This window comes from Marmota flaviventris, chromosome 2 (assembly GCF_047511675.1).
Source record: "Marmota flaviventris isolate mMarFla1 chromosome 2, mMarFla1.hap1, whole genome shotgun sequence".
Taxonomy (NCBI): Eukaryota; Metazoa; Chordata; class Mammalia; order Rodentia; family Sciuridae; genus Marmota; species Marmota flaviventris.
In genome coordinates this window covers 82,387,609-83,478,832 of record NC_092499.1, presented here as the reverse complement: position 1 = coordinate 83,478,832, position 1,091,224 = coordinate 82,387,609, and the positions used below count along the sequence as shown (strand labels likewise).

The 1,091,224-nt window shown below is 39.0% G+C and overlaps 12 protein-coding genes and 2 non-coding genes across 21 annotated transcripts; 5 read left to right on the top strand and 9 right to left on the bottom strand.

Annotated features, from left to right (window-relative positions):
• Positions 1 to 67,114: 67,114 nt before the first annotated feature.
• LOC114084759 (transmembrane and coiled-coil domain-containing protein 5B-like) lies at positions 67,115 to 77,536 on the bottom strand. The gene is made up of 11 exons (XM_027925782.2): positions 77,502 to 77,536; positions 76,675 to 76,824; positions 76,251 to 76,368; positions 75,904 to 75,954; positions 75,282 to 75,347; positions 74,145 to 74,201; positions 73,631 to 73,690; positions 73,075 to 73,139; positions 68,696 to 68,771; positions 68,401 to 68,444; positions 67,115 to 67,313 (listed from the first exon to the last, which is right to left on the bottom strand). Exons 1-11 carry the CDS (start codon positions 77,534 to 77,536, stop codon positions 67,115 to 67,117), a joined length of 921 nt encoding a protein of 306 aa, XP_027781583.1.
• A 200,869-nt stretch (positions 77,537 to 278,405) lies between these two features.
• Ryr3 (ryanodine receptor 3) lies at positions 278,406 to 639,086 on the top strand. The gene is made up of 104 exons (XM_071607412.1): positions 278,406 to 278,494; positions 280,716 to 280,851; positions 321,089 to 321,196; positions 345,302 to 345,376; positions 347,588 to 347,666; positions 353,266 to 353,378; positions 354,274 to 354,373; positions 357,022 to 357,115; positions 360,021 to 360,095; positions 361,990 to 362,146; positions 382,959 to 383,132; positions 386,627 to 386,748; positions 395,565 to 395,733; positions 397,079 to 397,214; positions 399,256 to 399,351; positions 401,166 to 401,284; positions 408,996 to 409,129; positions 410,895 to 411,136; positions 419,889 to 420,081; positions 430,245 to 430,461; positions 434,893 to 434,997; positions 436,347 to 436,450; positions 437,727 to 437,810; positions 439,636 to 439,795; positions 441,101 to 441,248; positions 442,074 to 442,279; positions 442,831 to 443,005; positions 449,595 to 449,803; positions 451,277 to 451,452; positions 452,352 to 452,388; positions 453,917 to 454,080; positions 457,095 to 457,260; positions 460,820 to 460,906; positions 461,307 to 461,533; positions 462,916 to 463,711; positions 466,079 to 466,279; positions 471,779 to 471,881; positions 472,673 to 472,810; positions 495,546 to 495,819; positions 497,397 to 497,511; positions 499,025 to 499,154; positions 500,289 to 500,392; positions 507,421 to 507,556; positions 519,623 to 519,803; positions 520,944 to 521,052; positions 522,866 to 522,986; positions 524,738 to 524,907; positions 527,125 to 527,345; positions 531,184 to 531,274; positions 532,881 to 533,021; positions 534,449 to 534,612; positions 536,959 to 537,037; positions 540,755 to 540,844; positions 542,026 to 542,172; positions 542,384 to 542,446; positions 543,576 to 543,651; positions 543,770 to 543,893; positions 546,254 to 546,369; positions 546,856 to 546,923; positions 547,826 to 547,947; positions 553,905 to 553,954; positions 554,358 to 554,418; positions 557,235 to 557,473; positions 558,789 to 558,870; positions 568,053 to 568,183; positions 573,380 to 573,700; positions 576,302 to 576,542; positions 586,091 to 586,178; positions 586,281 to 586,373; positions 590,967 to 590,981; positions 593,630 to 593,800; positions 594,124 to 594,183; positions 595,704 to 595,835; positions 596,527 to 596,639; positions 599,778 to 599,874; positions 601,481 to 601,587; positions 602,088 to 602,139; positions 603,065 to 603,121; positions 604,063 to 604,162; positions 604,314 to 604,393; positions 605,901 to 605,977; positions 608,620 to 608,693; positions 608,941 to 608,958; positions 609,390 to 609,470; positions 609,864 to 609,952; positions 611,221 to 611,349; positions 612,767 to 612,871; positions 614,616 to 614,697; positions 615,326 to 616,656; positions 618,475 to 618,533; positions 619,488 to 619,659; positions 620,783 to 620,869; positions 622,083 to 622,283; positions 625,659 to 625,789; positions 629,569 to 629,611; positions 630,275 to 630,402; positions 630,751 to 630,811; positions 631,124 to 631,270; positions 632,641 to 632,775; positions 634,287 to 634,443; positions 635,170 to 635,234; positions 635,607 to 635,707; positions 637,272 to 637,323; positions 638,125 to 639,086. Exons 1-104 carry the CDS (start codon positions 278,406 to 278,408, stop codon positions 638,218 to 638,220), a joined length of 14,667 nt encoding a protein of 4,888 aa, XP_071463513.1. The 3' UTR covers positions 638,221 to 639,086.
• On the top strand, positions 590,557 to 590,629 carry Trnaa-ugc (transfer RNA alanine (anticodon UGC)). The gene has a single exon. It is a non-coding gene; the product is annotated as a tRNA-Ala (tRNA).
• A 56-nt stretch (positions 639,087 to 639,142) lies between the features above and the next one.
• Positions 639,143 to 826,606, bottom strand: Aven (apoptosis and caspase activation inhibitor). The gene is made up of 6 exons (XM_027925934.2): positions 826,269 to 826,606; positions 794,346 to 794,523; positions 650,456 to 650,526; positions 649,099 to 649,194; positions 640,375 to 640,735; positions 639,143 to 639,589 (listed from the first exon to the last, which is right to left on the bottom strand). Exons 1-6 carry the CDS (start codon positions 826,512 to 826,514, stop codon positions 639,474 to 639,476), a joined length of 1,068 nt encoding a protein of 355 aa, XP_027781735.2. The 5' UTR covers positions 826,515 to 826,606; the 3' UTR covers positions 639,143 to 639,473.
• LOC139704715 (endogenous retrovirus group K member 113 Env polyprotein-like) lies at positions 641,445 to 648,116 on the bottom strand. The gene is made up of 2 exons (XM_071608067.1): positions 647,991 to 648,116; positions 641,445 to 644,065 (listed from the first exon to the last, which is right to left on the bottom strand). The coding sequence occupies exon 2, from the start codon at positions 644,018 to 644,020 to the stop codon at positions 642,137 to 642,139; it is 1,884 nt and encodes a 627-aa protein (XP_071464168.1). The 5' UTR covers positions 644,021 to 644,065; positions 647,991 to 648,116; the 3' UTR covers positions 641,445 to 642,136.
• On the bottom strand, positions 819,432 to 819,558 carry LOC114085105 (small nucleolar RNA SNORA11). The gene has a single exon (XR_003581399.1). It is a non-coding gene; the product is annotated as a small nucleolar RNA SNORA11 (small nucleolar RNA).
• Positions 826,607 to 842,715: 16,109 nt separating the features above from the next.
• On the top strand, positions 842,716 to 844,377 carry Chrm5 (cholinergic receptor muscarinic 5). The gene has a single exon (XM_027926203.2). It carries the CDS (start codon positions 842,716 to 842,718, stop codon positions 844,312 to 844,314), a length of 1,599 nt encoding a protein of 532 aa, XP_027782004.1. The 3' UTR covers positions 844,315 to 844,377.
• Positions 844,378 to 858,677: 14,300 nt separating this feature from the next.
• Emc7 (ER membrane protein complex subunit 7) lies at positions 858,678 to 876,400 on the bottom strand. Of its 2 annotated transcripts, none has more exons than XM_071608066.1 (5): positions 876,223 to 876,400; positions 872,036 to 872,150; positions 863,318 to 863,456; positions 861,682 to 861,762; positions 858,678 to 859,144 (listed from the first exon to the last, which is right to left on the bottom strand). In XM_071608066.1, the coding sequence occupies exons 1-5, from the start codon at positions 876,386 to 876,388 to the stop codon at positions 858,992 to 858,994; spliced, it is 654 nt and encodes a 217-aa protein (XP_071464167.1). In that variant the 5' UTR covers positions 876,389 to 876,400; the 3' UTR covers positions 858,678 to 858,991. The 2 variants fall into 2 exon arrangements, with proteins under 2 accessions (XP_071464167.1, XP_027781567.1); XM_027925766.2 differs by having other exon boundaries at positions 872,036 to 872,155; positions 876,062 to 876,324.
• Positions 876,401 to 915,128: 38,728 nt separating this feature from the next.
• Katnbl1 (katanin regulatory subunit B1 like 1) lies at positions 915,129 to 951,983 on the bottom strand. 3 transcript variants are annotated; one of them, XM_027925994.2, is made up of 10 exons: positions 951,870 to 951,983; positions 925,638 to 925,768; positions 924,509 to 924,549; positions 922,659 to 922,938; positions 921,345 to 921,463; positions 920,723 to 920,773; positions 920,534 to 920,623; positions 920,098 to 920,187; positions 919,215 to 919,308; positions 915,129 to 917,832 (listed from the first exon to the last, which is right to left on the bottom strand). In XM_027925994.2, exons 2-10 carry the CDS (start codon positions 925,752 to 925,754, stop codon positions 917,800 to 917,802), a joined length of 915 nt encoding a protein of 304 aa, XP_027781795.1. In that variant the 5' UTR covers positions 925,755 to 925,768; positions 951,870 to 951,983; the 3' UTR covers positions 915,129 to 917,799. The 3 variants fall into 3 exon arrangements, with proteins under 3 accessions (XP_027781795.1, XP_071464165.1, XP_071464166.1); XM_071608064.1 differs by lacking the exon at positions 951,870 to 951,983 and adding an exon at positions 930,793 to 930,840; XM_071608065.1 differs by lacking the exon at positions 920,098 to 920,187.
• Positions 951,984 to 961,920: 9,937 nt separating this feature from the next.
• Positions 961,921 to 968,754, top strand: Emc4 (ER membrane protein complex subunit 4). Of its 3 annotated transcripts, XM_071608062.1 has the most exons (6): positions 961,921 to 962,128; positions 962,467 to 962,581; positions 966,448 to 966,601; positions 966,881 to 967,041; positions 967,274 to 967,329; positions 968,668 to 968,754. In XM_071608062.1, exons 1-5 carry the CDS (start codon positions 962,043 to 962,045, stop codon positions 967,307 to 967,309), a joined length of 552 nt encoding a protein of 183 aa, XP_071464163.1. In that variant the 5' UTR covers positions 961,921 to 962,042; the 3' UTR covers positions 967,310 to 967,329; positions 968,668 to 968,754. The 3 variants fall into 3 exon arrangements, with proteins under 3 accessions (XP_071464163.1, XP_027781554.1, XP_071464164.1); XM_027925753.2 differs by lacking the exon at positions 968,668 to 968,754 and having other exon boundaries at positions 967,274 to 967,673; XM_071608063.1 differs by lacking the exons at positions 961,921 to 962,128; positions 962,467 to 962,581; positions 968,668 to 968,754 and adding an exon at positions 962,675 to 962,695 and having other exon boundaries at positions 967,274 to 967,673.
• Slc12a6 (solute carrier family 12 member 6) lies at positions 967,521 to 1,061,695 on the bottom strand. Of its 3 annotated transcripts, XM_027925750.2 has the most exons (26): positions 1,060,536 to 1,061,695; positions 1,060,154 to 1,060,434; positions 1,014,586 to 1,014,630; positions 1,000,990 to 1,001,084; positions 998,262 to 998,393; positions 997,110 to 997,256; positions 995,606 to 995,660; positions 994,964 to 995,094; positions 994,034 to 994,275; positions 991,864 to 992,078; positions 990,526 to 990,684; positions 990,243 to 990,341; positions 989,926 to 989,983; positions 982,506 to 982,680; positions 982,104 to 982,222; positions 981,697 to 981,795; positions 979,660 to 979,779; positions 978,828 to 978,932; positions 978,260 to 978,428; positions 975,900 to 976,095; positions 975,006 to 975,175; positions 973,454 to 973,585; positions 972,784 to 972,891; positions 972,497 to 972,681; positions 972,009 to 972,142; positions 967,521 to 970,599 (listed from the first exon to the last, which is right to left on the bottom strand). In XM_027925750.2, the coding sequence occupies exons 1-26, from the start codon at positions 1,060,640 to 1,060,642 to the stop codon at positions 970,508 to 970,510; spliced, it is 3,570 nt and encodes a 1,189-aa protein (XP_027781551.1). In that variant the 5' UTR covers positions 1,060,643 to 1,061,695; the 3' UTR covers positions 967,521 to 970,507. The 3 variants fall into 3 exon arrangements, with proteins under 3 accessions (XP_027781551.1, XP_071464162.1, XP_027781553.1); XM_071608061.1 differs by lacking the exon at positions 1,014,586 to 1,014,630; XM_027925752.2 differs by lacking the exons at positions 1,060,154 to 1,060,434; positions 1,060,536 to 1,061,695 and adding an exon at positions 1,041,914 to 1,042,144.
• Positions 1,061,696 to 1,065,966: 4,271 nt separating this feature from the next.
• On the bottom strand, positions 1,065,967 to 1,066,766 carry Nop10 (NOP10 ribonucleoprotein). Its single transcript, XM_027925900.2, has 2 exons — positions 1,066,656 to 1,066,766; positions 1,065,967 to 1,066,322 (listed from the first exon to the last, which is right to left on the bottom strand). Exons 1-2 carry the CDS (start codon positions 1,066,707 to 1,066,709, stop codon positions 1,066,182 to 1,066,184), a joined length of 195 nt encoding a protein of 64 aa, XP_027781701.1. The 5' UTR covers positions 1,066,710 to 1,066,766; the 3' UTR covers positions 1,065,967 to 1,066,181.
• A 2,005-nt stretch (positions 1,066,767 to 1,068,771) lies between these two features.
• Positions 1,068,772 to 1,079,058, top strand: Nutm1 (NUT midline carcinoma family member 1). The gene is made up of 7 exons (XM_027925898.2): positions 1,068,772 to 1,068,802; positions 1,071,334 to 1,072,042; positions 1,073,866 to 1,073,994; positions 1,075,578 to 1,075,717; positions 1,076,206 to 1,076,483; positions 1,076,674 to 1,076,790; positions 1,077,100 to 1,079,058. Exons 1-7 carry the CDS (start codon positions 1,068,787 to 1,068,789, stop codon positions 1,079,056 to 1,079,058), a joined length of 3,348 nt encoding a protein of 1,115 aa, XP_027781699.2. The 5' UTR covers positions 1,068,772 to 1,068,786.
• A 793-nt stretch (positions 1,079,059 to 1,079,851) lies between these two features.
• Positions 1,079,852 to 1,087,752, bottom strand: Lpcat4 (lysophosphatidylcholine acyltransferase 4). The gene is made up of 14 exons (XM_027925909.2): positions 1,087,544 to 1,087,752; positions 1,086,143 to 1,086,285; positions 1,085,610 to 1,085,830; positions 1,085,161 to 1,085,273; positions 1,085,005 to 1,085,065; positions 1,084,676 to 1,084,734; positions 1,084,445 to 1,084,479; positions 1,083,863 to 1,083,917; positions 1,083,658 to 1,083,740; positions 1,083,276 to 1,083,401; positions 1,082,774 to 1,082,906; positions 1,081,358 to 1,081,456; positions 1,080,857 to 1,081,013; positions 1,079,852 to 1,080,554 (listed from the first exon to the last, which is right to left on the bottom strand). The coding sequence occupies exons 1-14, from the start codon at positions 1,087,655 to 1,087,657 to the stop codon at positions 1,080,379 to 1,080,381; spliced, it is 1,575 nt and encodes a 524-aa protein (XP_027781710.2). The 5' UTR covers positions 1,087,658 to 1,087,752; the 3' UTR covers positions 1,079,852 to 1,080,378.
• Between the last annotated feature and the right edge of the window lie 3,472 nt (positions 1,087,753 to 1,091,224).

The window sequence follows — 1,091,224 nt, the reverse complement described above, 5'->3', positions numbered from 1 at the left end:
TCAACTTCTCCAGGCTGCATTTTATGCTCTTCTATAGAATAGAGCTATCAAACCTCCCAGAAACTCTGAGGAAAGAGGCCTTTGAGATGCTTAGAAAACAACTGTTTTAATGACTCGTGCTTGGAATATTGTGCAAAGAAGCCTTTGTAACCCTCCAAGAAGCATCTTTTAACTTAAAGCACAATAAGAGGGAAAGATTTTACACCAAAATTTTGAAGTTAGAGGTGAAAATTTAAATTTAAAAGATTAAAATTTAAAGAAATCACTCAGGAGGTTTGATCAAATTTTCTTGGTCTTTTTATTGTTGTTGTGTTTTGTTTTTCCTACTTCTTGCCTATTTGAGGCCAAGTAGAATGGCAGAGAAAAATACCTCTGGCCCTGATATGTTTTGTTTTTGTTGTTGTTGTTGTGTTTTTTTTGTTGTTATTTTTTGTTTATTTCTTTTGGTACTGGGAATTGAAACCAGTGCGCTTCACTACTCAGCTATATCCCCAGCCCTTTTAATTTTTTTTTTTATCTTAAGACAGGGTCTCATTAAGTTGCTGAGGCTACCCTTTAACTTGCAATCCTCCTGCCTCAGCCTTCCAAGTTGTTTGGATTATAGGTGTGCACCAGTGTGCCCAGCCTACATTAATTTTTAATCATTTCATCAGATGTCACTTAAGTAGTGCAGGTGGCTTGAACATTTTCATAAATGCTTCCATAACCAGCATTCCAACACCTGGACATGGGACTTAGAGTTTTATATTGCTATGCTTCATTTCTTAAATAAGATGCTCAATAATCAAAACTTCCTCACTTAAAAGAAATCCCCCTAGGAATGACAACAGAATAACTATATATTAATTATTCATAGCTTTAAAAAAGGTTAAAGGGACATGAAGAGAAGATATCCAGAAGAGATGGGAAGCCAGCTTTTGTTACAATTGTATATGAGATGATTCTTATTCAACTAGTCATATTCTTAAAACCATCCTAAAATGCTCACTGTAGGAGAGTCCTAAAGATGCACACATGCATAGATACCTAATAACTCTCCATATATATCCAAGAACTCACTTGAGAGGTGTTCTTTTATTATGTGATTTACAGCCATCAGTTATTAAAGCAGAGCTGTCAATATCTACTATGCCTGATGTAAAGCATGAAGTATGAAGAGTTCAGTTTGTGAATTCTCAGAAAAATTGAAGGAAAGCAAAAGAAATACTATTCGATTCTGAACTGTGGAAAAACAGGATGGCTTCCTCTGTTCTCAAGGACAATCCTCCTCTATCTTTTCTTACCTCCTCATATTCTCTGGATTAGAAGTGTGTGATGTGGGAGAAAAGTGAAATGAAAACTTTTTCAGAATCTGCACTAAGTAGCAGCACAAAGTTTGTGCCATCATTTCAAATTGGATCAGAACTTTGTTCTGAAAGCCTGTTTCCTAAGAAGGAGAATTCTTATGTATTGAGGATATATACACACATCCACTTTTATTTTGTTACTTAGTCAGCAAGGCTCTATTTCACATATGAGAACATTGAGATGAAGAGAGATCGTGGCTCAGCGGTAGAGCATTTGCCTAGCATGTTCAAGGCATTGGGTTTGAGCCTCAGCACCACATAAAAATAACTAAAATAAAGGTGTGTAGTCCAAATACAACTAACTAACTAAATAAATAAATAAATATTTTTTTAAAAAGAGATCAGAAACTTGTCTGAAAGGATATGGCTCAGAAGAAACAAGCTTCATAGTGAGGTCTTCCTCACTCCATTGCTTCATGGGTGATGTGGCTCCTCTGTCTTCTACCAATGAATTGATTATTCCAGGCAGTTTGAGAAGAAGAGCTCTTTCATTTGGCTAACTTGATGTTACATAATTGCTTCAGCACTGTCTCACTTCTTCCCACTTTTGACATTTATTGGAGAGACTCAGCATGCCTATATTGCTCCCTAAAGTTATCCCTTAAATGATGAAAGTTAGAAAAAAGGGGCACTGAAAATGTCCTGGGTCTGGAAGTAAAAACTGCCAAGTGGAGGCCAATGAAAATTCTGATTCAGAAATTAAGACGGAGAGGCTCTCACATAAAGGCCATGCCCTTTAGGAAGATTATAGACATGTGCTGCTCTATTGTAGGGTTGAGCACTTTTTTCTCCTGGTCTTTGTGAGTCTTGGTTATATAAATGGAGAAAACTTCATGATTAGTACTCCATATGTTATTCACAGTTGGGAAAATTCAAGTCAAGGTTTAGTGAATTATGACATGGATTTATACTAATAAATCCATAATGCAAGGCATGAAGCTATTAGTATAAACAAAACCACATCACACTACTGCCTCATCCATCCAGAAATTTCAACACAGAGTGCTCTTTCCAGATTTGTAGTGCTCATGTCTGGAGCTAAGGAGGAAGCTTAGTTCAATAGTACATCTTCTTACTATGCTCTTCTTTAAGTCTCCAAACTCAAGCTTCAAAATCTTTCAGTGAGTCTGTATCCAGCTAAGACCAGAATCCCCCTCTTGAAAGTCAGTGTTAAATAAATAGTAACTTAGTACATCCACAATCAAGCAAGTCTTTCTTCCTATTATTAGATTGAGCCTCTTCTATTCACCCCTTATTAGAGACCTATTTCATTTTCTTTCTACAATTTCTTTTACTACATTTTCTTTGCAGGGCAATAGTATAAAAATAGTTGAAGTCACAAGCATGGTGTTGTATTTGCAGGTAATAATGATTCAGCTAGGGATCAAACCATAGAGTACAGAAGATAAGAGCAGTGATTTGGGGATAGCAGATCTTAACTTTTGGCCATGTGATTTGGGGCAGGAGGTACAGTAAAAGTAATTCCTCTTGAATTAAAAAATAAAAAGGTCTCAATTTCTGGAATTCTGAAATTTAAAAACATAATCTTAGAAGTTGTTCTCTATTTCCAAGATGAAATCTTCTTCCAGGTACCAGAGGTCCAAATCCAAGTGCATGATGTACTTCATGTTTCTTTAAGATATACTTGAGATTCCAATGGTCATATAAAAAAGTAGGGAGGTACTCCTAGTACCTCTCACTCTAGACTTTGTCATTTAACAAATAAATAAATAAATAAATAAAGCAAAAGACACCATCTGCATTATAAGGCAGAAATTAGGAAGCAGAATGAATTATTTTAATTTATAAGGTAGAGTGACTTGAAAAGAATGAGTTTCTCCTCTGAATGCATTTGTCTGAATTTGGCTACTACATGAAATATTAGAGACAACTTATGAAAGAAGGACTCTTCCCTATTTTCTGGTCCCAGCATGAGTTTTAAAAGGAGTTTTGCTACAATTTTGGACATCCAAAGTCCAAATAATTTAGGGTAGATTATTGCAAAGAAGTAAAATAGACATTTTTCATATTTTTATCCCCTCTTTTCCATATTAGAATTTATTTTTATCAAAATAGTTGTGCACACTACCTCCACTACCATAAGAGAATATTTATAGAGCTGCCTCTGGAGCATAAAATAACTAAATTCCTCTCTTTACGAAAGAAAAGCAGTCAGCTATCAGTCTTCTATCCCTAATGTCTCTGCCTAGTCTGGATCTGGAAGAACATCACATCCACTTTCTCCCTGCAGATCTCCTGTCCTTTGTGGAATGAGAAATACAATCTTTAAATTTATAGCTTAATAATTCAAAATATTATTTAGTGAGATGTACTAGATGATCAAGAAACTACAAAACAAACAAACAAACAAAAATGAAGAAACACATTTGCCTTGAGAAAACACATTCTTTGAAGAAGAAACACATTTGCCCTGAGCAAAAGAACTTCAATCTACACCCTCTGACCCACCACATGAAAAGAAGGCTTTAAGGCAGGAGGAACTTTTCACTGTGACTATCCATTAGCATGTCAGAGTATAGAGCTTAGTCATCACACGTATTTTCCATCTGAGAAACCAGGGGAAAAAGAACTGCAAGTCTTAGGAGGAGGAAAAAAAAAATAACAAGGAAAGCAATGTGGAGTGGTGTTAAATACACCAGCACTACTGTTCCATGCTGTGTTCACAGGGCTATTTCAAGCACCATTTCCTCATTCTGCTTTGACTCAAATTCAGTGGCTCTGCAGGCGCCACGTGTTAAATTATACATCTTAATTCAGCCTAGGAAGTGACCTTTGCTGGCACCGCTCAATGTAAAAGCACTTTGTATCCCAGGGAGTCTCCACGTCTCCACATCCTCTTGCAAACTCCAGGCTGCCATTCTCTCTATGACAACACCGCTGCAGTGATTTATTCCTTGCCTCTTTTTTCCAATAAGTAAGTAGATTATTTCACTCTACCCAGATGGAAATATCTGTTGTGCCTCATCATAATGAGAAATGACTGCCTTTTAGGAGATGCTCTCCAAGGTTCATAATATATTTCACATATGTCTAAAGTAAGATCCAAGAATTAGCTGCAGTCATTCTGTCTGCTAACTGTAGATTTCCTAATTGATTCTGGTCTGAAAGGGCCAGTGCAAAGTGTTTTTTTTTTTTTTTTTTTGGCCTGGTCATGGTGTAGGCATACCCTGTGACTTCACTGGAGCCCAATACTGCTGTGATAGGTTATCTGTAAGTTCTATTATTGAACTGGAAATTTCTCATTGGTCCATCCAGATTTATGCTCTACCCCTTACACCATTCTAAGCACCAGAAGACTGACTTTTATGGACTCAATCTATGATTTCTCGTGTGCTCTGGCAGCTACTGGGGTTAGCCATTGAGAAACAATAGTAGCAGGATTGCAAGGCAGACTGGAAAAGGGGTCAGGATCTTTACTCCCCAGCCTCCTTTTTCCTGGGATATGGTCTGCTGTAAGTGTGATTGCAAAGAATAAGAAAGTAGGCTGATGGTTAAATGAAGAAAATGTGAGTAATAATCTAACAGCTTTTAAGGGTCTGTCTTTGCTAAGGAGATCACAGCTTCTCTTTGGGTAGCTTACCTTCAGCTGCAGCTGTTTTCTCTGGGTACCAGTTATTACTGCCTCCTCTCTCTTACTTAGTTCTAGATGCCTTTGAATTCTGCCTCTCTTATGATGTTGGGCAAGTTGGTACCTGCCTATCTCCTTTCCACTCATCCCCTGGGATGGAGTACTGTGCTACTGTTTTTCAAACAGGTGATATAAAAACAAAAGAAGTTCTGCAAGTTTCCTGGCTCTTTTCTCCCTGGAGGATTTTTTTTTTCTTCAACGAACATACATTCTGCAGGAGTAGGAATAGAAAAAATAGGGAAATCACAATATAAACAAAAAGAGACCATTCTGTAATCAAAAGAGACACATTCTATATCAAAGGACAAATCTGACTACATCATGTTTATAAGATCAGAATAATTCTTCAGGTAGAAGAAAATATTTGAAATAATTCCTCGCTAGAAGGATTTGATAAGTAGAGATTAAGAAAATGGAACTCCAAGAAGAGGGAACATTATATAAGATATAGAAATCAGCTAAAATTTTACAAAGACAAAAATTTTCTCTGTGTTTTAGATATGTGTCAAGAGAGACTAGTCAAGGAAAAACTAGAATTGTCTTAGTTCATTTTGTACTGTTATAACAGAATACCTGAGGTGAGGTGATTTATAAAGAAAGAAAATAATTAGCTCACAGCTCTAGAGACTGGGAAGTCCAAGAACATGGCTCTGACATCTAGCAAGGACCCTATTAGTGCGTCATCCCATGGCACAGGTGGAAGGGCAACAGTGTGCATGACCAAACTTGGTTTTATAACAGACACTCACAATTAGCAAATCCACTCCTGCAATAACATTAATCTGCTCAGGAGGGTGGAGCCCTCACAATGTACAGACCTCCTGTAAGCCCCATCTCCAAACATGTTTGCAATGGGAAATGTTTCCAACATATGAACCATCTCCAAACATGTTTGCAATGGGAAATGTTTCCAACATATGAACCTTAGGGGACACATTCAAACCACAGCAAGAGGTGTAAAAAATTCGAATCCAAGTTGGGAAATTAATGCTAACTTCAAAGACAAGTGAGTCATGAAGCTACTGTGAGTTCTGATCAGGGAAAAAGTATATTCAATGCTGAACTTCAGGGAGGTTAACTTGGCAGTACTGTCAGAACAGATTGGAATAAAAAGAGCTTGGACAGGAAGTCAAGAATGAGGAGTAGGGACATCAAATTCTGCAAAGAAGTGGAGAAAGAAAATAGGAGAGATTAACAGAGTTTTAGGTGGTTATTTTAGTAGAGCAACAGAACACCCGACCGTATTGCAAACAGCAAAAGAGAAGACTGATGGTTAAGAGGAGGAAATACAAGTAATCACCGGTACAGCTATTAAGGTTTTGTCTTTGCCTTTATTTTTGTTTTGCTGTTTTAAGATGTGGGATGTTTTTAGGTTGAGAAGGAGCTATTGAAAAGGAAATTAGTGATGACATAAGGGAAAGATGGTGAAAAAAAAATATGGGACAACAGACAGAGGTAGGTCCCAGGGGAAGGAAAAGACATGGGACCAAGGACACATGGGGAAGAATTGGTCTTGATAAGAAAGAGGTCTGTTTCAAAAGACTAGGACTAAGGAGAGAAGATAGAATGAGATAGGAAGCACTAAAATCAAGGAACTTTATAATTCTTCCAATCATTTCTGTTTTCTTCTTACAGACTCTATGACTTTCTTGGCATTCTTACAGTGTCACAAGAAGGGAAGCATTAAACCAGTCTACACTGCAGATGCTATACTCCTGCCTTTGAAACTGACTTGACCATGAAATGACCAATGCTTCCAGCTAGGTCTCATTATACTGGCAAATCTCTATTAAAAAACAGAGGTCAACTTTTGGTCAGTAGGGTTATTTTAGTCAATAAAGACTTAGCCAAAGTCATAGAAAGCTATAAAAGGGGAACAAAAAGGGCTTCTTTTTCTTTTGTTCTTTTTTTTTTTTTTATCTAGGAAACAGTCTGCTCAGTTACAAGCTGTCAACCTTGAAGAGCATTTCAAAGACTTTAGGGAATCCTTTCTTCATGTCTTCTTCACCTCCCAAAAGCAACATCACATAAGAAAAAAATGAATACCAGTTTCCCATCTGATCTCCATGAGAATTTAGGAATTAGAGATACTCAACACATCTGGGTTCATATTGTTACCTGATTTGTATCATCATATGGGTAAGATACATTAAGCACACTGAAGAATAAATCTTTTCCCCACAATTTGAAAAAAAGAAGTAGATATGAGATTCTTATTGAATGCTCAAGGCTTTACCAATAATGGTTGACTATAGAGTATCTAACAAGGGTAGGCTGGGTACATTCTATGCCACAGTTAGTAAGATTGTAGATAGCTTCCTTTCAAAAATTAGAAGTATTTCTGTTCAGATATGTGAACTCATTCTGTGGAATATATTTTTTTAATGGGAAATTTAAATCAGGGACAATCATTGCATATGTTAAGTGAAATATGCATTTCCAGATTAAGGAACTTGCTTTTGAACAATAATTCTCCAATTAGACCCAACAAGGAGGTTTAAATTGGCTTTTCTGCTCAACAGACATTTTCGGTACCATTTTAGAAAGGATCAAGGACTCAGGCAGGGTGTCTTGAGGGTATATCTTACTTGAAGGTCTGCCACAAAGCACAGCCTCTGAGGAGGGGAGGAACATGTGAACTCAGAGGGGAAGTTGCCCTGATATCCCCCTACTCTACCCACCACTAGCCACCTCTGTTGAAAGAAAACCCAATTGTTTCACACTGTGTGTGTTTAGATTTTATAAATTCTACCAGTACTTGACAGACCACAGTAATAGAACATCTGTATAAAACTTTCAGAAGAAAGATTGTTTGGATGGAACTTCATTTGAGACACCCAACTACCCTCTAGGGAAAACATAACAGATGTTGTCACTCTCAGGGTACTCACAGGAGGCTAATGGAAACCAGAAACTCTTAAGTGACTTGCCCCTGGTCACATGACTAGTGAACAACAGACATGCAACTTGGACTCTAGTATGGTTCTCTTATCATTATCCCACCACTGCTGACAGTCAGTTAAAAAAAAAAAAAAGACCAAGAAACAAAATAACATTTTTAAAAACCCAACACTTACCATTGGATAGGATTTAAAATGCAATGCTGCACTACACAGAATGAAGCAAGTGGGCAAAGCCACTCCTTAGTGAAGCTTTCCCATTTAATATGACTTTATTAAATCTTGAAGTAGATATCTTTTGGGGAGCATTGTATGTCTGGTTAAATATTCAGTATTCTATAAGGGCTATAAGTTATAGGCAACAGTTTTATGGGTTTATCTGCTTCTCCTTTTGACCCTGTTGTTGTTTAAGGGGACTTGTCGGTATTAAGAGTTCAATGAACTCTTATGTTTGCCATAGGGATCAAAAAAGGTCCCTTCTTCACATTAATCTAGTGTCACTTTAACAAATCCACTGTAAGAGACATTTTGCAAGATATTCATTGTCGTATAGAGTGCTTAAGTAGAGGATCTCCTTGGGTAGACCAGGACAGGGCAGCCCAGTGGGGAGAGAAGTGGCCATGAGTTGGGGGCACTGCAAGTCAATCCAGCAAGGACAGCTACAGTCCCTACTGCTATTTGCCAAGCTCATAATCAAGGGGCAGGAAGATAACATTTGAGGAGAAGCAATAAAAATTAAAGATAGGTGTGAGTTAAAAGGGTAAGCAGATTTTTGCTGTTAATAAGGAGGTGGAAGAAGAGGAAGTGGAAGAGGAAGATAATATTCACCAAACCTTCATGAGTTCTTAACCAGATTAGGCCCTAGACTAAGTGTGTCCCCTGCCTCATTCATTTAGTTCTCACAGTCTAAGAGGTAGGTACTAGCAATAGTCCCATCTTAACCACATCAACTTAGGGAGGTTAGGTAACATGCCCAAACTCACAAAGCTATTAAGTCACAGAACTAGAACTTGAATTCTACCTACCTTAAGATGGTCTACATATAGAAGTTACAACATATTGTATTTCTGAAAACTTCAGGCATAAATAACTAAATCTGCTATGGAAGGCCCTTTGGGGATGTAAGGTTCACTACAAAGGATTATATTCCTTCTCCTAGAAAAAGACTATTAGCATAGTGTTTCTATTAAGCAGGTAGCACCATAATCTATATACCCTTTAACCAGAATATAAATTACTTGACCACAAAGAAAAAGAACATACAATGTTTAACACATTCCTGTTAGAAATTCTATTTTGTCCTGAAAAAAACTAGTGCCCTTGGTTTAATGTTTCTGCTACAGCCCGGAGAAGAACTTGCTCACCATGTTCCACCATGTCCTGCAGTAGTTTATCTACTTAAAATGTCTCTTACAGTAGATTTCTTAAAAAGAGAAAGGTAGAAGTTGGACATCAGCATTACATCTGCCTCAAGTGAAGTAAGAGGATTATGACTGAATATCAATGGTTTGCTACCATAGAGGATATAATAAAAAGGATCAGAGCACCCCCACCTTTGGCACAGTCCCCCTTGTGATGGAATCGGCTATGAATGTGGACATTGAAGTTGTGGACATGAATGTGGCTATGAAGTTGAACTATGTCTGCTCAAACATTTAAACCAATTCCACTTTTGACTTAAGGCTGCAAGTTATGATGGTAATACAGAAACTATCTCTAACTATTTCTTTTCCCTTGGCATCAGAATTTAAAAGATTTAAAGTCTCAGTCACTGAGGGAAATTATTATCATCATATTCCTCATTCCAACAACTGCTAAGATAGAGACCGTCTATGACACAGCAGGTATGTTCTGACCCAAAGGCTTAGCAAAGGGGAGAGTGCCATCTTGGGATCAACAACACTGTCTTCAATAAACAGCAACTCTAAGAATTCCCCATTGGATGACCACTCACAGTCTCATGACTTTATGCAAAAACACACCCACAATTCCTGCAGCTGAAGATATCACATGGGTGTCTAACAATTCTTTCACAGTTTCATTTGATTTTTGAAGCATTTCCAGGTGATTCCATAAATCAATTTTCAAAAATCTATTACTTGATTGCAATAGAAAGAAAAAATATAAAAAAGGATATTATATCAGAAATAATAATTTTCAGTTGTTTAAATGGCAGATTTAAAAGAATCAAGGAGAACAAAACTATCTATCAGAATAATGTAAAAACCAAAGTTTGTGATAGAGACAGTTGTCCTAGAGAGTAGCCTCATGCCACATTTAGAAACCTGTTTTCCTGGAGTTTTAAAACATATCCAAAAATAGATGAAAATTCTTTGAAAAATATATAATAGTTTAATAGAAATATTTCTGGTTTTGATATTGCTAAAACTTCTAATTTTAAGAAATAAATCCATCTAGTGAAAAACAGAAATTGAGTTTTGAGACAAATGACTGTCATTTCTATTCTTAATGGGAAGAGTGGTGGGAAGAGTGATTCCCTTGCCAGTATGTCAGGGAATCCCTGGGAATGAAAGGACTCTGAGCATAGAAAGATTTATATTGTCTCTGGCAAGTTTCAAAGACAGATTGAAATAAAAGCAAATATATAAGTACAGTAAATACATTGGCACTAGTATTAGGAATGAAGAGTGAGAAGGAAACTAGGCCTGGGGCTCCAGCCTTTCATAAAAGGGCTTTCTTTTCTTTTTCTATTGTTGTTGTTATTGTTGTTATAGCCTTGAATAAAAAGTACCATTGGCACATTATTTTATCTCCCAGATTGCTAAATAAATCTGTGAGCCAGATGAGGCCACCTGTAAGTAACAGTGTTCTCTAAAGTAGACACAAGCTTGCGTGATGAATCAATTTTCCAGTTAGAAAATTCTATATGGATTAAGAGATCAAGTTTTATCAAGAAAGCAAGTTTGAAAGGGCCTGACATCATAAGCAGAAATATCCCTTTGGCTGATTGGGGACCTATTGAACCAAATAAATTTTTAGTTTCCATATTTTATTAGTGCATCTTAATTATGCAGATGGTGGATTTCACTGTGACATGTTGGTACTATATATTATATAATGTGATCAATTTTGCTGCCTTAATACCTCCCTGTGCCCTTCTCCCTCCCCCTGCTCCCCTTCTTCTATCTTACCAGTCTCCCTTCCACTTTCCTGATGTCCTTTTTCCCTCTAGTTTCCACATAGGAGAGGAAACATCCAATTCTTTTGAGTTAGGCTCACTTCACTTAGCACAATGATCTCCATGAAACAAATAAATTTTCAACAATCTTCTAAAAACCATGTTTTATAACATTAAATGTTTTAGTAAAGGCCAACATTCATAATATAAGTAACTTCAATGCATATCAATTCCATTAATGGTTCTTAGAGTTTAATTATTAATGGAGGAGAAAATGAACTATGGGGTTTTTTGTTTGTTTTTAATCTTGACAGGATCCAACATTTCCCTATTTTTTCTTCCATCTTAATTGCCTTCCCAGACCAAAGTATCACTAATATACTATAACTGGTTAATGCTTCCTCATTCTAAGATGTCTTAAGAAAATATACAAAATGCAGTTCACAAATACAGTTAGAAACATGATGAGTTATGCAATACCATAAGGCAAACATAGTGTTTAGACACCTGATCCAAAAAAGACAAATGTGTTTTACCTTTACGGTGCTCAGAGATTTTATGGTTATAATGAAAATTTCATGCCATTACTAAGGTATAAAAAGGTGGAACATGTGGATTTATAAGTAAATGATCAACCTTACCCTAACTTAAGTTTCTTTGAGGAAGCCAAGGCCAAGGCCACTGCTATACTCAGCTTTCTGGAAGTAGAACAGCAAGATGAAGAAAGGCATGACAGATGCTGTGGGAATGTTATGCAGATTTCACAAGCTGAGCCACAGCCAGGTGTGTAGCCAAGCACAGCAGAGTCATCAAGGGATGGGATGAAAAGAAGATGAGGAGAAAGATATTGGTTATGCGGTTTGACAGTGAGTTGGAAATTCTATTTAATTTTTTAGCTCATTTAACCCTAGTAATTAGTTTCTGCTTCAGAAGTTTGTTATTCTCATTTTGTACATCACAGTAAATGAGCTTCAGAAGCAGCTACTGGCAGAGTTGGGCTTCTGTACAAGGTCAATATAACTCCAAAGTCGATAGTCCTCTCATTACAGCCCATTAGAGTAAGTTGGGCTTGAAGACCATTAGTATTCCAGCTTATAAGGAAGGATTTTAAAAACTGAGAAAAGGGAAAAGAGAATGTGGATAACTTCAATAAAGGTGAAGAAAATATAAAAGACAGAGAATTTAAGAATGTAGCTTTGAGGATGAAGAGGGCAGGACAGAGGAAGAAGGAGAGCCAGATCATAGAACTATCGCAGTAAACATGAGGATGATCTTCCAGGGAGGCTTTCTGATAATAGCACATCATATATCCCACAAGACAAGGACATGTGTCAGGGGGATCTACCAGAGTCCAGCCTAGTCAACCTCTTTGTGAAACTGATGGACAAAGATTCCTATTAAAGGAGTAGGCAGTCAGGGAGATGTACTTGGGATTGAAGGAGGAAGAGGACACATTTGTTGAATCTGGAGGAAAGGGGGAGCTGTAGGGAAGAGGTATGAGGCAAGAAAGATGAAGGCAATGGTGAGAAAAGGACAAGATCTGACTTATAGGAAAGAAGGCAGCAAATTTCTTTGTGTTCATAAAAGATTTTGCAAGACCTTAGTATCAGGCAGTTCTGCTTCAGGGCCCCAGTGAGAAAGGATGTTCAATGTGCAACAAAAGGCCATTCTCTTCTATGTGCCACCTCCTTCAGTGCTCTAAGGACTCAAAAAGTCTGTTACAGAAGCCTGCTGTGCCCAATTGGGCATTGTTGTTTGCTTTTATTTGTTGTTTCTTTTCTGCTGCTAGAGATTAAACCTCACATGCTGGGCAAGCACTCTACCACTGAGCTATTTCCCCTGTCCAGGAGGCTGTTCTCATTGAGGGAACCAATAGTAAAGCCCAGGGACGGGTGCTGTGAGGAGGAGGCTGGAGCAGAGCATGACTGATCTGATTGCTGAGCGCACACAAGACCCTAAGAAATAACAGGGAGGATTTAAGAATTGGGTAAAGTCCTGCATAAATAGAAAATAACTAAGGAGCCACATAATAGCATCTTATTATTATTATAATTAATAGGGCTTCCCTGGAACTCATACACAAGTAATTGGTGGATTAAGTTTACATATTGCCGCAGTCTGGCTGGGCACAAAATCACGAGCCACTCAAACAGGAACAAACTTTATTTTTGAAACTCCCGCCAATGCCCTGTATGCTCCCGGGAAATATGCCGACCCACACACGCGGCGTTCTCCCGGGCCACACTACTCCAAACAGGAAATCCCTCCTCCGGAATTCCCTCCTACCCGCACTTTCCCAACCAATGGGAACTCTTTGGGAGTCCCCTAGAGCTCCAAAGTAGCAGGCCAAGGTGGACAGCAGGGGTCTAATATCCATTTGAATGCAGATCTTAACATAATCATATCATCTCAATGGTGTCACCTTTCAACCAAAAATGCCATGCATCATTACTACTTGGCTATGGCTCTTAGCAACATATGATGAAAAAGAGATAAGTAACACAGAAAAGAAAATGAGAAAGAAGAAACCCCATGTTAAATATGGCTCGTATCTTGAAGAAAGAAAATAAAATGTATACAAATGGAATGGGTCATAGGGAAAGCTTTTTACTCTTGAGCATTTTAAATGCACTTAATGACTATTTGAAGGAAATTAAAATTATCCATCCAGTTCTACAGGTCAATTGGGCTTGCTTAATACTTCTTCCTTTTCAGATTCTAAACCATGACCAGGGCCTGTTGATTTTACCTCCATGAAGGCTAATGCTTGGATGAGTTGGCCTTCAAAACCACTTCTATCCTGAGAGAGCATGTGTGTGTGTGTGTGTGTGTGTGTGTGTGTGTATGTTTTGGGATGTGTACTTCTTGGAAAGGCAAATAATTTCTGATTTCTTAAGTTATATTCCATAATAGTTAAAATCATAAAATTTTAGTTTCCACCAAAAAATAGGTTCCAATAATTATTATGTTTTCTTGATTCAGTTAGTTGGATCATTTAATTCCTCAATACATAAATTTGATCCATCAATATTTAAGGGATAAATAAAGAGTATCCAGCTAAATATTAGCTACTGGATTCTCAGGAGCATAGGATCTCTTTTCATATTCTTCTATACTACTTTCCCCTACTAATGTCACTAATGACAAGATCTCTGTGTACAACTGACCAATATTTCAACTTACACAATAGTTGAGCAATCAAAAATATTTCCACAATTTACATTACGGTTTTCAAAAGCAAAGTGCAATGGACCAATTATATCAGGATTTCTGTTTCAAAATCTGGGTCGTAACCTGTGAGGCTCAATGGGGATCCCATTATAATAAGAAGAGCTTTCAGATGGAGTGAATTTTCCTTTCCACATGCCTGTGTTCATTAGTAAAGCTATATTCCTTTCAGAGGAAGAAACTATTCTTCAAGAGTTAGGGTCTCAGTGATAGAAACTTCCCAGGTTATTTCTAGGAGATAAATGATATTCTGGGGGAAAAAATGCCGTCAGTAGTTTAAGAATCATACCATCTATTTTTTCCTTTCACTACTTTTGTTTTGTAAGAAATTCAAGATGACATACAGCTTCTATTATTCTGCATCTATTCCCCTTTTCTTTGCATCTAAATAAAGAACTGTTATGGTTTATATATGAGGTGTCCCCCCAAAACTGATGTGAGACAGTGCAGGAAAGTTCAAGGTAAAATGTTTTGAGTTTTGAGAGCCTTAACCTAATCAGAGCATTAATGTCCTGATAGGGATTAACTGGGTGGCAACAGTAGGCAGATAGGGTATGGCTGGAGAAAATGGGGGGTGTCGCTGAGGAGTGTGCTCTTAGAGTTTATATTTTATCAGTGGCCATGGGAAGTCTCTCTCGGCTTCCTGGTTCCATGTCCTGAGCTACTATCCTCCACCACACCTTTCCACCATCATGTTCTTCTGCCTCATCTCATGCCCAAAGGAATGGAGTTGGATGTCTATGGACTAAGATCTCTGAAACCATGAGCCTCCAAATAAACTTTTCCTTCCCTAATTGTTCTTGTTGGATCTTTTGGTCACAGCAGCAAAATAGCTGACTAAAAAAAGAAGTGTCTTTAGAAATCAAACACAGAACACTTTACATGGTCCTTGCTCTATATTTGTGTCCTGACAACAGCTAGGTGAATAGCATAGCAAAAATTTAGTACACAGCAAAGCAGAGACACCCTGAAAAATACCACTGCACCCCCCCGCAACACACATACTTAGAATTTTTCACATGGATGTAAAAAAATCATGTAAGAAATTTTCACCCATATATGAATCCTCTCAAATGAGTTGAAATATGAAATATTTACTATTATCAGAGTTGAACTGAATATGACCATCGGGTACAGTGCCTCAAAATTGCACAGTGCCTTATAGTTTTTGAAGGAATCTCATAAACATTAGCTTATTTAAATAAGCAATTTATATGAAAATTCTATCAAGATTAGCATGTAAAAATGTGAGACACACAGACTTCACTGAGGGCGGTTTGAGAGAAATATCTAGTTGGAGGAACACCAGAACAAATGGTATATTTTCCATTTAAAAATCACTCATGAGGTGCCCGTTATGTGTCAGGCATTCTCCTCTGCACTGTTCTAGTTGGATAGTCTGTCTTTAAGCATCTCTAACCAGCCTTTTCACATTTCCTTTCCCTTAGTTGTAACACTTTCTTTCTGTCCCTAAGAAAATTCATTCTCAAAATATGGCCAGTTACAAGCCATTTAGCTTTTGATTAAATGTATTAGCCATCATGTGATATTCTCATTTTCAAGGTCATGCTGTCGATGAAGAATGACAGGCTGTACTAATCACTAGGGTATATAAATAACTCAAAAAAACAAATAACCCAAATAATAAATGGGACAAAAACCTGAAGAGACACTTCTCAGAAGATGATGTACAATCAATTAATAAATACATGAAGAAGTGTTCATCATCACTAGCAATTAGAGAAATGCAAACCAAAATCACCCTCGATCTAAACCCAAAGGACTTAAAAACAGCATACTACAGGAACACAGCCACATCAATGTTTATAGCAGCACAGTTCACAATAGCTAAACCATGGAACCAACCTAGATGCCTTTCAATACATGAACGGTTTAAAAAAAGTGGCATATATATATACACAATGGAATTTTACTCAGCAATAAAAGAGAATAAAATCATGGCATTTGCAGGTAAATGGATGGAGTTAGAGAAGATAATGATAAAGATAAGTGAAGTTAGCCAATCCCAAAAAACCAAATGCTGAATGTTTTCTTTGATATAGGAGGCTGATTCATAGTGGGATAGGGAGTGGGAGCATGGGAGGAATAGATGAACTCTAGATAGGGCAGAGGGGTTGGAGGGAAGGGAGGGGCATGGGGTAATTAATGATGGTGGAATGTGGTGATCATTACTCTCCAAAGTACATCTATGAAGACACTAATTGGTGTGAATATACTATGTATACAACCAGAGATATGAAAAATTGTGCTCTATATATGTAATAAGAATTGTAATACATTCTGCTGTCATATATAAATAAAAAATTTACATAAATAAAAAATATGAAAATTAAAAAAAAAAAAAGAATGACAGGCAATGAAGTCATTTAATGAAAAGAACTCCAGCTTCACTTAAACAGAAGAGGCACTGACAGGGTCTTCCTGGCATTAATGAGGTCCTTCTACTGCTGCCTGCAGCCAAGGTGCCACTTAGTGATACAAAAAGTATTTTTAAGCATTGGTTCTTAAGCAAAAGATGAAGAAATACTCTGTCTTTAAATAGTTAAGATAATTACTATCACCTATTGATCACTTGCCATATATACTGGCCATTCTTCTGAGGGTTTTACATGTTTTAACACAATTTTCATAAAAATTCCATAACGTAGGTAATATTATTGTTCCCATTTTAAAAGGAAGAAAATGAGACATAGAGAGGGTAAGGACCTTGTCTATGGTGTCACAGGTAGCAATGGCTGAACTGGGATTGGAATTTAGGTGGTCTGACCCAGAGCTAGGTTCTCAAGAACCTTTATAGGACTGACAGGGTCCCCAGTCTCATTCAGAAGACAGACTCTCTCCTTTTCTAACTTCTCTTCCTTAAGTTATAGAATATGGAGCCTCCACCCATGTACAACTGGTCTGGAACTTATTAGTCTTCACATGACATAGTGTCCCTTCAGCACAGACTAAGGAAAAAGAAACCTATTCAGAGTCAGAAGCCTTGGACTCAAGTGTGGCTTTGATAATCACTAACCTCTCTTCACATCAGGGTTCTCATCTGTAAAATAGCCTTTTACTCTATTTACAGTACAATTCCATAATCCTCCTGCAGAGAACAGAGACCACTCACCAAATCACCTCTCCAGATAGACAGTAAATTCAGGGCACATGGGACCAGAACCCACACTTATAGAGTCAAAAGACACAACAAGACAGTAAGGGGAGGAAACAGGCAAATTAAATGGTATAACAAATTAAGCTGTATAGAGGGAAAAAAGCCAAACCTTCATTAGGAACACTAGAACCAAAAGAACAGCAAATGAAGTACTGAAAATAAGTAATGGCACTTCATATAAAATTAACATGGGTGAAAATGAATGAATTAATCAAGGCATATTATTTCCACCTTCATTTATAAACAGTCATTGCTAATTTAAGTGAGACCCAGGCCACAGTCACCTCTCCCCCACCGCCCCCCCCCCCAACACTTCTCAGGCTCCTTCCCCTGCTTTGGTCCAAATACTTTGACACTTAACATGTACCACCTGAAGTGGTGCCAATAACCACTCCCTCCTGGGCCATGTATAAAAGAAAAATCTCAAACTTGAGGCCTTGTAGGGCTTTTATCTTTTGATCTAATCAGTTTATGATGTTTCCATATGCCTTTCTGAGTCTCCAACCTGTTTGGCCATCTCTGTCACAATGATTGGCTCAATTCCAACCATGTCCATGAAATCAGGCTCTGCGCTCCATACTTCACAGTGTAAAGGACCAGAGTATCCTCTCTCCCACCCCTCAGCACAATGTTAGGACCTACAACTGCCTAAGTTCAAATCCTAAGATGGCTACGTAAATTTTTTGTGTTTCAGTTTCTCATCCCTACAATATAGCAAATAATGCTGCTCGATAACTCATTTGTAACTAGAACATGGTATGTGGTTCTATGTACTAGGAGTGATATAAATAATTGCAAGTATTATTATGTGCTCTAGACCCTCATTATCCAGGAATGGAATCCCAATGCACTCTGCTTCCTATTGCCAATGAACTTTTCATAGCATATTTTTCCTATCTAATCAAAAGTTCCTTAAAAGGAGGGACTATCATCACTACCATCTTTGTGTTCCCTGTAGTACACCCTTTAAAAACAGCAGATATAAAATAAACAATGGATTAAAATATCATTATATAAAATCAACGTGTGCCTTTGCCTGAAAATTCAAGCATGATATTATTTGTGGTTATCATGAATGATTAGTGATAATGATAACTTGAGCTTTACTTTCCAAAAATCCCAACAATAAAATAGATGATAAAATCATTATCAGGAACAAAATCAGCTCAAGTTAAGTTCAAGAATCAAAGACTAGCTTGATAATCAAAATTCCACCATCAATCAAGTTAATGTAAAAATCATTTTAAAAAAGATTTTTTTAAATGTTCCCAGATACTAAACAGGGGTAGGGAAATGGATTTATGAAAACTTGACTTGTCCCTGGAGTGAAAAATAAAAGCTATGATTTCAAGATTCCAACATAAATTTTAAAATATATTTTTACAGTTCCCTTTACCTGAACTGCCCCAGAATCTTTATGACTCAGTATCTGGCTACCTGCAGGTATCTGCTGAAATGATGTATCATTAGAAAGGCTCCCTTGGCACCTGATATGAAACAGTGCCCCTGGCCAACATCATTCTCAAGTCCCTTTCTCTGATGTATCTGGCTCCACAGAACTTGTCATCTGTCACATCATATTCTTATAGTTCTCGGTCTCTTCCCAAACTAGAATGTAATCATCAGAAAAGAGTTTTTCCACTGCAATGTCCAGTGTTGGCGATTAACTAGAAAATTGCAGGATCTCAGTAAAAATTTGTCCAAGGAGGAATTCACTTATTAATACTGATATTAACAAATATATAGGTAATGCTTTTAAGAGTGCCTGGCACACAGTGAGCAGAGTTATGTTAGGAGTAGAAGCAGCAGTTTTATTCCTTCATCTCTTTTTGATTGCCTTGGGTGACCAGAAAAAAAAATAGGAAGAGTTAGATAAGTGTGTGGACAGGAGAAGCAGCTTTGGAATCTAGGAGTAGAAATATCCACTTCATGGGAAGTGAGAAGAGACATCTCTGGAATGTCTTTCTCCTAGCTTCCTGGTACACCTGAATGAGCTCTTGAACACAGCATGGGTAGAGAGCAAGCTTTATTGGAACTGGAGGAATAAAAATGTGAGAGGGAAAACAAGGCTACAACCAAGAAGCTAGGAGTAAGACATTGCAGAGAAGCCCAGGACCAGAGTGTAGCTTGACCATGAGCCAAAGGGACCAGCCATGACTTGGTCCACCTTCTTACCTAGATTGGCCTCTGCTTGGGCAAGCTTCAGGCGTTGAGATGTCAAAATCGTGATGCCACCAGGCCTGTATAGAAAAAATAAGCAAGGTTTACCTGAAGCAATTTGCACATGGGGAGAGGGGGATGTTGCCAGGTTGCCTGTTGCTTATATATATGGGGAAGCCATTTCAAAGGGGTTTTTAGACTAGGGAATCATGATTCTGACCCCATTCCTTTAGAAGATCTTACATTTTCCATGAGAGAACCATGACCTTTCACCTGCACACTGCACAGTACACCAATATGCTGGATTGCATGATGGAAGAGTTTCCAGAAGGCAGAACTTTCTGTGCTAAAACCAGCAAAGTCCAGGCAAACCAGTGCCAGTGACAACCTGCCACTTCAAACTTGTTCCAAACTTGTAGATTCTCTACTTGTCCCCACTTGAAGAAGAACAATCTTTTCAAAACAAAGAGTCTCGCCGTGTTACCTTGTCAGTCACAAGTCAAAACCTTTCAGTGTCTTGCTCTTAAGACAGACATCAGCCCTTAAAATCCTGAAAGACCCTACGTGGTCAGACCCTTATCTATTTTTCTAGCTTCATTTTGCAACACCCAGGGACAGTTACCTTTTGGTGGCTCACATGCGGGCCACAACTTCCTGCTGTGGGGGTTCCACACATGCCATTCCTTCTGCACAAAATATGATTGCCACTGTTCTTTTACATTCTTTCTCTCCCAAACATTTTTTGCATATTTCACATAGTTTCATTCCTAAACATTTTTTATATCAGAGTTTTATCAACTGACACTATTTCAGAGATGTCTCTTCTCACTTCCCAGAGCAGACAAATTCCCTCTTCTGTGCCCTGAATAGTAGCCACTGCTATTGGCACCCACCCATATCCTCTATATATCACCTTCACATAGAGAGTTGCTCACTGCAAATACCCATGGCTTTCTATCCAATGTCTTTGTTCTGCCCATGAGAGTACCTCCCTCGCACACAGGCTGGCAGTTGATAAGTTTGGAGGGACTGGCAGAAACCGGATCAGGTAAACTTTAGGGCCCATGACATAAGTCTAAATTTTGTCCTAAGTCCAATTTATGAGAAGCTACTGGAGAGTTTTAACACAGGGAAGAGAAAAGATCTGATTACACTTTAAAAAGTTCACTTGAACTGCTGCTTTATATGAAAGGGCAGGCATGGAGACACAGAGAGACTAGTTGAGAGGTTAGTTCCAAGACTACTTTTCTAGAAGGAATCATTGGAAGTGCAACTGAAAGCAGAGTGGCCTTCTATAGCTCAGCAGCGAGCTCCTTCAACTTCAGGTCAGCCGCAGAAGAGCAGATTGCCTAAAAGGGACCTCAGAAATGTTGTTCATTCAAGATGGTCCTCAGAAGGGGATTACAATTGTATTATTTTAATGTATAAAGCAGAGACAAGCAAACAGAACATAAAAAGGATAAGCAGTTTATCTGTGGTATTAACATTTCACAAGGGGAAGATAATTAGGTGAATAATGTCTAAAGGAAAAGAACAATGAAGAGAAGTTTGAGAAACACTGTTCTAGAACATTAGGCTGAAGGGTCCTTCTTAGGGCCACCAGTTGCTATTACGCTGGCCTGGGATGGCCCCCAGCCTCCTGGACCAATAGCCCCAAAACTGCCCTGCCACCTCATGTTTCCTTGGAGAGGTACAGACACTGACTCATTCTCCTTCTCAATGGGAAGATGGTCCAGTAAGATAAGATGGTCTGTTTGCAAGTCAGCCTCTCTGAACACAAATGCTCCTGTTTGCAGACTCTCTAGAAGCACAGTGAAAGAAGTAAGTTTCAGGAGTTACGTAGGGTAATGCAGATATTGTGCATCTCAGCAGGACCTCTGGTTCCATGTTTCACGTTTCTCTTTCTACAAAGACTCCTTCAACCCCTCACCTGAAATTCTATGCTTTCAACAAAGTACAGGTAAAAATATCTCCTGCCCTGGAATCTGGGGGAGGGGAGGTTGTGGAAAATTATTCCTTCCTTTAAGCATCCTGAGTACTTTATAAAAATAATAGCAATAGCTACTATTTCTTGAGAACTTGAGACAGGCATTATGTAAGCATTTCATCTGAATGGTTTCATTTAATCCTCCCACTATAACCCCATTTTACAGATAGAAAACCAAGGCTTAGAGAAATGGAAGCACTTGCTTGATGTCAGATAGCTAATGCATGGTGGAATGGAGATTCAACATCAAGCAGTCTCTTAACCTGTAGACTCTACAGACACTGTTATATTACTCACTCCACTGAGTTTTAATCAGCAGTGCATGTGCCTCTTTCCTCTATTAAATCAAACATACACAATCCAAGCCTGGTATCATAAAAACAGAAAGAGTTTTAAAATAAAACCCTCTTGTATAACTTTAGGAAATGACTTACTGAGACTCTGCTTTCTCATCTATAAAATGGAGACAATAAATGCCTATCTAATAAGTTTGTTGTTGAGACAAAATTAGATCCAAACTTCAAGGCACTTACCATAGTGACACATAGAGGCCTATTTAATTAATCATGTCTTAACTGAGTGTCTATGGAATGCCAGCCCTGTAATGGAAACAGAAATAATGAAACACCTGTCATGGAGCTCACACACCAGGAATTTAGTACATGTGGGCTGCTCTCACTCTTGAGAATAGGGACTGTGTTACTAAGCACGGGATTTCTAAAGTTCTGTAACACCTGGCACCAAGTACACAGCATAATATCTTAGTGAGTGAATAATGATGACTTACACAATTCCAGAAACCCAGTGTACTGGGGATTATGAATGATGATGTTAAGGTTGTGGATTGATACTTATCAAACAGCAGGTAAAACACCTGAAAGTAAAGGGCAGCAAGATCACACCTGGAGGTTATATGTATGAAAGCCATTTAATTATAGAGCTACCTCTGAACAACTCTTAAAATTATATTTATGGAACAAGGTAGAATGTAATAAAATAAATGATATAGAAATAAAAATACATTTAGCAATATTCAAGAGGTGGGGTGGGGAGGAAGATTCAAAGGCATTAATCATCCCAAAAAAGGTAGTAAATGGATACTATCCATTTAAAGGACAAAGTAATTTACAAATACAACATCATAATGACAATAATAATTTATTTTTAACTAAACTCATTATCATTTATTTTTAGATAGAGAATTTTTGTTAAAGAAATAATATGTCTTGAAATGAGGTAAAATTATTTGAGGATGTAGCTAATTCTTCCTACCAGAAATACAGATCATTGTTATTTTATTCTTGATATATTTTTTCTTTTTTATTGCAAAGAAGTTATTTCTTTAAAATGATTTCACATCTCTATTTCACATTTATGATTGTTTCTTTTAATTACACCTAAAAACAATAGAGTATTTTTTTTTGCTTATGCTGCAAATGGTATCTTTAAAATCACTTTAAGAATACCATTTTCCAGGCAGAAAAGATTGGGTTCTTTTGCTCTTTATAAACCAATCCACTTAAAAATACAGCTAATGAATAGTCACATATATGTTTATACTTTTTAGGGTTTTTACATTAAGACTAAGAGATTATGAAAAAGCTTCATGATGCTAGACCATGTCTGTTGGAGTCTTGAAGACATGGATTTTCAACCTCAGTGGCTTTCCTTGTCCCTTCCTGTTTAAGACATTATTATTATTGAATGTCAATACTTGCTTGCTGTCATAAATGACAAATTGGAATAATCTAGACCTAGATAGGAATAATAATCTGAAATACACAGCAATGACATAGATGTTAAACCTAGCTTCTACCTGATGTTTGGTTGATGAAATAGCTGAGCTACCTGTTTAGGTTTGGCAAAAGGTACCATAGCAACTTTTTTGTTTTTGGGGAAATAGTTTGGGAGAAAAGTTGGTATGGTATTCTGCACTGCTGGTGGGACTGCAAATTGGGGCAACAACTCTGAAAAGCAGTAGAAGATTCCTCAAAAAACTAGGAGTGAAACCACCATTTGACCTAATTATACCAATCCTCAGTACATATCTAAAGGAGTTAAAAATCAGCATATTACAATGATGCAGCCACATCAATGTTTACAGCAGCTCAATTCACAACAGATAAGCTATAGAATCAATCTAGATGCCCTTCAACAGATGAATTAATAAAGAAAATGTGGTATATATACACAATGTAATATTAATAAGCCACAAAAAGAATGACTTCATGACATTCGCTGGTAAATGGATGGAGCTGTAAACTAAAAGTAAATAAGCCAATACCCAAAACCCAAAGGCCGAATGTTCTCTGAGATATGTGAATGGGTGGGAGAAGTACAGAAGTTCGAAGGATTAGACAAAGGGGAATGAAGGGAATGGAGGGAGAATAGGAAAGATAGTAGAATAAATAGAACATAACTTTCCTATGTTCATATATGAATACATCACAGTGAAACTCCACATCATGTACAACCACAAAAATGGTATACTAATTAGAATAATATATACTCCATGTATGTATTGTATGTCAAAATACTCTGCTGATATGCTTATCTAAAAAGAACAAATAATAAAAAGAATGAGGTGGCAACATATGCAGATATGGAAAGCTCTCCAGGACATATTGTCACATTTTTAAAAAGCGAGGTACAGTGCATCACATAATGATACTAACTATATAAATGTTTAAAGTGTATTTATGTATATATGGCATTTAATTAATTTTAAGATGTATACTTTGTTTCCACAGCAGAATTTTTCTTAGCATTTTTCTTTATGCAATTATACAAATGTAATTTGTATTTGTGTAACTGTATAAAATTATAATCAATAATTATTTAGGTTTGATAAAATGTATTATAGGCTTTCCAGACAATACAAGATAAATTATCAATAATAAAAAAGAAAACCTGGTATTTTGATTTATTTCTTAGACTAATTCAAAGAATCTGCTGAGTTCTGAATTATTACATTAAAATTACAGAAGGTATTTTCAATTTCGGTGACCCACTAGCTGTGATAATTTTAGTCACTGTAAATTCCAGTTTAGAGAATAGAAAATATATTTTTGTTTCATTTACTTTTGGGAAATGTCTTCTCTCAAAGAAAGTTTGTATGCTGTGTTTTTATAAATGAAAAAAGAAACTTTTCATAAAATTATTTGTGAAGTACTTTAACTCTATTACTGCTCTCTATTAAAATGTGGGTTGGCATTTCTAGTCTAGGAGTTAGTGATATTCACAGGGAAAAATGATCGAGTTCTTTGTTTAAAGAAAACTCAGACATTACCCATCCCATCTCTCTCCCAAAGCTGAACTTTCTTTCATTGCAACCCTCGTGAATGGCCATCCCATCTTGCCTTAAATTCTTCTATAGCAAAGAGTTACCCATCCCAAAAGGAAGGCTTCGTGGCATTTCAACCACCTCTAAATGTAAAAGCTTTTCCCTTATTTTGAGCCAAAATGTATTTTTTATTAATTTCTTTCCAGTGGTGTTTGTTCTTACTTTCAAAACTGCAATGAGTAAATCCATATTGTCTTCTGACTAATTGCCCTTTAAATACCACCAGCCAACTTGTTTCCTGAGACATCATCCTGAGCAAAGCACTCAACCTCTTCAGTAAGCTCTCAAATGCAACAGTTTTATCCTTAAAGATCCTGTGTATCAAATAAAAAGTACACTGAAATTTAATTTCACTCCAATCAGAATGGCAATCATCAAGAATACAAATAACAATAAATACTGACAAAGCTATGGAGAAAATGCTACAGTTATATATTGTTGGTGGGACTGCAAATTAGTACACCTTCTTTGTAAAGCAATATGGAGATTCCTCAAAAGATTAGGAATGGAACCACCATATGACCCAGTTATCCTTGGTCAAAAATAACTAAAATTAACATACTGTAGTTATACATCCTTGGTCCAAAATAACTAAAATTAACATACTGTAGTTATACATGCATACCAATATTTATAGCACAATACACAAAAACCAGGTTATGGAATCAGGCTAGGTACCTATCAACAGATGACTAGATAAAGAAAATGTGGTATATATACAGTAAAGTTTTACTGAGCCATAAAGAAGAATGAAATTATGTCATTGCTGATAAATGAATAGATCTGGAAAACATCATGCTAAGTGAGATAAGTCAGACTCAGAACCCAGAGGGAGGGAGGTAGAGAAGGAGAAAATAGGGGCTAGGAAATTAAATTTACTAATTTATGCTATGTGAATATACAACAATGAATCCCACTATTATGTATAATGCACCAATAAAACTTTTGGAAATTCTTGTGTATCATCCAACTATTATCTGTGGTCAACAGTTTTACTTTACAAGGTAGTTAAAAACAGTTCCTTTAAAAAAAATGCCAAAATTTGTTCTAGGATCAAATATAATTCATACAACTGTCACTTTAAAACATTAGATGAACACATCGTAAATAGCTAGACATTATCTTACTATCCCTTCACCTATCTTGAGTTTCAGTTTCCCCTTTACCATAGTTTTCTGCCTTTGCAACTTTGGAGACTATTCTTAAATTCTGATTGCAAGCAACTAAAATTGGTTTTGGAAACCTTAAAAAAAAAGCAGACATATTTAATTTTATGAAATTTGTGGAAAATTTTATGAAATAAGAGTAGAAAGCCAAGAGTAGGAGGAACAGGAAGTAGAGCCTCCAGGGCCTCTGCAGCAGGTTCACAGGCCACCCCTGCTGCACCTCCCTCCCTATGACTTAACTCCAGTGACTCCTAGTCACTGTAATCCTCCAACCCAAAACACTAACTTGGGAAAGAGAAGCGATGTGGCCCAGGTTGGATCAACAATCTATTCCTGGTTTAACTAGTCTTGATCAGGGACAGGGTCATGCAGGGGACTCCAGGCCTGCAGACTGAAGTCATTCCTAGAGAAAGGAAAATGGATGTGAACAAGACAAAACCCCCAAATTGTTGTATTTCTAAAGGAAAGTAATGATCAGAGATGTTAATCTATTTATTCTTATTTCTTCTTATACCCTCCTTTTGCTTGAAACCCCCTCCCCCCCATAAGACAAGTATCAGAATTGATACTTATTGCATCAGGAGAGCTGTGTGACAAGGAGAAAAAGAGAAATAGTCATGGATATTTCTAGATTTTCTCAAATCCTAAATTTCTAGAACAACATAAGGAATTTCTGGAAGGATATTTTAAAAAGAGAGATTTATGGGTAAGCAAAGTCTTAAAGAAATATGAAATATGAATGATCTCCCCAGGGTTATCAGAAAAGGAGGGAGGGAGGCTTGAGGACCCTAGAGAAGAGAGCTCACAGGCCCTGCTTCCTTTATAAATATCTACCCTAACCCCTCCTCCTTCTCAGATGCAGTTTGGGCAGTGGTTCCCTTCACAGCCATTTTAGAGTCTTTACTGGCTCTCCAGTTTGTCATTTGCTCTTGATTTTAAAATTTTGTTATTCTTAACAAATTATGTTAATTAAGCTCTTGAATTTAACAAATGGTGATACAAATTGGCAGCTATGGATATGTTATGATTACAACCAAAGATGAAAAAAAATCGCCCCCCCAAAAAAAATAAAAGCCAAGCCCCAAAAGCTGAGTCTGGGAGTTGACTCTTTGTTTTTTGTAGTCATCAGGGATATTACTTCCTGAAGACAAGTTGAGTGATGTAATGAACAAAGCCCAGGGAGTCGGGTGACCTGGATCTATTCTTAGCTGAATGTGTGTGACCTTGGGCAAATCACTTTTGTTTCCCCTCTCAATATTCTCCATGTATGAGAAAAAAAATCTTGTCACCTACATAGAGAATAATTTAGGTACAGTAATTATACCCAAGATGTAAGATGCAAAATATTGCTGTTTCAGAAAGTGTTGTTTATTTCTAGAAACAATCAATATGCTAGTTTTCCTTAAGACACTGCAGTTTTTTGGAATTTTAGTTCTTCAAATAATCATAAAAATTAACTTATGTTTTTATAGCCTAAAATTAGGGCCAGCTTAAGGCAAATCAGAAAGTGACCTTAACACAAGGACAATACCCCCTGTTATGTGAGATGTGTTCTAATCATATTTACTTGGCGGCTGTATAGGTAGAAAAGAGAGGGAACAAAAGCCCTGCCTGTTTTCTATAGGCAAAATGTTGATGATGCTACAAAAGAAAAGAGATAAATGGATATAAGGACACTAGCAAATGAGAACAGGACTGATGCCAATTTTGTAGATGAATTCCATTTTCTGCAAATCTGTGGGCTTTTAAAAAAATTATTTGCAAAGCTTTCCAAATATAAGCTAGGCTTAGAAAATTTTCTAAAGTGGATGCCTTCATCTAAAAGAGGAAAGGATGACCATTTTAATGCTTAAATAAAAGCAACCCCTGCTTTTCACTAGATCCACACCCACAATACTGCATTATATTTATGGTTTATCCTGCTTTGAAAGCTTAAAAATAAAATTTAAAGCCAGGAATGTTCTCTGTGGCTTACTAGGGCACAGACAGAAAGTAGTATGCAAGTCCATCAGGTAAATACTACCCATATTCCATTTAGACCTATACCCCTGAGCACATTAGCCTCTCTGAGTCCTGACTTCCTCATCTATGGTGAAGCAGAGCACCATTTGCCTATTGCACAAGAGCTATGATCAGAATAAGTAACCTAAGGAAGGAGCTTAACTGGGATATATAATTCATTCTCACTGCTGCCCTTAGAATAGACTTTGAGGACAATTTTCTCAGATTAGAGAACATCAACAAGTTACACGGACCCTGTGGTGTAATGGTGAGAAATCAGCTTTATTAGGATGCACAAGGCTAAGATCACAAGGATGTGCTTCCAGTTAGTGAATGATTCAGAGCAGCAAGGCACCCTTTGGAAACAGTGGCAAAGATTTTATTTACTGCCTCCTGGGCACTGAACACATTTAAACATAATATTTGCCAAGTTGTAATTCAATGGGAAGAGGAGAAATACCATTAAACACGATGACAGCAATTATTCCAAAATACTTTCTCCTTCCTAGCTCATCAATTTTATAACATTAAAGAGCAGAAACTCTGCTCTGTAGCACTTGGAGAAACTGAGACCCTGGAAAGAGTTCTTGGGATTCTGAAGAGGAGCTCTTGGGGAACATGAGACAGTACTATGATCACATGTGTCCTCTTCAGAAGGGTTCTCACTCAGTCACATGAATGATGTGATTCATTCAACCAATTCCATATAACTTCATTTGTGCAAATATCAAAGTTTGGGGAACTTTGCAGTTCCCCAAAATTACCACAGTGAGTAGACCACTGGGGAGGCAGGTTCTCTTTCTTTTTTAAACACCTGTATTTTGCTTTCCATGTTCCACAAAGGATTTCATGAGAGAAAGCATCTGAACCTGGATGAGTATGTATAAAAACTTATGTGGGTAAAAATGGAGCAAACATGGGCTAACAATAGCATTGCTCTCTTTGATGGATTTTAAAAGTATCAGTCTTCTGGTTACTAAGGTGCTTCTTTCATAAGAGCATGCAGAGCTTAGAGCACTCTTATCTGACATGAAAAGCCTAGGGAAGATATGAGAGTACTAGGCCCTTAGAGTAGCCACATAATGGTTGCTCTACTTTTATCTCCCCTCCCCAGTCAGCCTTTTAGCAGTGTCTGCTCCTTCTCAATTGATGTCCAGATCCTGATGGCCAAGACAAATGCTGATGCATCCTGCCTACCTTCAAAATATTTCTCCTAATATCTTGTCACTTGGAATACCAAAAGAAAAAGTGTTTAATTTGGAGAGTGTTGATCTTTAATAACCATCTATGACACTTTGGAAAAGAGAACTAAGCATGGTCTTAATAAGAAGGAACACAAAAGAAATCAGTTTTGATTACAGTAAGGCTATTAAAAAAAAAAAAACAGGTTTAAAAAGAAGAAGAAGAACTTAACTAGAAGCCTGCTTCCTGTAGAGAATTTCAGAAGTATTGGTCATTTCAGGAAAGTGGTAGGATAAGGAGGCCCAAAAGAGGACCAGCCCTCTCCCTCCTTCCAACACCCACACATCACTAAGGCAGTATATGTTCAATGCCTAGAGAAGGACAGAAATCTGAACTACTCTGGGACATTTTTATACTCTTAGCCAGAGGACTCTAAAATCTAAATAAGAGAGAAATGTTCATTCCCCAGATCTTTGTTTTACATGTTGATAAGGTAAGGAAATTTGAAGCTTTCTTTACATCTTCCCACCATGGTAATTATTTTACAGGGCATGCAAATAACTGCTTTGTCAGCACTTTAACACAGGCGCCAAATTCAGGGATGTGTCAATTCCTTCACAAGGCCAGCCTGTTGGTGCAAGCTTATATTTGCTGTACAAGAACACAATTCCCATGGTTTAGCATCTTTGCAAGATCAAGCAAATCAGATTAACAGCTGTAACTTTGTCAACACGCAGGTTGGGGCCTGCTGAGAATTAAGCTTGTTTTTTAATAGACTATGTACCTCTAAAAATAATGACTGTTATTAAGGGTTAGGGCCCAACAACAGATTATGAGTAACCCCCAAACATGATCCAACTACCAACAGTGGAATCACTACATGTTATTAAATATCTCTGATGAATTTTCACACATAGAATTTTAAGGTCATCTGAAACACTACAGCTTGGAATGACATGCATAAGCCAAAAGCTTTAACATAAGATTAGACTTTGAGACATGGTATATGTGTTAAGAGAGGTGGGCTTCTCCATCCTCTATCAAGGGTGTTTAGCATCATCACATCAAAGTAGAGTCTCTTCTCACTCCCCTTCCTTTGGGGATAGCGCTATCAACTATATGTCTGTATATGGAGGAAGACCAGGATATGAAACCCACTCTCAGAAAATCATAGAACCTACTGAACCCCATTCCCTTGGTCAAAGCATTTAGTCTACACAGATTACAATCATGACCATGGCCTCATCAATCAGATTTCTTTTCTGGGATTTTTCACTTTGGAGGTGGAGGAGAAAGGAGCTGTCTTTGGGTAACAAAGCTAGAAGGATGTGAATCTAGAGCTTATGAAGGTGATAAAACAGGGTCTATGATATAAAAGAATAAGGCCAACACAGAGAAAAAAGAACAAGCTAGATAGAAGAAACAAAATATCAAGAGACAAAGAGACAGAAATTTTGAAAGTTTCTGAATCTTAAAACCCAACTGTAGGTAGACCAGCTTGGAAATTCAGACATTTGAATCTGCTTTTATTCAGTTAGGAAAACCAAAAATGCTTATTTTTGCATAAGATTTTTTTTTCTGCTGAGTTTCTATCCCATATATCAGAAAGGATCTTAACTAATATAACTGAAAAAAAATACTCTAAATTTCAAATACTCCTCCACAAGTGGATAGAACTATTAATAGCCTTTTCAGAATGAGAGAATTGATCCACAGAGATGTTCAGTAATTGCTTTCTGTTTTCTATATGAATAAGGAGAAATATATTAGAAAAGAAAAATACTGTAAAATATAAGTTCTTCCACGTTGGCAAGTTAAGAGTTTCTTTAATTCCCAGGAACATTTGAAGAAAAGCACTTTGGCTTCCTCTGGGCAGAAGCCAATGCATTCACTAATGATTCCATAAAAAGCACAATTAACTAAATCAGTGCACTGAGCATCCAGTGAGAAAGCTACAGCCTAAGATAGGCCCAGAGGCCCAGAAATTGTCTCTAAAGCTGCATCTTTAATGCATCTTAACTGAGACCTTGATAAGGACTTGTGCTGGTAAGAGAAATTTCTGTCCCAACACATGTTACTTCAGTCAGTGTCACCCTTGCAAGATGTAGTCCTATGAGGAATCTGAAGACTACCATCCCCCTTTGCATTATCTCTGAGACCTAAAACGGTTGGGGAAAGTTAAGTAGGAAAGAATGCACACTTTTAAGGTCTTTATTATCCCTTTTGGCTAATATCATTAATGGCAGTTAACATTAGTTCTCCACTTATTATTTGCCAGTAATTACTAAGCATTTTACTTACATTATTTTCTTTAGTACACACAACTTCTTGTACGAGGCAGGTAATATTATTCCCATTTTAGAGATGAGAAACTAAAGCTCAAGAGACAAAATCACTTAGCTAGTAAATTACTGGTCCAGAATTTCAAATTATGTCTGACAGGTTTATGAGCTTAGCCATTATGATATACTGCCTCTTGACCATTGTCCATCATATCCCCCCAGTGATGCCACTACTTCTTAGTTACTGCAGTCTCTCTAAAAACATTTTACTTTTTGGTTCTGCCACTAGATAGTAACACAGTTGAAAGGGGAATAATGTTTAGATATGTCTGATCAAGGAGACCTAGGATTCACAGAATACTCTTAAGGCAACATCTTTCACAGTGACAGTTAATTTATTATGCAATCCTCAACTTTATAGTTTTCTTCCTGAAAGAGGGTTAGTAAGTCTGAGACCCAAGAGATCTTGCAGTAAGCCCTGGAAACAACTGAGTAATGACTGTCAAATCTCAGTGATATGCCTATGAGTTGCTATTTGGTGTGGGAAATCGAACCTAATTCTCCCTCTCAGGAACTCAGATCCCCCAAGGTGGAATAGCACATGATGAGACATACCACCTATGTAAACATGGACAATAAACATGCTTCGGTAGTAACTAGAGCCCCTCTGAGATAAAGTTAGATGCTCTGCTGCTTGATCTGGACCTCTTAATGGTATGAGTCTGGGCATTCACCTCTCCATGTCTGAAACACTCATATTGCACAGGTCTATAGATAGGTCCAAGACTCTGCATTCAGCCCATCAGGAGTGTGTGAATGCCAATGTCAAACTCTCCAGAGTCATCAAGACAAAATGTGAATGATTAAAATACTGCTTTTCCTTTGGCAATTTCAACTGCAACTGGGGATAAGGAAAATCACTGCCACCCCACTCTCACTCTTCTCCAACTACATGTCCTTGAGTTCACTGAGGGCTTGGCTGTGGCCTCAGGAGATAAGGGTTTGCTTGCTATTTGGGGGAAAAGGCGGGGGGGGGGGTCCAGCACTTACATGCCTGAACAGAGGCTGCCTTTACAGAACCTGAAGAGCTCTGATGGAGGAAGAGAGAAGCTGTTGATGGTTGTGGTCGTGGTGGTGGTGAGGATGATGATGATGATGATGGTGATGATAAAGAAGAAGATGATGAAAACGACGAAAATCTATAAATAGGAGCACAAAGCAGCAACAGATATCCTTCTAATCATTGCCAATCATAATCACTAAACGATTTTGTTCTCAATCCAATCCCACTGCGGTGCTCGACCTCCAAGCTAAACACTTCCAGCTTCAAAATAAAGCACTGCATCCTTCCCTCCCCAGCCCTCCAACCCTTCCGTCTTTCCTTTGCCAAGCCAAGAATGAGACTGCACTGGCGGGTCAGAAACTAAGACCTGAGAATTAATGACAGGAGTTCTGTAGGGAGGAGCTTTGGGGTAACCCCCGGGGGTGCCTATCAAGGCACTTCCGAGTAGCTTGGTTGGGGAAGCTCTGAAGAGCCAACGCAGGAGAGGGAGATAATGTATGGGGCATAACCGATTTGACAGAAATCTGCAGCCAGGGGAGGTGGAGCCATTGGTCGGGAAGAAGAGATGGGGCAGACGGCCGGGAAGAAGACTGGCTTTCTTTACCTGACCAGGTGTAATAGCCGAGGCGGCTGCAGCGAGGATGCTGAGCTCCAGTCCAGAGCCAGAGCTGGAAGAGGCTGCTGCGCCGTCCTGCGCCAAGGCCCCGCCCCTAACCCGAGGCACCGCCTCCCTAGCACGCGCCCGCCGGACTGGCTGTTTGGGGGAGGTGAGCAGTGGACTGATTGGCAGCGATCACGACCAATAGAAACTTGCAGCGGTTCTGGGCGGTGGATGGGAAGGTGGGGCGGGAGGCGAAGGCGTCCAATCAATAGCCGAGCCGCTAGGCCTGGCTGGGGGCTCCGAGCTGCCACTGGGGACCTCCAGGTTCAGGCTGCTGGGTTGGGGGCGGTGGTCGTTAGGTTAGGTCTAAGGTGAAAAGCCAGGGCAACCACCAATCCTGACGCCATGTGCCCAGTTGCCCTTTCGCGGGCGCCTCTCAGGGCCCATTCTCTGGCTCTGGATGGTTCGAAGTAATGGGGGTCCGGAACGCCCACTGTCTCAAAGGTTCCCTCACCTCCACGGAGGGGCAAGGACTGCGGCTCCAGCGGTCTGCTAGGCGCCCTCTGCCCCGGCACGCTCAGCCCAACCATTCTCCATCCTAACTGCTCAAACTAACAAAGGAGGAAAACTGAAGAAATAGAATCCACGCGTAAACACAAACCCTTATGTCAACACCCCCCCGCCCCGCGCGCACACACACCCCAGCCATCTCCAGCCCACCCTCCCTGTCTCCGCTCCAAACCGTGATTTAGTCATAACTGCCGGGTGGCGGGTAAATTCGTTTGACTACTGTGAGTTAAAAGCTAAATCGGCTTACCAGAAAATGATCAAAGACCTTTAGCCATCAGGAAAAGAAAGACTTAGTCCGGATGTCAAGGGGCCTGGGCCTCACAAGGGAGCTTGTCTGCTTGGGTGAAAACTGCAGAATTAAAGATCTTGTTACCACTATTTCTGTGCTGGTGATTCAGTAGGGACCTTGAAACCAAGGCACGATGTTTTGCCCCAAATAAGTGTCTAACCATTAATGATTACAGTTTAAACCTGCAAGCCTTTCATAAGAGGATTTGGATCCCCAATGACATTGAGATTTGGTGTGATTTGGAACTTTTTGCAAGTCGGTAGGTAAGAAGTTATTTTAAACTGATTTTCCCTTCAAATTTTTATCTAGAAATAATACTTTGTGGAAACTCTGATTTATTCTTATTTATTGAAACATTAGCTAAATGATGATAGTCATTTTATATACAATATCTCCTTAAATCTTTACATCTACCCTGCTCAAATTCCACTTATAGATAAGGAAACTGAGGTTCCCAAGGGTCTCTCTGGGTCACATAAATGAGAGGCCATATTAGGTCAATACATCTGTTTAAAACTTATCATCAATTAGGAAAAAAAAAGAGACATTAACATAACTCTTATTTCTTTGAAGCTTTTTATTTTTTCTGAAAAACTATCCTAAATGGATCCAGTTCCCACTGCCATTCATTCTTGAAACTTCAACCTCAGAAGCACCTCCAAGAGTGAAGCATTCCCTCTGAAATATGTTGGGAGCAATGTCAAGTCAGATTTGCTCTCAGAAAGGAACTGTGATTTGATATTGACTAAAGAAAGTAAATTTTTTTTTCCAGAGCTTTGGCCAGACTAGGTTTTAATTGATGTAGGAACTCTTTAAAGTATTCCAACAAAATAATACTATGGTCATGAGCGCTTAGTCCTAGAAAGGAAAAAGAGGGTAATAATAACCTAAAGTCTTATTCTAGCATCATTTCAACAACCTTTCAAAGAAATTTCTAAATCCTGTTCTGACCTTTACTCAAATCCAGAAATATTATACTTGATCTAAGCTTGATGGGGAGAGAATAGGGAGATAGTGTGTCAGTCAGCTTTCCATCACTGCAGCAAAATACCTTAAAAGAAGAAAAGGTTATTTTGCTTCATAGTTTCAGAGATTTTGGTTCATGGTCACTTGATCTTATTGCTTTGTATCTATGGTGTGGCAGTCCATCATGACAGCTTCAAAATAAAGCACTGCAGGAGCCCATAATAGAGGAGGCTGCTCACTTCATTCATGGTGGCCAGGAAATGAGAGAAAGAGACAGGGAGGGGGGCGCTGAGATCCAATACACTCTTTAAGGACACATTCCTTATGGTTTCACTCTTTTATAACTTCCTTTCATTAGGCTTCAACTCCTACCTCTCAATAGTGCCACCACAGATTAGGGACCAAGGCTTCAACACATGGGTCATGGGGGCATGTTCCATATCCAAACTATAGTAGATGAATTAAAGAGAAAGTATAAAACCATATTTTCTTAAATAGCCTATTGGTAAAGATAAAGTATAAACAAGTTAAAAGGTGTAGATCAATACAAAGGTATATACTATTTAACAAGTTAGTCATTACAGATTTTTGTGTGCTCCTTTAATAAACAGTTATTATATACCTTATATATTTTAGATGCTGTACTAGAACCTGGTGATACTCAGTTCAGTAAAACCCATTTCCTTATTTCAGGGAAGTCTAGCAGAGGTCGCTCAGTCTGGACTAGACTTGATGGAGTCATTTTGTCAACATAGTTACTGGTCTTTACAACCACCCAGCAGAGTATTAGCCCCAATTCACAGTTGGGAAAACAGACTAAATAACTCACTTGAGACTGCATATTTAACAAAAAGAGAGGGGAAAGGAGACAAGGGAGAAGTAGGGAGGAGAACACTGTTGAACAACACTAGAGCCCAAAGATCACTAATGCTTTAACTTCCCTCAAAAAATTAAACCATCCCTTTTCTATGAGAAAAGGAGAAAGAGAAGCTTAAGTCAGTCTTTGGACTCAGAGGTATCCTAAAATATAACTGAAGCTTTGCAGTCCTATGACTGTGATCTTCTACTGTAAATGAAAGCCATGGATGTCATAGTTCAACCACTAAGGTCTTACTTCTAAAGAACAAGGTAAAAGGTTCTTCTACTCAACAAAGAAAGCAGAGGAAGGCAGAGCATGGTGGCGCATGCCTGTAATCCCAGTGGCTCGGAAACCTGAGGCAGGAGAATCATGAGTTCAAAGCCAGCCTCAGCAATGGCAAGGCACTAAGCAACTCGGTGAGACCCTGTCTTTAAATAAAATACAAAATAGGGTTGGGGTTGTGGCTCAATGGTTGAGTGCCTCTGAGTTCAATCCCTGGTTACCAAAAAAAAAAAAAAAAAAAAAAAGAAAGAAAAAAGAGAAAGAAAAAGAAATAAAGCAGAGGAATAAAATGCAGAGAAAAGAATACAAATTTTGGTAGTTCTATCTAAAAGAACTTCAAATCCAGAAGGAGAGAAAAGAGATGGGAAGTGACAGATGACATCATCTTGGCCTCAGAGTTCTACCTTTTCATTATCCGACCAATCAGTAGTGAGGAATTTCTTCCACCCAAGAACTGATGTCAGGGAAGGGGTAAAATTGGCATATGGATGTCGGAGAGACCAACTGGAGCGCCTAGGCTCTGATAGTGAATACTGGAAGGGGCAATGGGAACAGCAACAGGAAAGGCATCTCAGGGAGCTCCCCCAGGGGAATGACTTTCTGTTTTCCAGAGAAGGCAGGAATGACTTCATTACAAATAATTCTAGGAGGAAACTCACGTTTCATCCTACTGACTAGTTATGTGACCCAGCCCAAATTACCTTAACCAGTTTAGACCTGTTTTTTCATCTGTCACTAACTGGGAATGACAAAGTTATCCCAAAGCACCTGCCACAGGACCACTAATGCTAATGCTGTTCTTTGTTCCAAGTTAAATTTATACATGCAACATTCTCCAAGACAGATTTTGCATTTATTTCAATCACAAAACAAACTATCTATGGAAGGGGAAGGCCACACATAGGAAATATTAAACAAGAAACCAACGATCACATCCCTCTGAAATATAGGACACTAGGAGCAAACCTAATCTCTAAGATGTTTCTACCTCATTTGCCCTCAGCTGGATAATCAGCTTTTCATCTCAACACCAGATAAGTGCAACTTGCCTGCTGCTGCCATCCTCATATAGATGCTGTTTTATGGCTCAATAGTTCCTCGAGTCATTTCCAAATTCCTGAAAATGACATCAAAATGATGGTCTCTGCAACATATCTAAGGATCCCAGACACAGAAAAACAAGGCTTTAAGCTACAATATAGTCAATGAAGGTGGATGAGAAAAGATAAATAGACTATGGAAAATTCAGAACTTAAATAACAATTGAAATTTTTTATCTGGACCATCAGAATGACACCTTTTGCATTGAGAGGGCTTCTTCTCTTCTGATGCATCATCTATGTTTATTTATTCCCAGCTCATTCTGAAGCGGATTTGAAATGACAAATTACCCTTGTAAAATTGTGAAGTGTAGGTGAATATTGTGGAGGCTGGTAAAATGTTTGCAGACTGACAAGATTTTTTTTAACTTGCCTACAGAAGTCTTAAAAATATCTTAAATGCCACCTGAAGCACCATATGGAGAAATTACTCTCACTTAGTTCCAAACACGATTGCATTTATGCTGTCATTTTGTACAAAGAAAGCAAGAACTTGAATCTCAAGCTGAAACCATGAAGTCACTTGTATTAATTCCCTGAAAAAGCTCAGGTTTGACTCCACAGGAAAAGTCATGGTGATTATAACTGTCTTAGATACAAGAGTGAAGTGTGAAGGATTCTTGACAATCTTCAGACACAACAGCAGGACTTACATTCAGTAAAATCCTACTGACTTGTTATTTGCTGGCAGACAGGTTCAGAGTGTCTTTGTCAAAGGGTCATTTGTGAGTCACAAAAGCCACTAGGCTGAACCCCTGAGGGCAAGGGAGAGATAACTGCAGGCTCCCAGTCTACTTGCATTATGCCCAAAGTTGATAGGCAGAGCATATTCCCAGCTGCGGCAGAATTCCAGACAATGCAGCATAATCATGTTCCATGGCATAAATGAGCCTAGAACAGTAGCAGTCAGAGGAATCAGAGCCAAAAGCAGCAGGCTCTGCAGAGAACAGCTGCAGCCTCAAAGGGAAAGGGAAAATATTTTTAAATGATTATTTTTTATTATAAATGTATCACATGATCATTGTGATTTGGAAAATACAAGAAAGCTCAAAGAAAAAAAATAATAGAAATTTAGGATAATCCAATTATTTATTTATTTAATCAGCAAGTGTTTTTTGAACCCTTTCTAAATACCAGGACTTTTCCAATTACTGGAGATGCATAAGTCAGCTCTAACCTGTTGTCTTTGAACTTGTACCATGTGAAAGAAGACAGAGATGAGTAGCATTCACACAAAGGGGAAGATCATCATTTCCCAGGCCAAGTACCACAAGGAAAGGAATTCAGTTTTTAAAAGCAGAACATAAGGGAACCTGGCCGGACTCTGGCACATATGAGAGGAAGAGTGGTCTGAGCAGGCTTCCTGAGGAGGTGACCCTTAGACTGAGGTCTGAGGAAATATTTAGTCAAAAGAGGATAGAGAGCCATCCAGGCAGAAAGAATGACACACACAAAGCTCCTTGGCAGGAGGAAGCGTGAAATACATTGAAGAACTGAGAGAAGCCAGTGCCATTAACCTCATAGCAGAAAGGAGAGGAAAGAACATGGTCAGAAGACTTGTTGAGAGCCACAGCCAAAGGGGCCCCAGCAAACTTCCAGCTGCCAGCAAACTTCCAGCTGCCAGCTGATGATTGGCTCACAGCGGCCCCAGCAAACTTCTAGCTGCCAACTGATTGGCTCCTCTGCAGTGATGCTCATTGGGCTGTTTCCCCGCCCTTTCAGACCATGGAGCTGCTCATTGGGGGACTTTTTTTGGCTTTGCCCATGCGACCCAGCCAATCAGCCTCAAGAGCAGGAGGAGTGGGGGAGGTTGAGAGGCTTGTGGGAAGCCGGTGGTGGCAGTTGGGCTCTGAAGGTTTTCCTGAGGAGCTGTGTGGTTTGGTGTGTGTGGTTCTAAAAATAAAGTTCGTTTCTTTTGACAAGTGGCTCCTGAATTGTGCCCAGCCAGACTGCGGCATTTGGTGGGCCGCACGGGGAACCAATGAGGGTAAGTGATAAGGTAAACTGCTCGCCCCTGAGGGCAGGGAGAGAGGATGGGTAGCCATTTTAAGATTATTCTTTTGTTTTGCTTCACTTTTGTTTTAAGTTGCCTGTCCCTGGAGATGTGTAAGATGGAAGAAAAACCGCTCACATCTGAGGAACAGATAGGGAGAAAGGACGGATGGACATTTCAGGAGGCTATTATAATGATTTTTTGTTGTTCCAATTTTGTTTCACTCTGTTTCAGTTTTGTTAGGCGTTATCTTGTTGGGTTGTATTATAGTAGAAATATGGGATCAGAAATTAGTAAAAAAACAAACCGAAAGAGTGTTAAGTAAATTGTTAGAGGAAGGAGGCATCCCAGTAAAATCGAGAGCAGTCAGGGCATACGTTGATACAATACAAAAATGTAGCCCATGGCTTTTTAAGGAGGAGTTGTTAAATATATCACAATGGAACCATCATGGTGAAGATTTAAAAAGAATAGAAAAGAAAAGCCCAGGTACTCTGCCAGTTGGCACATTGACATTGTGGGCGTTGGTGTCTTGTTTGCTTAGTCCAAAGCCTTCAGTTCAGACAAAGGTAGAGGAAGGAGAAGACATATTGATTCAAGTAAAAGAGAAGGTCTCTCAAGTTAGTCAGAAAGAGGAAAAGATTCAAGTAAAAGAGAAGGTCTTTCGAGCTAGTCAGATAGAGGAAGAAAGCTTAGAGCAGAAAAAGCCATCAGGGGAAAAGTTACAACAGGAGACTGCTACTAACACCTTTCTATCACCAGAGGGCGTAAGTGTCCAACCAACAGCGCCACCTCCATATGCTGGGAGGCCCCCAACCCCTGCAGTTGATAGTTGGGATCCTGAGACAGGATCTCAAATATTAACATGCCCTGTATTTGAGGTAGGAGGGCAGCGAATTCACAATGCTTTAAATTTCAAAACAGTGAAGCAGCTAAAAGAGGCTGTAACAACCTATGGTCCTTCACTGTAAGCATGGTCGAATCCATTAACAACTTGAACATGATGCCAGCAGATTGGGCTAATATGCATAAAGCTGTGCTAAATGGAGGACAATACCTGTTATGGAAGGTTGCCAATGAGGAATTTTGCAAGGAGACGGCTAGGCGAAATGCAGCAGCTGGTTATCCTCAGAGAAATCTAGATATGTTGTTAGGAAAGGGACCTTATGAGGATCAGCAGCAACAAATTGCATATGATCCTGGTGTATACGCACAAATTGCTGCAGAGGCAGTTAGGGCATGGAAGACTTTACAAGGACATGGAGGTTTACAAGGTCAATTATCTAAGGTAATACAAGGAGCTAATGAATCTTACGCTGAATTTGTAGATAGGCTTATTCAAACAGCTACCAGAGTTTTGGGGAATATGGAACAAGCAATGCCATTAATAAAACAACTGGCTTATGAGCAAGAGAATCGTTGGTGCAGAGAAGTCATTAGATCATGGAAACATGAAGATTTAAACACATATATTATGTAGAGACATTAATGAACAAGAGCAAGTCGTGGCAGCTGCAGTAAAACAGTCTTTAGAACAAGGGCAAGTCATGGCAGCTGCAGTAAAACAGGCTTTAGATGCCAGGCCAAGAACATGCTACAATTGTGAACAAACAGGACATTTTAAAAGGAATTGCCCCATAGGAGGAGGGTTTAACAAAACTAGGTATCAAAGGAGTAGAATACCGGGTATTTGCCCACTATGCCGTAGAGGGAGACATTGGGCTAATGAATGCCATTCTCAAACCACCATAGAGGGTACTCCATTATCAAAAAATGAACAAGGACCAGGTGTTTATCCACGATATCGTGGAGAAAGGCATCGGGCTCCATTGCCAAAAAATGGACAGGGGGGCCCAATGCTCCGGGGCCCAAAACCACAAATATACGGAGCACTGGAGGAACCCAGCAACCCCATCAGGGTAGTGCCCAGGACACATTGTCCATTAGATCCCTCATCAGACAAACCAGAGGGAGCACAGGGTTGGACATCTGCGCCTCCACCAGAGCAGTACTAACTCCAGAGATGGGAGTTCAAATCATTCCCACAGGGGTAAAAGGACCTCTTCCCAAAGGAACAGTAGGCTTATTATTGGGATGCAGCTCTTCTACTCTAAAAGGACTTATGATAAGTCCTGGGGTAATTGATCCCGATTATGAAGGTGAAATAAAAATTATAGCCAGTCCTCCAAAGGGTATATCAGTAATTTCACCAGGAGATAGAATAGCACAGTTACTAATAATACCCAGCCTACATGATAAATTTTCCAGTCGTACTGTAGAAAGAGGTTCCAAGGGATTAGGCTCCACAGGTGTAGATTGGGCTATGCTTTCTTTAAATTTAGATTCTCCCCCCATGCTAAAACTAAATATTCAAGGACATGAATTTAATGGGCTACTGGATACAGGTGCAGACCTTAGCATCATCTCTCGTCAAGAATGGCCAAAACATTGGCCATTACAACAAGCCACTCAAATGCTTCGAGGCCTAGGAGTGGCGACTAATCCCCATAGAAGTGCAATGGTATTAGATTGGAAGGATCCTGAAGGATGTGAAGGAACTATACAGCCATATGTATTGGATCATCTTCCCGTAAATTTATGGGGACGAGATGTCCTAGATCAATTAGGTTTGACATTAACAAATAACATCAACCAAAATGCACCCACTATTATGACTAGACAAGGTTTTAGGAAAGGAAAAAGATTAGACAAACAAGAACAAGGTATAGCAGCACCAATACAAATAGATCAAGGAACGGACAGACATGGGTTGGATTTTCAGAAAGGGCCACTGAGACAATAAAAATTACTTGGAAATCAGAAAGACCAGTATGGGTTCCTCAGTGGCCCCTGACTAAAGAAAAGATACAAGCAGCCCATGACCTGGTCAAACAACAATTAGCGGAAGGACATATACAACCTTCTGTATCTCCCCATAATACTCCCATTTTTGTCATCAAAAAGAAATCTGGTAAACGGAGATTATTGCAAGATTTAAGAGCCATTAATAATGAGATGGTTATTATGGGACCTGCTCAATCAGGGATTCCTCAATTGTCTGCTTTGCCAAAAACTTGGTATGTTTTATTTATAGATATTAAAGATTGTTTTTTTTTTCAATTCCAATTCATCCTGAGGATAGTCCACGTTTTGCATTTACTATCCCTGCACTGAATCATGAAGGTCCTGATCAGAGATATGAATGGAAAGTACTCCCTCAAGGGATGGCTAACAGCCCAACTATGTGTCAAATTTAAGTTAACAAAGTAATCCAGCCACTTAGAAATCAAAATCCTGAACTACAAATATTTCACTATATGGATGATGTATTATTAGCACACAAAGATAAAAACACATTGCTAGAATGTTATGCCACACTTACAAACTTATTAAAAAATTATAATCTAGAGATAGCAATAGATAAAGTACAATTAAATTTTCCAATTAATTATTTAGGAGTTCTATTATCCTCAACCATGGTCCATCCACCAAAAATTCAAATACGAGTAGATCAACTCAAATCACTTAACGACTTTCAAAAGTTGTTAGGAGACATAAATTGGATAAGGCCTTATCTAGGTATACCAACAGGAGAGTTGGGACCTTTATTTGATATCCTAAAAGGTCCATCAGATCCAAATTCACCCCGCATGTTAACGCCTGAAGCAAGAAAGGCATTAAAAATCATTGAAACATATATGGAAAATATGCATTTGGATAGAATTGATATAAGTTTGCCTTTATTATTTATTGTACTACCAACAAAAAATATTCCTACAGGAGTATTTTGGCAAGAAAGTCCATTATTATGGATACATTTATCTTATTCTCCTAACACTATTCTTACTAGGTATCCTGAGGCTGTAGGACAATTAATACTCAAAGGAATAAAAGCAGCAAAGGGAGTGTTTGGAATTTCTCCCAATAAAATTATTACTCCATGTACTATGAATCAAATTGATGAGTTAGCTAATGAGTTAAATACTTGGGCAATAATCATGTGCAAATCTAATGTTTCATTTGATAACCACTTACCATCTAATCCTTTATTGTCTTTTTGGTCATTGCATCCTGTAATTTTTCCAAAAATGACAAGAAAAACACCTATCATGAATGCTCCAAATATATTCACTGATGGGTCAAATAATGTTACAGCAGCAATAGTTACACCCGATCAAACTTTTACATTTTTAGTACCCAAACAATCAGTTCAAAAGGTAGAGCTTAATGCAGTATTACAAGCTTTTGTGATGAAATACATTGAAGAACTGAGAGAAGCCAGTGCCATTAACCTCATAGCAGAAAGGAGAGGAAAGAACATGGTCAGAAGGCTAGCAGGGCCAGACCAAACAGGGCATTGTGGACTATCATGTAAGTCCTTCAGACATTTTATTTGTGTATATACAGTATACATAAATAATACATATCTATATAATGTACTTGTGTATATGTTTGTGTATAATATTTACCATAAACTGTGAAGTTTCCCTTCATAAAATTATGCACTGATTTATATTCTTGTACAATCTGAATGTCAGTTTCACTTAATTCCCAACAACATTCAGTATCTTTTTTAACTCTTAACATTTGATAAGCAAATTGATATCATTCAAACTCACTTAACAGTGAATAAATATGTATTATCCATTGTTTTTTTACTCACTTCACAGACAGCAGGACTTTCCCCTCCTCGTTGAAATGTGCACATTATTGCTCACAGGAGCTGAAGGCAGCTGGAATAGCCCCACTGTTAGAGGTAGAGTACAAAGATATGGTCTAGCTACCTAATGTTCCCTCATTCCTTGTCCCTGAATGAAGGCATTAAAGCATGAAAGCAACCTATCAATCTAGTGTTAGCTATTAGGCAGCTCAAATTAACACAAGAGATTCATTTTCTCCTGACCATTTACATAAGACAGCACTGAGGGACAGAGAGAATCTACTAAGACCTGCTGAGAGGAGAGAAAAAGATCAGGTCCAGGCTTCACAGAATATCAATCAATCCTAAAGAGGTAAGGAACTATGAGACCTAAACCAGGGAACCCTGAAGGGGCTCTATATGGAGGAGAAAGGGGCAACCAACAGAGGATGGGGTAGCAGAGAGCAGCAGTTTAAACACAAGCTTGACAGCTTCACCACTCTGCCAAGGGAGAACTGTGTTCATTTGCATGCATCATGCAAAAACTCACAGGTCTCCCATCTATTCATAAGTCCCTTCTGCACAAACAGATTTTGATCTCAGAAAATCAGGATTTTGATTGAGGGTGTATGCAAGATGGTGGAAGCTTGTTCAGAAGTCACATGTGACATTTATAGTTTTGAAGCCAGAATTAACACAGGGAGTCAGTATAGATAGGTAAACTGGGTCAGATCAGATCAAGGAGGCAAACTTGGGTCTGGGAAGTTGGAGAGGGATTGAAATGTTAATGCTCTAAGAGCCCTTCCTCCACCTTTATCAATATAATCTGCTCCAACCTGTTGCTAAGGTAACATGTCCCAGGGATTGTCCCTCCCTCCAGAGAGTTACAAAAGTTGTTAATGCACCCTGGATCCCCTTCCTGCCCAGATTATTCTCCCTTGGCCCCTCCAGCCCATCTGCTTCTCACTTTTTGGCCAACCCACTGGAGCATCTCCTGGGCCTAATCAAGCAGGAAGGAGAGAGATAAGGGGAAGAAAGCAGGAGAAAGAAGGAAGCCTAGGACATATAAAAAAGGTAGAATTCCCTCAATTCTTGGGATATCAGGCTACCAGCTATGGCCCCCTTCTCCCTCCTGGAAGAAGTCTGTGTTACCCCTTTTTAAATAAACCCTGCTTTATATGCTTGTCTTGGTTTGCTTCTCTACTGTCAAACTTCAACATGTGAGGAGGCAGAACTTGTCACCGATAACCGGCGGTATCAGTTTCTCTGGGCCTAAAATCACACATCAAGCCTGGCAAAAGGCATACCTATGGGATAGATTGGGGAGGCTGGAGAGTGGGGGAGGAAGGCTTACCTGTTTTCAACCACTAGGACACCAGAATCTTTTTTTGTTTGTGTGGGGGAGGTGTACTGGAGAATGAACTCAGGGGCTCTTAACCACTAAGCCACATCCCCAGCTCTTTTTTGTATTTTATTTAGAAACAGGGTATCACTGAGTTGCTTAGGGACTTGCTAAATTGCTGAGGCTGGCTTTGAACTCTCGATCCTCCAGCCTCAGCCGCTTGAGCCACTGGGATTACAGGCCTGAACCACAGCTCCTGGCCAGAATCTTGATAGCAATGGTCAGAAGGGACTTAGTCTAGAGAACTTGCTGCAACATCACTGGAGTCGTTTTAAAACCTAACTGTACGACACTGAGTTCAGAAAGATCAAAAGCACACCAAACAGTGAGTTCAACGTGTTTCACTATATAATCTATATCCCACAAACTACAAATATGATAAGGTGTGTTTCCTACATAAATTTACAGCTCCAGTTCACTGAAGAGGCTGGTGGGTATAGCATGTGTTCTCTCTTGTGGTCTACATGAGATTTCTCATCTTTTGTCTGGCTGTCATTCTGTAGGTGACCTTCTGTGAGACTCAGTTCCATATTCCACTGGCATGTCCCACTGGAGCTTCATGGATTCTTTCCCTGTGCAGTCACGCAGGGCCCTAAGTGTCAAAGGGCCCCACAATTTGGGTAATGCTCTGTTGTGGTTATCTTCAAATTCTTTTTTTTTAATGCATACTCAAGAATCACCAAAGACCATTGTTTATTATGATATTAGTTGAAGGTAATTACAGACATTATATTCAAGCGAGAAACAATTTTTGGCTTAAAGATCTCACCCTTCCAATATAAGGGCAACCAATGTGTACACATAAAATGATTAAAAGGTATAGAAATTCCTGTTGGGTGGGGTAATGACACCAAATGGGCCTGTTGAATAATCTCTTGTGAACAGCCTGATACACAAGGTGACCATGTTTCCAAATGTTGAAGCTGTTTAGGTTTTTAGAATCCAAATCAATGGCGGTTACTGATCCCCAGAACTGATCATCCTCTAGGAGATACAGGTTCCACCAGGGCTTAGGTGCTGCTGCCAGGTTTATAACCTGCACTTCAGGGCTCCATTCCAAAAACCTCATGAAAAGGCCAATGCTTCAGGCTCCAAAACTCAGCTGCTGATGATCCTTTTGCTAATATGCAATCTTATACCAGGCCGCTCGCTCCCTTCAATATTCTATATTAAGCCCGCCATCCATCTTTGTCATGTTTGCTCAGTCCTCATGGCGGGCTGGAGTTCTGGGTCCTTATATCTGCGGACCTGAGGCACCTGCTGCGGTAGCCTCCACAAAGTCCATAGTGAAAAGTAAAATTCTTAATCATTCTTGAACAATGGAACTTGCATTTTTATCTTGCGTGGGGCTCCACAAATTTTGTAGCTGGTTGTATTCATGTTCTGTTACTAAGATTCTTATTTCCAATATGGAAAAATTTTAGAGAATTCACAATATACTGTGTACTTAGGAGAATATGTCTGAAATAAGATAGAAGAGGATTCATATCAGAGTTCTAGCATTTCCTAACAGTGTGATTTTTGAGATATAAGATATCTCTAAACCTCAGTTTCCTTCTCTGTGCCTACATCATAATTTGTCTTTTAAAAAAATAATTAAAACATGGCAAAGAACTTATCTCTATGTGGCACAAAACATGAAAATACCATAAGTGATTATACACATTTTACTTTTATCATGTATACTTATTTCACTACTTAATGAAAAATTTGCTTCCCTACAACACAATCAGCAAAATATTTACCACTAATTACCACAGTAAAAACTTGTCTGATCACATGGTCCTTTGGACCTCCGTTCTTGTGTCTCCTTAATCTGCATACTTCTTTATTTGGCAATAACTACTGAGATCATTCCCCATTGTGTCCCACCCCTTTAGCATTCTGGATTTTCTTGGTGTCCATATGAGAGTTGTTTGTAATTCTGCAACTTTAGATAGAAAAAAATCACTCATTAATTTTGATCTAAAAATAGATTGCACTAAAAATAGATTCTTGAATTCTTTTTTTAAAAAATACCTTTATTTTTATGTGGTGCTGAGGATCAAACCCAGGGCCATATGTGTGCCAGGCGAGCACTCTACCACTGAGCCACAGCCCCAGCTCCAAATTCTGAATAATTAACCCTTCATATCTTCACTGGCTTCACTGCCATCCTATGATAATTCCTATATAACATCATCAAGCATCAGTCCTAACCACAGCAGTGCAGTGGCATAATTTGTTCTTATGGTTTAGATATGAGGGGTCCTCCAAAAGTTCACATGTGAGACAATGCAAGAAAGCTTAGAGGTGAAATGATTGGGTTATGAGAGTTTTAACCTAATCAGTGCATTAATCCCTTGATAGGGATTAACTGGGTAATAACTATAGGCAGGTAGGGTGTGGCTAGAGGAGATGTGTCACTGAGGGTGTTCCTCTGAGTCCTATAGTTGTCCTTGGTGAGAGAAGTCTCTCTGCTTTCTGATGTGGTGTCCCAAGTTGATTTCCTCCTGCCACACACTTCTGCCATGATGCTTCCTCACCTCTGGCTGTCCTAGAACAATGGAGACGGGTGTCTGTGGACTGAGACCGCTGAAACTTCGAACCCCAGATACTTTTCCTCTTCTAAATTGTTCTTGTTGGGTCTTTTCATCACAGCAATGAGAAGCTAACAAAAACACTGCGTAATCGTTTCATAATCCAAAATGTGCCAACTCAGGTAGAGAAGCTTCATTTACAATATAGGGTGTGTGCATGAGCACACAAACACATAAAAACTGATGTCAAAAGAGTACCAAAATTGGCAACAGAAATGTTTCAGAAGTGTTCTGATGTCTGTACCTCAGATTGATGTGCATAAGAATTAAGATGGACTGATGGATATGGGTAGGTGGATAGATCTGAAAAAGCAAATACAGGTAAATGTTTCCTGGTCTACTGCCTTAAGTCCTTCCTGTGTCACTCATTTAGGTTTCCCATCTAACCCTGACAAACATTTGAGTTCCAACACCTATTATAAATGTACAACCCCAGTTGTAGACTGGTAGATTGTTTATGGAATGATAGATCACTTCATAAATGAATTCACCCCACAATTCATTTTCCAGGAATTTTTAACATAAAGCCTTTAAGACTCTTCCTTAGAAATATTTATAAATTTCCTAAAATCATATTCAAAATGTTGTGCCTGTGTTTTTATGTTCATATTTCTGGGAATATAGGCCATAACTTTTTATTATATTCTCAAAGAAATCCATGATTCAACAGTAATTAAGTACTCCTACAAGTTAAGGAAGTGTAATAATAAAATATTTTAAATGATTCAAATTTTAAAACGTCATCTACACACAACCAACCATGGACACTCTTATCACAGATAACAAGACACCTGTTTATCTTTTCCAATCAGCACAGGTCAGAATCTATGTGTATGAGTGTGTATGTGTATCTAGAAGGTGAGATTTATTGAAGGTGATGAACCAGCGCAGAATAATCCCCAAGCACTCTGTGATCCCAGAATTGGACATTTTCATGCACATACATTAGACTGACAATCTCTTCATTTTCACTTTCCTTGTCAGATTAAGCTCTTCAATTCTGTCACTGGAAATTCTCTGAATAATTCCATCTTATTGATTCTAGCTTCATTGCATTTAAGTATATCTATAAAAGTTAGAGTCTGGAATTACAGGCAGGTTAAAAAAAATGCTATTGGGATTTTCCAATGTTTTTCCAGTGGCAGAACAAAGACAAAAACTGGTACCTTAAAATTAAACATAACTTTTAAGAAGTGACTGCACTTGGGCTGGGGATGTGGCTCAAGTGGTAGCATGCTCGCATAGCATGTGATTCTCAATACCACATAAAAATAAAGATATTGTGTCCACCTAAAACTAAAAAATAAATATTTTAAAAAAAAGAAGTGACTACACTTAAATGAGCTGAAAGTCTGTGTAAATCCACCCAATAGGACTGCAATATATTACCTCATCTAAAGCTTATGGTTATAACTCCAACACTCAAAGGGTGTTAGTACCAAATATTTCTTTACATTTCACAACAATACCTTCTGTTATGATTTGGATCTGGAAAGATCCCCAAAGCCTCATATGTTGAAAGCTTGATTCCCCATGCAGCAGTGTTCAGATGTGGAGACTCTTGGGAATTGATTGGATAGTGAGGACTTTGACGTCATCAGTATGTTAATCCATTGATGGATAATAATTTGATGGCAACATTGAGAGGGAGTAGAAACTGTAGGAGGTGGGGCCTACTTGGAGGAAGTAGGCCACTGGGGCCAAGCACTGGAAGGGTATATCTTGTCTTGAACACTTTCTCCCTCTCTCTGTGCTTCCTGGCTGCATGAGGTGAGCAGTTTTCCTCTGTCATACTCTTCTGCCATGATGCTTTGCCTTACCTCAGACCCAAAGCAAAGGACCCAGCCAACCATGGACTGAAACCTTTGAAACCATGAGCCAGAGTCAGCTCCTCCTATAAGTTGCTTATGTCAGGTATTTTGGTTATGGTGGCACACTCTCCCACCTTATATTATACAAACTTGGGACTTGAGGTTAGGGGAAACTGATGCCCAGGCCTGTTACATAACAAGGGACCCCAATTACCATCAAAATCTGTCCTCTCCAAACTTCTCTACCTGTTCCTCCTGAAATCAACTACCCATCCAGGAAACACACTCTTAGTAAAACTGGCATTTATCAGATTCCCTACTGGAGCCAAACAGAAGTAAGAAAATAAATCTAGAAAAGATTCTCAGTCTCAGCCCTACTGACACTGGAGGCCAGTTAAGTCTTAGGAGTGGCTGTTCTAAGTATTGTAGGATGTTTAACAGCATCCCCCAGCCTCTACCTGCTAGGTACCAGGAGAACCACTCACCACTCAGAGGTGAAAACCAATGTCTCCAGACATTGCCGAATTTCTTTCAGGGACAAAATCAGGAGTGCTTTACTATTACCTGAGTCACTTAATCTTATACCATTTTTTTTTTTAAACCAGAGGGAAACTTCAAGATAAGGTCACAGAATGAAGACATGGAGCATGGGTTCTGTCCACCTCACCACAGCAGCTCCAAAACAAATATTTATATGCTATTGGTCTAAAATTCTTTGGGCTTTTCTCTTCAGTGCTAATCCTGCTTTTTAGGGACTACAATACACATCAAATCCTTTTAGGTTGCTGTCTTCTTACTTGTACTTACTGCTTTAATACCTCAACTTTACCTTAGAGAAACTCCATTAATGCTCACCAACAGATATCACCCCTACTAGGTGAATTTTTGGATGGATTTCATAATAGACCTTTCTTAATCCAAGCTGTCCAGCTCAGTTTTTCTCATTTACACTAGACACTAGAGTCATGTGAGGTTTAATGATGCTTCTAGTTGGGAAGAAAACAATGACTATGGAGCTGGAACTTATGATTCCCTGTGGATATGAGAATGCAGGAGCAAGAGCCAGGGACACTCAAAGGGATCTGCTCTCTCTCTCCATCCACACTTGTTACAGGGTGCTGCAACCTTGAAGCCAGCAGATGGCTTAGCTTTCTGCTGCAGTGAAAGGACAGGACATTTGTTCCTACAATACTGACAGGACAGCTGCTTACTAAATGTGATCATTAATGAAAATGCAATTCATTGTGTACTATCAGCTCACATGTAAGTATGTCTCAAAGGATTAAAAAAAAACAAAAACAAAAACAAAAACAAAGAAAAGCCAGGCTTACACTTGGAGTGGAGCCAGAACTAAGGTGACCCGATGACTCTACCAGCCATCTGAATTTTTGCCTTGCCTAGTCCATACATCTGGTTCCCATGCTAGAGCAGAGACTCATTGACTCCTTGCCAGAGGGCACATGACTTGAACACCCATATCTTACACAAGTCCAGATATGAGAGAGGAAGAGGAAATAAATTGATAGGAAGATGGTCTTCACCCTTAAATATTTCTTTTCTTTCTTTTTTTTGCTTCTAAGTTTTATTAAGAAATTTTTATATCATTGATTTTAGAATAGCACTTTGCAATTAGTTCATATTGATTATTTAAATGATAAGGATAGAGTCTTCAGATATTTCATCATGCACCATTGAACTTTTACCACAAAAGTTTTTATATCCATATGAGCTTGAATCCCTCTCTCTTCCAATCCCTTCATCCTCATCATAACATATAAGACATGATGCTGCATCTGGTCTTTTGGCTCTTGGGAGCCTGGGGTCTGCCTGGAAATCCAGCTGGGTTAAAATGCCCCTTTTGGCTTTGAAGCCCATAGGACTTAACCACACCAATAAACATGCCTGAGCTAGGAAAGCCAGTTTAAGCCAGCTGTCTCAAGACCTCCAAAACCAGATTCTGAAGATGGGCTCACATGGTTAATTTGGAATACAGTCACTTGGGTAAAAACCCATTCACCAGAATTATAACCAACAGGGATATCTTGGGTCACCGTTTAGCTCATTGGGTAGAGCTGGTTTCAATCTTTTTAAAATTTTTGTGTTCAGCTTTGTTTTTTAAAAAATTATTTTCAACTTTAGCTAAATGGGATAATCTGAATAAATGTACATCAGTTAATTATGAGCCACCTTAGAGCTTAGAAATCAGTTATAGCTAGCATTCGTGGTAGAGGAGAACTGGAAAGGGAATAAACTTCTTGTATTAACAAGGCATTTCCTAGTACCCTTTAGAACTGGTGCTCTCATCCAGAGACCCTGAGAAAATAGGCCCTCAATTAAGATTAATATCAGACCACATAAAGGACAATGATTTTATTGAATATTCAATTATAGGCCAAACTCCTCCTTTCTGGTTAGAAATGCCTTCCCAACCTCACAAAGATTTTGATATTAGACAATAAAAGGCAAGGAGAAGTACAGATGAGACTATTTCATAAGAGAGGAGTATAGAGAGGCCCTGTCATCTTTGTGAGGTTGGAGAGAAAAATTCAAGGAAAAGAGGGAGGGGAGGTGGGGAGAGAGTTTTAACATTCAAATTAGATAACAGAAGATTTTGTTTTAGTTGTCTAGGGAGTAAATGTATTCTGTTCCCTTGACTCTGGAACCATTCTAGAAATTCTTTTCCAGTTTTCCATATCCAGTTTACATATTTAGGAAAACAGTGTGTGATCTAAGATTAACCTTCTCAGCCACCAGTGTATTTCTTTCTTTGCACTTATGTATTGTATTTACAGACTTGTGATTATGATTTACTTTAACCATTTTCTCCTGTTATATATTAATGTTTCATAATACACAATACTAAAAAGAGTAATTTTCTGAAATGAATTTATTCAAAGATTTCTAGTTGTTATTTTCTTTGCATTTCATCTCCAAATAAGTCAGCCACTCCACAGTTTTCATTTTGCTGGAGCTTCGTATTGAATCTATTATCACCAAAAAAAAAAAAAAAAAAAAAAAAAAAAAAAAAATATATATATATATATATATATATATATATATATATATACACTCCTAACTATGGATCTTTGACTCCTTCATTATCTCCCCTGAATTTTAACAAGGGTTCTACTTGATGATGAATATCAACATGATCATCAGTTATGGCTAGCTAGCATTCATTGAGAACCAACTCTCTGCCAGACACTGTGGTGACTAGATGAGGTAATTGGCCATAGGCCCTGAGCATCCTTGATTGTTTCTTGTTATGTAGCCAAGATTGCAGAGCTCCAACTACCTTTCAGTTAGGCCATTTCTCAGGGTGGGGTCTGCATCATGTGACCTTGAGGAGTAAGGTAATATCTCCTCTTGAACAAAAACCAGGCTTATGTTCTTACTAGGCTTACTATGAAATGGTGACTCTCCAAGCTTGGTGTTCCTTTTCTGTACTTAAGCCACTGTGTGTGCAAGCATTAATCACAAGCTTTATGTTGTCTTGGGACTCAGGTAACACAGAGAGTGAAGGTAAATGAGGATGACGCTTTGGCTCTGCTTTTGCTATGAGAATGAAGCCTTTTGTTCCTTTCCCAGCAGTTTTGTGTCTTCTTCCAACATCCTTGGCAAGATAATTTGTTAGCTTCTAAGTATGGTAGCATTACAGACCCTGCCTACAAAGTTTTTTACATTGATTGCCATATTCAGGTCCCACAAACCTCCCATGAGGCTTACCTTCCACTCTTCTGAAGTTGCCAACTCTACTGATCACACTTTCCCTTATTACCAAGTCTGGATCCCATTATCAGCTCTCCTGTCAGCACCCTCAACTCCATATGTTTCCCTAGCAACTACCAGGTCAAACCCACAAAGATGGGCGAATCCCAGTTAAACTCTTTCTCTTGTTCTGTTGATAATACTCCCTCTGTCTCTAGCAGCTGAAATTCACAATGTCCAGCCCCAGATGAACCTCTAATAGCATTTATGACTTCCTTTTGCTTGTGTTTGGGCAGTTCTTCCTCCCATTTACTCCACATGCTAAAACCTCACTCTTTCCTCAAAGCCCCTTCTCTAACTCTTTGCCTCCAGTGTCCCATTTCATAAAAATCACAGAAATTCCCAGGAAACAATTCCTCTGCACAAAGACCCTCACAGGTGGATCTATGAGCATACCTGGGTACCCTGCCAGGACCTCCTTACTTAAAAAAACCAAACTGTTCAAGTCAAATGCTTCCTCCATTACTCCCAAGTTTTTTGATAGACTCTTTGCCCACCCAAATCAATTAAATTATGCTCAGATTCCCACAACCTGTATGCATCCCTAAGTTTCCAAACCTGAAAATAAAAATGTGTTCTCAAGACTCTTCCCCTGGGATCTCTTCCCCCATTTCTCTTCTTTTCGCAGCCAAGACGAGTCCTGCCACCTCCTTGCTGCCTACACTCCTCCACCAAGTCTCCCAACAATTGCACCCCACAGAAGTGCTCTGCCAGAGTTCACCTAGGATCTCCTGATTGCCCAGTCCAATGAATCTCTTTCTACTCAGCACACCTAAAGCATGTGGAGAGAGGAAGGATTAGTTAGCAGAAGTATGAAGGAGCTGGGCTGGGTTGTTCTGTCCTGGATGAAGGACACAGCCCGGGGGAGATAACCTTTCAGTGAGCAGCAGAGAAAGTAAATACCCTGATCTCCCTCTATTCCTTCCCTTTCACCTGGTGTTGGTCCTCCACTTTGACTACACCCAGATGAAAGCAGGGGAGCTGTGTTTGCTCAGTTACACATGTCCAACCTCCTAGGCTAGGGAGAGCAGCTGGAAAGGATGAGAGTTGACTGGAAGGGCAAGATGGAGGCTATATAGCACAACCTGGGTCCTTTTTTTTTTCTTTTCTGTATTTTGTAATGCCCTAAAGCCCCCAGCACAAAACATTCTATGAGAGGGTCTTAGTTGTATTATTTTTTCAAAACTTTATTAAGCAACCTAAATTCTTATCTCTAGAGATAAAGAAAGAGAAGGCAGCATATATGACATTCAAAATACAGTGAAACAAATGGCTTTACATTTTCTCAATTAACAGGCAAAAGCACCACTTAAAACTCTGAGAACTTCAAGCTATGTAACTGCAATGGTACTATGGATGATCATAAGTTGTTAATTACTACTGTATAAGGAGTGTGAAGAAGCTAATGAACTAATAGATTACTTTTAATAAGTCGACCTTCAAACTGAATCTATTGGGTAACTTGTTACATAGGGAAGAGAAAAGTAAAATTCATTTTTTTAGTTTGGGGGTAACTTATTTGGGCCATTTTTGGAAAACATTTTCATCACATGCTTATATACCTGAGGCAGTATATGGCATATCCATAAGAAAAGGAAGCAATCTTTGGAGAAATAGATATTTATCTTGACCTTGACCTCATGACTTCCCTTGACTGTACTTTGTATTTAATTGTTTGAGAACCTCTTTTATTTACATGACATGGGCAGACATAAAATATGAGAGTGGAAAGGACCTTGAACTGATTTTCACACCAAAATTTTACAGGTGAATCTAGTCCAGACATGCTACAGAAATTACCCCTGGTTAGGCACCTTTGCTGGGCCAGAACTTCATCAGCTTGAGTGACAATACTCCACAAGAAGAATTCTATCACCCCTGCAGTCAGCATCAGAGAAAGAGAGAGCACTCCACAGTGACTGGAAAGAGGACCAATTTGTAATCAAGTGTCAAATTCCATCTGTAAATATATTCTGTATGCCACAATGGATTTTACACTCCCTGAACACGGGGGAATTTAAAATCTTTTGACCACTGCACAAAACTTCATACCTTTACCAATAAAAGCCACACTCCTGACATTCAAACTATGAACTTGCTATTTCAAACTTCCTTTTTAATGTTTTCATTACATAATTATATGTAATATTGGGATTCATTTTGACTTAATCACACATGCACGGGATGGGATATAATTTGCTCCATTTCCGTCCCCAGTACTTCCTGTTCTCCTCCTTTCCTTCTCCCTCTCCTGTTTTCCTCCCTCTACTCTACTGGTTTTTCTTCTACTTGTTTATTTTATTTTACTTTTTTCTAAATTGATGATATGATATACACACATACATGGAATTCACTTTTATGTACATAGCATAATTTGGTCAATTTCATTCCATAATTTTTTTCTCCAACTCTCCTTCATTCTCCCCCCAACCCCTTCCTCTGGTCCATTGATCTCCCTTCTATTTTCATGAGATTTATTCCTTTTGTTATTTCTTTAATTCTTTGTAGCTTCTGCATATGAGAGAAAACATGCATCCCCTGACTTTCTGAGTCTGGCTTATTTCACATAGCATGATGTTCTCCAGTTCTATCAGCAAATGTCCTAATTTCTTTATGGCTGAATAAAACTCCATTGTGCATATATATACCACATTTTCTTTACCCATTTGTTTATCATCAGGCACCTGTGCTGTCTCCATAACTCGCTATTGTGAAATTCATCTTATTGGTCAAGCTTCCGGTGTTCACGTTGATTTTAGGGTAAGAGAAATGCACAGTAGTTGCCTTCAGAGTCCGAGCTTCCTGATTAGGATGCTGGCCGACCGTCTCAGCCAGCTGTCAGCTGAAGCTGGGTTGCAGCGAGCCTGATCTAATACAGACACACATCATCACCAGGTCTGTGCCATCTGTATTTATCTCAAGGATATTTACATACATCATAATCCAATGATTTCTCTTTATCTTTTATGGAAGGAAGAGCTCTTTATTCAATTTCTCAGCACTTGTCTGCTACAAGGATGAGCTGGCCTTAATACTCTCCTGCTGTGGACAAGAAGTCCTCCCTTTCTGGCCCCCTCACAACCACCACCTCTCCTCCCAGTCCCTCTGCTCTTCCCCTGCATCCTGTTCCTCCTGCCTGAAGGCTTGTGCCCTGCTCTTCTGTCTTCTTGGAGTGTTTTCCCCCTGGCTTCTCACTTGCCTACCTATTTCTTATCCTTTAGTCTCTAACTAATGTCACCTTCTCAAAATAACCTTCCTAGTTTACTCACCTTCCTCCTCCGTTACTTAGAACTTCCCTCAGATTGTTTGCTACCTCACATTTTTCACAAATAGTTTGCTATTTTAATTATTTTCTTGATCATTTCTATTTTAAAGGCCAAGAGATCAACATTGTTTGGCTATGAGTTGTCCCCCAGAAAGCTTGTGTGTTAGGCAATGTAGGAAGGTTTGGAGGTGGAAGACTCCTCTATCATAGCTGTAACCTCACCAGTGGATTAATCCACTGGAAGAGTGAATAATTTCAATGGATTACTGGGTGGTTACTGTAGGCAAGTGGGGTGTGCCTAGAGAAGTGGGTCCCTGCGGGTGTGTCCTGGGGATTATATTTTGTCCCTGGCTCCTCACTTGCTCGCTCTGCTTCCAGCTGCTGTGAGATGCACAGCTTTCCTCTGTGGGGCCCTTCCACCATGGTGTGCTGCCTAGCCTCAGGCCCAGAGCAACACAATTGGCTCACCATGGACCGAGTGAAATCTCTGAAACCATGATTCCCCAAATAAACTTTTCTTCCTCTAAATTGTTCTTATACAGTATTTCGGTCACAGTGACAAAAAGCTGAGTAACACAGGTATCATCTGTCTTATTTACTGCCTCCTCAGAGATTAGCATATTCCTCAAACCTGGTGTGAGCTCATTAAATATTTGCTAAAGAACCAAACATGGTCTAACCCCTTGGCAGGAAACCTGGACTCCATGATCCTTCTCAGGTAACACTACTAAACCCTCTTATTTATAGCAGCCAGGATTTCCCTATTTATTCATTTCAGGTCACAAAGTCATTGGGGTCTTCAAATAGTAAATATTCCTGTATACACCACTAAATCTTTCATCCTTCAATCCCTAAGTCCCTTTGCTCAGTTTGTGAAAATAAGTTTGCTCAGCCTATTGCTTTATGGAGGGTTTTTTTCCTGCCATTGAAATTACTATGCCAGTTTCAGATTTATTGAATCTGAGCTCCAAATTTACTTTTTGTCTGCTTTGTGAAAATGGATCTCCACCCTTTAAATACTGTATGCAACCATGCACTGCATAGCACCTTTTCAGTCAACGATGGACCAGACCACATGTACGGTGGTGGTCTCATAAGATTTATAATGGAGCAGAAAGATTCCTATCACCTAATGATAATTTTACTATATCTTTTCAAAGTTTAAATCTGTTTAGTTATACAAACTTACTATTGTGTTAGAATTGCCTATAGTATTCACTGCTGTATAGGTTTGTAGCTTAGGAGCAATCGGTCATACCGTATGGCCTAGATGTGTAGTAGGATATACCATCTAGATTCATGTAACTACACTCCATGACATTTTCATAATAATAAAACCACCAAATGTTCTTGTCTTGGTTTGGTTTGGCTTGGTTTAATTTTGTTTGCTAGTTGTTTGGGTTTTAGGCTTTGCCTATACAGGGCCCTGGAGACACGTTGCCAGGAAAAGGTTTTGCTCCCTGGTTCCTAGTGTGTTATTCACAGATGCATTAAAGCCTAGTAACAACAGAGAGTGTCTATTTATCCCAAGGTGATAGGCAAGTGGCACTTGATAAATATTATAAATAAATAACAATGGATTTCTGGTCTTAAATTCTATCCTCAGAATTCAACAACTCAGAACTGTCTTATATGCTTGACCTGGTGCCAAATCATTTGTTAACAAAGTTTCTTCTACCTTGTCAAAATCTATTGGTGTTGCAGCAGAGAATTTGTATTCCTGGATCTCCTATAAATAGCTCTGAGAAGCACAATTCACTAGAAGGAGTCTATGGAGAGTCCCTATGCCAGAAACTACAAAAGAATGTGAGATAAAGTAGAGCTAGATCCCTTCAACACAAGTACATGCACACAGTGGAATACTGTTCAGCCTCAAAAAAGAATGCAATTCTTACATATATATACTGTGTGATTCCACTTATGTGAGGTACCTAGAATAATTAAATTAATAGAAACAGAGTAGAATAGTGGTTACCAAAAGCTAAGGGGAGTAGGAAATGGGAGTTATTGTTCAACAGGTACAGACTTTCAGTGTGGGAAGATGAAAAATCCCTGAAGATGGACCACGGTACTGGTTGTGAAACAGAGTAAATACACTTTAAACCACTGATTTGCACACTTAAGATACAGTTAAAATTAAAATAGCAAATTTAATGTTATGCATATGTTACCACAATAAAAAGTAAGAATAGTGACATGTTCCAAAAGGAAAACATAAATGGACCTTCTGCCCTGACCTCCTACAATTTCAACAACACACGCACACACACACACACACACGCACACATACATGCACACACCCACTCACTCACTCCATCTTGCTAGAATTTTGTAAAATTTGTAACCTTTCACCTCTGGGAGAAAAAAGGCACAAAATTGTTTCATAACTCCAGAATAGTGCTGTTTCACTCAATAGATAAATCATTCACATGCTTTAAGGCAGTGCAGAAATACAAGCTGCATATTTTAAAAACCACATTTCAAAAGTTTAAGAAAAAGGTTTAAAAGCAAAGATAAATAAAATTAATGTTAATATTGTCTATTATTGAACCCACCATATTCAAAATATTATCACTTCAGTGTGCAATCAATAAAAAGTTACTAATGAAACATTTAACATTCTTTTTTTTTAAATCAAACTGTCTTTGAAATACCTTAGTTTACACCTACTGCACATCTCATTTGCAGCTAGCCACATGTGGTCAGTGGCTACCGTACAGGATAGAATAGCTTTAAGGGTGATAGGTTAGAACACTTTTAGAGAATTTCATATTTTATTTTTCTAACATGCAGTGTAGAGTCAACAGATGGAAAATTGGATTTCATTTACAGTGTGATTTTCAAATTAGAATTCAAAATGGTGCATGTTGTGAGTGCTGATGACGTGGTACAGTAACCAGTGACTTTGCTTCTTAACGACACACGACATAATGGTGCATCTTATATTCAGTGCCATTTGACCTTCAGAATCTCAGGTTCTTCCTTAATAAACTGGGGCAGTAAAAGGACCTGTGGAGCAGGGTTGTGGCAAAGGTTAGGAGAGTGTGTGTAAAATGTCACAGGGCTTCTCCGGGCTGCCTGCGTTCCTTGGTTCCTTCTGTCTTCAAAGCCAGCCCCTCACATTACACCCCTTCTCCTGCACTCATCATATCCCCTCCCACTCTGCCTTTCATTTCCTCTCTCAGGATAACCTTTGTGATAACATTGAGCCTGCCCAGGGAAATCCAGAAGAATTTCCCCATCCCCAAATCCCCAATCTGCAAAGTCCCATGTGAGGCAATATAGTCCCAGATTCTGGGGCTTAGGATGTGGGCATCGGCGATGGATGGAATGTTAGTGTTTCCCCAAAATTCATATTGAAATACTAAACCCAGAGTGACAGTATTTGGAGGTCTGGCCTCTGGGAGCAATTAGGTCATGAGGATAGAGTCCAGAAGGATTAGTGTCCTTATAAGAAGAGGCCAGGAGACACATACAAAGGATGCAAGCCAGCAGTCTGCAGCTCGAAAGAGTTCCAAACCAGAACTCAGCCATGCTGCTACTCTAGCCTCCAGAGCTGCGAGAAATTAACATTATTGTTGAAGTGTTCTCTGTTTCTGGTTTGTGTTAGAGAAGTCTGAGCTAAGACAACATCTTAGTTGGGGTCACTGTTCAGCCTACCACAGCAGAAAAGGGCAAGTTTTTGCTTTACCCTGCTCTCTGCTCTCTATACTTTCTCCATATAGTAGAAAGAATTCGGCAGGTTGAAGAGACTGTTCTTACCAACATGAGGTAAACAGAAAGAAGTGTAGGCCCAAGACCAAGACCGAAGATGCCAAAGCAGTTATAAATGTGAAAGAGAATAATCAGGAAGAGTAGCCTAATGTTAAGGCTGACTTTCTCTTACTACAAAAAATGTCCCTGCCTCTTCTCAGTTATTTTCCCACTTTGGAAATTGTTCTTCCCTGTTTCCCTCTTGTTTGTACAAAGGGTCTGGAGAATATTAAAAGTGCTTTTGGAGCAATGGTTCATAGCCTGGGCTATACCTTAGAATCACCTAGAGGGGTTTTTCAAAACTACTTATGCCCCTAAATAAAATCAAGTTATCTAGTGTTGGGAACACACACAGTATTTTAAATGTCCTTGTGATTTTAAAGTATTACTAGGGTTGAGAGTTTCTGGTATAAAGGAATTAACTGGATTCCTTTCCCACAGACCCACAAACTGCTCTTTCTCTTCTCTGTCCTCTCTTCTTTCTCTTCTCCTCTGCACATTTCACTCCCTCTTTTCTCTTTCTCCCCTCCCCCAACAACGCCTTACTTTGGTCTGAATATCTCTGGATATAAAGTGCCCTTGAAGGTTTAATAATTTAGAAAGTTCCACCTGGGAGAGATCCCATGATTATCTGGTGCTTATCCTCCCTCATCTTGTGGCAATACCTAATCCATAGGAGACAAAAGATTATCGATTCCGTTTTAAACTATTTCTTGCATCCCAAGTATAAGTGAATAATTAATAATGCATCTTGAAAAATTAGTGATGGAGTAACTGCTGTAAGTTTGTTGTTTTTTTTTCCTACAGGGAAAATTTGCTTTCAATATTCAAAGCATTGATTCTCTACAGCCCACTAACATCTCCTAAGCCATTTATTTGAAAGCTGGGGAATATTTAGGCCTCTGTCCCTCACTTTCTCTCAGTCAAAAGGTTCTTCCACCCCCAGTGATGAAAACCCACTCTCTGCCGTCACCAGTACCAAATGATGCCTCTCGCATTAGCTCCATCCTTTTCCAGATGTTAGTTTTTTCCTCAGAGCGTCCTTGGCACTATTAGTGGCATTTCCTCACTCCTTTGCTTTACTTATGCTGTACTTTTCCTCTTTCCTTTCTAATAGACTATAAACTCCTTCAAGGTAAGAATTCTGCTATAAAATCCACAATCATCTTGTGCCAGTTTTTCCTAGCATAGTAATGCAGGTAGGAGGAACTTTAAATTTTGTTTGACATTTTCCCTTATGAGATTGGTCAGTGGCAATTTTCTGGTATGTCAAAACCTTGGGGAGAAAATGGGGTTCCCACTACACAGGAAATCACTGGCAGACAAGGTTGCAAGCCTGTGTTGATGCCTCAATAGACCTCCTCAATAGAATGGTTAAGAAATGAACCATTCCTGAGAGGCAGACAGAACTTTTAGCATCTAATCTCAGATTTACCTCTTATTTCTAGAAGTACTGACTATGGACTAGATACATTTTAGATTAGTGTATCTTTTCATTTAAAGATGATTGCAAATGCAGTTCGATGTTTAACCAGGCTGGAAGGTAAGAGAATCTCCTAACCACCTTCATTTAAAGTAGGGAAACTCTAGAAAAGGAGAGGGTTTGAATCCAGAAAATCTATTCCCTCTCTCCTCAGATTTTCTTGGACTTTCCCCACCCTCCACACCACCGTCTCTCATCCCACTCCATCTCAGCCTTTGCTTCACAGTTCTCCTAAGAACTGCTGAAAGCCACTGATATTTCTCCCTCTACTCTCCTGTGCTTTCGCTCAGAGGAGCTGAGAAATACAGAATCATCAGGTCGTTAGGTTAGATCTAGGTTAGATCTAGGCTTCTCTAACCTACCAACAAGACTCCCCAAAGAAAAAAAAAGCACCAACCTTCAAGTAGGCCGTCAGACTCCTGAAATCTACAGGCAGATCATACCCGTGCTGGTAAGAGTGGATGGCCCCACCCTGGGGCAACTTTGCCAGCTGACAGCCAGGAGGATAGCAGCCTGGAAGGGAAGCTGCTAGCAGCCCAAGCAAGTGGAGGGAGCTGTGTTGCCTGTTCATGGTCCCTGCCCCAGGGCTAGCACTCTTTGAGCTTTTAAGTTCTCAGAAACCTTCAGAATTCCAACTCATTGCATTTCAAGATGGAGTCTATTTGGCTGCTGTAATGAATTACTAAAGACTGAGTAACTTCGAACAGAAATTTACTTCTCATATTTCTGGGCACAGAGAAATCTAAATCAAGGTACCAGCAGGTTCAGTGTCTGTGAGGTGGCTTATGATCCCTGGCTCTGCTATTCACTGGCAGGATAATCTCAGGCAGTTCACCAACTACGGAATGGTGGCCATGTGGGAATTATCTAATGATATATGCAATAGAGTGGATGATCGATAAATGAGGAGGGTAGTAAAAGTTCTGAGCCTCCATTAAGCCAGAATTCATACTTCAGAGAAGCTTTAGAGTTACTGCTAACCTTGATGTTGAGTGCTGGGATCTGCTGCCAACTTGGGAGTTTTTGAGCGCATGATTAATTGTTAATTCTCTAATTGCTCCTCTGCTCCTTTTCCCACATCCTACTGCATTCATTGTGCAATGTCTGGTGCCTATCAGGAACTCAATAAATGTTTGCTGAACTAAGCCTATAAACCAAACTTCTTAGCTTATTCTAAAGAACCATTGCTCTTCTGAAGAGGATGGGAGTTATGGGAACATCACCCACTGAGACTCTTGACAGAGAAACATGAGAAAGCATTTCCAGGCTTGTGGGGTGGAGCCTCTGGGAAAAAGCAGAAGTCAGGAAAGAACTGAGGCTGCTTGGAGGCTGAGGCTTTGGAGGCTTGGAAAAAATTGCAAAGAGAGTTGTTTCTGACTAACCAAGGACCTGAATGGGGTAGTTCACTGAATCAAAGAATAAATAATATGAATAATTTAGAAACCACCTAGAAATCAGTCTCAGGCCCAGAGAGGGCATGTGTCTTATATAAAATCAGATTAATAATAACAAAGCCAGGGCCAGGGTTCAGGGTTAATTATTCATTCAGTGCTTTTTTTCAAGATTGCAATTTTTTTTAAAAAAGGTACTTTTAACATGTTTAGAACAAATAGAAATGAAAGGGATAGGTCACTCCTTGGTGCATAGGGAATACTGTTGATAGATAAGAGTCCTATTTCACATCATCCTTCTCTATCAAGGAAATTGATCTTTAGCATGATAAAAGGATAGTCTAAAGTAGTTAGCAGATAATTAAGTTTTAGGACAGATAACAAGATAGAGAGTGCCTAATCAATTTAATTGAATTCAAGTCTCCAGTCCCAAAGACACTCCACTTCAGGCTACCAAGAGAATTTGCACCAGTTGTAACATGCTCCCTGGGGGCAAGCCTTGGAAACTACTTTCAGGGAAGGGTTAGCTGTCTACATGAGGCCACCAATTTCCTACAAGGCCTTTCACACCTAAGCTGTCTGCATCCAACACTTCACAGTTTCCATTCTACCTGGTGTCCTGGTCACTAAGTGGGCTAGCTAATTCTTTAATAGAATAAGGGTTTAAAAATCACAACAAATAAAATGAAGCATCTAAACCAACAAAGTGAAATTTAACAGAACAATGGGAAGTCCTGCATTTAGCATTGTTTTTCAAACCTGTGCAAATATAAAACAGAAGATATGTGGAATAATTCATATTCAAAATGCTTAGGAATCTTGGTAGAGCATGAGCTCACTTCTTTGTGTGATACTGCCAAAATGGTTAAAAAAAAAATCTTGGAAGCATCAGTAAAGGCAGAATAAGAGGGCAGAGACTACTGGACTCTGTCAGGTAGATGTGACCTATAGTGTTCTGTTCAACTCTGTAAGTCTCCAAGGAAGAAAGAATAAAAGATAATACATGATCTGGAAGCCAGATCATGTGAGCTTAAAGGACTTGGGGATGTTCATTTTGGAGAACAAAAGTCTCTTCCACTGTAATCACTAAACTGTGGAGGAGGTAGTCATTTTTCTTTGTCATTTCATAAGGTTAATTAGATGAAGGCAAACTTTTATCAACATAAGAGAAAGGAAATTTGCATTGGTAGAATTCCCATTGCATGCTCCTTTGCGGTACTAGTTGCTTTTTATTATTTTGTTAAAACCTTTCAGAAGCAGTTGGATATTTAGCAGGCGGTGAGTGCCCAGGCACTGGATTCAGACCTCCAGATCAATTCACTTAAAGCACTGCGATCCCTTTTCTGCATCCAGGACTTGGGAATGCTATCCATGCCCTCTTGGAATCTGTTTCCTACCTGGAGTCAGACTTTCTGGGGCAGCAAAGGCCACTGTGCTTTTGCAACATGGATTTCTAACAGTGTCCATGTTCCACCTGGATGGCTGTCTGTGAATGAGTGCTATCTAATCCATATTTTTCCAAGCCACTATTTTCTAGCCAGTCTTAAATTTTGGACTGGTGAGATGTGTTTGTGGGAAGAAATAGGTGTGGTGGGGAGCTGAGGAGTGACAAGGGATGGGAATCAGTGAGGGAAGACTTAATACATTTTTTGGCCAGTTGCACCCTTTCCTTTCATGTACACCTGTAGCCTTAGAGTCACCCAAATGCTGAGACCCTTCACCATAAGGAATTCTCTGGCCCGTGAACAGTGTATCAGGCTGTGACCTATCCTGGCAGCAACCTCAAGTAAACTCAGGGTTCCCATGAAGAGACTTATTGAAGAGACCATTACAGAGATATGAGAAGAGAATCAGCAAAGGAACCTCGAGGTACCAGGTGCAGTCCAACCTCAAGCTCTGGTGCCTGCTATCTCCCTCTCTGCCACACTGCTCCCCTTGCCACTTCTACAGCTCTTTCAACTCCCTGGAGTCTTCCTTATATTGCCACCTCCTCAGTGAGCACTATGACCACTCCTTCCCAGTACCTCCTCCTCCCCCAGGGATAAACTACCTTGTGTCACTTAACAGCATCTGATATTTGTATATTCAATTGTGTTTATTATCTGCTTCTACCCACTAGACTGTGGACAGAGTCATGTCTATTTGTTTATTGCTATCATTCAGGCACCTAAAACATTACATAGCCTAAAGAGCATGTGCAATAAATATTAGTTGAATGAATAAATGAAGACTAATTGGAATTTTTAGATCACATAGAAAGAATTACACAGAAGTGACATCTAATCCATCTTTCCCTCTTCCATTGGATAATCACTCCTATATGTGAAGCCTGCTGCAATGCAAAGAGCTGTCACTTGGCCACAAGAGGGTGCTGTTGATCAGCTTTTCATTTTGTAGGTGACAGAACGTTCTGAGATCATTCCCTCTCTTCCTCTGTAGACCCCAAAAAGAAAACTTGCACCAGGGTCATGTCTTCAGTCAATGCAAACATACAGTGTGTGTCTCATCTACCCTGATGTTACCCAAGTGAAATTCAGTTAAAATTTATATCAAGAATGATCTCAAAAGAGAAAAGTTCTCTATACAAAGGCACAGCATGAGAAACATGGAGAAGGAAGGAGCTGCTCTAGCCCTCCTTATCTTCCATAGTCTTCACCAACTGGCCAGACAACCTCTTGTTTTGTGCATGACCCTCTACCTTCCTTCCTTTTGCACCAACAAAACCCTCTTGGCTGTTCTGAAAAAGTGTGGGCTCTCACAAAACAGGGTCTAGCTTCAGGCCGCAAATGTCACCCTCCAAGGACTCCTTCATTCTTTTACTTATTCCTCTTTTATTAAGACATGATGCTAAGGGGCTGTGTGGGATAACACAGAAATCAAGGGGACATAAGTCAAGGTTAAGGCACCCAGTTATGACACCATAAGGCAAAAATATATAGGACGATAAGTTCAGAGAAGGAGTTAGCAGCAGCATTTGGAAGAAGGCCCAGAGAAGCTATCTCTGATTGGTAGGGCTCAGAGGCGATCTCATGAGAGTAAGACATTTGAATTGGGATTTGAATGACAGATAAGTTGCACATCTTTGTTGGGTTTTATCAAAAGCCCTCTCTGATTTTACACCCTTTCTTTTATTCACACTTGAATTTTAGAATGATTTTCATTGTAGCTGGGTAAACCAGCTATGTGCATTAGAGAGGTTAGTTTAGCACTTTTTTTAGTACTTCACACTCCTGTAAGACATAGCATAACATAAAAAGAGCTGTAGGAAGATAATGTGTTATTAAATAGTAGAAGGGAGCAAGACTTATATCCACATTGGTGGTTCTCAATTTCATGCCTCTAGCAATGCCAAAGCAGAGACTGAAGAATCTAACAAATTAAACTGTGTTTACTAAAAATAAATAAATAAACAAACAAAACAAAACTTGGGAGAATTTATATTATCTTGACTTAGGTTTAACTTTTCTCAACAGCACATGTAGAACCCATGAGTGGATAGTAAGGCCCCAGGACTCACAAAACCAATATGGTGGACTCTGGTCAAACATATTCTTTATTTGAAAGAGAGATACTCCAGAGGGAAAGCAAAAAAAGAAAAAGATTGGATATCGAGTAGCAGCTCTGGGGCGAAGACTTCTACTTCCTTCCCGGCCCACACCTCTAATACAAGGCCACAGCCACAGCTCCTCCTCTTAGGGGCAGTGTGAGGTGCAGTGTGAGGTGCAGTGATCACCCCAGATTAGTGCGGTAGAACTTCATCCACTTCTAGGGTGAGGAAGGGAAATAAGATATCCCTTAGCCTCTTCAAACTGCTCCTACTCATCATCAGGGGCAAGGCATCCACAAGAAGGTCTGGGTTTATGTACTGCAGGTGGAAAAACACATAACCCAGCAGCCTAATGAAGATCATGACCATGAAGACAAAACCACGGAAATGCCTGCAACGAGACAGTCATCATTAGCATGGGAGAAAGGGACAGCCCAAGGTCAAGAAGTGGGAGGTGAACCTCACACTCATAAATGGCTTGAGAATTGTTTTCTTCAGGCAAAAACTAATGGGGAAAGGCAGGAAATAAGGGTATAGTGGGAAACAGGTAAATGCAGAAAAAGAGTGAGGTAGCAGACAGGAATTGAATATAGCCTCCCTGACATTTAAGTTCCCCAATAGAATAGATAGATGACTATATGGAAAGTTGGAAGTCCAAAAGAAGATGACTTTCTGGGTACCATATGTGGGGCAGGCATTTTGAGGTTATTAGAAAAAGTTGAGAGCAGTCACACTGTGAGCCTCATTGCCATTGGCCCTCTTCAGGTCGTCCACAGTAAGCAGCTTTAGGGTGTGAAGGAAGATATAGCCATCTCTGACATTGACATCCAGGCAAAATGATGAGGACTGGCTTTTTCTACACACACAATACCAAAATAAACAAACTCAAACAATAAAATGTGTGTGTATTTTCTTGTGTGCCAATTCTACCCTGACCAGTGGTCTTAGACCTTAAGTCTTTGATTGTGGAGAAATAACATAAACTGGAGCTTTTCACGAAAGTACAATATGAAGAAGCACTTCAGAATCAGTCTCCTTATTTCAAAAATTAAAAAATGAAAAGGTGCAGAGTTCAAGCAGTGTTCTTTTTGCCTCTAAAAGTGCAGGAGAAGCAGCAAGATAATGAAAGCATCCTGAATTCTCTTTCCAAGAGAGTAGAGTAGAAGGTTACCATGTTCAGAACCAAGAAAATAGGAAGGGGTGATACTGAGAGTCATTAATGGAAATGTAAAGTGAAATGCAACACCCAGCCTTCTATGCAGAACTTGTAGCAATAGCCACTAACTCCTCTCCAGCTATTTATAGCTCTGTGGCTCTGGTGTTAACTGTGTTGAGAAAGGAAGGGTTGGAAGAAATCTGGGGCTGCCCAGTGTGTTCTGTTTCATGGGTATGTTTCTACCTATTCCTTTGTCCCCTATCAGGTCACCTGTAGAGTGAATATGGCCTGACAAGGTCAAACCCAAGATTCTGTCACTTACCTGTACCAAAAGATCCTCTTGTGTTTCTTTTTGATGGCTTTCTCCTGTGGGAAGCAATAAAAACCAAAGCTGTGAATGTCCCGTGCTCACACAAAGGCAATATAACAGGGTGGCTGGGAGCAGAGATCCTGGGTCAGGCTGCCCAGGTTCCAAACCTGACTCTGCCACCTCCTAGATGCCATGGTGGTAATCAGGGCATTAAGCCTCATTTATTAAGTTATTAAAAAGAAAAGGGGAGCAAACAGAGGAGAGGGGAGAACAGGAGAAACCCTAAATTTAGAGAGGTAAGCCTTACCATATTGCTTTGGATGGTCTCTACTAGAATTGACCCAGGCTTCACTATTTGGGAAGAGTTTTTCTGGGCTTTGGATCTGGGAGGAAAAAAGATCAGAGTCAAAAGGTAAAAAAAAAAAAAAAAACAGGATCAGAATAAAAAATCATGTAATATAATCTGAGGGCCTGATAAAACGTGCTTTTCTAACACATTCAATGTGTCTGATTTTTGTTTACTAGATACTTAGTAACATTCACAATGTTCAACATGCTAGCCAGGTGCAGAGGCACACACCTGTAATTCTCAGCAACTCATGAGGCTGAGGTAGGAGGATCACAAGTCCGAGGCCAGCCTCAACAACTTAGACCCAGTCTCAAAATAAAATACGAAGGGCTAGGCATGTAGGTCAGTGGGAGAGCACCCCAGCATTTGGTTCTTGGTACTGCACAAACAAAGCAAGCAAACACAACGCCCAACAGTCAAAATTCATAATCGCTCAGCGTACAAAAAAAAACTAGGAAAATGTGATCCATTTACAAGAGAAAGACCATCTGTGAAGACAAAGCCTGATGTTGCCTGATGTTGTATTCAAACCATAAAGCCTGTCTTTCCGGGCAGCTCAAATGTCAGTTCACATCTTACCTCCTCAGCTGAGCTGCCTACAGACAGCCCTGAGTGTGCTTGGCCTGGAGATTGGCCACAGATCTGAGCAGAGTTTAGGGGCAGAATTTAGAACTCCCTTTGTTTGGCTCTCTAGTTTCTTTCCAGCATCTGTGGCTCCCTGGAACTCTATTCTCTTTTCTTTTAGCACAGAAAGATTTCAGGTTTTCTCTTGGTTTTAGCTGCCCCTTATATACACACTTTGGCAGTTACCCACAGGCTAGAAGCTATAAAAATGGAAAAAAGCCTCCTGCAGTTCTCCTCTTCCCAACGTCAACTCCTCTCTAGAATCTGCCATCCTTATTCATTCCCTGGTGCCTTGTTTATTTGTTGCTTTTTGCTCTCATTTAGAGTCTATAGTTATTTTCTGCTGGAGAGTCAATCCCAGTAAATCCTAACCCAGTCTTTTATTTTTTTTTTAAAATAGGAATTTCTTTTTATGATCATGAACTATAGGAGAAAGGGGAGAAATAGCACAGATTCCTGATTCTTACCATAATGAGGTAGCTTGTATTAAATGAGCCTACTTCCAAAGGCAAAATACACAACAGCTGTCTGAATACACAGGCAAATCCAGTCAGAAGTAAAGCCCACTGAGAGGAGCTCCTCATTAATCCAAGCCCCTACACCCCCGCGAGGACATTTGCCAACATGTGATGAGGCAGGGAATAGAGTCCACGCAGCCAGTGGCAGCACCAATTGACTGAGGAGTCAGAGGTGGAGTTTAAGACAAAAGTGACTGCGATGGAGGGGAAATATTCAAGGGAGGTCTTCTTGATGTGGTGGCCAGCTCCTAAGCTATACACGGGTATCTCAAGATCTCACACACACACACACACACACACAAAAAAAAAACCTCAAAGAATACAGAAAGTGCTCAAGAGTTGATCAAAGGTAGTGCTGGGGAGCGGAAGTTGGAGTTCCAGATCTCTCAAACTTGAAGGGGAGGCTGGCACACTTTGCAGGGAAAAAAACATGATCCTTTCAATGATACCACAGGAGCACTGAACTAAACTTAATATCTGCCATGCTTAAAACACAAAGGATGCTCTAAATAAAAGAGTCTTAATCTGATAAAAGTGTGTGCAAGCAAGTCACAGGGCACATGTGCATCCTGGTGACTAAGTTAATACTTTACCCCTAAGTCCAGTGTCAAGTGTGTCCCCCCAGCCGGTATTACAAAGTCATAGCTGATACATTCAAAGCAAGAAAAAGCAATAAAAAAGATATAAAAGATTAAAGAGGAAAAAACATAAGTGTCATTCTTCATAGATGAAAGCCCCAAACAACCTACAAAATATTAGAATAAATGGATTTAGCAAGATTGACAGATACATGTTTAATAAATCTTAATAAGTCAACTGTATTAGTATACACTAGCAGTAATCAGAAAACCAAATTAACAAACATATCATTTGTAATAGCATGAAGCAACCAAATACCTAGAAATAGATCTGATGAAAGATTCATTAGAACACGATAGAGAAAACAACAATATATTATTGTGTGAAATTTAAAAAGATTTAAATAAATGGAGATCTAAAAACTTTCATGGCTTAGAAAACTATTATTTAGATGCCAATTATCTTCCAAATTTATCTACATATTCCATTCAAAATTTCAGTAATGGTTTTTCTGGTAGAAATTGAAAAATCAATTTTATAATTTATATTGAAATTCAAGGGGCCAAGAATAGCCAAGATAATCTCAACAAGTTAAAAAGTTACAGAAATTAAGTTACCATATATCAAGGCCAAGTATAAAGCTACAATAATTAAAACAGTATAGTAGCCAGGCACAGTGATACACACCTATAATCCCAGCAGCTCAGGAGGCTGAGACAAGAGAATCACGGGTTCAAAGTCAACCTCAGTGAAAGCGAGGCACTCAGCAACTCAGTGAGACCCTTTCTCTAAATAAAATACAAAACAAGGCTGGGGATGTGGCTCAGTGGTCGAGTGCTCCTGAGTTTAATCCCTGGTTCCAAAAAAAAAAAACCCCAAACAAAAAAACAGTATAGTGCTGACACAGGGATAAAGATGGAGACTAATGGTACAGAATAAGATATTCAAAAAACAGACTCACACATATACATCACCTAATATATAAAATAAGGCTCCTCTATAAATTCACTCTCTCTTTAATAAATGGTGCTGGACCATTTGGACCCAGAAAAAAAAAGAAATTCCAGATGAAAGTAAATGTAAGTGTAAAAGGTAAAACAATGAAATAAATCTTGGTGGAATCACAGGAGAATAGTCCTATTATGGCCTATAAAGAGCATTAGATAATAAAGTACTGATAAATTTTATGGTTTACATGTCCTTTAAATGAAGAACTAATGTTTATCCAAAAATGCCATTAAGAAATTAAAAAAGAAAAGCCAGAGAATAGAATGCAGTACATTTTACAAAAAGGTTAAAGGAAAAAAAAATACAAGAAACTCCTCTAAATTAATGATAAAAGACCAAAATATCCCAAATATAGGCAAAAGATATGTCATGTAAATGGATAGCCAAATTTCCAAGAAGCATTTGGGAAGCCATATAACATCATTAGTGCTCATTAATTACATTAATAAAATAAAATTATATATCACTATACCGCCTACCAGAATGGTTAAAATCAAATAGACTTTCAATACTAATTGAAAGTGAGGATGCAGAGCAATTAGAATGTTTGTACAGTTTTGTGGGAAGGATATCAGTGCAGCCACTGTAAAAATTGTCGGGCTTATCAAGTAAACCAAAGAGATGTGTACCCAGTGACTGGAGAGAAATGAGCGGATAGGTCCACCAAAGCACAAGCACAAGAATGCTTACTTAAAAAAGAAAAGAAAAAGAACATTTATAACAGTTGTATTTTAATGTCCCCAAACTTGAAATAATCAACCTGTTCATCAAAACTAGATCAATTGTGCTGTACTCATACAGTGGGATACTCTACAGCCACAAAAAAGCAACACCTATAGCAGCGTAAGGGAATCTCAGTGAAAGACACAAAAGAGAACACATACTGAATTTATGCAATGTTCAAGAACAGAGTTTAAAAACAATAAAAGAGTAATTGTTAGTGTTACCTTTGCAAGGAGTACTAACTGGGAGGAGGATCTAAGGGAGAAATCTGGGGTGCTCAAAATGTTCTACACATAAATGAGAATTTTGATATTTTATTTCAATGAGAAGGTGGTATTAAGTGTGCATCTGTGTATAAAAATTCATCAAGCTATATACTTAAGATTTGTGCAGTCTAAGACTATTATACGTAATACAATTAAAAAGTATCGCCGGAAAATGTGATGAGTCCTGAGACATGCAAGTCCAAGACACAGAGTTTAAAGGGGCATGACTGGGGCCTCTGGTCATTCCAGTGGGTCCACTGTGTGTGTCCTGGGAAAGGGGATAGCACATCCACACGGAGAAACATTTCTGGGCCTCTTTTAAACTAGGATTCTTCCTCTCTGAGTGTTGCTTAAGTCAACTGAAGATATGTGAAAGGAACGTAAAACAGAGACTTTCTAAAACATAAAAAAGTTACTGAGGAGGGCGAAAGAGAAGCCCGAACGCTGATGATTTTCCAGTCTAGAACCTGAAGTAGAGGCTTCTGGGAAAGAGTTGCTGGAGGTCATTTACACAGTGACACCAACTATCCTGAGAACGGTTCACCAACTACTCCTCCCTTCAGGGATCTCCCAGGACTGTCGCCTCAGCCCATCAGGGTGGTCACTTTTCCAAACTTACATTTCTTTTTCAAGCAACAGCATTTCTTCTTCCTTTTCCATCTTCCTCAGAATTTCCTGGTATTTCTTCCCATGGGGGGAGGAGATATCATAAATGAGAATTTTGATATTTTATTTCAATGAGAATAACTCACAATATTCTAAACATGCATGGGTATGAACAAAGTAGGGAAACATCTGATAAAAACTAAGGAGACGGTAGAAACCAGGATGGATCTACATGAACAGTAGGAGCCCTCACTCTGGACCCTGCTTGAACCCAAATCCCAGTGCTGACACATGAGCTCCCCAGCAATGCTCCCTAAGTCTTTGAGACCTCAGTGTTCTCTTCCTCATGACAGTATCAGCCTTGCTGAGTTACTAGACACATTGATTAAGAAAAAGACTGCATTTTTCAAAATAAAGACCGAATCCTTAACATACATCTGTTTTGTTGTTGCTGCGATTGCTTAAAAGGCATTTTCCCCAGTGGCAGATCCCAGCCTAAGGAGAAACCAAGCATCCCGTGGTCTTGGGGGAAACTGCCTCTACTCTGACTTCTTTTGGAGGTGGTGTACCTTTATGTAGTGGGCCTGGTCCTTGCAGAGCTGATACACAGATTGGTAGTCACTCTCTAGCTAGAAAGAAAAGGAAATTAACAAGCTTCATGAGTTAAATCAGAACTAAGCTGTTCCCTGAAACCTACCTGGGGCACTGGACACTTGGCTGGTTACCTAGCAACTCCTGACTTGAAAGGAAAACAACCACCTCACAAAGAGGTGATCTCATCATTCACACAGGATCTAATTCTGAGAAAAGGAACTCACCAGAAACGCCAGGGGATGGTATAGGGCAATTAGGACTGGGATTCAACAGTGGTATCTAGAGTGGGAAATGTTTAAGAAATGGGAAGAGCAGTACTTCTAATGGAAGTGCTCTTTCTTGCCATTTGCATGTGAACTGGAAATTCACTTGCCAGATGTTCTTGTACCTCCCCCTCCCTTGCTTCCAAGTGGTTCTGTTTTTAAGACCCTGAGAGTTCCCTCCTATTCTAATCCTGGGTAGACGCTCAGTGTGGTGACACTGCTCTACCTTAATCATTTCTTTCTCCTGCTCTGCACAGGACTCTGATGACTTCTGCAGTCTCACCTATGGAAGACAAGTGACAGCAGAAAGCTAATAGCATTTCTTTGTGCAAGACAAATGTGTAAAAATCACCCGCTCCAGACGAGTAGAATGCATGATAATAACAGTTATCCTGTGTTGTGGACATGGGAGGCTAATGTAGGGTAGGCATGATTATTACTCTCATTTTATAGATGAGGAAACAAAGGCAAAAAGAAATTAAGTACATAACTTGTCTAAGTCTCTTAGGGGCAGAACTGACATTGAAACCTTAGGAGACCGATTCCTTGGGGAGCCTACCCATCCTCCCTCCTCCAGTCATAGTCTGCAGGGTGCACACCATGTCCTCTGCATACACAGGGAGCAAAACAGAAAGCTTGCTTCTCCTTTTTAGAGAAATGCTAAGATCAGTGGGACTCTGGCACAGTGAGCTAGACCAAGTTGCAGTATTCATCACAAGAATCTGCAGAGTTTCCCAGTGGGGTGTTTGCACCTATTGGGAGTACAACTTATTCTTTCATTCAACAAACATTTATTGGGCATTTACTATGTGCCAGGCTTTACTCTAGACATTGGGTTATAAACAACATAGTTTCAAAAATTTATGTTCACATTGGTTTACCTTTTACTAGAGGGAAAAGATAATAAAATACATTTCAAAATAAAACTTATTTGGCCTATGAGCCATTGCTTGGAAAGTCAGACGAGCTGATTAACATACTCTTATATAATTGTGGTAGTTAGTATTTCTTCCTGCTCGAATACCGGTGTTAGAGTATCCTCACTAAGATCATAAACTTCTTGAGGGCATGTCCCAGTGGACATTCAGAACACGCATTTTATTAATGCGTGATGAGGCCTCTGTTATAATTCCCTCCACCAGGTGGCACTGTAGTCATCTCTGATACTAGTGTAACTAATAATGTCCCTGCAAGACATGGGATTAAAGTAGAGGGAATAAAGGCCACCTGCTCACCTCTGATAAGCACACAGGCCTCCTCTGCACCTTGCCACCTTGCCTAGGAGAGTCCTTGAAATAATTTCTCCAAGTGCCTAGCAGTGATACATCTCCCAGAAAATCTCTAGGTTTGCTGTTCTACTCACCTTCAATTCTTCTAAAATCTGGTTTTGGGCACTGTTATCAAACTCAACATTCTTAAATCTTGAAATCTGAAATGTATTCCAAAAACTGTGAACTTAGTAAGACACACAAACATAAAAACATGGTCCAGTGGTAGAGTCAGGGGTCCCAGGCTACACAATGGGACTACTAACTCAGGTCCTGAATTAGTTCAGGAAGATGACAATTCTACTGGGATTCCTAAGAAATGATCCTGGTTTCCAGGGTGGACTCTGCCATGTCGAAAACAGCCCTTCTGTTAGAGTACATATGTATTTCCACATTCTGAGTTGTGCACAGGATTCATTTCTCATGCTCCCATCCCACCTGCCCCCCTCCTCTTTTTGGTACTGGGGATTGAACCCACTGAGTTATATTCCTAGCTCTTTTTTATATATATTTTATTTAGAGACAGGATCTTGCTGAGTTGCTTAGGGTCTCGAAAAGTTGCGAGGCTGGTTTTGAACCTATGGTCCTTCTGGTCTCAGCCTCCTGAGCCGCTGGGATTACAGACATGTACCACCGCACTGGGACTGCCCACCTTTCTCTTGAGCAGGTAGTGTGCTAGGGATCCTAGGACACCCAAACCCAGAATCCACCCCTCACCTTGTTCTGAAGCTCCATCACATTGTTGCTGAGGATCTTATTCGTTTTTTCCTATAGGAAGAAGGAGGTAAAAGGGACAAAAGTGCCCTGCTCTTGTACCTTTCCCCTCACTAGACCACTCAAATCATCAAGAAATGAGTGTGTCTTGTGGGAAAAGTGCACTGTGGGCCCCATGTAGCAGATCTGAGACAGAGCCCAGACCTCAACTCCGTGCTGAGCACTTCACTCTTAAACCACTGCAATTTCTACAGGTGCAGAAGTGATGAGCACATGATGGTCCCCTAGGAAAGAGAGTGGAAAAAGAGGCACAAAGGACCCCTATGGTCTTTCTCCAGAGGGCTCCTTACCAGCTTTGCTGACTCTAGTTCCAGGTTCCTCAGGGTATCCTCCTTCTCAAATATGATCTGGTTTAACTCCTCCCTCTCTTTGGCTTGTCCTATTGACAGGGTGATATCTCTTTCCAGACTGAAAAATATAAAGTCACCCAGGTGTGGCCCAGTCCTAAGGAAGCTGTGGAGGCCCCAGCTTGAGAAGCCACTCCCAGCCAGACTCAGAGAGCAGGAGCAGTTATATTTTGCAACGGCAATCAAACGTGGAGAAAATAAACACAAAAGTCCCTAGATAAACCCTTTGACGGTACTACAGTTCATGTTTCAGAATTTAAATAAGGGGCAAGACTGGCCACCAAGAAAGCAAACCTTCCTCCCACCTTATCTCTAACCCAAGGGGCATCCATGGAGCCCTTCTTTCCAACCAACCGCAAAGCCTGACCTTTGAATAGTTTCTTCTTTCTCCTGAATTTGTCTAAGAAGAACCTGATTTGCCTCATCCAGTCTCAGCAGGTCCTTTTCAAGGACTGAGTTCAGGTAGTCAAGATTCTGCTTTGTCATTTCTAAGTTTGGTATTTCCATCATCTTGTGCCTACAGGAAAATCCTCTTCTTTACTAAAATCAGGACAGGAAACAAAAAAATTAAGAAGACTTTCCCCTCTAATCTCATCCATTCCCATCTCCTGTTGTCACCAAGCCTAACCAGCTCTTTATTTTTCATGATAAATTGATTTCCTATAGTGTTTTGCATAAATTCCTCAAAATCAAATTGCAATTTAATATTAAATACTGTAAGTGAAACCCATTAAAACACAAATATTTCATGGAGCAAAATAAAAGGTTTTTCATATGAATAATTATACTCCGACTAACTTGTCCTTAAAAACTTTAGATAGGGTATGTGGAATCCAAGCAAAACCTAGAAAGCATTTAAAGATCTGCAAGGGAGAGGAGTTTCTTCAGTCTCTTTTTATTATAAACTTGAAAGTCTTCTAACTCAGGCAAGAGTCTAGGCTGGGTAGAAGGCAAGGAGGGGGATGGATTTTTTTCCCCCACAAACAGGACCAATTTGCTGAGTGAGACACAGCAATTTGCTATCACTTTAAACCCAGTGAATATAGTCTCATGAAGTACAGGAATAAAACCAAAGTTACTTCTCCCTAAGAAACCTCCCCAGTACTGAGGAGGATCATGTTCAGCACAGATGAGGCTGATTATCTTAACATAGTGGTTCCTCTCCTGAATTCCATTATTGTTCCTGATACTTGCCCATCATCCAATGGATTCTGTCCAAGTTCTTCCATTGTAGATTTCCTAAAATGTTAACATACACATTTGTTGTGAAAATGAAGGACCTATTGTTCTGACCAGTGACTGGTCCAGGAAGGAGCAGGTACAAGTTAGACCCTGTGATTAGGCAAGACAGAGCCAAGAAGAGGCCAAAGCCTTTATTCCTTCACTTTCTACATCAATTGTGACTTATCAGCAAACTAGATCATAGTTTAAGATCTCATAAATGAATCCCACTGAAGTATAGAAATCTTTTTCATTTTTCAAAAGAATTCACTCTATCTTTTCCCTTTCTTGTCTATATTTGTCCCATTGGGCAAAGTATTGGGGGTACTCATGAATGTCTACAAATGCATTGACACTTTATTTCTAACCAAAACTTTCATGGAAAGAGGGAGAAAAATAATCATGGAAGAGTCAGAGGGTACCACAAACTTGACTGCCTGATTTCTTTTAATCTATTGCCCTCCTACTTTCAGGCAAGCTCTGGATATCACAGGCCAACTTGATCCAGAAACAACAGCACAAGCAACAAGATGACAATTGCTAGAAGGAAGAGACAAATATCAAGGTCTGAAGGGGCGTCTCCTAACCACTGCACCAAAACAGGAAGTGCAGTACCAAATTCAATCTAAAAAAGGCCGACTGCCAAAACCTTTCTCTTTTCACATTGCATCTTCTCTTCTTTTCTCTGAGCATTGAGCTTTTTTTTTTTTTTTTTTTTTTAGTTTTACCTCCTTTTTTAATTCCTTCTCTTACCTTCTTTTCCTTTGATCCCCTTCCCTACATTTCTCTCTTTTTTTCTGCACTTTTTTGCACACAAGGCACCTCAGGTTGTGGTGATGCACCCTGAACTCACCTTTCTTTTCCCAACTGAGATTTCCTCTGCTCCCAACAGAGATTTCCAATTGATATCAGAACTTCCAGGAAAAAAAAAACATTTCCTGGCTGACTGAGTTTTCCAAATATAGGGGGGAATGTCCTCTCCAGCTGGGTGGGGCAGCATGTCATAGTGGGTAGGGATGGTTGGGGTGGCAACAGTACCTCCTCATGCCTGTAGCAGATTGGGAGCAGAGTCCAGAATTTTTGGACAGTTTGGAGGTCTTCTCAAACAGCAATAAGATCTATGGAACAAATTTCCAGGCCCAGTATAAATCTCTTCTGAAGCAGTAATCGACTCTATGGATTGTGTTTCATTCTCCCAAATCTCTAGGCCTAACAATAATTGTGATCACTCTACTTCTCTTCCATAATCTCTGTGTGGCATCTTCACAAATTTCTGCCCCCAAATCCAAACCATGCATCTTTATTCAATGCATCTAAGATCTCCTAAGTAGGAATGCTGGCAATGTTCTGAGTGAAGTCTTATTCGTGGGCTAAGTAAGTCCTCAAATCTCTACAAAGTGGAATCTGGGAGCTGCAAAACAAACTCCTTTGTTTTCCCCAAACTGGCACTGCCAAGTCATTGGAAAGGAAGGGTCTCATGTTTCAAAGGTGGAGTATATGGAGGGGGAGCAGGAATAAAGAAAGAGGAGTGTTATGTCCAGATTCCCACTCCTTCAGAATTCCCCCTCTATTTTTTAATGTCTTAAATTACTGGAACAGCAAAGGGAATTTAACATATACCAATGTCGCTGTATGAAGCTTTCCTGAATTCCTCCTTGTTATAGTTTGGATCTGAAATGTCCCTCAAAAATCTCATGTGTAGGCTTAGTCACCAAGGCAGATGTGTTCAGAGGTGGGACTCTGGGGAGGTGATTGAGTCATGAAAGTTTTGACCTCATCAATGGATTAATCCATTTATGGATTCATAGTTTAATGCATAGGCAGGTGTAGAAACTTAGAATGTGGGGCCTCATTAGAATGAGTAGGTTCTTGGGGGTGTGCCCTTGAAAGATGCATCTTATCTCTGGTCTTTGGGCCACTCCCTCTCTGCATCCTGGCCACCATGAAGAGAGCAGCTTTGCTCTACCACATTCTTCTCCATCATTTTCTGGCTCATAACAGACCCAGAAACAATGTGATCAGTAGACTATGGACTGAAACCTTTACCCATGAGCCAAGATAAACCTTTCCTCCTTTAAAATAATTTATCTTAGGTGTTTTGTCACAATTATGGAAAGCTGATTAATATTCTGTGTGTTGCCTAAGAATGTGAGACAGGATACGGAATGGAAAGACATCCATAAAGATATGTACTTGACTTCAGATCTGTCCATTTCTGAACCTCACAGTCAATTCACTCTTCCATGATCAAAGTCCAAACCTTGTCCAGATAAATTGCAGTAATCTCAAGTCTCTGAAAGTCATTCTAGAACACACCACTACCCATAGGAATGTCTCTTCCATGCACTAATATCTGTCACAATCTTATCTAGACTTCTCGACTCAGCTCAAATGCTGCTGCTTCTGGACCTTCTGCAATATACCAAGCCCTGGTCCCTGCAGAATAAATCTTTCCAACAGCTGTTCTTCTCTTTTGGCAGCTTATATTATTTTAAATCTGGTCTCCATCTTACAGTTTGGTTATATACTCCTCAGGAGAGTGTGTTTTAATTGTGTTGATTTTGATACTCTTCCATAGTTGTGCTCCAGAGCCACTGTTTACAAGGAATTCAATGTGGGAATAAACTGGGTTAGAGACAGAATGCATCTGCCTTTCATTCTCTCCTGGGACTTTGTGGTTGCATTACCTTGAGAAAATTCCTTAATCTCCAAGAGCCTGACTCCTGACCTGTGAAATGAGCATTACTCCTACTTCACAAAGTTGTGGTGGGGATGATGGGAAAAAAACACATGTAAAGCCAACACATAGCCAGCCAGGTGTGCAGCGGTACTTTGTTCTCACCTACATTCCCCAACACAGTGTGCACTTCATTGTCCATCTCATGTTACATTTGCACATGACACATGCTGAATGATTTGGGAATAAATGATTCATTCCACTGCCTTTGTCTAGAACAGGTGTTGCCCTTTTCTTCTTCCAATACACCTGAGAGACTCCCACCTGTACACTGGAATTAGTACACTCATTAGCCACACGGTGCACTATGGCAGAATTCTCAACAGAAGGCCACATCCCCCAGGAGGCTGATCCACAATCAGCAGGAATGTAATTTGAAAGCCTCGGTTAAACATCCAGGGAAAGAGGCACCTCTGTGAGAAGCACTGATGAAGAACATATTCTTCCCATCAAACTGTACCTTCCTTCCCTCAAAGACACTGCACAAATTCATCCTGTCTATAAAGCCTTCCGAAATGAGCCCTTTCTAGGTTATTGCTGCAAATAGACAATATATACTTTGAGAGTGACCATATTTTCCTTTCTTCTTTGAAGCTGCCCATTTTTTTCACTATACTGAACATTGCAGTCCATAGTTTTCTTTTCATTTTATTCTCTATTCCTATTTCACAAGGTCCTGATTTTTAATGTATTGCCCTATCATTTTGTTAAATATGGATATAGATATGGATTGTACAGATATAAATAGATGAGGCATGGATACCGATGTAGAAGTAGCTAATAGACAGGGACATGAGAGAGGAAGTGGGCTGAGTGTAGTGAGTAATAACTGGCTGGGGAATCAAAGCAAAGTACTTTGAGCAACTGCTCCACCACTTCCCAGATGTAAAGACTTGAACAAGTGATTTAAACTTTCTGAGCCTTGGTTCCCTAATTTACTAAATGGACATAATGTGTACCTAATTCATAAAATCATGGTTAAAGTTGAAAAAAGATGTATCATAATCTCTGACACAAAATAAATGCTCAATAAGATGATAACTAAAATTATCATCATTATTAAAAGCATCTAAATGTGCTCAGGATCATTAATAGTTCCATCTTCACTCAGCGCTTCAGGAAATTCCTCCAGTCTGTCTCCACCAGCAATCATTTGTCATACCCTTTCCTTAGTTTTTGCTTTTTGTTTAGCCTCTGGCTTCACTTGACCTTCACTTGTGCCCCGGACACTGCCCTTTGGCTCTTTCTTACATTCACTCCCGGTCACCCATAGACCATACTCCTTCAACTCTGTACCAGAATACAACCTGGAACTAAATGTCCCAATTTCTTTAGGTAGGGCCTGAGGTCCATCAGATGCTTCAAGTCTCTTGTGAATATGTAGGATATGTGACAGCCACACGAAGAATGGGACATAGACCAGTGAATAAATTTACGCAGTAGTTGATTAAGGGAGAAAAATTGGGGGATTTTATTGCTAGAAGCAGAAATTGGGGCAGGTTATATTAATTAAAAATTGAAAGCACTCTTAATACAGAGATATTTGTGCTGGATATTTATAAAAGGTGGGTTGAGAATTTTCAATTTGATCCAGTGTTTGGAATATCGGGATCTCTAAATGTTCTTAGTTGTTTATCATCTTCTTCTGATAGATTACTCCAAGATGATAGCCTCCTTTATTAACTTTTTATTTTAAAATAATAAGTTGCAAAAATAGTGTTGAGAGGCAGCACATACCTACTTTTCCCAAATACCTTATGTAACTATGGTGCAATATTGAAAGCAGGAAATTTACATTGGTTTAATGTATGTGCATATTTTTATGACAGTTTGTCAGAAGTGTAGATATGTGTTACCGTCACTGCAGTGAAAATTCAGAACTTTGATCTGCACAAACATCTTCCTCATGCTACTCCTTTAAAGTTCACCCTCTTCCATCTCCTCCACCATCCCTAATCCCTGGATGCCCTAGTCTGTTTTCCATATCTATAATTTTACCTCTTCAAGAATGTTATGTAAATAGAGTCACATGGTATATGATCTTTTGAGATTGTCTTTTTAATTTTTTTTTACCCTTGAGACCCATCCAAATGATTTTGTAAAACAATACATTGTTCTTTTTTATTGAGGAGTAGTACTCCATGTTGAGGATATTCCACAATTTGTTTAATAGTGAAGGGCATTTTTGTTGTTTCTAGGTTTGGCTATTGCAAATAAAGCTACTATGATCACATGTATAAACATTTTTTTTATGGATATAAATTTTCTTTTTCTGGGATAATTGTCTATAAATGTGATGGCTGTGTTATATCATAAATCTATGTTTAGAGTTTAAGAAAGCATCGAACTACTTTCCTGAGAGGCCTATGCACTCTTTTACATTCCCATTAGTGAATGTATGGAAGATCCAGTTGTTCTGCATCCTTTCTACTACTTGTATTGTCATTAGTTTTGTTTTCATTATTTTAACAGTTTTGCAGTAACAGGCACATCATGGTCTTAATTTTAATTTGCCTAATGACTAAGAATGTTAATTAAATGTTTTTTCCTGTGCTTATTTGCCATCTGTGTATTCTCTTTGGTGAAAGTATCTCACTGCCCATTTTTTAATAGTAGTATTTTGTTTTATTTTACACTATTGAGATCACTGAATTCTTTACATATTATAGATATGAATCCTTCATCAGGTATGTGATTTGCAAATATTTGCTCTCAGTTTGTAAGTTGTCTTTTCATCCTCTTAACCAAGCTTTCACAAAGCAAATTTCCAAATATTTTACTATCCAATTTATATTTTTTTTTAATTTTATGGATCATGTTTTTGGTTTTATGTCTATAACTCTTTGCTAAGTCCTTAAGATTTTTTCCTGCATATTCTTATAAAAGTTTGTAGTTTTACATTTTATATATAAATCTATTATCCATTTTTGGATCAATTTTTCTCTAAGGTGTAAGGTTTATGTCAAGGTTTCCTTCCTTCCTTCCTTCCTTCCTTCCTTCCTTCCTTCTTTCCTTCCTTTTGCCTTTGGATATCTAACTGCTCCAGCACCATTTGTTGCAAAAACTATACTTCTTCCACTGAATCATTTTTGCACTTCAGCCAAAAACCAGTTGGCCAGAGCATGGTCTTTTGACAATTTCAGCCTATTTGATTTAATAGTGAGGTAGCTTTTAGTTTTCATATCTCCCAGACAAATTCTGTTGTAAGAGGAATTTTTCTGTCATGACATAGGTAGCATACACATGTATAATTAAATACACTTTTTTTAGATTCTCAAGCAACTATTGTAGTCCTTAGTATATATGCATGACTAATTAGTAAAGACTTTCTGAATCTTTCTATGACATGGAATATATTTCAAAATCAAATCCCATAGATTGAAAATTTTAGAAGAACCATCATGAGTTCTTTCTCCTTGGTTTATCTCGACACAATGGCAAATCCATGAATGTGAACCACCTGCTTTGACTACGTACAGCATTTCAGGCACTCCCTTGCCTCATTTACCTGGTTCCATTAATGCCATCCCAGCAAACAAAGAATGGTATCATCTGTACAGAGATGACAAAGACCTTATGACACTAGATTCTTTAGATGAGTCTGAAATAACCAGTCCTTTGAACCTTGCATAGCCCTTTCTTCTAGTAGCACATTTGCAATAGAGCATCAGGGATTTCTAAACTTCTGCATCTTGGAGAAACAGAACTGAAGGCTCCTATTTTTTGTTTCATGCTCAGACTTTTTCTTCTCAACAGCTTACATTACTGAGAACTGCTCCTGTCTTGTTCCAGCACCTCAGGCTACATTGGTGGTCTATGCTAATTCATGTGGCTGCATAATGCATTTTAACCTTTTTATTTGAAATCCCACAAGTCAGAAGGGTTTGTGCTGTTCTGCTATTTTAGTTCTGTACAAATATCACATCATGACAAAGCAAATTGTTTCAGGGTCACGAATTAACTCTATCTTCTGACCAAGGAGAATTAACTTTCAGTTACTGGATTGTATAACTGGAAGAAGATCAAAAATGTAGATTTAAAATATCTATTTCAAAAGACCTTGCATTCTCTGCTTTACATGCAAGGATATGAAAAATTAAATCTTTTGAGATTTAGAAGAGATCATTATTTTGCATTTTATATAACTTTTCATAACATTAAGACTAACTTGTCAATCAAAACTAATAGAATAAAATTAAAACATCCTATACTATTAAGAGAGTTTTTTTATCAAGGTAATAGCTGAATTATACAATTCATTATCAAAATTTATATTGCCAGGATGAGAATATAATGAATAGCTTCATACCTAAAAATCAAAATATGCTTCATTACAAAAAGCTTTCCTCGTGGTAGTCTTATATCTGGGAGAGATCTATAGTTTAAGAATGCCGGAATTATTATTAGAAGACCAGGATCATGGATCAAAATAAGAAAAATACTGGATTCTTGAGAACTCCAAAATCTGATTTCTCTTCTGTAATGCAACCTACAGCAAACTAAGTTAATAAAAATTTAACTAGTGTCCTGCTTTCTATATTGGTTAGAATCATGGGAAAAAAGAAATTATCAGTTGGAAAATGTTAGGTAGGTATGAACCAATAAATCATGTGAAGCAACAAGGAATCATATACACTGTCTGTGTGATATGAATTGGGATAATAACAGTACAAAACAATTCAGATAAAACCACCACTTTGGCAAAAACACTTTAAGAAAATTGAAAATGGCAAAACAGAACATGTATCTATCCTATAAGCCAAACAATCTCACTATATAATCTACCCTAAAATATTCTTGCACTTGTATCCCAGAAGAAAATACACAATAGTTTTTACACAGTATTGCCAATGATAGCAAAACACTGAAAGCAACCCAAAAATCTATGATCAGTAGAATGGAGAAGTAAGTTATGATATATAGCAGCACAAACAACTTATAATTATACCCCAAAACATACTGAATCTCTAATCATAATATTTACCAAAAGAGGCAGATCACAGAAGTTTGTATGCATTTCAGTTCAAAATATGAAAGGTACAAAATAGGCAAAGCTATTTTAGGGTACAGATGTAGGAGATAAACCTATAAAGAGAAGCAAGGGAATCATTATCATAAAATTCTTAATGGTTAATATTCTCAAGGAGAGAAGAGATGAGATCAGAATAGCAGAGAGGAGACTTCTGGAACATATTTTGTTTTCTGACCTAGGTACATGAGTATTGATTAACAGTCATTCCTTAAACACTGCAGGTGTGTCTATGCTACATTTATGTTCTACTTTGTATTAAATGTATAACCTAAAAAGGATTAAGATGGCATCATTCTCCTCTGCCTCAAAAGAAAGGCACTTGAGGTTTGAGTTCTTGATGTCTGAGTTCCCTCTCTCCCCAGGGTGTGGTAAATGGAAGGGAGAGCTTAAAGAAAAAATTAAGAAGGGGCCCCTTTCCAAAATGGGGACTTGGTTCTGAGGCACAGTTTGCAAACTGCCAGGGAGGAATGTGGTACAATTTGTCCATAGGCATGTTAGACTTGAATCACAAATATTCATAATTTTCTAGTCAGTTGGCAGCAACTTGAAAACAGAGGACATCACGTGGAAAAACTTGAATTCCACTTTTTTCACGAAAAATCAAATCGGGTAATATTGGACCCATATTTAGATGAAATATTCACTCTTGACCTATCCTGGCTCTTGGCAAGTCTGGTAAAAAAAAAAAAAAAAAAAAAAAAAAAGACCTAGGAAGCCAAGCATTTCTCATGAACTTTCTAAGAGTAACCCCTGAAGAAACTTGACTGACCTCCAAAAATTAGAAAAATAGTCCTATACAAGACTACCTATCTCGTCTTGGGCATCCCACGAGACAATAAAGCCAGAAACATGTTTAAATGACATTTACACTTCCCACAGTTTATGTTATTAGATATACTTTGACTTTAGAGCCTCTTTTATTCTACTTTATAAGCACTATTATATTTCTTAGATTATAGAATAGATTATATATGGCATTGTCTCCCAAAACTTCTGTACGACTCAGTTCATATAATACATTATAAACTAAACCTCTCACTTTTGAGATCATACAGGTACAGTGGCACATGTCACCAACCAAAAACTATTTTTATTCAAAGGAGCCACTAGATTATCTCTATTCCATGTCACCTTACACAGGAAACTTTTTAATTTACATATGACAACTTTTAACTACTTTTAAGGTTCAGAGGAAACTTTTAATAATAAAGTCTTAAGAAAAATATTAAAGATCTTTACAGTCCATGTGCCTTTGTTACCTTTGCATATTATTGATGGAATATGTAATAAATGCCTATCTATACTAAAAAAAAAATATTCACTCTTTAGTTCAACACAGGCCCCACCATTCCCTGTTGCTTCATACCCAAGTTACTCATTTGCATCAACAGCCTGACTACTGAAGGATCATGCAACTCCTGGTTTGCAGGCTCTTTGAGTGGCATGTGAATGAGGCCAGTGCTCCAGACATAAGAGAAGGAACAGAAGGAGGCCAAGGGAATGCCCATGGAAGCAGGATGCTAAGTGACCTTGTTTGTGAAGTCAGAGTGAAGGCACACAGGCCCAGCCTGGTGTGGCTCTGGCATGGAGGTCCTGGGTTAGTAGACTGCCCCTTGAGTCCCACAGCAGTCGGGACAAGTGTTGGTAGAGTCCATGATGAATGACTACCTCTTCTCTCATAGTTTTCCTAGACAGTGAAAATTCAGGATACTGGTATAATAAAAGTTATAGGTTGGATTTTCTCTGTGGTAGGGTGTAGGGCAGAGAAATTGAACAATATGTCTTTCAAAGTGATGCTAACACAGGCACAGGACAATGAGGATCTGGGACTCATAAGGATTATTAGTGTATAAGCCAACAGATCCACACTCTCCAGAGCAAATAAGCGACTTTCATTGAAGAGGGAGGGACCTGCCCAAGCTGGGTAGACAGTAGAGCAAGCACTGATGGAGCAGATACAACTTGGGTGGGGTGGATAGTCAGGCAAAGTCTTGAATTCCCTGGGAGTCCACAAGGATGGTAAGAGTAGTGATCTGAGCCATCAGTGCCAAAGGAGAGGCCCAGGGCTTTCCCTGGTTTCTACACGGCCTTCAGTGAGATAGGGAAATAAGTCAGATGCAGGCCAGTAAACCCTGATGTTGATTTCTGCTGAAGGCATTTGGTAGTTTGTGCAGAACATTTAGGTAAATGTTTTGCATTCCCCACAACTCACCATGCCCCACTGCTGATTAGTGGGGGCTTATTTATTTGGAATATAGAAGAGTGTTTGATTTTTATGATTGCCATGCTGTCAATCATGCCACTCAAAGTACTGGAATTCAAATATATTCAAATCAACTCATTTGAATTTTATACATATTTACATAATGCCTATTGTTTGTATAGTATTTTAATTTTGCCAATTGTGCCAATGCTGTTCTTTTTGTGTGTGTGTGTGTGTTCCGGGCAATTGTGGTTGTTTTTTTATTGTTGTTGTTGTTTGTTTGTTTGTCTTTGTGCTGGGCAATTGTGTGATACAGGAATTTTCCTGTATCACAGACTGCATTCAGTTGTCATGAATTTTTGATTCCTTTTTGTATGGAGCAGTTCTGCCTTCTTTTGTCTTTCGTGACACTGATATTTTTGAAAAATGGAAGCCAGTTGTTGCATAGAATATTCCTCATAGTATATGATAAATGACCTTTATGTAATCTTCTTAAAGCTAAGAAAGGCAGAAACAGAAGACTCTGAATGCTCAAGGGATCTGTGAAATTATTGCAATTGGCTTAATTTTTCATGAGAAAACCAATCTGTAAGTGAATTTAAATTAATTCAAAAACAGTAATTCAAGCATTAAGTTTTCAATAGTAAGTCAGCATATGAAAGTTTGGCAAAGGCTGTAGTACATTCAGAATACCCATGAAAGAGGAATCAGGAGCCTGCAGGCTGGGTAGGACTTAGAGCATAGAGTATCATGTACCTTATGAGCAGAGTCCCTCTCTTTGGCAGATTACATTTTTCCAAAAATGGCCAAAAAGCATCTCCTTCAAGAATCTACCACTCCATTATTAAGTTGAGAAGTCCAAATCCCTTCTCCCTTGAATTGGGCAAAACTTGGGATTGTTAAATAGAATACAATGGAAATGATACTGAGTGGCTTCTGAGACTAGGTTAGGAATGGCCATCAGCCTCTGTTGAGTTCTCTTGGAGGTCTTGCTGTGAGGATGCCCAGGCAGCCCATGGAAAGGAATCAAGACATCCTTCCAGAGCCCTGGCTGAGCTCCTTGTCAAATGCCAGCACTAACTTTCAGCCACATGAGAAATCTTGACGGTAGCTCCTCTAGCCCCAAGTCAAACAGCACTGGTTAATACTTTATGGATCAGAGAGCAGTGTTCCACAGAGCCCTGCCCAAGTGGTAGAGCTGTGAAGGAAGAAGAAGAAGAAAAAAAAGGATTGCAATTTGTTCTCATACCCTAAGTTTTGAGTGTGGCTTTCTTGCTTCATAGCTGTAGATAACCAGAATGCTATCTGATGTGCAAGTGTCACATGAGAAAAAGGAAAGGAATTAGGAACAAAGTGCTCAAATCCTTTTCGGAAAGAATGATGACATCAAAAAGCATCTAGCTCAAGGATTCCACAACTGAGGGGACTGAGAGGAAGTTAGATAAGGCTCTTTATATTTCTGGACTTCATCTGCAAAAAATGGAAGTCACACCTGAAAGGCTCCAGCTTAAAAAGCCAGACTGTCATCCATGTTCAAAGCACCAGTTCCAGAAGGTTTGCTGGGTTCACGCTTCCACCTCCTGCACTTTGTGCTAGTCCTTCCCCTGAACGCGATAAAACTCATCTCCATTCTACTTCTGTTTATAGTGATAGTCCTCCAGTCACCCTCTTTGTCACCCTGTGATTTTAACTCCAGGTCATTGAAACTGGTGCTTGAAATATATAAAGCTCAGTGGGAATCTATACAATGTAGACCTAAACCTGACAGCCATCACACTCCGCATCAGCCCAACTGCACAAGAGCCTATACCCCCAAATACCTCCAGCCTGAGAGCATCCCAGGAAAACAAAGCTACCATCTGATAGATTTCCCCAATGCAAGGTAAGGTTTCTCATTGGTTGGTAGTGGCCCTCTGACAGCCATAGAAAGAGCTCTCAATCTTTTCTAAAATTTAATAGCTACTCCTTTTCCCTTTCTCAAGAACATCTAGGGAATAGTTTGAAGAGTTAATTGCAATTGGTAAGCTGTAATTAGGGACTTATGGTTTCCCTAGAGTTTACAGCCAAAAGCTACCGAATCTCATTAGAGAATTTAATTAATGTATTTCCATTTACATTTTCACTTACTAGCGGGGAAACCAGAACAGTGATGAAAGACTTTTCATAGAAATTTAAAAAGTTAGGTAAATTGCCATTTTTAAGCTTCATTATAAAAGGAAAACACTCATTTAATGAAATCTAGCTCAGCTAAATGAGTAAAGAAGCTTTTCTGTGTTTTTTAGATTGCTATTCCTATTTTTAAAATAAATTAAAATTAATTTAATAATAAATAAATTACTCAATATTCCAACCTCCAGTGAAATCAGTTTGTCATGGATTTGGAAAAATATAATGTTGATTGTAAGGGCAAATTGGACTAAGATTATTTTGGGTAAGGGACAACCTGAAAAATAATTACACTAATATCTGACTACTCAAAAAAAAAGGGGGGGGAATACTGATAATTTTACACTGTTGTCTCTAGTCTATGAAAAATTGTATTAAAACTAATGTATTAAGATATATCTTCATCAATCTATCAAAATGACTAAAATTCCCCAAATAATTATTCACTTATTAATAGCAAACTTTTTGTGGTTAAGATCAACCTATTGAAATGTCATTATTCCTGGAAAAAGTACAGCCATATATGATCATCTGGTATGTTCTTATCTTATAATTTTTGAAAAAAAGAAGAATTATTGTCTTGGAAAGCATAATCAAATGACCAGAATGGATGAAGATGCAGGACAAATATATTTTGAAATGAGAAGGAGTTTAATAGCTTTTTAGAAGATCTGGTCTTTGTGGAATGAAATAGATGGATAAAGTTGAAATTCAAGTTCAGTCTTTTTTTTAAACATTTATTTTTTAGTTATAGGTAGACACAATATCTTTATTTTATTTTTATGCAGTGCTGAGGATCTAACCCAATGCCTCACACATGCTAGGTGAACACTCTACCACTGAGCCACAACCCCAGCTCCTCAAGTTCAGTCTCTTCATCTTGATTTTTGAGGACTGGTCCTCAACTTTGGTAGTAGAACTCAGGGCAAACTAGATTATAATTACTTAAAAATAATTCCTGGATAATACATAATGAAAGCTTACCTCCTCTATGTCTTCTTCTTTATCTGAATGTCCTTCTACAGTTATTTCTTGGTAAATACCTAGTTTTCTTTTCCCCCAAGGTTTAGTTTGTATCTCACCTCCTCTTGGAGACTTCCATAAATTGACCAACCCCTTGTTCAACTAATTACCCTATTTTCTTTAATTTCACAGCATTTTAGATCTGCCTCCATTATTAACATGTAACCACTTCCTAGAACACAGATTTCTAGAATTTTAATGGTGCTGAAATAATGAAAGGATGTCTAAAGGTTAACAGGTCAAAGAAGAATTGTGGCACCTGTATTATGTATGTAGTAGGAGAATTATTTTCCAGTTCAGATACAACCCTTAAATTATTTTTCCTACAGAGGCTTCAGGAGCTTTCAGAATAGATAGTCAGAAAGCATTAGCAATATGCAAATCTGAGAAACTGTTTCCAGCAATGAGTGCATATTGGCAAGCATGTTGCCAAGCTTACTTAACAAAGCAAATCTCCTAAGAAATAAAATTGATGGAAACCCTGTTACATAATGTCTGAACCTGTACATTTGTAAGCTGATAAACAGAATTCTCTGAAATTAGCAACAAGTGCCTTGACACAAGGAAACAGCTGTTTAATACAAAACAAGCATAAAGCAAAAATAACATGGGAGTCCAAAGAGAGGGTGAGTAGAATCTGAGTGAGAATAAAAGTCCAGAGCAGGAAAGAAAGAATGCACCAACAAACACCATTATATGGCATATTTACTCACTCTATTTTTATCCATCTATCCAGACTGTATTTAAGTGAACTAAATGGTAAACTATTATTCTTGTTCATGGGTGTGACTTAGGCATACTTGGTCCTTAGATTAGCTTCATAAAACTTACAAATAACCTCTCAATTATTATCATACATAGTTATGTGAATCAATTCAATCTGTCCAAAATTGCAAATGTAATCAGACCTCAGGTGCTCAGAAAGAGTTTACCAGGTAAGCGTGTTTCCCTATAGAATCTCCCCAACGAGCATATTTCTCTGTGTGCTATTTATGCTTTAAAAATGCATTATCTTTAATGTCGGATCCTCACTTACTAGTACATTGATGGATGTGTACTATGCATCCAATAAATATACTTTAGATGGATAAGTGAAGAAAGGATGAGCATAGCTCCTCTCAGTGAAATCCTAAAAGTAAGGAAGTTTAGGGTTTTAATGCTGGGTACATAATCTATTCAGTTGTTTATGATAAATATTATATCATAAAATGATTTGTACAAAATGACATAAATAAAAAATAAAAGTACTTAAATACTTAAACAAAAGTAGTTTTTACTTGAGTCTTCATTACACAGAACAAATGATATGAGTGCTGTCATGTTTTTCTTTTTTTTTAAACAGTGACTGGGGTTTTTAAGTGAAAAAAAAATGTGTTCTCACTGAGCAGGTGGATGTTAATGAGTTCAAATAGAACCCTGAACTATTCTTCCCTTACTTTAAGTCTAGTTTGGAATTGAGAAAACAAATGGTAATGAAGACAATGTATGTGGGCTTTCAGTTCATGCAAAAGAGCATTATTCAGGGTTGAGGTAGTAGCTCAGTGTTACAGCACTTGCCCAGCATGTGTGAAGTACTGGGTTTGATCCTCAGCACCACATTTTAAAAATTAATATTTTAAAATTAATTACTAATTAATTAATTAAGTTGTCCATCTACAACTAAAGATTATATATTTTAAAAAAGATCATTATTCTACAAGGGCATATCAGGTTGGTTTGTATGCCTTATTTATTAAACTTCTGATTTTTTAACTTTAAACCTATAGTGAGCCAGACAAAAAGCTTTTCCAAACCAAATTTAGATTGATTTGAGTCCATCTCTCAAGATTGACTCTGAGCCAGGCACAGTGGCGCACATTTTTTTTAAAAAAATTTTATTGTTGGTTGTTCAAAACATTACATAGTTCTTGACATATCATATTTCACACTTTGATTCAAGTGGGTTATGAACTCCCATTTTTACCCCGTATACAGATTGCAGAATCACATTGGTTACACATCCACTGTTTTACATATTGCTATACTAGTGTCTGTTGTATTCTGCTGCCTTTCCTATCCTCTATTATCCCCCCTTCCCTCCCCTCCCCTCCCCTCTTCTCTCTCTACCCCATCTACTGTAATTCATTTCTCCCCCTTGTTTTTTTTCCCTTTCCCCTCACTTCTTCTTGTATGTAATTTTGTATAACCCTGAGGGTCTCCTTCCATTTCCATGCAATTTCTCTTCTCTCTCCCTTTCCTTCCCACCTCTCATCCCTGTTTAATGTTAATCTTCTTCTCATGCTCTTCCTCCCTACTCTGTTCTTAGTTACTCTCCTTATATCAAAGAAGACATTTGGCATTTGTTTTTTAGGGATTGGCTAGCTTCACTTAGCATAATCTGCTCTAATGCCATCCATTTCCCTGCAAATTCTATGATTTTGTCATTTTTTAATGCAGAGTAATACTCCATTGTGTATAAATGCCACATTTTTTTCATCCATTCGTCTATTGAAGGGCATCTAGGTTGGTTCCACAGTCTTGCTATTGTGAATTGAGCTGCTATGAACATCGATGTAGCAGTGTCCCTGTAGCATGCTCTTTTTAGGTCTTTAGGGAATAGACCAAGAAGGGGAATAGCTGGGTCAAATGGTGGCTCCATTCCCAGCTTTCCAAGAAATCTCCATACTGCTTTCCAAATTGGCTGCACCAATTTGCAGTCCCACCAGCAATGTACAAGTGTACCCTTTTCCCCACATCCTCGCCAGCACTTGTTGTTGTTTCACTTCATTGGCTGCCAATCTTACTGGAGGGAGATGGTATCTTAGGGTGGTTTTGATTTGCATTTCTCTGACTGCTAGAGATGGTGAGCATTTTTTCATGTACTTGGTGATTGATTGTATGTCCTCCTCTGAGAAGTGTCTGTTAAAGTCTTTGGCCCATTTGTTGATTGGGTTATTTGTTTTCTTATTGTTTAATTTTTTGAGTTCTTTGTATACTCTGGATATTAGGGCTCTATCTGAAGTGTGAGGAGTAAAGATTTGTTCCCAGGATGTAGGCTCCCTATTTACCTCTCTTATTGTTTCTTTTGCTGAGAAAAAACTTTTTAGTCTGAGTAAGTCCCATTTGTTGATTGTAGTTATTAACTCTTGTGCTATGGGTGTCCTATTGAGGAATTTGGAGCCCGACCCCACAGTATGTAGATCGTAGCCAACTTTTTCTTCTATCAGATGCCATGTCTCTGATTTGATATCAAGCTCCTTGATCCATTTTGAGTTAACTTTTGTGCATGGCGAGAGAAAGGGATTCAGTTTCATTTTGTTGCATATGGATTTCCAGTTTTCCCAGCACCATTTGTTGAAGATGCTATCCTTCCTCCATTGCATGCTTTTAGCCCCTTTATCAAATATAAGATAGTTGTAATTTTGTGGATTGGTTTCTGTGTCCTCTATTCTGTACCATTGGTCCACCCGCCTGTTTTGGTACCAGTACCATGCTGTTTTTGTTACTATTGCTCTGTAGTATAGTTTGAAGTCTGGTATCGCTATACGGCCTGATTCACACTTCCTGCTTAGAGTTGGTTTTGCTATTCTGGGTGTTTTATTTTTCCATATGAATTTCATGATTGCTTTCTCTATTTCTACAAGAAATGCCATTGGGATTTTGATTGGCATTGCATTAAACCTATAGAGAACTTTTGGTAATATCGCCATTTTGATGATGTTGGTTCTGCCTATCCATGAACAGGGTATATTTTTCCATCTTCTAAGATCTTCTTCTATTTCTCTCTTTAGGGTTCTGTAGTTTTCATTGTATAAGTCTTTCACCTCTTTTGTTAGGTTGATTCCCAAGTATTTTTTTTTTTTTTTGAGGATATTGTGAATGGAGTGGTTGTCCTCATTTCCATTTCAGAGGATTTGTCGCTGATATACAGGAATGCCTTTGATTTATGCATGTTGATTTTATATCCTGCCACTTTGCTGAATTCATTTATTAGCTCTAATAGTTTCTTTGTAGACCCTTTTTGGTCTGCTAGGTATAGGATCATGTCAACTGAAAATAGTGATAATTTAAGTTCTTCTTTTCCTATTTTTATGCCTTTAATTTCTTTCATCTGTCTAATTGCTCTGGCCAGTGTTTCGAGAACTATGTTGAACAGAAGTGGTGAGAGAGAACATCCCTGTCTTGTTCCAGATTTTATAGGGAATGCCTTCAATTTTTCTCCATTCAGAATGATGCTAGCCTGAGGCTTAGCATAGATAGCTTTTACAATATTGAGGTAAGTTCCTGTTATCCCTAGTTTTTCTAATGTTTTGAACATAAAGGGATGCTGTACTTTGTCGAATGCTTTTTCTGCATCTATCGAGATGATCATATGGTTCTTATTTTTAAGTCTATTGATGTGGTGAATAACATTTATTGGTTTCCGTATATTGAACCAGCCTTGCATCCCAGGGATGAATCCTACTTGATCATGGTGCACAATTTTTTTGATATGTTTTTGTATCCGATTCGCCAGAATTTTATTGAGGATTTTTGCATCTAGGTTCATTAGAGATATTGGTCTGTAGTTTTCTTTCTTTGAAGTGTCTTTGTCTGGTTTAGGAATTAGGGTGATGTTGGCCTCATAGAATGAATTTGGAAGTTCTCCCTCTTTCTCTATTTCCTGGAATAGCTTGAAAAGTATTGGTATTAGTTCTTCTTTAAAGGTTTTGTAAAACTCCGCTGTATACCCATCCGGTCCTGGGCTTTTCTTATTTGGTAGTCTTTTGATGGCTTCTTCTATTTCCTTGATTGATATTGGTCTGTTTAGGTTGTCTATATCCTCCTGACTCAATCTGGGTAGATCCTATGACTTAAGAAATTTATCGATGCCTTCACTATCTTCTATTTTATTGGAGTATAAGGATTCCAAATAATTTCTAATTATCTTCTGTATTTCTGAAGTGTCTGTTGGGATATTGCCTTTTTCATCCTGTATGCTAGTAATTTGAGTTCTCTCTCTTCTTCTCTTCATTAGCATGGCTAAGGGTCTGTCGATCTTATTTGTCTTTTCAAAGACAGTTTTGTCAATTTTTTTAATTGTTTCTATTTCATTAATTTCTGCTTGATTTTAATTATTTCTTGCCTTCTACTTCCTTTGCTGTGGTTTTTCTCTTCTTTTTCTAGGATTTTGAGTTGAAGTGTGAGATCATTTATTTGTTGGTTTTTTCTTTTTTTAAGGAATGAACTCCAGGCAATGAATTTTCCTCTTAGAACTGCTTTCATTGTGTCCCATAGATTCTAATATGTTGTGTCTGTGTTTTCATTTATCTCTAAGAATTTTTTAATTTCCTCCTTGATGTCTTCTATAACCCATTGATCATTCAGTAACCTATTGTTCATTCTCCAAATGATGCATGATTTTTCCTTCCTTCTTTTATCGTTGATTTCCAGTTTCATTCCATTATGATCAGATAAGATGCATGGTATTATCTCTACTCCTTTATAATGTCTAAGAGTTGCCCTGTGACATAATATGTGATCTATTTTTGAGAAGGATCCGTGTGCTGCTGAGGAAAAAGGGTAACTGCTTGATGTTGGGTGGTATATTCTATATATGTCAATTAAGTCTAGGTTATTAATTGTATTATTGAGTTCTATAGTTTCTTTATTCAACTTTTGTTTGGAAGATCTGTCCAGTGGTGAGAGAGGTGTGTTGAATTCTCCCATAATTATTGTATGGTGGTCTATTAGACTCTTGAACTTGTGAAGAGTTTGATGAACATAGCTGCACCATTGTTTGGCGCATATATATTTATGATTGTTATGTCTTGTTGGTGTATGGTTCCCTTGAGCAGTATGTAGTGTCCCTCTTTATCCCTTTTGATTAACTTTAGCTTGAAATCTATTTTATTTGATATGAGTATGGACACTCCTGCTTGTTTCCGAAGTCCATATGAGTGATATGATTTTTCCCAACCTTTCACCTTCAGTCTATGTATGTCTTTTCCTAAAAAATGCGTCTCCTGTAGGCAGCATATTGTTGGATCTTTTTTTTTTTTTTTTGATCCATTCTACTAGCCTGTGTCTCTTAATTGGTGAGTTTAAGCCATTAACATTTAGGGTTATTATTGAGATATGGATTGTTCTTCCAGCAATATTTGTTTATTTATGTTACTAAACATGGTTTGTTTTTCCTCTTTGATTATTTTTCCCCTTTACTGTACTACCTCCCACTGTTGGTTTTCATTGTTATTTTCCATTTCCTCTTCCTATAATGTTTTGCCGAGAATGTTTTGAAGAGATGGTTTTCTAGCTGCAAATTCTTTTAACTTTTGTTTATTGTGAAAGGTTTTAATTTCATCTTCCATCCTGAAGCTTAATTTCGCTGGATACACAATTCTTGGTTGGAACCCATTTTCTTTCAGCATTTGAAATATGTTGTTCCAGGATTTTCTAGCTTTCAGAGTCTGTGTTGAAAGATCAGCTGTTATCCTGATTGGTTTGCCCCTAAATGTAATCTGCTTCCTTTCTCTTGAAGCTTTTAAAATTCTCTCCTTATTCTGTATGTTGGGCATCTTCATTATAATGTGTCTAGGTGTGGATCTCTTATGATTTTGCACATTCGGCGTCCTGTAGGCTTCTAGGATTTGGGATTCTGTCTCATTCTTCAAGTCTGGGAAGTTTTCTCATATTATTTCATTGAACACATTGCTCATTCCTTTGGTTTGGACCTCTATATCTTCCTGTATCCCAATGACTCTTAAGTTTGGTCTCTTTATGTTATCCCAAATTTCTTGGATGTTCTGCTCATGGTTTCTTAACAGTCTTGCTGAGCTGTCTATGTTCTTTTCCAGTTGAAATACTTTGTCTTCATTGTCTGATGTTCTATCTTCTAAGTGTTCTACTCTGCTGGTAGTATTCTCATTTGAGTTTTTAAGTTGGTTTATTGCTTCCTGAATTTCTAGGATTTCTGTTTGTTTGTTTTTTATAATCTCTATCTCCCTATATAGTTGATCTTTTGCTTCTTGGATTTGTTTATGTAATTCATTGTCGAAGTGATTTTTCATTGTCTGATTTTGCTGTCTAATGTCTTCCTTAAGACTCCAGATCATTTGAAGCATGTAAATCCTGAATTCTTTATCTGACATTCCATCTGCTGCAGCTATTACCTCTTCTAAAGTTGAGTTGACCTGCATTGCTTGTGGTCCTTTCTTTCCTTGTCTTTTCATACTGCTCGTGTTTCTTTCTGCTTGGTGAAACTGTTGTGTTATTGAATTTTCCCCCTATATATTTATATTGCTCTTGTATAGTTGCAAAGTCTCCCTTGCAGGGGCGGTCGAAGGCTATGCTCCTCCTCCAATTGGGGCGATGTGTCTACAACGCCGGCAGGCCGCTGGGCCTGCTCTGCCGGTTGGTCGTAGGTCTGTCTACTTTGCAGGCGTGGGCGGCGGCTCTGCTCCACCCCTCCTCCAATTGGGGCAATGTGTCCACCACGTGGCGGGCCGCTGGGCCTCTCCGCAGGTCTGTCGCAGGTCTGCCTACCTTGCAGGCGCGGGCGGAGGCTCTGCTCCACCCCTCTTCCAATTGGGGCGATGTGTCTACCACGCCAGCAGGTTGCTGGGCCTGCTCCACCGGTGGGTCGCAGGTCTGCCCACCTTGCAGGCGTGGGAGGCAGCTCTGCTCCCAGTGGCGCACATTTATAATCCCAGAGATTCTGGAGGCTGAGGCAATTAAAAGCCAATCTCAGCAATTTAGCAAGATCCTGTCTCAAAAATATAAAATGAAAAGACTAGGAATGGAGTTCAGTGGTAGAGCCTCTGGGTTTAACTCCAGAACTAAAAAACAAAGACAGAAAAAGTAGAATCTGGGTGGGGCTTCTAACATCAGATTTTAGTTGGAATGCTGTAAGGCATGAAGTACTACCTTTCTTTGTGTATTCTTCCAAAACCAGAAAACTGGATGCTTCCTTTTCTGATAAAGACAAATACCAAAGTCATTATTGCTACTTGAAATGGAAAAGATGGTATAAAAATTGTTTTAATTACCACTTGGCAGCTATGAATGGTCACACATATTTTTTTATTTGTCCTTTTTTAGATATGTATGTCAGTAGAGTATATTTTGACATATTATATGTGCATGATATTAACTTACTCTAATTAGGGTCCCATTCTTCTGGTTGCACATGATGTGGAGTTTCACTGTGATGTATTTATATGTGAACAGAGGAAAGTTAGGTCAGATTCATTTGATTAAATATTTGGAACCAGACTGAATATCAACACAATCAGCAGTTGTCACCTTTTGGATCACATTTTACACATCAGAGTAAAATTATAACAGTGAGACCAAAGAAAAGCCATGAATGGTGACAATAAAGAAAATACTTTTATTTATTGGTAATTTGAGTGACACATAAAAATCTCTTCCCAAATTAGACTCAGAAAAATGGTTCATGCAAAACTGGTCAACTCAAGGACCTACTCTTTATATATATATATTTATATATTTATATTTATCTCCAGGAATTGAACTCAGGGGCATTGACTACTGAACCACGACCCCAGCCCTATTTTGTATTTTATTTAGAGATAGGGTCTGGAAACCTAACTGGATCCAGATCAGAAGGCAGAAGGTATCAGATGATTCTTGGATGTAGGTAAAACTCCTGCCTTCTGCTACTCACTCTGATCAGTAAAGAGAGAGGGTTGGGTTAATTGCCAAATTTAAATTATAATACTGTATTAATTACACTATTTTTTTTATTACACAGAATGGAGTTTCAGCAGCAAATTAAGAAAAATAAGGTGAATCGTAAGGATGCACAAGAACCAACCCGTGAAGGTCTCGGGAATCTGAGGCAGGCCTACAGAACGCATGCCCCTAGCTCTCTTGGCTGGTGGAGCCCACTCCCCGTGGAGTCTTGCTTTCTTGGGCATATCTACTTATCAGCCTGTTTCCTTATTTATAGATGGCAAGAGTCGTTCATACTGCATAGAGTTGTTGTAAGAATTGATTAATTGATTAATTAATGGAAATAATTTAGAGCAAGGCCACATTTCAACTCAGTCATCTCTCTCTCTTCTCCAATCATTTCTCTTTCTTTTAAACTTCCCCAGCTCCCTGTCTTGTTCTCACTGGCAGCAGATGATTTGCTTCAGATTTACTGAGAATACAATAGCCATCAGAAAAGAAATTTCATAAACACTCCCACCTTATCTCAGGACCAGTGCTGTGCCCATCCTCTGGGGACCTTGGATGCCTGTCTCTGCACCTGCCTAGGACCCACCCCCCTATCAATGCATAAGGCCCTCTTCACTCTCACATAATGACACCACCATCAGGAATGTTCCTTTCTCCTGTTCCATCATGTTCCCTTTGTTAATGGGATTTCCATCAGTAAACAAATTGTAATTTCTCTTATCACGAAAAAATAAAAACAAAAAGGCTCTCTCTTGACTCACAACCCCTCTGACTACCATTCCATGTATCTCTTTCCCTTTAAGAAGAAAACTTGCAGGAATTTTCTACTCTTCTAATTCCTCTTTCCCCACTATCTTAAGATCATTCCCATCAAGCTTTCATCCCCATCACTCCATCAAAATTGCTCTTGTTGAGGCTGTTAATAATTTTCACAATGCCAAACCTAGCTGGTCTCCTTTGGCCCATCTGCAGCATTTTGCACAACTGACCATTTGACTTCCCACATCTAGTTTATTCTCATCTCACTGTGTTCATATGTTCACTTTCATATCCTGGCTTTTCCTCATCTCCTGAGTTTTTGCATAGTGGAGAGACCCAGGGATAGTACTTAGCCTATTTCCTTCTCCTCCCTACATGGTCTCCTTCCATCTCACACACTGGAAATTCACAAATATATTCCTATAGAAATTTTTTTTTCTTTTACGTCTAATAGGCACCTCATATGAAATATGTCCATTCTGAACACCCTGTCTTCCTCCAATAATCTGCTGTTCTGACAGTTTTTATTATCACAGGAAATGGTAAATTTATCTCTAGTTGTGCTGCCATCCTTGACTTCTCTTTCTCTGAATATCACTTCCAATCTCTTAAAAGTCCTGTTAATTTTACCTTTAAAATGGATCCAATTTGCAGTCCTATCAGCAATGTAATTAGTGTACCTTTTTCCCCACATCCCTACCAACATTTATTGTTGCTTTTATTCTGACTGGAGTGATAAAATCTTAGAGTAGTTTTGATTTGCATTTCTCTAATTGCCAGAGATGTTGAACCTTTTTTTTTTTTTATATATTTGTTAATCGATTGTATTTCTTCTACTGTGAAGTGTCTGTTCAGTTCCTTAGCCCAATTATTGATTAAATTATTTGGTTGTGGTTTTTTTTTTTTTTTTTTTTTTTTGGTGTTAAGTTTTTGGGACTGCACATTAATGCAACCATTATGGAAAGTGGTATGGAGACTCCTCAGAAAACTTGGAATAGAACCACATTTGACTCAGCTATCCCACTCCTCAGTTTATACTCAAAGGACTTAAAATTGGCATATTGCAGTGAAGCAGCCATATCAATGTTTATAGCAACTTAACTCACAACAGCTAAACTATGAAACCAACCTAAGTGTCCTTCAACAGATGAATGAATAAAGAAAATGTGGTATATATATACGCAATGGAATAATATTACTCACCCTAAAGAAGAATGAAATGATCGCATTTGCCAGTAAATGGATGGAGCTGGAGAATATCATGCTAAGCAAAATAAGCCAATCCAAAAAAACCAAAGACCGAATGTTTTCTCTGATATGTGGATGCTAATTCACAATAATTGAAGCTTCTAGGGAAGAATATTGTTACTTTGGATTAGGCAGAGGGGAATGAAAGGAGGGGAGGAGAGTATGAGGTAGATAGTAGTATGAATCTGATATTATTACTCTATGTGCATATATTACTGCACGACCTGTGTGAATGAAAAGTTATATTTCATTTATGTATGATGTGTTAAAGTGCATTCTACTGTCATGTGTAACTAATTAGAACAAATAAAAAGTACTAATGATATAAAAAAAATGGATCCAAACCTTGCCAATCATTTCTCACAACTTTCTTACTATTGCCTATCCCAAGCCACCAGTCACCTCTCACCTGGGGTGTTGCCATAGATTCCCATCTGCCTTCTGCAGGCCCCAGTGATCTCCACTCAACATAGCAGCCAAAGAGAAGGAATAGGAACGTATCACTCTTCCAGTTCTCACACTCAGGGCCTTACATTTTACTTTGAAGTAAAAGCTGAAGTCACTTGTTGTCAGACTGCCTGACATAAACGGCCCATCCCTTCCCACTGTGAACCTCCATCCTCATCTCCTCTATTCTTTGTGCCTCCATCTAGCCATTCCTGCCACTCAGGACTTGGCACTTGATGTTTCCTTTGCCTAGAATGCTCTTTATCCTGATATCCACATGGTTCATCCCTTCACCCCCTTCTGATGATTAGCCAAATGTCACCTTCTCCAGGAGGCCTCCTGATCACTGTATTTAAAATCATACTCTCCTCTACACCGCTCCTTTTTCTATCTTACTTATAACAATTGAACATGCTATTTCTTTTACTTGTTGAAAAAAAAAACTGCTTGCCCCCAAATAAGAATGGAAGTTTCATAAAAGCATAAATTGTTTTAGATATTTTCTTTACTTCTACATCTCCAGTGTGTGAAGAACTACTTGGAATAAATTAGGCACTCGAGAAATATACCAACAGTGATTGACACAGGCTAAATACTCAGGAAGTACAAGTAATAATTATCATCTTACTTTCTTCTGATCATTTCTGTTTTCCTAAGCAGGGGACAATTGGTAGGAAAATCTTTCTTTTTTTAAAACTACTTAATTGAAGTATGATTAAGTTAGATTACTGTGTATTTGCTTTTGAGCTATCAAGGTTCCTTATGTATTTTGTATATTAACCCTTTATGAGACACATGGTTTACAAATATTTTTATCCAATTATGTTCACTGCCTTTACATTTTGCTGATTGTTTCCTTGGTTGTGCAGAAGCTCTTTTAGTTTGATGACTATTTTTGCTCTTGTTACCTGTGCTTTTTTTGTCATATACAAGAAATCACTGATAGACAATGTTATAGAGACTTTCCCTTTTGTTTTCATCAAGGAGTTTTACTGTTTCAGTTCTCATGTTTAATTATTCATTCATTTTGAGTTGATAGTGTAAACTAAGAGTCAAATTTAATTCTTTTGCATTTGGATATCCAGTTTTTCTAGCATCATTAAAAAAAAAATCTATCCTTTTTCCATCATGTATTCTTGGCATTTTGTCAAAGACCATTAGACTGTACGTTAATGAGTTTACTTCTTGGATTTCTATTGTGTTTCATTGATTAATATATTTGCTTTTATGCCAATACTATACTGTTTTGATTACTGGAGATTTATGAAACATTTTGAAATCAGGAAGTATTGTTCAAAATTATTTGAAATCAGGAAGTTTTAGTATTCTTGCTCAAGATTGCTTTGGCTATTCATTGTCTTTTGTAGTTCCATATAAATTTTAGGATAGTTTTTCCTAAGGCAATAAAAAAAAGTCATTGAATTTTGGTAGGAATTACATTGAATCTGTAGATCACTTCCAGTAGAATGAACATTTTAACTATTAATTCTCCCTGTCTATGAAAACCTCAGTTATAAGGGAACATAGGTATGTTAGTTAGGTTTGCATCTCTGTGACCAGAATACCTGACAAGAACAACTTAGAGGCCATTAGAGATGGCCACAAATGTCCTATTCCATTACTCTGGGCCCAAACTGAGGCAGAACATCATGACCAAAAGGCATAGTAGAGAAAAGCTAGTCAGCTCATGGCTGCCAGGAAGCAGAGAAAGGAAGTGGGGAATGGTCTCAAGGAAGATGGACCCTTCTAGGGCATGCTCCCAGTGACTCACCTCCCCCAACCATGCCCCACCTACCCACAGTTACCTCCCAGTCAATCCATTCAAACTAAGACTGATTAATTAGATCATAGATCTCATAATCCAATTACTTTGCCTCAGATATTCCTACATTAGCACAGGAGTTTTGGGGGGATACCTCATATCCAAATCATAACAATAGGCAAAGCAAATTCAGAGTATGTGGGACACATTGCTGGTTGCCTAAAATTGCTGCCATCATAGCTGACACATTTGAATTCTGCCTTGAGAAGGAAATAAGCCATGGTCTGCTCTTCCTTGTCCTCAGTCCTTCACTAGAACTGGGACCCACCTTTGGTTGGGAATGGGGGTCAGGTGGCTGATCTAAGAAAGATCAGAACAATTGATGAAAGTAGAAGCATCTGGGGCTCGGATTGTGGCTCAACGGTAGAGCGCTCTCCAAGCAGGGCGGGGCCCAGGTTCGATCCTCAGCACCACATAAAAATAAAGATATTATTGTGTTATGTCCATCTACACCTAAAAAATGAATATTAAAAAAAAAGAAAGTAGAAGCATCTGGAAGAATCCCTAGGATGTTAATATTGGTTGTTTCTGGGAGGATATTTTTTATTTCGTATATTTTGTTTGCCCCAATTTTCTGCATTATATATAGTAGAAAAAAGTTGGAAACATCTGTTTGCATATAATGAAGAAATGAAAGTTGTTTTCAGAGTGTGTCTCCAAAATGTCCAGGAATGAAAGTGTCCCACACTAGGCATGGAACCTTTGACCAGGGGAACAGTTGTGAACCTAGAGAGGGAACAAAATGCATCCATCGATGTGTCTTTGAACACCTGACCAGTTTCTTTTGCTGTAACAGCATTCTCACCAAGCAACATTCTGATTATAACTAGCATCCCAGGAAAACCATCTACAGGGATAGGTGCACTCATTGAACACGAGCATCCATCCTCCTGATAGTTACATTTTCTTCATTAGAAATTAATATGTTAGCTTTCTGGGTTTGGTTGTTATGGTGATTGAATTTTTTTTTCAGATTCCAGCTGAGAACAATCTACCCTCAAAGCCATCTCATTCAAAAATCTTATTTCAGTCTGGCTAATGTGTTTGCCCTAGTGTGTCCTGGGGTGGATGCAGGCTCTGCTTCTTGTCTGGTGATGAGAGTGGATCTGAATCCTAGTTTGCAACCATAACTAATTAGTGGAGATATTGCAAAAGATCAAAAATTGCATTGAAAGCGTGTCAAAGAATAGAAAGGTTTAATTAGAGAGGTTTTCAGACCCCTTTCACTTAAATACTATTTACTCAAAGATCATCTTGCAGCATTTTAAATTTAATTCCTTAGAATAACAGTGGAGTGAAATAAAAACCTGCAATACCAATTATGAATGTTCATCAAATCATCCAAATGAATGCCTAGCTGATTAAAAAAAAAAGCCCAGATAAGCATCTCTTCTTATTTTGACAATGGGGCTTCAGGGGAGTGCAGAGAATGGGCACTGTTTTACTGGGTGGCTGGCATGACCACACATGTCTCCATTCATTACCTATCATCATTAGGATTATTACTATACCTTTGTTTTGGAATGTGGTTAATTTTTTAAAGTGTGTGTGTGTGTGTGTGTGTGTGAGATTGTATACTATATAGTTATATTAAATGTAAAATTATAGAAAGTAGATACAAATAATTGATTTGTCATTTTTTCTCATAGTCTAATAATCAGTGGCCTCCTAAGCAACCTTGGGGTTCATTGTACCACACAAGGAAAAGGAAATACTGAATAATAAAATACCATTTCCATTCTGAGGATCCACGTGCTCCCTCCAATCAGCTCAGTAAATTCAGAAGTCTTTTTTTTTCTTTTTTTCTTTATATATGACAGTGGAATGCATTACAATTCTTATTACACATATAGAGCACAATTTTTCATATCTCTGGTTGTATACAAAGTAAATTCACACCAATTCGTGTCTTCATACATGTACTTTGGATAATAATGTCCATCACATTCCACCATCATTTCTAACCCCTGCGCTCTCCCTTCCCCTCCCACCCCTCTGCCCTATCTAAAGTTGATCTATTCCTCCATCAAGAGAAGCTTTATGGAGCTAGAAATGGTATTTCTAAATTCCAAAGCTCCCTCCCTTGTTTAACAGATCAGTGCCGTGTGTCTTGACCTTTGAGTCTCAGGTTGGGGTAGGCCTGTGAGAGAAGATAGGGAAGTGATAAGCCTGAATGCTTCCGCACCTTCAGTTTTGTGCAAAGGAGAGGAAATCAAAGGCAAGCTTATAGCTTAGTGCTTTAATTTTCTCCCCTTTGAGAGCCAAGACTTGAGTAAATGGGAACCATAAGAATGGATATTGAGGCATCCACAATCCTGGACCTCAGGGCTGCTTCCCAGGAAGAGGAGGAGGCTGCAGGCATCCTAGGGGGCCCAGGCACTCCCTTGGCTCCAGGCCCAATATGGCATCAGAGTGATGGAGCAGGGGAAGCTGACTGCACAGGTGAGCCTGGAGCAGTGCTTCTGGATTCCTGCTGGCCTCATCTTGCCTGTAGAGATGCCCGTGTGCCCTGCCAAAGTGATGGGAAGTGCTGGGAGAACCAGGGCACCAGAAGAATGAAGAAGCTCCCTTGAGGGTATCTCTATAAAGGGCTAGGTGGCTGGGACCTGGACTCCAGGGTTGGGTACCAGAACATGACAGAGAGGGCCATATGGGATCATTGATTACGAGTTAAGGGTGCAGATCAGATGAGCCATATTACAGCAGAGACCAGCAAGCCCCAGAGGACATCCACCACAGGAGCACTGTAAGGTGCCCTGAGGCAGGAAAAGAGGATAAATCAGCACACGGGAAGGCTGAGGATTTACCCAGAGAGACTGAGTCATCCAAAATGTACAATTTACACCAGCTCTAAAAGGAAATTAAACTTTGAATAATCTGATTACTTAACCAAAAGGAGACTGTTAAAACCCTGAGAGACAGAAACTTTAATTAGCAAGCTAATTAGCAACCTTCCCTGGTACTTAGAGAGAATGGGGGCTTATAGAAAATTACCTACATCGTCTTTATATATTTGAGTATATAGTCTGAGTAATTTGTATCCCTGCTATGTTGGCTGAATAAACATACATGAAACCCAAAGGACAGTTCTTTCTTTCAGTTTGGCTTTGATTGTAAACTGTATTTAGAAAGGTAAAGAGCTGGGTGGACCCAGTCCACCTAACTTACCCCAGTGTCTATCCGTGGGCTCAAGTATCATTGAGAGTATCTTCATAAAGGGCTAGGTGGCTGGCACCTGGACTCCGGGGTTGGGTACCAGAACATGACAGGAGAGGGCCATATGGGATCGGTGATTACGAGTTAAGGGTGCAGATCAGATGAGCCATATTACAGCAGAGACCAGCAAGCCCTGGGAACACTTTCCTCACCCATAGTAAATGGTTCCTCTGGACCTCTTCCTCTTCCCCAACTCACAGTGGCTAAACAATAAGGGCATGTATTATCTTGCATCACTAGAAGTCCAGAGGCCTCGGGTGTGTTGTTACAGTGGCTCACCAGTGTTACTAAGGCCATGGTTTCGTTTTATCTCTCTGCTCTGTTATCATCCCTGTTGTCTCAGCTCTCTGCTGGTAGAAGATGGCTACAGCAGTTTCAAAAGTCACATGCAGAAGTAATGTCCTGAGGAAGTAAGACCATTTCTTCCTATTTTTCCAAAAGCCCTCAGCAGACTTCTCTCTACTCTCATTATCAAAATTTTGTCACCGGCGTATTCCTAGCCAAAAATCAGCAAGGGAATTGAAATTTGAAAGATGAAATTAAACAAATTCTCTTCAAAAAACATTGGTATTATGGAATCAACAACAAATACCTAGGACCCCTTCTTGATTTTTCCCACTTAGGCAATAGAGGATTCATTTCTTCTTATCTCTCAAAGTCTTGGGCATATTCTTGAAGGGAAGACTTTCAAGGGGGTAGTGTCATAACAGTTTATTGTATTCAAGTGCCTAGTACTGAGTAGGGGGAAGAGGAGCTGTAGGTCCTGAAAGTGGAGGGATATGACCTCCAACAGCAGCTCGCCAGCTCACCGTATTTCTCTTTTCCTCTCAGTGCCACTTTTTTTTTTTCTTTTTAGGGGGAAAAAAGTCTGTTCATATGAAAGCTTCTCCTCCACCTACCTGACTTTTGAAGCTTATTGTGTCAGAAGAATATCTGCCTTTCTCTAGATTTGCATTATAAGGCTGTCTCCTGTGGACTTCAATCACCCTTGGCCAATTTAGTGTTAGTCCTTAATTTTTCTTTACCAGCTTGACTGAAATGGTTGTAATAGGATCAAGCTGTCACACCACTTGTTAAGTTTTTACAGGAGCTGGAGACACAAAGGCCGGGAAGAGGTGGGAGCTGTGTTTAAGCCAGGACCATAGAGATAAGCTCACAGGAGGAAAGAGAACATTCCCTGTCAGCAATTTGTCCAGTTCCTAAAAGCCACACTGGGTAGGGCTGGCCTAAAATTCTCCTTGGGAGTAGAACTCTAATAATTTCCCAAAGATTAGGAAATAACTTGCATTTTATTTGCACAGAGTATAGCTCATTTTACAACTACAAAGTTCAAATATGGTCATTAATGATCAACTATAATTTTAATTCTAATTAATAGGTATAAAATATTAGCCCTGTTAGAATACACCATTTACCTTCTGTATCTACAGGTTCCACATCCACAGATTCAACCAACCTCAGATCAAAAGTATTTAGAAAAAAAATTGCTAACCATGTACAGACTTTTTTTCTGGTTAATATTTTCTAAACTATACAGTGTAACAACTCTTTACATAGCATTTACATTGTATTAGTTATTATAAATAATCTAGAGATGATTTAAGTTATACAGAAAGATGTACATAGTGATTTGCAAATACTGTGCTATTTTATAAAAGGGACTTGAGCATCCTTAGATTGTTGTATCTTCAGGTGAAAGGGGAATACAGGAACCAATCTTGTCTGATGCCAAGGTACAACTGTACATAATTTAATGATTAGGAGGTGAAAAAAAATCACAAAAAAACATTTTTCCAGTTAAGTATGTGAAACCTGTAATTTACTAAAATATTGTAAAATGCCAAAACACACCAAGAATAAAACAGCAGCAATTTTGATGACAAAACTGCTTTCTTTGTTTGATAATGTTATATATGTATGACATTTCCTAAAAATACACAGACATATGTATGTGTTCATACACAAATTAAAAACACAAACATATCATTTTGTAAATCACTTTTCACTTAAAAGTGCATTCTAAAAAGTATATTGTGAACATTTTCCTACAACATATATTTTTTTCTTAATAACTCTTAATCATCATGATGAACATACAATGCTGTAGAGACCCTGAAGGACTATGGTGAAAACAATGACCCAGGCAAATTCTATACCTTGTATTAAATACACACAGAAATTAGTTTAGGGGGAAAAAAACCTTGACCAGAGCCCAGAACTATAGGCTCCTAGTTCCAATTAGAGCAAAGAATTATATCTCTTATCTCAAATTTTCTGACTTTTTATACAAAATTGAAACTACTGACCTACCATCAGTAATAGTTAAAAGCCATTTTGATTTCTCCCCAAAAGTCCTTTGATCAAGATTTGAATGAGGATTAGGGGATCGTTTTTGGCCCAGTATAGTCTCCTATTCTCCCTGGGATCATCATATTCTGTGCACATACAGGTCCCTTTCTGCCAAACTGTACCATTTTCATCTCTATTTTCCTGCCCAGTACCATTCTGCAGCCCCTGGCATGAGATGCAGAGCACTACCATAGGTGCAAAGAGTCCTCTTGGGGTCAGTGACACAAGTGAGAAAGACACCAATGGAGAGCCTCAGGTAGTCTGTGGCCCTGGAATCAAGTGAAGTTACATACTGGAATTTGTCCTAAAATTTTGACCACCTCATCATTAAGAGCTGCCAATCATCCAATGTAATGGAGATAGAATTCTTCCTATCAGAGCATTTTCACTTTGTTATTGTGGTTGAAATACACAGTCCCCGATGTGGATAGCCAAGTGAGTGGGAACATGGTTACCTTAACAATTGCACACTGGGAGTTGGCTGGTGACCAGGCATGAAGGGAACAATGGTACACCAGACTGATGTAGCACTGGCCCTAAAGGAGTCTGGTGCAGGAAGGATGCCTTGCCTACTGAGAGAGTACAACAGGGTGCCACCAGCATTAGCAGAAATGGGGAGAGGGCATCTAGGCAGCACTCGGGAGAATACAACAGGTGCAATCAGGGAAATCTTCCCAGAGAATGAGAATAAAAGGATGAGAAGGACTTGTCCAGAAAAACTAGCAAGGGATGGAGACCTGGCGGGGATTCACACAACAGAGGGAATGGCACGTGCAGACTCGTGAAAGTGGATCACAACCCAGTTCCTTCAACCCATGGAGCCCTGCTATCACACACCGCAGCCTGCCCCTCCCCACCTTTTTAAACTCAGAAATAAAACATAAAGTGCTCATTGCTTGGTAGACTTGCAATTGAATACAATATCTTTTCTGAAATGCTTCAGTACTAGCATTCCTAATAAGTCCAGTTGTATATCAACATTTAGATACCACTAACTTGAGAGTTTATTTTTCATAAAACAAGTATATTCCAATAGCTAAATGCTGATTTAAAAGAAGAATCACAGCAAGTACTTTGATGTATATGCTACAGAGATACCTCATGTCAGTGGGCTTTTCAGTTTGTCTGATGTCCCATTTTAATGGATTTTGTCTCCTTCCTTGCCATCAGAATGTCAGCTGTCCATCTCACTGATATTAGTGTCCCTGACCACAGCAATCCTTCTTTTCTCCTCCAATCATATGTGGGCTTGAAAACCATGTAATATGTATTTTGTTAAAAGTAATGTAATATAAAACTATATTGCTTTTGAGTGAGAAATTTCCTTTGAATAATACATTTCTGCTTGTGGGCATAAACTTTGGGAGTATTTTTTTTTTATTTTCTCTACACTCAATCTCCTATTCAACTGTGTTCTAAATAAGAAAGCTTTTTTAAAGTAACTGAATTTCACAGAGGTGAGGCCTTTTGTGGTCTGAATACTGCATGTAAAATCTCATGCTTTTTCCTGTTCTGCAGACCTGTCAACCTCAGTGGGGATGGGAACACCAAATTATAGCTAAGTCACGTGATATAAGAAGTGAGTTATAGACATGATGGGTTAGAGGTGGTGATGGTGGGGTGACTAGAAACCATATCATCTGTGAAGTAAGGGTGACTTACAGGGGAGGTCATAAAAACCAGAAAAGTCAGAATTTATTCCAAAGAAGGTTTTGTAATCGTGAGACACAGGACAGGAATAAAATATTGCAAACCAAAAGACAAGAAATTAGTAATTATTCACACTTTTTTTTTTGGTGGGGGGAAGGTGATACTGTGGAACAAATAGCTCCAAAACTTAGTGGTTACAACAATAAACGTTTGCTTCTTCATCCCATCTACTAGATTAGTTTTGGCTCTGCTTGGGTTGGCTGAGCTGTGCTGGGCTTGTCTAGACTTGGGTTTGGTGCTCAGAGCAGCATGGATTAGACTGAAGGTACAGCCATCCAGCTTGATATGTAGTTCTCCTGGCACATGACAGGAGAACAAGAGGAGAGGCAGAAACAGGTGGGACCTCTGCTCTGAGCTTGTACCTGTCACTTCTCCACATGGAGGAATGGGAGTCCATGGGATGGGAAAGTATACCTTGGGAACAAGCAGAGGAAGCAAGAGTTGTGAACAAATGAGCCATTCTACCACAACAGTTGATATGAGAAGAAATTTTCTGGGAAAATAAAGAGAGTGGACACCTAATCTTTCAGGATATCAAAGTGTAGATGAGAAGGTACCAGCAAATTATGGTTGACAAAAGCCTCTCTTATTGGTGAGGGTGGAAGATGGTCAAACAAATGTTTGATAAAGACAAAGAGCTGGGCTGGATACCAGGTTCCAAGGAGAAGACAGGTGCATATGAAAATGATGGTCAGCACCACATAGCACAGCACTTGCCCTCTTCAGAGAGCTTATCACACAACCATGCGGCTTGGTTTTCCACCTTTTGGCATTCTGCACCCTTTTCATCTTAATTGGGGATTGATATAATTCTTTTTTGGCTGGTTGCACAAGTAAAATTTTACCAGCTGGAACACAATTAAATTTAATTGGATACTCCTAACAGCAAACATTGTCCAAGTTACCTATTAAATGTCCAGTGATTCTAGTTTTAGTTCATGTCATTCCATCACACCTTTTTCCTCAAATTATAGATTTTTTTGGAAATATCATAAGTAATTCTTGACCTTGGTCATAAAATAAATGTTCCCATCTGTGAAGGTGGTGCCCTTCTCTTGGACACCTTGACTTGAAAATTCTGAGTCTCCAGAGCCCACGTATCAAATCTCTTGAGTATCCAAATTTGGGTGGCTTTACCTATGGAATGTCTCTGGCTTCCTTCTCCTATCTATTCCTGAGATCACCTGGCACTTCTTACCTCTCTTGGATAATTGCATTGGCCTCTTGGGAGCCTCCTAATCAGATACTATATTATACTGCATCACTACATTATGTGTTTTTTAAATTTCAACTTTTATTTTGACATTATTTTACATCTACAGAAAATATTTGAAAAAAGTCCAATGAATCGCAGAACACCCCATTTCCAAACTTACAAGTGTTAACATATCACATTTACTTTTTTTTCATTCTCTCTCTCACACACACCCCGAAACCTATATGTGTGTATATATTTCTAAACCAGTAAACAATTGAAGATATAATATCTCTTTATTCCTAAATGCTTCATTATACATTTTGCCTAAATGAAAATACTATCATACACAACCACATGTAGTTAGCAGAATTGGGAATTACCTTGACACAATATTATTTTCTATTCTCTACATCTATACTCTTATTCAGATTTTGCTAATTATTCTAATAGCAAAAAATTATTCTTATAGCAAACAAACAAAAAATTCCAGATCACATATTACATTCAGCTGTCATGTCTACTTAGTTCACTTTGTAATAGTTTCTTGGTCATTTTATTTTTTATTTTTTATTTTTTAATTTTTTATTGTGGGTTGTTCAAAACATTACAAATTTCTTGAAGGTGGGAGTTCATAACCCACTTGAATCAAAGTGTGGAATATGATATGTCTTGGTCATTTTAAATCTTTCACGGCATTGATACTTTTAAAGCCAATTATTTCTGGTTTGTCTGATATCTTCATTTTTATGAATAACATCACTCTTTTTCTAAGCCACATTCTGGCTAGGAAAATGCAGTTGCTTTAGTTACGGCCTATGAGATCCCCAGCAAAGCCCTAGACTTGATCATCTGACCCTACCCCTCTCTCCAATCTAACTTTTTATTGCCCTAGTCAGATTGGACTGCACATTCTATAGTCATCCCTGCTTTGTTTTAGAGTATTTGAGTTTTACTGTTGTTTTCTCACAGTACTGGGGATTGAACCTTGTGTAAACTAGACAAGTGCCCTACTGCGGAGCTCCCTCCCCAACCAGCTCTTCTGATTGTTCTTAAGATGTTCTTTCCCCCTGGATCATTGTCTCCACTCTTATTCCACCATTTGACACTGTTATGGTTTAGATGTGAGGTGTCCCCCAAAAGCTCATGTGTGAAAAAATGCAAGAAGGTTTAGAGGAGAAATGATTGGGTTTGAGAGCCTTAACCCAATCAGTGAATTAATGCCCTGATGTGATTAACTGAGTAGGAACTGAAGGCAGATGGGGTGTGGCTGTAGGAGATGGAGCATTGAGGGCAGGGCTTTGAGGTATATTTTTTATGTAGCAAGTGGAGATCTCTCTCTCTCTCTGCTGCCTCATCATCATGTGAGCTGCTTCTCTTCACCATGGTCTGCTGCCTTGATGTTCTGCCTCACCTCAAGCCCTGAGAAATGGAGCCTGCTGTTTACGTCTTGAGACCTCTGAAACTGTGAAGCCCCAAATAAAGTTTTCCTCCTCCAAAATTTTTTGTGTCAGATCTTTTAGTCACAGCAGCAAAAAGGCTGACTGAAACACTAACTCTTCATCCTTGCAAAACCACCTGCAACTACTCATATTTTTCCTCAGATGTGGAATCATGATTTCCCTCCTCTTAGTTTTGCTTAGAGTTTATGTTTAATCAAAATTTAGGATCAATTATGAAACACAACCCTGAGTGTACTTAAAAACGGAGCAATAATCAGTAACAGCCACAGCCTTCCCACAGTCAGGACAAGTGACATTAGCATACTCTCATTCCCTGTTGTAATAAGATAGTGGGGCTGAAGTTTCAAGGGAATACCAGAAGCATCTCCAACTGAGCAAGACATGTGACCAAGTCTGGCAGGGTGGACCCAGCATAGCAATGTGAGCTGCTTGTTAACTTCTGACAGATCTCTAATCTCTGGAACCCTCCTCTCCCGCACCTGGGGTCACTGATACCTCACCTGCAGGCTCGGTTTTGCTCTGTCTTCAGGCAAGAGGTTATTGGGTTGTCAACCTAGATCACACTGTGGACAGTCCAGCTGACTCAACATGGCATGTCTAGTCTGCTTCGTTGCTCCTAAAACCCAATGCCCACTGGTGTTCAAGTTCCAATAAAGGTTCAGTTCTTGCTTATCTCCTATGCTTTTATATCTAGTGCTCAGCCTGGCCAATGCCCATAGTGAATGTACTAGGGTACCTTTCTCTGTTACATTTTTAGTCCTTTATTTTTTTTTTAACCTCCAAGACCATTCTTTGATTTTACTATATTTTCTCCAGGGAATTGCAGCCTTGCCCATGACTGGAGTTTTGCCACATTATGGATTATTTTCTTGATGCTGAGTGAGCCCCCAAATATCTGCCACAGAAACTTCTCTGTCCCACTCATCTATTAGAATAAACCTACATGGTATGTAATCTTTATTACCTGCTTTCTCCAGTTGACTACTTGCTTGTTGTCTATTACCATAAAGTCTAGATACTGGCTGCTACCTGTTGGACTGGGTTCTCCTCAGCAGTGGCATGTGTATCTTTCTTTGATGCCTAGGTCCTCTTCAGCAGATGCATTTCCCCCCCACATTTTTTATTGGTATATTATAATTTTATGTATTTATTGGATTGTTGCATATTCATACATGTACTCAATTTAACAATATAATTTGGCTAATATCGCTCCCTAGCATTTCCCCCTTCCATGGCAGATGCACTTTTATATCTGAATCTCTTCCAAATTGTCCTACCCTGCCATTCCTGGCCATAAGTAACGAAACTATCTCTCATTACTGCAAAGTGTTAGCTAATTAAACAACCATATGTGTGGGCTGTGGATTGCTGGATCAATGTCAATTTGTCAGGAGATCTCTAAAGAATACTGAAAGGCTTTGGACTTGGTTCCTCACTGTTCAATCTTTTTTTAAAATCAAAAACTAGAAGGAAGTTAGAGAAGGAAAGAATGATCAGTAGATCAAAATGATCAAAGTTTCAGATGATCAGTAGCTCAGAGAAATAGTGAATGTAGTCCTTTAATACTTTGGTTGTATTCTAAAACTATTATGAAAGGGAAAAACAAATGATACATGTACTAAATCAACATATGCATTGGTTCTGAACTTAATTTTCTCATAAGAAACGGGGAAAAAAGTCTAGTTTGTAACTATTTACATTTGACCATCCAGCAATAGCCAATTAAAAGTAGCACCCTTTTACACCATGCTGTTTCTCATTCTCTGGTTTTGACTTGACTTTTCTCTTTCATTTAGGAATTCCCTCCCTGTTCCTTTCATCTGCCTAGCTTCACTCATCCTGTAATAGTCAGTCACCTCCCCAGAGCCTTAGTGGACAACTCAGCTTCTGTGTTACTTGCTCCTGTTCTTAGCCCCCCACGGATCCCCCTCATTGTACTGAACACATTATGTAGCAGGTAGATGGCCTACTTCCATCGCTCCAAGGAGGCTGGAGCTGGGTCTCCTTCATCTTTTATATCTAGTGCTTAGTCAAGCCATGGCACATAGTAAATGTTAAATGTTTGAAAATACTAGAACAAATTTGTTCCCCTAAACAGCTTCTTCTTCTGTGGGCTTATCCTTAGGAGACTTAAAATTGTGTCGGGTTACCTTTCTATGTGCCACCTCTAAAGTTTGCTTTTTATTCTTGCCTGTCTCTCATTGAAGCCATATTACTTTTGGAACTTAATTCTTATCTTGACTTGCTCCTTAGGGAGGAAGTTTTTAAGTTCCCCTTAAAAACTTTTTTTCTGCTTAGCCTGAGCCCTAAACCTGGACAAGGCTGAGCTTTGTTCATGCCTCCAACTGCAAAACTCAGCTTCTTTTTTTGAGACCCAGCAGGTCAAGAGGCATTTCCTTAGCCAGTGCTTCCCTGCTCCCTCTCTTATCCCCTAGTCAGACTGAAGGCTGGAATGTCAAGATCTAGTCCTTAGTTAACTTTTGGTTTAAGACGAGCTGTCAGCTAGGCACTGTGGCACATGTCTATAATCCTGGCAACTCGGGAGTCTGAGGCAGGAGGAGCATCAGCAATTTAGCAAGACCCTAAGCAAATTAGAGACAGCCTGTCTTAAAATAAAAAAATAAAAAGGGGTGGGGATGTGGCTCAGTGTTTAAGTTCGAGTTCAATCGTGGGACCAAAAAAAAAAAAAAAAAAGATGAGTTGTCAGTGAGACATAGAGGCTATAAAAGCACATGCTTTTGTGTGATTAATTAGTGGAAATAAAACAAGCATCATGAAATAAAATAGACCATTTACATTCTGAACAGACAGATCCAATCAAGGTGTCACATTTGAGGACAATACAAATTTAGTTCTTTCAAAAGAGGCAATCCAAAATGCAGAAAGATTTTTAGGCTCTATCCTGGAAAGTAGACAACCTAGGGTACACAGGTGCAAAGCTATCCCACTCCTCGGTCTGTATGCAAAGGACTTAAAAACAGCATACTACAGGGACACAGCCACATCAATTTTAAATTAAAATTTTTAAAAGAGAATAACAAGAAAAAAAAGAAAACCTGTCATGGAAAAAGGTTTTTAGAAATAGCATATCTTTCTAAGTAAAGATTTTTGCATAATATTGGGAGAATTTTCTTTAAGAATTGTGTAAATGCAAAATGGGCTGTTTTCATAGGCTCAGACCTAACTATGAAATTATCATATAATTATACATATAAAATTTATGTACTTAAATATAATTTGCATGTTTATATTATAGATGTTCTATATGCATTTTTTATTTTTTAAATTTTCATTTATTATATGACAGTAGAGTGAATTACAATTCATATTATACATAAAGCACAATGTTTCATGTCTCTGGTTGTACACAAAGTAGAGTCTCACCATTTATGTCTTCATACATGTACTTAGGGTAATAATGTCCATTGCATTCCACTGTCTTTCCTTCCCCTATCCCCCCTCTTTTCCCCTCCCTCACCTTCTCTCCTTTGCCCTATCTAGAGTTCAGTTAATCCTCCCATCCCCCCCGCCCTGCAGCACATTATGAATCAGCATCCTTAAATCAGATAAATCATTCAGCATTTGTTTTTTGGGGTTTGGCTAATTTCACTTAGCATTATATTTTCCAGCTCCATTCATTTCCTTGCAAATGTCATGATTTTATTCTCTTTTAATGCTGAATAATATTCCATTGTGTATATATACCACATTTTCTTTATCCATTCATCTACTGAAGGGCATTTAGGTTGATTCCACGGTTCAGCTATTGTGAATTGTGCTGCTATAAATATTGATGTGGCTGTATCCCTGTAGTATGCTGTTTTAAAATCATCTGGGTATAGATCAAGGAGTGGGATAGTTGGGTCAAATGGTGGTTCTATTCCCTGGATAGCAGACATTCTACAGAGTACTAGTATACCATTCTCTTACCCTGTAAGAGAAGCTGAACTGCATAAAGCTTCCGAAATTCCAACCCTATGAACTTCTAAAGCATCCATTTCAGTTTGTTTTCTGTATTTACATATGTGGCTGTTTCATTGGTCCTAATATGTTGCAAGCACCGAGAATACAAGAATATCCAATTTAATTCACCTTTGTTCCCCTTATAAGAGCACATATGGGGGCTGAGGTTGTAGCTCAGTGGTAGAGCGCTTGTCAAACAGGTGTGAGGCACTGGGTTTGATCCTCAGTACCACCCAGAAAAATAAATAAAATAAAAGTCTAAAAAAAATCTATACATTAAAAAAGAGTACATATATAATACAATGACTTGCCCAATAATGATCTGATGCATAAATGAATAAATGGATTGATGGATGGATAGACCAAACAAAAATCATGTGGGCTATTACTAGTTTGGGAATTTGTCTGTGATTTTGAGAAATCCCTCATTTTTGTCTTGATTAAAGTGTGAACATTAACTCATGATCCTATTACCCAGAGTATCAGAGGAAATAGTTAATATACGAATATAAAATATTGGAAACATAAAAATATTAGGCAAAACCATACTTTGAGAATGCTTTTTCAATGATCTTTGCTCCCATCTCAGATCCTTTTATTAGAAGTTTGACTTTTTTTTTCAAATTATGGAGTTTTATAGCACACATTTAAGGCTCAGATGTATTTTTATCTGAGATTAATTTATTTTATTATGCTATATTCTTTGTAAGAAATCTTTACAGAACCATTCAACATTTTTGTGGCATGGATTAGAATACATTAACTAAAAATATGATTTTAGTTATACTATCTAAATTCAATGTGATAGATTAAAAAATTAATATTAATTATCAATAGCAGGAACAGCAGCATACAAACATGTTTATCAAGGCTCAAAGCTGCCTTTTCAATCTGAGTTTCCCCTTTCAGTTCACATCTATTGATTATCTGCCCCAGTGTCCCTGTTCACAGTATTCACAGACATAGTTATACAGGCCTGGGTGGCCCCTGACCAAAGCCAGATCCATCACAAACCTTTTCTCCAAAATGTGAGTTTGAGATGATTGAATGCCAGGTTCTTTCAGGGTTGTGTGTCTATAACATGACAGCTTTGACATTCATGTTTGTCATATTCCCCAATATCTTTCAAATAATCAGAGGAAGTCTTCCTGTGCAGCCATCATTTTTAATTGTCTTTAAAATGTGTATGCATATATTATTGGGTCTGTGTTGACTGCAGTCTCCTGGAGAGTATATTAATTGAGACTCTTCAGGTTATAATTAACATTGGTGGTACTAAAAGAAAAAAATAGGAACTCATTTTAAGGTCATTGGGGTGCCTAATGAAGCCAAAAGCACAGAGCTAGATAGTGACAGTATCCAGACTAGAATCCTGTCTGTTGATTAAGCTTATTGCTTAGATAATTACTGAAATTCAATTATTATTTTTTTTCTTACTTCCTGGATATTTTCAACAATCATTAACCTTTTTTTTTTCTTTTCAGGTCCATTTTAAAGTAGGTTTCAGAAGATTGTCCTAGCTGAGGTCATCTCTTTATAAACCATAGACAGTGAAAGCTTATTCATCAAACATGCTGTCAATCTCAGTGACATGGGGTCCCTGTTGACGAAATCTCTTTTCAATAGAATATAATGAATATTACTGAGGTTCCTCAAGAGTCCAACTGCTTTCTGAATTCTTTACAAGAAATGGAAAAGGAACTGTAATTAGGTGTCAATTGTTTCTTCATTCTGTGAAAATTGTGAGTTTGCATTTGTTACATGTAAAAACTCCGTTAAAAATATTAACATAAAACAGCGTGCTTTATCAGAAACTCAGTTAAGGTTCCTGCCACCAGAGGGCAGCCTAATCTAATTATGTGAATGTGTGACTCTGGAAGGACGAATTAGAATCTGGAATGAGCCCTAAATGGCTCAGAGAAAAATATTACAAACAAGGAAGTATACTTAAAAATTAAAATAAGGACACCCATGACGGCAATCGTCTAGTCAAAATCCCTTGCTCTTAAAAAGCCTGTTTTGTTCATGAAAGACATATTTACTGTTCACTACTTGATATTTCTATGGCTTGCTTTGGTTATTTTTAAACCTTCTTATTGTCTTCCTGTTTGAGGTCATAAATAAAGTGTGTATCTAGGTTAAAAGATTTTATAGTCAGAAATTTACTACAACATTTGCAACTTTCTACCTAAAATTGGAAGGTGGTTGAGAGCCACTCCTGATGCTTGGGGACCCTCCTGAGGTATTTGTCCCATACAGTCCCTGCTCTCCTCTACTGTTATTATAGTAACAGCATCTCATGGTCTAACCCAAATTCCTAACTCACTAGGCCCCCAATTCCTGCTATTTTGTCTTAGGTAGTGAAGGAAACGGCTGGTTACACATACAGAAATTCCCTTATGTACTTTCTTTGGCCTTTTTCCCTTCTAGTGAAATAGTGCACTTTTGGCTGGGAGGTAATACTAGGATTGAACCCCAGGGTGCTTTGCCACTGAACTACATCGCCAACCCTTTTTATTTTTTTTTATTTTGAGACAAGGTCTTGCTAAATTCCTGAGGCTGGCTTCAAACTCACAATCCACCTACCTCAGCCTCTGAGCTGTTGAGATTATAGGCATGTGCCACCATGCCTGGCAGTGTGCATTTTCTTTAGCTTCTTTCCAGACATTACACAATGTTGTTACTTTCCAATCTTCCTGTTATTTTCATATGCTCTTCTAAAACAAGAAGAAAAACAAAATTCAGTTATTCTAGTTGACTTCATTTTTAACATCCTTTTGCCTCAATCCCCTGCATTATTTTTCCTCTTTTGGGGCCATGTCAGGTCCGTCTATGTGTCATTGGTGAGATGGTGGTGTTTCATTGTTTACTCTGGTTTTAACTCAAACATCTACCAGACCCAATCATTCAGTCTGAATCTATGCTGATTTTTATTCCTTTTACAGGAGAACATGAAAGCAGTCCCCAAGCCCTTTTCCAGATAAACAACATATCATTGCCTGAAATCAGCCCTTTGATTCTCAAATTCAGCTCCTGGGCAAGTCACAGTCTCCTCCCTACTGAAGGCAATTTCCTGGGTAGGCCATGAACACAAAGCAGCTCACAGGGGCTGGTAAGGGGAGGAGCCTTTGAACTTAGGTGGCTGTGTCCTCGGTGGCATGCACCTCACTCACAGTGCTCATCCCTAAGAATATCTCATGAAGATGATCTTTACTGGGAAATTAATCAAGCAGCCGCTGCAATCTGTGTGACAAGCTATGTGTCACACTGCAAGCATGTGGGCATTATGAGTATGTTTTCCTGGCTGCAGATTTGAAAACCAACTCTGCCCCAAGACCTTTCCAAGAGCCCCAGAACCCCTGGCAAACAAACATGCTGCCCGGTCAACACTGTGTCCTTCTCTAATAAGAAACGCTCCTGTTCAAACTCAAATGAGATCCTACTGGATTGAAGGGGATTGTTGCACATGCACACATAGCACAAAGTCAAAGAGGAAGCATATATATATATTTTTTTTTTTTAGTAAATGAGTGGTCTTCTGTTCCTCTCGTCTTTTCCTCAATCTTTTGATGAGAATGAAAACAGAAGCAAGAAAAGATCTGTTTTTTTTTTCTTTTCTCATTCTCAGCAAGGGCTATGGCAAACAATTAGTCTCTCTGGTGCTTAGCATATTAAATATTAACTAACAAATAAGAACAGAAAGTTCATTTCTCAGCTCCTCTATTCTGCCTGACACAGAAAAATATTATATATATATATAATAGTAGTAGTAATTGATATGTTTTTAAGTTTTTCACTGTGCCAGGCACTTGAGCTAAGCACTTGGCATACTTTATTATCATTTAATTTTTATGTACTATTATTATTATTTCCATTTTACACATAGGGAAACTGAGGCTAGCAAAGTACAAGATATTTGTTTCAGTTCTCACATTTGACTATGAGAGGAGCTTTGAGTCAGCATTTGCAACCATACTATTATGTTTTGGATCTGAAATGTTCCCCCAAAAGTTCATGAATTGAAGGCTTGGGGGCCAAAGCATCAGTGTTCAGAGTTGGGCCCTACGGGAAGTGATTGGATCATGGGTTCTGACTTCATCAGTGAGTGCTTCTTACATATGGTACAGATCCACTGGTAGATTCATGGCTTAGTGGGCTATTGGTAGATAATAGAAACTTAAGAGGTGGGGCCTCGTTGAAGGAATAGGTCACTAGGGGGTATTCTGTCTCCAGCCCTTTCCCCTTCTCTCTCTTTGCTTCCTGGGTACCATGAAGTGAGCAGCCTTGCTCCACCACCCACTTCTGCTATGATGTTCGGCCTCACTTGGGCCCCAAAACAAGGGAACTAGCAGACAATGCATTGGCACCTGTACAAAGGAGAACTCCAGAGTCTGTTGGACTTTGTGACTCCGCGGACCAAGGCAAGATTCCAGGCTCCAGAGACCAGGTTCTGATTTCTTGAGTGGGAAACAGACCTTTCTGCCGTCTTTATGCCCCACCCATTGAACATAGCAGCAGCAATGAGTTGAGGCGGGGTGAGCCTCCCAAACTGCTCAGGATTTAGCCTGAGGTCAACATTAAGCTGCTTGAGCTGTATGACAGATTCTAAGTTAATACATTTTGTACAACTGAAGATCAATGTCTATCAATCAATAAGTATTTGTAGAGTGTGTGTCATGTGCTCAAGGCTCTTCTGGGTTCTGTGAAAGATAAAGAAGGAATTGAAAGATGGCTTCTATGTGGATTTGGCCATTAGCAAAAAGGACAGGATGCAAGGTTTTGTGGCCACTCTAAATAGTTCCCAGTTCCTGAGGCCAACCAGTTACCCCTAGGCTTACACTTTGCTTCCTGTTCCAGCTAAACCGTAACCAATGAACTGTAGCCATGCTTTTTTTAAACAAGCTTTCTGTCTTAGGATTCCTTAGACCTTTAAACATTGTGGAGAACATAAACAGCTTTTGTTTACATGGATTATATTTAATGATATCTGCCACGTTTGAAATTAACAGATAATTAACTTAAATAACAGTCACAAACTCATTGCATATAACATATTTTATTGTAAAATAATGTTTTATCCCTCCAAATTAGTGGGAAAAATCACATCATATACACATTTTAAAAAAAATCTCTGTAATGGGTGATTTAAAATACAGCATGATTCTCAAATCTGTTCCTTAGTTTGTCATACATCATGATATGTTGTTTTAATTAAAGTATGTAAAGAAAATGTACTTCACACAAATGTCCGCTGATAAAGGAGGATGAAGAGATGTCCTGAAAGTGTTGTGGGAAACCCTTATGGTCCTCCCTCTTGGAGACTGTGGATATTTATGTGGGGTTTGGGCACAGGCAGCTGTGAGGCTTACTGGCTATGACCACTACTGGTATAGGTACAGAAATGTGATTTGCCTGTGACCAGTCAGACAGCTCCCTGAGTGGTAGGATTGGAGATGCATGGAAGTACCTCCCTTTCACTGGCCTTGTGGGTGCATGAACTCATCATTAGTCTTATCTTTGGATTAAGACATTGAATGCTTCTATTTAAATGCAAATTTATTAACCATCCTTTAAATAAAGCTGTATTAAGTGACATGAATGAGCAGGTCTTAGAGCAAGGAGTGTAAAGGTGAATAAAACAGAATAATAGAATAACTTATTAGTTCCCTGAGAGGATAGAGAAATGGGATAAATAAATGTTGATGGTATAGACCAGCAGGGAAAAGCCAAAAGAGGATGTTATTGAGGATCAACGCAGACCAAAGAGGAAGTGGCCATCCTGGCATAACTTGAAGAATATCTGGAGTTCTCATCTGGAAAAATAGTACCTCTGAAGCTCTGAACTCATCTTTCCAAATTATTCTATTCTTATAAAATGAAAATGTGCTTCCCTCTCCCAACCACTATTGGCCACTATCAGAACCATTGGATATTGCCAGCTGTGCCAGTCAGAATTCCAGCAGAGACACAGAATCAGTAAGTTCTCTCTGAGTGTGTGTGTGTATGTGTGTGTGTGTGTGTGTGCGCGCACACATACACACACACAGGTTTGTTGTAAGGAATTGACTTACATGGTTGTGAAATGAGGAAAGGCCTAAATCTGCAAGGCAGGTTTTCAGGAAGAGCAAGGTGGAAATTCTTGGGCAGGAAATAATGTTGCAGCCCACAAGCAAAACTTTCTCTGTAGGAAAATCTTTCTTTTGAATGGTTTGGGCCCACCCATATTACCCAAGGTACTCTCTTTTCTATAATGTCAACTGATCATAGATCTTAGTAAAGTCTACAGGATGCTTTCACAATACTCAAATTAGTGTTTGATTGAATAATTGGGAACTCTAGCTAAGTTGACACATAAAACTGACTCTCACAATACCATGTTGTGAACCTATTTCCTTCCTAAGAACTTGGATAAATTAAGTATTTAAAAAACTAGAAATGAAAAAGGGAAATAGAGAATAAGGAGAAGACAGGAAGAAAAAGCTAGTCAAGTAAAAGGGGAATGGAGGACAGACACAGAATAAAAGCAAAGTGCCATAGAGAGACATGTAAAATTATGAAGGAATGAAGACGGGGACAGGGAGAGGAAGAGGAAGGTGACCATTCCTGAGGAAAACTCTCTCACCACTGGCTTTAAAATAGAAATTAGAGAAATAATAATTGTTCACAAGTCTTTATCTTCTGTATCCTAAATGCTGAATGAAGGAGGCATCTGAGTTTTCTGGGTAAGGAAATAATAGCACTTCAAGCAACCTGAAATTTATTTATTTTAAGTCCTTGCTGATCTATAGGCTACAACTTCCCATCCCTGCACTTTTTGTTAAGGTAGATTTATTTCTTTCAAATTTTCTATAGGGAAAATGTGTGGCCTTCTCCTCTCCTGGTCAAGTCGCAGACTCTGCAGTCAGACTGTGTTGGAGGGAGCCTTTCAGGCAGTCCCCAGTGGTCTCCACCTCCTGGCATCAATGCCCTTTGTGTTATGACCTCCCCTTCAGTGTGGGCTGTGCCTAGTGATTTGCTTCTAATGAGTAGAATGTGTCACAGTGCCAGGATATCACTTCTGAGATTAGATTACTAAAGACTGTGACTTCTATCTTGCCAGCACTCTCTGTCTTTGTCTCTCTGAATCTTCTAACTCATTCTAATAAAGCAAATTGCCAATGTTGTAATCTGCTCAATGGAGAGGCCTATGTGGCAGGGAATTGAGGGTGACAAGTGACTTGAATTCTATATATCAGTTAACTCATTTGTAAAATGTGGACAGTAATAATAACATGATACTGTTGGCACAGAACTACCATAGGACTAATGGTTTAATTCATGTAGAAAACCACAACAGTATTTGGCACACAGTAAAAGCGTAGTAAATGTTAAGTTATAACTACCACCATCACCACTACCACCACCACCACCACTACCACTACTACTGCTACTACTACTATCATCATCATCTTCATCATCATCTCTGAAAGTTCAGGAAAAAAATCACTGAAATCTTTCTAGAGAAAGAACAATGTTACTGCTGAACAATTAAAAATAAATGCTGTCCCTAAGGCACCTAGTCTGACATTTTCAATATTAGCATTATGCAGTTCTAGTCTTAGAATGGCAAGTCCTCATCCATAGATGGGTCTGGAGAGCCCAGTGCCTTACTGAACCCAGAATAATTTAAAAGATTTCTAAAGTATTTTTGAAATATCTTCCACAGACATCTTTTTCTGTTTGGTTCTTTTCATCATGTGATGACTTTACCCAGGATTTTTAGTGTCTAATCATGGAGTTACCTACTTAAAAAAAAAAAATGGAGAGAATCTCTGGCTCAGGGGTGGGCCAGGCACACCTTAAATAGAATTCTGGGCAGAGTCTGCATTTGCCCTTCCCATGATCAGCTCCAGAATCTTGTAGAAACTTTTCCTCCAGGGATTCTTACTGGGCTGGAGGAGTGTTGGGGGTGGGGTTCTACAAAATGCAAAGAGCAAATGAAAGGGTCATTATTGATCATCTCTCTTTCTGTAGTTATAAATCAAAGCTAATATTTTACTCTTTCTATTTTTCCAAACTGTCTTATTAGGGACGAATGAATAAATGATTGCATGAATGATGATATCTTTAACACATCTGTTATAGTGAAAGAAAGGCTTCAGGTAACACATCTCTTTGATTAAAAAAAAAAAAAAAACTGCCAAAACATAACAGATGGAATCTTACGTCCTAACTGAATAAGACTCACAGTTTTGCAAAAATGGGGCTGAACCCAGATCTCAAGGAATTCTTCCACTCCTAGATATCCAAGAATGACATAAATGCACCATCTGTTGACCAAGGCAAGGAAGCTGTCACTCACGTGGGGCTCAATCTATTCTCTCTTGTCCCTTCCCAATTTGTTTTCCATAAGCTTTGCAGCGCTTGCTAGGATAAATGCAGGCTTAGAAGTAGTCCCCATAGGTATGTCAATAATGAGGGAGACTAAACAACCTATAAATATAAGTACTTTTTGAACAATCTGCAGATCTAATTTGACTAGCCCAAATTTAAAATAATTACAAGAATATTGTTTCTTCTCTTTGCCTGAACTGGAAACATCAAAGCAGAATTATTTGGTCTGATTTTTAAGTCAAATGAGCAAGCATTCAAATTCCAGCTTAGCTGAGAAACAACAGGGAGTTTCCTTAGCTGTCTCATGCCGCAGTCCGGCTGCAGCAAAATAACCGGGGGGGTGACGAATAACTTGTGTACGTTGATACAGCAGGAGTAGGAGCCGTTTATTGCAGGACAGGAGCAGTATTTATACATTCCACACAGCTTATCTAATTAGCATAAACTAGATACAGCAGTCAACCAATCAGGAATCTCTACACTTAATGGCTCGGTTTTGTTACTTCTCAAACCACTCCCTCTGACATTTAGCCAGGCACCATCCAGACTTGTTTACGAACTCTAACATTCCCCTGGCAAAATGCCAGGTGTTATTTTGACTTGTTTACAGACTCTAACATTTCCCCCTTTTGTTTAATTTAAATAACGACCATAGTGGTTTTTAGAGAAACACCATAAATAACCTGCTACAAACAGGGAGGATAGAAAATGCCACAATACCAAGCCACTTGATGGCTCCATGCAAGAAGCCCTTGGAAAAATTATACCAGCAATGACACCTTTAGCGAAGATACCGAGTTACAATTTGTTATAGATTACAGTTTGTTGTCTCAGTCCAGGTAAAGCAGTGTCTCAATAGATCTCAGTTCAGATAAAGCAGTGTCTCAATAGATTAACTCACAGTCCAGGTAAATCACAGTCCAGGTAAGTTCTGCAGGCAGCTAGCTTAAATCATAGTCCAGGTAAGTTCTGCAGGCAGCTAGCTTGATCCGAAGTCTCGTCCGGTTCTCAACAACACTGGAAATTCTTCCACCTTGGTCTTTACCGGCACTGGGACGAAGGCAGGAACTCCGGATGGCTAAAGAAAATCCTGTAGCATTGCAGTAAGAAAACAACCTTCTGAACAATTTAGTACATTATCTCAAGGTTTTCTACATTTGAAATAAGCATTAATAGTGCGCATTACTCATTAGCTTCCAGGTATGGGAGAACCATTGTAGCTTAGTTATTGGCATTGAAAATGAGCAAACATCAGGGACGCTGGTAGCGTCTTCTGCTGGCTGTAGCATCCGGGTAGCCCCAGATCGCCCTGGGGAGTGTCCCGGACTCAAACTGCTACTGGGCACAGGGAGCAAGAGCCTGCGAGACTGTGCCTCCAGGTCAGGTCTAGATTTGGGCTCGCAGCAGTGGAAGAGCCAGCTCCCCGGCCAGGAGGCCGGGAAGAGCCAGTTGCCGCCACCTCTTGGAAAATCCTTGCTGCGCTGTGACCAGCTTGCACACTCGGCAGCCGCCTCTCTGCTTCACGCACCCTCCGGTAACGAAAAGTATTTAGTAATAGCCTTTTGCTGCAACTTTTTTCCTGATAATCCTTCCTCCTCTGATAATCTTTCTTCTTCTGAACTTTCTGTTTCTTTCTGACTAGAGTTCCTGGGCTTCCATCAACACATGCCCTAACTATTCTTGGTTCCACTGGGGTGCCTCCTTCCCTTAGTAATTTACTTCTCACCCCTTCCATATTTTCATCACAAAGACAATACAATACACTGAGACAAAACAAGACACAAACATACTGTATCAATTTTCTCCATTTTCTCAAAATGGTCATTTTTCCTCTTGCCCTATCTGCCTAGGGACGAGCAGATTTGCTCCCGTCCTATCTATGGACGGGCAGCTTTTTTTTCGTCACTTACCCCCGAGTGTCCCGGGGCTCCCCGTACGGGCCACCATCTGCCGCAGTCCGGCTGCAGCAAAATAACCGGGGGGGTGACGAATAACTTGTGTACGTTGATACAGCAGGAGTAGGAGCCGTTTATTGCAGGACAGGAGCAGTATTTATACATTCCACACAGCTTATCTAATTAGCATAAACTAGATACAGCAGTCAACCAATCAGGAATCTCTACACTTAATGGCTCGGTTTTGTTACTTCTCAAACCACTCCCTCTGACATTTAGCCAGGCACCATCCAGACTTGTTTACGAACTCTAACATTCCCCTGGCAAAATGCCAGGTGTTATTTTGACTTGTTTACAGACTCTAACAGTCTCAGTCTTGGTATTCTCATCTGTGAAATAGGGGTAATATGCCTGTATCACAGGGTTGTTGATAGCTAGTTAATGACATGAAAGAGGATGTTTAATATGGCATAGGAGAGGAGAGCAATTCTGAAAGCCAGATCTGCCTCTGGGAGCCATTTTGGATGAATGGCATCACCACTGGATTTTGTTAAGCACCAGTCCCAATCCCCAGGCCTTGGGCATCAACAACCAGCATCTGGGTCAGGGGAGCTCTTTGGCCTCGACAATAGTTGCCTCCTGGAAATTCTCTGCGGACTCTGTTCACCAATCTAAAAACAAGTAATCCTATAGGACCAAGCTTAATCTTATGTACTCAATGGAAGCCACTCTGACTGCCCTAGCAAGTGGCAATTTCATCCTTCCAGCAATGTCCACTGTACTCACTGGGCACTTGGCAAGCTCTTACTGCCATTGCTGCCTACCTTAGTGTACTACATTTATATTTTGCATTTGGAACTGAGTTGCCATTTCTTGAGGGCAGAAAGTGGAGTTAACTTCTTCAAATCACACCTAGTAGTAAATTTCATGAACTGTGCTCCACAAATTTTTGTCAAGGCGACTCAGGCATATTACCCGGGATGAGATGATTGTATTCACAATTCAAAATTCTGGGCTCTTCTTCCTATGACTCCCCCGAGGTACAGCCTTTCACCTGCCTTGCCCTTGGCCTTCGGCAGTGATGAGGACAATAGCGTCTGAATTGAGCATGGTGTCTTCGAGAACCTTACCATGATAGGATACTTGCCAGCTCTGTTCCCAGCTGTGCAAGGACTTTCTCTAGAAGCTGGCACAGCTGGAAGTGCCAGAGAATTAACACCATTGGGAGGTTTTCACTCACAGATTGACCAAAGTGAGCACATAAACAGCCCAACTTCCTTGACCTTCTAGGGTGTGATTTGAGGTGCATAGTTCTCACTAGTTTCCAGGGCTCCTCAGAAAGATTAGGCTCCACTACTCACCCTGGTAGCTGGCTACAAACTTACTCCTTAATGGCTTCATTCTCTTCTCTGCCTCACTTCCTTACTCTTACTGTTACTTCCTAGGCTCATCTTCCAAATCCACATTTCAGGGTCTGCTGAGACCAGACATTAACTCAACATCTGTTCATTACCAGTCACTGTTCCAGAAGTTTTATAGATATTGACTGTTTCAATTCTTCAATCGCCTTCTTCACATTCTTGGAAATTTTATGTCCATTTTGCAAATAAGAAAAATTGGGACAAGAAAAGGTTAGGTATCTAATGCAAGTTCACATAGACAGGATTTAAAGTACAGCACTCTAATGCAGCAACTTTGAAATCTGCTGATGCAGGTACATAGTCTGCCCACTGGTTAAGAATCATAGCTTCCTCCAGAAGCCCTTAGCAAAGCTCATTTTCTCTCACTAACTCCCCTTGTGTTTGCTATTAAATGTTTTAAGTCTAGATAACCTTGGTCTATTGTTCGAGGATAACTCTTTTTTGGAGGAGCTAGTTTTGTTTCTTATACACTCGCCTCAGTTGTGGAGGCCAGAGCAGATGCAGTGCAACATGGAGTAGTAGTGTGTCATGGTATATCAACTGAGTGACGCTGTTATTTCTGCTGGTTTCACCACTGTCATCGAGGAGATATGGCCTTGGTTTCAGGCAAAGATGTTGGTACAGTAATAAAGATATTTGGAAGGAGAAGCCAGTTGGTATGGAAAAGGAGAGTTCATAGGATTAATTCTGTTTCATTCATACTGTATTTGAAGAACTGGTGAATCACAGTTGGAAACACCCAGCATACACTTATAAAAGTGAATTTTGGACTTGGGAGAGTTGGCAATAAAGATCTGAGCATAGAAGTGGTGGTAGCTAAAGTCATAGGAGAGGAAAAGTCTTGAGTGTGCAGAGAATGAAAGGAGGTTCAAGGATGGAATCTTGGTGAATGCCCATTTCTGAAGTCAGAATGAGGAAGAGATGTCATCATAGGAGACATAGAATGGCAGAGAAATAGAAAGAGAACCAAAAGAGTATCAGGACATGGTCCCCCTGGGATAGGGAGTAGGTTCAAGAAATACTAATAAACTTAGCCAAACATAACAAGGGTCAAGAAGAACAAAGACTGGAGAGTAAAATGTCATGTTTAAGATGTCTCAGTGTTTGAGACCATAGACTATGGTGTTGAGGTAAAAAGAGAAAAGAAAGGTATGGAAGATGTGAAAAGTGGCAGGCAAGTCACGTCATTTAGTAAATTCATCTTTTGCTTTTGTGAAGGACTCTTAGTAGCACCCCAATATCCTAAATTTACTGTTTCAATGTGTAATAAGTATTTAAGTAAAGAATCATAATAACTTCAACCTTGATTTTTTTCCTCCCTCCCTCCCTCCCTGCCTTTTTTCTCTTTTTGGTTGCTTCTTGTTATCAGTTTTAAAGAGTGCTAAATAATCCCTTACGGAACAGGTACCCTAGTCACTAGAGAGTTCTACACATTTATTATCCATATTTAAAGAATTAGGTCATAGTAAGCAGGGCGTGGTGTAATCTCAGCAGCTCTGGAGGCTGAGGCAGGAGGATCGAAAGTTCAAAGCCAGCCATACAAAATAGGGCTGGGGATGTGGCTCAGTGGTCAAGTGCCCCTAAGTTCAATATCCGGTAACCCCCACCCCCAACAAATAAATAAATAAATAAAAAGAAAAAAGAAAGAAAGGCAGAAAGAAAGAAAGAATTAGGCTATAGGCCATAGTAAATTTACTTAACATTGCAACTTTAGAGAGGACAGAATAAGTTTATTTGGTGATTAAGAATATACTCCAGGATCTTGCTGTACATCTGTGCCATTACCCTGAACTTAATTAGAAGAAAGCAGAGGAAATAAATACTAAAATAGAAGCCCAGAGATCTGTACTCTGGTCCCAGCTTTCATCAGTTGAGTTTACAGTTGACCTCAGGGGGCCTTAATCTCTTCATTTTAGAATGAGGGGGTTGGATTTTATCAGTGATTCCAAAATCAGTGCTAATCCCTGATGATGTTTTCCTGTCCTGAGCAAAGCAGCAAAGGGGGAAAGAGGGGGGGGGGAGGGAGGGAAGAAGGGAATAGAGATAGATTATGCATAAATTATTCTAAATACATTTGTTTATTTTTAATATTAAGATTTGTCCTTTCTACTGTTTTATATTAAAATAGACTGTCTTTTATACAATAACAATAGCCATAAGTAGTTGGATTTTCAGTGTGCTTAATAGTAACATAAATAGTTGGCAACCCCAGGACACTGATAAATTTTTTTTCGAAATTTTTACTAGTTTATACATCTATCTACTGGATTAGAATGCTGATTTCCTCCTATATTCTAGACAGTATGTGTGTCATTGGTACAGTATAAAATCTCTGACTTTTATTTGGATCTCAGATGAGAGCAATAGGAGCCCAGAAGCACTGCAAGTCTCAACCACTGAGAGTCCAGGAGCATTCTGTCCTGCATGTTGGCAGCAGCAGTGACATACTGAGAAGGAAATTTCAAAGCATAGCTTTCATCTCAAGACACAGGAGCTCTGAATACCTACAGAAAATTATGCATCCTTGTTGTGCTAAAGAGAAGTAAGATTTGCTTTGTTAAATTTCTTAAGTTATTTTAAAGGAAATTTCACCAGCTCAAAGATATTGGAAATGAGATCTGCTCAGAACAGGCTGCAGAGATAAGTTGAACTCAGGGGTCCACTGTAGAATCATTGCCCAGGGATCACAATAAAAGTCATTCACCTATATTTTTACCTACTAAAATGTGGGTCTTGCCCTGGCACCTGAAATAAATGACCCAAAACTACATTCATCTCCTTTCCCACTGTGTATCCACCTATTTCAGCACAAACTATTAAAACTGCAGCGAGTCAGAGTAAATTGTTGCTGGCAGAAGCTTCAATAAATCTGTGCCACTGAGCTGCAGGAAGAATTAAAATGCAGAAATTAGAAATCAAAGGCATCAGGTTTAGTGTAAGTGAGACTTATCTGATTAAGTATAGTTTCATAAACCACTAGATCCCAATCTCATAAAGCCCAAGGGAACACCGGAGGGGGATGGGTACTGACGTCTCCACCTTCCAGAGGAAGCCATAAATTTCAATATGCCATAGCAACAGAGTACAGTTCTCATTAAACATGCGGACATAATACAGCTTGGAATAAAACTCCCTAGAAACAAACATGAAAAACAAAAAATGGTATTGGTGCTCACCATTAACTTGCAACACAAGATGTGCCTAGGATGTTTTGCTTATTGGGGCAGGAAAATGTTTCCTGAAATCAGAGGCATTGTGTGTGTGTGTGTGTGTGTGTGTGTGTGTGTGAGAGAGAGAGAGAGAGAGAGAGAGAGTAAGGCCTCATAAAAAGTCAAAAGAGAATGGAACTTAAGGAGAGGCAGGAACACAAACATACCCAATGTTCAAGAGCTGTCTTGGGATTTTATACTGAGCACTTTTATAAGATATTCTGCTAAACAGTTTATAATCACTAAGTCATTTCATCCTTAAAATAATCTTGAGAAGTAGGTATTTTCATCCCCATTTTCCAGAAGATGAAACAGGCTCTGAGAATTTAAATTACTTGCTCACTGTGTCATACATCCTTAAATGGTATAGTATAGTCTTATCCAGGAGTCCAACCCTCCTCCTGCTGATGTCAAAGCTGGTGCTCTACACAATGGCGGGAGCCTAAGTTCATGGTTAATCAGAGGCTGACCTGGAGGCAAATGCAAATGAGATGTGATGCCATGCCAATGGTGGCTTAATCTGTTGCTTTAACATATTGTTCCAGCTGGAGGCTCTTTGAAGATGAATCAGCTCAATGGATGCCACATGGAGAAAGCATGCTTCTCCCAGGCTTCTGAAGGTGTGCTCAGCTTGCCTTCAGCTCTACTATGACACATTGGCTGTGAAACCCCCTGGGACAGAGCCCCCTCTTTGAGTGGTTTAGATTTAGTGAATGTTAATTTTGACCTTATAATGCAATCTTTCTATATTAAGATATCAGGAAAGAAGGAGGAGGCAGAGAAGGTGGAAGAGAAGGAGAAAGAAGACATTTCCATGTGTTCAGCTTTAGGGAGTTATGGGTAACTTTGGATCCTTGCCTGTATTAAGTAGTTGTGGTGTTTGTGGCTTTTTGTGAGAGAGAGATAAAATATGATCATCATCAGAAGAGTATTTTCCATGTACTTGTCCCCCCTCAATGAAGAAAGAAATTAGAATTCAAACTTTTTGGTATGGTTTCCAAGTCTTTGGGGCAAAGATATGTAATAACTTAGTAGTTTATTGTAAAGATCATGAAAACTAATGATAATCTTTTTAAACATTAAAAAAGAGACTACTGTAAAGTATGTATGCCATCTTTCCTATTGGCACCAAATCAAAAACAGGTATACTTTTAGAAGTTATTTCTATTCATGGGGTTTATTGGTGACAATATCTTCTTGCCTGATCACCTGTAAAATAGCTTCATGATTTAAACACCTGAACAGAAAGCACAGAAAGGAATTTTTTGTTGTTCTTGCTATTTTGTTTTTTGCTAATGGACAAATAAATAAATCTTCAGTCAATATATGGATAGTATTTTTGTGTATTGCAAGATATTAAAAATGATGCTAGCTAGCAGAGTCAGCTACCTCATCTCTACAATTCTTTCCATCATTGCCTTTTATACTTTCCCCAGGTGGAACTTGAGTCAATGCAGACCAAAGCCATGAGAGCAATTAACTAGAGAAATGCATTTTCAGCAAATGGACGACTCCTATAGTTAGGAGGGAGAGTGAAATGATATAGAAGATAGATTCAGTGTTGTGTAGAGTTTAATGTATCTCCAAAAATATAGGTGAAGGCTGTCTATCAAATATGATCTCATAGCTTCTGTGTCCCCAAGTGTGATGGGTGCTCTCTAGTTACCAAACGTAAGACTGCTCCTTCTTCTATGGCTAAATGAACAAAGATTTATGAGGCTCTTAGCCAGAGTGAAAGGGCCAGGGTCTGTGGCTAGCAAATAGAGTGAAGCTAACTGGTCCTCTGGGAATTGAATCCACAACCCTGGCCTCATTAACACCATCTGGGCAATTGGCCACCATGAATAATAAAGCATAGCCAATTTCATAATTATATAACTGTGGCCATTTTTCATTAGTATTTTGAAGCTATATAAATTTTATTGGTAAAGTACATCTAAAAGGCCCTTTTATATGAGAAAATCCTCAGGACCAATACGACAAGAAACTACCAGAGGAGAAAATAAATACATGAATTTTATTTCAATAATCAAACTTCAAGCCTTTCAAAACCACATAAAGCATTGAAAAGATAACAATGAATAATTTCTAGTTTGGCCACATAGACTTGTTACTAGAATCTTTTCGGCTGCTGTTGATATTGGCTCCAAAGTGCCCCAACATTCAAATGCTCTGCTTTCATGGATGACTTTGAACAACTTAAGCATTCCAAGGGTATTTTATTGCTCTTCATTGAAGTCCTAATAAGGGTTGATAGTTTTCCCCAGGGGGCTAGAATTCTAGGAAGCTGCTTTTCCCCCTCCCCCTCTCAAAATGCTGTCTTGTTTCCACTGGTGGAGACAAGAAAAATCTTTAGTTGAAAGAAAAGAAAAATGAATGGTGGGTCATGGAGGCCAGCATGACAGGTGCCTTCCAATATGTGAAGTGCCACAATGTACCCAGGGTTTGACTCCTCCAGGAAGGCTTTAGGAGGGGCACTAGGTTCAAGATATAGCCTCTAGAAGTAAGTAGTTTGGGTAGACAAAAGCACATTTTTCTTGGCATTTCTGAGTCTAGCAGAAAATGGGAAACTGCAGCTCAAGAAAAAGGTCTTAAGACAGAACCAAGAGATGGAGGTCATTCACAAGGAGGCTAAAATTGTGAACATATTCGGAGTTCCCAGTTTCTTCTGCCACCATCAACCTAGAATTGCCACCTTCTGATATGCTTTCCATCCTGTCCACATCTCTTTCCAGTGACCCTTTTGAACATTTCCCTTGCAGGGGAGATTTTGACCAACGGACAGAAGGGGGCACCCTGCACCCTTAGCCTTATAAGGACCCATCTGACAGTCCCCAAACGCTAGAAAACTACCTAAGCAAGGTGGGATGTCGGCAACCTCCCAAGGACCTGGAAGAGGAACTCTGTGTGAACTGCCCTTTGCTCTTTTAGAGTCCACAGGCTGGCCCTCTAAAATGTCGAGTAAGATTATGAGTGCGCAGAGGAAGGATTCCGATGCCACTGATCTTCCAACTGAAGATAGAATGGGAACCCCTAGAAATTCCCTGGGGTACAAAGAGAAATTACTGCAATCCCGCATAATCGAGGGGTTTGGTAGAGTGTACTTATTGGATTTTGAAGAAGGGAAAGAATTCTCTTAAGGTGCAGAAAGGGCTATCCAGGGAGTTACAAACTTTGTTATGAATGAACAGTCACACTCTCAGCACCGCTGTGTCCTAAAAACCATGGCACACCCATCTCAGCCTTACATGGCTGGGGGTCTGACCAAGGCATTCGAGTCCGAATCAATTCTTTCGCGAGCTCTCTCTCTCCCCCCCGACACACACACACACACACACACACACACACACACACACACACTCAAAGTGGGCAAAATGAGGTTGATGACAGTCCGGGCGCACTGGAGCTAAGCAAGTGGCCTTTGTTTGTGAATTGGAGCAGTGTAGGGGACATCCTCCCGTCGCCGCGGGGCGCGCGCCTCAGCTAAGGGTGCGGTGAGGGGGAGGCCCCACCGAGCCAACCCGTGTCCCTCGCGCTGCCCTCAGCCCACCCCACGCGCCCAGCGCTGCGCTCTCCGCGGAGTCCGTGGCTGCAGCGCACTAGGCTGGGGCGAGAGGCGAGAGGGGTGGGCGGGCTGCTAGGTTGGCGTTGGCGCTCTGCAGTGCAGTGGAGTGTTAGCCCAGCTCCCTATATGGTCGGGGATTAGCTCCGCGCTGCTGAGGCTGAGCCAGGAGCCGGAGGAGGAGGAAGAGAAGGAGGAGGGGGAGGAGAAGAAAGAGCGCAGCAGCAGTCGGCGCACGCCGAGCTGCTGCCGGGGGAAGCAGAGGCGCCGGAGGCTGGAGCACCGCCGACGCCTGGAGAGTCATGGCCGAAGGCGGAGAAGGAGGAGAGGATGAGATCCAGTTCCTGCGGACTGTGAGTCTCCGCGGTGGGGGCGAGGCGGCCGGCAGGTGGGGAGGAGCGCAGAGCCGGGCGAGGAGGGGCTGCGCTGCGCCGCGAGGCCGGGTGCCCAGCGCGCTCTCCGAGCTCGGGGGCTGCAGAGGCGGACCAGTCACCTACCCTCGGAGCGGCGAGGGGCTGCATGGGAAGGGGCAGCTTCTCCTGCCTTTCCTTCGTTCTCTAGGGTCCCTCCCATCCCAGACCCCCACCCTGTACTGCTCGCTTTCCGGGCAACTCGCTACTTGGTCTGAAACCTTTGATGCCCAAACTTCAAGCTGGGATTGGCTCGTGGTTGCCCTGACCTAGAAGATCAGAGGTACCCCAGAGTCGGCCCTGGTCACCTCCACACTCTACCCCAGCCCCCTTCCTTGGAGGCACCCGCACGCAATGGGGAACTGCAAGGAAGGAGCCTGAGTGACAGGGGCAGGGGCGAGAGTGGGTAGTTGGGTCGCGAACCGGGCTCAGGTGCTTGGTCCCAGTCCTAGGAGCTCTCTGAAGGAAATTTATAAATTTATCCATCGCTGCCCCTCTCTTGTTATGCCTCAAACCGGCAAGTGCTGCTAGAACCTTATTTGACCGACCGCCCAGTGTGCAAGAGCCTTGGCCTCTGTTCCCCGCCCGCCAGCCCCGCAGGATGGGAAACCCCGGTCTACAGCTCCGCGTCACTCAGGTCCTCTCCCTGGCACTGGAGGGCAATGCTCCGCCCCAGAATTGGGGGCGGGGGGCGAAATCTCTTGCAGCCTATCAACCTTGCCCCTTAGGGATTAATATAAAGACTTTCAAGGTGGACGACCACCCAGAGGGATGGGGGGCATTGGGACGCTCCCTAGAGCTGATTTCAGCCTCGTGACCTTGAGCTTGTCACATAATCTAACCTACCTAGCCTCAGTTTCCTCATGTGTAATATGGAGAAAACATAACTGGCATTTTAGGGGTGATAATAGTTAAATAAAATAGTGAACATTATGTTTTTTTTAAACTGTAAATTGTTTTATAAGAACTAGGTAATTTTATATGAGCTGTTTAGCTCTCATGAATTAGAATGAAATTCTCTCCCTCTCTCAAGTTCACCCTTCTCTCTTCTGACCTGGTCATTCAAGATCACAACTTAGAGCTCTTGTCTATCTTTTGGAACATGCCCTTATTGAAGTGATTACTTTCAGTTCCCTTCAGTTTTTCTCCCAAATATGGTTCCTTTGTCAAGGCTGGGGCTTGGGTCTTATTGGGGGAGATTGTGAAGGACCCTTTACTCTCCTAATACTACTTAAAGGCCAGAGAATTCATCTCTTCCTCCTAGGTCTGATCTGCAAATGTAGTCTCCATCCTCATCTCTTACACTGCGCACAAAATGGTCCTACAGTCACAACTCATTACAACCTTTTGTAAAGCAGCCTGTACCTCCCAGAGCCCTGTGGAATCCTTTGGCTCTTCCTCCAACAGGTGTCCTCAGTATTGAATGGGTGGCTGTTCCCTTCCTGCTTTGTCCCTCCTCAATCAGTGAATTTTTTCTACTTATTTGTCATCTTCCGGGCACCAATGATGAAGAAATTCGGACAGATTGGAGGGCATCTTGGAATAGATAACCCAGAGAGTTTAGACTTAGAAACCTTGTGGTTTTCTTGAGATCTGCATCTTCACCTGTTTCTCTTGGCGTCTATGGCCATCTTCCCTCTCCATCGGAAGTGTAAATGTTTTTTGTCTACCTGTAGCCATGGCTTTTTGTAGCTGTGGTTCTTAAACTTTGTGTCAGATGCTTCTGGCCCCAAAGATCTGAGTAGATGAACCTCTTTTAAAGCCCATTTAGGACCCCTTGTGTGATTCAAGGACCCATGTTAAGAACTCTATTGCAGAATGCTGCGGGATAGCTAAAGCAACCATGGGGGTCAGTGACTTCATATGTGACATTATTGATTCTTTTCTTTCTTGTAATTGCCTGAAGGGTGTGTGTGTGTGTGTGTGTGTGTGTGTGTGTGTGTGTTTTGATGTATTTCTCAGTTCTATACCCTATGCAATAGTTTAACTTCCTCATCTTTGGTGTACTAGGGAGAAAATAGGGGATGAAACTAAAGCATAGGCAATCAAATGACTTGGCTAGGTTGCCCAGAAAGTTTCTGATAATTGTCCTTATGTAATGTTAATTAAACCCCCCACTGGAGCCTGGCACTGAGCAGTACTCCAGAGGTTATAGTCTTAAGAATATACTGAGAACTGCAGCTTTCTGAACTTGACTCTCTTTCTGAACTTGACTCATCTATGAATTAGACAAAATGATTTATTGGAATTTTATTATCATAAGCTTTCAAACTGCAAAGAATTTTGATGCTATCTTGCTGCATTTAAGGGAGCCAGGAATCACTGGGTTATGCTAGCAGTGGGATTTTCTCACCTGTGAATATGCCTGGGTTAGAAAAGGTGTTTCATTTTGAATTTACTTACCTCTATTTGGAGTTTCTTTCTTTTCCCCAAACAACATCTTCTAAAGCATTTTGGCCATATATGAGTCATATAATGCTTCCTCATCCTAGCATTGTCCTAGACCAGAAGCTGGCTATTTGACAATGGAATAGAATTATATCTTTGCAGCAGTGAACTTTACAGGATTGCTATCCCTAAAAGCAGAGGCTTTTAAAAACCTACTTTAAAAAAATGGGCCACAAAACATCATTGTGTCAAGGATTCTAATAAAATTTTTGGTGACTGTGGTATCAGGTGTATAATGATAGTGCCCCACAAATGAAAGCAGCTAGAATTATTGATGGCAAGCATTGAGAAATACTGCAGTAATCACTGTGGGTGCATGTGGTGTGGCTGGAGACACTTCCTTGGTGGTGGTGTTCATCTTGGTTATATTCTTTGATAGGTTGGAAGCCCACTGTCTCCAAAGCGGGGGGCATGCCCCAAACAAGTGGCTTGGAAGCATAAGCATATTTGTACCCCAAACCTTAGGAAGGTGGTAGAAAACTGCAACCCTCTTCTGGCCTTCTGAAATCACTAACAGTCTTGATTGCCAAGGAGAGAGTCAGACAGAAGGATAGATGGAAGAATCATCTTTAAGAAAGAACTGTCCCTCCTGCTGCTGTTGGCAGTGGCATCATCCTGCCTTCCAATTGCTCTTGCTGACGTAGCCAGTGTCACTGACGTGGCTCCAAAGCTGCTCAGAAGCAGATAAACCTGCCAGCCACTGATCTGAAAGCAAGAAGTTATGGTGAGAAGAGCGACAATTATCCTATCTTCAGACAGGCTGTGGCACGCCTGGCACCACACCCTGCTTTTGGAGTTGACAGGGAGATGTTATCCCCCCATGTTTCCCCTTAGACTACAGTATCCATTTACAAAACAAAACTCCAAGCCTTTGCTGATTTTTCTGAGACACCCCAGTCTTCTCCTTGCCAACCCCCTTTCCACAAAGGTAATTACAACAACCCAGAGTGAGATAGACATTTGTTTCTGTTAGTTTCAATTAAAGATTGGTCCTAGATGGCCTAATTTAGCCCTCCCTGTAGAAAGTTGTTCTCCATCACCTATATTTTCAGATCTTGTGGAACAAGGGAAGGCGCTTGAGCTGAAAGTCAAGGACTATTCCCTTTATCTGGGATTCCTGCCTTCGGGGCACATCAGACAAATCCCTGAATTTGAGCTGGGGCACTACTGTAAGCTCATATCCTTTTAGAGCACGTTGTCCCAGGTTGGAGTGACAATGAACTTTTACCTGGTGGTTTATAGATTCCTGCTAAGGCCTGGTTTCCAGGACCAGGACTGTCTTAAGGATTTGAAGCTGCTGAGCTCATCCTGGGGAAGGAAGTGATGATGACCACAAGCTTGGAAATATTTGGAATGTGCTGTGACCCACTACAAAAGGAGTGAGACCTGCCTCAAGTCTGCAACTGAAAGACGTGTGGCTCATAACCCACTTGAATCAAAGTGTGAAATATGATATATCAAGAACTATGTAATGTTTTGAACAACCAACAATAAAAAATTAAAAAAAAAGAAAGACGTGTGGCTGATGCCCCTGCATATTTTTTCTTATGCTAGCATGATTATTAAACAACGAAGAGCATAGTTAAGTGAAATGCTTTTTAAACGATTTTTAATTTCTTTTCTAATGTTAGTTTAAAGGAAAGACACATCTCTCTAGATCCTTGGGGCTGATCTGCGGGGGTGGGGTGGGGATGTTGGAAAAGTGTAGGAGGAATTTATCTGGACAACAAAAATCCCTGATGATTATGTTTAAAGGATTTGTATTTTAACAGGTTTTATAATATATACGTTTATTTGCCTCTTTGCTTGTTTTGTGATCATTTATTTTCTCTCCTTGGGAAGGACTTTTTATTTCTTACTTTGATTTTGTCTTTATATTACTACTTAAATAATTAAAAAGCCACTGATTCCATCGTTTTCTGATTGACTTGGCATCCTTCTGACTGATTTGTATTAATCTCTTGTGTAAGGCTAGGAGGCCTTGTGTCTGAAGAATGCAATACTGTATGTAGCTCATTTCCCTCAATTCCACATCCATATAAACCCTTCTAAATTAGCTCCATCCTTAAAGCTGCCCTTAATGCAAGATTTATCCAGTAGGAGAAGATTCCTGAATAAGATATTTGAACTTAGAGGAATTCTTATTTCTAGCACTAGCTCACTATGACCTTGAACAAGTCACTTAAGAAAATCGAGATTTTGTTTCTACTTCTGCATATAGAGAGACCCTACCTTAAGTGTCATGAGAGGCAACAGTAATTCCAAAAATGCCCCAAATGAGAGAAGAAGGTGTGTTTCACAGAGTATTGTCATTGTGTCTGTGTCTGCATAGGAAAACGACCCTGCTTATGATTGTCTCTTGTTGCAAAAGCACCGCAGTTGCCCCTGTCCCTAACATCATCTCCATCCAGTATTGGTCTCACCCCAGTAACTCAGGGCCAGCTTGACTGAAATGAACCCCACTTTTCTCAAGCGATTAGTATAGAGGACATGAGAACGCAAGTCGGCCAGTGTGATGGTCTTCAGGCAGGCAGGTGGGCTCCCAGGATTCCAGCCTCTAGCAGAATATTTAGTTATTTTCTGTCTTCCCAGAAAATTGCCAGAGCTACTGTTTCCCAAAGGATCACCTTTTCTTATTGAATCCCATAGCTCTTCCTTTCAAAGCTATCCCTCCTGTTCCCCCTCCACTCTCTTTATGAGCCCATCTTCCTTTTCTTTAGAGCATTGGTAACCAGCTTCCTTATAAAACCAACCAGCTGTTCCTCCCAGGGATTTCATTGCTTTACTTGCATCTGCTCAGGGAGTGGGGCCTTTGAAAAGCTCTTTTGGCTGCACCTGGATGAAGCAGATGCTTCTGTGGTGGGGAACTCAGCCCGCACTGAGGCTGCAGGAGGTGGTCTCCGGGGAGCCAGGTTGGGTCTTCCATGCCTCAGGCTGGTGTCCTCTTGGCCAGTCTCTTGTTTGGGGTATTTTAGGGACAAAGACATTTCCAGCCACTGCAGTTTCCCTTGGTTCAGTGAGTTTTACCATCATAGCACCTCTTCAGTGCAGAGCCAGGGAAGAAAAAGTGCTGGCACCTCAGCCCTGATCCTGCCACAGGGATGAGTCTCCTGAGGTGCCAGGATGATTTTTTTTCTCCTCCATATGTCATATCTGATTTCAGGTTGCTAGAAAACAAAGTTCGGGCCAGTTCTGAGACTGATGATACAGTATTCCAAGACAAAGGAGCTGTATCTCCAGTCCTTCCATGCAGTTTTTCCCTTCTTTAGCTCAGAATGTATTGCTGACTCCACAGTCATATACAGGGCTAGTGTCCTTTAATAGGGGAACACAGCTCACCAATAGGAGGCATGAGATACCAGATCCTCTTTTTTCACTTTCCATCTTCCCAGGCAGTGAAGTCCACATTGATTCCAAGTTCTCAGGCCTTACACAGGCTTGTCTTTAGGAAGTCTGGTTATCACTGCATTCCATGCCCAAGAAGAAGAAAACCCAACACTCTGTTCTAAAACCAGAGTACAATGAGATTCAGAAATTACACTCAACATGAGCCCTTTCCTCTGGGGTGACAGCTGCTTGCTGCTGCTTGCTTTAGAGTGCAAAGGAGGCAGAAGAGAGCTCTGGAGACAGCGCTGTTGCCGCTGATGCAGAATCTTGCAGGTCACCAACAGTTTTTGTACTGAGGTCAGTGTATAGATGGTTTTATGCTGTGGGAACCAGCCACTGATGAGCAGACAGGACAGCTGTGTGGAAAATGCAGAAATGAAAGTCTGGTTTGGTGTCAGTGTCAACATGGGTAAGAAGTATATCTTTTTCCTTGGTCTGCCTTTGGAAGAGGCATTGCCTCAAGAAATCCCCTCTACTGAAAAACCAAACTGTAAAATTGTTAACTCAGCAGGAACCATTAATGATTAGCATCATTAACAGCTGAGTAGAGCCAGTTCCTAAAGGAATAGGAATTGAACCAGAGGAAGATGGAAGTACTTTAGAGCATTGCTGAGAGGGACAAGCTTGAAGGTGCACTACATTGGTTCTTGGAGAACCCTGAGTAGGAGCGGAAGCATCAGGGACCAGGAGTGTGGCTGAGGGTGAGAGTATAGAGACTTCATCTTTATTTAGATCTTTGAGTGGAGGAAAGGAAGCTTGAACTACCTGGATGCATTCTTTGCAGCCAGGACTGATGCTGATATGTACTTTCTTTTAGACAGTTCAGAAACAGAGACAACATTAAAGAAAAAGAGTATCTCTGCTTTTTATAAGATGAGGTATCTCTGTATCAAAGTAAGAACTAAGATGTCATTTTCCTGAAGTAGAAATGTGTTCAACTCTCAAAACCCTATTATTAGTTATCCTAACTATTAATGTATTTCTCCAAGTAAATAAATGCCCCAGAGTCCCTGGAACCAACTCAGAACAATTCCTATAGAAAACAAGGAGAGTGCTGAGGGGAGCTCCTGTCTCCCAACAGAGTAAGCAGGAAAAGCTCTTCCTGGAAGGTAAAAGTCCTTGTACCCCATCAGTGACGAGGCTTGGCACCACCTCTCTGACAATTTCACAGTCGAGTTCTCTAATGAGCTTAAGCAGAGAGAGCTAGTCAGTGGGGCTACAGGAAGAAATGGAAACTTCTCCATCAATGGCACATAAATGTCCACAGTATAAGAAGTATTGGTTGGGACTGCTGCGCTCTATGCCATGGACCAGATCCAGACTGTAAATAACACTAGGACAACAGCAAAGATCCAGTTGTCAACAACACCACATTGATCCAAGAGCTGAATCCAACAGATCAGGTGGAAATAGGGTGACGAGCAGGATGAGGTTGAGCCTCTCATGAGTCCCTCATCTCAGCCACCAGGACACATGGCTATGGTTCTGAGCATTCCATGCTTCACCTTCAAGTCATCCTCTTTTGTCCAGGCTGACTTGAAGATGAGAAGGGTCCAGATGTGAGGCTGAGCAAATTTCATCTCTGCAAGAGGCATTTTAGGAGAGAAAATGGAGCACACCAGTCAAATGGATAAAGTCAGAACTAAAGCATTTGTTGTATTCTGCAGTATTTCTAGTGCCCGACACCTGTAGGACTGTCTGCTTTTTCCTCAGTTTTAGTTCACCCATTTATAAAGGCATGGAAATGATGCTTCCATTTCAGGGATGCCTGGAAGGGACTCCAAGTCTCCTCCAGGAGAACTAGATCTTATATACATGGAAGGAGTGGCTTGGCCTAATAGTTGCCTGATTGCCTTAAAAAGTCCTGTTATGATTTAGATATGAGCTGTTCCCCAAAAAGCTCATGTGCAAGACAATACAAGAATGTTCAGAGGTGAAATTATTAAATTAAGAGAGTTCATAACCTAATTGGTGGGTTAATCCACTGATATGGATTAACTGGGTAGGTACCATAGGCAGGTAGGATATGGATTTAGGAGGTAGGTCACTGAAGGCTCGTCTTTGGGATTTATATTTTGTCCCTGGTAAGCAGTACTCTCTCTCTGCTTCCTGGTTGCCATGTTCTGAGCTGCTTTCTTCCACTATGCACTTCTGACATGATGTTCTCCCTCACCTTGGGCCCAGAGCTATGGAGTCAGCCAACCATGGAGTGAACCTCTGAAACCATGAGCCAAAATAAACTTTTCCTCCTCTAATTGTTCTTGTCAGGACTTTGGTCACGACACAAAGCTGACTAAAACAGGTTCCTAACACCCTAAGGCATGAGTCATACATTACAAATATCAGAAAAATAGGGGTCTTAAATTTGGTCTGTTCCAAGTAGATTTAAACGATTCCTCCTGTAGATTGAAGGAATAACAAAATTAAACACTTTAGGATATCAAGCAGGTAGCTAAATATGTGAACCAGGCTTTATTTGCAAAGAAAGGCAGGCCTGTTCTACACATTCAAATAAAAAATTCTCAGCTCTGCCAGTCCAGCTAAACACATCTGCAGCAGGATTCTGAGCTGCCTGGCAGTTTGCAGCTGCGGCTGAACCCTCAGAATCTGTTTGAACGAATGCATTCCCTAAAATGCATGAATATTTTTTATGATTAGGATCAGCTTCACAATGCCCATTAAGGTCCTTGGATGAAAATATCAACATAAAAGACAATGTATCACATATTACAGTGTATAAAAGAGGGATTGGCAGACAGATTAATAGGTTTAATAAATGATAGACATTTCATCAAAATGAATTCAGATTTTTCTACCCTTAAACATCCTTTAAAATTGTCCTATAGCTAAAGACATTATGAAATTTTAAATAAGCAGGGTATCCATTCAACATTTATTGACCAACTACTACTCTCCACCTGGCCCCAAATAAGTTTTTTGAGTATATGATGAACAGGACATCTTAATGTTAGATACTTCTGGTAGCTCAGGGTTAAGAGAGAGCTTGTTTTTTTTTTTTGAATTAATAAGGACATCAGTCACTCCAGAGGAATTTATAATAATTAGCTTTTTCAAGCTTCCATGATAAAAACAGTTTCTTGTTAAAATGTATGACCTTGGGGAAGTTTCTTTAACTCTGTACCTGTTTCCTCATGTGTTAAATGAGGGTAATAACAGTGCCTGTTGCAAAAGGTTCTTATGAGGATTAAATGAGTTAATCCATGTAAGGTGATTGGAACACTGCCCGGCAGACAGTAAGTCCTCAATAAATATTAGTTATTAATATTGTCTCAACAAACAATGTAAACATTGACGTTAGTCCTACTAGCTATTACAAATGTCATTGCTCTTTCATTTTACACTTAGAAAGTATGAAGAGACAATCCCCTGTGATTATTCCATAGATTTGATTCCTGATATTCTGCTTAACTATAAATATAAGCAGGCTTTGTGAACGGAAGTGTGCCTGTTTGTTTGGGACCTCAGGAGTACAGATTGGCAGAACAGTTTTCAGAAGGTCTATTTTGCAAAGCCTCTTGATGCAAAAGCCAATGGCCTCCCAATTAGCAAGTGGTAATTACCCATATCAAAGAATGGGCAACATGATTTGAAGAATCCTCAACCACAAAAATCTCATTGTCTTGTTTGGGAAGGTTTGTTTATTTTGTTTGTTTGCTTGTCCAGCCTACATTTTAAGTGTAGAAATTTGCCTCTGTGGGATTTCCAACAACATAAGATCATCCTACCATAAGGATCTGGCCATTCACCTTCTCTGATCCCTTCTCTTGTCTAAGAATACAAAGAATGAACCTAAATTTAAGTTTGATTCTTGTGTCCCCTACTGCCCTCCCATGAGGGGCCCTGCTGGGGGCAGTGGTCTGAACCTCTGATTCATGCTCCCTCTTCTTCATCTGACATGATTCCCATCTTTGTCCTCTCTGCTTTCCATGGAACTAAGGTGGATAATGTTGATTATTTAACCATGTGAAGAATTCTTCCTTCCCTGGATGGAGTAGATGTTTCCTACACTCCTTTAGGACAGACAGGTGCATAGGAAGTCTAGACATGTGGGCAGGCTGATGGTGCCTTATTTTTATTAGGTTAGAGTCCCCTAATTGGCTCTTTATTTCACTCATAAAGCTGGCCCCAACAACTAGAAGCTTAATCAGGCTAAGTAGATGGGAAATTTAATTTTAAAGAATTATAGCAACATTTCTTCAAATAATAGAGAATGGGTAGGTTTTTGATTTCCTTAATGAAAGGAGACTTCTTGTGGTACTGAATCTGGGTGTTTCATTAAGTATCAATAACTTTCATTTGAGTTATGAATAGAAAAGCAAACTACATGGATGAGCTATTTTACCTATTCTAGCCTCAGTTTACTAATCTACAGAATGGTGAAAATTATAATTAACTCACAGTGAGGTGTCAGAATGAAGTGAGTGGATCCTAAGATTATGCAGACCTTATTTTATGAGTTTGCTGCCTGTTTCCTCCCAACATCTGGTAATAAATGGTATTTGCATATATTGTCAGAGGGTACTGTATGAAATATTAAATGCTATAAAGATATCACACATTCATTGCTGCAGTTTCAAACATTCATTACTACCCCGAAATTCATTTGTTGGAAACTTAATCCCCAAATTCATATGTTGATGGAATTTGGTGGGGAGCCTTTTGGAGGTAATTATGGTTAGATGAGGTCATGAGGTTTGAGTCCTCATAATTAGATTACTGACTTAAGAAGAAGAAGAAGAGGAAGAAAGATAGAGTTTAAATGCTCCCTCTGTGACTTGTGGGTGCTCACTTACCTCTTTTCAATCTTATAAAACAGCACAAAGACTCTCTTTAGAAGCTAGTATCACAATCTGGGAACTTCTAACCTCCAGAATTGTGGGCCAAGTCGGTGTCTATTGTTGATAATTTAGTCAGTCTATGGTGTACTTTTAAAGTAGCAGAAAACAAACTAAGATGTATTTTAGGACTTGGATAAATTGATATCTGATTACATATGTATAGAACTCAGTATTCTAATTAAATAGATTTTTAGATCAAAGTTATTCTGACATTTATTTTTATACACAAATATTGTACTGGCTCATAATTAGGCAGGATTGTACACAATTCCCATGAATGACTATAATTAGTATAAGTTTTGCCTAACCAGAACATTGATTTTTTTTTTCATTGACTGTCCTATTTCTTTCTCTCCTATTACAAATTTTAAAGTTGATGGTTTCTCTGGTGCCACATGCCATTTTCAGATCACTGTTATATCTATATCAGTACAGCTTTCACATGCAGTCTCCAAAATGAATGGTAAAGACCATAAGGTAGGATAGACCCAAATGTGAATTCTGGATTTGTTACTTACCTGATCTCTAAAATGAGGATATTAAGAATTTTTCAAGCTTACAGAGCTATAGTGAGCAGCACAGGACCTGGCTCATTCTATGCATACATTGCCTTCTGCGCTACCATACATGATGTGGTACATAATACACACTTTAGTGGTAGATCCTACACCCAGTGCCTGGGGATTCCTTTGCCAGGGTGCAGAACCCATGCTCCACCCAGGTTTTTATGAACCACTTGGGATCCTGAAGCAGCTGTTCTTCAATGGTATGGGACTGTTTGGGGGGCAGAAGATGTGCTAAAACTGTTTGTTTACTATGATTTCTAACTCAATTAATTGGGAACAAAATCTAAATAACTCTCCCACCTGCACCCTGGAAGCCTTAGCCAAATAAAAACCTGCGCATATATGTATGTTTGTGCTTGATTTCATGAATATACGAAGGTTGTGGTCCCAAGTCACGCTTTTAATAAGCAACAGAAACCTGTGCTTGACTTTCAGCTGTTTGGTAGGTGATGACAAATATTTGGACTGGTCCCAAGGCCCTGCTTGAGTCTCTGGCTGTGCTAAGGCCCTGCTGGTTCACATCTTGGTGAGACCTCCAGAATACACAAAAGAGGTCAAATAGATCACAAGGCCAAAGAGGCTCCTAGATCTTATCTATAAATTGCCTAGATTAAATGAAAATTTAAAAGCATGTTGATTGTGGTTTTAGAGTAAAGAAGATTTAATGCTAACCCCTCTATAATCCATAGGTTAGGTATAATATATTATTGAGTATAATGAGGTATTTTTTCAATGTCTACTAAGCTAAGACAAAATTAATAACTTTCTAAAGAGCTTTAAGACATTTACAGCTAGGTAAAGAGCCCTGGCAATCATTTGTTAATTTATTCAACAAACATTTGTTGAGTACTTACTATGTAAAAGGCATGTTTAGGGATTGAGGAAAATTTAAAGTTGAGCAAGACACATAATCATATTTTCAAGAATCTAAAGTGTAGTCAGAGAGTTAGATATCTGAAGAACTAATGATAAAGCCATACAAAATGTGTTAAATAAAAGTAAAAGGCTTTTCCCCCCACTACCCGGAATCAAACCCCTAGGGGTGCTCTACCACTGAGTCACATCCCCACCCTTTTTATTTTGAAACAGGGTCTCACTAAGTTGCCTAAGGCCTTGCTATGTTGCCACAGCTGACCTTGAACTTGCAATTCTTCTGCCTCAGCCTCCAGGTAAACATAAAAGTTATATACCATAGAAGAAATAGTTAGGTCACTAGGGAGTCAGGAAAGATTTGAAAAGAGGCAGATTTTATACTGTGTTTGTAGATTGCAAATGGGGTCGAAAGGGCATTTGAGACAGAAGGATCATCATAAAGAAAAACCTGGAGGAGGGTTAGTATGTGTCATGTTTGAGGAAGTATGCAGACTTCTAGGGAAGAAAGAGATAAAACTAAAAAAAAAACAAAAACTATTTTGGGAGCAAATCAAGATTATTTGGCTTCAATTTTTTAGTTAATGGAGAACCAGTTAACATAAATACAATTTAATCTAAAAATTCCCAAACATACATGGCTACATGGTTTTGATAAAGTAGACTATGTAGATTATGTAAGAATGCTTTTTGTATTGTTTTCTTCTACTCTTATATCTGATGCTTTGAGAAACTAGGCAGATCTTTAAGTAAAAATGTAGATCATTGTATAAGGAGGTTGATTCATAGTGGGGTAGGGAGGGGGAGCATGGGATGAATAGATGAACTCTAGATAGGGAGGGGGTGGGAAGAGAAGGGAGGGGGCATGGGGTTAGAAATGATGGTGGAATGTGAAGAATATTTTTATCCAAAGTACAGGTATGAAGACACGAAAATGTGTGAATATACTTTATATACAACCAGAGATATGAAAAATTGTGCTCTATATGAATAATAAGAATTGTAATGCATTCCGCTGTCATATATAAATTTTAAAAAAAAAATTTAAAAAAATGTAGATCATTGGAGCAATTGTAACTATAAAAACTGGATTTGAGAGGTCTTAGGCTATTAGTGAAAAAGAACCTCCACTGATGGAGAACTGGCCTTGTCCCATAATGGAAATGAAAGAGTCTCAGGTTGCGCTGAAACTTTTCTTCATGGAATGAGAACTGCTCTGTAGCTTTAGACGATGATTCACCTTGGCTCAGACCAAGGGGTTTAAGGTGACTGAAAAAGAAGCAGGCATTTCAAGTACATGCAGAGAACAGAAACGAATTAGCTTGAAGGGCTGTAGCCCTACTAAAGGCCTTGCCGAGGGCTCTGGCTGTTGAAAGCTCCAGCAGTATCCCTCATGTCTCAAAATGTTGAACTAATATGACTCCTACACCCCTGCAGAAGTCACCACAGATGGGGCACAAGCCCTCTTAAGGTCACTAGTGCTAATGCAGTGTAACTCCTTGAATACACATTTCAGATCTCTCTACCTGACTCTTTGAACCTACCATTTGGTCACATCTAGTAGTGAGGAAAAATAGTCAGTCAGAATTCAAATCAACACATTCAAATTGTTATACCTTTAGTAGAGAATATAACTGGAAAGTGATTTTCACTATTGCTTTATAATCTCAATAATCTGGTGCTTCATGATGGTGCGCAGATTTGTTTCATGGTTTCCTTTTTTTCCCAGCAGGTTGTCTCCTGAGAAACATTGGGTTGGAGACAAGGTGCTTTTTCTTTTTTTCTTTAGTTTTATTTCTCCCAGTTCCTGTCAATGCTAAAAATTCAGGCATACAGTGACCTAGTGGTTACTTCATTTCTCATTCTTCATTTCTGCCAGATCACATTGCTTAGGCTAGATATTCAGCAAGTATAGCTTTGGACCCTCTTCCTCCAAGGGTAAGCTTTACCTAATTACTGAAGAAAAAGGACTCCACATTTGGAAATTACAGGCTCTGTTCTGAATAGGCAATGCGAACTTCTACATCCAAAATTTTTAAAAAGATGCGCGTGTGTTCATGAATATGTGTGTCTTAGGTTTAGTTGGGATTTTTATTATCGTTTTTTTTCTGATTTGTCCCCAAGCCAACACAGCACTTGGGCTACAGCATTTGCAAGATAAACATATGTTGAGCAATCTAGTAAACATAAATGGAAGAAAAGAGGAACATAAGTTTATTTGAAATCTGATGCCTATATTTCAACTAAACTCTACATCTGGTGTCTACTTGTGTAGTATTATCAATTCCCCTGTATGGGTGTGAGCACAGCTCTGCTTACAAATATCCTTATCTTCTGAAGAGCTTTATCTATCCCTTTCAAAACTTATTATTATTGCCTTGTGCTTAATTAAGAGGACCACCTATCATAGCTTCTTTTACCTAAGTTTCATTTGTCCCTTCTCAGATTATTTTTCTCAGGTCTGAGGTCCCAAGCAGCCTTCCAGATGAACCCTTTCTGTGTCACTAATCTATATGGGTCATCGAAGTGGCTCCATGTCACAAAGCACTGTGCTTTTGTTAAGAACTTCATTATACTTCTGGGAACATCAGACATAAGCAATTAAAATGCACATATTTCCTGTATTTTAGCTAAGATTGATCTGCAAACTTCCTTTCCAGCTGTTGCAGAGGTGCATCTTGGACTTTGGTTTTGTGGATCTAGTGTTGTCATTTAAAATGAATCTCTTTGCAGCTTTTTAATAAGCCCAGATTTGGCATTCATTTGCACGTCTAAACCTGTTCCAGTACTTTATTTCTCCTCCTCCTTCTCATGCTTGTTTATTCTCTCTTCCTTCATTCCTTGCTTGCTTTTTCTTTTTTTTTCATTTTTTAAAAATTTATATATGACAGCGGAATGCATTACGATTCTTATTACGCATATAGAGCACAATTTTTCATATCTCTGGTTGTATACAAAATATATTCACATTAATTCGTGTCTTCATACCTGTACTTTGGATAATAATGATCATCACATTCCACCATCATTTTTAACCACATGATCCCTCCCTTCCCCTCCAACCCCCTGCCCAATCTAGAGTTCATCTATTTCTCCCATGCTCCCTCTCCCTATCCCATTATGAATCAGCTTCCTTATATCAAAGAAAACATTCATCATTTGAGTTTTTGGGATTGGCTAACTTCACTTAACATTATCTCCTCTAACTCCATACATTTACTTGCAAATGCCATGATTTTATTCTCTTTTATTGCTGAATAATATCCCATTGTGTATATATGCCACATTTTTTTATCCATTCATCTATTGAAGGGCATCTAGGTTGGTCCCAGAGTTTAGCTATTGTGAATTGTGCTGCTATAAACATTGATGTGGCTGTGTCCCTGTAGTATGCTGTTTTTAAGTCTTTGGGTATAGACCGAGGAAAAGGACAGCTGGGTCAAATGGTGGTTCTATTCCCAATTTTCCAAGAAATCTCCATACTCCTTTCCATATTGGCTGCCCCAATTTGCAGTCCCACAGCAGTGTATGAGTGTAGCTTTTCCCCTACATCCTCACCAACACTTATTGTTGTTTGTATGCATAATAGCTGCCATTCTGATTGGAGTGAGGTGAAATCTGAGAGTGATTTTTATTTGCATTTCTCTAATTGCTAGCTTTTTCTACCTCAGGTTTCTCTTTCTCTCTCTCTCTCTCACACACACATGTGCACACCTGCTTTCTTCTTCTTCCCCTTTTCCTCCTTCTCCTTCCCTTCCCTTGCTCTCTCCCCACCCCCTCCATTTTCAGCTACTTTCTCCTTCTTTCTTACTTTCTCTGGAACCATCATGTACATACAAGTAAAGCTTAGCCCTAGAGTAAGAAGATATGCCAGAAGGGTTCCATCTAAAGGAAACTTAAGGTCAAAGTAGCAACAGTTGCTCCCTGTTCATTGGCTTTCTGTAGTTGTCCATCAACTGGTCTGCAAGCCTGGGGACTGTCTCCTGATTCCTCTTCTTTCTTACCCCTCCATTCATCCCCTGACTTAGAACAGATTTCTGGAGGATGCCTCAGGAACATGGACTTTCAAACTCTTACCCATTTGTTGCATATTAAGAACTGGTATGTAATTCTAAGCTGAATTTCTGTGTGTGGGTCAACATCATATATTCATCTCTGTCTCCTAAGAAACAAAAATGTTCCTGTCCCCAGAGAAGTCACTTACTGAGGAACATGAGGATTGCTAATGAAAATTTTGAGAGATGTATCTAAAAACTGGAAAGTCAGGCTTGAGATATACCAGGGGAATACATGTCTCAAACTGATGATCTATGTAGGGTTTTAAAGTTCATTATGCTGTTCAGTGAGTGAGGAATTGATGGGGACAAAAGGAAATTGATGTTCCCAAAAGGCTCTTTGTATCACATTCATTTGGTTGGTGTGTGAAGTATTTCACTTTGGAGCATTATCATCAGAAGTACCAGGATTCAATACATGCTAGGAACTCCCGCTACACCAGGGAATTCTCCCCAGTTCTCAAGATTCTCAATATTTTTTTAACAATGAAATCTTTTTGCCATCATAACATTATCTATGCTTACAGTTGGACAAACGATAATCTATTTTTTATTCAACACCAATCCATAGGACTGGCCTATGTTCCATATAAACAGCCCACAAGATAGTGATCACTTGCAAGAGACTCCAGTCTGTATTGCATGTATTGCATCAACCACTGAGCCACATCCCCACATCTCCACAGATAGTTATCATTGTATTTGCCTGTGGTAATGTAATGCCAAGAAAGTGATAATCATCATTCTCTAGGAATGGAGCCCAAGTTTGGGAATTTGGAAGGCAATGGTTGGTAGGTCAGGAGGGCAGCACAGATCTGAAAAGGGGAGTAATCCAGGAAGAAAGCACAAATCCTGAAAGATCTTAGAGGGCAGTCTTTCTACACAGGCTTGGGACACTGTGGCCCTATAGCAGTCACAAGTCAAGCCAGTCAGTTTGTCCTGTGTTACATTCTGTGGAGGCACCATCATGACCAATAACCTCATGAGTGACTGAATTTGGGGTGGTGATTCTTGATGGCTTCAATTTCAGGGTACCTTTTCTTTCTTCCTTCCTTCCTTCCTTCCTTTCTTTTTCTTTCTTCTCCTCCTCCTCCTCTTTCTTCTTCCTCATCTTCTTCTTCTCCTTCTCCTTCTTCTTCTTCTTTTGGTTTAGGGGATTGAATCCAGAGGCACTCAACCACTGAGCCACATCCCCACAACTCCAGCCCTTTTTTTTTTTTTTTGAGACAGGGACTTTGTAGGTTGCTTAGGGCTTCTCTAATTTTCTGAGGCTAGCTTTGAACTTGTGATCCTCCTGCCTCAGATTCCTGAGCAGCTGGGATTAAAGGCATGCACCACCACACCTGGCTTCTTTTCTATGTTTTTTAAAAAAAATTTTAAACTCATTTTATAGTTTTATATATATATATATATATATATATATATATATATATATATATATATATAATAGATATTATATATATAATATATATTTAGTTGTTGATGGACCTTTATTTAACTTATTTATATGTGGTGCTGAGAATTGAATCCGGTACCTCACATATGCTAGGCAAGTGCTCTACCACTAGCTACAATCCCAGCCCTTTTCTATGTTTTTAAAAGGAGTAATAGTTAAAATTTATTGAGCTTTACTATATTCCAGTAGGGGCCCATTTTTTTATCCTAAATAATTGTAGTACCCCTTTTTGTGGGTTCTATTGTTTCCCGTTTAACAAGCAAACTTACCCATTCTTCTTATTTATGCCTTCTATTTTATTACTAGAACTTACACTAAAACAGAAGGGGAGTTTCTTTGTTTTTGTTATCTGTCCTTGTTACCCACCCCCCACTTTTTGAAGTAGTCTCCTCACTATAGTTGCCATAATGGTCTTTTTTTATTGTCCAGCTTCTCTCCCACAAACTGTATGTTCTAACCCACAATATTGCTCAAAGCTAGCTCATCTGCAGAGATCTTTATCTGATGTTCTAACCTTTTCTACTCTTTTCCTCCTCCAAAGTTTACCTCTCCATTGTTCCCTCACAACACAATTTGGTTTGGCATCTTGTTAGTACTTTTATGAATTAATTTGAATTAGAATATTGAAGACTGACAGATAACTGTGTTCCCAAAATAGTTTTGTTTTAAAATCGTCATCAATGTTTTAATCCACATAACTGAATCTCAGGCATGGTAGTACAAGAATTGCTTAGGTGATAGCTGCAATGAAGTATAATTACTTGGAGCCACCCTACCCCCAAGACTCTTTATCAGTCTTATGGATATGGGGATATAACTCTGAGGTAGAGAACCTGCCTAGCATGCATGAGGCCCTTGCGTTCAACCCCTGGCACCACAAAAGCAAACCCCAAATATTTCAAAACCCCAAAATGGTAGAATGAATTTAAATGCAATGAAATATTAGTTTTCATAGGATTTTCTCTTTAAAAAAAAACACCCTCATTTAGCTGTGGTTTGTAGTCTCAACTTTGCCATTAGTTCCACAAACTTGGTCTGTTGTTCATTCATCTCTAAAATGAATGCTTTATAAATGCAGAGGCCCTTGCCTCATTTCCAGGTACCTGCTTTCTGCAGGAGCAGTGTGCTTAAGTGACAGTCTTCTTCACAGTTATGTGAGCAGAGTTGAGAGAATCTATTTTAAAGGCTGATTTTCAGAATAGAGCCTCCTCATCCTACTGAATATGTTTTAATAATTCAAGTTAACTTCTTTTTAGATAAATGTACTTTGGATCTTTCAGAATAATAATTTCTTAAAAATTGATTCATTCTCTTTCATATACTAATTTAAAATGTTCTTGATGCCTCAGCACTTTAGGATATATTCACATAGTTAAGAAGGTAAAATAACCTGCCCTTAAATTCATTTCCCCTATTATAGCTACTTAATTTACTGATTTTCTTATAAGGTAGAACACTAGCTAATTCTCCTTTCTAGGGGGATGAACTGAAGCATAGTCTGATTTAATTAAGTAATTTTGGGTAGCAAATTAGTTGTTTAACTAGAAATAGACTCATAGTTTCCTTGTTTCACTTAGTAATAAAAATGCTCCAAGCCATTCTGTTGAGAGATAGATAGATACACACGCACACACACACACACACACATTTATATGTTAAATGCTGAGAGATAATAAGATATTCAGTAATCTTTGAATCTTCTTCAATAATCTTTGAAGAAGGAGAAACTATATAGGATATTTTCAGACAAAACAAACCTGAGAAATTTGCCACCAACAAAACTAAGTAATATAATTTAGGTTGACCATGGTGGTATAAACATGCAATCCTAATGACTTCCCAGGAGAGAAGGGAGACTGAAATAGGAGAATCCCATATTTGAGACCAACCTCAGCAACTTAGTGAGGCCCTCAGCAACTTAGTGAGACCCTGTCTAAGAATTAAAAGGGCTAGGGATATAGCTCAGTGGTAAAGCACCCCTGGGTTTCATCTCCAGTACAAAAAAAAAAACATTAGAAATAAAAGTGATCTCAGAAAGATGTTCTAAAAAAGAAGAAATGGCTAAAACAAAGTTAAATTAAAACACAATGATAAACAATTCTATATAAAACAATAACAAATATATTTATAAATTGGGGAATTAAATACGTAATCAGTATGCATTCAAAGTTCTGGATAATAATCACATGTAAATAACATGAAAATAGGGATGTATTTGATGATAAGGAATTCTTTTTTAATATTTTTTTAGTTGCTGATGTATATTTATCTATTTATTTATTTATTTGTGGTGTTGAGAATCAAACCTAGTGCCTCACACATGTCAGACAAGCACTCCACCACTGAGCCACAACCCCAGCCTTGATAATAAAGAATTCTTAAGCTCTTTTATTATTCTAGAAAAGTAAAGATAATAATACATTGATACTTTAAGATAAATATGCAAATTAAAACATCTAGAGTAGCCTCAAAGAAGGGAAGGAGGAACAGGAACAAAGGAAGGAAGGAAAGAGAAAGAAAGAAAGAGTATATGCCTTTAAAGTAAGTAAAGGAGAAAAGTGTAGTGGGGAAATTTCAATGTAAAAGAAGAAAAAAAAAAGGAAGAAGTGGAAAGTGTATAATCAAGTGGGCAAATATGAAGATATCATAATGACTGGTGAACCTAATGGACATACTCTCCAATGAGAGCTAGAGATTCTCAGAGTAGATTTACAAACAAACAGCAGAAACTTTAAACAAAAACATTATTAGAAATGAATAGGAAAAATTCTTATCTTCCTGAGAGGGTCAGTTCACCAGGAAGTTACTAAAGGTTTAATTGGTATGTGTTTGAAGACATAAAGGAGAAATGGTCAGTGCTGCAGGAGTTTATAAATCTTCCCTTCAGTGGGAGATGTTAACACTTTTCTCAGTAATTCCTTGGTCAAACAGAAAATCAATAAGGATGTAAAAGAGTTTAAAGGTACAATTAATAAGAGACTACATCCAACAGTTACAAAATAAAACTGTTTTCAAGAACATATAAAAAATTGGTCATGTGATAGACCAGAAATAAAATTTCTGAATGTTTTAGACAATTAGTATTATACTAATTAAACTAATCACAAAACAATTTAGATTAGAAGTCGGTTATAAAAAAGATACCTTGATAAAGTTTCATGTTTAGAAATTTGAAAAAAAATCACACTTTCAAGTGACCTTAAATAATCTTCACAAATCAAAGAAATTATACCATGTAATCAAAAACACCAAGCTCAGAAGAATTATGAAAATACTGTACAGCAAAATTTGTAAGACATAGTTCAAGTAATAGAGGAAAATCTTAAAGCAATACCCTTACAGCAACAGTTGGCAACGTTTTTTTGTGAAGGAACAGATAGCAAATTTCACTACTGTGATTACTCTGTTCCATCTACTCAGCTTTGTAATTCTAGCCCCCGAACAGCCAAAGACATCAGGACAAAGAACGGGCTCAACTGTGTTCCAATAAAACTTTATTTATAGAGACAATGAGTGAAAAGAGGAGCAAAAAGCAGGATGAACTGGCCAGGGCACAGCATGTGGCACTCAGGCAGGTTCACTCTGCGAGGTCTTCAGCCAAGTCTGAAAGCAGAGCATGATCCCATGATCCCACACAGGCGGCCCATGCAAGAGACAGAAGGAAAAAGGTGTTGGTGGAGCTTAAAATGCCTGTAAAATTTGTGTTGCAAACCAAAAGACAAATAAAATGTCTGGAACTCTGAAAAAGACTGATATAGAAAAGGATCCACCAGTAAGCAGCATGAGGAATAAAGATTATGTAATCAATGCATCAGATTTAATAGGTAAGAGATTATGAATCACTTTATGCCATTAATTTTTTTAATATCTTTATTTTGCTTATTTACTTTTTAAAATGTGGTACTGAGGCTCAAAACCAGTGCCTCACATGTGCGAGGTAAACACTCCACCACTGAACCACAACCCCAGCTCATTATACTATTAATTTTGAAATGTGGCCCAAGACCAGGTATTAGATCAAATTCCTAAAAAAAAAACATAAATTAATATAAATGATCAAACTTACTAAAAAGTCAAAATGCTCCTATAATTATTAAATAAAATGAATATTATGTTATAATTATTTCATTGTTGGGAGGAAAAGAGTTTCCTCCCAAACCAAAGAGCTTAGATAATTTTATAGGCAAATTCTACAACAAAAAAATTGAGCAACTTATAATGCCAATCTTGAAAACCTTTTAAAAAGAGTAGAAAAAGAAGAATAATTCTTAAATTAATGTTTAAGTTTAGTATAGCCTTATGCAAAGATTATTTAAGGAAAGTTAGAGTCCAGGTTCACTTTTGAACATACATGCAAAAATCCTAAACAAAGTACCATCAGACTAAATTTATCAATAAATAGAAAATTAAGACATTATGATTGCCAGTTGTGATAGCCATGTTAGAAAACAACCTGATATTACTTGGTAACATGGTGAAGTTGGTAATACACATATCCTGTGGCCCCAAAAGTTTTGCAGACAGAGCCTATAAAATTCACACATTTTTGCATCAGATATGTGTTCATGATATTGAAAATTGGACATCACACGCATGCCCATCAACAATAGAATGGAGAAAGTGTGCATATTATGTGTATATATTTATATAGAGAGCAGCACAATTAATTAGCTACAGTTACCCACAACAGTGTGACAACAATGCGGGCAAATCACAGGTACATAATGATGAAAAAGAAGACCTTGAAAAATATGAACATTTATTTCTTCTTATAAACAAGCAAAACCAAATAATATATTATTTATTGGTATGTATACATGGAATAAAACTATCAAGAAGAATAGGAGACTGGGAAACTGCAAATTAGGCATAGCTGCTACCTCTGGCAGATGGAAGGGAAGTGGAGAGTGGGCTTTATAAGATGGGTAATGTATCTTTCTTACATTGTCAGTGGGAATACAGGCATTGTTGTTTTGCCATACACACAAAGAAAACAAATGGGCATTTTCCAGAAGAAGTTAGGACCCTATACATACAGACCCAGGGGAGTGGAGGAGGGAGCATGCTGGATTCTAGGCATAGAGGGTTAGGCTGCTGCATCCTGAGGAGCTAGAGTAGGGATATGGCTCAAGATCAGGTGGGAAGGGTACATCGAAAAGCTTTGTCTGAGACTAATATTTTGGAGACAAGATTTTTGTCTGTATTATGGAGAGAATATCTAAAAAGTAGGGTCAGTGGTGAGAAGAAGACTTCATGTGTAGTCCAAGCAAGAGGTGACAAAATATCATCAAAGGTAGTGGCAGCTAGGACAAAGAAGAGTGGAAATATGTTTCAGAGAAAAAAGGAATAAGATTGTGTGCTGCCTGGATGGATGGGTGGCTATGGGAGATGAGGGAGTTGAAAATTCAGAGGTGACCTTAACGGACAAGAATTCCAGAGGGCAGAATCAGAGGCTTTATGAAATGCGATTGCTTGAGTTATGAAATTCCATTGGAAGAAGGATTTTGTGGCTCAGAAGGTGACGGATTGGACTTCAGGAGTCTCTGGGACACTTTTCTCCAGAGTTGGATTATCCACAGGGCGTGTGGCTGCTGCCCTTCCTAGAAACCCAAACCGATGTTACTTCCCACTTCTCTGAAGACAAAGGCAGCCTCCCTCCTGCCATTCAGTCTTGTCAGTTTCTCCTGACGCAGTGGCCCCTTTGAGCCAGGACCACAGCTCTCGCATCACCAGTGGCAGAACTGTCACACTAGTTGCAGGTCAGGAGAACACACCTTCCCGGCAGGTCCTGACCACCTCTCGTGGCCAACCAAGGGCTCCAGGAATCTCCCTCTTACTATGTGTCACTGATAGAACAGCCTTCCAGGAGATTTACTTGTTTCTCTAGATGTTGCGGGCTTGGTCCAGAATTCCAGAATCACTTAAATCAAATCTTGACATCCAGAGAATCAGAAGACCTGGTATATTCGTCTGCCAGGGATGCCAATAATAAAATACCACAGACTGGCTGACTTTAACAGCAGAAATGTATTTCTCACAGTCCTGGAGATTGAGTGTCCAGGACAAAGGGGTCAGCAGGTCTGATTTCTCCCAAGGGCTCTCTCTTTGGCCTGCCCATGGCTGTTTGTTATTGTGTCTTCACACTGCATTCTCTCTGAGCACTCAGACTCTTGGTGTTTCTCCTTCTTTTATTAAGACACCAATCCTATTGGATTAGAGTCCCACCCTTTTGACCTCACTTAATCTTAATTATAGCTTTAAAGGCCCTGTTTCCAAACATAGTGGCATTGTGACTTAGTGCTTTATCAGTCTTGGGGTAGGTGGAGACAAATTTTAGTCCATAACACCTGGATGCTAATCCTGACTCAGCCACACACTGGAGCAGTGGTCTTGAGCAAGTCACTTTGCACTCTCATATTCTTCATCTGTATAGGAATGTCAAGGAACTAGAAGGATGGTTCTCAAATTTTAGTGTGCATCAGAATCACCCATTGGGCATTTACACCACACATTGCTGAGCCCCATCTCCAGAGTTTCTGATTCTGTGAAATGGAATGCATGAGATATTGTATTTGAACAAGTTTTCAGATGTTGCTGCTGTTACTCTGGGAACTACACTTGGAATTTGGACTTCATGTTCACTTGGCCATTCCAGGTGCTCCATACCTACTTAATATGATAAATGTGTGATTCAACAGGGGAAGTAAGAGCATGCATGAGTGGGTGGGCAAGAGTTCTGCTTTCTTGCGGAAACAGCAGGCCCTGCCCCCGCAGCTGTGGTGGGGTGCCTGCTTCAGCATTTAGTAAGGTGGCATATGCTACATAAAGCCCTCCTGTTGGGATTCTGCACTGACTTCTGGCCCCTGCCATCTGCAAATTTCCATAGTGTAGGGTTTTGAAAATTGACATTTGTTGCATTGCCTGAAAACTCAATTTTTACACATTAGGAATAAAATACAAGATGACAGAAATTACACTCATAAATGAAATTGATGGCTGTTGAAGGTTGAGGCATGATCATCCTTTTCAACTGAATTGAGATGTAGTATTGGTGTCTTGGATGAAGATCAGAGCCCTTGATACCAGTTTTCCTTTACATATCTGCCTGAAAACTAGAAGTCCATCAACTAAATATTCAATATTCAATATTAATAGGTAGAATTTTCATAACCTGCAGTAGTTTAAATAATAATTTTCAAGGAAAGCAGGTCTCTAGTTTTCATGTACACAGTAGTACCCACTGAACTTGTTTAGTGTAGTAAAACCCAATTTATACTAATCAATTTCCTCTTTTGGAATCCTTTTCCCTTCCTTCAAATTCAAAAACAGAGATAAAATGTCTTTGATTGATTGATTGACTGTACTAGAGATTAAACCCAAGGGCTCTTAACTACTAAGCCTCATCTCCAGGCCTTTTTATTATTTTATTTTGAGCCAGAGTCTCATTGGATTGCAACGGCTGGCCTTGAACTTTAGATCCTCCTGCCTCAGCCTTCTGAGTCACTGGGATTACAAGTGTATGCCACCATAACACTTTGCACCAGCTACCTGAATCTATGCCTCAGATTTCTGGTTCACACTGCTCTTAAAAGCAGACTGTAAATTCCCCCACCATAGGCTGAGGCTCAACCTTAGAACCATTTCCAAATGACCAAAATATCTCGTTTATATGAACTCATTGCTGTGTTTAGTTCAAGCTCCATCTCTAGATCCCTCTTGTTGGAGGATAGACCACAATATGTGATAAATGAAATACCTTGATACCAAGGTACCTAGATACCTTGGCATTCCATGGGGCATAAAAAAAAAATCACAGAGCTGGTTGTTTATTATGTTCTGTCTCATTGCAGTTAACTAAAACAGAAATGAACATCCACAATAATGTGATTTTTGATCGCGGAAATGAAAAATTGGAATCCGGGAGCATAATTTTCATACCTTCCCACTTCCCCACCATTAAAACAAAATAAAACAACCCCCTGCCCAAAACAAACAGCCATTGAGATGGTGCATGGAGCTTCAGTGGCTAGGAGTACAGTATTTTACCACCGGCTTGAAGTTTAAGAGACTCTGTCTCCACAGGTCCTCTGAAAGTTCTAAGTTCTTTAAAAGCTCTTTGCTCCCCCTTGAGCTCCCTTTTCCTTTAACCTGCCCTTCCCTGTCAAATGTAAAGTTAAAAATCCTCCCACTTTTATTCCTGTCTCTTTTACAGTGGAACAAATACCTCCCTTTGTGTTTGTCTTTGAACTGTCTTCTTTGTGGCACCTCCTGCTGAATCACACAAGAGAATTTATTTTGGGTTATTTTGTCACTATTTTGTGCCTCCCCCACCCGCAGTTTGACTTCTCAGATGCTCTCCCTTCCCTGCCTTTTGAATTTTTCTATCCTTTCCGTCTTCAGAGTGATTTGTGATCATCCTTACCTATTTTTCACTGTCTTAGGAAAAGAAATTGTTGTAATCAGTGGAAAAATACCGTTTCTTTCCCTTGCGCAATCTTTCTTGTCTACACATCTTGGTATTTTCAAAATGGTTTGCCATTTATTATTATTCTTAGGTCCCCATTGTTTTGATTCCATTTTTCAGATGAAGTCAGAACAAAGTGGGAGATGTCCCATCCCAGGAATGGAAAAATGATTTTGCTTGGGCGTCTGATTATCTGGCCCAGTTACAGACAGCTTGACTGCTTAGGAATTCAGAAAGATGTCTTAGGCATTTGCATTTTTTTTTTTCCTATAGGGTAGTAATTCTTGAGATCTCCTGGCTTTGGAGCAGTGATTAGTGGAATGGAGAAAGGTTAGGAAGGTTTTGAAAGATGGTAGCTTCTAGCAATCTTATTTTAAGGCTGAGAAAATTCTTTGCCAGAGAAGTCTTGAAATTCTGTTGTGAGCTTAAATTCTAAAACATATGCTCACTTATCTTTATTGTTGATTTTTACAAAGTGCCATTACTGTAGACTACCTATCTGCACCAGCAACAGGAATTGAAAACTCACTGCCTGTATGAGAGGGAAAGTTCAATTTGTTCATGTGAACTTGAAGATGGAAACTCACCTGTTGCCCTCATTAAAGAGCTTGCATCCAGGACTGAAATTCATTTCATGGTTGAACAAATGTGGTTTGGTAACACTGAGTTGAACAATGCAGAGTAATTTCTTCCTAAAAAATATTTCCCAGTACAGACCACTTGGCAATTTAAGTGGAAAAGTACACCCCATCATGGGTGTATCTATGCTGATAAGTGTTTTCCAATAAAGTTTTTAGCTTTCCCTTTGCTTGTTTTTATATACTAATTCTTGGCAGACAAAATATTTTTTCCAGAAGTTATGAAATCATCCAATTCATACAGGAATAAATGTGTTTATTTCCCCAGGAAGAGTGTTTGTTCTAACACACATTCAAAGGTTTCTCAAATGATATTTGACTAACTTTAAAGATTGGGCTGAAGACTCTGGAGGAGTATAGTGATTCAAATATTTTGAAGATGGTTTCTTTAGACAATGAGATCTATTTTCTGTTCATTGAAGGAAAGGCCCTCTAGCCACTACACACTTAAAGGTAGTCAGGGAAGGTGATTTTGTGTAAAAAATTAAGACACCAAAACTAGCAAGATGATATCTAATATATGTAATTGAAAAGTCCTAGGCTTAGATAATTGCTCATATAGGATGGCAAAAAGCAGACGCTAAAGCTTATTTTCAGAAAATTATTACAGAAACCTGCCTTCCCACTCCTCCTATATTTTACAGGTAGGAAATAGAAATTCACAAAAGTGAAGTGACTTCTTCAAGTTCACACAGCTGACAAATAGCACAACCAGAACAAGAGTACAGGCTTCCTGGTTTCTAATCCAGCTCCTTTATAGCTCCCTGTAGGGAGGGACAATTCCTGGGACAGGTTACCTTAGCAATAGGTTGGAGCAGGGGCAGATTAATGGTGGAGGAAGAGCTCTGAAGGCATTTTAATCTCTCAGGGGGCAGTCTGCAACTTCCTAGATTCACTCAAATTGGCCTCCATCTACACTGACTGCCTGTCTAATTCTGGCTTCATAACCATGTGATGTCATTGCCAAAATTTATATTGTAAATTTGGGTGAAAAAAAAAATAGAACTGAATGTAAGTCTACTTACTCTCAAAAATCAATGTATGCATTCAATGAATATTTATTGAAGAGCCACTATGTGTCAGGCATGGAGCTTGGCACAACTTAAAAATAGCTATAGAGGATGTCATTGAACAGCTGTTCTATAATTTTAAGCAGCTATTTAAATTTTTTAAAAATATGAATAAACTCCTAAGAATATAAGGGCTGTCTTGTGAAGTACTATGGTCCCTGCCTCCAGCCATTTATTGAATAAGCACCAGCCTGGGATTCAGCACAGAGCAGAGTGTTTTCTTCAGTGGATAAAGGGACTCAGTGAAATTCTGTCTGAGATTCTTTATAGTGCCAAAGGCCTCTTAAAGCTTCTATAGATGTTTTCATGACAGTTTCTACCCAGAAGAGGTAGTATGTATCCTTGGTAAGCACAGGACTCAGGAAGGGCTCTTAGACTTTGTCATGCAAGTATGCAGCCAAGGTCTGGCAGAGCTGGAAAGAGAAGGGACACAGCTCCCCATTGACTTGCATGCCAGCTCTGTACTGTGTCAGGCTACATAGCATTCAAGAAGAAATTCAGAGATTTTTTTTTTAAACATTGAAGCTAGGTTAATACAAAACTAACATGTTTTATCTATAAAACTTCAAACATTACAGAAATTCCTATGTGAAAGTGGAAGTCCATGATCTATCAACCCCCTTGTAAAGCAGTTTGGATTGCATTTCTCCAGATATATTCTCCTGAATATATAACATATTGCCACATCTTAACAAAAATCAAATTAGTTTGTGCTTCTCAACTTAAAAAAAAAATTCAATTATGTTATGTACCGTTGACCCTTGAACCGTCTAGGTTTGAACTTATATGCAGAATTTTGTTTGAAGATTTGCAGTAAATCACAAAAAAACTTGCAAAAGAATATAAAATAAATGGAAATGGAAAAAAACACACAAGTAAACGGTATGTCATGAATGCAAAAATATATGTAAACAGTAGTTTATAAGTTAAAATTAGTCAAAACTTTTGTTCATAAACACTTAACATAGAAGGTGTTATCTTAAGCTTAGAGATATGTAAACAAATGTAAAATGCAGCATTAAATCATACCTGCATAAAATAACTGTAGTACATCCTGTACCACTGTAATAATTTCAAATTCCCCACCTTTTCTGTTGCTCAGGTGTTGCTAGTATCCGCTTAAAAAGTCCTATGTCTCTGGTTATCTCTGCATTGCAAGTTACATGTTGGAGTAAAAAGTGATCTCTCGTGGTTCTTGAGTATTTTTTACCATATAAAATACATATAACATACAAAATGTGTGTTCACTGTCTATGTTATCAGTAAGGCTTCTGTTCAACAGCAGGTTATTGGTGGAACAATTTTGGTGATGTCAAAAGTTATATCTGGCCAGGTGTGATGGTATATATCTGTAATCTAGCTAGTTGGGAAGCTGAGGCAGGAGAATTATAAATTCAGGGCCAGTCTGGGCAATTTAGTGAGACCTTGTGTCAAAGTAAAATTAAAAAGATCTGGGGATGTGACTTGGCAGTAGAGCACCCCTGGGTTTAATCCTAAGTATCAAAAAAACAGAAAGTTACATGTGAATTTTGCGTCTATAGTAATCAGCATCCCTAACTCCTGTGATGTTCAAGAGTCAGCTGCATTTTTTTTATGTTAGAATTTGTATTTTAAAAGGCTGTATAGCATTCTATCAAATGCATGTAGTGTAATTGTAAACAATTATTTACATTTTTTCTATTTTTAAAACAGGAATTTCTAAAGGATTGTGACCTTACAAACCTTTGTTTGTAAGATGAAGGTGACTTAATTCTTAGAATAAGAGCCAGATACAAAACTTGATTTTTAAAATTGTGTTTTGGGGTAAGAGAGACGTAGCAAGAGGGTTATAAAATGCGCTAAGTGAGGTTACAACTTCTCTGGGAGAACCTTGTGTCCACCTACTGTTCCTACATGCCCACTTCGTTGGTTTCAAGGCAACGCTACTACAACTACTGGGGAAAATCCATTTTTCCTAGTTATTTACCTAAATTCCCAAATGAAACTTTCACCAAAATTGTGGCAGTAACCCAGGGATCTGTGAGGACCGTTTACGAGGAAAACACAGTAATTTACCCATGGCTTCACCTCCTTTTGGAGCATCTTGCAATTGAAATCCCAATGACATCAGAAGAAAATGGTAGGCAGGGGCTGGGGATGTGGCTCAAGTGGTAGAGCGCTCACCTGGCATGCGTGCGGCCCGGGTTCAATCCTCAGCACCACATACAAACAAAGATGTTGTGTCCTCCGAAAACTAAAAAATAAATATTAAAATTCTCTCTCTCTCTCTCTCTAAAAAAAATTAAAAAAAAAAAGAAAAGAAAATGGTAGGCAGGTTTCCCCCATCCTCCTTTTGTAAGTACATCAGAAAAAGAGGCAACCGGCACAATCAGGTTTGTTTTATTTGAAGAGGTCCTAAAACACAAATTTGTGTTTGTTTTTTAATTAATGAATACACTGCATTTTAGCATAGTTTTCAATTCACAAAAAGAAAATGAGCAGATAGTAGAATTTCCATATCACTTCCTTCCCACTCCACAGTTCCCCTTATTATTAATATCTTACATTAGTATTATACATGTATTATCATGATAACCATTATGAATACATAATTATCAACAAATAACTAAAGTCTACTCACATTTCCTTAGTTTTTAACTAATAATGTTCTTTTTCTGTCCTAGGATCCCATTCAGAATACCATATTACATTTAGTTTTCATGTCTTCTTAAGATCCTATGGGTTGTGACAGTTTCTCAGACTTCCCTTATTTTTGATGTCCTTGATAGTTTGAAGAGCATTGTTCAGGTGTGCTAAGAATGTCCCTCTCTGGGCTGGGGTTATAGCTCAGTGGCAGAGCGCTTGCCTCGCACATGTGAGGCACTGGGTTCAATCCTCAGCACCACATAAAAATAAATAAAATAAATAAAGATATTGTGTCCATGTTTAAAAAATCTTAAAAAAAGAGAATGTCCTTTTCCTAGATCATGTCTGATATTCTCCTTATGACTAGGCTGGAGTTATGGGTTTTGAGAGGAAGATCACAGGGGCAAAGTGTCACTCTCATGGCATCCTATCTAGGATGCATGCTACCAATGTTAATGACTGTTGATGTGGACTTTGACCACCTGGCCAACACACTGTTTGTCAGGTTCATTTACAAAAATATTAGTTCTTCACCTTCCATTATGGCCTCTTTGGAGGGAAGCACAGAACACTTCTAGAACAGGAAGTTATGCTATACCTACTTAAGGGTGGAGTATCTATGTAAATTATTTGCGAATCTCCTGAATGGAAGATTTGTCTCTCTCGTTTATGTATGTATAGAATCATGAATGTTTATTTTATACTTTGAGTTAAAATACAATGTCACTTTATTTTGTAACTCATATTCCAGTTTGGGGGCATTGGGAACTCTTTTGCCTAGCTTTTACACTCTGTTGACATAACTCTATCAATTAAAAAAAATACCTTTTTTTTAATACTTCCTTACTTTCTGGCACTAAAACTCACTCAAAGTTTGTCTTTTATATGTCCCACTTTAGTCTTAGAATCAGCCATTTTCCAAAGGAGTTCTTTTATTGGAGCATAGTATTAGAAATTAAGTTCTAGGGTCTAGGTATGTGGTTGCTTCTTGGCATTTTCTTCTTTTTAGGCCCTTTTAATAGTCAGAGCAAAGCAAGATATGTGTTTATATTATCCCTGGTATTCGTGTGCGTGCACACACACACACATACACACACACACAAATACTTTTGTCTATAACAATCTATCTCTAAAGTTAAACATGAGTGCTTATTGATATTATCAGCTTATCATATGAATCATCCTCTCCTCTTCCTTGCTTATCTGTAAATTCTTCCACAGTGAGAAATTTGCTTCCCACTATCCACCATCCATTTACTTAATTGTTTAATTCCAGTATACATAGACAGGAGTATCAGAGTCATAGCTCTGTGGGAGACCATTTAATCAACTGGAGCACAGTGTGCAGTTCTCTTTGCCTTTCAGTTTTGCAGACTTCATTCATTTCCAACATTTCTTAGACTACCATCTTTTCCCCCACTTACTTTGGTGAGGTTGTTTCATACAACATTTTCAGTGCAGTTAGATTCTCTTGTCATTGCCTTCATTCTGTCTTGAGGTCTGCCGACCTCTTAAGTGATTTTTTAAAATTTGCATACATTAAGGTTCACTCTTTGTGTTGTCAAGTTCAGTGAATGTTAACGGGTGGATGGTGTCATGTATCCATCTTCATAGTGTCATAAAGAATAGTTCAATCACAACCCCCACCAAACAACAACAACAATAAAAATAACAAAAACAATCTGTTTTATCCCTTTCTTCATTCTCTTGAACACCTGGAACCACTGATATTTTCACAGTCTCTATAGTTCTGCATTTACCAGAGGGAATGTAATTGGAATCATGTATTACATGGTTTTTCCAGACTGGCTCCTTTTGCTTAGCAATGTGCACTTAAGCTTCCCCATATTTTTCAGTGGCTTGATATCTCATTTTTTGTTTTGCTAGATAATATTCTACTGGGTAGATGTACCACTATTCATTTATCCATTTTCCTATGGAAAGAGATTTTGGTTGCTTCCTGATTTGACAATTATGAGTAAGCAACCATAAATGATATTCATGTGTAGGTTTTTGTGTAGAACTAGGGTTTCAACTCAGTGGGTACATATCTGGAATCATGAATCCTGGGTTGTATGGTAAGAAAATATTTAGTTTTATAAGATAGTGACAAACTGTTTTCCAAAGTGACTGTACCATTTGCATTTCCACCAGCCATGAATGGGAGAGTACTTGTTGCTTTGCATCCATCTTTAGCACTTGGAATGTGCATTTTCTGGATTTAGCTATTCTTATAGGTGTGTAGTGGTATCTCAATGTTGTTTTCATTTGAGATTTCTTAGTTTCAAATGATACTGAATGTTTTTTTTTTTTTTTATGTGCTTTTGTCCATTTGTATATCTTCTTTAGCTAGGTGACTATTCAGATTTTTTTGTCCTTTTTTCTAAGAAGTGACATTTATTATGTGTGAAATATAGGCCAGGTATTAGGATGTCTTTTTTTATATTGATTGATTTCTTATTGTTGAATTTTAAGAGTTCTTTTTATATGTTAGACCTTTAACAGATCCTTATATATAGGTCCTTTGATAAATATCCTTTATCAGATACATATTTTATAAATTTTTCTCCCTTTCATTGACTTGTCTCTTCATCAGTATCTTTCATGTTTGTTCAATTTTATTGCCATTTTCTTTACTCTTAAAAGTAGTGATAGAGTTGAAGCCTCTGATGGTAGGCAAGATTAGTCATTCAGATTCAGGTCATGCCTTTTCCCTCCCTTCCTATTGTGGTAACCCTGATCTAGACTCTCAGTGCTGGGCTCAGCCTGCCACAGTGTGGAGCCTCCCTTTGTTGGCTTAACTAGGTTGAAGCAAAGGGTAGGCAGGTGCATATAGACCTGGGAGACGTGACACCTTGGTTCTGTGTCTTCATTACTACCAGTATAGCTTTATGATGATAGTAGCATTTCTCTGTGTCTCAATTATTTGGGATCTGATGATACTCTTTACATTAATAATGTATTGGATGTTCACAAATAAAAGCTTTAGTGCCTAAGAATTTGATTACTCTCACTGAGTTTCAAAGTTGGCTACTACAAGTAGCTTTTAAGCAAAAGCCTAATCCCACTTGTGTTCCACTCATGGTGGTCACTTAGAAAGCCATTGTCAAAGCTATGACTGGACCATGTTTGGAAAATAGGTTCAAGCAAATCCAAATGCTTCACTTGGCAACAGGACTGTATGGACCTGTTTGCTTTTCCCTTAGTATATTGTATTTACTATAGGCTTTGAAATTTATCCAGGACCTAATGTGAATGCTCCTTTTGAATGTGCTTCTACAAATGGGGAGCCAGCTTTGAGGTCTTCTGACATTTATGAGATCAAGTCAAAAGGCTTAGAGTAGCAAATTCGGGGCTGTTTCATCTTCATTCCGCTTCTCTAAGGTATACGAATGCTTTTTTACAAATATGTGTTTAGCCTGAATTTCAATGAGAACAGCCCAATTCAGCTGTGGGGAAAATAGTAATATATGCCAAGTCTGATTTTTGCCTTGGTGAGATATTTCTATGTTATTCTGTCTGCCAAGGGAAGCGATGGAAGGATTTTAAGGAAGATATCCATGTGATTGGATATCTTTTTAGAAGAGATTATCCTTGATGGTGTATACAGAAGGGATTTTAGGGGGACAAGAGAGGAATCAGGGAAACACATTAGGAAGTGATTGCAACAGGCAGAGCTACCAAATAGCTTGGACCAGCTGATGGCACTGGAGTTGGTGAGAAGCATCATATTAGAAGTATTTGGGGGATATGGAGCTAATTATACTTGCTGATGGATTCAATCTGAGTGGAGGATAGGACAACTCACCATCCTGATATGCCCAAGACTGTCCTAGTTTTTTAACTGAAAGTCCCACATCCCAGAAACCCCACCTGGAATGGACAGTCTCCATAGTGGGAGAATACCCACTCTTTAAAATTTGGAGGTGGATTCACAACTCATACACACCCTTCCTAGCTTTAAACTCTTTTTTTTCCCCTGGGATTTTGTGAAGCCCTCCTGAAGAAAAATTTTCCCCAATTATTAGAAGAGCTAATAGTGATCTTGTTTTTTTTCTGATAGATCCAGGATGTATGTCAGAAGAAGACATCCTCTATAAGAGGAACACACTCATCTGATAACACCTATGGAAAAGAAAGTTCTTTATTTGTTTAGCTCAAAAAATGGGATGTTGTGGCCTTTGGAAAGGTTCACAAAGAGCAGACAGGACGTTCATGTGTCTGATGGCTGCCCAGAATCAAAGAAAAGTTGGACAGACCTCCTAACTTTAATTCTGAGACTCTCTGCAAAATGGTTTGAGTTCTACAGCAAAATAAGTTGGCAAATGAAAAATTTAATGAGTATTTATTGTCACTAGCCAACATAAATTTTTAACATCTCATTTTCTCAGATACAGGTGGCATTAACGAGAATTCGTTAGAGATGCATTTAGCCTCATAGCTGTTAAATTTGGCCTCTATGTAGCATCTGCCGAGAAACCACTTGTAAAGGAACCCTGGAGTAAGATACCCATTTGTTAATGTTCTTATCTATGCCATTGTATTTCTGTCTTGGAATCTAGTCTGCCCTTCCCCCTTCTGATATAACATTGCTTCCTATTTGCTTTTCTTTCTATAAACTGAACGCACAAGTGCAAACATTTTGACTACTGCCATGTACAAAGCCTTGAACCTACCCATGGGGAAATACTAAGAGGCTTTTCAGAATGTTGTAAATGAGAGCATCTTCACACAAAAAAAGAAAAACTGCTAAGTGTCAAGTATCATTTCATAGTGCAGCTCTTGACTTCTGATTATTCAAGAATGCTAGAACTTTCATCTGCTTTGCAAAAATTGATTTAATCAGCTTTTTGTACATGGTGAGACTTCTGTGATGTCCGGGCAGAGGTAGGGACCAGGTTTTCATGACTCTTATATACACTTTTTAGAAAATCAGTAGGTCTTTCTTTTAGGGAATGCCTTATCAAGGCTGGTCTGGAAGCTTACCATTTTAACCTTTACCAATTTCTTTAGCAATTCGTAAGTAAAGTAATTGGCCCATTTCTGACAGGACCAGTTTGAAGTCCTTTCAGCAGTGTTTCTTGTGTGTTCTGACCACAAAAATCATGTCATTAGCTGCTTTGACAGGCTTGTCTCCTACTGTTTTCCAAATGGAGCATGAGATTAGGAAAGTTTATTTTTCATTATTTAACTGTGAAGTTTTCTAACCCATAGTCATTGTTTAATGGCAAGGAGAATAGACTTGTGCTTATAATCATAACCAGTATTTACTTAGCATCATACAATGCCTCATTCAGCAGCCTGCCTACCTGCCCTGTGAGATGTCCCTACTGGACAGATGAGGAAACTGAGATTGGAAAACTTTAAGGCATTTGTGCAAGCTCACATTGCTCAAAAACATTAGAGATATATAGGTTTGAAATTACTGTGGACCATCAAAGCCATGGTGTTCATCTTCAGACCTCTCTTCTGCCATATTTTCCCATGTGGTCTTAGAGAGTCTTTCATCCATTCATGAGATACCCAGACTGTCTAAACCTCTCAGGTAGGAATTCTTTCCACTGCAACTTGCTCCACAGAGGCCCTTTGTCACTTGGGATGCCAGAGGGAAATGGCTACTTCTCATCCTTAATCTTCAAGGCTGGGTACAACTAATGCCCCTGATGTTCATTTGTGGGTGGAGAGGAGAAGATTTGGTATTCCTGGGCCTACATGGGCCAGATCCCTGACATGACATTCGGCTCAGATATATCCTTTATTGATTCATTAAAAATTAAATGCCTTGTTTCTACAGGACTCTGTAGTCCATACAAAGAAACAAAAGAATAATGATAATAAATTTGGATATTCAGAGGGAGATTCCCAGCAGATGGATATCAGGGTTACACTTTAATTTGAGAGATAGAAAAGGAATATTAGTGTAGATTTGTAAGTCATGCATATAATGAGGTTCAATGAATCTAAGTGAAACAGCACGATTTACTGGCAAGAGCCCAGAATTTGGAATGAGAATGTCTGTATTAGTCTCATTTCTATCTCTTACTAGATACCTGTGGCAAACTATATAACCTCAACTAAACCCATAATCCCATCTCTTAAAGTAGAATAATTATCATTACTACTTACAGCATTATTACAGAATGGCAACAAAGTGTGCTGCATGCTTTATAAAGTGCTGTCAAAATTTCAGCAAAAGTAGATGAGGTGAACCTACCTGCAACAAGCCCCTAGTTACAATCTACCAATATTGATGTAGGCTTAGAAGTCCAGATCTGAGTTTGTGAGCTCATCCTTGTAGGAAGCTACAATATCATAGGTGGAGGCAATATGGCAATTAAGAGTTTATTAAAATAAATAAAACTATATACGAGAAGATCAAGTCACTTAATCTATCTGAATCTTGGTTTCTTCCTCAGTAAAATGGAATGGTTATATACACATCATGTGTTTGCTTTGAGGATTAAATGAGATATTTTGAGGAGTAAGTGAGACAAAGCTCCTAGAATAGTCCCTAGCATGTATTAACCATCCAAGAAGTGGGCTCAATTATTGTTGAGAAGCAACCTAATGTTATGGTTCATAAGCCCTGCCACTTGCTTTGACCAGTTACTCAAGTTTTCTGCCTTCTGTTCCTTTAACTGTAGGTAATTTATTGTTACAGTGTGTGACACATAGTAAGTATCCAATAAATGGTAGGTATTATTAATAATAAATTTATGTACTTAGGGGGTGGAGAGGAAATCCATGGAAGCTAAATATTTAGACAAATGGAACCAAACAGGAATTTCCATCTGTTTTTCCATTAGTAGACTGGTAGGGTGTTTCTCACTTTCTGATGTTTCGTAGCATTGGAGGCAGAGGACCTAGAAAAGACAGGAGAACCTGGAATTGCCACAGGAGAGCTACTTGAGGATAAAGATGACAAACAGAAGTAGAAGCAAAAAAAAAAATCAGCTGAAGTTAGTGCCCAGAACTATGTAGTGAAGAGATCAGTTAATTTCATTCACTCAAAAGAATATAACCAAATAAAATTTATGGTCTTATGGACTCATTAACTTCAGTAAGCATCATAGTTGTGCTGTAAACTAGCAAACACCATTAACTCCAAAACAATAATTAGAATGATGGATGGTTACAGTAAGTCACAGTTCATCAAAAATAATTTACAAAAGCTGTTGTTATAAGTTTATGTAAGGACTCTTTAGTTGTATTCATTTTGTAATATGTACTAATATTTTTTGTGGGGGGGTCTTCCTATTATCAGTTCTAAAGTTTTTTTATTGATATCTGATAACTGGGTGATTTCTAAAATTTAAGTGTATGAGATAATACACTAAATTGAACTGGATAAATGATAAAAATATCAGCACTCTGTAAACTTAATCTGTTTTAAGAGATGTCATCTTGGACTAGTTTATCTAGCTCAGCCTTGACTGAAAGGAGATTCACTTTAAAAGTGAAATTAATAATAGCAACACATGCTTTCAAAATGCCAAATGCTGACATCCATCTTTATGCCCTCAACACTGGTAGAGCTATTCTCCTAGGTGACTCAGGTTAGCAGGGCTGAGGGTGGCAATCAGGTAGAGATGACCACAAGACATGGATCAAGAGGACTGATGTAGCAAGATCCTAGGAGAGGATGACCAGCCAGGCAACCCCTTTGAAGAGGCTCCTGAGAGAGGCAGGATGGTACCTGGAGGTGTGAGTTCAGAGAATGTGTAAAACCTAGCTAGGGAATGAAGGGCATTGGTTCTCTGAGTTACTGAGGAATCTCAGGTACATCTTAGGTGGTCCTTGTAGGCCTCTTCTCAAGCTCTGACATTTGGAAAGGAAAAATTCAAAGTCCAGAGGAAGCTATTCAGTGGGATAAGATGAAGGTCTGTTCTCTGGGAACCAGGGTGGCATTTGACTTCAGTCAAGTTCAGTCAGGTTGCTCCAAATCCTGGCTGAGTGATCACTGGCAGCTCACATGTTTCTCTGGGTCTTGCTTTCCCCTTTGGGAAAATGAAGAAAAACATGCCAATTTCATGGACTTGTTCATGTTAGCAATGAGTGGCCAAGCCCCCAGAAAGTGTTTGGTGGGACATTAACTTGGTCCTTGTGCTGACTGCTCTACTTGTTGGGTCACTTGCTGCCCACCTGGGATCTCAGACTCCAGCAATAATAAGAGAAACGGGACTTCCTTCACTAACAAAATCTCTCACTCTCAGGTTTACTTGGAATCTGTTTGACTTTAGCTGACCCACAAAGACAGAGATTGAGACAAGGTTGAAATGCAACACATTTATTCCTGCTCCACAAATAAACACTTTGTCATGCTGCTATGTAAAAGACTGAAGAAACATAGTGAGCTGCCATGCGTGAGCCCAGGACCATGATGGAGCTGAGGCCCTTAATGCCTGTCCCAGGGTCTAATGTTGGCAAAAGAGTCAGCTTGGCCTTCCTCTGATACCTGTTGAAGTAAGGATACTAGTATTGTGGGGAAAAAAAAACAAAACAAACAAGAATCGTTTTAATCTAAGTTTAACTATTTGTTAAGTTTTGCCTCCTTCATAGTTCCTAGCACTTAGCAGTAGTTAAATTTGTGAAATTGAGGCCCACTCAAACCCATTTTTGCAAAAAACAAACTTTTTTTTTTGTCCTAGGGGATGCTGAATGCTCTTTCACCAGAGAGTACTGATAATTCTGGTTCATAGAGTTGATACTTACCTCTATGACAAGCTCTATTATAAGCATATTTCTATACTATTTTCTTTAGAATATTCAAGGTACTATTCTAAGCACCATTGCAGGTCCTTGGAGTCTGCAAAGTACTTTTTAGATTTGTCTTAGTCACCAGAGAACAAGGGGGTAGGCACTCTTTGTTCCCTGTTATAGTTTGAATCTAGAGTGTTCCCCCAAGGCTCATGTGTTGAAGGCTTGATCTGACTGGATCATGATATAACCTCACTAATAGATTAATGGATTCATAGCTAAATGGACTTTGGGGAGGTGGAAACTGCCATGATATTCTGCCTCACCTTGGGCTCCAAACAAGAGAGCCAGCTGACCATTGACTGAAGCCTCTGAAATGAACCAAAATAAATACTTTCCCCTTTAAAGTTGTTTATGTCATATATTTTTGGTTACAACAATGAAAAGCTGACTTAACACAGTTGCCATAAGTTGAATCTGTTCTTATGCATGATTATCTGTACTTCTTCTTTAGAATATAATCTTCCTCAGGGAAGAGACCTTGCTCATTATTGTATCCCAGCACCTAGAACTCTGTCAGGCACATGTAAGGACTATATAAAAATAAATTTTACTGAGATAACATTTAAATAAAATAAACCATATCCATTGAAATAAACAGTTTTATGAATTGACAGATGCATGATCCTGTGTGACCACTATTTATAATCATGAGATAAAACAGTTCCCCATCTGCCCCTTTACAGTCCATCTCTGTCTACCACCCTGTGTAGCTCCAGGCAGTTACTGATCTTCTTTCCATTACTGTGGACTAGAATTCTTTTCTAGAATTGCATATAAGTGTAATCCTACACAATACTCTTTTGTGCCTGGTTTTTTGGAATCTCAGAATAATGTTTTTTGAGATTCATCTAAGTTATTGCATATACCAATAGTTGCTTCTATTTTATTACTGAGTTGCATTGCATGGTATGGAATACCACTTCACCTGCTTATGGATAGATACTTTGGCTGTTTCTAGTCTTTGTATATGATGAATAAAGCTATTAGGAGCAAATCTTCCTGGGGACATATGTTTTAATGTCTTTTTAGTAAATATTTAGTGGAGATGTGTGTGTGTGTGTGTGTGTGTGTGTGTGTGTGTGTGTGTATCATAGGGGAATTACCCAAAACAGACAGCCAGTGAGTGGTGGAGCTGGGGTTTACACCTGGGTAGTTTAACTCCCAAATGCCTAAGTTTTGGGAGTTACTCAAGGTAACTTTATTTTTCTAGCCCAAGGTAGCAAAGGAGTCTGACACCTGCTTTAGAGTGACCAGCCCTCTGCTCTTGGAGACAGGAGAGTAGCCTGGGTTCTGAGCAGAGGTCACATGCCCACTTCTCTCTTGATGCCCTTCTCTCTCTGCTCTCCTCCTGCTTCTCTTCGTTGTTTCCCCCTTTGTGCACAGAGCAAGATGGCTACACTGAGGGATGTGCTGCTGCTATATAGCTCCTATTCAGTCAGAGCACATGGCATGTTTCCCTCTATCTGGGGACTCCTCATCCTACACCCAGAGGGGCCCACATGACTCAGGGACTCAGGTAATTATCTGGGCTGGGGCAGCTTAACTACTGCACCTTCCATGGATATAGTGAGAAAGGATCTCTAGATCTCAGTTCTGTTTGGTAAAGAAAATTTTCTTCCTCACCTGGGAATGGGTGCTTGCTAAACATACAACACAAAATTGTTACTAAGGGTCAAATCCCTTAGCAAACTGTAGCCTATTTGGAAGGATGATGAGCAAATATACTAACACAGTTTTTATTTTAAAAAAATTATAGAAATAAAGCCTCTTGTCTATGCGTGGCTTCCTCTCTTCTACCAGTGTAGGGATTACATGGTGGTGGCACATGTTTTTATCAGTAGGGTAGACCTCACAGAAGACAGTGAGGAAGAGGGAGTTTCAAGGATACTTAGCATTGTGCCTTTTGAGCAGAGAAAGGTCAAGGAGACTGCAAAGATGGCAGGTGCTCTGGCCTCTGGCATCATCATAAATGTAAGATGTGGGCCAAAAAAGCACTAGAAAGCACTTTCCTGATAGTGATGTGAACAGCTCCCTAACCTTGTGGAACCCCTTTATTTTGTGATGTTCTCTTTGGGAGTAGGGGCAGCTTGAGTTGTATATGAGCCATGGTACCTAATTCCTAACATATGAGGCATAACCTGGTAACTTATTCAAAGCAGATTCCCAGAACCTACCCCCAGTGATGAGGAGGTAATTGATCTGAGACAGGGCCTAGGAATATGCATTTTAGCAATCCCTGGATCCTTTTGATGCTTGTTTCAGGGAATCATACTTAGAGCAAGAGTACACTAAGCCCAGCATCCTGCTCTCCAGGGAGCAGGGCTCCATGGAGCCAGGAAGCTAGCTGACTAGAGGCCAGAGGAGGTACCTGGATTCCTGGGGCTGAGCCTCCTGACCAGCAGCCAGCCCTCCACAGCCAGACATGACCCGCTTCAGAACCCACTTCACAGTATCCCATGGGAGGCGAGTCTGACAGGTTAATGTGTTATTTATAACACATCTTTCTTGCCTCCTGCAGTGTGTCGCCTCTTATTTTTTTTGTGTGCTGAATGCTCTGTAGCTCTTGTAAATAAAAATTCCCTGTTGGATTGTGTTATTGCCTTTATTGTTTGATATTTTTGTCTTTTATTCTCCTTTGCCTTACTCTGTTCCAAAATGAACAGCCTGATGTTTCCCCCTCTCTGCACAACATTGAGTTGTTGGGAGAATTTAATAAGCTAATGCATGTACAGCATTTAGAAGAGGGCCTAATACACAGTAATCACTCAATAAATGTTGATTATCATCATTGTTGTTATTGTTATTACCACCACCATCATCATCTCACGAGTAAAAACCTCAACACTTGTATAAATATGCACATGTTTAAACCCTCTGTTCAGATGCCTTTAGTGACTCCCAATGTTCAACATCATAGGGTCCAACTAATTGCCTGGCAGCCACAGCTGTCCTTGGATACCTAGTCAATCTCAGCTTTCTTTTTCACACATGCCATGTTTGAATTGAGCTGAACTGCTCACTGTTCCCTCCCAGGCTTTTCCATGTCTCTTCTCATACTGGACTTCATGCTTAGAGAGAGCTTTCATGCAATATCATGCACTATGACCACCCTTCAGCATCAAGGACAAAATACAAAAGTCACCCCTCTTCTAAAGTTTCTGGGGCCCTTCCAGACAGCATTAGTATTTCCTTCTGTGACATCAGGGGGTTCCCTGTGTAATCTACCTGTGCTTGCCTTACAGCATCTACCATATTCATTCTATAATAGAATCACTGGGGCTTGAATCTTTTCTCCCATGCCAGAGAATAGAGACAGTGACTTTAAGACATGGCTATTAATTACATACTTCTTTGTATCCTCACCTTGTCTTAACTGCTCCTCCCCCAACACAGTGACCTGCATATGGTAGCATCTCCATACATATTAATGAATGAATAAAAACATAATGATCATGGGTGCCATACATACCAGTTAGCCTGAGTTTCCAGGTTTAAAAAGAGTAGATTGTAAAGACTTCCAGAGTTCTACACCAATTCTAGGCAAGATTCTGGTATAGATTAAGAAGAGAGTAGTTTGAACATTAGAAAAACTTTGAGAAAGCTAGGAGTCAGATTAAGTGCAGCAAAAATGAGTCATCTCATTGATCATGCAGCATAGTGCCTATAGCTGACAATACTATATTCTATATTTAAAAATTCCTAAGAGGATAGATCTTATGTTAAATGTTTTCACTACAAAATAAATAATAATAATAATGATAATAATAATACTAATGGAGACAAAGGGAAACTCTGGGAGGTGATAGATATGTGACCTTGGAGGTGGTGTATACTTATTCCCAACTCATTCAGTTGCATATATTACATATGCACACTTTTCCCCATACCAATCATAACTCAATAAAGTTTTTTTTAAACTAAAATGGATGGAATGGAGCATCATAGGAGGAGGAAACAAATTACCTATCTCTAGAGGGATATAGGAATGTGAGAATGATCTTGAGTAGTTGACTTCTCTTTCCCTGTCGTGATTATTGGACTGGAATTCTGGATAATGATTTGGCTGTTCATCTGCAGTTCTTAAGGAATATAACAATGTCTTTCCTTAAAGTGTTGTGAACCAAATTGTGAAATGTAAACTGAATGATAACAAAACTGTGCTCAGTAAATAGTGACCATAATTGAAGGACACTTATTGCTTGAAAAGAATGCATGTGGGCAGAGTTTTTATTTTGTTTCCTTCTGTTTCTATAGCACCTGTATGCTTCATACATAGTAGGTGATTGACAATTTTTTTCTGAGTTAATTAATTTGAAAAATTTAGGTTGGTTATCTACTATCAGTCATCATAGATGATCTATTTTCTGGTCTTGTGTCATTTGCTCTTTTCTTGTTCTTGTCCATTCAACATTTTATCAATTTAATTAAGTCAAGCTAAAGAAGATGTGCTCATCAATTTGCAGATGACTTAAAGCTTTCAGAAGTACCTAACACATTGAGTGGCAGAATAAAAAAAAAAAAACGGATCTTGACAGGAATGATGGGCCCCATCTAAGAAGATGAATTTTAATGGGAATAAATGAGGTGCATTATGCTTATTTTCAAAGAACTAACCAGAGGTAGTGCTACATATGAATAAGACTGAGGAATTTAAATTGATAGAAAATTCAATATGAATAAACAGGGTGGTATGCCTGCTGAAGAATGAATGTGAACTGGACTACACTGAGATGGACAGAGATGCATTGGAGGAGGAGGACAATTGGAATGGGGAGCAGCCTGAGTATCATGTGCTGGAAAGAACCATTGGACCCACGAGAGTGTGAAGCCTGGAAACATAGCATCTGGTTATTTACCTAAAATACAAGAGAATTTTGCTACATGTAAGAGGCTTGCTAGAAAAATGAGAGATAGAAAATCAATATAAAATGAGAGAGAGGGGTTTGAGCCCAAGAAAAGGGAGCATTTTCTAAAATGGAATGTCATAGGAGGAAACAAGCTACCCTCTCTCTAGAGGGATATAAGAATGTCAGGGTGATGTTGGCTATATGCAATATCAGCATGACTCATGGAACACTGAGAGTATTACATTTTATTCATTTATTTAAATGCTACTAAAGGCATGGCTGATGATTTAAAAACTATAAAAAAATGAATAACAAAGTTTTATTTTTATTTCTATAAGCAAATTATTTTCAGTAGCCAGAGGCTATAATACCCCCTAGTGGCTGTTACCGAGTCAGAAAACATTCAGTTTATTACCAGATGTTAAATTCTGTCACATTGCATTTCTGAACAAAATTTAGAAAATATAAAGAAAATAAACCATCCGGAAAAAAATATGAAGAGCTCCTCTTTATTTCCTCTGGATTCTCCCTGTTATCATTGTTTTTTCCTCTTTACCTGCCTCTTCCTGCCTGTTGTCCTTGGGTAATCTTTTCTTGACTCTGTTATTAGAGTTTTTCTACATTTGGTTTGATTTAAGTGGTGGGGAAGTCAGACTGAACTAAGGAAAGCATATGAACCAGGGAATATCCTATACTAAACACAGCTTTTCCAATCGTAAGATTACATATGCAGAGTAAGCTTGTGGTGAAGGGAAGGACATGGTGGGGCCCAGGCTCTGGCTAGTTGGGGACCATTTTTTAATGATCAAAATTATTGGTTGGGTACCAGGTTTGTTGGTATATGAGTTTATTCTTAAGTTACATCATGATTTAAAAACAGCAGAACAGCTAAGCCCTTTTTCATATATCAGTATAGTATGACAGACAAAGTTCTAACCTGCTTCTGATACTTGACCTAATCCCAGTAGAGGTGTTGGTTGATCTGGTGACAACATCTTCCCTAGGTTCACAAATTCTAGGTATTGCAAGGAACCCTGGAGATTCCCAGTCCAGCCTCACCATTTACAGATAAGAAAATCAAGGCCCATGGAGATAACTGACATATAAAGTCAGGTGTCTTCTCTTCAATGAAGAATATTTTACATCAAAAGTTTCCCTTTGTGTTTCTTAAGAGACATATATTTTCCATATCTGATGAGATAAATGTAGGTAGGATGGAGGAGAAGAGAATTACAATGAACTATGATTTTGTTTATTTTCGTTATTATCTGCCAATAAACTGGAAGGCCCTTTAACTTTCCTCATATAGTCTAATTGTCCCCTTTAGAAACACCAGCCTAGATACCAATGCACAAAGGTAAATCACAAAAAGATATAGGACTTAAAGAATAAACAAATCTTCCAAGTTTAAATTTCCTCAGCTCAACCAAATATAGATCACTGGACTCAATTCTGGGTCATAGCTTGGTTTCGCAGTTTGGGAAGGGGAGTTTTGTCTGCATGCGGGAGTCTTCCCTATCCCGAGACCTAGAACCAGCAGAGTATTGTGGCTTAAGTGGGTAGCAGGGTTTGACTTCCAACATTCCCCACACATCTAATGTGGCTTTGCCTTTGGGGTCTTCTGAGGCTCTTTACACTGAGACTGCAGGAAGTTGGTGAAGTGAAGGGATGAGCCTCCTGATTTCAGCCTAGTCAGATCCTATTTAAAGATTGTGTTCAACATAAAGTGACTACACCATTCCAGGGCCTTTCCAAGGCCTACCCTCCCAGGAGAACTCCAGTGGACCATCTACTTCTGATTCCCCTTTTGGGGACACCCAGGGAACCTCCTGACCAGCCCTCTGTGCAGCATCCCACCCTCGGTCTGCAAGGAGAGCAATTTTCCATGGTGTGGGTTCTAGTACCCTGGGATCTACAAAGCAAGCCTGGAGGCCCAAACTTATAGTAAGCTCCAGAACAGAAAGCTTTAACTACTCCAGCCACCTCAGAATCCTGGGTTTTATTCATCACATACATTTCCCAAGATTTGGGGAGAAGCTCTGTGAGCTCTTGCTTTGCACCTGCTGTTCCCAGATTGATCACTCTCTGCTCAGGTAAGACTTCTGTGTGCCACAGACTACTTAACACATTTAAATTGTACAAGTCATTTAACCTTTACAACTCTATACTCCTCCAGTTTGTAGAGAAGGAAACTGAGTCACCAAAAAGTCATTTGCTGAAAGTCACGTAAGTAGGAGGTAGGAGAACGAGGTGGGCTGGCTCCAGGACCAAGTCCCAGCCACTGCCTGAGCTTGACTGTCCCAGACCAGACTTGTCAGGTCTTTCCCTTCCTCCTTCAAACCTTATATTCTAGCCAAACCCAACCATGCCATTGTCCACAAGGACCTCTGGCATACTTCCTCCTGTGTGCCTTTGTTCATTTCTGATCCCTGTTTGTTAAAAAACTCCTCCCCACCCATGGCCAAGCTCACATGCTGTCTCCTGGATCCCTGTGCTCAGGGAGCATTGTAGTCATAGAATCCTGTCTGTTACTTTCATGGAAAGCGTTGGTATACAATCCCTCTATTGTTTGTCTATCATCTGTATATCTATCTATCATCATAATTTTCCTATCTAATCCATCACCTTTTGCTCAAGTATCTCTCTGCCCAAGACTTTAGAAGAAGATTCCCTGTTCGTTTTTGTTAGCACTGGATCCACTGCACCTCTAACAGGGCTTGGATTTAGTTATATTTTGAATGAATGAATGTACAAGTCAATCAATTGTTGTACCTTTCCTTTGGTAGCTGTTGCATTCTGCCTTATGTTCTAGTTCTCCTTGCAAAATGTTTTCTCTGCCAGAGTTGATTACAAGCCCCTTTGACTCTAAGTCATAGAGCATGGGCTGCATCTTTCTCATCCTAGCATCCGTCCCCAGCCTAATCCAATGTACCTGGCACCTAGAAAATGCTCAACAATGTTTGCTTGTTCACTTGAATTGAAAGGGCCTCATGACACTTTTAGCCATTGCACTACCACTTATTTGAATGTTTCTGTGCTACTAACAAGTGTTTAAAAATGCATGCAGCACCCCCCGCCACACACACACCTTGGTGCCATGGCAACCACATTGGTTTGATTTGGAAGCATGTCTTAGAACTGAAGACTTTCCCTTCTACCTGCTGCTATAACAACCACAAGTGGAGACATTTTCCAAAAAAGGCTATTGTTTACATCTGAGCAGATTTGAGTAGGTAGAGCCCTTTATCAAGCAACCTCTGACATCGTTTCCACCTGGGCTGTCCACCTCCACCTCACCCCATTCTGATGAGTTATTTTGAGGTCTATAATTACGACATCAGAAAATCAGCAGCAATCACTCTCTTGGTGCTCCTGTTGGCTGGAAATTCTAAAGTCCTGTATTCCAGGGCCTGATATGCTGCTTATAGGCTGGGCACAGCTGCACATAAGAAGGCTGGCTGTCCATTCTTTACATAGGTAATCACTGTCAAGACCCAGATGCAAAACAAATTTATGGATGTGTATCCAGATTTTCATTTTATAGCTAGGCATTTTATGGGAAGTGTCATGCCAGGACATTGGCAGCTTGGGTGCAAGATAAGCAAGGCTGTGAGCCAGGGTGGAGAAAGTCAAGCGAAGCATATAGATGAACCAAGGAACACTGGAACCAAGGCAGAAATCAAGGCAGACTCGGGTTCAAAGCAACATTAGGCAAGCAGAGAAGACAGTCTTGATTCACTGGAAATGAAGATAAGTCATAGTTAGAGCAGATGGGTGTTTTGCCATTTTTGTTTTGTCTCCATCACACTAGGTAAACATCACAGGGCAGGGATTTTGGTCTGCCCCCCCCCCCCCACACACACACTTGATCCTCAGCTGCAAGAACAGTTCTTGTCACACAGAAGGTGCTTATCCAATATTTGGTGAATGAATAAATGAGTCCAGAAAAGATAATAATGTTCATTTAATATTCATTCGGTAACATATTAAGCAAGAGCATTCCCACATATAATCGCATGGGAACCTTGCAATCTTTCTTTGAGGGAGTGTATAACTTTGCTTCATTAATGAGAGAACAGGCAGAGAGGTAAAGTTGTTGCAGGATGAAGGGTCACTTAGCTGGAAAGGGACACAAAACAGAGCTTGGGTCCCAAGTCTGGAGTTCCTTCTGCTACACGGAGTTGCCTCTCAGCAGATAATCATCAAGGAAAAGGAGAACTTGGAAGTAGAGATAGACCAACACACAGCAGAAGAACTCCTATCCTTTTTCTGTCATCCAACAACTAATTCTCCAATTGGAGCAGCACAGTGATGGAAAGATAGTTATTCCTGATGCCTCTGTGGCTAGGACAAGCACAACCTGGGTTCTAGATTGCTACTCAGGAGCCCAAAGCATTGTCAGATGCACAGTTTTCAGAGGAAGGGTGAGTTGAGACAGCAATGATGGCTGACTCTGTTGAAGCCTTTCTGAGAATCAGCCAGTTTGCTTGTTTATCACTAGAGCCAAGATGCTAAGGCCTGAGGGACTTCAATCAAAGCTTACTTACATTAGCCAACTAGGCATTTGCCTTCATGGAATTGCTTTGAAAAAAATAGCTCACACTTGCTGATGCTCACCATGTGCAGGCACTGTGCCGACTGCTCTACACAAATTATGCTATGCAGTCTTCACAGCCATGCCATTAGGTGGGTTCTGCTCTCATACTCTCTGGGTTTCTTGCTCCATTTCTCCTATCAGCAAATTTACTCCATGATCCATTCACCTTGATCAAGTTATGGTTGATCCATGCTGAGCAGATCTTCTTCCTTTTCTCTCTTGAATTAACCAGTACATGTCTGCAAATAGCTGACCTGACCAAGGAACATTAACATCAACTTTTGTTTTTGGAATGTATCTCCACATGGGTTCTTATAGTGCCTGCTTATTTCCACTTTCCTTTTCTACTTTCTCTGTATTAACATCAGAAAAGATCCAGATGATATGTATTTATTCCTAATTCACCTACTAGATAGCAGACTTCCAACAAGTTAAATGACTGTTTTGAATCAGATTTCTAAATCTGCAAAATGGGCTAAACCTTCCTTCATAAAGTTGTTGCAAGGTCCAAAGGAAATAATGTTTGCAAAGGGACGACATAGTAGATGATTAACCCATGTTTAGGAAAAATAGCTGTTGATGATACACCAAACATGGAATCAATCTCTCTCTCTCTCTCTCTCTCTATATATATATATATATATATAATTTTTTTTTCTACACATTTTTCAGATATTGACACAACAGCCATCCAAGTTTTTGTAGTTGTTGTTTAATTTTTCCAGGACAAATTTCCAGGAGGTGACTTGATTTTTATGTTCTAATGTGTCTTAAATTCCACATAACCTTAGCAAAAGACATCACAGTGCTAGTTCTGTTGATCTGCAGTTAAATTGGATTCCCCCAAATACTTCCAAAAGGATTAAATTGAGAGCTCTTAGAAGTGGGAGACATGAAGGAGAAAAGGGCAGCACCTTGTCTAATTTTCTCAGAGTTACTGTAGCTGTGTGCAAATACAGTTGATTCCATGGAGCATGAAGCAGGCAGACCTGGGCCCTGTGTTCTCCAGGACAGTGCAGCCTACCCTGTGGACTGTGGGCAATAATACAACAACAATGGTGGGCTCCATCACTTTTAGAGCAGAGTATGTCTTGAAGGGCCCTAATAGCTTAATTTATACACAGCATTAATAGTATGTGAGGCTGAAAACATATCGTTTTCTTTAAAAATAGCTAAAAGTTCTGACATTACAACCTTTAAAATACAATACACATCTCAGGGGGATTGAGAAAACAGCTATTTCATGGCAAGGGATTTGGCCCTGCACAGTGTCTGTTTCTGACTCTAGAAGCCAAGTGTGTGAGACCTGACTCATGCCTTTCCCTAGGAGCTGCCAATATTCACAGTATTTTGTTAAAGTACAAGATGAATAAAATGGAAGGTAAAAGCATTTTTAATACATTTTGGTCGGAATAGAGAATAAGAGACCAGGAATTATAATGAGTAATTGAAATGTGCAGATAATTAAGAAGGAGTCTTATTTTACCAAATGGTTTAGACTATTTCCCTCCCAATGACTTGACTCAGGAATGCTGTCAGAAAACCAAATGGACTGACTTTAATTTGGTATCTTTTTATTTCCCTGTGAAATCTCCAACAAAGCGGCTAAATAGTAGTGAAATGTTAAAATGATAGGCAGCTAAGAAGAAAGAAGACGGTAACAATAGCAAATTTAAAAGAAAAAAAAAAAAAGCCAATCTCAGAGCCTGAATCCTTAGCATTTGAATAACAGAGTATTGACTGGGACTCAACCCCGGGTCAGCTCCTCCCTGGTTTAGCCAGCAACTTCTGTAGCATCACATTGCTTTCCGTGTCTCTGGCTTTCTTTTCACGCATGCGCCCATCAGTGCCACCTCTGTGTGATTTGCTCTCAGCAGTCCCTGGCAAGGGGAAGTGGAAACTATCCATGACTTAATGATATCAAGAAAGATTCCCCAACATACCAGATCACACATGTCCCTCTGGGACAGTTTGAAGTTACATCTGGTGGCCTGAACTGAATCAGGGTTAAAATTTTTACAGAAAATTTAAGCTATGGGGCTGGGGTTGTGGCTCAGCGTTAGAGCACTTGCCTAGCACGTGCGAGGTGCTGGGTTCGATCCTCAGCACCACATAAAAATAACTAAATAAAATAAAGGTATTGTGTCCAACTACCAAAAAAAAAAATTGAGCTATGAATGATAATGAAATACTAATGTTTTATTTAAGCGCAGATGAAGTATACTGCACTGAACATTCAATGCATAGAAATATAATTGTGGTAGCATGTGTTGGGACTTTTGGAAATATTCTGGAGCCATCTAGAATACTCAACAGCTGTGTTCAGCTGCTCCCTGGACTTGACTCTGGGTGGGCTTTACCCAGAGTAAATCAGGACCAGTAAATTGATGCCTCTTATTTCCAAATTAAAAAAAAAAATGCTGTTATTTATTTTCAAGAACTATCTTGAATATTTATTAAAATCACTGCACTATTAGTATTGTAGCTATTTTTCTTATTTAAGCAAAAATTTAATAAACATATATTCAAAGTAAATAGTGTTTAGTGGAAAGGAACCAGCCGTCAGGGTCAGAGTTATCTTTTTAATTTTTTGCTGATTGTTTTGTAACTATGAATAAGTTGCAAAATTTCTCTGAGTCTTGCTTTCTTTCCTGCAAAATGGAGCCAATAATAATACCTACCTTAATGGTTTGCCCTGAAGTTTTAAGTTGTATAATGTATACTAAGCACTTGGGACATGGATCAAGGTAAACACTCGAGAAATGGCAATTACTGTTGTTGTTGTTGTGAAGTTTTCACTAGTCTGGGGGCAGTGGGGAGGGTGGTTTCTTAACTGGCAAAAGAGAAAATAGTGAGTCTGGTCATCTGGAACCAGTGGATTTTTTAAATTTTATTTTTTAATTTTTATAATTTTAATTTATAATAACAATAAAAATGCAAGTGAATGAATTTTTAATAATATCTCACATTTAGCACTAGGCACTTTCCTAAGCACTTTAGCTATAGTAATTTAATAATTTTCACTAAAATACTTGTTGAGATTCAGGACTAAGGAAGGGGGATTGTTTGGAGTCATGGAGGAGACAGCCAGAGTCTTGGAAGTGAGAACCCTAGGAACTAGTGGATTTTGAGATGGAGACATGTTGGGGAAGGAAGCTGTTACAGTCCTTAGAGAACCTTAAAACTCCTAATACAGAGGGGTTGGAGAGAGGGGGAGGGAGGGAGAGAGGGGGAGGGAGGGAGAGAGGGGGAGGGTGAAAGGAGAAGGAAAGGGAGGAATAGAGAATGCACATTCAGGCAGATACAAAAATATAATTGAGGAGAATTGCCGGTGATAGAATTGCCAGTGAGTTCCAGATCAAGCCAGATAGGCATGTCTCAAGACTACACCCAAACATGGGAGTTGTGTTATGAACCACTGTTGAAATTAACTGCAGTGAATAGATGACTATGACAATCCCTAAACACATTGTGCAGGTGGTTTGGTAATCTCAGATGTGAAACAAACGTTTTGTGTGTGTGTGTGTGTGTGTGTGTGTGTGTGTGTGTGTTTTATTGAGCTATAGTTTTTATACAATAAAATGCACACATCTTCTAAGCATACAGCTTGATGAGTTTTAACAATTGCATGTACCTGTGCAACTAGCACTACAATTAGGATATGGTACATTCTTGTCATCCCAGAAAATTCATTCTTACCCTTTTCCAGAAGTTTCCCCCTCCCCACCCCAGAGACAACTACATTCTACTTTCTAACACGAGAATTTTATCTGGCCTGGTGTTTCATACAGATGGAATCATACCATGTGTACTTTTGTGGGTCTGATTCTTTCATTCACACTAATGCTTGTAAGATCATCCATGACATCAGGTGTGTCAATAACTAGTTCCTTCTTATTGCCGGGTAACATTCCTTTGTATGTTTATCCATTCTCCTCTAATGAACATTTGGGATTCTGGTTTATTATGGATTTCATGAATAAGGATTTTCCAGGCATTCATGAATAAGTCTTTGTGGTTGTGTTTCATTTCTCATGGGATAACCTTCAAAATTGTCCCAAATTGAGGCAAGAGGACAGGTCTCTGTATCCAATTTGACCAGTCACTGAATGAATGCTGCTTCTTGTGAGGCAAATCCCTTTTGTGGAAAGAAACATCTGGAGGGAGACTCAACTGTTAGCTATAGTGGCCAACACCTGCAGATGTGGGAATGAGGGTTGCAGTCTAAAGGGGACCTGGAGGTGTACCACAGCCTGCACCACAGCTAAGAATTGTTCTCTTTCAAGATCATGCTTTTGCCCATGTTTTCTTCTAGAAGTTTTATGATTCTGATGTTCACATTTATGTCTGTGTTCCATCTCAAACTTATTTTTGTAAAGTTAGTTACTGGTTAATGTTCATTTTCTTTTTTTAAACATACATATATTCAATTGTTGCAGCACCAGTTGTTGAAAAAAAACCTTTTCTTTCCCTATTGAATTCCTTGGAGCCTTTGTTGAAAATCAATTGACCACATATGTGTGGACCTATTTTTGGACTCTCTATTCTGCTTCATTGATCTATTTATCCCAACAGGAGGCAGTTTTGAACAAAATCTGGTAGGAACACTGTAACCCTTTGTTGTCAGAAAGGTAATTTGCTGCTCTAAAGACTCAAGGAAAGCAGCAAGTAGCTTCATTTAGGCAGATGTAGATAATAATGAGACCTGAGAGCTAACACCTGAGGTATATTGACAGGCCATGCCATAGTAACAACCCAACCCTGAAATCTCAGTAGCTTAACCCAGTAGAAGTTTGTTTCTTGCTCACATAAGTGACTTAGGTGGCTCTCCCTGGGCAGCTTGTCTCCAAACAGTGACTCAGACACCTTGGCTATTTCATCTTGTATCTGTGCCACCTATGACTTGTGTCTTCTAAGGGCCCAGGGACAAGGAAGAGGAAACTTGAGAACACTTTGTGTCTGGCCTACACATGCTCACATTATTTCCACTCATACCTAACTGCCCGGTTCCCAGACACATGACCTAACCTAAGAGTAAAGAAGGCTGAAAAATGTAGTCCTTTGTAAACATAATCATCGTCCCTGCCACAGGTGAGGCTGGGAAGAAGTGGTACTGGAGCATGTTAGACCACCATAACTTTCATATGGGAGACTTCATTGCAGATTTGTGAAATGAATGCACTCCTGATCCTCTTCCTCCAGGTTCAATCTATTCCTGCCGCTTACCACATGGGTGACCTTGAGCATGTCATGTACCTTTCCTGACCTCAGATTCTTTACCTGTAAAAATGAAATGGCAAGAGATACTCATGGTTGCTGTGAGAATTTAAAGAATTAGTATGCATATGCCCTTAGCATAATGCTTGTCATAGAAATAAACACCTAACAAATAGTAGTTATTATTCCATCTAGAGGCCTATAGGTATTTCTTGAAAGAGTTCCAATCTGGGGAAGCCAGTTCAGCACAGTATCCTCCCACTACAGCCAGTACCTTCTACAGCTCCTAGGGACATTTGTAGAGACCATTGCATCAGGACTGAAACAGTCTTTGTCCCCTGTGCCTGTCTCTGAGCCTCACACCCTAACCCTAACCCTAACCCTATCCCTAACCCTAACCCTAACTATTTCAAACTTCACAGAGTTGCTTTCCGGGAGAAGGTGGACAAGTGGTCAGAGTCGATTCAAGCAGAAATTTTACACAACTTCTATTCCCAAGCATCTGGGCTTGTTTGGAGATATTTTGAGGCTTTTCATAACAGAAGCTAATGTGGTTGGTAATGAGCTGGATTATAGTAACAGCCAACAAAACCCAAATTGTTTAAATAAGAAGCAAATGAGGATAGAGGTTCTCATGTTTCTTTATGGAGAAACCAGAGAGGTGTTTGTGCCTGAGGGTTTGTTTCACTTGTTAGCATTCAGACAGAAAGCAGACTGCAAATATGTTTTAATATTATATTTAACCAAGTACAAACCTTGTCTAGGTTACTAGAAAAATAGATCCTCCTTTTCTCTTTCTAAGTGACTTGGACAAACTATTTCACCCTTCTGGGTTTCTGCCTCTCCATACTCATAAAATGGGTGAAAAAATAGAAAATTCTCAATCTTCTTTCTGGTCAGGAAAAATGGGGAGAAAAACAGGTCTAGCTTCTACTTAGTAATCACATGAAACTGGTGTCCTTTGACGTTGTAAGACATTAGAGTTTTCAAGAATTTGAGAAGCTGCTGATGTAATAATATTCAGAAATAAGGATAGAAGTGACACTTGGTTATTGTTGACTAATAATATAGCTGTTCCTTATTTCTCTCAGGAAGAGATGGCGTGAAAGGTCATGCTGGGGGATGGGGACAAAATAGACCTTGCAGTTGGGCATTGTGCCTAGTTACAGTTTGGTATTGGGGCCAGGGGAGTCTTTTGTCATTGTCCTGTTAGAAAAGTCCACCTGACTTTGACTTGACTGTCTTACCACCCAGGGTTTCCACACTCTTCATTTTGTTTGTTTTTTATCTACTGAAAGCCAATGATGGGATTCATAAGTCAAGAGTAATGGAACTGAGACAGTCATTGAACTCTGCTCTGGTTTCTAAATTGGTGAGTTCTCCCCCGCTGAGGACCTGCTATAAATGGTTCCCTGTGTCCCAGGCTTAGCAAAGGGGACTGACAAGAGATCCGTTCTTGAAGGCAGGAGGTGGGACTGGGGATGGGGCTAGTTAAGTAAGTGCTTATAACCCACTCCATGGGAACCCTGACAGCCTTCTATTTTAAGGTATTTTCTGGCAGGGAACATTTATCTTTGAGTGACTTCTAAAGTTCTTTTAGCCATGGGAAGGCCTGACTAGAGATGGCTAAGTGATTAGCTACTAGGGTGATAAGCACTCTAGAATTTTCAAGCGAGAAGGCTAAAGATAGCAGATTCCGCAAGCCGTGCTTACCAGAATGCCAGGGGATACGACTCATGTTGCTTGGGCTTCATTCATCTTCCAGAGGATAGCCATTCATATTCATGAACATTGCAGACCATACCCTGGGCAATGTTTTATAGCTGGTATGCGCTGTATGGCATCCCTCTGGTATGTGGGATATTCCTTTGGAACCCACGAAGCAGCACATGTACACTTAAGCCCAGCCTTATACTGATAGCCCCAAATGTCTTTAGTTTACAAAGCTCTCCCCAGTTCTGCCAGTCTTGGTCAGTATCATGAGGATGAAGCTACTCAGTAAAGCCAGTCAGTATTTTATAAAAGAGGGAGCTTATTGGTGGTTTTATTAAATTTGTGCTATTTACCCATGGTTTTGATTCTTAGGATGCAAATCTGAACCCTTATCATCTTATACAGATCAATAATCACCTAAATTGTTTCCAACCCCCAATTTCTCTCTTCTGTCTACAGTCTATTAAATCAGTCTTCTTAAAACTCCACCCTGAAAGTGGTCTCAGGTTACAGATTCTCAGAGGCCTCCTGTTGCCTGGATGGAGTAGTCCAGGTTTCTCAGTTCTACTTGGGCTACCCACATTTTCAACCTTTTCCTATTGATATTAGAATACTGTAGAGAAAAGGGATTTTAGAAGTAATCATGACCCATCTATTACAGATAAGGAGGTAGATCCAGAGTAGTGATTTACTCAAGGAATTTACATTAGGAATTAGCATCAGAACCCCCAAAGGCACCATGAGGTCGGGGACTTTATTTTGTGTCCTGCTGTAGTACCGGTGCCCAGAACACTGAGTATGCAATCAACATTTATCGAATTAGTTCCTGAGAGAACACCCATCTTCAGAATCTCAGTTCATCTCTCTTTCCACCTCTTCTGCAAACCTTGGCTCCCCTTCACAAGCCTCTCATACCCCAGTCTGATGGGCCAACCATTCTGTTCTCCAGGGGTTCATTAATAACCTCCTTCCTCTCTTGACCATTCCTCTCAGTTCAACTCTTCCTTCAAGGCTTAGTATCCTCCACTGAGCTCTTGTGGTATCTGCAGTCTCTGTGGCTCACTTAACCCATGGGACCTTAAACTGAGGTTTTTCTCTGCGTGCACATTTTATTGCTCACCTACCTCTGTCCTGTGGGTGCTGTTCATTGGTGGTGAGTCTTACCCTCAGTCCTGTGGCTCTCTATTATGTGCTTGCTTCCATCCATCCCTTGTCTTGAGCACTAGGTTCAGTGGCAGGTAAAACAATGACTTTGTGAGTCCATGGAGCTCGGAATGGCAGAGAAATCAAGGGGGTTCTGTAGGGGGGCGTCACAGTTAGACTAGAATTTGAGTACTTTTAAAGGATTGGTGAGGGTTGGCTAAGAAGGGCAGAGGACTTCACAGGAAGATGTAACCTATCAGGACAGTGTTTGGGGGAATCGCAAGTGGTTTCATGTGGCTGGAGGAAAGCTGCATATGGAAATGAGGAGGAGGTAAAGCAAGGTATGTGGACAGCAGCCAGATTGTAAGGGATTTATCTGCTGAATTTAGGTATTTAAATTTGATTCTGGATACATCGTAGTTTTCTTTCCAAAGTAAAGGACGAGAAATCAACATCAACCTACACAAAAAGATGTGAATTAAATAATATTCTATAATTCCACTTTAATACCATACAAAAAATGAAGTAGATGTGTATATGTTCATATGACATAACCCTTAACACAAATTAAGTAAAAAAATGTAAGATTTTATATCTATATCCGTGTCTATATATGGATATAGAGATGTATTACATATGTATTATATATGTTTCTATAGCATAGATTTATTCATTGAAAAAAATTTCAACACTATTAATAGTAGAATCCCTGGGGGTCTTGGTTGAATGAAAAATTTACATTTCAAGAAAATCACCCTTCTGTTTTAATGATAAGAGTCATTATATTCCCTTTGGTAATATTTAAAAATTTAAACTTGGGTCTATATTACCTTGACTAAAAGAAAAAAAAATCTGAGGTTTAAAAAAAATAAACAAATCTTTATATTTGGAACCATTTGTAACCCCTGAAATATTTTAAATGAGGAGCTAATATAATCACATTTTAAAAACATCACATCACTGGGCAATAGTGAGGAAAAAAGAGTGCCTAATAGAGGCAGGGAGACCTGGTGGTTTGGGGAGACTATCACAGGAATCTGAGGGAAAGGTGATGGGGGTGTAGCAGTAAGGATCAAGATCAAGTGGGATGGAAAAGTTAACTATGAGCTTGGCGGAGAGCTGTATGCATGACTGCCAGGTTTTCATCTTTGTGCAATTGGCTATCTGGTGTTGCTGTCACAGAGAGGAAAAATAGCAACAACCACCACAAAAAAAAAAAAAAAAAAAAAGTAGAATGCATTTGGGACATGTCACAGTTTGGGAAAATGTCACATTTGAGGAATTAATATTACTGGGCTAAGATGACTGGTGATCCTTATTGTTTTTTTCTAAGAATGGCCTTCTGGATTTCCTACCCCTTGATATCAGTGAATATCCAGCATTTTCATGAAACCCAGCATCAAAATCTTGCCTTTCAAACTACACAGGTCCTCTTTAGTCTTTAGTTAGTGTGACAGGAAGACCAAAGCAATGACTTTTGTCCTGTATAATCTGTCCCCATTTGATAGGAAGGTAAGTTTTGTCCCCTAGGTCTTCCATAGGGACTCTTGACATAGTAATCATGAAAGATGTCTGGACTGCTCATCTTATTAAGCCTAGCAGCCTAGATCATCTGCATTCCTCTGGGCATGTGACAGGGTAACAATGAAGGAAGGGAACCATTTGTTCACTAAATAATGCAACAGGATTTTGCCCGAATTATCTGGGTAATTATTTGATTCCCCTGATTGTAATTTAGTTTTGTGGACACAAATCGAGTATTTCACACCTGTTTGTGTTTGTCATTATTACTTTTTTAGTTGACAAATATAAATTATATATATTTATGTATAGGACGTGAGGTTTTGATATATGTGTACATTGTGGAATTTCTAATTCAACTACTTAATGTATCCCTTACTTTCCCTATTTATTCTTTCCTTGTGATAGAAACATTTAAAATCTACTATTTTGGTGGTTTTCAATAATATAGTATACTGTTATTAACTATAATCTCTATGTTATGCAATAGATCCCCTGAATTGATTTCTCCTAAAATTTTGTATCCTTTGACCATCAAGTCTTCCCAGTCCACCTGCCTACCCCAACTTGACTGCACTCATTTTGACTAATAGTTTTGTAAAGGTTGATGGGAGGTGGTGTGGAATTTCAAGGCTGTATCATAAACAGCAGAGTCAAAGGTAGATCTGGAAGGAGTACTAAATATGGTTGTGATAAGTTGGCTGGATATCTTCCCTTCCACACTAGGTGGTCCCAATAAGATGTACAAAGAAGAAAACTAAATAGTTCTTGGAAATCTGATGTAAGACTAGCCCTCACCACAACTTTTTCTTTATTCCTTTACTTTTTCATCTGTATTAAGGCCTGGTTATTTTCTGGGTTTGTGCAATGCTCTCCATTCACTCACAGAAGCAAGATGCTGCATCATTAGTTAATAAGTATTTATTGATTACTTCTGGACCTCTTGGCAGACTCAAATTAGAGCCAGGTGCTATCCTTTTGTGCTGGATAGTAATTTTTCTTTGTTGTTTTCCTGTAGAAGATGGAGAGATACATTCTTTTAGCTAACATCAGTGACAATGGAAATGTTCTTTTTTATCCCAAATGCCAGGATACTTAAACTTGACTGATTATTTTTAGCTGGGTGATGAGCAGTATGATTCAAGCTTTATTTATTTATTTTCCTGTAGCTGCCTCTACTACTGCTTTTATATGTAGAGTTAGGTGACTTGTAAGTTATAAAGCATCTGCCTATCTTTCTACACACACACACAAAAAGCAAACCTTAAAGTGAGTTTAAAATCTGAGTGTCAAAGCCAAATACTTACTTACCTTCTATGTTGATTACTGACTATAGCAGGAATGCTTTGCTTCTACATCAGGGATTCTCATGGAATGTCTTACACCAATGCCCTCTTTTCTCTAAAAATGTCTACTATGATTAAGTAAAAATAATGCTTCAAGAAAACAGGATTTATGAATTTAAAAGACTGACATATTTGGGAAAGCCCCTTTTCACCTACATCAATTTGTCTCAAGTTGGTAGCATTTTAATTTATTTATATATCCTGAAAGCTTTTCCTGTCCAATGCCACCCTCCTTGCTTGTTTTTTATTTTCCTATGAGATTTGAAATAAGAATCACAACTCATGCATTCTGAGCAGTTTTTCCAACATGCTGACCTTTCATTATTTGATGCATCAGTTTTATCATAATTAAGACCATTTCCAAAATACAGATCAACTTTTAAGGTGTCAGCAAGGCCATATTTTGGAGAAAAGTTTTTATATAAATGTACAATGCTAATATTGATTACTATCACATCCAAAATTCAAAACATTGCCACAAACAGAAACACTCAAATCAAACAAGCACATGCCAGCAGAGGCCACACTTGTGACTGCTGAGAAGGTGACAGGCGGGACCCCAGAGCTTCTGCTTCAGCGTCATTTTAAAAAATAAATCATCATAATAATTTTTAAGTGTACAGTTCAGTATTTGTAAGTACATTCACTTCAGTATATTCTAACGTCCAGAACGTTTTCACCTTGCAAATTTGAAACTCTCTATCCATTCAACAATAGTCTCCATTTCTTCTTCCCCTCAGTCCCTGACAACCACCAGTGAGCTTTGTTTGATTATTCAAAATACTTTGTATAAATAGAATCATTACAGCATTTTTTTTGTTATTTATTTCTCATTAGGATAATGCCCCAAGATTCATTCATGTTGTAGCTTGAGCCAGAATTTTCTTCCTGTTTAAGGTTGAATAATATTTGTGCTATCTATATTTCATGTATTATCTCTTCATTAATCTATTGATAGACACTTGAGTGGTTTTAACCTCTTGGCTGTCGTGAATAATGCTTCTCTGACCATAGATGTATAAATATTTTTTGAGACCCTGTTTTCAATTACTTTGGGCATATGCCAGAAGTGGAATTGCTGGATAATATGGTAATTCTACATTTAATTTTTTGAGGAATTGTCATACTCTTTTCCATAGCAGCTACACCATTTTATATTCCCACCAACTGTGCACAGGTATTTTATATTCCCACCCACTGTGCACAGGGGTTAGTTTCTCCATTCTCACCAACACTTGTTGCATATAAAGTGCATCATTCACATATATATGATATATATATGGTATTTGAGAGCCATCTTGATGGGTTTGAGAAGCATCTCAGCTTTTTTGTTGCTTGATTCTTAAATATTGATTCTTAAGTAATGACCCAATATATTTGGAAAAAAATCTGAAAAATTAAAGGGAAAAGAAAAAAAGAACACAAAACAATGAGACCTCACAGAAAACAGAAATAAGTCAGGGGAATAGGAGAATGAGAGTGTTTTTATTGTGTGTGTGTTTTTTTATTTTTCTCTTTTTCTTCATATGATTCCCAGGAAAATATGTGAGTAGTTTGTCTTATCCATAAAATAAAAGGTTCTAACAAGTAGCAAGGAACAAAATATCTAAAATATGACAGTTGAAATTAAAAAAGAAAAGGTAGAAGATGATGCTGATGAAATTTCTTACAAAGTAGAATAGGCAGATACAGTGATGGGAAACCTGAGAGAAAAGAAGTCACAGAGGACAAATCTAGGAGGACCAGAAAGGAAAACTACAAAGAAAAGAGAGAGAAGGGAATTAAAAAAAATATTTTAAAATAACTTTCTAAAATCGAAGGGTAAGATTGAAAACACATTTACTGCCCAGTACAATGTATAAAGCCTGATCAACACATTAAACTCCATAGACTTATACTGAAAGGTCATACTGTACTCTGTAAATATGTACAATTATTATGAGTCAATTGAATTTATTTATGTTTAAAAACCTTACCTATAGAAGAAAACATGTATTTCTGAAAGTTCTGAGCCCCTGAAAGTTTTATGAGTTTGCTGAGGAAAAAAACAACAAAACATAAAAACAGGCCACCCACAAAGGAGCGAGAATCACAACAGCAAAGGATGCAACATGCATTATTTTCAATTTAGATTCCTTTACTTTTCAAATTAGATATGCTTTACTATCAGGAAAGCATAAGGGTTGGCTACATATCTTAAGAGGAATGGAAAAAAGAAAAAGGGATGATGGAATCCTGGAAATAATAATTTCAACCCAAGAAAGCAATGAAGGAAAATCCCAGGATGACAGCTGGAAGGTACTGACGCTCATGATTGAGAGAGGAGAAAAGACCTCTTTGGGAGGAAGGTGCCAGAGATTAGTGATAGGTGGGGAAAAAGAGGTTCTATGACTACCCTTGATTCTTTAGATAAGATGAGGAAGCAATAAGACAAAACTACAAGAAGGAAAATAAGGCAACTAGAAATTCCAGGAAAAGCTAAAAGCAGAAAGGAAATATGACTGTACTATACTAAGAATGGACAGTAGGTATGGAGTCATCATTATGTAGACACTGTTGATTCCAACTTTTAGGATCAGTCTATAAAAAAAGCATGAAAGACAGACATGGCTACAGAACAGCATGTAAATTATATCCGTCTTTGTCTTATAAAAGTGTAAATATGAACAAAAGAATTCAAGTTGGGAAGGAAAAATGAAGAAGAGGATAAGGGTACTCATAACTCTTCACCTTACAGAGTGGAGAATTATAATCCTACCCATAGTAGATTGAAGAGGAAATGAAGGAGTAAATATGATATCTGATTATAAAGAAAACCAAAACTAAAAATGGTAATCAATAGCTTCTAAAATCAACGAATTAAGAAATAATAGTATATTATTTAGTGAAATGGAGGTAGTCAGTAGAGAAATTAAAAACAAGAACATACCAGCTACTTAGGAGGCTGAGGCAGCAGGATTTCAAGTTCAAGGCCAGTCTAGGCAACACAGCAAGACCCCATATTAAAATAAAGCAAAATATAAATAAAAGTAAGACAGCAGCTGGAATGTGGTAAGGCAGGGGACTATGACTTTCTGCTATGTCATTTTTTTGATTATTTTTAACAATGGGTATAGGTTACTTTAATTAAGAAATAAGAATTTATTTAATAGACATATAGTAAAACTGTATTCTAGTACAGCAAATGATGTGATGGAAAAACAATTAATGATGTTCATGGAGAAACGTGGAAAATATTTGTCATGTGTTAAATCTGAACAATGATGTACAGTATGGTCATAACTTTATAAAACATGCATATGTGTGGTTAGAGACTGAAAGATAACGAGTGGATAATAAAGGTGTTTTATGTGAAATTGTGAGTGATGGTCTCAGCAAAATTTTGTTTAATATTTTTTATATTGCTTTTTCAAGGATACAGTTTAGTATTTGTGGGTTGTTATTATAGGCAGCTGTTTTATCTTTCAGGAATATTTATGAAAATATAAAGTGACAGTGAATTACATGAGAAAATGGCATCCTATAAATATGCTACCTTGGCACTAAGAAAGGTCACTTTGGCTATAAAAGAGTTGCAATGAAGAGGGTCATTTATTTAGGCTATGCAGATCAATTTCCAAGTTCTTTCATTTCAGATATGTAAATTATTGCTGAAAACATGGTTTATGCTTGTGGCAAATGGATTTTATGTCACTGGATGACTTGGCTTCATTGCTGGAAATCTGTACTTTTATTCCAAGCAGAATCTCACTGTTGAGAGAAAAGAGATGAATTCTCAGTCTTTAATATGCTTCTCAAATGAAAACTATCATCAAGAATAGCCCATTTGTATTATCCATTTCAGAGTGATAAAACAAGCCTTTGGGTTGGTCTGATCTTTTAGCTGAGCCCAGATAGACGTCAATACCCATATACCTTTGGGTGTCCAAACTTCACCTGAACTACTTTAACACTAGTGTTTCCAAACCATTCAGAACTAAGTCACTGCAAAAGAGAATTCCTGTAAAATTTCATAAGTTTCTTATCTTTATCTGTTGTTCTTATGATGTTGAAAATAGGGAAAAATCTGGCTCATTTGTTTTCACAATTTATAATTCGTGGGTTGGTAGGTGTATAGAAAAGAGTTAGCATAAAGCTGAGGCTATTTTTAGAAAGGTTTGTTTGTAAGACATGCCACTGGCTGGCATCTGGGAACTTGGTAATTGACCCATTTGGGAGATAAGGGTATTCCACTATGCCTAGACTATACAATGTGACTCATGCTAATCCTCTACGTAACATCTGGGGAATCTGGAAGAGTGAAGCTTTCTAGACAGAGGGTTCACAGGTGTCCATACCCCAGTGAAAAACCTGGTTACCAAGTTTCTTAAGTTTCTGATAGGATGCCTAAGTAGAAACATTGCATACCATACTTCATTTCTACTTTCTGGAACAAGATGCCTACTCAGGTGTGCACCTAATAGGAGGGAGCAAGAGTAAGGAAATTGGCATTAATTGCTCAGCCTGTGTATCCTTACTACATGTCTTTAGTAAGTCCTAGCCACAAGTACAACTATGTGCTGAGTCTCGTGGTCCTTTCTTGCAAATCTGCAAAGGTAGAAGTGATCTTTAGGACCCTGAAACAGTAGGAAAAAATACTTATCATGCCTCTTTTCTCTCATCCCTCCATCTCCACTTCTCCACTAGATAAAATTTTTGAGAGTAATTTTCAAACATGGACATCTTTTCTAAGAAAGTTCTAGAAATGCAGCCATTCCTAACAAGTGTGCTGCCACTGAGGTTTTACTCCCCACCTGGCTACCTAATTTTACTTTTGAACAACTTCAAGATTTCATGTTTAAAAGTAATTTTTAAGGCCTGGATGTAATAGCAGAATTAATTAGATAAGTAAAATAATAAATTACTTAATGAGTTAAATAATAGTGTTGAGTTTTTCTTTTAAGTCTTTGCTGAAATTACACAGCCATTTTCAGTTTATTTAGGGTCCTTTGCCCAATTTGGTCACTTATAAAGGATCAGAGGAGGAATAGGGTTCCTCCATAATGCTTCAGCCACATTTGTCTTCTCTCTGCAAGGCTGTCTCCTTAAGCCTCGGGGCTTTTATACATGCTGATTCCTCTGCCCAGGATGGTATTCCACCTACTCTTTACTGCTTACTCCTACCCATCCTTTAGCCTGTGGCCAAAAGCTGCTTCCAAAGGGAAATCTTTTCTGCAAATGTGGGTAGTCTTCTTATTTTATGCTCTGGTTGTATTCTGCATCTCATTTTCACAGCACCATCAATTAGGTCCTCACTTGCTTGATGTTTCTCCTGCTAGACTATGAATTTAATGAAAGGATGGTGTGTGTCTTGTTAACTGTCTCAGTCCTAGAAACTAGTACAGGGCCAGGTAAAGGGTAAGCCCTCAAAAACAACAATAACAAACAAATAAAAATAAACCCACCTTCTTTTTTTGAATCAAGGAATGAAGAAAATGTAATGGTAAAAGTGTAATGGTAAACCTTTTTAGTCTTATGGTGCATGTCAGGGTCCTAGGTTGGACTGACCTATATGCATACCTTCACATGAGGTTGGAGTACAAGTAGTTTATTTGGAAGGTGATCCAGAAAGCACTAGCAGAGCAGTGGGGAAGTGAGGCAGGGAAAACATTAAGCCAACCTTGGGAGAAGAAAAAGGAAATCACCTTTGTGGGGAAGTGGGACACCATCTAGCTCAGGGTCTCTGAGACTGTGGAACATGCCTCAGAGTTGTTCTGAGGGGTGAAGAACTGGGTACTTTGTGGAGAGCAGTGACTGAGATTGGGGGGTCTCTGTTAATTTCCTGGTTGTGTTGCACCTACTGCCTGAGAAAGTTTCTGTGCAAGGGCACCCTGTGCCTAGCTGCTATGGTAACATCTTGCCTGAGGAGCTCTGTGCAAGGGCCTTATCAGCTTCAACCTTGATCTCAAACACATAGCTCCCAGGGATAGAGGAATTCTCATGCTAGACAACCACAATATTTCACCAGCTCTGCTATTCCTGAGCCTACCCATTTAACAGGAACTTTAAACAATGGACCTCCTTGAGTGCTATACAAAGCTCCTAACGTTACACATTACAATCGTGGAAAAGCTGCATAGATGTTTCTAGTTCTTTAACTGAAAGAATTCCCCACGCAAAGACACTTCGCAGGGAGAATTCCAATTTTATTGCAAAAGGCTGTGTGCTTATATAGAACTAAGGGGGAGATGGTAGGGCTTAGATAAATGGCAGGCCACCCGTTTATTGGCAAGTTCTTCCAGATATCAGCTCCGGAGCCCAGGAATTAGTTCTTATTGGGGCTAAGGTTCCCCGCCAGCGAGATTTGAAATTGGCGCCGGCGGGAGAGTTCACACGAGCGGGAACTTTTCGGCCACTGCAGAAAAGAGGAAGGTAGGAAGAAGAGGTCCTTAGGCGCCATGTTGGGGTTTTTCTCTGGGGTGCGGCTGCCGTTTATACTTTTCCCAACATTAACTTTCCTAAGTACAAAGAATAGTCTTTAATTTGATAATGAGACATATATAAATGCAGATTGCTGACATAAATCTAGATCTATTTCACCATTAGAGAGTAGCACTCCACACCTAATCCCATTTTTATCTTCATATCTGCGTGTATGAGTCTTTATTTTCTAATCCCCCATCGCCCCTTGCTGGTACTGTGAGTTTGGCCATGCTGGTGATGGCAGTACTTATTCACTGAATTGCTTCTATTTTATTTGAAAGCTATTCCTGGGGCCATTAACTCTCTGACACTTCCGACCTATTCCACTTGAGGGCTTAGAATCACAAAGTATCCGCCTCTAATGAAATGGCTTGGAGGTAAGGTGAGTGTGGGACCCACCGTATCGGCCATCAGAAACCCAACTGGATGAAACCAAAGCAAGAGGAACTTATAATTAGATGTCATATTGAAAGGGGGGAGGAAAATAAAATTTTGTATGTATATGCACAGCTGTGATCATTGCTTATATTTTAGGAAGTGTACAAGGGCCCTGAATTGCATGATAAGCTAACATACTACAGATAAATGACTGTGGCAATAAATAAATTGGTTATAGAGTTGGAAGCTTTGAAAACAGGCTCTTCTAAAGGCCTGGAATGAGTGGCTAGTACCATCTCAGCTCTTGTCACATGGAGTCACCCCTGTTAAGAGGGTTATTGTCAATAGCATTTGTCTGTGTTGTTTTGTGATTGCTTGAATATTTTGGGGGAAAATGTGTTAGGGTCCGTAAACAAGTCAAGATGGCGCCTGGCACTTTGCCAGAGGGAGTGGTTTGTGAAGTAACACCAGCGAGCCATTAAGATGATAGATTCCTTAATGACTGACTGCTGTGTCTAGATTATGTCAATTAAGTTAAGCTGTATGTAATCATTAAGATGATGATTCCTTATTGGTTGACTGCTATATCTAGTTTATGTTAATTAAGAACAAGCTGTGTATTCAGTTATGTATATATACCCCTCCTGTCCTACAATAAACGGCTCCCACTCCTGCTGTATCAATCTTCACAAGTTCCTTGTCAGTCCCGTGCCCCCCCCCGCCCCCCCCCCCCCAGTTAGTTTGCTGCAGCCAGACGCCGCAAAAAGTTTTGCTAGGTGGATAGGAGTAAGTAGAATTTAAGTAAGAGCATGTCTACCTTAAATTAGGAACAAAACATCCCAGGACTGAAAGAAACTTGTTGAGTATTATCTCATAACCATTTCCTATTTTCCAAACATTAGTGTAAAAAAAAAAAAAGTGAATTTTCTTCATCCTTGCTGACCCTCAGTGTCATGGCTATATTTCTATAGCATGGTTGTTATGAAGGTCACAGGAGCCAGAGAGAGGAACCTACATAGCATATGTGAAAGTGAAATAGGCTTTCTGCCACTTTGGGGAAGAAGGGGTGAAAGAACCATATATTTAAAAAAAGAATGAGTTGGATCAATTTGTTATGTGCATGTACATATATGGCATAATGGATCCCACTATTATGTATAATTACAAAGCACCAATAAAAAATAAATAAAATGAAAAATAAGGAGGTGTAAATAGGAAATGTTTACTGCATGTAAGTAGCGAAGTTTATTATTTATGAGCCCCCCCCCCCCGAACCTGTTATTGTTGGAAAACAAGGTAAGGAAAATTGAGCCACATTGTGTGGATGGTGGAGCTTGTGAGTGGGCCCTTATAGATTTTAGGTTTGGTGTGTTGCCAGTATCTTAAATTCTCAGAGTCACTGTTGGATACTGGTGCAGGATGCTAAGCATGAATACTAAGGCAGGCAAACTTACAGTTTTGGATCCTTGGATCACAACATGGCATTTCCTGTTGGTTTTCCCTGTCTACCCTAGTTACTGAGGTGGACCATGTGTCAGACACAACGTGAGGGGTTCTGTGGTACAGCAAAATGGGGACTTGTGCAGTTTAAGAGCTGACAGGCTGCAGTTTTGCACACTGACACACAGCAGCTCTGCATACTGACATTTAACCATAAAGGCTAGCAGCGTCCAGCAGGTACCGATAACAGATAACTGCAGTAGCAGAAGTGAGGACAGAACAATCCCCCTTTAGGCTTAGTGCAATAAAAGTCTCTAAGCTGTATGAGCTAAAAGTCCCTAGGTTGTTGACAAGCTTGTACCCCTATAAAGAATGTAGAATTTACCCTCCAATAGAATTGCACCAACTTCCTTGCTTTGATGTTCCCCAAACTTGCTTAGGTATAAAAGTAAAAGCCCTGTTATGCTCAGAGCTCAGACTTTGGGAATTATGCCTCTGGGCCATGGTGCCACTAATAAAGTGTTGTTTCCAGTTCTAGGTGTCCTGACCCTCATTTCCTGCTAGTGTTCCACAATATGATACCTCATTTAATGCATCCAGCATCCCTATGAGATAGATATTGTAGTTCCCTTTTCAGAGGACAAAACTGAGGCTCAAAGAAATCAAGCAACTTTCATAAGTTCATCCAGCTAGTAAATAGCTAAGCCAAACTTAGATGTGTCTGGTTCCTGTTTGTGTTCTTTGTGCAGTATGGCACATTGGCTTGTGACCTTGGAGAGTTAGTTGAAATGTTAATATCCTCGTTTTCCATGTTGAGAGATGTGGAAGGCAATGCGTTTGACACTGCATGACAGTGTCTCCTGCCTGGAGTGAAACGGCCCCTGGGGTTGGCACAGTACCAACCCTACAATAGCCTGAGATGGTGGGGAAGAAAGGCAATAACTACAGGATACATAAGCTTTTTGACAGAGTTCAACATTTAAAAAACTATATTCTTCAGAACCGAAAAAAGAGAGGGGAGACCGACAGGTAGTTATCTGGTTCTAGCGATCTGAGAGAAGTAATTTACACTTTACATTTGAACTTTCCATGTCATTTAGGTTGACCCAGATTATTATGTAGCTTTTGATTCCTTAGGTCTGGGCATGGGGGAAAGAGACACCTTGTTATTCCATGTTTAGTCACAAGTTGTCACTTTGGCTGCTAAACTGACTTTCTCCTTAGTATCTCTTTGAGGTGTTATCCTGTGAAAAGAACTGTAATTTTAGTGGAAGGATTCTTTCCTCCATTCTATGAGATTCTTGGCAGAAGTTGCAAACTAATTTGATGCTAAAATGATGCTGTATAGAAAGCTCATTTCTGAATCTCTAGGGCTTTTACCAACCAAACATACACCATTCTGTTTGCACAAGTCAAGCTTATTTCCAAATAATGTAGCAACCAGTTAGGGCAATAACATAGGGAGGGAAATTGATTTTGAAAGCCAATTCTGAGAGATTAATGGGGGAAAAATTGGGATTTGAAAGGTGGGAGAAACATACAGATATGTAGTACACTGCTAGTCATCAAGAGTTTTAAAAATACCAATGCCTGGCTCTCAGGCCTAGAGGGTCTGGTTAATGGGTATGGTTTGGTATGGGTTGCATCCTTGACCAGGATTTTATAACCTCCCCAAAGTTTGGGGAACACTGGACTGAAAATAATACAAGTTGTAATACAGTAATTTTTAAAAGAAGAACAAGATATTGTATTCAACCACAGAAAGATGGTAGGCAGTTTTAAGGTCTGATTGTGAGAAACTAGTGCCCACGCTCTTAAACACACATCAAATTGTGACTTTTCATTTAGTCACAAGCGTGGGGGTCTGTCTGAAGCCCTTACCTCCAGCAGTAGCCAAATTCTGGGAAGACAATTCTAATGCAGAGATGACCTTTTATATTTTATTCTTTCTTACCTGTAGCCCCTAGAACACCACTATGTTTTACAATAGTTTCTTAAAAAACAGAACTCAAAATTGGAACCACCCAGGACCTTTTATCTCCACTATCTGCTACATAAAGCAGTGCACAGAAGTAGTTTGACACTGGGCATTTCTGAATATCAGACTGGGCTTTCAGATGATTGACGGGCAAATGAGAAAGATAGGCAGACCATAAAATTTGAGCTGGTGATAGAATCTGTGCCAGACTTAGTGACTGACAGCCCTTTAGTGACATAGGCAGAGACTCTGCTAAGTCCTTCCCCTGTAGCTACAGTCCCATGTTTGTCAGACATCCTAGAAATCATATCTGGCTGCTTTGTGAAGTGACAAACATGGACCTGGGTCACTCTGAGAATCCTGTCTGTTAAGTCTTCTCAGGTTAGCTAAGTGATTTATCCTGGGGACTATTTTGCCTGGAAAAGTGAGCTCTTATCTGTGCCAGTATGCCTGCCCTGCTTTGGGCTTCTGGCTGAAAAGTGAGTGGGTAAGAGGCTGAGTTCACTGTGCTGTCATTCAGGGATACAGACATTTCAGATTTACATTGGTGGCTTTTCCATAGTGCCTAAAGAGATGCAGGTGTCATCTGAAATGATCCCATATTCACTTGCTGGCCCACTTGTGTAATTATGTAAGTTGAACTAGCTCTGGCCCAGAACAGCACCCCCCACCAAGAATGCCCTAGGCAGGTCTCCTTGAGGACTGCATGATCTAGCTTAAGAGCCACAAAATAGATCCAGCCTGCCTGGGTGAGGGATGGAGACCTTCTTAGCTCTTTGACATTTTGTGGCTGACACTCTGAGAGTCATCTCTTGCCTATGCCCAACAGTGAGAGTCCCAGGTGTCACCTGAATGGTCTTCTGGCCTCTGCCCACACACTGAGAACCACTTTATCAGCTCTGCGGTGACTTTATCACAAATTTTCCTAGACTTTTTAACTCCTCTCTCTTTAGATCAGACATCTCAAGCCCAGGACAACATATGTGCAAGACAGCATGATTGAAACATGATTGTAAGAGGCTGTGGGAATACCCGGGACTGTAGCACACTGGAGAGCAGGTGACCCATCTATGGAGAACACCTGCAACTCAACTGCAATCAGTTGTTGCCAAAAAGGAATTTGAAACCATGGAGTTTCAAGAGAAACTGCAATATGGAATATTATGAGATGTCTCCTGGTTTTAAATGTAACAACACATTTCATAATGTCAACATGCTATTTGAGACAGACAAAAACTTCAGTGGACTAATGGGATCTGGGGATGCCATTTCAGACCTCACATAAGCAACCTCTTTCTATGTCTCTGGGTTTCCCCAGTCCCCGACCCACACCCTGCCACCTCTCCCTGACCTTGGGACTCTAAATTAATATGTGTGAGGGATCTACTTCTAATCATAGTCAGTGAGGTAATAAATAATCTAGGCCTAGAGACCCACGGAGATGTTTATCTCTTATCCACAGAAATCCTATGCTACGGCCAAATTTAGAGAGGCATCTTCCTCCAGCCCCCGTCATAGATTTTGAATCCCAGAAGAGTAATGCTTACATGATCAAATAACACTTTTCATTTCCTTGGTGAAGAAACTAAGCCAGATGTATTTTTTTTATTACTATAATAAGGCAAGGAATAATATCTGCAGAAAAATTAGAGCTAATATATGAGAAGGGAACATATTTGATTTTTGTTATATATTAAAAATCTTTGTATGCCAAATATAAGATCTATACAGAATAATAAAATACTTCAACTCTTTTTGTACAGTCCCATCAAGATAAAATTCTTCACTCGGGGCTCCTTAGAAGAATGATTCCATATAAATTTAAAGGAGCTTTAAATGAGATGTGTGCTGAACACACAATATTTACAGAAGCTATTGAGGAACTGTTTTTATTGTTTCAGAATTATGTAGATCATGGAATGTCAGTGGGCAAAGCAAAGTTGATAGGTATTTGTTATGAAGTTGACAAGGTGACTATGGATCCACAATGCCTGGGGGTATGAAGCACCCTGTCCCTTGGTATACTCAGCAGTCAGAGGGATTTCTGACTCAGTAGCATCTTTACCTGCCACGACACAAGTTTAGTGAACTCTGAGAGGACAAAATTAATGGTGTACAGCAACTTGCAATCAGAAATTGGGGGTTCTGACTCAAAAGGGTTAACAATGAGGTAACTGAACATTTTCGTGATATTAAAATGTACTATCCTGACAGAATGTCTTTAGAGGGCAATTAGACTTACAATAGTTTCACTGTGTGTAAAAATAAGAAGTTTTTCTATGCATGAGTTTTCTGGGAGTCGTTTTCAGAAAGGGCTTTCTCCCAAGCTTCTCTCTCCCAGGTACTTTGGCTGCCTACTGTGGAGTGAGGTCCTGTAGTTAGAACCCTGTGAGGCAGCAGAGATGGGCAGGGCCAAGAGCTAAGGAGGTGGTGGGAGCCACTGGGTCACAGCTGAGCCACGCCAGGTGATGAAGGAGTGAGGCCCCACCAGGAGGGCCTCAATACACAGGAAGGTGAGGGTATCTCCTGTGGCCTGGTACCTGGGTGAAGATGGGCACTGCAAGATGTCACCTCACAGGGTGTGCTGAGGATGGCCCTACCAGATTGTACTGACACCTCCTGGTTCTTTAGGTTTAGTTTCTGTGTACTATAGCATTACACATCATGGCTTTACACATGGGATACCATTTAAGAGGACCTCAAACCCTAAAACAGAGATGCTGTGATAAAGAGAACAGATCCCATCACACCAGGGTCTGAATCCTGGCATCACCTTTGACAAGTGCCCACCTCTTTCTGAGCCTCTCTCTTCACTTTTGAAATGGAGCCAAATGGGGGTGAGACTTACGTGACAATTTGTATTTGCTTGCTAGCCAATTTGAAGACAGCATTTACAGTGCTCTTAGGTTCCGCACTGTTACAGTTTAATAAGTGAGTTCATCCATATCCAATCTCTTTTCTGTAAATTAAAAAGTGAATCTGGAACTGTTCATGGGCCACAGCTGCTTTACCTAGACCTCCAACCCCACAGGCAGGTAGGACAGTGCCACAGTAACTGACACCAAAATAAACATCTCTACATATAGTTCCAGGAATAGCTGTCGTTATATATAAAGGTATGGATATATGTGTGTGTATATGTACATGTATAAATGTACAATCAAATCATAAGTCTTCCTTTTTAAACTGAAGTGATAAAAACAGGAAAATGTACATCCCATAACCGCACAGCTCCATGTACCACAGCCCTTATGCTGCTCCTCCCCTCACCCCCTTCCTCCAGGGAAAACTCTACCCTAACTTCCTAGCCCAAGGATAAATTGTGCATGTTTTGAAATGTACTTAAATAGAATCACATGGATATTCTCTATGTCTGGCTTCTTTTGCTTGCCTGCTATTTGTGAGAGTCGAGCACTCTATGCATTGGTTTTAAGTGGTCCTAACACGGAGGTAAATGGGGGCCGACCAGGTTTATGCTGCTGCCTTGATGTAATTACTGATAGCACACCTTTTCATTCCCAAACCTGATTTGGAAAATAAATGGAATGATCTACCTTACCTACCACTAAGGCAAAGAGATGGAATCCTCTCTCCTGCATGCCCTATAGGCTGCCATTTCAGAATTCCTTCTCTGTTGGAGCCCACTCCCGTGGAAGATGATTGATTTCACGTGACTGTCTGAATTCACGTGCTGAGGTGGGGTAGGCGAGAAGGGGAGGAGCCAGGCCTATTAAAGCTGCATTCAGGAGCTGATCTCTTACTAATCTGAGCTTTTGGCGGGGTCCTTTTCCTTTGTGGAGCTGTGTGGAGCCAGTTAAGGGAAAGGGGCAGTTTCACATTGATAGTGGGGTAAGGATGCTTACTCTTTCGGTTTTTTTTTTTTTTAATGGATTTCTGTTGCAAGGTGCCTAGTGTCATTCCACAAGGGTATGGAATTGCTCAAGGTATTCTTGGTTGTTCATTTTAATTTTTCTTTTTCTTCCAATATTGGGATGAGCCCAGGGGTGCTTTATCACTGAGCTACATTCCCCAGCCTTATTTATCTAGCTATCTTTAAATTTTTGAGACAAGGTCTTGCTAAGTTGCTGAGGCTGTCCTGGAACTTGTGATCCTCCTGCCTCAGCCTTTTGAGTAGCCGGAATTACAGGCATGTGCCACCACACCAGGTTTATCACCCTTTCTCTTCCCATAATTCATAATCCCACACATTAAAGTTATGCCCTGAAAGAGAAGAATATCCTAGGAGCCTTCTTTTATACATGCTTAATATTTTCTCACCTCTGATCTTTGAGTTACTGTTTGGATGAGTCAGTAAGATAGTCAAGACAGCCCAAGCAGGTGAATTTGAAGTATATGATTTGCAAAGCCAGCAGCATGCCCTCACCATCCACTGTGATCTGGTCACCCTGAAACAACTGTTGTTTCTGTGACAGGTATTTTCTGATTACCAGTGCATGTTAAAGGCATTAGAAACCCTGGGCCAAATATGAGCTAATGTCTTTTTTATCTGCACCATGTGAGATGTGCCCTGGGAGAGTCTTATTTAGCAGTGTCTTCTCAGCTATTATGAGGTCTTAAAAATAGTACTGCACTGTGGAGGCAAGCATCCTGAAGGGAAACAGAGTCAAGAGATCCTTTGGATGCCTTCTTCATGAGATGGGAGCATTACATGACACTCACAGGACACTTTTAACTTCTCAAAGCTCATTCAAGTATTTTTTTTTTCATAGTCACCCCAATCAGGATAGGTGGTAACTTGTTGCTTGGGTGTCTGATATCTGGTATACTATATATTGCATGAATTTAAGCCATCTGGTACAATCCTGTAACAGGTCTTCTAAAGGTTATATTCAGCTCCGTTCCAGCTAAATACTATGTAGCCATTAAAATGAGCTTTAGAAAGCCTAGAATTTTGGATCTACAGGATATATTTCACAGAGAAAAATCGTCATAATATTTTACTTGGAAATGGGTTTCAAAAGTATTTATTGTAATGCCATGTGGGAAAAAGTTAAGTCATGTTTCCTTAAGTCTAGGATGAATGACTTTTTCCCCATCTAATCTTTTTAAAACAAGGATACTTGTCATAATGTGCATGCCTCACCTCTGCAAATGTTCTAAGTGGGTAAAAAATCTTATATTGGACAACATCTAAGAATCAATTGATGTTATCTCTTCCCTCTCAAATCTGTATCTGTATAAATAATTTCCAAGGATATTGACCAAAATGCTCAGAGTGATTCTGTACAGGCTATGGTTGATGTAATTTTCTTTTTCTGTGTTGTGTTTCCAGATTTTCTACGTGAGTGCATATTAATCTTAGTAATGACTTTTTAAAAAGGTATTATGCAAGGCTCTCAATCAGGACAGTATACTCTAACAGAAAAATGAGGCTCTCCTTATGAGTATTATACAGTAGTTTATGGAAAAGCAGAGCATCTAAAATCCTTATACAGGGATAGTTAAATAAAAGTATTGAAGAGGTTGGTTTAGAAGAAAGGAAATAGAAATCAGCTAAAATCAACTAAGAACATTTTCTTGGTCATAGATATTTCTTTTAAAAAATTAAAAATTGTTGATGGACCTTTATTTATTCATTTATTTATATGTGGTGCTGAGAATCGAACCCATTGCCTCACACATGCTAGGCAAGTGCTCTACCACTTGGCTATAACCCTAGCCCAGTCATAGATATTTCTATACCTTTTAAGAATTGGATAGGAAAAAATTTGAGATATTATAAATTCATACTTGAGTCTATAGTTGATTCATTAGCAAATTCTTGATAGAAGAGGGAAACCAACAATTTCCATTTTATAGATTAAGAAGGGTAACAGATAATGCAGCTGAAACAGCATGATTAAAAACCAGCAATGGAACATGAATCTTCAAATTTGATTTTTTTAAATTCCCAAATGTTTAAAATGCAGAGGTAGTTTTCATAATCCAATTGTGTCAAATATGTGAAAAGCATGGACCAGGTGTTTGGTGTTTCTGTCACCTGTGTAGATTTGTAATTTGCTGGGATAAGTAGTCTTCATCAGTTTAACCTAGTCCTCTACTTAAGAGCTGATTTACAGTGGAAATATAGATTGGCTGTTGCTGTTTTTGTTAATACCAGCTTGAACTTCACATATTGAGCAGCTTTGCTAGACCTAAGCCACCAGCTTTGAAGATGATCTTTTCAACCTAAATCCTGCACAGACTCAGAAGTCAGTGAGCAATGCCCTAGGCACAGGGGCCCCACAGACTCCTCCTCAAGGACTTGAAGGCTTCTGCTAGGATATCAAATTTGTGTTTTGTTAAATCTCAGCGGGACTTGGTGCTATTTGTTGTTATGAAATCATATGCCTGATAGGACCGCGACTAATTAGGTTGACCACAGTGTCAGCTGCAGAGATGCGGGCAGGTCATTATCTTGCCACAGATGGACAAGGATGGGTAGTGCCGGCCTCTCTGCCTCAGCCATGAACCACCAAGCCCACCATCAAATGACTAGAGACATGATGACTTAAATGAGCGGTTAATGGCATTTCACTTTGGTATTTTGTTTTAGTTTGCATCTTTGTTATGAGGCAGTGTAAAAATGAGTGAGTGGCTGGGACAGCTGATTCGGACATGAAGAATGTTAAAGACTTCGTTTCTGAGCCAGGACTCTATAGAGAGGTTTGAGCTGCGGCAGCTAATGAAAGATCTTTAGTGTGTCTTAACTATTTGTGTTGGTATTTTGCTTTCTAAACGTGTGAAATGTGTGTGATAGTGCTTTTTCTTTTTAAACGGTGGGCCGATAGCTTTAGTTAATAAACAAAATATTTGGGTTTTGTGAATATGAGCAGATCTAAGCTCTTTATAAGATATATGAGCAATAGTCAAGAAACGATATTTAGCATTTTAGGTTTGTGGATATCATATTTTTTAGTCATCAAAGATGAATTAAGATACTTTTAAAGTGTCAACAGCATATTTTTCCAGTAATGTATGTATCTGATATAGGAAATTGACAGTTTACAGATATGTCAGAATCTCTGAAGTTTCTTCTAGGTCACATTATAAATTTCATCACAGGATAATTCTATGACAGAACTTTTCATGAAGATGCATGATGCATTTTTCTAGATTAATGTAATTGAGAAAACATAAAATAAATTATGTTTCTCTTTTCAGTAAACAGCCATAATTTTTTATTTCTCATTAGTTCCATAGCTAATAATTCAAGTATTTGTGTGTCCCTGATAATTGCTGATCTAAATGGTTAGTAAGAATCTGTGTATAATCAAGCACAAAAATTCCTCCAATTCCTTCAGAATATCTTAACTCTTCTTTGGGGTTTGACTGAGTTTGGCCTTTAAATCTTGGCTGGTTTCCAAATTAAAGTCAAAAAGAGTTTACTTAGCCCAGAGGAGTTGTAATAAAATAAATGCAATTGCCAAAAACCGTATGGAATATCTTGTCAACTTAGAGATAAACAGTTGTGTTGTTATGGATATTGCTTGCTTATAATAGCAAGCCACATGTTATTGTTCTCTGAGAAATATTCCTGTTTTTCCCTCTCTGGGGCAGATATGGTTTTAAAGTAATGGTTAGTTTGCATCTGGAGTGGTGCCTTTTGTTGGTAGAAATCATGACAGAATGTGAAAGTCCAAATATTGCTTGTGCCATATTTTGTTTCAGCTTATGCTGGTGACTATAAATGATGTGACACATTGGTGATCTTTAGAGGGAAGGAAATTTTCACTTATTGAACATTTATGTATTCCTGTACTCACCAAATCTTAACAGTCCTAACTGGTAAATATTCATTGCTTCTTTGCCTATTAAAAAGTGGGCCTCAGGGGCAGTTGTGACCTGAAATTAGGTTCAGGTCTCAAAAACCTGCTTTCAAAGCTCAGGTTTTTTTCAGGCTTTCCCCGATGTTCTCTTTTGCCAGCTGGTTGTTCATAACACAAGGCTATCACTGAAGTAGCTAATCCAGTTGGCATGTTAACAAAATAGGCACCCATTTATATTCTTAAATGAAGGATGACTATCTGCAACTGTGTGTGTGTCACTTTTTGCTGTCAAAGTTGGAAAACACTAGGCTTGAATCATTAAAAATGTAAGTTAAGCAAATTCTCAAAACTGAGAAACATGAACCACTATAACAATCTTGGTGTGAATGGAAAATGGATGAACATCATGAAAAAAGTATGAAAAGGACTGGAAAGAATTGATTTGGTATTTGAAGACTATAGACTTAGACTAATTGTTTTTTTTCTAAATAGAACATTTACCTTTAATCTATACACATAATTTTTTATTTTAAAAATTGGGGGATATTTTTTTGTGGTAGGTATTTTAGGGGCCTGAGGAAATTTGGAAATATAATGAAGAGGATGAATCCTTGAGTCAAAGGACCTGAGGTTCAGTTTTGGCTCAGCCACTGACTGGCTGTGTGACCTTGGGCAAATGGCAACCTTGGAAAGCCATAGTTGTCACATTTGAAAACCGAATTATCAAAGCTCTGGTGGGATATTTATGGAAATGTTGGAAATGCATAGTGTTCTGTGAATCAAAAGTGACTTTTTCCCCCCCAAACATATAATTTGGTCTTCTTAGGTGGGTGTTTTTAGTGCCCAAGGTGGTTTAGTGACCTGGGATAGCAGGCATGGCTGTTTTTCATTCTTTAAGGCCATGGTTCTGGCATTGGAGACTTGGGCTCTAATGCACTCTCCTGATACACTTCATTAGGTATGTGGCTTGGAGTTTAACTGGGTAAGAAGTGACCTTATAAACTGTCTGTGTCCACTCTCTAGGGATCTTCCCTAGGCTTTCTCCCCGAGTTATTTAACCAAGACATAAGGCTGCTACATAAAATTCTGGCTCTGTGTCTCTTGGTGTTCATAGTAGAAATAGAGAATCTCAGTGAAGCCTGCCAGTAATGATGTCTGTGAACCAAGTATCAGAAGTCCCAATCAAATGAGCTTGCAAAGAGGAAATCTTATTTGCTAAAGTAACTAGATAGTACAGTTGGTGGTGCTGGCTTCAGTTCCAGTATATCTGAGGATTGAGATATTGTCATCAAGACTCTGCTTCCCTTGCTTAGCTCTCCTGTCCTCTGCCTCAATTGTAGGGAGGCTCTCTATAGAGGCCCATAGTGGCTCCAAGCCCAAAGTACACTCCCAGATATGTATCATAGATAAAAGCATGTGTCTATCTCTCTTCTAGAATCCATATAAGTTCCTGGAAAGGACTCTCAGGACTTCCTAGGCCACATGTCCACCTTGAGCCAGAAGTATTCAAAGGAGCATGTGTTCTTTTGATGGTCCATCCTGAGTTAACTGCTCATGGCCTTGACTGAAAAGAGAGGGTACTAGGGAGAGAGGATGGAAAAGATAGCACTTTGGTTTAGTAGAGCACTTTTTTTTTGTTTTGTCAGGGTATGTGGAAATAGTACTCTGGATGCCAAGGAAATACTTTCTTTCTGCCCGTTACCACCTTCTCTGCCTAGATAGGTGATTGAGGAAGAAAAATCCCAGGAAGTAGATGGACTTATAGATGGTTAACTTCCTTTGGTCTAATAGCTGTCCCTCTTGGCATTCTAGATTCTTTCATGGGAATCCTCTTTTCTCTACCTTTGCCTCAACCCACTTCCACAAAGCTTCCATCTATAAGATACACCCATGACTCTGGCTGTGAAAGTATTGTTGCATGAGATAGCATTGCCTTACAAGAAATTTATATTGTAGATTTTTTTCAAAGGTATTCCTTTAAGAGCTAAGGAATAAAGAATAAAATTAAGTAATAGGCAGAAAGTCTTTATTTGAAGGTCAGGTGGTCCTGCTCAAAACAACAACAACAACAACAACAACAAAAAAAAACCTTCAATCATACAGTGTAGGCAGCCACCTCGCTGGCTTTGGGCTACAGTCTCTGGACTTGTTCTGAAGAATCAGTTTGGATGAATCTGAAAGTTAGCAGTCAGACAAGGACATGTCAGATAAAATGTAAAGAACTGCCTCAGAGTAGCTCATCGATTCCTCAACAAATAGTTGAGTTTCAAATACAAGCCAATTCTAGACTACTAGAACTTCTGAGGATACACAGATAAACAAAACAAAGTTTCTGCCCTAATTGTTCATTTTAGTATAGGAAAGTGGGTGCATTATATGTTTGTGCTGCTATGACAAAATGCCACTAAATGGGTAATTCATAACCATAGTTTATTTCTCATGATTCTGGAGGCTGGGAACTCCAAGACTGAGTTACCACTCACATATGGTGAGGGCTTCTCTCTGCTTCCAAGATGGAGTTTTGTTGCTACATCCTCCAGAGGGGAGAAATACTGTCTTCATATAGCAAAAGGAATGGAGAATTTAAGTGGGTTTTCCCCAGCCCTCTTAAAGGGCACTAATCTTGCCCTTATAATTTAATCACCTCCTAGGTCCCACCTCTTAATACCAATACAGTGGAGATTAAGATTCAACATGAATTTAGAAAAGACATTAAAATTCAAACCACAGCAGAGGGTGACAATAAATGAGCAAACTTACATCGGAAAAAAAGCAAAAGAAAGGGTAAAAGATATAGTGCATGTGGAGGGAGGGGAGTAGCTTCACTGCACAGAGACCTGATGGAGGAAGAGAGTGAGCCATAGAGCTATCTGCAGACAGAATCCCAGGCAGCAAAAATGAGAAGAGTATGCTTCTGAGACAAGCCATACTTGGCATGGTAGAGGAACAACAGACGATATAGTGGGAGCCAGATAACTGGGGACCTTGGAGGTCAGTATAAGGATATTGGATGGTAATCTAAGAAAGATGAAAAGACCTTAGTATACCATTCATCCAGGCACCAAACTTAAGTGTTGGGTAGCTTTGATCTTTCTGTCATTAGATGGAGTTGGATAAGATTCACACAGCTTCATAGTAGCTGAGTGGAAACGTTGGCCCATGGTAATGGGAGAGAGTGAAGTCTGAGGAAAATGGGAATGGAAGATATGGAAAAAGGCTTATTCTTGGAATGGCCTCCGGGTTCCAAGTGAACCATGAGTTGTGTATAGTTAGCAACTGAACAGTTCCCAATCGTGTGTATTTCTTCCTTCCCCCTTTCTTTCACTCAAAAGAGATAAATCTAGTAGCTTTCTTCTGTATAACATTGCTTAGGAGTAAGGTCACTCAATTTAGAGAAGAAAAAGATCACCCAGATAAACATGAGTTTTAGATAAACAATTTTTAAGTGTTAAAAAGTCCAAAATATTGCATGCAATCCTGTATTATATTTGGCAATCTACTAAGCAATAGAGAATATGAACTTGTAATATTTTTGCTCTGAACCTCAAATGCTGCTCCTATAGAATAAAAAAAATGGATCTTTAAGATTTATGGTCATGTACTTATAGTGTTCTGTAAATAGAAAAATTCATATCTGTCAAAAGTGAGGATCCATGGAATCCAGTCTCTGTGCGTATGTATTCAAATGGAAAAAAAAATACACCCAAATCCTAAATATCACTTTTCATAACATGAGGTGTATTCACCTTTTGATTTCTTATCAGTGTCCTTTGTGTCAGAGAGTACTGACAGGTGGACAGTTTCCTTGAAGTTTGGTTATCTAGTTGGCTTGGTCAATGGTATGGCTAACTGTAATCTTGGGAGTACAGACCATCTTCTCTGGCACCAGAGATGCTCTCTAGACTCCTCTCTCCTCTATGTCCTGCAAAGCCACATAAGTCTCCCCAGACTCTCAGCTTTGTCTCCTCAACTCGTGCCTCACCTAGGTGTCCCTTCCTTCACTACTACTACTACAGCCTGAGATTCTCACAGGCAGAGAGCTAGAGCAGGTGTTGGGCTCACTGTCCTCCATTGCCTGGTGTCCAGTGTCTTGAAACCTTTGTTTCATATAGGGTATCCTGCCCCCGCAGCCCCATGTTTGAGGTAGGAGGGTAAATCTGATCCTCTGACTTCATCTTGGTCAATGGTGAAATTCATGTATCTTAGGAATTACACATTCATGGAATTCTGTCTGAAAAATGCCCAAATTAAGAGCACTTGGAACCAAGAACTTGCCTCATAGACAGAAAGGGCACCAGGAAGTCAAGTGGGTCAGGAACTGTCGTTCCATCCCCTCTATCCCTCAGGCCTAGAAGGGAGGAGGATCATAACCTGAGATACCTGAAGGAAAAGGAGAACGCGAGCCAGTGATCCTGGGATTTGTTTCCCCAGCGTAAAGTGGCACAGTGGTGGTATGAACTCCCCAAAACGTAGAAGTCAATTGGAAAGATATTGTTTCCTTTCTTTCATTGTTTGGTTTTGAACATTAAACACACACACACACGCACCCCCATATCCTACTGCTCGTTCACTATCGGTGGCTCTGTGTGTTGTGATAAATGGCGGCAGGAGGAGCCATATTCTTGGCTTATGAGATGCAGCCGCCTAGGGAATGCACTAGCAGTACTGATTACACAGATATTTGGGCCTGATCTGCTGGCTCATCAGACTCTGAGGCATTATAGCTTCTCATGTATTTTTAAAGAACTGAATACTGATGCTTTGTTTCTTTGGGAACTTGACAGGCTCAAGACTCCCCAGTTTGAAATCATCTTAGATGAATTGGTCTGAACGGGCAGGTAGCCTCCACAGTGGAAACTAATTATTCACTACATGTCAAGATGTAGAAAATGATTTGTTACAAGTTTAGATGAATCCATCCATAATGTGTTCAAGAAGAAAAGTTTGTCAAATGAAGAAAGCCAACTCCTCAGAAAGCAATGTCAGTCTGTGTACTTGATTCTTCTTTTAATCCAATTGTTGGAGTTAGAATGGAAGCAAAAACATCTCTCTGAAATTTGTTCCCCACTGTGACTTCTTTCAGTCTCAGTGATATAGGTGGTGTGGGTCCCACAAGGCACAGCAGTGGGCAGAGAAGCCAGCAGGATGCTATTGTCACCTCCATCCCTGGCTTAGAAATGAACTTCCTGCTGGCATCCCACTTCAGCCCCTTGTGGCTGAATTTGTCTTCCTTTGGAGATTTGAAAATATGCTTGCCTTGTGCTGAAGTTGTCTGGCTGAGCCTCTGAGAAGTTGAGATATTTACACTACATTTAAATACTACGTTTTAAAATACATTTTCTTATGTGTATATAATACTTACCCTAAAAAATGGCAAAGTGATGGCTATTAAGTGACACAGGCAAATATGCTTCCAGCCTCGAAGACGTCTGGCAGATACATGTCATTGTGAGTATTAAAACAAGCGAATCTTACATTCTATTCAAATTTCCATAGGAGGAATTTCTGTGATGACACATAGTCATGAGGAAGGAAGGTGAGATAAGATGATTGAGTTAGCAGAGTAAAAAAAGACTATGCATTCCTTGGGCATGCTGTTGTGTGTATTTGTTTCCAGTACTGGGGATTGAACTCAGAGACGCTCTACCACTGAGCTATATTCCTAGGCCTTTTGAAATTTTTCTTAAAAATTTAGAGATAGGGTCTCACTGAGCTGCTGAGGCTAGCCTCAAACTTGTACTCCCCCTGCCCTATCTTCCCAAGTTGCTGGGATTTAGGCATGAGCCACCATGCCTGGCAAATGCTCTGTTCTCAGAGTCAACCTTGTGATTCCTCTGGGGGTTATTATTTCTTAGTTATTTACTCTGAGGATTGTTATTATCAGTTAATAGTTTGGCAGAGCTGCCAAAATGTAAATCATCAACTTCCTACATCAACTTAAGAATTAATTTTCCTTACTGATCAACATATAAGATCATAAGTGTGTCAGAGGTTTTGAGGTTTCTGAGAGGCTATTTACATTAGAAAAAGATGTTTCTGTGCAGGTCTCTTCTTTTGGTTGCAGAGAGCTGGCTTCTTGAGGCAATAAGCCTCAACGTGGGACAAAACTGACATCAGACACTTCACAAATGTCTGACCTGTCTTTCCTACCTTTTGCATGTTTTTTGTAGTAATTAGCTCCATGAAGACATTTTAGAGCCAAATTAACCACCAGGAAAGAATTTGTCACAGTTGTCTGTCACAAAATCTCATATTACCATGAGTATAATATCCAATTCAGATTCCTTGTGTGTCAGCTACACCTGTTGTTGCCGATCACTAGGCTATTTGGTGAACAGTTTCTTAGTGACTTGGAATAATGACTTGGGCAAATCAGGCTGTAAGTATGATCATTGAAAAGAAGGGACTTTTTTTTTTCTCTCTGAGTTTAGAGCTTGTAGATGCTGTGGACTGTGTTGAAGGAATGCAGCATTTCAGTTTACCCTTTGGCACCACTCTGGAAAGGCCATGGGTGGTTCTGGGCACTGACTTGCAAGTGACCCTCCCAAGTGCCAGAGGTATGTTCCCAAGCTGAGCTGGATTTGGGCTTTGATGCCCCTCCCAGTGGGGGAGCAAGATGACAGCGGAACCCCCAGCTCTATTTAAGGCCTTTGGAGGGACAACAGGTGGTGGTGTGTGGAGACTCATCAAATAATTTAGCTGTCACCAGGAGGCTCACTTGCAGCCATCCTGACCATGCTTCTCAGCAGAGGTCCCTCTGCCTGTGCGCAGAAGAAAGGAAAGCCCAATGATTCCCTTTAGAAGGACCTGGAGTTTGTCACCAGGACTCCAAAAGGATGAGATTTGAGCTTTTTCCTTCCCCACCGGAGATGGACCAGTCTGGGTGGAACTCTCTGGAGCCAGCAGTGTGGCTAAATCAAGCTCCTGCTCCACTGTTGCATTTGAGAACTGTCCTCCCTGTTGCCTCTTTCACACCCTCCCACTTCTGCAGCTTCCTGTTTGCAAACAGATTCGCATTTTAAATGGAGAAAACCACGTTTGTATGCATTTGTGTCAGGGAAGGAGGAGGAAAGGCAGTCTTCCTGGAGAAAGGCAGCTGGGGTTGAGTGCTGATGATGAGAAAAAGATTCTGTTCAAGAACACAGTCTTTTTCTCCATGTTTGTATTTCTATGTCCTTTTTCAAGGGTGGGTCTACGCATCTCTGGATCAAAACAAGTGTGCCATTCTGAGCCTTATGATTTTGTGGTATCAAGGATATTATTTCATAGATGAGTGGCGTACATATTTATTTATTTATTTTTACTGGGAATTAAACCCAGGGATGCTTTACCACTGAGCCTGGCATTCCTTTTAATTTTTTTTAAATATTTTTTTTTTAGTTGTAGATGGCCACAATATCTTTATTTTTATTTATTTTATGTGGTGCTGAGGATTGAACCTAGGGCCTCATGTGTGCGAGGCAAGCACTCTACCACTAAGCTACAACCCCAGCCCTGGCATTGCCTATTTTAAAGGGAAAAATGAGGAGTTCTTGCAACCTTCTGAATTCTGGTATTTGTGTTTCTGGAAGGGGCGCAAACCAAAGCACAGATGACAGTCTAATTTACAGTGGAAGACTCATGTGAGGGAAGGAGGGGAGAGGGGACAAGACTCTTCTGTCACTGTCACAAGCTCCTGTGCCTCCCCAGAACCTTCTCAACCAGTCCAGATGGTATCCTGTCTTTTTGGAATGGGGAGGGCAGCTGGCAGGGGAAGTTCTGTTAATGGAAAGATGTGTGTATTCTGCAGGCTTCTGACCCAGAACAGGCCAGAGACCCTTTTCCAGTCACTCTGAGAGCCAACCCCAGGCAAAATTGTGAAGTAAATCCAAGTGGGTTAAAGTGCTCTGCACTGAGGCTCTTCCCCTTGATGGCCAGGGCCCCTGTACTGTACAGTAGCCTACTGTCCTGCTTCCTGCTCAGCCTGCCTCTCCTGGGCTCCCAAGGATTCTGTGCTACCTTCCCCACAAAGCTTCCCTGTTTTGTTCTCCATATGTCTTCTCCTCCTAACTTTACACTATCACTGGTAGTCTTAGTAATAGACAGTGTTGTTGTATTTGAAATGGTTCTTTGTGGCTGTTCTTGCAAAATAAGGAAAGGGAATTCCAAGTACATAGCAGGCCCTTTGGAAGAGTTTTGGGAGTCTGTCATTTAAGCATCTCTCAGATATATTGAATATGGATGCTAATATATTAATATAAATAGATTATGCAATTCGACATGCATTTTCAATCTAATTGTTACATTATTGATACCTTCAGGAGCCCCAGATTCCTCTCCACCCCTCTTCTAAAAACAGTCATTAATCACACTATAAAACCATAATTTTTTTTCATGTACTTTTGACGTGAAAATATTACCTGACAAAATTTCAAAAATCATATATTAAAGAGTAAATGTGCATTATGGAAAAAGCTAAATAACTGAAGACTTCCTAGAAAATACTGTCTCTGAGCTAGGATTTTTCAACAGTGTGGACAGTGATGTGGTGAGCTAGAGGTAGAAAGTCGTGCTGTGTGCTATATTTAAGACCTGGTGGTCTCTACCTTGCTTAATTATGGGGGTAAGGGAAAAAACTGGCTCCCAAACCAAGGAAAATGGCTTCCTTAACATTTTGGTAATGGTAGAAACTAGGTGATGTTTAAATCTTGATTTAAGAGCTAGAATGGAAAAAGAAAAACACAGGTGGAGTTGGATCTCAAGAAAATCAAAGGGAGGTCAGTAGAGGAAAGGGTCAGAGTGGTGGGAGGATAGGAGGGAGCAGGAAAATGCTAGAGAGTGATATTGGCCAAATTATGTTACAAATACAACAATTGTTACGTTTTGTGCATGTTCTAATGAATAACAACAAATCATTAATCTGTGCAAGTATATTGCACCAATTAGAAAAAAAGAAGAAGAAATGGTTCTGGGATGTGTTGTGGCTTCAGGAATATCTCCAAGTTTTAATAATGAATATTAGTGGTTTGCCAATAATGTTCCAATTGTCCATATCCTGATAACTTGTGGGTAGTATACAGGCACCTCAAATATACGCATGCATTTGAAATAACCATCCACCTGCCAATATATGTGACTACTGAGCACTTGGAATATGACCATTCCAAATCAAGATGTGTGGTAAATACAAATAGTATACTAGATTTCAGAGACTTAGAATGAAAAAAGAGAATAAACTACCTCAAGAATAAGTTTCTTGATTATAAGTTGAGGTGATAATATTTGGATGTATTGGATTAAGTAAATATTTTATTAATATTCCCTTTTGCTTTTAATTTTTAATGTGGCTACTAGAAAAGTTAAAATTACTGTGGCTGGCAGTGTATTTCCATAGTATAGCACTAATTTGTGTATTTCTTTTCTTTCTTTCTTTCCTAATTTTTTTTTTTAGTTGTTGATAGACTTTTATTACTGAGAAGTGAACCCAGTGCCTCACACATCCTAGGCAATTGCACTACCGCTAAGCCACAGGTCCAGCCCACTATGTATGTATTTTTGTGTATACATCTGTAAAATTCTTTCAAATATTCCCATAGTTTCTTTTTTCTTCACTTTTTTTCTTCATTTGTGTAACTGAAGAGCCATGCGTTACAAGATGAAGATTCCCATATTTAGCAATTTAACATTTGATGGATGAGATAGGTTTCTCTTAAAAATAATAATTACAGTGCCATATTTAAGGGCTGTAATAGAGAATTGTACCGGCGCTGTAAGGAGAGGAGAGGAGAGGAGAGAGAGAGAGAGAGAGAGAGAGAGAGAGAGAGATATGCAAACACCAATGACTTACCACTGCAAGCCAGGTTGTAGGCAAAGGTTTCAGAGGAACAAATAGTTGAGCTAGGATTGAAAGAGTAGAAATTGACCTGGTGGACAAAATGGGAAGAGCATATTCCAGGCAGAGAAAGCATAAAGGGGGACTGCAAGACCAGGAAGAACCTGACAAAGTGGGTTCCTGCAGCAGGTCATGGTAGCCAGTGAAAGTAGCAAGGGGAGGAAGGTGATCCTGGCAGAGCAGCTGGGAAAAATGGACTTTAATCCTACACAATCTTACCCTAAAGAATAAGACTAACCTATAGGGATATGTCATTGGAAGTTTTTGAAGGGGAAGCAATATCTGATTTTAAGATGGCTACCTCTGGAATCCAGTGTAACTGAGGAATGAGGAAGGCAAATATTGCAGTCCCTCTTCCAACAAGAAAAAGAAGGCCATAACTCCAGACTCTGGAAGTAAGGATGTGACATGTGACAAAATGTTTAGGTGGTATAGAAAATAGGATTTGAGAATTAAATTGCTAGCACTGAGATAGGGACAGGAGTTGGGGAATGAATGGAGAGAAGCTTGAAGGTGCAGGAAAAGGCATAAAGGTGGCAGGTCTTGGAAGGACCTGGTGGTGGTACACAGCCATCCTGTTGTCTGTGCTTGATGAGGGAGGCATAAGCTTTTGATGGGCAGAAGGGTAGAACCAAGTAGAAAGGGTGAGATTCAAAGTGGGAGAGCAAAGGGATGGTGGATGGGGAAAGCTTCCAGAGGAAGCAGGGGCAAGATTGGGAATCAAGAACTAGGTACAGGAGAATTAGGTAAGTTTGAAGATGGCACTGTGGAAAGCAGTTTGATGAAACCCTCAATGTTTTGTATAAGAGACTGAACCCAGGGGTATTTTACCATTGAGCCACATCCTCATCCCCATCCCTTTTTATTTATTTTGAGATAGGGTCTCACTAAGTTGCTGAGGCTGACTTTGAACTTTTGCTCTTCCTGCCTCAGCCTCCCGAGCTGCTGGGATTACAGGTGTGTGCCACCACACCTGGCCTCTTTTGATAATAGAAACATGACTTTAAACTGCTCAACTTAAAGCAAGCATCTCAAAGGTATCAGTCCTTCTGCTTGTGTCAACTTTCTTGGTAGGGGTGGGGAAGCGATTTGAAAAAATAAGTTGATATTGGCAACTGGAGGTCTCTGTGCCTCAAAGGAGTAGGGGGACATTGGCCACTATGGTTTCTAATCTAAGGTTTGTCTCCTGTCCCTCCTGCTTTCCTCCCTCGTTCATTCTTCTATTTTTATGTGCTATTTTAGAGAATTGTACTGGCATTGTAGGAAATGAGAGAGATACCTTATACCTTTGAAAAAGTATAAGAACTGTCTTTCGTGAAGGGCTATGTTGAACTTTAGGCACAAATAGTACCTTTATCTGACCAGATAAATTTTTTGTATTTTCTGGGCTTCTTTTTCTTTCTCTAAAATGTAGGCATTAGTGTAGATTATCACTAAGGCTCCTTTAATTCCAAAATTCTCGGGTTGCATGGTTCTTAGTTGAACTGGTGCCCGTTTACAAAATGTGAGACAGAAGGGAAGAGTGACACAGCGTGCGCTCATCGGCGAGGGTGCTGGTGTTGATGCACTCCATATGCACGAAATCCCCACGTAACTTTCCCAGGCATCTGCAGGACTGGGACATTATGCCTGCATAAGCAGCGTATGCTTCAGCTCAGAATACATGCCAAGCACACTTCAGAACTTGCGTATTTTGCAGCTGAAGTACAACACAGCTGGTCTCCTAAATGATTTAAAGTCTTCCTCTCCCCCAGCAGAATTAGAAAGGAAGAGACTGTTATGGTGCCTCTGAAAGAAGGCGATGCAACCTATAATTATGAATTTATCAGACAATAGGTGACTTTCCACAGCAGTCCTTAATGTGTTAACATAATCACACTTTCTCCTTTAGAGAATCAAGCCTTGTTTTTCAAGAATTTAAATTGCATGGAAATAGGGGAAGTAGGTTTGTTGCTTATCCTAGGAAGATGAAACCCTAATTGGTTCCCTGCTTATCTGCAGCAAAACATCTCAGTGGCAAGGGGATGGATGTGTGGCAGGTGACCTCTGGGGCTCCAACACAGGGCCCTGTTAGTCCCTGCAAAGCTTAATATTGTAAGGGTGCTGGTATTAGTGTTTAAGTTTGGCTTTTATTTTTATATTGATACAGAAGAACAAGGTGAATCTGTTGAATTTCTTGTAGGCCATTTTGTTCAGAGTAGAGGTACCTCTATGTCTCTTATTACTTATTTTCACAATATCCTGATAAGGTAGGACTTATTATCAATTTTCAGATGAAAAAAGTTAAGGCACAGAGAAGGCAGTTTTGGAAAAGCAGGTCCAGGGACAGATGGGGCATTAGAATTGGGTCTCTAAAGCATGTTTTTTCCCTTCTCCTTTACAAAGAAAAAATTCAATTTTAAAAATTGAACAGGTAAAAAAATAACTGAGCTTAAGTTTGAGTAGTCTGTCTGGTCCTTTGTCTACTTTATGAGTAGGGGAACTGTTTGCTTCTGATAAGGTCCCATGATGGAATATGTCCAGAAAGAAGAAATGAAGAAGCAAAAGTATTCTGTATCAGACCTGCCTCTGGCAGTTGGTCACATAATTTGGGGAAGTGGAGAGGATGGATTCTACTTGCTGCTCTTTCCTTCTGCAGTCAAGGCCTGAGGCTAAGAGTAATCTTAGGGAGTAGAAGGAGAAACTAAGAGCTGAATGTTTGGACTGAAAGCCATGCGTGAGGAGACTGGATAAAGAGGCAGAGGTCAGATACCATAAGACAAGTTGTTAGCCTCAACCATCACAAGTGCACTTGCAATTAACCAGACTGGCCTAGCGATAGGGTTGGAGGGAGATGACTGAAGGTACAGGGACCAATTCAGTGAATGGACAACCAAAGCATGGACTAGGTTACGGCACTGAGAATGGAAGTAATCAGTGTGATTTGGGAAAAAATTGGAGGACTTCATGGTCTTTGGCTCTAGAGAAAAAGGCAAAGGAGGGGGACTTCAAGAATGGTATGGGGTGTCTGGATCAGAAGGAAGAGGTAGAGAGAATGTGAGAGGGAAGCTTAGAGGCAAGGTGGGGCTGAACTTGCTTTGGAATAGAAATTCAAAGAAAGATGCCCAGGAGGTAACAGATGTGTAAATCAGGGGCCCAGAGGAGAGACCTGTGATGTAGAGAAAGATCTGAGTCATCAGCAGAGAAATCAAAGCCTTTGGAGAGGTTGAGATTACCCAGGCAAGAAATAAGTACTGTAGAGTAGAATGAATAGAGGACCCAGGAGAGCACCTCAGGAAGAAAAGCACGTGGAAGAGATTGAAAGGAGCCTTAATAGTTGATCACTGAAAAAGACACATTGCATGATTCTCTTCCATGAAGTGGCCAGAAAAGGCAAATCCAAAGAGACAGAAAAGAGGTCAGAGGTTTTGGGGGGTTGGAGGTAAGGTGGAATTGGGGAGGGACTGCTAATGGGTATGGAGTCCCTTTTGGGGGTGAAGAAATATAGATGGTGGTATAAGATGCGAAGTTACTGAAAACCAGTGAATTGTTCGCTTTGAAATGGTAATGATGGTATGTGAATTATATTTCACTGTCTATCCTATTAAAACCTAAGAGCTTCAGTAGTCCAATGCCGTCATCAAGGGAGGGGAAGGTGAGTGTGCCTGGGGTGAGAGGGCAAAGGGATGAAGTAAACTAGGTTCACTTTGGCCAGCTTTCCTCAGTCCTTCCGGGATTGGGCTAAGCCATCCTCTTTCATAGGGTTGCTAGTGCTTAAAGGTTTTTTGCTTACAATTCAATAAATTAAGAACAACAGGCCCACATGAAAAGGACATCTCATTTCAAAACCATACGAGTGTGAAAAGTGTTTTCGTTGGTACAGTGACTGCGAAGAAGCCCCAGTGTGAAAGGACTCAGTCACCCAGTGCTTTGAATTGCTATCATTTTTCACATCACTCCTGAGTGAACAGTATTATCTGGTTTTATTTTTTTATTTAACCACAAAGTAACAGGAACCTATTCTCGCAAAAATGGGCATTTAAAATCTTTAGCTGAAGCTAAAATTGTTTTCCATTACAGCTTCTGTGGGCTGGGCCTCAGCCTTCACTCTTTCCTGTACCCTGCTGGGCTGCTGTCTGCTGAAGGCTTCAGTTCTGCAGAGATCCCCCAGGGAGTTAAAATGGATAAGTTAAATTGGAAATGCAGCAAGGGAAATCCAGTTGTTATGGTTTGGATGTGAGGTATCCCCTGAAAGCTCACGTGTGAGACAATGCAAGAAGGTTCAGAGGAGAAATGATTGGGTTGTAAGAGTCTTACCCCAATCAATGAATTAATCCCTCAAAGGGATTAACTGAGTGGTAACTGAAGGGTGTGTCTGGAGGAGGTGGGAATTGGGGTGTGGCTTTGGGTTTTGTATCTCGTGAGTGGAGTTTCTCTGCTTGCTGATCATCTTGTGAGCTGCTTCCTTCCCTCTGTTGTACTCTTCTGCCATGTTGTTCTACCTCACCTGGAGCCCCGAGGAATGGAGCCAGCTTTCTGTGGACTAAGACCTCTAAAACCGTGAGCCCTCAAATAAACCTTTCTCCCTCTATAGTTGTTCTGGTGGAGTCTTTTAGTTGCAATAGCCAAACAGACAAACAAACAAACAAACAAAACAACCTGACTAAAACACCACTGCAGTCATTGGGAGAGCAGGTATTTGGGGAGCAGATTTGAGAGATCTGGGCTCATGAATTAGTCTTTAAAAAGTGCAAGTAAAAAAAAAATAAAATAAATAAAATAAAAATAAAAAGTGCAAGTTTCTGGCCCTTGTATTATAGTGACCCATTCTTGGCAGTACTGTTGATTAGTCAGGTTCTCAAATATGTAGGGTTTGTATGCGAGTATTGAAACCCAGAGGCTCTGACCAGTGAATAGCAATCCAAGGCTTACACAGGGCTTAAGTAAGGAGCAGCATCCTATGTGTAGCTCACCACCTTCCCTTGCTGTGGCCTCAGCTGAGATTCAGGTCTAGCCCTGTGGGGTTGGGGAAGGGCATGAGTGAGGACTTAGAAATTGGACTTGCTGAAGAACACATGTGAGCTCTCCTTCTCTGTCCCTGCATGTTTAGGAAGAAGCCAAATATGTTCTTCTGAAATGAGCCTGTAAAAGCCTCTGGAAAGTCCTGATGGGATGTGCTATGGCCTTTAAGCTTCCCAGCAAGGCTGCTGGGATTGAAGCATGGCAGAGTCCATCTTTTTCCTCTTTGGAATTCTTGAAAGCCAGGAAGACATGTGCTATGGTGTCTGAGGGTGCCTCCATGGGACCAGACCCAGAGCTCCATCATTTCCAAGTATTGCCATAGTGGAGCAAAGATTCAGGCTTCCCCTGAACTTGATAAGAAGCTTTGAAGAAGCAGAGGAGTGGGTTTTGATATCCGTGTCTATTTCTCTGTGTTATAGAGAATTCAGCAAGCTGGTTAAAGTAGGGTTGGCTACCTACCACAGGGGAGTTGGAGATTCAGTGAACACATCCTCGTGTGATTCTTGTCCCATCAGGGCAGGGATTCTGAACGGTGTCCAAGCTCTAAGTGACCAAAGATTTACTTCAAGCTGGCTGTTGGAGATGTGAATCAGTTCTTCAAAGAAATTATGGTATAAGTGGTATAAATGGGAGAATTTTTTGTTTTTTTTTTAATGAGCAGAACTGGAATTGGTTAAATGACAGGAAATTAGAAAGTATAAACAACCAAGCAACTGCTTGAAGGGAATTAAGGAGGTGACTGGGAGGAGGTCTTGCTTCATATAGTCCCTGTGTTAGCCGCAGAGAAGGGCTGATGGCCCTGAGATATACCACTCGGTGCACCCTTCAGTCTCAGAAGACTGAACACTTGCTGTATGCATGCTCATGTATGCTGATTTGGACCTACTTCGCACTGAATTCCATGAATTCATTCATGATTAAGTTTAATTTTTATTTAAACATCTATCTTGTGACTAAAAAAAAATCCTGTTTGTATCTGTTCCATCTCGTAGGTAGAGCCTCAGAGAAATTTGACCATCAAATGTATTTAGAAGCATAACAAGGAAAAACGTGTAGATTTTTAGAGTCCTAATTTAGTCACATAGAACGTGGAGGACTTTTTGCTTGGAATCAGATATATTTAGAAAGGCGTCAAATTAAACATTTGAGGTTATTAGCATTGAATGATTACTCACCTCTTTATCTTTTACCTTATTTGAACAATTCTATTTAAACGGCTTCCCACTTGCCTTCTCAGCAAAATTTCCTCACCTTTCAGATAGTGTGGATGATCCCCCAGGTATAGACAATTCTTTCCAGCTTTTCTGACTTTGATTGTATTGTTTTTCCTTAATGCTGGTATTCATACTGAAATTCGGTGTCTTTTGAATGCTATCACAGAAGCATCAATGAGCGATAGCTTTTTAGAACTTGGCTGATCAGAGTCTTCATTCCCCAGCTAAGTGTTGGGCTTATTCTCTTGCCCATCTATTTATGAACTATTTATGGGTACAGTGGCATTTGCCTGTAATCCCAGCAATTTGGGAGGCTGCAGCAGGAGGATCACAAATTTGAGAAAACCCTCAGCAATTTAGTGAGATTCTGTCTCAAAATAAAAAGGGTTGGGGATGTGGCTCAGTGGCTAAATGTCCCTGGGTTCAGTCATTGGTACTCCCCCCCCCAAAAAAAAATATTTGGAATACACGTTCTAGCAGAGAAAAATGAAATGTCTTATTTCCTATTCTCAGTAATAGTCTAGTAGAATACAGACATGCAAATTAATGATTTGAATATTATAATTACTGTTACAAAGGAATAAGTCACAGTAATAATCATGAGTAAAGGAGTCCCAAAAGTCTGGGAAAGGCATCATGGAACTGAACTTGACTATAGATTAGTTAGGCATTTACTAGATGATAAAAGTTAGAGGTGAGGGAGAACACGAGCCCATTCTAAGCACACAGAACTACACTGGCAAGTGGAGAGATGAGGGAACATTCCACATCTTGGGATTTTTTAGTATTGTGGAAGGATAAAGTTTTAGAAAACAGAGGCAAGGTGGGAGATAAGCTTGGACTTGGACAGATGAGTAGGAGCCAGATCAGGAATGGTTTGAGAATAGAAATTTGCCAGTAGGTTGGAGGAAACCAGTGACTTATTTGGAATAACATTTTGAAGGCATCCAGCTCTGTTATTATTTGCATATGTTATTCTTACCCAGCATAGACCAAGTCAGACATAGACCCATGACAAGACTGTCTTTATTCCTGTGGCAGTAGTTGAGGTAACTCTGAATATTAATGTTTGTTTTCATTCATTGTTTTATATATCAAGTTTGCCATTTAAACCATTTTAAGTGTACAATTCAGTGGCATTAAGTACTTTTACAATGTTGGGCAACTGTCACCACTATGTATTTCTAAAACTTATCCATTACCCCAAATAGAGACTTTTTAAGTACTATGTAATAATTCCATATTCCCCCTTCCCAGCCCCTAGTGACCTCTAATTTGCTTATTCTGGATATTTCATATAATTGAAATTATACAATATTTTTCCATTTCTGTCTAGCTTATTTCACTTAGCAAAATGCTTCCAAAGCTCATCCATGTTATAGTGTAAGCACTTCATTCCTTTTTACAGCTGAATAATATTCCATTGTATATATATATACCACATTTTGTTTATCCAGTCATCTGTTGATAAACATGTGGGTTGTTCCTACATTTGGCTATTGTGAGTAATGCTACCATAAACATTGGTCTACAAGTATCTGTTTTGAGTCCCTGTTTTAAGTTTTTTTGGGTATATACCTGAAAGTAAAATTTCTAGGTCATGACAATTCCATTTTTAAGGAATGGCCAAACCCTTTTCTGTAGTGACTGTATCATTTTAGTTCCCTATCATCAATGTATGAGGGTTCTAATTTTTCCACATCCTCAATAACACTTACTTTCCAATTTATAAAATTGGAATGTGGAGGACTTTTTGCTTGGAATCGAACATACTTGGAAAAGAACTTATAAAACATATAGCCATCCTAGTGGTTATGAAGTAGAATTTCATTGTACTTTTATGTACCTTAGTTTTGAAATATGCAAAACATGATTTTAGTAATACCAAGCTTTGAAGACATTTTTGTTGATAAGGCTTAAGTGTGTCTATTTTTTGCTATGGAAATATTTGGTTGTAGACTTCTGTTTCCAAGGTATGGTTGTTTAAATTTGAAGCATTTTTTAATAATATATATTTTAATAATATATATAATTGGGGCATTATAGTCATACATGATGATGGGATTTTTGTGACATATTTGTACATACACACAATATAACAATATAATTTTGTCAATATCATTCCCCAATATTTCTCCTTTCCCGCCCTTCCTCCATTCATAGGTCCCTTTACTCTACTTTTTTTTCCTCATGAATTCCCATCACCATTCTTTCCCTTTTTCCTCTCTAGCTTCAGCCTTCCAAGTTTGGCTTATTTTGCTTAACATAAAGATCTTCCGTTTCGTTTATTTCCCTGCAAATTACACAATTTCATTCTTACTTATGGCTCAGTAAAATTGTGATATATTCCACATTTTCTTTATCCATTAAGTCATTGGTGGACCTTAGGCTGGTTCCATAGTTTGGCAATTGTAAATGGTGCTGCTATAAACATGAGTATGAAGGCATCAATATAGTATAATGATTTTAATTCTTTAGAATGAATACTGAGGAGTGGTATAACTGGGTAGGAACCTCCATACTGATTTCTGTAGTAGTTGTCCTAATGAATAATCCCCTCAGTAGTGTAAAATTATTCCTTTTCTCCACATCCACTCCACTATTTATTGTTGATATTTCTTGATGGCTGCCATTCTGACTGGAGTGAGATGAAATCTCAGTGTAGTTTTGATTTGCATTTCCCTAATTGCAAACAGTGTTGAACATTTTTTCATATATTTCATAGCCATTTGTCATTTATATTCTTTTGAGATGTGTCTATTCATTAGCCTATTTATTAGGCTTTTGTTTGTTTTGTTTCCAGGATTGAACCTAGGAGCACTTATAACCACTGAGCCCCAGCCCCAGCCCTTTTTTTTTATATTTTATTTTGAGACAGGATCTTACCAATTTGCTTAGGGCTTAGCTAAGTTGCTGAGGCTGGCTTTGAACTTGAGATCCTTCTGACTCAGCCTCCCAAGCTGCTAGGATTACAGACCTGTACCACTGTGCCCAGCTGACTTTGATTTTTTTTTTTTTTTTTTTGGTGTTAAGTGTTTTGAGTTTCTCATATATGCTAGATACTAATCCTCTGTCAGAAAAGTACCTAGCAAAGATTTTCTCCCATTCTATAGGCCCTTTTCACATTATTTCCCTCACTGTGCAAAAGTTTTCAAATTTGATGTCATTCCATTTGTTAGCGTTTGGCATTGTTTCCTGAGCTTTAGGGATCCTACTGAGAAAGTCATTGGCTGCCGGAATGTTAGAATGGCAATCTGTTTCCTTCTAGGAGTGTCATAGTCTCTGGTCTAATTTCTGAATCTTTGATCCACTTTGAGTTGATTTTTGTACAGGGTGAGTGATAAGGGTCTAGTTTCATTCTTCTACATATGGTTAACCAGTTTTCTCTGCACCGTTTGTTTTAAAGGCTGTCTTTTCTCCAACGTAGGTTCTTGGCAAGTTTGCCAAGGATCAGATGACTGTGGATGCATGGGTTTGTCTGTTCTGTACCATAGGTCTGTGTGTCTGTTTCTTGAAGGTAGGTATTTTAATGCGTCCAGCATTGCTTTATTGGCTTAGAATTGCTTTGGGTATTTTGGGCTCTTTTATTCTTCCTAACAAATTTTAGGACTGTATTTTCCAGTTTTGTGAAGACTGTCATTGGCATTTTGATGGTGTTTGCTTTGGATCTGTATATTGCTTTTGGCAGTATGGCCATTTTAACAATATTAATTCAGCCTATCCATGAACATGGGAACTCTTTCCATTTTATGTCTTCACTTTCTTTTTTTCAATGTTCTGTAGGTTTCATTGTAGAGGTCTTTCACCTCCTTGGATAGATTTATTACTAGTTTTTGTTTATTTGTTTGAGGCTATTGTGAATGGGATTATTTTCCTGATTTCTTTCACAGCAGATTCATTATTGATATATAGGAAAGCTATTGATTTTTTTTTTTTTGTATGTTGATTTTGTAAACTGCTACTTTGCTGAATTTATTAGTTCTAATGTTTTTTTGGTGGAGTTTTTTGGACCTCCTAAGTATAGGACAACATCATCTGCAAACAGTGATAGTTAGACTTCTTATTTTTATCCCTTTTATTTCCTTCTCTTGCCTAAATGCTCTGGCCAGAATTTCTACTACCAGATTAAATTGGAGTGGTGAAAGTGGACTTGCTTGTCTTGTTCCAGATTTTAAAGGAAATTCTTTTCAGTTTTTCCCCATTTGCTATGATGTTGGCTTGTGTTTTTTTTATTTAGCCTTTTTGATGTGGAGGTAGGTTCTAAAGTTGAAGCATTCTTTTAAAAAAATTTAAGAAAGTTTTACTCTGACATACCTTCCAATGCATTCAAGATTGATTTTCCTAAATTGCAACTCTTGGTCCTTCCAAGATACCTGGCTATGTAAGTTCCAGTCTCCTTGCCCTGGCTCAGACATCTCTTGTCTCTGGGCTAGACTAGTCTCTGGGCTAGGCTAGCCTGCTAAGTATACTCCTGTGCCTGATCTCTTTTCCCGCTTGTTTTTTTCTAAATGCTGAAGGCACAGGCATCAGAATCGGATCCCAGTCTGTGTCCCAACCCACTGATACTATTGACACCTTTGACAAATTATTTCATCTCACGGGACCCCTGTTTTCTTACCTATAAAATTGGAATGCAGTGCATACCTAGTTGAGCAATTGAGAAGACGGGTCTTTTCAAATTCTTTTTATATTGCTTAACACATAGAGCCTGCTCAGTAATTAGGAGCTAGAGGCCTACTACATTGTCTGTGGACTTTTCTTTCTAAAGAAAAGAAAATCCATACCTATACGGATATTCTTTATTCAAACCACTTCAAATTTCTGCTCTCTCAAAACAAGATCTAAACTGGTAATCCATAAGAGGTCCTCTCCAGCCTACAATGCCAGTCTTGTCAGCTGCCTGAGACCTCCAGAGCCACTGTACAGTATAGACCAGCAAAGCATGGGACCATGGCCCAGTGCATGTCTCCCCACTGCCTGATGGAGCTTCATGCAAGAAACAAGTCCTTTGCCCTCTGTCATCAGAGGGAGTCCCAACTGGCATGTCTCAACTGGCATGCTAGACTGGGTCTTTCCTCATGTGGAGTGATCACCTATTGTCACAAGGATGTTTAGGTGGACTCCTCTGTCTTACATTTCCTACTTATCGTATTTACATGATGCACACTATAGGGGCTCAATTAAAATGTGTATAAGAAAATAATTTTGCCTGTACAGTCAATGATAGAGAACAAGAGAATGGGTCTAATTTCTATCTTGATGTGGTTATTTCATGAGTGAATTATGGATAAGTCCTATTTGCTAGGTAATTGATTTTGACAGTTTTTTTTTTTTCAGCAACTCTATTGAATACCTGGTTTGTATAAGTCACTTAATTGTCCCCTAATGGAGATGAAAAATTCTAGAAGATGTTTCTGTTAATGAGGCTTCTCAATGTTCTTACTTATCGTGTGATTAGTTTTGAGGAACACAAAATCTAATGGTAAAAATTATAGTTTCTATGCATTTTCTGGAGAGGATTCTGGAAATTCTGATTCCTCCTGTCATTGCATTTCCAAAATAGTTGAGCCTTCTTACTTGGCAGTTACAACCACTTGTAGTTCTGACTCAGCTCCCGAATTTCTGGTGGAATCTGAAACTAGAGAAACAAGAGAAATCAGTGTATGAAAGTCAAAAGGGAGATAACAATATGTAGCAATTCAGAAGCAAAGACTGCACAACAGCCTCTGTCCTCATCCACAGACTGCACCCTGGTTTCAGACACTACCCTTCTCTTTAGATCGAGACTCACAATTTTGTCATTTTTAATCTTCAAAGAAAACATATTGTTGTGTTTCTTCATTATTTGTAACCAGCCTTCCTAACTCTAGTCTTATTTAAAGATCAAAGATCTTAGAGCTACAAACTTAATGGCATTATTTTAAAATGATATGCATGGAGGAAGATGTATGAGTCCAGAGAAAAAGTTAGATCAAAAAGCATTGTGCATTGTCTGGCTGGGTGTGGTAATGCAGGCCTGGAATCTCAGGAACTCCAGAGGCTGAAGGAGGAGGATCACAAGTTCTAGGCCAGCTCAGCAACTTAGCTAGACCCTGTCTCAAAAATATGAAAGATTGGGTATGTAACTCAGAGGTAAAGCACCCCTCAGTTCAATAACCAGTACCCCCACCTCCAAAAGAAGCATAGACTAAACATTCTTGCTTAAATAGACCCAAAACTTACTTCTGAGATTCATAAAATTTAAGGCAAAATAGAAACAAAAGTCAAAATAGAATTGAATTAGTATCTTAAAATTCTTTAGTTTCACTAAAAATCACTGAGCTGAAATTTTGTTTTTTAACCTATTATATCCTATTGTCCCATTTATGAAACACCAAAAAAAAAAACAAACCCAACAACCTTAAATTGAGCAACAAATAGACCATTTGTAACTTTGAAATGTTTTTAGAATTCCATTCTTTTGAGAAAAATTAATAGGTGAATGAATAATTAATGATGATCTTCATTAATAATATGATTAACATTAATGGTAATAAATTATACAATATCTAGACTATGATTTCCGACCTATTTTAATGCACCTGTGTGAATTTTAATGCAATATTTACAGAACTGAAAACTTGGGACTTAATGGGTTAAAAAAATGTGGCGGAGTAGGTATCTATGGTGTGCTTTAGAGTTGAGATGATATTGAATTCACCCTTGGAAGTGAGAATGGGCCTTTGTTTCTGAGACTGAAAGATGCAGGCTGCAGGCACTATTTCTTGTTTCTATGCTTTAAATAAAATATTATAAAAATATTGCTCCTGGAAGTGGCACCTTGCCATCCTTTTGATGGTAAAGCTAATTTTTCTTTTTTGTACTGAAGGTAACATTATAAACCCAAAAACTACATAAGAGTTACATGGCTTATTAAATATTTTATATACACATGATACCCTAAAGTATCATCATCTGCATTTAATGGGGATATAACAGGCTGAAAGAGTTAAATACATTATCAACTAGTTGATGGACGGACCAAGATTGGAAACTAAGTTCTGAGATTATGAGCTTCATTTTTTCCATTGCACCAAGCACAAAAAAATATTCACTGGTGTCTTAGTTCAGGCTGCTATAACGAAATACCATACATCGGGTGGCTTACAAACAACAGAAGCTTATTTTTTAAAATTCTCAAGGCTGGAAGTCTAAAATCAGGGTGCCAGCATGCTCAGGTTCCGGTTCTCTTCTGGTTTGCAGATGGCTGACATCTAATTGTATCCTCACATGGCATAAAGACAGTCTAATTTCTTTATCCACTTGTAAGAGTGATAATCTTTTTTGTAAGTGATCCATTCTCATGACTGCATGACTTCCCAACATCTCAGTGGTCACAAACCACCATCATGTTGGGGATTTAGGCTTCAACATGTGAATTTGGGGTGGGATTTCAAACATTTAGTTTATAACCGCTGGATTCCATGGTTACCAGCTACATGTACCTCTGATGGATGCAGGAATCCAGAAATAGTACACAGCAAGGCACCAAACTGGAGGTGTGACTGTGTGGGTCCCTGAATCAGTGGGTATGCTTTACAAAAGTAAAGCATCAGGGGCTGGGGATATAACTCAGTTTGTAGAGTGCTTGCTTTGCATGCACAAGGCCCAGGGTTAGATCCCCAGCAACACACACACACACACACACACACACACACACACACGATACAATAGTATCAAAATATGATGCTCTGTTCTTCTTTGGATTTGTCCCCAATCTCATTTTACATATTGAATGTTTTTAAAATGTTTCTGATTAAGGGTCAATAAAGATGCAAACCATGATGATTGGTAGTTAGTAATAGAGAACTCTGCTCACAGCTACAATTTTTTTGTGTAATGAGTATTCTCTTCAGTGCAGATTTATATCTAGTATCCTTTCTTCCTTGAAAATACTTTTCTTAAACCATGATTTTATTTTCTGGAACCATGATTTTATTTTCTGGAACTGGATGTTGTATTGCATTGCGTCACTGAAAGTTTATACACAGCTCCTTCTGAAATGAATATTTATGAGCCTATTGAGAAGCTCCCCTCACATCTCCAGACAGGACCAGCCACAGATCAATGATTCCCTATCAAATGATGCAATGATACTTACTCTGTGAGTGCTTAGTTATTAATAACGATAGGTGCTGTCTCAAGTTTCAAAAGCTCTGTTCAAAGAATTGAGTTTTTTCTCAATTTCCTTTGTGAAAGTTGTACGCAGATATTAAGGCTTGTACTTCGAAAATTTTAATAATCTTTACCCTAAAATCTTGGAGAAACAATCTTGTTAAGCAAACAAAATCAAAATACCTCAGACTCATGTTTTTGGATCTTCTGATATCCATTAAGGCACCACATGGGAGCAAAACCTTCATCTAAATTTGTTTTGTTTTTCCTCACCCTCGAAGAGGAAAATAAGCAAGAAAGTTTCTCTGATGTTTTTCAATTCTAAGATTACTGATTCCTTGTTTTCTAACACATAAGACCTATTCAGTCAGGAGCTCGACTTCATTTTGAAAAAGGGAAACATAAATAATCAGTGTAGTTTCGGGGAAATATTTCAATGAAAAACAAAGTCAAAGATAGTGACATAATTTTATAGGGTACTATTAAGTTTTTCACCAAAGTTTTTCCAAATACCTGAGACAACATGACCTGCCAGGTGCCCCCCGGGGTTTGAACATCCTGAGACCTCTGTTCCCTTAAAAGGCTGCTGAATTGTTCCCTATGAAAGTCTGAGGATTCCAAGATCATTAGGAACCTGGTCCTGTAGCCTCAAATAGACCAATAGCTGGGAGGCCCTTGGTGGGAGTCTATTTCTGCTTTGCAGCTCTGCCTCTCCTTCTTGTTTTCTAACACTGGTCTTGCAGTGTGTTCAACCATCTTGAAGAATTATGCCACCAAGGTCCCCAAAGCACTTAGTTTTATTTCACCTCAGTTATTGTGTGCTGGCTTGAAGATTGGGAAGAAATGAGGAAAAATTTCTCAACCTTACGAGTATCCTACATTAGCAAAATATGGGAGTCACTAGGATTGTTGTTAGTTCAAAGAGATTTATATTTTTTTAACTCCCTTATAACAGGAAAGGCTTAAAAATCTGAGATAATAAAATGCAGGAACGGTGCTGCAGGGTTGTTCTTTCTTCCTGTGAGCTTCTTAAAGGAGAACTCTGATTATCAGATTTGCACATTTAATGGTATTCTCATTTACTAGTTAAAACATGTCATTGATGTCCTAATGTTTTTGTTGTATTTTAATGAATCACTTTGAAGAAGAAAATACTGCAGGGACTGCTGACTATTTCTAGAACAGCATAATTCCATATCCCCTATCTGAAAACATTATATTTTATTTATTTATTTATTAAATACACAACAATAGTGGAATGCATTACACTCCTTATTACACACATATACAGCACAATTTTTCATAACTCTCTATATAAAGTATGTTTATGCCAAATTATGCCATTATACATTTTTGCATTACAATTCTTAATACACATATATACCATAATTTTTCATATCTCTGTATATAAGGTATGTTGACACCAAATTCAAATCTTCATACATGTATTTTGTATAATGAGGACCATCACATTCTACCATTCTTGCTAATCCCCTTCCCCCTCCTTTTCCCTCCCACCCCTCTTCCCTATCTAGAAATAATCTTCCTCCCATGCTCTCCCTCCCTACCCCACTTTGAGTCACCCCCCCCCCCCCCCCCCGTTATATCAGAGAAAACATTCAGCATTTGTTTTTGGGGAGTTGGCTAACTTCACTTAGCATTATCTTCTCTAATGCCATCCATTTACCTACAAATGCCATGATTTTGCTCTTCTTTAATGCTGAGTAATATTGTGTATAAATGCCACATTTTTTTTATCCATTCATCCACTGAAGAACATCTAGGTTGGCTCCACAGTTTAGCTATTGTGAATTGTGCTGCTATAAACATTGATGTGGCTGTGAAAACACTAAAATGGATTAAGAACTTCTTGAACGTCTAGGAAAAAATCACAAATTCAATGAAAAATTTAGGAAGCTACTGTAAGTGACTTGGTAGTTTTTACTTTTGGCTTTTTTTGAAAAGGCAGAGCTCTATTAGATACTGTATGACATGAACAAGACTTTTCCCGGTATTTTTTGAGAAATAGGAATAGCAGCAAAGGGGGTTGGTGGGTGGAGATGGGAAGATAGCTTTGGTTCTCCAATCTACCTTTAGGTGGAGCTTCTCCAGGGCACATAGGACCTGCAACCTGGTGTGCTGGTGGTTGGTCTAAGAAGGGAATGGGTAAGTGAAGGAGATTTCCCACAAGCATCAGCAAAAAACTAGGGAGGTTCATACTAATTGTTTTGAGAAATGTCACTGCTAGTGAGCAATTCAACTGTTGGAAGCCCCAGAAGAGGGTCTGAATTGCTTTCTTACCTATGTTTTTAGGCCCACCATCCTTATCCCTGTTATAGTGAAGTTGGACCTAAAGAGCCCGAAGAATGGGTCAGAGAGAACTGCCCTAAGTAGATATCTGATGATACCAAGAAAGTGTGGGGTTACTGGGGCTCTCACACACTGCTGATAGCATTAGAAATTGTCACTACCACTTGAAGTGAGTTGGAACCCAGCATTTCTCTTCCATTGTATTTAGCAAGAAGTAAGCTCAAGAATATTGGATTTGTTGCCAAACAGAGGTATTACCATATCAATGTGAACCAAGCTATGGAGCAGTTCAAGAGAATGAGCTAGATGTATTCCCAGCTCAATCTCAATACCGAGGGACTTCCAGTGTGCATTGAATATTTTAAAAAAAAAAAAAAAGGGTAGGTACAAGTGTGTGTGTGTGGGTGTGTGTGTGTGTGTGTGTGAGAGAGAGAGAGAGAGAGAGAACGAGAGAGAGAATCTGCTCCTGAGAGGCCATGCAGCTTCTGTGTCTACATTAATATCTGGTTGCACATTGAGTGCATATAGGTGTGTATGGAAGGAGACACCATTTTACCTCTGGGGAAGAAAAGTAGCAGGGATGAAGAATGGCTATTGAAAATGTAGGCTTCTCTGAAATGCCTCCCCAAATAAGTACATGTTCATGTATTACTGATCTAACTTAAAGTTTAAAACAAAAAGAGCTTGCCCATTTTTATGGTGGGACTCAGTAGTTTATAGAGCCAGGGGAGGTTTGTTACATCATCAAATAATAAATTGATCAAAGGGAGGGAGGAAAGGAGAGAAACAAAGATACTATTCCCATGAGCAGGATCAAATTATTCTATGCATGTACAGATTGGCATAATATATCCAACAATTATGTATAATTATAATGTACCAATAAAAATAGGCCAAAGATAATTCTATAATTCTTGTCGAGTTATAGAATTGAATAAAATATGAAATACAAAAAATGACATATTTCAGTTAGCAGGCAACTAGATTTACAGAAAATAGGAGTTATTTCTATTATTGAATTGCTGGTTCCCCTTACTCATTGCTTGAAAGAGCCTTCCGTCATATTTGGATACTTGTAAAATGCTAGGTCTTATTTAAGTTGTAGGTGCCTCACAAATATTAATTATGTAGTTTCTGGTGAGAATAATTTCATGTTCCTTTCATGGTTGAACAGTTCTTTAGAGAAAGCCAAGAAGAATGTCAGGAAGTTGTGAGGATCACAAAAGTCATAGGTGCTAATGTGAAAAGGTGACTAGTACAACAGAAAAAGAGCCAAGTGTCTGCGTTTAGTTAAAAGGAAGAACAGCTTGGTATCTTGGGAGCTGTTTCCAATACAGCACACCTACGATTAACCTGCCAGCCCTCATCCTGTGGCCTCCTCATCTGTTCAAGGAAATGGCTGTTCTAAAGCTTTTGCTTCCCTTAAGACAATGCCCAGTTCTGAGATTTGCATTAAGGCACATTTCCTGGTGACCACAGAGTAGTTTTGAGACAAGTCAGCTATGCTTTGCAGCAATTTCTGACCATGGAAACCACTCATATTCCATTAGATGTGACACTCCTTCTAGACCCAGTAATTTCACATCAAATTAATTAGGTTTTCAATGTCTGACTTATATGAAATGAGGATAGTAAAAAGTCAATAGACCACAACTCTTTGTCCTAAATTAATCTAGTCTTAGAATGCTGGAAATAATGCCCATTGTGTTGGCTGCATCAAATTAGTTTATTGATCAACCCTTTAACTAGTGTGTCCATTGCCTGAAACCTATTTTGACTCTTTTCCTCCAATTGGTCTTTGATGCATGCAAATATATTCTATAGGAAGATAGATTGAGACTCTCCAAATCACTGATATTTGCTCTTTGGAGATATATTTTATATTATACACTCCACTACATACTTTCTGTGTTAATATGTACTGAGCATAAACTTGCTGTCTGGGATTGGACCCAGAGAACCACATGCTGCTTCACTTGCTGTCTCTCACAGGAAATCAATGGATTCTGTCAACAGTATTTACGATTTTTATTTATTTGTTTGTTTATTTTTGGTATTAGTATAAAATGTTAGGCATGTGTCCTAAAGCCTTTATTCCATTAGTGGAATAATACATCTTCAGATTTGCATCTAAAGCTATTTTGATCTTTCATTGTATCATTTAGTAAATACAAATAAAGTACCCCAGACTTGACAGATAAAATGAAAAAGAAGTAACGATATTCTCAACGAGGTTGAAGGGCAGTAGAAAAGAGATGTGTAAGTAAATGTAGAAGTACAAACAAGGGCAAGAAACAGTAAAATGAGAAACTGGCAATTTACCCACTTTTTTATAGCAACTTTTGTAGTCATATGAGTTTTACATGAGTACTCTTCATAAAAATTACTTATAGTATTTTAAAACTAAAGTGCTATATGAGAAAGCACCTTACTCAGTAGCTGTTAAGTTTCAGTCTTTCAGTACATTAGTTTCTCCTTCATTCTCTCAGACTCTCATTCCACAAAGAGATGATTAACTCATCCATACCTTTGGATAAATTGATATATTTCAGTTGCATTGCCTTTTCAATCCAATCTTTCAGATAGGCAAGCTCTCACACATTAGAATGACCTTATTGGTCATAACTTCCTTCCCTTGATCTTGCCACTTAATTTTTTTCTTTTCTTGCTCCCTTACATTTTTCTTCAAATGCGACAATTTAAACTGAGCACAGCATTCCTTATACAGATGCTTCTCATTCTCCAAAATCCTAGGATGGGATAGTGTACCTTTTCTGATAACTGACATTTCACTGGACCTCTGTCTACATAATAGCTCCCTAGGTCAATGTCTTCAAAAATAGTGACATCATTAGGGCCACTTAGGTTTATGCCTAAGAGAAAGTCCATCAAGCAGCCAGAAGAATGTGGACTATTTCTTTAGTAAAACTGTCTCATAGCATTTGCTTGCATGAAAAGTCATCAGTTGTCTGTTCATAGTTTGCTGGTCACAGCTTCAGGATATTTGCTCTCCTAATCACCTCCAGTGTCTTGTGGTTCTAATTCCTATTCATTGACAGAGCTTTTGTCATTTGCACATTTAAAGATTTCAAAGTGTGCTTACTCCAGGAGGGGTTAAAACTCAGTGAACCCATCTCTAAAAAGATCTACTCCCTTTAATAGAGAACAACATTGACCAATTTCATGGCAACTTTTTGGAAAATAGTTTGTGGAATACTGGAAATTTCATGGAAGATTTCCCTCACATAAAAATACCTAGTGCCTATATGAAAGGCACAAAGAATAAAGATGAAATGGACACTTAACTTACCTTCCAACCTAGGCAAAAGGGCATTACTAATAACTGATTGTGTTTCTCTCACCACTCTGCAGAGGTAAAATATGACCAAAACATACTATTCTCTTCTCTTTAGGCACTAATAGCTAGAAAGATTTCTCTAAACAGTAATGTACAACATATAGGTTTTGTTTCTTCTTAAAAAAAAAAATTGCACAGATGTGTAACTCTGTATTCTTGAACCTTCTTTATTAATATATAGTGTTCATCAATTTGCAACTGCCCCACAGTTTTAAATACGTTCACACAATGTACATGTCTGTGGACAGTTTGGAGTTTTCTGTGCGTTGTTCATATTCTACTGTTATGAACATTCTTGTACTTCTGAGAAATTCTTCAGGGTTTATGCATAGACGTGAAATCAATGGGTCAGATGGGCTATACTTATCAATATTATGTAACAGAAAAATTTGTATTCCCAAGTGCTGTTTCTACAACTTCACGTTCCCATCTATAACCAACATCATCCCTTCCCTGCCACCATCTACGCCCAGGCCCTGGTAACTGCCATTCTACTATTTTGATAGGTTTTTTGTTTTGTTTTTTTCTTCTTCTTCTACACCTAAGTGAGATGAGGGAATATTTCTTTCTCTGCTTGGTCTCTGTCACCAAACATAAGTTTAAAAATGTCTTTTTGGGTGATAGGCAAGCCCCCAGACCCCACCATCCCCTGTTCTTCTTTCTCCTTCAGGTGCGTCAGCTATTCTTGCTCCTTTATCTTCTGTAATTTTTAGAATTAACTTATGAAATTACATAAACAGTGGATAGTTTCATTGTATTGTACTGAATTTATAGATTAATTTGAGGAAAATTAGCATGATAACTAATCTTTTTTAAATCTTTGGACATAGTGTATTTAGTCAGATCTTCTGTTAAAATGTCTTTAAGGGTTATGATTTTTACCTAAAATTGATAGATTTTAAAATATAGTAGCTAAAAGAATGGAATAGATAGCATGGTATTTATATCAAATAAATATACCTGCATGTAAAACAGTAGTGTAAACTTCTCAAGAACTTGACTGAGCAAAAGGATACACACTAACCACTGTGGGATGTTCTCTTATGGATGCCATGGGGTTGAAACAGGAGTGACAGAATGGGCCAGTGTTGATCCATGGGCCAAGTGCTGAGGATCATTAACTCAAAAATTCAAGATGTTAATATGTATAATAAAATGTTCAGTTCTTCTGGGCTTCCTTTTTGTTTTGGCTATTTAAGTCTTGTTATTTTAAAAATTGTGTTTGTAATCTTTCACTGCTCTGATACAAAAATACTTTTTTTTTTTTTTTTTTGCACGTTGATCTTGGCACCAGCCACCTCACAAAGTTTTTCAATATTTTATTTGTCTTTGGGTTAATTTGGTCTTTCTGTACAAGTAATTATATAGTCTACAGATAATGATAGTTTTATTTTTTTTGCCATCTTGTATAATAGCATTCAGTCGAACTAAGGATAGTAGATATACTTTGACTTATTTTAATTTTTAAAGTGGCTCTTAATGTTTTATGACTAAATTCAAATTCCCTTAAGTTTCTAGTTTGCTAGAATTTTTGTTTTTGTTTTGTTGGGTTTTTGTTTTGGTGAGTGGGTATTCAAATAATTTTTTACATATATCTGATCATTGTATGAGTTTCCTATTTTATTTTACTAATATGACTGTAACATTAGATAATATATTCATGTACTCCATCTTAAAATTGTTGGAATGTGCTCAATTATAATATAATGTCTTCATACTCTATAGGATTGCTTACCATTATCTTTTAAAATTTATGGTCACAAATTAGTAATCTTTTTCCATATTTTCCTATGTGTGTTGATAACATAAAAATGTGTAAGGAAATATTCCCTATTTCTAATCTTTATTCATAATGTTTGAGTAACTCAACTACAGCCATAAGGTAGATGTATGATCAGACAAGTTACTCAGCCTCAGTAAAACTCACTTTCCTTATAAACATAGTAGGAATAATAATAACACCAATTCCATGAGATCGAGAGAATGAATTGAAATAACCCATAAGAATTGACATATTAAATGTGTAAAAATAATAGCTATAGTAAACATGTGAACTTGTTCTTTCCTAATGGAAAACATGTTGCCTTATAGCTATATAAGCATGATTTTTTAAAATCACTAAATACAGTCTGATCAACTCTTCTAGAGCACAGTTAGAATGACCAAGCATCAGTGATCAGGTCTTTGGGAATGGGGGCTGCTCCTTGGCTTAAAACTCATTTGTTCCCATTTGATGTTAGGTCAGCTAGCAAAAAGTAGATCAAAATACATTCCCTTTAAGTTCTCAAATTATAATTCTTCATTTAACCAATTGAGTTCAGCCTCATGCAAAGTGTTGTTGGAACAAGTATGAAACTTGGTATGTGGACTATTACTGGAGCCTGCCTAACCCAGGCAGCACATGGGTAAATGCTGGAAACTTTCAGCTTCACCTAGGCAGTTGTCACAGACTCTATCCTGTGTGGGTTTAAGAATAGACTAGCTCCACGGTTTTTAGATAGAAGCAATCATGCCCCAATTGATACTTGGCAATGTCTAGAGATAACTTGGGTTGTTACAACTGGACTGTTGGTGGTGCTCTTGGTATCTGGTGGGTAGAGGCCAGCCATTGTGCCTGCTGGACATTATGGATTGCATGGGGGCAGTGCAATAGTAGAGAATTTTGTCCAGTCTGAAATGTCAACAGTGGTAACTAAGCCTGCGCATGTCAAAATGATTTTTTTAACAGTGTTTCTGTGAGTCTTTTGACCTTATGGTTCAAAATCCCACAATTCTAGGCCCTATTCCTAGAGGTTCTATTTCAGCTGGGTAGAGTCCCAAACCTGGATCTGTACATACAGGTCTGCCTGATGTAGGAGGTCTAGGATATTTTCCATAAGAAATACTGAATAAACAAAATAGTTTATATTATTCAAAAAAGCATATCAATACAATGTAAGAGATGGCAATAAAAGAAAGAATGGGGAGGCAACAGGAAGAATTTTAGTGCTTTAGAGTCTTGGGTTCAGGAGTAGCCAGATCCTCACAGGCTTGCTCTTGAGTGGTAACAATAATTTCTCAAGTGGTTCCTTTTGTGTGGCTTTGTGGTTCTGTTCACAGCCCAGCTGAATGCTTTCTGTCATTATCAAGCACTTTGTGCTCAGCCAGCCACGTCTTCAGGGTCACTTTAGTGTGAGAATCTGCCATCGTTCTAGGCAGGCTGAAAACAAGGCTGAGTACTGTGGATTAAATTTATAGTACCATTCACAGAAATGTATTTATTGCCATCCTGGTCTTAGGTAGGGTTGGGAATGCCTAGAGGAAATTGTACATAGAGTTTTACCCTCTGTTGCCAAATTGTTCACTCTGGTTTTCTGATCATTCATTTCAACCGTAGCATCAACTAAACATCACTTTGACCAAAATGTCATTTAAAGGATCTACTTTCTTTAGTGCTTTGTAGCCAATACTGATATAGTACTTAATTTTCCAAGAATTGTTCTAAGAATATGAAATATATTTATTTTTTAAAACAACCAGATGAAGTAGGTGCTATTTTTTTTTAAAAGATAAGGTATTTCAACAGTAACCATGTTGTGCCCTTAGTAGGGCCATTGGTAGGCTGCTGGCCCCATTAAGGGCACAGTATAATAATTGAACTCGATTTCAATGAGGTTAAATAATAAATAATGACTAGGTTTTTTTTGATAGAGGTCATTTAATAAATCAAATGTTTATAGTCTCTTTTAAAAATAGATTAACCCATTTATCCCTTGAGAAATTAGAAAACAGTACCTGATATAACAATATTAAAAAAGTGTTGCTTGTCTTTTTAGATAGGGGAGTTGGAATAAATTTTTGCATGATCACACAGCTAGTAAAAGTAAAGACTCAAACCCCTGGAGACTGGTCCTGGAGCCCATGTTCTTGGCCAATTAATCAAACCAATTATCTGTTTTCTCAAAACTCTATAGTTAAAATCAAGTTTATAAAATATTTCATGCCCTTAGAAGTTCATTGTTGAAAGATCTCTATTTTTAAATGAATTCCCCAATATATGCATTTGGATTTTTTCTTCTATTTGATCTGCAAATGTCCTAAGGACCTTACTGATTTGGATCTGAACTACCAGTCCTAGATCCCTCTATGGTCACCACATTGGATTCCAAAGAATGTCCCTTGCTGGCAGCTAAAATATTTCCTTGAGGGAAGAGACGAGCAAAAAGAGATTAACTGTGAAGGAAAGGAAGTCATTGTTATTATTGTTGTTGTTGCAATATCATTCTGCAACTGAATTTTCGGTTGTTTTGGGGATTATTCATAGAAATTTCCAAATTTTATTTTTTTCTAATGCTCAGCTGGGTTGCATGTAGTTTCACCTGAAGAATGAAACTTCATTTCACCTGAAGAATGAAGTCAGAAATATTGCTGTCAGCGAGTGACTTATGAGTATATCCCACCAAATAGAAATAAATTTTGATTTCTCAAGTTGGCCTTATCTGTTCCATACATTTGCATTTGAAAGTTGACTATAATGATAATCAATGTTATAATTACCTGTGCTTTTTATTTTGCCATCCAAGAGGAAATATATCTGAAAGATGGTTGTGAAAGCAATATTCAACCGAGCAGTTGGAATTTCCATTGTAAGTTAATGACAGTGTTTCATGATCTTATTTTTATATTCTCTGGGAACTGCATTAGCAATTTTCACACAACTTCCTTTTAAGCATTTGTGTTCATTGTTTACTTTGCTTAATATTAGCTAGTTAAAAAATTGTATATGCCTCTTTACTGTACTTCTAAAATTAAAAAGTTTCAAAGAAGTATTAGATTGGAGACTTTCCGCATGAAATGGTTTTACACAATGTTTTTGGCAGAACTAAATAGGGGAATGAGTTTGTTTAAAAAAAAGTGACATTTAATAATGGTGATGCTGATAGCAAAGACAATTAATGCCACAAGTTATGACCACCTGACTATCAGCAGATTGCATATGGCCTAAAAATGCCACATTTTATTTATTAATTTATATCCGTTCTGCAAGCCAAATAGGTTTTAGAAATTCCAACCACACCAGTATTTCATTTTCTGGAGGTCACTTATCCAGTATCTGAACATTTAAAAAATAATTGGTAATCTAATAATAAGCAATGGCCTCTGAACAGCCAAAATAGATGTTACAAAGCCAAAACACAAAATCCATGTATTTCTTCATTAGGAATGGCCATAATAAAAGTGTATTTGGTCTTATGTTAGAGTAGTTCTAATTCTTCTGATAATGAAGATTTCTAAAACACAACACAATAGAAGGTAGGAGGAAACTGGGAGTTACAAATTGCATAAACAAAAGCAGAACATTTCTAGTTGACAGCTAAGAAATGAACCAAACTCTAGAAGTCAAAAATTAAAAGGGCAATGTGCCCTGGAGCTGTGAGACAGGCCATCAGCCACATTGAGGGTACAGCATAATTATTTAACTTGATTACAATGAGCCTAATATAACAATGGCAAAATTAATGTCCCATATAGGGCATTTAATAAAGCAAATGCTTAGCAATCTATTTAAAAAGAGATTAACCCATTTTTCTCTTGAGAAATTACAAACCAATACCTAATAATGGGCCAATGTCATATTAAAAGTGTCGAGTACCTAAGATGATAAGTAAGGTGCTGCTTTGACATTGGTTGGAGTAGTAACTGTCAGGTTGTTAAGTCCTCTGTTTAAAACCCATGGGACCAGACCCCAGAGTTGGGAAATGGAGTAGACACACAATAAAAGTGGCCACTTTGCTCATTCTAAAGAATCCATAGGCTACGCACACAAAGAAGTGGAATGCTCTTCATTACGCTTTTCTTATAATTCCCTCTCATTTTCAGCCTTCATCCTGGCTCCTATCATCTTTGGAGATTTCATCTGAGGTTCTCTGTAGGAGAGCTTGAAAATCTGTTCCATTCCAATGTACAGTTATTGCAGGAGACAGCCACTGCATGAATTCAAGTTATCTCACCCTGTAGGTAATATTGGAGTGATAATTGCAAGGTGCCCAGTTTGCCTAAAGTGAGTTTGAGGGCTTGTGGTTATCATCTTTTGGAAATTAAATTTTTAATCGGGGAAAACTATGTTGGGACCCACAGTAGTGAAACTTTGGGATTTTGTTTTTATTTTATGGGATACTAATGGGGGTCTGTGTGCAACGGCTAGGACTGGGAAGCTATCAGACTCAGTGTAGACAGGTAAGTGACACTAACTATTCTGCTCTGGGAGCAGGAAGCTTATTAGAACAGGAAGTTTTCTTAGCTCCTCAAGTTGAGCTGATTTGCATTTTAATTTGCCTTCTGAAAAATGAAAGGTTTAGAAGTATTTATTTTGCTAATTTCACTTACTACCTTGAAAGCAATAGGAAAATTTAAATGTCTCACCATGTGATATAGTCAGTCTGTACCTGGTCAAGTTTGTTGAATGGCTTTAGCACACTGCTGATGTTAGAGATACCCCATGAAGGAGATAGGATCTCCCAGCCTCAGAGCTTGCATTCTGCTGAGGGAAAGACAAAGTAGTTTTTAGCAAGGATCAGGGCCCCTGTTCCAATGTTGTGTTTATGGTGGTATGAGAGAGTAAGGGTGGGTCTGGAAATACATCTCAATGGTATAGCACTTGCCTAGCATGTGTGTAGCCCTGGGTTCAATCCTCAGTACTGGGGGACCAAAAAATAAATAACTAGAGAGGGTTAAGGGCTCTTTCAATTGGAACAGCTGCTTTCAAAGCTTAGAACTGAGTAGTGAGGGAACCAACCACCCTCAAATCCAGCAGAAGAGCACTACCGTGGAAGGAACAGTCAGCACAGCAGCCCTAAAAGGGGAAGGAATTGATGCATTTAAGGAGCTGAATGAGGCCAGAAGGAGTAGACTGGTATGCTGGAGGGAGGATGCTGGGAGTAGAGGGAGAGATGGAGACAGTTGGTAACCCATGTGTATTTCATAGGTGTTTGGATTTATCCTAAGAAAAATCAAGTAGTTTTTAGCAGAGGAGTGATATGGTCTCATTTATGTTTGGAAAAGGTTCCATTTGGCTATTAAGACTGCAGGGTGGTGGGAACAAGAATAGAAGCAGAGAGACAGTTAAAGAAGCTGTTGGAGAGCTGAGAGCTTGGGATCAAGGTGAGTGGTGAGGGTGCCACAAAGTGGACAGACGGGATGTGTTTTAGGGTGAGTGTGATGGGAACTCCTGGTGGCCTGAATATTGGGCAATAAGGGCAAAAGAGGAACCAATAATGAATCTTAGTGTTGTAGCTTGAACAACTGAATAAATGGTAGTATTCCAGAGATGGGGAAGACAAATGAAATGACAGTGTTTGTTTTTGAGACACTCTTGATAAAATGCCTATTAGCCGTCCTAATGGAGAAATATATCTGATTTTTTTTCCGTATCTAGGATCCCGCTAGGGAATGTAGTTGAGAATATAGTGGTGGGCCTTACATTATTTAAATTTCAGGGAACCTGCCCCTCACTTTCATCTTACTTTGCTACAGCTAAAAACACTTCCCACAAATGTGTGTGCACACATGTGCATACACATACTGGAAGGCCCTTAGAGATTCTGAAACTTGGGATTCAGTGAAGTGGTGTTCTGATAAAGTTCAAAGTCAACTTTATCCTTGTTTGGTATTGGAATTCTGGATTTGTACATTTTATAGCCAAAGAGGAAAACTGATGTGATTTTACATTGTTATGAATAGTGATAAAAGTCACTTCACAGTATAAAAAAAGATAAACCCTAAGACCCAGAGGTTCTGGAACCCTGAGTTTCCTTGATAGGAAATGCTGTAGTCTTGCTTGCCTTAAACCTCAGGAGTGCCTTCTGTGATTGACCAAGGCTAGATTACATCCTGAGAGTAGTAGAGGCAATCTCTGAAAAATGTTCCGAGCCTTAATGTTTGTTTTGTGCTTTGTAAAGTTGTAGAATTTAAGCAAGGAACTTCCACAGCCTGGAGAAAAGTCTTTTAATTACCACTGGTCTCAGCAACTTCTGGTTTCCCTGATTCTGTTGCTCAAATTAGTGTTCTCCTTATAAGGACCAGGTAAGACATGGGGGTAAAAGATTTTCTTTTTAAATGGAAAACTAAAGATGACTGAGCTTTTCTCTTCTGGATATGGAAGCTTTAGAATAAACATCTAAAGCTTTAGAATAAAGCATGTCTTTATGTGGGTGAACAGTGGTATGAAACTAGACTTCATTTGCCAGGGCTTCCACAATAAAGGACCAAACTATAGACCAGGGGCCTAAACAACAGAAACTTACTTGCTTATAGTTGTGGAGGCTGGAGTCCAAATCAAGATGTCACTAGGCTTGTTTGTTTTCTGAGATCTCTCTACTTGGCTTATAGATGGCCATCTTCTCCCTGTGTGTGTCTGTGTTCTTTTTCCTTCTCATGAGGACACCAGTCATACTGGATTAGGGCTCATTCATAGGACCTCATTTTACCTTAGTTACCTTTATAAAAGCCCTATCTCCAAATGCATCGAATTCTGAGGTACTGGAGGTAGGAATTCAACAGGACAAATTTTGGAGATGACAATTTGGCTCCTAACTGCATGTCTAACTTATTTAGTTTCCCCGGAAAACTCACTCTAGTGTAGAAACTTACAACCTAATGCTTTCCAGTTAGCACTTCAATACTGTTAACAGATGTTATCCTTCTTTCCCTTCCTACCTTGTAGAAGACAAGTTCAAGAGTGTTCTCACAGCTTTAAACTGCCTCTGGCTGTGAGAAAACTTTTTGCTCCGACTCTAACAAATGCAGTTGATTTCAGACTTTGCTGCCTTGTGATGTATTTATCACTCTGCACCCTGATTCTTGGCTTGCATCCCTAATCCAGATTAGAATGGAGAAATGGGGTTGTTTCAGTCAGATTTTCCCCCCCTCTGTGACCAAAAGACCTGACAAGAAAAATTGAAGGAAAAGTTCATTTTGGCTTGTGGTTTCAGATATTTGGTCCATGGTCAGCTGACTCCATAGGTCTGGGCCCAAGATGAGGCAGAACATCCATGGTGGAAGGGCATTGCAGAGGAAAGCAGTTCAGAACATGGCAACAGAGAAGCAGAGAGCTCCACTCACCAGGGACAAAATATAAACCTCAAAGCACACCCCCAGTGACCTACTGCCTCCAGCCATACCCTACCTGCCTACAGTGACCACCCAGTTAATCCACATCAGTGAATAAATCCACTGATTATGCTACTACTCTCATAATCTAATCTAATTTCACTTCTGAAAATTCTTGCATTGTCTCAAATGAACTGTTGGGGGATGTCTCATATCTGAACTATAATAGAGGTCAAAGGCTGTGTTTAACTTGACATTTTAGTGTGTAGACTGCCATATATAAGTGCCTAGTAAATGATAAGGTGAAATATATACAGTTGGGGATATCTTTTAACTTATATAGTGTGTTAATAAAGCAAATCTGTTGTTCATTGCTTAGAACTTGCTATTAATTACTTTGAATCCCCATGTTCATATTACCTTTACACAGCCAACACCCTGACTTCATTCTGCCAGTAGCTATTAGGGTGACAAAAAGAGAATAAGGATAACTGTGTACAAAGGAACCAGTATTTTTTAGAACTGGAACTGAACATCCTATTCATAGTATGTCAGAAAGGACTCCTCTCCACATACATCTCAGGTGCATTATGGAGTGTTATCCTCTGAGCAATATCGGGCTCTTGGAATACTCAAGAGCGGGAGGTTGTATTTTGCAGTATTCTCTGGTCAGGACTGGTGACTCCTTGTGCTCCCTGTGGGATGGGCAGGAGACTTCTGTGTCTCCTTTTGGATGATAGATACCTCTAAAACTGCACTGTCCAATATGGAGGTCACTAACTATATGTAGCTTCATAATTTAAATGAACTGAAGTAAAGTAAAAATTCAGTTCTTCACTCATTCTAGCCACATTTTACATGTTCAATAGCCCTACGTGATTAGTGGCTACCATGTTGAACAGCACAGATTATTGACCATTTTTACCATCTGTTTCTATATCGTCCAACAGCTTAGGTCCCAACTTTAGTCAAATCATTTATTTTCAGTAGATGATCATAACCAGTACCATTTAGTGTACACTTACATGTGTTAGATTCTACAAAACCTCAGTATGAGGATATAAAAATATGCAGCGGACTAAGTAATTTGCTTAAGGTCCCTAAATTAGTGGCAAAGCCAGGATGATAATAAAAGTATATTTTTGTATTGCTAATTTAATAGATATAAAATGGTCTGGCACTATACTTAATTTCAACTTGCATATCTTTTACAGTGAAATTAAATGAGCCAAGCTAATTCTTTGGGGAAGGTTTTCATCATCCTGACCTGGCTTCAGGTTCCCACTGCTCACCCTGTCCAGGTTACTAAGTCTAGAGACAGCAGAGCCCTGCACTGAGGAGCTTACCATGGGTGGCTGCTCTCAGGGAAGCACAAATCTACCTGGCTAATAACTCCAAGAGAACATGGAGAGAGTTTCCCATCCTTATCTAGAAGTGAGACTTGAGTTCCATGACAGATTTTTGCTTTTCTTCCTTTTTTAGATATGAATCATGCTTACTTGGAGTAAGAACAGAATTACACAGGTTGAATAATTTCTGAAATGTTTGAGACCTGATGCATTTCAGATTTCTTTAGATTTTGGAATATTTACAAATATAATGAAATATCTTGGGAATGAGACCTAAATTTAAACACAAAGTTCACTTGTTTCCTGTATGCCCTACACACATAACTTGAAGATAATTTTATATAATGTTTTAATAATTTTGTGCATAAAACAAAGTTTGTGCACATTGACTCCTTGGAAGGTGAACATGTCACTGTCTGAGTCACCCATGTGGACAATCTGTGGTGTTGGGGGAGAAGATAGACCTGCACTGAAGGGGACAAGAAGGGTCTCTCCCCCTGGAGATGCTGAGTCCACTCTGTTGAATGTCTGTGTTTGACTGTGACCCATCACGTGAGGTCAGGTGTGGAATTTTTCCATTTGTGGTGTTGCATCAGTTGTTCAAAAATGGATTTTGGGCCATCCAAAATGAATTTGGGGTTTCTGAACTTAGGGTACTTAACCTGTACCTTTTGTCCTGAGGCAACCCAGACTACCGCTGAAAGATCCATTTGTTAAACAAGAACAGAAGTGCTTATTCAAGACTTCCTGGGAGTTATCCCACCTGTTTGGAGGAAACTAATGTAGATTTCTTGAAGAAATGAACAGAAATTTCTGAAGGGAGTAAAGGCAGAGCCTTGAAATCGAGATGTCGGGACGGCTGAGCACTAATGAAATAATGTGCATAAAATAAAAAGCATGAGCAGGAGTTTCCACAGATGGTAACAAAGTAACGAGGGGCCTTTTGCTGCTGTTTAGCCAGAAATCGATTTTTTGTTGTTGTTGTTGTTGCATTGTTTCAGTATAGTTGGGCTCCTGAAGCAAATCAGAGTTGGGAGTGGAAACCATGGTAAGCTGACTGTGGGCCCCATTAGGTAAAGATGGTGGCGGTGATAATTCCTTTCTCACAGCTCCAAGGACAAATTGGTTTGCATTGGCTGTCTATAACGGGGTGAGAATGTGATAACCTGTTATCTTGGCCTTCCACAGGCTCAGTATAGGAAGTGGAACTACAGATGTTTGGTATCTGTGACTCAAGGACCCAAAAATACTGTCCTGGGAGAGTTTCAATACTTAAGTTTCTGATACAGAGTAATGGTCTATTGCTGTATTACAAAATACCCCAGAGTTTAGTGATTTCAAACAACAAACTATCTCCCCTTTTTCTGTGGATCAGGAATCTGGGGTAACTTGGGTGAGTCCTCTGGCTCAGGTTTTGCCTCATGTGGCTGAATCGAGGTGTCAGCATGGGCTGTAGTCTCTTTGTGGATCACTCCTAAGCCCACTCACCTGGCTATTGGCAGGACTTTGGTCTTCACTCGCTGTTAGCCAGAGATGTCCATTCCTGACCACATGGGCCCCACCAGAGGGCAGCTGGCTGCCACCAGGGTGAGCAAATAAGTTGGCAAGAAGGAACATGAAGCAAGGAACCCTCAATTTCTGTGACCTAATCATGGAGATAATATCACAACAGTTTTGCTGCATTATTTTAATCAGAAGCAAGCCCCAAGGTACAGCCCCTACTCAAGGAGTGGGGATCGCAGAGGGATGTGAACCCCGGGAGGCAGGAATCACTGCAGGCTATCTGACAGGCTGTCTACAAACATTGTAGACAGAATATGGGGTAGGATGTGAATGCATTACAGAAATACATTTGTTTCCTCAGTAATATATTTTAAAATGCAGCAGTGCCATGTGTACTCCCATACTGAATTTAAAAATAACGCAAATGCCATAATGAAACCTGGAAGAGTTCTGACATTTCCCTTAAGTTTAATCAGATTGATTTTTGCAATACCATCAAAAGAATGGAATTTTTGACAAGGTGTGTAGGAGTAGGTCAGACATTTTGGAGCATGGATCTCTGTTTCAAAGATAGGGTGCTCATGCTGGCATGAAAGCAAGGTACTCTGTTATGGGGGAGCCCAAAGGACTGAAATCCTGGGGAGGGTGAAAAGAAGGGGGACGAAGACAATTGAGGACACAGAATTGGGTCCAGATGAGGCAGAATATAAATTTTGAATTTTTGCTTTGGGAATGCACTGTCCTTTCCTGCCATACCAAAGAGCAAAGTATCTATAAATTCTCAATCTACTTTTCTCTTCCGTTACTGAGGTTGAAGCATTAAGACCTAGAGAAAGAAGAGTTGGTAGCAGTGACTTTCTGGAAGCCATAGCAGGAGTAATATTCACATGGAGGAATGCCAGGGGTATCCCACACCTACAGGGTCTTACAGGGAGCTGAGTGGGCTCAGGCATCTAACTAAGAATCTGAGATTCCACAATGCTTTTAGACAAAGGAAACATCCTGCTAAATGATTCTTTATTGGCTGTACTTGATTTGGGAAAACAAGCATGCAACCAAGTGATTATAACATAATTGATTCCTAAAAACCAGGAGGCAGAGAAGGGAAGGACTGGGACTGGATGCCACAGAGCCCTAAGGCTCATGCTCTATAGCTCTGCATGCAGCAAAGCACTCCATCTTGCTTCTTGCCCTCTTCTCAGGCTGCCCTAAGTCAGGTGTTTGCACACAACCGTTCACAGAGTCTGGAGTGCTAAGGTGAAACTGGGGCACAGTTGCACTGTCTGTTCCTGGGTAGAGCCCCAGCACTCCCTGCTCTTTAGATCTGATTTAGAAGAACTTGAGTTTGTGGGTTTCTTTTTAAATACAATGCGCGCTTGTGGACTTACTAGGTAGCCTCTATTTAGATGGCAGTCTCTGCACCATCCTTATGTTTGCAGAAACACTGAGTCCTAGATTCATGAATTTCATGGCAAGTAAATGTATTTTGGTCATACCTAGTTCACGTGTATATGCCATGGAAAAAAAGCAAGAAAGAAAAAACGTGCAGAACACATGCTCTGAACCACAGAGAACAGGGTACGTGGTGTCCAACTCAAGTTGATTCTCCCAGCCCCAAGATGGGCACGTTAGTCTTTCCAGCTTACAAGTTCCAGTGCCCATTCCCATCCTCTGAAGTTTGCTGATCACTGAAAGAAGCAGAAATAGGATGTCCTGTGGTTCTTACTGGGCACACTTCAGGGAGCTTCTAACAACTCGGTGGTGGCAGAAGTTAATCCATTCCAGAGTCTCCCATTATCACCACCACTTTGTGGCATTGAGTAAATAACATACTGAGTCTTACCAGTTTTATGAAGTACCTGCCACAGAAATAGTGCAACCGATGGTATTCCATAAATGGTAACTATCTTCCCCTTTCCCCCAGAATATAGCAGGGACTGTCATTACCTCTATTCAAATTGGCACCCTACTCTACCCCACCCCACCCCGCCGCCTTGCCAACCTTTCCAAGTAGTAACAGTTTCCATTTTCCTGATTGATTCCCAACAATACACTGTATTGCCTGTGTAGTTCTGTCTGTATTAACACCAGAGTTAGGGGTACATTTATGGTACTTGCAGCATCCTGTCACAAATTGGCAGAATGGAAGAACGGCTAGAAAATCTAGAGACCAAAGGTCAATTCCAGAGAACCCTGGGGGTTACATAGGAAAGAAGATGAGGTCCCCAAGCCATATTGTGAGACTAAAAAATAAAGGATAAGAATTGGGGTTAATATTTGTTAATGATCCCATTGCACTTTATAGTTTAGTGAATGTATCTGCATGTATGATTATGTAACTTCTCAAAAGAGTCTTTGACTTGCATGTTATTATCTTCGGTTTGTAAATAAGGCTTGTTGAAGTAAGGGCCTTGCCCAAAACCAAGCAGTCAGAGTAATCTAATTGGTAGGCAAAATGGGGTCTCTGGAATTTCATCCTGGTGCTTTTTCTGTTAAATCACCATTGCTGACTTAATGAAACTGAGGTATTGGGAGTCTGATTGAAGGACAGGAAAGGGTCTCTGTGCTCCAGTAACTAAACAGAATTTGATATTGGAAGAAGACTTTGCCAGCCGGCTGTGCTTATTTGCCTTGCTCAAAATTAGAAATGGTATACAAAGTGGGATCCTTCCCATTCTTTGATATTTTTAGTAAACTTGGTTATGGTATGAGTGGGGGCAGAAAGGGAATATTTCCTATTTTGGGGTTCAGTCTGGTGGTCACCCAGAGAGCTGGCAGTTCATTGCAAGATGGAAGTTAAAGGAGAAATGTCTCATTTCTAACTTCCTAAAGCAAGCTGTTGCTTTGGATTAATAATCTCCGAAGAGTAATTTAGGTCATTTGGATTTAAACAAAGACAGTAGCATCTTGGTTCCTCCTGTTGAATACCTCAAGGGGGTCTACCAGTGAAACCGTAAGATGATAATGGAGCTGAAAATTCCCTAATGCCTTGTGATGTGATAACCATCTGTGTTGTCACATAACACTCATGTACTTGTGATGCTGGTGTGTACCTACTGCACAGACAGTCATAGGGAAGTGTAGCACATGCAATTATGTGCAGTGCATATTACTTGAGAATAAACAACTCTCCTGGGTTGCATATTTATTATATTTTTCATCATTTTAGAGTATATATGCATATAATATTATAAGTTAATTGTAAACAGCCTCCAGCAGGTCATTCAGGGGGACTCCAAAAGAAGGCATTATTATCCCAGGAGATGGCAACTCCATACATCTTGTTGCCCCTGTAGAATTGACAAGAGGGTGGGGGTAAAGAGAGTAATGTTGATGATCCTGATCTCTGTAGGCCTCAACTAATGTGTCTTTAGTTTTTTAATTTTTTTTTTACTTAAAACAACAATAAGAAGTAGTGGGCTGGAGGTTGTAACTCAGTAGTTGAACATTTGCCTAGCATACACAAGGCCCTTGATTCAATTTCCAGTATTGGGGGTGAGTGCAGGGGAAGAAACTTATTCAGTAAGGACATAATGAAAGAAAATATTTTTTTATCTATATAATGTGTTTGTGTTTTAAGTCAAGTGCTATTATAAAAGAGTAAAAAGTTTTGAAAATTTTTAAATTTAAAAAGTTACTGTAAACTAAACTTACCAAAGAAACATTTTTATGAATTCAGTGTAGCTTGAGTGAAGTGTTTATAGTATAGAGGACAGAAATGTCCCAGGCTTTCACATCTACTCACTCGCCCACAGCAACTTCTAGTCTTGAAACATATACTTCAAGGTATAGCATTTTTATACTACATAGTTGTTCTTTTTGTGTTAAAATTATAGAACTGTCATGTCTTATTTTATATTTCTACATTTTTATGGACAATAAATCTATGGGACTTCCCAGGCAATCATTGAAACAGATGTTATACAATTTTTTTCTGCACTTATGTATGTTTAGATACATAAGTGCCAGTGTTACAATTTCATGCAATATTTAATATAGTCACATGCTGTTTAAGTTTATAGCCTGTAGGCAATAGGCTATACCAGATAGCCAAGGTATATAGTAGACTCTAGGTTTCTTTAAATATACTTTACAATGTTTGCACAGTGAAATTTTTTAACAATGCATTTCTCAGAATATATCCCTATTGTTAAGCAATACATGACTGTAGTCCTATTCTGGAACAATCTGTTCATAAAATGTCTATCATTTCTTATGGCGGAAAGAGACATCTGTTTCAATGACTGCCTGGGTGAGAAAGTCCTACATACTGCTTATCTATAAAAAAGCAGAAATATAAAGTATAGCTGTGACAATTCTGTAGATTTAATGCAAAAAGGGCCAACTGGTATAGTATAAATAGTGGCAATTTAGTCTCCCTTTAAAAAAAAAAAAAGCGTATCTTTATGTAGATCTTGACTATATGCTTGCTATACCACAAATCTGATTGTGCTTGGAGAATGAGCAGGTAGCACTGCATTGCCTTTGTGATTCTGCAACGATCAACACACAGGCTTTAGTTCATGATTTTTCTGTCCAAAGAAAAAGAAATGAAGATATTCTTTCTAAAAGAAGTATTGGCTTCAGAGGGGAAAACAGTTAATTTATAAACAAAGGAACTCAGACTGCATAAAAATACGATTAACCTTTGACTCAGTTGGTGAAGAACAGTTAATCAAACATACATTTGTCTTTTCATTGGGTCCTTGGAATTGGTAACTGTTTTAGTCAGCTTTCTTGCTGCTGTGACTAAAGGACCTGACCAGAACAATTTTAAAAGAGGAAAAGTTTATTCAGGGGCTCATGGTTTCAGAAGTCTCCAACCATAGAAGGCCAGCTCCGATCCTCAGGGTTTGAGGTGAAGCTGAACATCATGGCAGCAGTGTGTGGCTGAGGGCAGCAGCTCACATTATGGTGATCAGGAAGCAGAGAGAGAGACAGACTCTACTCCCCAGATAAAAATATATACTCAAAGCCGGGCCCCCATTTCTACCCCCTCCACCTACATCCTACCACTTCAGTTACCACTCAGTTAATCCCTATCAGGGGATTATATCATTGGGTTAAGACTCTTATAACCTAATTATTTCTCCTCTGAACCTTCTTGCAATGTCTCACACGTGAGCTTTTGGAGGACACCTCACATCCAACCCATAACAGTAACATTGGACTTTTCTTTCTTTCTATCTTTTCTCTCCAATGGCCTAGACTAAAACAAAATAAACAAACAAAAAACAAAAAAGAAAGAAATTAGCTTCTGACTACTTTGCTATAACACACCAAGTTTAAACTTGAAACTCTGGCCCAGCTAAGCTCAATCATCTAGTTGTTATGCATTTACTGGTCATATCCTGTATGCCCAGTCTTGTCCTACACACAAAGATGAATCAGGCATAGTTTGTATCTTCAAGGATTTTATAACCAGGAGAATGGAGGCAGATAGGTAAAATGGTAGTTAAGGTACAAGGTAACAAATGCAGGGCCTGAGTCCTTGGTTTCTATGAGTAGTCTCTGAAGGCCCGTGTATTAAAGGCTTGGTCTCCAGCTTATGGTGGTATTGGGAGTTTATGGAACCGTTAAGAGATGGAGATTGATTGACAGGAAGTCGGGTCATTAGAGATGTGCCCTTAAAGGGAATATTAGGACCCTGGTCCCTCTCCATTTCTTTCATTGCTTTCTGGCTACCATGAGGTGAGCAGTTTCTTCTGACACTCCTACCATGATGTACTACCTCGCTACAGACCCCAAACAATGGTGCCTACTGAGAATGGACTAAAATCTCTGAAACCGTGAACCCAAATAAATCTTTCTTCAAATTGAATATTAGGTATTTTGTTATAGTAGTGGAAAGCTGACTTACACACAGAGGTATGCATTGGAGTACTATGGAAGCACAGTGGTGGATTAGATAATGTATGTGGCAAGTGTTAGAAAATAAGAAGTGTGATAGAACAAGCATTTAGGCCAAAGGAATTTCATGTGCAAAGACTCAAAGATGAGAGAGAGCATGGCACTTCTGCAGTTACTGAAATTTAGCATTTGGGTGGGGAAGGGGGTAGGAATTGAGGCTATGGAAAAGAGGGTAGGAACCAGAAGGGAAAACTTGGACTTCATCCACAAAGTCTGAAAGTTATGGAGAAACCATGGAAACGTCTTATGCAATAGAGTGAGGTGCTCAGATTTGTCTTCTCAGATATCTCACGATCATAAACATGGAGGACTGATTGAAAAGAGAGGAATATAAGGCTGGGCTCTTTGAGGAAGATAGTACAGTAATTCTGAGGCAGTGGTGGGACTAGGAGAAGTTAAGGAAATTCTAATTAGATATGTAAAAGAGGAGCTGGGGACAACTTCAGATTTCTCCACCAATATGAGGAGAATGATGATAGCTGTCACAATATAGGAAATGCATATGGACTAATTCTAGAAAAGAAAAAAGCAGGAATTCTGTATTAATTTACTTGCAGTGAGTCGGGGGCATCCAAATGGAGAGGATCAACATCCTTTATCTTAACAATAGGGAACTGAATCCCAGATAAGATTTAGGAGTTATAAATAAGTCTGCATTAAAACCAGTGATGTGGACCAGTCACTTGGTGAAGAATTTGAGAAGAATAGAGGCTGAGGACAGAGCCAGGATGGAGGAAACCCAGTTGTGAAGGTGCAAGAGGCTGTATGACAAGGGACAGGAGGGGAAGCTAATTGGGAGAACAGGACATTGCCTTAGAAGGTCCAAAAAAAAGGTTTCCAAAAGAAGGAAGAGGTTCAGTGTGTGTTGCTGCAACATACAGAAGTCAAATAAAGCAAGGTCAGAAACTGCCCCCTTGAGTAAGACAAATGGAAGGTTACTCATAACCTAAAGTAAAAGTAATTATCTACAGGAACAGATAACAGAGATAATATTGTACGTGGTCATCCATGTGCTTTGTCACATTGTTACAAGAGATGGAGTCTCTTGATATTGGTCCTAAATAAAAGTATTAGGCAAAAATGTCTATCTTTATAAACAACGAACAGGATAAGTATTTTTTTTTTGAAGCTTTACTTCAGGTTTTTATTTGGAAATAATTTTGGACTAAAAATTTGCATATTAATGTAGATATTCCCCATGTGTTCATTATCCAGTTTCTACCAATTTAACATTTTATGTAACCATAGTACATTATCAAAACTCACTTATTTATTTGTACATAACTCCCTGCTAAAAACAGTGAAGGGAACCTTATACATAATTTATGCATTCATGGACCTCAAATTTTTTAGTGCATGAGTAATAATACTAAAATTGGGTAAATTTGTTATTTGTATTCTTTATAGCTGCCATTCTGGCAAGAAATGGAACCTTAGAGTAGTTTTGATTTGCATTTATCTAATTACTAAAGATGTTGAACATTTTTTTTCATGTATTTGTTGATTGATTGTATATCTTCTGAGAAGTGTCTGTTCAGCTCCTTAACCCATTTATTCATTGGGTCGATTGCTGTTTTTTTTTTTTTGTTGTTGTTGTTTGGTGTTAAGTTTTTTAAGTTCTTTTTATATATCCTGGAGATTAGTGCTCTGACGTGTGTGTGGCAAAAATTTGCTCCCATTGATTCTTTTGCTGAGAAGAAACTTTTTAATTTGAATCCATCCCATTTATTAATTCTTGATATTATTTCTTATGTTTAGGAGTCTTGTTAAGGAAGTCGGGGCCTAATCCCATGTGTTGAAGATTTGGACCTACTTTTTTCTCTATTAGGTGCAGGGTCTCTGGTCTAATTCCTAGGTTCTAGATCCACCTTGAGTTGAGTTTTGTGCATGGTGAGAGACGGGGGTTTAGTTTCATTTTGTTCCGTATGGATTTCCAGTTCTCCCAGCACCATTTGTTGAAGAGGCTACCTTTTATCTAAGGTATGTTTTTGGCTCCTTTGTCTAGTATAAGATAACTGTATTTATGTGGGTTTGTCTCTGTGTCTTTTATTCTGTATCATTGGTCTATGAGTCTGTTTTGGTGTCAATACCATGCCGTTTTTGTTACTGTAGCTTTGTAGTAAAGTTTAAGGTCTGGTATAGTGATGCCTCCTGCTTACTCTTCTTGCTAAGGAGTGTTTTGGCTATTTTGGGTCTCTTATTTTCCCAAATGAATTTCATGATTGCTTTTTCTATTTTTATAAGTAATGATGTTGGAATTTTAATTGAAACCACATTCAATTGGTATAGTGCTTTGGATATAATGATCATTTTGACAATATTAATTTTGCCTATGCAAGAGCATGGGAGAGCTTTCCATCTTTAGAAGATATTCTTCAACTTCTTTAATGTTCTGTAGTTTTTATTCTAGAGGTCTTTCATTTCTTTTAAGTTGATTCCCAATGTGGTTGGTTTTTTTTTTGTTGTTGTTGTTGCTGTTTTTGTTTTTGAGGCTATTGTGAACAGGGTAGTTCTCCTAATTTCTTTTATAGAGGATTCATCACTGATGTATAGAAATGCATTTGATTTATAGGTATTGGTTTTATATCCTGTTACTTTGCTGAATTCATCTATTAATTCTAGAAGTTTGTTGGTAAGGATGTGGGGACTTGTGCATTGCTGGTGGGATTGCAAATTGGTGCAATCATTTTGGAAAGCAGTATGGAGAGATTCCTTAGAAAACTTGGAATGGAACCACCACTTGACCCAGCTATCCCGTTCCTTGGTCTATAACCAAAGGACTTAAAATCAGCATACTATAGTAATACAGCCACATCAATGTTTATAGCAGCTCAATTTACAATAGCTAAACTGTGGAAGCAACCTAGATGCCCTTCGATAGATGAATGGATAAAGAAACTGTGGTATAAATACACAAAGGAATATTGCTGAGCATTAAAAGAGAATATTATGACATTTGCAGGTAAATGGATGGAGTTGGAAATTATCATGCTAAGCGAAGTAAGCCAATCCCCCCAAAACCAAAGGCCAAATGTTCTGATAAGTGGATGCTGATCCATAATGGGGGGACAGGGCATTGGAAAAATGGAGGAACTTTGATTTGGCAAGGTGGAGGGAAGTAAAGGAAGTGGGGATGCTGGTAAGAGAGATGGTGGAATGTGATGGACATCATTATCCTAGGTACATGTATGACTGTACATATGGTACAGTGCTACACCGTGTACAATCGGAGAAATGAAACGTTATGCTGCCAGTATGTACAGTCTGCTATCATAAATATCTAATTAAAATATTTTTTAAAAAAGTTGGGTAAGTTGACCAAATAGAACCATTTTTAATTGCTGTTTCCATACAGTATATTTTTACAGAATACCAATCATACACACTTTAACCATCGGAGAGAGTTCTGTATTGTGTGTAAATAACTGTGATCCAATCTTGATAATTTATAAGAATGTTTAACCCTCACTTTCAGTAAATCCTCTCATATCTCATTTCAATCTTTTTTGCTCTATTTTTAGGACTATTCTGTCTCTTTCTGATCTCAGTGGATAACACATTGCTACCATCTTCCATATATCAAACCTCCCATACCAGAGGGTAAATAATGAATTTCCTTTCTGCTTGGAATTTTTCAGGCTAAATAATTATAATAAAGCCTAAAGAATTGATCTTGCAGAATGCTAAGAGGATTAACTAGTTAATGGACACAGATTGCTTGTAGGCAGAGCAGGAAAGGATATGACAGAAGTTTTTTATCAGAAAGGAAGTGTGCAAGATAGTGTATCTTTCTGTTGACTTTTTACATGTTTTCTTTTGGTGCTTTGCATATGAATTTCTCCTCTCACAGAACATTTTAAACTTTTGAACTCCTGGGAGGTTTGAATTCAGTGACTACTGAGGTATTTCACTTCCAAACACTGATTCTACAAACTCCATTTATTCCATCCCCTGAATTGGTTTAGAGGTATATTTGCACAAAAGAACATGGTAGGGACAGAGCATGCAAATGAGGTCATGAGCACCTTTTGGGGGTTTGCTGGTAGAGATGAATTTTGCTTTCAGCTGTTTCTGGTGGGGTTTGTCCGTATATTTTTTCGGTGGGCCAATCTTAAATCAGAACTCATCAGAGTGCCAATTACTTGCAGCTATGAAAAAGTAAGGACTGTTCTTTACCTTTGATCAGCTTTATTTAAAAGGAGTAGATGTTGATGCTCAGTTCCAAACTGATTCAGGGATTTATAATCTAAAATTATAAAGAGAAAGGTTCACAATTCCATGTACCTTTAAAAAATGCATGATGACTAGCATTTTGTGTGTGTTAAACATATGGATAGGTACCTATAGATAACTATGATTTCATAAATTTTCTTGGAACATATTTACTTACACATTGTTTAACATGGTGTAGTACCACCCATCCACTTTCCCACATTTTGGAAAAAAGACTAAAATTTCTTGCTCTATTTCCATGTAGAAGGGAAAAAATGTGCTAAATAAAAAGTAAGGTGGACATAGATTAGCTATGTAACATTGTTTACATATTTTAACTCCTGCTACTGCAAAGAAAATGTAGTTTGTGGTGGAATGGAGAGACCTAGAGTCTCCAATATCTACCATTATACAACAGGCAGATGCATTTGAAGATTCATGTATTCCCAGTTATACAGCTCTTCCATTTTGTTTTCGGGGAATAAAAAGAATGTTATTCATTCAAAATATTTTTATCTGAAAGTTATTTGCACTTGGCACAGCAATTTGGGAATGAATTGGGGAAAGAATAATCAGCAAGTTTCTTGGCATAGGTGGAGCCAGGTACTTTGAAAACACTCAATAAATACTTGGTAGTTGGTTGGCTAGTGTGATGGTTGATTCTTATGTGTAACTTGACTGGGTTTAGGGATGCCCAGATAACTGAGAAAACATTATTTCTGTGGTGGTGCTTCTAGAAGAAATTAGCACTTGAATCACTAGTCTCAGTAAGATAATCTATCCTCACCAATGTGAGAGGTCATCATCCAATCTGCTAGGGGCACAGATAGAACAAGAAGGCACATTCTCTTTCCCTCTGTTCCTGAGCTGGGTCATTTGTCTTCTCTTGACCTTGGCTATTAGAGCTTTTGGTTCTTGGGACTTCAGACTCCAGGAGTTACATCATCAGCCTTCCTGGTTCTGTAGTTTGCAGATGGCATATTGTGGGACTTCTTGGCTTCCATAACTACATAAGACAGTTTATGTGTGTGTGTATTATCTCATACTGGTTCTGTTGTTCTAAAGAACCCTGATTAATACAGCAAGGCTTCTGTTTTAAACCTCCAGTCCATTGTAAGTTTATGATTTCCTAGTTCCAGAGGCATCTGTGAGGTATTAATTCTTGTTGATTCACTTAAAACTGCCAGATCGTCTCCCTGTCTAGTCCGGATATCCTCATGTATTCCATGGAGAAGTATTATAAAGGCTTTGAGAAGAAGAGAAAAATGAATTGGGTTCTGTTTTAGAGGGAATTACCTAATAAGAGAGAGGCAACTGAGAGCCTTTGGTGATTGGCATGTCTGGGGTTAGTGGTGGCTTTGGAGCCTTGATGAAAGGAAAATGAAGACCTAATGCCAGATCTTTCCCCTACTACTTTTTTTTTATTACACCCAGATTTCACTTGTTTTCCCCTGCGATCCATACCTATATCAGAATATCTGTTAGCCTTCTCTCACTTCTCCCTCTGGAACTACTGAACTGGGTCTATTGGGAAGTCCCCTCTCTCCACTGTGTCAGTCATCTAGGGAGCTCTTAAATACCTGAACACAGCACCTGTCCCCAGAGATTCCCATTTGCTTGGACTGGGCTAGGGCTCAGGCACCAGTATATTATTTTTTTTAATTTTATATTTTTAGTTGTCAGTGGACCTTTATTTTATTTATATGCAGTGCTGAGATGAACCTAGTGCCTCACACATGTGATTTTTATGTTAACAAGCGCTCTACCATTGAGCTACAAAGCCAACCCAAGCATCAGTATATTCTTAAAAGTGCTCCCATGATTTTTATGTCAACATGGGGCTGTGTCCCACTGCTTTACAGTAGATAAGTTTGTTTTTTTTTTCCTATAGACTCATGGAAATAAGACAAAAATCAGAAAAAAATAGAAGAAAAATGAGATACTTTCTGCCCCCTTTACCAGTATGTGGAGGGATTATCTGAGAGATCTGGAACATCCTTTTCCCCAGCATGAAGCTGAGACTCTTATTTCCCAAAGTCACTTAGGGATAAAAGTTTGGATGGTTCTAGGAATAGCCCTGAGGCTTGGACAGGTGAGGTCAAGTAGCCAAACCTGGAAAGGCATGCTCCTGGAGGCTGGAGAGGGCACTGTGGGGCTTCTTAGGTGGCAGGAACCTGTAATTCTGCCCAGCTACTTTCCCAGGAGATGGTAGAGCTGTGGGGGCCAAGGTGCTAGAGACCTTGGCATTGACCCTGAAGCCACCAAGACCTTGGGAGTTGTAGTATCTGTGGCTTTACTTGCTCTGACACATTTTTGTGTTCTCAAGATCATGGTGTGTAATGGACACTCGATCAAAAAAAATATATATTAATGAATAATGAGTGAACAAAAGAAATGTCCATCTCACTTTGGGCAGTCACTTAACATGTGAGCCCAAGCCTGAAGATCTACACCTGTAGAATGGATATAAAGATAACAAGAGAGAATTTTTAGGAGTCTAGGAAATACACAGTGTTTAAATCAGTGCCTGGAGGAATCATTAGATCTGAGCTTCTGCTGGCACCCCTTCCTTAAGTGCTATGTATTCACTGATACAGGGTGAGAAGAGCCTCTCTGTACTACAACCTTTAATACAGGAAGTTGCCACACACAATATCCAACTTATAACCCCAGACTATCCTTGGGAACTAGATATACTAACTGAGCCTTGCCCAGGAGAATGAGTTGAGAATTCCTGGCATTTGTCTCAGTTATGCTGGTCCTTGTTCTCCTCAGGAGGTATGTCTTATAACCCTGGAAAGTTCCTAATTTTAATTCCTAACAAAATTTTGATACTTTAGTCTATAGGTTTCTACTCCAATTTTACATACCATACTGATCGACTATTTCTCCTAACCATTATTTTTATTCATTGAACATCCATGGCATATTTTCCATAGGGCAGATGTTGGGGGTACAAGATAACCAAGCTGGAGATGAACAGGATGTATTCCTTGCCTTCTATGCATTAAACATCTGGAAGGGGGGATTTAAATAAAAAACCCAAGAGTTACGATATTGAGGTGTAAGTTCTTCAATAGAAACTCACAGTGGCTCAGCCTGGGGCAGAAAAGCTTTCAGGAAGGAAAGAGAAGTAACTTGAACATCCTTGTGTTCTTGTCACTGTCTTCTTCAGTGTCCTGAATTATATCACTATCTTTGTAGGTCACTGCTATGCAAAGCCTGTTGGAGCCAGTGCATGAAATATTTGTCCTCCTAGAATGTGAACCCCAGGAAGGCAGGCACCTTGGCTGTCTTGTTCACTCCCAGGCCACAAGACAGTCTGGCACTTAATTGAGGGTACAAATATTTCCTGAATGAATGTATGACTTAGATCTGAATGGAAGTAGAAGAAATGGGTAATTCTTTTTAAGGAACTTAGTCCTGGACAGGTAATTCATACGGCTTTATGTACCATTAAATTATGAAAACCTTCCTGTTGCCTGTACGTGACCTCATTTCCAAAGATTTACCCAGCTGAATGTCAGCCCATAAATTTCATTAAAATCCACTAACCTCATCAGGAATTCTTTTTGAAAAAGGCACAGTGTTCCTAAGCTATTAGATTTGGTATGGAGATTGCTTGGTGCTTTGTTCTTGCTTTCAAATTTTACATCTGTCACTATTTTGGAGGGTTGGTGTACATAGAATATTCAGAAAGTCCCCTCTGTTGGTTATTTTAGTGTCCTTTACTTTTTTTTTTTTACATAAAAAAGGAAATTCTTTAAAGCACCCTGTTTAAAAGTACTACAAGTAGAAAGAATCTCAGTAGCTTAGTTATCCTCCCACACACACACAAAAAAAAATAGTGGACATACTGAGGCCCATTCCTGGAGTCTATGTATTAGAAGATCTGACGAAAAGTAGTGTGTTGATTTGGATGACTTGGGTGGCCCAGAAAAAGAATTATACTTCATCTTGTGAGTCACAGGTCCCAGAACCAATGACAAAAGATGAGAAATTGACTTAAAGAGTAGATCTGATGACACACAAACATAAGTACCACTGTATAATTTTTCAAGTTCATTCCGTAGGGCTCTGGATGCTCTTCTGCTTCTGGGGCTAAGTGCTTAAGAGAACGAGATAAGACAAAATCACGAACATGCATTTCGGATATGAAGCTGGGCACTTAAAGTGTCCTAGGAATAAGTTTTTTAAAAATAAGGTTCAGAGCAACATTAGATCAAGACCAAAATTTTTCTGGCATGACTTTACCACCAGTCCTTGCTGCCTCTGAGGTTAGACAGTGAACATCAGGATTTGATATAGTATGCCAGATAGCTCCCATTCATTCTTATTCCTGGCTGATGTATCTAAAGCAGAAAGAAATCAAAGAAGTGTGTGCATTTAGCTGGGTGTGGTCACTCACCTGGTGTTTTCTGATTGGATGGGAGAGAAGAGTACAAAGTTATAATGTTATAGTTAGAAAGCCTCAGGTAGAGCCTGAAATTCCCTGGTACCAGCTATATAATTATTTTTTCCTTTTTATGGAAGAGAAATTATTAATAAGTTGACAGCTATTTCTAGGGAAATGTCATAGGCCACTGCATTTGTTCACATCCCATAGCAGCATGTCTGCCTGAGGGAGAATTAATTGCATATGTGAACCCTAATGGCTGTATGCCTCCTTGATCAATTTAGGGAAAACTTTCCCTTTTGCTTGTTTCCCTGAAACTTCCAAAGGGAATAGCCATGGGAGGCTGAGTACATTTTGCAATCAAACTCCAGTCTCTGCTTCCTTTGTCAATGTGAAAAGTCAGAAACTTTTTGCAACTGGAGCAGAAGGGGTCCTGAGACTGAGGGTGCCTCTTTTATTTATCAGTCCCAAACATAAGTATGTAATTCTAGCTGGGACCAAGGACTGTTTGGACACTTCCAGTAAAGGAATAAAAGAGAAAATAAATCCCCAACTTTTTGTGACAAAGTATTTAATAGAAAAATGACTGATCCTCCATCCAGTGACTATTTGAGTGTCCACCATGTTTCAGGCACTGTTCTGGGTAGTGGGGATACAGCAGGGAACAAAGCAGTCGCCACAGAGGTTGCATTTTAATGGGAGGGATAGATATAAGAAATATATGTTATTAGAGGGTAAGTGCTAGTTTCAAAAGAAGACAGATGAACAAAATGGGAATTCATCAGGAGAATGGGGTTTTACTTTTATATTGGGCAATGAAAGAAGGCTTTCTGGCAAGGTGACCTTTGGGATAATACCTAGAGGAAGTGAGGAAGGGAGTGATGCAGGTTCTGGGAGAAAAGCATGTGGGTAAAACAAAGAGTTGGAGGAAGGATCACCCTTCAAAAGTTCAAGTTCCAAGGGAGAGGTCAGTGTAGTTGAATCTAAGCAAGCAAAAGAGTGCTACAGGAGAATTGTAGGGAAGTGTTTAAGAGATACAACTTGATGCTTTGAGATAAACGTATGTCATGAAATGATCACCACGATCAAGCCAATTGACATTTCCATCTCACGGAGTTACCTTTGTGTGTGGTGAGAACATTTAAGATCTACTCTCAGCAATTTTCAAGTACACAGTACATTATTGTTAATTGTAGTCACATGCTTTAGCATTTATTCATCCTAGTGTAACTGAAGCAATTTGACTCTTTGGCCAACAGCTCTGCCCACCCCAACCCTGGCAGCTACCAGTACTGTTTCTGTGATCTTGACCACTTTAAATCTATATAAGTGAGATCATATAGTATATGTCTTTCTACATCTGGCTGATTTTACTTAGCATAATGTCCTCTTGTCCATGTTGATACAAAAGGCAATATTTCCTTTTTCAAGAACATGTGATATTCTTATGTCTGAGAAAGATTTTTTTATCCAACATCTGTCAACATTTAAGTTAACTTGTATCTTGTCTATTATAAACAATGCTGCTGTGAATATATGGGTATAGATATTCCTTTGGCATACTATTTTATTTCCTCTTGATATGTACTCAGGCAGGATTACTGAATCATATGGTGTTCTATATATTTTTTTAATTTAAAAAAAAAAATATCTCTGTTTTCCAGGATAGCTGTAATGTTACATTCCCACCTTGGGAATGGTAACTGGTATGTACCAAGTGTACAGGAGTTTCCTTTGTTCCACATCCTTGCCAACCCATTTTCTCTTTTAAGTAATAGCCATGTTAACAGGTATGAGGTGGTATTTCGTGGTGATTTTGCATTTGGAGGCTGGTCTATTCTTAGGACTTGGTAGGCTATGATAAGAATTCTACCTTTCCCCTAATGAGACAGGAAGCTACTGGAGGGTTTAAGTAGTGGAATGAATTGATCTCGGGTTTAAAAGACGCTGGCAATGTGTAGAGACATAAGTGAGAAACAAAGTCAGAGGTGATTACAGTAACTGTGACAAGAGATGGCAGGAGCTGGTAGACGGTGGTAAGGATATAAGTTGGTGCAACTTACAACTATGTTAAAGGTAGGATGGACAGGGTTTCTCAGTGATGTGGATGTGAAGTGAAAGAGAATCAGTATAACTTCAAGATATTTTTTATTTTCTTTCTTTTGCTTGAGCAACCTAAAGAAAGGAGTTTCCATGTCCTGAAGTAGAGGAAGAGTTAGAAGGAACACCCCTGGGGGAGACAATCCATTGGACATCCTAAACTTGAGGTGCCTCTTGGACATCCAAGTGGAGATATTGAATATGCAGGTGGAGGTGTAAGTCTGGAATTCCGAGGAGAGGTTTAATCTGGGGGGACAAATATGTTGTAAGCTATACAAAGCTTTTGAGTCATGAAACCACCATAGAGAAGGGTGCAGGAAAGAAGAGCACCTAAGGATTCATTCCTCTCTACCCCAGCATTAGAGAGGGGGAAATGAGACCCAGAAGGAGCTTCCAGAGCATAGGAGAAAAAAGTAAATTAATGTGTATTTCATGAATGTGTATTTCACAAGCCAAATGATGAAAGTGTGAAAGGAAAGGGAAGCTTTATCAACTTTGATTCTTAGTCTCATGAAATTTCCCTCTTACTGCACTTTGCAATAATTAAGGATCCAGAGATAGGTGAGTAGCCGTTCCAAATTTTTGACAGACGCTAAGACAAAGAAATACCAAAGGGGTAATTAAACTAAAACTAAAAGCAATAACAAATTTTTCAAAAAGCTGACTCTCATCCTTGGAGAGTTGGACTTTGGACTGGTTATACACATTTAGTTGATAAAGTTGGGCTACTTGCTAAATATTTGTGAAGATGTGGGTGTGACCTCATTCTAAAACTTTACCCAAAAACTTAATCTAAAACCTTAAGTTTATAATTTATAAAGTAGGATTAAGAATATTTGAATGTGGGTCTGGGGTTGTGGCTCAGTGGTAGAGCACTGACCTAGCATGTGAGAGGCACTGGGTTCAATCCTCAGCACCACATAAAAATAAAGGTACTGTGTCCATCTACAACTAAAAATAAATATTTAAAAAAAATTTAAAAATTGGAATGTCTCAAGGGTCACTATAGAAGCAAATATCATCAGTCCTTTAAGAGAAATCTTTACTGTGTAATTTTTATGCGTAAGCATTTTTGTTAATATGATTAGTTTTCAGAATATGATTCTTTTCATAGAGTTCATAAATGTTTCTCTGTGCAGTGCTCAGGTACTATGTTAGGCACTGAGGATTCATAGGGAAAGGGGAGACTCTTAAAACTTAAAAATGCAAATAGTAAAAACTATTCCTATTTGGAACATATGAAATAGGTGACCAGTGCCATTAATCTTTGTGAAATAATTTGCAGATTGTCTCATCAATCCAAAAAGCCCATCCATTTTCTTTCTTTCTTTTTTTTTCTCCTGGTGCTAGGGATTGACCCCAGGGGTGCTTTACCACTGAGTCACATCCCTAGCCATTTTTTTTTTATTTTTTTGAGAGTGAAACGCTAAGTTGTAGAGGCTGACTGGAACTCGCAGTCCCCCTTTCTCGGCCTTCGGAGTTGCTGGAATCTCAGGCATGAACCACTGTCCTTGGCCCCCACTTATTTTTTATTGAAGAGATGATTTGGGGTAAAGCTTCAGATTAAGTTGACATCCATGTCTTTACCTATATTTAGCAAGTAGCTCTAACTTTATCAGTTCCCTAAAATAGAACCTGATGTTCAAGACAAGTGGGTAGGACATATCTTCCCCTTTAAAGCAGCAAATGGTTATGGATTTTACTCTGCATGTGAACATGGACCTTGAGCTCTGCTGGCCTGCATGCTGTCCCATGTGTTCAGGCTCATGAGCTTCTCAGCACTGGTGATACGCAGATCTAACTATAGGGCTGTCATCAGCTGCCTGATGATCTACCTTAAATAGAGCTGTCAGCCATTTTGTCTTGTCCCAGAATGTTCTTTGCTAACAACCCAGAGAGAAGAGAGAGAGCCAAGGTGCCCCACCATCAGCTCAGAAATGGCAAACGTGGCACTCTGTTGTTCCAGCCGTTGGGCTGTGAGCCAGGGAGTGAGAAGGCAACAATAGGAGGGAATAAGCAAACTCCATTTTCAAGTTCAAAGTTCTTTGGCCAAAAGTACTTGCTTTGTCAGAGATGACCCGTGACAGTGAGATCTAAGCTGAAGGCTGCATGCCCTTGTTCAGGGACAATCACTCAACACCACCACAGGTTGAGTCTATGACTGGAGGACCTGGAGCGTATGAGCCACATAGCTTGGAGGGAATCTGACATATGATATACCTTGGATTTTAACCACTTTCCCCCTTTTATTTCACATTTTGAGCTGATGATCACTCCCTCCAGTATTGCAGTCACTGGACGCAGAAATGTTTTTATTGGCTTCAGCACTCTGGCTGTTCTCCCTGGCATTGTGCTGTATGATTTTTTTTTACTATTCAATGTTGTTTGACCATGTGAAAGGGCTTCAAGCTATTTTTATCAACACCATCACTATGAGCCTTAGAGACAGCAGACATGAATTCAGTTCTATTGGTAAGGTCAGTATCTTGGAGTAAGAGATCCAGTTTGGCATCGTGATAAAGAAGACAGACTCCTCAGACAGCCCTCAGTTCAAGGTCTGGGTGTCTCATTTAGAAACTGTGTGGCACTGGGCATTCACTTACCCTTTCTGTGCCTCACCCCTTTATCAAGTAGGGGGCATATTAGTACCCACATTCTAGGGTTTTGTAAGGATTAAACAGTTACTGTAATGCAGTGGTACATAATGACTGTTCTTTAGATATTCACTGTTATTAAAATTGCATAACTCCTCTGAGCTTTGGTGTCCACACTTGTAAAGTGGTTATGTTGTTAGGTTGACTTAAATAATCTAGGGGGACATATCAGTATAGTGTCTGATAGAGAAGTGCTAAATGAATGATATCATCAATAATAAGAAATGCAATCTAAACACTTTTGAAATGGACTTAAAAACCTCATTATCACTTTATTATGTCAGCATCTGTTCTCATTTGATTATTCCATTCTGGCTCATCAATGAAACAGTGACCCTTATGGGTGAGAGAGTAAGGAAATCTCTTGTAATCTGATTGTCTATCAGTCAGTCAATGTGTTTTTGCCAAACATGCCATTCCCAGCTTGGATGAAAAAGCATAAGTTTTCTGCTCCATAAACTTTAGGTTATAATGTAAAAATATACCTGTGTAATAAATTATAATTTGGTACATAAAATACATTAGTCACCAGAGTTCCATTGCATAGGTATAACTCTGCAGAGAAGATAATGCTTTGTGATGCCATGAGAATATAGGCATGGGAGTAGGGGATGTCTCCTAACCAGATTTTAAAACAAAAAACACATGCCTATCATTGGGGATTGTCAGTTCACCTGATTCAGATGTAGTAGGTGACATGGGACTGGGAATTTGGAAGTCCTCAAATGCTAGTTCAGGAAGTTTGTATTTGTTTCGTGAACATTGGAGAGAAAGCCATTGAGAATTTTCAGCAAGAAAAGCATCAGAACTCTGTCTCTGGAAGTAGGCCAGATTAAGAATGTCAAAAGAGCCTGTCTTACCCTCAGACCTTCAATCTCCTTTTTATCCTTTGCCCATGTGCTCTGCAACAGGAAAGAGGCAGAACTGAGAAGGGGAAGATAATGTCATCCAAACCTTGTTTTCATAGTTGGAAATGCCATTAACACACATGGGGGAAAATAAAAGTGACAGACTGAAAAGTTCTTTGTGTGCATTGGGACATGTCAGTGTCCACAAATCCAGGAATTCATTTAGGAATAGGTGGAGGTTTAGAACCCTAGAAGCCCAGGTGGCTGAGGCACCAGTCATGTGGCAACTCCTCAGAAGCAGCTAGAGGCCTGAAGAATGGACAGATTGCCAAGGAAAGGTGACAAAGACCAGTTCTTGGGAAATCCCTAACTTCAGGGGTCTCAGGAGAAAAAAAGAGATGGGAAGGATTCATCAGAAAGAAGAGCTGGGAGGACAGATTGAATATGGGAATGGAGGGTTTGAAGAAGCAGCATTTTGGAAGTGTAAGCTTGACTGGGATGCAGTGAGGCATGAGAATGAAGGAGAGACGGAGCCAGATGTGTTAGGTAGAGCTCAACAGTGGCGGCAGATCCAGCCGAGACATTTTGAGCTCTTGGATTACAAACAGGGCATCTTTATGATCCTGAAGATATTATTCCCTAGGGACTTAAAAGATTCATACCCCTTACCCATAAGGACAAGGGGCTGAATCTGAAAGGTCTTGTTATTCACCCCTACCTTACTGATTACCCTCCAACTTGGCACTTTCTTCTGTTTCTCTTTCTTTTATTAAAGATAATATATGTAGTTATTTGATATTGACTGAATTATATGTGCTCTGATTCCTTCAAAAAAGAATATCTGTTATTTTATCCCAGTGAAATCAGAATTAGAACAAGCTGAAAATAAGGAAGCAGGAGACCATAAATTTATAATGGCATATAACCCCTCAGTTTTTACTTTTTTTTTCTATCAAAAGATCAGCCATTCTTACTGAAGCAGAGGAAATAAGGTGGGTGGAGGTGGCTTCTTGGAACTGGAAATCTTGAAGTTGAACTTGTCTAATGGAAGTAAGAGAATGAAAAAGCAAGAGATCAGTTTCAAAGAGTGGAAGAGTCTAGTTTCGATTTTAGAAATGGAGTTGTTTCATGTGATGGCAAAGAAGGTTTATCATGGTATGTTACTGAAGCAGAGTAGAAATAGTTGGATATAGAAGTTCATTTTGGACAAATGGTCCACATAAACCATAAAGTTACTTGGGATGATAGCTGAAGTGGAATAGAGAAAAGCTGGAAGCTAGTCTTTGTACCCACAAGTTCATTATTACATAATTAATGGGTCTTTCCTTATAAAACAGTGTATAGCCATAGTATCCTAGCAGGATGCTTTGTCATTGGTAGATAGTAGACTGAAGTTGTATTAGATTTTTTTTTGATTGTCATTAAGAGTCACGTAAATGATAAGAGAAGTAGCCAAAGATGATGTGGAGGGTAGATTTTGCATACCAAAATGGAAGAGGCTTTGCACATAGATGGAGAGTAATAGTCTAAATGTAGCACTGAGACTAATGAGAGGAATGCAAGCCTCTATATAGAGCTAGAAGCAAGATGCAGAAGCATTTGCAACCTCTGATTAAGGGGGGAGGGTGCCTTGGAAATGATACCTTTGGGCAGTACCCAAATTTGATTTAGAGCAAACTGAGAAAGGATGAGAAATAATTGCTTAGCAGGGAGACAGTGCAGGTCAGTACAAGCATGAGTAAATTTGGAAAGGCTGGCAACTAAAGGGGCTTGTGTTTGGTATATTAGTAGGAAATGAAAGCAGTAATGAAATCAGTTGTATTAACTCATCTTGTGACTCCAACTGGAATTTGCTGCAAAGATTTTAGTACATCAAGCACTTGAAGGTTCCAGATGTCTAGCTGTTGTAGGGAACAAAGGCAGGTGCAGGCTGCCACTCCAGGTGGTGTCAGCAGCTAGGTCAGCATTGAGCATAAGGTTCCAGATGGAATCTGGGAAAAAAAAAAAAGTAGTATTAAAAGAAGCATCAGTTTGGCCAAGAACTCCACACTCACATGTGTGTCACTCAGACTGCCCAAATATAAACACACTGGGACAGGGCCGCTCCTCACAAATTGAATCAGAACAGGTTTGTTTCTTCCATCACTTTCTTGGAATCCTGTGTTTTAAGGATATGGAAAATCTCAGAAGACAACACAGACCCTGAGCAATCTAGTGCAAGGTCAAATCAAGGAGATTTGGGCACCTTGGAAGGAAAGGGAATGGAAAAAGCAGTCATGGAAAGGGACCTTGAAAGCAAACTTTAAAGGGGAAACTTGATTTCACTGATTTGTGGGAAAATGTGGTCTGTAATCAGATGCTTTTTTTCTTTCAAATGCCTGTTTGGGGTTTTGTTGTCATTTGTTTGTTTTACCAGTGAATTTTGTATTTCTCAATGCAGGGTGTTCTTGGTATTTTGGAAGAAAAAAAAATAACGTACATTGAGGACTTCTTACATTATAGACCATTTAACTTCCATGATCCGGGTTCCAAATGCAAGTAGCAGCCCCCAGTAATTTTGACAACTAAGAGTATTCCATTACTGCCAGTAATCTTTGGAGGGTCACATCAGTTCTGGTAGATACAGGATCTAGACAGAAACTCCACGCAGAGAATATTTCATTCCTTTCAGACATTTCGTTGAACCCAAATTTTAGGAACAGTGATATTCTGGAGTTTTCTTCTGTCTCAATTAAAATGAGAACCTTGAATTCTGACTTCACAAAAGCAGAAGCTCTTGAATTTTTTACTGACTCGATACGATAATGGACAATGACATTTCAGTGCCTTAGTAAAACTCTTCCCCCCGCCCCCAGTCTTTTCATACATCTGCAATTTGTGGCTTCCCAAATTTCACCATAGCCCCTCACCTATTTGGGGCACCAGCAGACATTTTTGTGGGCTCTGTTAGTAGTGACCATGTTCACACTCCCACCTAGTGGACTCATTTTATTTATTGACTTGACAGATATATCACAGACACAGTTTAAGAAACCATTTTGACTTAGTCTACCTTTCCAACACTGCTTAAGTCAACTTTTTCACTACTGTGACTAAAAGACCTGATAATTATAGAGGAGGAAAAGTTTATTTGAGGGCTCATGGTTTTAGAGATCTCAGTTCATTGACAGCTGGCTCCATTCCTCGTGGGGAAAGAGTATGATGGAGGGAAGCAGCTCACATGATCAGGAAGCAGACTCCACTAGCTAGATACAAAATGTATACTCCAAAGCCACACCCCCAATACCCACATCCTCTAGCCTCACCCTACTACCTTCAGTTACCACTCGGTTAATCCCCATCAAGGGGTTAATTTACTGATGGATTGGTCCTAACCCAATCATTTCTCCTCTAAACCTTCTTGCATTGTCTCACACATAATCTTTTGGGGGACACTTCACATTCAAACCATAACAGATACTCAAGGACAAACCCTAATACTTGGGGGACATGAGGACAAGACAAAGCAATAGATGAAATAATGCTAGGGAGGAACCTGCAACCGGCTCTCCTCTTTGGTCACGTTTTTAACCTAACCACACTGTAGTCTTTCTGATATTTAACTTGATAGAGAGCATGAAAGGAGCAAGGATGAAAGCTTTGGCAGGAAAAAAGTCTTCCTTTCTACTTCAGGCAAGTGCACATATGAGTGAAAATGGAGTTCAGACTCCTTCCTGGGACCATCAGCAAGAGGAATGCGGTTAAAGCAAGCTTTCTGAAATTTTAGGAGGGCTGCTTTTGAGAATGTGGGAAGGAGCTCCCTTCCTTGAGAATTCAGAATGGCTCTTCTGCTTGACCTTTAATTCTTCCTTCCAATCTGAATCTTCAAGGCTTCTTTTCCCACTCCCCTTCTGTGACACTCCAGAACTTGAATCCATCATTCCCAGCACATGTGCTGCCTACTGCCGATGCTTTCTTCCTCCAACAAAACATTTCTCCCACAACCTGAAGTAAGCTCTCCCACCATTAATGTCACTTCACTCCAGTTTCTTCTGTATCTGTTCCCTTTTAACCCCATTTTATTGCTTTAGTCCATATTTGGAAAGATTGCTTAGATTTATTTTTATATTCATCTAAGCATTGAAGTGTTTTGCTCAGCCATGTAGACCGTATGCCTTTTTGTGTATCTCAGAAGCGAGGCCCATGCCGTATGTAGTCTCTCCTTTCCCCAGTCAGGCTAAGTATTCTTTATCTGATCAAAATGCTCAGACTAGAAATGTTTTGGATGTCAGATTTTTTTTTCAGATCTTGGAATATTTGCATATATATAATGACATATCTTGAGGATGAGATTCAAGTCTAAACACACAAACTATTTCATATACACATCTAATGCATAGGTAATTTTATATAATATTCTTAGTGTACCTGTGTGTTGACTGTGGCCCATTGTAGGAAGTCAGCTGTGGAATTTTCCACTCGCAGCCTTATTCTGAACTCAAAAGAGTTTTTGATTTTGGAGCATTTTGGATTGAGGATTTTCAGATGAGAGATGCTAGACCTGTATTTGCTTTGACTGACTTTACTCCAGAAGTTAGTAGCATTCTGATTCACAGCAGATGCTTAATGCCATGTGAATATAAGCATGTGGATAAAAACTCTCCTTCACTAACAAGGTTTGAAACAAAAGAAAGGATGTGCCTGTCATTGGGGATTGGCGCCTGCCTAATTCTGAGGGACACGGCCTCTTTCCACTCACACTGTGTCTCTTCTCCTGGCAGGAAGATGAAGTGGTACTCCAGTGCATCGCAAGCATTCACAAAGAGCAAAGGAAGTTCTGCCTGGCTGCTGAGGGACTTGGGAATCGCCTCTGCTTCTTGGAACCCACCTCAGAAGCCAAGGTGAGATCAATTGCCTGTCCTGCACCTTTCCCTGTTGGCCTCTCTCTAGTCACTCAGGGGAAGAGACTGCCAAAGATGGCAATGAAGAAGAAAGTTGGAAGAAAAGACAGATTTATTTTTCAAACTGGAAGCAAATCATCTCTCCTAGCCTGAGAAATGGGATAAAGTAAGATCCCCAAACAGTGAAGGAGTAGAGGTGCTCCTGTCTGTCAGCATTCTCCAGGATGCCAGGATTACTTGAGCTTGCCCTGACTGAGGAGAATGCCTTCTTTGTTATTAATTCCTAGAAATCTGAGTGCATGTTCTTTCCTCTCAGCAGTCATTTTTTTCACTGTGGGGACTCTGAGTTGCTTATGCAGCAAGCACACCCCCTTTGAGTTCTGACTGGGTGGATAGAGATTGTTCTAACAGTTTGCCTACTGGGACCTGATGGGGGAGAGGATCATTTGCTCTGGCCCCTCCCTTCGTAGGGGCCAAACTTTTCTTCCTTCATTTTCAGCCTATGTCTGCTTTTTCGTAATCTGGATGTCAAGTAGATCTGTATGCTCAGCATTTTGGGAGCATATTGAAGTCCTGACAAGACCTGTATATCAGTTAGGATTCTCCAAAGAAATGGGACCATGTGAGTGGGTGAGTGGGTGGATACAGATAGGTTTATTATAAGAAATTCATTCATGTAATTGTGGCTGGTGAGTCTGAAATCTCAAGATGAGATCAGCTGGAAACTCAGGCTGAGTTAATGCTGTAGTTAGAAGCAGAATTTCTTCTCCAGGAAACCTGACTTGTTGTTCTTAAGGTCATCAATTGATTGGATGAGGCACACCAAGCTACCAAAGATAATTGCCTTTATTGAAGTGTAGATGTTAATTCTATTCTAAAATCTACACAATATTGTCACATCAAAACTTTGATTAAATAACTGTAGTATGAACTAGCCAAGTTAACATACAACCAACCATCACATCCTCTAAGCTGTTTTTCTTAGGGCATTTTTTAAAACCAGAAAATGATTTGCACAATCACTGGAATGTCATTTCCCACATAATCATGCACAACACAAACACATAAATTTGGGTCAGGAGTGATGGCCATATCTCCCAGAAGATCCTTCCTTCATGTAGATGCTTCCCCATCCTATCTAGGACATGGATTTCTGAGGACCAGCATTGGTCAGTAACTTGTAGGACTAAGTCTACTTAAAATAGTGGCAAGACAAAGAGCTTTGTCTTTTTTGAGGTCTTAGACTTGATTTCCCTGAGCTCTTTTTCTCATTTGCTTTTGTTTTTTAGCTAGGTATTTTTCTATTCATTCTCAGAAGTCTGAGACAATAGGAAGAGAATTAGATTCAAAGTCAAGAAGTTAATCTTCAAGCATTAACTAATCATATGACCATGGACAAGTTTTCTCATCTGCCAAATTGGATGTAATATGGTGCAGTTGAAGGAGTGCTGGCCTGAATTAGAAACTATTTTGTAGACACTCTTAAGTAGGGCATGAGGCAATGATTTGGGGAACAGGTTCTAGAGCCAGATTGGCAGAATTGAAATCCTGCCTCCACCACTCACCAGGTAAGCCCAGACCTTGGGCAAGTGTATCTCACCTGAGTTGAGTTTCCTCATCTGCCTAGTGGGAATAAATTTTTATCTACCTAACAAGCTTGTTCTCAGGATTAAAGGGGTGAATACATGTTCGTACAGGTAAATTGCCTAGCAAATGATAAGCTCTACATAATCATTCTTTAGGGTGATTTAATTTTGGGCAACCTAATTAAATTGAAACCTGGTTTCTGGTGACTGAAAATAAAGAGAAATGATATATGAAGGTTGTAGTACTGAACCTAATGTTACACACTGAATAAGAGCTAGAGTTGATGACAATACTAAGAAATATTGTTATCTTTTTTTGATTTAAAAAGCTTATGTTATGTGAATGGCAGAAAATTTGTGGGTCAGCTTCGAACTTATAAAATCTCAAGTTTTAAAATGAAAGTCTTAAAGATTCATTTGCTTGTAAAATTACATAATTCTATAAGCATGACTCTATTTAAATTGATCCAACTTAAACCAGATTAAAAAATAAAACTATATATTGTGACCTAACAATGCTTGTATACCCCAGGTATAAAAATGACAATTCATATCACTCTTAAGTGCCTTAGGGATGAGAAAATATTCTAAATCCCTCTTGGCTAAATGATTCTAATGTTAATTTTTTCATTCTGTATTTAAATAAGATAGCAGACTGAAGACTCTTTAAAGGAGATATAGTAATCATACATAATCTTACCACCTGGTCACAACAATTTTCACTCTTGTCCTTGTCCTCTTGCATGTGTATATGGTCAAAGTTGAACTCACAGTGGCTACTCGAACATTATACTTCAGAGATTTAGCCAATTCCTCATTGCTATGTAATCTTTCTCAATGTTAAAAAAAAAATCATGCTTGTGGTTTCATTGTTTTATTTTACCTTTCTGGAATAAATATTGAGGAATGGAATCCATAGGGTCTTGTCAGACGTCTGTAGGACCCGGATACCTTTTCAAATCCCAATATTCACCTTCTTTAATCCATAGGGTTAGGGACATGCTTTCCCAAGAGATTATATCAGTTGTTACAGTTGACATTCCCACTATCGTTGTGTGTGTGTGTCTTTAAGCAACTGCACCACCAAAGTTGTCATAGAGAAATAGGGGCAAGATCATGGAAAAGATAGAGTAGGTTTTCAGATTTCCTGTCGTCATTCCTGGGAACAGCCTTGTTTAGATGAGCCCACTTTGTGGGAGCTTCATTCTCTCCTGAGATCAGTTCCAACTATGCATGCCTCTCTCTGGCTGCCTGTCCCCTCCCTTTTCACTAAATAGTTGTTCTAATTTTCTTCCCTCAAATTTCACAACCAACAGTGCCACTCTTAGGTTCTTGAACCTAAGATAAGTCATGCAGTGAGGTGAGAAGGTGTATTTCTGAGCTTGGTGCTGAGCACGAGGCACAGACATCAAACTCATGGAAGCAACCGATGATCTTGGATGTTCCCAGCCAAGGGCATTTCAAGCTAGTTGAGACTCAGTAAAGTAAGATGAACTCTAGGGGGAAGAAAAGGATTAGAGAAAGAAGAGTTGAGATAAGGTGGTCAAAAAATCTTTTTCATGTCTGGGTCTGTAAAAAGGAGGTCCAAAGAATGAGCTGGTAGGAAATAAAAAATATAAAATCATCATAACTGTCTAGCACTGGGGAGAGCCCTTGTGATTTGACCCTGTATAATGAAGCCTATCCTTCCTTGAAGGTCCCCTAAGTCTGCTGGTATTAGATGATGGAAACACAACTATTCAGCTTCCCTATCAAGTAAGCACAGGTCCAGGAATTAAAAAGGGACCTTGCTTTGTAGGAAAGACTCAGTTATAACCAGAGACCAGGATACATAAAGAGGAAATGTTCCTTTATTTTTTCTTAATAGTAATAAATGCCATTTATGATCATTTTAAAGTAGAAAACATATCAGCACTGGTCTTCTCAAAAGTACAAAAGATGAGAACACTGGCTTGCTAGCCAGAAGTGTCAAGCAATGCTCTTATGCAAAAATTCTTGCAGCTGTTCAGGGACTGGCTCTGAATTTCCCACCTCCAGATTCCTGCTCAGGCCACAGCAGGCTGGTATGAAAGTCACCATGGCTTAAATGCCTCAGGCACCGCAGGAGCCAGTATATCTTACAACAACTTCACAAGCACAGCATTTGGGGACCCTGCAAAAGATGTCCCTAGCTACAAGTGTTGCCACACTCATGCAATCACAAAAATGTGGCTGTCCATAAGTTATGGATGCTCTGCACAGGCCAGATGCAGGCTGCCAGTCAGGGGTCACTTTCATCACCAGCAGTGTTCCCTGGTAACAATCAACATGCCAGTTTTATCTGATTGCCCCAGGAACAAAACTGGAAAGTTAATTGGGAGGTTAAATTCCCATGTAGAAGTAGAAAACAGTTTCACAACCATTATCCCACAGTAATCTTCATTGATGACAATTACTCAACTTCTGTGGTCTTGTCAGGCGTCTGTAGGACCCGGATACCTTTTCAAATCCCAGCATTCACCTTCTTTAATAATAGATCATCATCAAAAAGTGAAAAGTATATGGACCTTTTTGTTTCATTAATTTTAAAGATGAATTAACTGAAATAGGTGGAGTGAAACAATGTAGCGTAGTTCCTCTAAGTCAGTAGCAAGTTTTCTCAAATCCTTGGGCCCTGGGTGTATGAGCACCAGGTTCTACCACCACTCCCCCCACCACTCCCCACCTCACCCCTGCTTTTTTTTTTGGTACTAGGAATTGAACCCAGGGGCACTTAACCACTGAGCCACATCCCCAGCCCTTTTTACATTTTTTTAAAATTTTGATACAGGATCTTGCTAAGGCTGGCTTTGAACTCCTAATCCTCTTGCCTCAGCCTTCAGAGTCTCCTCCCTTTTGAGGAACACTTTGTCTTACTGATCATGGCCAATTTAAACTGGAAAATCCAACTTTAAAATCCAGTTTCCAAAATGAAGGTTTTCTATTGTTTTCACCTCCTGTGTTTAAAGAATAGTCTGTTATCATTTCTTGAAAGCTGTACAGGTTCTCAAGATCTAAGATTACACATTAGCTGTTGAATAAACATCATTATATAGATGACATAAATCGACATACAGTTTTTAGCTAAAAATAACTTTCCATTATTTTTTTTAATCTTGAGTTTACAATTTGCTATTTACTCAAAAAAAAAAAAAGTCTCCAAGTTTGCAAGACGGAGACTAGGCCTGAGGTTGTACATGTTCTTTGAACTTTTGATTTATATTTTAGTAAGTTGTATTCTCTATGGACCTGAATATGAAAAATTAAACTACTACAAAATTTATTTAAAAAAACTCAGGTACTCGGGGCATGGTGGCGTGTACCTATAATGCCAGCAACTCTGAAGGCTGAAGCAAAAGGATCACAAGTTTGAGGCCAGCCTCAGCAACTTGGAAAGACCTTGTCTCAAAATAAAAAGAGACAAGGGGATGTTGCTCAGTGGTAAAGCACCCCTGGTTTTAGTCCTTGATATCCAACAAACAAACAAAAACACCCCTACCAAACTTTCATGTAATATGAAATAGCGAATAAGTTGAGATTGTGGTTGTCTTTGTTTTTTACATTAATCGGGCATCCTAGGCTATATTCCAGGTACTTTAATGGTGCCTACTGCTTAAGTTTTATGTCCCTATGAAGCAAACATTGTCATCACAAAGAAGAAACATTAAGAGTTTCAATTGTTGAGTGATTTCCTGAAGATCCTTCATTCTAAACTTAAATCACTAATTTCTATACTACTCAGAAAATAAAAGGTGAAGAAGCCACATTATCTTTGCAGTTAGGCTTAAAGAGCACCTGGGTGCATCTTCATGTCCCTCCACAACCTTTCTACATCTATCCACGAATTCCTAACATCCCAAAGTTAGAACTTTGCATTTAGCTTAGATCATAGAGGAACTATGAAAATACAAGTATTGTGAGCAAGCACATGAAACAGCATTATTTTTATAACATTTTTTATAGCATACGTGAGATTACTGTGTATTTTCTTCAAAGTAAGTTTATAAAGGGGAATAAGGCAGATGACTAAGTGTTTCTGTATCTGGGATACAAGGCACAGAAATGGAGAAATTTGGGGTGGTAGGGAGCAGACTTTACTGTATTGAGTTATGCTGGTGTGCCTGTCTGTGAGCACTGCAATTGAGCACTGTGTAAATATTTAGCACTGTGGTCAGTAAACATGACCTTGGAATCAGATGGTCTGGGCTAGTGTTTCTGCTTCCCTTAATAGCTGTGTGACCCTGGGCAAATGACTCTTTCTGCCTCAGTTTCCTCCTCTTTAAAACTGTATCCATCTCATAGAATCATTATGAGGATTCAATGGCATGCTTCACAAAGTGCTTTACAACATCGTTATATCAAAATCACTATTTTAAGCAGTAGCCTTTATGATCCCTATCATAGAGTCAGGTACATACCTTGTCCTCATGAAATGTTGATGGACTCAGTTATATTGCCTGTATATTGAATTAAACTAATGAAATACTTTGAAGGCCTGGATTTCAGGATCAGGAGGACATTTGTAACGTGAAAAATATTAAGGAAAGTCAGAAAGTTAGGTGAAAGGTATTGAACAATGAGTAGCTGGTTTTAAAAAGTCAATGAGTCCGTGGAATATAGGTTTTTAATTGTTTTTGGTTTCCCATTTGTTTCTGTTGTGGTCAGAGAACAAACTGTCTGAATTCAATCTTTTGCAATTTACTGGGACTTATTTTATGGCCCAGCATATGGTTCATGCAGCAAATGTCCCATGTGTACTTCAAAAAATTGTATATTCTGCAGTTGTTGCATATCATACTTTATGAATGCCAAGAACATTTATAGTAGTGCTCAAACATTCTATAGCATTACTGAATTATACCTACTTGTTCTATCAATTCCTAGAAGGAAGATGATAAAACTGTTGAAGGTTGTCGTCTCCTTTTAGTTTTGTCCATTTTGTGCCATGTACCTTACAGCTCTATTGGTAGGTACATGTATATTTGGGCTTTCTGTTTTTCTTGATGAGTCGATTCTTGTTAAATAATTCACTCATCCTTGGTCTTATAGTATACTTTGATCTTAAGGTAGGTTTATTGCCTGTGTGGTTTTGTTTTTACCATGTTTATGTATTTATATCTTTATATTTAAAATATGTCCCTTTTAAATAGCATGGAATTAGGTGCTATCAGCCTCCCCATTTGGTAGTCCCTGTTGTTTAATTGAAGTGTTCAGTCCGTTTGCTTTTATTGCAATTAAAAATCTATACTGTTGGGTTTTAGTCTTGCATCTGGCTTTTTTGTTCCCTCTGGACTTTGTTCCTTTTTGCTTTCTTTAGGAGAAATTGAGAATTTTTCTGTCTGGTTGGTTTTGTTTTGTTTTTAGTATTCCCTTTTATTTCCGGTGTTGGCTTTTTAGCTCTATCTCTTTATATAATTTTTGAGTAGTTCCTTTAGGAATTCCAGCACAAATTAACTCATTACAATCTACCTTGAATAAATATTATACAATGTTTTAAAGTATTCTTTATGCTATTAATATCATCAGGTATTTTTATTTATGTTGTAAATTGTGCAGGACGTTCTTTCCTTATTACGGTCAGTCAGTCATCAGAAGGCTCAGTGGTACATGCCTGTAATCCTAGCAGCTCGAGGAGGCTGAGGCAGGAAGATTGCAAATTCAAAGTCAGCCTCAACAACTTAGTGAGGCCCTAAGCAACTTGGGGAAACTCTGTCTAAAAAATAAAAAGGGCTACACATGTGGCTCAGTGATTAAGTACCCCCAGGTTCAAAAAAAAAGAGTGATAAAGAGACTCAATTGTCTTAAAGAAGCAGATTAGAGAGGAAAAGAGTCTTTTATACTATTGACATATTTACCATTTTAAGTACTTTTTATTCTTTCTATTAGATCCAGATTTCCACTTGGCAGGATTTTCCTTCAGTTGGAAGAATTGTCCTTTAGTGTTTCTTGGGGAGCAGGTTTGCTAGAGACAACCCCTCCAGCTTTTGCTTGCTTTATTGGAAATATCTCTTTTGTCCCTATTTTTGTGGGTTGTTTTCTCAGTATATAAAATCCTGGCTGGCCTTTTTCTTCTTCTTTCTTTCAGCACTTTAAATAAAGACGATGGCTAATTGTCCTTTGGTCTTGTTGTTTCTAATGGAAAATTAGCTCTCATTCTTACAAATCATCCTTCTGTGAATAATAAGTCTTTTTTCTTGAAGGATTTCATATTTGTTTTCTTTATAACTTTGGTTTTTAGTAGTTTGAATGATGTGTTTGAGGGTAATTTTGTTTTAATTTATCCTACCTGGGTTTTGCTGAGCTTCATAGATTTCTTGGTAGTTGTATTTCATCAAGTTTGGAAATAGGGACCATGATCTCCTAAAATACTTTATCTGCTGCCTTTGTGCTCTCCTGGAGCTCAGTTGCTTATGTTACGTTGTTTTATATTGTTCCACAGATCACTTTGACTATTCTTTTCTTCAACTGTTTTTTTTTCTATTTGTACTTTAGTCTGCATATTTCCTATTGACTTCTTTTTATTACTGCTTCTGTTCTAGAATGTAAAAATCTATTAACCACTTACAGTTAATTTATTTTAGGTATTTTATTTTTAAATTCAAAAATTTATTTTTAAGGTTTTTAATAGTCTCTTGAAATTATCTCTTCTTCCATTAGTCCCATTTTTTTTCCTGAAAAAAAAAAAGTTTCTATAAAATTTACATTTGTGCATGCCTTTAATCCCCAGTAGCTCTGGACGCTGAGGCAGGAGGATTATGAGTTCAAAGCCAGCCTCAGCAACTTAGCAAGGCCCTAAACAACTTAGTGAGACCCTGTCTCTAAATAAAATATAAAAATGGACTGAGGATGTGGCTCAGTGGTTAAGTGCCCCTGGGTTCAATCCCCAGTACTCCCCCCCACACACTCCCACCCCAACCCCTCCAAATTTACCTTTATAATAGTTCATTTAAATCCTTGACTACTCTTCCGACATCAGGTCTGTCTGTAAGTCTGATTCTAAGGACTGATTTTTCTCTCAATATTTGAGGTCACATTCTTTTTCTGTTGTTGAATTTTTATTGTATATTGAGCATTGCAGATGGCATTTATAGTTAGTCTCGGGTCTGTCACTTCCCCCCTGCAGAGTATCTTGCTTTAGCAGGCAGTTAAATTGCTGGTACATCTCCTTGGTCTTGGTCTATTTTAATTTTGCCCTTAGTTGTAGAGCCTAGTTCTTGGTGTAGGGATATAACTCATTTGGGTTTTAATAAAAAGCCTACAATATTTCTTAAATCCATCTGATACAGCAAGATTTGAACACCCAATTTCTACACTCCCGAACTTGGTAGCTGCTAAAACTTTTGCTGACTTTTAGCATTCAGATGTTGCTTTTCACTAGGTTATGGGGACATTGCCCCATATAGCTCATGAGCTGGTCCAAACCTTGAGAGTAATTGGTACATCAGACTTGGGTTTTCATCATCTGTGGTGGCTCCCTCCTTTCTAACATTAACATCTTCAATTTCCAGACAGTCCATCAGCACTAGACTCGGGCTTCTGACTCCATAGCAGCCTTTTCTTATATCTACCCCTGTGGATCCTATGAAGGGCCACACCTTCCAGGGAAAACTTAATTAAACATGGATATCACTTGGCTGAATTTCCAACTTTAAGAGTTCTATTTCCTCCAGTTTTAGGTTACTCCCAGCACCTTCAAACAATTTAATTTTTAATACTCATTCAGAATGTATCATTGTTATTAGCAGCAGAATTATTCCACTGTGTCTCCATCCTGACTTGAAACTCGGATCGCATCAATGAATATTCACTTCATCTATGAAGAAGTTGAGTATTCAAAGGAAGAAAATGGTTGCTGAAGCAAAGTCTGGGTTATCAAGAAGGAATTTCCATGATGAGAAGCATGTTTTTAGGCCGTGAGGAAAGGGGCTCTAGAAAAGAAGATTTCAAAAGAGACCTAACAGATGAGCTGCTAGTGAGGGGATTAAATTGAGTGCAGCTTTCTTTTCTTTTCTTTTTTCCTTTTTTTTTTTTTTTTGTAGTTGTAGATGGACAGCATGACTTTATTTTATTTGCTTATTTTTTGTATATGGTACTGAGGATCGAACCCAGTGCCTCACATATGCCAGGCAAGCACTACTGAACCACAGCCCCAGCTCTGAATGCAGCTTTCTTGACATGCACAAGAAAGAGGAGGTGAGGGCACAGACTCCAAAGTAACAAGGATGGAAGCTGAATGTGAACAGGGACTTTTTTACATTGGAGGAAAAGAGGAACTGGTAGAAATCCCATTTGAAATGGAGGTGAATAGAATGGCATTAAATTACATTCAGTTATGGTTTCTGGCAAAGGGACCAAGCAGGGAGGAGTCCAGTGTGACGTTAGAGTTATGGGCTATAGCTGCCTCTGATGACATACTGTGTGGTGAAATACTGAAAAAGTACTAAATTAGGACAGAGGGTGGTGATGGCACTTATGACATGTTACGTTCAGAAGGCCTGTAAGACATCCAAGAGGAAGTTTTGATAGACATCTGGATACACAGATCAACAGTTCAGATAGAGGTAATATTTAGGAATTATTAGTTTACAGATAGCAAATCAAGGTGAGAGTAAGTAGAAAACATGGAATAGAAGAGACAATGGCCCAGAAAATGATATTTAAAAACTGACAGGAGAAACGCACTGCAGGGAACAAGCAGGAAATATCCTGAGAGACCAGAGGAAAAATGTACATGGTTATGTCATATAAGCCACAGTAATCAAGAGAATAGTGTCGAGAAAAAGAAAGAATGCCAGTGAATAGAGAAGAATGCCACATGGAGGTTGAGTAATGTGAGGTTGAAGCGTTTCCAAAGGATGCAGCAATGAAGAGGCTCATGGCAGTCCTGGTGGGAGCTCTTCAGTGGGGTGATGAGGGCAGAAGCAAATTTAGAGAACAAAAAATAAGGAAATGATGATAATCAGTGCAGACCTCTCTGAGAGAGAATGAGAGGTGCATAGGGTCTCAGGATGGACGGACCTTTCATGCTGAAGGGAAGTTATAGCAGAAACAGAAGAGGAAGTAGATAGAGGAGAGGGAGGAGGATGGCTCAGTGTATGGAATTGCTGATATGCAATGGCTGGTATTATCAGAAGAGAGGAGGAATTGAACTTGAGAAAAAGGAGGAATTCCTATGCTACTAAAAAGGAAGGATAAAGGCAAAGATGTAAGTAAATCTGTAGGTTTCCTGCAGAAAATTTTGGAGAGTGAGTGACTTAGAGTAGCAGAATTGCTTAGCAGTGTGAGGGTCGCCGGGCCAGTTGAGGTTGATGACCATGAATGTTCACTGCTGCCAGTTTTCTGCATGGTGTCCCTTTCTACAGCAGTCTGAGTGCAGGGGTAAAGAGGGTGGATAAATTGAGCCAAAATAGTGCCAGGCAAGTGTGATAAGTGATGAAAAGATTATGAAATTTGAAATTTAAGTTGTATGAGACTGGAACCAAAGGCTGGAATGCAAAGGACTAGGGAATATAAGTGGTAATGAGCCAGCAAGAGAGTTGGAAGATGAGTAGAGGGTTAGGCAGTGGGTGTCTGAGGTTTCAGAGTAGAGCAGTTTGACAAAAACAGGCTCTGGATATGTGACCATGTGAGACAGTGGTAGGAGTGGAGCACAGGAAACCATTATCAAAGAGGAAGCAATATAACTGAGAGGCCATAATATATAACCAGTTATTCATTTATGTTTTAGTTTCCTAATGTTACTATAACAAACTCCCCAGACTTATGTGGCTTAAACCTCAAGAATTTATTTTCTCATGGTTCTGGAGGCTGAAAGTTGAAATCAAAGTATTGTCGGGCCCATGCTCCCTTTAAAGTCTTTGGTGGTCCCAGACATGCCTGAGCTTGTGGAAGGATAACTGTGATCTCTGTCTCTGACTTTCCATTGCCTTTCTCCTTGTGCACATCTGTGTGTGTGTGTGTGTGTGTGTGTGTGTCTGTCTGTCTGTCTGTCTGTCTCTCTGCATCTGCCTGCCTGCCTCCACAGTGCATCTCCATTTAAAGGCCATCAATCGTATTGGACTAGGTCCCACCCCAATAATTTCATCTTGATTGCATCTACAAAAACATATTTCCAAATGAAGTCATATCATGGGCATGGTGGATGGGGAGAGTTAGGACTCCATAATATCTGTTTAGGGGCTTTTGGTAAACCCAGAGCAATGTGAATGCTCGAATTATCAGGAATAGGGTTGAAGAGAAGCCAGATATTTCAGTGAGGGAAGAAAAGGTCAAGGAAGTTCACCAGTACCAAGAGAGAGGAGGTGTGTGAAGCTTAAAGGAGGAGTGAACAGGTTGTGGGAGGTGAATGATGTGGAGACGGCACTGGAGGGAGAAGGCACAGACCCTGCTTCATAAGCCTGGATTCTGTAGGTATGAGAGAATGAGCATCCTGTAACCCACAGGTCCCTTGGGAGGACCAGAATTTTCTTTTTAAGTTTTGAAGTATATTTAACTCTTGGAGAATTATAGCAAAGTACAGATTTTAAGGGGGCAGCTTGATGATTTTTTTTTATACATGTACATACCCAGGTAACCATCACCCTACTGGAGCTCCACTTCCCGTGAGTGGAAATGTCTCATTCTTTTGCCATCCATTTCAGCAGCCACAAGCCCCATGTGGCTATTGAGGAAAAAATGTGGCTGGTGCAATCGAGACTCTGAACCTTAGGTAATGAGCAGGTGGCTACACTTTGGATGGTACAAAGAGTGTTTCCATCATCTCAGAAGCTCTCTGGTAAATCTTTAAGTTGACACCTACTAAGTCCCTCTCTTCTCCCCCAGCTCAAGTAACCACTGATCTCATTCAATCACTGTAGGTTTTCTTTCTACTCCTGAATTTCATATAAATGAAATTTCAGGCCTTCTCTTTGGGATTTAGATATCTTCTCTCAATATAATGTCTGTGAGATTTCATCCTTCTGGTTGAATTTAGCAAGTTTCTTTTTTTAATTGTATTCCATTTAGTGAATATATCATGGTTTATCCATTTTATTGATGAATATTTGGGTATTTCTAATATTTGGTTATTAGGAATGGAACCACTATAAATATTCTTGTGTGTATCTTTGGACAAATATGCTAATCTCTTGGGTGTATACAAAGGGGTATTACTGCCGAGTCTTATCCTCCTTCAGTGGTATAAGAGAGGTCCAGTTGCTTCATTATACAAAAAATAAATTACTGTTGCATTATAATTATACATACAATGGGATTCACATGTACCTACATATAACATTTGGTGAATATCATTTCCCAGTACTTCTTTCCTCCCCCTTACCCCCTTCCTCTTCTGGTCTTCCTTCCATTTTGAGATCCCCATTTCCCCCTTTTTCCTCTGTAGACTTCACATATGAAAGAAAACATTCAACCCTTGACTTTCTGAACCTATGATAGGAGCAAGGTTTTGTTCAGGCTAAGAGCACAAAGTGCTCAGGGAGAAAATGGGATGGGTCATAGAATAAGTCTTCCTTCAGGTTTAGAAGGGACAAAAAACTGGGTCAGGTTTGGAGGGTGCAAATCTTATGGAAATGAGAATATAGAAGAGGAAAAGTGATATGACCAAGGATTAAGAGAATGGCAGTTGTCTAAAGAACATAAAGGTCTGAACCTCTGTGGATTCAGTTCTGCAATCTTCAGGATTGTAGGCATGCTGTCGTCATTCCAACAGACCCCCACATTCTTTTCTTTTAGCTACCAAAGTGCCTGTTTGCGAGTCAAGCCTTGTTGCCCATTGTCTGGGATGAACAGAGGTCCTGGGGTGGGTGGCAGGATCCTGCCATCATGAGTGGGCTGGCCCTATCATGGCAATATTGGAGTCCAGGGTAGATCTCCACATTGAACAGTTACTCTACATTGGGTTGCTATTCATCTGGGCCAGAGAAAATTATTGTCACATGTAGGCAGGACCAAAAGACTCATTTCATATTAGTTCACACATGAATTTGTCAAAGGACTGGGATACCATCCTAACTTTGCTCACATTCTGGAAACAGAGCTCCACATTCCATTTCTCCTCAACTGGCAGACAACCTGTTTTCTTTCAGCAGTTTTCCTCCCATTTCTACATGCACGCTGACTCTCATGCCCTGCTATTTCTAACAGCGAAGAAATGGAGAGGGAAACAGATATCCACAAAATAGCTTGGAAGTCACTCGCAACAGATGTCAAGTTTATTAATGCATTTGTCATTTGCTGGATCCGTAGTTTAAAAAGGGGAAAAAATAAAAGTCCAACCTCTTAACTCTGAGATCTCTTCTCATCTATCTTGTCCTCCTTCCTACCTGAGTTATGAATACTGTCATGATAACTTATCTGCTAGAGGCAACACCTGCCCCCACTTTTTATTTAAAGGCAATCTGTACCTCAGTGGTGGAAATCTTCACAAAGAATTATTCAGTGTGTAAAGTAGCACCAGAGCTCTGCTGTTCATTTGTCATTTACTTGTTCACAGCAGGCAAATGGCCCCAGGTGAATTATGAGCAGGTATTATTCATACCCGGCTCTTCGGATCTAATAGCTGCTATTTTTGTTTCGATTAGCAGTATTTTTTTTCTTTCTCCACCAATTTCTAAACTTACTAATGAGATCACAAAGGCTTGCCTTTTTAAAAATGTGATTAGAAGAACATCTCTTCTCAAGTTGTTGCTTTTACACAGAAAAACAATGTGTTGTGTATGCATTAGAACTTGATTCCTAAGAACACAAGCCACATTGTATCTATCGTCTTTATTCTTCCTGAGTATTTCAAAACCTTGGGATCAAACTGAAGTCATGGTGTATGATCTTTTGAAGTTGGGTGCGTATTCATAACTCACAAATCACACTTCTGTTTACAAAGAACACTGGATAGTGATCCAAGAGATCTGGCTTTGATTTCTCTCTTGCTTGCTTAAAATGTTATGCAAAATAGTTTCATAGGCCTGAGAGGCCATCTGTCATCTAAAGAGCCTTTTGTTAAGGGAATGTTTAAAATTATTTCAGAAGTTAAGATTTTTAGACATGAATGTCTTTATTTCTCTTTACAAATAGTGTACCTGTCTATTTAATGTTTCATGGATATCAGAAACTCCTGATCTTTTTTTTTTTTTTTAGTTGTAGTTGGACACAATACCTTTATTTTATTTTTTTATGTGGTGCTGAGGATCGAACCCAGGGCCTTGCACATGCTAGACGAGCACTGTAATGCTGAGCCACAACCCCAGCCCTCCTGATCTTTTTAAATAATGACCTGAACAAACTCTATGAACCAATATTTCCTTTAATCAATTTTTTAAATTTATTATACTTTGTTACATTTGACAACAGAATGCATTACAATTCATATTACACATATAGACCACATTTTTTCTTATCTCTGGTTGTACACAAAATAGTCACACCATTCGTGTCTTCATATGTACTTAGGGTAATGATGTCCATCTTATTCCACTGTTTTTCCTACCCCCATGTCCCCTCTCTTCCCCTCATACCCCTTTGCCCTATCTAGAGTTTGTCTAATCCTCCCATGCTCCCTCCCAATCCCATTATGAATCAGCCTCCTTATATCAGAAAACATTCAGCATTTAGTCTTTTGGGATTGGCTAACTTCACTTAGCATTTTATTCTCCAACTCCATCCATTTACCTACAAATGCCATGATTTTATTCTCTTTTAATGCTGAGTAATATTCCATTGTGTATATATGCCACATTTTCTTTATCCATTCATCTACTGAAGGGCATCTAGGTTAGTTCCACAGTTTAGCTATTGTGAATTGTGCTGTAATGTGGCTGTGTCATTGCAGTATGCTGTTTTTAAGTCCTTTGGATATAAGGAGTGGAATAGCTGGGTCAAATGGTGGTTCCATTCCAAGTTTTCCAAGTAATCTCCATACTGCTTTCCATATTAGTTGCACCAATTTGCAATCCCACCAGCAATGTATGAGTTTGCCTTTTCTGCCACATCCTCACCAACACTTATTGTTGTTGATGTTCTTAATAGCTTTCATTCTAACTGGACTGAGATGAAATCTTAGAAAAATTTTATTTGTATTTCTCTAATGGCTAGATATGCTGAACATTTTTTCATATATTTGTTGATCTCTATTTCTTCTGTAAAGTGTCTGTTTAGCCCATTTATTGATTTGGTTATTTGTTTTGGGTTTTCTTTTTTGGTATTAAGGTTTTTGGGTTCTTATATATCCATGTATCCTAGAGATTAGTGCTCTATCTGTGCATGTGGTAAAATTTGGTCCCAGAATGTAGGCTCTCTGTTCACCTCACTGATCATTTCTTTTGCTGAGAAGAAACTTTTTAGCTTGAATTCATCCCATTTATTGATTCTTGATTTTAATTCTTATGGTATAGGAATCTTATTAAGGAAGTTGGGGCCCAATCCAACATGATGGAGACTTGGGCCTAGTTTTTCTTCTATTAGATGCAGGGTCTCCAGTTTAATTCTTAGGTCCTTGATTCACTTGAAGTTGAGTTTTGTGCATGGTGAGAGATAGGGGTTTAATTTCATTTTGTTGCATATGGATTTCCAGTTTTCCCAGCACCATTTGTTGAAGAGCCTATTTTTTTCTCCAATATGTTATTGGTGCTTTTGTCTAATATAAGATAAATGTAATTATGTGGTTTTGTCTCTGTGTCGTCTATTCTATACCTGTCTGTTTTGGTGTCAATACCATGCTGATTTTGTTACCATTGCTCTGAAGTATAGTGATGCCACCTGCTTCACTCTTCCTACTAAGGATTGCTTTTGCTATTATGGGTCTCTTATTTTTCCAGATGAATTTCATAACTGCTTTTTCTGTTTCTGAGGAATGCTATTGGGAATTTGATTGGAATTGCATTAAATCTGTACAGTGCTTTTGGTAGTATGGTAATTTTGACAATATTAATTCTGCCTATCCAAGAACAAGTTAGATCTTTCCATCTTCTAAGGTCTTCTTTAATTTCTGTCTTTAGCATTCTGTAATTTTCATTGTAGAGGTCATTCACCTCTTTTGTTAAGTTGATTCCCAAGTACTTCCCCCCCCCCAGGCTATTGTAAATGGAGTAGTTTTTCTTGTTTACTTTTCGGAGGATTTGTCCCTGATACACAGAAATGCCTTTGATTTAAGGGTGTTGATTTTATATCCTGCTACTTTGCTGAATTCATTTACTAGTTCTAGAAGTTTTGGGGTGGCATTTTTTGGGTCTTCTAGGTATAGAATTATATCATCAGCAAATAGTGCTAATTTGAGTTCTTCTTTTCCTATCAGTATCCCTTTAATTTCTTTCATCTAATTGCTCTGGCCAATGTTTCAAGAACTATATTAAATAGAAGTGGTGAAAGAGGGCATCCCTGCCTTGTTCCAGTTCTTAGAGGGAATGCTTTCAATTTTTCTCCATTTAGAATGATGTTGGCCTGGAGCTTAGCATAGATAGCTTTTACCATGTTGAGATGTTCCTTTTATCCCTAGTTTTTTTTTATAGTTTGAACATGAAGCAGTGCTGTATTGTGTCTAATGCTTTTTCTGCATCTATTGAGATGATAATATGATTCTTATCTTTAAGTCTATTGATGTGATGAATTTACATTTATTGATTTCCATATGTTGAACCAATCTTGCATCCCTGGGATGAATCTCACTTGATCATTTTCGATATGTTTTTGTATTTGATTTGCCAGAATTTTATTAATTTTTGCATCTATGTTCATTAGCGATATTGGTCTGAATTTTCTTTTTGTGTCTTTGCCTGATTTTGGAATCAGGGTGATGTTGACTTCATAGAAAGAGTTTGGGAGTGCTCCTTTTTCTATTTCATGAAATAGTTTGAAGAGTATTGGTATTAGTTCTTCTTTGAAGGTCTTGTAGAAGTCAGCTGTGTAGCCATCTGGTCCTGGGCTTTTCTTGTTGGTAGGCTTCTGATGGCTTCTTCTATTTCATTGCTTGAAATTGATCTGTTTAAATTGTGTATATCATCTGATTCAACTTGGGCAAATCATATGACTCTAGAAAATTTGTCGATGCCTTTGATATTTTCTATTTTCTTGGAGTACAAGTTTTCAAAATAATTTCTAATTATCTTCTATATTCCTGTAGTGTCTGTTGAAATAGTTCATTTTTCATCACATATTTTAGTTATTTGAGTTCTCTCTCTCCTTCTTTTTGTTAGCATAGCTATGGGTTTGCCAATTTTGTTTTCAAAGAATCAACTTTTTGTTAATTTTTTCAATTGTTTCTTTTGTTTCAATTTTATTTATTTCACTTCTGATTTTAATTATTTCCTATCTTCTGCTTTTGGTGTTGATTTGTTCTTCTTTTTCTAGGGCTTTGAGATGTAATGTTAAGTCATTTATTTGTTGACTTTTTCTTCATTTTAGGAATGAACTCCATGCAATGAACTTTCCTCATAGTACTGCCTTCGTAGTGTCCCACAGATTTCAATATCCTGTATCAGTATTCTCATTTACTTCTAAGAATTTTTTAATCTCCTCCTTGATGTCTTTTGCAACCCATTGTTCATTCAGTAGCATATTATTTAGTCTCCAGGTGTTGGAGTAGCTTTTATTTTTTATCTTTGATTTCTAAGTTCATTCCATTATGATGTGATAGAACTCATGGCAGTATCTCTACATTTTTTTATTTGCTAAGAGTTGCTTTGTGGCATAATATATAGTCTATTTTAGAGAAGGATCCACGTTCTTCTGAGAAGAAAGTGTATTCGCATGTTGATGGATGAAATATTCTGTATATGTTTGTAAGTCTAAGTCGTTGATTGTATTATTGAGTTCTATAATTTCTTTGTTCGGCTTTTGTTTGGAAGATCTATCCAGTGGTGAATGGTGTGTGTTAAAGTCACCCAGAATTATTGTGTTGTGGTCTATTTGACTCTTGAATTTGACAAGAGTTTGTTTGAATGTAAACACTCAATTGTTGGGGCATATATATATTTATAATTGTTATGTCTTGTTGGTGTATGGTTCTCTTGAGCAGTATGGAGTATCCTTCTTTATCCCTTTTGATTAACTTCGGCTTGAAGTCTACTTTATTTGATATGTGATTTTTCCCAAACTTTCACCTTCAGTCTGTGGATGTTTTTCCTATGAGATGAGCCTCTTGGAGGCAGCATATTGTTGTGTCTCTCTCTTTTTTAATCCAATCTGCTAATCTATGTCTTTTGATTGGTGAGTTTAGGCCATTAATATTCAGGGTTATTATTGAGACACGATTCGTATTCCCAGCCATTTTTGTTTATTTTTGGTATTTAACTTGACTTGGTTTCTCCTTTGATTAGTTTTTCCTTTAGTGTTACACCTCCCTCTGCTAATTTTTATTATTGTTTTTCATTTCCTCTTCATGGAATATGTTGCCAAAGATGTTCTGTAGGTGCAGGCTTTCTAGTTGTAATTCTTTTAACTTTTGTTTCTTATGGAAGGTTTTTATTTCATTATCAAATCTAAAGCTTAAGTTTGCTGGTATAAGATTTTTGGTAGCCATCTGTTTTCTTTCAGAGCTTGGTATATGTTTTTCCAGGGTCTTCTAGCTTTCAGAGTCTGGGTTGAAAAATCTCTTTATAATATAATTGGTTTTCCCCTATATGTAATCTGATTCCTTTCTCTCAAGGCTTTTAATATTCTCTCCTTATTCTGTATGCTAGGCATTTTCATTATAATGTGACTTGGTGTAGATCTGTTGTGATTTTGTACATTTGGTGTCCTATAAGCCTTTTGTATTTGGTTTTCCAATTCATTCTTCATATTTGGAAATTTTTCTGATATTATTTCATTGAATAGATTGTTCATTTGTTTGGTTTGGAACTCTGTGCCTTCCTCTATCCCAATAACTCCTTAATTTGGTCTTTTTATGCTATCCCATATTTCTTGAATGTTCTGCTCATGGTTTCTTACCATCTTCACTGTGTGGTCTACATTCTTTTCATGATTATATATTTTGTCTTCATTGTCTGAGGTCCTGTCTTCCAAGTAGTCTAATCTGCTACTTACTTTTTTTTAAGAACCTCTATTCCCCTATTAAAGTAATCTTTTGCTTCCTATATTTGCTTATGTAGCCCTTTATGGAAATTATCTTTTGCTGCCTGTATTTGCTCTATTATATCATCCTTTAATTCACAGAACATTTTTATTCTGTACATCCTGAACTCCTCCCCTGTCATTTCTTCTGCTGTGCTGGCAATGGAGTCTAATAATATAGTGTCTTGATTTGTTTGGGGGCACTTTCTTCCCTTGTCTTTTCATGTTGTTTGTCTTCCCTTCTAGCACTTGCAGATCTGAGGCATTACTGTTTTACCCTATAGACTTGTATGGCCCCTGCAGGGTTCCAATATCTCTCCTCTGAAGGGATCCCAATACAAACAATATACAACCTTAAACCAAATAGTTGCTATTAAGACAATTACAGTTTGGTTACAATATACAGAAATGGTGAATTCAATTATTATCTATAATATAAACAGTAGGTTTGCAAAATGATTTACTGTTTCTGATGTTGGACAAAGAACCAGCGGTAAGGTATAGGATGATATGCTGAGAAGATAGGAGATAAGGATATAGAGTTATTATATCTTAGGAAGTGTGGAAGAGAAATCTAAAGACGAAGGTTAGTAGCAGGAGAAGAGAGAAGAAGTAATTTTGGGCAGACAAGTGGGAAGACAGTAGAGTACATAAATACACGAATAATAATAAATTAAAAATGTAAAAATAGGATAAAAAAAGAATATACAACACTACTGTAATATACTATTCAGACATCCCAGTCCTCTGTATCCTAATTCAAAGTTCTTGGTTTCACATATGTTAGGGATGTGAGGGTGGGAGAATAGAGAGGGAGAAGAGGAAAAAAAAATCTCAAAGGAAGAAACAAGGATTTGGTTGGAGATCAGTATCTTTCTTGCTTCCCTTCTTATCCAATAGGTGGGGTCGTCTGTTGTTAGCTGCTATCTCCGCCCTCAGGATGGTGAAGGCTACCAGTGTGGGAGGGTTGGTCCTGTGTTCAGGGCATCTGGAAGTGGGGTATGGCACCTACTAGTCCTGATGGGAGACTTCACCTCAAGGATCTCCTTTGGGGCTTACTCCTATAATGTGGGCACCTGGTTTTGTCTCCTCATCTCGCCTGTCAACCTCACAGTTCCTGGTCTCTAAATCGTCTTTAAACTGCATCTCATTCACCCTCTCCCTTACTACTTCCTAATCAGGGACCTTTGTCTCTAGAGGTCTTGTGTGTTGTGCTCTGTGGGGGCTTTGCAACTGTCGTGGAAAGCTGTTTTGTATCAGGCAGTCACTGTGCCAGGTTAGTGGCTGCTGGGGAGCAGGGGGAGTTAGAAACTATGGGTACCTGGCCAGCTGGTGTTCCAAATTGGGAGTTGTCCCAACCAAAGATGGTGACGAAGGTGACCCGAGATGGGGATGGCTGCCTTCAGCGATGAGGTGTCAGGTCGGGTGGGGAGAGCCAGGTGATGGCATTGGGCGAATTATTCAGAAATGAACTCTGTGGCATGCAGAGCTGTGTAATGTCCCCAGGTGCAAACAGGCTACTTTGTGTAAAGGACTAAGGCAGTGGTTGCAGAGTCCCAAGATGGAGGCGACAGGGGGAGCCCCACATTGGTAGATGGGAGTCCACACAGACGTAGTGGCTAGAGTTCCTGCACTTGGATAGTGGCCAGGCATCTGCATGGGAGCAGCATTGTGGATTTCTGCACGGGTGAGTGGCCCGGAGTCCTGCAGGGGGTGAGGAGGTGGGCTAATGCCAGTGGTCTGCTCTGGCACCCGGAAGTCCTGCATAGGAGAGTAGATGGGGGTCCTGCTCTGACACTGAGGCCTGGAGCCTTCATGGCAGCTGTGATTCCTGCGTGGGAGCAGCTGTTGGCGGGGGGGGGGGGGGTCTTCTCAGAGAAGTAGTATTCCCACTATTTGAGTCCCAGGTCATGGAGCGACACAGAATACTGCTTCCCTTTGGTCCGCCATCTTGGATCCCCCTGTATCTTTTAATCATTTGAAAATAATATATTTTCTAAATTTCCTAAAGGGCAAAAAATAACTGATTTTAACTAACTTGGAACACTGTCAATTCATGTGCTTTTCTTCACCTGAATCATTTCAGGGAATGATTTCAGTGGGTTCCTGATTATCATTCCAGGATCTAGCTGCTTTCTTTATGAAGATACTTCACATCATTTTTTTTTATTATTCCATTTCTCTTGACCTAAACTAAGCTTTGTCCAAAGTGTTTAGTGAGCGAGACAGTTGGTACAAGAAGCTGTTGTCAGCCTCTCTGCAACAGCTGCTTTTCACCTCAAGAGTGGTTGACAAAATTAAGAAATCCTTGACCTAATGATCCATTTCTTATTGGAGCACTTTCATCAGAGATTGTTGCCGCAAGCTCTACTTTTGCACTTCACTACACATTCTAAGATATTTCTACTTCAAAATAGAAGGGAATCTCATTGCTTTGGGGGCGGTGCAGCTGCACTGCTGCCTAAGAGCACTGGAGGTGGAATAATTGCTCCCCCCCACCTCCTCAATTGAAAGAGCAGTCACTTCTGACTTGAAATTTGAATTATTACCCTAATAAGCCATGGCCTCTAGGTTCAAACAATTTCACTTCTTAAGGTTGAAGAGAGTTTGGGAGATTTAAAGCAAGCTATAAGAGTGAGTGAACCCAAGAAGGCTTAATATTATCCTTCAAGAAAAACCACTCATAAACAGAGTATTTTTCTTTTGTATATTAAAAGAAGAAGAAAAAGAAACCAAGAAAGGTGACATTTTGATGTTCAGGAAAAAATTTCCAAAAAACCACCTCTCATCACCTTTCAAGTTGAAAAATGAAGGCTGTGGTTTTGCTTAGTACTTCATTGCCCAGATAAGTTGTGTCAAGAACCTTTCTCTGAAGAAGAAAAGCCTGGCCAGCATCCATGGGGTCTGGCAGAGCCCATTTAGAAGGCTCCTAGTCCTAAAACTTGTGCCAGCATAACCATCAATTCTCATCTGTGTGTCCACTGGGTCCTGAAATCTGCTTTTATACTCTTAAGAAACTCCACAATGATTCACACATGGCCCACAGTTTGAGAAATTGTGTCAGGGCTAAATTTCTGTCATTGGCTCTATATACCCGTTTCCTCATTTGACTGATATCCTCTATGACAGAGTAGCTCATCCGCTTAGGGGTGCTACTGTGATTATAAAATCACCTTGACTCATTAGTATCACCTTCAAGCTTACCTACAGCCTGCCATAGAAAGTTTCCAGTTGCTGTAGTAATGAAAGAACTCACCTCCTTCCCAAAATGTACAAGCTTAACGGGAAGCCAACCATGGCTTTCGTCTCCATCTCGCTCAGTGAAGACACATGGAAGAATGCCACTGGAGAGCAACTCACTAATTTGGAACATTTGTCTTCATAGGGTCTGACGGACTTTCCTTAGGTCACCATGAGCAAGAACTTTCCTTTGTGAAGTGTGGCATGGCTCCATCAGTTTCTATCAATGTGTTCATTCTCTCTGGTGCTGCTCAATTAACCCAGCTGTGATATGTTGGCAGTACCCCTGGCTCTCCAGGAGGGGCAAAGAAAGGCCTTCATCTGTCGTGCTGCACCTCTTCCCTGCCCCCGTGGTTGATGGAGAACCTCAGTAACATGGGTTAGATACATAGCAGTGCAAAGGCAACATGAAAGCGCAGTGATGTGACCTTGGATGGTTGGACAGCGGCAGTATTTGACCTGTTTTCTGGCCAGTCTCACCAGATTCTGAGTGATGGCTTGAGTTCAAGTAAGGTCCTAAAGGTTTCCTTGTGTTTACTAGAGCTAACTCATGCCTTGGGTGAAGTCTTAGTGACTTAAACTGAAGAAGCTTTGGGGATTCAACAAACTTCCACAGATCAGTGAGGATTTTGATTTTTTTTTTCTTCTTCCATTGATAGAATCCTTCCTGAAAGGATGGCACTATTGAAGAGGAGAGACCTTGAGGAGGTGATATGTCTCTCTGTGACCATAATACTTAAGTGGTGCTTATTACTAAGTGGGCATCTTTAATTCCTGTAGGTACTGACTAGCAGTGAATTGAATGTCTGTAATGAGTACTACATGGCCCCTTGCAGATGTCAACGTCTTGTGGATGTACATATCTAGTGTGAAGCAGTTAAAAGATTGAATCTAGTTCTCTGGAGACATAAGAGGACTCTCTCCATCTTAGAGAAAAAAATATTTGCACCATTTATTTTCACAAAGGCTTTCTACAGCTGCCGCAGTCTGGGCACAATCAGGAGCCACTTGTCAAAAGAAACTAACTTTATTTTTAGAACCACACACGCCAAACAAAACAGCCTCTCAGGAAAAATCCTCAGAGCCTCAACTGCCACCACCGGCTTCCCACAAGCCTCTCTCTCCAACCCAAGCCTCTCTCCACCTCCCACAATCCTCCTGCTCTTGAGGCCGATTGGCTGGGTCATGTGGGCAGAGCCAAAAAGTCCCCCAATGAGCAGCTCCGTGGTCTGAAAGGGCAGGGAAACAGCCCAATGAGCATCACCGCAGAGGAGCCAATCAGCTAGATGTTGCTGGGGCCGCTGTGAGCCAATCATCAGCCAGCAGCTGGAAGTTTGCTGGCAGCTGGAAGTTTGCTGGGGCCCCTTCGGCTGTGGCTCTCAACATCTCCCCCTCTCTGTTTAAACAACAAGCATGTGGCTTAGGGACCGTGCCTGCCTTAGGTTGTCCAATAGTACATATGGTCCTTACCCGTTAGGTTGGTACCATTGCAATTGGATCTTACCCGTCACTGACTACCAGTCCAGTATACAGCCACACCTGTGGAGAGGTCTTTGTACCAGCGGGGGGGGGGGGTGAGGTTCTTTGCCTCACCTCTGTTGGCCCCCAAATTTTAGCTGGACGATCATGACAAGCAGAAGGGAGGAAGATACACCAAGCCAATTGACGGCTCCTTTTGGAAAAATTGTACCACCGATGACATCATCAGCAAAAATACCCCAACACCACCACAAGTCGCTGCACCAACAGATAGTTCACAATGCATACAGGTGAGTTCACAATGTGTCCAGGCAAGTTCTGCAAGCAGTTCAGTGATGGCTATTGCAGAAGCTGTAGATTGGTTTTATCTTTGACTTCACCAGCACTGGGATGAAGATAGGAATTCTGGCAATAATGGCTAAAGAAAAAATTATGTAACATTCCAGAAGGCACTAAAAGAAAACAATTTTCTTAACAATTTCCTCAACAGTTGTTTACCCAATTTAAATTAAACCATATAAATCACGTGAAAAAAAAAATTTGGATCCATTTTATCATGAGCGCTCATCATATATGATATATGGACATACGTACATTCAAACATATAACACAAAACACAAGTGTGCACACATAATATAATACATACAACACATAACATTATAGTAAAGGCCTTATAACTTTTTACCGGTGAAATCTCCACTGCAATGTTTAAAAACTCTATAGTCAAAAAATAGAACTGATCAGCAAAACATTAACCTAGGTCTGTATGAGCTCAAAAAACAAAATAGAACTTCATGATATGGCACAGGGCAATAATAAAATAGATATTGAAAAAAGCATCCTGGTTCTGTTGCAGATGTAACAATAGCCAAACTGGAGTTTGGGATATCAGTTGTTATGGATTTGAGCCAAATCATCTTCTTTTTGGTCTGTAGAAATCGCTTTAGTTAATCTTTCTGGAATCCAAATCGGCTGCTGTTCTCCCTGTGGAAACACATAAACAGACCCCCGACTCCAGACAATCACTGGGTCAGGACCTTGGTTAATCTCTCTGGAATCCAAATCGGCTGCTGTTCTCCCTGTGGAAACACACAAACAGACCCCCGACTCCAGACAATTACTGGGTCAGGACCTTTCCATTGTCCTGTTAGAATATCCTTCCAAAGTACATTGGGCTTATGCACATTTTTTGGACACATATGCCTTTCCGCAGCACTAAGTCCTGATGAATCCAAATTTTAAAAGTTTAGAGTAAAAAGGGTTATTTTAAGTTTATCTTTGGGGAATATATACCCCTTCCCAATTCCTTCTTTTTGCTTTAATAAGTACATTTTAATAGTTTGATGAGCTCTTTCAACTATGCCTTGTCCCTGTGGATTGTATGGGATTCCTGTTATATGAGTAATGCCAAATGTTGAGCAAAATTGTTTAAAAGAGGTAGAAGTATAACCAGGGGCATTATCTGTTTTTAACTGTTTTGGAACACCCACAGTGGCAAAATTTTGTAAGCAATGAGCTATAACATCTTTAGTTTTTTCTCCGGCATGAAGGGAGCCCGTCAAAAATCCAGAAGAAGTATCAACTGTAACATGCAAATATTTTAATTTTCCAAATTCTGGCAAGTGTGTGACGTCCATCTGCCAAATATGGTTAGGTATCAATCCTCTAGGATTGACTCCAAGATTAACTTGTGGTAAAAAGGTCACACAATTTTGACATTGTTTTATTATTTGTCTAGCTTGTTCCTTAGTTATTTTAAAACGCTTTTGTAAAGTATTAGCATTGACATGGAACTTTTTATGAAAATGTATAGCTTCTTCTAGTGTACAGCTGAAAATTTTATTAATATCTATCCATGTAGTCCTGCCAAATTTTTAAAATCCAGAACTTAGTTTATAATGATAGGCTGGTTTCTACAAAAGTGTTATGTAGGGGGCAAAAAATAAAAATTGCACGTCCACATTGGAATTTGAATTCAGCTTCAGATTGGGACAGGATGTTGAAAAAAATCAAAACATTGAAAATCCCAGCTGTTGTCCTTACCATTAGTTGCCCTTAGTTTTGCCTCCACTTCCTACCTTGAGACCATGAGCCTCTAGAATCATGTGGTCAAGGCCAGGACCTCACATGCTGAAAGTGCTCCCAAGAAGGTACAGTGATGCTGATGACTGCTGTGCTATGGGGACAGTTCTGTCTGTTAGCGCTATCTCTGTTCTCTAGGTCTTCAGTTCCAGGTTGGCATTTTTCTGCTCTTGGCATTTTCTCGTCTTTTTTGGGAGCCTCATTATTCTTTCCTCGAGCATCTCCTTCCCATTGTGTAATACAAAGGCCAACAGAGACCTCCTTGCTGCTTCTGGACACCACTGCCTTGGTAATAAAAGCCTCACAGGGTTTCTCAATGCTGTGACAGCAACTACATCGCCACCCACAACTCGACGAGAGGTTAAGTGAAAGAGCAATGAAGGCTAAGGAATATGTGGGAGGTGTGATGCTGGTCTGTGTGCCTCTCGCTAAAGTAAACCAAGTTCCAAAATAAACCATGACCATTAGCTTGAAACTCGACTTCCTTCTCTCTTTCCACTTACCTTTTACTCCATCTCTTTATTGTTTCTGCTCCACCTTGCTTTAACTCCATCATCCTATACTCCACCTTACTCCCTTGGTGGATGCTAAGAACTCTACCTTTTTCATGGGACATTGTGATTTTTATCTGACATTATGCCTTTCCTCTCTCCTGGTCTCTGTTACCTTTCTAATATGCAATCTATTCATAGCACCATCTTCCCAGTTTCTCATCATAGTGCCCATTGAAAGCTAGAATCCCAGGGGTTCTAAGTCCCTGTAAAGCATCCACAGAGCTACTTGTAGTATCTGTGCTGCTCATTAAGTTACAGTTTTATTTATGGCCCTATATTTTTAGTGTGGGTATTAGTGCTACTCATCAACGTGGCTTGTTTTTCCAGGTGCAAGTGTTCCAAGTTTCCACCTATTGGCACCTTTGTTATTTAACATGCTGACCATGTACTGCCAAGCAGGGAAAAAAAACTTGGCTCAGCTGAGAACCAAATCAACCATCAAACTGTCACTTATGCTTTTTCCCAGCAGGCATTTTGCAAGCCAGCTGCCCAGTGTTTTCTGATTCTTTTGGCTGCCCCCTCTTCCTTATTTTAAAGAACACAGGCTTTGAAGTACTAATTTCTACCAGGCTCTATGGTAATGTTTTTCTTGGCTGTGCCAGAAACAATCCCTGATTGGCAAAATATAGGTATCCTGGGCACCTCAGTGTTACTTTTCATCGGAGCCTTATCAGGTGAGACCATAAACACAGCAATCATATGGATACCAAAATAATTGGGTTATTCATTTCAAAGCATGTTTGTTTTGATGAGTTATTTAAAGAAGGGTCTAGAGTGGAAAATCATTGCTCTGAGTGGCCTGATTTTGTTTGGTCCAGTTGTTCTGACATGTCTCTCAAACACGGGTCAGACATGTCCTGCTTCAGAATCACCTGGTTTGTTCTTTCAAAGTCCCCTTTGAAGAGCACCAGTAATCTGAAATTTTAGCACTCGTTCAAAAGTATCTTGGGCCCACCATGTTTATGCATGAATACTTCCAGAACAAGCACATATTTATTTTAGCTTTTGTGAGAAATCAGAATATTAGTAAAAGACTAATATCACTCTCACTCAAACTGATAAGCATTGCCCCAGGAGAGGATAAACTTATAGATCTGTCAGTCAGTGTCAGTTAAAACAGCCAGTATGTCTGGGCATTTGAGGAATGGCAAAGAACCAGTCATCACAAGTGGTTTTGTTGGTAATAACCTCTTTATCATGTTGGGATTTTATTCCTCAGCATAGATTTTTGTCAAAGGATATTTGCCCTGTAATTTGGACTTTCTACTTCCAGATGGCAGTGGCACCTCCCTTATGTAAGAAGCATTTCAACAAGTGCTCTTCTTAAGAAAATGTTTACTTAAGCTCCCTGGTACAAGCTTTTTATTTTATTTTTTAAAGAATCAATACTCTTCTGAAATTTGATAACCTTCCCCCTTTTCCTTGCACATGATCAACTGATCCCAACTTTTTCCTTCTGATTCCTCCCTGCTGTATTGATGTAAACCTTGGCCAACTTGGTATCTGTATGCTGTAATCATTCTGCCCATGGCCCGGAGCACTTCTGCTTCCTAACTGGCCTTGTGCTTCTCTGATGTTTTCCACAGGGGCCAGTTCTCCCCAGCAGCTCACTGAGCCCTAGAATGAGGCAGTTGGGTTAGAATGGCTTCCTGCTGACAGCACTGCATTCCTGTAGTTGACTCCTTAGCCAATCAGAAGGGGTCTTCTTTCACCAGCTAGCCAGTCTGGCAACATGAGCTGTGTTCACAAGAGCTGGTTATATCAATAACCAAGAAAACTTCGAAGGAAGCACGCAACACAGAAATACCGTTTGCTTGCAGAAATCAGGGACAGCTGTCGACCTTAAGGGTCCACTGGAAAGAGAGAGAGCACGCCTGAGACCCTTTTTATTGAGGAGAAAAACACTGGAGAAAGTTCCACCCAAATGAGGCAAGGGATTGGGTTTCAGGGGGGGTGTAGCCCAGTCTCATGGGGGTGACGCCCACTCTCAAAGCTTCATTCCCCTGCCAAGTGGAGTGAGATCCACCTGTTTCCACAGGCAGCAGAAACCAGTCTCACACCTCCCTCACTCAAGGCTAATATTTCTGAATATCCCAAGAAATGTTGGTCTTGTTCAATTCCTATGTGGCAGCTCCCTGACAAGTCTTCTTTATTTCATTTTGACATCTTCCTGTTTCTCTCCCCAAAAAGATTTCTTTCAGCTTTAAATTTGAATTTTGTGCACCTTACAATTTGCATATAACAAGTTTTTGATGGTCAAGCAAAAACTTAAAACTCAACTATTTTGAAATGATATATATAAGATCATGTGTCCTTTAGCCAAATATTTTTTAAAAAAATAATCGAGGTTTTATCCATTTTTTAATCACATTCTATAATAACAGCTCTTATCGCTACTTGGCAAAGGCTCTTAATTTTTAAAATCTGGATATACACCTTGAAAATTTACAAATGCATGTCTGTGATTGGTACTTGCCCCATTGTGCTCAGAGCTGAATAGCTTTTTAGAAGAGAATGCATAATTGGTCTGATTTTAGAACTCTGTGTTGATGGAATGATCATGACCACCAGGAATCTAGCGCTTATAAATCTCTTAATCCCTGATAGTACCCATAAGTTCAGATCATAGTCTTTACATTCCCATTGGCCATTCTAAAGTAGAGAAGTCTTCTGAGAAAGTCAAGAATCTAACATGAAGTCCTTCCTTAATTTCACGTTCAAGTACAAAAGCTGGGAATGAGGCAGCCTAGCAGGATTAGAATTCTGCAAACTTGGTATAGGAATGGAAACTCTCCATTCAGGGATATTGATGCAGAATAAGTCTAAATTCAAGGTTGAAATGTTCTAACAAAAAGGGGCAAGATTATAGTTCACAATAAACTCTTACATATTTTATGAATAACCAGAAGAGCGGAGCTCAGAAGCTCCACAAACAAAATAATGAGATGAAAACATTAATTATCCTGATATTCAAAATATGTCTAATATATACTGATAATATCACACAGTATATACCAGTATATATTAGACATATTTTGAATTATCACACAGTATATATCATATACATATATTAAATATACATATATTAAAATCATTCTGCCCATGGCCTGGAATAAGTGCAATTATTACATAGTAAATATCTTTTTTAAAAGTTGGAAATGAAACTGTTAACTCCCTGACTTGATCACTACACATGTTTATACTACTGTATACTAGTGTATTCCATAGTTTATACAACTTAAAATAAAAAAAAAATTTATAAAAAGGGATTAAACATTCTTTCATGAAATATGATTGCAGGGGAGTTATTTTAATCTTGAGTTTGTTTCCTTGTGTAATTAATCTCTCATATGAAAGGATTTGGATAAAGGTTAAATATGCTCATATTTATAAAGCATTTAGTGCAGTGCCTGGCATAGTTACATAGGTTGGTACATAGTTACATAGATGTGTTTAAAATGTATGTGTGTGAATATATATACATTCTAATTTCTGTACTGCCATGTAAGATTTAGCAAATTCCTTTATATCTCAGTTGACCATTTCTAATGTGGTTGTAAAATCATTTCTACCTCTTTTGTAGAAATCCAGTGACTAGGCAACAGCTTCACTTTTGGACATTTGCTGTGTAACTTTCATTATAAACTATCAACAACTTTTCGCAGGTAACCAAGAGAAAGTACTGCATAAAAACTTAAATGAATTTGGGCTGGTAAGGGGTGTAAAGGTTAGTTTGGTTAATGACTGCCTCTGTCTTTGAAGTATAAACACAATGCAAATAATTATGTATGATCAATAATTGATAGCTCATAATGAGCTAATGTCTCCTGTAGGTGGATGAGATAATGTCTGTAAAGTACTCAAAAGCTCTTGAAATAAGAGCTACACATCCATTTCTGAATATTCGGATGCTATCCCAAGAAATGTTGGTCTTGTTCAATTTCACTCTGTACTCCATGGGGCCTGCTTACCCTGGAACATTTTCTAAAGGAAAAAAAGGGGTTTCTACCTAGATGAGGTGATTTCCCAAACTCTTCTATGTCTTTGAGTGGGACTACCTGGAGCCATCTTACAGAGATGGTTATCAATCCTGTTGGAGGCTGGGTGATAAAATGGAATAAATACAGAGCACGTAGAAGCCAGGCCACTGGGGACTGAGTCCACTTCTGTTTGCTACCAGTACATATAGTGCCCTTGGAAAGAAAGACTTTTGTCTACAGTTTGAAACGAGAGCCATGAGAGTGAATACCAGACATATTCATTCCTGGACCAGATAGTCCCAAGCATGAATAGAGATAAAGGGGGCGGATTGGTCAATTTTTCCATCATAAACAAAATCCTTGAGGCTAAGTACCTTATAAAGAAGTATTTTTGCTCACAGTTTCAGAAGCTGAAAGTCCAAAATTGGGCAGCCACATCAATTCAGCCTCTGATGAGAGCCTAATGATGGATAGCTTAATAGCAGGAAGAGAGGGGAAATCATTAAGACAGGAAGCTGGGGGGGGGGGGGGTGCAGTCTTTCTCTTTTATAACAACCTATTTATGTGTGAACTGGGGTTCCATAAGAACTATGTAAATCCCTTCCTAGGGCAGGATCCCAGGGACCTCAACCCCCTCCCACTAGGTTTCATCTCTGTAAGGGTCCATCACCTCTCATATCACCACCTTGGGAACCAAGTTTCCAACATATGAACCCCTGGGAGACAAACCACAGACAAACTGTAGCAGGGGACAATTGAAACACTTTTTCCCTTAATAAAATGCACAAGTTTCAAGGATGGCTTCTGAGTAGAGCCATCTTTTTGGTGGCTGGTAAAAGAACCCCAATTTTGACCCCCTTCGTGTTCTGCTATCTTGACAATGATTTTTACCATCCTGGTAGCCATGCAGAAGTATATTACTTTTGGTGTTCTGGCTTGTTTGCTTACCAAATTTTTTTCTTTAAAGTAATATATTGCAACATGGCAGATTGTTTTTTTTAAAAAAAATGTCTATGGAACACTGGAGAGTAATACAAGTAAAATAAAGATGGAAGATCCAAAATATTACGACATTCTGGCTTAAATTTTGATTGCTACACAATCCAATCAATATTGTCACTGCCCCATCCCTATTTGCATGGAACCCCAGAGGAGGACATGAGGCCTGTCCCAGTGTGTTACTTAGCTTCAGACCTGTCTCTGATTGGATGTGTCCATAACATTTGTTGCCTAAGAACATCCCAATAACTATCTTGACGGTCCATGAATGGGAGATTCGCTTCTTCCAGCCCCAGCTCTGCTTGCTTAGTTCTGGTTTCTTGTGCACAATCATTCCCTATCCCCAGGTCATTAACATTGGACATAATTTCAGCTTGCAAGCATGCGCCCATTGCAATTAGGGCTGATCCGTAGATACCATCAACAGATACAGTGGTCTCCCCTTATCTTCTAAAAATATGTTTCAGGACTTCCTGTGGATTCCTGAAACAGGCTAGTATAGAACTTTCTTATGTTTTTCTTGTATATACCTACCTATGATAAAACTTAATTTATAAATTAGGCTCAGTGAGGATTAACAATAATAATAGAACAATTGTAGAAACATACTAAAATAACAGGTATTTAAAACTTATGAATAGTTCATTTCTAGAAATTTCCACTTAATAATTTGAGACCACATTTGACCACAGACAATGAAAATTGAGTAAAGTGAAACCACAGAGAAGGGGACACCACTCTTACACCGTAATACCACATTGACAGCGCCTGTCTCGTGGCTCAGTCCTGGGAGTGGGATGGGAGATATAGGCAGAAAGGTCAGTAAGTAGAGTTATCCAGTACTTTCTCCTTTCCTTGCTCACCATTTTTTCTCATTCACAATATCTTTGTGGTCGTGATCTTTTCTTTGAGAAGTTGGGTAAAAAAAAAAAGCAAAGGCAGGCGAGTATACGTAAGTCCCATAACTTAAAAACACTGCCTCAATTAATGGAATTTTAAATGGAAAGGAAAGAATTTATACAGTACAGAACATGGAAAAATGATTCTCCTATCTCAATCATTCATTAAACAAAAAGTTGAATTCTTACCAAGTGCAGGAACTTTTTGCTCAAGTTAAGAATATATCTTGTTCATCCCTTTAGACCAGCCTCCTGCCTGGGTAACTTTTCTAATCATGACTTCTCTGAAAGGGTTCCTACAGAACTTTACATACCAAACCTCTCAAATTAGCATTAAATATACTTGCTGGTGCCTGGAAGCCTCAGTTAGAGGAGATTTCTCTTCAAATAGATAATAATGATAATAATTATTATTATTATTATTATTATTTCACGAGGATAGAAATCACCTCTTTTCTTTGTTTCTATAGCAGTTTTTAATGTATTGAATGCAAACATTTGCTAAGTAATTATTGACTGCATGATGGACATGAGAAAGGAAGTGTAGTTATCCAGGTCAACTCCAGGAATTCTCTTGTCAATGTATGAGAGCCACACAGATTGTCCTCTTCTCCCAGATCAACCTATCTCTGCAGATATCTACAGGAATACCCATATCATCTCAAGGTTCCCAACTCTCTCATCACCTTTCTGCTGGCCCAAATGAAAGATTCCAGTGAGCACTTTGCCAAGTGTGGTTGCCGTCTGCATGGTCCTTCTGATACTTGCTGTGACTTAGTCTTGCTGATTCCTGTTTGCATTCTGACCCAGCCAGTAGAGACCTGGTCATCTTCCAATTTTTCATCATCTCCCACATCCAATTAATCAGCAGGCCTATCTCTCCTTGAAATCCATTCCCTTCTCCGCATTCCTGCTGTTACTTCTTTAATTCAGGCCATTGTCACTTGTCTACTTTCCAGCAATAATCTCCTACTTAATTTGTCTCTTGGCCTTGGTCTAGACCTCTTTACACTGGACCTGCAATGATCATTCAAAGTTGCAAATTTAATTGTATCACTTCCTACATAACTCCCTTTAATGCCACCCTACTGCTCTCTTCCTTAGCAAGAGGACTCAAGACCCTTCTCAGTCTAATGCCTCCTCCTCCTTCTCCCTCATTTCGCATTTCTGTAGACTCGTTCCCTACCCCTCACATCTTACACGTGATCAACTCCTTTCTTGTTTTCTCCCCTACCTCACCCATCTTCAACTGTGTTTCCTCACATACTCGAAAATTGTCCATCGGCTTCCCCAGCATTCCTCTAGATCACACAATCCTGAAGGGTGGGAATGTTGCCTTATTCTTAGGTTATTTTTGAAGTTTCTATTTTACATAAGTGAATCTTTGACTTATTGCTATTTTAATTTCATTGCTCCATTGGATAATATCTGACACTTAGTATTTACTAGACATTATACTCTATTTTAAGCACTTTAGGCATAAAAACTTAGTTAATTCTGAAAAGTAGGTACTATCTTACAAATAATAATATTGAGGCACAGAGATTATGTTCCCTGCCTGATATCATTCAACTAGTAAGTTGTTGAACAGTCCTATGCCGGTGTTCACTCTTCACAATATGCCCTATATTGATTTCAAGTTGATATAGTTTGGATCTTGCATGTCTTCCAAAAGCTCATGTCCCCACTGGAACAGTGTTCAGTGTCTGGCTTTTGGGAAGTGATTATAATGATGAGGGCTCTGATCTCATTAATGGACTAACTCATTGGTGGGTTCATAATTGAAGGACTATTGGGAGGTGGTGGAAACTATAGAAAGTGGAGCCTAATTGAAAGAAGGTATGGGGGTATGCCTTGGAACAGTATGTCTTATCTCTGGTATGGCTTGTCCCTGGCCCATTCCTTGCTTTCTCTATTTTGCTTACCCAAAATAAGGGAAGACAGGAAGCACTCTGTTCTACCACACCCTCCCTGCCATTATGTTTTGCCTCACCATAAGCCCATAGTGATAGGACCAAGCAACTATGGACAAAAACCTCTGAAAATGTAAGACAAAGTAAACCTTTTCTCCTTTAAGGTGATTGTTTTCAGGTATTTTGTCACAACAAGAAAAAGCTTACTAACCTAAATACCATCAAGCTCTTACAGGGGGATCACTGGGGCATGGCTGTATGTGAATCAGATAATTTAACTAAAGTAAGAGACCCACGACAATGGAAGAAGAAAACATCTTGAAGAACAAGGAGACCCGGTACAATTTGTCTATAGCTATAGTCACCATCAGCCACATACCTGGATGGTTTTAGAGGATACAGAGAGACTGTTCAAGAAGGTGTGAGTTGGAACTTTTACTGTTTTGTGTACCAGGGACACAAAAAGCAGAACACAGCACCTGTTTTCCAAAGAACCCACAAACTCATGGAATGGACAGTTAGTTTTAGTTTGCATAGTTTTTGATGCACCAAACTATGGCTTACAGTATAATAGAGGTGACAGTTCTCCTCCTTTGTAACCAACTCTGCACTTTGTTTCCCTGAAGGCTAGCACTGTGCTGAGTGCTCAATGTGGGTGCTAAATAAAGGAATGTCAAATAACCAGGAATGGGACATTGGGTTCCCATGATCTTGGGTTCAGTACATCTTAGAAAAATATGCTGTCATGTAGGCTATGGAGCACAGCATAACACATAAACCTTCCCCTACTATTTTCTACGTAGTGGGGTTAATGAATACTGGTTCCTGGCTTACCCAGAGCCCTGGCATCTCAAGGTCTCCTGTAGGACACTTGGAAATGAAATGCTTGTCCAGGGTGAGGACAGAGCTGGGGAGAGTGATGAGGAGCTGTTTCAGAGCAGATGTCAACAGAGCCCTTTTCTTCGTGCTGAGAATCATTAAACACAAGCCCCCACCCAGCAGGCAGAGTGACTGAGGCACTGGCTCCAGAGCACAGAGGCGGTGAGCTGGCCTCCTGGGGGACTCTCCCAGATACAAGCAAATGGGCTTTGATGATCCACTGGCCTTTGCTCATTCATCAGGAGTGTGGAGGTAGAAGCTCAGGCCACTTTGGAGTTTAATTAAGGATGGCAGCTGGCATGATAGGCCCAGTGGTTGTAGACTCCATTCATTTCACAAGTTGCTAGTTGGATATTGTTTTTCTCCAGATATTCCTATTGCCCTGTTCCCTTCCTTGTCACTGCACACACATTGTTCTGTTTGCTGTTCGAGTGGCATGACCATAATCCCAAGTATAGAGAGTCCAAGCAGGGGCCAGGTGCTAGAGTTATAGAAACTAAACTGTTAGGAAACTGGAAAATGGTGCTCCCATGTACACTATCCCCCTGTTTCAATGTACCCATTCTGTTTAAGAGTAAAGTCATGACTACTTTGAGACTTTGAATACCTGGAGGGAAAGAGCAGATACAGTTATAGCCTGCCAAGTGTCTGTGTTATCTGTCAGTGGTTCTCTATCAGAATGGAAGATGGCAGAAAAGAGAGCACCTGTCCCTGGTCCAAGCAACTAGACACAGGGAAGAAAGACTACTGACAGCCATACAGTCTCAGAGAAAGGAAGTTTAATGCTTGGAGCCCTGAAGATTTCTGTCTTAAAGAGAATGGACTGAATTTGTCTATTGTTTAGACACAAATGTTAAATGTGTCTTGTTAAGACCATTCCATTGATTAAACCAAAAGCACCTTTAAAGTACCAATCCTAACTGAAGTTATTCCTAATAGAATAATCTCCAAATCACATGCTATAATAAAGTGAAGGAGGAAGAAAGGATCAGACCCTGGCATTTATGCTTCCTATTCTGGGAACATAAAATCCAGGCAGGCTAAGAGTAGTAGAAAAATCTGTGTGAAATCTCTTGAGATGGCCTTACATTTGGGGAGACTTAGGTTGGGTAATGCTTATTTGCAGCATAAGGTTTAGGGAAATCCTCCATCATATAATTGTATACTACTTCGTAATGATGCTGTATGTGTGCAAAAACACTTCCTGGGTGGGAGGCTTGCCCTGTATTACCAGCTGCTGCTCACCCAAGTCCCATACAAATGAGTTAATTACCTGCTACAAGAACAGACTTTGCAAACAAAGCAGAATACATGCAAAATAAAGACTGTGCTCCTCCTTGTGTTATATGGTTGAACTATTTGAATAAAGGAAATTAGAGGAATTTCCTTAATGTCAAAATTCTAGGGAGACTTATTTTTATAGTTCCTAATCAAAAAGAAACCATGAGTTTAAAAAAAAAAGTACTTAAGTAAAAAAGTACTCACTCAAATCCATAGTAGAAATGTAAGTTGCCAGTAGCCTTTGCAATAGGATTACTGTCCTTGGCTTCATACTTTAATAAAGGGGTCTTAAAACTTTAATAAAGGAGTATTGAAGGCAGGTCCAGCAGGGGTACACCACATTATTTTTAAGGACAAGGGAAAGTATGAAGAATGTACAAACGCTTGGAAATTAAAGGGAACTTAAAGATGGCAAATTTCATTATCTTTATTTTTAAAATGAAAATCCTAGTCAGAAAGGTTATCTGAGTCTTAGTAGAAGGCTAGCTTTAGCTTTTTAAATTGGAGCTCCATGGAAACAGCTCTACCTGTCTTGAAGTGTTAGGAATAGCTGTCAGTGATTTCTGGCCCACATTCCTTATTCCTTCTATTCTCATGGTGCCAACATTCTGCCAATGGATTGGTATGCCAGACAATCGCGTGTTGTGTTCTCAGGAAAGGCGGTGTATTGTGAACTGTAAGCTCCCAAGGAACAATGATTTTGTTTTATGTCTCTTTGTATCTTTCTCATTATCAGGCACTGCACTTAAGTATAATGTTTAAATATATCCTGATATACAGTGTTCTATTCATGAAAAAAACTTGTAATATTTTTATTAGCAGGAACAATGTTAAGTGCATGAACTTTGGAGATAGGCTGCCCGATGTCATTCTGGCTTGGACAAATAAAATACCTGGTCATAAATTCTCTGTGCCTTAGTTTCCTTGTCTATAAACTGGAATATTAAGAGTCCTTATCTTGCTGGGTGGTTCTAAGGATGAAATGAATTAATTTTTGCAGAGCACTTACAACAGTGCCTGCCCTGGGGAAGTGCTCACTCAGAGTTAACTGTTATTAGTCAGTGTTCAGAGAAGGTCTTTAACCATTGTTGAGAAAGGTTCCAGAATATTCACAGTTATCATGCCAGTAACTGACCACCGTCAGCTGATTCTAGGACATCAGAGTGGTTGCCGTAGAGTCACTAGTTCTTATCTGGACATTTATTGCTCAGAGCTCTACTTACACAGCTTTTAACCCCCTCTACTGCCACTTTTAATACTGTGGCATCCAGGTTTTTTCAACAAATAGATGGATTCCCTGTTTTGGTAATTGTGATCTAGAGCCACATTCTGATCTGTCCACTGCCCTCTTGTAAATGGATGAGATTCCAGGGACCTTCTTCTTTTGGTCCCACTCAGACATGGGTGTGGAGGACCCTGGCCTCATGGCCCTTCCACAGAACCTTTGGGGGTTCTCCCAAACACACCACCAGCCTTAGCTCAAACTGATCCTGACCTCTTGGCCACTGTTCCCTTTAGATTGGGGCTTTTCTTCTTCTTAGCCTGTGGAATCCAGCTTAAAACTTATCTTAACTTGAATAAAGGGAAGCCATCTATTTTTTCCAAAAATTTTTTATTTGTTCTAATTAGTTATACACGACAGAAAAAAGCCATAAAAAAACTGACACATTATACATATATGGAGTAAAACTTCTCATTCTTATGGTTATATATGATGTAGAATCACACCGGTTGTGTAATCATATATGCAATAGGGTATTGATGCCAAATTCAATCTACTATCCTTCCTACCCCCTTACCCACTCCCCTCCGTTCACTCCCCTCTGCCTAATCCAGAGTACCTCTATTCTTTCCTACCCATCCCTTATGTGAATTGGCATCTGCATATCAGAGAAAACATTTGGCCTTTGGTTTTGGGGGGTTGGCTTATTTCGCTTAGCATGATATTCTCCAGCTCCATCCATTTACCTATAAATGTCATAATTTTATTCTTTAAGGCTGAGTAATATTCCATTGTGTATATATACTATACTTTTTTAATCCATTCATCTATTCAAGGGCATCTAAGTTGGTTTCATAGTTTAGCTATTGTGAATTGAGCTGTTATAAACATTGATATGGCTGCAACACTGTAGTATGCTGATTTTAAGTCCTCTGGATATAAACCAAGGAATGGGGTAGCTGTGTCAAATGATGGTTCCATTCAAAGTTTTCTGAGGAATCTCCATGCTGCTTTTCAGAATGGTTGTACCAATTTGCAGTCCCACCAACAATATATGACTATACCATTTTACCCACATCCTCACCAACACCTATTATTGCTTATATTATTGATAATTGTCATTTTGACTGGAGATGAAATCTTAGAGTAGTTTTAATTTGCATTTCTCTAAGTGCTAGAAAGGTTGAATATTTTTGCATGTATTTGTCAATTGTTGTATATCCTCTTCTGAGAAGAGTCTGTTTAGTTTCTTAGCCCACTTATTGATTGCGTTCTTTTGGGTTTTTTTTTTTTTTTTTTTTTTTTTGGTGTTAAGTTTTTTGAGTTCTTTACATATCCTGGAGATTAATGCTGTATCTGAGGTGCAGGTGGCAAAGATTTTCTCCCATTCTGTAAGCTCTCTCTTCATGTTATTGATTGGTTCCTTTGCTGAGAAGGAGAAGATGCTTTTTAGTTTGAATCCATCCCATTTATTGATTTTTTTTTTTTTTTTTTTTTTTTTTACTTCTTGCGATTTAGGAGTCCTGTTAAGGAAGTCAGATCCTAAGCCAACATGGTGAAGATTTGGGCCCACTTTTTCTTCTATTAGGTGCAGGGTCTCTGTTCTAATTCCTAAGTTTCTTATTCCCTTTGAGTTGTGTTTTGTGCAGGATGAGAGAGATGGGTTTAATTTTATTTTGCTACATATGGGTTTCTAATTTTCCCAGCACCATTTGTGGCTATCTTTTCTCCAATGAATGTTTATGGTGCCTATGTCTAGTATGCGATAACTGTATTTGTGTAGGTTTGTCTCTATCTTCTATTCTGTACCATTAGTCTACATGTCTGTTTTGGTGCCAATACCATGCTGTTTTTGTTACTATGGCTCTGTAGTATAGTTTAAGGTCTGGTATTGTGATGATGCTTTCTGCCTCATTCTTCTTGCTAAGGATTGATTTGAAAAGCCATCTTTTTCTATCCATCCAATTGTCATTTTGCTTCATAGGCTCTTGCTTCTGAGATGTGATTGTGTGATTGAATCCTGACTGATACGAATAACTATCTTCACTCTGGTTTTATTTCCACAGTATATTCCTCCAGATCTCTGTGTCTGCAATTTTGTGCTGGAACAGTCCCTCTCTGTCAGAGCCCTTCAGGAAATGCTTGCCAACACAGGTGAAAATGGCGGTGAAGGGGTGAGTACCTGAATTATGCCCTCAATTGGGATTGGGACTTACCACAGTTGAAAAACAGGTTACAAATTTCATTCATCCAGTGTGGAGCTAGAAAACCTTAGGAAACTTTGAGATGATCCATATGAAGATAGTAAATCTTTGTGCCTAAGCAGGGCACAAGACTCTGAACCTACTCCCTCTCCTTCCCCAGAACCCACCAAGGATATGGAGAGGCTGAGGAAGACTTTGAGATTGAGGGTGACTGCAAAGAAGGGTTTTTTAATGGGAAAATCTGACTGAGGATTTATGACTGTTCTGATAGAGCACAAACAACTAGGCTACATGGAGTTTGGAGAGCATTTTCTATAGAATTCTGTCTTTGACATGTGCCCAGGACTCAATAGTTTCACTGCTTCTTGGTGGTGAGTTAAATGGTCCTTAAGTGTTTAACTGAGAGAGAGTGCTCCATATCTACCATTTCTTCGGCCAGATATTTCAGAATAAATTTTGATTCTTCTATTCCCTAATGACCCACATTTATTTATGTCTATTCATCATCAAATACTTTAATTCTACAGCCTCAAGATTTCAAATCTCCTTCTTCCAACTAGTTTTCTCTACCCTCCCCACTCTCCCACGCTCCCTCATGTATCTTCTGAAATATTGCAGCAGTCCATTAACTGCTTTGATTCCTTCTGTACTTACCCCCTCCTCAGGCTTTCACTCAGTAATCACAATCTTCTTTCTAAAATGCAAATTCAATTATTACACTTCTGTGTTAAAAATCCTTTGCCCATTACCTTCAGGTAAATTCCAAATTCCTTAACGCAACTTAATGCCCTTTATGATTTGGTGGGCCCTGTGCACCTGTCTGTTCCATTTCTCACCACAGCCCACCCAGCACTTGTCCCACCCAGTGGAATTCCTTTCACTGCCTCAAACATGCAGTTCTTTTTTCCACCTCTGATCCTGCCCATCAGCTATTTCCTTCATGTGGAACAGCTTTCCTCCTCCTCTCTTTCCCCTTATATAATCCCTCTGGATCCTTCAAGGAACCAGTTTAGGTATTAAATCAGCTGACAAACCTCCACTGACCCCGCAGGTCTGTTGTGTGGGCAGCACTAAGTACATCCTCTGTCAGTTCTTACCACTGTTCTGTAATCGAAGATCTTATTTTCTTATTCTGGAGAGGACCCTGCCTGTGGGTAGGAACCATTTGCAGTTACCAAGTAACACAGTTTATCATTACTTTCCTTGCATGAGCTCATACATAATACAGAAATGTCTCCTTTGTGGTAGAAGAGACAGTGACCACAGAATCCATTAAAGCAATTTTTATAATTTGGTCATTTTCCAGCTCTTAATGAGATCTTAGGCAAGTCTTCTAATCTCACTGGACCACAATGTTCTCACCTATAAAATTAAAATGTTTAATTAGATCTCTAGGATCCTAAACACCAAGGGTTTGTGGTTCTTCACTCTTTTGATTTAAAACAATGTGCTTCAGTTAGTCTCCAGAAAATAGCTTTTCTCTTTCCCCTGGAGCATTAATACAGTGAGATTTTTGTTCGTTTAACATTGACCTTAATCTGGGTCCATTTCCCCCTTCCTGGCACTGACCTCAGCTCTTCACATTTTTTACACACCCTCAAATACTTGCAGTTTAGTGAAACAATATATTTTTTATTACCCTTTTTCAAAGACTCATCACATACAGGAATCTTTGAGAAGGAAGATCTGATTGATGTTATCAAGTGATGATTATCACTTTCGGTATCAAATAAGGTCTGGTAGACCCAACCTCCTTACTTCCTTAACCTAGAAATTGTGAAAGATCTAGATTCTGTGCTAACTGGAGAATTATCCCTTGGGTATTGTTTTATCCTGTTTGGTCCAAAAAGTGCATTTCGAAGGACTCCTTTTTCTCCAACGTTTAGCTTGAGTGGTTCAGAGAGTCCTACAGATGAGAAAGCAAACTCAGAAGTTCGTTGTTCTCCTTTGTTACCAAGAATTTTAAAAAATAGTCTTAACTGGGCTTCTCTTAAAGAGAAGTAAGCAATAACTCATTTCCCATATAGAGGGAAGAGCAACTTAATGAAATTTGAATCCTTAGCTTTAAAAACATATGAATAAGACCTACCTTAATCTCCATCCATGTTATAGTGGAAGATTTTTCAATATAGCTGTATATTTCAAGGACTTAGATAATTTACAATGTTTAGAGAGCAATACACTAAATCTTACTGAAAATTCATATCCAAAATAAATGATCAATAAAATTTTTATTAAATATCCATTGGATAACAATCACCATAGTGTGTCAAACTCTGAAATTTCCCATGTTATTGCCTTTTTGGTGCTATTTTACCAAAGATAGGAAAAATCTGATAGTTATTTCCTGTTCTGACACATTTATTATCATTATTCACTGAGATGATTTTACAATCCATTGGCAGCTCCACAAAATAGTTACCCAGACAGAAGCTTCAGGTACTAGAACCTCTTAGAATCCTCTTAAAATTCCATCTCGACTCTCAGTCTGTAGTATGAGAAGTACTGTTTTTAGTACTTTGCCATATAATCTCTTGCATCTGATTGGTTTGCTCTCTGAAGTGATTACTGTGCACATTTACTATTAGTACTTAACTTGGTTTTAGAAGATAATATTCAGCAGGGGGAAAAAAAAGGGAAGATGGAGAGAGAAGCGAGTTAACACGACAGACCATAATGATTGTCTGGAAAGCCCGGGGGTTGTGTGAACGGGATGATGCCTCCTTTGCATGCCATTCCATTCTGTTTTAAAATAGCCATTTACTGCTTTTAAATAAGTATTACTTCCACTAATGATGATGACTGCCACCAAACGGGATGCTTTGAGTGGTGCAATATTTTTTACTTCTGGTCATAAATAAGCCCTTGTGTGGTGCGTCTATTCACTGCTGTGTAGCAACTGAGTGTTTTTTTTTAAAAAATGACTTCAGTTGTTTATTCATTCATAGAAGTCTGCAAGGATTTATGATTCTGCAGCAATTTCCCTTGCTAACAAAGGAAACAAAGGCGCTTAACTAAACACCAGAGAGGTTCTTTTTAATTTTTTTGTTTTATTATTAAAATGTCCTTAACTCCAGCCGGGAACACATGGGAGCTGGCTTTATGTTGAAAGGAGTATAAATGAGGAGGAGGACCCAGGGACAAAGAGGATTTGGTGCTTCTCAGAGCCTGCCTAGCTAAGCTCATCTTTGGGTCACTTTACCTCTGGTCTAATCCTGTCTCATTTTCTTCTGGGGAAGATTACCAGGGGATAGATACTTGGCACTGTGGCCAATGTCATGGCTGGTGGTTGCAAGGAAAATCCCTGCATATGAATATTAAAGTATTGTCACTTTTCAGTTGACTGGATCCATAGTCTGTGTATGGGAATGTCCATTACCTTTCAGCATGACATGGATCCATTGGCGATGTCACCATTTCCCTCTAAACCCTCATTCGCTGTTCTTGTAGAAATAACTTAAGTTAGAATAAGCAGCATTCATTTGGGGGTGGGGGGAAGAAGATCTCTTTAGAGTCAGGCAGATATTTTCAGTCTAGCCTATGCAAGACCAGGTGACCTCTGGTACAAGTTATTTCTCTTCCCTTCCCTTGCCTCTCACATGGTCCAAATGCAACCTACCTCATATGATTGGGTGAGAATTAAATGATATCATTGCCCACAGCTGCCTGTGGGCATGGGCTCTTCTATTTCTCTCTGGTCTACTTCATTCTGTCAGATTCTTCAGTAATATTCAAACTGCCTATAAGGAAGGAGGATCCCGACCTGCATGACCAGGAGCATATTAAGTGGAGGGCTACATAAGTCTCAATGGATTTTGATATGAGCTAGCATAATGCTTCCAGAAATGAAAGGCCTTGATTAACACAATTACCAATTACATCCTTCTGATGAGCATTCTGTTTCTAAAAGTTGACTTCATTAATGAAGACTTTTAAAACTGATGTGAGAGTGTAATATATATATATATATATAAAATGAACTAGTGCTGTGGGTGCAATGTGAATGTTATGTTTTATCCATATCCATGCCTGACTGTAGAAGCTAAGATATCTGGCATGCTAATAAGTCAGTCTTCTAACCTTGATTGAAAAATGTGACCTGAAAAGATATTATTTCTACAAGAACCTTTATCATAAATGTCCTCACTGAGAGATTCTTCTTTATTTCCCTGTATTACTTGTATAATAGCCATTATCTCTAAAGTAAGTTACAGGCTCCTTACATTTGTCCTTGTCTTTGGAGTGAGAAATGCTACACACAGCGCAGCTGCTAGAGAAATGCTCAGGTACGATGTGGGACATTTGTCATGTGTTCCTGCTTCCTGAGGATGACATACCTAGTGCCTGTCAAGAGGCGGGGGTTAACGCCTGCTATCATGTGAACTCAAAATGGCCAGTGAAGCATAAACATTCATATTTTCATAAAGTTGCTTAAGATACATGTCATGAGATACACTACAGTAATTTCTTACCTTGCAGCCAAGTTCAGGACATTTATCCATCTTGGGAAGTCACAGAAAGTTGAGCAACAGGTGAGAACATCATTTAAAAAAAGAATCTGCCAAAGATGTTTCTATCCTGATGATACTCATTGATGAACAGCAGAACAGGTGTTGATGAGGGGAATTAGAAGTCCCCTTGCTTGAAGACTGAGCTATGCCCTGACTGAGATTTTGCACAAATGCCCCTAGAAATGGGAAGGCAAGAGAATCCTTGCCTCTTTCTTTCTGGCAGGATAAAAATAACATTCTGATATTGAATGCAACTGGGTTTTTTGTTGTTGTTGTTTCTTAATCTATGGCTTATAGTCCACACCAACTACAAACAAATCTCTTGGTAAGAATACTCTTATGAGTAAAAGCTCATCAAAACCTGCTCTTTAAAACCTGCTCTGTTGGCATTCATCTTACAGATTTACTCATGGAAGGTAGCCTGTTTGGGGGACAAATCTGGGAAACAGGTTTAGGTTTGGTCCTAACATTGCCACCAACTGGAAATGTAACCCCAGGCACATCTCGTACAGACTCTGGGCTTTGGTTTCACCATCTCTAAAGAAGGACATCACTTAAGTGCACAAGTTCTCTCTCCTGGGCTGTGGTGGGTGTAATACACCAAGTTAGAATGGGAATGTGTCATTACCTCACTTCCTCCCGTGCCTACAGGCTGTACTCCATCACTGAATGGCTATGTTGACTTGTTTGTTTTAGCCATTGCTTGAGACCTCAGCTCCCATATATTTAGGTAGAATGAGTCAATGTGTTTGTTATTCTGTTTTGTCGTGGACAAAAAAGAATATTCCATAGTCATCTGGGACAGCAGCCCTATGGCACAAGGTGTTGGTTATATAATTCTAATGTTTTATGAGGCCTGATTCCTTTTTTCTTATGCAAGAAAAGGTATTCTGTAGTTTTGGTAGCATTTATTTTCTAAAAGATCCAGCCATTATTTTGGAGAAATTAAATATTATAAGTGAAGTTCCTCCCCAAAACTAAGGTTTCAATGTTTTCCCCTCACAGAGCAAATTAATTAAATGTCTTTTCTCTCCGCCCTTTCCCTTCTACTCCTTACTGTTTTATATCTCATTTTGCTATGATTTTAGAATTTTATGCTGATATAATGGATTTTAATATTTCCTTGATAAGCTGATATTTATGAATACATGTGCAGATAACTCATATTTCATTTTTGGACTAGCCTTTTGATGACACGATTTTTAGTTAAAATATGCCATCTTGAAGATCTATCTTCATGGTAAGAAACCTTATTTGATATTTAAAAAAAAACTGATAAATTAGAGCATTTCTAAGATAAAGATGTTCTAAATTGCCTTATTTTGCTCAATGTTCTAATATAAATGTAATTCTGCAAAAGTGCTGTAGTCAAACTGAGGCTAAAACACATTGCTTGCTTATAGTCTCTTGATGACCTCAGCACTGTACTAAGAAAAAAGAAGTAAAGATCAACTTCTACCTCTATTGCCACTGCTAACATCTAGCAATGTGAAATATTCGCCTGGTAGGAAATCTACCCCCTTGACTCACTGTGTGTTCTTTTTCTATAGTAAACATCCATAGGTACCTCAGATAAGTTGAAAGCTTTCAGCAAGACCTGTGCACACTAAAATATCCACTTACTGTTTTGTTTTTGATTTCGCTAGCTCGGTGACCTCTCGGAATGGGTATGTCATACACTCATTTAATATACCTGTATTTTTGCATGGAACACTGACTTCGGCTGTTTTTATACTGAACCATGCCTTTCACTTGTGAGTGCTCAGGGCATTTCCATTCTTTGTGCCTCTGCAATTTTTGAAAAGACACTACTGCTCCCCACATTGGATCTTGTGGAATTAGAGGTGGCTGCACACTTAGAAATTCTTGGCCAGCCGGCTTATTTTACCACTGTTCAGCAATTAGGAGAATGGTTTATCTGTGGACTCATTCTGTTTTCCTTTAAGACAAAATCTTTTCCTCTTTTCAAAGTCTCTTTTACTTCTGGTGTGGTCTAGATGGACTGTGGCCATAGGTTTCCACTTGATAAGATGACAGAAGTGTGCAGCTGTGCCTTGCTCCAAGCTTTTCAATGCTTCGAAACCCGACCAGTACTATTATGCATCTCCAGCCCTGCTCTTCATAAGGCTGGAATTCATAATAAAAATGGAAAAAGCTAGTTGGATATTTTTTTTTTATTTTTCGTACAATACCCCCAAAGTGAACCAGCAGAATAATCGAATGTTCCTGTCCACAATTCAGAACAACCATGAAGGTTAACTAGCTTTTTACATTTCTTCATGTCCTCCTAGAAGCATTTTCAAACAGAAGAGCCCACAGAATGAAATTTTAAAGTTCCAGACGCTCTTGAATCTTCCATTTCCTGCATATCATGCTGCAGCTTTAGTACAGTTGTCTTTTCTTTGGTGAAGCTGGCTTGTTCAGAAGTTGGCACCTCATGCTGAAGAGCAGTGTGCCTGTGTAACCCTGATGTGGTTTTGCAAGTGTGATAACATTTAGCTTTGCTAATGTTACACACACTCTGGAGTTCTTTACATTCTTGCTGTGATGTCGAAATGCTCTGTTAGAATAGTTGTGTCATAGTGACTTCAGTCATCTTAGAAAGCTTGAGCTTTTTCCCCAGGGTGGACTGAAGGTGTTTGGTTTTTGTATTTTAATTGCAAAAAATTTAAACATCTTCATTAAAGTTTCTTAGAGGGGCATGGAGGGATCTGGATGTCTAAGCATTCTCTGGGACATACAATGTGGATATACCTATATTTTTCAAGGGGTTGTTTTAATGAGAGATTTCCCTGAAATTTTTTAGAGAAATGACTGATCGGAGGGCAAGGGCAGAGATGGATTGTAAAAATGTACTTCAGCTGCAATTTTAGGAGTATGTTTCAATCCTAAATTGTAAGATATCTGCATTTAAGGGAAACCTTTTGTTTTAACACACTTGCTTGCCTTTTTAAAAGTAATACACACTTGGGCCAGGCGTAGTGGTGCATGTCTGTAAGCTAGCTGAGGAGGCTCAGGCAGGAGGATCACAAGTTCAAAGCCAGCTTTAGCAACTTAGCAAAACCCTAAGCAACTTAGTGAGATCCTGTCTCAAAATTAAAAAAGAGCTGAGAATGTAGCTCAGTGATTAAGTGTCCCTGGGTTCAATCCCTGGTACCCTCCCCTGACCCAAGAAATAATGCACATTTGGAATTTTAGAATTCAAGAACTCCTGAGAGAATTGAAGTCCTTCGGTTTATTTATCAGATATTTTCTTTGATGGTATAATTCACTTTTAATAGCTACCAGAGTTTAAATTATGTATTGGTAGAGAGAAGTAAATGAACTAGAAAAAACGACAACTTATTTCCGTTTTGTGAAAGATTATTAAAAGCACCAATTTTGCTATTTCAGTGAAGAAAAACTGGCACCAGAGAATCCCTGATTTCCACTGTTTGGTATTAGAATGCAAGGATCTCAGAGGATGAAGTTGAACCAATGAAAAGAAAGCAGGAATAAAGGCAGGAAGATTGAGGAGACCCATGGAGTCAAAATGACCCCTGCTTGGCAGAGGGCTGGAATGGTCACCTGCAAAGGAGGGGGAAACTGGAGACAAAATGCTTTTGTTTTTACCTGGTGTTTCCTGTGGCTGAGCTGGGGCTCCTGCTGAGAGTAGAGATGTAGAAGGTGCTTTGCTTTGTTGATGGCCCTAAAGTGTTGCTCTGGTGTGAGGGAGGAAAGTGCTCCACTAGGTAGGGTTGGCCATTCTGGCCTTCCTGTAGCCACTCTCTGGACCTTGTTGTCCCCATCTGTAAAATGTGGGCTCTTGGCTTACACACTGGATCTGGGACAGATATTTAATAGCCACTAACTCTGATGAAAGGCTCTCCAAACACCAGGAAATTCAATTTATTAAGTTAACTTTATAAACGGAAAGCTTTGCTTTAAAAAAAAAAAAAAAGGATTTCTATGATGATAGACTGTGCCCTTTTTAGTACTTAAACAGTTTTATGGTTATAAAGTTATTTTCATTTCAGATATTATGGCAATAATGTCGGTGACGATTTGCTTTTTTGGATGCCCTTACTATGCTAATTATTAGCTTTTCTCCGGTAATTGAAATTTTACTGGTTCTTAAACTCATGAAACTTATAAACCTATTGTATAGAGCGCATGAATTCCATGTGCTAAATGGTTTTGCCCAAGTATTAGACTTATGCTTTGACTTACAAGTTGTTGCTTTAATTTTTTTTTTTTTTTCCCTTTGTAAAAGCCAGAGAGTCGATGCCCTTGTTGGTTGTAGTTATTTTGTGGACAACAATGGATCTTATCTCTGTGATGGAAGGGGAGAGGTGCTCTAAGTCTTAGGGGCTCTAGTGATGCCCTTTCTTTTCTTATTATGGAGAGAAACATGCATTGACAATAGCATGTTTACAGTAGTCACCTGCTTCCATTCCACTAATGACGTGCAGCTGGGGGCCAGGCGGCCCTCATGCCATTGGTGCTGCTCATCTGCTTTGAGAAGGTGAAGTGAGATAGGCAGAAGAGCTAGAATGTTGTCCCAAAGAAGGAAGTGAGAGCTGTTCCTATGTAAGTGAGGCTATCAACACAGAGTTTTCCTCCACAGAGCAACCTTTGGGGAAGGTGCTTTAGAGGATGCTTCATCTTGGGCAACTCCCCTGAGTCTGGCTCCTCTGGGCTGGGGTGGAAATTTGTAGTGAAACTTTAAAAAATTTTTTTTTGTTTTCAAGTCTTTGATGAGATAGTAGAATGGTAAGCTGAATGCATTACTTTTTTGTATCTTTACAGTTGTTTATTTTCTAAAATTGTGATTTGGTTTTAGAAATTTTCAGAAATAAATGCTAGGGTGCAAGAGCCTCCACATTTTCAATGGGTGTAGGTGACCAACTTGTAATTACTGAGGCATCTTCAGTCAGTCATGCAGGGAGAGCTATGGTGCCAAACCTCTGAAACTGAACATCATACTCTACATTTCCGATTGAGAACACAGCCACAGAGGAGAAAGAGACATATTCCCCCCAGTGCTCTGTAGTATTGTGTCCACATACTTCAGTACCCTGGCAACTTAACCTCTGTCTTCTCTGGGGAATTTCCCATGCCATTTTGGTAAAGAGACTATTTGCAAACCCTGGTACAATTTTAGAATTAACACACATGTTGGAAATAATAATCTGAAGCAGCATATATCTCAAATTCATAACCCCTCTGCCTTAAAATGGGTTAGAACATGTTTCTACATGAGTTAAAACCTATGGATTTCCAACATTAGAAAAAGAGGGGAGTTGAACTTTTAACGAGATAGCATTTCAGAACCTCTTGCTCTGCTCAGGGTTGTCAATTTTATGGGGGTCTTGACTTTATGTTCATCTCAGCATCCTACCCAGGAAGACCTAACTCCCTGAACAGATGCCAAGGGCCTGGGAGCAGTCTAAGCAGCAGAAGCTACATTTCTGTGACCCTAGACAGTTGACCCTGGTTGCTGGGAGAATGAGCAACTGCTGTCTCCCAGTTCATTGTTCCTTCCAGGCGACCTCTTGAATGCATAGGTAGGTGAAGCAACTGGGATACAAGTCATGATTTATCAGCTCATTTCAGTCCAAGTCAGCGCAAGAAACAGAATTCCCAGACTCCCTCGAGATGTTAACCCATTATGCAAAGCTCCAATCCCCCCTCTTATTGCCTCAGTCTTTTCCTGTGGCACAGATCCCTTCTGAACTCCTTGCTCTCTCTCTCCCCACATAAAGCTACCTAGATTGTGGTTACCTCACCTCTAACTCTTCTCACTTCAATTGCAATCCTTTATTAGATTGACCTGTTCCCAGGGCAAAGGGGAATTTAAGTTCATGGTGTTAAATCTCTGATCCAAATAGATACAATTCCAACTAGTTTTGTGTCTCATCTAAATTTTTGTGTTTACAGGAATTGAGAGCATTCTTGAGTTCTGTCAGTCTCTTTCCCCCATTTGTCTGTCGATCCATAATTATGGACTCGTTGACATGTACATTTTTCTAAATATATTAACTTAATTCTAATGGTCTTTACATCCTTTGGTATTGTTTTTTTTTTCTTTCTAATGCATGGTTTATATCACTCAACATTTGGATAGGCAAGTATTTCCAATGCATCCCTGTGTAAAAGAGGAACCTATGTATATCTACCCTTTTTATTTTACTTACTGCATTCCGCCACTGAAATGTAATCCTAACAGAAGAAAAAAAGCTTCTATTATTTAGATTTGTTACACTGAACTATTTTTAAGTCAGTTTCTTCAATCCCTTCTTCTGAATAATGCTCTAATTGCTGTATCTTATAAAACATGCCAAAATAATCAAGAGAGCTCCATATTTCACACGACCCTATGTTTCATTCAGTAGGGACTACTTTAGTTTATCCTCAGGTTCTATCACAAAACAGAGGTACGTCTACCTTTAGAGAGGATCCTGTTTTTAACATGTATACATATGTGTATCCCTTCAAAGCAAAAGACCCATAGCTATAAGATCTGTTTTGTATGCACAAACTTGATCTAGGAAAATATCTCTGGCCAAATCCAATTTTTTTGTGACAAATCCCAGTGGGCTCCCAAGAAGGAGGATGCTGAGTCAGATAATAGGCCACCCCTACTGTTCACAGAGCTCCTGAAGCTCATTCCAGCTGGCTTTAGACCATCCAGTTTGTAACCAAGGAGGTCTTGCCAGAATTCTCTCCCAGAAAGATCTGTAATCTTACAGACTGACTTAAAAAAATGAAAGTGACCACTAACAAGAGATAACCTGTATCACTATGATAATGAAATTGATGTCAAAAACCCAATACATTACCCCACATTCTGAATAGCCTAATTTATGACCTTATTTTATAGTCTTCTAGTGATTTACAAATTCACTACTATCATAATTTGAACCAAATTATCCTGCTGTAAGTTTATACTGGAAATTCACAGGTGCATTATAGTGGTCACTTCATGCCATGTGCCATCACACCCCTGCTTCACTATCATCTTGGAATCACATCTCTCTTATAATATGTTACAAAATACAGGCATCATTTTCTCCTGGATGCTCAGACCCTCCCTGTTTGAGCCAAGGGAGCATCATTAACCTTTTATAACATTACCACTGATGTCTTTGAGTAATAAGGGTGACCCAGGCCTATCTGAATTTTTCAGCCACAAGACATGAAATCGGACAACTCTTTAGTATCCCTGGTTCCATTTTACAGAGACTAATATTAGAGAATAAATTCTGGCATTGGGGATGTATATTTCACTGCTCCTGCCATGACCAGTCCGGCATGAGATTGGAGGAGATACTAGTGCGACACCAGAAGAGAGGCAACTTAAATCACCCTCGTGACAGAACAAGACTTTATTTTTATGAAGAACATGAATTTAACCTTCACAATGATGACTCCAATGTGCTTCTAACCTCTCCCTTTTCCTCTGCCTTACTTACATATGAAAGCTTACTCAGCCGTTTTGCTCTCTCCGAGGCAACAGTGTTCCTGTGGTCCACAGCTGTATTGAACTGTGCTGCTCTTTCTCTGCTCATTCATTTTTAAAAGCACGCTGTGTCCTTTCCAATCTCTGGTTTCATGGCAGTTTTCTAGCGTCTTGAAAATTGTCTTCCTTGAATCCTATGATATCTGCATATGTAGATATTGACCGTGGTGGCTTTCTAGGGATGGTACAAACTGCTCTGGCTCCTGTCAGTCTGTCTGTCTCCCCTCAGGCTTTCGTCCCTGAGGACCATCACAAACTGCTTCCCTCAGATAACTTACTTGCTTCTTCAGAAGAAGTGCTTCTGAGGAGCACTCCCTGTTGCCAGAGATTCCTGCCCATGGGGAGAGCAGAGATACTGCAGTGTTCTATACCATGTCCTCGCATGACATCAGTGATGTCCACACCAAGGCCCCTGGAAAATGATTGGCTTATTTCCCCCCATCCATTGGAGAAGACAAACATGAACACGAGTAGTTTGAGTTTTATTAATTTTGTAGGAATTGTTTTCCCCACATTGTAACCCATACTCAGCACTTTAGCATTAGCCCTCCTCTTGCTCTCACAGGTGCTCTGTGGGTGCTCCTTTTAATATGCTTTATTCCCTTGCCAGGGTGTCCTGTGGCTCAGGGGAAGTCAGGTTTTGCTGTCAGCCCAGTAGGTTACTCTCCCAATGTCAGTGTGATAAATTTGCTCCTTGCACAAAGGGGAGAAAATAGATCAGGTGAGGCTTGCTCTGTTCAAGTCCCAGCTTCCATTCACCAATCGGCAGAGGAGGCTTTAGAAGAAAAACAACAAAAAAAAAAAACACAAAAAACCTACCTTTTTTATTTGAAAGAGCTAGCAGTGGGCAAACACTTGGACCTGAGCCAGGACTCTGAAAGGTGGGCTTTTGAACGCAGCCATGTCTGACTGCACCCGTGCTACATGTTCACAACTCTGAGTGATGCTAGACCTGCAGAAAGGAAAGTGAGACGGTGTAAATAAGAATGCAGATTACCAAGGTGCACCCTGAAGGGGACCTGCAAGTCATAGAAATCAGAGTGAAGACAGAAGATCAGAGGTGACCCATTCCAGAGGGGTATGTGACCAAGCAGTGAGTAGGCACAGTGCCAGTCCTTGTCCCCCAAACTTCTCTGTATTTGCCATTAACTCCATCTCTTCCCAGGTCCTGTAGAGTCCAAGTAGGTGAGGACAGAGGTCCCCACTGCCTTCAAGGCAGCTCATGAAGGGTCCAGGTGACCATCAGTTATTGTGAGGATGGGTGGATGATGATGATCAAGGTGGGTCTGGACCTCTTTCTGTGTCAAGCTGGAGTTGTTGGGAGTCCTCACCACACATAGATTTTGTGGGAGGGATTTATGTCTATCTTCACAGGCGTATGGTAGCAGCATTGAGAGAGTTGAACATCAGCCCTACAGTTGTCAAGGTCAAGGGGAAGTGATCATATTTGTTCTTTGCTTCTGTGGGAATTCTGGAGAAATATTAAAAGGAAAGTAAATTATGGGTGCAGAAGATGCTTCTGAGAGCAGAGGAGTACTTGCTGGACTACAACTGGACCCTGCACCTCAGCAATCAGTGTATTACTATGATTGCTGAGGTGCAGGGTCCAGTGTAGCTGTGAAAGTCCCAGAAGGGGAGGCTGTCAAGCCTGGATGTGCATCAGAATTTGCAGAGAGCCCGGGTCCCAACACAGACCAACAAATCAGAGTCTTGGAAAGGCGGCCCAGCATTCTGTTTTGTACTTTTCTTGTTTTTCTTTCATTTTTAAAGTTCCTCTAGTGATCCTGGTCCAGGGACAGGTACAGAGTATCAGGAAGACCCGTTTTCCTCTCCACCCACAGATCCACATGTACACAGAGCCCTTGAGCATCAGCTTCTCTACCCCAGACCATTGCATACACTTCAAGGGGAAATCAAGCTGTTCTGCCTAGGAATATAAACTTGGCCTTGGGCTTTCTATATGAATGTAGAGAGAACAGGATGAATCCATGTACATGCAACATAATCATAGTTGGGATGAGGACAACAGAGATAAAGATGAAGAAAATGGAGAGACAGTGATACAGAACATCCAGGTGGGAGGGGAAAAATCTGTAGGTTTAAGGAATGCAGAAGAGAGGGAAACAGACTATAATCAATTTCACCTTCTACTTTATAGCCCACACAGGTAGATTTGTTTACACACAGTAAGACTTCGCAGGGATTATATGATAAAAACTTACTCTCCTTTAACTTTAAATCCCCAGAATGAACAATGATTTTTTTTTTTTACAGAGTAGAGTTAGTGTTTATTTTGTCATATCAAGGTGATCTGACTTTTCAAATGTTAGACTCTTTGTAGGAAATATTCATATACATTATTACATTTAGTAAAAAGTAATGAGGCCAGGTCATTGGTCTTGACCCTTTGTGGCCGTTGGTCCATCAGAGATCTGATGAATGCTAAGGAGAATGGGTGCTTCATATAAAAACCAGAAAAGTGAAAAACAAATTTTGCTTACGGAGTCCTTTTCTGTAAAGAATGCACTTGGAAGTGTCCAACTCTTAGAAATCCATCTGTTAGCTATGGGATAGGAAAAAAATTCAGAGGAAAAGAATTGCCTTACTTTTTTCCAAAGTATACTTGTCATCGGTCTAAATGTCATTAGCACCAGGACAAATCTCTCCTGTTGATTTTTAAAAGACATCATAATAAGAAATGTGTGTCAAATCTGCTTCTTTGTCTAACTTTCCTGTGGTACCTATGCCCAAGGGAAATCACTGATGCATTCTAGATGACCCCAGGCCCAATTTAGAGGCATCTCAAGTCACTGTTGGCCCTCAGTGGAAAGTGCTCATCCACCTCCTTCACATGAAGTATCTGAAAATCCCGGGTCTATTAGGGACTTCAGAGTCATTTAATTTGTTCCACAACTATAGTAAAATGGGACATAGGATGGAAGAATGGCTGCACAAGTCTACATACATTTTCATGGGTCAAAAACTGTGGTGTGTGTGTCTGTGTGTGTGTGTGTGTGTGTGTGTATACATGCAGAAGATTGAACCCAAAGTCTCATGAATGCTAAACAAATACTGTACCACTGAGCTACTCTAAGCCCAAAAGTCTTTATTTTTGAAAACTTGAAAGGAAGGAGATCCCTGTTGTCTTCAGCCCTGCAATCATAATTTAAGTGTGCAGCACCCAGAGGCTCTTCCTTCTTGTGGCTTCAAGTGCCATAAGTATCAACTCTGTGTCACAATCACAGCTACTCTCTGGTCCCCAGCTCACCTGAGCCCTCTCAGATTTGACTTACCTAAGGGGTCAGACCTTTCTTTGCAAATTAAAAACAAGTAGGTATTTTTCTAGAAGAGACTATCTCATTGCCATGTGGGTTTTTGCCGCAAATGATGCTCATGACCCAGAATTCACAGTTTCTTAAATTAGGCTCCAGCCTTTCAACTTGTTGTCCTGAAATACTTCCGTGTAGCTGTGAAATTAATGACATGAACAAAAAGGAGATTGCACAGCCTTCTCATCCAAGAGAACTCATCCTAGCACTTCCAAGAAGGAGGGATGGCTAGATTCAGTAAATTATAAACCACAGGAATGATAAGTTTGGCATTCAGGGTGGGGGAGGTTGTCTGGTCTTGTTTATGTTTTCCCTTTTTATTAGCAGTGTGTATACTTAAAAATTGAAAGAAACAGGAGAATAGGCTGTCTGGGCATGGCTTTTACAGTATTTTTCCTTCCATGCTGTGATGTGAGGGATATGGTAGGTGTAGGAGGTGGGGCTCCCTACAGTCAGGGACTGCTGAAGGTCCTTCTGCCATCAGATGTTATCACTCTTTCTTGAAGGGTGAGGGGTTGCCTGTTGGGCTCTTAGCCACTGACATTTGGGCCTACCTTTTTAGGAAACCAACAGCTGACTTGCCAGGTAAGACCGCATGGCCACTGAATTTGGGACACTGGGGCTGTCAGATGCTACCCCTTCCTCCTTTTTTCTGAACTTCAGTAAAATTCTCTTATGATTTTGGTTTTTCACAGTATCCCAAAAGGCCTGCAAAATATGCAGGGAATGTGTGACAGCCCTGCCTGAAGGGCCTGGGCTGCCTTGCTTGAGTGCCCCACATTCATTTGAAGGCTTTCGTAAGACAGGGGAAGTCTTTGGGGGGTTCCTTCATGCAGGTTTCTATAACCAGTGGCTCAGGCACCTTCAACTGTTGATTTTAGGCTCATATTACCCCAATATTGCCAGTAGAAAATCAAGGTGTCAAAACAACAATACTTCCTACTTTTGCAGCGTTTTTATCCATGGGGAGCCTCAGGGAGTTAGAGGCATCTCTGCCCAGCTCAGGAAAAGCAGGTTTTGGCAGCTGCCTAGTTGAGGAATGGAATGTCTGATCCAAATAAAAAGGGAGTGGTGTTGAAGAAGTAAGTTACGTGTCTTGCATTGGACTCTTTGGGGTTTCACACCAAATTACAGGGAGTCAGGGTGGCTGTGATGGACCTATTGAAATCCTGTTATTTTATTTGCTGGCTCTGCCCTCTAATTATGAACCTATCTGTGCCTGTGCCCCTCCTATCCTTAAAATAGGGTTTCTGAGTTCCACTGTACTACAATGAGGTCCCTTTTTTACTTTCATTGAGGAGGAAATATCTTCTTTGTTACCAGGTAGTTATAATCCAAGACCTGTTTGAAACATGTCCATCAGTGCTTCTGGTATCTGAGTGAGACAGTTATTGTACAGCCTTATCCTTCCACCCCTCATAAAAAGTAAAGTTGCTTGAGCGGGGTCTTGGTAGTTTGGACATAAAGGGGTGGTCCTCCAGCCTGAAATAAGTACAGGCATCCACTGGCTGGGTGAGGCAGCCTTGGTTAACATAGAATGGTGGACAACCAAGTTCTGAGCTTCAAGATTGTGATCCAAAATGAGGAGTCCACAGCAATCAGAGACTCCAGTGGGTTTGAAACACAAGTATGAATCCCTGTGGTGAGAGATTTTTTTTTCCTATGGAATCTGGAGCTGAGCCTCATGGAGCTAAAAGAGGGACTTGGAGGTGTCTTGAATAAAAAAGGCTGACTCTCTGGGGTTTCCATGTCATATCCAGGTAAGACTAGATTCTAGGAGTCAGTTTCTAAAAGCACTCATGCTAAAAATGCATCTTGGTCTGCCATTGAGGTGGGCCAAATATTTTACTAAGGATCCTAGCAAATTAACTGCACACTTGAGCAACTGAAAATTTAATGAATACACAAAAATCCTTCTATAGCTCCATTTTTTTAACCCCATGCAGTATGTTCTCCCCCTCCCCCCACGGTACACTTTTTATTGAAATTATGATACAGTACTAATGGTAAAGAAAAACTTAGAGAAGGATAAAGCCCAATAGTTCTGCAGCCAACCAAGTAGCTATTTCATTTTTATAGGTTTCCTTATCATCTTTGTGTATATACATGGAATAATTGAAGGTATTTTGTATTCTGCTTTTTTCAGTGACATGTCATAAGCATTTTTCCATTTCCACATAGCCTCTGTAATTGCAGCCTTTAATGGTTGCAGAATAGAACATCCTAAAGAAGCCCCATAATTTACTAAAATCTCTTTTGGATTTTAGGTTATTTTCAGGTTTTTGTTTTGTTGCACTCATTATAATGCTCTTATTGCAACTGTGTGCATATATTCCTGCTTCTCTTGAGTTATTCCCAGAAGTAGAATGACTCCAGCAGAGGTTATAGACTCCTTTATGGCTCTTTTTATATATTGCTATATTGCCTTGCAGAAGAGATGTATTCAGTGCCACCTCGCACAGGACCATATCAGCTAAACTGCAACTGCAACAGCATTTTCCCTCCGTTTGTGCAAATTTCATAGATGTGAAATGATATATCCAAGTTCCTTTAATTGTCAGTCCTTTCATTATGGAAAGAGATTAAGTTTTTTCCATATGTTTTAATTTTATTCTGATATGAATCATTCATATCTTTGCCTTCTGGTTTATTCGAGCCTTGGTGTTTTCCTACATTTCAATGAGATATTAACTCTTTGTCATAGCGATAGTCTTTCTGTAGCCTATTAAATGTTGGCGTTTCCATTGTTCTGAAGTTCAGTAATTTAGGCACAATCATATTTCTTTTATTTCCTGTGAATGCACTTGGTATTTTAAAGCATGGATAAGTATTAGGTCTGTATGGAATATAGACTATTTTATTACAGGCTGGTTGTTCTGGAATTCAATTTTAAAATGAAATATTTAATTTTCTTATCCACGCAGAATCTATGTTCTTATCTTCTTATGTTTCCTGTAGCTCTTACTGAATGCTTTTCTGATTTGCTATCCACACATCAGAGACATGTGCTTAATAATACTAGCTTCCCATTGTTGTACTGAAAATCTGGTTTATCAAATGCTACATTTTCATATGGTCAGATCTGTTTAACAGCTGAATCCATACCAGAGTGAATTAATTTTGCTTCATGTCACTTCTTAAAACTCAGTTCTTCTTAGAATAAAAATTTATTACTGTTTATATTTCCAAATTAGTTTTAATCACAGTTGAATTCCAAAATACTCTATTTGAATTTTATTTAAAACTACAGTAAAGCTATAAGTGAAGTTTTAGAGAATAAGCATTTACAAATATGAATATCCTCTTTCAGTAACAAATATACCTTTTCATTTCATTGAATCAAATTTTATACAATAATGATTTTGGTTTCCTTTTAAAGACTCCTCTCACCTAAGTAAATACCTAAAAATCTGTTTTCTAGTAGTAGAAATCATGAGTGGAATCTCTCATTATTTCATTATTGTCACTTGCACGAAAAGACATGGAAACCTGGGCAATCTAAAGGGCTGCCATCATGTTCTGTCCATGTTATGTGACCTTGTAGAAGGACTTCCTTTCTTTGATGGCCAAAGAGTGGAACAGAAGTAGGATGAGAAAAGAGAATTATAGGACATGCATGCACATCCAGAAAATGACATCATAGCCTTCCTGTAAGACCTCCAAGAAACACAGCCCCTGAAGCTTGGTGGGTTATATTATATATAGCAAGGAACCTTCCTGGAGCCCTGGAATGTTTCTTAGAGCCTAGGACTCCTAAATGGAATTTAGTTTCTAGATCATAAAATGATACAGCTTAGCGATCTAACAAGTCTTGAAGCATTTATGTGGCTGGATAGAAGTTGAGTTACCCCCTCCTCAGTTGCTATATCTGGTTGACCTTACTGGGAGGCAGTGTCCTCTGGAAACTACAAAAAGAAATGTCAGTGTTAGAAATTAATCTTGAAATTACAGGTTAAATGATTGAATTAATGACCTAATGGAACATTTTTCCTCTGTGCATGGCATCAGGGACTTTTGCCAGTTTTTTCTTGACCAACCCCTATCCTGTGAAGTTGTATCAAATGTTCTCCTTCTTCCAATAATGACAGACAAGATCACTCATAGCAGGGATAGGATCACCATCCCAGGAAAGTTTATATCTTAAGGTCTGGATCTCCTCACATGAATGGATGCATATAATCTTCCATGTATCTTTCCTAAAATATTATTCCATAGTTGGTCTTCAATAGTGAACAGTTACTAGAATTTGTAGTTAGCCTCAAGTTCAAATCCAAACTCCCTGCTTATATGCCAACCATAGGAAGTTTCTTAAATTGTCCACAACTAACTTTCCTATCTGCAAAATGGAGACAAAAGGACCACATCTTCCAATTATTCATTCATTCATTTAGGGAATATTTAATGTGCGTCTCCTATGTACCAGCCACTGATAAAAAATGCCATGTCCTCTGCTCTGTCAATGTCATGAAGCTGATATTCTAGGGCAAGAGAAGGTACATAGATATCAAAAATAACATGAATTCATGTCAGCTACTAATAATGTCATGAGAAATAATAAAGCAGAAAATCATGATAGAGTAACTTTTTTTTTTACAAAGAGTGATCAGAGAAGACTTCTTTAATGAGATAGCTGAGCATGGAAATGAATAAAGGATGGAAACTAGTTATGAGATTATTGAGAGAAGAGCATCCTAGGCAGAGGGAAACACGTATGCAGAGGCCCTCTGGAAGGAGCATATTTGTCTACAATATAGAGGAAGACCAGTATGTCTGGAGCAGGAGTTGTGGGGAGCATGAAACTTGTAGGTGAAGTCAGAGAAGTGTAAAGGAACCAGATCATGGAGGGTAACATTCAGCAAATTATAGCCAGCCAGCCAAATCCAGCTTACAGTCTGTTTACATACACTCTCCAGGTTAAGAATGGCTTTAAATTTCTAGAAGTGAGAGAGAACTATATTACAGTGATTGTATGTGGCCCACAGAGTCTAAAGTACTTGCTGCCTGGCCTCTTAAAGAACTTGCCAACTCCTCATGCAGGGTCTTAGGGAGAACTTTATTACTTCTAAGTGGCATTGGAAGCCACAAGGGGGTTTTGAGCAAGAAAGTAATGTTATGTGATTGACAGGTTTAAAAGAGTGACTCTGGCTTCCCTGTTAGCTTGCATCATACTCAGAGGAAAGGCAGAGCAGGGAGCACAGTGGGAGGCCACTATGATTGTTCAGGTGAAACCTGAGATGACTACACTGGTAGCATCTGGGTACCAGCTGGTTAGACACAGAGCATATCTTGAAGATGGCATTAAAAGTTGCTTTGGATTGAGTGTGGGATATGAGTGCAAAGAGGAAGTAAAGGCAGACCTCCAAATTTTAGGTATATTCACCCCTCCTAATGTTGCCATGGAAACCAAAGGAGAAAATTATCCTTTCTACTCTGAGCTTGACTCCTCCATTAATCCACTATTTTTTAGTCTGAGTTCCTTTGATCATGACACCATCCTTTCAAAAACCTATCTGTGTCCCTTAGCCATTGAACAGAGATAGCCTACCCCACACTGCTGGACCAGTTGATCTTAGCACTGCATAACCTCACCACCCTACAACAGCTGTCGCCAGCTGCTTCCATTCACCAACCCCAGCGCTAACCAGTGAATGATCTGAGACTTCCCATGTGTGAATCATAGATAGCTTCCACTCCCAGGCCCTCACCTGTGTGGGATCCTTTCTTCCCATCAGTTCATACCAGAAGTCTGTGGTGGTCTACCCTCCCAATGAAGCTCTTCCTGAGGGCACCCTTTTTACCTTCCGAGGCTGTTCTAGCCATATGTTTTCTCTCTCTTAATGGGCACACTGTTTATATTTGTACTACATTTTTTTTACATCATTCTTATCTTTAATCCTACCAAACTACAGAAAAGGAGACATGGTAGCATATGATTTGGTGCCCTTGCTTTGTTGAGTCCCAACTCTGCACTTGAAACCTGTATGACTTTGAGCAAGTCACTTTACCTCTTTAAGCCACAGTTTGTATAGATGTAAAATGGAGATGATTACCATAGTCATTTTGCAGCATTAATTAAGAAGATAAAATGAGGTGATTCGTGGATACCACTTAGAACAGCCCTGTGTCTGCTTAAAGCTCATTAAGTCCCAGCTCTTTCAGCTTCTCTCACTCCATGAAGGAACTGAGGAAGTGGCTTCTGTCCTGTTCTTCCTGTGCTGTGTACATTCACTTTACACACAGTGGGCAAACGAACATAAAGAGCAGAGCCAGAAAAGCCCACGTTCGTATATCCCCCTGACGCATCAGCTTGATATATAAGGCAAGCTACTTACTCCCTTTTAGCATCATATTCCTGACGTGCAAAGTGGGGGAGATCACTCCCACCTTGATGAGCTGTGGTAGTCTGTAAAGCACCTGATGTGCATCGCATGTTCTATGATAGCAATAGCATGCTGATGATCAAAGGCTCTGTAGGGAAAATTCCCTGGCTCTTACAGCACTGAAGAATGATTGTTCCATTAAAGGCAGTGGTTCTCAAAATGTCCCTGTTCCAGGGACATCAGTGTCATCCAGACCTTGTTAGAAATGGAAATTATCAGGCCCCATCCCTGTTTGTGGGAGCAAACACTACAGAGTGGGGTCCAGATGATTCTAAGGACCACATAACCCAGGGTTAATAACAGGAAGTCTAATTTAGTTGGTTCAGTTTAAGACATAGGTCTGGTTTGGGAGTATGCGCCCACAATAAAAGCCTTCAGGAGCCTAAAAGGATCTAAGGACCAGCATCTCAGGACCATTGTCTTAGAGGAGGGAGGACCTGACATCTGAAGGCTCCAGGCACAGTGACTTCTCATTCCATCCCGGGGGTAGGGGGTATTTGAGTTCCTCTGCTTGTCTGGTAGCACCATAAGGAGGGTCCTGAGGACTCAGAGAAGTTTCCAGTAGTACCAGAGAAAGAGAGGAACTCAAGTTCTTCAGAGCTGCTTTTTGGGGTCAACAACTCTTGACTTCTTATGATTACAGAGCTAATAGGAACACAGAAGAATGGGAGGACCACGTAACCCAGGGTTAATAACAGGAAATGTAATTTAGTTGGTTCGGTTTAAGACATAGGTCTGGTTTGAGAGTATGCGCCCACAATATAAGCCTTTGGGAGCCTATAAGGATACATCAGTTAACTTGTAAGAATATAAGCGTGTGGGGACAATTTTGCTTAGACTGACAAGATGTGAAAATTATTTAGTATGTCTAATTTTAATGTAAGGTGTTGACACATTTGTAAATACAGAAACTGAAGTTATTGCAAATGATTTCAAGAAACTTGGAAATACTGTGAAGAGCATTGAAATTCCTACAAAGTATTAAAGTCTGAAGAACATTTTAAATATCTCCATTGCTGTGGGGAAAAAAAAGCACAGCTGCTTTTATATTTAGTTATCAGCTTTTTTGGAACATGATACCACATTTATCTTTTTTCTCCTCTTTAGGCTCATTGTATGACATGAAAAATCATCTCTTTGACAGAGTGATTCTGCTAATCCACGTAGAGTTGAAATAGAATTACTCAAGGACTTAGCCAGACATCCACCATGTCTCCCTGCTGTCTGATTCCCCTCCTCCACAATGCTCATTATTGTGACTGGAGGGAACCCTCCAGACAGGACAGCATCTCCAACAGCCAGGCTTCTAGGCTGCAGAACTAAATAAAGGGGCTGCAGAAAAGATGGCCTTGGCCTATAAAAAGACAGTGTTGAAATTTCTGTTGATAATTTTTGTCTCCGGCTTTGGATTCTCTGTGTAAGTTTGGGGAAGGCAGAGCCTTCCTAAAAGGGTTGTCTGATCAAAAACTTTGGACTGGGTCAGGTTGGCCAGAGAGGTAAGAGATGAGAAGTGTAATGGCAAAATATTCTAGATTTTCCTGCGGATTTCGGCTTTCCAAGCTGCCTAGTTAGCTGTAATTAGAATAAATTATAGTTTTGTCTCATATACTATTCAGTTCAGGATAACTACGAGTGAGTCAGATTAAAAGAGAAAGTAAGAAACAGACACCAATGGCTTTTTCTTTTTCTCACCTCTCTTCACTCTTTGGGAGCCACTGAGCACATGTCTACAGTGGAGCTGCCTGGTGATGCAGAGAAGGCACTCAGACACATCAACCAGAGTGTCCATTTCTGCTTAACTAGTTACCTTTTAAAGTCCTGGATTTCAGAGCCATCCCTCGTTGGTGATATCTGTTTAAAAGGACCCATTTAAGTGAGTGGGTAGAAGGCACAGGTGCCTGGAAGGGAAAAAAGACTGCAAGATGCAGAATGTGCGTGCATGCGTGAGCTCCTGCCAGCCAGCCACTCTCCTGTCACTAGGCTGTAGTCACATCACATTTGTTTCTCTCTCTCACTCTGAAGGCTTCTGAGAAGTTTCTAAGAAAGGTAAGTAGCACCTCTCTCATTCCTGTGCTTCTCTGGTAGAACAGCTCTGGGTATCTGCTGATCCGGGGCTGAGGCCATTTCTGAGAAGAGGTGTGGTCCCTGTGTTCTTTCCCAAGGATGTTGCATGACTGTGGTCACAAGCCTTCTTCCACCCATCAGCCCGACACATGCTTCTGGAATGAACTCCTTGGGAGCCCTTGTAATAAGTCTTTTTCTCGGAGTCTGTCTGTCTCAAAATTTTTGTGTTGCTTTGCTGTCAGAGAAGCCACATCTGGTCCATGCTGATATTTTCCTCCTCATTCCCACAGGCAGCACAAGGGGGTGGCCACAGGACCCTGCTCTATGGTCATGCAATCCTCCTGAGGCACTCTTTCAGCGGAATGGTAAGCTCATCTGTTTGTCGGCTTTCACCACTCAAGGAGGAGGAAAAAGATGAAGGGAAGAAACCAGTTACTCCAAATTAACATTAGGAACAAGTTGAAATATAAACAACTATAGTACATTATTGTCTTCCTCAATTTTTTGATTATGTTTTGTGTTTTCTTAATATCTGATACATACCCGCTCCATAAGGAAGACAGACATGTGTTATTGTTGTTTTCTTCACTGAGCCCAATCCAACCAAGTACACTGCCTGATCATACAGATAAATAATTGTTGAATTAATGACTGATCAAATGAACCATGTACTAACTAAGTTCTTGAGTATACGAGGATAACCAGCATAGAAGAAAAACCAGTTGGATGGATTTCTATGACATTTTCCCTCTTTTACTGAGCTAAAAGAAATGGGATGATGTTCAAGGCCTTCAATTCTGGAAGAAATTGAAGGTATTATGTTAATCCAGAGGAAGAAGGAAGATAAGGGAAAAGGCAGTCCATCACAGAGAGCTGGTCAGGATATAACTAATCAGGGATTTAGAACCCAAATACCCAGAATGGAGATAACTTGGTGTTACTTGGGAAAAAACTTGCAAATTTTTAATAAATATGACTTTTGAAGTATAGCTATTATAGATCTCTTGCAGGAATGGTTAAGAATATTATGATCTCAATCAGGTATAATATGGGCCAACTCCAATAACATTTACTCTCAGTTCCTGAGTGTATTATGCTCACTTGCTAACAAGATAAGGGAGATTTGTCTTCTTTCTCTAGCCCTAGTGAAAAGCTGACACATTAATTCAAGACTTTATTTCACACATTTCCACCTGCAGCATGATGCAAAGCTCAACTCAAAGCTTGAACTATGCAGTTGTCACAGGATCAGCAACTGCCTCTTAAATAATTTATTTATTGCTGCATTCTTTTTTTCTGGGCACTGGTAAGAAGTTGACCTGAACATCCATTTGTCCTTCTGGCAAAGCTGAAACAAACAAAAAAATGGCCATTGTAGCTGGAGACCTTTTAATAGTAGGGAAATTTACCCTGCTGTCTCTAGCATTGAAAGGTGATTGCTCTTTTAGAATCTATTCTTATTCATAGGGTTAAATAAAAACCTAACACCTCTCTTTTTCCTACCTAGATAGGTTTAGCAAACTTCAAACTACACATTTATCATGGCTTCAAAAACTCAAGCTAAAACGCTGGTAGGGAAAGGAAGACTTATACTATTTATCATTAAGTTTACTCCTTTAAAAAAAAATTCCACTCACAGTTAACACAGGCTCTGCACTGGTAGTTCCTTTGAAGATTAGTTCTGGGAATAAAGCTTGTGAAATATGACTCTGTACATTGCAATGATTTTCCACCTTTTTGTAGCAAACTAGAAGTATAGTGCAGGAAGCACGTCCCTAGTGAGCATCTACCTCCTGCACCATTTCCAAGGTGTGTTGCTGTGCCACCATGAGGAAGGCAGGAAATGGCCAGGGCTTCCTTTCCTTTAATAAGCTACTTTAAAAATCATCTTTCAGCTTTTATCTGTACATGTTTATGATCAGAAAAAAGTGTAAATGTTGTTTTGAGAAATTTTTAAACTCATAGAAAATTTGACAAACTGAAAAATAAATAAAAGAAGGGAATTGTACGTGGTTCCCACTCCCCAACCCCCACTATCTAAACACAACTTTCATTAACCTGATGTAATTTCCTTTTAGTCTAGTTGTAAACATTTAAATTTTGTATACATTAACTATATAAAGTATAATTTTGTATATGACTTTGTAGCTCAGGGTATTGTAAACAAAGTTCCATGCTTTTACACATTCTTGATAAATACTATTAACAACATAATATTCCATAAAATAGAAGTACTACAGTTTATCTAACTTTCCATTATTCTTGATCATTTATGTTCCATTTATGTTGTTCCCAATTTAAAATTTCCAGCATTTCATTGAACTAAAACATATTTCAAATTTATTTCTGTAACATAGTTCTGTATGTTAAATCAAGAGAGCATCAAATAACAGCCTCTTTGAGGCTTTAAATTTATTATAGAAGTATTTCCCCAAAGCATTGTACCATTTAACCTTCCAACAGGCAAGATAGATGAGCCCATTTCTCAGGAGCTCACTGTTGAGGCTAGCTAATGATGGGGTACCAAGACCCTATAGGAGAGTCTGACTTCACTAGCATCTGCTCTTGTTTTGCAGTATCTAACTTGTTTGACGACATCAAGATCCCAGACAGATAAGCTTGCCTTTGATGTAGGTCTACAGGAGCAAGCCACAGGTAAGTCACCATCCCTGAGCTCCTGCCCTGTGGGGTTTTATACTAAAAGCTTTCACTTACTCACTTGGGATTCCAAACCAATCAGGTCAAGAAACAGGTTTGGAAAAATTTTAGAAAATGAAGCACTAAAGAAAGAATATGTGAGGGGCTGGGGTTATAGCTCAGGGGTAGAGTACTTGTCTCACACAGGTGAGTCACTGGACTTGATCCTTTGCACCAAATAAAAATAAAGAATGTGTGAAGTGTATGGAAACATAGAAACTAAGCGTGAAGAAGAAAATAAGGCTTTAACCACAAGTGCTTTGAGTCTCAGAGAAAAACTAGTCTTTAGGGTTTGATACTTAAAGTAAGAGCTATCATTCCTGATAAGAACCAATGTAACTGAATAACTGCTAAGAAAAAAATAAAGGCAGCGTAATAACAGTTTACGTAATAAAGGATAGCGTCCAGGTTAAAGGGGCAGGCCCTTTTATTTTGCAGTGACCAAGCTATTTCTAAAGCAGTTTTCCAGCTGTTAGTCAGCCAATTCTGCCGTTCCAGTGTGTTCCCTTTAGTATCTTTTACTTCATATTTTTCTTTAAATTTACTTTCCCACTTAGAATTTTATAGGCCAAAATTTTATTATTCCTTTAAGTAGAAAACCAGTGTTGCTCACCATAAAAGTAAATACAGTGAAAAGAAAAACATGATAAATAATTGAGATGTTGACAAATATTAGAAAAGTGTTAGTTTCACTAGTTCTACATTGATTTTTTTTCAGATAGAACTAGTTTAAAAGAGAATAGAGTAGTAAAAAGAAAATTATCATATGATTCAATTCCATTCCATTTGTCTTTTAATAATGGTATATATCATAAATTTGGGGATTCTCTGGCTTTTTCTTTTTTTTTCCTGAAGCAATCAAAAATATTGATAGTCAAAATGTAGCTTCTAAGTAAGGTGGTGACCAGGATGATACTGCAGAGGAACAGCTAACCTAGGGGTATAATGTGCTCTCTATGGCTGGGAATATTCATAGCCGATCTCACCATCTGTCAAGGTCAGTATGGAATTCCTGCTCCATTTAGAGGTTAGGTTATTGCTAACCAGGATTCTCAGTTGCAAACAGAAACTGATTCGGGTTAACTCGAACCAAATAAGAATTTATTCAGATATATAGAATATTTGGTAGAACAATCACTAAAGCTGGAACTCCCGACTTGGAAATTGGAATGCCAGAAAAGGACAGGCCAGGGAAGAACCACAGCAGAGGGCAAACTCTAAGTACGTCTAATTTGAATACAGTCTTGAATATCATGACATTTTCCCAAAATAGGGAGGGGCTTCCCATGTTGGGTAGCCAAAGAAGGACAAAAGTCTGTGTTGTTACTCTAACATTGGGCCAGCTTATAAAGGATACACATTGTTTCACTTCATAGGTTGTCAAAAAAAAAAACAAAACCCTAATATCTAAACCATCTTTAGCTATTGTTTCTGTGTATTGGCACAGTGGGGTCCTAAGAGTGCCCTAGGAGAGCACCTTTCTCCCTATCCCCTCTTCTCCTTTTTGAACAAAGCAGAAGACTAGGCTGCTTCTTCCCATTATGAGTTTTTTTTTCCCCTTGAACATAAGATTATATTTGAATTTTTATTTGGTGTTTCTTTATTTTCACCTAAAGTGTTTTTCTTAAAATATAATTTCCTCTAAGGTGTTGTCAACTGTTGCTGAAAATTGCCAAATGAGTGAAGTGCCTCTCTCTGAATATGAGTTGGCCTCTCTATATAAACCCACTGTCAATCTTGGAGCTTATAATTGGAAAAGTCATATATGGTCATTTTATTTACATCAGTAAAATGACTTTATACTTCATGAAAGTTGGGAAGAAATTGAAAAATAACACTTTCTAGTTATGTGATCAGGGATTCTATATTAACTACTAGAGCCTTCAATAAAAATGGAGGAAAAAAAATAACAGCAGAGAATATTACTCTTTTGGGTACTTTTTTCAGAGTTCCTGAAATCAGACTTGGTGGGAATTGTGACAGACTAGGCAAACATGTGATCAAGATTATGTCAAGATCAAGTCAGCTGATGAGATGTGGCAAGAAACAGGGGTTCTTAGCTGGGTCTTTGTGAAAATTTTAGGCCTAAAGTAGTTTACTTTTATTTCACCTGGCTCTCCACAACCCATTTCATATTCTCTTTAAATAAGGGTGGCCTGGTATTTGTGAAGAAGAAAGAGAAGCACATGCAGCCATGACAGGGATCTCCTCATCATAGGAGGAGACTCATGTGCAATCCAACAGGGTGGGATCCTGGTTTCTGACTGGATGATCCTATGAATGCACTTTAGACAGAGAAAAGTCTTCAGAGTTGTGAATAAGTAGACTGCTTATTGTTTGAGGGGAATCTCCAGGAAAATGTGAGAGGAGAAAGTTTGGGGGATGGGGATGGAGGTTTGAACATTTTGGAAGCTCTTATCCCCCTACACACTGGGTAATTAATTCCAAACAGAACTGATGATAAATTTACCCTTGATTTTACTTAATTCTTCCTGTTCTCCTGTTAAAGTGTTTTATTATTATTGTTTTATTCTTTTAAGGATTTAGTCATAACTTTAGAATCTAGACTTGGAAAGAAATCTGTTTTTAAAAATATATATATCGCACACACTTAAAGTGCTGGTATGTATTCTAGGGCCAGTGATGGGCTCATCCTCTTGATTCAAGGAACAGCTCTCTCCCTGAGTTCCAGAGCACTCTTCCCTTCACAAGCATGCCTGCTCAAGGCTTACCTCATGCCTGATGCCCTCCCATGGTCCACAGAGCACATAAAGGATACACATCATTTTCCCCTTCAAATATCCCATGAGTTTAAACTTAAAGTAATACCTATGCATAGTTTAAAGAGAGAAATTGAAGCTTATCATAAACATCAGTCTCCTACCCTCCTGAGCTCCCTGCTCTGAACTGTTCATATCTGGGGTACCTACTTTCAGCTCCTTCAGTATTATTCCCATTTTTGATAGATGTGTATACACTGCTATTTTATTATTCTTTTTAGATTAGGTGTTATCTATTGATGTTCTGATAAAAATTAACTCATATTCATTCTATTCTTCTCTATCGTCTCTCTCCACACTCCCAATGTATTTACATCTATTTTTATCTAATGAACAAATCCACGTTAACCCTTTACATTGTCATATTTGTCACTTTTATTTGAAATAAGCCACGTAATATGCTAAGATCATGTTTATTTTATTTTACTAATTTTTGATTTACCAGTAGTCAGTTGCCTATTTGTCAAGTTTTGGTTACCCAGTCATTTTTTTCATTTCCAAATGTTCCCACAGAACTGAAACTCTCCCCTCATTAAACTCAATTATATTATCCCTCTGTCAGTTTCATCTTCTTAGAAATATCCACCATCATTCAGGGCCTTCCCTTTGCCTCTTTCTGTGTTTCCTGAATCTTGTGGGTTTTTCCTTTCTTGGCTGACCACTTCACCTTGGTGAAGCATGCTGCTCAGTAGCTTTTATAGCAAAGGTCCATTGGGGAGATAATTGTTATCCGAACATTTCTTAATTATAACTTCATAAGCACTTCATAGTTTAGTTTAATTTTGTGCATTGGAGAAAAAATTTCTCCTCATCTTCCTGAAGGCTTTCTTCTAGCTTAAGGTCTGGCTGTTGAGAAGTCTACATTCTGATTCCTGATGCTTGGTATGTAACTATTTTTTTCTTTTCTCAATGCTTAGATCTTTTCACCCTGGTGTTAGTAATTGCACAATGTGTCTTGTTCCTGTTTCACAGGAATGGACCTTGGTGTAGGTCTCTATTCTTCATTACATGAGACACTTCATAGGTCCTTTCAATTTGTTTGGAAATGATTATCTTTCAGCAATGGAAAAATTTTAATAATAATATTTCTTTGTTACTTTCCTCTGTTCTTGCTTTCTGAAATTCCTCTAGATGGATTTTCTAATTCTCTTTTTGCTCCTATTTCTAATCTGTTTTTCTTTCTGGAAGAATTTTTCCACTTGTAATCCTTTTTTTTTTTTTTTTTCCTATTTTCTTTTTTTCAGGATCGAAGGGTATTTTATTTTTCTCTAAAGGGGTTCTTCAGAGAAAAGCAGAGCTTTCCTCTTACCTCTCTGATATTATTAATTGTAAGATTTTATAAAGTTCTTTTTTTTCTTTATTTCCTCCAGCCTTGCCCCCTTTCTGCTTTGTTCCTGTCATTTTGTATTGGGGACTTGGCTCAGGTTTCTGGTGATCGGTGATCTTCCCTCCTGTTCAGGTAAAGACAGCAGAAGTTGCCTGGAAGCTGACTGTGGCTTGACATCTTCTGAGCCTCGCTCTTGTAGTGTGGCAGAGACCTGGGCCTTTTGTGGGAGATCCTCGGCCCACAGTATTTTTTATCCTAAATAGTTTGGCTACCCTAAAAATTAATCTTCAACTCTGGGCAGCAGAGCTGGGGTGGTTCCGCTTTGCAGGGGGCACTCTGGAAGCTGAGAGGTAGAAGCAGAAGGGAAGAGGTGGGCTTTTACTAATCCAGTGTAAAGTTTCAATTACTCCATCCTCAGCAGGACACTGCTTCCTCCTCTGATGTGCCTGGTATTTCCAAGGCCAGATCCTTGGTAGTTTGCCATTTGATTGACTAGAATTCTCTTGTAGCAAGGAGGGGGATAAGTCAACTGTGCAGGACAGGGACGGGACCTGGGGATTGGATGTCCTTTGAAGCTTTCAGCCAGCCCTCCCTTTTTCAACCCATCTTTAGCTCCTTCCTTCACAAGTAAATTTTATCTCCAATCCCAGAGATTTTTTCTGAAAAATATAGGCTATATATTTATTCATTGGTGGTTTCTTCTCTATTTCTTACTCAAAGACTTGGGTGTTTGCTTTCTCTTGGATAAAAGCATCTATCTGCTTTACTTTTTCTAACAATTTCTCTTCCTTGCTTTGACCTTGTTATCTGTTGTCTTAGTCCTTATAGGTTTAAGCCTTTATGAAATCCCTTTTCTGCTGGGCATGGTGGAACATGCCTGTAATCCCAGCATCTTGGGGAGGCTGAGACAGGAGGATCTCAAATTCAAACCTCAGATACTTAGCAAGGCCCTAAGCAACTTATTGAGGCCCTGTCTTAAAATAAAAGACTTTTTAAAAGGCTGGGGATATGGCTCAGTAGCTCTTAAGCACCCCTGGGTTCAATCCCTGGTACCAAAAAAAAAAAAAAAAAACTTTTCTAATGTTTTAATAGTATTTCATAAAAGGTGGGGGGCAAAGATAAAAGTGTCTAAGTGTGCAGTATACCAGTGAAATAAATTCTTGGATTTAAAAGGGAAAGCATTTTTCTATATGCTTTGAAAACACTCTAACTTCTATGACGTCTGATCTCCAATACTCTTTGCCACACCCTGTCATTCTGGACATGAAAGATAGGTGTAATCAAGGAATATGTGAGGCCAGCTGGAATGGTTACAGGTTAATGGAAATTTAAGTCTGAGGTAGGGGAAGAGAGAATTTGAGGGTTGTTATCAGGAGGAAGGAGAGTGAGGGACAGAATGAGAGACCCTGCCCTCCAGGAAGCAACAACTAACTCAGGAGCCTTCACGTAGGAGAAGCCTGTTGGTGGACCATACATCCTGCTTCCAAACAAAGGTCAGAGGGAGAGAAGGTTCGAATTGGCGATGACCTAATCCTCGTCAGTGTGTCCTCTGAAAGATACCTCGTAAGTACCTCATTCAACAGCTGCTTTTCAATTCCGGAATTTTTCCCTTTAGGAGTAGAAAGCCAAGGAAAATTGATCCTCAGCATGTTGAGCAGGATAAGATGCCTCTTCACATTACACTTGAGAAATGGAAACTTCTCTCCCATACCAGGTGCTCGTGGGGCCTGGAACTCAGCTGTTAGTTACCCTTTGAGTTTCTAGTGTTATGTCCAGCAAACTCTGCCAACATGTCCCAGGCATTATTCACACATGAGTTAACGTGACATGAATTAACGTGACTATGATTACCACATGGTTTAGCTTTTGCCCAGTAGAGAACAAATCAAAAAGAATGTCATACAGGAAAATAGCATTCGTTGGAGAAAGAATGAAAATTTAAAATGTGTTAGAGCCTGGGGTGCTGCAGAAGTGGGAGATGCAGGTGAGATCTCGCAGCTGGGGATGAGAACCAGGCAGACATCACTGACACCAGCCCCCTTGTGGAGGATGGGGATGCCTAAAGAGAAGTTTTAAGCTTCTCAACAGTTTTTCATAGTCAACCCTATCAGATTTCGCTTTGCCTTGTCCACATGCCGGAGTTCTTTTTCCCATCTGTGAGTTTCCTTATCCTACAGAGAATAGACCTTTTGTGACTTCGTGTTGAATCAGGGATCCAGCTGAGGGGATGAAGTCAACTTGTCTGCCACCTCTGAGGCTGAATACTTCCTCTTCCCCAAAGAAAGTATCCCACTTTGAAGCTGCTTCTAGATTGGGTGGAGAAATTTCCCACAGGCTATGTAGAAAAAACCAGATAACAGACAGGCTGTTTAATTTAATCCTTGAAATTGTAGGTGAGCTACTCTGACAGGACTAGACTGGTGATTTAAAGAGTGTTTCATTTCTGTTTCTGCTGCAGCATCTCTCGATATCAAATGGTAACATACAAGTGGATGCCTCCTTCATGCAAACACTCTGGAATGTACATCCTACCTGCTCAGGAAGTAGCATCGAAGAAGGTGTGCTTTTTTTGTGTATGCAGTCAGCTCTGAGCCTGCCAATCTCTCTTGTGTGCATATATTGACATTTTTCATTTCCCAGCTCCCACCAAAATGTCTTCGTATACAGGTAGCATGGTTTTAGTTCACATAAATTTATTTATCTGATGTCTGTATGGATTTTTTTCTTTCCTTCTGATTACATGAGCATCCCGACTTTATTTTTCAATCCACCATTAGCTTAGCACTGTATGCATTCAGACTTGAATCACATCTTCATTTTTATATATGGTTATGAGTTACAGGTAGACAGACCTCAGCAACTTCTATTTTAGAAGTGATCTTTTGCCAACAAGGTGATACTTTACAACTTCCTCTGCAGTAAAACTGTTTTTGATTATTTGCTTTAACTTATGGAAGACCATTTAAAAATCAGTGAATATTTCTCAGTATGTTATTTTTTCCTTGGAAATAACATCATATCACTTTGCTCTCGTATCCTACTTTCCTGAGCCAGGCAGTCAATGTACCTTGCAGGTTATGTAATAAACATACTGGCCTTGGCTCACTTGTAGTTAATACCACAGCTGAGCAGAATAATAAAATGTGAATGACCTGTGGGTTATTGCATTTCATTCTGGCACTTTACAGCAAGATCAGAATATTTAAAAATAGTTATATCACAGACTTTAACCCTATTTTTCTTCCTTAGCCTACTAAGTTTCAAACTGGGAGTGCCATCAGTGCTGTGTTTGAAAATAGAAAAATAAGAGTTGTCAAGGTGATACCCCAGTTTTAGATGGCATCATAGCTAAGCTGCATAACTGGGAAATGACAAGTTCTTAACTCTTTGGAAACATGTGGAAAACAGTGAAAAGGCAGGGTGCATTCAGCCCCCTTTCTGGATGCTGGGGTTAACCCACCAACTTAAGTCTATTCTCAACCTTCCTCTTCCAGTCAGGAGAAACCCCAGGTTTCAATCTTCCCCTGCAAAGTTTTGACTCAATCCTATGTTAAGTTTTTCATTATCAATATAGGAATAAAATTCTCTCAGTCTCAACAGAGGGCTTATAGAGATTAATGAAGCAGCATTTGCAAATCATGTCAAAAAGGTTCTCATAGAAGTGTTGAGTGCCTTTGTGGTGAGGTAATCTGGGTAGCTCATCACTTGTGCCATTCAGCTCTGCAGAAAATGCCCTTGGAGCATCCACTACTGAGAAATGCCCTTCATCCCTCAGGAGCATTAGCAATCCTCCTCATTATGTGTCTTTCCTGACGGTGGCACCATGTTTTAGTTAAGAAAACCTAAACCAGCACTTGCAGTTTTCTCTGGTGAATAGGGCTGATTGAAGGAGCCCACAAACTGTTAATGATGAACTCCTAAGAGGGAGTGGCCTCACTCTCAGGAGATGAGGGAGGGTTTAATCAAGAACTTGATCCCCGAGAGAGCTAATTTTCTAAATAAAATTAATTAAGAATTCCCTTATGAATTATTTTTAATGCAAAAACATATAGCTGGAAATATTAGTACAACAAGATATAGGAATATTGGAAAAAGACTTCTGTATATTTTTTTTAAAGTTCAAAGAAATCCTTGCCTAGATTAAAACAAAAAAACAAAAAACCCTGAGCTGACAAGTATTACACTGTCACTGTAACAGATGCACTGATAACACCCTTTCCCCCCCCTCTGGCATGATTTCTCATTACTGTAATCCAGCACCCAAAATAGTTCACGACAGCCCCCCCAAGTGATCTAATTATATGACTTAAAATTCTGAATCAGACATTGAGCATATTAAGTCCATGTGTCTCCTGAGAACAGAGTAGCCTGGAGAATTGGGTGGTAGGGGGTGTTGTATTTTTAATTCAGGGGAATAACAAACCCTTCTTTTTTTCTTTTTTGTGCAAAGCAAGCTCAGACTGGGGACTCACTCCTGCTTGTATGTTCTTTGAATTAAGGCTCAGAATTTATTTGAAGACTACTGGGTGATCATGTCCTTGAAGTTCATTGTTTCCTTTTAGTATCTGAGCTCCATAATTATTGTGATTCCTTTATTCTGAAAACTTAGTCCTCTTGATAGCACCATCCACATTTGTCCACCACAGATGCTAGAGAGTACTTCTGCTTCCGCCTTTGTGCTTGAGGAGTACCATCCAGATTTGATCTACATTTGTTAAACATATTTCTCAAGACAGCTCTTTACAGCAGTTTGCTGTCCCCCTTCACAGCACCTTTCTTTCTTTCCAAGGACTGTGATTTGGATTTTACCATAAAGCTTAGACATTGAGATTGAACAAATTTATCTGGGAATTTGGTTTTGTATGTATTTACATAATAAGTAACTAGAAAATCCTTATCCTCCTCATATTAGCAACTTTGATTTTCATTTGTTTTTCAGTGATATCAATTGACACACTATTTTCACCTTTCCTTTTGATGTTGAACTTGCTCATTTCTGAAACTCTCTATTTAGCTTTTAGTATTAGAGTTGTTTTGACTTTCTTGTTATTTCTGCCTGAGGCCTGAATTCGTGGAATTTACAATTTCCCAAATGCATCTCTTGGTGTGTTCTGTAACTGGCACAGACCCGCATGATTTTACCCTTTTAAACAGTGTTCCCTTTAAACTTTCCATTAGTTCATGGTAGAATGTGATCATTTTTCAGGCTACCTACTTGGTGGACACGTGGTACGTCTTTTCCATGGTCATGACGAGTGTCTGACGATACCATCTACAGACCAGAATGATTCCCAGCACAGGTAAGCTAATAGCTGCCTCTTCCTCCTACCTGCTGTCAGCCCCAGATGACACAAACTAAAGAATTTGCATTTGTGTTTGGCCGCAGATGAATTATGCAGGTGTTGCTCAATTGGCAAGCCTTCCTACAGCCATGAATTCCAGTTTGCAAAATAGGAGTGGCAGGATAGTAGCATTTGCTCACAGGAAGAGCTATCTATGCATACCCTTCTTAGGCAAGCAATTCTATAATGCTTCCCAAGCCCTTTTTCTTCAGGTGCTCCCAAGTCTAAGGAGTTTCCGGTTACATTGACTAGAGACTAAAGCACCCATTTTGGAGATGGAAATTGGGATAATCATCCTAGTAAATCTGTGTGCTTACACAAATTATTCACTGGGTTCTTCAAAGGCAAATCATCTCTATTCTTCCCCTTCCACGTGCTAAGTAATTAAGGTGGAGCTAGTTGATTTAGTTTTGCTTATTCCCAACTAGCATTGGAGAAACCCAAAGTCAATGTCCAATAGGAACTGGATTCAGCGGGAGGTGGTGCAAGGGCAAGGGAGGTGGCTAGAGGATGCCACTGAACTGATGTTCTCTTTGGTCCTCCAGTTGAACCTTGACAGATGTGTATCAAAAAATCCAAACCTATATAATACAAGATACTAGTTCAAGTCTTAATACTAAACTGATATATATTTTTTTAAATCAAACTTCTGATCCACATTAGACTGAATTTGGGATAACAGTGAGTGTGATCTGGTGGTGATGCTTTCTTTTCCATTTGTGTAATGCCTATGGGAAACTTAACCACATTTCTTTTCCTTCATTGGAGACATGGGCTCACAAATCTTCACAAGTTGGAGATTGTCTAGGTCAGGTTCCTGCCAAAGATTCCACACTGACTGATTTCAGATGGAAGCCTAGAAGCCAGAGCTTTTGGCTGTCCTTCAGGGCTCATTCCTTATTTGTACTAAAGGAGCCCAGAAACGCTATACTTGGACGTAATATCTGTGCCTCTTAGAAGCTATCCATTGGCAATATGAATCCCTTATACCTCTGAATCTCTTCTACTTGCTGTGTCCTCTGAATAGCATTTCATGAGAACCAAATGTGACCTAGAACAGTATTTAGAGCACAGATCTATATCAAAAGTCATGATTAATTCACTCCCTGCCTCACCAACACTGGTCCAGTTGTTGACAGTTACCTCTGAGTAGGGAAGTTCGGTTGACCTGATTTCCCTTAGAGTTAAGAATCTCCCACCCAGAGCAATGTCAGGCAAGCCTATTCAGTTGCAGGATTCTTTCCCTTTTGTGTTAGGTAGTGAGACTATGCAATAGCTCATTTGCTGTCTGCTACATCAAGTTTTGCAGGGAGCTAAATAACTAAAGTTTTGTGGTTGAGCTTTACTATTATCTGTATCTAAGATGGAATACACTAGAACTTCACTATCTCTTCTTCCCATTCCTGTTCTACTTTTAAGGATAGAAATTTGGAAAAAGTGAAGTACTCACCATGAGCTCCCAACACCCTGCCCCACCCCATAGAACCACAGCCTGGGTAGAAACTAGGCTGCTTGGAGAGGTTGTCATTTGGTGAGCATCCCTACAACAAAGGAAAGGCAGGGCAGGTGTTTGAAAGGAGGGGTGAGGAGATTGAGTTAGAGAGCAGCCTCCAAAATGGGCTTAAGGAAGCAACATGCATTCCATGACTGAGATAAGAGAGGAGGTGGCCTACCTTTGGCGTAGGACTCCATGGACTCTAATTTGTTTTATAAGAAGAAACACCAATTAAAAATAAGAGGGCTTATCCCTTTCCTTTGTAAGGAAACAGGGGTTGAGATTGAAGCAAGTAAGCAGATATTGGGTATGCTGAAGTTTTGTATGAGTTGACGTGTCAATCAAAGTGGAATACTTCGGTTTTATTTGATGTCCGGGTGACATAAGTGGCCTTTTCCTTATCTTCTTTTGTCAGGAAATTCCTCAGATCTGGCCAGATGGTCAGAAACACTGAAATCTGGGAGAGAATAAGGGAACAGGAAATGGGGAACATGCCGAAATTCCAGCAGCCATGAAGGCATGCTGTGGTGCTGGCTCTCCAGAGGAAATCATTTTTATTCCCTCTTAAACTCTGGGAGCAGTCAGGCTCAATAGACAGAGACTCCCAGAATGGAAACCCAAAATCAACAATATCACATTCTGAGCTCTGATCCCCAGCTCTGCCTCTGGCTTGTCAAACACCCTGGGATAAGTCATTTAACCTATTGAAGCTAAGGCTGAGCTGTCAGCCAAGCTTTCAAAAGCACCTCAGCTCACCACCCACTTCACTCCTCTCCTTGGAATTGTTTTAGAGAACAGGAACAAGTTGTTTCAACCTCAGTAACCTTGTGAGATCAAACAGATCAAGCTGCCAGAATGTCCCAGGTAGGAAGAATGGATTTTGAAGAATCCCTCAGATATCAGGAGTAGGGGGTTCTCTAGGGCCAGCCCCTGTGCTGTCTCACCTGTGACCTAGAGTCAGCCACTTTACCTCCCCCTGAGGGATCCTTCCAGTTTTCACTGTGTTTTAAAAGTATAAATCCATTTATAAAAGACACAAAACTACATCATGGAACTCAGCCCTAAATACTTGGAGCATTCTGTGTTAGTGTCATGGTATATGACTGGGATAATTTGATCCTATTGCAGAAATGGAGATGTTCTTGTCCCCTTTTTTTACTTTACCCTAGTGATCCATGAACTGGTGAGCAGTTCCCTCCCCTTAAGCAGTTTTAAATCCCTCCTAGGAGACTGGGAAGTATGCTTGCCTCCTTTTAAATCTTGCTTTGCATTTTGCTGACTGTGGGAAAGCCTAGACAGCAGCAGTTCTGAGCAGCCTCTGCAGGGAGCTGTTCCTCGCCTGGTGCTGATCTCCAACTCTGCTCACAGGAGAGTTTTCTATGAAGCCGGGGGAGCTGGGACCAGAGCCAGGTCTCTGTGGAGAGTGGAACCCCTTCGGATAAGGTAACGGAGGCCTGCTTTTCCAGTGTGGTCCCTTCTCACAAATATTTCATTTGCCCCATGTCACCTGGCAAACTCTCAGAAGTCCTCGGTACACAACTGAGCTCTGAAATTTCCGTGACTTTGTTTTTAAAGAACAATGCACTCACAAGATTTCTAAGACCACCGTTTTGACAGAGAGATGGCTTAGCCGCTCTTATGGTAGCCAAGTAACGAAAGGCAAGTTCAGACATGGTCACTGAAAGCCATCAAAGTTCTCCCATTTGTTTTCTGGAAAACAGATAGTCTTCTCTCTCCTCCCAGATTTATGGACTCCAGCAGAAAGTTAGATTTAAGTGAAAAAGAGACAGATAGCCACGTGGTAGGGGGTAAGAGAAACTTCACTGGGAATGTAGCTGTGAAGAAAATTATTTAACCAGAACTTTTCAGAGATGGTAATCTGCCCCAGTGAAAGGGGCAGGAAACTGACTTTCCAGCCTTGACCTTGAGTTACTATAGTAACATGTCCACTAAACTCCAGACTGCTGAAGACCAATCCAGTTGAGAGCAGGGACTTTCTTTTGCTGAGTAGGTAGGAATTTGGGCTAGAATGAAACTGCTGGGAATGAGAGAAACCATCTCTGCCTTTTTCTATAGCACTCAGCTCAGCATCTCCCTGAGTACATGTTCAGAGTAAAAGTCTTTCTCATGAGGCATGTATACCCCCACAGAGGTCGTCAAGATAATCCACTGGAGATTAGAAGAAAATATTAGAACATGCACACATACTCATTCAAACTCTTACTGAGAAACCAGTTGGAGACTGCTGATTTAAAGGATACTTGGTATAATTGACAAACAGCACATATTTAGTGTAAAAGAAATACTGTTTTTTAAGAACCACCCACTTGTTAAGTAGCTTGGGGCATTTACATTCTTGTCCTGTTAAAATCTAATGGTAGTATGCCCTTTTTCTCAGGATAGTAGACCTTCTCAATTAACTGACTTTTTAAATAAGTCAAAATAGGGACTTACAGTGTTTGTCATGGTTGTGAATTCATTGTCCCAGGGACCGAAACATGAAGAATTTAAGACTTTTATCAATGTGATTTGGGTCCACTGATTCTCCAAATGTTGGACAAAGTATAAAGTGATTTAAAAATATTTACACATATATCTCTTAAACATCTTGTTCTAATTTAACACACCTTATTCTAATTTAGAAGATGAATTTTGAGTTCCTAGTTTTTTGGCAGATACTTTCTCCATGACAAGCTGCCATAATATGGTTGAAAAGCTGATCTTTTGGTGAAGGACCATGAAAAGATTTACATTCAGCACAGGATCTTCCCGATCTCAATCCCTTTATCCAACTTGACTTTTCTCCATAGAATTTATTTCCTTTTAGCACAGCACAGTGTTTGCTTGCCTATTGTGCTTGTTTATTTTCTACCTCTCTCTGGGAGGGATAAGCCTCACACATTTGTTTCTTTTTTGACTATTTATCTTGAAGATAGGACTGTTGGTAGTAGTAAAATGTTTTCAGATAACACATTTGGAAAGGCTTTGCCTACCCAGATACACATTTTCCTGAAAAGGCAAGCTTACCATCTATTTTTGTGCTTATTTGCATTAAGATTCTTCAGTGGAGTGAAGGGAAAATTGGCAAGTTGGGACTTCCAGTTATGTTAAGCCACTGACCTGCCTTCAGGATCGTGTTCCTTGTCAGGTTTTTAAGAGGAAAGAGAGCACAGTGCTGAGTCAAAGACACATATAAGACCCTAGGCCAGGCAGAGGTCTGGTGCAATATCCTTGAATGATGAACTTCAGAGCGGGACAGAAGTCCACTGGCCTGTGTAAGAAATCACAAGGCAAATACTGACAAGGACTTATTTTTGTATCTGCTTCCTCCTCCCAGCTGGAGTGGCAGTAATATCCGATGGGGCCAGGCTTTCCGACTCCGGCATCTCACCACAGGGCACTACCTGGCTTTGACGGAGGACCAGGGCCTTCTGCTACAAGACCGGGGAAAGTCGGACACCAAGTCCACAGCCTTCTGCTTCCGGGCATCAAAGGTAAGTTGTGAAGTGGATTTTGACCCTTCTCTAAATGAATGATCAGAAACCTCCAGGTAAAACTCTGCCTGATGAGGAAGTAGGCTGAAGCAAAGTAAAATTGGAAATCAGACCTATACTAATCACTTTCTTCTGTTTTGAATTGAGTTTTTGGAGGAATATGTGCCTTTGAGTGAAGGATAAAGCCTTGCGTAAGAGCCCCAGAGAACATAAGGATCACAGGAACAGATGTTGTTTCTCAGGGACTAATGGGAAATACCACTGCTGTATGCTGCAGTCTATGTTGGCTTTAATAAATTCTATGTTATATGTCTCACTTCCCTAAAGAAATGGAGGCATGAGTGTCAGAACATTTACTTGCCAAGCATGGCGACTCACGACTGCAATCCCAGCAGCTCAGAAGGCTGAGGCAGGAGGATTGCATGTTCTCAGGAAGAGCACTGCCCTTCTTTGAAGCAGGAACACTGAGTCTATTCCTCCCATTTTTATTGTTCTTTGGCATATGTTTTTCTTCCCCAAATTGCCCTACATTAGAATTAGACTTTTCCTACATGCATTTTTAAAATAGTGAACAATGTGAGCCTTGGCAATTTAATGAGGCCCTAAGCAACTTAGTGAGACCCTGTCTCAATATAAAAGATAAAAAGGGCTGAGGATGTGGCTCAATGGTTAAGCCCCCCATCCTGAGGTTCAATACCCAGGACCAAAGAAAAAAGAACTACATTTACTTAAGTCATGCAAGTTATTTCAGAGAAATTGGAACGATTCAAAGACATAATTCTGGATATGACATGGTCTTGTGGTTGAGTTGTACAAAGTTCTAGTATCTTCTCCATCCTTTCTCATGGTATCCTCCACTCCCAAATCTCTTAACTTCGTCCTACTCATCCCCAACCTTCAATAAGAATGGATCCTATGCTAGTGAGGTCAACCCCAAGCAAACAGCTTTGCCATTTGATGTGTTTATAAACACCTATTTTTTCCCCAAAAACCTCTCACTTTAAAGCTCAGCCAGGTTTTTATTCTGTATAACTCAGGGCTGGATATAGTTGGGTAGTCAGAACTGCATGCTGCACTAACTTCTGATGGACAGTTGGATGCTCTGCCACTTGATGATTGTTCTGGAAAGACCATCCAAGCATAATAAGGGCTCTGTACAGATGTGTGCACAGTTATCAGAAAGTCTGTGCTTCTGAGAGGAACCCTCAAAATCTCCTTTGGGAACTTTATCTGTAGTTTCATTCTTCTTTGCTCTTTTCCAAAATAGATTTGATTTCTGTTCTCAACATGATTTCAGGGAAGGGTTATTGATGATTCTGTTCATGCAGGCTTGGGGTGAAACTGACGGCTGAATGTTCTGTGGGGTACTGCTGCTTCCTGATGTATGGGAAGAGACCGGTCTTTCAGAACTGCCCTTCTTTGAAGCAGGAGTACTGAGCCCTTTCCCCCACCTTTATTGTTCTCTGGTTCTTTTAAGCAGAGAAATTCTTTGGCATATGTTTTTCCCCCCTCCAAATTGCCCTACATTAGAATAAGACTTTTCCTACACCTATTTTTAAAACATTGAAGAATGTGAACCTCCTGCCCATATTTTCCTAAACTCGCCTCTGATGTCACTTTCCATCTACTCCTCTTCCAGTGGCCTATGGACTACTTAAATTCATTATGGTTTTTTGAGCATATCTCCTTCACGTTGTAATCAATACTTTTTTTTTATTCCCAGCATAAGTAGGATTTTAAATTCAAATTTATATCTACTTAGTCAACATTTTGGTTTCCAGGAAGTTGTTTAATGCAGTATAGCTTATTAAAAAAATTTTTAAAAAACACAGAAAAGTTTAAGCCCAGAGGCCGGCAGAATCTCATCCTCCCCTAAGAGGCAACTGGGGTGTGGAATGGAGGTGTGAGAGTAGCTGGAAGTAGGTGGAAAAGGAGAAATGACTCATCATGGCTGATGACCACGTAGGTGCCTATGTGAGAACACCAGCTTGGCCTTTCTTTACCGGAGCACTCCATCCCTGGTTCCCCACCCCACTCTAGATGTACTGGATGACTGCAGGGTCTTTACCATTTCTCTTGTAGCTGAGGAGTCAGGCAGCCTCCCAAGCAGCTGGCAGGATCCTGTTCCAAGGGAACTCTTTCATCCCATTCATTTCTTGGCTTAGCCTTATAGAGCATGGCTCAGCACTGTGCCATAGTCTCTGGGGAAAGCCAGAAAAACTCAGAGGACCACAGGATCCTCATAACACTCCTTCCACCTGGCACCACTTCTGGCCTCTGAATGCATTGATCACTAAAAGGCCCATTGCTTATCTCCCAAGTCCCTCCATTTCCATGCATCTGGAGGCAAGCAGCTGATAGCTGGAAAGTCCTCATGTACCATGGAGGAAACCAGCATACCAGAGCTGGAGGTAAAAGTCACCCATGGGTCACATTGTCCTGTGCACTTGGCAGTGTGCCCACGTTTCACTGAAGTCACTTTGTTAGAAGTTCTCAATAACTCTCAGTACAGTAGTGCTCAGCCCAGTTACCCTCATTTCCATTTGAAAGGAATCGAAAGCAAAATTACCTAGGCTCCAAACAGGGCACATATGGCTGTGTTCCCACAGGAAATTGGGGCTTCCTTGGGATGTCATATGGAAGGAATATTTGGCATCTTAGACTGTGAAGTTATACACAAAAAAAGAAAAAAAAAAACATGTGGGGCACACACAACTCTGCCATACATTATCCACATTGCTGTGGGGGAGGTACCTGATTTCTCCAGGCCTTTAGTAAGGAAATTCTTGCCTCACTAGTTGCAGGAGATCTTGAGTGAACATTGCTCTGCCCCCACACAGTAGTGAGGATCCCAGCTAACCAAGGACAGGAGTTGAAGACTGTTTTTCTATAATGCAAAGGCATTGAGTCATCTTGCCATCTTCTGACTGTTACAGTTGTTAGATGACAAAATAGACAACAGAAAGCAGTCTGAGATGACATACCAGGATCTGGGTGGTGGTGCAGGAATCAGGCCACTCAGTGGGAGTAAGAGGTAGAGACAGTGAGCTGTGTCCTATGTGGGTGGAATTGGGAAGGAAGTGGGACGTTGATCTCATTCTCTCTGTAGGCTGAAGGATATGATATACAGAAAAAGAGACCCCCAGAAAGAGCAGTATTTGGGTTCAGTCATGTGTTTTGGAAAGGCACTGTGTCACCTGAGCCATGAGACTTTTGGTAACAGTAATCTTCCCCTACCCTACATTTTCTGCCAGGTTGCATTAGCCTGTGACAGCTTTGACTACTAATTTGGGGGCCATGGAACAGCTGCCAGTGCACAGTAACATTCTTAGCAAGCAGCCCTGACAAGGAAGGTAGTAGGTACCCCTGGGAATCTTGTGTGTGCCAGATAATATGGGGGTGTGAATGAGCCTTGCTGCAAGGTGACCACATCCAGACACCAGTCTGGTTTGGGGTGTGTGTATGGGAGGGGGGTATATATATATATGTGTGTGTATATATGCACACATATCACAAATATATACATACATAATATATATCATATATATATATATATATATATATATATATATATATATATATATTCACCTACACATACAATCGTGTGTGGAGATATATATATATTGCTATAACAGGCAGAAAGTGATCTAAGTCGAGATCCTCCTATCCTCCCTTCAGCAGGATGATGCTGGTCAGAGGGAGGTCTGGGATGATCTACAGTGTGGCACCACAACCTTACTCTTAAAGTGATACTGGATGAGACACAGCATGGCTTCTGAGTTGCCTAACTCTGACCTTGACTTCACGTGCTTCTGTCAGACCTGGAACACAATTCTTAATCTATTTGTACTTCATCAGTAGGTCTGTCTTAAAAGATCCATTCATATCTGACCTCTGCCTGCCCTACCACTGTCTCTTCCCACTTGCTCTGGGTTGTATTGAGCTCCAGCATATTAAATATTTATCAGTCACTGAACGTGTGATTTCTGCCTACCACTTGCCTCTAGAATGCTCCACAGACCACCACTAGAGAGTTCCTTCTCTCCTTCTCATGCTTCCAGACAAGTGTCATATGTCCATAGGAAGATACCTTTTCATGCTTCTGTTATAGCCATTGTCCCTCAGCCTGATGCTCTGCCTGACAAGGACCTTATAGACTCTCCATTCTTGCGTGTGTTTGTGCGCGCGCGCATGCCAGCACCTTACACAATGTGCACCTGTAGCAAGTTTGAAAATTGCTAACTGAAGAAATGCCTAAATCTGACCATACACTGTAGCACAGAGTGGAATCCATTCCACCTTCACCTCCGTCATCTTTGTGGAAATGTTCTGTCATCGTTGTGTAATCATTTTGCTGTAGAAGTCTGATCGCTGGACATGTTCAATGAGAGAGATTCATTTTGTTTTGAACATCCGAGTCAAATTTCTATGAATTTGATTTCATGTCATTTTTGCATGCTCTTGACATTGCAAGGCCGTTCCCTAAGGATTGTCAGGTAATGTGATTTAATATTTACTCTGGCATGGCAATGCTATTTAGATGTCATGTCTCAATGGCAGTTTACAACAGCAAATTCCTTTCATGGAAGGGTGAATTAATAATGTTAAAGCAGGCCTGATTACATGAAGCCATTTATTTTATAGCCACTCTAAAAGTGCTTTAAAAGGCCGCTTCAAATGACCATACCGTAAGTCTTGAAACGACTGAGATAGAATCTCAAATTTTACCCATTTCATTGCATAAGAGCGTAGAGCTGTCACTGTTTCCACTTGGAGGAAATTTTTCCTTGATGGCAAAAACATTAAATTGAATTTGGGAAGCATTTATCAAATCTCTGCTGTGTGCTCAGCATTGTGTTCTTGGCCAGGCATGATGCTTCTACCTGCCTTTCACATGCCCTCCAACCTCAGCTGCCTGTAGCAGCCCCAGAGGAGGCAGCTGGCTCCTGGCGCATCAGTGTGTTGGGGGCCATCCTTGCTTGTTCTGCCTGTTTCCTCACAGGGATCATCAGCTGGAGAGGGGAGAGAAGGAAATGGGGACCAAGTTCCAAACAGCTAGGCCCAACACCACTTACTGCCCTTTTGCTTTAAATCAAACCTAGGAAGGATCTTTAAAATTCAAATTGGTGTGCTTTCTCTAGTCTGTTTTTCTAAGCGAACCGAATGGAGAAGCAATCAAGGAAAACCAAGGGCTCTGAAGTGGAAGAAACCTGGATTTGAACCAGGGCGCTGCAATTTGTTTTTTAGTCTTAATGTCCCTTTTTGTAAAAACAAGGATAAAGAAGTGTGCCTTGAAGGATTTTGGTGAGGATTAAGTGAGATGAGGAAAATGACTTGTGAAGCTCTTTCCCTACTCATTAGATGGGTGTTGTGTTGCCCACTTGGAGTTGGTGGTTCGGGGATTAAGTGAGAAATATGGAGAAAAGAGCCCAGCAGGGTGGCATGGCCTCTGCTCAGAAAATGTGCCTAGCCTAATGAGGGAGGTGAACCTGCAGCAGGTTGTCAACAGCAGAAGGCCCCGCTCATCTTCCCCCCAACAGAAGAAGCTTTGCAGCAGTCCCAGAAACTACCAGGCTCCTAAGAGTGGTCTGCAGTGTCTGTGTGTGTGTGTGTGTGTGTGTGTGTGTAAGGCAAAAGTAAGATTTCAAATTCTTGATGAGAAATTCAGAAGGGGACTACATTGGTGTACAAAGGAGCCCATAGGTGATTCCTCAAGGTTTCTCCAGAGACACCTAGGAAAGAGTGGGCTAATTTGGGATTTTGTTGAAGGCTCAACCTAGCAGTAGTGAATGGGCCCCATCTTTCCTTCTTTTCCTCTGAAACATTTTTGGATGCTTATAGTCCGTGCTAGAAAGATAGTTTCTTGACCTCTGTGGACCCAGGTGGTTTAATTGTGTTCCCTCTAATGAGTAAGCATGAATTAGGATCTTCCGGTCATCATCCTATATAGTGTTGCCATAACTTAAAACTCAGTTATCTCTGGCCATGTTTCCTGCCAGTCCATCCTTCACAGTGATGCTGAAATGGTTCTTCCAAGCTGCAGCCCTGGTGTCTCAAAGGCTTTCCATGAACTACCTTAGTTTTTCCCAAAAGGTATTCTCAACAATAATTTTGTGGGGAGAGGAGCAAAATGCCGCCTTCAACAGAGCTCAGCAGGTGGCTTGCTGGGGCTGTGATGATGTTGTCATTTGCTTTTTACTATAGGACTAGGAAGAGCTTTTGCTCTTGTAACATTCTCTTGGTCTCTTAGAAGACACGACATTTGTCTAAAGTCTTCTTTTCCCACAGAAAGAGTGTGAACTTTGTGAGTCTGAGAAGCAGACTAATAGAGCTTCTATTTGAGTTCTTCTTGGTTTAACCATTCTCTTTGCCACATTGTGCTCATCTAACTTGACTGCTTCCCCTTCCAAATTTCCTATTCTGCTATGGCTTGGCTATAATTTGAGTGTATCCCTCAAGGGTACAGGTGTTAAAATTTAATCCCCATTGTGAGGTATTAAAAAGATGGAAATACATTTTTACTGTGGTGTTCAAAGATGGGCCTTTGGGATTAAATAAGGTCATGGAGGTGGATTCCCCCATGATTAAATCCTTATGGCTTCTTAAGAAGAGCAAGAGATGAAAACAAACACACATAAGTCCCTGTCCCTTGCCAAATGATGCCCTGCACCATCACCTTAGGACTCTGCAGCAAGAAGGACATCAGCAGATGTGGGCCCTTGAACTCCCCAAACTGAGCTAAATAAACGTTTTCTTTATAAAGTTACCCAGCTTCAGATACCCTTTATTATAGTAATGAAAAGCAGAATAATAGACCTTTTTTCCTCTCTCCCATCTGAGCTCACATTAGATATATAAGACCATTCCTATGTTCCCTAGCAAAATTGTTCTATCTCACAAGCTACATTTGTATTTTTTTTTAATTTTTTATTCTTCTTAGATATACATGGCAGTGTATTTTGACATATATACATGAAGTATAACTTCCCATTCTTGTGATTGTACATGATGTGGAGTTACATTGGTCGTGTATTCATATATGAACACAGGAATGTTATGTCTGATTCATTCTACTGTCTTTCCTATTCCTATTCCCCATCCCTTCCCTTTGTTTCATTTTGCACTTTGAATACAAACCTTATCACCTTATTCTAATTATTGACTCATCAATCTAACAACTCAAGCTTGAATGAACCCATTCATTTTCTTCACCGGGTAATACTATGTATCTTCAACTTTTTCTTTCTAATAGCTATAAACAATTAAAACATTAATACAGTTAATTACTTAACTGTGTTAATGGTAGTAGTAAATATTTCAAATCTATTAAAATGACAAATGGACTTTGGAATCATATTGTATTCTCTTCCATTATTTGCTAATCATGTGGGTTTGAGAAATTTGCTGAAACTCTACATACCTGTTTTGTCATCTATAAAACAGGGTAATAAAAACATCAGGGCCATTGAAAGATTTAGAGAAAATGGATATAGTACATATTGCATTGTGGGTCCTTGATAAATACATGTGAGACTGTGCTGTCATACAGGACTTGGCACAATACCTGGTTCAAATAAGGCATCGGGTAAATGATGGGCCTGACTCCCCTCTCTGTCCGTCAAGCAGTCCTAAGCCAGTCGGAAGAGTAGCAACTTGATCATCTAAGCTAAATGCTAACATGACAGTTACGATGTACTCTTGAGCATTTCCTTAATGAGCTGTCAACAGAGGCAGAGCATAATGATCATTGCCCTTCAACACATATGAGGCCAAGTAGCCTATTCCTTCCCAGAGTCAGCTCATCCCCTAATATAGGCAAAGCTGATGGAGATAAACAGATACACAAATCAAATGCCTGCAAAACAATAAAGCAACAACAAAAACTGATTTGCAACCTAATTCAAACAGAGCGCTGAGTGAAATGCAAAGACAAATACCAGAGCTGCGCTCTGAGTTTTCGATCTGGGAGGGGACAGCTGATGGGCCAGCAAAGGTTTCACACTCGCTTTAATATGTGACTTTATAAAGACTCAGGAATGACAAAACACATAGTTTAGGAGATGGTTGGTATTAAAGAAATAATTTGTCACTCACAGTTCCCAAAAGGACATGCCATACCACACGGGGCCATGCAGGGAAGCACCGAGATCAGTCAGAAGGCAGAGAGAGCAAGGGGAAAGTGAAAAAGAATCTTTCTGTGGTTCCCATGGAAAGAAGTGGGCTAGGCAGGGTTAATGAATTGAATAATTTCAGTAAGCTCTGGAGCACAGGGGAGAACAGTTGTCTTGGACCTAGCCACGTGGTGGTTAGGGTCTGGGGATGGTGGCCTGGAGGGAACAGGCCCAATTGGTTTTCCTGTGAGATGTATACTCTCAGGTGAATCTGTCACTCTCTTTAAGAGTTGGCTGACCCCGGGAAATGTAGTACCTGCAGGGTCTACAAGGCCATGACATCAAGAGGTGCCAAGGTGTCCTTCAGTTTTGGAGATAGGGAATATATGATGGATGGGATGTGGTCCTGTTTTTTTTTTTTTTTTTTTAAATGCAGTTGTCAATCACATGCTGGCACAGAAGACAGGAGAGGCTCCAGGAAAGAAACCTTATTGTTCTCATAGGCCCTAGCAACATGAGGCTACTCTACATGGATCCATGTGGAAAGACAGGTCAACACAGATCAAGAGGCGCAAGGAGACAGCCTAGGTTGTTGCCTTTGGATTCCAATGAGCAGGGCAAGACGGGTCAATGGTTTAGGATATGCTAGATGGAATAATTGTAGAGGTGGTCCCTATCTCTATCTGATACCTGACCTTGGGATGCTGAAGGCAGAGCAATAGGGTCTCCTAAGGTGTGTGGGCCAGGTAGAGGTCTGGCTGTAGCTTGTTTAGTTTGCACATCAAAGATATGCATCTAAGCCCTTTGCTGTCTCTAAGAATTGGGTTGCCCCAGGAAGAGCTGGTTCTCCCTAGCCGGAAAAGTTTTAAAGATACACAGAAAAATTTACAGATGTATAGATGTGCAGATGAGATTGGGGGCCAACCAGCAATGTCAATAAATGTGCAAAGAAAGGAAACATTTGGAACACTCGGGTAAATGCTCAAGATTGGGGATATAGCTCAATGGTGTAGTGCTTACTAAGAATGCATGAAGCCATGGGTTTGATCCCCAGCTCTGCAAAATAGTATTGTTATCACCACTATGGTCCAATTGGGTTAAAGCCTAGTAAGAACTTTGGAAGTGAGAATCATGTTCCATAAGAACTTGGAAGTTGTTGAAGGGAAGTGATGGGTTTAGCTGTATTCTTTTTTTTTTTTTTTTTAATTTTTTATTGTTGGCTGTTCAAAACATTACATAGTTCTTGATATATCATATTTCACAATTTGATTCAAGTGGGTTATGAGCTCCCATTTTTACCCCATATACAGATTGCAGAATCACGTCAGTTACACATCCATTGATTTACATATTGCCATACTAGTGTCTGTTGTATTCTGCTGTCTTTCCTATCCTCTACTATCCCCCCTCCCCTCCCCTCTTCTCTCTCTGCCCCCTTTACTGACATTCGTTTGTCCCCCTTGTATTATTTTTCCCCTTCCCCTCACTTCCTCTTGTATGTACTTTTGTGTACCTCTGAGGGTCTCCTTCCATTTCCATGCATTTTCCCTTCTCTCTCCCTTTCCCTCCCACCTCTCATCCCTGTTTAATGTTAATCTTCTTCTCATGCTCTTCGACCCTACTCTGTTCTTAGCTACTCTCCTTATATCAAAGAAGACATTAGACATTTGTTTTTTAGGGATTGGCTAGCTTCACTTAGCATAATCTGCTCTAATGCCATCCATTTCCCTGTAAATTCTATGATTTTGTCATTTTTTAATGCAGAGTAATACTCCATTGTGTATAAATGCCACATTTTTTTTATCCATTCATCCATTGAAGGGCATCTAGGTTGGTTCCACAGTCTAGCTATTGTGAATTGTGCTGCTATGAACATCGATGTAGCAGTGTCCCTGTAGCATGATCTTTTTAGGTCTTTAGGGAATAGACCGAGAAGGGGAATAGCTGGGTCAAATGGTGGCTCCATTCCCAGCTTTCCAAGAAATCTCCATACTGCTTTCCAAATTGGCTGCACCAATTTGCAGTCCCACCAGCAATGTACAAGTGTACCCTTTTCCCCACATCCTCGCCAGCACTTGTTGTTGTTTGACTTCATAATGGCTGCCAATCTAACTGGAGTGAGATGGTATCTTAGGGTGGTTTTGATTTGCATTTCTCTGACTGCTAGAGATGGTGAGCATTTTTTCATGTACTTGTTGATTGACTGTATGTCCTCCTCTGAGAAGTGTCTGTTCAGGTCCTTGGCCCATTTGTTGATTGGGTTGTTTGTTCTCTTATTGTCTAATTTTTTGAGCTCTTTGTATACTCTGGATATTAGGGCTCTATCTGAGGTGTGAGGAGTAAAGATTTGTTCCCAGGATGTAGGCTCTCTATTTACCTCTCTTATTGTATCTTTTGCTGAGAAAAAACTTTTTAGTTTGAGTAAGTCCCATTTGTTGATTCTAGTTATTAACTTTTGTGCTATGGGTGTCCTATTGAGGAATTTGGAGCCCGACCCCACCGACTGTAGATCGTAGCCAACTTTCTCTTCTATCAGACGGCGCGTCTCTGATTTGATATCAAGCTCCTTGATCCATTTTGAATTAACTTTTGTGCATGGCGAGAGAGAGGGATTCAGTTTCATTTTGTTGCATATGGATTTCCAGTTTTCCCAGCACCATTTGTTGAAGATGCTATCCTTCCTCCATTGCATGCTTTTAGCCCCTTTATCAAATATAAGATAGTTGTAGTTTTGTGGATTGGTTTCTGTGTCCTCTATTCTGTACCATTGGTCCACCCGCCTGTTTTGGTACCAGTACCATGCTGTTTTTGTTACTATTGCTCTGTAATATAGTTTGAAGTCTGGTATCGCTATACCGCCTGATTCACACTTCCTGCTTAGCATTGTTTTTGCTATTCTGGGTCTTTTATTTTTCCATATGAATTTCATGATTGCTTTCTCTATTTCTACAAGAAATGCCGTTGGGATTTTGATTGGCATTGCATTAAACCTATAGAGAACTTTTGGTAATATCGCCATTTTGATGATGTTAGTTCTGCCTATCCATGAACAGGGTATATTTTTCCATCTTCTAAGATCTTCTTCTATTTCTCTCTTTAGGGTTCTGTAGTTTTCATTGTATAAGTCTTTCACCTCTTTTGTTAGGTTGATTCCCAAGTATTTTATTTTTTTTGAAGATATTGTGAATGGAGTGGTTGTCCTCATTTCCATTTCAGAGGATTTGTCGCTGATATACAGGAATGCCTTTGATTTATGCGTGTTGATTTTATATCCTGCCACTTTGCTGAATTCATTTATTAGCTCTAATAGTTTCTTTGTAGACCCTTTTGGGTCTGCTAGGTATAGAATCATGTCATCTGCAAATAGTGATAATTTAAGTTCTTCTTTTCCTATTTTGATGCCTTTAATTTCTTTCGTCTGTCTAATTGCTCCGGCCAGTGTTTCGAGAACTATGTTGAACAGAAGTGGTGAGAGAGGGCATCCCTGTCTTGTTCCAGATTTTAGAGGGAATGCCTTCAATTTTTCTCCATTCAGAATGATGCTAGCCTGAGGCTTAGCATAGATTGCTTTTACAATATTGAGGTATGTTCCTGTTATCCCTAGTTTTTCTAGAGTTTTGAACATAAAGGGATGCTGTACTTTGTCGAATGCTTTTTCCGCATCTATCGAGATGATCATATGGTTCTTATTTTTAAGTCTATTGATGTGGTGAATAACATTTATTGATTTCCTTATATTGAACCAGCCTTGCATCCCAGGGATGAATCCTACTTGATCATGGTGCACAATTTTTTTGATGTGCCTTTGTATCCGAGTGGCCAGAATTTTATTGAGGATTTTTGCATCTAGGTTCATTAGAGATATTGGTCTGTAGTTTTCTTTCTTTGAAGTGTCTTTGTCTGGTTTAGGTATCAGGGTGATGTTGGCCTCGTAGAATGAATTTGGAAGTTCTCCCTCTTTTTCTATTTCCCGAAGTAGCTTGAAAAGTATTGGTATTAGTTCCTCTTTAAAGGTTTTGTAAAACTCTGCTGTATACCCATCCGGTCCTGGGCTTTTCTTAGTTGGTAGTCTTTTGATGGTTTCTTCTATTTCCTCAATTGATATTGGTCTGTTTAGGTTGTCTATATCCTCCTGACTCAATCTGGGCAGATCATATGACTTAAGAAATTTATCTATGCCTTCACTATCTTCTAATTTATTGGAGTATAAGGATTCAAAATAATTTTTGATTATCTTCTGTATTTCTGAAGTGTCTGTTGTGATATTGCCTCTTTCATCCCGTATGTTAGTGATTTGAGATCTCTCTCTTCTTCTCTTCGCTAGCATGGCTAAGGGTCTGTCGATTTTGTTTATTTTTTCAAAGAACCAACTTTTAGTTTTGTCAATTTTTTCAATTGTTTCTTTTGTTTCGATTTCATTGATTTCAGCTCTGATTTTAATTATTTCTTGCCTTCTACTTCTTTTGCTGTTGTTTTGCTCTTCTTTTTCTAGGATTTTGAGTTGAAGTATGAGATCATTTATTTGTTGGTTTTTTCTTTTTTTAAGGAATGAACTCCAAGCAATGAATTTTCCTCTTAGAACTGCTTTCAATGTGTCCCATAGATTCCGATATGTTGTGTCTGTGTTTTCATTAATCTCTAAGAATTTTTTAATTTCCTCCTTGATGTCTTCTATAACCCATTGATCATTCAGTAACCTATTGTTCATTCTCCAAGTGATATATTCTTTTTCCTTCCTTCTTTTATCGTTGATTTTCAGTTCCATTCCATTATGATCAGATAGGATGCATGGTATTATCTCTACTCCCTTGTATTGTCTAAGAGTTTCCCTGTGACATAATATATGATCTATTTTTGAGAAGGATCCATGTGCTGCTGAGAAAAAAGTGTAACTGTTTGATGTTGGGTGGTATATTCTATATATGTCAATTAAATCTAGGTTATTAATTGTGTTATTGAGTTCTATAGTTTCCTTATTCAACTTTTGTTTGGAAGATCTGTCCAGTGGTGAGAGAGGTGTGTTGAAGTCTCCCATGATTATTGTATGGTGGTCTATTAGACTCTTGAACTTGAGAAGAGTTTGTTTGATGAACATAGCTGCACCATTGTTTGGGGCATATATATTTATGATTGTTATGTCTTGTTGGTGTATGGTTCCCTTGAGCAGTATGTAGTGTCCCTCTTTATCCCTTTTGATTAACTTTGGCTTAAAATCTATTTTATTTGATATGAGTATGGATACTCCTGCTTGTTTCCGAAGTCCATATGAGTGATATGATTTTTCCCAACCTTTCACCTTCAGCCTATGTATGTCTTTTCCTATCAAATGCGTCTCCTGTAGGCAGCATATTGTTGGGTCTTGTTTTGTGATCCATTCTACTAGCCTGTGTCTCTTAATTGGTGAGTTTAAGCCATTAACATTTAGGGTTATTATTGAGATATGGGTTGTTCTTCCAGCCATATTTGTTTATTTATGTTACTAAACATGGTTTGTTTTCCACTTTGATTATTTTCCCCCCTTTAGTGTCCTACCTCCCACTGTTGGTTTTCATTGTTATTTTCCATTTCCTCTTCCTGTAATGTTTTGCCAAGGATGTTTTGAAGAGATGGTTTTCTAGCTGCAAATTCTTTTAACTTTTGTTTATCGTGGAAGGTTTTAATTTCATCTTCCATCCTGAAGCTTAATTTCGCTGGAAACACAATTCTTGGTTGGAACCCATTTTCTTTCAGTGTTTGAAATATGTTATTCCAGGATCTTCTAGCTTTCAGAGTCTGTGTTGAAAGATCAGCTGTTATCCTGATTGGCTTACCCCTAAATGTGATCTGCTTCCTTTCTCTTGTAGCTTTTAAAATTCTCTCCTTGTTCTGTATGTTGGGCATCTTCATTATAATGTGTCTAGGTGTGGGTCTCTTATGATTTTGCACATTCGGCGTCCTGTAGGCTTCTAGGATTTGGGGTTCTGTCTCATTCTTCAAATCTGGGAAGTTTTCTCGAATTATTTCATTGAATAGATTGCTCATTCCTTTGGTTTGAAACTCTGTTCCTTCCTGTATCCCAATGACTCTTAAATTTGGTCTCTTGATGTTATCCCATATTTCTTGGATGTTCTGCTCATGGTTTCTTAACAGTCTTGCTGAGCTGTCTATGTTCTTTTCAAGTTGATATACTTTATCTTCATTGTCTGATGTTCTGTCTTCTAAGTGTTCTACTCTGCTGGTAGTATTCTCAATTGAGTTTTTAAGTTGGCTTATTGCTTCCTGCATTTCTAGGATTTCTGTTTGTTTGTTTTTTATAATCTCTATTTCCCTGTATAGTTGATCTTTTGCTTCTTGGATTTGTTTATGTAATTCATTGTTGAAATGATCTTTCATTGTCTGATTTTGTTGTCTGATGTCTTCCTTGAGACTCCAGATCATCTGAAGCATGTATATCCTGAATTCTTTATCTGACATTCCATCAGCTGCAGCTATTACCTCTTCTAAAGTTGAGTTGACCTGCAATGCTTGTGGTCCTTTCTTTCCTTGTCTCTTCATACTGTTCGCGTTCCTTTCTTCTTGGTGAAACTGTTGTGCTATTGAATTTTCCCCCTATATATTTATATTGGTCTTGTATAGTTGCAAAGTCTCCCTCGCAGGCACGGGCGGCGGCTCTGCCCCTCCGCCAATTGGGGCAATGTGCCTACCACGCCGGCAGGCCGCTGGGCCTGCTCTGCCAGTCGGTAGCAGGTCCGCCGTCCTTGCAGGCGCGGGCGGCGGCTCTGTCCCTCTGCGGGCCGCTAGGCTTGTTCTGTCGGTGGTCGCAGTTCTGCCTACTTTGCAGGCGCAGGCAGCGGCACTGCCCCTCTGCAGGCCTCTGGGGCTGTACTGCCAGTGGGTCGCAGGTCCGCCTACTTTGCAGGCGTGTGGGGGGGGGGCGGCTCTACCCTTCCTCAGGCCACTGGGCCTGTTCTGTCTCTCGGTTGCAGGTCTGACCTGTTCTGATGGTGGTCTCAGTTCCGACTACCTTGCAGGCGCGGGGGGGAGGGGGCGGCTCTGCCTCCCAGCAGGCCGCTGCTCCTCTTCTGCCGGTGGGTCGCAGGCCCGCCTACCTTGCAGGAGTGATTGGAAGCTCTGTCCCGCCGCGGGCCACTGGGCCTTTTCTGTCGGTGGTCACCCTTCCCCTACCTGGCAGGCGAGGGGGGTGGGGGGCGGCTCTGCCCCTCAGCAGGCCGCTGGGCCTGCTCTGTGTTTGGTCCCAGTTCCCTCTACTATGCCGGCGCAGGGGGAGGGGGCGGCTCAGCCTCTCAGCAGGCGGCTGCTCCTCTTCTGCCAGTGGGTCGCAGGCCCGCCTACCTTGCAGGAGTGATTGGAAGCTCTGTCCCGCCCTGGGCCACTGGGCCTTTTCTGTCGGTGGTCACCCTTCCCCTACCTGGCAGGCGAGGGGGGTGGGGGGCGGCTCTGCCCCTCAGCAGGCCGCTGGGCCTGCTCTGTCTTTGGTCCCAGTTCCCTCTACTATGCCGGCGCAGGGGGAGGGGGCGGCTCAACCTCTCAGCAGGCGACTGCTCCTCTTCTGCCGGTGGGTCGCAGGCCCGCCTACCTTGCAGGAGTGATTGGAAGCTCTGTCCCGCCCTGGGCCACTGGGCCTTTTCTGTCGGTGGTCACCCTTCCCCTACCTGGCAGGCGAGGGGGGTGGGGGGCGGCTCTGCCCCTCAGCAGGCCGCTGGGCCTGCTCTGTTTTTGGTCCCAGTTCCCTCTACTATGCCGGCGCAGGGGGAGGGGGCGGCTCAGCCTCTCAGCAGGCGACTGCTCCTCTTCTGCCGGTGGGTCGCAGGCCCGCCTACCTTGCAGGAGTGATTGGAAGCTCTGTCCCGCCCTGGGCCACTGGGCCTTTTCTGTCGGTGGTCACCCTTCCCCTACCTGGCAGGCGAGGGGGGTGGGGGGCGGCTCTGCCCCTCAGCAGGCTGCTGGGCCTGCTCTGTCTTTGGTCCCAGTTCCCTCTACTATGCCGGCGCAGGGGGAGGGGGCGGCTCAGCCTCTCAGCAGGCGACTGCTCCTCTTCTGCCGGTGGGTCGCAGGCCCGCCTACCTTGCAGGAGTGATTGGAAGCTCTGTCCCGCCCTGGGCCACTGGGCCTTTTCTGTCGGTGGTCACCCTTCCCCTACCTGGCAGGCGAGGGGGGTGGGGGGCGGCTCTGCCCCTCAGCAGGCCGCTGGGCCTGCTCTGTCTTCGGTCCCAGTTCCCTCTACTATGCCGGCGCAGGGGGAGGGGGCGGCTCAGCCTCTCAGCAGGCGACTGCTCCTCTTCTGCCGGTGGGTCGCAGGCCCGCCTACCTTGCAGGAGTGATTGGAAGCTCTGTCCCGCCCTGGGCCACTGGGCCTTTTCTGTCGGTGGTCACCCTTCCCCTACCTGGCAGGCGAGGGGGGTGGGGGGCGGCTCTGCCCCTCAGCAGGCCGCTGGGCCTGCTCTGTCTTTGGTCCCAGTTCCCTCTACTATGCCGGCGCAGGGGGAGGGGGCGGCTCAGCCTCTCAGCAGGCGACTGCTCCTCTTCTGCCGGTGGGTCGCAGGCCCGCCTACCTTGCAGGAGTGATTGGAAGCTCTGTCCCGCCCTGGGCCACTGGGCCTTTTCTGTCGGTGGTCACCCTTCCCCTACCTGGCAGGCGAGGGGGGGGGGGGGCGGCTCTGCCCCTCAGCAGGCCGCTGGGCCTGCTCTGTCTTTGGTCCCAGTTCCCTCTACTATGCTGGCGCAGGGGGAGGGGGCGGCTCAGCCTCTCAGCAGGCGACTGCTCCTCTTCTGCCGGTGGGTCGCAGGCCCGCCTACCTTGCAGGAGTGATTGGAAGCTCTGTCCCGCCCTGGGCCACTGGGCCTTTTCTGTCGGTGGTCACCCTTCCCCTACCTGGCAGGCGAGGGGGGTGGGGGGCGGCTCTGCCCCTCAGCAGGCCGCTGGGCCTGCTCTGTCTTTGGTCCCAGTTCCCTCTACTATGCCGGCGCAGGGGGAGGGGGCGGCTCAGCCTCTCAGCAGGCGACTGCTCCTCTTCTGCCGGTGGGTCGCAGGCCCGCCTACCTTGCAGGAGTGATTGGAAGCTCTGTCCCGCCCTGGGCCACTGGGCCTTTTCTGTCGGTGGTCACCCTTCCCCTACCTGGCAGGCGAGGGGGGTGGGGGGCGGCTCTGCCCCTCAGCAGGCCGCTGGGCCTGCTCTGTCTTTGGTCCCAGTTCCCTCTACTATGCCGGCGCAGGGGGAGGGGGCGGCTCAACCTCTCAGCAGGCGACTGCTCCTCTTCTGCCGGTGGGTCGCAGGCCCGCCTACCTTGCAGGAGTGATTGGAAGCTCTGTCCCGCCCTGGGCCACTGGGCCTTTTCTGTCGGTGGTCACCCTTCCCCTACCTGGCAGGCGAGGGGGGTGGGGGGCGGCTCTGCCCCTCAGCAGGCCGCTGGGCCTGCTCTGTTTTTGGTCCCAGTTCCCTCTACTATGCCGGCGCAGGGGGAGGGGGCGGCTCAGCCTCTCAGCAGGCGACTGCTCCTCTTCTGCCGGTGGGTCGCAGGCCCGCCTACCTTGCAGGAGTGATTGGAAGCTCTGTCCCGCCCTGGGCCACTGGGCCTTTTCTGTCGGTGGTCACCCTTCCCCTACCTGGCAGGCGAGGGGGGTGGGGGGCGGCTCTGCCCCTCAGCAGGCCGCTGGGCCTGCTCTGTCTTCGGTCCCAGTTCCCTCTACTATGCCGGCGCAGGGGGAGGGGGCGGCTCAGCCTCTCAGCAGGCGACTGCTCCTCTTCTGCCGGTGGGTCGCAGGCCCGCCTACCTTGCAGGAGTGATTGGAAGCTCTGTCCCGCCCTGGGCCACTGGGCCTTTTCTGTCGGTGGTCACCCTTCCCCTACCTGGCAGGCGAGGGGGGTGGGGGGCGGCTCTCTAGCTGTATTCTTTAGGATGGTCCAATTTCTAGCACTAGTGCAACTACACCTGGAGCCATACTGACATAAAATCTAAGAGAAACCCTGGTTTATGCTACAGTCAGAAGGAAATCACCAACCTGCTGTCAACCAGATCAGGCTTCTCTATCACTGACCTTTTATGTTCCCTTGCTGATTCATCATTGTTGTTGTGTAGGACAGGCTGAGTTGTTTTTTAGTGTTGATTTTGTCTTATGGTTTAGTTTTTGTTGTTACTGCTATTTAAGTTAGAAGTGACCACTGCAGTGGCTACTACAGAGCTTTGGGAGATGAGGTTTTGTAAAAGCAAAGATACAGAGGGACACTGTATTCTATAGAGAAAAATGACCCCTTTATTTTACTTATCCTGGAAAAAAAGATCTTGGTACTTTTTTTCTTTTGACAAAAACCATACTTAAGTAAGTAAAAAAAAAAGTAAGAAGATAAGTGAAGTAATCATTCATTGATAGTTTGTGAGTATGCATTGTTTTAACCAGGAACTATCAGAGAGTGATGGCAATGTAATTATTTATTTTTGAACAGTCATAGTGTGCGTTATTTTTACTTCACTACATTGGCTATAATTGGAAAACCAGGCTAGGCATAATAATGTTGGCATCTTAAATGTATATAGAGCTGTGGGTATTTCTGAGACAAAAATCAGGTATCCATTGTTTGGTAGAATAAATGCATTCTTGACCAATTGTGCACAAAGGAAGTCCTAACTTACCAACTTCTATTTTCTCATTGATAAGTTTGTTATAAAAATTGGAGCTCTGACCTCTGTATGTGTTCATTTTGAGAAATAAGAAATCATATTTAACAATCCAGGCAGTGTTTCAGCATACATATTTAAAATAAATAATTCTGTTATAAAATATTAATGCTGCGTAAAATGGTACTGTAAATGTGTATGAAACAACGAATTTTGCTTTTCTGAAGGCCTGAAGGAGAAGAGATGCACCGAAGTGCAAGGTAAATACATGTAGAAGAAAAAAAAAACTATACATTTACATTCATATATATATATCCATCCCCTCTGTTTGTAAGGTACTGATAGGTATTGAGTTCTCTGTATTAAGAAACCAAAATTAATTGTCCTGATTCTTTCATAGCCTGACAAAAAGAAAGTGTTATATAAACAAACACATTGACATTATGATGTGCTAAGTGCTCAGTAGAGGAATGAGGCTATTTCTGGGGAATAGAGCAGAAGAGAGTAACTCTTCTGTTTTCATAGAGAAGGTGACATCTGAGCAGGGTTTTGAAGAGTGAGTAGGAGTTGAGAGCAGTATGGAAAAGTACAAACTCTGACACTTGACTCTTGCTCTAAATCCCAGCATTAGTCCTGGAGAGACTTAGGTTAACTTCTCATCTGTAGAACGGGGACAATATTTGTAGCCACATCAGAGTCCTTGTTATGAAGAGTTAATGCCTGTATGTGTATAGAACTTAGAAGAGTGCGCTGAGCAGGGGAAGGGCTTAATACATTTGCTGCTATTGTTCCATCATTAAGAGAGTGGAATGTCATTGTAAAGGGAACAGCAAGCTGCATTTTTTTTCTATAAAAAATTCAACATGATGCCTAGTTAATAGCTTTTACAAATGAGCAATTTAACGCAAGATGTAGAAAAGAAAGGGAAATAGAATAGAGTCATTCAGAATAGAGCCACAGAGGCCCTGATTGATGAAGAAGGGGAAAGTTACTGTGCACCAGGGAGCTCCTTCATGACATGCTCTTGTGATAGGCACTTCAGGTTGCTACCAAGTGGTTACCTAAAATGCCACAACTCCCTTTTTCATACTGGAGTAAACTAGCAGAAATCGAAGAATGAAACCCACTGACTACATACAAAAAAGCACAACTGTGGCAGCCCTGTGTTAATTTTTCATCACTGATAGTGAATATCTGAGAAAAACTGACTTAAAGGAAGAAAGACTTATTTTGGTTCACAGGTTCAGAGGATTCAGAGGATTCAGCATATGGTCAGCTGGCCCTGTTGCTTTTGGGCCTAGGTTGAGACAGAATATCAGGGCAGGGAATGCATGATGGACAAAGCTGATGGCCTCATGGTCGTCAGGAAACATAAAGAGAGCAAAGAAGAGGCTCTTCCCCAGTGACCCAAGTTCCGTCCACTAGGCCCCACCATCTCCCCACAGAGCCACAGACTGGCAACCAAGCCTTCAACACTTGGCCTTTGGGGGACATTTAAGTCCCAACCATGACATAACCCTAGGGACACTAATGTGCAAATTACTGTTAGGTTAAGGCACAGTAGTACCCCCTGCCTGCCCAAAGAGTCTTCTTTCTCTGTTGATTTTTTTCTTTAGAAAAATATATAATATGAACAGATGAAGTCCCTGAGGCAAGATAGTTTTGTAAGATAACCATTAAATTTATGGAAGATATCAATTGCTAAAACTATGTTAATTGGCCAGGAAAGGGTTATTCATTAAGGTACCTAAATCAGCATGAAGAAAGTGGAAAATATAATGGAAGATTATGTAAAATCAGAAGAGGGAACCTACCAACAGCCTCCTTTTCCACGAATTTAAACAATCATTGAAGTCACCAAAACATGAAATCCATTGATGTACAATTAACAACAGGTAAGGGAAGCAAGCCTTTCTGAGATCCTGGCTTAGACAGGCATGTCATAATTATTTTGGTAATCACTTTTTGGCTTAAAAATTCTGCATAAGTAATTAGTTTTATAGAGTTTCTATTTGATCAAGCCTGCCTGTGTTAGTGTGGGTTTTTTTTTCCTTATTTTCTCTTTTTTTTTTTTTTTGTATGAATAGGAAATCAAGGAGAAATTGGATTCCAGTCACAAGCGAGATATGGAAGGCATGGGAGTTCCAGAAATCAAGTATGGGGATTCCGTCTGCTTTGTCCAGCACATAGCCAGCGGTCTGTGGGTCACCTACAAAGCACAAGATGCCAAAACATCCCGCCTGGGACCTCTGAAAAGAAAGGTGAAGGGTCAGAAAGCCAGTCTACAATTATTTGGCACTGAATTGGGAGCAACTGGGCACTAGAAGTTACTCTGAGGATCAGGTGGACACAATTGTGTTTAACTTCTGACTATTCTAAAGGGTGATTCCTTGACCAGTTATACAGAGTTCCTGTAGTACATCAGTCTTGGTTACTTTAAACCCATATTCAACTAAAAAATAAGTTCATTACATGGAAAATCTGTGAGGAGGGGTAGGATTTGTTTAACTTACTCTAAAACCTCATCTAAATGACTTTTTAGTAGTTTTGCTCTTTGGGGATTATCCACATCATTGCTTCCTTCATTTAAGTGGATAATGGAGTTATTGTGCAATTTTCCTAATACGGAGATTAAATAGTCTACGGAACAAGTGCAGAGTGCGTAATGACAAGCCCATAGGAACCTATCAGAAGAAGGCAGAGTTGTTGTGGAATGATGTTATGTCTAGAGGTGTATCCAGATTTGGGTGACCCATCAACCTGCCACAGTTGGAAACCAGCTAAAATACATGCAGAATCTTTTACCAGAAAGTCAATTTCTATAGTAGTGTTTTTGTTATTAGGAACCAGAGAATGAATGCCAAAGGAGTGATGCTTTTTGCATGGAAAACCCTTTCAAAATATGAGTTTGGATGATCAAGGAGTTCCAAAATTCTAGGAGGCACTGTATATTATAGTTTGGGTCTATCATCCTAATATGGTAATGTCAGAAGTTTTCAGAATGATGGTTATAATACAAAAGGATGTTGTTAATAACCCATAAGGTGATATTTCACATTTGTGTAAATCAAAACATACCAGATAAATATCCAGAAAAGGGAAAATTAAGAAGAGACAGAATATAGAATAAATAACAGGTTACACAGACTAGCTTGTATGATCTCAGCCTTCTAAAAACAACTACAAAGGCTAGGTAAAATACAAAGCAATTTGTTTCTATACATAAGACATGAGCACTAATGATCACACAGAATGCACCAAGGTGAATCTGCCTTCATCTTTTCTGCTCTGTATATTTGCTGATTCGTAGAATAGGGAATGGGGGTCTCATGTTAGCTCTATTGCCCTGGAAGGACAGATGAGACGTAGGGTAAACCAAAGCTCTGAAACTGCAGAGCCAACATTTCAGAATAGGGGGCCCTAGAGAAACATGAGCCTGAAATTATCCTAAGTTTACCACGAATGGAGTACGAAGCCAAGAGAGCAAACAGAGGCTATAGATGCCAAGGGGAACAGCAAAGCAGAGATGTTGATGGTATGTATGGCAGTACTAGGGAGATGGAAGTTGGGGCTCAGGGTATCCCAAGTTAGAATGACCCTGAAAAACAGAGTAGGCATTCAACTGAATCCCAGAGGATCCACACCCCGGGAGTGAGAACTAAACCCTGGGAATAAGGGCAAACTGAAAATAGGCTGGTAGAGAATGGGGTGGGTTCTGACATCTATCGGAATCCTCTATAGAGTACATGTTGTTTACTGCCTTTATAGTTTTTCAAACTTCCTAAGGCAATGGCAGCATTTAAAGAGTGGACTGTGTGGAACTTATGATTCTGGGTAGGAGGGGAAAACTCCAAGGACTATCCAAATGGAGAGATCCCAAGTTGCGTTGTTGATTTATTGTGCCTGTCCCTGCTCATAGATTTGACTTGCTGCAGAACATGCAGAAAGAATTTGGGAGAGCCTCTACATGTTGTCCTATTACTTGGCCCCTGACAGGAATGCACTGCTTCATTTCCTAAGGAACAGGTTAAGTTTCCCCTCTAGAAATGCAGAGGATGTCCAAATCTGTCTTAAGAATTATATAAAATGGACAACACAGGAGCCTAGAAAAACTAAAGAGAACAAACAAAATGAAAGAGCAAACAAATGGTAGCTAACTTTAAGGGAAACACCCTTTTCCCTTTCCCACCTTGGACTTCTCTCTACCTCTGGGTGTGGGATTTCTCCATGAGGAAAAGGAATTTGTGAACCAGGCTGCTGAGATCAATAGGGGACAAAATACCAACATTCTAATCTCTCCATTTCTCCCAGTTCTCATTACTTTCAGGTTTGGCTAGCCAGTTAAAATTTGTTATCTGAACAAGCAAAACGTAAGAATTTTGGTCTTTTGGGACCAGAAATCTGGGACTGAGGCCAAAGTAAATATGGTGGCATTATATTGTTAAATCTAAACGTGGTATTGTTCACCAGTTTCTGGGAAGTTCTGACAAAGTTTCCTAACAGTGGGTTGTGTCTAGTGCTAAGGCTTAAGCTGCAGTATGTAGATGGAATGAAAAGCTTTTTTAAAAAAAAATGAATAGAAACTTGTATGACTCTGTATTCCACTTCTTATGTGACTTGATTATAGTAGGACATACCTTCAAAATAATAAAAAGATTTTCTCATGGAAAGAAAAATAAGTTGTTCCTTATGCTAAAAATGACAGAGACCAAAACTCCTAAATATATTTTTGGGAGCCTCACATTTAAATCATAATGACACAAAGACTGATTTCGAGGACCCACAAATGGTCTCTCTCCACTTTCAACCAGAGGAGACTCTGTCCAGGAATTGAATCAGGCTAGAACCATCCTACTTAACATCTGCACATGCTGGATCATTTTTTATAGAAAGAACTGCTGACCCCCTCACCAAAAGGGTACTATAGCCACTCAAAAGCGGTATCATGTCCTTGATGATCAATAAATAAACTTAGCTTCTAGATAACCAGATATCCATGATATAATATCTATTATAACAAGCATTTCTTGAGCATCTATCATGTTATAGGAACCATGCCAAATGATTTACATGAAAGTCATCTAAATCTCCAAACAACCCTCTAGAACAAGTCCATTTGCAGTATAAGTAACTTGCCCAAAGTTAAACAGCTGGCAAGTAGCATAGCAGGACTAGAAGTAAGGTTGCCTGATATCAGATCCCATGCTTTGCAATCCCCTCTCTAGTCTCCATGAGAACCCGGCTACCATCTTGAACTGATTTCCTCAATTCTATAATTAACTAACCCAGTGTAACTGCCCTTCAGTAGAGAAATCCAAATCTGACCCCAGGAGAGAGTTTATTTTAAATTGTCTTTGTTCTTCCCCAACTTATCTCTGGAGGAAAAAGCCCTGAACAGAGTGAATTTTCCCGTTTTTTCAAGGGTAAAGTTCTCTGTTCATTTTAAGAGAAAAATGTACTATAAAGTATGTTTTCACCCTTTAAAATTGGCCATGTAGGCCCAAGGACTTTATTGTAACTCATACCTTGGTGGCACATAAAATTTCATTTTCATCAAAGCCCCACGTCTCAGGAATGATTCACATGTCAGTAATAGGGCATGTGGGTGAAATAACTTTGTTAATGTCCCGTTCTCAAAATGAACCCAGGGGACTTGGTTGGGGGAAGGAATAAGAAGGAAACACTGTAGAAAATGTTGACTGCCCAGCTTGGAGTAATGCGTAACTGAGGCTTGCTTCCCTTGCCCTGTGAATAGGTCATCCTCCATCAGGAAGGCCACATGGATGACGGACTAACACTGCAGAGATGCCAGCGTGAGGAGTCCCAGGCTGCTCGGATCATCCGGAACACGACAGCCTTATTCAGCCAGTTCGTCAGGTATGTCCGCTCCTGCCCTTTCTCTTCCAACCCCACCCACCCACGAGGAATGTTTCCAGGAAATAGCTCAACACCAACAAAGAGCCTTACTAGAGAGCTTAGGATTGAAATATATTTTTCATGTAGGCAGGTGACCTTTAACCAGCTTTACTCTTTGCCCAACAAACACCCAGTCCCATTCGTTATTCAGATTGATGGAATGAACAGAGAACGTGTTTGAAGGAACATTAAGGGAAAAGAGCTGGAGAGCTTTACATCCCTTTTGTATTCGTGTGTACAGAAGGAAGGAGAGAATAGAAATCAATCTGCTCCTTTGTGCTATTTAGAAAGGGTCTCCGCATCACTCAAATTGTTGCTATGGTTTGGACCAAAGTAGATCTGCAGTGAAAATCCTGGGTTACCCAAATACAGCTGGGGCTTAAATGAGAGAAGCGTCTGAACTGGTTGCCTGGATGGCAATGCCTCCAGCCTAAATGGTGCTGCCAAAAGGGAACTCAATTCTCACCAACTTCTGTAAGAAACCAATTGTGCTGCAAACAGTGCAGTGTTTCCAACTATTCTTCTGTTGTAGGAAAATATCTCTGAAGCCAAGAGGTTGTAAATTACATGTGTGAATTGGCATGAAAAAGAACTTCTTAAATATATATATTTGTAATTGAAACTGCAGACCAAATCACTATAGTAAGGGCATAGGCTGAGCTGCTGATGTAAAGCAGAATAAATTCCTTCCTCCCTCTCTCTCTCTCTCTCTCTTTTGGTACCAATATTGAACCTAGAGGTACTTAACCATGAAGCAACATCCCCAGTCCTTTTCATTTTTTATATTGAGTCAGGGTCAATATAAGTTGCTGAGATTGGATTTGAACTTGCAATCCTCCTGCCTTGGCCTCCCAAGTCGCTAGAATTATAGATGTGCACCACCATGCCCAGCTTCTCTTTTAAATAATTATAGAGTAGAGGTGGTTTAGGAAAAATAAGCAGCCCAGCTTTGGGGGTTCAGGTTCCTTCTATCTTTGCTGCTTTGGTATCTCCTACAGGTTCTTAAAAGTATGTGCCTGGACCAGCACAACAACAACAACCCTGCAAGCTTGTTTAAAAATGCAAATTCTCAGATTTGACCTCAGAACCTATTGAATCAGATACCCTGGAAATAAGATATAGCAAATCATATTTTTATGATCCTCCAGGGGTTGATGATGCATGCTAAAGTTGAAACTACTGCCCCAGAGTAGAGATCTTAACCTCATCTTCATGTTGGGTTCATCCAGATAGCTTTTTAACATTCTGATGTCTAGGCTGTGTCTCCACCCAATTCCATCAGAATCTCTGGAGGTGAGATCCAAATTCCAGTAGTTTATTGAAGCTCCCTAGGTGATTCTAACATTCAGCCACAGTTAGAACCACTGTCCTTGCATATTTTCTTCACCCACACAGTCAAAAATAGTGAACACCACCTTGTCTGAAATCTTCCCTGCAAAAAGAAAAAAGACGAGTGAATGACTGATAGACTTTTAAAGGATATGATTCAGAAGTAGAGAATTTATCTAGCATTACCTTGGCTAAATCTTAGTCACACAGCCAGGCCTAGTTTCAGGGAGGCTGAGAAATATATGTCTGTCTGGCTGGCTGTGTACCCAGTATAACTCAGAGATTCTGTTACTATAAATTGAAGAAAGAGTGATAATAGAAGTATTTCTACTAAATGATGGAACTGAGAACTGAAAGTCAATCTTTTGTTTACTCTTGGCTCTGGCACCAGTTTCCTGTGACCCTGAGGAAAATATATTCTCTTTTCTGTGTCTCATTACTTCCAGAACCTACATACCTCCTTCAAAAAAGGATCTAAAAATAAGTGGCTTAATACAGGCAGGAAAAGATAGCTGCAAACAAATATGAGTTATTCATGTGGCCCAACTAGCACCAAAATCATCACCCTCTACATAGGGTGGTGTTATTTATCTGACCTCCAATTTGTTCAAACACTTCCCTTAAATCTTTTATAAATTTCAGCGGCCACTGCCTCACATATATTCAAAAATTAATTCAAAATGAATCGAAATTTAATGTGAGATTGAAAACTACCTAAATATAGGTAGATGAAGATATAAACATAAATTTTCATAGATTAGGCAATGGTTTCTCAAATATAATACCAAGAGCAAAAGCAACAAAAGAAAAAAAATAGACAAAATAACTAATTAAAAATGGGCAAAGGGCCTGAAGAGACATTTGTCCAAAGAAAATACATAATTGGTCAATAAGCACATTAAAATATGCTCAGCATCAATAGCTGTCAGGAAAATGACAATCAAAACCACAGAGAGATACCCCTTTACACCTATTAGGATGGCTATAATCCAGAAAAGTTAATGAAGTATGGGAGAGAGTGTGGGGAAATTGGAACCCTCATACACTGGTGGTGGGAATTGTAAAATGTTGTAGCTACTCTGGTAAATAGTCTGGAGATTCCTCAAAAGGTTGACCATGAGAGTTACCATGTGACCCATCAATTCAACTCCTAGGTCTATGTACAAGAGAAATGAAAGCGTATGTCCACCCATACACCTGTACACAAATGCTCATAGCATCCCTTTTCATAATAGCCCCAAAGTATAAACATCCCAAATATTCATGAGCTAATGAATGGATAAATGAAATGTGCCATATATGTAATATGAAAAATATTTTGGCCATAAAATTTCTTTTTTATGGCCAAATTCTTGAACTACTGATACATACTACAGTATGAATGAACCTTGAAAACACTGTGCTGAGAGGAACACTCACAAAGGACCACATAGTATGTAATTTCACCTATATGGAACATCTAGCGTAGGCAGACCTATAAAGACAAGGAAGTAGTCAATTGTTAATCAGGGCTGGAGTCTTTGTGAGGGGAGAGAGTGATTGCTAATGCATGTGGGGGGTATTTTGGAGGGCTTATGAAAAAGTAGGAAAACTGGTAAGGACAGCATTACTGTGAATACACTACAAATCATTAGGCCTTGTAGCGTTTCCATAGGTGGACTGTATCATATGTGGATTATATTTTAATAAAATTTCTTTAAGTCAGTGGGAGTTGCATACCTGACACTGGGAAAAAATGTTTAAACAACTTTATTGAGGTTGATTTATATATCATAAAATTCATTTAAGCATTTAATTCAGTGAGATTTGATGTTTACAGAGCTTACAACCATCATCATTATTCAGGTTTAGAACATTTCTATCACCCTAAAAAACATCTCTTAAGACCATTGCACATTATTCTAGTCCCCATCCCCGGGAAACCACTAATCGGCTTTTTTTTTTTTTCTTTTTCTCAAATCATTAAATTGATAAATAATTTTTAAAAAGTGTTCTGGATCTTTCTTTTTCACTTAGAATTATGTCTTTTACAGTTTATCCATGTCATTTTGTCCCTTTATTTCTGAAGAGTATTTTGTGTGTGTGTGTGTGTGTGAACAACTGTGAGTGTGCAGAGAGAGATGGATAGATTCATACCACACTTTATTTATCAGTTGTTGCACAGTTGGTTGTTTCCATTTTAGGTTACCATGAGGAATGTTTCTATAGATGTTAATATAAAAGTTTTTGGATATATCCTTTAATTTCTCTTGAGTAAATACCTGGGAGTAGAATGCTAAGTGATATGCAAAATTGTTTAACTTTTTTGTATCCTTTTTTTGTGGCAGAATGTATATAATGTAAAATTTACTATTTTAAAATCACTTTTTAAATGTACAGTTCACTGACTTTAAGTACATTCATCACTGTGTAACCATCACCACTATCCATCTCCAGAATTTTTATCGTCCATCTTTGCGTTTTTGGAAATAACTCCCAATTGTCCTCTCCCACTGCCTATGGAAACTTTTTGGTTTGTTCTTTATTTTGTTACCAGGGGTGCTTTCCCACTTAGGTACATCCTCAGCCCTTTTTTTTTCCAACAGGGTCTTGCTAAATAGCTTAGGATCTTGTTAAGTTGCTGAGGCTGGCTTTGAACTTGCAATCCTCCTGCCTCAGCTTCTTGAGCCTCTAAGAATAGGGGCATGTGTCACCACACCAGACTATGGAAACTTCTGTTATACTTTCTGACTCTTTGAATTTTACCATTCTAAGTATCTCAAGGACAGTATTTGTCCATGTTGTATAATGTATCAAAATTTAATCCCTTTTTAAGGTCAAAGAATACTCCATTGTGTATGAATACCATGTCTTGTTTATTCGTTTATCCCTCAATAGACATTCAATGTGTTTTAACATTTTAAGAAACTAAAACAACTTTCCAGAGTAGATATATCATTTTACAGCCCCCTCAGAAAATGTGTGAGATTCCAGTTTCTCCACATCCTTGCCCACATTTACTGGTATTTGTGTGTGTATTAGAGACAGGGTCTCACTAAGTTGCTTAGTGCCTTGCTTTTTTGCTGAAGCTGGCTTTGAACTTGTGATCCTCCTGCTCAGACTCCTAAGCCTCTGGGAATATAGGCGTGAGCCATCATACCCAACTATTGTGACCTTTTTGATTATATCCATTATAGTGGTAGGAAGTAGTGTGTCATGGTTTTGATTTGCATTTCCAGAATGAACAATAATATTAACTATCAATTCATGAGCTTATTGACCATTCAGGTTTCTTCTTTGATAAAGTGGGATTGTTTTGTTTCTTTGAAATCAGATCTTTTGCCCTCTAGTTGAGATTTGTGAATTCTCTGTATCTTCTGGTTACAAATTCTTTACCAGATTTGATTTGCAAATATTTTCTCCTTGTGTGTGGTTTTCCTTCTCATTTTCTTGATGGTGATATTGAAGTGTTGTTGAAAATGTTTTACATTTTGATAAGTTTAACATCATAATTGCTTATGGATTATACCGCTGATGTCATATCTAAGAATTCTCCCATCAGAATCTTCTCCTTTGTGTTCTTTTAAAAGTTTTATGATTTTAAATCTTACATTTAGGTCAATGATCTATTTTCAACCAATTTTTGTGTAGGTTGTGAGGTAAGGGTTTAAATTAATCTTTTCACATGGGGGTCACATGGCTATCAGATTTTTCTCTGCATAATTTTCTGAAAAGACTACCTTTCCTCAACTGAATTGCCTCAGCACCTTTGCCAAAAATTAAATGACCATTGATCTATGTGCCTCTCAGTACTCAAAAACAGCACTCTTGATTAATATAAATATATACTAAGTATTGAAGTCACGCAGAGTTCTCTAATTTTGTTCTTTTCAACACTGCTTTTGCTTTTCTGAGTATTTTGCTTTCCCATGTACATTTTTAGGGTGAAATTGCCAATTTCTGAAGAGATAAAAATGGCATGCTGAGATGTTGATAGATATTGCATTCAATCGACAGAATAGTTTCAAGAAGATTTGTTTTAGTAATGTTTAGTCTTATGATCCACAAACATGGAATGTCTCTCCATTTATTTATTCTTTAATTCCTCTCAGACATTGTAGTTTTCAGTATATAAGTCTTAAGTTTACTTTGTAAAACTTATTCCTATGTATTTGAGTTTTGTTGGTGCTATACTACGAGTAAAATTATATTTTAAATTTGATTTTGGATTGTGCATTGCTGGTGTACAGAAATACTGCTACATAGAAACTGAGTTTTAAAATTACTAATACACTTTTACCTAATGGAAATTCTTTTTTTAGTTTTGGTGGGAGTTCTTCATTGTTTTGTTATTTTGTTTTGGAGTTTGGCGGGGGGGTGTGTAGTTTCTTTAGAATTTTCTACATACAGTATTGTGTCATCGGTGAATAAAAGTCTTATCCTTTCCAGAAAAGATGCCTTTTATTTCTTACATGATTATAATGGCAAGAATGTCCACTACAATGTGGAATAAAAATATTGTGAGCAGATACCCCTGTCTTGTTTCTGATCTTAGGGGGAAGTATGATGTTGTCCCTGTAGTTTTGTTTTATAGATGTCATTTATCAGGTTGAGGAAGTTCCCTTCTGTTGCTAGTTGGTTCAAAGTTTCTGTACCTTGAATGGGTGTTAGATTTCATCAAATGCTTTTTCTTTGCCTATCAAGATGATAGTGTGTTTTTGTCCCCTGTTGATATGGTGTATTGTCTTACATTATCTGATTGACAAGGGGGTATGGACCTTTATAACTATTATTGTTACATTTTGTCTTCTCCCTCAATTCTGTAAGTTTTTGCTATATACTTCTTTTTTGTGTTGTTAGACATTTATGTTTATAATAGGTATATCCTCCTGGTAAATTGACTCTTATAATTATGAACTGTCTTTTTTTTTTCCTGTGAACATTTTTGCCTGGTTTTGTAGAATCATTCTAGATGTCTTACACATGGATAGTAGCAACTGCAGGCATGATAGATCATCTTCAATTCTTGTACTTTCAGCTTGAGTCTGAATCTAAAGTGTGTTTCTTGTAGACAACATAGATTGCATTATTTTTCAAATGTATTCTGATAATCTTTCTCTTTTATTGATGTGTTTAATCCATTTATATTTAATTATTCAGATACTTGGGTTTATGTCTACATTTTGCCTTTTTTTTTAAATCTCGAGTTCTTTTTGCTCTTCTGTTCCCCTTTACCACCTTATTTTTGAGTCAAATAGATATTTTCTAGTAAACTATTTTAATTATTTGGTTGAGTTTCCTATTTATTCTTTTAGTGTTTTCTTTAGAGACCACAATGTCTCAAATATCTACTTTAAATTAATATTAAGAAAATAAAGCAACTCTGCTCCAATATTATTTTATTTCTCCCTCCTCCTCTATGATAATATTGCCATATATATTACATCTTCATATATTACAGACCCAGTAACGCAGTTTATAATTGACTCATGCAATTAATAGTTTTGTTTTGGTGGTACTAGGGATTATACCCAGGAGTATTTTTCCTCTGAGCTACATTTCCAGCCCTTTTGTTTTGAGGAATGCTATACCACTAAGTTACATTTATTTATTTATTTATTGACAAAATAAATAAACCGAACCCATTTATTTATTTATCTATTTACTTATTTTGAGACAGGGTTCTCACTCAGTTGCCCAGGCTGAGATCCTCCTGCCTCAGTCCGATTACACGTGTGTGACAACATGTCCAGCTGCTTATTAAATCAATTAGAAGAAAAAAAGAGAAAAATACATATATAAACTGCTTTTTTATATTTCCCTACATAATCCAAAATGGTAAGAAGGAAGGGAGAAGAGAGAAGAAAAAGAAAGGGAAAGAAAAAGTCTAGCCCTTAAGACTTTTTTCTAAAATCCTTAGGAAAATGAATTCATTCCTTCACTGAATCTGGAAGTGAAAAGTCATACTGGATTGAATTTTGTGTTCCCAAGCCTCTGTCTTTGTCCTTGTTGCACTCTTTTCCACATCAATTCTGTGTCCAGTGGTATCCCAGGCAGCCATCTGCAATCACTTAACTAAGGACTAACCCCATGCCAGGTCCTATGAGGAGTTGGCTACACACTGATGGGAAGAAAATACCTCCCTGACTCCAATAAGCTTATAGCCCACTGGTGATCCACACCCATGTAAGACACATGGCATTTTTTTTTTATACTAAGTAGGAATGATTATCACCTTACCTCCTGTGCATTTTTAGTTTGTTGAGTCTTGGCTTTAGGCTTAGAGACGACCTTTTCTTAGCATGTGTCCAGGTTAATATGTAACAGTATTTGAGTGACTAAATGCACTGTGAATGCAAAGTAGAACTCCTTAGAAATGGAACAAGGAGGAGCCCCAATGTTATTTGTATGCTCAGCCAATTCTCAATCACATGAGACTTGATGATGCAATTCCACAGGGGATGGCTCCATTTTTTTCTTTCCTCTTCTCTTAGTCTTTGCCTTCAGAGAGGTTCATGGGAGTACTCCACAAGGAGAAGCAGCAATGAAGGCTCACTTTGGTATCTCTAGAGGTTTGTGGTTTCTCTCCACATCTGTGAAAGGATTTAACTGTAGAAATGTTTGGAAAGTTAAAAAGAGATCGCAAACCATGGAAGATAGAAGCAACACAACAGAGAGTTGGTAGAGAAAGTGAGGTGATGGGACATAGAAACAGAAGCAGACATTAACACAGACAGGAAAGATCCCAAGAAATGGGGGACACTGGGAAAGAGAGACATTCTACAGATGGGATGAAGGCAGAAGCCATGTGCATGCTCACACATAGAAATATAAAGACAAAAACTCATGCAGACATTTCAGGAGACAAAGACACAGAAAGAGGTAGATGAGGAAAGAAGGAAAACAAAGATGTAGATGAATGGTGAGACCCAGTGAAGCCTGTTTAACCTATTCCAAGAAGAAGGTGTCAGGGATTAAAATAACTGTGGGTTACTAAGTTTATTATTTAAGCATTTTAATTTAAAGAGAAAAAAGTGTGACAGACACCCAGGGTAACTGGAAGGGAGACATCTGCTACATGTAGAAGTCACTACCTTAATAACTGCAGTTGAAATTCATCATTTAGATTACATAAAATCATTATCACACATTTTGGGAAGACCAGTTTGAAGCTAAATACTGAAATATTGCAACAATTTTAATAGGATAAGTTATAAGTTGGAGAAAAATGAATGTAAAAAGGAATCATTTCTCTTTGTTATGAAATAACTTTAAAATTGAATTCACATATTCTCTTCTATTGCTCTATGGGTTGACCAACCTCATTTTGTAGCTGTTGGCACAGACCTTGCCCCCAAGAAGTAGTTAGCTGTGCCCACTGTGAAGCCATTCGCAGCCAGGACCCGGTGGATGCTTGTCAGGGCCCCACTGAAGAGTGGTGTGTGAGTCTGTCATCTTATGATTTTTAGTGGAAACAATCGCACAGCTGCCCCGGTCACCCTGCCAATAGAAGAGGTCCTGCAGACCCTACAGGACTTGATAGCCTACTTCCAGCCCCCAGAGGAGGAGATGCGGCATGAAGATAAGCAGAACAAACTTCGATCCCTCAAAAACAGACAGAATCTTTTTAAGGAAGAGGTGAGTTTAAAAAAATTAAAAGTGAGATTCTCTTTGCATCCAGAGCCAAAATATCCCTATGACCGCAATCTAGCTTGTGCATGAACAAGTTTACAAACAATCTGGAGAACAAGAAGGAGATGCAGAAGCTAGGAAGAAAAGGCTTTTCTGGGAGCTGACCTTCCCCAGCAGCCACCCCCACTTACATTAGCAGTGATTGGCACTTTCAAACTGGTTAGGTTTTAAAGCTTCAGAGTCACATGTGTATCCAAAAACCATTTTCAGTAAATCTAAGCTTATAGCATGGCTTTGGCTGTGGTTCCCAAATTTTAGAGACATCAGAATTACCTAGGAAACCTGTTTGAAAAATGCAAATGCCTAGATTCTAGCACATCCAGAGTGTCTTTTTAAAACTGGTCTGAAAGATACAGATGATGCAAGGTTTGATGTTGGAACTTGAGCATCTGAGTCACTGGGGTGGCTCCTAGATTTAGAATCACCAACTGAAGGTTTATAAGACCTAAACACTCTCATTTTGGCCCCATTGCTAGCTGTGTATGACCTTACTCAATTCACAAATCTCCGAATTTGGACGTCCATGATCTGATGCATCATGTTTAGCTTTCCATGCAATGAGGGCAGGGATTGTCCTTTGGGCACTGCCAAAATTAGTGGTATAGCATGGGGAGCCATCCCTAGTAGGTCTTCTGGCCAAAGCAGACTTGGGCTGAGGAGGGTGCAGATTTTGTATGCTTATAAGCTATTGCGACTGCACTTAACATCTCCCTCCTACTATTTAAGAACAGCTAGGCACAGATGGTTTTACTTGGTGGCATAGTATTGCACATTGGATGGAAAAATAGCTGAAAATTCTTTTTTTGGTTTTATTGTCTCTAAATCCCACCTTTTGGGTGGTGGAGGTGGAAAGAGGAAGCAAGCATAGTTGTCTTGTACATCTGAATGGAATTTTTGGAACTTATTTAAGAGAAAAATAGGTACTATATCCAGAACTATTTCTGGGTGAGTCAGAATCACTTCAAACCAGACAGAAAGCAAGCTTTTGTGAGACTCATTCTCCGCTCCCTCTTTCTCAATATGTTCCTGGATTGAGTTAAACACAGCACGTGGGGGCAAACCCATCAGAGGAGGTTGCTGACTCATTCCTGAAATGGATGCTATTTAGGTCTCTGAGACATCAAAATGCATATTTGTTTTAAGAAGGAAAAACAAAACTGCTACCATGAAAGTCTCCTTGCATCTTTCCACTCTCTGCTCTAAAAGGTGAATGGTGTGGGAGGGAAAAGAGAAAGGGATCCTGCTTTCTTCATCAGGAACATTTTCCTTTTCCTCAACTCTTCCTTCGCAGGGAATGTTGGCCCTTGTGTTAAACTGCATTGATCGCTTAAATATCTACAATAGTGTGGCACACTTTGCTGGGATTGCAAGGGAGGAGAGTGGTATGGCCTGGAAGGAAATTCTGAACCTCCTGTACAAGTTGCTAGGTGAGTATACATGGTGCTCCATCCTGGGGAGACTTGGGATACCTGGGACCTCCATAGGAGCACTCAACCTGTTTTCCAGCCTCCTTCTTGGGAATCTTTTGTTAACCATTTGATTTTAACTGAACTGTTTGTTATTAAATAGTAGCTTATTGTGCTTTCCAAACTCGGAGCTGGAAGTCAGCAGCAAGCAGAAGCAGAAGTTGATCAGTTTTGCCAAAACTACCTATGAAACCCTTAACAGTCAAATTCTCCAAACCTCTGTTCCTTATGTTTAGCATAAGGAAACAGGACCAGAACAGATCTTCTAGTTTTAAATTTTTGCAAAGATAATATCTATAGCTTGAGAATTGTTATTCTCTTAAATTCTGTCTCCTTTCACTCGTCCACTTGGTAGTCAGTCACGGTTCCCATTGGTTATATCTGTTGTTTCGCTTTGATGGAATGACAAAAGGCAAGAAGTAAAAATATTCTAGCACCCCCTTTCACATCACATCCTGGATGTGAGGTGATGTTCTGCTGCCTGGAATAACAGTGTCTATCCCATAGGCCCAGCCCAGCAGCCATTCAGAGGACAGCATCAGCCTTTGTGAGAAAGTGGCCACCAGTAATGACTCAAATGCTGTAACAAAGCAACACTTCTTAGGGCTTTGTTCTGAGGTGTGTTTCCGACTAGAGAAGTTCCTAGAAAGTCCAGTGGGCCCAAGGAGAACAGAGACGTGAGTCTGGATTTGTTCTCCATATTGGGGATCAGGTTAATAGGACTCTTACCATATACTGTGTGACTTTGTAAGGGCTCCTAAAACTCTAGTCCTTTGTAATGATACTGCTCAAACTTGGTAGTTATTATAACAGTAATGGCTACCATTTATAGGATTCGTTGAGCCAAGAAATAGAATCCCTTTTTGATCCTCAAAGCAACACTTTGAAGTATAGTTCCTGTTATTTTTTCTGTTTTATTAAAAAAAAAGAGACTGGTCACAGAGATGCTCATAGCCCAATGTCACATATCCAGTTAGTGACAGAGCTGTAGTTTGAGACAGAGCAGTCTGATTCCAGAACTCTGTGCTTACTACATTCACTGAAGCTGACCTGAATAGCAGCTCAGGAATTCTACTCTCACTGACTCTGGAGAAGCAGAATAGAGGTCCTGGAGGAGATCTTTCTGTATCCTAATTTACCATTTACTAACCTTGGTAAAATCCCAAGCCCTATGAACCAACCACATGCAGAAAATTGTTTGGGGGCTAATTCATTTCCATGGACTTGTTCCAGATTTGCATCTACTGTATTTGCCTCAAGGGTGGAAGATTACATACATAGCCTTGACTGGCAAAACTCTAAGGACAGCACATTCTCCCCCTCTTTGCAATATCATCTGCCAATGGCTTTCAAGTATGAACAGGAATTAGAATCATCTGGAGGGCTGGGTAAAACCCAGGTGCTAGGCCCTTGCCCAAGTTTTCACCTCAGACCTGAGAATGTGCATTTAGAACAGGTTCTCAGGTTATGCTGGCATTCCTGATCCAGGGACCGTACCTTGAGAACTACTGTCACATAGTGGTATGTTTCAGATATGCAATTGTTACTTGTTATCATGTATCTATTAGTTTAACAAACCTTTCCAGCTGTGTTCACTGGGACACCTTCCTTTAGCACTGAAGAATAGCAAATCTCTTGCTAGAAAACAAAAGTTCTTAAATCAGTAAATGAGCAGATACTCAATTATTGCTTATTGCTATCTGAAGTTATTAGTTTATGTTTATTATCTCTACCCACTACTTGATGAAGGCAGAGACTCTGCCTCTTCTACCCCATGGCTCTGTTCTCAACAACCCACTGTACCATATGTGTCAAGTGAGTGAGTGAATGCTAGATTTTCACTCTTCTAAATATAGAAACAGAATTGTATCAAAGGGCTAAGCATGTCAGATCGCCATTCAGTGCTTGGTTCCTGATCAGGTGAGGTATTCGGCAACTTTCCATGTTTATGCCCATTGTTATGCACTTTAACCTGTGTGATCAGAACTTTCCTTGTTTGCAGCTGCTCTCATTCGTGGCAACAGGAACAATTGCGCTCAGTTCTCCAATAACCTTGACTGGCTGATCAGCAAATTGGACAGACTAGAATCTTCCTCAGGTAAGAACTACAGAAAACGATAACTGGAGAAGATGAATTTTTTTCTTTCTGTAAAAAAAGAAAACAAAGCTAAATCTTTTCCTCTGCCTTGCCAATAACCCTCTATGTTAGTCAGCTTTTCCTCATGGTTATCAAAATGCCTGACGAGGACAACTTAGAGGAGGTAACATTTATTTGGGGCTCATAGTTTCAGAGGTTCAGGCCATGGTGAGCCTGGCTCCATTGCTTTGGGCCTGAGGTAAAGCAGAACGTCCTGGCAGGAGGGCATGGTAAGGGAAAGCTACCGAGGTCATGGAAGCCAGGAAGCAGAGACAGCAAGAGCAAGGAGCCAGTGACAAGGTATAGTCCCCAAGGCCACTCCCACAATGACCTGTTCCCTCCAGCAACACCCCACCTACCTATAGTTACCATCCAGTAGTCCATGCAAATTATTAATTCAACGAACTAATGGGGTTACAGATCTCCTAATCTTGCCCCTGAACTTTCTTGTATTGCCCAACACATGAGCGTTTGGTTGTGGTGGTCACTTCAGATCCAAACCAACATTACAACAAACAGCCTCACAAAATTATTTTAACAACAAGGAACAAAGTCCCAAAGTTTCCTGATACTTATACAACTTGATTTAACTGCTGTAACGCAGCCTTCTACAATCATTTCTTTTTTAAATTTTGCTTTGTGCATTTATCTTCATCGTGGGTCCTTTAAACAACCCCATCCAGTGACCCTGGTATCCTCCTAACTCCTGCTGTACTCCTATTCGCTGGACTCTGTCCTAACCATTTTGGTTACAAGTAGAATTGAAGGATGACCATAGAATAAGAGGAAAAATCTTCACATACCTGCCCCCCCATCACCTTTCAATCACACCTGTAGCCCTTTTTGGTGACTCAGAACCTGAGCCATCTGTTGTTGGTGAGTGACCAGGCCACCAGATGCAGCAATTTTCATCTTCCAAAATAAGTTCAGGTGGCAGATATAGTTCCCTCTCTGGAAAGAAAAAGGTCTTGATACTTTTCTCATAGTCCAGAACTACACATGTCTTTCTATCCTTCTTTTCAGTGCCTTCTCTCTTAGGTAGATTTCATTTTAGGGTAAGTGATGAAGACCTTGATTAAAAACAAAATCAAAAGCATTTTTCTTAATAAAAGAAATGAAACTGTTAGCCATCTGCTTCCCTTGAATTTTTGTGACAATGTTACCTTTGTGTGTCGGGCTGCAGGGATACTTGTTCATTTTTCTTAAGCCTTCACTTGATAGGGAAAATCATATAGTGTGTCAGGAAAAGAGGAAAAGCCAAATCATTTTTATTTTGTGAGCTTATAGTTTGTATGACATACTAGCATACCTAAAATACTAATAACTTCCTCTTATTCTGAGGTCAAGTTCAGAATGTTTTCTAAATTACTTGAATGACCTTTAGAATTTATACTGAAGTGTGAGAAACTATTTTTATATCTATATTTAAATGAAGTATTGTTTGGTTTGATCAAATTAAGAATTCCATTTTATAGCTGCTGCTTTATATTTTTTAGCATATAAAGATCATCATGTCTTTGTCCAGGGAAAGAGAGATGGGGTTAGTGCTGATTAAACTCAACTCCATATTGCACACTGCATTTCCCTTAGAGGCTCCTCAAGTCTTCCAGAGATGATTGCCTCTCTCCTCTGGCTGGGAATATTTAATAGATTCAAAGAATTGATGATATTTTGTCCCCTCAGGATGATTTTTTTTTTCACCCTCAGGTTTCTAAATTATGGTCAGTTCTGCAAGTTATTTAATGTCCAAATGATTTTTTGTCACATTCATGTAGGTATCTTGGAAGTTTTGCACTGCATTTTGATTGAAAGCCCAGAAGCCTTAAATCTGATAGCCGAGGGTCACATCAAGTCCATCATCTCCCTGCTGGATAAGCACGGGCGGAATCACAAGGTGAGTGTGGAAAGAAGGACCCAAACAGTGATTTATTGACTTTACCAGCTTTCCTGTCCCCACCACTCAGTAACCCTTGTGTTACTAAGAGTATATGGACACATTTCTTCCTTTCTTGCCTACAATCACACTGCAAGCCAGGCAACCACACTAAATCTCAGATGGTCTCCCCGGATTCCCTCCAGCTTCCCTAAGCCCTGTTCATCATCATTGGTCCTAAACACACAGCTCACAGAAGGGCACTACCCAGGGCCTTGTCCATGGCCAGCTATGCAAGACTGGTTCCTAAGGTCTAGGAGCTTAGTGGAAAACCTGGAACACCAAGCCATGTAGAGAAGATACACAGAAATTGGATTTCAAGTAATATAGAAAGGCTTGCTAAACTTGCCTTGTTATGAAATGAAATCAGATTGAATGAGTCAAACCAAGGCAAGTAAAAGAAATTCTGCATGGGCAAACAGGAAGACCCAAGCTACTGATCCCTCTCTTTGATACAAAACAGCTGTGTGACTTTAGGCCTCAATCATTTCATCTGTGACATGGGGACAATGCCCCTCACCAAGGTGGCATGCCATGTCAATTTTCTGAGATCTCTAATGTATCTATTTTTATGAAATTATATCTCTAAGATGAAATGATCTATTAGGGAAATCTATAAAAATACGAGTTTTATTCTGGCTCCACACTTAGACCATATATTGAGGCTACACTACTAATTAGCAGGTAGATAAGTAACTCACAGGCCAAGGGGTGCATTCTAAGAGCAGGTGGCATGATGGGGTATGTGGGACAGCAGCTGTGCCTCTGCAGAGTAGAGGGAAATTAGCTCAGTCCCTGTGCCTCTCCTCTTGCCATTGTTGTTCAGAGGGCTGCATGTTTGAGACACGTTTCAGTGATTCCAGGAGATCAAGCCCCTGCAGTATTGACTACATGATGTGCAACACCCTTAGGAAACAGAAAAGCCCTTAGTCCTCAGCATCTGTGAAATTGCTTGGCAAACAGAAAGAAATATGTGGGGTCTGTAATTGCTTTCTCAAATGTGGTAAATCAAAAGCAGGCATGAGGCTCCAACCTCTGTCCAGCTTTTCTACATTCCAACATGTTCCTTCCTGTCAGCACAGTGTAGTAAGAATAACTGATAAACCATGAGCAATAGGAGGTATGAGCCATGATCTACATACAGATGTCAGGGGAGCCCTGTGCCAGGGAAGCTGCTCTTGTTTCACTGCCCCAGGGGCTTCTCTATGATAGTACATAATGCAATCCATAAATAGTCTGTTTCCTTATGGCCTCTTTTACCCAAAGGCTCAGCTTGCAGCAAGTTGAACAGTATTCTGCCCATTCCACAACTGAAAAAACTGAGGCCCAGAATGTCATTGTACTTGGCTACAAATAAATACCCACACTGATAAGTTACTGAGTATGCTAGGAAGGCAGCCTCCAATCTTCTAGAACCACAGCACTTTTTGAGAAATTTTGACAATGTGGCAAAAGTTGAGACAGTGTGATTTTTGGTACCTAAGATTCTCATCAAGAAGGTCCCCTTTTTATCTTTTGATGGGATTTGGGGCCAAGGCTGGTTTGCCATGACTTCAGATCCTCTAGTACTGATTATTGGATTGGATACCTTTTATTTGCAGAGAAACCCAAGCTCAAATCATCACCAGTGTGTTTGTGGTCATTTTGCAAAGAACGTACTGTGCCGAGTGTAGGCTAGACTTCCATAACATTTCATCTTTGCTTGGAAAATGCCAACAAAATGTTTTCTTATCCAGGCTGCTGTTTTCTCCAGTGATACATTTTCAGGAGTCTCTGATCATTTATGTGGTTCTATAAAGACAATGACTCACCATGGAGAATTCTGGAGTCATGGGGGCCCCAGAAGTCTTCATAACAATGATAATGATGATGACTAACATTTATTTTGCACTTAACCAGTGCCCATGTTCCTATGCATCCTCTTCAGTCTTCATTATGCCCTCTGGAGTAGCATCATTACTTCAACATGATGAAGACATAACGAGGCCAGGACATGGTTCTGAGATGATAATCCGTTTTCCAGGGGCCCCACACCTCACCAGTGATGGCTAGGACCAGAAGTTTAATTTTCTTCACAGTGTTTCTCAAGCTAAAGTTTTCAAACTTTTCAGAGCCCTACTATCCTAAGAGAATTGTTTAATTTTTATGATCTTACTTTTATAATTATTTAAATACAGAACTCTTCACAGTAGAAAATGCACAACTAGAAGGCATTTTCAAAGAATAGGTTCTCGTGGCTGGGGATATACCCTAGTTGGTAGAGTGCCTGCCTTGCATGCACAAGGCCCTGGGTTCAATCTCCAGCACCACACACACTCGCCCACCCACATACCACAAAAAAAAAAAAAATGTTCTCACATTGAAGTTTGAGGACCCCTATTATCTATGAGAGTGGTCTTTGGGGTCATGACATGTTTTCCTTTAGAAAAGGTTTGTTTATCTCATGGATTTAACAATTTCATGCCACCTCTAATAGTGCTTAGAATCAAGACTATATAGAAGAGCAGTGATTTTTATACTAAAAATTGCAATTTCATACCACTTTCATTCTAAAATAGTTGTGTTGCTTCCGTGGAAAGCATTACCACTCATCTAAAGCATGATCAAATTGGGGATCAGAGAGTTAAAGGGAAATAACAATCTTGGGAATGAAAAGGATGAGAGTGGTAGGCTGGAAACCACCCACCGCCTTTTTATCTGAAAACACTCTGCCCTACGACTTCTCAGAGACTTGGCTTTTGTGGATCCTTCAGCACCCCCTTACTCCTTTTCCAGGACCCCTCAAAATTTTCTCTAGATAATTAAAACATAAACTAAGTTTTGAAGAGCAGATACAAATTTAGGTGCCATTCCTTCCATGAAGGCTTTTCTGATCCTAGTTGGAATTGGTCTTTTCAATTACACGATTTGTTCTTTGTTACAATGGTTGTTCCAATCTGCCTTTCATGAGAGTTAATTTTACACATTTATTTCTCTAACCCACTGTAAGTTCCTTCAAGGAAGGTGCCATCTTTGTAATCTCCATGGTGCCAAGCTCAGATATCAAATGTAGGCATTCGTATGTGTTTGTCAGAGGTTTAATAAATGAATAAAAGATGTGAGTAGAGCCAGAAGTCATTGCTGTCTGTTTTTGAATTGATGGAGACTCATATGTACAGGACTCACCTCACTAAACAGATGCCTTATCAGTTAACACTCTGAGTAGCACTGATTTTATTGCTTGATGAAAGAATAATGTTGGAAATTATAGCAATCGCCCTGTAGTTTTTCATGGAGTAAGCTTTTATTAGTAAAAACAAAGTATATCCCCCAAACCACCCTATTCCAAATCTGCTAAAAGCAGAAGAGCCATAACAGATAATTTTTTTTATTATCTTCTTTGTTTCCCAAGTGTTTGAAAGCCACCTGAGAGAAAAATGTATGGTAAAATTATAATATCTTTAGTCTGAAAAAAGTATAGATGAGAATCAAAAGTTTCGCCTGGGTTAGGAAAGGAATGAATGCAAGGAAGCCAACTATTAACTCCCACATCTTTGCTCCAGTAGCTCCATAAAATCAGTTGAGTTTCCTGGCAGCCATGGCAATATAGAAACATTCCCACCCACTCATCTCTCATGCACAGGGAGGGCAGAATCTGTCAGAGGCTGTAGAGCACTTATTTTTCAAATATAGAACTTGAAATAATAATCACAAAAGTACAGTTAGCATTTTTTAAAATAAGACTTTTTTAAACTTTTTAAAAATAAAAGTAGAATTCTCCTCATAAGCATATCTTTAGGATAGGGAATAATGGCGTTAAAAATGAGAGGCTTTGTTTATGTTTAGTTTTTTGTTTTCAAATAGACTATATTTAATGAGATGAATAGTATCTTTTATAATTTTATTGGTTATTTTTAGTTATACATAACACAGTCCATTTTGATATCATTATGCAAGCATGGAATATATCATTCCAATTAGGACCCTAGTCTTTTGGATGTACATGATGGTGAGATTCACGATAGTGTATTCATACACGTACATAGGAAAGTTATGTCAGATTCATTCCATTGTCTTTTCTTATCCTCCTTCCCTTTCCTTCATTCCCTTTGTCTAATCCACTTAACTTCTATCCCTCCTCTTATTGTGAATTAGCTTCCACATGTCAGAAAACATTTGACCTTTGGTTTGGGGGGAGTGGCTTATTTCACTTAGCATAATAGTGTCCAGATTCATCCATTTACCAGCAAATGTCATAAAGTCATTCTTCTTTATGGCTGAGTCATATTCTAATATGACTAATATTAGATATACAGCACAATTTCTTTATGCATTCATCTGTTGATGGCACCTAGGTTGGCTCCCTAACTTATATTGTGAACTGTAATGCTATAAACATTGATGTGGCTAGGTCACTGTAGTATGCTGATTTTAATCCTTTGCATATATATACCCAGGAGTTGTATTACCAGGTCATATGGTGGTTCCATTCCTAGTTTTTTGAGGAATCTCCATTCTGCTTTCCAGAGAGGTTGTACCAATTTGAAACAGTGTTTGAGTGTACCCTTTTCCCCATATCCTCATCAACATTTATTGTTGTATTCTTGATAATTGCCATTCTGACTGGAATTAGATGAAGTCTCAGTGTAGTTTTAATTTACATTTCTCTAATTGCTAGAGATGTTGAATATTTTTCCCATATGTTTCTTGATCATTCATATTTCTTCTTTTGAGAAGTGTTTGCTTAGTTCCTTTGCCCATTTATTGATTGGGTTATTGTGTTCCTTTTTTTGTTTGTTTGTTTGGAGTTCTTTGTATATCCTGGAAATTATCACCCTATCCAAGATGCAGGTGGCAAACTTCTCCCATTCTGGAAGCTCTTTCTTCATGCTCTTGATTGTTTCCTTTGCTGTGAAGTTTTTTTGTTTTGTTTTTTTAGTTTAATGTTATCCCAAAGTGAGAGGCTCTTAATGAAACGTGGGTTACAACCAGAAGCAAATGAACTCCACCAAAAGGACCGTTGACTAGGGATGCCTACCCCTAAGGCAGACAACCCCAAGTTCTCAGTGGCTTAGCATAGATATTTAATTTGGCTCACATCACAGTCCAAGCCCAGTCAATGGGAAAACTGCTCTGTGTTCATTGAGAGAGGTGTTCTCTAAGGGCAGAGCTTCACAGACTAATGTGCTCATGAAGTTCCTGGAGATCTCTGGGCATCTTGTTAACACAAAATCCCTGGGGTTCAGTAAGAATGGGGATTCTAGCATCAGTGTTTCTAGCAAGCTCCTGGTCAATCCAGTCCAGGGATTGCAGTAAGGATACCCTTGGGCTGCCAAGTCCTTTGTTGAATTAATACATCTGGAGAGAGATGCCACACACACAGGGCTCTATAGGAGAGTTTTCCAGACCAAGCCTAAACGTGACATACATCACATTCACCTACTTCCCAATGGCCCAGACTCGGTCATATAATCCCACAAGCCTGCACGGGAGGCTGGGAAATGCAGTGTCCTCAGGGCTCAGGAGGAAAAGGAAATGACCATGGGTAAACACGCATCAGAATCTGTCTTGCCTACCAAGCTTTCCAGAATTCATTGAGATGCTCCCTCTCAATCAGAAAGTACAGATGACCTCTAGGCACCGTGTGTGTGTTCCCTGTGGTGGGCTAGCCCTGCCTACATGAAATTTTTTAGAAAAGAGAATTTGCCCCCATTCCTCAGTTTAACAGAAAGAAACGCCTGCTAAAAGCCTAAGCACTGTCAACCAGATTCTTTATGGCATCTTTTATTTATAGGTGAGGCATTGCTCCATTAGGCTGGGTGCTTTCTGCAGAGCCTTTTTCCCTTTGCAGTTCCTATTGTATATGGATTAAGCTCTGCTTTTCCTCTGGTTGTGACAGCAAGTCTCCTGCAGCCATCACTCCAAGGCGGAACAGATGAAAACATGTTGATAGGCCAGATGAAAAGCAGCTAATTTTCTGGCCATCTATGGCTCTTTTCTTAGAGTAAGAAATGATCCTCTGGATTTCAGGTTTCCACCGTTGTTCTCTTTCATGGAGTGGTAATGCTAAGAGTCCCCCAGAAAACTGCCTTTGGGATTCTTTTCTGCTTGTCCCATAAACGTGCCTCGTATTTATCTGGAGCAAAATTGACATTTTGGGAGTCAGGTGGAAAATTGGTTTGTGAGAATTAAGGACACAAATGCCATCAACAACCTGACTCTCTCCAACCCCGCTAAGCCTTGAATCTTTGGTGGCCACTTTGAAAGACGGAATTACAGCTTTCCCTTCCCCATCAGTGCAGCCTGCTACATTGTGGCTGTTATTTATCAACTGCTCTTTGCACCTTCTCCCCTCTGGGGCAAAGAGAGCGGAACAGTGCCTGGCCCTACACAGTGTTCTCTGCCATGATACAGACACAAAATCTGAATGAAAGAGGATGTGGCACAATGAGACAGGGCAGATGAGATGGCAGCCTGCAGGATTAGGCCAGAGACTTGTTCTAATTCCCAGGCAGCTGGCAAACAGGAACAGAAGCAGCTTGGTGACGGGTCCTTCAGATTCATGGGCCACCTGGGCTCCTGCGGGTTTGCTTTCCTTCCAGATGGGAGGAGGAGAGCAGGCGAAATATTTTGAATGCTAATTTCTAGGAATTTAAGGGTACCTTAATGGGTTTCAATGAAATCACAGCATGAGACCCAGAAGCGGGAATCTGCCCTACCAACGAAGATTTCCAAGTCTACAACAAGTAAGGACCTTATAACCAAATGGGTATCTAAAGGGCTTTCTCATTAAAACCTGTCTTAACCCCTAATCGTCAGTGAAAAGTACCATCAGGGCTGGGTAGAAGTTTGTTTGAGAAACTATGTAGAGTTTTTTATTCCTCTGCCCTGCACTTATGACTCAGAGCCTAAGTAGTGCCTAGATTTTGTACCTTAACTGCCTCACCATACCTTAGTCCTGCCCCTGACTAGATGGTGTGTCTTCAGAGGTCAGGCTTTTATCCACTGTAGTAGAACAGTGACCACAGGTGACATGCAAAGATTGGAGGTATGGGGCACAAGACTAGGGCAGAGGGTCTAGAAGGGAACCATGCTTCATTTCCCCATGTGTTAGTCGGGTTTTCATTACTGTGATCAAAATACCTGATAAGAACCACTCGGAGGAGGAAGAGTTTACTTTGACTCACAGTTTCAGAGGTTCAGCTCATGGTTGGCCAACTTAATTGCTCTAAGCCTGAGTAAGGCAGAGCATCATGGCGGAGGAACATTGCTCAGCTCTTGACAGACAAGAAGCAGACAAAGCAAAGAGCCAGGGACAAAATATACAATCCCCAAAGCATGCCCCCAGTGGCCTTCTTCCTCCAGCCACATCTCACCTGGCTATAGTTCCTACAGTCATACACTGACTGAGTTGGAGATCTCATAATCTAATCATTCTACCTCCTGCATGAACATATCAGCTTTTTCCGGGGGACACTCATATGCAAACTATAACACCTCAAGAGGCAGTAGTCTCTAGGACATCACTGACTCCTGCTTGGCACAGAGGTAAGACTTCTCCAGCACTGAGCTGGTTCTCCACCCATTACCCAGTCCCATTATCTTCACTCCTGCTGCTTTCCTGTGAGGTGATTGCGTCCTACCCAGTGTACCCTCAGTGGTCCTGAGGTTTGGTGGGTGTGTCCTGCTTCAGGTTCTGGATGTCCTGTGCTCCCTCTGTCTCTGCAATGGGGTTGCAGTAAGAGCCAACCAGAATCTCATCTGTGACAACTTGCTGCCTCGGAGAAACCTGCTCCTGCAGACACGGCTAATTAATGATGTGACCAGGTAAGGCCATCACCATCATTCCAGATGCCAAGGAAGGTTCTTTCCGTCTTGTAAACTGTCAGGAAGGATAGGACTGCTTTGAACTCCAGTTGCTCACTCATAGTTTTCACAGTAATGCAAATATATAAGACAACTGAGCAAACAATTGTGACAAGATCAGGTCACACCCTACCAGGTGGACTGGACCCTCTTTATCACCAAAACTGTCATAACCTCCAATCACCCTGGTAACCAAAACATCAAGACCTTCACAAAGTAAAACTTGCTGAGGGTTATTCAAAGTGTAATAAACCAACTAAGGGGCAAGAAATTGAGGCAAAAATTGGGGGACTTGATTTCCTTAAACTCCAGCTCTCTGAGCACCACACCATCCTCTCTTCCAGACAATCCCCACTCTTTTAGGCAGTCTGTGTGGTTTCTGTGCTGTCAGTCAAATGTCAAAATGTGGACCTGGACAGGACTCTATGGAAACTTCTTTGGGACCCCAAAAGATGGAGGGGTATGCCATCCTCCTCCTCTCTGAGAGAGTCCACTCTCTCCCTTGAGAGTGTGCTTTTTTTCCCTTTTCCTATCCCTTCTAATAAATCCAAGCCATAACTCTGGGTGGGGGCGGGGGCCGATGTGCACTTTTTTCTGACTAGGGCCTTGCACTCCAACCCTTTCAGTAAAGTTGCTCAAACTTTTCCCTTGTACTGGCTGCAGATAGAGAATATTTCCCACATAGGGACAAAAGAAGTTGGCCTGAAGTAGCCCACAATTTTTTTGTTAGCCATGAATACACATCTTATAACTTCTTTACAATACACCAATCTTTGTTCTTAAATGTTTTAATAGAATGGATATCTCAAGTTGATACCATTATTTCTTTATCCTCTGGCACATAGCCAGTTTCCCAGCTCCTACCAGAGGATTAGGCCAGGAGGAAGAGCATGGGTCCAGCAGGACCTCTCACCTGATGGTCCACACATGTGGCCACATGTGAGCCCTGTGAACTCCCTGGGCTTGGACTAGTTAGCCCTCAGGGTCTTTATCCACTTTCTTCCTGAGCCTGCTGCTAATCCACAATAGTGAGGGGGGGAGCCTTTCTTAGGTGTAGAGTGGCACAGACCTAAACTTCACATAGCCTTCCTTCCTCCTGGTACAGTTTTTCCTTGCCCACCCAGAACAGGACATGGTTCCAGCCCAGGGACAGTCCATCTCTAAGAATAGGATTCCAAACATAAAAGCTCTGGTCTGTTCCAAGCTTTTAACCACTTTTCTGAACACATTAAAAACTCTTGCCCTTAACAAGGTTGCCCACTAGTGACTTTTAAGAGGCTGTTGTTATGAATAATGCTTGGGGTACAAAGCTGCTATTTTGAAAATGAGGGTGCTTAAACCAATTTACCAGAAGATGGAACTCGAGTAAGTAATTTCTTTCACTTACAGAAAGACACAAAGGTTTGTAATCGTGAAACTCTGTATAATATTTTCAGCATCATTGCCCATGGTTGGTACTCAATAAATGTGTTTCCTTGAATGGAATATTTAAAGAAACATCATTTATATTTTTAGTGGAATTAATGTTGTCCTGACACCTAAGAATTTGACCTACTGTTGAATGCTGCAAGCTTTTTCTACTTTCAATCAATTAAAAAAAAAAAAAAACATAAAAATGCTGTTGTTCTGGGTTTCATTGGACCAATGCTTCCTATTAGGTCTGTTCAACATGCTTTTTCAGTTGTGTGACTTCTGTGGATGCCTCATGTTCTGTGTTTAATTTCAGTATCCGGCCAAACATCTTCCTGGGAGTTGCTGAGGGCTCAGCCCAATACAAGAAGTGGTACTTTGAGCTAATTATTGACCAGGTGGACCCCTTCCTAACAGCAGAGCCCACACATCTGCGGGTTGGCTGGGCCTCCTCCTCAGGCTATGCGCCATACCCTGGAGGTGGAGAAGGATGGGGAGGCAATGGTGTTGGTGATGACCTGTATTCCTATGGTTTTGATGGACTTCATCTTTGGTCAGGTGAGTTCCTTGCCAAAATATCAGCCCTTGATCTCTTACTGCAAATAATTGAGCCTCAAATTGTTCAAGCTGAAATTGCTACTGTAATTTGAAATTATACAGACTCCTGGGTCTCAGATGGTTAGGTGGGAAGAGCATTGTGTTTAAATTAGACTTATTTGAACCATTATTTGACAGCTTCCTAGCTACGTGATCCAATGCCAATCACTTTTCTCAAGATCAGAACCTATGTACAGTTCTTATTGCATAATATTTTTAGGATGAAAATAAACCTCTTTATTTACTGGGCGTAATATTTTTAGGATGAAAATAAACATCTTTATTTACTGGGCAGAGAGCTTTACATACTTTTTATATATTGTTTTTCTCAGTTTATCCTCGCAGTGATCCCATAAGGTAGAAAATATTGTCTCATCTAACAGATGTACAAACTGAGACATAAAGATACCTAAGAAATTCACGCACTAGGAAGAACCGTGATCTGCTCACAAGTTTATAGTCTTGTCAGTACTGCTTGCTGCTTCCTGTCACAATTGCTGACAGTCTAGATCAGTTCCACACACAATAGTTGTTAACCTTAAGAACTCAAGGCTTCCCTTCATTATATTAGTATTGATGCTTTCCCCAAAAGCATCCATGGCTGGTACCTGTGGAGGTTGGTTCTACCTGGGTAAAAATGCAATCTCAGGTTTTGGCCCAAAATAAGAGTCCACCTCTCCTGTCCATTGACCAAAGCATGACTGTTCTGTATCTTATGCAAAACTAGAGTTGGAGACATTGTGTCCCTTATTGGAATCCCTCATGTAAATATTGTGCCGTGTTCTTCTTACATTAAGGAACCATGACACACATTCTTCCTTAAATCCAGTATGAAGGGAAAGTTGGTCTCTACAAGACAAGCCTATATACTCTGTGCTCTTTTGTATTCAGAACCATGTAGCCCACCCTATTTTCCTTCTTCCCTTGATTTTTAGCCTTAAAACCTAACTGCCTGATGTCAATGATGGCAGCTCATATCCTTGTGGCATGCTTATTGTAGTTGAATGGTTTACAGTTAGTATGGGATTTTTGTTATTTTTTGTGCTGTTTTACATCCAGTTTAAGCATTTTAAAACTTTCAGGAATGTCATAAACTTGTAGGAACATTTATTTATCCTGGTTCATTTGGGGGAAAGAATGAGAAAGTCTGATTATTCTGCATGTCCAAGGGAACACTGTGATTCAGAAGAAAACAAATGCAAAATGGCAGGGTATTGGGTAAAGGGAAAATCTTGCTCTCTCATCCTTGGTCTCTGTGGAAGCTATACCTTCCCTTCTTGGTTCTCATAGTCTCTTGTGGAATCACCGAGCCTGTGACTGTACAGAAGAAACCATTTGCCTTTTTAATTAGCTGTCATAAGGTTCTCAGAAAGCTCTCTGGGGCTAGGCGCTGTGGTGCACACCTATAATCCCAGCAACTTGGGAGGCTGAGGCAGGAGGATCACAAGCTCAAAGCCAACATCAGCAACTTAACGAGGACCTAAACAACTTAGCAAGATTTTGTCTCAAAATAATGATAAAAAAAAAAAGGTGGGGGATGTGACTCGGTGGTTGAGTGCCCCTGGGTACAATCCCCAGAACAAAAAATCAATAAAAATCTATCTGGGGAAGTGATTTGGGATATGCCCACCACATCAGCAGCCCCTGGTAGGATTGTTTGTGAGGGAATGAATGGTTTTGACTAGTGAAATCATTTCTACCCTGCCTGTCGATTGCTACTCAGATCCTGCCACCTCATCACCCTAACTTAGTGTTCTCTGGAACCACACAACATCTGAGAAGGACTCTGAATGGAGCTGGGTTAGGGAAATATGGGGCACTCCTAGACCCTTGGATGAAACAAATTGGACCCTGTCTCAAAAAGAAGCTAATCTTTCTCAAAGGAAGAAAATTTACTTAGTCTTTTCCAGACTTTACAACACTGCACAGGGTACTTCCTCAATCCCGGTATCCATTTGTAGACATCTGAGGAATGACTACATCAGTGAGCAGGCAGAGAACCCAGCAGTGATGTGTCAATTAAGTGCTGCTGTCTGTGCATTTAAGGACTGAACATCCTGATTGTTTATCATTCCTAAAATGTACAATTGTCCCCCTCCACCTTCTATTCTGTCACCTCTGAAGTCAAGCAAACCAAGTGTTCTGGGCCCATGTTCATCATCATCCTCAGTGGCTCTGAATGAGGAAGAGGAAAGAGGGCTGTTAACTGAGCTTCTCACTGTAGCTCTGAACATTACACACACTTGGTAATATAGTGTCATAAAGGTATATTCAAGGGCTTCATCCCTTAGATTCTAGTATCTGATGAGTTATGAGGAAACCAGTGTCTACAAGATTTATGCTTTTCATTGTCACTAAAAAACAAAGTTTCCTTGAGCCCGGGCATCATTCTGACTTCCCCAGCCAGCACTGAAACCTATATCTTGCAGAAGGCACAGCAGGTAAATATGTCAGCATGTGCTCCTGCTGAAGAAATAAGGCTTCTGTTAATGACTCCCACCAGCACAGCAGTGAATTCCAGACTCTCTGATGAAAGGGTAATTGTCTGATGAAGAAATGGAATGGAAATGGCACTGCAACTTGCTGTAGGAAGGAAAGGAAGGTGATTAGGGAGAGAGTTTGGAAGCTGGTCGTGATGATTTTTCTTCTTTTCCTCAAGATTTAAATGCCCAGGCCCATTAACTTTAAAGATGTCTCTATACATAAATTAAGCCACTGCCTTGAACTGGTCTTTAACATACTTATTAAAGTACAACAGATGTTGCAGTAGTTGGAAAGAATTGCAGTTCTTCTAATGCTTTGTCAATGGAAAGAGTTCAAGAAAAACTGACTTTGGGTTAGGCCTGGGTTCGAATCCTAACTTTGCCACATACTGATTTTTTTAACACTAAGCAAATTACTTCTCAGAGACCCAGTTTCTTCAGATAAGGTGAAGATGGAGCTTGACAGGGTGGTATGCACCTGTAATCCCAGCTGTTTAGGAAGCTGAGGTGGATCACCTGAACCTAGGAGTTCAAGACTAGCCTGGGCAATACAATGAGACCTTAGCTTAAGAAGAAGGAAAAAAAAAAAACAGTGAAGATAACATGGCTTTATAAAATTTCAGTGAGATAAGGATATGAAGTCTCTGACATGTAGTAGATACCCAATGAATACAGTTTCCCTCCCTCATCTCTGTAAAGTCCATTGGAGTTGTAAAGACCACCTCCAGAGTCCCAGTTACTTCAAGACCAGTTCAGAACCCAAGGCCCATGCTGAATTGGAGAAGTTCAGAGTGGAATCCTGGGAGCATGCATGAGCTTTTTTCCTATACGGGGGAGAGCAGCCATGGAAGCCTCTGAAGTCACTTTCAGACATCATCTGGGGAAACAACCCCTCCTTGACCACTTCCCAAAGCCTATGGAATCCTGGGCCAGCACAGCCCTGTGATCTCCTTGTGGAGGAATGACTGTTTTGTGATAGCATCACTTTTCTCTCCTGAGAATAGCCTCCATGTGGCCTTGGAAAGAACAGTTGGAAGTGAATTCAGCTCAGAGCAGCCTACAGTATGCTACTGTTAACCTGCTAAGGAAGGCATACCTGTCCTGCCCTGTTAACCCCCCTTTTCCCCTGCAGAATTGTAGTGAGCAGAGGAATTCATCTTACCAAGAGTTAACTGATTTAGAAGTAAATGGATGGAGTAAAGCTGTGTTTCCTGATTAGTTAAGACTACTGACTCATCAAGAAAATTTATCTCTGAAGTCAGATTTGCACAAGGGAATCATGTTACCTATCTCTCTACCAAGATGAGCCCCAGGCTGTTGGTTTGTCTATGAAAATGTAGCTCAGTATAACTCAGACCTTTCCTACCCCAGTGCTGTGTGGAGATCTGAGGAATGTCTCTAGAATGGCAGCTTTTTTTTTTTTCCTTTGGCTCCTTTCTCATTCTAAATGCCTAAATATTTGTGTTTATGTTACAATGCCAAATCTGCAATACCTGGAGCTATGGAAATGCTGAGTACCACAGTTTCCAGTTATCTACAGAAGGGATTAAATCATGTAGTCCCTATATCCTTGGGTTAATTTGATGATGGGCAGCATATGATTAAGTGGGCTTTGCCTTTATCTTAAAAGGTGCATTAGTCAAATAGCTGAGATAATGAACTCAGAGGCTTGTTTTGGTTCAGTCTTGGAGGTTTCCGTATATGATCAGATGGCCCTGTTGCTTAGCACCTGTGGATAAACATATATCATGGCAGGAGCACATGGAGGAATAAAACTGGTCACCTCACCACCAGGAAACAAAAGAAAAGGGAAGACCAGGGCTCCACAATCTCCCCAATAACATGTCCCTACAAACCTCCTACTATGTATTAATAAGCTTTTAGTTGCTGGGCAAAATACCTGAGGAAAACCACTTAAAGGAGGAAAGGTTTATTTTGGCTCATGGTTTCACAGGTTTTCGTCCAAGGTCAGTTGGCTCTATTGCTTTGAGCCTGAGGTGAGGCAGAAGGGCATGGCAGAGGAAGCTTCTCAGCTCATGGCAGTGGGCTCAAGGGCCCACCCCACCTAACTAGATTCTATCTCTTACAGTTTCCACCACTTTCCACGAATGTCAACAAATTATTAATCTGATTATGGATTAATTCACTGAGGTCAAAAGCCCTCATAATCCAATCATTTTCCAAAATCCCTACCCCTAGACATTATTGTATTGGGACCAAGCCTTCACATGAGCCTTTGAGAGGGTATTCCTGATCCAAACCAGAACAATCTCAAAGGTTTCACCACCTCCCATGAGCACAACACTGGGGACCAAACCTTTAACACACAGACTTCTAGGGAACATTTAAGATCCAGATGATAGCACTGGGTTTCATTTAACCTTTCCAAGCTCCTGGGCCCTTCTCATGGGCCTGAGCCTTTAAATCAGGGCATGTTTCTTCTTCAGATTGGCAAGACTCCCTGGGCTCTCAGTGGATGTTCTCTAGGATTATTCAGAGTTCTTAATACGCAAACAAGCAGTTGAGGCTGCTCTTAAAAAAAAACTCTGAAACCCGTTTGCTTTTTCTTGTATAACATCACATTTCTGCTGGTTCTAAAAGCATCAAGTATATTAAGTACATTTGGAAGTGTGAGTTTTCTACCATTATGTTTTTATAAAGGAAGTAGATTTTAAGTCAACTTTTAGACTAAGCCCTCAATACTACAATTTTCATATTGTTATTTTCCCAATTATTATAAAAAGTATACAAGCCATACAATGTTCTGGTAAGTTTTTCTACTGTTACCCTAGTAATTAAGATTTCTGTGGTTAATAAACACAATAGCCTTTGTCCTAGGTAACAACATGGCAGGCACTCTTCTGATCATTCTGTAAGGAGCAATTGATTAGAAACTCCAGCAGTTCTCTGGAGTAACATTATTATTTCCAGTGGATAGACAAGGAAACTAGAATTCACAAAATCAAGTTGATTTTCCAAAGTTACATCATTGGTGACAGCTTGGACTCGAACCCAAGCAGTCTGGTTCTGGAAGCTTCACTTAGTAACGACACAATTCTGCCTTATGAGTGGTATATAGGACATCAGTCATTCAATTTTATTTTTGATTAAATCTATTCATTTTATCAAAACCATAGGAATAACAATAATCTCTAAAACAACTGCCTTACAGGTTCTTTCTCTGCATCTTTGTGCCTAGCAGATGGGGAAACTGAGCCTCTCATAAAATCACAGGCCCAGGTTCAGGTAGCAGGTATAGAGTTGGGATTTAATGCAACAACCCTATTTGGCTCAAAGGGTCCTCCTACCCAATGCTGCCTCATTACAGAGTACTTTGAAGGAACTGCATCTTATTCATTCATTCATTTGCTTGCTTATTTAGATACTTGGAATGTAACCCAGGGGTGCTTTAACAATAAGCCACATCCACAGTCCTTTTTTATTTTTTATTTTGAGACAGAGTCTTGCTGAGTTGCTTAGGGCTTCACTAAGTTGCTGATACTGACCTTGAACTTGCTATCCTCCTTCCTTAGCCTTCCAAGTTGCTGGGATTATAAATGTGTGCAATCATGCCCCGCACTGCATTTTATATAAATGTGGGGTTCATTATCCTTCCAAATCATTTGGAGTCTTGAACCCTCTCACAAGGGTGGAGATTTTATTCTGGATGGGGGCAGAATCCTAGAACAAGAGTGTGCAAAAACAATCCTACATTTGCCTCATTTCCCAGTTTCACACTCTTCATACTACTTAAAATTTAAAAAATGAGATACAGTTCATCTGATGACCTTTCACAACATAAATATTATATAAAATGGGCTTTTTTATTCAAATAGGTTTGCCTTTGTATTGCTCTTAGCACTTGCTGAGTATATATTTTATATCCAGTAATTATCAAGAGTCTCCCTTTAATTTCTTGGTAAGTTTAGTCCTAACTCTGTATTCTCTGCAATTGGTACCTTAAAAGTAGTCTATCTGTGACTTCAGTTAGCCAATAAGTGATCTGAGCAAATGTTCCAAGGAAACTTCTACTTGGAGCACAGCCTCTTAGAACAAGGGAGGTAAGAGGCAACATCCTTCACCATCCTTCCTCTGGAAGGCACCTGGCAGCTATGGCTTGTGAAAGGCTAAATAAAGCACAGAATTCAGCTTCCAATGGCATCAAAGCACTGCTGGTAGATGAAGGGCATCCTCCAAGAAAATAGGGATATTTATCTTTCAGGGATGAGGCTCAGAAACTAACAGAGAACTCTGAAAGGATAGGGAAAAACACAAGGGGGTTGTTAATACACACTGGAAGTTTTGTCCTGGTTTGTATGGTTCTCAGAAAGGTATAATTGGTATTTTTTATCCATTAAGAATCTAGATTCTGTCAAGGGTATTTGTCCAAGGTAGCATTTCAGTTATTCCCTGGTGTTTCCCAAATCACAGATCTGTTAGGATTTGTTCAAAGGACTATAGTGATATTTTCTAGAAGTTAAATTAATGGAAAGAACATTTTATGTAGTAAGATTGTTTTTTACTGGGAAAATAAGGACTCCTAGGAGCAAGACAAACATAGTAAGTTTTGCTGAATTTTAATATCATACTTAAAAAAAATATTTCGCTATAAGTGGACACAATATTTCTATTTTATGTGGTGCTTAGGATTGAACCCAGTGCCTCACACATGCAGGCAAGCGCCCTACCTCTGAGCCACAACCCCAGTTTCATACATTGTTTTTGAAATAGACTTCAATAGAAGGAAGAAAAGATTCTGGGACTCAGCATGTCTATATTCCATACAGTGAGCTAGGAGGATTTGATTTCCTCAAATGGAGAAATTGGAAAGATGTTAAACCCTGAGTTTTGGTTAGTTTTGTTTTAAAATAATGTTTACCACAGGTTCCACTATAAGAAACTTGTTCCTCATTCTCAGTAGCCAAGTAAGGTATTGAGGTTACAAGGGCAGAGTGTAAGGCCATTGCTAGACTGACTGGCCAATATGCAATGAGTGCGTTATGTCCTGTGGCTCTCCTGCTGGGCAGCTTTATTGCTGCACCCCATCTCCCTCTCCATCCCTAATCAACACATTCCAACCTTAGCAAACCAGCCATTCTGCAAATACAGCATATATTCCTTTTCCTCTTTCCTTTCCCATTTATCTTGTGCACCTTTCTTTCGATCTCCAAGTGTGTATCTGCCCCATGCTGCCAGGCAGATCTAGCAGCTTCTTCTACCTGGGGAACACAGAGTAGTAGAAAAAACAAGGTATGAAATCTATCATATCTCAGTTTGGATAAAAGATGTGTGTGAGTGCATATGTATTAGAAACATTTTACAGAGTTGTATTTTTTCCCTTTTGTATACTTTTCTATATAAATGACAAACTTTAATGAGCATTATTACTTTCATAATCAAGAAACTAGGTATCTTTTTCTCTCTTGCCTGAAACCCTGTTTTGATACTTGACTTCTGCCGCACTATTGCTATCTTCCCCGTAGGAATGGTAAGCCTGGTAGGAGAATGGATGGGAGGATTATGATAACTTACTCTTAGAATTTCCGGAATAGGATGGTGTGAGATACAAGAGCAGAGAGATGATCTTCTCACCACTTTAGGTCATCACTGCTTCAGGAAGTGATAAATCATCTCATGAAAGATATGAAAAAAATTAATCACTACTGCAGAATATAATTGACAATGTGTGTCCTGTTTATCTAAGATAATAAAGTTCTTTTAAGAAAAAAATCAAGCTATGCTGCAGTTTCCTGGGTATATGACCTTGCAGTTCTTCTCTTGGCTGCCTTCTGTATCCAGGTGGCCATTTCTTTTTGAGGAAGTAGAAGAAAGCAAGGTCTCTGGGCACTCAGGAGTGTGTGAGTCTGTTTATTCCTATCTCTGAGGAGCTACTACACCCAGTAAAAGCCGCTGTCCATTACTTCCAACACGGGAGTTGGAGTAAGCATCAAGCAGGCAGAGCTCATGTTAGTTCTCATTCTTAGCAGCCGAAGGGCTTCCCCTTAGACTTGTCTCAGGCATGTGTCTGTCTGTAGGCCAAATTAGAAGATCATTTCTCATTGCTCATCTCACACAGGGAAAACAAAGTTGCATCTCCAATACAGTAGCATCTCCAGACCTATGTGCTCATCACACATCCCCACTTCCCAGTGGTGGCCTCTAAGCTTCTTCACCAGCCTGATAAGTGCCTCCAAAGTTCTGCAGCTTTCTTCCTGTTCTTTGCTCACTAGGCCGGATACCCAGAGCCGTGGCTTCCATCAACCAGCATCTGCTGAAGTCAGATGATGTGGTGAGCTGCTGCCTTGACCTTGGAGTGCCCAGTATCTCTTTCCGCATCAACGGGCAGCCTGTGCAGGGGATGTTTGAGAACTTCAACACGGACGGGCTCTTCTTCCCTGTGATGAGCTTTTCAGCTGGTGTTAAGTAAGTTCTGACTGTGGTTTCTTGGAAAGTAGCCACAATCCCACTTTCCCATCACCCTCAGGAACTAAGGAAGGAGCCAGCAATCTCCTTCAGGACTTCATTCCCACAAGCCAAATTACCCCAAGAAATTGGTGATGCTGGGAAGAGGCGACCAGTCATTCCTTTTATACCCTTGTTGAACACATTCCCATTGCAGGGCTTATATTATATACTGAGATAATCCTATGTTATTAATTATTCCATACTCATCATGAAAACTTTGAAAGACACAATTATAAGTCATACAGTAAAAATCACCTGTGACTCCTATGCTTAGCTACAATCTCCTAACATTTTAGTGTATTTTCTTCAAGTGTTTTTTTTTTTAATCTACAAACATGTATACCTTTCAAATTGCAATCACATGGAGTATAAAGTTTTATGTCTTGTCATTCAATAATATGTAATGATCCTTTTCCTAAGTCATTGGGTATCCTCAAGATGATTTTTATGGCCACATAATATCTCTTTATTTAGCTGTCCCATAATATAGCTATTGCATTTATTATACTTTGATGCCAATTCTATTGGTATTGTTATAAACGAAATTACTATGAACATCTTTGCACGTAACTCATTTTTTTGTGTTTCTATTTTGTTCCTCCTAGAAGGTCAAAAAAAGTATGAACTTTATAAAGTTCAAAATTAAAATTATTTGGCCAAATTGATTTTTAGGAAATTTGCATGAACACAAATATCTTATCAACAAATTCAAAATTCAGAAAAGTTCTAAAAAGCACAAATTTATTTATAAATTCATCTTGCAGCAAATCTAACCTAAACTCATTTATGGCAAAACTATTAACATCAATAAAGCTCTTTTCAGTCTTTCATTTCTCCTACTACTTGTGAATATGTTAAACTGTGGAAATATTAGTGCCCTTCACCTGACTGGAAGCTCTGGATAATATATGCCTATGCTACGTGCACTTTCTTTCTTTTTAAAACACTTTCTGTTTTAAACTTTGAAGAATTCTAAGTCTGAAACACATCTCCAAAGCTTTCAGATAGAGTTTGGGCCCACAGCGTCATTTAAAGCAAAATTCAGAAATGCCCAACTGATTGAATCCTCATTAACCTTTACTGTTACTGGTTATTTTTAATCTTCCCAATTTGAGAACAATTGTATTTTAGAGCTTGAATTTTCTATTTCTGTAATTACTAGCATAGAAAAGCATTGTTAAGGTTTATTGTTCTAATGTACTTTTTCAACCCAGTATTTTAGGTAAATTTGTATTGGTGGCCTTTCTGACACTTATTTTTGGACAATTCTTCATGTACTAAGACTGTTAAACTATTTTCTATTGGCTTTAGATATTCCAATTTGTGATTACATTTTTATATTTAGTTTTTCTTTTTACTCTTCACAATAGTAATGTAAACCAGAGGAATAGCAATAACCCGCAACTGTGCCACCCAAAGATGATAAAATTACCCTTTTATATACACATTTAAATATTTAACATTAAATTGGGCTTGTACTACACATGCTGTTTTTCTATATCCTCTCACTGGGTATGAATTCACTGCCCTGTCCCATTCTCCTTGTACCAGTTGGATGCCATTTTAATTATTTTAGTTTTATTATACATTTGAATGTCTGTAAGGCAAGACTCCACAGTAACCCTTCTTTCCCAAAATTGTCATTCTCCTTTCCTGTATTTTAAAGAGATCATAGTTGATTGAGTGGGAGACTGGGATCAACACTCAGAATTGTACTAGTGTCTTGGGAGTCACTGGACAGGGCCATGGAAGAAGGAGAGTTGTAGAGAAAGGAGCTTAGAGCTGGGACCACAAAGGAACCTCCCAGAGCTCCAGGTGTCCAAGTGATGGAATTTTCAACTCATGTGGATTGGTAAACCAAGACATGTTTGCATATTTTCCAAGGGGATGAAAATTTGGCTCTGTTTCATTAAATAAATGATCTAGGGATGAAGAATTATCTTTTGGAGATGGTATTCAACCTCCAGAATTTGAGACAGGTATATATATATATATGTTTGTATATATGCATGTGCATATATACAAACATATATTTGTATTTATATTTGGCCACATCCTCCTCACTGGTTTTAACGTATTTTCAAAGATAGTACACCTACTACCCAAGTATGTCACCTGAGAAAATTACTTAAGTGAATTCAGAACTTTGGAGAATGAGTCTTGGTCTTTACTGCTGACTAGTGGACTTAACATACTCATGAAAATGGGTATATTTTGAAATTAAGTGTTAATATTGTTTGAGATTATTATAACAAATGGTATAGCACTGTAGTAAGGCTTTACTAGGGCTGACATAGCTCCAAGCCCGGGAATCTTAAATCAGCCCAAGTCATTATGTCCTAAAGAGTTGCCGTTCTTGGTCTGTGTTCTCTGCTGAGAATATTTCTTCCCAATTCTCTTTTTTTAAATGTGACTGCACATAATGATATCCTCTTGGACATACATAGGAGCATGTTGAAAGCAAGGAGTGCTATTGAAAGTCAGGGACACACAGCTCACTAACACAGAAAATGGATTGGAGCAGAGACCTGTGGCAGTCAGGAGGAACCCAATGTAAGCCCCCTTGTGCATCTGCCCACTCCGTTCCCCAGGAATAGAGAGACTAAGTAGAAGTCTAACAGCATAGCAGCATCACGGTCCACACCCTTGACCTGTGTCTTCTCTGGAGAAACAAAATTACCCTGAGCCATTGGTGTCCAGGACCACTTTTCTTGGGTAGTTGATAACCTGTCACCCATCATTAGCATCCTTTCTGTTTTTGTTTGTTTTGGCCTCATCCTACTCACTGGTTTTTATGTATTTTCAAAGATAGTACACCTACTACCCAAGTATGTCACCTGAGAAAATTACTTAAGTGAATTCAGAACTTTGGAGAATGAGTCTTGGTCTTTACTGCTGGCTAGTGGACTTTCCTGTACATTTTGTGTGTAAAGAACAGTATATCTGCTCTTGCAGGTTACATAATAATTCTTAATGGTTGGCTCATCCTTCTAGTCCCCTTACAACAGTGAGAAGGGATTTTTGTGTCTGTAATTTTTAGGGAGGTGTAGGGCTTTTTTGAAACCTTACCTTGACAAAGAATTGTACTTAGTAGGTAAAGGTATAGATGACATTTCTAGTATCTTATGTCTAGGTCAGGAGGCAATGCAGTCTTCTGGCTGTCCAGATACCACAGAGGCAAAGTTCTAAGATAAGAAAAATGACAAAGTCCAACCATGTTTGAGGCATAAATTCTGAGATCATCTAAGAAACTGAGGAGTCCAGATACGTTGACTTGGGTCTGGGCAACCCAAATATGTGGCATACTTTTCAAGTCTCCTGTCCCTGAGGAAACCATCAACTCTGACGCATTCCTGTCTCTAGGTTTCACAACATGATGTGGCTCAAAGAGAGGTGGAATCACAATGCCTAGGTAGTAGGGAAATTCATGTGACTGAAATACATCCAGTCCACCCTTGATGTCCTTGGTCAGGTCAGTGCTGGTCCTGTGTTGACAGTAACCAGCTGCTTTATTTTTACTTGTGAGCAATTGGGATCAATAAACCCATACTTATTCTTACATCAACTGGTTAAGTATAATTCAGTGCTGAAACCCAGAAGCTCTTTGTACTGCTTCAGTTCAGTTACCCAAAAACTAGAAACAGAAACCAGGATGTTAATTGCAAGTTAATTTAAAAAAATCTTACTGAAAAGCAATGTGTTTAATGATAAGATTTTTAAAAATTGCTTTCCCCAATACTGTAGGACACTTGTCGGCTTTATAGCATCTCTACCAGGGAGATGCAAGGTTTTATTCCAATCTAGAGATTGACTCTTGTTCACCTATCATACAGGCATTCAGAATTATTTCTCATATTTGTTTTTAACTTCTGAATGTCTTCTAAATTAGATTTCTTTCATAGTTCCATTTCCTTCTATGTAATGATCATTAATGAGGTCATAATCTTGAATTTTTTATAATTATTTTTATCATTACAAACTATGCTGTTAATAATACCTGATTAGGATGTCCCTGCCAGCAGCCATCGAAGAGCAAAGCCACACAAAGAGCAAAAATCGTTTTCAATTAGATTTACCTACAGTGAAGTCAAAGGCAGCATGAGTAATTTCTGACAAAAGTCCACAAATCGATATGTGCTCTCCTTCCTAACTGTTATGAATGTGCCTCTAGTTTTCTTCTCAACGTGGTTCATTTGTGGGCAGTAGTGAAATAGGCCTTCAGTATAACCACCATATTCCACATAGAACAGAATTTGAGAAGAGCCATATGTACCTTGGAGCCAACCCCAAAGGGTCAGGTACTTTAGATGCCAGGAAGCCCTTATTAAACAGTGGTCTCACCCACCATCACCACAAATGGCAGCAGGACATGAATCACAGAGCATTATGCAAAAGCTACAGTATGTAGTGTAATTGAGTGTTCTTTAGTTTACAAAAATTGATGATTTATTTACTATAGCATAATATATTTTACAGCTATAAACTCCCCACAGATCCATGTAATCATCTTACATAACTCTGTATCCAGCCCTTTCTAATTTACAGAAACAACATCCAAAAATGGTTGGTATTTGTGGTTGCTGTTTATTTTCCATTGGTATCCACTGGACTTGGCTAAAATTCAGGTAACCAGCAGCTTGGCTATTTCCAGCTTGCTGTGGTCAATGCTGTGGAAATTATTGCTGAGATAAATATACTTCTGTGGAGAACATGATGAGCACTGGCTGGACTGCCCTGGGCTTTCGTCAGACACTAGCCAAAAAGAAATATGAATGTGGGGATATCCATAACTCAGATTGTTCTCCAGTCTTAGTGATACAGACTAAAGATGCAATTATGAATCATGACCTTAAGAGTTAAATTCAGGTCAGCAAAAGCTTGCTCATTCTTTCTGCTCTTAACCACAGCCTGTGTCCTTCTCTTCTTTGTAACCCTATCCTTCTGGGAAGGATTCCATAGCAGATAAGAGTGATAAGACATCTAATAAGACTATGGTAACTCCATTGAGCTATGAATAATAATATTGTAGCCCAAAGAAAGGAAAAGCAGTCACTTCTTTTGAGCACAGCAAAATTTTGTCTTGATTTTTACTGAATTTTTCTTATTCAAGGGTCCATCTTTCAGATCTAGGTATCTGTAATAGGTATTCTCATCTTTTTGCAAATCTGCAAGCAAAAATGCACAAATCTCAAAAGATGAAATTAAAAATGCTAGTGGGAATTTTTCAGCGTAATTTACCCTGTGTTTCAAAAATAGTGTTTTAAAAAAAAAAAGACAAGGTATTTCCTCTACACATCCCAAAACTTCTCTATTCCCAACAGGCTATTACTGAAACAATTGTTCATCTCTGAGGTGAAGGAATCTAAGGACACTGTCACTTACTGTTAGCACTCTAGGAAGAAAAAAAACTCTTCTTCCTAAGGTGGAACATCTGTGTTATAGGAAGAACTCAAGGAGCTAACACAGGTGCTTTAATGGAAGTGATTAAATTGATTAGTGAAAAATTATTTTTAAAATCTATTAATGCAGGAAAAAATCTGAGGATAAAGGACAACTGATTTTGATTAACTTGGTTCTTAAATTCTCTTATTTTGAATTTAAAATTTGTTAGAAGTTGAGAGATTTGAAAGAATACAAGAAATAGAAGAAAATACCCAGAGAAGAAAAATTTACATTCCAACTATACATTCCCATTTGTGAATGAGTCAAAGAGTTAGGATAAATAGTAAGTGCCAGATAAACAATTTTTTGAGTAGAAGTAGACTAGTAGGTTAACTTATTGTTTCTCCTTCTTCCTCTGTAAATCCAAGCCCTAGACTTCTGACCTTGGATGGTTTTGGGGTAGTTCTTGTTCATATTATTGTTCCTGTTAGGAATAAGAATAATTTTCTCAGTCATTTTAAAATTCCATCTATTTGGTTATAAAGCCCAGAGTCTTGTGTGGTTAAGATTTGAGCCCTGACCCAACTCTGCCTGCAGCTTGAGGTCAGCCTGACCCTGGGCTAGCCAGCCCTTTCAGACTCCTCTGGAATAGAGCTAGAGGAGACCTGACAAGGGGGTGGTCACATCCTGTGGATACCTACATTTATCATGTGGGACCCTTAGGTGGCAGTCATTACATACTCTCCCTTTTTCTCTTTGGGAGCTGTTAAGTACTTAGCCTCAGGCTATGAGTTCCTACCACAGTTCTTTTGGCACAGTCTCTACCACTCCTGCTGGCTGCTCCCTTGAGCTGACCCAAACTCCCTCCACAACCCCCTGCCCACCTTTCCCAGCCCCAGTTTTCTGAGCCCAGCCATTTGTCTTTCTGGGCAAAGGCCCTTCCAAGATGGTAGACATCAGACTCCCTCAGGGACACCAGTGCCTGGTGTCCCCCTGACAGAGGGTAGTTGGCCATATAGCCCTCCGTAGCTCTCATTCTACTTTATCACTAGGCTTGTGTGTCCTTCTCTAAATGCCAGGGGACCCTTATCTATAGTCTTAAGTCCTTTCCTGATGCCCTCATCAGTTGGTTTCAGGTGGAGAAAAGTACCTCTTCCCTTTCTCCCAGATAGTTCTCTCCAAACAAACTCCTCCCTGCATCAGTCTGAGGTGGGTGGAGGACTGAGGCTGTGACACATCATTTTTTGGTGTGTCCTGTATAGCTGAACCAGCACCTCTCTTAAGGATGTGCAAATATTTGGTATCCACTAAATAATGGATTCATAGGTCTGCCTTTGGACCTCTGCCAAACTCAGAGAACCACTTTAATAACGTGTTCCAATAATTTAAGTGGGTTTCATGCATTTATTTCCTCCTTTTAATTTTTCTCTTCAAACTCACATTCTATCCTAGTTGTTCGTTTGGACCTCTTAACTCTGGGCCTCCCATGATGGCTATGGGGGGACCCCCGTATTAGTGGTTATGTGTTAGATCCCTTCCCAGCCCAGAGTCTGGGCTGGTTTTTCCTGGCAGCTGGGAAATGAGCCCCAGATGGAGGATGTACCTGGGACCAGCTCCTGTTCTGTCACACCTGCTGGGGAGCAGGGCTCTTGTCTGGCAGGACTTCCAAAGCAATCCAGGACCTTGTCTTCCACCCAGTGAAGCACAGCATAATGGTGTTTGAAGATGAATGCTTCAGTAAGCAGTAAACACTGATTTCTGCCTATGTTAAGTTTTCATTTCACAATTTTTCATGGCTGTTAGAGGAATTAAGATTTAGAACCAAATAATTGCTCTCTTTTAAATAACTTGATATTAAAACAAAGCATTGTTCTCCTTAAATATTCCATAAAACTCTACCTGCCTCGATTTGTTATCTATCCAGCAGAGTTTAAAGCATAAGAGACATTTCAAAACCAAACAGAACTGGCAAGAAGGCTCATGAATAATTAAGGCCATCTAGAAGTCCTTGTGAGACACCATTTATGTTCTTGGAATCCATACACTAGTGAGTAACAGAACACACTTGCTATATAAGGTCCCAGGCATTCAGCTTCTCAAAGAATGATGCTCAATGAGAAGACGGCAGAAAGCTTCCCACACTAATTCTTTGCTTGAAAAGATCCAATTTTATCCTATGGTTTCAGCATGTCAGAAACACAGTCTGTTATGTAGTAATTGAATTGGAAAGTTCTCAACAAATAATTTCAAGGCTTAGTCATTATTTCCTGAAGGTTCACTAAATTAGTAACACTGCAGGCTAATGACTCAGTTTCCTTTTAATGTCATTGTTCATATTCTTAATACACATAGATCATGTCCTATTACATAACACTTAATGTGGGTACACTCACAAGGGACAATTGTGGTTTTAATTCAATATCACTGTTTAGTGTTTTTAAATGGGATAGTGGGCGGTTTAGTGTGATTTCTACAATTAATTTTAAAATAGCATTTTACAAAATTTGTATAAAATATCTGTTCTTATTGAGAAGGGGAAAAATCTTGACGTTTCTCACATGGAGAGATTTTTATTTTCCAGTTTCATAATTATCTATGTCCACAACCACAGTAATACAGTCAATACTGAAACTCTTAAAGGCTCTCCTACCAGAATGTTCCGGTTAAAGGAAACGGAAAGTGTCCTGCTGCAAGAGCTTTGCTAAACCATAACCTTCCTCCAATACAGCATCCCCCTCTATTCACACACCCAGTCTGTCTGCAGTTCCTAACAATCCTAATTCCAGATCAAAACTGGCTACTTGGATCACCTCGGGCCACCTCACCCTCATCTCCCTATACTACTCTAAGAGCCTCCTATGTGGTCCCCAGACCTATTTAGGGCCACAAGAAGAATCTTTCATTTCCCCACCTTAAAATTCATGTACTGCTTCCCAGTTGGAATAAAATCTCAGGTCCTTTCCAGGGCTCACAGACTCTGCCTAATACAGCCCTACTCCTCAGGCTTCACTTCGTGACGTCAGGCCTGTGGTACCCTCACTCACACCGTCATCTTCTCTGTTGTCTGATCCACTCCAGGGCCTCTGCATTTGTTCCTCTCCATCTTGAACTAATTGGGTCCTCCTTATCCCTCAAGATTAATCACATGGCTCCTCCTCAGAGAGGACTACCTCGATCCCCTCTCTATCAGCCACCCCATTCCCTGAGTTATTTCAGATCTCCCTCTATTCCTTCCTCACATTGTCTCCTAATCGACAATTGTGCCTATTGGTCTTCTAGAAAACCTGTGACATCAGAGACACTGAGTACTGTGTTCATTGCTGAATCCCCAGGGCAGAGATGGATGCAAGTTGTATGGGCTCAGTACAGATTTGATGAATGGAGAGAGGGAAGGAGTGAATAAATGTTGTTTGCAAGCGATATGTGCATATTGATTTTTCCTATATGAAATTATCATTGAACCTGCAGGGCTATATATCTTGCTACTTTTCAATTATTTAAATCAATGGTCAAATTTCCTCACCAATTTAAGGTGGGTGCAATTCATTTGTGAAAGTTACGTTTGTAGTTACAAATCTAGGACCATATGATGTATCATTTTGAAATCATCCACTTTTATTTTCTCCAGCTTACAGGGAACATTTTGGAGTCTAACCCTAACCCTATGGTTTGCTATACATGTGGAGTTGAAATTTGGCCAGAATACTGAACTGTTGGATTACTTATGTGTGCCAGTAATTGACCTGCCTGTCATTACTGTGAGCCCTGAAGAGTTCTTTTCCCTTTCTTGGGAATTCCCAGGAGGGACTACTGGGGTGGACTAGCATGTCAGGCCTGAATGACAGCAGGGGTATGGTGCCCCTGAGAAAGGCACCAGCATCCTAGTGAGCAAACACTTGCCCCCTACAGTCACCACCTCAGAGTCGCCCTCATATGGCTGCTTTAGGTAACTGCAGCCTTTGCAGTTCATCCTTTCTATGTAATAACATCTGTCAGTTTGCTATTTGTGGTTAATATTCTGGTGTTATTCAATATTTTGCCCTGGATATTAAGATAAGAATTTTCTCTTTTCTCTAGATAGTTACACCATGTTTTCTTTAATTGATGTGTGGGTAATTTCCCTCAAGGAAATATGAAGTTGTCATAGTGTAATTTTAATGTGATCGTTACAGAGAATAATCTCATCATCATTATCACTGTTATCCTTTTCAATATTGTAGTAATATCTGTAGTAATTACATACTAGAGTAAGAATAAAGTTAGCTTTTAAGACCTAGTGCTTTCATCTATAAATAAATTTGTGAGAACATAGCTGAGAGCTGGGTGCGGTGGCATATGTCTGCAATTCCGGTGACTCCAGAGGCTGAGGCAGGAAGATCACAAGTTCAAGATCAACTTCAGAAATTCAGTGAGGCCCTAAGCAATTTAACAAGACCCTATCTCAAAGTAAATAAAAAGGGCTGGAGATTTGTCTCAGTGGTAAAATGCTTCTGGGTTCAGTCTCCAGTACCCAAAAACAACATAGCTGATGTGGGTCAGCTGAGGACCCTGCCTTCACACTCAATTATCCCTCCACTGCTTCTTACCTGCTTTAGGATGTTGGCTGTGCTGAATCTGAATTCAGTCACTTCACAACAAAATGATTCAGGAAGCAAGGACTGGGATCTAATCTTTAATTTTCATTTCTTTGGCCTGGGATATTTTTTGATACTTCTATTCTTGCTCTCTTCAAATGACAGAGTACGTTTCCTGATGGGTGGACGTCATGGGGAGTTTAAGTTCCTGCCTCCCTCGGGATATGCCCCTTGCTATGAAGCCTTACTTCCCAAAGAGAAGATGAGATTGGAGCCTGTCAAAGAATATAAACGTGATGCTGATGGTGTTAGAGATCTGTTGGGTACCACCCAGTTCCTCTCACAAGCTTCTTTTATCCCATGCCCTATAGACACCAGTCAGGTAGGTTCAAGTTGCCAACGAGAGGTAACTCACTTAGATAAAGTGAGATTAAATTCTTCTTTCTTCTGTGTTGTCTTTGAACCATTCTTACTATACATTCTGTAGAATTGTGCAGTGTAAACAACTATTCTTGTTTCTACTTTGTGCACAGATAAAAGACTTCTTAATCAATGAGCATATTAAGCTCTTGCCACATGCAAGGCACTGTTCTCCACCATGGATAGGCAGAAATGTTCCAGTGCTCTCTGAGAATTCACAGCCAAGTTGAAGACACAAGAAGCAAATGTGTTATTTTTTTTAAAGGCCAAATGTAATAAATACAGAATGAACCGTATGCATAAATAAGTGCTAGAGACATCCTTTAGGCTAGAATATTTCTGGGAGTCTACAGAACAGATCTAATTCAGTCAGGGCTTTTAGTAGGCTTAACTGGGGTGGAGTGTCCAGGGGTGATCTAATAGGAATGAGGTGAATAAGAGTCTAGAAGCAGAAACACAAAAATAGGAACAGGTGGCAATGGAGATTCTCAACATGGCTGGACAGTTGGAGGGGAACATGCAGGAGGCAAGCAGGAAAATAAAACTGAACAGAATGGGATAGTATGGAGGGAATAGGAAAGCTGGTAAATGGATATTTTCTTTCTCTGCCCAGGGCCTGTATTTTTTTTAATTTTTATTTATTTATTTTTATTATTTGTACCAGAGGTTAAACCCAGGGGCTCTTAACCACTGATCCACATCCATAGTCCTTTTTATTATTTTATTTTGAGACAGGATCTCACTAAATTGCTTAGAGCCTTGCTAAGTTGCTGGGGCTGGCTTGGAACTTGTGATCTTCCAGCCTCAACCCCTCGGGGTCTGCATTTTGAGAGACATTTACAGGGTATGACACGGGGCATGCAACAGCTTTCATCATTTCCTACACACCAGTACTATTAGAAACATTATCCTAGGTCTTATAGAAAATGAATGAAAAAAGGGGCCTTGCCTCTAAGGCACTTGGGGCTAATAGTGTGTATAAAGAATAGCTCTTTCAGCCTGAAGACCATCTCTAGTATGAATTTACCATGACCTTCATATGACCCTCTCACCTCCATCTTTATCTCTGTGTGCATGAGTTTCTTACTTACCTCCTGTGGCTAGTGATCATGAATTCCCATAAAATAGAAAAGCAGGATTTCTCTGTCTGTTCACAGTTGATATGGCCCCTCAAATATAGAGAGGAGCTGAAAGGAAACTCAGAGGAGTTGGTGCGCTAGAGATGATCCTAGGATTTGGAAAGTCTGGTTCCTGTATTTTTCATATGTTGTGAAGGAAAAGCTTCTCTTCTACCCTCCTACCTTTTATAACTGATACCTGCAAATTAAACAAAGACTAACAGAACAGCAAGAGAAATAGATAAATTTTAATCTCCTAATAGAGAGTTCACAAAGAAAGGGGACTCAGGAAGGAGGTTAGCATTTGGAAATTAGATGCCATTTTATTAGGGGGAGGGAGATTATAAGGGTGCTCCCTGGAAAACAGATGACTCTGGGGAGAGATAGAGGAATGGGTCCCTAGGTGAGGAGAAGAGAGATGTGACTAGTTTTGTGACAGAGTCTGCTTGGGTGTGGTGCTGACATTTCTCTGGTGCTAAGAATCAGTCTTCCCTGGGAAGGAACAGTTGGATTCTTTGGGGAAGCTCTTTTTTTTAAGCAGATGATGGGAATTTGGAAAAAGTCCCTTCCTGCATCAGTTGTTTGCCAAACGTTTTCAGTTCAAAATAAACCTTATGCCTCTGTGGCATATTCTGGACCCCTTGCAGACAAGAAGTTGAGGGCTCAAGTTCAAAGGAACTCTGTGAACAGGGTAGGGCAGTCGTGCCTACACAGGGAGAAGGAAGAGAGTGAGTTACTGCACTCCTGGTTGCCTCTCCTGCTAGTAAGCAAAAACTTGGGCTTCCTGGAAGAACTGGCTCAGAGAACCAAAACATAAGGGAGCATTTTGATGAGGGAGAGGAAGGAGGAAGGTTGCCTGAGAATGAGAAGAGTTCTCCAAACATGCAAGATTGAAGATTTAGAAATCACAGAGCAGAGACACACCCACAAACCAGAATAACTCTGACGTCCAGACACAAAGCTGATTTCGTGAGGACCCCGTAACCAGGGAAATGTTGCTGGGCAATCAAATAATAGAGAAGTTCTCATTGGAAAGGTGTAATTTATTACCTTGAGTGAGACCTTGTAATTTGTTATAGAATCTATCATTCTCTGAAATTACTGTCAAAGGCGAAGTTAAATATAAGCTATTCGGGCATTTCACCCCCAGGCCTCCCGAGGGCATGTTAACCCTTGAGAGTGACGCATTGTTAACTAGAGCACTTACCGCCTGGCCTTTGCAGAGCTGCCTGGGTGCTGCCCAGTCCCTTGCAGAGCATAAGGAGAGGGAGCCTAACTTCCAGCACCTTCCCTGGGAACTCTAGACTCACAGTAGGTGGCTGTCAAGCTAGTATTACTTTGTCCCAGGTAGTCACCAGTTGGGTCATTGATATTATAACTTGACATTGTTTGCAGAAATCCCTTTCCTCCTCAACCAGTGGCATTTTCCCTTTTTGCTGGAGCATTCTGTTCCCTCTGACCTGGAATCCACTTTCAGGCTGTGATCAATTGTGGAGCACTTATTTTATAGATTACCTTAATTAATTAATAAAGTCCATGTGTGATTATTGTTTGCTAATAACTTCCCCATTTGCTCCTTATCAAAGTATCATGCTACTTACTTTGACATTGCTGTAATTACGTCAAATTTCTTAAATGTTTTAAATTGAAACACAAATAGTGATAACACATTTTTTTAAATGTGTTATTGCTACCTTTCTCTATGATCTTTTTGCTTTATCTTTTTTAATTTATTTTTTAACTGGTACATAAAAGCATAAAAATTATGGGGGTGACATGAAGTTTCTATGATCTTTTTTATACATCACCAATTTGATATACTTTATCTAGAAAATAATGTTCTCCATGAACCACACCCCCCACCAAAAAAAAAAAAAAATCAGGATTCTTTTTAATAGTAGGATTTTAATAATGGACACACTAATAATAAGTAGAATAGAGCTAGGATTTTGAAGCCAGGCAGGTGATACAGAAGTGAGAAAGGCCAGGCATGTAACCCCTGCTAAAGCAGACGGTGGTTCCTAGCCGCAGTATGTGTGGGCCCAGCATTGGCCATCTTCCAAGTGGACAGAAGAAATTGGAAATCTGGGTTTTTGTATGCTCTCATTTCTTAACGGCTATCAACCAATAAACATGGAAATAATAACAAATTAAAACAGGAAAAAAAGAAATGGACCCTTAGTTTTGACCTCTGAGGAGAAAGAGCAAAGCAGGAAGACGGCAGTTTTCCTTGGAGGCAGTCAGGGGAGGCTTCCCAAAGGCAGTGACATCAGAATGACATTTAGAAGGATGAATGCTGAGGACCCTTGCCAGATTTCGAGGAGTGGGGGAGCGTGTGGTGAGGTCAAGGTAGTATGTGTGAAGCTGTGGAACTGTGAGATGCTCTGGTCTTTGGGGAGAATTTGAAGAACTCTGGAAAGGAAGTGTTTGTGGAAACTGTGATGAGAGAAGAGCTCTGTACACCTGGCTACTAAGCCTAGTCTTGTCTTAGGAGTGTCAAGGAGCTCTTGGAGAACACTCAGGAGCAGAATGTTTTAATGGGATTTTTGTAATTGTAGACTCATCGTTCCACCTGCGGCAGCATAGATTGGTGAGGACTTAGACAATTCTGAGGCCCTTACAGTGGTCTGTGGAGAAAATAATGAGGTTGAGTGATGGGAGGGGGTCCTTCAGAAAGGCACTTAGGAAATTAACATGATAGATTTCATTTCTGATTCAGAGAGCAGGTAATGTCAAAGGAGAGGTAGAAACCAGGATGAATTCCACATTTGGGGCAGTAGTGGGACCCTTTAACAAAAAAGAAAAAACAGGAAGAAAAAAAGATTTTGAAAGAAAGGTAATGAACCCAGCTTTGGGTAGCATATGGAGGTCACTTTGATGAAAAATCCTTCAAGCAGGAATGGTGGATCTGAACTTCAACAGAGACCATGGCTAGAGGTGCACTGACTTGGGAGTGACCATCACTGGGTGGATGTGTGTGCTGTCTCCCAAGGAAGGACCATGGAGCAAGGGAATAAGATGAGGGGAACATTCACAGATGAACCTGCAGCACAAATATCTGTAGGGAGGACCTGAAAGGAATGGTCAGAGAGACCTCAAGGAGCAGAGAGGAAGCTGAGAGAGAAAGAGGCAGGCTGGAGGCATGTATGTTATGCAGGGTGAGGTCGGAATGCTGATGCCAGTGGATTCAAATGGGGCACCAGAGCGCTATAGATTTTATATCAGTACAGTTGATTTATACGGTTCTGGATTTTAACTTGCTTCTTTTCCTCTAGGTTGTTTTGCCACCTCACCTGGAGAAGATCCGAGACAGATTGGCTGAAAACATTCATGAGCTTTGGGGGATGAATAAAATAGAGCTCGGCTGGACTTTTGGCAAAGTATGTGTTTCGGTGGACAGAGAGGTAGAGCCTTGCGTTGTCATGGTACCTGGAAGGGTTCTTCAAAGACTCAAATGAGTGCGGGGACCTCATGAGCCAAAACTCAACCCCTTCTTCCTACCACCTGTCCAGCAGCCTGTTGTTGGTCCACCAGAAGCCCTGAAGAGACCAGTTCTCCTCAGACAGAACCAGGAGTCCACCTCCTGACTTCCTTTCAAACCCTGGTTTCTTTTATTCAGGGACAACCAGGTGCAGTTGCTCAACACCCTCCTTAGGACATCCACATCTCTTCTTCCCCTTGGAAAGAGCTGTCCTCTACATGGGTGGGGAAACCTGCCTGATTGATTGCTTTTGAATCAGAAGTTGTTTAACAGCCTTTCAGATGTAGCACTAAGATTAATGGCCACATGGGGAGGTTGGGGAATCTCTTTCGCTAGAAAGCATTTTTCACAGTAAATGTAACTTTGTCCTGTGATTTGTATGAGGTTTGTGTTTGGAGGCAGAAAGACAGCCGAGTTCCAAAGCTTCCTGTGACCCTGGCACCCATGCTATTGCAGCTTAGTTACTGAAAGGTCCTTCTACTCTAACACTTCTGTATTTATAGAGCTCCCATAAAAGATTCTCGTTGAGTATGACCATCTCTTTTCTGTATGCTCTTGTAATACCACACACCTTTCCTTTAGAGAACTTAGCATAATTGCAATTTTGCATTTATTTCTGTGAATATTTTGTTATAAGGCTGGGGCTGTCTACCTTCATCATTGAACTCATAACATCCAGCTCAGTGCCTGACATGTAGTTCTTGTACTCAAAACATATTTGTTAGTGAATGAATGGCTTGATGTTTCTATTCACACTGCTCAATAGAGTATGCCTGAGCCACATGCAGCTACCAGTTCACCTGTTTCTTGCTTTTCTAATGTGACTACTAGAAATTTTGAAATTACAAACACAGTGCAATTTGAAGCTGGCATTACATTTCTGGTGGATACTGGTCAGGATTCTGCAATCCTCTCTGTTATGAGGAGTGCTGCCCTTCAGTAACATTATGGTCACTTGAATTTTGGACAAACAGAAACATGGCTACCACACATAAAATTACTTCTCTCAGAAAGTATGTTCTAAATGCGAACACCTGTGTAGAAATAGATCCAGGGAGCACAAGCCATTGGCAACCTGGGGATTGTGTGTGCACCATTTACTAGAGAGAAGAACACCAGGTCACCCATCACCAAGTGGCTATGATATGCTTTGCCCGGGCCATGTTTCAAAGAGTGTTTATTTCTGTTTTCCAGTGCAGTGCCAGCTGTCAAAACTTAAATTATATTCTTTCTTATGTTGTCGCCTAGATACGGGATGACAATAAAAGACAACATCCCTGCCTTGTGGAGTTTTCAAAGCTCCCTGAAACTGAGAAGAATTATAACCTGCAGATGTCAACTGAAACCTTAAAGTGAGTGTTTAATTGAATTGAAGTTGGACTAAAGAGTGAGTGGATGATTTAATGCATTATAACTAAACTGCAAAGGTATGTCTCTCTTGCCGGAAAACATGACATATCCTGATAAATTAGCAGGCGTGGTGATTATTCATGTGACAAAAGGATTTACCATAGTGAATAGCCAATCCACCATTATTATTTAGTGTGAGTACTTCTTCAGAGACTATTTTTTTATTTGCTAGGAATGGCGAAAATATGTAGGAGGCAGAGAAAAAGAAGAGAAACAGAAGCAAAGGACAAAGTGCCTCCTATAGATAAAGCATATCTAAAAACAAATGTGAGGGCTGGGATTGTGGCTGAGTGGTAGAGCATTTGCCTTGCACGTGTGAGGCACTGGGTTCAATCCTCAGCACCACATAAAAATGAATAAATAAATGAAATAAAGATGTTATATTTATCTATAACTTTAAAAAAATGGGGAAATGTGGCTTGATTCATTAAAATTCAATTTTAAAACAACTCTCAGCTTCATCCTGGGGTTCCCATCCAGGGTCCTAAATAAAACTGTCACTATTATAGTCCAAGTTTATGCTTATTGCCTATTCTGGTGTTTTTTCCTCCTCTGTTCCCTAGCTGTCCGTGCAGAACATTCTGATATCATTTTGTTGATAGAACAGTGCTCGGTGAGGTGCTTTGTCTCACAAGCTCACACATGTGATACCTTCAATTGCATTGATTCTTCTCGAGGGAGCAGCTGTGTACACCATGGTGTCAGGCACAACTAGTGGCTCTACACATACACAGCAAATATTTGCTGACCTGTGGGTCTGATATGAGAATCCTATCTGTTCTGTGGAATTAGAAGCCAGCAATAATTCAAAGTGAAATTACAAATGGGAGAATGACTCACAGAGAAGCAATTAGCAGGCTTCTCTTTTGTTATTCTGGTTATGATCTGCATCAAAAGTAGGCCAATGGTGGCCCATGGGACAGTCAGACCAGCTATCCCTATTTCTGTAAATAAAATTTTATTGTAACAAAGACGAGCTCATTGGTTTACATATCATCTAGGGTTCCTTTTGCTATGTAATGGCAGAGTCCAGTAGTTACAACAGAGATGAGTGAGTCCCCAGAGCCTGAAACAGTTACTATCTGTTCCTTCTAGGAAATGTTTGCCAACCCCTGATCTAAATGGATGGTTAGTATCCATTTCTATCAGCTAAAATACATGTTAGGGTTCTCGCTTTTTCTTGGAATTCACTCTTATCTTCTTCCTCTGTTACCTCAGAACCCTGCTGGCCCTGGGGTGCCACATTGCTCATGTTAACCCAGCTGCTGAAGATGATCTGAAGAAGGTCAAACTGCCCAAAAAGTAGGTGATTTTTCAGTGGCTTCAGACTGAATTTTTAGGCTGGGGCTGGGGTGCCTGTGTCTGAAGGCAGATGACAGTCTAGGTACTTGCTAGCACCAGCTCAGGATGTTCCTGGTTCCTGGTTACTTAGAAGGCACCGAGACCCTCAAGCAGAAGCTTCTGAGCAAGAAGTCTTTCAGGGTCTACCCTCTTGCTCTTTCTTCAGATCTAATGGTTCGTTTTGAGCTACGAAGTTTGACGACCTCAGATGGTGGTACTATGTTTGGTCTGTAAGAATGGCAGTTGGCAAAGGAGCTCGAAAATTGTTGATAGTCACAGCAGAGAGTCACTCCTCTGGCACTGGGCCAGCTTTGTAAGTCCTTTGTGGAAATGTAAGGCTCTGCCAAGATTTCTTTGGACCCCTAGATCTGTATGTATCCCACTGTCCCTCACACCCCCAACATTTAGAGTCACACTATCTCACATTCAGACACTTGCTCACTTGCTCATTGGCTGCCTCACTCCCTGCTCCCATGTGTGCCAGCCCTGGGGACACACGTACTCACACACAGGTGTCATTGTTACTCTGGTGCCAAGGTAGTGCCAGCTTTACAAAAATGCTTATCTTCCCCATCTTTCCTCCTAAACTCCCAAGCTGCCAGGCTCTGCACACACACAACTCCTATGGCCAAGGAGAGCACATCTGAGAGATGGCAGCTGGAAGGTCAGGCTACTAGCCTGGGTTGCTGGGGTTGGTGCTTATCCATGCATGCTGACTCTGCCCAAGAGCAGCAGGCCTGCTGAGGAGGTGGACTCTGGAAGCTGTTGCCACCTCAAGAAATTTTAGTGTTTTGTGCTTACAATAGACCCTGGATCTCATGCTGCTCTGTTTCCTGGAAAAAAATGGCCCTGGTCTATCACATTTGACTTCTGGCCCCTGTCAGTGACTCTGAGGTCATGGGCATCTCTCAACTTGCATTCTCATGTGGCTATGATTAACTTCTCTCTTGAGATTCACTCCAGAGTGCCCTGGCCTTACTCCACTCACACACTGTATCTACCTCAACCTCTGAACTCTCTTACATCTTCACCTTAGCCATGAGATTACAGACATTTGAGACTGGGACTCTAGATCTGGACAGCTAACTGTTAAGGTCACTTCAAGCTCACAGATTCTCTGCTGCCATGATTTTTTTTCCCCAGAAGTAAAGGTTTAGCTTTCCATAAGTGAATGACCATTTTATGCTGATTTATGAGAAAACATTTGACTCGAGGTCTTGTCCTTGCCAATCTGATTTAACTTTTTATGTTTGCAAAGTAGGATGAAAAAGCTGGTGTAATATTGCAGCATGATGAATGTGCCTATCATTTTGTGAGGCACATAGAGAGTTTTGTTAAGAATAGAGGGGCTGGGGATGTGGCTCAAGCGGTAGTGCGCTCACCTGGCATGCGTGCGGCCCGGGTTTGATCCTCAGCACCACATACAAACAAAGATGTTGTGTCTGCCGGAAAAACTAAAAAATAAATATTTAAAAAACTAACTATCTCTCTCTCTCTCTCTCTCTCTCTCTCTCTCTCTTAAAAAAAAAAAGAGTAGATTTGCACAGACCCTCTATTTTTCTAGCACTCTTCTCTGAAATATATGCCATACATTGGTTACAGTGACAATAGATTAAGGGCTTTATCTGTGAAATTGAAATAGAACTGAGTTGTCCATCAGAAGGGAACTTCTGACTGTGGCTTCATTTACCCAAGTTTGTTAACCATGTGCTCTTGATCTAAAGCCTAGAATGGGAGAATCATAAAGATCTGTTCAAAATATATCGATTTTTGCATCTACTTGTAGCTACATGATGTCCAATGGCTACAAGCCAGCCCCTTTGGATTTGTCTGATGTGAAGCTGTTGCCTCCTCAAGAAATTTTAGTGGACAAACTTGCAGAAAATGCACACAATGTTTGGGCAAAAGACAGAATAAAACAAGGATGGACCTATGGCATTCAACAGGTGAGAAATGCTGGAAGAGTTAGGAAATATGATCATCCATCAAAGTGCCATTTTGCTCTGGAGAGTGATAGATGGGAAGATGGAGATTGTCCTTGCACTGTCTCTTTCACATCCAGTGTACTGGATGGAATTTGTGATGGTCACATTGATATTGACTTCAGGCATAATTCCAATTTTGTAGGAATGGATAGGTTTGCCTCCTCCCCCCCACCTTTTTTCTTTTTTTTTCCCCAGAGATTCACTCATCTGTATTGCCCTGCATGTGTATCCACTAGCTGCACTTTCTCTTTTTTATGCCTCTTGCATTGTGGAAAGTTGAGCTTTCATTTCACTCCCCAAAACCAAGACTAGGAACAAAATAACATCATAAATCAGCAGGATTTCTGGGATGGTTCCAACGATGAGGGTGAAAGGGGGAACCTAGCCCAGAAAGGGGGTAAACCAGCATGACCAGAAACCTGTGAGTCCTTATCTCAGTCCTTTCAACAGAGAATTCCTGGGCAGAGTTCCTGTCTTGAGAAGGAGCTTAATATCCAGGTCACAGCAGGGAATCAGGTAGTTTAAAGCCATGGTTCAGTCCCAAGCCATCTGACACACCTTTTTCCTTAAAATGCTTCCTAATCACCAGTAGTAGGTTAGTATAAGGGAAGTTTGGGGGTGACTGTGTGCACATGAGCCTCCAAACTCACTAATAATTGGGAGTCAAGAAAAGTGCAGCCATGAAAACCATAAAGGGTGGGAGAATAAGTTCAAAGAGCGTGTCATGTGGGTTAGTACAGATGACTTGTTCTGCAGTCATCCCTACTGTCTTCTGAGTACCTCCTGAGGAACTGAGGACTCTATATCAGGTGTTCACTCTTGCAATGAGATGGACCCACTCTGGCTCTGCCACCTCTTCTGATGTTCCTTTACCAGGCCTTGTTAAAAGGCTCTTGTGAGGAGGCCATCACAGTCCATGGTGGCATGAATTTCTGGAGGGGAATAGTTATGCAAATCCTTTCTGCCTCACTTTGGGACTGGAGGTTTCTAACCAATTTTGTGACACTTCATTTTATTTGCAGGCTGGCACTACTAAAATGTGTTATTTAATGCTAGCTTTGAGCATTAGTAAAATTTTTCCATTTATACTCATTTAATCCTGAAGAGATGTGGCAAATATGTACATTGCTAAATATCAAGGCACATGGGGAAGAGCTAATAGACTGGTACAAGCCAGCCAGGCAGCCAGGAATGTGTGAGTGGGACGAGTTATTTGTAAAGTTGACATGTGTTTTCTTGGCACTTCTTTCCTGCGACTTCACATAGGATTTGAAGAACAAAAGAAATCCCCGTCTGGTGCCTTATGCGTTACTGGATGAGCGCACCAAGAAGTCCAACAGGGACAGCCTGCGAGAAGCTGTTCGGACGTTCATTGGTTATGGGTATAACATTGAGCCATCAGACCAAGAGCTAGGTAATGAGCTCAGATTATTTATTCTGAGCAAATTTTGCTAAATAGGCCCTCTTCTGGGAAAGTGCTAATTTTAAATGTGTCTTACTTGTACTATTAGGAATGGCATTTTTTTTTAATGGTGTATTTTCTTAAGGGGGGCAGTGGACCGTGTTTAATGTAAAGCATCATCACATTGATGTTTCCATGATAAGCCTTTCTGTGACCCAACTCCATGGGAAATACATCATCTTCTAGGGAAGCTAAGATTTTCAGAACACCTGGTCATAGAACCATGTCACCTTCTCTCTTGTTCTTTAAAGATACATCAGCTTACTTTTAGAACAAATAATCACATCTCCAAGAGTTGAATTCTATTGATGATTAAAATCACCAGCTTATAATTGATGAACATGATATTATTATTGTCCTTTACCCCAAGTGGTACCATAGGCCCCAGGGGCAGAATTAGAAGTGGCTTGCAGGATGGCTTTGGAATCGGACCTGGATCCAAATCTTTCACTCACTTAAATGAATGATTAACCCTCTCTGAGCCTCAATATTTATTTTTTATCTTTAACATAAAGACAGTATCACATTCAGAACTATTATGAGGACAGAGAGAGATGGCCTCTAATAGATCTGCTACATAATTATCACTCAGTAAAATGGGGTCTTGTTATGAGATGATGGTGACGATTGTTGTGCTATAAACAGGATGTTACAGTGCACAGTGGGAGCTCTGTGGCCATCTTGGTTGTCATCCAGTTCTTTTGAGGAATGCTACTTATTAAAAGACTATCTACTCTCTTTCCCTCTCACACCTTCTACTCGCTGTTCTCACAATAGCTGATCCAGCTGTGGAGAAAGTCAGCATAGACAAGATCCGATTTTTCCGGGTGGAGCGGTCATATGCAGTAAGGTCTGGAAAATGGTATTTTGAGTTTGAAGTGGTGACCGGAGGAGACATGCGAGTCGGCTGGGCAAGGCCAGGCTGTCGGCCTGACATTGAGCTGGGGGTTGATGACCAAGCCTTCGTGTTTGAAGGCAGCAGGGTGAGTCAGTATAGTATCCACAAATCCTCAATACAAGCTTTTCTTCTCCACACCTTTCCCTGGAGACTGAAAATACTGAGTGTCTGGATCTTAGGTCTCCAAGTGAGAGGCCCCCACCACTGGCTAAGGAGCACTGAATGAGCATGACCTAGTGATTGTTTCTTTGCTCTCTTCTGGCAAAGGTGAGGGCTATGCCCCAAATCGTTTTTATAATCACTTTCATATCTGTTTTTTCACCCAAGCCATCAGCTCCACTCCACTTGTTGAACACTGTGTAACTGTTATGCTGGATATGTTACCAATTTTCCCTGGATACTATCATAGATAACTAGGAATTAGGAAACTCGGGCCACCTTTTCTGATGAGCCTATATGTCTCCGTTTCATTTGATTGTAATACAGACCACTTCTCTCTGAGTTATCTATGTAGAGAGGTGTGATCTCATGGGATAATGTACCATGAACAGTTAGGAGACACTACTGTGTCCTTTCTCCAGTGGCAGGAGCTTCTAGGCCCTCCATTTCTCTAAGCCCTGGGGTCTTGTTTTGCAGGGCCAACGTTGGCATCAAGGGAGTGGGTATTTTGGGCGAACCTGGCAGCCAGGGGATGTAGTTGGTTGTATGATTAACCTGGATGATGCCTCCATGATCTTTACACTGAACGGGGAGCTGCTGATCACCAACAAAGGCTCTGAACTTGCCTTTGCTGACTACGAGATTGAAAATGGTAAGTCTACTTCCCTCCCCCATCCCAACTCCATGGAGTTCAAGGAAAACCCAGGGCTGAGGGGGCCTTTTACCTCCTTATTTGGAGTACATTCCCTTTGTATATTTGAAACTCTAATGGTAAAGACTACTCCTTATGCTTTCATTTTAAAAGAATCATGACAAATAATAATGATAGATAATATATAAATTCTAAACTTCCATATAGATCTCCTTCTACTTCCTTCCACCTTGGCATTCAGGGGGTTCCAGATTTTCCAGTATTACAAAGGAAATGCTCTTTGTATACAGATTAATGTTCTTGGCAGGAGAGAAAAATCAGGGAATTAAAGAATTATTCTGATTTGAATTATCATTCTGCATGTTTGTGTAATTGAACTTGATGCTTTGATGAGAACCATTGAAACACGAAAGTTAGACTTAGTTGTTCCCTTGAATGAAATAGAATTTATTTTGAAATTCAAACATGCTGTGAAGCCAAAGCAGAGTTGTACTTATTAATGGCCATGAATAGACCACAATCAGCACAGTGCTTCCAGCTAGACAAAGGAACAGTTAGAGCTTGTTATTTCCTGTCTACATCACTGTGTTCCGTACGCAAGATTGCTGGCACATGGGGAGAGAAGCGTTGGACTGCAGGTCGGTGGACTTGCTCCTACCGAGCTGTGTGGCTCCCAGGGAATCTCCGCTTGAGGCCTGGGTTTTACTTTCTACATCTATACCAGGGAGTAAAAGGATAGATGAAATAAATTCCAGTGTTCTTCCCAGATATGAAATTCTGTGACAGTGACTTAATGCCTGCTGTGTGCAGGCCCCAGGGCTCAGTGCTGTGCCACTTTCTGCCTCTTGCTTACAGATGAGGAGAAGGCTTCTCTGAAACAGGTGACCTGGGCTCACACCCTGCCTCTTCCCCCATCTCCTCCATACTCTCTGGAGCCCCCAACATCCTAGTTGACTTTTTTAAAACCTCTTTGGGCCTCATTTCCCCCCTCTGCAAATGATTAGGGCTGCTTGTAGCTCTCAATGTCTGAGACATTACAAAAGAAGCAGTCCCCACCTAGAAAGCAAGAGAGCACAAATATGAAACCATGTACATGTAATGTAAATGTTCTTTATTTGCAGAACGTATTAAGTTTTGTAAGTGAGTTTCACACTCTTTTCAGAGACCCATTATTGCAATGTGCTTATCCAATTATACCTTTTAAGAGCTCTAAAGATATTTGAGGGAATAGAAAGGTAGAAATTCAATATATTTTCCTAGAGAAACAAGAAAGACTAACACCTGATGGGGTCATGTTTTAATGCCTTCTGAAGGGATTTAAAAATCAGAAGTTTTAAAGAAAACATTCTATTTTGGGAGACAGGTGGGGAAACATTGCTGGCAGGAGTGTCTTGTGTGCTGGTTCAGAGGTAAAGGAGAAGGGAGGGCTGTAGGTGGCCATCAGAGCAGTGTAGAAGGGCCATTGCACCTGTGCAATGCTGCCTCCTGGAGGCCAGGAGGAAAATGAAAAACTGGAATTTTGGAGTTCATCCCCAACAAAAGAAGCTCCCTGGGATAGAAAGAATCAAGAGACTGAGGACCTTTCCCTGGCTTTACCATTGAATGAACTAGAAGACATAACTTGTCTGTTAGTCTTTGGGTCAACTATTAGGAGGAGATAAGAATTTTCTGTGCTGTGCCAAGTGATGAGAACTTTGTAAAGTCCAAGTGTGGCTCATGTCAGACCAGAATCAAAAAATGCAACCTCACAAGAAGCTGGGATGTGTATGGTCTAAAGCAAATGAAAATGCAAGTAGTAGCAGTATTAGGGGGCTTGTTTTCTGTTTGTAGACCAAATAAGATGAAAATATGAAAAGGTGATTAATAATGCAAAGCTTCAAATTATAAATAGCAAGTGACTAGTACAGAATGAAAGTTCTGTGTGAATGATCTTTGAATTGAAAGTTGAATAAAGAGTGTGCCCTCTGTAGAAGCATATTCCAATCAGAGGATGCCATGAGACTAATGATGTGGCATTGGGGAACTTCAGCAGAGGATAGGACAGTAGGAGAATGGAAGATTTCTGTATGGAATTCACAGATGGTGGAGCTGGACAGGTAGATGAGGTGCAGGTTACAGTCTAAACACGAAGACTCAGACCTCCCCTCCAAGAAACTATTGTCTCATCTGGGCTAAACACCCTTGGATTTTACCCTCTGGGAAACAGGGAGCTGATACAGGGTTTGAGCAGAGAAATGCTATAAAGGAAGAGATATTTCAGGGTAGCTCTGCTTTCTGCGATTATCTGTGTTATAATGAAAAAGAGATGCCTCATATGCCCTTTGTGGATGGGGACATGATTTGACCTTCAGAATAACAAAGTCTATTATTAGGAAGCTATTTTATAATAGAATTGTACTGTAATATGTTCATGCATTATACTGTAGCATTGTATCACACTTTAATAACACAGCGACAAGATAATTGGAAGGCTCTTTCAGTTATATGATAGCTCAGGAGTTGGCAGAGGGACAGCTGAAAGGAAGATGACATGCTATTCTTTGATAACAACAGCCCAGAGGCCTGGAATAACCATAGCATCTCTGTTCTCTGCAGAATATGGAAAGAGGCAGCAATTCTTGCCTTGAGTTGTTAGGAAAACCATCTGTTGGAAATAAACATTTTATGCACTGTGGCCCTCATATATGCTGGCTCTATGTGCTTACGTTCTGGTTGCTAGCACGTCAGCCTTGATTCAAGCCATTACCCCCGTGGGAAGTCATGAGCCCTTTGGAGGAAGGACTAGGAGTCGACATTACAGTTTATGGCATTTATTTATAAGTTGTCCTCTTTGTTCTATTCTACATCATGGATAATATGCACTTATCTGCCTCATTAGAATTTTTCTAATCAATGCCCCATCCCAGTGTCTGCCCAGGACCACCACAGTTCTGTATTGTCATGTAAAGGTATGTGGAAGCTTAGAAGCCTCCAAGGTGTCAGCCTTCTGTTTTCCTCCATTTAAAGGAGAGAAAGATACAGTCCTTAGCATTTTGCCAGACCTTAGAATGTTGACATCTAGAAGAAGCTTCAGTGTGGTCCCCTGAGGGCCATCCTCATCCTGCTGCAGCTTCCATGTCTGCAGGGGCAGCCTCCTGGGCTCTTCCTGTCCATTGGCCTATCTGGGTTTAACAGATCCCTCAGCTCTGTGGACAGCTCTTTGGGAAGCAGAAAATGAAACAAGTTTGTAGGAAGTGTCACTGACATCTGCATGCACACACTGGTGCCAAGGGGCTCTGCCATGCTTTCTCCAGATAGGGACTGTACTTCAGGAAGTGACTATGGCAGGGGAGCATGATTCTTCCTGTGTTTTACAAGGGGTGTGACCATCGCTGGATTGCCCCTGAACTCCTCCTTCTCCAGGCTTAGGAGGAAATGCAAAGGGATGAGCAAAACGTGTAATGCTGGAGTGAGACTCGGAAATACCCATAAGTGGTCTGGGGCCACCACTCTCCAGGATCTCAGCTTTCCCCCTACTGGTAGTGATTCTTCTCCATGTCTTTCTTCAGTGAAAAGTGAATTGAAAATGGATCCAACATTTGGGTTTTCTGGAGAATGGGTTTCTTTCCAAGCTCCCAAATTATAAAAAGTTGACCAACCTGCTATGTCTCTTCCTAATCACAAAACCAGGGTGAGGCCTTGTAATACCACATTTATCAGAACTTGGCACCCTCTGTGAAACATAAATGCATGTGTTCTTGCTGTTTCTTTCCTGGAACAATACCTCTGTATTTATCTGGGCTCAAGATGATGCCATTTGGAAGATTCTCCTCAAACCTCTTCAAAAACATCAGCATAATCACATCTATTAGCCTGCATAGAGGAAGGGGGATTTCTTTACCCCTTTTATATTTCTTTTATTTCTCCATTCTCATCTGAGGCTGTGGGCCAGTTGAGTTGTGGGCAAAATGCAAATCCTTGTTTATGACAGTGTTCATAATTTAATGCCATATGACCTTGCCAAATGGGTCCTTTTATTCAGATTCACTCCAGAGAGTCAGTGGCCACCTGTATGCAGGTAGCCCTTTTCCTCTGCTGGGCCTGGGGTGCTCTGTGGTTATGGGTCTGCAGCTAACTAATCTAGAAGCAAACTGGTCAACTACATGACACAGGAAAATGATTTGCAAAGGGAAGTGAGAGTTAGTCACAAAGCAAGTTGGAGTAGGTAAGAATTCAAAAACAGGCATCCTGGCTTCAGTCCCTCTTATTTTCTCTGGAATCCTGCTAAAGCAGCTTTGTTCACACACTGGTTCTATAGTTTTCCAGGTAACAAATAGGTGAGGGAATTGTTCAACTTTCTAAACCCTTATGTTAAATCATAATAATGAGTGCTGACATTAAGAAAGTGTTTGATAAGTACTAGTTGTGGTTTAGTACATCACTGCTGCCCACCCCCATCTACCTACCATGCAGAGTTATAAAGTTACATGAAGCTTTAATACCTCAGGTAAAGAGGTTCTAGAAATGGAACCTCTTGCCAGGTGAAGGGAGCTGTTGCAAGTATCCAGTTGTCACATCTTCCTCAGGAAAAATTGTAGCAGTGTTCTGAATTTCTCTTTTCTGACTCATTGGGTTTAGCTTCTCTTCTGCTTCACAAAGCTTCCCTAGCTGTGCCCACTTAGCCCCCAGGAGGTCTCTAACACTTGCCTTCCATTGCTCTCCCATCCCTGGCCTCGTTGGCCCTGCTTTCTCTCCTGCAGAGAGGACTTCTGCCTACAGGGAAAGCGCTTCACTGTGTAATGATTGCAGCCCTTTGCCCTAGGACACAACTGCTGTTTAAATCTGGGGCATTTGTCCCCTACAACATTCTCTTCCTCTCCTGCATGTTGACTGGCTGCTGGACTGTGACTCAGAGGGTACAAGATCATATTCCATTTTGTCACTCACCCTTCTTGTGACCTTGGTCGGGTCTGATGGCTCCTCAAGTCATTCATTTTTTATCCTCAGTAAAGTGTTATCCCCTCTGCTGATGCTTAATAGTAATGAGTTGAAGTTCCTTAGAGAAAAGACTTTTGGCTTTTCTACAATCTACAAAAGATCGTAGATGCCCCCTAAATTGGCCTTTAAATTTCCCCTGAAAGAGCACACTACCCTAGGAGCAGTACCTCTTATTTTGGGGGGTGGGGTAGGCTTCAACCCTTGCTTTAGTCAGCCGCCTCAGAGCTGTCCCCTCCCTCCTAAGCACTTGCCACAGCCTCAGCTGGCCGCCAGCTGCCCGCCTCCCACATCCTCCCAAATCCAAGATAATTAGAGCTTTCCCTGCTTTGCTGATTTGTTGGTCCACAATTATGATTTATAAATAACCCACAAAGAAGAATGCCAAACAACTTGAACTTCTATTTGGGTCTATTCTGAATAGTAATTTTAAATATGATCAGGATATAGAAGTGAGCTCAGAGAGATGAACGTAGCTGTAGGAAGGACGAGAGGAGTTTTCTCTGGCTCGTCACGAAACTCTTGCTCTCCTGCTTAGGTGAGGAAGACAGCAGCAGGCTGGGAGGAGGGGAGTGCATGGACAGCAAAATTTTAATTCCAGCATTTAAAACTTCTTAGCACCATGCTCTCAGAACATGAAGCACCACTGGACCTCACATCTCACTAAGGAGGACACTGAAGCCCAGAAAAGTTAGGGGATTTGCTCCAACTCATTCTTTCTTAAAAAATAAATTTTATTGTATATATTTAAGGTATACAGCAATGTCCTGAGACATGTAAAAGGTTCTATAATTTTAAAAACTAGCATGCATTATCTCACTTAGTTAGTCATGTCTTTTGTTTTTTGTTTTCTGCTCAATATATCATTCTTTTGGAGGGGTGGGGAAAGGGAGGTACCAGGGATTCAGTTCAGAGGCACTCAGCTGCTGTGCCACATCCCCAGCCCTATTTTGTATTTTATTTAGAGACAGGGTCTTACTGAGTTGCTTAGTACCTTGCCATTGAACTTTGAACTCATGACCCTCCTGCCTCAGCCTCCCAAACAGCTGAGATGACAGGTGTGCATCACCATGCACAGCCAATATGTCATTCTTTAGGTTTGTTGTTTTGTTGTTGATAGCATTTAAAATTTTCAAGGGCCTATGGTCAATTGTAAATAAGGCATACATAAAGAATTTTACTTGTTCTTTTTACTAATTTTTCTTTTCCAGTTCATTTTTATTTGCATCTTAAGAATAATCTTGGCTGGGATTGTGGCTCAGTGGTAATGCACTTGCCTAGCATATGTGAGGCACTGGGTTCGATCCTTAGCACCATATATAAATAAATGAATAAAGGTATTTTGTCCATCAACAAATAAAATTTTTTTTAAAAAAATAATAATCTTGGCTAAATGATGGTTTTTACTAAATCAGTTTGAAACAAACTCACTGAACTTTCTCACACACCAAAGGCAGAGGTCATCTCTAGGTGGCCTCTTGTTGTTGACAATATGTGCCAGGAAGAAAGGTAAAGGCTAGCATCCCATCTTTCCTATTGGGACTCAAAGGTCGGGTGTCCTCAGGCTTCCTGGGACAGGCCTGTGAGCTGGAGCAGGACTCTCTCCGTTCCGCAGGCTTCGTGCCCATCTGCTCTCTGGGGCTGTCTCAGATCGGTCGCATGAATCTCGGGATGGATGCCAGTACCTTCAAGTTTTATACCATGTGTGGCCTCCAAGAGGGCTTTGAGCCTTTTGCTGTCAACATGAACCGAGATGTTGCAATGTGGTTCAGCAAGCGCCTCCCAACGTTTGTCAATGTACCGAAGGATCATCCACACATCGAGGTAACATTACGCATCATGGGTGGCCCTGGCAAGACAGGTTGGCCAAGGCACTAAGCTCCCCTAATGCTCCTGTCAAAGGCAGATGCTTACCTAAGTCCATGCCCTGGCTGCCTATGGGCCACCTCCTGCTGGCTCTCACTGCCACAGGCTCCTTACCACAGCTGCAGGCTCCTTACCACAGCTGCAGGCTCCTTAATTGGGACAGCTTAGTGACCTCTTAAGAAAAGCAATGGCCTGTCCATTCAGATTGGTCCCCAAGTCTTGAGGCCATTTGGTCTTCTGTAGACATTCCTATACTGTTATTGCCATAGTAACATGGTACCCACAGACCTTTCATAGTGTTTTCTTCTGAAGTGCAATATTTGCTCTCAAGATTACATCCTGAACAGGCAGGTTCTTATATGCTTATTGTAAGGAGCTTAAGTTGGGTCCTGGTTCTATATTTACTGACAGCTATTTTGCCCCTGCCCCCTGTTTTTCCTGTGGTGAGTACAGGGAGAAAAGTGCTGATAAAAAGCTGAACAGATCACTTCGTTGCGGCATCCCTTGGGGCAAATTCAGTGTCTTGCTTCAGCCTGACTCTGGGTGCCCTTAACTTACCCTCAGGTCTGAATTCAACAAGCACCAGCTCTTAACCCCCACTGCCGCTCACAGTCTTAAATCAAGACTTTTCTCTACTTCCTCCCAGGCCATCACTTTAAAAAGTTGACTCTTAACTTTGGGAATTCATGAACCCCTTTGACAAACTGATAGAATCTAGATGCCCTCCACTTAGGAAAAAACACAAAGTGCACACTCACAGCCCCCATAAGAACATAAGAGAACATAAGAATGTTGTACAGCAATCAGGAGAGATCAGATTATAAGAAAGTTATAATTACTCTCTCAGTTCACTTCCTCCTTCTCTACACAGACAGTTTTGATCTTTCCTCTCCAACTCACTGCCTGCAGTGCTTGTGCCCCAGAACCTGGAAATGCCTCAGGATTATTCAAGCAGGCTATGGGAGCCTCAGTTCTCAGGTGGCAGCAACTGTGGCAGAAATGGGAGCCCAGCTAAGGAGGGGAGGGTATCCTCCATGGGAGCTGAATGTCTCTTCTTAAGCTTCAGGCTTTCTGCATCCTCTCCCTTAGATTTCTCATGCCGAGTCACAAGGGAAATTTTTTATTTTAGCCACTTGCCCCTGCCTTTGTGGATATCATTCTACATCATCCAGTTATTGCCCCCTTTTCTGCAATTTATTCTCTACCTTTGGCCTTGAGATGAACCCAGTGGTCATGTTTTTAGATCTCTAATTTCTCCAGCCAGGGCCCAAGTAATAATGAGAATCATGGTTCGGGTAGCACTGGTGACAGTGTTCACCCATAGTTTGCAGAATGCCTTGCTGTATGTTATATATGTCAACAAGAGAAAGAGGGACAGGGTCAAGGTCAGGCCCTTCGATATGTCAGGGTAAGGACTTATGTTGTTTCCAGGTTGTGAGGATTGATGGCACCATGGATAGCCCTCCATGCCTCAAGGTGACCCACAAGACGTTTGGAACACAGAATAGTAATGCCAACATGATCTACTGCCGGCTGAGCATGCCCGTTGAGTGCCACTCCTCCTTCAGCCACAGCCCCTGTCTGGACAGTGAAGCTTTCCAGAAAAGGTGAGGGTGAAGCCTGTGGCTTGTCAGTGGTGCTCATGTGCCTGCTCTAGAACTGGCATCTGATTACTTTCCACCTGAGCTCAAGAACTCCGTGCATGGTTCCCCTGCTCTGTCAGGCAAAGAAATACGATGTGTGTGCACATGCGTGTATACAAGGACAGGTGTGTGTTGGTACACCACGTAATTTAGGGACCCATAAAACTGAACAGTCGGGCTTTGTGCAGAAGTTTCAGCTCTTTTGGAGCTCTCTGAGCCCAAGACTCCCTGCTGACCACGATTCCTGTTTGGGGATGAGAGGAAGGTGATTACATGAGAGGGTGCAGTGGCACTACAGCCGTGTGAAGTTAGAAGTTTCTGGAGACGCACGCTGCTGCCTTTGCTAGCCCATGGGTATTGTGCAGTGCTCCAGCTGTGCCACTCACTTGTGAGCAATATGACTTCTTCCTTTCGGATAAGGAATGGATTTTTTTTTGCTGTCTTCCCCCCCCCCCCGTTGATGTCTATTTTTAACCATTGATGTATGTCTGCCATCTGGACTTGTCCTGTCCAGGTCTCCGGTAGCATTTCACTGTCTCCCAAGCTTTCAAACAAAAGCAGCCGCTTTAGAGAACAGGATAATCCATCTGAAGTGTCCCCGACTATGTTACTGCAATCTCTCCATCCTCTTCAGCTCTAACTCATCATCTGAGCTGAGGGACGAGAACTAGAAGTCGCAGCCCTCCCTTGTGGTAGCAGCTTACAAAGGAACAAGTCCCAAGGCCAATTGCAATCACTTGTGTAGAGAAAACAGCCAGTTTCCTAAGCTTGCCTTGATCATTAAAGGTAGATCAATTGCCTGTCAGAACTGTGGGATTCTCTATACAACTGAATAACTAAAACATGGATTATCTTCCCCCCAGGAAACAGATGCAAGAAATACTCTCTCATACAACAACAGTAAGTAAATGTGCTCAATTATGGTTTTAATTATTTGATGCTTTGCTGTGCCTGGTAATAAGCCCCTTACAGCAAAGATCCATCTAGAGATCTTCTTTAATTGCCAATTACTCTGTCTTTTAATATCCATCTTGATGATTCCAGAACATGTCTGTGGCATTTCTCAAATGAGGGAAAGAAAGATAGTCATTCAGTCCAAAGCAGAAACTTACCTGGAGCTCCTAATTGGTTTTCACTTTGTACTTGGTGCCCATTTGTCATCAGAGACCCTACACTGCCTTTCTGATTAAGATGAGCATCCATTACAAGGCTCTCCATTAAACGCTTCTATTTGTTCTTCTGTGTAAACATGAGTCAGCTCCCCTATGTCTCTGTACAATGCCAGCACTAATGTTGAAAGCGATAAAATGAGAAGGAGCAGAAGCCAGCCCAGAGATGGAAGCTACTTTCAATCCCTTCTCCATAGCTAGACAGAAGCCAGAAAGAATTACTTCCTAATTTTTTTCACTCTTCTTTAGCATCTGCCCCTCAAAAAAAAAACTATGGAGGAAATGTATGTGTTGCCCCTTCTACAGAAGTTCTCCTGCAGTCCTGAGTTCATAGGTTAAACACCAGGAGTAAGATTCCCTCTGTACAACTCACACACTTACTTGTGGGCAGACATTGTGTTAGGCACATGGTGTAATCCTTTCATTTAATCTCCATTTGATTATTTAAAGTTAATTTACTTGGCAACCCCATGAGAGAGGCTACTATGCACAGTATTGTGTGCAGAAAGCATGAGGGTCAGAGTAACTGATTGCAAAAATTCAAGCCTAGGTTGTTCTGGCTGGCTCTTTTGCCTCCCAGTCAGGAAAATTTGACAGACTATAAGTAAAAGTTACTGGATTAAGCATAAATCTGCTCATTCTCCCAAGGAACACGAAGAAGTCATCCCCTTCCTCTCTGCTCTAGCAATGATGGCCTCACAGATGGCATGACCCTCACCAAGAGCCACTGTCCTTTCCAGCACTGTCTGTGGTTGGGCATGATGCCACACAAAGCAGGTTGCTTGGGACGGGGGAGTTTTTTTCTTTTCCCACTTCTTTTTCAAGACTTTCCAAAGCAAACAAACAAAAAATACCTTGGACTTTCTTGCAGAAGTAGAAAGGAATAGAAATGTTCTGGCTGTTCTCTCTCTGAGGTTGAGGACTGTGCTATCCTGCCCTGCAGCCCAGGGCGGCCTGGTGCCCAGGAAAGGTTAGGGTTCTGAGCTGACCACTCTGAGAAAAGATGCCACAGACTCACCCAACAGAATCTCCTGATCTCATATCTGGTGTCTTTCTGGGCGACAGGTGGCAGTGTAAGTGTTCACTGCTCCAGGTGCTGCTAAAGCCAAGCAGAAAAGAGAGAAATTAGGAAATCAGCGTCTCTATTCAGCCCTCAGTCCAAGTCCAGAGTGTAGTGTGCGCTTCTTCATAAAAGAGGGCCAAGTGCCCCCCACACACACACTGAGGGCCGCTCACCTCTCTCTGTTGTTCCTGCACAGCAGTGCTACTATGCCATTCGCATCTTCGCTGGACAGGACCCGTCCTGCGTCTGGGTTGGATGGGTGACTCCAGACTATCACTTGTACAGTGAAAAGTTTGACCTGAACAAAAACTGCACAGTCACTGTCACTCTGGGGGATGAAAGAGGCCGGGTCCATGAAAGGTAAGGGGGTTCCCAAGAGGCAGCATTGGCCATTGGGCTCCCCACTCCCTCCTCCCAGCAGTCTTTCCCCTTCCATTCCACCCTGAAGCCCCAACGAAGCAGGCATCCCAGCCTGCCTTAAAAGGGGAGCATGGAGTGCAGACTTAATATCCCTAAGGAAACCGGGGAGGGGGCCGTTTGCTTTGACACTGAGAAGGTGTTTAGTGAAAACCGGGGGTAATTTTATCATGCGTTTAAACCATGACCCACGGATGAAAGATAAAGATAGGTAATTGTGGTCTGAGGTCCCTCTCAGTTTTCTTCATGACTTTCAGGCAGTCCCAGTTTCTACAACATCAGAACAAGACAGAGAAAAATCCCTGGGTATTTGAGAGAAGCCAGTTCAGAAATAATAAAAAGATGTATCACATGACATAACCATTGATAAAATCAGAACCGCTCATCCCAAAAGTTTTTAATAACTAAACACATAAAGAATATAAAAGAGCCAGGCGCAGTGGTGCATGCCTATAACAGCAGCAGCTCAGGAGAATCATGAGTTCAAAGCCAGCCTCAGCAACAGCAAGGCACTGAGCAACTCAGTGAGACTCTGTCTCTAAATAAAATACAGAAAATAGAACTGGGGATGTGGCTCAGTGGTTGAGTGCCCCTGAGTTCAATTCCCGGTGCTCAAAAAATAAAAACATAAAAAAGACTTAACAGATTTATTAGTAATTACCACTGAATAGACCTTAGGGCTCTTAAGGGAGAACAGGTCTTAGGCACACTTGTGCCTTTCCACTGTCCATTGGTACTGTTGTCAGAATACTTGGCTACTTGTTCCCCACAGGTCACTTATAAGACTGTATCTTATGGTCATTGTGTTCCCACCTTTGTGGGGTATGAGAGCATCTTTCCTGAACAGCCACAGATAGAAATTTGATAAGTTGTTTCTCAAACTGGTCTTTCCTCCCTATAAGTCAGGAGCATTTTGCAGTCAATGCTCTTTAAATGATACTAGGGGCCAGTTGTAGCCATAGTTACTGTCCTGAGGGACCCATGTGGGCACATAGTTATGAGCGAAGGCTCTGAAAACAAATTTACATGCTTACTAGATTTAAAACTAGATCCTAGTACTTATTAGCAGTGCGACCTTGAATCAGTCACTTGACTTTCCTGGGCTTTGATTTCCTCATCATCTATCAAGTGAGAATATTAGTCATAAAATTTTATGAGTATTAAATGAGTAATTTGTTGAAAAATGCTTAATGCACTGCCTCACCTCAAGCACTCGATAAATACGATGATTGTTGTTGCCATTTTTAAATTCCCATCATGTTAAGAGAGTCAGAATAGATATTAAAAGCAACATATGGCTTAAGTTGGAAAGGAAAATATATGAAAACAATTGACCAATTTAGGTTTTTGTTCTTCAGCCAGAAGAAAAAAAAAAAGGCAGAAATGCCCATCTCATTTGAGTTTATTGCTCCTGTTCTCTGGCTCTGCCACACCAGATGCACCACTTGATTTATCTGAACGGCACTGACCACATTTATTGTGACATTTAACTGACCTGTTAGCTCCTAGAACAAGACCTAGTGTATGGTAGGTGCTCAGTAATTCTTGGTTCTTTGTCCTACATAATAAGCAATAGGCACAGGATCGATTTTCAGATGTTCTGGGGCATTTTTAATTTGGGCTCCTTAAAATATGTCCAAATCCTACCACTTCACATTCCTACAGATTTAATACATTATTAATTGAATTCTGTATTAGCCATCAATGTATTTAGAAATTCATTCACTAAAAAAAACATTAATAACATGACTGCAGTTTGGTTTTTATAGATGTAATGATGGCTATTACTCTTTGGAAGAGGCAGTTAGCCTTCGGGCATTCGTGTTGAACAAAAGCCCCGTTGTTGTTATCCCAGATTGGAGGAGAGGAATTCAGGACTATGGAGGGGATCTCCACTCCCAGGAGATCCTTGAACTAGTAAAAACCTTAAATAATCCAACCCTGGGTTTTCCAAATGAGAACCAGTCCAGAGAGGCAAAGCTGTATTCAGAGGGTGCTGTGTTCTAAGGCCTGTCCACCAAGACTGAATGCAGTCTCCCTCCTCCACACTGCTGAGGGCCACAACAGGAAACCATGCTGATTCGCATAGATGGACCTCAGCATGTTTGAAGGGCCTACTCCAGCATTAAGTATAGGGTCCATCTCTCATTTAACCTGAGAAAAGTCACATCATGCTACTTCAAGGGCCTGGGTCCCTCAGACGTTGTATCCCAGGATGAACTTACACAGAATTGACTGCCTCTTGCCACAGCCCATCATGAGGGGCTCTGGGAATCACCTCAGCCACCACACATCTTCTCTAAAGCTCACCCAGAGTATGAAGTCCTACAATTAAGGGGTCAGGCTTTGGAGTTATTATAGTTTGTTTTAAGTGTAGATAGCTATTTTGGACAACAAGTTGGTGGATATCCAGTGATGTAGGAAGGCAACTGCCTGGGAGCTGGGAAGATCAAGGCTGTGTGGGAAGTGGAAGGGCATCAGAGAGAAACTGGACTGACTTTCCAGATTCAGACTGGCCATCCTAAAGAATACAGGCAGAGTTTCGTATGTCTTATCGAGTTTTGCCCATTTACCAGACTGGGATTCTGAACAGATTTTTATTTCTGCATCTTACACCCAATCCCCTTATAAATTTGCCCAAAGTAGTTACATTCTCTGTGCCTTAGTTTTCTATCAACACTAAAGTAGGAATATTATCATCCTCATTATCTGTTTCACAAAGGTGTTAACTGTTTAACAAAGGTGAATAGATACTGAGTCAGGAATGCTCTTTGGAAAGGGGTAGCCTTCTAGACTTCCATATCCCTAAATAGAGTGGCTCACACATAAATTAATTCTTAAATGAATTAATTAAACCTTCATAGGGGGGCTTGTGAGGCAAATCACTCCTGAGTCTTGATTGCAAACCACCCAGTCCAGATTCCGTGCCTTCCCCCGTCTCTCTCTCTGGCTCCCAGTGTGAAACGCAGCAACTGCTACATGGTCTGGGGCGGGGACATTGTGGCCAGTTCCCAAAGATCAAGTCGGAGTAACGTGGACCTGGAGATTGGCTGCCTCGTGGATCTGGCAATGGGCATGTTGTCCTTCTCAGCCAATGGGAAAGAACTCGGCACCTGCTACCAGGTAGGGACAGCTTCTGGAGCTGTGACAGCATTGTCCCAGGTCTGGTCAATATGGCTGGGTTCCTCTTCTTTTCCATATGCAGTATCTTCATCACACTGCATCCAGTGGATAAGCCTGTGTGGTCCACGATCCATTTAAGACAGAAAATAAACACAAAGCAACTCTATTTTGTACTGAGGGAAAATAGTATTTCTTATCATGTCATAAAATCATATTATGCTGGTCATATCAAATCAATAAGGGGAGAAATGCTTTCTTTAATGATGAGCTCTGAAAGGTCATTCATTTGTTTCACAGATTTATCTCTTCCACCTTTATGTTACCTTTGCCACTCAATGCACAAGATTCAAAAAGTAAACAAACTTCTATGCTAAAAATAGAAACCTATGGAAACTAATTTGCTATGTGTTCCCTTTGCAAAAGGTTTATTCATATTCCCTACAAATACCTTACATGATCCTTTAAGAATATATTTATGTAAATCAAGTGTTTTCCTATTTCGTGGACTGTGAACCTTCACATAACTGCAGGAAAAGCTTCAGTGATACACATGTAGGTTTAAATGTCATTAACCACAAAATGCCTCATCTCTTCATCCTTGATGGCCAGATGAGCTCTTGGAAAGGCCCCTTATCACATCTTCCTCCTTGAGGTTTTGCAATGAATGATAGCACAGCAAAAGATTTAAGAGAGATCACAGAAAGAAACCTGTCAAACCAAGCATTTCTCAAATTATTTGACCAAGAAAACCATTATGTTAACTTTGACAATTAGTAAAATTCTATGAACCTACAGTTCCACAGAGCCTCCCATGGGAAATGCTAAGTTGAAGAGTTGAATTTCTATGTTAAACACTTACAATGGATGCTCCAGGTTGAGATGGAAGAACTTTCTCCCATTGAGAATAGTCAGGAAAGTATTCATTACAAGAAATCTTAATTTTTAAGAGAAATGTTCTAAATTGAAGAAATAGCCCAAGAAGCATTGTGGCAATAGGGAAGTATAAGCAATGGGCAGAATAGCCAGGGACTTTTATAATTAATGGTGAGAAATTCATTTGGAAATAGGTTGACATAGATAGGAATTGGGGAACTATTGAAGGTTTCTGAGCAGGAGAGTTACATGCAGTGTTTAAGGAAGCCAACAGTCTTCCAGGGTCACCAGCGGATCAAAATACCCTCTTATACGATGAATAGAAATCCTGATTCTTCAATCAGACGCAGGTTACAGCCTTTCAACAGCCAGCCATCTGGCCTTTGGTTGGAGAGATGGAGCCAGATGGGCAGCAAAGTATGAAAGGTCCATTCACTGAGAGGATTGACGGACCCTGGCTGGGGGCTAGGGCAGCCTGCTGGCCCCAGGCCCAGATACCTTGCTCCTCCAGCAGTCCCCACTCCTCCTCCTGCTGAAGAGTAGAATCACCCACACTTGGCAAGCTTGGTCCAGCAGCTGGGGCCCACCAGGCCATTTCCAGAAAGAGCCATCTGTGAAGCCAGGCTATGCAGCCAAAGTAAAGTGTTCTAGTACTTTCGTACAATTCCACGTCCCCTGGTCCCAAGACCCTTGAGAAAATTTCTTATATACATTACTACCGTCCTTCAGAATCCATTAGCTTTTTCCCATTAACTTCTGAAATGAGTTGAACTGAAGGGTCCTCCCTGAGCTGCGGAGAATTATAGAGCATCTAATAACTTTTAAACCTAGTTGGGCTTTGGAGATCTACAAATATCAGTGATTTTTTTTAATGTGGCTTTCACAACAGCAGCAACTTGCCTGCCTCAGGGAAGAGCCTACTATGTTGAGGAGATGTTAAAAACAAGAACAGGATCTCTGCCAGCTTCATCCCATCTTTCACAATGGTCCCTGGGTTATGCTAGGCTGGACAGTTGTCCTCTTTGAACTGAGCCTTGGCATCCCGCCTCCTCTACTCTATACACACAAATCTTGTTTACTCTGCTCGTGGTCCCAGTCTTGCCTCCTGCCCTAAGAAATGCTGCTGGAGGTGGGAAAGTGTTGGGGCTCTGCCAGGGACCTTGGGGAAGCTCACACCGAGCCAGCCCCTTCTCATTCCTGGCGAGACAGTAACGTGTCCAGCCATGCATCTGGTCCCTGGCAGTGGGATCATTGTTATTCTGCAGCTGTAGCCATTTTCATTTTTCAATTATCTCAAGAGGAACAGGCCAGCAATATTGATACACTGGCTTTCAATTCAGAAAGGACCAGTAACCAAAATAATGACAGAAAGATTCCCTCAAACAATGTTTCTAGACCTCCCTATTAAAATAGTGCTGTGCAATTTGAAAACCTTTTTCTGTTGCACTTAATGCAATCAGCAGAGAAATGAGAACTGAAATGTACCTTCAAGAGATAACCCCCGCGATTGCCACGCCAGCCACACACCTCCAAGGACGGAGCCAGCTGTAATATTCAGACTTACCAGAGGGCTTAGTTTTCGATTCTGGCCAGCTCCTATGCCCTGACCTTCACACATGATTAGAAACAGTGTCTATTACTATAAGTACAAAACAGATCAGCCGGTGATAAAAAGGAACCTTGACTACGCGAAAGGAAAAATGTCCATAGTGTGTCATGGCAGCTGGGACTCACTACTCATTCCATAGGAATAGAATCTCCTTGCCCAGCAGAGGAGCCCTTTGAAGGCAGAGGCCACCTCTCATGTTAGAAATAAAACTATCCCAGGATATCCTAAATGTACTTTGTCCCTTTGGGGAGTTGGAAGACGGGCCTGGAGGTTGACTGAGTTATGAAGTTTTCAGGAGCTAGTCCTGAGGGACCAGAAAACATCCCACCTCCCTCAGGATGTGGCTTCTGAACTGGTTTGCTTTAGCTCCCTGTAGGAAGCCTTTGAATGCATGCACTTATCTCTCCCCATTAGCACAGACTCATGGGTATCTTCCCAGTCCAGATAAAGTCTTCTCAGCCACTGCTCTACTTGCTGAAGGCTACAATGGCAAGTTGTTATAGATGACACATTTGGTATTTGAGAAATCTGGTTTCTAGTTCATAGAGACAATCCCTACCTCTTAGCCAAAGTCAGAATAGCAGAACAGTCTCCCTGGCCTTGCTTGAACCATGTGGATTTGCCTTCAGAGATAAGCCCGAGTCACCACTCACCCTCAATGATCATCTCTAGATTGATGTGATGACCTACAATGCTGCCAGGTGCCTGTGCCCTGCAAGGAACAGCACACTTTGTCACTCAGCATCCAGTAGCAGGGGTCAATGTTTCTAGACCTCCCTATTAAAATAGTGGTGAGGTAGTGGCTCCTCCCCTGACTGCCCCTGAGCACAAGCAAAAGCTGCTGGCTGCAGGTCCCTGAGAGATGAGGCAAATGGTTATGAGTCTGTTCAGTCCAGAGCAGAGAGAGTGTTGAAGGTGGTGAACAGTGACAGCTTCCATTAAGAGACACCAGGTCGCTGAGAATTCCCAAGCATGGAGAATGACAGCCTGTGCGGCATCCTCTTTCATCTGAAATTAAAATGAGAGCATTGACTGGAATAGCTCTGGGCAAACTTCTCGATTTGTTCTGGTTTCCAGGTGGAGCCCAATACCAAAGTATTTCCAGCAGTCTTCCTGCAGCCTACAAGCACTTCTTTGTTTCAATTTGAACTTGGGAAGCTGAAGGTATTTATCTGTTCCCTCATCTAATAGCCATGACTAGAGAAAGCAGTATTGACCATGAGGAGGGAAATCTCTCACTTCTCATTTGTGTCCCCCCCTCCTTCTTCCGGCCCCTCCCCCAGGCCCTAATGTTGGCCTGTGAAATTCAGATGACAGAACATGCATTCTCATTTTCTCCTTCTCTTACCTCTTCTAGGTGTTGAAAGGATTAATTAATGCTTATAGAACCCATTGTGCAAGGTCTTAATTAATGCTGGTGAAGCCCTGAGAGGTCCCCTGGACACACATGTCTAATTTACACTCACCATATTGGTTATCATGGGCCAGGTGCATAATCCAGCAACTGAGACTCTCCATATTGCATGTATATTTTCTTCTCTGATGTCTCTTCACCTTGTCCCAGAATGCAATGCCCTTGTCTGCGGCCATATTTAAGAGTGAAGAGAAGAATCCAGTCCCACAGTGTCCACCTCGGCTGGATGTCCAAACCATCCAGCCTGTGCTCTGGAGTCGCATGCCAAACAGCTTCCTGAAAGTAGAGACAGAGCGGGTGAGCGAGCGCCATGGCTGGGTGGTGCAGTGCCTGGAGCCCCTGCAGATGATGGCACTCCACATCCCTGAGGAGAACAGGTACTAGAGGGGCCCACAAAGGAAGGGCACGCCAAGCATTCTCACTGGACTCTGCTCAGCTCCAAGATGATTATTGATTTCCCCAGTGCCTCAGCGTCTATTCTTTACTCCCCCACTTCCATTATTCATTTAGAAACAGCAGGAAATGCACTGATGTGCCTGCTACAGAGGCTTAGTGCAGCTTCTAGTGCCTCGAATCAGGGAACATTTCTATGCCTGTCATTAAAACCAAATGACCCTGAAACAAGAATGAGGCATGCCTGGCTTGACTTAGAGAATCATGAATCAGGCTGCTGATGTTCCCTTGTTAAAAGGCTCTCATAGATTGTGGCCTGGGTTCAATCCCAGCACTGTCAGCTCTCTGACTGTGTGTCCTTGGGTGTGTTACCTCATGCACTCATAGCCTCAGTCTCCTCAGCCATGCTGTGAGAGAAGAGCCCACCCAAAGTATTGCTGGGAGGGAAAAGAATGAGATTGCATAGATAAAATCTAGTACAGTTTCTAGACATAGTGAGAATTAAATAAGTCTTATTGTGAATGTTGTTATCCCTTGATGTCTGCCCAAAAAGCAGAGTAATATGGAGAGAGTGGCAGCATTGCTGCCTGCATATTTCCCAGTTAGATATGTCCTTGGGTCATGGGTAGCAGCAGGTAGGCAAGTTCAGGGAAGCAGAAGAGATGCCCAGCCAAGCAAGCCAATTTCAAGGGTCCCCCATTCCATAATGAAGATGAAGACAAAATTAAGATCTAAGCAGATATCAGAACCAAAGACCTCATCTCACAAACACAGATTTAAAAAAAAAATAGACTTCTAAAGTTGGGAAGGGAAAATTGAACTGGCTTATGACAACTTGTCATAAGAAAAGAAATTTAGAAAGTGTTTCCTCTCTGGATAAGAATGCAGGTGAGTTTGTTTTTAGGGGAAGCTAGAGTGAAGGTTGTACATAAGATGTAGATACATTGACAGAGGACTCCAGGTACACATCTGAGGGGCTTTTATATCAAGAAATGGAGGATCCACTTGAACCTACAAATAAGAGGAGCAAGTTAGCTTGTCATGTACCTAAATGTTTTTCTGCTTGGGGCTTTGGGGTTTTCCCTAATGAGGGAAACTTGCATATTTGGCAAACCAGTGTCTTAAGTTTTGTAGGGTTTTTGAGAGCCTCATAGTTAGATATGGTGGATTGGTGGGGGTTAGGATGTGGACTGAAGCCAAGAGAGGAGTGATAACCAATTAAAGGAAACATGGCAGAGACTCCCACATCCTCTACCCCTCTGCCTTTGTGAGGCTGGTTAAAGCCCTGGGCATTCAGACAGTGAGACTGCTGGATTCTGGCGCATTCTTCTTGCCATGAGGTGGTTGATTGCTTGTTCATCCTCAGGTGTGTGGACATCCTGGAGCTCTGTGAGCAGGAGGACCTGATGCAATTCCATTACCACACACTGAGGCTGTACAGCGCCGTGTGTGCCCTAGGAAATAGCCGGGTAGCCTATGCCCTGTGCAGCCACGTGGACCTCTCGCAGCTCTTCTATACCATTGACAACAAGTACCTCCCTGGCCTCCTTCGATCCGGATTCTATGACCTGCTCATTAGCATCCACCTGGCCAATGCTAAGGAGAGGAAACTGATGATGAAGAATGAATACATCATCCCCATCACCAGCACCACCAGGAACATCCGCCTGTACCCAGATGAGTCCAAGAGGCACGGACTGCCAGGGGTGGGCCTGCGGACGTGCCTCAAGCCAGGCTTCAGGTTCTCCACCCCTTGTTTTGTGGTAACCAGTGAGGAGCACCAGAAGCAGAGCCCCGAGATTCCCCTGGAGATTCTCAAGACGAAGGCACTGAGTATGCTAACCGAGGCGGTGCACTGTAGTGGAGCCCACATCCGAGACCCTGTGGGGGGTTCTGTGGAGTTCCAGTTTGTGCCTGTGCTGAAGCTCATTGGAACCCTGTTGGTCATGGGCGTGTTTGATGATGATGATGTCCGTCAGATTCTCCTCCTGATTGATCCCTCTGTGTTTGGGGAGCACAGTGGAGAGTCAGAAGAGGGAGCAGAAAAGGAGGAAGTGACCCAGGTGGAAGAGAAGGCAGTGGAGGCTGGGGAGAAGACCAGCAAGGAGCCTCCAATCAAAGGCCTGCTGCAGACCCGATTGCCAGAGTCCGTCAAGCTGCAGGTAACTCTGAACAACAAAGCTCCTGTGTGTTGGAAAGGACCTGGGTGGGAGAGAGCACAGCCGGGCTGATAGGAGGGACAGTGGGCATGGGCATCAACCCACTGCTGAAAGAGTCCTGCATCCACACTCAAAGACCTGGAGCTTGTGGGCAATGCTTGTTTCTGACGTGGAATATATTCCTCATGTCTCCCCATGCCAAATGAAAATGCTGATTTGGTCAATAAGGCAGATGTTTTAGAAATGTTTTCTGCTAACAGTGATAAGTTTGCCCTTATCTTTTAACCTCTGGGATCTAAGTGCTCATTTGTGAGATAGCTGCCTAGAGAGGGAGTCAAGCCTTAGGCTTGGAGTAACCTCAAGGAACTGGCTCACAGGGAGATGGCACCGGTCACCTGCTCTTAGTAGATGCCATATTCTTGCAGATTGGTGTGGTCATATGACTGCAGCATTCACATAACTTCCATCCAAGCCGAGGGCAGTCATGCTCCTAGAGCCACTCCCTGCACTGCCTGGGAGCCTTTGACACTGCCTAAAATACTTTTTCCCAGCATAAGCTAGCATCAGTTATGTACTGAGAATGATAACTTTTGTATTACAGGCACAGAGAAAAGAGAAAGGGAGATGAATCAAGTAGGCCCAGCCTATGCCACTACGGAGAAGCCTGCATCAACTATTGCTAAGATTAAGTTCTTTCATTCAGCTTTTTTTCCTCTTGTTCCCTGGCCTTAGTGGGGAACAGTTGTTCTCTGAATGCAGACTGGCTTGGATTCAAGCAATAACTTTATGGTTACTATGTGCCATAGATTTTTTTCCTCTTTTTTTTTTGTACTAGAAATTGAACTCAGGGGCACTTAACCACTAAGACACATCCCTAGTCCTTTTTATTTTTTATTTTGAGACAGGGTCTCCCTAAGTTACTGAGGCAAACCTTGAACTTGTGATCCTCCTCCCTCAGCCTCCCAAGCCACTGGTATTAGGCATGCACAACCAGCTTACTGGTTATGAGAACTTGCCAAGTCAGTGGCCAGAAGCAGCCTTAGCTGCTTATTTGTAAAATGTGAAAGATTATTACCAAATATAATATTAGGATACATTTTTATAAAACACAATATGTACTATGTTTTACCATAAACTGTATTATAATAATCTATAGAAGCTCTCATATCTGTATTCAATGGGATTGATAGGTAGCCCAAAACATTGAGTATAGAAAAATTATGTATATAAAATTATATACACCTATACCATAAGCATTTTTAAAACATGAATGCGCTATTCTGATATAGGACCAAGACTTCTTTTAATGTGAGTCCCCTGTCTAGCACATGGAGTCCTTTGTCATAGATGATACCTGGAATACAACATCTATAGCTTCCAGTTTAGGAATTTTTAAAGTAAACCTGAACTTAGAGGTAGTCTCATGCTTCCCAATGACATTTCATGATGGTGGTCCTGTAAGATTACATCACTGAGCTATGCTGTTCACATCTTGGTTTGTGTAAACATACCCTATTATGTGATTACAATGACAAAATCATCTAATGCTAAATTTTTCTGAATGTATCCCCATCATGCATGGCCTTAATTAAAAGGTACTCTGAGTGCAAAATGTTTCAAGATTTTTTTTTTTCACTAGAGATTGGACACAGGGGCACTTAACCAGTAAGCCACATCCCCAGTCCTTTTTATTTTTTATTTTGAGACAGGGTCTCACTAAGTTACTGAAGCTAAGCTTGAACTTGTGATCCTCCTGCCTCAGCCTCCCAAGCCACTGGTATTAGACATGCACTATCATACCCAGCAGATATTTAATGATTTCCCCCAATTCTCTATAGTTGTCTCACACCCAGTTTTAACTTTTTTATCTAAAAAAATTATATTTTACATAGATATAAGATTATCATAATAACAATCCAGAAGCACTAGTCACAACAAAACAGTGTATATCACAACAGTGAAAGAAGGGTGAAGGATAGACATCTCAATTTTCCTTCCTTCAGGAAGTCAGCAGAAACGAAGGCAGGGCTCACGTGAGCATTTTGGCATTGGCTTCTGTACTGAGTTTCCTGGGAAAACATTTTCTTAGAAAGCTGTTCTTTTTCTCCACAGGCAGATTTACTCTGTCTCCAGTGAGCTCATTTTCCTCTTGTTCCCTGGCCTTCCATGGGGAACAGTTGTTCTCTGAATGCAGACTAGCTTGGATTCAAGCAATATAACTTTATGTTTACTATGTGCCATTGAACAGATGATTTCAATTATCTAGGACTCAGTGTTAACATCTGTAAAGTGGAGATGCTGGCAGGTCCAGGGGTGTACTTAGAGTGCTACTTACTACACAAACGTGTACACTTAATGCTTTTGTTACAGATGTGTGAGCTTCTCAGCTATCTCTGCGATTGTGAGCTGCAGCACCGAGTAGAGGCCATCGTGGCATTTGGTGACATTTATGTCTCCAAGCTGCAAGTTAATCAGAAGTTCCGCTATGATGAGCTCATGCAGGCCCTGAACATGTCTGCTGCCCTGACCGCCCGGAAGACCAAGGAGTTCCGCTCACCCCCACAGGAGCAGGTGAGCATCCCCTCCTGAGTCACTTCCAGGTCCCATGAGAAAACTTAGCACCCACAGAGCAGGGCCCACAAATCCTTTAAGGTGTCTGGGGTAGCCTCAAGGCTTCCTCTGTGGAAGATTAAAGGAGCCCCTATGGCAGCAGGAGACAGGCCTGGTCCTCTGCAGATTGTGACCGAGCAGTATCTAGGGTGGGATAATAACCTTTTCTACACTATACTTAGAGCAGGGCTTCCTCCTCCCTACCCTCTTCTCCCTATGCCTTTACTAGCAAGTCAAAAACAGATTGCTGTTGGGATTCGGCTGTCTCCTCAGCAGTGAGCCACCACTCAGAAGAATCTCTGCCAGGCTTCCAGAAGTTACTACCCCTCTTTCAGAGACCAACAGAACATGGCTAATGGGCCCCAACTTATGAGAGCGGTTGCAGTCTTCCTCATCTTACATGTCCAAACACTCTTGCCCAGTGGGCTGTGCCTTGCTAAGAGCCTCCTCAGCCCCACGAAGTCTGGAGAACCAGATTCAGGACGTGAATCATCATCTGCCATGTGTCATATTTGTTCTCTGCAGTACCCCACCTGTGCTCAGCCTTACCCAGATGGAAGGCTTCTTTGAGAAGAACAAAAACCCCAGTGAGAAGCTTCTAAGTGAGGGAGCGATATCTTGTAAAACAATCATTTCCATTTATCCTCCTGCTCAGCAGAGCTCTGATACCTGCAGGTTGGTTGGCCACTGCTCTCTCAGTGTCCAAAGGAGAACATAGATACTTCAGTGAAGAAATTGGTGTACTGTGTCTGACAAATCTTAGGATATTATATGTATTTAATAAGCAGCCTATTCGTAAGTTGTTGTCAATATAATTACCACTATTTTATATTAATGGCACAACTACAACCTCATCCAATTACTTACCTAATCTGCTTTGCAGAACATAGATATTTATATTGATTTAAAAATTAACCACATATCTAGACTTTTTAAAAATTCATCTGAATGGTACTGGTCATGCTGTAGAGAAGGCAAAGCCTACCATCCCTATGCTGGACCCAAAAGGAAGAAACTCTTGGGGTTGATTGGACAGATCATTGTGCTGTGCCAAATGCACCCATGTGTGGTTTTTCCTATTACCTCCCAAGAAGCACTCTTGAAGACTTTATGAACCTTGCAGGCTGCTTTTAGACTGGCAGCCGTGTGGATGTTCCTCATGTCACTGGGCGAATCCTGGTGCTTTTGTGTATTTGTGAATAATGGTAGGACAGGTGATCTGGTGGTTACAGCTCTGGCATTAACTTGAGGCTACAGAGCTCCCATTCTGGCTGCTGGGACACTCACTTGTGGTCTTAGCCACATGATCTCTGTCCCAGTTTCTTTAGCTGCAGTGTGTGAGTAATGTTCATACCTCCCAGGTTTCTTGTGAGGAGCCTATGAGATCATTCATTTAGATTGCCTAGTATTACTTGAGCTGCCATTGGCTTTAGGATCAGAGATGTTTGCATTTGTCTCTTGCCTTGTTCTGTGACCCTCAGTCACAGCCCAGTAAGTGAGTTCACATTTTTCTTGCATCTCTTTGACCCAGGCAGCATCACGGCCATCCACCCAACATTCCTCATGGTCCTGGCTCCTGGAAGGACAGTGGTGGCTCCCACCCTTCCTTTCCCCATTCTGCCTCCAGACCTGTCTGCCCTCCACAGGGATTCCATCACCTGCCCCCTCACTTTCTTCTAAACAGTCCTCTGAGAAATCATTTCAGATCTATAACTCAAACTCTTCCTTAACTCATCAAGAGCCCACGTTTGCAATTCTGCAACTATTTCAATACAGTAAGCACAGTTGCATTAAAATAGGCTGGAAATCATAAATGAAGAACATGTTATAAAATTTATTACTCATGGGATAATTAATAATATTACTAAATATCACTAATCATTTGCTGACTACTTTTCTCAAAAAGAATAAAACTAAAAGAACATGTTTATTTCAAATTTACCACAGATAGTACATTTGTTGCTCAATGTAAGTTTTTATGGACTGATGAGACATAGAGGGTTAATTATTAGACCAGCAGTTCTTGAATAAAATCACCTAAAGAGCTTAATAAAAAAAAGATTTCCTGGTCCTGCTTCTAGGGTCTCTAATTGGTAGTTATAGAATGAGGCTCAGGACTTTGCATTTTTAGCTAGCTTTAAGGTAATGCTGATACTGCTGGTTTCGGAATAGAATAAAAGAAGCACGCTGCTATGAACTTCAGCTGTCTCATCTGCAGCCCACCTTGAGTACTTCTAGAGGGCCCCTGCCCATTGTGTTCTCAGTGTAAGATGCATTTAATGCTATTGAAGTTATGTAGGATTTAGATCAATTTCAGAGGTTAGTAGTACAGAATCACTTGGAAAATAGGATGCATGGAAATTAGAATTTTTAAAATGGGAATGTTATCTCACAACCTTTGTTGTGAGAAAACAGGGTTTTTAAAATGTTTGTATTAGTGCATTATAGTTATACATAACTGGGGTTCATTTTGAAAAATTCATAAATGCCTCTAACATAGTGTACTCCATTTTGGTCCCTAGTACTTCCCCTTTCCCTCCCTCCCTTTCTTCTCCTGATCTCCTTCCTCTACTCTATTGGTCTTCCTTCTATTTATTGATTTATTTCTAATTGGTACATTATAGTCATAAAAATGGAATGCATTGTGATATACTCATGTATGCACATAACATAATTTGGTCAACTTCATTTTCCTCCCCTTGAATCCCCTATTTCTACTCTATTGATCTCCCTTCTACTTTTGCAAGATCCCCATTTTTATTCCTTTTTTCTCTCTATCTTCCACATGTGAGCAAAAACATTCAACCCTTGATTTTCTGAGTCTGGCTTATTTCACTTACAGTGTTTGCCAGTTTCATCCATTTATCAGAAAATGATGTAATTTCACTCAGAAAAATGGAGGGTTTTTAAAATTCATTTAATTTTTTTATTTACATGTGACAGTGGAATGCATTACAATTCTTATTACACATATAGAGCACAATTTTTCATATTTCTGGTTGTATACAAAGTATATTCACACCAATTCATATCTTCTTACATGTACTTTGGACAATAATGTCCATCACATTCCACCATCATTTCTAATCCCTCCCTTCCCCTCCCATGGGTTTTACTCCCTATATCCAGAGAGTTTTCAGGGTGATGAAGAACACATCCTTGAGGGATATAGCTAAGTGCAAAAGAAGATAAAACTAAGATTAGTCCCATGGTTGTTGGCAAATGAACTGGGCATAGTCAGCTGGTCTTTCGCTTCCAAAAGGACTTCATCAGAGGCCATGACCTGCAGCAGAAAGTTCTGCTCTGTCCAGTTTCCCAGCTTTCAGTTTTATGCCCTGCAGGCAGATGCATCCCAGTGTCCTAAGTGTTCCACCAAACGAAAGGTCTTTCAGTAAAGAAATAACTTTTCTGACTCTGAAGCCACCTTCAGATCTTATATTTACTTAATAAATGATTTATGTGTATATTTTGTTGATATAATTTCAGTAATTTAGCATCTTGGGAAAACCACAAAAATGACTTTTCCAACCTATTTACTGGACACTGTTTTATTACAGACAACACTTCTACCTACTTCAAGAGAAATGGTTATAGTAGAAGGTTAAAGTAACATTCTTCCTGTTCAATAAAGCTTATGATTTAATAGGAGGTTGTAAACTTTTTCCAACCTAGAAATCCATAACAGAGAATATACTCCTTTGCCTGATTTTGGGGTTATAGTGACCAAAACCAGTAAAATGGACAGTATTGACTCCAGTTATTTCTACACTCCCTCTAAATGTTCACTGACCTGCACTGTGAACCTGTGGGGAAAGCCCAAGTCCAAGAACCTGGGGAGGAAATGAATAGCAGTTTGCCACTAATCTCAGATAGCGTTGCTTTTCATTATTAATGTAGGGCAGCAAAACAAGTATCTAACTTTATCACCAAGAGTAATGGCACATCTTTACGTGTGACATACAGTGATTATAATATTGAGAAATATGATTTACATTCATCATTGCTTCAAGATCACAGAAGAGTGGCTACTAAGTAACCATCTGAGTTAATAAAGGATATGTATATCACAGATATGTTTCCTGAGTTTTTGATAAATGGATTTTAATATCATTATTTCTCTGTAATCCTGCATGTCTTATTCTATTTATGTAAAAACATTAATCTGGACTTCACCAAACTGTCAGAGGGGCACAAAAGTATTTAGGAATACCTGAGGGTTTGGGGGTGGGGGGGTACTATAAAGGAAAAAAAATGCTAAGGTGATTGCAAACATAAACCTATGTATCAAAAACAAAAGCCCTATGAACAAAATTAGGAGTTTACTAAAAATGACAAATATATTTGGAATATATATTGCAAAGAACTAAGAACTCGCCAACTAATTTTTAAAAAGATAATTACCCAATAGAAAAATGGAGGAAGAACACAGAAAATTTATAAAATATGAAATAAATCGGTCTTTGTGTGTGAGCAAACAAAGTTCAGCCTCACCAATTAAATGCAAATTAAGGCAACAGGTATATGATATTTTTCAACCATTAAATTGGTAAAGACTTGAAAATGTGTTACTGTAATGGATATGGCAAAGTAATACTCTTGTATAAATTTGGTGATAATACAAATTGTTGGGAGCTTTCTGGAGAGCAATTTGGCTCACGTTTATATCAAAGGCCATTAAAATATACAAACTTGCTCTAATCATTTTTCTTCTAGGAGTTTATCCTAAGAAAATGATTATATATACAAGCAAAATTATATAAAATGAAGTTCAAAGCAACTTTAATAATAAGTACAAAAAATAGACACTTCCTCATATCATAACAGAATAAATTTTATACAAATTATTATTCATCAATAGAATGAAATGTAATGCACCTATTTAAAAATCAGGTTAATAAATCATTTTTACTTTTTGTACCTACAGGGAAATTAAAACTGGTGTAGAGGATATATTAGAAGATAATAATAAACCCAAATTTCTTAATCTTCATCTACTACTTCAAGATTTTATTTTGTAATTTGTGGCTGATTTTTGACACTACTTTATGTGAAAAACATTAGTTTTGATTAAAATTTATTTGAATATGCAAATGTTCCAATAAATGATAAACTTTTTTAAAAATCAGGTTAAAAATCTTCAAATTAATAAACGTAATTTATAGTAAGTAGAAAATATAGTTTTTAAAAATATATATCTAGAGTGTAGTCCCAATCGGTCTGAAGATGTTAACTAAAACTCTATCGATGGTAAAATTGATCCAGTATGTTTTTTTCTTTATTCTCTGAGTTTTATGCAACTAATTAATTACTTTTACAATTAGCGAAAATGAAAATTACTTTTGCATATTGACCATTTTCACTAAAAATAAAACTCTTACAGAGTGTTAGGTGTCTAAACAGGATCTGAGTTCCCTTGACCAATACTGAAAACCAATTAGCCTTTCATTCTCATCCTCAAAGATCAACATGCTTCTTAACTTTCAACTGGGAGAGAACTGCCCCTGCCCAGAGGAGATCCGGGAGGAACTGTATGACTTCCATGAGGACCTTCTTGCTCACTGTGGTGAGTTGCTGAGAGGCTGGAGCCAAGAGAGTCTGCTCCCCATTCCTGCCTTAGAAAACCCAGGGTGAGGCAGGTGGAGTCACTCTTGATTTTGAATTGCAATATCAGTTGTCAAGAAGTGATTCTATCCAGACTGTGTGGGTCAGAGAAAATATAGGAGGTAACCTTAGCAGAATGTATGCCTGACATTTTCTACCTGGAGAAGACTTTTTGGAAATTCAGAGGGAACAGGGTTTCTAGAGAAAGAAGGAAAATAACAGACCATCACATACCCCTCACCCAGTTTATGACAGTGATATAGTTGGAATTCTGCTCTCCATGAGCCCAGATTCTGATCCCCATTTAGCTATTACAGTGTACATGGTCAGGGAGGCAGAAACTTCTGCCCTTCAGGATTTTAAGCCAGTGATCCCTATCTTGACACACAGCTGCTGGTTTTAAGTGGCTCTCAACATTTGTGCTGTGTGTACAGGGGTAGATTGAGTAATCTGTGGGTAATTAGCTGAGCTTTTCACTTAAAATAATGCAACGTTAAACTCTTTCTTTATAGAGATTCTAGATCCCTTTTTAAGTTCAGGTTAGTAAAAGAAAAATCCTGGAATTAAAATTACTTGATGTTCTGGTATGCAGGAAATCATCTTTTAAAAAACTTCCCAAAAGGCATAATATAAGTAAATATTCATGGGCAGCCGCCTGCGGTCCTTTTAGAAAGCTCCAGAAGGATAAGAAGCAGCATCTTTACATTCTAATACTTGTACTGTTTGTGTTTCACTTTGTTTTTGGCTTGCTAGGAGTTCCCTGGGAAGAAGAGGAGGAGGAAGATGAGGACACCACCTGGGCAGGAAAACTGTGTGCCTTGGTACACAAAATCAGAGGTCCACCCAAGCAAGAGAAGGAGCCACCAACAGAGGAGGAGGAGAGATGCCCTAGTAAGTAATGTGCCTTTTAATCACAGTACTCCCAACTCTCTCTTCTGAGACTTGGGGTAATGACTCTTTAACAAATATTGTGATGTATATGTGGACTGCTTAAACTCAAAGGAGCCATCTGGGCATTATGCTGATAGTTATTGTTATGTGTTTTGAGCTCTGCCTTTCCTTTGATTGAAGGAACTAACTTCCAGACTCTTTTGAAAGCTGAAAGATGGATTGCTGGGTGCCTGCTCTTCTCTACTTAGAAATGCCTGCAAACAGATATCTATTCATTTTTCTTTTCTGTTTCTGTAGATTCTCTCTCTTAACCATTGTAATTTTCTGTCAGTTCTCTCTGTGGTTCCTGAGCATGGAACAATTGCCTCAGTGAGTAAATAAAATAATAGCAGAAAGAGGATTTGTAAAAGAAATAGGAGATGGTTTGGTTTTTTTTACTATGATGTTGTTAACAAAACATCCTAGAGGGCTTTGGCCTTCTGTGTTTCAGCAGTCCTGAGTCTTGTCCAAATTCATTACTCTGATCTTTATTACTGTAGATAGTGCCTACCGTTTTGACCTGTGTTGAAACAGGATCATAATTAGTCCTACAGGGCAGTCGACTATCTCTACACTATTAACATTTCAAGAGGAAGATTGTATGAATATTATATATAATTAATCTTCTTGCTACATATTCTGCACATTTGTCATTTGTCTAAGAAAGAAGGGCTATCCTAGGTTTAATGCGGTTGCCTCTTATCCTCTTATCTTGTTCCCTGTTCCTATCCATCTTGGAAACACTTTCAAATCATGCACTAGAGCAATAGACTGTCAGGATATGATCGGCTTGTCTGAAAACACTACTTTGGGGTTCATACATCTTACTGCCCTTTATATTACCCTTTCATCTTTGTCAGACTATTTTTTGAAGGGAACGGACCCTCACCATTTGTCAGCAGAAGTGTTGAAGCGTCTGGAACAGCATGTCTAAGGCCTTGGCTCTGGCCCCTTGATCAGTCCTTCCAGTCACCATGGAAAGGGACATGCCAGCAGGATTCTAAAACCACAAGAAAGTGAACTTAGCCTCCCTTTGTGGTTACTGCCAAAGCAGAACTGAAAATAGAGCTGACCCACATGTCTCCTATGTGACCTGCTGAGAGTCTATTTTTGAAAGTGGATTCTTCCTTCTGACCTTCTTTCTAACAAAGAGTATGTCGTGACTGGGAGCCCACAGAGTAACCATTTTGTGTCTGGCAAATGGAGTTAGATGATATCGATACCATCTGCCTCTGTGAGATCCCTCTCGCTTTCAGGATGGGGTGCAGACTGAGGAGCACATGCTTCACTGACCCTCGAGCCTCAAGCAGACAGACCACAATATCTGTTTTGGTAGAACACGCCCACCAGAGAGCCCACCCCCAAGTGACACCTGTGTCTTCACCCCATGTTGCTTCCTTCCACAGGTGGGAACCATGAAAGTTTCAAGCTTTGTGTCCTAATTATTCCATCCTAGGGTCTCAGAAATAGTGGAAATGGTCAGGGTGGTAGGGTATGTCTGGTTGTCAGTATATGGGTGCCCTGCTGAATGTTCCAGATGCATGGATCCCCTCACTCAACTTACGTTGTAAGATAAATAAGCTTTGGGGGCTTATCCACCCACCAAAAATGTTTTAAATTTAATTGAAAGAAGATAATGTTAGAATAAGGGGGTCAAAGTCCTATAAATTATTGATAACTTTATCCATGTTACTGCTTATCTTATTTCTCTTACTCTTGCAATTGATAAAATAACAAATGTAGATAATAATAATAATGACATTCTCTAGTGAACTGGTAATTGGCCTATGCCCACATAGATTAGTTAACTAACAGATGATAGTGTTACTCATCCCTTCATTGTATAGTTCAAGGGAAAAAGAAGAATCCAGGGATACTGGCTCATTCATTAGTTATTTCTGTCCATCCTTGGTTCCAGAAAAATGATCTATGACTCATTGTCACTAGCTCAAGGTAACAACAGTGAGTAAAGGGGTGACTTCACCTTGGGTTTCTGACTCTTTGCCTAGGCCTTCCCCCTGTATCAGGAAGCTTGCCAAAGAACTTACCAACGTATCATAAGCTTCCAACACAAAGATTCATATATAGAATGGTTTTTAAACATCACATCTTTATCTTTCCTTCTATAACTGTGAGGTGAATCACTACTGTGATGCATTGTTTATGGAGATAGTCAAAACCCTACAGAATTCAAAGTTAACAAAGCCAAAGATTTGGACTTGGAGTTTTCAGGGAAGGTAGTGGTGCGCCCTCCTGCAGTTTCTCTTCTGTGAGCAGCTGTTATTGGCTACGTGACCTGCAGGAGGGAAACTCAACTTGTCCAGGAAGGAGGGAGCAAGGAGATTCTAAAACTCATCAGAATTCTGCTAGCTGGCTCCATGTAGCACAGATTTGCCTAAATTAACTCCAAACTATGATGTCAATGAAAACTCTTGCAACATTGTCAAACATTCCTAAGAATGAAGAAGTAAAAAAAAAAAAAAAAGTTATAGCACCATACTAAATCACATTGTTTTCATACCTCAATCCAGCAATTCCTAGAAAATCTTCTGCCTATTAAGTCTAGGCCAGTGCTTATGGCACACTGCATTTTAAACAGGCTTTTCTTAAATCCAATGCATAGCAATTGAGTTATAAGAAATCAACTATTTCTCTTAAACTGTAAAATTAACAAAATGAAATTGTCAAATTTTACAGGTAAGATTTGGTGCACTGAATGCTTTCTCTGGAGGGAAACATCTGTTTCTTCTCTATGAAGAAACATCCCAAAGAATATTACCCTCTCAAATAGTATGAGAGGAGAGGGATGGATGTTCCCTAATGTCATCTGGTCTGCATGCTCAGAGGCCTGTGATAAGCCAATTCAGGCCTATGAATTGCAGTTCTGCTTTGGGTGCCATTGGTCAAGAGCTGGGTTGTACTGAGCATGATTGAGTATGTCTGAAGGAGGTGAGCACTCCTCTTTTGTCCTTAGCCCTGTGCTGTATACCATAGAGCACTGCCTGTCCTCCAATGCAGACCAGAACCAGAGGTCACTGCAGAGGTGAGTTTTTAACTCATCAAGCCCAAAAGCTGCTACTTGTGGCAGCTCTGCTCTGTCACTGAACAGCTAGATCAAAATTCTCCTCTAGCTGATTGCAACAGCTTTACTTCTGAGGAAGTGAAAATGTCTACTGTTTACCACCAAAGTAAGTCCTGGGTCTCTGGTAGAAATATGTGTAAAGTAAGATCATTTAATTATGGTGAATGGATGCATCTGAGGGACTTAAGCAATATTTCTAAGAGACTTCTCTACATTCTTTCCAGATAGGTCCTCCCCAAGATACACTGACACCAGCTTCATGAAGCCTTTCTTTCAACTTTATTCTCCTACCTTCTGTCCCAAGCATCTAATGAATTTCTAGTAGGACATATATGACTTTCCTCCTTAGATGGGATTTTTACGTACCTGTTGTTTTCCTTAATGGGTCTTACTGCCTGGACCACGTCTTATTTGGTTCTACATTCAGCTCCATGGCACAAATCTTTTTGACCTCCAGCTTCATGTTAGTTCACTTGAGGCTCATAAAGATTAAAAGATTGGGGCTGGGATTGTGGCTCAGCGGTAGAGTGCTTGCCTAGCACCGGCGGGACCAAGTTCGATCCTCAGCACCACATAAAAAATAAAGGCATTGTGTTGAGTCTATCTACACCTAAGAAATAAATATTTTAAAAAAAAGATTAAAAGATTGGGACCATGTAGATAAAGGAGGAAATGGATTTGGATCAGTAGTTCAATAGAATCATGAGGTGGAATATACTAAAAGCATAGACAAAATACCATGGTGGTCAGGGAAGGGGCTAAGCAACTATCCATAAAGAATCTGCCCAGGTAGATAAAATAAGAAAAGAAGACATTTGGGTTGAAAAAATTGATTGACCACAACCAAGAGGGAGAAAAGTTCTGGTCATATTCCAGAAATGGCAACAAGTTGAGATTGGCTGAATTCCAAAAGGAAATAGAATGGAACACCATGGGAAAGTAAGATGATGGTTTAGTCAGCTTTACCTCGTTGCTGTGACCAAAATACCAGATGAACAACTTGAAGGATGAAAAGTTTATTTGGGCTCTGGTTTCAGAGATTTGGTCTACTCTGGCTCTGGGCCCAAAGCGAGGCAGAATATCATGGCAGACAGGCATTGCAGAGGAAAGCAGCTCAGGAGTTGGCAGCAGAGAGGGAGGGGGAAGGGACCACAGAGAAAATAAAACCTTCCAGGCTACACCCCCTAGTGACCCACTTCCTCCAACCAATCCCCATGTGCCTGCAGTTGCCACCCAGTTTGTTCATTCAAACTAGGTTACAGTTCTCATAATCTGATCATTTCACCACTGAAATTCCTGCATTAATCGGAGCTTTTAGGGGACACTTCAGATCCAAAGCATAACCAATGGTTAGGATACATGGTGTCTTGGAAGATCAACTGATGGAACTGCCTTGTGTCTTGGAGCGTTTCCTAATTTGTGTTCCATATTTGTGGTACCCACAATATTATAATACTCAGCATTGCAGTTGAAGGAGGGGTTCACATCTGCATGGAACCCACTTTGTCCTGTGCATTATCTTAGGCACTTCTGTAAATAGTTCTTAACAACATACAATAGACAATTTTACTCTTATTTTAAAATAAACTGAAGACAAAGTAACTTTCCAAAAGCAAAAAGTGGTAGGATAAAAAGTCAAACTCTTGTCAACCTGAGGCCAATTCTCATGCACATCATTTATATAATAGCATCTTATCTCCTGTAAACAACAGCTATGGAAAATTCCTGAGGACTAAACCTTTTAGTTTGCTTGACTACAGTGAGGTAATTATGAGCACAGGACTTTGAAGTGAGGCTATGTGGTCTTAAATTCTTGCTGTGCCACCTACCTGGAACACTAAAAACATGATAGCTTCTCTGTGCCTCAGTTTTCTCGCCTGTAAAATGGACATGTCATGCATACTTTCCTCATTAGGTTGATGTAAGCAGTAAATTAATATGTGCAAAGTACTTAAAAGTGTGCCTGGTGCCTTGGGACTCCTTCATTTTTAACTATTTTTGGCTATTTAAATATTGGCACTCTATGAGGCACGGATACAGTTTGTTTTAGCAAAATCATCTCTTAAGTAAGGATTTAGTCCTCAAGCACATTTTATAGTCGTTGTCTGCAGCAGAGAGGCACGGAGGCGTATGATGTCAGCAGTGCTCTGGGTGACAGGTATGAGGATTTTATGAGGGAGGTGTGGCAGGTAGGATGATGATTGCCAAATATTACACATCCTGACCTCTGGAATCTTTGAATGTTAAATGGCAAGGGAAGATCTAGGTTGCAGGTAGAATTAAGGTTGCTCATCAGCTGACCTTAAAATCAGGAAGTCTCCTGGATTATTGGAGTAAACCCAGAGTAATCATAGGGATCCCTGAAAGAAGGTGACAGAAAAGAGCCAGGCTTGGATTTACTTGAAGAAGGGACCATGAGCCAAGGAATGTAGGCATCCTCTGGAAGGTAGAAAGGGCAAGGAGAGGATTCTCCCCAAGAGCCTTCCAGAAGGAGATCCCCACCACACCTTGACTTCAGCCCAGATCTCAGTCACACTTCTACTTCACAGAATTATAAGATAGTAAATTTGTGGTGTTTTAGGCCACTAAGTCTGCAGTAATTTGTCGTTAGTAGCAATAGAAAATTAACACAAGTGGTGGCAAAAAGGGGGAGGGATTCAAGGGACCAGAGACAGTGGTGGGGTTGGCATATCTTGACAATCAGTTAGAGATGTGAGCAAGAGGGAGGTGTTGCAGAGAGCCTTTATGGCTGATTGATTTCATAAACCGCAGGCTAACTATAGATTCCTGCTAGGTGAGCAAATGCATTAACAGATCTGGAGGCACAGAGTGGCATGGGCAGAGAAAGCCTTGATTTTGTTTAGCTCCATGGAGGTCACAGGAAGATTGTCCATGCTCCATCTCATTTGCCCTGAAAACCCCACATGGCAGACAAAACAGGCCTCATTTGCCCTACTTAGTGGTGAGGAAATGGAGACCTGAGGCTCTAAGCAACTGACTCAGCTCACAGAGGACAAAACAGGGATCAGGACTTCTTGTATTTGGTTCCCAATGAGCATCTCACAGTGATAGAAACAAACCAGGTATCCTGCCATGGGTTAATCAATGCCAGGCCCTCTCTTTTGGCAGCTTGTGTTTTAGGGATAGAGAAGAGAGTTTGATTCTCAGGAGAGAGAAACTCAGACTTACTCAGTGCCTCCTCTGTGCCAAGTGTTGTGCTAGACATATCATGTGACCTCATGTGATTTTTATCCTCTTGTTAAGAAGCAACCAAGTACCGTGACCCCTAAGGTCTGATTTCACACACTAGGCAAATAATCCTGACAGGAACAAAGGAATTTGGACAAGGTCTTTAAACAAATTAAAAATAGGCCAAAATGTGAATTGTGTTCCATATCCAGAGCCTGTGCACTTCCTAGAAATTGTGCAGGGATGCCCGGGAAGGGGCAGTGGGTGGAGGAAAGGGATGGGAACACAGATATTCAGGGTACCAGGCTGGTAGTTTGGCCTCCTAATCAGTTTTTGCTCCATACTGAATGGACATAGAAACTAAAAACCATCTGATTACTTTCCCAGCAGGGTGGAGACGGAGGTCTCAGGCTCTGTGTCCTTTGTGGGTCCCTCTCTACACCAATTTCATGTAGGGTTTCCCTCCTATCAGCAAACAGTATCCATCCACCCTTGCTGCTCTTTTCCCCATCATCTTTGGTCATTTAATCCCCTACATGTTTTCAGAAAGTGATTGTGAAGCTGGTTGACTGGTTTCAGAAACAACAGGCTAATTATCTCCTTTTGATGGATGAGCCCCCAGGGAGCTGTAAAGAGGGCTGGGAGGATCCAGCTGGGAGCCCAGAGCCCAGCTTTGCTGGTGGCTCATGGGCTGCGGTGACAGGGAATGTCCGGCTGGCTGGGCAACTGTCCTTCAGCAAAGCATTTGCTTGTACTCTTGTCCCCATCGTTACAGGTAGGAGGCTTTGTCCAAGAGAAAGCCATTTAGGGAGGGAAATTTAGGAACAGATTTTTCAGGAATATCCAAAAGTCACACCACTAAGACAGTCTGTCCTAGAACCAGGATCAAGGACAGCCAGGCTAGTATGACCAGGATGAGTTTGTGGGGTCCATGACCCATTGCAGACCGAGTCAGGAATCTCTAAATCCTGTGGATCTTCTCCCGTGGCCACCTCAGTAGACCACCTGTTTCCAAGAACATTTTTTTTCTATTCAGTTGAATTAAAGTATTTCTTTACCTAAAGAAACACTTTACCAACATTGTTAGGGAAATTTGGTTTCTACTAGTCTGTCTTTTCTATTCTTAGGTGATGGGTGAGAGGCTTGAATGATATTCATGGACAGTATTTAATACAGAATCTGATGCGTGGGAGACTCTTTAATAAGCACTGGCTACCATTATTACATGGAGTGAGATATCCCTTCCGGGAGTTTGAACTTGTGCCTTATTCCTCAGCTAAGGAAGCCAGTATAGAAGAAAACAAGCATGCAAATTAAATACCCAGCTCAGCTGTGTTCTGCTTGCTGTGCAGCCTTGGGGAACAGGTGTCTGACAGTTCACTGTGCCCTAATGACACAGTAAGTGGAGGAGCTCTTTCTTGTCACCAGGCACAGTGCTCCAGGTTGTCTTCACAAGCATTTCATCTCAGAGAACCTTGCCACTGGGTTCTCAGTTATCCCTCCAGCATCCTCCTCCTCGTGAAACAGGGCAGATTTGTTCCCCCTGCAGAGACTGGGCCACAGAGGCCCTGGAGAAACATGGGGGAAATTAGTATGATGGATTTTCCAAAAATCTCCTTGGAGCCAATGGATTTAACTTTCTCCGTGACTTCCACTGCTAATAAGTAGTAGATATCTGGCCACTTTGTAATTTTGGCCTCCAGGAAGCTCTGGGACACACAGTGCGGAGGGCATGAGGCCTTCTTCCGCAAGTCTCCCCAGCTAAATCCGGAGAGAGTTATACCATGTGACCCCTGACATAGGAAGTTTCCTTTCCCCCCCAGCAATCAGGACAGTCATCAAAAAGGCCACAGCTCAGCACCTCCAGGTCAATGATTAGTGGTGTGCAGTGATGCTTTGATAATGGCCACTTGTGGCAGTCAGGAACCACTAGAATTTTGAGATTTTGTTTCTTCAATTTCAGGTTTTATTCTTAGGGAAAGCAAAAGGAGTAATATTGAAATAGGGCATTAAAACATGGTGGTAAAATTCTTGGTGCTTGTCTCACTCAGTGAGGACATAGGCTTTCATTTACCATTTTAATGATTTTTTTACAATTCATTCAAGAGCTCAGCAGCTCAGATAGACATAGAGTCTTAGAATATTAGATCAAAAGCAATATGAATTCATAGAAGTGTCTACCACAGAGAAGTAAAGTTACTTCCCCATGGTCACACAGCCAGAGCTAAGACAAAATACCCAAGTGCCCTGCCTGGTACTTTTGTTACTATATCACATTTATATTCATTTTCTTCAAGAGGAATTTTATAGGCTAATATCATTTTATTGGTAAAGAAATTGAGGTTCTGGGAAAATGAGCAATCTGAGCATCAAAAAAAAGAACTAAAGCTATTTGAGTTTCAGGACTTTATTTCTGAATCTATTTCATAGTTTATTAAGAGAGAATCTAGACAGCATGCACAATATAAATTCAAAGCATTAATAAAGATAACTATTTTCCTTGAGTTTTATGAAGGTCAGCAGCTCTACAATGGTAAAAGTGGATTCTGGCAGAATAGGTTTGGATCCTAGCTCTGATCTTTACTAATGTTAGGCAAGTTTCTTAGCCTCTGAATATTTCCATTTCCTTGAATATAAAAGGAGAACAATAGTACCTACCTCATGGGGTGCAGTGAGGTAATCTAAGGATTAAATAAAATATGGCTCAGTTTAGTGTTCCGATGCTTGGAAGTTTACATACATCTCGGCTTCTGGGCTAAGTTTATGATGCGTAAGTCGTAAGAACTTCATTCATCATTTCAGGTGCTTTTAGCAAAACAAGCAGCAGAAAACCCGTTTCGCACAGAGTAGCCAGTAAAGGACTTCATTAACTGACAAACCTGTGGGTTTTGAGATGGAGCTAGCCACTAAGACGAGTTGATCCAGTGGCTGTGCTCACTTTCCTCATGGTCTTATTGTCCCACATTCCTGCTCTGTCCCCAGATTAGCAGTAATGCAGAGGCTGACTTTCTTGGCCTCATCTCCATCCACTACACCAGGGAAAACCAAGTTTCTCCTGCTCTGGTGTTCCAAGCAAAGATCCTGAGATCATGTTTGACTGGAGAACTTGGTCACAGGCTAACCTGTGCACCAATGAGTGTGACCTAGAACACAACGTGCTGGAGGACCTAAGTCCACAGAGCCCACCTTCAGCATGGATCTGGGCCCCGAGGAACGTGGGCCACAAGGTGGACAAGTAACCTGCACAAAACCAGGATCCTGTTAAGAAGGAAGGAAAAAAAAAAAAAAAAGAGAGGCCCAGGTATGCGCTCGGTGTGATTCGTTATGCAGGGTGGTTATTATCTTCAGCATCATTAATTTATTCAGTAGTTTATGTTGAGGTGGATCCAGTAACAGCTCTTCATGTCCAGAGTAAGAATAGAGGCAAAGTGTGTTAGGGGAACTAAAGACCATGCTGTTTGGATCTGTGCTGTGACACCTTGGCCCACAGGTTTACCTCGGTTCTCTCTAAGCTCTGGTACCGATGTTGGCAGACCTCAGTTGTATCAGCAGACCAGTCAGATTTTCAACTTCAGAAGAGTCAAATACCTCCATGCAGGACTTACTATGGGATGGGAGATGGGAGTTTCCTAATTGCTGCTCAAATAAATGACTGTCACAGACAACACAAATTTGTTGCCTTAAGGTTCTGGAGGTCACAAGTCTACACAGTAGGAATGCAGTCCTTTTGGAGCCTCGGAAGGAAAACCCTGCTCACTTTTCCCAGCTTCTTGAGGACTCCTGCACGCTTTGCCTAGCCAGTGGTGGCCTCCTGTCTGACTTCTGCCTGTGTGGTTCCAAGTCCTCCTCTGACTCTCTTCACCTCCTTCTATAAGGACACTTGTGATTAATTGAGTCCCAGGTGATCCACAGTAAATCTCCTTATCTCAAGATCCTTAACTCAGTTACATCTGCAGAGTCCCTTTTGCTGTGTAAGGCAACATGTTCATAGATACCAGGATTTAGGACATAGATGTCTTTGGGGGTGTTATTATTCAGCCTACCACAGGGAAGAAGAAAGCAAATGTCAAAATGTACTCGTTCTTTGCACTTAGAAATGATCTACCACCTGTTCATGCCTCCAGAGCAGTTACAGCATCTCACAAGCTGACTGTTTAATCACCTAAAATTTAAAAATAAGTGCACATAATTTAGATGCACATAATTATTTTTCATTTCCCATTGTAATGTGAACATTATAAATTGCTTTCTAAGTTTAACCTAAAAGCACAGTGCAGTTTTGTTTGCTGTCTCTTTCCAATGTAATTGGAGGACTTTTCTTCCAAACTGACCCAGATTTAAGGGCACTCACAGAGATGTAACACCAGTACAGGTGTGGGATCTCGGAGCTGCAGGGATCTGCTTTGCCAGTGGCCAATACCTACTCTTTGATAGGAAGTATGTACTTGATGGCCACTTGACTTTTGATCTAAATTTGGAGGAGAAAAGAAAAGTTTCTTTCCAGACCCCTAGAGCCTAAAAATGTAAACCTGAACCATGAAAATAAGTGACCCCTCTTTTATGGTACTTGGCATTGGAAAGTTGGTAAACTGACCATTCAAAAGGGAGTGAACAACTGTGGCAGGTGACTCTACAGTGTTTTCCTTGTAAGGGCCACACACTGCATGCCTGAGTATCTGAGGTCAGAGGAGATTATAAAATGACCAGTGGAAGGAAGTGAACAGTTAAACAAGAGGCAAAAACCTGGACCCCCAACCGATTACTTAGCGTAGCTCAAATACGAAGACACTCAAATCCTCCTGTCATTTTACATTTTACATTTCTGACTAGTCCAGAAATTGGGAAGTGAAGTAGCTATTTTTTTTTAAGTATCCCGCAGGCATCAAGTACTCCTAAACAATATAGTGCCTTAGACATATTTCTATTCCAAGTTTAGCTTAAATAATCATTAAAATATTGCTTTTAGATTGTATATTTGATATAATTGCCTAAATGCAACTGCCTGTAATTACAGTAATTGCAAAAATGGAGTGAGATAGAATGTTAATAATAACCTCATAAATGGAGTCATTTGTAATTATCAAGGAATCCACATGTACATGACTAGCTTCCCTGAGACATTCTGTTTGAGGATTTGCTTCATTTTTTTATTAGAAAACAAGTGCTGGGTTGCATGTCTTTTTTTTTTCCATTTTGAAATGAACATTATAGCTTTCTAAAGCACCCATCTGATATACTCAACAGAGCCTGATTTTTAAAATGTTTTATTTGGTTTTTTTTAGTTATACCTGACAGTAGAATGTATTCTGACATATCACACATACATGGAGTATATCGTCCCATTTTTGTGGTTGTACATGATGTGGAGTTACACTAGTTGTGTATTCATATATGAACATAGAATGAATCAGACATAACTTTCCTATCTATTCCATTCCCATACCCCCTTACTTCCCTCTGCTGCCCTTTGTCCAATCCAGTGAACCTCCCCCACATCCCTACCCTCCCCCCGCCTAATATAAGTCATCATCTGCATATCAGAGAGAACATTTAGCCTTTGGTGTTTTGGAATTGCATTATTTCACATAGCATGATAGTCTCCAGTTTCATCCATTTACCAGCAAATACCATAATTTCAGTGTTCTTTATGGCTGAGTAATATTCCATTGTGTATATATACCACATTTTCTTTATCTGGTCATCTGTTGAAGGCCACTTAGGTTGGTTCCATAGCTTAACTATTGTGAATTGAGCTGCTATAAATATTGATGAGTCTGTGTCACTGTAGTGTGCTGATTTTAAATACTTTGTGTATATGCTGAGAATTGGGATAACTGGGTCAAATGGTGGTTCCATTCCAACTCTGAGTATTCTCCAAACTGCTTTTCAGAGTGATTGCACCAATTTGCAGTCCCACCAGCAATGTATTGAATCTACCTTTTCCCCCACACCTTTGCCAACATTTGTTGTTACTTGTATTTTTGATCATTGCCATTCTGACTGGGGTGAGATGAAAGCTCAGTGTGGTTTGAATTTGCATTTCCCTAATTCCTGTGATGTTGAACATTTTTTCATCTATTCACTGACCATTTGTATTTCTTTTTCTGCGAAGTGCCTATTCAATTCCTTTGTGCATTTATTGATTGGGTTATTTGGGGGGTTTTTTTGTGTGTGTGTGAACTGTTTTGAGTTCTTTAAATGTTCTGGAGATTAATGTTCTATCTGAGGTGCAGGTGGGAACATTTTTTCTCCCATTTTGTAGGCAATCTCTTCACTTTCTTGATTGTTTCCTTTGCTGTGAAAAAGCTTTTTAGTTTAATGTATTAATACCACTGTTGATTCTTGATTTTACTTCTTGCACTTAAGGAGTCTTGTTGAGAAATTTGGTTCCTAAGCCAACATGATAGAGATTTGGGCCTACTTTTTCTTCTAGTAGGTGCAGGGTCTCTGGTCTAATGCCTACATCCTCGATCCACTTTGAGTTGAGTTTTGTGCAGGATGAGAGAGGGGAGTCTAATTTCATTTTGTTACATATGGATTTCCAATTTTTCTAGCACCATTTGTTGAAGAGGCTATCTTTTCTCCAATGTATGTTTAGGGTGCCTTTGCCTACTATGAGATAACTATATTTATATGGGTTTGTCTCTGTGTCTTCTAACTGTACCATTGGTCTTCATGTCAGTATTGGTGCTAATACCATGCCATTTTTTTTTTACTATAGCTCTGTAGTATAATTTAAGTTCTGGTAATGCCTCCTGCTTCACTTTTCTTGCTGAGGATTATTATGGCTATTCTGGGCTTCTTACTTTTCCAAATGAATTTCATGACTGCTTTTACTATTTCTTTGAAAAACATCATCAGAACCTTAACTGGAGTTGCATAAATCTGTACAGCACTTTTGATGATATGGCTGTTTTGACAATATTAATTCTGCCTGTCCAAGAACATGGGAGATCGTTCCATCTTCTAAGGTCTACTTCAATTTCTTTCTTTAGTGTTCTGTAATTTTTATTATAAATGTCTCTCACCTCTTTTGTTAGTTTGATTCCCCAATTTTTTTATGCTATTGTGAATGGGATAGTTTTCCTGATTTCTTTTTCAGTTGATTCATCATTGATGTATAGGAATACAATTGATTGTTGGGTATTAATTTTATATTCTGCTTTTACTAATTCATATATGAGTTCTAGAAGTTTTCTAGTGAAGTTTTTTTGGGTCTTCTAAATATAGAATCATGTCAGAAAATTGGGCAGTTTGATTTCTTCTTTTCCTATTCATATCACTTTAATTTCTTTCATCTGTCTAATTGCTCTGCTTAGAGTTTTCAGGACTGTGTTAAATAGAAGTAGTGAAAGAGGGCATCCCTGTTTTGTTCCACTTTTAGAAAGAATGCTTACAATTTTTCTCCATTTAAAATGATGTCGACCTTGCGTTTACAATGTTGAGGTATGTTCTGATTATCCAAAGTTTTTCTAGTGTTTTCACATGAATGGATACTGTATTTTGTCAAATAATTTTTCTGTATCTATTTAAATAATCGTGTGATTCTTGTCTTTAGGTCTATTGATGTAATAAATTACATTTATTGATTCCCATATGTTGAACCAACCTTGCATCCCTGGAATGAACCCCATTTGATTATGATACACTATTTTCTTTTTTTTTTTTATTAGTTGTTCAAAACATACACTATTTTCTTAACATGTTTTTGTATGTGATTTGCCAGAATTCTATTAAGAATTTTTGCATATGTGTTCATCGGGGATATGGGTCTGAAATTTTCTTTCCTTGATGTGTCTTTGTCTTTGTTTTGATATCAGAGTGATATTTGCTTCATAGAATGAGTTTGGAAGGGAGGATTGGTGTTAGTTCTTTGAAGGTCTGATAGAACTTGGCAGAGAATCCATCTGGTCCTGGATTTTTCTTTCTTAGTAGACTTTTGATGGTGTTTCAATTTCTTTGCTTGAAATTGATCTGTTTAAATATATGTCCTTCTGATTCAGTTTTGGTAGGTCATATGTCTCTAGAAATTTGTCAACATCTTAAAGATTTTCTATATTACTAGAGTGGAAATTTTCATAATTGTTTCTGATTATCATCTGTATTTCAGTAGTATCTGTTGTGCGATTTCTTCTTCTTCACATATTTTAGTAATGTGACTTTTCTCCCCCTCCTCCAAGGGTTGATAAATCTTATTTATTTATTCAAAGAACCAACTTTTTGCTTTGTCAATTTTTTAGATTGTTTCTTTTGTTTCAATTTCATTGATTTCAGCTCTGATTTTAATTATTTCCTGTTTTCTAATGCTTTTGGTGTTCATTTGTTCTTTTTGTAGGGCTTTGAGATGTAGTGTTACATTACTTGTTGAATTTCTAATTCCTTTAATGAGTGAGCTCAATGCAATGAACTTTCCTCTTAGCACTGCCTTCTTAGTGTCCTAGAGATTTTGATATGTTGTATTGCTATTCTCATTTACTGTTAAGTATTTTTTTTATTTCATCCCTGATTTCTTCTGCTATCCATCAGTCATTCAATAGCATATTATTTAGTCTTCAGATGTTAGAATAGCTTCTATTTTTTATCTTATTGGTTTCTAGTTTCATTCCATTATTGTCTAATAGAATGCAAGATGTTATCTCTATTTTTTTAAATTTGCTGTGAGTTGCTTTGTGGCCTAAAATATGGTATATTTTAGAGAAGTATCCATGTGCTGCTGAGAAGAAAGTGTATTCAGACATTGATGGATGAATTATTCTACATATGTCTGTTAAGTCTAAATTATTAATTTTATTTTTAGTTCTATAGCTTCTTAGTTTTGGTTTGGAAGATCTATTCAGTGGCGAGAGAGGTGGGTTAAAGTCATCCAGTGTTATTTTATTGTGGTCCATTTGATTCCTGAAATCAAGAAGGATTTCTTGATGTACATAGATGCTCCATTGTTTGCGGCATAAATATTTACAATCGTTAAGTCTTGTTGATGTATAACTCCCTTAAGCAGTATGAATGTCCTTCTTTATCCCTTCTGATAAACTTTGGCTTGAAGTTCACTTTATCTGATATGAGGATAGAAACCCCTTCTTGTTTATGTGATCCATGTGAGTAATATGTTTTTTTCCCCATTTTTCACCTTCAGTTTGCCTATGAGGTGAGTCTCTTGGAGACAGCATGTTGTTGGGTCTTGTTTTTTAATCCAATATGCCAGTCTTTGACTTTTGTTTGAGTTTAGGCCATTTACATCCATTGTTATTATTGAGATATTATTTTTGTCCCCTGTCATTTTGATTTATTTCTGGTTTTTATTTGAATTAGTTTCTCCTTTGACTATTCTATGTGCTCTTTTATATCCTGTATTTTCTCTCTGATATCACTCCTAATTTATCCTTTACCTCATGGATCAGTTTAACTATGTGCATTCTAACATAGCACATTCTCAGACATTTCTTCCACTGGGTGGTGATGGATTCTGTTATTGAAATAACTTGGATTGTTTGGGGTGATTTGTTTCCTTGTTTCTTCACTGTAGACTTACAGAGTCCCTGAAGGTTTTCAGTACCTTACCATTTAAGGGGAGAAAAATAATAACAACAACCAATGCAAACAATATACAGCATTAAACCAAATAGTTCCTGCTATGACATCTACAATGTCGTCACAAAAAAACAGAAATGATAAGTTATTGCCTATAATAAAAACAGTAAGTTTGCAAATGGTTTAACAATTTCAAATGGTGGACAGGGAGAGAATAGAAGTGATGTAGGATGTGAGAATAATGAAGGAAAAAGAGGACAGAAATAAAAAAGGAAGAGTGAAAAAGAACAAGAGATTGGCTATTAGCAGAAGAAAATAGAAAGATTTGAGGGAAATATATAAGTGAGAGAAAAATATATAAGCATTTAAAAAATTAAAAAATCAAAGAATACAAAACAAAACTGAAATATACTAATCAAACTTCCTAGTCCTTAAAAAACTGATCCATGAAAAACAACTGATTTCAAAGTGGTAGAAATAAGAAACAAATATGAGTATATATACGTGTCCATGAACCATTAAGGTCACATATATAAGCTAAGAAAAGGAAAAAGAAAAAAAGATCTCAAAATTTAAAGAATTGTTTCCATTGCAGTTCAGAATATGCTCAGCTTCCCTTCTCAGCAGTTAAGTGGGGTTGTCTGGAAAATGATGCTTGGTCCACCTTCAGAGCAAGGTTGCTAGAGTGAGAGAGGTAATCAAGTAGGGGGAATTTGTGAAGGCAGGATTTAGGTTTAGGTAGGCTCCAGGCTCATCACTAGATGCCATCTGGTCTGGAGATTCTAAATCAATGCACCTCCAGAACCCAGCAATTGCCAGTGCATGTTGGAAGGCTACACCCTAGGATCTCCCCTGGGTTCCATCTTGTGGTGGAGGAGCAAATTCTTAGTCCACAAGGTCACCTGCGGACCCCAACTTTCCTGGTCTCTGTTTAAGGCTGCAAACTTGGTCTCTCCCACTCCTGCCCCTTAGAATTCTCAGCCAGACATTTCTTTCCTAGCCAGTCCTGCAAGTAGCCAGATTAGAGGGAGAAGAGGAGAGTCCGGTGGTTTTCCATGACCAGTTGTCCCCCAAAAGGATCTTTTTGAAATGCCACTCCGTGAGTATGAAAATTCTGGAATTGTCCCAGTTCTGCCAAAGTATCCTCAGTACATATGGTGGAGGTTCCAGGTGGGGTCACATGGACCTGTATATGTGAGAGGCAGGGCCATACATGTGGCCAGCAGTAGATTTGCCCTCTCCACCTCACCCTTATCTTATTTCTGGCAAGGCTATCCCACTTCACGCATCCTGCTTCTTGTGAACACGAAAGTGGGTGTTTTTGTCATTAAAGGGCAGCTTTTCCAAAGATGAACTTGGAAAAGCAACAGAAATGAAATGAGTATTTAGTTGGTGCTGTTCTGATATCTCTCTCCCTTTGGTTAGAAAAGAGATTCAAAGGTACCCCAATAAGTGACTCCTTTTCCATTTAAAAATCCTATTTAAAATGCCAGCATTTTCCCTTAATACAAGAAAAAAAATAAAAACAATACAGGAACTACATGTGTGAATCCTCTCTTAAAGGAAAGAATTATTCCAACATAACGACTGCAAAGAGTAATACCTTTCCATCAGATTATTTCACATACCACTTGGAAGGCCCCGTTGGCTTCATGGTAGGGGTGCTGCATCCCAGTTCTTTATCTCCACATAATGGGGACCTATATAGAAATAATGAAGAACTTTAAATAAAGGATCCTTTGGAAGAAAAGGAAGGAAGATCTTATTATTTATCTTCTCAAATTTCATTCCAATGTATGTTTTACTACAAAAGTTGTACCCTCTTATAAATTGAATTATTTTCTAAAGGTTGTGGACAACACGGTTTTACCCATCATTTGACACTTAATTTTATGCCTCATAGGTATGATTTCACTTCCTTAACTAGGCTTCTGTGGGTAATAATTATGTCTTATTAGAGTAGTTTCACAGAGAGTACTTGACAACCTTGGGCACTTAACAGATACCCAGAAAATACTGCTTGATGAGAAAGCTCATATAGAAGTGACACACCTGGAGGTAATTGAGCTATTCGGGTGAGGACAGGCAGAAAACTTGAAGATGAAGTATGTTCTGAGTCCTAGATACACATTGACTCCAGGGCAAAGCCTCTGTGGTTGACAGCCCTAGTTTCCAGTGTTAATGAGCATAGAGTCATTGCCGAAATGTAGCTGATGTTGGGGACAGAGAATTAAGGTGTCCATCTCCTTCTGCAACCTACTTTTTCTCCATGTGTCCCACACTAGCTGCAGAGCAGAGGAGAAAGCCCCGAAGCCTCAGCATCACACAGGCCTGATTCCCTCCTGTCTCTGAAGATGGTGATCTTAAGCCCAAATTAAGGAAGAGGAAAGCATTTGGAGCCCTTCAGGCTAGCAGGGAGCACTTTAGTGCCGAATGAATAATAGCCAGAGCCCTTGACTGCAAGGATTCAATTTTCAAAAATAATGATTCTTTAATCCCCACTTTATTTCTCAATGTGAAGGGTCTTACTCTTCTGCACTCACCTTTAATCCTCCTCCTATCCAGAAACAAACATGGGAAGAAAGCCGCCTGAGCTGCCACTTTCCAAGTTCAGGTCTCGGCTATTTGATGAGAACCGTGCAGCCTAAAGGAGTAGGACAGCTTTGCCTTCCAGTTGTGGCCTCATCTCACCACAGACCCTGTGCATCCATCAGTGGTTCTCAAATTTATTAGTCTTGGGAGCTCTTGACACTAAAATTGTGAGGATCCTGAAAAGCTTTGGTTTATGTGAGTTATACCTATCAATGTTTACTGAATTAGAAATCAAACTTGGGAAAATTGTCTAATATTTGTTCACTAAAGATAATTTTTAAAACTTCTTTATGTGTCATATAACATTTATGACAAATATTTCAAAGCAAAAAAAATAGAAGTGACGTGGTTTTAATGTCTCTTTAAAGTCTGAGTTAATAGAACTCAGGTGGATTTTACAGTTAGTCAAAAAATAAGAAAATTGAAAAAAAAATAAAAAAAAAATTGACCTCAAATAATTGGAAAAAGAGTCTTCATAACCTTGTCATGCAGTTGTGGATATTTTTTCTGGCAATATACCAAAATTAAGTAGTGGATTCTCAAAAGTTAGTTGGCATGTGAAATCTGAAGCTGTGTTAATTTTTGAACAATGGATAAAAATCCCTTGGCTTTTCTTGCACATTGACTGGCTCTTCTTACCAATGAATACTTTTGTAACATCACACATTGGCCATGGATGATGGAAATTATTAGTTCACTGCATAATGTAGAGCTTCCAGATGTTGACATGTTTTATTATAATATATTGAAAAAGCACATTTATTAGCATCAACAATTTAATCAGGAAAGTCTACGTATTGAGAAGCTGTCAAAGCTCACAGTGGCAGATAAACATTTTCCAAAATTTTAGTTTTCACTTGAAAGCTCAAATTTCATTATTGGTAACAAATATTGTCGGTAGCAAATACTGTCATTTAAAGTTAAAAGCTTACTTTTTTCATTTTTAAGAAAACGTCAGTTATCCAAGTCTGATCAACCACTGTTTGTCATTATTTTAATTAAAAATGGCACTCCGTGAAATCCGGGGCTAGTTTAGCATAAGGCATGCAGGGTGAGCACTGCCTCACCAGTTGCTAGTTTAGCAACTTAATCACACAAGCACTTTTCTTCAAGAAATACCACTGAACGTTGGTATCCAGCATAAGTGCTTTATGTATACTTACCATTCTGTTACACAGGATGGTAAAAAGATGCAAACTCAAAGTCCTATTAATAAAACTAATGTTTTTACTGCTTTATTCAGGACATCCTTGTGTGAAACAGGGCATCTTCCTAGGAATGTGGCAATAAAGAACATAGCTGATTCCTACTAACTTGATTCACACACACTAAGGCCCCAGCAGTGTTACCCACCATTGCTTTTGTACCATTACTGCAAATGTCAACACAATTAAAAGGGCAAATAGCAAACTTGAATTATTATGAAAATACATTTGACCTTGCAAACTGCCTAAAGGGTCCTGAATCCCCTGAGTCTGCAGATTATACTCTGTAACTACTCGTATTGATGGTAGTAATAGTTAACCTTTATTAAGCCCACAGTACATGCCAAACATAGTTATGGGCATTAATTATTTTAATCCTCATGTGTACAGATACATGGGGAGCTTAACACATTCTAGAAAACATATTCTTTTTAACTTCTTAACTCTGGTACATGTTGGCAGCTGTGCGGGTGCATGGGAGCTAATTAAAATCTCAGAAATATTGAACAGCATCGCTAATAGAGGTAGAAAACTCCATTTGAGGCTGGAGTTGTAACTCAGTGGTCAAACACCTGCCTGGTCTGTTAGGCTTTAGGTCCCATCCCCACCCTGCAAAAAGAAATTAAAAAGCTCCATTTCCTCAGTCCCCAAAGTGCTTAGACCTTTAGAATTCATTGATTCTCCCCAGGTTTGCTTGTGGGTGCCATGTTTGTAGCATGTGTCAGGCCACAAAATATCTATGCTTTTCAGGACTCCTGAGGATGTCTCTCTCCCTCAGTTTTCTTATAGTTAATTGTTTCCCTCACTTACTGGACCTTGAAAACCTGTCCAGCATAAGTGGCCTCAAATGTCATGCATTCCACTGAATACATCTACCTATAAGTCACACACAATGATGAATTTTGTTTTCTTCTTTTCTGGTAGGACCTGGGGGCCATATTTTTTAAACTGTGTGTTGAGAACTGTGTTAACTTGGTTGCACAGATGCATTGATATATCCCATTCACTTATACTTACTGCCAAAGTGAGCCTGAACTAAGAAGAGGCAGGAGATTAGATTCTGTTCTCTAGGCCATAAATGTTGATTTGGATTTGATTTGGTGTGAGGCTAAGAGCTCACCCAAATCCTGAATTAATCTGAAAGCTGAGTCAAAGGAGAGCTAATATTTACTCAGTTCAATTATAACTCTGTAAAACTCCCTGTTGAAAAGAAGATGGCCCTCGAGCTGATTAACAGTTCTATCTGATCCCATCATTGCCTCTCCCATGTGGCAGACTGTGATGACACGGGCATTCTCTGTGGAGGATTTGGCCATTTGTGGTGAGAACCATGATTCTTTCATGCCAACGTATGGACGGCACTAGAGAAATTTACTTTGGGCACAAGAGTGTCTTGTTTCTGTCTTGCTTTCATTCTTACTGTGAGTATTAACAAGGAGAAACAGGAACTTTTACATCTGCGGGAACAAGTCTCCTGAGAGGAGCCCAATCTAGCCCATAAATAACTTCCCCAGAGGGTACAGATATTATCTAAGCTGACAGATATTGTCAGCAGTCCTTGCCTAGCAAGATCTCTTAAGAACATCTGTTGGCTGTGTCTCACTCTGACTTGGGTGTCCTTTTTCAAGTTTTACAGCTTGTGTCTTCCTTCTGAACCTAAAACACCCACAGGGTTGATAGACTCAGCAGTGAGTTAAATTAATCCTTTACATCTAGATGTCTTTTAGAGCTTTGGTAACTGAGTTCTATTTTTATACCCTTATGATGAGCCAAGACTGTATGTAGAGCAGACATCTGCCATATAGAGTGATCTGGAGTAGAAAGCTCGACTGTTAAGAGACGGCAGGCAAGGGCACGATCCACATTTAGTCCTCATTCCTTCACTAATGGACTCAGTGGCCTTCATCATCTCCTCGGCTCTGGTTTTGTCATTTGGTTTTAAGTTCAGGACATGAGTACCATCCATTCCTTGGAGGAACATGATAGGCAGTGCTGGATTTGGTTTTGATTGTGATTTACGAGCAGTGCTTCTCGCCTCTGTCATGGCATGCCCTGGAAGTGCATATAGCATGGAAGGGTGAGCTCTGCCTCACCAGGAGCTCCGACAGGAACCCCTTCCTATGTCCTGTGCAGATCTACCTCTCCCCTCTGCTCATCTTCAGTTGCGATGCCAGCCATTCTCAGGGGCCACTTAGTCCAACCTCTAAAGGCCCAGGGCTGGCTGTCATTCAGTGACCTTTCCTTTACTTTTGTACAATTGGTAGCATTTCTACATAACCAGCATGAATTCTGAATTCAAAGTCATCAAGGTTTCTCTATCTCAATGCTTATGTAAATAGTTCATAATGGGGTGGCAGCTGACTCCTGCCAGAGCTGGGCCAAGCAGATCTGTTTTGTGGACGGATGGTCAGGAGTGCAGGGCCAAGTGTTTAGGCCTGACAGTGTTCCCAGTCCACTCCTCACTGTCACCTAGTGTATCATTATGTTTACATCATCTCAAATATCCTTTACGATTCTTGAATCAGTGGCTTTGCTTAATCCTATCATGGTATATGGTTATCTCTATGCTACTTGGAGATGGTACCCATGGGGAGAAATTCTGGTGCTCAGTTTGTTTTACTTTAAGGAAGTAACCACTGGCCCATGTTTCTCTTCACCCACCTGGAGTCGGTCACTCACTGTTGTGTCCTGTGGCACTTAGAAGTACCTCCATTGTAGTACTTACTGTTTTGTATTACAAAATAAAGATTTCGTTTGATTATAGATTAAAATGTAAAGAACTGGTGTCAGAGCTCCCAGGAGGCAAGGACGGAGTCTTATTTACTATTCTGTTTCCAGCATCAATTCAAACATTGTTTCATCAAAATAGAATATTTAGTACCCTCAGTTTACCATTGTATATTCTTTTTTTGTAGTATGGGTGGCATATTTATCCTTTGATGATATGCTTTACCTCTGTGCATGTTTTTCCCCATCCACAAAACAAGAATATTTTTAACTTTAACCACCAGGCGATGCGTCTAATTGTTGTGGTGGCTGTGACACCCAGCTCTCTGAGCCATGACAGCCACAGCAGAGGTTCCTCCTCTTCTCCTTCCAGCAACACTGAAGGAGCTAGTCTCGCAGACAATGATCCGCTGGGCCCAGGAGAACCAGATTCAGGACGCAGAGCTGGTGCGGATGATGTTCAACCTCCTCCGGAGGCAATATGACAGCATTGGGGAGCTGCTGCAGGCCCTGCGAAAGACATACACCATCAGCCAGGCCTCCGTGAGCGACACCATCAACCTGCTGGCCGCCCTGGGCCAGATTCGGTCCCTCCTCAGCGTCAGGATGGGCAAGGAGGAGGAGCTGCTCATGATCAATGGGCTGGGGTAGGTCATGCACAGTCACATGTAGTTCTCTCAGGAGTGCTTCAAGTGGCAGGAGTGAGCCTTCAGTCTCTCACGGGATTGTGTCTTCCTAAATCATCAGTTTGTAACCTGAGAGACCAGGTACCTGCTACTCATGGCAAACGGACATTGGTGAACACAATGTTGAGGAGTCTTGGAGAAAAGCAGTTCCATAGTTTGAATCTCATGAAAGTAGCTCCAAGAAGGCTACAAAAAAATCTGGGAGAAGGAACAGTGTATTCCCCTGAGACAGAAACAACAGGAGCATTTGAGCTTTTAACTAGATATCTTCTGAGGCTCACCTCTGAACAGTTGCCACTTGACCCCTCTATATTCTCTCACTTCTCACCTACAGAATCATTTTGGTTAATTCTCTGAGACACCTTTTCTGCTAACAAGAGCTGATGGCTCCATCTTAGAAACCACGTAGTTATTATCGTAATTATGCAGTGTAGAACTTCCAGTTTGCAGATGAAAAAACAAGGCCCAAAAAGGATCACTGATAAGTCCATAATTTTGTTTAAAATCAAAGTCAACATTACATCCCACCACAGGAGCATCACCAAGATCCAGGAAAGGGATTTTGAGCATCCTTGGTGGGGAGGGGTAGATAGATGCATGTGCACTTTCAAACAGGAATTTAAGAACAGAAATAAAGAGACTTTTATGGGAAAGAAAAAAGCTGCAGAATCAGTCCCTCCCCAGCTTTGCAGCAGACATGGCAGCAATAAAAACAGGTGGTTGTGGTTGGTGTCTCAGGCAACCCTCAGAGGAGTCGGCAGGATGGGCACAAAATAACCACCCAGCAAGAGGAATGGCCAGTTAACAAGCCTTTGCTGCATTTCAAAAACTTTATTTTCCTGCAGCTTCATTATGTGAATTTATATTAAATGACTTAAAGACATAATTGTTCTTCTATGTTCATGTCATTCATTTTTTTAAATTGCTGTTCACAAACTTCATGGTACCTCACATTAGATAGCTTTAAGAAAGTACAGCCCATAGCTGGGGTTGTAGCTCATTGGTAGAGCACTTGCCTAGCACACGTGAGGCACTGGGTTCAAGCGTCAGCACCACATATAAATAAATAAAATAAAGGTATTGTGTATATCTACAACTAAAAATTAGGGGAAAAAAAGTATAGCCCCATCATTAAGACACTAAAGTACAGAGAGAGATACAGGGAAAAAAAGAAGAAAACACAGAAAACCCTGAGTAAGTAGAGGAAGAGAGAGCCAGCGATTTGGACTGTCTCCAAAACTATTATAAGCAAAAAGACCAAGGGACAACTGTTTAAATGTCATTAGAAAGAAGCATTTCCAAAAGAAAAAGCAAACACTTAGAAGTAAGGAACATAAAAATATTCCTATCCACTTAGAAAGATATTCCACATATATTCCAGTTGACCTGGTGCCTTCTTATTCTTTCAACCTGTCACTTTTACATTACTTCACCCTGATGTGTGTGTGTGCTCATCCCTAAATTTTCAGAACTTAGAAATAAACAGTCTCTCTTATTGAGATTCTAATAAGCAGTCTCTCTCTTATTGTTATTCCTAGGGACATAATGAATAACAAGGTGTTTTACCAGCATCCCAACCTCATGAGAGTCCTGGGCATGCACGAGACGGTGATGGAGGTGATGGTGAATGTGCTGGGTACAGAGAAATCACAGGTAATGGTACACAGAGGGCTTAGCCAGAACTTAACTCTTGGGGCAGTGGCACAAGGCTGGAGTCTGCTGTCTCAGTTACTCTCCCTGGGGAGAGGAAGGGATGTGCACACTTTCATGGGAAAGAATCAAGCAATGGGACAGCACTGCGGGAGTCCAGCTGTGGCAGAGCTCCAGTTCTTGAAGCTGGGTGCTCTTCTCACTCATCCCACTGGGCCATTCAGCTGCTAAATTTACTTTCTGTATTCTGAAGCCCTTCTGAGGTGGAATAGCTCTGGGCCCCACTCAGGAATCCAGTGTGCTTTGCTCGGAGTCAGGAGTAGGCTGCTGTACGGGGGAACAGAACTCTATAATGACTCTGGCAGTGTTCCTTCAGGAGTGTTCACGTTTCCTCTATCAGCCAGGCTTCTTGGCAGCTCCCCAGTAAGGCCAGGGGAGCTCCTGTTGGCAAGGGAAAGGGCATAACTGGGTACTTATTTCAGGATGCTGAGGTCCCCCTTAGAGTTAGATGGCTTCTGAAGGCAGCAAATGGGATACGGTTTCAATGTTGAAGATTGTCAAGTGCCAAAGTCCTGGGACTAAATGCTTTCCAGGGCAGCTTCATGAATATTGGCAGGGAAGATGTGAAGGAAGATCAGAACCAAGCTTGCATTCCTTCTCACTGGTTTTCTTCTGATCTCTTGGGAAAGTTAAATCTATCCAGGAGATCCCTGGGCACACGTCTGACTGCCTCAAGAGCAGGTGGCTGTAGGTTCTTAGAATATTCTCCATGATTCTAAAGGGGAAATTAAGGTTTTTCTAGGATCCTGAGAAAAGTTAACACTGACATCATTTATTGAGCACTGTAGGATCAAATATAAGATGTGGCCTGGCATAGAGATGCTAATTACTTTGTTAAGCAGGGAAGCTAAGCACAATCAACAGTAATATAAGATGGCATCTCCGTACTAAATTGTATGAATCTGATTATAGGAGCCCACAGGAGAGCAATTATCAAGGACAAAAGTAATTGAGAGAAGGCTCACAGACAGAGCAATGTTCTTCGGGCTGTCAGAATTGTAGGACTAGGTTTGACCTGGGAGACACAGGTTTTAATATACTGGTGAGCTCTGTGTTTCTCTGATTATCCGTCTGCCTTTCTGATATTTCCCATAAGTCTTGTTCACTCCTTCCCTGACTGGAAATAACAGTCAGTAGTCTGGTGCAGGGTCATGCAATCTCATTTGACACCCAGGGAAACCAGAACTCTCATTTAAAGTCTATATTCCTTGGGAGGAAATATATTTCAGGAACTATAGTTAGCTCTCAATATTTTTAGAAGCCTCTTCTTTGGAGTCCTCCATACTCTGTCCCTTCTATGAATAAGTCTTGGGGAGAGGGGAAGGAAAAAAGAAATTTCATTTTCCAAACTCTGCACAGTTTGCAAGGCTTCATCCCCAGACCCTTTGAGGTCAGACTTTTCAGAAAGGCCCCATAATAGTCCCTTTTCTCTGACACTTCCTACTCCTCCCTACAGATTGCTTTCCCAAAGATGGTTGCAAGCTGCTGCCGCTTCCTTTGCTATTTCTGTCGAATTAGCCGGCAAAATCAGAAGGCCATGTTTGAGCATCTAAGTTACCTGCTAGAGAACAGCAGCGTGGGCCTAGGTATGTAAGTCATGTTATAACTTCCCATTCGGATCTAGAAGTTGTGCTCCCCCTACTGACCAATTAGGAGATAAGGGAAAGAAGCCTCTCGCTTCTTTAAATGCAAAAGGAGACCCTGCCTGTTCTAAAGAGAAGTGCATAAAAAGATGCCTGTACTCTGCAACCTAAGTAGAGATGTCAGCATGGGTGACAGAGTTGTGTTTGCATAGTCACACTTCTCTCTTGGGACCAGTGGCCCATGGGTTTTGAAATGGTGCCTGAAATTGACATATTCTGGGTACACTCCTCCTAGCCCACACAGCTGACCAGGAAGCAGGGATAATAAGACCAAGGTCATGGATCTAATCACTTCTTGGCAGGTTGGCTGCAGGGTTCATGCCTATCCTATCAGCCAACCAGCAAGCACATCCCTTAGCAGCAAGGCAGACTGGCCAAGAGCCACTGTGGATAAACAGTATGAGTTCATCACTACCACTAGAAAAGCAGCTCAATACATATGCTTAGCTCACTGTTCTGGATGGAAATCAAATGGATCTGTAGAATACACAAATACATGCACTGGGAATCTGAAATATGTTTCCTCTATTTGCCAAATGCAACCTCAGGCTATCAACCTTTTTTTTTTTTAAATGCCACCTAATAGGAGTTTTTCTAAAGTTTAAGAGCCAAGCAAACTTAAGAAAACTCAAAGTCAGCATTGGTAACCTAGTGGAGCTAGATGAAATAATGCTGTTTGAGGTTATTTTTAAACTCTTATGTGGCAGCTCCAAAATCATGTCCAAATCATTTGGGCTTAATTGGTCAAGTGCTAGCTAAGTCTTTTGAGTGGTCACCAAACGGGCGACCCTACAAAATTTTGTATCAGAAAGGCTCTTGAGAACATGTTGCCCCCGCTGATCCTGTGGACTGATTTTCTAGTAATCTGTACTCATAATCTGTAATGAGACTGTGGGGAGAGAGGATAACAAACAGCTACTCTTAAATTGGGCAGACTGCCCTGTGGAAACAGGGATGTGGACCAGGTTTCAGTGTATTTGCTGCCCTCTGCTGCCTGCTGGTGTGCACTGTAATCACAGCTCTGAGCTGGGTGGCCTTTTTTGCCTGTCCATTTCTGTTCCTTCTCTCCTTCCTCAGCTTCCCCATCGATGAGGGGGTCCACCCCACTGGATGTAGCAGCCTCCTCCGTGATGGACAACAACGAGTTAGCACTGGGCTTGGAGGAACCAGACCTCGAGAAGGTAACTGGCCCTTGGGGAAGCAGTGTGTCATTCTCTTCTATCTATAGGGCCAGCCAAGTGGAGAAAAAGCAGGCCAAAGTCAGCGTTTCCATCAGAGCCTCTTATCTTAGTGTACTTGCTGCAAACATGCGGTAGAATATGAGTATATGGCAGGAGCACAGTAATTAGGACCAGAGGATCTCCTGTGGGCAGTGAGGCCAGCTTCATAGACACGAATGTGGGCATTTATGTTCTTTGCATGTGGCAGCCCAGCCTCACTGGTCTATGTGGAGCATCACCAGATCCCTATGCCTCCTGACAAAGTTCTTGGGCATCTAATTCATAAGTTAACATATAAAAGAAAGAAGCGACCTGACAAAAAGTTGCATAATCAATGTTTTTTTCTGAGTACAGAACAGAAAAACTGAGTTGCCCTCTATTGAGATTGTGAATGGAGTTCCTCGTGGTGGTGACTGGGGACTGACCCCTACATCTCTATCCATTTCTCTCATGGAACTGTCCTTGACTAGATGGCTGGCAAGAATGACACTGAGGGCTAAGGATATAGCTCAGTTGATAGAGTGCTTGCCTCACATGCACAAGGTCATGGGTTCAATCCCCAGCAACACACACACACACACACACACACACAAATTATTTAAAAAAAGAATGACACTGAACTTTGTTTCTTTGCACATTTTTTATTGGTGCAGTGTAGTTTTCCATAATGATCTGTTGTTATATATTTATACATGCACACAATGTAACAATACAACTTGGCCAATGTCACTCCCAGCACTTCCCCCGTCCCTCCCCTCATCACATCTCCTGGTCCCTTTCTTCTACTGAACTCTTTGATTTTCGTGAGATCTCTGTCCCCCACCTTTCTTTTACTTTTTCCTCTTTAGCTTCCACATAGGAGAAAAATCATATGACCCTTGACATTCTGAGTTTGGCTTATTTCACTTAACATAATGGTCTCAAGTTCCATCCATTTTCCTGCAAACAATATGATTTCACTTTTCTTTATGGATGAATATATACTCTATTATGTTTATATCCCACATTTTCTTTATCCATTCATCCATTGATGGACACCTAGTTGGTTTCATAGTTTGGCAATTATGAATAGTGCTGCTATAAACATGGGTATGCATGTATCATTATAGTATGATGACTTAATATTTTTGGATACATACTGAGGAGTTTTATAGCTGAGTCATATGGTACTTCCATGCCTAGTCTTTGTTTTTTGCTTTTTTTAAAATATGTTTTTATTCTAATTAGTTATATATGACAGTAGAAAGCATTTAGACACATCATACGTAAATGGAGTATAACTTCTCATTCATTTGGTTGTACATGATGTAGAGTTATACAGGTCATATAATCATATATGCACAAACCTACCCCCTGCTCCCTTCACTCCCCCTCTGTCTAGTCCAAAATACCTCTATTCTCCCCCTACATTTATTATTATTAGCACTCTCATATCAGCCATGCCTACTCATTTTCATAGTGGTTGTACTAATTTACAATCCCACCAACAGTATAAAAGTGTCCCCTCTCCTCCACATCCTATCCAGCATTTATTATTGTTTGACATTGTACTTTCTAAGTGTGAAGGAGAGCAACCTAGTGGGGGGCAAGAAGGAGGCTGGACAGTGAAAGGTGGTCATCTACTGTATAGTGGGTTCAAGAGCCTGAGGGAGAAGAGCATCTCATCCTGACCAGGAGGTCAGGAAGGTTACTCAGAAAAAGTGATGACCAAGGGATAAGGACAGGCCTGTTAGCCACATTTTGGGGAAAGTGTCCAGGAGTATTGGGGCTCTGCAAGGAGAGCACCGTACACTGGAGAATCAGAGTATGACTGAAGCACAGAGTGCCTGAGAGCATGGCAAGAAATAGGCAGAGCATAAGGAATTGGGCTTTGTCAACGGTAGGATTCCGCCCAAGCAGAGCCACTCTGTGCTGGGCACACTCTCAGTCCTCCCCATAATTAACTCACGTGACCCTCAGAACAAACCTTTTTATTATCACCCCAGTTATGGGCAAGGATACGGAGGCAAAGAGATGAGATAATGTTCTGAGTGTCTTAGAGTTAGTGGTCCCTGTCATGTCATAGGGCCTCACTAGAGAACCAAAGCAATGGAAATCGCTGGAGGGTTCCAGGCAGGGCAGCAAGGCAGCACAATCTGATTTGAGTAAGAACTGACTACAACAGAAACAAGATTTCAGGCAAGGAGAAAGGTTAAGAGACACTGCAGTCATCTAAGAACAAGATGGTGCTGGCTTCAGCTAATCTTGACATGGTAGACATGAGAAGGGCTTGAGTCCATGGGACTTTTAAGAGGACAAACAGTGGCCATTGATCAGACCGAGCCGGCCAGTTGTTCCTCTAAGGAAAATAGGAGGTGGAGCAGATTTGAAGAGGCAGGGATGAGTTAGTTGGCTTTTGGTTGTAACATGTGTGAAGTTCCCTGAGGCTCTCCCAGATGGCAATGTCCAGTGGGAAGTTGACTACATACTACTAAAGCTCAGGAGTCCTCTCTAAGCTGCAGATAGAGCGCATGGGTGGCAACTGGGGCCCCATGAGTAGATGAGATCCCTTCAGCGGCCAGCCTGGAATAAGAAGAGAAACACAGGTGGGCCTGAGCTCTAAGGACCACTAGTTTGTAAGGAAGACACCTATGAAAAAAACACGAACAGGTGAAGAGGATGAGGAAAGCCCAGAAAATGTGTCTGAGAAGCTGAGCAAAAAATATATATATCCACATATATATATATATATTTTTTTTTTCTTCTAAACAGTGAAAGTGAAGAGGCTCAGACAAGACAGGTTGAGGAGTAAGAGGAAGTAGGTGTCTCTTGATTAAATGATTACCACAGCAGGTGGCCTTTATCTGGCTGAGATAGCCACACAGGTGATGTAGATAATGTCATTGCCACTCATGAAGGTCCTATTGGTTCAGCCTTGGCAGGGAATCCCCATCCAGGCTGCAGAACCATGTTCCATCTATTAGGATAAGATGAAAATTACCCACCAGTAATTTCCTAAAGTGTTTGCCTTAGAAAATTCCATTTCAAATGCAGTTAACTAATAATTACTGAGGGCCCACCCTAAACCAGGCAGACAAAATGCCTGTATTTCTGCATCTTACTTCTCCGAAGAGAAACTTCTGTTGTGATATGAGGCTATACTAGTTTTCCAAGGCAGCCATGATAAAGTGCCACGGACTGGGTGGCTTCAACATTAGAAATTTAGTGTCTCAGATTTCTGGAGGCTAGAAATCCAACAACAGGGTGTTAGCAAATTGTTTCTTCTGAGGCCTCTTTCCTTGGTTTGCAGATGGCCAGCTTCCCTACATCCTCATAAGCCTTTGCTCTGCGTGTAAGCATTCCTGATGAGGTTTTGTATGCCCAAGATTCCCTTTCACATAAGGACACCACCCTAACATAATCATCTCTTCAAAGCCCTCATCTCCAAATGCAGTAATATTCTGAAGTACAGGAAATTAGGACTTCAGCATATAAATTGGGGGATGGGGGCATAGTTTAGCCTGTAATAGAGGGGTTTGTCTTTGAGTTTTGTTCTTTAGGGTCTTGGCAATATCAAAGAGATGTTGCTTAAATGTATTTTAGGCAGCTTGTTCGCTGCTGTGAGTAAAAGACCAGACCAGAACAATTTTAGGGGAGTTAAAGTTTATTTGAGGGCTCACGCTTATCAAGGTCTCAGTCCATAAACAGCCAATTCCATTCCTCGGGGCACAAGGTGAGTCTGAACATCATGGCAGAAGAGTGTGATGTAGGGAAGCAGCTCAGATGATGACCAGAAAACAGAGAGAGAGATTAAGCTCAGCTCATCAAATATATACCCCAAAGGCACATCCCAAGGACCCTCCAGCCACACCCTACCCACCTTCAGTCACCACTCAGTTACTCCCTTCAGGGGGATTAATTCACTGATTGGGTTAAGGCTCTCGTAACCCAATCATTTCTCCTCTAAACATTCTTGAATTATCTCATACATGAGCTTTTGGGGGATAGCTCACATCCAAACCATAACAAAATGATAATAGTTTGGGGCACAAAAAAATGTAAGCAAAAGCATTTTTATTATTTTGTCAGATTCAGTAAACATTGCTATTTGATCTAATTGAGTCCCTAATAAAAGTCAGAAAAAGAATAGGTTTACTGAGTTTGTCAAATATGATTTTTATCAATATGTCAGCATTTCCTTCCATTTTGATGGCATAATGGTATCACCCTACTTTTGAAAATTCTGTTATGAACAGTTCCAGTCCTTATCACTTAGGGTTGATTGTAGTAAGCTCTCCTGGCTGCAAGAGGAATAAGTGAAAATGATCAGAGGAAATTTTTAGAAGTTGCTCCTCTAGGTCCCACAGCTTGTGCCAAAGGGACACTGCCTACCCCCATACATACACCCCAAGATGCAAACACTGTGCCATTGGTTTTGTGTATAATAGTTGTTCCCTCAATACTGTGTCTACTCATGGTCTCTATTTCTAGTGGAATAGACTTTAGTCAAATGCTAGTATTCATACATTTAAAGGGTAATTTTAAAAATTTTTTTTAAATTAAAAAAAAAACTTAAGTGTTTTGTGAAAAGCAGCTAACGGGTCTCCTATAACAATGCCGTAACACAAGGATTTGAATTTCATACCCACTTCAGTCTCTGTTCATCTTTTAAAACGATACTGCTCAACAAAGATGCTGAGCCTCCCATGGAGGATGTAAGATGTGATGAGCAGAGGCGAGGAAGCCAGAAGAGGGCAATGTAGGGACGATGGGCAGGTAGGACATCTGAAAAGAAGGATGAGGTCTGCTGCTCCCTGTGTAAGTGGTTAGGTTGGCTCAGCACAGCCCCATCGACTTGTATTTGTTCTAATGTTGGAAAATTATCCAGGTTGGTATGAAGGAAAGGACTGGAAAACCCTGGAGTTTCTCCTTCCCATTGATCACAAGAAAAATTAGGTCTATTAGGATTGAACACCAACCCTACCCCAATGTATGAACAGACATAGACACGCTTTATTTTCCTGCCAGTAAAAGGTTCTGCACCTGTAGTCCTGAAAATTCAGGACTGGCTCCTATGGACATTTCTTTGGCATTTTTTAAGATAAAATAAAATCTGAGCTGGAAACAGAATAGTATCTTCACTGTTTTCAGAGGGAAAAATGTAATGAAAGATTCTTAGAGTTTTGCCTTTGAGTTATTATACTCACAAAATAATGCAAATATAGCAAATATAACATCAGCAAACATAGTTAATTTCACAAACACTTATTGAATACTTCCTGTGTACCAGGCCCTACATATTAAAATCTGAGAATGACTAGACTGGAGGTGCAGCTCAGTGGGAAAGCACTTGCCTAGTGTGCATGAGGCCCTAGATTCCATCTCCACCACAAGAAGAGAGAGAGAAAGAAAAAGACACCTTTTCTAATTTTGAGGATGAACTCTCCTTTTTTATCCATGTGTATAAAATATCAAAGATAAAATTAGAATAACAACTGCATTTTATTTTATTTTTTTTAATATTTTTTTTTTTTGGTGGGGCTGAGGATCGAACCTAGTGCCTCACGCATGCTAAGCAAGTGCTCTCCCTCTGAGCCACAATCCCAGCCCCAACTGCATTTTAAACAAAGCTCATTTGCCAAGCTTCTTGCCTGACACCTGCTGGAAAGAAGACAGAATCTATAATCTCTATAAGAATTTAGGCTGAGATTTTGTGATATTTGTCAGGTAATCTGGAAGCAAAGAGAATACTCAAATTCTGGTTTTTACTGGGCTTTTTTCTCTTGGCATGTGACTCTGGATAGCTACTATTGATACAGAGCTTTGGTCAGGACCCCTGACTACATAGGGCCCACCCATTATTCAGTGGTCGAGCATGTTGACCTTGCAATACCACAGCCAAACGAATGTGGCCAGACTAGGTTCTTCAAAGGGCTCTTCTCTTACATTTCAATATGCACATTATTTAGGCTTATTTTTAAATGGCAATTCCCCATTGCATGAACAACAACAACAACAAAACAAAAAAAACCTAGGAACTGACATAACAGTTATAATCAATCTTATTGATTATTTGGAAACAAGTGGATTAAAGGTTCTTCTTACAAACCTACTGAATTATTTACTTTAAAAATCTTGGGTGCTCTCTAGCTTCTAGGGAATGAAAGACCTTTTAGTTTCCAGAAGTACAGGCCTCATAGCTATCTCATAAAAACTTGGGCACTTTTTTTTTGCCTTAAATATATATGCATGGAGTTTTTCCCAATTTTTTATTGTAGTGAAAATACATATAATACAAATTTTACTATCTTAACTATTTTAAGTGACCAGTTCAGTGGCATTAAACTCTTTTATATGCAACCATAGCTACTATCCATCTCCGTAATTTTTTCTACATTATAAAATTGAAACTACCCATTTAGCACTAACTCCCTATTCCTTCTTCCCATAGCCCCTGGCAATGGCCATTCTACTTTCTGTCTTTATGGTTCTGACTACTCTAACTACCTCATATAAGCAGATGCGTGTAGTATTTGTCTTTTTTATGACTGGCTTATTTCACTTAGCATATGTCCTCAAGTTTAACCTCTGTTGTAGCGTGTATCAGCATTTCCTTCCATCTTAAGGCTGAATAGTACTGCATTGCATGTATATATCACATTTTGCTTATCCATTCATCCCTCAATAATCACTCAGGTTGCTTCTACATTTTGGCTACAGCAAATATGCTGTTTTGAATACAGAGCTCTGAGACCCTGCTTTTAATTCTTTGGGGTATATACCCTGAAGTGGAATTACTGGATCACATGATAATTCTATTTTCAATTTTTTGAGGAATCACCATACTGTTTTCCATAGTAGCTCCACCACTTTACATTCCCACCAACGGTGCCCAAGGGCTCTCTATTTCCTCACCAACACTAAGTCTTTGCTGTTACCTTTTTTTTTTTTTTTAATATAGTAGCATAACGGGTGTTCATGGACATTTACTTTTGTACTGTTCTTGGCAGGTGGTGACCTACCTGGCAGGCTGTGGCCTACAGAGCTGCCCCATGCTTGTGGCCAAAGGATACCCTGACGTTGGCTGGAACCCCATTGAAGGGGAGCGCTATCTCTCCTTCCTGAGGTTTGCCGTCTTCGTGAACAGTAAGTCCCATATTTTCTGTCCCTTTTATACCCAGACTGGCAAAATCACACATACGTATAAGGAAAAAAGGGGTCGTTTTCATTGCTTCCTGTTGATAAATATGAGAGGTTGTACAGGGGCTTGGCAACATGGACAGAGATCGCTGTTTTTAAAAAGTGGAGTAAGTCAGAACTGAAAAGCTTCAAGGGAGAAGCTCATATCCTGTTGAAAAGATAAAGACACATGTTTATGGAGGAGCTGATGATAGAGATGATCTCTTTTTTATACATGTATACTTTTATTTTGTTTGTTTATTTTTATGTGATGCTGAGTATCAAACCCTCACATGTGTGAGGCAAGCACTCTGTCACTGAGCCACAACCCCAACCCTAGAGATGATCTTTGAAGGGTCGTGTTTCCAAGATTCTCTGGGAGAATCAAGCCAGACAAGGATCAAGAGTAAATCCAGAGACAGAGTCCTGAGCTATAGTCCAGGTCCAGCAAGAAACCATGCCTGGGCTTGGACTTGTCACCTCTCTCTACTTCTTACACTATCAGCAAATGAGAGGCATTTATTAATAAATCGTCTCAACTATTTCAGAGAGCTAAATACACATGATTCTCCAGATCCCTAGAATATTGGATGTGTGGATGGACAGATGGATGGAAGGGTGGGTGGACAGGCCAATGAAAAAAATTAAAAATAACTAAATAAGTGTAAAAGGTAAAACAAAATTTTTCACCACCCTAAATAGTATTCTTCTCAGTAGAAATCACTTTCTATTTGCAGTGAATTCCAGCACTACCAAAATTCTTTAGTTGAAGCAGAATAATGTGCTGAATATTATATAAAATGAGCAGACTAGTTTCTTGAAAAGGAACCTCATCTATCAGGATATTGTTATACTAATAATTCACTCATATTTGCATTTGTTATAGTCCTTGTCCCTTCTCTGTTTCGGGTTCCAGGCTAATGAATCCTTCTGGCCTGGTTAAGTGCTCTCAAAGGGGGATTGCAGCTAGTAGAAAATCATGCCAGTTGTTCTAAGAATTTATCTCAAAATATATTGGCATGATGTGATCATTGTATCCACTCCCATCCCACCTGCTTACTCTCTTGTATATACCTCTCTACCACCATGCTGCTTCTTTTTTTATTTTTTATATGACAGAATGCATTGTAATTCATATTATACATATAAAGCACAAATTTTTCATATCTCTGGTTATGTTCAAAGTATATTCACACCAATTCATGTCTTCACACATGTACTTTGAATAATGATGTTCATCACATTCCACCATCATTTCTAACCCCATGCCCCCTCCCTCCTGCTCCCACCCCTCTGCCCTATCTAGAGTTTGTCCAATCCTCCCATGCTCCCCGTCCCTACCCCACTATAAATCAGATTCCTTATATCAAGGAAAACATCCGGCATTTAGTTTTGGGGGGTTGGCTAACTTTATTTAGTGTTATATTCCCCAACTCCACCCATTTACCTGCAAATGCCATGATTTTATTCTCTTTTGTTGCTGAGTAAAATTCCATTGTGTATATATACCACATTTTTTTATCTATTTATCTACTGAAGGGCATCTAGGTTGGTTCCACAGTTTAGCTATTGTGAATTGTGTTGCTATAAACATTAATGTGGCTGTGTCCCTGCAGTGTGCTGTTTAAAGGACTTTAAAACACCATACTGCTTCTTAATTTGAATGATTTCCATTTTCCTGGGGCTTCCCCTGTCCTGACTGGATTACAACCTTTGAGATGCCTTTGTTTTGTTCCCCTGGACTCTCAGCCAGGTTCCTTATCAACTGCCTCCTGCTTCTCTCTACATGTTCTTCACTGTAGCTTCCCATATTGATCACATCTTTGCTAAATTGCTTTGTTCTCTTCAGGGCAGTTCTAGAATATTCTCTAATAATCTGTTCCACTTCCTATCCAAATAATCATTTCAGAATTGACACAGTTATAACAGTATAGAGACACTTTTTGAGTGTGTGAAATGAATATTAAGAATTCATACATCTCACTAAATTATGTAAATAGACTGTATGGCAGACAAACCAGAACAAGACGAATCTATTCAACTAGGCATTCTTCACAGTCATGTCAAGAGTTTTATTTAGTGGAAATGTGGATATGAGTTTGAAGGTAAATGAAACCACTAGCTATACCCCATCTGTATTGCCCAAATTCCAGCACTTGCTTTTGCTAGTTGGGTACAACCATATGGAACTCAACTCTACACCAAATGTTTTATCTGCCCCCTTTACTTTCAGGTTGTTTTATATCTTTTTAACATAGTCTCTATAGTACAGTTTTAGAATGCAATAAGCTCTTACAAATTGGCCCATCAGTGGGCAGATATATGCATTTTAATTTAATGTTTAATGTACCTCTAAAACATAAAGACCTTATTTGGTTTTGGCAAAGGAATTCAGGTTCTGCTTTCAAAGAATTTATAGTATTTTGAGGGAAGTGTTCATTGACAGAGATCACTGTTTTTAAAAAGTGAAGTAAGTTCTCTCCCATCTCTACCATCTCCAGATGGGGTAGAGAGGGAAGATGAGAGGGAAGGGGAGGGGGGATAGTAGGGGATAGGAAAGGTAGCAGAATACAACAGTCATTAATATGGTATTATGTAAAAATGTGGATGTGTAACCGATGTGATTCTGCAACTTGTATTTGGGGTAAAAAATGGGAGTTCATAACCCACTTGAATCAAATGTATGGAAGATGATATGTCATGAGCTTTGTAATGTTTTGAACAACCAATAAAAAAAAAAAGAAAAGAACATGAGTGCTATCAAATTAGCACTCATTACTTCATTACCCTTAAAAAATAAATAAAAATTTAAAAAATAAAATAAAAAGTGAAGTAAGTCAAGGAGAACTGAAAAGCTTCAAGAGGGGAAACTCATATCCTGTTGAAAAGATTGGACAAGTCTTTATGGAGGAGCTGAATTAGAGGTGAGCTTTGAAAGATCAAGTTTCCAGATACAGAGAGTTTATCTAATCAGACAGCAGCACGTTCAGTGGCCTGAAGGCTAAAGCATACTGTTCTCAGGAAACAGTGGTTTGTTAGTCCAGAGGATGGCTATGTGGATGGCAGTGGTCAAAGTCGGGACTTAAAATGTAGCTAGATAACTATAATTGCAGGGGGGACATAAATGCAAAGCTGAAAAAGTTTAGTATTGATCTGCTATGTTGAGAACTGGGAAACCTTTTTAACAAAAGAGAGACTTATGGGTACCACTGACAGCTTCTGTGCTCAGGTTGTAACAAATTATAACAGTGAGGGTAGGAATAGACTCCAGGAGATGATATCCAAAAGAAAGTATAGACAAGATTCATAGGGCTGGATGGTGATAATGATGAGATGTCAAGCTTGGTGTGCTGAGAGAAAAGTAGCAAAGTTCACATTCTAGCTTAGAGATTTGAGGGTAGGAAGAAAATAAATAAGGAGAATGTGGTTTGGGATGAAGCACAGTAAACTGAGTTTCTGTCAGATCATATTGATTTTACAGTGACAATACTCAAATAGAGGCTTCCCTAATTTAGTTGTTAGGATAGAGATCAATCAGTCAACAGATGGATACTGAATAGATTTGTAGACCATTTATAGTTAAAATGGTTGAGAGTTTATTGTCACAGGGGAGAGCATGAAAAAGACAGATATGCAGAGTATAAAAACGTATATATTTTTAATACCTACAGGAGGAAGAAGAGTGACTCAATCACAGTAACACAGTAGAGTTTGGACAGGAGAATAGAGGATCAAAATTGGCTCTATCACTCACTAGCTGTGAGAATTTAAGCAAGTTAGTAAACTTTTCCTAGCCTCGGTTCTTTTTTTTTTTTTGTACATAAAACAGTAATAGCATCTACCTTACAAAGTCATGGTGAAACTTAAATAATTCATGGAAAACTAAGATTAACACAGTGCCAGAAACATAGTAATCCTGAAATTATGTTAGTTATTTTTGTTGTCCATAACCTTTACAAGTGAATAGATTTGGGGGGATCTCCCAGCCCTGCATAAGTTTTTATACCTAAGAGATTATTGAAAAGGATATTCTGGCTACTTTTATGGCCTCTGCTCAGCAGAACAGATCCTCTGCTCATCAGTGAAAGATAAAGTTGGTATGGGGGATCACAGTAGAAGACAAAATGATGTTTGTGGTGGTTGATGGTGAGTGATAGTGGGTATTCTCATAATGAGTGATGAATGGTAATGGTAGTGATGGTTGGATATTATGGTTGGGTGGTGGTCATAGCAGGTCATGGGAGTGATCAAGGTAGGTGATGGTTAGCAATGGTAGATGTGATAATGGGTGATGGGTGTAGGGGTGGTTATAGTTTGTGGGAAGGAAGATAACAGCTAACACACTGAACATTGACCACGTGTTGGGCACAGTTCAAAGCACTTTTATATGTATTAACTTTCTTAAATCATACAACAATCCACTGGCATAGCATGTTAGTCTCTTTGTGCTGCTATAACAAAACACCATTGACAAGACATCTTATAAACAACAGAAACTTATTTTTCACAGCCTTTAGAAGTTGGAAAGCCCAAGATCAAAAGCACTGGCATATTAGATGTCTGATGAGGTTCCTGGTTCATATGTGGCACTGTCTATCTGTGCCTTTCCATGGTAGAAAGGGCAAGACCGCTCTCTGGGCTTCTTTCATAATGCCATTCATGAGGGCTTCATTCTCATGACCTAACTTCCTCCCACCTCTAAATATCATCACCTTGGGGGTTAGCAGTTCAACATATGAATGTGTGTGGGGGGGGGGGCACAAACATTTCAGACCATAGCAGGTAAGTAAAATTGTCTTTATCTTTTTATAGATGAAGCCCCTGAAACTCAGAGGGGTAAAATGCTTTGTCCAGAGTCACATAGGGAGGAGGACACAAAGTCAGGATTTGAGCCAAAACAGTTTGACACCAGAGACCTTCTCAGCACTGTCTCCCTGATAAGTAAAGAGAAGTAGCATTCTCTACTTAGAACCTGTCAAAAATTTTGGCATTATTTAATTATTTTTCAGTGCCAATTTTTTTTTTTAGCAAAACCATTTCTAAGAACCAATCAAAAGCTTTTGCTATATCAAAATAATAAATATGCAATTTCCTTCTAACATTATTTTACAAGTATCTCTTAATGTTTTTGGAAAAATCTTTTCAAACAAGATTTACCTTTAAAAAAAACTTCCTAAAGCAAGTCATTGTTTCCATATTTTTTTTTATGAACCCACTGAGAAGCCTTGGGCTGCATTTAACTCTGGGGGTAATGAACCCAAGAAGCTCCTAGTTACCTGGCAATGGCAAACTGTGTAGCCAGGCTACACACAGATGTGTCTGGGTGTCTGTGACAATTCCTTTTCTAATGTAGCTTCTCACAAGGGACAGGTTTCCTCCTAGTCTGCACAAAGGGGAAGTTATTCTGTGCTTTCTTAGAGACCTTGGCGTGTTTTAGTGATATCTCCCCCAGACCATAAATTCACATGTGAGGAACGTACTGTTTTGCAGCTTTGAATCTGCATACCCAGGCAGATTTATCACCAGTGGCCATAACTTGGGCATCTGTCAGTGACATGCAAAGAGTTACATGAGAGACTATGAGAAGTGATGGCTCAGGCCCTAGAAGTGCTGCCCTGAAGCAGGAAACCGAGCAGATACAAGAAGAATTATCAGAAGCAAGCCTGGAATACACTAAAAACTCCTAACCACACCTACCTATGTAGTGACACATGTGACTGTTGGCATGCCAAGAAAATGCAGTTTATTCGAATCTGGTAAAGTTGGTATTGGAATGCATAGGGAAGAAAGTGGGTGTTGAATAACATCTTAAAGAAATGGGCAAACATTTTAACAGAGTATAGGGAGATCATAGTGAGGGGTGCTTGAGATAGGAGACAGGCATCCAAATAGGGTCAAGAGTTCAAAGTGCCATATTAACTTTGAAGTCATGTAAAGTATAAATGAGATCATCTATTTCATTTCTGTCCACATATTTGTATTTTTAGGGTCAGAAATAGATATTAACTTGTGGTTGATACTAAAGACTGATGTTGGATAGGACTGAAATTTGTAAAACATTTTTTTCCTCAAATTTACAATACAGTCAGAAAAATTCAGCAAATTCTGAAAAATTAGCCAAAGTAAAGAATTTTAAAGTGTTCAAGCTGTATGTGAACATCATCACAGTGTTGTACTCAGGAGACACTATGAGTACAACACTGTGATGATGTTGTGTATCCTGTTGCCTGCTTGATGTTTCCATTCATGGGCATCTCACATGTTGTACATGTAGGCCAATGTGGCAAGAGAAGGTAGAATACGATATTATTGATATTATCAAGTGGCTTGGAAGGTTGAGGAAGGATCACAAGTTCAAGGTCAGCCTGGACAACTTAGCAAGACCCTCTCCCAAAATAAAAGATAAAAAAGGGCTGGGGGTATAGCTCAATGATAGAGCATCCCTGAGTTTAATCCCCAGTACCACCACCAAAAAAAATAGAATTAAATAGATAGTAAAATAATATACATAATAGAAAATAAATTCCTCAAATGAAGAAGCTAATGGGACCTTATGGACCAGTGTCCAGAGCACCTAAATCAGAAAATCTGGTCTGGATGAAAGGATGTCTGATTCTGTTTCTTTCACACTGAGTGTATGCTCAGTATGTCTCCAAAGTTCCTGGGGGGCTCAGTGGTGCTACTAACCAAGTGTCTTGACAGTAGACCCAAGTGTCCAGAATCCATGAATATCTGGACTTCATCCATCATGTCACTGATAACAATAGCATGAAACCTGATACCTAAGAAAGAATTAAGTATTTAAGCTGAAGCTGAAATGGGGAAAAAAAAAAAAAGGAAACCTGCTTTATCAACATTATTCGCACAAAATGGTATTATTGTGAGCCTGGTGCTCATCACAAGTTGATCTTCATCAACTCAGAGAAAATTCACATATTTATCAGGTGAGCTCTAGTCTATCAGAGCAAGCACACATCAATTCTGACTCCAGGTTTTCATCTCATTCAAGTTTTATTACACATTTTTTTTAAATGCCATGTGATTCAAAGTTTAGACAGTGGGCAAAATTTTAGCCTGGGTCTGTGATTAAATTCCCATTCTCAGAATTCCTAGGCTCCTCCTGTACCAGTCCACCCCGTATTTCATTTAGTCCTGTGGCTTTGAGTTCTACACATATGCCGAGGATCCCCAAATGTGCATTCCCAGCTTTGTCCTCTTCACTGAGCCCCAGACTTGTGTATCCTGTTGCCTGCTGATGTTTCCATTCATGGGCATCTCACATGTTGTACATCTTAATGATAAATCTGTAACTATCACTCCAAACCTGTTCTTCCCCCAAGATTCCTTTATAGCTACTCCAGCCAGTTGTCAGATAGCATTCCTTATTCAGCATTGTGTCTTATCCTCGTATACAGTTCATCAGCAAATTCTCTTGATTGGTTATCGAAAAGATTTCTGAGGTCAATCTGCTTTTCTCCATCTCCCCTGGCCATATCCTACTCCAGGCTGTTGTTATCTTCCACCTGAACCACCACACTTGCATAGGAACTGAATTCCCTGCTTCTACTCTCACCCCTATTCCAGTCTGTCTCAGTTACATAAGAAAAATTTCATGATCTCACTGGCGTGAAATAATAAGCACTTATTTCTTATATATCTGCAAGAGAGTGGAGAGGCACTAAGACAGTTCTGAGGTCTGATCATGATTCTGTTCTATTTATGTCATTCTGAGATCCTTCATGTCTTGTTCATTACTTTTCCCCTGTTCCTAGATCAGTGACTAGAGTGTAGTGCGCTCAACAGATGGTTGAATGAATGTGCAAATGGGCAAACAGTTCTGGTTTGCTCTCTATGGTATAATAGTAGTTTATGGACTCAACAGTTTATGGACCTCTCTTCTCAGACTGGAAGGCTCTAAGCTTGTAATGATGGTTCGTACAAGTCTCCTGGCACCATATCAAAGTTTGCCTTTTACCAGAAAACAGGTTTTTGGTCTGACCACCATCCTGCCTTATGAATCTCCCAGTGAATGAGAGTAACTCTAGACTCGTTCATGCTACCCACCCCACCCCCCTGTGGTAGTGTTATCTTCTACTACACTAGGACTTGATTGGAGTTAGTCCCAAGCAAAGGGATTCCCCAATCTGAGGAAATGGATAATCCAGGAACTCAGAAATAGAGGCTGACAATTGTCTGGTAATGCAGTGATGGCTTGTCACCCTCGGTTTCCTCCCAGTCATTCTAAGCCTCTGTCTTGAGTCTCAATAAAGTCTATTCATTTATTTAAGAAATATATTTCAAATGCCTATTACATGCCAGATGTTAGCAAGAACCTTAAGCACACAGGACTAAATGATTCAGATTATTAGCCTGTTCTTATGAAATACACAGTCTAGTGAGAAAAGCAGACACAAAGAATGAGTCCAGGGTATTTGAGACCATGGGGATCCCACGCTCAAGCTGTTCCTGAGGGACAAAATGAATTTACCTAGGTGCAGAGTTTAAGCCAAGGGAATAGGAAGGAGAACATTCCAGGAAATGGAACTTTGAAACAGAAACTGTAGTTAGGAGGCAGAGTAATAAATGATGATGAGCTGAAGATAGAATCATTGCATTTCTATTTTTTGTCCCTGTGGTGAGTATGACTGTTTTAACAATGTAAAATGGGAAAATCATTTCCATTTCCATCCACCTGCTCGGGAATGTCAGGGGAAAAGATGGTAATATGAACACAGCATTGAGAACCTTTGAAGAAAGACTGTGAACATTCATGCTGTTATTAAGTTCATTATTTATTTTGGAGCTCAAGCAAAAACATTATCGTAAGCCCTTGGGCAAAACTAGTTTACCTCAAATCCCTCTCTCCCTTGAAAAATGCCCTCAAGGTCAATATTCAGCTTTTCCAGAGTTGATTTGGTTAGCATAAAGCTTGCTGAGCTACAGGTAATTAGGAGGGGAATGTTCTTTCTCTTGGAACATGCTGTCCTTCCTACCTTGTAAAGCTTTTGGAAAATTTTTTCCTTGTTTCCCTCTCTAATTAGCAACAATAGTTGGACTTCAGTTTGTTTCTCTTGCAGGGTACGCTCTGCATCCCCCACAGATGTCCAAATCCACATAATCAAGGGATGGCTTCCTGGTTGGTTGTAGGAGCCAGCCTAATTAGCTTAGCTCTGAAGACATGAAACACAGTTAAAATAAGGCTAATTGGGCAAGTGAATTTCCATAGCAAACTCAACATAGAACCAACCCCTTGTCCGATTTTTCAGCTTCTGTTGCACGATGTGGTTCCATATCTCCATCACACTCTACAGTGCTGATCCCTGGGGGAGAGTTGAGTTAAGTCCATCATACTGGCAAAAACTTTGGCTGGCCCACCAGCATTTCCACCAGGTGACTAAAAGAATCACAGCACTTGAATAAGCTTGATTAATAGGGTTGTTTTTGCCTCCATTTTTCACTCCAAAAAAATTCAGTTTTAGCTTCATTATTCTTTTAATGAAAAATGACAACCAGGAGGATGGATGGGTATGCAACCTTGTAAGTATTGGGAGCCAGGAACATTTGAAAGTGGTGAACCATTACTTGCATCTTTGACTTAAGAGTATATATTTTTAAATATGTTGATTCTCCTGGTCCTTTTATGGAAGTGTCCCTCCTATCAATAAACCATATCAGGTAAAAATGCTGGGTTCAGTCAACAGCAAAGCAAGGTCATAAAAGCATTTTACAAACTGCACAACAACAAGGGCGTAACGTAGCATCTTCACAAACTGCACAGTATTGTTCAATATTTCCTTGGCTTTTCTCTTGCAAGATATGTTTATTCTTTCTACCATAATATTATTGTGATTATTTTACCCTGTTAACATCTCCTAATTTTTCTCATATGGATTCTAGTTTAATGAAAACTAATTCTTTTTGATGTTGTGTATTAGATGATATCTGAAGGCAAACTTCTTTACAAAACTTTTAGAGTCTTCCTGAAGTATTGAACTATAAAAAGTAAACTGGTGAGCTGTTTAACTTTAGGTTAATGAAACTTCTCTTGATATATGATTGCAATCTTGAATTTTGCCTGCAGTGCAGAAGGTTAGGTGGTAAAAGAGGATGTTAACAAGACAGGCTCTGGGACAGGATTGCAGCTGTGGTTTAAGGTGGGTGCTGCAGGGCTGGTGACACATTAGGTGTGCTCATATGTAAGGGATGGGCCCAAAGTAATTTCAAGCACTTGGACAGCAAGCTCAGACCCTCCATGCTTCTGGACATGATGGAACTAATGTCTTCCTATGGATTAGACTAACGAACTCTCTGAAACTAGAGAGGCTATGAGTATCTTAACAGGGCCAATGAGATCATGCAGTGTGCATTCTAGCTAAAATGCTAGAATGAGGAGCCAGGTGTTTGGGGCTTTCCATTCTGATGTTCTAATCACAACATTTCTAAGTTGATTCATAAATATTTCCTTTAATCATAATTTAAATTGATATAATGATTTTAAAATAGGTAAATTATTTGATTCTCCCTCCAAAAAAATGAAGCCTAATTCTTCTGCCTTTAATGTGAGCTGGACTTAGTGAATCACTTCTAATGAATAGAATGTAGCAAAATGGTGATAGATTACCAAGTTGCTAAAAGCACTACTACATATGCCTTACTCTTCTTGGATCATTTACTCTGTGGGAAGCCAGCTTCCATGTCAATGATGACATTCCAGAAGCCCTAGGAAGGCACCAATATGCTAAGGAATTGAGGCCTGCACCCAACATCCAGCAAGCAACTGAGGCCTTCTGCCAACAGCCTTGTGTGTGAGCTTGGAAGCTAATACTCCAGTCCCAGACTAGCCCACAGAAGACTGAGCCCTGGCCAGCCCTGTGACGGCAACCTCAAGGGCCCAGACCAGGACCACCCAGCTTAGTCACTCCCAAATTCCTGACCTAGGGAAACTGAGACAACAGATACTTAGCTTTAACCTGCTAAGGTTTGAGGTCTTTTTTTACACAAGAATATATAATACAATAGCCTATGACAATGCAAACACTATTTGGGGGGGGGTGTGAATAAACATAATTTTTTATATATTTGTATAGAACAAATATACATCAATTCATATCAGTATCAATCTGATAATAAACACTATGATTTAGGAAAAAAACTTTTCTTCAGGTTTATCTAATATGCAATCCCAAAAAGGTTTTGCCTTTGAATCTTGGCTCAGGGATTAAATTCTCACGCAAAAGTTAGAATGTCTCCTGAGATGGAAGGTGTGTTTTATGTTGTTTTAACTAGAAAACTCTTTAAATGCAAGTATTGGGTCTGGGAAACCATGGCTATCCCTCCCTGAGTATTCCAGTTCCACTACTTAATCACCTGTTCAGGAAATGAGACCCTGTCTGTTTTCTATGATTCATCCAAACAGAAATGGCAACACAACACAGTTCTCCAACCTTTTACCTTCTGTCAGGCATTTATAGGAATAACCAAGAAAACTTCTCCCAGTAGATTCTTTATCTGGATAGATGATTTCAGAAATGCCCTCAAGCCCGTCTATACAAACCTGGCTGTTCTAGGGTACACATTAGACTCTATGACAGTAATAGTGTCACAAGCTAACATGTCACCTCCCTAGAGTTTAATTGAGGCATACCAGCTTGAGTTGTCACCTTATCTCCTTTCAAGGAAGGAAGCAAATTGATATCTCCTTGTGGAGTTAATAAAGATGTAAAGCTATTTTTTCTGAGTCACTCGTGATTGAATCGTTAGTAGACTCAGTAATATATTACTAGCCTTCTGAGATCTAAATATAGTGAAATGATCTCAGTGGTTCCAAATCCTGAGCTGAAGAGGAAAATTCTATGCTATCATAAACAGATCTTTCTGATCTTCAAATAGATATTGACCTCGTCAGTATTTCCTCATAGACTTAAGACTCGGAAACGAGCTGAATGACATGTACTGCTCAGCCAGCTCCTCGACTGGGAATGACTTCTGGGGTGCCCTTCCCAGTGAGAAGGAAACGGTGCCTCTCTTCCTTAGGTGAGAGTGTGGAAGAGAACGCCAGTGTGGTGGTTAAGCTGCTCATCAGACGCCCAGAGTGCTTTGGCCCAGCCCTTCGGGGTGAAGGAGGAAACGGCCTGTTGGCAGCCATGCAGGGCGCCATCAAGATCTCTGAGAATCCGGCCCTTGACCTCCCCTCTCAGGGATACAAGAGAGACGTGTAAGTGAAAGCAGTTGCCTTCTTCAGGATATGGTGGGTGAGCTCTCAAACACTGTGAACACCCAGGTGATTAAAACAGTATCAAAAACTTGCCCCTGTAGAAAATGCATAGATTTTTTTTTTTTACAGTCATTGTTAAAAGATTTAAAATCCCTTTGTCAAGTGCTTAATCGTCTTGACTCTTCCAGCAAGCCTAGTGGAGTGTCTTTACCTTCTATACTGACTCCACTGGCCTCAACGGGCACATCCCCAAGGCAGCAGCCCCTTCTGGCCTCCACTGCCCCTCCCTCCAGCCTCACCTCTAGAGGAAGCTGTGTGGAGGCTGAAAGGCCTGAATCAAGGTGACAATCGTTGTCTAATCCAGCGCACTTCCTTCAGTACTTTGACCTGCAACGTCTCACCTGTCACTTTTAAAAGCAGTGCCTTGTTCTCCCTCTTCTGGAAGGATGAGGACTACTCAGAAAAGTGTTTCTATTTGATTCCTTGGTGGGAGGCACCGCAGATTATGAAAAGTCATACAATTAACAACCTTGGCATTGAAAGGTGAAGGGTACAGTGGGTAGATTATCTGATCACCTTGTCACTGTCCCCTGTCAAGTCTTATGATCACTTCCCTTTCTTTGTCACAGCCTCTAGATTAGACCCCAGAACCTACAGATGGGTGTAACCCAGCAGAGGTAACTTTCTCCAGGCAGTTGGCTTTTTTCTTTGTCATCAGTTCTGGTAGGTGACCTGGTAGACTATAAAGAACCCAAAATATGTGCCTATCCCACTTCCTCGTGTAACATAAGGGGAAACTGAGGCCCACAGTCATGTTGCTTGTTAGCACAGAAGGACATGGACTTAGCCCTCCTGACTCCCTGGCCAATGGGACTTTGCATATATGCAAGGAGGAAGAGGAAATGAATGGTGGGCAGCATCTGAACTTGTGCCTTAAAGTTCATGGACTCCTAGGAATGCTGTGGGCAAGTATTTAGGTCCTTTGAGCTTAATGAATAAACAATATCAACTTGTGAAGATATGACAGGTTCCAAGGGAAAGTTGAGCAGAGTGTGTGTTTCCATATCAAGCATCTCAGTCTAATACATGGCAGCACCTGCCAGGTAACCTCACACCTCCCCATGTCAATTCTCTCTACAGCCCGGACGAGGAGGAGGAGGAAGAAGAGATCGTGCATATGGGCAATGCAATTATGTCATTTTATTCCGCTCTTATAGATCTGCTGGGCCGCTGTGCTCCTGAAATGCATGTAAGTGACAGAGTCCCTAGAAAGCAACTCTGAGAAGCCTCAGTAGAGAACACTGGAGGTTTCCTGAACTTACTTCCCTCCTCTGTGTTTGGCATTTGCTATCATGACTTTCTCTATGTTCCTTTGAGTAGCATCAAAGTTGTTTCTATCTCGAATACCCGATTGTGCAGGTTTCTATTGGAAGGACTCCTGGGCAGATATCCAAGGGAGTGGTTTCCCTGTGGCACTAGTTGGGCATATCTACTACCAACTTTATTTCAAAAGCCTTCCAAAATTATGTTCCTCATGTGCCTCCATTTGGTCAAAATGTGACCAACTTGATTCCTGATCATGGTTATCATGAATGGCCTCGCAAGTATCAAAAGGACACTCAGTGTATAAAATTCTCTTTTCTTGATGACTATGGCATTTGATCCAAAGAAAGCAGTCTCTTCCCAGAGTGCCTGTCTGATTATTTATCCAAGATAGATCTTTGCACATACACACACACAAAGGTGGTTCAGTTTATAAAATATTTTCTTGGACTTCCAGTTTTGATCTAAAAGCTGTGTCCTTTTCTATTTGCACCCCTGCTGAGGGATGAGAGAGTTGGCTTTATTTTGTATAAAGATTCACATCATCAGTGAGGGAGGAAATAATTGCTTTTCATATAAAAATAAAATCTAAATCTTGGTAAAGAAGGCTGCATGTGGAATTCTTGGAATTCCAGTTCCTGTGATGATAAATCGGCTTTACCCACATAGACCTGTCTTTCCATTTTTGTGCCTTTAAACAAATAAAGAAAGCTTGGAGGGAGCGAGGGAAGCAGCAGGGTGTTCTGCAGTCTTGGAAGGAGAGTGTGAAACACCCTGTGTGTTTAAACTCTAGTTTTCCTGATCACCTCTCTTCCCTTTCAGAAGCAAGTCGGCTTGCTTCTCAGGAAGGCAGCCTGGGAAAGCTAAGCCACCACAGCCAGTCAGGAAAGAGTTCCTACCTGCCTGCCTCTGTCCCAGCACCTTACATGTGTACACACATCTTTTCACAACCCCTCAGTGGCCTCTGCTCTGTCAGGAGGAGGAAAGATGCTGTCAATAATGACAGCCTTGCCTCTATCCACAGGAAAGGGAGGTCCCTTCCCTGGGACCACGGAGCTTCAGAACCTAGCAAGCCATCAGTGCACATGGTGCAGATCTGAACCTGAGCTCCTCACAATTCACTGCCCCACTCCAAAGACCACATAGCAGGAGGACATGCATGCCCACTGTGTGCATGCTGCCTGGCCCATTGGTGTCTTTATGGATCAGGTTATCCACCCTGGGATAACTCCACTGAGGCCCTCAAGTTCTCTGACATTCTCTATACCCTTCTTGCCCACCCCCCACCCCAGCATTAATCAGGCTTTAGGAAATTGAGATTCATAAGCCATCTCTGCATTTACTAGAATGCTGGGGGTCTGGCATTGTGATCACATTGACACCTCTCATGTCATGCCCATGAGAGGCCCCTGTGGGGCTATCACATTAAGAAGCCACCTGCATGCTGTACATTTACTGCTGAGATTTGACTGACCTTTTAACTACATGACCATTTCAACCACAGCAAAGGACTCAAGTGGCCTCCTTCATCAGTTATTCAGTAGCCCCTCTTCTTGAAAATCAGGAGCAGGCTTCTCTCTTTTCCTGTGACCACGAGTGTCTATAGCAATTAGAGGAACATAGAAGTGTACCTGTTCTCTTAAATAGACCCATGTTATTGCTGGAAGTGTGGAGGTGGGGTGGAGTGGAGGTGTAGGAACTTCATCTATCTAATCTCTTTTTCTAAACCTACATTGCAGCTCATCCAGACAGGAAAAGGGGAAGCCATCCGGATCCGGTCCATTCTGCGCTCCCTGGTCCCCACAGAGGACCTAGTTGGGATCATCAGCATCCCCCTGAAACTGCCCTCCCTGAACAAAGGTAGGGACGTAGGCAGGCTAGACCTGCCAGTCTTCCAGCAGCAGCAGGACTCCATCCCCAGTACAATGTCCTCATGGCCAACTTGCAGTACAGGCTGCCCAGGGAACACGCCTTGCTCTTTTTCTGGTGATGAGGAGTTTTCTCCTCTAGACTTCAGCTGGCTCCTCTCTGTATCAAAGCAACCGAATCTATGTCCCACAGGGATAGACAAACCTCACCATCCTCCAAACACACTGACTCTCTGAAGAAGTTTGGTGGAATGGGGCAAGTGGAAACTCACACCATGGCCTTCCTTCTTCCTTGTCTCTGTGCCCCAGATGATCAAGGCAACAGGCAATGGACAATGTACAGGCTGTATTCTGCCACTGTCCTGAATACCTCACAGCTGAGGATCATAAAAAGGTTTCTTCCCCCAAAATGCTACGTGGAATATTTGACATCAGTCACCTTTGCACAACTCTCATAAAAGTATTTTGTTTCTGAGTCACTTCACCTGCTTTCCTGGCAGATGGAGAAACTGTAAAGATAACATGACTGACCATTGCAATGATTCCCAAACTGATGTTTCATGGAACATTTTTGTTGGAGATGTTAATAGACATACATATTAATAAGGGCTTAGGGCCAAATAAGCCTGGAAAGTTCTGTAGAATACATCACACTTTTGTAACCTATTGAAGCATGGTGAGATGATAAAGCCTCTGAGGAAACATGTGGTAAAGAAAAAAAGTGTTGAATTCAGTGTTACCCAAGAAGGGGTTTTTGAGCACAAAATGTTTTTGTTTTTGTTTTTTAAACTGGGGATTGAACCCAGGGCTTTGCAAATACAAGGCAAGCACTTTGCCACTGAGCTACATCCCAGCCCAAACACTTACAAAATAATGTTCTTTAAAACACCAAGCATATGCAAGACATATCATGTCAGTCTCAGCAGCCATTCAGGCCTGAGCTGGAGGTGATCGGTGCTCAGGGCAGGAGGACCAGCAGCTGCACCCTTCCCTCCTGCCCACCCAGGGAAGAGGGTGGGCACAACACAACATTGTATTCCCAGCAAACAGACACAATCAATACTAAACAATCTCCAAAGGATAGTTTGTAGGAAAAGAATTGGGAAGTAATTAGTTATGAGTATTTGTTACCTTTTATAATATAATTGACTTGTTAGTTTTTATTTTTTATAAAAATTTTTATTTGATACATCATAATTATACAAAATAATGGGGTTCATTGTGACATATTCATATTCGCACATTATATAATCAGTTTCGTTGCTCAGTACCTTCCCTTTTCCTCCCCTCCTCCTCCCTTGATCCCCATCCTCTACTAGTCTCCTTTCTTTTAGTGTTTTTCCTCATGAAAATCTCTTTTTTACCCCTTTTTATCTCTGTCTTCCAGACATAAGAGAATATATTCAACCCTTGACTTTCTGAGTCTGGCTTATTTCACTTAATATGATGTTCTCCAGTTCCATCCATTTTCCTACAAATGTCACAATTTTGTTCTTTATCATGCTTGTGTAAAACTCCATAGTGCACATATACCACCTGCTTAATAATGGCCATCCATGTTTAGGAACTGGCTCAGGGAGTTCCTGGAACTTTAACAACTGGCTCTCCCAATCCAGTGTAAGCTGGCTCCAGCACAGCATTGTGTTTTTTTCCTCCCAAAATCCTGTTATTTACTAGAACAAGTTCTATGTTGCCTTTTGAGGGTAAGATAGAAAAACAAAAATGACATTTTCTGTCTTTCAGATGGGTCAGTCAGTGAGCCTGATATGGCAGCCAACTTCTGCCCTGACCACAAGGCACCCATGGTGCTGTTCCTGGACCGTGTTTATGGCATTAAGGATCAAACTTTTCTGCTCCACTTGCTGGAGGTTGGATTTTTACCCGACTTAAGAGCCTCTGCCTCTCTAGATACAGTAAGTTGCTAAAATAAGAAAAAAAAAATTTAATTTTTCCCCCTTATTGCAAATTAGAAACATTAGACTTACAACCAAATATTTTCTACCTGTCACTCATTACATTGTAGTCTGCTTTAAAGGGTAAGAAAAAACTCAATTACAGTTCCTCAACCTTGGCACCATTTTCTGTATGGTGTTATCCTGCTCATTGTATGTTTAGCAGTATCCCTGGTCTCTACCCGCTAGATACCAATACCACTCCAATCCCTTCTCCCGCCCCTGCAAAAAATAATTTCATACATCATCAAACATCCTTGGGGGATAAAATCACCTTGGTTGAAAACATGGCTCTATTACTGATGGAAAAGCCTGACTTTTCCTTCTCGGCTGGAAATGCCCTTTCCACTCTCATGGTTTAGCATACTGACCATCAAGTAGAATAGGTGGAAAGCCAGCAATGTGGCAAAGGTCAGTACAAGAGGCCCAGGGCAAATGCATGTTTGGAAACCAAGGCGTAGGAAAGCAATTCAACAGTAACAGGAGACCCCGGGAGTAAAAAGACGGAGATGCCAGCTGCCAAATATCAGAACCTCATAGAAAAACAGTGTGCCAGGAGTCCTGGGTCCAAGGAGAAAAAGCAACCTAGAGCAGCTTAATTCTGAAAAACATCTTGCTAGTTTAAGGTTGTTTTTCATCAATTACAAGTTTTCTTAAAGGCTCCACATGATGTCCAACAGAGATAGAAGTGTGTTTTTGTAGTGGGTGGTCAGTGGCAGATACTGAGGTGGATTCCCCTTGAATGGTCTACCCAAGTGATGGAAGACAGCAGGAGCTCCACTCAGGCCTGGAGATCTATATGTGGCATGGACATGAAAAATGATGTGTCCATAAGGTGTCGGGGACATATGAACCATTTGGAGAGTAAAAATAATGCATCCACTACTGTTTTTGTTTTGAACTTTTGAGTTTCTTGATTTAAAAAAATACTTTTTTTTTAACTTGTGAGGCCTCCCTGAGGTTCCCGATCAAAGCATTTAATTTTTTATAGACCAAGTAAACAGCAAATGCTGTTCTAGCATCTGGTATTTGATCACATGCTTTTCCAAGCACCATCTGCAACAAAAAAGGTTTTATATCAAATCAACTCCCCAACACAAAGTCCATGCATTCTCATTTGAAAGCTTTTAAGCCGTTGGAATCAAAGCTCTGCTCTGACTTCCTCATTCTAACAACTCTGTCTATGAAAATGATAAATGGGAAAGATGAGCTTTATTTTCCAGCATGATTGCCAAAAGCTTCAGGAAGACAAACTTGTGATAATTAATAGGAACACCCAGAATTGTGTAAAGTTCAAAGAAAACAGCTTTTCAAATCATAAGTTACAGAAAATGTGTTACAAATATAGTGGCTGTAATAATCACAGGGAATAATGATAATATTTTATCTCTGCGAATCTCAAGGTCTCTTTTGAAGTTCTGCAGTTTTCAAAGATGGGAGTTAATCATGCTTTCGCTATATTTAGTGTCACTAAATGGGTTTTCCTTGAATTCAGCCTGTCCATCTGAATGAACAAAAGAGAACATTGTAAGCAAGAATTTTGCCAGAATCTTAGAGAAAGCCCTAGATTTCTATTCCTTTTTTATACTTTTTCTTGTGCAGGGTTAAGGCTCCCTGAAGTGATGAATATGTCATTTATCAGGTGGTGAACAGCTCACAATGCTTACAAGTTAAATGATGTTGGTCAGAGTTTCACATTCTCTTTGTAAAGTTCACCAAACTGGTCAATTTGGGAGGCTGCCTGGCTTATAACCAACCATTCACTAACCTTCCAATCATAAGAGGACAATGCAAATCCCCATAAATTGAGACAAGAGAACTAAAGTTAGAAATAATAATGTTGTAGCCTAGAAGTTGGGCCTGCAAGCCTCAAGGATGTTGGGTTAAACTGTTTGTCATCTGTTGATTTTAATAAGAGTTTAAAATTCTTCTTTGATGGAAACGGATGTTTAGAGCATCATTTGAGATCCAGCCAACTTTTGATCTTTGCTCTTCTGGGATTTTTAAATTATTCTTATTTCATTTTAAATGTAAAAGAAAAATAGGTATGTGACCAGGTAGAATGTTCACTCTGCAGCCAGGAAACATGCTTTCTCCACCTGCAGCACAGGAGGGCAGTGCACAGGGTAAGCTCTGCTGTTCTCCAGAGATTAACAAGCATGTGATCCCCTTCCCTAGGTGTCCCTCAGCACCACAGAGTCGGCGCTGGCACTGAACAGGTATATATGCTCCGCTGTGCTCCCACTCCTTACAAGATGCGCCCCTCTCTTTGCCGGGACAGAGCACTACACCTCTCTGATTGATTCCACACTGCAGACCATATACAGGCTTTCCAAGGGACGATCCCTCACCAAAGCACAGAGGGATACCATAGAAGAATGTTTGCTTGCCATTTGCAAGTGAGTACCCTCTCCTGTGTTTTTCACTTCTGTATATGTATCCATGCCAACTGCATTTAATTGTGTAATCTAAAAACTGGTGACACAGCCTGAGGAAGCTGCCAAGCCTTCCTGATCCTCCAGCCATCCCCCAGACATCTCCTCCTACAATGTGCTTGGTACCTCTATTTGCCACAGACTCTCCCTTGAAGTTCATCTTTCACTATGGAGAAGTGGAGGACACAGCTTTAGCTCATGGGGCAATGGACCAAGAGAAGAGACTGTCTTTTGAGCCTGAAGCACTCAGATTATGAACTAATTGTTTAGTTCTCAAGTAGAGCAGGTTTTTCCATCCTCTAAAGATGAAGGCTTGACACAAAGGCCAGACTAAGTGAATCAAAGTGAGCTACCTCCAGGCCTCCTAAGACTTGGAGCAAAGAGTCTCAAGTCACATTGGGAAATTAAGGGCAGTAGTTTTTACCACTGTAGAGGGCATCAGAGCCAAGCAAAAACTAAGGGTGGTCACCCCAAGTGTCTTGGGTTCTCAGACTCTACATCGAGTCTGGTCGGAGCAAAGGAAAAGGAGGTCTTTCAATAGCCGGTCTCAGCAACATGGTCTAGGACCACCATCTGTTTTTAAGCCAGTGGTTTTTCTCCCCACTGCATATTACAGTCACCTGATGGGTTACTAAATAAATATCCTAGTATCTAAGTCATACCCAGCCCCCCAAAATCAAAGTATTTTGGGATGGATTCTAGGATTCTAGCTTTCTAAGCTCCCCAAGTGATTCTAGTATTCAGCCAAGGTTGAGAATCACTCTCTGTTGCCCGGGAGAGGGAATCAACTGGCTTCCCCTTTAGGGACCAGCACAGCATAGTCCCGATTCTTGCTGAATGAGTTGTTTCCCTAATCACAGGAAATATGACCATCCATTAGAGGCTAAGGCTATCCAGAACAAACAATTCTTCAGTTCTCTTAGGACAGCAACTGAGACAATCTCAATGAGATACCACAGTACACCTATTAGAATATGTCGCCGAACACTGGCGACACATTTGCTGGGGAGATGATGGAGCAAATGGGACTCTCATTCGTTGCTGATGAGAATACAAAATGGCACAGCTTCTTGGAAGATATTTTGGCAGTTTCTTAGAATATAATCCAGTCATCATGCTCCTTGGTACTTACCCAAAGAAAATGAAAATTTCTGTCATACAAAAACCTGTACATGGATATTCACAGCAGTTTTATTCACAATTGCCAAAACTGGGAAGCAACCAAGAAGTCCTTGAGTAGATGAATGGAAAGATAAACTATAACAATGCAGATAATTGAATATCATTACTTCTTAAGTGCTAATTGCTCATTATCTGAACGATAATATAAAACATTGAGTAAATTTTACCTTACAATTACTAGAAATGAACTATCAAGCCTGAAAAGACAGGGAGGAACCTTCAGTGCATATTACTTAAGTGAAAGAAGCCAATCTGAAAAGGCTTCATACTATAAGATTTCAACCATATGATGACATTCTGGAGGAAGAAAAAACAAAAAACTATGGAGATCCTAAAAAGATCAGTAGTTTCCAGAGGTTGTAAGAAAGATATGAACAGACTGAGCACAGAGGACTTTCAAGGTAGGGAAAATACTCTGTGCAGTACTAAGTTGATAGATAGATGTCATTATGCTTTTGTCCAAACCCATAGAATTTGTAACACCAAGCGTGCATCCCAGTATAAACTATGGGCTTGGACAATAGTGACATGTCAATATGGGTTCATCAACTGTAACAAATGTCCCATGCTTGCGGGGTGGGTGCTGATAATGAAAGAGGCTATGCATGTGGGGGGAAGGAAAATGTAGGAACTCTCTGCATCTTTCTCTTAATTTTTCTGTAAATCTTAAACCACCCTAAAAATAAAGCTTAAAATATTTTTCAGAAGGGCAGTCTCACATGTTTCAAATATAGCAATGGTCTCTATATTTAAGATGCTTTATTAAGATTAAACTATATTTACTGCTTTTGTTTCTTCTAAAGCCCACAGTCTTCCGCTATCTCTGAGAATGAACTGGGTCTCTACACAGTACTATTTCCCTGGGTGGGGAGTGGAGGGTGGGAAGGTGGCTTAGGCCCAAGCTTCAAAAGGGGGTTTCTCCCTGAGATCCCCTTCTAAAATCAGATCCTATACTCTGATTATCTCATCCATTCCAAGATTACCATAGCAACTGATAGAGAATTGAGTTATTTGCAATATTTTTTGGGTCTTGCAAGAGACACATAGCTTGGTAGACACATGGATATACTGATAAACCTCTAGGAATCATAGGATACTAGGTTTTCCACTTTGCCATTTCAAAAGGAAGAATAATGGCCCATTCCTTGTTTATGGTGGCAAAGTGACTAAATAATGAGTTTTCACAAGAAGAAATAGTCCTGTCAGTACCAGTTCTGCATGGAGAGCTTCAGATCTAGATCTGAAGCGTCTTAGGAACCTCATCAAGCAAGAAGCCCCGCTTCCCAGCACTGCTGGCTCTTTGTTACAGTGCCATGTTGAGGTGACTCATTTGAATGCAGATATTTTCAAAGAAACCAGATTTGTGGGAGATTTTTTTTTTTTTTCGCATCAAACAAAAACTCCAGCTCACCAGCCATATTACTCTACACTTAGGGTCTGGCACAATTCTCTTATTCCCACATGAGCTCTAGATAAAGCAGACAAACTGATACTTAACTTGCCTTTTATTGTTTATTCTTAATAAGTCAGGAATCAGTAGGGCTACAGATAGATTATGTTCTTGGTTTTATTCTACTTAGTCAATCTTAGGTGCTAATTGCTCAATATTTGAACGATAATGTGAAACAGAATAATTTTACCTTATAATCACTAGAAACAGGGCTGCATACTTGGAGGTAGGTATTCTCATCCCAGGGCTTTGATCACAGGGCCAGCTCTAACAGAGGTAGGGAAACAAATATAGTTTTGTTTTCCACCTTGTTGTAGGTACTTGAAGGATTTCTTCCCTCAGGACATTCCCTTAACATCAAAGTTATTAGCCCTGTCTCCGTAGCTCCTTAGGTATTGCAGGAAGGAATCCAGAGACTCATGAATTGATCTCACGTAGCAAATTTGTGTGTGTTTGTGTGTGCGCGCGCGCCCACACATGAGCGCAAATGTGTGTACACATGCATACATGCACCTTTTCTGGAAAAAATCCTTAGGTTCCACTGGGTTTTAAGTGTCAGCAACCTAAAAAATAAAAGCTGATCAATGTTGCTTATTTCTCCTTTGTCTACCTCAGAATTTACTTGTCCAAATACCACAGCCATGAACTCTGTAATTTGATACATTATTCTTTAATTAACTACTATTTGCCTTTTAAGGAGTTGTTTTGAGAACAAAGCCTCAAAATTGCCTGGATCAGTTTGTAACCAGGAGACCTGAAGTCTCTTTCAAGTCACACCAGTAGGTGGCCTCAGATTCCACCTGTGCAGCTTGGTCAGCTCTAGCTTCTCCCCTTACAGAATTCAAAAGGCTGTGAGATCAACTGCACCTTCCTTCTCTTAAGTTCTTTGCTCATAGTCACTGCATAGAATAACCGTCACATGGAGACTGAAATTTAACCTTAGGTATCCCAATTCATTAGCACAAGTCCCTCTTTCTGAACGTTAACTGTACTCAGTTTTTAAAGGACTTTGTCATCCACTGTTCTTTACCCAAGTTCTTGTATTTAGGGGCTGATTATTTTGAGGCTAAGCCCTAATGCGTGCTTACCGTGGAGTGCTTCTTTGGTGCTGCTTCTTCCTGATTTGTTTTATTTTGTCCTGTCTTCCTGTTTTCTTCCTCCTTGCTGCAGTCACTTGAGGCCTTCCATGCTGCAGCAGCTCCTGCGGCGGCTGGTGTTTGATGTGCCACAACTCAATGAATACTGCAAAATGCCTCTTAAGGTAAATACCTCTAAGTGCAGTTCATGGCTCTGGAAGTTTATCCATATGCCATGATGTCATCACAATGGGGGGAGCAAGGTACACACAAATATGGGTTTTATACCTTCAAGTGGCTGGTTCGCTAATAGTATGCAATCCACAAAATCAAACCCCTTTCCTGAATGTTCAGGATCAAGAGAGTAGATTTGTTATGTTCATTAACTATTCCAATTTTCTTTAATTGCTTTCTACTGGCTACCTATTTTTTAGCATGGTTGCTAAGGGGATGTGGATTTTGTGTTTTCCTGACCTGGTTGGTTTTTCAGAATATTTTCATTTTCAAAAAGCTTTGACCGTCCCTGTGTTTTTTCATTTAAAGGAACTGAAATGTCCCTTTTGCATACTCGTTTTGTGCTTTTTTCCTTTGTAACAAATGTTTTTTTTTTTTAATTTACTTTTTTTTTCCTATTTCTTTATCGATGAAAAGAACCCAGAGCCATCTTGTTATTCGTTGACTCATTCCTGATTTTCTTTAAACTATTTTATCATAGCACCAGGAGCATCTGGGCCTGAGTGGTGCCAGAATCAGCCGCCCACCCAGGAAAGCAGTGTTTTTGTCTTTCGTGCCAAGACTCTACCATACTTGTCCGTCCAAAAGTGTCAGCAGTAAACAGCCACACCTGAAAACCCTGCCTAATGATCTTAATAGAACTTTTCCTTCTTTTCAGAAATAGCCTAAGCAAGGATTTCAGGAAGGATTTTATTGGGATAACCAGAATTCCCTGAAATTTTTATTTCAATCCTATCTCCATGCCAGGCATACATTTTGTATGACTGCAGAGATTCCCCAGTCCTCTAAAGCTAATTCTCTCTAACCCTAACAGTCCTGTTTTAATCCCCTAAAGTATTTTAACTGAAAACCATGGTTGGCACAGCTTAACTTAGCATTGTTTCCTCTCCAGGGCTCTGTTAGCAGCTGGATGTTAGCTCCTAAGAGGCATTGATCCACTCAATAAGCTCATGTTTAGATCTCACACCCAGGTGTGGGGAAGAGGCTGGGAAGGAGTCAGTACTAGTGTTCTGTCCCCTACTGGCCAGATGTGAAAGTGCAATAGCATCCCTGGGCCGCTGGAGGGTGGGGAAAGGCACAGAAACCACCAGTAGGAATGAATGCAGAGGAAATTTTTAGACCTATAAATTTCTGTCCACTGTCCCCTCCCCATACCAGCATATCCTCCAGGATCTTCCAGAATTATAAGCAAAGGTCTTGAGAAGCTCTTACCAAACCTGACTGGCTGGAAAAGCACAGTAACTGTTTTCAGAAGGCAATGTTTTCTCACTTGAAGTAGAAACGGTTTCTCTTCCTTTTCTAGTAACTGCTAGGGGCACATTAGGAGGCATGAGAATTAATCAGGCAGATTGGCACAGGCTAGAGCTCATTAGGCACGAGAGCAGACCTTTCCCAGCGGGATTTCAAGGGCCTCTTTGTAGACAGCCCCGCTGTTTCCAATGTTGGTTTCATTCTCATGATCTCTGCATACAATTTTATTCTCCCCTGCATGTTTTTGATGCCTGTGGATTTGCTCTACCCCACCCCACTGGTGCAATCCTGTTCTCAACCTCCCAGCTTCTGACGAATCACTATGAGCAATGCTGGAAGTATTACTGTCTGCCTTCAGGATGGGGGAGCTACGGGCTGGCTGTGGAGGAAGAACTGCACCTCACAGAGAAGCTCTTCTGGGGGATTTTTGACTCCCTTTCCCACAAGGTAATGGCAGTGTTTCCTGAACAAAAAGAGAGGACCTCAATGACCCAGGCACCCAGAAATAGTAGTAACTAGCATCTAGTTAGCTTTACCAGTTTAGAATTGTGCTAAGTACTTCACATGTATTCCACAATCATCCTTACCCTGATTCTCTGAAATAGGAACTACCACAATCCTCATTTTACAGGATGGAAAAAAGTCTAAGAGGTCAAAAAAACTGGCTAGACTCACAAAGCTAATAGAATGGAGAGCAACCACTAGAGTAAATTTTATATATATATATATATATATATATATATAATTTTAGTTCCAGTCTTGATGACTTACCTCCCATTCTTTTCCTTCTGACCTGGTGTGGCTCCTGATCAACAGCCTTCACCAAGACCAAGTCAAAAGGAAAAACCCTGACGTTTTCCCTAGTGTTGGGCCATGGGATGTTCAGGAGACCTGGAAGCATTCTGGGGAGGGCTTCACAGACACTCATGTGAGAAGGAAGTTGAGTGGGAACTCAGAGACTCAGTGCCAAGCCTCATGGGTCAGTCTGATTGAAATACGAATGATTCTCAGACCTTGCTCTACTTCCCAATGTATTTAGAATTGTGAGGTCACCCACTTTAAAAGTAGAAAATGAGTAGATCTGGTTTTTGTAGAGAAGTCTAGATGGAGCATATAGCTTGTCCACCTGTGGGTAAATTAATTTTCTTTGCTTCTGGATGGATTCCTTTGGTTCATGTATGAACAGATCAAAAGCCACTTCTAAGTCCTTATTATTTCATAAGAATTCATTCTTGACTGGTTCAGGAGAGAATGGACTTGACATTGAGTGGACTGCTGATGATATTCACATATGACCCACATCAGCTGCCACAGAGCCTGGCAAAGCTGACTGTGCCCTCTCCTGTCTTAGATTAGGATAGTTTCTATAGCCATTCTTGGTGAACAAGTTTATAGACTTTTCTGTCCTCATGAGAACTGTGTTAACCTTTAGATAGTCTTGGGATTTGTTTTGTTTTTTGCACAAGGAGTTGAACCAAGGGGTGTTCTACTACCAAGATAAACCCCCAGGCCTTTTTTTTTTTGGCTAAGGCTGGCCTGGAACTGAGATCCTCCTGCTGCTTCAGTCTCTCAAGTGTCTGCAACAGTTGTGCACCACTATGTCCAGCTTAGATATTCTTGAAATATCTATAGATGCATCTATAAATAAATATCTAACTATTTCTCAATTTAAAGTACATGGTGGCTTCAGGGCTTTATAGATGGTCATCTTGTCCTCCAAGAATGTCAGTTTTCACCAGAAAGTACTGCAGGAGTTATGTGTTCTGTATTTTGGTCAATCTGGACAAATGCATGCAATTTTTCTTTTCCCTTGATAAGTGAATGGTCCTGCCTGGCAGTTTATCTACTAAGGTGGTCTCTGTTTTTCCTTGCAGAAATATGACCCAGATCTTTTCCGAATGGCCCTGCCTTGTCTCAGTGCTATTGCTGGGGCCTTGCCACCAGACTATCTTGATACCAGAATCACAGCCACATTGGAGAAACAAGTTTCGGTGGATGCAGATGGCAATTTTGATCCCAAACCTATCAACACAATGAAGTGAGTCCACAGTCCTCTCTACACGGGTTCTATATTTTGTCCAGTAGCCAGTATTTTTCTTTCAGAATATAGCAAGACATTTCAGTATCCCCTCTTTCCCTCCTGCCAATACTGCTCATCATTTCCTTTGATGCTGCCAGTCACAACAGGCACAAGGTTTAATCCAGCCATATCTGATTAAATACCATATCATTATATCCTGGGCTTTTTTGCGGGGGAGTGGTTTATTATAAGAAATAGATACATCCATAAATAAATGTCACCTGAGGCATGGAGAGAATCACCCTGACAAATGATGCAATTAACTTATTAATGAGTTTTTTGACAAAGTCTTTGTTCTCTGTGAACTAGACCTGTAAATTTTTAATTGCATCACCCATCAAAACAACATAAATAACACTCAGCTGAACTCTGATGGGGCCTCAGTTGTGATGGCAGAACGGTTGGGGTCCCTTATATGAGAGGTTGGACTTGCTCTTTGCCTCATGAAGGGATACTAGAATTTTGGGATGAGCCTGAAAAAGCAACTTTTCATTTCTTTCAGAATTGTTTTTTTTTAATATTTATTTTTTAGTTGTAGTTGGACACAATACCTTTATTTTATTGTATGTGGTGCTGAGAATCAATCCCAGGGCCTCGCACGTGCTAGGTGAGCACTCTCTACCGCTGAGCCACAACTCCAGCCCCATCTTTCAGAATTCTTCACTAATGTTCATTAGGCCATGGAAGTGTGTTTATCTTTTTTGGCAAAATATTCTCAATTTTGGCTTGTTGTACTTCCTCCCCAGTTAAGATATGTGTTATGGGGCATACTGTCTTCATTTGCGGGTGAATTGTAAATGAAGAACTCCAAAACTGCCTGAGCAGGGAACATAAGATTTGTCCCCTGGGACTTGTATTTGTGGCAGTAGTTTTCAAAGAAAACCTAACCCTTCCCAGAAGGCTGTCAGTTTTGATAACATAAAACCCATCTTTGGGAAAATTAAGTACACATTCAATTGGACAGAGCCTTGAGCTGAGGGGATGCTGGGAAAAAGAATTGACCACTTCAAGGAAGAGGTGAAGGGTATGGTAAAACTTCAAGCCAGATAGAAAAGAAATAGGTGTTGGTTTTAGAGAACTTTGTCCTATGAAGATGTAAGCTGCCAAAGGATGATAAAGTAAATGGTATAATAACTTGGATGTTCTTATAAATATTATAAAATAACATCACACTCTAGCAATTATGTGCGAATGATGAGTGGGTCCTTAATATTTTGATTCATTCAAATATACCTTGGGGGCTAGGGTTGTAGCTCAGTGGCAGAGCACTTGCCTAGCATGTATGAGGTACTGGGTTAAAAATCTTAGCACCACATATAAACAAATAAATAAAATAAAGGTTCATCAACAATTTAAAAAATTTTTAAAAATTTGCAATCATTGTGCATTGCTGGTAAGAATAAAAATGATATAAATATATATACACACACACACACACACACACACACACACACACCTTGGACATCAGTATGATTCTTTAATTCTTTAAGGAATAGGGACTGACTCTGGCTAAAATAAAAGACCTTATTACCAGGACACTGGTCATTATCAAAACCTAGTGGAAGGCTGACTAAGACCCCAGCAAAGCCTACCATCAGGGCACAGAGATCAAATAGACAACCTTTGGCTATCCCCATTGCATGAATCACCTTGAAGAGTTTTCTACCCTTGTCTCACTCAACTCAAGATTCAAATTCTGGGGGGAGTGAGTGTGATTTTCCTAGTCATGTTCCTGTCCTGTATGGCAGTTCATATAAAACTGCATGTATTGCCAGAAGACTACACAACGCCAAGGACACTGAGGTGCTATTACCAACAGAAGGGATGAGAGCTACTGGGCGAACAGAAATAACAGGTGTCTACAATACTTCCAAAATTCTAATAGTGATGAGTCACTGAATCCAAAAAGGTAGACAACCACTACTTTGTAACATATGGTCCTCTAGCTCTGCATTTCTGCCATTCCTACGTTCTCACTGTCTAACCTGGGCAGGTCTGGCCCTGGCTCCCAAGTGGCTCTTTGGGAGACAGGAGAACCCAGAGCAGCTGGAGGGGGCCACCTGTGCAGCCAGAGGCTTCTTCAGAGAAATCCTGTGATTAGACCTGAGGGTGTATGTGGCCTAATCCTGGCCTGCCTCTCCTTCTGCTCAGTGATGCAGCTGTATAGAGAGTCACTTCAGCTTTGAGATTATCTGATTGATCACATCCAAATTCTGCCAGCTGATTTCTAATTCTGCCTATCCTCTACCATGTCTGGATAAAGTGCCTGGGGAGGTTGTAAATTTTTTTCCTCTCATTTCACAGTTTTTCCTTGCCTGAGAAATTGGAATACATCGTCACCAAGTATGCTGAACATTCACATGATAAATGGGCCTGTGACAAGGTAGGGATTATCATCCAATTGACAATTGTCAGCGAGAAAAAACAGCCCAAGAACATTAAAGGGTCCATTCCTGGAAATCTGCCTAATTTGTCTAAGTGACAGACTCTCCATGCCAAGAGCATTCATTATTTCTGAGCAGCAATTCCCAGGGTTGGTAGAGGTTGGAGAAATAGGCAGTGACAGCTGCTTTGCTGCTTTTGTATTTCTCAAGAAAATGATCAATTCTGAAAGTGTTAACTTCTCTCTCAGCATTGCATTCCCTAGAGTTTGTACTCAAGCACGTGCTTGTATATGTTTGACATAAATGCTTAATAGGGTGGAGAGCCCTTTATTTAATGTTTTCCTTGAATGAAGCACTGGAAAGGGGAAATGGAATTGAAAGTCTTACCCTTTCATTTTGCTGGGAAGCTGGATTTTATTCCAGGAAGGACACACAAGCATCTTCCTATGGTAGATGCACTAGAACTTCCAGACACTCCCTTATTAATAAGCCTGTCCATCTGGTGTTTAAAATTCCTCACCACATGAGGTCAGGCTGCTTAATAAGTTTAATTGCTATGTCAGCCCTTTAATGCTGGCAGACAACGTAGGAAGACTGTGCCAAAGACATCCAGGATTTCTGTGGGCAGCCAGTGAAGGATTGGGGTCATTGCTCAGCTGCAGCTTACAGCTTGGAACAGTGAACTCCTCCACAGCAAATCCACAGAAACCATCTCCACATAGTAGGCTCACAGGAACCCTTTAACCACCAGCCCAGCCTCTGTATGAATTTGGCCTCAGCTCTCATTCTGTCGTGAGTTCTTATGTGGGGCTGATAATAACAACATTCACTGAACTGTAGAATGGGCTGGTACCTTAGGATTGTAGAGCAGGGGTTGCCAAACCTTTTCTGCAAAGGGCCAAATAATAAACATTTCAGGCTTTGTGAGCCAGTCTCTGTGGCAACTTCTTGTTTCTGCTACTGTAGCAAAGAGTAGCTGTAGACAAAACACAAACAAAACAGGGGGCCTGTGTTCCAATAAAACTTTATTTGAAAACAAAGCAGGTGTTCAGCTGGATTTGGCCCAAGGGCTATGGATTGCTGACCCCAGCTCTAGCGTGTCTGGATTTTCTAAGCATCTTTTACATATAGCCATTTGGCCAGTTCATGAGTCCATAGCAATAGTTTATCCATTACTAAACTGTGTGGATTTTACCTCCTGAATCTCTCTGGAATTTGTGTATCTCCCTCTGGCCCTATGCCATGACTTAGTCCAAGCTGCCATAATCTTATTCCCAGACCATTGTGATAACCTTCTTACTGGACTCCCAGCATGCATTTCCTCCTCCCTGTTCTTCACACTGAAAGCAAGTGATAGCTTCAGTATGCACGTTGGCTCACAGGCTACCACCACTCCTCCTGGTCAAACTTTTTTCCCTATTAAAATCCTTTCGCGGCTTCTAATCCTTCTTGACATAAAGGTCAAAATTCTTAATATGGCCTGGTAGGCATTGCCCCATCTCCTCATCTCTTGTTTAATCTCAGCCACATCCCCTTCTTTCAGTGTCTGTCTCTTCCTCTGTATCTGTGTGCATGTGTGCACACGTCTCTTCCCTCCCTCTCTCTTCCTCCCTCCCTCCCTCTCCCCCTCCACTTCCACTCTCTCTCTCTCCCCCCCACTCTCACCCTCCCTCCCTCTCTTTTCCCCCCCACAGTCCTTCCCTCTCTCTGCCCCCCCACTCCCATCCTCCCTCCCTCTCTATCCCCCCTACTCCCTCCCTCTCTCTGTATCTCTCTCTCTCTCTCTCTCTCTCTCTCACACACACACACACACACCCACACACACACAAAAAAAAGTGTCCCTGAAACCCTCCTCAGTCTCAACTAGACACACACATGCACACACTATTTTCCAGCTCATCCTGCAAATTTCAATCCAACCATGAATTCCTATGATGATACTGTTCCAGATTTGTCAGATACAGGCCCTCTTAATTCCTTCCTTCATGGTATTTAATAGCGCTCTGTGTGTGTGTGTGTGTGTGTGTGTGTGTGTGGTGTGTGTGTTATCAGTTATACTTTTACTAGTGTGGTTATTTGATTGATCTCTCTGACACCATACTCCAACCTCCATGAGAGCAAGGATACATGTTTTCTCGCCATTGCCAGGAGGTGAGATTGTATAAAAAAGAAATGACTATTTCCCCTACCTTCAAGAACCTCTTCATGTGGGAGAAACAAGATAAAGCAGCCATAGTGGGACAGGTTGTTCAGTGCTATGATGGGCATGAGCACAGGATTAGAACACACACAGATCCTAATCCAACGCTGGGGAGGGGTCCAGTGACACTTCTTAGAGCTGGTGACAGTATGTGTGAAAGGGGGAATAGAACTTGTTCCTCATAGGACAGTGATACTTTGTGGGCCTTGCTGGGTCAGTAGGTGCAGTCACTGGGAGGGAAGAGAGTTTGGTAACCCTAGGGAACCCCAGAGCTGGAACATGGAACATGGAATAGGGCCGGGGAGAGGTGAACAAGATCATCCTTATAGGTTTCGAGTTTGGCAATCAGAACACCATAAAGCGACAGAGTGCCCTGATCCCCTGATAGGAAGTAGAAAACGAGTCTGTGGGGAGGGGGCGAGATTGGTGGCAGGGAGGCTGCTCAGGGAGCTGTCATGGAATCGTGTGCGAGCTGATGGTGGCCTGATCGAAAGTACTGACAAGGAAGCCAGAGAAGTAAATGGACGAGTAGGTTGAGGAGGAGGTGGATGTGTCCAGAGTGCAGAGAGGTGACATCCACAAAGACTCCCAAATTGCTGGCTTGGAAAGTCAGTGCAAGCTGGGGCTGTTCCCTGAGGTACAGGAAACCCAAGAGGAGGTGTTTAGAGAAGTAACTGCCAGGTTCTTTTCAGCATGTTGAGAGGCACCTGTACAACATCCAAGGAGAGCTTAAGTTGATTCAGAAATTAGGGGAGAGCTCTGGTCTGCAAATACTGATTTGATGTTAGCCAGCAGTGGCAACTGAGAGTGCAGGCCTAGAGTAGATCCACCGGTGGGGGGGGGTTGTCTCTTGAGAAGGGACAAAAACTTGGAAAGTTTACACAGTTCACAAATGGCCAAAACAGATTGAGAAGGAGCAGTTGGGAGTGTCGGGGTATGAGGTTATGGGGATCAGGGAATCTTATTTATCTCTGCATCCACAGTGCCTAGGACAGAGTTGTGCACATGCTATAGAAAATAATCCAACCAGTATTTGTCGAATGACTTTCAGAGTTCTCGAACTTCTGTGACTCTAGGAAACTTGCACTGCTATGATTTTGTTCTGGGAGTGACAGGCAAGAAGTATACACCAGCCACTCTGTGCAGTGGGCAGCAGGTCCAGCACTCGCATGCTTTTAGTTCTGCCTCTGTCCTTGCTGTAAGTGTGGCACACTGACCTGGGGCATGTTATTTGCTGGGTCTTTTGAAACATCCTTCTGTTTTGAGTGGTGTTGAAACACAAGCGAGAAAGTGGAGAGGACAGCAACTGAAATGAGAAAGAATAAAGGGGCAGAGTTCAAGATTCAGGAGGCAGAGAGCCTGATGGCCTTAAAGGATCAATTAGACATTTTTGAGGGAAATGTCCAAGCTCTGTCAAGATCCATTATTCCACTTATGAAAATCGAAGCAGGGATTTGGGTCACAGAACTGGGCTCTTTGAATGCCAAGGATGTTTGAACTGAGAACATTTCTACAGAGTCAGAGTGGATGGAAATATGGAATTTCCCTGGATGAAAACGTGAAGACCCACCCACTGATAAGGCCTTTCAAGACGTTAACAGAGAAGGTAAGAAACAGGCCTCTGGTAACACTCTGACCATGCTTTGTCCTTCCCTGGAAATTGTATCAGATGCTCAGAGGAGCTCAGGACACAGTCACTCTCAAACCCCTTAGAGACATCTTAGGATTCAACAAACCACTCCTCATTTTGCCATTGGGCAGCAGCCCGGGGACCAGTTTCCAAGAGCTCAGCCTTCCCTTCTGGTCTTTGGCACTGAGAACCCACTGGTGAAGAAGCACTGCTCAGCCCTAACAGGCTAGGACAAAATGCACCTGCAGTTCCCCTTCGACTAAACAAGGAAGGGATTATGCTAGATTGTCATAGTGGGATGAGGGAAAGGAGCAATGAATTGTCAAAGAAAATTTAAACAGGAATGATTTCCAATACATGGAAGATGCAGGAAGTAGAAAGTCCCCAAGGAAATATGAACATGTCTCTTGCTTTCTTTTTTGTTAATTAAGAAGTTTGATTCATTTCAACTCTGAATTCCAGTCTTGGAATCAGTAGGAGTCCTTGTAAGCTTTAGGTCTAGTGTCAAATGTAAAGGATTGCATGTGCGTCTTTTAATATTGACCATTGATGAAATAGTGCACAGATCAAAAGAGAATTCTAAGAAATTTTAGCTGGGCACAGTGGTTGCTCGCCTGTAATCCCAGCAGCTTGGGAGGCTGAAGCAGGAGGATCAGAAGTTCAAAGCCAGCCTCAGCAACTTAGTGAGACCCTGTGGCTAAATAAAATACAAAACAAGGGGGGCCTAGGATGTGTCTCAGTGGTTAAGCACCCCTGAGTTCAATTCCTGGTACCAAAAAAAAAATTGTCTAAGAAATTTTATTTCTCAAGCTCAAAGGAAAGCTTTGCACAGATGCATCATGACAATGTCCCATCTTAAACAGTTACTAAAACTCAGGGAGCCACTCTCCCGTTCTCTTCCTACAAAGTGTGGACCCTATCATCAACATTGTCGGTGCATTCCCTCCCAGTGCAAAACACTGTGAGCCCAGGGTCTCATAATAAACATCAGAAAGACTGATTCTGTATTGCAAGTGAAATGTGCAAATGGCATTTGGACCTTGTAGAGGAAGGCTAGAGCTTTCCCGTCTAATGTGAGATCCAACTTCATAGAGAGATGGGCCAGTCACAAAGCCAGGGTGCGTTCTACAAAGCTCTTCTGTGCACGTTTCTTCCAGGAGAAGGAAATTTATCGCTGGCCAGCCAGAGAGTCCCTGAAAACCATGCTGGCTGTGGGCTGGACCGTGGAGAGGACCAAAGAAGGAGAAGCTTTGGTTCAACAACGGGAAAATGAGAAACTTCGAAGTGTGTCCCAGACCAGCCAGGTATGACAGGCCCTCCCAGAAGCCAATGCTGGGCCAGTAGGACCCACAGGGAATCTGGGAAAGCTCTCCCTGGGCCATCATGGTGGGGTGGCCTCCGATAAACAGTGGGGACTGGGAGAACACAGCCTTGCCAGCTGCAGTGCTTGACAGGGGATGTTGATAAGAATAAGGAGAACAGTGGCAAACCCACTGACTCTCTCTGCTTTCCTAGGGCAACAGCTACAGCCCTGCTCCTCTGGACCTCTCAAATGTCGTGCTCTCCAGAGAACTCCAGGTCAGTGCTGACTCTTGCAGAACATAATGTGCTTTGAAAGCCCCATGGGATTTGGAGGGCATGTTGCCCTCCAAAGAGTTGAAGGGGAAAAACAGGGGACAAGGGGGAAGAATTCCCAGAACATGTCACCACCAAGATAAAACTGAAGAGGGCGATATTGTGCAGAAGCTATGACGAAAGTCTCCAAAGAATTAACTAATTATCCAAGAAAGGGAGGCTGCTGCAAGTATGTCATAATGGGTGCAGACTCCATTAAAGGAAGAAGGACCAGCAAATTACTGTGTCAAAACCCAAAAATAAAACAGCTAGGAGAACATCTGCAAAACTTGACTTCTTGCCTGGTCCTTATAAGTCCCCTAAAACCATAAAAGCATCCTGCATATCCCACCATGGATATGTTTAATTTCCCCATGATGGTACAGAGGAGCAGTTGTTGCAGGACCCAGAGATAAAAAATCAAGAAGATGAAACTAAAAGCTCCCTGAGGTGCTTGCTCCCATAGCTCCACCCCCATCCCCTGCAGAGATTGGCAGCCAGGCTTGCACCTCTTGGAGAGGCCATCAGACCAATCTCTCAGACCTTAGAGAAAGCTTCTTTCCAAAGTACATCTTTCACTCTGGGTCACTGCTATGAGTGACCTAGAAAGAGTAATTTCATTTGAGAAATCTTATTTGCAGCAATTTCTACCATGCCAAGCTAAAGACTCAGGGATCTAAACTTTTGCTTGACCCCCTACTTCCAATCCCCCCTCTCAGGTCAGAAATATGATACTGAGCTCCTGTGAGAATTGAAAAGCTACCAGCATGCAGTTTCAGCTAGAAATGTCTTTCTCATTAATGCATTAAAAATTCTCGTGAATGCCAGGATAATGAGTTGCCAGGGAGGGACAGAATTAGAAATTGCTTTCTGTATGTATGGGAAGACATAAAGCTAATGAGGTGCATAAGCACAGACTGACAAATGGTGGGAGCCCTTCAGCAGTGCACTGTTAGCATTTGGGGTGCTCTAATCTTAGGGGTGCTAAGATAATGGTGCCATAAATAACCTGTCATAAATAACCTGGCAGATATGAAGCTGATTTTCTTGCTTGCTTTCTCTTTGACTGACATGCCCTTGCTCTGGGACACAGGGAATGGTGGAAGTAGTAGCTGAGAACTATCACAATATCTGGGCCAAGAAGAAGAAATTGGAGCTGGAGAGCAAAGGTGAGCTTAGTTCAAACCATCCCTTGAAGAAGATAGACTGGGGCAGGGTTCAGCATGTAGTCCCAGAAGGGCAAAGGAAAAAACTAATGTGTTGTCATCTCTTGCCTTATGACTCCAGGTGGCGGCAGTCACCCTCTTTTGGTACCATATGATACTTTGACTGCCAAAGAAAAGTACAGGGACCGAGAGAAGGCACAAGACCTGTTTAAATTCCTCCAAGTGAATGGTATTATAGTTTCTAGGTAAGTCACCTTTTAGGTAATATTAGTGGGATGGGGGTGGGAATGGTGGCAGAGGTGGTCTCTCCTCCTCAGGTGTTTAATCACCTGCCTACCCAACCCATCAGAATAAGTAGAGCAGTTAACTGTTTTGAAAAGAGTTATGATGAATGCATGCATTTATTCACAAATATTGTGCCTATAGGCCAAGGGTATCTGTATAATATTCTAATAATCAAAGTTATAAACCACAGACATAACACATGCTCAAAGCTTTAGAATTTGGGCTTCTTTAAAGAGCTATGTGGATTCAAGACACATTCAAAACAATATAGTGTGGTATGCTAGATATTTTTGAAATGTCCTTTCTTTCACAGTTGTCTCAACCCTACCTAATTAAAAAATTAGGTGTATGGAAAAGTTGACGTCTTTGCAAAATATGTAACTTCATTTTCGGAGAATCAACAGCACTCTTATATCAATATTGTCTATGTGGTATTTTGTTAAATTACATAACAACAGCACACATATCTGACAGAGTCTTTGAACAAAAGCAGTTGATTGTTATGAAGGTAAATGTCCACTGGGGAGACTGAGTACCTCCGGATTCCTTCCACCATTATCTTCATCATTTCTAAATCAAAATCATCTGGATGAGCCGTTTACCTGAGGATGGTCTTAGCTGCTTAAGACTTGATGGTAGAACCTGTTTTATCACTGAACATACATCAGTGGTGCACTGTCTCTGTAGTGCTGGCTGAGCCCCCAAAGAATGGAAAGCAAGCTGGAGTACTCCTCTGATATAGCCATTGCTCCCCAAAGAAATGTTTGCGCAGCAAGCTACTATTTCTTCTTTTAATTTCCTACCAAATTTTTGAAACCGAATGTCAAAAAAGTGAAAATCTACCAAATATTTCTCTGGTATCACATATGAAAAAATTCTAAACTTATTTGCCATGTTATGGAGTAGTAAAGGTCAGACGGTGGGAGACAGCCTCCTGGGAGCATTGGAGAAAGACTCCCATCTCAATTTACTCCTGTTATTAACAAGATGCATAGTGTAATTTGCTGATAAAGATTCGATCACAGGAACAAAAAGTCCTCCTTTAATGTTCCTAAAAAGGAAGTCAAGGAAATAGGAGAATCAGGAGAAAGATAATTGAATTCAGCAAAGGTATCCTGAGAAATTGTTTACCATGTGCCAGGCCCTGTGGGAGGCACCTGGATGATCAAGGGAGGTCCCTGTCAACAGGGAGAATTCCCAGGCTTCCCTGACCCAGCTTCAGCCTTCAGCCTCGCCATCACTTGATGACAACCCATTCTCCACTTGCTCAGGGCAAAAAACTTGATTCTCTTTTTCTCCTAACCCACATCCCATCCTTCAGAAAATCCTGATGGTTCTACCTTTAAAATATACCCAGCCTCCAGCTGCTTCTTACCCACTTCATGCTACCAGCATCCTTACAGGGATAGCCTCCCAATGGGGCTTCCATGCCTGCAGTTAATTTTAAACATAGTAGTCAGAACGAGTCTGTTATAAAGTAAGTCATTTCATGTCACTCCTATTCAGAACTCCCAATAGCGTCCCGTTTTACTCAGTGCAAAAACAAAGTCTAAGGATGACCTGCAAGGCCCTAAATGATGTGCTCTACTGTCACCTCACCTCTCTCTGTCTGCCTACTTCCATTCCACCCACACTGGCCTCCCCACCATATTCCTTCAACTCGGCATGTGTGCTCCTGCTGCAGGACCTTAGCACCACCTGCTCCCTATGTCTGGAAAGCCCCAGATAGCAGCTTCCCAGTAAGACTGCCCTCACTGCCCTGTTTAATACCACCGTCTGCAAACCCTCACCCTCCACCCATGGGCTCTTTCATCCTGCTTTTCATTTTCCTTTTTTTCCACACAACTTATTGACATCTGTCATTCCACATAATTTATACTCGCTTATGTCCTTTCACAGCCAGCACCTAAGATTCACAAAAACAGGATTTTTGCTTTCTTCCCTAGTGTATCCCCAGCTCAATATTTGTTGCATGAATGATAAAGATCATTCTGAAAATTTTGTTCAGAAATCATTGTACTAACACTTATATTTAAATTTTTTTTTGTTTTTGCAATTTGGTATGTTAAAAAGTAAAAAAAAAAATTGCTTTTTGTATATTTTTTGGAAATTTTTTAAAAAGAAAGAAATTGTTGTAGTATAGGTAGCGTGTGCTCGCAGTCAGATTCCCAGCGCAAGGGGAAAACAGTTGGTGAGCCATGTCACTAAGCCAGAGTAACCATTAACACTGGAAATTAAATTCAACACGAGGAGGATGGGTGACATCCCAGAGTCACATGGCCTCCTGTTACTTCCCGGGGCTCCTGTGTTTGCACTCTAGAGGTATGAAGGATTTGGAGCTGGATGCTTCCTCCATGGAAAAGAGGTTTGCCTACAAGTTTTTGAAGAAGATCCTCAAGTATGTTGATTCTGCTCAAGAGTTTATTGCCCACTTAGGTAAGTATCACTGTGAAATACAACAAAAGACTTGGCTATTCCTTTGTCAAAGAATGGGCCATCCATGATTCATTTAGATGGCTGATTGTGTTGGTGGTGTGGGGATGGGGAGGACAGTGGCTGAGACTTGTTTTCCTCACCTAAAAAAAAAAAAAAAATCAGTTTGGTCTGTGGCTTTCCTCCTGGATTTGAGTGACCCTTCTGTCAATATTTCATACAACTCATTCTGGTCCCTTTCCCATTGTTGTGCTTTGTGACTATGCACAAGTGGCTCAACCTCTCTGAAGCTGTGTCCTCACTGATAGAGAGACCAAGAGAGCTGACGCAAGCAACAATGAGCCAGCACCCTTGTAAAGTACCCCATAAAATGTGTTTCATGAAATCAAACAGGTGTATTTATGGTCTTTAGAAAAGCTGTTGTTTATAAACTGTTGTGATCTTCTGTTTCAATTCTGGCCAACCTTGTGTTACCTGGTTCGTTTTTAGAAGCCATTGTCAGCAGTGGGAAAACTGAAAAGTCTCCCCATGACCAGGAGATCAAATTCTTTGCCAAAGTAAGTGGTTCACTGCATTTAACCAAATTACCTTCTTAGGATCTCTGCTATTTAAGGTGTGAGTTAAACTGATCCATCAAAATGCCAGGGCTGCAGAGACAGATGTGCACTTCTCTACTGCAGAAAAAAGGCCGAGGTGGGCGGAGGTCTGAGCAGGTGGGCTGGCCTGCTTGGCTCCACACCATCACCCAGGGATCAGGATCTTTTCGTTTCTCCCCTGTCCCCAGAGTTGTGCTTCATGTCCACATCCCCAAACCTGCACCAGGAAAGGGGAAGAGTGGAGGGCAGGGCAGGCGGCTGCTTTTCTAAAGTTCTGACTATGGGTAGAGCTCAGCCATTTTAGCTTCATCTTGCTGCCAGGGAGGCTGAGTGTGCATTCTCTAGCCAGGTGGCCCACTGCCTAGGTAAAATATGGGGGCTTCTATTGCTAAAAGGAAGAAGGAGAGAACAATGGATTTAGGTACCAGTGAGCATTTTCTTCCATATACCTGTCCTCAGAGGACTGAAGGCACACAGTAGCTTTGCTCTGAGAAGCAGACACAGACACTTGAGGCCAGCAGTGGTAGACCATGCCTCAAGTGTGCCTGTTGATGCTGAGCCCAACAAGCCACATCTGAGAGCAGGGTCCCATAGGCGCCTCCTGCAAATGCTGACTCAGGGCTTCATGAATGTTTATTTGGGCTCTTAGTCAGTGGCCCTCTCCTTTCACATATCCCCTAGGTCTCTGGTTTGGGGCCCAGAAAAGGAAAATATGATGGAAATTAGGATCCAAAAGTAGAGTTTGCTGGAAATTCTAGGACCAGTGTTGAGAGACTTTTTACTCACTGAGTGTGACTTTTTTTTTTTTAAAGGAAACTAACAGAAGGACTTTGGATAGATTCTTAAAAGCTGATGTTTTCCAGGTTCTTCTGCCACTGGTTGACCAGTACTTCACAAATCACCGCCTCTACTTCCTATCCTCTCCTCTAAAGCCCCTTAGCAGCAGTGGGTATGCCTCCCATAAGGAGAAAGAAATGGTGGCCAGGTGAGTCTATAAAACAGAGAAGGTCATTGTGTTAGTCAGCTTCAAGTTACTATAACACAACACCTGAGATAATAAATGTGTAAGAAAAGATTTGTGTAGCTCACAGTTCTGGAGTTCCCAGTCCAAGATTGGTGGACCAAATGCTTTGGGCCTCTGGATGGCAATGGCAAAAGCACGTGGTAGAGCAAACTGCTTACTTGACGGCCAGGAAGCAAAAGAGGAAGGGGCTAAAGTCCCACAATCCCTTTGAAGGGCACCGCTTTTGACCTAACAGCCTCCACGTAGGCCTCATTTCCTAATGGTTCCACCACTTCCCAATCGTGCCACCCTCAAGACAAACCCTTTTAACATGTGGACATTTGGGAGACACTTATCCAAACTATAGCAGTCATGGTGCCCACAAGGTTTATTTAAGGTGCCAGGTGCCTTTAGCAGAAGTGAAGCACAGCCTGATGTGCACAGCTCAGAGGTTTGGTTATCATCTTGATTTTGAAGGAGAGAGATTATATTCGTATCTATCTGCCTAATTTCAGCAACTGAGTGAACTATTAAGGGTATCAGTAGGCTTGGGACAGATTTCCATATTCAGTCAACTTCCACCCTGAATTGACATTCAGAAGAAGTTGAAGATCATTCTGAAGCTTTGGAAAAGCAAACACAACATTAAGAAGAAACAGGTGGACACTGCTTTCAATACCATTCTTATCAAGTTTACAAGATTACAAAAAAAAAAAAAATTAGATCTTACAAGTCCTTATGTGGATGGTCTGAGATTTGACTTTTAGAGCAACATAACATTTTAAATTTCAAACCAGAAAAAAAAAATGTTTTCTTCAAAGCCTCAGCCTCCCTACCCACTCTACTCTGCATAATATGTGGTTGCTTTAACAGAGATAAGAACAGGGGGGATGCTCAAGATCAGACCAGTTTACCATTCCTTAGGTTCTCCATGTTCGATCAGTGAAAGGCAACCCTATGGGCTAGACTTCTAAATAGCAAAGAGTTAAGACTCTGTTACTGTGAACTCTTTCTCTACCATCCCTTGACAGTGAACAGTATCCATTATATTTACTAAGGGCTCAGCCACTATATCTCACCATCCTTGGGAAGATATGCAACTTTAGGACTCAGATAATGTTTATTAAACTCCACAGGACTAAGCACTGAGTTTGATGTTTCTTTTTAAAATTTTTTTTCTTTGTTCTTTTTAGTTATACACAACAACAGAGTTTATATTGACATATCATACATTTAGGGAGTATAACTTCTCATTATTGTGGTTGTACATGATGTGGAGTTACATGGATTGTATGTTCACATATGAACATAGGAAAGTTATGTCTAATTCATTCTACTGTCTTTCCCATTCCCCTCCCTTCCTCCATCCCCCCAACCCCCACACCCTACCCCCATCCAATCTGATGAACTGCCACTCCTTCTTTCTCTCTCTGCCTATTGTGAATAGCAGAGAGAACATTCAGCTTTTGGTTTTGGGGGATTGGCTTATTTCACTTAGCATGACAGCCCCCAGTTTTATCCATTTACTGGCAAATGTCATAATTTCATTCTTCTTTATGGCTGACTAAATTCCATTGTGTATATGTAACACAACTTCTTTATCCATTCAGCTGTTGAAGAGCAACTAGGTTGGTTCCACACTTTAGCTATTGTGAATTGAGCTGCTATAAACATTGATGTGGCTATGCACTGTAGTATGCTGATTTTATATCCTTTGGGTATAGACTGAAGAGTGGGCTAACCGCAGCAGTGGTGGTTCCATTCCAAGTTTTCTGAGGAATCTCCAAACTGGTTTCCAGAGTGGTTGCACCAATTTGCAGTCCCACCAGCAATTTATAGGGTGTATTTTCCCTCACATCCTTGCCAACATTTATTGTTACTTGTATTCTTGACAGTTGCCAATCTGACTAGAGTGAAGTGAAATCTCAGTGTAATTTTAATGTGTATTTCTCTAATTGCTCATGATGTTGAACATTTTTTCATCTATTCGTTGACCACTCATATTTCTTCTTCTGTGAAGTATCTGTCCAGTTCCTTAGCCCATTTATTGATTGGGTTATTTGATTTTTTGGTGTTAAGTTTTTTGAGTTCTTTATATATCCTGGAGATTAATGCTCTGAGGTACAGATGGCAATGATTTTCTCCCATTCTGTAAGCTCTCTCTCGTGTTCTTGATTGTCTCCTTTGCTATGAAGAAGCTCTTTAGTTTAATACAATCCCATTTATTGAGTCTTGATTTTACTTCTTGCACTTAAGGAGTCTTGTTGAGGGATTTGGTTCCTAAGCCAACATGATAGAGATTTGTGCCTACTTTTTCTTCTAATAGGTACAGGGTCTCTGATCTAATGCCGAGGTCCTCCATCCACTTTAGTTGAGTTTCATGTAGTGAGAGAGAGGGTTCTAATTTCATTTTGTTACATATGGATTTCCAGTTTTCCTGCATCATTTGTTGAAGAGGCTATCTTTTCTCCAAAGTATGTTTATGGCACTTTTGTCTAATATGAGATAACTGTATTTATGTGGGTTTATCTCTATGTCTTTTATTCTGTATCAGTGGTCTCTTTATCTGTTTTGGTGTCAATTGCATGTCATTTTTGTTAAGTTATACTACAGAGCTATTATTAAGGTCTGGTATTGTGATGCCTCCTGCTTTACTTTCTTGCTGAGGATTGCTTTGGCTACTCTGGGCTTCTTATTTTTCCAAATGAATTTCATGACTGCTTTTTCTATTTCTATGAAGAACATCATCAGAACCTTAGTAGGAATTTCATTAAATCTGTATAGCACTTTTGGCTATTTTGACAATATTAATTCTGCCTATCCAAGAACACAGGAGATCTTTCCATCTTCGAAGGTCTTCTTCAATTTCTTTAGTGTTCTGTAGTTTTCATTGTAGAGAACTTTCACCTCTTTTGTTGGATTGATTCCCAAATATTTTATTTCCTTTAAGGCTATTGTGAATGGGATAGTTTTCCTAATTTCTCGTTCAGTTGATTCATCGCTGATATATAAGGATGGAATTGATTTCTGAGTGTTAATTTTATATCCTGCTACTTTGCTGGATTCATTTATGAGTTCTAGAATTTTTCTGGCTGAGTTTTTTGGGTCTTCTAAATATAGAATTATATCATCAGTAAATAGGGATAGTTAAGTTCTTTTTTTTCTATTTGTATCCCTTTAATTTTTTCTATTGTCCAATTACTCTGGCTATAGTTTTAAGGACTATGCTGAAGAGAAATGGTGAAAGAGAGTATCCCTGTCTTGTTCTAGTTTTTAGAGGGAATACTTTTAATTTTTCTCCATTTAGAATGATGCTGGCTTTGGGTTTAACATATATAGCCTTTACAATATTGAGATATGTTCCTACTATCCCTAGTTTTTCTAGTGTTTTTAACATGAATGGATGCTATATTTCACCAAATGCTCTTTTTGCATCTATTGAGTTAGTCATGATTCTTGTCTTTAAGTCTATTTTGATGTTTCTTATGCAAGAGTTATTGGCCACTTGTGTAAGTATTATTATGAAACCTCATGATGTTTTAAATTCAAAGTACTACCTGTGTTTTAAGATCTTCACTTTTCAAATGGGAGAAACAGAGGCTTAGTGCCAAAGTGACGCAAGTAGTAAGGACAAGAATGGAAACACAGGCCTCTATCCCCATTTCTTCTGAGCTGTAATTACTTATTCTCACTCTTACGTGACAGGAGAGTCCCAAGGCTATCAAAATGAGATGCCCTTAGCATCAAGTACTGACCAAAGATCTCCTGAATATCTTCCAGATGCATCAGTCTATTTTAAGAAGCTAGGAAGTGAGAATCTAGGTGAGATATTCAGATAATCCAACAGAGGGCAGATGTGTCTGTTTTCTTCACCTGTTTTTTCTTGGACTATTAATTCATGGAAATGTAACATTTGTTCAACAAGGCACCATTTGTCGTGGCTGGAATACAACCTAGAGCTGATCAGCCTTGCAAATAGCTTTCAAATCCATCAGTGAGCCTGCCACCCTCCCCAGACGCAGTCGTGTCTGTCCTGAACGTGTTCATGTTGGCCGGCTACTCTGGTTTGAATTCTTCGCCCTCATCCTGTCTCATCTACATATGACGCCATTCATCAGGGGTCCCTGACCCTCTCCCCTGTATTCCTTTATTATCTTGAAACTCTAACATGGAGGAAAGGTGCCCAGGAATTCTGGCCCCTCTTAACTGTAGGCTAAGGGCAATGCTCCCACTGTATCAGGGGCTCCATGGGACAGCCAGGAGCCTTTGGAAATGTCAGGTCCTGGCCTTAGCACGCCCAAGACAGCACTTCTGATGGGGGTGGGGGGTGGGCAAGCCACATCAGTATTAGGATCAAATCACCCAACCATCTGCTTCAGCTAGAGAGAGTTTTTTGTATTTATACGGAACATGTGTCCATCCACTTTGCAGCATTTTCACCAGAAATATCTGAGTTTATCCACCCCTATTTTGGAAAACTGGGAGACTCATTCGATTACAGATGAGAAAGCTGACACACAGCAGGGGCCAGGGAAGAGCTGCACTGAGACAGCCTGGTTACCATGGGCAGAGCATGGTACCCACAAGCATCAGCAACACAGGTCACATTCCTCAGCACAGTTTGTCCTCTCCCAACTCCAAGAGTTTGCATCAGTAAGCAGCAGCCCATATTTAATTTCACAGTAGCTGGTTACCCAATTTCTGATAACTTGTAATGAGTTCTTTTAAGTTCTAGGTCAGGGGGGCCCAACTTATTTCTACTACAAAAACTAATGTCTAATCACAGAACAAATTGGCTGTGATTTTCCAGTTGACAGCCCCGAAAACCTAGGGCATTAATTGAGAACCATTTACAAGTAAGCAAGTTTCAGCCCCACCAACACGTAGGAAGTACGCAGCCTCCGTTTGCGTTATCTTATAAAAGGTCTCTGCCCTGTGTGAGGCAGGAGGCCCCAGGGCAAGTTATGAATGAGAGACTGGCTATGATGTCTGTTCCCTCCCACCATGGAAGCCCCTGGCCTGAACAGGTGTTTTGTTTTTCCTATTTTCCCTCTTTTTCTTCCACTGCTTTCTGAAGGATTTGCAAAGTTCTTGTCTAGCCATACCAGAGTTCTGAGGACTCTCCTCTCAAGAGCATCACCAACACAGGTCACATGATGCCCCCCAGTGCTCCTAGGTGGGTTTCTTGGTGGCATGCTCAAAGACATTTATGGGGATCCTTTCTGTCTGCACAAAAATCCCTCTTTTAGGCACTGTGGAAAAAAGCCAAGCAAGGAGGCACAGCCAAACCTACTAAGAGTTTCATGGCTGTAACTATGGGTGAAAACATGGAGAAGGATCAAAACCATAACATGCCACAGAGCTTTCTTGGTTTCCAAGGACAGCAACCTGGCCAGACCCATAAACTAATGGGAGATGACAATGAACATGCATTTCTTAACATGTTTTTTGTTTAACACAATCTCATTTCCTACTCTAACCAATAACGTTTTTCCAATCCTAACTTCCTGCCCAGCTCCCAACTAAAGCTTCCCAGCTCACCTGAAGGTCATAAAATGTTTACAGTCCACTGCAGCAACAGAAAAACCATGCTTCCATTCAGAATCCTCATTCCTGAATGTCCTGCAAGTGAACATTTCACCTCATGGTCTCTCTACAAAGGGTGGTTTGCACAGGGGCAGCACAAAATACTGTAACTATGGCAAAGAGATTGTTTTTAGCAAGGATGGAGCTGCTTGCAAGGTACCACACATGACTCTCCAACAAGGCAACATGAGCCACATGTTTTCCTGAGCATGACCAAAAGATTCTTCAAAGGAACATGGCACAACTTCCTAGAGTGCCCGTCTGTGCTGTTTTATACTATAGGAGTGGGTGAGAGGGACAAATTCCTTGAATCTCTCTGACTTTCTGAACTGCATTTTTTTTTCCTGCTTCAGCCTATTCTGCAAACTTGCTGCTCTTGTTAGACACAGGATTTCCCTCTTTGGTAAGTGAATTGTCATTGAAGGCTGCATTCCTTTCTGTGATGACCCTAAACTTGTATTTTGCCTTTATTGGTGGCTCCCTCAGACAATCTGAGCCTTGGGACTAAGATGTCACCTATATTTGCCATAGAAAATGGGTCTGAAGCATGATAAATGGCCTCTCTACCCCTTTAACAGCTCAGATTTTCCACACCAATGGATGTGTTAAACTGTGCCTCTGATATCCATCATGAAGCAGAGGCTGTGTCAGGCTGCAGATAAATGCCTTGTCCCTAAGCACAAGCCTGGCACCCTGTGTGCTGTTGGTTAATTATACTGGGCTACAGCTTATGCATATAGAGAAGGTTGCATTTACAAGCCAGGCTGAGAGGTTCGGGAGTCACAGGTGATTTTTTTTTCTCCTAGGGAGTGATTCTACCACAATGGTGAGCTGTCTTCACATCTTAGCTCAGACACTTGACACAAGGTAAGTCTGCTAGTTTTTCCAATAGTTTCTCAAGACTCCCTGTCTGACTTCTCTTCTGGACAAAGATGAATCTGACCCTAGAAGTCAGTGCTCTCTGTTTCTCATTCCCATGATGCAGAGCCATTTACATGCACAGGCCCAAAGCAGACAGCTCAGCATTTGATCAGTTCTTGTCTTCTTTTCCTGAGAAGTTTATCTTTCAGAAGATAAAATATATAATGTGGCAAAGTGCCACTTTGTACCTAATTTCCCCCCCACACACACACACACACACAAAAAAAAACAGTTGCCTGAGGGATAATGAGACCATAAGCATACTGAGAGAGATGCACAATATCACTCACATTCAGAATGGCCAAGGACCACCATGAGTGCCCCAGTTTCTCTACTTGGTGATGCGTTGTCCTCAGGATACCCCAGGTTTGCCTTGCTGTTCCATGAAGGCAAGAAACTTAAGAAGGTATCTGCCTTCCTAGCTGTTTCCAGTGCCTCTTCTCTTAGTCTAGTCAGTGAAAGATTATTACAGTTCACCTATGTTCTGTCGAAATCACCCTTAGGAATGTGGAGATGGTCACCATACCTGCCACTTAGGAGTGCTTCATAGTACCAAATTCAGCACATTTCTGGTCTGATCCCAGATTATCTTCCAGGTATTCAGAGAGAAACCTTAAAGACAGGCAAGACCCCAGAAAAGGGAAATTCATGACCTGAGAGGGTATGCCCATCCAACCATCCTTGACTTCCAACTCCAGCAGTCAATCAGAACACAAAGAATTGTTTTGTAACACACTTTACAAAAATGGATTGCAAGCCAGTTCCACACATGGGTTTAAGATTCCCAGTTGGTTTCAGTTAAATGAGAGCTGCTCATATTTATTACCTCAACACCAAGCCCCTGCAACAATCCTGAGGAAAGTATTCTGGCCTTCTGTCCAGAGACACTGCTTCCTGTATATGTCAAGGTTCTTTTTCTGCCTCCAGAGTGTTTTGGGGGTTTGTTTTCCATGGGGTGTATAAATTTCCATGGGGTGTGTTTGTTGTGTCTATTCTGGCTTTCTTTATAGTCTCTAAAGGTGTCTTCTATTTTGATAAATAACAAGTTACAAAGCAAATAAAATATTTTTTACTAAAGAAATGGCCAGTGAGATTTGTTTTTAACAATATCAGAAACAAAGGTAGTCTATGTGTCCAATGGGGAAAGATGGGTGAATCCAAAAGGAAGTAAAACAAAAATGTAAACTATGGAAATATTAAATGATGAGATTAGGAAAGAGAGAAGTAGTGAGAACTGACACAGAACTTTCTTTAGAATGCACATTAAGAAGGGCCCTTCACAAAGTCAGAAGGAGGATGCACCTCCCAAGGACGCACCTCTCACAGAAGAGAGCCATCACCCTAGGAGAGTGGCCCAAAAATGAAAAGCCAGGACACACTGATGGCTGTGTTTAAAAAAGGGAGAGTAAGAATCACTAAAATAGATTTTGTGGTTTATGAGAGAAAAAAACATGTTGTAGAGATACTAGAACTAGGAACCAAGACATCCCAGGTGACCAAAAATCCCTTAGGACTGGGATGAAGAGTCTTTATTACAAGAAACATGCAGAAAGGCTTGGGAAAGTCCCAGTTTTAAAAAATGCAAAATAAAGCCTTGGCAAGAGTCCAAACAAAAAAAATTTTTAAAGGAAGTATTAAGACATCATTCCCCACCAGGCACAGTGGAGCACACCTATAATACCAGTGACTCAACTCGGGAGGCCACAGCAGGAGGATTGCAAGTTTGAGACTAGCCTCAACAACTTAAGGAGACCTGTCTCAAAAAATAAAAAGGATTGGGAATGTGGCTCAGTGGTAGACTGCCCCTAGGTTCAATCCCCAGTACTAACAAAAAAAAAAAAAGAGAGAGAGAGAGAAAGGAAAAAAATAATATTTCCTAACAAAACCTATGATTAGAAGTTAGGAAGATAAGACATGAAAAATACTTAATGATCCAGAGCAAGCCTCACTACTGACTATATTTCCTTGTTTTTATTTTCCTGGCAGATTGAATGATTATCAGGAAATGCTGTAGATAAAAAGCATCTTTTATGGCCTTGAAGCAAAGCTGTCATAATCTTCTGAATGGGAAACTATAGTTGACTTATAGATTTTGTTACAATTCTAAGTTTTGAGCAGAGGACTCTGGTGCCCATAGCCTTCATTCCCACAGGTCACATTTCAACATCTCCCCTGTATCCCAGTGGTTTAATTAAGCTGTTTAATTTTTAAGCTGTTTTAAAGGACTAGGCATTCCTGTTTTCTCCCCTCACCCAACCTAGGACTTCCCTGCAAACAGAGACCCAAGCTTCAGCTGACTTATTTCCTTGGTTCCTGTCCATTCTTTCCGTCCTTTCTTTCCCTCCTTCCCTCCCCACCCCAGAGATTCTGCATCAGAAGGAATCGTGTCTAAATAGTCATAAAGGTTGCTTATCCCACAGTGAGCTGCAAGAAAAGTTCACCTTCCATCTTTTTCACTAGGTGTAAAGTTCAGTAGCCAGCAGGTGACCAACATCGCTTTCATTCTAAGTCATTCTCAAATCCTGAAAAGTTGAGCAATGGTTCCCTCAAACAAGGGCACCATTCAATCACTAGCCCATGACTTCTGTGTTCCAGGTATCTTCCTGGATGCTAACTATTCTTCGTTTCTCTTGACACAGTGTCTTCAGGTGACTGGAATGTCTAATGTCTGCCCAGGTTGCATTGCAAGTTACCACTCTCGCAAAGGGGGTTGGCCAAAAGTTCAGATTATACTTCTGGTTTTGAACACTGTTTCCTTGCAGGACTGTCATGAAGTCAGGCTCAGAGCTGGTGAAGGCTGGGTTGCGAGCATTCTTTGAAAATGCTGCAGAAGACCTAGAGAAGACTTCGGAAAACCTGAAGCTCGGGAAGTTTACCCATTCCAGAACACAGATCAAAGGTGTTTCTCAGAACATCAACTACACCACCGTGGCTCTGCTCCCCATCCTGACATCCATCTTTGAGCATGTTGCCCAGCACCAGTTTGGGGTGGATCTGCTCCGTGAGTCCTACTGCTCTTTGTTATAGATTTCTACACACACGGTCACAGAGGGAAGTGTACGACCCAGTCACTTGTGTAGATCTTAAGGGCAGAATCAAGCAATAATTATTTCATACTTTTTTTTACTTCTTAGATTTAAAAAAAAAAAAGTGAGGTGACAAAGTCTTGGAGGGGAATAACTTCTTTTATTTGATTATATAATATTTAATCTTTTCCCATTTTTATTCTGGACCAAAATTTCCCACCTGGTATTCTAACTCTCAGCTATTATAATGCCGCTTAATTTGAAAGGTTATCTGAGTAATACAGCATGAGATGTACATTTGCTTCTAGGGATTTTCAGACACCATTTTTCCTGTTAAGAAGCCTTAATTTATTCAAAGGTACCAGGAGCAATGGAAAGATGCTAACATTTCATCATCTGAGCCTTCAGAAGGACACCAAAGCCAAGTGGTTTTACTTTACTTTGCATTTAGCCTGTGTCCAGCTCCACCCCCTACCTGCTTTGCCAATTTTCTGTCACCAGGCTTTAGTTTTGCACTTTAAATATTGGCGTATGATTTAATTTAACCAGTTTTCAATTTCTGTATCTTCCAAATCCCCGAACAACTGAAAATCAAACTGGGGGAGTTAATTCTGGTTGTGCTAAAGTATTCCTAGCCTAGGTATGAGATCCAGACATGTTTAGGGGCTTGTAGCCAGCAGATTAAACTCTGTGCTCCTAAACTAAAATACCCTTCCCTTAGGAAAAAATGGTAGAATCATGACACAATTGAATTTCCTTTTGAAAAGCATCCAGCCTAGAATTCGGGATGAGCTGATTTAAGGAAGTTTGTTCTATCTTTGAAGAAGGTAGGGCTGATTGTTCCTTCCTAGGAAATGAGCAAAAGGCTCATGGAAGCTTCAAGTTTTCTGCATTTTTTTCTTCCAAAGGAAGAAAATATTACACTTGAAAACATTTGACTATAACATCTCCTTCTACTGAAAAAAAAGTTTCCTTATGGAAGGTTCTATTGCTCACATATTCCTTTCCCTGAAAGATATCAGGATCCTCATCAGAAGCCCCACAAGGGAACTGGGATGGTTCCGTGGAGGAGGTTTGCCCATCAGTGTTTTCTCTCCCAGTTCAGCAACTAGCAAAAGAAAATATGGGTAGAAAAAGGCTACAAATGTTTAAAGAGAGAGAGAGAGAAAAAGAGGGCTCTTTTGCTCTTGACTGATGCCTGAACATTTTTTTTTCCTCTATGGAGCATTCCATGTGCAGGAGGTAGAGCTGGGACTGATGTGTGATAATGACATCTCTTCTTTGTTTCAGTGAGTGATGTGCAGATTTCATGCTACCACATACTGTGCAGCCTCTACTCCCTCGGGACAGGAAAAAACATCTATGTTGAAAGGTAATTAGTGAACAAAGAGGGGAACACATTTGGGTTCAGAAAAATGTCGCCTGTGGTCTTATAAACGCAATTGCCTTTTCAATCCAGTAAAACTAAAGTGTTTACTGATCTGAAATGGGGATTTTGAGCTTGGGTTATGAAATGTCCATGGCAATATAAAGAGGCCTAAGGAAGCTCTTGATACTGATGACTTCTAGGGAGGGAGCTGGTCAGTGTGTGTGACCAGAGGAGCAATAAAGCCAAGCTAACCAAAACCTACTGAGGATATGTCTATTTCTTCATAATCACAGCTCCCAAACAGCTTCCAGAGTCCTGTGGTTATAGCTGGCTGGGACGCCCAAGGGATAGGTGGCAGTAGCTTCAGTGTTTAATGAGTTTCTGTGTGATACAGCCCCAGACCTTTGCTGTTCTCAGCTGTCAGATTAGCTACAGTTTTAAACAAGTGCACACTGGGGTAGCAGAAACACTGCTCAACAATCTTAAATCTTAACAAGCTTATTTGCAGAGGTGTCTGGGTTCCTACTCTGTCTCTAATCTGCCTGCCGCAGCAGAGGCCTTGGTGACCCCTTGCTTTTCAGCATCAAATGCTGGTGTTGTGCTGTTTTGTTTAAGTCTGGAAGTAAGACTAGAGCAGAAACACAGTATTAACAGAACTTTGCCCTCAGTCTTATCCTTGGAAGATTTCTCCCTTGCCCTCTCTTACAAGCGAGCTTGAAGGAATTCAGTCTGTGCTTAAAATCACTTCATCTAAAAATCTGCTCGTTGGCATCCACTTCATTTGCTGCCTGTTTATGCTGGTTTAATCAAACTAACATTAGGTCCTTATTTCATGACGAAATTGACATAAATTCAAGAAATAAAGAACTAATAAATTAAGATCATGGACTAATAACTAAAAACGATGGAAGAAATATCTATTTTATCATAATCACAGCCTCAAATTCAATAAATTATGGTGCACACCTATAATCCAGCATCTCAGGAGATTGACTTGCAAGAGGACTGGCAAGTTAGAGGACAGTCTGAGCAATTTAGGGGGATCCTCTTCAAAATAAAAAATAAAAGAGGCTGAAGATATAGCTCAGTGGTACAGTGCCCCTGGGTTTAATCCCCAGTATTGGGGGAGGGGGGAGGAGAAAGAAAAATAGTTGAGGAACTAATAACTAAACTTGCTTTATGATTTTTAAGTCCTTACAATTACCTAGCGTTTCTTACTGTTTTACGTAAAGTATAGTTTTGTCATGGGCAGAAAAAAGTTTTAACCATATTTTATTCCAAACTATCAAGAGAATGAATATGAATTTTTTTCTAGTTAATACTGAATTTCAACTTAGGGAAGGTATTTTGAATTCATTTCTCTCATTGATCATCTGCAAATATTTTCTCAGTTCTTATTCTCTCAGGTTACATGTATATATGTACATTCATCTGTGTGTGTGTGTGTGTTGTACATTTTTTTTTTTTTTTTTTGTAAAATTTATACATGCTTTGGGGAAAAAGAAAAGACAAAGATATTTCTGGTCTGAAATATCAAACCAGAGAGACTCCTCCTCATCTGACTTTTTGTACTTGATTCATGTGTTCACTGAAAGCTTATTATGTGTCTACTACACTGTGAATATCTGTGCTTGTGTTTTGAACTCTGTGGGTGAAGTCCCTAGGTCCAGGCTTGCCCCTATTGAATCTGATGGTTGACCAAGCAACTGAAGAATTGGGAATTTAAAATCCTAGAGTTGTGTTGTTGGCCCTGTTGATTTTTGTTTCTTTGATATTATTGTGAAAGAAAGCCATGTTTATTCAGAAAAACAAACAAAACAGTATAAAAGTATGTAAAGTCAAGAGTCTACCATTTCTTCACCCCAGAATTCCCTGTACCTAGACCCAGTTCCCAAAGGAAGCCTCTAGAGTGTTGGGTATGTACCAGTATAGGCCTCTTCTAAGTCCAGTTCTGCACAAGAGATCATAACATCCATATAGCTTTGCAACTTACTGGATAAAACTAAAAGCTGAATTTCTTTATCATACAATTCATTTTAAAAATTTTTAATATTTAGATACAATATCCATAAATTTCCTACTTTAAAAGATGAGCAAATTTGATACACTGATATTTCTAACCACCTCTTGTCCTTTCTACTTTTCCATTTTTGCTATAAAATTTATTATGTCATTTACATTCTGTTCTAGAACCAATAATCCCAGAGATGTTTACCTTAATTTGTTTTAAATTTATTTGGTACATTACTTTTGCTTTTGAACCAGAACTTGCCCATTGCTAAGTTTTTTATTTTGATTTGTTTTTGACTGGCTAGATAAATCATGAAGGAGTTATTTCTGCAAGAGCTCTTAGATACTCTTGAGTTCTTGCATATTTTAGAATAACATTCCTTGACTTTTAGGTGTGAACAGTTTCCATGGCATAAAATCCTTGAGTCATTGTTCTCTTCTCTCAAATGCACATAGAAATCTCTTCTTTGTATTCTGACCAGGCATGTGGCCTGGACCAGGGGATTTATTCCACTTACACATGACTTTGCAGTCAGGGAGGAAATGGCCATGCGTAGGGTTCCTCAGTTTTGAAGAATGTTAACTTCAGTATGATATGTCCCCCCTACTTCCTTCCAGAATTTCATATGCCCCTTAATTCTTCAGAATTATGTGTTTCATTACTTCAGGAAATTTTCATTTTATTATATAGCTTGGGTTCGCTTTCTATCCCAGTAACAAAATACCTAAGATAATCAGCCTAAAAAGGCGAAAGTTTTATTTTGGCTTATAGTTCTGGAGGTTTCAGTTCATGGTTGCTTTGTCTAATTATTTTTAGGCCTGTGATGAGAACATCATGGCAGGAAGCACATGGTGAAGCAAACTGCTCACCTTATGGGGCCAGAAAGCAGAAAGAGAAGAGCAGGCATCCCACTGTCCTCTTAGAGGGCACACCTGCGGTGGCCTGGAACCTCCCATTAGGCCCTGCCTCTTAAGGATCTCATGTCTCCAACAGCTGGCAGCTAAGCCTTCAATACACTGGGCTTTGCAGGACATTCCAGATCCAAACTATAGTATAGTTGTTGGGTTTGGTTTTTTTCTTACCTGTCATTCAGTTATAATGTATATTTTTCCTTAATCCTCCACAGCTCTTATTTCCTCCCAAGAAATTTTTCTTTTTCTTTTTTTTTTTTTTTTTGTACTGGGGATTGAACTCAGGGGCACTCAACCACTGAGTCACATCCCCAGCCCTATTTTGTATTTAATTTAGAGACAGGGTTTCACTGAGTTGCTTAGCACCTTGCCATTGCTGATGCTGGCTTTGAACTTGGGATCCTCCTGCTCAGCTCCCCGAGCCACTGGGATTGCAAGCCCAAGTAACTTTTTAGCTAATTATTCTTTACTGTTTTGCATGTGTATGATTTTTCTCAAACTTCCTTCATGTTACTGATTCTTTTTGTTTGTTTTCTATGAATGTATAGAGAAATTTTTTTCTGCACTTTTTTCTCTAGATAATTCTTCCTCTGACTTATGTGTCTCAATTATTTTTCCATTGGTAGGTACATTGCTGGGTCTCAAGTAAGGAGAGGTGGTGAGCATTAAAGTGGAGGAGAATGAACAGGGAAGAAACAGCAATCTGAGAAGCTGGCTCGGGCTGACCGTTTCTCACTAAATTAGCAGTGTCTTTAGCATTAGCAATGTACCTATGCTCAGCCTCTGATGCCCTACCCCAACAAAAGTAAACAGCTGGCCCAGGTGAGAGGTGGGTGAAAAGCTCAGCACGTTCCACAGTCTTAGGACCTTGGCCTAGTGATGGAATGTATCCGCTGTGTAGAGCTCAAGTCAGCAGCTACAGCTCTTTCCTGCCCTGCACTCCAGGGCTGCTCCAGGCTAGGAGCATAGGTCACAGAAATGTCAGGTAGCAGGTCTCCTCTTCCCTTCTCTGCCCTGTCTGCCACTTTGCAAATTGGAAGTTGGCTGCACCCGTGTAATCCACCAGGTTTACCAGGGCCCACTGATGCCTTGAATCTTCATGATTAAGGCAAAAACTCAACTTTTAGCCTTTCAAAACCTCCATATTTACTTCCAGAGATTTCCACATTTTTTTCACTTCCATATCCTCTGGTTCATACTTTGAAGTTATCACACATATTCTAATTTCAGTGTAGATCCAGATTTCTTCCCAATTTTTTCCCTCATTTCTTATTGGATTTAGGGAGGAAAGTGCAATAAATCCAGCATTTCTCTATCACTGAATTTTTCTTGATTAATGAACATCTTTAAGGTTGCATGGGAATCACTGAATATTTGGTCCAGTTATACCTGCAGTGTGCTTGTGGCTAGAAAAGATTTCCAACACCGTGGTGACATGGTCGGCTGCAGAGAGGAAAAGTCACTAAAATGGAGTAGTAGAACATCTTCTAGTTGAGACAATATTGAACATGTCATTGACTAGTGAGATTTTCAGATACAAAATTTCAGAGAAGGATAAAGGCTTTTATGCATTGAATCTTGCCGGATATTGGTGTTCTTTAATATGGAGATTCTTCAATTACTTTAAAAGAGTATTTGGTGACAGTTTGCTGAAAAAACTAAGTTCAGAACATGATTATATTGAATCATTTAATCCCAGTGTTATTTTGAATTAAAACTGTTTTCTCCATCACACTTTAAAGATATTCCTTTCATTGGGCCTAGCTCCCTCTAATTATTTCTGATTGGACATAATACATATTCCCTATACCCCTAAGGTTACTAATAGTATCTTGGACCATCTCCCCCTGCCCACCACCATCACTGGTTTCTATGTCTCTGCTATATGTTAGCATTCTCTGAAATATACATGATACAACTTTCAAAATTGGAAAGCACCATGTGTATAAGACATTGTTGTGATGATGATTTGTCCTAGCTATGTTCCTAACAATAGACATTTGACAGATCCATTTTCATCAAGATTCATGGGAATAAAATTGAGAGTTTGAGAAGGAAAGCCTGCTACTTGATAAGTTAGTAAGTAATAAATACTGAAATACGAATTGAACCCTCTTCAATCTTTCACCATTGACCAAGTACCTAGTATGTGAAAAATATTATGCTAGGTAATAAGAACTGAAGAAAAAACAAAGGGGAGTTTCCTCATCCAGTGATAAACTTATGTTTGAATTGCTGTGGGCTGTCTTGGCAGCCCCTGCCCAGTTTGGAAGCTCAGCCCATACCACACTGCCCCCTGGGGGTGCACTAATAACCTAAGAAGCATTGTAAGAGCAGGCCAGTTGCCTAGCTTAGTGCCTGGGGGCTGAGGCTATTCACTCAGGTATTTTACTGCCAGGAACATTAATTGGCAGATTTCTGGGCTTGGCTTTTACCGCAGCTAAGGCTACGAGAACTGTTGTGTATCTGAGAACTGTTGTGTATCTCTCTTGGCTGAGCAGCTAATTAGCATCATTGTGTGCTCTGGACTAGAAAATGCCCTTTTGAGGAGCATGGTGAGACTCAGATTTGTCAGTAATTAATATCAGAGAGGACAGGGCCATGTCCCTGTCAGTGTAGCACTGGAGAACTGAGACTTACCAACTGTCCTCTGCCCCCAAGGCTTGCTTTCTTGGCTAACTAGCTTTCCAAAAACCTACTTTCACGACTTTAATCTTGGTGAGAGAAAAAGAAGAATGGGTCAATTTGGCATCAAGGCAATTCAGGACAGACTGTTTCCTTTGCCTGTCTGTCCCTGTGCCAAATAAAATTTGCTGTCAGATTTGAGATCTTACCCTTGTCATCCCTGATTCCCCGCTAGACTTTCTCTCCTCAGTGCTCTGTGTGGCACAACTCAAATGTGTCTATTTCTCTTTCATAATGAAGTTTGGGGTTGAATCTAACCTTTTGGTTAGTCCATAAGGTTATGGGGGTTTTATTGTTTTTGTTTGTTTGTTTATTGGTAGTGGTGGTACCAGGGATTGGACCCGGAGACGCTTAACCACTGAGCCACATCCCCAGCCCTTTTTTGTATTTTATTTAGAGACAGGGTCTCACTGAGTTACTTAGGCACTCCCTATGTTGCTGAGGCTGGCTTTGAACTTGATCCTCCTGCCTCACTCAGCCTCCCCAGTTGCTGGGATTTCAGGCATGTGCCACCATACCCAGCTAAGATAGTGGTTTTGATCACATTTCTTCAAGGATCACTATAGAGTTTCCTTCACAAACCATGTCCTTATTTTCCCCTCCTCCTCAAAGGTAAAACCAAAGAGAAGAAACACCCTTTTTCTCCCTGGCCACTATGGTTGGTAAAAGCAGTGAAACTGTTACCTGAAAACATGGTCCCTGTGGATCCTCATACCAGATGTATGGAGGCCCTCTCTGGTCTTAGTAGTCATTGAAGGTATTGGCCATTCCCATCTGAAGTTAAAATGGTGCCCCTTTTGTCAGGCCTGTCCTGTCAGGCTTAACTCAGCAAAAAAGGAAAATGAGAAGGAAATATGGGGAAACAGGTCTGGGTTGCGACCTACTCAGAAGTGAACCCAGATCTCAGCAGCCTGCTCAGTCTCCTTCCCTACCCTCCTGGTTTAGTCAGCTTTGCCTCGCTATGACTGGAAGACCCAACAACTTAGAAAAGGAAACGTTTATTTTGGCTCACAGTTTCAAAAATTCAGTCTATGGTCAGCTGAAGCCATAGCTCTGGGGTCCAGGGGAGGCAGAACATCATAGTAAAAGGACGTGGTGGAGGAAATCAGCTCAAGACATGACAACCCAGAGCAGAGCATGAGCTCCACTCTCAGGGACAAAACATAAACCCCAAAGGCATGCCCCAGTGATCTGTTTCCTCCAATCACACCTCCCTGCCTATAGTTACCACCCAGTTAATCCATTGAAGTGGATTAACCCACTGAATAAATCACAACTCTCATTAACTGATCATTTCATCTCTGAATGCTTTTTTGCATTTGGCTCACACATGAGCTTTTCGGGGACACCACCTATCCCATCTCTGACATGCCTCTAGGAAAAACCAGGGCAGCAGTGATACACAGGGCACAGTAGGATCTGCATGGTACAAGGGTGGTGTTCTGCTCCTGGAGCAGACACGGGTAGGATTTCAACAGTGCAACATTTACCAAAAGGTCAAGGCTGTGCCATTACCTAGGAAGTGACAGCCTGACTGAAGACCAGTCAATCCACTGTTGCTCCTTAGGGACTGATTTGAAACTTATCAGTACTCAAATGCTTCAAGGCCAAAGAAGTTGTCAGCTAGTTCCCTAAAAGCCAAATCTAAGAATATAAACAATAAAATCCTGTATGTTCATTTTTATTTTCTAATTAAAAAGATCACTTTTAAAACATAAATTTGGAAACTTGAAAACTGGGTGGAATAAAATAAAAATTTTTAAAAATTAAAAAGAAAAAAAAACCCTGGATTTTCCAGAGAATACACAGCTTTCTGCAGTCAGCTACTCTCTCCCTCCTTCAGTTTGCTAGTCCATCAGATTAGTCTTGCATCTCAAGCAGAGATGTATGTCCCCAGGCTTACAGATTCCAATTCTATCCCAGATGGTCTTGTCCGGTCATTTTGTTCAATACCAGTTAAGATCACGTTTTAATTCAACTCCAATATGTCTATTTCTCTGTTGTAATGAAATTTCAGGTTGCCTCTAATGCTTATGATTAGTCCATAAACCTGTTTTATTATCACATTTCGTCAGCGTTCTATACAAAACACAGATTCTATCTTTAGAGTGAAAAAGAACTTCCACCACCTCGAGAACAAAGGTTAAGGTTAAGACTTATTCTTCAGTGAAAAAAAATGTCTCTTTGTACCCCCATAGAAAATGCTTATTATCTGCTCTCAGCAGATCTATGCTTTTGACGTTCTGGCCTCTTGGTGCTGCTGAAGTAGTTGTCTCTTGTCACAGTGAGGAGTAATTAACATAAAGTGTTGGGTACAGGTCCCACTGGGGATCTGAAGGGAGCCCTGAGGGTTGAAAGCATTTCTATTTCCACAGAATTGCAGTATTGGGGTAAGCACTGGCCCTTGGCTCCAAGTGCACCCCTCCAGCTGGCAGATGTCTCCATGGTGGTCCTATGACATCCTCTAAGGAGCAGGGGACTGGACTGGTAGATGTCCATCTAGTTGGCATCAGTGCTCAAAGTGTGACGATCAGTCACAGAGAAAAACAAAATGAGGTGGGAGATGGGCTTCGATGCCGAATCTTCATTTTAGACCTACTGTCTACATTTCCAGTCATTATTGTGGTCTAACAGAGGTTCCACATTAATGATTTACTTAAAAATAAATGTCCTCTTTATTAGAAATTGACATCACATGTAACTTATAAGGTAGTCATAGATGCTCTGGATGCCAGTCACCGTCTGAGAGGTGATGTTGATGGGTGGGAAACGGGTGACTCTGGTCTCTCATTCAACAAAAAGCAATAGATGTCAGCCCCCATACAGGAGCCTTTGACCTGGTACTGACACAGTATTATCTCACAAGCAGTTAGGCCCAGATGTGGGAAATAGAAGCGCCCTTTCAGCCATAGCTCTGCTTTAACCAGCAGAGGCTGATTCCCTGCATTTACACTTGCAGACTCAGTCACTCTCACTTGAAGAACTTGGAATCTGAACTTGGAATCCCAACCATTTTGCTTTTGTTTGCTTTCTTGTTAAAGACCTAAAGCCAGAGCTTATACATAGTTTGCACTGTAAAATTTGTGGAAGAGAAGAAGAGGAGTAATAGCTATTAGATGTCTTTCCTCTAAATCTAGCAATATACCTCAGGGCCTGTTGTTTCTATTGCAAGGCAGGTCTTTTATTTTGTGTCTTATTGTTTCTACTAGTGGTCATGGTCTCCATCTGTAGCAGAGAACAGATAAATTATACTGAAAATTTCAAAGCGTTTTGAAAACAGGAGGGATAAATCTCAATTTGGACGCCAGCAGAACTTACTTTGAGGCGTTCTGGGATAGAGTAGCAAAGCTACACAACGTATCACATCATCTTAGCCAGTTAAGAACTAGGTTCCAAGCAGAGTGACCATTGCAAACTGTTAGTGTCTGGAGAAAGATGGGGGCTGGGGAAGGGAAGAGTGCATGCAACCTGGACAACCCCCAGATGTCCAGTGAATTCATCTGTAGGGAAGGGGTCCACCAGTGCCTGGGGCCAGCTTGTGGGTGGCACCATTTCTAAATGGACTTCTGTGTTTACAGGCAACGTCCTGCCCTTGGAGAATGTCTGGCTTCACTGGCAGCTGCTATTCCAGTGGCATTCCTGGAGCCCACCCTCAACCGTTATAATCCTCTCTCAGTCTTCAACACCAAAACCCCCAGGGAGAGATCTAGTAAGTATCTTTTCACGGAGATCTCAATGAACTCCATGTTCTGAGAGGAGAGTAACCAGGAAGGTGGCATAGTCAGGAGGCAGCATCCCTGCAGCACTATTTTATATGGTCTGAGAAGGGCCAAGAGGTTAGAGTAAGGGACTAACTTAGGGAACAAGTGAGCATGTGCAGGATTTTGTCATCACGAGGCTTTGGTTTCTTCTATAAAATGAGGAAACTGTGTGGTTGATGTCCAAATCCCTCCATACTAAGACTTTGAGGTCTCTTGTCTGCCTTAGGATTCATTTCTTCTCTGCTCCTGGTGGTCTGATTACTTTTCTGCAGTCCTTCTTCCAGATGAACACCAGAGGGGCATATTCACACTAATAACCTGGTTAATTCTCTTCTTCAAGGACAGCCTGTGTTTTTAAGCATACTGACCACATATTCTCCATCTTCATGGAGGACAAGAGATAAGAAAGCATCAGAAGGAATTAACATTATGCAAGAGAGAGAATTTAACTGCATCTTTGATGCAGCAAGTTCTATAACAGGGATTGGCAAACTATGGCCACAGGGCAAATCTGGTCCCCAGCTATATTTGCAAATAAAGTTTTATTGGAACACAACCAGTAAATACTAGAACAAAAATCCTGGGCAGGTTCTAAGTCCTGTTTTGGAGGGTGAGTGGAAGGGTCCTTCATACCTGGATTAATTGTGATTCTGCTTAAGGAAAATGGAATAGAAAAGAAAATCTTCAGTAGGAGTCTTTAACCTTGACTTAGAAGGAACTACAATGTTGAAACCTGAAGCAAAAATTACCAGTCCGTAGACTTAATCAATTTTAAGAAAAAGGCGGGGGGGAAATCCATAGTGAACCATTTTAAGTCAGAATCCATCCTAATCAGAACCAGAATTTTGTTAAAACATTGATGTATAGTACTAGTCAATGGCTGAACTTCACAGTGATTCCGTTTATTTCGAGTCCCTTTTCTTACACTTCCATGATGAGATCCTAAGGGAGAAGAGTTCTAGGAGAGCAGGGACATGCCACTCTTTGTTCTTTTCTTTAAGTATGCAGAGTGCTGAGCTACAGCAGCTTCATCCCCACTTGCTTCTTGTTACCTCACATAAGAGAAGCACACTGCCCCCAAAAGTGATCACAGGACAAAATAAGGCTGCTAATAAAATTCTTTACTGAACTAGAATACAGTGGAGACTAGTGTTCTCAGAACAGGTGAAGAAACTGCCAAGATGCCTCAGCGTTCCACAGTCCTATATGAAATTTGTTAGCTAGCCTTTCCCCATCCCCTTTACCTCATCTCACCCTCTCTCCCCTTTGACACTAGCAGAAAATTATTTCCAACCTTGTTTTTCCTCTGCCCACTCATGATTCCAAATGAGTCACAGCTTGTTACTAAAGCAGGACCTGAGCAATAGAGCAGGCTTTGGAAAAGTTTAAAAAACGGCCGAAATATCTACAGGCAAATGCTAGCCCAAGTGTTGCTTCTCAACTCCAAAGGATGCCAGGCCCAATTGTGACAGTTCTGAATATTTATACATCTATTCTACTCCAACCATAACTTGAGAAATAGTGGATCTCTGTCTCTCTCACCACTGTATAGAGCTGTATCTTGGGAAAAGGAGACATCTGCTCTGCTCTTCATTTCAAGGAGCATAGCAGTAGGGAAAAATGAGGAAACCTAGAATTGCTTTGGGAGGGAGGGGAATGCCTCTCTATCATTGCTTTCTTTCCCAAGGGCTATTCAGGGGGGAAAAATTATTTCTACTCATTTCATATGTCTTTGCACCAAGTTAATAAGACATATTCATAAATAAAAAATAAGCATCAATCATTGCATACTCTAAAGGAAGAAAGGAAGCAAGATTTTGATTAGAGATGACAGTCCTTGATTCATCAGTGACACACTGTGGGACTCAATGCCTAAGTCCCCTGAGCCCATGTTTTTTACCATTGGTTTAATTAGCAGAGTGAATGCTGACCATGTTCAGAGCTCTTGAAAAGTAACATTTGCATGAATATGTATTGTGGGATAACCAGGCTCACCTGAAGGATGACACAGTTTGATAGGCAATAAGATAGATGTCATTCCTAACAAAGTGGGTGGCCTGAGGGATAAAGGAGGAAGAGGGATGTCTAGGGTGACAGATGATGTGGTGTTTTAGAAATATAGTATGAAATGACTGATCAGGTCTTCGGTCATTTGGACATCTCTATTAATTGACACTTCGTGCTTTCCCAACAGAGCTAATCATATTAGTACCTCTGACACCCTGTAAAATCTTGGATCATTTTCTTATTCATCCCAAAATTAAAGTATACCAAGAAAAGGTTTTAATAATATTATATGTCAGTTATTCAGCACTGAATAGATTCTTTGTTATGTGTGGTAGTGGTCTATTAACCAGAGACTAGATTGAGAAATACATCCTGTCACTAGTCAGCTTACTTTTCTTCTGTACCCTGTTGGATATAATCAACTACAGAAAAAAGAGGTACAATTCCAATGAACTCCATCTGCTCGTAATGTGAAGAAATGGTATCCTGATGCTGTCTTCCTGAGGGAAGAGCTGCTGGGTGAAGAAAATGGACTTTAGAATCTAACCCAGGAGTTCTTAAACTCTAACATGCATCAGAATCACTTGGAAGGCTTGTTAAAGACTACTAAACCCTACTGCTTGTGTTTCTAATTCAGTAGACCTGGAAAGGGACCTGATCATCTGCATTTCTAATAAGTTTCCAGGTGATGCTGCTGCTGCAGGAGGAGGGCCCCCACTTTGAGAACCATTGATCTAGATGAAAGGACATTGTGTTCTAATGATCCCCCCAATAGTCTTGTGGCTGATTCTAGTAGGACTCCACCAAGGCTGTTCTTCAGATGGTTACTCAGCAAGCAGAGTTCATTCAGTGGGCTTATTATGTGGCATTTGATGTATAAACACCTTCTGAATCACAAATGTTTATTCCACTCAAGGACCAATTACTGTAGGTATAAATAACTTGTAAAGGTCATTATGATGACTCCAGTTCACCAACCCCAAGCAACTCTGTGTTGTTCTTAGGCAGGAAAAGAAGTGTCTATGATGATGTGTTGTCTGTGTGACATTTAAACATATACACTAAGCCTTCTCATTTATAATCTTACAGCAAATAATTGTAAGCTTCAGTTGCATCTGTGGCCATTGGCATTGTCTTGTGTGCAGAGCTTCAAGGCAGAAAGCTTGACTTCCATTTACCTATTTATTCTGAAAAGATGTATAAAATTACTTTGTGAGGGTCTCCCCAGATTCCCATGCTGTTGTCAATCAACACTGTTTTTATTGCTACAAGATGTAGGATAGACTTGTCCTCTGCAAATCACCCAATAATTCCCTTTTGGATATTACAGGAGTTCAGGGTCTTTGACTCTCCTGCTTTAAGTCCTTTTGAAGTGTCTGGATCCTAAAACACATCGGTCGACTCCTACATTCCAGGGCAAAGAGATCTTTAGCCTCACATGCACTGAAGGGCTATAGTGATAGCAACAAAGTCATCCCCAGGGAAAAGGCGATAGGACTTCAGTGGCCTGCTCAGCACAGAGGCTGCTGCTGGTCCATTGCTTTGCAACTGAACATCCTATCCCAACAGGATGGCTTGTCTCAGCTGTGGAGTCTTTCTCTCCAACCTAGCCAACGTAACTCTGTGTTTCTGATCAATGAGAAATCAAGATAGTCCTTTTCAATTGGTCAGTGTTCCTAAAGACCACAGGATATGGTGTGGCCTCTTCTACATGTTAACCCTTTAATTCCCATCGGCCTAAAAACTAGAGAAGAGACTTCAGACCAATAGTAACCATAATAGCAAAGGGTCTTCAGACATATCTACTTCACTAGACAAAATTTTATTTGAAGTCTTTTGTTTTTTCTGTAGAAACTCATAATAACTTTGTATTTTGCTTCAAATATCAAAAATAAAAGGTGGGCACCTATAATTTCAACTGCACGGGAGGCTGAGGCAAGAGGCCTCACATATCTGAGGCCAGCCTGGGTAACTTAGTGGGATCCTATCTCAAAATTTAAAAAAAAAAAAATTTAAAGGAATGGGGATATATCTTAGAGGTATAGCATTTGCCTAGCATTCACAAGGCCCTGTGCTCTATCCCTAGTATAACACACACCAAAAATAAATAAATAAATAAATAGTTTCCTAAAATCTTCCAGTGAAATTGATGTTACCAGAGAATGCCTCATATTTTTCTAGCTTCGTAGTACTTATGGTTCTTATCCAGAGCTTTCTGTATCTCTTCATTCAGAGACTTTGTTATCTTTCCACCTGTCAGGACCCTCAATATACTTCTAATCTTCCTCCTATCTTGCAGGAAGGAAGTTCTTTTACCTTAAGCAGAGCAGGACAGATAACCCCTGGCTTCTGTTTTCACTTTTTGAATCTGACCACCTTCCCTGGTTTGACGATGAACTATGTCTGTTTCTATTTCATTCCATCTGACCTTGTCCAAAGAAGTGACCTCAATCATAGAGCGTAAAGAAAAGATAAGACCAACTCACTATTCCATGTAAATAAGCCTTCAGAAGCAAAACAGCTTAAGCAATTGACAGGAAAGCAGTGAAGTTACCAGAGGTCACTAATAGATTCTGTTGTAAAGCCAGAAATCAGTGAAAGTGTGATTTTTTTTTCCCTCCCAAATTTTACTTGGATGACAAATATTGTCTCTGGTCCCGATGAAGGAGTATTTGATTGGGGTGTATCTAGATCATACAAATGCAATCCAGGCTATTGAATGAGGATTTGACAACTGACTGACGATTAGTTGCTGTTCTCATCTGACTCTGCCTTTCCTGCAGTGGATGCACTAGGATATATGAAGTCTGAGGCAGACAGGCCAGGAAGGAGAAGCCAGAAAACTGGCCTTATCACAGAGAGGTCTTCTAAACTGTCTTAGCTGTTTTTCTGTAGCCATCTGTTTAGGTGTTGTCACCTCAACATGGCTTCTAGGAAAGTAGCCTCTGGGAGCTGCAGTCTATACATAGACAGCTGGGAGACTAAAGCTGTTCCACATGCAACCTCACTCCTCGGAGGCTCCCGGGTGGAAATTTATATCTAAAGACCTAAAGACGGGCGGGCAATGGTAGAAAAGGCTGTGCCCATTGTGTTTTTGAATTACTGTGCCTTTCTTCTTCTTGTGCCCTCTCGGTCAGTTCTGGGGATGCCAGACACTGTGGAAGAGATGTGTCCTGACATCCCCCAGCTGGAAGGCCTGATGAAGGAAATCAATGACCTGGCTGAATCAGGGGCCCGGTACACAGAGATGCCCCATGTCATTGAGGTGATCTTGCCCATGCTGTGCAACTACCTGTCCTATTGGTGGGAGCGGGGGCCTGAGAACCTGCCCCCCAGCACAGGGCCTTGCTGCACCAAGGTGACCTCTGAACACCTCAGTCTCATCCTGGGCAACATCCTAAAAATCATCAACAATAACCTCGGGATCGACGAGGCCTCCTGGATGAAGCGCATTGCAGGTAACCATCTCTTTTCTCCCTAGCCCCTGACCCAAGAACCAAGTAGCTAGATGCTCTTTTCATCTTTTTTGTTAATACCAAGATGGTTTAGAATAAGCTGTATTCCATCTTTAAACTTCCCACCTCCCAGTTGCTTAACAGTAAACAGAATCAGCATGTGCCCCTGAAGAGCTTCCTGAAACCAATGCTATTGCCCCACTCATCAGCTAATTGAGCCCCCTCAAATCTCCAGGAAGCCCTTCTTGATAAACTCCACTCTGATAATCATAGCTTTATTTGCTTTTGGTACTTAAGAACCCCATTTTCTCTTATAGTCATAATTGTCCATTGGTTTTTTTGATAAGTGATCTTGTGTGCTCTCCACACTCATAAAACTCCTATCTGGACTGCACGGAAGGTCCTTAATGTCACTCTGCATTTCACTTTATGCTTTCTAAGATCTTCTCTAATGTAGGTTGTAGTAGCAGCCCTATTTTATTTCATTGGTTTTTCCTATTTTTATTTGGGTCCCTGTATAATTTCTTACATGCAATAGGCTCTTAGTGCAGGCTTTTAGCCAATTTTCTGTTCTTGAAGCAACCTCCCAAAAGAAAAAGATTAGAAAGGGAATTTACTTTCTACAGTATAGAAACCATGACTATCAATGTCCTGTGTCAAACTAGAGAATGAGGAGGTAGACGCTAAGGCAAAGACATTGTGTTTGATGGACCTACAGTGTGGATACTGCCGCCCATCAGCACCAGCCTCCCTCTATAATATCCCACACCATGAAATAGTATGGCTATGGGGAAGGAGGGGCAGTGCTGGAGAGTGGTATTGGCCAAACTATATTGTTACATTGTGTGCATGTGTGAATATGTAGCAACAAATTCCATTATTATGTACAGCTATACTGCACCAATAAAAAATTGTGGGGGAAAAAACATATAGCATTTAACAAATAGCTAGGTTAAAGGGGACTGCTAGCTCAACATGAGATAAATGACCTATCTGGACAAATGAATAGATAGACTTCTGCAAGACCAAGGAATAAAATTCACTTCCTCCTTCCTGTCCCAGAAACGCACTGAGATTGAAATTATAAACACTTTTCATGTTGATGGCTCCTAGATAATGTAGGCTTCTGTGGACGTGAACAAGTAGAGCAGGTGTTCACTAATGACCCACTAGCTTTAAAGTATTGTTAACCATAAAGTAATTTCTTGATGACCTCTAATCCAAACATCTGAATTAAAGGAAGGGAAGGCAGGAAATTAGAACCTGCCCCCTTGCCTCCATAGAGGTGCTAAGGGAAAAGTAGCACTGCGTGAGGGGTACTGATGGGCATTGAACTTTAGCCTGTTATTTATTCCACAGGCAAAACCAGATCTCAGGGCACTGAGTTCTTAGGGATTCAACAAAATACATTTTAATAGTGACCTCAGTCACCTATACTGGTATGGCCATTAGGATTTCAGGTCTAAACCAGAGCTGCAGCTCGGCAAGGGCTAAGCAGTCAAAATTTCTCAGTTAATGCATCTTATGGAAAGTCTCTCAACCTTCCCTTCCTAAAACTGTCTTTCTTATAAAATAAAAATATCAGATTAAAAAGAAAAGTTTTTGAAACATAGATGGCTTCCAATTGAAATGGCCTAAGCTAAATAACCTTTGAAATATACATTTGAATGTACATTGTCAGTGGTTCAGGACTCTTATTCATTTTATTTAACTTTTTTCTCTGATTTTCATCTTCAAAATATTCTATATCCTTGGTCTAATAGTATAATCAATGTCAAATCAATAGAATATGGGAAAAAAATCATTTTTAACTGTAATTAACAGTACTGCCTCCCTCCAGGCCCAGAAAGGCCTTCAGGCAGTAAGTAGAACGGCAGCTCTCAAGTACTAACGGCTAAGAACTGAGGTTGGTTGGTTGTGCTTTTAATGGATTTTTCTATAAAATAACCAGAAAGTGTGTGTGTGTGTGTGTGTGTGTGTGTGTGTGTATACATACACATGCACACTTATATATATGCACATTAATACACATATATTAATGTTGATTTTTAGAATAGTTTAGCTTTTAACTGACACATAATAATTGTCCATATTATAGGGTGCAGTATGCCATTTCAGTACATGTATGCAGTGTGTGATGATAACATCAAGGTAATTGACACATCCATCAACTCAACAGAAGACATGTATTTGCTGCCTAGACTTGGCTCAGCATAGTACTGGTTCTTATTAACTAAAGGCTTCCTTCTGGGACTGCAGGTATAGCTAGTGGCCCACCCCAACATGAACCTACTATGAAATGATGCAAGCGAGTCTGTTAGGATGAGCAGGGAGGAGTGGCAGAGACTGTGCACATGTGAGTTGCAGGTGGCAGCATCCCCAAGGCTAGGAGGAACAGAGCAGGGTAGGACCTGCTTCTGCAGCAACTCTGGCCTCTCTACCCTCCCAGTGGATTTATGAGAGGCAAGTCCTGAGATCAAGACTAAGGGAGGGAACGAGAGGCAGGCACCATCCTGTGGCAGTGGTTTCCCTGATTTTCTGATTCTCATCAACTGTCCGTTATTGTAATACCTGAACTGAGGAGCTGGTTCTTTGTAAATGCAGTGTTCGCCCAGCCGATCATCAGCAAAGCTAGGCCTGACCTGCTGAGAAGCCACTTCATCCCAACTCTGGAGAAGTTAAAGAAGAAGGCGGTCAAGACGGTACAAGAGGAGGAGCAGCTGAAAGCTGATGGCAAAGGGGACACACAGGAGGCAGAGCTGCTCATCCTGGACGAGTTTGCAGTCCTCTGCAGAGATCTCTATGCCTTCTACCCCATGCTCATCCGCTATGTGGACAACAACAGGTATGGGGGAGACCTCTGAAAGCCCTCCTGCCCCTTTCCAAGGTAAATCTGGGCCACAGAATGGGAATAGGATGGACAATGGTGTTGGGTTGTGTTGATGGTGAGATGCAGGGAGGTCACAGCGGCTACCACCCGTCCTCCCACAGTAGTCTTTGTTGCAGGACCTCTGGGCAGTGCTTTTCTTGACAGTGATTCTGTATGGATTGAGGCACACATGCTCACAGGCTGCCATGGGTTGGGGGAGCTGGTCAAATAAGTGTCACTGGGACCCACTTTTGCCCCTCTGCTGACACTCACACATTCAGATTCAGATTCAGGTGTTACTTGATTGTGTGTCAAGCACTGTTCTAGGCATTTGGGTTACGAGTGAACAAAACAGACAAGCTCTCTGGACTAAGGAGCTTTCCTTCTGGGAGTAGAGGAGCATAGACAATAAGCAAAATACATAAATAAATTATATAAAGGAGGGTAAGGGGAATTAGGAGTGCCATGGTAGGGTACAGTGTCAGTTTTTTAAAATAGTATAGTACTGAGAAAACAACTCATGAGAAAAGACCTGAAGGAAGTGAATGTGGGAGTCATAAAGGTTTGGGGCAAGAGTGTTGCAGGAAGAGGGACCATGGGGTACAAGACCTAAGGAAGGCGCATGCTGGGAGGGTTGGGACATGCCAGGGAGGCTTGGGGCATGCCAGGGAGGCCAGGGCAGCTGGAATGAGGGGTAGGAGAACAGTGGGGGATGTTGGGGAGGCCACAGGTGGTCAATGAGTGCAGGGCCTTGGAGGCCACTGTGAGGACTCTGGCTTTTACTCTAGAGAGATAGGCAGTGGAGGTTTCTAGCAAATATGATTTGATCTGACTCTTGGAGCACTATACCAAGGGGAAGGACAAATAGGTAAGTGAAAGATGAGTTGGGGGACTCACAATGAGCCAGTCAAGAGCTGATGGTGATCAAGAGACAGAAAGCAGATGAGTTGTGTGCCAGGGGCTGAGGCAGAAGGGAGGGATGAGGAGTGACTGGTTCATAGGCTTGGGTTTCCTTTTGAAGTGATGAATATGTTCTCGAACTAGAGAGTGATAGTGTTTGCACAACACTGTAAAGGTACTAAATGTTTCTAATGATAAATTTTATGTTGTATGTAGTTTACCACAGGTTTTTTTGTTTTGTTTTACGTTGATAGTGGCTAAAGCCAGGGTGATAGCAGTAAAGGCTGACAAAAGTTGTCAGATTCTAGATCTATTTTGCAGGCAGAGCCCTAGGGATATCCAGATTGGGAATAAAGGAAAGTCATACATGTTTCTAGAGAGTGTTAGACTGATCAACGTGGTGGCATTTGCCTGTAATTCCAGCAACTCCAGAGGCTGCAGCAGGAGAACCAGTTTGAGGCCAGTCTCGGCAACTTAGACCCTGTCTCAAAATAAAAAATAAAAAAGGGCTGGGGCTGAAGCTTGGTGGCAAAGTGCTGCTGGGTTCAATCCCCAGTACAAGAAGAAGAAGAAGAAAGCTAGCTTTTTTTTTTTTTGAGTAGTTAAATATATGAGTCCAGAGTTCAGTAGAGGGATGTGGAGTAGATACAAATTTTGGAAGTCATCAACTTTGATAATGCATAATGCAGTCTTTAAGGACTGTGAGACTGGCAGAGATAAATGTGAAGGATTGAAGGAGAGAGACAAGAGTTCCTAGGACTGAACCCTCGTGTCCCCCAACATTGAATTCAAGCAGAAAAAGAGGAACCAGCGAATAAGACTACAAAAGAGAGCAACCAATAGCACAGCAGGACAAACAATAAAATATAGTATCCCAAGGGCCAGCTACCTAAAGGGGTTCTAGGAATAGAGAATAAACCCATACATCAAATGTTGCTTATAATGAGAACTGAGACTAGGATACTGGATCACGTAAGAAAAATAATTTATAAAGCAATGCCTTTAAGCAGGCAAGGGGTCAGCCTTCCGTGGTTCATCCACAGCAGCAGGCAGGAGAACTGCTGGCAGAGATGTATATACACCCACCTATCCAGATAGATTGGTAGGTACATACATGCACAGCTTGCTTGCTTTAGATGGGGAGCTGTGGGGGTCATTTTCTGACTACTTCCATTTTCTCAGTGAAGCAGGAAGCAAGATCATCAGCTGGGAGTGAAGGTAGGGAAAAGGCAGTTGCTAGGGAGAGTGGAAGAGGAGATGAACCAGAGAAATGCAATATGATTATCAGGCAGCATTTAGGGCTCTGCTCAGATCTGCATTATGAATTTAAAGTGAGGCCCTTCAGCAGGTGGTCTTCTCCAGTCACGTTCAGCTGCAGCATAAAGGCCCAGAGTAGGAAGAGAGCTGTATTTAACCAGAGTAGGGGTTTTGCAAAGTGAATATGACAAAAATGGGTTAGGGCGTTGAGGGTGTATATAGGAGGGTAATTATAAAGATTGACCATGTTTTTTTTTTTATTGACGTGTATGAATTATACATATTAGTGGGGTTCATCATGGTATCTCAACACGTGCATTCAGCATACACTGATCAGATCCAGCCCCTCTTTATCTGTCTTCCCCCCCTCTATCCTTCCCAACCTCTGTTATCACTCTTCTCTATTAATGACCATGGAGTTTAAGCTGGATGAGGAGGACATAAGAAGCTAATGTCCTTGAATAGGCAAAGGATCAAAAACTTGTAGGTCTCAGTAGCATCAAAGGATTGTTGGAGTCTAGGCATGGATAGAAGATGGTGATCACAGAGTGCAATGCATGAAAGCATGATTATGGGGTTGGGAGGTTAGTTATTGATAATGACTATGTGGTTGATATGAGGCATGTAGAGAACAGCATCCTAGAGAAGAAAACAATACCCGAACAGCCATGGTGTTGGGAGATCATGAACACACATAATTCTCATATAATGAGAACTGAGACTGGTGATGTGTTGGGGGAAATATCAGTGAGACTGGAGCTAAACGTAGGGATAATAACTGGGATTAGTGAAAAACTTTGTATAGCTCTGATTCAAAACTGAGAGAGACCATGGTGTATGTCTCTGTCCTAACGTGGGTATCATTTAGAAGGGAGGGGGAATATATATATATATATATTTATATATACATACACACACTTATATAATGTATATTAAAATATATAAATATAATTAATGAGCTTAGTAGAACCTACTGCTCCCTTTCCTTAAAACCTGTTCCCCACCTTAAGTGTTTCTGGATGGTTACCCAAAATCCCCCTCTCTCCCTGAAGCTTCACCCCTTTACACTGGATCCATGCACCCCTCCTTTTCTCTCATCAGTCACTTCCCTGGGGTTGTGGTCAGATGCTCACTCTGGAAAGGGCTGCATGTCCCAGCTCATCATCATCTCACATGTTCCACAGACTTCAAAGGTTGAAGGACTCCAGGGTCATAATTAAACAAGTTAATTCATGTAATGCCAGACATTTTCTATGTAATTCACTCCTTCCACAATCTCAATATGTTCATTTGGCATATGAAATTTAATTGAGCCATTATGAACAATTATTATGAACTATTATTTCAGAAATATGAAAGCTTACAAGACTGTAAAATTATAATAAAGAGTATTGACAGCATGAGCACTACATTTTCATCAAATCTTAGGATAAGAAATTAAAAACCCTTATCCTTTGATGTTTGCTTGTTTATCTGTTTTCCTAAAACTGAATGTATATCATTTTTCCACAGTGGTTCTCCATTTCTTCATTACCAGCTGGGTGTCCAACTATCTAAATTAAATCTGACCCAAATACCCAGAATTAGTGCAGACCCTACAGTTCAAAGGCTCAACCCCACAAGACCATACCACTTCAGATACCAGCCACAAATGGGGAACTGAGGCTACCCACACTTCTGGGTTGAGTAAAAATACAGGGGCTTCCCTGGCATCCTCCTCACACTGACTTATAACATTCAGGAAAGCACTTTAATATTATTACCAGTTTATTAGAAAGAATACAACTTGGGAACATCCAAATGGAAGAGACACAAAGGGAAATGTATGGACATGGTTTATATAAACACACACACACACACACACCACCCTCTTGAAGTTTAAAGTCCTAAGATATAAATTTGGGAATGCTTAATTTTAAGATACCCATTTAGGGGGCTGGGGTTGTGGCTCAGTGGTAGAGCGCTTGCCTAGCATGCGTGAGGCACTGGGTTTGATATTCAGCACCATGCAAAAAATAAATAAAGATACCCATTATAGACATTGAAGGGATGCAGGAATATTTGAGAGAACATTATTGACTTTTTGAGTTGTATCCCATTCTGCCAGGGGAGGTAGATAGGTCTGGTTATACTTATTTTATAAGGCAGATTGTTACTTACTTAAAATAATTTACCTGAGATTACTTATATTTAGCATATTCGAAGTAAACATCTTACACTCACATACTTTCCCTCCCCCTCTCATTCATACATATACATAAATACATATAAATATATGTGTGTGCGCTTATATATATTCTCCCCCTTACATATCTATAGAAATTCACACTTTCACAAAAGAAACCCTGCTTTGAGGGTCATGTTTTTGATCATTTCTGGTAACATAATTACGTTAGCAGTTTAAAGAAGAAATCTGATAGGGTTTGAGGTGAAAACAGAAAAGTGGAGTAAGGTTGCTCCTGAAATAGCTCTTTAATTGGATTTGTCACTATTGACAATGAAGACAGAGTATGTTCTACTTACACAGTGTTTGACAGTTGCTAAAAATGGCAATGTCAGAGAGTCTTTGAGATCATCATTAATTCATTCATCCCCTGCTCTTCTCTGAGTATAACAGCCACACGCGTGTTGCTTAGAAATCCCTTTACCTCCTTCAAGTCCTCCTTCCAAAAGAATTAGTTGACTTGGAATGATGCAACTGTGGTGTTGGCAGGTAGATACAGTCACCTTGTGTTACCTCCAGCTGGATGGATAAGCACCCCTTCCTTTTCCTAGCAGAGGATTTCCTGCCTGTTTGTCCACCATGGTTAATGGAGGGAAATAGAGGACAGAAGACATCCTTGTTCTGCATGCAGTCACATTCCAGGCTTAAACAGTCCAAACCATCTTGAGCTCAATCTTTAACTTCTACCCGTTGGCTCTAACTTTGCTCTCTAAAGCCACACAAAATTCATCTTTCTTTTCTTTTCCTCCCTACCCCTGATTTCCCTCTCATATCAAACCTTTGTATTTCCTTAGCCCTATCCGACAATGTTGGAAGTTTCTTTGGTATCTGGAACACTCCTCTTAAGAGAAGTTGCTTTCACTGGTCAGTGGTCAGCCTAAATCTGACTAGAAATGAGTAGGAACTCTAGGCATAGTGGAAGGAGAGCCAGTAAATCAGCTCTCCATCTCATTCTACCAGGAGATGCAAGTCAAGATAGAATATTCAAGTCTCTCTGTAAGAGCAACAGCTTTCTAGCCTCCTTTCCTGGAATCAGAAACATTCAAAACTTAGAGCTAAATGACCTATAGTGTGATTTTCTGAGAAACACCCTCTCACCCCCAAGCTGTCAAAGGGAAACAAAGCAGAAAGAAGTTTTGAAAGTAGGCAGAGAAAAGCTCTGAGCTTCAAGTCAGTCAACATGACCCAAGAATGCAGGAACCTGGCTTTGCTTTCTTTCAAAAGTTGTTGACTTATCTTTTTTGAAAATGCAAGTCTAAGTCACCTTACTCTTGTCATCACCCAAGATTCTACTGTGTTGGGGAGAGGGGTGGAGGAGTTACTGGGGATTGAACCCAGGAGAACTTGACCATTGAGCCACTTCCCTATTCCTATTTTGTATTTGATTTAGAGACTGGGTTGCTTAGCACCTCACCATTGCTGAGGCTGGCTTTGAACTCACGATCCTCCTGTCTCAGCCTCCTGAGCCACTGGAATTACAGGCATGTGCCACCGCTCCTGGCTCAAGATTATATATATATATATATTTTAGTTGTAGGTGGACACAATACCTTTATTTTATTTTTATGTGGTACTGAGGATCAAACCCAGGGCCTCACACTTGCCAGGCAAGCACTCTACCACTGAGCCACAGCCCCAGCCCCAAGATTATATTCTTAATGCTTGTTAAAAAGCTCAGTTATCTCAGCTACTTTGGTTGTTTCTGTCATCACCTATGTTTGGCAGATTCCCAGGCCATTACCTCTAAAGCCAGATTTCTTCTTCACCAACAACCTTGCATTTTCCAACTGCCTTTGGCAGCAAGCAGTGCAGATGATAAAAGCGAATCACAGAGTATCTCCAAAAGGACCATGTGCCTAGATTTGACATAGATGGTGAATCCTCTGGAAGACTGGGAACAGGGAGGAGAGGAGCCTCTCTTGGGGCAGACTGGGTCTAAAGATGAGGTGAGGTGGGGTCAGGATCTTCTGTTCTCCTGTCAACAGCGTCTTGGGCTGGCTTCAGGCCAGGTGCAGAAGCTCTATGTGCCTGGTAGAGAACTTTTAATAAGATGTTCTTTACACTCGACTCTCTGGACATGAAAGAACTTCACTAGAAAAAGAAGAATAGAAGAAGGCTGGTGAAAACAAAGTTTTTTTTCATCTGAAACTTCATCCCCACAGGAAGGCAAAGAGGACAATATACTCTTCTTTTTCCCACCAGGAAACATTACCTAAGATTTTGTTCTTGGAGCTCTTGCTTCCTGACACTCCTGTAGGCTGTACTTTTCCTTGTCAGGATAGGATATGACCCTCACCTCTTGCACTCAGCCATAATACAGACGTACAAAGCTCATTTAAACCCAAACACCAAAGAATGAACAGCTGGCACTTCTGATAAAACTAGACACTTGACCCAGAAAGAGCACTCCTGAAAAATCAGTGCGGAAGAAATCAAAACGCATTATCAATCTTAAGCCTCAAGTCTGAATTGAATTTGACTGCTAGTAATGGAGACGTGACTCTAGTGGCTTAACTAGATGAGAAGTTTAATCTCATATATAAAAGAAGTCCAAAGATAGCCATTCGAAGGCCAGTGGGGTTATTCCTCATCACAGAGCCTCACTCTGTGGTCTCTATATCCTTAACACTGGCTTCCTTCTCCAAAGTTACCTTATGGTATAATACACCAATTAGAGCTCCAGCCATCATATTTTCATCCCAAAGTATGAAAGCAATAGGGAAGAGGCAAAAAGACACCTTCCACTGTGTAATTCCTTTTTAGAAAGATTTCCCAGGAGGCCCACTGGACAACTTCCACTTTGATCTCATTGATTGGAGCTTAGTTACCTGGGCATCTCTCAAGGGAGGCTAAGTAAACGATCTTTAGAAGTGAGTTTTTTAGGCCGGACACAGTGGCCTACTCCTATAATCCCAGCAGCTCGCAAGGATCGTGAGTTCAAAGCCAGCCTCAGCAATGGTGAGGTACTAAGGAATTCAGTGAGACCCTGTAGGGATGGGGACATGGCTCAGTGGCCAAGTGCCCCTGAGTTTAATTTCTGGTACCCACCCCCTGCAAAAAAAAAAAAAATGCAAAAAGGGGCTGGGGATATGGCTCAGTGGTTGAGCACCCCTGGTTCAATTCCTGGTACCAAAAAAAAAAAAAAAAAAGTGTTTTCCCTTTTACCCTAACCTTGTGCTGCCCCTGAATGGGCAGGAAATGTGAACTACCCAGGCAATTCAGTCTGTCCCCAGGGATTAGGGAAGGCAACTGGGTTTTTGATGTTTTGTTACCCAGGGCCTCATGCATGCTAAGTAAGCTGTCTACCACCAAGCTACAGCTCTATGCCCCTGCCCCACCCCCCACACACACACTTTTTAAAAATTTTTGCTTGACCCAGGGTCTCCCTAAGCTACCCAGGCTGGCCTCAAACTTGCAATCCTCCTGTCTCAGCCTCCCAAGGAACTGGGAGGGAATTTGCTGTTTTTAGCTGTTACCCTGAATAGGACAAGAGGCATCAGATTGTTCATGTCCTTTGGGAGAGTCAAATATTTTTTTAACCTAAGAAAGACAATAAACAATTTAACTCCAGTGAGTGACAATGCGATATTGTGATACAATATGTTTGGTCTTCATCCCTAAAACCTAAAACTCTTAGATTTTTCTGAGTGATTAGAGTGGAATGTCTTTCATCACTCATATGCCTCTTTCAACTGAGTTTATGGTAATAGGTGATGCTGGGAAGGAGAGGGGTGGTTACTAGAGAAATTAACCATATGATTAGATGAGTGAACTTTCAGCTCCATCTGTGTCCCCTGACCTCCAGAGAGGAGAAAGGGGCTGGAGATAGAATTAACAAAGACAAGTGATATCCCCCATCATACCCATGTAACTGAGCCTCCATAAAAACTCCAAACTGTGGGGCTTGGAGACATTCTGTGTGGTGGAATTCATGGAAATGCTTGAGGATGGTGCACTTGGATGGAGGCTTGGAAGCTCCTTACCCCTTCCCTGCATCTTGCTCTATACATCTCTTCCATTGGGCTATTCCTAGATTGCATATTTTATAATAAACTAATAGTAAAGTGATTTCCTGAGTTCTGTGAGCTGTTCTTGCAAATTATTGAACCTAAGAAGCCATCAGACCCCCTGATTTACAGCCTTGGTCAACCTGAGACTTGGGACTGGTGTTTGAAGTTGAAACCATTTTGTGGGACTGGGACTTTCGCCTGTGGTGTCTGTGATAACTCCAAGTAGTAAATGTCATTGAATTGTAGGATGCCTAATTGGCATCTGGATCATCGGAGAATTGCATAATGAGGAGGGGGTCACATATTTGGTGTAAGAAATGTTATGGAGAGAAAAATGTTATGTTTTCCCTTTGAGCTACTCTCTGCAGATACTTGGAAATGGCAACTTACCTAACCCTTTAGAAGTATAATTTAATTCAAATATATAAGGCACTTAGGGGTAAGAAAACTTAAAAAAAAATTCTTCTCAATTTAGCCACAATATCACAATCATAATTGTAATATATCTTAATAAGTCTTTTTTTAAAAAATGGCTATTTTTATGGAATTTCCAAATAATTTTGGATGTCATGGGAGATATTTGGTCTCTGCACATACACTTCAAATGACCGTGAAAAACATTGTTACGTATTTCTTTTATAAATCTGGTTTGAAAGGAAACCAGATAGGCGTGACTTGTTTACAGTGCTCAGAATTTCGGAGGCTTGACAATGACAATTGTCAAGGGCAAAACTAGAAGTCATAGTGACCAAGACTTTCCTGGGCTTTCCACCCTTATGTATTAAGAGTTCTGTCCCCAAATTTAGAGCTTAAACTTAATCCTCTCGTCCATTTAAAAAAGAAATGAAACCTATATATGACAAATTTGAAATGTTGATTTCTGACATCTGTTTGCTAAAATAATTTTTGAATCCTTTGATTGAAAACAGAAATGGTAATTGTAGGTCCTTCAAAAATGTCTACCCCATTTAATACCTGCATCTAAGTGTTTAAGATCTTAGTCTCCCTGATTATCACCTGCATGTGAGAACGCAGTTTTCACTGGGTAAGTGTCTGCTGGTGCAACTTGGAGGGTGTGACTACTGTAATCCTTACTGAATTTCATAAACCTGTTCATTTACTTTTCAACCCAGATCTAACTGGCTCAAAAGCCCCGATGCTGATTCTGACCAGCTCTTCCGCATGGTGGCAGAGGTCTTCATCCTGTGGTGTAAATCTCACGTAAGGACACCTTTGGGTCCTGGATTTAGGATGGTTGTGAAAGGCTGTGAAAGCTTGAGAGGCTTTCTTATAATGTTTGCTTTTTTATTTCCCACCATTTAGAACTTCAAGAGGGAAGAGCAAAATTTTGTGATTCAGAATGAAATTAATAATTTGGCATTTTTAACTGGAGACAGCAAAAGCAAGATGTCAAAAGTAAGTCCTTAGAAGTCAATTCCAGAGACTCTTCAACCTTGACTTCAGCCATGACTCGGATCTGTTTCATATTTTCTGGGTATTAACCCTGTACTTCATTTAGGCCAAACTACATAACCAACAGTCCCGACTGTTGTTCCCTGAAAATGAGCCACGGAAGAAACTGCTCTTTGATTAGCATGGTCATCACATTCTGTGAATAAATAACTGCTTGTATGTCCGAAAGTTTAAGTTTCAAGACTTGCCTAAGGCATTTGAGAGGTCTCCAAAACAAACCTGCTGTTAGCAGTTTTAAAATAGAACCACTTCCTGTATGGTGAAGCTACAAAAACACACATGCTTCGAGCCACCTATTGATTAGCTAGGAGGAAATTACCTTGCTTGGATGATTTCGATAGCGGGTGCTCTTACATTGTGCTTGTTTTCCTCCTCTCTGGAACATCCAAACCTAATTTATTTCAGATACGTTGACCTCTTAATGCCTTGTATCTATTTTCCATGACAGTTGCACCCAGAAAGCCAAACATTTGTCCACCTCCCTGCAGGAAATGTTTGAAAGAGGGCATATCAGACACCTGCCTTAAAATATATCTATCTATGAGTAAGCTGTGGGGAGGAACATAGCTGGGATACAGGAGGAGGAAATTGGCCCCCAGCCCCTCCTGAGTCAGCTCTGCACAAGGCTTGGTTGTTTTGATTGGAGAGAATTCCCAGACACACTCCTTCAGGTGTAGATACAAAAGCAAAGCTTCCTTAAATGGGATGTGTTATTGCCGCTTCTTACCCCTGACTCTGTCTCCCTAAGAAATGTGCTTCAATGAAGGTTGGCTGTATATATCAAGTGTAAGTGACCTATCACTCCTGAGATGCACATATCTCTCTCATTGGTGGTGCAGTGCTGCCTTTGAGATTCAGGAAGGAGGATTGTGCATGGGGACCTCTCAGAACTGAAAGTCAGTTCTGAAAAGATGGGAGTCATGGCTTTATAGGGAAGACCTTGGATACCTTTCCAATAACAATTTGGGATGGAGGACCTGTGTTTATGGGATTGCAGAGAAGGGAGTGGTATGACATCAGAAACGAAAACCTCAGCCCCTGGAACTTCACCAAGGGTGGAGCTAGGTCTGGTTAGCTATAGTCGCTGTGAACTTCCTGTCTCATCATCTTTTAGCGATGTTGGCACTATCACTTCTTCCAGCATCTAAAAAATTGACTGTTGTATGTTTAGGACTCACTCTTAAGTATGCACCAGAATATACTTTCAATATATTTATACATTGCTAAATAAAGTTTTATTATTTAAAGCAAAATTGTGCACATACAAAGCAGAGGAATCCACATACAAAGTGGATCCTTTTGTGCTTCACATAATTTCAATTTCCGGAATTCACTTTGTATTCACCTTTTAGTAAACATATCAGCTCCTGTGATGTGCATAAGATTGGAATTTTCAGATTCTAGCTCCCCAAGACATCTAGTTTATCTAAGGTTACCTCTGCAGGGTCTTCTTACAGCCATCATAGACTCCCCTTTAATCCTGTCTTCCTACAGAAAGTCAGTTGATCCCAGGCAGATCCCATGCCGTCTTCAGCTTAGGGGAGCTCCATGGGCTCCTAGGCTGAACCAGTTAGCATCCATCGTGATTGGCAGGGGCTGGCAGCAAAGCAATGGAAATTACTCTGATAACAGGATTTGGATCCCAGATGAGCAGAAATGGCAAAGACATCTCAACACTCTGGTGATGAATAGATACTCAGGACCCTTGGGTTTACATTTGGAAAGAGATAAAGTGACAGAAAAATGACATCTCACAACTCACCTACTAACAAACTAACCTGATATTTTGTTCATTCACATCATGAGTGGGGAAAGGAAGATGTTCTTTTCATCAGAGGATAGTCATGTTTGGAATCTGTTGGTAAAGTCAGGCCTCAGGAGCAAGTTTTTCCATTTCATTTCCCTGTGTGTTGTATGCCAGTTATTTCTGAGCCAATTGGGATGAGGTCAAAGTTATAATGTGATTCAACTGCAGGCCCTCTGTCCATAGACAAATAACATTTTCCCTGCTTTTCAGGGTAACAAGTGTTCATATTCTTCCTGATGCCTCAACTGAATACAGAGCATAGTAGTAAATAGACTGAAAACTGAAAGAAAGCCAGGTCCTGCCCTTGGCCCCACTGTTGGTCACAGCTAGAGCCTTGTGTACCGTTCATTTAATTCCTCTGGGCCCCAGATTTGCCAATCCATGTAATGGGGCTGAACTTTTTGTCTGACTTCACAGCTCTACTAAGATGCTCTGGTTAAGAGTTAGTCTTCAACTATATCTCTAGATCAGAATAACATTTGATAAGTGCAGGGCTTTATTTAAGACAGAGAGCTGCCACACCTCCAATAAACAGGAGCCCATAGCCATTTCTGGTATTTCTTAGATGTAGGATTACATACTGAGGAGCCAGGAAGGGGTCTTCTTCCTTACCAGTTGAATCCCTATTGCCTTTTGCTTACCTGCAATTTAGATGTTCTCTCTACTACCTGGTCGGAATGGGTTCCTGTTGCCTTTGCTTGCTTTTATGTCCACTCTGAACAGAATTCTGGTGTTGTATAAATGAAATTAACCTTAGCTCCCATGGCAGCCTCTGTGGAGATGTGTGCATGATGCTGCATGCCGCACACACTGAGTATACCACCGCATACTCAGAAAGGGCGTGGGAAAAATATACAGTGGACTGCTCAGACTTGATGACCAGAAGGTCAGTTCAAAGATACATTGTTTTTCTGATAAGCTAACATAGATTGTTTCCTGAGAGCTCATTGTATATTTTGTTTATATAACACCAGTTTGCGATATATGTTAAGCTAAATGTAACTAAGCTGAGCAAGTGTCTTTTTTGTTTTGTTTTAAACTCGTTTTGTTTTCTGGAAAAATGGCAGCAGCTTCCTCGGAGGGGAATGGTAAGTTAGAATGTGATTGTAACAAGAAATGCCAGTTTCTTGACCAAGGTTAAAAACCATAACACCCCAGATCTGGGGTATGGGAATGAGGGCACTTCAGGGTCTGAAGCCCTCCACCCATGGAGTGATCTCAGCAGATTTAAGAACAGGAATTATTTTAGAAGAAGGTATCTTTGAGTTTTCAAGGGCATTCAGAGCATATGAGGGAGTTTTCTTCTTGCTCTAAGCTGAAGAGCTTCTTACTCACTGTCCTCTCTCTTTCATTTCCTCCCTCTGCCTCTTTATTTTTAATTTTCTGTATTCTTTTGTTCCTACACTGCTTCATTAAGTTCATAGTCTGTGTCTCTATATATATTTGTCCCTCCCTTCCTCCCTTTGGGTCTCCCCACCTTGCCCCTGTCTTTCTCCTCCCCTCCCTCTTTTTTCCTCCATTCTTTTTCTCCCCTCCAGCCTTCCCCCAGCTTCTCTCATGGCCCATCTTCTTTAAGTGCTCTCTTTCCTTTCCTCTCCTCTCCTCTCATTTGTAGTCCAATTTCCAGAAAATCTCCTTGCCTATAATGCTGGATGTTTGGTAAACTTGTCTTTACTTGCCCTTTCAGTGGGGTAAGACCTTCCCACGGCACAGGTTTGCCTTTGTGCACGAGCCTGATGTGGACTCTCCCGGTTCCCTTGGTGCAATCCACCACTGGGTGCGATGCCTTCATCAAGTTCGGTTATCCTGGAAGAGTCTGGTTTTTCCAAAAGGCCTATACATAAAACCATCTGTTTGATCATAAACTACCACTGAGGGCTGCTTATAATCTAAGTATGGGGAAATGAAATTATGTTGAAGGTATATGAATTGAAATTAGGGAATTGCAGTGAGTTAACTTAGATTAGCAATATGTGAAGAGTAAAAGTAGAACCTGTAGGATGGGGGTGCGTTTGAAGGTCACAATGTAAGAAGGAAGATGCTCCATTCTTTGGACTATGGGATGATCCCAAAGCACTTTGGCTATTCCTAGAGTACTTTTTAAAAAGCAAACCTTTTAGCAGAAGCACAATCAGGGCTCAGTTCTCCCCTCTCTTTTGTAGCCACTGACCTGCTGGAGTTGATAATGTGGTAGGTGAAAGGAAGAAAAAATGGGGTCTTCGGTCACATAACAGATTCTCCAGCTCACCCTGGTAAACGAAGGGAAGCGGATGAGGGAAAGACTTTACATCTAAAGAGGTTGTGGAGGGGAGGGGGACTGGGGATATAGCTCAATTGGTAGAGTGCTTGCCTTGCATGCACAAGGCCCTGGGTTCAATTCCCAGCATTCCCCCCCCCCCCAAAAAAAAAGAGTTCATGTGGGCACCAGATCTGAGTCCAATGGACTGGGTCTGAGCCACACCCCTTAGAAGATTGCTCTCTAAGTTGCCCCTGCCCCAGGGTGAATTGCTGGTCTGGGTGTAAGTCTTTCTGACCAAATTAACCTCCATCCTAACCTTCCACTTGGTCTTCATGCTATGTTCATGACCACAAAAGCTGAGTTTCTGCCACATTGGCTGAGAACTGGGACTAAGAAGCTATGAATAATATGTGGTGCTTTCTGCCTCAGACCCCTTGCTTTTCCTGACTGACTCTTCTCCTTGTTTCTTTTCTTTTGTCTTTCCACACAGGCCATGCAAGTAAAGGTACAGGTCAAATGCATGACGTGTCTTTTCTGTCCTAGTATTAGAGGTGCCAGGCTCTGGCCCCCTCTGCACTGTGATCACCATGGGGGTGGTACAGAATGGATTTTCTCACCTGGAGGTCCCCAGGCCTGCTCCAGGGAAGACAACTGCCTGTCAAAGAATGAATGTAGGCCTACCCACCCTTGGAAAGGGGAAGCCGGGGAAGCCAGCCAAGCCTCGCCCTAACCGAGGTCTCCTTGCCATCTCTGCTCCCTTTCCCAGCTGCCCTCTCTGTTAGCTTGGTGGCCACCACACTAACAGAGATAGGGATGACAGGGCTTGAGAGCCTGGGAGACTGGCTCTGCTGTGGTGCCACTCAGGGTCACAGTTCTATTTTCTGTTAGCGGCCTCAGCCTATTCACAGTCCACTTGTTCTGCCTCTTGTTCAAAGTTCCCATAACTCCAAGAAAGTCTTCCAAGGACAAAACTCAAGGTCTGAAATCAGACAACCATGAATTTTTGGCATACAGTGTGCATATGGTAGAACAAACCCTGAGGCAGTTTTCCAATCACCCCTAAATATTATTATATGGACATTCTTCCCTCTCTATTCAGTAATGAGTATCTGCTACTATTGTCCCAACCCCTCTTGCCCTAAGATGTGGTACAGAAAGGGAGCTGTAGAGACCAGGTCATATGCAGCTCTTGGAAATGGAGCCCTGTCAAGACAGACTTGCATCTGAAGAACAGCTCAGATGCATATTTGCTGTATGAACCTTCGAAAAATTATTTGACTTCCCTGAGCATCATTTTTTCATTCATAAAACTGACATGTTAATTCTTCAGTATTGTAGGGAGGATTTAAAATGTTTTATTTCAAGTATCAGGCCCACTGAAGTCATGTCATATGTGTAGCATTTATCATTAGAATATGACACTGGCCAAATCAAATAGAGACTGAGCAGTAAATAAATTATGTAATCAAATCTATACAGTTACACTTTTAGTATTTTACTTGATTATATACTGTGAATTACCATTTTCATTTTACATTTACACATACATGATACCACAGAGTTGACACACACTGAACCAGTTCTATCCTTGGTGAATGATTTGAAGCATCTTCAACAGTAATAGACCATAAATGAGTTTTGTCCTTAGATACAACCTTTAGATTTCACACCTGATGGTAGAACATGCAAGAAAGCTAGCAAGTGCTCAGTAAATGTTAAAACTTGAACAATCTTTGGGTGAACCAACTTTCACATTTCAATCTGTTCTGGAACGTAAGAAGCCTCCTTTCCTTAGTTTCATTTCTTCCTCCTGCATAATTTTTACTGCCCCTCCCACAGCTGTCCTGAGGGCTGACCCGGTGTTTTGGAGCACTGGGCACAATGTGCCTCTGTAAGTAAACAGCATTCCCAGGCAGTGTTTCGCCAGACTGGGTTTTGCTACTCAGACACTTCACTGAAGGTGCTGCTGACCCAGGGTTGGTGGAACAAATCACAACTTTTATAAAAGTGCCATTAATGATTGCGACCCTCTTTCACACTTTGAAAAATAATTAAAGTCATGAGCCCCAAGGTAGTGTTAATTCCCACTGTCCTCTTATCTTTCAAAAGCACATCTCTCACGAAATGAATTCTGCTCAGCCCAGGAATCCCAGGTCTTAAGTTCCAGAGGTGGCAACTATCCTCCCTTGCTCCCAGAGCCATCTATCTGTATGTCATTGTAAATCACAGTGCTGCTACCTCATTGCTGTAAAGACTGCCTCTCTCTCATTTCCCTGATGAGCCTCTGTCCACCCAGCCTTCCCTGCATCAAGCAGATATCACTTCACAGAGGTACAGTCCGGCAAGCAGAGTACCATGTGACCAACATTGCTTTTTCCAAATCTGGCCATCATAAAATTTGTGCCTTGTCCCCTTGACCCCACCTTGTATTGTGGTTACTGAGTATCCTCTGTTTGTTGCCTGGGGCTGCCATTGTCCAGAGCCCAGGGGATTGGATTCCTCTCAAACCTGCTGCTCCACTGAATGAATTTTATGAAAGGTATTGAATAAAAGACAAACACAAATTCCTCTGGACCTAAGACTGCTTTCTTTCATGTCCAGTTTCTCATCTTTCTCTCAGCCAGATCCCAAAGCAGCTCTGCTCTAGAATTTTCCTTTTCCTGTGAGAATTTGCATTGCCCTATCATAGGGAGTACTAAGCCGGATGCCAGTGCTCCAAAACACTAGCTTCAGCCCTGGAAACAGACCAATGGTCCTATAATGAGTGCTCTGTCACATTTTTGTGATTCCCCAGCATGAAGGTTCTCAGTTATTCTCTGGGGTCCTTTTATCAGTCATTAAATCATTCTTTTTGCAAAACACCAGGCTTTTGTTCATCTGGTCCAGATGTGAGTGAGCAAGACCATAGGTGTCTGTGATATGTTGTGTGTCTAGTTTTGTGGTTCTGTGTGCATGTGCAGAAGAGAAAGCTCAGGGTTAGGGCTGGTGTTTTATGGCTTTGCTTAACACACCCTTTTGACTACTGCTCTTTGAAATATAGTAAGGCCCAGCCCATATTGACAGGGCCACAAGGAAGCAGGCTACCTCTGAGCTGAGATGGTTTCTTTCAGATAGTCACTGATCCCCTCTCTTTATTTTAATATCATCTCCTAGTCTGGAGGACAGGACCAGGAACGGAAGAAGACAAAGAGGAGGGGAGACTTGTACTCCATCCAGACATCCCTCATCGTGGCCGCGCTGAAGAAAATGCTGCCCATTGGTTTGAATATGTGCACACCAGGCGACCAGGAGCTGATCTCTCTGGCAAAATCACGCTACAGCTGTGTAAGCTGCCTATCTGGCTAGGCTGAGCCACCATCTAGGCAGTGGCGGTGGTAGTAGTGGTGGTGTTTAGTGAAGGGCAAGTCCCCCTTTTGTGGGTGGGTAAGGCAAATGAACAGAAATCGAAGTGCACAGAGACATTACACCTTTGTTTTAAAACTAGTTTGGGAGTCAGTAATTTGGGAAGAGTCTCTAGTTTTTCTTCTTTTGTTTAAAAAAAAAAAAATCTCAGGAAAATCATACTTTAACTGTCCATACACCCCTGTACTCTATTTTACATTCCCATGGTGAATTCTAGTAATAAAATTTAATCTCTCTTTCTGCAGAGGGACACGGATGAAGAGGTTAAGGAACATCTGCGGAATAACTTGCACTTGCAGGAAAAGGTGATGCTGAGGGAAGACAAGGAGAACCACATAGGCTGTGCCTTGTCACTGGGTTCCATCCTCCCACTTAGTTTAATTCATCTTTTTAAAATGTGTTCTAAAAGCAGTGTTTGATTGGTAGGACTAGCTCTTTGCCTTCAATTTTTGTTCTTTCCTTTGCTATTATAAAGTGGATGTAAAACACGTATCTGATGAAGTATGCCTTCCCACTTCCTGTTATATGAATGTCAAACCATAGCAGGGGGGATCTGGATTAGGTCTCAGAATTCACTGGCTGTGAGACTTGTTAAACAGTGAAATGGACACCTGGGGAAGTTTTAGCACCTCCCACTCAAGTGAGATTTTGAAGCAAAATAATTTTGTGTCTAGGTTGGCATAATCAAAACAGAAGTTTTGTTTTAAAGGCCATTTGAGATTTTTCTAGGCCTGTGAATCTAGACTCTTTCCTCAGATACATCATGCCCTCAGATGAAGAACTAAGCCTATATAAAAACATCTTTCATTCTGCCCCAAATATACAAGAATGGTGGATAAAATACTCTAAGAAAAAAGGCAATAACAAGAAATCCCAAGAGCCAGGAAAATAAATAAATAAATATTATTAATAAGTGAGTGCTGTGGGAGTCCTTAGAGTGCCAAATATGTAACTTAGGGGCTACAGGTTTTAGTAACCTTAAAGGGAAAGGGGCTGGGGACTAATTTCCCCCACTGGGCACAAATGCAGAGTGATAAACTTGCATAAAATTATCCTTGAGCCAGTGAAATCCTTAAATTTCCTGCAGAAACAACCATGAAACTATTTGGAAAGTTTTCACTTCCTCAAGTAGAGGTTCTAATGTCATTAAATAAAACTCCTCTTGAAAATAAAGTCATGTAAAAAATTTCGAAGCATGTAAAGAAATCCACCACCATCAGAGGGTCAAGAAATGCAAAACAAGAATAATTTGAGAGATAAGGAACTATAGAAAAGAGGTTAAATATAAATGTAATTAAAATATTAGACATATAAAGGGTGACATTACTTTTGAAACAGGAGGAGGGGAGATAGTTTTGGGGGAAAACCTCATAATGATTATGAAAACAGTCATTGAAATTTAAAATTCAATGTATGGATTAAAAAGATAGGCTACACTTAGCTGAAGAGAGAATTTATAAATTGGATGATTGTTTTAAGAAACAGCATCAAAATTGAAGCACAAAGAGATAAAGTAATGAAAAGATGTCAGAAGAGTTAAGAGGTATGGAGGCTAGAATGAGAATTTCCAACATAGTATCATCTACAGTGCTGCAGAAAACAATAGTTGAGAGAGAAGAGAGACAATAAAATAGAGTCTTTTCTTTTTTTTAATGGCACTGGGGATCAAACCTAGGGCTTCACACATGCTAGATAAGCACTCCATCACTGATGTACATCCCTAGCCCAAAAGACAGTCTTGATTCATATGGAAATCCTGGTAGCCTTTTTCAGTACCAGAGGTACAAGGAATTAATTATTTTTGTGGATCTGATTTAATTTTTAGTCTGATGACCCAGCTGTAAAATGGCAACTGAACCTCTACAAGGATGTTCTGAGGAGTGAAGAACCTTCAAATCCAGAGAAGACAGTGGAACGTGTACAGAGAATTTCAGCAGCTGTCTTCCACCTGGAGCAGGTATGGAGTATTTGATCTAAGGAAGGACAAAGAAAGACTACCTTGGGGAATACAAAGCTCCTCTCCACAGTCAATTCTTGATTACAGGTATCCTTTAAAGAATGAGAATGCAGGAGCTGGGGTTGTGGCTCAGTGGTAGAGCATTCACCTAGCACGTGTGAGGCACTGGGTTCGATCCTCAGAACCACATAAAAATAAATAAATAAAGATATTGTATCCAAATACAACTACTATATATATATATATATATATATATATATATATATATATATATATATATATGTGTGTGTGTGTGTGTGTGTGTGTGTGTGTGCTGTGTGTGTGTAATTTTTTTTAAAGACTGAGAAAACAAGGATCATCCTGTATCATCCTCAAGTATCATTTTGGTGCTTCATCATAGCAGATCCCTCAATTCTTTTCCCTTCCACTGCTTTACAAATTCTTGCCATTATCTCAAATGACTTTTTTTTACTGTTTGTAAAGCTGCTGGTAAGCAATAAGTGGCTAACAGCACATGGGAGAAATAAAACCCAATACCTTCACAAGTGGAATCATCTACTGCTATGTACATTTTTCTGACTACAGTTGAAAGCCAAAATTCTTCCAGGGTTAAGAAGTCTGGGCTACAGGTGACTCTCCTCTGCCACTCATATCAGCCTAGCATGTACCTACTTGTGTGATCTCTTCACAGGTGGAACAACCTTTAAGGTCCAAGAAGGCTGTCTGGCACAAACTGTTGTCAAAGCAGCGGAAACGGGCAGTTGTGGCCTGTTTCAGGATGGCTCCTCTCTACAACCTACCCAGGTATGTATTCTGTCCTTTTCTTCTGACCCATGAGCTGGCAATGGCAATTAAGTTTCCTCCCACAGCTGTGCTCTGTTTTGGCTTCTATACTCTTCATCCAAAGAATAGAAATTGGAGTCCTTGGCTCATGGAGCCTTTGGAGTCTGTAGAGTATGATGGCCTGCTAAGCAATCAAGGTAAGCCTAAAAAGGGGTGAAATTCCCTAGCGTCCCATACCTGTGCAGCACCAGTACCTACTGTAAAGTCAGCCAGGTAAGCATGAGGAGCCCCTCTACATTAGCTGAGGTAGGACTCTTCATGAAGATGTAAAGACTTCTAGAAAAAAGGGTTCTGATTTCTAAAACACTTTATCCCCAATTCACCAACTATTCAAGCAATATTTAACTTCTCAGGCACTTTGACACCAAAATTGCTGTTTTCTTAGCAGATACAGAAGTATAACCTGGGAATCCTAATTTAGCACGGTGTATTTGCCAACAAGATGAAGAAAAGCTAGAATGCCCCAAGAGTACAATCAGGGGCACAGTACATTTATTTGGGTGTTTTAGCCCATACTTTAAAGTTTTAAAAAAAATGCATGAAGGTTTTTCTGAAAATTGTGTGAAACATTCTGTGTCCACATAAAGTATCTATGTCAACTTTCTGTCACTGTGACAAAACACCTGAGATAAATGAACTTAAAAGGAGGAAAGATTTATTTTGACTCATGGGTGTAATCCATGGTCACTTGGCTCCTTTGATCTGTGCCTGTGGGCAAGATAGAACATCATAGCAGGGAATGGGTGGTGGAGTAAAGCTGCTCACTTCATGGCAGCTGGAAAGCAAAAAGAAAGGGAGGAGGCAGGGTCACAATATCCCATTCAAGGTCATGCCCCCATTGACCTAACTTCCTTTCACTAGGCCCCACCTGCTGAAGGCTCCCCACTTCCCAGCAGTGCCAAAGGTTGGTGACTAAGCCTTCAACAAATGGCCATTAGTGGATATGTAAGAGCCAAACCATAACAGTATCAGTGACAGACTGGGTCAGCATTGACCACTGGGACTGACTCATTGTCTTTGGTGATATGGAAACATCCTCATCTTCAGACTCATTGCAGAGTGGGTAAGGTCAGGCCTGTGATCAATAAACAAAGCTGGTGATTGACTGTAAACCTCTGCTTCATCAGCTTCCAAGTCACTGGGAGCATCCTCACCTGGTCAGGGAAAGTAAATTGACTTGGATAAGCATACTCCAAATCCCATATACACAGGTGTGTTTTTTGGAATATGAGATTGGGGACCATTCCTCTGCTCAGCCTTTGCTTTCATTGAACTGTGGATCCTGGCCATCATTTATCCAGACTGTCTATTGCCCTGTGCTGAGCCAACTGAACTTTCCTCATTAGAACCTTCATAGATGAAGGAGAATCAGGGCCTCTGAGACACAGAACTGCTCTAGCAGTTTACTGTCTTTGGGACAGACTGAGGCATTACTAAGTCAAGTAGAATTCATGAATAAAAAGTTGAAAAAAAATAAGTCTAATAGTCATGGGCACGAAGGGTGCTGAAGTCCTAGTAGAAAGGTGAAATTCATAGCTTAGTGAAAAAGGCAAATATGCATAGGATTTTGACTTGTTTCCTAGAAGTAAGGAATCATTAAAATGTATTCGCTTTCCTGTCTGTGTGAGATCCCTACCTGGTACTGTGCTAACGTGGCCTCCAGAAGAGCTCAGTTCCAAGCACATGTCGCCAGAGCAGCAAGGCCAGCTAGGAAGAAATCACCTCTCTCAAAATCAACCACTGTTTCCTAAATCCACTGAAAATGTTAGTATTCTCCTTTCACATTTGGGCTATTCCTTCAGCAATTCTACCACTATACAAATAAGTCCAGGAATTCACCATATCCTTGATGTGGTGTGGCTACTCCTGACTCAGAAACTTTAGAAGGGTTGCCCTGGGTTTTCTCTCTAGCATGGAAGATTGTAAATAGATTTCATAAGAGCAGCAACTAACCAAGACGCTCGTGGTGGAGACAATTCCTTCCCCACCTTGTGATGATCTAAACTACACGGATTCTTCCAAACTAAAACAAGCTAAATAGATTTATTTTATTATGTGGTAACTGTTTCTCTGGTGTCAGTTTTTAAAAGAAAACCTGTATGCTTTTCTCCAGACACACAATTAACAATTTCTTCCTGAGCACCTTTCAACGGGTTTGGCTGGAAAAGGTTAATGAAAAAACTCAGTATGACAGGCTTATACCCATTTTAATGGTAATGTAACCTGTGCACACTCCTCCTCTCTTGATCATGATTTAATATTACCATAAAAACACAAATTTGTACAATTTTTTAAAAGAATTCTGATTGGTCAGATTTTAAAGAAAGATGGCAAAGGTTGTGTTCTACCAAAACCATGACTAGGGCTTAATGACTCTGGTCTTTTATCTTCCTTTTCTCTCCCTCCCCCCCACCATTCACCTCATATTCAGGGGCTAATATTCTCAAAAGTTAACCCTGGCTTATAGGAAGTGGCTCATGCCAGTTACTCAGATGCCAGGGGCATAGCTAGAATCCCTGAGGCACAGGAAGATGTGCTTGTGATGTAATGTGCCCATGTTTCACCTTCCTAAGTAAAAGCCAGAGCACCCCTGCTGGTGTGGTTCCTTGGAAAAGCAAAAACAAACAAACAACAACAACAACAAAAAAAAAAAAAACACAGGTTGATGTTTTCAGCATACTTGAAGCCAACTACTTAGAAACTGCATGATTTAGATTGGTTTACCTGATCAAGTGGCCAACCCAAGGAATGACTAAATTGCCATATAAAAAAAATACTTTAGGACTGTTACTTGACCTAATTAGTTGTCACTAGCGGGAAATTCAACAAAGACCATGTGAGACCAGATTTGGGTTACAGCTACTGCTGTGGCTTGCTTTAACCATTGTTTTCAGAAGGTGCTCCAGTATTTGGGAACCATCTAGTTAGAGAGTTCACTTTTCTTTGCAATGAATGCTTATGGTATGCTGCTGGTCGATCTGATCAATCAGAAGATCAGAATTGTACAAAAGCCTGTCCTGCTTACTAACCATGAACCGCCCAAACTAAAATGACAAGTCCCACAAACCCTCTTGACCTCACTCTCACCCTTCCGCTCAGGCACCGCTCTATTAACCTCTTCCTCCATGGCTATCAGAGATTTTGGATAGAAACAGAGGCGTATTCCTTTGAAGAGAAACTAGTACAGGATTTGGCTGTAAGTACTGACTCAACTGGAGCAGACATGGGTGTGAATGAATTTGATTTTGGTGTTCATATGTGTGTGATAACAGTTAAACCTTCCCAAAGAACTAAATGTATTAATTTGAAAGGAACTAACTGTAAATTCTCAGGGGAGGCCCTGCTAATGGTCATCAGAGCCAGAGGATGAATTTTCACTTGGAGGTGCTAATACTCTTTTCACTCTCATCTTCATCATCATTAGCAACTAATATTTCTTGAATGCAGCCATGTCATGGAGAATTCATGCTAAGTTAAGTTTTGAGCACCACTGGTTGCAGGAGGCCACCCCACCCCAGCCAAGACCTGACATTCCTAATCCATAGCTGTGCTTTAGGGAAGATGCATCTAAATACCTACCCTTCCTGCATTTCACATTTCTGTACTGGCCCTTCAGAAAATTTGGCATGCTCTGTCTCTAACAGACTTTATGCTCTGGAACTACTCAAAAGGACACACAAGGGGGAAAAGCATATTGCAAAGGTACCACAGAGCCTCATCCTGGTTCAGAAAGAAAATAAACTCTCTCATGGTTCTGTTTTCTCCTTCTCCCTATTTCTCCCATTTATATATCTCTCTTATCACTTACTGTCCCCTAGTTGTACACTGTGCTTCTTATATCTACCTTTTTCTACATTTCTCTTTTCACACTATTTCTTTTCCTCTTCCCTGTTTTTTTCTCTTAAGCCTGTCTCCTTGTTTTCCTTCGTTTTTTGTTTTTTGTTTTTTTTTTGGGGGGGGCAGTCCTTGATTCTTCCCATATATTTCTGTCAGTAAGAAAAACAATTCCTTGGTTGGCCACTTTTTCAATTTGTGTGAAGTTGACAAATGAGCATCATTTTGATCCTCTCCTTCTTAGTCTTTTACACAGTCTCTGTTATTCACCAAATACGATCCTCCCTGCTGACTTGGCACTGCTAGGAAATTCACTTTTACCTCTGGCATCAGCTGCTATTTCCCTTCCTGTAAAAGAACAAAGAGAAAAGACTTGATAAGAGGAGAAGTGCCAGGCTTTCAGCTCCAGGACAGTAGCTCTGGGGAACAATGAGAATTTTAGAGTAGAATGTGAGATTAAGAAAGCAACATGTTTTGCTGGATTGAATGAAGGATAATACAGACCCAAAATGGCCCCAGAGCTTTGTAACTTTGCACTACTCCATCTCTAGCCCAGTTCTCCAATGGAAATTTTAAGTATTGGCCAGAGAGAGAGAGTCTCATAGGTAACTCTGCAGGGTTTCCCTCCTGAACTCAGGTGCCCAGAGCTTGCATGAGAGTTCTGCTGATGGGGGTCTATAGTTCTTCCCCTGTAGTCAGCTTTTTTGCTTTTTCTTTTCTTTTATTTAACCTAAAATTGGAATGTTTCTTTGATTGGCTGGAAAAACATATATATATATATATATATACCAACCTTGCATCCTCAGGACTTCTCTCCTGAAATAAATATGTGGTGTAGTGTGGTTTCTTTTTCTGCTTTCAGTCTGATGCCCTTTGTGCCTTGCGCTTGACCTTTTCTTTGTTCGCATGCAGTTATGTGGCTCATGCTAAGACTTGTGCCTAACACCCATCTATGTTGGTTTGTGTAGAAGTCTCCCAAGGTGGAAGAGGAGGAGGAGGAAGAAATGGAAAAGCAACCAGACCCACTTCATCAGATCATTCTCCATTTTAGCCGCAATGCTCTCACAGAGAGGAGGTCAGCACAACCAGGGCCCTCCTCCTGGGTGGCAGGGATGGTCAGGTCAATCCCAGCTCCTCCTTTTCAGACAGCATGGGGTAGAAGGGACGTCAAGTTTGAGCTGCCCTATTTGGGGCCATCAAGAAACCTCTAGAGGAACTACGTCAAGCCACAGTCCTCATCATAATGCCAAACCCTGAGTCTGAAGATTAGACAGCCTGATGTTGCAACCTTGTCCCTTAATCCCATGTCAAGCCCATGCTGATTCAGATTTTTAGAGCAACTTCTAAGAATGAGAGTGAGGAAAAGTATTTTTTAAATAATTTAGCCCAGTGTGGTGGTACACGCCTGTAATCCTAGTGACTCCAGAGGCTGAGGCAAGGAGGATCAAAAGTTCAAGGCCAGCCTCAGCAACTAAATAATTCACTTATACATGTAATTTGAGATTTAAATGGCTGTTAGTGTTTTCTGCGAGTTCCAAAAAGTAGCCTGCTAAATATTTCCTCCATTCTTTCCAGCAAATTGGAAGATGATCCTTTGTACACCTCCTATTCCAGCATGATGGCCAAGGTACACCAGCATTTTCTGCACATTATCTCAGTCTGTCTCCTTTAGACCTCTTCAGGCATATGGAAACTGTCATGTGAGCAGGAGGATGGGGACTTGGTTAGGCATGGGTTCCAGACATTGCATGAGTCGTGTGTCACAAGGGTAGCATCAGTAATCCATTGTACATCCTCCTCAGGAAATCCTGAAGCTTTGCAGAAACCACGGCTGCTGATGGCTAGGCTCATGTGACAGTTCTGTAGCCAGCTAAATGGGGCTCAGGCATATAGACTATCTTTGTATGTTCAGTAGGGTTCAAACACATCTGTAGGTGAAGGAAACAGGTCTAGAAACCAGGGAGATTCTAGTGTTCCAGAAGAGGGAAAGTGTCCAGGGAGATATCACCTGGAAGGATGGTGAATTCTGGAATGAGGAGTGGATGGGAAAGTGCTCCTTCCCAGAAAACTCTCATGCCAGGCAGGAAGGAGGATATGTGGGGTGCAGGAGCACCTCTGCCTTTATCCAGCTACACCACAGGGCCACAATGGGAAAGGGCACTTTAGGATCACGTCCCAATCTTATTGCCATTGCCTTGGTGCTGTGTTCAAGTCCCTGCATTCTTTTCTCCATTTATACCAGAACTTTACCAGGGAGGACAGTTCAGGTCAGTGGTTCAACCAGATAGGTCCCCATTGATCATGTGATCTCAGTGTTCCCATTTCTCATGTCTGACCTGCATGATGACTACAAAGATGGCATTTAAACTATAATGTTGCCCTGCAGTGTTCAAACTATAATGTTGCCCTGGTTTTACAAACTGATGAAATCCTGAAGAACCTGTGAATTTCAGCCTGTCCCCTGTCTTGCAAAGTAGAAGAGTTTATCGATTATGAGACACACTCACCTTTAATTTTAATTCTGTCTCCTTTCTCTGCTCCATGGAACCCAGAGCTGTCAGAGTGGTGAGGATGAAGAAGAGGATGAAGACAAGGAAAAAACATTTGAGGTAAGTTTTCACAAAGATTAAAACAGGGCCACCTTCCCAGGCCATCATGATGGGCCTTCAGAGGTTGTGCTGGCTTTAGCATATGGGGCTTACCCACCAAGTGTTTCTGATGTTCCTTCATAAAGAACACCCACCTGTGTGTCTGTGGTCTGTCTCCTGCCTAGCAAGGGAGCAGGCAGCACACTGATCAGCAAACCACCCCACTGGGTTGGTTTCATGGGAGATATTTTGCTTCTTCCTAAATATTATCCTAATAGGAACAAATTCAAGTATCCAAGTGAAAAATCAGAGCCATAGAGACACTTGTGTGGTTGTTGCACTACTCTTCTATAAATGCAAATCTAGGGTGTGAGACCCTGAAATTGTTAAGATTAAACTATTTTAAATTGCTTGTGATATTTGATAGTCAATTTACCAAACAGAATAAAACAGGAGTAATAAATGTAATTACATTTCTGGAGAGCTTTGACAATCTAGTACTGAGATCTGGTGGAAAGCATCTACTAACTGTGGTCTGAGTATTCTAGATAAATGGGCATTTTCCTCCACTCAGAGCTATCAAGTTGACCCCTCAGCAGGTCCCCCAGATGACAAAACATTGAAAAAACACATTTTAATCTTAGGTTGCTTACTATTAATCATAGTATCAATGGGGAAGAGACTGTTTTACCTGTCATAACCATAAATGGAAAATTCACCATCAAAACATGAAGGAATTATGGGTAGACAGTTTTGGAAAGCTGGGCAATGTTTATAAATAAACTTCAGAGGTTTATTTTATTCAAAATTATGCCTTCCTCAGGCAACTAAAGACTTTCTCACCTTACCTCAGCCCAGTGAATTCCCTGGAGGCAAATGTGGACAGAAGACAGAGATAGAGATAGGGAAGGAGCAGCAGAGGCTGGGAGACAGATATTTCCCTGAGATTTTTTTTTTTCTAGGAGAAAGAGATGGAGAAGCAGAAAACCCTCTATCAGCAAGCTCGACTGCATGAGCGAGGTGCTGCAGAAATGGTGCTTCAGATGATAAGCGCCAGCAAAGGTGATTTGCCCCACTTCTGATGAACCCATGTGACTACCATAGAGAGATCATGCCGTGACATAGTCATTATTTTAACAAGTCCTCATAAGCCCAGAAGGTGTGATTCACCACCTGTTTCCTTGGTGATTCAATCAACTCTTCACTGTGGCAGGTGAGATGAGCCCCATGGTGGTCGAGACTCTGAAGCTGGGGATTGCCATTCTGAATGGAGGCAACGCTGGTGTACAACAGGTAACAGGATTCTAGGAAGTTGTGCAGAGTTCATGGGGTACTCCATTTGACAGCCGTCAGCCTCTTCATGGAAAAGGTGTTGACTGCTGCCTAGGGAGGCCATCCAGAATCACCTTGTGGGTGTTTGTCCTTAGTGGCCAATTATGTCAGAGTTGCTGGGAACACAGAGAAAACCAGGGCTTGGAGTTTACAGGCAAATATAAGCTTAATAAAGAGCTTTTACCCAGGGTTAAAAAAGGAACTTTGCTTTTTATCATAGATGATTTTCTGCAAAAATCTATATATACTCCAGAGGAAGTTTCCTAAGCCTTGGGTTTTTATTTTAGTCTTTTCACTTATTAGCTACTTTACAGTGACCACCTTATCATTGTGGTTAGGGGTTCGATAACCCCACATGACTGTTATTCATTCACTTATTCCTTCGTTCATTTGTTCAACAATTATTCACTATTTGCTGAGCATGCCATCTGATGTAAGGGCTGAGCGTGTAGTGAGACAAATAAAATCCCCTGCCAACATGCAGCTGACATTCTATTAGACATTAAATGGGACGACTCACAGAAGCACACAGCAAGGGCCTGGCGCATGACATTAATTCTATTTTTTTAATTGCATATCTATTTATTTTTAATGTTTGATAAATACATTAAAAGTATACATTGTTGCATTAATTCTGTTATCTGAATTAAAACTGAATGCAGAAGACCAGGAGTGCATTGGTATCCCCCAGGCACTTCAAGATATGGCTAAGAGCACTTGTGTGCACCTTTTGGCAAAGTGTCCAACAGACTTTTGACATTCATGAAATTATATCCGAGGGTCTCTGAGAATATCCAAATCATAACCACTATATTGTACATAGTTTGCCTAGTCTTTAACTCAGTCTAAACAAATTCTTTAGTAGGAACTGTCATTTGCTTAGTTGTGTCTTATTTCCTGCTTTGTCCACCAGCACTTGCCAACTGACTATCTTGAAGGATCTCTCTTTTTTTAATTTTTATTTTGCCTTTTTGAAAAAAAAACAAAGTTCCTGTCTTCCCCATAACAGAGAACACAGGAGATGTCTCTTGTGAAAGAAATACTGAGCTTTCAACTAAGTTTATTACTAAGATTTTTTTCTCCTGTCTGCCAAATTCATAAGCATGAGCAATTCAGATGATACCTCAGCAACATTAAGCATTACTGTGTTGCAGTCTAGTGCTCATTCCCAAATATGAGTGACTTCAAACAGATCCATGAAGTCAAAGGTCTACCTGCTGCTCTAGCAGAAATACTAGTAAGCCTTTATAAAACAAGCCTAATCCATCCAAGAGATTCTGACTGTAAGTAGAGGTTCTGTAAGAGAGTGGGACTCAGACATGTATGTTTTTCTTTTGTTTTGAATTCTGTTGGTAATTTTGATACCCCTGCATCTGGGGATTTGCAGTTATTCTATTGGGATTAAGAGAACCAATACTTGTGGCATAGCTTTCATTGCTTTTCCCTTTAAAATGTGTCTCCCTTGCAGAAAATGCTAGATTACTTAAAGGAGAAAAAAGATGCTGGATTCTTCCAAAGCCTTTCTGGTCTTATGCAATCTTGCAGGTAAATATGAGGAAACCACTCAGCATTTCTTAAAATGGTTCATTATTCAAGAGAAAGGAGGACAGATGCATAAAATTAACTGGCATGTCATGGAATTATTGAAAGAAGGCTCAGGAGTCACCTACTTTAGAAAGCTGAAGGGTGGGTATGGTTCTCCAGCCTCTGGGGTTACATTCAAACAGCATTCAGAGGGGAAATGTAATCTCCGTTAGCCACAGACAGACACTTCACCACTGTTGATATGTCCCCCACCACACCACAAACTGGGATTGAACCCAAGGCCTCTCTACCACTGAGCTATCCCCAGCCCTTTTTACTTTTTGTTTTGAGACAGGGTCTTGTGAAATTGCTGAGGCTGACCTTGAACTTGTGATCCTCTTGCCTCAGCCTCCCGAGTCATTGGGATTGCAGGTGTGTGCCATAGCAGCACATTTTTTTCCTACTAACAGCTATTGTCTTTTTCTCCCCTTTCTCATGTCCTTTTCCATTAGATTCTTTTCCTGGGAGGCTCAGTCTATACTTTTAGTTCTCCTCAAACATGTGCCCAGAAAAGTCAGACCAAAAAGGAGTGGGGAAAAGGGAGGATCCCTCACTGTGACTCAAGGCTGTTTTCATTAGACACATTAGGCACTTTATTAATCTTTGTCTTTAATGATCTTTGAGTATTTTGTCACATCCATTTTGATGAGGTACATCTTAGCATAGCAACATCTTGGCGTAACCTAAAAAACAAAGTATCAACATGTATTACCAAGTTGTGTAAGCCACCTCTCCTAGCTGAACCCTCTGACAAATAAATAATATATAACCCAAAGTCATAAGATAACCACTCTTGCTCATTTCAGAAATGATCTAGAAGTCCTTCCAAGAAAAAAAAAATCACCTTATTCTCTAAAATTCATGTGTATTTCAAATAATCCAGAGCTCATTTGAAAAGAAATCAAAGTTATAATAATTTAGCTCATTTCCCTCTAAGTAATATGATTTAAAATGGAACATTAGGTTTTCCACTTGAAAATTTGAAGGAAGAACAGCTTTTCTTTCAGCAGACTTCATAATTTTGCTAACCTTATTTGATTAGGTAAATATTGTACCCTGGCGCAATAAGGGGCTTATTTGAGCTGCAATTTGATCCCTTATTCTCAATACCATTTTTTTCCGACTATTAGTTTATTATCTCTCTTAGGAAAAGAAAATGTAATACTTCTAAGTCTGCTAACTAGGAGGAAAATAGTACATGTGGACTCAGAAATGGCAAAAATCAAGGCAATTGCTCATGAAATTCTCCATTAAATTTCTTAAAGGTCTCTCACTATTCCATAGTACTCAATATTGCTAAATTTGTTTGTAATTTTTTTATAATGATGGTAGGGAGGGACAGGTAACATACACTCAGTCGCCAATTGACTCCTAACACAAATTTTAAGATATTTTAATGGATTTTGGTAATTATAAAAATAATACATATTTTTAAAACATCTAAAAGTGGGAGAGACATTAAAACATTCAGCATTGGTATTTAGAGATGGAGTGAAGATCAGAAATTTAATTGCAAAGATTGAAAATCAAAACAACTGGGTCCAAATGTCCTTTTCCATGTTATCCTCCCCTGACACAAAACCAAAATAGAAGGATAGTTGTTTGTGGTTGCACAGGCCCTTTTTATAGTAGAATCTGTAGAGAAAACAAAGATAGCAATAGAAATTTCACTGTTTTCTGTTTCTAATTCACCTGAATTGCAGAACATGTGATTCTCTAAAAAGAAAAAAGAAATACCAGTGTCCTTCCAGTCCAACAATCATTTCCTTTGCCCAGTAGTAGGAGGAAGGCTAGGTTTTACAGAGTCTTAATGGACTCAGTCATAAACTTCCCAAGAGTTACATTCTTAAAAGACCTTATGTTTTCCAAAACCTTCAAGTAGGGGAAAGTTAGACTCTTTGGGTAAAATAGGAACCCTGTTTGGAAATAATCTGATCATACAGTTCTCTTATTATCAAGCTTTATGGTTTTTCATGGCTACATAAAATTTGGCTGTGTTGGTGACCAGGAGGAGGTTGGAGAAAGTGAGGACAGAAAGACCAGCTTGTCACAAGTTCAGGAACACCTCAGGACACCACTGCCTGTGACAGCTTACTCTCTGTGCTTTTGGCTCCTGAACTATGTAGGATCATCAAAGGGTGTAGCCTTCAAAATCTGGATGTGTACAGCACTCTCCATCAGTACTCATACTGTGCTCTGGAAGTCACAAGTCCATGTGATCCTCAGAGAAAGAAGGAAAAGGAGGGAACAGTTGAGAGTAAACTGTTCCTGAAGAGACCTTAGAAACAGATCAATTCTTCCTCATTTGGGAAGCCTTTCTGAACCTTTGTCTATTAGCAAGGACACAGACTGGACAATGAGAGTTGCCATGAGTGTTTATGACCCTTCTCCATGCTTGTGACAAGATCTGAGTCACAGTGTCTGTAAACATTGCTTGGCACAAAGCCGAGGGACTGCTGGATTTTGAACCATACCTTAATGTGTTAGTCCATCTATGATAATAGAGGGACAGGATATTCTTAGTCAGTAGAGACACTGGCATTACAAATCCATTTCCCCAGCATGCGTAGCCCTGAACCTTGTTTTCTTTTGTCTGTTAAAAGTGTCCTTGATTTGAATGCCTTTGAAAGGCAGAATAAAGCGGAAGGCCTGGGGATGGTTACTGAAGAGGGAACAAGTAAGTAACTAATGAATGTCAAGGTCATTCTCTTCCTGATTAAAACCTTAACTCTTTTTGGTTAGAGCCCACTCTCATGGCTTCTGAATCCCCAAATACTTACTGCGTTTGAGCAAAATGTTTCCATCAGTATTTCGATAAAACCTCCAGGCCAGATGTGTTCATAGAGCCAGTTTTATGTAAAGACAACTAATTGTGGTTTTGATGAGTTTCTTACTTTGTACTCTTCTCTCTTTCTTACTGCCAGTCATTGTTCGTGAGCGTGGTAAGTTTGAGTTTCTGGCCTGGATTCCTGCCATGTGTGTGAATCCTAAGAGATTTAATTTAATTGCCTCTGCACAGACACATCTTAGGTTTGGTGGTTGCATGTCGAGTTTAACTCAGCAGTTTAAGGCTTAATTAAAGAAGTGTCTTCTTTCTGTAAAGCATGGGCTATGGACTGTGAACTATTTACTGCCATTGTTCTACTTGGTCTCATTACTGACTGAGTCTCAGGGCTAAATAATTTACCTTTGTCAAGCTCTGTGCTCTGCAGCCTCAGCTTCAGATTAATTTGGTTTCTCACCATTCACCCAGCATCCCTTCTCCAAACCATTCCTACACCACCCTTTGACATTTTTTTGTAGTCATTTGCATTAAAAGGTGTTCCATGTTGAGAAGCCAAACAATTGCTCACCAAGATGTTCTGTTTTCAAGGTGAAAAGGTGCTCCAGAATGATGAGTTCACCCGAGATCTCTTCAGATTCCTGCAGTTACTGTGTGAAGGACATAACAGTGGTAAGTGGAGCACAAGATTTGTCAAGAGAAAACATTCAGGGGCACAGTTATAATTCAGTTTGGTGTGTGCTGTTTGAATCTACCAGTCACTAGCCCAAGGACATCCGTCAATCCATTCTTTCATAAGAAGGTCTACCTGAGACCACTTCGACTTCATGGCCGATGTTATGAAGCACTACCAATGCTAAACTTCTAGAATCTCCAGCCCTTTTCATCTATCCCCTTAGGCCTTCTTAAGTCTCATTTCAGGGTCACCAGGTTGGGAGGACTCAAAGCAGAGTCCTGACCTGCAGACTTTCCCCATGGTGTGCCTCTTATAAGCTCAGCCAAGGGGCATGCCTGGTTCCCTCCACATGATGGGGCCAGGCTCTGACCCAGCACTGGTACTCTCAGACTTTCAGAACTTCCTGAGGACTCAGATGGGCAACACCACCACTGTGAACATCATTATCAGCACTGTGGACTACCTTCTCCGCCTGCAGGTGAGTGGGAGGGCCTTGGACAATGGTACCTCTCACCTATACTTCCAAAGGTAAAGACAGCTACACAGGATTCAGATGGCCCAGGATACAAATTCTCTTCAACTTACAAAGGGGTTATGACCTGATAAACCCATCATATGCTGAAAATGCATCTAATGCACTGAGCCTACTGAGCATCTTAGTTTAGCAACCTGGTACAACCTTAAAGTATCTGCTGTTTGCCTTCATGATTGTGTGGCTGGCTGAGAGCTGAAGTTCACTGTACCACAAGAGAATATAATACCATATATTGCTAGCCCAAGGAAAAGAACAAAATTCAAAATTCAAAGTATAGTTTCTACTGAACTCATATTGCTTTCATTCCCTTGTAAAGTTGAAAAATTATAAGTCAGACCTCGTAAGTTGGAGACCTTCTGTACAGTCAAGCCCCAGTAAGGATGGCATTGTTATCTGTGTCCTTATGCTTATGGGAAGTCAGATGCTAAAAAATTTTCTTAACAACAGAAGCAAAGGGGAGAGATCAAATATCAAATTATCTATTATAAAATGCTGGTATACTTTAGTTTTGCCAGTGAAAATACAGGCACAATGCCCAAGAGCTATAAAGCAACCTGTGAATGAGAAGAACAGATTATACCAGGAAGAAAAATTAAACAAGGTGATGGGAATGATTTGCCAAGTTGTTAGTGTTGAAAAGTCACTTGGTTTAATTGTTTTGAATGAAAATCCAAATTGTTTTGAGAAAATCTGCACAAATATGAAAAAAGATCCTCTTTGTTGATTCCTTATTCTGGTTTTGCCTCTTTTGGGTGACCTGTAACAATCAATTTAATTTCTCTGTGTTCCAGTTTTCTCATCTATAAAATGAAGGACGTGCCTCATAGAATGATAGTAGATTGAGAACTTTACTAAATGGAAAGGCTGAGAACCATATCTTGCATTTGAAATGTTAGCTATTGTTGCTGTTACTTTATTTGAATTATAGTCAATATTCTCTTTGGTGTACATTTCTCACTTTGATTAGATGTCCCATATCATGGTCTCCCAGGTGCTAAAGGCTAACCTGTCTCTTAGCTTTTCTTCCCTGGAGGGAAATATTTATGCTTAAAAGACTCTAGGGACCAGGTGACTGTCCTTCACAGAATCCCTGGCTCCTGTCATAGGAAAGAGGTCACAGAGTTGTAGGATTCTCTCATACTCCCACACATTGAGTTCAGCTTTACCGACTGAAGTCTGAGAAATACTAAACTCTATTTGTTTGTTTTTAGGAATCAATCAGTGATTTCTACTGGTACTATTCAGGGAAGGATATCATTGATGAATCTGGACAGCACAATTTTTCTAAAGCTCTGGCAGTCACCAAGCAAATTTTCAATTCTCTTACTGAGTATATTCAGGTATGCACTAATGAGTACAGACTCGAAGACAAAAAGAACATTTTTCACATTCCCATTTTCTACAGAATATTTGGATATAGACAGTGCACTGTTCACCCAGCCCTAACACTGACACTATTTCTTATCTAGAATTAGGAACCCAAAGGACCTGTACTCTATGGCAGCTTAGACTTTGTGCCCCCACCCCCCACACACACACCAAAAACACACACAGTGGGACCTATTGGTGGTATTGTCATCATATTTTTTGCAGAAAGAGAAAAACAAGGAAAGAAATGGAAATATTCCATCCCCTTTCTTGCACCTTCATTTCTGATTTCATGTTCCACAGAATGTGAAATACTGAAGGAGATCATTGAGCATATTTGACGAGGATTTGATTTGATCTGGGCAGAATCTATCCTAATCTTTAGAATTTCCCCTGGAGCATTTAACTGAAACGAAGCAGCTCATTTTTGTGAATGTGAATTTCCTTCAACAACCAGTTTTGTTCCAAAAGGAATATAGTGGCTTCTAAAGAAGCCACTGGTTATACACAAACTTATTTTTAAGCAAACATGTGATTTGGGAATGCAGACAATAGTTCTCCTGCTCATCTCTTTGGGAATCCTGACAAGATTTTTCCAGAACTTGAGATGGTACCTATGTCCTTTTAAGAACTTTCTTATTGAAGAATGATTTGGCAATTGGTTAAAACGTAGAAAAAATACACTATAAGGAAGAGTTAAGAAGAAGCAGTGTTGGTTTAATAAAGATCTTCGAAAATAGGAAGGTTATTAACACACAAAGTACATACTAGTAATTAGGTCATCTGTGTACATTTGTCTTTCAGAAAAGAAATTTAAAAGATGGTATTATAACCCGAAGTTTAATAAAATCCTAGAGGTGATTTTATCATTATTACAGAATTTTTAAACTTATCAGAGTGTCCTGTTGTCAGCATTTATGTGTAGCTTTGCTGATAACCAATTACTTGCCCACCTTTTGTTTTCAAACTGTACTCCACAGAATCCTTGAGTTCCTCAGAAGGCCTCTTAGGAGAAGCGGTGGGTGAGGGCAGGCAGGAGAGCCCTTCAGCTCTGCTTCAACCAAAGCATTTAATTATTTTAAATATTGTTCTTCAGTGTAAGATTTTATTTGAAGAATGCATTTCTATGCCCCTGTCCCCTCCAAAAAAAGTCTCTGAAAAATCACTGCACTGTGAAATTCTTCATGTTTTTTCCTAAACATAATACCCTACAACTGGGATGAGAAAAATAAAAAAAGTAACATCTTGTGGGAAAAACTGAGCTATAAAATATGAGACTTTGGGAAAGTGCTATCTGCTCATAAAAGTAGGTATCGAATGCCCTACTAGGGCAAGTGTCAGAGCAACTTGTGATGCTGAAGTGAAATAAGGGTGTCCTGCTCTCCACAGGGCCCCTGCATCGGGAACCAGCAGAGCCTGGCTCACAGCCGGCTGTGGGACGCGGTGGTTGGCTTCCTCCACGTGTTTGCTAACATGCAGATGAAACTCTCTCAGGTACTGTGGCCTGTTCCCCGCACATTTCATTGGTGTGAAATGCTAAACAAATTCTCACCCCTTGGTTTTTTCATTATGGATGTAGCTGCTTGATCAAAGGCTAGAAAAGCCATGCAGAGTAGGTCTGATTTTTAAAACTAAGGACCAAAATGGGAGACAGGAATAAATGCCTCCAATGGGGATCCTGTATGGGCTTTTGCATGAATGCAGCTTCCTTCTTTGTGTCCCACCAACCTGATCTTTTCGTCATTGCCTCAAAACTTGCTTTCTGTGGTGCTAATCTGTTTTTGCTTCCTTGTCACTGTTTTGTCAGTTTATAAACACTACCCGCCTCGTCTGATCTGTCCGATGTTGCATGTCTCTGTAATCCACATAGCCCTTCTCTCTCACCTTTGCTTCCCCCCTCCCATCTCTGCCGCTCCTTCTCACTCCCCATCTCTCTGGCAAGACGAAGCAGAATCACTCAGAGCATTTATTATGGCCAAATAAATGTAGCATATGTAGAGTTGATCACCTCTCTCCATGGCAACACATGAGGGAGAACCTCGGGATGTGTGTTTCAAGCTGATTAGAGTAACATTTGCAGCATTAATTTAAATAACATGGATCTAAAATTCTCCAGGCTGTCACATCTGCCTCCTCTCTTCTGGAATGTGCTATTTAACCCTTTCATTTTTCCCCTTTTGACTCTGGCCTTATGGGAGGAGAGAGTTCTTGGGAGGGCTACAAATTTGGCAGTACTCCATCCACTTCTTTTCAACTGGGGCAGTGTGGTGTAGAGACTCTAGAGATAGGAGTCCTGGCCCAATCACCTCCTCACCAGTGATTTTTAGAAAGTCACTTCCTTTTTTTTAATTTTATAATCTATAAAATATTCTGACTTAGAATGGATGATCTCTGAGGTCTCTTCTCAGATCTAACATATCTCTATGGTGTTTTTCTATGTAGCTGTGACACCATAGATAAGGGAAATTTCCTCAGAAATTTGAAGGGCTAGGCAAATCACTGTGTCTTTCAGAGATAGGCTATTAAATAAATGTGACCCAGAAAACATATTTTAATTTCACCCTCAGATCACTCTTCCAAGGATCGTTTCTTAATTTTAAATTCATTCTCAGATTAGATCCAAGGATCATTTTCTTCTATGGCATAGGATATAAAATACAGAGCTAACTTAATTTCTACATTGCTGAAATTAAGACCAAACAGGCTGGTATCAAAACCATCTGGAGGAATAGCCTCAATCATACCCTATTTTAAGGAACCAATGGCACCCAGATCACCACCAACCAGCATCAGGATTATCTAAATCAAATCAGAAGGAAAGGAAAACCCACTGGTTGACTATAACCTTGACACCATAATTTGATTGCAATAGTATTTCCATAAAGCTGATAGTAATTTTCCAGCATAGAAAATGACAATGTGAACTACTAGAGAAACCTAAAGGCTCTCTGGTGGATTGGGTTGTTCAGTAGTGTTGGACAACGATGTATGTCTCTCTGCCACATTGTACTAATAAAAGGAGAAATGCAAAGGACACTGATGGACGAGTCCTGCTATGAGTCTCCTGATGCCTCAAACAGTGGAGGATAAGACATCCTCGTTCGCAGTGAGAAGGGAACTCATTCCTGACCTTGATGCTGCCTTCACCGACCTTTCCAGAGCAGGCTCTTCTTGCTCACTGCCTGGTACTTTGCTGAGGGATCAGATAGCTCAGGGGTATCTCCTGTTTCTGTTCTAGGATTCCAGTCAGATCGAGCTGCTGAAGGAACTCTTGGATCTCCTTCAGGACATGGTGGTGATGCTTCTGTCCCTCCTGGAAGGTTGGGCTGTTTGGTATAACTAGGCATTCACACGACTGTAATTGCCTGAGCACTAACCTGACTAATCACTCAGATGATCCTTCTGGCAGGTCACTGATGCTATATGAGATTGATTAGAATGCTAAATTTTCAGAGAGAAAAAAATGAGTGAGGGGCATATGGTCTGATGGACAAAGCCTGAAGCCAACTCATTTTATATCAATAGGAAAGCCAGAATGAACTGGGGAAAACCTCCAAGCTTTGCTCTTCCCTATCCTCTCCCTTTCCCCATTGCTTTTCAATACATCTGGCTGCCAGTGTGTATGCCAGCAATCTGGGGGGCACCCTCAAAGGCCTAAGGGGATAGGAGGAACCCCAGTATTCTGATAATGAAACCACTTTCTGGGCCCCAGGTCAAAAAAAAGGCCATGGTATGGCCATCTTCTTCCCTTTGTTTCTTCTCCCTTGTCTCCTAGTGGTGTAGTCTTTATGGCTTGCTGCTCCCTCCTACCCATTTTCCAAATCATCATGGTCAGAAAAGAGCTGACTGATTTGGCACATAAGTCCTCTAAAAGTAGCTACCTGACCAGTTGTATGATGGCTCAGGTTTATTTATATATTTGTATGTCTTTTTGAACCTGCCTCACAGGGAATGTGGTAAATGGAACTATTGGCAAGCAGATGGTTGACACACTGGTAGAATCATCTACTAATGTAGAAATGATCTTGAAATTCTTTGACATGTTCTTGAAACTTAAAGACTTAACCAGCTCAGACACCTTCAAAGAATATGACCCAGATGGTAAAGGGATTATCTCCAAAAAAGAATTCCAGAAGGCCATGGAAGGGCAAAAGCAATATACACAGTCAGAGATTGACTTTCTCCTTTCATGTGCAGAAGCTGACGAGAATGACATGTTTAACTACATTGATTTTGTAGACCGGTTCCATGAGCCAGCCAAAGACATAGGGTTTAATGTGGCTGTGTTATTGACAAATCTTTCTGAGCACATGCCAAATGATTCTCGCCTGAAGTGTCTGTTGGACCCGGCAGAAAGTGTGCTAAATTACTTTGAGCCATACCTAGGACGAATTGAGATCATGGGTGGGGCCAAGAAAATTGAGCGTGTTTACTTTGAAATCAGCGAATCCAGTCGAACTCAGTGGGAGAAGCCTCAGGTGAAGGAATCTAAGCGACAGTTCATTTTTGATGTTGTGAATGAAGGTGGGGAGCAAGAAAAGATGGAGTTGTTTGTGAACTTCTGTGAGGATACCATCTTTGAAATGCAGTTAGCATCTCAGATCTCTGAATCCGATTCAGCTGACAGGCCAGAAGAGGAGGAGGAAGAAGATGAAGATTCTCCTTATATGTTAGAAATTGAGGGTGAGGAGGAGGAGGACAGGTCTTTTGAGTCTTCCTCTGCGTTTGCCATGGCCTGTGCCTCAGCAAAGAGAAATATTGCCAACTTCCTGAAGAAGGCAACCGTGAAGAACCTCAAGAAGCAGTACAGAAATGTGAAAAAGATGACTGCCAAGGAACTGGTGAAGGTGTTCTTCTCTTTTTTCTGGATGTTGTTCGTGGGATTGTTCCAACTGTTCTTCACCGTATTGGGAGGAATCTTCCAGATCCTCTGGAACACAGTATTTGGAGGGGGCCTAGTAGAAGGGGCAAAGAACATCAGAGTGACCAAGATCTTGGGTGACATGCCAGACCCAACTCAGTTTGGTATCCATGATGATGCTGTGGAGGCTGAGAAGGTGGAAGTAACTGAGCCTGGTATCCCAACCGAACTAGTACACTTTGTCAAGGGCGAGAAGGGAGATGCAGACATCATGTCAGACCTCTTTGGATTGCACCCAAAGAAAGAAGGTGGCTTAAAGCATGGGCCTGAAGTAGGTTTGGGGGACCTGTCCGAAATTATTGGCAAAGATGAACCCCCAACGTTAGAGAGTACTGTACAGAAGAAAAAGAAAGCACAGGTGAGCATAATCTGTTTTTATCATCTTTATCCCCACAAAAAGACTCATCTTGCAGTCAGTACTGACACTAACTGCCCAGGAGCTAACAGTGCATTAGACACTGGCTCTGCTAGTTACCCTGATCTTATAATTCCAATTCTGCAGCATCTGGGGATATCTAGACTTCGATATTGTTTCAGTGTTTAGTGGCTGGGCAGATTGTGGTTTATATTGTCGAGTTCTGACATGATGGCCTGGGACTTCACCTAGCTTCAGATTTTTGTTCAAATGTGCACAGGTTCATTCAGTGAACTGAAAGAATAGAAAACCAACTACAATGTAGGAGGAGACTTTTCTTCTGTGACAATACTTCTGCAGTGTCTTCAAAAGCATAGATGATATCATATGACTTAGCATAACCTCCCAATGAAGCTGACCACATTTAGGACCCATTTATCCTTGTAATGCACCCACTATCCAGGTAGCACCTGAGCTATTCAAGCAGATGAAGCAAATAAGATGGCAGAGACCATTGGCCATGGGAGATTCTGGTTGTCTCTCTCTTTTGTAGCATCCAATGCACAGTGTTATTCTAACATCAAAGACAGTAGAAAGTGTGAAGAAATCAGAGCCCAAAGACTACTTTTATTCATCATTCCATTCTTATTTATTAAAAATATAATATGTACTTATCACTCTTTTAGGTTCTAAGAACGTAGTGGTAAATGAAAAGTGCATTGTCCCTGAGGTTTAGTGAAGAAGACAGACATTGGATAAGTCATTGCAAGCATGAAGTATGCTAGGAAGGAGAAATATCAGGGACTGGAAATGTGTAGGAGAAAACACCTGGGGCAGACAGTCAGGGATGAAGTCAGCAGAATTGTAGGAATTCATTCATTCTGCTTTGCTCCCTTATGAAGCTCATAACATAAAATGGTTTGAAACATAATAGAAACTCATTCAGGGACTATATGTGCCAGGTTGTGTTCTAGGATATGGGGATACTTTGGTTAACAACAGAGAAACATTTTTGCTTTCATGGAGCTTAAGCTTCTTCTAGTAGGAGAAAACAGATAAATAAGATAATTACCATTTGTAATGCATGTTCAGAAAAAACAAGCTAATGTGTTATAGAGTGGACTTGGGCCCACTCTAAAAGGGGTAGCCAAGGAGGTTTCTGAAAAGGGGTTGTATAAGCAAAGTCCTGAAAGATAACAGGCATATGGGAAGCCAAGACAGCCATACTGCAGGCAGAGGATATGACTGGTGCCAAGGCTCAAGTGCAAAGAAGGATCTGGAATGTTCCAGGAAAGGAAGAAGGTCTAATATTTGGATTGGGGAGTCGGGTCAAGCGGTACAAGATGAGGATGGAGAGAAAGGCCAGGTCTGCTTGACTGTATTCTAAGTGCAGTGGTCATCAGTCAGAGGGACTGGGGTAGTGATGAGAGGACTGAAGACAAGGCAGGAAGCCTGTCAGATGGAAGCCGGCTCTGAATTTGACTTGGCTCCACTGTTTCCCGTGTCTTACCCCATGGGGCAGTAGGACTGCTGCCGTGGGGGCCCTCACAAGGTCTGAGCACAAATTTTCTGCTTGAGTCTAAGGAATAATAATACAAGGACAATTGAGTTTTAAAGTTTGATATCTTTTTTTTTTGGCATCTCTCCAGAGTAGCTTGATATATAACTTGATATATATTATATTCTGTGATCCTAAGAGAAGCTGAAACAGGAAGAGAAAAATACTCTGGGACTTGTAACCAAGAAGAAAATGGCCAATGACATGGATCATCATGAACTCACTTCTTAAGGAACCCTTGATTGATTGTTATTTTTATCTAGGCAGCAGAGATGAAGGCAGCATGTGAAGCAGAAGGAAAAGTAGAATCAGAGAAGGCAGAGTAAGTTCTCAGTAGCATGGACTGCTCTTATTGCTGTGGCAGATAGTTCCTTTGTTTCTGATTTTTTTTCCTCCACATATTTTTATTGGTGCATTATAGTTATACTTAATGGTGGGATTTGTTGTTATGTATCAGTACATGCACACAATATAACAATATAATTTGGCCAGTATCACTCCCAGCACTTCCCCCCTCCCTCGCCTTTCCCACCTCTGTTCCCTTTCCTCTGTTTTACTGATCTCCCTTTGCTTTTCATGCGATCACCTCCCACCTTTCTCCACCTTTTTTTTTTTTTTTTTTTCCTTTTGGCAGATACTTCTTGATAGCATCTACTACTCTATTGCTATGGTAAATAGAAAACCTGATTTCTATTAATACAAGCAATAGATATTCTGCAAGCTCTGGCTTATTTCTTTTCACCTCAGCTCTATAATGCATATATACATTCTATTTATCTTATTAACTTTATAGTTCCAATAGGATGCTGGATTTTCACTGTTTCACCGAACACATTATCAAACCCCTACACTTAGTAACTTCATATACTATGGATAATATTTAACATTTATTGAATACCTATATGTCAGGCCTGTGCTAGGCCCTTTTATGCAATATTTTATTTAATTCCTGCCACAATCTTAGAATAATAGGCACTGTTGCTAACTCCCAAGATGGATTTCAAAAGAAAGGGCAAATTTTCTGAAGGAGGAATAAAATTGTTAAGCCTACCTTTAGAAGAAGAGTATATCACTGATGTGACAGGGATCATCAGAATGGCCACACTCATTAAATAGAGATTCAGTGTCAGCCATGGTGGGTTGTTAAAGATCTGAGGTCTCCACCCTCTAGGAGCAATCCCATCTCCCACTTATCAACCCCAATTTCTCTCTAGTCTCTTTCTGGGCTAGATCTGCTTCCCTGCTCTCCAACTGAGTGGGTTTCTCATCCCTGCAGTATGGAAGACGGAGAAAAGGAGGACAAAGCCAAAGAGGAGATGCAGGCCGAGGACCTGTGGGCTGAAGTGACAAAGAAGAAGAAGCGACGACGTGGTCAGAAGGTTGAGAAGCCCGAAGCCCTAATGGCCAACTTCTTTAAAGGGCTAGAAATCTACCAGACCAAGTTATTGGTAAGCTCTAGCCCCCATTCTCTTCCTGGTGGGGGGGGTCATCCCCAGGCAGACCTGAGAGCTACCACTGATTCATTCCACCATTTGGATGATTACACCTTCTCTCCTTCCTCATTCCTGTTCTTTTCCTCTTCTCACTTATCTACCTGTTCCTTTTGAGTTGCAGGAAAAGAAAAATGGGTTATTTGGGAAAAGCCACAGCCTTCTACACCTCTACCCAATCACAGAATATCCCCTGCCCTGTTTTTCCCCCAGGAGAGTGGGAACACTTCTTTCTAGCTGGTCCTTTATGTCTATTAGGTGGGGACTTAGCTCATCCTGGTCTAAAAGTTCAGAAGTAGTTTGATCATTAGGAATTCAGAACGACGTTGCCCCTGTTGGATGAAGTTCCCACATTGGTCCCTGAATCTTTACTCTTCTAGCAGGCAATCAAACCTCAATATGGCTTGTAATGTTCTTTCTGTGATAAGTTGCCCTCTGAGGTGCAGTTGCTGGTGGCCAGGATTACATCTTCCTTGGAATTATTAGCAGGGTCCCCTTAAAGAGAGACTGGAACCTTACTTTCCCCAACAGCTGCCACTCCAGGCCTCATTTTCTGGGGAAGATGGTGGTGAGATTGGAATAATGCCCGTGAAGGAGGTTCCTGGAGCTATCACTTACAAAGGCACAAGTACTCTGGACCACAGTCTGACTGCACTAAGGGGGTGGAGGGAGCATCAGGGGTCTTCTGTGGGCAAAGATCACTCATAATTTCCAAATCAACTACTTCCTATATGGAGTGATCATGAAAACACATACAGTACTTGCATAGCAGGTGATCCTCTGTTGTGGCATGTTAGGCATTTGGTCCTCTGAGGGATGAGCCAGGACAGGAGGGTTCTTTTGAACATTATTCTAAGCAGTTTTTTTAAACCAACATTTCTGGTTCCTCAAATAATTCATGTCACTGTTAAGAAGTGCAGGATTGACCTAAAAGAGTAGTAACCAAAGATTATCCTAAAAGAATGGTAACCACAGAGTAGTTACCCACATAAATTAACCAGAGCAGATCTCTTGTGTGAGGCAGGAAAGTTCTCTTTCCCTCCCAGAGCTCTTCGATTTCTGCCTGTTCTTCTCTTTGCAGCACTACCTGGCCAGGAATTTCTACAACCTGAGGTTCCTTGCTCTGTTTGTAGCCTTCGCTATCAACTTCATCCTGCTTTTTTATAAGGTGACACTTCATTCAGGGGTTACTTGCTAAATATGTTGTAAACTAAATGTACTATGTATTTTGGGGGAACTATAACAGAACTCATGCTCTTGATGACAGCAAAAATTCTAATATTTAAGGAAGTTTCTAAGATTTTGAATTCTAAAAAGCATAGAATAGAGACTGCTGGCAAGGGGAGCAAGTTAGGGCACTATTTCAATAGTTCAGGCTTGTTGTAGTCATTATTTAACTCAATCTTCAAATATTTATTGAGCTAGACCCTATATTAGGAACTATGGTGTATATAAAAATTTAATAACAAATATAGTTCTTTCCTTGATAAATAATAGAGCCATTAGAGTTGGCCCATATCTTAAAACTATTATGAAAGAAGAATTAGCAGGAGTTGAAAAGAAAGGTACCAGTCAGGATAAATGAAGATTTTGAACAATTGGTGAATAGGTCTTGCATATTGTAGGCATGTGATAATTGTTAAGGGAATGAATTACTGATCCTAGATTCTTGGTATAGTCTGTAACTGGCTTTTCTATCTCTTGCCTATCTCCTTTCCTATTTAAAATCACCAATGTAATTTTCATGAAACACTGTTTTATCCTCATCAACCTTCTACTTGACAAATCCATGGCTCCCTGTTGCCCACAGAAGGAGAACAGAATTCTATCTTAGGATACGTAGCTTGGTTTTAACATACTGAGGTTGAGGTGACTCCTGGTGGCCATGCAGGTAGAAATAGCCATCAGGCAGTCAGAGTCACAGGACAGAAACCTCAAAGGTGTAGATCTGAGTGTCATTTCTGTTAAGAGTGGCATCTGAAGCCATGATGTAAATGGAATTGCAGGAAACGTATACATGTGCATGAGCAAGTGTGCATGCCTGTTTGTGCTTACATGCATTGATGTCTCAGCCTCCTCTCAGGCCACCTGATAACCTCTTATGGCCCAGAGGTATAGTATATATAGTAAAAGGCCCCTACATTTATTTATTTATTTAGCTTTCTTTTAAAAAGATAGGTTTTATCTCCTTAATTTTTATTTGCAATTATTCAAGATACTGGGAGATTCCTAGTAATGAGTTATCTAAAAGCTTCATTTATTCATCAAGTAATGTTGAGTCAGCACTATTTGTACAAGTTATACTAATGACATGTTGTAGGGAAAGCCCAGTGGCTGAGGCTTCTTCTGATGTTTATAAGTGAGCATGTGTCTTGGGTCAGGTCACTGAAGAACCATTAGAGGAAGAAACCGAGGATGTGGCAAACCTGTGGAATTCCTTTAATGATGAGGAAGAGGAAGAAGCGATGGTGTTCTTTGTCCTGCAGGAAAGCACTGGGTATATGGCACCAACACTGCGGGCCCTTGCTGTTGTCCACACCATCATCTCTCTAGTCTGTGTGGTGGGCTATTACTGCCTGAAGGTGAGCTGCCTGTCACTCTTGAGTCTAATCTGACTCCTTGAGGAAGAAGTGTCATTTCTGAGCCCAGCTGGCCCTTTGTCCTCTAAGACTTTGCTAATAGAGTAAGGCTCATGCAGCATCAGCACTGACCTCACTGGGTAGCTACAATGAACCACAGAATCACAGGCTCCACCTTAGGCCTTTTAAATCAGAATCTACCAGGTGATTTGTATGCACACCCAAGTTTGAAAAGTCTTGTGCTGGGAGTCCCATTTCAGACACTTCTTGTTGGATCCATAGCTTTAGAGTCATCAAGGTAAGTCACAGATGAAACTAGTCATGAGAGATTCTTCTGATCTTTGAATTAATGTTTGAATTTTTATAAAGTTAACTTTTTAGGGCTGGGGTAAACTATTTGCCTACCTTGCATGAGATCTTGGGTTCCATCCCTAGTACTAAAATATGTTAATTAACTAAAAATATCTTGAATGGCTCTATCCTAATGAGAAGATATGAGAATAAACATCAATGATGTGTTACTGTTTTAGTTATGATCTATTGCTACATAACAAATGACCCCAAAACTTAGTGGTTTAAAGAACAACTATTTTCTCTCTCCTGACTTGTGGGCTGACTGGGCACATTTAGCCACTCCTCTGCTCCAATGAAGGGGCTGAATCTGCAGCCATCTGGGAGCTCATTTGCATGAGAAAGGCCAAGATGGCACATTGCCCTGCTGGGGAACAGCTGGAAGGCTGGGCTCTGATAATGTAGCTAGAGCCTCTCCCACTCTGTGTAGACTCCCTCCATGTGGTTTCTTCTCTAGCAGGGTAGCCGGACTTCTTACATGCATAACTTAGGGTTTCCAAACAGAGCACAAAAGTGGAAGTGTTAGCCATTAAGATTTAGGCCCAGAGCTATGGCTCAGAGCTAGTTTTGTTTCCATCATATTCTCTTGGTTAAAGCAACTCACATGGCCAGCCCAGATTCGTTGTTGCATGGAGTGGCTACACTGGGGCATGCACACCAGGAACCATAGTTCTGGGGCTGTCCTTAGATACTACTACAATTACACCAATCATTCAATTTTTGCTATTCTAAGTTCATTGCTATTTCAGCATAATTTTTTTTTCCTCATTACATTTCTCATGACTTGATTCTCATTACATTTTTCTTAAGTCTCCTTGGCTATACACCAAGCCATCTTGGAGTCCAGGAAATTTATTCCTATCCTCAAGGCCCTTTCTCCCCCTGGTAAACTATAGTATCATGTTGGAAGTCCAACTACCCTGCTGCAAAGACCGTACCCTGGGCCACTAAGGATGCCACATTGTCTATGAAAGCAAGGGCTCTAAAGTCAGGCTGCCTGACTGGGACTCACAGTCTGCCAGCTAACTTCCCTAGTTCTCTGTTTACTTCTCTGTGACAATGAGTATCATTATAACATCTAAAGGTCTGAGGAATTTAGTGAATTAATACGTGAAAGAGTAATCACAATGCTAGATGTGTTAGCTACTGTTTGGTGGTTAGAAATCTAGAGCTAGAGAAATCAAGAAGAAACACTATATAGTGACTAACAGAAGGACTACTTACAAGGGCATACACACTCCTAGAAGACTAGAGGGGAATATGTGGAGTCATTTCAAAGCAGAAATTAGAATGCTCCTATCTAGATCTAGATTGCTTAGATCTAGAGTAAGAATAAATTTCTCTTATCCCACACCAACCATTCATTAACTAACAGCCCTCATTGGCTCCTCACCCCAGTAACCCTATCTTTAGGCTTTGCCACCTCCCTAACATTAGTCTTCCTCAGTGCCCTTTGTTGCTTTCAAAAGGAAGGAAGCAAGAGTTCACTCTCTATAAATTGTTATGTAAATTTTGTCCTTTTGTGTTGGAAATAAAGGAGCAGTGGGGGGGGGGCACCTGCAGAAGTTTAGAGAATTTTGGAAGAAAGTTCTGAATTTAAGATCTCAGGGTTGTCCCAAATGCTTGAGAAGCCCAGGATCAATTTTTTTTTCCCACTAGAGCAGCTCTGGCTATTTTGACTTCTCATTTCTTGGTATTTCAGCAGTATTCTCTGACCTCACTAACTCTGTCCCTTATTTGAAGTACGTGTACTTAGTTAAGGCCAGTGAATTACTCTCCTATCCCTTTTTGAGTTTCCCCTTGGTGGTAGGACTTTATAGCCATGCTACACTATCTAGTCTAAAATTGAAGTTATAAATATGGTATTCCTCCTCATCCATAGTTTCAGTTACCCTCAGTCAAGTGTGGTCCAAAAATATTAAATGGAAAATTCCAGAAATAACCAATTCGTAAGTTTCAAACTGTTGCCATTCTGAGTAGTATGATGAAATCTCACATAATCCCATTGTGTCCCATGAAATATGAATCTTCCCTCTGTCCAGTGAATCCACACTGTATATACTACCTACCTGTTAGTCACCAGTAGCCCTTTCAATGATCAGATTGACTCTCAAGACATCACATTGCTTATGTTCAAATAACCCTTATTTTACTTAATACTGGCAATTCAGCTATGCCAAAGAGAAGCCATGAAGTTTTTATTTTAAGTGAAAAGGTGACAGTTCTACACACACACACAAAAAAAAGCCCTAAATAAATTCTGAGACTGCTTAGATCTAGAGTAAGAACAAATTTCTATTCATTAAAGTGTGAAGAAGAAAAAAGAAATGTGTTAGTTTTGCTGCTGTCATATATCAAACTGCAAAAATTATAGCCACAGTGTAATAAGTACTTCAGATTTTTTTTAAAAAAAAAGGTATCAAATTTGTGTTTGTACATATAGGAAAAGACATAGGATATACAGAGTGTGATTCCAGGCTTTTCCTGGGGGTCTTAGAATGTATCCCCTGCAGATAAAGAGAACCGTGGGGAACGATAGGAAGAAACGTGTGTTCTACTACCTGGCAGGAGCTCTTTATGGGAAGAAAACTTCTATTCTAAAGGCATAAGATGAATATGACCCTAGCCTTTGAAGGGCGTTGGAACACATCAACATATTTCTGTGGCTGACCAATCTATTCTAGAATAGTTTGTTGTCCTTTCTAAGTCTTGGTTCGACACCAAGTCTAGGAGTATTATTCCTAGGTCTCATCTAAAAATTACCTTCTCACTAGGATGGGCAGAGATGCCCAGTTTGTATTATCAATTATTTAACTGAAACCTTAAAGAGTGGACCAAAGTAGATTAGCTTTTGGAGGGGCAGGTAGAGTAGTGAAAGGACTGAGATTTGGCTTTTGTCAAGGTGCCCTAAGAACCCCAGCATAAATTTAGTGCCCTGAAGTTGGAAGGTTAATTTTGTGATGAATGTCTGGAAGCAGGTGCTTTTAATCATAAAACCTTCTCTAATGACTGTCCCCCCATTCCCAGGTCCCTTTGGTGGTATTCAAAAGGGAAAAAGAAATTGCCAGAAAGCTGGAGTTTGATGGTTTGTATATCACTGAACAACCATCTGAAGATGACATCAAGGGGCAGTGGGACCGCTTGGTAATCAACACACCGTAAGTGTCCTTCCACCCCCACTCCCAGAGCAATACAAATCTCTGTTGTAAATCTAATGCTTCGCCAACCTTTGAGACTGATTAACATAAGCCTGACTTTGGTTTCTGGGACTTCTTCCTTGCCTATTCAAAAAAGTAGCCTACTTCCCCTCAAACACTGGTGTATATCTCTGTAAATTTAATGAGAGAAGAGATTATCAGGAGGTACTGAGCTTGTTTGATTAATATTGGATTAATCTGGTATCAAACTAGGTTTCCACATTTGAGTCATATACTTCCAAGACTTAACTGGACAAGGATCTGGAGATCCAGCTGAGCTTCTCCAGAGCCCCCCAGTGACACGGCTGTCCTGTGATGTATCCTCTCTGAAATCTCTTTAAACTGACAGCTGTTTGGTAACAGACTTCCTCCCTGCATAGTATTGCGGGGCAGTTCAAACAGGCAATCTGAGGAGGTCTGCAGAGGCGAGCCTTGCTTCCTGGTGTGCACATGGTACTGTAATGGGGAGAGCACCAATTCTTGAAGCAGACGTCAGCTCTACAATTTAGAGGACTATGAGCTTGGGCAAGGTAATCAACCCTTCTAAACCTCAGTTTCCTCTTCAGCAATAGAGGAATTGAGGATACCACCTCCTACAGTCTTGGGAGGATTAATGAACACATGTCAAATGCTTGGTACAGGCATCAAACTGTTTTCTACCTGTTCAAAAAAATAGCCATCACAATAGCAAATGGCATGCTCGAATGCCAGTACATTCCGTTATGAAAAGGAGAGTTGCAAGATAAATTATTGTCGTGAAAGTAAACACAGGTGACTGCTGGAACTCTTAGCCCTGCCAATTAAAATATTTAAGATATGCTTAAATATTTGGAAACATAACCCTGACCCCAGGGGAAGAAAACTGCTTCTCATCTAAAGACAATCAAGCAAATTGAGAGGTGGGTGTCTAAAGGTAAAATGGTCTCTACAAAGGGAAAGCTATTTTCTTAGAAAAACTTAAAAACTGAGCAGTGCAAATCTGAAGTCTTTCCCTGCCTGCAGATCCTTGCCAGTCTCCTAAGAAAAACCACTAAGTGTTATACTATTAATTTTAAAGTAAGCTTTCTATAATTCTTAGTAATGTGTAAGTCTGTGGTACAAGGTGATATGGCTTTAATATCTCAGTAAAAGTGCAGTCCAGTTTCTAGAAATTATTTTAATGAGACAAGTATACCAAAATTTCCCAACAAGGATATTTTTCAAGTGGCTTAAGTACTCAGAATAATGCATGCTTTAAATTTTTTAGAGTGACTTTTTTTTTTAACAAAAATGTCATAGTACATGATACTTTGTTCAATTAACTAATTTTAAAAAGGCTCTCCTTAAAATATAAACAATTTTAATTGATATTTATACTTATTTGTGGGGTATAGTGTTATAATTTGATACATGTGTACAATCTATACTGATCAAATCAGTAATTAACATCCTTCAAACTTTCCCTAGTTCTTTTGAAATGTGTAATTGACTGTGGACTAAGGTGGCCCCATTGTGCTATATAACATTAGTTCCATCGCCCCAGCACAGACACCCTGTTGCACTCTATTACACGTTATCCACTCTGAGCTGGCTTGCTTTATTTTTATATTGTTAAACACATATAAGGACATGTAAATGTGCATTTAAATGAGTTCCAAAGTTGAAAAAAATAGAATATTGCTGAAAGCCTGTTTTTGTCCCTGATCTTATACTCCTAACTCCCCCCTCCTTCCTGCTAACTTCTTTTCTAATATCCAGTACTAGTTAATGAAGTTGATTCTTACATTCACTCGCCTGCTTTATAGTGTTCACTTAGGTATTTGTCTTTAAATGTACTGCTTTAATTCTCTTGAACTTTATATAAATGGAATCATACTACTATAGAAATTATACTATCACTTGAATCTTCTGTTCAGCATTATGTTCGTGGAGCTCACTACATTAACGTGTATAGCTGTTTATTTCCAACATGTGAGTGTATGACTTGTGCATCTGGCAGTGCAATGTTTCGATTGTTTCCAGTTTGTGGATCTTAGAAACAGTGCTACAATGACCATTCCTATATCTGAAGCACAAGTCCAAGCGTTTCCCTGTAGGATAGAACCAGGTGGGGAATTTGCTAAATACTAGGATATGTGAAATGTTTATTCTAATGTACATTCTAAATGGTACTTATCAAGAGGGTTTTGTTTTCAGCAGGGATTGAACCCAGGGTAACCACTGAGCTGTATCCCCAGCCCTTTGTATTTTCTATAATGAGGACAGGGTCTCACTAAGTGCTGAGAGCCTTGTTAAATTGCTGAGGCTGGCTTTGAACTTGAGATCCTCCTGCCTCAGCCTCCGTAGTCATTGAGATTACAGGTGTGTGCCACAGTAACTGGCTATATCAAGAGTTTCTACTTCTCTTCCTCTTTGCCAGCCCTTATTGTTGTAAGATAATTTTGCTGATCTGGTAGGTGTGTACATTTCCCCGATTACAAAAGAGGATGAACATCTTATATTTTTTCCATTCATATGCAAATACATTATTCATGCATTTCCCTTCTGAAAGTCTATTTTTTAAGGAATGTTATAGAGTAAAAATATGTTCTACCTTCAAGGCGCTTCCTGTCCCTAGTCAAGGGATAAGAAATTCAAAATGCTCAGACCAAGGAAGAATTGTATCAGTCTATTTGTATAAGGGATTTAACAGAAAGGAGGTATTGGTGTGGCTTAATTTCTACGTATTTTATTTTAGAGTTTAAGTACAATGCATGGGGGGAAATCGAATAGTTTTGGTCAACATACCTGAAGCTGGCAGTTCTTTCTTGACTCTAATAAGAAACTATTTACAGCAGAGCTGGTACAAACTACAGGCAGAAGGAAGATCTCCTCTCTGGGGAGGATGGGGCTGGTACAAAACAAGGAACCACTTCTATAGGAGACAGGGACCTATGAAAGCAGGGGCTACCAGACTTGTGTGGGAATGGAAAATAGAGTAGAAGTGCACACTTGTTAAGAAAAACTGTATATAAATTAACCAAAGGCAAGTCCCAGTCTGGAAACCACAAAACTAGGAACCTTGTCTATATATATTCCATCACATCCTGCATCCCTACTACCTACCCTTTTCTGACACAGCAACTCATTGAATGGAACACATGTTTCCTACTAGGTTTTAGTTCTGGCCAGGCCCAATGGTGCATGCCTGTAATTCCAGTGACTCAGGAGGCGGGGAAGGAGGATCACAAGTTAGGGCCTCAATCAGTTTCTGAGGCTGGCCATGGTCTCAAAATCAGAAATACACAGGGCTGGGAATGGAGCTCATGGTTTAAATTCCCCCAGTACACAGAGGAGAAAAATAGGTATGTAGACTTCTGCCTGCAGGGAACAGTAGTGGTGGTACAGGAGACATTCTGGGGCTCAGAGGGAACCAGGGATGCATGGGTGGGCAGCCAGGAACCTGGGAGCAACAGGGCCAGGTGTGCGTGCTGGGAAAGTTTTTAAAAAATTCCTTCTGGCTAGTCATCAAGATGCCTGGTTCTTAATCACAATTGTGAGATAGAAAATGGAGAGCAGCTTTCCAAGCGCTTCAGAAGTCAATATAAAGTAGTGGAATCATAAATCAGGAGATCTATGATGACTCTAACTTCAATCACCTTGGATTCTTCAGTGAGCAGGACGGAAATAAAAAGATCACAGGCCCAGACACTCAGACTGGTGAGTTTCTTGATGTACCTGCCTTGATGTTAAGAATCTGCCTTTTTCATTTTATTTTTCAGATCTTTTCCTAATAACTACTGGGACAAGTTTGTGAAGAGAAAGGTATGCCTTTTCAATGGGGACAAAGTCCATGATGATTATAAAGAAATGTAGTATGTTAAGTTCTCCATATATACAGACATGAATAAACGTAGTGTTAGTTTTAAGATGGCATCTCAAGAATAAGTCACAGGACGGATTGTATATGCACGTCTGTAGGTGTTTGGCTTCTCATACTTATCTGCTTTAAATAGTTCCCTTCCCCCCTCCAAATTAAGACTTTTCTCTCCCCTTTAAAAAGATGCCAGATGCAATGGCACACATCTGTAAATCCAGTGGCTTGGGAGGCTGAAATAGGAGGATCTTAATTTGAGGTCAACCTCAGCAATTTAGCAAGTCCCCAAGCAACTTAGTGAGATCCTATCTCAAAATTTTAAAAGTAATTCAAAGGGCTGGGGCTATAACTCCATGGTAAAGTACCCCTGGGCTAAATCCCCAGTACAAAAAAAAAAAAAAAAAAATTCCAGCATAAAAAGCAGTTTTTCTTAAGGAGCATTATCACTTCCTTTTTCTCAGGGCTTACCCCATCCCCATTGCATTTTGACTCATGTCTTAAATCCACCCCTTGGAAGAACTCAAAATGTAGCAAAGCTCAGAAGATGGGGAGCTAGAGAAAACATGGAGGGTGGCCTGCAGCCCCAGTTCACCTAGCTTTTTTTGCTTTAGGTGATCAACAAGTATGGAGATCTCTACGGGGCAGAGCGCATCGCTGAACTCCTGGGTTTGGACAAAAATGCCCTTGACTTTAGCCCAGTGGAAGAGACCAAAGCAGAGGCGGCTTCTCTGGTATCCTGGTAAAGAGCTTAGGTGTTAAAATCCAAAATGGTTCAATAGAGCCTTTGTGTTTGCATTCCTCTCCAGTGTGCTGGAGGGAAAACTGCAACCATTCTTTGCTCTCCCAGGCTCTGACCTAAGTTCTAATGTACTGGGAGAGCACTGTTTTAAAAAATGAGACCAAGCAGTTTTTATGCCCAATAGAGCTGCAAGAGAAAGACTAATTAAGATTTCAGGATATATGACTCAACTATTCTGTCTCTAGGGAACCCATATTACTTGATAAAGTTCAGAGCTATATTTAGGTTATTAAACACTTAACTAAATCTTGACATTCTTACGTTATGAAATTATTTGCTCCTCTTTAGGCTGAGTTCCATCGACATGAAGTACCATATCTGGAAACTGGGGGTTGTTTTTACTGACAATGTAAGTATCACACCTGGAAAAACAAGATTCTTTGCCCCAGGTTCAGAGATGTCTTTGGATACCTCAAGGGAAAAGCTATGAACCATCCTGCCCAGAAATGGTCAGGAACTGACAGCCTCAGAGGTGCCAGGGGACTCTTCCTCGTACAACAGTGAGGGCAGCTGGGGCTTCCCTGGCAGTCATTGGGCTTATAGTACTATAGCACTGTGATCCCCTCTATCCTCACTGTCATCTCAAATGAGGGAGTGTGGGGGGGACAGCTTAATGAGCACACCAAGCAGTACAAATGCTAATTTTCTTTCATTTCCACAGTCCTTTCTCTACCTTGCCTGGTACACTACCATGTCAGTCCTGGGTCACTACAACAACTTCTTCTTTGCTGCTCATCTATTGGATATTGCAATGGGCTTCAAGACCTTGAGGACTATTCTGTCATCTGTAACCCACAATGGCAAACAGGTATTGGGTTTATACTGATTTGGAACAGAATGGATAGGAAAAAAATAACAAGTAGTACACAGTATGTGACAGGAAGAAATGTGTGATAGCACATAACGCACCTTTGTTGGCCAAATACTTGAACTACCTTTACAAAATTGCGAGAGGCACAAGACCTTGATTTAGGAGACTCTTTACACTTAAAGCAAGGTAATGGATGGAAATATCAGAATTGGTGTTGAAAGGATTTTTTTAGGCTTTGATATATTCCCTGGGAGTTAGCTTTGCAGGGAGGGTTCTATCTATATATGCCTACTTGCTGCTTTTGATGTCTGTATATTTGTTCTTAATTAGGGACACATCTTTCTACATATATAGTATGCATATGTATATATATGGTTCATCTGGGAATTGAACAGACTGAAAATAGCCATATTAAAGTCATGCAAGGGCTTCTTGTCTACAGATTCAAATTGTTTAACACTTAAGAACAATTAATTATGCATGAGACATACCTTCTCACATCTGTAAACTCACCATGCTTGTGCCAAGTCACAGGTCTGTGACAGTCTCACAACTATCTTATAAGGTAGATCTTATGGTCACTTTACCAATAAGAGAATTAAGGCTCAGAGGCTATATTTTAACCAAGACCATATAGCCATGACTAAGTGGCTGAGCTTAGATTTGAGCCCTTTGCTTTTCTATGGTAGGAAGTCCAAGTTCTTTTTTTCCTAAACCAACTACTTTCTGTGAGGTCTGCAGTACAGAGTTCGACTCTTCACCCCTCAAGAGGCTGCTGAGCACATCTGTTTTGGTCTTTCTATTGGTGCTCGTGCCCATTCCCTTTAGCGTAACTCCTTTTAGGCAAAGATTTGATCTTGTTCATCCTCCTATCTCCAGCTCAGTCTTAGGCCATGGTAGAGGCCCCTATCCGCATTCATGTGGCTGAATCCTTATATCCTAGGGATGCCATAACAGAATTACAGATCAATGACAGAACTTTTTGTCTCCAGGTTCTGGAGGCTGGAAGTCTAATATCAAGAAGCTAACAGGGTTGGTTTCCCCTCAAGCCTCGTTCCTTAGCTTGTGGACAGCTGCCCCCAGCTGCAATTTCACACTTGTCCCTGTGCCCCCTCTCGGCCTCTTTATATAACTAAATAACCTCTTCAAAGGCTCTATCTCCAAATTCAGTTGTATCCCCAGGTATGGACAGTTTGTTCTCCCACTAAGCCTCTTCCCTGGGGTCGGTCTTTCCTTCCGTGCATAGAGCATGGCCCCTCCACCTCTCTTCTCCCTGCTGCCTCACACTTCCTCTGAGCTGGAGTCTCCCATGAAGCTCTGGAGGCAGAGCGCCCCCACCTTCTCCTCATCTGTCTTCTCCTCTCCAGTTGGTTCTGACTGTTGGTCTCCTGGCCGTGGTGGTTTACCTCTATACCGTGGTGGCTTTCAACTTCTTCCGCAAGTTCTACAACAAAAGTGAAGATGACGATGAGCCTGATATGAAGTGTGATGACATGATGACGGTAAGAGCCTGCGCCGTGCAGTCACATGGGGGCCTGAAGAACTGAGCGCTGTGGAGGAGGAGGGACTAGAAAGGGATGCCCTGGGAAGAGAGGAGGGAAACAGCTTTCATTCCCAGGGAATAAGTGTCTTGGAAAGAAAAGCATGCCACAGTGGGGCCACTGTTCATCTCGACTCTCCAAGGTAAAGATGAGACAGCCTTGAGAATGGACCTGCACCTAAATTGCATGGAAGTCAAGCTTTGATTCTGGTGCTTGAGAATGAGGAGCAAAGTCCCCAAGAAATGCATCTGATTCATTCCAACCAGTGGAGTTCTTTCAGAACAGCCACCTAAAGGCTGAAGAACATGACACCAGCAGGAACAAATGGGGGTCCTGAAAGGCCAGGCCCTGGTGGGAGGAACAGCGTAGGGTGACCCACTATCACATACACCATAACCTGATTTCAACAAAAGAACGTGTCGGGGACAGGTGGTAGTGAACTACCCTGGTCTGTGTGCATTTCTCTATAAAATCAGTAACTTTTTTGGCTAAAAACTCTCCTTATGCCCTGAGCCAACTGCCCTCACGAGATGGCAATACTAGGCACCAGAGCACAGGGAGTGGTACCCCATTTTCAGCTGCCTTTACCCTGTGAGTTTAACCCACCCATTCAGGAGGAAAGATGGTGGTGAGCCAGTGCCCAAAGGCCTACACTTGATCAAACATGCAGAAGCAGCAAGTCTTACATGTTGAGCATCCCTTATCCAAAAGGCAGGGGACCAGAACTGACTTTTTTTTTGGGGGGGTGGGGGGGGCACCAGGGATTGAAGTTGGGACCACTTGCCCACTTAGCTACATTCCCAAACCTACACGCAGTCTGAGGATGATTTTTATACCACACTTGCTGTGCCTACATTTTGTCCTGTCATATGAGGTCAAGGGTGAAATTTTCCATTTGTGGTGTCATGATAGTACTCACACTTTTATTTTGGAGCATTCTGGATTTCTGATTAGGGATATTCAACTTGTATCTAAGATTCTGCAGAAATCCCTACCAAGTGTACCAGGAGAAGCAGAAGGAAGCTTTTCTCAAGAGTTTACAGCAAACCTGAACACCAGGATGGCACTCTTAAAATTCATTGAGGGAAAACTATCATCTGGCATATGCCATACTTATAAGATATATTTAAGCCCTCATAAGTACCTTTAATTAATTCTGTTGTATGTATCAAGTAGTTCAAAACTGTTTAACCAAAAAAGGCTGGGAATATAGTTCAGTGGTAGGGTGCTTGCCCAGTATGCACAAAGCTTTGAGTTCAATCCCCAGCAGTGCATTTAAATGAAATATCAATTTTTCTATCGTTGTAGATAATAAACTGATCAGATGGTATAGGAGACAGCAGTTAGCAGCCAGGGACACTGCTATCACTGCAGAGTCCCTGGCTCTTGGTCAGGGCTGCCACTCTGATCTAATCACACTCACGCAGGAAACTAAAGCTTTTGCTTTAATCACCACCATTTTTCTTCCCTAGTGCTACCTTTTCCACATGTATGTGGGAGTGAGAGCAGGGGGCGGCATTGGTGATGAAATTGAAGACCCTGCTGGTGATCCTTATGAAATGTACCGCATTGTCTTTGACATTACCTTTTTCTTCTTCGTCATTGTCATCTTGCTGGCCATCATTCAAGGTATGTTGCCTGTTATATTAAGTATGAACAAAATTTAACGAATCGAGTTTTTTTTTTGCTTTTTTGCATCTATGACCTAATTGTTTTATAAAGAAGTTTGTGAATTCATTCACCGGTTAATTTAGTAAATTTGGAGCATTTACTCTTTTGAGGCCTTGATTACATAAAGTCAAATTTCACCCAGTCACTGTTACAAGAAACTTGAAAATCCCGAGCAGACTCCCTACTCTGAATTATAGCCTCATCACTACTTCTGCCTGGAGATCTGTGACTAGTCTTGCCTGGGTCTTTGTCCTCTTGAGATGGGGAAGAAACAGATAGGAGCTGTGGGAATGTGAAGGGTTTTTAATCATCTTTTGGGGGGGTGGATAAGAAGTAGTAATATTTGTCAATAGCTTGTCAGGAATTGGAAAAAGAAGATTAATTTAGTTTGAGTCATCCTGTGCAATATGCAGGTGTTAAGGGCCCAGAAGCAAAGACCCTGGTACACATCCAGGTCCGAGGGGCCAGCAGAAGTGGAAAAGCCCATCCCAAAGACTGAAACAAATGGCCAAGCACAACAGGAGAAGGAGGGGGTGGTGGAGAGGAGAGTTTCGAGGAGCAAGGAGATGACAGCATCAGCGAGAAATGGTCAGCAGGGAGGCAGCACTTTGATAAATGGACTCTGCCACTCCCTCAAGATCACTATGCAGATTAAGATGCTAGGTCTTTGTTTTAAAATTCCAGGTCTTATTATTGATGCTTTTGGAGAACTCAGAGACCAGCAGGAACAAGTACGAGAAGATATGGAGGTAATGCTCTAACTACTCATTCCAACCCTATTTTTATATTCCCATAGCAATTTTTTTTAAGAAAAGATCTGGCTATTAGTTAGGGTCAGCCCTGGGCAAAACCATAAATGGTTTTATGATTGTCTGGTGCCTGCTCTGTGCCCATCTACCACACTTCTGGGCATTTCTCCCCTGTGTACCTTCCCCCAGCCTGCCACACTGCTGCTTCCTCCACTGTCCCATGGTTGGAGTGAGCAGCATCCTCAGCCAACCAGGAGCTAGGCAGATAGCACTGTGCAGTAAATGACTAATAGCCAAAAGCACTAAAGAGAACAGCATTGTTCAACAGACCAGCCTTCTTCCTATAACTGCCTTTTCTGTTACTTTTCACAGACTAAATGTTTCATCTGTGGCATTGGCAATGACTACTTTGACACAACTCCTCATGGTTTTGAGACACACACATTACAAGAGCACAACTTAGCCAACTACTTGTGAGTATTCTTAATTAATCAAAGTGAATTCTACTGTCATATAACTAATTAAAACAAATAAACAGAATGCCCAAACCATTTGTCCATATGCGCTGCATTGCTGTAGGCTGTCCCTGCTATACCACAGGTATTCCCAAGCTGTGACAAGACCCCCACCAATTTCTTTTTCCAGTGGAGTTTCCACGCTTTTCAATCCTAAAGAATGTCCATTTTTATTTCCAGCTCTTGTCCAGTGAGTGAGCAGCATCCTCAGCTAACCAGGAGCTAGGCAGAGAACCTCCTAGGCTCCCTGTCTGTACTGTTTCTTTTACATTCTCCTGTGTACCCCTTACTGAAAGGCCTTCCTCCTCAAAGAGGCCAGTGATCTGTAGCCAATTTTCAGGCCTCATCATCCCATTAATACAACTCCATGAGAGTGGCATAATTCTGGGTGGCTATGTTTTCACACTGTCGTATCTGTACAGCAACATCTGGGCAACCCAAAGAAACAGTAAATGAATACGTGGATTTCTTCTAAGGCAAAGGATTTGCTCAATAACAAGTTATTTGAGCCTACCATGTAATTATGTGATCTGATAATTGACTTTATAACTGATCATTTTCAAGGACACAAATGCTCTGCTTCCTGACCTTGTCCTTCCCCACTCTGTCCTATCTTTTATTGTTTAGAAAGTCCTAATCTTTCTGTAGGAAGGAACAGGTCCAGCCTTTGGGAAAGTTAGATTGGAATTTCTCTTTGTTCCTGTATATTCTCAGAACTTACATCTCAGTGGAGGTGATCAAGATACATGCCTAACAGGAAATGAGCACTGGCCTCAAGCTCGCATAGTGGGAGTACAGATGCATGTCGGTGGTGTTCCAGGTGGGGCCTCCTTGCTGAGACTTTTGTGGGATAGACTCCAATTACTTATGTTTGATCTTCCCACCTAAAATGATGCTTTTTCAATTTAATAAGTGTGCTAGGGGAACAGTGATGATGAAGACACTGGCCCTGCCTTCTTTAGGGAAGGCGAAACTAACGTATCTAGAGCCATCCCTCTAAGTACAGCACCACCCTCAGAAGGATTTTCTTTCTTCCTTGCCTTCAGCCTTTTCCTGAAGGGCACAAGGTTAGTTTCTTTGGAAATTGTCTCTGAACTTGCATAATGTGAGCTGAGAGTTCAGCCCCTCAGGACACTCATGTGTCAGAGACGGACACAAATCTTCCACATGGATCATGGGTAGAACAAGTAAGACCACACTGGGATTTCCGAGTTGTCCAGTATAAAAAAAACAAAACTAGATTTCTGGAAGCATGAACGCACCTTAAGGGGATCAAATACTTTCAGCCTTTTTCCTGCCTGACACCCTTGATGCTCACCTATGATTTCAGGTCTACATTTTCATTAGATAAATCAGCTGGTTAAAATTTTATGGTAAGAGGTTGGGCTGCCATTTTACTGTTTAGGATTTTCTTAAATGGTGGACAAAACTCTAAGCTCAAAGATTAGGGATGGTAAAGAGGTAGTTGGTAATTGAACTTTGGTTAAGACACCTTTTTCTCATCATGTCTTTTTTCCTTCAGGTTCTTTCTGATGTATTTGATTAACAAAGATGAAACAGAGCACACGGGTCAGGTGAGAAATAAAATGCCCTTAAGAACCCTACCTGTGTTAGATCTTCCCTGAGTTTTAAGAGTCAATATCCAAAAAATGACCCCACTATTCTCTTGCATGCATTTTTTCCATCCCCTATCTGACTTAAAGAAGCCCGAATTCTATGGGGACCCTACCTATTTCCAGAGTCCTCCTGCTGAACACTGACATTTCCTAAACCATTGCTCCTACTGCTTCAGAGCAGAATAACTGGGGGTGGGGAGAACATTAGAGGAAATGACAATGAGAAATGGAGTAAGTGGCTGTAACAAAGAATAGGGGAGTCAGAGAACGACCTTGTGCGGGGGTGACAGTGGGAATGTGGAGGTGTGCGTGAAAGAGGACAAATGAGGATACTTTCTGTGACTATGAGAAAAATAGAATAAGGGATGAAAACGGTTAGTCAATATCCAAACATCACTGGATTTATAGGAAAACTACAGCTCCCTAAGTGAAGGAAGACATGGTGGGTACATAGACCTGTGCTCTCAGGCATCTGCCTAAGCCAGCACAGAATGCACCCCAACAAGTGCATTCAGTCTTCCCTCCACTTACAAATGACATGGGACTAGCCCCGCTTGCAAAATCTTTTTTGGGGGGAAGGGGCAGAGGATGCATTTTCCTCCTCCCTGCCAGCACTGTGGGCTGGAGTAGAGCAAGAAGAAAGTGCCCTTTGGGCTTCAGGTGTATTTGCAGAAGTCTTCCTCAAGGGAGCCAGAGCAAGAACTGGGTTTTTATTTACGGTGGTGTGAAAAGAAGTACCCTTTGTTCACATTATTTCAGGAATCTTATGTATGGAAGATGTACCAAGAAAGGTGTTGGGATTTCTTCCCCGCTGGCGACTGTTTTCGGAAGCAATATGAAGATCAGCTGGGATAAATCTGAGTGAAAGAAGTCATTCTGGAAGGTCAACCTTTGGGGAAATGAAATCCTTCCATAGTTCTGCAACATGTTTGTGACATTTTCCACATGCTTCCCTTATGAGAAAGTATTTAAAAATCTGACATTTGGAAATTGATTTGTGCCTAATGGACAGACATCGTGATAACCTGTCAAGATGTTAATAACAAGGGATGGTGAGGAATCTAATACGTTCGAGTTTTCTTAGTTCTAAAGAAACTAGTGTGGGGGATGGCAGTACTGCGGAAAAGGTCAGAAGTATCAATTCTTGAACACCTGAATATCATGTGACAGTATCCCACCGTGACTCATGGTCTGAACTACACGAAATTACATTAACTGCAGTCCAATTTTTCCCATGGTATGTGCTAGTGACGATATCCAGAATCAGCCTGAAAAGCTTTAAGCAGTTAATGAAATAGAAAACAAACCAACACTTTGTCGACACTGAAATATCGATTAAGTGCCTTAAAAACCTCTTTAGATATAGCTATGCAAGTTTTTTATGTTTGTGTTCCAGAAGGACAGTTCCATTAAATAGTTGTGCTGATCTTCTGTCTTACTTTATGAAACTGCACTTGAAGGTTATTCATAATTTTTTTTTCAATAACAGCTTGTCACCTGCTGTTATTAGAAGAAAAGTACTGTACTGAGAAAATTCAGAAAAATCTCAATCTTATGCCAAAATTGAGTAATGCTTTATGGTCCCTTGTAAGTAGTGGAGCTGCTAATGTTTAGGTGAATCTCCAATAAAATGAAGTGCCCATTGCAATAAAGTAATACATACCAATCCATGGTTTGGCCTCTCGTACCACTTCTGAATGATTCTATAACCATGCTGGGACTGCTGAGGAAAGGGACATAAGACAACAGCAACTTCACATAACAAAGAAAAAAAAAATCCATGGACCAGAGGGTGTTTATTTTGGCCAAATGCATGCCTTTTTGATTGCATGTAAGTGGGCAGCACCTGCTATGCTGTAAACATCAGAGGAAGGAGGCTATAAAATTCTCTGCCTCTAAGGAAATCTATTAGATTACTAAGCCAGAATGCAACTAGCCTCTGATATGTATTATTTCAAATGCTGCCAAATAAAGAGGTAGGCATCAACTGCTGTAAGCATACAGGAACGCATGGGGTATACTAGACAACTGAAGGATAGCCTTGTGCCCACCCTGAAGTAGAAGGCAACCAAAATTGCTTCAGGCACTTTTCCCCCCCCCCTTTCTCTTTAGGAAATCATGCTGTCCAGCCAGTCTTCCAGTTCTTCCTCGGTCACATTTTTTGATGTACTTGGTTGCTCAGATTCCATGTTCTTTTCTTCAGTCACAGATGGTTTTGCAGGAACTAGGGAAATAAAAGCAGTATTAATAACCTTACATTAGTCCCAGCATTGACGGCTAAAGCTTCCCCAGGGTTTGTTCCAGGATATAATTCAGCTCTAATTATTACTTGCCTTATAACAAGGGGAAACATTCTCATTATTTGTTACTCCCAAAGATGATACAATAATTTCCAAACAAATTAATAAATGGGGGAAGAGATTTGCTTTTATCTTTATTCTGAAGTTAAAAAAAACTAGTAAAAAGTGAATCTTTTTTAGACCAATAGCTCTGTCTTTCCATGGTTACAACAATCGTGAAAAATCATTAATGGTTCTCAAATGCAGTATATGGAGGTGGCCTTCACCACATCAGATGGGATACCATCTCAAAGTGTGCACAAATTACTAAGTATTCTTCACTAAAAAGATGAAAATAGCAAGAAAGTATAAAGAGTTGGTTTACAAGCCTGTTCAGACAGTCGATTAAAAGGTCTGCTGCTGAAAAGCTGAGGGCTACAAGTATCTTAATGCCTTTCCATAGCACAGGTTCAATTTGCAGCCCCAGGGTTAGTGCTGCAGTCAGGCAGGCAGCAGCTTTAGAAGCTCAGTGTATCTAGTGAGAGGAAGGTTGTCAGAAAGGTCAGCTCAGGGGGAAGCAGAGACGTGAGCACAGGAATAGATGTCAGGGACAACGCTGGATCAATGTCAGACACTGAGAGGGCTGTGTAGGGATGTGATGCGAGTGGGGCTGTTCTCACAAAAACACCAGAATCGAGAGAAGGGATGGGGAATAAAATATAAAACATACCTTCTTCCTCTTGGGCCATCTGCCCATCTCTCTCAGATTTCATGTCCTGAGATGTCTGGTCTGGTAAGATGTTATCTCTTTCTTTTACAGGTGATTCTAAATTAAGCAACAGATCTAGTTCTTCTTCCAAATGGTCTGCTGCTGACTGTGGTGGGGAAGTGGGTTTCTGAGAACTTCCTGAAGGATCTGGTCGTGGGCTGTCTTTGGCCAGGGACCCAGGGCAGCCAGCAGTGGAAGATCTCAGCTCAGAGAGGGGCCCCCTTCCTCCAAGCCCCAAGGGCCCCTTTAACTGCATGCCTAGTCCCTTGCTGTCATCACTTCTCTTTGGTTTCACCTGAGGAAGCTCTAAAGGAACTGTGGCCTGAAAGAGAAACAGAATAACTGAGTTTAAAAGGCCCATGTCTTTTAATCACTAGCCTGAAAGCTAACAATGCCATTAATCTATTTGAATTTATACTTAGATCTCTAATGTGACATGAGCATCTGTAAAAGTCACTGAGAAATAATTAGCAAAGCAGATCTGTTCATGGTATTTAAATGCATTAACATAAAGGTACAGAACAAATTCCCCAAGGAGGAAAGAATGACTCTGGGCAATATTATTTAAGTAAAAAATGTCAGACATGAAAGAAAACGTGATTTCACTATGTTTGTAGGAAATTCAAAATAGGCAAAACTAAATATTAAAAGCCAGGACAGTGGTAATCTTTTGAGCAGACTTGAAGAGGAAGTAGATGGTGACTTCCATGTGGTAGAACATTCTGATTCTTGATCTGGATACTGATTTCATAGTTCTATGTGTACACTTTTCTGTATATTACACTTAAATGAAAGTTAAACACTTTCCTCATGATTGCAAGGTTACAGTCTAGGGATGAGAATCCCTCTCTAGAGGGAAGGCTGTGGGGCAAGTGGGCCTCACAGTGGGTAAGTTCAGAAAGGTTCAGCCCCTCTCAGGGGCAACAACCCCTTGTTTTCACTTCAAAGCATTGTTGACAGATCCAGTTTGCTAATAACTCCTTGGGGCAAGGAAGGACATAGATAAATACAGATATTTACAGTATGGCACCATAAACATAAACTGGGCTAAATGTCTAGCCCTGTCAGTTATACAGAGCAAAGCTGGGATTCTGATCCTAGATTTGACCTAGAATAGGTACCTGGCTTTTTTTCCTTGTTTGTTTTTAATTTCCCAGGTGAATCTACTGTGCACTCAGTATTAGAACTTAATAGCATGGGTGAAATGAGGGGTGGTTCTTCCTTGACTGTTCTCTCTCCATTTCCAATATTACCCCCAAGTCCTGTTCATGTCACCTTAGAAATACCTCTTGATGAATCTACCACGCGGCCTGCGCAATGGTTTCATTAATGAGGTTCTAGGCATAAAGTTAGTTAGAAGAGATCGAAATAAAACACACAGACACAGTTACCTTATTTCTATTGCCAGGTCCGAGACGGCTCCCCTCTCTGGCTCCGACCTCTAACCGCCCAGCAGGGCAGCAAGGATTACTCAGGGCTAGCAGGAGAGAGAGAGAGTGAACACGCCAGGGAGTAGCCTTTTATTGGGGAACAAGAAATTCAGGGGATAATTCCATCCAATGAAGGTTGAGGGGGGACTGCACTCCAAGGTCAGGGTCAGTGATTGGGCCCCCGGGGTCAGTGGTCAGTCACACCCCCACACGGACGGGTTCTCTCATCAGGAAAGGGCCGGGAAAATTCCGACACAGCCAGAAGCCTCAGACCCTTAACGGGAGTCGCCCAGTCACGTGTCAGGATGGCTTCCCACATATTCCCCCTTTCTATTCTTAAAAATGAGGCGGCAGTTCACTCTTTGGAGTTTCTGTATTCTTGTTCCGAAGACTCGCCATCCGATAATTATAACACAAAAGAGAATTAACAGCAAAGAGAATAATCCAATAATGTACCAGGCCGAGTGTTTAAGAATATTTCCAGGGTTGAATCCATTTAACTCCTTCAATATTTGGTTTGCCAGAGAAGAAGGATCTGAAAAATCAGCTCTATTATTTTGAATGTCTTGGATATGGTGATGAAGTTCCAGAATATCCAAGCTATTATTACTATTTTGCCAAATACCTAATAAATGGTTTTTAACCTTCTCCCAATCCCAGAGAGAAGCATTGTACTTGGCAGCTGTAACACAAACATACTTATAATTGGCATGGCATTTAAGCCTTTCCTTAAATTTTAAGGCTGAAAGTTCATTACCTATGTCTATAACAGTCACCTCTAAGGCGTTTAATTTAGTCTCAATCCTTTCATCAATATTTACTCGATTACGCAGAGCCTTGGAAGTATTTTGAGCTAAATTATTAAGAAATTTGGCATGCTGAATATTTTGAGACAATGTCAGAGACACAGAGACAGTTGAGGCAATAAAGGAGACTAGCGCCAAAACACCAACAATTATAACTCCAATAGCACGTTTTGGTCTTGTTAACTGGGCATGAATTTGCTGTAAGACTTGTAAACCAGTATCAGCATACCATGGCTCTGAAATATTAGCAGGTAATAAAACAAAAGAGGGCTGATGAAGTATCAGCACTCCTTTTCCTCCATTATATCTAGTAATACAATTGGTTAGGTTACATTTATTACAAGTAACAATATATCTGTCATCTATCCATTTAACTTTTACATTTCCAATAATTAAAACATAAGGAGATTGGACACAGGCTCGTAAGCCATAGCATGATCCCTCTTTACAGTTCTTGCCAACAAATTTTGGTAAAGGTTTGTCTGTAAAATGTAAGAATTCTGAGGCAGCAATTAAACGCCAAACATCTTTCTGAACACCTCCTTTACTATAAGTCAAAATATTACTAACAAATCCTGCAGGTGTCATAGCAGAATTTCTTCGTAATTGTCTTTTATCAATTTTTGGAGACCAGTCTAAAATATACCCACTATCTTTAGACACCTTATGTTGTACAGGAAAGGTATTTACACAATCCATCCATCTAGGAAAGGTGCCAATCTCAATTGTAGAACTATTTGGACAGTGGGGCATCCGTGGAGGTTTTGCAGAAATGACTGGCTTGTTATGGGAAAGTCCCATCTTAATTACTGATCTAGTATAAGGTCTTAAGTCCCCATAAAAAGAATTATTTGTCAGTCTATGTCTACCAATCGCTGTCTTTTCTTCGAATGATACTTTTAGACAGCCGGCATGTTTATCATGTGACCAACACAAAGGTAATTGGGCACTGTAGCCAGAATAATTAAATCTAGTCACATGATTGGGAGTAATATGGGTATCTGTAAATCCTCCCATCATGAATGAGTCATTAGTAAATACTGGAATAGATTCTCCAGTCCACACAGCTGGGTGTACCAGGGGTGGATCTGGGAAATATGTCCAGTAAGTGTCTACTTGATCCCCCTTTACCTGACAGCCCAACAGGGCAATTACTGTTGCTACCATCATCACTGGGGTCCTGTTCTCTCCTAGGTGTCGAAGTATTCGGGAAGCCTGGGTTGTTAGCTTCTTCAAGTCTTCCCATGAAATCAGCTTTTCGGCTGGGTCAATCTGGTCTTTCTTCATCCTTTTCCGATATCTCCTCCTTCTGGATAGGGCCTCCTCCTGGTCAATCCTCAGTCGCTTGAATCTGGGTTCTATCTCTTCCATGTCTGATAGCACGTTCAGGTACCCAAATAGGACGAAAAGTGCCTTCTGGGAAAATACAAGCATGACCTCTACCCCACATTATCACTGGGTCTGGACCCTTCCACTGACCAGTCTGTAAATCTTTCCACAAAATTCTGCCTAAAGGGCCTGTTACTGAGGGAGACATTTGTCTCTCAGCAGCAGTGTGACCTTCTGCGTCACAGTTTAAAAAATTTAAAACAAACAAGGCATGATTAAGGCTATTTTGGGGAGTCATAAACCTATTCCCCCCCTTTAATTTTTGTAATTGAAGCTTAATAGATAAATGAGCTCGTTCCACAATGGCTTGGCCTTGAGGGTTATAAGGAATTCCTGTTTTATGATTAATTTTAAACTCTTGGCAAGATTGTTGAAAAGAAGAGCTTACATAAGCTGGAGCATTATCTGTTTTAATCTGCATAGGGCACCCTAAAACAGAAAAAGCTGCTAGGCAATGAGAAATTACATGTTGAGTATTTTCCTTAGTACGTGCTGTGGCAAAAATAAATCTAGAATAAGTGTCCACTATGACATGTACATAACATTGCTTACCAAATTGAGGAATATGAGTTACATCCATTTGCCATATTTGATTTGGTTTTAATCCACGGGGATTTACCCCTGATGGCAGAGATGGAGTGTGAATAACACACTTAGGGCATTGGCTTACAATCTGACGAGCTTGTTCTCTAGTAATATTAAATTTTTTACGTAAGCTAGAAGCATTTTGATGATGTAAGGAATGGGAAGCTAGTGCACAGTCATATGAAGACATCTGTTGACAAAAAGCTACTAATTTATCAATCTTGTCATTACCAGAAACTAAGGGTCCTGGAAGATTAGTATGAGCCCGTATGTGCCCTATGAAACATGGGTACTTTCGCATTAGCACTGTCTTTTGTAAATTATGAAATAACTCAAATAACTCTTGTGATGAAATATACCCAATAACTGAAGTTTCAATATTTTTAGTAACTCCGACTGCATATAAGCTGTCAGAATAAATATTAATAGGCTCATTTGAAAAGTAATTTAAGGCACAAATCAGAGCTTGAAGCTCTGCTCTTTGGGCAGAAGTATAAGAAGTTTGTATTACCTCTGTGTGAACATGACTATAAAAACCTGCTTTACCTGAGTTAGAACCATCCGTGAACACTGATAAAGCTTCATCTATAGGATGTGCACGTACAATCTTTGGAAAAATAAGTGACGTTAATGATGCAAATTGTATAATCTTATCACGAGGATAATGGCTATCTATCTGGCCAGGAAAATCAGCAAAAGCTATCTGCCATGAGCTAGAAGTTTGAAAAAGCCAATTAGTCTGTTGAATAGAAAATGGAATAATTATGATATCAGGCTCAGATCCAATTAATTGTAAAATCCTAGTTCTACCTTTAATTACTAATTGAGCTATAGAATCATGAAAAGGAATTAATGTCTTTTGAGGAGAGTGGGATAAATAAATCCACTCAATAACTCCTAATCTTTGCCATATGGCTCCTGTTGGGGTATGTTCAGTTGGAAATATTAATAAATACACTATTTCTTTAGGATCAACTCTAGTAAGCTGTGCATTTTTAATTGCATGTTCAACTCTCCTTAAAGCCATTCTAGCCTCTAAGGTTAGCTGACGTGGAGAGGTTGGAGAGGGATTTCCTTGTAATATCTGAAATAAGGGACTTAAATTAGAAGTAGTTAGTTTTAAAGATGGCTTCAGCCGATTAGTATCTCTTAAAAGCCTTGAAAATCATTAGGGGTTTGTACGGAAACTGTTCGTTTCGCTCCGGTAAAATTAAAGATGGCGGCCCCCATGGTCGGCGCGATGACGTCACATTGCGCGACCACCTACTTCCTCATTTTCGGCCCGGGGGCGGGCCGACCGGAAGTTTGTGTTCCGGCCAGGCGGAAATGATGACAAGAAGGCGGGCTCATCCGCGCCATCTTGATCCGCCGCATGGGGCTGAGCCTTGCAATATCTATTATCGCCAGTAGATGGAGCCCTGAACTTAAAATTGCGCATGCGACACTCCCGCGCAAAATGATTATTTCTCCCGCAAATGTAACATTTTCCGCGGGGTTTTCGTACTAAATCCTGTGGTTTCAAAGTTTCTTTTATTGCTGCAGCTAGGGCCACTGTTTGTAAATGAGTAGAGTCTATGTCAGAACATAAGCGAATAAACTCAGAAACTGTCCCTTTTTTACGGTGCGGTCTAAGAACATCCTGACAGTATTTATTTGCGTTTTCGAATGCCAATTGCCTAACAATGAACTCACTCGCTCCCGAGTCCCCGATTGACCTGTTTGCAGCCTGGTACAACCGGGCTACGAAATCTGAGTAAGGTTCACTCGCACCTTGCCTGATTTTGCTAAGAACTAAATTGGACTGGTCCTTGGAGACAATCTGCCTCCAGGCCCGTTTTGCACAATTAGTTATTTGATTGTACACTACAAAATCATAATTTAACTGTCTTTCTAGGTCAGTAAATTCACCTGTCCCTAGAAACATTTCTACTGGCGTTTCTATATCCTGTCTTTTGTTCTTTTCTGCCTGTTCAGTACAGAAATCAGTCCAGTAAGTCCTCCAAAGTAAGAAATCTCCCTCGCTCAGACAAGATCTGGCTAAAGAAATCCAATCGCTAGGAGGAAGGGGTTGTGAGCAAATATTTTCTATCAGGCTCTGTACAAAAGGCGAATTGGGACCATACGTCTCACATGCACTTTTTAGTTCCTTAATGGTTTTAAATGGGATTACAGCATGAACTCTAACTCTCTGATCTTGTTCATTAACTTGCTCAAAAACTGGAAAAAGTTGAAAACCGCTAGTATCCTCCCCATCTTCCTGTGCTTTCTTAATACCTCGCTGGAACGGGGTAAGAAAAGTCATTGTTAACCCAGCGTACCTGTTAAATTTTGTCCTTTTAGCAGGTACCGGCCGAATTCGAATAGCCTGGACAGGCGGTGTTAAACGCAGCCTGTTAAGATTCCTCTGTAAGTCCTGAATTTCCATGTCTGATTCTTCTCCCTCAGATTGCAAGTCATGGTCAGACTCTGTACTATCGTCATTTTGAATTTGGGTTTCTAAACCACGTGGCGGAGAAGAACTCTGAGCCCCTCTAGGAATCTCTTCCGGATTTTCCTCTGTAGGAAGATCCTCTACCTCTTCCTGAGGGCTTTCTAAGATCTCGGAGGTTTGTCCTCTATGATCTCCATCCCTAGAACCTCCCTGCGGGCTAGTATAGTCCTGCAAGTTTAAAGTCACATTCCTAACCTTAGGTTTGGCTTTTAGCGTCTTTGTTTGTAAACGGCCTAAGGGAAAAGGAATTAACTTAGCCTCAGGCGAATTTTCCATTTGAATAGACTTAATAGCCCTTTGCAAGCCTTTTAACAGGTCTTCAGGGGGCCACGAACTTTGACCCATATATTCAAAAAGACAAATTTCTAGAGCTGTCCAAGTTTTCTGAATACTTTCTATGCCTCCAGGTAGTTCATTAGAAAAATAAACTTTTTGTAACTTTCTTCCTAATTTCTCCCAAGTAGATAAATTTGGAGACTCTTGTTCACAAAACCAAGGACAATATTCACCTACAATCTTTAAGAATTGTAATAACTGAGCTTTCTTTATCTGTTTTCCTTTCTGATTAATTATACTGTCTAAAATAGTCAGATACATTTCCTTATCCGTAGAAGTTGAATTTCCCATTTTAATTAATTTAACGTCTCTTTCCTTCAATAGCTCCAGGTACTTTTGTGACCCAAATTGTCACCTCTTCCTTTATCTTTATCTTTATCCTTATCTTTATAGCGCGCTCCCACTCAATCTAACTAATCTAGAATGCCCCCCTCGTGGGCGCCAATTCTACCACGCGGCCTGCGCAATGGTTTCATTAATGAGGTTCTAGGCATAAAGTTAGTTAGAAGAGATCGAAATAAAACACACAGACACAGTTACCTTATTTCTATTGCCAGGTCCGAGACGGCTCCCCTCTCTGGCTCCGACCTCTAACCGCCCAGCAGGGCAGCAAGGATTACTCAGGGCTAGCAGGAGAGAGAGAGAGTGAACACGCCAGGGAGTAGCCTTTTATTGGGGAACAAGAAATTCAGGGGATAATTCCATCCAATGAAGGTTGAGGGGGGACTGCACTCCAAGGTCAGGGTCAGTGATTGGGCCCCCGGGGTCAGTGGTCAGTCACACCCCCACACGGACGGGTTCTCTCATCAGGAAAGGGCCGGGAAAATTCCGACACAGCCAGAAGCCTCAGACCCTTAACGGGAGTCGCCCAGTCACGTGTCAGGATGGCTTCCCACAGATGAACTCTTCTTTGCCATCTGTACCATGATTGAGTCCAGACTACAGTTTTTCTCACCTGTCCCACGTGACAGCTTTCTACTCTGCCTCCCTCTCACTCTGCCCTCATGTAAGTGCACACACTCACCCATGAAGACACATGCTCCAATCCCGCAGCCTGCTCTCCATTCTGTAGCCTGAATGTTCACTGTTGTCATGATCATTTTAGTGAATGCAGACCTGATTGGACCACTTTCCTTTAAATTTCGGCTCAAATATTAGGCCTCAGCTTATCTGTGGCTTCTTTAGAAAAGCCACTCCTAACCACACCACAGTCCAGGTCCATTAGTACAATCTCTCATAGCACATTGTCCTTCGTAGGACTTACTATAATTTGTTTGATTATTTGGTACCCCTCTTTCCAACAGATTAAGCTCTAGGGAGGCAGGAACTATACGTCTGCTCACCAGCATTCCTGGTGCCCATTGCAGAAAATGACACACAAATATTTTGAATAAAATAACAGCCAGATTTTATATTCTTTCACTCAATTCCATTACATTTGATCCTTTAAAATTGTGCAAATATAAAATGTGAAAGAGGGATTTAAACTCTTTTGTTCTCTAAACTTCATAAGAAAATCTTAACACAAAACTGTGTGTGAAAGAAAAAACTGAATCTGAGATATTCTGAAGAGGGCCATTTCTCCTCTGGTTCTTCCCCTCCCCTGATAGAATCCATATCAGTTCACAGATACCTTCAGGGTTTTTACCTGGATCAACTCAGCAGCAACGTTGAGTCGGAGTGAGAGTGGCAGTTCTTGAAGGGCTCGAACGAGTGATTCACTGTCCACATAAAGTGCCGAATTCTACACGAATATATGTGTATGTATATATTTTTTAAAAGAAAGAAAATATCAGGGAATGATTAAGTATAACCTTTTGGAAATAAAAGATCAAATAAAGTCACTAAATAAATAATTTACTAGAGCTACTTTTGACTGGGAGTAAGATCGTAAGTCACACTAGAGGGGTCACAATCCTTGTCTCCACATTAACTATCTTCTTGGGTCACAGCTCACCCTATCAGAACAGCAGCAGAACAGTGTTCCACTCGCTTCAAGATGCATAGTAACCTGCAAACCATGAAGCTTTTTGCAATTACTGTCAAGTTGGAGAAAAAACATAAGCATTTAATGAAGTCTAACTGGACATGTTCCCTCAATTCACACTGCTGGCCCTAGGCAGGAGAGGAACAGCTGACTAGGCAGGGAGATGGGACTGTGGGTAGTACAGTCTGCTTCTCTTAAACCAAAAAGTGGAAAGGGGAGAACCCAGAAACACCCTCTCTCCATCCAGCAACATTCCATGTGGAACCATCACTCAGGGCTTTCTTTGGCTACTGTGGTCACTCAGAAATAAAGTAATATCAATGCACCAGCCTCTCAAACTTAACAATATTTGGGAAACATTCCAGATGACCTCTTCGTTCTGAATAGCTACTTCTGGATGTCCTAGCCACCAAAGAGAAACAAAACTTAAAGGTGATACCAATGACCTGCCCAACAGGAAAATACCACTCACCACCTAAATCTGCCACTGACTGTCACAGGGACAGCTAGGATCATGCCCTGACTTCAAGTGGACAGAAACCCATCTCCACACTCCAGTGCTCAAATGCCTCACACATCAATGGGTTTATAACCAGACACAGAGACACTACTGGTAGACTCAAGCAGTGCCCTGCCACTCCAGACCCACATTAGCCACCAGTCCTCACATTAATAGTACATGGACATGGACAGAAATGATCTGACTTTTCAAGGGCCCTTCTGAAATTGTTCCAAGAGGGCTAGCTCTTGGTAAGCAACCTTGGCAGCACCAAATGGGATCTTTTGCTAAGTCTGAGTAATTCACACAGATAGCCAGTGAAAAGGTGAGCTCAAGCTTGAAGGACCTGTGTAATTTTAGTCCCCTGAAATATTCCTGAACAGGTGAGGGAAGTAAGAATAAGTTACACATGAATGACAACTTCTCTCTCCATGATGACCCCCTTCAACAATAACAGAAAAGGTGCTGGCATTCAGTCTTAACAAAAAACATTCTAAGTTCAAAACCAACTTATCCCACCTGCTTTGGACATGAAGCTTCACCATCCCATTCTTTCTCCTCAGCAAACCGGAACTGTGTAAAGGAGTCCCCTAGGAATAGAAAAAAAAATTAATGGAAAAAAAAAAAAAACCTACAAAGGATATCACCTAGTTTCTCTAATTCCTTTTTGAAATAAATGTGCCATTTCTGAAGAGCTACCATTCCCAAATTTAGCAATACCATCCTGCAAGGTCCTGGCTCCTACACCTTTACACAGACCTCCTTGCATGGTGGGCATTCAAAAGTACTGTTAGAATTTACATTGTTTCATTCAGTTCTCTGCAAGCCACCATCCACATGCTTCTCAAGGGACAATTAAATAGTTCAGGACTGCAGGAACTGCCAGCTGTCCATATTTAACATAGTTTCATTTCATCTGCTTGATGTATGCAAGGAAAGTGATTTGGGGAGGGGCAAGGCAGAAAAGAGAAGAATGGGACTGAAGGAAAGCAGTTCTAGACCAATTCACAGCATAACAGAAAAACTCTCTTCAAGAAGAACTTACTAACTTACACTATCATTCCTAATATCACCTGGGCAAATGTCAAATGCAAAATAAAATTCAAAGAACGTGTATTAGATCATAATGTAAATCATGGCGCACTGCTCCGAGCTCTTGGAATAAGAGAATCTGAACATGTAAGATCAACATAAACAAGCAAAGATGATCCTGTGTGACAAGCTCTGTCACAAGGCTTACTTTATAAACGTGTACATGTCTGATAATTTGTATTCAGAACAGTTTATATATAAAGAATTCTTCCTCTGCCTAGCTCTCACAATTCTCCAAAATTTAGTCCCATTTCATTAACCCAGAGTTATCATGTATTTCTTCAGACTTCTGTTCAAGTCAGGATTGTTTCATATTTCATACATACTTCAAATTCAAAACCCCATCTTTCCTTTTCTTATCCCTTATGTGCTTCTACCCATTTATCTTCTATTTCTATTTCAAGACTCAAGTACAGGCTCACTTACACCCTCTGTGATTCCTCCCAGGTGATGTAACCACAGAATGTGTCCTTTCTTTTAAAGTAACAGGGTGGGGGTGAGGAGAATAATATCTCAGAGATGGATGAAGGTAAAATTAGAACGTACCTCCAACTCCAGTGTTCAAGACGCATGGATCACAACATTAACATGATAAGATCAAATACAAGGACAAAAGACTAAGAAAAAAATGTAAAATCACTACTTTTAGTCATTGGTAAATCAATTTAATCCCTCAAAGATTGTAATAAAAGTCTCTGAATAACTATTACTAAGGTCCTGTGTATGTATGTGAACACACTTACACGTGCATTTATGTATTCTGATTGTGTGAGCGCTTATTATAAAAATGTCCGTGCAACATTAATTTGTTTAAAGTGACCTTAATAAGACCACAAAAAACTCAAATTCTAAAATTTAGCAGTCATAAGCCATATTCACTGGTGATAGTAAGTAAAACATAAATTAGTCAAAAGTAGAAATAACCAAAACCATTTAGAAATTGTAAAATTCTCTTCCAGGACTTTTTATCAGGAGAAATAAAACTATAGAATTAAAATATAGAAAAATAAATTAATAAAAGTCTACCAATAAGATGTGAGTAAAACTGTCCTCAGCTAAAGAGGTGAAGTCTCAATAACTTTATTACTGATAAGGAATGCACAAAAAGAAAGCAGTCAATTGTTTTACCATGTTAGGAAAAAAAGAAAAGAAAAAGAAGCTGGTGAAAAGAAGCAATAATTTTCTTAAAATTGAATAAGCAAACACACTAGTATTCCAGTCTTCTTATCTAACTAACTAAAAGTCAGGGGGACTAAGCTTAAAGATATAAACTAACAGCATTGTTGTCTGTTTTTGAAAGAACAGTCAGTACAATTAAAGGAGAGAGAGAGTGAAGATGTTATCATTGGAAAAAAGTGGATAAAATATGATAACTTGAAGAAAATAAACTCAAGTACCCTGGAAAAAAGGAATTGATGAAAAAGGATTTAGAAAGGTGGCCCAGTTCCAAAATATACATTAAAAAATAAAACAGTTCTCGCAAATAAAATCCAGATGAAAAGCCAACTGGAAGAAAATATTTCATTCATGATAGCAATAATATAGCCAAAATCTTTAGGAATGAACCAGGAATAAACATTTACTGAAAGAAACTATTTTTAAAATTTTTACCAAGAGAGATGAGAAACTCAACAGTATAAAGATTACAAGTTTACTTAATTTAACTTAAAATTCAATGTTGAATTCAAATCCCAAAAGGATTTTTTTCAACATCCAAATTGCTCAAATTCATCTTAAAAATATATAAAACTGGGCTGGGGCTGTAGTTTAGCAGTAGAGAGCTTGCCTTGCATGGGTGAGGCAGTAGGTTCTATCCTCAGCACCACATAAAAATAAATACATAAATAAAGATACTGTGTCCATCTACAATTATATATATACATATATATATACACACACACATGCACACACACAAATATACATATTTGTGTGTATATAACTGATAGGCTTTTTCAAATAAAGGGGGGGGATGAAGAAATTGTTTTATTATATAATGTATTCCAAAGCCTCAATGAATAAAATAGCAACTGATGAAAAAAAGTGATGAGTGAAAGAAGAAAATCTAGAAATAGATCCATGTATGTAGATATCTATATATCAGAGGAGCAGCCTATGATATCTGTAGAGAAATAAATTATTTGATAGTGTTAAAGCACCTGGCTAGCCATGTAGTAAATTAGGCTAGAGCCCTATATGTCATGTTCTACATGGATTAAATATTTAGACATTAAAAAAAATAACACTATAACATGAAAGTAGGACTGAATTTACTATCTTGAAGTGGTGGGAGTATAAATTAAATACTGCAAAAATACATAAAAATGAAAATATTCTACCATAATAATTTTAAAATATATATATATAGCATATATTACAGATAGAACACGAGCTTCTGCAAACCAATCAAAATAAAGCCTTTTCAGAGGAAAATGACACTATCAACAGCCCAATATTATGTCTACAATTTTTCCACACACTATTCAAAACTGACTAAAAACCATCATGCATACCACTAGGAGATGAGACTAAAATAACCAAATGCTAAGAGAAAGAAAGGATGAAAGGAAAAAAGAAGAGACAATAGAAAAATATCCACATAGATTAAGATAACTGTAGATGTCACACATGGATCTTGTAATTTACCACATCCAAGTTTAAAGACAGAAAAACCAGAAAATCATAAACAATGACATCCAAGAAGTCATGAAGTCCCCTTTGAGCTACACTAAATAAAGGATACACATCAAGAAGAAGGTTAGAGAAAACCAAAATAACCTCAAGCACATTGTTTTATGTAATCAAACTTCAAAACAATACAATTTGAAGAATACTTTTTTAAAAATGACTACTATAGAACATTAACCTATCTAATTCTGTCATTGAGGATAAAAGAGTATTAGGACTTTTCAAAACATGAATCCTATGACCAGAAGTCCTTTGGGAAACATATTACCAAAATACTTTCTGAATTATATGTAACATGCACAAAAAGAATGGTGGTATTACCAAGTGACCTATTGCTGTACCTTACACAGACACATGGATGTGCATAAACAATCAGAGACCTCTTTTAAATAAGACAGTGTTTTCAATTCTGCTCCAGTTTAATCCAGTTGCCAGAAAAGTTCCTGTCTCTCACACTAATGTAGCAAATCTGACTAAAGAGGTCTAGAATAGAAAGTCTGTCATGAACAGTGACAGTCAACTGTTGACAATGGAACAAAGAACAAACATGGTGAAGTTTGTCTTAAGAGTCATAAGTGTTCATCAGAAAGTAATTACAGCACAATGTAATAAACAGAAAGCACAAAGGGAATATACCACTTTCTTCCTGTTTCTGCCAATGACTCACTTCATGACTTAGCGATTGCACAGTGGTCTTGTGTACTTATACGATATCCTCAAATAAGATGAAAAAGAAGATCAAGCTTGTTAATAGCCTGCGTGAATAATTAAATCCCATAATATTCAACTTTGAGGATTAAGAATACCAGGCCTACTAAATCCGATGATTACTTATTAAGAAGGTATTTAGACAACCTGCTTTAAAAAAGGAAGCGAGATGGTAAAACTGATTTACAGCAAGAGCTCACATTTTCCTTACACGATCAAAGGCTCCCATTATTCTATTCCAGCAGCAGTGTTCAAAGTGGATGTGTGCACACAAAAGCTGAGATGCAGGAGATGGTAAGGCACTACTGTTGTACTCTAAAAGTTAACTATGTTGCTCTATTGACAGCTTGGATCATTTCTACAGTCAAAATTAATGATTTTTTAAAAATTCAGTAATTGTGTGAAGGATATTAGAAATAAAAAATATGTAAGATTTGAAAGCAATCCTAAATATGTTTCTGTAAATAGTAAAAAATGTTTCAAGCGTGACACAACACTTCAATTTCTGGGGTTCCCACAGTACCACTCCTGACCATTGAACAGACCTCTAAGTCTAGGGGTTGATGAGTCTTTACCTGATCAGTTACTGAGAGGATGGCAAGCTTAACTGTGTAAAAACAACACTGCCTCACCAGGACTCCATTCTGGCAGAGCTAATCAAAGTATATTACTCCTCTACCCACCATCATTGAAAATTGTCTCTATTGAGTATATTGAATATTGCAAATGTGTGGTATATATGTGAGCCCATCTAATAGCTGGCAGTAGTGAGAAATCAGAAGGCCTATATACTATCAGAATTAAGCCTGGCTACTAAAAACTTTATAATAAAATTTCAAAATAGTTCTTGAAATTTCCGATTTTTTCTTATATCCCAAAAGTCCCTTCTACAACTGTGATATTTGACTTTAATGTCAGCCAAGTATGTTTAACACCTGACCACTTGAACAAAATGTGTTTTGGTGAACCAATATTCAGTTAAGTGACATTCTATGAGAACATTTAAACTATTTAGGTAGATCTATAGGTACTGACCCAGAAAAATACCCCTCATCTCAATTGCACAGGAAAAAAGCAAGTTTTAGGTCAGTGTGAATAAGATAGTGTATATATGTGTGTGTGTCACAAAAATACTAATTTATGCATTGAAATGAGTCAAGACAATTAAATACCTATTTTAATACTGATTGTCTCTCAGAGGGTGGTATTAAAGGAGACTTTTCCTTTCTGCATAATACATTTTTCAGCTGAATTTTCCTTTAAAAAAAAGCACACATTACTTTTGGAACTGAGCCAAACAAAAGTAAGGAAATCTAGGGAGGAAAAAAAACCCTGAATTTTCTAGAGGACAGAGACATTTTTGGAAATGCACTTAGGATAAAATATTATAGATCACAAAGTTTGGACCCAGAACATCATTCAATCTAACCCATCTTCAGTCTCACCATGCCATGAAGAGCCTCGGGTCTAGGCTGAATACCACATACATAGCCAGCTGGGGGTTAGATACCAAGACCTTCTGGCTCTTAGCATTCATTATTGTACTAATGTTAGTAACTTATTAATAAAGGTCTCTCTGCTGCTTCTGTTAGGGTCTTCTGAGACTCTGGAACAAAAGCAAATGCTCAAATATTTTATAATATTTGGTATCCTAATGTTTGATATGTTGACATGTTTGAAGATAGGAAAATCTAAACTAAGAAAATAAATCCTAACTTTAGGAAATCACCTCAGGGATTTCTTAAATAATGCCTATAGTACTTGTAATGAGAGAGAGAAGGCAGTGGTGGGGGGAAGGAGAAGGAAAGGGAGGGGGAGGGAGAAAGGAGGAGGGGGGGAGGGAGAAGGAGGGAGTTAATAAAAGAATGGGAATGAGGTACTAGGTATTGAACCCAGGGATACTCTACCACTAAACTACATCACCAGCCCTTTTTGTTTGAGACAGGTCTCTTATTAATTGCTAATTAAGGTCCTCCTGCCCCAGCCTAGTCATTGGGATTACAGGTGTAAGTTTTCACTAGCTCTAAAAGTCTTCATAACAGAACTCCAAGTATTCCAAATATGACAGTGTTGATGAAATAAAGGAGATATACCAACTCCATCCCTGCATTTATAATATCTTGGGATATAGTAAGAATTCTAACTTCTCAAACTCATTTAGAATTCCAAAAGCTTACCATCTTGTGGTAGATAATATTGCTTTCAATTTTAAGCTTACCCTTTCAGCCCCATCAGCAAAAAAAAAAAAAAAAACCTTCACGTCAAACAAAAGCATGAACCATAAAGCCTCCAGGGACATTCAGATGGGACTATCAGGAAAAATCTTTATCTGCACAAAGATTGTGTGTTTGGACAGTATAGGCCAGGTGTACGTGATGCATGACTGTGAAAGGTAGAAAACCTGCCCAAGCCTCATACAGTTCCTATAATTTGGAATTGGCAAGTCCCACAACTCATATCCTTCTTGGCTTCAGATCTTCTCATAGAGAATAGAACCAGATCCCTGAGGTACCTCCCACCTCTAAAAAGCAAGAGGATGTAAACTAGTTCTGGATAAGTACTTCATTTTAAGCTCCATTTTCCTGGCTCCTCTGTATCATGATCACCTTCCTTTACCCCACAGCCCATAGGATATGTCTTCAGCCAGGATGCAAATCTCTGAGAAAATACAAATTAACTTTATAGGCCAACAAATGTTTAGGAATACAGTCAACCATGACAATGCCAGAGAAAATGAGACATTCCATTTTTTCTTTCCTGAAGTTCCCTGTTCTCATCTATGAAAGTAATATTTGGAAGGTCAGGTGTCCATAGTCTGACACAGATCAATCTAGAGAAGATCCAAGTTCAGTTTATAGGACATAAAAATCCTCACCACTCCCAATTTCTAACTTCCAAGGATGAGCCCTTTTAGATGCAAACTGTCCTTCACTTTAACCTAAAACAAAACACACCCAATATTGTCTTTGTGAGGAAGACTATACAAGCAGCTAGGATGGCTATTTTAGAAGTTAGGTTGAGCTAAAAGAACAACAGAAGTAATAATCTCTTGGTCTACTTAACAGTGACTCGTAACTAGCCTTCTCACCAGCTGTGGGGCCCCAAAGGCCTCTGAGCATCAAATATCCACATTGAGCTTTACAGGATAGGATGTGCCTATCTTCCCAATACCCCTAAAACAGTTGTTTCTCATCTGCATAGAGTATGTGAAGGGAAAAGCCAGATACACTCAGTTACAAGAAAAGGGGTTCTAGGCTTTATGAGAACAGGATGATGCTGGCATTCTGGAATTTAGAATCTATTCTCACCCAAGCAGTTGGTGAATACTCTGTGCTAATCCTGCAGTACTACAGACAATCTAGCACAATTTCTCAGATCAATCATTTTCAGAAGGAAGCCAACATTAAACCCTGGCATAGAACACCAAGATAAGAGGGAAATAATTTGACAAAGCTAAAAAACAAGGAAATACAAAGATCAATCTTTAGATGGACAATGAAGTCAGAAGATCTTAGAAGTGATCTGTACTGTGGTATGTCAGTTAGGATTAAGTCTAGGTGCATGTAATAAAGACTGGATAACCACAGCAGACAAGATACAAGGTTGCATCTCTGTCAGTTAAATGATGTCCAGACTCGGGCAGTCAAAGGTATAGTGTGGCCCAAGCCACTCATGCTCTGCCATGCCAGAGGAGGCCCTTATCACCACCATTCAAGATGACAGCCAGGACCTTGCTATCCTGTCAATTCTAGGCATCAGAGAGAAGAGGAGGCACAGAAAAAGGGGGCTAAAGTCTATACCATGTGTTGTTTCCCAGAAACAACAGCAGAACATTTGCACTTATTGTTTGGGCTAGAACTATATCATATAGTTTTAATGAGCCATAAAGTATGCAGGATAAAATTTTTTCCAGGTGGTCTTGTGACAAGATAACAATCAGGGGTTCTATTTTCAAGGAGAATGAATATGAAGTAGAGGAGCAATATTCCCCAGACTCTGGGAATTTGGGATGTGGGTGAGCTTTGAGGGTGGGGAATTTGCTCATTAAAGTATGAGCTGCCTCCTAGTCATTTCATTAAAATGTGATGTTTAAACTTTTAGAATTTTATATAACATGCCTTCAAAAAAGTTTTTTTTTTCAATTCTGATTTGGGATAAGTGTGGAATAAGATACTAGTTTCCAGCAAAATGCAAGACTGTTTACTACTATTCCAGGGGAAATAACATACTACCTGCTCTCCTTGATCTTAAAACCCAGCTTGAACAAGGCAAGAACTATGTGAGACAGGGGAGGAAAAAAATCTGAAGTCAGTAATTTTTCATGTATCAGTATTTTAAGGACTAGGATGTTTGATTACTATATTGTTATATCGGTTTTGACTTTTACTTTTAAAATTATACTTTATTTTCTCTCACTTATCTGTTTCCCTTGATTCTCTTTCCTTCTGCTAACAGCCAATCTCTATTGTTCTTTCACTCTTCCTTTAATTATTTCTATTATCTCTCCTCCTCCCTCATAATCATCACATGACATCAATTCTGTTCTCTCCATGTCCACCATTTGAAACTGTAAACCCTTTGCAAACTTACTGTTGTTATTGTGGGCAATAACTGATCACATCACTTATGCTGATTGTGAAAATTAACATTGTAGATGTCATAGCAGGACCTATTTGGTTTAATGCTGAACATTGCTTGTATTGGTTGTTGTTATTTCTCTCCCCCTAAATGGTGAGGTATGGGAAACATTCAGGGACACTAAATCCACAAGACAGAAACTCTACCACCTCAGACCCACACTGTTAGATGGGTAGTCACAACACGGGCTGGAGCTGGAGCTCAGAGGTAAAGTGCTTGCCTCGCATGTGTGAGGCACTGGGTTTGATCCTCAGCACCACATAAAAATAAAGATACTGTGTGTTCATCTACAAATACATAACTTTTTATTAATTTTTTATTTATATATGAAAGCAGAATGCATTACAATTTTTATTACACATATAGAGCACAATTTTTCATATCTCTGGTTGTATACAAAGTATATTCATACCAATTCATGTCTTCATACATGTACTTTGGATAATAATGTCCATCACATTCCACCATCATTTCTAACTCCTTACCCCTTCCCTTCCCCTCTCACCCCTCTACCCTAGAGTTCATCTATAAATAATTTTTTTTTTAAAGCAAGTGAACAATTCACGCCAAACAAACCAAGATACTTCAATAACAAAATCCACAAACACCATAGTGGAAGAAATGTCAGAGAAAGTTTAGAATGTTTATACTTAAATTGATCTGCAAGGTAAAGAATAATGTAAGGAGTGAAATCAAAGAGAAAACACAGGAAGTGAAAGATGAATAAAATCAAGCAGAAATCCTTGAAATGAAGGAATCAATAAACCAAATTAAAAATTCAATGGTAAGCATCACTAACAGACTAGACCACTTGGAAGACAGTTTCAAATAATGAAGACAAAATATATAATCCTTGAAAATAAAGTATACCATGAAGAAGAAATGTTAAGTGACCACCATCAGTACTTCCAAGAAATATGGGATTACATGAAAAGACCAAATTTAAGATTTAATGGGATAAATGAAGACTCAGAGATACGAATAAAAAGAATGCTCACAATCTTTTCAATGAAATAATATCTGAAAAATTTCCCAAACCAAATGGAAAAATCAAATACAGGCTTATAAGACCGAATATACAGAATTATAACAGACCCGTACCAAGTCACTGTATTATGAAAATGCCTAACATAGAAAAATAAGGATAGAAAAACTACAGGTCACATTTAGAGGAAAATCTATCCAGATCTCAGCTAATTTCTCAACCCAGACCCTCAAAGCTAGGAGGTCTTGGAATACAATATGACAAGCTCTGAAAGAAAATGGATTCCAGCCAATAATACTATACCCAGCAAAATGAAGTTTCAGAATTGCTTAAATAAAAACTTTCCATGATAAAAGTTTAAAAAATTCACAACTAGGAAGGCTGCACTACAAAACATACTTAGTAAAATATTTCATGAAGAAATAAAAAATAAAAGTGAAAACCAGCAAAAGGAGAAACTAGAAGAACAGTCAATCAAGGAGAAACTAACTCAAATTAAAAACCAGAAATAAATCAAAATGACAAGGAATAAAAATCATTTCTCAATAAGAACATTGAATGTAAATGGTCTAAAGTCATCCATCAAAAGAACAGACTGGCAGATTGGATTAAAAAACAAGACTCAACCATATGCTGTCTTAAGACCCAAAAATTCCACCAGAAAACTTCTAAAACTCACAAACTCAAAGTAGCAAGAAAAAAAATTAACACCCATAAATCAATTGAGTTCCTATACACCAATGATAAATCAACTGAAAGAAAAATTAGGAAAACCATCTCACTCATAATTGCCTTCAAAAAATCATATACTTGCGAATCTAATAAAAGAAGTAAAGGTTCTCTACAATGAAAACTATAGAATACTAAAGAAATTGAATGAGACCTTAGAAGATGGAAAGACCTCCCATATTCTTGGATATGCAGAATTAATATTGTCAAAATGGACATACTACCAAAAGCGCTATATAGATTTAATGCAATTACCATCAAAATTCCCATGTCATTCTTCATAGAAATAGAAAAAGGACTGGGGTTGTAGCTCAGTGGTAGAGTGTTTGCCTGGCACATGTGAGGTACTGGGTTCAAATCCTCAATACCAGGTAAAAATAAATAAAATGAAGGTATTGTGTCCATCTACAACTAAGTATATATATGTGTGTGTACACACACACACACACATATATTTAACAAAGAAAAAAGAAATTGAAAAAGCAGTCATGAAACTTCCAGGATAGCCAGAACAATTCTTAGCAAGAAAAGTGAAGCTGGAGGCATCACACTATCAAATTTTAAATTCTACTACAGAGCGACAGAAACCAAAACAGCATGGTATTGGCACCAAAACAAATATGAAGACCAATGGTACAAAATAGAAGAAAGAGACAAACCCACATAAATACAATTATCTCAAACTGGACAAAATTGCCATAAACATACATTGGCAAAAAGATAGCCTCTTCAACAAGGGGTGCTGGGAAAACTGGAAATCCATCTGTAGTAGAATAAAACTGAACCCCATCTTTCACCCTACCCAAAACTCAAAGTGTAAAAAGGATATAGGCTTTAGACCAGAGACCCTCGCCTACTAGAAGAAAATGTGGGCCCAACTTTCCATCATGTTAGCTTAGGAACCACAAGAGTTAGTAAATGGGATGGTAACAAACTAAAAACCTTCTTCACCACAAAAAAAAAAAAAAAATGTGAAGAGAGCCTACAGAATGGGAGAAAATCTTTGCCACTTGCACCTCAGAGCATTAATCTCCAGGATATATAAAGAACTCAAAAAATTTAATACCAAAACAACAAAAAACCCAATCAATAAATGGGCAAAAGAACTAAACAGGCACCTCACAAAAGAACTATGAACAGTCAACAAATACATGTAAAAATATTCAATGTCTCTAGCAGTTAGAGAAATGTAAATAAAAACAACACAGAGATACCATCTCACTCCAATTAGAATGGCAATTATCAAGAATACAAGTAACAATAAATGCTGGTAAGGATGTGGGGGAAAAAGTTCACTTATACACTGCTGGTGGAACTGCAAATTGGTGCAACCACTCTGGAAAGCAGTATGAAGATTCCTCAGAAAACTTATAATGGAACCAGCATTTGACCCAGTTATTCCATTCCCCAGTTTATACCCAAAGGACTTAAAATTGGCATACTATAGTGATACTACCACATCAATGTTTATAGCAGCTCAATTTACAATAGCTAAACTATGGAACCAACCTATGTGCCCTTCAACAAATGAATGGATAAAGACAGTGTGGTATGTATACACAATGGAGTATTATCCAGCCATAAATAAGAATAAAATGGCATTGGCTGGCAAATGCACGAAACTGGATAATATCATGCTAAGTGAAATAAGGTAGTCCTCCAAAACCAAAGGCCAAATGTTTTCTCTGATATGTGGATGCTAAAGCACAATAAGGGAGGGCAGGAAGGGGAAGAATAGCAGTTCACCGGATTAGAAGAAGGGGAATGAAGGGAAGGGAGGGAAAAGGAAAGATAGCAGAATAAATCGGACGTAACTTTCCTATGTTCGTATATGAATATATGACTAGTGTAACTCCACATTATGTACAACAAGAATGGAATATTAGAATGTTATACTCCAAGTATGTATAATGTGTCAAAATACATTCTACTCTCGTGTATACCTAAAAAGAATTTTAAAAATCTTTAAGTGACATGACTTAAATTTTAAAACTTTAAGACCACATTATCCAAATGATGGTGGCCTTTTAATCTATGTCATATATCCACATATCAGAGAAAACATTTAACCTTTTCCCACCACTGCCAAGATCATTTCTGTCAGTATCCAGCAGCTTTGTATTTTTTACAGTTCTTCCCCCTGTTGACTTGGAAAGTCTGCTTTATTTTCAACATGCTATGAGCTTAGCTGAAAATGCTAAAATAATATTAGACTAAGAAGTTCATATTGTTTCTTGAGTTTTCCAGTCTCACATACTATTTTAGACAGCATTTTTGCTGCTATAACTAAAAAATATGACCAGAACAATTGTAGAGGATGAAAAGTTTATTTAAGGGCTCATAGTTTCAGAGGTCTCAGTCCATATCAACCAGCTTAATTCCCCAGGGCCTATAGGTGAGGCTGAACATCATGCTGGAAGAGTGTGGCAGAGAGAAGTGGCTCACATGATGATCAAAAAGCAGAGAGACAGGTCTCCACTGCCAGATATAAATATATATCCCCAAGCCATACTCTACCACTTCAATTACCACTCAGTTAATGCCTATCAGGGGATTAATCATTGATTGGTTTAAGACTCTCACAACCCAATCATTTCTCCTCTGAACCTTCTTGCATTATCTCACATGTGAGAGCTTTTGGGGGACACTTCACATCCAAACCATAACACATACCAATATAAAAAATTATTTGTTCCTCTGCCTCTTCCCTCTCCTTTCACTCTAAAGAGTGTGGAATATATTTATGCATGAGAGGAAAAAAAAAAAAAAATCAGCATCCAACTTGCTTTCTCATCCCATTAGATTTTTTTTTCCTTTTTGTGCCAGTACAGTAGATTTTCTTTTATTATTGATTTTGAAAAGCACTATTCAACTGAGCTGTGATTAAAATGGGCAAATATGATATGCAGAATAATTTTAATCTTAAAAGGTTTTTGTTTAGGCTTCATGTCAAAAATCAGAGCAAATAATATGCAAACTGGGATTTAATCTTCTCAGGTCATGTCCTTTGAGACTACAAGGCAGCTATTGCTCTTTGTTCTAGTGTACAAAGATACACAGAAAATCTCACATACCATTTGAAGGTAGTGGTCCACAAAGCTTGGTTGTGAAAATGATGTGTGAAAAAACGTGCTTTCCACCAGTGGGGTGGTGACATGGTAAAGGATGCAAACCCAGTGTTCTGCAATACCAAACTTCATGTAAAGCCATATTCCTCTCACAGTGTGCCAAGCTGGTCTGATTCTAGTGATATCTGTGCATCTCAGATAGCATCTGGAGTTCCCAAATACCGAGAGTTTTCTTTTTTACCCTTGAGGGAAGGGAGTAATTCATGTTATTTGTTCAGTAGTTTGCAGTACTTGTAGGAGTTGCAGAACTGTGCCACGATTTGAACTTTGTGGGGCTGCATGCCACCCTGCTTCAAAGCCAAGACAACTTCCGCACTTTATACACATCTCAGTCTTTATCACATATTCCTGGGACAGTGTAATGAACGGCACACAATAGGCAGTTAGTAAATATGTCCTTAATGTAATTATGCATGAAACTATGCATGGAAGAATGAACAAATTAATGAATGCACAAATCTAAGAATGGACCAACAGATACATTGTCTATGTGACATGAAGGAGTAGGAGACAGAGAAGTAAAGGGAAAAACATTATTTTCATGAATCTTGCCAAATATATGGGCAGAAATATAAAACACAACGTTTGTAATCAGAAATTCCTGGTAAATCAAGGACCTCAAGTAAGAACAAGCAGGAAGAGAAGGTGGCAGAGATCTTCAACTGGAATTTCTCTTGAACCAGTCTCAAAAATGGAGAAAGGAAAAGAAACTAAAGATGGATCTTGAAATGCCAATTTCTAATAATTACAATTGTATGAGTGAACAATACCAATCTATGAGCTGGTGAGCTATGAACATGATCATCAAAAAAGGGGAGTCCTGAAACAGTTACCCAAAACACAGCTTTAAAAGATTCCCCTCACTAACAAGAAGCAAATTTTAGAAATTCATCCCAGGGAAATTTTAATATATAGGAAGAGATTTATACAAACATAGGCCTCGCTTACATTAGAAAGTAGTATTTTCCTGAGGACTGTCTGTTTTTGAATTATTGTTTGCAGTGCATAATGACCTACTATAAATTCTTTAGAAACTCAGTTTTGTTCTTTTTGTACTTTTCCCAAATAAGAACTGCTATCAGAACTACCAGGAAAATGCAATCTACAATCTACCTGAGCCATCGATTATGGGAACAGCCAGAAGGGGCTTGCTGTCCAGGAGTTCCTTATTAAGTGACTTACCCAAATTGCACCTGATCAGCTGCTCTGGCTCAGATCAAATATGCAACAAATCCAAGGAGCAGGTGGAAGGGAGAATGGTCACAGTGTTCCATCAATGACACCAAGTTTCTTCCCAAGTTTTTTCCAATAGAAAATAATGAGAAGAAGGAAGAACCCCGGTACCAGATATTTTAAACAGCTCTTAAGCAGCTCCTAAAAATGAAGAATTGGGAAGCAACTAATGAACCCTGTCAAACCACCAATAGGAGCCTGCCCTGAATGGTGTGGCCACAGAATAGTGAGGCACCAAGGGTTTACCAGCATCTTAGTCTTCTTTTAGTAAGAAAAAACTAAAGACAAGTAATATCCCAAACCTAACTAATGGTCAAAAAACTGAAGAACACATGCAGTTGAGGCAACAAGGACTTTTTCCTCTTAAAAAAAAGAAGATAAAAAAAAAAACTTCAGGTGTCAAATGCATATCCTTTCCCTGAAAACTGATTTTTCAAGCAAGATTCACATTTCAACTGTAAGCTAAGATTTAGGCATTTTTCATTCTTATCATATATTCCCCCAAATGGAATTCTTGGGTGCAAGGATAAAATATACACAATACTATTTTTGTATATTACCATATTCATTTACTTTCAATTCTACTTACAATGCATTCATCTACTTTTACACAAATATGTATTAAGCATCTACTATGTAAGAGACTAGAAGCTAGAGATTCAGAATGTTATACAAAGTCCCTGCTCTTGTGGACTTCTTAAATGCCAACTAAAGGGAGAAGGCTATTTAAATAAATTTACCCATTTCTTGAAATCTATATCTTTTCTACTTATATTTACAATTTTAAATTTTCATATCAAGTACATTGAAAAACAGTTTACTTAATGATTTTTAAATTTGTCTACTTATTGCTTATAAAGTCTCCATTGACCACATAATTCTTACCTAATCTGTTTATCCATAGATGCTAATCATTGTATGTAATCTGTGTAACTAAAAGATGACATCTGCAAATTAAACATTGGGCCATGTTTTGGGTCCTCTGATTCTATAACATAGCAAAATCCCAGAATGCTCCTTCATTGAAAGGTTTCTTCTTCTTGAACTTCCCTCCTGTTCACAGCTCTCACATCTACTCAGGTTTTTGGATCCTGCCTCTGGGAACATCCTCTCTGAATCCACAGCTAGTTTACTCTTAACTCCTTCGGATGACAATACTTTTTTTTTTTTTTTTAAGCAGACCTGAATTTAAATATACTTTCTATCCTTGAAGCTTAACTTCTTGGTTTTTCATTGTCGTGTTCCTTTGGTTCATATTTTCTGCCTTACAGATAACCAATGGTTTAAACAAGGACACCGGTTTTGTTTTGTTTTGTTTTATATTTTAGTAACAGGCACGAGTTTATTTCAAGGGATAGGAAAGGGGGAACTTTCAAGGGAGAGAATGGGTCCTCTCAGAGAAGGCCAGTGTATCCCTCCTGCCCTCACGTTTTATGGGGGTTCAGGGAAGTTTCCAGAGTCCTTTGATTTCTGACTGATAGCACAGGAACTGCATGGACCACCTCAGAGAGGATGGCATTTGCTTTTTTAAAGGAAACTGAGTCCCCCTGTTTTTGCCTCAATTTCCGGCCCTTGTAATCAGTTTATTGCCCTCTGAAGGATCCTGAGAAAGCTTTCCTTGTAAGGGTCTTGATGTTCTAGATGCCTGGGTGACTGGGTGTGATATGTTTCAGTGATAAGGCAGAGTCCAGGCTACCTGATAGGGTTTGACATGATCTTGAAACAACAGTTTTAATGGCTGGTAGACACTGTTTTCAATCCATATTGATTGATTCCCTGATATCAGTTATCCAATTTTCTTAATTGGATTATTATAGCATTATCCCAACTGGTTTACCTACCTCTGATATACTGTCCTCAGGTCCCCAGAAATTACACCAGAAAAGCAGAATAATTCATTATATTCAAAATGATCTTTTAAAACTGCATATTTGAGCTGGGTGCAGTAGTGCTCACCTGTAATCCCAGCAACTCAGGAGGCTGAGGCAAGAGGATCACGAGATCAAAGCCAGCCTCAGCAGATTAGCGAGGCACTTACCAACTCAGCAAGACCTTATCTCTAAATAAAATATAAAAAAGGGCTGGGGATGTTGCTCAGTGGTTAAACGCCCTGGGCTCAATCCCTGGTACCCCCTCACCAAAAAAAAAAAAAAAAAAGTGCATATCTGATTCTTCCAGTCCATTATTTAAACCTTTCTTCAATTGTACCATGTTGATTTTAGGTAGTGTAACAACTCTTGTTTTCAAGCCAAATAAGAGTAGCAAGGACACAATTTATTCTTCTCCGTGAAATTACCAAAAAAAAAAAAAAATCTAACAAAATGTAAGAAATAATGGCTTTCAAGACACCATACACCAGATAACTAAGGTCAATCCAGCTTATTGGTCAAAGTTTTCTGCTATTATGCTGACACAGGGAACTAGGCAGAGTCCAGCAGACTACCTGAGTTGGGAGATGGAATTAGAAATGCAGGGGGTGTTGTGGAGGCTTCTTATCTGCAGGAGAGAATACCTGAGAGGACAGAGCACACAAAGACAGACCTCTGGAGATCTAAAGAGACTCCCCTCAAGAACCCAACAAGGTAATAAAACAACTTACTTGGCATGCAAAGCAGCAGAAAAATATGATCTCTAATAAGAATGATTTATCAAATTAAAATGATATGAAAACTAGCAGAAAAGGTCATAAAGGCTTGTTAACATGGCATACATCCCCCCAAAACAATCTGGCCCCCACCTAATTCTCCAGGACTCAGTTTTTTTTCCCTAACACTATGCTTCAACTCTACTGAATTTATTTTATTTCTTCAAAAATGTCACACTGTCTTGTATTCTACTATTTCCCCTGGCTATAATGCTTGTCCACCCAATGGCATGCATGGAAACCTTAGGGGAAGGAGGGAGTTCTCATTTAATGTGTTTAACAATATCCATGGTGTAAACACGCCCACCATGGCCAATTTCAAGTTACCAATGGCTTAACCATCAGTTTACCAAGTTACTAACTTTTTAAAAATCAACTCATGAGCTGGTACAAGCCTGTATCTACCCCTCATCACCTGCTTGGACTCTTATTATCCTTAGGTCCCAAGTTAAACATTAGTCCCTCTAGGAAAACATCAATGATCCTTCAAATCTAACTCAAACCTCCTTCAGTATTCCCATAATACACTGTACTTATGCTATCACAGCATTTAATGATATTCTATTAAAACCTATTTGATCCATAAGCCCCAAGAGGATAGATACTGTGCCTATGCATTAATTTATCAGCAGAGCAAGCATGCAATGACACTTAATAAAAGTCACCTGAATGGGGAACAAACCACTGAGGATAGATATTGTGCCTATGCATTAATTTATCAGCAGAGCAAGCATGCAATGACACTTAATAAAAGTCACCTGAATGGGGAATAAACCACTGAGAGTTACAACAACATAGATGACTCTCTAATGCATTAGGCGATGAGAAAGCAACCAGGTACAGAAGGCTCTGTACTATCTGATTCCACTTACATGACATTCAGTAGGTGACAAAATCCACAAATCCATGGTTGCTAGGAGAGAACTACAAAAGTATGTGGAGGAACTTTCTGGATTGGTGAAAAATGCTCTCTGTCTTGATTGTGCTAGTGGTCACAGACTATGCATCTATTAAAATGGCATGCCTAAAAGGGATCAATTTTACTTAACCTCATTTACTTCTCAATAACTATGAGCTTATTTTTTTCAAGTGACAGCAGAATGAACCAATTGATGAGCAGATAATGATGAATAAAATACAGCCCAAACTCTTAACCAGTTTACAGCGTAATGTCAGTGGAGGAACTGAGATTAGATAAACACTGTATTTAGTTTCCTAAGGTTGCCTTTAAAAAGAACCACAAGTGAGTGGTTTAAAATAAGAGGAATTGATTCGCCTGGTTCCGAAGGGTAGAGGACTAAATCCAAGGCTCTAGAGACCCCTTCCTTGTACCTCTCTGGCATCTGGTGTTGCCAGCAATCCTCAACATTCCAGGGTCTATGGCTACACCACTCCAATGCCTCTGTGGTCACATGGTCTTCCTCCTCTGGGCCTCTCTCCTGTCAATCTTTGTGTGCAAAATTCCCTCTTCTAAGGACACCAGTCATGGGATTGGGGCTCTCCCTAATCCTGGATGCCTGCATCCTGACTTCATTCCATGTGAAAGACCATGTTTCCAAATAATATCACATTCACAAAGACAGGGGGCTAGAACTTGAACATATCACACAAATAGCTGTCAAACAGGGCCAAAATATTAAAAAGACATAGCTTTTTCTGGCTCAGAAGCCACAGAAAGAGCCAAAACTGGTCTTTTAAATTGTATTGAAAAAAAACCCTAAAAAGGAGGTGTAATTTGGGCCAGGAGACATGAAGGACAATAGGAGAGTGCAAATAAAGTGGGGGAAGATTATGATGCTATAGGACAGAGGCAAGAAAGAGTAAATAGCAACCAGGATGGGCCTGATCTGATGAATGCATTAACTGTGTGGTACACTGGAAACATAGGTGGAAACCAAGTGGTAGTCAAATGCCTAAATAAGGAGCCTCCACTTAGTTCCATAGCTTCTGGGTAGCCACTGAGAAGGTAACCTTGGTTAAAAAAAAAAAAAAAAAAGTCTCCTTTCCCTCCCCTGCCCCTAAAACATAGTTCATAAAATGTGACAAGGGACCGTAACATTACCCAGATAGCAATTACTAATGTGCAAGCTGAGTTTTCTCTATTGATGCAGCTGGTATTAGAATTACAAACAGTTGGAGAGCCCCCCAAAGATTGCCACATCCATTTCATTCATCTGCTAAGATAGTACCCTCTTAAAAAATGCAACATTGCTTTCACTAAAGCCTTCTCTCTTGCAAGATGGCATACAAAATTTAGTAAGATTTCTGACTCACAGAGAAACTATTCTCCTAGATAATTCCTCTCTCCAAAAAGTGTGTTCCAAGAGAACAATTCATTATTTTACATTAAAAACTAAAGAACCTCAGATCAGAGTTTGGTTATTTTTCCACACAAGTAGAAAGTCATCTGCAAATAAGGATACAGAACAAAGAATCTAAATGACAGGAGTTCTGCTGAAATTCAGTGAGAATGCCAAGGTCACAGTTATTGCATGTATTGTTCTAGCAGCTACATTGGTATTTGTATTTAAACCACCCTCCTCCCCAAGCTCTTTTCTAGGACTCTTATGATTGTTCTATTGGAAATGAGTCCTTGAAACCCTTTGGTATCTAGGACACTCTCTCCACAAAACCATGTTACATTCAAATGTTCGCAACACTCTGAGATTATAGCCACTCTACTTGGTGTAGAAAAGTGGATAGAGATTCAAAAATCAATCTAAAAATCTTTAAATACAAAAAATCTGATTGTATAGCCACATATAATCAAGAAAATATCATTTTGATGTGTTATTTCTTTTTGAAAACACAATAATTACCTTAAGGTCTGAAATTTGACATTTAGCTCCAGGTAACAAGTTCAAATCAAATTATGTTTCTAATTCCTAATTGGTTCATTTCATAAATGGCAATACTTGGTCAACTTCATTACCAGTGAATAATTTCTCATTTTTCCCTCATTAGTAGCCATGAAACACCTTTCCTACCTTTCCTACATGGTTTCCTCAGTACCAAGTTTGAGTACTGTTCTATAATTTCAAAAGCAAATGCAAATAATTTAAGGGTAAATTGCTGATTTGTGCCTTTCCTATCCTAAACTGAAAACCCTTTTTCTCACATTTTTCTAACTTTATTGTTTTTTGGTGGAGGTGGGGGGTTGAAGAGGGTTTTGTTGTTGTTGCTGCTTTTTGGTAGTTCTGGAAATGGAATCCAGGACCTTGCACATGCTAGGTAAGCATTCTACCACTGACTACACTCCCACCCTTTTTATGTTGTTAGTAACAACTATATTGAGATATAGCTCACATGTACCTTTCCACATATTTACTGAACATTAAGGTTTTAGTATACTCAGAGTTGTGCAAGTCAATTTGAAAACATTCTCATTATACACAAAGGAAAACCATACCTATCAGCAGCTATTCTCCATTTTCTCCTTACCCCTCAACCCCTAGGCAACCATTGATCTATTTTTGTCTGTTAGATGTCCCTGTTCGGTAGATTTCATATAGATGGGACAATAAAACTTGATCTTTTGTGACTGGCCTCAATCACTTAGCACCATATTTTCAAGGTTCATCCATATTGTCTGTGCTATTTGTACTTTTGATCATTAACTGATAATACATTGGATGCTATCCTAGTCATTTCAATTCTATCACAAAATACCTAAACTGGGTAACTTATACATAACAGATATTTTTCTCAGAAGTGGCTGAGGAGAGGCTGGGGTTGTAACTCAGTGGCAGAGCATTCGCCTAGCACATGTGAAGCACTGGGTTTGATCCTCAGCACCACATAATAAATTAAAAAAAAATGAAGATAAAGTGTTCATCTACAACTAAAAAATATTAGAAAAAAATAAAAAGTTTTTAAAAAAAGAAATGGTTGAGAAGTCCATAATCAAAGCACTGACAGATTCAGTGTCTGGTGAAGGCGCATTTCCTGGTTCAAAGATGGCACCTCCTTGGTGTCTTCACATGGTGGGAGGAACAAGCAAGCTCCTATAAGCTATAAAGACACTATACTATTATCTGGCCTCAAGACCTAATCACCTCCCCAAAGGCCCTACCTCCTGATAACATCACCTGGGGGGTTAGGATTTCAACATATGAATGGGAAGGGGCTAGGAAACACAAACATTCAGACCATAGCATATGGTTATGCTGTACATTATTTTTCCACTCACTGATGTAGCTTTACTTTCTTTGAACTCAAATTGTGCTTGATTCTACTAACTTTTTTAAAAAATAGATTTTATTGTATACATTTGAGGTTACCACATAACATTATGGGACCACATGGACAGCAGAATAGTTATTATAGTGAAGCACATGACCACATCTATCATCTCACATAATTTTTGTATATGAGAAATAAGAGCAGCTAAAATCTACTCATTTAACAAAATTCCCTAAAGTGATTCTATTAATTACAGTCCTCATATTGTAAATCAGATCTCTGGACTTATTCATCCTATGTATCTGTTACTTAGAATCCTTTGACTTACAGTTCCTTCTTTTCTCCTGCCCCTAATAATCATTGTTTTATTCTCTATCTCCATATACTTGACCTTTTCTAAAATTTCTTATTTTTAGAATACACATGTGATTTCTTATAATATTTTTCTTTCTCTACCTGCTTATCTCAAAATGGCAGGATCTCTATTTTCCCATTCTTATTGAAATACACATTGAGATTAATATGCCACAATTACACAAATTGAGTTTATCCAGTTGGTACACTCACAGATCTAGCACTTAGATCAAGAAACTGAACATTACAATATGCCAGAAGTATGTCAGGGTAAAATAGGGTCCTGATGAAATGAGTTTCATCTGTGTTCATAATTACAGTCCTGGGAGTATATAATATAAACTCTTCATATCTGACTTTTTCACTCACTATACTGCTCACAGGGATTTCATTCACGATTGTACAGGAGTAGAGAGTAGAATGGGGTAACCTGAGGTTGTGGAGAATATTGTGGGGAGGCTGATCAATGATACCAAGTTACATGTAGAAGTTCTAGTGTGCTACTACACAGTAGGGCAACTATAGATAATAATGAACTCTACATTTCAAAACGGAAGAAATTATTTTGAGAAGTTTCACTATAAAGATATGATAAAAGCATAAGAAAATAGATATATTTGACTTGATTTAAACATTGATTCTTTTATAAAGCCAATTAGTATTCGTGTGTGTGTATCATATTTTATCTATTTGCTTATCAATAGGCACAGATTGTTTCCATATCTTGGCTGTTATGAATAATGCTATATGAACCCCAGAATACAGGCAACTCTTAGACATACTGATTTCAAATATTTTGGGTACATATCCGAAAGACTGATTCCTAGGTCATAAGGCTCCTAATTCTTTTAGGAGCCTCCATACTCTTCTCCATAATGGGTATACCCATTTTGCTTTCCACCAAGTACCTGCATAAGGGTTCCCTTTTCTGTATACCCTAACAATGCTATCTCATCTTTTCGATAATAGTCATTCTAATAGGCGTGAAGTGATTTGTGGTTTGAATTTGCACTTCCCTGATGATAAGCACCCTTTCATATAGTATTGTTTCAGCGTCTTTGTCTGTTTTCTTAAAAATCAGATTATTTTCCTACTACTGAGTTGTTATAATTAATTATAAATCTTGGATATTAACTCTTTATCAGATATGTGGTTTGCAAATATATTTTCCTAATTCATAGGTTGCCTTCATACTTTGATTTTTTTCCTTCGCTGCCCAGAAAAAAGTTTTTAAGTTTGATGTAGTCCCATTCTTTTATGGAATAAGACAAAGGTCTGAGTGCATTCTTTTGTATGTGTGGAAACTCAGTTTTCCTAGCATTGTTTGAGACTATCCTTTCCCAAGGATACTTTCCCCTTTGTTGAAAAATAGTTGACCAAATATGTTTGGATTCATTTCTGGGCTATTTTATTTCACTGGTTTATGTTTCTGTTTTTATGTCAGTACATATTGTTTTTGTTATTGCTACTTTGTACTATAATTTTATAAGTACCGCCTTAAACAATTGCACCACTGGAGTTCCAAGTACTATAATTTTAAATCAGGAATTGTGATGCCTCCAACTTGTTTTTCTTTTCGATACTACTTTGGCTATTCAGAGTTTTTCCTGGTTCTCTCTAAATTTTAGGATACTTTTCTATTTCTGTGAATAATGCCATTGCAATTTAGATAAGAGCTGTTAAATTTGTATATTGCTTTGAATAGTATGAATATTTTAACAATTTTAATTCTTTTGATCCACAAACATGGATATCTTTCCATTTACTCATGTTTTCTTCATTTTTTTCATCAATGTTTTATAGTTTTCAGTGAAGAAGTCCATTACCTCCCTGATTCAATTAATTCTTAGGTATTTTATGTTTTTCTTCTTGGTCATATTATTGAAGTAGACTTGTCCCTGGCACTCAAAGTTGGTTTAATGTAGGCAAATCAATCAGTGTGCTACACCACAGTGACAGAATGAAAGACAAAAAACACATGATAATTACAATTGATGCAGAAAAAGCATTTGATGAAGTTCAGCTTCCTTTAGTGATGAAAGCTCTTAATAGTTTAGGTTTAGAAGGAAATTTCCCCACATAATAAAGTCCATGCATGAAAAACCCACAGGTAACATCATAATCCATATAGAACAACTAAAAGCATTCCCATGAAAATCCAACAAGGCAGGGATGCCTATACTCACTAATTCTATTCAAACAGAAATGGAAGTACTATCAAAAGCAGACAAGAAAAAAAAAAAAAAAAAAAAAGCAATCAAATCAGAAAGGAGTAAATTATCCCTAATTGTAGATGACATGATTCTACACATACAAAACCCCAAAGATATCCCCCTACACACGAACTATTAGAACTAATAAGTGAAACTGGTCAAGTTTCAGGATACACATGAAACCTAATAAAAATAAGAGGCATTTATAAACACAAATAACAATATGGCTGAAAAGGAAATCAAGAAAACAATCCCATTTACAATATCATCCAAAGTATTTAAAAGAATAAAGCTTATAGTTTACTTAAACTAATCTCTTCTTGAATTGCGTTCATCTTTAGCAATCTCAGCTAGAGTTTGAGAAGCAATTTGTCACCACCCTCAACTACAAATGCAACCGGCACTCACTGAGCCATTTATCATTCCTTTGGTCACCAGGAACTAAAGGCCCTTCCTAATTCTTAAGAGTCCTTCACTCTATAGAACAGAGCTCTCCACTACCAGAGCAAAAAATGAGATATTTCTTTTCAACATCTCTTGCTCCAAGACATGTGCACATAAATGAGACCATGCTGATCATGAATACTCATGCCCAGTTGAATAAAAAAACTAGTGATGAAAACAAGAGGCCATGCAGAATATACTCCTAGTGTTAGGTCAAAGCAGCTATTTTCTTCAAGGATAAGAGCAATAGCAATATCCATTGTCAGTAGTTCCAGTGAGGGTGGTACAAGCTGCAGCATTCATGTGTGTAACAGCAGCAGGAAGTCCTCACTCATCAGCTATGCAATATAACTTAAGGTCATATCCTGGTCCTCTAGTTTTCGTACAGGCCCTCCCAGAGAGGGTGTAACCTGCCCAACACACCATTATTCTTATTTTTTGCAGTGCTGGGGATTGAACCCAGGTCCTCACACATGCTAAGCAAGCACTCTACCACTGAGCTACCTCCCTAGTCCTTTTTGAGACAGGGTCTTAATAATTGTCCAAGCTGGCCTTAGACATGTGATCCTCCTGAGTAGCCAGAATTGTTTACAGGCATGTATTACCATGCCCAGTTCTAATACACTTTTAATAAATTCCTTCTCAACTTAAATCCACCTAACTCAGCTTCTGTTAGTTGTAATATTTTTGACATTATACAGTCTCATTTATTATCTCGTACAATCTCAATGAGCAGATGGGATTGTAGGTAAGAAGACATGTTCAGGAAAAATATATGTGATATTAGCACTTCACATGGTATTAGATTAAAAGACTGAAAAACAGATGGGACAATATACTATAAACACTATATGTATATATACATATATATACACACACACACACACACATATATACACATTCACACACATACACACAGAATATATTCTATATGTGTTTATATATACACATGTGGATATATGTTGCTGTTTTGCTAGTATACTGAAATTCAGTTACATTTATTTTGAAAATTAGTTAATTCTGTTTGTTTCTAAATAATTTAGGCATAAAAAAAAACTGAACTCTGAACTCTGTTCACTGCTTACTTACTGTGAAACCTTGGGGAAGTTACTTAAATTCTCTGGGCTTACAAATGTTCTCATCGGACAAACAGAGAGAACACTCATTCTATAGGCGAGAGTCACTATACATAAAACACCTAGCCCAGTATCTGACATGTATTAGATATTCAATAAACTCTTATAGCCTAACACTTTTTATGACCTATCCTCACAATCTATCCCAAGGCCAAATCCAAACTCACCTCCTCCAGGAATTTTTTTTCTTTCAGAGTAAGGGAAAGGTAGGTAATATTCACTTCTCCCCCCCACCCAGTCCAACCAAATATACTCACACCAGTGAAAGGGCAGCATCATCCTCATGGCTGGTAGACCACCACACTGTGTTACTGTGTTCTATTCTTCTAGTATACCATCTTTCTTATATTTCCAGATTTTCTCAGCACCTCCTATACACAAATTGCTGTCCATATATCCAAGAAGGCATACATTAAGTTGTCAACTTTAATTTTGTTAATACTGTTCTCCTAACAAAAAGGTCAAGTTAAAGTTACTCAGCTACCTAACAAGCCCAAGTTTCCTGACTCCTTGATTGGAACCCAAGTCAAAAGCATGTGCTTCTGTGTTTATAGGGAGTGAGAGAAAGGAGGCGAACACCAAAGAGCAAATGAAACCTACATCAGGAGGAGGCAGAAGTTTTCTGCACTGAGGTGTCACATAGATTATCAGACATCCAAGAAACATTAGAGACTATCTCACTCAACCACCTTGTTATATAGAAACTTTTTTATATTATCATTTATTAATATTTCCAATTTTGTTTGTAAAAAAGGTTTTCCTTCATTTGTATTTTCTTTCATTATTAGATTGAGCATCTTTTTCCCCACATATTATTTTTTATTTATTCATTTTTTATTTATATATGACAGCAGAATGCATTATAATTCTTATTACACATATAGAGCACAATTTTCATATCTCTGGTTGTATACATAGTATATTCACACCAATTTGTGTTTTCATACCTGCACTTTGGATAATAATGTCCATCGCATTCCACCATCATTAATAACCCCATGCCCCCTCCCTTCCTTCCTTCCCACCCCCTCTGCCCTATCTAGAGTTCATCCATTCCTCCCATGCTCCCGCTCTCTATCCCACTATAAATCAGCCTCCTTATATAAAAAAAAAAAAAAAAAAAAATTCGGCATTTGGTTTTTTTGGGATTGGCTAACTTCACTTAGCATTATCTTTTCTAAATCCTTCCATCTTGTTATACAGAATCTTTTAAAAAGTGATACTCATCCTTTTAAAAACCGAATAATACTCCATTATAGGTATATGTTACATGTTATTTGTCCATTTAGTAATACACGGACACATGGATAACTTTCACCTTTTGGCTAGTGTGAATGATGCTGCTATTAAGCTGGGTGTACAAAATGTGTCAAAATCCCTGCTTTCCATTCTTTGAGCTATGTACCAAGAAGCAGAAATGCTGAATCATATGCTAATTTTACTTTTAATATTTTCAAACCTTAAAGACATTAAGTAATATAAGCCAGTCACAAAAAGATAAATATTGTATTATTCTATTTATGACTTACCTAGAATAGTATTCTCTGCTGTGAAACAAATATTTTTATTGTGTTATCATATCTTTTGACTCTTATAGATTTTGGCTACACAGATGCATTCCATTTTTATATATTTATACACATGTTGTATCAGAGTTTTTTATCCCAAGATTATAATAAAATTTGCCCATTTCCTTCCAGACTTTTAACCTTGTTTTCCATCTTTATATCTTTCTTGAACATAAGGATTATTCTTGGGGTTGGAAAGCTTGTGGTTTAAAATAGTATAGTGGGGCATTCTAGTGTATGTTTCAAGGATTATTATGACTTTGGGAACCAATCTTTGCTCTGATTCTTATGTACTGCTAAATTGTAACTTGTTTACAGGTGTCAGAATGGAGAGCAGAGGGGAATGAAAGACACACTTCTAAGGCAACCAGCAATGACATGGCAATTATGAGGACTTTGCAAGGGACTGACCAAAAGCAAGGTTACAATTCCTTCCTTCTCCATGAGCCAACTTTTTTTTTCCCTCAAATGTGTGAAAAACATGGAGCAAAGGGCAACATCCTTTAAGAAACAATGTTTTCTTTAAAAAGCATAATCCAGTTTAAGCAGAATAACTGACCTTGAATCCTAGACTTTTCACTGAAATACCCTTGAAGTCCTCAGAGCACATCATGGTAGCTGGCCTTGGGTTGCTGCCCTTGAGAACAGCAGGATCTGAGCAGGGACAGAGAACAGCCTACATTTGTATCATTTGAAGTCTCAGCTACAATGAGTAGTCCAATTAAGTTGGTGCCTAGAAGGGTGGTGAAGAACTAGAATTGGGTGAGCAGGGGCATACCTTTGCAATATTTGGAATACTGTCCTGCTTTACCAGAGCTGGTCCAGATGCTGATATGGAAAGGCATTACAAACCCATAATTATTTTCCTTTTCATTCATGATTTTATAGATCATCAAGTAGAACATAGCCTTAATCCCTGTTCTGATACTAATTAATGTTGGAAAGTCAATGAATATGGCTCTCCCTCTAATAGGTGAATGCATTTATTTTTATTATGGTAAAATGTGTATAACAACACTTACAGTTTAAATCATTCTTAAGTGGTATTGGATTTATTCACATTACTGTAAACCATCACCATCAACTATTTCTAGAACATTCTTTATTTTCTCAAACTGAAATTCTACACTCACTGAACAATAACCTGCATCCTTCCCTCCCTCCCTCTAGGTCCTGAACCACCATGCTTTGTCTCTGGGAATCCGATTCCTCTCAGAACTTCATGTAAGTGGAGTCATATAGTACTTGTCTTTGTTTCTGGCTTATTTCACTTAGCCTAATGTCCTCAGACATTCAGTGTACATCAGAAGTAAGTGTGTGTGTGTGTGTGTGTGTTACATTTTACTTATCCATTTATCTGTCAATGAATATCCAGGTTATTTCTACCTTTTTTGCTACTATATACAAATCATGTTTTAAAAAGACAAATAATCCAGCTAAAGGACAACAGTACAGCAGGTGTGGGGCTTGATCCATGCAGAAGGCAAGAGAAAAGATATACCAGCAAAGAGGGTGGCAGTCAAGTGGGTCCAAGTGACAAAGCTAGAGATCTGAAGCATGACCAGTTTCCCATACATGATTTTGGCTGAATTCTGAAGCTGCTTCAGAGGTTAACCATAATGCATTGTGCATTGCTGATGCTCTTCTAGTATTGGAGCCTAGCTACCTGCCTGGGTTCTCACTCAAACCATCTGTCCATATTAGTTTGGGGTCTGGTTTGTGTTTGTACTTAAGTTTGTTGGAGAGTTGGTGATAAGGCTGTGTAAGTTCTGAGTGGCTGATCCAGTTCTGGTTTCTCTCTTAAGCCTTGATATTTTAGTATGCAATTTTATAGAACTCTAGGTCTCTCGGAAAGGTATATAGCAAAAACAACTTTATTTCTACACCTGGGAACAAAGCAGACATTTTGTGCCTACTACCTTAAAGAGATGAATAAAATTAGGTAAAAGCCTGGCATGTCAAAGAAAAAGACAAGACTAAAATGTGCAGGAGGAAAAAACACAAGTGCTCTCATGTGAATCAATTATTTGCCCATTTGCAATGACAAAGGGATTTTATACTATACTGATGCACTACCTGTAAAACACAGATAAATACTGTTACTGTTTCAAGGTCTGAACAAGAAAGCAGGCAACTTTTCTTCCACTTAACAATAATGCTTGCTATAAGAAACAAAACTGTCATAACAAAAGTGAGGCTTCCCTGCATGTACTGCTGTATAAGTACCGGGCGCTAACCGATTGCGCCACTGGAGCTCCAAGAGTATGAACCACGGAAGACTTTCCCATACATTTCCAGGTTGTGAAGGACTGTGTCCTAGCTCATTCTTAGGGGTTCCCTTATGAGAATCAGCAATTTACATTCTAATTTACATTTACATGAGAATTTGCATTCTCTTTGATACCCAAAGAAACAAAGGATTGGAGAGTGAGGGGAAGTTTCTTTCTCCACTTTCAAAGGTAAGAATATCCTAAGAAAGGATCAAAGTATGTTTTGCTTTTTAGGCAGGAATGATCTTTTAAAATCATTAGCACAATATTTAAATACCTAAAAATTTAAGTGATCCACAGTTTTTGAAGCTTTACACTTAATACATGTACTAAAATGACAAGGATTCCTTATACCTTGAAGAAATCTGTAGCATTTACAGCATTATTTAAATGCTAAGCCAAAGTGTCTGCACTTAGTTATACCTCTTTATACCAAGAATGATTTTAATGAAGGCTCTATTCAGATGTAACCTTATGAAGGAAATGTCTGTTTTGTGTATATGCCAGTTAAGATACTGGTTTCTAAAGTCTGTTAAAAATGAATTTCAATGGCACAGACCAGTTTCAAGATCTTAGACTTATGATTCTTTGAATAAAACTGATAACTTATTTGTATAATTGGAGTGGAGACCTCCCTCCATAATTAGGAAAAAAAAAAAAAGTGAGGCTTCCTTTTTTTCCCTTCCAAAAGAGAGAGAGAGAGATAAGTGTCACAGTAGTATGGGTAGACAATAGGGATGGGAGGGGAGGGCAGGGGAGGGGGAGATAAGGAGGGCAGCAGAATACAACCGACACTAGGATTGCTGTATGTATACACATGGATGTATAACCAATGTGATCCTGCAATCTGTACACGTGGAAAAATGAGAATTCATACCCTATTTGAATCAAATGTATGATATGTCAAGATCATTGTATTGTCTTGAACAACTAATAAAAAAAATTAAATTAAAAAAAGTGAGGCTTCCTAATTGTAGACACTATCACCACACTGTCCATTGGAATTAATAATTCAGTGTTAGAAATAAGGTGTCAGCTACAGTTCTCCCCCAACCACGCCATCAGTTAAACCCAAATTATTTCATTTTTCAAGTGTTTAAAATCAAAACCACTTTAGAATGACTAAAAGTATTGTAATCAATCAGGTTAGAACACCACAACTCTACATTTATCTAGGATATTTTTAAAGCATTAAAAACAGCTGGGTGTGGCTACACACCCCTGTAATCCCAGCTACTCAGGACACTGAGGCAGGAGGACTGCAAGTTCAAGGCCAGCCTGAGCAACTTATGAGGTCCTGTCTAAAAATAAAATGAAAAGGGCCATGGATGTAGCTCAGTGGTAGAGCTCCCCCCCACACACATACCCAGTTCAAATCCTAGTACCCCCTATATACACACATACACAAATATTCTCTCAAAAATATTCATGGAAGTTAAATAAATATTATTTCTGTCAGTAAAACTCTAGCACTCCACCTTTTCTCATCACTCCAAGTATCGAAACCACCTCTGTGCAAATGTGATATTAAGGTTCAAGCAAAATCCATGATTAAAACCCGTTGCACTGACCAGACAGCACCACTGAGGAACAGACAAAGGCCAGCTAGAGATGTCTTGAGAAATACAAAGACAGCTACACTATGCCAACATAATCAAGAGCACCACTAGCTATTCTCATCTGTGTTTGGCTTCTTTCGTTTTCCTTTTGAAAAGATACATTTAAATGATCGAATCTGTTTGACACTACACACCTTTCCCTCAAAGTGACTTTTTGAACTTATACAGTGCTTAGCAAAAAGAGGTATACATCTTATTCAGTACAACAAGAACAATTTGTGGACTCTTTGTTAAGAGAATAAATTGAATTTGAAATGCAAGGCACTCCTGGGACAAGTGTAGCTAAATAAGAATTTCTAAGCCATGAACTGAGATCATTAAAAAGCTAAAACACAATGGTTAATAATACGGAGCTCTGAAAATAAAAGAATATATTATTTAAGCATTAGAAATTCATTGTGTAGTTGTCTAATTGGCAATATAAAAACACAAAAATCTAGTTTGTTATAAATTACACAGGAAATTGGAATAGGCAATTAAGAATCATCTCAGCAAACTTCCTATTACTTGGAGGCTGACAACTAGCTAGTGACTTATACTGTTCCTTTGCTTCTTAGTTATATATTCAGAGAGGTGTTTGCTCAACGTGCACAAGAACTTTCAGAGAGAGATGGAGGTAGGGGGAGAAGAGCTGAATGGCAAGTTGATCAGTATGCTGGATCTTCTAGTAACCACATTTGATAAAGGGGAAAGTAGGGAACCCCAGGCATCATGGAAAAATTTGTGTCACCTACATATCCTCTGCGTTGTATAGATACCTATGAATCGTTGGAAGCAGTATGAATAAGGTAATGGAAATCAAAGAGATATATTTAAAACTCAAGCTTCGTAATTTATTAGCTTTGTGACGGTAGACAAAGTTAATTAATGTCTCTTAAGTTTCTCATCCATAAAGAAAGATTTAATACTATCAACCTCATAGAGCTCTATTAAATTTAAATGAAAGAACACATGTATGTCCTTTAAAAGAGGCATAAATATTAGTGCTCCCACCAGGTTCTCCCTGTTTGCCATTTGCAAAGGCAATAGGCTATCATAGAAAACACCCTCAGGCATTCTATGCTGTACAGTAGTGTCTGCTTAATATTAAAAATTATCAGCCATGAAATGGTGGTCATTAAAATTAGGTTTATGAAGAGTTGTTTAAACATGGAGAAATGTTATAATGGGAAAGTGTGAAAAATAATCACAACTATATAGAATATACATAGAAAGAAACTAAATAAGAGTCTGCACAAAGAATCTGCACAAAGTTAGGATCTATAATGTTAATGACAGCTCTTGCTAAAAAGGCAAAAAGTACAATATCAAACATCACCAAGTATAGACGTCCATCAACATGTAAGGATCCCTCTCAAAGAGAACACATGGGTTTAAGTTCTGCCCATTTAAAATGCTAAGCTGTTCTAATCTTGGTTCTAGCATGTTCTCTCTTTAAGAATGAGCCTATCCTTTGCTGCTAAATGATCTATCATGCAATGTGACTCATGACTTATAACATTTATGTGTACTATATTCCCACTGTTGACCAAAAAAAAAAAAAAAAAAAACTGAGCTTCTACAGGCCAGTGACAAAAATCCTCATTTAACAAGAACTTCATAAACAGTCCTTGCTAAAAATTAACCCTACTATTATATACTGGAAATATTGTTTAGAGATCATCATGTAAAATACATGACAGGAAAAAAAAGAATGCAAAGGAACTACATTACATGAAGAGGTTCTAACTGAAACACCACAGCCATTCCTCTGTTCAAACAAAGACTGAAAGACTTTTAAACTTATTGGATATAAAGGGGATAGAAATATACATACAGATCCCAAATAATACTAATTCCCAAACAGTCAACACTAAAGGTCTCTTAATGAAGAAGATAATAGAGACAATCAAAACATTATTAATTTGGTACTGTAGAGAGTATTATGGAACGTAAGAGGCTTTGAACTGATTTATAGTCCTAATTATGTTGTGCTTCATCTAATATTAAAATCACTTTGCAGTATTTCCTCATGGTGGAGGTGACTGATGACATGCTGAGTGACAAACACAGTGAGCCTGGGATGAGAGCTAACACCAGCAGCCCTCTCACACAAATTACTTTCAGGTATTAAAGTTGATGCATTTCTTGTAAAACCATGATCAAATGAATCATGATCAAATTATCAAGAATATAAGTAACCTTAGTATGCTTTCCCCATAAAGCAGAAACAAGACAAGAAGTTTCTCTCACAAATTCTAGATTTTCCTAGTACACAAAAGTAGACTTCGACAATGTCCCTTGGTCAACATTCAAGGACCCATACAGAACTCATATCTACAAGAATCAATGACTACAAGAGGAAGTGAGGGGAAAGGGAAAAATAATACAAGGGGGAGAAATGAATGACAGTAGAGGGGGTAGAGAGAGAAGAGGGGAGGGGAGGGGAGGGGGGATAGTAGAGGATAGGAAAGGCAGCAGAACACAACAGACACTAGTATGGCAATATGTAAATCATTGGATGTGTAACTGATGTGATTCTGCAATCTGTATATGGGGTAAAAATGGGAGTTCATAACCCACTTGAATCAAAGTGTGAAATATGATATATCAAGAAACATGTAATGTTTTGAACAACCAACAATAAAAAATTTAAAAAAAAAGAATCAATGACTATTGCTGGAAATGGTAAATGGAGGGGGATAGACAGAACAATTGTTCTCCTCTAATTTTTTCAAAAGACAACTGACCACCTAAACACCTCAGGTGGGGTACATGGTGTACAAGTTAACACAAAGAATCCCTGGGGAGGGGCAGGTGACTGAGACTATAAGGACACCAGGTGCTCACATTTTAGGAGTAGGAAGAGTAGAATATCCTTAAATTAACTTATAATTAGAACAGAAATTCACCCAAAATTATAATGAGCTCTTTATAAAGAATGACTAAAAACTATTATAAAGTTCAAACGTAAAAATAAAAACAAGAATAGCTAAGAACATATTGAAAAGGAAGAGCCACAAGAATTATTAAGACACATTAAAAGCCTCTGATTAAAACAGCATACAGCAGCACACGCATACACAGAAATACCAATGGAATAAAAGTCCAGAAATAAACCCATGTTTAACATATGATAAAAATACACCAACATATGATACAAATACAACACTGAGGCAAAAAAAAATTTTTAATAGGATTCGTGCAACTAGATAGCAAGTTAGAAAAAAAAAATAGATCCCTTCCTTACACTTTTACATTTTAAATCTAAATGTAAAATATGAAACTCAACAAATATTAGAAGAATATATAGGTAGGGGCTGGGGCTGTAGCTCAGTAGTTGAGCACTTGCCTAGCATGCATGAGGCACTGGGTTTGATCCTCAGCACCACATAAAAATAAATAAAGATAAAAAAAGAAAATACAGGTAAATTTCTTTTTAATATGAATATACAGAAAGGCTTTCTATGATTTAAAAACAGAACAAACAAACAAAAAACCCAGGCCTGGGGAGGGAGAAGTTTAATGGCTAGAAAATACTTCTGAATAAGCAAAGTCAAAAAACAAATGTGAAAATATTTCCAAAAATATAACAGAGATAATAGGTTAATACTTCCAATATACAAAGAAAATTTAGCCAAAAAAAAAGAGTTTGCAAAAATATACATACACTACCCTCAAAATGTGAAAAGATGCTCAACTTGACTCACAATAAGAGAAATGCAAGTTAGAATCATAATAAATGCCATTTTCTAGCAATCATAATGGTAAAAATTTAAAAGCCTTATTTTACTGAATGCTTTCCCCATAAATCAGGAACAAGGCAAGATGGACCAACAAGATAATAAACTTTGCTGGCAAGGTATTGGGGAGGCAGATACTCATATTCACTGCTGGTAAAAATATAAAATGAAACCACCTCTGTGGAGGAAATTTGGTAATACCTAACATAACTGCTTATGCATTTTCCAGAGGATCCAGCAACCCCACTTCTAGGAATAAACCCTGAAGAAAATAATGTGAATATATACATGCATCCATATTGCATCCATTGGAGTTCTGTTTATAGCTGAAGAAGGCTGAAGGGTATCTAAATGTCACAAATAGGAGACAAACTCAGTGAACTGCTGCACATACACACAACAGCACCAAGCCACCATAAAGAAGAGGAACTATCTCTGAACTATTATGAACTGATTTCCATGAGACACAGTTAAGTGTAAAATAAGCAAAGTACAAAGCATACATATACCACTGTTTAAAAAATAGCTTTACCAAGGTATAATTTGTGTACCATACACAGCGCCCACTTTTAAGTGCACAATTCCTTTTTAGAATATTTAGAACTGTGCAACCACTATGCTAGTTTTAGAACATTTTCATCACTCCAGAAAGGAACTCTATAGTTACCAGCAATCACTTCTCATTTCTGCCCAATTGCCCTAGTCAACCATAAATCCATTTACCTCTCTAGACATTTCAATAGTATATAAGATGGAAGGCCAGAGACCCAGGAAGCTAAAGCAGGAGGATCGCGAGTTCAAAGCCAACCTTAGCAATTTAGTAAGGCCCTAAATAACTTAGCAAGACCTTGTTTCAAAATAAAATATGAAAAAGGGCTGGGGGTGTGGCTCAGTGGTGGTTAAGTGTCCCTGAGTTCAATCGCTGGCACCAAAAATAAAAGGAATGGGAAAATAAGAGGGCATGTGTATGCTAATGTTTGTAAGGCAAAACATGAGAAGGATAAGCCAGAAAGCAGAAGTCGCCTACAGGGATGGAGGGAAGTGGGGGGCATAGGAGGGAGCAACACTTCTCCGGGTGTCTCTTACATGGTTTTGAAAAGTCAAAACCATGGGAAGCATCTGTTATATTTATATACATATACATTTTTTAAATCAATAAAGATGGAGGAGGAAGAAAACACCTAAAAGTGATAATTTAAAAACATACATACTCCAGTGTATTTCAAATGAAGATATAACTACACTGAAGGTGGGGGAGAAAGAACTAATTCAAAAACATATGAACACCATATTTGACTTCTGAATTGTGGGGAGAACAGCAAATAAATTTTGAATTCACTCTAGCAACATTTTTTTTTGTAATGGAAAATGGGAGATGTATTTTGGAATTATTTTAGATGAATTATTAGGACTGAGCAAGTAAGTGACTGTGTCGATACTGCCAAGTGTCAGGGTTCTCGTTATAAAAGAGAAACACAGACATGGAACAGGAGAAAGAAAGAAAGATGCATAGAAAATGGAAGCACTGGTGTGACTCAGTTTTTTTTTTTAATGTGTGTGCAAAGATATACACACGTGCATGTGTATCAGTACACATAGATGCACACAGACCCATATGCATGTATTCCTTAGCTGTGACCACTTAGCAAGGGCACCTCAGGAGCAAAACTCAGCACCCATATTGTGGTCTTTAAAACCATTCGAACTAAAATGGACCAGGGCTCCTGAGAGAAAGGATTGATGCCAGTGTTGGACAGGGTAAATACAGATGAGTTTGCAATACCCTAAATGAGAAGGTAAAGTGGGACCCCCCCCCCCCAAAAAAAAAACACACATGGGGCATGTCAAAAAGAGCCTGTTATGAGAGGCCTCCACCTAGCTGAATCTGGGCAATCGAAGATGTGCTACTGGTGTTAAATACATACCAGATTTCACACTGGGGAGTGATATTAGCCAAATTATACTACTATATTGTGTGCACAGATGAATATGCAATAAATCCCATCAATATGTACAACTGTAATGCACCAATAAAAAATGTGGAAAAAGTACATATATAACAGATTTCAAAACTTTGGTACAAAAGAAAAAAGAATTGGAAACATCAATAATTTTTCTATTGATTACATGTTGAAATTATGTTTTGGATATATTTAGTTAAATAAAATACATTAATAATATTAATTTCACTTTCTATTTTTTATAATGTGGCTACTAGAAAATGACACATATGACTTTAAACAATGCTGCTATAAATTAAAAGATTAAAAACACATCAACTAGGCTGAGATGGGAGGATCACGAGTTCAAAGCTGGCCTCAGCAACAGTGAGTAACTAAGCAATTCAATGAGACCCTGTCTCTAAATAAAATACAAAATAGGGCTGGGGATGTGGCTCAGTGGTTAAGTGTCCCTGAGTTCAATCCCGGGTACAAAAAAAAAAAAACACCACACATCAACTTTTTAAATGAGCTATAGTGTCAAGAGCCATGTTTAAAGATAAAACTATTTTTAAAAACAAGAAGTGGGGCTGGTCCTATAGCTCAGTTGGTGAGGTGCTTGCTTCACATGCATAAGGCCTTGGGTTCAATCCCCAGCACTGCCAAAAAAAAAAAAAAAAAAACACACACACACACAAAAACAGAACCATGGTAATTAGGAAGAAGAGGGATGGAGCTGGACAGGGATGTGCATAAAGAGCAGTCCAAAGTTCCATTTCTCAACTTGAGTGGTAATTATAAGGATATTTGCCTTCATTGGGTGATAAATTTGTACTGTGTAGTGTTTTTGTTGTTGTGTTTATTTTATAATAAAATTATACAAAAGCAGAAATAAGTTGTTTTATTTTAAGCTTTCTGATATAAAGTAGATTCTTAACATGTATCTCAGAAAATAGCAAATCACCCCTATTATTGACAGGAATGGAAAAAATTAGCCAGCCTTTAAAAACTGCTTGACGATTCTTTTAGATGACTGTTAGTTATTCTTGTCAGGTATTTTGGTCATGATGAAAAACTAAGAGAAGGGAAAATTTATTTTAGTCTCAAAATTTCAGAGATTCACTCCATAATCAGTTGATTCCATTGCTCTGGGTCCGAATGAATCAGAACATCGTGGAAGAAGGGAATGGCAGAGGAGTGCTGTTCGCTAGCGCAGAGTGACCAGGAAGAAGAAAGAGTGGAAGGGGACACAGAAAAGATGAACCTTTCTAGGGTTTCAAGTGTCCCCTCTTCCAGTCATGCCCCACTACCTACAGTTACCACCTAGTCAGTCCATTCAAAGTAGGATGAACTGATTAGAGGTTACAGCTCCGAAAATCTAATCATGTCACCTCTGAATTTTTCTGCCTTAATACCAGAATCTCATAACCAAATCACAACAATTATCATAAAATTTTGCTCATCTAGCTTCCATGTTATACTTTCAAAATCAAACTCATAAATCTAGCAGTCCTTTTTAAAATCTTGTCTATTAAATAATTTAGAAAACATAAGTTGAACATTACTATAATTTGTTCAAGAAAAATAGCATTTATAAAATTTAATGAAGCATGTTTTGTCTTCCCAGTCCTAAATTATATCATTTTATAATTAAACTTTTTCTTCTCAATTATATGGTTTTGAATGACTAAACAATTCCTCAACATGGAGAAATTAATCTACCTTTTTAAATGGAGGTTAATGCTGTTGACTTCTCATTATACATATAAAATAGCCCATGCCCCTGCTTTTTGTTTGTGCTTTTAAGAAAAGAGATTTGTACTAATATCTTGCTGACATAATTTTCCTAAGAAGAAAATAAATCCCAGACACTACTCCAAACTTAATATCTAAAAACATTAGATAGTGGAAAGGCAAATATAATAAGATAATTCTAACCTTAAACAAAATTTAGTCATGCAACTCCAATGTGTATCAGAATTATTTGAGGAGCTTATGAAAATATTAATGGGTATAACCAGAGCCTGGGAAGAGGGTGGGGGTAGTTAGGATAATTAATGGATATAGAGGCACAGCTGGATAGGAGGAATAACTTTTAATGTCGTGTAGCATACTAGGATAACTAGAGTTGACAACAATTATTTCAAAATAGCTAGTAGGGAGAATTTTGAATGTTCCCAACATAAACAAAAGATAAATGTCTGCAATGATAGATAATACAATTACCCTGATCTGATCATCACACATGTACTGAAATGTCACACTATAGTCCATAAATATGTACAACTACTGTATGTCAATTAAAAACAAAAAATATTTTAAAAATAGAAATGCCCAGGTCCGATATCAAAGCAATGAAACCAGAATCTAATAGAGTGGAGTCAACATCAATAATTTTTCTTCCAAACTTCAGGGGAATATCAATGAAATGTTTTTAATTGATATATAAATACCTCACATATCTGTGGCTCAGAATAAGGCCAGACAAGGAAAAGAGGGGCAAGAAAAAGGCTTTTTCTCTCACTTCCAAATATATGAGAATCAATATGCACATGTTCCTTAACTGATTAAGAATTTTATTGAGCACATTCTAGGTATCTAGCTTCATTCTCTAAATTATAACAGAGTACAAATAAAAATAATTCTAACCAACTTTAAGGTGTTCTCCATCTAATGGAAGAATTTAATTCATAATGAATATAGGTAACTACCACTTCCACAGAATATGTGAATTTCTACATCTCCTGTCTCTAGCATTTTCTTTATATTATTAGTCCTCCATATCTATGTGTTCAGTGTCCACAAATTCAACCCTCCTTGAATTGAAAATATTCAGAAAAAAGTTGTCTATTCTGAACATATGCATACTTTTTTCCTTATCATTACTCCCTAAACTATTAATATGATAGGAGAACAATTTACAGAACATTTAGGTAGTAAAAGCAATCTAGAGATTGTTTAAAGCATCTATGAGGATGCACTTAGGTTATATGTAAAGGAATTGGGCATCAGTGGATTCTGGTATCCAGGAAGGGTCCTGGAACCAATCCCCAATGGACATTGAGGAACACTGGCACATGCTCTGTTAAGAGCCTTTCCTAACCTCTTATTCCTTCCCCACTCACTCGCTACCCCAAGATTAGCCAACCACATACGCCTAGTTTCACTAGCGCCCCTTACCTTATTCTATATTGACCTGGCAAAACCTTAACCCTAAGTTCATGATGTATTTGCTTCTATATCCAACAGGGTTTTGTAGATTTGTCCTTCTACTGTGGTAAAATACACAAATTAGCCATCTTAAATATTTTAAATGTACACATTTCAACAGCATTAAGTATATTCATATAGTTGCACAACCAGTCTCCAGTTTTTCATCTTGTACTTTTCATCTTGTAAACCTCAAACTCTACACTCATTACAACTCCCTATTTCCAGTATGCCCAGTCCTGGCAACCACCATTCTACATTCTGTTTCTATGAATTTGACTTCTCTACACATCTCACATAAGCAGAACCACACCGTATTTGTTGGTCTGTGACTACCTTATTTCACATGGTCCTATCATTTTTGTCAAAATGTTATGTGCGGAGGCTGGGGGCGGGGGTGGTGCATGCCTGTAATCCCAGCAGCTAAGACTGAGACAGGAGGATCAGGAGTTCAAAGCCAGCCTCAAGAAAAGCGAGATGCTAAGCAACTCAGTGAGACCCTGTCTTTAAATAAAACACAAAATAGGGCTGGGGATGTGGCTCAGTGGTTGAGTGCCCCCAAGTTCAATCCCCAGTACCCCAAAACAAAACAAAACCTTATGGCATTCCTTTCACAGGAGTCTCATTCCTAAATCTGATGTATATCTTCCCTCTAGTACTCTTTAGTCTTTCTCCTAAAGGACACATTCCTGTTCTGATTATAAAAATAATTGATGTTCAAAGCAAAATACTTGAAAAACAAAGAAAAGGGCAAGAGCTCCTAGATTCCTACTATCTAGAGATAATCACCATGAGTGATGTTATAGTCTCAATAAAGTCCTCACAGTCATTGTTTTCTGCCTGCTTCTGTGTATACAGCCGGAGGAGAGCTTTTTAACAAGCTGGTATCAAAACACATGGTAGATTTTTCTTTCCTACTTTTGTCAATCACACTACAGATCTTTGGTCTTCTCTCTGTCCTGGGTCTCTCGTGTTTTATACTCTCATTCCACAAACATTAACTGTCCTTTATACCTTTAAACTTGTACCTCTTGAGCCATATTTCATATATTCCATCAATGTCTTCCTAGTTTGTAAATCAATTGTCACTCTCTTACCAGTATGTAGGAAATAAAGTCCAAGATTTTTAAGACCCCACGGAGCACTACCCTGTCTTCTCCCTGCCTACCTTATCAAGCTTGACCCCACCCAATTTACACTCCAGCAACTGGTCCTATTACCCCATACTCCTCCTCTGGGTATGTCTCTATTCCCTGTCCTGACCCTTTCTGTTACTGATCTCTGAAATGACTGTGCCCCCCACTTCTTCACCAAATTCTTATATATTTTTAACATTAAAAACTTTGTGAACAACAAATTGTATTTATAGGGTACCATGTGATATCTCAATATTTGGATACATTGTTCAAATCAGGATAAGCATCACTGCCTTCTCAAACATTTCTTTATGGTGAAAATTTTCAAAATCCTTTCTACCAAAGTGAAGCAGGAGGCATCACAATGTCAGACTTTAAATTATAATTCAGAGCTATAGTAACAAAACAAAAATGGCATAGTATTCACATCAAAACAGACATTAAGATCAATGGTACAGAATAGAAGACACAGAGACATACCCACAAAAGTACAATTCTCTCATATTAGACAAAGGCACCATAAACATACATTGGAGAAAAGATAGCCCCTTCAACAAATGGTGATGGGAAAATTGGAAATCCATTATGTTGCAAAATGAAATTAAACCCCTCTCACCCTGCACACAACTCAACTCAAATTGGATTGCAGACCTAGGCATTAGACCAGAGGCCCTGCACCTACTAGAAGAAAAAGTAGGCTCAACTCTCCATCATGTCAGTTTAGGAACTTCAACAAGACCCTAAAGCACAAGAAGTAAAATCAAGAGTCAATAAATGGAATGGATTCAAACTAAAAAGCTTCTTCACAGCAAAGGAAATAATCAAGACCGTAAATACAGAGAATGGGAGAAAATTGTTGCCCCCTGCACCTCAGATACAGCATTAATCTCCAGGATATATAAAGAACTCAAAAAACATCACATACACACACACACACACACAAAAAAAAAAATAAAAACCCAATCAATAAATGGGCAAAAGAACTGAATAGATCCTTCTCAAAAGAATACAATCAATCAATAAATATATAAAGAAATGTTCAACATCACTAGCAATTACATAAATGCAAATTAAAACTATACAGATTCCCTCTCACTCCAGTAAGAATGGCAATTATCAAGAATACAACAATAAATGTTGGTGAGGATGTGAAGAAAAATGTACACTCACACATTGCTGGTGGGACTTCAAATTGGTGCAACCACTCTGGAAAGTAGTATGGAGATTCTTCAAAAAACTAGGAATGGAACCACCATTTGACCTAGTTATCCAACTCCTTGGCATATATTCAAAGGACTTAAAATCAGCATACTACAGTGACAAAGCCACATCAATGTTTATAGCAGCTCAATTCATAATAGCCAAGCTATGGAACCAACCTAGGTGCCCTTTAACAGATGAATGGACAAAGAAAATGTAGTATATATACACAATGGAATACTACTAAGCTATAAAGAGAAATGAATAAGTGGATGGAACTGAAGACTATCATGCCAAATGAAATAAGCCAATCTCTAAAATCAAAGGATGACTATTATCTCTGATAAGCAGATGTTAAGGAGGGGAGGAAGAATAGAAGTTCATTGGATTGCACAAAAAAAGAATGAAGGGAAAGGAAGAGAAATGGGAATAGTAGAATGAATCAGATATAATTTTCCTATGCTCACATATGAATATATGACCAGTGTAGCTCCACATCATGTACAACCATAAGAATGAGAAGTTATACTCCATGTATGTATAATGTCAAATACACTCTACTATCATGTATATCTAAAAAGGACAAATAAAAAAATCCTTTCTCCCAGCTTTTTAGAAATATATAATACATTATCAATATCTGTATTCACCCTACTCTGCAACAGAATACCAGAACTTCTTGCTTCCAATTAACTGTAACTTTATTGCCACTGATCAACCTCTCCCTATCCTCCTTCCCCTACTCTCCTCAGCCTCTGGTAACCACCATTCTGCTCTCAATGTCTATGGATCAGCTTTTTAGATTCCACTAAGGAATTCAGCTTAGGAACTGACTTCCTCAACGAGACTCCTAAAGCACAAGAAGTAAAATCAAGAGTCAATAAATAGGATGGATTCAAACTAAAAAGCTTCTTCACAGCAAACAATCAAGAACGTGAATACATTGTGAGATATAATACAAGAACGTGAGGTCTGCGCCTGTCTTCTTTCACTTAATGTGCTCCAGCTGCATCCATGTTGTCACAAATGACAGGATTTCCTCTTTTTGTGTGGCTGAATAAGCACTCTAATGTATATCTCCCACATTTTCTTTATGTACTCATCAACTAATGGATACTTAGACTGTTTCCATTTCTTAACAATCATGAACAGTACTGAAAATAAACATGGGTATGTCTTTGAAATATGGATTTCATTTCCCCTTTTGATAAATACTATCAGTGGGATTGGTAGACCGCATGGTTGTTTTTTAATTTGAGGGACCTCTATATTGTTTTCCTTAATGGCTGTACTAATTTACATGCCCACCAATAGTGTGTGAGTATTCCGATTTTTCCACATTCTCAACAACACTAGCCACAGTTAGGTGATCATCTCTTTGTGAACTTGATTTGCATTTCCCTGATGATTAGTGATGCTGAGCATTTTTTCATACACCTGTTGCCATTTTTGTCTTCTTTGGAGAAATATCTAATGACTATTTTTCAATCAGATTGTTTTTGTTTGCTATTAAGTTCCTTGGATATTAACCCCTTGTCAGTTTGCTTACATTGTTTCCCAGTCTGTAGATTCTCTCTTCACTCTGTTGATTCCTTTGCCATGCAGAAGCTTTTTAGCTGTATGTAATCCCATTTTTCTATTTTTACTTTTGTTTGCCGAGCTTGGGGATCTTAGCCAAAAAATCCTTGCCCATTTCCATGTCCTGAACTGTCTCCCCTATGTTTTCTTTTAGTAGTTCCAGGTATTATATTAAGTTTTTTTGGTACCAGGGATTGAATCCAGAGGCACTTAACCACTGAGCCACATCCCCAGCCCTTTTATTTATTTATTTTAATGTTGAGATAAGGTTTCACTAAATTGCTTAGGGCCTTGCTAAATTGCTGAGGCTGGCTTTTGAACTTGCGATCCTCCTGCCTCAGCCTCCAGGGCTGCTGGGATTTAAAGTGTCTACCATCATGCCCAGCTTGAGCTGATTTTTTTTTTTTGCGGAGGGGGAGGGTAGCCAGGGATTAAACTCAGGGGCACTTGATTGCTGAGCCAAATCCCCAGCCCTATTTTGTATTTAATTTAGAGACAGGGTCTCACTGAGTTGTTTAGTGCCTCGCCGTTGCTGAGGCTGGCTTTGAACTTGCAATTCTCCTGTCTCAGCCTTCTGAGCCACTGGGATTACAGGTGTGTGCCACTGTGCCCAACTGATTATTTTAAGAAGTGTTAGAGAAGGTTCTTCTTCATTCTCTAATAGGTGATATCCAGTTTTCCCAGCACCATTTATTGAAGAGACTGTCCTTTCCAATGTCTATTCTTAGCACTTTTGTCAGAGACCAATTAACTGTAGATGGATACATGGTTATACTTCTGTCACTTTGGTCTATGTCTGTTTTATGTCAATACTGTGCTGTTTTGATTACTACAGCTTTGTAGTATTTTTATATTTCTATGATTCTTCTACATATTTAAAAATCAACCACCATCTCCTTTCATTAACCCCTTCTACAAAGAGCTCCTTTTGCCCATCCAGTCTCAATTTATTTTTCTTGTCAGTATAACAGCCTGGGCATTCTTCTGTCACTGGACTGACCACACTTTCCTACTTATTCATTTGTGTGTATGCATCTTACCACTAGATTGTGTTCTTGACAGCAAGACTGCATTTGATTCATCTTTGAATATCTAGCACAATGCTCAAATGTTCCATGATTTTCCAAACATACTTCCTCATTTTTCAATTTCCAACAGCAAAACTTATATTTGCCCTTGATAATATCTTAATGCTTCCTTACAAAACATTAAACTGCTAAACTACTTCTTATGGCCATAATCCCACCCCCCCCCACTGACTTTCTGGGTTACTTTTTGTTCTTTTTAGGTGGCATTCTCTACATTAATACTCTTGTTCTCCTTAGGCTGCTGAGAAGGAGAAGCAAAGTCCCTAGCACCAACCTCTCTGGAGATTAATTTCAAATCAAGAAACATGTATTGAACACCAATTTTGTGCCAGGATAGACTGATTGCTGGTGAATCATTGCCTAGGTTAGCGTACATCGACATCGGGCCATTAGATACCCCAATGGCAGGGGGCTCAGACTATAGGAAAGAATAGCTATTCAGTTCTTATTAACTTCTTCCATAGTAATAGAGGTAAAAATGGTTATTTTTAAAAATTGATACAAAAATTATATAAGCTAAAATTACCCATTTTCAGCCATCTTGTAATAAAATGCACTGTTTTCATATAGCCATATCTGTGCTTATAACTCTATACATTCTAAGTCTACCATTTAAAAATTAATATTAAATCACAAGTGTGCTCTAATATCACATATGGTCTTCTAAGACCCAAACTTAATGGCTTTCTAATATTCCTTTTCATAACTACCCCACAATTTTAACTACTGATACTAGTGAAAATTTAGATGGTTTCCCATTTTTCACTATGAATAATGTTGCAATTAACTTCCCTATGCATTAATCTTTATCTGATCCTCTATGCCTTTATTATAGATTTCAAACAGTTTCTAAAAGGGAGAACAGAATTTTTTTTTTAGACCATTACACATTACACACATGTATTGACTGACATCATGCTTTAACCCATAACTATTTTTAAAAAAAAACTATTTTTTTAAAACTTTTTGTCTGGAAAAGTTGCTAAAATGCTTTCCCTATATATTCTATCAATTTATGTTGCCATTAACTATGTAATGAGAGCATCTCTCACACAATACATGTCACCACTGAAAGCTATCTTCTCATTTGTACTTGTTGATTTGATGGGAAATGGTATTTTACTTTTAACCATTTTAATCCATATATTGTCAGATATATGATAATAACATCCAATCACTAGTTAACAGTCATCTGTCTCTATTCCTAGTAGTGTTTTTTGAAACCTAGCTCCGAAAAGAATAATCAGAAAAATTTCATTTAGTTAGAAGATCTGATAACACCCATCCTCTTCTCTCACCCTTAATACACTCTGAATTTTATAAAGCTTTTATTACTGAATAAAGTCTTCAAAATTATAACTACATTTTATCAACTGTGAGATAGATGAAGTGGATTGGTAAGGAGTGGGGACTAAGTAAATATGGATTCCATTATCCATAAGTCTATTTCTTTCTCATACTGATCATTCTCAGATACTAATATACTATGTTCTAATAAATCTATAATTTAAAAAGCTGGCAACAGCCTTCAAGAAGTAGCTTGCCCATCGTGAAGCAGATCATCTATCCCCACTTACTATTTACTGAACGCCTAAAGCATATAGGGCACTCAAAGGATCAGGGATATGATTTTGAACTATCCAACAAAAAGCTACACAGTAATATAAGACAGTACCTCCTGAGCCTTAACAAGTAGGGAAGACAATGTATACAACACTGAGGAGTCAGGAATGCACCCAATGTACTTGAGGACGAGTAGCTGATACCTATAACAAGCAAGAGAGAAAAGGTTGGAGAAGTCTCAGAACAGGTTTCATGCTGAAGATATTTGGGCAGAGGGCAATATTTACTCTATAAAGTTCTCTTTTACTGGGGATTATAGATAATTCTAATTGAATATACTGGAAAATAAATTTATGCAGTAAATTTTTCTGGTGCATGTGTGCATCATATCAAGTTCATAAAAGTAAAAATCACAACGCTCATGTAAGCACTTAATAAATTAATGCTAAATTCAGGAGAAAGCAAGCAGGGGAGAGGCTGAAGATAAAAGACAAGTGATCTGAAAAGGCATAAAAGGAGAGAATCAGGGTGAAAATACAGGGGGGAAAAACCCTTTAAAGTGATCATGAAAGTATGACAAAGGCATAAAGGGAACACAAGATAGGTGAGAAAATGCAGTAAGATGTCCAGAGATATACATCAAGAGGAGGCAAGGTCATTTTCTCGACCTGTACATGATTGTTAGGCAGCTAATGGCAATTATCAAAAATACAAACAACAATAAATGTTGGCAAAGATGTGGGGGAAAAGGTACACTCTTATAACTGGTAGGACTGCAAGTTGGTGCAACCACTCTGGAAAGCAGTATGGAGATTCCTCAAAAAACTAGGAATGGAATCACCATTCGACCCAGTTATCCCAACTCCCTGGCATATATCCAAAGGACTTACAATCACACAAACAATGACACAGCCACATCAATGTTATAGCAGCACAATTTACAATAGCTAAGCTGTGGAGCCAACCTAGGTGCCCTTCAACAGATGAATGGATAAAAAAATGTGGTATGTATACACAATAGAGAATTACTCAGCCATTAAGAAGAATGACTTTATGACATTTGCTAGTAAATGGATGGAACTGGAGACTATCATGCTAAGTAAAATAAGTCAATCCCAAAAAACCAAAGGTTGAAGGTTTTCTCTAATATGTGGAAGTAACCCACAATAAAAAAGGGAGACAGAAGTTCAGTGGATTAAACAAAGGGAAACATAGGGGGAATAAAAAAAGAAAAGACAAAGTTGGGGTTGTGGCTCAGTGGCAGAGCACTTGCCTAGCACATGAGAGGCACTGGGTTCAATCCTCAGCACCACATAAAAAAATAAATAAAAGGTATTGTGTCCATCTACAACTAAAAAAAAATTATAGAAAAAGGAAAAATGGTGGACTAAATCTGACATACCTTGTCTATGTGCATATATGAATATACCACAGTGACTCTTACACCATCATGTACATCCATAAGACTGGGGTTCTAATAAGAATAAGATATATTCCATTACTGTATAATTATATCAAAATGGATTCTTCTGTCATGTATAACTAAAAAGAACCAATAAAGAAAAGAACCATTAGATCTAACATAACTTTAGAGCGGCACTGGCTAGAACTTTCCACAATGATGGAAACATTTACACCTATATTGCCCAGGACGCAGTCTGCACAGTTTGGAGGATTTCTTGGGAATCTCTCAATATCCAAATGAGGGTACTCCAATGTCTGTTGATATGTTAAATTATGCCCATCCTTTTTAAATGCTTCACTGTGCCTGTCTTATACTATTTTATCAAATATGTTCATGGAATTTTTCAAAGCATTTTGAAGTATTAAAGTTATATAAGACCTCAGAACACATTCCTACTTCTCTTTTAGAATGCTTCATTGTTATCATGAACCCATAATTACTGACATTATTTGGAGAAGGAATATAGGTAACAAAAATTGAGAACACATGGTTCCTAGTCTAAATTAAATATAGAATATGTAACCATACATAAATATATTTTAAACTACAAATGTTTAAAACATATATTATACAACTGGCTAAATGTACTATTAGAATTCATATTGCCTTATTTACAAATACCTCTGTTATCAAGATTTGCTTTAAAAAATAATTATTCCTATCAGAATTAGAACTAAAACTCATTCTTCATTAAACTGTTCACCTTCCTCTCATCCCTTGTACTTTTCTCCTTATAACACTCCAAAACAATTCTCAGAAAAAAGTACCACTATATCTCAACCCAACATTTTTGCAGTGTCCCAGAGATAACTGATTAGTGCCAACAGTGGATAGAGAAAAATCCACCCCAAATCTCCCTTTTGATACCTCCTGCCCTTCTCTAAGAGAAAACTGGGACTGTTTCTCTGATTCCAACAGAATTGGCAATCAAAGAAAGAGCTATTTGGTTGAAGATTTTGGAGAGGACACTTTGGTGGAAGCAATGGGGAAAAAAAAATAATGGGACTACTCAGTCCCATTAATATTCCTCATGGTCTAGCAGCACAGTGGTAGCAACAGCTCTGAGTCCTAAGGCAGTACTTTTAAAAATGGGCATGTGGATTAAAGGCTATTAACTGCCCAAGATACTTAAAGGTAACTCTGGGCAGGCACAGTGCTGTCTGCCAGCCACTCTGGAGACTGGAACAGGAAGTTTACAAGTTCAAGCTAACATAGGCAAAATAGCAAGACTCTGTCTCAAAAATCAAAAGTGCTGGGGATGTAGCTTGGTGGTAGAGCACTTGCTTAACGTGCACGGCCCCTAAATTCTCTCATCAGTAACCCCCCCACACACACACACATGCACACACACACAAAAGTAATTCCTGGCCAAAAGTATGGTGAAGACTGAGTATTAATTAGTAAAACAGCAATTAATGAGATGCATAATTTAAGAAAGTTTTCCCAACCAGCTAAATTAAGTAAGGTTAGTTATATGCCAAGTCTATTGCAGTGAGAGAAAGAATTCTGAATAATAGCTGGAAGTGAACCCCAAACTTATTTGAAATGGAAAGCTTTAATCATATTTTTATACCTTTAAAGACTAAAATTCTATATCCCCTTTTAGAACACTGTTCTGATATTAAGAAAGCATTCCTTATGTTTTATCAAACTCTCCCTGTAACATTTAATCAATCTTCTCTGATTAGTCCTTTTCAGTAAATGAAGGCATCTGACCATGTTCTTCTTGCAGCAAGCCTTCAAGTGCTGTTTTCCCAAGATGCCATTTCCATTTGTACCATCAGTTGAAACACAGCTTTTCAGATACAGTGAGGCAAACATACTACATCATGTCTAGACATCAGTAAAGCATATATTGACTAAAAACATTAAAAAGGAAAACAGACATGTTTCTCAGAATCTAGAAAACAGCACAATTAAGTAGTTGTTTCCCTTTTGTGAGCTAACCAATGTACATGTGTGTTTTCTCAGGAAGCCTAATTATCACTTCTTTCATTTTAACTTCTCTTCTATGGATCTTCTTTCTTTTTCACAGTTTCCCAAAACAGGAAAAGCAAAAGATATCTACACTAAATACACTGGAAAGGTCACTCTCTGACCTTGAGCATCAGGTGAAGACTCTGGTGGCTCCTGCCTGAGACTGGATGGGGTGAAATGGGGCTGGAGATGCAGATATGAAGCCTGAGCTTTAATCCCAGCCCAACTTATTACTGGATGAGGTGGGCTACTCAAGGTGCCTCCGATTTCTCTTCTTTAAAATGAAATAATGATACTGGACCCTTAGGGCTGTCCTAAGGATTAAATGATATAATGGGGCAAGTGTTGCTAATAGTGCCTGGCACATGGGAAATGCCAACTAAATATTTGACATTATCATCAATAATAATGGTAGTTATTCATTTCAATGAATTCTCCAATGCCAACTATATACATAAGACACTTTAAAAAGTGCTGCTCCAGACCAAACTTTGATATGGCACTCTAATATATTGTCTATCATAGAAGATAAAGCCTAATCAGGCAATTTATACAAAACTAATCAAATAAACTTCAGGGCTCCTCATTTGCCCAGGCCTTAGCAATATATTCATATGGCCATATGCTTTTGTAGTTTGCAAAAGTATGATATTTTAACTGCAATCTGTTAGAAGCTTTCTTTCTTTCCACTCCAACTTCATACTTGCAGTGGTGTGACGTGACTGTGATGTGAGGCCCTGGGTCTTTAGAAGATCTGGATAACAGGAGTTTGAGCTAGGGATATATTTACATGGCTTTTGTAGTGCTAGATATCTTGGTATAGAAATAGTTTTCAGGAATTGCCACTGCTCACTGTGCCTACTTTGCATAAGGACACAAAGGTACAGAGTAGAGACTACTGTGTGTCCTACTGTGCCTAGTGATAAAGTAGGTGGGGAGTAGAGAAGAAACCAGGTCTGACATACATAAAAGCAGAAGCTAATCCATGCAAAATTCTTCCAACCTTCAATTCAGTTCTCTTAAACACCTGTTAAAAATGAAATTCCTCTGTCCACTAATGCAGCAAAGTACTATGATTACAGAATGGCACATAAAAGGTATAATAAACCACTACAACAAAGACAGAAACAAACTGGTTTCTGAGAGCTGTCAATTCAAACATTAGTTCTAAAAAAGAAAACTTGAAAGCTCTGAAATCTATAGTTCATATTATGAAAGAAAATGGAGAGGTGTCTCTAAATTTGACAACAGAAACCAGGACAGCAAGGTGAAACCAGAGATTTAAGGCAGATGGTGCTGTAGAGTTTGTGGGCAAGGTGGCCCAGAAGAATGAGAGTGAAGCATTTTTTCATGTACTTGTTGATTGATTGTATGTCCTCCTCTGAGAAGTGTCTGTTCAGGTCCTTGGCCCATTTGTTGATTGGGTTATTTGTTATCTTATTGTCTAATTTTTTGAGTTCTTTGTATACTCTGGATATTAGGGCTCTATCTGAAGTGTGAGGAGTAAAGATTTGTTCCCAGGATGTAGGCTCCCTATTTCCCTCTCTTATTGTTTCTTTTGCTGAAAAAAAACTTTTTAGTTTGAGTAAGTCCCATTTGTTGATTCTAGTTATTAACTTTTGTGCTATGGGTGTCCTATTGAGGAATTTGGAGCCCGACCCCACAGTATGTAGATCGTAGCCAACTTTTTCTTCTATCAGACGGCGTGTCTCTGATTTGATATCAAGCTCCTTGATCCATTTTGAATTAACTTTTGTGCATGGCGAGAGAAAGGGATTCAGTTTCATTTTGTTGCATATGGATTTCCAGTTTTCCCAGCACCATTTGTTGAAGATGCTATCCTTCCTCCATTGCATGCTTTTAGCCCCTTTATCAAATACAAGATAGTTGTAGTTTTGTGGATTGGTTTCTGTGTCCTCTATTCTGTACCATTGGTCCACCCGCCTGTTTTGGTACCAGTACCATGCTGTTTTTGTTACTATTGCTCTGTAGTATAGTTTGAAGTCGGGTATCGCTATACCGCCTGATTCACACTTCCTGCTTAGCATTGTTTTTGCTATTCTGGGTCTTTTATTTTTCCATATGAATTTCATGATTGCTTTCTCTATTTCTACAAGAAATGCCGTTGGGATTTTGATTGGCATTGCATTAAACCTATAGAGAACTTTTGGTAATATCGCCATTTTGATGATGTTAGTTCTGCCTATCCATGAACAGGGTATATTTTTCCATCTTCTAAGATCTTCTTCTATTTCTCTCTTTAGGGTTCTGTAGTTTTCATTGTATAAGTCTTTCACCTCTTTTGTTAGGTTGATTCCCAAGTATTTTATTTTTTTTGAGGATATTGTGAATGGAGTGGTTGTCCTCATTTCCATTTCAGAGGATTTGTCGCTGATATACAGGAATGCCTTTGATTTATGCGTGTTGATTTTATATCCTGCCAAAATGCTCACCATCTCTAGCAGTCAGAGAAATGCAAATCAAAACCACCCTAAGATACCATCTCACTCCAGTAAGATTGGCAGCCATTATGAAGTCAAACAACAACAAGTGCTGGCGAGGATGTGGGGAAAAGGGTACACTTGTACATTGCTGGTGGGACTGCAAATTGGTGCAGCCAATTTGGAAAGCAGTATGGAGATTTCTTGGAAAGCTGGGAATGGAACCACCATTTGACCCAGCTATTCCCCTTCTCGGTCTATTCCCTAAAGACCTAAAAAGAGCATGCTACAGGGACACTGCTACATCGATGTTCATAGCAGCACAATTCACAATAGCAAGACTGTGGAACCAACCTAGATGCCCTTCAATAGACGAATGGATAAAAAAAATGTGGCATTTATACACAATGGAGTATTACTCTGCATTAAAAAATGACAAAATCATAGAATTTGCAGGGAAATGGATGGCGTTAGAGCAGATTATGCTAAGTGAAGCTAGCCAATCCCTAAAAAACAAATGCCAAATGTCTTCTTTGATATAAGGAGAGTAACTAATAACAGAGTAGGGTCGAAGAGCATGAGAAGAAGATTAACATTAAACAGGGTGAAAGGTGGGAGGGAAAGGGAGAGAGAAGGGAAATTGCATGGAAATGGAAGGAGACCCTCAGGGTTATACAAAAGTACATACAAGAGGAAGTGAGGGGAAAGGGAAAAATAATACAAGGGGGACAAATGAATGACAGTAGAGGGGGTAGAGAGAGAAGAGGGGAGGGGGGATAGTAGAGGATAGGAAAGGCAGCAGAATACAACAGACACTAGTATGGCAATATGTAAATCAATGGATGTGTAACTGATGTGATTCTGCAATCTGTATACGGGGTAAAAATGGGAGTTCATAACCCACTTGAAGCAAAGTGTGAAAGATGATATATCAAGAACTATGTAATGTTTTGAACAACCAACAATAAAAAATTAAAAAAAAAAAAGAATGAGAGTTAAGGCTATAATGCAGACAGCCGACTTCCAGCCAAAGAGCGCCTGATGAGGACTGATAAACTGTACAAGAGGTTGATGTTGAATGACGGAGAACCAGTAACAGGAAGAGTGCTTTCCAAGAAGCAGCTGAATGGGGGATAAAGAAGGAAATAGGGCCTCTGCATCCAGGAATGGTCCAGGATATGAACAGCATGCCATACTGACTGACAGCTATCTATGTCTGAACCTGATACATAAGGAGAGGTTGGCTATCCTTCCAGAGGCATTGGATAGATGTCAACAATCAGAAAAACCATGCTGGAGAGGTGCACCAAGGCCCAAAGTCTTAAATACTCTGAGAGCCCTGCACCTACAATAGGTACAGATAGGTCTTCAAAGGGCACCTGCCTATAGATGAAAATTAATACAATAATCAGTAAAACAGAATTCCCTCATCTCTATCAGCCTGGGTGTCATCAGTTGGATGAGTGGATAAAGAAAATGTGGTATATATACACGTGGAATTTTATTCAGCCATAAAGAAAAATGAAATCATGGCATTTGCAGGAAAATGGATGAAACTAGAGACCATCATGTTAAAGGAAATAAGTCAAACTCAGAAGGTCAAGGATCATATGTTTTCTCTCATATGTGGAAACTAGAGAAGAAAAAGGAAAAGAAAGGTAGGGGTGGGTCTCCTAAAAAAAATCTAAGGGAGATTATTAGAGGAAAGGGACCAAGGGAGGGGGGAAGTGCTGGGGAGTGATACTGGCCAAATTATATTGTTATTTTGTATGTATGTACAAATATGTAGCAACAAATCCCATCAATATGTACAACTATAACACACCAATAAAAAAAAAAGTCGGAAAAAAAAAAAAAAAAGAATTCCTTCCTTTTCTTCACTGATGCAGTGCTAAGGGATAGTAACCACTGCAGGACACTACCAAAGATGTTCTTAGATATACTCATCTAACTGAAATGGCCTCAAGAAACTCTAAGTGACAGCATGTAGAACAGAATAAAAATTCTTAAAAGGTCCCACCATAGTTACACCCATTGCTTCTTGCTTATGGAAAATTTGCTCTTGTTGGAGTTTAGAATCATAGAACTGGAGAACAGAATAACGAACCACAGTAAGTGTATAAAGTGCCCATGTTGTACCTCTTTAGCGCCCAAGTCTTAGTTTGCTCTCCAACACATTCTGCTTTCCACACCCCATCACCATGTCAACTGTGAGTCACTAAGGCACAGGAATGTTAACCCTGGTCACCAAGGAAGGCTACAGCCAAACTGACAATGTCCTGACTTCATATTTTGAATGATGATTTTAAGTAAGGTTCCACACTTCATATCTGCAGACAATCTTTCAACTGACAGGACTGGGGCCAACATCTGGGCTAAGGGAAAACAGAAAGATGATCTGTAGGACTAGTGCTGGCAAAGGTAGCAAGTTTTCCAGGCTGCTAAATCCACACAGGCTTCAAGGACTCATCAGATTTTTAACTGTTTTAAACAAATGATGGAACTAACTCAAGAATTCTCTATCACCATTACAAAAGCAAGCAACCTAAATTTGCATACAAAATGAAAAAAAAATAGCCATTACTGTGACTAATTAGTCTTTACTACCCTTTTAAAGATAGATCAAACATTCTTTAACAAATGTCAATTTAATTTTACTGGTAAAGATTAGCAGCAGGTGATAAATGGGAAACACAGCATCCCTAAATACACAAAGCAGCAGTTCAGCTTAATCTTCACCTATCTAAGAAGGGAAACTAATTTATAACAAACAAGAACATAAGGTATTAAACTACTAGGAAAAAAGTTTATAACAGACTGATGAAATATAAGAATGCTCAGTTATAAGTGGTGTAACAGAAGGAATTCTGTTTTAGTGATTAAAAAGTTTTTTTTTTTTAACTGCTTTAAAAAAACAAAAAAATCCATCCAGTTCTTTCTTCTTAAGTATTGCAAGTCAGTCTTTTGAGAAATGCCGGTGTCCTATCAATGCACCAGCATCTTGAACACATTAGGAAATTGTTCTAACACATGGTAAATCTCCAAAGCAGTAGAAAAAATTAGCAAATTCCTTCCCATCATTTTATATATCATCTTCTGCCTTCTTTCTCTGCCCTTTGTCTACCGTTTCTGAATCTTTTAGTAGTGCACAGAGCTATGTCCCAAACTTGAGAAAATTTTATTAGGGGAATGAACACCTGACAGCATCCTGACATCTATTCACCCAAGACCCAAGACAACAAGTAAAGCATTGTTCTGAGTCCACCTGTGACAAAAATCACTTTGGTAATCCTTGAAGAGAGTTAACTGAATACTAATCACAAGTCCAGTTTAAGCCAAGTAAATATGAGGTCCTACACATAAAGAGGTACTCAACAAAAGAATGTAAACATGAATAGATATGCATGAATTATAACCTAGAACTCTTTTCTTGAAGACTTGAGGCTAAATATTCTCTTCCTTCGTGTACAGTCTATACAAACTTTCTTACTAACTGTAAATGCTATGGAAAAAGTCACAGTCAACCCAAAAATATGACTGTTAAATATGAAATTCAGAATGTTATAATTTAAGAATTATTGAGGGCTGATAGCTGGGTAACCATGATTCCATAATTTTAAAACATTCCCTTTCTTTCTCTGGGCAGATTGCATACATTACTTGCTTATCCTCCTACTCCTTAGGAAAAAAATAGAAGTGACGACTTCCTGTGGGTTCTTTTCTTTCTTCTTTCAGAATGACTATGATGACAGGCATGATGCACACAATGAGGAAATTACCTGGAGTCTGAATCATAAACCATTATACCTCTTAAGAAGGTAGCTTTCAAAACCTGACATTTAAATATTTAAGTACATTTAAAGGGATATTTATACGGTCTATTTGGCAGTTATTTCAGTCACTTCCTAACCTCCAAATAAAAGGACCTCTAAAAATCTTTATTTGCCAGAAAAAAAAATTGAATATTCTCATTAAATTCATTAAAATGAAAATTGTTACCGCAAAACCAAGTAACTAGGGGCTAGGGTTGAAGTTCAGTGGGAGAGTGTTCACCTAGCAATTGTGAGGCACTGGTTTCAATCCTCAGCACCACATAAAAATAAATAAAATAGAAGCATTATGTTCATCTAAAAAAAAAATTAAGGAAAAAAACAAGTAAGACAGGCATGGTGGCTGAGGCAGGAGGATCGCAAGTTCAAAGCCAGTCTCAGCAAAAGCAAGGCACTAAGCAACAGACTCTCTCTAAATAAAATACTAAATAGGGATAAGAATGTGGCTCAGTGGTCGAGTGTTCCTATGTTCAGTCATTAATACCCCAAAAAACAAAAAACAATAAAAACCCAAGTAACTAATTTTAAATTATATTATTTCATCTTTTTGTCTTAATAAAGAGCCTGGTTCTTACAATTCATTTAGTAAGCAACAGGCAAGATCCAATAGATTAGAAAGTTCCCTTTCTGATGGCTCAAAGTTCAGCTAATTTGCAATACAGAAAACAGTCTGTCATAGTAAAAAATAATCCCCCCCCCCCCCATAGAAGACAGGCAGGGATCAGAGAAAGAATAAAACACCCAGAGTCTTCACTCTCACTTGGAAAGGCTCAATTTGGAGATGAGGCTGACCTCCAGGGTAGTAAATCATAATAAGTATTATCCAGAATCCCATACAGTTAAGTCTGAACAGATCCCAGCATGTAAAAATTAGATACCCTGGAAAGTATTAGGAGGTCAACATGCAGACCACCAAAAGTAGCATCAGATGCCATAAATAAGCTATAAATGCCAGGGCAAACAATAGAAAACTGAAGAATAAAAACAAATTCTGAGAATCTCTGGCCCTTTTAATACATACTACTTAATTACATACACCCCATTTGGCAAGTTCATAACCACTATCTTCAAGTCAACAAAATAATGTGTAGCCTCCACTTCTGCCAGTGTCCAACGCACACTGGAAAACCATACAGCAAACCTGTCGGTTCTATGTGCAAAGCCAGGAAGAAGACATGGTACCCAGGACAACTTGAGTATGCTGATATTACTATGTACACATTTTTTTGTGAGGAAGTTAAACTGTAATGAATAAAATGCATCTGCAAAAGATGATAAATGCTCTCTTGAGGTCAGAGTTATTTTTAAATTGTAAGTTTTGTTAAGGCACTGGTTGGTTAAGTCAACATAATGGGTGTCAGCATTTTGAAACAGAATACAATAAAAAGCATTGCATGTAATAAATAATAAATGAAAGATTTATTTCATCAACCTTTATTTTTCCTGCTATATGTGAGGAAGGGTAGTAATATAAACTTATTTTGGGGGTGGGCAGAGGGAGGATACAGGAAATTGAACCCAGAGGCATTTTACTTATGAACCACATCCCCATCACTTAATTTTTTTTACTTTAAAAAAGGGTCTCAATAAGCTGCTTAGGGCCTGGCCAAGTTATTGAGGTTGGCTTTTAACTTGTGATCCTCCTGCCTCAGCTGCCCAAGTCGCTGGGATTACAAGCATGCAGCATTGCACCCAGCTAAACTACATCTTATTTGGATCCTACTCTAAACAGTTTGGAAGCTACTGGCTCAAACATTGCCTCTATAAAACAGAATGTGATTAATCAGAGCTTGAGATGAAGAAAAATCTCAGAGAACTGCATTCCCTCTCACGAATGCCAGCTCCAAGAATCACAAAGGTTACTCTCTGCAGGTCACAGCTACTCTGTGCCAGTACCAAGAAATGGAAGACATGCAGAAGACAGTCCAGGCTCTCTAAATCTGCACTGTGCTGGAGTCTCCTGGTCATCTGTAACCAGGAACAAGGTTGTGAAGCTCTGAGGGAGCATAGTTAGAACTGAGTGATCTGCCCAGCTTCATGTAAAGATGCAGAGAAATGAATGTGAGAGTCTTGACTGCACTAGATGGCATCTCCCTCACCCTATCACCCTATGGAGCACACCAGTTGAATAAGGCTCAGGAAGGAAGCTGGCTTGGGCTCTCACAATGCCAAACACACACACACACACACACACACACACACACACACACTCCTTTGCATCCTCCATTGGAGTTTCATTTCTTTTCTTTTTTTCTCCTCCTCATGTTGATGGACTATGCTTGGTTCTATACAAACTGAGTTAGAAAAACAGTCTCACCCTAAGCCCAGACTCTTCACAACTACAGAGTTGTCAATAACAAAAACCTTTACTATTTTAATAATCATTAAAACACAGGGTGCTGCAACAGAGGAAGCTAGTTTGTTATCATAAGGATACGAAGAACATCCGTCTATCCCTAATAAATGGCTGTGAATCTGGCAACTCTAAAATACAGAATGGAAAATGAATGTTTTCCAACTGCAGGGTTCAATCTGTTAAGATGACTTTTTTCCCTGCAGAATCCTCCCTACTTCCCAGTTATCTTTACAGAAATGATGAGATGTTGCCTACGGTTCATTTACTTCCTAGCATCACTACGTCACATATGAATACTGGTTGTGATAAAGGTCTCAGTGAGAGACCATCTGTCTTTCTTCCAAGTTAAAAGTGAAAAAAAAAATCAAAAATAAATTCACTAAAACTAAAATACATAGACTCAAAACATGGCATCTTTCAGAACAAAGTCAGCTGAAGAAGGGGAAGTCTTTGTTTTAGAGGAATCAAATGTCCCTGCCTCCAAATTAACCCAAAAATGCAAACCTGTTGAGATACCTATGAGACATGGATTTCCCCCATCAGAAAACAGATCGAACAACTGTGCAAATCTACTAAATGTGTATGGCCGACATATTTTTATGGCTGTAACATTAAACACATCCACTCACAATGACAGAAAAGGTTCTAGAAGTTATTTGAAAGAGAAAGTAATGAAGCCTCCAATTGTTATTTGAACTTAAATCACCAAGTCAGCTAATAGGTGACTTCTACTTGTAATGAAGATTTGGATCACAAATTATGAAGACAAGATCAATACCTTCCAACATTTAAAATTAAAATCAGAATCAGCAAAAAGATAGAGAGAACAAACCCATCATGGTACAAGATTGGGAAAGAACTCTCTGTTCTCACTGCTAAAGCTCAGTCTATTGCTTAGCACAAATACCTAATAAAATTAAGATACTGTGATTAGAAAGATCTTTGGATGCTAGAGTCCAGGAAACTTTTTCTAGGAACCAAAAGAACAGAGAAGACTTTGTAAGGGATGGGAGAATCACACAGTGTTATTTATCCCCAGGTTATTTGTTTTGTTTGATACTGATCCCTTGCTTAGTAAGTATGGACCCATATTCCCAGCAACACAAACATCAGCTGGTTCCTTCCACTGCTGTCCCTCAGCTAAGTAGCCTCTCTCACAGCACCCTAACATCCCCACTGAGGAGGATGACTAAGTGATAAATGAGAACTCTGCTTCACTCTTCACACTGAAATCCACACACTACAGAAACAATTGGAAAACAATGTATTTACCTGGTGTCCTGGTTACTGAGAGGAAGGAACTTAGGAAGAAGAACATGGGCTCTAGAACCAGGCAGAAGTGATTCCAAACTCAAAGTTCTGGCATTTTCTGTCATACAGCCTTAAGGAAGTTATTCACCCAAATTCTAATTATATGAACAATATATATAAAGCAGATAACACACTGCCTGGCATGTTTGAGGCCTTTAGCATTATTTACTTTAAAAATAATCTTTGTCATCTCAAATCCCAGAAAATACTTGTGATATTCAGTTTGTTCATCTATAAAAAAAAAGGGAACCAAAATAGGTGATCACTTAGGCTCCTTCCACTAGTGGTAAACACAAAGTGCCATGACCCCTTGGTAATGTGTAGACAGCATTCATATTTTGATGGCTTGATTTTCTACCTTGAACCATAAACATACAAAGTGACTGGAAATCTTAAGACACTTAACTGAAGAACACTCCATCATGGATTGCCATAAAAATGATTTTCAGGGCATGGAAACTCTGAGGCATACTAGTCCTTTTTTTAGGACTCTTCTTACACAAAAATGCTTGCCCAAGTTGGTAAAGACTTGTGTTACACTTGTTTTCACAGTCATCATTATAATAGTAAAAATAAATAAATAAATAAATAACATCCCTGAAGAATGTCTACATCATGGTATAACTAAATAATGCTGCCTTAGAAACACTGCAAAATATACACAGCATGATCCACTTGGGTATTTTTAAAAGGTTTTATGTGTGATTATAAGTTGTCAGTCTACTTTCTCTGTATGCAGAGGGAAAAAAGAAATGAACAATATGCATGAATCAGTTAAGTGGTTACCTAGAAAGAACTGGAGACTAAGAATCTTCCCTACTTCATAAAATATAAACAGAAAGTTTTAAAACAGATTATAACTAAATTTTACTTTCTTTAGCATGCTTTAGAGTATTTTATAAATTTTCTATACTGCATTGTAGATGCTTAAGACTGGAAGGTCTTCTTTATTTTAAAAAAGTTATCCTCACTTGTTTCCATATGTTCATTTATATGCAATTAGTTTTGTAATACTATAGGCAAGAAATGTGTTAAAGAGTAATCATCTAATTTCCTGGAAACAATCACAAAAGAAATCACTTTCATTGAGATAATTTCTTTCTATTCCTAATTTTGTTTTTTATCTTAAACTAGGAACACTTATCAAAAACCTCTAGCAAACATACTCAATGGTGAGATTTTAGAATTTTTCCCATTAAAGTAAAAACCAAAACAAAGATGCCCTCTATCACTGCCTGCATTCAACAACAGGCAAAAGAAACCAAGGCAGAAGTGAAAATGATAAGTAGAAAGGGAGAAACAAAACTGGCCTTGTACATAGACAACACAGCTGACTACATAAGATATGCAAACGAGTCTGAAGATAAACTGCAACAATAAGCATTCACTAAAGTTACTGACTGGATCAGCATGTTCCACTGACAACTGGAAAATATAACTGATTTTAAAAGTCCTATGCATGACACCATGTCAACAACATTATAATGTACCTAAGAACATAATAAAACATGTCAAAGACCTTCATGGAAAAAATTATAACATTATTCTAAAACACAGAAGACCTGAAAAATGGAAAAATTGCCATGACTATGGATGAGAAAACTCAACACCCCAGTTTTCTCCAAATCCTGTATTATCATAATGCAAATCCAAGCAAAAAACTTTTTTTTGGCTTATCTTTGTGTTGGTGTAATTTGATAAACTACTCCTAAAATTTGCATAGAAAGGACTAAGAATAATCAAGATAATTTTTGAAGAATAACAAATTGGAAATGTTGACATTGCAGATATTAAGACATTACATAATTTTAATTATGACAATTTCATATTGGTGCATCTAAAGAGAAAACAGTGATAGAAAATTAGGAGTCTAAACACAGACTTTCTATCATTAATCAGTGGGAGATGGATGGTTCAATTAATGACACTGGAATAACTGGTTAGTTCTCGACCTCGACCTGTGCAAACAAGACAGGCTGGGTTTAAACGGGCTGGCTACAATATTAAGCTAAGAAAAAAAACAGACAAAAAAAATCACACAACACAGAAATAATTTTGCAATCAAGGGCAGGACAGCTCTTTGACCTTAAGGGTCAAGCTTCCAAGCTTGGGGGGGTGGAGAGAAAGAGCAAACACAAACCCGCATTTTCTTTATTTTATAGTGGGTACTTCAGATGCAGGGATAAGGTTTCAAGGGTGGAATCTTGCTTCCTGATGCATTGTGGTCAGCAGATTGATTGACATCTTGGCAAGTCACACCCAACTCAGGTGCTGTGTGGGATCTTAGGCAGAGATGATGGGGGGAACCTCACCTGCATCATGCAATCTATCCCTGAGGGGGTGCTATAGGGAGTTTGCAGTGCCAGACCTATCCCCTCAGGAGGCAACTATGGGCAACACAATCCACACACAGCCCATGGATGGCTTATGACAGTCACATTTTCTTTATTCTTCATTTATATTCTTTAGTACTGGGAATTAAACCCAGGACCTTGCTCGGCAATCACTTTACCTCTTAGCTATATTCCCAGACCTTTCTATTTTGAAACAGGGTTTCAATAAGTGGTCCAGGCTGGCCTTGAACTTGCCATTCTCCTGCCTCAACCTCCCTGGTAGCTGGGATTACAGGTGTGTACCACTAGTTGGTTAGTCACATTTTTAAATTTTAAATTAAACCCTCCTGACTGAATTGTGTCTTCCTCCCTCAAATTTATATACTGCAGCCCTAACCCCTAAGGAGAGATGAGGTTGTTGGAGAATAATCAGGTTTGGATGAGACGGTGAGCACCCTGCTTTCATCAGATGGGATGAGTACCTTATAAGAGACAGCAGAGCTTGCTCATACACCCTGCTATGTGAGGATGCAGCCAGAAGTGGGTCATCTACAGTCCAATAAGAGCCCTCAACAGACACTGACCATGTGGCACCTTGCTCCTGGACTTCCAGTCTCCACAGCTGTGAGAAAGTAAATGTGCTATTTAAGCTACTCAGTCTATGGTATATGTTACAGCAGCCTGACCTGACAGATGGACCAAAGGAAGGAGAGAAAAGAAAAAGAATTCCAAGTGAATTAAAGTACTAAATGTGAAAATAAGTTAATGTAAGATATTCACGAAACCCTAGGGTTCATGCCACGGTAACATTTGTGGGGCATTCCTTTTTGAATAGTACCTATTCCCTTAATGTCTTCTTCTAGACTCAAATATATGTGGCAAAAGAACAACTCCATGTTTTCTAAAAGGCCTACAGAACATATATTGGGTACCTATCCTCTTGCCCTTTGTGTTTGTCATTTTGAAGAATTACTGGAAGATGGCATTTCCAGCCAAAAGGTTGTTCTATATCTTTTAAATCAAGAATTCATCGATTGAGGAGGTTTTCAAGATGGTGGAATAGAGGAGGTCAGCAACTTTAGGTGGGTCTTCGAGAGTGTGATGCTCCACTCTCTGGATTGCTAGATTAAGAGAGGTAATCCCTTATTCAGAGTTACTAGAGGTAGGGTCTAGGTTTAGGCAGGTTTCTGGCTCTTTGCTGAATGCTAATTGATCTGGAGATTTTAGATTGGCACACTTTCAGTACCCAGTACTTGCTGGTCCATGCTGGAAGACTTTACCCCACGGGTCTCTCATGGGTTGTGGTGGGTAACCAATTCTTAATCCCCTATGTCACCTACAGATCCCACGTTTCCTGGTCTCGGGTTCAGTATCCAATCTCCTGGCTGCTCTGTGGAGTGAAACCAAGAAAAACCATAGGCAGCTTCTCAACAAGGTGGGTGAATTTAAAAAAAAAAAGCACAGGATATTGGAATTTAAAACTAGACAGTCAAGGCAGATGGGAGACTTAGGAGTTGGGATATAATAAAATAAGGAAGAAATCACAGCCACTGCCACAGCCAGGTTGGAAGCTCCAGCCAGAAAATCAAAGACATTTAGAAAGACTCACTGCACAACATCCATGTGTGAGGAAAGAAGGAACCATTTTGCAGCCACTGCTGGGAGCAGGAGCAGCAGCGACAATGGGCCAATTGCTGGCCCATTGGCCGGAAACACAGGCCCAGTAAACAAACACTGTACAACTTAGAGTGTGCCTAAGTAACCAGGGGAAAATCAGACATGGAGAGAGATTTACACAGGGGAAACTGGTCATGGAAACCCACCTGGCTCTACCCCTCCCACTCCATAATCCGACTGGTTGCAGAAACAATTAGGAGAAATGCACCTGGCCAGGAACTTAGAAGGGCAGGGGTGGGAGAGATTGAAGACTGAACCGAGACCAGGAAACGTGGGATCTGTAGGTGACAAAGGTGATTAAGAATTGGCTATCCACTACACGCCTGGAACCCAGGGGAGATCCGTAGGGTAAAGTCTTCCAGCATGGACCAGCAAGTACTGGGCACGGAAGGTGTGCCTATCTAAAACCTCTAGACCAATTGGCGTTCATCAAAGAGGCAGAAGCCTACCTAAACCTAAATAAACCCTACCTCCAGGAACTCTGAATAAGGGATTACCTCGCTTACAACAATCTAGAGGGTGAAGCATCACACTCCCAAAGACGCCACCTAAAATTGCTGAGAGAGAAGCTGAGAATAGCTTGAACTCCAACGGAAAGAGTTCTTTGATTTTTCAAAGATTTTTATTATTATTATTATTATTATTATTATTATTATTATTATTATTCACTGTTTAATTGTGACCTTAATGGCACATGTACATTTATACAGTCTCCTATTTTCTTTTCATCTCTAGCATTTTTGAAGCCAGTTAGTTTACAATTACTTTGTGAACTAGAATGTTTGATTAGTATATTTTAGTTGTTTCTATTCTTTTTTAAATATTTAAAAAATCTTTTGCTTTATATTTTTTTCTCCTGTTCCCCTTGATTCTCTTTTCTTCTGCTAACAGCCAATCTCTACTGTTCTTTCACTCTTCCTTTAATCTTTTTCTTCTGTCCTCTCTCCTCCTCCCTCAAAATCATTACATTCTTTATCAATTCTGTTCTCTCCCTATCCACCATTTGAAAATTTAAACTTTTTGCAAACTTGCTATTTTTACTATAGGCATAATTGATCATATCATTTCTGTTTATTGTGATAATTAACATTGTAGACATCCTAGTAGAAACTATTTGGTTTAATGCTGTAAAATTGTTTGCATTGGTTGTTATTATATTTGTTTCCCCCTAAACAGTGAGGTACTGTTTAGGGACACCATAAGTCCACAGGAAAACCTTCAGGGACACCGTAAGTCCACAGGGTAGAAATTCTACTGCCTCAGATCCATACTGTTAGATGGGTAGACACACAAACATGAAAAAGCAAGGGAACAAATTGTCCCAAACAAACCAAGATACTCCAATAACAGAATCCACAGACACCACAGTGGAAGAAATGTCAGAGGAGTTTAGAATGTACATAGCTACACTGAGAAGTAAAGGATACTGTAAAGAAAAAACAATATCACTTCAGTCAAGAGATAAAGATGCTGGGGGGCGGTAAAAACACTAAGCTTCAGATTTGAAAATGAAATAAAAAACCTTCCATGATAAACAAAAATTAAAAGAATTTGCAACCAGAAACCCTGAACTTCAGAATATTCTCAACAAAATATTCCATGAAGATGAAATGAAAAAAAAGAAAGTATAATCCAGTGAAGGGAGGAACTACACTAAAGAAACAGTCAATCAAAGGAGAAACTAATTCAAATTAAAAACTAGAAATAAACCAAAATGACCACCACAGTGCAAGAAATGGAACACAAATAATATCTCAATAATAACCTTCAACATTAATGTCCTAAACTCATCAATCAAAAGATATAGACTCGGGCTGAGGTTGTGGCTCAGTGGTAGAGCACTTGCCTAGCATGTGTGAGGCACTGGGTTTGATTCTCAGTACCACATATAAATAAATGAATAAAATGAAGGTCCATCAACATCTAAAATAAATTTTTTAAAAAAAGACACACTGCCAGACTGGATTAACAAACAAGACTCATGGCAGGGGTTGTGGCTCAGTGGTAGAGGACTTGCCTAGCACGTGTGAGGCACTGGGTTCAATCCACAGCACCACATTAAAAAAATAAAGTTACTATATCCAACAACAACTAAAAGTAAAAAATTAAAAAGAACAAGACGCAACAATATGTTGTCTCCACGAGACTCACTTCATAGACAAAGACATCCACAGACTGAAGGTAAAAAGATAGGAAAAAAAAAATATCACTCACATGGATTGTGTAAACAAGCAGAGGTTTCTATCCTCATATCAGATGAAATAGACTTCAAGCCAAAGTTAATCAGAAGGGACAAAGAAGGACATTTATTACTACTTAAGGGAATCCTACATCAACAAGACCTAACAATCATAAATATTTATGCCCCAAACAATGGGGCATCTACATACATCAAACAAACCCTACTCAATTTCAAGAATCAAATAGACCACAACACAATAATATTGGGTGACTTTAACACACCTCTCTCACTACAGGATAGATCTTCCAAACAAAAACTATAGAACTAAATAATACAATCAATAATTTAGACTTAACAGACATATACAGAATATTTCATCCATCAATAACTGAATACTTACTTAGCAGCAGGTCCTTCTCTAAAATAGACTATGTTATATGCTTATATAACACATATATATCACATATGTTGGCATACATTTATAATTTACCTTAATATATTTTAGCATCTGTAGGGTCATTTTGATAGTTCCCTTTACATTGATTTTAATTTTTGTGTTCTTCCTTTATTCTTGAATAGACTTGTTTGATTTTTATCAAATTTAGCTGTATTATTTCTTCTGTATTTCATATATTTCTGCTCCTGCTCTTATGTTTTCCTTCTACCATTTAATTTGAAAATAATTTGATTGCTATTCTAGCTTCTTTCTGATACAAGTACTTAAAGTTATAAATGTTCATCTGAGTGCTGTTTCATCTGAGAGATCCTGATATTTTAAACTTTTATTATAACTTAGTTCAAAGCACTTTTTATTTACTTTTCTTGTGCTTTCTTCCTTGATATTTATAAGTGCACCATTTAATTTTGAAATAGCTGACATGGGGTGAGGTTCTAAATATATTAAGGTGACTGGTTTCTAATGTAATAAATTATACAGGAAGCACAGTCCACATGATTGCAAATTTAAAAAAAAACTAACGGAAATGCTTTTTATATTGATTATATTGGTTACATACATGTCAAAACTGATCAAATTGCATACTTCAAATATGTGCATTTTATTGTACTTCAATTTTACCTCAATAAAGCTATGGAAAAAAAAAAATTTAAAAACCTCAATTACCCAGTGTGGGGAACTGTGACCACCCACAGAACAGGCGCAGCGGCCTGCTTAGAGGCAGAGCCGCCCCCTCCCCCCCCGCGCCTGCAAGGTAGACGGAACTGTGACCACCCACAGAACAGGCCCAGCGGCCTGCTGAGGGGCAGAGCCGCCCCCTCCCCCCCTGCAAGGTAGGCGGACCTGTGACCCACCGGCAGAACAGGCCCAGTTTTCCGCGGAGGGGCAGAGCTGCCCCACGCGCCTGCAAGGTAGGCGGACCTGCGACCACCAACAGAACAGGCCAGACCTGCAACCCACAGACAGAACAGGCCCAGCGGCCTGCGGAAGGGTAGAGCCCCTCCCCCCGCGCCTGCAAGGTAGGCGGACCTGCGACCCACCGGCAGAACAGGCCCAGCGGCCTGCAGAGGGGAAGTGCCGCTGCCCGTGCCTGCAAAGTAGGCAGAACTGCGACCACCGACAGAACAAGCCTAGCGGCCCACAGAGGGACAGAGTCGACGCCCGCGCCTGCAGGGTAGGGGGACCTACTACCGACCGGCAGAATAGGCCCAGCGGCCTGCCGACGTGGTAGGCACATTGCCCCAATTGGAGGAGGGGCAGAGCCGCCGCCCGCGCCTGCGAGGGAGACTTTGCAACTATACAAGACCAATATAAATATATAGGGGGAAAATTCAATAGCACAACAGTTTCACCAAGCAGAAAGAAACATGAACAGTATGAAGAGATAAGGAAAGAAAGGACCACAAGCAATGCAGGTCAACTCAACGTTAGAAGAGGTAATATCTGCAGCAGATGGAATGTCAGATAAAGAATTCAGGATATACATGCTTCAGATGATCTGGAGTCTCAAGGAAGACATCAGACAGCAAAATCAGACAATGAAAGATCACTTCAACAATGAATTACATAAACAAATCCAAGAAGCAAAAGATCAACTATACAGGGAGATAGAGGTTATAAAAAACAAACAAACAGAAATCCTAGAAATGCAGGAAGCAATAAACCAACTTAAAAACTCAATTGAGAATACTACCAGCAGAGTAGAACACTTAGAAGATAGAATATCAGACATGAAGACAAAGTATTTCAACTTGAAAAGAACATAGACAGCTCAGCAAGACTGTTAAGAAACCATGAGCAGAACATCCAAGAAATATGGGATAACATCAAGAGACCAAATTTAAGAGTCATTGGGATACAGGAAGGGATAGAGTTTCAAACCAAAGGAATATGCAATCTATTCAATGAAATAATACGAGAAAACTTCCCAGACTTGAAGAATGAGACAGAATCCCAAATCCTAGAAGCCTACAGGACGCCGAATGTGCAAAATCATAAGAGATCCACAACTAGACACATTATAATGAAGATGCCCCACATACAGAATAAGGAGAGAATTTTAAAAGCTACAAGAGAAAGGAAGCAGATTACATTTAGGGGTAAGCCAATCAGGATAACAGCTGATCTTTCAACACAGACTCTGAAAGCTAGAAGATCCTGGAATAACATATTTCAAACACTGAAAGAAAATGGGTTCCAACCAAGAATTGTGTATCCAGCGAAATTAAGCTTCAGGATGGAAGATGAAATTAAAACCTTCCACGATAAACAAAAGTTAAAAGAATTTGCAGCTAGAAAACCATCTCTTCAAAACATCCTCGGCAAAACATTACAGGAAGAGGAAATGGAAAATAACAATGAAAACCAACAGTGGGAGGTAGGACAGTAAAGGGGGGGAAAATAATCAAAGAGGAAAACAAACCATGTTTAGTAACAGAAATAAACAAATATGGCTGGAAGAACAACCCATATCTCAATAATAACCCTAAATGTTAATGGCTTAAACTCACCAGGATAGTAGAATGGATCACAAAACAAGACCCAACAATATGCTGCCTACAGGAGACGCATTTGATAGGAAAAGACATACATAGGCTGAAGGTGAAAGGTTGGGAAAAATCATATAACTCATATGGACTTCGGAAACAAGCAGGACTGTTCATACTCATATCAAATAAAATAGATTTCAAGCCAAAGTTAATCAAAAGGGATAAAGAGGGACACTACATACTGCTCAAGGGAACCATACACCAACAAGACATAACAATCATAAATATATATGCCCCAAACAATGGTGCAGCTATGTTCATCAAACAAACTCTTCTCAAGTTCAAGAGTCTAATAGACCACCATACAATAATCATGGGAGACTTCAACACACCTCACTCACCAATGGACAGATCTTCCAAACAAAAGTTGAATAAGGAAACTATAGAACTCAATAACACAATTAATAACCTAGACTTAATTGACATATATAGAATATACTACCCAACATCAAGCAGTTACACTTTTTTCTCAGCAGCACATGGATCCTTCTCAAAAATAGATCATATATTATGTCACAGGGCAACTCTTAGACAATATAAAGGAGTAGAGATAATACCATGCATCTTATCTGATCATAATGGAATGAAACTGAAAATCAACGAAAAAAGAAGGAAGGAAAAATCATGCATCACTTGGAGAATGAACAATAGGTTACTGAATGATCAATGGGTTATAGAAGACATCAAGGAGGAAATTAAAAAATTCTTAGAGATAAATGAAAACACAGACACAACATATCGGAATCTATGGGACACATTGAAAGCAGTTCTAAGAGGAAAATTCATTGCTTGGAGTTCATTCCTTAAAAAAAGGAAAAACCAACAAATAAATGATCTCATACTTCATCTCAAAATCCTACAAAAAGAAGAGCAAAACAACAGCAAAAGAAGTAGAAGGCAAGAAATAATGAAAATCAGAGCTGAAATTAATGAAATCGAAACAAAAGAAACAATTGAAAAAATTGACAAAACTAAAAGTTGGTTCTTTGAAAAAATAAATAAAATCGACAGACCCTTAGCCATGCTAACGAAGAGAAGAAGAGAGAGAACTCAAATTACTAGCATACGGGATGAAAAAGGCAATATCACAACAGACACTTCAGAAATACAGAAGATAATTAGAAATTATTTTGAATCCTTATACTCCAATAAATTAGAAGATAGTGAAGGCATCGATAAATTTCTTAAGTCATAGGATCTGCCAAGATTGAGTAAGGAGGATATAGACAACCTAAACAGACCAATATCAATTGAGGAAATAGAAGAAACCATCAAAAGACTACCAACTAAGAAAAGACCAGGACCGGATGGGTATACAGCAGAGTTTTACAAAACCTTTAAAGAGGAACTAATACCAATACTTTTCAAGCTACTTCAGGAAATAGAAAAAGAGGGAGAACTTCCAAATTCATTCTACGAGGCCAACATCACCCTGATTCCTAAACCAGACAAAGACACTTCAAAGAAAGAAAACTACAGACCAATATCTCTAATGAACCTAGATGCAAAAATCCTCAATAAAATTCTGGCGAATTGGATACAAAAACATATCAAAAAAATTGTGCACCATGATCACGTAGGATTCATCCCTGGGATGCAAGGCTGGTTCAATATACGGAAATCAATAGATGTTATTCACCACATCAATAGACTTAAAAATAAGAACCATATGATCATCTCAATAGATGCGGAAAAAGCATTCGACAAAGTACAGCATCCCTTTATGTTCAAAACTCTAGAAAAACTAGGGATAACAGGAACATACCTCAATATTGTAAAAGCAAGCTATGCTAAGCCTCAGGCTAGCCTCATTCTGAATGGAGAAAAACTGAAGGCATTCCCTCTAAAATCTGGAACAAGACAGGGATGCCCTCTCTCACCACTTCTGTTCAACATAGTTCTCGAAACACTGGCCAGAGCAATTAGACGAAAGAAATTAAAGGCACAAAAATAGGAAAAGAAGAACTTAAATTATCACTATTTGCAGATGACATGATTCTATACCTAGCAGACCCAAAAGGGTCTACAAAGAAACTATTAGAGCTAATAAATGAATTCAGCAAAGTGGCAGGCTATAAAATCAACACGCATAAATCAAAGGCATTCCTGTATATTAGTGACAAATCCTCTGAAATGGAAATGAGGACAACCACTCCATTCACAATATCCTCAAAAAAAATAAAATACTTGGGAATCAACCTAACAAAAGAGGTGAAAGACTTATACAATGAAAACTACAGAACCCTAAAGAGAGAAATAGAAGAAGATCTTAGAAGATGGAAAAATATACCCTGTTCATGGATAGGCAGAACTAACATCATCAAAATGGCGATATTACCAAAAGTTCTCTATAGGTTTAATGCAATGCCAATCAAAATCCCAACGGCATTTCTTGTAGAAATAGAGAAAGCAATCATGAAATTCATATGGAAAAATAAAAGACCCAGAATAGCAAAAACAATGCTAAGCAGGAAGTGTGAATCAGGCGGTATAGCGATACCCGACTTCAAACTATACTACAGAGCAATAGTAACAAAAACAGCATGGTACTGGTACCAAAACAGGCGGGTGGACCAATGGTACAGAATAGAGGACACAGAAACCAATCCACAAAACTACAACTATCTTATATTTGATAAAGGGGCTAAAAGCATGCAATGGAGGAAGGATAGCATCTTCAACAAATGGTGCTGGGAAAATTGGAAATCCATACGCAACAAAATGAAACTGAATCCCTTTCTCTCGCCATGCACAAAAGTTAATTCAAAATGGATCAAGGAGCTTGATATCAAATCAGAGACACGCCGTCTGATAGAAGAAAAAGTTGGCTACGATCTACATACTGTGGGGTCGGGCTCCAAATTCCTCAATAGGACACCCATAGCACAAAAGTTAATAACTAGAATCAACAAATGGGACTTACTCAAACTAAAAAGTTTTTTCTCAGCAAAAGAAACAATAAGAGAGGTAAATAGGGAGCCTACACCCTGGGAACAAATATTTACTCCTCACACTTCAGATAGAGCCCTAATATCCAGAGTATACAAAGAACTCAAAAAATTAAACAATAAGATAACAAACAACCCAATCAACAAATGGGCCAAGGACCTGAACAGACACTTCTCAGAGGGGGACATACAATCAATCAACAAGTACATGAAAAAATGCTCACCATCTCTAGCAGTCAGAGAAATGCAAATCAAAACCACCCTAAGATACCATCTCACTCCAGTAAGATTGGCAGCCATTATGAAGTCAAACAACAACAAGTGCTGGCGAGGATGTGGGGAAAAGGGTACACTTGTACATTGCTGGTGGGACTGCAAATTGGTGCAGCCAATTTGGAAAGCAGTATGGAGATTTCTTGGAAAGCTGGGAATGGAACCACCATTTGACCCAGCTATTCCCCTTCTCGGTCTATTCCCTAAAGACCTAAAAAGAGCATGCTACAGGGACACTGCTACATAGATGTTCATAGCAGCACAATTCACAATAGCAAGACTGTGGAACCAACCTAGATGCCCTTCAGTAGATGAATGGATAAAAAAAATGTGGCATTTATACACAATGGAGTATTACTCTGCATTAAAAAATGACAAAATCATAGAATTTGCAGGGAAATGGATGGCATTAGAGCAGATTATGCTAAGAGAAGCTAGCCAATCCCTAAAAAACAAATGCCAAATGTCTTCTTTGATATAAGGAGTGTAACTAAGAACAGAGTAGGGACGAAGAGCATGAGAAGAAGATTAACATTAAACTGGGATGAGAGGTGGGAGGGAAAGGGAGAGAGAAGGGAAATTGCATGGAAATGGAAGGAGACCCTCAGGGTTATACAAAATTTCATACAAGAGGAAGTGAGGGGAAAGGGGAAAACAATACAAGGGGGAGAAATGAATGACAGTAGAGGGGGTAGAGAGAGAAGAGGGGAGGGGAGGGGAGGGGGGATAGTAGAGGATAGGAAAGGCAGCAGAATACAACAGACACTAGTATGGCAATATGTAAATCAATGGATGTGTAACTGATGTGATTCTGCAATTTGTATACGGGGTAAAAATGGGGGTTCATAACCCAAAAAAAAAAAAAATGGTGAAATGCATAACAAAAAAAAAATTACCCAGTGTGACAGGGCACACCCGTAATACCAACGATGCAAGAGATTAAAGCAGAAGGATGGCAAATTCAAGGCCAGCCTTAGCAACTTAATGAAACCCTGTCTCAAGAAATAAAAAGGATTGAAATGTGGCGTAGTGATAAAGCACCTCTGGATTCAATTCCCAGATCTAAAAAACAAACATCAATTAATCAGAATAAAAATTGTAACTTACAACCTAGATGTCTAAACACAAATGTATTTTTCTTACCAAACCAGCCCACAGATAAACAGCACCCATTTCTTTCAATGACATTGTCAGTCTCCCAGTCACTAAAGCCTGGAATCTTTCACTCTTCCACTTCTATGCAAAGTGTCACTGAATTCTCAATGTGGACAAGAGAATTTAGCCAAGTTTTAATAATCAATTATAATTAACAAATTGGGAGAGTATATAATGGCACCATTTTAGGAGATATGGGCAGAGACTATAAATCAAATCCATTGCCATTTGTGGTATAAAATGTACCACTGAATACGCCAAAGACAAAGTCCCCTATGGTGGTAAACTCAAAGAGACCACAAATTTTTATATCCACTGATACAGAAATATCTTATCACTGCAATGGAAATTGAAAAATGATGAGGAAAGAATATCAAGTCAGAAATCAGAGGTCCTGATTCTTATCTAAATCCTACCATAAAATAGTTATATATTAAAAGAATGATATAATATTCTAGTCTTTGCCTTACTCATCCTCAAAATTAGAATAAAGAAATCACTGAAAGTCCTTAAAAACTCTAAAATCAATCTGGGTGCAGTGGTGCATGTCTGTACCCTAGTGGCTTGGGAGGCGAGACAGGAGAATTGCAAGTTCAAAGCCAGCCTGAGAAATTTAGCAAGGCTTTAAAGCTACTTAGAGAGTCTCTGTCTCTAAATGAAATACAAAACAGGGCTGGGGATATGGCTCAGTGGTTCAGCACCCCTGGATTCAATCCCCAGTACCCTCCCTAAAAAAGAAAGAAAGGAAAAAAACCTGTAAAATCCTACCCTCTGAATGCTTAAGTCCCACTAAAATTCATGTTAAATGGGATGGTATCAAACTAAAAAGCTGCTTTGCAGCAAAGGATATAATCAAGAGTATGGAGGTAGCAGCTATAGAATGGGAGAAAGATCTTTGCCACCTGCATCTCAGAGCATTAATCTCCAGGATGAATAAAAAACATCAAACAACAAATAACCCAATCAATAAATGGGCAAAGGAACTGAACAGCAAATTAAGACTACACTGATATTTCATCTCACTCCAGTCAGAATGGCAATTATCAAGAATACAAGTAATAAATAAAATAAATGTTGGTGAGAATGTGGAGGAAAACGTACACTCATACATTGCTGGTAAGACTGCAAATTGGTGCAACTACTATGAAAAGCAGTATGGAGATTCCTCAGAAAACTTGGAATGGAACTACCATTTTGACCCAGTTATCCCACTCCTCGGTATATACCCAAAGGACTTAAAATCAGCATACAACAGTGACAATTCCACATCACAAAAGCTAAACCATGGAACCAACCTAGGTGCCCTTCCACAGATGAATGGATAAAGAAAAGGTGGTGGGCTGGGGTTGTAGCTCAGTGGTGGACTGTTTGCATGGCATGTGTGAGGCACTAGGTTCGATTCTCAGCCCCACATATAAATAAAATAAAGGTACATTAACAACTAAAAAAATATTTTAAAAAAGAAAGAAAATGTGGTATATATCCACAATGGAATATTACTCAGACATAAAAAGAAATGAAATTATGGCATTTGCTAGCAAATGAATGGAACTGGAGAATATCATGCTAAGTAAAATAAACCAGTTCCAAAAAAAACTAAAGGCCAAATGTTCTCTCTTATATGCAGATGCTAACTCACAATAACCAGGTTGTGAGGTATAGAAGTATTTTTGAATTAGACAAAGGGAAGGGAGGGGGAATAGGAAGGATAGCAAAATGAATCAGACATTACTTTCCTATGTTCATATATGAATTCACAACTAATATAACTTCACATCATGTACAATCAGAAGAATGGAAGTTGTACTCCATGTATGTCAAAATACATCCTGCTGTTATGTGTAACTAAAAATAATTTTTTTAAAAGTCATTAAACAAGTGTAGATGAAAGGGATAATGGGGTGGGGGCCCTCATATTAAAACCCTACCTCTAATGTGATGGTATTAAAAAATGTAGTTTTCAGGGGATAATCAGGATTGGATGAGGTCAAGAGGAAGAAGCCCTCATGGAAAGGATTAGCATCCTCATAAAAATCCTGAATGAGTTTACTTCCTCTCTGCCAGGAGAAGACACAGTGAAAAGACAGCTATGAACCAAGAAGCAAACCCTCAACAGAGCCAGGCGTGGTGATGCACACCTGTGATCCCAGCAGCTTGGGAGGCTGAGACAGGAGGATCACCTCAGCAACAGCGAGGTGCTGAGCAATTCAATGAGACCCTGTCTCTAAATAAAATACAAAATAGGGCTGGGGATATGGCTCAGTGGTCGAGTGGCCCCGACTTCAATCCCCATTACCCTCCCCCCTAAAAAAAAAACCCTCAACAGACATGGAAATCTACTGCGACCTTAATCTTGAAATTCTCAGCCTCTAGAACTGTGACAAATAAATATTTCTCATTTAAGCTCCACTCCTGCTCCAGCCCATTTTCTGGTACTTTGTTACAGCAACCCAAGCTAAGACACCCTTTTTCACAAATAGGGAAAATGAGCTGGAAATAATTTGAATCAAACAGGTAATACATATCAGTACCCATTTCCTTTTAATAACCTTGAAAAACCATGAGGGTACCTCACTACTTTTCAAACTCAAGCAATACTGAATATTTCAATACAACTTATTTTTTTCCTCATCTTTCAACCTTTCAGCTCCTCCCCATGTTCTGAAGTGCAAATACAATGCTATGAGTTACCAATTGGCTGCAGAGCTCATCCCCAGCATTCTGTCACCAAGGTGAATGTTCATGACACCTGCAAAACTAGGGAGCAGGAATCACACATGAAATCTAGTTAAAATTTACAATGTAGGAGATTCTTATCTTGAGCTGTGATTCAACCTCATTTGGACCATACATACTTCCTGTAACCACTAATAAAACTATGAGTCTAGTAATTCCTAATCCATTGTTCCACAATTCAGTTAGAGCATCTTGCAGGATTAATGATCTATAAGAAAAAAGAATTCCACAAACATCCTAGAAGTGCTTCATGCTATTCCTCATTTCAAATAAATTCACAATGAAAATTCATATTAAGATTCTGAGAAGTGCTAGCATTAAAAAAAATCTGATCTATACTAATTAATCCAGAGTTCTTAAGTGACTATAAGTCTTTCTTCACAGAATACTTATTGATACCCCATAGAACTATTACTCCAAGAAACTCTCACTTGGGAAGCTTAAACACATTTACTCAAAATGTGATGAGATTTAATTCATATATTTAAACTGAAAAGGATTTTTTTTGTTTTGTTGATTTATTTCTTACTTCTCACATTCTGTACCAAAGAATCATCTACCAATTTTTAAATGTTAATTTTCCACATCCAACTATTCAAGGTTAAACAAATAGTAAAGCCCCGCCCCCAACAACACAGACAACTGAAACCTACCAACCAATCACTATGATCAAGTATGACAGATACAGTCCAAATACATAGATCACTATTACCCTGTCAGTGTAGCTTATATATATTCCTACCTGACCGCTTCAGTTTCATTCTTAGGAACTGCACAGTTTATAGTAAAAATAAATCTTTTGCTGGGCACAGTGGTATACATCTGTAATCCCAGGGGCTCAGGAGGCAAAGGCAGGAGGATCACAAGTTCAAAGCCAGCCTCAGCAAAAAGGCACTAAGAAATTCAGTGAGAGTGAGATCCTGTCTCTAAATAAAAATACAATATAGGATTGGGGATGTGGCTCAGTGGCAGAATGCCCCCAAATTCAATTCCCAGTGCTAAATATATATATATATATTTAAAAATATATATTTAAATATATATTTAAAAATATATTTTAAAAAAATATATATTTTTTAAAATATATATATATTAAAAATATATTTTAAAAATATATATATATATTTTTTTAAGCAAAAGATAATTGAAATACAAAGTAAGAATAATTTAAAACACCCTCAAAAGAAAAGAGATAAAAGCTAAAAATGGGCAAGTCTTGAGATAGACACTGCTATTTAGATACAATTTGATCCTCTGGGAAGTTTGGTCACCAGTGTAGCAGTATGGAAGGAATGGAACCTTTAAGAGGGAGGGATTAATTAGAAGGTATTTGGGTCAAAGGGTGCCCACCCTCGAGAATGCATTAATGCTGGTCTCATGGAGTAGGTTTGGTCTTGAAAGAATGAATTAGTTTTTTCTTTTTTTTCTTTTTTAAACAGGGACACACATTTATTCGACAAATATCTCTATCACAAACATTAGGCATTTTACATGTATATATACATTTGATCTTTATCATCCTCTATAGTTAGGTATAATTATCTCCTCTTAATATTTAAGTGAGCTGTGACAGAGAAAGTTCAAGAAACTTAATTCCAAATCAGGCAGTCGGCTTTAGAATCCATGTTCTCAACTGCTATGCCACGTTGACAGGTATTTACTGTGTTGACTGTATTTTAATTTGCAGTGTGAGGAGGGAATAGGTTCCCTTGATAGAATTCACACAGAGAAGAACTTTATAAACAATATATGTTTCCTCATCAGGTCTCCATGCTCTCTCTCTCTTTCTTCTCATACACAGTGAGAAGAGATGAATAAGTAAACTTGGTCTCAGTCAGGTAAAATCATTCTGGCTCACATTTTAATGTCTTTATTTTCTCCTTTTGTTCAACCCTTCCTGGAGCTGGCATCCAACTGCATGAGCATGTTCCCCATGTGAGTTTCTGTCTCCAAAGTGGGTTTAGAAAGAACCAACTCTATGTGGGTGTTTCCTTGCCTGCCCTGTGATATAGGTGATACAGGGCAGCTCCCCCTCAGAGCAAGCTTGCCATGTGGTTTCAAAGCCCATTAGTCATTTCTCTGATCTAGGTTTTACCTTTCTCTGCTTCCATTAGGAAATAAGCTTCCTGTGCTAGGGGACATAATTTGTGACAAAAACAAGCTTTTTTCTAAAATATCATTACCCTTACTTTAATAGGACCATTGCAGTTTTCTTTGGGTCTGCTTTTGCCTGCAGTGTTTTGTTCATCTTCAAATTTTCCATTTTTGTCACCTGGCTTTAGCAATTTTCTTATAAGAAAACATATAGCTTTTTATTTCAAATCCAGGTTTATTATTTTGCTTTTCAATTGTCAGGGTGTCCATGTGTTCTTTTTTTCCAAATGATTTGGTGAGATATTTGGATTTATAGTCTGAAGTATTTTTTAAAGTTTCTTTTTTTTTTTTTTTTATTGGTTGTTCAAGTGAGTTATTATAAAACAGGCCCACCCCACAAGCTTGGTCCCAAAAGCATGAGATCTGATCCCTTTTCACTTCTCTGATGTTTCCTCACCAGGACACCCTCACCGGAATGCCAGCATCACGCTATTTGGACCCTCCAGTCACCAGAATAATGAGTCAAATAAACTTCTTTGTAAATCAACCAGCCTCTGGGTATCTTATTATAGTAACACAAAACAGACTAAGACATGTGCCATGAAAGGAGAAAACTTATTTTAAAAACAAAAACAAGACCTATGGAACAATAGGCTTAAATTCAGTCTTCATACCGAAAATAAATCATCACTTGAATTAAAGTTGATTTAGATTCACAAAGGATGGGGCAATACTTGTAAAAGTGGAACACTGTTAGGTATCTATACACTTCAGCTTTTCAACATTTGCTTTCTTAACAAGTGTCCTTTCTTCAATTTAGCCTTGTCAAAGAAAATGAAAACAAAAACTCCCTTCCCTAGGTCACAAAAAAAAAAAAAAAACTCACTCACTCCTAAGCGATTATATAACAAAACGGTGTTTATCAATTAGTCTTTTGATACAATCTAGATTTGGGACACAGTTCATTATGGCATTTGAAAACTTACTATCATAGCTCAACAAAAATCACAATAATGATCATATCTTCATTAAATAAACTCACAGTAGCTACTTTCAATTGTAGCTATAACTAGGGGGAAAAATTATTCAATATTAGCTCCAAAAAAATTCATAGCAAGACTCAAAAAAAATTAAAATGCCAATTCAGAAGATAAAAAAATAGTTCCCGATGTCAAAGTCTATATTTGCATAAGATCAAATTTTTCCTTATATTAATGCATACTCTTCTTGCAGTCAATCTACATTTACTATCCCTCCTTAAAGCCCCAATTCAAAATATATCACTTTCACTAAATCTTCTGTTATCGTCATAATTCAGGAAATCTATTCAATATCTATGGTGCTAAGTATTTAAATGAAGTTGTAATTGATGACATGCTGCTTTGAAAATGTTGAATGTAGATTCAACTCTAATACATTTGTTTTGATAAAAAAAATTCAAATGTTTGAGTATTGACAAGTGTATGGATAAACTGGAACTCTTGCACACCATTAGGGTAAAATCATGTGCCCACTATGGAAAATACTAAAGAGGATCCTCAAAAAATTAAAAGTAGAACTACCATGTGATCCAGAAATCCCACTGCTGGAAATATAACCAAAAGAACTGAGAGTCTCAAAGAGATATTTGGAGGGCTGGGGTTGTGGCTCAGAGGTAGAGCGCTCGCCTAGCATGCGTGAGGCACTGGGTTTGATCCTCAGCACCACATAAAAATAAAATAGAGATATTATATCTACCTATAACTAAAAAATAAATATAAAAAAATAGATATTTGGACAGTCACATTCAGAGCAGCACTATTCACAAAAGCCAAGAGGCAGAAGCAACCCAGCGATCTGTTGACAGATGAATGGACAGACAAAATGTGGTATACACATACAATGTAATATTATTCTGCCTTAAAAAGGAAGGAAATCCTGTAATATGTTCCAACATGGATGAACCTTGAGAAAGTTATACCAAGTTAAATAAGGCAGTCACAAAAAAAGAAATACTATCCAATTCTATTTACTCAAGGTATCTAGTCCAATTCATGCAAACAAAGTAGATCGGTGGTCAGAGCAGGGGCTTTGGGGAGAGTGGAAAACAGAGTTGTTTAATAGCTATAGATTTTGATTTGCAAAATGAAAAAGTTATGGATTTAACACTACTGAACTATACATTTTAAGTGGTTATAGTGGTAAATTTTATGCCCCTACCCCAATACTGGGGATTGGACCCAGAGGGGCTTTACCACTGAGTCACATACCTAACCCTTTTTATTTTTTGAAACAGGGTCTCATTAAATTGCTTAGGGCCTAAGTTGCTGAGGGTGACCTCAAATATGTGTGATCCTCCTGCCTCAGCCTCCCAAGTTGCTGGGATTACAGGTATGCACCACTTCACCTGGCTGTCATATATTTTTAATAGCAATTTTAATGTTATTATTAGTGTACTCTAGTTCTATATAATATTGGGTGCATTCTGACATAGTCATAAATGCATATAGCATCATTTGCTCATTCTCAATTCCCAGGACTTCTCCTTTCCCTCCACTTTTAGAAATGTTAATTACTTCATTTACCCCAAATCTTCAGGTAACACTGATGTTACTAGATGTATCCAACACACAATAGAAATCTATTGAATAAAGCTGACTAAAAACCCCACACAGATCTGAATGTGGCTGACAGAACAAAGTCTTCAACTTCCCTTAGCACCTCTCCTGCTCAATCCAACCAATACTTAACTAAAGCAAGCAACTCCACTGTGATAACTGAAGAGGAGCACAGAGATTAATTAGGGCATGGTCCCTCCAGCACCCGAGTAGACCAAAGAAACCCACAGGACCGAGCTCAGTGCTGACAGCCTTTGTGCAGTGAACTAACAATTCAGGTGTTCTCGTCAATTACCTGCTAAATGGTAGGGGGAAAGTGGAATTTATTTGAACTGAGGTTTCTCTGGACAAAGTTTGCATAACAGTAAGCACAAAGAAAAATACCTGCATGTCAAATGAAATTCAATCTTACACACACTTACACACACACACACACACACATTCAACCAAAAGTTCTTTTGTGAGCAAAAACTAAGTAAAAATTATAGAAATGCCTTTCCATTAAAGCAGATAAATAGAGAATCTTTAAGGTACATATTAGCCTGGAACAGCAGGGAGAGACTCTCCATAGCAACAGGAGTGAGAACAAGCTGTCCAGTGAAATAGAAATATGCAACCCAATGAAACAGAAAATTCATGGGTGAGACAACTATAAAGAAATTTGTTATTACAAATTCCAACATTTTATCCATCAGACCAGATGAACTCAGTTCTGAGCAATGTCTGTAATCATAGCACACAGAGCTAATCCCTGAATAGCAATGACCCATGCTGCTTTCTGGTGAGTCTTTTTGTATACTGCAATGTCAGTTTTCCCATAAATCCTAGGATTCCGTCTCTGGGTGCAACCACAAGAGACACTTAAGTCTACAAGAACAAGCTCACCCTCCTGAACAATGGCATATCAGCTGGTCACGTTACCACAGAAACAGCTTCACCTCTCGGGAATCTGATAAAATGGGCATTATGGGGAAAAGGTGCTTTCCTCCCTCAGTGTCTCTTAAGCCTTCATCATTTCTGGATTATTACACAAGCCCCCTACCTGGCCTCCCTTCCTCCAGTCCTATATGCCTCAGATCCTTCCTAGTTTATACTCAGACTTAATTTTTCTAAATTCTAAAACTTATTGTGGTACTCCTCTGCTTAAAATATTTGATGGCTCACAAAGACTGCAGGATCTCAGGCATGACATAGGAGACTCAATGATATAGCCCCCACATGACATCCTTAGAAAAATTTTATCTTAAAATAATTTCATGTTTATAGAAATATTGCAAGAATAATCCAAATTCACCATTTACTAACTTCAATGAAAACAGGAACTGTATATTTTATTCGTAGTGTCTGGCACAAACTTGATATTCAGAATACATTCAAGAAAGAAATTACCTGTAGGTGAATGAAGGAGGAATTAAGGAAGGTCCCAACTTCTGGTAAAACAAAGTGGATGGAATGCAAACTTTACCTATATTCCTTCCTGAACTCTAAAATAACTGTCAAAGACTGTTCTAGTCAGGGTTCTCTAAAGGAACAGAATCAACAGGAAGTATAATTATAAACGGGGACTGATTAGATTGGCTTACAGGACCAGAAGCTGGATAGTCCATAATGGCTGTCTGCAGGCTAGAGAGCTGGAAGAACCAGTACCTGTGCAGCCCAAAAGGCTGAAGCCCCAGAACAACAGGAATCAACAGTGTTACCCTAGTCCCAGGCCAAAGGCTTGTGGAGAACCACTGGCAGAGTCTGCTTTGGAAGAGTGAAGAAGCAAGAGTCCAATATCCTCAGATGATGGCAGCGGCAATCAAGAACCGGTTCAAGAAAAACTGCTGATGCTTCCTCACTCTTCCAACTTTTATTCCATCCAAGCCATCATCCTATTGGACAGTCTGCCCACACTTAGGGAGGGTTCTCCATTTCAGTTGACTATCCCACATGCCAATCATTCCTAGACACACCCTCATTGACACATCCATAATCCCCAGCATCTCTTAATTCAATCAAGTTGACAGTTCAAATTAACCATTAAAAAGACATTTTCTAAAGCATAATCTGTAAGGACAAACAGAAGCAATAACAGCAGCCAAAGTTAGGAAGGAAAGTGGCCTGGCAGGCTTAGTCATATGACTTCAGTTCAGAAAAGCAACTTAAGAGCAGGAACACAGGTGTCTCTGAATATGTGGGTGTAGGAAGGGCTGAAAAGAAGGCAGCCAGCTGAAAATCTTACAAAGAACAACTAAGACACACCCCCTTCCCCATCTCCTGCCAACACAATACAACTGACAGTCCCTCCAATACCAACAGAAAGTATTCTCTAGAAAAATCCACTTAGCTGAGAGGCTGTGAGCAATTCTGGTTGAGAAGGGGAGACATTGGTGAGAAGACCATATCTAGGATGTGTAGATATTCTGAAGATATCTTAAAGATATTTAAACCTTTTAAACATCCATGTGCACTCTTTCTTTGGACTTGTGTCTCCCACAAAGTCTCTTGTCTTCCCCAACAAACTTCTAAAGCAATAAGCTACACCCACTCGCCCTTCATTCATCCTTCAAACCCCATATATTTGGCCTCTGCACCTATGGCTCCACTAGAACTGGCTTCACCAAGGCAATTCCATGTCAGAATTAATTTAAAAATTTTTATCTTGGCTATGATGTGGCTCAGTGGTACAGCACTTACCTGGCATGCAAGAGGCCCTGGGTTCCATATCCAGCACCAAAAACAAAAAGAAATAAGGAACTAAGGAAAGTTTTTATCCTGCTTGACTTCTCTGCAACATTTTAAATTGTTTCTCACTTTCTCCTTGAAACTTGCCTTTCCCTCTGCCACCACACTGGTCTTCTCACCAATGTCTCCCCTTCTCACCTCTTCCTAGTCCTCCTCCTGTACACATCACTTAAATATTAATACTCTCTAGGAGTACCTCTCCATACAAGTTTCCCTGAGGAGAATGTATTCTTCTTTTGTTCTCATACACATTCTGTGTGCCTCTACCAGATGTTGCCATCTGCTTACAAATCCTTCCACTCCTGGAAGCTCCTCACGGGTAGGAACTGGGCCTTATTCCTCTTTGTACCTCTACTTACACCCCCAAGTTTCAACCAAAACACACAGTGCTGCTCAACAGAAGTTTCTAAAATGAGAAATCAGTAACCAAAAGTTAATACAAGTTGTATTTTTTAATGTGTATACACATAAAGATAATTTTGCTTATGCTTCCTAAAAATGGAAATTTATTTTAAACAATAAAAATTAGTGTTTACAGTTCATCATAGTTATCTCTACAGTACCCAGTTTATCAGATCTCAGAGACTTTTACAAAAAGTTATCAGGTACTCCCTTTATCAAATGAGACAGAGTGACCCAACAAGCTAAATCTACACCATGCCACAAGTATCTCTAGACCCCTTCATAGGAGTATAGAAAATTTTATTATTTGACTACTCCCACTTGACACAGGAATGATGGGAGGTGGTATACCTACCCAACTGGGGTCACCCTAGAACAAGCCAAACAAATAAGGGAGAAGATGGTGGGAAGGACTACTTCCTATGTTCTTGAACCATGTCTATTAGTACAGTAAGATACATCTAATGAACAAAATAATAAGAAATTTTTAAGAAAGAAAGACCATAATAGTGCAGGAGGAAAGTCTGATGAACTCAAAGAAAAACATGCATTCTAACTGAAGAAGATACATCTATTCCTTAGAGAAATCATTCAACTTCATCTATAAAGCTGGATAAGATGAAGGCCAAACATTAATTTCCTAAACATTACACATAATTCACCATTCCTACCAAGTACACACAGCTTTAGAGTTCAGAAATCCATTCAATTTCTATAGCAAGATCTCTAGATTATTCAGGAGTTACATAGCTGCAGCAACAAAAGACATTTTAAAAATCAAAATTGGGCTTAGCTTTAGAAAAAAGTCTGTAAAAATTGTAGCCATATAGAAAATAGCAACTCATAAATTGAGGTGGGGTTAGCAATTGACTTTGCAATTAACAAAATCATTCAATCTGTTTTCCATGTTGAAAAAAGAAATAATAATACCAGGCCCAAGTGACATACATCTGTAACAAGCTGAAACAAGGAGGATTGCTTGAGGCCAGCCTGGGCAACACAGTAAGACCCCATCTTTTAAAATTGGAAAAAAAAAAAAAAGAATGAAAAGAAAGTTTTTTTATTTTTATTTTTAGAAAGAAAAAAATTCACTCTAGGCTTCAGGAGTACAGATGTGAGAAGCTAGAAGAAGCAGAGCACAGCCCATTCATTCCCTGAACTACCAGAAGACAACCCTAAATTTGCCCTTATTTGCCTATCTAGAAAGATGTTTGTCCCTAATTGGTAACACCTGTAGTATTTATGGGCTTAGAGGGAAATGTGAAATTAAGGCTCATTCACTGCCATTTCACTATTTCTTCCCTTTCTGAGTCAGATGCATACATGTTCAACGACAAAAATTACAATAATCTCTGAAAAGACACAAAATTGCAAAAATGATGAAAGAGAATTAATTTCTTTTTTTTAATTGGCTCCCTAAACAGGATAAAGGAGAAAGTAGAGATTAAACATGCATGAGTTTTTTGTATAACAACACTATTTTACCTAATTTTCTGAGAGAGTTGAGCTAGGAGTGGAAATGAAACTCAAATCCAGGAAAACAATGACCTACAAATAACATGTGAACACTTAATAGGGCACCGGGAAGACACCAACACACACCCCAACACCAAGCTTGGTAATGACTTGTCCATAAGATAAAGGGGAAAAAAAAAAAAAAAACCATACTTCAAGGGTTATCCCAGTAGTGCTTCTAGTCCCACAAACTCAACTCTTCAAGTGGAATAAATGATACCTGAGGGCTGGGGTTATGGCTTAGCACTTGCCTAGCATGTGTGAGGCCCTAGGTTCAGTTCTCAGTACCACATGAAAGTAAAGGTTCATCCACAATGAAAAAAATAAATGATACCTGAGTTATCAGTGTCAACACTTTCTCCATTATGAGATTCTCTACATAGAAAAGTCCTGAAATAACCACTGAAAAGTATCACGTGGCTATCATTCCATAGCTTTGCCCAGGTTGCCCTGGGCTAAGTACAAGGCGTCCTGACTCTACCTGTACAAGAATTCAACACAAAACAGCAAGCTGCCTCTCACACACACCAGAGGAACTAGTTACTCAACTTCACAGTAGTGACATTAAAAAAAAAAAAAATTTAACAAACTCTACAGCCTTACCTATTAGAAAATACTAGGGATCTATCCTGTTCATTATTCAAATGCTGTATTAGGTATACCTTTTTGCTTAAGTTTTTGACTTAGTGACTCAACTGGACTACTGAAATATACCTAGGCATTAAAAAAAAAAAAAATCTAGACAGCAACCACATTGTGAATGAGAAGGAAAATGTAAAGTAAACTTTTTGGTTTAAGCACATAATTACATTCTTTATTAGGAATGTTAGTGGACAAGAATCTCATTAAATATTTGCTGCCCTGTTTGCCCCTAATATGTATAAATCTGAAGGTACAATCCACAGCATGCAGCATTTAAAGCTATGGCATAACAGAGAATGGTAATGTGCTAAAGCCAAAGGCTTCTCTAGCAGTTACCCAATCTAACCTTTGCCTCCAAAGCTAAGCTAATTAGAAAGTGATAAAGTGATAGTGACTTCATCTTAAACATTATGAATTTTATAATTCTGAGAGTATAATGAGCAATTAAGTAGAAATATCCTTCTTTTTTTAAGGATAAGAAATATAGAGAGGGGAAGGAATGGGAATTAAAAATAAAAGCATCATTCTGTTAAATTACACAAGTTGCTTTTCCAAAACCAAACATGAGTACTTCATCTGTCTCCTAATCCATCAATTATGCTACCTATTTCTTAGAACCAAAAGAAGACAGAGGGGTACCTGGCCCCTTTTGTCCTAAACATTCAGGACAAATGCTCCATCAGAGAAGCTAAGAACAGTAATAAACAACAAAACCAGTAGAGATTCATTTCATTTGTTCAACATCTACAAGTATATTCTCCAAAAATTAAATTTGATGTAATAAATTATAAAGATATTTTTAGTTATAAGTGCTATATTTTCATTTAATTTAAAATTCTATTCTGATGTTTTCTGGAGATTATATCATCTTTCATGGTGACCCTGATCAAGCATTATAAAGTGACCCTCTTGAGCTAATGATACCAGTCAGGCTCTGTGCCTCCACCCTGACTAACCTTTCCAGCTATTGCTTTTGATGTGCCTAGTTCCCCACTCCTCCCCCTTGACACAGTTTTGCCAGCTGCTACTTCTTGCTACTGCTAGCTCAAGGGCCCCTACTTACCTTTGCCTTCCCTGTTTTAATGGCTGGCCTTATGTTTTAGCCTCTATCACTCTGTTCCTGGTGTTCCCCTCAACCTGAAATGCCCTCTTACTTCTACACTACACACCCACCCTTGCCAACAATGTCTCTCAACTTTTCTGATTGTCAATTCAGTAGCTGAAAATATGTATTTGTTTAATTTGTATTTTTCTTTTTTTTTTCCACCTATTATTTCATTTATTAAGGTTTTTCATTTGCTTTTGTGCTCAATTTTTTATTTTTTTATTTTTATTTTTTTTTTTTTTTTGGTTGTTCAAAACATTACAAAGCTCTTGACATATCATATTTCATACATTTGATTCAGGTGGGTTTTGAACTCCCAATTTTACCCCAAATACAGATTGCAGAATCACGTCGGTTACACATCTACATTTTTACATAATGCCCTATTAGTAACTGTTGTATTCTGCTACCTTTCCTATCCTCTACTATCTCCCCTCCCCTCCCCTCCCATCTTCTCTCTCTACCCCATCTACTGTAATTCATTTCTCTCCTTATTTATTTTCCCATTCCCCTCACAACCTCTTATATGTAATTTTGTATAACAATGAGGATCTCCCTCCATTACCATGCAATTTCCCTTTTCTCTCCCTTTCCCTCCCACCTCATGTATCTGTTTAATGTTAATCTTTTCTTCCTACTCTTCCTACCTGCTTTGTTCTTAGTTGCTCTCATTATATCAAAGAAGACATTTGGTATTTGTTTTTTAGGGATTGGCTAGCTTCACTAAGCATAATCTGCTCTAGTGCCATCCATTTCCCTGCAAATTCCATGATTTTGTCATTTTTTAGTGCTGTATAATACTCCATTGTGTATAAATGCCACATTTTTTTTTATCCATTCATCTACTGAAGGGCATCTGGGTTGGTTCCACAGTCTAGCGATTGTGAATTGTGCTGCTATGAACATCGATGTAGCAGTATCCCTGTAGTACGCTCTTTTAAGGTCTTCAGGGAATAGTCCGAGAAGGGCAATAGCTGGGTCAAATGGTGGTTCCATTCCCAGCTTTCCCAGGAATCTCCATACTGCTTTCCAAATTGGCCGCACCAGTTTGCAGTCCCACCAGCAATGTACAAGAGTACCCTTTTCCCCACATCCTCGCCAGCACTTGTTGTTGTTTGACTTCATAATGGCTGCCAATCTTACTGGAGTGAGATGGTATCTTAGGGTGGTTTTGATTTGCATTTCTCTGACTGCTAGTGATGGTGAGCATTTTTTCATGTACTTGTTGATTGATTGTATGTCCTCCTCTGAGAAGTGTCTGTTCAGGTCCTTGGCCCATTTGTTGATTGGGTTATTTGTTTTCTTATTGTTTAATTTTTTGAGTTCTTTGTATACTCTGGATATTAGGGCTCTATCTGAAGGGTGAGGAGTAAAAATTTGTTCCCATGATGTAGGCTCCCTATTTACCTCTCTTATTGTTTCTCTTGCTGAGAAAAAACTTTTCAGTTTAAGTAGGTCCCATTTGTTGATTCTTGTTATTAACTCTTGTGCTATGGGTGTCCTATTAAGGAATTTGGAGCCCGACCCCACAATATGTAGATCGGAGCCAACTTTTTCTTCTATCAGACGTAGAGTCTCTGATTTGATATCTAGATCCTTGATCCACTTTGAGTTAACTTTTGTGCATGGCGAGAGGAGGGGATTCAGTTTCATTTTGTTGCATATGGATTTCCAGTTTTCCCAACACCATTTGTTGAAGATGCTATCCTTCCTCCATTGCATGCTTTTAGCTCCTTTATCAAATATAAGATAGCTGTAGCTTTGTGGATTAGTCTCTGTGTCCTCTATTCTGTACCATTGGTCCACCCGCCTGTTTTGGTACCAGTACCATGCTGTTTTTGTTACTATTGCTCTGTAATATAGTTTGAAATCCGGTATCGCTATACCACCTGATTCACACTTCCTGCTTAGAATTGCTTTTGCTATTCTTGGTCTTTTATTTTTCCATATGAATTTCATGATTGCTTTATCTATTTCTACAAGAAATGCCATTGGGATTTTGATTGGCATTGCATTAAACCTATAGAGAACTTTTGGTAATATCGCCATTTTGATGATGTTAGTTCTGCCTATCCATGAACAGGGTATATTTTTCCATCTTCTAAGATCTTCTTCTACTTCTCTTTTTAGGGTTTTGTAGTTTTCATTGTATAAGTCCTTGACCTCTTTTGTCAGGTTGATTCCCAAGTATTTTATTTTTTTTGAGGATATTGTGAATGGAGTGTTTTTCCTCATTTGCGTTTCAGAAGTTTTGTCACTGATATACAGAAATGCCTTTGATTTATGCGTGTTTATTTTATATCCTGCCGCTTTGCTGAATTCATTTATTAGTTCTAGTAGTTTTTTTGTAGACCCTTTTGGGTCTTCTAGGTATAGAATCATGTCATCTGCAAATAGTGATAATTTAAGTTCTTCCTTTCCTATTTTTATGCCTTTAATTTCTTTCGTCTGTCTAATTGCTCTGGCCAGTGTTTCGAGAACTATATTGAATAGAAGTGGTGATAGAGGGCATCCCTGTCTTGTTCCAGATTTTAGGGGGAATGCCTTCAATTTTTCTCCATTGAGAATGATGCTAGCCTGAGGCTTAGCATATATAGCTTTTACTATGTCGAGGTAAGTTCCTGTTATTCCTAGTTTTTCTAATGTTTTGAACATAAAGGGATGCTGTACTTTGTCGAATGCTTTTTCTGCATCTATCGAGATGATCATATGGTTCTTATCTTTAAGTCTATTGATGTGGTGAATAACATTTATTGATTTCCGTATATTGAACCATCCTTGCATCCCAGGGATGAATCCTACTTGATCATGGTGCACAATTTTTTTGATGTGCCTTTGTATCCGATTCGCCAGAATTTTATTGAGGATTTTTGCATCTAGGTTCATCAGAGATATTGGTCTGTAGTTTTCTTTCTTTGAGGTGTCTTTGTCTGGTTTCGGAATCAGGGTGATGTTGGCCTCATAGAATGAATTTGGCAGAGCTCCCTCTTTTTCTATTTCCTGAAATAGCTTGAAAAGTATTGGTATTAATTCTTCCTTAAAGGTTTTGTAAAACTCCGCTGTATACCCATCCGGTCCTGGGCTTTTCTTGGTTGGAAGTCTTTTGATTGCTTCTTCTATTTCATCTATTGATATTGGTCTGTTTAAGTTGTGAGTATCCTCCTGATTCAGTCTGGGCAAATCATATGACTTAAGGAATTTATCGATGTCTTCACTATCTTCTATTTTATTGGAATATAGGTTTTCAAAATAATTTCTAATTGTCTTCTGTATTTCTGTAGCGTCTGTTGTGATATTGCCTTTTTCATCCCGTATGTTAGTAATTTGAGTTCTCTCTCTTCTTCTCTTCGTTAGCATGGCTAAGGGTCTGTCGATCTTATTTATTTTTTCAAAGAACCAACTTTTAGTTTTGTTAATTTTTTCAATAGTTTCTTTTATTTCAATTTCGTTGATTTCCGCTCTGATTTTAATTATTTCTTGCCTTCTGCTACATTTGCTGTTGTTTTGCTCTTCCTTTTCTAGGGCTTTGAGATGAAGTGTGAGCTCTTTTATTTGTTGGTTTTTCCTTTTTTTTTTTGAGGAATGACCTCCAGGCGATGAATTTCCCTCTTAAAACTGCTTTCATTGTGTCCCATAGATTCCAATATGTTGTGTCTGTATTTTCATTTATCTCTAAGAATTTTTTGATTTCCCCCTTTATGTCTTCTGTAACCCATTGATCATTCATTAACATATTGTTCATTTTCCATGTGATGTAGGATTTTTCCTTCCTTCTTTTATCATTGATTTCCAGTTTCATTCCATTATGATCAGATAAAATGCATGGGATTATCTCCACCCCTGTATATTTACTGAGGGTTGCCCTATGGCATAATATATGGTCTATTTTTGAGAAGGATCCATGTGCTGCTGAGAAAAAAGTATATACACTTGATGATGGTTGATATATTCTATATATGTCAGTTAAGTCTAGGTTATTGATTGTGATATTGAGTTCTATAGTTTCTTTATTCAACTTTTGTTTGGAGGATCTGTCCAATGGTGAGAGAGGTGTGTTGAAGTCACCCATAATTATTGTGTTGTGGTCTATTTGATTCTTGAACTTGAGGAGAATTTGTTTTATGAACGTCGCAGCACCATTATTTGGTGCATAAATATTGATAATTGTTATGTCTTGTTGGTGAATGGTTCCTTTTAACAGTATATAATGTCCTTCCTTATCCCTTTTGATTAACTTAGTCTTGAAGTCGATTTCATTCAATATGAGGATGGCCACCCCTGCTTGCTTACGAGGACCATGTGCGTGGTATATTTTTTCCCAACCTTTCACCTTCAGCCTGTGTATGTCTTTTGCAATCAGATGTGTCTCCTGGAGGCAGCATATTGTTGGATTTGTTTTTTTAATCCATGTTACCAGCCTATGTCGCTTTATTGGAGAGTTTAAGCCATTAACGTTTAGAGTTACTATTGATATATGGTTTGTACTTCCAGCCATGTTTGATTATTTATCTTCTTTTTTTTTATTTATTTAATTTAGTTTGTTTCTCCATGGTTAGCTTTCCCCCCGCCCTCTGTTTTTATAGAGGCACTTCCCACTGATGGTTTTGGTTATTGTTTTTCATTTCTTCCTCGTGTAGTGTTTTGCTCAAGATGCTTTGCAATGCTGGTTTTCTGGCTGCAAATTCTTTCAGCTTTTGTTTGTCATGAAAGATTTTTATTTCGTTGTCATACCTGAAGCTTAATTTTGCTGGATACAGAATTCTTGGTTGGCATCCATTGTCTTTCAGTGTTTGAAATACGTTGTTCCAGGATCTTCTCGCTTTCAGCGTCTGTGATGAAAAATCCGTTGTTAACCTTATTGGTGTACCCCTGAATGTAATCTGCCTCCTTTCTCTTGTAGCTTTTAATATTTTCTCTTTGTTCTGTATATTGGATATCTTCATAACAATGTGTCTTGGCGTTGGTCTACTGTGATTTTGTGTGCTCGGTGTCCTGTATGCATCTAAAATTTGTATATCCGTTCCCTTTTTTATTTCTGGAAAGTTTTCTGTAATTATTTCATTCAGCAGGCTACTCATTCCCTTGGTTTGCATCTCTGTACCTTCTTCTATCCCGATGACTCGTAGGTTTGGTTTTTTTATGTTATCCCATATCTCTTGGATGTTTCTCTCATGATTTTTAACCAGCCTTTCTGAGTTGGCTAGGCTCTTTTCAAGATGATATATTTTGTCTTCATTATCTGATGTTCTGGCTTCTACTTGCTCCACTCTGTTAGTGATACTCTCAATTGAGTTTTTAATTTGGTTTATCGTTTCCTTCATTTCTAGAATTATTGTTTGATTTTTTTTTTATAATCTCTATCTCCTGATAAAGATGCTTAACTTCTTCTTTTATCTGTTTATGTAATTGATTTTCAAAGTGTTCTTTCACTGTTTGGATTTGCTGTCTCGTATCCTCTTTAAGGTTCCATTCCATCTGTCTAAGGTGTTCCTTGAGTTCTTTATATGACCATTTTTCTGCTGACTCTAGGTCCTCCTGAATATTTAGGCTGTCCTTCATTGTTTGTACCCCTTTTCTTCCTTGCTTTTTTATGCTGCTCATGTTACTTCTTGTTCTGCTTGACTGCTGAGTTACTGTTTACTCTTATAAATTTATTTGATGCTTGGTAGGAAAGATATTAGAAGGGAAGGGAAGAAGTCACTAAAGAGAATGAGAGTAGGCAGGTAGAATTCAAGGAAGGGGGAATAAGAAAATTGAAAAGACAAAAGAAACAAAAACAAAACACACAAAAAAGTTAGAAAATAAAGAAAGAAAAGAAAAAAATTTTTTTACAAAAATAATAATAAAAATAATGAAAATTAAAATTGAAAAAATTATAATAATAAAAAAATTAGAAACATTAAAAAAAGTTAAAGAACAATAAAAAATTGAAAATGAAAGAAAAAGAAAAAAAATGATAATAATAATAAATGCAGTCCTACAGTTCGATTAATTTCTCTTCCAGTAGGTGGAGCTGTGCCCACTGGGTCAAGCTTCTCCTCTCACTAAGTGGGAACCAATCACTGTGTAGCAGATCTTCCTCACAGACTGGGCGGGTCTCCAATCCTGAGTGCCTAGGGCCTTCTCTTGTGTTTCCTCAAGCCAGGCCGCGCTCACCTGTGATGCTCACCACAATGCTGGCTACACGCCATTGCTGCTCCTGGGAGCCCTGTTGCGCTGGTTTCAATGCAGTTATCTCCTCCGCCCGTGACCTCAGTTCTCTGCCAAGGTGGTATCACATGTAAATGGTGACCGTTCGTTCCCTTTGCCGGGTGACCAGTGCAACGGGTGGGTCCTGACTGTCTCTCCCAATCCCCGTTTCAATCCTGTGGCCACTGCCTATGAAGGCTCAGTTGGTTTTTACCTCTGAAAGTTCCTAAGGGCCAACCAGTTATTTCAGCGGGATTGTTAGTGCTGAGTCACGAGAAGCAGGCGAACCGGAGCTTGGATGCAGCCGATCCGGGCTTGGTGTGTGTGTTCTGAGGGGCCCAGACTGTACACCCCAGATCCACGTCAGCTCAGCATTGCCTAGTGATCCTGGGCAAACAGCATTTATACAGTTTACAGCTCCCTATTCCCACGCAGTTGAAGAGGTCAGAGACTTGATCTCTCCCCGCCCGCTGCCATGTTAGATCTCCTCAATGATATTCATGTTGCCCTTACAGCTTCCTGGCATAAGCAAGTTCTTGGGATTATACAAACTGCTGCTTCTGTTTCCAGTCCAGATTTCTAGAAATTAAACCCTGCCGCCGTCGCCTCTTCCCCGGGGCCACGCTCAGGGGCGCCGCTCTCATCCGCGACCGTAGCTCCGCCAAAGAACTGGTGCCCAGCCCCCAGGGCCCAAGCGGCTGCCGCCGCGGCTCTCTGACTCCTTCCTCTGAAGCACGGGTCCCCTCGCAGGGGCATGCAGAACGACCCCAGAGCAGACTCTGCCCGAGGGTGCAGCGGCGAACAGGCGACCCAGGCGCTCAAGGCTGCGGTCCAGCCTTTGGAGAACAGGGCTTGGCACGCAGCCCAGCTCCAACCTCTAGGTGCGGCTGCCGGACAATGTAGCCATAGCCATCAAGACAGCCGGCAGAAAGCAAATGGCGGCTCCCGCGGAGTGGAATTTCGGCACAGAAACCGCAGCCCAGCCAACGATCCCAATCCACAAACTCTCCCTGTATAAAAAATATTCAGAAAAAAAAAAAAAAAAGGGCAGGGCACACTGAGCTTTCTTTGCCTAGGGTACTTACAATCAACTGCTGATTACACATTCACCTTTTCTGCCCGGAGGGAAGCGAAAGAGGAAGCAGATGGGAGCAAAGCGCCCGCGGCTTTGGGCGGCAAAGCGTCCGGGAGCCAAGCGTCTCTTTTTCGATCTCTTTGTTCTTCCTGCTGCTTGGCAAAGTGGTCCACTACAGATTAACGGTGGAAGGGGTTCTTACACGCTGTGCGAAATCTCGATTAAAGACGCTGCTCTGAGCACCCCGCTCAGCACTTCAGCAACCCCCGTGCGCAGCGGCCATCTTCTAATTTGTATTTTTCTTATGAGTAGGTTGAGCATTTCTCCAACAAGTCTGAGTCATTTGCATTGCATTTTATATGAACAGTCTGCTTACAGCCTTTGCCCATTTTTAATAAGGTTGTTAAAACTCATGATATACGCTAGAAAGCAATTCTCTGATATGAGTTACAATCCTACCCCACACACATATCCATACCCAGTCACTTGTTTTTCAGTTTGGTTATGGTGGGCTTTTCCATGCAGAAATCCTTAATTTTTATATAATAAAATTGAAGTCGTCTTTTTTTGGATTGTATATCATATTTTTTTAAAATATCTTTCTCATTCTGACATTAGAAAAGAGTTTGTCTATAATTTTTTCTAATATTTTCATGGGTTCATTTGTTTTACATTAAACTTTCTCACACACACACACACACACACACAGGTTTCATCCTGTTACACAGTATGAGGTTTGAATTTCATTTTTTTTCCAGTAAACTGAAGTAATTTATGTTATTGTATTATTTATTTTTAATTTTAATGTTATATATGACAACAGAATGCATTACAATTCATGTTACACATATAGAACACAATGTTTCATATCTCTGGTTGTACACAAAGTAGAGTTGCATCCTTTGTGTCTTCATACATGTACTTAGGGTAATAATGAACATCGTATTTCACCATCTTTCCTACCCCTATGCTCCTCCCTTTCCCCTTTGCCCTATATAGAGTTCATTTAATCCTCCCATCCCCCCCACACACAGCATATTATAAATCAGCATCCTTAAATCAGAGAAATCACTTGGCATTTAGTTTTTTGGGATTGGATAATTTTACTTAACATTACATTCTCCAGCTCCATCCAGTTACTTGCAAATGCCATGATTTTATTCTCTTTTAATGCTGAATAATATTCCATGGTGTATATATACCACTTTTTTAATCCATTCTTCTACTGAAGGGCATATAGGTTGGTTCCACAGTTTAGCTATTGTGAATTATGCTGCTATAAACATTGTGTCCCTGTAGTATGCTGACTTAAAATCCTTTGGGTATAAACTTAGGAGTGGGATAACTGGCCAAAGGTGGTTCCATTTGTAAGTTTTCTGAGGTATCTCCATACTGCTTTCCATAGTGATTGCACCAATTTGCAGGCCCACCAGCAGTGTATGAGTTTACATTTCCCCCCCACATCCTTGCCAACACTTATTGTTATTTGTATTCTTAATAGCTGCCATTCTGACTAGAGTGAGAAGAATCTTAGTTTTGATTTGCATTTCTCTCATTGCTAGAGATGGTGAACATTTTTTCATATATTTGTTGATTGATTGTCTATCCTTTTCTGAGAAGTGTTCAGTTCCTTGGCCCATTTATTGATTGGGTTTTTTTTTTTTTTTTTTTTTTTTTGGTATTAAGATTTTTGAGTTCTTTATATATAGTAGAGATTAGTGCTCTATCTCACGTGCATGTGGTAAAAATTTGTTTCCAATTAGTAGGCTCTCTATTCAGCTCACTGATTGTTTCTTTTGCTGAGAAGAAGCTTTTCAGTTTTCTACTTCCCACCCCACCCCCGGATGGCAATTTCATTTGGACCAATATCATTTATTAACAAGTGCATCTTTTTTTTCCAATGATTTGAAATGCTCTAGAATTTTTCTTTATTTTTTCTTTTTTTGATCCATCATGCTTAAAATTTCTCAAGAGTCACAAAACTAGGATTAGGAGTAGTTTATATTTAAGGCACTATCTTATATCTTCTTAGATTATAAGAATTTATCTTGCTTGAGAGTTCTTCAGCAATGGTATTAAGAACTATATACTTAGGCTGGGGATGTGGCTCAGTGGTCTAGTGCCCCTGAGTCCAATCCCTGATACCAAAAAAAAAAAAAAAAAAAAAAAACCACTATGCACTCTTATGTGAACACCTTACAGTAAGTGCTTAACAAATGTTCTCTGAATGATAGTGAACCACATTATTTAATGACAGCTATTGCTGGCACATATTTCGATTCTTACAATTTCTAAGATTGCAACACTGGTAAATCATGCTAATATTGCAATGGGTAATCGTGCCAAGCTGCCCCATCCACCACATACTTTTCTTACTTGACAAGTCCTTCAGTCTAGTCATTATCTAGGAACCTCACTAGTGCCAATGAAAATTTAATCACAATTTGACACTCACATTATAACCACTATGGAAAATGATTTGGCTGTTTGTAAAATTAAGCATAAATCCATACTCTAACCCAGCAAGTCTTCTCCTAGGTTTTTACTGAAGACAAATGAAAATATTGCATATGAAGACTTGTGTTTGGGAGTTTTATTTAAAATAACCCATAAATGAAACTATAACAAATGTCTGTCAATATGAGAACTGATAAAAATGAACTGTGCTACAGCCACATGATAGAATACTGGTCAACAATAAAAAGGAATAAGCTACATGCAACATCAGTGGGTCTCAAAATCACTATATTATATGAGAAAAGTCAGACATGACACTATATAATTCCATTTGAATGCAGCTTAGGAATAGGTAAAATAATCATGACAACAGAAATTTGAACCATAGTTGCCTAAAGAGGAGGCCAAAAGTGAAGTGGCCATTCCAGAGTGATGGTGATATTTTATATCAGTGTTTTCAAAGTATGATCCCTAAACCAGCAGCACCTAGGAACTATTAGAAATATAAATTTCTATAAATATAAATTTTCTATCTCTGCTCCAGATCTACTGCATCAAATTCTGGAGGTAAGTGTAACAATCTATGGTTTGTTAAGCCATCCAGGAAATTTCTGATACATAATAAAACTGAGAACCATTATTCTATAACTTGTTTATAGAGGTCAGTACATAGCTGTTTACAAATTATCAAAGCTTATCAAACTGTTCACTTAAGATCTGAGTATTTTATATGCTAATTACACCTCAATGTTTAAAATTTGGATATAATTTTTAAAATATTATCATTAACCCAAATCTGTCTTTTCCATTTGTTTCCTTTATCTTGATAAATGGCAAGGTAAACTTGAATAAGAAAACTCCCTCTAGAGCTTCCCCTCCTTTGCTTTGCACTTCAGTCACCACTTCTGGTAAATTTACTTTTGAAGCATCCCTCTCCTCTTCATCCCTACCCTCAATGTCTAATTTTTCTAGTTCAGACACTTTATGTTCTTCATCTCATCTAGTGAAACAGCATCCATCTCTCCTTCCCCAGTTCATTCTCTAAATCATTTCTCCATATCTTTCTGTAGCTTTTTTAAAGCTTATGGTTCATGACTCCTATCCAGAGCATAAAATTCTCTCCCCCAACTTAGTGGGGCACTACGACCTTTGGCAACCTGGTCCTAGCCCATCATATCCAGTCCCCTCAGAGCTTACACTACACCAACACCAAGTCAAGATTTTGCTAATATGCTACGCCTGTCCTTGTCTCCAATTCTCCATTCAAGCTGTTTCTCATGTCTAAAATGCCATCCATCCCACTTCCCTGACCACTGTAATCATAGCTATATTGCAATATTCATTCCATATTGAAAAAGTTGTTAGCCATATAAGATAGAGGCTTGCTAAAACTTAATTCACCAGTAACCAGAGTTGACACAAACACAGCCTTTAAGCAACCTACATTGTTGCACATAGGTGGAAGAAGCATATGGTCTATTAATGCATATTTTAAGATGGCCATCTGTACCAAACCAAACTGAATTATAGAACCCTCAGGAAACCTGGATGGTGTATACCTGTGACTTGTGATAAAAATTTTTCATATTTAAATTTTATTTCTTTACATTATGCTTCCTGTTAACTCCACAATAGAAAATTAATAAACATTAGAAGAAAAATTTCAAATGCAAAATTTTAAAATAATTAAAATATATGATGCAAATTATACATTCCAGACACCCTGAGAATTTCATAAATATGCAAAGATTCACAAACTACAATAATATACTGTTTTAATAAGTAGTTGATGCTACTGGGTTATAAAATCTTCATTATAATAAAGGAGTAATTGCAAATCATTTTTGTAAAAAGCAATTAAATTTTACTAGTTAATACAAATAATCTAAAGATGATTTAAAATATACAAGAGGAAATACATAGAGTAAAAGAAAATGGCACTGTATTTTCATGTAATTTTTTTTTGTTCTTTTTAGTTATATGTGATAATAGAATGTATTTTGACATATCATATATACATGGAGTATAAATTCCCATTCTTGTGGTTATACGTGATATGGAGTTACACTGGTTATGTATTCATATATGAGCATAAGAGATTGATGTCCAATTCATTCTGTATTTCCCATTCCCATCCCCACTCTCTTCCCCTCATTCCCCCCTGTCTAATCTAGTGAACCTCCACTTCTCCTTCCCCTCTGCCTATTATGAGCCAGCATCCACATATCAGAGAGAACATTTGGCCTTTGATTTTTAGGGACTAGCTTATTTCACTTAGCATGATAGCCTCCAATTCCATTCATTTACTGGTAAATGCCATAATTTCATTCTTCTTTATGGCTGAGTAATATTCCACTATGTATATATATCACATTTTCTTTATCCATTCATCTGTTGAAGGGCACCTAGGTTGGTTCCATAGCTTACCTATTGGGAATTGAGCTTCTATGAACATTGATATGGCCTATAGTATGCCAATTTTAAGTCCTTTGGGTATATACTGAGGAGTGGGATAACTGGTCAAATGTGGTTCCATTCCAAGAAAAAAAAATTCTTGATTTTATTTGCACCCCTTTGTTTCTAGTTTCTTAAACGTCCCTTTAAAAATCCCTTGCTGACCCCAAGGAGCAAAATGGACAACAGTCTTCATCTTCTCCATCAGTTGACTTTTCAAATAAAGTCATCTTCCTTGCCTCAACTGTCTCTCAACTTAATTGGCTTATTGTATGGCAAACAGATGGACATGGGTTCCTTTAAAATCCAGTGGAAACATCACTTCTCTGATAAAATTTCCTTATCACCTTACTCCTGGGAGAACGAATTGCTCCTTTTCCCAGTGCTTACATTTTTCAACTAGATAAAATGTATATTGACCTAGACTGTACTTTTTCATGCAAATTTCGGTCTTCAAGGACCTGAACTAGTAGTTTTAGGTAATCTCTGAATATCATTCCTTTATTTATAACCTTTCAAAAGGTACTTATTACCTACTAGATAAAGTTCAAGTTCCTTAGCAGGAAGTCCAACACAAGTCTATTTTAATGCCTCTTAAACACCTCCCTCAGCACTCCCAGTGTCTTACTTGTAGCCCAGCCCTCAAGGCACGAAATCCCCAGGTGTTTCCATATGTGTTCCCTGCCTGAACTCCCTCCTTTCCCTATCCCCACCATTCCCCTCTCCCCATCTCAGGTTCTGATTCAAGTCAAACTAGAACACAATAATAACAGGTCCAAGGACTAGGAATAAGCAAGGAAAAAAGGTCAGAAGCCAGGCAAACTGGAATGAGAGTGAGCAGTAGCAAAACCGATCCTTCTCAGCAAATGCTGGATAAACCACCAAGAGAAAAGTATCATATCTGCCCTGTGGAAGCTCTTTCAGTGGCAGCTAGACAGAAAAAAAAAAAAATTTCTACAATGCAGCATGTGACAACAGAGTGCTAGCATATATATTATACTACATATCTACAGACACACTCATATGCACAAATAAAAAGAGATACATTTTCAAATAAATTAAAGGCATGCCATTATGGGACTGAATCCAAGATCAAAGACTGTTAAGCAGAAGATGCTGAATTCCAACATCTGTGCTGCAGAGTAACTCCTACTAAATTCCTGTTGAATGATTTGTCCCTAGGCCAGTTGTTTAACCCTTCAGAGCCTTAATTTGCTTATTATGAAAGAAAGAACCTTGATCGGAAATAGAAGCTTTTTAGCAATATTCATAATTAACAAAAGCACAATCCTAGACATGAAATGTATGCTCCTTTAACACGGTGGGTAGGGAGTGAGTTCTGGAAATCTAACCATGGGGGAAAACTGAATCAACAGATGCATGAACTTCATATGTCACATCCTGTGAATGTGACGTTGAATTTTAAAACCCTGAAAATTGCAGCTTATAATGGAACTGCTGACACAACCTCAAACACACTAGCAAACCAGAACCAGGTTGTTATGGCAACTAGAACACTTGGATTAAGAGAGGGAGAGAGAGGATTTTGTGTATCAGATTTTGTTGCCATTTCCATTAGAAATACTAAAAAATGTTTATATATAGTCTCAGAACTACATTCATCATTTAGCAATAAACAAGCTTCTTATTAACCCTTTGGATTAAAAAAAATAAAATGGGTTTTGAAACATTAAAATGTACTCTTCCTCAGGGATCCCTAATCAATGCTTGCCATCAACTTAGGTTTGGCACACCTCCCTGATCTTTCCACATTGAACTAGCTATTCCTCCTTTGCATGAGCCATTTTACCTACTATTCTGTAGATACTTGAGTGGCTATCACAGTGAAAATGACATTATTCTTCATATGCCTGTCTCACCAACTCCACCTCAGCTGCTGGAGGGCAGAGTCCAGCACTTAGTCACCTTCAAAAATCAGTGCCAAACTGTTCATTCGACTGAAGACTAAAGCACAAATCTTTTCAAATTATAAATATGAAATCTCTCTACATAAATAATGTCACTTATTTTATCATGTCAAATATACTTCTTATAAAACATTTCATCTTTCTTATTATGTTTAAGAATCTTTGTTAAAAAAGAAATTGAGAAGTAAATGGTACATCTCATGGAAGGAACGACAGGCCACAATTCCAAAACTTGGGCTATTGTTCTGACCCATCTACTGTTAACCAATTGCAAGATCTGCATCCTTGGGTAAATTCCATCTACTCAGATGCTCAGTATTCTTGTTACCTGAGACCCAGGGCAGAGGCCCGACTCTAGGGTTCTAACAAATCAGATCTAATCACTTGCAAAAAAGCAAACAGAAAAGTTAATGGTGACAAGCAAGAAAAGAATCTTAACCAAAATGGCCACATTGGGAAGGCAAAGTGAGATCCAGCATCTCAGCCCGTCTTCAGGGCATCGCCATGACCTTTAGGTTTAAGGAGGAGAAGAACTGTGGCAGCAACAAGCAGTATGCATAATTAAGCAGACTTAGTCAACTGTGGGTCTGTTTGATCACAAGTTTGTTTGATCTGGAGGTAGTCTCCACAGAAGTCCTCATCACTTGAAGGGGCAATTTCCATTTGTTGCTCAGAATGTTTATCTATCACACCTGTGATCATGGAAGGAGGTAGTTTGGTCCCCCATGAGATAACTGCCCCTATTTAGCCATCTTATCATGCGGTAATGTGCCTGTAAGGCTCTGCTCTTCCAGAGAGGTGTAGGACAAGGACTGGAGACTTCTTCTAGCTGCTACTCCAGGGGTGTGAGCAGGATACTGCAGAGGTCTCTGTCAATTTTGCCTCCCTCCTTAAAGGGAGATGAGATAGGAGAAGTAAATTTAGTGCTAATAAACCTTGTATTAGCCGTTTTTAGATGAACATTTCTGAAATGATTAACATACTGTGTTAGTTAGCTTTTCATTGTTGTGACCAAAATACCTGACAAGAACAACTTAGAAGAGGAAAATTTTATATTGGCGGCTAGTTTCAGAGATCTCAGTCCATGATTGGCTGACTGCATTGCTCTGGGGTTGAGGTGAGGCAGAACATCATGCCAGAAGTTGCAGAGGAAAAGTTGATCATTTCATGGCAGCCAGGAAACAATGAGAGAAAGAGGCCAGGGATAGATATAGCCCAAGGTCACGCCTCCACTGACCAACTTCCTCCAACCACACACCACCTCTTACAGTTACCACCCAATAGTCTATTCAACCGTTTACAGAAAACGTATTAATCTATTGATGAAGTTAGAACCCTAATCATTGCCTAAAAGCCCCACCTCTGAACTTTGCTGCACTTGGGAATCATGCTTCTAAAACATGAGCTTTTGGGGGGATGTTCTACATCCAAACCATAACACATGCCAATGTGCAGAGCTAAAAAGGTCACAAAGTTGTAAGTAATAAAGGAAGCAGACACAAAATGAAGACAGAGATGCCAAAGTTTATACTGCTTTTATCTTCTCATTGGACATCAGCAGGCCTGAGTAAAGATCATGCTTTTAGTAAAGGTAGCCTAAGTCCTATTAGAGTTGCATCTAGAAAATAAGGTGTCTGATCATCACCGTCCTGCCTATGGACCAGTATCACCAATAAAAAAAAAAAAAAAAAAATCTTAATTAAGGAAATATGATGCATCAAAAGCTGCTCATTAAAGATTTTAAGAAATGATTCCCAACCAGGGTTGGGCAAGTGGCCGAGTAGAGCATATTTATTCTTAGAGTGGCTTTTCAAAGTGCACCCCATAAAGGAAGATTGATTTATCAATTCTTTCCTACTTTTCTGGAATACTTGCCAGGAGAGAAGTTATGACTAGTATGTGTTACATGTAAGGGGTGGAGACAAGAGAAAACATTAGATTAAAAGCCATCATGAAGGGCTGGGGTTGTAGCTCAATGGTAGAAGGCTTGCCTAGCATGTGTGAAGCACTGGGTTCAATTCTCAGCACTACATAAAATAAAAGGTTTACTGACAACTTAAAAAAAATTTTTTAAAGCCATCATGAAACAAAGAAGTAGAGGGAGGGAGGGGAGGGAGCTATTTACAAAGCTAACATATAAGAGTATGATGATCCCCACAAATAAAGGTTAAAAAGTATTCTTTCGCATTTCTCTAGTATTTGAAAGGGTAAGAACTACCAGATCCACAGTATAAGTTGTTCAATATGCTGTATTGATGTTCCTCTTCCTAAACCACCTCCTATCCAGTTTCCCCAATTTCAGCAAATTTTTTCTCTGCCCATGGTTGCTCCAGACTTCTGGGGGTCATTCTCAACACTTCACTCCCATCATACCCAGACACCCAATTATCAATAGATTCTATCATTTATACTTTCAAAATATCCCACTAATCTGTCCATTTCCTTCCCCTTTTACTCTTATCATTTTAGCCTAAGGAAGCATCTCACATTTTGCCTATATCACCACAATAAGCAACTGATAGACCAGTGAGGAGGTTAATTTATGAGAAGGCACTCAAAGCAATCAAAATTTCTCTGCTTAAAAATTTTCTGTAAGTCCCCCCATCTTACTGCATGTCATACAGTGATCAAGGCTGTTCTTATTTATTCATTACTACACCAAGATGCATCTTCCATTTCTCACAGAGTTCTACCCTAGAAATTATCCTGTAATGGCTGTATGTATTATCTACCTATTCTTGGAACTCTTCTCTTACTTTTGTCTTTCAAATAATATATGAAAGTGTTAAATGAAATCTATCCCAACTCACAGAATCCCCAACACTCCTTACTTCAAGAACTAACGTCTACTCTTATAGTTCTCTTGCTGGCTATTCATTTAATGATTCCTAGAGCTATTTACAGATTTAGCCATATATTGATGCTTTTAAAATAGACTAAGGTATTAACTTTGTTGAAATATTTTTTGAATCTGAAATATAACCCTCGTATTTCTATTGATCCACATAGTTATGTCTGATACCATGCTATCTTTTCTTGATTGTTTTATTCACTTAAGCATTCAAGGATTCCACATTCTGTATATGTCTGTGTTTGATATATTTTTCTGAGTCCCTATTGGGTGGTTGTATAGATTATTTTCACTTGCTCACACATATAAATAATTCTATAATTAACACCTTTTCATCAATATCATGGCACCGGGGTTAAGAACATAGAACATTTAGGTTTGGATCCTAGCTCTGCCATTTGCAAGCTCTAAAAACCCTGGACTAATGACTTAACTTCCATGTACCTTTAAGAATTCTATTTTTTAATACTTTTAGCTGATCTACATATAAAACATTAAAATTATATGTATCAATGAGGTACCATGTAATGTTTGATACATGTATACACTTCATAATGGTCAAATTAAAATAAACCTATATATCCCTAAAAACATTTACCATTTCTTTATGGTAAACTTCCAAAATCCTTTCTTCTGGTTTTTGGAAATGTACCACATATTATTGTGATTTATAGATACCCACTATGCAATGGTTCACCAGAGTTTCTTGCTCTTAACTAAAACTAAGTTACCCATTGATTTAACTTTCCCCATCCCTCCCCACCTCACTACTTTCCCCAGCCTCTGGTGACCACCATTCTCTTCTCAACTTCTGAGACCAACTTCTTCATATACCGCCCCCCACCCCATGTGTGAAATCACACCGTACTTGTCTTTCTATGCCTGGCTTATTTCACTTAACATAATGATCTCCAGTTCTACTCATATTGCCACAAAGGATAGGATTTCATTGTTTGTATAGGTGAATAGTGTTACATTGGGTATATGTACAAGGCTTCTATGCTTTAAAACTAGATCCACCATCCAGAAAGTCATTAATGTTTAGTTTTCAGAATTTCCTACAGAGCCTGTTACAGGTAAGAGTCTGACAAATGGACGAGCTTTCTACATATCACTAAATGTTTACCTTTTAATATTTCTGCTCATTGCTTTCTCAATATCACCCTTAATTTCTTTTAAAACTGAAAATTGCCATTAGTTCAAAATATTTATCTACTTAAACAATGCTATAAAACAGTATTGTAAAGCTGATAATGATTACACCCAAATTTTGGCCTAAAATGGAAGCACTAAAACACTCCAAACAGTTATGCAACCTATATAAGAAAAGAGCACTAAAATTTCTTTAAATTGGGTGGCTGGACTACACTGTCTCTTCCGTCCCTTGCAGAAATAACATTAAACTAAGTTCCTATAATAATGGCAGCAACTGCTGACACCTATTGAGCACTCACCCTTTGTGTACCAGGCACTGTGTTCCATGCTCTTCATGGGTCATTCATTTATAAGTTTATATTCATTTATAAGTGTGCTACCATGAGATGCTTCTCTCTTTAAACACCTTATCAGGCAAAAGATCAACTAGGACCTAGACTTCTTATAAATATTTCTCTAGAAGCAAGCAAAATGGAGGCTTCCAAACCTCGGTTGAGACTGTTTTGTTCACTGGCATAGGAAAGGAGGGGTTTTGCTTTTGTATGAACTGCTTCACCAAAGATTAGATTCCTTGAGCTGCTGAGAAGGAATCAGGGCGGGGTTGGGGGTGGGGGTAAGAAGCCCAGTCAATAATCCTACATGCCAGAAAGAAAGTTCATTCCCAGACTGATGAAGATGCAGTGTCAGAGCTTATCAAGAAAGCAGGAGTGATCCTGCTGGAAATGAAGAGCTACAGGGAGCATCAATGGAGATTCAACAAACCTGGAAATCTCAAGGACCCTAGCAATTAGGATCTAAAAGTATATGATGTGGGTAGACCTAACATGCATCCTGTAACCACATGTTCAAATGTCTGTGACTCACTAGACATCAGTGTTCTTGGGAGGCAGGGACCTTGTTTTTTTTTCAACTTTCCCCCAGGACATAGCATAGTTGTTTGACCTAGAACATAAGTAGCATTTAATAAATCTTTAATGGGAAATATTAGTAAACAATCTTCCCTGGAACATATCAATTCCACTTATAGGGCAAAGCTAGAAAACCAGAGCTTTCCGAGGTGTGGTCTGGAGACCTCTAGTGGTTGTCTGCTGTTTACCAGAAGTCTTAAAATCTGAAGAATGAAAAAAGGCCCAATACCAGAACATAGGTTATAAGGCCCAAACCACTGAAAACAAATAGATTCTATGATAGAGAAATACACTCGATTTTTCTTAAATCTTGAATTAGAAGATAAAAATGGAATATATTTACATGAATGTGGTACAGATGAAAGAAGAATTGTTTTCTAAGTTTTGTTGTCAAGTATTATGTATCTAGTTCATTTCCCCTCACATAGAGCCACATTTAGTCTTTTAAAATTGAATTTTTAAAAAATTGACTTAAACACAAATGACTAGTATTTTAAACAATATTTCTGTTTGAGAGACCATAAAAGAATAGAGTATATAATTTGGGGAAGTTAAAAAAAAAAAGACACTCCTAGCTAAACACAAAGTATGGAAGACAAGAAGAAAACATTCCTTCTACATTAATTTCACTGCACCCTTCTTAAGGATAGCCAATTCTCGAGATCACGTATAGAGCATCTGAGATCTCAAAGAAACAGCAGATCTCCATTTTGGTAGAATGGTGGTCATACTCAAGAGGAGCCAAAATTATACTGGGAGTCCCACACTTCAGTGATCTGTATTCTCAGTAAGGAATCATACTGGACCCTGGAACCATCAGGCCTGGATTCATACTACAGTTCAATATCTTATTAGATGAGTAAACCTGAGTAAGTGACAACCTCTCTGTACCTCAGTTTCCTCTTTTATAAAGTAACAATCTCTAGTCTGTGCCTCAGAGCTGTTAAAGTAAAATGCATTATACACTAAATGCAAAGAATTGAGAGCAGTGTCTTATACCTAATAAAGAATTAATGAGCACATTTATTTTAGAAAAAGTAGATATGGTTCTACAGTTCTCTTAAAATTTTAACTTTTCCCCTTAGTTTAGTAACTAAAAAATAATCACATTCAATTGAGATAATGAATAGTTGAAATGTCCTAAAAGGAAGTAATTGTCACAGAAGACATAATTAACCACAAACTTCACTTAGTTAGGAACTTCAGAACATAAAGAGGAGTATTTTACACACACACACACACACACTATAAAAGCTGTTATAGTTTTACAAAGACTCAAACATCTATGAGCATACTTACTTCTAGGTATGGAACAAATGTTATAGCAGGAAAAAAAGGCTTGTGGGAGGATCATCTTGCTTATAATATATATAGTTATTTAAAAACTTATGAAGCCTATGAAAACTTTTTAAGTTGTTTAGACAACTTTAGAGTGGAAATAGGAGAATGCAAACTAAATATGAGAATAAAAGGAGGTACCAAAATAAAAGATGGAAATATCAAAAAAAAAAACCCACAAAAAATAAATAAAACCATTCTTTATTATAGGCATCAAAGAACAACACTATTCACAGAGGCAACGCCTTTTAAATCACAAGGTTTGACCAATAGAAAGTAAAAATAAACATAGGTTTCTATAAACAAGATCACCATCAGGGACACCAAGAGCTAAGTCACAATGGCTGAGGTGCACCTCTTTTGGTTTTAGAACTCTCTAGATCACCAACTCAGTTTTTTTCTATTAATTCAGCATATAGCCAGGTTACCAAAGATAATGATTCAAAACAGAGTGGGAATTTACACCCCAAGTACACTTACCACTTATTACTCTAGCTCCTTACATAACCACAATTTCACCAACCATACAAAGTTCTCCAGTAGAACCTGCATGTTTGCAAATACTTTTTTGATGTTGACATTACTTTATAAATGATTAAGGAGAAAAATTACAGAGACAACTTAGAGTTGAAGCATCTGGGCTCACCTTTTACGAATTACCCCTATATTATGGTCATAGTTGGTAACCATTTACTAAGCTTTCAAAAAGTGATTTGCATTTAGGTAAGCAACACACACACACTCCTTGTTTAGCAAGATTTAAGAAAGAAGGCATAATTTAAGAACATCGAAAAACACCAGAGTTTCTAAACATTTTTGTAATAACATATGATAGCAGTCATAGCCACGACAGAGCACCCGTGATCTAGGAGCATGTTAAGAGAGGAGCATTCTATAGCTCTTCATAGAAATGGGAACACAGTCCTCAGTAGTGGCGTTGAGCCTACAAGGGCACACAAAGATATAATTTCCATCCATGTTCTTTGAATGGCTCCCCATATTTTAGGACCTCATGTTCTTGCAGGCTGGAAAAGTTAGACATACAATCAAATTTTATCAGGAGCTAGGAGTTCATCCTTATAGGGAAAATAAATTTCATGGGGGCGGGGGTTGATATCAATGGAAAAAAGCATATGTTATAGTCATTGGTTCACATGAACACAATAGCTCCATTGGATAGATTTTTTTTTTTTTTTTTACTTTTCTCATTTTAGATCTTCACAGAACTGTCACATTCAAATGATGAAGTGCGTTAAAACTTAAAAAATTTATTGTAGGGGCTGGGAATGTGGCTCAAGCGGTAGCGCGCTCACCTAGCATGCGCGGGGTGCTGGTTTCGATCCTCAGCACCACATAAAAATAAAATAAAGATGTTGTGTCCACCGAAAACTAAAAAAAAAAAAACATTAAAAAATTCTCTTTAAAAAAAAAATTTATTGTAGAAGTGTTCCACTATATTTGATAAGGTAACAAGTAAGGTAGTTCATTCAACCATAAAGTAGAACTGATCCTGGAATGCATTTAATTGAGTTTGTCCAGCCCCAAAGATAGCCTTAAGAGTTGAGGCAGAATCTCAAACTACATCCCCCAGACCAAGTCAAGAAATACTTACAGAAAGCAACAAACCAAACCATGGCCCCTCATTACCATATAAATTGACATTACTTTGTGGTATCATGCAGTATTAAGTGGAAAAAGATCAATAAAATACTCCAGAGATATGTTCTCTTGGATATTCATATTACAAATGTATACAGAAGACAACTGTAAAACTAAAATCTATTTTTTTCATGGGATCATGGAAGTCAGTGTTTAAAGTTCTAATGCCTATCAAATATAAAAGGCATGCTTTAGATTCTTACTTGAAAAAGAAAGCCTACATAAAAAGACAGTTTGAGATACAAGGAATTTAAAATGGACTGGATAGTATGTAGCCCCAAGAATTATGCATTCTTTTAGGTGTGATGACACAGTGGTCACACGTAAAATAGTGTTCATATTTTTATATACATATATTAAAGTGTAAAGAAGTAAAATGAGATTTGCTTTAAAAAAATCTTGATAATTATCAAGTCAGGAAAATGGGTTTATAAGTATTCATGTATTGGTTTTCAGAATTTTGTGTAAAATTAAAATGCCTTATAATAATTCAAGCATTTAAAACATTCCATTGTCTAGACACACTCCTGAAGACTCTACAGACAAGCAGAAAAAGATGTTCTTGCCAGATTTTACTGAAGTACAAAAATTCTGAAATTGACATTTTAGAGCTATGTTTTATATAGCCAATCAGAATTCCATCTAAGAAAAAATTGCAATGAAGACCCTGTTAAAATTTTATACCAAATGATGACTCATAACACTTTATTCCAAAGCAACAAAATGCACGTGTCCAATAGATAGATAAAAACAGGTGTCTCTCTCATTTAAGAAACAGCCTTTCCTGGCCAAAAACTTTAAAACTCAATCAATATAGTCTTTCCATCTTGAACTTCTTAAAAATTATTTTCCTTTTTTAAGAAAAACTATATGATGAGTAAACAAGTCAGCAAAATTTCTGCAAATAATGCACAGCAAAGGGGGGTGGGGGGAACTTCCAGCCAAAAGGACCCACAAAGAGAAATAAACATTTTTCAAAAGCATTTTGGAAGCTTATTCCACTACCTCTACACCAAGCTCTTTTTCCTCCCCAAATACGTCATTTAACTGTCAAAATGACTCTTGCCCATTCTACCTGATCACACTCCAAGCTGCAGCTTTTCCTGGATTCACTTCTCAGTGACAAGCTGCTCGGAGAGCACCTATCAACACGAATGTGATCATCTGTTCCTTTCCTCCTTCCTTTCAGGGCATACTGCTGTCCATCAGAAGTAATTAATGGGTTTGTTATGTATGAAAGCGTCATCGCATCAGTTTGCTGTCTGGTTTGAATAGCTCATATCAGCTCTTCATTCATGCCAAGTGTGCTCACTGTCCGAAGATATGATAAAGCTGTACTTCCTTTTGGATTTTTCCCTCGCTATTCAAAACAAGTGCACAACTATGTGTTACAGAAGCACAAGGAGAACAGAAGAAACCCCTTTACCCTCTGCAGAAAGCAAGCTAATGGACTAAAAAAAGTTGGTAAGGAGAAAACCAAGGGAAGCAAGAAGGTACAAGAGGACATCCATGCTTCTATAGATATTAATTTTAAAGCAATGTGATTTGGGAGTGTGAGTGGTTCTGAAATACAGACCAGCAGAACTTTTCCAGAGGGTAAAACATCTATAGAAACAACCAGGATTTCTCACTGCTGAAACATTCAATGAATTTTTAATAAGTTCCGAACACTGTGGTCAGATCAACTGCTATTATCTGATAAAGGCAAAATTCACTCTTTGAATTCTATAATCCTATCCAAATGGAGTCTTCATCTGCTGTGTGCTGTCCTGACTAATGCTACAGGATTATCAGGAATACAGGCAGAGACACTGCAAGAAATAAGACACACTGGTGTACGAACACACACCAAAGGGGAGTGAAGAAGGTATTCGGGTACTGAAACTGCTATTTCCAGCTGGAGTTCAAATTACAGAGCTTCAAACCAACCACTGCCAGGTAAGGTTTGATTTTATGATGTTAATTTATAGCTTGACTACTACAATTAAATCTGCTGTTGCTGTGAATGAGCCAGAAGATTTAAATTTCATGCAGTTCTCTCTGAAGCTTTATGTTGATTTAAGTCTGAGGTAAACACTTGTTTCTACTTATGCTGTATAAATGAGTCACTTATAACTAGGTAATAAAACATCCCCCAAATCCCATTTTTCACTGGATTCATCCCATCTTTGTCTTCATTTTTTTTAATCCCAATTTTGTTTTATTTAAAAGCTTGGAAAAAAATGCGTGAGGCGAGCCCAGAATGGTGCATAAGAACCATTCACAGATGCTTTTTAAACAATCAAAAGAACTTTATTTTCCAGGGCATTTGGTAAAACAAAAAAAATTAACAAGTATCTTAATATTTCTGTTAGGGTAAAAGAACAAAGCTCAATGACTAATTTTTATTTTAAGGGGGAAAAAAAAGAGCTGTGATGTCACTCATTCACACTAAAGGAAACCAGGGTCTAGTAAATGCACACTACTAGAATAGGGCTCATTTACCCTAAAGACAGTAGGATGTATGTGTTCATAGCAGATTAAATAAGGACAATTTTCTGATTTGACAACAGAACAAAAAGATGTCTGATACATTAAAATCTTCAAGTTTTAACTCGGCTCAGTGGTCCAAACTGTAAAATGCAAAGAACTAGGGAAGCCATCAAAGAACTTTAAAGGACACAGTGCCTTTTTAAAATTCCCTAGAAATTACTCAATGACGAGACTTCTGCAGACTCTTGGCAAAAACAAAGGAACGGCAGACCTTTTCACCCGATATTTTTATTCCCTACAGAAAATTCAACACATGTAACCATTTCCATATAAGTTCAATTGAAAGAGATTCATAATTAATCTTATAAAGAAGCCCTATAACAGATCTTATTTCTGTTACCTCTTTAGAAGAGATGAAGAAAACAATAAAAGCAAATCCCACCTAATTATGGAGATCTTCTAAAGTAAAAATATTTTACTTTAGAAATTATCAGAAGTAGTACTTGTCCTAAAAACAGTCAAATATGAAATTCTTTTCTTATATTTCACTGAACTCTTTTTTTCAAATTTTCATTTAAACAGTGAAATACATGATCCCTTCACTCTTTTCAAGACAGTCTACAGAAGACCTTAATCTCATAAACCCTTTGCTTCTGAATTCACTACAGAATTCACCTGCCATTTTCCAGTACTAACGAAAAACAGCAATCTACACACAAGCAGTGATTGTACACTATGCCAATTTACTTCAAAAGATATTTAGATATTTCATTTGTGTGCCAATGCCACTTTCAGAAGTAAATTGATTTTTTAAACCTGAGACTCACCCAAACCCTTAGGGTTTTGTTTTTTTCTGTTTGCTTATTTTTTTCATCTACTTCCTCCTTCATCTATAAAATGGTATTTTATAAATTAACATGCTTCAACAATGTGTATTTTAAATTTTTTAAAAAATATATTTCTAATAATTAAAGGCAGTTTATATCAACATGGAAAAAAGAACACAATTTGTTTTTAATAAATATAATTAAAGGGGACATAAAATAATATTCCAGAATTTTCTGGATTTTATTTACTCATTGTGATGTAAATAGAGACTCATGTCCCACTGGATTGGGACTTTACTTCCATAGCTCATCCTTTGATAACAATGGATACAATAGCACCCCACTTTAATCCTTGTCAGCATTGGTCCCAGTGAATCTCCACTTTCTCCTGTCTAAATGGAGGCTTTTCTCTATATAACAATCCATTCTGAAAATGGATATTTGCAATTTCAGCAATAGCTTTCAAAAAAAATCCTAACTTGAAATAATCACATTTTCTTCATATTGGTGAAAAACTGAATAAAGACATTAGCTACTTTTTAACATATTGATAAATAAGGTTTATCAATGTTAAAAAGTTGATAATTCCTTCAGTTCTAGCACCTCATTGGTTAAATGGGTACAGGATTTTATGCTACTACCTGAAGATGTGATTTATTTGGGGAAGTTTTCCCTTGGGGTGGTATTGGTAGATTTAATAGATTCTGAACATTCTTGGAAAATATTCAATGACTGCTAATTGTTTCTATAATTTAGAATGTATTATGTAAAAGTAATAATTGAGTGTAACGGATTTCTTTCACAGAATTGAAGTAAATATTTTGGTCACAATATTCTTATAGTGATATCACAGTTTATCCTTAGATTCTGGCCATTTACAATCATCTAAAAGTTATAAGCTTTATGTCTACTATATGAGAAAATAAAAATAGATATATGATCAAAATAGAGCACATTCATTTTAGTGTCTTTGTTGACATACCAAACTTTAAGTCCTTTTGTCTGAAATAACAAATATAATTTTGAATATAAAATTGAAAATATATCTAATATCCATTTTTATTCACTAAGAATTAAAGAGACTGACCCTACATAATATTTTTAAATATACTATGTTTACTTGTGTTTATATTCTTTTGACTTTCAATTTTTATTTTTAAGTTTTGAAAGACTTTTTCATTCCAGTATAATGGTAAAATGTTTTAAGTTTAATTCAATAGGGCATTTCAACTAGCCAGTTTACTTGTTCCTTCTTATGGCTAATTTTCTTCATGAAGTGACCAAATTTGAATAAGGATGTAGTGCAGCATGAAGATTCACCTCCTCTCCAGCGTTTTCCTGCTGGGAGAGAATAATCTTTGGTTTGTGACATCACAGTCTGACTGGGGAAGTGGCTCTGATATCAAACAGATGATTATATCCTTTCAATGTGAACAGGCTGAGAAGAGATGTGAGCACTCTAATTTCAAGCCCTATCTCCAAGACACCAAGAGACCATGACAGGAACTAAATTAGAGAACGAAGCTTTTATTGCTTTTGCCACTTTCTCAGTATCAACTATTTAAAGATAAAAGTACTATTTCACGGTTTATTTCATTAATAATTTAAAAGAGGGAGTAAGCATCGTGTTAAATTCACAGATGAGGATAAAATGAGAGCGAGGAAGACACCAGTTAGCAAGCAGATAATAGTGAAACAGTATACCAGAGAACCAAGGAAGAGGTGCAAAATTCCCCTGGGTTCAAACAGAAACACTGATGCTACTCAAGAAATTGAAAAAATTATCAATATACAGAAAATGGGAGGGACAATGAGAAAGATATCCTGAGTATTGATTATAAAGTGATCTCATAACAGATTAATACGTATGTTACTTATAAACTCATAATGTAACATTAGGGCAGGGAGAGGACTGGTTAACATGCTTCCAAGAAAACATGAATTCATAAAAAAGGGAAAAACTACTGTGTTCTATGAAACTCTTCAACAAAAACTTGGAAAAACAAGTCAGAAGTAGGGTTAAACACAACAAAAATAAGAGCTCCTCTTACAACACAGCCCTCTTTTTCATTGTTTTTGTTCATAGCTATTAGCTAGCTGCCAAAGGACAAAGCACACCAACCAACAGCTCCAATTCAAGCTACCAGTATCTGCGACAGCCTCCTAGACTCAAAATTACATTAATATTATGTGTACATGGGGCTGGGATTGTAGCTCAGTTGGTAGAGTGTTTGCCTTGCAAGTGTGAGACACTGGGTTTGATCCTTAACACCACATAAAAACAAATAAAATAAAGGTATTAAAAATATAGATATTAGGGGAGGGGAGGAGGGATAGCAGAGGATAGGAAAGGCAGCAGAATACAACAGACACTAGTATGGCAATATGTAAATCAGTGGATGTGTAACCGATGTGATCCTGCAATCTGTATACGGGGTAAAAATGGGAGTTCATAACCCACTTGAATCAAAGTGTGAAATATGATATATCAAGAACTATGTAATGTTTTGAACAACCAACAATAAAAATTAAAATATATATATAGATAGATAGATATTATGTGTACAAAACAACCACACAATTATAAGCCAAGCTGGGGTCTTGTTAACTATAGTTACACAGTTTACTTGAGAAGTTGTTGTGTTAGAGAAATTTTAGAGTATATATCTACTTATCTACTATGTACTAGGTAATTACAACAACCGGCATTATTCAACAGTTGTTGGAAGATTCTGACATCCTCCATTTTTCACATGGTGCTGGAAATATCAGTGAAATAACTCAAGAATCCAGACCAATCAAAAAACACTTCTATAGATTTGTCATTTAGTCTCACATTATTGTCAGAAGAAGTGGACTTTCCCATTTATTACTACTATAGAAATCTAACACTAAATAATGTGCTCTTAGAGTGCAAAAGCCACAATGTCCAGTTCAGTTATCCCAATAAAAATCTAATTGTTCACATAGCTTTTTTGGTACAATAACCTACATGGGCTGGTTGAAGCATAACTGAAATCTATCAGGTTTAGTATGTAGCATGGTACTATTCTAATACTTAACCCTTCATCAACTGTTTATCTTCCTTCATTTGTGCTGCAAAGACAGTCCTCTACATGTAGTAACTTTGGGAAAACTTGTGGTAATATCTATAGAAGAGTCTTTCATGCCTAGAAACTTCCTTAGTGCTTTGAAAATACCTCTTTTATAACACTTTGATTGCATTGAAGAAAATCTATTCACATATTGATCTGTGAAATTATGCATTCCTTATGCATAAAGAACACAATAAAGAAACCTGTCTATTTTCAGGTAAGCTCAGAACTAGTTAACCAATAAGTGTGCTGATTTGAATGTGAAAATCTATTTTATATAGACTCAAGTACAATTTCAAACAGGCAGAAGAACACTGATCCTAAAATACACCTCGGTTTCATTTCAATGGTAATGGGCAAGTAAGTCAACCAAAGAAAGTCTCAATGTATGTGTGTGTGTGTGTGTGTGTGTGTGTGTTGGGGGGGTAAGGGGGAGGAGGGGAGCAGTCACAGTGAAATAATAACTATATGGAGATCATATCTGTTAAAGATATCACAATATTATGAGGTGTGCAAACACAGGATAGCAAATTTACCCTCTATACTTTTTGTATACTTGACATGTAGAAATCACATGTGCAAGAGCATATTGTGATCTAGAACTTCACCAATAATTCAAAAGGATCAAAATTGGTCTTGATATTTAAAAAGTAATTATAGGAGAATTTAGATAAACATTTTGCAAAAGAAATTGAAGAGATATCATAATCAGCTTTCTCCTGAGAGAAGAGTGGGGAAAGTGATACTTTACATTCATTTTTATTTTCCTCTTCACCCTTGAAACCTATTGAAGTATCCAAGCCCGGAGATTTGCAGAAACTCAAAGGTGGACTGTTTTTGCTCCTGTGTGGAAGCTAGAGTAAGAAAAAGGAGGAGGAGGAGGGAAGGACAGGATAACAAAGGCAAGATCAGTAATGTAAAAGGAGATGGAAAGGCAGAGTGGAGTAGTGGGTAAGGGGAGGTAATGCAGAATGAATCCTTTAAAAATCATGTATGAACACATATAAGTACACCACAGGGAACTTCACCTTTATACATAGGTAGCAAGGGCAAATCAAATATAAATAGACAAGTGAAATGAAGTCTAGCAGAGAAAGGAATATAGGAGAGCAGTGTGGAAAGGGGAGGGAAGACCGGAAGGAAAAGTGTGAGGGATAGGGAATATCATCAAGTGAAATAGAATTCCATGCATGCATGAGTTCTTGAGTATGAACCCAACTAATATGTACAACTATAAAGTTCTAATTTAAAAAAAAAAAATCTCCTGAGTTTGAGTCACATTAGACCTTCAAGTTTTTCTATTAGTTAAATCTATGCCAACAATGGTGATCTCTTTAAAAATAAGGACAAAGGCTAAAGCCTAGGTTGTGCCCACTCTGTGATAGAAAACGAGAAAAGCAGTGTTGCCATAGACCAACATGTCAGAGAACACACTAAAGCATGTGTTGCTTGGGATAGAGTCATTCACAGTCTTGGGGTGCTCAGGGCTTATGGATAAATGCACCCAGGAGTCCAAGAAACCTGTGGTTTGATGTTGGTGTGTACAACTCAAGATCTAGAGCTTTGACATATCATTTTTAGCAGTGCTACTTCCTTTCAAACAAGATCCCAGGCAAAATATCAATGTATAAAGCACATAAAATCTGATCCATCCTGGTTGGGCTAAGAAAGCCCATAGCCTGGAGGCCCCTTCTCATCTGTCTCCCCTGCACTGTTCCTGAACACCTCCTACACTTCCTCTCACACTTTCTAGACACTACCTAAGGTATATTTGTTGTAACTGTTCTGCCATCTAGAGGATTCACAAAAGTATACTTCTCCATTTTAATACATGTTTTTGATTCCACATAGACACTGCCAAAGACTCCAATCAAAAATTCTTGGTATGAATTATGTCAAGCAATAGTATTTCTAGACCAAGAGGGCATAGGTTGTAAAATAGAGCTACTTTTAGACATGTGCAGTGCTACACATTATTCTGTTGCCTCAACAATGATCAAGCAATCAAGACCTAGAATTCAAATTACAAGTTGATTTTTTAAAAAGACTAGACATCCATAATTTGGGTTGGAATCTAAAATTAACAAAAATCTCAGAAAATTATATCATTTGCCATCAAGAGGTAAAGGCATAGAAATGAAACAGTGAAAATTTGGTATGAAAGGCCCAGAATCAGTGTGAGAAATCAAGAGAACTCAATTATTGGAAATACAATAAGCAAGACCCCTTTTAATATTCTTTCATATAATATTGTGCCAAACATAACTCTGCAATTTACTCGACTCTGAAAGTGAGCTAGAGCTCAAGTATTTAAACTTGAGTTTCCATGTATAATATTATAGCAAGATACAGTGAATAGAGGTTTTTTAAAAAAAAAAAAAAGGAAATACAATCTTCCATCCAAAACAATGTTCCAATTACCATATTGTAACATACTGGTTTTTCTTTGTTTTCTTTGTGGGTTTGGTTTTTTTGGGTTTTTTTTTTTTTTTTTTTTTTTTTGGTGGGGGGAGGGAGATTGTTAGTTGGTTAAGTTTTTGAAATTTTGTTGTTTTGTTTTTTGTTGTTGTTGGTGGGGAGGGCATGGTGCTGGGAATTGAACTCAGGGCCATGCACATGGTAGGCAAGCACTCGCCCTCTGAGCTCCATCCCCAACCCTCTGCTGGTTATGAGATAATTTATTCATTTCCAGTCAGGGATACTCTCCAGCACCATCCTATTCACCAAGGAATTCTCATAATTTTGTATTACAAAATCTCAAATGATTCCTATTTTGAAGCCAATCTCCTAAATAGACAATGCCTTTTTCCCAAAAAAAAAGTTTTAAAATATTTTAAAATATTGAGATGCTATTTAATTTATTTTATGAACAACTTCAAACAGAAAATCAGTATCCATGTTGTTATATGTTATCCAGTTTTAACATATATCAATTTTTGACACTCTTGCTTCAGATTTTTATTATGGTCTCTCCATAAACAGATTCAGAAAGAAAAATTCTAGTAGGCAACATATATTTATTCTAAAAGTATATGAAGAGTTGATTATAATTTATATTCTTTATCATGATATTTAAGGATCATAATGAGCCAGATGCACCAGCACATGTCTGTAGTTCCAGCAACTCAGAAGGCTAAGGCAGGAAGATTGCAAGTTCAAAGCCAGTCTGAGCAACTTAGCCAAGCCTTGAGCAACTTAGTGAGAACCCCTGTCTCAAAATTAAAAATTCAAAAAGGGTTGGGGATATGGCTAAGTGGTTAATCACCCCTGGGTCCAATCTCAGGTATATCCCCTACCAAAAAAAAAAAAAAAAAAAAAGAATCAGAATGAACTTTTGTAACCATAATTATTCAACTATCTTTGTTACAAATATTTTCCATAAATGAAAACACCAAGACAAAGAATTTCTTAAACTCATTATAGCTTGCCCGTCTCAGATGCCTAGCTGAACTTTTGAAACAAATGTCCTGGACAACAAAGCCACAGGTTACCCCCCACCCCCCCCCCCACACACACACACACACTCTCTGCCTGCTGCCTCTGAGGAGGCCTCCTGTGGTGCCATGTATCCTGATAAAAGTAAAATAATCAATATTACATGGTCCCTTGGGGGAAAAGCAAACTTTCAACAGTGATTTCTTAATCAGAAAAGAGATACCTAAATTCATGGTCACAACACCATGAACTAGCTTGGGTAAGATGAACACCTTGTACAGAAAAAAGAATTTTTGGTTCTTTGGTTGGTACCAAGGAGCTAGGAAACTTGAAAGCACCTGTCTCTTTACTCTAATGACAGTCAGAAAATCCACCCACTACCTTTTTGGAATAAGATGAAACAGAACCCATAATAACTACATTTAAAGGAATACAAAAGCTTGGACTTCTAACTTGAGACAGGAAGTTGACATCAGGATAGCTATTGAGAATGAGCTGCAGTCCTGTCATCTTAAGAGGAATTATTTCTCATATAGTGCTACCACAAAAGATCATCTGATTAACATTTCAAGAATGTGGAAGATGAGAGATTCAAACAAATCCTCTCCTCATCACCTCCTCCTACTCTCCTTTACCTCTATTCACAAGCACATAAAATATGCACATCACAGCAAATTCTAATTTTGTACATTCACACATTTTCGCTCATGAAAAGGCTGTGACTGTCTACTTAGATTCAGACTGTTGCATCCAAGCCCAGTGGACTTACTAAGCACAGCTCTTGTACTCTCTCTCCTTCAAGGATGCTTTGAAGAAAGGAAAAAAAAAAAGATTGTCCAAGCATACTTTTCTTGTCATTACAGCCCTATGTCTGTGGAATTTTGAGACTTGAAATTCTTTCTACTCTACAAATGGAGAATCACAGATTCTCTATTATACTTAGGTTTCTAATAATATGATCTTGGGGCAAGTTAGCCCTTCCTGTTAAAGCAGCTGGACTTAAATTAAAAAGGACTACTGCAAAATTCAATATTCCTGTTTAAAAGTACAAATGAACTAATCCAGAAAAAACTTAGACAACCAAGTAAAAAGAAGAAAATTTCTCTTGCAAACCCATTGTAGACAGGGAGGATTCTTAAGGGATTTATTTGAAAAGAATATTTTTTTAAAAAAAGTAGAAATGAAAATTACATTGTACAAATTGGTCCCTAAAGGTCTGAGAAAAGCAGAAATCAGCCTTGGTTTTTCCTTTTCCTATGGTTTCTATACATAAGAATCATCAAAAGGATATAAATCACAAACAGAAACCAGAGAGCAATACTCACTTGAACCCTGAAGATACAAACCTAACAAGAGCAAACGTGAGAAAAGGATACAGGAAGCAGATATATGACCATGTCAGGCAAGAGTAAGGAGTAGAGATAGCAGAGTAAGATGAACCAAAAACAGACATTAGTTGTGATCTACGGGCTCATATAGAACTCTGGGGGGTTTTTGTTTTTATTTTTATTATTTTTTTTTTTTTCATCCAGTGTGGATCTGTTTCAGAAAATCTATGTACTTGAGAATATCCCAAATCTTAATTCTGGAGGAAAAAAAAATCGCCAAAATTCAAATGGTCTGTTGCACTCATTTTAGAGACTACAATACCCATGAACCTACAGAAAATATTCCTCTTTGAGCAATTCATCTCCAACAGGCCTTAGATTAAACCACAACCTACATGAGCTTCAGTTTCCTCATCTGAAAAGTGAAGATTTGAACTAAATGATATGTAAGATTGTTTTTGAGATGAATATTGTATGTGATACCTGAGGAATGAGGGGAAAGATACCAGTAGTTTATAACATACCAACCTCATTCAGCTAAGTAGCTAACACTCTCAAGAATCTTAAAGAGCATATGCAGAGAATCAATAGGTACCTCTGGTGGTAAAGAAAAAGCAACTATACATGGTGTACATTTTTCTTGTATCAGTTGTTGGTCATTAGAATAACTGGGACAATGCAAGAGATTTAAGATTGGTAGTAGAAGAAACTGTTCAGGTGAACACTAATTGCTTCTAGCTATGAATTCAACATGTAATGAAAGCTTTTAATTCTCTATCCTCTGGGTTGCAAAACAAAAGTCAACTCATTTTTTCACTGTTACTATGGATTTCAAAGGGGGGAAAATAAGAATAATGGGTAGAAGATTTAATGCATCTTCTTAAATAGGTTGGGTGCATGTTATTTTTCAAAATGATCCCAGGGTATACCAACATGGCTCACAGCAACCAGGCACAGCATAGATGTACAAGGTAATCAAATGTGTACAGCTAAAGATACATTATTTTAAAGTAATATCAGGGGCAACAAATTCTTACTTAGAAATTATACTACATAGCTGACAGACATACACACTCCCACACAGATTTAATATTTTTTTGTTAGCAGCACACCTTTCAAAATTCATTGCCCTGGGAAAGTCTTAGCTTGACAAGACCTCACTAAGACAGCCTACTCTAACGCTACTGCAGTGAGCCTATTGCTATACATATATAAGGATGCTCTAGTATAGTCAACACTCCAAACGTATTGCCTCCCAGGCAATAAATACTCCCTCTGATTTCTCCAGTTTAGGGCGGATGACCATATACATCATGATCACAAACTAAACATTAAACATACACATACAGGTTTCCTGGGAAAAGTGTCCTGAAAGAGCCAAAGTACAGATGGGTACATAAAACCCTGGGCATTACAGTAGGTAATCAAGTGCCTAAATAGGAAAGAAAACAGAAGAGGCAAGATCTATAGACCAACTTGTCCTTCACTTGACCAGTGGGTCATTATCTGTATGCAGAGAGAGCCCAAACTTACTTCCTGCCCCAAGCAGAGGTTCAGGCAAGTATCTGAAGTAGTTCCTGAGTCCCATTTATACTCCATTTCTTTTAGTATTAAAATTACTAACTTGCAATACTATTCTGATTTCAATATATAAGGGGAAAAGCAGCTCTCATATAGCTAAATCTAGCCTACCTTAAACATGGTATCACTAAAGCCTCTGATGAAAAGGATTCCAACCCAGGATTCAGAAACACTTCACAAATGAATATTTCATTTTAAAAGGGATTGGTGGGGGGGGCTGGGGTTGTGGCTCGGCAGTAGAGTGCTCACCTAGCACGTACGAGGCACTGGGTTAGATTCTCAGCACCACATAAAAATAAATAAATAAATAAAGGTATTAAAAAAATAGGTATCATGGGCTGGCATTGTGGCTCAGTGGTAGAGTACTTGCCTAACATGTGTGAGGCCCTGGGTTCAATCCTCAGCACCACATAAAGGTCCATCTACAACTAAAAAATATTTTTAAAAAATAGGGATCATAAGGTTTTTAAAATGCTGTGTTCTACTGAGCTATATAATCATGGCTTTTTCTAAACCTCCTCCAAACCTTGGCATCAATTCTTCTTGATTTTCTCTCAAAATCATAAGGGGAAGATATCTAAGTAAGAAAGCCAAAAGGTAATATGAAAGATATTAAGAACACTGGCGCCTTATCAGTTTTCCTAAAAAGTACGAAGTAGATGAATTTTATTTAACTTTCATCACCACAACTTGTAACACATAATTATCTTTTTGCTTGAGTTCATAATTATCAGCAGTCAAGAAAACCTCATTTCCATGTAAGAGCTCCTGACTACGTCTGTCATAATAATACAAGTCAGAATTGAAATAAATCCAGATTTTTCAGTGTAAATGAAACAGGTAATGAGTAATAAGAGTAATGTTTTCATTGTCATGATCAGATCAAAAGGCACCAAAACAACATTATCAATTTTTTTTTAAACAGCCAAAAGTTTTTTGTGTTTTTAACAGATACTAAAAAGGGGAGAAGAAAGAATTCTAAACTGAAATGATTGTGCACATACTGCAGAAGGCACTATAATGACCCTAAAAATTAGAAATGCTGTGCTCTGCAAAAAAGCAGGAAATAAGGAAAGTATTTCTGAAAATAACTCATTACTGGAATCTGTTCAGGAGCAAAGCAATAGTGTGTGGTTACGAAGCCAAAATCAATCCCAATGGTCAAATTCAATTTTATTGATTGCTATCAACCCACCACTTTCAAATCTTGATTAAAAACAAAAGAAGAAGAAAAAAAAAAAGATTTTACAAAATATAGAAGCTACTATAACTTCTTTTTTTGACATACAAAGGATTGAATCCAGGGGCACTTAACCACTGAGCCACATCCCCAGTCCCTTTTCTATATTTTACTTAGAGACAGCTCTCACCGAGTTGCTAAGACTGGCTTTGAACTCATGATCCTTCTGCTTCAGCCTCCGGAGCCACCAGAATTACAGGAGTGCGCCACCATGACTGACCTAAATCTTTACCCATATTTAACACTGCATCAATTACTATTACTCCTGACTTTTAATTACAAAACCCAGAAAATGTAAAGAAAAATCTATTCAGATTATGGAATTGCAGAGAATGGCAAGAAGGACTAAATGATTAAATGATTAATGTCATACATCAAAATATCATGAAACTTTTCACCTTGTCTATCTAAAAGCACATTAACCACATTACCTCTCTGAACCAGGCCATTTGGACAACACCCCAAAGCATAATGCTAATGTAGTCATTGTTGCTAACTTCCAAGGGAGATCAGCCAAAAGGTGAGCATATGTGGGGATGGCTGCCAGGACACTGAAACATGCCTATTTCTCACCCATCAGCTCCTACTGAGAAACTTTAGTGTACCTCCTAATTACATGGACACCTTGACTAATAAGCAATATTAGGCAGGTTTTTCTGAATAATAGATTTTAGACATATAACTATATATACACACACAAATATAACAATATTCCAAGTGAGATATCTCTATATATCAATGTATCTTTCATATATCTATTTCTCAATATCTACATATCTATATATAGATATATTGATAGTTATGAGATATATCTATATCAGTCTGTTTGGAATTCACTTGGAATACAGTTAATCACACACACATATACACATAACTGATAGTCAACAAATGCTGAAAGATATGCTTCTTGGAACTGATAAGAAATTAAAAATCAATTATTGATGTTTTACCTTAATTCACAAACATATCATCATTAATCTGATTCAGTTAATAAACGCTTCCATTCTTAAAAAAAAAATTGATGGCAGGGAGAGCTAAGTCAATGACAAAAGAAAACTGCCCTTTTTAGAGGGCAGGAGGCTCCTGGGACCACTGAGCTACATCCCCAGTCTTTCTCAGGCGGGTTGGTGGGGTAGTTACTAGGGATTAAACCCACAAGTGCTTAACCACTGAGACACATCCTCAACTTTTTTTTTTTTTTTTTTTTTGTATTTTATTTAGAGACAGGGTCTCACTAAGTTGCTTAGGGCCTTTCTGAGTTGCTGAGGCTGCCTTTGAACTTGAGATCCTCCTGCCTCAGCCTCCTGAGCCACTGGGATTACAGGAGTGCACCACCACACCCAGCCCCAGTCCTTTTTTTGTATTTTATTTTGAGACAGGGTCTTCCTAAGTTGCTGAGGGTCTAAGTTGCTGAGATTGACCTCAAACTTGCAATCCTCCTGCCTCAGCCTCCCAAGTAGATGGGATTGCAGGTGTGTGCTATCATACCCCACTAATACTATTTATGGCACAGTTCTACAATAAAGCATAAACAAAAGGTCAAGTATTTAGTTGTTATAACTTGTTCACTGAGATAATATTTTTGGCCTCATTCCAAGAGAACTGGTTCCCTGCACCTTAAGAAGAAACAAGATATTAAGCCTCAAAGTATCTCACACCAAATATTTATTTACTATCATTATTTAACATTTCCACAAACTCCTTTCACCTCTCCTTTAGTAAGTGAATCTTAATTCCCATCTCCTTGAGTATTAGTGGGACTTAGCAACTCACCTCTAGTGGAAAAAAAGGAAAAAAGAAAAATAGAAGAAGTCTGGGTTGTAGCTCAGTGGTAGAGCTCTTGCCTAGCATGTATGAGGCACCGGGTTCGATCCTCAGCACCACATAAAAATAAATAAAATAAAGGTATTGTGTCCATCTACAACTAAAAATATTTTTAAAAAAACAGAAAACTTATAGTGGGGATACATAACAGATAACATGTTAATCAAGTGAGCAAAGTTATCATCATTGATAAGTCATGTCCATATCATGTGTTTACGGGCATGATCCAGAAAGAAAGGCACATCATTTTGGTGATATTACTCCCCAGAATCATCACAATGTGATCATGAGAGAATATCACAAAAAGCTAAATTGAGAGGCATTCCATAATACACCTTTGCACTATTCAAAAATGTCCAATTCAAACAGAGTGAGAAACTGGCACAAATTAAAGGAGACTAAGTCATGAATACAGGCAACATGGAAACTGGAGTTGGAAAGGAAAAAGGATATCAGTGGAAAAATGGGAGAAATTCAAATGAGATGTACAACAATGTTGATTTCTTAGTTATGATACAGGTAGCATGGCTATATAAACACTATAATAGAGGAAGCTGGGTAAGGATACATGGGAACTTTCTGTACTGCCTTTGCAGCTCTGAGAAATCTAAAACTATTAGTAAAAAGTTTTTTAAATAAGTAATTGAGGCTTAATGTCACTTACTATTAAGTTAATCTACATACAAGATGTTGTACAAAGTTACCACTTTCCTCATCTGTCGGAATAGATTCATGCTAGGCTACCAGGTCAGTTGTTTTTTCACTGAAAATTTATCTTCCCACAACTTCAGGTTTAAAAAAGTAAATGAACATTAATAACAAACACATGGACCTTTTTTTTTTTTTTAATGGGAATTTTACTATGTTGCCCTGGCTGGCATTGAACTCCTAGCCTCAAGTGATTCACCTGCGTCAGTCCCCCAAATTAGCCAGGACTACAGGTGCATGCCATTGCACGGGCTCAATGGACTTTGATTCAGCAAGTCACACCAACAGCCTCAAATAATAGTTTATTCATTCATTCAGCAAGCTTCATAATCAGGAACCATATACTGTACCATACACTTAGGATACAAAGCTCTACACTCAGTAGATATACAATCTGATATTAGTTCATGAGAAATGGACTGAGAAAAACCTTCCTATTATACCAAACTGAACAAAGTATGCTCTTCAGCGGTCCTACAGCACTCGGTGCCTGCCACATTGAACTGTATTTGTCATTCTCCTCATCTGTATCACCTCACAAGTGATATTTGCCAAAAACTATGCAGGGTCTGGATTTTGCTTCATCTGTAAGTTAGTCTGTTACTGTTTTGTGGATTCTGGTAGAAGACATTATTCACCTGGGTCAGAGACAAAGGATTTTATAACTCATAGCAAAAGCAGTTGTCAAACTCCATGTTTATTTCCACTGATTCCTCATGCCCTGACAGTCCCAGAGAGGTACTTCAAAGAGTCCATCATGAATATCACAAATGTTGTGCATTATGTTATAGAAAAGGGAACCCTGAGCTTAGGGGACTTAATACCCTCACAATAAGTGAACACAAACCCTGTTTGCTTGGGGGAGATTATCTCATCTCTCACCCCTTGGGACTGCTTGCTGAAAAGAGAATGGTAAAAAACAACCCCAAAGAGCAGTCAGGAACTTTCATTCTTAACATAACCAAGCAAGAACACTTGAAAAGCTCAGGCCCATGGTGGACAGATTCATTCTCCCAACAATAGTTTCAAAGGCAGGGAGGAAGTATGCTGTAAACACAGCACCTCCAGCACCCAGTAAGATACACCAAGCTCCTTAGCATTTGCTAAGTGACTACCAGCTAGAAATCCTGAATTTGAAGTCAAAGACTACCACTCCTAATTTTGTGCCCACTTAATCTCTTTAACCTTCATTCCCTTAATCTCTAGGAAATGTTCAATAATAGAAGCTCAAGAAATGTTCAATAAAAGAATTATCTCCCAGGATTCTAAAACAAAGTTTCTACAGTTCCCTGAACAGCCACATGCCACAAAGCCCAGGTGCCTGACCATCTCTCTGATAGGTATGACTCATATCATAAAATTCCTACCACAGAGATAGAAATTCATCATAATAAATTTAGAGTCATACTAAGTTAATTTATGTTATTCAAGATTATTCACAATGCTCAGTGTAGTGGCAAATGCCTGTAATCCTAGCAGTTTGGAAGACTAAGGCAGGAGGATCACAAATTCAAAGCCAACCTCAGCAACTTAGCGAGGCTCTAAGCAACTAATCAAGACCCTGTCTCTAAATAAAATTATATACATATATATTTTTAAAAGGGCTGGAGATGTGGTTCAGTGGTTAAGTGCCCCTGGGTTCAATATATGGTACAAAAAAAAAAGATTATTCATAATAATCTCATACTTCATTGTCAATTTTCATAAAAATTAAACTCTTTATATAAACCAAGAGAGAAGACTCTAACTACAAGTAAATACTAAAGCCATAGTAAATTGTCTACTTTAACTTCATGATTTTAAAAGACCAGTACTACCTTTATTAAAGATTGGATATTTCCATTCAAAGGCAATTCATAAAATGCAATATTTAAGGATAAAATGATCACAAGGCTGTCAGGTTCCTTTCACAAGGCCAAGTAAACAAATAAGATATATATTTAATTTTTTATAAGAATTCTCACCAAGCTGGTACAGTGGCACACACCTGTAATTCCAGTGACTCAGGAGGCTGAGGCAGGAGGATCACAAGTTCAAAGCCAGCCTCAGGAACTTTGTGAGCCCTAAGCAACTTAGCAAGACCCTGACTCAAAACAAGAGGAGCTGGGGATGTAGTTTGCCTGATGCCAAAAAAAATTTTCACCAGATTATGAATAGCAGGATGCTGGCATCCTCCCTTTTTGGGGGATGTACGCATATATTCTACATCAATAAGTTAGGCAGTATACAGTGACATTTAATTAACATCAATTCCATTCTTAGGTCATTGAAAATTTGGGGAACAATGTATTCTTACAACAAATCATGTGAGGGTATTCTTTCCATTCCAGTTCAGGTATAACAATGACACTAAAAATATATAAGATCATATTCCTTATGTTTCTTCTTTTGAGCATGTCACCTTTCAGTTTGAAGGGGTACATCTGAAAGCTTTTTCATCTGATAAATTTATATTAGTTTGTGGTACTGGTGATTTTTCTTTTAACAAAAAAAAAAAGCACAGTCAACACACAAACAGTCTCTTGCTTGAATAATGTTGCCATGTAGCAGACCTGCAGACCTAGGGATGTCCCCAACCCAAAATCACCCTCTAACCTCTCTAGCTCAGCCATTGGGACCATCTCCTTGCCACACTTTCTCAGATTTGCTAACTTTGTGTGCACACGTGTGTGTTTAGCACCTTGTCTAAAACCAACCAAGAATACCCAGATGTACCACAATTGTTCCATATAGGTTGTGGTTGCTGTTGCCTGCCCAGTCAACGTGTCTCTGTGAACCTCCTCCCACACCTCTCCAGGCTTCTATTTCAGCTGCAACAGGGTACTCCCAGAAAGCAGATACTGATTCTTTCACAAGCTGGTGAATAAGAGTGCCAACAAGCCTGAAAATTCAAAACCAGCTCTGCATGCAGAAGCTATCCCAAAATGAGTGGGATCACACCTCAGGTGCCTAAAAAGCTGTCCTAGCCCCACAGAAAACCCTGAACCAGGTCCTGATGGATCTGCACACCCTGGGTTCTGACCACACACAACCCCATCCTCATGACTTCCTAAACAAACACTTCCTGCACAATGAGGTGAAACACATCCAGGACAGCTCCTGACCAATCCCTGCAGGCCAGCCTGGGGAGGACTAGGCAAGGCCTCCTCAAAAAGCTCACCACCCTTAAACACAAGCAGGGGCCTCCCAGTGCCATGAACTGAGGCCTGGCTGCATTCACAAGTCTCAAGACTTCTGCCCCAATTTCTGCCTCAAGTCCAAAGGCAGCTTCTTAACCATCTGCAAATCCTTGTCCAAGTTGCGGACCAGGTGTAAACAATAAAACTTTTTGCAGAAACAAACCAAGAATGTATCTCTCAGTGATGTAGAATATAAGTAGATTTTAATGAATAATATCAAGTAAGAAAAACATAGCAACTTTGAACTCAAGCACACTAAATTTGAATCCTCCCTCTGCTACCTATTAGATATGTGATTTTTTTAAGAAAATGATTTCATTTCTCAGGTTTAGTTAATTTTCTTAAGTTCTATTTCATTCTGACAACAACTGTATACATTTGTAGGACACAATGTGAGGTTGATATATGATACATCGTGAAATGATTAAATCAGAATAAATATCTGCCACCTCAAATATTTATCATTTCTTTGTGCTGAGAACATTTTAAATCTTTCGCCTCTTTTGAAATGAGCATTATTATTAACTATAGTAACATGTTGTGCAATAGTACACAGAACTCATTCCTCCTATGTAACTGGCTTTATACCCATCAGCCAATGTCTTTCCTTTCCCTTCCTCTGTAACCACAGTCTACTAGTTCAGCATCCTAGATTCCACATATAAGAGGGATAATACAGCATTCGGCTCTTTGTGCCCCACTTATTTCACTTAACAGTGTCTTCTAGGTTCCTCATGTTGTGAATGACAAAATTTACTGGTTTTGTTAAAACTAAATAGCATCTCATCATGTGTACATACAACATTTTTTAAATGATTTATCCAATGATGGACATAGGTCATTTCCATAACTTGGCTATCATGAATTACACTACAATAAATACAGGAGTACAGATATGTCTTCAGCAAACTGACTTCAATTATATACAGAGAAGAGGGACTGCTAGATCATATGGTAATTCTGTTTTGTTTTTTAAGAGCCTGTTTTTCAGTAGCTGCACTAACTCCAACACCACCAGCAGTATATAGAGGTTCCCTCTTTTCCATATTACCAACACATATCTTTTATCTTTTGAAAACACAGATCTGAGCGAATATCTCATTATGATTTTATTTCACATTTCTCTGACGATTAAAGTAGTTAAGCATTGTTTCACATATCTGTTGGCCATTTGTATGCCATCTTTTGAGGAAATGTTTGTTCAATTCCTTTGAGCATTTTTTAATACGGTTTTCCTGTTACTGAGTAGCTTGAGTTCTACGTACATTTTGGATATTCACCCTTAACCAAAGTATAATTTGCAAATACGTTCTCCTAATCTGCAGTTCTTTTCAATTTATTGATTAGTTTCTCTGCTGTGCAAAGAGTTTTATTTTGATGCAATTCCGTTTGTCTATTTTTGCTTTCACTGTCTATGCTTCTGGAATCATATGCAAGAAACTCTACCCAGATCAATGTCAGTTTTTCTCCTGTGTTTTCTTCTAGTAGTTTTATAGTTAAGTCTTTAATTTTTTAATCCATTTGAGTTTATTATTGTATGTGAAATAAGTCTATTTTCATATTCTTTTATATATGAATATCCTGTTTTCCCAGTGCCATTTATTGAAGAGACTGTCCTTTCCTCATTGTGTGTCCTTGGCACCTTAATCAAAAATCAGTTGACTGGGCTGAGGTTGTAGCTCAGGTAAAGCACTTGCCTAGCATGTGTGAGGCACTAGGTTTGATCCTCAGTACCACATTAAAAAAAATAAATAAATAAAGGTATTATGTCCATCTACAACTTTAAAATTTTTTTAAATCTGTTTACTAGGAATAGGGATATAGTTCAGTGGTAGAGCCCTTGCCTAGCATGCATGAGGCCCTGAGTTTGATCCCCTGCACCAAAAAAAAAAATAATTCATTCAATCACTGTGTATGCATGGGTTTATTTCTGGCTCTCTAGCCTAAGCCATTGATAGATATGTTTTTATACATGTTGTTTTGATTGCTGTAACTTTGAAATATATTTTGAAATCCGGTAGTGTGATGCCTCCAGTTTTGTTCTTTTTGGTCAAGATTGTTTTGAGGTTTTGGGGGGAATTTTTTGTAGTTTCATACAAATTTTAAGATTGCTTCCTCTGAAAAATGCCGTTGGAATTCCGATTATCTTTTTTCTATCTGCCTAAGACTGTCTATTTGCTGAGATTTTAAAAAAAAAATGCAGATTGCTTTGGGTATTAATAGATGTCTTAATATTTATTCTACCAATACAGGAACATGGGATATATTTCTAATTTATAGTTTTCTGTATACAGATCTTTCACTTCTGTAGTTAAGCTTACTCCCACATTTCTTTTTGTTGTTTTGTTTTGTTGGTACCAGGGATTGAACACAGAGGTGCTTAACCACTGAGCAACATCCCTGACCCTTTTTATTTTTTATCTAGAGACAGGGTTTTGCTGAATTACTTAAAGCCTCGCTAGGTTGCTGAGGCTGGCTTTGAACTCACAATCCTCCTGCCTCAGCCTACCAAGCTGCTGGTGTTGGCATGCACCACTGTGCCCAGCAGTATTTTTTTAATGTTATTGTAAATGGGCTTAATTTCTTTTTCTAGAAATTGTCAATGTATAGAAACACTACTTATTTTTATGTTTATACTGTATCCTGAAACTATTGTTTTTTTAATCTAACAGTTTTTTTGGTGGCATCTTTAGAATTTCTTCAGGAAACAGACAACTCCACTTCATCCTTTTCTATTTGGATGCCTTTTATTGCTTTTTCTTGTCTGATTGCTCTGACTAGGACTTCTAGTAATACGTTGAACAAAAGTGGTTAAGAGGGGTATCTTCATTTTTTCCTGATCTTAAACAAAAAGCCTTTAACTTTTCATCACTGAGCTGTGGGATTATCATATATAGCCTTAATTGTATTGAGAAACATTCCTTCTACATCTAACTTGTTAAAAGTTTTTAATCATAAATTATGAATTTTGCCAAATGATTTTTTCTGCATCCTTTAGATGATCATATGATTTTTGTCCTTCATTCTGTGAATATGATAAACCAATTGATTTGCATATACTGAACCAATCTTACATCCCAGGGATAAATTCTACTTGATCTTAATAAATGATCTTTTAGTGTACAGCTGGCCCCTTATTTATGAGTTCAACATCCACAGATTAAAAAATATCTTCAGTTGTATCTGTACTGAACACATAATTTTTCCCACATTATTCCCTAAACAATATAATGTCATCACTGTTTATACAGCACTTATAGTCAGATTTTACTAGTAATTTAGAAATGATTTAAAGTATATGGAAAAGGGATAAAGCTGTAACTCAGTGGGAGACTACTTGGCTAGCATGTGCAAGACCTGGCTGGGTTCAATCTCCAGCACTGCAAAAAAGTTTAAAAGTATATGGGAAGATATGCTTAGGCTATATACAAATTCTATACCATTTTATGTAAGGAATTAGAGCATCTGCAGATTTTGGTATTCAAGAGGGATTCTAGAACCAATTCCTCACATGGAACAAAGGACAATTGCATTGTTGAAAACAATTTTCTAGCATTTTGTTAAGGGTTTTTGCATATTCTTCAGGAATATTGGCTTATAATACTTTTTTCTTGTAGTTATTTATCTGGTTTGGGGATTAGGTAATACTGACCTTGTAAAATTGGTTTGGAGATATTCCTTTCTCTTGAATTTTCTGGAAGAGTTTAAATGATTGGAAGAATTCAGCTATGATACTATCTTTCCTGGGTTTTTGATGAAAGACTTAATTACTAACTTGATCTCCCTTTTCCTTATTGGTCTATTCAGATTTCCAATTTCTTTATCATTCAGTGTTGGTAAGTTATACATCTTATGAATCTCTCCTAGTTTGTTCAATTTATTAGTATATAATTACTCATAATAGTGTTATGATTCTTTTCATTTGTTATCAGTTATAATGTCTTTCATTTCTGATTATCTTTTTTCTATCTACCTAAAACTGTCAATTTGCTGAGATTTTAAAAAAACTAACTATAAATTTTGTAGATATTTTCTATTGCTTTCCCAGTTCATTGCATTCATTTCTGCTCTGATCTTTATTGTTTCCTTTGGGTTAGTTTGCTCTTTTTCTAGTTCCTTGAGAGGTAATATTAGCTTTTGAAATCTTTATTTATTGATGTAGGTGTTTACTGCTACAAACTTCCCTCTTAGAAGTGCTTTTGCTGCATTCCCTAAGTTTGGGTGTGTTGTATTTTCATTTGTCTCAAGACATTTAAATTCCTCTTGAATTTCTTCTTTGACCCAATATTTGTTCAGAAGTATACTGTTTAATTTATACATATTTGTTAACTTTCCATGATCCCTCACTACTGATCTTGTTTCATATACCATTGTACTGAAGAACACCTGACTTCAATCTTTTTAAATTTGTTAAGATTTATTTTATGGCCTCACATATTATCCAGTACTAGGAGGAAAGGTAGGAAAAGAAGCATTGCAAAAATTCATGGAGAAAAAAAAAATAACTCATGGAGAATCAACAAGAATCCCTAAATAAACAGGAACCAAAAGGTCACAGATTTAAAGGAAAAAGGAAATAACACTTCCCAGACCAAGTCTGCTAAGTAGTAGGTATAGTTTCAGGGCAAGAAAATGAAATTTGACAGAAAGGAACATGATGAGAATGGCACAGCTGAACAGTAAAAACCAACAAAGCAGCAGCACCCAAACAACAGAAAACACAAAGGTGGTTGGGACCTGTGGTTGAGCAAAAAAATTCCATGTATTTCAACTGCCCTTATCTTTGTGAGCTTTTAAAAGAAAATCAAATTTGGCCCACTTGAGGGCTGGAGTCGTAGCTCAGTGGTAGGCACTCTCACCTAGCACATGGGAGGCACTGGTTCAATTCTCAGCACCACATAAAAATAAATAAAGGCACTGTGTCCACTACAACTACAAGAATATTATTAAGTAATTTGGCCCACCTCAATATTCAACTGCAAGAAAGAAAGGATTGTTTTGTTATGGAAATTTGGGAGGGTTATCCAAATTAAACTTTTTTAATGTGTGTTATTTCAGAAGATTCATATGCCAAGGAGAAAGTCCCTTACTAAATTACCTTTGCAATTTAAAAATATTTATATAGTTTGCTCAATTTACAAACATTAGATTTAAAAAGAAAAAATGAACCAAATCAATAAAGGCAAATAAAACTGTCCTCCTGCTTCATGGGAAGCAACAGTTCAAGGTTTATGAGTACAAGGTGCTACAGTGACATCCTTTCTTTCCCTTCCAGTTTAATTTCTGGCTCACAGCCACAGATAGAGGGTAAAAATCAAATAGCACTACAATTTAAATCTACATTAACTTTTTCATCAAGTTACATTATATGAATTGCTTTAAATGAAAATATATAGACAACTGTACTAACCAAACTCTATAATCATTTTTATTCGTTCCACTTAAAAATAAATAGCTTATAAACTTGCACAAGGATCCCCTATGCTTGCTCCAATGCATGCTGCTCACACTGTAAATACTGTTCTAACTCAGGTTCTCTAGCATCTTGAACAGCCATTGCCTATGACATGAATTAACAATTCACCATTTAGGCAGAAAAAGTGGGGGGGGGGGGGGGGCAGGAAAACTTGTTTAAAGACCTGCTGTTGATGCCTAAAGGCAAGTGAGATTAGGGAACTGTAAGAACACTGTTCAAAAAGAAAAGTGAGGCACGATTACCTGTTTAAGAGTCTTACAGAAAGAGTAGCAGCTAAAGACATTGAACAAACCATTCCTTTCTCTATAAGATCCATAAATTAAAAACAAAGATACCACCACCCGTGGCTGGAACTTGAAGCAGCCAGTACCTACATGGTACCAGTTAAACAGTGCTAGAAAGGAATGCTTATTATAGAGGATCTGTTAAAAAAATTTAAATGGATAATACTTATGAACTACTTTAAAAATAATTGTTAAACAAGCATAAGTAACCATTATCGAGGCAAGAAATAGAATACTGCCAACATCACAGAAGTACCTGTCCTCAGGCTGGGGTTGTAGCTTAGAGGTAGAGCGCTTGCCTAGCATGTGTGAGGCACTGAAATTAACATATAAGTAAAATAACATAAAATAAATGTCCATTAACAACTAAAAAATATTTTTTTTAATAAACACTTTAGGGCTGGGGTTGTGGCTCAGCAGTAGCGCGCTTGCCTAGAACGTGAGAGACCCTGGGTTTAATCCTCAGCACCACATAAAAATAAAGATATATTAAAAAAAAAAAAAGCACCTGCCCTCCACCACATGCTGTATTCCCCTCCCCAGTCATTACCCCGATCTCCCCATAGATGCCACAATCCTGATTTTTGCAATAATCATTTCCCTGATTCTCATTTTATCATTAAGGAATCCCTAAATAAAGTTTACTTTTTTCCCGTATTTGAACTTTCTATAAGAATCATAGCGAGGAATTCCATGGCTAATATTTCTTTTATCCCATGATGTTTGAGAGATTCATCCACTTATCTGTATATTCATTCCAATATTAATGAATATCTGAGTTGCTTACACATGAGGCTTTTCTAAGCAATACAGCTACGAACATTCACATCTGTGTGCTAAAATTTCTCTAACAACCTGCCAAGGTTAGAAGTGCTGGATCCTTCTGTTTTGTACAGGCTGTTAATACCCAGAATATACAATTAACTCAAAAAAAAAAAACCTTAACACCAAAAAATAAATAACCCAATTAATAAACAGGCAAAAGAATAGACACTTCTCAAAAGAAATACAAATGGTCAACAAATATATGAAAAAAATGTTCAACATCTCTAGCAATTAGGGAAATACAAATCAAACTTACATTCATATTCCATCTCACTCTAGTCAAAATGGCAATCATCAAGAATACAAATAGTAAACGTAGGCAAGGATGTTGGAGAAAAAGGAACACCCATACATTGTTGGTGGATTGTAAAGTAGTGCAACCACTCCAGAAAGCAGTATGGAGATTTCTCAAAAAAAAAAAAAACTAGGAATGGAACCACCATGTGACCCAGCTATTCTACTCCTTGGATTTAAAACCAGCACAGTACAGTGACGCAGCCACATCAATATTTACAGCAGCACAATTCACACTAGTCAAGCTATGGAGCCAACCTAGGTGCCCTTCAACAGATGAATGGATAAAAAAGATGTGATATTTATATTTACACACACACACACACACACACACAGAGAGAGAGAGAAAGAGGGGAGAGAGAGAGAGAGAGAGAGAGAGAGAGAGAGAGAGAGAGAGAGAGAAATGGAATATTAGCCATAAAAAAGGAATGACATTATGGCATTTGTTGATAAAGGGATGGAAATGGAGACTATCTTGCTAAGTGAAATAAGCCAATCCCAAAAAGTCAGAGATAGAATCTTTTCCCTCATATGTGGAAGCTAACCCAAAATGGGGGGTGGGAAGGGTAATTTAAAGAAAAAAGGAAAGACGAAATTTCATCAAAATAGAGGAAAGATCAGTAGAGCAAATGAATGAATCTGACCAAACTTGTGTATGTACATACATGGATGTGGTATAGTGGGTCTCAGCATCAGATATATCCACACAACACTAACCTAAAAAACAAACTTTCAATGGATTGAAAAGGGATGGGTAGAGTGGAGAGAGGAGAGGAGGGTTAAGGGGAAGTGCTGGGGACTGAATTGGAGCAGGTTGTATTCCATGCTTTTGTGATAATTTCAGGCTGTATTCTTATGTTGTACAGAAGTTTAAAAAAAAAAAATGCTAGATTCTCAACTTTACTAAAAAAAAAAAAAAATGGCAAACTATCTTCCAAAGTGCATATGCTAACATATGCAAACATTAACTGGGTGGACAGAAACTCATTCCTTAATAATGAGTCTTCAAAAACTTGAAGCTACATGGAAATCCTACTTGGAAGCCAGTTCAGCTAGGTGTGGCTAGCTGACAAAAGGTCTGTATTAGAAATGGCATTTGAAAATTGGACAATGGGGCATACACAACCCAGCTAATTCTGGCAAAAAATAAATATAGTCCAGAGCTGAGCATGGTGGTACAGGACTATAAATCCTAGCTACCTGGGAGGCTAATGTGGGAGGATTGCAAATTCAAAACCAGCCCTGGCAACCTAGTGAGACCTGTCTTGAAATAAAAAATAAGAATAATCTAAAACAGAGCCCTCGTCTATGGAACCAAGTCTGCATTACACATCACAGTGATGGCAATGGTCTTCCTTCAGGGCACATGGCAGACATTGAGATGAGGGAGTAAAGAGATGGAACAATTCCAGATGGAAACAACCACAGTGGGGGAGGAATAAACATTATGACCTAACCTAAGACCAACTTTTTAAAACAAGTGGATTCACAGCAACACTGGTATTCCATGGAGATTGCAGTCAGTGGTAGTATATCAAGGATTTTCATTTTTCAGAAAAATGAAGATATAGGCATTCTGTTGGATACCAAGAACTCAAGAGCAAAAAAATTAAGCTTTGGCTTTACTGAATATAGATAATTAAATTTCTATAAACAAAAAAAATTTCAGATCAACACTAAATCCAGGTGTTATATTTACATGTTAAGCCAAACTAAAACCAATGGTAATTTGAGGGAAGATGTTAGCATAACCAAATCGATCACTGTCACTTCCTCCTGTTCTTGCTTTCTGCAGGGTTGGTATTGTTTAAGGTTAGATCAAAGCATGCCAGATTAGAATTCAAATCCAGATTTGCTTCTCTTAGAGGCCTGGGCTCCTTATAAACCATATTGTCAAAAGAAAGATCAGAGTGGGCTGGGGTGGTGACTCAGCGGTAGAGCACTTGCCTCGCATGTGCAAGGTCCTGGGTTTGATCCTCAGCACCACATATAAAATAATTAAAATAAAGGTATTGTTTCCAACTACAACTAAAAATAATAATAAATATTTTTTAAAAAAGAAAGATCAGAGCTAAACTCAAATGTTCCCTATTAAAACCCAACATTTTCAAGGGTGATACACTGTTTCTAATTTCAGCTACTTTGGAACTCAGTAGATAAATTATATACTAAGAACTAAAAAAAACAGAAAAGGGAATCCAAAAGGTTACATACTCTTTAGAAGGTTAAAACACATTGAAATAGAATGAAGTAGCATAATTTCTTTCTACCAATATAAAATGGTTATAAAAGAATGTAGTAACTGATAAATTTTAACACTTCAAAAAACCAAAGCAAAAGTTGAACTTTAAGGAGAAAACACAAAAACTTTGTGATCTTGGAGAAAGGATGAATTTCTCAAGGCATAAAACAGCATACACAACGAGAAAATGGATAAATTACATGAAAATTTAAAACTATCCCAAAAAAGCCCACATAAAATATGTGGCAGAAGATATCTGTAAACACAAACATCAAAAGGTAAGTATCAAGAACATTTTTTAAATTTATGAGTCAAAAAATTAGACAAATGATCCAAAAATGAGAGCAGATGGTTCACAGAGAAGAAAGCAAGAATAGCGAATACAAATATGTTCAATCGTAGCAGCACTTAAGGAATTGCAAATTAAAATCTGCAATGACCAGGTCCCCCACACCATCTCAAAGCCAGGCACACCCATGCTAGACTATCATTGCTGTCATCTACAACCACTCACCAACAAACCCAAAACAAGCACTCTGGTCTACAACTACCACTTCCCACCTTTGCAACTCATACTCCCTGGAGGGCAACAGTCCTGCCCAGAAGAATCCATAGTCCATTCATCTGCCTTTACTGCCCTCACCTGTTCTCATGCCTTCACTAATGTCACTCATTCTAATCACCCCTTTTCCCGCACTCATTTCCCTGCATTTGCTTAGTTAAACTACCATCATGATTAAATCCCACTCTCATCCCTCTGTCTGCACCACACACAGCAGAATGTGAATGGGGGAGAAATACACCTGTCCTACTTTAAATTCATCAATACCAGCCTCAGTGGGCACCTATTACCATCCAGACACCAAATCGCATTTTCCTGTTTCATTCACTCCCTGCTCAATGGACAGCTATTTCTTATCTTCTATTCTCTCCTCACACTTCTAATATTTCCTCCCCGCCCCCACCACTTTTTGTTTCACAAAGAAAATGAAAGCAATTAGGAGAGAACATCCTCAAGCAGCCATCACCTCTACCCACCCGCCAGCAGGCATGTTCACATGCTCTGCCCTTCCCATTACAGCTGATGCTAGCAGTGTGCAATATGTCCACCTGGGCTCCAGATCCTGTCACCTCCTGTCCAGTAAAGACCAGATCCAGCAATTCTCACCCTCCCCACATTATTCCTATTCTTTTTTATCTGGGTCAATAATATGTAATTATTTCTCCTACTTTTTAAAAAAGGTCTCGACTTGCTTTTCCCATGGATCCCCTATTCCCCCTTCCTTTACAACAAAACTCCTTAAAATTAAGAACTTCTTGATTTGCTATCTCACATGACTCTCCTCCTATCGCCTTTTTAAATTCAAAAATAAAAACACATCCCACCACTCCAACAAAACTGCACTTGTAAAGAACAGCAGCAACCAATGACAAATTCAATGGTCAATTCTTGGTTTTGTCAGCTGCATTTGAAACAAATACTTTTCTTCTCCAAAACACCTGAGGATGCTACACTCTGATTTTTTCCTTCTATTACTCACGTTCAGTCTCCCTTGGTTTTGGTTTTGTTTTGTTTTTTCCTCATTTCTTTAAGCTCAACACACAGAGGTGCCCAGGCCTCACCCACTTTTCTAGGTACAGGTTGAACATTCTTAATCCAAAAATCCAAAACTTCTGGAATACCAACAATGCCACAGTAAAACATTCCACACCTGATCTCATGTAACAGGTCTCAGCCAAAATGCCAGGTGCACTATAAATTTTGTATAAAATTATCTTTAAGCTATGTAAGATGTATATGAAACAAATCAATTTCATGTTTAGACTTGAGATCTCTCATTATGTATATGCTATTATTCCAAAATCTGAAACAGTCTGGTCCCAAGCATTCTGGATAAGGGATACTCTACTCACAGTAATTCTCTAAGTCGTCTTATGTATTTTCATAATGTCCAACATCATCCACAGGCTGGCATCCCCCAAACCTCAATCCTGAGCTCCAGATACCTTTACCCAACAGCCTGTTTCATAAGTCTTCTACTGGATGTTGCACTGGGTCTCTTCTACTTTGCCACTCCAAATTTACCCTCTGCCTTTCTCCATCCTGATCTGCCCCAGGAGGTAGATGTATTATAATATATATAATATATCAATCACAGCAACAACTGTTTTCTGGCTTCTCGTAGGTTAGGCTTATGGAAGCCTTAGAAGGAGATTGGCAAAAAAAAAAAAAAAAATAGGGTGCCCCTCTGACCCTAATCTTAGGGGGGTGGTCTTGGCTGGTTGTGTCTCCTAACCAAAGATGATATTAATCTTCTCAAGGTAAACCCGATATGAATCTCTCCTTCAAAGTTCTGGTAACATCTCTGCTGCTACCTGCCCTCCTGACACTGTACTACCCACATCTTTATAGAAGGAATTTTACCAGAGGAACCATCTAATTATAGTAAGCATGCCACTTATTTCTTACGGAAATTTTGACATACATCTAACTGGCATCTCGATTTTAACATATGCAACACCAAACACCTCCTATAGTTTACCCATCTCAGTTAATGGCAACTCCCTTCTTCTGGCTGTTTGGACCAAAAACCTGGCATTATCCTTACAAGTGTTATTTTTTTCTCTTCATATCCCACTTCCACAAGTCCTTTCTGCTCATCCCTCAACACAGATACAGAACTCAACCATATTTCAGCCATATTTCACTGTTACCATCCTGGCCCTACCTGCTACCATTGCTTGCCTACATTATTGCAATAACCTAACTGGTCTACCTGCTCCACCTGCTCCCCAACCCCTTGCCTGTCTTTAGTTCCTTCCACTATGACAGAGTAATCCTGTTAAAATATGAGCTGGCTATATCCCTCTCCTCTCCAAACCTCCAATGTTTCTCATCTCACTTGTTGTCAAAGCCATCTACAAGTCTCCACATGATCTGCCCACATGATGCCCTTCTGATCCCTTTGCCTCCTTGCTCACTTTGTTTCTGTATGCTGGCCTTCTTTGCTATTCCTATACTCCCATCTCAATGTCTTGGAACTTTGCTATATTTGTTTGGAACTCTCCTTCAGCAAATATCCTTAATGCTTCTTCCCTCAACTTCCTCAAGTCTTTATTCAACTATCATCTTCTTAGTAAGACCTTCCCTAGCCACTCCTTATAGAATGATAAGAGCCCCTCCCCACTGCATTTCTATCCTAAGCAATTACTATTAAACATAGTAGATACTTCCCTTTTCCTTATTGTGTGTCTCCATCCACAAGATAGGTGATTTTATCTGTTCTGTTCACTGCCATATCCCCAGCCTCAGAGACAATACCATGAAACAGTGGGCACTTAAATATTTGTTATATAGGCCACAATTAGATATCATGCAATTATTTGGTTGCAATTTAAAAGTTTATGGTTCTCCATGTTGGCAGGGATGGGGACCACTAGGAATTCTAGCTCATCTCTATTTTGGAGAACAGTTTGACAATATCTGAAAAAGTTTATGATATGTGCACCTAAGAAACCAGCAGTATTTTTATGGGTTGTATCTTTATTTACATAAGTAATATAGTATACTAAAAATCAGGATCATTCTAAGGAATGTGGTTAGCCTATCTAGAGGATACTCAATATTTTATGATCAGAGAATGAACTCTACCTCTCAAAAGAGAATCAATATAGTTGTACTGAAACACATACAAAGAGCTTGGCAGTTATTAGGATTATGCTATGGTGAGAATAAATCAATAAGTCAGCAGCAGAGAGAAGAAATGTAAGTGCATAGCAAAAAATATGACAATTTCGGGGTTGGGGTTATGCCTCAGCACTCGCCTCGCACCTGCAAGGCCCTGGGTTTGATCCTCAGTACCACATTTAAATAAACAAAGTTATTGTGTCCAACTACAACTACAAAATATAAATATTTAAGAATATGACAATTTCAATCACCCAAGAAAATAACCACAAATAAACAAGCCATTTGAGAAGAAATCAGAGATAAGAAAAATAGACTTAAACCATGTGCCAAATTTTAAGTTACATCAATAAAATGCTAAAATAACCACCAAAATCATAAGCTAAAGGGCATGCCTACTGGGTTAGACTAGAATGTTTAATTGCATTCAAACATTTACAAAGTATCTCTTGTTGCCAGATATTCTCCAACTACTGACTATACAATTGATTGCATTAAATCCACATATAGTGCATGATTTCATTGCATTACTTTAATTTTCTCCTCCTGGATCTTTTGGCCAAATGGTTTATAAAAACAAACTAATCAGCCATATTTTATGTCTATTCCCTTTCTCCCACCTTGAATAAAGGAGCTTATAATCCCATAATTGACCAAAATTCAGGTAATAAGAGCAAAGTACTCATTTGGTGAAATTCCTTAGGGTTACCAGTACTTGAACAGTCAATGAGTTGAATGCCATCTGAAAATCTATTCCTATGTGCATCACCTATCAATGACACCAAAATCAATCTTACAGTTTTGACTCACAATTTAATATTCTACCAATTCTTTTCCTACTCAGAAGTTCATTCCATTAATCTTGGAAAAGAATGCATCAAATTACTATTCTTGGTCTGGCATTGGTATTCAAAACCAACATACGAAAAAAAGGAAGAACTCAACCGCAGCATAAGAGTTGTGGGGAAGAAAGAATTCAAAACAAATTGAAATATTTCCATTTTATTTCTCTCCCCACATTTTCAACCTTTAAGTATTTTAACCTGGAAATAGTATTTCTATTGAAGTTATTCACATGTTGTTGGAACAAAATAATTCAGATATCTTGTACACTTCACCCATTCTCCCTATGCTAACATTTTGCAAAACTACAGTATAATATCACAACCAGGATAGAGACACAAGAACATTGATATGATCTGCCAATCTTATTCAGATTGCCCCAGTTTCATACTCATTTGTGTATATTTGTGTGCAAGTTCTACACAATTTTATCACTTTTATAGGTTTGTGTATCTGCCAACCCAGTCAAGATACTGAACCACACTCCATCACAAGGGTCCCTCATATTACCCTTTTATAGCCAATTCACCTTTATCCTCAGAGTCGGACAACCACTAATCTCTCCTCAATTTATCGTTGAAATTGTCATGCCATATCCTAGTAGGGAGTGGCAACTGTGCTCCCAGCCCTCCTCCACTCTTTCTTATTACTGCTCTTCAGTCTCACAGATAGGAGCCAATCTTTGATAACAGCTAATCATGAAAAGGATGGATTGATATTATCAATTGATATATTGATAGAGAAGATGATCCAACGCAAAAAAAGAAGGTTCTGGTGTTCTACTATATACATATCCACTTAATATGCATACTTCAGGCTACAAAAGAGAGAAAACATATCCTAGAAACTGTAAATACTGATTTTTCTAAAATCAGAGAGAAAACTTATTTTTCCTGAGACACCAAATTTAGCCATAGAAAGGGTCAGCATTTTCCACTTACATAAAGTATTTCACCCATCTTAGAGATTTTAGTCATTCTACATCAGTACATGTAGAATGACTTCCACATGAATGAGCACATGGAAATTCATTATACTTCCCAACTTCCACTTACACATCATTTTCCCCTTGCAAACTATTAGAAACACTCCTTTACTTGAATTTAAAATCCAAAGAAAGAAGGATGAACTACTAGTTATAAAAGTGCAATTTAAAAAGCAACAACAAAAAAAATGCCTATGCAACTACTACAGGACTAGTCAAGTGTAATTCATACCTGCAGAGCTCAAGAGGACACTAAAATCTGTCCCCCTCTGTGATTCTCCAATTTCATTATTGATTTCTTTTTCAGTATCTTGATATCGATCCCAGTTAGAGATGATCTTTCTTCTAGAATAATTTCCCTGTTCATAGTTTTCATCTCTAGAGGTTTCTGTATCACTGTCATCTTCAACCTGCAATCATTAGAGACAAATCAATAAACAGGGGAAAGCTTGACTTCAGTAGCCTCCGTAGTAAAATAATTTTTAAAAAAAATACACAGGTATCACAATAAAGACTAAACGTATAAACCAAACTGTCAGAGGATATTAAATAACATTTTCAACAAACTCCATTATACCAGAGTGTTGTTTCAGGGTAAATTTTTTAGTAAGCACTGAAAAGGAAATATGGCAAGTTACTGCATGAACATTTGTGTAACTGGTCCCTCTAAAACCTATCCCTATGTCATATCTCAACAGCTGTTTCATCTAGTTGAAATAATCAAGGCTGAAAGAGTCTTCAACTCAAAGGACTTCAGGATAGAAATTAACTTTCAATTTACAAATTTTACAAACATGTTATAAATATGTTTTATAAACTTTAAATGGAAATCCTGATCAGATAAATTCTAGAGAAGTTTCCAGTCTTGAGAATCTGGTTAAGAGAACATATTAAAAAAAAAAAAAAAAAAATGCAGATTATGAGAAATCCTCGAATAGAAAGGGCCCAGTTTCATTGACAAATAAATTGCAAGGGAAAAAACAGTGGGGGAGAGGATGGAAATCTATAGATTAAAAGAGTTTCATAGGCTGGAGATGTAGAGCTCAGTGGTAGAGGTTTATCAGCATATACAAGCTCTGGGTTCCATCCCAGCACTGCAAACAAAAGAATCAGGGTGCAATGGACACAAGCAGTTGTGACATCAGGAACTCATCTGTACTCTGACTCAAGCAATCTAACCAAAGACAACTGGGACAATGTGAACAATGACTTGATAATTGATTACATTAAGTATATACTAGTAATTTTATTATTTGTTTGGCGTTAAACTATGGATGAAAAGATATGGCACTTGGAATTTGCTTCAAAATTGTGGGTAGGAAGAATAGCAAGTAGAAATGAAAAACTCCACATGATTGATCATTGCCAAACGAGGATAATGAGCACATGGAAATTCATTATACTATTGTTGTACGTACTTTTGCATGTTTGAAATTTTCCATAACACAATTTTTTAAAAAGAAGTGCACATGAAACCTAAAGGCACAATTCAAATAAGTTTCCCAAAGATTGTAAAATCCTTATTAAGTTTAAAAAAAACCTCTAGAGAAACATTAAAGCAACCCATCTATACAGAACAGGTTAGCATAAGCTTGAGGTTTCATGTTGTTTTTAAACACAGAAATAAGTCATGTTCATTTAATTATGAGGAATAGAAGCAAAACTAAAAAGCCTTGCATTCCCAACACCCAAAGCATCAAAAACCTTAGGGCACATATTTCCAGATCTTTTTTCTCTTATATTTACATAAACTTTTTGGTCACCAGATTTTATTAGAAATCTATATTCTCCACCTCTCCATGTCAATAAATTTCATTTCATATAACATCCAGACTATTTTAAAACCCCCCAAAATTCTTTACAGCTTGTTTTTCCAGCCAAGTAACTCAATTCATAATTATGCATTATATCTGACTGCTCATCCCCAAGGCTCTTTGAATCTAGCACAATCCCCATTTCTATGACATTGATTCACTGACAGGCCAGATATAGTGTGGAAAAAATCTCCTGTTCAACTACTACTTTGTGGTGTTACTGACAAGACTTTTTTAAATCTCCATTATTACCTATAAACTAATCTTTAAAAATCTAAAGCTCAATAGAGTCTAGTTAAATAATTTTAGGTTAAAACACATCATAGATGATGTTCTGAACCTTATGCCACATTATATCAGATGACAGATAATAGCTACACCAACCTAAGTAACATGGATTGCCCAAAGGGTTTGGGTAATAAAGTCTGACCCATACACTGCACAGATCTATCTTCTTTCTTCCATCTAGGAAATTCTGTATGGTGTCATTTTGGTCCTTTAAATGTCTAGTTACCCATTAAGCATTCACCCAACAAATTTAACACTAGTCAATAGTCCCCCCTTGATTCAAATTTCATAAGCTTTCATGAAACCATGGACTAATTGGCCTTTCAAGAACACTTTCAGCCCTTAAGTATTATCAGCCTCCTGTCCAAACAAGAAAATGGCAATTTATATCATCATCTAGGGACTGCAAAGATAGTATAAAACCTGAAGGTTTCCTGCCATTTCTGAAAATTCTGAGAACCAGAAGATGCTGGTGGAATAAAAATATATGATTAAATGGCATCTGATGTATAAATTTCAAGTACCAGGAACGTTAGGGGGAAAAAAAACAGCTTTATAACTGATGAGAATTTAGGGGATAGAACTAGAGCTGAAAATACTGACAGGGCTTAATCTGGGAAAATCCAATATTCTTTTGTTGTCCCACTGGGTAAATAAAGCTCAGGGAGGCTTCTCCAGTTAGTCCAAAACCTCTAAACAGAGCTATGACACATGGCAAAAATGGACACCTGGGCAAAATAATTATCTTGATCTGAAAGCAAATTATGATCTGAAACACCCTAGGAACCACTGCTGCAGTGAAACAAGCACTAAAATGGAAGGCAGGAGACCCAGATAGGATTAATGGCCCTGCCATTACCATCATTTAATACTTACTAAGTGTTTATAATAGCCTGGACCTCATGCAGATGAATGACTCACTAATCCCCAAATTAGAAGAATCCCTAAACAAGGATCTCATTACCCCCACCCAAATGCAAACACAGAGTTGTCATTAGGTCTCCCTCAAAGAGATTACTAATAAGTAATAAAACAGAATTTAGAAGATAGTTATAAGTTAGAGAAAGGTACACCATAGAATTTCCAAGAGATTTCATTATGCAAAGATCTAGAACAAAATTAAAATATGCCAAGCCTCAAAAATGGAGGGAAAGGACAGAGCAAATGAGAAAATACTGATGAAAGTAGTGTGAAAACTAAATATAAAAGGCATTGCTTTTATGTTAACATCATTTTGAAATGAGTATGGTAATTTTCACTTTAACATTTCATACCTGGGCACAGGTCATTGGTTGCAGTGTTCATAAAGTAACAGGAAGCCAATTAGGTTAACAAGGGAAAGATCTATTATATGATTAAATTACTGTTGAGCTATTATTTTGTCCAATGGCACCAGGAAAAAAAAAAAAAAATCCATTTAGAACAAATTGAGATTCTCAACCAGAAAGGATAATTTAATGTTTTGCAGTTCTTCTAATAGGCAAGGGTCAATTTGACTTCAAACTTCAACTACCCTACAGAATAGAGATGGAAAAAATTATTCCATAGATGACTAGGCAGAGCTGACAATAATCTAAAACTCAAGGAAGGAAAGCCAGGACAAGAACACAGAATCTGGCATCTGTTTGTACTCATATATAGGTGATCAGTCTCTGAGCCTGCAAACCAAACAAAAGGCTACTCTAAAACTCTACTGAAGAAAGCACTACATTACCATAAAGAACTACAGCCTATATTCAATCATCTAAATCAATGAGATTCAAACCCATTAAATTCACAAAGATCTTAAAATGTAACCATAATCAATAATTATAACCTTCTTTATCAAACTACTTACCAGCACAGCTAGTCGAGTATAAATTTTTTGTCTTACCACTTTTTTTGGCCAGGTGTGGTGGGGTACACCTGTAATCCCAGCACTTTGGGAGGTTGTGGGGGATCAAGAGTTCAAGGCCAGCCTAAGAGGCTTGGCAAAGCCCTAAAAACTTAGTGAGACCCTGTCTCAAATTTAAAAAAAAAAAAAAAATGGATTGGGGAAGTAGCTCAGTGGTAAAGTGCCCCTGGGTTTAATCCCAAGTACCAAAAAAAAGTCTTATCACTTCCTGAGTCATTTTAGGTAATATCATTAAAAAAAAAAAAAAAAAATTAACAGATAGTCAAAAAAAGAACAAAAAATAAGACTAGATAATCAATTTCCCAATAATAGTGAATGACATAACAACTCTTTCATTCGTAGGAGAGTCAACAACCCTCTACATACAAACACTGTACAGCAGAACATAACTCAGCCAAGGTCTCTTTATAAAAAGGCTTGCTTTTTCCCCCATTGTCGCTATGTTCCTCATTTCTGAGACCTACCCAGAATCACCTTTGATGTCCATATTTCTGTCAACAATCTCTTCAAGGCAATTTAGGCTTCTTATATCATGTATCTCAGAATTCTTCCAGCCACTACCCATTTATTCAATTCCAAAATCACTTCCACATTTTATGCTATAGGTTACATCAGCACCCCACTTCCCAATACCAAAATCTATATTCGTTTCCTAGGGATTTCTTAACAAAATATCACAAACTAGGTAGTTTAAAACAAATTTTTTCTCATGTTCTGAAGGCTTGAAGTCTGAAATCCAGGTGTTCGCAGAGTTGGTTCCTTCTAGAAGTCCCAAGGGAGAACCTGCTCCATGACTCTCTGCTAACTTCTGGAGGCTGCCAGCAATCCCAGGCCTCTGTTGGTTTATAGACCCATCACTCCAATCTCTATTATTTTCACATGGAATTTTCTCTTCTGTGTGCATGTGCACACCTTGTTCTCGTCTTATGAGGACACCAGTCATAATGGACTAGCGTTCATCTCAGTCCAGTAGGACCTCATCTTATGTTGATTTTATCCGTAAAGAACCTACTTCCAAATAAAGCTACATTCACAGAATCTGGGAATTAGGAATTCACTGTATCACAGTTTTCATGGAAAAATTCAACACACAACAGGAATAAAAATATTTTGAAACATAATGGCTAAAAAATTTCCCAAAGTTGATGAAAAATCTTAATGTACATAACCAACAAACTCCCAAGTAGTATAAACACAATGAGATCTATAGATACAGAATAAAAATTCTCCCAACCAAGAAGAAAATCTATTAGGAGGAGAAAAAGAAAAAGAAAAAAAGTATTAGGAGAAAATGATCATTACAAAGCAACCCAAAAAAGACTAATGGCTGACTTCTTATCCGAAAGAATAGAGGCTAAAAGGCAATGCTGTGACATATTCAGAGTGCTGACAGAAAACTGTTAACCAAGAAAAATCAAGCTATCTTGCAAAATGAAGGCAAAACAAAGGCATTCCCAGATAAACACTAAAAAGATTAGTTGTAACAGACCCACTTTATGAAATATACTAATCTAAAATCACAAGGCTGAAAACAACTTATTCTAAACAGCAACTCGGATCCAAATGGAGGAAAAAAAAAAAAATGCCAGAAAAGGTGATAAATAACCATCAAAGACAATATAAATGCATATTTTTTCCCTCTCCTCCCTTAACAGATTTTAAAAGCAATTGTCAAACAATCTGCGTGCGACTATATTGCTGGGCCAACATCATACAGAAATCTCTTTGCCAGTAACAGTACAAAACCATATTAGACTAAGGAAATGACTCCAGAAGGGAGCTCAAATAGGAGTGAGAACTAGACATAGGATATAATCTGATAAAACAAATGGCTAACGTAACAAAAGCTATAAATATATGCTCCTCTCCTTCTTTAAAAAGAAAATCATAAAGTAGTAATTAAAACAATGGTTTTGTAACATAGGTGTAGCAAGTATAATAGAAATGGCAAAAGGGAACAGGGTAACAGCTACATAGTGTGATATTTCTATATATCACAGGAATTAAGTATAAATTAAGTATAAATCTGAAGCAGATTTCAATAATTTGATATATATATATATGGTAAGCTTACAGAAATTACTCAAGAGGGGGAAATCATTAACTGAATTAAAATTAAAATGTTACATTAAAAATATTTGTTTAGGGGGCTGGGGTTGTGGCTCAGCGGTAGAGTGCTTGTCTAGCAAGGCCCAGGGTTCCATCCTTAGCACCACATAAAAATAAATAAGTAAAATAAAGGTTTAAAAATATATATTTGTTTAGTATAAAAAGGCAGTAAAGGATGAATCAAGAAATAAAGTATCCATGAGAATTAGAGAAAACAAAAATAAAATGGAAGCTGAGTATGGTGGCGCATGCCTGTTATCCCAGAGGCTCAGGAGGCTGAGGCAGGAGGATGGAGAGTTCAAAGTCATCTTCAGCAACTTAGCAAATCCCTAAGCAACTAGCAAGATCCCATCTCTAAGGATGTGGCTTAGTGGTTAAACACCCCTGGGTTCAATCCCCAGTACCAAAAAAAAAAAATTTCAACAATATCAACATTAAATGTACCAAAATAATAGAATACTCAACAATATCAATAACATTAAATGTGAATAAACAATTCAAACTAAAAGGCCAAAACTGGCAGAATGGATTAAACAACATTTGATGACATGCTTTCTACAAGAGACATTTTAGAGTCAAAAATTAAAATATCAGTAAAATAAAAGGATGGAAAGTTATTCTATGCAAACAGTAACCAAAAGAGCAGCAGTGACTATAAAATGTCAGACAACATAGACTTGAAGACATTGTCATAAAAGATATTATATAAAAATAAAAGGGTCAGAACAATATAACAATTATGAACATATAAATATGTTAACAGATCCCTGCAATATGTGAAGCAAAAACTGACAGTTGAAGGGAAAATGGATAGTTCAACAGTAACAGCTGGAGATTGCAAACACCCACCCACCCCCCAATCTTTCAATAATGAATACACAAAAGGAACCACAAGTACAAGAGAATCAACAAAAAGATTCACTCACTGAAGCTGCTGTCCCGTTTAACTTACAATATTTTCCATTAATTTCCCATTACAATCTGTTTAGGTTAACTGGCCAGCCTATGAACACCACATTTTGGCAGCATGATGCATTAAATATCTTTCTTTTTCTTTCAAAAAGGCAAGTCTGGCCGGGCGTAGTGGTGCATGCCTGTAATCCCAGCTGCTTGGGAGGCTGAGAGAGGAGGATTGAGAGTGTCAAACCAGCCTCAGCAACAGTGAGGCACTAAGCAACTCAGTGAGATCCTGTCTCTAAGATACAAAAAAGTAGTTGGAGATGTGGCTCAGTGCCCCTGAGTTCAAACCCCAGTACTCAAAAAAAATTTAAAAAGGCAAGTCTGCCAAAAGAATATTTAAAGATGATCTTTATCACCAAGAGTCCTCAGATAAGCCAAAAGAATATGGGAAATCACTGAGACATAACAGACAAGAGATCCCATGAAAGGTTTTTTCAACTCAAGAATCTAGCTTCTGGAGGTCCCTGTTTACTTCTTCTGAAGCAAAGGGCCTCTTCAAGCCCAATAAGGCTTCAACATTCAACAACCTTTTAAGTTCCTTACAAAATGTAAATTACATCATAGAAGGGAACAGATAGGAAAGACACTAGAACACAATTAAGGAAACCCTCCAACAGAAAGTCACCAAAACTTAGTATCAGGGATTAAATTCTGACATCAAACACATTAAACCAAAAATGCTACAATGTGAACTGGAAAATTATATTTATCCTACTTCAAATTTTTAAGTATTATTAAGCTTTAAAATGCACCCTCAATGACCAATAACCTAACTGCTACCTCTTAAGGTCATTCCTCAGTCCCCACCCAGGTACTGGGCACTGAACCCAGGGTCCAGTGAGTTAGGTCTCACCACGAAGCACTCCGCCACTGAGTTACACCCCCAACCCATTCATTTTACTTTTGCAATAGGATCTCACTAAATTTCCAAGGCTGGCCTCAAACTTGATATCCTCCTGCCTCAGGCTCGAGAGTAGCCGGGATTACAGGCCTGCACCACCACAACCAACCTAAGGTGATTTTTATCATTTAGACCCTAAGCAGAAACTTATATTTAACTTCAATAGTGAAAAAAGTTGTCAGTGGGCACAGTGCCTGCCTTTAATTCTAGGTACTTGGGAGGCAAAGGCAGAAGTTCACATTTGATTATTCAAACTCAACTGTTTCTCTAGCAAGACAATTATATGCAGCTGCCCTTCCATGCCATCAATATATGGAAAAGAATGGGAAAAACTGCAGAGAAACTGGGAACCCCACCCATAAAGCAGCTGTTCAGTACCTCTTCTCACAGCCTTTCATTCCATCCAGTTCTTCCTCCAAGGCCATGTGTGTGTCAATTCGATTCAGAAAATGGACCAAAAATGGGAAGCACAGAAATGTAATTACAACCTGTTGGCAGCCCACACTAGGGCTAGGCTAACTAGGGATAGACTATGGGATTTCTTAAAGACTTGAGAATTCTGTGCTTTAATGACTGAAGGGTATTTTGGAAATTAGACTGGCCTGATTAGTTATTTCAAACTATATTTTGTGGAACTCATTTATGGAGTACTTGTAGAAAAGAGAGGAAAATGATAAGAGAATAAGTTTCATTGTATCTACTTTACAACAAGAAAAAAAATCTGTTCAAAGGATTGAAAACTATAAAATTAAACCATCTTATAAGTCCCAACTCCCAGGTAAAATTCAATGAAGCAGATTAACATCAACAACCTTTCTAGTAGAGAAAGCACTGAACAGATGTATATGAAAACAATTTGCTCCGTGGTGTGGCTATGACCAAAGAGAAAAAGATAGTTTTGCTTTGTTGATTTGATCAGATCACAAAACATCCCTCACCCAACCCAGAGCCAAAGGCACTGGCTTTTCCCTCTGGGTGAGCCCCATTTCTGGTGTACCCGCCCCTGTGTCCCACCCTTCCTAGAATTTCACTGCATGTGCTTAATGCTGGAAATGCTGGATTTCCTCCTGATTCTGTTTCAGGTTTTCATCTTATCCACTAGCACAAGCCTGGTTTCCTTGGAAACGCAGGTTTTAATGTCATCACCTTCCACTTTGCAGAAAAGTCACAGACTATTAAACAGCTGTTGTTTATCTGGACAACTTTAAGACATTCCCAAAACCCTCAAGTCAGAGGGGAAAAAATGATAAATTATTGATCTAGGAAGAGCCTAGGTCATCCTGGTCCAGCCTCTGCCCTCAAGCAAGAACATGTAGAAATCACAGTGTAGCAGCTTATGCTATGCCTGGGCTCCATGACTGTCTTATTCTTTACCCAAAAAACTAACTGTATTTCCAGCTATTATTGTTGGTTTGGGGTTTTTTTGTTTATTTGTTTATTTTTTTGTTGTTGTTTTTTTTAATCATTATCATTGCTGGTTTAAAGTTTATTTAAAAAAAAAAAAAAGGTTGTAGAGAATTTATCAGCAATTAACAAAAATTCAGCCTACTAAGGATTTGACCAGTGTTTCCTCCCTACCACAAATTTTAAAACTAAAAGCCAGTCACCTTGATAAATTCCTTTTGAAGAAATGCATCTTGAAAAGGAACTAAGTGGAATTTATCTTACCATTTGTCTATCCTGCAATACACCCAAAGGGTTGCTTTTGTTCCTGGCACTGTTATGGCCATTTATTCAACAAGTATTTTATAAGTAGTTACTAAGTGCTGGGCAGACACAGGCCCTGGAAAGATAGACAAAAAAGACACAATCCCCAGGCTTAAGAACTCACATACTGTGGAAAAGTGGAGAAGTGAACATAAATAGTGTGATCTGTGCTGCTGACTATATGATATTCAGGTTATAGGTGGAAAAAGCACCACCAACAAAGATGGGTAGATGGGGTTGTCTTCAGGACCGTAGAGCCAGGGAGAAGCAGGAGGAGGAAGGCATCTGAGTATGAGGGACCTGTGGATGCATGTGCCCGTGAGTAAGAAAAGATTTATTTCCAGCCTTGGCCACATGGCCTCAGGCTAATAAAGAAAACAGCTACAGCTCCTGCCAGAAGGCAGACTGGAGGGAATCCTCATTTTCTAGGCCCAGACCTCTGACCAAGGGATGAGAGCTGTTCAAAATGAAACCCAGGAAGGTCAACAACAGGAAAATCTGAAAATATAAAAACATTTTTGAGGATGTGGGGATGGTAGGATTAGCGAAATGATTTTTCAGTCTGCCCAAATTTCCCCCTTAAAAACATACTGAGTAAAGAGGATAGCAAAATGTAAAAATCTAGGGAAAACATTCATAGAAAGCTAGCAACAAATTTTTCCATAAAGTCTCAAATATGAGTGGGTCGAAACAAATCACCAAAAGTCACCGGCTGTGAAAGTGAGGTTGCAACACACATAACAGGAAGCCAAGGTGGGCAGCAGTGAGGCAGCAGATTGAGCTTCCCAAGGTAAACATGAGGTACTCACTGAAAGCTCAGTGGGCCCATCGGAGAGCAGCAGCCGAGTATGTCAGGTCTAACTCCAACAGCCATAATACAAGGAGGGGCTAAGCCTGGGCCCTGTGAACTCTGAAAACTAATGGGCCAAACCCCACCCCCAGGAGAATCCACATTGAACAGAATAAAGGAAAAGGAAGGGCCAGATACAGATGGGACCAGTGTCCAGTGGGATATAGCCCTTATTTTCATACACCTCAGAAGGTGTTCCAGAGCATGACATCTAAAGAGCTGCCCTAACAAAGTTGCCCTTCTAAGAGCTAAGAAAACTGATTTCAGATGAAGATGATAACAGCATTTTTATAATGGATTCTACAAAGCATCAAAAATGTTTTTTCTAGGGGCTGTGGTTGTAGCTCAGCAGTAGAGCACTTGCCTCACATGTACAAGGCCCTCAGCATCATTTAAAAATAAAGGTATTGTGTCCATCTACAACTAAAAATATATTTTAGAAAAAAAATAGTTTTTTCTAATACAATCCCACTGTTTATACATCTAACTAAAAACTTCACCCTCAGTCTCAAAGACATAAGGAAAAAGTCAAGTCTCAGTACTGCTCAGTAGCATCAAAACAGTTCCTGGGAAAGAAAGTGGGGTAGAGAGAACCTGGGCTTAAAGGGAAAGGTAACCCATTCACAAAGCTATTGTTCCCTGGCGCCTCAGTGTTGTCACACCATTCCTTTCCTTCTCCTCATTCTTACACCTTCTCATAGGTGTTATTTTTATTGAAAGTGGTTGATAAAAATGAGACATGAAAAAGTAATTACTATCTGTTAGCAGAATCAAGAATCTGAGACAGTGCACCTGTTCTCTCCATTGCCAGCTCCTTGGACATCAACTTGCCTTCAACAGTGTTCCCTCAGATCTGAACAGTAACCATTATGTGGACATAAAACTAGGAAGAAATTTTGTTTTGTTTTATTTTTAATCTAATAATACTACCTGCTCTTAATTTCATCTAATAAGTTTAAAATTCTTTCTCTACTAAGAATCATTAATAAATTTTTCATATTCTTATGAAAGGCCTGATATCATACCATGGTCCTATCTATTTGGAAGCAAGGACAGTTTTTCCACACAGTCTACATCATATAATTTAATGGAGGAAATAAAATCCATGTTTCTTTCCACCCCCCCTCACAAACCCTGAATTTCTTCAATCTATAATGAATGAAACACATTCTACACCAAGATCTACACTTCTTATTGGAACTATTTTTCTTATTTGAGGTTTTTTCAGATCCTAAATTTTTTCTAGATCTACAACGAAATAACACAGGATTGGGAACTTGGCTCTGAGATAGACCTTTGCTGATGAGAAAATACAATCCCATTGAGGAAATTTACCTGAATCCCAGTCTTTTCAGTATTTTTAACATTACACCTACCACCTAGAAAAACAAATCCAAGTACCCATCTGGGTTGAAAGAAAAGAGTTACTGTAATGTAAAATTCCAAAAAAGTCAAATGGTACTACATAAGACTTTTTGTTTCTTTTTCTTAGGAAAAAGGAGTTACACAGAAACTTCTCTTTTTTGGGGGGTAATGTGAGGGGTGGGGGCCTCTACTCTTCTATGTCTAAAGTTGAAGGCAGGTCATACTACATACTCTCAGGTCCATCACACCTTAACTAAAAAACTACCTGTGCTACTTTTCTTCTAGCTTTGGCCATATGAAAAACTAACTCTACTGTTCTATAGGACTCCACAAAACAGGATGAATAAAACCGTAATACAGCAGAAATTTTGATTTCCTAGATTCTTTATCAGAATGAAGTACACATCGCAATCAGAACAACAGACTTCAAAAAATGTATTCTAGGGTAGCACGTGCGAGGCAATGGGCTCAATCCTTAGAACCATATAAAAATAAATAATATAAAGGTATGGGTCCGACTATGACTAAAAAAAAAATTTAAAAAAATGTATTCTATAACCAAACTTTTTATAATACTGATAAGCCACTGGGGGCCATAGTGTACGCCTGTAATCCCAGCAACTCAGGAGGCTGAGGCAGGAGGATCATGAGTTCAAAGCAAGTCTCATCTTAAGGTCCTAAGTAACTTAGGGAGACCCTGTCTCTAAATAAAACAAAAAGGGCTAGGGATGTGGCTCATTAGTTATGCACCCCCAGGTTCAACTGCCAGTACAAAAAAATAAATAAATAAATACTGACAAGCCACTGAGGTGGTCTCTGATAGGTGTCCATCTATCTTATACAGGCAATTGTCTCCTTTCTCCTACTTGACTCTTGGCATGTGGCAGTCCCTTTACTTTTACAAATTTCCCCCTTTTCCTTTCATCTCACACTTCAATAATATTTATTTTCTGGGTATAAAATGCAACCTGAGTCTTTTATAAAATATTTCTAACAGGAGTTTTTGACCCAATCAACAAACTCCATCAAATCTGACACCACTGTTAAACCCAAATGTCTGTCCTTGTACAGACATGAGACTTGGAGCATGTAACAAGGAAGAAACCATGTAAATATTCAGAATTCCCTCCTTTGGTGACTAGCTCCATTTTGAAACAACCTGTTTGTTTTGTGAAAGACAAAGGGTTTGTTTCTAAACTGGTCACCATGTTGCACACCTACAGTCCCAACAACTCAGGAGGCCAAGGTGGGAGGATCACTTGAGCCCAGGAAGGGCAACATGGCAAGACACCCTTCTCCAAAAAAAAAAAAAAAAAAGTGGGGGTTTCTTTTACGTTTAGAACACAGAATGTAAAGGAGGTTTAGAACCCTACTGCCTTCTAAATCATCTCCTGCTCTTATAAAGAGACCATTTGCCAACATCTTCTCACCTACAATGAATCCACCCCCTCAGCTTATCTGTTAAAAATTCATCAAAAAGCCTAGAACTGGAAAGCTCAGCTCCCTCCTACAAAACGAACAAACCAAACAACCACCATCACCTGCCATTTTCAATAGCATGGAACTCTCATCTACTAGTTAAGCAGCTTCCCCAAAAAACGTTTCTTCTCACCATAGATTTTGAAAGATTTTTCACATAACATCTACACAGCCATGTAGCTATCAATTTAGTAAGATGCCAATTACCATGACAAACTTACTGAAATCACTTAAATTTCAAAAACCATTAAAAACTCTGTTACTTGGCTACCATTTATTCTAGTAAAACTTAAAAAATAAGAATCACAATGTCTTATTACAGTTCCTTTGTATGCTATTGCACTTTATCCAAAGCACACAACAGGTTCAGTTGAAGTGGCGCCCCCTTTCTCCACAAAAAGTCTTAACTGGACTTCTCCAGAAATCTTCACCGTGGCTGATTTTAGGACTGCCAGCAAAAGATCTCTACAAAAGAGTTCAATGTAGGGGGCTGGGGATGTGGCTCAAGAGGTAGCACGCTCGCCTGGCATACGTGCGGCCCAGGTTCGATCCTCAGCACCACATACAAACAAAGATGTTGTGTCTGCCGAGAACTAAAAAATAAATATTAAAAAAATTCTCTCTCTCTCTCCCACTCTCTCTTTAAAAAAAAAAAAAAAAAAAAAAAGTTCAATGTAGATAACCTTCCTATTTTCGTGTTGCCCTATCTCAGTTGGCCACTGACCGGGAAGAAATCAGCATTCCAGGTGCTGGACACCCCCTTACTAGTTTTTCACAAACATATCCAGTATAGAAGTTTGTAGCAATGTGCAAACAAGGCCTATGGCCTTGAGAACTGGGCTTCACAGAGATGTCTACATTTTTAAGATAAGAGAATATACCAATTGGGCTCCATAATAATAGCTGGCAAGGGTAGGAAAGAAAGGGGAGAAGAATCTCTCCCCTTCCCAGGTGTTGTCCTTGAAGTGTTAACTTGCCCAAAACAGTAAAAGAAAAAGCTGCTTTTATGTAAACTTCTGCAGACTGTGAACTTCTGAGACCCTCCCTTTACATGCTGAGTATAAAACTCTGAAACTACCTGAACTTGGGGTTCAGGGGATTAATTGATTACAGCAAAAGCTGTGCCCTCTGAGTCTGGCTGCAGCCAAATGAAACTGTTTCCTGCTATCTTCAGTGCCTTGGCTTATTTGTCCCTACAACACAATGAATTCTTGATTTTTTTAAAATACCTGTTCCATTGCTCAAAATAGAGGTTATACTATTAGATAATATTCTTTTCTACATTTAAAATAGACCTCCTTGCCAGGCACAGTGGTGCATGCCAGACTCTGGAGGCTGAGGCAGGAGCATCACAAGTTCAAGGGCATCCTCAGCAACTTAATGAGGCCCTATCTCAAAACAAAAAATAAGGTCTGGGGATGTGGTTCCATGGTAAAGGGGCTCTGGGTTCAATCCCCAGCACTAATTATTAATTATTATTATTATTATTATTATTATTATCCTCCTTACTTGATGGCTTACAAATTTGCTCCACCATAGTAATCCAAGGAAGCAAAATGGAAAGTAGAGGTTGAAACAATACTGCTTCCCTTAGAGCATCCTTGTTCTGGTTTAACTCCCTAGGCTACAATGAGGTTCAGAGAGGACTTGCCCAAGATCTTATCAGTAAAGGCAGAATAAAAACCTCTTAAAATGCAATCCAGCGCTTTTGCAAATGAATCTTCACTGAGTATAATATTGGTAAAAGTTAATTCTCGGGGCTGGGGATACTGCTCAGTTGATGGAATGCTTGCCCTGCATGCACAAGGCCCTGGATTCAATCCCCAGCACCTCAAAAAAAAGGTTAATTCTCTGTGAAAAATATCTTAGTACCTAAAGCATTTGTGAAAGTTCAGCTCAAAACTCATGACTATCAATGGAGAAAAATGAGACCTTAACTGTCAGGAGAGAGATTGCAAGACAGACCAATCATCCAAGAATCATCTGTTTTCCCCTCTTGCTGGGGATCGCATCTAGGGACTCACTTGTGGTAGGTAAGTGCTGTACTACTGAGCTATATCCCCAGCCAAGAATTATCTTCTATCATGTGAAACTACCTTTCTTACATCAGTGACATCTTCTCTCTTCAAAACTCATCCTTTTACGTATCTTGTCTAACTTTAATAACAACCTGGATGATAGGCAGGATCTTACTTACACCTAATTATACGTAGACAGATGAAATCTACTTGAAACCGTAATGTATCCACTCCATAAACTTACCAACCACACAAGTGAACAAACCTAAACCAAAAACTTGATCACTGAAAACAGCAAGGTTCACAGAATGAGGAAATGTTTTGACAGTAGGAAGACACAGCAAAAATACCAAAATACCTCAGAGCAAAGTAAAACAGAAGTCAGATGCTGACAAAGGCAAAATATGAAGAAAGGAACCTATCCAACACAGGTGTGATCCAAACCTCATTCCACCTATTCTTTTAATCAAGGTTTAATGCCACCATCTGGTGGGGCACCCACCCTCCTCACACTACAACTCCAAGGGGGTTGCATTCATTGCACCCAGTCTAAGTCACAGACGTATAGCTGGACATTTTGTGTGCTTTTATAAGAGCTCCTCACAGCATGTCATTCAGTCTCCTGACTATAGTACTATCTTACTCTCCCTCTTGTGACCAGAGGCTATAAGTTTAACTATGAGATCAAATTTCACAAGATTCAAGTTACAATCTCCACATAACAGTTGTCTTTTTAGACAAGGGCCAAACTCAAGCTGTAACCAAGAAAAGATGTTTGATTTGCCATTTCACATTAGAGAAAAATGTACCTACCAGAATTCTTTCTTCTAAGTGTCACCTTATATTAAAGTGACAGCCTGTATACACACTGCACCATGTGAGGATTAGATCAATCATCTGAGAAGTCTTTCTTTGCACATGGATTCTACCTGACTCATGAAATTTCATATATGCTCCACCTTCTGTAGCTACCCAGCACCTGAAGATCCTCTTTTGAATTCATCCTCCTTTTCAGTTTTTGACAAATGGATAAAGGCTATAAAATGCATATCTTTTTGTCTTTTGTAGGCTGGCTAATTTTATATTCAAATTTTCCTTCATCTTCTAGAACACTAAAAGAATATTGAGTTCTCACAATACCTGTCAGTGGTTACCTTAAAGTCTACAGAAATCAAATGACAACTACTACAAAAACTGTATTTAGAGATTTCAAGTAACAATATTTAATAAATGGAATAAGATCGTACTGTTTGCAACAAAGACAAGTGCATGCATTATATTTGAAACTTATTTTTGCCACAACCTTTGAAGGGCACTAGGCTGGCACTTTTCTGACTGAACTGCTTTCTCTAGCTCCCCAGCCATCAGCTGAATGACATCATGGTTGCTGTCAACAAAAATCCCTCCCTTCTCTGTCCTTACTTTAACCAGAATAGAGAAATAAGAAAAAAGAAAATGCACTTTTCAGAGACAGAGCAATTCAAGAGATCATTTCCCCCATGACAGGATGGAATAATGTAATCTGCATTTCCCTTCTGCAGCTCTTTTTAAGTGTGACCTTTAAGACGCTTTTCCAACACTAGGAAAGGAAAATTTTAATTAAAAGAAAGGGCAGCAGAGACACATAAGGAAGGAGAAAGCTTTTACCTTGCATTAGAGAAAGATGGATCTTCTCAAAGTTCCTGATCCATAAGGACAAAATGCAAATCCCAGGATTAAGATTATGTGGTCGACACAAAAGCCAAGGACTGGGCCTTGTAAACCGGAACCTTCAGGTGTCAGAGAGGCTCCCTTGGAGTTAGCAATGCTAACATTACTTGTGCCTTGCCTTTAGCCCAAGTATGAGGTTATCCTTCTCTGCTTCATAGAAATTTAAAGCAACATTTAATATCTTCTCTAGATTCCCACCAAAACAGTCTCCAAATATCCAAATATTCTTCGGGGAGGAATATGAATTGAATACTAGTATTGTTTACCTCTAACAAGGAGGTCAGTGAATTTAAAATTGTAATCCAAACTCTCAAAAGGAATAAACCTGACAAAACTAAATCCTAACAGGACACAAACTGTGGCTTTGGCAGAAAACATGGGATCTTGTTATAACGTAATTAGCACCAAAAAAAAAAAAAAAAAAGATCATCTGCCTCAAAATAGGGACCCCACCAATGGGATTTCTACAGAGGTAATGACAACTAGACTGGAAATTCAAAGCTCTTTGAGTAACACACTGTTACACAATTTTGACAAGGAGAGAATAAAAGGAAATTCTGGAGTATGATATATCATCAAGATAGTTCTGAATGGGTTATTATGAAGTTAGCCCTCACGAATAAAAGGGGTGGGAAAAGGCTGAGAGACAGGGTCTGTCCTAATGAAAATGTCACCATCACCAGCAAAGCAACTCCTGCTTCCTTCTAAACAAACCCCAAGACTCTTCCTCAGTCATTATCCACAGCAATTTGATGCATTAAAGGTTATAAAGAGTGAGGAGGGGATTTTCTTGTATCTAATGATCCTGAAACCACTCAAAACACAGAAAGAGTGATATTCTATAAGAACAGAGTCCTTATTCAGACAGACAATTTTCAAATGCTGGTGTTACCGCTGTTGGCCGGTGACGAGTCCTTGCTTCCCCAATGTTGAAGAATAACACCAGAGAAGCACGCCGAGGCAAGGTCAGAGTGGAAAATTAGAAGTTTATTAAAGGACAGCAGAAAAGACTTCTCCCGGAGGAAGAAGGGGACCCAAGAGGTGGAATCTGTGGAAGTGCGGTTGTTTCCCCTTTTTATAGTTCTTTCAGTGATGGAATGTAGGTTGGAAGGCCCGAGGGGTGGGACACAGGTGAGCCAAAGAAGTAATCTGGGCAGGAAGGACTTCATTAACACTTCTTTGGGATGGGCTATCTCCAAATCTGTTGGGGGCTGTTTCCTGGGCTCCATTAACATTCCTTTGGGATGGACTTTGGGCCTAGGGCTTTTGGGGGACTTCATTAACATTTCATGAGTAGTCCTGCGTTTCCCAGAATCATTCTCAGCATGGCCTCCATTTTAGATTTCACTCGATATTAGACCCGATTTACCTAACTACACTGACTACCTAACTTTAAATCTGGCTTCACTGGGTCAACCAGCACTGTTTTTTTAAAAAAGCATTTTTTAAAAGAATCACAGGTTTCAGGGCGTCTGAACACACTCTTCTCTCTTGTCCCTGAAGAGGGCCGAAGATCTACCACTGAGATAGATGCCAAGGTATTTCATGTGAAAACAGTCTTCTTGGTCTAAAATACTTATCCTTTTAGAATCTAATAAAAATCAAAACTAAATGGCAACTCGGTAATCATTTCCTTTGTTTAATTTACACATAGAGAAACAAAGCTCTACAATTTTAGATAAATGAATTCAAAGCTCTACAATTTAGATAAAAAAAATAAAAATTCTTTTCTGAATTCATTTATTTGTAATTGGACACAATACCTTTATTTTATGTGGTCAGGTAACCACCACAAGCAAGATACACAACAATCCCCTCATCTCACAAATTTTCGTCATGCCACTCTTTGTAACTAACCTGCCCCCATTTCCAACCTCAACCACTGGATACCATTTCTATTATTTCTCCCTTCCAGAATGTCATATAAATGAAATCATACAGCACATAGCTTTTGGCGCTTCCCCCCCCCTCAGCAGAGTATATTCCAGATTCATCAATGCTGATGTGAATAACAGTAGATCATTCCTTTTATTGCCAACTAGTATTCTACTGTACAGATGTACTGCAGTTCATGTATCTATTCATCGGTTAAAAATCACTTTGTGTTGTTTCTGGTTTTGAGTATTTTAAAAGCCACTATTAATATTCATCCAAGTTTCCATTTCTTTGGGTACACATATGTACCTAACAGTGGGATTCCTGGCTCATGTCTTTAACCTGAGGAGAAACCCGAGGCTTTAGTGTTATCAGGTGTTTATGCTATTCCAATAGACACATAATGGTTTCTCACCGTGATCTTAATTTGCCTTTCTCTAACAACAAATGATGTTGAGCATCTTGTGCTTATTTGCCTCCATTATATCTGGTGACCTCCCCCACCATCCTGTACTGGGGATTGAACTGAAGGGCACTTTACCACTAAGCCACATCCCTAGCCCTTTTTTAATTTTTAGACAAGTTGCTTTTAGTTGCTAAGTTACTAAAGCTGGCTTTGAACGTGCTAGCCTCCTGCCTCAGCCTCCCCGTTTTCCATTTTTTAAAATTTCTTATTTTTATTTTTTTGTAGTTGTAGATGGACAAAATGCTTTTTTATATTTTTTTATTTGTAATTGGACACAATACCTTTATTTATTTTTATGTGGTACTGAGGATCAAACCCAGTGCCTCACACATGCTAGGCAAATGCTCTGCCACTGAGCTACATACAGCCCCAGCCCCCCCTTTCCATTTTTTAATGGGTATTTATCTTATTAAATTACACAAAAATATGCTGATGCTCAGTTCAATCTTTTGTTGGATATGCGATTTAAAAATATTTTCTCCCAGGCTGTGACTTATCTTTTATTTTCTCTTGAATGTCTTTCCCAGAGCACAAAGTTACCAGTTTTGGTTTGTTTTTCTTCTATGGCTTGCACTTCTGGTTCCTTAAGAAATCTTCGAATAACCCCAAGTCACAAATGTTTTCTCCTACTTTCTCTCCTAAAGAGCAACTATCCTTCCATTCATTTCAAAACAATTTAACTCATGTAATGTATTATATATAATACCTGCTTTAATATCTGTCTACTATAGGCTGGCATTCATTGCCTCTCACCTCAAAAGTTGGTTACATTTCCCAGGTGTATAGTGAAACTTTTGAATTACATTCTGAATCTTAAGTTCTTGGTCTCTGGGTCCCATTAAAGACAGTTTTGAACCCATAAAGATAGTTCACCAGTAATCATAAACAACTCATACAGCTGTTCTTGAGTATGTCCATTTCAACTACAACGACCTAACACTGGACCACTTTTGTTCCATTTTGTCAGGCCATCAATCTGGTTAGGTTTAAACAGCAAGTGGGTGACAGTTCCAATATCACTTTAGTTCTTAAGGCTTATTGCTATGCTGCTTTGGGTCTGTCCCACGAACACAGCTCAAAAGGAGCCTGGGCCAGCTCATACACAACATAGGAAGTGACCTTTCCCCAGCTCTTTCCTCTCCAGGATTCTCGCACTTCTCTGTCCCATAGACAGGGGCTTCTTTGGGGGTTCTAGCTGCCTGTGTTGCCCCTCAGGAGGGACACCCTCAGAGAGCCATACAGGGGGCAAAGCAAAGAAAGAAAAAAGAAATCAAAACAGGCATACTCCAGCACTCTGACCTTTCTTTCATGGTTCTCTTGCCAGAAGGAAATTATTTCTACAGGCCCAGGAACTCTGTTTCTCCAAGGTATCCGCCCACCGTGATTCAATGAAGGGGCCATTCCCTCCGCTCTCTCCAGCCCACAAATCCTTGGTCTTCTGGCCAGAAAGCTGGGATTTCTCTTAGGTTTTAGCTACCTCTGAACTCCCCTCCTCCCCCCACTGCAGCTCTGCTGAGAGCCCTTTAGCCAGAGAGAAAGACCAGAGAGAAAAGAAAAGCTACAAGAAACTCACACAACTGTTCCACAAATAGTTCACTTCTCCAGGCTTCCACATCTTCCCCATCTGCCAGATTTTCTTTATTTTTTGAGTCCTCAGGTAATAACTTGTCCGTGGATTTTGGTAGTCAGCAACAGACACAAGCTTCAGTGGACTAACCTCATCTTAGCCACAACCTCAATATTAAACACTGAGGCAGTGTCTCTCTTAAATAGTCAGATAATGAGTGCCCACATTCACCTGGGCTGAGCCCCACCCTTCTCATCTTCCTCTCCATATCAGGGTGGAGCAAACCTGATCACTGTTTCTTATAAACTTAGGACATTCATACTCTTTTTTGTCCTCCTCCTAGGTGTCACTACTTTAGGCCCTTACAGAAAGAATGGAAGGAAAGAAAAACAAAACCACCTGACCTCTGCAACAATGTCCTATTCTAGACCCACTCTGTAAGCCTATATGGCTTGTCAGCCCTTCAATCATATCAGACTTAGAGTCCAGGTGGTGGTTAACGACTCCATGTCAACAGCCTGAGCTTCCCCGGTGCTTCCCATTATCATTAAGAAGACCTAATCCACACAGCTGCAGGCTGTTGAAGGCATCAAAGAAAGCTTGTGTTATAAATTCTGACAAATATCTCTTTCTTTGGCATTGGCACTCATTCTGGCTTTTTTCACTGTTGACAAAATAGAAAACTACATAGAGAAAGGAGCCCAGAGAGTAGAGTTGGGTTCAGATGCATGGCCCACCTCTCCTTCCTTCACTACTCTTAGTTGTAATTAGGAAAAGCACAAAATGTGTCCACAGAAAATCAATGTGAATATTTCTACAATATTGGAAGTAATCCTTTGCTTAAACAAAAACATCTACTACTTAAGCATGAAATAAATATCTACTGAGAGTCTATGTTATGCCAGGTGCTGGCCAATGTGCACAAAATACAGCAATGAGCAAGACTCCTGCCCTGGGGAGTTCAATAGCTCCTGGAGGAGTCAAACAACAAATAAGTACATATATAATTTTGGTATAAATACATAAAATAACTGCTAAGAGCCATAGCCAAGTAGGAATGACACATGGCATTTTTGGTTGAAAGGTGACGCCAGCAAGCCATTGAGATGATAATTATTATGTTAAGATGTGCGTTCAATTGGATATTAGACCCCTGCTGTCCGCCTCGGCCTGCTACTTTGGAGCTCTCCCGGGACTCCCGGAGAGTTCCCATTGGTTGGGGAAGTACCGTAAGAGGGATTTCTGGAGGAAGGATTTTCGGTTGGTGTGGTGTGGCCCAGGAGAAAACCGCTTGCGTGGCGTTGGCGGAAGTTTTGGAAATAAAGTTTGTTCCTGCTTGAGTGGCTCGTGATTTTGTGCCCAGCCAGACTGCGGCAAATAACAATGTCAGGTAGTGATCAATGCCATCCGAAATAAAGTAAGTAAACAGATGGAGAATGAGGGGCCAACCTTTGAGGAGATGTCTAAGTGGAGAACCAGGTGGAACTCAGGCTCAGGCCAGGCAAAGACGTAGAGACAGAAAGGCAGAGAAAGCTCCAGGCAGCAAGGGGGCCCCAACCTTCAAGAAAAACAACCCTGACACATTCAAGGAAACTCAGTCACATGGCTAAACAGGACTAAACTAGGAAGACAGAGTGAAGAAATGAAGGTCCAGAAAGAACAATATCATGAAAAGCCTTTCAGGATGTGGTATGGGATTTGACTTTATTTTAGAGACAAGGTCTTGCTATATTGCTGGCCTCAAACTCATGGGATCAAATGAACCTACTGCCTCAGCAGCCTCCAGATTAGCTAGGACTACAGGTTAGTCACTGTGCCTGCTCTGATCTTATTCTAACTATAATAGGAAGACAGACCTACAGAGACATGAAAAATGCAAGGTTTAATCTATCTATCTTCCTCACCCTCAAGCCCAACCAAAAGAATCACATTTTAAGAATTTACAATTTAAAGAACAATAATTTAAAGAAAAAAGAATTGCCTTCAAATTCACAGCAAAACCTAATGTTCAAATCCATGTCATCCTCAGTCCTAAGAGATCTAGGAGACACCAATACAAAGTCAGATCACAAATTTAAAGATGAATAAGTGTGATTCATCTATTTGTAAAATAACTATTTATATTTCATAAATAGTACTTTCAAATGTTAAATTATTCCTTTTCTGTTAGAGAAGAAAAATGAAAGACTACATTTAGCCTTTTAATTTGTATTTTTATTACAAAAATCAAACATGCTATACATGAATCCCCAGATACCAATAACCCCCTTCAACATTTACAAAGAATTTGCCAATCTTATTTTGATCTATCCCCCTCTGACTTCCCCAAACACCTACACAGTGATGAAAGTGTGAAAGAAACTATAAATGAAAAAAACTCCCTCCAGTGGTCAAAACTGGAATAATCAGGTCAATAAAACAGTACAGGCTTATAGCACATGATATAAAATAAACACCTATGGGTCCATACTAATATAAATGACTGAGTCAGTAAGTCAGTGGAGTAGAAAAATCTTCCATGCAGAATGCTAAACAAATGACACAGACACTCTGCCCTCTAGGAGGCTGCCCTGCAGTGTGACCTTCCAGAGAGTATATCTGGGAAGCAGGTAGGTGGCAAGGAACTTTGATAGTGGAGAAACCTAGCAAGTACTAATTCAGCCAGTGATCAAGGTTAACATCATGTTGACAGCATGTAGACAGAGGCGCATCCTACACCAGGTCTGACCAGAACTCCTCAAGCTATCAAGGTCATCGAAAATAAGGAAAGTCTAAGAAATTATCACAGCCAGGAGGAGCCTAAGGAGACGTGATGAGTAACTATGATGTGGTACCCTGAATGGGATCCTTCACACTAGGTAAAATCTAAGGAAACTGGAATCAAGTATGGGCTTTTGTTAATAATAATGTACCGGGGCTGGGGTTGTAGCTCAGTGATAGAGTGCTTGCCTCACATGTGCGAGGCAATGGGTTCAATCCTCAACACCACATAAAAATAAATAATAAAATAAAGGTATTGTGTCCATCTACAACTAAAAATATATTTTAAAAAACAATAATGTACCAATCTTGATTTATTGATTGTAACAAATGTGGCATGCTAATGTGAGATGCTACTACTAGGGAAACTGGGTGCAGGGTATATGGGAATTCTCTATTCTAGTCTTTCAATTTTTCAGTAAATCAAACTGTTCTAAAAATCTATAAAGAATATATATATATATATATATATATATATATATGTATATACATATATATGTATACACACACACACACACATACACAAACATATATGAGAGAGCGCGCCAGCCCTACAGGATGCATGTGCTGAGACCACATACCTTATAAAAGCAATCACTTTATTCCACTGCTATGAAATGTTTCAGTTGATACAATAATGAGACTAAAAATTAACTCGCAAACAACTTTGCAATTGAAACTCTAAGTCTTTCACTTTTTCTGAACAAACTTTATCTGTACTCTACCTCTCTCTTAAGTATATGAACACAACTACAAAATATTTGTTAGGGTTTACCCCCTCAAATAAGTTTCCAGTAGCAATATAGTTAATTACTATCATGGGGAAATGGTTTTGATGACAAGAATAAAGCAAATATTACAGAGATGCTTAAGTCAGAAATAAGTGAAAACACTATACCCAAGACCCCAAAAGAATCCCCCACGTCTAAAACCATGGCCCAGTTGTAGGCCACATATAGGTGTGATTAACTTTATTCAACTAAGGAGTTAAGGGGACTTGGTTATGTAAATATTTTAGGGAGAAAAGTTTATTACTGGCGATAGAAAAAAACAAAATTTCCACATTTTTTAAAAGAAGACATGTTTTAAAAGGTTGAGAAACATTCACAGGACACACCATGCTCAGCTTTGCAAGTATTCCACAGGTCAATGAATGACTGAAGCAGGAAATGAACGTTACTCCTATTTGGAAAAATGCTGAACTACTTACCCCATCTGCTGTTCACAGATAAAACTGGGCTTTGGTTGCTGGTTTCATCTCAGCTGTGAGCAAATGCATTCCACACAGCAGATGATGTCCAGAACTATCCTAAATTCTTTTTTTTTTCCCCCTGGGCTGAAGATGGTACCAGGGGCCTCCTGCACACAAAGCAAGCACTCTGCCACTCAGCTATCCCCCGGCCCTCTGCCTGAAGTGAGCTGCTCATTGTTTTGGATCTAGGAAAGTGATTTGGAGTTAACAGTTCAATTTTCATTTGACAGATAAATAAATTGTCCTTTATTTGAGTAAGCCAAAAGACACTTGCATTTTTTTTTCTTTCTTTTCTTTTTCCCTACATGTAGGGCATTTGTTCATAGAAGGACACATATCTTGTGCCCCTCCTCACAGTGGCCCCAGATTCCTATTGGGTGTGTTATAAACAGAGCAGCCACTCTTCAGGCCCCTGCTCTGAGCACACCCCATCTTAACACATTCGCTTTCAACTCTAGTATTCATTTTTTGAAAAAAAAATCCTTCATCAGGCCGGGCATGGTGGCACATGCCTGTAATCCCAGTGGCTTGGGAGGCTGAGGCAAGAGGATGGTGAGTTCAAAGCCAACCTCAGCAACTTAGCAAGGCCCTCAGCAACTTAGCAAGGCCCTAGCAACTAAGCAATACCCTGTCTCCAACTAAAACATTTTTTTTAATTCTGGAAATATGACTCAGTAGTTAAGTGACCCTGGGTTCAATTTTTGGGTTCCCAGTACCCCCAAAAAAAGTCCTTAATCAGAAACTTTTGCAAAAAGAAAAGAAGCATCATCATTTCGGTCACTTTGAATCAATCTGCACTTCCAAAATGTGTACCTATGGAGCACACTGAAACCAACAATTAAAATACAAAACAACAAAAATAATCTATAACTTTGATTAAATTGATAATAAACCACAATGATGTCATTCTAAAATCCTAAAACTGATTGGTCCCTTAAAGTCTTTTTTGTTCTCAAACAGAAATTGAGAAAGGCAGGCAACAGGAAGTTTTCCAGTCTTTTTTGACATCACAAAATGTAAAAACTTAGAAACTCTGATTATTTAAACTTCGAGAATGGGAGGAAGGCTTGTACAGCTTTGGTAGCACAATATGGGGAAGTCACATCTCTAGGACTGGGGATGTAGCTCAGTGGTAGAGCACTTGCAAAGGGTATGGGCCCTGGGTTCAATCCCCAGCACAGGGGGGGAAAAAAGTGAAGTCACATCCCTAGACTTTAGGAAACTGGACAGAGACCTTGATTTCTAAGTTATTTGATGGAAACTTTAAATAATTTACATCTCCACATTTTACACCTAAGATATATATTGAATACATTAGAAAAGCCCAAGTCAACAAACCTAAAGGATGAACTACAACCCAACAAACAGCCTGACCATCTTATATATATTATATATATTAGAAAACATACACATGCTTGATGGGAAAGCATGAACAGCAGTTCATAAATAATTATTCTAGAAGGGAAAAAATTAAAAATTTTTCCAGTCATTTGTTAATGAAAAACTAAATGTCATTCTAGAAATCAGAAACATCAAGTTCAGTTATTAATCCCACCACCAACTAATAGGCTATATCCTTTAAAAGGCCTAAATCCACCCAACTATTATCTCTTCATCTGTAAAACTACATTTAACACAACCTGCCTCCTTCACAGGTAAGTTCTGGCAATATTTTATTTATTTTTTTTTAAATATTTATTTTTTAGTTTTAAGTGGACACAATACCTTTATTTATATTTATGTGGTGCTGAGGATCAAACCCAGTGCCTCATGCATGCTAGGCGAGCACTCTACCACTGAGCCACAACCCCAGCCCCAAGTTCTGGCAATATTTTAAATGTGAGGACTTCCTTTAGGACATACTTCAAAGAAGCTGTTGTTTTCAGTTAGTTTCATTTTTTATTATTTAACTTGTTTTTTTTTTAATCGTAAGAGTAACACATGGGCGTTGCCACAAAATAAAAATTCAAATAGTTCAGAAAGAAAAAGAGAATCTTTTTCTGCCTTATCTACTAATCTTATTTCACAAAGGTAATCACTGTTTCCTACAGTCTTCCAGAAATGTTCTAAGCATATGTATAAAATTGGAATACTACTATATAACTTTTCTAAAGTAACTCCCTCTGTATTCGACATTTCCCCCATATCTACCCTGTTCTTTAAGAGCTGCTCAGTATTCCTCCCTTTCCAGGTAGTCCTTATATTAAACAATGTTGCAATGAACATCCATCTACTTACTTGGTAATTTGTTCACATTCATCTGTGCCATAATTTGTCAGACTTAGAATTACTGGACCACAAGCTAAATTATGACGTCAATTTATCTCATACACATATTTGTCACCTCTCACCAAGAGAACAGAAAAGTAAACTCAAAACACATTGGAAATGATCAATGCTTTGTTGAAAAACAAAGCTTAAATGTTTCTTCTGCATATAGTTTAATGAGAAAGTCTACCACTAAAGGAATTAACATAATTTTAAATGTTTTAAGAAACATAATTTATGTTTCCACAATCTCTTTGAAGAAAAATAAGAACCTACAATTTCTATTTGGCAAAAGAAACCAAAGTATTAATAACAATAACACTAAGACACAAGAAATGTTCTCTCCTAAGTTAGGCCTGGCCTACTTTTATATCCATAAAAGAAATGAGAGTGTACTTTCATTCTTCTGTGAGGTTTAAAAAAAAAAAATTTACCTAACTCCATTACTCTATGCATAAAACAAACATAGTATGTATTTATAACTAAATTCTAGTCAAAATTTAACAAACTAAGTAGTTTCCTAAATAGAAAAACTTAAAGAAAAAAACACTAAAATTTCTATTGGAATCTATATTTCAAATATCATTTGAATTATATAATCAGATAATAACCAAAAAAAAAAAAAACCTTTCTGGGCTGGGGCTGTAGCTCAGTGGTAGAGCGCCCGCCTCGCACATGTGAGGCACTGGGTTTGATCCTCAGCACCACATAAAAATAAAGATAGATATTGTGTCCATCTACAATTAAAAAAAAAAAAAAAAAAAAACTTTCTATTTACTGACTGACCCCCCCCCCCCAAAAAATAGTAAGGAATCCAAAATATAGTTAAAATAAGAATTAAACTTGCATGATATGTAAAACAAATTAGTTTAAAACCAGTAAGAGAACGAAATAATATGAAGGGATGCTATAGCTATAAAACCTCTAGATACTATCATTTCTGTTTTATTCTCAGGTGTTTTAAAAAGCTGTTATTGGCATTAAATTAGAAAACTATTAAGACTTAGACTTTTTATATCTAACTTAAGACAATTAAATATTAGAACAGGAAAATATAAAATCCAATGCAATTTAAAGCTCTTGTATATATCTGGTCTTTGGAAGAAGAGTTATTTTAATTAATGAGCCTTCAACCACCAAAAGGGTATTTTAAATAATGTAACAAAGGCAAATAAAACATAATGACGTCCCTACCTGAACTCCAAAAATGACAATAAGCTAGCTTCCCCATCTACCTTATAAAGTACCTTCCAAATGCTATCACTCATTCAGCAAAATTTACCAAACTCTTTCCAAAAAAAAAAAAAAAACACCAATGCTCTTCAATTCATGTTATTGAATCATGTACAGGTTTTCAAGTACCTTGTAGTTAATAAAGGAGACATACAAGTAAAAGATTAAGTGTAATAAAATGAATGAAAATTAGTGCTTTATTTACAAAGTACAAAATTATTGAGGAAAATGAGAAGCTTTGCAAAGAAAGGTGGCATCTGAGCTGTGCTTGTGAAGATGATCAAGATTTTGAAATATGAAAAGTGTGGGGAAAATGTAATACATTAGAGTTGGCTACAAATTATAGAAACCAATTCTGGCTAATTTAAGCAGAAAATGAATTTTTTGAAAGAATTTTGTAAAACTGACGGGACATCTAGAGAACCAGGCTGAATTAGAAGCAGGCAGCTGCAAACTCAACAGTAACCTAATAGACTAGCTAAGATGTGTGGTGACTGCCACAATGAAGGAACTGTCCCTGCTTCAAGATTCAGAGCCTAATAAAGGACATTATTGCATCAACTGGTAAAAGCTCTATAAGATTAGATGACAGTATTGTAATAATGTTAATTTCCTGTTTTTGATCACTGTGCTATGGTTATAAGAGATTTCCTTGCTTTTAGGAATACACACCCAAGTGTTTAGGAGCAAAGGGACATCATCAAAACTACCTCTTAATCTTAAAAGTTCAGGGTGGGGAATGGGTGTGAGTGTAGAGAGAGAGAGACAAAGTAGGAGAGAAAGGGGAGAGGGCCAGGTACAACCCATCCAAGCTCAAGTGACCATCTTCCCTTCTGTACTTCTATAGTGAGGGACACCACAGAATCCCACCACCCAGAGATAATCCCTACAGTTTTTATGTGCATTGTCTTGCCTGTCTTCCTTATTTTATAATCAAAAGTATATTTGTAGGGCTGGGGATGTGGCTCAAGCAGTAGTGCGCTCGCCTGGCATGCATGAGGCCCGGGTTCAATCCTCAGCACCACATACAAACAAAGATGCTGTGTCCGCCGAAAACTAAAAAATAAATAAATAAATAAATATTAAAAATTCTAAAAAAAAAAAAAAAAAGTATATTTGTAGAATCCTTTTTTCAAGACAGATTATGTTTCTGGCAATACACAACCATAAAAAAATGAATAAAGGGAAATAATCTATTTTCCCCCACACAAAACACAGATTGTTATGTATCCCTATATGTATCCTTTCAGAGTTTTAAATGCATACATGTACATACGTCATAATTTTCACATCAATATAATAGTGTCTTTTTTAAATTTAAGTCTCATGACATCTTTCCAGTTTTACACGGAAAGAATGTACATCAAAATGTTAACGGTAATTATTTCTGGGTGATGATATTAACAGTAATTTCTACTTTCTTCTTGATAATTTTCTCTTAACAGCAGAAAAGATGAAAAATTTAGCCCCAGGATATAACCTTTAACCTTAGGACATGACTTCCAAACTCTGATATAAAAGAGGAGGAAAAGAAACAAGAGGAAAGGACCTGAGAGGTCACCAATCTAAAATGTTATGAAAGAATAACCTTTCCTACATCCCTTCATCCAGCTGTGGCTGAAAACAGGATGATGTGTTAAGATTGGTAGCCATGATGGCAACTGCAGCTATCTTTATGTCCCAGGCTCTGTGCTGAGCATAGACATACACTGACACATCTAATCATGACACCACAACATGAGAAAATACTAAAAGAAAACATAAGATGGAATTTTAGGACTATTCCAACAAGGGATAAAAGCCTAAAATTTTAATACAATGGGTTACAATACCAGCATAAATTAAAAAGTCATATCATTGTTTTTCTAAATGATTTACCATAATTTTATTTAATATAGTTCAACAGAGATGAATAAAGCAGGACCTTCACTCACTGAACTGAATAAATTAAACACATTTATTAATAAAGGCTTTGTTCCAGATACTGTAGTTAGTATCAAAGGTCCCACTACTATAATTACTACTAAAGCCTGATCCTTACAGCCAAGTTGCATCCACAGTACTTTGTCTTCAGTAAAGGTGCAAGGGGTTCACTACAATGTTAAGACATAAAACAGAGTGGATTCAAGGGCTGCTTGATTAAATCCCAGCTCTCCCACTGCCTATGAAAGCTGAGGCAAATCAGTTAAAGCATAAAAATTAAGATTGTATGTATATATTGTTTGTATTATATATATAATATATATGTATATATATTATATAGTATATGTGTGTGTGTGTGTGTATATATATATATATATATATATACACATGTCATATAAAATAGAGTTATTATAAGGACAAAATGTGATAAATAGTGGGCACTAGGCTGGTGTTGGTTTCTGTCATTTCCTTCCTCAAACTGGCAGGTAAGCTGACCCTAAAATTTTTTTCATTACCTCATTCAGGTTTTGCTTGCCTACCTTAATCCTGACAAGGTTAAGGTTTTTACACTTAAATTTAAGTTTTATAATTTTTCCGGCTCCATAAGTCTGTATACAACTATCATCTTTAGAGATATCTTACCTACTGTGCCCTTAGGATATTACAAATTTAGAGCTGAGGTGAGAAGGATAGCTCAGTGTACAGCATGTGGCATGGCCCCAGATTGTATCCCTGGGAGTGGGGTGTTGGGGATATTTTGCAAATTTCAATAATAGGAAATTCTGCCTGAATAAATTTTTAAAAGAATTTTTAATCTATGTCTTACATAAGAATTCAAAATACAAACATAATTTTGCACTACAAATGTAAAAATAACAGAATAGCTCATAAAGACAGTATTCTAACTACAGTAGCTAAGATATGGTAAGAGTTGGCTCATATATATACCATTCCCTGCTCCAATCTGAGAAATTTCCTCTATGAATTTAACACTGATCATATCAAAACTCACACCTGACTGCTGAAACATTCACACACTGAATATTCAAAGAGACAAGGCAAGTAACCTCTGATTACACAGGTAAGTGTAACAGGACTACGCTTTAAAAAAAAAAAAAAACTCATCTGAACTCGCCCCCAAATGTCTGGAGCATTCTTTCATTCAACTTTATTATTATTATTATTATTATTATTATTATTATTATTATTATTATTATTATTATTCGGAGCATTCTTTCATTCGACTTTTTACCATCATCATCATCATTATTATGCGCCCGCTGCATGCCAGACACTGTGTAGGGAGGAACAAAGCCACCCACCCCTTGGATCCTCAGACCCGGAGCCAAGGTGATAAAACAGCCGGGGGTCTGGGAGTCTACAGACCAAGCCCTGGCCACGCCTCGCCTGCGGGGTGACAGCAAGGGACCCAAAACGCCCTAGACCAGCAGCCAGACGCGCAGCCTCGGCCCTGGGTCTCGAACTCCAGAGCGCGACCGCCGGGCCAAGGCGGAAGCCCACAAGACTTTACTTCCCGCAGGAGGAAGCAAGAGCCACCTCGCGAGCATCTGCGCGCCACCGCCACCCTCGCGTCCCGCGCAGGCGCACCGCTGCCGGCTCGCGCGCACCCGCACACTCGCCCGCCTTCCCGACTTGGCCCCGGCCCAACCAGGCCTGGCTGCGTGTCGCCGTATCCCACCAGCCATCGCCTCTTACCGGCGCGCTAGCCCCGGCGCCGCGGCCTCGAGGTTCCCGGCGGCCTCCTCGCGGGGCGCCTCCTCCTCGGCTGCCGCGGCCTCCGCGGAATCCCCGGCCGCGACCCCGGCGTCCGCCTCCGTCCCCGCCGCCGCCTCTCGCCACCGCCGAAGCAGCCCCGGCCTGCTCGCGGTCGCGATCCCCGCCGGGCCGATCGCGGCCGGGCCGCCGCCCGCGACCGCCCCGAGCTCCTCGCTCCGCCTGCATCTGGCCGCCGCCGGCCGAGCTGAGCGTGCGGGAGCCGGGCCGCCGCAGAGACGCCCTGGCCTCACCGGAAACGGGCCGCACGGAGCATCCGCGAGCGACAGGCCCCCGGCGGCGGCGAGGCGCGGGGAGTGGGGCCCCGGGTGGACGCGGGGCGGGGCGGCCCGGGGTCCGGCAGGTGGGGCGGGAGCACCGCCGAGCGAAAGCCTGGGGATTCGGTGGGAGCTGCAGTGGGGGACCGGGCCGCCTCAAGGCCAGAGACTGGTATGGGGTGGCGTGGTAAATTAAAAGATGCCCTGAAACGTTTGTATAATAGAACTCATTTGTAAAAGAAAAAAAAAATCCGTGTATTTGCATTAGAAAAAGTCTAAACAAGTATATACCAAAATGTTGGTTAAGTGTTCGATTTCCATTGAGTTACATCTGTTTAATTTTCATCTATTTAATTTCCTAATTTTCAAGGATGGAATTATTTTTAAATTATATTGAAATCAATTTAGAAAGGTGTAGGAACCCGGTGGGTTGCCCAACTGCAGCAACTGGGAGTAGGAAGCAGATTATAATATGTAGAGAATAGAAGGGGCCGGTAGGTCTTCAAGATAAATTTTGTGGAAATAATCACAGTGGTTGGGAGAATTAAGTGCTCATGTACTCAGTAAATGTAAGCTATACTGTGAAGCAAATGCTACTGAAGCCCCTATTTTTCAGGTACCATAATAGAATATAAAACATTTACTACAGTGATACAGCTAGATAGTGATGAAACTGACATTCTAACTTGGACAGTGCCCTCCAAAGAGAAAGGGAGAGCAAACAGTTGGTTATACAGACTCATGGGAGCCACTTTTAACCTTGTTCTACAGAAACCACATGAAAATAATGAAAACAAGGGTAAAAACGTCAGCCTAGCAAAAAAAGGTGTTTTTTTTTTTTCTTTGCCAGCCTTTGTGGCCTTTTCTTAAACCCATATATAGTTAAAGGTGTTCTTTGCTTCTAATCATCTGCTCTGCACAGACACGGTGCAATGTCCTGAATTTTTTTTTTAATGTCCTGAATTTTTAAAAAAGACATTGACCCTACCCTGAGTAGCTCATTCCCACAAGGAAGATAATCCTATGAACAGATTATTACAGTCCAGTGGTCCCAGTGCTGTGAGAGGTTCAAGATCAAGAGCCGAAGAAGTATGCCCAACAAACAGGCTAAAGTCTGTTGGGTGAACAGGAGTTGGACTTTTTGATAAGGAGCTTTTCAGGCTGAGGGGACTCCTGAGGACTGTAAATTTGGAACAATCTTAAAAAATAGTTAACACTTGGCCATGGGCAGTAGCACACACCTGTAATACTTGGGGTTGCTGCCAGCTAGGCAACTCAGCAAGAGCCTGTCTCAAAGAGTGGTATTGCTGAGTGATAGAACACTTTTCTAGCAGGCACCAAGCACCTAGGTTTGATCCCTAGTACTGCAGAAGGAAAAAAAAGTAACACTTAGTATTACTGCAGAAGGAAAAAAAAGTAACACTTAGAACACTGTTCTAAGTACTTCCCATATGTCCCCTTGTTTGAACCTCAGCAACCCTATGAGTAAACTGGTGTTATAACATCTAAAACACTGATGTTAAATAACTTTAAAGATCACACAGCTAAAAGCTGTGAGGTCAGTGGTAGAGCACTTGCTTAGCATGTGTGAGGCCCTGAGTTTTGATCCTTCATTCTTTGCATCTCAAAACCAAAATCATTTTCCCATTCTGTGTGTGTGCTCAAGGGGAAGAACTATTGAATTTGAGAACTCAGAATAGGGATGAATATCTTAATCCTGAGTGACATTGGCTGTCTTAATTTCACAAGCAGACAAGAACTAGCTCCCCTCTTCCACAATGTGAGGAGGAAACTGCTATGACAAGAAGGCAGGCCTTCACCAAAAATTTGCAGATGCCTTCTTCTTGGACTTGACAGCTCTCTAGGATTTTTTTTGTGTGGGCACTAATCCCATTTGTGAGGGTCCCACCCTCAGGACCTGTTTGCCTGTCATAGGCCTGATCTCCTAATACCACCACATTGATGATTGAATTTTAAGTGACTTAGAGGAGACAGACATACTACAGTAAGGAGAAAAGGACATGGAAGAAAGTAGTTGAATATTTACCAGCATACCACTGGTTGGGGTTCCCACTAAAACAGAGATCCACATATTAATTTCATCAATATTTATACAAATCACAATACCTCACATGACCTTGGCACATTTAGAGCTTCATAAAATTTTTGTGGTGGCTTATTCTCTGAGAATGTTTAACAGCATCCCTGGCCTCTCCCCACTAGATGCCAGTGTCAACCCTTCTACCCTAAGTTATGACAACCAAAAATGTCTCCAGACTTGCCAGATGTCCCCTGAGAAGCAAAAATTATGGTAGATGAGAATCACTAGAACAAATCAATGTAAGTATACAATAGTTTTCAAGAAATTTCCAAAAGTATGAGGTTGAAAAGATCATTGGCTTTCAAATTAAGCCAGCTTCATTAGAACACAGTAAGTAAATATGCTTGATACTTTCATTTAGCAGTCAGTAACACTATGAGAAGGTATTTACTATGCCTGTTTGACAGACTTATGAAGAGTGGTAGTAACACTTATTCGTTTAACATTTTGCACCTGACACTATTCTAAGTACTTTACACATATTCATTTAATCTTCATAATACCCATAGAAAACAATGCCTTTATTACCCCACCACTTTGTCTCCCTACTCTCTAACTTGGGGACATCTCTTCAGCAACTCTCCCTACATGCCAGTTTTTAACCTTCAGAAGGACAATTCACATTACCATAAAAAACATGTATTATTTCCACCTTTTTCTTTGTAAAATAACTGCCTCCTGATCCAGTTTTCACTCCATTTCTCTACCCCCATTATAACAGAGCTGCTCAAAAGAGTCATCAGTTCTCCCATTCACTTTCTTTTCCAGGAGGCTTTCACACTATTGCACCGTAACAGTGTATCAAGATTCATTATGAGCTTGGGGCTGGGGTTGTGGCTCAGCAGTAGAGCATTCACCTAGCATGTGCGAGGCCCTGGGTTTGATCCTCAGCACCATATAAAAATAAATAAAATAAAGATATGGCGTTCAACTACAACTAAAAAATAAATCTTTTTTTTAAAAAAAGATTTATTATGATCAAATGTAACTAAATCCAATGATCAGGTTTCATTCCTAGTCTTTATTTATCAACCTCATATGATACACTTGATCATTCCCTCCTCCTTGAAACATTTTCTTTTTGTTACTTGCAGAACAACATGCCATCCTTGGAAATTCAAAGATAAATAAATAGTCCTTGTCCTTAACTCTGTTGGGAAGACTTAGGGAATAGTGAAGGGCTTCTGGATGTTCCAATTCACCTATAAATCTATTGTGGCGCTGCTTCCAGACTTCTTCATATCAAGACACATATAGAAAATGATAATATTTAAAATGAAAATCATGATCTGAGACCGCTTCTAGCAGAGGGGGACAGCCCTCCCCACCTCCACCCCCAGCCTCAAGGTCTGGGAATACAGGATATGCATTAAGTGGCTCCAGTTTTTGCCTTCATGTAAAAAAGTCTCATCTGTTTCCTTGTCCTACACTAACAATGCAATCATTAATGTCCTCCATAACAATCACATCAATTTGGTCTAAAAGTTCAACATTATTCCTAGATCCTCCTTTTTAGAACTAAAAAAGACTAACTCCTTCAGTTCAAGGCCTGTCATGTATCTCTTTTATATGCTCTATAGCATCTAGTACAGTGGTAAAAGTGGCAAATGTTTTTAAAAGAATGTCATGTTACAATCTTGCTGCAGATTCGGTCTCTTCAGAGACATTGAGAAATCATCTCCTAATTGCCAAATCTTTAGATAGCACTTCTACTCTATCAACCAAAAACGGTTAGTTAGAGATGTATCTTACTTTAAAGTAGTCACTATGCCTCTTGTAGTGGCACACACCAGTAATCCCATCAACTCAGGAAGCTGAGACAGAAGGAGCAAATTTAAGCCTCGGCAATTTAGCCGAGTAGCTTAAGGACACCCTGTCTCAAAATAAAAAATAAAAATGGCTAGGCCAGGCATGGTGGTGCACACCAGTAATCCCAATGGCTCGGAAGGCTGAGGCAGGAGGATCACGAGTTCAAAGCCAGCCTCAGCAAAAGCAAAGCACTAAGCAATTCTGTGAGACCCTGTCTCTAAATAAAATACAAAATAGGGTTTGGAATGTGACTCAGTGGTCTAGTGCCCCTGAGTTCAATCCTTGGTACCAAAAAATAAATAAATAAATAAAGACTGAGGATGTAGCTCAATGGTAAAGTGCCCCTGAGTTTAGTCCCTAGTATCAAAAAATAAAATAAATTTAAAAATAAATAAATAGTTACCAAGTCCAGAACATCCCTTTCTTGTACTTTTCTCATTGGAAGTCCTTTCTGATACCTAACCCATTGTTACCACATGTGTTTTAAGCCTACTTGCTCTGGATTTGTTCTTGAAAAGGAAGAGGAGCTCATTAACATTTCCCATAATAATGACATGAGCTTGTTCTGTTGATGTCCCAAAATCAATGGGCTATAGACAAAAAGTTTTCCACTGCAGGCTGCTATAGAAACAAAAAAACACAGCAAGGACAAGTTGAAGCAAAAAGCTCTTCAGAGAAAAGGGATTTCAGAAAATCAAGGCCTAAGTTCACTTATGCAAAGCCTCAGAAGTCAAGGCCACTCTCCAAGGAAAGGAATTCATTTAGGACACAGTGTTCACCTTTTGGTTTTTATGTTGTTTTTCTTCTATTGTAATTCATTGACTACAAAGAACAAAAACACAAACTGCTAAGGTTGGGAACACAAAACTTTTTATTCCCCTGCTCTCTGTTAATGCTGGCACCCTAGAAATAAACATTCTCTGGACAGTGGGTGAAAAGTAAGGACTTTTACAGTTGGAGTAACCAAGTAAGAGTCCGGATCCCACACCCAGATAACCACATGCATTTCATTTGCCTCCTTTTGCAACTCCTCCACCCCCAAAAAATAAGAGTTACTCCTCCATAAACACAGTCTTTTGCTCAAGAAATTTTTTTGTTTTGTTTAATGATTCAAGAAATGTATGATGGAAACTAGGCATGGGGGTGTACACCTGTAATCCCAGCAACTAGAGAGGCTGAGGCAGGAGGATTACATGTTCGTGAGCAGCCTCAGCAACTTAGCAAGTATCTTAGTGAGACCCTGCCTAAAAATATTAAAAGGGCAGTTTCGTGGTTAACTACTCCTGGGTTCAATCCCTGTACCAAATAAGAAGGAAAGAAAAAGAAACATCTGTTAGAAAACTCTCATGCTTGAAACAGTCTTCACACTCAACTATGATCAGTCCTTCAGTTATAGAGCCTTCTCATGTCCCAAATGCCTTTGTGAAAGGGTCTGTGGAGGCCCAGTAACCTAGGAACCAGAAAAAACCATTCTCCTCCCAAAATGAAAAGAATAGAGGTAAGCAAAGTTGGAAAGATTTATTAATTTCAAACAGGAAGAAAAAACTCAAATGACTTTGTAAGGTAGAAGGAAATCCATAAGTTACTGTGCATTTCAATTTAAAATTCCAGTTTAACAGCATCTTTGTGAGCTATAGTTCGCCTTTTCTAAGAAGTTGAGAAATTATTCTTAGCCTTATATTTTAGGGGATCACAGCATCAAGAGTACTTGGGTTTTTTTAAAAACTGTGGAATTGCAAGCCCCCTTCTAAAACTTAACAAGTTCCACCAGGTAATTTATATACATGTTAAATTTTGAGAAGCACTGATTCTAGTTGTAGGGATTACTCATTTATAAAGAGCTACCAGGTGATGCCAGCGTTGCCCTCTAATAACTTCACCTGGCGCATCACTGGTTTTCCCCCTCTAACTGTACATGAGGATCACCTAAGGAATTTGAAAATGAAATTATACCCAAGTCTCTCTCAAGTAGTTTCTGAGTTAACAGGCCAGGGATGAGGCCCAGACATTAATACTTTTCTAAAGCTCCTGGGTGGTTTTATTGTGCAGCCTATGATGAGATCTGCTTACCTATATCAACCCTTCATTTTGTAGGAATCAAACCTCATCCCCAAACTCACTGATGGAGGACAGGGGAGGGGGAGGGACAGGTTGCCATGCTCACATGTTAGCAGGGCCTGGTGAGTCCGAAGCCAGTGGGCAGACTGGGAAGCCAGCAGGAATTGATGTTGTCCTCTTAAGTCTTCCACCTGGAGGCAGAAATCCTTCCTTTTCTAGAAGTCTCAGTCTTTTCACTTACAGTCTTCAAGTGATTGGGTGAATTCCATCTACATTATGAATCCACTTCTGCTGTACTCAAAGTCTACTGATTCAGTGTCAATCATATCTGAAAAGTACTTTTTTTTTTTTAAAGAGAGAGAGAGAGAGAATTTTTTAATATTTATTTTTTAGTTTTCAGCAGACACAACATTTTTGTTTGTATGTGGTGCTGAGGATTGAACCCGGGCCACACGCATGCCAGGCAAGCACGCTACCACTTGAGCCACATCCCCAGCCCCTGAAAAGTACTTTCATAGCAACATCTTGATTGATTTAATCAAACAACTGAGTCCTGTAGTCTAGACAAGTTAACACATAAAATTAACCATCACATTAGATAATGCAGATTCAAATTTACAGAACTATAGTTATCTTGGATCCATTCCATTGTTGAGTTTTCTTATTTTTTCATATGGGAAACCAGATGAGAGAGAAGACATATCCAAGTTACACACACACATTCATGGAGTTCCTGCCCATACACACACACAACTGGGTCATGTGTGTCCAGTGGCAATCTGTCCCCTGCTATTTACCTGTTTATATCCCCAAATCATATCTTGAGGCAGAGTCTTGTCTTGTTCTGTGGTATCTCCAGCATTTGAATCCATCACATAATAGACATTCATTAGGTATTTATTGGGGGAAAGAAAGAAGAAAAGGAGTAATGAAAAATAAAGGAAGTTCTATAGGCTCTTTCTTGCACTGGGTAACTTAGCTCTGGCATCTAGAAAACAGCCTATGATGGCATTTGCCAACAAAATTATATGGTGTAGTGTAACTTTATTTACCCTTTTCAGGTGCCAGGAAGTCTCTGCCTAGTGACCCAGCATCCTTGGGACTTGCGCTGATGACTTTTAGGGTGTTGATAATACCAAGTAGTTATAGATGCAAGGTAACAAGAGTTACATCTGGAAAAGGGAGATTGGGAGCTTAGAGAACAGATTTTGGGGAAGACAAAACCTACTTTTTACCCTTTTGAACTTATCGAAATCTTTATCACATACATGCATAGTTTTTTTTAATTTTGAGACAGGTCTCACTAAGTTGCTGAGGCTACACTTGAACTTAGGATCTTCCTGCTTTTCCTGAATTGCTGGAGTTTCAGGCATGTGCCAATATGCCCAGCTATGTACATAGACTTTTAATCCACAAAGGAAAATTTTTCTTTTAATTTTAAAGTTTAAATTGTCAACAGATAGTTGATTTAAAATACCCATTTTTTTCAAGCAATTATTAATTTTATTTCAGCCTAAGTATAACAGCATACATAAATTCTTTGGGATTAAAGATTAAATCCATATTTGGGGTCTGGGGACATAGCTCAGTTGGTAGACTGCTTGCCTCCTATGCACAAGGCCTTGGAATCGATCCCCAGCACCACAAAAAAAAAAAAAAAAAAAAAAACCCTCTCATATTTGGCCCAGTTGTTACAAGCTATTTGCTCAGTCTTCTGTTTTTTTTATTTTGTTTTTTAATTTTTTTATTCTAATTTGTTATATATGATAGCAGAATGCATTACAATTCATATTACATATGTAGAGCACTATTCTTCATCTCTCTGCTTGTATACAAAGTATATTCACACCATTCATGTCTTTTTCATATATGTACTTAGGATAGTGATGTCCATCTCATTCCACCATCTTTTTTTACCCACTGGCCCCCTCACTTCCCCTCCTTCCCCTCTGCCCTGTCTATAGTTTGTCTAATCTTCCCATGCTCCCCCTCCCAACCCCACTATGAATCAGTCTCCTTATATCAGAGAAAACATTCGGCATTTGTTTTTTGGGGATTGGTTTATTAGTTTATTTCACTTAGCGTTATATTCTCCAATTTCATCCATTTGCCTGAAAATGCCATGATTTTATTTTCTTTCATTACTGAGAAATATTCCATTGGGGGTATATATATATATATATATATATATATATATATATCCCCAATGTGTATGTATATGTATGTATGTATGTGTGTGTATATATATACACACACACACACACACACACACACACACATACCACTTTTTCTTTATCCATTCATCTACTGAAGGGCATCTAGGTTGGTTCCACGGTTTAGCTACTGTGAATTGTGCTGCAATAAACATTGATGTGGCTGTGTCCCTGTAGTATGCTGTTTTTAAGTCCTTTGGGTATAGTCCGAGGAGAGGGATAGCTGGATCAAAAGGTGGTTCCATTCCCAGTTTTCCAAAGAATCTCCATACTGCTTTCCATATTGGCTGCACCGTTTTGCAATCCCACCAGCAATGTATGAGTGTGCCTTTTTCCCCACATCTTCGCCAGCTCTTATTGTTGTTTGTCTTCATAATAGCTGCCATTCTGACTGGAGTCAGATGAAATCTTAGAATAGTTTTGATTTGCATTTCTCTAATTGCTAAAGATGTTGAACATTTTTTCATTTATTTGTTGATTGATTGTATATCGCCTTCTGAGAAGTGTCTGTTTAGTTCCTTGGCCCATTTATTGATTGGGTTATTTGGTTTTTTGGAGTTTGTCTTTTTGAGTTATTTATATACCCTAGAGATTAGTGCTCTGTCTGATGTGCAAGTGGTAAAAATTTGCTCCCAAACTGTAGGCTCTCTGTTCACCTCACTGATTGTTTCTTTTGCTGAGAAGCTTTTTAATTTGAATTCATCCCATTTATTAATTCTTGATTTTAATTCTTGCACTGCAGGAGTCTTCTTAAGGAAGTAGGAGCCTAATCCAATATGATTTGGACCTACTTTTTCTTCTATTAGGCTCATTGTCCCTGGTTTAATTCCTAGGTCCTTGATCCACTTTGATTGAGTTTTGTGCAAGGTGAGAAATAGGGGTTTAATTTCATTTTGTTGCATATGGATTTCCAGTTCTCCCAGCACCATTTGTTGAATAGGCTATCTTTTCTCCAATGTATGTTTTTGGTTCCTTTGTCTAACATAAGATAACTGTAATTATGTAGGTTAATCTCTGTATCCTGTATTCTGTACCATTGGTCTATAAGTCTATTTTGATGCCAATATCATGTTTTTGTTACTATTTCTCTGTAGTATAGTTTAAGGTCTGGTATAGTGATGCCACCTGCTTCACTCTTCTTTCTAAGGATTGCTTTAGGTATTCTGGGTCTCTTATTTTTCCAGATGAATTTCATGATTGTTTTTTCTATTTCTATGAGGAATATCATTGGGGTTTTGATTGGAATTGCATTAAATCTGAATAGTGTTTTTGGTAGTATTTTCATTTTGACAATATTAATTCTGCATATCCAAGAACAAGAGAGTTCTTTCCATCTTCTAAGGTCTTCTTTAATTTCTTTCTTTAGCGTTCTGTAGTTTTTGTTGTAGAGGTCTTTCACCTCTTATTTAGGTTGATTTTCAAGTATTTTTTTTTTTGGAGGCAATTGTAAATGTGGTAGTTTTCCTTATTTCTCTTTCAGAGGATTTGTCACTGATATACAGAAATGTCTTTGCTTTATGAGTGTTGATTTTATATCCTGCTACTTTGCTGAATTCATTTACTAGTTCTAGAAGTTTTCTGGTGGAATTTTTTGGGTCTTCTGGTACAGAATCATATCATCAGCAAATAGTGCTAATTTTAGTTTTTCTTTTCCTATCTGTATACCTTTAATTTCTGTTATCTAGTTGCTCTGGCCAGTGTTTCAAGAACTATATTAAATAGAAGTGGTGAAAGAGGGCATCCCTGTCTTGTTCCAGTTTTTAGAGGGAATGCATTCAATTCCTCTCCATTTAGAATAATGTTGGCCTGGGGTTTAGCACAGATAGCTTTTACAATGTTGAGATATGTTCCTGTTATTCCTAGTTTTTCTGGTGTTTTGAACATGAAGGGGTGCTGTATTTGTCGAAATGCTTTTTCTGCATCTATTGAGATGATCAATTGATGTGATGCGTTACATTTATTGATTTCCATATGTTGAACCAACCTTGCTTCCCTGGGATGAACCCCACTTGATCGTGGTGCACTATCTTTTTCATATGTTTTTGTATTCGATTTGCCAGAATTTTACTGAGAATTTTTGCAACTATATTCATTAGAGATGTTGGTCTGAAGTTTTCTTCCTTTGATGTGTCTTTGCCTGGTCTTGGAATCAGGGTGATATTGGCCTCATAGAATGAGTTTGGAAGTGCTCCCTCTTTTTCTATTTCCCGAAATAGTACTTTACTTTACTTTAGTCTCCAGGTGTTGATGAAGCTTTTATTTTTAAATAAATTAAAGAGTATTGGTACTTTACTTTAAAGGTCTTGTAAAACTCAGCTGTGCATCCAATCTGGTCCTAGGCTTTTCTTGGTTGGTAGGCTTCTGATGGCATCTTCTATTTCATCACTTGAAATTGATCTGTTTAAATTGTGTATATCGTCCTGATTCAATTTGAGAAAATCATATGACATTAGAAATTTTTTGATGCCTTCAATATTTTCTATTTTATTGGAGTACAAGTTTTCAAAATAATTTCTAATTATTTTCGGTATTTCATTGGTGTCTGTTGTGATATTTTCTTTTTCATCACATATTTTAGTAATTTGAGTTTTCTCTCTTCGTCTATTTGTTAACATGGCTAAGCGTTTATCAATTTTATTTATTTTTTCAAAGAACCAACTTTTTGTTTTGTCAACTTTTTTCAGTTCTTTTGCTTCAACTTCATTGATATCAGCTCTGATTTTAATTATTTCCTGTCTTCTACTGCTTTTGGTGTTGATTTGTTCTTCTTTTTCTAAGGCTTTGAAATGTAATGTTAAGTCATTTGTTTGTTAGTTTATCTTCTTTTAAGGAATGAACTCCATGCAATGAACTTTCCTCTTAGTACTGCCTTCATAGTGTCCCAGAGATTTCACTATGTTGTATCTGTGTTCTTATTCACCTCTAAGAATTTTTAAATCTCCTCCTTGATGTCTTTTGCAACCCATTGCTCATTCAGTACTATATTATTTAGTCTCCAGGTGTTGATGAAGCTTTTATTTTTTATTTGATCATTGATTTCTAATTTTATTCCATTATGGTCTGATAGATGCAGGGAAGTATCTCTACTTTTTTGTACTTGCTAAGAGTTGCTTTGTGGCATAATATATGGTCTATTTTAGAGAAGGATCCTTGTACTGCTTAGAAGAATGTGCATTCGCTTGTTGAAGATATATATGTCAATTAAATCTAAGTTATTGATTATATTATTGAGTTCTATAGTTTCTTTATTCAGCTTTTTTTGGAAGATCTATCTAGTGGTGAAAGAGGTGTGTTAAAGTCACCCAGAATTACTGTGTTATGGTCTATTTGACTGTTGAACTTAAGAAGAGTTTGTTTGATGAACTTTTGGGGGCATATATATTTATAATTGTTATGTCTTGTTGATGTATGGTTCCTTTGAGCAATATGAAGTGTCCTTCTTTGTCCCTTTTGATAAACTTTAGCTTGAAGTCTACTTTATTTGATATGAGGATGGAAACCCCTGCTTGTTTCCACAGTCCATGTGAGTGGTATATTTTTTCCCAACCCTTCATCTTCAGTCTGTGGATGTCTTTTCCTATGAGATGAGTCTCATGAAGGCAGCATATTATTGGGTCTTTTTATTAAATTCAATCTGCTAGTGTATGTCTTTTGATTGGTGAGTTTAGGCTATTAACATTCAGGGTTATTATTGAGATATGATTTGTATTCCCAGCCATTATTGTTTATTTTTGGTATTTAACTTGACTTGATTTCTTCTTTGATTAGTTTTTCCTTTAGTGTAACACCTCCCTTTGCTAATTTTCCTCATTGTTTTTCATTTCCTCTTCATGGAATATTTCGCTGAGGATGTTCTGTAGTGCAGGCTTTCTAGTTGTAAATTCTTTTAATTTTTGTTTATCATGGAAGGTTTTTATGTCATCATCAAACCTACAGCTTAATTTTGCTGGATATAAGATTTTTGGTTGGCATCCATTTTCTTTTAGAGCTTGATATATGTTGTATCAGGATCTTCTAGCTTTCAGGGTCTGGGTTGAAAAATCTGCACATAATCTAATTTATTTTCCCTTATATGTAATCTGATTCCTTTCTCTTGTGGCTTTTAATATTCTCTCCTTATTCTGTATGTTAGGCATTTTCAGTATAATGTGGCTTGGTGTGGATCTGTTGTGATTTTGTACGTTTGGCATCCTATAAGCCTCTTGAATTTGGTTTTCCAATTCATTCTTTATGTTTGGAAAATTTTCTGATATTATTTCATTGAATAGATTGCTCATTCCTTTGGTCTGAAACTCTATTCCTTCCTCTATCCTAATAACTCTTAAATTTGTTCTATTTATGTTATCCCATATTTCTTGAATGTTCTGCTCATGATTTCTTATCATTCTCACTGTGTTGTCTACATTGTTTTCAAGATTATATATTTTGTCTTCATTGTCTGAGGTTCTATCTTCCAAGTGGTCTAATCTGTTGGTGATGCTTTCAATTGAGCTTTTAATTTGGTTTATTGTTTCTTTCATTTCAAGGATTTCTGTTTTTTTTAAGTACCTGTATCTCCCTAAGGTGATCTTTTGCTTCCTGTATTTGTTTATGTAGCTCTTTGTCAAAATGATCTTTTGCTGCCTGCGTTTGCTCTCTTATATCATCCTTTAATTCACAGAGTATTTTAATCGTGTACATCCTGAATTCCTTCTCTGTCGTTTCTTTTGCTGTGCTGGCCATGGATTCTAATAATATGGTATCTTGATATGTTTGGGGCACTTTCTTCCTTTGTCTTTTCATATTGCTTGTGTGTCTTCCCTTCTAGCACTGTGGATCTGAGGTATTACCATTTTTAACCCTATAGGCTTATAGTGCCCCTGTTGGGATCCAATACCTCTCCTTTGAGGTGAAGGACAATGTTATCAGATCCAAATATAAACAGTATTCACACTGAAAATAAATGCTTGTGATTAAGACATTTGCAGTTTCATCACAATATACAGAAATGGTGAATTCAATTATTATCTACAATATACTCAGTAGGTTTGTAAAAGGGTTTACAGTTTCTGATGGTGGACAAAGAACTGAAGGTGAGGAGAAGGATGATATGCTGAGGAGGTAGGAGGTGAGGATATAGTTATTATATCTTAGGAAGTGTGAAAGAGAAATCTAAAGAAGAATATTAGTAGAAGGAGAAGGGAGAGGAAGTAATTTTGGGTAGACAAGTAAGTGGGACGACAGTAGAGTACACAAAACAAACACACATATATATTGAGAAAAATTAAAAATGTTAAAATATTAGAAATTGGTGGGATAAAAGAAAATACATATATATTCAACACAGCTGCAATATCTTATTCAGACGCCCCAGTCCTCAAAATCCTACTTCATGCAACGTACTTGGTTTCACATATGTTGGAGATGTGAGGGCAGAAGAACAGGGGAGGGGGTGGAGGAAAAAAAATCTTGAAGGAAGAAACTAGATTGTTTTGGTCAGAAATCCGAATCTTTCCTGCTTCCCTTCTCATCCAATAGGTTGGGTCATCTGTTGTTAGCTGGTACCTCTGCCCTTGGGGTGGTGAAATTAACCAGGGTGTCACTGTGCCAGGTAGTGGCTGCTGGGGAAACAGGGGAATTAGAACCTGGGTATCTGACCGGCTGGAGTTCCAAACTGGGTGTTGCCCCCCACTGAAGAGAGTGATGAAGGTGGCCATGCTGCTTTCAGCAGTGGGCTGTCGAATTGTGTGGGGGGAGCCGACCAATGATGTTGGAGGATGAGTTCAGAGACAAGCTCGTGCAGTGTGTGGCTGTGGGCTTACTTCAGAGTCTATGTGAAGTTCTTGGGTTCAGGCAGGCCACTGCGTGCAGTATCTCCACTGTTGCAGAGCCCCAAGATGGCAGCGACTGGGGGAGCCCCCGATGGGGGTCCACACAGGAGTGGCGACTGGAGTTCCTGCCATGTGGGAAGTGCCAGATGTCCTGCGTGGGAGTGGCTTCGGTGATTTCTGCTGGGGTGGGTGGCTAATAGTTCTGCACAGGTGTTGATGGTGCCCATGAGGGTACCCAATCGTCCTGCGTGGGCAAGAAGTTGAGAGACCTACTCTCAAATACACCCATTTAAATAGAATAATGTGCAGCTGTTGGAGTGAAAAAAAGGTAGCTCTAGATGTATGGATACAGAAGCTGTGATGACAAACAAAATTCAGGGTGTAAACATTAAAAATGTACCTCTAGCCAGGCATGGTAGCACATGCCTGGAATCCCAGTGACCTGGGAGGCTGAGGTAGGAGGATCATGAGTTCAAAGCCAGCCTTGGCAACTTAGTGAGGCCCTAAACAACTCAACAAGACCCTGTCTCTAAAAAATTATAAAAAAGGGCTAGGGACGTGGTTCAGTGGGGAAATACCCCTGGGTTCAATCCCTGGTAACAAAAAGAAAAAAGAAAAAGAAAATGCACCTCTAAATAGGTATTAGTATATGCATAGTGGGGAAAAAACTGCCAAAATTCACACTACACTGATTGCGCTGGTTACCCAATAGCAAGATGAGATTAGAGAAGACATTTCTACATTTAGATTTTAATATTGACTAAACTCTTACGAGGAGTGTTATTACTTATATAATCAGGAAAAAAAAGATAAGACAATTCTATGATATTGATAATAGTCAAGAATGGAGAGAGGGTTATTATCTTCAGGAGTGGGCAAATTTCAAAAGGTGCAAACCAGGTCTGTATGTGGAATTTGCACATTCAGGCAGGGAGAAGTGTTGCATGCCATGTTGACTCACAATAGTGCCTCAGTAACCCCTAATAATTAAGATTGGAATAATAGAATAGATACAGTTTGTTTTTTTTCTCCAGTTCACCACAGTCTAGGTACTTATTGCCTGTCCCAACCAGCACGGCCAAACTATCAGGTTCCAGCAAGGGGCTATGGGAGATTGGAAGAGATAGTCAATACACACAGATCTTGAAGATAAAGCTGGGGTCCAATGGAATGATGCTCTCTGATGGAGAAGCAGGTCTAAAGAATTACACCAGCAATCTTTATTATATATGTCTCTAAATCAGATTAAAGATTATGCAGGCATTATTCTTTGTATTCATGAAAGTTACAGAGTTAGCAACAGTATGCAGTTGTTTCCTCAGTTACATTCTACAGTTGCAATGTGCAATGTTAGGAGAATTATGCAGCTCTCAAGAAAGTTCATTGTTTAAAGTTACTAATTCGAGAGTAGATTCAGGAGCAGCCGAACTGGTAAAATGTTGTTATCTTAGCAAGGAAGTTCCTTCATTCCCAGGAGCTGCTGTGCCTGAGATTAAGGTCGAAGCTGATAAGACTCTAGCATGGAGGACATCTCCATTAGCAACTGGGCAGCCTATGCCTTTGCACAAAAACTTTCCCAGTCACCAAGTATGCCACAGCCATGAAGTCATAAGGGACCCCAGTCTCAGACACTGGTCTCCCAGTCACTGTCACCACTCTCCACAATTGCCCAAAGCTCACAAAACAGGTTTTGTGCTATGAGGTTATTGCAATGTAAGGTCATTTAATATTCCTGCTTATTGCTCCCAGATAATCAGTTCTCTCCTGTTCCTTTTCCAACATCTTCTCAGTCCTTTTTCAAAAAGTGGACACAAGAGGGCAGCAGGTCCACATAGAAGGAGAGCACTCAGGCATTATAATCATAAAAAGCAAAACGGTAATGCCTTCATAAAAATATCACCAAAAGTTTAGAGAGTTCAGCATCTTGCTCTAAATGTGTGTGCAACCACATTTGATATTCTGTTAGAAAAGATAAACAATAGGTGGAAAAGAGTCATGCTGGTGAGAGGAGCTAATGTGTTTCTTTCTCTTCCAGATACTGGCCAATAAGAGGTGAGATAGAACAGAGAGCCATCTAGGTAGAACCTAAGAATTAATCCCAATGCAAATTCTTGCACCAGGATGGAAGGTGAATCATTCTTCAATGCAACTATGGTTAACAGCACCCTGGTAAATCACCAGCCTTTGGAGCGCCATGAACTATGGGAAGTTGTTACTATCGCAGCTGTGACTGCTGTGGTCAGCCTAGTCACCATCGTGGGCAACGTCTTGGTCATTATCTCCTTCAAAATCAACAGTCAGCTCAAGACAGTTAACAATTACTACCTGCTGAGCCTAGCCTGTGCAGATCTCATCATTGGGGTCTTCTCCATGAACCTCTATACCACCTACATCCTCATGGGACGCTGGGCTCTTGGGAGTCTGGCTTGTGACCTTTGGCTTGCACTGGACTATGTGGCCAGCAATGCTTCTGTCATGAACCTTCTGGTGATCAGTTTTGACCGTTACTTTTCCATCACAAGACCCCTGACATATCGGGCCAAGCGTACCCCAAAGAGGGCTGGCATCATGATTGGCTTGGCCTGGCTGATCTCCTTCATCCTCTGGGCCCCAGCCATTCTCTGCTGGCAGTACTTGGTTGGGAAGCGGACAGTACCACCAGATGAGTGCCAGATCCAGTTCCTCTCTGAGCCCACCATCACTTTTGGCACGGCCATTGCTGCCTTCTACATCCCTGTTTCTGTCATGACTATCCTCTACTGCAGAATCTACCGGGAAACAGAGAAGCGAACCAAGGACCTGGCTGACCTCCAGGGTTCTGACTCTGTGGCTGAAGCCGGGAAGAGAAAGCCAGCTCACAGGGCTCTGCTCAGGTCCTGCCTTACCTGCCCTCAACCTACTCTGGCACAGAGGGAAAGGAAGCAGGCCTCCTGGTCATCCTCTCGCAGGAGCACCTCCACCACTGGAAAGCCATCCCAAGCCACTGACCCAACCACCGACTGGACCAAAGCTGAGCAGCTCACTACCTGCAGCAGCTACCCCTCCTCAGAGGATGAGGACAAGCCCACCACTGACCCTGTCTTCCAAGTGGTCTACAAGAGTCAGGAGAAGGAAAGCCCAAAGGAAGAATTCAGTGCTGGAGAAACAAAGGAGACTTTTGTGAAAGCTCAAACTGAAAAAAATGACTGTGACACCCCAAAATACTTCCTGTCTCCAGCAGCTGCTAATAAACTCAAGAGTCAAAAATGTGTGGCCTATAAGTTCCGATTGGTGGTAAAAGCTGATGGGACCCAAGAGGCCAACAATGGCTGTCGCAAGGTGAAAATCATGCCCTGCTCCTTCCCAATGTCCAAGGACCCTTCAGCGAAAGGCCTTGATCCCAACCTCAGCCATCAAATGACCAAAAGAAAGAGAATGGTCCTTGTCAAAGAGAGGAAAGCTGCCCAGACCTTGAGTGCCATTCTCCTGGCCTTCATCATCACATGGACCCCTTATAACATAATGGTCCTGGTGTCCACCTTCTGTGACAAGTGTGTCCCTGTCACCCTGTGGCACTTGGGCTATTGGTTGTGCTATGTTAATAGCACCGTCAACCCCATCTGCTACGCCCTCTGCAACAGAACCTTCAGGAAGACCTTTAAGATGCTGCTTCTCTGCCGATGGAAAAAGAAAAAAATTGAAGAGAAATTGTACTGGCAGGGGAACAGCAAGCTACCCTGAAGAGTTCACATCTCCCGCAAAAGAATAATGACCATGTCTTGTTTATGTGTTTTTAAAATGTCATCTGTCATTTAGAGTCCCTGAATAGTGTTCTAAATTGCCAAAAGAAAGGTGTTACAGGAGGTAATTGCTGCGGATACTAAAAGATTCTTGCCTATCACCACTAGAGTTTACCAATGAGGTAGACAGAACCGTGACCTTTCACTGGAAGCACACTCAGGTCACAAGGAACAATGACCTATAGAAACATTTATCTAGTTTTCTGTGGGGCACAGCAGGGACCAGATGGAAACCCTCCCTTGTGGAAACCTGTCATAGAGTTTTGTGCAATATTTGTCTACGAAGTTGTCTTGTACCGGTAAGAATCAGGAGAATGTCAGTATCATCTATTAAGAAGAATGATATTCAACTGACTTCTAAGAATGTCTTCTTCATAAACTGATCGGTATTTATTATGCAGCTGTTATGTGTTCTGTATTGTGTTATGTTTTCCTGCCCCTACATCTGAAGGAAGCTATTGATCTTCCCTGTCATGACCATGTCAATTCCTGTGCCCACTCAAACCACGCTGATCTCCACGGAACCATTGTTCCTCTTAGAATCTGGGTCCAGAAAGATACTGGGACTTGTAAATACCCAGTGCTTTAGAGGGGCACCTATTCTGCAAATAAAGATAATTTAGTCTCTACAGTCAGTTATTTTCATTTTTACCAGTGGGATTCTTTTTAGATAAAACCAAAAATATATATTGTGTGTTCTATTTTGTGCCCATATGAAGCTATTTACTTGTGCTATGTTTGTAGGAGGACTAGTAGTATAACAGCCTTCATTGGTAAAGATCTTCTCCAGGATATTTAATCATGGTTCTTTTATACTGTTTTACCAGAGCTTGCTTTATAATTTCTTCACAAGACAAAACTGAAGCAAAATGGAAAAATAGATTCGGTTTCACTTCGGGCTTTTGAATTTCTCTAGGAGCCCTTTGGAAAGTCCCTGGTTTCCCTCATGCAGACCCCTAGATCACACTCAGGCACAGGCAGGTCACTGTGCTGCCTCCAGGCAGAAGTGCTATGTAGGGCACACAGAAGAGAAAAGCTTTATTTTTCTAAAGGTCCTTCAAACAGGGATGCAGAAATTATTTACTTATTCATTCCTTGCCAAATACAGTCAAAGATGAGAAGCCCAGAAAAGCCCAACTGAGGTTCATCGGAGCCAACTTAAAAACAAAATTTTCAGCTAGAGGGGTGTTGCTCTGTAGTAGAGCACTTGCCTAGCATGTGGGAGCATTTGTCTAGAGTTAAGCTCCATCAGCAAAACAAAACAAAAAAGTGAAACCTTCATCTTTAAAAACAGGTCATAGTAATGCATAAAAATAAAAGTTACACACATTAGAGGATTGGGATCATTAAAAACCAATTTAACTGAAATTTCTATATTTAAACAAACTGAATCTAAGATGCTTCTTTGAAGCTTCTGAAAATAAAATAATGTACAAGAAATTGAAACTATGAAATAGATCATAAAATTAATGAAAGATCCACAAAGAAATCAGCACAGTGGTGCACAAAGAGTTCAGAGATGAGGCACTCCCATCAGAAGCCCAGTCTTCAACAGGTTGACTATATCTGCTGCTGTGAGTGAAAAGCTCCAGACTTCATTTGACTTAATGTAAGCTAGCTTTTTTTCCAACTTCATTTGCTAAGAAAATGGAAAAAAGGGCCCCTTTAGTTGTTCTGGGAGTTAGTTATATACTTGAGTACAAGGAGAGCTTCCACCTACCCCTGAAGAGTAATCCTCTAGGTGACGTGCCAAGGAGGCTTCAAGGTGGGAGACTCTCTCACGAGGACAAGGCTGGTCCACCCAGGCCTTTCTTCTAGCCCTGTAGGGACTTGACCCTGGGATGAAACATCTTGGAAGCACCATAGCTGCTGAGGCTTTGTGAAGGGCAGGTTAAGACCTGCCAAGAATCTAGTGGAGAATATTAATTAATTGGCTCAGTTCTTCAGAACAGAGGCTCCCAGGCCTACATGATATCAACAGAGTGAGACTTCATAAGCAAACCTACTCCACCAACTCTAGATAAACGGTTGATTCTTTCCATTTAAGGATTTGGTTCCTGACAAAAATGAAAATCACTCCATGAGAATAGCAGTTTAAGCCCATATTGGGCATTCATTGTTCATAGTAGAGAGATAAGCCAATTCAAACAAAAGAATGCAGAACTGGATCAGGGATGGGGTGCTGTATTCCTTCTTTATCCTTGGCTTTGGAAGGCCCCAGTTTTGCAGAATATCCATGCCCCTTGATATAGACAAAAAAAAAAAAAATGCCCCAAACTACTAAGGAAAACTAGACTTCTCTAGAGTAGGTCCTTGAGTGGAGTCCCCAGAATGAGCAGATCCAACTGTAAACAAAAGGGACTGGGTGCATGTGTGAATGGGGCTTGAGCTGACTTTAATCTTAGGCCTTCTATGCCCCCAGTCTCCCAAGCTCTGCCTACGGTAAATACAGCTCTGACGGTCTGCTGAATGCTGTTTTGTTGCTAACAATGTGATTTGTTTCTCTTCAGCTATGAATTTGATGGCCTGTCATGGAATCTTTGTTTTCTGTACAACTTTTGGTTAAACAAAGCATTTAGTCAATATTCCTGGCCTCTGCTTTGCTCCTTTGGTGAATGTCCTTTGAGGTGATGTTGGCTTTTTGTAATTGTGAAATCTGCACCTAAACCTCTGCATTGGAATATCCAGTTGTCTTCTGTAAATACTGGAACTACAGCAAAACATTTGTATTGTCCTAATACTATTCTGGATATTAAAGAAATGTAATCACACAGTGGTCCAGTGCTAAGTGAAGTCATCATGTTAGATCCATCCATGTTAGGGTCCACACCTTTGTATGCCCACACCTTTATAGAAAAGAAGGAGTATGAGTGTCTAATATGGATGTGTGTCTCTCTTGCTACCTGTTGTGATTCCCAGTTTGTTCCTCCAAGTTACCAATGACCAATTAAGAGTAAATAATGATGATGAGAGGTCTGTAACTAAAACACTTCCTGTCCCTCCACAAGGGAGGTGGGCAGACCTTGCATGATGGCCCTTTATCAGGTAAAGTAGATACGGAACAGCCATGTTTCCTGTTCAGTCAGATCATTCTAAGTGATACTAATTTCCATCTGCCTCATGTCACTTCACCAGTAAAGTTCAAGATTATATAAACTCTCAGCCAAGAAAAGCCCAGGTTGAGAGTGGGAGGGAGAAGGAAAATAAATGTGTCATGGAAGAAACCAGAAACACATTTTTTTAAAAACAAACTTTTTTGAAATAATTTTGAGCTTGCAAAAGAGCTGTAAAAATAATACAAATAACTCTTACATTCCTCACCTACATTATGCACTTAACATTTTGCCACATTTGTGTGTGCATTCTCTCCATGTGTGTACACATTTGCATGCACATCTTTTTCCTCAACCATTTGAGAGTAAATTCAGACATTATGTCCATTTACCTCTAAATTTCTTAAGAACAAGGTTATTTCACAGGCCAAATGCAGTGGCATACACCTGTAATTCCAACTACTCAGAAGGCTGAGGCAGGAGGATCACAAATCTGAAGCCAGCCTGGACAATTTAGAAGATCCTGTCTCAAAAATAAAATTTAAAAAGGGCCGATGATGTAGCTCTGTGGTAGAGTGCTTGCCAAGCTTGAGCAAGGCCCTGGGTTCAATGACTAGTACCACAGAAGAAAAAAAAAAGGGTAGGGGGGAGAAAAAGAAAGAAAGGCTATTCCACAATACAAATATGAAAATCAGAAACTTTGACTTTGCTACAGTACTATTATGCAATCTATAGTCCATATTCAAATTTTACCAGTTACCCAAAGGATTTTTACTTTAAGGATGTCTTTTCCAGTTAAGGATCGAATTCAAGACCTCAGAGTGCGTTCAGTAGTTAGGTCATGTTTAGAAACCTTTAATCTGGAAGAGGTCCTCAGGTTTTCTTTGTCTTTCATAATATGGTTGTTTATAAGAGTACTTACAGTTCAATTTTTATAGTATTGAATTTTAGAGTTTTCTCCCATAATTGTTAATTTAATTTTATTTTATAAGTAAAATATCTGTATGTTTGTAAACTATACAAAAAGATACACTCAAAGAAGTGTCACTGCATCTTCTACTTCTTTCATCCCATTTATATCTTCCTTATAGGTAACATTTTTTTCAGTCTCCAGTTTTCCCATTTTTTTAAAAAAAAATTGATTTAGTCATAGTTGGACACAATACCATTATTTTATTTTTATGTGATGCTGAGGATTGAACCCAGCACCCCACCTGTGCTAGGCGAGCGATCTACTGCTGAGCCACAATCCCTACCCCCAGTTTTCCCATTTTTGTTTCTTTTTTATTTTAATAAACTTTTAGCCATTTTTAGGCATTGTATCCATGGTAAAAATATTATACATATACTTTTATTTTGGTTTCTAAAATTTAAGAAAATATTTACTGACTTTCTGCTATGAAAAATAAAGAATTGATTCTTCCATGGTGATAGCTACTTCCCAAACAGCCATCCCTCACCTTTCAAAGCTGTGCATACATGGGCATGGGTACTTCTATGAGAAGATCCTTTGTTGGGTACCATATGCTCTCCATCCAGCTAAAGATGTGGGTCGTAGGGAAGAAGACATAGTTTGCAGCTTGTTGGAGCATCTGCTGTTACTCAGAGCATCTGCTGTTACATCAAGTAGAACAAGTTGGACAACTCTGGACACATTGAGTAATAACAGGAAAAAGACTGACTCAGTTATATATTCACATTAATCTCAAAAGGGGCACAGTCAGCATTATCCTCCAATAGATTGCACTTTCCCTCATCTCCCGTCATGATTCATTAATTAATATACATGTTGATGGTGGTGGAGGAGGTAGGGTACAACCTTATATGTATCTGTGACCTGTGCTTGGGCAAAGAAAGCCAAGCCTGATTTTGCTCATTGCACTTGACTGTCATTCTCACCTGTCTAAGTCAGTGTGTCTCTCTATCTGCCCCAAAGTCCTAATTTCTTATTTTACATGGCTCTTAAGTCTCATACCACTAGGTTTCCCCAAGGATACCCTTATGTCCCCTTAAAAGCAGTTGTCCAAAGAGTATTCTTTTTCCCAGTCCTTGGCCGTGATTTTCTGGAGAAATAAATGCATCTGTCCTGGAGTCCTAATAAATCAATGGCCCCTCTCCTTCAACAAAGAATGGTTCACACTTGACTCTCTTAACTGCAGTATCAGAAGCTTGGGAATTTGGGCTCATTTCCCATGTATCCAAAGACAGATACAGTCCAGCCACTTTTGATCAAAATCCAAGAAGCTATTGATCATGATATGCTAACTAGACTTCCTTCTGAACCATACAGTGGACTGCCATGGATAGAAAGTCCTTTGACAGGTCTGTTGGTACCCAGAAGGTAGAGTCTATTCAGCAAAGTCGTAAGAAAAATAAAGTCTTAACTCAAAAAATGATACTAGCCAGGAACTGTGGTATATGCCTACAATCCCAGTGACTCAAGAGATTGATTCAGAGGATCACAAGTTCAAGGCCAGCCTCAGCAATTTAGTGAGACCCTTCTCAAAATAAAATTTTAAAAGGGCTGTGGGTATAGGTCAGAGGTAGAGCACTTGCCTAGCATGTGCAAGGCCCTGGGCTCAATCCCCAATACCCAATATATAAATAAATAGACAAACAAACAAAGCTGATACTAACTTTTGTTTTATATTCACTATATTTTATAATAAAATAATACATATTTGCTTGGAAAACAACTAAGCACACAACAAAAAAGTACCAGTAATTCTACCAGTCAGAGATACCTCTGCCAAACACCTTAGCATCTATCCTTTTGTTTTCTTTCTATGTTTTACAAACACAGACTTCCAAAAACTCTCAGAGCTGCTAAGTGCTATTTGGAAATTCTCACACAGAAAATATCTAGCCACTCAAACTGTTGAAAGCTGAGAGTCATATAGATATTTCTAAAATCTTATTTTTAAAACAACTATGTTAGTTTCCTAGGGCTATGGTAATACCATTCCACAAACTGAGTGGCTTATAAAACAGACATCAACCGTTTCACAGTTCTGGAGGGCAGAAATCTGAACTCAAGGTGCCACCAGGGTCCTGTTGCTTTTGAAGGCACACAGGAAAGATTTGTCCTAGGCCTCTCTCCTGGCTGTGGTGGACTCAAATTGTTCTTTGGTTTTTAGTTAACCATCTCCTGCTTGTGTTTTCTCACATCATATTTGAAAGAAAACTGGCGCAGGATTGATCACACAGGCACTCCAAAGATAGAAGTATAAGCAGATTTATTGTCAGGCCCCTGACAGGCTGCTCTGAGTAGAGAGAGAGAGAGCAGTGGGAGAGGAAGAGCAGCAGCAGCTCCCCTTGAGTATTACCTTTTATAGGCCAGAATCATGGCCGCCTGTCAGGGGCAGTTTTAGCCCTTGCTACTGGCATAGCAAGCATCATATGATTTTGTGAAAGGCAAGTTACTGTTTCTTGAGAACAGAGAAGAGCAACTTTTTATCTCTCAAGGACAGAACAGAGAACAGCAAGTCTCTATCTCTTGAGAATAAGAACAGTATTCATAAAGTGGGGCTGGGGAAAAGATGATGGCTGTAGTTATGCCAATAATATTCGCTCTTTGCATGTCTTTTTCTGTCCAGATTTCCCCCTTTTATAAGGACACCAGTCACTGGGGTGAGGGCCTACCCTAAAGCTTCATTTTAGCTTTATTACATTGCTAAAAGACCCTATCTCCAAATAAGGCCACATTCTGAGGTACTGAGGATTAAGACTCTAACATATATGGTAACCAAGCAAGAAAATGATTTTCTGTTTTTTAGATGGACCCATTTCTGAGTAGGATTGAATGGGAAGGCTTTTAGAACTGCTACTGAGAAAATATGCAGTGTCCTTAACTCCATCATAGAGACCTGGCAGAATAGGCTTTTCCAGATAGGACAGGTACTATGTATTCTTCAAGTACATATTGGCACTGATCTCCTGGCCTGAAAAAAAAAAATACAGGAAGCTAAAGATAGGAACACAATATTCCGTGCTCCTTCTAGGTATGCAAGAAGACCTCTGGAGACTGGAAGCCCATATATCTTGAGTCTATAACTAGCTGAAGGTATTCTCTTTAATAATCTAACCTGAAAATCTGGAAAATCTCTCTCTCTCTCTCTCTCTCTCTCTCTCTCTCTCTCTTTGTATTGGGGATCAAACCCAGAGCCTTCAGCATGCTAAACAAGCACTCTACCACTGAGACACACCCTAGACCTAACTTAGAAATTCTTCAAGGGAAATTTTCCTTCCTAAACTTTCAGAATTACCTTTCTGGGGCCCTGTAAGTTTAACTGTCAAGATAGGATAAAATCAAGACCTTAAGCTTTTAATTTTCTATAACCAGTACAAATGGACCATGATCCTGACCAATTTCTTAAAATTTTTAATAAAAGCACTAAGGTTTTTCTCCCCATAGTGAATAGTTTTTTAAATCATTAACCCTTGATTCAATTTTACTCACAGTGATTTCTCTTTCCTCTACTCGTCACTGGATTCACCTTCTCCAAATGCCTCAAACCTTTCCATCCTCTTTCCTTCACCATGTCTTTAGATCCAGGAATCACCATTCAGGCAACCTGAGTGCTCCTATGTTTGGTTACTCATTTGTTCAGCAAATAGTTATTGATAAACGTGGAAAGCTTGGAGATGCAGATGGATATATGATACTGTCACTGCCCTTTAGGAACACAGACAAACAGAACGATGGATGGAACAACTACAGGACAAAGAAAACTCACTCCAGTGGTGGCTGAAGGCCCTGTTCCTCCCTAAGCACAAGTATTTCCCTTCTTCAAGCCTCTTTCCCCCTGATTTTTAGTATAAAAAGGGAATTAGCCCTGAAGCCTGAATACAAAGGGTAGTAGCTTATGTGTTTGAACAGAGGGTGATGGATTGACAAGGTGCATTGGATCACATCCAACATTCCACTAAGAAGTTCCCATAAGTACAGTTTTTTTTCTTTTCCTCTTTCTTGGTTTGGCTCCCAATTCATGGGCTACATGCCAAGGTACTGTATTTTTTAGAAAGGAGACTTATCCTGTCTGGATATACCCTAACTTTTCTATATGGCGGGGGACTTGAGGGGGTACTGGGGATTGAACTCAGGAACGCTGCTGTCTTTAACACTGGGCTATATCCCCAGCCGTTTTTTTTTTTTTTTTTTTTTTTTTAAACAGTATCTCACTAAGTTGCTGAGACTGGCCTCAAACTTGTGATCCTCCTGCCTCAGCCTCTTGTGTTGCTGGGACTATAGGCGTGCGGCACCACACCAGGTTCCTAACTTTCCTAATCTATAATCCAACCCCTCAAGGGAGGAGCAGAGGTCAGGTAAGAATGCAGAAATTAGAGTTATACATGGAATTCTGCAATGATTTCTTCAAACTCAAATACCAATAGTCACATGCATACTTACAAACATATGATTTGAAGCAGTGAGAACAGAAAGAAAATTACCAAGGTGGGAGCAGATAGTTCAGAGTAGGAGGGCTGAGTCTGACCAGAAAAAGCAGCCCTCAGAGGTCTGGAAGAAAAGCAAACACCTCTCCAGCCAGTTCCCACCATCTCAAGAGGATGAAGAAAAAGAGAAGTGTTTATGACACTGGTTTCTGCTGGGCCACATCATCTAAAGATTCAAGGCTGGGCCGGAGGTGAGCAGGGAGCAAGGTAGGAGGGGATGGCAAGACTTGTTTTTCTTCCACTTAACATAGTCTCTCAAAGTTTCTAGGACTCTGATATTTCTACTAAAGATTCTAGGCTTTTTGGCAATGATTTTCATGTACCACAGTTTACTTAGGGTCATATTATGAGTTATGGCCAGGTAGTCACCTGGTGATCATAGCCAGTTCACAGCCAGGTTCACACCTGTATAAGAGGAGTATTATAACATCACTATTTTACTTTTATTATTATCATTATTTTTGTGCTGGAGTTTGAGCCCAGAGCCTCACACATGTCTACCAGAGCTATACCCACTACTTCATTTTACTTTATTCTTAAAGTTCATTAGCCCTAGCCAAGTCAGCCTGATCCCAATCTGTGTTCAATGCTACTTCATTGCCTCAAGCATCCTGGAACCCCATACATAGAGCTCTCTTATGATCTGTCTTAGAAAGACGAGGTGAATGCGGGACCATGATGCATCTGCCAACCTCTCCAATTACTTGCCTCTCCTCTGGAAGCACTTTTGGTTCCTTTGAGAGTCACCATTCACACACATCTATCTATCAACTCAAACCAAGAAGCTCCTCCCTCTTACCCCCTTCTTCTCAGGTGAGTTGAGAAGGCTTTAGTCTTTCAATCTTACCTTGTAAGTCACTTTTTCAAGAAAGTGTTCCTACACCTGCCTGTACCCACCCAGATAGGGTCCCTGTTCACGAGCTTTTATAAAACCTTGGACTCTTCCACGGTAGCACTTGTGAAGGTTTTCATTAGACATGTATGTATTTGGTTGACCAATGTCTGTGTCTCTGGCTCAACACTAAGCTCTGAAGCCAGAGTTCATGTGTGTTTTGCTCATTCATCATTGTGTCCCCTCAACTAATAGCCCTTGGCACACATGCATTATAGGTACTTCACAATGTTTTGTTTTTTCCAGTGCTAGGGATGGAGGCCAGGGCCTTGCATATGCTAGGCAAACACTCTGCTTCTGAGCTGTGCCCCCACCCCTCAAAATGATTGTATTCTTTACTAAATTAAGTATGTACACACCTGAGATATGAGATGGTTGCAAAGCAGTTTCCTGGGCTCTATGGGTTTGTTTGTTTATAGTGGGGAAGGAATTAAACCTGGGGCACTTTACCACAAAGCTACATATCCAGTGCTTTTTATTTATTTTTATTTTACAATGGGGTCTCCCTTAAGTTGCTTAGGACCTATGTTGTCAAGGCTGGCCTCAAACTGCAATCCTCCTGCCTCAGCCTTCTGAGTCAGAGATTACAGGCATGTGCCATTTTGTGTCTGTGTGTGTGGTTTTGATTTTTTTTGTTTTTTCCTCACTTACATAGAATCTGAAAAATAAAAGCTGAACTATAAAAACAGAAAAATTGTGGTTGCCAGGAGCTGAGGTGTGGGAGAAATGGGAAGATGTTGATCAAAGGATAAAAACTTTCATTAATAAGATGAATAAATAAATCCTGGAGATCTAATATATAGCATGGGTAGTAATGGATGTGTTAATTTGGTTGTGGCTGTCAATACACAATGTATATGTATAAAACCATCACATTGTACACCTTGATCATACTCTATCTTTATTTGTCAATTAAATATTTTAAAAATTTAAAGGAAATGGAATAAATTATTTACATTCATTTATATGGAAAATTACTTTCAGAATTACCTAAAGAGGTGCAGATACACATCTTCAATAATTACAAATTTATTAACTTTCTGTGGAATTAAATGCGTTGTCAACTTGTTTTGTATTGGAAATGTTGTTCACAGCTAGTTTTGATGCCTCTACTCATTCTTCTTATCTTATTATTTGAACTTCTTAATTTACTCCTTTCTCTTCTTAGACTTGCCTGCCTGGCTGGCTCATCCTAGTAGGCAGAAGCCACCATGGAAAGCTTCGTTTCTCCTGTCCCATTATAAAGTTGGGCTATTGTATACAGTGGGTAAGAGATTATGTTAGCATTTAATTCTATTTTGGGGGATTTTTTTTTTCTAAAATGCCTTTTTTTTTAATGCTTCATCATCTTTTTTTCTAAGAATATAAAAAAACACCCATAATTTATAGGCAACATCTGAATTTACAAAAGCTACTTTTCAAAATCTCCTGAATATAAACATTTTAACCAAATGAATATTCTCACATATCTCACAAGTTAAATAAATGAAATAAATAATGAAAATAATCACACCTAAAATGCAGAAGAGCAAAGTACAACTAGGTCCTCACTCAATATACCCCTTAAACTGAATTAAAGTGCTCAGCCACTAGCTACCATTGATTGTATTCCCTAAAAATTAATGCTTAGAAGAATTTCAATACAAAATTGTACATAAGTGGTTGCAACCAAGCAAAAGTATGTGTCTATATATGACCTGAAAGCCAATTAACAAAAATGAAAATAGTTGTTTCAATTTTTCTTAATACTATTTGAAATTTTAAACAATGTTTTTTTGAACAATTAAGAACTTTTGAGTGCATGCTTGTCATACACACAAACACACCCAAACTTCCTGAAAGTCTTAATGACTACATAATTTAAAAGTTCTCCTTTATCTTTATTGATATCCTTCATCAGGTTCTTGAAACCCTTTAGCTACCGAAAAGTGCAACTGCTATGTGCTTGCTTCTAGCTTCCTATCAGAGGAAACATAAGGGAAAAATGATAAGATATTGCTTTGAGCAGGTTAGGTAAAATACTGAATCTTTTTTCTTTCCTTTTTTTTTTTGGTACCGAGGGTTGAACCCAGGGGAGCTTAACCACTGAGTCTCATCTATAACCTTTTCTTTAAATTTTTGAGACAGGATCTCACTAAGTTTCTTAGGGCCTCCCTAAGTTGCTGAGGTGGCTTTGAATTAGTATCCTCCTGCCTCAGTCTCCCAAGTTGCTGAGATTACAAGTGTGCCTCACCACGCCCACCTAAAATCCTGAATCTTGTCAAAATGCTAATCACATCCAGAATGAATCCTCAGGTTTAAAGCCCTAAAAAACTGTTTGAACCTGGCAACAGTAGATCCACCTTTGAGAAGTCATCCTGGGCCCTTCGAACACCCTGGGGAGAGTGGTGGGCAGCAAGGATTTGTTTTGCACTATTCAGATTTCATTTAGTAAATGTGAAAATAATTATAAAAAACATAACTCACATTTAAAAGGAGGTACATGTAAACTGAATCCAACAAAAGCGCTAAAGAGGAAAACAAAAACAAAAACTTTGTTCCAATTTGTACTGAGGAGACCTTTTATTTACTCATTCAACAAATATTGTTGCACCTACATACTTCATGCTGGAGACACAAAAAAAACAAAACATGGTCTAAGGAGAGAAAGTGACTTGCTCAAAGTCACAAAACAAGTCAGTAGCTTAAGAGCAGCTCTTTGCACTGAATCTTCCCATATTGCCTAATAATATGCAATCATTTCTATACCTGTAAATACCCTAAGCATTTGATGAAGCTTCTGTGAAAAGATCTCCATATACAATTGACATAACAACATTTTTATAATATGATAAGGGGCACATATTATATTCAGATGCTGTTAGAATCTATATAAAATAACTACACAGTTTCTTGGCTGGCATGTGAAATGGTATGTGAAATTTGCATTTGGAAGTGCAAATTTCGACAATCCAAATTATGAAATTTTAAACAGGATTTCTGGTCATACAACTAAGACTTACTATGTTCTATTTCCTTTGAATCACAATGGAGAATGTCATATTCTTTTATTTAAACTGTTTAAGTGAAAATTAGAAAGCTAACTAAATGAACAGCATTCTCAGCTAGGGTTCTTACATTCATTTTCAATAGATAACTCTATTTTAAAAGACCTTAGTTCTACCGTTAACCAGCTAACCCTAATCATTCAAAGCTCAGCCAGTTCGGTAACTTTAAGGTAAATAATATAAATAAAGATACTTAATAAAATGTCCTGCATTAGAACTTAAAAAACATTTGGGGAAGGCTGGGAATTAAACTCAGGGGCTCCTATATGCTAATCATGTGCTTGACCACTGAGCTATACTCCCAGCCCCCAGAATCTATTTCTTTAAAAGAAACTTATGAACCTCATTTCAAGATGAACAATTGGCACCTAATACAAAAGAAATAATAAGTTTTTTTAAAAAATATTTTTTAGTTGTAGATGGACACAATATCTTTATTTTATTTGTTTATTTTTTTTTATGTGGTGCTGGGGATTGAACCTAGTACCTCCTGCATGCTAGGCAAGCACAGAACCACTGAGCCACAACCCCAGCCCGAAAATAGTTTTTAAGCAACCATTTTTTTTGTTCTGTTTTCTGATTTAATAACCTTAAGAAAGCAACAGAGGTGTTTACATAGGAGAAAAAAGAAACCCTTTACTAGAAGCAACACTTCTCTTTAATTAAAATAACCCAAGAGGAAAAGGTATAAATTTTTTACAACTTATTGAAATAAAAAGTGATACTGCTAATTAGAAAGTAAATTTATACTGCAAAAGTTCTAAGAATCAATGATGTGCTGTGCCATCAATATTATAAGTTTGATTTTTCTGTTCTTAGACTCCGGAAGGCTTTCCTACTGCTGCACTTCTTTCCCCTGGGAATTCATTCTCTGTTATTATTTGTCCTCCCATAATAAGCTCTATTGAGACAGGTGATTGGATAATACCCATCTCTCTATTCTGTTGTGGATCACAGCACACAGTTGGTTCAAAATAATTGTAAAATGAATATAATAGATGGTAACCAGAATTTTAGGGCTGGGGCTGTAGCTCAGCAGCAGAGTACTTGCCTAGCATGCGCAAGGCACTGGGTTCAATCCTCAGCACCACATTAAAAAAAAAAAAAAAAAGCATTCAGTCCATCTACAACTACAAAAAAGGGAAAAAAAAATTTTTTAAATGAGTACAATAGATGGTAACCAGAATTTTAAAAATGATTAAACTCTATTCTGATAAAAAATGATTAAACTCAACTCATATATCCATTCTATGGAGCTAATTATAATAATAAAAACTACAGCTACATAAGAAACAGTTTCCACCTCACATAAAAGGGAATATGAAATGGCAAGACTTGGAAGCTGAGAATTTTTTTTTAAGTTGTTGATGGACCTTTATTTTATCATTTTTATGTGATGCTGAGAATTGAACCCATTGTTTCACATATGCCAGGCAAGTACTCTACCACTGAGCCACAACCCCAGCCTGGAAGCTGAGAATTTTTAAAGGTTTCAGCTACACAAAAAACCATAGTGCGTGCTACTGTAAGGGTAACAAACCACTTCTTTTTAAATGGAAAATTAATTTCAAGCCTCAGATAATAAAAGATAGAAAAAATGTTAGGAAAAAGAAACAACAACGGGCTGAGGATGTGGCTCAAGTGGTAGCGCGCTCACCTGGCATGCGTGCGGCCCGGGTTCGATCCTCAGCACCACATACAAACAATGATGTTGTGTCCGCCAAAAACTAAAATAAATAAATATCAAAAATTCTCTCTCTCTCCCTCCTCTCTCTATAAAAAAAAAATGACTATAATCCATTAGAGTCTTATAAAAAAAAAAAAACAAGTGAAAAAAATGACAGAAGATAATCTGATCTCTGGATTAAGACTTATTTTAATATCATAATGCATAGTACTTCATATAATTTATTAATGTCATTTTCTATAGGACACTGTAATTAATTCAGTGACATCAATATTGACCTCATACAGACAAAGGATGAAAGTTGGGTTTTCTTGTGTACCAAATACAAAACACCTGTTAAAAAGTTAACATATACAACAGTTGTAAGAGATCAACTTTCAGGATGACTCAAGTGTACAGTAGTTGCTTCACATGGTTTTCCCTCAAGACTTGGATGCCACCCAGTGTTGCTATGTTTGTGCAAATGCCTGCTGTGAACGACCTGACTACCTCCTTTTGCCAGCCCCACTTTTGCCTGTTTTACTGCTGCCACTGCTAGATTTGCCAGATGACTTTGAAGAGAAGAGTCTTGTCATGAACTCAGATACATCAGGCAATTCATGGTTGGAATTCAGCATATTCATTGACTGCTCCATTTCCTGCAAGGAAGAAAAGCACAAGGTATGAAAAGGGCACTGGGAGCTGGGTATGGTGGCACACACCTATAATCCAAGCTACTGGGGAGGCAGAGGCAGGAGGATCTCAAGTTTGAAGCCAGCTTTGGCAACTTAGCGAGACCCTGTGTCAAATAAAAAATAAAAAGTGTTGGGGACATAGCTCAGTAGTGGAGAGCCCTGGGTTCCATCTCCAGTAGGGATGGAGGGAAAGGTGAGCACTAGGATCTTTCAAGTTATTTGATTCTAACACTTCCTATTAAGGAAGCAGGAAAGGAATAGAACAAGTAAAAAGTAATATTTTTGAGCAACAATGTAATGTTATACTCAAAAGTATTTTATCAGACTGGGAGTGGAGCCCAGAAGTTCAGCAGTTGTCCTGGGTTTGATCCCCAGCTCAAAAAAAAAAAAAAAAAATTAAAGTCCTTTAAACATAATATTAGTAACCATGTTCCATGTTCTATATCTCCTTTACTCCAGTAAACATTACAATCCGTGGCAAATGTCAAATAAATATTTGCCCAGGGTTTGATTCAGTTTGTTTTAATAAAGGACTTTTTTTCTGACAATGGATATATTTGATCATATTTCTTTCTTATTTTGTTTTCTGATTAATATTTTTTGTTTTTGTTTTTATTTTTGTTTATTTGATTTTGGGGTACTGGAGGTTGAACCCAGAGGCAATTTACCGCTGAGCTATATCCCCAACACTTTCTATTTTTTATTTTGAAGACAGGGTCTCAATAAGTTAGGGCCTCACTAAGTTTCTGAGGCTCACCTCAAAATTATGATCCTTCTGCCTCAGCCCCCCGAGCCAATGGGATAACAGACATGTGCCACCATGCCTAGCTTCATATTGTTTGCTTTATTTTTATTTTTGTTTGGTTGTAGATGAACAGAGTGCCTTTTTATTTATGTATAGTTTTATGTGGTGCTGAGGATTGAATCCAGTGCCTCACATGTGCAAGGCAAACACTCTACCTCTGAGCCCTAGCCCTAGCCCTTCATATTGTTTTAATGCGTATTTTTAAGCTGATGTTTTCTTTAGATGCATACAACCAAAATATCAATCTTCAACTATATATCAAGGTATCGAGAATGTTTGGAAGATAAACTGCAGCAAAAGGTGCTTTTACAATTAAGGTCAGAAAAAAGAAAAATTGTAAACGTAAGTAAAGTATGTTAAAATGCCTTACAATAAAAAAATTAAATATATATGGTAATAGGTCTTGAGTTCCTATAAAAATATATCATCCATTCCATTTTTGAATCTGTTCAATTCTGAAACTCTTGGAGCAACCACTTTCTATAGTATCTACTATGTACAAAGAACTTTGTAAAAAGTGAACTTTTTTTATTTTTTATTTTTTTAGTTGTAGATGGACACAATACCTTTATTTATTTTTCTTTTATGTAGTGAAACCAGTGCCTCACATATGCTAGGCAAGCACTCTACCACTGAGGTATAACCCCGGCCCAATAAGGAGTGAAATTATAATCAAATGTGACTACTAGTGTTTCCTTCTACTGATGTCACAAACAGCTAATCAGCTCAACAGATACAAGGATTTGATAGGATATATTATCTTTTGCAGGATATGGCAAAGATGCCAAATTCAACAATAAAACATTTTTAAACATAAACTTTTTTTTTTTCATAAAAGTTTTTCTGCCAGTCCAGCTGGGAATACTTTACCTTTTATATAACCTAATCACCTACAACATTAGGAAATAGTTTTATGTCTATCTTATTTTTCCATTTAAAAAAGGGGAAAAAAAAAACACAAAATCTCCTGATGGCTAGAGAATATTTTATAAATTCATTCTATTTCTTACATTTAACTGAACTAGCTGACAATAAAGATGGGCTTGTTGACAATAAAGATGGGCTTTAATTCATTTTTGTATCCCCATATCCAGAACCTAATTCAATAATGAATAAGGTTATCGATACATTGTTTTTATTTTTGTTTGTTTGTTTACTAAAAACAATAGAGAATCTTGGTACTCAAAAGGTATTTGAGTCATTGTTAGATGCAAAAATGGAACTATTTAAAGAAACAATGAATATTTTATATGGAATCCAATATTTGAAGAAATGAAGTGGTAACATTAAATTTGAAGCATCCTCATTAGCAAACTCTTTCCTCTTTGCAGAACCAGCAAGATTTTGTATCACGGAGTTTAAAAGCCACTATTCTACTTATCCCCCCTTGGTCTACGTGAGTTTTGTTTGTCTGAACACAAGAACTGAGTATGTGCTCTGAAGACAGTTTTATTAAGTAAAGATAGATTAAAAGAGCAATAATTTTACAAAATATTTGGATTAGGTATACCAGGATTATTGTGCATTCCAACTACTAACAGGTAAGGCACATAAAGCAGCTAAGACTAAGTAGATTATTTTAGCTATGCTAAAAGATATGCTATGCTTTTACCAGGCAAAACCAATGGAATTTATATTGTCCAGTGAAAACAACTAACTAAATACCAAGAACTGTGTTTACACAAAATCACCTTACCCGTCTCATGTCAGGATCACTTGTGTTGACCACTTTGGGCAGAAGCACAAATATCAATAATGGAAGAACCATCATCATAACCTGTAGAAGGAAAAAAAATTAGAAATTCCCTTTCCTCCATTTTACAGTTTGTGAAACAAAAACTGAATTTAACAATGAATGATAAAATTTAAAGATTCAAATATAGAACTTGCAGCAATCACATTCTAGTGAACTAATTCTGATGACAACAATGTGCTACCTGTCTGAATGTTGTAGAGTTTGATATGATTAAATAATTTTATCTATGTGTTTGGACTTCATTGACATCTGACTTCTTTCTTGTTCCACCTGTCTATGTTTGTGCAGAGCTTACAGTATTATCTAATAAAAATAGTTTGCAAATGGAACTATCTATTGATTTTCTTCAACCTGCAATCTGGCATTAGGATTAGAAATCTCAATGCCCCATTGGGCTGCTCTTCCCAGATAACTCTGTGGTTCTTGGAGAAAACATTGTATTAATCCCTCTCATTAATATACATCCTCTAGAGCCTGCAATACAGTACTGGACAACTACTTGAGCAGATCAGTTTTGAAAAATATCCTAGAATTCTCTAGCATTGAATATGTCTATAGAATTTCAGTAATAAGAATAAGCAAAATGAATAAGCTTTGGAGACTTACTGCTGATTCCTCCCATTCAATCTATACTTCTGCCTCTTTGTCTTTGATAACAGATTCTAGGTACTGATTTATTCCTCTCCAAAGAGGTATAATCCCCAATTAGTCCCCTTTGTGATATGAATAGGTATTAGTAAGAAATATGATTAAAACATATATAATTCTCAGATAATAATTCAATTTTCAAAAACAATTTTTTAAAAGGGTAAAATTTATTTCAAAAGCAAGTATTCTGAACTGTTGGATATGGCACATGCCTATAATTCTAGCTCCTTGGGAGGCTAAGGTGGAAGGAGCACAAGTTCAAGACCAGTCTTGGCAAAGACCCTGTTTCAAAATAAAACAACAAAAAGGGATGGGGATTTATTTCAGTAGTAAAGCAACTCTGGGCTATTACTCCCAATACTATACCCACTAAAAGAATGTATTCTTTTAGTGTTTTACTGTTAGTGTCAGTTTCATGACCAACTACTTAAATTACCAGAGAATAACTTCTTTGTTTACCACACGTACAAAAAGGAGAAAGAACACCTTACTTGTGCCAACAACAGGGACTGGTTAATAAATGATGATTATGTTTATCAATGGACTAATATGCAAGTAGTAGGATGGATGGGATATCTCCATATATGGCTGCATACTCTTTCTATATTTAAATTTTACTTTTTTTAAATCAATATTTTTATTGATTTTTTTAAAAAATAAATGACAGCAGAATGCATTATTTCATCATAAATATTTTTCCAATTCCTGTTGTATACTTCAATGTCAAATCTATAGAGCCATTCTTACTATATTCTTTTCATTATCTATTCCTAAAGCCACTGTTTTCCTGAAATCCACAAATTACTCCTAATAATCCTTTCATCCAACAATCTAACCTCAATTTTCCATCTCACAAGAGTTTGAGTTTTCAGCTGCCTAGAAATAAATTAGGGATTAGTAAAATGTTTTATTTTAGCTTGATACATACCATTGGATTCATCAGAAAGTCTGTCCAGCCCCAAGATTCCCTTTTAATAAAGTAAGAAGGTGGACCTGAAGATTTCATTTGGAGAGGATAGGGCAGTCTGACCACTTCTGATGTTTTGATATAATTCACATATCTTGCTCTGGTAAAGAAACATGAGAAAAGCAGCGGTAATTCTATGAAAACCATGGTTAATTAAAAGATCTGCTTACAATATGTTAGCAATAACTCTTCCAAAACATCCTGGCATCTAAACTTTTGATCCTGAAAATCTGATCAATGTAGTTTTATCTGCATATCTAAAATATTGGGTAAAGCTTGGAGAAAGAACACTACGCTTGGAATCTTCTAATTGCAACTGTCACTACCTATGTGGTTAGGCAAGTTCCTTAACTTTTGTTTATATCAAAAGTTCCTTTAGAAACCTTCTAGTTCTAAAGCCCTTTGATTATATTTGTAGTGAATTTATTTTATTATAAACAAAAAATTACTGAATGTTATTTATTTTATTTTTTGATGATCTAAGATGTATATTATTGATACACCCAAATTTTAAAGCCACTCTGTAACAAAAACTTGATTCAAGAGAGTCCTACTTGGGCTGGGGTTGTAGCTCAGTGATAGAGTGCCTGCCTAGCACATGTGAGGCACTGGATTTGATCTCCAGAACCACATAAAAATAAATAATTAATTAATTAAAGGTATTGTGTCTACCTACAACTAAAAAAACTATCAAATTGGGCTGGGGATGTGGCTCAAGTGGTAGCGCGCTCTTCTGGCATGCGAGCGGCCCGGGTTCGATCCTCAGCACCACATACAAACAAAGCTGTTGTGTCCGCCGAAAACTAAAAAAAAATAAATTAAAAAAAAAACAAAACTATCAAATTATTTTTAAATTTATTTATTCTAATTTGATATACATAACAGCAGAATGCATTTCAATTTATAGTATACAAATAAAGCACAATTATCATGTCTCTGGTTGTACACAAAGTAGAGTCACACCATTTGTGTCTTCATACATGTACTCAGAGTATTGATGTCCATCTCATGCCACATCTTTCCTACTACCCCCATGCCCATTCTCTTCACCTCCCTCCCCCTTGCCCTATCTAAAGTTCCTCCTTCCTCCCATGCTCCCCACCTGACCCCTATTATGGGTCAGCATCTACATATCAAGAGGAAAACATTCAGCCTTTGGTTTTGGGGGATTGGCTTACTTAGCATAATTTCTCCAACTCCATCAATTTACCTGCAAATGCTCTAATTTTATTCTCTTTTAATGCTGAGTAATATACCACAGTTTCTTTATCCATTCATCTATTGAAAGGCATCTAGGTTGTTTCCACAGTTCCACAATATTGTGAGTTGTGCTGCTATAAACATTGATGTGGCTGGGTCACCATAGTATGCTAGGTCCTCTGGGAATAAACCAAGGAGTGGAATGGCTGGGTCAAACGATGGTTCCATTCCAAGTTTTCCAAGGAATCTCCATACTGCTTTCCAGATTGGTTGCACCAATTTGCAATTCCACCAGCAATGTATGAGTGTGCCTTTTCACCCACATTCTCACTAACAATTATTGTTGTTGGTATTCTTATAGCTGCCATTCTTACTGAAGTGAAATGAAATCTTTTTTTAAAAAAAATATTTATTTTGCTGAGAAAAAACTTTTCAGTTTAAGTAAGTCCCATTTGTTGATTCTTGTTATTAACTCTTGTGCTATGGGTGTCCTATTAAGGAATTTGGAGCCCGACCCCACAATATGTAGATGGGAGCCAACTTTTTCTTCCATCAGACGCAGAGTCTCTGATTTGATATCTAGCTCCTTGATCCACTTTGAGTTAACTTTTGTGCATGGCGAGAGGAGGGGATTCAGTTTCATTTTGTTGCATATGGATTTCCAGTTTTCCCAACACCATTTGTTGAAGATGCTATCCTTCCTCCATTGCATGCTTTTAGCTCCTATATCAAATATAAGATAGTTGTAGCTTTGTGGATTAGTCTCTGTGTCCTCTATTCTGTACCATTGGTCCACCCGCCTGTTTTGGTACCAGTACCATGCTGTTTTTGTTACTATTGCTCTGTAATATAGTTTGAAATCTGGTATCGCTATACCACCTGATTCACACTTCCTGCTTAGAATTGCTTTTGCTATTCTTGGTCTTTTATTTTTCCATATGAATTTCATGATTGCTTTATCTATTTCTACAAGAAATGCAGTTGGGATTTTGACTGGCATTGCATTAAACCTATAGAGAACTTTTGGTAATATCGCCATTTTGATGATGTTAGTTCTGCCTATCCATGAACAGGGTATATTTTTCCATCTTCTAAGATTTTCTTCTACTTCTCTTTTTAGGGTTCTGTAGTTTTCATTGTATAAATCTTTCACCTCTTTTGTTAGGTTGATTTCCAAGTATTTTATTTTTTTTTTTGAGGATATTGTGAATGGAGTGTTTTTCCTCATTTCCGTTTCAGAAGTTTTGTCGCTGATATACAGAAATGCCTTTGATTTATGCGTGTTGATTTTATATCCCGCCACTTTGCTGAATTCATTTATTAGTTCTAGTAGTTTTTTTGTAGACCCTTTTGGGTCTTCTAGGTATAGAATCATGTCATCCGCAAATAGTGATAATTTAAGTTCTTCTTTTCCTATTTTTATGCCTTTAATTTCTTCCGTCTGTCTAATTGCTCTGGTCAGTGTTTCGAGAACTATGTTGAACAGAAGTGGTGATAGAGGGCATCCCTGTCTTGTTCCAGATTTTAGAGGGAATGCCTTCAATTTTTCTCCATTGAGAATGATGCTAGCCTGAGGCTTAGCATAGATAGCTTTTACAATGTCAATAAGAGAGGTAAATAGGGAGCCTACATCATGGGAACAAATTTTTACTCCTCACACTTCAGATAGAGCCCTAATATCCAGAGTATACAAAGAACTCAAAAAATTAGACAATAAGATAACAAATAACCCAATCAACAAATGGGCCAAGGACCTGAACAGACACTTCTCCGAGGAAGACATACAATCAATCAATAAGTACATGAAAAAATGCTCACCATCTCTAGCAGTCAGAGAAATGCAAATCAAAACCACCCTAAGATACCATCTCACTCCAGTAAGATTGGCAGCCATTATGAAGTCAAACAACAACAAGTGCTGGCGAGGATGTGGGGAAAAGGGTACTCTTGTACATTGCTGGTGGGACTGCAAACTGGTGCGGCCAATTTGGAAAGCAGTATGGAGATTCCTGGGAAAGCTGGGAATGGAACCACCATTTGACCCAGCTATTGCCCTTCTCGGACTATTCCCTGAAGACCTTAAAAGAGCGTACTACAGGGATACTGCCACATCGATGTTCATAGCAGCACAATTCACAATTGCTAGACTGTGGAACCAACCCCGATGCCCTTCAATAGATGAATGGATAAAAAAAATGTGGCATTTATACACCATGCAGTATTACGCAGCACTAAAAAATGACAAAATCATGGAATTTGCAGGGAAATGGATGGCACTAGAGCAGATTATGCTTAGTGAAGCTAGCCAATCCCTAAAAAACAAATACCAAATGTCTTCTTTGATATAATGAGAGCAACTAAGAACAGAGCAGGGAGGAAGAGCAGGAAGAAAAGATTAACATTAAACAGATACATGAGGCGGGAGGCAAAGGGAGAGAAAAGGGAAATTGCATGGTAATGGAGGGAGACCCTCATTGTTATATAAAATTACATATAAGAGGTTGTGAGGGGAATGGGAAAATAAACAAGGAGAGAAATGAATTACAGTAGATGGTGTAGAGAGAGAAGATGGGAGGGGAGGGGAGGGGGGATAGTAGAGGATAGGAAAGGTAGCAGAATACAACAGTTACTAATAGGGCATTATGTAAAAATGTGGATGTGTAACCGATGTGATTCTGCAATCTGTATTTGGGGTAAAATTGGGAGTTCATAACCAACTTGAATCTAATGTATGAAATATGATATGTCAAGAGCTTTGTAATGTTTTGAACAACCAATAAAAAAAAATTATTTTTAGTTGTACACAATACCTTGATTTTGTTTATTTATTTTTATGTGATGCTGAGGATCGAACCCAGGGCCTGGCACGTGCTGGGCGAGCACTCTACCGTCGAGCCACAACCCCAGCCCGAGATAAAATCCTAAGAGTAGTTTTGATTTGCATGTCTCTAATTGCTAGAGATTTTGAACATTTTTTCATGTTTGTTGATTGATTATATATCATCTTCTAAGAAGTGTCTGTTCATTTCCTTGGCCCAATTTATTAATTGGGTTATTTGTTATTTGTTAAGTTTTTTGAGTTCTTTATATATCCTAGAGATCAGTGCTGTATTTGATGTGGTAAAATTTGCTCCCATTTTGTAGACTCTCTTTTCACCTCACTGATTGTTTCTTTTACTGAGAAGAAGCTTTTCAGTGAATCCATCCCATTAATTGATTCTCGGTTTTATTTAAATTATTTAAAAATAAAAAAGAAAGCCCTACAACAAGGTGGGTGTGGCGGTGCATGCCTGTAATTCCAGTGACTCAGGAGTCTGAGGCAGGAGAATTTAAAGTTCAAGACCAGTCTCAGTAAATTAGTGAGACCTTGTCTCAAAATAAAAAATAAAAAGGGCTGGGGATGTGGCTCAGTGGTAAAGTGCCCCTGTATTCAATTCCCAATACCAAAAAAAGAAAGAAAGCCCTACAAGAATGCATTGGTAAACATCTCATTTTCAACTAAGACGCACTAAGGAGATCAAAACCCAGGTGTCACTAAATTGCTGAGGCTGGCTTTGAACTTGTGATGCTTCTGACTCAGCCTCCTGAGCTGCTGGGATTACAGGTATGTACCACCGTGCCTGGTCAGGTATATCATTTCTTTCAGCAGTAAATCTTTATTTCTTTAAGCACTTCCACTACACATTAAATTATTTTATAGTATATATTCAATAATTCTACCATCTTAAATTTGGAGGTGAGATTCATTTGCTGATTTAATGTAGACCATTTTCCTGGGTACTCTGTAAGGTGAGTAGAATTTATCCACTTAAGTAAATAGATATTAGGACATCTCCCTCCAGAGAGATTACACATTTGTCTGTGTTAGTATTCCAGGGATTATAAGCAAGGACCATTTTGTTAGCTTCTCATCTTAGAAGTGCCTAGATTTTGCAAGAAGTAATAAATTCATACCTTGAATTTTAATGAGAGTAGAATTGCTACTATCGGTTTTCAGGGGAGACTTTTATCCAAATAGCAAAATCAGATTGGGAATCTGTCCTTTTGGGTTTTAATTTAAAGGTTAAAAGGGAAACCAAAACTTAGATCTAATTCTGACCCCAGGCAAACTCAAGACTTGCCTCCTACTTATACACTGCTAATAAAATCTAAGCTTTTTAGCTAGAGAACATCATCAAAAACCTCAAATGGGAAAGTGGTTTATAGTTTATCCCCTAGGGATTTTCCTTCCTTTGGGGGAAGCTATGCATTTAAAAGGAAAAATTTGCTTGGTACAGTGGCACATGCCTATCTATACTCCTAGCAATTCAGGAGGCTGAGGCAGAAGGACTGCAAATTTCAGGCCAGCCTAGGCAATTTAGCAAAAGCCTATCTCAAAATTAAAAATTTTAAAAAGGGCCAGGAGGATAGGAAGTGCTTGTCATATTTTGTCCAGTATTTCTAAGATTTTTTCATTCAGCTAAAATGTCACAAAAGGAAGTTTCATATATATTTGATGCTAATTTACTATGCATGTTTATAAAACACTGATCAAAATATTATGCCCTTATATGAATATGAATCCTACTTTGTTCACTACTCTGTCCCACCCCTAATTATTAAAATGATAAGGGCCTCATTTTTTTTCCCCCTGAAGTCTCAGATTGAAAATCTGAGATCATGCACCGTCATACCTTGCCTGCCACTCATCAAGCTCCTGAGGAACATATTCGGTTGGATACTAGTCAGCTGTGAATTTTTCACTCTCCAAAACACACACTGACAAAATCCCTGATTGTCAGCTGCTCCACCATCCCACACACGACTTAATGTGCTGGGGGGAAGGGGCCTCATTTATTATTACTTTTTTTTTTTTTAATTTATGCTTCAGGAATCCAATGCTCAGAAATGTATCTGAGATTATGAATCGTGCAACCAGTTCTTAAATGTTCAAAAAGTAGTTCTTAAATGCTCTTTATCCATTGTTAAAAGGAAAATAAGCATTGGCCCCCAGTTCAATCACTAACACTGCAAAAAAAATTAATTAAAACTTTATGTTTAGAACAATATTTTTCCTATTTACTAGAACTATTTCATTCATAAATTTAAAGAGAGCAAAAGGACAAATAAAAACATGTTACAGTTCTTAGTAAGCAAGAATCTCCCCTTATTTAACAATTTTCATTACTTCCAATATTGTATTTTTCATATTAAAAAATTTAAATAAGCATACATAATGTATACTGCAATCTACATACTTCTTATCTCTAACTGTGCCATTTTAAAATATATAAAAAAGTCATAAGTCCCTTAAGATTGAGATTTAAGCCAGGCACAGTGTCCCATGCCTGTAATTCCAGTGTCTAGGGAGGCTTAAGCAGGAGGATTGCAAATCCAAGGCCAGCCTCAGCAATTTAGTGAGACCCTATCTCAAAATAAAAAATAAAAAAGGCTGGGGATGTAGCTCAGTGGTAAAGTGCCCCTGGGCTTAATCCCCACTACCAAAAATAAAAAAATAAATGAGATTGAACATAATAGAACTTTACCTACATATATATTTAAAAATCCTTATGTTTCTAAAATGATATATGAGAAAGTCAATACCCAAGGAGATTAATATACTTTGAAATAATCCATGTATTCTATCAAAAAAATATTTATAGCCAGACACAGTAGTGCACGCCTGTAATCCCAGCAACTCAGGAGGCTAAGACAGGAGGATCATGAGTTCAAAGCCATCCTCAGTAATTTAGCAAGACCCTATCTCAAAATAAAATATAAAAAGGACTGGGGATGTGGCTCAGTGGTTAAGTGCCCCTGAGTTAAATCCTTGGTACCAAGAAAAAGAAAAAGAAAAATTTATATTTATAAGGTATTACGTTCCACTGAAGCTTTGCCTCTGCTCTAAATAGCCAAAAACAAGAACTATGATCAGAACTTAAGCAAAGTAGAATATCTTTAGCTAAAACCTTAACTTCAAAAATAGAAGGAAAGGGCTGGGGATGTGGCTCAAGCGGTAACGTGCTCGCCTGGCATGCATTAGGCGCTGGGTTCAATCCTTAGCATCACATAAAAAATAAAATAATATAAAGATGTTGTGTCCATCAAAAACTGAAAAATAAATATTAAAAAAATTCTCTCTCTCTCTTTAAAGAAAATAGGAGGAAAAAAGTAATTTGTTTCTAAAAAATGTATTTATTAGTAGCCCCATAGGATTGGCTTTAATGATAATATTAAGAATTTATTTTATTTATAATTATCTGTTTACTATATACACTAGAGAAATAGAGGAAAAAAACATTACTTATCCCTCAAGAGGAGCTGATTATAAAAATTATGGCAAATCCATCAACAAATACATAGGTAATATAAAGGATGAAGCAGTTCCATATATGACTCATTCTATTTTAATTATTGCAAATTTACATATTACATCTTAAAATCTGGCAATATCAAAGAAAGAAGACAGAATTTTAGAAGTAAACATGACTCAAACATAATATGGCACTTAATGAACATATTTCTAGTATGTCAGCTCAATTTTCAATCTCTACAAATTAGGCTAAAATATGCTTGGCATTCAAAAAAGGTCAGCAATAAGCTGTAGTTTATAGCTGTAAACCCCAAAATGGTTTTTGCCTTTTGCCTGTGGCAACATAGAGTAATGTTGTGATAGCACAAACAAACAAGAGACATTTTCACTTAAAACTGCTTCATCTACTGACTGGTTAGATTAGACCAAAAAGGATGTTATTGCCATGAGACAGTAAAAAAAAAAAAAATTAAAAATGTAAAATAAGTGTTTTATTATGAAAGGCAAATCTGAAGATTGTGGACAACCTCACAACTGTCCTAACTTCAAATGGGTTTTGCTATTCCTTACCCACAGCCTCAAGTAGACCAAACGTTTTTTTAAATTTCAACTCAATTTCAAGCACATATTCATTTACTCAGAATTCTGAAATTCTTTCCTATTCTGCCAGCCTCAAACATTGTGCTTTCATCTTTTATTTTTATCATGATCCTCACTTTGAGAAAAACTCCACAATGTAATCTATTTTTTTCACAAGTACTAAATTTCCATGGCGCACTAAATATTCCAGAAAAGTGGAGATGCAGAAATTCAAGATCAAGTGTTTCTAAAATATTCCAGTTGAAAATAGTATTTCTAATTTAGAAAACTTAAATTAGAAATAAAAAAGTTAAATCCAACTTTCAAAACCCCATTTCAATAACTAACACAGTGCTTTTGCTCCTATAGTAAGTAATGCTAACTTTTCTCTATATAATCATATTAGAGCTTTAAAATAAACTTTAAGCCAAAGAAGGAAGAATTTCAACTTCATGATTTTATCAATGTTCAGATGAAAACATTTTAAGTGTTTTAAGGAATTAGTGTAGCTTCAATAGGAAACTTTTCACCCTTATATTCTGAAATGAATATACAATGAGGTATACAGTAGCCTAAACTTTGGTAAAAATTAAATCAGGTGCCCTCACCTCATTTTTCCTTTTGAAGTGATATCAACTCGGACAGGGTCAAATTTATAAGCTGGAGAAATAACTTCCACTACATAAGATCCAGAAGGTATATCATGAACCACAAAACTCCCATCTGTCCTGAAAAAAAAAAAATTATATTTAGTCACTTTGGCTTAGTTTTTTCTTACGTTTTAAATCATGTTTATTCTAAAAACAATGCCTCCAAAATGACATTAAACAAAAAGCTGAAAATAAAAGAGTGGCAAGAACTGTCCCCCACTTCATCTTCCATAATTAACACTGAACAGGTTCTGAAAATACCTGAAACCACTCCAGAAGAGCAGAGAACACTGACATAGAAAATACTTATTTTCTTTCTGTGGATAAAGTTAACAGGAGCACAGTTCTAAATACAAGTATACATTACATTATTATTACATAAGGGTCCCAATTTTTCCAGTCCCCCAACAAACTCTTAGTGTTAAAAACAACATTCTGTTTCAGTTTTAACTTGTATTTTCTGGATTTTCCCTTTTTTTAATAAATGATAAAAAATACTTAAGAATTATGTGTTTCACTTATTACAGACAGTCCCATTTACTTTAGTTCTTTTTTCGGTATGCATATATTTAAAATGTTTATGTAGTTAAAACATCCCATCTTTTCCTTACTTTTACAAACTTACTAGATTTATAAAACCATTCTATCAAGAGCTAGGTTAAAATTAATCTGTTTGGAAAACAAAAAACTACTCCAAGGAAAAAAGAAGTTTCTGTTTCAGGAAAACAAGTAGTTCAAAAAGGATCATAATAATATATTAAAATAATGCCTCATTTTTAAAATACTTAGGCTTTTTCATAGTCAAAGCAATAACTGATCGTGATCACATTCATGTATTCACTAAAAAGATGAAAAAGTGTTCCTTGTTACCTCAAAGTACACACTAAACCAAAACAGAATAAACATAAAAACATCAAGTTAGTTTATTCTTGAGATGGACATCTTCCATTTGCCCTCCGATCCATCTCTACCTAGTATAGATCCCCCACAGCTTTCTCATTGAGAGTTCACCTGACTGGCTTTATTCAGGAACACAGCTCCTCCAAATCAGCCCTTTCTTCAAGTTTACAGTAACCTGTATTCACACTCCTCCTTCAGGCTTAGAGGTGGTAATAGTCTTGAGGTTGTAAGTTCTAGAATACTGCACCACCTGGTTGTTTCCCTATAACATGACTACACTATTTAATGCTTATTAAACCCTCTAAATTATTTTTTTTTCTGAGTTAATCTAAATCTCAGTGTGTCTTCTGTTTCTTGTTTTGGTTTTTGGTACAGGGGATTGAACCCAGGTTCACCGAGCCACATCCCCATCCTGTTTTGTATTTTGAGACAAGATCTCACTAAATTGCTTAGGACCTTGCTAAATTACAGGGGCTGGCTTTGACTTGCAATTCTCCTGCCTCAGCCTCCCAAACTGCTGGGATTACAGGTGTATGCCATGGCGCCCAACTTATCTTCTTTTTATTGATGGGACCCTGACTGAACCAATTTCAAACCATCTTTCTGGGTTAAAAAAAAAAAAACTCAACAACTGATGACTGCACGAAACAAATATTATCAGAAGTAATTTCCTAAAGAAAAAGCAAATATGTATTTTATCTAAGATAAATATTTTTAATAAAAAAAAACTTAAAACTTGGCTTTTAAAATGTACTTTATAGTGTACAGGCTTTGCTGGATCCTGATTTAAAAGAAGAATTCCATAAAAGCATTTTTGAGATAACCAGGGAAACACAGAAATGAACTGGGCATTAGATGATACCAAGGCATTATTATTTATTTTTTGAATTGATAATGGTTTTTGTTTAAGTCCTTACCTTTTAGAAAAACATAATAATGCATTTACAAGTAAAATTATATTATGCTTAGAACCATACAAAAATACTCAAGAATGAGATATAGGTGGCTGGGGTGTGGCTCAGCGGTAAAGCACTTGCCTCCCACGTGCGAGGTACTGGGTTCAATCCTCAGCACCACATAAAAGTAAAAAAACAAAATAAAGATGCTGCGCCATGTACAACTAAAAAATATATTTTTTTAAAAAATGAGATACAGAGAACATATGAAATAAAACAGTAGACTGTGATGAGTATCCAAGAATTCACAGGCTATTTTGTTTATTTTGTAAATGTCTGAAAATTTCTATCATAAAAAGTTCAAAAAAAGTGTAGCACATAACCTTAATATATTAAAACTAACACCTGAAAATTGCCTAAATGTCCAAAATCAGAGGACTTGTTAAATAAATTATGGCTTATCTACTTACTGATGATAGTTAAGAAATGGTCTGAGTAATCTTAAGCTCCAACTTTCCGTATCACCGTTAGCTAAGTCCTAAACCACTTCCAAAAAAAAAAAAAAAAAACCAAACACAGAAGCCAAAATTGTGTGCTAGTTTTTCACAACAGTCACAAGACAAATTACCTACCCTTTTACAACAAGATTTTCACCATAAATTCTTCCTATTAATTCTTAATCATCCTTTCTACATGCAAATGTTTAAAAAATGAAATAGTTTCAAAAACTTCACAAATATTAAGTGAAAAGGGCAAGTTATAAAGCCTTATGTTTTATCATTGTAAATAACTCATATGATTCTAAAAAAATGAGAAAAGATACAATATTAAGAGTTGTTATCTGTTTGAAACTTTCAAGCAGAAACTTTCTTGTTTACATTTTCTTCAACATGTTATTAATATTATTTAAAAAATAAAAATAAATGCTTTTCAAAAGAACTGTGTGCTGCAGAAGAGAAGTCAAATTGTCAATTAAGGCTAATTTCCCAAAGCGTAACCATTAAACCATCATAAATTGTGGTAAAGTCTAAAGAATGCCCTAGTGCCAGATTGTTAACACCAGATAGCATTAACTTACTGGTTGTAAATTTGTTGTCATTTACTAATCTGAGTTTGAATTTCTCAAAAGGGCACCTGGCTGATATAAACAAATCTGCAAATGAAATTTAAATGTTCACATTTAAGGTTTCTGGTTTTCAGATACCACTGCTAGTCCACAAACCCAGCAGAGAACCACTTCCTTTCCTAACTATTTTCTTTCAGTTCACAATTTCATTTTCCAAACAAACAAGTAGTGATGGAAAAATTTAAAAAGTCATACTTGGGCTAGGGATGTAGCTTGGTGGTAGAGCACTTTCTTACTATGTCTGATGCCCTAAATTTGAACCCCAGTACCACAAACAAACAAAAGTACACTTGTGCCTGGACATCTGAAAAGCAGGCTTCCGCCAAAGGAGAGTGCTAACAAACTCATCCCTTTTAATATAGACAGAAATCACATTTCTATTAATAGCTAGAAGGGACAGGAATGTGTAAGCATTTTTGAGAAACCCTAATATCACTTAAATGACAGTCGTGATACTGAAATCCCTCGACAAACTCAAGTGTAAAAAAAACAATAATCCCAATGCCGGGCCAATAAAAAAAAAAAAAAAAAAGTGTGGTTTGATTAGGGACTTCAGGGCCCATTAATTTTAGAAGCAGTGACATTACTCTCCCACTCTGTCATCACAGGAAGCCCTTTGGGCTTTGAGAATTCCCACTTGTTTAGTATCTTTCTACACAAACAAGCTATCAAAAGGCTGAAATGAATGCAAAAAAGCGACCAGGTTTCAGGGAAACCAAATGAGATGCAAATGAAAGAATCCAGCAAGAGGGTTCACCTGTTCCCAGGGCCCAAGAGCGATCGGACCCAAACCGGGCCAAAATGGGATTGAAAATAAGTGGTTCCACTGCTTTGGCCTTGGGGCGAGGGCCTGCCGTCCTTATTTCTGGGGTACACGGAAAGGAAAGAGGAAGGGGAAAGCGTCTGACAGCCTCCCAAGGTCTCCTGGCATAGAGCGATAGTGGAACCTGCCACTTCACTCTGCGACAGCGACGCTGTCCCGCCCTGACACTAAGCTCTCCAAGCGGGATACCCCTCCGGCGTCCCTCCCGACTGCTTTCCTGCTGCCCTCAGGATGCTCACTTAAGGAAGCCGACGTGCTCTTCTCCGTCTACTAGCACTCGAGCCGCCGAGATCCAGTCCTGAGGCTTCACCCCTGGAACAACCGCACGCCCCTCAATCTTGAAACGATCGCCTAGGCCGACCCCGCTCCCTCCCGACCCCTCGGCCGCAGCCCCGGGCACCTCCGAGCTCTGGGCATCCCCTGAGAGCAACAGCAGCAGGATGGAAAAGAAGCCGCACGGAGCGACCGCCATGACAGCTGCTCTCCGCAGTCAGGACGACAGCCCGGAAGCCTTCCCCACCCCCCAACCGCCGTCGCCGCAGCCACCGGCCCGATGTCGTCATCATTGCGCGCCGGACCCGGGACCCAACTGAGGGGCTCAAGCCTAGGAAGGACGGTTGATCGACCAGCGAGGCCGAAGGGTTGACCCAGGCTCCGTCGGCTCCGGGCTGGGGGCCGGTGTGCGGGGTGTGTGTCAGGTGCCCTTAGAAGGGACCGCCCACAGAGGCGACGGTGGTGAAGTCTGTGATGCTCTGGCTGCCACAGAAGCTTCTCGGGAGTAAAGGAGGATGAGACCAAGAGGGGTAGCGATCTAAATAAGACTCCAGTGTCGTGCAAAACAGTTCCAAAGAGAGCTTTAAAAAAAAAAAGAAAAGAAAAGAAAATTCAAGAACTCCCCAAGATGTATGACATGAAAAGGTGCTCGTTTGTTGGTGTGTGATGGAAGAAGATACCATCTCCGCTTAGAAAGTAGCTGGAAAAAGACAAAGTGTTAACCAAGGGTTGCCTCTGGAGAAAAGCAGCTGGCATTATCACACTGCTGTCATTCCAAACTCTACAAAAGTAGAAGGATTTTATTTGGGGGTCTTAGGAATTGTAGTTTGGGAAGTACGGGTTTAGATAACCCCGAATCACTCTTCCAAAGAAGGCTCTGGGAGCTTAAACTGGCAAGCATATACAAAGCAGGGAAGATTCCTTTGTAGGGAACTTTTATTGATATTGAGAAAAACAATAACAACAACAACAACAAAAACCCCACAGGTGTGGTATGACAGGAGCTAGCCAACAGAAATAATATGTGTAATTTACATTAGAAATGTCCATAAAACCAGAGTCATCTGGCTTCTCCATGTGCATCTTAAGTTTCTGGACACAATACAATTATCTGTTCTAGTTGCCTGCAATCAGGTGAAGATGACCAAAGTTCACACTCATAGGCAGCAGTTTGAATCCTTCCTAAATCCTGCTTACTGATGGCCTCCTGGCTCCATTTTGAAAAGCTCTTTCAATGTGGTTTTCATCATAATTTTTCCTTTTATTTTCACAGCAGTCATCCTATTGTGAATGATTTGCTGAGCCTAACAAAGTTCAGAACATGGCAGAGGGTATGGTGGAGGAAAGCAGCTCAGTTCATGGTACCAGGGAAGCAGGATTGGGGGAAGGATCCAGGGAGAAGACACACCTTGCCAGGGCATGCCCTCAGTGACCTATCCTACCTTTCAGTAGTCCATCCAGCCATCAATGGATCAATCTACTGATTAGGTCAGAGCCCTGATGATCTAATTACTTCCCAAAGCCTCACCTCTGAACATATGAGACTTTGGAGGACATTCCAGAACCAGACAATAACAAGGACTATTATGTGCACTATAATTATTACCAGTAAAATAACATCAGAATTGCTAGATCAAAAAGTTATTGCTGTGGCTTGGGAGGCTGAGGCAGGCAGATTGTGAGTTCAAAGCTAGCCTCAGCAAAAGAGAAGCACTAAGCGACTTAGTGAGACCCTGTCTCTAAAAATAAATAAATACAAAATAGGCCGAAGATGTGGTTTAGTGGTTGAGTGCCTCTGAGTTCAATCTCCAGTACCCCCCACCAAAAAAGTTATTACTTTGGCCAGGCACAGTAGCACCCATCTGTAATCCCTGTGGCTCAGGAGGATCACAAGTTCAAAGCCAGCCTCAACAATTTATTGAGGCCTTAGGCAACTTCTCAACCCCTGTCTCAAAATAAAACATACAAAGGGCTGGGGATGTGGTTAAATGTCCCCTGAGTTCAATTGCTGTCGCAATGGGCAAAAGGTGTGACTTATGCAGTTGAGGGGGAAAAATAAAAAAATGTCCACAAGCTTCTGCCCTTTTCAATGCTTTATTCACTCAGATCACTCAATATAATTTCACTCTATAGGTTCTTAATCAAGAAAACGACAATCCTTAATGCTAGGGACTGCAATAGACATAGTCAATTCACAGCAAACAATTCCATATTAATTCACAGCAAATAATTCTAGATTAATTAATTTTAAGCACTGCAAACACACTTAATCATGACAAGCTAATGACAGACATTCCCTCTGCATGCTAAGTTCAAGTGTCAGATCAAAAGTCTCAAAGCCTTAGGCTTTAAGTCCAGTAGATGCACACTCAGAGTGGTGATAAGGTTGGAACCAAGGCAGGCTTCTCCTGGAGTGGAGCTGACGTCTACTGAGGAGGCGGTCCTAGGGAGAAGTTGTGGCTCTCACCGGGGTCAAGATGTGGCTGTAGAGTTTGAGAGCAGTGAGGAAGATGCAGATGATCAGCAAAGGATGACAACTGATGGGATGTCAGACCAGGTCCTCATCAGGCTCTCCAGCTTGTGTGTATCAGTATTGGCTGGCTGAATATCTGTTCATTTGCTCTATTATTTATACAGTGACATCATTTACCCTGGGGTTAAAACATCTGGTCTGTTGGTCCCCACCCTGATCTTTTCGTCTTTCTCTCTCATCAGGCGAGGACAGCCTGCCAGAGGCTTCACTCTGAGTTTATCAGGGTGGGGGGAAGTGACTTGTGTCTGAGGGCTATATTGAAGGACTCCTTTAGGTGTGCCTGGTGAGACTGAAGGTTTCAAACTGGAGTTATTAAAATGGAGTTGCTTAGGCTCAGGCCTAAGGCCATCCTCATAATCCCCTGTGCCAAAAAAAAAAAAAAAAAAAGTTTGTGTCTTGTAATTTGACTACATATTGTCAGATCTGCTTCCAAGAAATTGTTCCAATTCTCATTCTCATCAGCAATATATATGTCTTGTTCTTCCATATTCTCACGAAAAACAGTGTGCAATAGAATGTAATCTTTGCCAAGTAGATGGGTTAAAAATGATAGCTGTGTACAGTAGCACATGCCTGTTATTCCAGCGGGAGAATCACAAGGAGAATCACAGACTCAGTTACTTAATAAGATCCTCTGCAATTTAGCAAGACCTTGTCTTGAAATATAAAAAGGGCTAAGGATGTAGCTCGGTGATAAAAGTGCCCCTGGATTTAACCTCCAGTACTAAAAAAAAAAAAAAAAAAAAAGATCCTACTGGGGTCCTAGCTCAGTGGTAGAGTTCTTGCCCAGCTTGTGTGAGGCACTGGGTTAGATTCTCAGCACCACATATAAATAAATAAAAATAAAGGTCCAATGACAACTAAAAAAATTTTTTTAAAGATCCATTTTAATATGTATTTTTCTTATTATAAATGAGGTGGAATGTTATATCAAGTATGTAGGAGCCGTTTTAGTTACTTTTCTAGGACTCACTTGTTTTGTTGTTGTTCATTTTGTATTGGATTTTTTTTTTTTCCTTATTGGTTGTGTTAAAGTTTGGATCTGAAATTTCTCCCAATGGATCACGTGTTAAAGACTTGGTCCCCAGTGAAGCAATGGTCAGAACTGGGGTCTTTGGAAGGTGTTTGGATTTGAGGGCTTTAAATGCATCAAGGGATTAATTCATTGATGTATTCATAATTGAACAGGCTATTGAGAGTTTGTGGAAACTTTAGGAAGTGAGGCCTAATTGGAGGTAGGTCACTAAAGGCATCATAACTTTAAAGGTATATCTTGCCCCCACCTCCACCCTCCCTCTCAATCTCTTTATTTTCTCCTGCCTACCATGTGGTGCACGGCTTTGTCCACTACTCTTGACTCCATGATGTTCTGCCATATCACATGCCCAGAAACAATATAGCCAAGTGACTACGAACTGAAATTTCTGAAACTGGGTCACAAAAAATCTTTCCTCCTTTAAGTGTTTTTCTCAATGGTTTTGTTTGTTTGTTTGTTTTGTCACAGCAACAGAAAGCTGATTAACACAATTATCTGCTTCCAGATAATTGGAACAGTTTGGAGGAATTCTTGAACATTAGGGAAATGATGTCTTTGTAATACAAGTTGTAAATATGTTTTTCCTTGTTCTTTGCATTTTGAATTCTGCTCTACTTTTCCATCCCCCATTTTCTAATAAAGGCATAAAATTATTAAAAATAAATATAAGCTGGGAAAAAGAGGGCTGTCTTCATTGGCATGGCCCAGAATGAAAAGTGAGCAGTTGAAGGTATATATATATTTTTTTATATGAGACAGGCTTTAAATACCCCTTGAGATAATGCATCTATTATGGACTGAATTGTGCTCCTCCAAAATTCATATGTTAAAGCCCTAATATTCCCCTACTCTGTTTGGATATGAGGTCTTTTTTTTGCATAAATCAGTAAATATATTTATTTAATTCTTACATACTTATAAAAACATCAACAAATACTCTAACCATTTATATTAAAACCTGCATAAAATCAATAGCATTCAAGTAAGGAAAGCCAAAAGGCCAAAGAAAGAATGGTCTAAAGTAGAAAGTGTGGTGAAAATTGATGAAACCCTCCTGTATAAATCTAAATTGTGAAGTTTGAAGATATCTTTATAATTTGTGACATGAGATTCAGCAATGAAGGCCAATGTTATCAGGATATGATATAATTGATATGAGGTCTTTCTTAAATTTATTTATTCTTAAATTTATTTTATCTTATTTTTATTTATATATGACAGTGGAATGCATTATAATTCTTATTACACAGAGGCTATAGAGCACAATTTTTCATATCTCTCGTATACAAAGTATATTCACACCAATTCGTGTTTTCATACATGTACTTTGGATAATAATGATCATCACATTCTACCATCATTTCTAACCCCATGCCCCCACCCTTCCCCTCCAACCCCCTGCCCTATCTAGAGTTTGTCTATTCCTCCCATGCTCCCTCTCCCTATCCCACTATGAATCAACCTCCTTATATCAAAGAAAACATTCGGCATTTGTTTTTTGGAATTGGCTAATTTCACTTAGCATTATCTTCTTTAACTCCATCCATTTACCTGCAAATGCCATGATTTTATTCTCTTTTATTGCTTAGTAATATTCCATTGTATATATATGCCACATTTCTTTTATCCATTCATCTATTGAAGGGCATCTGGTTTGGTTCCACAGTTTAGCTATTGTAAATTATGCTGCTGTAAACATTGATGTGGCTTTGTCCCTGTAGTATGCTGTTTTTAAGTCCTTTGGGTATAGACCAAGGAGAGGGATAGCTGGGTCAAATGGTGGAGGATATGAGGTCTTTAAAGAGTGGTTAAGTGGTCATAATGATGAGACTCTTATCTAATAGAACTGGTTTCCTTATAAGATGTGCACGCCCAGAGAAAAGGCCATCTGCAAACCAAGTTGGAGGCCTGAGATAAAAACAACCCTGCCAATACCTTCATCTAGGACTTCTAGCCTTCAGAAGTATGAGAAAATAAATCTGTTGTTTGAGCAACCCAATCTGTGATATTTTGTTATGACGGTCCTAGCAAACGAATATAGCATCTTTGACCTCCTTTCCTCCACTTTCATCTACAGAAGTTCTATAGATGAGGTTCTCCCTCCTGATTTTTATCCATCCTCAGCAACACAGTGAATTAAATCCAAGTTGTATTACAGGATTTGTAGGAAGCAACTAAAAGGAACAAAGCCATGTGTTCAGACAAGAATATTTTTCAACAAAAACAAATGCTTCAAATGCCAGGTTTAAAATACAAGACTGTGTACATTGTGTTCATTCCCCAGGATATGTTGAGCTAAAACTGGAGACAGCTTCAGTCTTGTTTCAGACCCAGCCAGGGCAGGAGTAAGTGTTCTTGGAACCACAGTAGAAAGATCATAATGTGCTACAACCCTCCCCATCATTACCACTATCTAAAGTAGGAAATAAAATTTAGCTTTTCTAATGTGATTCAAGAATTTGCAAATATTTTGAAATAAAAATGACTTCACCCCAAATTTTCTGATTTTTATTTCATATATTTCTTGGTGACCCTTCTTTGTTGTTATCTTAGACACATGTTCAGTTTGTAATAAGTAATCAACGTTGGTCTTGATACTCCAGGCAGGAGCCAGGAAGTATACTTTTTAATAATTTTTTGTACTTGTAGTTGGACACAATAGCTGTATTTATTTAATGGTGCTGAGGATCAAACCCAGTGCTTCACACATGCCAGGCAGATGCTTTACCTCTGACCCATAACCCCAGCCCCAGGAAATATATATGTGTGTATATATATATATATATATATATATATATATATATATATATATATATTTTTTTTTTTTTTTTTTTTTTTTGGTGGGACAAAAGGTAAAAGAGGACCAGTGAACACCAACTGTACTGTTTGTGTCTCCATATCTTCTTTACTTTCTTCCCTTGTCTGTGTCCATCATACCCATGTGCCCAATGCTTTGAACTCTTCAAATGTCATGTTTTTACTTCTTTGGGTATTAGATGAAGGAGAATGTTTTCAGATAGTGTAAAATTCTGTTTTCTCTGCTGTTTTCCAAGTAGACTACATAAATTACACAGGTGTTCAATTCCAACTTATACAAGAGGTATTCTATAATGCCTTGGGACTCAGGTCTTATAAAATAAGCTAATTTCAATGAAATATTTTAGAAAGATCTTGTGCTATACTTGCTGTGTTTGCCTATTCAGATCCATCCTCTACCCATTACCCTGCTTTGTGCCTTGGAAGGTTGGCTTTTGGAGGACTGCAAAAACTCACTTTCCCTCCCTTCTGGCTTCTAGTTGGGTTTAACAAAGGGACATTATCTATAGGACATCTCTTTGAATTCCCCTTAACATCACCCGTACTTCAAAGAAAGTTTAATGAAGAGCTAATTTACAAACACCCTTTTCAAGTGTTCCATACATTTCCTTCCAAGACCTGACCCATATAGATTTCAAGCAGAACTATTGACCTTGATTATTGTAAATAGTGTTTAAAATGAGTCCTTTTACTTTTTCCTCTTATTGGTGCCTGGCTCTTCACTACTTTACAACATGGCCACAAGGGGGTGAACAAGGCTAGGGACAGAAGCAAATCTAAAAACCCTGACTTAAGGAATTTTATAAATGTTGTATTATGCCAACAGAGTTTAACTCTGGGATTTAATATTTCTTCTCCTTTAAAAAGTGTTCTTGGTTGGGGATGTAGCTCAGTGGTACAGTGCCTGCCTAACAAACACAAGGCCCGGGGTTTAATTTCTGGTGTTGAAAAAGAGGGGGCGGGGGGAATGTTCTTTATATTTCTGATTTTTTGCAACATTTTTATAGTCAGGAAAATATAAAGCTAATTTTCAAAATAAAGAAAGAAGCTAAGATGGCTAAAATATAACATATAATAGAATTTACTTCCTACTCCTAAAATTTGAATCAGTCAAAAAACAAACTTCCACCCTCTATGGAGTTTTCATGATTACTAAAAGTGGCATCTGTGGGGATGGTTTTGGGCTTTCTCCTCTGTCTCAGGATTCTGTTTATCAACACCTTTTGGTGTCACAGTGCTTCCCAAACTAAATTTCACACATTAAATAGAAGAGAGTGTAGGTGATAAAGTATGACTACAAAGTAATAACAATCATGCCTTTAGCTACTTCCCTTTTATATTTTTTATTAGTTGCTCAAGACAATACAATGACCTTGACATACCATACATTTGATTCAAATGGGGTATGAATTCTCATTTTTCCACGTGTACACATTGCAGGATCACATTGGTTATACAGCCACCTATAGCTCGGCGGTTCCTTCCACACAGAATATACAACCTCTTTTATATTTTTTAAATATTTATTTATTTTTTAGTTGTAGTTGGACACAACACGTTTGTTTTTATTTATTTATTTTTATATGGTGCTGAGGATTGAACCCAGTGCCTCGCATGCGCTAGGCGAGTGTTCTACCACTGAGCCACAACCCAACCCCTTTCTTTTATATTTAAGTTAATTTTTTAAATTGGAGTAACACTAGCAGGGTGCTTGGGAAACTTCAGCTGTGCTAATCACTAAATTCCCTACTATTTATTTTAAGTGAATTTTGGCCTTTGAGTTTTCAAATCTCATTTACTTGAAGTAGCTTAGCTCATCTTTTTTACTCAAGTAAATTGTAGCCGATTCCTTAATGTTATAAAATGCCTGTCATTCATTAGGGCCCTGGGTTCGGGTCTCTATAAAATCATCTGATATGAAAGGGGTCATCAGAGGTTCAAGAGAAATTCCAACTTGCTTTAATATCTTGCAAAAATAAATTACACTGGAAATATTTTATTTTCTTCATTTGATTCTGAGTTCTCATCCCTTTTTATTGTGCAAAATAAAATAAAGGGGGAAGTGTGAAAATATGTTAAATAACCTTTGATATTAAGAAATGATCCAAAATTCTAAATATCCTGAGATATTCTAGCTAAAGTACTGTGTAAATGCTAAAATGTAAATATGATTAGTTACTGTATTTGAATAATAATGACCAAGAAGCCACAGTCTTAAGAGAAAGGAGTTATTTTATAGTTTTTTGTGCTTTTAGGGTCTAAAAAAAAAAAGAAAGAAAGAAGTGAAGGGACTCATTTGAAACACTATTTACACTTTTCAATGACCTGCACATAAGAATGTTCAACATACCACAGAGAGTTAGGCTAAAGGATGGTCACAGAACCCGAGAAATACAGCGCAGAGGTTGAACATCAGCATCAGACAGGTATCTCCAAGCCCTCCCTGCACACACATAACAACATTACAGGGCATTAGGCCTCTATTCACATCTGTCCCTAAATACAAAAGCACTCACTTTAAAAAAATGCTGTAAAATATACATAATATACAATTTACCATAACTATTTTCAGTGTACGTTTCAGTAGTATTATGTATATTCACTGTTATAAAAATCTCCAGAACTTTGTCTTGCCAAACTGTTACTATATTCATTCATTAAACAAGTCCTCATTTCCACCCCCCGGCCCCCGTCCCAGCCTCTGACAACACGGTCTTTCTGTTTCTATAAATTTGACTACTTTAGATGACTCATGTAAGTGAAATCATATAGTAAGTGGCTTTTTGTGCCTGGCTTATCTCACTCAACACAGTGTCCCCAAGGTTCATTCATGTTGTAGCACGTGTCAGTTTTCTTCCTTTTTAAAAGCTGAATAATATTCTATTATTATTATATATTAGATGTGTATACAGCATCCATTGAGTGTGTATACAGCATCTTGTTAATACATTCATCTGTTGATGGGCACATGTTCCAGTCTCTCTACATTTTGTCAACACTTGCTATTTTCTGTTTTGCTTTTAATTTTTTTTAATATTAGTCATTCAAAAGGGTGTGAGACGGTATCTCATTGTGGTTTTGATTTGCATTCCCTTAATGATTAGTGATGGTGAACCTCTTTTCATATGCTTCTTCGACATTTGTTTATCTTCTTTGGAGAAATGTCTCTTCAAGTCCTCTCCCTATTTTTAAATTAGATTTTTGTTGCTGTTTAGTTGTACAAGTGTTTTATGTACTTTGGATATTAACCCCTTATTGATGATATTATTTGAAGTTATTTACTTCCATTCTGCACGTTGCCTGTTTATTTTGTTGATCCTGTTCTTTGATGTACAGAAATATTTCACTTTTATGTAGTTCAATTTATCTATTTTAATTTTGTTGTCTGTATTCTTGATTTCATGTTAAATTCTAGATTAGGAGGCTTTCCCCCCTTTTTTTCCTAAGAATTTTATAGCCTTCTTACTGTCTTTGTATGTCTATCTTTTCCAAATTCTTGGAAGATTTTTCTACTTCTTTTGGGGTCCGGAACTTTTGTCCCTTTTTGGGTAGAGTTGTTGGTCAAGGTTTTTTTTTTTTTTAAACACAATTATATTACTTTTGGATCAGTTTTAAATATTTTCCTGGTTATAGATTCTTCTAAAATTGACTGTGCCTTTGCATTTTTGCATGCATACAAATCACATTCTGATTAGGAAGTTTTGGGGTTGGGTTTGGGGTTCTACATCTCATAAGCTCCTTCATGCTACTATTTCATGGGTCATCAGAGAATGGTTCTTTGTTTCTAGGCAGAATGTGAGGATGCTTCAATCCATATGCTAAAATACAAGATCTTTCTTTAGTTCTTATGATCACATGACAAGCAGTTCCATAGAGTTCATATAGCACTAAATGTGATATTTTGTGTTATTAAGGACCATTAAAATTTGGTGTCTGTGAGCTGGGGTTGTGGCTTAGTGGTAGAGCACTTGACTAGCATGTGTGAGGCACTGGGTTCGACCCTCACCACCACATGAAAATAAACCAATAATATAAAGGTATTCTGACCATCTACAACTACAAAAATTTTTTAAATAAAAATAAATATAAAGAAAGGTATTGTGTCTATCCTACAACTTAAAAATTCTTTTTAAAAAATTAGTGTCCATGAACTATATTAGCAGATGATTAGAGTTTACCATAGGGCCACATTATAATTTGGGGGTTTGTAGGCACTTTTGCCTTTGTAGATCACTTCTTACACACACACACACACACACACACACACACACACACACACACTACATTGTTATAAAGACAAATATAATATAGGCAGATTAATGACTGTAAGCATATTCATCAGTTGTAGTTATTTCCTTGTTATTTTAAAATAAGACTTTTTGTGGGGCCCTTAAATTACTCTGAGCCCTATGAACTGTATTTACTGTGCTTAAGTTGTTCTTGGTTTATAGAAGTCTAATTCAGAACTCCACAAGTAAGACTGGCAGCCATACAATAGTTGGCAGGTTGCTGAGCTCCCACAGTTAATGGACAGAGGCAGATAGTTCAGATTCCTACAATTTTCAGGCAGGATGCCATCTGAAACACTGCATCAGCAACATTGTTGTGAGTTGGTTATGATTTTCTTTTCTGAAAACTTTTTTTAAAATTCTAATTTGTTACATATGACAGTGGAATGCATTACAATTCATATTACACATATAGCACACAATTTTTCATATCTCTGGTTGTACACAAAGTAGAGTCACACCACTTGTGTCCTCATACATGTATTTAGTGTAATGATGTTCATCTCATTCCACCATCTTTCCTGCCCCCATTCCACCTTCCTTCCCCTCCAACCTCTTTGCTGTATCTAGAGTTCATCTAATTTTCCCATGCTCCCCCACCCTCAACCCCATTATGAATCAGCCTCCTTATATCACAGGAAAAAAAATTCTGCACTTGTTTTTTTAGGATTAGCTAACTTCATTAGCATTATACTCTCAAACTCCATCCATTTACCTGCAAATGCCTTGGTTTTATTCTCTTTTAATGCTGAATAGTATTCCATTGTGTATATATACTACATTTTCAGTATCCATTCATCAACTGAAGAGCATCTAGGTTGGTTACACAGTTTAGCTATTGTGAATTGTGTTGCTATAAATGTTGATGTGGCTGTGTCCTTGTAATATGCTGTTTTTAAGTCCTTTGGGTATAGACGGAGGAGAGGGATAGCTGGGTCAAAAGGTGGTTCCATTCTCAGTTTTCCAAGGAATCTCCATATTGGCTGCACCCATTTGCAGTCCCAGCAGCAATGTATGAGTGTGCCTTTTCCACCACATCCTCGTCAACACTTATTGTTGTTTGTATTGTTTGTATATAGCTGCCATTCTGACTGGAATGAGATGAAATCTTAGAGTAGTTTTCATTTACATTTCTCTAATTGCTAGAGATGTTGAATATTTTTTCATATATTTGTTGATTGATTGTATATCATCTTCTGAGACTGTTCAGTTTCTTGGACCATTTATTGATTGTATTATTATTATTATAATTTTTGGAGTTCAGCTTTTTGAGTTCTTTATATATATATATATATATATATATATATATATATATATATATATATATATATATATCTTAGAGATATTTTATACATATATATTCTTTATCTATCCTAGAGATTAATGCTCTATCTAATGTGTGTGTGGTAAAAATTTGCTCCCAAAATGTAGGCTCTCTATTCACCTCACCTTTCTATTCACCTCACAAACTTTTTATTTTGTCAAGTTTTTCAATTGTTTCAATTTTATTAATTTCAGCTCTGATTATTTCCTGTCTTCTACTAATTTTGGTTGGTTTGTTCTTTTTCTAGGACTTTGAGATGTAATGTTAGATCATTTTGTTGTTGACTTTTTCTTCTTTTAAGCAATGAACTGCATGCAATGAACTTTCCTCATAGGACTGACTTCATAGTGTCCCAGAGATTTTGATATGTTGTATCTGTTGTATCTGTTTTCTCATTTACCTTTAAGAATTTTTAAATTTCCTCCTTGATGTTTTTTGCAACCCATTGTTCATTTAGTAGCATATTATTTAGTCTCCAGGTGTTGGAGTAGCTTTTATTTTATATTTGATCATTGATTTCTAATTTCATTCCATTATGGTCTGATAGATGCAGGGAAGTATCTCTACTTTTTTGTACTTGCTAAGAGTTGCTTTGTGGCATAATATATGGTCTATTTTAGAGAAGGATCCTTGTACTGCTGAGAAGAATGTGTATTCGCTGTTGAAGATGAAATATTTTATATATATATATGTATATATATATAATATATTATATATATATATATATATATATATATATATATATTAATTAAGTCTAAGTTATTGATTGTATTATTGAGTTCTATAGTTTCTATGTTCAACTTTTGTTTGGAAGATCTACCCAGTGGTGAAAGAGGTGTGTTAAAGTCACCCAGAATTACTATGTTGTGGTCTATTTGTCTCTTGAACTTAATAAGAGTTTGATGAACTTTTGGGGGCATATATATTGTTGAGAGCCACAGCTGAAGGGGCCCCAGCAAACTTCCAGCTGCCAGCAAACTTCCAGCTGCCAGCTGATGATTGGCTCTCTGCGGCCCCAGCAACTTCTAGCTGATTGGCTCCTCTGCGGTGATGCTCATTGGGCTGTTTCCCCGCCCTTTCAGACTACGGAGCTGCTCATTGGGGGACTTTTTGGCTCCGCCCACACGACCCAGCCAATCGGCCTCAAGAGCAGGAGGAGTGGGGGAGGTTGAGAGTCTTGTGGGAAGCCGGTGGTGGCAGTTGGGCTCTGAGGGTTTTTCCTGAGGAGCTGTGTGGTGTGGTGTGTGGTTCTGAAAATAAAGTTCGTTTCTTTTGACAAGTGGTTCCTGAATGGTGCCCAGCCAGACTGCGGCATATCCAGTGGTGAAAGAGGTGTGTTAAAGTCACCCAGAATTACTATGTTGTGGTCTATTTGTCTCTTGAACTTTTAATAAGAGTTTGATGAACTTTTGGGGCATATATATAATTGTCATGTCTTGTTGATGTATGGTTCCCTTGAGCAGTATGTAGTGTCCTTCTGTGTCCCTTTTGATTAACCTTAGCTTGAAGTCTAAAATTAATAAAAGGGACATCCTGGGCTGGGGTTATGGCTCAGTGGTGGAGTTCTTGCCTTGTATGTGTAAGGCCCTGGGTTCAGTCCCCAGCACCATATAAAAATAAATAAAAATAAAGATATTGTGTCCATCTACAACTAAAAACTATTTTAAAAAAGGACATCCTTTGATATGAGGATGGAAACCCCTGCTTGCTTCCACAGTCCATGTGAGTGGTATGATTTTTCCCAACCCTTCACATTTAGTCTGTGGATGTCTTTTCCTATGAGATGAGTCTCTTAAAGGCAGCATATTGTTAGGTCATTTTTTTTTTGTTTGTTTATCCAATCTGCTAGTCTATGTCTTTTGATAGGTGAGTTAAGGCCATTAACATTCAGGGTTATTATTGTGACATAATTTGTATTCCCAGTCATTTTTGTTTGTTTTTGATATTTAACTTGACTTGGTTTTTCCTTTGATTATATTCTTCCTTAGTATAATACCTCTGTCTGCTGATTTTCATCATTGTTTTTCATTTCCTCTTTATGGAATATCTTGCCAAGGATGTTCTGTAGTGCAGGCTTTCTAGCTGTAAGTTCTTTTAACTTTTGTTCATCATGGAAGGTTTTTATTTCATTATCAAATCTAAAGCTTAATCTTGCTGGATATAAGATTCTTGGTATCCATTTTCTTTTAGAGCTCGGTATATGTTGTTCCCTGATCTCCTGGCATTGAGGGTCTGGGTTGAATAATCTGCTGAGATATGAATTGGTCTCCCCCCATATGTGATCCGATTCTTCTCTCTTGAGGCCTTTAAGATTATATTCTTATTCTGTATGCTAGGCATTTTCATTATAATATGCTTTGGTGTAAATCTGTTGTAATTTTGTACATTTCGTGTCCTGTAAGCCTCTTGTATTTGATTTTTCCAGTTCATTCTTCATGCTTGGGAAATTTTCTATTATCTCATTGAAGAGATCGTGCATTACTTTGGTTTGAAACTCTGTGCCTTTCTTTTTTTTTTATTGGTTGTTCAAAACATTACAAAGCTCTTGACATATCATATTTCATGCATTAGATTCAAGTTGGTTATGAACTCCCAATTTTACCCCAAATACAGATTGCAGAATCACATCAGTTACACATCCACATTTTTACATAATGCCCTATTAGTAACTGTTGTATTCTGCTACCTTTCCTATCCTCAACTATCCCCCCTCCCCTCCCCTCCCATCTTCTCTCTCTACACCATCTACTGTAATTCATTTCTCTCCTTGTTTATTTTCCCATTCCCCTCACAACCTCTTATATGTAATTTTATATAACAATGAGGGTCTCCCTCCATTACCATGCAATTTCCCTTTTCTCTCCCTTTGCCTCCCGCCTCATGTATCTGTTTAATGTTAATCTTTTCTTCCTGCTCTTCCTCCCTGCTCTGTTCTTAGTTGCTCTCATTATATCAAAGAAGACATTTGGTATTTGTTTTTTAGGGATTGGCTAGCTTCACTAAGCATAATCTGCTCTAGTGCCATCCATTTCCCTGCAAATTCCATGATTTTGTCATTTTTTAGTGCTGCGTAATGCTCCATGGTGTATAAATGCCACATTTTTTTATCCATTCATCTATTGAAGGGCATCTGGGTTGGTTCCACAGTCTAGCAATTGTGAATTGTGCTGCTATGAACATCGATGTGGCAGTATCCCTGTAGTACGCTCTTTTAAGGTCTTCAGGGAATAGTCTGAGAAGGGCAATAGCTGGGTCAAATGGTGGTTCCATTCCCAGCTTTCCCAGGAATCTCCATACTGCTTTCCAAATTGGCCACACCAGTTTGCAGTCCCACCAGCAATGTACAAGAGTACCCTTTTCCCCACATCCTCGCCAGCACTTGTTGTTGTTTGACTTCATAATGGCTGCCAATCTTACTGGAGTGAGATGGTATCTTAGGGTGGTTTTGATTTGCATTTCTCTGAATGCTAGAGATGGTGAGCATTTTTTAATGTACTTGTTGATTGATTGTATGTCCTCCTCTGAGAAGTGTCTGTTCAGGTCCTTGGCCCATTTGTTGACTGGGTTATTTGTTATCTTATTGTCTAATTTTTTGAGTTCTTTGTATACTCTGGATATTAGGGCTCTATCTGAAGTGTGAGGAGTAAAAATTTGTTTCCATGATGTAGGCTCCCTATTTACCTCTCTTATTGTTTCTCTTGCTGAGAAAAAACTTTTCAGTTTAAGTAAGTCCCATTTGTTGATTCTTGTTATTAACTCTTGTGCTATGGGTGTCCTATTAAGGAATTTGGAGCCCGACCCCACAATATGTAGATCGGAGCCAACTTTTTCTTCTATCAGACGCAGAGTCTCTGATTTGATATCTAGCTCCTTGATCCACTTTGAGTTAACTTTTGTGCATGGCGAGAGGAGGGGATTCAGTTTCATTTTGTTGCATATGAATTTCCAGTTTTCCCAGCACCATTTGTTGAAGATGCTATCCTTCCTCCATTGCATGCTTTTAGCTCCTTTATCAAATATAAGATAGTTGTAGATTTGTGGATTAGTCTCTGTGTCCTCTATTCTGTACCATTGGTCCACCCGCCTGTTTTGGTACCAGTACCATGCTGTTTTTGTTACTATTGCTCTGTAATATAGTTTGAAATCTGGTATCGCTATACCGCCTGATTCACACTTCCTGCTTAGAATTGCTTTTGCTATTCTGGGTCTTTTATTTTTCCATATGAATTTCATGATTGCTTTATCTATTTCTACAAGAAATGCCATTGGGATTTTGATTGGCATTGCATTAAACCTATAGAGAACTTTTGGTAATATCGCCATTTTGATGATGTTAGTTCTGCCTATCCGTGAACAGGGTATATTTTTCCATCTTCTAAGATCTTCTTCTACTTCTCTTTTTAGGGTTCTGTAGTTTTCATTGTATAGATCTTTCACTTCTTTTGTTAGGTTGATTCCCAAGTTTTTTTTTTTTTTTTTTTTTGAGGATATTGTGAATGGAGTGTTTTTCCTCATTTCCGTTTCAGAAGTTTTGTCGCTGATATACAGAAATGCCTTTGATTTATGCGTGTTGATTTTATATCCTGCCACTTTGCTGAATTCATTTATTAGTTCTAGTAGTTTTTTTGTAGACCCTTTTGGGTCTTCTAGGTATAGAATCATGTCATCTGCAAATAGTGATAATTTAAGTTCTTCTTTTCCTATTTTTATGCCTTTAATTTCTTCCGTCTGTCTAATTGCTCTGGCCAGTGTTTCGAGAACTATATTGAATAGAATTGGTGATAGAGGGCATCCCTGTCTTGTTCCAGATTTTAGAGGGAATGCCTTCAATTTTTCTCCATTCAGAATGATGCTAGCCTTAGGCTTAGCATATATAGCTTTTACTATGTCGAGGTAAGTTCCTGTTATCCCTAGTTTTTCTTAGCCATGCTAACGAAGAGAAGAAGAGAGAGAACTCAAATTACTAACATACGGGATGAAAAAGGCAATATCACAACAGATACTACAGAAATACAGAAGACAATTAGAAATTATTTTGAAAACCTATATTCCAATAAAATAGAAGATAGTGAAGACATCGATAAATTTCTTAAGTCATATGATTTGCCCAGACTGAGTCAGGAGGATACTCACAACTTAAACAGACCTATAACAATGGATGAAATAGAAGAAGCAATCAAAAGACTACCAACCAAGAAAAGCCCAGGACCAGATGGGTATACAGCGGAGTTTTACAAAACCTTTAAAGAAGAATTATTACCAATACTTTTCAAGTTATTTCAGGAAATAGAAAAAGAGGGATCTCTGCCAAATTCATTCTATGAGGCCAACATCACCCTGATTCCGAAACCAGACAAAGACACCTCAAAGAAAGAAAACTACAGACCAATATCTCTGATGAACCTAGATGCAAAAATCCTCAATAAAATTCTGGCGAATCGGATACAAAGGCACATCAAAAAAATTGTGCACCATGATCAAGTAGGATTCATACCTGGGATGCAAGGATGGTTCAATATACGGAAATCAATAAATGTTATACACCACATCAATAGACTTAAAGATAAGAACCATATGATCATCTCGATATACGCAGAAAAAGCATTCGACAAAGTACAGCATCCCTTTATGTTCAAAACATTAGAAAAACTAGGGATAACAGGAACTTACCTCTGTGCCTTTCTCTATCCCAATAACTCTTAGATTTGGTCATATGATGTTATCCCATAATTCTTGGATATTCTGTTCATGGTTTCTTACTATCTTCACTGTGTGGTCAACTTTATTTTCCAGATTGTATACTTTGCCTTCATTATCTGACATTCTATCCTCCAAGTGATCTAGTCTGTTGGTTATGCTTTCTATTGAGTCTTTTATGTGGTTTATTGTTTCCTTTATTTCAAGGATTTCTGATTTTTTTCCAGAGTCTCTATCTCTTTCTTGAAGTTATCTTTTGCTACCTGTATTTGCTCTCTTATCTCTTTGTTGGAGTGATCAGTTTTTGCCTGTATTTTCTCATTAAGGTCATTCTTTAATTCACAGATCATTTTGATATGAACATTCTGAACTCCTTCTCTGACATTTCATCAACTTCACTGTCCATGGTTTCTGTTATTGTAATTTCCTAGTTTGTTTGGGGCATTTTCCTGCCTTGTTTGTTCATATTTTCTAAGTGACTTCCTTTCTTGCTGTGTGGATCTGAGATATTATAGTTTCTACCGTATACTCTTGTAATATCCATGCAGATTATCATACCTCACTTTGATGTTGGGCTTCCAGACCCTGCAGGTGTCCCTCAATGTATGCTACTGCAACTAAAGGTGAAGGTGGCAATAGTGGTGGTATCTCCAGATAGCAGTGGAGGTGCCCAAAGATGGAGGCAACATCTTTCAGAGATGGGGCTGAAAAGGTGGGCCTTACACTGTCTTTGGAATGCCTGCTCCAAGATACAGTTGCTTCTAGGCTCTGTATGTTGTCAAAAGGTAGGGGGTACTAGGTAGGGAAGGCTATGGTGATATCTTCAGTGTCCCAAAATGGATGTGGGTTAGGCCTGTGCTCCCAGGGGAGGGGCATGGTGGACCTACCCTGGACCTGGATCCTGTACAGGTCAGCACAGGCAGTTCTGTGCCAGCACTTGAGCTCTGGCAGGTGTCTGCCAGTGGTGGGATGGACCCAGGCCTACCCTGGGCCTGGATCCCACGCAGGTTGATATGGGCAGATCTGGGCCAGGTCTGACCTCAGGTGGGAATCTGCTGGTCCTGGTCATGATTTTTAATTGCTACTCTTCTCGCTTTTTAAATATAAAATGCCATAGATGTCTTTATCTTATAGTTTGTATGGGGTTAGCTTACAAATTTAATGATGCCATTCTATAAATATTTATTGTAATTTTCCAAACAACAGATTTTAATACATATGCTATTGTGGTTCAAATGTCAATAATTTTGCCCTTATTGCTAAAGCAGGGACTTTATATATAATGTTACATATTTTATATATGAAATTTCCCACAGGATTAATTTTTAGTTGTTAGAGCATGTCTATCAAGTTCATAGTCTTCTCTTATGAAATAAATACAAATGAGTCACATGTTCCCTTTCTGTACTTTGTTTTACATCTGTGGAATTAACTTGAATGTTGAAGATGTCAGCAATGGTGGTAAAACAGTAGGTAGAACCAGAGGCCAGAGAGGTGGTAGTAAAAAAAACGTTGGACACATTGACTAAAAGCGACAAAAAAGAGATTACTAGGACATCGGAAAATAAGATCCATGTTTGAACAAAATTCTGGAAGCATGAGGAGAAATAGGATAATGCTGGCTTCTCATCCTACCATAGGAAAAAGAATATTGTAGAAGGGACTGTCTCCTGGGTTCATAAAAACTGACTTGACTGTAAGTTATAATGGAACTGCAAATGCTTTTATGCTATAAACAATGTTGTTTCTTAACTGTGATTTTCATATTGTAGTCTCACTCTGGCTGTTCTATCTGAATGGTCACAGTAGTAACTACAATTGTTCAGCTTTTCTTCTAATATTAACTTTACACCCAAAGGTCCTAAAGCAAGGAGGACTTACAGGCATTTTCCTGATTTGTTAATCCTAGGATTAACCTGATTTGTTATCTTAGTTGCTACATTTGACTCTAATTGGATCCAGAGCTTTGAATGTTCACATTCAGTTGGAATACTAGTTAGTGTTGCATTTGCCGTTATCTAGGGTTCCAGGTCAAGCTTTGGTCTGTGAGAAAGGGTGGTTAAAAGGAAGTGTATATTCCTAGAAAGGAGTGTTAGAACCAGAAGTTTTTAGTTAGTGATGACACAAATGTTCTTTTTAGCTTCAAAGGAGCTCATAAATCAATAGAATCTGATGTAGAATATATTTATCATTTAAAAGAGACATATGTCTCTTTTAAATGATAAATATATTTATGTTTTTTAGAAGGTTCTGAACAACTCACAGAGAAAGCAAGAAATTTCTCAAAGTTTAAATATGTTTGCTAACATTATATTATTCTAATGATATTAATATAAATGGAACACTTAGAATACTTTGACAGAATGTGAAGTTGCACTGCTGTTTTTGTCATTTGGGCATCTCTCTATAAATATCCCATAATAAAACTTGTTATATAGAATTACTGAAACTTTTACAAAAATATCAATCCTGAATTTAGATTTATGTCCCACAATTATATGTGCACCTGGTCATGGAACAAGAACGGCTACTTGTCAAATAGTGAAGTATGCCACCAACCTCCAGAAAACAGCAAGCAATCAGGGAGTCATTTTCTTGAGCAAACGTTTTGGCTGATTTAAGTAAGAATTTCTGACAAGGAGATTAGAAATAGAACTAATATATGGAAGCTCTAGAGAAAAGAATTTCACCTTCTTGTAAGGAAGAACCTGCTTGGTTAGATAAAATAGACTGTTACTGGCTTGGGCAGGGGTAACTATCTAACAGGATGAGGACAATTAGTCACTTGGTGGAGACTTGGTAAAAGAGAATTTAAGTAACACATGGCTGTGCATTATGACTTTAATCTTGGGATTTTGTGATTCTTTATTTGGAGTGTGAACAGCTGTTGTTTTCAACTGCTTGAGATTTTATTAATAGTGGTTATAGGAAAACAACTATAATTTTTCACATGCCAAGTGAAAAAAGTCTAAACACATATTAAATAGAGGGCTAGCTATGGTCATTAACATACAATATTTAACGTAAAAAAATGAAAATTAAGCAACAATCATTCCATTAAATAGGTCATAACAGCCCAACTGCCCTGATGCAGTGCCTGCAATCCCAGCTACTGGGGAGACTGAGGCAGAAGGATGGTAAGTTTGAGGCCAGCCTGAGCAACTGAGCTCAAAAAAAAGCAAGGGGAAGGGGCTGGAGATCTAGCTCAGCAGTGGAGCACCCCTGGTACCCATAAGTATAAATGGGTTCAATTCTCAGTACCACCAAAGTAAATAAATAAATAAAGGTCATACAACAATTCGCCAAATGACAGCTATACTATAAATTTAGACAGGATGATGGTTCAGAATTAGATTTAGCTATTTGAAAACTTTCTGTGAGACCATAAGTAAATCTGCAAACCTCAGAAATACTATTCTCCGAAAAAGAGCAAAAATAAAAGCCTTCTGTTCTAGATAGAGCTCAGTGATCTTCAAACTTCTAAGTATGCATCAGAATCACCTGGAGAGCTTATTAAACATCACCTGCCTGGTCCCCACCCACGGAGATTCTGACTCAATGGCTCTGGGCAAGGGCCTTTGGCATGTGCACATTTACAAGCTCCATAGGTGATTCTGATGTGCACCAAGTTGAGAGCTGTTGACTGAGAAGACTAGCATTTGCCTTAGGTAATAAGTAGTCTATCAAAATTCTTAGAAGCCAGGCACAGTGACACATGCCTGTAATACCAGAGACTCAGGATGCAGAGGCAGGACAATGGCAAATTTGAGACCAGCTTGAGAAATTAGTTGAGACTTTCTCAAAATTAAAATAAAAAGGGATGGGGATGTAGCTCAGTGGTAAAAGGCCCCTGAGTTCAGTCCCCAGTAAAACAAAACAATACACACACACATACACACACAAAATAAACAACAACAACAACAACAACACCTCTTTAAAAAACTAAATATAAATACTGAGCTTAAACACAATGCTTCTTACATGGCTTAGTCATTAGCAACTTTCCAGAATCAGAAATTAAATGTTCACAATAACAAATTTGTGTCCTGCTGCTACTCAACACTTAAAAACAGTGTAGGAGTCAAACTGGAGTTTGAATCCTGGCTATATCAGTTACCATGGCAGCTTGGCTGAGTGGCTTCACCTTGCTAAGCCTCAGTTTCCTCATGTGGAAGAAGGAATTACTTATTCATGTCTGTAGGGTTGTTAAAAGAATTAAATGAGATCATGTAAATGAAGCAGTTGGCATAAGCTATAGGCAAGTGGAAAACAATCCATAAATGAATGTGCTATTATTATTATGGTGACTAGTCACTAAATTATTTCAGTGTCATCTTGTGATTAATGCAGGATAAGAAATAGGATCAATTTAATGAGCTGTATGTAACTATATATTTTACTTCAGGGGTGGGTGGAGCACACAAGTGTTTCCATTATGCATGCTACAATCAAATATTTTATCTATTTTAAAATAAGTAATTTTACCTGGTCTCTCCTATTCTTCATTTGTTTACATTGCCTACTCAGAAATAAACTCTACTATAATCATATAGCGAGATCATTTTACAGGGGAAAAAAATACCTGAAATGGCCAACTGTGTCACATTCTAGGTCACACAATAGTTACAAGTTATGGAAATCCAAGAGTTGAGAGATTGATTTTATATCCAAGGCCAGAATGCCCTTCTAGAATAAAAATAAAATAGTTCTCCAGTAGTAAAGGCATATGTCTTAATATAAGAAAGAAGTAATCAGCATTAGCCTGTTGTTTCACATTAAATTGAATATGAACATCTTTCCAGATAAAGAATCGTCAGCAATGACCTTCATGCCAGATTTACTGGTATAGATCCTGATGAGCTGCTGGAGGTACTGTGGATATGATTATAATTATCAACCTACATCTCTCAAACAATAAAAATGTAAAGGGTACTGTGCTAGATACCCATATTGAGCAATACATTACATTAATTCTGCAACAAAATATGCAGTCTTATAATTAATGATCCATGTAAGTCAATGAGTCCCTGATGGCAGTAACAGGGTTTTCAGATGTGTTCAGTGACAGCATGGCAGGGTCTTGTTTCACTCCTATTACTAAATGAATCTTCTCTTGATAGAAACACAGATGCTAGTTGGTGGCTACAGCCAAGGATGGATGACTGATAGGAACAGGCACTTAGTTCTTGTCTGAACATTCTGGTTTAGTACAAAAACCCAGTAGCTCTTTTGATTTTTTATTTAATCATTTATTCAACAAATTTATATTGAACACTTATTTAGGCTGTATAGAACTGGGAGCTGGAGACACAATGGTGAGTTTGACAGACACTGGGCCTGCCAAAGAGGCTATGGACATGTAAATAAGTAAAATTAAATGTAGTCAATGCATATTACCATGATGGAGGGTGTACAGGGTACCTTCAGAGCACAAAGGAGAAAAGGCTGGATACAAACCAAAATCGGAAAGAAAAGATAAACTAGATTTGAAGCCCTAAGGAAGTGTTTTTTTTTTTTAATCTTATTAGTTGTTGATGGACATTTATTTATTTAGATGTAGTGCTGAGAACGAACCTAGTACCTCACATGTGCTAGGCAAGTGTTCTACCACAGAGCCACTTAACCCCAGCCCCGTTTTCTTTTTTCTTGGTGCCGGGGATTGAGCTCAGAGGCACTCAACCACTGAGCTATGTCCCCAGCCCTATTTTGTATTTGTGTCTCTTTAAATAAGTTGCTAAATTCCTCACCATTGCTGAGGGTGGCTTTGAATTTGTGATCCTCCTGTCTCGGCCTCCCAAGCAGCTGGGATTACAGGCATGCTCCACTGTGCCCGGCCCATGTGTTATTTTTTTTTTTTAAATATATATATTTTTAGTTGTAGGTGTACACAATACCTTTATTTATTTTTATTTTTATTTGATGCTAAGAATTGAACCCAGTGCCTCATACATGCTAGGCAAGTGCTCTACCACAAAATAACCCAGAAGAGTTATTCTGAGAGTAGGTGGACGGATGGTTGAAAGGAAAAAAGCACAGAGGGGTTTTCAAAAGAGGAACATTAAGTGTTAAGATTGGCAGTGAAATTGTAGTGGACCAGACATTGGCTGGCGAACACTCTGGCACCCAGTGGTGTGTGTGTGTGAGATGTTGAGCTGAGATGAGGCTAGAGAGGAAAGCGAAGCCAAGAACATGAAGGGACTAATGAGTCAGGGTAGGTGATTCAACCTTTATGTTCAGATGATACTATCATCTTCCACACTGAAAATATTCCTCCAATTGTATCTTATAAAGGACAAGAGATGACAGTGACTCTTTTAAACTCCTGCTTCAAAGACAACTTGTGAAATAGTTTTATCATCAACATAGTAGCCTATGGTATTTTCTAATTTACTAAAGCTAGATTAAAGTGCTAGGAAGTTCCAGTTAGGTCACTAACAACAATGAGTCCAGGTCATTAAATCTAAGCAATTCCTGGGCCAAACTGAAGGGAGTTAGGCAATATGTTTCTACTATAGGCTTTGGTGCTTTCATTCCTTTTTCTCTCTCTAAGGCCTATCTATCCCCAACTAACTAAAATATGAGGCACACAGCAGTTTTGTGTACATCAATAATAAAACTCTCCCAATTAGAAGACAATGATGAAGGAATTCTTTCCACAGGAAACTTATGAAGTCTTTGTCTGAATGGATCTGGTATTTGATATATACTGTATGAAATTGCTAGTCCCAGTACAGAGACCAGGTTTTCCCAGATTTTTTCAGACTGAAGTCATCGACTCCTATCCAGCTGCACTCACCAAAAAGAAAAACAGAAACAGCAAAGACAATCTCGTGAAAACTGAAGGGAGAGCAAAGGGATAAAGGGGAAGGACAGGGGGAGGGGGAGAGGGGAAGGACAAGGGGAGCATAAGAGGAAATACTAGGAAACAGTATTGACCAAATTATATCATGTGCATGTATAAATATATAAAAATGAATCCTACTATTATATTTCATTATAATGCACTAATTTAAAAAAAGAAACAACACTTCTACAATTATACCCCACCCAGGGGCTTTATGGAACCTATTTTCACTTTTTTAAAAAACATGTGTGTAACTTTTTACAGAGCCTACAAATTCTGGACACAGCAGGGACATGTAACAGAGTCTTTTTCAATAAATACATTTTTAAAAAATATTTTTTTAGTTGTAGTTGGACACAATACCTTTATTCTATTTATTTATTTTTATGTGGTGCTGATGATGGAATGCAGTGCCTAGCACATGCTAGGTGGGTGCTCTACCGCTGAGTCACAACCCCAGCCCCAAATACATGGTTTTAAATCTCTGTTTATGTGCATAACAATATATTAGCAGCAATACATTAATATATTTGATTAATTGAGAATCGATATCTTTCAATTTATATGTTGAAAAGTAGTAATAAAGTATAATCAGATCAGAGGCTGGGGCTGTAGCAGAGCGCTGGCCTAGCATGTGCGAGGCTCTGGGTTCGATCCTCAGCACCACATAAAAATAAATAAAATTAAGATATTGTATCCATCTACAACTAAAAAAAAAAAAAAAATAAAAAAATTCTAATCAGATCAACCCAAAGGATTTCACCCTCAAAACAGAGAAAAAAAGAGTTGCTAGAGAGTCTCTAATTATGCTCATGTTTCCCTCTCCATCCCAAAATAGTCTTTTAAAATATCTGAAATTATCATTTGTGTCCTTGATAAGTACATGACAGAACCTTGGGCTTCTCATGATGCTGTGGCATCTCCTGGCCTAAGCTACATTCCTTTTCTATTAGAGCAGGTCACATGGGAAACCTAACAAAACAGGCTGGTAGAGGGCTGTCTTCCTGAAGCACAAGAATGTTCTAGCCTTCATTTTCCTGCTGCTTCTCAGGAAGAGATGCATGCTAATAGCTCATTCCTTATTTTAAAACCTCAGTAAAAAAATAAAACAAACCAAGCACAAAATTCTCTTTCGGAGAGAATTCTAATACTATTTCATTTCACATTTTCCTTGTATCTTTCTCCAAAACTCCAAATAGAAAAGCCTGATTTGAGGCATTTTCCCATTTCCTTGATGTAAATATTCCCATGACTCAGTATAACTACCAAAGTGCTGACTCTGAAAGTGGAGTTGGGATGTGCACACCTGGCTGTCTTGGAAGTTGGTAAGAGCTGGTTCTAGTATACTCCTGCAGATGACCAAAGCTGAGCCCAGATAACTCTAGCCAGCATGCACCACCATACCAGTTGATAGTAAATTTTGAAATCAGAAAGTGTTAAGTCCTCCAACTTAGTTTTTTTCCCAAGACTGTTTTCGGTTCCCCCACATTTCCATATTGTGTTAACCACAAATTATTGAGGTCATCAACTCTAAAAAAATTATTTTATTTCAATTTGGGAGGTTCCAGCCCATGACCAGTAGGTTCTGTTGCTTTGGGCCTGTGGTAAAGCAGCACAAGAAAGAAGTATATGGTGAAGTAAAAATGCACACTCATCACAGGGCAGGGAGCAAAAGAGGGAGTTAGGATTCTACAACTCACCTCAAGGGCATGTCTCCAATAACCTAAAGACTTCCCAATCCTTAGAAGACCCCAATCCTTAGAAGTTCCACCTGCTCCAAAGAGCATCCTGGGGATCAAGCCTTTAACAAATGAACTTGGGGGAGGGGTATGTAAGATCCAAATTACAGCACAAATTTTAGGATCAGCTTTTCCATTTCTGCAAAGTCAACTGGGATTCTGATAGAGATTACATTGACTCTATAGATCAATTTTGGGAATATTACGATCTTAATTGCTTCAAGCTATTTAACATGACCATTTTTATGTCTTCAATCATTTTTTCAAGTTGTTTCCAGAATATTATTTTGTTACATTTATTTCTAAATGTTTTATTCTTGACCATGTTATAAATAGAATAATGTTCTTAATTTCATTTTTGGTTTGCTCATTACCACTGTACAGAACTGAGTAAATTTTTCTATGCTGATCTTGTATTTTGCAACCTGGCTGATATGCTAGTTAAGTTTTAGGACAATAAGTAACTGGAACATCAATCATTCACTTATTCCTACAATGTCCACCTTAACCTCTTATTATGTTGCTTCTGCTTTAGTTCTAGGCCCCAGCCCTATGGCCTGGGTCACCCCCCTCCCCATTTATGTGTGCGTGAGTATGCGCGCGTTCTGGGGATTGAACCCAGGGCCTCATACATGCTAAGTTCTGAGCTAAACCTCCCATATCCCCCATCCCACAGTTGTCTTTTATTTTTGTGGTACTGGGGATTTAACTCAGGGATACTCTACCACTCTACATCTCCAGAGCCCCCAACCCAAAGGTCTTTAGTAGACCTTCCTGCTGCCATGGAGTCCCCTGCAACTCTTCTTTCACATTACTTGTATAAATCAGTTGTCTGAAATAACAAACTTGCACGCAGTTGACCTGCTTTAAATCATTGATATCAACTCCAATATGAAGACTCGAATTACTAATTTTAAAGCTCACAAAAATGTTTATTATCTGGCCTCTCATATACTACTTCTGTTACCATTTGGGGATAACTTTTGCTTCCTAACACAAACCTTCAAGCACTATTTACTTTGCTGGGGTTATTTTTCCTCAACTCCTACTCATCTTTCTTCAACTTGTAGATCTGTTCCCTCTTTGTCTTTTTCCCCACAGTTTGTTTGGATTTTCTACTTTGTGAGTTCACAAAGTCCTATATTTCCCTTTACTACTGAGCCAAACATACTATGCTGAAATTGGAGATTGTGTGAAGGCAGAGACCAAGCCCAACTTATTTTTGTATTTCTGATACCTAGCTTCCAGTAAAGATTTAAAAAAAAAAAAAAAAAGAGGCCTAAAATTCTATCCGAATAAGAGAGGGTAAGAGAATGAGACTTGAAAATGATTTAACTTCAGAATCCAATCTCCTGACTCACTTTTAGGGGATGATCTAGAAGATGGAAACATAATTGATTCCCCTTCCTGAAGCTTCCTGCGATTAAAGGAGGCAGCCTTTAGTGAAACTTGGACTCATTCTTATGAAATGTGTATCAGATTTCCCAGGAAAATTAAGACTTGTGCTCATTTTAAGAATATTACTGGAGATGAGGAGATGTAAGTCTCTAAATTAGGGAATTAAGATTAGGAAGAAAGCCAGTATATCCTCTCTTAATTTTAAATTTAGATTAGCAATCTCATTTTCATTTTGCGATTTCTTACTATGGAGTGCCATATTTAGAAACATAATGAGGAAAGAGTTTTCTGTATACTTTGCTTATAAATGTTCTGCTTTATGGTTACATTTTGAACAATCCATACCTTCTACATATAACAAAGAATGTGCAACAAAACACACCTAATAAACTCTAGTAAAAACAAACTACTTTAGATTTAAAACACTTCTGCAATTAAGGAAAAAAGATTTTGCTAATTTTTTAGTAAAATCAACTTTAAATGGAATTTGTAAATTTTTCCTGCTCTACCTGAAAATGGAGAGGCATGGTTAAAAGAATTAACTAACAGGCATGAACATGTAAGATGTACTGTAGATTGCTATCAAAACACCTGGCACTTAGTAGAAACTGACTAAAACACTCATATAAGACTTAGTGCCTCACGCAAATTAAACAAATATTAGACACATATCCAGAGAGAATAAAATAGGCTCTTTGAAGAATCATGAAACTTGCATGAATATCATATTCAAGGTGAAATTCTGTCAAGACTACCCTACTTCAACTACTTTTTACTCACCTTTTTCTCTTGGATTTGCAGTGATTATACACATATATGTTCAAGCCAAATAATTAGAAAAATATTCATTAATGAAACACCAACAATTTGGGAGAAAAATAAAGGAGGGAGGGGAAAATCACCTCATATTGTAAAGCTCTGACTTAGGCAAGCTGTCTTGGGTACAGGTATAAAATGTTGGAAGAGCTTTTGAGTGAAAATCAAGATTTGAATGTAGAGGTCAAAAATGTGCCATGGGGACACAAATAATAAGTGATCCTAAAGTTCTGAATGGATCACAAACTTAATCAAGTGACTCAGCAAATCCTTTTAGAAGGCAATGTATTTACTGAGTGCTCATCCAAATACAGTGTTGTAATGTTTCTAAAATACAGAAATCCAAAGCTTACAACCGAGCAGTATTATATACTTATTGAGATCTTAAGTATATAAAAAAGGGCAGGGCAGGCCATAGTGAACGCATTTAAGTTCATTAAGGATTAAGGATTTAGATTTGCTTCTGGCTCAGTCTCCAGGAATATAAAAGAGTTTCAGTTGATATAAAATATTGAGTGAATATGTCAAGACAAATTTGATGTAGATTTGTCCAGGTAATTCTCCACTGTAGTATCAAAACAGAAGTTGTATAATACACTGGGAACTTATTAGACCAGGGCTAATTATTATTTGGAATATTGAGGTGAAGTCAGACTTATTTCTCATAATCCAGGAAAATAAAATCTATTTCACCTGATAATCACTCTGAGCCCCAATTCTAAATGCTTACAACTCAGATTACCTGATCTTCCCTAGCCCAATGCTTTGTCTCCTTCTAGCACAATATTTGTGACTCTGCTTATATTAAAGAACATTTCCTTCTGGATCCTTAAGAAAAACTTGGGGCTCCAGGTGTAACTCAGTGTTTTCTAGAATCTGTTTATAATGTGTGAGGCATTAGGTTCAATCACCAGCACCAAAAAAAAAAAAAAAAAAAGAAAAGAAAAACTCAAATTACCTGGGTCATAAGTGACTTTGGAGTTAAAAGTAGACAGTTCAGGGAGTTAATTTCTTCTAGGCTAACCACACCCCTACAAAAGGAGTGCTTCTGGAACAGGCCTTCATTTTGTGTTAGAAATGAAATCTGCAGTAATTGCATAACCACTATACATTGCCAATTTCACTATGTAATGATAATTTTAGTTAAACTAGCATTAAGGAGGAGAAGAGTAGGAACATTTAAAAACTATGGTTTTACATAATTTATATATTTTTTTTCTATAAAGATGATATCATAAACTTTTAAAGAAGCACTATGCTTTTGTGTATCATTTATAATTAAAATGCTAATTTTCCCTGAAGAGCCAAAATCAGCAGTTTAGAAAGAATGTTGCTGCAACAGTACAGGAAAGAAGAAGTGGAAAACTGATATTTAGAATTTACCCAGAGGCCATATATTCAGTATAATTCAGGATACATGCATTTAATAGTATGTAGTCTAACAGGTTTACAATCTAATTACATAGGGAGAAGGATTTTACATGGTATGTAGATGAAAATAAAAATATAAATATCAAAAAGGAGAAAAAAGCAACTTTATTTTAAGCAAAAAGCTGAATTTCAATTATATTAAGTTTCTTTAAAGGAACATTCACCTCTGGTTTCCAAGGAGTAGAATGGTGCATGCCTATAATCTCAATGACTTGGGAGGTAAAGCAGGAGGATCACAAGTTCAAGGCCAGCCTCAGCAATTTAGCAAAGTCCTAAGCAATTTAGTTAGACCTTATTTCAAAAACAAGAAAACAAGAAGTACTGCTGGGGATGTAGCTCAGTAGTAAAAGTGCTTCTGGGTTTAATCTTCAGGCAAGAGAAAAAAAAAAATAAAGGTCTTTTTTTTTTAGTTGTTGATAGACCTTTATTTATTTATATGCGGTGCTGAGAATCGAACCCAGTTCCTCACACATGCCAGGCAAATGCATTACCGCTGAGTCACATCCTCAGCCCAGAAGTAAGTTATTAATGACTCAGTTCTACAAGTCATAATATGTACAGTAGAATTAAAGAATGTAAGACAAATGTCCTTGAAAGTTATTCCTTGATCCATTAGATGCCATTATTCTCAAAAGACACTGCCAGGCATGGTGGCACAAGTTGGTGATCCCAGCAGTTCAGGGGTGGGCTGAGACTAGAGGATCCTTAAGTTCAAAGCCACTCTCAGCAATGGTGAGGTGCTCTGCAATTCAGAGAGACACCGTCTCTAAATAAAATACCAAATTGGGCTGGGGATGTGGCTCAGTGGTTGAGTATCCCGAAGTTCAATCCTGGGTACCCCCCCTCCCTAATGTGGACAACATGCAATATGTAAGTATGAATACCATATATCTAATTAATTTTGTAATTTTTACTAATTTTTTTGTTGTTGTGTTGGGGATAGAAACTAGAACCTTGCGCATGCTTGGCAAGTGCTCTACCACTGAACTCTACCAGTCCATTTACATATGTAACTTATAAGTAGGGATGACCATAATTTATAAAATTCCTATTAAATCTAATTATCACTTGAATTTTGATATAAAGGTCTACTGATACCAGTGCAAAGGATTTTCTTTTTCTGCAGTGAGTCATTTAATAAAAAGCAAATGCACTATATAAAGAAAAACTGATTTTAAAATGTGCAACACATTTTATATTTCAGTACACAATTACTTAGATCTACCTCTTAAAAGAATAGGTAAGAAATAGGCTTCTGAACACTTTCCCAAAAATTTGGTTTTAGAACTATGGCATATCTAGCATTTCAGAAACAATAGCATGAAACAGAACCTTAGACATACTCACCAATGGTCCTTTGGATGTAAAATCATATTTTTAATTTTCCAATAAAACTTTTGAGAAATTTATGACTTTAGAGAATTATAGAACTAGAATGACAGGAGAAAGGAGATCAGTTGAGTCTAGTTTGAGAAAAGTATTCCACAGATTCTAATTGAATTTTTAGCTTCTAATATTTATATACAACTTAATTATTATACAATTAAATCATAAGATACCAAAGAAACATTTGGTTCAACATTCAATAATTAAGTTCTAACAAATGCAGCTCAACTGTATTTGTTACTACTTAATTGTTGAATGCTAAACCAAAGTTTCTTTGTTATCTTTAGCAGCTGGCTTATAATGGTATGGTTCCACACATATATTTCTAAACTCTCAATGTTACAAGTTACTGAAGTCACTACTAATAAACATTACTGGAATGTACTTGAGGAAGCTTTTTCTAGTATACAGTCAGCTGTTGTTTTTTCTTAAAAGATGGAACAAAAGACTGATTGAGATAAAAGTAGCAGAGTAGAAACTCAAATCACATGTGATATAACAAATGGGAGTGCCAGCTGCTACAAGTAGCTCATGGAAGCTGTGTATATTTTATAAATATCATTGAATTAAAGTATTTGATTTCAAAGATATAATGTAGTTTCTCAAGTATCACATTAGTCAACAGCTGCATTAACATTTGAATAAAAGCATTAAGATTTATGTCATTAAAACATAAAAGTTTTAACTCTTATATTAGCTTATCTGAATAAAATATATGGGGTAACACTATTCCAAAACATTAGCTACTCTCTTGAAGAGTACAGGGAGCACATGTCAATTACTATAATCACTACAGCTTTCCCTTTCATTTCAAATTCATGTCTTCAAATAACAGATGACATCAACTACAATTTAAATAATTTTATAAATATATAACTTCTACTTATCATTTAAAAGTTACCAAACTTTTACTATTTCATATTTTGAAGTTATCAAACTTTCACTATTTCATATTTTGAAGAATGAATTCATATACTCACAATATGGAGTCTGACAAAGCAGAAATGGTTAAATTATTAGACTAAGAAAATAATAACGTGAATTTTTTTTTTTTTTTTGTGGTGTTGGGGATTGAACCCAGGGCCTTATGCATAGGAGACAAGCACTCTGCCAACTAAGCTATATCCCCACCCCCTAATAATGTGAATCTTTACCGTTAGATATACTTAAGTTTTAACATGTTAAGTTAATTTTGTTTCAATGGCTATAGTTTTGTGTAATTAGTTACTTTGTTAAACTAATTTTAACTTTTCTTTTAAAAGCTCATAAATAACAAAATTGTAAAATATTTTGATTCTTAAAAATTATTAGCATCTATGCAGCTCCAGGATAGTATTCAGACTTCATGTGTGTGTGAATATTTATACATAATTATTACCCTTACCTCAGTTCCTATTAATCATCATTAACTAATTTTTATTCATTCCTTAGTATAGAGTGACTTTCCTCCAGTACAGAATGAAAGGATTATTTTAAAATTAAGAAGAGAGGGCTAGGGATATAATTCAGTTGGAAGAGTGCTTGCCTTGCAAGCATAAGGTGCTGGGTTCAATCCCCTGCACCAAAAAAAAAAAAAAAAAAAAAAAAGCTAAAATTAAGAACAGAATCTAATGAACACCATTTAGGCAGGGGAAAAAACTGTTGAGGTTAGAAAAATCTTTTAAAAAAACTCTTTGTAGAAAATATTGTAAGAGAGGTCAAGATTATTGGGAGTTGATTTCTTTTAGACAAGGATGAATCCTTAATATTGACTCAATATTCAAAGCATTGCTTAATGCTATGTTATCTTTACACATAAAGACTGAGCTGATGATACTCATTTAGAAAATTGTTGATGGCTTGGGAAACAGATCATGGTATAAGTTGGAATTTGGCTCCCAAATACTTAGGATCATCCTATATGTTACTTCTCAAAATATAAAAATGGCATTATTTTCCCTTATAAGTCTTCTCCCTAATATATATATAAACAGATAAAAATTATCAAGAAAGATAACAGAATCCTATACTAAGACTGCTTCAAAAATTTTTTTCTCAGAAAATTTTGGTCTCCTCCAGTTTCTCCAAAGAAATTAATGGTAACTGCTCAGACAAAATAGTTAAAAAAAATTTTTTTTTGGTAGTTGTGTATGGAGAAAATGTCTTTGTTTATTTTTACTTGATGCTAAGGATCAAACCCAGTGCCTAACACATGCTAGGCAAGCGCTCTGCCACTGAGCTACAGCCCCAGCCCCATACAGTTTGTTTGTTTGTTTTGGTACTGGGAATTGAACTCAGGGGCCCTTAACCACTGAGCCACATCCCCAGACATTTTTAATATTTTATTTAGAGACAGGGTCTCACTAAGTTGCTTAGTGCCTTGCTAAGTTGCTGAGGCTAGCCTTGAACTTGTGATTCTCCTGTCAGCCTCTCAAGCAGATGGGATTACAGGTGTGCACCACCACACCCAGCAGAACATACTTTTTTTTTTTTAGTTGTAGTTGGACACAATACCTTTATTTACTTATTTTTATGTGCTGAGGATTGAACCTAGGGTACCACACAGGCTAGGTGAGCGCTCTACCACTGATACACAACCAGCCCAGAACATACAGTTTTAATAGGCCAAAAAGTTTTCCAGTTACCCTCAAGCTCTTCCAGTGTGTGGAAAGTAGGATACACTATAACAAATATCAGTATGTAGAACATAAAATCATTTGGATTACAAATATATATACGCATAAAAGAAAAATCTGGAAGACAAGACAGTAGTTCCTTTTGGGTAGATTATGGTGTTTCGTTTTCTTTTTGTTAGCCTCTTTTCACAAGTATTCAGTACTTTTGTAACTTTAAAAAGAAACTTATAAGAAAAATAACCACTATGTTCCCATACAATTCTCGTTTTTTTGGATAAAAGCAGAAAACATCCAAGGGCATTCTCAATTGTAAGAAAAGTTATGAATTTCATACATTACATGAAAGTACCTTAATTTTGCACTTTATAGGTTGTCCTTACTTGCATGGATCTCATGTAAAATGTAGAAACCATAAATAGGCACAGAGAATGGTAGTTCAGTGGTACAGCATTTGTGCAATATGCACAAGGCCATGAATTCAATCCCCAGCTCTGTCTTACCATGTGATACCAGCACAGCAACCAAAAGAAACAAATAAATCATATGACAAAAAAACAAATACAACAACCATTAGGGATCAAGGACACTTTAGCTAAGGTTTTATTTTATGGCAACATGAACAAAGTGAAAAGAAAACTGGGGATCTGTATTCTAGAACTACTCATTTCTAGCTGCCCTGCTATCACAAACACCTCTGAATTACTAAATTTATTTTTCTTTTTTTTTTTAAGAGAGAGAGAGAGAATTTTAATATTTATTTTTTAGTTTTCGGCGGACACAACATCTTTGTTTGTATGTGGTGCTGAGGATCGAACCCGGGCCACACGCATGCCAGGCGAGCGCGCTACCACTTGAGCCACATCCCCAGCCCAACTAAATTTCTTTTTTATACAATTTATGTCCAAACATTCCACACCCTTGCTTTACTCAAAAAGAAGAAATGCTAACTATTTGCCAGGCTTTGTGCTAGGCACTGGGGAAGTGAAACAGAACATGGTTATCAGTCCATGAAGACAAATAGGCAATTACACAATGCTGGCAAGTACTAGTACTAAAAGAAGGCTGATGAGTGTATAGCAGAGCACTGTAACAGAGAGGCTACAGACTTTCCAGGGAAACTGAGACCTGAAGACTAAGAAAGTGATTAACTGGTTGAGTTAGGGAAATATTGTTCAGATGAACAAAGCATTTGTATGATTTTTTAAAATTTATTTTTCAGTTTTCAGTGGACACAACATCTTTATTTTTATGTGGTGCTGAGGATCGAACCCAGCACTCCGCGCATGCCAGGCGAGCGCTTAAGCCACATCCCCAGCCCAAGTATGATGTTTTCCACAAATTTACACAAGTTCTGGCAGATGGGGAGATGTAAGCTACACACTATGGTTTAAAATTTCACGTGTTTGAAACCACCCCCAAATTCATAGTTAATGTTATTTGGAGGGAGGGCCTTTGAGAAGGACTTATGATTAGATGAGGTCATTAGGGCTGGTCCCCCTCGATGGCATTAGTGGTTTTATTCAGAGAAAGACTAGAGCTAGCATACTTGCTCTGTCTTACCATGTGATAAAGTCGGCTGTTATAATAGAGGAAGAAGGCCCAAGTAGATGTTGAGCAGATGCTTGTACCATGTTCTTGAAATTCCTTACCTTTGGAACTATTAAAAAAAAATTATACACACACACACGGATATATATATATCCTTTCCTTATAAATTACTTGGTTTCAGGTACTTTGTTAAAACAGAAAATGGACTAAGACACTATACTTTTTAGATTCTCCTAAAAGGCTTTAAGGAATAATATGGTAGGATTTATACTTTACAAATTATTCTGGGGCAGTATGTATAGAGTGCATTGTAGGGATGTAGGACCAACACCAGAGAGACCAGGAGGTCTGCTGCAATAATTTAGGAAAACTGCTGGGTTAATGGCAGGAGAGAAAGAGAGGTAGAAAGATGAGAGAAAATCAGGGGTTGTACCAATAGGATTTGGTAATTCAGAAATGTTTCAAGGATGATTCAGAGGCTTGCAGCTTGACACCTGATAGTAGGACTATTCAATGAGAAAGGAAATCCAGGACCCAGGAGAACTTATTATGTCTGGACAGCAGAATGGATGAAGATGCACGAAGGTGTCGAATGACATTAATTCTGGGTGTACTGAATTTTGGATGTCTACAAGATATCCCAATGGATGCTTTCAATAAGCAACATTTTAGAGCTAGGAGTTAGGCTTAGGGCAAGATATATATTTAATGATAAACATACAGTTTAATGTTTTCTTATTTTTTTTTTAAAAATCCACTTCTATTTGATCAACCAATACACAATTTGCCTTCAATCTCTAAGATGAGAACAATTAATGCAGATGGTAAAGGAAGCCAAAGCAATAAGTGATGTTTTTCAGGGAAATGGTTGTGAGTAGAGAAAGGATCTTATGATAGAAATTTGAAGAACATTTATGTCTAAGAGAAAGGCAGAGAAGCCTTCAAAAGTAAAAAAAAGACAAAGAGAGTTGACCACAAAACTAGGGGTCTATGCCACAGAAGCATAAAATGGAAGGCATTTCTCATAAAGAGAAAACATCAATATGCTGACAAACTATACAAAATGTTGGGTCATTTAAAACTTCTTGGGGGAAAGTCATTTGGACTGCTAAGGGAAAAGGATAAGCTCTCTGAAAGCCCTGTGAGTTCTAGAACTTGCACACAAGGTATCAACCTTCACATCTCCTACTGTTGTTGAAGCTAAGCTGCAGCTGTACAGAAAGAGCCTGGCAAGTGTACTTCAGGGAAAGAGGGGAAAGAAGGTTTTTCACTTATTTGATTTTATCCAAAGACCTAATGAAGTTTTTATTTTTAAATAGAAGTGTAAGAGTAAGTTGATGTAAACTTTATTTATGATTTCTAGAAGGTGAGTTCAAATTCTAATCCAAGCTCCATGTTGCACATTTTTCTTATAAATACAATACAATAATTCTGGAAGCAAGTAATTGTGGTGATTCACTGTATTCCAAGACTCACAGTAACTCCTTCTTATCCTGAAAGACACTTTGGATCAACTCTTTCTAGAGCTTTGGTGTAAATCTGGCAATGTGATGTTGTAAAACAGTCTCGGGAGGGTCCAGAACTTTTTTTAAAAATCGAGTTTAACTATGAATAAGAATACAGAATATTTTAAGGCTAAAGAATCAAAACAAATGCAAATGGAGACTGAATCCTTATTTGGACTCTTAGCATCTCCCATCTGAAAACTTGTTAGTTCAAAGAGTAATAATTCTGTATATCAAAGCAATAATATATAACAAGTTTTGCTAAGAAAAACACATTGTATCTGTGGGTTACCCTGGTAAAGAGCAACTATATCTTTTTGCTTTATGACTAATTCCAATTTGCAAAGCAAAATACTGTGAGATATATATATATAAAATATATATATATATATATAAAATATATATATATATATATATATATATATATATATATATATATATATATATATATATATATATAAATGTTTTACTTGTACTTAATCTTTATTGAAGTTTGGTTTTAAAAGGTACTATTAATGACTCAACCCAGAGAAATTTATAATGAATATTTTAAATAGTATATTACTTAAAATACAGCATTGGAAAATGTTATCAGAACAGTGGGTAAATAATATGCAGTATTTATTTTGATTATTAATAGTTGGTGCTGTTCATCAATCAAATTAGAAGTATATAATGTTTAGGGATAAGCTATTTATTCTATGCTCCTACTTCAGAATAAAAAGGGAGGAAGAATAGTATGCCACAAAGTTTTCTTTGACATCTTTGTGACTAGAAGAATTAGAAATTAAGGGAGAGCCTGGTGTGGTGATGAACTATACCTATAATCCCAGCTACTTGGGAGATTGAGGCAGGAGGATCACAAGTTTAAAGCCAGCCTCAGCAACTTAGCAAGGCCCTAAGCAATTTAGCTAAACCCTGTCTCAAAATAAAATATAAAAGGGGCTGGGGATGTGGCTCAGTGGTTAAGCACCCTGAGTTCAATTCCCAGTACGGGAGGGAGGGAAGGGAGGGAGGGAGGGAAGGAAGGAAGGAAGGAAGGAAGGAAGGGAGGGAGGGAGGGAGGGAAGAAAGAAAGAGAAGAAAGAAAGAGAAGAAATTATGAGAAAAAGAATAATATAGGAGTAAATATCCACTAACATACAATACTATTTCCATCTAAAATAATCTAGAAAATCAAAGTCTGTATTGAAAAATAAGTAGTGTATCCAATGGGTTACTCCAGGTGAACTGAGTCAGCTGCTTATAATTTTAATGTTTTTCATAAAATTAATAAAGGAAATTGGCATTAATTCTTAAATATTAAGATAACTGGGAATGACTGATACAATATTAACTTAAATCTTACTTTCTCAGACTCCTTGACTAACATAATTAAGCACTTAAATATGATTTCTACTGCCAGCATTCTATAGTTAATAGTCAATTAATTATCCATTGATGTTAATTTTATCAACTTACAAAATATAGAAATAATCTGTTTGGGAAGACTGTTTCAAAGGCTAGAAATGGAGCACTGAACATATATACCCAACCATGTTTACCATTAGGACATGATATGTACCAAGTATATTCATAGTTGTTAGAATTTAATTCCTTAGTAGCAGTTAATGTTTACTGACTCCTCTGTGGATTTAGATACTTATATCCAAATATTCACATCTCAGGATTTATAGAAATAATCAGTGCCAATTATCTTTGAAATTACCGACAAAAATTAATTTAAAAAAATCATTTGATAACACCGGTTCCCTGATTTTTAACCCTTATTCTGGTCTTGATCACTCATTACAAAATCCATTCATTTTATCTCTTGTTGATGCAAATTCCTTGATTATAATTCTCTATCACCTCAATAAACTATCTGTCCTGATAATTGCAAAGTTAGCAAAGTAAAGTATAGAAAACTTAAAAGTATAGAAAACTTAAGAAAAGCTAAAAAGGCATAGAGACCTGGGGAAGTTCCTCAGTTCTGTATATTGCTTAGCAGCAGTGCAACAAATGAGCAACTACAGACAGTAATTGTCTTAAACTAGGTCAATACAACAGCTCAAACACTTTGTAAACACTTTATTTGGCTCTTTCTGGAGATTAACACCGTTCTAATTAAATGCTGTAGCACAGAAGAGCTTAAGAACAACAAAAGTGGTCAACAATAGTTATTTATCTAACATCCTTTATCCAAGAATCTTAAAAATTAACCTAATTCTAATCAAACTCAGTAACTGGGAAAGGTAAGTACTAATGCAAACTGTAAAGGCCAAGAAGAGAAATTAGAAATGTGTTTCTGAATATCTCTGTGAGCTAGATTCTGCAATCATCTAGTTCTGAGTATATAAATGAAGTATTATTTGCCTTCAACAAACCTAAATTAGGCATAATAACACAGTATTAAAAGCATAATACTTCTTACTATATTTCATTTGTGTTTGTATTTATATTTTACTGATATTTGATTTACTGAAATTTGATTTTTAAAATACTGCAGTCAATTATCCAATCCAATTATTTAACACTGTGAAATTCAAATTTACAAAAGATTTCTTATTTTGAATATTTTATCTTAATATTATAAGTCTACAGTAGCACACACCAATCATTTTACTTATCTTTCCATTTGAAGGCAATGGTTTATGATAAACTATATATACCATCTTCCTTATGACCTACAGTAGACTGTGAGATGGACACGGAGCGAAGGTACAGTCTGTAGCCATGAAATCATTTTGTGCATGAGTAATTTAACAAACTTATAAAAAGATAAGACACACCCTTAGCCTCATTACCACCATCGTCCAACTATGCTAACTTGTTCAAACTCTTAAATGAGATAATGATAACTGAAGGAAAAAGAACAAAAAGGTTGTACTTCACCATCTTAAGGTTTCACAGGGAGGATGATGCAGGTTTATAATTCAATTCCTACATCCTAAAAAGTGACTTTTCAAGTCATAAAAGTATAGTAATCTGGAATTTTTATAATATAAAGGCTTAATAACCAATTACTACAACTGATATTCATTGTGAGGAATACATAGCTATATGAAATATAGCTTACACTCACAATCGAATTCAGCGAGGTAACCTTTTAAACATTTTTACAGGAAGAAAAATGCTAGAGATTCTTATCAGTAGTTACTAACTAGGTAAATGCTGAAGATCTGCATTCTTAAGATTACTGAAGAGGAATTCAATTTTATCTATGCTCAAATGTCTGTTAGGCTTATTAAAGATAAGATGGATGTATGAACCACCAGTAGTGTATTAAACCCAATCACTTTCAAGACAGGTTAGATATAGAGGTATCGAGATTTCGCGAATTTGGTTCATTGACAGTAAAAATGGAATTTAAAAAGAAAGACTGCATACAGTCTGCTGGCATTTTATACTAACCATTAGCAGAGGTAGTAATATAAAGTGTTGGAATTTAAAATACAAGGTCAGCATTAACTGTAAACAATTTGAAAGTATAAGTAACTCTTCAAAATAAGTAGTAAATAAAGAATCTGTCAGTATACTGATAAAGAATTAAAATTCATGTAAAATCAGAATTAAAAAAGCAAAAAAAATAGAAATATTTAGTGAATTTACTCAAATGAAGAAAGTTTACATGATACAGAAATGAAAAATATTAGAAATCTATATACAATAAAAAGTGAATATAAATTAGCCAACTCCATGAACATTTCCAGTTAAACATTAATACAAATACATATTCACCTTTTTCTTTACAGAGATAACACATACGTACATGACATGAACATTCTGGCCAAAAAAAAAAAAAAAAAAATCAGAGCTTCTAAAAACATTCTCAAGTTTCAAAACTAGTATGGAAAATGTTTCAACAACAGCATTCTACATGAATGTAAACCCCTGATTTAATTAATTTCATGATTTTTATCATGCCAGAACTATGGTTGTTTTTAATTTTTTTTTTTTTTTTGTACTGGGTATTGAACTCAGGAGTACTTTGTCATTGAGTTATATCTCCAGCCCTTTTTAATTACATATTTTGAGACAAGGTCTTCCAAAGTTGCTGAGGCTGGCTTTAAACTTGTGATCCTCTTGCCTCAGCTTTCCAAGTGGCTGAGATTACAGGCATGTACCCACCATGCCTGGTGGGTTTTTTTATTTTTAAAAAACAGATATTGGTATCATAACACATTGGCTTATTAATAATTAAGGCATTTATATACACAGTATCTCAGTGTGGACAAAACATTTTTAATATTGATTATTTACTATGATGTTTTAAACTTTGAAATTTATTCAACATAAGAAAATAGCTGCACACATTCAAGTGTTTTTTTATAAAACACAATAAAAAACTAATAATGATTGGTCTTTGTGGTTCCTAGTAATAAGTCCTGCCTTATTTTTTCACATAGTATAAATTATATTCTTATGCAGGACTGCATTAAGACCAGTAGTTCTTAAACAATGTTACCAGATAACCACATAAATCCCAAATGCAGCAAAGGCGAACAATCTTTGTAGTGCACTTTCACCTCATTGAAGTTGAAGCTGCTCCGTTTGGATATTTTTCCACTTCAATGTGAAGTAGATTGTTAGGTTTTCATTAGTGGTTTCATTACGTGGCTTTTTAAAAGAAAAAATGGTTTCAGTTTCTTCCACAGTTCATAGTTCTCAGAAGAGACTTATTTTTGGAAATCATATAATCCAGGATGTTTTGAATAACCAAATGCTCTTTAGTAGACGAAATATCTCAATGCAACTGTAATAAATAAGCATCTACATCCTTAGAGGATAAAACAAAAACATTTCATTAGCCAGCATGGTAAATACAAATATATAAAACCCATTTTCTCTTCACTTTTGTTGATTGATTTGCCTTAGTTTCTCTTTGTGGCCTGTAGAAGTTACAAGTCAAGTCTTATTTGATATTTTTAAATGCACTTGTTTAGCACAGGGCCTGGCACACAGCACACATTCAAGAAATGCCAGTTAAGTGCTGAGTGAATGTTTTGGTTCCTATGCTCAGACCACTCTGCTTTTGTGGTTAAAACTGATAGGAATTTGACCAGCGCTATGTAAACTCAAGGGCTAGAGCTTGATGATAGCCCTCTGTTTTCTACCTCCAAAAACTTACAAATTAATTGAAGGTTTAATTTGGTTTATTATTGGCCTTTTAATATACTAGCCATATTTCACTCAACAGTCTTCAATAATAAGCATAATACCTTGAGACTATGTTCACTATAAAACTTTTCCTATTGTAAAAAATTAAAATTTAAAGCAAATTTTTAAAGAAAGGATCATTTTTTTCAGTTGTACTGTCTAAAATGCAAGGCTTTCTAACAGAAGTGGATATGTATATTCTTTATGAAACAACAAAACTAAATTGATTTGTTTGTATTATCATTAAGAATTCTATAAAGTAAAATCACACAATGTGATAACACATTTGCTTAATGTCATTTTTTTTTCTGTTTCTGAATGTATCCAAGAAGAATCCATGATATAAATTCTCTTATTTAGACTGTTTTCTTAAACCAATGAATACATTTATAATTTTGGTTAATGCTCACTTATGATAGTAGTATGCCCCCAAACAATGTTTCTTTACAATAATTTCTTCTGTAATATAATTACCAATGATTTATGGAATTTAAATACTGAAATACAAACTGGCAACATACCTTTTCCTTTAAGAGACAAATCAATAAAGATCAATGTCAAATTCATTCTGTGATTTAAACCATTCACTTTTTTCAAAAAGGATGATATAAAAGCAAAGTAAAAATGAACAGTCCAAAACCATTTAATTGTACTCTTCATCTTTTATTTCCTGAGTGTCATTGTCTTTGGTTTGATGTTGTCTTTATCTGAATTTTTAACTTTTTTCAAATATTGCTGTCTGATTGGAACTAGATTATTAAATGCTGTCTGGCACAACATTTCTATGGTTATTTATGAAACATATTCAATGGCTAATTCCTGTTCTTACTGCCTAGGTCACTCATACATCCAGAGGACTTTAAGCATTTGCATATATGAGATTGATTTCAGAACTTCTTAGAATAGTACCAAATTATTTTACCTGAAGATCTGAATAGTTTGTTTATAAATGTACAACAGTATTATTTTTAATGTCTAACATTAAACTTAAATATAGATTACCTTAGCTATATTACCAGTATATCCTGGAACCAAAGTAAGATGGTTTTCTTGTTCCCACAAGCCACTTAATTGTTGTTTTAAAATCTGAATATTTCTAGGAGGGAAAAAGAGAAACAAATAGTGGGATATGAACTTTGACAGTAAACACAATCCAATGAAAAAAATTTTTAATGTTCAATTTTTACAAGGAGAAAACTACATTATTTAAAGTCAAGTAACTATTTAAAATAGGACATGTCAATCACAGAAATTCAAGGTTATTTAGCAGTCCAAGTAGATAAGAAAACAACTAAGAATTTACAGCATTTGGACAATCTGTTCTTGGGTATGAAATGGGAAATTTTGAGAGCTTATAGTGAAAATTATGGGTGTTAAGGAAATTTTTGCAGCTTCATGACAATCTGGCTCATTTAGTCAATACCAACACATTTTTACAGTAAGGCAATACTCAAATTATGATTATAATATAGTTTTTACAATTGTAATCAACATCAGACTCCCAGGTTAATGTCTAGATAACCAAAGAACCCTGCAGAATTCCTCCATTCCTTATTCCCCTCCCCTACTCACAGAATGGATATGGGGGTTAAGCCACTGTTGTGCTTTTTCTTTCTAAAATGAAGGGTAGGTTCTGCTAGGAGGGATATAGGGGATTACTGGGCTCTGGAATTTAATTTCCATGTGTGATTTTCACAAATGAACAGTGTTAATATTTCTTTGAAAATGAAGAGAATAAATATTATACACTGATGATCATGGGATAAAATTACCACCTTGTTTAAAGTTGCTTTCCTGAAGAAAACTTAGCAAAAAATTATCTTTTTGTTATTTGTAGTGTTGGGGATTGAACCCAGGATGAATTTATCTTCAAAGTCATACTCACCCATCACTTATAATTTCTGTTTTGGATGATAGTTCTGACCACCACCTTTTTATTACAGCTTGAAGCCAGTTTAAACCAACTATCACATATCTGAAATGACATTATATTACAAAATTCGAGTGTTTTCATCCAAGAAGCCTTTATAAAGATTATACTGTCCCCCCAAACACACATACACACTGACCTTGCCCCTTTTAAAAATTTTCAGTACTTTTATGTCATATTTCATAAAACTATATTTTATGTAACTTGTTTATAGAAGCTTCTATAATTGTTCTTCAGTCATTTCACATTCTTTTCCTAATTTACTATATGCTCCTTGAAAACAGAAACCATGGATAGTCCATGGAGCCAAATCCACTACTATGTACTCACAACACACAAAATCAAGGATGTTGAAAGAGAAAACTGAATTAAAATTTAGATTAGCACTTACTCTTCAAATTTGCTTTTAAGTAATGACTTTACAAGAGGCAATAAGTCTACACAGCAGCCAAGTGAGATATATTGTTTTTCTTCCTGTAAACTAAAAGAAATCCTTAAGTTATGAAATTATAAATAGGCCACAAGTTGCCCTTCTTTAAGCTTACATTACTTTTTTTTTCCTAAAAAATACTAATTTTACCTATTAGTGAGTACAGGCAGGCAATCTACCACAACTCCAAGATCTTCTATCCTGGGGGTACAAAAAGGATAGCATTGCTTAGAGAGCCAAATTCCTTATTTACTTTCATATTATAATCATCATACTGGCTTTTAGAAATTCATTAACAAATAATCCCAGTGTCTATGATGAGTCAGATATTGAAATACAGCAGAAAACAAAGAGATAGGACTTGCATTCCACTTCTGTGTGTGTGTAGGAGGTAGGGGTGGGCTTGCAGAGATAATAAACAAACAAGTAGAATATACAAAGTTAGGTTGATGATAATAAATGCTATGGAGAAAAATAAAACAAGGAAGGAGACAGGGAATTAAGAAATAACTATTTTTAAATAAGATAATTGAGGAAGTCCTCAAAAAGGTAACATTTGAGAGACCTGAATAAAATGAAGGTAATATACAGAAGGTTTTCTGTATTCTGATTACTCTTAGACTGGTGATGAATGTAATTTAAACCATACTGTCTCTATGGAAACTAAACATAGAAGTTTTTAGCTGATAAAAGCATAAAAAAACAAGAGGCATTTCTAATATCACATTGAAAATTACTTGTACTGAACTAAGAGCATAAAGGGCACACTTACCTCACCAAATAAGCTACAAGTTCACTTATACTTCTCTTTCTCCAGAAAGTTAAAGCTACATTCAGTCTCAAATTCCTGCTAAACAAAACTTGGGCCATTGTTTCATGATCCTGAGAAACCTGAAAGGCAATAATCTAGTTTGTTAAAAAGCACACTGAAACATGATATTAAACTATTTTTTTCAATGGAAACAGTCGACTTACTGACATAGTTTTAAATTATGCAAAGGTGACTCCTTATACTGGGCTCAAAAAGGAATACTGCAGTTGAACATAGTAAACAAATGATGTGAACAAATATAAAATCTTTTTTTTTCTTGCTACCATTTTTCTTTTAAAACCCAATAATTTATATGACAAATTACTTTTAGCAATTTATAAGTGTGAATAAAAGGAAAAGGTAAACATAGGCTAGACATTAACAACTGAATGGTATAAGAAAGAAACGAAAAAAATTTAGTTCTGTGACAAGCAATATAATATCATTTAAATGTGTCTACTTCTATATAATAAGGCAATACAATTATATTGTGAGAAGTTTAAAACAGAGCTAAATAAGATCAAAACTGGATACTCTCTACTGGCCTACAAAAACATTCAGTTTCATTCCCCAGAAATAATCACAGCTAATAGACTGGCATGTATCTTTCCAAACCATATTCTGACAAATAGGTACATATGATTATACTCTGAAAAAATAAAATAAAAAAAATCTACATTTTTTAAAGCCTTGCTTTTTCACTTATAATATATGAACAATTTCAACATCAAAACATAGATTGACCTCATTTTTAATAGCAAATTCTCCAGTCTTTATATATCATGGTTTGTTTAGATTGATTTTGGTTTTTACTAAGTATCAGTGAACATCCTGATGTATGTAAATATGTGCACTTTTATTATGATTAATTTTATAATTAGAACAGCTAGCAGGTTTGCCTGAATAAAACATCTACTAGGCAATTCTGAGAGCTCAGCAAACTGTGCCTAGATAATGGGCTTTGGTGATCCACTTTTTAGGCAAGATTTGTCTTTTTCCTTTAGTTTACACCTCTATTGGCCAACCTGTCATTCTGGATATTTACAGCAGCTTGTCAAGCATTTCACTAAATCTTATATATTGCTAGATTAGAGAAATGGAAGAAATCATTGATTCAAATTTGGTTAATCTAGAAAATTATCTGAGGGAATTACTATCACTCAAATAAGCCTGTATTCAATGGGTGGTAAATTATTATGATAGAAGAATAAGCCAAACAAATAGCCAATAATATCACAGGAATAAAACTAAACATGATTTAGAAAAATTTCTTACCTCGGAAAAAAACCCACTGTATTTAGATGATGGGCTTTCTGTCTGTGAAGTACCAGAGTCACTGGAGTTAACCAAATATGTTCGACTATCATGGTGTAATTTTTCAGGTAGGTGGCCTGCACAAGCCAGTTCATTTTCTTTATTTGCCATGTCACAGCCCCCACTTATAGGGGACTGTTTTTTTCTGTAACAAGGATTTGGAAAAGGATGCTGAACTTTCTTTCTGCGATAGATCACCTTTCGTAGTTTATCTGGGCTTTTCACAGCTTGTCCAACTGTTCTGTAATAAGAATTTGTTTTCTTAAGTGAAAAAAAATATAAAAACTTTTTAAGTTTTTAAACAGAGAGATTTAATAGGCCATGTTGTGTGACTGTATTCTAATAAAATTAGAAGTAATTAGAATTAAAAAAGTGTTAACTATTGGTTATAGAGGAAAATAAAAAAGAAGTTACAAATTACCTGGAAAACAATGAAAATAAAGACATAACTAGATACTTTTAAAATGAAATAGTAAAAGGCCATTTGGGAAAAAGAAAATTACAACTTTTTTGAGATATCTACTCTTTCTCTGACAAAGTGATAAACTGCCAGTTTGAATATTTTTAACATAATTTTGATAAAGGAGAAGTATATTTAATTTGAGTATGACTGAACACAACAGAGCAAACCTTACATCCTCAAATGTTTGGGTATCAGGATGCCTTGCACTCTTAAAAATTTTCAGGGCTTAAAAGAATTTTTTATGTGGGTAATATGTACTAATATTTATGGTATTAGAAAGTAAAACTGGGAAAATTTAATTCATTTTAAAAATAATAGACTTATTACATATTGTTATGGTATGACTCTTAAAAGTCCCTCAGAGGCCCAGATACTAAAGGTTTGGTCAATAGGCTGTGGTGCTATTAGAAAGACGTAGAATCTTTACAAGGTGGAGGAGCCTGGTAGAAGAAAGGTCATTTGGAGAATGCCCTTGAAAGTGATATTGGGATCCTGGGTCCTTTCTCGCTTTTTCCCTTCCTAACTGCAACAAGACAAACAGTTACTTTTGCCACATGCTTCCCACCATGATGTACTGCTTTGCCACAAACCCAAAGGCAACAGGGCCAAATGACCATAACCTCTGAAATGGGAAGCCAAAACAAATCTCTCCACCTTATACCTTTTTTATTTCAGGTGTTTTTGCTGACCAACATTCATACTAACAGAATATTTTACCAACCCTTCTCCCTAAGCAAACCAAAACAACTATTTTATAAATCAAAAAACAAGTGACAACAATGTTTTACGTTTTTGCAAATCTTTAATATTTGGTTTAAGAGGAGACAGCTGTATTCTCATTTCTGCTTCTGCATTTAGTCTCTTATGATATCAAATGTCATGTCACCTCTAGAAAACTACCATACCATTTTCAGGAGAGTGAATATAAAGAAAAATTTGTTTTAGTATTGTTATAAAAATAGTTTTGACCTCACAAAGTCTCTGAAATGGCTTCAAGATCCCTAGGTTCTTGGATCACACTTTAAAAACCAGTGCTTTTGTAGAAAGGTCATTTTAGAGTTAGGCAGATCTAAAAATGTATGCCATGTTTACCACTTTTTGACCGATCCTGAACAAATCAGTTTTCTTATCTGACCTTAAGTTTTCTCACCATTATGGGTAATGATACTTATTGAGTAGAATGTTTGAAGGGAAAGGAGATAATATTGATATCTGTATTAGTGTAGCCTGGAACAAAGGAAGTGTTTAATAATAACTATTATAACAGAATATTTATTTTCCCCATATTTTCATTGTTACCCAGCTTTTGATATTTGCTGTTGCACACAAACTTTAAAAAAGTTCTTACCTATTTATATAAGCAGCCAACTGTTTTGGAGATTTCTTAACCTGAAAAAAAGAAAGTAAACAGTTGTGGCACATTAAATTCTTTAATAGGTTTATATGTCAACTTTATGACTGATGTCAACAAAATTAAAATTCAATAGATATATTTTTGAAGTTAAAAGCTTCTTCTGTCCTAACAATCATTAGGCACAAGCTGGATGCAGTGGTGCACATCAGTAATCCCAGTGACTTGGGAGACTGAGGCAGAAGGATCATAAGTTCAAAGCCAGCCTTGGCAACTTATTAGCAAGGCCATAAGCAATTTAGCGAGACCCTGTCTGAAAATATAAAAAGGGTAGGGGATGTGGCTCAGTAGTAAAGTGCTTCTGGGTTCAATCCTTAGCACCAAAAAAAAAAAAAAAAAAAAATTAGGTACAACATTGTAGTTAGGTATCCCTGACAAAGCAACACATCCATTTCCCTATTTTTCACACCACTAGTCACATATTATGCTTATAAGGGGCTTAATATGTGAGTTGAGGTTTAGTATGATTTAAAAGAAATTATATCAATACTAACAAACTTTGTAATGGTGAACAAAAGGAATCTCTGAGCTTCCTCTTTTTTTTAGAAAATATATTTTAGTTGTCGATGGACCTTTATTTTATTTATTTGTTTATATACAGTGCTAAGAATCAAACCCAGTGCCTCACCTATGCTAGGCAAGACTCTACCACTGAGCTACAACCATAGCCCTTTTATTTGTTCTTTATAGTTATACACAAGAGTAGAATGTATAATGAATTTTGACATATTATACATACATGGAGCATAACTTCCCATTCTTATGGTTGTACATGATGTGGAGTTATACTGGTCATGTACTCATATATGAATATAGGAGAGTTATGTCCAATTCTGAGCTTCCTCTTATACCAAAATATTAGAATTATAGCATATCAAAACAGTATACTTAACAAAAAGTTTTTAGAGCTTTAGGAATGTAATGGCTATACTTCAATAATTCTACTTAATTCTAGGATATTAAGCAAAATTATTACCCTCCCATTAGTTAAACAATTTAACCAGAACAATCTATAGACCTCACTATTTAAACTGACCTGCCCATTTCTTAGAAACCATGGACTTACCTCCTTCATGTTCTTATTGGTGAAATTAGAGATCTTTTTTCTAGGAAGACCAATGGAATGATCCTCAATATTATTAGAAAAGTTCCGTTTTTTAACATTGTGGGTTTCAGATGCCATAATCTCTTAAATACCTAAGGAAAATAATAGAAAATACAAAAAAGTAAAGAATATGATCATTTCTTGTTAACACATAAACATCAACAGCTTCACACTGTGTAAAAGAGGCATATGAGTTAAACAGAAGACTATCTTATACATTTTAAAACTTTAAACAAAAAGGAAACACAAGACAGGGTATTCCAGGAAATTTTTTCTGTTCTCATTTTTTTTCCCAGTTGCAATAATATTATATACTTTTGCCAAAGCAATAGTCAATCTCCCCATTTCCTATATCACTAGCCATTTTGAAGAAATCAGAATTTAGGTCCGTACATTTAAATGGTATTTATAATATCCAAAGGTATAGAAACCTAAAATTTTGGAGCCCCATGATTGTAAAATAAAAAGAGAAAACCGTTTGCAACCAGAGGAACCAAAATCAGATTACATACATAAAGTTGACCCCCCAAACAAGTAGACAATTTGACTTGCCCAATGCCTAATCTTTAATTTTTTTTTCTTGTATTCTTATAGCCTGTTCTCCAAAACTGTCCTTTTCTTTGGGGGGGGGGGAATCAAGCCTCTATTATTTCCTGAATATCCCAAAGTGGGGGAAACAGATGTTATCACTACATTTATAAAAAGAGAAAATCAGTGATTTCCCTACTTGTACATTGGTTTCACACAGGAAATTTATTTTAGGTCATATCCTGAACATAAACTCTTCCCTAATTCTTTCTTTATATATTAAAAAGCATTCACTATATGCCAGGTCCTGGAGTTAATAGGATTATACTCAGAAATCCTGTTCTAAAGAATCATTTAGGAAGTTTTTTTGAAAACACACCTTATTGAGCCCTAATTTTAAAGACTCTACTCAGCAGATCTCTGGAGCAGAGCCTAAAGCTATAATTTTTAAAAAGCTCCATGGGTATTTCTGATGCACATTCCATATTTTCAAAAAATATGCACACACATCAAATTTTGCGAATAATTTTAGGTTATTGTAAGATATCCTGCAGCTAAAATAATGAACAGCCTTCCCACCTGTATCTCTAGGTTAAGAAACCTTAAGGGTAGTTTTTTAAAAAAATAAATAAATAATTCCAATAATACCATAAGCATTCTGACAGAAAGGACCTAGACAATCAGCAAAGCTGAAATGAGAGGACAAACAACATAAAGAGAAAATAGCATGCATAGAACTGAGAGGTATAAAGGAACATGGTTTATTTGGCAATCACTTAAATAGATACATGTGGCTGGGGCTTAGGCTGGAGGCCCATTGGAGCAGAGCGAGATATGAGGCTAGAGAAATAGGCAGCAGATAGACATAAAGAGTTTCTTGCACAATGCTAGCCTTTTTTTTTTAATAAAAAAGGGTACTTTTGGGGCTGGGGTGGTGGCTCAGTGGTAGCGCGCTCGCCAAGCATACACGAGGCACTGGGTTCGATCCTCAGCACCAAATAAATGTAAAATAAAGATATTGTGTCCACCTAAAACTAAAAAATAAATATTAAGAAAAGGTACTTTTAAGTTAAGTATAATGGATTGAATACATATGATTACTTCTATCCTTTCCTAAAAGGCCATTAAAATAACAGTAGAGTTTTTTTTTTGTTTGTTTGTTTGTTTTTTTTTTAAAAGAGAGGGAGAGAGAGAGAGAGAGAGAGAGAGAGAGAGAGAGAGAATTTTAATATTTATTTTTTAGTTTTTGGTGGACACAACATCTTTGTTTGTATGTGGTGCTGAGGATCGAACCCGGGTCGCATGCATGCCAGGCCAGCGCGCTACCGCTTGAGCCACATCCCCAGCCCCATAGTAGAGGTTTTTTAAAGGCATAAAACCTATGAGGACAAAGAAAACATGAGATGAAAGCAACATTTACAAACTACAAAGCCAAAGTGGTCCTTGACTTGGCAGATCTGAGAAACCCAAATTCTAAATCTGTAAGAAAGGTGAAAAGCAGAATTCCTTAAAGCAGAATTGACAATAGAAGCAGACAGATTGAATATCTATTTAAGACACATTTGAGAAATCCAAATCTTGAATCAGCAATGAGGAAAGGTGAAAAGCAGAACCTCTCAAAGGGTTAGGAATTGGCAATATCTACTCAAGAAGTGAAGAAAAAGGTAACCCTAAAAAAAGTAGATGGATTGAATATTTAATGCATAGTTAGTTTCCTTCTCCATTCTAGAAAAAGACTAGAGTTTTATTCTACAGAAAATGTAAAACAGAGTCCTTGGGATGGGAAACACCAAGCATAAATATGGTTAAGAGGAACATATTCTGAATCAGAGGAATCAAGTAAAAGTTTACATGCTAAATGATCAATCATTTCACCTTCTTTCTATCACTGAAAAAAAAAGAGGGCAGAAGATGCTTTGGGAACTCTGACCAGCCCTACAGGAATGAACACACACACACATACACACACTAAAAAAATTGTCATTATGGTGATCAGAGCTCCCAAAGAACTGCTCTACATCTTGATTATGGTGGTTGTTACCTGTGAAAATTAATAGAACCATACACTAAAGGAAGTAATTTTTTCTTTTCTTCTCTCTCTCTCCTTTTCTTTCTTTCTTCTTCTTCCTTTTTTTTTTTGTTTTGGTGGCTCTGGAGATTGAAACCAAGGATGCTCTACCTCTGAGCCTTAGACCCTACAGCTCAGTGTAATTTTATTTTGAGACAGGGCCTCATGAAGTTGCCTCTGCTGGTTTCATACAAGTGATCCTCCTGCCTTAGACTCCTGAGTTGCTGGAATTTCAGGTCTGTGCCACTTCCTGTAGGGGTGAATTCAAGGATGAATTTTTATTTTGCATAAATTATACTTCAATAAACCTGACTTTAGAAACCCCTTCAAGAGAGAATATGAAAATATATCCATGAGATGGAAATGAGAAAAAACAAACCAACAAAATGATTGTTGGGAAATTAAAAACAATAATATAGTAGAAAAACTCAACAGAAGATGGAAGAGAAAGCCAAGGATCTCTCCTAGAACACAGGGCAAAAAGATTAAAAACAAACAAAATCAGAAGTTGGGTTTTAGGGATCCAATAAAGGAATATGATAAAGAGTAGAGAAAAAACAATGAGAAATTTTAAAAGAAAACTGCACAAGTTTGAGTGACATGAATTTCCCAATAAAAAAGGCACACTTTGAGTCATATAATGGAAGAAAAGGCACATCACTGTCAAATTTCAGAGCACCAGAAAAAGGTACAGAAGGTGAAAATCTATAACAAAATGAAAAATATGCCCTCAAATTCAAACCTGTTCATACATAAGTGATAAAGATAAGGAACATTGACTAAAATTCTCAGGCAACTTAAAATTTTACATATAGCCAAATTATCAATCAAATCTGAGGGATGAAAGAACATATCTGCAGATATTCAAAGCTGGAGAAAAAAAATTCTTCCCAGTAAGCAATAAAGGGTGGGGGACAACAACAAGAAATGGAGGTATAACAGGAGAGATGGAATCGACTTCCCAGGACAATCATAAAGGAAGATCTCAAGACAAAAAGGTTGTTCACCAGGAGTAGAGGACAACCAGTCTATATCAGAGCAGGTTAGGATTAGGAGAGTAGTCGCCACAAAACAACCATCATTAGAGATGGAGACAACTGGGAAAAGTCAAAAGAAAGCAGTACATATTTTTCAAGTGCTAAAAGAAAAAAAATGCAATCCAGAATTCTGTAGGCAGAGAAAATATTCTTCAGGAATGAAGGAGAAACCAAAGCACTCTAAGATGAAAGAAAATTAAGATGACTTCTCACCAGCAGACCGACCTTAAAAGAATGGTTAAAAGAAGTTCTATTTAGTTGAATAAAAACAAAAAGGAAATGATAAAATAATAAATATTAGAACATCAAGGAGGTAGAAAGAAAATGGTAACTGAAAAAATACAGGTAAATGCAACAGACTTCGGTTCTCAAGTTTTCTAAATTACTTTTGATGGCTGAAACAAAATTTATATGATGTGGTTCACAACATAAGCAGATAAAGTATTTAAGACAATATGGTGGAAGGAAAAAGGGACACTTTGCTCAAACTAGTAAAAGGACAAACACCAGTAAATTATGTTAAGATATGCATACATAAGGTACTACCTTATGAATTAATTGTATGATGTCTATAAGAAATTCACTTCAAATATGATTTAAACAGAAAGTAAAAGGGAAGAAAAAAATGTATAGTGTAAATGTGAACTTCCAAAAGCAGAAGTGGCTATATTAATATCACATAAATATGTTAGAGAAAAGAAAATTACCAGAGACATAGAAAAAACTTATCGAATGACAAAAGGGCTTATCCATCAAGCAAGCATAGCAATGTTACATGTGCACCAAATAACGCAGGTGAAATATACATGAAACAAAAACAGGGCTGAAAGGAGAAAGAGACAAATTCACAATACTTGAGGACTTCAATGTCCCCTCTCACCAACTAATAGAACAACTGAAGAGAAATTCTCATCACATAAACCAACAGGATCACATCAACATTTATAGAATATTCCACCCAATACATACACATTATTTTCAAATGTGATAGGACAAATAAAATAGACTATATCCTGAGCTTTAAAACAAACCATAATAAATTTATTTCTGTGGAACATAGCTAAAATAGTTCTGAGGGAAATTATAGGACTAAAATGGATATAAGAGGAAATATCTGAAATCAATAATCTAGGCTCTTACCTAAAGAACCTTGATAAAAGAAGGGCAAAAGAACCATAGGCAAGCAGAAGGAAGGACACAGTAGGGAACAGAAATCAATAAAAGTGAAGAAAAATAATCAATGAAACATAGTTGGTTCATTGAAAAAAAAAAAAAAGAAAACAAAAAAAACTAGCAAACCTCCAGGGAGACTGACAAAGAAAAGTAAGAGATATGAATTCCCAGTGTCAGGAATGGACAAAAGATGTTACTACAGGCTCTACAAATATTGAAAGGCAGTAAGAAAACACTAACTAGTCTACAAACATAAATTTGCTAAGTTAAAGGAAGAGGGTTAATTTCTATTTAAAAAACAACAACTAACTGGATATGGTGGTGTACAACTGTAATCCCAATGACTTGGAAGTCTGAGGCAGAAGGATCATCTGAGGCAGAAGGCAAGCTTCAGTAACTTGGTGACACCCTCAGCAACTCAGCAAGACCCTCAGCAACTCAGCAAGACCCTGTCACAAATCAAAAAATACAAAAGACTGGGGATGTTGCTTAGTAGTAAAACACTCCTGGGTTCAATTCCAAGTATCAAGAAAATAAAGTTTAGAAATAAAATAACTACTACCACTCATATAATTTGAATAGCCCTGTAACCATTAAGGAAACAAACAAAACACACAGATACAGGCAAAAATATGTATGTGTGTATTTTTTTTTTTTTTTGGCGGGGACAGAGTGTGCTAGGGATCAAGCCCAGGGGCTAGGCATCACTCTAACATTGAGCTGTATCCTTAGCCCCTAAACTCATAAATTTAAAAACTATCAACAGAAATCTCCAAGCCCAGATGATTCGGGGGGAGAATTATTCCAAACGCTTAAAGAATAAAAAATGGTTTTATATAATTTTTCAAGAAAATAGAAGAGCTGGGAAGATGTCCCAGCTTATTTTATTAATTTAATATTATTATTCAGATACAAAAACAATACAAAAAGGGAAAACTTAAAATATTAGCAAATGGAAGTCAGCAATACAAAAAAAAAAAAAAAAAGGGCATTACATTGCATAACAAAGTAGGATTAATTCCAAGGATGCAACACTGGTTCTATATTCAAAAACCAGTCTGTTATTTATTATATTAACAAACTAAAGAAGAAAAATTAAATGATCATATCAACTTATACAGAAAAGGCATTTGACAAAATTCAGTTCCCATTCATCATAAATATTTTCAGAAAAATAGGAATAGAGAAGACCTTCCTAAACTTGATTAAAAAAAAAAATAGGTGTAAACCTAATAAAACTATATAACACTTGCAAAGCTGAAAAATACAAAATTCTGAAGAAATAAATCAGAGATCTAGTAGAGAAAAATTATGTTCATGAACTAAAAGACTCAAAATGGTAATCAATTTTCCCCAAACTGAAATATGGGTTTAATGCAACTTCCATAAAAATTCCAGCAGGGTTTCTTGTAGATATCAACAATATTATTCTAAAATTTAGTGGAAACATAGGGGACTAGAATATCCAAAACAATTTCAAAAGAGAAAAAAGAGGAAATAATCAGTCTACCCTATTTCAAGACTTACTATGCAGCTTCAGTACTCAAAAGACTGTGATATTGGTGTGAAATAGATACACAGCTCAATGGAACAGAAAACCCAGAAACACTCAAATAGGTATACTCAACTGATTTTTGAAAGCAGCACAAAAGAAAACTAATGGGAAAAAAAGGAGTCTTTTCAACAAGTGGAGAAAGGAAAACACGTCTACAAAAAAACTTGCACATGAATTTTCATAGTATCATTCATTATTTTTAATAACAAAGGAAACAACCAAATACCCATCAAACAATGAACAGATAAACAAAATATGATGTCCACACAATGGAATATTACTGAAGTACAGAAGCAGAATAACATAGATGAATGTTTAAAACATTATGCTAAGTGAAATAATTCAGTTACTGAAAGGCCATATCGCATGATTCATTTATATAAAAGGTTTAAAATAGACACATCTATAAACAGAAAATAAACAATTGCTTTTCTATGCATTTAAATGTTTAAACTATATGATAAGTGAATTATATCTTCGTGGTTTTTTTTTGGTACAAGGGATTGAACTCAGGGGCACTTAACCACTGAGTCACAACCCCAGCCCTTTTTTATATTTTATTTAGAGACAGGGCCTCACTAAGTTGCTGAGGCTGGCCTTGAACTCACAATCGTTCTGCCTCTACCTCCTGAGCTGCTGGGATTAAGATATTTTCACACTTGGCAAGTGAAAATATCTTAATAAAGCTGTCACAAAATATGGTGAAACTATCTTTCAGAAAAAAAAAGAAGAAAGTATTTGGGATCTTGGACTTTAAAAAAAAGGCAAACTGGTCTTTAAAAAAATTCAAAAGCATGATCCAAGAAAACATGATAAACTCAATTTCATAAAAAATTAAAAACTAAATGAGAAATTATATCCCATCTGATTCAAATGTATGATATGTCAAGATCATTGTACTGTCATGTGTAACTAATTAAAACAAATAAAAAAAGAAAAGTAAAAAAAAATTAAAAACTTGCGGGCTGGGGTTGTAGCTCAGTGGTAGAGGGCTTGCCTCGCAAGCATGAGGTACTGTGTTCAATCCTCAGCACCACATTAAAAAAATAAATAAATAAAAATAAAGATATTGTTTCCATCTACAACTAAAAAAAATGTTTTTAAATTAAAAACTTGCTTGGCAAATGAGAACTTGGTAGGAACATGAAAAGACAAGCTACAGACTGGCAGAAAATATTTGCAAACCACATATTCCATAAAGGACTAGTATCTTGAATATATGAAGAATTCTCAAAATCAACATTAAAACCTCCAAACATTCAATTAGTAAATGGGCAAAGAGCATGCTAATTCTAAATATACATTTTTTCCACCAAAAAGAGGGAAGAAAAAAAAAAGACACTTCACTAAATAGGATATAAACATGGCAGTTAAGCATATTCAATATCATTAACCATTAGATAAATGCAAAAAAAATGACATATTGCTACACAGCTATCAGAATAGCTAGAATAAAATAAAAATAGTGACAATACAAAATACTGACAAGGATACAAAGAAAACGGATTGCTAGTGGAAATGCAAAATGGCATAGCTAAACATTTTAGCTATTTCTTTAAAAAATTAAAGACGTAGCCAGGTAAGGTGGTGCTTGCCTATAATTCCAGCTACTCTAGAGGATGAAGCAGTAGGACTGCAGGTTCAAGGCCAACTTGGGCAATTTAGGAGACCCTGACTCAAGATAAAAAACAAAAAGGGAAGGGGTGTAATTCAGTGGTAGAGTGCCCATAGATTCAATCCCCTGTACTGATAACAAAACAAAACAAAAAAAACCCTGCCTAAAAATGTTAACTACCATATGATCCAGCAATCACACCCCTGAAAATCTATCTCAGAGAAATAAAAATTTACTTCACATAAAAATTCATCATGGCTGGGAATGGTGGCACATATGTATAATCCTGGCTACTCTGGAGGCTGAGGCAGAAGGATTGCAAGTTCAAAGCCAGCCTCAGGACTTTAGCAAAGTCCCTATCCAACTCATCAAGATGCAGTTTCTAATAAAAAATAAGAAGGGGGCTGGGGATGTGGCTCAAGCAGTAGCGTGCTCGCCTGGTATGCGGGCGGCCCGGGTTCGATCCTCAGCACCACATACCAACAAAGATGTTGTGTCTGCCAATAACTAAAAAAAAAAAAAAAAAAAAAAAGAAGGGCTGGGGATATGGCTCAGTGGTTAAGAGCCCCTGGATTCAATTACTGGTTAAAAAAAAAAAAATCATCATGAATGTTTCTAACAGTTTTATTCATAATAGTTTAAAACTTCAAACAACCTAGATTTCCTCTGATAAGTAAATGGCTAAACAAATTCTGATAGATCAATATCATTAACTATAACCCAGCAATAAAGTAGAATGAACTACTGAAATATATAATAACTTGGATGAATCTCCAGAGGATTATGCTGAATGGAAAAACTTAGCCCCAAACGGATTCATACTACATTAATCCATTTATAGAGCATTTGTGAAACAAACAAACAAAATTTACAGAAATGCATTAGTGGTTGCTAAGTATTAAGAGGAAATTTATAATTACCTCAAAATAAAATGGTTAATTAAAAAAGTGAGCTGGGCATGTGGTACACACCTATCATTCCAGCAACAGGAGGCTGAGGCAGGAGGATTGCAGTTTGAAGCCTGCCTAGGCAACTTAGTGAGAACCATCTCAAAAGTTTTTTTTTTTTTTTAATTGTGTGTGTTGTTGTGGGGGGTGCACTAAGGATGTGCCTCAGGGGTAGAGCACTTGCCTATTATGCACAAAGCACTAGTTCAAGCCCCAGTACATCAAAAAATACAAAATAAAAAAGTAATACAAATTGTAATCAGTATAAACTGTTAAAATCCGTTAGTTGAATGTATATTACAAAAAACTTAGAATTAATATACTGACTTAAAAATATTCTGAATTCCCTAATACCAAAACCAAAGACATTGTAAGAAAACTATCAATTCCTCACGAACACTGATAAAATACTCAACAAAATATTAGCAAATCAAATTCAACAATGTATAAAGGACTAAATACATCATAACCACACAGAATTTATCCTAGGCAGAGAAGATTTGATCGGCATTAGAAAATCAACTAATGTAATCCACCAACATCAACAGGTTAGAGAAGAAAAATTACATAATCACATCCAGAGATGTAGAAAAAGCATCTGACAAAATCCAAAAACCATTCAGGACAAAAACTTTTGGTAAAACAGGGGAACTCCCTCAACTTGATAAAGAACACCTAAAAAAACCTATAGGTATTAAGGGTATACATCCTTAATGGTAAAAATTACAGAACTCTTCCACCAGGATTAGAAACAAGGCAACAATGCCCCTCTCACCACAGCCTTTCAATAGTGTATTAGAAGGCCTAGCTAATGCAATAAAGCAAGAAAAAGAAATAAAAAGGCATACAGATTGCCTTTTTCTTTAAACTAATTTCAGTAGCACCGTAGAGAAATGTGACTATCTTTGTTCACAGATAATATAATTATCAATAGAGAAAACCTGAAAGAATCAACCAAAAAAAATCCTGAAACTAATAAGGGATTTACAGCAAGTTATCAAGATACAAGGTTAATATATGAAAGTGATGATTTCCCTATTTACCAGTGATGAACAAAGGGAATTTAAAATTAAGAATCATCACCACTTATATTAACACTCTCCCCTAAGACATCTGAATTCAAACTAGATTTCCTGAGGAATGACAATAATAGTCAAAACTCTGTTCTCTCAATGAAGTAAAAATGAGCAAGGTATTTAGGTACATTGAACCAAAATAATGAAGATAAATATGTTTAACATTATAAGTCTTTGAAACTAAAGAAATTAGAGAAAAAAAATGAAAGGAACCAATGACTCAACTTCCCTCTTCTCTTTCTATAATGTGTGTGAAAGTTATGGTTAAGTGAAAGAAGCCAGACACTTTTAAAAGAGCACATCTTATACTACATGATTCCATTTATATGAAACGTCCATAAAATTAAAAATTTATAGACCAAAATTAGATTAGTAGTTATTTTAGGCTGGAGAGGGAGTGGGTGTAACTGCTTATGGGCACAAGCTAAAACTGTACTGGGGATGATGACTGTAAAATCTGTTCATCTATACAATGAATCAAATATTTAAAACATTAATTTTATGGAATATATGTAATACTTCAATGAAGTTTTTTATTTTAAGTGGAAGAAAATTATCAAAATTTTAATAATAAAACCTCATTGCAAATTCATGTTTCATGAAATCTGATAGCATCTTTTAAGGGCAGTAATATAGGATTATCCTTTTGCTCTCAAGAATATTTACAGTGCTACTGAAATTAGTTTAAAGCTCTCTATGTGCTGCTGACATTCTATCTGGTCATAGAACAAAAAGAATCTGAAATGGTCGGCTGTAGCTGTAGCTCAGTGATAGAGTGCTTGCCTAGCATGTGTGAGGGGCTGGGTAAATGAGATATTCTGGGACAATATTTAGGGTTTGGGATTATTGATTCATACCTCCTACATTCAGGTTGGAGCAGTGATTATAGAAAATATAAAGGATGGTCTTTTAATGAAAAAAGAACAAAAGAAATAAGGTCCTAAGAGAATAAAAACAGACAAGGAGGCTGGGAAGGGACCAATATGCTGACTTAAAACTATTCTGAATATTAAATATTTTCCTAAAGATTATAGTATTTTTCTTGAAAAATAAAACAGCAGTACACAGAAGAAATTGAAAGGATGAATTTTCTATATATAGTAGCTTTTGCCCACCAGAAAGATAGAAAGGAATTTATTCATATAATCTATCCTGATGGCAGCCAAATCAAGTGGTTAAACAGCTTTAAATGTTCAGAAATTCACAAAGAGAAAAACTCATCACATAGGAATGAAATATGTCTGGACTTTAGTCTATATCTTAAGTTGCAACTCAAGATCAAGCTAATTTAACTTTCCTACATTAACATACCACAGTATACTATTTATATTGTACTTAACTTTGTAATTTCACTAGGCAATTTCTTCTTCAAAAGTTAAACATGGTTGTCTCTAAAGACTCATTCTCAAGTCACCACCATAGTCACTCCTATTATTATAAAGGTGTTTTCTATTTACTTCCTTGAGGATAAAGACAGTTTATAAACACTATCATAATAATAAAATAGATAAGAAATAAACGGGTTTCAGAATTTAAAGCTCCAACCAGCTTTTTTGTTTAACCCCAGTATGCTAAGTAACACATCCAAAGATATTGGCCAGTCAGTGATAGAGCATAAAGCATAGGATGCCATTCCATCACATCTGTTTTTGTTAATTGAAACAAATTATTTTCAAATAGAGTTCAGTCAGCATTTTCAATCTGAATAATCAAACATTAATGCTTTATTCAAGCCAAATGAGTACTAACTTTTGAGAAGACAACAAATGGACAGATAAACATAAGCTATAAGCTTTCTCCCACCCTTCCCTCACTTTATTTGGGTAAGCCAAATCTCCTATGAGGAGATTTATAGGGCTTAAAGACCAACAAGAGGCAGCTGCCAACCAAAAAAATGACAGGGAAAGATAAACACAGACTTTTTCCCTCAAGAATTTCAGTGAAGGGGAGAGGAGAGAGAAGGTAAAAATGAGATATTCTGGGACAATATTTAGGGTTTGGGGTTATTGATTCCTACCTCTTACATTCAGCTATCAGAATCATGCTAACTACTATGGTATCTGAAATATTTAACAATGAAATTTGGATTAGGTTAAAAAACAAGGTGATAAAAACAGACTTAGGAAACCAAGGCTGGGGGCTGGGGATGTGGCTCAAGTGGTAGTGTGCTGGCCTGGCATGCGCAAGGCACTGAATTTGTTCCTCAGCACCACATAAAAATAAATAAAGATATTGTGTCCACCTAAAACAAAAAAATAAATATTAAAAAAAAAAAAAAAAGAAACCAAGGCTGATCCACATGGGATCATTGCCTACAATGGAACATTAAAAACACTATTTTCAAAGAATGCTTTTAAAAGTGGAGGAAGGGTCAAACATAATGGTATTTTAAAACACAGGATATAGGGCTAGAAGTGCTTGCCCCTAGATTTGATCCCCAGCACGCAAATATAAACAAACATAAATAAAAATAAAACAGAATACTGAACGCAAAGTAGGATCCCGGTTTTTCAAACAAGATATAGATAACATATATCCATTCAAAAAGCTCTAAAGCAAAGGAAACAAAAGCAAAAATAGATAAATGTGATTATATCAAACTAAAAAGGTTCTGCAAAGGAAATAATCATCAGAGGGAAGAGACAACCTGCAGAATGGCCAGGCTTGGTGGCATATACTGTAATCCCAGCTACTTGTAGGCTGAGACAAGAAAATCACAAGGTTAATGGCAGCCTGGGCAACTTAGCAAGAGCCTGTTTCAAAATGGAAGAGAAAAAAAAGTAGGGCAAGGGATATAGCTCAGTGACAGATTGCCCCTGGGTTCAATCTCCAGTATCCTCAAAAATATAAAAATAAAAAGGGCTAGGGATGTAGTTCATTGGTAGAGTGCTTGCCTAGCATGTACCAGGCCCTGGGTTCTATCCCCAGTACCATAAAGAAAAAAATTAAAAATCAAAAATAGTACTACACATGAACCAGCAATCCCACCACAAGGTATATATCCAAAGCAAATGAATGACAAAAAGATATCTGTACTTCCATATTCATCATTGTGGTACTATTCACAATAACCAAGAGATAACTATTCACACACTAATGTGTCCATTAGTTGGTGACTAGATAAAGAAAACATGAACATATATACAATGGAATATTACATAACCATAAAAAGGATGTAATTGTATAATTTGTCAGGACAGGGATAGAAATGGCGATCATTACAGAAAGACAAATAATGCAAGATCTCATTCATATTTGAAATCTAAGAGTTGATCTCATAGGAGTTGATAGTAGAATGGTGGTAATCAGAGACTGGAAAGAGTAGGCAGCAGGAAGGAACAGGGGAAAAGTTGACCAATAGGTACTAAGTTACAGTTAAATAAGAGTAAGAAGTTCTGGTGTGCTATTTCATAGCAGGGTGACTACAGATAACAATAAGACACTGTACTTCTCAAAAGGCTAAAAGAAAGGATTTTTAATGTTTTCACTATAAAGAAATTATGAATATTTGAGTGGACAGATATGTTTAACCTGATTTCAACATTGTATAATGTATACATGTTTCAAAACATATGACACCTCATTAACATCTAGGGTTTTTTTATATTTTATGTCAGTTAAAATACATATAATTAATTTAAAACTGGGAGAAAGCTCTATCCAAACATTAACCATGGAATGAGGGTGTAGCTTAGAAGTAGAGTGCATGCCTAGCATGCATGAGACCCTGGGTTCAAACTCCTATGTCCCCTTCCCCAAACACAAATTAACTGAAGTTCTTTATTGTGGGTGGGACTACAGGTGATTTTTCATTCATTACAAGTTTCCCTATTTTCTACAATGAACATGAATTATTTTATTATTTTTATAATCTGAAGAAATAAGTATTTTAATGAGATTACTGTTTTAAAAAAGCGACTTAACTCTAAAAGTAATCAAAATAAGATGGAAATACCAACATACAGAGGTAAAGTTTCATTAAAACAATCTATTTTAATTTTTCCAAAATTAGGACAGCTTCATCTAATTTTCTCAATTTTGTCTTCTTACCTCAATTTAGACTTTGCTCCCACTTTTTAAAAAATCTTCAGTTTCTCCCTTTGAACTGATTTCTCCCCATCTGCTTTCAAACATGCTCAGGTTTCCCCTATCAACTCTTATACCCTTTATCTGTTTTCCTTTCCTGCCAAATTTCTACAATAGTGCTTTTTACTTCCAATTTGTATTTAATCCTTTACAATCTTGGTTTTCATTTTACTCTCTCATTTAAAAAGTTGCATCTTCAACATCACTGAAAGCTATAGCCTTTATAGCAGCGATGATGCTCATCAAGGTCAGCCACACCAACTCTAAAGACTGCTCATTATTCATCATCAGCTAGCTCTTTCATCACTCTCTGACTCTTCCCTGATTTTGTTCAAACAATACAGCTCTGCTGACTCTTCTTATTGCTTTACCATTCTCTGGGTTTCTTTTCCTTCAGCAACTCCTCTTTCTATCCTAAAACAGAGGAAGTATGATTTCATGGCTTAAGCTATTTCTCTAAACCCAGTCTTTCCCCTAACTTCTTTGGCCTTGGCTTTCTGGTCTGCCTGCCACTGCTAGGTTCCAGTCAGTGTGTCTAAAACCTATTTAGTCTCTTCAATGTCCACCTGGGCTACCACATTTGAAATTAATGACATCAAAATTCTCTTAGACTAGAATCGGGGAATTATTTTTGTTCCTCTCCATCCTTCTAATAGTCACAAAGTCTTAAATCTTCTTTCAGAATAGTTCATGGATCCATTCATTCTGACTTTCCCTCTTCCACTGTCAGAACTACAGCCCCATCAATTCAAGCCCAAATTGTTGTTTTATTTGCTTTCCTGCAAAAAGTCATCTCCTGGTCCCTACATTATCCTATACAACATCTGCCTTTATTAACTGTGGAAAAACATTACTGAAGAGTTTTCCAAGGTATGTTTAAAGCATCTATATACATTTTAATGGATGCTTTACTCTGTTCAAGTAATTATGGATATGCTGCATGTTAAACTATTTCTTGAAAATTAAATATATTAAAAAGTCCCTATGATTAAATATTTTCAAAAGGGATTCATAATTGGGTACCAACTACTGAAGGTTAAAATTATTAATTTTTAATTAGAGGGGAAAACATAAAGTACTCTTATTTTTTTAAGAGTGGGAGGTTTTATTTTGGGGAGAAGAGAGGATTTCACTGCATATTAAAGGCTGGGGATACAGTTCAGTGGTAAAGTGCCAGCCTTAACGTTCGTAAGGCCCTGGATTCAATCTTCAGCATCACATAACAAAAAAAAAAAAAAAAAAAGAAAAGAAAAAAGTTTACCATAACCCAGGCACAGTGTGCAACACTGCACCCAGCTCCATTACCTATATTCTCCATTGCCTATAATCAATACACTATACTTCCTCCCAACAAATATAAGAGATTAAGGGCCAAATTAATTAATTAATAGATATTGCAAAGACCTTAAGATATACACTGTAGAATATACAGAGCTTCTAGCTCATGATTTTTGGCAGGTCATTTATTCTAATCTGAATGTTTCCTCAAATGCAAAATGAGAATATTGTTGTAAAGATTAAAATGAGATTACATGTTATTACTACTACAATGTTTATATAAAATGTAAATATGCATATTACAGTATCTTGGAAAGTAATTTGGGCAAACTGGAAAGTAAGCAAACTATAACCACATCTTGCTATGTACTCGGTTTAGACTGGAAATATAATTGATCATCCAAACAGGAGTCTTTTGGGAATGAAAGGAGGTACTATTAAAAATTATGCTGGATTGGGGCATGGTGGCACTGGCATGTAATCCCAGTGGTTTAGGAGGAGCCAAGGCAAGAGGATTGCAAAGTTCAAAGCTGGCCTTGGCAATTTAGTGAGGACTTAAGCAACTTATAGATATATTTTGCAATTGAACATAATACCTTTTTTAAAATTTATTTTTATGTGGTGCTGAGGATCGAACCCAGCACCTTGCATGTGCTAGGTGAGAGTGCTCTACCGCTGAGCCACAACCTCAGCCCCGCCCCCAAGGAACCTAATGGGACCCTGTCTCAAAAATTAAAAAGGGCTGGGGATGTGACTTAGTAATTTAAGTGTCCCTGGATTCAATCCTGGTACCAAAAAAATAAAAAATTATGCTGGGATAATAGGCATAAGCCAAGTTCGTCTTAAGCAAAATTAGAATGCATGGACATCCCATCACAGTTCAAATGTTTAATTTCCTAGGTCAATTTTTCTACAGTTTCTTTCTATAAAAATTCCCAACTACTCAGCAATAAAAAAGAACTACAGATCCACATGCAGCAATGGAACTCAACTGCATCATACTACATGAAAGAAGCCCGACTTGGAGGGATACATGCTATACAATTTTATTTGTATGATATTCTGGAAATAGCAAAAATACAGCCTGGGGGGAGGGAAAAATTGACTACGATTGACTACAAAGGGATAAGAGGAAGTTCTCTGATAGAGGGCCACATTTTATATCTAGATTGGTAGTGATTTCACAACTTTGTGCATGTCAAAACTCAAAGAAATGATACCTCAGTAACCTGACTTAAAGAAATTGGGGTCCAGAGCACTAGGGACTTGTTTGACAGAGCTGAGAAATTATGACTCCCTTGGGCCACTCCCATTCCTTTCCCTGGAGGAAACCGGTCCACACTTCAGTCCTAGAGGTTTCAGAACATTCCTTAAAACATCTGGGATATATACTTGTTTTTAATGGCAATCACCAAGACCAGCCCTACTGGTTTTGTGCACTCCACTCAGCTGTGTGGGCTGGGTCAGCCCTGCAGACTAAGCTGGAGATGCCCTAGGTGCCCTGTGCATGCAATAGCTTGAAGTGAGTATTCTCACTTGGAGGCCTGTGGGAGTTAAAAGCTTCATCTGCAAAGGCCTTGGGGGCTCCTGCTGCGTCTCAACTCTCCGGAAAGCTCTGTGCTATTTAGCAGGTATCACAGCTTACTAAATGGTTAAAAAAAATTAAGATTCATTCAACCTTAAAGGCTGGTATAGCTTGAAGATTAGGTCAAACAGACCCATGTTCAAATTCCCAGCTTTCCCACGTATCATAGATATATAACATTGGAAATAGCTGAGTCTCACTTTCTTCATTGATGAAAGCAAAAATGTTTATGTCTACCCAGCCTTACTTCAAAAAGAACGAAAAAAATCTGCAGATAATAAAATAGGATTTTTTTAAAATGTATTTTTTAGATGTTGATGGACCTTTATTTTATTCATTTATTTATATGTGGCGCTGAGAATCAAAACAGTGCCTCACATATGCTCTACCACTGAGCCACAACCCCAGCCCCTAAGACTTTTGATTTTTAATAGAGGAGGAAACCAGGATAAAGAGAAATGGGAGTAAATAAATTAACCAAATTGTTGAAACTTGAGGAGAAAATATTTTGAGTGTCAAAGTGATTTCAAAGCAATAGGCAAAGTTTGGCAGAATGCTAATATTGGTATATCACAGAGATCAACGAAAAAGATGGCAAAAACTTACAAAACTGACACATTAAATCTTTTACAAAAGGAAATAGGAGGAGAAGTGTAAACCATTGTAAGCATACCTGAACTTCATAACTTTGCATCTCATTTTCTAAACTTTGCAATTAAACTTCCTGTCTTTCCTAATGTTTCATTTTTATTGAAACAAAATGTTTTTACTCCCTGAAATACTCCTTTCCTGCCTTTCCTATTCATGAAAGTTTCTCTTATCATTATTGAATTCAAATCTCTCTCTCTGAAGCACTTCTCTTTTCTTTATTTTTTAATAGTACTAGAAATTGAATCCAGGAACTCTCAACCATTGAGCTACCTCCCCAGCTCTTTTCTCTTTATATTTTTTGAGACAGGATCTCACTGAATTACCAAGACTGGCCTTGAATCTGTGATCTTCCTGCCTTTCCCTCCTGAGTCGCTGGGATTATAGGTGCACACCACTTTGCCTGGCTCTGAAACATTTCTTTTTTTTGAGAGAGAGAGAGAGAGAGAGAGATTGAGATTTTTTTTTTAATATTTATTTTTTAGTTTTCAGTGGACACAACATCTTTGTTTGTATGTGGTGCTGAGGATCGAACCCAGGGTCTCCCACATGCGAGGCGAGCACTCTGTCACTGAGCCACAACCCCAGCCCCACCATCTCTTTTTGTATTTAGTTAATATGGCACAATTTAGTTCTTTCACAAACAACAAATAACTGAGGACCTAAATTGAAGACATGACTGGCTACTAATGAATTTAGGTGTGTCTCTTCTTGCAAAACTAGACTGCAAAACTTCTCACAGGCAGGAATTGCATTTCTCTAGCTTAACATAAACAACCTAAAAATCAATTCAACAACTATTAATGTAAACACATACATACACCCTTCAGTGAGCAAATGAATATCATCACAAAGTACTAGTATTTTAAGATTCATTTTTAAGCTATTAAAAGAAAAAAAGCATATGTATTCAACTCAATGTATTAATTCAGCAAGTACTATTTTTCAGGAGATGAATAATAACTACATGTCTTATTTCTCAAGAAGCTTACAGTCTCGAGAGGAAAAAATGACAAGAAAAGATATATAATGAATGCTATAAATGAGGAATAGATAGTACAGACTAGTAGAAACACAGAAGCAGAGCATCTAATTTGAGTAGAATATACATCTACCAGACCTAAGTCTTTTTTTCTTTTTTTTAGTTGTTTACTTTGTTTATTTATTTTTATGTGGTGCTGAGGATTGAACCTAGTGCCTCACGTGTGCAAGGCAAGTGCTCTACCACTGAGCTACAACCCCAGCTCCAGATGTGAGTCTTGATGACAAACAGGAAATTATAAAAATAAAATGAAGGAAAGCTCTCCAATTAAACAACCACAGTAAAATTCTTGTATACTCAAAAATCAAAATCTAGAGCTTTTTCTATTTCGATATTTTGAGGTGAGCAAGAAAGAGTAAGCACAGCATTTGATCTGGAAAAGAAAATTCAGGGCTGGGGTTGTGGCTCAGTGGTAGAGCGCTTGCCTCGCACATGTGAGACTCAGGGTTCAATTCTCAGCACCACATAAAAATAAATAAGTGAAATAAAGATACTGTGTCAAACTACTATATATATATATATATATATATATACACACGTACACACACACACACACACACACATATGAAAGAAAAGTCAAATTATTCCCCATCTAATTTGAAAAGTATATTAGAAACAGTTGTCCAATCTGGGCCTGAATGGAAAGCAAAAGCAAAGGTGATAGGAAACTTTCAATGGACAGAGCAGGTTGATGAAAACCAAACCACTGATCAATCTTAGCATCATAACCAGACACTATATGCCCCCTGATATAATACAACGGGAAATACACACTAGTAATAAATATTTTTGCCAAAAAAATCTAACCTGAACATAATTACCTGGTACAAGTTATCATCTTAAATAAAATACTGAAGAGAAAGGAATCTGTTAAACACCACCATGGGGATGCAAATAGAAAAATCTAAAAATGGAAATTCTTTGAACATATGACTCAGTTTCCTCAATAGAAATTTTGCAAGAAAAAAAGAAGAACCTATATATTACAAGAGACTTAAGAACTACATCAATTAAATACAATGTAGGATTTATGATGAAAAGCTGTTCTTGAAGATTATTTATATTCCATTTGTGGAATTAGAATGACTGAAACAAGATGACCAAGAGTTGCTGGGCACAGTGGTGCATGCCTGTAATGCCAAAGACTAAGGAGGCTGAGGCAGGAGGATCTCAAGTTTGAGGTCAGCCTCAGCAATTTAACAAAATCCTGCCTCAACACAAAAAATACCAAGGACTGGGGATGTACCTCAGTGGTCAGGTGCCCGGGTTTACACTGGCCCCCCTATCCTGGAGAAAAGTCAAGAGGGCTAGTTTTTAACTGTTGTGCCATGAATCCTCCATTGATAAAAGACCGATAGTTTACAAATATATAAGATTTATTTGTGGCAAACTATTAATGATGATGATATTGCTAGGATAAGGAAATGTCAAGTACACACTCAAGTATCTGGTGATGGACAAAGTTGTACTTTGTGATTAGGTGGAGCATTCAAGGCAGTAATTGCTTAATAGTTCTGAAAGGCTACCAAGTGAACAATGGATGCTTTACTACTACTAGGCAGCATTTTTTATACTGTAAGAGTTGAAAGAATTCCCCACGCAAAGACACTTCGCCGGGAGAATTCCAATTTTATTGCAAAAAGCTGTGTGCTTATATAGAACTAAGGGGGAGATGGTAGAGCTTAGATAAATGGCAGGCAACCCATTTATTGGCAAGTTCTTTCAGATATCAGCTCCGGAGCCCAGGAATTAGTTCTCATTGGGGCTACAGTTCCCCGCCAGCGAGATTTGAAATTGGCGCCGGTGGAGAGGTGGGAGAGTTCACACGGGCGGGAACTTTTCGCGCCACTGCAGAAAAGAAGAAGGTAGGAAGAAGAGGTCCTTAGGCACCATGTTGGGGTTTTTTCTCTGGGGTATGGCTGCCGTTTATACTTTTCCCAACAAGAGTGACTGAACTGTACTCCAGTTGGTTTGTAGTCTGAGTCCTTTCAAGGTACTAGGAGCATTTGTGTGCTACTCTAGCAAGTTTGTCTTTCCCTGACAACTCATTCCTTCACATCTTCACTCATTTCATAAATATTTATATATGTCATGGGCTAATTATAATCCTAGGCACTGGGAAAACATTAGTAGACAAAACAAAGATCCCTGCCTGCCTGATGCTTATAGGCTAAAGAATTTAAATTCCATTCTAAGATTCCTACCTGAGTCTATCATATGGAAATAACTTGTACAAATGCCTCTAAAAGAAATCATCTATAATTAATGCACAGTAAGACATGAACAACTTAACAATTGCCCTATTCTCCAAAGGTTTCCCCTTGAAAAGTAACCATTTCATAGATCCTCACAGCAGGACCTTGAAGATAATTTCAATTTACAGATGAGATTAAGTGACTTGCCTAAGAACACGCAGTTACTAATAGAAGAGCCAGGCTTAGAGCTGTGACTTCAAGTACCAGTGCCTTTCCCACCATAACACCAAATCACAAGTCTTAAATTAAAGTTGGTGAAAAAGGAAGATGCTGGAATAAACATTTCATGATTATACATAGGTGGTAGGTTCTGGGTGACTTGTTCATGGCAAAAAGAATTTCAGGCAGTGTGTAAAACTCAAGAAAAGAGAGGTGGTTACACAGGAAAGCAGCCAAATAGGGTAAAGAGTGTTCTGAAGAGTCCCCTAACTCTACTCTCATCATGCCTCAAAAATAAGAATGGTAAGTTTAATACAAACTTCTCCAAAGTAAATGGATACAACACCGTTAGTGAGAAAATACTTAGAGGTAAGCAGGAAAGAGTAAGCACAGCATTTGATTTGGAAAAGAAAAGTCAAATTATACTCCATGTAATTTGAAAAGTATATACTTCTAGTAAACACTTTTCACATTATGCTTAAGGTATTTTTAAAAAACTTACTTTCCTAAATTTATTTTCCAGAAAGCACCAAATTAACAAATATTATTAATATCTTCAACTATTTTCTGCAGCAATTACAGCATACCAAAGACTGGGTAATTTGTACAGAATTTTTGTTGTTGTTGTTGTTCTGGAGGCTGGGAAAGCCAGGATCAAAGGGCCCCATGGAGTGAGGGCTTTCTTGATACATCATAATATGGTGGAAGGCAACACAAAGTTAAGAGAGAGTGTATGAGGAAAAAAGTAAGCAAGAGAGCAAAAGGGGGTCAGAATTCACCAGAATTTAATCATTAACCTATTCTCATAATAATGGCATTAATCCATTCATGTGAGTGAAGTCTACATGTGCTGCAGTCTGGCTGACCACAAAATAACCGAGCCACCACGAGAAACTTGTAGGTTCAAACAGGAACTACTTTATTGCCCGAACTCTCACCAGCACTTCACGCGCACTCCCCGGGCATTCTCCCAGCCCTCCACGAGGCTCAACGGGAACTCCATGAGAACTCAAAAGTAGCGGTCAAGTGAGGCAGCAGGAGCCGCCCTATTGCTGGACAGCAGGGGTCTATATACAACTGAATACACAGCCTGTTTCAATCCAGCATCCTCCAGTCACAGCAATTATACACAGGTTAACTTAATTATCATCTTAATGGCTCCCTGGCGTCACCTCTCAACCACCCCTTCTGGCAAAATGCCAGGCGCCATCCCGACTTCACTGTGGCTCTCAACACACATGATCTAAATACCTCACATTAGGCCCACCTCTTAATAATCTTACAATGGCAATTAAGTGAGTTGAGGGGATCATTCAAACAATAGCAACCAAGTATAATGACTGATAAAAGATCAATGTAATATTGATTGGCATTTGTAAAAAAATTTTTAGTTGTAGATGGACATGTTACCTTTTAAAATTTTTTTTTTTAGTTGTTGATGGACACAATACCATTATTTTATTTATTCAGTTTTTCAAGTGGTGCTGAGAATCGAACCCAGTGCCTCACACATGCTAAGGCAAGCGCTCTACCACTGAGCCACAACCCAACCCTATCTTTCCTTTATTTATTTTTACATGGTGCTGAGGATAGAGCCCAGTGCCTCACATATGCTACACAAATGCTCTACCACTGAGCTACAATCCCAACCCCTGGTCAAGCATTTTTAAAAGATAATGCCCACTCCCTTGAAAAAGAAGTAAGTTACACTCACTTCGTATTCGTAAAACTGTAGTGCTTTGTACATTTAAAAAAAAAAAAATCAAATTAGTCCTTTAAGCTTTCAAAGTGAAGATTCATGACCAACGAACTAAAACCTTATTTAGGATTTTAACAGGAAGAAAGAGAAGAAGAAGAAGAAGAAGAGGAGGAGGAGGAGGAGGAGGAGGAGGAGGAGGAGGAGGAGGGAGGGAGGGAGGGAGGGAGGAGGAAGAAAGAAGAAAGAAGAAGAAGAAGACAACGACGATGACGACTAATTTAGGAGGTTCAGGAAAAATGTAAGTTGACAGATACCAAGGGTCTTCATTAAAATCTCATTATAGGTTTCTGTGAACTGCAGTTTACATTTCTTTCTTTCTTTTTTAAAGAGAGAGAGAGAATTTTTTAATATATATATATATATTTTTTTTTAGTTTTCAGCGGACACAACATCTTTGTATGTGGTGCTGAGGATCGAACCCGGGTGGCACGCATGCCAGGCGAGCGCGACCGCTTGAGCCACATCCCCAGCCCTGCAGTTTACATTTCTAAAATAAAAATTACCACAAGTATTCTAATTTATTTTAGTGGTTCTATTCTCCTTTTAGCTTTAAATGTCATTATGGCATCTCTGGATATAAAACCTTGGAGATGCCATAATGACATTTAACTCCATTGTTTTTTTATAGTTAATCAATTATTGTGTTTTAATACTTCTTCCTGGGGCTGGGGTTGTGGCTCAGCGGTAGAGCACTCGCCTTGCACGTGCAAGTCCCTGGGTTCGATCCTCAGCACCACATAAAATAAATAAATAAATTAAATAAAGTTATTAAAAAATACTTCTTCCTTTAAAATGTTTATATTTCAAATAAAAAGATACATTATCACTTGTACTCATGCTCTGGAAATTCATCATTCATACTTATCTATAAGCACATGCAAGCAGAGGCTGACCATACAAACAATCAAAATGGGGTTCCTCAACCTCAGCACCAACATTTGGAGTAACCATTTCTCATGGAGGGGCTGTCCTATTATAAGATGTTTATCAATCTTGCCAGATTGCCAATAGCATTCTCTCCCCCACACTGTGACAGTGCCAAATGTCCCCTGGAGGGGAAAAATGCACCAGCTGAGAACCACTGACAAAGTTTTAAAACTTTCAAAATCACACCTTGCTCTTTGCTTACATACATATATTTCAAATGTGTGTCTTGTACAACACTCCTTAGTCTTGCCTCACACAATCTTACTCAACAATAACTTTCCAAATAGACCATACTTACTGTTCCCAAGGAAAAAAAAAAATTTTCATTCCCAATTCCAAATCTCTGAATACTTTGCTTCCTAAAAATCCCCCATCTACCTTTCTCTTCAATGCCCTACATAAATCCTTCAATTGTTGGCTATTTGCTGAGCTTTACTCAGTTCAGTTCAGCATATAGCCAATGTACTAATGAATAGTATCATGTTCTTTTTTTGTTGTTGTTTCTGTTAATCTCATCTCCCAAACTAGACTAACCTCCCTCAAGTTTGTTGCCTGGAATATTTCTTTTATACAATTAATTGGGTCTAACACTGTGCTGGGCACAGAAGCAATCAAAAGTTTAGTAACTAAAAATACAATTTAAAAAGTTCTGCTGTAAATAAGTATAAACTACTAATTTTTTTTTTTCAAGTACTGGAAGTTGAACCCAGATGGTCTCTCCTATTGAGCCACACCCCTCAAGTCTGTCTATTATATTTTGAGACAGGGTCTTGATAAATTATTGAGGCTGGCCTCAAATTTGCAGTTATCTTGCACAGTCTCCCAAGCTGCTGGGATTGCAGGTGTGTACTGCCACGCCCAGCAAACTGTTGATTTCCTATGAAGTGATTGTTCTTTTTTTATTTTCCCCTCCATGGGGTTGAGAATTAAATCCAGTCTTGGGCATGCTAAGCAAGCACTCTGCTACTGAGCTACACCTCAGGCCCACTAAATTGCCCAGGCTGGCCTCAAACTTGTAATCCTCCTGCCTCAGCCTCTGAAGTATCTGGGATTAGAGGTTTGCACCCTGGGGTCCAGCAGGAATATACAGGCTTCTGACTGTTCTCTACACTTGAGAAATGATACAAAGATATTAAAACTATAAGCAACAATACACACATGAATATTGATCAAATCATTTAAGTTAAATTGATTTAATCAATGTTTTGTTTGCACACAAAACATGTACGGTCAACACCAGCAAAGAACTCAACTAAATATTATATGAATTAATTTATGTGTACACAAAGGCACACTCTCACAAATGTCTCCAAAGTTGACATAAATGAAGAGTCACATATAAAGGAGGCAGCATAGCAGCACAGTTAAAAGCCTGGATCCAGTCTGCTTGGGTTCCAGCTGCATTCTCTGTGTAACCCTGTACATGTTACTTGACTTCTGGATGCCTCAGTTTCCTCATTGTCAAAATGGGGATAATATCACTAACAGACCAAAAGCAAAGTTCTTAAAACAATGCTTAACACATAGAAAATGCAAAATATATATTACTTATTATTTCGCTGCCAATTATTAGCCAAGTAAAAGCCTCAATGTATAAAGTGCTGATTCAGTCTGAAGTAGGTTTAACACATACACACGCGCTCACACACACATATCCCAGGATGCTTATTTTATACATAAGTTTAAGCTATTAGGTAAACTAATTTCTCAGATTTTCACAAGTGCTAAACTGGTGATTAACACAGAATTAATTTATCTCCCATTTTTTCCGAAACTGCACACACACACACACACAAAAAGGCATAGATACCCTATTTCCAATGAACTTTATGAAAGAAAACGGATCAACTCTTCATTATCTTCATAGGTAAACTCATTTAATAGGTAAAGTCTAGGTACTGTTACAGAACTATTTTTCAGAAAACACAATGGAGGTTTTTAAAGTTGCAATTAGCAATTCTTATGCAGTTATGTTCCATGGAACAAAAGCTCATCTGTCTGGGAACCAAAGACACATCAGAAAATAAGGAAATGCCTTGGCCAGGCCTAGGCGGCTCTAGGAAAACCTGTCCACAAACAGCTCTCCTCACACGCGTGTCCGGTCCTCCCCGCTCCCCGGGGTATAGATGTCGACTCCACCCGAAGATAAATAAGTGACAGCAGGTTCCGTCCAAGGCTCTCCCCGACCAGACCCCTCGGGCCTAGCCCGGAGCGTCTCAGCGCCGGCGGCCCCGAGCCTCCTCCACCTCCAGCAGGCCCACAGTGCTCCACAGCGAGTCAGCGGCCGCACCCCGGCCCGCGCCCCGCCCCGCGACCCTGCAGCCCATCGGGCCCGGCCGAGCGAGGCCGCCGCGGGGCCTGCAGGTGGGCCCGGGCAGCTCCAGGCCAGCTGGAGAGGCGCTGCCCACTCAGGCAGCGGCGGGCGGGGTCCCTCACGGGCTTGGCCGTCACTTACCGGCGCCTCATGGTACCGCAGCGCCTCACCCCAGAGCCGGCGCTGGCAAACTGCCGCAGGACAGCCTAAAGCGTCCCTCTACTGCAGGGCCGGGCCCCACTCAGAGCCATTCAAACGCCGCCGCGCGCGCAGCCCGCCGGGATAGCGCCCCCAGTGGGCGTCTGGAGGGCTCCGCCCAACGCTAGCTCCGCCCATCTCCGTCTCGGCCTCTCTCCCATCGCGGAGGAAGAGGGAGGGGGAGGGCGTGTGTTCGCGATGCCCTCTGGTGGCCACAGGTATGCACCGAAGCCTTGCTGTGGCTTGACAAGTAATACTGCGATGGGGACTGAGGGTGTCAACAAATGATCCTGCTGGCTAGGGACAGTCCAGTGGGAGAGGACTTGACTCACAGTCTGCTAAAGAAAGAGTAAATAATCTGCTGTAAAAATATGGTGCAGGGATGAGGCTGCGGTTGTGGCTCAGTGGTAGAGCGCTTGCCTAGCATGCGTGAGGCACTGGGTTTGATTCTCAGTGCTACATATAAATATAATAAAGGCCCATCAACAACTAAAAAAAAATTAAAAATATGGTACAAGGAGATATATAGTCATTCACTCCTATTTAAATGCACTGGGGAGGTATTTAAAAGCACTGGACTCTGAGCCAGGCATAGAGGAGCACACCCACAATCCCAGTGACTGGGGAAGTTGAAACAGAGGGTCGCAAATTCGAGGCCACCCTCAGCAAATTAGTGAGATATAGTTTAAAAATATTTTTTTTTTTAAAGGGTTGGGGATGTAGTTCAGTAATAAAGCGCCCCCTAGGTTCAGTTCCCAGTGCCACAGAATGAAATGCATGGATGGATGAATGAATTGCCCAGGCTCTGGAACTATGTGCTCTTTGGCAAGTCACAAAATGGAAGTGATAACGTATCTGCCTCTTAGTGTGGTTGTAGGTGTTAAATGAATTACCATATATAAAATGCTTATAGAAGTATTTGGCACACAGTAAGCACTACATAACTGTTAACAATCACGCTTTAGTTCCCAGACTCTGCTAGTCTTCTTTATTTTATTTTTGTGGCATAGGGGATTGTACCCAGGGCCTTGTTCATGCAAGGCAAGCACTCTAAGAAATGAACTATATCCCTGGCTCTTTTCTAGACTCTTGAGAATACAAAAAATGCATGTGATGCAGAATCTATCCTCAGAAAGCAGGTTCAGTCTCTGGGCTGGGAACACTAGAATATGAGATTAGGATTGGTTCTGTCCCTGATACATTCTTAATTAATGAGGGTAATTCTCTTCATCTTACAGAAGCCAGAGTTTACCCAGCTTCATAGTAAGCCCATGGTCAAGGTTAATCAAAGTGTGACAAAAACAAGTCTGCCAAGTAGTCCTCTCCCTGCCAACAGAACCCAATCAAGCAGGACATTTGAAGGAACTCTTCCTTACTACCTGATTGTGTACATCCTTTGGCTTACGCTTTTTTTTTTGGTGGGGGTGTTTGAGGGGGTAACCAGGATTGAACTCAGGGACACTTGACCACTGAGCCATATGCCCAACCCTTTTTTGTATTTCACTTAGAGGGTGTCACTGAGTTGCTTAGTGCCTTGCTTTTGCTGGGGCTGGCTTTGAACTCTTGATCCTCCTGCCTCAGCCTCCTGAGCCATTGGGATTACAGGCGTGCGCCACTGCACCTGGCTTTTGGCTCACTTTTTTTAGGCAGTCTTTAGAATTCTCCAGGACTTGCCTAAGGAAAAAGTGGGGAGTTTGGTTCAACAATATTTTGAGGGCCCTCTATGTGCCAGACATATCTCCAGGTGCTGGAGATAGTCAGAAGCAGATCACAATGGCTTAGAGAAATAGGGAGAGAGATCATTCCAATACACTACAGTGAATGCAATCATAAAAGGTATATATCCTGAATGCTGTGAGAGTTGAGAACAATGGATGGAGGTAGCCTGTCAGATAAAATATTCAGAGTTAAGATATCATTAGGTGATTATAACAGTGTATTTTTCTTCCCTAGTAACAGGGTCCTTATTTAATCCAAAAAATAGTAATAATGAAAATTTAATGCAGCACTTTAGGGCAGTGGGAACATATTTTTAGAATATTTGCATGAGCAATAGCTTTGAGAACATCTCAGATTGCACCAAGCACAGGCAGGTACATGCCTGTGTGTAGGGCCACACCTACTAACAGTTTCAGCTGGGTGAGTGAGTGGAGGGAGCTAGAGCCCTGAGTTATGAGGGCGTATTACAAAGAATATTTCCTGAGTGTGACTTCTACTAAGTAGGTGTGTTATTTTAAATAAAATTAAACACATGAAGTCACTTTCTATCAAGCTCTTTCTTCATCATCATAAACAGGAATTTCTTGATGGCCTATTATGCAAAAAACATCATTGCTGGACCTTTACCATAAGAGAATGAAAAGAGTGCAAGACATGATTTTTAACTCAAGGATGTGGTAAGACAACGGAGTCCTATGACTCTAGAGAAACTGCTGTGTTAATACAGAAAAAAGCTCAGCTAAAACAAGGCTTCTGGTTGTCTAAAGGCTAGAAAAGAACCTCAATATTCTCATTTCTAAACTTGTTAGAACAGAGTCTCAAGCAGATTCTTTTCCAGACCCAGGTTCTAATGTTTGCTTCATAAGCCACCAGCTCCCAGATCTCATAATTTAGCATAAATCTGCCTTTGTATTGCTACTTTTGAAATATACACAAACATTGCCATTTTAGTGATGAAAACATATTAATACTTTTCCTATCAATAAAGCTGAAATATTTGCCCTTAGGGTTCAATGAAGTTTAAGTTTTTATTTAAAAATCAGTAAGTGCAGCCCATACATATTTTTTTAAAAAATTTTCTGTATGAGTGCTTGTATTCAAAAAGTTCGTTCATCACAGCCCTTCCAAAGGAGTCTTCTCATTCCTTCTGAGTGAATAGGCTAGTAAGTTAGCATTCCTGCCTCTCATCCCGCTCTCTAAGGGGGTGCAGAATTATTCAGGCACTATGTATAGGTATCCAAGACCCATAAACACGCACCAAGAAAAGAACTCTAATGCAAAGTCCTATGTAGTGATCAGAAAAGGGACAGTAAAGGAGGATTTGAGATGGGCCTGACAAGCTGGACAGGATTTTGATAGGGGAAGTATAAAATAAGTTCCAGGACCACTGTGGTGTGCAAAGAGCCTTAGAGACTACCAGGTGCAAAGAATGAAAATGTATGTAGGCATCTGGCAAGTGGTATGAAGACCTGGAATTATTAAGGAACAATATTTGGAGGCAACGAGGACACAACAGGGACCATTAGCAGAGAAGTGACAAAGTCAGTACTTTAAAAAATTGATCTGTCATCAGGAAGGATTCAGGAAAACTAGGGTAAGGGAGGGAAGGAAGATTGATGGCAAGAACCTTAGGTATGAAAGTTCAGACTGGAGGTTCAGGGAACCATAGTATGTGCTGCATTTATGTCACTCTCATACCCTCAGACCCATGCTGGGCCTGATAGATGACGATGCTAGAAAAGGTCTAACTCACAGCAATAGTTCATCTGTTCCATAAGTAACAACATCTACTGCTCACCAGCAGTACCTTCAGAAAATTCCAGACAACTGACTTTGGCAAAATCAATCCCCACCTTCCTGTGCAGACTGTGGAAGAAAGTAATGGCACTTTCAGATAAAGAAGTAGCAGTGGATATGAGCACATCTCACTCCTGGTTTACAGGATCTGCAATTGTTTTTAAACACAACCATAATACTATGCCCTGCTTGGGGGAAGCAGTAGTTTTGTTTGGGATTTTTTGGGGGGTCAGGGTGGAGAATGATAGTGGAAATGGGGTGTTTAGTGTTTGAGGATTCTATCAGAAAGAGTTGTTTCTGATAAATCTACAGCTGTTATAACTCTACACCTGGGAAGGTGAGCCAAAAATACTTGGTTAACCCTTGGAAGTACAAATAAGTACATGTTAGAGGGCCCATTTGAGCCTATCAACATTTTAAACTCTATAATTTCTGTGGTAAGCAATTCTAATTGTATTACTGTCATACAAAACTTTGTTGACAAGTACTCAAGGATGTTCATAATGATGTATTTTTTTAACAGTGAAAAATAGGAACAACCTAAGTGCCCATAAATTGGGGACTGGTTAAATTATCATATACTATACTATGTATCACTGCAGAAAAAGAATGAGTTAGATCTGCATGAGGTGGTGTGGTGCACGCCTGTACTCCCAGTAGCTCAAGAGGCTGAGGTAGGAGGATTGAGAGTTCAAAGCCAGACTCAGCAAAAGCAGGGCAGTAAGCAATTCAGTGACACCCTGTCTTTAGATAAAATACAAAATAGGGGGGATGTGGCTCAGTGCCCGAGCACCCGTGAGTTTAATCCCTGGTACCCCCCCACAAAAAAAGTCTCATGACAGACACAGAAGATATCCAAGAGAGAGTAAGTTAGTGTATTCCTGTCTATGCAATGAGAAGATTAAACACCCTACTTTCCTGTACATGTGTAAAGGGGTGACTTTGTCTTTTAAGTACTAAAAAGTACCTATTGTTCTCCTTCAACTCTTTTGAATCACACTTCATCTTTGTATTAATCTGCTTGAGCTGCCATAGCAAAATACTGAGTGGCTTAAACAACCAAACCTTATTTTCTCACAGTTCTGGAGGCTGGGAGGTTTGAAACCTAGTTTGGGCTTCCCTAGTTAGGGCTCTCTTCATATCTTGCAGATGTTTGCTTTCTCACTTGTGCTCACATATGGGGTTTCGGTGAGGTGGGTGGGGCAGAAAGTTCTTTGATGCCTCTTATAAGGGCACTAATGCTATCATGAGGACTCTAGATTTCACCCAAACCTATTTACTTCCCAGAGGTCCCATCTCTCTAAACACCATCACACCAGGGACTAAGTTTTCAACATAAGAGCTCTGGGGGTACACAAACATTGAGTCCATAAGAATCCTTCAAAGTCTAAGGTTATTAAGCAATGCTTTATATGTGAACTGATACCCAGGGAATTTTTTTCCCAAAGGATCTGGATTGCTCAGATGCTTGATTTAGAGACGGTTTAGTCCACTTTCAAGATAGCTGATATTAATCACTAGAAGGAATGGATGAATCCAGAGTAACCATACTTGGAAAGACCTGTTAGGCCACAGGTACTACATCACTATGACTCATGCTATGGTTGTCATTCTTATCCTTTAATGGGATCTGTGGGAATGGCAATCTTCCCAGCTTCGTAAGCCAGTGCCAGAGGGAAGCTTACTATAATGGGAACCTGTTAAAATGTGAATTGCACAACAGCCCTTCTGAAATAAAGAGAAGGCAGTTGCTAAAAAAGAATGGAATTACTAAATTAACAACTTCTCCAAGCACCACACTACTAGTGCACATCTTTACTGATAGGAGCATTTTATGACACTGCAGATCAATAAACCAAAATTTGAAGAAAAAAGCTATGGAATCATGCTTTATCTTTTACTTTCTTTAATTAACATAATTAATTAATATGCATAGAAATTACATGGCAACCCAATAGTAACTAACAAGGTAGAACCGAACAATTTTTTTTCACTAAATGGGTTTGAAAATACAAAAAGAATAAATGGGAGGGGAATTTCTTCTTGTTAAAGCCCCGCTACTGACACAAAATAAACTTTTCAGAAGGCAATAATGATAGCAGAGTTAAAATATCTAGAATTTGCAATGGAAACCCATTTTAACTGGAAAAGTTTAGGAGATTCCAGAGCCAAATTCATTGGGCCAGGAAGAAGAGCAAAATACAATTTTTATAGAGATAATGTCAAACTGTATAGATCAAGAAAGCCTTTTCTCCCCATAACCAAAAGGGATCTGTTCTTGCAAATCAGATACTTTGAATAAATAAAATTCATTATTCAGGTTTCAGCTCAAATGCTATTTGTCAGAGGAACATGGCATTAAATAGCTTCTTTGATTCCTAGGAAGGAGTATGAGATAAAAAAATAAACACAAAAAATGTGTAAATGGCACAAATAACAAAAGTCAAATGAGGAAATTCATGGGAGCTACATATTTGCTCAAAGGCATAAAATAAATTTAATATTTATTTTAGTTTCACATTCCCATTATCTTCCAATTCATGTTTAATCCAGTTAGGCACATAATGAGGCTCTCAAAAACTGACCATTTGCATGAATTACTCTTTGTAACTATTTGCACCCTGTTATTTTAGAGCAATAAAATGCTTTAGGTGAGCAATTTTAGATCCTTGCTACATAGCAATATCACCTGGAGAGCTTTAAAAAATACTGATGCCCAGCCAGGCATGGTGGTGCATGCTTGTAATCCCAGCCAATTGGGAGGCTGAGACAGAAGGATCAAAAGTTTAAGGCCAGTCTCAGCAATTTAGCAAGACCCTGTCTCAAGATAAAAAACAGTATGATTGGGAATGTAGCTCAATGGTAAACCTCCCCTGAGAAAAAAACAAAACATCTGCTGCCCAGGACCTGCTCTAAGCAAAACAATCAGAATCTCCAAGTATGGCCTAGGTATCAATATTTCTAAAAGCTCTTAAGTTGATTCTCAATAGAGAACCACTATACTTCTGGGTTTAGATTTTTATATAATATAGTTATTTTTATAATATTATAACACCTATCTTTCTATATCCAATAGTGGTACCTGAATAATGTAGAGAACTAGGAAAAGTACTGGAAAGAGCAATTTAAAAAGATGATCTGAAATCCCACTACTTCACTGTGTCTATCATTTGAATCTTTTCTAAGGGAACATATGTATGGAAAGGAAGTAGACAAAACATGTTAGCTTTTAAAAGCAAGAACGGTATATTCTAGAACTAGAATACACCTTTAGACACCATCTATTATAAATCCCTTGTTTTATAAATGAAGAAATTATGAAAAATCATACTAATTTCCTTTTCTTTCCAAAGAACACTGTGCAAAAATTGAATTCTCAAATTTCAACCTGAACTCCATTTTCACAAGAGATTGTTTCTAATGACTTTCTGATAATCTTTTTAAAAGAACAAGCAGCGCTTTATAGGGAGGACATTCATCTTTTTCTTGAAGAATCTGATCATGCATAGAGGAACTGTCCCTATTGTGTCCTGGGGAAGAGTCCATTAAATGAAAACCATTACCCCAATACAATATTAACATTTTTGATGTATATCCTCATTTTTATAGTTTTACTTTACATGTGTAATTATAGCACACTCATATATTGTTATCATATTTATTTTCAATTTAATTACTCACAGTCACTAAACACTTATTCAGTATAGCAGCTCCCCACTACTCAATCCACAGCTTTGCTTTTCATAGATTCATTATCCGTACTCAAACTATGGTTACCCTACTTTCAACCATGTTTGGAAAATATTAAATGAAAAATTCTATTTTTTTCTTCTTCTTTTGTGGTGCTAGAAATCAAATCCAGAGCCTCAAGCATGCTAGGCAAGTGCTCTACCACTGAGCTATATCCCCAACGCTGGAAAAGTCCAGAATGTATGCTGTTCTGGTTAGCATAATAAAATCTTGTGGTGTCCTACTCTATCTTACCATGGATTTGAATCATCCTTTCCCAATGTATTCCTGCTGATTATGCCAACTGCCATTGGTCACTTAGTAGCCTTCTTGGTTATCAGATTTGACTGTTTCCTATCAAAGGGCTTGTGTTCAAGTATCCTTTATTTTATTTAATGGGCCAAAGTACAAGAATCGTGATACTGGCAGTTTAGGTATGCCAAAGAGAAGCCATAAAGTGCTTTCTTTAAGTGAAAAGATAAAACTTTCAGCTTAATAAGAAAAAAAAGTATGCTGAGATTGCAAAGACTTACTATACTGAGAAATTGTGAAGAAGGAAAAAAGGGAATTTGTTAGTTTTGCTGCCACACATTAACTACAAAAGTGTGTAATAAGTGCTTAGTCATTTACCTCACTTAATCTTATCAGGTAGGCATCTTACATCATCACAAAAAGGGTGAGTATGGTCTAAAAAGCTACTTTGAGAGAGGAAGAGACCACATCCACATTTTATTACAGTGTAGTGCTATATTTTTATTTTCATTATTGGATACTATTGTTAATCTCTTAATATTTAAAGTGCCTAATTTACAAATTAAGAATGTGTACTAGGTATGTATATATAGAAAGAAACAGTATATATAGAATTCAGTACTACCCGCATTTTCAGGTTATCTACTGGTGGCCTTGGAATGTGTCCTCCACAGATGGGGGTGGGAGGGACTACTGTACTTTGTAAGTTGCAGGCAATAGGCTGTGGAACCAAAGATAATTAACATACAGCTACTGTGTCCTCAGGTAATTTAGCGTAGGGCATGGGGGTTAGAGGTAAGTGTTCAGGGTGTGACAACACACAACAATGCCAAGTGGTTAAGTGCTATTAGGCAATATATACTGGGACAGAGGAATGTCCAGTAGGGCCAAGGCCCTAGTGAAGCTTAAGATGAATCTTAAAGGTTCATCAGAGACAACGTGGTAAAGCAGAAAAGAAGGGAATCAGGGAAGGCAATCTACATGCTGGGTCTTCCTATGATCAGATGGATACACATTTTAGAATGGATTGAAGGGGGAAAGACTTTTTCTATTTCTGCCTTAAACAGTCTGCTATTAAACTTCCAATTTGTAAAACTGGAAAACAAAGTGGAGGTGAAAATCTTCAGTGTTTTATATTACCATCATCTTCAAGCATCTAAATTCTTTAGTTGGCCAAGGAGGCTCTTTTCAGTCTTACCCCCAACCACACTCTCACTGTACCCCCTTCTGTCAAATTCCAGTTGTCAAGTAATTTACGAAGAAATACAAATTTTAAAAAATACAGTACCATTTTTGAACTGCTAATTAAAAAACTTATAAAGACGGTAGAATGTCAATGATGTAGATTTTACTAATGGGCATTTTAAATGAAAATGAAAATTCTTTTAAAATGTGAAAGCTCTTTGATGTAGCAAACCACAGTCCCTGGGGTATAACCTAAGGAACTAAGACAAGATGTACTACAAGGATGCTCAGTACCATTGGTTCAGAAAAGTGGTAGGGAGATAGGGAAAAAACCTAAATGTTCGTCTGGCGCAGTGGGGCATGCCTGTAATCCCAGCGGTTTAGGAGGCTGAGAGAGGAGAATAGAGAGTTCAAAGCCAGCCTCAGCAATGGTGAGGTGCTAATAAGCAATTCAGTGAGACCCTGTCTCTAAATAAAATACAACAACAACAAAAAAATTATGACATGGGTACACAACTGAATACAGAATCCATTAACCAGGAATAATGATGTAGATTATGTAATGATACTTGAAAAACAAATTAGGCATCTGAAGCAGGTACAATTTAATCTGACAACAAACCTTGAAAATAGGAAGAATTAATTTTTACATACGAGGAAGTTGAAATAATGGACTTAACTTGCCAAAGGTGACAAAATTAGTTAAGTGGTGAAGTCAGGATTCAAACGGAGGTCATGGGAATCCTGGTACGGTGGCCTACGCCTGTAATTCCAGCTACTCGGGAAGCTGAGGCAAGAGGACCACAAGTTTGAGACCAGCCTGGGTAACTTAAGAGAGATCTGTCCTTAAAAAAAAAAAAAAAAAAAAAAAAGGCGGGGGGTGGGGGGCTGGCCACGTGAATCCCAAGCCCCTATACCTTTCCATTGCCACTTTGCTTTTGTGCAGAAAGGAGGCAGATCTACTTAGCAAGGTTACTTACACCATGGACAAGCAGTATTTGGAATCTACTAAATAACTCGCTCAAGGTCACACAATTAGTGGTGGAGCCAGGATTTGAATACTGTGTTACCAGGAGCACGTAGGAATGGAGGTCAAGAGCTTTCCATGACTTCAATTACTAACACAGGAGGTATGAACTTTGCTTGTGCACTGTAACCTCGGAGATCAGAGAACACATAACAAGTCTACCGGAGAAGCTTTCGGAAGCTGTATAAGACTCTCTCCTCTGATTTTCTACATCCAAGCTCCTAGTCGTCAGTCTTACCCGGTGGCCAATTTCTGGGGCGGAAGTGACGTCTATATCCACACGCCGGAAGTGAGCTTGCCGAGGGAGACGCCGAGGTTAGAAGCCGGTGGGCTGCGCCGCTAGTGGGTCCTGAGTTAGGAGTCAGCTTCTGTTTGAGGCTTCGCAACCTTAGGAAGCGGCCGTTGGCATGACGGCCCAAGGAAGCTTGGTGGCCAACCGAGGCCGGCGGTTCAAATGGGCCATTGAACTGAGCGGGCCTGGAGGAGGCAGCAGGTGAGCGCCTGGATCAAGCTCGACTTTAGAGTCATCACCAGCTTTAGAACTTTAGAACTTCCCCAGCCTCATCCTGAGGCGCATTCTCTGAAAAGGCTGGGTGGCAGACAGACGTCACCTGGGGAGGTAGCAGCTTCTCTATCGTGCAGGTTACCTTTCCCTAAGGATATTTATTTTAGTCTTCCCAATTGGCAAAGGGACTGACGAGCCCATCTGAGCACTTGGCCTAATCTGGGTAGTGCATCTGAGGCTCTTTATTATTATGATTGGTAGAACAAGAACTGAAGGATATAAAGTTTGGGAAGTTGCAGCTTTAGTCTCTTGGTTTGGTTCTTCAGGGGCCGAAGTGACCGCGGCAGTAGCCAGGGAGACTCACTATACCCAGTCGGTTACTTGGACAAGCAAGTGCCTGATACCAGCGTGCAGGAGACAGACCGGATCCTGGTGGAGAAGGTACAGAGGTATAGATGTTACCCTAGTCCTGGAGCCAGTCAGGACCTACCCGCCTCTCCCAAGTAGCATTACTGTAGAACCCATTTATAATGAATGGGAGCTACACCGCATGCAGTAAGTATTACAGTAGTTTACATAACAGCTCCAATAGTGCTTAACAGTTGGAAAAGTAAAAGACATTCATTAAGGCAAGGTATTAGGAAATAGTTGCAAAATGATCTGCTGGTGGCAAGGCTTTCCAGCTTAAGTCGTCCTTTTTTATGCTAGTTCCCTGACACCACGCATCCATACTGTCAAGATATTACCTTCAAAACAGATCCCAAATCCTATTACTATTTTTTTAAGGAATTGAATCCAGGGGCGCTTAACCAGTGAGCCACATCTCCAGCACCCCCCCCCTTTTGTTTTTTATTCTAATTTGTTATCATGTCTTCATACATGTACTTAGGTTAACGATGTCCATCTCATTCCACCATCTTTTTTACCCTCTTGCCCCTCCCTTCCCTTTGCCCTATCTAGAGTTCCTCTAATCTTCCCTGCTCCCCTTCCCAATCCCACTATGAATCAGCCTCCTTATATTAGAGAACATTCAGCATTTGGTTTTTAGGGATTGGCTAACTTCACTTAGCATTATATTCTCCAACTCCATCCATTTACCATTTTATTCTCTCTTATTGCTATTTTATTTTTCCTATTTCTCCATATCCAATGCCATGATTTTATTCTCTTTTATTACTGAGTAATATTCCATTGTGTATATATACCACATTTTCTTCATCCATTCATCTACTGAAGGGCATATAGGTTGGTTCCACAGTTTAGCTATTGTGAATTGTATATTGTGAATAAACATTATGTGGCTGTATCCCTGTATGTTGTTTTTTTAAAAAAATTTTTTTTTTTGAGAAACGGCCAACTTAAGTTGCTGAGGCTGGCCTTGAATTTACCATCCTCCTGACTTAACCTTTCTAGTTACTATGATTAACAGGCTTTCACCACCAAGACAGGCCTACTACTTCTTGTCTTTATCATCCTGGTCCTAGCCACTATCTCTCATTTAGATTTTTTTTTTATGTGGTGCTGAGGATCAAACCCAGTGCCTCACACATGCTAGGCAAGCACTGTACCACTGAGTCACAACCCCAGCCCTCTCATCCAGATTTTTGCAAGAGACTAAAAAAAATCAAAGATATATGATAAAATATATATGTACATATAAATTCTTCCAAATTGTAGTTTATGTACAGTAAACTGCATTCAACTAAAGCATGGTTTATCAACCTCAGCATTGTTGACAAGTGGTGGTTAATACTTCTTGTTGTGGGGGAACTGTACTGTGCACTGTAAGATGTTCAGTATCCCTGCTCTACCTATTAGATGGCAGTAGTGCCCTTCCCTAGTTGTAACAATTACACATTTCCAGCATTCTAAATGTCTCCCAGGAGACAAATTGCCCTCAGCTGGGAACCTCTAAAGGGTAATATTTGATGAGCTTTAATAGTGGTGTACCACCATGAAATCACCATCTTAAAAGAGAACATATTTTTCATCTCCAAAAAAATGTCTTGTATTCCTTTTTGCAGTAGAATTCTAACTGGTCTTGTTACTTATACCTAGCCCTCTGTAGTTTATTCTCATCACAACAGTCAACATCATTTTAAAATATAAGTCAGATCATTCCTATTCTGAATCCTCCTATAGGTCCCCATTTTTTCAACATAAAAGCCCAGTCTTTATAATGTTCTATATAACTCTGCATTGGTCAAACCCCTGGAACATCTCTGACCTCATCTTCTACCCTTTATTGATTATTGATTTCACTTTAGTCATAATGGCTTCCCTGCTGCTCTCTAAAGACAGCAAGACAAGTGCCCATGTCAGGTTTTTTGTATTTGCTCTTCCCTATTTTTTGGATGCTCTTCTTCCAGATCTTCTTGCCTATCACCTTTACATCTCTCAAATGTTTTGGTCTTAATGAAGCCTACCCTTATGGTACTCCCTATCTTGTTTTCCTATTTCTCCATATCATTAACATATGCTATGAATATATCATATAATAGTTATTTTTTTTTTTTATTGCCCATTGGCCTTATCACTCTTGTAAGCTCCATGAGAACAGGATTTTGTTGGATATATCCTAAGTGCCTAGAGTAGTACATAGCACTTTCTTTCCTTTTCTTACTTCTTTCTTGGCCTTAATGTTGCTCTGCATTACACAGTCTTTGTTCATGCATTCATGAAATGCATGTGATCTTCACAACATGAAAATGACAGAGCTATTATCAATCTTTTCTCAATATGCATTATTTATTTATTTATTTTTGTACAGTATTGGGGATCAAACTCAGAGCCTTGTGCATGCTAAGCAAACACTACCACCAAGTCACATCCCTAGCCCATTATCCTGTAATTTTTCATCTTGGTACATTAAAGTGTATGAATACATGATAGGAATTTTTTTTTTTTTTCTCTAACTTTAGCCAAGGGCAGCCGTGCATGCATGTAATCCCAGCAACTTGGGAGGTTGGGGCAGGAGCTTCAGTTTTGAGGCTAGCAATTTAATGAGACCCTTTCTCAAAATAATAAAAAGGTCTGGGGATGGCGATCAGTGGTAAAGTGCCCCTGGGTTCAGTCCCCCAGTACCAAAAAAAAGTCTGTTTTTTTCCTAAGTTTCTTTGTTGTTCTTTCTTGGTACCAGGGATTGAACCTGCTTAATCACTGAGCCACATCCCTAGCCTCCCCTCCCCTTTTTTAAATTTTGAGACAGGGTGTCAGTAGGTTGCTTAGAGCCTAAGTTGCTGAGGCTGGCTTTGAAACTCTGATCATCTTGATTCAGCCTCCCAAGTCACTGGGATTATAGGCGTATGCTACCATGCCCAGCTAGCTAGTTTGTTCTTTTTCTAGCTTTTTTTTTTGTACTGGGGATTGAACCCAGGGTGCTTTTCCACTGAGGTACATTCCCAGCCCTTTTTGAGACAGAGCCTCACTAAGTCTTCTGATATGTACTTAAGATTATAAATATATTACAGCTCTAACTGTATACAAGTTTTAATGCAGCATTTTTGTTTCCAATTAACATTTCTATTTTCCATTTTGATAGCATTCATGGATTAGTATACATTTGTTAATTTCTAAATATAAGGAATTTTCTAGTTACCTTTTGATTTCTAGCTTAGTTGCATTATAGTCAAAGAACACTGTATATTTTGAGTTCTGTGACATTGAGATTTTCATACATGGCTCAGCAAGTGGCCAGTTTTTCTAACTATCTGATGTTTGAAAAGAATATGAATTCCGTAATTGTTGGGTACAGTGTTATATGTGAAAGTTCGTTTATGTCATTCAAATCGTCTGTGTCTTGACTTGCCTGTTATCTTTTCAAAACAATTTTTTCATAATACCTTTGTTTTATTTATTTTTATGTGGTGCTGAGGATCAAACCCAATGTCTCACACAGGCTAGGCAAGTGTTCTACCACTGAGCTATAACCCCAGCCCCTGCCTGTTCTGTTGTTAAGGTGTGCTAATCTCCCAGCATGTGGAGTTTTCTATTTCTTTAGTTGTAAAAGGGACAGTGATATATGCAGAAGTTCAAGGACAAAAGCAGGAAAATCTTTTCTTTAGCCAAAATCACAAGAAAAAGATGACTGGAAATCTTATGGGGAAAACTAACAGATGGTGAGGCTATCTTATACCTTTAATGGAAAGGAGCTTCCTGTGGCAACATGGAGAAAGGAAGAGGTGGTGGAATTGAGTCAGCTTAGAAGCAGGGAATTGGGAATTCTGTTCATTTGACTTTAGCATCACTGATGCAGTAAATGTGGGATTGAGGGTATTGATGAAAGGTTATAACTGTGCTTGTTTTAGCGCTGCTGGGACATCGCCTTGGGTCCCCTCAAGCAGATTCCTATGAACCTCTTCATCATGTACATGGCAGGAAATACTATATCCATCTTCCCTACTATGATGGTGTGTATGATGGCCTGGCGACCCATTCAAGCACTTATGGCCATTTCAGCCAGTAAGTATTTTTGAAATAATAAACCCTTCCCTATGTTTTAAGAATTTAAAGTCTTAGGCATAATTTTTTTTTTTTACCAAAAGGTATGCAGGCTGGTGATGATAGTCGTGGTGAAATGGAGGGGAAAACAATGCTGCTCACAATATTCTGTTCACCTTTAGTGATCCTATTTGCTGTCTTATTTTGGGCTTATCTAAATATTAATATATATGATTGATTTGATTCATATTGAAAAAGGAAGGTTGTTTTGGTTTTGACAACTTCTGTTACCCCCAACAGCTTTCAAGATGCTAGAGAGTTCAAGCCAGAAGTTTCTTCAGGGTTTGGTCTATCTCATTGGGAACCTAATGGGTTTGGCATTGGCTGTTTACAAGTGTCAGTCTATGGGACTACTGCCTACACATGCATCAGACTGGTTAGCCTTCATTGAGCCCCCTGAGGTAAGGTAAAAGAAAAGTCAAATTTGAGGCATTTGTACAGTGAATAGCTGACTCATATGATGGTAGAGAATTAAGAGTTGGTATTAGAATTTATTTCTTAAGAAAAGCTATTAGGTGTTTGGAAGATTTTTTTAAATGATAAGATATAATAGAACTTGTGATTAAAATACTGATTCAGAAAGTTATTTCAACACTTATTCACCACTTACCTGTTTACTGTTTCTTCTTCCAGAGAATGGAGTTCAGTGGTGGAGGATTACTTTTGTGAACCTGAGAAGGAAGCACCAGGTGCCTATATATTTGGCCTCATTTACATCCTTCTTTAAGCCCACTGGCTCCCTAAGTATACTTTTTTTTTTAAAGTACTCTCACTCATATTGAAAAGAACCAAAAAGCTCTCTTCTCCATGGTCAGGAGACAAATCATAGAAGGACAATGTGTATATTACTACAAACACAAAGAAACTATACCACAACCCCTGACTGAAAATAATGTAGAAAACTTTATTTATGTTTGCAGTACAGAGCAAAACAAATAAAACCAGAACTCTATGTAAACAAAAGAGTGGTTGCTGCTAAATCAAAAGCCGTAGCAGCATCTCCTTTTAATAAATTAAATGGTTGAAAACAATACTTAAAAGTTTCACAAATTTCCTTTAATAAATCTATTTTCCTTAATAGTTCACTTCTATTTAACACAAGTTGGGACATAAAAATTCTGTTGGAGACACTCATGGATGGAACTAATGCTGGATTCAAATTATACATGATGAAAAGAAAAATAAACCAGAAAAAAGAACACATAAATATGCTTACAGTGTAACTGTTATTTTAATACACACAATAAAGAATTTTTATCATGTTTAGGGGGAATGAGGATTGGTGGGATCCCTGGGGCCACAAAGATCAGAGGCAATGGAAGATAAAGAGCAGTGATCTTTCTCCTGCCACAAGGAACCTGTCAAACAGACACTGCAGTTCAAACTTCAGCTTTTAAGATAGCTATGGAAGGCAGAGAGCCAGCAGTAGGAGAAATTATATATTATCCTGCCCTGGTAAGACTTAAAAGCTGGATCTTGCCCCCAAAGCAGGAGGTCTTTGTCTTCCCTCTTGAAACAAAAGCCCCTTCCCCTAAGGTGCATTCTCTCATCAAGTTTTCAGTATTGCTTTATTTGCAGTGATTAAACCAGACAAGACATTTTGTAGACAGACAACATAAGCAACACATAGACGTGAAATGCTCTAGACAGATGAATATAAATCTGGCCTAATAACCATTTTTCCATGTAACAGTGATTTCGTATTTTAGGGATTAAGGTAGTGGCATTGTTAATAAGTCACTAATTCCCTCCTCCCTTTAAAAGATTCTTACAGAGTTCCAACCACAAATAGCACTTCTAAAATTACCTTATTTTCTGCCCATATTTATTCTGTATAGGAAAAATATGTATATAACTTTGGCCAGGAGTATGTGTAAATTTTGGGAAATTCCTGGGCAGGATGACCTTTACAGTATTGGAGTCTTGAAGATCTTAGGTCCTAGGGGACCTGACCCATTACTACTATACTCAACTAAGCAGTGGAGTGTTGCAATGGGAGTTGTAAACAAAATTTCTATTCCCCGCAGGAAGGAGCAGAAAAAAAGACATAAGATACTGTCTGCTTTGCTACCCACAAATGGGCCTGAAGTTTGAAAGAAGAGCAAAAGGAAATGACTTAATTTCTTAAGCCATAAATCAAAATGACTTAATTTCTTAAGCCATACTGAACGATTTTCTTCTTTGTCCCTGTGTGTCAAAAGAATTATTTGTGACTGAGAGCTTATTCCAAATCTCACTGGGTAATCAAAAAAGAGTGGCACTATTTATCATTAATAAAGTGAAATTAAAAGCAGCTGTGAATACAGGAAAGAAGACAGTTTCTTAAATACCCATCTTGTACAAGAAATGAAAATTTCACATATTTGAAATTACTGCTTAGCCACACACATAGTTTCCCTATGCTGATAAGCCAGGTGTTTTGTGATAAGTAAATTAGTAAAATAAAAAGATGAGTTTGTAAAAGTATTTCCTTGGCACATTTAGAACTTTCTGGAAAAAAAAAAAGAAGACTGGTGGCTTGGATAATACTTCAGAGCCAAATTTCTTCAGTCAGAATGAAGAATAAAAGGAAAAGGGGGGAAATGCTCGTATTTGGGCCATTTAGTTGAGTGCCTCAAGTCTATAACCTTAGGGATGAGGCCATAGATTACTTAGTGAAAACAAATTTTCTTGAATCAGGCCATTGTCAATTTGTATGCATTTTTAAGTAGGTAAGGAGAGTAGCAGCTTGATAACTTTGGCACTATGGAAACGGTATGGCTCTAGAACTTCCAGTTCCATTGCTGAATTCCCCCTTTTAAAGACAGTCCAGAGCTTTCAGAGAATGATATTAGCCAGTCTTCCTAGTATTTGTTCCTCAAGGGTTCTTGATCCAGGCCTAGTAACTTGAGGCATAAAAAGAAGGAAAGGAGAACCTAGTGGCCAATGTGCATCATGACCTGTTTCTACATAACAGCTTGTATATTTTGCCCTTGTCGCATAGATAACCAGAGACTACTTGGGTAAATTTTAATAGCTACTCCTTGGAATTTCCTTAGTTTAGCCATTTAAAGAACCTGAAAGAGACCAATCCTTAATTTTTTTTTTGTGTGTGTGTGTGGTAACAGTGCCTGTGTTACAACCACAGAATTTGTTTTGAGCTAAGAGAAACAAACAGCTGAAATATACATGGACACAGTGTAGATACTTAAACCTGACATTCTGGGGCAATCTTGTTTTTGAGGGAGAAGGAGAGGCTGCTGCCATGTTTCGTGTTTTGTAGATTATGTACCCTAACAGAGTCCTAGAGAACAGAAGGTACACTAAAGAAATAATTAGCTATAAAAGGTTTACATCTTGGCTTGCCACTGGTTATTTTCACAAGGATAATAGGCTCCCATACACCTAGCCACAAATTCTTTAGTAAGGTGAGGCTGTCTCTGGCAGTTACCCCTGTGGTGTTATCATTGAACCATGACTTCTGAGACTCATCTTTAATGTTGGCTGTGAACTTGCTTTTTGTCTTTAGTTGAATTTCTAGCATTCCTTTTATCATGCTGCTGTCTTCAACAGTGCTAAAAGGTTCCCATTTATTGGCTTTGTTAATCCTAACTTGCCTTCTCTTGGTACTGAATGGTTTTGGGACTTGATCATTCTTCTGATATTGAAGGAGTATTTGCTGCTTCTGTCATTATAAGGGAGCCAAGAACAGATCTATAAGTATTCTTGAACAAGTACTGGAGGCTCAGCTCATCAAAAGTTCAGTGTTACGTGTACAGAACACAGGACTCTAGTTGAGTGAGTGTGGTAATAAGAACCATCACTTTTCCATGGAGGATGGAAGCCTTTTAGAAAATGAAAGACCAAGCAGAGTCATTCCGGAGCAGATTATGAGTAAATGGTGATCACTTCACTGCCACCACCCCGGACAAGGAGGACTCGTTCTAGTCCCTCGGTGAGTACTTCTAGAAACTCCATGTCTTCAGAATTTGTCAAGGAGACAAACAGGCAGAAAAGTTCACTTTACAACCTGGCATCTCTTATCTGGTATTATCTGATAACAGCATGCTTCTTAATTATATAGTCAGACTTGGAGAAGTCTGAACATTTGTTTTTTTTTTTTTGTTTGTTTTTGTTTTGTTTTGGTACCAGGGGTTGAACTCAGGGGCACTTGACCACTGAGCCACATCCCAGCCCTATTTTATATTTTATTTAGAGACAAGAGTCTCACCGAGTTGCTTAGCACCTCTCTTTTGCTGAGGCTGGCTTTGAACTTGCAATCCTCCTGCCTCAGCCTCCCGAGCTGCTGAGATTACAGGTGTGTGCCACTGTGCTCAGCTAAGTCTGAACTTTTTAAAAATTTTTTTTTAAATTTATTTTTTAGGTGTAAATGGACACAACGTAATGCCTTTATTTTTATGTGGTGCTGAGGATAGAACCCGGGTCCCGCCCATGTAGGCGAGTGCTCTACCACTGAGCCACAAATCCCAGCCCCAAGTCTGAATTTTTGATTCATTAACCCTGTGAAGTAATCCAGGGATATAATACCTTTGCATATATAAGATTCTTCTATTTATTAGATATTTTCTAATGTTATTAAGAAATGAGGGAGTCCATAGTAATGTTATTCTAAATGATAAAAATGCAAAAAAAAAAAAAAAAAAAAACCCAACTACCTCACAACAATCCAGAGAGCACCCAATAATTTCTAAGTGAAGCCATTCAAGTCAGATTTTCCTGCCACTTCTTTTTTCATTTTTTTTTTTTTTTTACTTGTAGTTGGACACAATACCTTTATTTCGTTTATTTTTATGTGGTGCTGAGGATCGAACCCATGTGTGAGGCGAGCGCTCTACTGCTGAGCCACAACCCCAGCGCCCCTCCTCTTTTTTTTTTTTTTTTCCATTTTTAAACCTCTTTTCTGTAATGGCAGGAATGGGCTAGTCTGTGTTGTTGCAATGCTGAAAGTTTCCAATTAAAACAATTCTGGGATGAAAGTATTAGGGAAAATCCCTTTTTTCTTTCTTAACTTTGAGTCTCCATTCTCAGCTGCTTCTCTGCTAACTCCATCCAAAAGAAAAAGGCTTTGCAAAATGGATAGAAAAAAGAATGTGGATATTCTGTCTCTAGGATGGTCATTTAATATAAGACATCAACTAAAAAGTCTTTAGGGTTCAGAGAGAATATATTGCATCCCCAACTTCCCAAAAGGAGATTAATCAGTCTTACCACTTTGTAAGAATCCTTGCCTAAGACTTTAAAAGTCTGAGTTCCTCAAAGAGGGAAAGTGGGGCATAGACAATAACTTTTATGGTTTCCTAGATGTCTCATCTAAGAAATGAGCTAATAAGATTTTCCCAACTGGTGGTTCCACTTTCAAAAAGGATACAGTTTTCATCACCCTCAGGGTTTCGGGGTGGCCCTGGCATATTCAACAAAACCAGCTTTGCTTCATGGGACTTGTTAACTATAACCTCATTGAGCTTCACTGCTGTATGCATTCGTCTTACATTGGACTGGTCCCTGGGTGGGGAAGAAACAGACAGTTAAAGCAGAAAGAAAATAGTTACAATTGAATTTTAAAAACTTGAGGTCCAAAGCTTTTTTAACTTAACTAAGGATAATGTGATAAGTAAAATAATTTCCTTATGATAGTAAATCCCGAGTTTTCTCATTTAATAAGCTAACAGTATAGAGATGAACTATGTGAAGAGAAAGAAGATGGTATTGTGTACACTAATATGCATAGGCAAACAATAGAGAAATGGTTGGATGTGGGTGAAATGAACAGAATTCATCCTATGTGTTCAGTCAGTCACATCTGTGTCACTGACTAGGATACTGTTTTACATGATAAGCTTCTGAGAGAAAACTTACGGACGCATGTTAAGTAGGTCTTGGAATCCTTCCATTGACTTGGCTTTTTGTCCCCGGGATGCCATGTACTTGTCTTTTGTCCAAGTCATGTGCACCTTCTCCTGATAGGTTTCTGTCTCTTCATCCTCATCAGAGCCAATGCTGGTCAGTCGTAGCATTGAATTCCGGTCTTTCACCAACTGTGCCTGGGAAGGTCCAACAAAGTTATTCTACCTAATATTCTCTCATGCTTCAGCTATTTTGAAAAAAAAAAAATGGGATTTTAAATTCATGCAACAAAGTCTCACCTCCCTGTCCCGTTCTGTTTTGGATAGCCTCATGTGCCGGAGCATCTGGGACCGTTGCTCCATCATCAGCGTGCGCTCATAAGTATAAGCTGATATATCACTGTCATGCTGCCACAGACATCACACAAAGTGGGCAAAATGCACAAAGGAGAAAGAAGGATAGACCACACATTTTTACTTCCATTCAGTATCTTAAATCAGAAAATATATCACAATATCAACCTTTCACCTCTATTCTGTCTAGTCTCTGATCTACAAAGACACATTAGTTTGGGGTTATAAATCAAATCCAGAGGCTTTGAATATTTTCTGTAATCTATCTATTACATGTGTTTCCTTGAAACACAAAACACAAACCCTGGTCTGTATTTTTCACACATAAGTCTCATTGTGTGTGAATTTAAGAATGAATTAAAAATATATTAGGCAGAAAAGAATCTGGCAGAAATATAAGAGCTGTATAATAAACGGAAAGCAAAACCAAAAAGTATTACCAAACATACATTATGTATTCTACTTATTTAGGCCAACAAATTAGAATTTTATTGGAAGTAAGGGATTAATTCACATTTATAGCTGAATAATTTCCCAAACCAAAAAAGGTTCTAGGAAGATAGGGTTGGGGTTGGGAGAGTAGTGGTCACCTCTATCTGAAACTCCGCTTTCTTACCATCTCCACCACTTCCACCTCTGCTTCAATGCGCAGATGATACAGGAAGGTGGCCAGGTCTTTTTTCATCTGGATACTGTTATCTTCTAGTTGAGCTACTGTGAAGATCCGTATGCTGCATTTTCGCCACACCTGACAGAATGCCATATGTATATGGAAAACAGATGCAAGGCAGAATTAAAGTTATTTTCTAAAACATGAGGCATTTTGACTTAAAACAACCCTGCTATAGGCATGAGGATATTTGTTCCTTGCTTGGTATGTTATTGTATTAGGGCAAAAGATTAACTAAGAAACACATTAAATATAGTTTTAAGGAGTTCTTGATTCCATAATAAGAAAAAACTGACAAAGAAAGAAAAGATGTCTCTTGTGATATTGTGAAATATACACTATCTGTGTATATGTCACTATTTCTTAGCATATGACTCCTAAAATCCTTTGCATCTTCATGGTGCTAAGTATGTTTTTGTATGCCAATGAGCTGGACCATAGCTAGCAGCCTCTGCATAGCTTCAGAAGCAGGGCAGGTCACCAGAAAGACTGAGGCAGATTAGTGGGTTAGAACTTTCAGCCCAAATCCACAACTACTTAGGAGGACAGAGGGATAGAAGGTTAAATCGATCACCAATAGCCAATGATTTGATGAACAATTCCTATGTAATAAAGCCTCTATGAAATCCCTAAAGAACTGGGTTCAGGGAACTTCTAGATAGCTGAACATGATGGCTTCAGAAAGGGCATGAAAACTCATGCCTCTCCCCATATGCCTTGTGCATCTCTTCATCTGCATCCTTTGATTATAATATTCTTTATAATAATCCAGTAAATGGAATAAAGTGTTTCTCAGTTCTGTAAGCCACTCTAGAACAAGGAGGAGGTCATAGGAACCCTCATTTACAGCAGGTCAGTCACAAGCATTAGGTAAATCAAACCTGGGGCCTGTAATTGGTAGAAGAAATGGGAGGGTCATTTTGTGGGACTGAGCCCTCAATATGTGGGATATGATGCCACCTCTGATTGATAAACAGTGTCAAAGCTGATTAGAGGACAATCAGCTATGATGGGTGCACTGAAGAAATGATTTCTTGTTTGATGTTTGAGGAAAATAACATATCAATGTATCCTCACTTGTGATACATTAAGAGGATGCTTTATTCAGACAGTACATTAATGATACAAGACTAATTTAATTTCAATCTACCTAGTCTTACCAAAGAATGAGTACCTCTCTCTCTCTCTCTCTCTCTCACTCACACACACACACACACACACCCCTTATACTTCCTTTAGAAACTTTTCTTTTTAATATGTGTTCACACATTACTGTTTTTTCCAAAGGGAAACTTTATTTTCTGGCTTACATTTTAAGTTAGATTGTTATCAATTATTTAAAAAAACCTATTTCTCGTAAAGTTTGAAACTGGGTTATGGAAAACTCAAGAATAATGCCTGACTTTTTGATTTTAAGCCACAACACTACATAATCAAGAAAGAATTTGTATAGTCAAACAAGACAGAAGGGAGAAAGACTTAAAGTTGCCTAAAATACCTTGTGCTGTTTCAGTAGGAATGGTAAAAGCATGAGCATCCCCCCATCATGCACAATCCACCACACATCAATGTTGCCCTCAGAAAACTGTTCCACATTGCTGGGAAAGAAGGAGATGTTTTTAGCTACCAACAGGGCAAGATGGGCGGCAGTTGTCACTCGAACTGTTCCTAGGGAGAAAAAAATAGGTTTGCTTTATTTCCCACTGGGTCAGGAAAATAAGGATTACATTTCTTTTTTTTCTTTTTTGAGAGAGAGAGAGAGAGAATTTTTAGTTTTCAGCAGACACAACACCTTTGTTTGTATGTGGTGCTGAGGATCGAACCTGGGCCGCACGCATGCCAAGCAAGCATGCCACCGCTTAAGCCACATCCCCAGCCCAAGGATTACATTTCTTTGAGCAAAAGATGCCCAAATACATATAGTATAGTATAGATTATACTCCATTAAGTAACTAAACTCACTGAGAGAAATCTGAATAGCTAGCTGATTTGGATTGAGGATCATGGTTTACTTTACTAGATATACTCTTATTACTACACTTTCAAGGAGGCATAAGTGAAGTTGGGAGACTTTGATGCTGAAGGACTATCCTCCAATTCATGTGAGGATATAAGTACAAAAAATCATAAGTGAAAACATGGCAATTCTGGAGATAATTCCTAGCCCAATACTTGATAGAACTAAACAACTCATGAATATAAATGTAAAGCTGGAGAGGATAGGTAAAATCAGGTCATTAACACTAGTAGTTTTTTAGGTGGCCTCATAAGACCATGCTTCAGCAATGGCATAATGCTTACTTTAGAAGGTTAGGGGCTAAGGTTGGTGTAAAAGGGATTCAACTCTATTCCCAATTTGGGCCTTTAGGTTAATATGGAAAATGTTTTGTACCAATAAAAGTCTTCCAAGCACGAGCATCTTCACTTTGCCGCCAACCATTGGGCCAGCCCATCACCACTGTGTTGTGCTTCATGCCCCCAAGGCCACATGACTGGATGAGGTGGGAAATGCCTTCTCTCAGCTTGGCAGCCACCACCAGCTGGCAGAATCCTTTTACCTTCTCTGCCTCCATTAGGTGCTTAATGGTCTGAAAGAAACACAAAACCTCAATAATGAATTGCTTTTCCCTAGACCATTAAAATCATTATTCCTTCTCCATATGATACTCCCCATCTCTTTTTAAACGTTTAAAGTCCAAAAAATTAAAATTATTCCACTGAAATATCATCCTTTGTCCTTTTCACCTTTCAGTGCTGGTAGTCTACTGGGAGTTTCACCACTTTTTTCTCTATTCTGCTTTTCTTCCTTTATAACATATCAAAAACTTGAGAATAGGGAGCCCCACAAAGCAAATATTCAACAAAGCAAATACTCAAACTACTTTCTTAATGACCAAGAGAGTTCACAAGTGTGAACATGATCTCTTTCCTTCTTCAGTTATAGTAATGCACTGACTTCACTTTCAGAAATTCAATCTGATGATTCAGTATCTCTTCAGGATTTTCCTAGGTAAGTTTTCCTTGTTGCTTCTCCCATTCTGTATCCTTTTTGACATTTCAATGGTGATTATTACTGATATTTTTATTTCATTTAACCCTCTTTATGGAAAAGGGAAAGGAATAATGGTGTAGAAGATGGATCTAATTTTTCAAAGCAAAGATTAAGTCAGTGGTATAGGAGGATAAGAACTGTGACTTGCAATCTTGTGCTCTTTTTATGAATTTTGATCATCATTTTAATGTTTCTTAGTATTTCTGGTTTTTAGGGTTTCAAAGCATTCTGAAATGAAATCCAGAAAAAATTGTGAAATACAGTTGAAAATTTTCCAACAACAGGATTAGTTCTGTCATTTACAATAAATATTAGAGCTGGGGATGTAGCTCAAGTGGTAAAGTGCTTGCCTAGCATGTGTGAAGCCTTGGGTTCAATCCCCAGGACTGGAAGGGGAAAAAAAAAAAAAAAAAAGGAAAAGGCTGGAAAATATAAATATTAGAAAACTACTTCCTTCTTCAGGTAGAACTCAGATATTCAGTAAACAGAAATGATAAAGGAATCTTGCTTATGATATCACATAAGTTGGTAAAGTGGAAGAAGAGTTGTTCCTTTCTCCTCGTCATAAGATTTAGGAACTGTTCCTACAGTTCAAATGATAGATTTAATTATTTAATTTCTCTCAGTGATCAGATCAATGTTTGGAATCTATTTGGGAATAATTTTCAGGGTTAATAATCTACAGCTTACTCATGATTTAAATGGGAAGGAAGAATAGACAGTTGTCTTCTGGTTAAACTTATTATCTGGAAGAATATAACTGTTATGGTTTCGATATCAGGTGTTCCCTGAAAGCTCATGTTTGAGACAATACAAGAAAGGTTAGAGGGGCTGGGGCTGTGGCTCAGTGGTAGAGCACTCACCTAGCATGTGTGAGGCACTGGGTTCGATCCTCAGCACCACATAAAAAATAAAAACAATAATAAAATAAAGATACTGTGCCCACCTATAACTAAAAAATAAATATTAAAAAAAGAAAGGTTAAAAATGAAATTATTGGATTATAAGAGGTTTAACCTAATCATTACCTATGATGGGGATTATCTTGGTAATAACTGTAGGCAGGGTGTAGCTGCAGAAGGTGGGTACCTGGGGGTGTACCTTTGGGGTTTATATTTTGTCCTTGCTGAGCAGATTTCTCCCCTACTTCCTGATGCCATGTCCTGAGCTGCTTTCCTCCACCACACTCTTCTGTCATGGTGTTCTGCCTCACCTCAGGCCCTAAGAAATGAAGTCTGCTGTCTGTAGACCTCTGAAACTGTGAACCCCCCAAAAAACTTTTTTTCATTAAAATTGTTCTTGTCATGTCTTTTGGCACAGCAGCAAAAAAGCTGACTAAAACGATGACTGTTCAAAAGTCAGCACTGGTAGGGCATGGTGATACATGCTTGTAATCCAGTTTGGGATTATGTGGGAGGTTGAGGCAAGGGGATTGCAAACTCTGAGGCCAACCCCGGAAATTTAGTGAAATCCTGTATAAATAAATAAATGAATAAGAAGGGCTGTGGAGTGCCTGCCTAACTTGCAAGACTCTGAGTTCAATCTCTAGTACCACAAAGAAAAAACAAAAAAAGAATTAGCCCTAACTGGGAAACCTAGATCACACAGGAAATGAATTGACTTATAAGTCTGAACTTTTAGTACCAAACATCACAATGCTTACACTAAGTTCTACCAAGTCAATAAATCTTGACTCTTACCTGCTCAGCAGCTAAAGCTTCACCATAGTTCTCCAGGAAGTTCCCCACAATGACAGAACCCACAATAGTGAGACCCTTTCCTGCTTTGAGCTGTGAGGCAAAGGTGAGGAGGCGAGGATGCTTGACATGTAAGTCTTCATCTAGTTTCAGTAATACAAGCAACTGAGGCCTGTGAAGAGGTTAGATGAGGGGTGGAGGGAGAAAACATTTTGGATTTGGGAAAAAGAATGTCAATTCCCACTTTAATTCAGGAGATCTGTATAAAACATGTAATTTGATAATAGGAAGAAGTCAGAGGAATAAGATGAGGGTACTGAGTTATTTTGAATGCTCTCAGTATTATCTCAAATTTATCAGTCTTCAAGAGAAAACAACAAATGATAGAAATCTAGATAACAAATCACATGATGAAAAGGCAATAAAGATTTGAGATAGTTAAAAAAAAAAAAGGTCCATTATTCCAATTCCTTGAGCAGTATGATTATTTTATCCTGTAATCAACAAAGTACATAATTTTTTGTGCATTAACTATGTGCCAAACACCACTAGGCCTTGTTGATTTCTTTACCTCCAGTTTTTAGTGTGTGGAGGTCCTTCCTCCAGCCGAAGCAAAGCAAACCGGGCTGCACTGAGGGACAGCCCACGGATACCATCGCCCCATTCCTTCTCAGCTCTGGAAGAAAAAGGAGAAAAGAGCAGAGACAGACTTAAACCAAGTAAGTATAATTTCAAAAAATAAAGTTCATTTTTTTAAAAATCTAAAAGTATAAATGCACAAAGTAGAAGATAAAACATATTAATGATTTATATAATGTTCTTCACTAACATAATGAATCCACTAACAGCAAATGAACACCAGCCAGCACCACAGATTGCATTGCACAGATGATTCAGAATAAAGACTGGAAGGCCACTTGCTTGGTCCCTGTGTATATTTAAAAGCAGTAATATAAAATAGTCGTTTGGATTAGGAAAGTGTCACAGACCAAGAACTTAAATTATTCTGAAAATACGTGGGAAAGTAAAATTCAATGTAATCTTCTGAATCAAAATGTTATGAAGTCTCTCTTTTAACAAAATTATTTAGGACTAATTTAATTTTTTATTTCACAGACAATTCCTTGACTTCAATGTTATATTGTGCTTAGTACCTCTCATTATTATTTGGCTATGTTCTTTTAGTTATTTTTCATTGAGCTATTCACACTTTCTTGTAATTAAAAGTTTATTATCTGTAAGATGATAAAAGAATCAGGGATGCAAAATTTAGTTAGGGATGCAAAATTTAGTTAGGGACGCAAAATTTAGTTAGGGACAAATGAAGTTATCTGGATCCTAAATTAATTTTCATTGCCAGTCTTAATACTTTTAGCAGTGATCAAGGTGAAATCCACACTCACCCTTGATACTCAATGTACTTGTAGATCATACCAGCTATTACCATAGCTACGATGGCATAATACCAGGAAGAAATGAACATCAGAGCTAGACAGATACTCATTCCGATGAAAGAGAGGGCCCTAGAAAGTTGAAAACAAAACATAAATAAGGATCTTTTAAGCAACAAAAAAAGAAGACTGTGCTAAAGGTACTTCTCAAATTATTTGTGGTATGGGTTTATTATTTTTTAATCCATTACAGATGGAACTTTTATAGAATGCAATAAAAATGCACTGTTAGAAAATTTATCTCAAGCAGGGAATGTTATGGCAATGTGTTTTTATTTTCTTGTGGTGCGGGGGATTGAACCCAAGTCCTTGAGCATACTGGGCAAGTACTCTACTACTAAGCCACACCCCCAGTCCATGTGGCAAGCTTGAGTTGCTATAAAATTTCTAAATACTTATTCCCAATTTCTATAGTTGTCTTATCATAAACTGACCACAAACAGCTGGTAGATCTGTACTGAGCCCCCAAAGCATCCTTTGTAATAGAGGATTTCTCCCCATGGCTATAAAAACATGAGAGAACAGCAACTCTACAAACATCATCTGTAATGAGGAAGACAATTAATACTAATTTGGCAAAGCAGATATTGAACATGCAGTCAGAAATGTTAATAACTCTATAATCTTTAAGATTTTTTCATATAAATATTTCTGAAAATTTTATGAACATTTCATTAGCATAACTCAGAACCCACTGAGGAAAATTTGCTATTAGTTTCCTTACAGTACATAAGAGAAACTTGGTAGGGAGTAATGAAATACTTTTTTTTAAAATATGCCTCTTTAACATAAAGATCAGTCAGTCAGTCTGTCTGTCTTGTCTGTCTGTCTATAACGTATGTAGTACTGGGTGGGCTTTAAACTTAAGGAGTCAAGCATGCTAGACAAGTGCTCTACCACAGAACCACAGGCCCTACCTGAAATATGTGCTTTGATCAAATAAAATTAGATAACTACATTTCCTGAAGCTCTTCTGTGTGCAGAATGAACATCCTAGCTCTGTGACTAGGAAATTTTAAAGTGTGACTAGGAAATTTTAAAGTGTGACTAGGAAAGTTATTAACTTAGAGAAGATCTCATGAAAATAAAAAAAAAATAGAAGCAAGCTAGCAAAACAAAAATGTTCATAATGAATTTTAAACTAAATTTAAGACTAGAAAGAAGATCAGAAGTGTTAAAATCCGTTGAAAAGTCTAAAAAATTTTTATCCACCATATCACTTCCCACCATTGGTAAGTGAAGCCAGGAAAGGAAAGCTAGCAAAGAGGAATGAAGTAACAGGTACATATAAAATATAACTTAAAAACTCTTAGGTTATGAAAAAGAAGATGGGATGGCAGCCAGAAAACTTGGATGGCTCCTTCAGGACTGGGGAGGCTTAACCACAATAGTAGCAACACCATTTCATTAAGAGCTTTACTATGTACCAGACACTGTACTAAGCACTCCAGACTTATTAGTCCCTTTTATAACAAGTAAAATGAGATTTTACAAGGTTATGTGCTTTGCTGAAGGTTACAATGTGAGGAAGTAGTTTTAAGCTATGAACTTGGATCACCTGAATCCACAGTCAACATTCTTAACTACTAAATGAAATTCTCCTAAGGAAGAAAGTGAGTGAATGAAAACTAATGAGAATATGAGAGCAAAATAAAAAGGGATGAAGTTAAGTGCTTAGCTAAGAGGGAAATGGGAAAATAGAATTGTAATGGAAAGGCTGTTTTAACCTAAAGAATGAAAATGCCTGGAAATAATGTATATTATAGTTATCTTTATTCTTAGTGTGATATTATAAAGTGATCAAGTTATTACAATGTGACTTAGAAAAAAAATTGAATACAAAAGTGAGGATCCACATGAGAACTAAATGTTAAAATAGACTTATAGAATGGCTGGCCAAGAAAAACAAATGTATCAAGAACCCAGAATCTCCTAGTTTTCTAGCTTAGAAATATTTCCTCTCCAAAAGAAGAAAACAAGCAGACCTACCAGTGGTAGTAGCGGAATCGGGGCCTCCAGTTGGGTGTTCGAAGTAATGTTTGCAAGGCACATGCCAAGTTCACAAAGAGGTAACACATGAGAAAAAACCTGGAAGAACAATAAGGACTAGGGTTATAGCTTAGTGGTAGAGTGTTTGCCTAACATTCCCTGGGTTCAACCCCTAGTACCATTAAAAAAAAGAGGGGATAGGAAAAATTCAAGTTGTGTAAGTAGAGAAAAACCCATGGTAATTTATAAGCTAGTCTTACATGAAAGTTCTCAGGAATATTATTTAAGTGAAGTAAAACCTGTATGTAGCCCACTATGTCACTATAATTACTGTTAAATGATTTGTGGAAATCATGTGTTATATGTCATTTAAGCAAGAATAATTGAAGAGAACACCTGGCTCTTACATGGAAAGAATTGGGGCCACAAGATCCAGGGAGGCAATAAGGATTCCCAGCTCTGCAATAGCAGCAGTTAGAAGTAAAGCCCAGGTAGGTTCCCCATTGGCTTTGCTGTGACCAAAAACCTACGTATAGAAGGGAAAATATCAGTCATAGTTATAGTTAGTCAATGTGCCCTCATTCTTGTAACCTACAATTTGACATCTGAAAAATAACAGTGTTACAAAAATGTTGTCTTTTAAACACCCTACAGCAAACATATATAAACTCATACTAGAATTTAGAGGGTCTTGTACTAAAACCGCACATTTCCATATTTATGAGCTAGTAATACCTAAGCCCACAAAGACCACACTGTTTCTCATAAAATGTGGAAAAAAGAAGAGGACATAGGAAAAAGTCACTCACCCTCAGAAATGGTATGATGTTATCCTTGGCAATAGCCTGAAGCAGCCTTGGGGCACCTGTGAGGCTCTGAAGTCCTGCCCCACATGTTGAAAAGAAGGAGCCAATAACAATCACCCACGGGGATGGCCAAGATAATGTGCCCACCACCAAATTACCTTTCACAGCATCCCCAAACCTAGATAAAGAAATAAACAGTAGGGAAATTTAGTTTGAAAATAACTTTAGACTTTAGAAAGAGATAGTTGCCCAATTTTTTTAATTTATAATTTTTGGAAAATAAAATTTGAGGCAGATATGAATACCAAGAAATACAAAGACAGAAAGCTTTGATTGAAAGGCACTGATGGGGAAGAGGGGAATGTAGCTCAGGGGTAGAGTGTTAGCTTACCATGCTGGAGGCCCTGGGTTCAATCCCTGGTTAACCCGACAACCCCTGCCCCCCACTCAGAAAACAACAACAACAACAACAAAGACACTTATAGGGGAAGCTCAGTAGTAGAGCACTTATCTAGCATGCACAAGGCCCTGGGTTTATCCAACTACCCACCTACACTACAAAGGCACTGCTGAACTGTATTAAAACATACACACACACACACACACACACACACACACACACATATACAAACAACAACAAAAAACTAGTAGGGCCAGAAAATAAGATAAGCTTTGTTTGTAGCTTTCCCCTTTGGATTATCAAAATATTTGCTTTTGAGGGGAAATTGTTAAAGGGCAAAAAAAAAAAAGGGGGGGGGGTGGGAAATCCATAATCTTAACTGCATACTCTGCGTATTTTAGAAAATACTCTTGCACAGTTTAAACATTTTTTAAACACTGATGAACCTTTAAACACTTAATGAACCTATAATTCTGTATTTTTTTTTATACTGGAGACTAAATCCAGGGGCTTTTTACCACTGAGCTACATTCCCTGTCCTTTTTATTTTTTATGTTGAGATGGGGTCTCACTAAGTTGCTGAAGACCTCACTAAGCTGCTGAGCTGGCCTCAAACTTGTAATTTTCCTGTCTCAACTTCCCAAATCCCTGGATTATAGGCATGAGCCACCATGCCCAGCTAATTCTGTATTCTTTTGAAGCATATTCATTTTACTGTGTTATGAAAAAACATGAATAAAAATTCAGTGGTTTGAATAATATAATATATATTAATAATATATATTATCGATTCTTCTAATCATATAAAATACATGTTAATTAACATCTTTAATGCACATACTACATAGATGTACCAAATTTTTTCTCTTATAGCAGATTCTTGAGGGAAAAACCATGGATGGGTGGGGGGAGGGACCAATATATTTAATCATTTCAAAATCACAAACTCCTTTCCAGAAAGGTTATACTTATTAGATGCAGTGAGGTTTCAAGTCTTATACACATAACATATTCCACACAAGATGTATTAAAATTTGCAAATTTAATGGGTGAGATATGATAATCTCTAATTATTTTCATTTTAAAATTAAGTACCACACACAAAAAATAATGTACAAAACCCAAATGTATATCTCAATAAACTTCCACAAAGCAAATACCCATGAACTACCTTATAGGTAAAATAAAAGAACACTTCCAGCATCCAAGTCTTTCTATTCCCAATCACAAGCCCTTCCTTCTTCTCCACTTTCCATTACTCTGTTTTTTAATGCTATGTAGTTCTATATGTTTTTAAATTTTATACAAATGAAATACAGTATATACATTTTGCATTTTTTTTAACTCAGCATTGTGGAAATTCTTTTTTTCCCCCCTATTATCTTTGTGGTTATTTTACCTTTTACAAATATTTTTAGTTGTAGATGGATACATACTTTTTGAATTTTCATGCAGTGCTGAGGATCAAATGAACCCAGAGCCTCACACATGCTAGGCAAGGGCTCTCCCATTGAGCTACAACCCCAGTTATTTTACTTTTATTTTCCATTGCATGAATACATAATTTATTCATTATAGATACCTGGATTATTTTGATTTTGGTATTTAAAAATACTATTACTGTAACTCCATCCATTTACCTGCAAATGCCATGATTTTATTCTCTTTTATTGCTCAGTAATATTCCACTGTGTATATTTAATATATTTTTTTATCCATTCATCAACTGAAGGACATCTAGGTTGGTTCCACAGTTTAGCTATTGTGAATTGTGCTGCTATAAACATTGATGTGGCTGTGTCCCTGTAGTATGCTGTTTTTAAGTCTTTTGGGTATAGACCAAGGAGAGGGATAGCTGGGTCAAATGGTGGTTCCATTCCCAATTTTTCAAGAAATCTCCATACTGCTTTCCATATTGACTGCACCAATTTGCAGTCTTACCAGCAGTTATGAGTGTACCTTTTTCCCCACATCCTTGCCAACACTTATTGTTGTTTGTCTTCATAATAGCTGCCATTCTGACTGGAGTGAGATGAAATCTTAGAGTGGTTTTGATTTGCATTTCTCTAACTGCTAGCGATGATGAACACTTTTTCATGTATTTGTTGACTGATTGTATATCTTCTGAGAAGTGTCTGTTCATACTAAGTGAAGTTAGCCAATCCCAAAATGCTGAATGTTTTCTCTGATATAAGGAGGCTAACTTATAGAGGGGTAGGGAGGGGGAGCATGGGAGGAATAGACGAACTCTAGATAAGGCGGAGGGGTTGGAAGAGAAGGGAGAGGGGGCATGGGGTTAGAAATGATGGTGGAATGTGATGGTCATTATTATCCAAAGTACATGTATGAAAACATGAATTGATGTGAATATATTTTGTATACAACCAGAGATAGGAAAAATTATGCTCTATATGGGTAATAAGAATTGTAATGCCTTCTGCTGTCATATATAAATAATAAAAAAATACTATTACTGGGCTGGGATTGTGGCTTCGTGGCAGAGCGCCTGCCTTGCACACGTGAGGCACTGGGTTTGATCCTCAGCACCACATAAAAATAATAAATAAATATAATAAAGGTACTGTGTCCATCTACAACTAAAAAAATTTTTTTAAAAGAATAAAAATAGGTCTGGGGTTGTGGCTCAGTGGTAGAGTCCTTGCCTAGCATGCTTGAGGCACTGGGTTTGATCCTCAGTACCACAATCTAAAATAAAGATATTGTGTCCACATAAACCTAAAAAAAAAGAATAAAAATAAGTAAAATACTATTACTGTGAGAAATTTTGTGTATGATTTTTATAACTTTATTATTTTTTTTATTCTTTTATGTGGTGCTGAGGATTGAACCCAATGCCTCACACATGTAAGACAACCCAGCCCTGCATTTTTTTTTCCTTTTTTGTTTTATACTAGGGAATTGAACTCAGGGGCACTTCACCACTTAGATCCCTTCTCAAATTTGGTCAGATTCATCCCACTGTTTTCCCCTATCCTATCCCTTATCCTTTCCCTTCATTACTCTTTGCCTACTTGATAATTGCCATTCTGACTGGAGTGAGATGAAATCTCAGGGTAGTGTTAATTTGCATTGCTCTAATTTCTAGAGATGTTGAATATTTTTTCATATATTTGTTGACCATCTGTATTTCTTCTTTTGAGAAATGTCTGTTTAGTTCCTTTGCCCATTTATTAAGTGGGTTATCTGGGGAATTTTTGGTGTTCTTTTGAGTTCTTTGTATATATCCTGGATCTTAGTGCCCTACTTGGGGAGCAGGTGGCAAAGATTTTCTCCCATTCTGTTGGCTTTCTCTTTGCACTGTTTCCTTTGCTTTGAAGCTTTTTAATGCTCTGAAGCTTTTTTAATTTGATTGACTTTTGATTTTATTTCTTGGGCTCTAGGAGTCTTGTCAAGGAAGTCAGTTCCCGAGCCAACATGTTGAAGTACTGGGCCCACATATTTTCCTAGCAGGTGTAGGGTTTCTATCTAATTCCTAGATCTTTGATCCACTTTGAGTTCCATTTTGTGCAGGGTGAAAAGGGTTAAATTTCATTCTTCTACTTATGGATTTCCAGTTTTCCCAGCATCAATTGTTCTTTTTTTTTAAAGGCTATCTTTTCTCCAATGTATGTTTTTAGCACCTTTATCTAGTATCAGATAACTGTACTGAAGTGGGTTTGTTTTCTATTTCATTGGTGTTCTTCCTGTTTTGGTGCCAGTATCATGCTGTTTTTTTTTTTTTTAAGGGATTTAAAATTTTTCTTTTTATTTATTTTATTTATTTTTTTATATAAAGGTATGACCTGCTTGGTTTTATTTATTTATTAATTAATTTTTTTTAGATTTGATGGACCTTTATTTTATTCATTTATTTATATGTGGTGCTGAGAATCAAACGCAGAGCCTCACACATGCTAGGCAAGTGCTCTACCACTGAGTTACAACTCCAGCCCTTCTGTTTAGATATACATGAGAGTAGAGTATATTTAGATATATTATACCCACATGGAGTACAACTTCCCATTCTTGTGGTTGTACATGATGTGGAGTTACACTGGTTGTGTATTTACATATGAACATAGGAAGGTTATGTCCAATTTATTCTACTGTCTTTCCTAGTCCCATATTCTCCCTTCCCTTCATTCCTCTTAGTCTAATCCAATGAAATTCTGCCCCCACACTTGTGTGTTAGCATCTGCATATCAGAGAGAACACTCGGCCTTTGTTTTTTTTTGGATTGGCTTATTTTACTTAGTATCATAGTCTCTGGTTCCATCCATTTACCAGCAAATGCCATAATCTCATTCTTCTTTATGACTTGGTAATATTCCATTGTGTATATATACCACATTTTCTTACCCATTCATCTCTTAAAGGGCATCTAGGTTGTTTCCGTAGCTTAGCTATTGTGAATTGGGGTGCTATAAACATTGATTTGGCTGTGTCACTATAGTATGCTGCTTTTTTTTTTTTTTTTTTGAGAGAGAGAGAGAGAGAGAGAGAATTTTTTAATAATTATTTTTTAGTTATCGGCAGACACAAACATCTTTGTTTGTATGTGGTGCTGAGGATCGAACCCGGGCCACACGCATGCCAGGCGAGCGCGCTACCACTTGAGCCACATCCCCAGCCCAAGTATGCTGCTTTTAAGTCCTTTTGGTATATATCCAGGAATGGGATAACTGGGTCAAATGGTGATTCCATTCCAAGTCTTGCTGAAGAATTCAGTTCCTAAACTGACATGATGGAGACTTGGATCTACGTTTTCTTCTAGTAGGCACAGGGTTTCTAGTCTAATTCCTAGGTCTTTGATCCACTTTGAGCTGAGTTTTGTGCAGGGTGTCAGAGATAAGGATTCAATTTCATTCTAGTACATACTATGGGTTTCCAGTTTTTCCAGCACTATTTGTTGAAGAGGCTATCTTTTTCTCCAATGTATGTTTATGGCACATTTGTGTAGTATGATAACTGTATTTATGTGGGTTTATCTCTGCTTCTAATCTGTACCACTGGTCTTCATGTATGTTTTGGTGCCAAAACTATGCTGTTTATAGCTTTGTAATATAATTTAAGGTCTAGTATTGTGATGCTTTCTACTTCACTTTTCTTGCTAAGGATTGCTTTGGCTATTCTGGGCCTCTTGTTTTGCTCAACAAATTTTATGACTGCTTTTTCTATTAAGAATGTCATTGGAATTTTAATAGGAATTGCATTAAATCTGTATAGTGCTTTTGGTAGTATGGCCATTTTGACAATATTAATTCTGCCTATCCAAGAACATGGGAGATCTTTCTATCTTCTAAGGTCTTCTTCAGTTTTTCTTTAGTATTCTGTAATTTTCATTGCAGAGGTCTTTCATCTCTTTTGTTAGATTGATTCCCAAGCATTTTTTTTTTTTTTGAGGCTATTGTGAATGGGATAGTTTTCTTAATTTCTCTTTCAGGAGATTCATCGTTAGAGTCTAAGAATGTGATTGATTTATTGGTGTTGCTCTTGTATCCTGCTACTTTGCTGAATTCATTTGTGAATTCTAGAAGTATTCTGGTGGAAGTTTTTGGGTCTTCTAAATATAAAACAAAGATAATTTGAACTCTTCTATGTGTATCACTTTAATTTCCTTGTTTAGCTTAATTGCTCTGGCTAGAGTTTCAAGGACTATGTTGAATAACAGTGATGAAATTGGGCACGGGATACTTGATTCTAAGCAAAGGAAACAGATTAGACAAAGGTGTATATATACAGAGATCTGAAACAATAAAGCACATTTAACTCTAAATTACAACTAGAGCATAAGGAGCTTATGAAGGAATGGTGAGAGGTAAGAGCAGAAAGAGGTGCAGAGGTACAGATCAAAGTGGTGTTTGTCTTTTAAAATTATTTTTTGCAATATTAGGGACTGAACCCAGGACCTCACATTTACCAGGCAAACACTCTACCCCTCAGCTACACCTCTAATCCAGTAAGATTTTTTGAGACAGGGTTTCTCTAAATTGCCAGGCTGGCCTAGAACTTTTGATCCCCTGCCTTAGCCTACTGAGCAGCTAGGACTACAGAAGTGAGTCCAGTTCATCAAAGTGATAGATTTTAAAGGGACTTGGCAAGCTCTAAGCAAGGAGATTTACGTGAACAAATTTTGTGTTTTAGAAAAATTGTCCTACTAGCAGTGTGAAAGACTGATTAGAAGGCAGTAAAACTGAAAGGGAGATTATTAAAATAACACAGGCCAAAAATCCTGAAGGCCAGTACAAAGTGATGGGAATACAGAATAGGGGAAATAATGAGACCAGTTAAAGTGGAAGGGTGGAATTTACAGGACTTAGAAACCACCTGAATGAGGGAATTAATGGCAAAAGCCTAGGATGACACCTAGATTTCTGTCTTGAGAGAGGGGTGAAAGGGGAGGCTATTAATCAAGATGGGAAACATGAGAAGCAGCAGGTTTCAAGGAAATATTTGCTTAGAATTATCTGGCAAAAACACTGTTTTAGAGAAGAGAAAAAGATGGCAACAACAAAACAGCAGCATTCACAGAGGAAAGAAAAAATTAACAGCTTTTATTTAAAATGACAAACAATTATCTCACAAAGGAAATGCTAGACACTTCAAAGTTGTTTTGTTTTATTTGCTCTTCCATACTTTTCTGGACTAGTTTCCCAACAGTTTTTAAACTGTATAAGGAAATACTTATTCAGGCAAATTCACTGCTTTTTTTGAAGAGTGATATTCATTGCATCACACATATTTATAACACACTGGACCTTATTATTCACTAATAGTTTGGGAAACTATATGCATATATTTTCTTTTAAGTGCTGGGGATTAGAACCCAGGGTTCTTGCACACGTTAGGCAAGTGTGCTATTAGTGGTCTTAACTTACAATTCAATACATACATTTTCTTATTGTTAGTCATGATTTATACCTTTGGTTGGATTTTTGAGATTACAGCTGTCTTGGAGCTCTGTTGGATGATCAGATGTCATAGAAGAGACATATGATTATTACAAAGAAATTAACTACTCACTTGTCTCTGAGAACAGCACCTTCAATACACGCACCAAAAAGGATAACGTTGCTTAAATCTACCACACTTAGTCAAGGAAACTGCTGCTTATCTTCTAACATCAGATAAGAAGTAGACACTCAGCATTATTTTTCCTATCAATAAAATGAGTGGCTAAATATACTAACCCTATAAAATTCTTCTTGAATTTTTCACATAAGGTAGGTAGATCATCTAGTAATTAGTGAGGTCATAGAAGGAGATAATTTTATTCACTGTAAAAGCACTGATTGTCCTACTTCTACTGGATGTTCCTCTAAGACTCATGAAAAGGATACAGACAAAGGACGTGGTCAGGATGGCAAGGATAGTTCCAATGGGAATAGACTTCTGAGCATCTTTCAAATCTCCAGATCTATTAGAACCAGCCATGATACCTTTTAGAGTGGGGGGAAAGCCCAAGTTAATTTCTTCTGCTCCTGGAAACCTTGATATTCATATTAATACCCAAGCCAAAAGCAAATTGAGGAACCTTGAAAATATAATTCTGTCTCCTTAGGAAAAAAAAATCACTCTGTAGGTCTGACAGCTTTTAAAATATAAAACAGTGTATCTGCTTACCTGTGACAGAGGGAAAGAAGATCCCCACTAGGAGTGTGAAGGAGGTGGTAATATCAACAAGAACATACTCATGATTTAAACTTCCCAAGACATCAAATGATTTGGCTGAGGGTTTTTCAATGATCTCTCCCTTGGGTAGATAATTACTCCAAAGATTCTCTGCAGTGGGAAAAAAAGAGAATATAGGTAACAGCAGTATGATAAGAATATAATTAGGTAATTTCCTACCCAAACAATATTAAAAATCAGACTTTGCTTTCATATAGTATTTATTTATTTAGTAGTGCTACAAATTGAACCCAGAGTCTTATATGTGCTAGGCAAGTGTTCTATGACTGAGCTACATATCTAACACCTCAAAGTTTTTTTTAAATTCTTTTTTTAGTTGTTGATGGACCTTTATTTTATTTATTTATACGCAGTGCTGAGAATCAAATCCAGTGCCTCACACATGCTAGGCAAGCAATCTGCCACTGAGCCACAACCCCACCCCCTTATCAAAGTTTTAAAAGGGCTGACTGTTTCTTCAATTTCAGCATATAAATAAACACCGCGGAATAAAATACACATAAATAAAAACATAATGCCTTTTCTCACTTAATTTAAATATAACTTGACAAAATGCTTTGATACAACAAATGCAGTCAAACTGAACATCTCACAAAGTCCATTATTCTTTTTTTATTAGTTATCAATATTATTTCTAACACTTTAGTGTGAGCTTGTTTAACATGCAAAGAATTCATGAACCAAACATTTAAAGTAGATGTCACTTAACGAGAGTTTTGAGAATTTAGCTGAGTTAGGAAAACACATGTGTGGGTGTAGTGACATTAAAACAGTTCTATTTTAACTGTCACTGCAGGAGGAACACTGGCAATTTTTCAGGAATACACAAAGCTGGATGTGGTGGCATGTGCCTGTAGCCCCAGCTACAGAGAAGACCGATTCAGGAGGAACATGTGAGCCTAGAAGTTGGAGGCCAGACTGCACAACATAGCAAGACTCTGTCTCAAAGAGAGCCAGAGGCAGAGAGAGAGAGACAGAAAGACAGAGACACAGACAGCAGACAGAGAATATACACAAAATATTTTAGTCAGCTCTGTCCTCAGAGGGACATATATTTTAATAGATAACTCTCTGCAAGGGAGTCTTACACAATTTTTCTAAGAGGAAAGTAGAAATATATTGAATTAAGAGCTGTGTGCTGAGAGCTTAAGACAGGAAGTCCCATCATGGCCATATGTCTTCATGGACAATAAAAGAATATAACATGAGAAAAAGTCTATTTTCCTAAGAGAAGTCTATTTATCCATGTCTAACAACCCACTAACTTACCTGTAATTATACCACTAGCCAACCCAGGAATGCCCTGGATTGAAGTGACATTATTGTGAACAAAGTATTCATCACAGGTAGCATTGAAAAATTGACTTGAGTTACAGAAGAATCCCCACAACTTTGATGGTACCGTCATATTGTTAATTTCCTTGGTCTTAGAGCAAACATCAATGTGTCTTGATGAAAGGGTACGATTACCCAGCATGCAAACCCTAAGTGAAAACAAATGGGGAGAAGATCAACAAGAAAACACACACACACATTTTTAAAAAAGGAAACAGGTCAGTAAAGGGGAAAAAAAAATCTCAGTAGTGAGAGCTTATTCTGTCATAGGTAGGAGAGGAAATGATATTTATTGAGTAGCATTGTGAATGATGACTTATAGTTACCACCAAATAATCCTTATAGGGATCTTGCAATGTATTAATATTTCTGTTCTGTGGATGGAGGAACTGAAGTTTAAGGTAATACAATATTTTGCCCAAGGTCATACAAGTGATTGGTGGCAGCGATACAACTCAAACAAGAACAATCAGAAGAAACTATGCTGACTCATCTTCCAAAAAATGTTAGGCTACAAATCAATTGTTAAATCAGAAAGAATCCTAGAATCTTTTCATTCTTATTTTTAAAATGGTCTTTTTTTTTTTTTTTTTCATTTTTCGCTTAGTAAAGTCTTAAATTCTTGACATCCTCTTGGAAACGTTAAACCTTCTGGTTATGGTTGTGAGGAAGACAGGTTGGCTAAAATTAAAAAGCACATCCCTCTGTGGCCTAATAGAAAACTGATTTTGAACATAAGCCTAGACCCAGTGGGAGTGAGGATATTTAAAGGTAATATAAATATTTTTTCTTCCCTTCTAATTTACTTTTCTTCTATCCAGAAAAAATAATACAAATAAAGAATAAATATACCCATGGTTAAAATACCTATTAGGTAGAACTTTTAAAAACTACAAAGTGATTACACACACACACTTCCATATACCTGTTACTCAAATTCAACAACTCTCAACAGTTCCCCGTTTTGTTTTGGGTATTTCTCTAGGTTTTTCATTTTGTTTTGCTGGATTTTAAAGAAAATACCATGTATTATGACTTTCTTATTAACCAAAAAAGATGGGTTAAGAAACCCCAAAGGATAACCTGAGGCAAAATGAAATTTCCCAAGGTAAGATGCAGAATAATATTGCCTTTAGAACTTCTATGCCTCTAAAAAAGATCTTTAGCTATTTTATAGTAACTAATAAACAGAAGAAAAATTTTTGATGGAATTTGTTACTGACATCATGTAGCATGACACAGAAGGAATACTGGACCAAAGTTGGGAAATCAGGTTCGTTTTCTTGCTCTGACATTAATTATTTTGGGGGCAAAGTCATTAACTTCACTGGACCTGTTTTTATTTTTTTTTTCAACATATAAAAGCAATTTTTCGGGGCTGAGGTTGTAGCTCAGTGGTAGAGCGCTTGCCTCGCATGCGTGAGGCACTGGATTCAATCCTCAACACCATATGAAAATAAATATATTGTGTTCAGAAAAAAAAGAGTTAAAAAAACCCCCTAATTTTTCTGTAATCTTGTTAAATCAACATAGAACTAAGGAGTTTGATTTCTAGAGCATCCAGATAATTTTTCAAATTATTTTCAAAAAAATAAGATTACAAATACCCTCAAACTTGTGATCTTTCTGCCTCAGCATCTCAAGTCGCTGTGATTATAGGAGAGTGCTACTATTCCTGGCTCTGCTTATTTTATAACTATAACTTCTTAGCAGGAATTTATTCTAAGACAGGATAAAAAAATTAATTAATTAAACAATTTAGAGTTCTTTTGACTATTGATTTTTCAACAATTAAATACCTTAAAGTTTGCTGGCAATGACTACACTTTTAAAGTCCTTCATGAATAGTTCAAATATGTGCAATCACTACTATTGTGAAGAAAACCTAATATTTATTTGAATGATGACCATAGCTGCTAATTTTATGCTTAGGACATAAGGAAGAAGAGATCAACAGGACTTAATTTTCTGGGAGGCTTCCTGACAGATAACTGGGCCAACAGAGAAATCTCAGGTGACTCCATGAAATTCTGATTTAAATTATCACATCACCAGATACTGTCAATGACTCCCCAGTGATGACTAGACCAAGAGACAGACATACGGGAAGTGTGGTGGGGCAAAAGAAGACTTGATGGCTCCAGCGTAGATGGCCAAAATGGACACAATGACACAAGCCAGGAAAAGTGAGGCAAACTTGTTCACATAGCGTACGCCGATGAAAACCACCAATACCATGAGGACCAAAAAGGCTGTGCCATAGACACGCATGTTATTTAGCATGGCTGCTGATTCCTTGAGTGCATCATCACTGCGAAAGATGGCAGCCCGGGGGACGATATATACCTGGTAGGCCAAAAAAAGTAGAAAATGAGATCATTTCAAAATAATCACATAAAAGACCTGAAGGAAAAGCAAAGCTAAAACAAAAAATGACTGGAGAATTAGCTTAATTCCTATTTGGATCTAAAATGCCTACAGAAATGGGATATCATGAATTTTTTTTCCTTGAATAATTATATTTCCAAATGGAAAAAAGGAACAAGTTGATATTTTTTATTCAAAGGAATATATAAAATAATTATTATTTTGAGCCCTGCTTCTTCTGTCATTACTGTAAATAAAAAAATATGTCTCAGTGAATAGAGAAATTGAAACATTTTATTTCACTGGGAGATATATTTTTATTTATTTATATATATTTAATATATTTATTATATATATATTTAAAAAGCTGCATTTTACTATTTCCCCATTGGCACATGTTTTGCCTCCTGTTTCAATTAATTAATTAGACATTAACTCCTTGACTGAGGCAGCAGAGTGGCAGTGATCAAGTGGAGGGAAGGGATAAGCCGGCAAAGGATACCTCAACTTTTCTGCTTCCTATTCATAGTGAGAACCAAGAAATGAGCTAGTAACCACCTCACTGATTTCTATAACTGATGTCTTGAAACACTGATACTGAATAACAAAATAAGCCCAAATCTATATCTTTTCTATACTGTAGACTACAAGTTAAGACATTACTTACCAGAAAAATTTCAATGGCACCAAGGATGTACATGGCTGCTGCAAATGTGGTACCAAGATAAAAGCAGAGGCCAACAGCCCCGCCAAACTCGGGACCCAGTGCCCGGGAAATCATAAAGTATGAGCCCCCAGCTAAAAGACAAAATAGAAGATGAACAGGATAAAGAGAAAGTATTAGTAAAAGGAATATAAAAAGTTATAAATAGGAACAATAAACATACACATGATCCTTCAAATGTCTCAAGCTTTTGAAAATCCTAAATGTGAAAAAAAAAAAAAAAAGATTTGCTAGAGGGAAGTAATAGACAAAGCCTTGATTGTAGGATATATATTGACATCTAATGTCAGTATAAGGAAGAAATCAGGGATTTTACTTCAGATATGAGATTGTCTAATAAAATACATTCTAACTAGAAGAAGCTAAGAGTGTGACTGAAATTAAAGCAACTGTCTAGAAAATAAATTTTAAAGAAGGTACCCTAAGGTCAAACAGTATTAGTTTCTATGACCTGTAGACTGCTAACTCTATTGTAGTATAGGACAACAGCCTAAAGAGTATTCTGTTCCTTGGAAGTTTGCACCTCTGGCTTTATGCATACAGTAATCACCAAGAATCACTGAAATCCAAGCTTGGCCTACTGACCTGGCACTACTCCATTAGTGGCAATGGCACTCATGGAGATAGCAGTCAACATTGTCTGTAGAGAAAGAGAAGGAGAATATTGTTATGGGGTAAGACTGAAATTTCTATAATACTTTCCTATCTATAGCCCTCAGGGTATGTATTAAACATTTAACTATTTTTACTTTTATGGGAGAAGTTGCTGTATACCTAATGGTTTGGAAATGTGACAATATGGTTCAACTCATTCAACTCATTACACTAATCACACTACTGTTATTTGGCATGTACAGTTAATATGTCCTTAACATTGTACTCAGTAGATAAGATGCTATTAAGAACAAATGATCCCACCCTGGATCTCCTAATTAAACAGAAAACAAAGCCTACATAGCAAATTCAAAAGAGTAAATTAAAAAGAATTTACTATGGAAAAAATTTTGGAAAATAGCTTAGAACCTGACTACAGCTATGATACCAAGCTATTTTGTAGCTATGATAAAAGAACAACAGTCAATAAAAAAGAACTGATGAAAACTTTTTGAGCATCTAAGAACTGATTAAAAACATTACCTAGTAGCAGAATGTAGAATGGCCTGCAGATAGGGAGTACCTGGAGGCAGAGGGACTGGTTAGTAGGCTACTGCAGAAGTTAAGTGAGGGATAAAACTGCAATGGTGGTAGTGTAAATGAAAAGGAAGGGTTGCACCTAAGAAATTTAAGAGAGAGTGATTGCTCTTTGTAGCTGATTAGATATAAAAGGCAACCAAGGAGTCAAAAATATGGTATTGACATTTCAAGTCTGTGAAACTGAAAAGAAAAAAAAGGTAGTACCATTAAGTTATTAATGATATGGGCTATATCCACTTAACCTGCTTTGTATAATACTCAACTACTCAGCTAAGCATGATGCTCTGGGAGGGCATAATGGTGACAGGAATAAAAGACGACAGTAGAAACCTATAATAAAATTGATAAGTATGGCTGGGATACATAAAAATAGGAGTTTAAGTTAGTGGAAGATCAGGATGTTCTCAATATAGAAGGAAAGAAGACCTGGAAAGAACAACTGAATTTCTAGGAAAGTCTCTTCCCTTTTGGAAGAGACTTCAAAACTAAACCAAACCCAAACCAGAAACACCTCACCCCCACTCAAATAATTGTCAATATTTTTTTTCAGGACCTATTGGAATAGTTCACCAAAGAAGATGTTTTCTAAAACATCTTCTGTCAAAACTTTTGTGTTACTAAGCTCCAATTATTTAGATTCTGAATTCTTTGAAGATAGGGACTTTTATCTTCTACTTCCACTTGAGGTCTTGTTTTGTAATTTCTAGTACATCGGTGAATAACAGACACTAAATAAATGAAAATCCTTTAGATTTTAATATCAGAATAGTCCCTACTGTTGAGATCATGATTCTTTCCAAGTAGTCTTTATTTTATTCCCAAAGAAGTCAAGTGCATATACTCCTGAGAACTCGCAGTGCTCTAAGTGACCTCCAAAAGCCAATGTGGGACTTACACAGCAGCAGCAGATAAGGACAATTGCAAACGCCTGAAGAACTCCAGCTGTGCCCACCACCCATGTAAGGCGTAGAAAGAGAATTACTCCAAAAATGTTTTGTAGACATGGGAGGTAGACACCCATGAAAGTACCCATTTGGGGAGTCTGGAAAGAAAGATATAGACAAAAGAAAAATTATATAGTCAGCCATGAGATGTTCTTATTCTTTTACTTTTCTTTTTTGCAATTTGCTACCATTTTATTTTTTAATCTTTTCTATAAAAACTTGCTTCCTAATGACCATGTTTATCTTAAAGCAGAGATAATAAATTTAAGTAATATCTTCAAAAAGACATATATAAATCTCTAGAAAAGTCTGTCACTGTATTTCTAATATTCTTAGAGATACACATTTTTATTTTGCATAGGCTCTCATGTGTTTATTATATTCAGGAATGTGGCCCTCAACAATTTAAAAATTTCTGTTGTTTAGAGCTGTTAGATTTCTCTTTTCATTTAAAAATGGAATAATGACCTCATGGAAATCCTTTCGAATTGGGTAAAATTCATTATAGTAGTTAGAAAATGAAATAGATGGAAAAATGAAGATCATTTTATCCCTTTCAAAGAAAGAGCTAAACAATTAGAATGTTAAATTATACATATTGTCTCATATTTTAGAAAAACTGGTATTTAGTATTTAAAAAACGCTTCACTATAGATAGATGGCTTTGGCAGATGGGTGTGGACACACTTGTTATGCTATTCGCTCCCACATGGCTCATTCCCTCATATAGTTAGGTCTCTGTTCAAATATCACCTTCTCAGAAGGACTTTCTCTGTCCAGCCTACCTCAATTAGCAAACTCATCTGTCTGGCTCCTTTATCAGTCTTAGTCTCTGTAACCTTAATTAAACTTTTAAAAGCATTAATCAACACTTAATATGTAATATACTTTAACAGAGTTACAACAGTTTAAGGACTATCTCCCTACATAACAGCAGGGACACCACAAGTACTGCCTGTGCTGACAACAGTGCCCAGAATAGTTCCGATCATATATCAAGCATTTAATAAATAATTATTGAACACAGAATGATGCCATGGATCTTTCCCCCTTTCTTATGTATAGGGCTTTTAAAATTTATCCTTGTTATTCCAAGGCCTCACCTTGGTGGGCTTCTTTTTCCCCTCAGTGATGTTTTCTGCTTCTTCATGTTCCTTTGCTCCTTGTGTTAGATTAGTGTAATTGGCCATGCGGTTAAGGAGAGAAGATACTTTCGGTCTGGTGTCCATTTCTTCCTGTAAAGTCAGAAATATGGAAGAAATGAGTTGTGAAGAACACTGACAATAAGGATCAAAATAAACTTTCGACCATAAAACTGCAAAGTAAATGAGAAAATATTTCACATGTAAATATTTTAAGAAAATTTATTAATGAAACTATTTGTCCCTCATATTTAAAAGATCACAAAGGAGCTGGAAAATGTAGCTCAGTGATAGAGTACTTGCCTTGCATGTTCAAGGCCCAGGGTTTGATCACCCAGCACCACAAAAAATAAAAACAAAACAAAAAGCAGTATTTAATCAGGTCACTAAATCCTTATAAAATTATTTTTAAGGCATAAATTAAAATTTTATGTACTTATGGGTAACATGTTTTGATATGTGCATACACTGTGAAAAGATTTTATCAAGCTACTTAGCATATACATTGCCTCAAATATTATTTTTTTTGTGGTGAGACCATTTAAAATCTGCTGAGAAATTTTTTTAAAAAGGTTTTTTTTTTTTTTTTTTTTTGTAGTTGTAGATGGACAGAATGCCTTTATTTATTTTTTTATGTGGTGCTTAGGATCAAACTCAGTGCCTTACATATACTAAGCAAGTGCTCTGCCACTGAGCTACAGCCCCAGCCCTCGAGTAATTTTTGAGAATATATTTACTATAGTCATAATGTTATATAAACTAATCTGAAAAACTTATTCCTCCTGTCTCACTAAAACTTTATACTCTATGACTAACATCTCCCTGTCAGTCCTATCTCTGCCCCAGGTAACTACCATTCTGTTTTATACTTCTATGAGTTTGACTTTTTCAGATTCCACATTAAGTAGTATTGTATAAATAGACATTATGTAGTATTTGTCTATCTGTGCATGGCTCATTTTATTTAATATAAGGTTGTCCAGATTCATCCATGTGACCAACGACAGGATTTCCTTCTTTTTTAAGTAAATAGTAAACTATTACATTGTGTATGTATACCATATTTTCTCTGTCCATTTGTCCATTGAGAATACTTAAGAGTTGATTACATATCTTGGCTATTGTGAATAATACTATAATGAATAGGGAGTGCAGATATCTCTTTGGCATAATGATTTCATTTCCTTTGGAATATATACCCAGAAGTGGAATTGCTAGATCATGTAAGAATTCTATTTTTAATTTTTTGAAGAAACTCCATGCTGTTTTATGCTTAGAAATTTTTATTTTATTTTGTGGTTTTGGGGATCAAACCCAGGACCACATGCTTGCTAGGCAAGTGCTGTAACATTGAGCTATACCCTCAATCCCCTACATATAACACTCTTAAATGAAAACTCATTATTCTTTTTAGTAGCTATGAAACTTTATCTACAGTGCAAACAAAATAATGCAACCTAGAAAAGAATATTGGTAATATGATCCTTAACTATAACACCCCCTTTTGTGGGGGCTACTAACATTTATAGCAATTACTATCATTTTATCTATCTATCTATCTATCTATCTATCTATATATATATTTATTTGCTGTGCTAGGGATGGAACCCATGGTCTCGTGCATGCTAAGCTAATGCTCTATCACTGAGCTATATCCCCAACCATATGGTAATTAGTCTACCACCACCTTTGTCTGGCTTTGGACAGTGATTCAAGTGTCATATCTCCTAATATATTTTTTTAAAATAGTATTTCCTTTCAGCTTCCTTCAAACAAAGGTCTGAGGTGGATATTTTGTTTAATCACAAACGTTTGTCCTTAACCTATAAGACATATAGTAAAAATATAATTAGATTATATTTTATCTTAGATAATCTTATCTAAGTCCTTTTCATTATGCTAAGTGAAATAAGAAAAATACCACATGACCTTACTTATATGCATAATCTAAAAAAGTTGAACTTATAGAGTAGAATGGTGGTTACCAGAGGCTGAGGGCAGAAGAGGGAGATGTTAGTCACAGGGTAAGGCATAAAGGTTCAGTTAGAAGGAATGTTTTCAGATCTACTACACAACATGGTAACTACAGTTAATAATAATATATATTTCAAAATAACTTTAAAAAATTTCAAGGTTTGTACTACAAGTCCTCCTTAACTTGCAGCCTCTTCCTCAGTGGTTTTTGTTTAATTATAAGATAAATAACACTTTCCTCAAACAGCATTAAGAAATACACTGCTTTATACTTAGAAAATTATTCCAATGTAAATATTTAAATCATAGAAAAGCTAGATTGCAACATTCTTCATGTGACTTTTCTCCCTTACTTCATAGAAATGTGATTTAATGGGTACATGCTACAATTAGATTATACAGACAAAATTAACAATTACAAGTTATAACAATAACTACTATATTTTAAGAAAAAATTTAGTTGTAGATGAACACAATACCTTTATTTATTTATTTATTTTTGTGGTGCTGAGAATTGAACCTAGTGCCTCACATGTGCTAGGCAAGTGCTCTACCACTGAGCCACAACTCCCGCCCTAACTACTATATTTTATTTTAACATTGTTTATTATATTATCCAGTTTGTACTATTTTAAAACCAAATGGGACAGAAAATGTCTTATCTTGAAATTTCTGTTCCTTAAGTCTCTGTCCATAGTTTTCTCCAAAGTATTACCTCAAAGAGTGCCAAGTTTTTATCAAAATATTCATCTCCTTCTTCAAAATTGGAATTATTGAGGTAAGCATTTCGAGCTTTCTTATGCCCATCATCTGGAACAAAGGGTAAACCAAGTTAGTTTCTCATTAGCATTGAAGAAGTATCAGTACCAAATACCTGTGTGTTGCCTCTGTATTAATATAACTAATTTTCACATTTAGATTTAATGTAAGAGTAACAGAATTCAATCAGCATTGCGTGGAAAATGTGGCTATCTTTCCAAAAGGAGTAAAAGCAAACCTTTAATAAATAAATGTGGGTCATTCCTTTTTTTGATACAAAAAAAATAAAAAACCTTTGGAGACACTATACTTTGAGGATTCTAGCCTATAATGACTCATTCCTAAAGTTGCCTCAATCCAGGATGAGAAAAAAAAATAGTACATTTATTAAGTGCCTACTCAATGTACAATACAGTACTGGGCTACTTTACACACTTGTTATGGTTTGGATGTGATATGTCCCCCAAAAGCTCATGTATGAGACAATGTAAGGTTTAGAGGACAAATGATCGGGTTATGACAGCATTAACCCAATCAATGAATTAATTCTCCGATGGGAGTGAGTGAGTGGTAGCTGAGGCTGGTAAAGTTGTCTGGAGAAGGTGGGTCATTAGGGGCATGCCTTTGGGGTATATATTTTGTATCTGGTGAGTGAAGTCAGTCAGTCAGTCTCTCTTTCATCATGTGAGCTGCTTCCCTCTGCCACACTCTTCCACCATGATGTTCAGCCTCACCTGGAGTCCCAAGGAATGGAGCCTGCTGTCTATGTACTGAGATCTCTGAAACCATGAGCCCCCAAATAAACTTTTTCTCCTCTACAGTTGTTCTGGTTAGGTCTTTTAGTCACAGCAGCAAAAAAGCTAACTGAAATAACACTGTTGCTGTAAATAAGGAAAGAAAAATCTCTCTGACTTATTTGCTTATTTTTGGTACTATGTATTGCATCCAGGGTCTTGCACATGATGGGCAATTACTCTACCAGTGAGCTATACCCCCAGCCCTTTCAAATTTTATTTTGGAACCAAGTCTTGCTAAGTTACTTAGGCTGGCCTCAAACTTGTCATCCTTCTGCCTCAGCCTCCTGTAGCTGGGGATTATAGGCATGTGCCACCATGTATGGACCTTCTTCCACTTTTTTTTTTTTAATATTAAAAGAGGCACTCAGTGGAAATTTGATGAACCAGCTGTGAAGAAAAAAAAAATACTGAGCGCCCAAGACAGCAAAGTTTGTGTTGATTATCTCCTTAACTTTGTTTTTTATTGTGTAAAAGTTATATAATCTAGCAGGAGAGAATAGAAAAATAAGGAGTCCTAGTGGCCAAAAGTGGGATAAGTACTAAAAAAAAGAAATGATCTGAAATGCAGACACAAGAAGTATCCAAAATGATACTTTAAAAAATTAATCACCTTTGCAGAGTTGTTAAGAAAACAACACAGAACTCTGAAAACAGTAGAAGGAAAGAATCAAGTAATTACACTCTCTTTCTTATTCCAACTGTACTTCAGGATAACTAAATTGCTAAAAGAAAACTTCATTTTAGAAGCATTGTAGCTAATTTATGATAGATGGAATGATAAGACTTAGAGAAAAAGAGAATAATTTGCAACCCCTTTGAAAATAATAGATCTAGGGAAGGATCATCAATAGTTGCTAAAATCATTAGGGAAAGGGCTGAGGCAGAACCTTACAATTGGTGGACCAGGGTGGTACAGAGCCCACTGAAAGTAGGACAAGACAATGTCTTACTGTAACACAATGAAAAGCACACTGTACAACCTATGCTATATTATGAAAAGGATGGAAATTGAATCTAATTAAGCCTGCACATCTAACTACCAGTTTTCTCTTACACACAAACACATGCACACATACACACACACCACAAAGGATGAACATGTTAAATTAATGCCACCACAAGGATATAATCATCAAATTCATGACAAATAATATTATTTCTTCAGCAAATGTCATTAACCCAAAAAAAAAGTGAACTCTCATAGATTTGAGATATAACAATCAATTATTAAGATGTGAACTTTGGGGCTGGGGCTATAGCTCAGCAGCACAGTGCTTGCCTAGCGTGTGTGAGGTCCTGGGTTCGATTCTCAGCACCACATACAAATGAATAAATAGAATAAAGGTATTGTGAAAACAATTTTTTAAAAAAGATGTGATCCTGACATAAACAATTCAAATATAGAAAGATACTTTCAAAACAGAGAAATTTGAATACATGCCAGGTATTTTTTAAGGGGGTAAGTAAAACCGTATGATGCCTGGGATTTTCTTTAATATTCTAGGCAGCATACTACAGTGATACATGTACACCCATATTTACAGCACAATTACAGCACAATTCACAACAAATTATGGAAGCAGCCTAGGTGTCTGTCAGTGGATGAATGGATAAACAAAATGTGGTATATATATAGAATGGAGTTTTATTCAGTTATAAATAAAATGAAGTTATGCCATTTGAAGGAAACACATGTTAAGTGAAATAAGCCAGACTTAGAAAGTCAAGGGTCAGGGCTGGGCTTGTGGCTCAGTGGTAGAGCACTTGCCTACCACATGTGAGGCACTGGGTTTGATCCTTAGTACCACATAAAAATAAATAAAATAAAATAAAGGTATTGTGTCCATTTACAACAAAAAAAAAATATTTTAAAAAAGTCAAGGGTCTGATGTTTTCTCTCATATGTAGAAGCTAGAGGAAAAAAAGAGGGTGGGGGAATCTCATAAAAATATAAGGAAGATCAGTAGAATATAAGAAGATCAAGAAGAAGGAGGAGAAGAAAAGGGGAGGTACTGTGGGACAAAATTAACCAAATTATATTGTTAAATTGTGTACAAATATATAACAATGAATCCCATCATTTTGCATAATTATCATGCACCAATAAAAAATCTGAAGAAAAAAAATATTGTAGGAAAAATATAAGTGGAAATATGAAAAGCTTGGAAATGCTGCTAAAGCTGGGTAATGGGTTTATGGAAGTTCATTAAGGTATTCCACTTTTCTATACCTTTGGTATTTTCCAAAATAAAAAATTATTAAAAAAAGGAAAATGTAATTTCTTTCTTTCTTTAGTGGCTACTAAATGACACAGTTTAAATGATTACCACTTCTGAATGATTCATTTATTCAATTAAATCAAATATTTATTAAATTTCTATAATGTGCTGGGTGCTATTCTGGAGATATAGTAGTGGACAAGGCAATGAGACCCTGCTTTCACTCTGCCTATACTGAAGTCACAGAAGACAGAAAATATACAAGTTTAAAAAGCATTTCAAGAAGTGCTAAATTCAATGAAGAAAATAATGTAACAGGTACTGGGGTACACCATGACTGGGGGGGGTTGTGGGGAGGGCAACTTTAATCAAAATCATTAGTGTCTTCTAAAGCAGGCTCTCCAGAATCAAAACCAACCAAGCAACCTATCCCAGATTTATAATATCTGCCAATTTCTGTAGGGTAATTACTCACACATAACCAATTTCAAACTACTTATGTGAATACAGTGAAAATTGTTTTGAGAAGAGATGCACACAACTGTCTATTGTGAGTGGATATGAACAGGATGCAGCACAATCTTAGCATAGGATGGTAAGGGAAAGCCTGCATTTCAGGCAGAGAGAAAAGCAATTTCAAAAGATCTTAAAGCAAAAAAAAATCTTGGTAAATTCATTAAACAGGAAGGATAATATAACTGAAGTAGAGTAAGGAAAGGAAAGTGTAGTTAGAAAGGTATGTTGGAGTCAGATCATGTAGTTAGCCAACAGACAGTTCTTCCAAATTCACTTATTGAATAGTTCCCTCCTTTTCTACCTCCTTCCTTCCACCCCAAACACCTGGACTCAAGCGATCCTCCTGCGTCAACCTCCCAAATAGTTGGGACTACATTTGCATGCCACTGTGACACCTGTCCCTCTTTTTCTGATAGATCTATTTTAGAAAATAAACATGAGGGAGGTTGGAGCCAGGAGAGAGTGATATAAGAGTGTGCTATTGTTTTATTTTTTTCATCATTTGGGTTAATACATATGGCTTTTTGTCAAGTAAAAATCTTATAAAGAGGCCGGAAAAATGGGATAAATAATTTAGGATAGCAAAATGATTCAAATATATCAGTATTACCAATAATTATAATAATGTAAACAGACTAAAATTCACTAGTAAAAAATATAAAGATTGATGGATTGGTTTAAATAGCAAAATCCAGACATGGTGTTTATTAGAGACATAATATAAGGACATACAAAACGTTGAAAGTTGAGTTACACCACACAAATACCCCCCCCCCCCCCGAAAAAAAAGCTGGTATAATTTTGTTACTCAGATAAACCTGTGTTCAAGAGAAAAACTTAAAGATTAGAAGATAACTAAATAATAAGGTCTAATTTGCTAAGAAGGTACAACAATTTAAAAACATACATGCATTGTTCAGTTATTAATTTTTGTGCAAAAAATTGCCCCCACATTTATTGGCTTAAGCAATACACACACTTATTATCTCATAATTTGTTTAGGTAGCATTAAAAAAAGATTTTTTTTTGTAGTGCTGGGATGGGACCCAGGGTCTCACACATGCTAGGCAAGTGCTCTGCTACTAAGCTATATCCCCAATCCCATTAAATGTATGTGTGTGTTTTCTGCTGGGGACAGAACCCAGGGCCTTGCACATGCTAGGCAAGAGCTCTACTCTGAGCTAGATCCCTAGCAGTTAGGCAAATTTTTAGAAATCTGGAAACCTTTTTAAACTGTCACATTACTAATACATATGGACTGGGTTCTACTATCTTTTTCTTTTTTTTTCCCCAGGAATTTTTTTCCTTTTTATATATGCACAGGAATAATAAGCAATAAAAATCTATGTCCCAATAAGTCTAAAAAGAGATTTTTCAGCAAATACAAAATAAAAATTTGAAGTGATGAGAACGTATTGTTTCTTTTTTAAAAAATTATTTATTTATTCTAATTTGTTATACATGATAACAGAATGCAATTCACTTCATACTATACATATAAAGCACAATTTTTCAAGTCACTGATTGTACACAAAGTATTTTCACACCATTTGTGTCTTCATATACTTAGGGTAATGATGTCTAACTCATTCCACCACCATTCGTACTCCTTTGCCCCCTCCCTTCCCTTTGACCTATCTAAAGTTCCTCCATTCCTCCCATGTTCCCCCCAGCTCATTGCCATTATGAGTCAGCATCCTCATATCAAAGAAAACATTTGGCCTTTGTTTTTGTGGGATTGGCTTGCTTCACTTAGCATTTTATATTCTCCAACTTCATCCATCTATCTGCAAATGCCATGATTTTATTCTCTTTTAATACTGAGTTAATGTTCCACTGTGTATATATACCAAAGTTTCACTATCCATTCATCCACTGAAAGGCATCAAGGTTGATTCCACAATTAGCAATTGTGAATTGTACTACTATAAACACTGAATGTGGCTGTGTCCCTGTGGTATGCTGTTTTTAAGTCCTTTGGGTATAGTCTGAGGAGAGGAATAGCTGGATCAAATGGTGGTTCCATACCCAGTTTTCCAAGGAATCTTCATACTGCTTTCCAGGTTGGCACCAATTTGCAGTCCCACCAGCAATGTGTGAGTGTACCTTTTCCCCCACATCCTCGCCAACACTTATTTTTGTTTGTATTCTTGGTAGATGCCATTCTGACTGGAGTGAGATGATATCTTAGAGTAGTTTTCATTTACATTTCTCTAATTACTAGAATGTTGAACATTTTTTCATATGTTTGTTGACTTATTGTTTATCCTCTTCTGAGAAGTGTCTGTTCAGTTCGTTGGCCCATTTATTGAGTTATTTCTCTGTTTTTTTTTATTTCTTACATACATGACAATAGTGTAATGAATTACAATCATAATTATCCATTCACAACACCATTTTTCGTAACTCTGTATTTAAAGTATGTTCACGCCAAATTATGCCATTATACATGAGCTCTCTTATTATTTTTTTTTGCATTACAATTCTTAATACACCTTTATACCACAATTTATCATATCTCTGATTGTATATAAGGTATGTTGACACCAAATTCACATCTTCATATATGTATTTTGTATAATGATGAGGGTCTCCTTCCACCATCCATGCTATTCCCCTTCTCCCTCCCTTTCCCTCGCACCCCTATTCCCTATCTAGAGGTAATCTTCCTCCCTTGCTCTCCCTCCCAACCCCATTTTGGGAGGGAGAAGACATTTGGCATTTGTTTTTTTGGGATTGGCTAACTTCACATAGTATAATCTTCTCTAATGCCATCAATTTCCCTGCAAATGCCATGATCTTATTCTTTTTCTTTCTCTGTTTTATTTTCATTCTTTCTCTGCCACTCTCTTCCTTTCTGAAATTTTTGGTCTGTTTCCCTCTTATTCCATTCTTTTCTCTAGTTCCTCACTCTATTTCTATCCTTTTAACTATTCTCCTTAAGGTTTTACTTAAGGATATATTTCACTTAAAACAAATTATTAAATGAGACTAAACAATAATGTTCTCCCAAACCACATGAAGACTTTTGAGCCCTTCAGTTCCAACTCTCTTCCTAACTTATCCAATATTGCTATCCAATATTTATAGAAGTATTTTAAACCTCACAAATAAGATATTAAAATTATTTTATAGGGTAACAATTATTTGTGTTCAAGGTACACGTCTACCATTTCATTTGTTCAGTGCTCTTTGCTGCATTTCAGACTACTAGGCTTTTGGGATCACTTTCCTTTTTTCCTGAGATACATTCCTTAGAATTACTTTAGGAGGAGGTTTCTCAAGCTTACTACTGAATGTTTGAACTAAATAACTATTTGGTATAAGGACAGTCTTATAGGATGTTTAAGAGCATTCTTGGCCTCTACTCATATGCCAGTTGCATCTCCAAGTAGTGACAATCAAAGATGCCTCCAGGCCAAGTGTGGTGGCACATGCCTGTAATCCTAGCCTCTTGGGAGGCTGAAGCAGGAGGACCCCAAGTTAAAAGCCAGCCTCTGCAACTCAGCAAGACCCTGTCTCAAAATAAAAAATAAAAGGGCTAGGGATATGTCTCAGTGGTTAAGCACCCCTGGATTCAATCCCTGGTACAAATCATCATCATCATCATCATCATCATCATCATCATCATCATCATCATCATCTCCTGGGGCTGTGGTTGTGGCTCAGTGGTAGAGTGCTTGCCTTGCATGTGTGAGGCACTGGGTTTGAGTCTTAGCACCACATATAAATAAATGGATAAAATAAAGGTCCATCAACAACTAAAAAAAATAAATAAAAAATCTACAAACAAGACAGGCACAGTGGTATTCACCTATAATTGCAACTACTCAGGAGGATCACAAGTTCCAGGCCAGCCTGGTAGTACCTATCTCAAAACAAACAAGTATCTAAACATTTCTAAATATCCTGGGGAGGCAAAATTTCCCCTAATTGAAAATCACTACTTTAGAGCAAGCCTGATTGTTTGGGACATCTGATAAGGCCTTGTACAAAAGTAGGATCTCCGAAAGCCTTGGGCTGCTTCACCCCATTCCCTGAGATTGAGTAGAGAAAAGAGTCCACTTTCCTATTTAGATTAGATCATGACATTTACTGTAGCACAAAAGCATCAATCTTTGGCCAAAGTGGAAGTTTTCTTTTTCTTTTTACTAGATCTTTTTAGTTATATGCACTATTAGGGCTCCTTTTGAAAAAAAATAATAAATGCATGGAACATAATTTACTCTAATTCAGTCCTTTTCCTTCTCCTTCCCCATTTCTCTCCTCCACTCTACTAATCTTTCTGCTATTTGTTTAAATTAATGTCATGTGGATATACACAAAGGTGAGATTCACTGTGGTACACACACACACACACACACACACACGAAAGTTAGCTCTGATTCATTACACTGTTCTTCCCTTTTCCTATCTCTCCTCCCATCCCTTCTTAATCCCCTTCCTCCATTCCACTGATCTCTCTTCTATTTTGACGGAATCCCCCATTCACAATTTTCCCCCTAATTTTGTACTAGCTTCGGCATATCAGAGAAAACATTTGACCTTTACTTTTCTGGGTCTGACTTATTTCACTTAGCATGATGGTCTCCAGTTCCATTCATTTACTGGCAAATGCCATAATTTCATTCCTATTTATGGCTGCATAATACTCCATTATCAAGTGTTGATGAGGATGTTGGGGGAAAGCTACACTAATACATTGCTGGTGGGCCTACAAATTAGTACAACTGTTCTAGAAAGCAGTATGGAAATTTCTTAAAAAACATATGGAACCATCATATGTTACAGCTACCCCACTCCTCAGTATATAATTCAAAAGATAAAAAATCAACATACTATAGAGATACAGCCATATCAATGTTTATAGCAGCACAATTCAATACTGCCAAGCTATCGAACCAACATAGGTGCTTATCAACAGATGGCTAAGGAAAATGTGGCATATACCTACAATTATTTTAATTTTGTTCTTATTCCTATTTTGATAATCACAATTTTAGGTCAATAAAAATTCTGTGCACTCTTAGGTTTCCTAGTTTCTGTGATGCTGCTGAGCTTTCTTTCTTTTGTTCCTTTGATAATCTGTCCCTTCTCCTTTGGCTGCTTCATAGTATAGCCTTCTTTAGTCTTGGTCACTACTGAGACGCCAGGAAACAAACCAGATGGTGTGGAACTTCCAGGATTTCTGAGTAATACATAATCCCTAACTCTGCATGAACCAAGAACCTAAATCCATATTCTAGGGCTTTTAGGATTATCTAGAATACTAAGAAGATTCCTTTGGAGGATACTAACTGAGACTGGCCTTGGTAATGTTTTAAATTAAACACTGCATCAGATCACTGTTGTGTTTCATTTTACTATCTAAATAATGCTGATATTATTGAAAAACTACTGTTTTATTGCATAATTCAAATGAAAACAAATAGAAGAACCATTGGTTCTACTGAAGATTTCATATGTCTATCTCTTTTTTTCTTTTCTTTTGATGCTTAGGAATCGAACCAGGTCCTTGCACATGCCAAGCATACACTCTATTACTGAGTTACTACACTCCATCCATTTAATTTTTTTTTTTTTTTTTTGCAAACAGGAAAAAAAGTATACAAAACACTCATTTTAAAACATTATTTTGTGGTACTGTTATTTCTACAATGTTCTTTTTGCCAATGAACACACTATATTTGGGGCCCAAGATAAATCTCCCCTAAGTCTCCTGATCTTGTCAAATGGTCTTTGCTGGCTGGAACCAAGCAGTAAGAACATCTAAGCTTCTTTGGTGTAGGTTTGGATTTGACCTAAGCATCTCCACAAAAGGTTTTCTCAAAAAATGCAAGTTATGTTTTTGATTTTATTGTTTGTTTGGATCAGCTACCAAATAAGAGGAATATATTAGGATTAGTTGTTACACATCTTATATTTTTGTCTCTTTTTTCACCCTTGCAGCTTGCTGAAGAAATCATTTGTTCTAAAGAGTTTTTTGTTTGTTTGTTTGTATGTTTTTTAGTGGTAGTGAGTACTGAACCCAGGGGCACATCCCCAAACATTTTTATTTTTTATAAGGTCCTGGTAAGTTGCCCAGGTTGGTCTTGAACTTGGAATTTTTCCCATTTTAGTCTTCCACAAAGCTGGGATCCCAGGCATATACAACACTGCCAACTGTCCTGGAGAGTTTCTGATGGGCTAGATTTGATGATAGCACTAATGTGATATTGGTTAATGGGTTCTGTTGATTATAGGAAATACCTGTTGTAATTACAACAGAACCTATTAGGTGGGTATAGAGGCTTAAATCACATCATATTCAATATTTTTAAGAAAGGAAAACTACATCATAATGGCATCATAATGGCAATTGTGATTTTCTATCAGGAGGTATATGCCATCTGGTTGTCTTTCCTTTTGAGACATTACTAACAAATGTTATTATTATGTATTAATTTATGAGAGGTAAAAAGGGTGATATTCTATTATTCTTTCCTCACTTATTAGCTGAAAAACTATCAAATAGATATTCCCTTTAATCTGCTACTTGGTTACCCAGTGGTACAGGTAAAGACAGATCCTTCATTTCCTTTATTGACCAGTCCTCAGAATAATGAATTGGTTCACTACAATACTCTGATGGTGACCAATTCATTTAAAAAATATCATTATGAATTAATAAATGTTAATATTGGGTTTGTTTTGAATAAAAAACTTTTTGTATGGGCTGTGGATATGGCTCAGGGGTAGAGTGCTTGCCTAACATACACAAGGCCCTGGGTTTGATCCCTAGCACTGTGAAAAAAACTAAAAAAACTTTTTCTATATCTCCTTTAATCTGTTAATATAACAAATTATATCAATTGATTTTCAAAATTAAGTCAACCATGCACTTTCAGCAGAAACCTCAACTTGGCATTAGGAGCAATTGAAAAACAATATTGCTTGATTCAGAGTGCAAATATTTTGTTTAGGATTATACATGTATTCATAAGTAAGACTGGCTCATACTCTTCTTAACTTTGAGTATCAAGGTTATGAAAGCCTCAAACTGATTCAGACACTGTTTATTTGGTTTTCTTTGCCTTGAGAGAGACTGCGGAAGACTGGAATTCTTTTTCCTTGAATGTTTGGCAAAACTGCCAGGACTCACTGCTTGTTTGTTTCCTAAAGTTTTTTTGAATTGAAAAGTATACACTTACACACACAGGGAAGTTCATAAATTATAAGTATAGAGCTTGATTCATGGTTATAATAGCAGTTTCACCCTCCCATACATCTCCTCAGCCTGATCCTGAGTTTTGCAAGAGACCAGATGACTCAGTGGGAACAATACCTGCAGTCTTTTGACAGGAAAAGCATTTAGCAGGTCTGGAAGATATAAATCCAATTCAGCAGAAAAGTCTGAAAGACTCTATTATAAATTCAAGTTAGCAGGCAAGGCAAATTTTACCTACTAGACCAACTTATTCTAAAGGAGGTTTTTAGAGAGCTGGGATTTTATACTTACTTACTTACTGCGGTGCTGGGGATCAAACCCAGGGCCTTGCACATGCTAAGCAAGTGATCTACCAATGAGCTACACCCTAAGCCCAGAGATCAGGGAGGTTTTCATTCAAGCAACCAATGCCTTTTCTGAGAAATAATACAATTTTTAAAAAATAGCAAAAAATAATCTTTCATTATTTTGATCAGTTTAGTAATGGTGGAGCTGCATCAACTCCTAACTGTCCATTTCATTTGTAAAAACCTGACCCACCTCTACCTCCTCCTGTCAGGTAATAAATAACTAACTTCTCTGCCTACCAGGTATGTATCATGAACAGAAGCCATTTAATAGTTTAGATGTGCTTTGCACGGTCTGGCAAAAATTCATGAAATTTTAACCATTCTTGATTTAACTGTGAAATTTTTACATAGAGAAAAACTAATTTTGATCAGCATAACTATCCATTATAAAAGTATAAAAGGGCCAAGATTTTAGCTCAGTGTAGAGTGCAGGCCTAGCATGTGCAGGGCCCTGAGTCTGGTTCCCAGCACTACAAAACAAAAACAAAAAGAGAATAGTGATATCTCCAATACCCCAAGGCTAGGACTCTAGTGATCAGATTTCCATGTTCATGTCAAAACATTTATTTAATACATATATTCTGGGTGCCTACAGTGTTAAATGCAGTTCTAGCACATACACTCACTCAAAAGAATGAGAGTTAATATTTCATTACCTCTTCTCAATAACTCAAGGTCTCTTAACATAAAAAGAGCAAAAAGGAGTATCTGATTTCTTCAACCAACACTCTGAAATCTCCATAAGCAAACAAGACAAATCAAGTACTTTCCCTACTTTGGACTTTATGGTAACATATTTTCTACAGCTGCACTGCAAATATTCAACCAGCTAAAAGTTTAGCAATATATGAATCAAAAAACTCACACACAAATATACAAACAACTGTTAATATATTAAAAATACTCAACCTCACTCATAATTAAAGTACAAATATAAACTAGAAATGTCATCTTCACCTATTAGTAAATATAAAAACTTAAGACTGGTAACATCAACTTTTGATAATAGACAGCCAAACTTTCCTCCATACATCTTATTGGTGGAAGCTTATGATGACTTATTTTTGAAGATGTACTTACCTTTGCTTAAGTAATTGTACTGTTAGAAATTTATCCTAAAAATATACTGGCAATGAGATTACAAGGATATAAGTACAGTATCCTTATTGCAACATAATTTATAACATAACACACCTAGAAATGACCCAAACATTCATGAAGAATGAATTGGCTGAGTAAAATTACAGAAAAGGAGGACAAAAGTATACTATCCCACTGTAAACAAAGGAATGAGGCAGATCTTTATGTAGTGATATGAGATGCCTAAGATAAACTATTAAGTGAAAAACAGTCTATATGATAGAACAGAATAATCTGTAATAATATAACCAAATTGATATAAAAAGGAAAAAAAGATACAATACAAAATTTATAATAATTTCTAGAATTCCAAAGAAACTGTCAACACGAAGTACTTTGGAGAAATGGAGGTGAGGTAGTAGGAAGAAGAGATACTTCAAAAGATCTTTGCTTTCTTTATACCTTTGTATTGTCTGGATTCCTCAAGTAGAATATGTCTTGTGTCTTTATTTATTTATTTACTTATTTTTTAAGTTGTCAATGGACTTGATTTTATTTATTTATATGTAGTGCTGAGAATCAAACCCAGTGCCTCACACATGCTAGGCAAGCACTCTACCACTGAGCCACAATCCCAGCTCGTGGTTTTTTTTTAAGTATTTTTTTTAGTTGTAGATGGATATAATACTTTTATTTATTTTTATATGGTGCTGAGGATTAACCCAGTGCCTCACCCATGCTAGGCAAACAATATGCCACTGAGCCACAATCCCAGCCCTTGTTGTTATATTTTAAAAATTTATCAGTTTTGAGATTTTGTGAAATTCTTGTCAAATTATAAGTTTCCTGCTATTTATTTCTTTTTTAATTAACTTTCCTGCTCTTTAAATATGCAATATCCAAAAGAAATCCCTGTACTTCCTTAACTTGTTTCACAGATAACTGAAATAGTAATTTTTATGGATTAGTTAAGACCATGCTATTTATGAAGTACTTTCAGTAATAAACATAAAGTTGTCAAAAGACCAAGAAAAATAACAAAAATGGGTAAAGTAGCTGTGAAGTCCAAGATATTATAAAATATTATATTTTCTTTTCAAAATTTCTTGGAAAAAAGAAGTTGTAAGCTTAGAGTACTTTTTCACCATATACTATAAAATTACTTTTTAATATAACTAAATTGACTTTAGTAATCAATTACAGAAGTCATTTTCTAAAGTTTACCAAGTTGGAAAGAGACACAGCAGGGAAAAAAACTAAAGATTGAAAAGCAGAAAAGGAGACGACCAAAAATAGAATTAGAGAAGGGAGTAAGTAATGTCTGTTAGTACAAATGGGTAAAAAGGTGACTTTAGAGAGTCAATTCCCATAGTAATACTATACCTAACAGCTGGCTGTGTTCCCCTGTGATGGAGTTCTGATTCGGGTCTGAAAAACAAACAATTGAAAAGAAAAGAAAAAATGAATGATCAAAACAAATAAGTTTTTAAAATTCAGCAACAAAAGTCAACCCAGGAAACAAAAATTAAAAAAAAACCTTAAACATTAATGAAAGGATAATAAAAACAGAATGAGCTATTATAAAAAATGATCACGGGGCATAGCTCAGTTGGTAGAGTGCTTGCCTAACATTCACAAGGATCTAGGTTCAATCCCCAGCACCACTAAGAAAAAAAAATTAAATAAAAAATTTTTTAAAAAGATCACATTGCTCAAAAAGTTAAATACTGAATTACTAAATGACCTAGTAATTCCACTTCTAAGTATACATGCCCCCCAAAAAAAGTGAAAACAGGGACTCAGATATTATATGACAAAGTTTACAGAAGCATTCTTTCCAAGTCAAAAGGCAGAAACAACCCAAGTGTCCTCCAACAAATGAATGAATAAACAAAATGTAGCATAAACACAGACTGGAATGTTATTCAGCTATAAAAAAGAATAGAATTCTGATATAATCTAACACATCGAGAAAACTTGAAAACACCCTCTAAGGGAAATAAGCCAGACACAAAAAGACAAATATTGCATGATTTAATTTACATGAAAAGAAAATTTAGTGTTTAATAGAAGTTGGGTAGAATGTACTAAGGAGTGTTATTGCTTAATGAATACAGCTGCTGTTTGGGATGATGAAATTTAGGAAATAGTGAGCAGTAATGGCTGCACACCACTACAGATGTAATTAATGCCACTAAATTGTATACTTAAAAGTGGTCAAAATAGTAAATTTTGCGTTAATTTTACCACAATAAAAAATAAATTTAAAAAATTGTCACACAAACACGACCCTGCAAATTTCCACAAAGTAGGATGATTCAGGGTCTATGACATGAGTTACATTTTCTCTTTAATGACAAAAGAATATATTATGAAAACAGCTCAAAGTCAAGGCATAAAATAAAGCACTCATTGCTGCTAGAAGGGATGTTCTGATTTTAAACTGGCTTTTAAAACTATTCATTTCAGTAATCTGAAATAAAGCCAGTGGCAATAAACTGAGTTCCTAATGCAAGAGCTATTGATAATCACCATTTAACAACCAACCACTTGCTTATTTTAAAGACTTGAAAAGCATTAAGGGCTAAATATGGAAGAGGCCCTGAGCTACACCTTCCTCAAAGATTAAATCTCTTGAAACACTGAGGATTACATCTGGCTTCCCTGAATGTGTCTTAGGGAATACAAATAATTTTAGATTGAAGGGGTCTATGAACAATAGGGAAAAATTACATCTTCATTTTCACTAACTTCTAATTGTTTAATATTTTCCGCAATTATGATGTAGACAATGAACTACATAAAAGTACCTATGATTTTATCAACAATAAATATCAGATATTTTGTATCATATTATTGCTGTCTTAGAAAAAATTCAAATACTATTTTCCATGGTCCATGTATGTATTTTATACATAATTTAATTAAATCTAATGCTTTAAAATATGCATCCCAAGGCTGGGTATATATAGCTCAGTGACATAGCATTTGCCTAACATGTGTGAGGCCCTGGGCTTGATTCCCAGCACTGCAAAGTATTACTTAATTAAAATATGCATTCCAGACAAAAAGAAATAATCGGAATAGTTAAAAAGTTCTGTTTTCTGATGTCTGCTGTAGTATACCTTACTACATCATAAAAAAAAAAAACCAAGATAGACACCAGATTTCTAAAACTAAAGTTTTCATGCTGTTGAACATTTTAAAATATAATCTCAGAAGATTTTCTTCCTTAATTTGGTTTTGAAAAAGAGGAATTCCAAATTTTCTACTATAGGACGCTTCCCCAAAAACACCAGCAAAAAAAAAAAAAGTTATTGGTTGTTTTTGCACATAAGACTAAATAGGAATAACAATTCTACAGTAAGCTGATATATTAGATTCTCCCCCTTCCCATCCTTTGGTAGGGGGAAAAAGTATGCAAGTGTATTGGTGGTATGCAAAGAAAGGCAGAAGAAAAAAAAATCATAGAATTTTAGAAATAGAATAACTTTGGTTGTCACCTAGATCTAGTAGTAGATTTAGAGGAAAAGCTGGAGTGGAGTATCATATCATCTATTTTTCCTCTTAAAATTCTACCAACATCCCTTTCTCACGATTTTGATTCCCAGCTATCAGTTAATGGGAATGTCTTATATCTCTTACATGTGCTGGGTCAGAAAATGTTGAAAACTTTTTCTCTTAGTATTTTTGATAAAATGAATGCTTGGGTTAATGGTCAGACACATTCACAGTACTGCTAAAAGAGAAAGGTTAGATATATTGTCCTCTCTCTTTTTTTCCTTTGGCACTGCTGTAGACTGAACCTAGGGCCACATATATGATAGGAAGGTGCTCTACCAATAAGCTACACCCTAGCCCAAAATATGTGTTATGTTCATGCTCCTCAACACTCTATATTTATAATTTTTTTGTTCTTAAACCAAGGACAGCAGCCTAAAACAAGTTATATGGAATTCATGGAATATATTATGGGAATAGATAGCTCAGGCAAAGTAGAATGATTTTAGGGAGGAAAATAAAAATGACTTTATTAGAAAGAATTAGCTCCTTCTTTACTATATATATGCATGTTTTCTGAGTTATGCATGCATGATGCATGTGCATTCTTTAGTCAAGCCAGGACTCTTCCTTTGAATAACTTCCTCTATCTAAGTAGAAACAAATCTTTTATGTGATTCCCTACAAATTCAACTTAGCGTTTTGTTTTTCGTTATTATAATTAAAGGCTTTCTGGGCAATCTTTGTTACTTACTTGGTAATTTTTTTATTCTAATTTGTTATATATGACAGCAGAATGCATTACAATTCATATTACACATATAGAGCACAATTTTTTTCATATCTCTGTTTGTATACAAAGTATATTTGCATCATTTGTGTCTTCATACATGTACTTAGGGTAATGATGTCCATCTCATTCCACCGTCATTTGAAAACTAGTCTCTAGGAATCCAAATATCATTCAATATCTTTTTTTTAAGTGAAAATGTCAAATCTGGGAGTGAACAAGTTTATGAACCCACTAGAATGAAACTAGCCATGACTTAAAAAATCACAGTTGGGGCTATTGTGAATGGGGTTGTTTTTCTAATTTCTCTTTCAGCTTCACTGCTTGGAGTATAGGAATGCAACTGATTTACGGGTGTTGATTCTGTATCATGCTACTTTGCTGAATTCATTTATTAATTCTAGAAGTTTTCTGGTAGAACTTTTTGGTTCTTCTCAATATAGGATCATGTTGTCAAGCAAACAGATAATTTGAGCTCTTCTTTTTCTATTTGTATCCCTTTAATTTCTTTCTTATGCCTAATTGCTCTGGCTAATTTCAAGGACCATGTTGAATATAAATGGTGAAAACAGGCATAACTGTCTTGTTCCAGGTTTTGGAGGGAATGCTTTGTTTTTGTCCATTTAGAATGATATTGGCCTTGGGTTTGTAAATGAGTATCACCCACAATCATTTTTTGTATCTATTCTCCAAGGTACTTTTTACAATAGATTTTACAATGTTGAGGTATATTCTTTTTATCCCTAGTTTTTTCAGTGTTCTACACATGAATGGATGATGTATTTTGTCAAATGCTTTTTCTGCATCAATTGAGAAAATTATGTGGTTCTTGTCTATTGATGTGATGAATTACATTTATTGATTTCCTTATGTTGAACCAACCTTGCATCCCAAGATGAAATCCACTGGATCATGGTTCACTGTCTTTCTATTGTCCTATATCTGAACTCTCCCATTTAGTATTTTTCCTGCCTGTCACTGATAAGGAGACACACAAGTTTGCTTAAGACTGGGAACTGTCCTAAATATTATTCAAAATTACATTTATTTTAACCAAATTATTTTCTGTAATAGGAGTCATGTGCTGATAATATACTTTTACCCTTTGATGACCTTCCCAAACTAAGCTACATCTAGGCTATAACATAACCAGGTTATAATCAGAAGGCCAAGATACTCTACAAATCAAAATGGTAGTTCCAATAATAATAAAAAAAAACAATAGAGAAACAAAACATATACCTTTTATTAACATCAAGTAGATGCAATCGGAAAAATGAACTGAAAATATTTTCTATAACAGTAAGAATTTACAGTAGTAGTTTTATAAACAGGCATGTGCTTAATTAATACATTTATCCTAGGTAAATGGTAAGGAATGAAGATTTAATTTAGTTTCTTGTCAAGCACCTTGGAGAAGAGAGAGATTAAAAAAATGACTGTGGGTGATACTCATTTACAAAACTACCTTTGTGAAGTTTTTCTGAAGGACTTTAATATTTTTCTTAGATTGCCCATAGGAACAGCTTTTTCAAAAATTCCTTTGAGAATCTCTTCACATACCATTTATAGTGGAGAATTTGAAGTAAATTAAATGTTAGCCTATGTCTTGTAGCTCAAATTCAGCACGAAAGTCTTGATTAAACCCATTAATTTCATTTAAATAACAATGTCAATTAAGAACATAAAGGCTATAAACATCAGTATATTTACAATATTATCCTATTGACTATATTATCTATACATACAAGTCATTTCAAGATATCAAACACCTAAAATAACTAGCCCTAATGTAATATATTTATAATTTTCCAGATTCCAACTTTTTAAAAAACTAAAGCATCATTATCCTAAGAAATCATTTTGACTCAATTAAGCAAAGATAATTAAAGATGAAACCCAAAACAACTGACATTATTATTCAATTTACTAGATTCTGCCTCTCTATACAGGAAGGTTTTCTAAGTGGGGACAAAAATTGAAATAAGGTAAACTCTAACAAACAAACAAACAAACCCTATATTCTTTACATAACAGATTCTGAACTTACTGCAACGAAACTAAATAGATCCAGAAACACTTACATAATATTATTTTAATGGGGTTGAATGAATGGGGTTGTTTTCCTAATTTCTCTTAGTACTCACTCAGTACTATTTTAAATAAATAAAAATAGAAAAATAGTAATTTTAGGTAAAGTAATTAAGTGATAAGATGGAAATGTAAACTAATGAATAAAAAATTAATAAATCATTAGTTTTTATATTACCCCATAGAGTCAAAAGATCCTTACCTGAAATTTTAATATAAGAGGAATATAGTTTTAAAAAGATATACAGAGGACTCAGGATGTAGCTCAGTTGCAGAGTGTTTGCCTAACAAGTGCAAGGCCCTGGGTTGAATCCCCAGCACTGCAGTTTAAAACAAACAAACAACAAAAACAAAACAAACAAACAAAAACTACTTAACTACTTATGCCAAAAATAGATCATTTAGCTGATATTTATATTGTGGTCCATACTATCTGCCACATCAATGAATTTACGTGTAGACACCTAACCACAGATAGAATAAACTGCTATAGGAGCACAGAACCATGAACTTTACTTTATATATGGTACACAATTACTTAGCACATAAGTGCATATTCCTTAGTATACCAATAGGGATTTAGTGAGAAATGGGGTAGATATGTTAAGTGTTATGGTTTAGATATTAGTGTTCCCCCCAAAAGCTCATGTGTGAGACAACACAAGAACCTTCAGTGGTGAAATGATTGGATTATGAGAAAGCCTTAACTTGAACAGTGAATTAATCCCCTTGTAGGGATTAACTTGGTGGTAACTGTAGGCTGGTAGGGTATTGCTGGAGGAGGTGGGTCTCTAGAGGTTTGTCTTTGGGGTATATATGTAGTGAGCTTAGTGTCTCTGCTTTCTATCATCATGTGAGCTACTTCCCTCTGCCACACGCTTCTAACATGATGTTGTGTCTCACCTTGAGCCCCGAGGAATGGTACCGGCTGTCTAGGGACTGAGACCTCTGAAACTGTGAGCCTCTGAATAAACTTTTCCTCCTTAAAATTGTTCTTGTAATATCTTTTCGTCACAGTAGTGAAAAAGCTGACTAAAACAATAAGTAAACTTGGCAAGTCAATTTAACAGTTAAGTAGGCTTCTGTAACATAATTTCTCATACCTTTCAATATGCTAATGGCTGCCTAATTAATTCCCCCAAAGAATATAACATTAAGCACTCCTAAATGTATATCAGAAAAGATAACTCATTTTGCATCAAATACCTTGTATAGCTAGTCTTATGTGATATACATTTTGGGAAATGTCAAACTAATTAATATCAAGATACTAGGGTTTAAAGGATAACTCCCTAGATCCTCATTCCCATTTCGTCACTCACTCACTCAGTACTATTTCCATTAAACCAGTATTTTCTAAATTTGCCTAGTCAAAACAATTATAAAGTATTAGTTATACTACAAATTCCTGGATCACAAAATTAACTGTCATTACTCAATTTCATGGGAGGATCCTCAGATTCTATAGCTTTACCAACAGCCTCAGATGACTACAGCATCTCAGAGATACTGTGGATTGGTTCCAGGAAATAATAATAAAGTGAATATAACAATAAAGTGAGTCACACAATTTTTTTGGTTTTCCAGTACATATGAAAATTATTTTTACACTATAAGTGTATAATAACATTATGTCCAAAAAACCCAATATACATACCTTAATTAAAATTGCTTTATTGGGCTGGGGATGTGGCTCAAGCGGTAGCGCGCTCGCCTGGCATGCGTGGGGTGCTGGGTTCGATCCTCAGCACCACATACAAATAAAATAAAGATGTTGTGTCTACCGAAAACTAAAAAATAAATATTAAAAAATTCTCTCTCTCTCTTAAAAAAGAATTGCTTTATTGCTAAAACAATGCTAATTGTTATTGAAGTCTTAGTGAATTGTCAACTTTTTGCTGGTAGAGGATGTCACCTCAATGTTCACAGCTGCTGATAGATTAGGGTAGTGGTTGCTTAAATTTCCTTCTTTCCTTCTCACCCTCCCCCTTTCTTTTCTTTTGTGTGTTACTGGGTATGAACCCAGGGCCTTGTGCATGCTAGGTAAGCACTCTACCACTAAAATACATTTCCAAAACCTTTTATTTGAGACAGGGCTTGTTAAGTTGCCAAGGCTGGCCTCAAATTACCAATCCTTCCACCTCAGCCTTCAGAGTAGGTGGGAGAATACCTGGCACAGTTTATTAAATAAGACAATGATGATGTTTACCACAATGAATTCTTCCTTTAATGAAAGATTTCTCTATAGTATGAGATGCTGTTTGATAGCATTTGATCCACAGAACTTCTTTTCAAATTGTAGTCAATCCTCTCAAATCCTGCCACTGCTTTATCAACTAGACTTATATAATATTCTAAATTCTTTGTTGTCGTCATTTCAACAATGTTCACAGCATAACAAGTAGATATCATTTCAAGAAACCACTCTTTACTTATCCAAAAAAGCAACTTCTCATCCATTAACATTTTATCATGAGGTTGTAGCAATTCAGTCACCTTCTCCGATTCCAATTTTAATTCTAGTCTCTTCTTATTTCCACCACATCTGCAATTAATTCCTTACTAAAATCCTGAATCTCTCAAAAATCAAACATGTGGGCAGGAATAAACTACTTCCAAACTCCTGTTATTGTTGATATGAATCAGAATTTCTTAATGATATCTAGAATGCTGAATCCTTTCCAGAAGGTTTTCATTTACATTGCCAGACACATCAGAGGAACCACTATCTATAGAAACTACAGACTCAGGAAATATATTTCTTACTAAGTTTTGAAAGTCAAAATTACTCCTTCACCTCTGGATTTCAGAATGGATGTTGTATTAAGCAGGCATTAAAACAACTTTCATTGTCTATCAGAGCTCTTAGTTTATCAGGCATATTGTAAATGAACAATAATATTTTGAAAGAAATCTTTTTTCTGAGCAACTCTTAATAGTGGACTTAAAATATTCAGTAAACCAAGCTGGAAATAAATGTGCTGTCATCAGGCTTTGTTGTTCTATTTAGATAGCAACAGGCAGGACAGATTTAGAATAATTCTTAGGGGCCCTAGGAATTTTGTAATGGTAAATGAACCTTGACTTTACTAGCTGCATTAGCCCCTAACAAAAGAGCCATCCTGTTCTTTGAAGTTAGGCATTAACTTCTCTCTAGCTATGAAAGTCCTAGGTGGCATCTTCTTCCTATGTAAGTTCTTCTGACTACATTGAAAATCTGTTTAGAGTTGCCACCTTCATCAACTATCTTAGCTAGATGTTCTGTTCCCAGGTTCAAAATTGCTGCTTGCTGTTTCACTTTGTACATTTACATTACGGAGATGGCTTCTTTAATTAAAACTCATAAAACAACCTCTGCTAGCTTCAAATTTTTCTTCTACAGCTTCCTCACCTCACTCAGCCTTCACAGAATGGAGATAATTCTGGAAAAATGATTTCATGTTTCTTAGCCTAAATTTACTATTTATGCAACTATGTTGCAGAAAACTGTTAAGGATTAAAGATAGTAGATACTCATTAAATGGTAAGTATAAAAAAAAAAAACTGAGGTAAGCCATGGAATCATCCTCATAAGAAATAATAAAAATTGCAGCGCTGCAAGTATCATGGTAAAAATTAGCTTTTTGGTAACTGGGCATATTTTCTAGAATTCTAAACATTTTGTACTTTAACAATATGAGGAAAATATGAAAGTAACATGTCTGAATCCTTGGCACACTGACTTAAAATTGTACAGCCGTGTGATAATAATAGTTTGATTCTCCAAAGTTTGGGGGTGGGTACAGGGAATCTCATGAAAATCAAAGGGAGATCAGTAGAAGAAAGAAAACGGGGGTGAGAGGCAAATTATATTGTTATATTGTGTGCATGTATGAATAAGCAAAAACAAATCCCATAATTAGATACAACTAAAATGCAACAATAAAAAAATGAAAAGGAAAAAAAAGATATTTCCCAGCCAAGTATGGTGATGCATGCCTAAAGGCTCCAGCTACATGGGAGCATGAGGTAAGAGGAACATTTGGGCACAGGGGTTCCAGAACAGGCTAGACAACACAGAGACACTGTCTCAAAAAACAAAAACAAAATATGAACAAACAAAAAATATATATATTTCCTGATGTTAAGAAGCTCATAATTGCTGGGCAAGGTGGTGCATGGCTGTAATCCCAATGGCTCAAGAGGCTGAGACAGGAGGATTGCGAGTTCAAAACAAGCCTCAGCAAAAGAGAGGCGCTAAGCAACTCAGTGAGACCCTGTCTCTAAATAAAATACAAAATAGAGCTGGGGATGTTGCTCAGTGGTTGAATGACCCTGAATTCAATTCCCAGTACCCACCCCCCAAAAAGGGCTGGGGATGTTGCTCAGTGGTTAAGTGCTTCTGAGTTCACTCCCTAGTACCCCAAAAATAAATAAATAAAAAGCTCATAACCTAGATGAAGAATCAAATTCAACTAAGAAACTAAGAAAAGTGGTAATATCTTACATTTAATAACATTCTAGTTTTTAAAATGTTTTCACACATCATTTGATTCTCATGATAACCCTGGGATATGTGTAGACAGGAAATATATAAAGAAGCCAAAGCAGTGGGGCTGGGGTTGTGGCTTAGTGGCAGAGCACTTGCCTACCATGTGTGACGCACTGGGTTTGAATCTCAGCATCACATATAAACAAATAAATAAAGGTCCATCAACAACTAAAAAAAAATATTTTAAAAAAAGTCAAAGTGAAGTTAAGCTCAATGGTTTGGCCAAGGTGTACTGTATGTACATTTCAAGGACTAGTTTGAAACTGGATTCTGACTTGTCTAATACATTATGCTGGTTGTTCATAAAATTTGGGTACAAGAATAAATGTAGGTAACTTACAAGTCATCAAAGTAGTTATCTAGAGACACAGTGACCACAGATGGTCATATTGTTATAGTTCAGAAATATCGCCTACTCAGATAAGATGGCCCCCAACACAGGACATGGTAAATACAGGGCAGCTTCTGTGGTTAGGAAATCCAATAAGGACTTAGGATGAAAGGGTAGAGAAAATTAAGAAGACACAAACAACATTCATCTCTACAACAGTAAGTATGCTTGTGTTTCAATATTTGAGGGGGGGAACCCCTTAGCAACCAAACTATTTTATTTGTGTTATTTTAATACGCTGGTTACATTTATAAGAATACAAACATTCATAAATATTTATAAAATAAACTATTCATAAATATTGAAAGTGCTTGTAAAACTCATTTTATACTAAACATCTCAATAAGTTTTAACTGTGACTTTAGGTTTCAGGATGTGATTCTACCTTTGCACCCCTATCCTGACATTAATCCAGGTAACAGAAAGTTGAAGCTCTTTATAAAAATTATTTGTAACTTCTTTAATTTGAATTTCATTATTTGGCAGTTGTGGGGATGGAACCAGGGTCATGCACATGCCAGACAAGTCCTCTACCACTGGACTATATCCCCATCCCTAAAATATCATTTTTATATGTGTATGCTAGAATATCTTCAATATCTCTTAAAATTTTGCTAATCTCTCTCTCTCTTTTTAAATCAGGTTTAGATCCTATGCTTAGCAACAGTATCTAACAAGATTAATAATGCTTTTATTATATCTATTTTTAATTTCTACTCTATGGCAAGAATGCTGATATTTTACTTTGTGACAAAGTTTCCTTTTTAAAGAAAACCATGGAACTAGTGACTGAATTACAGAAAAAAAAACAACAACAACAAGATGATCGATGAAAATGGGAAGATTATAAAAGTAGTGTCTAAAATGGCTGAATTTAGGAAAAATTCCTATCATCATTATATCAAATCTGCTTAGCAACTCTGCAAGGAAGAATTTATTCCTGTATTCCTGAAGAAACAAGTAATTCAGAGAAAGCAGAAATTATTTGGCCAAGGTAGTGCAGCTGATGCAGCTAAGGGAACAGAGGCAGAGCCAGATCTCAACCATGGTCTTTGACCACTTACCTTGCAGCAGGAGGTGCAAGGGTCCAAAGGAGAACAACATGGATTGAGCAATAAGAACTTTAAGTAGGACTTATAAAAAACCTTAATAAGCATGGAGGACTCAAAACCAGAAAGGAGGAATAAACATGGCACTATCTAGGACACCAAATAGAAGACTAAAGAAACTGGAAAACAAATGAAATTTTCTAAGTAGAAGTCTAAAAATGGAAGCAGTATTTTAGGAAAGGAAATATGAATGCAATATGCAAAATGAAACAAACTCTAGATTTATTAGGCAGGCATACTCATTACCAGATCACTATAATTTGTTCACGTGCTAACAGCATTTCTAAGATGGTCTCTAGTCTCTAGGATAGCAACAATAGTATTTTTAGGTGGGGTCTCCCTATGTTGTCCAGGCTGGTCTTGAACTCCTGAGTGCAAATGATCCTCCTCCTGCCTTGGCCTCTTAAGTAACTAGGACTATAGGCATGTGTAGCTTTTATTATTAATTCAACCACTACTCTGAATGTGTATATATGTCAAATACATACTAGGCATTATGGATAACAAAAAAGCAGTCCTTTGTTCTCAAGAAGTCTGGAGAGCAAAAAATACACAAACTTCCAGGCATGGTGGCACATGCTTGAAATCCCAGTGACTCAGGAAACTAAGGCAGGAGGATTGCAAATTTGAGGCTACCTTAGGTAACTTAGTGAGACTGTCTCAAAATTAAAAAATAAAAAGAGTTGGAGGTATAGCTCAGTGGTAATGTGCCCTGGGATCAATTCCAGGCACTGCCCAAAACACATACACATACACACACACATACACACACACACACACACACAAAATTATGAAATAATAAAATGATTGTTATAGTGCAAGTAAAAATACTTTTCAAGAAAAAAACACAAAATAAAGCAGTAGTCAGATGGGATGGTGTCAAGCAGACAACTGAGCTAAATCTTGAAGGATGGATAGTTCATCAAAAAGCAGAATAATGGATGGGGGAAATGGAGAAAAAACAATTTAGTCAGAGGAACTGAAATTAGGACACAGCTAATGACATTGTCCTAGAGATGACAGGGTTTAATAAACCAAACTGGTAATAAAGGAGAAAAAAAAAGAGAGTAGTCACTGACCTAATGAGTTAAATAGGCAGGACCAGTCAGCATAGGCAATACTGACTTGATTCTTCCCCCTCTATCATCCTCCATATTTAGTCACCAAATCCAGTCAACTGTGACTTCACTATGCTTCCATACCAATCTTCTTTTCCACCACACTTCCATCATTTAGATTCATATTTTCCAATTTAGATCATTAAAGTACTTCAATTATTCTCCTTGCCAGCAATTCTCCCATCTTAAAACAATCCATATTAATGATCCCTGAATTCTGCCTTTATCAGGTTACTTCACTGCTTAAAAAAAACCAAAATGCTTTCAAAGGTTTCCAAGTGACAGTTCCAGGAGTTTCCAACCATTTTTATGAAAAGAAAATAATTTGGACTTCTTGTTTATATCCACATATCTGCTCATATGTGGGGTACTAATTTGAAATTCCTAAGGAAAGGAGACCTGCCTTTGCAGGCTCTACCTCTGTTCCTACTTTGAATTCTCAGGAAAGGGATGGTGGTAAAGGCTAATGGCTTAGACATCTGTAAATACATCCTGGCTTACTTATTTGGACCTCTTGGTTATAGGAGGAACTCCAAAAAACTGATCCTGGCATTCAAGTCCCTTTATAATCCAGCACCAGTTTACTCAGCTCTAATATCATCTGAAGTTCTTAGTCAAGAAACTTCTGCCCACACTCTCTAGAATATACCGTGAGCCCTGACTGTAAGACCCACAATCTTTTCACTGAAAATTTCCTTCTCCTTCCTCTTTATTTACCTGAGCTCTACTTTCTTCAAAGACCCAACTCAAGTGCTTCTTTCCATAAGGTTCAATTTTCTAACAAGTTTAATCTTCCTCTGAACAGCTGGATACATGCTGCATTACATTATTTTTTAATTAATCAACACATATTTACTAAGCACCTTTAAGTGTGAGTCTATGTACAAGGTGCTGGGGATACACAAAGATGAACAGAGCAGAGTAGCTATCCTGAAGGAGCTCTTAGCACATAACAGTATGACAAGTGATTAGCTGGGTGATTAAAGTACTATATCAGAGGTGTAGCGGAGAGGTATGGAAGTACAGACTTGTTACAGTCCCTGGAGCAATCACAGAAGTCATTAAGGAAGAAGTGATTTTGAGCTCATCTTGAAAGGAGGAAGCACTTGTTAGGTAACTATAGGAAAGAACCCTTCAAAATATAAAACAGGCATGATGAACCACAGAAACATTTGAGTACATTTGTTATGTCTGGAATGCTGTATGTATAAAAGAATAATGGAAGCCAGGTGTGGTGATGCACGTATCTATAATCCCAGCTACTTGGGAGGCTGAGGCAGGAGGATCGAGGCCAGTTTAGGCATCTGAGCGAGGGTGGGGCAGGGTGCACATGCCTGTAATCCCAGTGACTTGGTAGACCGAAATAGGAGAACTGCTAGTTCGAGGCCAGCCTCGGAAACTAAGAGAGGTCCTAAATAAAAAGGACTGAGGATATAGCCTGCAAAGGCAGTTCTCCTTTCCTTAGGAATTTCAAATTAGTACCCCATATATGAGCAGATATGTGGATATTTTACCCAGTGGTAAAGCACTCCTGGGTTCAATCCCCATTTAAAAAAGGAGGGGGGGGGGCAGGGATACAACTCAGTGATTGAGCACTTGCCCAGCATCTGCAAGGCCCTGGGTTTGATCCCTGGTACTACAAAAATAAATAAATAATAATAAATAACAGACAAGGAAGCTATTAAGTTAGGATGTTCTAGATTATGAAGTACAAACTTTTCTCTGAGGACAAAGGGGAGATATTATAGGGTTTTAAATGGGAATGAAATGATAGGGATGAGATTTACATTTGAGAAAAATTCCTCTGGTAATTACTATAATGAATGGTTTTAAAAGCCAGACAAAAAATGACAGTAGACTAGCACAGTAGTTTGGAGACTAGTGAGGAGTTTTGGGAACTATTTGGGAGACGAAATGAGCAATAATTAGTGAGAAAGACAATGAAAAAGAAAAGAAAGGGAAGACAGAAAAAGATCAAATATTGTAATATAATCAAGGAAAGAGGTCAATAAAGAAGTAGAAAACAGCTCTGTGGTTCCTAGATGACATAAGCTGAGAAGCTTTCTTGCCCCACACCCTTCCACTATGATACTTCTGCCTTGAAACCAGCCAATCATGGACTGGATCCTCAGAAACCAATATGAATGATGAGCCTCCTATATGCACAACATTTGGAAACTGGGATTTAAATTTTCTTTTATTCACTTAAACTGTTTAGACAAAGTTTTTTCCACAAGAATGTCTATTCAATTACAGGAGAAAATGCAAATAAGTCATACTTTAGAGACCAGATGTTGATCTTCCTTTTCTGGCCAGTTGGTGGAATTTAAGATGTATTTCAAAGGATTCAATACCCTATGAGTTTTCAGTTGCTTACTGAAGGGTAATGAATTAGAAGGAAATAAAATTAATGTGCCGACAGCTACTACTTACAGTCATAATTCATGTGCTTCCCTGGACCACAAAATGACCATTTTCTTCCTCAGAAACACTACAGCTACAATTACTACTTCTGTATGAAAGATTTACCCAAATTACTAGAGTCCTGATAACTGGTTTCCTGCAGTACCAAATATAACAGAAGTTCTCTTTGTGATGTTCTTCTATACTGCTGCATGGTGCCTCTTCAAAGATGCTTCTACCTTTTCAAAATTATCTCCTTATTGTCACAAATATCGTTAGTCAGCTAAGTCTCATTGCCAAGGAGCTAGAAGGCATGAGTAGTGATTCCAAACCAAACACAAAACCAAATTTACTGCCTGTAAATCACTGAACATTAAGTTTATTTCTTCCTTTTTTTTCTTTTGTCAGTAATGGGAATTAAACACAGGGCCTCATACATGCTAGGCAAGAACTCTACCATTGAGCCACATATCCATCCCAGACATCAATAGTTTATGATGGACATACAATTGATCCTAATAAGAAGCAGAACACAGTATCAAGGGATGGGGATGTAGCTCAGTAATTAAGTGCCCCTGTGTTCAGTCCTTGGTACCAAAAATAAATAAATAAATAAATATAGATAAATTAAGAATAAGAGGTCACTGAGAGAAAACTTGGAATTGGGAATATGCTGGGAGGGGTGTATCTGCCTATTACATGTGCTTTGAAGGCAATATTGTCTTAATATTGCTATGACAATTACAACTTTTTGTAATGTAGAGCTTTGTATATTTTATAAAATGTTTAACATGCTTTTAAATTGACTCATAGTGAAATTACTTTTTAAATATCTCCAAAGAAATAGAAATTTGAGATTAGTTCAATAAAAGGTTAATGATGGAAATAAAGATTTCAAAGTCATCATTAAAACAGAGTTAAAAATAGAAGGTTGAATTTTTCTAAAATATAGGCAGAAGCTGAGAATAAGAGCTGGAAATACTAAAGAATACTCATTGAAGGAACCAGGAAAATATCATTGGAAGAGCTATGAATGCAATGTTATTCCTGTTTTCCCCAAGAAATCCACATACTGAAAGGAAGAAAAGGTAATCAAGGTGGAATAATGATAATTCAGAGCCAAACCAGCCTATGGGAACAAAGAATATGACACAAAAGTCCTGAAGAAGTTTATGAGAATTTTCTTTAGCCATTTTCCCTCTGGTCTATCTGACTTATTGTAAGGAAAAGATGACCAGACTATAGCAGCCAAGTAGCTGGAGTAGACAAGGGCCAGTCCCTGGTTCTTATCCAGTTCACTGAAGCCCATCTCCTGAAGCAGGGCTCCACTATAGTACAGGGAGGTGGTGGAATGACAGCACAGGGGAAGAACTATTGGACTTCCAGCAGGAAGAGGTGGAGAGAAATGGCAAGAGGTATAGGCAGATCTACTGCTAATACAATCATCTGTAAACACTATTCCACTGTCTCATACTTTCCAGCATTATGGATTAGAATTCTGATGCTAGTCTGATACTTTATAGGCATAACTTGTGCTATCTTAAAGTTTCTGGGATGAATCCTTGGAGCTCAAAAATTTTATCAGGATATCCCTAGATGTGTGTTTTTCATCACTTTTACTCCCTGGGATTTCATTCTGCATCTGGAGTCTTTTACTCAGGAATTTTTTTTTCTATCTTTAATTACTGCTTTTCCTTCACTTGTTTCTTTCTCTTCTTTTGGGTTTATATTTGCCACTTTTAAATGTCCTGAACTGAAATATTTCTTTTACTTGATCTTCTAGTTCAATAATAATCACATTAATTCCTTTATCCATTAATTATTTATCAGCCTATTATGTGCAAGACAGCATTTTGGGCATTAGGTGTTGACATAGGTTAGCAGTGTATGTAAGTAAAAAAATTTCTGCTTTAATGATGTTTACATTATAGTGGAGATTTTAGTTAAATTATTTTTTCATTGGTTCTTAGTTATACATAACAGAAGAATCAACTACAAAAGTAGTTGTAGTTGGACACAATACCTTTATTTATTTATTTTATTTTATGTGGTGCTGAGGATTGAACCCAGGGCCTTACACATGCTAGGTAAGTGCTCTACTGCTGAGCCACAACCCCAGCCCTAGAATCCATTTTGATAAAACTATACAAGCATGAAATTTATCAAGTTTTCTTTTTCTTAGGTGTGTGTGCATGAATCAAGTCAGGTAGTAATAAGTAGCTAAGAAATCATGTTTATTTTTTTTTTCTATAAAGTCTTTTGTGCTTCACTTTAACCTCCTTAAATACTTCCATTATTATTTTCATGTCCAAGTTACTATCCACTGCAGCATTTCTATTTAACTGGTCCAACAAACTGTTTATTCTAAGCAATTTTTCCCTTTTTGATTTCCTGGCTGGGTTTTTGCCCGGATGGGTTGTTTTTCTTTGTCATCTCATAAGAGCTTAGATTTGTTTGCTGGAGGACCACAAGTGATGATAGTCTCAAGAAAATAGAAGGCTGGTTACACTGGCACATGTATATAATCCTGGTTTCTTAGAAAGCTGACAAGAAGGATCACAAGTTTAAGGCCAGCCGAGGCAACATGGAGAGAGACCCTGTCTCAAAACAACAACAAGGAAAAAGAACAAAGGCAAAGCAGTCTCCTCTCTGTGGGCAGGCAGTGTTGCAGCAGGTAAATCACCAACCAGGTGGAGGCTCAGGAGGAAGCCTCTCTGCTCCTGAATCTTCCTTACCTTTTCAAACTTCAGGGATAGGGAGATTTCAGTGCCCTGACTCTTTAGCTTTCTCTCTCCAGGAGTCCATGGATCTCCACCAAACCAAGCTCTTTCCCAGATCTGCCATTCTTAGCTTCTCCCTGAGAACTCCAGGTTCTTGTTCCACCCTTAAGGAATGAGTCCTGTGTTAGCGGTCTCAAACAGAGCCAAGATATCACTTGTACCCATTTCATTAAATACAGGAGGCTTTTTGCTCAAAAGAGGAAGATAAAAGCTGGAATTAGGAATTGAAGGATCACAAAATATTCCAGTAGCCACCTTTCTAGAACTTTCTGAAAATCAAGTTCAGTTTACAGACAATCCTCAAAACATTCTAATCTTGGCAAACAGTGAGACAGGATCTCACTATATTACCCATGCTGGCCTTGAAATCTTGGGCTTCAGTGATCCTCCTGCCCAACCTCCTGAGTAGGCAGGTCTACAGGCTACCTACACATTACCACACCTAGCTAAGTAAAAAAGTTTAAAGATCCTCTGTGAAGTCCAAACATAACAAAAATTAAACAATTTTCTAAAAAGTATTAAAACACCATCCGTCCCCTTCATATAATTAATGATACAGTTGAAGAGAGAAAAATAGAATTACAACATGATTACAAATTTAAGGCACACTGCAAAGTATATTTGAGGGCTAACAGATACTGACAAATGGAATAATCAAAGTTGAAAAACAATATTAGGTAAGTCATCTTGGAAGAAATACAAACCTGATCTTGAGGTGATGATGCTAAGTGTGAATGTGTGTAATGTTTTACATTAGGCAGGGAATGAAAGCACAAGAGTTCAGATGAAGATATTGAGGTGGGAAAAAGACAGAGACAACTTTAAAGGAGAACTCTTACTATAGATTCACCATTTCTAACACAAGGATCAGAATCTTCTGTCACAAAAGGTTATGTGTTACAGTGGAAAGAACACAGCAAAGGAAATGAGACCTACTTCATCATATGGTGTTTTAGAATAGATTAAAATCACTTATGGACCTGGGGATATACCTCATTGGTAGAGTACTTGTCTAGTATGCATGAGGCTCTGGGTTTAATCCTTAGTACAGAAAAAAAAAATGTGATTACGTACCATATTCTAAGTAATAAAATCCATAATGAAATACATTAAAAGAAATACATCTTGCATACCTTCAGTGAAGAATATGTATTCTGAAGTTATATTAAAGTCAATTATTTCACTAACTCCATTTTTAAGTTTTAAGTCTCCCACTCCCCTTCCCCTCGGTACCAGGGATTGAACGGAGGGGTGCTTAGCCACTGATCCATAACTCCAGCCCTTTTTTAATTTTCTATTTTGAGATGGGGTCTCACTAAGTTGCTTAGGGACTCACTAAGTTGCTGAGGCTGGCTTTGAATTTTCAATTCTCCTGCCTTAGCCTCCAGAGCTGTTGGGATTACAGGCATGTGCCACTGTGCCCAGCTAAGCCTTTTATTTCTATATCACTGATAAGTAGGAATCTTCCTGGAAATGTGAGGAATGGAAGGCTTCTAAAGGTTTGTCAGATTAAGCTAATTTAAGCCAAGTTCTATGCTCAAATTTCACAATTTTTAGCATTATTTCAAAGAATATTCTACATTTAGAAATATTTTTTTTAAAGAGAGAGAGAGAGGAGAGAGAGAGAATTTTTTAATATTTATTTTTTAGTTTTCGGCAGACACAACATCTTTGTTTGTATGTGGTGCTGAGGATCGAACCCGGGCCGCACGCATACCAGGCGAGCGCGCTACCGCTTGAGCCACATCCCCAGCCATTTAGAAATATTCTATACTAAATTTATAGAAAGCAATCCAATACTTGAAATAATAGAGGAAGAAGTTAACTTTAATTTTAAGAAATCTACAATAATAAAGAAATAGAGAATAAGAATTAGTAACTATTAGGGCTGGGGTTGTGACTCAGTGGTAGAGTCCTTGCCTAGCATGTGTGAGGCATTGGGTTCGATCCTCAGCACCACATACAAACAAATAAATAAAGGTCCATCAATAATTAATAAAAACACTTAAAAAAGAATTAGTAACTATTAAGAGAGCAGCCTAGTTGCAGGAAACATAAAAAATTATGTGTATATTTAAAGCAGAGGGGCCATTCGGTGTGGTTAAAAACAAACAAACAAAGCTTTAGAGCCATATACATTTACTTTGAATTCCAAATTTGCTACTTAAATCATCTAATTTCTTGACAATTTATTTTCCTAATATAGAAAATAGCAATAATGGTTTCCTGTCTTGGTGGTTGTGAGGATTATGTGAGCCAATATTTATTAAGTGCCTAGTTTGAACACTGGCTCTTCTACTTACCATGCTCAACAATAGTAGCTAGCCGGGTGTGGTGGCACATGCTGGAATCCCAGCAGCTTGGGAGGGTGAGGCAGGAAGATTACTAAGGCCAGCCTCACCAACTTAGTTGCTTAGTGAGGTCCTAAGCAACTCAGCAAGACCCTGTCTCTAAATAAAATATAAAAAAGGGCAGGGGTTGTGTCTGTGTCTCAGTGGGTAAGCACCACTGGGTTCAATCCCTGGTATCAAAAAAAAAAAAAAAAAAGAAAAGAAAGAAAAGAAAAAACAAAAAACCTCAAAAAAACAATGGTAGCTAGTAGTATTATAACTTAAATTTGACAACATGTTCATGTAAAACTGTTTCCTTTTTCAACATGGCAAAAACAAGAAATGATACATTCCTCAGAGTTTACCAGTTAATAATCAATTTCTTAATCCATGCCATATAGCCAAATTCTATCTGAAATCTGAAAATCTTTTAAATATTTTACAATATGCTAAAGTTATATATTTTACACTCCTAAATATTAAGTATAGAAAATAAAAGTAACTAGCAATTAAGCAACACGTACAGTGTATGAAGGGGTGTTGTTTAGTTTTTGTTTTTGGTACTGGGGATTGAACTCAGGGGCTCTCTCCCACTGAGCTACACCTCAGCTTTTTATTTTTAGACAGAGTCTCACTAAATTGCTGAGGCTGGCCTTGGACTGCTCAGTCTGCCAAATTGCTGGGATTATAGGCATATACCACAACACCCAGTTTGTATGCTTATTTTTTTTAAAAAATAAGAATTCAGTCAATTTCAATCTGGCAAATCTCTTTGTGGGGCAAAAGCAGCATATCCTACACACAGGGTTGGTGTGCTAAGCAAGAAAAATTCTGGGAGAAATTCTAATTAACTGGTGAAAATAGTGTTGAAATACAAAATGAAAATGTCCAAGACTATCAGAATACATGACAAATAAGAGTTACAATCTACACGGTTGTAAGATGTAAAGAATTGAAAGATTACATCCATGCACATGCCTGCCTGTAATCCCAGTGACACAGGAGGTGACAAAGGAGGATCCCAAGTGCAAGGCCAGCCTCAGCAACTTAGCAAGGACCTAAGCAACTTAGAACCTGTCACAATAGAATAAATAGAAAGGGTTGAGGATGTAACTCAGCGGTAAAGTGTCCCTGGGTTCAATCCTTAGTACTACCCCCACTTCTGCCTGCCCCCCCCCAAAAGAACTAAAAGGAAACAAACTAAATTGTGTATTCTTGTATTAAGGTCTTACATACAGTAAAAATCATGGTGAAAAGAACTGGGATGAGGCTGGAGTTGTGGCTCAACGGTACAGTGCTTGCCTAGCATGTGCGAGGCCCTGGGTACGATCCTCAGCACCACATAAAAATAAATAAAATAAAGGTATTGTGTCCAACTACAACTAAAAAAAAATTAAAAAAAAATAACTGGGATGATATTTTAGGGAGATGTTAAGTCTTTCTGGCAATGCTTCCTTTCCTACTGAGGTATGGAAAGGAAGATAGAAAAATATGCCTCACTCAGCAGGTTTAAGGATAAACTCAGATTTTAAAACATGAAGATATATGTTTGTTAGATGGATTGGGAAAAGGCCCACACAAATAATTAAAAAAACAAACAGCTGGGCATGGAGGTGCACTGAGTCAGGAGGATCATGAGTTCAAAGCCCACAGCAGAAACTAGTAAGACCCTGTCTCTAAATAAAAATATAAAAAATGGCTGGGAATGTGGCTCAGTGAGCGGCCCTAGGTTCAATCCCTGGTACCAAAACAAACAAACAAACAAAAAAGGCTTTTATTTTTAATTCTTGAGATGTGGTCTTCCTATATTGTCCAGGCTGGCTTTGGAACACTTGGAGTAATTCTCCTGCCTCAGCCTCCTGAGAAGTTGTGACTACAGGCACGTACTAGTATGCCTGGCTATAAAAGGCTTTAAAATCCTCACTATAGAAAATAGTTATATTTACACAGAGAAAAATCTCTTTAGTTTTCTATCTCAATGTTAGTCAATAAAAGAAGGTAGTCAAATATTCTTTTTAGAATGTAAGATTTCATGGGTAATGAGCAGAATTAATGTTTAGCTAACAACTTATATTAGTAATACAATTTGAACTTTATTACTTCATTTGACAAATTGCTCTCATACTGTTTGTACTGCTGGTGAGTTAATGTTTGTAGCTGCTGTTCAATACCAATGTAGGTCCACTTCTGAAAATGTCCTCAGAACTATTCTAAGGTCCAGTATTGTGGCGTACGCCTGTGATCACAGAAGCTCAGGAAGCTGAGGCAGGAGGATCGTAGGTTTGAAGCCAGCTTCAGCAACTTAGTGAGGCTGTAAGCAACCTAGTAAGATACTGTCTCAAAATAAAAAGGGCTGGGGATGTGACTCTTTTACCTTGGGTTCATTTTTAATAAATACCCTGTTTGGGAGGTATTTATTAAAATGATACAAGGGTGTCTTTTAGAGTCAAAGAACACACAAAGGGTAAAAAAGAAAAATAAATAAATAAATACCCTTTTTGAAGGGAAAGGAAAAGAGAAATCTTCCAATCTATGTCCAATGAAGGCAATCCAACAGTATGAATCTGCCTAATCCACAGACACTACAAGTTGGGTTTTTTTTTTTTTTTTGGTTTGTTTGTTTGTTTTTTGGCACTAGGGATTGAACCCAAGCGCATTTACCCACTGAGTCAGAACGTCAGTCCTCCTTTTTTTTTTTTTTGGTTACCAGGAATTGAACTCAGAGGCACTTGGCCACATCCCTAGCCCTATTTTGTATTTTATTTAGAGACAGGGTCTCACTGAATTGCTTAGCACCTCTTTTGCTGAGGCTGGCTTTGAACTCATGATTCTCCTGCCTCAGCCTCCCAACCCCAGTCCTTTGTTTTATTTTGAGACAGGGTCTCGCTAAATTGCTTTGGGCCTCCCTAAATTGCTGAGGTTGGCTTTGAACTTGCCATCTTCTTGCCTCAGCATCCGAAGCTGCTAGGATCACAGGCATGTGCCATCATGCTTGGCCAATAAGAAGATTTGAGGAGGAAGGAGATGTCTGGAGCAATTATTTCATAAAAATACTTACACAAATTTAAATAAATACTTTAATAAAAGAATAACTAAGTGTAGGGCTGGGGGTGTGGCTCAGTGGTAGAGCTCTTGCCTAGCATGTGTGAGGCACTTGGGTTCTATCTTCAGCACCACATAAAAACAAATAAATAAAGGGATTATGTCCATCTACAACTAAAAATAAAAAATAAAAAAGAAGAATAAGTGTAGCATTCACATCTGATTAAGTAAATTCAGTAAACAATAAAACTGTTCTATTGGTCCTTTAAAAATTAGTTTTGATAATACTTATCAAATCCTGTGGCCCTTCCACATTAAGATACACAGTAACTTTCTCTCTCCCTTTTTTTGTAGTGGGATTAAACGCAGGGGTGCTTTATCACTGAGATACATCCCCAGTCTTTTTTTATTTTTTGAGACAGGGTCTTGCTAAATTGCCAAGGCTGGCCTTGAACTTGTGATCCTCCTGCCTCAGCCTCCTGATAATTGTTTTTTAATGACATATAAACTTGTGCTAATGTTTTGAATTTTATGATGCTGAGCATATTCTGCACTGGTGCCAACGTCTAATACAATTATATATTTACAAATATACCTGCTATACAGTGAAAAGTATTAATTTAGTCCATATGGATCATGGACCCCTTTTGAAATTGCAACTTAGACACTCTTAAATAAGTGTTTAGACTTTTAAGAATCTAACTCATATCTGAACATGTTTATAAACCTCTTGATTTCTAACATATTATAGAAACCACCAGCAATTAAAAAATACTCAAGTTCTACTCACTGTTGGCTACTGTTATTAGAGAACACACAGCAGTATCTGGTATGCTGCAAGCTTTTAAGATGGCTTAAACTTGAAAAATTTGGTCCATTAGCTTTATCTGATGGAAGTGAATTTGCTACCTAGTTCACTTTGTGTCAAGAGCTAAAACTGTGAAGTTAACTTTCTCTTATTGCTGGGTAATAACTGAAAATAAAAGATTCATGTTAAAAAAAAAAAATTAGGCTTTTCCTGAGGCAAATCACTTACTATTGTCAACAGTCTCGGTTTTTAAATCTCTAAAAAGGCAATAACCATGTGAAGTCCCAGAGAGTTTGGATAACACTTCACTAAATACCCTCAATTTATGCCCCCCCCCCTTTTTTTTGATACTGGGGAGTGAATCCAAGGGAGCTTAACTACTGAACCACATCCCCAGACCTTTTTTACATTTTATTTAGAGACAGGGTCTCAGTTACTTAGAGCCTTGCTAAATTGCTGAAGCTGGCTTTAAACTGGTGATCCTCCTGCCTCAGCCTCCAGAGCCACTGGGATTACAAGTGTGCCCCACTAAGCCCAGCCCCTTCATCTCTTTACCACATGCCCAATGTGCTATCTATAGCTTGGAATGTGGCTCAGTGGTATTTGCATGAGGCTCTGGTTCAATCCTTAGTACCTGAAAACAGTAACAACCACAACCAATATGCTAACCACCCTAAATATTTGTTCCCCACAAGTGCATCATCCTTGAATATCTTCAAATTGTTCCTATTATCTGTCATCTTCTTTTCCAGGTCTCCAAGAATCAGTGATGTCCCCTCCTGAGACACCTGTTCCAGGATCCCCACCATGCCATTTATTATTCTTTCCATCATCTGCTATCCAAACCTGTTTTTTTTTTTTTAGTGAACCACTAATCACACTGTATAAATAATGGGTAGTTCTTATTTTTTGAATGCTAGGTCACACGTGTCTCTCTCTCTCTCTCTCACACACACACACACACGGTATCCTATGCCCTCCTTATAACCACTTTGTAAAATAGGTACTGTTATTCCCTTGGTTTTATCAATGAGGAAAGAAGTTGTTAAATAGCTTGCTGAAAGTCACTCAAGTACTAATTATTACAAATTAACATTACTACCAATTAGTAATAATTAGTATGACTGGGGATTCACAGCCTGGTCTGACTCCAATGCCATTCTGCTGCATTTAGTGGGGAACTTGAAACTTCTTACACCTTTGTAGCCTTAGGAAAAAAAGCCCAAACAGCTGACACCACATTTGGTGAATAAAAAAGGCAGAGAATATGTCTATCCACTGATTTGCTTACTATGTTGCTAAGAACCTGGAAATACAAAATTGATATTATAAGATATCTGTCCTCAAGGAATTTATAATCAATCAGTCTGTTGGGGAGACAGAAACAAGTAAACAGATACTGAAATACAGTGTGTGGTAAATGCTATTTTTATGGATAGGTTGCTGAGAAAACAGAACAGGGAGGAAGAAAACAAGAAAAATGTTATGGAAATCTGAATTTTTCCTTTTTCTTTTAAAGCCCCAATTAAGCAGGGTTCTACTATATTGACTTTCTATTGTAGTTTGTATGGCAAGGATTATGTAGTTTAAAAAATTAGATTACCTCGGTGTTTGTATTTCTATTTTATCTAAAATTATTCACTAGTCTAATTCAAATACATATATTTTAAAAACCTGCTTAAAAGGATGATATGCTTTCTAAATATGTTCCATTTATACCATTATATGTATTTTTCTCTCCACAGAGAAGGAAAAACAAAGGAAAATAAAACTACTGGTTACATAACTGGCCAGAGTTAGAAGTACTTGCAACAAAACCACAATGAAGGTAGGATTTTTTTTTTTTTAAACTCAGGAGGGGTCAAAAAAGGGCCAAAAAACAAAACAAAACAAAAAATCCTGACCCTTTATTCCTACGTTGAAAAAGGAAGAAACGACTTTTAGACTTTCCCCTCTCTCCTTCCAATTTAACCCTACAATTAAGGTAATTTAGATAATATATTCCTAGCAGTTGTTCACTTGCCAAACAATAGTTTATTCAAGTGGTGATTTTCTGGGGCTGTTATGGAAAACAACAAATGAAAATCCTTATAAAATTCAAATTAGATTATATCTGTGACTTATTTCTTGTTCAAAGCAATTACTATGGAAGAAAATAAGTTAAGCCTAATAATGGCACTTTCTTAAAGTTGGGTACTCTCAAACTTTTATGACTTTCCTAGGTGGTTGTTCGTAGAGTAAAGCTCTGTTCTAATCTGAAGAGAGTTAAATTTCTCCAAACATAATGGGACTAATAAAGACGAAAATAAAAGAGTAGAGGTGGTAGAGAAAGGAAATAGAAGTTTGCATTTGTGAAATTAATGAAGATGACAATAAAGACAAAGTTCTAAAGGGAATAAAATCTAAGCAATTAAGAAAGTTCATCTTGAAATACACACAGGCCCAAGAGAAAGAATTATCTAACTTTTTTGAGTTGAAGTTGTAGAGAATCAGGTTCAAGTTCAAAGTAGGTTAAACTTGTTTTCAGCTTCTTATCATCCTGACTATTCAGCAAAATGAAAATAACCTAGTGGACAAAGAATTTACATAAAACCTTTTTATTTTCTCCTAATAAATTTTCTCTATCAGGAAAAAGTATATAAAAGGAACATTTTTTTTTTAACTAGTCACCATCTTAAATAAGTTAAAGATTCTTTTTTTTTTTTTTTAAAGAGAGAGTGAGAGAGAGGGGGGGGGGAGAGAGAGAATTTTTTTAATATTTATTTTTTAGTATTTGGCAGACACAACATTTTTGTATGTGTTGCTGAGGATCGAACCCGGGGGCCGCACGCATGCCAGGCGAGCCCGCTACCGCTTGAGCCACATCCCCAGCCCAAGTTAAAGATTCTTTAAAATTCTCTAAAGCTTGTCAAGAAGCTGAGATAATCAACAGCTGTTTACAGCAAGGAACTGCAATGTGTTACTTGCTATAGAAAAAAGTTAGAATCATGGCATCACAGAATTAAAGGGAATTTTGTGAGTTTCCCTTAGACTTTATTTACATACTAGAGAAGTTGCTGACAATTTACAGATTTAAAAAATAAGGGGCTTCAAACTATGGCTATATTTGATACCATAATATTAACTTCAGATTTTAATTGCATGCTTAAGACTCCAAAACCACAATTCCCCTAGAAAGTATAACTGTTACCATTTAGAGAAAATAATAGGGATAAGTACCTTCATCAAGTAACTTTATTAAACAGTGATGCTATGCTCAGTTACCATAATGACCATCTATTGTACTTTTCTTTCATTAAAAATTTCTTAAGAGTATTCACTACTGAATTACCGTTTATCTTGTAAACTGAGGCAAAATTTTAAGTAACTATAGAAGTCACAAAGTCCACATTACAAAATTAGTGAACCATGCTCCCTCTTTATATAATATTCTGTAAACTGCTAAATTTAAATGTTGTCACTCATTGGGTTTAGAGTATTTTCTGGATATAACCTTAACTGTGTAAGTAAAAAGTAATTCTACATTGATTTTTACTGTGCTCATTTGTTTGAAAACTCTTTTCATAAGCTGCCATGATTCAATTTCACCTGTTTGTAACGAACACAGAACTCATTGTGGGTGAAAACAAACCAGTGTGTGAAAAACGTAAAAGAAGTTATCAGATATACAAAGGAGTGAAACAATTGAGTGAAAAATACTTCAACCACAACACTTTTTCTCAATCCATAAGCGGGCATTTCAATTTTGATATCTTAGTGACTATATTTTCTCACAAAATCTTCAGAGATTCCAAAAACTCCGAAACCGAGGACTCACCTGGATCATCTGAATCCCGAATCCGGGCTTTTATTTCTGTTAAACTGGGCTCTTGGGAGACCGAAGCCGCTGCCCCCTCCTCTGGATCCTCTACTTTAGTCACAGTAAAGTGTGGCATCGTTATAGTTCGAAATGCTTCGCTTTCTGTGTTTAAACTTCCTCGCAGTCCGCTCTGCCTGCCTGCGCTTTCCACCTTTCACACTGAGCACTGCCTACGGGAGACAGTGGCTGGGAATCGGGAAGTACTCGGCGCTCACGTGACCTGCAGCCGCGAGGGAGTGAGGCTCTAGAAGACACGCCTTCCTCAGTGTTTACCATTCACTTAAGAGGATTAAGCACTCCACCCCTTACGTATTGTTATTACCCTAAAGAACCCCAAGAACTGTTCAGGCTGCTTTTCCAGAGCCGCCAAAAGTTGGAGATGGCAGAATTTATGAATTGTTGTCAACTGTGTGCTACCGGCACCTTCCTTCACTTAAAGCACTGCCATACCTGTGTGCACATCAGGATCTCAACCTCTGCCCTCATATTTCACATGAAAGATTGGGGAACAGTTCATTTCACAAACAAACTGTATCGACTTAGAAACAAAAAATGGACTATTTGTTAGGCTTTTGTTGTTGCTTTATTTCAAAGCTCATACAAATCATTTTTTTTTCCTTCAGGGGGAAACATTTAGCAAATATTTAATGACACCTACATATTTTATATATCGTTCAAGATGCTGCAATGTATACATCCAAGAAGAGATATTAATTTTCCTAAAATACAAGTTTGTTTAAAAGAGCAAACTATATTTAAAGGGAAGAGTTCAGAACTTTGTTTTGTACAGGAAGCTTAAATATGTTTAAAAGAAAAAAGAAAATCCAAAGAAATCCTTCCGAGTAAGAAGTATACAGCTCCTTCAGCATATACCTAAAATAACATACTTAACGCTTGGGTCTAGTTCATCGGTTAACTGTATCAAGTTCTCAGTTGATGACTTTAACTACAGGAGTATGAGGCCAACCTCTTCACTCAGCCAGGGAAATCAGTAAACTGAGCCCTGTGTTAATTTCCATGTTGATGATGTAACACAAAGGCTTTGTTAGGAATGCCTTCCACCTGACATGTTTACTATGCTGAATTTATTTAACAGTGAAGGAATGACAGTTTGTAATCCTCAAAGAGATGCCACTTCTAAGACAAGAGGAACCCGATATTGTCAAAGACCTACTTTGTTCTCTGCATTGCACTAGAAACTTTACACCATGATTGCATTTAGCCAAGAAACTTGCCCAAAGTCACAGAGCTTGTAAATGGTGAAGCCCAACTTCAAAATCTCCAACGCCCTTGTGGTATGCAACCTGGAAAGTTTAAAAGAAAGCTCATATACATTTACCTAAATTTTATTTCCTGTGTTCCTAATAGCACTGATTTGTAATCTTGGCTGCACACTGGGATTATGTGGGGGAGCTTTTAAAAATACTAATGCTGAGCTGGGTGTGGGTGCATGCCTATGATCCCAGAGACTTGGGTGACCAAAGCAGGAGGATCGCAAATTTGAGGTCAGCCTGGGCAACTTAGTAAACCCCTGTCTCAAAATAAGAATTTTAAAAAAGGATGGAGATGTAGCTTGGTGGTAGAATGCTTGCTTAGCATGTAGGAAGTCCTGGGTTCATTTCTCAGTATCACAAACAACAACAACAACAAGACAAGTGTGATGCCTGGGTTCCATCTTCCCTTCTCAGATTTTCTAACTTGTTTTGGAACACAACCTGAGTGAAAAGACTTTTTAAAAATTCCTTCAGATGGTTCTTATATGCAACCACTATAGAATTACTATCATACAGGAAAGAGGTAACTTTAAAAAAAATTTTTTTTTTAGTTGTAGATGGACACAATACTTTTATTTTTATGTGGTGCTGAGCATCAAGCCTAGTGCCTCACACTTGCGAAGAAAGTGCTCTACCACTGAACCACAACCCCAGCCCCTCAGGTAACTATTTCTATTTTTTGAAAGAAATTAAGTGAGGATTGGATAGTGTACTTTGGTGATTCTTCCATATTTACAACTCAGTTACTCTACTAATTTATTTGAAGGAACTTAAGAGAACAACCAAACTGTAGATAATTTCAATAGTATATTCTGGATTCCAGTTTGTTAATACTTTACAACCAATAGATATTTCCAGTTGGATCTTGCCTTTCATACTTATTTTATAAAGAGGATCAAACTGTGGCTAATCTTCTATATTTGATAGAAAACAAAGACTTGTGTTCATAAATCTGTGTATGGCTTGTGTGTATAAGTCTATATACAAATATTATTCTGTCACCCTTCCCCTCTTAAAAAAAATTCTCAAGCTAAACAACCAGGATGTGACAAATTTCTGTTAATGTATTTTAGGAGTAACTTATTTACCAACTTGATGCTTGGATACCACATTGGTCAGCAATTTAACAATAGTTCTTACCATGCACTGTAAATAAAAGTGCAAGGGCATAGAAAATTGAAGGCAAAGTTAAAGTAATAGAAAAAGCTGGAGGTGGGAGAAGTAGTACAGAAAAAGTTGAGGTGTGTATAATATATATGGGGAGTAACTAGATAAAGGTGGCAGGATGTAAGAAATAGATATTTAAAGTACAATATTCTGTTATGATAAGATACCACTACACCCCAAAACGGTTAAACATAAATAAGGCTAACACCACCAAATATGGCAAGAATATGAAACAAAATGAACTTTTGGGGAGTGTGAAACTGTTAAACCACTATGGAAAAAGGTCCAACACTTTTCCCTACAAGTCAGCAATTCCACTCCTAATTATTTACTCCTAAAAAGGAAAAGATATTCCCACAAAAGGACTTGTACAAAAATGTTCATACCAGATAAAATAAGAAAAAAAATGTTCATATCACACTCCCAAACTAGAAACAATTCAGGTGTATATCTGTGAGAGAACAGATACACAGTGATACAGTCAAACAAAGGATTACTATTGAGCAGTAACAAGGAATGAACTACTGACAATGCAACCACAGGATGAATCTCAAAAACATGCTAAGTAAAAGAAACTTCAACCAGAAAAGTATATCATGTGTGAATCCACTGTTATGAGGTTTTGGAACAGGCCAAAGTAAACGATGATGCAAAAAATCAGGAAATGGTTGCCTCTGGGGGGATGGAGGCAGAATTTAACTGGAACCAGACATGAGAGGACTCCTGGAGTGACAGTAAATTCTACATCTTGATAGGGTTTAGGGTTTCACAGGTGCATGCATTTGTCAAACTCAGCCATTATTCACTTAGAATTTTGCACTGCATGGTATAAGAAGTTTACCTCAAAAGAAAACAAGTTGCAAGCAAATTCTGAGTTCTAATAAATAATATGCATTTTGAAGTACTTGGGGGAAATGAACTGATACCTGCAATTTACACTGAAATACATATAATAGGATATATGGATAGATATGTGAAAGGACAAATATAATAAAATGTTAATGATCAGCCAGGCTCAGTGGTGCACGCCTGTAATCCCAGCAGCACTGGTAGGCTGAGGCAGGAGTACCTCAAGTTCAAGGCCAGCCTCAGCAATTTAGCCAGACCCTGTCTTAAAATTAAAAATGGGCTGGGGATGTTGCCAAGTGATAGAGCACCCCTAGGGTCAATCACCAGTACCAAAAAATAAATACTAAAGATAGAACTGGGTGATAAGTGTATGAATGTTCACTATAAACTTTATGTTTGAAGTCATATAAAATGTTGAAAAAAATGCAATGAACTGACTCCACTATGAAAATGAATAAGCAAGTTATAGATTGGAAGAAAATATTCACAAAACATATTTGATAAAAGAATTGTATGTAAAACATACAAAAATCCCTTATGACTTAATCATAAAAAACACAAAATGGGTAATGGTTTTAAATAGACAATTGTTAAAGGAAGAGATACAAATGGCTTATAAGCACTTGAAAAGGTGCTCAACATCACTGACCATCAGGAAAATACAAATTAAAACCTACAATATAAAGACTATTGGCAAAGATGTAGAACAAACCTTATAGCGGAAATAAAATAGCAGAACCACTTTGGAAAAAATTCTGTCTTTTTAAAAAATAAATCTAAAACATACATCTACCCTATGATCTAGTCCTTCCTCTTGATATTTTTAACCAAGAGAAAGAAAAGCATAAGTCTACCGAAAACATTCAAACAAGTATTTATATAGCAACTTTATTTATAATAGCCCAAACAGGAACTAGCCTAAGTCTCTAACAATATAGGATAAACAACTATAGTATATTCAGACAATTGACTCAACAAACAAAAACTACAGAAACAATCAACATCATCAATGACTCTTAAAACATTATGCATTATAAATTATATATTACATTCTTCATGTGCATACTACAATGGTTAGTGGTGAAATATCCTAATGTCTCCAACTTAACTTTGAAATGCTTCAAAAATAGATTAATGGAGAGATAAATATGGAATAAAACACATAGAAAACTGTTAATTGAAGCAGATAGGAGATAAAAATTAATGAATTCACAAAACAATTCTTTCAAATTTTCTGCACATTTGAAAACTTCCATAATAAAATGTTGGAAAAAAATACTATAAAAATGAAATTCTTTGAAACCTAAAGATCTTCAGGCCTCAGTATAAAGAAAGGCACTTCAGGGTCAAATTCCATTTCACATAAAAGTTAGGAAGCTGCAAAAATCTTTTCTTATACTTTGAGTTTAAAGTCTTGAATTGAAGTGAGTCATCACACAGGTTTAAAATATTTACGCTGTCACATTAAAAAATGTTTTTTTTTTAAATACTGGAAATTGAACCCAGTGGTACTCTATGACTGAGCCATATGCCCAACCTTTTTTATTTTTTATTTATTTATTTTGGGTACCAGGGATTGAACTCAGGCACTTGGCCACTGAGCCACATCCCCAGACCTATTTTGTATTTTATTTAGAGACAGGGTCTCACTGAGTTGCTTAGCACCTCCCCATTGCTGAGGCTGGCTTTGAACTCGCAATCCTCCTGTCTCAGCCTCCTGAGCCGCTGGGATTACAGGTATATGCCACTTTGCCCAGCTACCCTTTTTATTTTAAGACAGAGTCTTGCTAAATTGCCCAGACTGGTCTTGAACCTGTGATCCTCTTGCCTCAGCCTCCTATGTAGCTGGGATTACAGGAGTGATCCAACACAACTCATTAAATATATGGTGTTTTAAAATACTAAGGCATAAAGAAAGGCCAGAACAGGGCAAAAGGGTTTAATATATTAGACCAAATAGTATACACATTTATTTTGCTAACTAGTTTCAATAAATTTGTGATAACCAGTATTGTTTTATTCAACCCATTTAATTAAAAATAAAGACAAGTTAAATAGAGTAAAAAAGATTGAAACAAGGGTAAGTCAGTGAAAATTTATTTTCAATATAATAATTAGCTACTTTTTTTGGGAGGCGGTACTAGGGATTGAACACGGGGGCACTTAACCACTAACCATGTCCCCAACCCTTTCTATTTTTTATTTTGAGACAGGGTCTCCCTAAATTGCTGAAGTTGGTTTTCAACTTATGAGCCTCCTACCCCACCCTCCTGAACCCCTGGGATTATAAGCATGGGCCATCATGCCCAGCTCTGTTAAATTTTTACACATTGTTATTCTTTATCCTGAGAAATCACTCAGGTTCAGACCAAACCCTATGCATTTTTTCCTCTTATTCTTGGAAACAGAACTATTACTATACAACTGAAAGCTAAAAAAATAATCTAGAACCATATAATCTTTTTAAAATTTTTTTTTAATTTTTTGGTACTGTCCCTTAAACCCAGGGACACTTTACCACTGAGCTACATCTCCAGCCCTCTTTATTTTTTGACACAGGGTCTCACTAAATTGCTTAGGACCTCATGCCTGGCCTCAAACTTGCAATCCTCCTGCTTTAGGCTCCCGACTTGCTAGGATTATAGGCATGCACCACTGCACCTGGCTAGAACCATATAATCTTATTGCTGAAATGGTTCTTAAAAATTACCCAGTAACTGGGCTGCTGATGTAGCGAAGTGGTAGAGCACTTGCCTAGCACATGTGAGGCACTGGGTTTGATCCTCAGTACCAAATAAAAATAAATAAAGGTATTGTGTCCATCGACAACAACAAAAATTTTAAAAATTATCCAGTAACTATTCACAATGAATCCCTGATGCAAGAAAACTTCTGTAATAAGTGAGTACTAAGCAAAACACCTGGAAATAAAAGCTACATGTATTTAGAAAATATGAGTTGTGACAGACATTGTTCTGTTCATTCTTGAGAATATCCTATATGATGTTGAAGCTGGGCACAGTGGCACAAGACTGCAATCTCAGTGTCTTGGGAGGCTAAAGCAGGAGGAGGGCAAATTTGAGGCCAGCCTCAGCAACTTAGCAAGACTCTGTCTCAAAAGGAAAAATAAAAAGTGCTGGGAATGTAGCTTAGTGGTTAAGTGCCTCTGGGTTCAATCCCTGGTACCAAAACAAACAAACAAACAAAAAAAAGGGGGGGGGGGTCTAATGTTAAAAATTTTGTTAATATGTAATAGCATTCATTATAAAAATAAACATGGAATTAAATTTTACCAAAGGTATCAGGATATTATTTTAAAAATGGACAAGTATATAAAACCAGGACTATAAGTACAATACACTATAAGCAAAGAAAGAAAAATAAGGAAAAAAAAAGATTTACGGATGTTTGGGTCAAAACATAACTCTTCATTAACTTTAGGACAGAAACAATGTAACTAAATCACTAGTTGTCCTTGTAACTCAGTACTAATACTCTGCCCTAGGCATTTGCACATCATTTGTATAAATGACAACGAAATATACATCTTTAGCCAGATTTCTTTTGAGAAACAAAGAACCAGAGTTTACCAGGGAACATGTCACCATCTTTTCCTTTAAATTTTTCCTCTAATGCTTCGAATGCCAGGCAAAATAATAGCAAACATGTCCTCAGAGTATAACAATTACATTTTTTTCTTAGAATGGCTTTTTATTTTTTAATTCATTTTTTAAAAAATAAATGACAGTGGAATGCGTTACAATTCATATTACACATATAAAGCACAATTTTTCATATCTCTGGTTGTATATAAAAATTGTATTTGTTTTAATGCTGCTTCTCTGCTATACAACTGTAGTTGAATAACTGAGTTCAATAAGATTAACCACTAAGAAAAAACATACTATTAGAATCACACTTGCCCAGTCTCAAATCATTACTCTTTGATATATTACTTTTACAACCTTGGGCAGGTTACTTAACTGTTGACTGTTTTCTCCTGGATAGAAAAATTTCAACTTAGTACAGAAAATAATGACTTGTAGGGCTGGGGGCATAGCCTGGTGGCAAAGCACTTGCCCAGTATGTGTGAGGTCCCAGGTGTAAACCAAGAGTGCAAAAACAAACAAAATAAGATACTGACTTGCATTCAAGTGGACAAGTATCAAAATTGATGATTTTTCAAGATGGGGGAAAAATTAACTTCCTCTACTAGGGAGGAATTATTTTTTTTTTAAATTTCCTACTGATTCTTAAAATTTTTATTTGGAATGTAGCACACTGCTAAACTAGGAAAAAATTTGTCAACCCAGCATAATCTTTTGAATGCTTCCTGGTATAATTAGCTAATCGTGAAAGTAAGTATTATTTTTGTCTGGAAAAAAAAATAGGAACTCAAAAGAGTGTAGCACAGAGGTGTAGCACTTGCCTAATAATATGTGTGAAGCCTTAGGATCAATGCCCAGTACCGCAAAAAAAAAAAAAAAGTTTAAATATAGCTAATGCAAATGAGCTCAAAATAAAATAAAGGGAAATTTTAAATTGGATTCAATTTCTCATAGCTCCTCAAAGTGAAAATGTACAAACGTATTCAAGAGTTTTTACTTATTATTTGGGCATGTGCACCTGTAATACCAGTGCGAGTCCAGTTGATGCAGAAGGATGGAGTTCAAGGTCAACTTCAACAACTTAGTGAGGCTCTATCTTAACACTTAAAAATGTTGATATAGGGATGTAGCTCAGTGGTTAATTGCCCCTGGGTTCAACACCCAGTACCAAAAAAAAAAAAAAAGAGAGAAAGAAAAAGAGAAAGAGAGAAAGAAAGAGAGAGAAAGAGAGAGAGAGTTAGTTTTTACTTATTAGTGTTTTTTCTCTTTTTCATAAACTAGTAATATGAATAATGAGTAGTCTTACCTCAGAGTGAAAAATAGACCTGTCAAAATGGGAGACACTCAAGTACCATTTAGCCAAAAACTAAAGGTACATACCAAAACTTAACAAAAACTGCCACTGATTACTTTACCAAGTGAGTATGGATGCTATCAGCTGAATTTCTGAAGACCAGTAGAAACAACAAGGAACTAAAGGCAGTGATGCACACAGGTAATCCCAGGGACTCTGGAGGTTGTGAGGCAGGAGGATTATAAATTTGAGGCCAGCCTCAGCAATTTAGCAAGGACCTAGATAACTCAGTGAGACCCTGTCTCAAAATAAAAAGTAAAAAGGGCTGGGGACTTAGCTCAGTGGTAGAGTGCTTTTGGTTCAATCTCCTGTACCAAAACCAAACCAAACCAAATAAAAACCTAACAACAATGACAAAAAAACAGTAACCAGGACTAGCAATGCAGTAATAAAAATGCAAACCAAAAGGTGCCACTGATTAATTTAACAAGGAAACTGAAGACTGAAACCAGCTAGCTCTGGGCTAAAATGACAGGAATATTTAAATAAGGGAGGGGGGCTAAATTAGGATTGAAACCTAAATATACCTACCATATATTAATACATTTTTTGCTTTGTTTCTATGCTTTTCAACTACAAAAGCTTCCATCTTTAGTTAAGATGTCTATGGTAACAAAACTTCAGGTTTTACATAGCTTCTCAGACTAATTTATTTAGATTATTGACGTGCTTCTGAAATCCTGTGAACTGTAGGTTTTTCCACTAATTTGAGTAATTTAAAAAAAAATTCTTCAGCTGAGTGTGACAGCACATTCCTTTAAACCCAGCAACTTAGGAGGCTGAAGCAAGAGGATCACAAATTTCAGGCCAGCATGGGCGATTTAGCAAGATACTGTCTCAAAAAAGCTCGGTAGTTCAACCCAGTGCCACCTTGCCCCCATAAATAAATAAGAAATAAATTCTTGGGCTGGGGATGTGGCTCAAGCAGTAGCGCGCTCGCCTGGCATGCGCGGGACGCTGGGTTGGATCCTCAGCACCACATATAAATAAAATGAAGATGTTTTGTCTGCCGAAAACTGAAAAATAAATGTTAAAAACTTCTCTCTCTCTCTTAAAAAAAAAAAGAAAGAAAGAAAGAAAGAAAGAAATTCTTCAAAAGTAAAATGTGGGTCTGGGGATGTCTCAGTGGTAGTACTGCTTCCCTAGCATGCCTGAGACCATAGATTTTATCCCCAGCTCTCTAGCTCTGTCAAAATAAATAAATAAATATTAAAAAATAGTAAAATGTACCTGAGTATGTACACCTTAGAGCTAAGCAAATATTAAAATATTTTCGTTTAATCATCCATTGAACTTCTGCAGTTAGCCAAAGTGCTGTGTTTATATATCTGTATGTGCTGTACATTTTACAATTTTGTGTTCATACCTTCAAATATAATTGCTGAGATTCTACAAAACACACTCTAAGTACTAATCAAAGCTTTTGTTTTTGTTTTGTCTTTCTGGTACCAGAGATTGAACCCAGGGATACTTAACCACTGAGCTACATCCCCAGCCTGTTTTTTATATATTTTATTTAGAGAAAGTGTTTCAATGTGTTGCTTAGGGTAGCTTTGAACTTGGGATTATCCTGCCTCAGCCTCCTGATCCACTGGGATTACAGGTGTGCACCATCACACCTGCCTTAATAAAATTTTAATAGAGATTATGTTCTTCTTTTTCCATTTATATGTAATTTATAAAATGTAATTAAAATGATATTTTTAACAGTCACAAAACAAAATGCTTTCATAATTCCTACAATATAGTTCTCCAAACTTTCAAACCTACTGTAAGAAACACAAATTACCAAAGACTTAAACACATATAATTTGCATTATTCTTAAACAATAAGCCCACCAGATACAGCTGTGCACAAAGGCAGTGGCCAAAAGGGAGGAAGACTGAAATTCAGCTTGCCCTTTTCCAGTGAAGCAATGAGCTTAAAGTTCTTGGCAATCCAGAGGTATTTATTAGGTCCAAAGGGCAAAAGGAGAAACAGACAGGATGCAAAAGTTTAGAGCAAAATATTCTCCTCATAGAGCTGGGGATATAGCTCAGTTGGAAGACTGCTTGCCTTTCATGTGCAAGGCCCTGGGTTCAATCCCTAGTACCACACACAAAAAAAATAATAATAATATTGTCTTCATAGATCATGACAAGTTGCCTTAAACTTCAGCATTAGAAGCATTCCCCTTGGAGTCAGGCATGGTGGCGCCTGCCTGAAATTCCAGCAACTTGAGAAACCGAGGCAGGAGGATGGTAAATTCAAAGCCAGTCTCAGCAATTTAGCAATTGCAAGCCTCAGCCTTTGGAGTGGCTGGGATTACAGGTATGTACATCATGCCTGGCCTTAAAGTTTTTATTATAGACATTTTCAAACAAAATAAAAATTGAGAAAATAGTAAAAGCTTTTACTCCATTTCAACAAATTATAAATATTCGCTCATCTTATTTTGTCTGTCTATCCCCAACTTTTTTGAGGGGATGGGAAGTGAAGGAGCCAGAGGAAAGGCAGCTGGAGTATATTTTATTTCACATGTAAAGACTTAATATGTATCTGTACAGGTGAGGGCTTTACATTACCACAGTGTCATAAACCTAAGAAAATGAACAATAATTCCTTAATATTATTTAATACCATGTATATATTTACACTTCTTAAACTCAAATGTCTTTTTTTTTTTTTTTTTTTTGAGTATCAGGTATTGAACTCGGGGGCACTCAACCACTGAGCCACATCTCTAGCCCTATTCTGTATTTTATTTGGAGGTAGGATTTCACTGAGTTGCTTGGCGCCTTGCTACTCACAATCCTCCTGCCTCAGCCTCCTGAGCTACTGGGATCATAGGCATGAACTACTGTGCCTGGCTCCAAAAATGTCTTTTTAAAGTTGTTGTCCATTCACACAGGGATCCAAAACAAATCCACACACTGCATTTGGTTGATGGCCTCTTTTTATCTGTAATAGTATTCTCTCTCTTCTCATCACATCTTCCACCCCATGCCACTTACTTGTTGAAAAATCTAGTTATTTAATAAAATCTCCCAATTTCTGGATTTGGTTGATTGATTCCTGAGGTGTAAAGTAGTATTAGTATATTATAAATTTCTTTTGGGAGTAAGCTGTACCCAATTTAACTTTACAATCAGTCAATTCATCAATTATAGTCCATCCATCCCCTCCCTGTGGGCTGTCTTGAGAACTCTGTTGGCTTCCTGGTATGGGATCAATGTATTAACAAGGACATTCTTGCCTGGTGGCACATTCCTGTAATCCCAGAGGCTCAGGGGGCTGAGGCAAGAGTTCACAAATTTGAAGCCAGCCTCAGCAATTTAGTGAGGCTCTAAGCATCTTTGTGAAACCCTGTCTCAAAAATAAAAAGAGCTGGGGATGTGGTTCAGTGGTTAAGCACCCTTGGGTTCAATCCCTGGTACCAAAAAAAAAAAAAAAAAAAAAAAAAACCCACAAACCCAAAGAAGACATTTTTGTTTTCATTTTTTGCAGTACTGGAGATTGAACTTGGGTGCTTTTCTCACTGAGCTACATCCCTAGCCCTTCTTATTTATGGCCCCCCCCAATCTGTTGAGATTGGCCTCAAACTTTTGATCCTCCTGCCTCTCAGCCTTACAAACCCTTGGGATTACAGTCATGCATCACTGTGCCCAGCAGAGACAGACATTCTTTAAGCAAAAAGAGGCACTATGCATGTTATATGCCATATGGATATGTCACAATGAAACCTCTTGATTTGTACAATTAATTTGTGCCAATAATTACAATTGCAAAATCTTTGTAAAAATAAAAAAGTATAATCACTGGCTATCAAGTATAGAGAAGAGTAAGAAAAAATTTGTGGAATATAACTAAAATGTTTTGGATAAATGATACTGAAAAACTCCCCCTACCCTTATTTTCAAATCAGAGGATGCTATCAGTTAAGCTAAGGTACCAAATAAATGTGTTTTTATAAAGCTACATATCTTACACAATGTAACAGTTCAATATTAGAGAGCCAAAACATAAATAGCATTAAAAATACAATATAAAAAGTATGTTTAAGAAAAGCGCAGTAGTCACCAGTGATTGGCAATATAAAATATTCACTTATTTTGGTTTAGGACAAAAAAGAATACTAAAAACTTAGAAGTTCATTTGAAAAGTATATTTTATAAAAGTGGTTGGTATTTTGAGATCATGTTCTTATGAAAAGCAAAATACATAGCTTTTCAAGTTTCTTAGTCAAACAATCTGCTTTAACTCTAGCATGAGAGGGTAAGACTTACTGATAACATTATAGAATAGGTAGATCAATAGAACAGGCTAAACTTTCATGTGTAACGTCATGGCTATGAGGGCAGATATTCTGTTAAGACCTACCTACATTTAAAGAAAAAAGCCTGCTGTAAACTAACCAACGGGGGAATTTCTGCTCATCCTTCAAAGCCCAACTCAGCTGGAAAAGTTTTTCCTATGCATGTAGCATTAATCACTCTTCCATTTTAAGCTGTGGACAACACTGACTTCATTCAATTCATTTGAAGAGATTTAAAAAAAAAAACTGATGAGGACTGGGGTTGTGGCTCAGTGGCAGAGTGCTTGCCTCATAAGTATGAGGCACTGGGTTTGATCCTCAGCACCACATAAAGAATAAATAAATAAAATAAAGGTATTGTGTCCATCTACAACTAAAAAAATATTTTAAAAAACTGATGAAAGTAAATCAGAATCTATGAGGATGGCACCAGAATAGAGGTTTTTTTAAAAAAATCTCTCTAGAAGCCAGGTGTAGTATGGGTATACTTCTGTAACCACAGCTACTCGAGAGGCTGAGGCAGTAAGATCACGAATTTGAGGCCAACCTTAGCAACTTAGTGAGACCCTGGATCAAAAAATAAAAGAGGGGCTGGGGTGGTGGCTCAGTGGTAGAGTGCTCGCCTAGCATGCATGAGGCACTGGGTTCAATCCTTGGTGCCACATAAAAACAAACTAATGTATCCACCTAAAACTAACGATAAATAAATATTTAAAAAATAAAAAATAAAAGAAACAGACTATTCCACCTGGATCTGGTGGCACATGCCTGTAATCCCAGCATCTTAGGAGGCTGAGGCAGGAAGATCACAAGTTCAAAGTCAGCCTTGGCAACTTATCGAGGCCCTAAGCAACTCAGTGAGACTCGGTGAGTTGAATACAAAAAGGGCTGGGGATGTGACTCAGTGGTTGAGTGCCCCTGAGTTCAATGCCTGGCACTGCCCCCCAAAAAGATTATTCCAATAAAAAGCTCTCTACATTATTTCTATATACAGCCTGATGAAACATCTACTCTGCTGTCATACACACCTTTAATTTGCCTTTAACACAGTGTATTTTTGTCTCTTTTTTGTTTGGGAGCTCCTCAACTCAACATTTACTGAATATAAATTATGCGGGGCACCACACATTATACTAGGTGCAAATAAATAATTCCGTGTCTCTGTCCTTAAAACCTTACAGTTTGGTTGAGAAAGATAATCTGAAAATAATAACAACAAAGTGAAGTGATATAGGTACTATAGTGTCTCAGGGACACTAAGACTCAATTTATTCTTTCTGGGTATGGTACTGAATCAGAACTTATAGAAGGGACTTACAGAAATATTTTTGCATCTCTAAAATCCCTCAAAAATACTTGGTAAGGGCCATCTGCAAAGGTGGCATATTTAGATCTCCTTGACTCATCTGGCTTTTATTTCTATCCATTTCAAGACTCTACTCCCAAGTCTGCTTACTAGATCATGTTAACATAGGAAATGCTCTACCTCAAACTGTTCACTCTAATATTCAACCCATGACCACAATATTTAATCTTTTTACATTTTTCACCATAATTTTACCTCATCAAATCCTCCACTTTATCTCAGTTCATTTTCATTTATTGTATTTTTGCATATTTCTATTGTTGTAATTATCCAGCATTCATTATTATATAAAAATGTGTCTGCTTTTTCTATTAGATATAACTTTCTTTAGAACAGATAATAGATTTTCTTTCTCAGTCCTGCATCCTTAACATCCAGCACAGTGCCTGACCCAGAAATACTCAATAAATGTTTAGTGAAGGAATAGAGTGTTCTGGTCATTTTTGCCACTACATTATGAGCTCCCCAAGACAGAAACTGTATTACCTGCATACTACCTATAATTCACACCAGAGTGCCTCACACACATCAAAAGCTCAGGTAGTATTTATTGAATTAGGGCCTTTATGAGATTTTAAATGTTCCCTGATTTTCAGTATTATTACTTTAACAATAATTTAAGTTAACCACATGGTTATTAAGCAAATGTAAAAAGTTTATCACAAGAGATAGAAAGGCAAAATAATTTATGAAAGAGCACTATGTAAAGTCAGGAGGCCTGGGGGCTGAAGGTGTAGCTTAGTGGTAGAGTGCTTGCTTAGCATCCATGAGGTGCTGGGTTCCATTCCCAGCAAAACACACATGCAGTTAGGAGGCCTGTACTTCAACTTTACCTTTGCTACTAACCATGTGATCTTCAAATAACCATCTCTGAAAGTCTTAATTTTCTTCTATATTAAAAAAAGGGTTGATCAGAATTAAGAGTCTAGATCATCATCTCCAACTTGCTAAAAAACCTGTTATACAAGTAAAATATACAATATAAAAATTGAGCCAGGCTAGGCACAGTGGTACACACCTGTAATTCCTAAGACTCAGGAGGCTGAGGCAGGAGGATCAGAAATTCAAAACCAGCTCAGTAACTTAGTGAGACCCTAAGCAACTTAGTGAAACCCTGTCTCAAAAACAAAAAATAAAAAGGGCTGGGGATGTGATTCAGTTGTTAAGTGCCTATGGGTTCAATCTCTGGTACAAAAAAAAAAAAAAAAAAATTGAGCTGGGTGTGGTGGCACAGACCTATAATCCCAGCAACTTGGGAGGCAGTGGCAGGAGGATAAGTTCAAAGCCAGCCTCAGCAACTTAGCGAGACCCTAAGTAATATAGTGAGACTCTGTCTCAAAATAAAGATAATAAATAAAAAAGGGCTGGTGGCTCAGTGGTTAAGTGCACCAGGGTTTAATTCCTGGTGTGTACACACACAGGCACATATAAAAATTGTACATGCCTTTGTGAATTGTTTAGGTTAAAAAAAAATTCCACTTTCAACTCTGTTTTCATAACTCATTTCCCAGAGAATCCACTCTCAAGTGTATCTCTAAGGCATTCTTTATACATAAGCTAATGCAGTACTGCATCAAGATTCTTGATTATACCAAGTGGACAGGTCTATAAACTCTCATAGAAACTTGCCAAAATGAAAGAAAAACTATAAATTCTTTGATTATCTATTCAGAAGGACAAGAGTAGAAAATTAAAACAAAGTATTTAAAATTTTATGTGTCACACTGTATTTATGTAATATGTAAATAAAAGGCATATAATGAGAAAACAAACTAAAGGATGTTTGATCCAGTGGTAGAGCACTTGCTTAGAATGCTCAAGGCCCTTGAGCATCACCAAAAGAAAGAAAGAAAAAACAAAAGATGAAAGAAAAACAAAAGACAAGAAAAAGATTCCAGATATAAAGTTCCTTTACAGGAAGAAATGTAGAAGGCATGGGAACTGTGGGTAAAGGAGAATCATATTGATGTTACAACCACCAGATAATACAAAAAGAGCCATAAAATTCACAAATTGTAAATAAAATAGCAAACACACGTTTTAAAAACACAGAGCTTAAGGTTAGAACCAATTGTACAAAAGGAGGTAGCTGTTTTCCTATACTAAATTCAGTCCAGAGACAAATATGGATTAACATTAGGTCCTCAAGTCTCTTGATAACAGCATCCTCTGAAGATCTACATCTAAATCTAACCAGACAAAAGTGAAATAATTATATTTCCAACCAGCTGCCTCTAATAGTGGTGAAAATATATCACAAGATGATAGTTATCCTGATAATTTTTTAAACTTTAATTTCTGTACCCACATAAACAACATAGATTTCATCTAGACAGGTCCCCAGTTTTACCTGAAGAGTGTAAGACTAAACTGCTCTAGACTGCAAGGAATGCTTAAAAGATAACAGGAGCCTGGAGAAGGATCCTCTTCTGTATGTCTAACACATTATTCAAAGAGTCCACTTTTTAAAAAAAGAGTAAAAATACAATTCTATAACATGTAAATTACAAGTCTAACAACATTCAACCATAAATTACCTAATGATAATTATGATATAAACAATTAACACTGTTATAGTCTCTACTTGGTCTTTACCTGGTCTTTTTATCCTGATATGATGAATAAAAACTAAAAGTACAATTTAGAATTATTTGGAGAGAGAGAGGAAATGATAAATTATTTTTTATTCCATAATATAATTTTAACACAGTGTACATATAATTGGGTAAGGTTTGTCAAGAAGTTGAAGAGAGTTAAGTCCAGGAATCAACCTGTAGTATTTTCATAAAAGAAGAAATGAGTGGGCTGGGGTTGTGGCTCAGTGGTAGAGTGCTTGCCTACCATGTGTGAGGCACTGGGTTTGATTCTCAGACACAGCATATAAGTAAATGAATAAAATAAAGGTCTATCAAAATCTAAAAAAAAAAAAAAAGAAAGAAATGAGTGAATTCTAGAACTACAAGCTTTACCAAATCTATCTTATTTTTAGAAATTAGACACACATACAGAATTAAGGAACTAAACTCATTCTGGTTTCCTGAACTCTTTAGGTTAGGAGGAACAATATTTTCTGACACCAGAAAATGTTATGTCACCCTTACTTTCATAAGTCAGTGGCTGAAGGTATGGTTTTCAAATTTGAGTAGAATATCCCTTTGTTTTGTTTTTTTGTTTGTTTACTTTTGGGTACCAGGGATTGAATTCAGGGGCACTTAACCACTGAGCCACATCCCTAGCCTTTTTTGTTTTTCATTTTGAGACAGGGTCTCCCTAAATTTCTTAGGGCCTTGAGAAACTGCTGAGGCTGGCTTTGAACTCGCAATCCTCCTGCCTCTGCCTCCAGAATTGCTGGGATTATAGGCATATGCTACCTTGCTTGTCCAGTCTTCAATTCTTAAGGGAAAAATCTATTACTAGAAAGATTATGTTAGAATACAATATAAAACTGAGTATAATAGCAGTGTAGCAGTTTCAACTTATTTACTTTGGAGTCTGAAAAGTGTTATGATCACTCCATTCCCACTAAATCAAATGAAAATTTCCAAGTTAGCTGACAGGCTGGTTTAAGAAGCTAAAATTTTGCAATGGTCAACATGACCCAGAGGTAGATTGTGTGCTACTTTCTGACTACAAAGACTCAATTCAGTACTCAGGACATTTCATCTCAAGCTCAAAGTGACAAAAATCAAGTGGGAATCTAAAAGCCTCCTTAGAACTTCTTCATTTGGCAGTGACAGGACATCAGATATTTTCACTACTGCCCTGAGTGACCTTAGCTACTTGAACCACTGTCTGTATAAAAACATAAGTTTGAAAAAAGGAATTTTGTGATGCCCATATTAAATTTTTGAAAGAAAGCCACTAAGATATGATCAATAATTTCTCCTTGTAATTGACCTTAAAAGCAGACTATAAGAGTTAAAGCCTCAAAGCTGGCAAGAAAGCACATCTCCAAATCATTAAATTTTACCCTTTAGGATTTTCTTGTAAAAAACAATTCGTTTTCACCAAAATAACCATTTCAATTCTAAGGAGGCGAAAATGAGGAAGTCAAAATATGCATTTACTTTCTTTCTTGCCACACACCTTCCCATATAATAAATTACTACCGCATTGACCCATTATGGTAACCATTATTCCAAAGGGCCATAAGCATCACAAAAAGAGGAGCCATCATTGGTTCCTAATGATTACAGTAAAATGGGAAAATGCCCTCCCAGTAGATGGTCATCCTGCATAAATAACCCCATAATAAAAGTATCCTGTTCTCTGAGTTTCTACTTACCCTCCGAAACCTCCTGGGGGTTAGAAGTCCGATCACTAGCAGGATCCAGGGCAACAGTTGCCAGTGAAGTGGTGGCCCCAGACATCTCACTCATGGGCTCACTACGGCTTGTTTCAGGCACACTCTCCCGGGAGCTAAATCTTACTCGAGAACTAGACCGAGAGCTGAGATCCGGGCTGGTATCTGACAAACCTGGAATGTCATCAATCTTTGTTGGTGTCACCATGAACCGAACTGAAGCCATTTTGGTGGTGGTTTCTGGAGGATGCATTTTTCTTTTCCTTTTTAACAAAGAATAAGGAAAAACCTCACAAAAATCTTCCTCCCACACTAGCTACTTTTGATTGCAAAAAATAGAAAACTTAAAAAAAAAAACAATTACCTTGATTCACATCCCACAAAAAGCCCCAAATAAGAATCCCACGCAGAATTCGAGCTTAGAAAGTGCACTACCAACAGCTGAAAATATTTTTTGAGAAACAAAAACATAAAAAACAATGTCAATCTTGTGTAACTTTGCTCCTTCAGAATGAAGAGCTTCCTAGCTATCTCCTCTGGTTCAGAGCTGAGGGCTCAGTGCCATGGTCTCACAGCTGCAGGTGAGGCCTTCTATACCCCTCAACCCTGGGCTTCTCTAGAGCTAGTTAGTCTTTTATCTGGTGAGTGTTCCACAGTCCTAGCTGAGCAAAGTGCGTGCAGGCCCACCCTAATCAGGAGAATACAGCGTGGATCAGATTGAGAAAAGGTGTGCACCCGGCCACCTGTTGTGTATCAGGTGAATACCCCACAGGTCTGGCTGGGAGGAGGTGTGTGAAGAGCCACCCGGTGTTTTTTAAGTCGATAATCCACTTGGGTCTGGTGGAAGAGGTGCGCATGCATAACGGGGAAAATAACCCACACACTGTATGGAGAAGAATGAGGAGAGAAGGGTGAGAGAACAAGATGCAGGGCAGAGCGGATTCCTGCCTCCAAGAGGTTGCGGAGGTGGCACGCCCGCTCTTCTTCAGAAGAGAGGTCCTTGGGATCTGTAGGAGGCAAACTAATCAAGACACCTCGGACAGTAGTTCGGGGTCGTGGCAGATCGTTGCTAGTCCGCTGAGCCCACAGTCAGCTCCCTGGGTCTCTGCTGCGTGACAAGACGCGCCACCCCTTGGCCGCCAGACGCTTTCTCGACCCCGGCGCAGGTCAGCCCAGTCTTCCTTGGGTCCTACCCCGACAAGACGGCCATGCAAAGTGGCCCTGACTGGGCAGGAAGGGGCGGCAGGGCTGAGCAAGACGAGGTCGCAGGTGCGGGCTCCAGCGCCAGCTGATGCGGGTGCGCGCGCAGCTGTTGTTTACTAGCCGGTAACTGTTTCGGAGCCGTGGTGCTTAGGAAGGCTCGGGCTGCGGATAGGGCGCCCCCTCCACGTCCAGACGCCAGCGTGGCTGTTACGTGACCTCGCCGCCCCCCGCCCCGGGCGCGGCGGGCTGTGCCCGCGCCGCCGCAGCCCTCCTTTTCCCTCCCCGCTCGTTCCTCATTCGAGGTTAACCGTCCGGAGAAGCCAGGGGAGCAGTTGGAGGGCGGCACCGTCCCGCGGGCTCCTGGAGCCCCGCCCAGAATCTGCAGCTAGCACGGCGCGCAGCGCGCCTGCGTCCGCCCGGGCTCAGCGACGAGGGGCACGCCGGGAACTGCAGTCCGCCGCCCTCGAGGCGTGCGGGGGAAGTTACGCCTTCCTGCGGGTCACTGAGGGTCACTCGCTTCAGAGACCTCAGAGAAGCAGGCGAGGGCCCTCAGAATCAGGTCCAAGAGCTATTTCTCTTTTCTAAGAGCGTCTCTGACAATCATTTGTGAATCCTTACACTTAAGCCTCCCAGTACCTATTCTTAGGTGACCCTCATTGTAACTTTTAGGGAGAGTTCTTTCTTTTATACTTGGGATTGAACCCAGGAGTGCCCTATTACTGAGCTCATCTCAGGCTGGCCTCTAACTTGAGACCAATTCGCTGAGATTACAGGCGTGCACCTCCATGCCTGGATATGTAGAGATCTTTCTAAAACACTGTATCACATTTACACAATTCTGTATGCTTCATCGCCGCCCCTGCCCCGCCCCCATGTTTCCGTCCTACTATTCAAAACTTTCTATGTTCATCTACTGGTCAGATTTAAAATTTTATTAAAACATACGTCTTTAGAAAAATCATTGAGATATTTTCTCTTGAATCAATTCCCAATGTTTGTCCTATCACATTTATTGTCTCTGGAATATTTTTCTTGTTTACTTAATGCATAAATGGCGACTTAATAAATATTGGTTCATCAATGTTTTGAATTTTTTCTATAACTTTGATCAAAACGTCTAAACTTCAGAAACTAGCCCCCTGCTTTGCCTGGGTTCTTGCTCCTTATAAGTGTAAATATTTAAGTAGTGTCTGCTTTAAGACCTGACCCTGGAAATTCCGTTTTATAAAATGACTAAGTCCAAAATCTAGTTAAAAAGAATCTGGTAACAAAAAGATAAATTCTTATTTAAAATCTAAACCTGGGGCTAGGGCTTAGTTTGGTGGTACAGCGCTTGCCTGCTATGCCGCAGCACAGGATGGGGAGTAGGGGGATAAAAATTTCCTCAAACTCAATTCTTTACAGAGCCTGATTTTTAATTTAGGCATACAGCTTTCTTACTTGAGGAAGCAAGAAATCCATCTCCCAGATGGATCATATTTTTTCCTCAGGCCCATTATTGCTGATGCAAACCTCCTAGACTTTCTTTTATAAAGGAATGCTGGATCTTTGCCTTCCTTGGTACCGGGAACTGAATCCAGCGGTGCTTAACCACCAAGCACATCCCCAGCCTTTTTTATTTTGAGACGGGGTCTTGCTAAACTGCTGAGGCTAGCCTTGAATTTGCTATCCTCCAGTCTAAGCCTCCCCAGCTTCTGGGATTATAGGAATGGCCACATTGCCCGGTTTGAAATGCTGGATTTTTATACTCAATTTTTTTTTCTTTATCATAGCCTACTTGCATTTCAACCTGCTTACCTCTAACCAGCACTAATCAAGATCTATAAATAAGGCTTGGCTGGGCAAGGCTGTAATTCCAGTTATTCTGAGGCTGAGGCAGGAGTATTACAAATTCCAGGACTGCCTGAGCAACACAGAGACAGTGTCTCAAATTTTTAAAAAATAAAAATAAAAAGGGCTGAGGATGTAGCTCAGTAGTAGAGCACTCCTGGGTTCAATCCCCAGTACAGCAAAAGAAAAAAAAAAAAAAATCCATAAATCTCATGTTAATACCCAGGGGACTCTTTTTTTTTTTTTTTTAAATTAACAAAACTGGGGATTGAACCCAGAGCTTTATGCATACTAGGCAAATGCTCTACCATTGAGCTATATCCTAAGTCTTTTTATTTTGAATCAGGGTCTCACTAAATTGCCCAGACTGGCCCTGAATTTGGGATCCTCCTGCCTCAGCCTCTGGAGTAACTGGGATTACAGGGGTGCTCTGCTCCTAGGAGATCTCTTAAACCCTTGGTATAGTCATGCCAATTTGCCTTTTCTATATTTATTAGGAATATGTCCAGATTAAATTATTTTTATTTCAGTCTATACAACTGGAGGCATAGAACAAAGCTAATCTTTTGTTTTTTTTAAAAAAAATATATAAGATAAAAACATAATTAGCCAGGTGCACTGGCACAGGACTGTAATCCCAACTACTTTGAAGAGAGGAGGATCCAAGTTCAAGGTCACGCTGGACAACTTAGAGGGACCCTATCTCAAAATTAAAAAAAAAAAAAAAACAACACACCTGTATCCCAGCAATTCAGGAGGCCAACGCAATAAATTAAAAAGAAAAAAAAAAAAAAAAAGGGCTGGATGTAGTTCAGTAGTAGAGCATTTGCCTAACCTGTGAGGTACTACTGGGTTCAATCCTGGATACCAGAAAAGACAATTTGGACTGCATTCAATATTGAAAAAAAAACGGGCAGAATTTACCTATTAACTTTAGTTGTTAAAAACTTCCACTGCAGATCCTTTTTCTAGTCATCTGCAGTCTTTAACACTTCTTTTTTTGTTTTTGTGATCCTGAGGATTAAACCCAGGGCTTGCTGGGTGCAGTGGCACAAGCGTCACCTGTAACCCCAGCAGCTTAGGAAGCTGAGGTAGGAGGATCACAAATTCAAAGCCAGCCTCACCAAAAGCAAGTGCTAAGCAACTCAGTGAGACCCTGTCTCTAGCTAAAATACAAAAAAAAAAAAAAAAAAAAAAAGGACTGGGGGTGTGGCTCAGTGGTTGAGTGCCCCTGAGTTCAATCCCCAGTAGCCCCTCCAAAAAACCCAAAAACAAAACAAAAATAGGGTTTCTCTACCACTGAGCAACATCCCCAGCAATTTCTTTTTCTTTTTTTAAATTTTGAGACAAGATCTAAGTTGCCCAGGCTGGCCTGAAACTTGTGCCTCCTGCCTCAGCCTCCTGAGTTTCTGGGATTATAGGAGTACACCATCATGTCTGGCTAACACTTCTTTATCCCTTTAACAGGATAAGATTAATTTTAAATCTCTCACATGAAATGCTAAAAACCCTGTAAATGAACCAGCTAAGAAATAAAATTGCAGACAGAGACAAATATCTCATTTCACCATTCTTGTACTTGAAAATCATGTCTTCTGTTAGTCATGGTCCAAATCCATAGATTTTTTTCTATTTCCCATCAGCACTCAACAAATATCCTGAACTTTTTTTTTTTTTTTGCCTGAATGGTTATTCAGCAGAGTCCAAGACAAACACATCTACTCCTTTCCAAGGTTAGTCTTCATAAATGACATGTGTGCTAATTTAAGTTACATCTGCTTCTGGAGCTTTAAGTGGTTGAAAAAGATTGCAGAATTACAATACAATCTCCACAAAGCAATTTAAAATCAGTGGCATTAAGCAAATGCATTCAGATCCAGTATCAAAAGCCAGGAATGAAAAGACTGGGAAATAGTTGATTAACTTGAGGATAGGAATAAGCAAACTAACATTTCTTGACTGTCCATATAATATTTTACCTATCACTCTAATATGAATTAATATGATAAAAAAAATTGCTCCATGATTGAAGTTCAAGTCCTAAGAAACTTCTAGCACTCTTTTTAAAATTAAGCCCCAACAGTAGTTTGAAAAACAAAAATCCCTGCTTGAATCTCTGATACTTCATCTTTTAAATTAAAATATGTGGGAAGTTCCACATAGTTCCTAGCTGCCAAAGAGAAACTAAAGGTAAGTGTGTGTAAAAAAAACAACTAGAGAGAACTAAACCTAGAAGTATGTCCAGAGGGAGAACAAATATGTTTAATGTCATTCCTATTTATATCAACTGGACAAACACTGTAGATACATTAAGATCCACTACCAAACCCTTTCAATTTCAAAGCTGGGAGAGAACTTAGAAAATAGAGAAAAAGAGAACTAAATAGGTTAAGTAACATTATCAAAGTTATACAAAGAGAGGTGAATAATATGAGTGGCCTGACTTCCAACTGACTGCCTTCACTCTAAAATACGTCTAAATATTATATTTTTTAAAAACTCAGTTTGAATCTAAACATGTTAAAGGAGCAAGAAATTACTTGGATATTTTTCAGTGAATACTGACATTTCTGGGAGTCTTTCAACCTCTTCTCCATCCCTAAACTGTCCTGTCATTCACTGAACACTGCACTACAGTTACAGGCAATAACTGAAATTTTTCTTTCAAGTGGTCTTTTTATAACTACCAGTGGTAGTCTCTCCCTCATCCTCCTCGCATTAAAAATAAAAATTACCAATCTTTTCTTCAACAAAACAGAAAATGAGCTCTTTCAAATCATTTTATCTTTAATAACGTGGCAATAATTCAAAATATGAAAAACGTGTTCCCTTAAAAGAGGATGCCACCATGATGGCCTCAAACAAGCATGATTAAAGGCAATCGGAGGAGACTGGATTCCAAAGGGCATGGGTGGTTGGGTTACGGATTCTTCGAAACAGAGCAGGCGACAGACGAAACATGAAATTTAAGGGACCCTCAGAGAACAGGGCGCGGTTGCTGAGTCATGAGCACCTTGAACCGTTTCTTGATGGTGATTCGGTGTCGCGAGTATTTGTCGTCCGGGGAGAACCGAGCAGGATGGGCTGAGCAGGTCTGTTGTCCCATAGGGTCAAATTTCTGCTCGAGGAAAAAGGAAAATGATCTCAATACAAGAGTGATGAAGTAACCCTGGGGATACAGCTCAATTGACAGAGTGCTTGCTTCGCATGCACAAGGCCCTGGGTTCAATCCCCAGCACACACACAAAAGAGTGATGGGACTTGGAGAGAGCAGCACCGAAACACGACGGTCAGATGGAGAAGCTGCGCACTGCGTTTCTACCGCGCCTCGGTGCCAGACTTTCTGGTACCCCGCACCCAGACAGGCAGCTCGGAGGCTGGCCTCAACCGCTCTTCCTACTTACGAAAAATGCTTCTCGTCATGCCCACTTACAACGTTTCCTCTTCTTACCTTCAATGTGTAGACTCGATCTCCTTGCTCATTGAGATAATACTGGAGAAACATGACCACGTTTAAACCTGAGGCTCCAAGTCCGTCTGCAACACGTGTCTGTCAATTTCCTTCCTGTGTAGCCGGAAGACTGCCCCGAGGGATGCCGGGAAATGTAGTCCATTTTTTTGCCTTATATTCAACAGGCCAGAAGAGGGCACAGTGGTGCAGGATTTGGCCTGTGACGCCAGTTGCAACCTTGCAGGCTTTCTAAGACCCATAAAGTGTGCCCACTGTGTGCCAGGTACTAGTAGTCGTTTGAGAGAGAGGTAGGGATGGATGTGAACTGAATATTGCTGTGTGTAGTCCTGTCTTTATCTAAAGATGCACACCCATTTCAGAGGCAGTGCCTTGCTAGTGTCTAGAGAAACAAGGGCTCTGGGATTCAGAATCCTTTTAACCCTAGGGAAGAAAAAAGATCCCACTTTTACATCCGGTTCCTCTGCTTCATTTCAAAGTATTGGCGGTAAAGAGTGCATGATGGGTATTCGATATTCTGCAAAGTGAAGAGAGCGTAAAGTTATTTTATGAAGTTGGTGATGTTCTAGTTGTCGAACCAAGATTCAAACTCAGGCCTCTTTACCGCAAAATCAGCGTTCTTATAGTGGTGAGTAATGAATTATAGTGTCCATTCTAGTAGTATATCAAACTTTTAAAAGAATGTAGAAATTCTTCTTATAGGATTCTAAAGAAATAAAAATTGGAACCAAGTTGTCATTTCAGAGATGATGGCAAAGACGTTGGGACATGTTGATTTTGTAACCAGAAAAAACTGAAAAAAAAATTTATTTATTATTATTATTTTTATATTGAGACAGGGTCTCACTAAATTGCCCAGGCTGACTTCAATTTTGAGATCCTCCTGCTTCAGTGTTCAGAGTCGCTGAGATTATAGGCTGTAGGCATGCGCCACTGCACCGGGCTAAAGAATAGAGTTCGCATTTGCTTGTAGTTGCGTAAAATATCTTTGCAAAGATTCACAAGAAACAGAAGATATTGGTTTCCTTTGGGATAGAGAACTTGGTTACAGGGGAAAGTAGTGGGCAGAAGACCTTGAGGTATATTCATTTTGCACAGTTGACTTTTGAACCATGCTAATGTGCTACCTATATAAAAACTGTAAAAATAAAGCAAAACAAAGGAAATCGGGGTGCGGTGGTGCATGCATATAATTGCAACGACTGAGACTGAGGCAAGACAATCACAAGTTCCAGGACAGCGTTGGCAATTTAGCTAGCTAGGTTCTTTTTTTAAAAAAAAAAAAAAGGTGGGGGAGAGGAGACAATTGGGAATGTAGTTCAGTGGTAAAGAGTCCCCCCCACACACACCAAATTCAAACACCGTGTTGAGGGGAGAGCAGTAATTTAACAAAAAGAAGTACTTTCTGGACTTGCAGTTTTAGTCTACTTGGTTTTATTAAGGCTGTGGTGTCTGTGGACTGCAGACCTTATAGTAATGGGTGTTTGGGGACTACAGGGCAGCTTTCAAGAAAGTAATATGTTCACAGGAGTTGAAGGAACACCCTGAATCATTTGAGACAAGTCTAATTTTAAACAATTAGTTCCCTTGATCCTTTAATTTTCAGAGTATGTGCTTCGAATTGGTTGAGAAACTATAGTCATCCTTGAATTAAGCCAAGGGTTTATCCCAACCTGCTATTAATAGGAAATCAGTTACAGAACTGGGTGGGATTGAAGGGCATAGAATTAGATATGTTGGTGAAGAATTGAAGTACACACAGTTGAAAGGTAAACTGCACTGTGTTTGGCATTTGAGAAGGGATATTTCAAATTGCCCTGAAGAGGTACACATCAATGTGTTGCCAATTCTAGTTTGGAGGAAGTTCTAATTTTTGCTACTTACTAGAACCCTTTGTGGAATATCTCCCTGCCCCCACTCCACCCCACAACTCCCTCCCCTTCCCCCACTGCAGAATACTTGAGTCCTAGATTCTAGTTCTATTTTGATCAAATCTTTGCCCTCCCTTCCTTGGATACCTGTGTATCTGTTGGTGCCAGTCACTCTCTGGGACCTGGACCTGTCTCATTCTGGAGGCTTCTAGACAGACACAGTTAGTGCCCAAACCTGGGAGATGGCTTCAGATGGAGGTAAGTTTCAGGTGGTGGGGGAGGATCCCTTCCATAGGCTAACATCCTTGGGGATTCAAATTTGCCCCTTCATCTGGGGACCAGCTCTTTAGGCTGATCTGGAGCTACATGAGATACTAACACCTCCCCACCCCTGCTGCCACCAAAGGCTAGGGAAGAAGATTTTGCCATTAAGACTAGGGACTGAGGAAGGAAGAGGGCCTCCTTGGAGGTGAATCAAGGCTCCTCAGAGGAAACATTCTGAGTATAGGGAATGGATGGCAGTTAGTTAACAGCTTGATTCTCTGAAGAGGGACCACTTCAACATGTATCTGTATGGTGAGGGCAGAGCCATGTGCAGCAGCAGTGGCACAGAGAAGATCCAGGGAAAGGCCCAAGTTCCTGTATCTTCTTTAGGCAACTGGAGCCCAATCTAGAATCTTACCTTGAGAGAATAGAGCTAGGGTTTCTCTTTATGTCATGACGGGAAGTGGGATGATAGGTGTGTGTGTATGTGGGTGGGTGTGGGGGTAGAAGGAATTAGGGCAGGGAGAATTAGCTAAAAAACTGTTCAGAGGTGTTATCCACTATAGGAACACATACTCCTGAAATTGGGGCTGGAAGGTATATAACTGCCCCTGCTCAGAGCTTTACAATTCCTTCCATCCCCGGAGGTGGCTTCTCTTTCAGCTCAGGGTGCAGTCTTTATTGATTTGTCAGGGCCAGAGGAGGTGGGTCACTTCAGCCATGGTGAAAGCTGAGGCTTCCCTGAGATACTCTTGGTGTGTTTACCTGTGTGGAACTCAGGCCTTACACCTATTTCATTGTGGTTGGTACTTCATGGCAGGTCTTGGCCTCCTGCTGTATGGCTAAGATGAGTTTGAATCTAAGTTTGCTCATATCCATTTCTACTTCCTGGTCAAGAAGCAGAAATGGAGGGTTGTTGGTTTGTTGTTGAAGTATTCTTTGTAAGAAGGGGAGGAGGGGGCTGGGGTTATGGCTCAGGGGTAGAACACTTGTCTAGCACGTGTGAGGCACTGGGTTTGATCCTCAGCACCACATAAAAATAAATAAATAAAGGTATTGTGTCCAACTACAACTAAAAAATAAATATTAAAAAAAAAGAAGGGGAGGAGAGTAACTTGAAATTAGGCTACTTATGTTCTATTATTATTATTATTAAAAGTTCCAGAAGGTATAGGTCACATTAATTCAGTACACATTTGTGTGCTTATCCCTGGTTTCCTTGACTGGAGTCCACATGGCTTTTCTCCTCTGCAGAACCTGTGTTCTGGACTTCAATTGTCCTTAGCACAGACTCAATATCATGTTCCTGTTGTGCCCTAAGTTTCTGATATTAGGAGCTCTAAATAGAAGAACTACAGATAGTCTGCATCACCATATTTTAATGTGTCCAGCATATTACTTACAGCTCTAGATACCTCCTTCCCCCTACTGCCCTCCCCTCTCCATTTCTTGGCCCTTATTTAATCCTCTCTAGTTATCCCTGACTGTTATGTAACAAAATTTCTGGGAACCAAACATCCAATCCACACATCTCCTTCTGGGAACTACACTTCCAAAGAGCAGCTGGGAGCAGGAGGTTTGAATGTCTTGTTTGGAGTTGGTGGGAATGGTGTATGCTGGGCAGGATGTGCTATAGGACCTGAACTTCATGAGTCCTAGAGTCAGTGCTCCTCATCATAGATTGCATCTTTCTTCTGTTGCTTTAGATTAGGAAAGGAAGTGAAGGAGATTGTAAGGAACATCAGGAAAAGGAAAAGGAGGAGAGGTTGGGCCAATAATCCTTTTGGAACCACTTCCTTCTTAAGGGCTCTGTGGGAGGAGCCAGAAGTTTTCTCTGACTAGTTTCTTTACTGCACAGGTGTCAACTCAGATCCTTGTCTTAGTAAATAGCATATGGGACTCGCAGGGAAGGTCTGCCAGGAATGTTCCTAAAGAAGCTCTCAGAGGTAGTGATGGTTTGGGCTTGCCTTTTCCTGGCAGACAGGGGTCTGTGTGCCTTGTTGAAAGAAAGCAACTTCTCTAGTTCAGTAATTCTCAACTGGGAATAAGAACATCAAAATAATTTGGGGACTGAAATCCCAGCAACTTGGGAGACTAAGGCAGGAGGATCACAAGTTCGAGGCCAGCCTCAGCAACTTTATGGAGACCCAGGCAACTTAGTGAGACCCTGTCTCAAAGTAAAAAAATAAAAAGGGCTGAGGATATGGCTCAGTGGTAAAGCACCTCTGGTTTCAATCCCTAGTACCCCGCCCAAAAAATCACTTAGGGGACCAAGTGATTTTAGGAAGCAAGCTGCACAAATTCATCCATATCTCTTCCTTCACCTGTTGAGAATCAGTTCTCTGATTTTTTTTTTTTGTGGTGCTAGATTTTGAACCCAGAGTCTCATGCATGCTAAGCAAGTGGCACTATCACTGAGCCACATCACCAGCAGCTCTGATTCTTATTCTTTAGGGGTTCTCAGATGGCCTAACTTCTGGCCTCCTTTGTCCTACTTCATTCTCTCTTTTTCTTTGTCTCAACAGCATCTCCACTTCCGGGACCAGATGTGACTATGAAACCTGGTGCTGCCCTATCTCCTTTTACTGCGCTTCCCTTTCCCCCACCTACTCCTGGCCCACCAGACCAGCCACTCTGGGAGCCATCTCCACAGCCCTCCCTGACTTCTGCATTCTCTCCAGGCAACCCTCTGGTGCTCTCTGCTTTCCCCAGCCCGCTGTTGGTGACTGGAGAAGCCAGCTGTGGCCCCAGTGGGGCTGGGACTGCGACTGGGAAGGTCATTGTCAAAGTCAAGGCAGAAGGGGGACCAGCTGAGCCCTCTCAAACTCAGAACTTCATCCTTACTCAGACAGCCCTCAGTTGGATTTCCTCAGGTGCTCCCTGTGGGAGCTCTGAGGGTCCTCCTGCCCAGTACATTACAGCTTCTAATATGAAGCCCATCCTGCCCACTGAAGCTGTTGGGGTGAGCCAGGAGGGTCCCCCAGGCCTTCCTCAGGCTCCACCACCAGCTGCCCAACTGGCCCCTATTGTGCCTCCAGAAAAGGCTTGGCCAGGGCCTCAAGGGGCACTTGGGGAAGCAGGTTCTGCATCCACCCAGAAGCCCTCACTAGGTGACCTGGCCTATACTTCCAAGGGCGTTTATGAGAATTTCCGTCGCTGGCAGTGCTACAAGGCCTTGGCCCGGAGGCACGAATCCCAAAGTCCTGATGTAGAAGCTCTTTCCTGCTTTCTTATGTAAGTGAGGAAACCTGAGATGAATTATCCTAGGGCTTTTAAATAAGGAGGACTTTGGGATGAACATAGGGGGTTAGGCTAGGGGTTAGGACATGAGAGTGAGGAGATGCTTGAGAAGGAAAAAAAACAGTAAAAATCAGCCTCTTTACCCTCTTCCCAGTTTACAACAAGCTTTCAGATGTCTTCTTTCATGTGTGTTCAGGCAAGCATTTTTATGGTAATCCTCAGCTTAGAGACATGTTTCTTGTCCAGAAAGCAAGGAGCAGTGATTGGAGCTTAGGTCTTTCTCTCCAAGTATCAGGGTCCTCTGGGTCTATCTCACTGCCCTTCAACATTGAATTGTACTATACAAACCAGCGGGAATGAGGAGTGCTGGGCTCTGACTCATTCCTGTAGGGGGAGGAGGTCAGTGCTCTGCCAAGCAAAGGACTCTTGTGTGTGCCATTCCCCCACTATACCATTATACTCAGAAGTCAAGTTGAGATAGGATGCGGAGTTTGCTAGGCTTCACAGATTTGTGATCATGGGAAGGACATTTCACACCTTTGCCCCCAGTTTTCTCATCTAAAAAGGGGATAATTGTACCTACCTCAGAAGGTTTCTGAGAAAATGAAAAGTGCTTGGCAGAGTGCCTGGCACAGAGAGTACATTATTAGATAGTAACTATTATTATTATAAAAAGGCAATCTAAAAGAGGAGAAGAGCTCACAAAAAACCAAAGTGTCCTTGCTTAAGAGTGAGCATATGTTTGGCCAAGGAGCCTGGGGTCATAAGCTGTTTAGTTTATAAAGCAGTCATTAGTCATCTGGGGAATTTTTCCTCCTTCCCAACCACACTGGCTGTCTTTCTCAATTTATGCAAACCACTATATAACACATACCCCATCTTACTTACTGGACTTTGAACAAACTTAGTTACTCTTCCAGTGCCATAATTCCTAAAAGAATCTCTCCCTTCAACTTGGAGTCCTAGATAAGCTAGTTTATTGATTTCTTTCTATTTCAAGTTCAGAGTTTTCTCTCGGAAGCTACCAGGTGGAATTTATAAATCTTGAGCCATTCTGGGTTTTCAAAGTTTGCTTGGGATCGGTTCACTTTTGGTCCTATCCAACTTCTGCTGTCCATGTTCAGGGACCCTCTACAACAGTTACCTGGGAAGCTGGTTAAATGCCCAGTTCTGGGATCATGGGGCGCTGCAATCCATGTTAACAAGCTTCCTCAGGTGACTCCGGTGCACAATAATGTTTGATGACTCAAAGGAAAACTAGAGAGGCAAAGATGAAATCCTTACTTTAGTCTGGGCTCTCACTCTCTTCTGGATCAGAAAGGGTTCAAGAGCCTTCACAAAGTGAGGGTCTAATATTATATTGGAAGGTCTGAAGTTGTCTGAAAAAACCAATGAAGAAAGATATCAAACATCCTTTAGGTAGAGATTCATTTGGATTAGTGAATGTCTTTCAAAATGCAAGAGGCTCTGGACAGGGAGAGTTAAGCATACTTTATAGTGAGTATCATTCATTTAGAAACACAAAATATTTTCTTTGTAACATTTAGTTGAAGACAGCACTGTGAGAATTAGGGGTAGTTGCCTTGGTTGATTCAAAAGGTGGGGAGAAGAATCTATTTTATTTTGATTTACAAATCTCAGTGGGAAGAGAGGTGAATATAGGACTAGATGGGAGGTTGGGATTCTGGAAATCTCATCAGAAGTGGGACATGGCAGGGCCTGAGGGTCATGCTGGATTTGATGAGGGGCAGGGGATATGGACTGAGGTGTGCAGGGGACCGACTTTTGGAATGCGACTGACCCAATGGGGGTTTTAGCCCAGTGCTTCGCTCTCTGGCCCGCCGGAAGCCTACCATGACACTGGAGGAGGGACTGCCGAGGGCTGTGCAGGAGTGGGAGCACACCAGCAACTTCGACCGGATGATCTTTTATGAAATGGCGGAAAAGTGAGTCTAAATTTCATTCTCTTGAGGGGACTGTGTGGCCGAGAGTGGTGGGGCAATGGAGAGTGCCTGTGTCTAGGTGTGGCAGAGATTATTAACAGGGGAGCATAGGCTAGGATATGAGTCCCGTGGATCCTTGCTTCTCCCTCCACCTTGATTCTGTGGATTTTTCTATTCTACCTATGTTCTCTTGAAAGCATCATCCCCTCCCCGCAATTTCAGATCTTGAGTCTATTTACGGACATTCATATTGAAGGTCTTAGGATGGGATTGGAGCCCAATATGTGTAAAAATTTCATGCTCAAGGGACTTAGTAATGAGGAGGTGAACCCTACTGGGTAGGTTTTCTCAGCTGTCCAAGTATCAAGTGGCTGTGATATAGGACTTTGGGACCACCTTTCTTTTGGAAATAGTGGCACAGAAAATCCTTTCCTCTTCATCCCAGGGAGGGACTAGTTCTGAAGAGTTTGGTTAGGGGAAGCCAGGGTGCTGGCTCTTACCATTTGTCTAGGACATCCTTGGTTAAACAAACAAACAAACAAACAAACAAACAAAACCCCCCAAAACAAAACAAAACAAAAAAACTCTTAGCTGGCCTCAGTGGCACATACCTGTAATCCCAGCAACCCGGGAGGCCAAGGCAGGAGGATCACATGTTCAAAGCCAGCCCCAGCAGATTAGCGAGGCACTTAGTAACTCAGTGAGATCTGGTCTCTAAATAAAATATAAAAAAGGACTGGGGATATGGCTCAGTGGTTGAGCACCCCTGGGTTAAATCCTTGGTACCAAAACAAACAAAAAACCCCAAAACTTGCTGGGCATGTGGTGCATGCCTGTAGTCCCAGATACTTACTTGGGAGGCTGAAGTGGGAGGATAACTTGAATCCAGGAGTTTGGGACCAGCTAGGCAACTAGCAAGACTCCATCTCAGAAAACAAAGCAAATGAAGCCTTTCTTCCAAGCTTAGCTTCTACCTTCTCTCCTGTCTTCACCCATATTTCCTAGATTTAGTCTTCCAAGGCCTCAGTCCCAGCTTCAAGGTTCCTGGATCTCAGCATTGCTTCCTGATGGAACCTGCCTTGAATTGCAACCAGGGTCCTGATTCAGGAATTCTGCCATTTTCTAGGATTGTGGAATGGGTGGGGGAGGTAAGGCCTTAAAGAGGGGCCCACTTGTGAGGTCCCAGCAGGCTGTTGCATAGGCCTGATTTAATTCAACAAGCCTGTATTTAGTATTACTGTATAAAATCTGTGCAGCTGGGAGAGATGGATATAGAAAAAAAGTAAAGGCTATTATTGTTCTGTCCTGGAGGTTTATAAGCTCTAGTTCATTCATTTCCTTAACAAACTTCCTAAGTGAACACTGTAGGTAAAGGGATGATGTAGTGATCTCACAAGGTTACCCCAGAACCATTACTAGGATGCCTATGAGCAGCTTCTCCCTGGGCGATTTGACATAGGCAAGACTTTGCCTAAATGAGGGCACTTCCTTTCTTGGCCATGCTTGGTTGCTGCCTGGTATCTGGATTCCTAATGGGCTGGGTCTCCTCCACACCACCTGTACCTTAGTCACCCTCTTCAAAACAGGTTCATGGAATTTGAGGCAGAAGAGGAGCTGCAGATACAGAATGCACAACTGATGAATGGTGCCCAGGGATTGCCTCCTGCAGCCCCTTTGAAATCTGATCCTCCAGGGCCACCAGTCCCTGAGGTTTGCCAGCAGCCAGGTAAGGCTGCCCAATGCCAATAGTAGAAATGAGCCCAAGGCTTGAAGGGAGACATACAGAAATCGGCTATGGATTAGGGATGCACGGCCTTTGCTCCTGCCACTCTTTCTAGGAAGTGTATTTTATATCCCAAACAGAATGCCCCCTCAAGAAGCTGGGTTTCAGATTGCCCTTGTCCTGAATTAGGTATTGATCTCAGTCACATAAACTAATTATTCTCTCATCTAGACTGCAGATGAACTCCATTGTACCTTATCTGCCTAAGAAATGGGGAAAGAGTTCCAATACTGTGACTCTCTCTCATAGCCTCTGGCTTTTAAATCTTCTCCCATGGTCTGTACTTTTTCAGGATGGTTTGATCCAGCCTGGAATCATTTCAATGTACCCAGATTGCTGCCCTTACAAATAGAATTGGGAGGTAGAGGCCAAGGCTTCCATGCCACTTCCCATTCCCCTAGTGCACAACCTGTACCACTTCCCACCCCTAGTGTACATTCCAAAGAAGGCAGCCTCCAAGGCACGGGCTCCCCGCCGGCGGCAGCGCAAACCCCAAAGGCCTCCAGTTCCTGAGGCACCCAAGGAGATTCCACCAGAAGCTGTGAGAGAGTATATTGACATCATGGAAGGGCTGGAGGGGAATCACTTGGCCACTGGGGAATCGGATGGAAAACAGGAGGAGCAACAGGAGGAAGAAGCAATGTATCCAGATCCAAGTCTCCTGAGCTACATCGATGAGCTGTGTTCTCAGGAGATCTTTGTCTCCAAGGTGGGCTGGGCTGCTTTCTAGTAGGTCCCAGGGGTGGGCATGATGGGATACCAACCATGTGGGGTTCTGTCTAAGGCAGAAGGTAGGCTTTATTCTTTAACTGGTGGTAGTCATGGCCTTGTCTCTGGAGATCTTTGGCTCACAGGTTACTTCATCAAGGATTCACATCATTGTTCCTTCTATTCTCCAGGTGGAGGCCATTATTCACCCTCAATTTATGGCAGATCTGCTGTCTCCAGAACAGGAGAGAGATCCTTTAGCCTTAATGGAGGAGCTGGAACAAGAAGAAGGACTCACTCTTGCCCAGGTAAACCTGGGAGGTAGGGAGTATTAGAACAAGATGTTTTCAAGATTTTTTCTTAGAACAGCTTCAGGATTGGGCTTTAGGTGCAGAATAGTTAAAGGACTGTGGAAACACAGGAAATGAGAGAGTAAGGGATCCAAGCATGAGAATAAGACATGAGAAGGTAGGAAGAGCCGCAGTTATGTCTTTGATACCATCACTTGAGCCACAAGCTTTTCTTCCCTGTTCTGCCCAAATACCATCGCTACCACCCACTCAGCCACCTCTTCTCACAACTATGTATAGAACTGGTATTTGTCCATTCTCTTTCAGCTGGTCCAGAAGCGACTCTTGGCCTTGGAACAGGAGGATGTGGAGACGCCTCCAAATTACAGTGCAGCTCAGTTGGTCTCGAGCCATTCTGTTTCTGATAAGGATGAAGGTGGGGGTGGGAGGCCTCGGACCTCATCTGGGCCACAGCGGGGTACTGTTTGCCTTGGAAAAGCTGTTTCTTCAGGAAAGCAGGCAAGAGAAATGCATGGTGGGCAGCAGCGAGCTCTAGATGGTCTAAGGGGAATGCGCAGGGAGGGGAACACTCTGCCATCCTCGAGTTGGGACCTGCAGGTAGAACTTGGGGCTTCACAGGGAACTCAGGCACTCTTGGGTATGGAGAGAAAAGGGTCTAGGAAGGTCATAAACCAACTGTCACCACATCAGGAGGGCCACCTGGGAGGTGCTAGGTCCCCTGGGCACTGCTTGGCAGCTGACAGGACTTCAGAGGCTTTGCCCCTTTGCTGGCAGGAAGGCCCCCAGCCCAAGAAAGCTCCTAGTTTGGATGTTGAGCTTGAAAAGCCAGCTCCTCCACAAGGACAAGGGTTAGAAAAGCAGGGTCTGGGGCTGCAGACAGTACAACAGATGGGGGAACTTGAAGTGCTTCCTCAAGGGAAAGAGCCTTCAGCAGCACTCCGGGAAGGCTCCTCAGGAACCATGTGCAGAGATGACAGAGGTCCTCCCATGGTTCAGAACTGTGATCAAAAACCTTCCCCTGGAGCAGCTGGGGACAGGGACAGGACCTCTCTTAGCCCAGGACTGTGGCTGAGCAGTGAGATGGATGCTGTAGGCTTGGAGTTGCCCTTACAAATTGAAGAAGTCATAGAGAGCTACAAAGATGGGGAATGTATAACTGAGCATCAGGAACTGGGCTCCGGGAACAGCATTTCTCTGGATTCTGGAGAAACCACGGTGCCTAGGGATGTGGGGAGCAGTGTGGTTCCCTGTGGAGAGACAGATGCCACAGCTGCCCTAGAAAAGAGAAACTACTGCAGCTTGTCAGTACCTCTGAGGGCCAATAGCCCAGTCTTGGGACCCAATAGAGAACAGATCCCTGAGACAATACAGGACAGTGATCTCTGGGCTGAAGGTTGTTCTCCACTGCTGGAAAGCAGAGTTGGTACCTCCACATTGGGGTCTTCCAAAGAAACCCTGATGCCTGCATGTCAAGGCAATCCCGTTATTCTAGGGACCCAGGATGCTTCCTCCTTCCCGGAGGGCAGCCAAGAGGCAGGGAGCAGAGGAAATCTCTTTTCTCCTCTGTTGGAAACCACAGAACATAAAAACATACTAAATGTTAGAGATAACTGTAACCTCCAACTAGGGGTCAGCAAGGATACCTGTCCTATAAATTTTACTTCTGATGATCCTCAAGGAGTGGGCAGGGAAGACAAGGGTTTGTCTAAGCTGAACGACCTTGTTCCTTTACAAAGCAATCAAGACACCTTGACACTGAGGGCCTCCCAATCAACATCTCCTCACCAGGGCCTTCAGAGCTCTTCCCCTATATGGGGAACCAGGGATGCTTTAGTCTTGAGAGAAACCTCTCCTATGAGTAAAACACACACCTCAGATGTGATAAAAGGAGGGGAAAAGGAGGAGGGGGAAGATGAGGGGCTCTCTAACTTTGCCTACCTCTTGGCCTCAAAACTAAGCCTGTCTCCGAGAGGGCCTCCCCTCAGTCCTTGCCAAGCCTCAGGAAGTCGGTCCATCCAAAGAGCATCCTACCCCTCCACTGAGGAAAGAGGCCTTAGCCAAGCTCCATATCCTGTCAAGTCTGGGAAGCGGGCTATAGTTGGAGGTCCAGCTGCTGCTGAAAAGAGACCCCAATCAGGAACTCAACTTGGGGTCCCTGGGGAGAAACCCCTGGCTCTGGGAGCTGTGCGACCCTCACAGCCTCGTAAAAGGCGGCGTGACAGTTTTGTCACAGGCAGAAGAAAGAAACGACGTCGTAGCCAGTAGGAAGCAGAGGGACCATCCTGACCCACCTGCCAGTCCCAGAGGTGGGTGCCCCAGAGTAGATTTCACTGCTGCTGCTCACAGTGGAGAATCAGCCTCAGCCCAGTGCTATTATGTTCTGCAAAAGTGATTGGTGAGGGAGGCGGGAGGTCAGATTGACCAGGTTGCAGGTGGTTCCATAGTTGGAAGAACCTTTGGAAGTTGTTGTATGGAATAAAATAAAGGTTTCTTTTGTTGGAGAATGCTCTCAATGTGCCCTTCTTCTACATGAACACCTTTGCTGCTAGATAGGGCAAGATGTTGTGAAAGTAGGTAGGGGTAGTTCCACAGTCTGGATCTAGGTACTTGACCCTGCCTCTCACCTTAACTTGGCTCCCGGCTTCCACTTGGCAACAGATATTTAGGTTGTGATAGGGGCCCCAAACAGAGTTTTCGCATGATCAGATCACTTTATTCATTCCATCTACACAAGCCTGGACTTGGCATCAAGAGGGCTTTTCTGGATATCCTACTGTTACTTACCTTTCCTTTGCTTTTTTATATATTAATATCTCTAGGACAGAGATCTAATTTCTTAAATCTAATTAGTATTCCTTATTTGTTTCTAGGGGCCTTCTTTTCTTCCTTGAAAAGATGCTGAACAGAAAGGACTCATGTGTCCTCAGCTCATCCTCTGGCAGGAAAACTGACCCACGTGGTTGGTCTGCCCTGTAACTGGGAGGCTGCTTCCTTACTGACATAGCTCTCTGCTCCCACTATGGGCGATGGAATCAAGTCTCAGTAGGATTATTAAATATGGAATGGTAGTAAGCTATTTTAATCTTTAATGAGGACAGAACAAGAGGGAATGGGCTGAAAAGAGGTTCATGAACTAGTCCATTAAAATGTGCATATTTAGGAGGTGATAACAGAAAGGGAGGGTATGAGATTTCTTTGTATAATTTCTGTATAGGAAAGAGCCCTGTCTGGGAGTGAGAATACTCCTCCAGCTATGGCTAAGAGGACTAACCTTTGGAACCTTCTGGGTCTTCCAATGGGCATCTTGTAACCATTCATCCTTTTCCTTCCCAACTAATGATGTCATCCATGTGACTGAGCTTCACTTTTTTTTTTAATAGATATATATTTATATTTATATATAAAATAGTTTCTTACAAAAAAACCCAACCAAACAAAAAATTAAAATCAACTTAAAAAAACAACAACAACCAAAATCAAACAGGAGCAGAGATGGGGTTGAGGCATAGGGTAGGTCCCTGGCGCTGCCCTGAGTCTGCGGGGCTGGATTTGAGCTGAGGAAGAAGGGGTGGGTGACTGAGGCACTCAGTCATCCTTCTGCTTGGGTGCTTGCATGGTCCCATTGGCCAGAGCAGTGGGGCTACCTGGGGAGGTGGCATTTGGTATTTGGGAGGTGCCTCGAGGGGTGTGTGTGGGGCGCAAGTAGGTGCTGAAGAGCTTCCCATAGAGTGGGTCATGGAGGGAGAAGTTCTGGAACTGACCTGGACAAACAAGAGTGAGATGGGAAAAAGTCAAGACCCTAGAATGAGAAGAAGATGCCCCTGTAATCTACTCAGAACCAAGAGGTCCTGCCCCTCTTATCTCTGTTTAACTTCTCAAATCCAGGTTTTTGTCTGCTCTTCCCTTTCAGCCCATTCCTCCCAGCCTCAGCTCTCAAGACAGAGGTTTTATCCTCCAAACCAGCCACTAACCCTTGTTCCCTCTCAACCCATGCTTCCTTCTCCAAGTCCCTGGTACTGATGGTGCCTGAGTGCCCGAGCAGGCTGAGAAGGCAGTGACTCACAGAGGGAGAGGCCCTGGCTGGGTGCCTCCTGGCACAGCTCAGCATGCAAAGTTGTGGCAGCAGGGCGAGGTGAACCCAGTAGCAGGTGCAGGATGGTGCTGAAACCGTCTCTGTACAGCAGGCGGCCAGGCCCCTCTGCCTGCTCTTCAGCAAAGAGCTTGGGAAAGAAAGGGATGCAAGTCAAGCTGTGTCCCCAAGCCACTGACTCATCTTGCCCCACAGGTCTGCCTGATACGCTCCTCCTCTTCAGAAAGCACTTTGCATAGTCTCCCTCTGACCTTTACAGATCTTTTGGCAGAACTGTAAACTTTATAGCTTCTGCCCTCTTGTGGTTCCCAGCTAGACCTCAACAGAGACACTAGGGCTCTGTAGCTTTCGGAAGTGTGGCATGTGGTATGACACCAAGTGCCTACCATCTAGAAATTATTGGGAATTGTGCACAACACCAGCCTCCTGATATGGGATGAGCATAGCCACAAGTGCCCCTCACTTCCCGGGTACCTCAAAGGCTAGACGAGTCAGCTCCTCCAGGTTCCTGCCCCCATCCAGAGCTGCTAGTGCAAGTGCCACATCTCGGAAGTCCACCAAACCCTTGGCATCCTGCAAAGAGAAACCAGGGTGAAGCTCTCTGGATTTGGGCTCCTCCCTTTCCTAAGCAGGCATGGTTGTGATGCCTGTGAGCTCTAAACTCTGCAGGATCCCTGAAATATTAAGAAAGATTGTGACCTGAAGGAACTATCTCAAGTCACTTGGTGACAAAGATCTCACAAAGAGATCTCCTAGGAATGTTAGGGAATCCCTCAGGAATGCCAAAGTTACTTACCATCAAGTATCTGACATACCAAGAAGGCACTCCTGGCCCCCAAGCTGGACAAACTGGTTCTCTCCTCTGACTCAGCCTATGTGGGAGAACTAGTCCCACAGATTGAAAGGGGACCACTGGCCTAATTTCTCACAAAAAAAAACCCAAGCAGGATGCCTGCTATTCAAGCTGTATGGGGGAACCACATAGGTAGCTCCTTTCAGGAACACACAGTGCTTCAATCTAAGGAATCTACAAACTTGATCACTCTGTCCCTTCAGAGAATGTTAAGAGCCATAGTCTGTGTCTTAAATAAAAAAAAGAGCTACTTGGGGCTACTGTTGTTCATAAACATTAATAATCTTTTAAAATTATAACTTGACAGGGAAACCTAGTTATATACTAAGGAAATACACAGTTTGCCAAGATTCTTGAGACTATTCCAGAGTCTCATAGAGAAGTCACAGGCTATTAGAAAAAATCTGCCCCAGAATTGAAAATACTCCTGGATCTCAAATTCTCCACTGTCTAACCTATCAGTGGTGTGAAGATCCTCACTCAGTGCCCCCATCTCTGCCAATCTCTAAAGTAGCTTCAGAAATTGATGGACCTCAGTTATGGTTTATTTTCCCACTTGTTCCTCCTGACAATAATTACAACACTGATCTTATGCAGGGCATGGTGAACATGCCTATAATCCCAGTTCGGAGGCTGAGGCACAAGAGGATTACAACTTTGAGGCCTACCTCAGCAACTTAGTGAGGCCTAAGTAATTTAGGGAGACCCTGTCTCAAAATAGAAAATAAAAAGTGCTGAGGGATATGGCTCAGTGGTTAAGTGCCCCTGGGTTTAATCCTTAGTACCTATAACAAAACAAACCACTGCTCTTCCATGCACTGGATACTCACAAAAAAATAAAATTAAAAAAAAAAAAAAAAATCTTCCAATGGATCTCCGAAGATAATCATCTGTCAAAGGCGGTCAGAATACCCAATGGAGACTCTCAGCTGGGCATCCTACTGATATAGGCCAGTAGGATATCACCTCTAATGCATGAGTATGTCAGCCTGGAGAGCAAGCCCTGGCCTCTGCCCTTTGTATTGTAGCTCCTTTACCTGCTGGAAGTAGCTGAAGGCACCAGCCACCGTCTGAGGGTCTGAAAGCTGTAGCTGCCTGGCAAACTCCTCTTGTCCAATCATTCGACTCCGGCTTGGCTCTGCCCCAGTGTCCACACAGCCAGGGGACAGCCTACAACAGAGTTGAAGGCAGAGCTGGATCCAGGATATACCTATATACCATGCAGTAGCACCCTGGCCCAGCCCCACACATTCTCCCAACATAGATTTAGCTACTGGATTTTTTTTCTCCTCTGGTACAGGTAATTGAATCCAGGGAACTGACACACTCCCTTGAAAGTCCTTACTTTCCTCACCTGTTAGTAGGTATCCTGTTTTTCCTCCCCCAGTTTCTATTAATCCTTTTACTTAAGAAGCTCCTTTAGCATCCCACTTTTTTTCTTAAGACTTTCCTTTCTCTCTCCTACTTCTCCCTTTTCTTTTTATTTTCTCTTTCTCTGTTTATGACAATGCTTGTACCTTCATCTTCAAGGTCACTTACCCTGCTTTCCGAAGCACCTTTCCCAGTTCCCAGAGCTGTGGCTCCAATGCCACCTTCAGCCGGCCCACCACAATCATAGGCAAGCTCCCTACAAACTCACATTCAGTGGCTGGAATGCCCAAGGCCCTATGGGATGAAGAGGGATGAGTGGAGAGGGAAAGAGGAAGCAGAAGAAATTCTGAGGGCTCATTATTGACTCTGGCCTACTGACCTGGGAGGGGTCAGGCTCCTTTATCTTTCCCCTTCTCAGCCTCAGCTATTCAATAGCCCTTCCCACTGCCAGGCCCCTAATCTTTGCCTCAAGACCTCCCCCATTCTCCCCCTCCCTAAGGTTCCTTTTTGCTGTGTATCTACTCCAGGAAATACTTTGTGGAACACTCACTGCGCCATGACCTTCTGGACATTGTTGGCGTAGAGGGTGGGGTCCTTGCTCTCCTCAAGGCTGGGCTGATACACAGGGAGGAACTAAAACAGACATGCACAATTCTTAGCAGGACTTCAAAAGGAGGGTGACCATTCCTACTCTTTTCCCATGGCTTTAAGAGTCCATGATGCCCTTTCTCCCACTCCACCCACTGGGTTCATACCTCCACATCCACAATGCTGCAGGGCTGAGAGGCTGTGAGCCAGAGAACTTTGAGTCTAGGAGAAGAGAGAACACCATGTTCACGTATCTCCAACTATGGGATGCTCCTCACCTTTAGAAAGGGAAAGTTCTACCCAAGGATATAAATAAGAATAAACCCCTAGCCACACAGTCAGCTGGGTCAATGTGCAGTTGAGAGACCATGAAAAGGTCCAGGAAGGTAGCTGGGAAAGACAGAAGAGTTTCAGGGGTGTGCCAGAGGAAGAACTGTGGGCAAGAGGAAGTTTGGGTAACAGAGGAAAAAGGCAAGAAGCAGGCTGGTGGTGGTGTCCTAGGGGACAACAAAGGAGAAAGATCACTTAGAAACATAGGAAAGTGAGGGGCTGTAATCACAGTAGGACTGATACAGGTGGGACAGGTGAAAGCACAGCCAGATGATACTGAAAGGTTAGAGGGAAACAGGTCTCTTATCCTCTAGCTCTCCCAGTCTTAGAATGAAAAGGGCCATTCACCTTGTCTCGAGAGTAGATGGCCCGGGAATACAGAACCGGCTCCCCACCCTCACCCCAGGAATACAACTCACACTCCAGGCCCCCTCCACGCCCAGCTGGTGGTGTCCTATGGGAGAAGTAGAGGTGGGAGCAGAACATTACTTTCTTTCCTAGAACCAGCCAATCTTCTTTGACTTGGCCCTAACTCTGCCTCCAGCCCCATCCCCAGATGCACCTCCCCACATGGCCCCAATGTTTTTCACTTATTCCCATTAGGGTGGATTCATGCTCCCCCTTCCACCCTTCCTTGGACTAAGACTCACCAGACTGTTGGGGTAGCGGATGAGGACAGGCTGCACAGGCACCCCTGCGATGAAAGCTCCTAAATCCCATTTCCACCCCCACCCCAGGGGCAGAGGTTAGTGCATGAGACAGCATGAGGTGTTGGGATCTGGGACCAGTTCCCAAATGAGACCTGGCCTTCTCCCTTCGTTTTCAATTTTCTGACTCCTCAACTTGTCATCATTAGCTAAGCAGATCCCTGTCTCCCTTTTCCCCAACACTCCCCACCCTTCTGCTTTGCAGGTTATTCCTCCTCCAAACTGGGGCTCATTTTCCCCACTGTCTTACCACCCACCATCATTTTATTCACCTGGCTTGAACTTAAGCAAAGCCTTCTTGTTAGAACAGGTGCCTTCGGGAAAGAATAGCACCTGGGGGAAAAAGAGCAGAATGAGATGGGGAGGAAAGGAAAGACTCTTCAGGAGCACAGAGAAATGGAGGAGAGGGTCTCAAGACCCTTACCCACCTGGGGCCACTTGCCTCCTGAGGTGGCCCGCCTTCGGACCTCCTCCACCACTCTACGGCGAGAAGCTGGGTCATGCCGGGAAACTAGGATGGCTTGGTTGAATCGAAGAAGGGCTGAGGGTGGCAAAGGATATCAGGAGAAATCTTTTGGTCCCTTTCCCAGGGCAATAACACCTGCAGCCTCCATTTGCTCACAGTATGAGATGTTCCTTAGTTATCTCTTTGCTCTGGGCACAATTCCTTTATTGGACCTTGTCCTTTCAAAGAAGTGATCAGCACTCCCTCCAACACATTCTCAATGCCCCAGCCCTCAGTGTCTAAGACACCCAGTGACAAATGATGTTGATTTACATTTCATTTGCCAGAAGTCAAAATCCCTTCCAACTTCTACCTCTCTACCAGAGCCCAGAGTTATCATGCCCCACCCTTCACTGTGTTGCACTTTCTCACCTCCAATGACAGGCACCGAAAGGTTTTCAGCTCGGGACACAACCTTAGGCAGGTCACAAGGCAGCAGAACAATGGGGTCAAAGAAAGTGGAATGGGGGGCAGCAACAAGGACAGGGGCTTGGAGGCGAGAGGCCCTCTGGCCTCGAACCCGAATCCGGAGGAAGCCCAGCAGGAAAAACAGCAGGCGGCTCAGGCCCAGTACCCCGTTGTGGCACACAGTCCTGCCAGGGCAATGCTGGGTATCAGTGGGAGCAACAGCTTGACCTTCACCCACTCCCTGGGGTTTGGGTACCCCTCCTTTCTTCCCTCAACTACTTTGGCCATGGGGCTGACATCTCTAGGCCCTCTGGGACACGTCAGGGCACATCACTTAGAGGTGAGGTCCTGGGTACTGGGTCTGGACTTGGCTGACTAATCTCACCTACCCAGGTTGAACAAAATAATTTCAGAAGCCTCCTTCTCCTTTTCCAAGAGGGGGCAGAATGGATAACAGGGAAGAGAAGTAGGGTTTCTAGGGCTGATTCCCTACTTACTTCCTCCATCCTGTAATTGGCTCTTGAAGCTGCTCCTCAGTAAGACCTGCTACTTGAAGCCAAGCAAAGGGCCAGAGGAGAAAGAGGACAATAAAGGCCAGAAGCACTCGGATGGGGGCCAGCAGTGCCCCCAGGAGGCAGAACTGCAGAGGGTGGGAGAGAATGTCATTTAGAGCTGGGAGATGGTTTCTTCATGGCATCCCCTCTCCCGGGAGGATGGACCCAGGAGCAAGCAGCCATCATCCTTTGCAGGTGACTGGCTGTGTGGGAACAGGAGAGGAGACTAGGTTCCCAGTGGGATGAAGATATCAGTGAGGACAAGAGGATCAAAAATTATTAGCACCAGGAGCCTCATTCTCTCTCTCTTGGTTCCCACTCCACCTATAAAGGTGAATGTCATAAAACACACCTAGCATTTGGAAAGGCTATTAAGAGAAATTAATGAGAAAATGCATGTGAAAGTGCCCAGCACTGTGCTTGATGTAGGCTAAAGACAGGTCCTCCTCGCCCACATCCCTTTCCACAAATAGTTCCTATGTCAAACAGAAACCAGGTGCAGAGCTCTTTCCACTTTGAGCCTGGGATGCAGAGTGGACTGAGAGGTCCACTTTTCAGACCTCGGGTCAGTCTTTAGTACTACCCAAGAGCAAAATCTTTATTATTGGGGGAGGGGGGAAGAAAAGGTTTGGCCCTACTCTGCGAGACAAGGGTTGCTAGGAGCCAAGAGCGATTCCAATAGGCTGCCCTGGGGAGACAGCAGGTAAACAAACCTAGCTAGTGAGTCTGCCTGGGGAGGTGATTACAGCAGAAACCTTGGACACTTCCTCCCGACACCATCTCCCTGATCCCCCAGGCTGGTGCGGCCCTCCACTTCCTGTAGCCAACCCCCTTTCCAGCTTCCCTGCCCCCACCGAGAGGTGCTGCAGTGCGAGGGCGGGGGAGGGCAGAAAGAGGGGGTGTTGGAAGGGCACAGGGACGCAGTCTCTGGGCCCAGGTACGAGTTCCAAGTCAGAGCCCCAAGGAATCACTCAGCAACCCCGGCCCCCAGAGCCTCCAACTCCATCCTAGCTCGCCAGCCTTCGCAGGATGTAATCCGCATTCCCAAGTGTCCTCCATCTCTCCTACCCCTGGGTCCCCTGCAGTGCTCCATCCTCACCTACTCAATTCTTCCACACCTTCAAGCTTGTCTATCGCTCAAGCCCGCGTCCTGACCAGGGCTCCTCGCCCACCCCCGGCCACCCCCACGTGCACACCTCCCGGCTCCAGTTCCACAACCCTCTCAGCTGGGTCCTTCTTGGATTCCCGTGCCCATCCTCTCCATGGCTCTACACGGCCCATTTTCGCATCTCCACATTTGCCCATCTCCGCGAGTCCTCCCGACGCCCCCTGCCCACACCTTACCTTAACCCTCTGGAGGCGCGAGAGATGTAACTCGTGCACGAAGGGGTTGGGGGGTGCTGGGGGTCCGGGGGTGGGATCCTGGGGGGCCCAATCCCCCGGACTTCCCTGGCTCATGGCGGGAGAAAGTGGGAGGGTGGGCCCCGGCCCCAGCCCCGGGCCCCACTCTGCAGAGGAGCGGCTGCTCCAGCAGCGGCGGCGGCGCTCTGGCCCGGCCCCGCCTGGTTCGGGCCGCCGGGGGCGGGGAGCAGGCGGCGCGGCCCGGCCCGCTCGCGTTGTCAGGGCGCCGGCCGAGGGGCGGGGCTTGCAGCGCCGGGCGCCTCCGCTGTTCCACGGCTTCCGCAGCCCCTCCAGCCATTGCGCCGCCGCGGCGGGCTGTGAGGTGCGGGCTGACCCTGGCCTCGGCTCTCTGGCAGTTACTCCCTGAAGACCTGGTCGGCGTTCCCTCGCGCGCTACCGGCACGTAGCGGGAGTGGGGCCGCGAGGTGGGCGCGCCGCTGAGAGCGACCTCGTCCCCGCCTGGGTACCGCGGTCACCCCACGAGCGCGGGTTGGCGTGGCCCTCGGGCTGTTGGGAATGGAAAGGCGAGAGCGCAGGACGCCGTGGCCGGCAGGTCCAGGAAGGGGCGGGCCCTTCTCGCCCTGCCCGCTCTGTGGACTCCCTGGCCTCAGCTTCCTCTTCTCGGCGATGGACCACCTTCCCTTCCCGGTGGGGAGCCGCCATCGCGGGAGCACTTGCGCTCGCTCGCCCTCTGCTGGCAGTCCTGCGCCTCGCAGCTCTCTGCCTCCGCGTCCTGCCGGAGCTAGGCAGGACCGGTCCTCCCGCGCGAGGGCGCCGTAATCTGGGCGCCATCAGCCCAGGTGCGCTGGCGGGTGTGCCTCCCTGGAACCCCGAGAGGCCGGTTGGGGGAGACTGCGGCGGTCGGTGTCGGTCTGTCTCTGTGGACCACAGAATACCTAGTAATCTCCGTCACCCACAATTCCCAAACTACCCTAGAAAACAAGCATCCTGGTGGTCAGGCCGTGGAGGGCTCAGGCACCAGAGAATTGCGTGGACTTTGAAATCCAGCCAGGAACACAATCAAATATGTAATTCACAGAAGAAAAAAGTGGCTTCTTTGCTTGGGGAAAGAAATTACCTTCAATTTACCTCTACTTCTGCCCAGTGAATGGTAGAAGATGAAAGATGAAAGTGAAGAAGAAGGGAGAGGACTTATAACTAAGAGTATTTGCCTCTACTTGTTTCTTTACATCCAATTCTGAGTTAATGGGCTCCAGGAAATTTTCTGAGCCCAGGCTGAAAAGCATGGACTTTCTATCCTATTGGGAACAGAGAATTGCCACTATATTTTTGTATACAACATGGAGTTATTAAGACAAATCCAAGCACAATTCTTGAACTTGAAAGCAAAACAAAACAAACAAACAACAACAACAACAACAAAAAAACCAAACCAGATTTCATCTTATACATTGTCACCAGAAAACAAAAAAGTTCCAATTTAATTAATTAGTCTCCTTTGCTTTGCTTTTGGGAAGAAGAAATTTTAAGGACTAGCATAAAGTTTGGGAGTTACCCAGGTTTGGAGACTCAAGAAAGGCTTTATTGAGTAGCCAAAGAATGGTGAGGAGGGAACTTTGTTTACAAATCAGCTTCACAACTCCAGGGGGGTTGAAGGGTTACAGGTATATGACAGGAATAATGAGGGGGGGAGGATAGTAAAAGGGAGGAATATTCATGTATTTTTTGAAACTAGGTGGAGAGCATCTGGGAACTTGGGTGCCGCCTTGTAACAGTGGTCCACTTTATGCTTTGAATATAGCTCTTGCTGTTCTGCCACTGTAACTTTTTTTTAAAAAAAGTTTTAAAAACTTGTATATGGACACAATTCCTTTATTTATTTTTAGGTAGTGTTGAGGATAGAATCCAGTGCCTCACATGTGCTAGGTAAGCGCTCTACCACTGAGCTACAACTCCAGCTCCAACTGTGACTTATTTTTAAAATGGACATGTTTCTTCTCTTCCTGTCCTGCTCCTCCCTATCTCCTCCCTCCCTAATCTCAGGGTAAACAGGATTACCTTTCTTTCCCATCCTAGGAAGAGTTATCTGTCTTTGAGCATGTACCTAACACAGGAATGAAGTAATTCAGGCTTTGGGGATGGCACAGAAATTACTATCTTCCAAATTAACAAGAAGTGAATTATAACTCTGGACAGAGAACACATGGAATATAGCCTTTGAATCACCTCTTTAAAAGCCCCCTGTCCCCCTGATGGGCAGAATTATAGCCTCTGGGACCGGACAGTTTCCTGTGTTTCTCCTTTACTAGAAAAAGCCATGTCCTCATTATTGGACTGACACTGGGGACAAGGACTGAGCTTTTGGTAACAATCTCTTTTCACTACTTTCATGGTCTAGTGTTTCAGGTCATGGCAGCTGGAAGGTATCTTTAGCCCTGAAGGATGCGGGTAGGGGACTGAAAGACTTGGCAAGTCTAGGTCAAGTTAGCCCTGTATAATAGTTTTGGACAAAACATCTCTTAAATGCTCAACATATCTGCATGCAGAGTTGAGTAGAATCTGACCCAAAAGTTAAGGCAATGAAGGAGAGAGGCACACTTTGAAGACAGAAATGCCAAGTGTTTTCATCCTGTTCCAATTGCCCATCAGACATGTTAGGCCCAAATGAAGAATCAGTGTGGCCTTCAGATCCCTGAAGCTACTGTTACCACCATAGCCCACATGTTAGAGATATTACCTACAGCAAAGCTAGTGAAAGGGCTATGTATTATCCAGTTGTGTGACCTCCCAAATTAGGGATTTGAAGTTATTTAAGAACAAGTGAAGGGGCTAGGGCTGTAGCTCAGTGGTAGAATGATTGCCTAGCATGCATGAGGCACCGGGTTCGATCCTCAGCATCACATAAAAATAAACAAAATAAAGGCATTCTGTCCATCTACAACTTCCAAAAATAAATAAATAAATAAATAAAAGAAAAGAAAGAACAAGTGAAGGGGTTGGGGATATAGCTCAGTTGGTAGAGTGCTTGCCTCGTATGAATAAGGCCATGGATTCAATCCCCAGAACCACACACACACACACACACAAAAAAAAAAAAAAAAAAAAAAGTGAAGCTAGGCATTTATGGCACACACCTATAATCCTGAAGTAGGACAGAAGAGGCTGGACACCTGAGGAATTTTCAGGAGTCAGGTTTCTTGACTGCAGGGTTCAGAAGTGGCTCCTACTAGGAATTCTTCCTCTGAACAATAAGTATAGAAATTATTTGAACTTTGCTGGCAGGGGGCGGGGTGAATGGGATGGGGGTGGGGTGAGGGGATGAGTTCATATGACAAGTTCATTTCATTCCATCCTCTAGACAGATAGGGATTTCACAAATTTTTCCTCAAATCTGGCATTTATAAACAAAGAGAAAGTTACAAATCTGCCTTCTGCAGATTTTTACTGATAGCTGATGTCCTGTGCAAAAAGCTCTCTGATAAGAGGAATTTTCATGCCACAAATATGGTAGGGGGCTTTCTGCTCAATTATAGTAAGGGGTATTCTGGGTGGGGGTCTTTGGCCTGCTTCATTTCCTCCTTTGATAATCGTTATTTAATTATTTAAATCATCATCATCCTCCTCTTGGCTTAAAGCTTTATATAATGTCATAATCTTAGTTGT

Bases quoted from the DNA above. Each gene is read 5' to 3' on its own strand.
- LOC114084759 (XM_027925782.2), bottom strand. From the start codon at position 77,536: ATGGAAGAACTTGGACAGAATCCATTGGATGATGG. The intron at 74,202-75,281 runs GTGAGTAGAACA...TGTCTTCCATAG, and splicing joins AGATTTTAGAAGAATTGAAG to GTGAGACTGCAGAAGTCATC. The intron at 67,314-68,400 runs GTAAGTGACAGA...GTCTCGTTGCAG, and splicing joins AAGAGGATCTTTTGGTACAG to GCATTTCCGTGGTTTTGTCT.
- Ryr3 (XM_071607412.1), top strand. From the start codon at position 278,406: ATGCAGGGTGTTCTTGGTATTTTGGAAGAAAAAAAAATAACGTACATT. The intron at 524,908-527,124 runs GTAAGTTGCTAA...CCCCTTCCCTAG, and splicing joins CCTCTGCCTCTCTAGATACA to GTGTCCCTCAGCACCACAGA. The intron at 609,471-609,863 runs GTAAGTGGAGCA...TGGTACTCTCAG, and splicing joins GTGTGAAGGACATAACAGTG to ACTTTCAGAACTTCCTGAGG.
- LOC139704715 (XM_071608067.1), bottom strand. From the start codon at position 644,020: ATGGAAGAGATAGAACCCAGATTCAAGCGACTGAGGATTGACCAGGAG.
- Aven (XM_027925934.2), bottom strand. From the start codon at position 826,514: ATGCAGGCGGAGCGAGGAGCTCGGGGCGGTCGCGGGCGGCGGCCCGGC. The intron at 794,524-826,268 runs GTAAGAGGCGAT...TAATGATTGCAG, and splicing joins GCGCCGGGGCTAGCGCGCCG to GTTGAAGATGACAGTGATAC. The intron at 640,736-649,098 runs GTAAAAACCCTG...TTTCTCTTTCAG, and splicing joins TTGCTGCTGAGTTGATCCAG to GCCACAGTTCCTTTAGAGCT.
- Chrm5 (XM_027926203.2), top strand. From the start codon at position 842,716: ATGGAAGGTGAATCATTCTTCAATGCAACTATGGTTAACAGCACCCTG.
- Emc7 (XM_027925766.2), bottom strand. From the start codon at position 876,294: ATGGCGGTCGCTCCGTGCGGCTTCTTTTCCATCCTGCTGCTGTTGCTC. The intron at 872,156-876,061 runs GTGAGCATCCTG...TTTTTTTTTCAG, and splicing joins GAGCACGTCGGCTTCCTTAA to GACAGATGGGAGTTTTGTGG. The intron at 863,457-872,035 runs GTGAGGGCACCT...TTTCTTTACCAG, and splicing joins ACTTCAAAAGGAAAAATGAG to AGCAAGATATGTGAATTATA.
- Katnbl1 (XM_027925994.2), bottom strand. From the start codon at position 925,754: ATGGCATCTGAAACCCACAATGTTAAAAAACGGAACTTTTCTAATAAT. The intron at 924,550-925,637 runs GTAAGTCCATGG...TCTTTTTTTCAG, and splicing joins CCAATAAGAACATGAAGGAG to GTTAAGAAATCTCCAAAACA. The intron at 917,833-919,214 runs GTAATCTATATT...TTATCCTCTAAG, and splicing joins ATACTGGTAATATAGCTAAG to GATGTAGATGCTTATTTATT.
- Emc4 (XM_071608062.1), top strand. From the start codon at position 962,043: ATGACGGCCCAAGGAAGCTTGGTGGCCAACCGAGGCCGGCGGTTCAAA. The intron at 962,582-966,447 runs GTACAGAGGTAT...TGCTTGTTTTAG, and splicing joins ACCGGATCCTGGTGGAGAAG to CGCTGCTGGGACATCGCCTT. The intron at 967,042-967,273 runs GTAAGGTAAAAG...TTCTTCTTCCAG, and splicing joins CCTTCATTGAGCCCCCTGAG to AGAATGGAGTTCAGTGGTGG.
- Slc12a6 (XM_027925750.2), bottom strand. From the start codon at position 1,060,642: ATGTTTTTGTTTCTCAAAAAATATTTTCAGCTGTTGGTAGTGCACTTT. The intron at 1,060,435-1,060,535 runs GTAATTGTTTTT...TTTGTTAAAAAG, and splicing joins TTTGTGGGATGTGAATCAAG to GAAAAGAAAAATGCATCCTC. The intron at 990,685-991,863 runs GTAAGTTAGTGG...TTCCCACTGCAG, and splicing joins GGCTAGTGGTATAATTACAG to AGAATCTTTGGAGTAATTAT.
- Nop10 (XM_027925900.2), bottom strand. From the start codon at position 1,066,709: ATGTTTCTCCAGTATTATCTCAATGAGCAAGGAGATCGAGTCTACACA. The intron at 1,066,323-1,066,655 runs GTAAGAAGAGGA...TTCCTCGAGCAG, and splicing joins ATCGAGTCTACACATTGAAG to AAATTTGACCCTATGGGACA.
- Nutm1 (XM_027925898.2), top strand. The intron at 1,073,995-1,075,577 runs GTGAGTCTAAAT...TCTTCAAAACAG, and splicing joins TTTTATGAAATGGCGGAAAA to GTTCATGGAATTTGAGGCAG. The intron at 1,076,791-1,077,099 runs GTAAACCTGGGA...ATTCTCTTTCAG, and splicing joins AAGGACTCACTCTTGCCCAG to CTGGTCCAGAAGCGACTCTT.
- Lpcat4 (XM_027925909.2), bottom strand. From the start codon at position 1,087,657: ATGAGCCAGGGAAGTCCGGGGGATTGGGCCCCCCAGGATCCCACCCCC. The intron at 1,085,274-1,085,609 runs GTGAGAAAGTGC...TGCCACCCTCAG, and splicing joins TTCGGTGCCTGTCATTGGAG to CCCTTCTTCGATTCAACCAA. The intron at 1,080,555-1,080,856 runs GTGAGTCACTGC...TTGTTTGTCCAG, and splicing joins CAGCCAGGGCCTCTCCCTCT to GTCAGTTCCAGAACTTCTCC.